Source organism: Rhinolophus hipposideros (assembly GCF_964194185.1).
Source record: "Rhinolophus hipposideros genome assembly, chromosome: 6".
Lineage (NCBI taxonomy): Eukaryota > Metazoa > Chordata > Mammalia > Chiroptera > Rhinolophidae > Rhinolophus > Rhinolophus hipposideros.
In genome coordinates, this window is record NC_138052.1 from 48,796,716 (window position 1) to 49,950,148 (window position 1,153,433).

Consider the following 1,153,433-nt stretch of genomic DNA (forward strand, 5'->3'; position numbering starts at 1 on the left):
CTGGGCTGCACATTTGAATACCTAAAGAACATTTTTTTAAAAATCCCACTGCCCAGACTACATGAATCAGATGGACTCTATCAGAATCTCTGAAGGTGGGACCCAGGCATCAATGCTGTTTAAGGCTCCCCAAGTGACGTAAAGTGCAACCAAGATTGAGAACTGCTTTCGAGGTTGTCGGATGGCCTAAATATTCAAAGGGCTCTGCCCACTGTGTGGGAATGCCCTGCTTCTGCTGGTGGTGGTTCTACTGCAGCAGTAATGAGCTGAGGAGCTAGAGGTGGAGGGAGCTTGAGTCTGACTGCCCGGGTGCGAATTAGCTTTGTCTCTTAGAATATCACCCTCGGTTACATTCTGTGACTGACACATCGTGCCCCAGTTTCTTCATCTGTAAAATAGGATTGACAACAGTACCCATCTCATAGGTCCTTGTAAGGCGTAAATGAGAAGGTCTGGAAGTGCTCATTAAATGTTACCTATTTTTATAATTACACTTATTAATTGTGTAGAATCATAAAACGTTAAAATAGGAAGGAAATATGAAAATCTAGTTCTTCCTCATTTCACAGACGGGGAAACAGTTTATTTTAGTTGTCACTAGAGCCTTTGTCTCCTCTTCAAAGTCTAGCATACCCCATGATTTACTAGCGGGTGATGCAGCTACAATCTGCTAGCCTAAGTATCTAAATTAACTGAAAAATACTGTGAACCTAACTCTTCAGTTTAAACTGCTTATCAACAAATTGTCTCAGCCCTTAATACAAAGAGCATCTGTATGTGTGGGTTGGGATCAGGGCACATAAAGGAAGTCAGTGTGCAGGCATCTTGAGGTTGCTACGTACTGATTCTTGTTGTTTCTTTTTTCTGTTTATGAAATTGAAGAGTGTAAAAAGAGTAGATTCTTTTTAAAAATCTTTTCTCCGTTCTTTACACACTCGATCAATTCTTTGGTTTCCTTCAGTAGGGCGGCAAGCTGCAGTTGTGTGGTTTATCGTCTTTCCTGCTCTGCAGAAGATGAAATGCTTACAGAGCCCATCTCGTGCTTGAGTTACACCGTGTATATTACACCAGAGTCTGTCCCTGGAAGAACATTGCATTGACAGAAAGATCTGTTAAAGGCAAAAACAAAAAAATCATTTTTCCCTAGTAAGACGGAATCTGTTTGATTCTAGGTGTCATCAAATTGCTGATGGAACTGCAGTTCTAGGGTGTTTACCTGAGGGAACTTCCCCTGGTTAGGAAGTCTTAATCAACAGAGTGGTTGAGAGCAGTCCTCCTCACACTTGAACGTGCCTAAGAAGCACTTTGAGATCTTGTCAACATGCAGGTTCTGATTCAGGCAGTCTGGGATAGAGCCTGAGACTGTACATTTCCAACAAGCTCCAGGCACTGCAATGCTGCCGGCCCATGGATTACATGTAGCATAGTAAGGATCTTTGGAGTCAGTCTATCGAAGTCGTCGCTCTGCTACTTTCTACTTATGTGACCTTAGGTAAGTTTACTAACCCGTAATGGTTTAACTTCATCATCTGTAAAATGCTATTAGGGAATAAGTAGGATTCTATCTAGACACCATCCTTTCACCTCTATTCAACTTCCAACCCCCTAACATTCTCAAACCTGTGGATAAAGAGCAATCGGGGATCGTTTTAATCTCTGTTATATCTGAGTATATAGATTTCACTGCCTTGGCAGGATAGATGACATTGATCTTTGGCTACTCTTGTGAGCCAAGCCTTCAAGATACCTTCCCTGCTAGGAACAAACTCCCATTACAGTGACTATGATTACAACTGAATGGGGAACAATATGCCAGTTCTAGTAGCTGACCCCAGAAGCGGCGGATGTGTTGGCCTGGTATAATGACTTCTCTAAATCAATAACAAAACAGAAAAGATTAAAATAAGGTTCAGGCTAACTAAGGGTTACGGGTTAGCAATTGGACATTTCTTTTCTCAAGCATCAATTATTCTTCAGTTTCCCTTTTCCTGTTCCCACAACAAACAACCCAGCTACTTCTGCCAGAAAAACAAAAATAAATAAATAAAACACCTAAGCCATGTGATAAGTAACTATGGATTCGCTGCTCAACCTCTAGTCTACCCTTCTAGTTGGAAAGCTAAAAATACTTTTTCAGACTCTCTTGCAGCTAGGCTTTTGCATGTGAATTAGATTCTATGAAATACCTTCATATGAGATCTGAAAGGTGGACTAACGGTGGGTGTTTCTACAATTAGGTATGGTTGTGGAGGCCTAAAATTCAATGTTGAGTATCTTTTAACAATTTTTTCAATTACAGTTCACATTCAATATTATATTAGGTTCAGGTGTACAGCATAGTGGTTACATATTTATGTAAGTTACAAAGTGATCTGCCCATAAATCTTGCAACCACCTGACACCATATATAGTTATTACAATATTATTGATTATATACCCTAAGTTGTACTTTACATGTCATAATAATTTTGTAACTGCCAATTTGTATTTCTTAATCCCTTCTCCTTATTTACCAAGCCCACCAACTCCCCTCCCAACAAATCTAGTACCCATCTGACACTATACATTCTCAGCTCTCCTTTTGCTTTACTGCTGGAGAATAACAGTATCAAATGCCCCATCATTTTTCAAAGCACTCTTCCCTTGTCTTCTACTATTGCTCATTCCTTAAATATTATTGCAATAGATGCTTGTCTCTGGCTTCACACCTTCCACAGATGATCTCAATTCCAATTACCACTAAGCTGTCTCCCAATGTCCACTTTCTCTTTTTACCACCATAATACAAATGTTAACTGGACAGATGTACTACTCAGAATAAATCCCTCTTTCCGCTTTTGTTGCATTAGGTATGGCCATGTGGCATTAGCTCCATGGAAATGTCTGAATACAGGTAAAGAGAAGTCAGATGTTAAAGGCTGGAATGGTGTGTTTCTTGTTATGCTATGCAGAACATTTAATAATACCACCATCTGTGATACTTTGGAAGGCAGCCTATATCACAGCCAAGAAGAAAAGGTAGCAAAAGATTCAGTATTGACATATCTTGGCTGCTTCTTGCTGCTTTTAGCACAGTCTTATGAAAGTGATGAGTTCAGGCAGGAACTAGACAGTTTGGGAGAAGGATAGAAGGGAATACAGCTCTGAAAATGGGGATGTTTTCTGCTTGCTGCCTAAAATCTTAACGTAGTCAACCTAATGTGGATCTTATAGAGTTAAAAAACCCATGGAGCTTCTATACTCCAGATATAAACAGTTAAGCCAAATTTCATCACATCTAAGATATTTTCAATTGCAAGATGTACCATTTTTATGAACTAGTAAGAAATAAAGGTTGCGTAAGACATGCTTTCTTATTCCTTAGAATTTTGTTCTATTAAGAGCTCATAGGTATATTTAGGCAGATTTTAATCATATTATTCCTTGTGCATATTGTTGGAACCTAGATAGGACCTCCAAATATCCCACAGCGGAATGGCATATTGATTACTTTTGTTAAAGAGAAAACCACAAGCCCAAAATGGCATCACTTGTGCTAAAAGCCCGTGCTACCAAACGTTGATTTACTACCTGACTTAACTGCAGTCTCAACCTTCACCAGAAATGTAATTTTAATGAACCAGTCTGGAATTTTCTGGTCAACCCCAATGAGGTCATCTGTCACGTGGGTCCTCTCCATCCCCCATAGAAAGAAGAGACAATATGCATGATAAAACCCTTGCCATTCCCTTCTCCCCCCAAAGAAGATGTTTGGTCAAAAATATAGTCATGTGCCACTTAACTGAGAAATGTGTCATTAGGTGATTTCATCATTGTACAAACATCACAGAACGTACTTACACAAACCTAGATGGTACAGCCCATCTACCGTCGGCTGTATGGTATAGGTTATTGCTCCTAGGCTACAAATCTGTACAGCATGTTACTGTACAAACAAACATGAGATTAAATCCGTACAAGAGAAAACGATGTAATCAAGAGATGCAGTAAACACGAGAGGGATGAGGCTGCTGCCAGGGTAACATGACATACTGTTTTACAGTAGACTTTCTATAAGTAGAAAGAGTACATTCTAAACTAATGATAAAAAGTGTAGTATAATACTCAAACCAGTAACATCGTCGTTTATTACCATTATCAAGTGTTATGTACTGTCCATAATTATACGTGCCCTCCTTTTATATGATTGTCAGTGCAATAGGTTTGGTTACACCAGCATCACCACAAACATGTGAATGATTTGTTTTTGTTGCTTTATGATGTCACTAGGTGATAGGAGATTTTCAGCTCCATTGTATTCTATGGGACCACCGGTGTGGGTGCTGTCTATTGACTGAACCATGAAACATCGTTATTCAGTGCGTAACTGTAATCCTTTCTCTTCTTTTGCCAACTCCCCTACCATATCCTTCTTCCTATGAAAACCATTTTACACAACGCCGTGGAGCACCCTTCTCGTTGCTAGATGAGAGACGCTGCCTGATTCATGAATCACTTAATATAGCCAAGTAGATCTTCAAACTTGGTTGAATTTTGCTCTTTAACACACTGAATTATGAATGACGGAAGGCCCCCAAGTTCAGGAAATTTTTGCTTTGTTGTTTTCTTGCAGGCGGGAAGGTTATTTTTTTGAGGATCGTGGTGGGAGAGGTCACAGTAACACCTTTCTCTCTGAGGGCCTCTGAAGGTCCTGATCTCTGAGTGGCCTTTGCTACTTCATAGACCTCCTTTATAAAGTAGCTTTCCCACAACACACACACACACCACACAATCTATTGCTCCGTTTTATTATCTTTCGAGCCTTAGCACTCTCTGAGATAATCTGTATATTTGTTATCTGTTTCTTCCCCTTAGAAGTCCCAGGAGAGCAGGGACTTGGATATCTTGTTGACTGCTGTATCCCGGAAACCGAAAATAGGGCCTGTCCAGCACAAAGCATGTTTAAAGAGACACTTATTGAATGAATAAACCCAGAAGTAGGCAGCTGAGAACTTAAGAAGAAATGAAATGGAAGAAATAAAGGGAAATTGGTGGTGAAAGTAGAAATTTACACCTCCCTACCCCAACAGAACTTTAAAAAGAGAACAACTTGAACTCTGCTCAAGTATGCGATATAATTCAGGCATCAGCAGACTTCCTGACTCTCAGAGACCTAGCCTCAAATCGCTAATTCCCAGTTTGTCTAAGTGCAGAGTTCTCCCTGTCCCAGTCTATAAATTCTTAGGGGTTTGCACCCTCAGTCTCTCTCAGCCCTCCCACCTCTCACTCAGGCTCCTCTTGTGTAATTGCTGTCCCCATTGGCTCCAATTCTCGTGCAAAATTCATTCTTTTCACCAACTTGCATAAAAGATACCGTCTTAACAATCTTTTTCTTTTTAGTAAACTTGACTGAAGGTTACCGGGAATGCTCTCATTGTGAAACAGCCTTTGCCGTCTCTTATCACCTCCCCTGCCTCTTTGCTCAGCAAAGTGAATTCCTCCCCTGGCTTCCTGCAGAGCTGTTCTGCGTCCCAGGGGATCACCCTCCCAACTCCAAAAGCATATCAAATACAGTACTTACTCCAGATAAATACGATGTTTTCCCTGAAACAAGTCCTGGTGAATAGGATGGCCCCACATCAGCGTACAAGTAATAAGTCGAATGGCAGTACACCTTAAAAAAGAAGACAAATGTATGCAGGGAAGAAAATCTTGCTTCAGTGGAATACAATGTATTGTTTAGAGCACAACTTTCCAGGGTATGTGATTCTGATTCATTATCTTTGAGCTGTGTATAACTCTGTAAATTGTAGATAGCTGATAATGCAAATAACTCTTGCCTATATCTATGCAAATACTATCAGATGGAGGGTTCCTGATTCCTAAGGGGGAAAAAAGTCAGTTTCATAGCTCTTTGCAGTCATTGCTGTACTCCTATTTTTGACTTCTGCTTTGAAATGGTTGTCATCGGTTCTGGTTCCCTCATTTAATGAACGTGTTAATTAAATTTTTGGCGTGTTCATTTTGTTATATTTTTCAGCTTTACTGAGATAATTGACAAAATTCTAAGATATTTAAAGCATACAACATGGTAATGATGTGTTTATTTTATAGCTGCGTGAGAGTCACGATTTTACCTTTTTTGAAAATTATATTAATATTGCTAATGTCCCAGTCAGAGTTCTGGGACAGGAAATGGTAGCACACTCAAAGGGGAAACTAAAGAGTGTTTGGAAGGGACTATTTAGAGGTATGGGTGGAGGTCTGCAGCTAGGGATGGTGAAGCACCCCAATTTACAACAGAGGGAACCGGGTACCACCTGTAAGGCTCCCTGGGCAGATGTGAGAGGGGCACAAATCATGGCCTGGCAGGCAGGGGGCAGGGGAGTGAACATCGTGACTCTCCCCTCCTTTGTCCTCTGAGCCCCATGAAGCCTGGAGGTAATAGAGACACGTGGCACAGTCTAGCTTGTTTATTGCTTTTTCCACTCTTCAGTCAAATCAGCCCAACATGAATCATAAATTCTCAGTGAATTTAGAGGCTCTGGCCCAAGTACGCTATACAAAAAGATTTTTATTGAGTCTTAGAATATCACTGTGCTTTATATCTACATAGTTAAATACGATAGCCCTTTAGTAAACTTCATATAAAAGATACCACTGTTTGATCACTTTCTTTACATTTCTCATGGTTTTATGTCCATACTGCTCCCTGTAAGATATTTTTACCAAAGCCTTAACAACCACCACGTTAACAGATACCTGAAAAAAAATCCAGCTTCTGGGCTCTCAGCCTTTCACCAAGAAGCAAAAAGTTGGTGCCATTTTATATGTTCTCATATACTCAGTCTCTCTATATTGGGTGGAAGCTTGGTGAGTGTACTTTTGTTTGAAGAAAAGAAAAAAAACACACGTTATAAAACAGTTGGATTGGTTTCTGGGAGAATGAACCTTACTAAAATAAATCTCAAGGTTTCTGCTGGGCCTTGTGATTCCACACAAGTTAATGTTTAGCTGAACACCTCAGCGTGACTAGGTGCAAAGCAGCCAAGTTGCTAACAGAGGTTGAGAGAGCTGAATAATACTGTGTACAATGGTGTGCGATCCAGAGCTCAGGGAGTGGTCTGGAAGGAAGAAGAAAGGAGGATGGCAACGTGAAGGGAGGCCGCAACAGAGTGGTGAAATTGGTTGAGGGACTGATTTAAGGATAGCTACTATTTAATTTCAAATTGTTTTGTCCCAAACCTTTGGTAGAGTTGGCTACAGGCCAAACATATGTGAGTGGTTCTGATAAAATCCTAATAAGGAAATAATAAAAAGAGCAATCATGATATAAAAAAATAGATGCCATTTATTGAGTAGGTCTAGTATGTGCTGGGCATTGTGCTAACACATAGCTATATGATCTATGTCACAGTCACCCAACAAGACATATTACCCTCCCTTTATAGGTGTGGAGACTGAGGCTCAGAGAGGTTATGTAACTCACTCAAGGCCATCGCCAGTACCTGGCAGAGCCAGAATTAGAAACCAGAACTCATGCTCTTTTCATTGCACTACATGACTTCCCCATTACCCTCTCTGCACCATCCTTATAAAGCTAGACTGGAATGGTCATTGACAAGAACCCCTCCTCTCAGGCTGCCCATTTTACAGTCCAATGGCTATCACCATCGAAAGTTTTGCCATGTGTGCGTCAGATCTGTCTCCCTAGTTTCCACCCACTAGCCCCGTCTGCTATCTGGGTCACTAAGAACAAACCAAATCATTCTTTTACAGAGCTCTCTAATATTTGAAGATATGGTATAAAATTCTACCATGTTAGACCCTACAGTATATGCTTTGTAAGAATAGGCATATCTGAAAGGGATCCTATCTGAATTGCATGTGACTTTATTCCCAACCACATAGGCCATTACTTAGTAATTAGTACATTAGTAGGTATTCAACAAATATTCATAGAATGGATGAAGGCCAGTCAGATTGGGAAGGTAGAGAGTGTGGTTGGTGAGGCAGCAAACATAAGAGACACCCTCCTCTGATCCTTTCTCTACATATCATGGTTTTATGTTCATGCTGCTTCCTCTAAGGTATTTTTACCAAAGTCTTAACAACCACTATGTTAACAGATCCCTGAAAAAAATGGTTAGAGGCACCACTTTCAGATAATATGTTAAGTGCTGCTTCCACCCCATTCCTCCAACCACCTACCCTTGTTTCAAGGTGGCAATGTTCTCTTTCAAGCTAAATTTGTGGGACTGATACACCTTAAAAATCAATTCTCATCTCATTTTTTATACATATATTTTTATACAACCCAAGACCTGATCACCATGGAGAAATGAATTATCATTCTATACTAGTAATTGCTGGATATATCTATATCTATATCTATATCTCCATCTCTATATGTCTATATCAGCTATATATCTATCCATCTACCTACCTAGCTACCTGTCTATCTATAGCCATGAGTTGAGCCATTTTAAAATGGAGTCATTCCAGAGGAACTGCATTGTACATCTTACTCCTTGAACCTCTGGAATGTTTGAACTGGGCAAAATAACCTTTAGACTGGGCAGCATTGTTTTCCAAACAATTGTTTGTAAAGCTAACAGGAAAGCTGACTTCCTGACTGTAAGGACTGATAATTAAAGACATTCTTTAGAATTCGTAAAGAGCCATGTACAGCTAAAAAATAGCTTATTAGTACCGATAGAAATTTCTTCCTTCATGTATTTCCCTTCCTTTTCAGAAAAACCCCTTGCCTTCACCCCATAATCAGATCACTATTTGGGTTTCTCCCTGAATCAGTACTTCCCAAATAGCTATTCTTTATGATCTCAAATAAAAGCTTGTTGCCTCTCACTTTGGCTTTTTATTTTCAGGTTGAAAGTATATATATATACACATACACATATATATGTGTGTGTGTATATACATATATATATATGTATATATATATATATAAATTTGATAAACTTCACACACATGGAAAGGTAAATCTATTGCATCTAAGATATACCAAAGCACTGGTGGGGGACGGGGGGTGTATATGGGGAAGCAGCATTGGAGAGAAGGCACAGAAATGATTTTTCACTGTATTTTCACCGTAGACGGTACCCTTTGCAGCTCTGTCTATGCAATTAAACCTATAGTATTAGAAATTGTCTAATCTTACATTCACTATTTAGAAATCTGGAAAGGGTGGACTAGCCAAGCAGTCACCATAAATACAAATGGTGTCCCTCACTAAGATGGCAGTTACAGAGATGGGCTGTCGGAGTGCTGGGACCCTTTAAATACATTGCTCACTGTGCCGGGAATGCCTGCCGATTATCTTCTGGGACTGCTGTCACCGATATTACTTGGGGCCACACTCCTCCGTGTTCACCATTTGTATTTAGGTACCACTGCTTGACAAGGGTCAAGCCCATGAAGCTGTCTGAGTCTCAGCTTCTTCACCTGCGAGTGTGGGGCTTGCATTACAGAGGAGAGTGTCTGGAACGCGCTCGCCGCGGGGCACTGCGGCATTTGGAGGCAGAGCGCAGGCCCGTCCCAGTGTGTGGCGGAGGCTGGGAGGGCAGAAGCAGCAGGAAGGTGGGATCTGTTGCAAAAGAGCGTGGGAAGGGGGAGAGCCACACCGCCAACGCGACTCAGCGGCCCGGAGTGCCGCGGTCCCCGCAGGCTTTCCGGCCGGCGGCTGCGACCGGCCCCGGACGGGGGAGGCGCCCACGCGGTGGCGTGGCCTCCTCGCGCGCCCAGCAGGTTCCTGCCGCCAGAGCAGCGCTCTCTGGGTTCCGCCCCGAGCCGCCGGGACCAAACTTGGGCTCGGAGGCAGCCCCCGCGTGCTGCCCGCCTCCTCCCTCCCTGGATCCCGCCCAGCGGCGCCGGGGGCCGGGCTCCGGCAGGAGGGGCGGCGGCCGCGGCGGTGACAGTCGCTGACAGACTCCCCGCCCCCGCGGCCCGCCACGTCCCTCACGTAGCGCCCGGCCGCCTCGCGGAGCAGTCACCTGGCGCGGGGGCTCCGGCTCCTCCCGCGGGGCTCGGCATGAGGCTGGCGCGGCTGCTGCGCGGAGCCGCCTCGGCCGCCCGCTGCAGCGCCCGCCGCAGCCTCGCCTCGCACTCGGGCTCGGGCCCGGCGCCCGACCGAGGCGTTCCGGGCCAAGTGGACTTCTACGCGCGCTTCTCGCCGTCCCCGCTCTCCATGAAGCAGTTCCTGGACTTCGGTGAGCGCGGCCCGGGGCTCGGGCCTTTGTGCGCGGCCGCTCTCGCCTCTGCGCACCCCTGCTCTTCCACGCGCCCCCTCCTCCCCTCCCCACCCCTCCCCACCCCACCCCGCCTCCTCCTGCCCCTGCGCCTTAGCTGCTTCCTTCTTCCCTCGCCGGCTAATCCCCGTGCTCAGGTGCGGGAGCGGGTGGGTCCTCCCCTCCGGGTCTATCGCTGGCAGCGGGTGCTTTTTTACTGCGTATTGTTGCAAAACAAACCCGGAGGGCCGCGGACCGAAAGCCTGCCCGCCTTGCCGCGCACGTGCAGATCCACTTCCGAACGGCAGCGCTGGTGGGAGCAGTAGTGTGTAGACACCTCCAGCGTCGTGGTGGGATTCTGCAGTTATGATAAATGTCCAGTGTTGTATGACGATTGCATAGAATTGGCATGACGATAGGGGAAGCAGGTTATAACTGGCCCAGGGTTTCATAGAATGTTTTTCTTCTCCCTGGCTGGAGTGTTTCCACCAATAGCACATTCATTTCGTCATCAGCTAAATAAGTCTTGAGCACTTGTAAAGTGCGTGAGTAGGAGATGCTGGGGTTTACCACATTTCACCCCTTAGAAGCGACTGTCCGCTTTTCTCTTTCTCCGATGGGTGCTAACTAGTTTTTTTCTAGAAAGGATACAACAAATGGCAGAGGAATTGCACAGTTAGGCTTTTAACTTTCACTTTTCATATGGGGGCACTGAGGGGAAAAGGGGAAACTCTAATAAAGTCATAACATTTGAGTAGAAAAAGTTATCTTCTACGTGGTGAATGCTGTTAGGTCACTAATGGATCACAAGTGGTCTTGAAAGATACCAGCTTGGTTGGCAATTTTATCTTAAAATGATGGTTTCACAGTGGCAGATTTTTTTGACTCAAAGCCTTGGGTTTTTGTTTTTACTTTAAAATGACTCAAGTGATTAAGGGATGAATTTGGCCTTGTTCACAAGTATGCCATTCAACTTGTGCAAGAAAATATTTTCTTCTAATGAGGTAATTCCTGCTATTCACAATCTAATTTTTGCTAAGGTGGTCTGGTTGCTGAAACAGCAAGATTAAATTAGTGAATTTAAAATGCATTGTTGAAATAATATGACATTTTAGTTTAACTTTAAATGAAACTGCTTTCCAAATTATGTTCTACAGCTGTTCTGGTTAGCACCCTTTTATAGAAGTGGAGGAAGGAGCAGGCTGCTTTCCAGGAATCAGAAAATTAAATAGGACCTCCTGGGGGAGATGCTGGAAGGTGGTTGCTGAATAGACATTGACATTTTTTGCTTTCTGTTGCCTGAAAGCCCTCTATAATTTCCTCTTTGCTTACAGTAATTAGTGTAGTGGTTCCCATGCACATGTCAAAGTTCTGTTCCTTAGACGTTCACTTCTTGCAAACCTAGAGTTAGGAAACATGTTCTAAATGATAATAGCAGCAACAGGTTATATAGGATAGGCTTTGCAGGCCCTACTGTTAATTAGACTGCATCTTGCTCAGACTTGCTCAGGTTGCCTGAGTTCTAAAACAGATCACACTGAGGGTGGAAGTAATGGAGACGGCAAAGTATCGCCATTGCTCTCCAAAGCCATATTGCAATGTTGAATTGGAAGGTCATTCACGATGCCTCACAATCCTAGAGACTGGGTTATCTCATCCCTTGCCTCCTCTTCCTTACTTACCCTTTCATGGTGATGCTACTATCCCTCTGATATTTCTAGCCAAATATTAGGTTGATGCAAAAGGAATTGTGGTTTAAAAGGTTAAAAAAAAAAAAATTGCAAAAACCGCAATTACTTTTGCACCAACCTAATAACTCCCTCTGTGTTTCTCCCTGCCTCTTGGCTTCTGCTGCCTCATGGCTTCCACTTACTGCTTTTCCCACTGTGTTTGGTTTCAGGATCTGTGAATGCTTGTGAAAAAACCTCATTTATGTTTCTGCGGCAAGAATTGCCTGTTAGATTGGCAAACATAATGAAAGAAATAAGTCTTCTTCCAGATAATCTTCTCAGGACACCATCAGTTCAGTTGGTACAAAGCTGGTAAGATTCCTGTCCTGTGTTTCCAATTTCAGTGGAGTTGTGGGTTTTACTGAAGCTTAAAACGAATACTTTTTTACTCTTTAGTAGAATCTTAAGATAGTAGCAACATTCCTCCTTTTTGGGGAGTATGTCTGAGCTTATCCACAACTTGGTTTTGAAAAAATAAAAGAAACAATCAGAACTGCGCAGAAATGCAGACACTGAACTTAAGATTTACGAGTATGTTATTAAATCTGCAGAGATGTTATGTTATAATATAATAATATCTACCATTTGTTGAAGTGAAGGATTTATATTACTTTTAATCCTTTCTACAACTCTGCCCAGTAGGCATTATTATCTCTATTTTACAGATGAGAAAACTGAGGCACCTACAGGCTGTCCTTTGCCTAAGGCACTACCACTTATAGTGGAGCTAAGATTGAAGCCCAGATTTGTTTGTTTCTACGATACCACATGCAGTCAGAATGATGAAATGTATTAAAGGATGTATATTTTTTTATAAACAGAATTTATTTTATTGAAATATATATTTTTATAAGTCACAAAAGTTAAAGTCTTTATCATTTTAAAACAATTAGAAGTTACTGGAATCATGTAGAAACTGATCTCTCTTCCAAAAAATGACAATACAGCATGAAGAGTAGGCACACATACGGGGCCGCCTATCTACAGCCTTTCTTGCTAATGTTATGAATTTAAAAGTATTATTCTCTTAATCACTGTATATTTCAAACAGAAGAGTTTGCCAGAGTTCAGCCTTAGATGGAAAAAATTTATTTAGCTGCAAGAGATTTCCCAATTATGATTCATGGAGTTACTCGCTTTCCTTTTGTAGGCACTATATGTGCGAGAAGCTGATCTCATATCAATTTTAGAAAGTAAGCAAAAGAATTATGACTGCTATATACCATTGACCCTTGAACAAAATGGGTTTGCGCAGGTCCACTTACTTGTGGATTTTTTCAATAAATACAATAAGTGTATTTTTCTTATTCCTTTCTTAATTACAGTGTTCTTTTCTCTGGCTTACTTTATTGTAAGAATATATTGTGTAATTCATATAACATACAAAATATGTGTTAATCAACTGTTTATGTTACCTGTAAGGCTTCCAGTCAATAGTAGGCTATTAGTAGTTAAGTTTTTGGGGAGTCAGAAGTTACACGTGGATTTTTGAATGGGGTGGAAGGGCCAGGAGTCAGCACCCCCAATCCTTGAGTTGTTCCAGGGCCAACTGTGTATGATAATCAGATGCTGTCTAGTCCGAGTGTGGAACATTTAAAATTGTGGTTTTTTAGGAGCTATGATGGAATATAACGGAGAACAGGTAATTTTCTCTGGACGCTTATTCCTAAATATATATTTTTTAATTCTTCATTAAAAATAGCATATGCAGCTCTTTGAAATCTTATCTGTGCCTAACACGTTGGAAGTATTCAAATCTCCTTGAATAAATAGCATAATTTTTCTTGCTAATGAAAAGAAAGTTAAGGGTTAAAGCAAAACAGTAGATATCAGAATCACTTGACTTTGGAATGCAGAGAGCCATATTGCTTGTCAGGAACAGTTTTCCAAACCAGCCTATGGAGTGACAGATTTTTAAAACACTTTCATTGCCCCTGGATGCCTGCTGAGTTAGGGCAGTTCAGCGGACCTTACACTCTTGAAGGTCATTGAATGGTAGCAAGGTGTTTTTAGCTCTGGCCCTGCACTGCCATTGTGCTTGGTGGCATGACCTTGAGAAAGTCATTTGGCTTTCCTCATTTTGCTCCTTCCTTAACAGGTGATTTGCTACCTTGAATTGTTAAACAAATTAAAACCCTTCATTTTCATGACTTTGTTTTTTCATTCAGTTCTGTTTAAAAGAACTACGTGATCGATTGTAGGCTTTCAGCAAATCTTTGTTGATGGGACATAAACATCTAAAATTAAGGTTTTACAGCACAGACATTTAAGTTTGACTATTAGACCAAGGTAGGCTGGGCTCCGCATTTTACCAACACTTAGACAAGTTAAGTCATTTGCCCATGATTACGTAGAATTGGTGCCAGACTCAGTTCTCGCAACAATCAGTATTTATACTGTAATGCACAGTGGCAAATTTAAGAAATGCAAAAACTATTTTATAGTATAGAAGTTTAAAAAAATAAAAGAGGTAGAAAATCTTAAAATTCTTTAGTCAAATTTAACCTATGTTTTTAGGAGAAAATGTACAATTTCTGCTACTTTGTGCCAAGCAATGGGCTCAAATATGCATGGGTATAAAAATCCTACTTCAACCGTCATTGATGACACTATCCTAAATGAAAAATGGAGAAATATTAAAAATACCTTTTGAGCATTTTCACAATATTGAACTTTCAAAATGTAAAAGAACAAATTTACCCTACCCTATTGATTTGCATTTTAGGTATATCCAGAGCCTTGAGGAGCTTCTTGATTTTAAGGACAAAAGTGCTGAAGATGCTAAAACTATTTATGAGTAAGTACAGTGTTTTGACCCTATTCTGAACACAGTTTTTGTATCCTTTATACGTCATAGAAAAATACAAATGCATTGAGCTTAGACCTTATGTTGGTCCACTTTAGGGAAATGGATTAACTTTTGTTTTAGTTTCGCACTACTTTAAAACATATGGTAGTATGTTTGCCTGTAGCCGCCCCTACAGGCAAGGCAAGTAACATAAGCCAGTAAATTGGGCTGGGAATAAGAAACGCTTCATGTTCCTCTGAACTCCAGTGTAAGAAAAGACACAGTTCCAGTGTGATGATCAGTGGAGATCTCCACGTGGGTGAAAGGGGACTGGTGAGTCGGTTACTGTGGAGAGTACATGCACCTGAAGGACCCTCAGGTCCGGCTGATCATTTCTATGCAGAAGTGCTGCCCAGATCATCGGATTTGTGTGTGTGTGTGTTTAAAGAAAAGCCACAAGATTTTTAATGTAAAATCTCCCAATTTGGAATAATTGGCAACTAAGTAAACATTTGTTAAAATACCGAAGGCCTACAAAAACATGTCTATGGGTCTCTAGTTTATGACCTATGGTCTGTAAGATAATGTAAGTAATAGGATCAATTTAATCACCAACATATCAGAACTGATAAACCCAAGTAGTCGCCTCAGGTAGTTAGTTACCTGCTTCTTCCAATGAATGTTGCACAAAAGTTGAAGACCACCTCTTTTGTCACCCTCAGTCTTGTGTATGTTTTTGACTGTTGTTAAAGGTGGTGGTAACAGTTCATTTTTTAAACGTGATTGAGGTCTGAAAATAACACCAGGAATTTACTCTGTGCCTAGATATGGGGCACACTTTACAACTTTACACGAATGATACCATTTAATCTTTAAAACAGCTCTGTTGAGGTAATGCTACCTGTGCACCACACGGATAAGTCATTTAAAGGAACATTAAGATCACGTAGCTAGCAAATGATAGGACCAGGATTCGGACCCAAGCAGTCTATTGAAAAATGAACATTATTCTATAGCACCTTCTGGAAACGGTTAGTAATTTAGAGCCCTCAAGCAGAATAATACTGTTTTGGGTTTTAACAAGAGAGAAAGGTGAAATAAAGGGGTGAATAGAAATGGTGAGTTGTTTTTGAGGAGTTTTGTTTGTATTTTGAGTTAACAGTTTGATTTTGAAGCTAATTGCAAACTAGGAATTCCAAAAATGTTTTGAGCCATAAGAGCATCGGTGGAAGAAGCTAATAGTATTCAAGATAATGACTTTAAATGGGAAAGTCATTCGAGAAAGTGTAAATTCTGAGGGGTATGTTACAAGATGGATTTTGTTACTTCATAATTAAGACTTCTTTTGTCTTTTATTTACTTCTTTAAATTTCTCATACAAGAATATTTTCTGAATGACAGAAATGGGAAGGCTGGATGATTTGAAAATTTTTCTTTTAACAAAACAGTTGACTTTTCCTCTTCCATGTTAAACTTACAGAATGGATGAAATTAGAATTCTTTCCTACTTTTCTATTCTAAGTGATTCTTGCTTTCTTTGAACCCTAGGGAGTAGTTCCAAAAGAGACAGGCTTTATTGGCTCATGCATCTTCATTCCTTACAGAGCATGTATTCCCCAGGAGCATCTGCTCTGTCTTTTATGCTGAATGTCCCTGGCACCATCCTCCCTAGTGAGTGCTCAGGTGATCCTAGTTGATAAAGGTTTAAAAAAACCCGTTGCGTTCTATGTTTTGTTGCAGCCTTACTTTTAAGACTTCCATGAAAATAATTAAATTTCAAAAGTTTTATTTTGGAGGTCCTTGCACCTTCACAGATTTGATGTATTTTATGACCTGAAATATATTTACTAAGTGTAGGAAAACAGGCATTGATGATCCTTTTGCTGAATTGGGGATTTTCTTGCCTAAAATAGTTGGGTAAACTTAGATTTTAGTATTAAATTTACTTGGCAAAATATTTGGCTGTTCTGAGAGACAGATTTGTTTAGCTTTACAGATACTGTGATACGGATCAGGAACCGACATAATGATGTAATTCCCACGATGGCTCAGGGTGTGATTGAATACAAGGAGAACTTCGGGGTGGATCCTGTCACCAGCCAGAATGTTCAGTACTTTTTGGATCGCTTCTTCATGAGTCGCATTTCAATTAGAATGTTACTCAATCAGCACTGTAAGTGTCCGGAAGTCAAGAGAAGAAGCTAAATAAAATGTGTTGGTATACTTTACATTTATTTAGAAAACTTCCCTTTAAGGAGAATGTTCAATTTTACTTTTTCTGCAGATTATGAAAAGTAAATAGATTGCCATATAAAGGAGGTATTTTTATTGAATGTAAAATGCTATGTTTTTGTTTAAGGAAAATAGTTGTTCTACTGTTTGGTACCATTTAGAGAAAGAGTATTCAAATCTGGAAAAGGTCCTTGGATGTTTTAGCTGATTTTGTTTGTATTTTTATATTTTATTTCTTGATAGCTTTATTGTTTGGTGGGAAAGACAAAGGAAGCGCATCTCATCGAAAACACATTGGAAGCATAAACCCAAACTGCAATGTAGTTGACGTTATTCAAGGTGAATACTTGTATTTTTCCTTTCAGAAAGGATGAAGAAATCAAAATGGTTGAGTGTTAGTTATTGCTATTAACGCAACTGTTTATATCATGAGATAAAATGTTAGGAGCAAATGTATGAGTTTGCAAATAACTACGCTGTGCCTTCTGAATAGGATGAATGTGTTGTTGGTACAATGCTTTGTTAGGCAAAATATGGTAACATTATGAAGGTTTCTGTTTTACTTCAAAAAATTCAAGTCCCCCTTTCCTAATTCTCTATGAATATATGAGGAACCATAATTCATAATAGTTTGGTTTGCATCTTTTCACACTTTTTTCTGTTTATACCATACTCATACACATACATGATCATTAGTCTTAACATTGTTTGTTATTTTTGGAAAATGGGGTATTCCATGTATATTTTTCTACAAGTTTATAGACATCATACTATTTTTAGTACCTATGGATATACCCCAGGTTTTTGAATGACTGTATGGATGTATAAAAATATATTAATCCATCTTCCCATTGATGCACAGTTAGGTTGTTTTAATTTTTTTCTATTATTAACAGTACTGCAGTGAGCATCTTTTCATACGTACTGACTTTTGCTAGTATTTTAGAAGGCACTGTTCCTAGAATTAAAAACATTTGATATGCATTTAAAATTTTGATACTGCCAGAAAGGCATCAAACAATAAATGAGAATTTCTGTTTCTTAAACCTTCACCAACTCTAAATGTTTGTCATATGTATTATAAATAGTTTCTTCCTCCTGCTGTTTTTCTTTTTACTTTCTTTATGGTGTCTTTTTTCTATACAGATATTTTAATTTTTTTTGTAATCATATCTGTCATTTTTCCTTTATGGCTATTAGGCTTTGTCATGTCATACTTAAACAGACCTTCTCCAAATTAAGTTTATTAAAGTATATTTTCTTCTGTAGAGTTTTAAAATTTCATTTGTCAATACTATTGCCATCTTAATGCGTGAAACAGAAGTAAATTTAATGCTTTTTTTGTTTTGATTCATACTAGATGGCTATGAAAATGCTAGGCGTCTATGTGATTTGTATTATATTAACTCTCCTGAACTAGAACTTGAAGAACTAAATGGTAAGCCTGATGTTGTTTTTTTTTTAAATGGTAAGCCTGATGTTGTTTTTTCCTCGATGATCAGTGTTATGATTACCTGGGAAGGAATGATAGAATAATTTAGATTTGTTTTAATATAAAAGGACTTTTATCAGAAGTCCTTTTCAAAGTACTTCTTCATGAGATACGAAAGCAGAGGGAGAACAATCATGTTAAAAAAATTGTGTGTGTGTGTGTGTGTGTGTGTGTGTCTATATAATTAATTTAGTTGGATTCTTTCTGAAATACATTTTGGCCTTTTCGCCCCCATTTTCCTTATTTTTTAATTGGTAATGTTGATTCTTTGCTTATCTTTGGTTTCTTGGTTAGTCAGAGAAAAAACAATGATGCCAAGAAAATTATATTTGACTTTTATATGCAGTTCAGTAATGTAAGGTTTATACTTTATGATTTTTAATTCCTGATTTGTAAATCATTTTATTGTTGAGGAATTAAAAAGCCTGGAGGTGTGTAAGAGGGAAAGTGCTCCTTTATTTGAGAATCTGCTTATCTCTAATGGTCTTTTTTTCATCCTGATTTAGTGCCTTTTGGACAAAAAGGTTCAGATGCCTTGAAAGGAGATTGATGAATCTCACTGTTTTTCCTAGAGTTAGGGTAGTTTTGGTAGAGGGAAAAACATTTCCTATGTTAACATGACCCTTTAAAAAGAATAAAATTAAACAGGCTTACATCTAAGTCATATTCTGGACCTAATAGTGGAAAAGCCGTGGAAGAAGTTGCCCCTTGAAAGTGGGATTGCTTGGTGTTTTTCTAATGCTGTATAAACTGTTTTGGTCCATAACGGTACCATTTAGTAAATAATAACCACAATGTACAAGTGATAGCTTGAGAATCTGAACTACTGTGGGCAGTTTCCAATGTCCTATCCATGTTTCCAAGGGACAATTTATTCAGAGGAAGTCCAGTTTATTGGCTGCATTAGAATCCCAGGGTATGGTGAGTCTTACTCCTTTGCTAAGTGCTGAAGACTGTTTTATACACTATCTGCCCCATCCCCCCAGCCTCACCTGGACTCCTATTAAATATTTGAATGTAAAATAAGCATCCCTTGATAAATTGATACTAGCTTAAATTTTTTCCTCAGCTCTATATCTATAGAAATGTCTAAACTAAAACAGAAGACAATCCACATGGGTGAAATATTCGAAAAAATGGCTTAAAAAAAGGCTATGTCAGTCAGACGGTGGAATTTATAGACTGTAACATTTCTTTCTGGAATGTAAAATTGACCTTAAGGTTCGGTGTCCTTTCAAAAGACTGTCATAGAGAAGAAGGGGAAGGTGGGCTGGTTAGATTATTATGCAGGATTGCAAGAATGATACAGGACTCCTGTTGTCTCCGTCAGTTACTAATCTAGGTGAGCATGGGGATCAAATAGTAATACAGTAAGAACTGGTGTAGCAGTTCTCTCCCAGATGATACTCTCCTCCCTAGTAAATGTTTTCTTTTCATCACTACACTGTATATTCTTTAAAATGCTTTAAGCACATCTCTCTGTACTTTAAATTTTTCTCTTCTGCTCTGTAGCAAAATCACCAGGACAGCCAATACAAGTGGTTTATGTACCATCCCATCTCTATCACATGGTGTTTGAACTTTTCAAGGTTTGTAAAAGAGTATTACATAACCTTTATCAGCCCTTTCCTGAGGTTAGGAATCTGCTCTGAAAGTTAAATACTCTCGGGGTTTCCTCGGTTTCATAAAAGATGTCATGTCATGTTGAGTGTCATGTCACATTGCAGGAGAGCAGCCTTTTGTCAGCACTGATGGACACCTCAGATTTGGGAGCGAGAAAGAAAATGTGTGTGACCTTGGGCAAGTCACTCAGCCTTTCAGAGCCTCAGTTTCCTCTTCTGTAAAATGAGGATAATACTATCCAGGTTATGAAGAAGATTGGGAATAATATACTAAATGTCCAGTACAGTGGCAGCACGTTATTGGTGCTCAGTAAAGTTATGTTTATATTTTTACAAAGCAAAATATTTAGAAGAATGATTCTCAACTTTCTACCCTTAAAGGACCAGAGTCCCACTGATGTATGCTTTTTTCTTTTCTTTTCTTCTTTTTTTGAGAAAGTCATTTATATTGACTTATAGGGCTTCTGCTATTATATTTGCTCTTGACAACAAATTTTGAAAATGAAACAAAATTATGCTAGTCATGTTGAGAATACTGTTTTTCCCCCAATAACATATCAATGAACTTGCTGGTAGACAGGAAAGTTGGTGATGAGGAGTGGTACAGGTCCCTGTGGCTGAAAATGTCACCTTAAATCAAACCTGTAGTCTTTCTTACTTTAGTTACCAGGTCTTCAGCCAGCAGAAAACTAGAAGAGAGAAGAGGTTGCTTTCAGGCTGATCACAAAAAAGAAAAATACACTGAAACAGAAAAACTGACTGTCTTAGAACAGCAAGAGTTCAAGAATGCTCTTTTATTCTAAGACAGCAAGAATATATCTAATACCTTCCAAAAATCTTTCTATCAAAGAGGTTAAATAAATAAGCAATTGGCACTTAAATGATTAGAACTGCTTTTCAGTCATGTAAATATCTTGTTTCCCATGATGTTTAATAAAAGAAATACTACCATATTATAAAAGAGGTTTTACATAAGGTTGCTAATAATGACTTCCTTCTGGAACCTGACCTTAAATGGCCTTTGGTAGAGATGATAGAATCTCCTCCTCAGGCATACTCAGTTCTGATTGGTGTGCCAGGGCCACACTTATTTCCAAATTCAGTCCTGTCTTGTGCCTTTTTAACTTTATCTAGTCTTACCAATTTCTACTCCGCTGCTACATTTCATGTTATCATTTAGTGCTTATGATATGTTGGTATTGTATACTCTGTGTCCTTTAGAAACTGATCACAGCAGTTTTACAATGTAAATATCCTTAGTTTCAAACTAGTGGTACATTGGATTTGTTTCTACATCATAATAAGACCATTGCTGTTAATACTATATGAAAAAAATTTTTTTTCTTAAAGCAATTTATGATAAGTAAAATGGTTCTTAAAAATAGAAATGAAACTTTTCAAAAATAAGGTTTGCCTGTTAGCTACTAAATTATAAAAGTACTTGGATAGAATTTTCTGCTCTAGGGTGAACTAATTAAAAATGTTGAGACATCTGGTTTTGCAAAATATGCAGAATTTAGTTTGAATCTTTAAATCAAAATATCTCACAAGTCTTCCAAAATTGACTTAATAATTTTTTCAAAAGTTAATTTTCAAAATATGGTTATAAGAATTATGATGCTTGGGCATATTTCCATCCAATTAAATTTTTAAAAAAATTTCAAGTAGTGCATATATAGTTGAAAATTATAATTAGTTTATCTCTCTTTTTTTTAAGTTGTATTTTTGATGTAACTCTAATGTATTTCAGAATGCAATGAGAGCAACCATGGAATACCATGCTGATAAAGGTGTTTACCCACCGATTCAAGTTCACATCACGTTGGGTAACGAGGATTTGACTGTGAAGGTAAAATGCTTTTTGTTTTTTTTCAGTTGATGTACAGGCATGCACATAATTTCTAAAAGACATAATTTATTCTTAGGAGAAGGAAATCCTATCCCTAATAAGTAATTAAGCACATTGTTTCATTTATCCAGCAGATTATGGAATTATCCCTTGAGTCTGTTTTTATTCTGGTCCCTAATTCAGATGATTCAAATTAAAGTAAATCCTGGAGACAGACAATTTAACGGTGGTCATGAATATCCATTTTGATACCCACTTGGATAAATTAAACCTAAAATATTGGGTATTTGTAGTATTATGTAGATAGTACATAATCTTTTCACTGTTAAACAATGCTTTTCAATCTACTTTTATTTTAATTATTTCATTTGATTCTCATAATAACTATTTAGGAGCACAGGTAAGGAAACTAAGGTAGTGATTAGGTCATGATTATACAGTGAGTAAATGACACAGGGCATAAAATCAGGTCTCTGACCTCAGTGCCAGGCCTTTTCCACTGCATTGTTCACATAGCCCAGTTTCTTGGAGTATAGTGATACCTCTCTCTTTTTAAAACAATCATTTAAATTTTTGTTTTAAAGTAACAAATGCAGAGAATATAAAACTCAAATATGTCCCTGGCCATTTGTGGGTCACTACTCAGAGGTAGTCTTTTAGTTATTTCTTCTGGGATTTATTGCTATATTTTTAAGTAGTATTTTGATACTGCTATTTCTGAAATTTTAAACAGCAAATATTAGCTTTCTGTTATGGTAGCTGAGGAATTATCCTCCCTTCCCCACCCAGTTTCACTTGCCATTTTCTCAATATTTAAGTTCATACAGGGAATTCTAGATAGAAAATAATCATTTTACAGAATTTTGAAGGCATCTACTGTTCCTTTTTATTTTTCTGAAGGGTATAATTCAGTGCGTTTTTTTTAGTTTATTCATAGGGTAGTGTGACCATACCACTGTCTAATTTCACAATAATTTCATCACTCCCAAGAAAAACCCCAATACCCACCAGCAGTCACTCCCCATTTTCCCTTTTCCCAGTCCTTGGTAATCATTAATCTATTTTCTATGTATATATTTCCCTATTCAGCACATTTCATAAAAATGCAGTCATACAATTTGTGGTCCTTTGTGACTGACTTTTCCATTTAGTGTAATATTGTAGCATGTATCCATACTCCATTCCATTTTATGGATGAAAATACTCTATAACACATTTCGTTTATCCTTTCATCAAGTTGATGGACATGTGGGTTGCTGTCATTTTTTGGTTATTATAAATAATGCTGCCATTCATGTAGAAGTCTTTGTGTGAACTTAGGTTTTTAATTCTCTTATTATGTACCTAGGAATTCAATTGCTTATTGCTAACTCTATGTTTAACTTTTGAGAAACAGCCATACTATTTTCCAAAGTGATTGTACCATTTTACATTCCCACCTGCAATGTATGAAAGTTCTAACTTTTCTACATCCTTAACTACACTTGTTATTGTCAGCCTTTTTTTAAAATTTAAAAAATATTATTTATTTATTTATTTTTTTTATTGGGGAATATTGGGGAACAATGTGTTTCTCCAGGGCCCATCAGCTCCAAGTCGTTGTCCTTCAATCTAATTGTGGAGGGCGCAGCTCAGCTCCAAGTCCAGTCGCCGTTTTCAGTCTTTAGTTGCAGGGGGCGCAGCCCACCATCCCGTGAGGGAATTGAACCAGCAACCTTGTTGTTGAGGGCTCACGCTCTAACCAACTGAGCCATCCAGCCGCCCCTCCGGAAGCTCAATGGGAGCTCGTTGTTTTCAGTCTAGTTGTGAAGGGTGCAGCTCACTAGCCCATGTGGGAATCAAACCTGCAACTCTGTTGTTCAGAGCTCGTGCTGTAACCAACTGAGCCATCCAGCTGCCCCAGCCTTTTTGATTATAGCCGTTCTAATGGGTGTGAGTGGTATCTCATTGTGGTTTTAATTTGTATTTCCCAAATGATTGGTGATGTCAGGCATCTTTGTGTGCTAACTGGCCTTTGTATATCTGAAGATGCATCAATTAAGATCCTTTGCTCAGTTTTTAAGTGATTTATTTGTCTTTTTATTGTTGAGTTATAAGAGTTCTCTCTGTATTTCCTATTGTAAATACCAGTCCCTGATAAGCTATAAGCTTTGCAAATGTTCTATTCTGTAGCTTATCTTTTCACTTTCTTGATAGTGCCCTTTGAAACACAAAAGTTTTTAATTTTGAGGAATTACAGTTGTTCTATTTTTTCTTTTTTTTTATTGCTTGTGCTTTTAGTGTCACATCGAAGAAACCGTTGCCTAATCCAAAGTCACAAAAATTTACACCAGTTTTTCCTTCTAAGAGTTTTATTGTTTTAGTTCTTATATTTATGTCTTTGATCCATTTTGAGTTAATATTTATAAATGGTTTGAGGTAGGGATCTAATTTCTTTCTTTTGCATGTAGACCTCCAGTTGTCCCAATACCGTTTGTGAAAAAACTATACTTCATGGAATTTTCTTGTCACCCTTGTCAAAAATCAATGATCATAAATGTATGGGTTTATTTCTGGATTCTCAGTTCTATTCCGTTCATCTATATGTCTCTTCTGCGCCTGTCTTGATTATTATAGCTTTGCTGTAAGCTTTGAAATGTGCAAGTGTTTCAGTCCTCCAACTTTTTTCTTCTACTTAAAGATTGTTTTGGCTAGTGTGGGTTCCATTTTTATAAGAATTTTAGTATCAGTATGTCAGTTTCTGCAAAAAAACAGCAGCTTCAGTTTTGATTGGTATTGTGTTTAATGTAGAGATCAATTAAGTCTTGTAATTCATGAACAGGAGCTCTTTCCACTTATTTAGGTCTTTAATTTCTTTCAACAAGAAATGTGATTTTCAGTGTACATCTTATACTTCTTTTGTTAATTTTTTTCCTAAGTATTTTATTCTTGTGGGGGCTATTATAAATGGAATTTTTTTTAAAAATTTCATTTTTGGATTGTTCATTGCCAGTGTACGGGAATATAACTGATTTTTTTGTATACTGATCTTATATGTAACATGCAATCTTGCTAAACTCCTTTATTAGTTCTAATAATTTTTGTGGATTCTTTAGGATTTTCTATATACAAATCATGTCATCTGCAAATAGAGATAATTTTACTTCTTCCTTTCCAATCTGAGTTTTTTTCCCTTGCTTAATTGGTGTAGCTAGAACCTCCAGTACAATGCTGAATAGAAGTGGTGACAGGAGACACCTTTGTGTTTTTTGATCTTGCGAAAGCTATTAGTCTTAACCATGAAGTATGATGTTAGCTGGTTTTTCTTAGTGTATGTGCTGCTGAAATGAACACATTAGCTGGTGTTTCATAACCATTTATTAGGTTGAGAAAGTTCACTTTTATTCCTAGTTTGCTGAGTGTTTTTATCATGAAAGGATTTGGATTTTGTGAGATGCTTTTTCTGCATAGATAGAGATGATTATGTGATTTTTTATTCTGTCACTTGGTGTATTACATTTATTGATTTTTGTGTGTTGAGTCAACTTTGCATTCCTGAGGTAGGTCTCACTTTTTACTTTCTCTCTCTCTCTCTCTCTCTCTCTCTCTCTCTCTCTCTCTCTCTCTGGTTCATTGAGGATTTTTGCATTTATATTCATAAAGATGTTTATTGGTTTGTAGATATATGATGTCTGGTTTTGGTATCAGGGTAATACTAGCTTCTAGAATGTGTTGGGAAGTGTTCCCCATTTCCTATATTTTAGATGTTTGTGAAGGATTGGTGTATGTTCTTTAAATATTTGCTAGGATCCACCATTGGAAGCCATCTGTGCCTGAGCTTGTCATTGTGAGAAGATTTTTAATTACTAGTTCAATCTGTTCATTTGTTATAAGTCTATTCAGATTTTCTCTTTGTTCCTGAGATAGTTTCTGTAATTTGTGTCTTTCTAAGAATTTATCCATTTTACATAGCTTATTTAATTTGTTGGCATAGAATTGTTCACAGTATTCCCTCAGAATCCATTTTACTTTTGTAAGATTAGTAGTAACGTCTCTAGTTTCATTTCTGCATTTATTCATTTCAGTCTACTCCCTTTTTTCTTGGTCAGTCTAGCTAAAAGTTTGTCAATTTTGATAATCTTTTCAAAAACCCAACTTATTATTTTGATTTTTCTCCATTGCTTTTCTATATTTCATTAATTTCCACTTTAATCTGTATTATTTCCTTCCTTTTGCTTGCTTTGGAATTAGTTTCCTCTTTTTTTAGTTTCTTAGGGTGGAAGTTTAGGTAATTGATTTTAGATATTTTACAGTTATACCTTTCCCTCTAGGCACTGCTTTCTCTGTATCCCATACGTTTTTAATGTTGTGTTTTCATTTTTATTCATCTCAAAGTATTTTCTCATTTCCCTTGTGATTTCTTCTTGGGCCCATTGGTTTTTAGGAGTGTGGTGTTTAATTTGCATGTACTTGTTAATTTTCCACATTTTGTTCTGTTATCGATTTCTAATTTCATTCTACTGTGGCCAGAAATACAGTTTGTATGATTTTAATCCTTTTATGTTTATTGAGACTTGTTTTATGGCCCAACATATGTTCCATGTGTACTTTAGAAAATTGTGTATTCTGCAGTTGCATGGAGTGTTCTATAGATAGCCGTTAGGCCTTCTTGGTTTATAGTGTTGTTGAATTCTCCTGTTTCCTTGTTGTTCTGTTTAGTTGTCATATCCATTAGTGAAAGTGGGGAACTGAAGTCTCCAACTATTATTGTGGAGTTGTCTATTTCTTCCTTCAGTTCTGTCAGTTTTTACTTTGTATATTTTTGAGCTCTGTTGTTAAATGTACATGTTTATAATTTTACATCTTTTTGACGTATTGATGTTTTATCATTGTAAAATGTCTTTCTTTGCCTCTAATAACAATTTTTTTCATTTGAATATTTATTTACAATTACTAATAAAGTACAAACCTTTTTTTAAAAGGGCATCTGACTAACCTCAGCTTGAAAAAAAGTTGATTTCTGTCAGTCACTTTCATTGTTATACCCTTGAATCTCTGGACTTTCCCATTGTGTGTTTTTTGTTTTTGTTTTTGTTTTAGTTTCAGATGTACAAAACAATGTAATAGACATTTACACCCCTCATAAAGGGATATTCCCCCCCACCATCTCTGTCCCTCTGACATCCTATATAGTTGTTACAATTCCATTGACTATATTCCCTCTGCTATACGTCACATCCCATGACTGTATTTGTGTGTACACACACACACACACACACACACACATATATGTTCAATTATAGTTGACGTTCTCTAATAACAATTTTTGTGTTAAAGTATATTTTGTCTGATATTAGTTTAACCATCCCAGCTCTCTTTTGGTTTCTGTTTTCATGGTGTATCTTTTTCCAAGATTTTACTTTCACCCTGTTTGTATCTTTGAATCTAAAGTGTGTCTTTTGTAAATAGCATAAGTTTTTTTAATCCATACTGCCAGTGTCCACCTTTTAATTGGAGTGTTCAAGCCAGTTATGTTTCATGTAATTACTCTTAGTTAATGTAGGATTTATGTTTACCATGTTGTCATTTGTATTCTCTATATCTTAATATCTCTTTTGATTGTTTCTTCATTACCTATGCCTTTTTTGGTTAAAATAATATTTTCTAGTGTACCACTTTAACTTCCTTTTTGTTTCTTTTGTTATATTTTTTTGAGTTATTTTGTTAGTGTTTGTCCTAGGATTACATTTAACATCTTTATGTGTAACAATCTAGTTCAGATTAACACCAACTTGATTTTAATAGTATATACAGACTTTGTTTTATATAGGTCCTTTTCCTTCCCCTCCCCATCTTTTGTACTGTTATTGTCATAAAACATACATACTTATACATTGTATGTCCATCTACACAGATTTGTAATTATTGCTCTGTGCAATTGTCTTTAAGATAGAGAAAAATTGAAAAATACACTTATACTATCTTTTATGTCTACTTATGTAGTTACTTTTCCTGGGGCTCTTTATTTCTTCATGTGGATTCAATATACTGTCTAGTGTTCTTTCATTTCAGGCTGAAGGATCCCCTTTAATATTTCTTAATAGGACAGGTCTACCACTGATGAACTCTTTCAGTTTTTGCTCATTTGAGAATGTTTCAATTTTTCCTTCATTTTTGAAAGATAATTTTGCTGAATATAGAATTGTTGGTTGCTAGTCTTTTTCTTTCAGTACTTTGAATATGTTAACTCTACTTAACTTTTAGATCCTGCTTATACAGAACCTCAAGGTCAGTCAGAGGTAAAACAGAGGTAAAACACACACACACACACACACACACACATATATGTTCAATTATAGTTGACGTTCTCTAATAACAATTTTTGTGTTAAAGTATATTTTGTCTGATATTAGTTTAACCATCCCAGTTCAGGTTTTTCCTAAACATGAGCATAGCCCTAGGCCTGGACATGATCTTCTGGATTCTCAGGGTATCCCTGAGCTTTTCTAAGCCTCTATGCACATCTCATTCCCTAGCTTTTCCTGTTGAGCTTTTTGATTAGCCTGTTGTTTGCCTTAAATGCTGTGTACTGCCGCAGGGGGCCCTCAAATTAATCAGTTACCTTTAGTTATTTTTGATAAATGTTTCTGACGATGGGGAGTGGGTGCAGGCAAGACGTTTTGCATTGGGAGCTCAGAATTGGGACAGAAAAAGACAGCCTCCCCAGTGGCTGCCGGGCTGCTGATTTCACTCCAATTGCATATTATTGATGGGAGAGTGTTGGGAATAAGCCAAGTTAAAACACCACAAATCTCATAGTTGTTTGTCATGTCTATACTCCCGAGATTGCTGCAAGACTTTGGTTAATTTCCAGAGCTGAACAAAGTTGAGTCTGACAATTTTTTGCCTTTTTCTTGGTGCTTTGATGGAGCAGAGACTTTTTGGAACTCCTTTCTCTACTCTTCTTGCTGATGTATTCCTCCTGTTCCTTTTGAGAAGACTTAGGCTTATTCCAATTCCATTCCTTTGTATGTGACCAGTTTTAGTTATGAAGTTTTGTTGTTTTATTTGTTTTAACTGAAGCTTTTAAGATCTTCAGTTCTGTTCTGAAATTTCATAATGACATGACTTTGTCGAGACCTTTACTTATTCACTAAGCTTGGCCCGTTAGAATGTAGAATTTCTACTGTTTCCTTGATACTTTCTTCCATACTGTTTCTCTTTCTGATCGTCATATTTGGAGAATGTTGGGCTTCATGAAATGATACTCTATTTTTTCATATCTTTTTTCTCCTGTTTTATATCTCTAATTTTTTATTCTATTCTATGAGATTTCCTTGACTTTAAATTCCCTTCTATTGAATTTTTAGTTTCACTATGTTATTATAAACTTCCAAGAACTCTTATTTTTTATTATGTTTTTAATAGTATTCTCTTCTAGTTTTATCTTCTTTTTATCATTCTGAAGATATTAATGATAGCTGTTTTTTAAAAAATTAATATGCCTCTTCTGTGTACACTGTTACCTCTGAATTTCTTTTTTCTGTTTATCTTTCTTGGCTATTCATTTAAAAGAGTGAAGCACAAATAAATATATGGCAGTACCATCTGTTTGCTGAAAAAGTAATGTGAATGTGTCACTTTTTTTTTTAAGCCCAGATGCTAATGTGTGTCTATTTTTTTTATTTTTGTTAGTTTCAGGTGCACAAAACAATGCAATAGCCAGACATTTCACCCTCCACAGTGACAACCTCCCCAATCTACTGCCTCCCTGATATAGTACATATCTATTACAATTCCACTAACTCTATTCCCTATGCTGAACTCCATATCCCGTGACTATAAAATTATATAATAGTTGACATACAATATTATTCAACTTCAGCTTCAGGTGTACAGCGCAGTGATCAGACATCTACACCGTCCATGAAGTGGTCTCCCTAATAAGACAGGTGCCCATCTGATACCTTACAAAATCTTTACAACATTATTGATTATGTTCTCCAAACTATCTTTCATATCCCCGTGGCAATGTTGTAGTTACCAGTTTGTGCTTTCTAATCCCCTTCCCTTCTCCCTTATCTCCAGCCCCCTCCCATCTAGCAACCCTCAGTTTTTTCTTTGTATCTCTGAGACTATTTCTGTTTACTTTGCTCATTTATTCAGTTCTTTAGATTACACATATAAGTGAGATCATATGGTATTTGTCTTTCTCTGTCTGACTTATTTTACTTAGCATAGTGTTCTCTAGGTCCGTCCACATCGTCGCAAATGGCAATGTGTGTCTATTTTTTGGTTAGTTATGTGTCAGCTACTTGCCCACTAGGTTTACTTGGTTCAGAACAAGTCCCTTACGTCTTCTTCTTTGGAGCTTCAGTTATGCTATAGCATGATCTTTCTTGTATCTTCTTTCTGCTTCTGGTTCTTATGCTTTAGTATACTGGTCTGCAGATGCTTCTATTACATCCATCACTGCATGGATCCAGGTTCACTGAGCTCCTAGGCACTCACCAGAGACTCATTCTGTGCTTGTGGACACCTTTGCTTAGGGAATGTGATCGTTTGGTGTAAAGAAAGGTTCATAATGACCCAGCATTTCCACTTCTAGGTATGTATATACTCTGAAGGTTTAAAAACAGATTTTCAAGCAAAAACTTACACATGGATGTTCATAGCAGCATTATTCACAATAGTCAAAAACTGGAAACAGCCCAAATGTTCATCAATTGATGAATGGCTTAACAAAATGTGTTATATCCATCCAATGGAATATTATGTGGCCACAAGAAGAATGACGTATTGGTACATGCTAGAACATTGAAAACATTATGCAAAGTGAAAGAAATGAATCACAGAAGACCATATATCATATGATTCTATTTATATGAAATATCCAGACTATGCAACTATAAAGGGGCAAAAAGTAGACTAGTGGTTGTTTAAGAATCAATAAAGACTCCAGGGTTTCTTTTTGAGGTAATGAAAATACTCTAAAATTGACTGTGTTGATGGTTTGCACGTATCTGTGAATATATTTAAAAACATCGAGTTGTGTTCTTTAAATGCGTAAATTGTATAATATATGAATTATATTTCAATAGAGCTGTTTTCTTTTTTTAAAAAAAGGCTCATAAGGATCTTGAACAGACTGTTCTGGAAGCCCCTATAAAAGCCCTACCTGTATATGAGGCTCTGCCTCTACCTTTTACTTTTCCTCCTCACATCCAAGGTCACATGACTACATTTACTCTTGTTCTATCTTTATGTGTTAAATGCTTGCTTTAATTTTTTTCAGGAGAGCTTTCATCCACATCACTTATCTTAGACTTTCAAGGTCAAGGCCTGGGTTTTCCCCCCCCATTCTTTAGTTTGTTCAAATTACTGACATTTTTCATTTTTTATCCCTCTGCTGAAAATCTTGTGAAAGATTTATTATTATTTTTCTGTCTTAGAACTCTAGCTACTCTTTCAGATTTTGTGTTTAGTCTCTACTCAGTAAATCGTGTAAATGGTATACCCACATGCCTTTTAAATTAAAATGTAAATGTCTTGGTTCATTCACTGTTGATGATTTTATAAACTTGACATTGAAAAAGCTGTTGAGTAAGAAATTTCAGGAGCTCTGGGTGAGTTCAGGGTTAGTAAATTTCCTGCCTTCAGAGCTGTCATCAAGTTAGCAGTGGTTCATTTCCCTTGGACCTGGAACTCACATGAACTAGCTGAGGGAGCCCGGTATTACGAGGAACAGGAAGTTAGGAATGGCAACTCTTGGTTAATCGACATTGAGAAGTGGTAATTTCATGCATGGAAGAGAAAACTTTAAAAATAATTGGCAAACTTCTCTTCCTCAGCCTTCCTGTTGACATTACTCCCCACCACCTGGCTCTTTCATAATCTCTTTCCTTTTCCTTGGCACAGGCTTACGAATGTTCCCGTGAGTCAAGATTTGTTTTCTTCAAGTTATGTTAATCAGAGATGTTTTTAAATTTAATTTTTACATCTCTTTCTCAATATATTTGTCATCAAGCGTGCCATTCTTCTTGTCTTAAATATATACAGACCAGCGTCTACCTCTCCCTTTATTCCCTCCCTCCCTTTTCCCAAAGAACTCAGATCCTCTGGTATAATAGCATCTCTTACAACTCTCTTGGAAACTCTTGACCAGCTATAAAAATCTATTGGTCCCAGTTTATTGTGTTTTGCGCTGCAGAGCAAAGGAAGTTACCTTTATCAGTTTTTAACTATTCCTATGGCTTAGCTTACCTAACCCTTCACCTAGAATAAGAAGCCTCTGTCCTTTCTGCTTCACTCTCTGCTTTTCTCGTACTAGCCTATGGCTAGAAACCAACTTCTTGTTTCATACCTAGTGGATGCGATAGTCTTTTTGGCCAGAAGGTTAAGGAAAACCAGGAAATATTTATTGAATTTTACCTTTTTACCTTCATATCTATTCTAATATGCTGTTTATTTAGTTAATATTTATAGAACTTTCACGCTTCCTACTCATGTAACCAGCGATTATGCAGCAAAGCATTAAATTAAGGGATGAATAATTAACAGATTGATGAGTCTCAGAAAATATGCAGAGCTCTTTATTCATCTCACTAAAATAAATCTCTTCATAGGGCTTTGAATTCATGGTTAAGACCAATCTGAAGCATAATGCTACACACAGGTTCTTAATAAAGTCCTTGTATATTTTTATCCTGCAATTATCTAACGAGATAGATCAGAGGCAAGTCTTCAAATAGTATTTCAAAGCAGATTTTTATTTTAAAAATTAAAATAACTAATTTTCATTATGAAAGTAATATACAGCAGGTCCTCGAATAATATCATTTATTCAACATCATTTAGTTATAACTAAATGAGATGCTGTAGGAACTTACCTTTTGTTTATATCAATTAGTCTAATGGTGAAATTGGTTTCCTTATACGTCATTTCACCATAGTTCCAAAAACCTATCGATGACATTGAGGACTTACTGTATATACATACTGTAAAGTTTTTCTGGTGTTTTTTTTAAAAGATTTTTATTGGGGAAGGGGAACAGGACTTTATTGGGGCACAGTGTGTACTTCCAGGCCTTATTTTTTTTTTTCCAAGTCAAGCTTTTGTCCTTTCAATCTTAGTGTGGAGGGTGCCGTTCAGCTTCAATTTGTTGTCCTTTCAGTCTTAGTTGTGGAGGGCGCAGCTCAGCTCCAGGTCCAGTTGCCGTTGCTAGTTGCAGGGGGTGCAGCCCACCATCCCTTGTGGGAGTCGAACCGGCCACCTTGTGGTTGAGAGGACGCGCTCCAACCAACTGAGCCATCCGGGAGCTCAGTGGCAGCTCAGCTCAAGGTGCCATGTTCAATCTTTAGTTGCAGGGGGCGCTGCCCACCATCCCTTGCGGGACTCGAGGAGTTGAACCCGCAACCTTGTGGTTGAGAGCCCACTGGCCCATGTGGGAATCGAACCGGCAGCCTTAGGAGTTAGGAGCACGGAGCTCCAACCACCTGAGCCACCAGGCCGGCCCTACTGCAAAGATTTTTAAAGACTATATAAAAACTCAGCTATAAGCCATCAGGCCTGTTGACTTTTTAATATATAATCGCTCAGTACTATTTTTTATCTCTCTGCGTACCTACATACCTATGTTGAAAGCAGATTTGTGTGTATATGCCAACTCTGTTAATGTTATGCATAGGAGAATCAATTTAGATTTTATGACGAAGGAAAATGGCTGTAGTAGATTAGAGTATAAGGTGTACAATAGCTAGGAAAATAAGTCCATGTTAACTGTGAAAGGAAAAAAATGAAGATAACCTGTAAATAAGTTATTAAATCCAGCCTACCGTATAATTTGAGTTGGAAAATGACAAAAGAATGATACAAAAATCTATGTACCTTATAAACTCACCAGAAAGTTGTCTGGGCGTCTGTGCGGAGAAATGGCTGGTAGATGAGACTAAAACACAGTCAAGTGGTTCTGTTTTTTCTCCTCCCTGAAAATTAAAATTAGACTATTTTTTCCATAATAAAAATAATTTTGAAAAATTTCATCAACTTAAAAACTCAAAAGAAAATCACTCATAATTCTGTACACAATAAAAGTATACATAATTACAGACTTTTTATAATATAATTTTTATAAAATTAGAATATTATAAATGCTTCTTCATAACTTTTTGCTACTTAACAATATTTTGTGAACACCTCTCATGCAAGTACATGTAGTTCTACCTAATATTTAATGGCTAAATAGCATTCTGTTTTAGAATGTCCATTAGTTTACTTAATATTCCCCATTGAGGTTGTAATCCAGTTTTGGCTATTCTCCAAAAGTGCTGTGATAGAAATTCTCACACATTCTTTGCATACTTTTCTGATTACTTTTTTAGGATAAACATTGTTGGGGCAAAGGGTTCATACATTTTTCATCTGGTTGCCTGACTGCCCACCAGAATGGAATAACAAATTTATTCTTACATGTGAGATAGGCTTAGTTTATACTGTATTCTGTCCTCTGCACTGTTAGTGAAACTTCAGTAAAGATACCCAAAGCCGCAGCATTGAATTTGTATTATGATGAAGTTTACTATGTATTAAGATTCTACACATTAGCGGAGTTGTTTAAGTCCAGCAGTGAGAGAAATGTTTATGTTCGCGATTTGGATTGCATGATATTCATTTTGAAAAGCCGTACTCTCCAGCCAGCAGTTAAACTGGGCACTGAGTAAGCATTGGTATTTTGCTGTTTATGGCACTTGGTTTATGGAACATGACCCTTTCTCATCTCAGATGAGTGACCGAGGAGGTGGTGTTCCTTTGAGGAAAATTGACAGACTCTTCAACTACATGTACTCAACTGCACCCCGGCCTCGGGTCGAGACGTCTCGAGCAGTGCCCCTGGTATGTATGTGATCAAGACATAATGAAGTGTATTTTTGTGAAGTGCCAAAAATACATCGGTTACGAAATAAATCAGTTAAGCCATTGTGTAGAATACGCCACAAGGAAGAAGGGAAGCTATTAGAAAAAGACGCTTTCCTCTAAATTTAAACAGCCTTTGGTTAGTTTTCTTTCTTTTGATAGAAGAGCATAAAACAAAGAATATTGTTTTAAAGGTTTTGTTGGCAAGCTTGATGGTGATATGTCAGTAGTTTTCATGTGGTAAACCACATTTTGATACACTATTTCTAATGTGAGGACTAAATTAGCAGTTTTACTGGTATTTGGTCCATACTGATTCAATTGTCAGTGTTGATTTTTTTTCCCCTTAGGTATTTATAATTAGAAATCTTTCATATTCTAGACTCAGCAATAAGACTAGAGTTTTGATCAGTTTAGTCACCAACCTGGAAATGGCTCAAATCATAATTGTTTTGCTGGTATTTTTTGTTGATTTTAATCACTTATTTTCAGGTTTATTAAGATTAGCTTTTGAACTGACTTCATCTTTGTTCTCCAAACTGCAGAAAAGTGCTTTACCAAATCTCTGACCTATAATTCTGGAAGAACTGTTGTTATAGACTGAATCTTCTCTGGCATAGATACTGGAGTTGTGCTGTAAAGGGATGAAACACAGAATAAGATGGATCTGTTTTTGTCTCTTTCTAGGAAGTTACTAAAAGAACTTCATTCTAATAGTTTTACCTGTTACACAGCACAAATCCAGTAGCTACAATTGTAATGTAGTTCCTATCTTACCAAACTTAAAATGCTCCAGCTATATGCTTCTCAAATTGAGATGTGACATCCAGGGTAGGCATCCATGTGCCAAGGGCAGAAAAGGTCAAATAATAAATATCAGCGTCTTCTTAGATTCTGATTGTATCCTAAGAAGTAAGGGGTGAGATGGGATGTACTGCTTTTGTAATAAACAAATATTGTAGAATTTTTGTGGAGGGTGGCATCGCATCCTAATCCAGACTCTGGACCAAACTGTCTGGTTCCATTCCTAACTCCACCACATCCTGGCTGTATAGCCTTGGGAAAACTATGGACCTTTTAATACCACTGTTTCCCCCATTTAAAAAATTGAGTTATTGTGAAGATTAAGTAAGTTAATATACGTAAAAATACTTTCTATAGTGCCTGGCACACAGTCAATACCATTTAAGTGTTTGTTGTTTAGGATGCAAAATGTATGTGAATTGTTAGGAAAACGAGTCTGACATGGCACAGGCTCCCCTAAGATTCTACACGGCCTTGCCGAGGGGAAGACTACTATGGAGCTTTCAGAGCCTCCTTCCCGATGTCATGACCACTTTGTAAGTGAACCCAGGCAGCACGCACTGGGGCAGCTGGAAAAAGGCTGCGTGACAGCCACGGCAGCGGGCACCTTGTCTGCCTGATTCCTGAGAACTTCCTCCGCGTGGATGCCTTCCAGCGGGCAGCTACATAGATGGAATATCTTCACACTGTTAAGTCCATTCAGAGAAGACCATCCACACTTCCCTCTTCCAGACCTCCCCTGGACCTCAGCAGCTATTCAGTGCTGTTCTTTTTAAGTCCTTGACCAGCCAGCAGCCCGTTTGCCACTGCCCATGCCTCCATGTAGCTGGTCCACCTCAAGTGGTGCCCACTGGTAGGGTTTCCTTTCCCTCCTGCCCCTGAGAGAGGCGGCGGGGAAAAAGCAGCCCACTTCTGGCGGGTGCTGGCATGCAGTGTAGGTCCGTCAGTGTGGACCAGGCCCGTGCTGCTTTTCGTCTCTGTGAACTGTTTCTGCGGGAGGCCCCACAAGTGCACAGGTGTGGTTGTGGGAGAAGTGGTGATAAAGCAGATCAGCCACCTGGGGTCCTGAGCCACCTGCTGAGCAGTTTTCTTGGGGCCATTTCTGGAACTAATTAACTTATCAATCAGGGTCCCAACAGAAAAGACCTCACCCAAATTCTGATAATTAAGGAAGGCTTATTTACAAAGAGACAAATTGCAGAGCTGTGAGTAGATAGTACAGGAATCCAGGACTAGCAGGAGTAGAGCTGTCACCACCCAGAATCAAAGAGAAAAGAAGGAGAAATGAGCAGAACCCGGAAGAAGGTAAGGTTGCAGAAGGAGCTGCTTACTATCAAGGGGCCCAGCCTGCCCAAGGGAAGCAACCTCAGCGGGCGGGAAGCAGGGGAGCCGATGCCCAGACTTGACTCCTGCTGAACTCCTACTGGGTTCCCCACTGATGGGACCCCCTGGAAGCAGAGGGCACAGGAATTCGCTGGCGTCATCCATTCAGGTCAGCCTCCCAGGGCAAGGAGAAATGTGGAGAATGGATAGTTGATTTGGAGGGCTGAACAGAAACTCTAAGTCAGAAAAATCAGGTAATAAATGGTGGAGGTCGGTCAGGCTGGAGCCTGGATGTGTTAGTGCTCTGGTTCCTGAATCCACATGCGGTCTTAACTGAAGTGTAATATGGAACGTCATTGAATGTCTGACTTGGTGATAAAAGCCGTTTTTACATTTATCTAAATATTTTGCTTTGTATTAAAGAATTAGTAGGATTTATCCAGGTAAAGAAGGCCATTCTGGATATGGGAACAGGAAGAAGAAAGACTCAGAAGTGAAAAATAGCTTGATGTGTTTGAGGAACTGAAGAGCAGGAGATTTAGTTTAGCTGAACCATAAAGTGGGAGGCAGAGACCTAATCTCATCAGATCTTGAAATCTCCTTTTAGAAGCTTGGATTTTTATCTCAAGGCAATGGGTTGAGGACGGGGGTGGGAGGTCTGTGCTTTGAAGATTTTTAAGCAGGGAAGTGACCTGTTAGTGAGAAGAAAGTAGACCTATTATGGATCTCTTCCAGGTTCAGAACACAGGCTGGAAATTCATGGTATGGAAGTCATGAGATATATCTTTTAGGCTGCAACGAGGCTTTTTCTACTCTTCTGAAAGAGAAGAGAGAACATGTTTTATATGCTATTGCCCAAAGCAGTGTTGGGATACTCTACAGCAGGCCACAGAAGAAAAGCAACATGCTTTTTCGAGACCGCCACAAGTCGTTTATAGAAAAAGAAGAATGAGGACTTCTGAATGACCAGAGGGGGGTCGTCTAAGGTAGTGCTCTGCTGGCTTCCAGCTTGATCAGTAAGAGATCCTTATTAGCAGGTCTCTTAGATGCAGGCTCTGATAGCCTTGGGGTACTCAGTTGCATTTATTTTCATTAAAAAAACATCTCAGTGTGTGGCTTTATAAATAAAATTTCATTTTTCTTATGCAACAGGCTGGTTTTGGTTATGGACTGCCCATCTCGCGTCTTTATGCACAGTACTTCCAAGGAGACCTAAAGCTGTATTCCCTGGAGGGCTACGGGACAGATGCAGTGATCTACATTAAGGTAGTAACTAGTCTTCTTGAGGGAACAAGAATTCATTTAATTCGAAGAAAAGATGCCAATATTTGACTGTATGAAGTTTTCCTCTACCTCATGATATTAAAGTGGAAGTATATGGCTTTTTGCATGGGACCTTACTGTTTTGACAAATGATCTCCTTGACTGTGGGAAAAGAAATGCTCTTATCTGTAATGATCAGGACTATGGTTGTTAATAGAAAAAAAGGGGGTTGGGTTAGAGTGGGGAATCATAAAAACTTTTATATGTTACAAATTTAATTCTAACATAAAACACATGAATGGACGTTGACCCACAAATCTTTGGACGTAGTGCCAAGGTCTTGTCTTTGTATATGGATCTGCAGGTTGAGGTTTCAGTTGTCTTTCTCGTAGAAGCTGTACCTACAGTGCATTTTTTTAGGTGTCTTTAAACAAAGAAACAACCAAGTACACAATCCTTTTTAAATTTTTTTATTAAAATTTTTTTTTATTGGGGAACATTGGGGGGCCAGTGTATTTCTCCAGGGCCCATCAACTCCAAGTCATTGTCCTTCAATCTAGTTGTGGAGGGCGCAGCTCAGCTCCAAGTCCAGTTGCCATTTTCAATCTTTAGTTGCAGGGGGCGCAGCCCACCATCCCATGCGGGAATTGAACCGGCAACCTTGTTGAGAGCTTGTGCTCTAACCAACAGCCATCCGGCCGCCCATCCTTTTTTATTTTTATGCAGTCCTTTACAGATGTCTTCTGACTCTGATGATAGCAATTTTTATGTGACTTTCCTTCTGAGTCTTTCCAACAATATTCGTCTTATTTTTCAAGAACCCTTTCCTTTTATGTTGGTACTTTAAGTAATGCTTGATTAAATTTTGTATTTACAATAATAGATGCAATTGCATAAACAAATATGGGAACAAGCACACCTGACTCTTGGTAAACCTATATAGCTCACCTGGTCGCAGAAGCATTGAACATGCTGGCCTGGGATGATCCCTGTGATTATGCAGAGATCAGTATATTTTACAGGGATGGAGAGCACCGTGCCCCATCTATTCACTAGATTGGTTAAGCCGTGGGCTGTTGGTACCTAATTATTTAGTGATTAGTTTCTTGTTTGGCCACTAGGTGGCACTGAAGACTTTATATTGGAAAACAAATTATCTGAAAAGGTTAAATTCTTTCAAGATAATAGTTCTTTTTCTTTTCTTTTCTTTTTTTTTAACCATCTCTTAAGGAACTTAAAAAGGGCAATATGAGGCAATATTTTTATCACCAATTGTAACATCTTTGATCCAGTCTCTAAATCAAAGGGTGCTGGCAGTTCTGGCAGATTTAAAGAGAATGTATAGATGAAAGGTTTTTAGTTCCATTTGGAAAAAATAGATGGCAGTCTTATAAATCATTAAAATCATCAGTGTCAAAGACCTTCCTTAACATTATCACAATGAAATTTCCAATTCAATATTTTCTACATCTTGGGGAATGCCAGTGTCTTAGGTTGAAATTCTACTGCAGTATCCCAACTTGAAGAAGATGAGGAACATAAAGTTTATCTAGGTTCCAGTGATGTACAGGAAGTTGAAATAGAATAGTGAATTAATTGTAGTGATATACTGAAACATACAATTAAACATGATACAGAAATCACATATACTGTAACTAAGATTGGTGGCTTTAATGGCAGGAGGAAAAGACACAGGATCAAACCCAGGGCCAAGAATGGTTCATGCAAAAGCCAAGATGCCTTAGACATAGTTTTATATTTATTGATAATAATGTGACGTTGAATTTTTAAATGTACAGGGACTATACTGAAAAAAATATTTTTTCTAATAAGTAACTAAAATAGAGTTCATTAAGTGATTGTACCATTATATGTATATTAAAGTGCTTGTGTCAATTTTTATGCTGTTATAGTCACATGGCTTTTTCAGTTAACCAACTTCTGTTCTAGGTTGTGTTTTATAAGTGGCGTTTATTACACCTGTGTAAGATTTCAATGCAGCGGCTTCCAGGCTGGCTGTAGATTTCCTGCAAGCTACAAACTCAAATCAACATGCACGCCAGGCAGTGCCACAGACTTAATAACACATTATAAATATGTGCTCTATTTTACAATGTATGGAGATGGTGTTACGAGGAATAAAATACAAAAGCCAATAGAATGTTGTTTAATTGGTAGTAACCTTATTGCTACTGTATAGTTTCTCAAATAATGGATTCTAAAAACATGCCAGACTTAGGTTCTGCTTTTCTTTCAGGCTCTGTCAACAGAATCAATAGAAAGACTCCCAGTGTATAACAAAGCTGCCTGGAAGCATTACAAAACCAACCATGAGGCTGATGACTGGTGTGTCCCCAGCAGAGAGCCAAAAGACATGACAACGTTCCGCAGTGCCTAGATACACTTGGGACACCTGGGAACTCCAAATGTGGCTTTTGCATTAGGTTTGGAAAGGACGGTGTTCAGAACTACCAAATAACTTCATGTTATTGCCAAATAACTTCATGTATCCTTTTCACAGTTATCTATTTGGGTAGAACAAATGGAAGCTGAATTCCATTTATGCCTGTTAAATCTCCTGAAGGATGAAATTGTAACTGTTTGACACTTATATTTTCACAGTTAACCAAACATATTTTTAAACAAATGTAGTTTCAGTCAACTTTTCTCTTTTCTGGTAGAGTTCAGAAGATTGGAAGTCTTTGGGTTTTTACAGGAAGCTGTGTGATTTTTTAAAATACTTTTCATTAAGTCTGCTGGAAATGTTTTCTTAGTAATACTGATTAGCTAGTTAGCCATCTTTCTGTTATTTGGACGAGTCCTGCCATCCTTTATGTAGTAGTGGCAACGGTAAGATGGTCCTCCTGTTTACCAGTGACTAACTGCAGGTAAAGCAGAAACCATTGTTCTGTGAGTACAGAGCCAGCCACCTTTCAGCATCTTCATGCATTGTCTTAGCTCTGAAGTTAATTTATCATTTTAAAATTTTATTGCAGAAGATTGTAATGACTAGTTCCTTACGGATCTCAACCAAAATCAAGGGCAATCTACTTTGAATGTGCATGTGATAAATGCAAGGGGAAATTTTTAAACTAAAAACCAACTAGCAACTGCTAACATTCTAGAGAAGAAATTGAAGGCAAAGCAGTGAGTCCCCAAAGCTGAACGTTATTGAGATTGCCTAGGGGAGCTTTTGAGGACAGAGCCTTTCCGGGTCCCACTGCAGACATGCTGAATTAGGCTCCACAGCTAGAGCCCAGGAATCTCTCAAAATGCTTCTTGGGTGAGTCTGACGCATCACCTCGTTAGGGAACCATTCTTTTAAATTGAGTAATGATACCACATTTACTAAAATAATACGTATCTTTAGGTTTTGGTTTTCACCTATTGAAAGGTCAGACTACTAGACTCGGATGGCAAACTGAATCTCAAGCCTGGTATAATTAGGAGCGTAATTAGAAGCAGGAGAGAAAATGACTGCTGGAGAACAGTAGCCAGATAACAGAAGGATCAGAACCATAAATGCATAAGTCTTTACAAAGAACATACATTTTATAAGAAATATCTAGGGGCGGCCGGTTAGCTCAGTTGGTTAGAGCGCAAGCACTTAACCACAAGGTTGCCGGTTCGATCCCCACATGGGCCACTGTGAGCTGCTCCCTCCACAACTAGATTGAAACAACTACTTAACTTGGAGCTGATGGGTCCTGGAAAAACACACTTAAATAAATAAAAGTTTAAAATATATATATATATAGACTTGGTTAACAGGAAAAAAGTCAATTTGGGCTTATTGCAACAATCCTTTGCATTTGTGTGATAATTTGTAGCCAACAGATACTTTGGTATGTTACGATATCTCCATTGGGCTTTAAAACAGAGAGCTACAGAGCAGATGGTATCATGCTTGTGTTGGGACTCAGAGTGTGGCCTGAAGTTGCACAGAATTGGAGTCAGGGCCCAAACTGTATATGTTGGTCACTCCATCAGCCTCCAAATCTGGGAGACCATGAAGTGAGGAGACTGTTGTCAGTCAGACCTCATCTTTAAAGTGAAAGGGAAATACACTGACAATAAATTTTAAAGTAAGATTTTAACTGTTTAAAGAACAGCTTTACTACTTAAAGGGGGTAAACTTTATCTATCTGGAAAATACGTTGAGTTGAAACACCGCATTCTAGAACAAAAGGATTACATAAGCTTAACAATTCTATGTAAATTTGTAAATTGGGAGAGATGGTAAGGGAGAGTTAGGTCGGAACCCTGATTTGACAGATCTTGCTGCCGAGACTCAGGGTCTGTGGTTTGCCCTCGGCTTCTTACCTAATCTGGCCAAATGTTGGAAAAAGAGATTTTACCTAATCTGTCGTTCCTTAATTATACATTTTGTGAAAAGCAATAGGATATGCTACTAGATGATTTTTATTAGTTCAATATGTCACAGTTCTTTAGCTTTAAATTACACTTTTCTTGTAATGATAAAATTTTTAGAATCTTTTGAATCAAAGTTACCTACTTTCTTTCCTAAATGAGACATTTGTACAACTGACAAAAACTTGATGTTTTTATTTATGAATCAATACCCCCACCTAAAAAAAAAAAAACTTAAACTTTTTCCTTTTTATTAAGAGCTAAGAAATGATGTTTTCAGAGGAAACGTGAAATCTTTTTTTTTTTTTTTTAGCTTCTTTTTAGGTATAATAACGGCTCTTTACTTTGTTGTGGTAATGGACAGAAAATTACATAGAAAAATTTTCAAGGGATGCTTTTTCCTAGTTGGTTTTAAATCATTGTGCCACCTGGGAAGTTTCTAGAGTTTTTACACTATTTTGTCTACCAGCGTTTAATGTGATGCTATGTCGTTATAAAAACATCCTGAAGGATAAGAATTGATACCAAGTGATTTTTATAACCTGAGCATTTAGTGAATGTGCCAACATTTTATAGAAAGAATCGCAAAAATATTCTGCCCTATACTTAAAATACTGGCTGGCTTTAGCTATCTTCATGCTCAATAGCATTCACTTTCTTGTACTGTGAAGTTTTTACATGAAGATGTTGAGGTGGAAGTCTACCATATTATTTTATAAAATGTTTTGTGAACGGTAATAAACTGAAAACATGGATCAACTCTTACTTTGAAAATTAAATTGGGTCAATTTAGGTTTTGAAAATATTATTTTTTTTAAGTAAAAGTCTTTTATCACCAACAGTCAATATTCTGTAAACATTCAATAGTTTATAGTTAGTTGGCTTGCACTAAATCTCACTATCTTCAGTAGAGGAAGTATTTGGAACTTAGATTTCCGATGTGTGTATTCTAACAGAAAGCCAGAGGGAGAGTCTGTATAGTTTGAGTTATCTTAGATTTTCATTATCCAAACATCCACAGATGACTTATTGCATAAATAAAGATCTGTTGTGTGATTTTTTGAAAGATTATATTTAAGTGCTCTTTGAGTAACTTTTCCCAATATAACTAATTTTAGAAAAGGTCTTAATTGAATCTGCATTACCCCTCTGCTTGTACCAGTTGAAAGTCATACCTAAACAAAGATAGATTCCTATCCTATTCCTGATTGATGGGATGAGACCAAAACCCACCACTGTTAAAGCCAACAAGTTCCATAACAGAATACAGGTCAACAACTGGGGACACAAACTCTTAGTGTTACGTGCAAATGAGTTAGCTCATTTGTACACATGGCTGTTGCCGGAGAAACTTTTCATCATATATGATTAACTTCTATCATATATGATAATTAACTTTCTTACAGTGTAGCCCAATGCACTTGAAAAAATACTATAATAGTGTGAAGGACTTTATGTGTGATAAAAGAAGGCACCACTGGTTTGCTTATTTCCGGCATTTTTAAACTATTTCATCTTTTGTTCTAGTCACATGTTTGGAAAGAATTAGACATCATACTACCCACTTTTTTTTTTTTTACAGTCTTTGCATTTCTTCAGCAATCACTACAACAGGCTTTAACAGAAAAAGACAAGATTGCCTGTGTTTGGTACAAAACTAGTCTTTTTCTCTTGTCTTGAAAAAGCTATTATTTATACCCGGGAATAGTGACAGCTATCTTTTACTTGGTTAAATTCGAGAGTTTTGAGCAAAAATACAAAATTTTCATTCCAATAAGATAAACCAGAGAAACTTCCATTTGAGTGTTGTCTTCATCCAGAAGTTAATTTTCTGGAAGTGTAGATGTGTACTTCCTGTAGTTGTCACATAGAATGTTGTCAGAAATTTTGTAGTTTTTGAGCTGAAATGTTGATATCTGTTTATAATAAAAACGGTGGAAATTTTTTTTAGCAAAAGGTTTATGAGGTCAGGGCATTTTTAACTCATATATAAAAAACCACAGTATTTTTGCCATAGTTCTATACTTGGATGTCTTCTTTTATGGGATTCAAACACTGGGACTAAAAAGACAAAAAAATAAGTACCATACTCAGATGGCTTTTCTAGATCATGGAATTAAATTTCTCTTTTCCTGTATCATTTAAGAGCCACTCAGTTGATTGGATTCCATTTTTAGTTAGACACTTTGGAGGTTCTTAGATAATCGGACATTTTCATAAACCACATTAAATGGTGTCATTTTGAATTGCTATAATGAAAAAACTCCATGTTTAATTTCAGTCCCAAATCATGGAAGGTTATTGTGACTTATAATAATCTGCAAAACTAAAAATTGTCTTGCCTCAAACCTGTGTTTTCTAAAGGGATAAAGTTAATAATGGGTATTTTTGAGCTAGCCCTCTATATGCACTTTTAATTTCCAATCAGCATATCACAGCACTTGATTTCAATTTAAAGAGAAAGTTACAATGGTATTCTGGGTAATGCTATGACCACTACACTCAGAGCTTCCAGAAGATAATTCTTCAGTGAAAACAACACAAATGGAAGATTTCTCTGGTTTTTTTCTTAGAAGAGGGAACATTGTGGTACTTTGATCAAGTACCTTTAATTGAACAAGGGGAAAGACAGCTTTTACTACACTTCAGTGTAAACAACTGTCCTTTTGTTAAGTATCCTATTAAAGACAATCTGAAATTTTATTTACTGTAAAGGAAATAAGACTGTATGTTTTTCTCTAACTATTTTCTCAGAAGCATTCTAAGTGAAATGAATTTGATTTACTGCAACTGGTAGTTTATTGCTGTGGGCATTAAGCTATCTACTATGCTCTATAAAATAAAGACCACACAAAAGAAATTCAAACAACCCAAAGTAAAAGGAAACGTTAGTGGATACTAGGTTTATAAAATGGGTATGTGCATTTTCTCAAATACTCATCATCACTGGAAGGCATAATTGTCCTGCTATTTGTCCTGCAGTATTGTCCCAAGATAATCTAATTACCCATTCCACAAATGTACTAGGCCCTATGCTAAATCCGCAGTTTCCTGATGATGAGTACAAGTTGGCCACGGCATTCACTTTCAATTTGTAACTTTCCAGCTGAATTATCTCTTGTCCATCTCTATCTTTGCTGTGAATTCTGTAATTATTATTTTAGGCTTGTGTCTATTCAACAGTGGCTCTTCTTGTCTTCTCTGAAATGGGTTACTATGTCACTGGTTAGTTGTCCCACTTGTTCTGTAGTTATCACGTGACCAATAGGTGTCCAGTGTGTCAGGTATCACAGCCGCTGCCAGCCCCTGATTCCCCCTCAGAACCCTGCACACCAGCCACACACCTTCTTGGAGATTCAAGCACTTGCCACACGTGCTCCTTGTGACACCTGGGTTTTTGTGACATGTCTTCCCTTTTGTTCTGCAGCCTTGGATGGGACTGAGAAGTTTTTTTCTTGCAATTATCAATCTTTGGGTTGCTTCACAATTGCCTTTTTTGTTTTTTCAGTTTTCTATCATCTGTATAATCAGTTTCCTGCACTAAATCTACTCTATTTGAAATACTTAATTTCTGTCTTCCTTATTATTCTCTGACCAATACAGCTATAAAAATAGCAAACACATATCTAAAGTATTGTTTCAACAAAGAGGAAGGTTTTTCGAAATTCTATGTTTGATGTCAAGTAAAACACTTTTAGGATCTTAGGGTTTTGGTAGCATAAAAGTTGAATCATTTACTTTCAATAATCTGAAAATTGAACCAGTAAAATCAGATTTAGGGTGGAAGAAGGAAAAACCAACCCTTCAACATTGCATTCAGCAATGATTTAGATTCATGATTAACAAGTCCATAGTTAAATCTTGAATATAAAATACTTTATGAACTCCTCAAATTACTGGTAAGATTTTCATATTATATGTGACCCTCTCCTTGAGTGTTTTGCTCTTTCTATTCAAAACATCCAGGAGGAAAACCACAAAATACCAAAACAACCAGAATGAACTAGGTAATCTGCATAGTCCTTTAACCATTAAGGAAGTCTAATTTGTAACTTAAAAGCTTCCAAAAAAGAATCTCTGGGCCCAAATGGTTTCACTAAAAAATTCTACCAAACATTTAAAGAAATTAATGTCAGTTTTACATAATCTCTTCCAGAAAATAGCAGAGGAGGGAACTCTTCCCAGCTCACTTTATAAGGCCAGTATTACTCTGATACCAAAACCAGACAGACAATACAAAAACAAACAAACAAAAAACCCCACAAACTACAGACCAATATCTCTCAAAAATTTAGATGCCACAATCTCAACAAAATACTGCCATATTGAATCCAACAGTGTATATTAGAAGTATATACCATGACCAAGTGGAATTTATTCCATATATGCAGGGCTGGTTTAACATTAAAGTATCAGTGTATTCTATCATATAAATAGGCTAATGAAGAAAAATCACGCGATCGTATCAATTGACACAGGAAAAAGATTTGACAAAATCCAACCCCATTCAAAATAGCCAGGGGTCCGTACTTTGGGATCCGACAGTGTTGACTCCACTCTCAGGCAACTTTTCCCATCCTTGACAAGATACGAATATTGCTTTACATATCTAACTTTGTGAAGGAGTCAGATTTTAAAAGAAATACATGGATGGAAACGGTATTTCAAACACTTACTGTATTATACTTTTCCAAGCTACAATTTACAAGTGATTTTTTTTCACGTAAAGAAACTAGTATTTTTCTAAATAAGTAATGTAGTTGGAAAGTTCATCACTACTCTGGTGATACACCCTCTGTGGGACTAAGCTAATAAGCATCATAACATCTCAGTTTACAGGATCCACAATTATACATTAACATTTGAGTGAATACATTCATTATATAGCTAGGAGAGCAATTTCCAGATCCAGTGCTAATGTACTTCCTGGCTAAAGCTGAAAACTCTTAAGAGCAATTAACTAATTTTGTGAATTAATATCGTTTAGATAGCAGCCTCTAGAACTAAATGGAATAATGTATGTAAAATACTTAGCACATTTCCTGTCATATAGTAAGCACTCAATAAATGATAGCCATTAGTATTATTATTATCAACTAATGATACCATGACGTTTTCTACATTGATTACTGGCACAGGTAAATTTTTTTTATGTAAAGCATTTTCAAGCTATTGATACATTTTTCAAATCCAAGGTTTTATATGATGGAAATGCTTTTATACTCTAAGTTCAGTCACTACTCTATCAAGCCAAGGTTTGATTAAAAGGTAAACCAATAGTTTTTTCCTGTAGAGGACTTGGGCTATCTGCATGCGTGTGTGTGTGTGTGTGTGTGTGTGTGTGTGTGTGTGTGTGTGTGTGTGTGTGTGTGTGTGTGTGTGTGTGTGTTTGCAGGTCAGTAAAAAGAAATGCTGCCACCTAGTGTTTTAAGTAAAGCCTTTGCCACAGAAAAGTGTCAGTTGGGTACTCTGGGAAGCAGATGCTGGGAGAGTTAGGACTGTAGGGCAAAAGGTTTATTGAGGGTTAACGAATGAAATTTAGAGATGAATTGGGGAGGAAGCAGTCAGTATTGGGCAGGGAGGGAGAGCCTCAGACCATGCTGCAGTTCTGACAGTTCTGGCGAACACAATGAAGATCTTGAGCAAAGGTGGTTCCCCAGTTGGGTCAGAAACGGATAGTACACTCACCATTCTCAGTCACTGGCTAGGGCCTGTCATGGAAGAAGAGTACGGCTAGAAAGCTGAAGCAGAGCCTGATGGCACCAACAGATGGAGCTTGTCGGCTAATTGGCTCTTTACAACTAACTGGTCAATTCTTTTCTGAAGGGAGATACGAGCAACACACCTCCATGGCTTCCTCAGAAGAAATGCTGGAAAAGACATAGAAGTAAAATTCCTATTTGAGCTTTTTTGCTGCCAGTGACTTCTTACCCGGACTTCTTTGAGAAAGCTGGTTTTAAAATCATGCTTCTGTGAACACCTATCAGCTAAAACTATATAATAACCTATTTCTAATTCGGAAAGATGTAGAAAATTTTTAAATAAAGCTTAAGATAATGAATAGACAATCTTCTCAATATTAAGCTTCTATTAATTTTTCATAAATTTCGTGCCTCATGATACATCTGTTTCTAGGTATTAGTACACAACTGTGACAGGAATAGCTGTTTATACTTTTTCTTGTATTTAGTTTTGTGGATGTAATTTTATGCTGTTTACTCATAGTAGCCATTTTCTGGTAGAAAAAATACTGCTAATTTGTTAGAATTAGATCCAGTATTTCATGTTTTTCTGAAAAATGCTTAATATTTTGAAAACAGCACTACTGTTTACATTGTTCAGCTACTGGAGCAAAATTCAGAACTCCTATTGCTATTAAAACTAAATAATAGAAGCAGGGTACTTCTTCTCCAAAGATAACTAATATCGTATGCAAAATTATCTGTAAGATAATTATATGAACCCCTTTTTTAAATAAAAAAAAATCAATTATGCAAAAGAATCAGTTATCCAACAGTTGTACTAAACTGGCTACATAATAAAAATTATTGAACTACAATGTAAGGGAAACGGCCTATTATTCCCTGTGGTTAAACATCTTTCTTAACTGGTCTATCTCCTTAGGTCTTATTTTGCTATATGGGAATTCATTCATTTTGGAGTGCCTACAATGTAAGGCGGTGGGTATGCAGCTATGAACAGGTGCTTTACAGAAGAAAAACACATGTGACCAAATTGTATATACGTAAGTGCTCAACTTCCTTAGTAATCAAGAAAATGTAAATGAAGAGCACATTGAGATAATATTTTATATCCCTTAGGTTAAAAATTTAACAAAGCCAAGGATGAGAATGGATCAAGGTGAACGTATATTATAATGCGTGTCTAAATTTATAACTCACTTTCAAAACCAATTTGGCAGTTTCTTGTAAAATCATGCATTGACGTACCCTGTGGTCTAAAATTCCAGTCTTAGATATGTATCCTGGAGAAACTTGTACATGTACTGGTATGCTTACGGTAGTACTTTCTGTAATAACAAACTACTGGAAATATCTCCCAAATCCACTGATAGGAAAGACATAAATTTTGGTATATTCTAGTCAATGAAATATTATACAGCAGTAAAAATCAATGAACTACAGTTCCACACATGGATGAATCTTAGGAACATAATTCTGAGTGAAAAGAAATTCCCAGAAGACTCATACTGTATGATACCATATCTATAAACAAAAACAAAACAATGCGTTGCTTAGGCATATGTCAAAGTTATATTTTTTTAAAGTGAGAGGATGATAAATGCAAAACTGGCCAATGTTTACATGGATGGGAAGAAGAGGCACACGTAGTTTTTTGTTAAGGTGGAAGGTTTTGTACTGAGTAGCGGGTTCATGGAGATTCATTATATTATGATACAAAATTTGTATATATGACACATGAGGTCAGACAGTTAAGTTCGTGAACTTAATTGTCCGACCTCGTATATGTTCTTTTGTAATTTATAAATCTTTTCAGATGATTTGGGTAATTTAAAAAGCAATAAAATAACGCTTTCCTCTTGGATAGTATATTGCTGCATCTAAATTGGTTAATGTCAGAACTGACATTGGAATGCATGTTTTCTGTCTCCCAGGCTAGTGGTCTTAGAAAGTCCACTTTAAAATAAATAGAAAAACAGAACACAACAGTGTACACTATCCCACTAAAGTGTTCTTTCTTTTTAATTTGTAAAAATTATTGGTTATTATAAAAAATTCAAACAATACTTAAGAGCATTAAATAAAAATAAATTCTTCCCCTCTGCACTTCTCAACTCATTTCCTCTGCACCTCATTTCGTTTTTTTTGGTTTTGGTCAGGCAAAGGCCTTGAAATTAGGTACTGTATTTGGACTCCAGCAAATAATTTGACAGTCTCCTGAGATATCACTATGAATAAGATGAAAAAATGGGGGCCAGAAAACAGAAGTGCTGGTCAATTTGCAGTACTATGAGCAACTTTCCCCATTGAGAAAAGGAACATGGCCAAATTCAAGGGGTCAAGTAAGGGGTGGCTATGGAAATTACGACACACGAAGAAACTTGAACAGAACTAAGGACATGAAACCTGAACAAAAGAAGTCCCTGGAAACCTGTGGTAATCTGAAAGTGATAAGTTATATACCTGTCATATTAGGCTAATTCTGTGGGCCTCAAAGGGAAACACACACACACAAATCCTAAGGCGAATTTCTGATAATTAGAATTTGTCTCAAAAGCAAACAAAGACCAACAACAGCAAAAATAAAACAAAACCCTGTATGTTGTGAGGTAACAAGTTTACTAACAGCATGATGTCATGGAGAAGATTCATTCTTTCACTAAATGTACAGATTGCCTACACTCCACTCAGAGGAAGTGAGCAAAGATGACTTCTGAGACCTGCAGTTCTGAGCAGCTGTGATTCTATGCTTATAAAATGTTGAGTGCTAAACCAAAGCCAAGTGAATTGCCACTCTTACAAAAATGTTTCATATGATTTACAGAAAAACCAGTGGTTCAGAGAGTTTTATCAAAGCCCGTGGATATACTCAGTCGAATTTATGGCTCATGACTGACAATATTAATGGAAGCACTAATAAAAGTTATGATATGTAGTAATAAAAGAGCAAAGCATGGACTCATGAATCATTCCAAAAGGCTAAGGCAGGTCGTTTTTCCTCTGTGATTTAATACAGGGTAGATTTTACACTAACCTTAGCTTTCCACAGGAGACCTATAAACCTCAGTATAAGACTGTTAAACTATACTTGTTTCAAAAAAAAAAAAAACTATACTTGTTTCAAAGATAAAATACCAAAGAACCTACACATATGAAAACAGTGTGACATTCTAGACTTACAAAGTGGAAATGATCAATCACCCTGTTTGATAAACAGCATAACAGCACAAGGGGTTGCTCACCGGTACTCTTAAGATTCTCTTGGGTGGCTATTCCCCTAGTGCACAAGCAGTCTCTGGTTTCTGAGGCAATTTCCACTCAACTATTTTAAGGGGGGTTGGCAGATAAGAGAACATGTAATGTGAAATGAATTTGAAGAACACCAGTTTGTGGTTTAGGATCTAGGGTGCAGAAAGAACTAAGAAAGTGAAATAGTTTAGAAATCAAGAGGAATCCAGAGTCAAATGACAAAAGGTTAACAATCTTTTGTTTTTAAAAGGAACAGGTTAGGTGATTATTGTAACTGCGCTGAACTCTTGTAAGGATTATGAGCTGCCGAGAAGAGAAATGGTAGGGGCCCTAAGAGCAAAGGTTCATAAACCAGAACACTACAGGAAAGTGAGTGGGCGCCAGCAGAGAACTCTTTGGGACTTCTAGCGATGGTTTCCCGCCCCGGGTCTCAAGAAGGTGTGATTAGCATTCGCCCGGTCTCCATGGCTTCCCGGCCGAACCCGCGAGGCAGGCAGTGGGGAGGCGCGGCGAGCTCGGGAGCAGCCCGCAAACGGAGCCCCAGCGCGAAGGGGCGGTGTCCGGGCCTCCGACGGGCTTTAGAAGCAGGGACTGCGCTAGGCAGGAGGGGCAGTCAGACCGCGGGGCAGAGCGTCGTTCAACGCCAGCCGGACGTGGGAAAATGTGCGAGCGCGTGGGGGTGGAGCGGACCAGGAGAGCCAGCTTGGCGCGAAGTCACTTGGCTCTAAGCAGTGTCCCAGGGACGGGGGACTCAGGCTGGCTCTGTGCTATCCGCTTCTTTCGGGATCCGCGGAGATGAGAGCCCGCGCCTTCCCTTCTCTCCGTGCTTCTCCTTGGCCCTCTGCCCCCTTGGCGCTCTGACCTTGGGGGCTAGCCTGGAGGGCACAGTGGAAACGGAGGCGGGGGCAGGGCGGGGAGTCAATAAATTGGTTAGAGGAGGTGGAGGGGAGAGAAGGGAGAGGCTAATCTAGAGATTTGGAGACCACTTTCGGGGACTAAGCCGTTGACGCCCCTCTACTTAGGAGTGGTTACAATTTTTCTTCTCCCCCAGCTTCTGTTTTAAAGAGTACTTCCCCTGGAATTGGAGTCTTAACTGCCCCTCCCCAGCCCTATCCGGCGAAGAGCTGAGCGCCGCCTGCCGAGGCGTTCCCGAAATTTAGAGATGAATTGCGCTTTCCCGAAACAGTTTCTCTTGGGGCAGATTTCTGGAAGAGGAAAAGAAGCCAACAGGTTGCCAGCCCGTACGCCACACACAATTCGGGGGAGAGGGAAGCAACCGCCCTGGCGTCCCCTACTGGCGTTGGCCTAGCGCGGAGTGAGGGAGGCGAGGGGAGTAAGGCGCCCTGGCGTGGCCCGACCCGTTGGCGCCGCCCTCGGTGCTGCGGCTGCTCTTGGCGCAGCTGGCAGGCCCGGCGGGGGCCGCCTCCAAGGCGCAGGTGTGCCCGGAAGTCACAGTACCTGTGTGCCGCGGCACCGGCTACAACCTGCCCCACATGCCCAACCAGTTCAACCGCGACCCGGAGGACAAGGCGGGCCTGGAGGTGCGCCAGTTCTGGCCGCGGGTGGAGATCCACTGCTCTCCCGAGCTGCGCTTTTTCCTGTGCTCAATGTACACGCCCATCGGCCAGCCCACTATCACGAGCTCCTGCGGTCCTGCCGCACGCTGGGTGTGCGACGGCGCCAAGACCGCCGGTCCCTGTTGGTGCTCCAGCAGGGCTCCACCTGGTCCAAGCGCATGAGCTGCGACGGCCTCCGGTGCTGGGCCGCGACGCAGAGGTCCTGTGCATGGATTACAGCGGCAGCGAGGACACCACTGCACCCCCTAGGCTCCTGGCAAGCCCCCCCCCCCAACCTGCCAGGTCCTGGGCTGGGGAGCGAGCGCCACCGCCAGGAGCCCATCGGTGTACAAGTGCCCCAAACCTTCGTGCCCATCCTGAAGGAGTCGCCCCTCATCTACAACACGGTGCTGACCAGCCGGGTACCCAACTGCGCGGTTCCCTGCTACCAGTCCTCCTTCAGCCCGGATGAGCGAGCGCATGTTCCCCACCTTCTGGATAGGCCTACTCTCTGTGCTCTGCTTGGTCTCCACCGACAGCCGGGTGGCCGCCTTCCTAATAGACACGGAACACTTCTGCTACACGGAGCGCGCCATCATCTTCCTTTCAGCCTGCTACTTGTGCGTGTCCCTGGGCTTCTTGGTGCGCCTGGTCGTGGGCCATGCCAGAGTCGCCTGCAGCCGCGAGCACAGCCACATTCCCTAGGAGACGACAGGCCCAGCGCTGCGCACTGTTGTCTTCCTGCTGGTCTACTTCGGCATGGCCGGCTCCAGGTGGTGGGTCATCCTGTCGCTCACCTGGTTCTTGGCGGCTGGCATGAAGTAGGGCAAAGAGGCCATCTCGGGCTATGCGCAGTACTTCCACTTGGCCACGTGGCTCATCCGCAGCATCAAGTCCATCACGGCGCCGGCACTGAGCTCCATGGATGAGGCCCCGGTGGCTGGCATCTGCTACGTGGGCAACCAGAACCTGAACTCCGCGCGCGGCTTCGCACTGGGCCCTCTGGTGCTTTCCCTGCTGCCGGGCACGCTCTTCCTCCTGGCGGGCTTCGTGTCGCTCTTGCGCATCGGCAGTGTCATCAAGCAGGGTGGCACCAAGACAGACAAGCTGGAGAAACTCATGATCCGATGGGCAGCTTCATGCTGCTCCTCACCGTGCCCGCCAGCGTCCTGGTGGCCTGCTACCTGTACGAGCAACGCTATCGCGAGAGCTGGGAGGCCGCGCTCACCTGTGTGTGTCCCACGGGACGCCGGCCAATCTCGCACCAAGCCGGAGTACTGACTGGGTGCTCCTGCTCAGGTACTTCATGTGCCTCCTGGTGGGCGTTACGTCGGGCGTCTGGATTTGGTCTGGCAAGACTGTGGAGTCATGGCGGTCCTTCACTAGCCGCTGCTGCTGCCTCCGGCAACCAGGCCACAAGAGCGACCGTGCCAGGGCTGCCGGGACTGTGCTGAGGTGCGTACAGTGCTGATGGCAGGACGGGGCTACCAGGGACGGCTGCAGCTGCCGACCACAAGTGGTGTCCCTGTCACACGCGTAGGGATGGGCCTGGAGCAAGGTATGGAGATGGTTTTGTTTGGTAGTTTTGCCAGAGTCACTTCCATTTACCTTCATGGTGCTGATGCCTCCTCCCCCCGACCCTCAGGGCAACTTGGAGAAAGGGGAAAAGGGGCCTTGCAAGGGAGTAGCTGTTCCAGGACTTCTCAAAGGGGCTCAGCTCACATGTATTCTGTTTTGCATTGCTTACTACCTTCTTTAGGGGAACGCTGTTATTAATTTATATGTATTTTTCTTAATTTTTAACTTTGATGTATGTAGGCAAAAAAATTTACCTTTGCTTTACAACCCTAAGGTTGGCATTATAATGAAGTTCCACTTGGTTTAGGTTCCTTTGAACTGTGTGGTCTGAATTGGAAAAAAATATTTCCTGTACTTGTGTCTTTTAAAAAAAAAAATGTGACCAGTGAAATTTTGGATTGCTATGACTGGGAAGTTGACAGGTGTGCTTTTTCAGCTTGTTTCTCCTTCCACTGATTCAAGCGTCCGAGGTGTTTGTTCCGGCTTATAGTCCTGAGGGGAGACTTGACAAGTCACACCAAGGAGAGGGGAGCAAATAATGTGGTTAGGACCTCCTGAAAGTGACAAGGTTAGGGAGTGTCTAGCGATTTTGTGTATATTCTAGCTTTGTTTAGCGAGCTGTGGTTTTTCTGTAGCACTTCTAATTCCCATTCTTAACAGCACCAGCGTTTTGAATGAGTTAGAGGTAGCATTGTAGCGTCCGGTATAAACATTTGGAGTAGTGAGGACCTAGGAGATGGCAATTGGTTAAGCTTGAATTCTAGATGGATAAGATGGCAGGTCTGTGCCAGAGGAGGAGCCTTGATAGGCTTCAATGATCCCAGTTGTTTTTAAAATGATCCCAGTTTTTTTTACAAAACAATTTGTGTTATAATTTTGGTAAAAGTAAACCCACTCCTTTCTTCTGGAAGGAAGTACTTAGTGATAGTTGCTAAAGGGGGTTGCTTTGTAGATTTAAGGATGAAAATGGATATATCTGCATTAATTAAATTTCCAACATTTACCTGCTCCACCTCCATCCCACCTCCTTTATCATTTGAAACAGTCTTTTCACTTTTGTTATTCCTCTTCTACTGGAGAGCGGTGATTAGAAATCACACCCACTCTTGAATAAGGTGTTGAGCTGGTTGCCTGTGAACAAACATTGGCATTGAGGAGGGATGCCAATTGATTGATCCTGGGAAAGAAGTGCGCCTGAATGGGGGAGGTTGGTTCTGAAAGAAAAAGCTACCAAGACGTTAAAGCAGAGTGAGGGGTAGGCAGGATGTAAGTCACTAAGTAACCGGACTCAGAACTCTCAAAGCTTCTAGCAGCTTGATGACAATTACAGGATTTGTTTCAGCCTGGATGCTGTCTGTGGTACATCATTTTAAGACAATATTAGTTCATGTTGTTACAAACTGTATGTATGTGTTGTGGATGTGTATATACATAATATATATTATAGATATGAGAGATCTAGTGACTTTTGATACGGGTTTGGTGCAGGTGACTCGATTACCGAGACAAATGAGGGAGAGCCCTAAGCGGCAGTGGCAGGTGGACCACACAGGGAAGCTCTGCCTTTGGAAGAGTCATTTCCCACACTGAGGAGCTAAAGGGGCCACCATTTGAGAGATTAAAGGTAAAGGTTAGTAGAATTGAGACAGGTAGATGAAGTCATAGGTGTGTTACAAAAATGCTAGCAGAATCCTTGGAGGTCTTGAAGTAAATACTATTGATATCTTCCTCAGGACCTTAGGTTCTGATACTAATCGCTGAATTTCTTTCTCTAAGCATTCAAATGACTCAGCTCCCTTCCCAGTGGTTACAATAATCACCTAACCTGTTCCTTTTTAAAAACGATTGTTAATCTTTTGTCATTTGATTCTGCGTTTCTCTTAATTTCTCAATTATTTCACTTATTTTTTGAAGATTTTATTGGGGAAGGGGAATAAGACTTTATTGGGGAACAGTGTGTATTTCTGGGACTTTATTGGGGAACAGCATGATTTTTCCAGGACCCATCAGCTCCAAGTCCAGTTGCCATTCGAACCGGCAACCTTGTTGTTAAGAGCACGCACTCTAACCAACTGAGCCATCCAACTGCCCCTATTTCACTTTCTTAGTTCTTTCTGCACCCTAGAGATCCTAAACCACAAATTGGTATTCTTAAAAATTCATCTCACATTACGTATTCTTTTACCTGCCAAACCCATTTGAAACAGTTGAGTGGAAATTGCCTCAGAAACCAGAGACACTGCGCTTATGCATGAGGGGAACAAGCTTTGCTGAAGGGCTTGGACACCGTTGTATTGTTTGCCCGTGCAGCCCAGGACCAGGTCGGGAAGTGGCTAAGACTGTAGGTGATCTAATCCTTAACTTGCTGAGAAATGCTGGTGTAAGCTATAGATTCTGCATCGAAACTAACACTTACCTGGGATGTTTCTCTGGCAGCCATCAAGTGGTTGGGTTGGATGTTTCTCTGGACCCAAGTGTTTGGGTCCACGTCACTCAGTACTCAAGAATGCAGCTTCTGGGTGAGGGAACAGTCTAGTCATTTTAGATGTGCTTAGAGAGAAAGCATGGGTGATGAAAGATTTTAGCGAACCCACATGACATAGCGAAACATTTCCAAAAATACCACATAACCTGAATACAGAGTGAATTCTTTTCTGGTAAATACTGGCTTCGGCATTTTTTAAAATCAAGGAATAGCGTATTTATAGACATAGGGAAACTAAACCGAAAAATGAACCAAAAAATAAGCTGTTATAGAATCAGGATTCAGTGCTGCTGGATTTCAAGAATATGTGGGCATAGGAACCAAATTAAGAGGAAATGTGAAAGAAAGGGTGAGGCGGAATTGGATACAGCATGGAAGAAATTTCTCTTTAAGCAGAAACATTGGGCCCTAGGTTGTCATCTTAGGATGAACCATATGAAATTGCTGATAGGCAACTATTTTTGACATGCAAAAATCATTTCATTTGGCTCAAACATTATTTCAGACCTTTGTCTTTTCCTTGGAATGAAGACTTTTAAAAGTTCAGTTCACAATAGACTAGTTAAAATTTCATGGAGGTATTTCAGCAGCAAAAAACAACAAGAAAAACAAAAACCAAGAATGAAAATAAATTTGAGTCGAGGTTGTCAGATATTCTTTTGTAAGTCTTTTTATATTACACTTATTTTATGTAGTCTTATTACTTTACTTCCAAGGTATAAAGCCCTGAGTCTTATTACCTTTATTCCAAGGTATAAAGCCCTGAGAAAATAACCACTCTACTCGACTAATTTACTACTCTACTAATAACTAGTCCCATAACAGGTCAGAGAGTGTACTTGCTTTCAGTGATGTTTATATTCTTATCCTAAGTTGACTCAATTTACCATTTATCAAAATGGCCATGTTGCCTTTTAGAATTAAAGGCAAAGGGGAAAGACCAACTTTTCATGATTCTACTTATTCTACCAACTTGTTCTTGACACCAAAGTTATGCACAATGTCCTTTCTCCAAACTTTTTTTTCAAAACCTTTGACCACTCATATATGTCAGCATTCTTCTTAGTAACTAGCATATAACAATGGGTGCAAACTATCTTACAGTGATTTGTGATATTATTCTTCTGAACTAAATCAGATCATTTATCCTAATCAACAGTGGATCAAGAACGAGTGATAAGCTTTGACCTTAGGTAGTGAAATAAGGTACATGAAAAGAGCAAAACTATCAGGACTTACTGAGTATAGCTCAAGCAGAGTGGCTAGGATTTTAGTTGTAAAGAAATCTTAGAGAATTTGGTAAATTTCTAACTGAAATGTAAGTCTGACAATAGCATTTCGAAGTCCAATTTTGTGGCTTCTTTAAGCTCAGTTGTAGCAGCCACAGTTGTAGCTTTATAGCAGCCATCTTTATAGCAGCCACAGTTGTAGTTCCTGTTCTTCCATTTTCTGACCCGTTTAGTTGCTTGAAATCCTCAAATAATTCTTTTGTTTTAGATTAAAAGCTTACTATTAATGCATGGGCTGAAACAAAGTAAGTTTAATATGTAAAATTTTTGTTTCCATCAGTGTAAGATGAAAAGCTTAATACTGAAAATTTGCAAAACTAAGTTTAAGAGAAATTCAATTAAATTTTCAAATTATGTTTTGTAACTCTAGCATTTATATTTCTGCAGCAGTGCCCTGGAGAGTTCAAGCACACTATATCAAAGCTTAAAATTGCATTAGGACTTGTGGGACACCTTCTATTTCACTACCTGCTTGTTATTACTGGACTATCACATTGGTTGTACTTACAAAAATATCTTTTGATATATTTATTTAACAAAGGAAAATCATCAGAAAGTGAGCAGCACCATTATAGCTGGTAAGATGCAGCGTGGACCCAATAAAAGTAGATAATCAATGACCGATATACTTCCTCAAATTATCCTAAACATGCTAATAAGTAGTGCTTGCAAAGAATTGGAATGACAGATGTTATTCAGCAGCTTTTTGGTTTAAACTGATTGCCAGTATTGACTAGCAGCTTAGGGATGTGGTAAGGAGGAAGAACCCTTCAGTACCTAACAGTCTGTTCCTAAGTGGCAACGGGAAAATACTACGCTGGTTTCTGAGGAGTAGAGGTGATATTTCTCCAGTCCTTATAGATGAGAGGCTTGTGTTGTTACCGCCTCTCATTTCTCCCTTAAGGGATGATGGCATTAGAGCTCTGAAAAGCAATGATATTCTCAGCGCTGAGAGACCTTCCCATAGCAGCTCTACATGTCTTTGTCTTTGTAATTGTCATTGTCACGCAATCCAGAAATGGCCTAGGAAAGGCAATGAAATAGAACACAGGTACAATAACAAAAAAAAGTTCCAACCTTAAGAAAAAGACCCCATCACTGGTGAGCCACACGCCCACTTGCTTCAGATAGTTCATAGTTCCTGCTATTTGGGGGAGCTGAGGTCTGCACTGTCAGGTCCGGGGATGCTATTTTCTGCTAACTCACTAAGGCAGATCCTTAAGGGGCTATGACTAGATTTCCAGAGCAAAGGGGATCTTAGAATTATTTAAAAATTGGGTTCCCAAAGATGTCAAAGGTATTATGACAGTCTCCTAACAACCATATCATCTGTTACCTCTTTAAATATAATGAACATACACTTGGGCGAAATTGTTTACTGAGCTATTCAAATTCTATCCTCTCTTCATTAGTTACTGTATACTCTAAGCAAATTTGAATGAGGCAGGTGTGTGCTGGACTTTACTGGAAGGAAAGGTCTAATGACTGAAGCACCATAAGGACCTATTTCACTTGCACATTCATTATGGTAGAAAAACGTCTTATTCTAAAAGTACCATGAAGGGACCACAGCAAGTGTTTATGTTAAATGTGTCCATTTCAGTTGTGAATAATTTTGCTGTATATTCACCAAAAGCCATAAGTCATAAATATTACTCTGTCCCGTGTCCATTACCATTTCCATTAAAAACCCGCGTACTCTCTATACCCAGTATTGGAAACACACATTATGCGTTCTCAGTAGAGGTCTCTGAGGTTAGCCACTAATGCTTTTGTCTAATAAGCTCATGGGACTGAACTGTGATATATACAGAAAACAGACATGGATCTGCAAGCTGAGTAAGACAATTAAAAGTGATAAGTAGATTATGTATGTAGGGATGATGAGTGATACAGTTGTAAGAAATTATTCATGTATGGTTATAAGGGAGAGGTTCAAATGGAAAACCATTGAGAACAGATTTTAAATTTGATTTAAAATATTCTGAATTATGGCAACAGATCAGATACCATAAAAGACACTGTAGATAGGATGCAAATGGGTTAATAAGCTCTTTGATCTGGTAATTTACAAAAGCCTTCCATTTTCCGAATCACTACTTAATATGATTGATCCACAGATGTGGGCTTTGGTGATTGACAGGCAACCCCACTTAGTGACTCCAGCCTTACGTCTAGGTTCTGTGCTCTTTGTTTGCTAAGAAAGCAAATTTTAGAAACCACATTGGTCAGGGCCTAAGGAGCGAAGGTCAAAGCAGTAGGTGTCATAAAAGCTGGGTGTAACATCCACATTGCAGTGAAATAGCTTCACAAAATGCCTTTCCATCTCATTCCTGGGGGAGGAGGAAATGAGAAAACCAGTACAGGACAATTTAGTCAACAGGGCTACGCTCAGAAATATTCTGAGCTACTAGATGGCTCTAAATTTTGTTTTGAAACAAATAACAGCTACCCAGCTGGATGAATATACTACTGTTCAAACAAGCTACAGCTGCCTGTGTCCTTTCTGCATCCCAGCATGTTGAGCTTGGGATGAGGGGAAGAGGTCATGGCCTCTGATACACTTGTGCCGACTCAGCAGCTCGTTCTTCGGAGTTCCATTGTCCAGCTGCACAATCCATGCTCCACACTCACTCACAAGGCCCATTAACAGTGATCAGATGAAAGGAATGATGTGTGCTGTTTATTAGCTTGAAGAACTTGCAGACATTTTCACCCAGCAGATAACAGGAAGGGGCTTGAAGTAGAGACACATCAACAAAAGGAGTGGGCACGTCCCCATGGCAACAATGGGATCCATTGTCAGCCACTGCTATTATTTCTGAGGGGGAAAACCTCTTGAGGCAACAAGGATTCTCTCAAATAAATAAATAAGCTACATTGGATAGGAAAGGGAACCCCTCCCCCTACCCCAGTGCTGCGGGCTAATGTCAAAGGACATAATGCAAGTTTCTGGTCACCTTAATCTTAGTGGGGTGACAAATTGTCACCATGACAGGACAGTAGGCAATTTTTTAAAAAAAATTTTTTGGGGTGACAGTTGTTAATGAAATTACATAATTTCGGGTGTACAATTCTGTATTACATCATCTATAAATCCCATTGTGTGTTCACCACCCAGAGTCAGTTCTCCTTCCATCACCATATATTTGATCCCCCTTACCCTCATCTCCCACCCCCCACCCCTTTACCCTCTGGTAACCACTAAATTACTGTCTGTGTCTATGAGTTTTTGTTTCTCATTTGTTTGTCTTGTTCTTTTGTTGTTTTTGGTTTATATACCACATATCAGTGAAATCATAGGGTTCTCTGCTTTTTCTGTCTGACTTATTTCGCTTAGCATTATACTCTCAAGATCCATCCATGTTGTCACAAATGCTCCTATATCATCTTTCCTTTACGCCGAATAGTATTCCATTGTGTATATGTACCACAACTTCTTTATCCATTCATCTATCGAGGGACATTTTGGTTGTTTCCATGTCTTGGCCACCCTAAACAAAGCTGCAATGAACATTGGAGCACACGTGTCTTTATGTATAAATGATTTCAAAAATTTGGGGTAGATACCCAAGAGAGGGATTGCTGGGTCATATGGTAATTCTATTGTAATTTTGTGAGGAACCTCCACACTGCCTTCCATAACGGCTGCACCAGTCTGCATTCCCACCAACAGTGTATGAGGATTCCTTTTTCTCCACAGCCTCTCCAACACTTGTTACTATTTGTCTTGTTGATGATAGCCATTCTGACTGGGGTGAGGTGATATCTCATTGTGGTTTTTATTTACATTTCTCTGATGATTAGTGATGGTGAGCATTTTTTCATGTGTCTATTTGCCATTTGTAAGTCCTCTTTGGAGAAATGTCTCTTCAGGCCCTCTGCCCATTTTTCAATTGGATTGTTTGTTTTTTTGTTGTTGAGTTTCATGAGTTCTTTGTATATTTTGGATATTAGACCTTTATCGGAGGCACTGTTTGCAAAAATCTTCTCCCATTCAGTCGGTTGCCTCTTTATTTTGTCGATGGTTTCTTTTGCTGTGCAGAAGCTTTTAAGTTTCATATAGTCCCATTTGTTTATTTTAGCTTTCACTTCCATTGAGTAGGCACTTTTTAAACTGTGAAAGGCAGAAAGAGTAAAGATAGCTGTCTTGGCTGGACGAAGCCCACTTTGTGACACGACCGCCGAGAGAGAGCACTGGACTCAGTGTCTGTCCTGTGTTGGGAATGAGACCCTGAGATGCTCAGCACCCACTGCCCCTCCCGGGACAGAATGGAGCACACCCACAGGGCCCGGGTTAAGTAAAGTGGGCAAGGAAAATGTGGGAGCAGTCCTTTGCTATCTGACCACACTGCTGCCACATGCAAGTGTTAAGTCAATACTCGTAAGTATAAAATCAGAGTAAATCGTACCATGTGCACAGTAATCCCTTTATAGAGAGTTAATTCTATAAAAATGAGAAAAACCCAAACAAACATCAGAGAGGCTTATTTTTAAAAAATATATTTGATTTCTTTCAAAGTTTTAATATTTTATCCACTGGATAGGTCAGTAAAGGCTTGATATTCTCCTGCATGCAGAATAGTCAGAATATGAGCAGAGATGAAGTTTTCTCATTTGTTGAACTTTAAACCCAATTGAACCTAATTCCAAAATTAATTTCCTGTTCATATGGGCATTAAGTCTATAGAAATGTAAATCAGATGTTTTGATAAGTAGCTAATCAGGACTTAATTTACTACAGAAATAAAATGCACTTCACTGTCCCTTTTATACTTTCTCCACTACTAATACATTTTAATTGTATAGAAATACAGTACTTCATAGGATTAACATGTCTATGAATAGAAGTTTAGTCACTGATGAAAATGCTGCAGAATATGCATCTTCTGGGTTTTGCTTTTTCAGTGGCTGGAGAGCTGAATAGCATACCATTCATTTACAGGCCTAGCAAATTTTCCGAATAGCAGCTGCTCAGTTTAACTTATTCTTTTGAAGGGAAATATATTCTAAAAAGACACATAGATAGACGCTAGAAAGTTTCAAGAAAAAGCTGATCAATACCAATTTTTCAATTTGGACTCAAAGTGTGACCAGTACAAATAGACGTCAACAGCAGGGGGACAGAAAACCAATGTACACTAAACGCTGTTGTAATGTCTTTCAGTTTCCAAAGATCATAAACAAAAGCAGCCTAAACATAGCTCCTGGTATTTCTCTGTTCATACACAGAAAACATCGTTTAGAGCTGGTTTTCCTGTAGCTACATTACTGTAGGCAGAAAGAACAGGGCTGCAGGGAGAGAGTGGGGAGGGAGGGAAGGAGGAGAGTTGTTTATCCTTAGGAAAAGGTGTAGCTACCAGATGGGCCAGAACTGGATTCTGAGGGCCAAGAGCAGATCCAGGACACCATTTTGCCCCTCAGGTGAACTTTAGCTAATTATAATGGAGTATAACATTATTAACATGGCAGCCAAGAAAAATCCCCACCCCCTGTGTCACCATGACAGTTCCAACAAGGGCCAAATAAGGACAAAAATCCCTCCTCCACACAAGGAGTGGTCAGCAGTAACTCGCCCTGGGAACGCCTACACCACCCCTAAATCTTGAGTATTTCGCGCCCTCATTTATAGATGATAAAATCCTATGCTTCTTTGTTCTTCAGGACAGTTGCTCTTCTTCTGGGCCTGCCCACTCTCATGCCATCTTGAGAGTGTACTACATACTATTTCTTTTAATAAGTCCACTGCTTGCTTGGCTCTATTTACATTGCTTATTCGGTACGACCCTGAATTCCTTCCTGTGACATTTACCTAGAACCCTTCTTCCACAGTAACAGCCAGACACCACCACCACTGCTCCTGGAGCTCACATCTATGAAAACACATACATTTCCCTGCAACTAGAACCACAGCACCAGTGAGCTTAGTTGCAGGTTTTGAGACTCTTCCACCTGCCATCATGGCAGGGCTAGTGTTTGTGATTCCAAATTTTCCTTCCTTCAAGGGACCAGTTTGAAGACTGATGACAATGTTGATCAAACTCACTTTAGCTTCTGCAACTTCCAAAAGTACTTTCATTTGTTTCAAATTCATTCTTTGCTGTCACACTGGGTGCTAAGATGGCTACCAGCAATATTACCACGACGACTCAGTTTGCACTATTATCAAAGTGAGCATTTTCACCAAAAGCCACTTTGACAGCAACTAATAACCACCGGTCCCTTCTCTTAGAAGTATACTCACTTCAGTTGTGAATATGCACTTTGGTAATTCTGAATGACAGTCTTACCTAGAATAATGGGCAAAGGTAACAAAAACAGACTCTTGCCACTGTCTGCCATGATCTTCATCTTCCTATGCTGTTCAACATAATCAAGAGGTGTTTTTCCATTTTCCTAAATGCCACCCACAAAGACATTTTCACTGTCAACTGGGCACTTTGAATCTGCTGGAAATACCGCTTTAGCTCACCCTGCCCACTGGCCTCAGGGCCCTTCCCAGCAGCCAGAGTGGCCAGATCGAAAGCCCTCGTCACGTGTGGCATTTCGCTCCCATGTTAGCCTGCTGAGGAGCAGCCCCACAACTCACTGCTGTGGTTACTGAGTGCCCCGGGAAGCTCGAATGATGCCCATCGAACTGCCTGAGAGATAGGAGCTTCCGAACTCCTCAGACTTACTTTTAAACACGTGCAATTCTCTAAAAAGGGGAGGGGAGAACACAGTGATTGGAAACTTTTACATGTGGCTATATTTTTTGTCATGGTTTTTGTAACAACAGAACTTCAGATAAAAAGGACAGAAAGACCAGTAAAAGGAAATATACAATGTGTGCCTTAGGTTTAAACTATAACCAACCCCTCAATAGTCTAGAGACCTGAAGACCTTAACAGTGACCATTTATCGTAAGGCCAGATGTGTGCCCCTTAAAAATGGGCTGCAACTGGTAGAGGGCTTTAAGGAAGCCATGAAGATATGTACCATCCCGTTGTTCCGGTCATGAGCATGTAAAGTGTTTGTCCAAACCACCAGAGAAATACATTTCAAATTATCAAGCAGACGATTACAATAATAACATATCAAGACCTACCAATTAATGGTGAGGAATATTAATTGTTATACCAAAGGTGGAGAGAAAGCAGCATATAATTTTATGCCTATTTCAGTTCTCTGCACAGTGTAACCTTTAAAAATATTTCTTAAAATGTAAACTTTATGGGGGCACTTGAGATATCAGAAAATGGTTAAATAAGTTCACCAAACCCTCACAAATTCACGTCCTCAACTGTCATGTCCTTGAGGATCTGGCAACAGTCCACATTCCATACAGCCTGACTGTCCCAAACCTTGGAGGCAAGAAGAAAGGCTCCAAAACAATTCTTCTCCAGTTAGTGGGACAAATGTCCATCTCGGCATAAATTAAAAGCTGGTCTAAGTAAATCTACAGAAGTAGAGCACTGGTCTTTGATTTTCGTTCAGTTTAAGTACTGTGATAAATAACTGTTGGGAATGACAGATTTCAACTGTTTTTGACATGCCTCTTATTCTTAAGGTTTGCAGATACTCTGTTTGGCCAGCCAAAGCCAGAGGTCAAGTCACAGTTACAAGTCACATGTCTGTTGCCTACTCTGCCCATGCCCAATTTCCAGCCCCACTTTGATCGTAGGAATGAATGGATATCTAGGCAAAGGACATCCCCACTTGGAAATGGCAGCACACACAGGCCCACTGTAGATTGAAGTTGTTCAGTAAATACTGGCATGTCTTCCACATGCAATGTATCATACCTCGTGGTAGTTATAGGGTGGTTTTACATAATACTTGAATATGTAAATCCCTGGTGCTATTGAGCACATTTATATCTTTTCACGGTAACTCGGTCCTTTTGTGGCATGAGCTGAGGATCAAAACTGGTGGTCAAGATAGCTTCCCAGTGGCAGCTGTGCAGCAGGACAGGCCGTACAATCAGTGTACCCGAGGCTGTCCTTTACAACTGTCACGTATTCCTGTACTTCATGCCTTTTTACGGAACACACATGCATATAAAGGATAGTGTTTCTCAAATCCTGGAATTCTCACATCTCCATATCATTTCATGAACTTCATCTCTTGAGTTTCTGTACAATCTGAAACTCAGTCACTTCTGTTAGTTTCAAGGCAGTAACAGAGCTGCCAGTGTCTGTATCCCTGGGACTCCTCCAAACCTGCCAGGTAGCTTGGGAAATTTCATGACTTCCTTTACATGTATTAAATGTCTGTTCTGTAAAGAACTTGGTGACGTTCACAGCCGAGTCAAGATTACAGAGATAATCTGTGATTTGTTGTTCCCCAAAGGATGCTCTCCAGAAGAGTATATATGCCATCTGATAAGAAGACAACAGTCCAATTAGAGTATGTTTACTATCTGAAAGTTACCAGATTGAGAGCTCAGATTTGCCAGTGTTCTCCAAGCTCAACCGTGTTTTCAGAAACAAGTGGTTTTTGAACATTATATGTTCTTAGTGAAATTTTGCTCTAATTTCCCACAATTACGCCCTCTCAGGTATCTTAAAAATGAACCTCCTTACAAGGTTTAACTCTATGGGGATAATTAAAGGCACGTAGATGACTGGCAATCTCTCAACTTTCTGTCCTTTCTACTTGTAAAAGTGGCATGTGCCATTACTCATTCATGTATACCACTGGCCCTCCTGAGTCAGTGGGATTGCGATTTCTCTTACTTCTCACTGAAGCTCAGTCTTCCTTCGGTGAAGCCGATCCCATCCCACCCCTGCGGAATACTGTTCTCAGAATTACCCCTTTTTGAAGAATTTCTCCCTCTCTGCTAGAGTTTTCCCCGATATGAATGTGTTTATGTTTTTCCCATCCTAACCCTTCATAGCCCCTAGAATGCTTCCTCTCATTTTGCTCACAGTAAATGCCCTGATGCTGGCTTCTCATCTCCCATTCTCTCCTTAACCCACTTTAAGCTGCCACCTGCCACTATCACTCCACGGAAAAGAATCTTGCCGAGGTCATGGGTCCTTGTGCACATACAAACTAAAAGCTCTTCATCCCAACTCTCCAGTCCCCAAGCCTTCCCCAGTACCATAAAGGGCACTGCCATTGGCCTATTTGCTGGGGCCAAAACCTTCCATTTGGGTTTTGCCTGCTCCAATCTGTTAGTAATTCTTGTCATCTGTACCTGTCATTGATAATCTGACCACTTGGTATTCTATCGGTCTCTTCTCACTTGTATCACTGGTACTGCCTCCTGTCTTCTCCTCCACTCTGCCTCCCAACAACAGTCTATTCTCCCCTAAGCAGCCAGGATGGCCTCTTTAATTAAGAACATTTCACTCCCCTGCTCAAGACCTGCCAAAGGTTTCCCATCAGACGAATACAAATTTCACTTCTTCCCATGGGCCTGCAAGCTACGAGGCCCTATAATATGGGGCACTGCCCTTCTGTGACCTCATCTCCTGTGTTCTTTTCCTCTTCCTCACTCTCCTCACTCTTCCTCACTGGCCACCCCACTGTTCCCTGAACACACAAAACATGTTCCCGTCTCAGAATCGGCACTTGTCCCTCTGCCTGTATGCCACAGCGCTTTGTGTCTTCCTCATTTCAATCAGGTCAAGGTTCAAATGTTACCCTTTAAAGAAGCTCTTCCTGATTATTCTATCTAAAAGAATAAGCCCCTATAATCACTTTATCACTTTACCTTCTTGGTATTTACAATTACGTGAAATATTCATCTTTTTTAAAGCATTCATTTAAAAAAATACTTAAGTCTTCCTCACTGGACTATAACCTCCATAAAGGTAAGAATTTGACTCAGCGTGTTCTCTTTACTATTCTCAGTGACACTTAGATCTGTAAGGACGATCAGCACTTAAGGGACAGATGGCCAGAGGAATGGCTGGAGTGGTAGGAAAAGCAGGAGAGAATAATCAAAGAGATGCTAAGATAAGAGAGATTCAAGGAGAGTATGGTCAAATGCTAAATGCTGCCAAGAAGTTGTTTACTGTATAAATACCCACTGAATACGGACTTTCGGTCTCTCCTCTATCTTCTATCCACTTTTTATTCTACCCACTGTCTGCATTTGCACAGCCACTCTTAATTCCCTACCTCTAGTTCAGATTCTTGCTCCAATTCCACATATTCAAATGATTACCAGATACGGACACTCTGCAGTCTCGCAGGTACATCAAGTTTACCTTGTCTGCAAAGAGCTCCCCCGCTTCCAACCCAGATGTTTTTCTTCTGCATTACCTAGAGTTCTCCATGTGGAAGTACATGCCTGCCTTTCTCCAGCACGTATTAAGGACTGCAAAGGGCTGGCAGCTCCATGGGAAGGCCTGTGTCTGATCCAGTGCCCGCCTGAGGGGTCTCTATTCAAAAGCACAAGCCATTTCTCCAAAATGTTAACTTTGTAGTAACGGGGAGGCACTGACCTAAGTATCCTTTTCCTCCACACCATGCAGTTGATATAGGTTTGCTGTAGGGAAGAGTAATACAATCCTAACCACTTCTCACTAGAATGAGACTTATTATTCAAAATGATAGAATCTTACCATAGGAATCTTACCATAGGAATTCTGTATGGATGACACAAAGGTCCTCACATGGTAGTAGCTTAGCAGGCAACTAGGAAATCTTTGTCAAGGGGGGCCGGCCTGGTGGCTCAGGTGGTTGGCTCGATTCCCACATGGGTCAGTGAGCTGCACCCTCTACAGCTAAGATTGTGAACAACAGCTCTCCCTGGAGCTGGGCTGCAGTGAGCAGCCAACTCAAGGGGGGCTGAGCACAAGGCTCCTAATACCAGCACGGGCCAGGGAGCTGTGTCCTACACAACCAGACTGAGAAACAACAGCTTGAACTGGAGTGGGGGGAGGGTGTAGGCAGAAGAAGGGGAAAAAAATCTTTTTCAAGGATCATAGGTACCATAATCCTGGGCAGCTTCACAAGAAGGCACAAGAGGACAGCGGGGATGGAATAACCCCCATCATCTAAGGAACAGAGAATTTAGGGCCGTGGTTCTCAATCAGGACACACATCAGAACAGCCTGGGGAATATATCGTGGGATTCAGCTTAGATCTGCACTGAATCAGTCTCTGCCTGAGGATCAGATGGCTTTGTCATTGCCCCCTCCTATCCCACTAGCACACCCTGTACACGTGTGTGCACTGCATGTGCGTGTGTTCTGAGCTGTGGAGGGAGACACCAGATATCTCTCCCGCTGCCTTTAATAACAATTGTTTTGTGATGAGAAAAGCAACAATAACATTTTACATCGGAATGATTATTACGCTCCAATGTATATATTTTACTTCCTTTGATAGGTTTCTCTTCATAAAAGTCCTAATGATTATTTCAGGAACCTACCTTTATTTGAAAAACAGGACCGTACCCTGTGTACAAGAGAGAAAAGATGCTTTATGAAAGGAAAAATAGAGTGTGGCTGGTTAGCTTAGTTGGTTAGAGCGTGGTGCTAATAACACCAAGGTTGCCGGTTTGATCCCGGCATGGGCCACTCTGAACTGTGCTCTAAGAAAGAAAAGGAAAGGGAAGGAAGGAGGTAAGGAAGGAAGAAAGGAAGGAAGGAAAGAAGGAAGGAAAGAAGGAAGAAAGAAATAAAATAAGCACTTGTGACTTAGTTGTGAGCTGAACAAGCCACTTTTTAAATAGAATACCATCTTTATTTGGTAGTACAACTGTCATTCTCTCAAAAATGAACCAAGTGAGCCTGTCACTTCAAGGAAAATAATTTAAATATATTTGCTGGCAATGATCAAATCCAAGCTATCAAGCTAAAAATCAGGATTTGGAAAAAAATTGTACCTTCTTTTGTGAGCTTGACAGCTTTTCAACAATTAAAAATCTTTTCTGATAAGATTGGTGGTAATACTAACAAAAGTGAGTTTTTGACAGCTGTATAAAGAAATGTGAACCAATACTTTCCAAATGACAAATGCATACGAGTATAAAATCACGTACAAGTAAAAGGTCCATTTAGTGTACAAGAGAGATCAATGGGTAGTGACTTTACAGAGTACTTACTACAAGTCCATTGATGTCATTTAACATTCCACTGTCACTCATTTAAGAAACTAGCACTCGTGGACTTTTGGTACGTTAGCAAAGAATATTCATAATTATCTGAAAGCTTTAAAAATAACATCTTTTTCCAGCTATATATCTGCATGAGGCTGGATCTGCTTCATATTGTTTCTTCCAAACAAATGGCTGTAATGACTGAAGTGATTGGAAATGATTGAAGACAGAGTAGACATGAGAATTAGCTGTCTTCTATGAAGCCAGACATTAAAGAGAGTTGCAAAAATGCAAAGAAATGACATACTTTCCACTCAACTTTTTTATTGTGGAAAATAATGATTTTTCTTTTCTTTTTTTTTTTTTTTAATAGGACTTTATTGGGGAACAGTGTGTACTTCCAGGCCTTTTTTCCAAGTTAAGTTGTTGTCCTGTTCAGTCTTAGTTGTAGAGGGTGCTATTCAGCTTCAAGTTGTTGCCCTTTCAATCTTAGTTGTGGAGGGAACAGCTCAGCTCCAGGTCCAGTTGCCGTTGCTAGTTGCAGGAGGCGCAGCCCACCATCCCTTGCGGGAGTCGAACTGGCAACCTTGTGGTTGAGAGGACGCTCCAACCAACTGAGCCATCCATGAGCGCAGTGGCAGCTCAGCTCAAGGTGCCGTGTTCAATCTTAGTTGCAGGGGACACTGCCCACCATCCCTTGCGGGAGTCGAGGAATTGAACCAGCAACCTTGTTGTTGAGAGCCCACTGGCCCATGTGGGAATCGAACCGGCAGCCTTCGCAGTTAGGAGCACGGAGCTCCAACCAGCTGAGCCACCGGGCCGGCCCCGGAAAATAATGATTTTTCATGTAAAGTTATGTTAATACTTTTTCCCAATCTGGGGTGATTTTGTCCCCTAGGGGACATTTGGCCATGGTTGGAGACATTTTTGGTTGTCACAGTATGGAATGGGGAGAAGGGTGCTCCTGGCATCTAGTGAGTAGAGCCCAGGGATGTTGCTCAATATTCTAGAATGCACAGGACAGCCTCCACCACAAGGATCATCTAGCTTAAAATTTCAGTAGTGTTGTAAAAACCCTGTTTTAGCATACGATGGACTTATTTTTCAATTCTCAATTTTAATTTCTAATACAGTAAATATCAATATAACCCACATAAAGAAATACTCTTAGGATCCTCAACAACTTAAGGGTTAAGAGTCCTAAGACAAAAACAAATGATTCACTTCCATAAAAGCACCCTACAGCATACTCAAATGTCTCTAGTTATTAGCTAACACTAAACTTGTTATCTTGTAAGTTTATTAGCTAGAATAACAAGACAGGTTTGAAAACTTACCTGTTCTTTATGTGGTAATATATTGCTAAGGTCACACTGTGGAGGGAAAAAAATGTGACATTTGATTTTAACATGTTAGGTCTGAAGACAATTTTTAAAAGGGGTTTGGGGTAGGGGGAGAGGGAAGATCTTTCCAGCTACCCAGTGGCCTTGAAATCCTTATTTAGAACAGTATTACGTGGGCACTTTCCCCTTGTTTTAATGCTTTGGCTTTTAGCAAAAATAGGAGAACCGAAATGCTAGGTTAGAAGACATGTTTCAGTTGACTATTGTAAGTCGTTAATTATTTCCCCTGTCATTTGCCCTTCCACCCATAGAAACTTTTCATCCTTTACAACTTATATCTACTTGTACACATGCTTAAATTTAAGCCATGCAGTAGTTTTGTGCTTAAAAGAAGTTGTTAGGCCCTGCATTTCTGTTGATTTAGTTCAGAATCCCCCTACCCACCCATTTTCCATGATTTCCCTAAAGGTAAATAAAGAGCTCTATAACAAATAAAATCATTTAAAATAACTTTTACATAATTATTAGAAATTTTAATAGCAAATATAAGTACCCACAAAAATCAAAAGGTCTACCTGTCCTGAAAGAAGCAGTGCTAGCCATCTGGCCTAATACTAGCCAGTGTAATATTAATAAGTTATTTCCAAATTCATTTAAATGAGTATTAATGAACAGAGGTAAGTCCTCAGATACCGTGTAAGTTACTACTTGTATATTCCTAAGTTAGTTACAGATGATGTCACTAGGCAACAAACAGGTTCTCTTGATGACGTTATATGCTTCTCTTTGCCCTCAGTGTCTAAAATGAAGCTCAGAATATGTGATATTGGGGGAAGGCAAATCTGAATTTTATAACTAGGTCTTGTCATACAGCTCTCGTAAAAAGGCCGATAACATGTTAGCAATCAAAGATGGATAAATCTACAGTGCTTCAAACACTGTCATCTTCAAATCGATTTGAAAGTCACAGAATTGGAAGCATATAAGCTGCAAAGGACCACCGAACCTGAGATGACATTTATTTCAACAACTCATTGTGCAAATAAAGGAACCAAAGGCTAAAACTGACTTGCCCAAGCTCCCACCAATAGTGAGAAGCAGTTCTCTTTCTCCTGCTCTCTAACGGGCAGTGGTTCTAAGCGTGGCTGTATATTGGGACCATCTGAGGAGCTGTAACAGCTGCCTGGCTTCCAACTCTAGAAGTTCTGATTTAGCTGGCACTGGGTATGACTTGGGATTGTTTGGAAAGCTCCCCAGATAATTGCAATGTGCCACAATGTTTGGGAACAAACGAGTTAGGGTTAAGATCAGAATCACCCTGGATGCTTTTGTCATCACGCCTCGTATCTTTCCTCGCCTTATCAAAAAGGCTTGTGAGAGTGAGGGAGTGTGTTGGGGCAGAGGGTGGATTGTATGGGTTTAAGAGACATATATTGTGAAGAAAGTTCTGTGATTCTAATAAAGCTCGCCCACCCGTCTGAGAACTGTGCATTACGACCCCATGAGAAACAGTTTTCAAACTCATTTCTAAAAACGAATTTGCTTTATTCATTGTGTCAGCAAACCTTTATTTCACCAATAGTGAGTGTAGTGAATGATCATTTTTAAAACTTAATGAGAGCAAATTAAAACTTAAAAATTAGACCAATTTGGGGGGAAAAGGCAAGGTTACTGAGCAAGGTTAATCTTTCAAACTACTTTTGAATTATATACTGAAATATCAGACTCTTTTGAATTCCAAAGAAGTGGTGGACTGAAGCCAAAGTAGTGTGGTGTTTTTTACCCATGGATTTCATGTCTTGGTTGAATAAAAACATTCAGTGATGGCTCAACAGGTGCCAAAGCTCAGGACTGTAGAGTCATACTGTCCTCAGTTTTTGCTGACACATAGTTTGACCTCAACTATTGTTGTAAGTGACAGAAGGAAGTTACTTTATTATGATTGTGAACTTGCTGTTTTTAATTCAAGTAAAAGTTACTGATAATTTAATTAGGAAAAAAACTGGTATATTAGAAACAAAGTCAAGTTTATAAGCTAATTATGTTTTGAAGACTGAAAAATAAAATTAGGGATGAGGATATTAAGATATTCAAGTAACATTTCCCACACTGTGTTCTGAAAAATCAGCGCTCATATCCCAAGGAGATAGTAACAATATTCCTTGGACAACCCCAATGGGAGTCAGGAATCTCTACATCCTGTTTGGGTTTTTTTTCCCCCTCTTTCAGATAAGCTTAAACATTCATCTTACAGTGTTTGTAAAGTCTATCCCCAGTTGTGGACAATGAGGGGCTAATTTAATTAAGGAATAGTTTTCATCCTCGTGACGCTGTTCATAATGCTTATGTATAAACCTGACTCTGGCTATATTTCCAAAACTTCACCCTTCTCAGTTTTTTCTGCTGTGGTTTTCTTATATATGGATTGACACAATCCATATATAAGTCTTGGAGACATATTTATATAGTTATATATAAAATTAAAGTTAATATATCTGTTAAATTAGAACTTCAACAAATTTTATCCACCAAGAAATTAACTTGAAAAGTTGTTCCTTAAGACTAGTTTGATGCATTCCCCCCACTTTGGGGGACAGAAAGGAGAAATGAATTTTCATACAGAAATAGGGCAGGAAAAAAAATGCACAATGGGGAGAATCTGACAAAATCCAATTAAATTTAAATGCAGGTACACTCTGGTGTCAGTAGGGACAAACTGTTCCTCCTTCGACGATGAGTAGCTTCTAAAGTAGTACGCATTGTTTTAGGCCTATATCTCATAAAGAAATGCTTTTTTTTCTAGAAACATCCAATAAAAAGCACCTCTCCTTTTTATTATGTTCAACAATGTCTTAACAACAGAAATGCATCAAATAAAAATGTGCACTATTTCTGGGATTTCTTATTTGCTAACTGGTTTTCCCTTCTTCCAGCCACTCAAGATTAAAATGGAAATTGAAAATTCATATTTAGGTCCCTTGAATCAATATATAATTGACACCAGTTTATTAACCTGATCACTGCAAAGGACAACGAAATGACTGAAATGACGTACGGCTTGAATGCTTTTAACATAAGGAGACCTGTCACTCAGCCCTTGGCCACCTGGTTGTACTCACCATTTTATTGTGGTTCTAAGATTAGTCTGGCTGATTGTGTTGTCATCTAGAAATATTGTTGAGCATGAGCTATACTTTTTAGTGAGCTGCCTTTGAGTTACCTGAAGGGGCAGGGAAATAGAAGAAAGTGTCACAGTAAGTTAAATCTATAAAAGTGTATTTTTTCCTTGGTTAAAATGTCCAATGATTAAGTTTTAAGATTTTTCTCACACTTCATAAACCGCTTGAGTGTGATACCATGTGCAGCTCTATGGGAAACCCATGAGATACTCTAACTTCCACACACAAGATGTGTGGAATGGGTTATAAAATGCTGCCCTTGATATAGAGTATCTACAATCAAACCTGGCCAACACCTATTATAAATGACCTTTTAATAATGTAAAAAGTTTAGAATAAGATTTCAGTATTTTTTTCTTAAACAATGAAAAGCAGCTGAGATCTCCTATTTCTACTATTAATTTACTACAATAAAACCTAATGGTTTATGTAATATTGAAGCAAGAGCATTTTATTGCAGTAAATGAAAGCCAATTGTCTTACTGAAGGTCAGTAAGAAATATTAGTTCAGGAGACCGTGTGGCAAAACATATGTTTTCGAGTCAGAGGTGTGTGTGCTGGGGCTGCTCTGTCACTGACAAGTTTGGCGGGGGGGCAAAGGTCTCTCTGTGCCTCAGTTTCCTTATCTGGAGGATGAAAGAATCTTGTTTTAAGATTCACATTCGAAAATCAGATAAAATAACTCTGATGACATAACTCTCACTTCATGTTTAAATAAGACTGTTAGTACATGACTCCAGTGAGAACCTCAGGGAATACTTTCCATTCATTTCTAAACTAAATTTTATTAATTCTATTCTCTAAGTTATCTGACACACATCAATATATAATTGCTTTTTATTGCAACAGTTAACATAACAACAATTAACATAGCAACAATTAACATAAGATCTGGTCTTAGATTATATTATATAAGACTGGGTCTTATATTAAAATAAGACCGGGTCTTACTAATTTTTGCTCCAAAAGACACATTAGAGCTGATGGTCTGGCTAGGTCTTATTTTCGGGGAAATACAGTAGGAGGCATTTCAGAGAGGTAAGATCTCGAAAAACTACCCATTTACCCTCTCCCAGGGAAATGTGCTCCAGTGAAACAAGGGAGAATAACAAGATAGAGGGAAACATAGAGTCTAGGACACAGGGGATCCAACACCGGAGAGCAGTTATGTGAGATCCCAGATGACGTCAAAGAGGAATGCCAGGAAGACAGATGCAGAGCAGACCTAGGGAAAACCAGTCTATACTGGATAGGGTTTCCAGGTAGGAATTCCTGCCCGTTCTCAGGAATTGTTTTCGCTTTCCCTTTACCGAATCCCGAGATATAAACTGTTTTTCGTTCTCCACGATGAATCGTTTCCACAAAGTGACGGTCGATACTACCACCCACCTGGCTTCAAGGAGCTGATTTTCCCGATTTCCCAACCAACTTTTCTTGGGATTCGGGAATGGGAATGCGAAAAAAAAACTCCCGAGAACAGGCGGAAATTCCCACCCAGAAACCCTAGTGATAAATAGGAAAAATGTCTAAGAGATACATTGTGAATAGTACATTTATTTCACATTTGGGGTATTACTGAGTTCAAGGAGCCCGCTTTCCCGATTTCCCCACCAACTTTTCTTGGGATTCGGGAATGGGAAAGCGAAAAAAAATCCTGAGAACGGGTGGGAATTCCCTCCTGGAAACCCTAATACTGGAGTAGGATAACAAAAGCCTGGGGAATGTTGTTTCCAAGAAAAAAATGGAACAGATATGTTTAGTAGACAGAATATTTTTGATAGGCATGTGACAAATGTTACAACATTTAGGGGGTAAACTAGCTGTTAGAAGACAGGCAAGTGAAGATAGTCAGGAAATTAATTCCACACACACAAAAATGAAGAATTGCTAGGTATTTGGTTAATGTAGCATAAATGTAGTATTTCTGTCAGATAGTCATCTTTCTCTGTCATTTTACTAGATTGTTAGGTATAAAAAAATTTTTTTTGAAAGGAGGGAGACCAGCCTACTTGCGGTATATGGCTACGTGAGATCCTGGTGGCTAGAAAGAGGGGGGATTGGATTATCCTGGGGAAGAGCAGAAGTGCTCAGATTTCAGTCCTATTTAAGAACAAGAATGAAGGGTGTACACGGAGGAGGCACAGCCAGAGAACAGTGTGGCTCAGCAGTGAAGACTGTTTGCATCGTCATCATAATGCAACCACTGATTTTGATTTAATAAAAACCATGATATTATTCATGTTGAGGGAACAGAGGGAGGGAAGTAAGTCTAGGTGGAGTGAGGGAGCTAAGCTTTCACCTGCTATGACAGGAAGTCAATAGATAGTGCTAAAAATTAGCTTGGCTATTATACTTTTGTTCCTTTTGATGAAAAATAAGATTAAACAATTAAGGCAGATCTTTATACCACAACCACGTTATTGACATCCAACTTCAAGGTCAGAACCCTTACAAAATGGATATTACTAAGCTAAAGATTTTCCTGGATGCATACATTTGGTAATCAGGAAAACTAAAGAGATTCAGAAAAACTACAAAAGAGGTCCATGCTCACAGTCCTGAGTCCATTATACTTTTTAGGAATCATGACAGACATACTTTAAATTCAAACTATTAATTTCTTACTTAACTTTTTAGCTGTTTACTCACAAGTTGCTCTTCCTCTTTTCTCGCTCGAAGGATAAAATAAATTAACTGATCAATTCTGAGACAAATACCATAGAACAATAAAAGTCGTTGCTAATTATCTGACGGATTACCAACGTACAAAATGAGACAACATTCCATGTCACTTTTAAATAATGTCCAACAAAATCTATCATTTAAATCACCTGGCAGGGTGAATCCCATAAAGTAAAATGTAAAAAACTTAGTTTTTGACATAACAAATATTCTATAGTGGGTACACATGAAAGACTCTCCATGTGCAAAAGAAAAGGGCAAAGCAAATTAAGCCAGGCGAGAAACTTAGCTAATACAAAGGTGTACCTGTTGCACATCTGAACCACGGGGCGGTAGTTTCTAACTCTACACTTACACCTGGCTGACGTGGATTACCGGGACCTAATGTTTGACAGCTCTAAAATCCTGACATGCACCAGCAGCCGTGCAAGCATCCTGAACCACTTCTTGGGAATCAACTAAAATACCTTACTGAGAAAATAAATGGGTCTTTACTCAGTTGGAAAGGAACCTATCTTAAATTTAAGTTTTACAACGAGCGTGCTAACCTCACTGAACAAACCTACAAGCACACGAAATCATGTTGCTCTAACAAAGGCCAGCAGAACGACAGCAGCTCCACTTTGTTTCCCACACGGCCTCCTTTGATGGGGGACGAGCATCGCGGGCACACATTGCTTATGACAAAACAGAGGGGCACGAGCTAGCTTTTCTTTTACTGTCTCTCCTCTTTCTACTTGTGTGCAGCCTGTGGCTCTGGGAGAAACTGATATACAGCACTCTTAACCAAAAATGACTGGCTGACAACAGGCACAGTATACACACTATGAACACACAGGTTAGAAACCCCATTTTTTTTAAAGATCTTATTGGGGAAGGGGAACAGGACTTTATTGGGGAGCAGTGTGCACTTCTGGGACTTCCCCAAGTCAAGCTGTTGTCCTTTCAATTCTAGTTGTGGAGGGCGCAGCTCAGCTCCAGGTCCCATTGTTAGTTGCAGGGGGCACAGCCTACCATCCCTTGCGGGAGTTGAGGAGTGGAACTGGTAACCTTGTGGTTGAGAGCCCACGCTCCAACCATCTGAGCCATCTGGCCACCTGGGAGCTGAGCGGCAACTCATTGACTTCATTCTAGTTGTGGAGGGTGCAGCTCGCTGGCCCATGTGGGAATCGAACCAGCAGCTCAGTTGCCCAGAGCTTGCACTCTAACCAACTGAGCCATCCATCCGCCCCAAAACTCCATTTTTTATTGTGCTGTATTACTTCAGTATTATGGAACCCTCACTTCCTCGTATTCCTGTGGTCAGAATCAACTGAAAAACTTGGTCACGCATGGCGTTTTAAGCAAGTAAACTCAATGTCACATAACATTAAGGAAAAAAAGCAGGAAGGCAGGTGTGTTAAAATACTACAGTTCTGATTCTTACCCTAAAACAAGCAGGACACAGGAAATGGACTCTAGTTTCAGATGCTGAAGCTGACTGTCTGGGAAACGCCACAAGCATGTTTGCTCTATGTCCTCTAGCATAGCATTCCATTGGGATGGAGCATAAGTCTGGATGTGAGAGATGTGAGAGAGCATTGTTTGGTTGAGCACTGTGTAAAATGGGGCTAAAATCACACATGAGTTTTTTGTTGTTGTTGTTCAAATGAAAACCTAACTGTGACCTAAATCCTATCATTCATCTTTAAACCATGTGCTCTTTGGAGCAAGGGGAAGAGGACATAGTATGGAGAAACAGACCACATCTAGCTCATGTGGCCAATACTGAGTTGATAAAGAGGTAGCAAGATGTGAACACAGACAGTCTACTAAAGGAAAGTGTGTATCATCACCTATTAAAATAAGACAAGTGGCTACATGAAAAAGTGAAACATGTAAACCAATGTCTGAGTTCTTCTACTTTTTATAATGCACAAAACAAAAACAGTTTTCAATCTTTTTCTCGGAGGAAAAAAATATTTTCTTACCATCCGTTTGAGATTCACTCAGGAAAACTGTGCCTGTCCTTGGATGGTCAGAGGGGATTGATTCCAAAGCTACGTCTGTATAGGAAGGAGAGAAAAAGGTGGGCTAGTCTTCTATTTAGGCAAGAATAGAAAACACACACTTGAATTTTCATAAGACAAAGGTTGCCCCCATATGGAATACTAAAGTTATGGTTACAAAACCCAGCCAAACCCTGTGGTACTCCTTACCAGTGTTCATCTCAATTCCTGTAAGAAAACGGAAGATCCTGATAGAGTAATGGTTAAGGCAATATTTCCCAAAGTACATAATAATGGCTCTATTTTTTAAAAGGGCATTTGGTGGTCAAATCCAAACACACTATAACCCTTGTTTTTAGAGAATCAAAATGCACACTGATATGTTAAAAAAAACTAGTTAATCTGTAGTGAATACTAACTCTCTCAGCATTACACAAACTTACCTATCTAGAATACTTTTTTTTCCTACAAGTAATGTAGTTAGAATCTTGCACAAACATACTTTGGGACTTTTTGACTTTTTAGTTTAACAGGAATCTGAACGATCCATTGTAATGGTACAGCCAATACTAGAAATGTATATAGCTAAACCAACTGCTTTGTTTTTCAAGGGAAATTCCTTCACTGAATTTCAAATTCATTAAACTGCTTTTGGAGAAACTATTCCACTTTTCATGGAAAAAACCCACAAAATTATTTTAAAGATTTTTTTTACTCCTTATTTAAAAAATGAGACAATGTTAGCTATTAAGAAAAATAAATACAGTTGTGCACAGAGTGACAGGTAGACTCTCACAGCTGCCTTGAATCTCAGGCTTTTGAAAGGATTCAAGCCTTCTTCCTACCAAAAAGAAAGCAAATATAATGCATTTGAATCTAAAAAAAATAAGCAGAAATGTCTGCAAAAGTAGCCATAATATGTATCAGTGCCTATGGCATGACAAAGTTTAACAAAAATTTTTCAATGAGAAGTCCAGGAAAAGTTAAGTACTAGAATCAAAGAAGAAGCAGGTTTAAGCGCACACACACACACACACACACACACACACACACAGACACACACACAGACACACACACACACACACACACCCCTGCCCCAAGCCAAGATGTGTTTAGGTTGGTGCAAAACTAATTGTGGATTTTGCAAATTTTTTTTAACCTTTTAAACCGCAATTACTTTTGCACCAACCTAATAAATACAAAAATCAAGAGGGCTGGGATGAAAAGAAATGACAACCTTCAGGACAAAAGCAAAATAGCCCAAGTGACAAGAAAACAGCTGGGACTCCATGTACCCTACCTTCTATGGTGGCCATATGCCCCAGGCCTGGCCAATCACAGCTGCCCTGGGACCTCCCAAGAACCAGAGGAGAAAGGTAGAGCTGTACTCTAGGACCCTCAGACATTCTGGATCTGTGGATCTCCCTTTGCCATCAGGAGACGAAAGCCTTTTCAGGAGAGATCAACAGGAGAGCAGAGAGGAGACAGGTTCTGAGAAGATGCTTTAATTCCTGGATCAAGGAGTACCTTGATTTTTACTCTGTGAACTCTGGTTATACAAGTCAATATTTAAAAAAAGAAAAGAATTTAAGCTATTTTGAGATAGATTTTCTTTAACTTGCAACTGAAAGAGACCTGGTTAATGAGCAGTACTGATGATCACATTAAAGGTGCGAATAGGTAAAAGTCACGTGCTCATTCCTTTAACAAATATGAACTGAAATTTGCAAGAGCCAAAATCATGCTTTGTTTAAAAATTATCCATAAACTCAGCCATTGCTATCATTACTACTAGTTGTTTTTCTTACACTGTTTTTCAAGAAATCTCTAATTAGTGTACACTTTATGTCCTATTATGTTACTGACAAGTGATCTCTACCCTATTGCAGCATATTTACTGTTTCATGGATACATAATAGTCCAAGTGTTATTCCTCTACTTTTACTTAGCCAATTGCCTATTGTAGGAGTTTAGATATTTACAAAGTTCTATTCTATAAGGAAAATATTCACATATATAGTGTTTTTTTTTAAATCAGAGCCTAAAGAGACTGTAAAAAATCATACTACACTATTTTCATTATCACAAAGGTAAGACTGCAAACTATGAAGCAAAGCATTACCACCCCCAAATGTGCACACGTGCATGCATGCATACACCGGGATTTAGAGAGATGTCCAGAAATTACTGTGTGTCTTACATGTGAATCCTTCCAAAAATTATTTCTTTAGAAACCACTAAGAATGTTTTAACTTAGGAGAAATTCTTGAGCTCCTGCTTATAATTAAAATTGCATTTTAAGATCCACCACTTTTGTATTACTAATTTAAATTGCAATTTAATTTGATAGCATGATAGGTTAATGTAGGGAAAGTATGACTTCAAATTAAACTCAGGTCTCAGTATAAATACTCCTCAGAGGAAGAAATCTGTAAAACACCACTGATATTGAATACTGCTTTTCCCTGAATCTAATTCTGTCAGTTCTAAGAAGCATCTCAATTGCACAGATGTTAAAAATGCGAAAATATAGGCAATTTAGAACAAATGAAATGCATTACTAAAGGCTAAAAGTGTTAAAATGATGCAATTGTTAACTGCCAATAAGTGATTTTTCCTTGTCCAACTATGAGTGAGAGCATTGGGACCAAGAAATTATCTGATAGAAGCAGCATATTTCAGAAAGACACTGACTTCAACATATTGATTTCAATATTTTCCAATTCAATAGAAATGTCAGCAGTTTCTGGGCTAACTGCTAGGTACCTGTTTACTTAAGGCTTCTTGCCTTTTACTGAACTGCTCTATCATCCTTTTACTATACATTGTATTAGTTTTATGGCCCATAACAAACATTTAGAATTTAGAGTCTAACAGTTACCATATACACTAATGATTTTTATCTCCGAGTTTGCCATCCCCCACTCCCTCAGGTAATTCCTACCAGATGGCCTTGAGCTGGCCTGCCTCACCTTAGGGCACACAGCACGCTCCTGCGTCCCCCAGTCTCCTGCTGGCTGGAGCCTTGCTTCTGCTTTCCTAGCCTCTGAAAGTTCTAACTCCGGCTTCCAATCCACTTTCGTAGCCGCCACTTACCTCAGCTCTCAGTCTTGCCTTGTTTTCATCCTCAATCTGTGTTTTAGTGACTGTGACTTAGGTGTGACATTTCATAGAGTGAAATACACCTTTCTTTTGTAGATTTCTAAAAAGTACTTTGCTCAGTTTCTTGGATTTTCAAGAACACTTCTGGGTTGCATTTACCTCCATTTTATTTCATATTATGCAGTGTTACTGTTTTACCCTCAAGTTTATTTTAACATACTAAAAATGGGGTGAGAATAAAGTTAGTATCCCCAAACCTGCTATTCACATAATGCATAGTTCTATAAATTCTATTCCTATATAAAACAGATATGTTCCTATGCTACCTAACTAAAAACACTGTGAGGATCAAATGAAATACAAGAGCAGTCTGTATACTACGTATATATAAAGCACAATAAATGACAAAAAAGAAGCTTTAGCATTTCATTGGAAAGTGTATGAAATGTCCACTCATTACCCATACCCAAATATCATCTTAAGCAAACATGTGCTTTGGCAACCCACTACAGGGAAAGGAATAATTGTCTAACAATTAGCAAGAATTTCTCCTGTGGTTTTTTTTTTTTTTAATAAACAAATACATATTTCCCTGGCTCCTGAGATGTAGAATTCTTTATGTCCTTTACTTCCTTTTTTCATGTCCTTTATCCTGGCGTTCACTCCATAACAGTAAGGAGAGATTGTATGTTTATATATACAAAGAAATGCAGGAAGAGTCAACACTAAAATATTAATAAGTTCTGGATATTCTCAGCATAAGTGAATGACTTTTCTGTAGTTTCTAAATATTTTACATCAAATGCTTATTAATATTGTCACCAAAGAAAGGGGGAAAGGGGGCTTAAAATAGCTATGGAAAGAGGAAACATCTGTTTCCTCAGTTTTTCCACATAATGTTGCCAACTCCTTCCCTACTCACTCCTCAGAGGGACGGAAGGAAGGGGTCTCTTGAGGGAGCACCTTTAGCAAGCAAATTAGCAAAGCTCATAAGGTTGGAACATAAAAGGATGTGTGAAAAATTGATGAATAATAATAATATTGGATAATAGGACCTTAGTGTCTTTTTTTGTTACTGATACTACCGTCAGGTATATGAGATATACTGTTAGATAAAGGCAAGGTAGTAGAAATATTCTTTTAAGTCTACCTGAAATCTACACTAGTTTCTTAGGAATATCTCTTTGAAATGACTTGAAGAAATCACGTTCTTCTGTTTCAGGAGAACAAGGCAGAGTATCATTCATGCATGATTTTGTGTCAATAACCAAAATAATTCAATTCTCCATTGTAGAAAAGCCAAAATGGTTTGCATGTAAGCAGGTCTTTCTTAGTTTCAGGGGAACTATTATAACATGAAATTGTTTGACATAAAGACATTAAAAGCAAACTTTCAATGTGCTTGTATTTTATAGTTCTGATTTTGTTTCTATGGAAACAGTAATAGGCAAATGCTGAAATTTTGGTTTCTTGTATCACTTTACTGAATGCCAAAAAAAAATCTAAAGACAAATTGAAATGAAAATTTAACGATCATATTAAACTTAAAAAGGTAAATTCTGTACTCGCGAACTCTATTTTTTTCAACTTTTCTGATTTAACACTCCTCTCATAGTCCTCCTGCTTAATCCCTGTTACCTTACCTGCCCTCTTCCCAGCTTCTCCTGAAGTCCCTGTGTTCAATTCGAAGTCACCAGAACAAACTCTTTAAAATAGATCAACTCATTTACCTAGTAAATGTATACTATTTCGTGACTTCTACATTTACTCTTATCCATCCTAATAAGTTTAAAGACATAGGATGGAAAGGTAAATGTTGCTTCTGAGTTGCGTACAGTAACAGAATGGAAATCATCAAGACTGGAGTAAATTAAGGTAGGCCTGCTTCATGGATAAATGGTAAAATATAAGATGCATTCTAAAGAGCTTTTTTAAGCACCCCAGGAACTGAATGTGGCGTATCTATCATGCCCAGGTCAGCCTCTTCTGTGCAGTAGCCAGCTGCGTTACACAGTCGTTTCGGATCTCTCAGTCTCAGTATCTTCAGTGGCAATATTGGGAGACTATCCAGGGGCCTTATTTGTAGTTAGAAGGGCCAAGTGAGAGATATGGAAAATGTGTCATAAATCTGAACAGAATTATAAAAGGTCCTATTTTGGTCTCTCATCCAACACTATCCATCTACTAACTGGTTTGTAAAATCACTCAGAGGCTCACCTTACACCTTTAAGCAGAGTAGAAGTTTTCACAAATACTTGCTTTGTGTTACAAGGTACAATTACTTTGCATTTAAAGGTACAATTAATAAATTCACATAATCTGTTCATTTTTTTCACAATATTTGAATATTCTGAAAAGGGAGTACATCCCAGTTACAAAGCCGTGGTCATCATCCGGGAGAATCCACAGGCTTAATTACTCTAACTTTTAAAGAAATTAAGAGCTAAACTAAAGTTTAAATAGAATAAGTTATAAGACATTTCATCTATGAGATAATGAAATAAACTCTGGCATTTAAATGAAACAAACGGACCAAAGGGGTCTTACCATCTTTAAGATACCCCTATTCTACTTCCAAGGACACAGTCTTTAATAGTCCTGCTGTTACCTAAAATTATTTTAAATCAAACATTTCCGCTTTTCTCTCACCTCCCACCCCCACCTTTTTGACCTCAACATTCTTAAAATAGAACAGGGTTCTGTTATCAGGAGGGGGAGCCATGGACACAAACATTCTAATGTAGAATGTCCCATAGTAACTCCCAAACTTTAATATCACAAATTATAGTCTAAATGTATGGTTTTTTTTCTATTTTGAAACTTTTGACCAAGTCTCATGAACCACCCCCACCCCGCCTCTCCTATAGAACAGGCAAGTTGTGAAGTCACAGAAGGACTGAAAACATATTTGTGTCAAAGTGGGACTTTTAAGTAATCAGAACTCCGTGGGTTCTCCTTTGGGTAAAAAAGTATCCTCTGCAGCGCTGGCAGTAACATTTCAGGTTGTTCAGCTATTTTGAGATCCCCAGGCTGGGGTGGGAAATGGGAATAGGGGGGAAAGAACTGGGCGCTGGGGTAGTGACAAGGGAAAGAACCTGGTGGGACCCGACGGAGTGGGGTGTGTGTGGGGGGAGAACAAGGGGTGGGGACGCCAGGGAGAGCCAGCTTTGGTCACCAGTACCTAGCCCTGGGAAAGGCAGCTCCTGGCAGGAAGGAGCCCGAGACGCAGCGCCCTCCGGGGGGCTTCCTGGGGCTGGTGGCAGCCAGAGGTCCGCTCCTCACCTTCGCGGTCCCAGGCGTGACTGCACGTGGTTGTCCTCGCCAGCTCCGAAATCCAACCTGACGGGCTCCAGGGCAGCATGCGACGGCGCTACTGCCACGGCGTCCCCGGCCGCCACCTCATAGACCTCGGACTCGGAGTCGGGCTCCGCCGACCCCGCTTGGGGTGGCATTAGGGCAAAAGCAACAGGTCAGCGTGTTCCCCACGGGGCGCTTCCTCTCCTCCTCGCCGCCTTTGCCGCCTTGGCTCGGCCCCGACTCTGCAGTCCTGTCGCCCGCAACAAGGGCGCGGAGGGCACGGGCCGTGCGGGGCTCTCCATGCCCGGGCCACCGGGTCCCCCGGGCCCGGCCACAGTCCCCGCCGCCCAGGAGCTGACCTGTCTGTGAGGGCGGCGGCCAGCCCGGCTCATCTGAACGGGGTGGGGACCCACAGACTCTGAGCTGTGGCCACTGCGGGGACAGAGCGCAGCCGGAGCTGCTCCTCCTTCCGCAGCCGCCTCTGGACTGAAGGCCGTTCTCCTCTCTGGCACCTGCCCGCGCGAACGCGGAACTCGAGGGGCCGGTCACGCCCAGAGTTCCCCCCACATCGTCACGCCCCGCGAGGGGCCGGTCACGCCCAGAGTTCCCCCCACATCGTCACGCCCCGCGAGGGGCCGGTCACGCCCAGAGTTCCCCCCACATCGTCACGCCCCGCGAGGGGCCGGTCACGCCCAGAGTTCCCCCCACATCGTCACGCCCCGCGAGGGGCCGGTCACGCCCAGAGTTCCCCCCACATCGTCACGCCCCGCGAGGGGCCGGTCACGCCCAGAGTTCCCCCCACATCGTCACGCCCCGCGAGGGGCCGGTCACGCCCAGAGTTCCCCCCACATCGTCACGCCCCGCGAGGGGCCGGTCACGCCCAGAGTTCCCCCCACATCGTCACGCCCCGCGAGGGGCCGGTCACGCCCAGAGTTCCCCCCACATCGTCACGCCCCGCGAGGGACCGGTCACGCCCAGAGTTCCCCCCACATTGTCACGCCCCGCGAGGGGCCGGTCACGCCCAGAGTTCCCCCCACATTGTCACGCCCCGCGAGGGGCCGGTCACGCCCAGAGTTCCCCCCACATTGTCACGCCCCGCGAGGGAGCAGTCAAGCCCAGAGGTCCCCCGACATCGTCACGCCCCGCGAGGGACCAGTCAAGCCCAGAGGTCCCCCCACATCGTCACGCCCCGCGAGGGACCAGTCAAGCCCAGAGGTCCCCTCACATCGTCACGCCCCGCGAGGGGCCGGTCACGCCCAGAGTTCCCCCCACATTGTCACGCCCCGCGAGGGAGCAGTCAAGCCCAGAGGTCCCCCGACATCGTCACGCCCCGCGAGGGACCAGTCAAGCCCAGAGGTCCCCCCACATCGTCACGCCCCGCGAGGGAGCAGTCAAGCCCAGAGGTCCCCCGACATCGTCACGCCCCGCGAGGGACCAGTCAAGCCCAGAGGTCCCCCCACATCGTCACGCCCCGCGAGGGACCAGTCAAGCCCAGAGGTCCCCCCACATTGTCACGCCCCTGCCCCGCCCGCCGCGCGGCACCCCTGTCTCTGGTTTCTGTTCAACACGCGCCGCGCTGCCCTGAGCTCTCCGGTCCTAAGGGAAGTACCGCGGGCGTGTGTTAATGCAACCCGTCCTTGGTCCCCGAACTCTACAGAAAGTCCGTCAGTAATGAGCGATTCCTTTGGCAACTCGGTTTCACCGGCTCTGACAGCAGACTCATTTGATGTATTGCCCACTGAACTTAGTTACACCCGAATTGTTGACCGTTTTGTCACCAAATGCTCCCCTCCTGCCTTCCAAAAAGTGCTAGTTTTCGCCTGCAGCTTGACCGTAGCAATCCCCGGAGCCCTGATCCTACTCTTAATAAAGAGCTGTGACTTAATAAAGACCTGTGAGGACAGGTCACCCCTCCACTTCTTCATCCATAAAATAGGGAACAAACGGATCCCTCCCAACTTGGAAACACAGGGATTCACCAATTCGCTTTTCTCACCTGTGTCTCCCTTCCACAGCAGAAGTTTCCAGATTTTATTTTTATCGCCACCTACATGTGGAAAGCACGATTTTCTCATACAACATTGAGAACCACAAAGCAGAGTACCATGATCCTGCTCAGGAATTTTCTCCGCTTTCCCGTTCCCGAATCCCGAGAAAAGTTGGTGGGGAAATCGGGAAAATCGGCTCCTTGAATCCAGGTGGTTGGTAGTATCGACCGTGGCTTTGTGGAAATGACTCATTGTGGAGAACAGAAAACAGTTTATATCTTGGGATTCGGGGATGGGAAAGCGAAAAAATTTCTTAAGCACAGGTGGGAATTCCCACCAGAAAACCCTAATCCTGATTTAATGAAGATGATGATAATGATACTTAACATTTGACAAGCAGTTAACTATGCTCCCACCCGTTCCAAGCGAGGTATTCATTTAACTGTCCAAACAATCCTCAGTTTACAGATTTTACAGAACAAATTGTAAGATCTGTAAACAGAATAAATTGAGACGCAATAGTTAAGTAAGCCCCCAAGGTTGCATGATTGCTCAGGGGTGGGCCCATGATTTGACCCAGACTGTGTGGATCTGTCCCCAGGTACTTATTCATGATTATCAGAAAATAGAGGTGGAAGTAAAACTTGGGTGGTAGTGTCATTGTGTCAGGATTTTTAAATTTTTTTTTTAAGGAAGAACCATTTTTGGATGTGGATTTTAAAATATTTTCCCTTTATCCAACATGGAGTCTCTCCTGTTTGCCAGGCACTGTAAGTGTGAATCTCTTGCCCTCAATGAGTTGAGAAAACAAAGGCTTAGAGAGTCAGGTTGTCTGAGGTCACATTGCTGTAAAGTACTTAAACCTGGGACTCAAACTTAGATCTATCTGACCCCAGAGGAGATGTGGGGGTAAAGTGTGTGGAAACACTTTGGAAACATAAACCAATTGAATGATGTGAGCTGAGGAGTCACAATCAGGTGGTTTGTAGTGAGGTCACTCTGGACAGTAAGGCAGGGGAAGGAAGCCACGAGACCAGGGAAGACACTTTATATTCATCTAGGGGAGAAATGAGAGTTTTGACTGGAATGGAGGGGAAAGAGTTGAGATGATTTGAGAGATAGAGTTACTTGGTGACTAGATATGCAGGGAATATTGAAGAGGGGAGGCAAAAAGGGCTACTAGGCTTCTGGCTTGGGGGACTGGTTAGATAGCAACGACTTTCTCCTAGACAGAAAATGCAGGAAGAGGAGTTGGTTTGCAGAAGAAGGTAAGTTTTGGCTCTGTGAAGTGGACCATTGAAATGGAGCTTTCTTGTTGAAAGGAAAATCAGGATATAAAGTTCTTTTGGCTAAGTCTGTTTTGTGATATCCCAACTTATGTTTTCGAAAATGGCACACACATTAAATCAAACCCAAAAAAATAACTGGGGAAATTCCCTAACGTTGACACGCATCACATTGTTTTGTGATTACTTTCATGGAGCAACTTGGAAGTATGGTTTTGGTAAATGAGGCATCCTATGTAAAATAAAACTTAAATGGAAACATTTAAAATTGTATCGTCACTAGAGTACATAGAAAGTAATTGAAGCCAGGGGTACAGAAGTAATTGTTTTGAAAAGATATGGATAATAAGAAAGGAAATAAAAAAGGGCGGCCGTTTAGCTCAGTTGGTTAGAGCGCAGTGCTCTTAACAACAAGATTGCCAGTTGGATCCCCACATGGGCCACTGTGAGCTGCGCCCTCCACAACTAGATTGAAACAACTACTTGACTTGGAGGATGGGTCCTGGAAAAACACACTAAAAAAAAAGTTTAAGAAAAAATAAATAAAACTTAAAAAATTAAAAAAGAAAATGAAAGTAAAAAAACCCCACAGTATAGTTGAAGAATAGGGAAATTTGAGTGGCTTTTAAATGAAGCCCACCGAGGTGAGCATTGGAAGTCAAGAGACTTGAGCATTATCAGGAATGGCTGATCAGGTGAGCCCCGTGAGGGTTGGGGTCACATCTGCCTTTCACTTCTGTTACCATAGCACCTACTTCAGTGCCTGGCCAGTCGGCACTACGTACATAATTCCCTAAACAGAGTCTAATGTCAGGAGGGCAGGAAAGCTACAAATACCACTGGCTCTGGCAGCTGGGTTATTGGGGATGTGTGCCAGCAGGATGGCAGGCAGAGAGTGAGTAAAGAAGTGAATAGGGCGTGAGAAAGTGAAGACAGGAAGTGAGGATTCTCTGTCCAAAAGTTTGGCTGAGAAGAGAGATGTGGTAGTAGTTAGAGGGAGATACACTGTTAGGATATTTTATTTTAAGGCAGAAAATAATGGGAGTGTATTTACATGTTAAAGGGTGAGAGCCAATGGAGAAAAAAAAAGTATGAAGTTAGAGGAGAAGGGAATAGGAACAGAGCAAGGTCTGTAAGAAGGCAGAAGTGCCTGCACTCCAGAGCAGGTACATGAGCTTCAGGCTGATAGAAGAGCTAGGAGGGAGGACGGACCTGTGTGGCCATAGGTACATTTCTGGTAGAGGAGAGATTTAGGAAGAGCTCATCTGGTGTCCTCTATTTTCCCCTATTTTCATAGGCTTCTATTTGGAAAGCTACCCTGGGAAAAAGAGGATAATATGTAGAAAAGTCCACACTTCAAAACAGCTCAATATACCTAACAAAATCCAAATAATATATTCCCTGAAAGGTGGGTAAATTGAAAAGAAATTTGAGCAAAAACCAATGAACTCTAGCATAAATAGGCACGTTGCAAAAGTAGGAGATGAGGTTAATTATTTCCTCTAATAGTTAAAAGAAATAGCAACAACTTTGGGGGAAGAATAAAGAAAAAAATCATGAAGGAAATGACATGTAATTGCAAAAAGAGTGAACATTTCCAAACTCTTTAATTACATAAGATGCCAAAAAAGGACCAGAGGGAGTGTTCTCTTTTGTTAAAAGGATAGCAGGAGGAAAAGCTCACTCCAAAAATCAGGGAAGAGGGGATGATTAATATTTAATAATTTAAAAGATACAAGTAAGGTCTGGTAACAAATGGGCAATATATTGAAATGTGGGAAACCACAGTGGAACAGGAAAGGATTCAATGAAGTTCAGTTTCAGTAAACAACATCCAATTAAATCTTCAGGACCTAGTAACTGCATTCCATGACAATAATAATATTGTCTGAAGTCTTGGGGATGTCATTAGATACCGTTTTGGATGATTCTTGTAGACTTGAGACAATGTTGAAAATTAAGTTACAAAATAGTGTCTGCATTTAACAACAGACCCACACAAATCAATATGATCTTGGAATATACAGAATTTTAAATTTGCTAAAGCAGAAAATTACTAGGAAGCATTTTTAGGAATCTAGATTGGGGAATATTTTGTTTGAAGAGAACATTGGAGAGCATTAAGGAAAAATCCTACCCTTCTATAACAGTGGCAAGTTTGGGAAAGCAAAGAGAAGCTATAGGAATAATGTCATTTGAATTAAGCAAAAGTTTGATTCTTTGACAGAAACTGAGATGTTGCATTTGCCTACTGATGGCTGAATATTTCCTGGGAGGACTTTATGACCAGTGTTTTGCATGGGCCTGGAGCAAACCCACTCATTCATTCAACCATTTTATTCATTCAATAGCCATTCAGTATCTGAGTCCTTACCACATAACACACACTTTTTAGGTGCTGGTGATGTTGCTCTGACCAAGATAAACAAGGTGCTTGTTCTCATGAAATTTATCTTCTAGTAGAGGGATCAACAGACTGTGTTATCCATCACACCTCAAACTCATGGCCCAGGATGACTATTGACCTCCAGCCATTGGGTCTTTATTCTAGAGAACATGGAGGCGGAGGAAAAGGGAGATTTTTCAGAAGATCCACATAGCACAAGGCTTACCTATTACTTACTGGCTTAAAGCTGTAAGAGAGGCTCAAAAAATATAATCATATGGCTAAGTAACTAACACAGAAGGGAGAATATTGGATGTTAGAAGGTAACTGGCACTCTACGCCACAATCTGTAAAGACAGATTAAGGATGTTTCAACTTCAAGAATAATTATGATAAAATTTCATAGCCCTTTGTAAACATATATGAAAAATGTATACAAACACTTTGGTAATGACCTTTTCTTAAGCTAAGAGGACTTGAAAAGTAGAGAGAGGCTTAAGCTATACAATGAAATTAGGTTAGATGCAAGAAAGATTTTATGGCAATCAAATGATCAGAATTATATATTACATGTATGTTGTGACTAATAGGGCTCCATCTTGACTGTTGTAACTAGTGGTTCTTATAGAGTAGGATTTTGTATGCAAGTAATAGGTACATTTATTTCTAGGCAGAGTCTATCATTATCATATTCTCAAAGGCATATATGAACAAAAAAACTGATTGATGTGGCACAACTTCTCTTGTTCCCAACTTCAGAAAATTGTAATCAGGATTTTTGAGAAAGTGGGGCATTTGACGGTGCTGGTACTCATATTTTAGTAAACTGCCCAGTGGCTGTTCCACCTGTCTCTTCCTGTGCCATCTGAACTATCCTCCCACACCTTCTCTCTTCTCACAGCACAGAGATTTCTTTGTACCAAGAGAGTCAGTGGAAAGTTCCTTTATTTGATATGATGCTGTGTAAAAAATAAAAAGGGTATTAGTTTGCCATAGCATCCGGGCAGTGAATGCTCATGGGACAGGTGAGTTCCGGCCCCAAATGCCCACTGTGATTATAGTTCCAAACTTCAGGGCATTTAGGAAACAGGTTCCAAGAGGGGACTGCAGTTTTGAGACTAGGAGTTTCCTTTTGCCTTCCTGAGCCTTTTCCTCTTCTCTGCCATTTCATGGTTTGTTTGCTTCCAGTTCCATTTGTCTACATGCTATAGGAAATCTAAAATCTTTCTCTGCTCACTGGGTGTACTTCCTTAGGTACCTCCACGTGGGGTGGAAGAGCCTTTCTCTTCTGGAAGTGTCCTCTTCAGAGACTCCCGGATTCCTAAAGCAGATGCCAGCTCTACTCCCAGCTCCAAAGAGTATAACAGCCTATGGTTTGCACTTAACTAGTTGCATAAGAGAACTACCCTCTACACTTGCCCAGGAAATAAACCCACTGCCAAATCCACTGTGGAACAAGGCTGAGTATAATAAACACACAAAACGCTTTTGATAGTCTCCCCACCCATCATGCGCATGCTCCTTTTCTCCCCATCATTTTCATGTTTCACTATTTCCACTTGTGTGATATCTTGGTATTTTTGAGATGTGTCAACTTTGACGCTCTTAAAATGGAATCCTTGGCCAAGCTGCCTTACTGAAGTTAGAATCATTTTTCTTGCAATGATTTAACATGTTTCCCTTAGTTTCTTCTAGAAGCTTTTTTGATAGCAGCCTCTTCAATTCAAGCTGATGTTAGAAATGCTGTATAAGTTTCATTGAACTTGACAGCAGGGAAATGTTCCTTTGAAGAAGTGTTTTTAACCACCTTTGTCCCCTAGAAACAAAGGTTCTGGATTTGAGGACATATCTTTTCCTCATGATGGCTCTATTGCCCTACTGTGGAGACAAATCTGTTTTCATCCTCATGTCATGGCATCCCCCCTCTAGAATGTTTTTATCAGAAGGGAATAGGACAGCAAACTGGATGGATGTAGGGCCAGGAAACGTGTCTTAAAAGTCACATTTGAATAGAAAGCACACTTTTAAAAGCAAATCAACGAATTTGTTCGCGTTGGGAGTATGGGGATGAAATGCCGGGCCTTTCTGCTGAGCAAGCCAGGCTTCTGTCGCTACTTGCTTAAGGAGCCTAGGGTTGCCACACACCCTAGGAGCTGTTTCTTCTCACACAGATAAAGTAGTACTTTATCCACACAGATAAAGTAGAATACTCATCTGAAGAAATACTCTGGTTATGCAATCAATGCTTTGCCCTGGAGAAGCAAAGAAAAACTGAAGTCACAGGTCATCTGAAGCCATAGTCTAAACCCAGTCTTCCCTGTTCTTCGCAGCCATAGGTTTAGCACTGCCCTTCTTTGGCCATTTGATAAACCTCTACTCGTTCTTTGAGGCTTATCTCAAGCAGAGCCTCCTCTGCAGTGCTTCTTTGACTTTTTTTAAGGCTGGGAGATTGTGCACCTTCAGTGCAATCAGTTCCTCCTGCAAACCCTCACTACAGAGCAGCTTTGTATCATATTGTGTGGTAATTGTTTAGTTTGTTTGACCACCCCCGACCCTCCCCCCCACACACATTAAACTAGGCACTCCCTGAAGACAGAGTGGTTTTTGTTTTTGTTTTTGTTTTTTAGTATGCTCAGTACTAAGTATAATGTCTGGCTTGTAGCTGTCTCAATATATTTTCCTTGCATGAATGGATAAATGAATTAAAAAGTTGAATTAAGAGTACCAACAATCACAGTTTGAGAATTGTTTTAACTATTCCTTATTTTTCAGTATTCTCTATTCTTTTTTGTGCCTCTGCTTCTGGTTTCTGTGTCTCTATATATAGCATTTTTAAAAACAGCAGCCATTTTCCAATGCTCCCAGTTCTGTGGGTCAGGATGCAGGCATGGCACAGTGGGGACCACTCATGCCTGCTCCAGGACGACTGGGGCCTCAGGTGGAGCAGATGTAGCCACTGGACATGGCCCAGACGGCTCCCCGGGGGCCATACGTCTGCAGTGTCACTTCTGGCTGTCAGCTGGGTTCCTCAATTCCTCTGCAGGTCATGCCTTCCGAGTCCGTGGAGCTTCCTCACTCACTGGTCAGGTGCCTGGCCTGTGAAGGCTGGAGCAGGTGGGACTAGCTGGAACTCCCTCACAGCATGCTGGTCTCAGAGTCATCAGACTGCTCACTGGACACAGATGTATAACTCCAGTGTGTTTCGCTAATCTGGTAAACACGTGAATCTAAAAACATGGGGGAGGAAAGGGGAAGTGTGATGAGCAACATTTCCTCAATTAAAGAAAAAGAACCCAAAAACCCTTAAAGCCAGTTTCTTCACTGTTATGAAGTTCATGCAAACCATCACCTTACAATGGATTATACTACACTTCCTGTAATCAAATCTAAGTCTTGTGCACTACGTGGCATCCAAATTATCCCTTTATCCCCTTGGTCTCTGAGTTTTTAGTAGCTAGAAAGAACACAGATTTGTACAGGTGCTTTCAAAACAAATTTGCCATAGGTTCAGTTTATTTTGTGACATTCCAACTTATATGTTTGAAAATAACATGCACACTAAATCAAACTGAGAAAAGTAAGAGGGAAAATTTCTTAAACTCTATATGCTAACATCACATTTTTCTAGTGATTAACAGAGCAATTTAGAACCTATGGTTTTAGCAAATGAGGTGTCCCATGCAAAATGAACCCATTGCATGAAAGCAAGGCTTTAAATGTTTTTGTTGCTACTTTGAACTAGAAATTTCCATGTGACTATGCACCATGAAGTGCTTTACAAGCATGCACTAATAGCCACCAAAGTCCCATGATATAGGAATATCAGGGAAGCTCTCCACATGGAACCTGACCGGCCTCATTACAGAAGGATTTTCCCTTCTCCTGGGAAAGAACGCGCTGTTTGCTATTGCCTGTTTTTGAAGCAAGGTATGCCAAAGTCTGTGTGCCCTTCCCCAGATGTACCAAGAGAAGAGCCTGTAACATCTGCAAACTCTGCTTTCGTGTTCTTTTGGGTAGAAATCACGCATTGCTGGCCTTTCACTTTACTATAAAAGAATAGGGAGAAATTGCCCCTCGGCATCCTCAGGGAGGTAAGAAGGCTGTGATTAGGTAGCAACTGTGAGTAGGTGTCTGTAGAGGAGAAAGAACTGCACAAGTCAGAAAAATACACATTCCCTACTGGTACCCTTTTAGGGCCTTGACTGAAGGACAAACAATGCCAGTTCTGAGCCGCAGTATAATTGGGATAATTCTTTATAATTAAGTAGTAATTAAAATGACTTGAATAATCGAAGGTTCCCGACCTTCAGACTGTGGGCTGGAAGTGGTGCCCTGCTGAGCCGTAATGGAGCCCGAGGCATAGGAGAAATCAGAACTACTTCTCCTGTCTTTATTAAAATTATCCATGTTTTTGTTCATGATAGATTTTTACATAATTTTTATTTAAAAAATATTTCATTAAATTTCTTTTTAAGATTTTTTTTTTTATTTGGGAAGGGGAACAGGACTTTATTGGGGAACAGTGTGTACTTCCAGGACTTTTTTCCAAGTCAAGTTGTTGTCCTTTCAATCTTAGTTGTGGAGGGCGCAGCTCAGCTCCAGGTCCAGTTGCCGTTGCTAGTTGCAGGGGGCACAGCCCACCATCCCTTGTGGGAGTCAAACCTTGTGGTTGAGAGGACGCGCTCCAACCAACTGAGCCATCCGGGAGCTCAGCGGCAGCTCAGCTCAAGGTGCCGTGTTCAATCTTAGTTGCAGGGGGTGGAGCCCACCATCCCTTGTGGGAGTCAAGGAATTGAACTGGCAACCTTGTGGCCGAGAGCCCACTGGCCCATGTGGGAATCGAACCGGCAGCCTTCAGAGTTAGGAGTTAGGAGCATGGCGCTCTAACCACCAGAGCCACCGAGCCGGCCCCTCCTTAAGTATTATCAATCTTGATTCCCGAGTCTTTTGGTGTCCCCTTAAATTTGGCCCCTTCATCAGGTGCCTAACTCAGTTCCCCCAAGTCCAGGCCTTGAGCCCAGAAGCAATGTAAGGGGTATCTGGATATTGCTTGGCCTGCCCTTGAAGGGGAAAAAGGGAGAGCAAAACCCTTGGGCTGGTCTCTTGGCCTTGGTGTCCTGAACTTCCTAAATCAGTGAGATGAAAAGAATCAGATTCCAGTCTGTGCTAGAGATCAGAGACAGCTCCAAATCTATGTGTACCATTATCACCCCAATTCTACAGATGAGAAACTGAGACCCGGTACGCATGACAGATGTACCCGAGATGACAGATCTGGAAAGTGGCAAGTAGGGACTTGCACCCAGGCTGGGTGGACTGGACCCTGTAGGTTGTGCTCTCAGCCACGGGGCTCTGAAAAATTGACCACTGGCTGTGTTTCCCACCAATCCCCAATGGAAGAGATAAATCATGTATTTGTTCTCACTTTACAGCCAGTGAAAAGTTATGACAAAATATCTTCTAATAACTTTTAATGCATTTTATTGGCTTTTTACTCTTCTGGAAGTGTCAGTGATTCACTGAAGAGAAATTAGAAAGCACATGAGAGAAATCAAAATAAATAAAAATGTCACCCCAAGAGTCACCCACTATTAGCATTTTGTTGCATAGTTCTCTAAGATTTATTTTAATAAAGATAAATTATATGTATATGATTTTAAAAGGAAACTGTGCTACACATGTAGTGTTTTTTTTTAATGTGCTTTCTTAGCAATGGATATTGAACATCTGTCTCTGTCTTTGCTTTCTTGCAGAGTAATTTGTAATGGCTTTATAATATGTATTCATCTGTTCATGAATATTTATTGAGGGCCTGCTATTCCTGGGCAGTGAGCTAAGCCCTGGAGATACATCAGTTAACAAAACAAAGAATGTGACCCTCTAGTTGACATTTAAATAAAGGGAGACCTTCAAAAATTAAATGAATAAATGTGTGTCAGTTAATAGGGACACTAGTTTGCGTGTGTCAAGGAGTTTTCTCTGATAAGAGGCTGTTATGGGCCAAACTGTACCCTTTTCCAAATTCATATGTTGAAGTCCTAACCCCCAATACCTCCAAATGTGACCGTATTTAGAGGTAGGGTCTTTCCAGTGGTCACAAGCTGAAATGAGAACCTTAGGGTGATCCCTAATCCATTATGACTGGTGTCCCTTTAAGAAGAATTAGACACAGATGAATAGAGGGATGACACGGGGAGAAGATGGCCATCTATAAGCCAAGGAGAGGGACCTGGAACAGATCCTTCCCTCATGGCCCTCAGGAGAAACCAGTCCTGCTGGCACCTTGCTCTTGGATTTCCAGCCTCCAGAGCTGTGAGAAAATTAATTTCTGTTGTTGAAGCCACTGATCCTTTGCTACTCCAGTATGGCAGCCCTTCCCATGAATACTGGGACAGAGAACGAGGTCTGAGGAAGTGAGAGGGTGCAAGGCCTGTAGAATCTGGGAAACAGTGAGTGCCAGGGCCTGAGAGTAGAGTTTGGTTGTTTGCAGTAGAGGAAAGCAAAGGGCCAGATGCCTGGAAGTGTCTGAGAGGAGACTGGAAGGAGGTGAGGTCAGAAGAGGAAGCAGGGTACCACTGGGTCCTAAAGCATCCTGCAGGCATTGCAGAGGATTTCAGATTATATTCTGGGGGAAATAGGAAACCACTGAAGAACCATTAAACCTGACATTTTAACAAAGGTCCTTGGCTCCTGTGTCATGCCCAGACTAGATGCATCAAAATGTTTGTAACCCTTTTATTAAACAATTAAATAATTTAACACTACATCTTAAAAGTTTAGAGTGAGAAACAGGGAGGAGCGTCAGGGACCTTGGTCTTCAAGTCCTAAGCCCTCTTGGTGCCCCTGCCATTCAGCTGGCCATCCTACTGCCCAATCTGACAAACTAGATAAACTTACAATTTTCAGCAAGCCTCTGACATTTCCACGAGTCCTTCTCCACAGGGTCATTCAATGGGACTTCTCTTCCTGATTTGAAGACCAGCTTGTTGATGCCCCTTCCCCTCCCTTATGTCTCTTCCCGCTACCTTTGTTTTACACTCAAATCCCCAATCTTTAGGCTCCCTTCACCCCAACTACAGCCTTCCTGGTTCATTTGGCTCCAACTGCCATCTGCCAAGTTTCCATTTTACTCTCCTTTCTTGCTGTCTTTCCCTCCTCTTTCTCTCCCCCCCCCACCCCAATTTCCTCATCCCTGACTTCCCCTGGTGAATGGAGAAATGGAAGCCTCCTCTGATATCTTCAAATAAAATTTCAGGGAAGTGGACAACCTCCATAAGTCAGGTATAGGAATGCAGTGAATGACTTAACCCCCCAATTGGGAAACCTCATGCCTTCCTATCAAGTTGGAAGTAATGGCGGTCCAGCGTTGAACCAAACTTTGATCAGCATGCTCCTCAAAGGAGGGTTTTGTTAGTTTCCAAACCCCTCTTATGTTACTGAGGGGTCCTCTCTTATGGAAAGAGCGCACATCAGTAACTTCCTTTAAGAATGTATGTATTTATTTTTGCCGTCTACTCAGTTTTTCCATGTCCTCCATTGCCCCCTCCCCAAGGCTTACTGACTCTATCAGCATTTACCTGTCATTCTTCTCTAGGCTGCATTTTGATTATTATTCATTGAAAACACGTGATCAAACTGGTTCTCTTTCTCAAAGAGCAGTGAACTGGTGAAAACCTAATGGATGCCATGAGTAAGCATGCCCGTTCAGCCCAGACTCTTGGGTTGATCCACTCACTGGACCACAGGCGAGAGTTGACATTAAAAAGTCAGGCATTGGTACCTCGGTAAGCTGGGCCTAAGAAGGGGAACACCAGCAGGGCCACTGGCCTGGGTCCTCACTGTCACAAAGGGTGTCAGTGCCACCACGTTATACTTTTAGTTACAGAGAAGCATTGGCAGGTTTGAAGAAAGGCGATAGCACTGTCCAATTTAGCGCATTACTCATTGTCTCATCACTGGGACACATCTGTTGTGAACTATAAACCAATATTTTTAATAAATTCCCTAATAACTCCCTAATCACCTTGGGAATGACGTAATTATATTGAACTGAATGTGTACGTGTGTGTGCATGTGTGGGCTGAATTGTTTACTTCTTAGATATTGACATTTAAATATACCACAGATTTTTCAACGCTCTTTTGGAATTTCTCTTTCGTCTCTCTCACCCTCTTTTTTGGTTAGATGTGGTTTATTATGGAAGCTGTCTGTGCTTCTCTCGACCTCTGCGAGGCCCTCTAAACACCTGACATTGAAGCAAGGTGACAAAGTCTGGTCATTCAGCACTAAGGGCCTCCTCAGGTTACTTCTTTACTTAGAAAAATAGCATGTTGTTGTAGAAGACCCAGAGTCACAAATGTTGTTTCCAGGATCATCAGTTTCTGAATTTAATTTTTAATATTTTTCCGCCATCACGGAATTTTCTACACTGGAAATATTGAGGCAAGAGCAAAAGAAAATCTCGTGTGAATCCATATCTTCCAGGATGAGTGAGAATCAGGTACATCTCTGGGATGAGACTAATGAGAGAACTGATTTTAACATAGTCATCTCCAAATTAGAAAGGTGAGTAAAAAGTTACATGTGGCTTGTTGCATATATTACTAGATTATTATCCCTATGTTCTTGAGCAAAATAGCAAAGTACCTAGGACACTTAGTTAAAAATGTTCGCAAAATTATAGTTTAATCTTTGTAACTGCCATTGCTAACCAGGACACTAACATGCCCATATGTTCAGTATAAAAAAATGAAACTTTTTAGCAACACTTGTACTCCATAATAATATTGTCATATTGAGTTTGAGGAATCATGATACTGTCTGTATGTAGTTTTAAATTCCCCAGTAATGCTAAATATATTTGTGTCAGCAGATGTTCCAAAATACCGGAGTTCGATTTAGCTGAATACCAGGGGACTGACTCAAACTACTTTGAGGGAAGTAAATGTATCTTTTACTAACTCAAATAGCAAAACCTTGAATACTCAGAAAATTTGTATTGCAGAGTTGGAAAGCAGTCAAGTAAGACATTTCAAGAAAGGCTAGCACATTTTGTGTTTTTTTGAATTACATTATTGTAACCCTTTTCAATTCAAATATTTTCTCAGACATACAGGTCTGACAATTAAGTTCACAAACTTCTTGCAACAATGTTGCTAACCTTTTTTTATATCAGAGGGATTATTCATTATGAATTTGTACCAACTGGACAAACAGTTAATCTAGTTTACTATTTGAAAGTGCTGAAAAGGCTGCATGAAAAAGTTAGACGAAAACTGAACCTGAACTTTTCGCCAACAATTCATGGCTCTTGCATCATGACAATGCACCAGCTCCCACAGCACTGTCTGTGAGGGAGTTTTTAGCCAGTAAACAAATAACCGTATTGGAACACACTCCCTACTCACCTGATCTGGCCCCCAGTGACTTCTTTCTTTACCCAAAGATAAAGGAAATATTGAAAGGAAGACCTTTTAATGACATTCAGGACATCAAAGGTAATATGATGATAGCTCTGATGGCCATTCCAGAAAAAGAGTCCCAAAATTGCTTTGAAGGGTGGACTAGGCGCTGGCATCAGTGCATAGCTTCCCAAGGGGAGTACTTCAAAGGTGACCGTAGTGATATTCAGCAATGAGGTGTGTAGCACTTCTTCTAGGATGAGTTCACGAACTTAAGTGTTAGACCTCGTATGTGAAAATACTGTTTTTGCCAATTCACGATAGCATCTAATAAATTACTAATAACACAGCATCGTTGTTAGAAATGTAAAAATCTGTCTTATACAACAGAACTATTTGATATAGTAAAATACCATTAATCATATTTAGAGCTCTGTGCTAGAACAAAGTACTGGAGCTGAGAATTTAATAACAAGAATTTACTGTCCTTTGAGTAACCCATACACACACACACACAGATTTATCTACAACTCTTTACCTTATTTCTAGATTTTCACGTTATGACTTTTAGATTCTTTTCTCTGCTGCTGCAGAACATGGACAGACAAGCAAAACAGTACATCTAAGTATGTGGTAAGACAGGAAATCAGTTGTTGGCCTATGTGAAATAGGTTCAGTTTGATTTAATTTTTTTTAATCTAGGTTTTCTGGGCTGTGGGGTAAATTTCATTCATTTGATTACAGGATTGGTGTTGCTTCTCTTACTGTAGTTGAAATATGTAAGAGCTGAAGTTTGTAAATGTGGCTCTCATAGGTGGGTTTTGCTTGAACAGATATTTTGGTAAGCTAACATAGTTGTCGAATGTAGCTACAAAATTGTCATCAAATCCTAGAATTATAAGAGAAGAAAACATGGGAAGGAGGTAGTTTGATTCGCCTTACTGGTTTACTGCAGAACATATTCTAAAGATCAAATGAAATAAACCACCATTCCATCACTTTTACATCTAACCGGTAAAGTTGTTTGGCAAGTTTTAAAGTGCTCCGCAAATGTTCTTCTAATTGGAGTTTTCTCTTTGGTGGCTTAGATCCTATAAGCTGAACACAGAAGGTAGCTGAATTCCCTCATTTCTACTTCCTCTTTTCTACACACACACATACCAGATTTTCTACAGTGCATATTGTAGTTTTGACAATGAGAGGAATAAAACACACAATAATAAGTTTATAGGGAAAAGTCGCCTGACACATAGTAGATACTCAATAAATTTTGTTGAATTGAAATAAAATACGTTTGAAAGAGGAATTATAAAAGATCAAGGCTTTTCCCTTGATTTTAAAAATCATAGATATAGCCTAAAGACACAATCAACCGCATAAAGAAGATTTATGTACAAATATTTATTGCAGTTTTAACAATGAAAAAATTAAAGGAATCTAAATATGCAATATAAAATAAATGGTATATCCATGAGGAAATATTATGCAACCAATTAAATTTCATTTATAACAAGTCTTAAGGCTAGGGGAAAATGCTTATGACATAATATGAAATTTATAAAATAAAGGGTATATTAAATTTTATTTCAGTATAAGTTCAGTTCCATAAGGATGCATTACACAACAAGAAGAACTGGAAGGGAATATTCTAAAATGTTAATAGTGTTTCTGGATAGTGAGAATATTGATTTTTTTCTGCTTCTTTTCCATATTTCAGAATTTGTCTCAAATAGTAAAGATGTATTGATAATTAGAAAAAAGGTGAAAACTAGAAAAACATTTCTATGGAAAAATTTATTCATATAGCAGCTCAAAAATCAATGCAAATTTTGTGTATTTATGATCTAAATTAAACCCATCAGATGGTTTTAAAGATAATTTTATGAGAGTCACATAGTTCTGTTTCCACAATCCCTGCAGGTAATTTATTCCAAAGTATAGAAATCAAAAAATTTCAAACTTACCTTCAATTGTTTGGTTTCTATTTGAATTCACTATGACTTAGTGACTTTGTAGGCATATGTCCACTTATGTCATGTTCTAACATCTCTTTTACTAAGCAACCTATTCCTTTCATCTTTTCCTCCTTGAGTTTTCTTATTTCATTATCTCTTGGTTGTTTTGTTATTTTCTATCATCTCACATTCTAGGGTGCTAATTCTCCCCAACAGAATGTGTCCTGACTTTCCCTCAAGATGGAACATTTCCTCAGGTAGTCTGTCATTTTTAATTGTGAGCACATCTTTAGCAAGGTGCATTGTTTCTTTACTTGTTTCATGTGCCTTGAATTATGAAATTGTCCTCAAAGAGAGATTTTGTGCTTGCTTCTATCGTGGCTCTTGTTGATTCCATCCCATTTGTGTACTAACATCTAGGCTTGGTCATAAAAAAAAATGCCATATAGACAAAACAAATTCAGATCTTATGCCTTTGCATGGGGTTTTAATTTTTGAAAGGTGACCCATTCTTATGCACAAAGTACCCAAGGCACAAGCTTCCTTTAGGCCACACAGGTGTGGTGTGTCAGAGAGGGGCCAGCCCTCCCAGGATTCTGCACTTAAGCAGAGGTCTAGGTCCCAGCTCCTTACCTGGTATGAGCCCTCAGTCATGATCTTGATCCTTTTATGGACACTAAAACGCCAGTCCATGGCCGTGAGGTCCTATATCTGGATGCAGTGTCCCCAGGACTTCTTTGTTGTCATCTCATACACATATTGTTCTAGTTTGGAATTCTATGGTCTGTTTGGGTGCCTAGGCATTTCCTTTCGAAAGCTATGTATTTTTTTTAAAAGTTGGTGCATTTTATCCAGAAATCCAGTTTTGGGAGTGGGAATAGTTTTGCAGAACTCTTGGAACTTTGGGGTGGGAAGAGTGGCCTCAGCTGGATTGCACATCCTGAAACAGTTTTTTAGAGAAGAGCATCTCAGACTATGTTGATAGCACGCCTGGCGTGTTGCCATCTGTTTTGAGGAGAATCCTAGACGTTAGTCATTAACAACAGTTAGAGTATCTAAGTTTTTCAATTTTTCACCTTTTAAAATAAATGTAAGACTCTTCCTGTTTGAGAACATGATCCTCACGTCCTTAAATTCTTGACTGGTAGCAATGCTCTAAGAATGCTATCTTTCATGTGTGTTGCGGTGGGCAGAAGAGCTAGGAAGTTACTTTGGATTCTATTCACCACCCTCTTAGGTGTCATCTGAAGACACCCTCTTATCAAATTAATTTTTAAAAAGTAAACACCATGCTTCATAACAACAAGCAGAAACCTAGATTGACTTTCTGCATCTTTTCCAAGATTTTTTTTATGATTAATTCTATTATAAAGTGCAATTTCACCCAAATGAAACATAATTTGTGAAGTACATGCTATGGTTGCCTAGTTACCATAAGAGGGAAATGAATTGGACTTCTTCCCCGTGCTGAACCTATGCAAAGAGCCCAAGAAAGAAAAAATGAAACCTACCTTAATAGGGCATACCTCACCTGTGTCTCTTCTCCATGCAGGTGGCCACTCTCGCTCCTGCAATTTCTGGCATTTGCACCCATAATCTCCTTATTGATGGTGAAAAATTTAAGGTGGGGAGGGGCTGGATACAGATAAACACAACCCAGGGGCAATTGATTGGTAGGTTCTGACTTTTATCTACATCGCTAAAATTAGTTTTCCTTAAGTATATGACAACTCAACAGAGAGTAATGATAGGAATTATCTTTTTTTTAAAAAAAGACAAAATTTGTTTTTTGCTGTGAAGGACATCACCAAGATTTTTAGGGGCTCGGCTTTAAGAGAGTCCTCTGAGGAAAGGAGGGGGGAGTTATTAGCCATTTCACAGCAGAAGCTGCCACATGCTAAAGGACCTCAGGTGTCCACTGGGCAAACCTGGGGTGTCCAGGTAGCATTGATCTGAAACCTTCCTTGATTCAAGTTCCCCTTTTCTGGCCATGATCTTGATTCAGCGGTTCTCTCTAAATGTCCCTTCTCTTAGCTCAATAATTGGGTCTAAACCTCTCGTTCCAATTCCTTCCTGTCTCTGCTCTACCACAACTGAGATTCCTTATCCCCATAACTCTTCCCCGTTATTCCTGAAGTGAGTCCACATGGGCTGTCACACGAGCCAACTGCATATTTATCACTTTGGTTTGTATTGACCGTTGGCCACAATCCTCTAAGTTGTAAAAGATGAACCAGTGTGATTCCCGCAGGATTGGTAGGAATGACTGTGACAAATCTTTGGAAAGACAAACATGACTTAGTACCTCACTTGTGATGGAAAAATATTCTGACATATGAAAGGCACCTGCATATATTAGGTTGGCATAGTTATAATGTAACTACTAATGTATGGGGTTTTTCTCACAGTCCAATACAGGTTTATTGCCTATTAGCCTTTGTTTTTTATTGCATCCTTATGACTATAAAAACTGAAAAGAACATGTTATATTTTGGCTGACTTGGATTTGTAGTTTATTTGATCAGAAATGTGCTCTATAACCATGACTCTTCAATGTATGGTCATAGTTGGTTTGACATAATTAGAGAGCACTTAGGAAATCGAGCTGCTTCCCTAAATTAGAGTTTCTAATTTAGTTATTATTTTAGAATTTTTATCAAAATTCTGCTTGATATTTGATTTTTGCTGTGTAACTTTATAAAAGTTATGCAGATAAGTCAAAGGGCTAACTATCGTCAAAAGGCTACATATATATGTATTTAGAAGAATATATATAAAAAGAAATATATATTATATATAATATATATAAAATAAATATGTATATTTAATATATTATATATTTAATATATATTTATATTATATTTATATATATTTAATATATATTATAAATATATATTAAATATATATTTAATGTATAACATATAATATATATATATTTCTTTTTATATATATTCTTTTATTCTTATGTATATATTTCTTTCTATATATATTCTTTTATATATATATGTAGCCTTTTAATGATCTAGTTAGCCCTTTGACATATATATGTTCTGTTTGTCTGGAGAACCCTAATACACGCCAGGACAGTGACTTACCCAGTGAGACCTCCATTTGACCCAATCAGGTCCAGTATCCTTTTTCAGGCATTATTAAGGATGCTAGGAAAAGGCTTAGGGGAAGCTTATCTCCTGAGATCATCCCAAGCACTAGAGATTGTTTGAATCTGGAGATGCTTCGGACCCATTCTGTCATCACAAGGAAAGAACCTACCTGGGAGTAAACTAATACAGTATTCCACCATATAATTGCTCCCCACTATGGCTAAAATTCAAGTAAGGACTAGGGTTAACTACTCTTCCTGCACCGCACTCCAATCAGCTATCTGTGGTTTTACCTTTTATATAAATCCTCTTTCTCTATCCTTATTGCATCCTTATTTTGTTTGTATTCCTGAAGACTTAATTGTTCTCCATGCTCACTCTGCAGGGAGAAGTTTCTGAAATGTTCTGTTGGTAACTTTCTCCATCCATCCTCATTCTGCTAGTCCCTGCCATACCTCCCTGTACCTGGCACACATTTGTCTTGTGCTCTTGTTTCCATAGGACTGAGTCTAGCTCATCTTTCAGGGCTCTGCTTAAACATCCCTTTATTTAGTAAGCCTGACTTGAGTCTAGTCTAATCTACTTAGATAGATGCCTCTGCTATGAGCTCCCACAGGGCTCTTTAATTATCTTAGAAGCACTTATGACATCTTACTTAAATTGCTTAATTGCCTGTTTTCCCTTTCTGGATTATAAGTGTTGTAAGAGCTCATGAGTATTGCATTCCAAGGGCCTAGAGTAATGCCTAGCACATAGTAGGAAATCTATAGATATATGTTATATGTGTGTATGTATATGCAATGGAAGTTCTTAAATTTTTACTCTAAAATGTAAGTTCTTAAGTTTTTTCAATAGCCTAAGTCAGCTACATGCTAAATTTCCAGGGGGTTTTTGGGAGGTAAGGTGATAATTGATAACAATGGGGGTGATGAATGAAAATAAATTTGTTTACCTAGAATTTCTGCTAACATATCATTATTGCCAGTTTTCAAGAGGCATACTTATTTTGCAGAAGAGGAAAGCTTTATAAGGAATGAAATGAAGTGACTGCTCTTCTGGCTGTAATTTGGAAATCCATATAGATATTAATTTCCATTGTTTTAAAGATACAGTTTTGAAATTGAAGTGTCACATGTTGTTTTCAGGGAAGTCATTCATTTATTTAAGAAATCCATTAAAAAATAGAAACCCAAGAAGGTAAACTAATTTACAATGAGATCGTGATAAGTACCTTAGGGAAGATATAATAAAATACAAGTGTCCATTTACTTTCTTTTGCAGCTCTTCACACTTTACAATTTATGAAAGATTTACAATATCAACTTCTACATAAAGAAAAAAAAAGAAACCCCACTAATCCATTCTTTCAAAATTCCAAAAGAATGCAGAAAAGAGAAAGAGGAAGGGAGGGGGAGAAGGAAAGAATATGAAAAAACTTCAAAGTTGCCATAGGAATCAAATTCCAGGCCCAGCCACATGATTATGCAGATCATTCAGTGCAGAGGAGTAAATGATACACTCGGCCGAGAACCTTGTCTGAAAGAGTAGTCTCTAAACCTGCACAGCAGCCACCACGAGCACCTGTGAATTGTCCTGGGCTCTGTTCTTCTTGGCCCTTTCACTCTTCATTTTTCAGTTTCACAAAGCCTTATGTTCTGTAGGGAAATACTGGAGTGGAAAGTAAAATAGTCTGTTGTGCAAAAGCAGTAGTAGCTGGTGTAGTTCTTAGAAGCCAACAGAGCCCAACACAATGAATTATAAGCATGTTTGTGTTTAAAGCAAGCACTGACATAAAAGAGGCAACAGAACACAAAACATGCTTCTATTTAGCTTATAAAAAATGCCCCAGTATCAAGAAACCAGAGATAATGGTGAGAAGATCTAGGAAATTCAGGGACCAGGACAAAGTTTGCACTTCACTCTTTTGAACATTAGGTACAGGGGCATATTGTCGTCACTCTTCTTTGCAGCAGTCCTCTCTCTTTTCCCACCTTCATTCCTGCTCCCCGCTGCCCTTCCACCCTCCCCCTCATAGCTACCAAGAGTAGTACGGTGGGTATTTGTCCTTGGATTAGCATCTTTGAAAAATATACTACTGTTTCTATGTGAGTTGATGTTGAAAACGTACATTAATAGGATTATACTACAATTCTCCGTCTATTTCTTTATTTTTTTAAAAAAAACAGTACCTTTTTTTGGTTGTTGACTGTTTTTTTAAGGACTGCGCAGCTCACAGTAGCTGCGGGGATCAAACCGGCAACCTTGGTGTTATCAGCACCACGCTCTAACCAACTGAGCTAACTGGCCACCCTCAATCTTCCTCCCCCCCTTTTTTTAAACAAACACCAGGTTTTAAGGTCTGCCTTTGTTGCTGTTCTGGTTCATTATTTCTGACTGTAGCATAGTATTCCATAGTATGCCTTCACTGTATTTTAATTCTCCACTTCCACCATGATGAATTTATGTTGTTTTGATGGACATCTTTATGCACGCACCTTCTTGATGACCTGTGTATGAGCAGTTTTAGGGAAAGTGAGGTGTATTGATTGATTATTTGATATACATATACTTAATTTCATCAGATTGTTTTCCAAAATGACTGCACAAATCTACCCTTCAACCCAACCTTCAGCAGTAAATGTGGTGTTACATGACTTTCTAAATTTTAGCAATACCATCTTATGATTTTAATTTGCATTTCTCTAATGACTTGTGATTTTGGATCTTTTCATATAATTGCTCTGTTTAGGCTTCTGTTTTGTCAACCTATTTATGTTATATTTTTATATTGCCCAATCAAACTGTGGCTAATGGGAGCCCCTTTGCTGGGGAGGGAAATCTAGCTGAGATGTGTGGGTTGGGTGGTGGGGGGCGGGGTGGTTCCACGTTTGTGTGTGCAAGGACAGAGCCAGGGGTAGGAAGGAAATGTGAAGCCCTTGAGTTAGGGGCCGATTTTCTGTGCCCCACCACAAGAAACTCAGAGGAGTTCAATAATTCTAAATTAAAACCTGACCTCCTAAGGTGCTATGAAGAAGAGAATATACTTTGTTTAAAAGTTTACTAGCTTGATTTATAATTTTAAATATTTAGACAAATGGAGGAGGTACCCCCAGCTCCTCTGTTCATAGCAAGCTTCTGCCTTAGGTAAGACAAAGGGAGCTAACCATGAATGGGCAGGAGGAGAGACTTGAAAAATGTACCAGAAAAGATCTTCAAGGAATAGAACATAGAGTTGGGCTGCTGGGATATAAAATCAGCCAGCACCTTCGCATGGAGTGTTTTGGGACTAAATAGGATACCATGGTGGTTAAGAGTTCAGGCTCAAAAAACACATGCCTGTGGCTTGAATGTTGGATCTGATGGTTATTATGTGATATTGGGAAAAAATTTTTAACCTCCTCTGTGCCTTAGCTTCCCTGTATATAAAGTGGGACTAATAATAGTGCCAGCCTTGCAGCATGGTTGTGAGGATGGAATGAACTGAAATATGGAAAATGAAGAGTGCCTGGCACATTGTGAGCCTTCAAAAAATGATAGTTACCATTATTATTATTATTAATGTAATTAGTCCTTAGGAATTGCCTGTAGGGATGATAGACAAAGTTTCAAGTGGAAAGCAAACTCTTCAATAAACGGATTCAGCTCTGAGCTAAAGGATAAACACAGCCCGAACCCAAGAAGGAAGAGGCTTAGGTCTCACAGACAATGGAGCAATGGCTTCACTTTCCAGTGTGAAGAAAGTCAAAACCCAGAATGCGTTTGTTCCATTTGGGAAGATTAAAATGGGAATATTCATAACTCCTCATCTTCCCTCCACATTCGTTCATGGAATATAATGTCAGTCAGTTTAATGTAGTACTAGCTTTAGCCTCACAGAGTCCCCTGGTGAACAGCCAAGCTTTACCATTTGGGGCTTGGACCTGAGCAAGTTACTTAACTTCCTCATGCCCTTGGTTTTCTTATCTGTAAAATGGAGGTAATAATAATATAACAACAATTCTAACACTACTACATAGTCTTGCTCTGAAGGTTATGTGCAGTGGTGTACTGGAGTTAGCTCATGCTATCTTGATTGAGTCGATTCTTAAATAACTTTCCAAGATTTTTACCAGCCAGTTGTTAAGCCATTAGGTAGCTTGAAATTAGCCATGGTAGGAGTATTTCTGCCATGAGATCAGCAAATGCTAGAAACCAGCCCTTTTCCCCCTGGAGACGCATTTACCAGCACAGCACTGATTACATTCGATAAACATTTAAAAGGCTCAGCACTGTACGCAGCACAACATAAGAACTAAAATTAAGTTAAATATTTGTAATTGTTTACTGAGCTCTTAATATGTGTCTATGTCTATTTTCAGCACTGTATAATGTACTGCTAGAAGAGGATAAGTTGTGCACATCTGCTAAAAGAGAGAACAACTTAAACTGTATCTAGAGGACAGGGCAAGGAAAGCGTTGTGTATTGCAGGCCTCAAGACCAGAGCAGGGCTCACTGCCGCCATCTCAATTTCTATCAGGCTTTCTTAGTCAGCTTTAGTTCTCCCAGATTTTGCACAATTCCTGGAAGGTTGGATGTTTATTGGCTAAATGATTGAATAAATCAGTTTGATCATGCAGTAATAAAATAATGTATGAATGGTTATATATCACATTAAAAAAGTGAGTTTTTAAAGGATTTGACTGGTTGAATCAGGCTTTTGTGGGTAAACTTGGTCAAATACCCATTATTATCTTTTCCTTTCTCTCTAAGTGTGTATCTTTAACAATGAAGCAAATAACGCCTAATTATAAAATAATAAAATACCATAATTGCACAGCGTGTATTATTTGACTGGATTATTATAATTTACTGCAGGGTTTGCTGTAGATAGATAATAATGTATACAATTGATAAATTAAGATACAACAGGAAAGAAGACTTCTTATGTATGTCTGTCAGAAAGTGATTCTCATTGTACAAAAAGAGTTTAAGTGACAACTTAATTCCCATATATACTAGTTTTTGTGTTTTGGCATTGTTTTTTTCTGTAAGAAGAACACAGCAAATCAAAAGAAAAAGGAAGTGGTGCTCTGTGTTGGAGTATCTGTATCGTTCTTTGCAAACAAGAACCCACATTTTCCCTGTAATTTGACCGCTTTCTAGAGGCACAGAGTCATATATGTTTGGAACAGCTCAGAGGCTACCCAAGAAAAAGACAGTATTGGATTATGGGACTCTCTGGGTAAACATATCCCGGGGGGGGGGGGGAAGGTCAACTTGGTGTAGGTGCAATATAGGTAGGGTTTAGACCAGAGAGTTGAATTGTGTTTGCTTGTGATTTTTACCAACTACAATATAGTATATTTGCAGTGCTTCTCATACTTCAGATGTGCATAAGAATACCCTGAAGATTTTATTAAAATGCTGATGCCTAGGCCCTACCCCCAGAGTATCTGCTTCCATATGCCTGAGAGGGGCCCAAGGACTTGCATTTCTAGCATGCTCACAGGTGATGCCATGCTGCTGCTCTGTGGACCACACTTTGAGTAGCACAGTTAGAAGCCAATCGCTAAAGAAGGTGCCTTTGGTTTTCTTTAGGAGGAACTTCTGGAAGAAAGGAATGCACACCAGTAAGCCTTTAAAACATCTTCCCTGATAATCTGGAGGCTCCATGTGGGTAGGACTGTGTTTATCCCTGCAGCCACAATCCTTGGCTTAGAGCCTAACATGGGTACGTATTCAATGCATATTTGCTGAATATAAGAAGGAAAGAGGAGGGGTTGATATATTAGTTTGCTGGGGCTGCCATAACACAGTAGCACAAACTGGGTGTCTTACACAACAGAAATTTATTTTCTTACAGTTCTAGAGGCTAGAAGTATGAGATGAAGATGTCCCAGGGTTGGTTTCTTCTGATGCTTCTCTCCTTGGCTTGTCAATGGCTGGCCATCTTCTCTGTCTGTCTGTGTGTCCAAATTTCCTCTTCTTAAAAGGATATCAATTGTATTGGAGTAGGGCCCACTCTCATGACCTTATTTTAATATAATTACCTCTTTAAAAGGCCCTATCTCCAAATATAATCACATTCTGAAGTGCTGAATATGCTATATTCAACAAACGATATACAAATTTGGGGAAGAAAAATTCAACACATAATGGTTGGGTTGATTGCCGTGCAGGCTGGTGGTAAGTTAGAGCCAAATGGATGGATGTCTTTGGAGACTAAAGTAATAGATATTTAAAGAAAGATGCTGATAATGGATTGGTGAGAGTGGAAGTTAGTGCAGGAAGAGAACAGTTATACCTTTTTATCTCAGTGGAGATTTAATTCTTTAAGTCACGGTGTAGATTAATTAAAAAGGGGAAAAAAAACAACTCCTACCACTAAAAAGCCTTGGGCTTGTAAGGCCTATGTTTGACCACAGCTCTATTGTTTGTCATGTTTCTAAGCAAGCAAAGTGCTTTACATAAGTCTTCCTCAACTTTAAAATAGAAATGGTAATGCCTGTCCCACCTCCCTCACAGGGTTTCTGGAAATCAAAATGAAATAATTGATGTGAAAGTGTGTTATAAAATGCTGTAAAGCTTCACAATTTTATAGATTTTGATAAATTCTGTGTTTATTTCTAACATGAAACTTTTTCATTTAACAGCAAAAACAAAACAAAAACAACACCCAAGCAATCCACCATTAACACTCAATGCATGTTTTTGTTTGATTTTATATTTATAGAAATAATTCTAATGTCTTTGATCATGCTCGTATACATACTTGAATAGTTTGTGACTGGAGTAGTGTTTTGTAATTTGAGTAATGGGCAAGAAGCCATCTGTATTGAGAAGGTGATAAATCAAGAGTTCTGCTACTATAGTAGTAGCGATTTAAAATAAAAAACACTTTTTTTCTGCTGGAAATGCAAATGACATCAGCTTGAATGGTTGCCAGTCAATGAAATAATCTTCACCAAGGTTGAACCAAGGTTGTTCTGCAGAGAGAACAACCATCCAATGAAGCCATAATTTCCTATGAGGCGAGAGTAAGATGAGAAACTAAAATAAAATTAAGGCAATATTTTAGACACATTAATATATGAGCTTCTCTCTGTAGCTAAGCAAGAGTAGGCCATTCGAGTTCAAAATTAAATCATAAAGGGTGTATATAGTTTATTTAGTTGGGGAAAAATAATTACAGAACTGAATCACAGGGTTTACAAATCACGACACAGTTTTGTTGTTGTTCTTGGAAGTAGAGATATAAGTAGCACATCTGGGAACGAACAGGGGTATGAACTTGACGATTTCTTTGGGTCTCTTAGATGTTTTATTGCTAAAAAGCAGAGACCATCAGCTCAGGGTGTTGGTATTTTCCTAATTGCTCGAGCAGCAACTGGCTTGAAGTAACGCTTAGGAGATGATTTGGGCTTGCCATGAATCATCTCTGGGAAGGAATTCAATCGGACATGTCAAGTACAGAAAGCAGAAGCGGAGAAAACTCTTCCTGGAACTTCACGCAGATTCCCCAGAGTCAGTTCTTTTGAATAGGCTCTTGATTTCTGACCGGAAGTGAGATGATTTTTACCTACAGTTTATTATTTAGCTTCTCTTAAGAGCAGCTGCACAAGCTTTTGCTCTGGTCAAAGCTTTTGGAAAAATTTTTTGCTTATGCATTTCACAGCTCTGCTAAATTATTTGGGGAAAAATAAAGGCACATGAAAAATGAAACACATTTTTAAAATAGGCAGTTATTAACTCCAGAGAACACAAAAAGTTATAGAAGAAAACAACATTACAGTTAAGTACTTGGCTTAGCAGTGAATGATCCTTAGATTGTTAAAATAGGGTAAATATTGATTATGGATTTAACCACCAATTACATAGCTACATTGGGAAGAGGAATGAAAGGGGAAATGGAGGGTGTAAAAAAGCTCATCTACCGTGTAAGTTGGGAAGGAAGTTCATTGATCCTGTGTTTAGGCAGCAGATCATGATTCACTGTAAGTATGGAAGTCAGTAATTTATCACATCGAGACACTTTTGAGAGTAAAGAAGATCACTAGGAATAATTATGTCAGGCCACGGGTGTAGACTGGAACCGATGAGTAAACTGGGTATATGGCCACCCTCAGTATAGGCATATTATTTAAATGTAGAGATAAATGCCAGGTAAGACAGCTGAGCTGAAAGTGGCTGTCTCTAGGGAGTAGGATTGGTGGTGGGGACAGAGTAGGACAGGAGACTGCTGATTTTTAATATGTCTTTTAGTAATATTTGATTTAAAACAATGATTGCCCACTCTATTGATAAACTTAAAAATCCAATTTTAGAACAGACTAGAACCAAAATGTTCCTCACTGCCAACAAGAGGCTATATCTGAGGTCTTCTGTAATACTACCTGTACTATTCATTTGATGCTTTCCCCACCTTTAAGAAAGGTACAATTGGATAGTAAGTACTGGGTTCTACTAATCTCTAAAATAGGGTCTTGGCACAAAGCAGTTGCCTATTAAATATTTGTCAGTAAAAAAAAAAAAGCAAGATTTAGGAATAGTTTTCAAAGGAAGAAGAACCTTCTAAAACCCAGGTCTATCAGATGGTATTTCCAAGTAGAGGTGCCATGGCTCGCCATACTTATCCTGAGTGTCTGGTTCACCAGAAGGGGGATCTTTAGGCAAGTTGGAGGAGCAAGACCTCCTTACAAAATTTAGCTCTAGAGCATAGAATATGAAATTCAGACACTCATTCCAGATATCTTTTTAAGACAATCATACCTAAAATAATAATAATTAAATGTTCAAAAATCCTTACCTGTAAGGTGTGCCTTATGGATGAAGGTTTTTATTTCTTTTTCCTGCCAAATCCATGCCTGTTAGTTTGTAACTTCCCGAAATTATCACAGCCAAAGAGTCTTGTCATTTGAACAAGATGGAATCTTGGAGAAAGGGAGGACTGGAGACCTGATGTACTAGGAGGGTTTGGATGAGTGGCGATGCCAGAGGGGTAACAAGTGGGTCAAAGTATTTTCAGTAGAAATAGGACCAACAGGTCGTGAAATTGCTGCTCATTGTTTCTCAACATATTTGTCTTCTAAAGTGAAATTATTATGGAAAAAAATGGGGAGAGGAAAAAAACAGATGAGAGGCAAAACAGAAACCAGAAAGAAAAGAGGGCAATAAGACAGATGGATCTATTGGAAACCAGGTTGAACTCAGCATACTTAATCTGATCTTATCATTTTTTTTATTGGGGAATATTGGGGAACAGTGTGTTTTTTCAGGACCCATCAGCTCCATGTCAAGTCATTGTTTTCAATCTAGTTGTGGAGAGTGCAGCTCACTGGCCCATCTGGGAATTGAACCAGCAACCTTGTTAAGAGCTCGCGCTCTAACCAGCTGAGCCATCCGGTCGCCCCTATTAATTTTTTTAAAAAGAGAATTCTCTGCCCTAAACAAATACAACAAATACTAAAAACACTCTCCTTAATCTGAAACCATGTGTTCTCAATGCTGAACAAAACATGTATATCAGATCCATTTTACAAGTAGAGTTATTTTGTGAAGCTTTTCTTGACCCCCAACTTCCACACTTAACACACCAAATTCGGGCCAGGGCCTTTGCTCATAGCACCCTCAGTCGTAACCTTTATCACTAATATGTAATTGTTTACTTCTCAGTATCTTTCACTGAATTGTACACTCTGGGAAGGGGCCATTCTATTTTGTTGATCATTGCACTGTACTCAGTGCTTGGCACACAGTGGATGCTCAATCAATATTTGCTGAATAAATGAACAAATGAATTATGCTATTCTTCTTCACTTTGTCTCTACAGGAGCCACTGTCTCTGAAACAATGAGAGCTCACTGAAGACTTGACTCTGACAATAAATTGTGAATTTGGCAACCATCAAAGCTCTCCAACTGGAGAGAACAAGACAGTGAGTATTTACCAGCTTGCAGGCATTTCTCCTGGCTTCGGAGAGTTTAAGGCAGGCCTCAGGAGGAATGGCAGAGGACCAGGGGCCAATTAGACAAAGGAAAAACCTAGGATTAACTTCAGGCATTGACACTTCTCTTTCTTTTCAGTGCCTGTTAGCTCATTGCCTAAGCTGTGAAGCAACTCAGGGGAAATATAAATTATGGCAAGAAACTGCAGTACATCTTTCACCTGGCAACAGGCTTAGTGAGTCTGGCTTATTTCTTAGCTGGCACATGCTGCCTGGATATCATGATCTCTATTGTTTTAGATGTAATAACCCTGAGAGTTTTTCATTCTCTTTGGTAAGAGTTTGGTAGCAATCACTTAGATTAGCCACTGTATTTAATCTAATCAATGCAGGAGAAGAGATGGTGGCCACAGAAGAAAGGAGTCAAAAGAAGGGTTAAATGATGCTCTGAACCGGGGACAGTGTCCTTACTTATTACATACTATGCTCCAATCCCAATGAAGGTGACACTTCTGTTCGCCAGTAGCAGACATGTATATTATTTACTTTTGGTTATTTTTGGTGTTGTAATGGCAAAGGTGCTTATAAAAGTTGTTATAGAACAGTAGTGCATATGTTATTTTCCTCCTGAAAAATTAGCCTTGATTTAAAAGCCACTGAATTTTCAAAGATAAGTCTCTGATTTTTAAGATGAGATCTTAAGATAGATGCTATGTGATTACGAGGTGTGATCAAACAATACAGTGAATGTTTAAATTAAAGAAAATTATTACAGTAAAAGACACATTGCCATTAATCCCCCTCAAAATACTCCCCCTCGCTTCGAACATACATATCCCATAGTTCTTGCCACTTTCTGAAGCAGTTCTGGAAGTCCTCTTTTGTGAGTGTCTTTAGTTGCACTGTCGTGGCTGCCTCGATGTCCAGAATCGATCCAAAACATTGTGTGACATGGAGCGTTGTCATGATAGAGGATGATTTACGGCATACTTTAAAGCATGCTTTCTCTTAACCACAGCTCATATCCGACTGACTGCTCCAAGCAAGTTGAAACTTACCACACACTATTGTTAAGGTTTGACGCGCCTCTTCCTGTATAGGAGATCCCTGCCTTTCCGTTGGATGGCACTGGGTGGTGCATTCACCATACCTTTGATCACAATGGAAAGGTTCCGTGTCACATGTCGCTTCTGGTCTGACAGTTTCTGTCAAATAAAAACATTACTGTGTGTCCTCATCCACCTTATTCACTGGATCTGGCACCATGCGACTTCTGGCTCTTCCCCAAAGGCAAAATGACCATGGAAGGTAAACATTTTGAATCGTTTCAGAACATCAAGGCAGCCATGACAGCGCAACTAAAGACACTCACAAAAGAGGACTTCCAGAATTACTTCAGAAAGTGGCAAGAACGATGGGATAAGTGTGTTCAGAGCAAAGGGGAATATTTTGAGAGGGATTAATAGCAATGTGTCTTTTACTGTAATACATGTTGTTTTTTTAAATTTAAACATTCACTGTATTTTGTGATCACAACTCATATAATGTCTATTTTAGCTGTTTTACACTTGCAATATTATTTGGATCATGCTAGACAGACAGACAGACAAACAAATAGATAAATTTAGATCAAAAGACATGGGTGAAGTTACCCCTTGGTTTATTCTTAGATAGCTAGATTTCTGCCCTGAAAACACACACACACACACACACACACACACACACACACACACACACACACACACTTTGCAACATTTCTACATTGGAGCAGAGAAAGGAGTCCCTGATACTTCATAACTAGCTGATCTATGGTAACCAGTGAAGGCATTTAGAATTATGTGACCTTTGGTGGGGGGGCGGGGTATGTGCCTGGGGATAAGCATACAGGGGCTTCGAGGCACTGTAAACATTCTATTGTCTTAATTTGCATGGAGAGATATGAAAGTTGGTTTTATTCTTTATACCTTATATGTTATATATCTTTCTATTTATGGACAAATACATCATCAAGACAAATTTCGAAAAAGCCTCAACTACAAGGCGCTGGTGGCTCTGGGATCTCATAAGAGCAATCCACAACTTCTTTGTTTGCCACTCACTTTCAAAATTTAGAAATTTTTGCTGTTCATTTGAAGGTTGATCAAAAGACATTTAACCAAGTCTGCAAGACTTACAATGCAATCACTACTTTAGTGTGACAGCCTCACAGTGTCTGCAGAAGCATCCACAGTTGTCACCCTATTCACTGGGTCACCCTTCAGCACCCACTGGGTGGTGTTTGACAGAGCTGTCTGCTGTCCTGGGGATCATAGCCTCAGGTAACCCAGACCTTTCCTTGAGGACCACCTCCCAGCACAGTGAACCTCTTGCCTTCCACCAAGTTCTCCTCTGCCCTCATTCCGCCCCATGTAACATAACGCTGTGCTGGTAGGAAAAATACAATTTACCGTTGAGTCAGAATGTACACCGTGGGAAGTGTTGAAGGCATGCTGGCTGGAAGCCATTGTCTCATAAACTCATGAGTCATTGCAGCAGTGTCTGTGCAGAAAAGGCGGTGGCATTACCTAAGTTTAAACTCTAGCTTTGCCATCTACTGTTTGGGTGGCCTTGGGCAAGATACTTGACTGTGCCTCAGTTTTCTTTTCTGTAAAGTGGAAATAATATTAGTATATCGACCTCATAGGGTTGTTGTGAGAACTGAATGAGTCAATATATGTAAAATACTTAGAAAGTACGTGACGCTTGCTGCTATGTGAGTGTTAGATCTTTCATGTTTCTATAGCATTAGAGCAGCTCCTCCCATGTATGTCTCATATAAGCCCAAAAGGGACAGAGTCAGTGTTAGGGAAGAGTACAGAGCTGTCTTTCCTTTTCTATGCTTTGATGAGGGTGTAATAGAGTCCGACTCCATTTTGATTGCTGACGGCTGTCAAGCTTCATCCTCCCTCTTCCTTTTTTGTCCCATATTTGGGTAAACCGATAAGAAAGCCTACACACTCCCTCTCTTGGTGACTGTAGGAAGTTCAGTCCACACAAACTCCTTTTCACGTAGGAACATTTAGACCAGCCCCACTCCCCAACCCCGACAAAAGCCAAAGTCAGTCTCCCTCTTTGGTCTTTCTCGGGCCATTTTTAGACCTTCTTGGGAGCCTACCTTGATCTTCCCAGAAAGCCTCATCATGTGAGAAATAAGCCTTTTCATTTCCTCTTGATGCATGTGCAGTTATCATCAATCTGGACATCTGAACCAATTTTGGGTGGGCGTCCATCCCACCTCTGCAGGGTGACCACAGCAGAGAGGTATGAGGACAGAGGGATCTAGTTAGCTGCTTTTTCTCCTTCCTTAACTCTCTTTACCCTCAACTGTAGGAAATGAATTCCCCAACCTCCAGATAAAATGTCTTCCTGATACATAGCACTGAGTTAAGAAAATTATGTTCTGTACCACTAACTGAGTATCCTTCACTAACCTAAAGCAATAGTCTCAGAGTAGTAAGACCAAAAGTGACAGCCCCTCCCCCCCAAGAATTTAGCATCATGATCTTGTTTTTTGACAGAAGCCATTAGGATTCAGTTTTTTCAAGGAACTAATTTTTTTTTTTTTTAAAGTACAAATATAGGGGGAAAAAATTCTAGCACTGTGGGGGAAGGGAGGGAAGAGCCCTGTGTTGTATTCATTTAAATGCCACAACAGCCCATGGGCTAGAGCTTATGGACTCCATGGCTTCCTGTTTCACAGATGGGGAAAATGAAATTCAAGCAGGTTAAATAAATTACCTGCGGTGGACAGTTTCTAAGGTGGCTCACCTCCCCCTCGACCATGATCCTGCTTCCTAGTGTTCAAGCTTTTGTGTAATCCCCCATCCTTGAATATGGACAGTGTCTGGGACTTGCTTGTAACCAACAGAATATGGCAAAAGTGACGGATGCCACTGCTGTAATTCTGTTATGTCACGTAAGACTCTGTCTGGTTAGCTGACTTGCTCTGCAGACTGTCTTGCTCTAGAGACTCTCCTCGCTGGCTTGATGAAGTAAGCAGCCATGCTGGGAAAGCTCAGGTGGCAATGAACTGCAGGCAGGCAATGTCCAGGAACTGCAGGTGGCTTGTAGGAACTCTGGGCAGCAGGAAGAAGCTGGGGCCCTCGGTCCTACAGCTCCAAGGACATGCATTTTGCCAATAATTAAGCTTAGAAGAGTATTCTTCCCTAGTTGAATCTCCAGATGAGGGCACAGCTTGGTTGACACTTTGATTGCATGTGCATGAGACCCTCTGCAGAGACTCACATAAACTCTACCTGGATTCCCGACTCAAGAAACTGAGATAATAAATTCTGTTGCTTTAGGTGGCTAATTTTGTTATGCATCATTAGATAACTAATGTATCACCCAACTACCAAATAGATTTTTAGCATCTTCTAGTTTTCATATTTTAATGATGTAGAGTTCCACATAACAACCTGCAAAACGTCGACAAAAGCATTACTATAGAATATCTTTGACTGTGGTCCATTTTGGTTTAGTTTCTCTAACAATGTGCTTGAGAGGTTGATTGTTGATGAAAGCGCACAACGATCATAATATGCGTTAGTGTGATCACATGGCATCATTGACATATTAGAGTTTAATAATACTCTTGTTGATTTATTTTCTTCCCATTCACATACTCTATCTGTAACATTTCTTCAACTTCTATACAAAAGGTAAATTTAATGTTATTGTTTTATTTCTGTGTGTGTGTTAAAATTCTTCCAATCAACATCTTTTATAAGGAGTCCTATGGAGTTTCTCAGTATCTTCCACAAGACTACTTATTCATGATATTTAACTATCCTTGTATGTCTGGAATTATTCTAGAGTATTACACACCTTCAAATATAAATGACATATAAGGCAGAGGAAGAGTTATGACATTATTACCATTCAACCCCAAATTCAAAAGTTATACAATATATTCTAATTTATTCCTAAACCTCGACCCCTCGAAGTTAGTGATTTTTAAGGTTCTTTACAAAAAGCACTTATTTATTAATATAAATCCACATATTCTGTGCTTGTTAAACTGGTAAACTTATTACTGAAGGTGTTTAAGAGCATAGTTTTCAATTTATTCTGGCAACGACATTACCTGAATAGAGAAGGCTTCTTTGTGTTAATGCTACTCATTTTCTGACTTAAGGATATCTAGTTCTCTCATTTGCATATGTCAGCAGGGAAAACCCACTGGGCCAAAATCATTAAACCAACAAATAATTGTGTGTCCTGTTCCCCAAGATCTGTGATTGTCCCTGTCTGTACAGTCCTAGAGAAACACCACAGGATTAAATGCTGCATTTAGTTTTAAATTTGCTGGCAAACTATCCAGGTAGATTCCTGCCATTATTTTCTCCTGCAAACATGCAGCTTTAATGAGCCTCTGTCCTAGCAAGGCTATTTCTTCTGTGGATTTTGACTAGTACAGCACTTACCGTATCAGTCATGACGGATCGTATCACGTGTCCTCCTCCTTTTTAAAATATGATGAGCACTGATGCTCTAGATTGCAAATTCAACTCCAAATGTTTCTGCTAATTAAAACAGTCTTCTGAGATAGTTAGAGATGTTAATTAACCCTGACAATTAAATTAGGCTCTCCCCAAGGTGGGGGATCCACTTAAAAACAAGTAGTGTCACCTTAATCTTCCAATAAATATGTATAATCCCTGTCTTGAGATCAAATGATGAAAGAAACGTCTCCATTTCCAAGGTATGGGCCCACTCAACAGGAGTCACACTGCTTGTATCTCATTCATAGGGCATGTTGTCACAGTCATTATTTTACCAAAACCTGCATGGTGGAACCTCGCCCTGTGCTTCTTGCCAATGAGAAGAATTTAAAATACTGTCCAAAGGGACTTCTGATGGCAATTATGAGAGCACCTCATTGGAAAGCCGGAAACCCTATAAAATGATCAGAATTTCAGCATTTGTTCATTTTGAAGTACAGTCTGGGCATGAGATGAATGACCCCATCTCCGCCTCAAAGGCATCCAGAGTACTGTGAAAAAATGTTGTCAGGGTCTCCGCTAAAGAGCTAGATGAACTACTTCCTAAAACCAGCCAATTTAATTTTGCATTCTGTTTATGTGTAGCTGCATGCAGGTGTGCATGGGTGCTGCCCAATTTGATCTGCCAAACATTTAGAGCTCCTAAGTTTCATGCTCACCAGACTTCTGATCATTTTCTTGCTCCTTCCTTTTCTCTTTCCCCAGAATCTCCCTCACCTCGTGCAAACACACACACAAACACACACAATGTATGTTCAGGCTAGTTTGTTAATGTAACTTACTTCACCAAGGTATGATCAATCCTGGGTAAACTTATTTTTAAAAACCATCTTCATTAGCAAGGCCTGCTTTTACCCCAAACTACCGTGTTTCCCCGAAAGTAAAACCTAGCCAGATAATCAGCTCTAATGTGCCTTTTGGAGCAAAAATTAATATAAGACGGGGTCTTATATAATATAATATAATGCAATGTAATGTAATATAATATAGGATCGTATACTAATTTTTGCTCCAAAAAATGCATTAGAGCTGATTGTCTGGCTAGGTCTTACTCTCGGGGAAACACTGCACTACAAAGATTCATACATACATTCCAGGAAGAGAGCCCAACTGGCTCTGTTTGCTCTTCCTCATTCCTTAACTCTATATTCCTGACAATTCCTGTTCTTATATTCTTTTAAGTCTTAATCGTTCGAACTTTAGTGTGCACTGGAGTCACCTGGAGGGCTTGTACAATGAAGATTCCTAAGCTCTACCCACAGAAATTTGGGGTGGGCCTGAGGATTTGCACTGGTAACAAGTTCCCAGGTGCTGCTGATGCTGCTGGCCCAGGACCACACTTTGAGAACCACTGTTTCAGGCAATGGTTCGCAAGCCTGCCTGCACATTAGAAACACTTGTGGCCATAGTATTACTAACACATGGCCAGGCTCCTCCCATGATCAAGTAAATCTGCCTCTCCTATGAGTGGGTTCCATGTACTGTTGGTCGGTAGAAACTCCCAGGTGATTCTAATGTGCCATGATGAGAACCGAGGCAATCAGAGGAGCTGATGCTAAACAGAGATGCACGTTGAGGTGAGATTTGAAGAGAATACCTTGACTCCACACCTCCTCTAGTGAGTTCGTCTTGTATGTGAGTAATGCATATTTTAATATTTTAGGAAGTTTAAAAATATTTCAAAAACCGTCATGCTTTAGGCTATGTCTCACATCCCCAGAGTTGTTGGTATTTATCTATTGAAAAATTGTAGTAGTTATAGTAACAGAAACATTTCATTTCTGGTTGTGGCAATTGAATGGCTAGACATTTAAATACGTGATTTTTATGGTGAGATGCATGTACCATTTTCTATGAGAGAATAAAAGTTAGGATATGAGCACAGCAAGAACGTAATAAATTGCATGGAAAACTTATTGTCAAGAGTAATTATCAGGAGATTCAGTTGAGTAAAACTAGAGCTTCTCATTGACTCTGTAAAAACTAGAGCTTCTCATTGAGCTGTAAATAAATTTGGGCTTGGAAACACATTCTTCAATTCCTGCAAAGAGTCAACTGAATCATTCATATTTTTTCTAAGACACTTGATTTTGAATGCAGACCTTGTGTAATTTTTTTTTTTTACACTGATTGTAAAAGTTAAAAGCAGTGCAATGGATTCTCATTCTACAAGACCACTCAGATTCTGTAGGACAGATTCAGGTGACTGACCTGTCTGCAGGCAAGACTTCCTTCTCGTCAGATTTGTTTCCCTGGTGCCTAGCATAGCACTTGGCATATAATAAGTGCTCCACAGTTAGCCCATTTAAATAGGGGAATATTGTCCCCCTATTTCAGAGGGAATAAATGTGCATTTTGCTTTTCCTTTTTGGTTTAATTTTTACTTGTAACAAAGTAATAGATGCACATAGTTTAAAAAGTCATGGGTTATACCAAAAACAAAGTCAGCCATTTGTTTCACCCCCCCAGTTTCTGTTCCTCAGTCACAAGCATTCTCTGCTCTGCCAGCCATTTCTTCTGCTATTTCTATCCACATTTGCAGGTATAAGTCCCTACCAAAAAAAACCGTCTTGACAGAGAGCTCACAACCTATCTTGATTTAGAACAAATTAAAAAGCTGACTTTAATAGAAATTTGTCAGTTAAGGTGGCAATTATCCAAATGAATTCAGTCAAATGAGTACTTGAGGTTGTAGAGCAGGTCCTTGAATAACATTGTTTCATTCAATATTGGTTGATTGTTGTTATAATGTTGTTTAAAAAAAAAAAGATCAATTCTCCCCGGGGGCCACTGTGTGGAGTTAACACATTCTCCCCATGTCTGTGTGGTTTTCTCCGGGGACTGCTTTCCTCCCACATGCCAAAGATGTGCACATTAGGTTAACTGGGGTATGACACTATCCCAGTCTGAATGAGCGTGTGTGTGTGTATGTGTGTGTGTGTGCGTGTGCGTGCGTGCGCACGCCCTGAGATGGCAGGGTGTCCTGTCCAAGCTGGGTGCGCCTGCCTTGCACCCTTAGCTGCTGGGATAGGCTCTGGCCACCTGTGACCCTGAGCTGGGATAAGCAGGATGGAAAATAATGATCTTGTTTTTATTCATCTTTTTTAAATGTATGCATAGTTCAGATTTATTTCAATGTTTAATATTAGAAGTGTTTTGGGTCTTTATTTAGAAGTTTGGTAATGTTTTTGTGACCAGAAATATACCGTAGGAACTGAACTCTTGTTTACATCAATTAGCCTGTGGTAGAACTGGTTTTCTTATACGTCAGTTAGCTTCAAGTTGCAGTGTCCAAGAACCTATCGATGACATTGAGGACACACTGTATAAGGTTGTGACCGAGGAGTTAGTCATGGATGGTGTAGGTAGGAGTTTGCAGGTGGAGTCAGGGCAGGGACTGATGGGAATTTGTAACCCCATGAATATCTGGGGGTAATTGCCTTGGTATCTGAGGAGAGGCTGGTTGTTGCAACTGTGTGTGTGGTGTATTCTTCCAGAGCACAAGTCTCAAAGAGCTGCTGTTAAAGGACCTCTTGGAGATACACTAAAATTGCAAAGGATACTTGTTGGAAGCTGATCTAAACTTAGAAATTAGCTGAGGCATAGAAAAACGCTTGTTTCCTATTATAAATTCTACCAACAGAAGAAGACAAGTGCTGTTCGAAGTACTCTTTGATGTTTTTTATCCCACAAAGAAATAGAATACTTTCATTCTCAGTGTTCCTAATGTTTTAAATTACAATGTACTAAATCAATTCAACTTTACTGTTATTTTATTTCCCCCATACATTTCTGACAGTAGAAGAGTTTTAATATTTTGACAAAACATTTTAAAAGTCAGGGAACAATTATAATTTCCCCATCAATTATTAGGATTGTTTCATAGTTTCAGCTTGCGCGGTCATTGTTACACTCCCTCACTACTGTGCAAAGCGAGAACTGACTGTAAATGAAACTGAGAAATGCATGTTTCCTCTCAGTTCCCTATATCTGCCTGCCCTCTGCTGGAGGTGCCAAAGATTAGTAAAATTGTCCAAAGACTGTCACGCTACACATAGGTGGTTCTTAACCTTTTCTTTTGCCCTGCCCTGCTCTTCACTGCCAACTTTGAGGGATGAAAAGTATCGTCATCAGAAACAAAACTGTTCTAATTCTCAGTCGGGTTAGTCGTTATAACCACATTGTGGTAGAGACTCTCATGGCATCAAGCAATTACCATCATGTAACTAAATTCTCTTAATTCTGTGTTTGGAGTGTGACCTTCTGATGCAAGCCTATGTTGGAAGAGATACTGGAAGTTATTTAGTCCAACTGCTGGCTAATATAAGCATGACTAACATTTTTTAAAAATTTATTTATTGGGGTAACAATTGTTAATGAAATTACATAATTTCAGGTGTACAATTCTGTATTACATCATCTATAAATCCCATTGTGTGTTCACCACCCAGAGTCAGTTCTCCTTCTATCACCATATATTTGATCCCCCTTACCCTCATCTCCCTCCCCCCACCCCCCTTACCCTCTGGTAACCACTAAACTATTGCATGACTAAAATTTTTACTTTTACTACATAACTAAAATTTTCCCCTACATTTAAAATGTGAGCTCAGAGAGCATCGTTTTTAAGCCTGGGTTTTTCACTTATGCCGAAATTAACTTGACTTCTCTTTTCTTGTTCAATTTCTGCAATTGTCTTCACTGCCTGGATAATTACTCCAAAAAAATGTTTGGTATTAATAACTACTTAAAAATGTCTTTTGTGACTGATATAAAGAACTATATAGTCTTTCAGTTTCTTTCCAGAACTTCCAGATCTGCTTCCAGACTGTTTAGCTCCAAGACACTGCATTTATCTCATCTCTTAACCCCACCCCTACACGCCACCTCTACAGTTTATATTTCCACGTTAGGCAACACGGCTTTTCTGCCCAATGTTTTAGCCCAGGCCAGGTCCACAGAAAATGCTGAATAATTTTTTTGTTAAATGTGTGACTAAGCGAATATATCTCATTTTCTTAATGAAGAAACCAAAATTAGTGCCCCTAGGTACTAGAATAAGAATTGAGGTTCAGGCATATTATATATCTATAAGTAAACTTATAGAAGGCTGTTAAGAACTCTCCAAAAGAAGGGGCAGAAATTATAGAAGATTTAGGAAAATAAACTTAAAATTCTTCACTGACTATCTTATATTTTGTATTGTTTTTAAACAAATATGTATGTGTTTGTTTATGTAAAATATAGGCAGATTATGACAGTAACAGGAATAGGCTTAAAAGATAAATTTAGAAGCTATTGTCTTAAAGCTCTGAGATTCTGAATTATCTCTTAGAACCCTTGGACAGTGGCTGGTTATTTATTTTCATGTTCCTCTGTAATAAATTCTAACAAATAGAAAAAGAACAAGGTAGGTATATGTTTTTACTTATTAAACCTGTCAGTAGTTTACATGTAACTTAACATATAATGTTGCTTACTTTGACACAGGGTGTTTTAATTGTGGGAATCTTCATTTCATCTTTCTTGAAATCATACAGTGGTTGGATCAAGGCAGCTTCCCTGTAGGCGCTTATACTCAGCGCCAGGCTGCATAGCCGGATTCCAGAGCAGTTTACCTTTGTTTTATGCACGACACTAAAGGTGACTGGGAATGAGAAGTTGGGAAAGAGACCAGGCTCAATGTCTTGATCAAGTACGTGTTCTCAGGCAGACCAGATTTAGACATGAGTAATAGAGAATTTGAAGACCTGGAAATTAATCCCCTTTAAACTATCTGACACATGCAGCTCCCACACCAACCCCAGTTGGAAGACCACCATAGAGACCTCTGAGATCCGCAATGTGTTTTATCTAAACTTTTTAGGAAGCCCAGGCACACAAAGCCTGGCTAGGAAGTTCTCCAGGGTATTGTATGAGAGACCTTCATAGAAACTTGAATCATGCTGTAACAACTGCCTTCCTTAGGGAACTGCAAACCTTCTGACTGGATACTGAACCAGTAGGGTATGACATGAGGTAAACAAACAAAACGGAAGACTGTTAAGTCTTTTGATACTTTTCCATCTTTGAGTGAAAGTTTATTTCCATAAGAAAAGTAAAAAGAAAGTTGTTATCTGTGAACTGGTTGCCCAACAAATAGTATGGACATAATGGGAAAATTCAGACAAGGTCATAATCATCTTAAAATTGTATTTGTTTTAAGATCCATTGAAAGGCTGGACTTCAGTTGTTACATGAACATTCGTTTTAGCGATCTAGAGATGAAATGAATAAAACCATCACGCTGTTTTTCTAAGGTATTTAATGAATGTGTATATTACAATCTAGAGTATCATAATTGTGATTAAATTTTTAAGGCCCTAGAGAACATTTAATTACAATGATGTTTAGCCTCTATTTTAAAATTGCCACAAATCTATGAGGCATTTATACATTTTTTTGAAAAAATTCAGTCAAGTAGCAAAATGAACAAAACTGACAACCTGCCCTTGAAATTTAGGAAATGTAGAAAGATGGAGGTGTAAATGACATACTCAATAAGAAGGTGAAACTATGTTAGACATAGGGCTTTGATTTTTAAAAGTGTTTCTTTGGCATATACATTCACCTTCATTTTTCTCAGTCTACACCATTTCTATATGCTTAGCTAAAATATATACTTATTAAAATGTCTGGTTAGGTTGGCTAATCTGATTTAATAAACAATTTATTTTCATATTGCTAGAATTAACATATATGTGTTCAAAGGGTGTGTTTTTCAGATGTAGTTATTACCTGTGATAATGTAAAATGGGCCTTTATTCACATTCATCAGTTGAATAAATCTAAAATACAGAAGTAAAAATAAACCTTGGATAAACTGTGATTCTGAGTCCAGATAATTAAAATGGTACTTTCACGTTGCTAAGAAACAGTTTCTATTTAGTTGGAACAAAACTTCATCAATGTTTTCTGTTCCTCTCAGTTCCATGAAATAATCCTTTACAATTAAATGAGATTACAATCTGATTATGGGTTAGAATACTTGTATTTATTTGCACATGCAGAGATCTCGGCCTGTGGTAGCCAGCCTTCAATATGGCAGCCAGTAATCTGCAGTAGTATGTAACTTCTAGTTTTTCCTTCTTTTTCTTAGTGTAGTTCACCTGTGATTTATCCAAGTTACCTGGAATATCATTAATTTTTCTTTTACCGTTGAATAGTATTCCACTGTATGGATATACTACACTTTGTTTATTCATTCACCAATAGATACATTGGCAACTAGTTGTTTCTAGCTTCTGGGGATTATGAACCAAGTCACTATAAATATTCCCATACAGGTTTTTGGGTCAACGAAAGTTTTTATTTCTCTTGGGTAAACACGATGGCTAGATCATATTGAAAGTGTATATTTAACTTTATAAAAATTGCCAACTATTCTAAAGTGGCCATATCATTTTGTATTCTCATCAGCAATGTATAAGAGTTCTAGTTGCTCAAAATTCTGGTCAGTGTGTGGTATAGTCAATCTTTTTAAGTTTAGACATTCTGATAGGCAAGTAGTATCTCAGTGGCTTTTAATTTAGTGTTGTAGATAAGGAACCTTTGTTTCTCTCTGTTTCATCTTGATTTATTTTCAGAATTTCCATTACATGTTTTCTTATAGTTTCCATTTCTCCTCTGAAATTTCATATTGGTTCATGCATATTGTCTACCTTTTCCACTAAAGACTTTTGCATATTAATAATAATTATTTTAAATTACCTATCTGATAGTTCCAGAGACATCTCTGGGTCTAGTTTTTTTTTTTTTATTTAAGATTTTATTGGGGAAGGGGAACAAGACTTTATTGGGGAACAGTGTGTACTTCTGGGACTTTTCCAAGTTAAGTTGTTGTCCTTTCAATTTTAGTTGTAGAGGGCACAGCTCAGGTACAGGTCAGTTGCTATTGTTAGCTGTAGGGACAGAGCCCACCATCTCTTGCAGGACCCGCAACCTTGTTTTTGAGAGCCCACGTTCCAACCAACTGAGCCATCTGGCCACCCGGGAGCTGAGCGGCAGCTCATTGACTTCATTCTAGTTGCGGAGGGTGCAGCTCGCAGGCCCATGTGGGAATTGAACTGGCTGCCCCATTGCCCAGAGCTCATTCTCTAACCAACGGAGCTGCCCGTCCACCCCACTGGGTCTAGTTTTGTTGATTATTTTATCTCACAATAGTAGGTTGTTTTTCCTTATTTGTTATTGAACCTCAGGCATTGTGTGTAGGACACTAGGGACTGAAATAAATGGCATTTATGCCAGGAAATGGGCATATCTCTTTTTCTGTTAGACTCTGTGTGTGGGGTTGACTTAATCTAGTTAGCAGTTGAACTGGTTTTGTTGTTGCTCTGGTTAGCTTCAGTAGACTGCTTGCTTCAAAGTCCTGTAGTATTAACTTGTACTTAGGTTAGGGCTTAGGTACCAGAGAATTGTTCTTAATGTTGCGGCTGTACCCTCAGCTTTTAGCCTTTCCTGTATGCTTACACCACAGAAGAGAAGGTGTCTCTTCCTGTCTCTTGCCTGTCCTCAAGGAATTGACTGCTATTGCTTGTTACTCAGGGTTGCTGGGTGTTGTCCTGTCCCAACCGAAGTCTTCTTATATTCCTAAGTGATCCTCAGGGGAAGATTCCTAAGTGATCCTGCCCCTTCTTTCCATGGCAGCAAAACTACTTTATATCTTTGGTGAGCCTTGTCTGGGACTTTCCTGCATCTGCCCAGTGGTAGAAGACTTCTGATGGTATTGGTAGAGGAATGTGAACCCAGGACGGTTGCCCATACCTCCAACAATGATAAGGTTTTGTTCTTTTACCCTTTCCTTAGCTGCAGTGGGTCATCACTTGCCCTGAGGGTACAGAGTTTCTGCCCCTCCCCCAGTGGCTTGAACATTTGTTCCCTAGGGAAGCATATACGTTGGGCTTTGTGACTTTTCCACAGCAACTGTGCTTCTCTCCACAGGCCTACATCACTAAGCCCTTGCCTTGACCCTAATCTTTCTCATGAGAACCCAATGGAGGTCTGTGGAGGAGAGCTGATGAGTATGGGAACTCTCCTTGTAGACATCTGTGCCTCCCAGAGGTCCTATACTGTCACATTAGCTCAAAGTCAGACTTCTGCAATTTGTTAGAAATTTTGGCTGAATTCTTCTTGTATGGCAATCACCATTTCTCCTTTCAGTGCTCCGCCAAATGTGATCCAAGCTCACATCCTCTATTCTTAGGGAGGCCTTGGATTTTAGGCTACCTGGTTGCCCTTTGGCTTCACCTATCTGATGGTTCAGGAAAAGTGATTTTGCATGTTATCTATAGTTTTTCTTATTTATGTGGTAGGAATAATGTTCTTGTTTGCTTTCTACATCCTAGCTACAAGTGGAACACTTACTATATCTTAAAGATCTCCTAGAGAGTAAAATCCCACACATTTTTCAGTAACCATTATAAGGTTAATTTTCACTATCATCAATTTCATCTTCATATTTGGCTGAGTCGTAGACCAGCTGGGAATATTAAAAGGCTCAGACAAATATTATGCCTGGTATACTGCTAGGTGCATTTTAGTGCTGTCACCATTCCCCTGTCCTACAAGAAGCCATGTACTTTAAAGGAAAAGTCCCTCTTCATGGGTAGAGATGGCTGGCTGACAACCAAAAATTTATGCTCCCTTCTATAGTTTAGTGCCATTGGGAAGAGTTTGCCCTGCCATAAGCTACAGTTTGCAGCTCAATTTACAGTTTGGTACAGCCATGTAACTGTATTCCAGTCAATAGAATATTGCAATGTCCTTGTGAGCCACTTTCAGTCTTAACCAATAAAAGCCTGTCACATGGCACTCCTCCATGCTCTTTCTCTTACACCAGCTGGATGCCAATGCCCACAGTGATCTGGTAGGTCAGGTGTTTAAGATGGTAGAGCCTCTATCAGCCTGGATTCTTAATGGCTGCGTAGATCGGAGCTCACCTACTCCCATCCCACCAACCTGGAAACAATTGGATTATTTCATGAGCAAGCAATAAGCATCTACTGTGTTTCAGCTATTATATAGATTGAGGTCAATTTGTCACAACAAGTAGCCAACCCTCACTAACACATTCTCCTTTCCTTCCCTTGTCCAATCACATTTTCAATATTCTCTGATTATGAAATTTTAACCAGGTTTACCAGTTATCTGTAGGTCATTCATAGGAAATACTGTTCAAGGCCCTTGCCATTCAGGTTCAGGTGAAGTTGAGAAGCTGAAAACTAGATGAGATTTAGAAAAATATTCTTTTTTCTAGTAAGTGTTATAAAGATCTCATCTAATGCATTGACTCCAAATTATGGTTCGTGGCTGCCTGCAGTGCTGTGCTGGGAAATTTTCTGAGGCAGAGTCCAGGCTAATAGCAAAGAACACTCTGATTGATTAACGATAATTGCCATGGGCAAGTGAGGTAAGAGTGATGGCGTGATTTCAAAAAACTTTGTCATCCCTGAAGTTAAGCCAATACCCTTGGATATGTCCAGTAGGCTTTTCCTAGAAATATAACCCAGATTTGTAAGTCTCAAGTAAGAGGCAGGTCCCATTCAGGCAACCTCTTTGCCATGGCTCTTATTTATATTAATTGTGATTAATTGGGCCAAGTTGTAAGTGAAATTTAGACTTCCCTCTGTTTATTCAGTTCAGAAATCAGGACTCAAAAGGTCTAGTAAAACAATTTTGAAGGCAGACATTCTGCTGCTACCTGAGCAGTGGCCAAGCAGGTTATTTTATCCTTTAGGATTGTGTCTTGGTATCTTTAAATGTATGACCAACTGACTCCCTGTTTGGCTTACAGACAGACTGGCCTAACAAATAGAAAGAAACAAAGAGTAGGAAACATTCCCTTGCTATAGCTGTAGGTGGTTAAAAAGCAGATAGATTCCTACTTTCTGCCGCGAGGATTAGAATTACAGTGGCTCTTGAGTGGATTTCTTAAACTACATGTTCTTAGTTACTATTTTCTAGGTGACGAAATGATGAAGTGCAGATACACATATCTGAGTCCAGCTAATATTGCACCCAAACAAAATCTCAGATTAATCTTTTAAACAAACAAATGAAATAATTTCTATTTTCACACAGGCCATGGAAAAGAGTAACATCTTTTCAACACAAAATAAGAGTGGTAAATTAACCAAGCAATTCAGGTAATTTATAAGCATGAGGAAACAGACACATCTAAATTGAAGGCTATTTCTGAAAAAATAATTGGTCTACAGTCTTAAAAATATCAACACCATGAAGGAAATAAAAAAGAAAAACACTCTTGAGGGGTTGTTTTAGATCAAAAGAGACTAAAGAGGCATAACAACTAAATGCAACATACAATCTTCAATGAATCTTGGATAAAACCAACCAAACAAAAGACAAAGAAGATGATGTTTTGGTCTATTGGAGAAATGAACTAAACTTTACAGTAGATAATACTGTGTTTCTCTGAAAATAAGACCTAGTCGGACAATCAGCTTTAATGCATCTTTTGGAGCAAAAATTAATATAAGACCTGGTATTATATTTTATATTATATTATATTATATTATGATATAATATCTTGGTCTTATAGTAAAATAAGATTGGGTTTTAATTTTTGCTCCAAAAGATGCATTAGAGCTGATTGTCTGCTAGGTCTTATTTTTGGGGAAACACGGTAGGATTATATCAATGTTAAGTTTTTTGAGTGTGATAATTGTAGGAAAAGGTAGAAGGAAGTTCTTAGAAGATATGTGCTGTAGTATTTAAGACTGTGGTGCCAAAATGTCTGCCATTTAGATGGTTTAGAACAAAATATATCTATGTGTATTATATATAGATAAATAAAACAAATGTGGCAACAGTTGGTGAATCTAGGTGGAAGACATACAGGCATTGTTCTAGTCATACAACTTTCCTGTAGGTTTGAAATGTTTCAAATTAAAAAGTTGAGAAAAATAAATGAATTGAGAAAAAATTAAGATAATTTATATCTAATTTTCATTTTATCAAATTCAGTGTCTGAGGTAGGGATGGCAGTTGGCAATGTTAGGTGTTTTTAATTATAAAATTATACATAAAATTTAGGAAGTCGGGAGAGCACTTACTCTTTACGCTATTTTTTCTAATATAGATATTATACTTTTCTTTTCCTTTCCAATATTTTCCTATGTGCATACATAAATGACACAACATTGTTAATATTTTTCATCTAGTTTTCCACTTAATATTATGTCCTAAGCATTTCCTATAATATTATATCTTAAGCATTCATAATGATCACTTTTAATAATTTCTTGGTATTCTTTTAAAGGATTATGTATTGTCTTTAACAATTTCATAATTTAGCTTTCTAAAAAATAATCTTCAAAGAGCATTTTTGTACGTAGCTTTTTCCATATTTTGGATTCTAATGTTGGTAGAGATTTCCACAGGTGAGGTTGCTGGATCAAATGACCATTTGTGGAGGGGTAGAAACACTCTGCCATGATTTGTTCTTTTAACCTGCTAGTGAAGTAGTGGGAGCTTAATAAAAGTGAGCTATTTCAAACAGGTACATTTCTTTGAGCCTGAATAGTTTTAGATTTCTGACACCCCTGCCCCCCTTCCTTGCCCCCTCTACGGCAACTAGTTGTGGGACCTTGGGTTTCTCTTTGCCACCATTTCTTCCTTTAGATAAGAGTTTTGTTTTTTTTTCAAACTGAGCTCCTGGGCAGCAAGAGGTCAGTGAGAGTGGTAGGGGGTCTTTAATGTTTTCACCAGCCTAACAAAAACTGTACATTTACTCACAATGAAGCCTATGTGAGTGAGCTGAGAAGTGCAGTCTCTGGCCCCTGTAGAGCCTGGCTGTGACTACAACCTGGCCAACAGCTCACCTGCAACCTGAGACCCTAAGCTAAACCCAACTAAGTTGCTCTCAGGTTCTTGACCTTTAGAGATTATGTGAGATAATGAAGTTTTATTATTTTTAGGGGAATTTGTTAGGCAGCAATAGAAAACTAATACTACCTAATGAGACGTGGCCTTAACAAAAACATAAAATGTGGACAAAAGACTTGAGCAAGTACAGTAGTACCTTGGTTTTTGAACGGCTCTGTTGAGGAACATGTTGGTTTATGAACGCCGTAAACCCAGAAGTAAATGCTTCAGTTTTCAAACATGATTCAGAAGTCAAACATGTCACATGGCTTCTGTGGAGTGCAAGATCCTGAGGCCTCGCTGTTGGCTGTTTTCGAACGTTTCAGATCTCGTGGATTACGTTCGAAAACTGAGATACCACTGTACTTCATAAAAGTAGATATTTAAGTGATTAATGAGCATATGAAAAGGAGCTCATTATTAGTCACCTGGAAAATGCCTATTAAAACCACAACGAAATATCACTACACATACACCAGAAAAGCTAAAATGAAAATGATTGACAATTCCAAGTGTTTGTGAGGATGTTGAGTAACTGGCACACTCATACATGGCTGATGGGTATAAAATGGTGCAACCATTTTGAAAAACTAATAAAGTTAACATAAACCTACCCCTTGACCCAGAGAGCACACGACTAGGGTTATACCAAGGGAAATGATTACATGTGTACAAAAAGAGAAGCGCAGACAAATGTTCTTAGTAGCTTTGTTCATTATAGGCCTAAATGACTAATAACCCAAATATTCATCAGTAGGAGAATGGATAAACAAATTGTGGTATATACAGGAAATGGAATACTATGCAGCAATAAAAATACATGAAGTATATATAGACAGCAACTTGGGTGAATCTCAAAAGTGTTACTTCACATAAGCAGTATATAATATATGGGTCCATTTATATGATTTTCAAAAAGAGGTAAAACAAATCTGTGGTGATAAAAGTGAGAGCAGTGGTTACCTCAGGGTTGGTAAATTGTATTGATTGGAAGGTGGGAAGGAATTCTCTGGGGTGATGGAAATGTTCCATCTGTGATCTGGATGGTGGGCTATACATATGTGTCTTAGTCCATTTGGACTCCGTAACAAAATATCAGAGACTGGGTAGCTTATAAAGAAGAGAAATTTATTTTTCGTCGTTTTGGAGGCTGGGCCTCTGAAATCAGGGTACCAGCATGGAGAGGGCCCACTTTTGGATCACAGCCTTCTTGTTGTAGCCTCACATGGCAGAAGGGGGCAGCTCTTTGGGGCCTCTTTTATAATGGCCCACCCTCATGACTAATCATCTCCCCGAAGCCCCACCTCCTAATACCATCACCTTAGGGGTAGAGGTTAGGTTTTAACATGAATTCTGGGGTACACATTCAGACCATAGCAATACTAAAAAAAATTTCATAAAACCATATCCTTAAGAGTTGTTCATTTTGCTACTATATGTAAATTATATCTCAATAATGTATTGTTAGAAAAATCCAAAGTCCTTTATGTGGTCTATAAGGCCCTAGGGATGGTGTCTTTGGCTCCTTCTTTGACTTCACCTCTTGACACTCTTCCCCTTGTTCAAGTTCCCTGGTTTCTGACCTGTTTCTCCAACACATCAATCATGTGCCACCTCAGGCAGGGCCTTTACATTGACTCTTCCCTCTGCCTGTAATCTCTGTCCTCAAAAGCCCCACCTCCTAATACCTCCTTCACTTTATTCAGGTCTGTGGTTGTCACAGTCACTGTTCTCTGGAAAACGGAGCCCCAGGCAAGGACTATTAGTGCTTTCTTTGGGAGGTCAATCCAACACAGCTGGTCACTGAGTGTATTAGTTTCCTAGGGCTGTACTAACAAAGTACCACAAACAGGGTTGTCTAAAACAATAGGAATTTATTGTCTCACAGTTCTGGAGGCTAGAGTTACAAAATCAAGATGTTGGCAGGGCCACGTGCCCTCTGAAATTTGTGGGGGGATCCTTTCTTGCCTCTTCCAGATTCTGGAGTTGGCTGGACGTCCCAGTGTCCCTTGGCTGGTAGATGCACCACTCCAGTCTCTCTCTGTCATCACATGGCCATCTTCTCCTTGTGTGTCTCTGCCTTTTCTTATTTTTATAAGGACACCAGTCATATGGGATTAGTGCCCACCCTCATGACCTCATTTTAACTTGATTACATCGGCAAAGATCCTATTTCCAAATAAGGCCACATTTACAGGTACCAGGATTAAGACTTCAACATATCTTTTTGGGGAACACAATCCAATCCATAACGCTCAGTAAGCACACAGGCTTGGTCACACAGGTCGACTCCACACAAGCTGTATGGAGAAACTGTGTACTGGGACAGTCCATCAGAGGGAAAAAGGGAGAGGAAGTTTATCTGCCCAGTATTCTCCAATCTCCTCCAATGATCAGTCTCCCACTGGTCAAAGTTCATACAGGGGGAATTAAATTCTTTGCATTTCTGAATTGCATCATTCAGCCCACTCGCAGTTGCTCAGGAAACAAGGCCCTGCAGTTTGGCATTTGAGCTGAGTTTGGGGAGAGGAGTGGAGAAAGGAGCCAGGTATCCTAGACCTATGGCAGGAAATTGCAAGGGGCAGCATGGAGCCTGTTAGCAGCTGGGGAGGAACACGAGACTCAGAATGAGACAGGCGGTGTGTAGATGGATCCCATGCTCTGCTCAAATGTCACCTGATCGGGAGGCCTTTTCTCACTACTTCATACCAAATAGAAGCCCCCTCTCTATCTCTGTGTTCCCTTAATTGGCTTAATTGTTCTTCATAGCATTGATCCTCACTGGACATATGATGTATGTATGAGCGTGTTTGCTTACCTTTCATGTTACCCACCACAACAACATTCCATGTGAGTGGGAAATCTGTCTGTTCTCTGCTCCTTCTTCTGTGCATAGTGCCTGGCCCATGGTAGGAGCTCAATAAACATTTATTGAATTGCATGACTAGATGAATTAATATGGGTGTAAGCAATGAAAAAGTCTGAATCTCCACAGTCTGTTGGGGTGGAGGGGCGTAGCTGAGTGGAGGGCAGTGGAGTTACCTTGGGCACAGACCAGCCTAACATAAGCAGGTCAGAGCCCAGGCTCTCCTGAAGGGAAGGCTCCATTTCCAGGGTTTAAATTGTGCAGCAACCAGAGGAGGTGAGAAGCTGCCAGAATCAGGGCCATGAGGCCTCTGGGTCATCAGGCAGAGAGGAAAGAGCTGACAGAATGGAACTCTCACGTGAATGTGGAGGGCTGAGGGGTGTGGTCCCCCTTGAGCTCTTGAATCGTTGCTTAGTGACCTCTTCCTAAACTGCCAGCGTTATTTTCTGCCTCTGGAACCCAACTAGTTCTTTTAATCCAGAAATGCCAGTAAATGTATTTGCTTTAGTAGTGTGGCACCACCATATTTTTTTATGTGAAAATGGGTGCCACCTAAGTAAAAGACCGCAACTCCTTTTTGTTTTATTGCCCAGCCAAGATTTTTATGTCGGTCTCATTTTAAATGACAATTCTGTTTTACTTCCTTCAACTTCTGCATGCTCTTGATTTAATATAACCAATAAGATTTTTAGTCACATTCTCTTTTTTCTGGGCTTATTTTCACTGTGGAATCCACTACATAAAGTAATCTATTTTTGAAATACGTGGGAGACAATATTGGGTTATAGATGAAAAGGACATTGTAACAAATGCTGGGTGACTGTCATTTACTCAAAATTGTGTTTTCTCTATTAATGTGAACATGTGTATAATAATATAGGTAGAGAGTTTGAGTTGAGTAATATACTGTGCTACTCTCACATAGTATTTAAAAAGCAATGGCAGCTGTTATTTCACCAAAATGGATACATTCCAGGAGAAAACAGGCCTAAGACAGTGGTGATCCAGTGACATTTACCTCATCCCAAATTATTTACCCAAGTTCATGACTGTCACTTTATCAACTTGAAGAGGTGGCAGACAGAACACTTTCACATGTGGAGCAGACTTCCTTTGGGTAAGGAAGACTTTGGCAAGGGTGGAGGGTGGAGTGTTGAACCTGGTTCACACCTACTTTGGATCAGAGTGATTTGCATATCAATGATTTTCACCACTCTTGGTTCCCCAGAGGAATTATTCCTTCTGGAAATGTGACCAACCAGGTGAAGCATTTAAGCTCTTTCATAGCCAACTCCCTGCTGAGCCGGAAGTTCATATGTTGCATGAACGAACACAAATAACTACCAGTTTTCTTTATAGAGGTCAGTATGCTTCTCTAGAATACAATTTTATTTCCGGAGCAAAAGATTTTTCTTTTCTTTTAGGACTTGTTTCCATAAGTTAAGTCATAAATTTTAACTCTGAATAATTTTTTGAGGAGGAAGAAGTTTCGTTTTCACTATGTCTCTTGACTGTTTAATTTACTTTTCTGTAAACTATAATTGCAAATAGCCTCTTTACAGGGAGTATAAAAACTGACAACGTAAACTTTTACATTAGTCCTTTGTGAATGTGGAGATTGGAAGGCAGTCATTAGATAACCCCAAACCTATTTCTTTCTTGCCTCATGATGTTTTGTTGTTTGCTTTAGTTCCAGTACCCCCAAATTGAATGTACTGTGTTTCCCCGAAAATAAGACCTAGCCGGACAATCAGCTCTAATGCGTCTTTTGGAGCAAAAATTAATATAAGACTCAATCTTTAAAACATAACATAACGTAACAAACATAACATAATATAATATAACAAACACCGGGTCTTATAGTAAAATAAGACTGGGTATAATATAATATAATGTAATGTAATGTAATATAATATAATACCGAGTCTTATATTACAGTAAAATAAGACCAGGTCTTATATTAATTTTTGCTCCAAAAGATGCGTTAGAGCTGATTATCGGGCGAGGTCTTATTTTCGGGGAAACACGGTAGCTAAAGTATAATTAAAACTACATAGCTAATTCCTCTCTAATTGATTTTTACATGCCATCACGATACAAATATCAAGACAGACAATTCTGCTTCTAAAACTCACAAAGAAATGTAATAATACCTAATTTAGTAATGTAAGTATTAGAGTTTTAAATATGGGTCACTTGTGACTTTGTCTTACTGATAAAATGTTACAAAATTTATGTTACTGTAAACAAAATTTTAGCTGCTTTCCTATCTTCACTTACTGTTGTTTTAAGATTTTAATCTAGATATAGTCTTCCCAAGTCGACACATCTTCAAAGTATTAAATCAAAACCGCAAAGATTTTTTTTTAAATTATAACCCACAAAATGAGCTTCTTCTGATCAGGTTTTTTAATTACGCATTTCTTCCTTAGAAAGCTCAAGGGACCATGTGAGCTCTAGTACTTTCCTAATGATTGTGATAGTATTCCTTACAACTCCCAGGCGAATAGCCCTGTCTGGTACGGCAATTGTCTTGGTTGAATAAAAATTAATGTTGAGGGTATGGAAAAGAAAGTTGACTTGACTCAGTGTTCACCAGCCTGTCACAGAGGCTAAATTGCAAGTTTTATCTGAGGCACCAAAGAAATAGATAAGAAATTCCAAAATGAGGTGCCAAGATGCAGACTTTCAACCAAAATACCAAAGACCAATTTTATGAGTCTATCATTCCTCACCCAACGGAGGAAGTAAAAGTGTCTAGGAATGGACACTGAGGGAGGAATTTGTGAGGAGTATTTTCTTGGTGAGAGCTGTGCTATGATTCCGCCCACCAAAGGTAGGGAAGAGAAGGCTTCAGTTGGCCACTCAGAAGGGTACCTATGGTCGGGGCACAGGGGATTGATTTCTGACTCCAGCTCCAAATCTAAAGATTAGGAGAGAGGGAATGGCGAGCTTCTTTGGCAACGGGAAGAAGTGCTGTTATTAACACTGGTCTGCACTCTCACGTTTATTGGAGCAAAGTGCGCATGAGTGTTTCTATGGACTAGTTGTGGACACATAAGAGAGTATCTTTCTGAAGCCCCTTTAAGTCCTGATGGAGAAGACAGCTGGGTGTGTGGGTAGAGGAAAACCTGGGACTCCTACAGAAAGGCAGTTTGGAGGGGACCTCAGGAAAGTCACATCTGAATGGAAAGCAGGTAGTCGAAAGAGTAGCACTTGCCTATGTTAGAGGGCCAGCAGGGAGGCTGCCCAAGAAAACTTGAAAGCACCCATGAGAGAAACAGCTGATTTGACACCTTTACCAGGCCTGGAAACTTTGATGCCATCTTACAATTGTCCTAGTCAAGAAAGATTTCCCGCCTTCCTTTTCTCTGCCTTCCTTCCTTGCTCCTCTGATCCTTGAAGGATAAAAACCAGCAGGTATTAAGCAGGGGCAGAGATGAGCAAAGAAAAGAGAAGCCGACAACATCCTTCTTTTCTAAAGGCTGGAAACCTGCCTCTGACCAACTCTAGATGGGGGAGGAGGAGAGAATTCTTACCTTTGAATAAAGATTAAAGTTTTTGGTAATATATTGGTTTGGACATTCTAATAAAAAGACTCTCGTGCTTTCTATTACCTATAAGTGACCAAAAAAGCTATATCCAGTGGCAGGGGTAGAATTAACTCCACTGAGCAAGTTTGAAGGAACAGTGAGAGAAAACATTAAAATTGCTTTTATAATTTTACCCCGGAAGTACTACTTCATCAATGAATTGGTTATATCACCAGCGGGAGCGATGGATGTGCTTTCATAACCTGCCTTCCAGTGAGGTACCTAAAACATGGTGGAGAATTCTCCCCCGACGCAGATAGGAGTGAATGCCCAGTCTCTGACAGAATTCCTAGGGATGGAAAAATGTAGGGGCCTATCTGCTTCTGTCACTGTGCTGTTTGTCTAGATATTGTAATAACTACCCAGTAGTGTGTGCTTGTAGCTCTCACATGAAGAATGACAGAGCTAGACATATAGTGAATGGAGAAAAAATTATGAGATCAAGTCTAAAATAGTCCTTGGAAAGCTTTAGTGTTTCTCAGGGAGGCAATCCCATCCCTTGTATCCTACACAGTCAAAATTTTCAATTTACAAATGCCAAGTCCCTGTAGTATAAGTGATCTTGATTGTCACTAGGTCTCTGTGACATGCAAAAGGCAGATACTATTTATCTGCATTGTACAGAGAATAATAATAACAATAGCTAAGAGTTACCATGCACACACTATATATCCGGCACTTACGCTAAATGTCCTACAAACATCATATTCATGTGTAATGCCATTAATTTCTCCACTTGACAGGTGATGAAACAGGGTCTTAGGCTAATTAACTCACTTAAAGTCAAACAGTAGAAGATGAAGCTACAATTTGAACTCGGCTGTCTGTCTCCAAATGCTGAACTTTGAGCCTCTGCTCTGGTGAACACAATGGAACTTGGACATTAAGTAACTCATTCAAGACTCTACAGCCAGTAATAATGGACACTAACAGACCTGGGTCTTGTAACTTCTCATCTTCATCTCATTGGAGATCTTCAGTGGAGATCTTTAGCTCTCTCATAGAACAACAATTCACTAAACTAGAGAAGGGGCTTAAGCAGAAATATTTTTGACAATGAGAAAAATAAGCCTCAAAAGATAGTTTACTATAGTTAATGATACAGTATTGTATATTTGAAAGTCATTAAGAGAGTAGATCTGAAAAGTTCTCATCACAAGAAGAAAAATTTGTAATTATATGTGGTGACATGTTAACTACACTTACTGTGGTGATCATTTCATTATACACACAAATGAATCATTGTGTTGTACACCTCAAATTAATATAATATTATACGTCAATCATTTCTTAATAAGATAGTTTAAGGAAATTTTATCCATACATTATAATATTTTGTAGCCAGTAAAAGTTTTAATGAGGATTTTTAAACATATAAAGCATTATTTCCCTTCCAAGTAGAAAAGTATTAAAATATTAATGTATTCAAGTCTATGAATATAGTAGTCCCCCCTTATCCATGGGGTATAATTCCAAGACCCCCAGTGGATGCTTGAAACCACAACCACAGATAGTGCTGACCCCTCTATATATACTGTTTTTTCCTATACATACATATCTATCATGAAGTTTAATTTATAAATTAGGCACAGTAAAAGATGAACAATAATAACTAATAATAAAATAGAACAATTATAACAATATACTATAATAAAAGTTATGTGAATGTGGTCTCTCCCGCTTTCAATATCTCACTGGGCTGTACTCGTCCTTTTTGTGATGATGTGATATGATAAAATGTCTATGTGATGTGTTTGCAGTTTGAGGTGTGACAGAAAAACTAGCACAAATTTCTTTTTCCTTCTTCGCAATTTCGTGGCTTGAAGATTTGTTCTTACTGTAGATCTTACCAACTTCAGCAGACAATCTTTTTTTTTTTTTTTTTAAGTCAAGAACTTTCACCTTTTCACTTAAAGGAAACACTTTATGGCTTCTCTTCTGCGGATCTGAATTGCCTTCATCTGCACCCCTACTCTTGTACTTTGGAGCCATTTTAAAGTAAAATACAGGTTATTTGAACACAGGCACTGTGCCACCTCAAGCACTCTAGTGCTTTCTATTACCTATAGAAACCAACATGGTTACTAAGAGACTAATGGGTGGCAGCGCGGAGACACTCGGCAAAGGGATCATCTACACCCTGGGCAGCATGAATCTGGACATTTCATCATGCCACTCAGAATGGTGTGCACTTTCAAACTTACAAATTGTTTATTTCTGGAGGTTTTTTTTTTAAGTGTAATTACTCAGCTATGTCTAGATTTTTCAATTTTTTAAATTAGTTTCAGGTGTACAAAACAACATAGTGATTAGACATTTACACACCTCACAAAGTGATAACCTCAACAAGTCTGCTACCCCTCTGACACTGTACATAGCTATTGCAATACTATTGGCTAAATTCCCTATGCTGTACTTTACATCTTGTGACTATATTTTTTTAAATTATAGTTGATATTCAATATTACTTTATATTAGTTTCAGGTGTACAGCATAGTAGTTAGGCATAATCACTTAATTTAATAAGTGATCCACTGGTAAGTCTAGTACCCATCTGATACTGTACATAGTTTTTACAATATTATTGACTGTATTTCCCATCGTGTATTTCACATCCCTGTTACTATTTTGCCACTACCAATTTGTACTTCCTAATCTCTTCACCTTTCTCGTCCATTCCCCCAAACCCCTCCTCCCTTCTAGCAACCATCAGTTCTCTGTAGCTATGAGTCTATTTCTGTTTTGCGTGTTCATATATTGTGTTCTTTAGATTCCAAATATAAGTGAGATCGTATGGTATTTGTCTTTCTCAGTCTGACTTATTTCATCTAGCATAATACTCTATAGGTCCATCTATATTGTTGCTAATGATAAGGTTTCATTCTTTTTTATGGCAGAGTAGTACTCCATTGTATAAATGTACCACAATTTCTTTATTCATTTATTGATGGGCATTTTGGTAGTTTCCATATCTTGGCTATTGTGAATAGCGCCGCAGTAAACATAGGGGTGTATATATCTTTTTGAATTAGTGTTTTGGATTTCTTTGGATTATACCCAGGAGTGGAATTGCTAGGTCGTAAGGTAGTTCTATTTTTAATTTTCTGGTGCACCTCCGTACTGTTTTCCACAGTGGCTGCATCAGTTTGCAATCCCACCAACAACGTACAAGTGTTCCCTTTTCTCCACATCCTTGCCAGCACTTGCTGTTTGTTGATTTATTGATGATGATTTATTGATTCTGACATGTGTGAGGTGATAATCTCACTGTGGTTTTTATTTGCATTTCTCTGATAATTAATGATGTTGAGCATCTTTTCATGTATCTATTGGTCATCTTTATGTCCTTTGCCCATTTTTAAATTGGATTGTTTATTTTTTTGGTGTTGAGTTGTATGAGTTTTTAATTTTGGATATTAACCCCTTATCAGTTGTATCATTAGCAAATATCTTCTCCCATTCATTAGAATGTCTGTTTGTTTTGTTGATGATTTTCTTTGCTGTGAAGAAACATTTTAGTTTGAGGCAGTCCCATTTGTTTATTTTTTCTTTTGTTTCCCTTGCCTGAGGAGATATATCAGTGAAAGTATTACTAAGGGTAATGTCTATTTCTGGAATTTTCTATTTAATATTTTCAGACTGCGGTTGACCCTGGGGAAGAAACTGCAGAGAGAAAAACAGCAGATAAAAGGGGACTATTGTACATGTGTCTATACACATCTATACAGAACTGAATACAAGTAGTTAGTTATATACACGTGTTTATGGGTATATGTCTGATTGTATCTTTTTAAAATAGAAAATTTTGAATGAAACGCACTAATGTATTAGCAGTGATATCTCTAAGTGGTAGAATTATGGGTATTTTTTACTTTTTCTTCTATTTCTCCCTAAATGATCAATACATGTTCTTTGTTTCCCCTATGATAGGTTTATTATTTTTAATTATTATTTACTTTTGACAGTTTTATTGAGATGTGATTTGCACACCACAAAATTCACTCATTTTTAAATATGCCATTTGATGATTGTTGTTAAATTTAGAGTTGTGCACCATCACCACAATCCAATTTTGGCACATTTGTATCGCCCCAAAAATATTTTTTTAGGTTCATTTGCAGTCATTTCTCATTCCCACCCCTCCAGACCTAGCCAATCCCTAATCTACTTTCTGTGTCTATAGACTTGCCTTTTCTGTACATTTTATATAAACAGAATCATTCAATATGTGATCTTTTTAGGTCCAGCTTGATTTATGTTCTTTTAAAGAAAGTGAAAGTATAAATATTCTTTGGTTCTTTGCCGTTCCTTTCAAAACCAAACAAAAGCCCTTATTTTCTTTCTTTTCATCATAAGATAATCATTAACAGCTTCTCCTTTTCTTCTGTATTTCCTGACCAACAATGAAATCCCTTTCAGACCGCAAGCATAATTTGTAGAACAGTGTAGCTATTCCTGACATTTCAAGGATCTCATCTATCCTTATTCCTTTCAAGTTTTCCTATTTTTACATAAAAAAAGTTATAACCGTTTTGTTCTTATCATCTGGGCAGACATTTTTGGCATGGCTTCTACTTTCATTCTATTGATCAAACCAGTGGAGTTGCAAGACTTTGGACTCAGACCCGAATCGGGTTCAATACCCCTCCACCCCTACCCAGCTCTAGTAGCTGGGGTCTTGTGAGCAAGGTGTCAATCTTTCCTGAGGCTTGGTGTCCTGGTGAATATATTGGAGTTACTAGAAGCTACTTCCAGGGCTCGATGGAGACATGTATGGGCTCTGGGTGAGCTAATGATCATTGGTGCTCTTTCAAAAGGATATTCTTTAAATAATTTTTCAACTTCTATTTAGAGGAAAGGCAGGATCACCACACAGCAATACAAAAAAAAAAAAAAAAAAAAAAAAGCCTTGCAGTTCATTAGACCTACGCTTCTTAAAATACACATTGGACAACTTGGGGTCTTGCTCCCACCCCAGTAGCTCATCAGAATCTTCCTTCCAACCCAATCAACACTCCTCTGAATGTAATGATAAACATAATTTTCTCTATTTCATTACATTTTCAGAGATATTTGTCCCTTCTTGGGGAGTAGTGCCCTGGCTATCTACCCTTTTGGCTCTTTTTCATAGACAGTTTTGAAGAGTAAATGAGATAACATATGCAGAGTACTCTGCATAGTGTCTGACACTCAGCTGATGTTCAATAAATGGTGACTATTATTAGCATCATGGCCAAAAAACTATGGGCAACTCGGAGCCTCTGGGAATGACAGGTCATAGGCAGTCCCTTTTTCCTCTAGCTCCTTACCTATAAGCATTCTCTGAGTAAAGGCATTTTGAGAAAGCATTTGGTGACCTTGAAACATTCTCAGAAGCTCTTGGATGTCTTTCTACATTAATTTTAACAAATATATGAGACTCATTTCCTCCTTCATACCTCTATCATAAAAAGCAACAACATAAATGCTTTTGATAATCTTTACATGGTGTAACATTTCAAACATTATTTATCTTAAACTTGATGCAAACGAACTGGATAGAGGTCAACTGGGGGACAAGCACTGAGCAGAGAGGTATTTGTTGCTGAGGGAATGATGGCAGGTCTTAAACCAGATCCTGGCTATGGAGCAGAGGGAAAATAGCAAATTCTTTGGAGGAGTTTTATTAGTGTACAAGCATGCCAGAATGCACATGCTGTTTCTTTCACTCCTTGAACCTCCTGTACACAGGGGAGTGAGAGAAGGGTAGGAGAGGAAAAAAAGAAAGTGAAGAAAGAATGCTATGTCTCTTTCTCTGTTGTGTATCCCCAAATGCACACCATAAATACCAAAACAGTGCTTGGTAGTAGTCCAAACAATTTAACTTGTCCCCAAATTCCCAAACAACCATCAGAGCATAATTTGATTTTTGGAAGAGTATAACGAAACAACTTCTCGGCATAGCATTTGTTGTGCACACCTAGTAGAGGAAGACAGTAGGTAGACCATTCAACACTCAAGTCATGGAAAGAATGGCACGTGGGGCCAAACATCCAATTTAACCCAAGTCCCTTGGGATCCTAAACCTCAGTTTGGTTTGAGGCTCCACTACTCCCCATTCTTTTGTGTTTCTTTTCATCATGCAGGGGATGGAAGCCCAAGCAGGTCCACGACTCAAGGCCTGAGACCAGTGTGTCATCCCCTCACTCACCAGCAGTCAGATTCTGGCCCACTGGCCAACCTTTTCTGTTTCCATCCACGCCTGCGCTGTGGGTCCATTCCATCCCAGCCCTTCCTCACCCTTCAGGAGAAGTCCCCTGGATTCCACATTCAGAGACCACTGTGGGTATTCCCATCCCAAGCCATCATAGCCTTCCTCTCTATCCCCTTTTAAAGGAGAAACAAGAAAGGTGAGCAAGAAACCACCAGCAAGTTTTGACAGCTGCTGAGGAAGACTAATGGATTTCTAAGGAAACAGAGGCAGCAGCCATTTTAGTGGCATTTGCTCTGTGAAAAATATATAGACACATCTCCCCCATCCCCCTCCCACCCTCGGCGTCTTCTCTCCCTTCACACTTCAGAGGCCCGAGGCGAGGGGTGGGGCTCAGGTTTCCCTGCGACGACGCAGCGGCCACCTGTCGCAGGTGGCCAGCCACTCAGTCACCACCTAGCCCCCTCCCCGCGGTGGGCGGGACCGCTGGATTCCCCACCCCCGGGCTCCGCAGTGCAGCGGCAGGAGGCTAGGGCCCTCCCCGTCCCCACGTCCCGCCCCTCTGGTCCCCTCCTTCCACCCAGCTCTGCAGGCCCCGAGCCGGCGGTTGCAGCCGCACGGCTTGCGGGTTGCGAGGCGGGCCGGGAGGAGCGGTCCGCGCGGCGGGCGAGGCAGAGGCAGAGCGAACGCGGGAGGTCGCTGCGGCCAGGGACACGCATACTGCTGCCCAACATGGTCGCTGCGCACGCTGCCCATTCTTCCTCCTCCGCCGAGTGGATCGCCTGCCTGGATAAAAGGTAGCTCGGGGAGAGCCCCCACTGGGCTGGGGCCCTGCGGTGCCACCCCTGCTGGGAGACCGCCGCGGGGACAGTCACCCAGAGCCGGGGACGGTCACCCAGAGCCGCAGCCCCATACCTGGGCGCAGCCTGCCTGGCTGCGGGGAAGAGGGTCCCCGAGGGGGGAGGGGCCTGAGGGGCCTCGTCCGGGATGCACGGGGACTCAGATCCCTCCTTCTCGTGGGGCATCACCTGCACGAAATTTTTACGTGAGGTGGAGAAAATGTAGTGCAGTGCGGGCGTGGTGGGGGGGAGAGCGCCAGCCTCTCCAGCCCCCCGCCCCTCCGTCACCTATTCCTGCCTCCCCCTACCCACCGCCCTGAGACTCCAGGCTCAGCTTTCCGCTGGGGGGTTATTTCTCTTGGGATCAGCGGACAGAAGAATAGATTCATACCTTCGTCGAACTGTTCAGACCACTAGGAGTAAATGAAATTTAAGTTTTAAGGCGGGGTGGGGGGAAAGGCAGGTGCAAAGTAACATTCCTTTTTTGTTCCTGAAAGCCAAGTGTGAGGGACCCAGTGCTGTCAGGTGCCTTCTCAGCCTGTGCCCCCGCAGTCGCTTTTTCAAGGTCTGTGTTAGGAAGGTCACTCTGGAGACTGCTTTCGTCTTATTACTTGCTTCTCAGGAAAAGACCCTTACTCTAAAAGCTCAAAACCATAAAGCATTTTAACTTCCCATGACAGCTCTGTATAAGGAGGTGCTGTGTGTTACAACAGACTGTAAATGTTTCCAGGCTCTGACAGCATAATTTTCTTTTAGTCCAGATTGTGGGTTTAGCGGTAAACATTACATAGTATGTTAGCAATTATAGTTCATTACCCTGATTAGAAGGTGATACATCTGAACTTTTAAGAACTGAGCAAGAAATCATGCACGGTGAACTGCCTCTGCATTTCCACGTTTGATGCAGCAGTCAATGATTCATGTCTTGCAGCTATCTGCATGGTATCTCTATATGCATTTGTGGGGAATATTTTGCACTCTGCCATATTGAGATTTTTACAATCAGCAGATTCGTAGCCAGATCAAACTTGAAAATCTTAAGTATGATGTGCTCGGCATACTTTATTATTATAGGCCTTTGTTGAAAAAAAAAATAATTTGAGAAAAGCTAAATGTGGCTCATTTGAATAACTTTATATATCTGAAAATGATCTTTACTTTCAGTTATCACACAGTAGCAAGATTTTTTGGCAGGCAGTGCCCTATTTATGTCTAAAATGATATGTACTAATATTAAAAGAGTTACGTGCAAGAAATAGTAAGAGAATTGAAGTGATGGGTAAATCATACAGAATTACGTATAAGGGAAGAGCCTGCTAATGTCGTAAGTTATCTAAATTTAATAGTTTAGGAAAGGTGAATCATAAAAGAAGAGAAAATCAAGCCTCTTGTACTTAACCTATAAATAATAGTACTTCCTCATGAGTGAATTTTTAAGATAATAGATTCCATATTTCTATTTCCAGAAGTGCATGGCAGGCCATATTTGGAACAGTCAGTAATTCACTAGAAACCCTTTAGTCAATAAGTACTCATAGCAAAATCATAGAGCAATACTAACACAAGTGGGCATGTTTGACTCCATCTTTTCATAATGTGTATCTGCCCAAATGATTTTGTTCGGAGTGAATTTTTAGAACATAGTGCCACAATCTAATACCACCATTCATAGTGGGGAGAAACTCTACCAGGGGACAAAAAACAACCCTCTAGAAATACTGAGCCTACCATTCATGGAGTGCAGGAGAATGGACAAATCAGTAAGTTAAGGTTTTTAGGCCCAGAGCTGTCACCAACTCTGACATGTTACTTTTATTTCCTGAGTGTCTGAAAAGCAAGATTAGAGCTATCTGTCTTACTAAGGATCAGTGGATCGAATGGGGAAAAAATGATGAAAGTTCTTTGAAACGCGTTAGGTGTCATGTAGGTATTGGTGTTGAGAACCTTGCATTTTCCATAGCATTGAAGCTAGAATTCAGTTTAGGACTGGGAATGTCATTGTAAGAGGGACTTGTTTTGAAGTTGCATTTTCACTTAGATTATCTGTTAATTTTTTCAAGAAGGGTGAAGATTAAGGGTGCTGATGGGCTGGGAAAGCCCCCTGAAGTCCCTCCTTAGAAGGACACTGCCCTTAATATTTCTGAGAAATGCAATCTTGATGCCCTTTTCCAGGCACTGTGTTGGGTTTGGGGATGCAAGAAAAGAAAAAAAAAAGATGAGAGTTGCTTATTGACTTGGGGGGTGAGTGAGGGTGGGTCAGCTACATAAACAACTAACCACAATGCAATAAGTGCTTTAATGGAGATGTATGAAGTGCTTTGGGAATGCAGAGGAGACAGTTGGCAGATCTGCCAGGAATGCTTCCCACAGGTTCCTGCCTGGACCATGGAGTTTGAGGGGAATTTTGTCAGGCGGGGAATTTTATCAGGAAGGGAATTTGGGGAGGTCACACAAGGCAGAGGGAGCACTGTGAACAAAGACACACAGGAGTGGCATATAAATGCGCTAACGTCTTCCCAACCACCAAGTCCTCGTGTGACCAAATCTAGAGTATAGGAAAATGTGCTCTATTTTTCTAAACTTTTAATTATGGACATTTTCAGGCATACACAAAAAAAGAGGGAATGGTACATCGAACCCCTATGTATGACTTGGAGATATGACGCTGGGACCTTTTCTATAGCTGGGAAATGTAGGTTAGATATATGCATCATACAGGTAGCAACTGTTGGAGACAGCTAGAAAAAGAGGGCCCAGAGGTTGGATGTAAGAGGATTTAAGGTAGAACATCTGCAGGAGTATAGAGTAAAGAAACAAACAAAATGAGAAAAATAAAGCCTTAGAAATGTTTGTCAGGCGTGCCAGGAAGGTTATCATAGACAGGACAAATACTATGTAAACTTGCATGTGGGAAAGGGGGTTGAAAAACATGTAGATACCTGGATTAGGGTGAAGAAAGAAAATCCGAAGCTGCTTATGTATCAGGCATCCAAGTTCTTGGACGATGGTGGGGTCGAGGAGACAAGAGTGTACAACTACTAATCTTAGAAAGGCATTGAACAATTGGATGGATAAAAAGATATTGAAAAAAAGTCTCAGCAGACATATTGTTAAAGCAAAACAAACCTACCACTATCTCATAGGTCTTAAAATTCTTCCTGAGCAGGGATGGTAACTAGAAATGTATTACATAGTAGCCACGATTTCGGATTTAAGATATGTAAAATGTCTTTTTTTTTTTTTTTTGGTGTGTTGACCATTGTTTAATTTTTTTTTTTTTTTTGCCCTTACCCGCCCACCTCATGTCTAACCAAGATGGCCAGAAACAGAGAAAAAACATAAACAGGGATGGACACACAGGAAACATATGAAATACCTCCTGAGACTCAAAGGTGTTTTTCAGGATCCCAACCCTATCACCAGAAACTTCTCTCATAGACCTGTATGCTGTCAGTATATTGGCAAGAGCCTTGTACTGCTTGGGTCCAGTCAGGAGACAGAAACCACACAATAACATGCATAGAGAAAGTTTAAGAGAAATTATTAACTCTAACCAGGAATTTGATTAATGAAAGATTGATTAGTGTGTATTAGTCAGTGTTCTCCAGAGAAACAGAATATATAGGATAGAGAGAGGAAGACACTGGAAGATTTATTTTAAAGAATTGGCTCATCAGATTGTGGGGAGTACCATATACAAAATCTGTAGGGCTAGCCCACAGGCTGGAGATTCTGGTAAAGAGTTGACGTTGCAGTTTTGAATCTGAAGACTGACAACTCGGGCAGAATTCCTTCTTCTTTAGGAAAACTGACCATTGTTTAATTTTAGTGAAAATATTTTTACCATAAGATTTTTGCCACCTGTGAATTTAAGAACCATTTATAAGTAATAATTCTTATGGTTGGTAAGGGAGTATTATGAAGGGACCACACTTATTCACATATGAAGTGTGATCAAACAATATGGTGAATGTTTAAGTTAAAATAAATTTTATTATAGTGAAAGACAGATTGCCATTAATCCCCCTCAAAATACTCCTCCTCGCTTTGAACACACTTACCCTATCATTCTTGCCACTTTCTGAAGCAGTTCTGGAAGTCCTCTTTCGTGAGTGTCTTTAGTTGCACTGTCGTGGCTGCCTCAATGTCCTGAATCATTTTGACTTTGGGGAAGAGCCAGAAGTCGCACGGTACCAGATCCAGTGAATAAGGTAGATGAGGACACACCGTAACATTTTTATTTGACAGTAATTGCCATACCAAAAGCTATGTGTGACACGGAGCATTCTCATGATGGAGGGTGACACACTTTAAAACACACCTTCTTTCAACTGTAGCTCACACCTCACTGACTGCATCCAACAAGTTGAAACTTGTCACACACTGTTACTAAGGTTCAGTATGCCACTTCCCATATTGAATATCCCTGCCTTTCTGTTGGATGGCACTTGGCAGCTGCATTCATTGTATTTTATGATCACAACAGGAAAGGCTCCGTGTCACACATCACTTCTGGTATACGGCAATTTCTGTCAAATAAAAACATTATGGTGTGTCCTCATCCACCTTATTCACCAGATCTGGCACCATGCGATTTCTGGCTCTTCCCCAAAGTCAAAATGACCAAAGGTAAACATTTTGAATCAATTTAGGATATCAAGGCAGCCACAACAGTGCAACTAAAGACACTCATGAAAGAGGACTTCCAGAACCTGCTTCAGAAAGTGGCAAGAACAATGGGATAAGTGTGTTCGAAGCAGGGGTGAGGGGGTCTATTGTGAGGGGGATTAATGGCAATGTGCATTTTACTGTAATATATTTTAAAGAAATTTAAAGTCACTGTATTTTTTGATCACACCTTGTATGCATAGTGAATGATCATCAATATTCATGAGTATCAAGCAAGAGATGGCAAATTATAGCCATGGGCCAGATCTGACAGTGTGTCTCCTGAGCTAAGAATGCTTTTTACATTTCTGAATGATTGGACATAAACCTAAAGAAAATGAATATTTCAGGATCCCTGAAATGTTTATGAAATAGAAATTTCAGTGTCTATCAGCAAAGTTTTATTGGAATATAGCTACACTCATTTTGGTTACATATTGTCTACAGCTACTTTCATGCTACTGGCAGGGTGGAGTAGCTGTAACCAGCAGAGACTGAGTGGTGATTACAAAGCGCCACAAGTATTTACTACGTGGATCTTTGAAGAAAAGTTTGCCTTCCCATCTTATAGATGAAACAATTACCTAAGTGACTGACAGAGAAACCACCAGAAATGAAAGAAATTGTCTTCATTTAGGAAGGAGTTCACAGTGTTTGGTTTCTTGTTTTTCCCTAGCTGAGAGGGAGGTCCTCAGTTGATTAGCTCATTTGAGGACCACTTGTGATCACAGGCCAAAGCAGAAAATGAGGTTAACACACTATGGATATGTTAAAAAAAAAAAAAATTGGTTGACGTCTTTCGAAACAGCTGAGGAATTTTAAAAATTATTAATGTTTCATTTTAAAAATGCCCCTAACACAGTATCCTTGCATTTGACTTAATCCCCCAAAAAATGTTGAGTTAGCTATTTTGATGTGATTGGCAGAGAGTGAAAGAAATCAAGGAACAAATTTGTTAAAAACCAAAATGCTTTGTAGCAGATTTGGTGAGAGAGAATGACTAAGACATCAAAGAAGCGTCAGACATGGTCCCACCCCTGAGGAATAGAGAAGATCAAAGAAGCATGCAGAGCAGAAGGTAGGCTGGGGAAGGCTGGCGTGTCCCCAGGCAGGTCCCAAGGGATGACATTACTCTGGTGAGTTCTCAGCATTCAGGTCTGGTCTTGTAATCTCTGAATCCTGATTTGTCAGCACATCAAGAATTGATACATTGTTCAGGGACAGATACAGAGGCACTAAACTCTCAGAGACTGTAAACATCAGAAAGACAGTTCATGAATTTGAAAATAACATCAGAGAAGTGGACACACATACTTTGGCTAATGCATTCTTTCTAGGCAAGCTGTATGGGAAGCCCAATTATTATAAGTCCATATTGTGCATTTACAATGAGAAGCAAAGCTGCCAGGAGATGAGGACACTTACAACTTTTGGCCAGCTCATTCTCTTTCTAGAGCAACAGAGCCCAGGAATTGAATTATAATCAGAAGATAGTTCTGGGAACACTTTCGGACACCTTGGCTGTTGCCTTTTCCAATTAGATGACCACTACATGTACTCCTATAGCACACTTTGCCCAACACCATAACCACACAAGTCAGACTCCATTGCAGTTGCTGATTTACTTTTTATTTTTGCATCACTCTATGTCAGTCCCTGTATTTTATTCGTTCTTTAATCGCCAGCTTCAGTGCAATGCCCTGACATAGAAGGTGCTCATGGAATCAGGGTGAGAGCCAGATACGTCTTCCTCCTCACGGATGGAGTGGCATCTGCAACCTTGTAGGCATGTCCTTTCATTTGTCCCCTTATCTTTGGAAAGTGTGTGAGTGGACACTGTCAACATCTGCCTCTGCTGTTCCTTCTGTGTGAATACTAATTTTTTTTTAAATGACATTGCATGCCTCTATTCTAATCTATCATTTAAAAATACTTTTCTTACGGAAAATTTCAATATGTACAAAAATAAGAGACCAGTATGATAATTCTGTTGTACCTCCCCCTCCGCCCTCCAACAATCACCAACTTGTAGCCAGTCTTGTTTTATTCATACCCCATTCACCTCCCACTACCCCCAGGATTATTTTGATGTAAATCACAGTCATAGTATTATTTCATCTGTAAATATTTCAGTATATATCTCTAAAATGAGACTAAAGGCTTCTTTATAAAGAAAACAGTATTGTTTTCACATATTAAAAATTTGACATTAGTTCCCTAATATAATTAAATAGCCAGTCAGTGTTCAAATTTCTCCATTTATCTCATAACTTTCTTCTTTGTAGTTTGTAGCAGGAACCAAATCATGTCTTTCAGTCTTTAAAAAAATCTCTGTGTTCTCCTTCTAGCTCTCTCTTTTTCTTCCTTATAACAAGTTTGTTGAAGAAACACATATTTTGTTTTTTACAGTGTGAATTTTAATTATACCCCATGGTGTCTTTTAATATGTCCGTTTGTCTTCTTGTAAATTTGTATTTGGATTTAGAGTTTGATCAGATTTAGATATGATTTTTTTGGTAACAATACTTCCCAGAAGTGGTATATACTTTCATCACGAGGCATGTAACATCAAGCGATCTCTTTTTGTGATGTTACCAATATATTTTTTAACAGATTTTATTTTTCAATTAAAATTGACATATAGTTTTATATTAGTTTCAGGTGTACAACACAGTGATTAGACATTTATATAATTTAAGAAGTGATCACCCCAATAAATCCAGTACCCATCTGACACCATACATAGTTATTATAATATTACTGTATTTCCCATGCTACACTGTACATCTTCATGACTACCAATTTGTACCTCTTAATCCCCTTCCCCCTTTCACCCTCCCCCCCAACCCCCCATCTGGCAACCATCAAAATGCTCTTCATATCTATGAGCTTGTTTCTGTTTGTTCATTTATCCTGATCTCTAGATTCCACATATAAGTGAAATCATATGATATTTGTCTTTCTCTGTCTGACTTCACTCTGCACAATACCCTCTAGGTCCATCCATGTTGTTGCAGATGTCAAGTCATTCTTTTTTATGGCTGAGTAATATTCCATTTTATATATATATATATGTACCACCTCTTTATCCATTTATCCGTTGATGGGCACCCAAATTGCCTCCATATCTTGGCTATTGTAAACAATGCTGCAGTGAACATAAGGATGCATGTGTCCCTCCAAAGTAGTGTTCTGGGTTTCCTCAGATAAATACACAGAAGTGGGACTACTGGGTGCTTCTTTGTCTCTTGTTATAGACTTCGTTTTAAAGTCCATTTTGTCTGGTATAAGTATTGCTACTGCAGATTTTTCTTTTTTCTTCCATTTTCATGAAATATCTTTTCCATCCCTTTACTTTCAGTTTGTATGTGTCTTTTGATCTGAAGTGAGTCTCTTGTAGGCAGCATAAGTAAGGGATTTGGTTTCTTATCCATCAGCAAATGCTTTTGTTTGAAGCATTTAATCCATCTATATTGAAAGTAATTGTTGATAGATATGTAGTTATTGCCATTTTATTCATATTTTTTTAATCTTTTTTTTTCTTAAAGAAGTCCCTTGAACTGGTTTGGTAGTCATGAGCTCCTTTAGTTTTTTTCTTGTCTAGAAACCTCTTTATCTCTCCTTCAATTTTAAATGATCGCTTTGCTGGGTAGAGTAATTTTGGTTGTAGGTCCTTGCTTTTCGTCACTTGGAATATTTTGTGCCAATCCCTTCTGGCCTGTAAAGTTTCTGTTGAGAAATCAGCTGACAGTCTTATGGGAGCTCCCTTGTAGATAACTGCTTTTCTCTTGTTCTTTTTAAAATTCTATCTTTGTCTTTAACTTTTGGCGTTTTAATTATGATATGTCTTGGTGTGGGCCTCTTTGGGTTCATCTTGTTTGGGACTCTGCACTTCCTGTGCTTCTATGTCTATTTTCTTTGCCAGGTTAGGGAAGTTTTCGGTCATTATTCCTTCAAACAGGTTTTCAATTTCTTGCTCTCTTCTCCTTCTGGTACCCATGTGTTGGTACATATGATGTTGTCCCAAAGGCCCCTTAAACTATCCTCATTATTTTGCGTTCTTTTTTCTTTTTACTGTTCTGATTGGGTGTTTTCTGCTACCTTATCTTCTCAATTGCTGATTCGATCCTCTGCTTCATCTAATCTACTATTGATTCCCTCTAATGTATTTTTCATTTCCATTATTCTTTATTCCTGACTGGTTCTTTTTAATGATTTTTATCTCCATTTTAATGCTCCCTACCTCTTTGTTGAAGTTCTCACTGAGCTCACTGAGCATCCTTATAACCCATGCTTTGAACTCTGCATCTGGTAGATTGTTTATCTCCATTTTGTTTAGTTCTTTTTCTGGAGCTTTGTTCTTTTCTTTCATTTGGAACATGTTTCTTTGTCTTCCCATTTTAGATGTATCCCTGTGTTTGTTTCTATATATTAGATAGAGCTTCTATATCTCTTGGTCTTGGTAGGGTGGTCTTATGTACCGTGTTTCCCTGAAAATAAGACCTAGCCTGACAATTAGCTCTAATGTGTCTTTTGGATCAAAAATTAATATAAGACCCGGTATTATTTTACTATAATATAATACCGGGTCTTATATTGATTTTTGCTCCAAAAGACACATTAAATCTGATTGTCTGGCTAGGTCTTATTTTCGGGAAACACGGTAGTAGGTGTCTCATGGGACCAGTGGCAGTCTACCTGGTCACCTGAGCTGGGTGCTTTAGGTGTGTTCCTTGTGTGGGTTGTGTGTGCCCTGCTGTTGTAGTTGAGCCTTCGTTGCTATTAACGTGTGAATGGAAGGGACTGACCTTCAGGCTGATTGATTGTGAGGACTGGCCATGACTGCAGTGGAGGAGCTGTTGTTCAGGGGGCTGATCCTATGGAACAGGATCACTTTAGCAGGGCTCTGGTTCCTGCCCAGTGTGTCTTTTTGGTGTGTCATTTGTGGAGGTGATTAGATGGTGTTCTGGTGTGGTCTGAAGCTGGCCACTGGGTGTGTTGGTTCTGGAGCCTCTTAGGAGGGGCTCTGTTTCAGGCCAAGGTTGGCTTCTCCCTGTACCCTGCCTGGGGCTACTTGGTATGAGCTACAAAATGATCTGCAGATGATTGCTACTTGTGCTGTGTGTGCTTAGAGGTTCCTGGGAGAGGCTAAACTGTGAATCGAGGCTAGCTGGCTCTAGTGCCAGACTTGGGACTGCTTAGCAAATGGTATGTGACATGCCAAGGTCAGATACTGCTTGTTTGGGGGTTGTGAACATTTGAGAGATTTTTAGGAAATTAGCAATATTTTTAAAGTTTAATGCTTGGCAACTATCTTATCTGCAATTTCTTGGGGGACATCTTACAATATCCCTGAATACATGGGAGCACATAGCATATATTTGTGGAGCAATTAGAGGACAATATAACCTAATATATAATCAGAGTTAAATTTTGTGGTGCTGATTCTACCTGCCCTAGGATTTTTAGGACAGGCAAGTTTCAGCCAGGCTGGAATCCCTCAGATGGGAGGCACATGGGGTGGGGGTGTACCCATGGAGCAGGAGGCCAGAGAGAAGGGTGACTGGTACACCACACACTTTTCCCTGTAACATGCTCTCCTAAACACAGCCCCGGAACATGAAAGTCTTTAGATGAAAAGTAGTCCTTAGCAAAGGAGATTTTGCCTGCTTGTATTAGTTTGGGTTCCCCTAAATGGACCTCTGGCTCCTCCAATGAGGGTGGACTGGCAGATCCCTTTCAGTTCCAATTTCCTAGGAATTTATAAGATTTCATAGCCCTTCCACAGTAGCTGCTTATTCTCCTGGACCACCTTCCCAGATCCAGGGCAGCTTGGTTTTCTTTAGTCAGATTTAAATCTATCTTCATGCATCTTGGACAGTGGATGTGAAGAATGAGCTTTCCCTCCAGTATCTTCAATTCACAGAGAGATGGGAGACCACGTTGGGAGTACTGAAATACTGAGGAAAGAGAAAGAGGATGGAAATAACTGGGTGGGGAGGATGATGGAGAAAGTCTCAGCCAAACAGATGAAATCACACAAGCTGACTGATTAGAGTGGAGGCACTGGGGTACTGTGTTTACTCAGCTGAATCCATGTGCATCTGCTTGCTTCCCCTGCAGAATAAGAAAAACAAAATGCTGTTACTATCCTCCTTTCTCTTCACATTTGCTCTTTCTTGGAGCACCCATCCATTTACTGTGCTTTAATTAAGCAGATTACTTAAACTCTGTCTCTTTGGTTTATCTTTTAGACCAGATGCATTTTTGTCTCTCTTGGATATTTCCACATCAATGTCCTATTAATATTATGAAGCAGATATTGTTTTCCTTCACCTACCTCTGCTATAGAGGTTGGGAAAAAACTCTTGAGGCTAGGTGTCCATGTAACACAATTCTGACCAATGAGACATAGCAGAAGTCTACTAGAAGCTTCTGGCAAAGTTTTTGCTTTACTAATAAAAGACACATGTATTTGATACCCCCTTCTCTTGTTTCTGCCTGGAAATATTACCCGAAACCTGGGCCTATGGTCACCATATTGTAATATCAGAAGGAAGGGCTGGGAAATACACAGACTCCTGTTCTGACTTTGTTCAGCTGATGAATTTAGATCAATAGATGCCTACCTTCAGATTTTTTGTTTTGTAGAGAAAAAAACACACCCAAAGAAACCACTCTTTGCTAGATTTTCTATCATTTGCTGTCAAAACTATTCGTAATCCAACAAGTCGATGCTCAAGTTGTCAAAAACTGACTTTAACTCTCCTCTCCATTAGTTTCTCCTCTTTATTTTTCTACTTTATTAATGACTCTGCTACTCTCATTCTCAAACCTTTGATATTACCTGTGTCTTCCCTGTCCTGTGTTCCTTTTCATACCTAACCCGTCACCAAGTCTTCCCTTGGCCTTTATATTTTACTGTTTTATTTCAGGGCTTTATTCACCTGGATCTGGATCTTGTTTTCTGCGTCCAATCTGGAATACACGGTGTTTGAAAGATCAGCTTTGTTTTTGGGTCAGCCAGATCTGGATTCAGATTCTGTCACCTCCACCCCTTAGCCATGTGACTTGACAAAGTTAAGTCACCTTAACTTCGAACCTCTCTTTCCAAATCGTCTGATGAGGCTCCAAGGACCTACTGTAATGGCTCTGTTGGTGGGCTAATGCAAGTACAGCTACATCTTCTCAAAGTAGAGAGCCTAGTGTAGGGGTTAAGAGTTTGGGAGCCAGACTGTTCTAGTTTTGATTTTGTTAATGGTGTAACTTTGGGCAAGTTATTCAGTTCTCATAGTTGTTTGGTCGATTCCTCAGGATTTTCTATATAGCAATCTTGTCTGTGAATACTAGAAGTGTTACTTATTCTTTTGGATCTTGATGTCTTTTCTTTTTCTTTTTCTTGCTTTATTGTATTGGCTAGAATTTCCAGAACAACGTTGAACAGAAGGAGTGAGAATAACTTCCTTGAATCAGAAAACGTTTTTTCCCTCTATTTTTTAATTTCCTTTATTTTAAAAAAGCTATGTGATGTTGATGTTATTTAAAAACAAACACTTTTTGTAGATATCATCTGGTCAGGAGTTTTCTTCATGGGAAGTTTTTTGATGACAAATCCAATCTCTTTAGTAAATAGAGGATTCCTCAGATTTTCTATTTCTTGTGTCAGTTTTGATAAGTTGTCTTATGGAGTTTTATCCATTTATCTAAGTTATCAAATTTCTTGGCATAAAGTTGTTCATAGTATTCATTCCCTATTATCCTTTTAATGTCTTTAGGATATGTAGTGATGTTCTCCTTCATACCTCATATTAGTAATTTGTATCTGCTCTGTTTTCTTCATCAGTCTTGTTAGGAGCTTCTCAATTTTGTTAATTTTTGAAAAGAACCAACTTTTAGTTGATTTTCTTTACGGTTTGAGAAATTCATTGATATCTGCTTCCCTCCTCCTGCTCTCCCTTATTCTACTTACTTTGGGTTTAACTTGATCTTCTTTTTCTGGCTTCTTAAAATGGAAATTTAGATAACCAATGTTTTTTTCTCTTTTCTAATATGAGCATTAATGCTATGATTTTTTATGGTCAACACAAAGAAGTAAGTACAGTTATTCAGTATTCAGTGTTTACAAACAAAAACTAATTTTTTTTGCCAGAGAAGAATAATTAATCAAGGTGATACAGGGACCTGTTAGCCTCATGGATAAAATACTGTGCAAGTGACGAACCATATCTCAACAGTGAATTCAGGAATAGGTTTCATAGGACTCTCAATATATCTTAATAGCATAATTATAAAGAGACATTAAAAGAGAATATTTCTCCAAGGGGGCCAACATGATGGACAGTTTTCTGATTTAATCCCAGGATATATTTTAGGGTATTTTAGAATTGGATGGATTACTTTTATTTCAAGAAAACCTCCATAAATATTGTTTTCCACATGTGAGCTATTAATAATTATTAAAATTGGGCAGCAATGACTTTCAAGTAATATTTTCCAATAGATATGTGGAGTGCTGCTATTCTGTGTTGTTGGTTAAATGAAGAGTAATGTGACTTTGGACTCAGCCAAACCGGGGGAAAATTATGTCCTCATTTGATAACCAAAGATGTATGTTTTAATGGTGGTCCAGCCTTTCTCTGTGAGGATATGGGGGCTAGGATTTATTCTGAAGAAGGAATGTTGGTGCCACTCTAACAAATGGTGGTCAAGAGTCCATAGGTTATGTCATAGAGCATGGCTTCTATAATTGTTACCAAGGTAACCAGGAAACGTGTGTCAGTTGTTGCTAAGCAACCTTAAAATGCTTAGCTTTGAGTAATATAATTTTCTGAAAACCCTTTCATGGAATAAAATTGTAAAATGTAAGCTTATCAGGTAGGATGACTTGATCTATAGGATTATTACCTATAAATTGGTCAAAAGTTCAAGAATCTCTCATTTATTTAAATAAATGGGGAAATAATATTTAAAGGCCCTTAGAAAAGACTTAATTTTTAGAGATGTGAAAACAAGTAGAAAAGACCTTTGATGGGAAGCAGACATTACTTGGAACTTAAAAACTTGATTCTTGATTTTGTACATTAAATTTTAATTCTGTTAAAACCCCAAATAAAGGCATAAATATCTTGCCTGGTGTTCAGGCTCTGCAGCCTTATTCTTCTAGTCATTGATTGGTTACTTATCGAGCATGTTGCAGAAAAAGTTGAGTTCTTGAATCTTACATGTTTTCTTTAGCAACTCTTTAAACAAACTTTTGGGATATAAGAAAGTTCTACCTTCAGCGTCCCTTGCCCCTCTCCTTTTCTCACACCACTCTTGTCTCTTTCTCCCTGCCTCATGCTCTTTTTCTCTGTCCTCAGTTTAGACATCTATAGGAAAAGGATCAGATCTTGGTCATCTACTTTCCTTCAGTTTGTTCGTTTGTTCATTCATTCATTCATTTATTCATTCAGATATTTTACTTTGTTTTCTATGTGCCAGACACTTTTGGTCGGGAAGGTTAGTGTGAAGAACTGACCAGGCCCCTAACCTCATGAATTTAAATGCTAGTTGGGAAGACATAAATTATTTCACTCAGTCCTTCAAAAACTACTTATTGAGTAACTACTATTCCACGTGGTAAGGAATACAGCGGGGAACAAAACAGGAAATGTTTGGTGGTAATGCTATGAGGCCAAGAGAAGGAGGATGTGCACTGATGGAGTAGGGGGACAGACAAATCTATACTACAGTGTCAGAGAGTGATAAGACCAACGAAGGAAAACAAAGTGGAGAAAAGGAGAAACTGAGGGGTGGTGTTATTTTAGAAAGCGTGTCCAGGTCTTTCTGCAGAAGTAACATTTGATCAAAGTCCTTAAGTGAACTGAGAGGTATGAATTTAAATCAGTGTTATTCACACTTTACTAAATCGGCAGATGAGATATTTTAGAGAACATGGGGAGGCTGGTGCCTGCTGTGAGGACATGGACTGAATAAATAGGGTGCCACCCTTTTGTTTGTTTAGCCAGTTTAGTGTTTATCGATGATGAATTTGTCGGGCACTACTGTAGGGCAGTGTTCTTTAATACAGCCCTCTCAAACAAATGTGCCAGAGCAAGAAAATGGTCCAGGATACCTAGAAACTCCAACAAGTGCTCACTTTGAGCATTTGTTCATTATCCTTGACAATTTTTTTCTATTATTACTTCACCATCTGCCTTTTGGTAATGTTTTTGTATTGAATTCTTATATTCTCCTCATCAACTCATTAAATGATATGGCAATGTGTTTATACATTTTTTCATGTCAAAAATGGAAGACAATTTGAGGACAGTTAAGTCTCTGTGGTGATGTTACTGTACCATGCGTGCACAGACTCATTGTGAATATTCCCTGGTGGGATTTACAGATCAGACTTGTAGAGCTAGAGCTATTCTAGTCAGTAACCAGGTTTGACATTTTATTTACTGAAAAGAATTTAAATACTTAGACCAGGAGTCCCCGTTTCGTTATCCAGGAAATCAGAGCATAAATAGGGGGGCCCTTTATTGATACAAAAGGATGCAATTACAGAAAATACCAACGGGATCACACAATGAGGCAGCTTCATCTAGAAGGCAGATCTCTGAAGTGTGGCCACACTTGGGTGCCATCTGGTTGACTGGGAATACAATTTTATTGTGCACCTTCATCTCCTTGTGCATTATCAGTCTGTGACTGCACCTTATCTCTACCTTGATTGAATTTTACGTTATCTCTGTTGCTTTGCTTCTTACCTTTTTAGCACTTCATTGGGTATCTACCAGAACACTTTTAGAGGTTCATTTTAGAATTCAACACTCAACAGATTATGGATATTAAAGTAAAAGTCATTAAAAAAAACCGAACCCATTGTGTTTAGATGATTAATTTTTTTGTTTGTTTCTATCATTAGGAGGCCTAATCCTAAATATCCAAATTGCCCAAGTGAGCAAGAAAACTACTCCTCAGAGGAACTTACAGAAATCAAAAGTGAACACTACTTAGGCATGGTATTTGTTGTTTTAAGTTATCTGAAAGAGAATCATAAAGTAGTCAATTGCAAAATTGAAATAATTTAAAAATATGTATATTTTATTTAACACTTTTTAGAGACAGAGTATAGGTACTGGGGAGAACAGAGAGTGGACAGTTATAAAATAAACCATAAGACGGAATGATTTAAAAAGTGCTGGAAAATTATCTGAAAGAGAGCCTCTCTTTTTTCTATTTTAGTTGAGCTAAACTTGATTTTTTTCTTTTATTCATTGATGTTTCTTTTATTTATCGCCTACTATTGATTTTTATCTGCCTGTAAAGAGTTTTGCAGTCCAATACTGCCATGTAAGAATGCCTCTCCACATAGAATAGCACTTGAATCTATTTCTTTTGTGTCTGGGCAAGCAGCACAGGCATAAAATTGATTTTATGTGCGGAAATCTAATTATTTCTCTAATTATATAGCAGGAACTTTATTGATGGGAGTTTTATCTCAGAATTTATTTTGAAGGAATTAAAAACAATTTTTAAAAATAGGTAATAAAGGAAATTATAGGGGAAGAGAAAACCATTTTTAAAAAAGCTCACTGATGTTTGGGTGCTAATACAGTTATCGGAGACAGCAGCACGACTCCTGGAGGTGACACATGACCTAGTAGCTATCACCACGTTCCTTCCTCTTCCTTTGGGTTGTGAGAGCTCTTGCTGGCTTGCAGCTGAGAGCTGACAATGTCACACCCCCTGCTTCCTTCTGAGTGTTACAAGTCAACATGTCTTTCTCGTCCCCAGAAGGAAATGACAGGAGCTTGTGAAGAGTAATGGACTATGATTTAAACTTTATTTTAATTGGGACCAAACCAAAGAATTTCTGGCTTATGCTTGTCGAATTCCTACAAACCCTATCATTGGGAATAAATGGTCATAAAATTATAGTGTGTTTTCCTACAGTATTTTTTCTCCTGTTTGAGTTCATACTTTACGACTTTATGCCTCTTAAAATTAACATTAACACAAGGATAATCATTTTCCTAGGTTATTAAAAGTTATTTGTAAATATAATTCTTTTTTGGCTGAAATCATTTGGCTCCCATGAGTTAAATTTTTCCTTGTTGTTGGACAATTAAGACATTTAAAAATGATTGTTGCTGTTCCTGATACTGCTATAACCTTTTATATTAAGTTTTTCTTGTTTAAGTTTACTTCCTTAGGATAGAGATATCCATAGAACTAAAATTAGTTAATGTGTGTGAAGAGATTTAAGATTTTGGCACACATCTTCAAATAACTTTTCATCAAGACAGTAAGATAGCTGCTGTTATTTATATTTTTCAAATGAGGAAACAATTTTGAAAAAGTTAAATTATTGGTCCAGGGTCACACAGTTGGTAAGTGCAAGGGATCAAAATAGGGTAAACCCCATTCCCTTTTCACTATAACAGTGTTTCAAGTATGTTCCTTGGAATGTTAATACATAGTGTAAGGGAGAAAAAAGGCTCATAAAAAATTGGGGAAATGTCAAGTTAAAATTAAGTGAAATCTTTTACGAAAGTCCTCAGAGCCCTGGATGTCACACCAAAGATGATCTGTGGCTGTAGAACCCAGGAGAACTGTGTGCTCCAGTCCCCCTCCTGCAGCCCTCTGCTGTCTTACTTCCCTCCACCTCTTCTCCCTGCACACTGTTTGGATACTCAAGTGCCCCAGGGTTGCCAGCATGGCGATCTCCTCTGACTCTTACCCTTAACACTGCACTTCCCACTCTGAGTGAGCTTCTTAGGGGCCAATCAAGGGTCAACCCACTTGATTTGGCCAGGTATCCCTATGGTTGTGTCTAGTTTCCCTCTCTGTCCAGTCTCTTTGGGTTGACATTTCTTCCCTGAACACTAACTTGTACTTGTCTCAGAGGTCAGTCTCTTAAAGAGGACAGGTAGGACAGACACGTTGGCTCACACCTCGTAGGGCACTGCCCGATACTTCTCTATCTTACGTCTGTTTCTTCAGAGCCTCATAGTCACAAACTTCCTCATTGATAAAGTATCTTGAGCTAATGTGTTAAAGTGTTCAATGTGCTGTGCCTAGCAGAAATGTTTGTATTTTAATAAAGGATTCCTAGAGGTGTCAAAGCCAAAGGAAAGTAGGATGAAACTAACACAATAAGAATATCTGCCTGGTGGCTCTTTCGAGTCCCGTGGTACAGACGTGTGCCTTCTAACCAAGCCCTAATCCTACCACACCTACCTAGGACATACCACTTCTAAGCATTTTGACCAAGTCAAGAAGTTTTTTGTATATAGTTTCTAAATTATAAGCACATCAAGTTACCTAGAGTGCTGAAAACATGCTGAAATCTTTAATTTGATCAGGCTACTCTTGTTTCAGAATACAAGATTAATTTCTGGATACACAACAGTAAACAAGTGGCTGAAAGTCGAACTGTATAGTTATGTACATGACTCTTTAGTTATCCAACATCATAGAAAAGTTAAATTTATACAAATATATCCCAATTAGTCTTCCAAACTTGATGTAATTTAATAATTCTGGTAGAAATGGTATTTATAAAGCATAGTGAATATCATTTTCCTTTTACTTTGTGATTGAGGCTCAGTATACTGAACATAAAGTAATATCCTGTGTTATAATATGGTAATTTTGAAGTATGTGGATGATCTGTTTCAACACCAAACACCCTCAGTATTGCTTTTTGTTTTTTAAGTTCTGCTTATTTTTGTTTTATTTGCCTGACGCTTCTCTACTGCCCAGAAACAGTCGCTCCTTGCTTGCTGCCCTCTAAATGTCTGTCCTGTCTGTTTCCCTTGCATGAACATAGTATCTGCTTCTAATCCTTTGACTTAGAATCCAGGTTAACCAAGTTTATTGGAGCTGTGTGTATAATATGACTGCATGCATTTGTCCCTGAGGATTGTTCTTCTGAGTAAAGTGTATGAATTTCAGTTTTAGTATATTAAGGCCTTCCTTTTGGTCATACAAAGCCTTGTAAACTTAATTGCTATATTATCTCACTTCTCTGATTTTTTTCTTAATAACTGAGATTTCCAGATAAATACCCTCTGAATAGTTGAGGCATTACTGTAATACGATTAATTCCTTTTTCGAAAAATATTTACCGAGCACTTAGGAAACACTTTCTAATGATTAAATTTCTTCACTGAGCAAAACAGAAAATTCCTGCTCTCCTAGAGCTTACGTTCTAACAGAGGAAATAGGTAAAAGATAATAGACATATAAAGAAATATTACAAGTTATGTTTGAAAGTAGTATGTGTTGTGGTGGGGGGGGGGAAACCCAACCAAAACAAGTAGAGTCCAGTAAAAGATTAGGGGTGCCAGTGGAGGTTGTAAAGACTGTAATATTAAATAAGTCGGTTAGAATATGGTTCCTTGGGAAAGTGTGATTTAAGCAGAGAGGTGAGGGACTTAACCAAGCATATATTTAGGATAGGAATATCCTGGCACAGGAACAGCCAATGCAAAGGCCTTGGAGTTTTTGCATGTATGGATTGCTCAAGGGGCAATATTGTGCCTAGAATGTAGTGACCAATGGAAAGATTAGGAAAGGAAGTCAGACAGAGAATGAGGGCAAACCATATTAGGGACTTGGCGACTGTTATAAAGGCCTTGGCTTTTACTCTGAGTGAAATAGGGAACCACTAAAAGGTTTTAAGCAGAGGAATGGCATCCCCTGACTTATGTTTTTACAAGATCACTATGATAGCAATGTTGAGAAAATGCTGTGGGGAAGGGGTGCATGTGGGAAAGGGAGACCAAGTAGGAAGCTATTGTAAGGTGAAAGACGGTGGTGGCTTGGATCAGAGTGACAGCAGTGGAGATGGTGAGAAGAAGTAGAATACATTTTGAAGGTAGAATCAATAGGACTTACTTGTGAATTGCATGTGGGAATGTGTGAGAAAGAGTAGTCAAGACTAATTCTAAGGGTTTTGGGCCTAGGCAATTGGAAAGATCATGAGGCCATTTGTTATGATTGGGAAGGCTAGAGATAGGACATGTCTGAAGGGAATGAGTTCAATTTTGGACATGTTGAGTTTGAGGTTAGACATTCAATTAGAAATGTTGAATAGAAAATTGGATATGTGACTCTGAAGTTTGGAAGAACAGTCTGAGTTGGAGATATAAGTTTGGGAATTCTTAATACATAGATGATATTTAAAGCCATGAGGTTAGAGAGCATCAAGGAAGTGAGTGTGAAAGAGAACCAAGGATTGAGCTCTGCCATCCTCCAACAGGAGTTCGGGGGAGGAGGTGTAACTAGCAAGAGAAGCTATGTAGGAGTGACCAGTGACATAGGAGGAAAACAAGGGAATGTGGAACATGTCTTGAAAGGCAAGTGAAGATGTTTCCAAATATTCAGATCATATCATGTTGACAAAACTTCAGGAAGAAGACCACAATCTGGGTTTGCATTTGAAGTTTTATATCTTACAGATGACATAGCTAATAGGTTTACTTTTCCATCCCGGTTAGCTGTTAGGTGGGTTGTCGACTCTGTTCCAGGTCTTGGAATGCTATGAGAAAGATGGCAGGACTGAAAACAAAAAGAAAATATTTTACATACAAGGTGCAGGGCAAATGCATAAACTGTGGCTTTAAACCAGAATGAGATCATCCACCTAAAATGTGTGTAAATGGGAAAGTCCAGGTATAGAAAGATGGAAAATCAAGGTATAGAGGTTCAGAGGGCAAGAGGTGGGATCAATGAATACAATTATGGAAACATAGGGTGTTATTTCTCCATAACAGATGGAGAAAAGAACAGGGAGTCAACATCACCGTGATAAATACTGAACAGCAAGGAAGCAAACTATCACAGCTGAAGCATGCGGGCTGCTGTGAAACTCAGAAGTGATATTATCAATAAAGCCAGAGTTGGCAAGTGATTAACAAATAAACAACATATGGCTCATTGGTTGCCATGTCCCTGGAAACATCTCTCAGGAAATAGTGTGCCTCTGTACATGAGTTTCTGGTTGGTGCACATTTGCTTTTGATACATATGGCAGTTGTGAAATTGTAACTACCCAGTGTACCTAAAGAAAAATGCTGCTAAAAAGACAACTATAGACTTCTGGTTCTGGACAAATGGAGTTAATTCTCCCCATTTCTCCTACTAAATACAACTATAAACCCTGGACGTTACATATGAAACAAACAGAAAAAGACTGAAAGGTGGAGAGAAGTAGACAGACTGGCTTGGGATTTCTCTCTGAAGAGTGACATAGCAGTGAGTTTCTTTAGTTTTCTTTTTGCCTTATATATATGCACAGCAACCCAGAAATTGCAATGGGCACAAACAAACAAAATGCCTCAAGAAAAGCCTGCTCTCTTGAGGACAAGCAAAGAGGCAGCCTAGCAAGGTGGAAAACTTTGAGATAATAACTGCTCTATTTTATCCAAACACCACAGAAAACACTGCCAGCTCAATTCTACCTCCATTAGCAAAAGCTGAGTATAGAACCTAAAAATTCCCCCTTGCCTGATTGTAATGAAGCAACCCTTTCCACCTAGATTTTAACTCAGCTATCACAAAATTGCTTCAGTGAGCAATTATGAACATACTTGAAACAAAGGAAAAAAATAGAATACCTAAGCAAAAAATAGAAAGCCTTAGCAAGGAAATACAAGAAATAAACAAGAACCAAAGGGAAATTTTAAAACTGAAAAATAAAATAACTAAAATTAAAATCTCAGTGGATGGCTGAACAACAGAATGAATATGATAGAGGAAAGAATCAGTGAACTTGAAGATAAAACAATAGAAATTACCCAGTTTGAGAAAATAGACTGAAGAAAAGGAACAGATAGACTGAAGAAATAGACTGAAGAAAATAGACTGAAGAAAAGGAACAGAGACATAACAAAAGAGCTAATAATACTCATGTCCATTGGAGTCCTGGAAGGTGACAAGAAAGAGAGTGGTGCAGAAAAAGTACTAGAAGAAATGATGGCTGAAAATTCACCAAATTTGGCAAAAGAAGCCTACAGCCTGCAAGCCCCTGAACCTCAAACAGCTGCTTGGGGTTACATGCTATGATATCCCCAAAGAAATACATGCCATGATAATCAAACTTCTGAAAATTAAAGACAAAGAAAAAAATACTTAAAAGCAGCAAGAGAAAAACGATACCTCACCTATGAGGGAAAAACAATTAGAATGACAGTGGATTTCTTATCAGAAACCATGGTTCCCAGAATGAAGTGGAACAACATTTTTTTCAAGTACTGAAAAAAAAGAACTGTCAACACAGAGTTCTATACCCAGTGAAAACAGCCTTCAGGAATGAAGGGGGAAATTAAGACATTCTGAGATAAAGGAAAACAAAGAGGATTTGTCATTAGCTGATCTAGTCTAAAAGAATGGCTAAAGGAAGCTGAGAAAAGAAGGAATCTTAGACTACCAGGAAGGTAGAAGGAACAATGGAAATAGTAAAAATATGAAGCAGAGGAGAGAAAGGAGATTGAATTAAAAGGCATAGCCTGCAAAACAGAAGTACTCAAGGAGATCAGTGAATATTAGGATTATAACTCTCAAAGCAGTTGCCCTCTTGTTTCCACCATCTTTGCAAAGCACACTGCTTTCTCCTATGGACAAGAACTCCATCTTTTAGACGCCACCTCAAAATGCTCTTGCACTATCCACTTGGGGTACAAGTATGATGTTAAATGATGAGTTTGTATAGCCTTTTCTGTTTTCTGTCTTATATCCAGCAGTTCTCCCTCTTCAGTCATCCAGCCACTCCACACATAAGCTTACCTATTGAGGTGTAGATTGCCCTCACCTGGGCCCCACTGTTTTTTCTGCCAGACTGTGAGGAAGGTCACACCTTCATCACTGTGAACTACATTCTTTATGGAATGCAAAAAGTGGTTAAAAAAATACCTGTGGCCAAGGGACATGCCTTCCATTCAACCCTTTCTCACTCTGCCACTTCAGCTTGTAATTATTAATTATCTGGGATTTTTGGAATCTGAGAGGCTGAATTTGTCTGTATAAAGAGGCCTTCTGTCTGGACTGGGGCTCCACTTAGAGACAGAGGACTGAAGAAGAGGTAGCCAACAATGGACACTCCCAGCTGGTGACAACACCGTCTTCCCCTGGCTTCAGGCTTCCCATATCCCTACCTTGCATTTGGACTCTATCACTGTCTGACACAAGGTCATAGATGGGAATCACATGATGTAAATTGGAGAGTGGATATCTTTGCATGTGCATGGATCCCTGTCTTTGTTGATGTGGAGATAGAGAAGGGAGAAGTGAAGCAGTTACACAACATTAGCTTTAGACCTGGGAACCTCTGCTCTGAATGGGACAGATTATGAGATAACAGTGTACCTGTGGGACCATGGAGGACAGCACACTGTTATGCGAGTTGAATGTTAGAATTGCCTTCTGGTTATTAAAGAAGGAAAAGCTTTGCTGTGTTTATTTGAAGCCAAGACCTCCCACATGAGAGTCTGGTATGACTGTGTGAATGGCAAGGTAAACCTTTTTCTAATTGATCAAGTCAATCAGTTGAAGAGATCCTGGGAGAAAACGAAGGCCTCAAATCCCAGAACCTCACTTTTGCCTTGGACCTTCTTCAGTAACGTACACCCTTTTCTGCACCATCATCTCACCATGCAAACCAGTTTCCATGTCTTCCCTCATGTAGAAATAAGGAAATCATTTGTAAAAGAATCCTTTATAAAACCTTCATGCATGCACATGCGTATTAATCCATTAACCTTACATCAAGCAATGTGCTAAGTGTGACACTGATGCTGGGACTCGTTGCTGAGAGAGCATGCCATTATGGAAGATACCTGGCACACAGACCCTGATCTAATAGTCAGCGGAGTGCTTAATATATTTTCATAGGTGCTCTGAAGGACCAGGTCAGGCTATGAGAACACATGCACAGGGGGTTCTCAGTTTGGGAGATGAGATCAGATTTCCCTATGAAAGAACTAAACAGAAGCAGGAGAAGGGGAGAGAACAGCAGAGGGTCATATGTAGTCAATACATTTGATTATCATCTCATCCAGATGATGAATTCCTTGCTCTTCAGAAGCCCTCATTTATCCAGGAATGCATAAATGGTGAATTGATTATTTTGACTTAGTGGTATATGATTTAGGAAAAAGTGACCCATAAATTTCTATGGCTAGATAATACAAGCAGATCTTTTGTTATAAATAATTTGTTATAAATAATTAATGTTGACTTTTCCACTTTTATGTAAGGAAAATATTATCTAGTTTGTCCTTAAAAAACCTTTGTATGTTGGTATATATTAACAAAGTGTTAACAAAAGTGTTCCATGGGGTTCTATTTTCAGCTTGTTTTTCTGATCAGCTTGTTTTTCTGATTCAGCTTGTTTTTTAATGTGTACACATTCATATTTCCTATTTTAGTAGTTTCTGGTCATGCTAATAAAGAAACTGTACACAAATTAATGGAAATACTACTCAACTTATAAAAAGTAATATATGGTGATGGAAGGAGAACTGACTCTGGGTGGTGAACACACAATGGGATTTATAGATGCTGTAATACAGAATTGTACACCTGAAATTATGTAATTTCATTAACAATTGTCATCCCAATAAATAAATTTTTTTAAAAAAAGTAATACCAACTGCCATTTCAGAGATACTATTCAACAAAGTACAGACAGTGATAGAAAACTCAGAAAAAAATTTACCTGTTCTATTTACCTGAACTATTTTGAAGACCTCTGTTTAATATTCTGCAAATCTAACTTCTGCTTCATTTGCCTCAGGAGAGAGAGAATTGGGATGGTCTTTTTGTCCCCATTACCCTGCTACCTTAGGTACAGAGCATCCAGAGCAACATGGCCCTGAGGACGATGGTGGCTGAGATGAAAATGTTTATGCCAGTGCTGAATATGCGGGGCTGGATGTTCCAGTTCAATGTGTGTGTGAGTCTGGGTCCAGCTACAGCCAATGACTTCCTCATATTTTCTAATGACCCGAGGAGCGTTAGATGTGGGCATGTCTACATAGCAGTGTTGACCAGGGAACCCAGAGATACTCATCTTTACTGCTTGTGGACTGGGTTCCCTTCTCTTTGGTTCTGGCTGCCACTATAGGAGGTGGAAGTGGTAGAGACAGCTGAGTGAGCCGTGGGTGTATGCAGGGAATCTGCATATTGGTCAGGAACTTTCTCTGTATCTTCCGAACGTGGGTTCTGGGTTGAGAGCCTCGTTGTCAGTTCTGAAGCTCGGATGTAGCCAGCCTTGCAGAAGGTGGGGATTTTCCTGGACTGTAACCTGAAAACCATTTTGTTTTTCAGTGCCGTATGTGAATTAGAGTTCTTGTCCTTTCATAGTGGGCTTATCATTTCTAATTAAACAAGATATTTTGTAAATTTGTTATGTCCTATAATATTTTTAGTTCAATTGAGGAACTGAATTTTCATTTTTATTTTATGTTTATCAAAAACAGCTTTATTGAGAACATTCCCATCACCCTTAAATTCTCTAGCTCCCCTTTACGGTCTTAGCCGCTGGCCCATCCACACACCCTCGCACCCCCAAGCAACAACTGATCTGCCTTTGTCACTACAGATTAGTTTGCATTTTCTAGAATTTCACATTAAGTGGAATCATTCAACAGAAAGAAAAGTCTTTTGTGATGGCTCCTTTCACTCAGCATAATTGTTTTGAGATTTACCAATGTTACTGTATGTATCCACAGCTCATATCTTTTCATTTCTGAGTAGTATGTCATTCCATGGATATACAGAATTAGTTTATCCAAGCACTTGTTGATGGACATTTAGATTCTTTCCAGTTTTTGGCTGGAAACTACTAGAACATTCACGTAAAAAGATGTAATAGACAAACTATATCATAGAGATGTGCAAAAATAAAATACGTATATCTAAGAACCTATCCTATTCCACTTTTCCAGAAAAGCTGTTTTGGCAAAGGTTACCTGTGAGCTGGTTATTGTTAAATCCAGGCAACATTTTTAGGTCCTTCTGTTACATGACCTCTGTAGCATTTGACCTGTTGACTCAGCTCTTGCAGACCCATACGCAGCTTCCATCACTTTGTTTCTTCTAACTCTTCTCTGGGCAATACCAATTCATCCCACCTTCATGCTAGTGCCTATATGGTGTACGTTCCCTTTTTAAAATTTTATTTTAATAATTTCCTTCTTTAGTGTTTCAAACTTCTTGTCACTGATTATTGTATTCTCTTTCTCTTTTTCCCAGTTTGTGTTTGAAATTCATTGATAGCTGACTTTGAAATAAAATTTTAGAAATGCTTGCACTTTCCATGTATAGGGACACGTATTTCTAAGGTTGAAAACTGAAAAAAAATGGGAAAGTTGGCAACATGACCACTTGTCTTTGTTTTCTGACAAAGCGAAAAGAAAAAAGTGTTCCATGGGGTTCTATTTTCAGCTTGTTTTTCTGATCAGGCACCTTTCCCTCTCTGAACAATCTCATCTTCCTCATAGACTCATCTGGCGGGTAGGTATCTATTGATGACTCCTGAATCTGAATCTCCAGCCCAGCTCTGCTGGCCTTCATGCTTCCTGATAGTTCTGGTATCTCTTGTTAAGATGTATACTGTTAGAAATTCATAGCCAAGTTTTATTTGTTTATTCATGTATTTGTGTTTAACCCTCAGTCACTGTCCATTTGAATGTGTTTAGTCTATACCATTATAAGTATTTGGGGGAAATCATTTATGTTCCTGATTTTATTCAACTGCTTGATAGAGTCATTTTAACCTCTGTCTTTCAGCCAATTCAGACATGCTTTTTTGAGCACAGTACAATTTGTTGTTTGATGGAATTGTTTGAAAGGAGTATCTTTTCTGCCTGTCTGCCTCTTGTTGGCCAAAGAAAAAAGATTTGGACATAGCTATTGGGCAGTGTTTTTACCACGTTTTCTTCTGAGTTTCACCTTCCATGACAATTCTAAAACCATCTTCCAGGAAAGCTATAAGCGATTTCTGCATTTCCCATCTTAAAAAGAAAAAATTGTCCTGCTTTTGCCAAGTCTGCTGTCTTTAGCTACAAAAAAAATTCTGGCAACTTTACTTCAAAATGTGCATAATTGGCTTTTGGATGTTGCTATAAGAGTCGTAGTTTTGTATAGTTGTAGCTCAGGATTTTCCCATTCAGGATATAAAATGGTTTGGGCTCATTTGTAGCTGCAAATCGATAAAACCTCTATCTGAAATAAACATATAAACACCTTCCTGTGCTTTTTCGATGTTCTTTTTGTGTACCCCCAAATAACTGTCTGTGGTTGGGGTCTGCTGGCATCTTCTCTGTTGAGTTCATTGTGGGAAAATTAAATGGTGCCACCAGGTGCCACAGTCTTTAGTGATTCGTATTTGGATGCATGAGTTTTTTATTAACTGAGACAAAATGTGTGCACTGCCTGTGCACAGACAGGTCCAAATCTCTATCTGGTGAAGTCTTGGGCGCTGTGAAAGTCAGGGAGCTCAGGGTCATTGAAAGAATGAATTCACTAACAGACAATTACCCATACAAGAAATGCATTTCTATTTCAAAATGTAGAGAGGAGAAGTACATCTATCATTTAAAAACTCTTAATTTGGATTGGTGTTATGTTTTAGGGACTTTCCTTAAAACAGAAAATGGAGCCATTGATAGTCTCGTGCTTGTAAACAAAACATATGACGTATCACATTTTTTTTTTTTTTAGCAATGCCAGTATGACGTTGCACTAGTTTGTGGGAGCCAGTAGACTTTTTTTGCAGCTAAAAGGGGAGGGGAGCTTCTATGGATTCATCAAGAAATCACACTTCCTGGCGTGAACACTCGGGCTGGAGAGTGCCAGCTGGCTGCGCTGGTGACGTTAGCACCCCTAGTTCTTGCCAAACATGTTGGCAGTGTCCGGCGCTGCGGTGCTGATGCTGGGAATTCCCACAGAACTCCAGAGAACCAAATGTGAAGTGTTTTCACGCATCTAAAAATACGTATGGCCTCCTGGCTTGTATGAAAAAACTTGACTTGGGCCAAGATGGAAAACCAGAGAGCAACTGCATATCCATGTGATAAATTCTTCTAAAAATTCAAGAATCTTTTAAAAATTTGAATTTTAAAAATTCAAAATATCTTTTATCAGAAATCTTTCTGTAAAATTGGTGCTCTTGCCGGCAGCATCTGGGTCACACCGCAGCTCTCCTTGTCCTCTCACAGTCGTGAATGCCACCGGGGAGCATGCGTGGGCGACCTGACAGGCACACGCGTAGTGGTGAAGGACACGGGCTTTGGCTCACCGTTTCCGTTTCCTGTGTGTAAATATAGAACAAATCTTGGTATTGTGAAGCAGGTAGAACCTGAGCTGTGTTGAAAGGTGACAGTCGTCTTGGGCGCCAATGTATAAGAGGTTCCAAAACATCAACAGAAAGAAGAGATGAAGAAAATTGGCCTCCGCTTGGTTTCTCAGATAAAATACAAGACACACAATGAAACTTGAATTTCAGATAAAGAACAGACCATTTTAAAATATAATTATGTCCTGATGATTGCAATGGGACATGCTTATACTTGGCCCTTTGTTTGGAATTCGAATGTAAGTGGTGTCCTGAATTTGTATTTGCAAAATCTGGCACCTCTAGGCTTACCACACTCTTCATACAACGAATGCTCTTTAGCAATGGGAGGTCTGCTTGAATAAAATGCTCCGAGCGTGGGTTCATAAGGCGCTCATGACTAACCCCACATAGTTGAGGTCCCTTCTCAAGAGGGTGGCACTAATTAAATGCAAGCTTAGTTTTTTTGGCGTTGGTGGTGGGGTGTGCATGCACAGCCACTTTTGTTTGTTGAGCAGGGCCTGCAAATCTGCGCCAGGGCTGAGCTGCTTGACGGAACGGAGGAGTAGCCGAGGGTTGCCACTGGCTGGTCCTCCTCTGCTTTCCCTACTCTGTGCTCAGTCTCTCTGCTAAGTAAACAGTGAACTAGTAGTCAGAGAGCGTTCAGATGGCTCCCAGTTATCAGCCTGCCTGGCGCCTGGGGTACACACAGATCTCTGGCGGCCCTGATTAGAAATATGGTGGGTGAGAGTCTGGTTCTGGGCTACCTCCGCTGACTGTGAGATTGGGGGACTTACTAAAGCTCCTTTTCTCCATCTGGAGGATAATAAAATACCTACCTTACAAGGCTATTTTGAGGAGTAAATGAGTTCATATATGTAAAGCAAGTACATTGATTGTCCCCTAATAAGAACAGAATAAATGCAGCTGCTATTTTTATTACTATAATTCCCCAAAACATAGTGCAGCCAGGTTGTTATGGTTGTTTACCTAAGGGTCTTTCTTGTTTGAACGTACACAATTTGAAGAGAAGGAATACCTCCTGTTCACGTACCTAGAGTGTATGACATGCTGATATTCAGGAGGCACTGAACTGGATGAATAAGTTTACATCTGTTGACATCTGTTGTCCCAGGGATTTAGGAAAATAAATTCCTCTGGTTGGGTCCTGAGCAGTCACACTTACAGAACCAGTTTTCTGGATCAGAACTCCCTAACTGAAGCGCAGCTTCAGAGAGAATGAGTCCCTCAGCCTTTGGGGTGGCCTGAGCTTCAGTGGTAGCTTGGGGACATGTGTCAGTTTAGCCTAGTAATTTTCTACAAGTGTCATGATTTGGAAAAGGGTTGGGAGGCACTGTTGTAGGCGGAAATGTAAAACAGTTCAGTTGTTACAAAATGACACATATAGTTTGGTACCATTTTTGCAAAATAAAATAGGTTTTAGCTAGGTGAAGATTGGTAAAATAAGTGTATATGAGGAGGTTGTGATTGTGGCTGATATTTTTTTTTTTTCCCAAATGTTTTCCCCAAATGCATTCCTTAAGTAAGAGAGGGTAAACCCTCATAAGTGTTATTTAAAAACAAAACAAAACACTTTTAATGTTATTTTTAAAATGTTAATTTATATGCTTCTATAAACTTAACAAAAATGTAAAATAGATATAGTTGTTAGGTTGTGAACAATAAGCGGATTTCTGTGAAGGTTAAATAAAAATCCACATTTAATTCATGAAGAAAAATATCTGTTTCTCAAGAAAAATAAAAAGATATCCATCTAGTAGAAAGTAATAACTATTGAAATTTGGACACTAATACAATTATTATTTTTGAATTCAGAGACTAAAAACAAACATTTAAAATGGAGCAAAAAAGTTATTTTAAAGTTCATTTATGAAATGAATTTAATGAATCAATGATTCATTAAATGCTTGAATTTAATGAATCAATGATTCATTAAATGCTTCACATGTTTGTTGAATGAATATGTGAATAACTAAGCACCTACTAGGTGCCAGGCACTGTGCTAGGCATCCAAAGTGTCAGATATGGTCCCTGAGCTAAAGTTGCCCATGGCCTGGGGGAAGAAGAGTCTAGTTTATTTTCTGATCAAACATTTTGTGTTCTTAATTTTTTTTTTGCTGGTGTGTTACTAATTCACCTTAAGCCCCTGCTTTCTGAATCTGTTCAGCATCCATCCAGGTCTTCCAGGAAAAGTCAGTAACCGCTTTTCGATCTCTTTTCTTGCATTTAAATTCATTAGGTTGACTTTCATCTGAGTGGATGGATTGTTCTCCCTTTCATATAGTAATTTTGGCCCACTCAGAAACGCAGTGCCACTTTTTGTACATTTACATTGGTTTTTAAAGATCATTCCTGTTGGCTTGGCATTTTCTTTCCCACAAATGTTCATAGGTGCCTGAAAAACCCAGATCTTTACTGTATAAGATGATTTGTTGATATTAACAGGAATCAGTAATGTAAACAAGTGGTCATGCCACATGAGTAACAAATGATAATTATTAACATCTATAGAGTGTTTACTATTATAATTAAATAAAGCTATAGTAAAACTGATCTGGCACCTTACATGATTTACATATTTGTTCTTGGACAGCATTATAATTAGGGACAAATGGTTCCCATGATGTTCAAATAAATGACTGTAATTAGTATTGCTGTCATACAGTTCAGCCACATTTTGAGTTTTCTTGCTTCCAGGTACCACTGCATCATTTTCACATACCCACTGGTGCTTGCAGATGAGAAAAGACTAAGGTCCTGGCCCTTGTCCTCCGTCTCTCCCTGCCCTAGTCCTGAGGGTCCCTGTGTCCTCTCCCTGTGTCACCTCTGCTGTCCCAGCCCCTCTCTCCCAAAACCAGCACCTTTTCAGATGGAGCTGCGTCCTGCTATGCCCCACTGCCCTGGAGCTGGGGAAAAAGACACTCTAAAGTCAGAAAAATGGGGATTACCTTGGTGACTTGGAGAGGGAGACAAATTGACTGCATAATCTCCATGTGGCGAGTGAGGGGAAAGGGCTGCAGACTATACAAATTGGCTCTGCATCTGATACCTAGGAGAGCGCCTGCAGAGAGGTGGAAGGAGAAAGGTTATCTAGGTAAGGTACGTGTGTAATTTATCATCCAAAGTAGGAGAACAAATGGCAGCACTGTTAATGTCACTGGGAATGTAGGATAAGCCATGACTCCTGGGAAGAACTGGACTCAGTGTCACACCACTTCTCAGTGGGCATTGGAGAGAGAAGAAGAGAGTTAGTTTTTGTCACACCTGTGGATGAGATTGTGGATGTTTTTGTAAGTGGCATGGAAGTGAAAGCTGCGTAATATTGTGAAAAGTATGACCAATGGAGCCCTAAAGCTCTATCCCAATTAGTCACCTTTTGCCCCTTTCTCCTCTGTTTCATTTCCTGCTAGAAGACTACTTTTCCAAAATGATGGCTCTGATTTTTTTCAGTCTCCTTAAAATTTTTGCTGACCCCCATGATTAGCAGAAGATAGTCTGTCTCCTCACTGGCTCGCATGCCAGCCCTGTCCTCATGGGGTCCCAATCTTATTTCTCAGTTTTCCTCTTTGAGAAACCACCGGAATGGATCTTTGAACCATGGGAACTGCTGGCTCCTCCCTCCACTCCTTTGCTCATGCTTTAGGACCTCGTTGCCTGGGAACCTGCTACCCTCTCTTTGTGCATATACAGTTGCTGCCACCTCTTCATGACCCAGTTCAAATTGCAGCCAAAATGCTGTGTAAAGCTGAGCACTGGAAGAAGAAAGTTCTCTGTGAAACCTCTACTCATTCGCTCCTCCTCTACCTCTGAATCCCCAGGAGTTTCTATTTAGATGTCCCTTGACCTTTATATGGACCCATGTAACTGCTTTCATCCTTGCATTATCATTTAGATAGAAGTCTTAGATCCCCTGATTGATCAAAAGTTGTTTTAGGGCAGAATCAAAGTCCTTTTCATCCTGTGACTCTCAAAGAATGTTTCATTGTACATTGTACTTGGTAGACAAACAACAGATTTGTTGAATGACAGAGGTAGAGACTGAAATTCAGCATTGTGGTGCCCTTTTGTCTCTGTTTGGGTGAAGAAAAGCTGTGGGACGGAAGAGGTATTTCCTGTTTCGCTTCCTGGGAGACTTGGGCCTGATATGTGTGTGAGCATCTGCTTCTTGGCCCCGAGGAGAGGCTTCCTATTCCTCCCAGGAGGACTAAGGGGTGGACTTGCTTCTGGCATTTAGGAAGTCTGTTACAATCTCTGAAGCTAGAGCTGTGTCCTTGACGTGGGTGGAGAGTCACAATATTTATGGACCTCACATGACTGTAGCAAGGCCCCTTTCTGAAACTGGCTTTGGCCAGTCACTGGCCCTTGGGGAACTTTGTCTCTAAGCCTTTTATTGCTTAGGTAGTCAGAGCTGATGGATGTAATAATTCAAACCTTGCCTGACATTATATGCAAGGACAGCATTCTTTTTATTAAATCAGCATTCTATAGACCAGCCTACCTAGCCCGGTGTGTTAATTCTGATCACTTTGCAAACCAAAATGACTAACAGTAAAAGGAAAGACTGTCAAATTGAATCTTCATCCCTAACTAATCATAATCCCTGCCATATGTCCTTGGCACAGATCATGTTGCTGCCTGCGGCGTTTCATTCTCTGCAGTGAGGCGTGCTGGAAATTTGTGTTGGTGAAGACTACTCTTGCCCTTTTACACTCTGAAGGGACACCAGAATGAAATTCTTAGCAGCTGTTTCCCATGGCATTTGTAGTGTTGGAACTATAGAAATGAGGTGTCTTAGTAGGTGGGCATGACAACAGGTTTTAGTGTGACAAAAATTTATCAAAAATCACATTTGATATTTTCTCTACTAGCCAACTCTAGTTTTATTTAACAGTCTACTCACTAGTAAAGCCTGAGCACGGTGAAAGAAACGAGAATTTGACAATATCTTAGAAATGTGTTTTACAGTGCCTCAACTAATCATTCGTTTATCAATAACCTTTAGCTGATAGGACCTTATACTGTGTAATTTTAGTTTATAGGCCATAGTCATTTATACCTTACAGAGAACGTTGTTCCAACCAAATTCCCGAGTGTATTTTCACTTAGCAATATAGATCTGGAAGGTCCTGGCTCATTTCAGTTCAGATAGTCAGGTTTTGAATTGCTAAATAATGATAAGGTAAGACTTTGACATAGCATCCTGATTTATTTTTATTTTTATTCCTTGGCTCAGTGTTTAACTCCTCTTAGAACATAGGCTTTTCTAAAGATGGACAGGATCTCAAAGACAATTTAACCCCACTGCTCCCTTTTGGATCTAAGGAAGCCAATGCCCAAGGCGGATAAGCAGGGCAATACAGCTTGTTAGTAGTAGTGCTAAATGTAAATCACGTAGTATCACGTGACCCACATTCTGTGGGTCACAGGGCTAGCCTAGATTCATGACGAGGGGAAATGAATCTCACTTCTTGATGGAGATAGTGACAAAGCATTTGTGGCCATTTTTAATCCACTATAGTCAAAGCAGAAAATTTTGTTTCATAACATTTTAGACTCTTTGGGGTATTTACTGCCTTTTAGTTAGAAAAATTTTAGCCACTTATTCTTCAAATATTTTTTCTTCCTCATTTTCTTTCTTGTCTCCTTCTGAGACTTCAATTGTATGTAGATTAAACTCTCTCGATATTGTCACTGATTCTCTGTTCATTATTTTATTTAACCTTTCTTCTCTCCATGCTTTAGTTTGGATACTTTTTACTGACTGCCTTTAGGTTCATTGATTTTTTTTTTCTGTACTGCCCCGTCTACTCTTAAGCCCACCCAGTGAATTTTGTTCTTTTCGTATTTTTCAGTTTTCAGTTTTAGAATTCCCGTTTGCTTCCTTTTTTAGTATCTATTTCTCGACTGATACTCCCCATCTGTTCACAGATTATGCTAATCTTTTCTTTTAAAATCTTTAAACATATTTATAATAGCTGTTTTTTTTTTGTTTTTTTTTATAATAGCTGTTTTAAAGTCCCTGTTTTATATTTTTAACATCTATCATGTCTGGGTCTGTTTCTATGTACTTTTTTTCTGGTTATGGACCACATTTTCCTGTTTTTTCGCCTATGTAGTAATTTCTGATTATGTGGTGCTATGATATCGAGACTCTGGATTTTGTTCTTTCTTTAAAGAATGTCAGCTTCTGGTTCATAGGCAGTTCACTTACTGGCTAATCAGATGGTTTGTATTAAGGTTTTTTTTTTTTTTTTTTGAGGCTTAGTTTTAAGCCTTGTTGGGATTGGTCTAGGTCTTGGGCTAGCATGTCCTTTTTGGAGTCTCAGGTGAATGTCCAGGATGATCAGTGAGGTCTGTCTACTCTGGCTGTCAGAGATACTATATACTGTGTGACTTCTAGAATTTCCATTCAGCTTACACTGCCCAGGAACTATTACTTGCCAGGCCTGTTCATGAGTGTTGGCCTGCACATTTGCAGCCAATGACTTAGGAAGGCCCCTACGCTCAATTTGAGGCTCTTTCTATGAACAGTTCCTTCTCTCTGGTTCACTTTGCTGCAAATTCCGACCACTTCAGCATCCCTGAATTCTAATTACTGCCACACCAGCCCCGTGAGGTTGTCATGCTCTGCCTGCGTTCTCCATCCCTACTTGTGTTCCAGAAAGTATCTTCAGGCAAAACATCAAGGCTATTATGTAGATCAACTCTTGTGTTTCCCTTCTTTCTGGGACCCTAGTCCCGTGTTATCCTGTAATCCAATTCTAAAGACATTGCTTCATGTATTTTGTTCAACTGTAAAATTTTATACTGCAGAGGGTTGTTCCGGCTCTAGTTACTCCATCATAGCCAGAAGTGGAATTGCTCCATCTTTTATAATGAAACAATAGATTTTTTGAATAAATACAAATTTCTTATATTTTTAAAAAAACAAATTGCCATTCTACATAGTACTTAAGTGACTGATGTGGAGCATTAAATAGAGACATGATTTTGCTGGTGAACTAAAGTCACCTATCGGGCTCTTTTGACACTTGTCTAATATGCGCTGTTTAATAACAGGTTGTGAGCTGTTGAAATAAATTCTAGTTGAAAGCTCTTGGTTCTCATCCAAATGATGTCTATTTTGACATACCAAGTTCTTTGTTCTGTCCCCTCTTGGGTTCTTTGCTAGAAGCCCTGGAATTCTTTCATTATTGAGTTCTTCTGCCTGATTTCCACTTCCTCATGTGGGCTGAACACTCAGACTTCCATGATCTCATCCCTAACCTGGAGACCTGTCTTCATCCAATGCGTCTACATACCACCATTGCTGTTCCTATCTGTTAGTTATCAACTAAGATAAAATTGAGGCCCATCTCCCTACCCCCATTTAAATATATTTACATTCACTACAAGTAATTTGGGACAGAAGAGATTAGTTACCACAGGAACATCCTAATTATCTCCACACACGAATAATAACCCTCCTTGTAGTTGCTGGTACTATATTATATATTCTAGTTTAGAACCATTTTCAATTTGGGCCTAGTTTAATAGATTTCTTTGAGTGCATCTCTTGGGAAAAAAAATGGTACCTGTCCCTTCCTGTTTCTGGGATATAGTTTTAGAACTGCCTGGTTCCATTTCTCATATGGTTTTAACCTTCAGAAAAGGCTTAATACATAAATAATATGATATCACACATTTTTTAATATTTAGATTTGCTAAATCAGTCATGAAAATTAGCATGGCCTAACAGGCTCATGTGAGGGAAAATATAAATGGATCCTACAAGAAATCTTACTATATAAATAAGCTGTTATAAAAAAAATGATTCATTGTGCGTTTTTTCACTGAGAACATGAGTAGCCTGAGGATTCATTACTACTCTGGTTTTGTAAGAGTGGTAGAAAACAGCAAAAATTTTGCTGTTTCTTAATGAAAACATCAAATTTTCTTTGAAATATTAACTTTTAATGATAATACGTTGTACAAATGCAAAAGGCACAAAGGTATATCTATTCTTTTAACAATATTCATTGGGTACCTACTATATGCCAGATACTGTTCAAGGTACTGGAGATATAGCAGTAATTTGAACAAAACCCCTGGCTTCACGGAGCTTCCATTCTAGTGCAGGCAATCATCATCATAAATCACTTATTATTGTAAATATTATGTGAGGAAGAGTTAAGTGCAATGGAAAAGAAGAATGCTGGGTAAAAGTGGCTTAGGTGCTGCTAGGAGGACTGTGGTTTTAAGTAGGGAAGTCAGGACAGGCGTCCCTGAGAAGAGAATTTGTGCTCAGACTTGCAGTAAGTAAGGGGGTGAGTCTTGCAGCTATCGGGGGAAAGAGCATCACTGGCAGATGGAATAGTGATTGCAAGGGCTCTGAGGTAGGGCAGAGACCTCAAGGTGCAGCAAAGACACCTGTGTGTCTTGACAAGAGGGAGTAAGAGGTAAATAGCAGAAGACGAGATTCTGAAGAAATAGGTGAGTGGAGTGGGACATGGGGTTCAGATTATGTGGGAACTTGGGGTTTACTCTGAGTGCAGTGGGGAGCCACTGGAGACTTTAGAGCAACGACATGGTGTGATCTGACTTCAATCAGAAAATGATCACTCTGGATCCTGTAAGAAGGGACTCTAAGAGGGCAAGGGTGGAAACAGGCACTGCTGCTGAGAGACCATCGCAGTAGTCTGGGATGTGAGGATGGTGGTGTGGCCAGGAAGAGTACAAATAAGTGTCTGGATTCCGGAAATATTTGTGTGTGTGTATTCATTCTAGATAAACAGGAAAAATAAAGTTTCCCTCCCTCTTCTGTACTTCAATCACTTAGTTCATTCCCTGGAGGTAACCACTGACACCAGTTTCCAGTTTTTTGTTCAAACTTCTACGCATTTATAAAAATATATGCATATATTTCTTGAAGCCCTGGAATTCTTCCATTATTGAGTTCTTCTGCCTGATTTCCACTTCCTCATGTGGACTGAACACTCAAACTTCCATGATCTTATCCCTAACCTGGAGACCTGTCTTCATCCAATGCGTCTACATACCACTATTGCTGTTCCTATTCCACTTGTATGTGGAATCTAAAGAATAGAATAAATGAATAAACTCATCAGAAATAGTCTCAGAGATATAGAGAAAAAACTGAGTGTTGCTAGATGGGAGGGGGGGATCAATGAGAAGGGGAGGGGATTAGAAAGCACAAATCAGTAACCACAAGATTGCCATGGGGATACGAAAGACGGTTTGGGGAATAAATCAATAATGTAAATTGTATAGTGTATCTGATGGACACTTGTCTTACTAAGGAGACCACTTCAGGGATGGTGTAGATGCCTGACCTCTGCACTCTACACCTGAAGCTGAAGCTGAACAATAATGAATGTCAGCTGTAAATATATATATGGAGAGAGAGAGAGAAAAAGAGAGAGAGAGAGAGTCACAGGATGTGGAGTACGGCATAGAGAATAGAGTCAGTGGAAATGTAACAGCTATATATGATGTCAGAAGGGTAGTACATTGGGGAAGGGGGTTATCACTTTGTGAGGACTATAAATGTCTAACTATTACGTTGTTTTGTATACCTGAAAATAATAAAAAAATTCTAATTTGTGGTAGGTACTATCAAATTGCCCTCCTTTGGTTTATACCGTGTTTCCTCGAAAATAAGACCGGGTCTTATTTTAATTTTTGCTCCAAAAATGCATTAGGGCTTATGTTCAGGGGATGTCATCCTGAAAAATCATGCTAGGGCTTATTTTCTGGTTAGGTCTTATTTTCGGGGATACACGGTACCAATATTTACTTCTACGTGCTATGTAGTTCTACACTTTAAAAACATGTAACTTCTTTCAATTCATAGCATCTATTGAAATTGACACTATTCATTCACAGGGTGAATTCTTCTAATGACCAAAGACATCTTAGGGAAGAAATGAGACTCTTCACCCAGTTATGTGTTGAAACCCATCAGTGTTTTAGTACTATTTCAGTATTGCATATTGCAACATATTTTTAAAGAGTTTTGCAATCTTCACTTTTTCCAAAAAGCCCATTGAGCAGGTCAGTGTTCTTACAAAAATGCCATTGAATTGGGCCTGGCTCCTTGTAAATGTTTAGTAAATATTTGAGTGAATGAATGAATGAAAACGTGTATTTGCTTCCTAAGGAGGCTTTTACTAGGGACACTTTCTAGATCACACAGCGTCTTAATGTTAGTGACAGGAATCAGTGTCACCATTCCTGACTTCTAATAGGCACTCTTTGTTTAAACTGTAATAAGAATGTCAGCATGAGATCTACCCTCTTGGTACATGTTTAAGTGCCCACTACAGTATTGCTAACTAGAGGCATGAAGTAGTACAGCAGATCTCTAGAATATATTCATCTTGTGGAGCTGAAGCTTTATGTCCATTGAACAGTAACTCCCCATTTCCTCCTCTACCAGCCCCTGGCAACCACTACTCTACTCTGTTTTTATGAGTTTGACCAATCATGTAGTATTTGTCCTCTAGTAACTGGCTTGCTTATTCCACTTAGTATAATGTCCTCCAGGTTCATCCATGTTGTCACATATGGCAGGATTTCCATCTTTTGTAAGACTGAGAAGTATTTCATTGTATGTATATACCACATTTTCTTTACCTGTTGATGGATATTCATGTTGTTTCCACATCTTGGCTATTGTGAATAATCTAACCAGCGCTCCTTTCAATGCTATACTTACATACTACTCTCAAACCAAGCCCCTGACAGCGTGCTTATCCACTTATTCTGTGGTTTCCTCTAGTTGTCCCCAGCGGGGGCTCCAACAGCAGATACTGAGGTAGAGGACAGAGGGGATGAGGGGAGAGGGACAGGGGAAAACCTGGACATGCAGCAAGACGCAAGAGGTCTTCCGAATAGCTGGGTTTAAAATAAACAAGTAAATAAACAAGTGGTTGATGAACCACTTCCTTCTCTCTTTTTAAAACTAGATTTGATTTTTCAGAGCAGTTTTAGGTTCACAGCAAAATTGAGTGGAAAGTCAGGGAATCCCCTTATGTCCCCTGCCCTCACACAGCACAGCCTTCCCCACCAGGGCGGCACCTTTGTCACAACTAGTGAACCGACACCGACTCGTCATCATCACCCTAAGTCCGTCGTTTACATTAAGGCTCACTCTCGGTGTTCTACGTTCCTTGAGTTTGGGCAAATATATAATGACATGTGTCTGCCATTGTAGTGTCATTCTCACTTCTCTTTGAAAGCCAGATATTTTCAACCAGTGGATCCAGAGAAGGGAAGGCGTTTACAAAACTCCCTGCTAAAGTGTATTTGTCTGCTGCTACTCATGGGTGGGTATCCTGTGCCTCAGGTGGGTTGGGATGATTAAAAGACTGAGCATCACTGTTCTAGGTAAGTAATGTCCTCGCCACCTCTCCCATTCATCCTCAGTATTCTTCCTTTTTTCCACTTTCTGTCTCCTTCCAGGGCCTCTTTTTTGTTGCCCAGGAATAGGGAGTGCTAAGAATGAAAATTATCAGAAGACTCTAATTCAAGAGGTTTTGATTCCCTAAGCCTCACAACCTAAAGGCTCTTAGGGGGCTCCAAAAATTTAGCTATAGCAGTGGCAGTTTTTTTTTTAAACAGAGTCATCTCAAATCTGAGTGTAGCCCTAAGAACTGTGGAATGATTTTTGAGAACCTCTGCTTATTATGGTGAAAATTGCATAGAGAAAAAAAACAACACTGATGTTCAAACTAACCTTGAAAGCATTTTAAAGAACCATTAGTTATCTGAGTCATCCCAGAAGCCATTCTAAAATTTCAAGGAGCCAGAAGAAATTATTTTTAACTTAGTGCTGGTAGAACAAGTGCATCACCTAGGGAAAACCATGATAGAGTTCTATTTTATGTGCTCGTTGCGCCCTGCAAGCATCCCAGTTTGGCTGGGGTCTGGGGGAGGGTTGTGGAGAGACTTATGGTCATAAGACGTAACATAACATAAGCCTGATGATCCTGCACTGAATTTAGACACTTGTGATCATTCAGAGAAGATTTTTGAAAATGCTCTGTTAAAATTGGGCAAGGTTGTACTTTGATTTTGTATTTTCATTTTAATTGTACTGAGACAAATGGCAACCCACTGAGCCCGATCAAAAAGGTTTTCCTCTCTCTGTCTCTAGTCACAAACAAATTCCGGGTCAAGCATTATTTAGCTATTAGCGGAGCTCTTCCGGCCCTCTGCCTGAAGGTGGGTGTTTTCAACTGTCCAAATAGCCCTGGTCTTAGAGCTGGTATCTCTGCCATGGGACAAATGACAGAGTGATTGTCTGCAAAAGGGAGGTGGAGGTATTCTGATCCCTTCTGTTGTTCTCTTTAGGGCCAAAATGGAGGTCCACAGTGACCTCCAGTCACGACTCTCTGATCTCATTTGGGACCCTGAGGGGCAGTTTTCTCCTTCACTCTTTTGTAGGGACAACAGCAAGCAGGCATGATTTCTAAATAGGGAGGCATTAGGCCAGGAATTTGCAGACCTCACGGATTCTGCTCCCTGATGGCAGGGGTACAGGCATGTGTGGGAAGGGTCACCGAGGTCTTGGTGTGTCTTGTGACAGTCAGTCTTAGCTGTGAGGATAAAACGCTGCAGTTATGCCGGGGGTCTCAGGATCCAGCAGGGGGATTCTTCTGAATCTCTCTGAACATAAGCAGAATCAAGAACTGAGAGAGAATTTTGGCAGTTGATTGACTGAGTTGCGGGATGTGTCTGTGCGTGTGCATGTGTGTATATGTACGAGTATGTGTGTATGTATCTATGTGTGTGTGTGTGTGTGTATGTGGGTCTGTGTATCTGTGTGTGTGTGTGTGTCTGTGTGTGTCTGTGTGGTGGTGGGGGGTTAGCAGGTAGGAAACTCAGGGAAAAGAGTCAGCAGAACAGGGGCCATAGTGATACACATTTCATTTTTAGGACTAAATGACCAAACAATGGTGTTATTATAGTCATAAAAAGAGAAATAAGAAAGGACTGATTTTAGGGAGAATTAATAATGCCTTTATGAAGTCTTTGTAGAACTTTCATCTGTAAGTGATGTCTGTTCCTCCTCTGAATTCTTACTCCCCTTAATTGTGCTTCTTACCACATTTCAGCTTGATAATTGCTGAATGTGTACAAATATCTTTAATTCAATTTTAACTTCCTGTGTGCTGGAACCATGCTCTTTGTATCACTCAAGGGTTTTATTTTCCTCATGGAGACACTCAGTAAATATTTGCAGATTAAATAAATACATTTTCAACACCTTCTTTCTGAATTTGGTTGACATTATTGAGAAAACTTGTAATTAGTCAAGAGTAAACATTTCAGTATTCTAAGTGGTTAATAATCCTATAATTACAATGGTAACATGATAAGTGGTAAGCATCTTGAGTTACAAAGACTTTTGATAGATCCATGTCATCATTGGCGTTATAAATACACAGGATTTTAGCATACTAATACATAACCTCTGTGTCAAATGTTTTTGCGTGTAAAATGGGGTTCATGAAACCTGCTTCATTTAACAGGGTTGTGATGATCAAAATTTTCAAAGCCCTTTGAAAAGTTAATAGTGTTACAAAAAGGCCAAGACTGTCAAGTATATAGTGTTTGAGATCTTACTGTTGTAATAATAGAGAAAAACATACATGCACACCTATCTATAAAACCTTCAAAAGGCACATGAGAACTCTGTTTTTAAGCACTTTATTTATTGCTTTCATTAGGTACGTCTTTTAAAAGGTCTTTGTGGCTAATGGTGATGATGATGGAGATGGTGGTTCTCTATCCTTTTAATTTCTCTAGCCTTTTATAAACTATAGAGCTCCCATGTATTATTTTGGATCTAACAATTCATGAGGGGAGGGGACTAGCCTTTATAACACTAAGATACGGGTAAAACAAAATGAACAAACTGCAAAGTCATTTTAATGCAGATGTTTTAATTAACATTATACCCAATGTTCTGAAATATATTACTGATCTTCAAAAGACATCTGGAAATTTTAAAAATCACACCTGAAACTATTATATTGTCTGTCAACTATAATTGAAAATAAATTTAAAACAACATAAAACAAGTGAAGGGAACTTCCTCGGTCTCCGGCTCTTACTGCTGTGTTCGCCCGCTTGCTCTCGTCCTGTAAAGCCTAAACCGGCTGCACCTTCCTCCTTCCCTTAGCTTGTAGCTGCGTTGTTGTGACACTGCCACCATGTTGGAGGTGCGCCTGGTCCAGGGTTCCATCATGAATAAGGTGCTGGAGGCACTTAGGGACCTCATCAGCGAGGCCTGCTGGGACATCAGCTCCAGCCGGTGAACTTGCAGAGTATGGACACGTCCCATGTCTCCTTAGTGAAGCTCACCCCGCGCTCCAAGGGCTTCGACACGTGTCGCTTCAACCGCAAACTGACCGTGAGCGTGAGCTTCACTAGCATGTCCCAAATATTCAAGTGTGTGGCATTGAAGACATCATTACACGAAGGGCTGAAGATCATGCAGACAGACACCTTGGCACTAGTGTTTGAAGCTCCAAATCAAATAAGGTTTCAGACTACGAAATGAAGTTCATGGAGTTAGATGTTGAACAACTTGGGATTCCAGAACAAGAGTGTAGTTGTGTAGCAAAGATGCCTTCTGGTGAATTTGCACGTATACGCCGACATCTCAGTCATATTGGAGATGCTGTTGTAATTTCCTGTGCAAAGGACGGAGTGAAATTTTCTGCAAGTGGGGAACTTGGAAATGGAAATATTAAGTTGTCACAAACAAGTAATGTCGATATAGAAGAAGCTGTTACCATAGAGATGGAAGAGCCATTTCAGCTAATTTTGCACTGAGATACCTGAACTTCTTTACAAAAGCCACTCCACTCTCTCCTACAGTAACACTCAGTATGTCTGCAGATGTACCCCTTGTTGTAGAGTATAAAATTGCTGATATGGGACATTTAAAATACTATCTGGCTCCCACTATCGAGGATGAAGAAGGATCTTAGGTGGTCTTAAAATCCAAGAAAATAAAACTGAGCTCTTTGAGAACTGCTTCAGAGATTCCAGCATGTCCTTAAGTCTTCTGTCACCAAATTTGTATCTCTGAGTACATAGGTAGATAATGTTTTCTGTAAATAACCTATTATTTCTTTCTCCATTATTTTTTTAAATAAATTTTATTGGGGAATATTGGGGGACAGTATGTTTCTCCAGGGCCCATCAGCTCCAAGTCTTTGTCCTTCAATCCAGTTGTGCAGGGCGCAGCTCAGCTCCAAGTCCAGTCACCGTTTTCAATCTTTAGTTGTAGGGGGCGCAGCCCACCATCCCATGTGGGAATTGAACCGGCAACCTTGTTGTTGAGAGCTGGTGCTCTAACCAGCTGCCCCTCCGGAAACTCAGTGGCAGCTCATTGTCTTCACTCTAGGTATGGAAGGTGCAGCTCACTGGCCCAGGTGGGAATCGAACTGGCAACCTTGTTGTTCAGAGCTCACGCTCTAACCAACTGAGCCATCTGGCCACCCTGTCCATTCTTTACAGTTTGTTAAAAGGATAAAGTCCTAAATCAAATCTGGTCTTGTTAACCTAGAACTACTTCTGACTTATATAGAAATACTCCTTAGGATTTTCATGTAACAGAGAGTTTTGACTATTAATGCAATTTTAAGAATTGTTTTCAATTTAAATAAAAGTTATTTGAATTTAAAAAAATACAAGTTAAGTAGTTGAGCAAATTAAGCATTACATACATTCCCATGAGAAGACAGTGCCATTAAGTCTGTTGCTGCCCACTTCTTGGCTGACTTTATGGTCATGAAAAGGCAGCTGGGCAGAGAGCAGTCCTGCCTTCCCCTTTCCCTTCCCCTCTTCACCTACTTCCTGCACCCCCACGGCTCTGACTTAGGGTGTTGGAGTCCATTGTCCATGAGGTCCCCCAGAGCTTCTGTAGGAGTTAGCACTAAACAATGACAGAACACAAAATAATAACACATAAGCATTTGTGGGAAAACATACAATAACCATAAAATCAGCAGAAATCTCTCCCCTTAGGTGACCTGTTGTTTGGGTATATGATAATCAATATTTGTATGTGATAATCAAGCCCTTTCCTTGTGGAGAGCCATACCCTCATTAGTCAGCTGAGTGAAATAGCTGAACCATGAAAAGATAACAACTGCTCTTGAATCAAGTCTTATTCTGTGGTTTCCTCAAGTTGTCCCCAGCGGGGGCTCCAACAGCAGATACTGAGGTAGAGGACAGAGGGGATGAGGGGAGAGGGACAGGGGAAAACCTGGACATGCAGCAAGATGCAAGAGGTCTTCCATGAATAGCTGGGTTTTAAATAAACAAGTAAAAGAACCCAAGATTTATAGTCATATAAAGCAGGAAAACATAGTGCTTCAGTGGTTCATAAGAAAATAAGACCCAAATAGTGTATACTGACTGAATGAACAGATGAATGACAGTATCTCCAAGAAGATGAAATTTACATGCATGAAATGTGAAATAATAAAAATAATGAGATTAGATGCAAAACTAAAATGTTACCGATTGGATTTCAGAGAAGAGAGAGAAGGTTGTAAGGAAAAGCTCCATGAGAGAAGTGACGCCTAAGCTGGTCACAAGGAAATGAATTAGTGTGAGAAAATAACTTCATGTCTGTGTTAGTTTTCTAGTGCCTTGTAACAAATTACCCCAAACTCAGTGGCCCAGAACAGCATACCTTCTCTCGCCTTTCCATGGGGCAGGAGCCTGATCATGGCTAATCTGAATTCTCTGCTCAGGGTTTTAAAGGCTGAGATCAAGGTGCTGACTAGGCTGTGTTTCTTTCTGGCGCTTGGGGACCTCCTCCAAGTGCACAAGACTTTTGGTAGAATTCAGTTTCTTGAAGTTGTAGGTCTGAGGTCCCTGTTTTCTTACTAGCTGCCAGCCAGGTGCCTCACATGTTCCTTGCTACATGGCCCTCTTGCAACATGGTAGTTTCCTTCTTCAAGGCCAGCAAAAGAATCTCCCACTTCTTCTACCCTCTTTTAAAGGACTCACTTGATTAGGTTAGGCCCACCTGGAGGGTCTCCCTTTTGATTATCTTAGAGTCAACTGATTAGGCATCTTAGTTACATCTGCAAAATATCTTTACCTTTGCCATGTTCCAACATGATCATGGGAGTGATATCGTTCCACCTTTGCCATGTTCTACTAACTACAAGCAAATTACAGCCCTGGTCCACACTCAGGGGGATTGTTATACAAGGTGTGGGTCACCTTAGACGCCTGCCTACCACCGTGTCTTCTTTTATGAATGATTCTTTTTTGTTGTTGTTTTAAAAGTGAAGTTTTTGAAAAAGTGATTTAAAAACTGGGCACTGGGTGTCAGATGCTTGGCTAGGGAAAATAACTCTGAGTTGGAGCTTTGACTTACTTTAACTTAGGAGACCAGCTATGTGTACTTATTAAGGGAGTGGAAAGGAGTCAGTTAGAATTAGAGAAACCCACCTCATCATTTTGATGAACGGCAACAGCGTCCTAGCCAGCCTCTTGGCAGCTAGTCTTGACTCTCTCCCATCTGCCTCTACTTGCGGTCAAGGTGATCTTTCCAAACTGTGCATTCAATCACGTCACTACCCTGCTTAAAATACTTCTGCTGACTATGAGACAAAGCCCAAGGAAAGGACTGCCATGCTGTTCAGCTTCATGTTTTAACACACCTTCACGTGCCCTCGTTGACAGTCAGCTGAGCCAGTGGCAGTTAAGAGGAGGGGATGGATTTGAGACACACTGAGCAGGTAGAATTACCTGGATGTGATGAGGGAGGACGAGCCTGCTTCCTGCATGGAAAGAGAGAGCACAGGTGCAGGGGCAGATGTGGGAGAGCAGGTGAGTTTAGTTTGAGGTCTACGTAGCACATCACACCCAGGGACTGTGGTGTGCTTGACCCTCTACTGTGTACTGGGGAGTCTAGGAGGGAAGTGCTGGGTATGACCTCTGCATAGATGAGAATCTATGTAGCATGGAAATGATAGATTCATGAGAAGTGGGGCAACAGAGTGATTATTACCAGTAGTAGATTGCAGTGGTGGGATAGTCAAGATGTCAGGTAACAGCTGAATGGAATTTTCCCCACTCAGTGAAGTAACCAATGACAGATAAACTGTTTCATTGTTTCTGTGGCTTAAATATTTAAACAATGGGAGACATTATTAGGATCTAATTTGGGGCGCCCAAGAAAATATCAGGAAGAGGGGTTCCAAATTTGTCCTGGTTATCTCAAATAACTTTGTCTTTCCAAGTATCTTTTGTCACTTGGCCTCATACAGTCTGGTTACGAATCTTGAAGTTCTTTTGTGCTTGTTTCAGACTGTATGGAAGTATGAAAGTTTTTCTGCTACAGCTTTCTGTTTCTCCTGGAATCCAGTTTCTTCTGGAGTATGGTTTCTTCTGGAGAGTGTTGGGCCCCAAATGTTTTTAAGCTGCCCTGGTCTGCCTGCCTAAGATGGGAGAAGCTCTAGGTAGAATAAACAAATGGGATGTTGCTTTCCTTTTTGATGGGAGATAGATTCTAATCTCTCTTCCTATGTAGCTAAATAGTATTCGCCGTATCAATGTCCACTCAATTTCCTGCTCGTGTGGTCCTTGTCATTCCTCCTATGGTCACCTAAATGTTGCCCTTGCTTTGGGTCGGCAGGCTAATGCCAGGGCAGCGACTCACGGAGTTCACGTCGCTGCTTGCTGAGACTGGTGTGATCCCCCGCTGGTGCCAACACTGCTTTCCACAGAGTGTGCCCTGCTGGCTTGGCTTCTCACCGAGAGGCACCTATGCCAGCCTCTGTCACCCTCACTGCCTCTGAAGTGCTTTCCCACCGGGCACACAAAGACTCATTGAAAGTTGTCTACACCCCTTTATTAACTGCTCAAGATCCAGCCCCTTTTTCAAAGCCCCATAACTTCTGGTAGGGAGTTTATAAAGCCCTTCCAAAGGGCCAAAAGGTAGAACGGGCACTGATACTGAGGAGCTGTACCTTCCTCGGTGAAGCCTGCACACCTCTCGGCTCTTTTGGTCGTCTCGTAAACTGGGCACCGATGCAGCAGGATTTCCCTACCCCCTCTCTAGGAAGTAGAGTCCAAGCCCTTTCAGTAGAGATTAGTTGAGAGACTAACCGAGGTCGTGGGCATATTCTCTGAGTCTAGTTTTCTGAAAGTGTGATGGGGGCAGGTGAAGAGCCTGCCACCAAAACTCATGAAAGCATGTGTCTTAGGTTTTCCCCTAAGTGGCAAGTCATCTGTTCGCGTCCTCCAAAAATGTTCATCTCGTGGTGGGACCTGTCTTCCTCTGACAACGTCCCAAGTGCCTTGGAACTATGGCACGTCTGGTCCTGACCTCAGTATTAGTCTAGGTGATGATGTGGTACTTCCTACCCCCAAATCCCAGCACCTTCACACCATGGGGGTTTATTTGTCACTTACACAAAGTCTCCATCTTGTGACTATGGCATCTGAAACACATGCCTGCTGTATTAGTTTCATAGGGTTGCCCAAATAAGATACCAGTAGTTTGAAATACCAGAAATGTATTCTCTCATGGTTCTACAGGCCGGAAGCCTGAAGTCAGCAGGGCCATGTTCTCCTGAAGGCTTGGGGCAAGAGCCTTCTTTACCTCTTTCTAGCTTCCGGTGGTTGCCAGCAATCCTTTGCATTCCTGGGCTTTTAGATGCATCACTCCAATCTCTGCCTCCACCTTCGCACGGTCACCTTCCCAGTGTCTCTGGATCTAAATTTCCCTCTTATAAGGACACACCACTCATTGGATTAATCTCTATGACTTCATCTTAACTTGATCAGCAAAGACTATTTCCACATAAGGGCACACTCACAGGTACCAGGTGTTAATACTTCAATGCATATTTTGGGAAGGACACACTTCAACCCATAACACCCTCCAAAGTTGTGGGGAGGAAGGGAGAGATGGAGGAGACCCAGCCTGGCTCCTAACAGTCTCACCTCAGGAGTGAGACATGCTCGTTTTGTTCACAGACTACTGACCGGAGCATGGCTTCAACATAACTGCAAGGGAGGCTGGGAAATTCAGGGGAGCACAGGGACTCAGTGAGAACTACTTACCTCAGTCACATCTTTGTGCCGCGCATTTCTTCTGACCCCAGAATGCTCTAGAGCACACACGGGGTAGTTTCTATTTAATGTGAAATATCTATCAAGGAACATATGATCCGGCAAAGCACATTGAAAGCATAGACTTCGAAAACTGCTCAAAGAAAGAACAATTTTTCTATTATCTATAAAACTATCCAATTTTTGTTTGATTCTTTGGTTCGTCTTAATCCAGAGAATACGAATGGTGGTTAACAAATTGGATCCAGTCCATAGATATTTTGTGCGGCCCACAGAATGTTTAAGAAACTTGATCTGGATATCTATCTTTCCTTGAACAATGATAAGATCTAATATCTGGGCCCGTTTCCTCAGAAAACCACTAACCGAATAAAGGCTACTTCCCATAGATACTCCCACTTCTGCAGTTGGCTGTGGTTCCCACCATTCCCTATAGTGTTCTCAACACTGAGGCTGAGTAGCAGTTCTCTGTATCTTTGTGCTTTCACCATTGTTTTCTTATAGCAGAGATTCCCCGCCCCCCCTGCCTTATATTTGGTTCTTTTTACTTATATACTTTCCCTGATTGGCCCCTGCAGACATTTGTGTGTGACCTCCATTTTAAGTAAAATCTATGTTTTCTTGTATGTTATCATATCCTGGTGCTTTTAGAAAATTAAACACTACCCAAAAGTATCACTTTGAAGTCCTGGCTCTGAAGTTGATTCTTGCTATAGCGCCTGCAAAGGGAAAACTCACTCCTTATGTGTTTCCTTTACTCTCACACTACTACCATACTCCAGACACGTCTGACAGCAGAGGAGCGACTCTCAGACACCAGCCAAGTGTCCTGCAATTCAACGCAACTCAACTCACTTATGACTCTATCCATCTGAAGATAGCTTCAGGTCGCACAGGTTAAGGGTTTGGTCCCACAAGCATATACCCCCCTTTAGATGCCAATCACAAGTCCAGGTTGTCACCTGTGCTTCTGACCAATGGGCTATAAAATCAGAAAGGTTTCTAGCATTTCCTCCTTAGGTTTGACTAATTTGCTAGAGTGGCTCACAGAACTCAGGAAAACAGTTTACTTAGTAGATTGTCAATTTTTTAATAAAAAGATGTAATTCGGGAAAAGCCAGATGGAAGAGAGGCATAGGGCAAAGTATGGGAAAGGGCACAGAGCTTCCAACCCTCTAATCATTTGATGGTTTCCCTGGCAACCAGCCACCATCCTTAGATTACTAGGGGCTTTCCAAAAAAATCACCTCATTAACATAAACTCAGTTGTAGTTGAAAGGGGCTTGTTAAGAATAATGAGACATTATTTCACCTTCATGGTTCTGAAGCATTTCAGTGACTGAGGACAAAAGACCAAATATAACAAAAGATGTCCTTATGGCTCTTATATAGGAATTTACAAGTTGTAGGAGATATTTGCCAGAAAAAGTAGACAAAGACCAAATACATATTTCTTATTACAAATCACAATATCACACCATCTGTAATAGTCATGATTTAAGGTGACTAGTAGACAAAAGCTTGGAAATTCCTGTGATGGGGATAGGTAGATAAACATTTACAACGAAAACTTGCAATGGGATAGTTGCGCAAACTTGAATATAACTAGAATAATGCATGTTGACTCAAGTAAATCCTTACTGATACAGCTTTTTGTCTCTTTTCTCCCCTTTACAGACCATTGGAACGATCCAGTGAAGATGTGGATATAATCTTCACACGACTGAAAGAAGTTAAAGCTTTTGAGAAATTTCACCCAAATCTCCTTCATCAGATTTGTTTATGTGGTTATTATGAGAATCTGGAAAAAGGAATAACATGTAAGAAATGCAACTCCAGTGGTATATTGCCATGTATGGTTTGTGCTGATTTGTGGTTATCCTGTGGAATAGGTAGCACATGGGGTATTTATGTGCCAAATATTTGAGCTTCAACTGAAGGTATTAGGTTGACATGTCCCTATGCTTTGTTTCTTCAGTTCCATGTAGGCATTTCCTTAACTTCTTTGTTCACAGCACGTAAAATGGTCCCTCCAGGGCAGCCTACATTCCAGGTGAAGCTGGAAGGATGTACTGAACATATATTCAGCTGTATCCTTAGAAATTCAAATAATTATTTTCTCTAACCCAAGAAATATGTTTGCCAGTTAAGACATTAAAAATAAAGTTCTCTTAACTAATACTAATAGTAATGTTTTGAATTAACCTCAGTGGTTAATTCCAGGTAGGAATAAGGGGCAGGGAGAATACAATGAAAGGGTCATAGCTGCATTTAAAACAAGTATTTGCTGATTAAAAAATAATGCTTTTCTACCAGTTGGGATGCTTTGTGCTGAAGTAACAGAAAAATTCCTTCCAACTGACTTGAATAATCAATTATTCATACTAGAGGAAAATCAATTACTCATATACCAGAAGTCTTAAGGTAGGATGGCTTCAGGGTTAGTTAATTAAGTGGTCAGTGACATTATTTAGGTCCCAGGTCCATCTGTCTTTTCTATTTTTCTTTTTCTGGTATGCATTCTCAGGTGTTGGCTTTTTTCCTCAGACTTGTCCCAAACAATTCTTAGGCAGCTATAGCAGTTGGAGACATTACATGCCATTACAAACACATCCTGCCAAGGACTATTTCTTCTTGTGTTTGTTTTTCAGAAGTCCCCCAGCAGACTTCCTATCTTGTTTTATTGGCCAGAATTGTATCACATGTCCATGTGTAAACCAATCACTGGCAAAGAAAATGGGATCCCTGTGATTGAATTAAACCAATCATGATTACGACAGTGATGCCAGGAAAGAAACTCACATGCTCAGAACACTTGGTCCTTGAAGGAGCATGGAAATTTGTATATAATCCTTGCATGTATAATGTTCAGTTAGATAAGAAGGAGGGAGGGCATGATTCTGGATGGGAAACCAACAGGGTCTGTCACACATTATAGAAAATTTAGAAGGCAAACAAAATCAGAATGACCTGCAATCCCCAAACCCAGAGCTTACTATTAACACTGTGTACGTATCCTTCAAGATGTTTTCTGACATGTACACACTCACAGTCCCACGTCTATTTAAAAAATTATCCATACACTACTGTTTTTAAGCTAATACTTTCATTATCGCTATCGCAAACTTCATTCTCTTGGGAATGAGACTCCATTTTCTGTTTCTTAAAGCCATTTTCAGAATGAATCTATCATATGTAATATGAAATTGACTGGCAAATGGTAACAGCTTTCGGGGCCAGAAAGTTTGCAAAAGGCAAAGCTCTGACTCTAACCTAAGTCACTTCCAAAGGCTGGGAACAGCAGTGACTGGAGTGGCCAACTACAAACTCATCAATCCCCCATCCTACGCTTATCATGGCACTTGGCAGGGTGCCATTGTCATTCTTCACTTTTCCACAGCACGTCTTAGTCAGGGAGTTTAGAGCAGCTTGTAGTCATTAATTGTGGCTCCCAGAGGCTTGCTCTGATGCAGTGAGCAGTAGCCTGGCCGGAATTCAGCTGTCCCACTGCGTTGTCATGTAATTTCTCATTGAATCCCTACAACTCCGACTCTAACTGAAAAGAATGTTAAAATGTCAGATCCTTCCATCTAGTTATTTAGCTAGGATATTGAAAAAGATTGTTGGGTTTGCATGAGATTTTTGAACCAGTGTTTCAGAATGGCTTTCCCTAATACTGCTCTTAAAGTGATATGGGAACTGAGGTCTTATCTAACTGTATTTCTCTCTGAGATTACAAAAGTAAAGCAAAATGATGTTCAGAAACTTCTGATGAGAGCCATTTCCAAAGAGCAGTTAACTCCTAAAACCTAAAAGCAGAGAATTTATATACCAAACAAGAAAATGGACATGATAGTACCAGAGTTCAAACTTTTAAAGCAGATTTTGTTTTTCTTAGTCCTTCATTGGTTATTTTAAAAGGAGATGTTCTGTCCTAGAAAACACATTGCTTTTCATGTAGATAGACATAGGAAATTGGGGTAGTGGTCTGGTTTTATTCAGTCAAACCTTGTTAATATGTACCCCATCTAGAGTAATAATATTCCAGGAATCACAACACAATGAAGTGTACGAGTATTTAAGATAAAGTACATAGAACATCACTCAGTTTTTCTCAAATTTAAAGGTTCGTATAGTATTTCGGGTTGTTGTCCTTTATTACTGCTCTGTAAATTTGAAAGAGTTCTGTTTCATAGAGTTCCAGTTTGTACAATGTTGAATAAATAGGATGTAGCTTTGTTGATAGATGAGGAAAAGAAAAATGGTTTTTGTGGGAACAGGTAAAGGCAGAGTGGTAAGCTCAGCTCGGTGCAAGTCATGCTTATAATACCAGTGAGAAACTTATCTGAGCATACGGTAAAACCAGCTTATATTTGGTTTGTTTACATTCCTGTTTCTTTTTCAGTATTTCGTCAAGGTGATATTGGAACAAACTGGTATGCTGTCCTGGCAGGGTCTTTGGATGTTAAAGTATCTGAGACCAGCAGTCACCAGGTATGATACCTTATTCTTTTTTTAAGTAGGATTTATTATTTTCCTTTTTTAAAAGACACCTTATGTCTTTTATGCCATAAAAATTACATTTTTTCAAACCCACTTCCTCTTTCCCATAGTAAGGAGTTCAAGTGTTTGATGAATTCCTTTATGAAGTTACTCAAGCAATACAGGTATTGAATGTTTCCTGTGATTTGAGTATGGTGCCAGCTGTTGGAACATGAAATGCAAGAGCACGTTGCCTGCCTTCCAGGAGCTTGCTATCTATTAGGAAATGCAAATAATTCATTTGCACTGTAATTAATGGCTGTTCATAAGGTGAAACATGAGCAAAGGGGGATGGAGAAGGAAGTCTCCCAAGGTTTCCCCTGAAATGCATCTTCCATCTGGTTTCCTGACTTTTCTGTGTCCTAGAAGTGATCCCCGATAGCCTGAAGAAAAGTCAAAGAAACAGTTGACAAATAACTTACAGCCAAGTACCATGTGTACGACAGTGCTTCTGAGCCTTTTTCATATGTAGCACCCTTCAAATGTGAGAAACGTTCAGGATGTACAAAATTTGAGATTTAAGTTTTATAGGAGATTATGTGAATACTGGAGTTGTGGGCAGTTACTGTCTAAAAACGTAGAAGTGTCCCAAAAGATTGTTGATAAAGTGGACATTTGGAGTTTGGAATATAATTGTGTGTTATACCCATTGTTATAGATGGTTAGAGTCTCGGGCCAGTGAGAAGTCTTACTTAACCCATAGTATGCTTTTTGTATGTATCAACACATCGAAAGTTCCATTAGAAACTTCCTGGAACCTCCTAGCCTTGATGATACTGTCCCTTCTCTCACAGAGCCAGATTTCTCTTGGATTTCAGAGAGGGCCAAGGTGGGTAGTGGGTTTTGATTCTTGTAAGCTGCCTCAGTTTCCCAATGGGACTGAGAACAGCTAAGATTCCTCGAATATCTGTCATGTGCTAGGTAGTGTTCTAAGCACTTAACAGGTGTTTCCTTACTTCTTTCCTCCTCACAACAACCCTATGAGATAGGTCATATTACTGTTTTCATCTTATAGATGAGGAAACGAAGGCTGCAAGTAGTTAAATAATCTGCCACAAATAATGTATCTCAAATTAGGGGAGCTAAGATTAACACCCAAGCAGTGAGGCACCTGATCATATGCTCTTAGCCACTGCTCTGTACTATTTGACTCAAAAGAAACATGATGAAGCATGCAACATCCCTCTCTCTCTGCTGTCTGTCATCCTTTCAGATTACCCCCGTCCCTCATCTCTGCACACCTTCTACCTGTAGACTGCTATCCTGGTGGGTACTCTCGGGGCCCTTTTGCTCAGGGTGCTCCTCTTGCCTTAATTGGGTCTCACCGGCATGGGTGTGCAGAGGGGGCAGGGCCTAGAAGAGAATGATTCTCCTCATTCTCCAGATGGTCCTGAATGAATAATGATGGAGGAAGGGGAGAAGCTGAAAAGAGAAAGACGAGGAAAGACAAGGAGGGAAGGAAGATGAGAATTAAGGAAGAGAAAGGTGAGAAAGAAAGGAAAACACAGGGAAGAGAGCTGAGGAAAGAATAATAATAAAAAAAGGCAGAGCAGATGTACCCAAGGAGTGATAAATCACAGCAGCAGAGATGTGCGGACACGTCAGATGTTTAAAGCTAGTGTGAGATTTGGGGTGGTATTAAAATAGTATTTGACTTTGGGCTCTTGGAATATTGCCCTGGACCAATTATCTCTCCCCATGGGGTCCTAGCACAGAATAGCTGAGTAACACTTTGTTATTAGCCATGGGTTTTTAAAATTTTTAATAAACTTTTAACTGTACATTTTAGCTGTGGTGTTGACCTCAATCCTAACACAGAGAAGTTTCCTAAGCTGGGCTTGATCTTCTCTTAAGTTGTTAGGAATTATTAGCTTTATAGCAAAGATGGCTTCCTGCTTCCTCTGTGTACTTCACCCCGCCATGTGCAACCAGAGCTTTCTGGATTGATGAGTATAGTCACTAGGATATAAGGATGAGAAAGCATATTGTCCTCTATATCCTCCAATGCTTCAGGTAGTAGCCTGAGCTGGACAGAGGGTCCAGCCGTCCAGCGTGCTGTGACGGACAGGCCATGGTTCCAGCCATATGGGACGAAGACAGTGAGTACAACGAGCAAGATGGCTGAGCCGCCTTCCGCGGCCAATTGCTTGAAAGGGAATCAATAGCAAAAAAGCCATATCTACTGCACTGGCTTTCTAATGGGTCTAGGTCTCTGCTCACTAGTGATGTGGGCAAATTGGGGTTAGCCAGTCAGAGTAGTGCCCTACATAAGTCAGGGTTCACCAGAGAAACAGAACCAATAGGAAAAGATAGGTGGATAGATAGAGATTTACTTGAAGGAATTGGTTTATGTGACTGTGGGGGCTGGCAGATTCAAAATTGGTAGGGCAAGCTGGCAGGCAGATGTGAAAGTTGATGCCTCGGTCTTGAGTCCCAAAGCTGGAAAGTCAGGCAGAATTTCTGTGTTGCAATCTGGAAGCAGAATTACTTCTTCTTTGGGAAACCTCCAGGGAAATCTGTTTGTTCTTCAGGCCTTCAACTGATTGGATGAGGCCCACCTACGTTATGCAGAGTTATCTGCATTACGTAAAGCCTACTGATTATAAATGGTCATCACATCCAATAAAATACTTTTATAGCAAAATATAGACTAATGTTTGACTAGGGAACTGGTCACCATAGTCTAGCCAAGTTGACATATAAAATTAACCATCATATACTCCGGTGGGGAGCAAAATGGGGTTGGGTGATGGGCCATGGGAGGAGAAGGAAGGAAACACCTGGAATTCCTACCCCAAGAGACCAGCAACAGCATTGCTAAGTGCCTTCACTGTGTCACACTATGCTAAGGGTTCCATGTACATTAACTAACTTCATTTTTAGGCATTCATGTCCTATTTTACAACTGAGCTTGAAAACAAAGCACAGTGACATTAGGTACAACTTTCCCTAGGGCCACACAAACATACGTGGCAAAACTAACATTTGGATTCAGGTCTGACATACTGCAAAATTCATGTTCTTCCTGCTGCTCACATAGGAAAAACGGTTCGTAGGGGGCAGTAAAAGAAAAAGAAGAAAAGTTAAAAGAGACTAAGAGAGAATTAGGGAAAGAGGAAAGAGGTAACAATACAGACAGAGTTAAATCTTTAAAAGTAGGTAGTGTAGAGTTTCTTGTTAGCCTACCCCTCCTTTTTTGTTCCTCAAGTCTTTCCCTGCCCTGTGTGCCTGTTTTCTCATCCGAGAGTCAGAGGAGATGGTGGTGATAAATTTCCAAACTTACCAGTGGCAGGCCCTCAGTGGAGTGGTAGTGAGCCAGAACGGTGCGATACGTAAGAGCAGAGGTAGCGCCCACTACAGGCAACTAATGTGCAAAGCACTTTACTGACTCATTATTTCACTGGTACTCACTACACTGCCCTCCCCCGTTGCGTGCTGTTAGTAGCCTCATTTTACAGGTGAGATGCCATATAACTTGCCCAAGGTCACACAGCCATTAGGTATCAGAGACAGTTTTTTGTGATCCTACGGCTCAAGCTCTTGACCACTGTGCTTGTACAGTGGCCATCCAGGAGGAATAATGAATACGGGGAGAAGCAGTGTTTCCGTGTAGCTCCTGCAACCACCCTGCTGCATTTCTATTTCCAGCTCAGAGTGCCACACCTCTTCACCTCTAAACTCACCACACAGGTGCTTGCTCCACTTGAGGCATGCAGGTGGGGAAGGCCCGCTTCTCACACGCTACTGGGCTGCCCCTGAAATGTGGGCCCTCTTTCTGCCACCACCCCTTTCGATCTGGAGGTTCACAGTTAAATGAGCATGACCCCATCCTTTCAAAAGGCTTCTCAGTTAGAGCGTGGGCTAGACAAGTGTGGGTGATCAGGGAGGGAGATTGAGGTATAGTATATACAAGGTGGGGGTGAAATAGTTAGACTAGGTGTTGATGGGATGTGTGGGGGGCTGAGAGAAAGGGAGGATTCTGACTTAAAGGAAGAGGTGGGTGGGTGGTGATGCCACTAATTGAAACGCATAATGAAGAAAACCCTTCACAGGTTCTGGTATACTATTTTTATATAAACATTTATTAGGTACTATTGATTTGATGGAATTTTTTTCTGGAAAAAATCACCCCGTTTCTTTTATATGGTGATAGGAAAATATAACTACATATGACTTTCAGGAATACATAGGGCATAGATATTTTATTTGGCGCATAAACTCATATGCCCTTCCTGCCTGTTTCAATACAATGCTACTTTTCCTCCCTTCCCTTCATTCCCTTATAGTTTTTTTTTTTTTTTTTTTTTGGTCAGTAGGCTAAGAAAACACAGCTTCTTGTCCTCTGTATGATTGGGTTGGCTTTTGAATTCTTTGGACTCCAGGTTGAGGGTCATGCTTATTTCTCATTGATGAGATCCTACGATCATAGCAGGAATAACCCTCTCATCCTTTACAAAGCATTTCACTTGGCATTCTTTCATTTGACTCACCCTATTAGGTGGACCTAACTGTGTTGTATCTTGCTCAAGTCACAGGTCAGTGAGTGGTCTGCTCAAGATGGCATAGTGGTGACCCGTAGAGCTAGAAATCACCATGATTTCCTTACCCAATCCAGTGTCCTGCCATTCTTAGCAGTAGCCAGCATATGCAGCCATTTCCCTGAGGTGCCTGTAAGGGGTCGACAAAGGGAGCTCCTGTAAGGGGTCTAGAAAGGGCGATCCTGTAAAGGGTCTACGAAGAGCGCTTGCTCCCAACTGGTGTGTGGACCCTCCTTTGCCCCCTTGGATCACTGATGCTGTTGACTCCACATTTGGGAAAAGTATTAAATATAAACGCTCCGGTGAGTGGTAATATAAACTGCAGGCCCTTTCCTGGGAAGGGAGGATAGAGAAGAAAAGCCATTGGGCTGTGGGGAGCGAGATGGCTCACCTCCAGTTTTGCTTGGGGTCAGCCCACCCGCTCAGTTTAGAAACACAAGTCTGCCAGCTGGGGAGACAAGACCTGGCAGGCTGACTGCCTCACCCTGGGGGTCTGTCTCTGGCTCAGGACACATCAGACAGTTGTACAAAATCCTGCTGAGTGCTATTTAGAACCTGCTTCTCTCCCTTTCATAGGCCAACACTCTGTTCTGCTTCCCTGCCTTCCCTTCGGCCTAGTTCCCCAAATCCCAGGCTTTCAGCGTGGACTAGAGTGGGAAAATCAAAGCCTCTGGATGAGGAGGTGGGTAATGGGCCCTGCCTCTCAGAGAGCCTGCCCAAGAAGCTGGTGCTAGGTTGCTTTCATTTCTTTTGCTACAGCCTTGAACCATGTTTGTGCTAAGAATTCTGGGAAGTTATAAATAGGCTATTCCGTTCCTATGATTTTGATGAAATTTTAGAGACCACTATCCTTACAAATATCTTCCTATAAATTATATTGATTCCACTACTCCATAAAACAAAACCGACTTCAGAAACGTTCTTATCTCATGTCCCTATGTAATTGATTGAGAGATGCACTTCTCCCTGCTTCCCAGACATTTCTCCTGCCTGTTTGTCTTACTCCATGAAACTTAGAAAGCCCAGCAAGTGGACCTGCTCACAGACGGCTTCACCATCGCAGTGTCCCCAGCCTGACTCACATGCTCACGTAGATTGGCACTTGGCAGCACAGATCCTATCCAGGGTTAATCCTTCCAGTTCCCAGTGACGCCGGTCCCCACGCTCAGTCTCCTACCTAAGCCTAACTAGGACACTTACACCTTCCAATGCCCACAGCTGAAGTCTTGTGTTCAAGGACCTGTCTGTGTTGGGTGCCTATTTAACTCAATGGGCTAAAAGTCAGAAATTTTACATTCCCACTAGAATGAATAATACCGTGGGTGTACTCTCTTCTCATTAATATTTGAATGGATTTAGGGTAAGAAGTGAAGCTTGGAACAAATAGTAAACAATAAACTTAAAAAAATAAATAGGCTTATAATTCTCACTACATCAATAATACCCAACTCTGTGTGTATGTGTGTGTGTTTCAGAGAGAAAGAGCGAGAAAGGGTCCTGCTTTTCTCTGCAGATTTTATAGGTGAGGGGCCTTTTTGGCATGGTAAATATTTAAGTCATAGAAATATATAAGATTTTAAATTAATCTTTGCACCAAAAAAATACAGTATTTCTCTAGTCATAGCAAAGGAGAATTTCTGATTGCTGCTTAGTGAATAGAGGTTCATGCTGCAAAATAGAGAATGGGATGGTGTATTAATTCATTAAAACTTCTACCATGGTTCGCCGAAAATAAGACCTAGCTGGACAATTAGCTCTAATGCGTCTCTTGGAGCAAAAATTAATATAAGTCCTGGTATTATATATTATATTATATTATATTATATTATATTATATTATATTATATTATATTATATTATATTATATTAATGTTATAGTAAAATAAGACCTGGTCTTATGTTAATTTTTGCTGCAAGAGACACATTTGAGCTGATTGTCTGGCTAGGTCTTGTTTTTGGGGAAACCACTATCCTTACAAATATCTTCAACAGATGCTTATTAAAGTGTTAGTAAATACCTAATGCAATGCATACTGGTTAAAATCAGACTTCTTTTGAAATCCTCTCTGCCACTTAATTACTGTGAGACATTGGGCAACTTAGGTTACCTATTAGTTGGGGCTAATAATTCCTACCTTAAATGAGTTAACGTATGTAAAGCAATTAGTACAAAGCTTGGCACAGAGCAGGGTTTCTAAAGCTTTTTGCTCACCATTTCCGGAAAGAAAAGTTGGTTGCCTAGAATGGAATGCTGTTGGTAGCAGCGCCAGCAATGCTATCATTTTACCACAAGAGGGCAGTGCTAGCATAGAAAAAGCAGGAAATGTACTTCGTGTTGGAAGTGGCAAGAAGTTTAACAACATTGTTCAGCCATTTCGTGGGATCAAGGAATCCAGGCTGCAGTTGGCCTTGGTCATCATTTTATCCATTCTCTTATCTGTCTCTGTGAAATTCTCTGGTAATTTTTAGCCCAATTTTGGAAAAGGATCTCTTATTGGTACTCCCCCAAAGTAAAATGTGCTTTTATTTACCCTCTCTTTGTCTCTATCTCAAAGATATTTTTAAGCATTAAATGTTATTTATAAAACGTAAAAGATGAGCATGTTTCTCCAGTATGTGGATCTCTCGTTCTCTGTCTTTGGCTGTCTGATTCTTTCATTCACTTTCATTTCACCCCATTATTTTCAGACAGAGAACATCACCATCATCACAACACATTTTCTGAACATGTTAATTGAGCCCACAAAACGTGAAAGGTGCCAAGTCCACAGTGATTATTTGTAATCTCTTAATACTTATCTGTGCTCAGGTCGTGTCGTTTGTTAGGAACTGATCTGGAGTTTATTTAGCATCTCGCATGAGGCATCACATAGTGTATTTGGTTTCGTTGTCATGTAATTCTTTGGGTGGATGGAAGACTGAGCCACAGTGTAGAACAAACTGGCTCTGCCCTGAAATGGGGCTGGCCTCCCAGATTCATTGATCAGAATGCTAATTCTAGCCCATTCTGATGGAACCTGCCTGCAGCCAGCTTGCCTCATCTCCTTAAGCTGCATCTAGCACTCTGATTCCAGAGAAGGGCTCTAAAAGAAAAAAGGCTTGTCTATGTGTTTGCTAGGAAAAAACACATTTGACTTAGAACTATGTTGCTTTTGTGCTTAACAATAAATCCTTTAGACAACACATGCAGCTGAGTGTCTTGACAAATTCAGAGATCAGGTTCCATTAAATTTTTAGGTTTTTTTGGTTTGTTTTTTAATTGGGAAATATTGGGGAACAATGTGTTTCTCCAGAGTCGCTCAGCTCCAAGACCAGTCGCCATTTTCAATCGTAGTTTCAGGGGGCGCAGCCCACCGTCCCATTGAATGCTAGTTCAATGCAGGAATTGAACTAGCAACCCTGTTGTTAAGAGCTCACGCTCTAACCAACTGAGCCATCTGGCCACCTTAAATTTTTAGTTTTTAAAAGGACTGGAGCATTCAATTAATTCCAGTACTAAATTCACGCTCATGGAACAAAGGCACTATCAAACTTAATGGCAAGTATTGCCTACAGTAAATATTTGCTTCATAAGAATTTATGTTTTAGGGTCTATACACTTGAAGGACCAATTTGTTCCTTGATGTTAACCTAACGTGTATCCAAAACCAATAAACATGCCGTGAGACAATTATTCTTGATACATGTATATGCAAGTGAGGTAGGTATTCATAATTGCCTGGCAAAGAAACCATCAACAAAGTGAAAAGACAACCTATGGAATGGGAAAAAAATATTTACAAACTGTATATCTGATAAGGGGTTAATATCCAAAATATAGAAAGAACGCATACAACTCAGTAATAAAAAACACACACAAATAACCCAATTAAAAAATGGGCAAATGACCTGAATAGACATTTCTCCAAAGAAGATATATGAAAGGTCAGAAGGTACATGAAAGATACTCAACATCATTAGTCATTAGGGGAATGCAAATTAAAACCACAATGAAATACCACCTCACACTTGATAGAATGCCCATCATCAAAAAAGATGAGATGACAAATACTGGCATGTATGTGAAGAATAGAGAACCCTCGTGCACTGTTGGTGGGATTGTAAATTGGTGCCACCACTATGGAAAACAGTATGAAGGATCCTCAAAAAACTAAAAATAGAACTGCCATGTGAATTCACTTCTGGGAATATATCCAAAGGCAATGTAAACTAAATCAAAATGATATCTGCACCCCCATGTTCATAGCAGCATTATTTACAATAGTCAAGACATAGAAACAACCTAAGTGTCCATCAATGGATGAATGGATAAAGAAGATGTAATATATATATATATACACACACACACACACACACACCATGGAATACTACTCAGCCGTAACAAACAAGGAGCTCCTACCATTTGGAACAACATGGATGGACATTGAAGGCATTATACTAAGTGAAATGAGTCAGACAGAGAAAGACAAATACTGTGTTTTCACTTATATGTGGAATCTTTAAAAATGCATAATAAAAAGATCTGATACCCCTTGAAGTTACAGGACAGTTTTTTAAAAATCCTGATGCACTTACCAGAGAGAATTCTTATGTCTAATTTATTGAGTATTAATTATTTTAAATTTTATCAGACTATAACTTGTGCAAGTTGGATTTCAGTGGATGCTTATAGACGTTATTTGCAAGGTACGTTTATTATCTTGGGTATCAGTGACACATAACCATTGGCTTTCTTAACACCATTCCCATTTCCGTACTATGGCTATGATTATAATGAAACAAACAAATAAAATGCTCATATGAGAATGCCTACTTTAAGCAAACCCAGTATATCATAATACAAAGCAGGTAAATGAAGGGGTGATTCGTAGCAGAAAGAAAGGATTCTTTGATTTTACAGCAGGATGTTTCAGAAGGGTTCCTTTGAATACAAGCTCCCCCAGAGAGCTGAAGTGTTTTGCAGATCATTCAAACCACTTGACATCCAGACTGGGGGACAGAGAAGCTTGGAATTTGGAGTTGAGAAGCCATCATTAATTGGAGACTAACACAAAATGAATATAGAAATTCTCTGTTATTTAAATAATGAAAAATATAATTTGATTTTTAGAAACAGAGATAACCTATGTATGCAGGTAAACATAACTGAGTCAGAATAATATGTTCCATTATTTATTGAGTACCTACTGTGTGTCAGGAACCATACAGAACTCTGTGTATGTATTATATTATTTATACCAAACCCTGCTAATACTCTTAGAAGAGAGATTGTGACCATTTCACCAATGAGGATACTGAGGTTCCCGAGAGTGTTCTACCCAAAGCCACAGTGTTAGTAATTGGCAGAGAAGGGTTTTGAATCCAGGTCTGAAGGCCTATGTGTCTCACTATGCTGCCTTGGGGGGATTTTGCCCACTAAGCATGAAGTATGCTAACTCTGAGTGCCTGCAGGTATGTGTCCTTTGGCTGATGCTCCCTGCCTTCCATCAGGGCAGCTTTGTTGACATTTTTGTTCACTCATCTAATACTAACTTTTATGAATGGAGATAACCAGACCCTGCCTATCCCACCTAAACACATACGGTGGCAAAATTTGTCCATGACTTCAAGTTGGTGCCTGGCTGGGCAGAGGAGAACCTGGAAAATGGGGGCCGTCCAGAGGCATGTTCAGGCGGTGCTGGGAAGGACATGGAGAGGAGGCTGAATGTTGGAATCACACAGCCCCTGGGTTTGTAGGGCGAAGGGCAGAGGCAGGTCTAGCAAGTGGTAACGTGATGGGGCGTGGCTTAGTAATGGGCAAGGAGTCAGAAAGCAGCCCCAGTGATGGAGTGGGCAGACAGGTGGGCTGACAAAGAGGCCTGGTGACAGCAGGATGCCAGACAGGACCTGGGGCCCAGGGAGGGCTGTCAGAACAAGACCGTTGGCCACATTGAGAAGAACTGGGATACCAGGCAGCTCATCAGAGCAGATACACAGTAAGACAGAAACTTAGTGTCTCCATCTGAGGTAGGAACTCTGTGATTAGAACTGGGGCGCAGGATCAGAGCAAGAAAAGCAGAAATATTGATATGATTCTTAGTGTCTGGCTTATGGTTGCTTAAATTTCTCTGAATGACTGAGAGGATTGGTGTCCCAGCCTTCAATGGATTTGATCTTCTAGGTGACGGTCAAGTGGGCCCCAATATTGCAGTACCAGGTGTTTTATATTTTCTCAGTGATTTGGACTTATTAGGTATTCAGTATATCTATAGATTGGCTGATTGAAAAAAGAACCTGTATAGATTAAATTAATACTTCAATTGATTTTCCTATTGAGCCTTGGCAAGAGGTGCTTAAATTTCATGACAATTTAAGAAGCATATGGGAGGTAATTAGATTGACAAGTTTCTAGTCTCAGCTCTACCACTTGCTGGCCATGCTTTTGGGCAAATTACTGAGTATCTTTGAGCCTCATTTTCCTCAACCTATAAAATAGCGATATATGTATATATATTATATCCAATGTTATTTTAATACTACCATCAATAAGAAGACCCACAATTTATTAAGCCTTTCTTTTGAGTCAGGCACTATGTGAAGCCTTTTAATACATTATATCATTTGACCATTGTGAGGAATAAATGAGCGTCATAGTCAAGACACCTGGCCCAGTGCATGCCACGTAGTATGCCACTCACACGTGTGAAGAGCCGCGTGCACACAGTAGGATGTGTACTATTAAGGGGCAGTGGGGGAATTCAGTGTTTTAGAGCGTGGGAGAAGGAGTGATCAAGGGGACTGAGATGAGAGAGAGCTGGATTAGATCGGAGGAAGAAAAACGTCGTGTCAGTGACGTGCCATAGGTCATTCTTTTCTTGAGAGCCCATCACCCGTAGTTGTGTAGTAGAATTGGCCACAGTGGCCCAATATGCTTTATTAGCACTGTGAAGTCTTTCCATGTGTCACCCAAGGGATATGGCACTTATGCTGTATCTGACGCAAAGCAGGAAGCGACGAGCTGGCCTCTGTGCCTGTTGCAGCAGTCCCTTTGGGAATGCTGGTTTGGCTCAGTACCTCCCAGAGGTCTCAGTGGACATTGAGACTCCCAGCCATGGTTGAGTAACCCCCTCTCTTGTTTCGGATTTTCCCAGAAGCCAGCCTGGAGGTAAGGATTTGGCTGCGAGTGGCTTTTTTGGAGATGACCCCAGGATGTGTTGTAAGGGAGTGGGGAAGTGAGACAAGGAATGAAGGAAAAGCCAATAAAAGTGTGTTGGTAGGAGAATTTCTACTTCCCTGGGCAACTGCGCACACTCCTCCAGGAGAAACTGTGCAGGGTAAGAAAGCCAGGGTACTTCATCCTCCTTCTCTATGGTGGAGGTTATTCCTTACAGGCATTGACTGCCCAACACTCTGCCCTCAGGTGGAGCAGTGAAGAAGCATAGGTGTGCATGGCACAGTTGCTAAATGACTTGGGGAAGGAAAGGGGCTCCTCAGGGGGTAGGGGAAGCTGGCAGGACTCGAGCAGCATCTGCTCGACTCACCTTCCTGTACTGAACACATTCAAGTCGTTAAATCTTCATTTTGTATTTGGAAGTCCTTAAGATAAGTTGCCGTCTTATCCCCAAACAGGGCATTCCTTCACTTAGTTAATCTTTTATATTCTCCGAGTAGGTACTGACTGCTTTCTTCGGTCTCTATGTCACTCTCAATATTTTCTTTCAGGTGGCCTTTCTGAACATTAATCTGCAAATGAGCACAGGATAAAAGACTGAATAGTCTCTATTAAATAAGTATTGAGGCATAAGCAGATCTCTAGAGTGTGTAAGCTTAAAAGAAATAGTAATGTTACACTCAGAAATGGACACTTTTCAGTCATAAGCAAAGGCATGCATTAAGCATATCTACAGAGTTTCAGGCTTTGAATTCTGACCAATAGGGACCTGGTTAGATTTCTGTTACCTTTCAAGGTACATACTGAGCAAAATATATTGGCTCTGATAAATGAAAGAACATTTGCATGTAAATTTCCTTATTTGATAATTATTTTCTAAGCACCTTGCATGGCCCTGTCTGGAATTTAAATGCAAATAAGGCCTAGTACCCATGGGCTATAAAGACAGTGATTAGTGTTTGGACTAAAAATGTTCTTCCTAGGACCTTCTACTTCCCTGGGCCCAGTTATCCCAGTGCCCAATCCATACCTCCAAAATCCATTCAGATTTCTAAGTAAATTTGTCCTAAATATACTGAGTCTGCTGAAATGATGTTTGACCTTGTAAGTAATACTCCTTTCATGTGAGGTTTACAGTCCTAATTTCAAGATCATATCTTGTATTTGTGACTTCCTGTCCTTAAATTTCAGTGCATGAATTACAAAGAAGGAAATCTAGGGAGGACGGACCTACACTCAGTTCTGGTAGGAGAGTGCAGGTTCCTGGAAATGAGCTGGGTGCTTGACCAGGGCCGGGTGCCTCTCCTTACAGAAGTCCTGACACCGGGAGCTACACTGAGCAGTGCCGTTTGCAACACGAGCATGACTACATTTTGTTATATGTGATAAGACATGGGTAACGTGAAACTCTCCAGGGGAAATCCAAGAGTAGTTTTAATATTTTGTCTATGTCATAAGGGCTGTTCACTAACAAGGAGATGGGCTCATGTGACTTTCACAGTCTATGTGTCTCTCTTTGCCTTTTGGTGACAAACTACATATATCAAGGGTAGGAGATGAGAAAGCAGAAGACTGTTCAAGCCGTAAAAATCTACAACTAGCTCAGGAATAACAGCTCTTCATTGTTCTTTTGCATTATATTTTGCATGTATCTTTAGTTATTTAAACTATGTGGATAGTGGCAGAAGTAATATTTATGATCCATCCCTCTCAAATTTTAAAATAAAATTTAACACTGGAAAGTATAAATTAGGCAGAAGGATCCTTCTGAAGGTTTCCAATGACAAAAAATACAAATGAGGTAAGCTCGTGGAATTCTCAAGGGAACCTGATATGCTAGAGCATTTGTGAAAGTCTGTGGTTTATCATAATCCATCTTGTGTTTTTACTAGAATTTGAAAATTATTCAGAGGTACTTGTGTCTGAGTATTGATATTTCAGTTCTTGGAATGTGTTTCTGGCTGAATCTGTTTGCAACTGACTTTCTGGAAAATTTATTATTAATAGCAGACTGTTCTTAAATGCTCCCCTAGTCTTTCATTCTTTTCTGAGATATTATTGATTTTATTTTCGTGAAGGAAATTTTATATGGTAATATCTGTGCAGAAGTAATTTGTTATGGTTCAAGGAACTGGATTCTTATGGGCATTTGCCTTAGTAATGTGATTACAGAGTCACTAACTTGATCTTAATAACATTTGCCTATTATTGTATATTAGATGCATGAAAGGAAAACTGTGCTTTCTAAGTCAGGATTGCCCTTGTGTATCTACTTTAGTTGATAATGCCTTGCAAAATTAATGTCCAGGTGATTTTGAGTGGCTATTTGCATTATTTGAAACTAGTTAGGATTAAATCCAAATATTATCACCAATGTTGCATGCAGAGAGGAAATTACTTTTTTAGTACACCTTAAGAAACTTTTAAATCATTGATTCATGACATTTTATAAACTAGCCATCCTGCACTTCATCAGATGTTGTTTTTACTCTGCTGTGGCTGCAGGAGGCAGCATGGTGCAAAAAGCTCAGACGCTATAGTCAGAGAGCTGTGCTTGGAATCTGACTGCATTACTTATTACCTATGTGAACTAGGGCTGTGTGAATCAACCACTCTGATTTTCAGTTTCCTCATCTCTTCAAGACAGACTGAATTAACAGCATCCCTATTCCAGTTTTCTATTGAAATATTGTAACTGCACCTCCTCAGTAAAAATCTCAGTATGTTTTTTAAAAGATTCCCCCCTTTTTTCTTAAAGCTGATAGCGGTCCTATAAAAAGATGACCCTGTCCACAAAAAGACTTGCATGAGATTATTACTAGTAGCTTTATTCATAATGTCCCCAAACTAGAAACAACCCAAATGTTCAGCAATAGGAGAATGGACAAATTGTGGCATATACACGCAATGGACTATGATCAGTAAAAGGAAAAAAACCCGACTGATCCATGCAACAACTTGGATAAGTCTTATAGACATTATGTAGAGCAAAAGAAGCCAGACACCAAAGAGGGCATATTGTCAGATTCCTTCCACATGAGGTTGTAAAACTGGCAAAACTCCTTTATGGTGATAGAAATAAATTGATTACCTCTGAAAGGAGGGTCTTGATTGGAAAGAGGCAAGAGAGAACTTTCAGGTGTGGTAGAAATGTTCTGTCTTGATTTGGGTAGTGATGACAGGGGTGTATGTGTGTGTCAAAACTTGTCGAACTGTGCAATTAAATTGAGTGTTTTATTGTGTACAAATTATACTTCAATTCAAAGAAAAGACAACTCATTCACCCGTTAACTGCTTAATTTTCTAATGACCGGTTTTTGGGATTCTCAGGATGCAGTGACCATCTGCACTCTGGGAATTGGAACAGCCTTTGGAGAGTCCATTCTGGACAACACACCCCGCCATGCGACCATCGTTACCAGGGAGAGCAGTGAACTGCTTCGCATCGAGCAGAAGGACTTCAAGGCTCTATGGGAGGTGAGCCCCAAGGCTTCTTTGTCAATTAATGTGGTTGCGGAAAAGAAAAGGAGCTGCCACATGGATAATGGCATTACAGTCAGGCCTTAATGTGCTCTGTTCTGAGCCAGTGGATGAAATTTAATTTTTGAAATTTGTTTTTGAAATGAGTGAGTGAAAAAGCCATTTTGACACAAGACATCTTTAAAAAAAAAAAAAATTAGTGCTTGCTCCGTTTTCTGTAGTTTGACATCCCTTATAATTATTTCCTGAATGACCATAGAGTGTTTTTATGTATTTCTTCCCTCCTATTGAACATATGTATTCTTCACCGGGGAACAAAAAACTTTGACATTTTCTTTTGCATTTGAAAAATCATCATTGCCATGTTCCCTGGTAAAGTGGACTAAATGGGGTTAACATTTACTTCATTTAAATGCTTTTAAAAATGATGTGCCCTATAATAAAGTATGGGAAATGAGGGACATAAAGATGCCTGGTTACTTGCCAAGTTCAAAATGCATAGGTGCACAGCAGTGGATGAATGCAACTGGTGCTGGTGGCTTTTGCATTTGCCGCTGCTTACCAGCGCCCCTTAGAGTACTGCGCTCATTTACAAGAAGTACGGCGAATAAATCATCTTACATGCAGTAATGGCAAATGGAGCACTTGGAAAGGCCCAGCTAAGCCTTGCATCTTTCACGTCCATTCCTTTTCAGTTCTTCAAGCTTCTGATTTTAACCTGTGGTTGTTCCTTATCTTTGTCCGTGGCTCAGTATGTCCAAGTGTTAACCCATCGAGCTGGCAGGCTTCGCCACTTGTCCCAGTGTGGCTAAGATTTTAAACTTGATCTAAAAAGAATTTTGTGTAATCAAATCGTTTCCTCCAGAGCCAAACAAATGACAGATGCATTAAGGGAGCAAACCTGCCGGTGAATGAGTGATGCTTTGCCTTAAAAGTCCTTGGAGGGCCCTGGTGGTGAAACCTGTTACTTTTATTCTTGGCAGTAGTGAATAAATTGCGGGGTTACTTGTTTGAAATGTTTCTCTTAGAAAATATTAAAGAGCTCCAACTGCTGTGCAAAGTTCAGAGACAAAAGCTACTTTTAGGAAGGCAAAGCTAAAGTAGGTTTGCATGAGGTGTGTATGGAGAGGTTTCTGTCAATTAAAAGGAACCAAGCTTGAGGCAAATAAGCCATTTTTTGGATCTTTCATTTTAAAAGGTAAATGGAAAAAGTCTTTTCTGAAAAGGAAATTTAGAAATCTAGTTTAAGAACAAAAAAAGATTCCTACCTGCGGTGTGTGTCATTATAACCACTTTTGTCTGTGATAACTGATTCAAGTTGCTGATAGAGGATGATTTGTGGACATATTAAAAACTTATTTTAATTAGATGTTCTCAGTGCTATGAAGGCAGTTCCTGAGAAGTTGCTGTGAATCATTTTAAAAATTATTACAAAAAAATTTCAATCATACCGAAAATCAAAATAATACAATGAATCCCCATACTCCTGTACTTAGTTCAGCAGTTGTTAATATACAGGCATATTTGCTTCGTCTTTGATTTTTGTTTTGTTTTATTTATTTTTATTTTTTGAAACCACTTTAATGTAAGTGACAGACATCATGATATTTCATTCTAAATATTCGATGTATATCTCTGAAAAATTAGACTATTCTGCTATATACCTATAACACCATTATTTCATCTACAAAACTAACGATAATATCCTAATATCATACAATACCCAGTCTATGGTTTAAATTTCCCCAATTCCCTAAATATCTTCTATAGCTGTTTTTTTTGTTGTTGTTTTGTTGTTTCAAATCAGTCTCAAAGAACCATGTATTACATTTGAATGTTACATCTGTCAGTCTCTCTGTCTCTTTCCCTCTTTCCCACCCTCCTTTCCTCCTCTCCCTGCCCTTCTCTTTTTCTCTCCATGGCATTGACTTGTTGAAAAGGCCAGGTCAGTTTCTCCCAAATTCAAGATTTGTCTGGTTGTTTTTCCGGGTATTTCTTATGTACCCCTAGCCCCAGGTTTCTTATAAATGGAAGTTAGGGCTAAAGACTTGATTAAATCAAGCCAAACATTTTTGGCACGAAAACATCAAAGGTGATGCCTAGTACATCAGGAGGCTCGTAATGTCTGGTTGCCTCATTATTAGTGATGCTAAATTTGGTCCCCTGGTCAGATTGTATCTGAGCACATTTTAGGGCTAATTTTCCAAAGGTATTTCCCTTAGAGGAAAATTATCAAATGGGGCTATTGATATTGAGGGTGGTCCTTGGTATCCCAAACCTTGCCACATGATTTTGCAGCTCAGTGGATATAACCCCTCATCTGTAACTTCAGAGCATGATTTCTGATCTCCCCTGCCCGTGACTTAAGTGAGCTGAAAAGGATGGGTAGAGGTTGTAGTCTGACCTCTTCTTTTACTCATGATGGACGGGAGTCTCATCGTGAGTAAGAGATCAGTCAATACTTCATTGTATTTGCCTGTTCATGCAACTAAGTGCAGAGTTCAAATTAGGTGGTCAGTCAATGTTTTAACTGGCTAAAATGAAAATGTAAAGAACTCCATTATCTAGTAATCTAATGGGCACACTTGTGCATTGATAATCCTAAATACATGATAATCCAAAAAATGTAAAATTCTAAAGTACCTTTAGAATAGAAAAGATTGCCAGAGTTCCTGTTCTCAGGGTGGGAGTATCTGTTCTACTTTGAGGAGACAGAAAATCAACTAGCAAGTCAATAACATTATTTCAGAGTACAATATATGATTTTCATTAAATAAATCTTATTTCTCTTCTTTGAATATGGGCGATCCATTGATGGCATGTGTAGTACTAATCTGCTAACAAAATATCTGATAACTAGAGCCACTATAAATTGGTTATGTCAGATAATAGACTTTATAATTCAGCCATTCATTTCACTGGTAAATAATATCTGTTAGTAACATTAAAACCCAAGCTCATACTGTCAGTTGAAATCTAAATTAGATCTGTCAGCCAAATATCGAAAGGGGAAGATTATGAAGGGAGGGATTACATAACTTCAGGATTCAGGTAGAAGCCTCACTGAACCAAGTGATGGCAGAAAGAAGGCAGCAGAAAGGTAAGCCAGCAAGGGAAGGAGAGCTCAGTGTTAGGCCATAGGTTCCGGATAGTGAAAATTAGATAACGTGAGTCATGGGTCTGAATGTGCCTGGGTCTATATTCACCTCATTTGACTATTTCCTTTTCAGGAATGCCATGATGGGTGCACTGTATGGCAAGCACCCTTATATTTGGCTTTGTCTCCTTATCTATGCCCTTGATGTCACTTCAGGGGGCTGAAGGGTAAATATAAGGACCAGGATTCTTCTAACTCTGAAAATGATCAGTAATCACTAACTGGTAGCACAGTCTTAAAATAGCTCTTTAACAGGCTAAGCAAATAGTCTATTTTAAACCTTACACTTGGACTTTAGTGGCGACACAAAACTAGGGAATCCTGCTTCCTTTCCTTGATCTAAGGTAAATTTTCTGGCTCTCTGCAGGTAGATAACACACTCAGAGAATTACATGTGAGATTTTTATTAAAAAAAATTTTGAATTTTTATTGGGGAATATTGGGGAACAGTGTGTTTTTCCAGGACCCATCAGCTCCATGTCAAGTAGGTGTTTTCAGTCTAGTTGTGGGGGGTGCAGCTCACTGGCCCATGTATGACTCCCACCGGCGATGTTGGTGTTATGAGCACCACGCTCTAACCATTGAGCAAACTGGCCGCCCACTGGTGGCTCGGTTCCAAGCTCAAGCTGTTGTTTTCAATCTAGTTGGGAGTGCCCAGCTCACTGGCCCATTTGGGAATGGAACCAGCAACCTTGTTGTTAAGAGCTCGCACTCTAACCAACTGAGCCATCTGGCCACCCAGAGATTTTGAATGCTATTCAGTTTCATCCTAGATACGTCTTGGTTTGTGTTATCTATTTTAATATCTATTATATCTATTATATATATATATATATATATATATATATATATATATATATATTATATCAAATTTGTAGCACCTAGAGTATTAAAAAAATTATTGTCATAAATGTGACCAGAAGAATTATTCAATAGTCTCTAGCAATACATCAAATAAAATAAATACTCCCCAAAATATAACTAAGGTAGCAGGTTAATGCTTTTCTTTGTATCCTATATCTTTCCTAATGAAAACTTCTTTCTTTCCTCCTCCCTTTCCATGTTTCAGTTGCCAATTTACAGTCAGGTTTGAGGGCGCTGGTTTGCTGCTCCCTCTTAAGGTTAGGTCATATTTTCCTAGTTTATGCAAATTACAGTAAATTTACTCAGAATTGATCAATAACACTCCCCTCTTTTCACACTTCTTTGATATTAGCACTTAATAAAATATGTTATTCAGGGTATGAAACATCTCATTTTTCAGTAGCATCGAGAGAGAGAGAGAGAGAGAGAGAGAGATCATTATGTTTCTGGATTTCGTTCAGAAGAAAATTAATTTAAAAGTCCTGGAATACCATTTTTAGTTCTTGAGACAATTATAATTTAAACTCTTTGACACTAGTGGCATTGTACACATTCAGTAAGGAAGTTAAATGGCAAAATAATTAAGTGTAGGCTTGGGAGTTAATATTTGGTCCAAGATTATGGGTATTTATGATTGTTGGTGGCTCTTGGAATAAATAAAGGGCTGATTTACTGTCCAATTCCATGAATTTCTTCTCAGCACATATAATATAAGAAGGTTTCCAGTGGTTGGAGCGATAAACAAGGGTTTTTGGTTTTCTTCCTGACTTTCTATCTAATGTGTGTCTGTATGAAGATGCTTTGACATCTTTATGTAAAATACTCCAAATACACGACATTGAATGAGGAGATGAGTCCAGTGTGTTCAGAGAAGTAGATTACAGAGGCACTCTCAAACAAATCCATAAAAGATGCTACCAAGAGGTCTTTGAACCAGTGGTCTAGCAGCTGCCTACCTGTGTTTCAATTGAACATCATTCCGGACAAAAACTTCCCTTTATCGTGAGTCATGTTAGAGCATGTTGAAAGTAATAATACAAATTTATGAATAAATTGTTTGAAAATTTAAAGATAGCAACAAAGCTGTACTCTTTAAAAATAAAAGCAACATTTTATTTTTTTGAGGTTTGCAGGTTTATTTATTTTTAGCTGCATTTTTAAATTATTGTTACTGTTCAATGATAGTTGATATTCAGTATTATTTTATATTGATTTCAGGCATAGTGATTAGACATTTATACAATTTAAGAAGTGACCCTCCCAATAAGTCTAATACTCACCTGGCACTATACATAGTTATTACAGTATCATTGACTATATTCCCTAGGTTGTACTTTACATCCTCGTGACTATTTGGTAACTAGCAATTTGTACTTCTTAATCCCGTCTCCTTTTTCACCCAGCTCCCAAACCCCTTTCTACCTGGCAACCATCAGTTTATTCTCTGTATCTATGAGTCTGTTTCTGCTTTGTTTGTTTGTTTATTTTGTTTTTCAGTTTCCACATATAAGTGAGATCATATAGTATTTGTCTTTCTCTGTCTGACTTATTCACTTAGCATAATACCCTCTAGGTCCATCCATGTTGTCGCGAACGGTAAAATTTCATTTAAAAGCAATATTTTGAATTTGTAGTTTGACCCATGTTACAATAACAGTGATTTCTTAGCTGTAATTCTTACGAGATACTTCTTGCACACTCTTGTGATTTTATTTTAACCAGTGCACTGTCACAGAGAACCATTGCTCAGATGTAACGATTTTTAATTATTATTATCTGTAAATAATTACATATGACATTATATTAGTTTCAGGCGTACAATATAATGATTTGATATTTGTATATATTGTAAAATGGTCCCCACAATGAGTCCAGTTAACATCCATCACCACAGATTTTTACAAATTATTTTTCTTGTGATGAGTACTTTTAAGATTTACTTTCTTAGCAACTTTCAATATGCAATACAGTGTTAACTGTGATCACCATGCTGTACATTACATCTCAGGACTTATTTATTTTATAATTGGAAGTTTTTTCCTTTGACGCCCTTCACCCATGTTGCCCACCCCCACCCTCCGCCTCTGTCAACCACCAATCTGTTCTCTGTAATGGATTTAATGACTGATAAAGTAAGTTTATTCTCCAAGTGTGTCTGTGGCCTCAGTAAATATTGTCAACTGACTGAACATCTATTTCATGCTTTATGGGATATAAAGCTGAGTGGTAAAAATAAGAAATAAATGCATGTTTCTATCTTAGGAAAAGAAAGCAATTTGTAAGTAGGGATATTTCTAAGATTAATGAATATCCTTGAAAAATATTTTTACATTTATCTCTATTCCTTAAATTTCAGAGTGCTTTATTGTCTCAATTCTGCCAGCTATGCGGGCAGTTGTGGGACTAAAAAGCTTTTTAGTTATTTTTGTTTACTGCCTCTTTTGGACTAGTTAGGGACAAAAAGCCCCTCTCCATTAATAATCTTTCCAGCCACTATAAGACTAGGAATTATTGAAATGACAGCAGCTTAGTGTTTTCTGGTATGCTTTAAAGACCATATTAGAATAATGTACTTTTCAGAGGCATCTGCTCCTGTTTGAATAGACTTGATGTTCCTGTCTGTGCTGAGATGGGCTGTCAGAAAAATTAAAGCCAAATACTTAAAGCATAGTATCTCAGAACATAAAATACTTAGAGGTCCTTTGGGTGGCTTTTATTACTTTATTTGGCATGTAAACAATGTCAGGTTGTTTCACTTTTACATCACTGGTAGGCTTTCAGGGTGTACCGGCACTGCAGGTGCATATTTAGTGGTCCTGGGACCTGTGGTAGGACAGCAGGACCCATCCTCAGACAGGCAAGGCAGTCCCCTTGTCTGCCTGTGAATGCACAGGGAGGCTTTCTGAGAGCCTAAAAGATGAGTGGCCCGCTCTCTCCCAAGTCAGAAGCCTGTGCTTACTTTTGGCTACTTTGGAACTTGTACTGTAGTGTTACTTCCCAGACCAGAAATTTGCATCAAAAGGCTAAGAAAAAATATATCCAAAAATAAACATGAAAGCCAAGACTTCATGCCAGGAACTCCAGCCACACACATCCTGTTGGCTGCTTCTTTTGCCTCTCTCCTCACAGTTCTGATTCTTTTAAACCAAGCGGAAGCCTGCTTCGATGAGTTGGACCTTATGTCTGCGCCAGGTCTTACTCCTCTGTCCTCAAGCTTTTCCGTGGAGTGACAAAGTGATTCAAATCCTGAAAGGAAGGGAGTGAAGTGATTAAGAGAGAACTAAAGTTGAGAAAAAAAAAATATAAACACATATAGGAAGTCTTTTCCTATTGCCTTTGACTGCCTGAGCTTTCCTGGACAACCACCAGCCCAGTTTCCTCTCTGTGGTCTGAGATCCTCTTAATAGATATGTACAGGGAATGATCGGCGATGAAGGTGCGTTTTGCTGTCCAAATAAAGGACAGATATTCACTGGATGTCTGAGAACTCTGAGAGACAGAAAAAGAAGGACGTATGCCCTACAAGGTCAGAACGGATCTTTTTTAATTCTTTAGTGGGAAAATATTATGTTTGCATTTTGATCTGAGGAATTATACTCTAAAGCATCTCTGGCTTTCCTAATTATGTTCTACCAGATCTAAATATGTACCGTGGCACTGACATTATTTGATTTCATCTTTATTTGTGGTGTGTGTGGTGAGGGGGCTGAGTGTCAGCTCATCTTTGTCTGATTGTGGAGGATATGTTTGTTTAGCCTGATGATCTTAAATATGTTTCTAGAAAATAAACAAAGATAGTTGTTCATAACTAGGCAGAGTTACATTCATCACATTAACATTAAATATATGTATCTGGTGACATACTTGAATAGAGTATATTAAAAATGAATTTTGGGCAAGGAAACAGATTGAGAGTGGTGGTATTTCACCCTCTGGGCACCCAGTACTATGTTTCCCCGAAAGTAAGACCTCGCTGGACAATCAGCTCTAATGTGTCTTTTGGAGCAAACATTAATATAAGACCCGGTCTTACTTTGCTATAAGACCAGATATAATATAATATAATATAATATAATATAATATAATATAATATAATATAATATAATATAATATAACATAATATAACATAATATAATATAATATAAATGACTGGGTCTTATATTAATCTTTGCTCCAAAAGATGCATTGAAGTTGATTGTCCAGCTAGGTCTTATTTTCGGAGAAACAGGGTAGGTATCTTGCCTGAAGCTTTCAGATTATATGAAGTCCTTAGTGTTTACGGGAATTCTGTTACATTATTGATAACTTGAAGTCCTACCAGCTCTGCGCGCTATGATCTCACTATTTCTCAGAAGACGATCGGGGGTCTGAACAGATCAAGGCCTGGCTGGCAGGTGCCAGCAATGCCCAGATGCTGACGTTGGCAGGATGCTGTAAGCAGTAGTCATTCGTTCCGCGCTGGTGCCTTTGGCTTTCATTTCAGGACTGTGCAGTGGATACCCAGGTCTGTTAGGAGTCGCTGTTAACAGATTCTGAAATTTCTCCCGTGGCTGTGCATTTGCCAGTAAGCTGTTGACCCCTCACCCCTATCCTCTCCCCTGCTTTTATCTTGACCCTCTTCACTCTCTCAGCTAACCTACTGGGTGGCTTGCTGCTTGGCTCGGTGTTACTAGATGCCACTGTTTAAATTTCATCTCTAAGAAGCTTCTGTCATATTCAACAAATATATACTTGGTTCCTACCAGGTGGAGGTGCAAAATGCACCATGTCTGTCTTTCTGTGTTAAAATCTAGTGTAGAAGACAGACAAGCATAAACACACATCACCCTGATCTACGAGTAAGACAAGCTACAAAGCACTGTAAGAAAGATCAGTGTGCTGAAGGACAGATGGGGGCAAGCAGGGAGATAACCAGGGTGTCATTTCATCCAAAGACAAGGAGATCTGGTTCTCAGTTCTTGTGTGGCTACCAAGGCTGTTTTTCAGCTTCCCTGAAGGTTTGGGGTCAGTTAACCAAATTACAGCGTTTGAGGCAGCCTCATCCCAAGGGAGTAACCACACAGAAGAGGCATGGCTTTCTCACTGCATTCTGCCTTCTCCTCATGGGGGGCCCCTGGTGGGTTCAGTTAGGCGTCCGTCCGCCTGCCCTCTGACGGTGTCATGTGTTTTACTTCCAGATGCCCAGCTTTGTGTTTCGTTTGTTGTTCAGTCATCATCTGGAGAAATCTGCTCTGAGGTTTAATGGTTCCCCAGGCGAAGACAGTTCTAGTTGGGAAAACGTTAAGAACTTGAGACTTTCAGAAGGAACTCGTGGTGTGGACTGGGGATATTGTTAAGCTCTTTATGTGTAGGAAGCTCTGTGGTCATGGGACTTTCCTGCTCTCATTGGGCCAAATTCCACCCCTGCGAGGTCTCCAGGCTGCCATGGAGAGGTTAGGGTACAGCCACTGGGGCAGGGCGTCTGACACTGAGGAAGGGGCAGCAGGAAATCCTGTCACAAAATCGGCAGCTCCACATTTCTGCAGTCTTGCCGGGGTTATCCCACTGACTCCAACGTTTTGTGCTGTCTAGCCCAAACCAATAAATGGGAGGCAAACTTTCTAAAGGCTATTGATGTGGTCAGTGGTCTGGCCTGAAATTCTGATCTATTCCTGGTTTAACCCAACTTTGCTGGATGAGTGTTTGGAAAGCTCTTCAGCTTCCTGGGTCATCTATTAGTAAAATAACGATGCTTTTATTTAAGTCCTGCCTGTTTGACAGCAGTGATCCAAGTTAATGTTGATCAATTACTTAGATGCCTGATAAGTTGAAAAATTCAGTGCCCCGACCCTTGCTTTGCAGATTCAGGAAGGCAGAGCCACAAATTATGTGAACGGAAAGGATAAAGTGTAGGGCAACAGTTCATATTGTATCAAAATATATTATTTGAAAGACCAGAACTTTTGGGTATCTTTCATCATTTATAGTTGTAGTTCTTAAAACTAGTTCCATATTAGAATTACCTGGGGAGCTATTTTTAAAATTCTCATGTGTGGGTCTTCCCCAGACCAATGAAACCAGAATGAGGCCTGGGCATCAGTAGCTGCTGCTTCTTTCCTTTTAAATTTATTTTCCAATTATAGTTGACATGTATTATCAGTTTCAAGTGTACAACATAGTGATTACGCATTTATATACCTTACAAAGTGATCACCCGTAAATTTATATGGTACCACAAAAGACCCTGAATAGCCAAAGCAATACTGAGAAAGAAGAACAAAGTTGGAGGTGCCACACTACCTGATATCAAACTATGCTACAAGGCTATAGTAATCAAAACAGCATGGTACTGGCATAAAACACAGACACACAGATCAGTGGAATAGAATAGAGAGCCCAGAAATAAACCTACATCTATATGGTCAATTAATCTATGACAAAAGAGGCAAGAATATACAATGGGGTAACGACTGTCTCTTCAATAAATGGTGTTGAGAAAACTGGACAGATACATGCAAAACAATGAAACTAGACCACTTTCTTACACCATATGCAAAAATAAACTCAAAATGGATTAGACTTAAATGTAAGCCCTGAAGCCATAAAACTCCTAGAAGAAAAGAAGCAGTGAACTCTTTGACATTGCTCTGAGCAATACTTTTTTTTGGCTATGTCTCATCAGTAGCTTGTTAAAGCATCCCATATGGGTCTACTGGGCAGCCAGGCCTGAGAACCTGTCTTCCAGCAGCAGGCTTTGGTCATCTTCTGTGCCCCTTTGCATTGGCTGCTTCTGCATATACCTAGTCGGCATCTGGTCAAATAATATGTCTATTCCTTACTAGTCTGTATTGAATTTCCCAGTGTGATTTTTCCTTCTCTCATGTAGACATTCTATCCCAAAATTGGGGTCTCTGCCAGATTTAAGTGATAATGGCAATTAGTACTTTAGAGACGGAGTGGGATTTATTTGAAGCTTTGTGTTCAGAGGTTACCTATGTGGTCTCGTTATTGAAAGTGTGAGAATAAGATGCAAAACCACCCCCCAATTCTGCCATCCTACAAGCACACATTTTCTTAGCTGTCAGAGCAACGGTAGCTCCTGGAAAATTCCACTGTACCCTTGTGAGAGAATAAGAGTGAAAATGGAGAGTAATATATGAGTGTTATAGTGAAAAGAGTTTTGAACTCATGGACCCTCTGGGAATGTGGAGAGCCCCCAGCTGCCCCTGTACTATACTTTGAGAATGAGTTCTCTAGGTTAAATTCCCAGTAAAAGAATTACTAGTTTGAAGAGTATAAAAAATTTTATGACTCTTGATAAATATGATCACATTTATATTCAATGGCTTTTATTCAGCCATCAAGAGTATATTAGCGTATATCCAGCCTTGGCCAGCATAATCATTATGTGGTTGTTTTTCATTATAATAGGCACTGTTATTTTTATTGTGTTTTTTTGTCTACTGCTGGGACAGTTGAGATTTTGTTACATATTTCTTTACTGATTATATTTCCTCTTTCAGATTATATTACTCACATACATACATTGGTGTTTATCAATTTGTGTGAATGTTTTATTTGATCAAGACATTAGCCCTTTCTTATAATTTCTGTAAATATTTTTATGTTGGTCTGTTTACTTTCCATTTTTTATGGTATTTAATGTACATAAATTCTAAATGCATTAACTTCACCATAAATCAGGCTATTTTGTGGTTTAAAATTTTTTTAAAGTTTGTTAAGACATTATTTTACTTTCATTCATAATGGAGTCAAAAAATCGCATGATATAAATGATAATGTGCCCTGTAATAATAGAATAACGAAGTAAGTTATTCTTAGTTATGTATATTCTCAGAGCACAGGCTGCAGGTCTGTGTGTAGAGTGCTAGAAAAGAGGAATGGTCCACGACAGGTGCTTCTCATCTGGGTTTCCTGAGCCTGGAGAGTTCATGGATCAGCTACCAAGAAACCCGCAAACCTCTGATGTTTTTATGTGTGTGCATTTTTCTGAAAAGAGGGTCCATAGCTTTCCTCCTCACCTGAAATGAGTCTGTTACCCCTAAAATATTGAGGACCATTTTTTATAGCATCAAAAAGATACAGCCCAGATTCTATAGCCTGTTTCCCCCTTCATGTGGGAGAATACTGAGCATTTACTCTGAGTTTAACACATCTTTACAGAATTTGTGATGGTCAGAGTGGAGACAGAAAAATCACTTGCGTTGTGGCTTTAAGGCTTTTGACGTTAGTATCCAGCACCCTTTTCGTAATAAAAAAGAAAGTATTAGGGAAAATATCCAAGTCCCAGGCTCAAAGCAAATGCTTGGCAGTAAGAGATTCTACCAAAGCTTGTTTTAAAATAGGTACTTCTAATTTATGCATCCATTGGCCCTCTAAATAGGACACATTTTAGTGTTTTGTACCCAGTTCCAAAAATGATTGGATTTTAATAACATGTCTTCATGGGAGTGTGGTTGTTTTGTATTTTCAGTTCCATATCCCACCGAAAGTCCACATCGAATTATGCCCATAAAACTATACCGGACAACTTCAGACAATGTTACTTTTGAAAATTAGCTGTAGAATGGCTGATCATGAGGAGAAAGAATTGTCTTTGTCTTTTACTTTAAAGAAATTTAATTTATTGAGACTAGGTAATGCACGCATTTGGTAAAAAAAAAAATTTTTAAGTGCAACAGGGTGTACATATAATGAAAAGTATGCTTTTTCCCCCACTCCTGCCCCCTAAAACCAGCTCCCCTCAATCCACTGTTATTGGCTTCTTCTGTGGAATATTTTATGCACGTATTCTCTTTGATTGGTTATTCGGCAAGACTTCCAGAACTTGCATTGACTTTTCTTCTCAATCTTTCGAAAAAGAAGAAAATGTTTTAATTTACAAAAGAATCACAATCTTCACACAAATGGACCCCGACAGACCTTTTAGGGTTTCGTTTACTTTCTCCTTTTGCTTTACTGGTTCGTTAAATTCCAGCAACTGGAATCTCCTATTAGCATTATCTGATGTTTTAAATCTGAGAAACATTATTGCAAAATGTGACTGTGGTTCAAATAGGAAATTCTAATTAATTAATATTAATTTTTAGTTATTAAGAACTAATAAGTTTGTTTGAAAATTGAAAATAGTGTGCACAACTAGTAATATTCAAAGTAGAAGAAGTAAATATAAAACCAATACCTCCTTCACTTGGAATAGAGATGTTTGGTCATTGAAGCGATATCATGTTGATACCATGCTAGTTAATAAAACATGGCGGATTCTTTGGGCATTAATTCTCCAGGCAGTTATCCCTGTAAATAACATCTACAATTCTTCCACATTTCCTGAATTGCTGTATCTGTACCCAGTCCAGGCAAACACCCCTTTGTGCTGTAGATGACCTTGCCTCCACGGCCCTTGACAGTATAAATATTTATGTTGACAGTGCAGCTGTCATGAATTGAGTTCATAAAATTGGATTTGGGCTTTTTAATCTGACATATTATTCTTGCTTAATTTCATTGTGCTGACTATGTTTCTAGTGCTATAAATCAGGGAGAATGTTTGCCAACAAAAGAAAAAGAGAGCAGGAATAATAATAATGTGACATATTGCCTTTGTTTAGTGAAAGTGTTTTTTTCATTTGGGTTCCTGTCTTTTTTTAGTTGTTAGTTCCCTGGGCCTTATCATTATTTTTTTCATAAGTTACGCTTTTAGCAGATCTATGATGATTTAAGGTAAGGGATAACATAAAGCTCATAAAACTTAAAGGTGAAATAAAAGAGTGAGGGCGTGGGGTAAGAAGAAACCTATCTTTCTAATACAGAAAAGTAGAAACCTATCTTTCTAATACAGAAAAGTTCAAGTAAAAATTGAAACAGTACAGACAATGCCAACTGCATAATTTGTGGGGCCCAGTGAAAAATAAAAATATGAGGTCCCTTGTTCTCCCCAGAGGAAAAAAAGAGTGTTATTAACAGTACTAAAATGTAAAGCATTTTCCTTTTTTCTGTGTTCTCTCGCTCAACTCATCATTTCTTATTTGATATTTAATATCATTCTAAGTAGGAAAGTACAAAATTAAATTAGCATAAATTTACTGTTTATCTTTCTGTGGTGCAATGTTAGTTTTACATGCAAATAAAAAATTTAACTCATGTAGAATCAATGAAATGACATAATTTGTATTTCCTAGCTTCATACGTGTACATGTATTTCATTCTTAACAGAACAGTAGAAACTGTGCACAGAACTGTCTATATTTCAGTTCTTGATGCACACACTGTCTACCTATACTGTATACCTTTGGTTCACAGCTAAGTAAGGAAAGACTGAAGGGAAAAGGACTATGGGTTGCCCTAGCCTTCTTTTTCCTTTATGTTGTTATTTTCAATGTAAGTTGTGGGCTAATACAGGGAAGTAACATGAATAAGAAAGGATATGATAAAGTTCCTTCATCAATACCGTTGCTTTCTTTCTGTGTTCAGAGTGTTCTGGTTAGAATAGAATATGGGGTCCCTGGGGCTGCCAGCCCTGGATTTTCTCATTGGAAGATGTAGTGTGCTTACCTTGTACTTTGAGTCATGCTGACCTCCCACGCGTCATGAGTCCACCAGAATGCTGTCCTCCTGAGGTGTGAACACCGTATGTAAATGGGGCATCAAGGAAAGGTGGACATGCCTGTTATCCTATCTCCTCTGCTCACACACACTCAATACCCTGTATAGATTTCACTTAGAAAACACAAGTAAAGAAAAAATTAATTGAGAATTTCAAGATGATGACAGCAGAGCATGAAACTGAGTGCATGGGCCTTCCTGCGCGTGGAGCCCTGTGTGACTGCACAGGTCTCGTGCTCACAAAGCCCTGAGTACAGCAGCGCATGTGATGTAGTCCAGTCGTTTCAACCGTATCAGCCGAAGCCCCAGAGAAGGGAGTCCATCTAGCCCCAACCAACCTCCCAGAGGATGTGCAGCTGCCAGGTAAGCCCAGGTGCTACCAACAGAAGAACTGGGCAGGAAACCCACAGAATTGTGAGAAATAATAAATAATCCTTGTTTTAGGCCACTAAGTTCTGGGGTGCTTTATAATGAGCAATAGCTATGTAATCATATCTATGAAAACATTTCATTTATATAATTTCATAATTAAAATTACATTATTCATGTTGTCCGCATCTTGGTTTTTTGTTCTCGTTTAGTGTCTTAGAGAGCCTTCCGTCTCAGTCCATTCAGATTAATTACACAAGGCTGCAGTGTTTTCCATTGGCTGGATTACAGGAATTTGTTTGACCTATTTCCCTATTGACAGACAATTGTTTTTTTGTTCTTATCAAGAGTGCTGCAATGGACATTCTTGTATACATATCTTTTCTTTAATAATTTTTTATTTTTCAATTACAGTTGACATGCAATATATTAGTTTCAGGTGTACAACATAGGGATTAGACATTTATGTAATTTATGAAGTGATCACCCCGATAAATCGAGTATCCATCTGACACCATACATTATTATTGCAGTATTATTGACTATATTCCTTATGCTACACTTTACATCCCTGTGACTATTTTGTAACTACCAATTTGTACGTCTTAGTCCCTTCTCTGTTTTCACCCACTCCTCAACCCCCCTCCCATCTGGCAACCATCAAAATGTTCTCTGTATCGATGCATTTGTTTCTGTTTTGTTTGTTCATTTATTCTGTTTTTCAGATTCCACATATAAGTGAAATCATATGGTATTTGTCTTTCTCTGTCTGACTATTTCACTTAATATAATACCCTCTAGGTCCATCCATGTTGTTACAGATGACAAGATTTCATTCTTTTTTATGCCTGACTAATATTTCATTGTATATATGTACCACTTCTTTATTCATTCATCTATTGATAGACAAATAGGTTGCTTCCATATGTTGGCTATTGTAAATAATGCTGCAATGAACATATGGATTCAAATGTCTTTTCATATTAATGTTTTGGGTTTCTTTGGATAAACATCCAAAAGTGGGATTACTGGGATCATCTGTGTCTCCTAGCCTTTGTTTTAAAGTCTGTTTTGTCTGGTATAAATATTGCTACCCCAGCTTCCCCCGCCCATTTCCATTTTCATTAAATAACTTTTCCCATTCCTTTACTTTAAGTCTGTGTGTCTTTCGATCTGAGGTGAGACTCTTGTAGGCAGCGTAAGGAAGGATCTTGTTTTCTTATCCATTCAGCCACCTTATGTCTTTTGATTGGAGCATTTACCCATTTACATTTAAAATCATTGTTGATAGATATGTAGTTATTGCCATTTTATTTAGTCCATTTAACATTTCTTGTAATACTGGTTTGGTGGTAATGAACTCCTTTAGCTTTTTCTTGTCTGGGAAGCTTTTTATCTCTTCGATTTTAAATGATAGCTTTGCTGGGTAGAGTAATTTTGGTTGTAGGTCCTTTCTTTTCATCATTTTGAATATTTCATGCCAATCCCTTCTGACCTGCAAAGTTTCTGTTGAGAAATCAGCTGACAGTCTCATGGGACCTCCCTTGTAGGTAACTAACTGCTTTTCTCTTGCTGCCTTTAAAATTCTCTTTATCTTTAACATTTGGCATTTTAATTATGATATGTCTTGGTGTGGGCCTCTTTGGGTTCATCTTGTTTGGGACTCTTTACAGTTCCTGGGATAGTATATCTATTTCCTTTGCCAGATTAGGGACGTTTTTATCATTATTTCTTCAGATAGGTTTTCAATTCCTTGCTTTCGCCCTTCTTTTTCTAGTAACCCTATGAAGTGAATGTTGTTACACTTGATGTTGTCCCAGAGGCCCCTTAAACTATTCTCATTTTTTAAAATTCCTTTTGCTGTTCTGATTGGGTGTTTTCTGTTACCTTATCTTCCAAATCACTGATTTGATCCTCTGCTTTGTCTAACCTACTGTGGATTCCCTCTAATGTATTCTTTATTTCAGTTATTGTTTTCATTTCTGACTGGTTAATTGCTGTTTTCTATCTCCATTTTTGTTTCCTATCTCTCTGTTGAAGTTCTCACTGAGACCACTGAGCATCCTTGTAACTCATACAGATATCTTGATATACTTTTTAAAAAATTTTTTATTGGGGAATATTGGGGAACAGTGTGTTTTCCCAGGACCCATCAGCTCCATGTCAAGTCATTGTTTTTAATCTAGTTGTGGGGGGTGCAGCTCAGCTCCAAGTCAAGTCATTTTCTTCAGTCTAGTCGTGGAGGGCGCAGCTCGCTGGCCCATGTGGGAATCGAAGTGGCGACCTTGGTGTTATGAGCACTGTGCTCTAACCAACTGAGCCAACCACCCGCCCTTATTTTGATATACTATTATGGAGTTCTTACCTATGGAATTATATGGACATCATGTGAAATTTAAAATTTGATAAATATTTTCTAATTGCACTCCAGAAAGTCTGTACCTATTTGCATTGCCCCAACAGTGTATGAGTGTACTTGTTTTGGCACTTCTTTAACAGTGGGTAATTTCAAACTTTAAAAATTTTGCCAGGAAGAAAAGCATTTTATTGTTATTTTGTTTCCATAATCATGAGTGAGGTTAAGCATCTTTTAGAATATTTCTAGGCAGCTGTATTTTGTTTTTTATTTTTTGATTTTTTACCTTTAAATGGCTGGTTCATATCCTTTGTTCAGTAGTCTATTAGGTTGATTCTACCATTTATAAAATTTTAAGAGCTTTTTGTAAATTAGAGAAACATTCAAGTTTTGCCATATGTAGTAAAAACATCTTATCCAAGTTTTTTTCTGAGATGTATTTTGTGATCAAGCACTTAAGACTGGAGAAACATATCCTGACTTGCCTTATGGTTTGCTTTTCAAGACATTTTATTCATTAGCTTTTTTTTCTCTAATCTCTTTCCCTTGAACTATGCCCCAGTTAAAAATCCATGAAGACATACGGGTATTACTATAAAGCAAAACTTTTTAAAGACAGTTTGTTGTCTACTATTTCTCCTAGTAATTATTTTAATTTATCCATTTAATGCTGTTTTTATACTTTTGCTACTGGAGAAATGCTACTTCAGGAAGCTAGTCCCAAGTTAGTGAGTTTCTGGATCTATTGGCTAAAAAATACAGTTCCCAGCAATAATTCATCCTTATCTATTTGGGGGAAACTAAAAGGGAGAATGCATTTTAAAATATAGCACATGCTGTTTTTCTTGGCCAGATCAATGGTTACCCATTCAATACTTGGTCCCTTATTCTCTTTAGATACTTTTAGTGAGACTGCCTTGCAGAGTTGAAGCTAAAGAATCCTGGATATAGAGATGCAGTAATTCCACTTTTGTGTCTGGATCTAATCATTTCCAGGTGCTCAATGCATTGCCTTTCAGTGGTTTTGGAAATCAGGATATAACCATGTGTGGAACAAAGCAGAAGCAGCTTCCAAAACTTCAATGGAATGAGATCGAAAGGAATGTCTAAGACTGGGTGTATACCATATTTCCCCGAAAATAAGACCTAACTGGAAAATAAGCCCTAGCATGATTTTTCAGGATGACATCCCCTGAACATAAGCCCTGATGCATCTTTTGGAGCAAAAAATTAATGTAAGACCTGGTCTTATTTTCAGGGAAACACGGTATATGAAGATAGAGGACGAGAACTACTCTTAATTTAAAACAATTTGGAGACTAATGCTAAAATAGTGGTGAAAGGTGCTGGTAAACAGCAAAACAGTTAGTGAGAGCCTCTTCCAGAAAACTCTGGACACTTCTTTAAATATACAACATTCCCCTTCTAAATAGGTGTTTATTTGTAAAAAACAACAACAACAACAACAAAAACACACCAAACAAACAGCTTTTAACCTCTATGAGAGATGAGAAGCTCTTCAAAAGATTTGGTTTTCAATAAAGGGAAATATTTTTCCTTTAAACATTAAAATATTTTTGGAAGAAATTTTTAGAAATTATTTTATGTTCATCTGGGTTTTTTAGGTAAAATATTAAATTTTGTTTTCCTCTAACATAATGACTGTGTATCCTTAAGTGTTTATGATTTTATTCTGTGCTTCAGTTAACTGATGTCCTTGGAGGCTGCAGAGCTGAGTAGTTTTTTGCCCTCACACTAAATGGCACCAATATGTTACAGAATTCTGTAGTTTTTCTGTTTCTCCTCTGGCTCCTAATTGCCAATTCTGACTTTTCACTGAAGTCAATATTCTTTCTCCAGAAACTTTTTTTTTTTTTTTTTGCCTCCCTCTGGTGCTGTTTCTCTGTTAAAGCTTGGGAAACAATATGGATATCATTTTTAGCATGGTGTCCCTGAAGAAGTGAGTTGTGCACTTCTGTAGCAGTGTCATCTACCAGGCGTGGTGTGTGAAATAAATGTCACATTTATAATGATGGCTTAGATGACTTATTTTCAGCTCTTAATTGTGTTCAGATTGATTAGAAGATCTTCACAAGAGACCTCTGGATTAATAGTACATTGCTGAAGGGATTTAAATCTTTATAAAACATTATTTCTAAATTGTTCATCAAGCTGAAAAGATATCCTATAATTTGCAAGTTCATTAATAAATAGAGGGGACAGTTTCTAGAATGGAAAGTATATGGCCTGGGTGACAGACAGGCTTGAGTCAAAATGAGATTTTACTGCTTCCTTGCTGTGTTACATTGGGCCGGAGGTTTGTACCCCACTCTTTTCACCTGTAAAATAAGGTAAACTATAGCTTGGTTGTAGAGTATCCAAATGTCTAGCACATAGGTGAACATAGAGGGAAAGAATTTCATTAAATGATAACAATTTTAGATGGATATATATATATATATATATATATATATATATATATATGTGTATGTATAAAACTTGATATAACATAGTATTATAAATGTAAATCATTAGAATACATTCTCAATATTTATGATAAATTTATCTCTTACCCTTATTGATACATAAATAAATATACAATTATAAATTACTAAGAAAACTTCCACATAATTGTATAATAATAAAATCTCTTCATTACCCACGTCTAATTCAGAAGTCAAATCCTCAGTGGCATTGGAAGATTGGGGTCATGAAAGAGCTAAGGCTACCCAGTTTTCATTCCTATATAATTTTCATTTTCAGATTGGAGTGTGAGTTTAGGGCTGGAGAGGATGAGCGTCACTTTTCCACACTCTCCCTGACCTTGAGTTAGGGTGATATTTCTCCAGACATTCTGAATATAAGTGGGAGGTGAGGTAATTCTTGACCCATTGTAATGGAAATATACCCTCCGTGCAGTAAAAGATGTCACATCTTGGTGTAGACTCAGGCTTATTGTGAAAAAAATGCAGGTTGATAAATAGCAAAGAATCTTGGCAACAAAGATTTTCACGGTCTCATCCCTTGGGTGCCGAAAACTTCGCTTGTGTGGACGTGTATGCGACACAAATGTGTGTGAAACACACCCACTTCTCTCGACCTGCATGTGGTTCTGTGTCAGTGAATATCACTTCAAAGAGAGATGCCAGAATAAACTGAAGGAGGCTTAGGTCTCTGTGCTTTGAGGTTAGAGGTTTGGTCAGTTGGGTACGGAATTGGTGGAACAGGGCTTGGTTTTAGCTTTTTATCCCATGCGGGCTCAGATGTGAAACACCAGTGTCAACTCACAGCCCTGACCTTCCTTTCTGAGGCTGTGATTAAACATACTCTGTTTGGGTGTTGCCAGGTAGATGAGAATAATAACACCGCTTGGGTAAGAACGGTATTGTCCCGAGGTGTGGTGTCCTTTTGACTTCCTCCCCCAAATGGAGCACTTCCTGCTTTCCAGCTGAATGGTGAGTCATGTGAAGAGACTTGAGGATATGACACAGGAGATTAGTCAGGCCATAATTATTTGAATGGCATGGATGACAAATCTGCATTCTGTGCATATCCTATCCAGGTAAAGCCAGGAAATGCGAGAAGGGCTGGAAATAGCTCATGGCTACGCAGTGGCCTCGGGGATGCTCATCCTTGAGTGCTTTCAACATCCAAAAGTGCCACATCACAGTAGTAACGTTTACCAGCTTTCTCATTGCAAATCAGAACATTTGGATGCATATTTCTATTTCTTGTGATTCCTGGAAACTGGGAAGCATTTTTAGAGTTAATTCTGAGTGAGAGATTCAGATATATGCCTGAGATGGGCCTATGTATGGCACATGGAAACATGTGACAGGGAAAACATCCTTCAAGAAATCTCCTTGGGGCATGTAGGGGAGATGGCTCACATTGTGTGTTATATTGTATTCTTATAGAACATGAGCATTATTAGTATTTATTATATATCAAGAGCCATGTTAAGTACGTATTTTTGTTAGTTTGTTACTATGACTCTTTGAGGCAATAATAATAAACATAAAATTAGCTATATGCCTAATGCTTACTGTGGGGCTTGTCATTATGTTAAGTAGGAACTGTATGTACATTGTCTTATTTAATCTTACTAGCAACCCGGACTAATAGGGATTATTATCCCATTTAATAGGTAAGAACACTGAGACTTGGAGAGACTAAGGAACTTGCCCAAGGTTGGATGGCTAGAAAAGTGAAGGAGTTAGGATTGAAATTAGACTTGCCTGACTTCAAACATCATGATTTGTACCATACTATTTCTTTCTCTCTCTCTTTATTTTTTTAAATGAAAATTTATTGGGGATGACAATGGTTTTGTAAAATTACATAGGTGTTAAGTGTACAGTTCTGTAATACATCATCTATATATCACACTGTGTGATCAAGCAATGTCAGCATAAACCAGCCAACCAACCAAATAAACATTGGTTTGATCACACAGTGTGATATATAGACAAATAAACCAACAACAAAAAACCCAGTTTCAGCCTCCCCAATGGAATGTATGTGAGAAAAATTCTTATAGTCTCTTGGAGTGCAATAGCTTCGATATGGAGCAGTGCTCCATTCTCACTAACACTTAAGAAGAAATTGGAATCTATGACACTGAGTTAAATTTAACAGACATGAAGTACCTGCTGCGTTAGTCATGTTTCTTATGACACTCTGAGGTGAAAACCAAGAGATACTTAAGAATGTCCTCTTACATAAGAAAGCTACTGTTCTTATTTTAGTCCCTCATGCTATTACATATAATTTCTTATAAGAAGTGACCTGTTGGAGGGCCTTCCTCTGGTTTCCTGAGAAATGAGATGTATTTAGATCTCTGTATATATGATGAAGTGAAAGAACATCCTAAAAATGTCTTCCCCCAAATTAATCTCAGCATACTTCATAGGGAAATCAAAGTCGTGGTAATGGCCCCTTATACCAAGATGATCAAATAATCCGACATCTAAATGCACTGGAAATCAAGGTGGAAGATAATCTACTATTTCCCACCTTTGTTTTCCCTGCAATTTGTTTTTATTCTAAAGTCAATGACTTAGAAAAAATGAAGTAAGATAATATATGAGTCAGCTCTTGGATATTTGACTTATGACCAATAGGAGAGAAGAATCCAGAGGGAGCTTTATCTAAGGAAATTTCATGCATGGTAGAAAGTGAATATTTTAAAGAAACTAGAGATCTTTCTTAGCATGCTGGTGATGAGTTCCATGTTGAGCTCTTTTACCACCTAGATGTGTTATTTACTGTGGGATCTCTCTTGGACTGGAGGTGATTCTAGAAAACTATATAATTTGAAGATAATTGTGCACCCCAGCACGTCTGCTGCAGTGGGCATTTTGTGTGCACACGTGCACATTTACCTCAAGTCGAGAATGGCATGACACATTCACAGTGTATCAGATATGCAATCAGGGAGAGGTCAGGAGGAAGAATTTCATGAAACGTATTTAGGAGAAAACCAAACCCCATTTACGTGTACTATATGTTGTTCTTTAGTGCACTTATTTTTTCTTAAGAAATACAAATTAATTTAGCCACAATTTCCAAATGTGGGTGATAAATAATTTTGCCTCCTAACCCTTCCCCACTCTCTATATACCAAGGAGAGACCGGACACCTCCTTATATAGGTCTCCAAGCCCCCACACCCAAATTATTAGCAACAAACTGAGGCTCTCCATTTACACTTTTACTTTTTTTTTTCCCCCAGGATCAAATGATGTGGTGAAATATTTTTTTTTTATTAAATTTATTGGGGTTACACTGTGGATGTTAATTATGGTGAATTAGAAGAAATTTTTCAGCTTCCTTATAAAGCCAAGTCATTAGCTTTACCAGGTCATTAGGCTTCAAGGAGAAACTTTGATTTTTCATTCATATAATATTTATTGAATATTTAGTGGGGGTACATCATCATTCAAATGACATCCAAAAAAATATAATATATGGGCCTTGGGCCCAAGGAGGTGACTATCTAATTCAAGAGATAAGTCATATGTGAGATGAGACAATTAAGTTCGCGAACTCATCCTAGAAAAAGTGCTACGTATCGTTGCTAAATATCACTATGGTCACCTTGGAAGTGCTCCCCTTGGGAAGCTATGCACCGACACCAGCACCTAGCCCACCCTTCAAAGCAATTTTGGAACTCTTTTTCTGGAATGGCCATCAGAGCTGTCCTGGTATTACCCTTGATGTCCTGAATGTCATTTAAAATCTCTTCCTTTCAATATTTCCTTTATCTTCAGGTAAAGAGAGAAGTCATTGGGGGCCAGATCAGGTGAGGAGGGAGGGTGTTCCAATACAGTTACTTGTGTACTGGCTAAAAACTCCCTCACAGACAGTGCCTTGTGAGCTGGTGCATTGTCATGATGCAAGAGTCATGAATTGTTGGCAAAAAGTTCAGGTCGTCTAACTTTTCCAAGCAGCCTTTTCAGCACTTCCAAATAGTAAACTTGGTTAGCAGTTTGTCCAGTTGATACAAATTCATAATGAATAATCCCTCTGATATCAAAAACGGTTAGCAACATTGTTGCAGCGAGTTCGCGAACTTAATTGTCAGAACTTGTACACATGAAAGATTGAGGATTAATGTAAAAGTTTAAAAATACTACCATTAATGGGTACATTAGTAGAGCAAGGAATGATGAAATGATCATTGTCATATTTTCTGTCCCCTTAAGTGCTGAAAACCCGTTTTCTCTTTAGTGCTTTGTCTTGTGTTTCTTCTCTAATTCAATGCTTTTGTTGTGTTTCACTTCCTCTATTGAAACCTTTCAGCATGAAGAGAATTAGGGTCAGATTATCCTTGGGTCCAAATCATTCAGTCTGTGTCTTCTTTTCCATTAAGCATCTGTGTTTTCTTTTTGTTTGTTTATGTCTCTGTTCCTATGAGAGCTGGTTCAGAGGTTCTGAGCTACTCACATGTCTTTAAAGAAAGCTTTCCTCTAGGGAGGGAAGCTGTTCTCTTAGCTGAGCATGTCATTCTGGATGACAAAGGAACAGTGGACGCCCACCTAATAGGACAGATCAGCAAATCAACCTGGTTATCAGTGGAGTACCATATTTCTCCTCGATCACCTGCTCAACCCCTATTCCACCCACTTCATGGTGAATCCCTTATTTTTTGGTTCTCTGTGCTGTTCTCTTAGTTTCTGATATTTTTACTGTCCATTTTACCTCCTCGAATTACGTGCAGTTTGGGGCTGCACTACTCAGTAAGAAGCAGGTGTGGAAGGCCTGAGTGGAAAGTTCATGATCAGTGACTGTCACTTTGCAGCCACTCAATATCTATTAAATAAACAATGGTAAACACTTAGATATAGATTTTAACCAAAGTTAATGTTATCATTCTCTTCCAGGAAAGAAAACATTGGAAAAACACCAAGTGAGGTAGCCCTCTCTTTCCTCTTCAGGGCCCTTCTCAGGAAAACTGTCCTGAGATGTCTTGGTAGCTCTGGCGCATCCCTGTTTTTCACAGCTGAGAGGTCCAGAAGCCGATCCAGAGAACTAGGAAGGGTTTCCCCAAGGCTACCATGCAAGGCAGTGCGAGAGGCAGGCCAGCCTCTGTATTTCCCCTTCCTGGCCTGGGACTGCCCCTTTAGCAGAATCTCTCAATGGGATGTAAAAGCAAATGTGATAAGATAAAACCTTGGAGTAACCATTTCCTAAATTATTTTGAGAATCTGATGAAAGTCATAGACCCTCTTCTTAGAAAAATGTACATATACACAAAATTTTGTATATAGTTTTGGGCATGAACTTTATGAAGCTCGTACAATGACAACCATCTAGGGTTCATGATACCTATTTTAAGAAGTCCTGATACAGATGAGATTTGGCAGGAAACATTCTGCCTGTTTCTAAACTCTTTCATATTCTAATTACACTTGAGTAATTACAAGACCATAGAATGGGAATAGTTACAGCTACTTCTCGTGGTGCCCATTTAGAATTTAGTTATTAATGAGGGAGCACTTCCCAAAGCATACATCCAAATCTACATGTTGGCTCAACATACACGCAGACACACACACACACACACACACACACACACACACACTCACACACACAAACAAACCCACTCACACTCCTGAACTTAAGCTGTTAATTAAAAAAGAATCCACTTTACTCAATCCAAAGACAGTCTGAATTTCCTACAAGTACCTAATCCTTCATTAAAAATTTGTTTTATTATCCTCTTTTCCTATCATATTTTCTTTTATATTAAGCACCTGTCATACTGTGTGTCATTTATTTAGTACCTATTGTATGCACTTCACTCTGGAGGCTAGAAAATTAGTTATCTAGCAAGTATATATAGACCATCTGTTGTGTGTAAGATATTCTGAGAGATGGTGGGAAAAGGTTCCCAAGAAGATATAGGCATGGTCTTCTCTCTTGAGTGATATTCAAGCATACAACAAGAGACAGACAGACAGAAATCACTTTTAGTTTAGCTGAACTTCATGAAGGAGGTGAGGTCTATACTGTGCTTTTAAAGGTAGGTCGGATTTGGGAAAGGCCAAAAAGAAGGGGAGAGTATTTTAGTCTATTCTAGTTATCTATTACTACATAACAAACTACCCTAAAATTAGTCACTTAAAACAGCTACCCTCTTTCATTTGGCTCACAAATCAGCCATTTAGATAGAACATGGCAGGGGATGGGGTTGAGGGGTGGTGAGAGACAACACCTTATCTCTGCTGCCCTTGGGGGCGTGTGGGAGCAGCTCAGAAGTTAGCTAAGGGCTGCAGTCACCAGAGGACTCGCTATTAGCCTGCCTGTCAGCTCCTGCTGGATGTCGGTTGGGCTCAGCTGGAGCTAGTGACCGGAACACCTACATATAACCTTTCCAGGGGGCTGCTTGGCTGCCTTCCAGCATAGACGCTAGGTACCAAGAGCCAGTGTCCCAAGAGAACCAGGCAGAAACTCCTTCAGTTGTATGACCTCCCTTGTAAGTCATCCATCGCCTCTTGTAGTCACAAGTACACCCCGATCTAAGAGGAGGGAACATAGACCCAACCTTTAATACATTAAAGTCATCTTGTAAGAAGAGCCTGTGCGATGGGCGATACTGTTGTGGCCAGTTTGAAGAACACATTCTGCCATACAGGCCGTGGAGTTGTTGGACAGAGGTTGCAGAAGTGGTGGAATCCATTTGGTTGGAGCAGATAATTTGGAGCATGGGAGAATGAGTAGGAATCTAAGTGCAGGAATCTGGCTTAGTCCTGGGGACACTGGCGAGTCTTTGGAGTTTTTGTTAAGAATCAGTGATTATTAATGAAAATGATCTGGCTGTAGAGTACAGGATAGTTTGAGGGGGAGATTAGAGGTGGTACATTACCTGGAATGTATTACATTCGTGTAGATATGCTATGATAAGCTTTTGCATGGGTGAATATAGACTGGAAAAAGAAGACAGATTTGAGAGGCATTGCCACAAGGTATAAGATGTCGAAAATAATTGGATCAGAAGAGTAGAGGAAAAAAATATGGCAGGGATAATGTCGCTCTTTTGAGCTAAGTAAAAATATAGACTATTCTTAAGGACATGAGGCTATTTATTGTCTTTATTTATCCCACTTAGTGTGAATATTCATATAATTCATTGCAGGCATTTTATGTGTTTGAGTTTGAGATTGTGGACCTGAATCCCCATTTTATAGATGAGAATACTGGTGCTTAGAAAAGTAAGTAATTTACCCAAGGTTCTATACTAGCATCTCTTACCTGCAAAGGCCAATCTGTGAAGGTCTTCTCTGTGGCACCAAGTCAATCTCACAAGCTATACACATGCAATATTTGCAGAAGTAGGTCTTGCTTCGACATCAGATGGTTGGCCAGCCTGTCTCTGACACATGCTAGTATTTTTGCCACTGAATTGTAAATCCTTTCAAGGCAGGGTGAGTGTAGTATCTGTGTTATTTGCTTTACACATTGAAAAAGCTTAATCTTTGAGCTTCTTTGCATGTAATTGATATGCATACATGTAACATGTAAGGCAAAAACTCTCTTTTGTACATACCCACATTAGGCTGTATTTTATGATTGGTCAGTACACACCGCCAGGTAACGCTGTGTGCTCTGTCTGTGTCCGGTGCCCTGGGAGACTTGGAGTGGGCACAGTCTCCTAAGGGCAGAATGGCTCTGGCCTCACCCTGTCCTCTCTTAGAAACCTCATGTCAACTTCCTAACCTGGGTCTACAAGACCCGGGGCACAGGCCAGCATTAGGTGTCTAATGCCTATTGATGGTTTTCAGGTGCCACATGAGAACATGGCCCTGGAGATCAAGGCACTCAGAAAATAAGGACACACTTTCATCTTGGGCTTTTCTACTGTGAAGGCAGGCTCTGCTTTTCAGGAGAGAAAGTGTCTTCTGGACTTTTTGCCTCCTTCCTCTCCTGCACCCCACAGTGGATTAGCTGTATGCTCTCAAGCATGAGATTCAATTACTTTTATTGTTAGCCGTGGCTATGATTGTCTTTAATAGTCAGAAAATTGTCCGGCATCTGAAAAACACAATTAAAAAATTCAGCCACAGTGTGTCCCTGTGATTTTTGACTGGCAGTAGAGAAGTGTTTTCCTCTGAGGAGTTCTTTTTAGACATTTGGCATTTGGTACTTGCTCTCCAAATTTTAGTTCACAAATGGAAACCTGAGGGTTTTTTTTAGTCTAGTCAATATCAGTCATATTTCAAGCAGTCTCAACATGAAAGTATCAGTTTGATGTCCTCTTTGAAGTAGAAGATATTTTATAGCTGATCATCCTTACTTTCCATGTATTACAGCAATCACATATATAAACACTGAGCATGTTCTGACACAGGTTCTAGCCCTAAATAGATTGGCATTCTTTGGCAACATACTAAATTCTTTAGCAACTTGTCTTCTTTGGGGGAAGAAGGAAAGAATATTTTCACCAATCTTAAAGGTTGTGTGATAGGAATACTGATGCAAATGATGTTGACAAAAACAAGTATTCCAGGAGTCATCACTGATGACAGCAACCTTGGACATTTGCAATAGGGGTCATGTGGAAGTGATTGCAGGCCAGGCTGGAGCTGCTTTGGATTACGTGGAAATAGGGAGTCCCAAAGCTTTGTTGACCTAAAGTATTTCTGACTGAGCAGCAAGTGTTTCATAATGTGCCACGGCTAATACATGACAGGAGAAGTCGCTGCCTCCTACCCTGTCAGGGAGCCGGAAAGCCACAGTAGCAACACTTAATGAGATGGCCTGACAGCTCAGGGAACGTCCCTGCGTGTGTTGTTTTGAAGGATGCCAGCCAGTTTCAAGTGGGCAGGATTAAAATGCAAACCGAGCCCAGATTAAAAAAAGAATTGATATCTAATGTTTGCCAATCAGGGGGAAGGTGGTAGAGTATAGCCCACAGATTGCTTAGAGCTATATTGTTACCTACACCGAGATATCCTGACATGAGATGGCTGGGGACAGCAGGTCGCCTGTAAGTAGACTTAAAAAAATTGTGGTAAAATACACATAACATGAAATATACCATTTAAACCATTTTAAGTGTATAATTCAGTGGCATTAAGTACATTCATAATGTTTTGCCATCATTACCACTATCTAGTTCCGGAACTTTTTCATCACCAGTTAATGAAACCACATACCCATTGAGCAGTCACTTGCATTCCCCCTCAGCCCTGGCAACCAGTAATCTGCTTTCTGTCTACAAGCAGACTTTATGGGAGGGGGAATAGAAGGCGCTGAGGTTGAGAATTAGGAGATGGGGGGGAGGGTGTCTTTTCGAATATGGGCTCCTGCCTTTGTTTTTTCTTACAACATAGCAGCCCTCCTACTAGCAGCATGAAGGCAGACCTGTAACTGTGACTCCTTTTGCAAAACTTTTAAACAACTTTATTGGTGTGTATTTTATGTATTATAAAATTTACCCATTTCAAGTGTGCAACTCAGCGAGTATCTTTATAAGGTGGTGCAACTATTGCCACAGTTCAGTTTGAGAAGTTTCATCCTCCCAGTAAGATCCCTCATGCCTGTGTACAGTTCATCCCGTTCTACCCCCAGACCCAGGCAACCACTGATTTACTTTCTGTCTCTATAAATTTGCCTTTTCTGAACATTATATATCAATGCAATCATATGATATATGGTCCCTGTGTCTAGCTCCTTTCACTGAGCATGTTTTTGAAACTCTTCCACGGTGTAGTATATGTCAGTTGGTATTTGTTTTTATTTTTAATTGCCAAGTAGGACTCCACTGACTGGATATACCACATTTTATCTATGCATTCGCCTGCAAACATTTTGCAGATCCAGCACACTTCCTCTGCGCAACGCTGCTACTCTGTGCAAACATTTTAGAAGTTTCTTTGTAAATTCTAGAGAGTTGGATTGTTAGGTGACTTCTAAGGTCCTCACCCTCTAAGATTCTGCCCAAATAAAGTCTCAGAGGCAGGCCCGAATTCTTAGGTCATTCATTTATTCAGCAAATATTTGTTGAGCCCTCATGGCACACCAAGCTCTGTGCTAGACACAGGGGATATGGTCCAGCCCTCTTGGAATTTCTGAACTTATGCAGGAGAAAACGCTCTTTTCACACCATGCACAGCCCCCCTTCCAGTGGGTCAATAGAGTAGACACATTCTAATGGGACTGATATTCAATCACAGGCAGCTTTCTCTGTTCCCTCCCCCTTCTCACTCCACACATGCTCTATGCTTGTTTCCCACACATTGTTTTTTTGTAATTGCTTGTTTGCACATCTCTCCCGTCTCTGGAATATAAGCAACTTGAGGACAGAATGGTGTCTATTTATATGCCCTGAGTTTAGTATAGGGTGAAGCATGTTGAATGTGCCCCTTGGTCATTTGATGAATGGATGAATGAGTCCCACTCTGGCAGAGGTTAAGAGCAAATGGAAGAATTAGGGACTTCCTGGCCTCTTCCGGTCTCTTGAGTTCTAGACACACTTGTTCTTCTCTCTGTAGTTACAGCCAGCAGTTGCATGGTTGTCTCTCCAGAAGGAAGGCATAAGGACAGATGAAAAAATACAGTCATCTGAAGTTCTCTCTGCTCCTTGGAACACAGGCTTGACACAGACTTCTTACCACTGTCATTAGTATTTGCATTGTATCCCTAAGGTCACTCTGAGGACAAACTATTTAGAGAAACAATATGGAAATGGTCTTGCGTGGCAGGGTGACAGGCCCAAATGCCAGAGGTAGTGACAGAATGGCTTCTCCAGCCTGTCTCTAGGCCCCTCCCTCCTGCATTCTGCCACCACCCGGCTCTGTTCTGAGCTTCCTCCTTGACTCTTGCCCTCGGTCATTCTGCCTGACCAGAAAGCCAGGAGCCGACGGGACAGGACGTATCGTGGGTATTCCTGTGGGACACTGGGCTGAAGGTGGAAGACAGAAGATCCAGGAGGCTAAACCAGGAAAGGTGCTTCATGTGGAGAAGAAAACAGGTGGTTCTGAGGGCTTTACTGCTTTCCACTGCTAGTGGCTGGGGTCTAATCAGAGTCCCATTAAAATGACTGGGACCAAAATTTTAAAAAGGAAGGGACATGGACATGTCCAGACTCAGAGATTACTTGAAACTTTCAAAATAGACTGTTATTTGTTTTTAAGATTATGTTATTCTGTAGGACTAAATACATATTTAGTCCTAAATACACATTAAAATAACCTATTTTAATAAGACCATGTTTTCGTCTTGTCCATCTCAGGACAACTCTGGAGATTTTTCTCCTTCCATGGGCACCTTTATTTTCATGGTCATTGATTGGGGCCCATTGGTTTGATCTATCATACACATGTAGGTCACGGGTAATTGGCAGTCTTCTACTGTGGAGGGTCTACTATGAATCACCATGTCCCCCTCCTATCCCCTGAAGAAGGACTCTTAGTCCCTGGGTGGGCAACAGCTTGCTGGTTTCCATTTCTTTCTTTTGCCCCTTTATTACTTAATGGTAGAGAAAGATTGAGATACTAGTTGAAGAGAAATTATCTTGGGTTTGGGTTGATTCTATGTTTCCTTAGCATCTTTATCATCTAAAATGTGCTCATGCTTGAGGCACCCCAAATACATTCTATCAATTGTAAATTCATACACAGAGGTACTTCTCTGTGAGCCAACATCCAATGAAAGTGCAGTGACTCCCGGTCCTAATCTTGTGAATCAAAAGTCAGAGTGTACATTCTTTTTTCTCCTTCTTGACACTCTGCCTTTTAATTCACGCTGGATCTCCTCTGTTGAATTAGTAGTTTCATTTTTAGTGTAGAAATCAAGTCTAATTAAAGCTTACTTGCTATTTAAAGTAATAATTTGTTTGATTTAGCATTCTTAATTACCTTGAGTAAATTGCCTATAAAGGCTCACCTAATTCATTTGTTTGTTCAAATTATTACTGTCATTTGCATATTTTGAACACCACTTTAATGAAACACTGGGGTGGAGTCAGGGCAGACGATACTTTGTGTGGCAAATGCTAAGGAGATGGTCTCTCCGCCCTAATCTGTTTGTTCAGCTGGAAGCTTTTAATCATCCTACTGAGTTTTCACAAAAGATCAAAGTTTTTAAAAAGCTTCAGTATTGGAAATTCATTAGTAATGAAGTATCTGGGAGGGAGGCATGTAATAAATGTGAGCAGCATTCATGTCCAGCCGGGGCCTGCCACGTCTGTGCCCCCTTTAGCTTCTTATCATGAATGTAGGTACGTCTCTCCTTAACCCCAAGATGTACTCCTCGAGGGTATATGTGACGAGATCACATTTCTAATGTATGTGAGGAACTGAACAATAATTTGTTGGAAGGCTTGTCTGTTATTAGTGGGAAAATGTGATGTTGAATAAAGGCAATGATTTTATTATTCTGAGTGTATTATAATCATTAATTAGTTGTTAATAAATAACCACCTATAGGAGAGTGCTTTAGAGAACTTATATTGATAAAGAGGTAAGAATGACTACTTATTTGTGTGTCAGTCGTCATAGGTTTTACATATGGCTTTGAGCTTACATATGGATTTGAGGAGTGCTATCTTGATTGTCCTTTGGGAGCTTCTCTGTGTTTAGCAGAGAGGAATGAATGATTTCTTTGTGGTTCTGGTCAAGTTTGCAGGACGACTTGATCGAATCAGTGTTGAATTTATTGATTTTAAGTAATTGCAGAGCCTAATCATTGGTTTACCTCTTCAACTTTATAAACGGATTCATATTCTGCCTATAAAAAATAGGATAGAGCATAATAGAGCACACTGCATTAATTTAAATATCTCCAGTTTTACTATAATCAAAATGTGGAAAACATTCTACCAAGAGCCCTTCATTAGTTTTAGTTATATACTAAAAACATCTCTGACTGCTGTGGCCAGAAGGCATATCTCAAATAGGAAACATTCTCTGGTTTGTACTAATGGGTTATTTGTAGAGAAAGTGTATATGCATCTTGTGGAACACACTAGTAATGAAAGCAAATGAACAGCGGAGTCAGTTTTTGATGTTTGCACTCCAATTCGGGGCTCTATGATAAAGGCAGGAAGATTGCTCCCTTCCACGCCTGCTTGAGCCTACATCCTCACGTAATCTCTTTGTTCACGCAGGCACGGCCCTGGTCCAGCATCAAGAATGCATGCCCTTTTAGACTCTTTGTTGTGATGGAAAGGATGCTATTCTGAGATTCAAGAGACTTGCTGTGGTCACTTAATAATCCTGTGACCTTGGGCACGTTACTTCTCCAGACTTCATTTCCTTACCTGGAAATTGTTGGTCTGAATTAGACATTTTCTAAGGTCATTCTAATTAAAATTCTGTGCTTCTAGGGGTAATGAATTGTCTCTGGTTGATATTCCTCGTGGTGGTCTCCATCCATCCAGGAATGGAATTTGGGGAAACCTGGAGTAAAGGTGCAGTCAGAAGGTGTGAATTAGAGAGAAGGTGGGGACATCCAGCCCTCTATCTTGTCAGAGCTCTGGGTTCTAATCAGCCTAAGCCTGATGATAGACTGAACCTTATCTGACTGTGGGTTTTTAATTTTCCCCACTTCCTACTTGGGGTAGGAGGACGTGTGGATGCTGGGAAGGATTTAGAGGCAAAAAATCCAGAACATGCCCTTGATGTCTAAAATAAAACTCTACCTTTGTTTAAAGAACACAAAGGAGGAATTCATTTCATCTCATTTAACTTAGAAAAAGGCTATAAACATTATGATTTTTAAATGCTGGTATAGTTTTTACATTAGTATGGGATTTTCATTTTTCAATTAAAATGTAAAAATGTTAATAAATATTAAAAATTCAAACTATATACAAGAGATATTAACTGAAAAAAAAAGTTCTTTCCGCTGTGACTACCTAGAGCTGTCTGCTATTAACACTTTTATTCATATATTTCCAGAAATTTTCCTATGCACATATCAACTCAATTATTACATATGCATGTTTTTTTTGCCTTAAAAATTGAAATTATACTGTAAATACAATTATGCCAACTGTTGTTTTTTTTTAACATGTCTTTCATGGCTATGCTGCTGTGAGAATATTTATAGCTCACAGCAAGGTATGTGTTCATTAAAAACGACAACTGGATTTGTTTATGTAATTGTATAGACATTTGATCATAATCATATATAAAACATAGCTCTGTAGATAGTGTCACACTGTAACACACTTCATCGTTCTGGTTTAGGAATGTTAGTGAGAACTGGCCATTCTCTAGGCATCTCAGTGTTACTTGCCCTGAACTCTTGCATAATCTGGGCCCCAGAATGAAGATAATTTTATTCTCTAAGGTAGCTCTCTATTAGCTATTCTGACTAATGAACCTATACTCACTGTCAATAAGCTAATCTGTAACCCTTGCAGATTTTATATTTAGATGTATTTTTTAAAATTTTACTTAATACTTATATAATGCTCACAGTATATCAAGCACAGTTTTAAACACATTTCAACTTTAAGCTCATTTGATCCTTGTAACAACTATATGAGGTAGATACTATTATTATCCCATTTAGATTCCTTATGATTTTTCTATAAAAACTATCATGTCACCTGCAAATAATGGGAGTCTTATTTCTTTGTTTCTAATCTTTATGCCTTTTATTTATTTTTCCTGTCTTGTAGAAGTGTTGAGAGTGGACATTCTTTCCTTATTACCGATCTTAGGCGGAAAAGATTCAGTATGTCACCATTAATATGATTTTAACTGCAGACTGAGGAAATCTTCTATTTTTAATTCGCTGAGAGTTTTTTTTATCATGAATTGGTATTGAATGTTGTCAGATGCTTTTTCTCTATGTGTTAAAATTCTACATGGCTTTTCTCTTTTATTCTGGTAATATGGTAAATTATAATGATTGATTTTTAAATGTTGAAGCTGTGTTACATTCCTGAGATAAACTCTACCTGGTCATAATATAAAAAGGATGATTATCTTCTTTATATAAAACTAGACTTTATTGGCTAATATTTGTTAAGGATTTTTGTACCTATATTAGCATTGCTTTTTCCTTAAATAATTGACAGAATTCACAATGAAACCATCTGTTCTGGGGTTTTCTTTATGGGAAGGATTTTGATAATGTATTCAATAACTTTAATAGATATTGAGCTATTAAGATTTTAATTTCATTTTTTGTCTAGTTTGGTAAATTCTATTTTTCAAGAAATTTGTCCATTATAGTTACTTATTACCCTTTCAATGTATTTGGATCTCTAGAGATATCTTCTTTATCATTCCTGATACTAGTAATATGTATTCCCTCTTTCAGATTTTTCTTGATCAGTCTAGCTAAGAATTTATCAATTTTGTTGATTTCAAAGAACCAATCTTTAGTTTTCTTAATTTTCTCTTGTTTTCCTTTTTCACTGATTTTTCCTTTCTTTTTTTTTTTAATTATTAAAACACATAGCTAACATACAACATTTATCAGTTCAGGTGTACACCACAATTCTTCAACATTTATATACTTAAAGAAGTGATCACCATTAAGTCCAATAAACATCTGACACCATACCACACTACCACAATATTATTGACTATATTCCCCATGCTGTACACTACATCCCCATGATTTATTTTTTATACCTGGAAATTTGAACCTATTATTCCCCTTCACCTTCCCCCCACTTTAAAATTTTTCAATTACACTTAACATTCAGTATTATTTTATATAATTTCAAGTGTGCAGCATAGTGGTCAGACACTTGTATAATTTAGGAAGTGATCCCCCTGACTAGTCTAGTACCCACCTGGCACTATGCATAGTTATTACATATTAAGTTATTACCATATTATTGACTATATTCCCTATGCTTTGCTTTACATCCCCATGACTATTTTGTAACTACCAATTGTACTTCTTAATCCCCCTTTTCACCCTGCCCTGCCACCCTCTCCTATCTATTACCCCAACAAATCGAGTACCCATCTGACACCATACATAGTTTTCACAATATTATTGACAGTATTCCTTATGCTACACTCTACATCCCCATAACTACTGTGTAACAACCAATTTGTACTTCTTAATCCCTTCCCATTTTTTACCCACTCCCAACCCTCCTCCCACCTGGCAATCATCAAAATGTTTTCTGCATCTATGAGTTTGTTTCTGTTTTGTTTGTTTGTTGGTTGGTTGGTTGGTTTTGTTCTTTAGATTCTATATACATATGAAATCACATTGCATTTATCTTTCTCTGTCTGACTATCCACACAGCACAATACCTTCCAGGTCCATCCATGTTGCCACAGATGGCAAGAACCCATTCCCTTTCATGGCCGAGCAATATTCCATCGTATATATGTCCCACCTCCTCTTTATCCATTCTTCCATCAACAGACAAACAGCCTGCCTCCACATTTTGGCCATTGTAAACAATGCTGCAATGATATGAATGCACATGTCCCCCTGAAGTAGCATTTTGGGTTTCTTCCCATAAATACCCAGAAGTGGAACTACTGGGTCCTTCTTTGTCTCTTCTTATAGTCTTTGCTTTAAAGTCTGTTTTGTCTGGTACAAGTATTGCTATCCCAGCTTTTTTTCCCCCATTTCCATTTTCATGAAATGACATTCTCCATCCCTTTACTTTCAGTCTGTTTGTGTCTTTCAATCTGAAGTGAGTCTCTTGTAGGCAGCATATGTAAGGGTTTTGTTTTCTTATGCATTTATCCACCCCATGTATTTTGATTGGGGCATTTAATCCATTTACATTGAAAGTAATTGTTGATAGATATGTAGTTATTGCCATTTTATTATTCATAATTTTATCTGTTTTTTTTTCCGTCTTGAAGTCCCTCTTACATTCCTCATAATACTGGTTTGGTGGTGATGAACTCCTTTAGCTTCTTCTTGTCTGGGAAGCTCTTTGTCTGTCTTTCAATTTTAAATGACAGCCTTGCTGGGTAGAGTAGTCTTGGTTGTAGGTCCTAGCTTTTCATCACTTTGAATATTTACTGCCAGTCCCTCTGGCCTGCAAAGTTTCTGTTGAGAAATCAGCTGACAGTTTTATGTAATCTCCCTTTAAAGTTACTAGTTGCCTTTCTCTTGATGTTTTTAGCATTCTCTCTTTTGTCTTTAACCTTTGTCATTTTAATTATGATGTGTCTTGGTGTGGGCCTGTTTTGGTTCATGTTGTTTGGGACTCTCTGCACTTCCTGGGCTTGTATGTCTACAAGTATTTCCTTTGCCAAGTTAGGAAAGTTTTCAGTCATTATTTCTTAAAATAAGTTCTCAATCCTTTGTTTTCTCTTTTCTCCCTCTGGTCCCCTATGATGTGAATGTTCTTACATTTGATGTTGTCCCAGAGGTCTCTTAAACTATCCTAATTTTTTAAAGTTCTTTTTTCCTTTTGCTGTTCTGATTGGGTGTGTTCTGCTACTTTGTCTTCCAAATCACTGATTCAATCCTCTGCTTCATTTAGTGTGCTGGTGATTCTTTCTAGTGCTTTTTCATTTCAGTTATTACATTCTTCACTTCTGTTTTTTTTTTTTTATGGTTTCTATGTCCTTGTTTATGTTTGCTATCTCTTTGTTGAATTCTCACTAAGTTCTTTGAGCATCCTTATAACCAATGTTTTGAACTCTGTCCCTGGTAGGTTGTTTGCCTCCATTTCATTTGGTTCTATTTCTGGAGTTTTCTCCTGTTCTTTCATTTGGGATGTATTTCTTTGTTTCCTCATTTTGACTGCCTCTCTGTGTATTTGGTAGATCTGCTGTGTCTCCCAGTCTTGCCCCGTGGCCTTGTTTAGTAAGCGCCCTGTGGTGCCCAATGGCACAGTCTCCCTGGTCACCTGTGCAGGGTGCTCCAGAAGCATCCCTTGTGTGGGTTGTGTGTGCCCTCCTGTTGTATTTGAGCCTTGGTTGCTGTTGGCATGTCAGTGGGTGAGATTGACCCTAAGGCTGACTGGCTGTGGTGTTTGGCCATGTCCTGCTGTGCGGAGGCTTACCACATGGAGTGGGATTGGCCCCAGCAAGCTCTGGTGCCTGTTGAGACTGTTCTTTGGGTATGCTGCTTTTGGGGCTAATTTGGCGGGTGGTTCTGGGGGCTCTTGGGAGGGGTTCCAGTGCAGGCCCATGGCTGGCCACTGTCTGTGACTATCAGGGACTGTCTGATAGAAGTTACAAAGTGACCCACTGTTGGTTGCTGCCTGTGCTACACCTGGAGGCACGCGCGAGAGGTCATACTGTGAACCAAGGACAGCTGCCACTGGGTCTGGGGTAGCTCTGCAAAAAAGCCAGGACATACCGAGGCCTGCTGCTGGTTGCTGACTCCCGTGAGGTTCCCGGAGGGCTTTAGTGTTGAAATTTTTCAGGACAATGGTGAAAAGTATAAGAAACACTCTGGGACCCAGGGGATCATATGGTGTCAATTCCTTATGTACTGGACCAGTCTTAAGATCTCATTATTCAGTGGATATTTCATACATCTTTGGGTGTTTATGCTATTTTATGTCCAAGTTTATATAAAAGTTTCATTAAAAGATTGTATTGTTCTTGGTTAACTGCAAGGTAGATCTTTTAGTTTTGAAAAAACCCTTATTTTAAGGGTTCTGAAATATTGGGCTCCTTGGGCTATCTTACTTAAAAACTGGTGAAGTTTATCATGTGATTCTTTTAGTGATTAAAATAAAGAGAACTTTTAAAGAAGAGTGATAATACTCTTCTTTAAAAGTTCTCTTTATTCTAATATTAAAATGAATGCATAGGAGTTATTTACTGAAGAAACTCACAGCCATAATTATGAGACAGAGAATTGCCTTTAAGAAATATAAGTCTAGGATTAATTTAGCTGATGTGAATAATAAACCTTGGACGCATAATAATAGGACCAAGCTTCAGCAATACTTGTTTTTAGAGTTTCTGCTCTTTCTTAAATGTTTTCCTTTTTATCCTCTAGCTTAAGTCCGTTTTAGTTAACATTCATCAAATGATTAATTTCATCTCATTCTTCTTACCCTGTGATTTTATCTTCAGTTTGCATTTTCGAGTCTGGCTTGCTTCATATTGATTTTGTCATAGTTCGTAAGCTGACTTGCAAAGTACTGAAATCTCTTCATGTGTGTTACTTTCAAACTAAAAGAAAAGGCCTACATATTTGCTTTTGGAATTTTCTCAGCATACCACACCAGTGCTCAGATACCATACTCGAACTGACTGGCCAGTAAAGAGCAGGGGTTCAATACTTGATTGATTGATAATTATGAATTCCAGCCAGTCATTTCTGGGAAGGTGGGCTTATCTTCCAAGTGAAATAAAACTGAGTCCTTGAAGGCCATCATAAAGATTTTGGCTTTCATCCTAAGAATAATGGGAAGCTATGCAGAGTTTTAACAGCTGAGTGACAAACCCAGATTTACATTTTTCAAATAATTACTCTGGATATTTGTGGAGCAGTTCAGTATAACCAAGTTCTATAGTATAGAAATTAACATTCAAACATTTCAAGTTTAACCCAGGGATACAATCTAGAAGGACTGATACCCTGGATAGTTTTCAAGTAGCCCTTCTGAGTATTATTTGTCCTGATTGCAATTTTGAAAAAAGTTGAGAATCAGAAAGTTTGATATTGATTTTTTGTTGTTCATTTCAAAGGTCTGGAATGTGAGTATTTTGCATTTTTGATAAGAGAAAATTTATTTTTATAGCGAAACCTTGGAACAATATAAATATCAAGGAATTAGAGAATTAAATATTGTAAAGTACTGAAAATGGCAAGTATATATTTTATGCCTGTATGGAAATGGATGTCATCATTTGTTAATTTTCAAAAGCAAAATTAAAAATGCAGTATACATGTTTAAAATTATTAAAACAATCATGTTTTCTCTTAACAAAAATGTATAAAAGTAGAGATGAAACTTGTTATACTTTATTACCCACCAAATTCTGTTGCCTAGCAGCTATGAAAAAGTTTTGTTGCTAAAAGTGAGGAAACAGACCTGATATTATTTCAGTAATCACTGGCAATCTGAGGTAAAAGCATTGAGATACTGCTAAAACAGCAACATTTTCCAGAGATTACAAACTTTCATATGAAAGTACACTGATGTTTCCTTTTCTCAAATATTTGTGGAGATGGAGAAAATTTTAAACGTGTCTTCAAGAAAGGAGTTGACCACTCCTGAATTAAATAAATCCTTTTGCTCTTCCTTCAGCTGCTGTTTGTTGATAGGTTACAACAAGGTTAATAATGATTTGTTTGATTGATTCCCCCCGATTTTTACAGGAATGGCATTTTGGGTTTCTTCTTCGCAACTTGCTAAAGATCATAGCACTCATAGTTCTCATCAAAATAAACATTTAAGCTCACATAGGCAAAATGAACCTGAGTAGACAAAGGAAGAGATTTCTCAGAAAAAAAAAAATGCTACTGAAAGGTACACTGCACCCAGAGCAGTAAGTGGAATATCAAGTTACTCTGTTTTTGTAAATAGTGTCAATTCTGTATTCTGGGCTGCAAAACTGTCAAGTGACAGCTCTCTCTAGTATTTCCTGAGGCCAACTGTACGGTTTTAGAGAATAAATCATAAATAGACCTTTGAACTAAGACAGTCTCGCTGGACCTATCCTTTGGCGACTGACTTCCAGTCTCAATGGGATATTGAAGGGGAGGCTCAATAGAATAAACAGTGGAATCCTTGTCTGGGAATGACTGCCTGGCAATTGTTTCATGGAAAACAGGGAGGGGTGGGGGACAACAACCCTGCTCTGTTCACTGGCTCTTTAATTTAGATTACCAATGATAAAGCCGGAGCTACAGCTAAAGAAAGGTAGGATGCACTCGCAGAAACATTAGTGCTAATATGCTGCAGAAAGACAAGATAAATCAGCCCAGCTCTCATACATCACTGAGGGAGAAGCTGATTGCAACTTGACCATGTGCCTGAGTAGTCCCATCAGTGAGAAGAGCAGAACATGGATTAAAAAGCACTAGAATGTACCTTTAGGGCTACTGCCGTGCTGGACCTGGGAGAAGTGTCTGGTGTAAGTTTCAGCTTATTTTATACACATATTTACCAGTGTGTTCCCACGCTGGGAGCTTGTTTCTCTTTCTGTGTTTTCATGGAAGCTTCAAGTATGTTTATTTACAGTTGTAGACTTCATTTTGTATAAATGTAATATCAACCTAATAAAAGTTCTTAACAGAAGACAGTTTAACTCAGTGTTTATCCAGGAGAGAAATGTGGAAAAGTGATGGTTCTCATTAATGTCTGTAGGACTGGCTGGGGGTGAGTTTTGTTTTTCTGTTTTTTTGTTTTGTGGGGAGGTGAGGGACAGAAGGGTAGATTTTAAACTAAAAACTCCATTTTCTTTTTTTGCCATTCATTTAAAAAAAATGTATTGGTAGCCCAGCATTTCACTCCTCCTGTGGTCTTTTGTTTTGAAACACTGTTTGAATATGTAAGCCAGACTGCTTGAAACACATTATATTTTATGACTGGGATGTTTGTATTGTTTCATATCTGTTATTAGACAAAATAATCATAAAGGATGTTTTCCATGGACCTTTTTATATTCCAAAATTAAGTACAGATGGTAATTCCCAGCAGTTTTAAAATTTTGTCAATTATTTAATTTAGCATCACTTAAGCATCTGCACAGGGAGAAAGCTGAGATGGTACAGAAACTGAATAAGCATTGATTGCTCGTCTGAATTGCATCTTTAAAGTTTTTTGCCTCAAATCTCTGATTTCACAGTTTATTTTTACCAAATTAGATTATCATATTTCATTATCAAGACTGTGAATGGGATGGGTGGAACTCGCTGAAATATCCTATATTTCCAGTTAGAACAGCGCGCAAAGCGCCTGCTGATTGTTACTGTGAGGGAAATTCTCATGCCGGCTCGTGGAGAAGATTGCCTAAATAATGCATGGACAAGAGCGAGGCAAGATGGAATTTATGGCCCAGACACCGAGTTCAGGCTTTTGTTCAGAGGAGAGACTACAGAGCCTGTAACATGCTCCAAGGCTCCAGGGGAAGGGCCGTAACTGAGTGAAATTAGCGGCCACCTGGTGCTGTCTACATGTTATTTCAAAGGAGCCTTAAAACAGTCCAGTGAGCCTATAGGGCGGTGTGAGGGAGGGAAGAAGGGGACACTTGAAGTGTTCACTGCAAATAGAATCCCCCGACTGAAAATTCCAGGGGACAGGCACAGGAAGTGAATGTTTCACAGGGAGCAAGGTGGCCCTAGAGAGAGTGGATGTTTGACTGATGCAAAGAAGCATGGCAGTCTTATTAGGAAAGGCTCAACCTTGACCAAATTGCAGCATTCTATGTACTATGTCTTCCATCTTGTCCTAATTAGAGGACGATATCTGCTGAATCCTAATCTCTCTAATTGTTGATAGAGCAGGCATGCGATCTGCTATAAATACACATGAACATTCATTTCTGAAATAATGGCTGTTGCCAAATATATTAGACCGACAGGAGCGCTGGACTAGGGAAGGCTGTGCTGAATAGTTGAGTTTTGGAGGTAATGGACCAGTTGAAAATCATAGCACAGCTGGGCCAGCAGCTGCACCCAGTGCTCTGTCAAGTTTGGCCTCTAATTTCCTTGAACTTGTCCTTGTGTACCAAAATGATGAACATAGCAAGAACTTGTTTCGAATGAGCCCATTGCAAGCAAAAAAAGGACCCTTTCCAAGGAGGCTTTGTTAAGGTATTTAGTAAACAGAGCAGTGCCAAATGAGGTATTGATTCGTCAATGAGAAGTTCGAATAATCATAAAAATAAAAAACAAAGACAAAGTTGTAGAATGAGGTAAGCTGTCATGAGACCAGAGTACATTAAAAGGCTGCATTGGGTCGTCACTATCCTAACTAAAGGACATATGGAAAAATCCCATAATAATATCTAGCAATAATTATCTGGTAGTTAGGAAAAAATAAATAGGCCTGTGGGTTGGAAGACAGCCCAGTAATCTCAACATCTTTTTTTCCTAACAGTGTATTGTTCTGATAGTCTTTGGGACTGGGTCAGGAGGAAGTGCAAGAGAGAGCATTTTATATTAAGAAGTGTCCTATGACTTAACAATGCAATTTGTGGCAAGCCAAAATGAGAGCGTAGCAAGGACTCTCCTTCCATTCCCTGGTCCTGGCTTGAGCAAGTATTTATTTAGCACATAATCCATAGCCAGCATGTTCTAGATACATACTCTAATCAACTAGATTATGAACTCTTTGAGAGCAGACACTTGGATTCGTACTTCCGCTGTATAAATCCCATGTCTTGAAAATCATTGCCCTAGATATGGTAATAATTGTAAGTCTGTCTAGTTCCTTGATTTTTAAGGAGATTAAATATCGATTCTTTTTTATACAAACGCTTTATTTTCTCTTCTCTTTTCAGATCTGAGGGCCAGTGACTTAAACACTTCCAAGTTAGGGATTTTTGGAAAAACTGCTTAACCTCTGGGAGGGTTAGTTTCCTCATGTATGAAATGAAGAAAAGTAACACTCATCATGTAGGATTGTGAGAATTAAGGGAGACATGCCTACTGCATGGGAGGTGCTTTTCTGCCCACACAGGAGATAAGCAGGATAATTTACTATGGGATTGAGTGTGTGATAAGGCATGGGGGTTGAGAGCGGGGAGAGAATGAGCAGGGGTGGCAGGAAAGCTGACCAGAAGGGGATAACAGAACCGTCAGTGAGAATTTGACGTGAGACAGGCTGGTGCCAGTGGGAACATGGAGAAAAGGATGAATCTGAAATAATGCTTTAAAGGGAAAATTGACAGAATATGGCAACTGATTATATTAAAGTAGGGTGAAGAAGAAGGGAGATTATAAAGAAGAAATAGTCATGGTGCTGAGGGAAAAGATTATGAGTTTATAATAATAGCAAGGTATGATGTGTGTGGATGTGTGTGTGTGTGTGTGGATGTGAGGTGTGTTCTCCAAAACCTAAAAAGTTAAAACAATACAGTCCTTCAGAGACTTATAAACTAAGAAAGCATAAGAGAGAAGAGGAAGTTGGAGTACCTAGTTAACTTATGTAAAGGGAAAAAAAAATCAATCATAAACCAATAATATAAGACTATTGTTGACAATAGAGTGAGAATTCAAAGGAATTGCTTAAAATGGCAAATCTATGTTTGGATTTTTTCCCAGACAAGACCCACAATCATCAAATAATAAGGCTCTTTTGCAATCTTGGAGCTTATTTAAGTTTTCCTGAGTTAAAAAAAAAAAATGCCACTGAAGGGATACAAATAGTGTCAGGGTTGGGAAGATAAAAAGCATGAGGAATAGAAATTCTCAAAATAGCTTGGTTTTAAAGAGGAGATGGGAGCCAAAGATGATTGGTTGACCTTTTAGAACTTAACTATTCATTATGACTTGTCAGAAAGTTTGGCAACTGTTATTCCTTAAAAATCTTATTGGGGTTTTTCAGGAAATTCAAGCAGGAATGAAAACTATATCAAACCCCCAACTGACAAACAGGTTGTGGTTCAGAAGCTCATTTGCATATCCTTTATAGAAACAATGTTGTAAACATCTTTGAGCTACTATTTAAAAGTCTACTCAACTCATCCTATGGCAGAAAGCATGTACATTTGCAATAAAAAATTCATAGCAAAAGGCCTTACTATGTTAATAATTAAAATATAAGCGTTAACCACAAGAATGGAAGATGTTTTGAATGCGAATGCTTGGGGAAATGCAGGTTAATTACAAGATGGTATGGGCTGTGGCTATTTTAAAATTTGTGTCCACTTTCACTGACTTTATGAGACTTTGTGAGTTTTTTTTTAAATTTTGAAATGTATGGATTTCCTTATCCTTATTTCAGGCATATCATAAATTTTACCTTTAATGATATCTGCCATGACCAGGATTGTTTTCACAAATTAAAAAGAAAAGGGAATGACGATGAGAGAAAAGTGTGTGTGTGTGTGTGCGTGTGTGTGTGTGTGTGTGTGTGTGTGTGTGTGAGAGAGAGAGAGAGCGAGAGAGAGAGAGAGAGAGAGAGAGAGAGAGAGAGCGCGCGAGAGAGAGAGACCTATCTGGGGCAAAAGTCAAAAGCACGAAGGGAAAGCGCAGGTTTAAAGAATGAGTGAGAAGGATATTTCATGAAGGAAAATTATAGGAATTCTGAACATTGAACAGAGGAATATATAAGAATGTGCATGCTGCTCTTGAGTAAGAAATAAGATGGAAGGATATGGGCCTAATAGCTTTCTGGATGAGCCCACATCCTTATAAACTAAGAAAGCAGGGGTGCTTAAGACTCAGAGAAATTGACTCTTGAGTAGGTGATGCTGCTCGCGTGACTGGTAGGCCTGGGTAATCTGTTCGCAACCTTTGGTCCCCTTTAGGTTCCCCCAGTAGCCCCCCTCTTATCTTCATTTTCTTCCCTATACAGTTTGGATACCACAGACTATCACTTCAACCACTTTCTCTTCAGTTCTCCCAGTTATCCATTCAATAAAGATTTATTGAGTGATTCTTATTTTCAGGCGTTATTGTTTTGGCTATTTAGAAATGAACAAAGCAGACCTATGCCTGCTCTTGGCACCTACCAAGCCAAATACGAACCCTTAATCAGTCTAATTGTATGCTTTCTCCTGTCTCCAACTAGACTGCTAAGCATGGCTAGAGAAAGTCATTCCACCGTCCAGGTTGATGCTGTGATAGATTTGTGACCTCCAGTCTCAACTGGACTCTCATTATAGCTCAGCAATCCTTATGTTTTCCTAATATACTTCTGCCAGTCTCCCCGAAACCTATATGAAGACTTTCCCACTTTCCTCAAATCTTTGATCAAACCACCTCCCTTCTCACCTTCAGCAGACACCCTTATCTTTTACCATGCAAGATTTCAGCTTCCTGCCACCAAATCTGTTATCCATATAGTTCGAATAAAACCAATTGCCTTGAGGACAGTTCAACATAGTTAAAGTCAAATGTGACTCCAGAAAGCTTTTACTGAAAGTTTCTTGAGGAGTCAACCAAGACCAAGAAGGGAACTAATCTAATAATACAAAGCCAAATTTCCTAAAAGTCGTCTTCCCACACCTTTCTCTCTGAAGTCTGGTTCTTCATGGCAGCTATCAGTTTATTCTCTTTCTCTATCCTCCTCCCCTGCCCTCATACTATTCACTTTTTCTTCTTACCTCTGTCTTCTTTCGCTCCTTCATAGGTAGAACAAAGTAGTCCACCTTGGTGTCTACCTTTTTCTCCTAGCACTTACCTCAGGCAGCATAAGTCAGCAAGCAAATGATCCTTTTTCTGAATAAAAGGAGGAAGGCTTTGCAAATATTGGTGATTTAATATATAATATTCCATCTAAATTAAATAAAATTAAATCTAATTTAAAAGTTAAATACAAATTTTAAATATATGTGTGTGTATATATATGTGTGTGTGTTTATATATATATATATATATTTTTTGTTGTTGTTGTTGTTATTGTTGTTGTGATGGTGGTGGTTAATTGGCCATTTGTGTTCATCCATTCTATCTTTGCTCAGGTTAAAATAAAAGAGGTTTTCCTCTTCTGATTCCTTCAGCTGTGTTCTGCACCCCATTCACTCCCATCTTCTTGGGGTACCTGCTTTATGCACAGTTCCCTCTATTTCCTTTATCTTTCAGCTTTTCATCTCTAGTGGATTTTTCTCATCAGAGAGTAAATGGGCTCTAACCACTCCGAACTTTAAAAAATAGGAAAAACCAAAACCTTCATCTTCCTCACTTTTATCTACTGTTCTAACTTGCTCTCCCCTTTCATAGCCAAACTTCTAAAAGTTTGAATTGCTCTTCTTTCCCAGAAACCCTCCTTCAAACAGTGTCCCTCTCCACTCCCCATTCTGTTGTACTGATCTGTTGGGGGCTGAAACATTAACTCTTAAACCTTCTGCATTCTTCTTTACTCTACTGTTTATAGCATGAACTTCATGGAATTTGCCCTTCTAATGAAACCAAAAATTTGAAACTCAAAAGCCTTTCTGTCCCAAAGCTGGTTATTAGTAAATGGTTTGACTTTCTGTGCTTTGGATTAAAAAATATCTATTAAGACACTCCATTGACTTCTTTGTTTCCTTCAGGTATTTTTGCATCCTTGGGGCAATTGAATGATCCTGAGGTAATGTGGGGGAAGGGGGTGGAGTAAAGGGTCAACAACGTAGTTTTACTTGTGATCCAATGAATCTTCCAAAGAGAAAAGAGTCTTGAACCTAAACAGGAATGTCCACAATAACTTCTTCGCTTATTGAAACATTCTTTATCACCTGAAATATGCCTATATCACTTTAAAACCAGAAATGATTGGAAAATTCTAATTTTTCAGTACTTTGAGTAAAATGGATTTATGAGTGAGGGTATGGCTATTTGTTGGGTCTTTATAATAAATTGTGGTGAGAGAACTAAATCTATTGGCATTGTCCAGTTTCATCCTGATCAAGTAGGCACGAACTAACGTTCCTCCAGGCCAATCTATAAAAGTGAAGGGGGTAGCATTTAAGAAATTGTTTTGAACCTTTGAGCTCCAGTACGTTTTGGAAAGGTTTCATGTGACACGGAAGAAATCTAATGATTTCGGTCAGAAAAATAAATGTTTACATTGCTTACTTTACATCCTTAAAGCCATTTTTTTGTTGGAGAATATGGAGAATATTTGAACTTTCAAGAGAAAAATACAGTTATATGTTTCATATATTCAAATCATGTCATACTTAGGTTAATCCAAATTTTAACTATTAATCAATGACAGAGAAACTAGAGAATGTGTGACATGCTTCAGTTGTTGAGCTCTTATCATCCAGGCATGCAATTACATTTTGAACAGATTGGAATCAAATGAACAGATTATTGGACCACCTAACAAAACAACACCCCAGTAATCAATCTCTGGAATAATAAATGCATGAATTAATTTTTTTTGATCAATATTATTCACACAACTCATATCCTTAATGATAGTGCTTAACTGAACAAAAGGCCTTTGCTTCAAGGTTCATTTGCAATCCACAGAGAACTTGAAATTTGTTTTGACATCCCAGGGCTTCTGGAAAACACAAGTCTTATATTTCATTTTGTGGAATTAGAGTGGACTGCATAATAATATGCTCTTATATTGCACAGACCATCTCTACTTTTTCATTTTAAGTTTTAATAAGAGAAAACATAGGGGTTGGAAAGGAACCTCCGGAATGGGGGAAGAACCTTGTGTATAATTCTCTCTCATTAACTGTGCTCGTGCCTTCTTTGAAAGTGTGCCTCTTGCACAGATATCCAAACAAGGGAGGCAGCTACTTGTCTGAAGCTGACCCTTCCTTGTTAATTCAGAGGACATTGATAGTTCCAGTTTCTTCTTAACTAAATCAGGTTCTGCAGTTTTTCTTCTTCTAGGAGAATGTTGAAAGTGCTTTGAATTCTTAAACAAAACCCGAAATTCTAAAATTCAGTGGTGGAGGAACAATTAGAATTTTCTATTAAGTCATATTTGGAGTACTGTAGAAGGAAAGATCTGTTGACATGGTCTTTCCAAAATACTATGTCAAGGCAAATCCATCAGTAGTCTCAGCTGTCTCTGCAGTGGAGTGACATGTGGAGCTACCAAGATAAGCAACTTGTCTCCACCACTTACTGTTTCCAGCAAAACTTTGCAAGATTGCAAAATGAGTCCTGTGGTATTCAGTCCATTCTAGGCTTCTGGTAAGGATGGCAATTCTTCTGGAGAATTCTTCTGGAGCAATGCTGTAATCATTTACGTATGTCATTTTGCTTTTAGAACTAACTGTGACCTTCCACAGGAGTTTCTGATGTTTGTTCAGAAATTGGAAGGTAGATGGCTGGAGAAACTTGTTGCCAAATCCATACGACAGTTTAGAGCTAGTCCTAAGTTTCAATAAGAGAGGCTCTTCTCCTGCACCTAGTCAATCATATTTCATGGCATAAAACTGAGATCTTTCTTTTGTTTTGTGATTTTTGAGGCATAGCAAACTTAGTGTTCCCGAGCTGATAATATTAGCCAACTAATTTATTTCAGTTGTAAAGAGGGGTTATAGAATCTTTGTTTTTTGAGATGATCCTCAGTCTCGGAGGGTTCGGCTTCAGTTACCCTGTGTACCATTAAGTTTTATTCATTTGCTCGTTTCCATTCATTCATTCATTCATTCATTCACTCCTGCTGTGTGCCGGGCATTATTCTAGGCACAATCTTTAGAGCAGTGAGCAAGACAGATTTTTGATGATATAAAGTGTATACCCAAGAAAGCCTCTTCAAAAGGCACTTTCATTAACACAAGAGCTCAATATTGTCATTTTATATTGTCCATAGCTTTTGTGGGAAAAGTTTTTCTTTGCTTGAGTCGTGTACCATAGAAGGAACAGGAGGTTTTGGATCCTTTGTTTATAAAATCCCCAAAATGCCTTTTCAACGTGAGGCTACGCAGGACATTTAAGTGGCACAACCTAGATTTCATCTGTCATTCCTTTCCAGGAATGACACTTGGAAGAGCTTAAAGTAGAGTGGCCTACATGAAGAGGAACCGTTCTTTAGATAATTTTTTTTTTTTTTACAAGCAGAGGTATCTTCTTTTGACCCAAATGAATATCATGACTCCTAAGTTTTTGCATACTTTAGAAAAGCTTGACTTCCTGATAAGTGTTTGCCAAAAGATGAAAAATAACACAAGGAAAAACACCCAAGCAAGAACCTGGAATCTTGTGGGTGCTTCATACGTGCTGTGGTACAGAATCTGAGGCCAAGCAGAATCTTAATCAGAATCCAAAGTTTAAGTTAAAAAACAAAACTGGCTTTCCTCCCCTTTGAGTGAATCTCTAGAACGTTCACTTCCTTGTCTGTAAAATATGAATACTCATCCTTATCTCATGGGGTTGTTAGGGGGGAAAATCCTTCATAAACAATTAAATTCTATTTGCATAGAAAGTTTATCATGAGGAAAAAAATACCTGAGGCATGATAAATTCTTATGTATAATGTTCTTGCTGAATAGAGACTCATTTTTTAAGGGGAAAAACAAACCTAATGCATACTATTTTGAACTTCTCAAATGAAAATTTTGAAGATCTTTTTGTTAAAAGTTCTTTCCCTGTGAGTAATTTTATACCTGTGTTTTTTGAGGAAAACAGTGGAAAGCAAAGGAAATCCAACATCTTGAATAGGATTAATGCTAGATTTTGTGTATTGCGAATCATAGAAAATTGGTTTCTGATTTTTAGGTATCTTCACTAATGTTGTTCTGTATGGAATACGGGGATAGGAAGTGTATTCAAAACAACTTGACTTGATCTTCAAGTTTTCAGCCTAATCTCTAAGCCATTTAGCCCTTCACAGCATTTTGGTGATTTTTATTAAGTTGAACCATACAAAATTGCTGATCTTTAGCCACTTTTTTTGACCTATAAAAATGGCAGTTTCGTACATTCAGCCTAATATAATTATATTTCTATTACTGAACAGGCATTCACTTGTTCTTCTGCTCAGTCTGATATAGACATCTGGAGGGCAAGCCTTGTATCTGATATCTAAGTTGAAGTCCAGAAGCCTGAGCTCAGACAATGTAGACTGCGAAATGGACGTGTAAAATGTCTTCTCCTGCGAGCCACAGATGCTGTTACTGACACTCTCCATGGAGACAATGTGGTGGAAATCAGAGGTGCCTAATAGTGGGGGATACCCTAAAGGTGAACTCCCCACTCCCAAAGAGTGTTCAACACAAACTGGGAGCAATGCTGGCAACCCTGGCATCCTGGGGGTGCTGCAGCGCTTAAGTTACCTCCTCATTCCTTAATCCCACTTCCCTCTCTCATTGCCCCTCTTCCCTCTGCTATTGGCACCGCTGTGCAGTTACTGCAGCTTTTGCCTGCGGCTCGCCCAGCTGAGGGCTTTAGGAGATTAAGTGCACTGCTTTCCAAGCCTTTTCTATGGTAACGCATAGTAGGAATATATTTCACATCATTACGTTGTACACTATACTGTATTACATATAGATGATGTCTACATATATACATATAAGATATATACATATTCTATACTATACATATAAAATATATACTTATTTTATACAGCTACAAGATATGATATATAGGTATATACCCGTCAGATAATTAAGTTCACAAACTCATCCTAGAAAAAGTGCTACACACCTCATTGCTAAATATCACTATGGTCACCTTCCAAGTCCTCCCCTTGGGAAGCTATGCACCAACGCCAGCGCCTAGTCCACCCTTCAAAGCAATTTTGGAACTCTTTTTCTGGAATGGCCATCAGATCTGTTGTTGTATTACCCTTGATATCCTGAATGTCATCCAAATGTCTTCCTTTCAATATTTCCTTTATCTTTGAGTAAAGAAAGAAGTCACTGGGGGCCAGATCAGGTGAGTAGGGAGGGTGTTCTAATACAGTTATTTGTTTACCAGCTAAAAATTCCCTCACAGACAGTGCTGTGTGAGCTGGCGCATTGTCGTGATGCAAGAGCCATGAATTGTTGGCGAAAAGTTCAGGTCGTCTAACATTTTCACGCAGCCTTTTCAGCACTTCCAGGTAGTAAACTTGGTTAACTGTTTGTCCAGTTGGTACAAATTCATAATGAATAATCCCTCTGATATCAAAAAAAGGTTAGCGACATTGGTACAACAAGTTTGCGAACTTTATTGACAGACCTCGTATGTATGTATGATATATGTTGTATTATACATGATACATATACATATACGATATGTACATATCTTATGCATCTACCTGTATAGTCAAGCCAATTCCCAGTTTTGAGAAGTTGTCCACCACGTCTTTTTCAGGAATGAGGGCCCAATTAAACTTGTGGAGACTTTTATGCTTCATGGGAGAGAGAAATAATGCCAGCTCAACCCTTAAGCCTTTTATCCCTCTTAAGCAGCTGTGGCCTGTATCCTTTTATGTCAGGATTTGTTTTTCTATTCCTGTTTGTGAGAGGCCACAACCTTGCAGACGAGCCCCAAGATGGAGCTATGGCTTCGGTAACAAAGTTCTGAAGCCCATATAATTAATTCTAGGTGGTAATGGCTCGTTTCAGCTGCTATGAACTGTCTTAGAATGATCATGAATATCACCAGCTGCCATAGGCGTGGATGTAGCCGGGTGAGGAGATGTACCTTTATGCCTATTCCTTATTCCTAAAATGCCTTAATGATTTCATTCTATCTGTAAGTTGAGATTTAAGTTTATCAAAAATCCTGTGTAAAGCTATCTAACTGACTGTAGACCAGGAATTATGCTAATGAAATCAGCAGCTTGGGATTATTTAGGTTTTGATCAAAACTTTTGAAATGTTTTGAAAAGAAGTATAATACGCACCTGTTACTCAATTTTAAAATTTGGTATAAAACTTGTATATTCGTTTCTATTAGAATTAAGAAAATTTAACACCACTTCCCTGCTTAAAGATTCAGATAACCTACTTAAGTGTGGCTTTTCTCATAGCCCACTGCTTTTAATTCAGTCACATGTATTTTCTAGCAGGGGAAGAAAGAGACAGTTACTTTTCCTTATAGGGCTTCATCATTATCCAACTAAACTGTATCATATCTGAAACCCTGCTAATCAGGCAGGAATGAGAAGCATGAATATCAAGACTTTCTTATTCAGGTGACTTCAGAATGGGTTCAGAAAGTTGCTCAAAAGGGAAACTTGGGAATTCACTTGCCTTCCATTTTCCCTGATTTTTGAGGTGCAGAGGCTCTCAGCAGAGTGTTTTGATGGCTGTTGGCATGCTGTCTACTGATGAGAGAGCTGACTCAAGTGAAATGTGGCAATCATAGAAAATTTCTTTTCAAGACTCAGAGAAATGCCTCCTAGAGTCCAGGGTGAGGTGGAGGGTAGTGGCGGGCAAGGCACAAGCCTAGATGATTTAGCTCAGCTCCTGACCCATTTTATATCCTTGAATAAATCATTTAACCCCTCCATGCCTGTGCTTTCAGTAAAGTGGAAATAAGGTTCCTGTTTCCTAGACCTCACTGAAAGGGATAGGTATGCGTTTTGACAAAAAGAAGAAACTAGTCGTTTTTGGTCTTGAAGGTAATTGTGAAGGGGAGTTGTGACAGTGTTTTGAGATGACAGCATTATCATAAGCAGATGAACATCAAGGTGAATATATGTTACAAATTAGGTAAGTCCTTCAGGTTAAAAAAAACATTCCTTGAGAAGCTAGTATATTTTAGGCACTTTCCAATTTACTCTTACATTTAAGAGTAAGAGTACGTTAAGCCTATTGAATCTTTCCAATAGTGCTAGGTGGCAGTTGGTTATTGTCTGTTTATGATTTTGTAAATAAAAAAGCCAAGGTTCAGAGCAAAGAACCAACTTGCTTCAAGTCACACAGCAAGGAAGTAGCAGAGCCCAGGTTCAGATCTTCTCATGCTGGGTCCAGCATTCTTCTCAGGGTATGTCACCTGCTTTTGATGTGGTATTAAAGATAAGAGACAACAAGCAAACATAAAAACTCACAGACACAGGCAACAGTTTAGTGGTTATCGGAGGGAAAGGGTGGAAGAGGGGAGGTAGAAAAAGGTAAAGAGGGTCAAATGTATGATGAAGGAAGGTGATTTAACTTTGGGTGGTGAACACACAATGCAATATACTGACAATGTATTATAGAATTGTACACTTGAAACCTATATAAGTGTATTAACCAATGTCATCCCAATAAATTTAATAAAAAATAAAATTAGAAATACAAAATGAAATCAAATACAAGCTGCTACAAAAATAAAGAACCATTTTGGTCTTTAAAAAAAGATAATAGAACTTCTCTATCTAAGAGCCATTTCTGAGAAAACTGGATAATGAGAGTACCTATTATTGTATCTCAGTTTCCAAACTTGCTTCATTCTCTCCGAGTCAGCTCTTTCTCTTTAATGTGTAGAGTATCATATTGTTTCAACCTTATTCTTTCTTTCTTTTTTTTAAATTATTGGGGTGACAATTGTTAGTGAAATTACATAGATTTCAGGTGTACAATTCTGTATTACATCATCTATAAATCCCATGGTGTGTTCACCACCCAGAGTCGGTTCTCCTTCCATCACCATGTATTTGATCCCCCTTACCCTCATCTCCCTCCCCCCACCCTCCTATTCAATGCATTTGTTAATGGTTTTTACTGGTACTTTCAGCACCTGTTAACAAAACTCTCCAGAGGCTTCTATGTGCAATAGTAGTATTCTTTTTTAAAACGTATGACTGACTGACTTCTGGTGAGTAATCTAGCAGCATTGTTATGACTATTTTTATAATTTACAACGTTCAGGATAAGGAATTTTTGAAGCCAACTGGATAGCCTGCCAGTTGCAAAGCTCCGGTTGCTTTTACTATTGAGTACTTATGCTGGGGTTCTGGTGCTGCCATACTGTCATGAACAAACTCATAAAAGCTGGTAATTCACCAAACATGTCCTCCCTCCTCCATGAGTGAGATGCTGTATTTTTGAAATCTTGTCTGAGAGAATGAAAGGCTGATCAAATACTTTTCCCTCCAACTTCACAAGCAGCAGTGGTGTTGCCAACCCCACCTCACTCAGGCTCTCTTTGTCTACGAACAGTTCAGACTGACTGGAACACATTTATCGAATGCCCATTACTAGGGTACATTAGTCAAATGCAATTGATTGCTATAATACACCACTGGCTCAGGCGAGGTAATTGGGCTCTTTAATTGATGATGCTACTTTAAATCACTGAATACCAATTCCAACAATTTCTCACAGTGAATGCAATGTGTCTGTGATTGCATCCTCTACAGCCAGACGAAAGAAAGATGGCTGATATTTAAGAACGGGCATTGGGAAAGTCCTAAGAACCCTTTCCAAGGTTCATCCTATTTTCATCTTGTCTTGAAGTATTCTCATATTTCCCACTGAAACCTTGGTTCAGAGGGATACCACTGTGTATGTGCATACATGTGCCTATAAGATTACAATTAAAATATGTGAGCGTTTATTATAGACTACTTTGGAAGCCAAGACTTCTCCACGGTCATTTATTTGTTACAACCTTGGCATAGCCTTGAGACTATCTTTGTAGAAAATATCAGAACAGCTCCAAGTCTTTCCTCCTTGACCCTTCAGCTGCTACCCTCTCTTTCCTAATCCAACAGTAACACGTCATCATTTAGCACAAACTAAAGATATGTACAAATGCAGTGATTTAGATAAAGATTCTCTTGTTGTTGCCACTGAGTTTTTAAAAAGAGTTTCATATCCAGCCTAAGACCTGCATGATGAGCTGTTCCCTGCTCCGGCCAAGTCTTGTTCTTCCAGGCTTCTTTTCGCACTTTGCTGGGCCATGGCACCAACCAGCCCCAACCCCTTCACACACCTGGGACTGACCTCTCAGATAAAAGAACGTCTCCCTTCTGTCCTCCCTGCCTGCACCCTGGGAAGCACCCAGCCAAGCACTGGTCAGAAACCCTTTCTTCATTACTGCTCTTAAGCCTCTGGAGGGGATTAGATATGAGGGTCCTTCTGCCTTGAGAGAGCAGTATATATAATTACTTGAAAAGATGGTGCTGTGTGATTCCAAACATACTAAGAATCTGCAATATGAGTAGATCCTCGTTAATTTTTGTTCTCTCTAAGATGAGTCCTAAAAATGGAGGCAGATAGACTCTAAGAAACTTTGTCTGTGACCCCTCCGTGACTCAGCCAGCATTACTAATTTGCTGTGGGAGTCGGGCTTTGATTCTGTTAGAACAAATTACTGAAGTTAGTGCTCTTTGCATTAGAATCTGCACTTCAATGAATTAGTTCTACACCCACCTTGTGTTTGGAAAACAAAGCCTAAGGAAAGAGAAGCGGTAACACAAAGCTAGAGATGGGGAAGTGACGGTGGGGCTATTTTTCCTCTGTCCTGTTTGTCTAGGTCCTTCCTGCCCAAACTCCCTATCTATGGACAAGGTTTCCTCCCCCAATCATTTTCTTTTCTCTTTGTTCCACTCACCCACAAAGTATAACGATAATGGTTGTTGATGGACTCATTCACATTTTCACCTTTTCCCTTACCTCCCAAGGTTGTATCCAGAAGAGTTCTGTATGTGCCAACTGCGGGAGACCTATTTCTAGTCTGTTCATTTTTAGGAAGGACTAAAACTGCAGCTGGGGCACGTGGCAACTTTCCAGATCACAGTATGTTTATACCTATGGTTGACATCCAAGTTTTTGTCACCTGGATGAGAAGTCTTACACATTACATTCTCCTCTAAAATAAGGAAATCAAGAATCTTATCAATCCACAAGGAAAGGCCACTAGCTAGAAAAATGGGCAAACTGTGTGTACAGGTAATTGACAAAAGAAGAAGCAATAGAAGGTGAATAAATATGTAAATATCACAGTCAGAAAAACATAAATTGAAACAACCATTAGATAGGCTGTCTTTACCCATCAGATTTCCCCCAAATGGCAATAATTAATCAATATCCAGTGTTGAGGAGGCTGTGGGGAACCAGGTATTCTTATACTCTGTGGGCCGAGGTGCAAATATGAATCGTATTTTACAGCTGACTTGATACTATTTATACAAATTTAAAATACACACACCATCTGGAACAGAGATATCCAGGTCTAAGCAGTTATCCTCCGAAATACTGGCACATGTTCACAAAGACATGTGTGTAAGAGTCTTTCTGTTCAGTGTTGTTTGTAACAGCAAATCATTGGGAAAACCCTAAATGTTCATCAGTAGAGGACTGGTTGAATAAATTATAATTCATCCATAACTCAAAATCTATGGAGCTGTTTCAAAAGCTCAGGGAGATCTGTATGTAGTGATATGGAAAGATCTCTGAGCCACATTAATTCAAAAATAGGGAGCTGCAGGACAATACATATTGATATGATTCCATTTATTTTTAAAAATTAAACTAAAGCTGTGGATTCATATAGATATGTAGATAAGCAAGTAAATGCACAAGGTTCTGGAATTACATATACCAAACTATTAACAGTAGAGAGGGAAGCTAAATTGAAGTGAGGAGGTGAAGTGGAACTATTACTTTTTACTCTGCATACTTATAATCTTTTGACATTTTATAATGAGAATGTATTATTTGTATAATTCATTAGACATATATAAAAATAGGAAAGTTACAGCTAAGCTTTCTGGGAAAAGCACCCTGACTTGCTTCCCAAAGAGACTGTTCAGGAAACCAAAGGTGGATGTAATGGAAGTTTTTCCTTTTTTTAGTTTGGTAGTGGTTGGTCTATTTATATAATGAGGCAGGAGAGAGGTTTTTTTCCATATACTTTTGAGGAAACATACCTGCATAGCCTGCAGATGAGGTGGGAGTTGTACACGACCCGCCATGGCAGCCACTTACCAGCACATTGGAGAGAGCGGAGGACACGCATCCCCACTACTGACTGGAATTGAATTGTCCGTCATTAAAGATGGGTAAACATCAAATGTTACTCAGGTCCTGTTGTCCACATCTCTCCCTGCTGACCCCAGAGCTTTGGTGGACTTAGAGCTCAGGGAAGCTTAGGGAGGCTCAGGGATCAGGGTTTTTAATAGTTTTATTAGAGCTCACACTCTATCAAAGGCACTTCTCTAGGCTTTTAGCCACCAGGCATGGCATCGCATCTCCCTTGACACCAGGGCGACCTTCCATAAGTGCGCACTGTACAGCAGTTAATCGTTGATATGTCAGCCTCCCTTTTTTTTACCCTATTAACTACTTCAGGGCAGGAATTGGCTCTTGTTCATCTCTCTATCCCCAGCACCCAATACAGTGCCTGACACACAGTTGACACTCAAGAAATGACTTTTGCAGGAATGGTGTAAAGTCAAAACTCCAAGCGACTGATTTATAAAGAAACTTGAAAACTGGGGTTTGCCTATGGTGGGATACAAGAGAAAGACTCAGAAGCACAACAGTTAAGAACTGGTACAGTTAAATCTTAGCTATATGGCCGATTGGTCCCGTGTTTTGGCTTTGGAGGGAACAGCTTATGTGAAATCCTGATACCTTCACTTACTAGCTGAGGACTTTGACAAGTTCCTTGACCTCCCTGTGCCTCAATTCCCTCTTCTATAAAATGGAGCTACCCAAATTATCTGCCTGATGTGTGGCTTGTTAGGATACACTGGGATAATTAACACAAAGCTTTCACAGCAGGATCTGGCATATAGGCACGTTCATTCATTGGTTATTATTAGCAATTACTATTATCCAGGACCTTCAAGACATGAGTCAGTCTAGTTGTTCCAGTTTTCTGAATACCCCTTTAGACACCAAAGTATGTCTTACTTAACTAATTTTGAAATATATCCTTTAAAACTGGATTCTATTTCCTGAAACAATGTAATGTGCATTTTAATTTTTAACTCAGGAACATTATCATGAGCAGTCATTATCAGCCTGTGCATAACACAGAAATACTGCCTGAGCTTGTAGACGTGTGTGCAGTTGTCATGCTTGCCAGCTGCTCTGCTCTTTGATGTCATCTATCTGACTTTCCTAAATGATCAACTGTCATCTCTTACTACCCTCAATGGCCTGCTTTTTGTACCTTCACTTTACCTTTATAATTTTCTAGTATGCGGTCCTCTTGGGAATCAGACAACCAAGCAACTTTTAATTGTGGGTAAATAAGAGTGACTTGATGAGGCTCTTAATAGGCTCACTCATGAATAAAGTGTGTGATTTTTTTGCTGTTTCTGTATTGGTTGAATTATCTCCTATTTGACATCAATATTCCATATTTGTAAGACAGATTAATTCTTACTATACACAAGGAAGTTGTATTCTATTTTCTGTTCAACAGTTTTAACTGGAATTCAACAACATCCTGCCCTTGGACTGGCCTGGACCTTCTTAGCACTTCCTCTGAACAGAAGGAGGCAGCCTGTGCTAGTGGGTTCCAGTCCCAGAGTAGCTATTCAGTTTCTTCTTCTCTAACAAGGAAAATAAGACTGGCTCTCCATTGTCAGCAGGGCTTCCATGCAATAGTATATTTTCACATAAGTGGAAGTGCTATGTTATTATAAAGGGCTAAAATTTTACTGTTAGCATTAGTATTACTCCAACACATGTTTGTAGGTTTTTTGGGTTTTTTTATTTATTGTACTTTCTTGAATTTGGACTGAAAGAGAATACTATGCATGCGTTACCGGAGAAATTCATCAGTAGCCTTTAAATGAAGTATATAAAACAGTAATGTTTTATATAAAACATTATATAAAACTGTTGAGAAGTTGCTGTCTGATGAGTAATGGAGAAAGATGAGGGAATGGGTAATAAAAAATACCATTCTTTGGTATCAGTGAGCTAAGACGGGGAGAAATCCCTTTTCCTAACAGATTTTGCCAGTCAGCTCTTTTGTACGTGCAGATGGGAAAGCATTATATGCAAATGTGGTGTGTTCATGGATTTTAATAGGAGCTATTGATAATTAAATAGATCAAGTATTTTTCTTCTAAATTTATATTAAATTCCCAAACATATTAAATTTATTTCTGGATTAACATTCTGTCCTGGTGTGCACAATATGAAATGATAAGAGATTATTTAGCTAATGTTCTTTTTCTCAATTTTGAATTTGTTTTAACTACCACTTATCATCTCCCTCATATTCACTTCCTAATTTCCTTAAACCTCTATGGGTATCCACCTGACATGAATTTCTCTTTGCAGTCCTATGTCCCATGGGGCTAGCTAACATCATGAATTCCTTGAGTATGGATCCCATTTTGCCTTCATTAGGTGAATGGGCCCCACTTATGTCCTGTTTAACTCTGTTGTTTAATGGAGTCCAGGAACTTCAGAGAGATGTGTAGGACTAAAATTCATGTATCTAAAAGAGAAGGAGGATTAGCTTCAGCCAGATTGTTCAAAATTCACTATGAGAAGCAGCCGGAAGAGGAGGAAGGAAGAGGTCATGTGATAGAAGGGAAGCGTATGGAATCTAGAATCTCAAGGTCTGTGTTTATGTCTTGGTCCTGCAATTTACAGCTGTGGGAGTCACTTAGCGCTGTGCAGGTCACCTCATCGCTGAGAAACAGTACTCAGTTTCCTCATCGAGAAAATAAAGATAACAGGGCTATCTGTATTGTACGGCTGAGTAAACTTGAAGATAACATGTGAAATGCTTTACAAATTGTAAGATGCCAGCAAATGTTACCATCATCACCATCATCATCACCATCATCATCACCATCATCATCATCATCATCATTGTAGCTGTTATGAGACATAGTAGAGCCAAGGATTCTGAAGTGCTGGCTACTAGGAGCATCAGGCTGGTTTCCTGCGTTTAGTTGCAATGAGTCAAATTGTTGCTCATGTTATATCATTAAATTTTAAACTCGTTAACATCTGATTATCCACAGATTTGGAAGGATAGAGTGGGGGAAAGATAGCAGATGACCAAACACATGGTGAAACCAGGACTTGGCCAGTTTTAAAGCACTGTGGTTAATATGTCAACAGCATGTTTACCGTGAATAAAAAATGAAGCGAAGCCAAACCTGAGAACATGAAGGATATGCCTGCTCTGCCCAGAGGTCAAAAATGCTCCTGTCAGAAATGGATGAAGACTTTTAAAGGAAAGACCAGCTCATTGGTCACACATCTGACAGAAGAAGGAAAGCAGGGCCTGACATTAAGAAAAAGTCTGCTGGGTATACACCTGGTGAAGTTGACCCAGAAGATGGCTTTACTTTCCTAGGAGATGTTTTCAGAAAAGGTGGGTTTGTTTGGAAACTTACTCCAGTTAGCAGTGTCTGAGTGAGGACTAAAGCCACAGAGTAGCCTCAAGCGTGTTTCCCAGGACCACAGAAAGCCCCACCCAAATGAACTTAAGATAGTGTAAAAATGAGATGCAAAATACAGTGTGGTAGAAGGCCAGAGTATCAAGTTCTTCCTTAACTTATATTTAGGTTAGTGAAAAGAACCAACCATGGATAAGAGTTATTTTTTAGTAGACGAGGGGAATGATATATATGTATAGTCAGTGAAATAATTTGGACTCCTGGAGTTGGGACAGCAGCTGTGGTACCAGACCAATTTTTGTCTGTATCGATTAGACTTCTTCTAGTAACTAAACCGCCACCACAGCAATTTTGTGACAACAGTGACCTGTGATCACAATGTTTAAATTCTACTATACCCATGTAACTCTACCCCATAACCAGGGAGCCAGCAGTGAGCTGTTAAAATGTCTGAAACCATTCCTTGCTGGGAAACCATTCTGACAGCAGTGTCTCCAAGTTGGAAGCCGTGAAAATGATTTCAAATATTTTACCTTCAGATACAAGACCTTAATCTCACGTTGACCTTGGACTGTAATTTGGATAACCAGCACTTTTGTTGCCCATTTGCAGCAGGGAGGTAGATTGGTTAGAAAACCTGTGTTTGCAGTCAGTACATAGTCTCCATGCATTGGAACCTACATACCTGTCCTGGATTAAAGTTTGCAATGTCAGTGCTGAGTTTGCCCAGAAGATACACTCTTCCTTGAAGGAACTCACCTGAGATTGCCTCTGGCTGTCTCATGCCGTGTCAGTCTGTACTTTCTTATTCGTGTTTTGTCTAGCTGTAGATATTGAAATGTTCCTCCTTACGTGAAACTTCTGTGCTTGCATTTAAGCCATGCGTGCTCCCTCGCAGCCATACTCCAAGAGCATGTTTACAAAATCTGGCCAAACTGGTGTTCAGCGGGTCCCACCTGTCTGCCCTGAAAAAGTTCGGAAGATCAGGCTCCATTCTGAATGGTCAGTGTCTTTGCTGTTTCATTTGTTAAATATTTTGAACATGGCATGAGTTTGCCAGGTAAACTATAGATGAAACAGACTTCAGCTTAGCAGTCTTCAATCTTTGATAAAAAGGGAGAAATACAGAAATTTTGACAGAATTTGAAAACAAACCGTTGGTGTTTTTCTTGATTTATCTACTTTCTAATGAAACTGAAAAGTTATTGGTAGCAAACCCTGTTGGTACCCAATTCTGTATACCCTTGGCCCATTTCTGAATTGTTTTGTAGCTGCAATGACCTGTCCCCTGTAGCTGGACATCTTCCCACCTCAAACACCTGTGTCTCTACTTCTGTCTGAGAGTTTTCTTTGGTGCTGAGGGATCTTCACAGCCAACGAGCAAGCTAGCTCAGAAGTGTCAGGGATTCAAAGCTCCCGGGCAACGTTCATCCAATGAGGGGCAAGGTTGGTGGAGAAACATCCCAGCCCTCATCATCCCTCCTAACATGTGGAGGTGCATTCTCCTCACTTTCTCAGTGGATGCCCAGCAGGACAGAGCCTCAGTTGCCCACAGCAGTAATCCATTCATTAATACGCCCATAATTAGCTTTTCTCTCTCTTCCCTGCCTCACTTTCCCCACTTCTTTATACGAGGTGTGATCAAAAGATATGGTGAATGTTTAAATTTAAAAAAAAGTATTACAGTAAAAGACATATTGCCATTAATCCCCCTAAAAATACTCCCCCTCATTTTGAACACACTTATCCCATCATTCTTGCCACTTTCTGAAGCAGTTCTGGAAGTCCTCTTTCGTGAGTGTCTTTACTTCATCCTCCATCATGACAACACTCCATTCACATATCGCTTGTGGTATACGGCAATTTCTGTCAAATAAAAACATTGTAGTGTGTCCTCATCCACCTTATTCACCGGATCTGGTTCGTCCCCAAAGTCAAAAGGACCATGAAAGGAAAACGATTTGAATTGATTCAAGACATTGAGGCCACCATGGCAGCGCAACTAAAGACACTCATAAAAGAGGACTTCCAGAACTGCTTCAGAAAGTGGCAAGAATGTTGGGATAATTGTGTTTGAAGTGTGGGGGAGTATTTTGAGGGGGATTGATGGCAATGTCTTTTACTGTAATGATTTTTTTTATTTAGACATTCACCTATTTTTTTAATCACATTTCTGTATGTGCTTCCTGAGATCACCTCCCAAATATACTCTCTGAACCCAAGACCTTGTCTCAGGGTCTGTTTCCAGTGGAAGCCAAACTAAGGTAGGATTTTCCCCTGACCTGTCAGTTTAGGTTCCCAGCTGCTCTCCCTACATGGCCTCTTGCCACCAACACCTCTAAATCTGTTAGAAATGCAAATCAGCCAAATCCTGCTGAGCTCCAAACCTTAAGTGGTTTCCTCTTACCTTAGAATAGAATCAAAGATCCCTGCATCAGCTTAGTGCCTTCGCCTGTGAGTGGCTGGATGCTTCTGCATTTCAGCTGCATCTGAGATGTACTATGTAAAGTGTTTTCCAGATGTTTCCACTGGGGCTTCTCTTCATTCTCCTTCCATCACCCCCTTGTCTCTGCTTCCCTGAACTGCTGTTCCTCTGTCTGGGTTGTTCTTTCTCATTCTCTTTTTACCCACTCTCATCCTTACCCCCAGCCTCCCAGGAGCCTTCTTGGACCTTTCCAGCTTAGTCCAGTCATTCAAACACGTGGTTCTTAGACTGTACTTTTCCTTCGTAGAACTTTGATTATTTGCAATGATGTAACTTATTTTCAATGATGTACTTAATGTCTCTCTTTCTCTAGACTAGGGATCTGCAAACAATTACAGTTTTATTGGATCATGGCCATTGGTTTATGTATTATCTATGACTGCTCTGCAACCAGAGTTGAGTATTTGCAACAGAGACCATACAGATTGCAAAGTCTCAAATATTTGCTATTAATAAATCTTTACAAAAAAGTTTGCCAACCCTTCCTCTAGACTGTGAACTAACTCTTGGAGAGCAAAATTTCTTGCTTACTCTTGTGACCTGGCATCCAACACAATCCCTGAGAAAAACAGCCATAATATAAAAAATTTTTTTGCTGTCTGACTTGGAACAAAGTTTCTGTAAATGTTGCCCTTTGTCCTTTCTTATTATTTGCTCTTTGCGTTGTGACTTTTGCAGTGTGTGTGTGGCAGTGCTATTCATAGCGAGTAAAACCTTCCGAGACTTGCAGATGAGTATGTACTCCCACCTCCCTATAGCTCTTTATCAGACAGAAGTCACATTCCTACTTCCATTGTAATGTTTCCTAGCTTTTTAGGCAGTGCTTTTACTAAAGATGTAAAGGTTTTACTATATTTTGGCTAGGTGTTTTAGACCAAGCAGGCCATGATGTACTATGTAAAGTATTTTCTAGATGATTAGAAAGGTCCCACTTTTATATTTTCTTGGGAAAGCATGACTTAGCTAGATTTAATTTTAGGGAATCAGAGTATAGTGAAGTAAAGAAAGATAATACCTTTATTTTCATAATACAGGGTGTGAAAATATACATATTCCATGCTGCTATCATTTTAAGTGTACAAACTTTATCATCTGACTCTTTTACTTAAAAAGAAAAAAAACAAACAGTAATAGTTCCCTAAGTATCTCTATAATGCCCTGAGGAACTTCTGTGATATGGTTGCTAATTTGCCCTTATAATCTTATACCCTTATACACATATGTTCTGGGATAGGAACTGTAAAACTACGACCTGTGGACCAAATCCAGACTGCTGCCTACTTTTGTAAATAAAGTTTTATTAGAACAGAGCCACACTCATTTATTTACATATTGTTTATGGCTGCTTTTGTGTTATAATGGCAGAGGTGAGTAGTTGTGATGAGATTGTATAGGCTGCCAGAAAAAAATAAATGCTGGTTCCTGCTCTAGGAAACCCCTTCTATTAACCTTGACCAATCGCTCTCACCATTTCCTTTGCTTGCCAAACTATTCATGCCTCTGAGCTTTTGTATATACTGTTCCCTCTGCCTGGAAAAATCGCTCTCCCCTTGCCTGCTTAGAAAACTCATTCAAGCTATCAAGGCCCTGCTTGGTTTTCATCTCCTTTGTAAAACTTCTGAAATTCCCCCAAATGTATTTTTTTCCTCTCCTGAGCTTCCATGGCACTTTGAACAGATGTGTATTAAAGCACTTATCAATGCTAATTGTATCATAATTCCTGGTTTTATGTTTATCTCCTACCAGAGTATGAGCTGAAGAAGAGGGGGTTCTAGATCTTTATTTAATTTTGTGTCTTCAGTGCATCCCCCCAGGTACCTGCACCAAGGAGATCCCACGAAATGACTGATGAATGTTGGAGTCTTGCGCCTTACTAACCAGTGCACAGGGAAGGTGATTAACCAGAGATACTTGCAGCAGTTGGAGGAATTATAGAATTTTTAACTGTAAAGTATTTGTGGATTATTTTTGTCCTACCTTTTCCCTGTTCTGCCCTTATGGATGGAAAAAAGAAAGGTGGAAACTCTAAAAGGGGACTTGCCCAGGCTGACTGAGCTCCCCCAAATCTCAATCCATTGCTCTTTTTATTTGTGTGGCACCACCTCACAGAAACTCTGGTGGTTTTCACTAGAAATTATATGTTAATCAGAGCGTTTACTCTTAGTGAAATTGTTAAGACTTATTTCCATGGTGAAGGAAGCAGGGTCTTTATTGGTGGACTGACCTCCAGTTATCGGAAGCAGATTTGGAGAATTTTAGTTATTAGTTCTGTCTTTCATTTGCAGACAAATAAGTTGATTTTCAATCTCCCTTAATTTTTTCCTTTTGGAAAATAAGGGTAAGTCTCAGTCCCTGATATTGTCTTGACCTTTTCTGAAAATGTTGATCATTTTTAAAACTGCTTTGAATCCATAATGGCCTTTCCTATAGCAGATATATGACCTGGCTTGTTACGGCCAACTTAATGTTTTTCTCCTTTTCTATGAAAGACCAAACTCCAAATGGAAAGCAGTGTTTTTCAAGAGTTTCCCATATTTATCTGATGGTGATGTCATGTTGCTAGAGCCAGGTAACTGCTAAGTGCTCCATATTCTCCAACTGCTTAATGAGGGGAATTTGATCTGGCAAAGAGCCCAGTTGTCCATCTTCCTGGGCCAGTAACCACTTATGGGGTAATAAGGATGAGTTTTAATCGACTTCCTAGACACCTCTTCACCGAGGGAAAGAGGAGGAGAGGAAAGGAAAGAGTGAGTGCTGACAAGCAATTTCTGAGATTGATCGACAGTTTGGACCTAATTTTAAAAAGCAGCAAATCATATTTGCCATGTCAAAGATCTATTTGAATGAGAACTCACAAACTAGAACCTCTATTTTAATATTTATAAAGTTATGTTTTAAGAGTCGTAGCACTCATTTTTCTTTCCTTACTGCTTAGCTTGAAGAGGTCACATGATACTGTTCACTTTCAAGTTAATGGGCTTTTAACATCTTTTGGGTAATGTTTTATAACAAAAGAAATCCATTTTTGCTGGATTTCCATTGTTCAAGCTTTGGCAATAATACTTATGTATAGCAATAATGTCAGAAAAGAGGTCTTATTTGCTTACAAACAGATTTCAATTGTTGAGAGACCAAATTATGTCATGTTGCTAGAAACATGGGCAGTATTTGGTCTCTGTTCATCGAGCTACTTTGTAATTAGGATCGCATCCAAATAACAAGTGCCTCTTCTCTCATGGAGGTCATTTCAACTTGCAATTTCCACTGACAACAAGGTTTCACAAGAGGACATGTCTATACACAAGGCTGAGCTTTAATCAAATATATATATTTGATACACACACACGTATTTAGGCTAACCAGAGACTCAGTGCATCTCTGATTGTGTCTGGCTTATTGCTTTTTAATGTCAGTCAGCAAGGAAAAATTTTAAAATATGGATAAACATTGTATAAAATGAAGATCAAAGCCAATATTTAAACTTCTAGATAATACATGGATTCTCTTAGCAGATTTTTGCAAAGGAAAATGTACTAAAGCATGTACAGCTCTTTATGTTCGGTCTATATATCTGGGGTGATTGCATTAGGGTTCACCAGTTTTGGGGAATGCCCCATGGTGAATGGGTATTTTTCTGTAGCCCTAGGGAAAAGAAGAAGATATGCCTTAGTATTTTACAGCCGTTAAGCTAAAAAGCCATTAGGGCCAATTTCTGCAGGACTGAAAGCAAGATTTGACCAACCATAATGGTAAACAGTGAACTGAGAACATGTAAGGAAGGAAGGTCCAACACGAACTGAAAGTAACTTAGAGAGTATTTATTTTGGCAGCTGAAGTTCTGACGCCAAATCCCTGATTTTGTCCTAGGAAAGCTGGTGGTGACATTTGGAATGGCTCTATTTAAGGAGAGGAAGTTTGATGACTGATAAGACCCAAGGCACAGAGTCAGAAGTTGAATGAGTGGCGACAGCCATTTCCACAGTTGTCCTTGGGGACCATTGGGAGACCTTTTGTTGCCACTTCTGCCCCTTTTTAGGAAAGTAGATTTCTAATCAGGCTGTATGACTGGACATTCTTGAAGTGTTTTCTTCACAGTGAATTTAGGCTTTCTACAAGTGAATCTTATTTTGAAGAGTGATCACTGGTTATTTTTTGAGGTATTATTTCCCCAATGCTGCAAATAAGGAAACCAGTGATGAGGGTTTAGAATCTCATCCATTTAGAACTTCATCCATAAGACTCCTTGCTCTCAGCACGAATCAACCAGGGTACTGATTCCCTCCTGCATCTCCTCTACCCCCTGTGTCAGTTCACTGGGTGCATGTGACAAGGCACATGGAAGTCTTACATTCCTAGTGTGCTCAAACCCAAAGAGACCACTGAGCATGAGTCTATTAGACGCAGGGACGGAGTGCTTTGAGACTCTCCCTGCGATACTTCCTTGCTATGCTTCAGCCTGCAAAGGAACGCTCTTGTCTCACAGTTCCCATTCTTTTATGCAGGACTGGATACATAAAATGTGGAGATCCAGAACAAAATGAAAACATGGGGCCTTTGTTTAAAAATTGAGAATTTCAATATGGCGACAGCAGAGCATTATACCAAGTGCAGGACACTTCTGAACACGGGGCCTTGTGTGACTGCAGACGGCACACCCATGAAGCCAGCCCTGATTTTGTTTCTTTTTTTTTTTCCTTCCTTAAGATCTTAACGTGAGCTTAACAAATAATGCCCTATGACATCTGACGGATATTAAATTTCAGGCATGTGTCCCAGTGCTTTCTGATTTCTCTCAATCTCTTGATGTATATTTTGTCTCCTTTCCCTCCTTCTCCTTTCCCTCAATATATACATATATATACACACACATATATGTATGTATGTATATATATATTTGTGTGTGTGTATATGTATATATATATATATATATATATACACACACACACATTTCCTTTCTTTTCCTTCCTTAGAGCAGTTTTAGTTGCACAGAAGAATTGAAGGGAAGGTACAGAGATTTCCCATATACCCCCTGTCCCCACATGCACAGACTCCCCCACTGTCACCATCCCCGACCAGAGTGGTACCTTTGTCTCAACTGATGAAACTACACTGACACCTCGTCGTCACCCAGAGTCCGTAGATTACATTAGGGTTCACTCTTGGTGTTGTACAATCCATGACTTTGGACAAATGTGTAATGACCTGTATCCACTATAATGACATGTCTCCACTTTCACTGCCCTGAACATTCTCTGTGCTGCTCCTTCTTAAAAGACATTTTCTTTAGAAACCAGCTTTGATTTTCCTTTTCGTAATCTTTCCTTTTCGTCCCTTTTCATAATCTCACTGCCATTGACATCTGTTTATCTCAAAATTCTGGGCCAGTATTAAGCTAAAAGGCTCATGTTGGCAAAGTGCGACTGATTGCAAGAAACAAAGGGCCAAATTCACTGACAGTTGTTCTGTGTGGTGGGAGCAGAAGCAGATGGGCTGCATCAATGGAGGGAGCTCGTGCATCGAGGAGCGATGGGCCGCGTGCTTGACGTCGTCCTTGCTAAGGAAACTGTGTAATACTGTGCTTCAGGTAAAAGATAACCCAGGCACTGCAGTTGGTTGGTCCTTTTCCCTAAGGGCATAGCAAATTCGGGTGACAATGAATACAAAGAGCTTTATCCAATATACTTGGAGAAAGCTAGTAGTATAAGTTGCTGTTATTTGTAGTAGGTTCCCCTTACATGTAAGGTTGATAGGAATTCTTTCTTATCAGAGCTCAAGACAGGAGAGGGAAAGCTATCTTTAAATGATTGGATTTACTCAAACCAATAAGCCCCTCTTCCTCTCCTCTTTGCTGCTCTCTTCATTCATTTTTATAAAATGACCATCAAGACCAGTTTACTTGGTGAAAAGAACTCACAGTGTGTGCGAAAGGCTGTATGGCAATTCTCGGCCCCTTGTTTGCCCTGTGAATGGCAGGGGATAGAAGGAAAGGTAGAGGATGGGAGTCAGGGCTGGTTGGGGTGGGGGGAGGTGTATACCTCTCGGATATTACTGAGCATCAGCTGGCAAAGTCACCTGTTCTCCCGGGAAGTCTATCCCCCAGGTCCAACTAGGACATACTTCCTTATGGCCCCCAGTAAGCAGTTTCTTTTCATTGATTAATGGATTGTATTTTGGAATCAAGTTTTTCATTTGGCTGTGTCATCCAGGAAGATAGGATACATGACCTGAACTTTTTACTTGTGTGGCCCTTCTTTTAGCAATAATTCAACGTGTGCCGTGGCCGACCTTCCCTTTCAGCTGCAGCTGTGATGGACAGTTCCCCGGCATTTCAGTGCCCCACCTCTACCATTCCCAGCCTCTCAGCTTCTCCGCCTCACAGGACGACGCACAGCCCACACTCAAGACAGTTGGCAAGTTGGGAGGGAGTTCGTGCCCTCAAATAATGGGGGATGGGAGTCTGCAGATCAATGCCCCAGACTCCTATGCTTTGGAGACAGAATTCTGAGATGCATTATACAGGGGTCCCCAGTGGGATAACCAAGTCAGTGACACAGCCTTTATCGTCATTTCCTCTTTCCTTGTCTCAGTTTTCCTGCCCTTCCCTCTTGCTTCCTGAGATCACCTTCCAAATGAGCTGCATTCAAGTACTAGTTTCAAGCTGTGCTTTCAGAAGAATACAAATGAAGAGGTACCCATAAAATGAATAGGATGCAGAGTTGGCCGAGCTGGCATGTATATATGCCAGCCTTCCATATGACTTGGTTCATCTATGGCACTCTTTGCAAGTCTTCAAACTTTCAACGGATAGCTAAAAGAGAAAAATTGGAAAATTAAAATATTCTTATGTTGCAAACGTTCCTGTATATCAATAGCATCTCGTTATATAACATCTATGGAGTCACCTTTTGAGGCCCCACGCTTTGTCAGGCGCCCTGCTACAGGCTGGTGCTAGAAGGAGAAATAAGGCACGGGTCCTGCCAGTGGAGTGTATGGTCTGTCAGAGAGAGACGGTGCTAGCAATCTGCCCAGGGTATAGTGAGGGCACAACAGCAATGGGCAATTGTGCGTCCATGGTTAGGAGTTGTGAAAGTTGAGCAGTGAAAACCAGCGGTACAGACCGAGCAAGAGCAGGGCAAGGCAGCAGGACTCCCGGACAAAGGCACATGCTTGGTCCTGGGGGAGAACTGCGAGCAGCTGGGGCACAGTGTGAGGTTCATTTAGAATCAAGTGGTGAAAGCATCAACCTGAAGTCCAGGGTGAATGACGACGGAAGTCAGGGAGGCGCTAAGGAGTGTTCCTGAAACATCACGATGCAATGGCCCCTGCATTCCGTGTGGCCGTCTGCACTTTGCAGAGTAGCTCCACAGACTGCGACCCCGACACAGAGGCCTTGAGCACGAGGTTTTTCGACTCAGGATTGTAGGCTCTTTTTTTTTTTTCCATGTTATGACAACTTCACTTCTATTTTTTCAAAATGAATTTTTTGATTTAGTTACAGTCTCTGGGGCATAGGGTGTTAGCTACTGTCATATTTAATATGATACATTTGTTCGGGGCAAATCTTAACGTTCTGTGGTTTCTTCAGAAGAAAGGGCTCCAGGAATGCCTAAAAGGCTTGAAGAAATGTGACGCTAAAGCATCTTGACGGAAACTTGATTCCTTTCGGGTGGCATTGCCAGGTTCCCTGCCACCACCAGTATGCTTTTCACTTACAAATGTACCTGCAGTGTTAGCCCCACTCGTTGGTCTATTGATGATTATAGTGCCAAGCCAGTGGAAGACTCTGCCCCAATCTGTGGTAAAAACACTGTTTTACTTCTTTCTGCAAAGACCTCTTCTTTGTTCTTGAATTGAAAGCAAAGAATCAGAGAAAACATTTCTGTGTGTCCAAAAGATGCATGAGGGCAAGACGTCACACTGGTCATTTCCACATAATTTCTGGGGTGGTCCAGCCTTGCCCCCATAAATGCCTATGCCACCTTCTTTCTTCACTTTTCCCAATGTTCCAAGGAGCATGCTCGCTGCTTGTTCTGTGTGGGCTGGCCTGTAGAGAACATTAGAGGCTGAAGGGTTCCTTACACAGATCTGTGCATAGGCCTTTTTAAGTTCATTTGTACCTTTATCATGGATGTTTTTACGGGAAAATTGTTGCCTCCTGGCAATGCACGTCTGCCCAGAGAGTCTAGGCTTTTTGCACTATGCAATATTGCTTTTCTGTAATGACTTCCAAATTTAAAACTTCCTTATACTGCAAGACTTACAGTAGGAAATCAGGGCTAAGCTTAATAAAAGTTCCAATTCTAGTTCTCATACTTTCTTTCTTTTTAATTCCAGGGGAAAGGATTTAGTGGGAGAGAGTGAAAGAGTTATTTTGTAAAATTCAATCAATAAAATGAAGATTTATTTTGGAATTACATATAAGTGACTCTGTCCAGAGCAGGAGGGAAAAAAATGATATCCTTATTTGAATCTGAAGAGGAATAATTTAGTCTGCCATGAGCTTTCAGACTGACTGCAAGAATGAGGATTTAATGAGAAGAGAAAACTCATCTGTGATTTTGTAAGAAGTGGGTGCTGAATCTGTCTTTGCTCTGAGGGGGCATTTCAGAGAAGCCCAAAATAATGGTATTGATGTCTTACCATCTGTTTTCTTATTCCAGTTTGTCCAACCTTTTAAAAGATTCTCATACTTACACAGGCATCTGCACACACTTTTTGGCCTTTGAAGTGGGCGGTGGACATTGCATAATAATTATCGCAAAATTGGACTTGAACTGTCTTGAACTTTCTGCATGTTCATTGGGTGATGGGTGCTTTGTACGTTGAGCATCTTCAAAGAATACCAAACAGAGGAACTGTTTTTTGAATTTTCTTTAGAAGGCTCCCTATAGCTTCTGGTATGTGGGAAAAGGTGGTAGGGAGAGGAGCTATTTGTTGTTACTTTCTGGGTCTGTTTTAAATGCTCCCTTGGCAGCATCCCTTCAACCCTTCGCTTTAATGTTTTCTGCTCTTCTTTGTTTTTAATGTTTTCAAGACAACAGCTGGATTCTTCTTTTAGTACTTACTTCTGTTTCCCGTCCTGTTGTGAGCCATTCTGGTGGGCTTTTTTAAAAAGGCATGTGATCCCTCCCTCTGCCAGCCAGGTGGATACACTGAATCAGTCAGGTTCACATCCAGATGTGAACCTACTTTTCGATAGTATTTAATTAAAAGTTTGGCTTTTTGGAACTTGTCATTGACAACTGCTAGAAAATGGAGCCAGTGTGTATAACCAAGGAGTCTGAGACCCTCTTTTCCCCCTGCAGTCTCCCCATCCAAGGTAGAGTGCTTCCTACCAACTCCCTGCTTTTGGGGAGAGTTCACAGGGTACGCTTTACCCGAGATAAATTACATGTTTTGATTTGTAATTTACATGAACATGCCCCAAAAGACATATTTCCTGAGTTATTGTTCACAGTTTTCTGTGAGCTTATTTGCTATTCAAATGGTTTAATTTTATATACAGCTGATCTACTTCTAACTTGGTTCTCTGAGACTGTCAGTTCTGAATTTTATGCCAACGTAATTTGTCCCCAAAATATATATGCTCAGATCACCAAGGGCATTCAGAGATGAATATCTCATTTTTGTATATGGGAAGGAGGGAGTTGGGGAGGCGAGGGATAAAAATAACATGTTCTCAAAAACAAAACAAAACAAAAACCCAGCAAGTAATTGCCCAAAGCCATTCAGAATAATTGGCTTGTTCAGATTATGAATTTTTGGATGAGCTATACATTTATGACAGTTTAAAAAATTAACCCACTTTTGATCAGATTTCTCACACTTTCCATTGTCCTGGTATTCCTTTTTCACAGTTTTAGTTAGGAAAATTATAGTGAAAATTGATCCTTTTCTGGGAAATAACCCAACAGTGAGAAAGAAATATCATGAAGACATTTTCTTGAAATCAAAGTTTTAAACATTTTTTCAAAATCCAGTTTTTATATCAGATTATATGAACTGCCGAACTTCACAAAGAACTTAAGATGCAATAACAAAACAGAACCTATTGAAGCTTTCACAATTTATTAACCTTCCTTTTGAGGGCTTTGATTTGCAATGTCCTCTTTTGAGATCAGAAAGAATGAAATTAGGCGGCGAATAAAAGCATTTTAGGATTTCTGAGAAAAGTTATCTGAATCAGTTTTTAATTCTTTTTTTTGAGATAACATAATTTTCATGATAAACCATTATAGCACACTGAATTATAATCTCCAAATTAGAATATAATTGTGCAATTTGTGTTTAATTCTCTTGCTCACATTTTATATTAGGCTTATTTCTTTGCAGACTTACAGTATTGTGAGTTTTTCATAAACAGCTATTTAAAGCCATTCATATAATCAAAGTAATATTTGTAGATATTCAGAAAATGATAAATGTTAGGATTGTGGCAAAGCAGAAAACCTTAGTGTGTGGGTTTTTCACCTCCCCCCAACAAAAATTTGAGTTTTGGTTAAGTTCCCTGAATGTGCGTAGTGAAAATTAGTTTCTTTTGGAATGATCATACAATTGAAAGACTAATTTAAATTAGGAGGGCACACTGGGCTTGGCAGAGGGCATTGTGAGAAAGCAAAGCATAATTTTCCTCCAAACAAAGACAAGCTTGTTGGAGAGCATGCTTTATTGCTTGGAAATTCTATATATATGCAAAGTTGCTCATCAGTTCACTCTTGGGTTTTATGTGCTTGGTTTCTCCTTTTGTTTGGAAAAATCAAATGCTGAGAAAAAGGAGGCGTAGCTCTGCATGCTATAGGCACCGAGAGACCTACACATGCCAGTTTTCCTGGTGTGCCGTGCTCTCGTGGAGGGACCTGCCTGCAGGAGGGATGCCCAGACTTGGGCTCCATGCAGGTAAAATCAGGTGTGTGCTTCAGCAGAGTCCACCCAGAATGTCCGGAAAATGCCTTTCCTGCATCTTTTTTTGATCCCTCCCTCTGCCAGCCAGGTGGATACACTGAATCAGTCAGGTTCACATCCAGATGTCCATTCAGTGTTTTCTCTTTTTTGAAGCAGCTTTATTGAGACATACTATGCGTACCATACAATTTGCTCACTTACAATGTAGCACTCAATAGCTTTTAGGATGTTGTACAACTTCACCGTGGTCAGTTTTAGGACATTTTTATTCCTCCAGAAGACAGGCCACATCCCAGTTAGTATTCTCTGGAGACCCAGATTTGGATAAATCAATGAAGGGAAGGGAAGGGAAGAAAGGGAAGGAACGGATCCCAGTGAAGGGAAGGAACATTCTCTAGACTACTTTTATTTAGTTTTTAATTAAATTTGGGGGGGGTAACATTGGTTAGTGACATTATATAAGTTTCAGGCGTACAGTCCTATGGTACCTCATGTGTATATTGCATTGTACGCTCACCACCCAAAGCCTAGTCTCTTTCCGCCACCATGTATTTGGGCCCCTTTACTCTGTTCGTCCTCCCCCCTCCCCCTTCCCCTCTAGTAACCCCCATACTGTTGTCTGTGTCTGAGTTTGTTGGTTTGTTTTATTTGTCCATTTGTTGCTTTCTGTTTTATATCCCACATGTGGCTTTTGTCTTTTTTCTATCTGACTTATTTCACTTAGCGTGATACTCTGAAACTCCATTTGTGTTGTCGCAAACAGCAATATTTCATCATTTTTTAAGTGACTGAGTAATATTCCACTGTGTATATACACCACATCTTCTTTACCTAGTCATCTGTTGAAGGACACCTAGGTTGTTTCCATGTCTTGGCCACCACGAATAATGCTTCAGATAATGCAGAGGTACATATATATTTACAAATAAATGTTTTCAAATTTTGGGTGTAGATATCCAGAAGAGGGATTGCTCTGGAGTTGTATTGGAATTCTATTCTTAATTTTTTGAGGAACCGCCATACTGTTTTCCATAGAGGTTGTACCAATTTACATTCCCACCAGCCGTGTACGAGGGTTCCCTTTTCCCCACATCCTTTCTAACACTTGTTATTTCTTGTCTTCTTGACAATAGTCGTCCTAACTGGTGTGAGGTGGTATCTCTCTGTGCTTTTGATTTGCATTTTCCTAATAGCTAGTAAAGTTGAGCATCTTTGCACGTATCTGTTGGCTGTTTGTATGTCTTCTTGGGAAAAGTGTTCAGGTCTTCGGCCCATTTTTTAATTAGATTAGGGTTTTTTGTTATTGTTGAGTTGTATGAGTTCTTTATATATTTTGGATATTAGCCCCTTCGCAGAGGTACCATTTGCAAATGTCTTCTCCTGTTCAGTTGGTTTCTAGGCTGTCTTTAAATGGGCGTTCTCATCTTTGGAATTGCCTTCTTCACTGTGTCTTTGTTTCATGGCATAGCAGCTACACTCGCTACTCAGAATGGCATGTGTATGGCATTTTACAACGTACAAAGCACTTTCTGTCAAACTGCAGCTAAGAGGCCCGGCTGGCAGCATGACAAGATTGGGGTGAGAGGTTCCCAGGAGACCCGCCTGGAGGAGAGGAACCTGTTATTTGGCAATATCAGAGGGGTGCACCTGCAGGCTGGAACCCAGACATTTGAGTGACTGGCACACAACCGTGTGGGATCTGATCTGCAGCGGGGACAGCAGGCGAGCCCGTGGCCAGAAGGGGATCCAAGATGAGAAGAGGGGTGTGAGTGTCAGGAGGATTTCCCTACAGGAGGCTGTGGGCTTGGGGGTGACATATCACTATGAAAGGTTCTCAAAGCAGGGCACAAAGATCTGAAAGAGAGATAGACATCCAGGTGGGGAAGTGGTCCTCACCAGAGGAGGAGGAGCTGGAGCGGTACAGGAGGGCCCGAAGGAAGTCTGGCGTGGCTGCTGGATGCTGCACCATATGCATGAATCTCACCTGCCCACACTGCGTACCTCCTCAGACTCAGTGCCCAGACCACGTCTTCTTCACTCTATCTGAGTAGCTCTGGTCCTTGCTTTCTTCTCTCCAACTGCTCTTCCCTGCAGCCCGTAACTTTCCCCAGGCCCACCTCCCTCTGTGTGCCCATTTAAACAGCTCTTCCTGTCAGCATTCTCTCTCAGACTCAAATCCCTCTTTGGCCAGTCCCTTACACCCATAGCTGAGGAGAAAAGTACTTGGGCAGGCGTCTCAGCTCCCTGGGATGGAGATGGTTTGGACCAGCCATTTCTACTGAAGGAGAGAGCAGAGAAGGAACCAGAATGTCATCATATAGAGGGGTGGGAGTGGGTTAGGGTGAGTGGAGAAGGTTCAGACAAGATTTCCCCTGGGTCCCGGGGTCTAGATTCAGAGTTCCTCACCTGGCTACCCTCCTCCTGGGCTGTCCCCACATCTGTCCTTGAAGGTATAATTTTCAGCTTGATACTTTCCTGGAAGCAAGGAGAATGCTTTTTGTCCAGATTAGCTGTGTACTGTGTGGGAAAGTAGTTGGCAGTATTTCCTCTCCCAGTGAGGTCTCTATGGAATTTTTAATAAGGCACTCTTCTACCCCCTAATGTTTTCTCCTCCCCAGATTGTTCTAACTCCCTGATGCAAAGTGCTTTAATTTGCCCCCCAAAATTTAAATATACTGCACTGTATTCAATAGATGTTATTTTAAAACTATATATGTAGATATAAAACTTTCACTCTCTCTACATATTATGTGTGTTGAATTGGACAAATATTATTTTGAAAACATCAGGAATTTTATTCAAACTTGCAATAAAATCAAGAATATCTGTATGTTACAAATATTGGAAAACACACATTCATGTTTTATACTTTGCGTTTTCGCAAGCATAGCACTCCTGTATTATGTTGTTTAGATGTTTGTGTTGACCGCTACAAAGGTTGTTTCTCTCTTTCCAGCACTATAGAGATAATTTATAGGAAAGTCCAATGGAGCTATTTTGTGAGCAGGGAATTGACATTTGAAGTTGAGTTTCTAGATTGCCACAGAAATGTGTTTTCGTTTGTGATCAAAGGTTAATCTGTGTGGGACAGTTAGACTCTTCAGCTCTGTTAACATTGGAGATGGGACATCTGCTGTCCTTGGGCCTCAAGGCAATACAGTGTGGAAACTACAAGGAAGCCAGAGTGCACTTCCCAGAAAACCCAGTTAAAAAGCTGTAAGGCTGACCCCCAAGGGCAGTGGCCAACAATCAAAACGACAGTGCTAGCAGAGCCCAGAAAGCTCTGATTTGATCCAGGACGGCACTGAGACCAAGGAGATCCTCTGGTCTGGTTGGGTGGGACCTGGAGGAAAGGTTTGCCACCAGTGACAGAACAGAAAATCGGACCAAGTGATCGCATTGTGCTTTTGGGTCATCTGTAAAGGGTGGGCGGTATTTCAGACTAGAACTAGAAGGAAAAAAGACAAGAATTGCCCTCTAGGGAAGAGGGGCAGGCAAGGGCAAGACAGGCTGTGGAATGTGTTGAAGGCTGGGCCGTACGTAGTTCCAGCAACAAATGGACACGCAGGAGTAAAGGCTAAAGCCCGGATATGGGGGCCGAGTACATGAGGTGGGATTAGGGAAAAGCTCTGGCTTTGTAATCCTTTGCAATCCTGCACCCCTCCTCACATGCCGGATACCTGGACACATGGCACCTGGGGGAAACTTTGGCCTTTCCCTGCTGGTGGGGGCATTACACCCACTCCAATCAGGACTTGCTGGAAAGGCAAAGGCAGCTGGACCTACAAAATGGGGAGAGCTTGTCATTGAGCCAAGTCGGGAAAAGCAGATGTTTACAGAATAAATGAATTGAGAGAAATCATTCAAAGTTTCAACTCTGACTTCTTTGCATTTCTTGGTAACTTTTCATTTTGATACAGTTTTAAATATATTCAGAAAAGTTGCAAGACTAGTATAAATAATTCTCCTAAACTCTTTACTCTGATTCTACCGACTGTTTACATTTTTGCCCCATTTGCTTTTTCCGTCTCCCTTATGTTTTCCTGAATCATTTGTAAGTTGAGATATTGTTCTCCTTTACTGCTAAATATTAAATATTTCAGTGCATATTTCCTTAGAACAAGGACATTTTCTTATATAACCACAAGGCAGTTATCAAAATCAGTAAATCGGCTCCTTTTAACACAATGGTATTCAAATACCATCCATAATGTTTTATAATTTCTGTTCTATTATTTTTGAACTGTCAAACATTGAAATTAAATTTCTTTTTTCTTCTGATAGTATTGGGGGAGAGAGCACACACAATATTTTTTCCTCAAATTTATTACATGAGAAGCCTTTGCCAAGTTTATAGAAATATAGTTGGCAGTCTCTGGAGTTACAACATAAGGACACCAATTAGATAGAGCCATCAAAGAGATCAAAAAACTTTTCTGAGTAATACGCTTGCATATTTGTTTGCCTTGGAATTAAATTTTTACAATGCTATCTCATTTTCAAGAATAACACTGAGATCACCCCTTGATAAAACCCACGTATGTGATCTTTATCTTTTTGCCTTAAACTCAGGGAAGATCTTTTGATGAGTAAATTCAATATATTTTCCAGATTTCTCTCAATTGGGTTAAATGGGAATATATATATATATAAAAAAATGAGGTGTCTAACAAGAAAGCAACAGTGAAATGTGCTCTGATATCCAAAGCTGTCCAAGAAATATTATTAAGGAGAGATTAAAAAAAACAAGAGGATAAAACATTATATACCATACTATCCCATTGGTTTGAAAACCAGTTGAGATTGTCTGTTGGTGTGTGCATAGAAACATTTTGGAAGTTACAGAGAAATGAGTTTTGGCAATGAGACTGGGTAGGTCAGTAGGTGGAGGGTAGTGGGGAGAAACAATATTTTTTTCATTTTATAAACCTTGTAATTTAAATTTGTTATCATGTGTTTATTTTATAGTAATGAAAATTGTTATTTTCATTACTAAAAATTATAATTACTATAATTTTTCATTACTAAAATTGTAAGGAGGGGAAGAGTGGAGGGTGGGAGGGGAAAGGGAAAGGGAGCGAGATGGAGGGAAGGAGTTGGGGGGGAGAGAATAGTATGTAGTTAGAACAAAACCAAAAGGCAGTCATCAAAGATGACGTGGCTGAGAAAGGAACAGCAATAGGCGGAATTATGAAAAAAATAAGCCAGATATGTAAAATGAATCATTTTCTATCTTCAACTATTTATATATGGCTGCCAGTTTTTTCAGCAAAATTCATGTATGGATCTTTTTAAATGAAATTCTCACTAATGAGTGTATTTCGGTGGTAATTCTGGTGGAGTAGATTGGCTGCTCTATTACTCTGTACTTCCTTTTAAATTAGAAAATTGATTAGTATTCAATTTTGTAATTTAAATAGATTTTGATGTGTCAGATTTAGGTTTTGTTTTTATCAGCATCAAGTGATCTTCATGCTTCTTCTGTCCCTTCTCTGAAAGCAAGAGGCTTTTTTATAAAGAGCAAACAAACATCACAGAAATATTTAACCGTGTACATCATATGATTTCAATAGCTTCTTTCATCATATCTGCAAATCATTAGATTAATTTTTGTAGATTTTCATGCATTAGGCTTATTTTTCTTTCAAGCATTAGTTTTTTAAATGGAAATGTGCCATTCGGCAGATTCGGCCTGAGAAGACATGATATAGAGGGAATGGGAACCAATATACATTGCGTGCCAGGGTTGTGAAGATCTGTACGTGGATTATTGCACTCAGTTCTCCCATCAGCCATGATTGGGACATGGTAATATTTCTGGTTTATTATTGAAGAACCCGAACCTCAGAGTGCTTAGAAAATTCTTTCACTTATTCATTCACTCAACAAATAGTCATTGAAATTCTGCTATGGCCCAGCCCTGTGTGAGGTTTTAGGTATGCAGTGGGAGAATGTCCTGTTAGCCTGTAATGGAGCAGAGGAGAAAGGCCTTGAACCAGCACACACTCACATACGGTACATACCCACACGTCGCCTGGGCATGCTGATGGCAAACACTGATGATTCAGGCATGATGCTGAGAGAGAGAATAAAAGAGACTCAGATCAAGTGCGACTCAGGGAAGGCCACTCCGAGGAAATCATGTAGAAGTGCAGAAGTGTGGAAATAAGCAAGGCCAGTGGTGGGAAGTACGTTGCAGGAAGGACTGCAGGGGAAAGCTGAGTGCGCTCAAGGGGGCCAGTGTGGTTGGAGACAAGTGACCCGGGGGCGAGTGTGGGAACTGTAGCTGGGGCAGCAAGAGGAGGGCAGCTCATGGGAAGGCTCGAAAGGCTTGTTAGCACCAGCGGATGTTTGCAGAACTGGATGGAACTCACATTTGCCTGGATCTTAAAGCTTTCTTTCATCCTTGCCCTCTCTCATGCCCCACCCCCTCTGACACATGGCACTGTAAAGTTCTCTTCTACACTTATTTCCCGGATGGCTAATGCACCACTTTCATTATTGACACGTCCTAGCGTTCATGCTGGGAGAAGAGGGGCCCAATCTGTTATTCGATGATATGGAGGGGAGTTAGAAAGTAGGGGGCATGCGTGAGGCCTCTAAGAACACACTATAGGGAAGACACACTACACTTTATGTTGTCTAGAGTAGAGTGATGGTAAAGACCAGGAACCACTCAAAGGATTCGAGGGGTACAGTATCCCACAATAACCAGGAGCTTCCCAAACCACACAGAGCTACTGTACCGTGATTTTCCAGCTGGTATAGATCTTGGAACAGAAATAATAGAAATGATGATAATGAAGGGAGATGAAGAAAGTAGGCACAGACAATGTGTATGGGCAGAAAAGATGCAGGAGTTTAGAATGAATTGAGGTAGAAAGTCTCCATAAGTCGAGAATGGTTGAAGCTAAGAAGTAGCTTACTGCAGGCTGTTGAGTTCCATTGATGTACAAAACAAATAAAAGCCACTGCCCTTGTATAGTTTCCATTCTAGCGTCCAATGTGCATGACTATGGAGAAAACTGGGGTCCTGAATGCCCACTGGGGGTTACAGGGTAGGATTGGAGTTAAGGCAGCAGGACAGGTGAGTTACACATGCATGCTTCTACAGAAACCTGGTCTGAAAATAACCAGAGACATGCATAGTATCTCGAGCCCAGTGGTTTCAGAGTTTGGGGGACAAAGCCAGAAACTAAAGGAATGTCTCTAAAGTGGGAAATTCAGATACCTGTTTGGGCCAGTAAAGTCTTCCTATCCCCCCGTCCTAGTCTGTGTGGGCTACTATAACAGAATCCTACAGACTGGGGGGCTTATCAACAACAGAAATTTACTTCTTACAGTTCTGGGGGCTGGACATCTGAGATCAGGCTGCCACAATGGTCAGGTAAAGGCCCTTTTCCAGATCCCATAGGGCAGAAGGGGCTAGGGAGCTTTGTGGGGTCTCTGCTAAGAGCCCTGATCCCATTCACGGGGGCTCCACCCTCAAGACCCAATCACCTCCCAAAGGCCCCACCTCCTAATTCCATCACCTTGGGGGTGAGGATTTCAACCTATGAGTGGGGGAGGGGACACACTCAGATCACAGCAGCCCCTAAATCACTCCTCTGTCCACCGTCCGTTTTGCCTACTACAGCAGCAAGAAAGCAAAAACAAAATGTTGGTAGATTTGCACTAGTAGGCTATTACTTCCTGTAAAATGATCCTTTATTTTAGCTTTTTAAATGATCCCTGCATCCTAATTCTGTCTTATCAATATTTTAGCACTTTTTTGGAACTTGCATGTTTCCATTATATGCATTACTGACATTCCTATTAGTTTTCCAAGAGCTGCGTTTGAGCATCTTAATGCACAATAACTATACTTAATACCTGTCACCCTTTGAAGACTGATATGGTTAAATTAAATGTCAATCAAGTTTTTTTCTATAAACAAGGAGGCAGTGGCTATTTTTTTCCATCTTCATAGTCACATTTATGTGTTAGATGGACTGTAGTAGGTTCAGGTTTAGCAAAAAGAGAATTATGACGACTTATTATGCAATAACAGCTCCAGAGCAAATTATTTTATGACTCTCAATTACATTGCACTGACCTACTGTGTGTGTGTCTTGCTCTCAATTTGCGTTTCCCTAAGAGGAGCTCATGGCTAATTTAATTAGTCAAGTAGACAGAGTGTGCACTAACTTAAATTATAATCATTTCAGTTAGCTCCTTGAAATCTCCGAACATTTTAGTCCTATTAAAAGTACAGATGTATTGAGTGTGCTTCAACGAGAAATCTGATTCTTTAATATCATTAACTGTAAGTAGTTTAGCCTCTAGCAGTGAAGTGTCTTTACCACCCCCTCTTTCTCTTGCCCAGTTCAGGCTTCTTTGAAGGCCCACATCCAGGCCTGCCCTCGCCTTAAGGGTTTATGCCTTCCTTTTTTCCCCTTCAAAACCATTCTCCGCTCGTCAGCCAGAATGATCCTTTAAAAACATTATCTGTTCTTGTTACTTCTCCCCTTAAACTGCTTCCCGTTGTACTTAGTGTTCAAAATCGTCATCAGGACCTGCGACCTTCAAGGTGTCACCTGTCAGGCCCCTGCACTGCTCGGGCCTCCCCACCTTCTCTCACCCCCTCATCCTGACTCTCTTGCCAGACTGGTTGTGTCTCTTCACACCACATGTGTTCCCTCTCTTTCTGGAAGCCTTGTTCTTCCTTCCTCTGCGCCTCACCCCCAAGCTTCCTCAGCCTCAGATGCTATGCCAGCGCCCTGACTCCCAAATCTGAATTTGCCCCACTTTCTACCACGCAGCCACATTTTCAGTACGCACTGCACTGTTTTCCTTTCAAGCCCCTGGTGCAACTATGCTGAGATGATTGTTTGTACGGTCATATCGGAAGAGCTGTCCCCCTCACTCGATGCAAGGTCTGTGAGGACCCCACAGGGCCACCCTTGTCACCTTGACTAAGCAAATGCATATGTATTCTCCTGTTCCTTCAGGGTTAACCTGGCTAACCTCTATTATAAGTCTGGCTGAATGAGAACTGGCTACACTTTTGCTCCTCACAGTAAGTCTGCTCTCTCTTGAGGGTACGTTAGGAACCCTATATCTTCACAAGCCAGTAGGACAGAGAATTTCAAACAGGTGCCTTTTTCAGAGAGACTTTATTTGCTCATTTTGCAGTGTCATCCCACTCAGGCTTTAGTCTAGGATTCTTGGACAATTGGGGTCTGGAAACTTCCTCCATTAGCTACAGTTGTGACTACCATACTCCAAATTACCGCTCTTGCAGGTTGGGCATGAATTAAAAATGGCCAGGAGTTGGCAAGCAGAATTTTGCCTCCATTTAGAAATATCTGCAATCGAGCCAACGGATGTAATTAAACATCATTGAAGAAGTGTTGATGGAAGTGCTTGGTGCCCCATTATGCCAATGCTATAAAAATCAAGAAACAAAGAAACAGAATACTTGGGCAGAAGGAGTGAACCCGGTCCAGCCAGTGATTTGCTGCGAGGAAAGCAGTACATATGGCTTTAAAGGGTAGACAGAAAAATTCCGCTTGAAGGTTTCCATTTACAACTGCTTTGCTTTCCTCCTCTTTCCTACTCTTCCCATAGTTTAGCATTGTCTAGCTCTCTGAGATTTTAGAGCAATGTGTCATGTCCATTTTCACATCATGCATTATATAGCATACAGAAGTTGGGAAAGAACTCTTGCCAAGAAACAGAAGAAAAAGAACCTAGACTTTATACCCCTATTCTAAGCTGTTCCACCACATAATTATGATGCTTTCAGGGAAAGTGCAGACGAACTGTTTGCCATTACGTTTTATGAACTCAGCTTTAATACTCTGGGAGAACCTAGTAAAGATGCAGTGAATGGTACATTATGAGACGACGTAGCCCCACACCCCTGGAACAGCCCACCCTGGGCTGTGGTTACTGTGTCCCTGGACTGAGCTCATGCCCCTCCCCACAGGTGTTCACACCAGCGCCTCATCTGCGTGGCTTCCTGTTTTTAATGCTTCTCTAGTGCTGATATCCCAGCCTAAGGATACTGTTTATGTTTTCCCTGCAACCTGATCATCTCCTAGGCCCAGGGGACGGAAGGCGGGGGTACAGTTGCTGGGAAGGGGTGTGCCCAAAGCTCCGATTTCCGCCCGGCTGCTGCTGGCTGGGCAGGGATGTGGTCACCGTCATGTGCCACACTGGCCTCTCTCGGGGAGGCTCCTGCTGGTAGCTTGGATGGACCTTGGCAGCAGGCAGCAGCTTGGAGAACATCCAGAAAAGGTTTCACAGTGTGTCAGCAATACGGTGACCTCCCGGGTGAGGAGTCCTGCCCCCTGGGACCCCTTCTTCTCTTATCATAGAGGGTCCAGCTAGGGTTCAAGCTGCCAACTTTCCTTTATTCTCTGCAAGTCCTGCTTTACAAACTGACATTGGCCTTTCAGAGTGTGGCGTGTCTCTACTCTAGTATGTCTCCCCTCCCAGCGGAAACCACCCAAATATTGTATTCCGTCTCCTAGTTCACACAGAGCCTTTGTGCAAATTAGAGAGAGGTACCCCTGCTCTAAGGAGGAGCACCCCCAGGCCAGGGCTTCAGGCTGTGGAGCAGATCTAGGTTTTGCCCCAGCACCCCTTGGCCTAGTACTTGCTCTACCCGCCTTCCTGCCAGCCTTTCTCAGTGGCTTGGTGGGGGCAATGGATTGGATGGGAGATGGGCTAGGTTTTAACCTTTCTGAGACTGTCATCTTTTGTCCCTTCTCATAAATATTAGTGTACCTGGTAGCACATTATCACCTCCGTTTAGGGACCCACATCTAGTCTCCTGAGCCCGAAGACATCTTCCTTCCCCTCTACTCTAACCCCCACCCCCACTCCCCCATCCACCTTCCCTCCTCCCTCTGTTCTGAGACACAGGCACTGACTTTGCTTAACAAACTGGCCAACTGTCATTTACAGATTCATTTGTTTTTAAAGGATCCCGTTAATAAAAACAGTTCTGATGGCTGAAAGGCATTGCTTATTTTTGTTAAATTATTTCTGACCTTGCTCTCTTGTTCTTTTCTCCTTGGACTGTTTTGCCACATGAATATAAAAATAGGCAGTTTATTGTACAACTATTTAAGAAAGTCTGTTATTTAAATTCTCATTTCTCCGCAGCCCCATTTAACAGACAGGCCAGTAGATGTATTGTGAGTGTTTATACTGCGTGTGTGTCCACAGCCTCAGCAACGAAGTTGTCGTGTAGGGAATGTTCTTTCCTAAAACTGCTTGGGAAATATCATCAAATACACTGTGGTAGCTTGATTATCCTTCACTCATTATTTCTATTATTATTATTATTATTATTATTATTATTATTATTATCAGCAACCATTTATTAAGTGCCTGATATGCGCTTGGCACTTTCATAGATTTTATGTCTCATCCTCCCACTGGTCCTGAAAGATGGGTGTCATTCACCCAGGTTCCTTAGCTAGAACACTGAGGTAGGTCACTTACTCAAGTTCACACAAGTAGCATGGGGTGGAATTAGAATTAAGACCCCTTTCTTGGGTGATTGCAATGTCTGCCCCTTTCCATAATATCAGACGTTCTTAGTTTTTTTTCCACTGAAGTTCCCCGAATGCAGACGAAATCAATACATTATGCCCTGGATCTAGACCCTTTGTAGCTAGACATAGCCAGCAGCAAGCTCACAATTTCTTTGAAGTCTCATGCTTTTAATCTTTAAAATGTATGCAAATGTAGCTTTCTACTCCATGTTAAAAAGTATAAAAATAATCCTCTACACTACTTGGCATGGAATAAAATTTAAGCTTCAGGAAGAGCTCCCGTGAACTCCTCTCACATGCCGGCCGGCCCTGCAGGGTACCACACTGGGAATCTGCACTGTTCAGTTGGAGAAGGTCAGCCTGGCACTAGGGTGCATCGCAGATAAATTCTTAGTACCCATTTCTTAAATAAACCTTTCAGGTGAGGAGCCACCTGTCTCTTGGCCAATCCACAACCACAAAGTCTTCCTAACATAGTAGGGTCCCTAATAGTTCCTAGACAAGTCCTAAATTGACCTCTGTTGCTTCTTCATGAATATCTTTGAGTGACCTCTGTCTGGCTGGAAGTTTAGAGATGATTTAATTTGGGGGTTTGTAAACTTTTATTTTTTAGACGCAAATGCCATCTTTCACATGAAATTGCTCTTAGAACTCTAATTTATAAAACAGATAAAAGTGAAGACACTGTAGTTGCCGTAGGGACCGAGGGCTCTGTTTGCACCATGCCCTTGTCCAAGGGAACTCAGGGTTCTGCAGAACAACATATAAGAACCCTGGATCAAATTCAGAGCACCCATTTTACGGATGAAGAGACTGAAGCCAGAGGTCTCGAAGGACGTGTTTGAGGTAACCCAGCTGCTTAGTGACCAAGCCAGGAGTAGATTCTAAGAACAAAGTGTACCAAACTCTTCTAAGACCCCTGAAGGCCCTTGTGGTTTTCTGGTCCTATGAATAACTGATTTCCTAACTGTCCTCATCATTCCTGGAGGACTGGAGGGGGAAGGTTGAGGAGTCCTCCAGCCAGGAGCCGTCCACGGTGTGGGTCACAGTGTGGGGCAGTTAAGGCCATAGCTCTGTCCAGTGCGTGTGGTGATTTAAACATGATTGAGTGAAGCCATTTAAGTTGCTGAGGTATCAGAGTGTGTTGGGATCCCGACAAAGGCTTTGCAGCGGGAGGTCCAGCACGGCTCCCAAGAGGACGTTGTCAAGGGACACAGCCAGGCTGCTGCACAGCCCTGCAGCTGGGGTGTGGGACGCGTGTAAAGGTGACAGTGAGTAACCCCCCTAAAAATGTGCTGGGTCGCCTCTGAAAAACTGCCGACCTTAGGTTTAAGCTGGCCTTTGCTGACTTTTCATGTGGGGGGCTCGTTAACCATGGTCTGGTGAATTGGTTAATTCCCTTTCGTTTTCTGTTTCTCAGAAAGCTGGAAGTGGCCTTTAAGCTTCTATGAAGACATGCACTGTGTCACAATCTATAGTTACTAATACAGTCGTCTCTCGTCTTTCAGGTTGTCCCTTCAGTGCCAATAAGCTCTATTATAAGGTAGCCCCGTCCCTGCCTGCTCTCTCTGTGCCTGTTTAATTCTGAGTCCAGCATAATGTCCTGCCGAGAAATGTGTTTCACCAAGGCTTTCTCGTGAGGAAGAAGAGTAGACGGTGTCATCAGAAAGAAGTGAATCGGAATTGGGAGGTTATCAAAGGAACTGTCAGGAATTCAGGGTGACAGATTGGTCCTGTGGGATGTTTGAGTGATTAGTTCACTCAGAGGCGAGAAAATCATGATTTTTAATGTTTGCATGCAGGTGTTAGTATAGTTGCCTTAGAATGAGAACAAGAAAGGATTAAAAAATAAAAGCTAGTCACATCTTGATTAGAAGAAGGCTCTTTTGAGAAATCGTCAATGTTACATTACAAACACCATTCAAATCTACCAAATGGGCCAGATGGTTGCTCAGATATTACACGTTGCCAGCTGCCCATTGCTACAGATGAAGTCTTTTCTGCTGACGTTTGTGTATCCCACAAGCACATTCCAGAGTGTTGATTCTTTTGATGCTGTTTAATATTTATGTGTCATCATAATTATAAACCATAAATATACATGACACCATGCAATAAATAAAATTTCCCAGCTTTCATTCTGAAAGGGGAGAAGGCTATATTTATTACCTGAGAAGAGAGGATTCTCATATGCATTTTCCATTCTTTGTAAACGCCACTCCTCTCTCGCTGGAGGCTCTAGATTGCTTTATGCTCACCAAGCCTTATCCCTTCAAAACAGCACGGACTCCAGGGGCTAGTGTATATTGCTGAGCCCCAGGTTTTAGAGCATGCCTGGACCAAAAGTCAGGGGGATACTATTCAGGAGAATCCAAATAGTTCTAAAGGAAGCCAAACCGTTCTATTTAACAACATACCTAAAGTTCTTTGCAAGTCACATATGGGCAGGTGTATGATGTCAAAGGGAGTAAGTAAATGGAAGCAAATCAGCTTCTTTCAAAATAGACATTTTCCAGCGATGTATTGCTTTGAAAGAAAGCTGATTCAGTGCCATTCACCTATTTATTTGTATCTGCATCTATAAAAACCAAGTGTCTTTTCCCTCTACAAAAACCTGAGCATTTGTTTGCGGGAGTGAGAAGCTGGGCAAGACGTGGAGGGAGGGTAAAAGCCCACACAATTCGGGTAATCAGTCACAAGTACACAAAGGAACTGGCTGAGATAGAACCCCCTCCCTGGGCCGAGGAAACATTCAGTCTTATTCAGGAAGACCTCTTTAGAGCACAGCATCTTTATTTTAGACCACAGATCCCAGACAGCACGTTTCATGGCTCTATAAATACAAGAGTCAGATGCTTCCTGACACCCAACGTTTCGGCTTTTGAACGTGTAAATAAATGAATGCTCCAAGTGAGTCAATATCTGTGCATTGAGTTTACAATCTTGTCTTTCAGAAATATCGACAGTACATGGCAGGACTTCTGGCTCCTCCTTATGGTGTTATGGAAACGGGAACTAACAATGACAGTAAGTGAAAAATGTGAACATTTTGTATCTAAAAATTTGTCGTGTGGTGTGTGTTTTCATGTGACAAAAAAAATATGTCCTACACCAGCTTGACAGGATAAGTTTCCAGACTCCTTTGTGGATAAACAGACCTGCCAGCCCACATGGGTTATTTTAAAAAAATTGTTAACACACTATTATTTTGTGGTTTTAACTGATGGAGGGAGGTATGCTTTGGTGCCAGCTGGAACTTCAGCATACTTAGGATGCTCTCTGGGAATCTCTTCATGTTATAGTGAAATCCAGTGTTGTTTCTGTGCTCTTTAAAAAAATGGAATTCATGAACTGTGTTTGTCCCAGTCAAGTCGAGACACCTGAGAGCTCCACCTCTTGTTTATTTTGATGTTATTGATCAAAGAGAAAAGCAGCACGTGTCATTATTCTTCTTAAATCACGGCCTCTCCAAACTCCAGGCCTTTTATAAGAGACCAGTCTCCTTCTGATCATAAAAGAAAGGGAGTTTTTCTCTGTGATACTCTTTTCTAGTGAGTGCCCACTAGGCTCAAAGAAATCCTGTGTCCTGAGTCTATCTGTGTGAGTATGTTGGAAGCACCTACTTAGCACTGGTTACTATCCATGGGCGATGCGCGGTGCAAATCTGAAACCCCTTATGGCTCTTGCACATTTATATGTGACAAGGTACCAAGTACTGGGGTTTTTGAAGCGGTAGTACTTCAGCTAGACGCAGTGACGCAGCAGGCAGCACTTTCACTCCAAACATCTTCAGAGCCAGACAGACCCTTCAAATCCTCCTCCTGCCTCCTTTCTAGCTCCTCTTTCTAGCTTCCTATCCACTCTTACTCCCAGACTTGTCACTCTCTGTAGGTGATTGTTTTCCTCACTTGACCACGATCTTTAAATGAGCTTCCTCACTTTCCTTCCCCTCGGGTGCACTATTTCTGTGTAGGCCCTGCCCTCTCTCCCTCTGTTTCTCTTCTGTCCTGAGAAAAGAGGGCAGATATTTCTTTCCTTTCCTTCCTTCCCCTGTTTTTGATTTTCTCTCCTAGCTGACCTAGGGCTCACTGGCTCATGAGAAGTACCTGAGGTGAAATCCCAGCTGTGCTGTCTCCTAGCTGTGTGACCCTAGGCAAGGCACTTAGTCTCTCTGTGCCTTGGTTTCCTCACAGAATTATTGTGAAGATTAAATGAAGCAAAACACGCCAAGTGTTTAGAAGGGTTCCAAGCATATAATGAACACCCAGATGACGTTAGTTATGATTTCCTCTTTAACCCCTCAAAGGCTGGCTTCTGCTCCATACTTCTTGACTGAAACCACCCTGCAGCTTCCAGTGACCAACCAGTAACCAGTCTCAGTTGTTACTGTTTCCCATTCTCTCTGAATTGAATAAGACTATGCATGCCCAGGCTCCATTCTCCCCTGATTCCCGGGCTCCACTGCATTCTCCTTGTTTTCTGGGGTCTCGCTGGCCATCGTCTCTTTCACAGGTACTTCTTCCTCTCATTCAAAAATCTAGGTATTACCCAAACTGCCTTGGCTGTTTTTCTCTATATTTTCCTCTTGACCATTGCATCATATCTTGCTATTAATATAAATACTTCTTGATCCAATACCTCTGATTCCTCCAAAGAGTAGCCTAGCTTTGCAAATGACTGCGGGTTCTCTTTCATTCCGGGTGTCCTGCTGGCTTCTTAAACTCAAAATATCAGTAGCAGGGGTGGCCATTTTGCTCAGTTGGTTAGAGCTTGGTGCTAATAACACCAAGGTTGCAGGTTTGATCCCTGCATGGTCCACTGTGAGCTGCGCCCTCCTTAAAAAAAAAAAAAGAAAGAAAGAAAAAAATCAGTATCAGAATACACCCCAATCCCCACAAAACTGATCCTCTGTCCTGAAAGCTCATTTCCATTCTTAACTCTCATCTGTTCTGCTCCCATCTACCGGGCTCTACCTGACCATTTCGGAGTCATCCTTTCTCTCATCTCTACCCACCGGGGTTAATCACTTGTCCATTCCTTGCTTCTTCCTCGGTCATGGTCTTATTCTTTCATTTCTGTTCCCTCCACAGCCACCTGCCGAGGGCCTTGTCACTCTTGACCTGAGGGCAAAAATGACTCCGCTGGCTCTGAACCTTCAGTGTCTCACCCTTGGTCTACCCTACAGCTAACCTACACGGAACTTTTCTTTTTTAATTAAAGTTTATTGGGGTGACAATTATTAGTAAAGTTACATAGATTTCAGGTGTGCAGTTCTGTATTACAGCATCTATAAATCCCATTGTGAGAACTTTTTTTTTAATTTACTTTTTATTGTGAAAATTTTCGAACATGCAAAATGATACCGTTAACACCCATGTTTTCATCACTTTGATGAAATTAATCTTAATGTCTAAATAGGATTTGTTTATTAACTTAGTGTGTATTGTAAAATTAATAATTGCCATAGTTCTTTCTTTTGATCATATATACATACACTTCCCCCAAAAATACTTCAGCGGGTATTTTTGAAAATAAAATCTTTCCCATGCAAAACCACTGCGTCATTAGCATATCTAGTAACTGGCATGGTTTTCCTTACTAACAGCTCCCACCTCGTTCATATTCCGATTTCCCCTACTGAATATGTTTATAGTTCATTGCTCAAACTGGAATTCAATCCGGGACCATGCCACTGCATCTGGTTTTTATGTCCTAAATGTCTGTTAATTATGAACGGTCTCTTCCCTCCTATTTCCTGATCATATCACTCTGTTACTCAAAACCTTTTAATATTTGTACATGGCCTGCCATGGAAGGCACAATTCCAAGGCTGCTAATGCCTTACCCAACTTTCAAGTTCCTGCCTGGCCCCAAATCACCTTTTCAGTACTGTTTCTCTAGAGAGATCTTCATTTCCAGCCACTGAGTTATGGTGATTGGTGCAACTGTGTATTTATCTTAAACCTAGAAAATAAGCTTTTGTTATGCCCCTGTATCTCCTCATTCAACCAACTCTAGTCCTTTCAAATGGTGGTTGATTGGATGGATGGATAGATGAGTGTAGGGAGGGAGGGAGGGACGGAAGGAGGGAGGGACAGATGGGTGCAAAATGAGTTTCTGCGTGCTAACATTAGGCCACCTTTAGTCTTTCTGACAGATCTGGGAAGTGATGGCAAACATGCCCATTAGTACTCTCTGTTTGAGAGGACAACCCTTCCTATCCCCCTGTTTCTTGCCTGAGATTTTATACCCTGTTGCTGTCTAAGTTTGGAGCCAAAGTTTGATCAGGGAATGTTTCCAAATAGTCTCTTCCATTCTTATCCCTCCCGTGCACTGCACTGCTGCCTATTAGGATGTGCACTCAGTTCTTTTAATGCCAATATTGTGAATCATTGTAGCCCCTTATTAAATGCAGAATGTCCTGTTTACTCAGAATTTGGATATACTATATTTTTACAAACCACCTCACACTGCCTCAGTGGTTCAAAGCTGGGTGCAAGCCACAGATAAAAACCACTCGTGCTTTCACGTCTCCTCAGTATAAGGCTACTTATGCCCACTGCACAGGGAGGAGTAAGCTCTGCTGGGGCTCTGGGGCGTCCTGGATGGCCATCCTTACCCTGTGTGTCAGTCAGAGTAGCAGCCCCAAAGGAAGTGCAAAGGACCAGGACCTGCCCGTAGTAGGTGCTCGTGAAATGTGTAAATGAATGCACAAATGGATGAATGTTTAACTTTTCTGCTGAAAAAAACTAAGACATCCCTGGAAACAGCCACTGCCCTGCGTAGACCTGACTTGAAGGCAGCCAACGAAAGCTGTATTCTAGTGGATTTATGTGCAACGTGCCCCTCGGTTCCAGTCCCTGTAGCAGTATGAGTTGGTTTGAAATGTAAAAATATATTATGTGCAACTTTTGTTGCTGATGTGTCTGTCTCAAATTTTCAGTGCTCTGGTGGCCAACACAGAAGAATTAGCTGCTCACGTGGTATAAATGAAGCAGGGATAGATTTTTATCTCTGGGAAGTTAAAGCATATGGTAGAAAATCTAAGTTGGCATGAAGTGTTGCTGTCTGGCACACAGCCCTGCTCCTGATTCATTGATTTATTTATGCTACGGATTTTGATAGATGCTATTTTTCTCTAGACAGCATTGTGCAGGTTTTCTTTTTTGTTTTGTTTTGTTTTGTTTAAAACACCAAAGTTTTAGTTGGTTTGATTCAGGAAAGGATTTCAGTTCCATTTTACAGGTGGATCTTACAATTCATGGTCTCTCTCTCTCTCCCTCTCTCTCTCTCTCCTTTTCTTCTTCTAGGGATTCCTGACAAGGAAAACGTGAGTAGCTATTCTCTCTGCCTAGCTTCTAAAAACTGTCAAAAGGTAAAAAATAATTATGGTTACCTTGCCAGCAAAGAGAGTTCTTTATCCACACTCAACAGAGCAATAAATATCTTTCTAATCTTATTCTGGCATCTTTGGTGGTTCACTTTGAAACATAAAGGGCAGAAGGCTGATTGCTCTGACACGGTCCTCACATGTCCTTGACATTAAGTAGTCTGAAGAATGGTTATGCTAGGGGGAAGCAGCACAGTTGCTAAGCGTTTTCTTTTTCCCCATGATGTATCCATGGCAGTACAAGAAGCCATTAGTTCAGCAACCTATAGAAAATTTGTGGTTTTTCCTTAGCAGGAATACAAAATACGCAATTCAGGGTCAAATGATGAATTTGTCTAATTGTGTCCCAGTGCATTAAAGTCAATCTTTCTCTTTGGAAGCCAAAAATAATGAATTACTATAGTTGTTTAGGAAAAACAGGTGAGAGAGTGGAAAGTTTAGGGTCAACCTTTCCTAAGAAATAGTATCAAGCATGTATTCTAAGGATGGGAGTGGTTTGTGACATTATCTTTGATGTTATAAACATGATGTAAATAATAATGATACCAGTTATATTAACTGGAATCTAAATTTAGACAACAACATGGAAGGGTTACTGATGGAAGCACATAGTGATGAATCTGAAGCGGTGCTCAGTGGCTCTCAGATGTATCACCTTGCCTTGTGTTCGTTCATTACTGTACCCAAGTGGCAATGTCACAGACTTGTCACCCTTTTCTTTCTCTGCTTTTGGTTCTGTGTCTGTGGACGGAGATATCGTCTTAATTAAATTCAGATTATTTTTCTGTTCCTTCTCAGAGATCTGACTCTAGCTTTCTTTAGGTCTTCCTCGTTTCATAATCTTGGTTTTAAAGGGCTGGTTGGGCATTCGCACCCACTGCTGTACTGCTACAAATTTGGGTCCAAGACAGCAACGTCACTTCAAATGTCACACCCAAATTTTACTTGGCTTGGTTCATCAAAGGATTTTAGTTCCTCCTTGCGGGGCCTTGCGCAAGCTACCTGACTTCTCTAAGCCCCCTTCCCTCATCTTCAAAATATGGCCGCTAGTCCTGACAACCCTAAAAGGCTGTTATGAATATTGAATGAGATAATCTGTGGAAAGCATAGAGAGATACTACCATAGAGCTCAGTAAATGTTAGGACCATTATTGTAATTATTATTTTCTCAAGCCTGTATCATTTTCCAGCTCTCTTTGCTCTGAAAAGTGTTCTACCTTTTAGTAGGTTGGTGCAAAAGAAATTGAGGTTTAAAAGGTTAAAAAAAGAAAGAAAAATTGCAAAAACCGCAATTACTTCTGCACCAACCTAACATACAGTAACTGTTCTTTTGCCTTTGTGATTCTCCTTACAATACCTTTCTTCAGCGAACCTTTCCCTTGGTCTTTTGCTATTAAAAAATATTTTTGTCGTTGAGTAAAGCTCTAGCTAATGAGGTTCATGGAGAGTCTAAAGCCATGGCCTTTAGACTCTGAAGTGAACAAACCGATCCTGCCACCGTTTGGACACGATGTCCCAAAGCACGCGACAACAGAAAATACACAGGTCATTAGCCAAATCAAGAGGATGAAAGAGCTCCTTGTGAAGGGCCTCTCAGTGATGTGGAGAGCGCACACAGAATGGCCCAACCCTGGGGGGTCTAAAATGTTCTAAGCTTCAAAAGGAAGCTCTGACTCTCTGAGGCCCCCAGTGACCTTTAGATTGTACCTCCCTGCCGTGGGACACCAGCCACATCGTTCTAAGCAGAGAGTCTACCAGCTGTCATCATGTAGCTCACTTTGTGCCAAAATAGGAATTGGAAGTTTGCAGAAAGTTGGATACAAGGAAACCTTAACACCACGTGGCCCTGAAGGATTTGGGGGGCTGGCCAGGCTGTCTCCCCAGCATTAGTTGTTGTGTATGCTTATTTGCATTTGTTGGAGCCATTCAATGTCAAATGCTCTAGCAAAGAGAAAAGCACACTTTTTCTCTATCAAGAGATAGAGTGGATGTAATGTCACACTGTGCTATTAGGAACCCTCTCCAGTGCCATCAGTCTGAGGAAAGCAAATGAGATGAAAGACATTCACGAACAGAGTTGAAGCTCCAGAAAGATAAAAAGAAGCCTAAGAGCCTTAAAGTGGTGTTAATTGAAGTTTTTCCTTTATAATAGAACAGTTGCGTTATGGTGATTTCTTTTATTCTTTACCTTCTTTAACTACATGCTGGACGATATTATATTCTCTTTATGTTTCTAAATAGCAATAATATGCCTGTGACTGAAATAAAAGCACTTAGACTATTGTTTCAGTGTCCAAACAGAGTCTTTGTGGAAAGAATATATTCTCCTTTCCAGCTCCTACTCTTGATTTTGTTAATCACCATGTTTAACTTTTAATCAAGTATGCAGCTGTCAGTAAGTGGTGTTTTTATCTGCCTTGCCAGCTACATTTTATTTCCAGACCCAGGCTTACCTTACATAAAACAAACTTTCTTTTCATAAATTGCACTTGTGTAGAAACAAATGGGCTGTCCATTAACTTGCTGGATTATTTTGCCTACTACTTACTGTAACTGGTAGAGACATTGTGTAACGTTAGGTACCACAGGACATTGGAACCTATAAAATAACTGATGAAAATATTAGAAAAATGACCATTTAGCCAATAAAGCAAGTAGACTGTTTTGGTAGGGTTGCAATTGTTTGGGGCTATTGATTTTATGTAGAAGTTCTCCTCTTTGATCTGTGTTAAGTTGTATTTTTTCTGTCTTCTATGTCTGACTGACCATGTTTTTAACATCGAAGCTAAAGATCATAAGTAAAAGAAAGCTTTATAGTTGAACAGTACAGTTGCCATTTGAAAGAATGAGCTTGTCTATAATATTTTTGCTACTTATGTAGATTTTGTTGCTTATTCTGCTCCATCCTTTTGAGAGGCAACTGCTATGGAGTTTTATAGTTTTAGGAGTTTGTACTTTTCTTCCTCAGTGTGGAGGAAGCCAGAAAATAGATTCAAGAAGAAACTACAAAATAATCCCATTGCCTGATTCACAAACACCTTGTTTCCAACAGGATCATTAGAGGTCTTCATTTTTCAGGCCATTGTGATTAGCAAGCTTGATAGTGTGCTTAGCAAGCTTCTTGCTAAATATGAAAGAGTTCTTTCCAGGATAAAACACAATCGACACAGAGGTCAAAGTTTCCCGAGCACTGCAAGAACTGATGCCACCAATTAATACCGTGTTTCCCCGAAAATGAGACCTAGCTGGACCATCAGCTGTAATGCGCCTTTTGGAGCAAAAATTAATATAAGGCCTGGTCTTATTTTACTATAATATAAGACCGGGTCTATAATATAATATAACATAACAAAACATAACATAACATAACATAACATAACATAACATAACATAACATAACATAACATAACATAACATAAGATATAATAATGACTGAGTCTTATATTAATTTTTGCTCCAAAAGACGCCTTAGAGCTGATGGTCCTGCTAGGTCTTATTTTCGGGGAAACACGGTAATGAGCAAGCTTTGGGGTCTTGGAAAACTATTTGATATGTCTCATTTTAAGAAGACGACTTCAATTTTCTCAAACTTTTAAAAATCACAGGTCATTTATATGAAGACTAATTTTCAGAAATTATTATAAAGACAAGATTTTAAATGGCAAATGATAATGAAATAATTTACACAGTTTGTGAAAATTCTCATTAAAAGGAGGGCAATAGAATAATAAAAAGCAAGAAACTATTAGGGTCAAAGGTTAGGAATTATTAGAGACTATAATAACATTTATCTCTATTGTTGCTCTTTTTCAAGGTTAGAGAACACACATTAGAATATTTCCCACCAATTAAATGATGACATCTTATTTTACCATTATAGACTGGCTATTATTCTGGGCCAGGTAAAGAAAAAGGAAATTGTGTATCCTGATACAAACTTAAAATATATTGAAAAAAAAAAAAACCTTAGATAATCCCATTAAACCCTGTAAAACCTTTCAACTCCAGCTTTAGAACACCTACTGAATTCAAACTAACAGTTTTCTTCAGAACACTGAAGAAATCTTAAATCTTGCTTTAAAACATGACCAATGCTCATCCAGAGCTTATCAAGACATCTTGACCAAAGTTCACGGATTGACCTGGCAGCCATTTCCCTCTGTTCCGGGCTGAGAATGGTTTCACCAGTGATGTCACCACCCAGAAACAACATGCATGTGATTGGCTGAAGGTGCAAAGCTCTCCACAGGAGAGCAAACCAATCAAATGCTAAAGACTCAGAAAATACTGAGCCTGCTTGTTTTGATTTTGAAGGACAAATTGCTTATCGTCCAAGAGAAGATTAGATGCAAGCTGTTGCTGGCCCCATTCTGTGCGTTGTGTAGTGTGTAAATACTCATTTCTTTAGCTGGCCTATTGGAACGCGTGGCTCAGTGAGCCAAGACTTACTTTGCCCCACCTCCTGGAGAGCCCCAGTGACTTCATGGTGAAGGTGCCAAGGGCAGCTTCAGCTCTCGGGTCTCTGAAGACATGTTTGTTTTTGTGTTTGTAAGTTATGCACTTTATGGGGCAGAGTGCCCTTGCTGAATTCCTTTCTGCTTTTTATTCCATCTGTTCCTCCAATCGCTTGTAAAAGCTGACTGTACCGTCTTCCTCTCCAGCTTCCAGTTTGGCCTTCCAGTTTTAAGATGATGTGTAGTTGTCCTTCATCTAAATAGTGACTGGTAAATGCAGGTAACACTCTAAAAACCTGGTCTTCTGTTGTCAACTGGGCCACGTGTTTGTTGCCTCTGCATGTTCTCGGTCATGTTCACAGGAACTGCTCGCCGTGAGTTTGCTTGGAGAAAGGGCACATACTGGGGTATATTTGGGTGGTGACTTGTTACTCTATTTTACAGTTATGTTTATAATATTAGGAATTACATTCAGTGATTGTTTTAATGTTCTAATGTTGGTGTCTCTACACTTTAAAAATTTCTTTTATGGAATAGAACTTTCTAATGTTGCTGCCCGGATGATGGTTTTTTTAGGCGTGCCACCGAGTTATGCCATGTAACCCTGCTCTGAATAGGGCTCTGAATAGGTTCTTAATCTTTTCTGTAACTAGAATTTGACTTGGCCACATATCACAGAGAACCTGGGTCGCGTTTAATAGTTAATACTGATAACAGTAGAAGCAATGAGATTCCCCAGGCTCTCTAGCCAACAACGTCTCTCTGCTCTCACTTTAAGAAATAGCACAGGCCTGAGGTGAGGCTGGTCCGTCCGGGCTGTGCTGCTGAGAATCAGTTACACCACCAGCAGGGACAAGGAACATAACGTCGTGTTGATAGTAAGGTACTAACTGCTGAGTCCAAAGTTAGGGGAGAGTGTATTGCTGTCTTCAGAAATATTTCATCCTGTGCTACAGGTATTTATATTCATCACCTGTAACTCTGGGCTGCTAGCATTTTATCTCAACTGAGCGTGAGAATTAAATATGTAGTGTCCTTTATGTATTTGAATTTTTAATCTTCTTGTTTTGAGAAAATGAAACCAAACTGTTTGCAAAATACATCTCATGTTTCAGAGAGACAAGTGTAGCATTCTTAGATAGAATAAATTAATCTGGGGATTACATGTCATTTAAGGTTTGGATTCTTTTCTTATGACAATTCTGTGTCAGACAGGCTCCCTTGAATCTACAGATGTTAAAATATTCTGTAGTCATTTTCCTTACCGATAGGTAAAACTACATTGAAGAGAGAGAGATGATAGATATTATCTATCTCTGATGTACATACACACACACACATCTACATATATAGACACATACATATGTATGTAGGTATAAATATATATTTAGCTATTTGCATTCTTTAAATTTTCCAGAAAAAAATTATAAAATCATTTTTAGTAATTCTGGTATGGTTCAGAATTCATATTGCCAGTTTTAAATTGTTTAAGTTCTCTGCACTTCAACTTTGCTTTATTTTCTATTTTCCTTCAGTCAAAGAATGATTCAGAAATGCCCGTAAAATGTGCCGTCTATTTGCTTGAAAACCGTTCATTTAACACGTGTGTATTGATTAATCTCAAGCCCCATGGGGGACTATGACAATAAATGAAGCAGTTTACCTTCAGGGAGCTGTAATCAGTGGATAGAGGCAGACATGTGAACACATTCGTACAAGGAAGTGTCGTGGACACATGTGGGCAGAAAGCGTGGCATGAGGACATGGCCTAGGAGCTTGTCAGGCTTGAGTTAAAGCCCAGCTCTGCTACTTGCTACCCATGAGAAGGGTGGACAAGTTAGCTCCCCTCCTTAGTCCTCTGTTTCCTCATCTACGGAGCAGGCATAAGAACAGTGTCCTACCCCAGGGTGCTTCCAGGAGGATTAATGAGGTGCTGCATGCCAAGTGCTTAGCCAGTGCTGGCACGCACTCTGTACCAGGACACAGAGGGGCGAGTACACACAAAACACAGGGGGGTGGTGTGCAGTTCTCAGGGAGAAGGGAAGGGGCTCGGAGCAGGCCTCCCGGAGGAGGAAATGCCTGCATGCACTCTTGATGGAAAGTAGACATTACCCAGGTAGAAGAGAAAAGAGGACATTGCAATGAACCAAGGAACAGAGCCCCAGAACTTTATCTCTTGGGGCTAATTTCATCAGATCAAAGATCAAAAACTGTTCATTATTTTGGGCATTCTGCTTTCTAGAAACCTTGTTAAAGTCGTCAAAATCTGGCTTCCCAGCTTCAGGCATTTCCAGGTCCCAGCAAAACATCATGTTTTACCCTTAAGCTTGATCAATTTTGAACGTAGATGAGGAATTAGCTTGAATTTTGCCCTATATCATGCCTCCCCATATCATGCCTCCTTTTTTAAAATGACAGATCTAGAGTGCTGATGTCTCTGAAACCTATTGTTCACTCTGATCCCCAGATCCTTTTCTGCTACATTGCCGACAAGTCAGTGCTCCCTCATTTCTGTTGTTCTTCTTTGCCCCCCCGCCCCATTCTCTAGAATGAATCACTCTGCAAAGCTTTGTACTGAATTTTCCCCTCTTTTTCCTTTTCCATTTGCCAAGGTCATTTTAAATTTCATTCTAGTTCGCCGAGGTGCCAGCCACCCCCTCCCAATTGGGTGTCATTGTCACATTCAATAAGAATGCTTTTGATTCCATATTCAAAGCATTAATCCACATGTTAAATCTAACAGCAGTCCACAGACAAACCTAACCTTGTGGAAATTATTTGTTTGTGCTAATTTATTTGTATACATGGTAAAATTACCCCACCCAGACATGAACAAGCAACTTAAGAAAGCATGCCATGAGAATACTGGGTAAAAAAAGTGCTACATCATTAAATTCACGTCATCACGCTTGTCACTCACTTGTAATTTGGAAGAAAAGGAAGAGGATAATTTTCTATCTCAGAAGACATTAGTATAATGTCTTATAGTTCAATACTCATTCATTGTTATAGTTCAAGTCCCCCCAAAATGCATCAGTTTCTGTCCCTGACACTTAAGAGTCAGGGGCACTGAACAAACAAGTCACAACCTCCAGAAGTTTCAGTTTCCTCATTGATAAGATAGTGATTCCTGAACTACCACAATGAAAGGACTGCTGGGAGATCAAATAAGGTAAAGCTTGGGGAAAATTCTGAAACTTGGCACTGCTCTCAAAAAACATTATATTCCGCTCCGTTCTAAATAGGATCATTCCCTGGTGTGCAGCCTCAGCCCATGGATATGTTTCCAGCCTGAGGGATCACTGAGGTTTGCCGGCGGGGTCGGGTTCACATGGTGATTGGGTCTGGGAAGGTTTATAAAGGTGCTCTTGCAGCCTGTTAGGATTTGGTCCAGTTCTGAATTCTGGGAAGACTTCAGGATGCCAAATGGAAAGTCATTCATCTTAATGTCCATATGACTTGGCTTAGCAAGGAGAATGAAAAATTCCCAAGTCACACCAAGTGCTCACTCAGTGCTGTAATTTGATAACTGCATCCCAAACAAAGTGAGGAAACCACACCCAAAGTTGATTACAAGGATGGACCAGGATAGAGTCAGAGTAGGAACATGAAGATAAGCTGGAGAAGGCGCCTGCTTTGTCTGGGGGCCCCGCAGCAAGTCATGGATGTCACCAGAGCAGTCCACCCTGGACCTCCTAGTTTTAGGGTATGTGAGGTTTTAATATGTTTAACCAATTCTCCTCTTAAGAGTGTCAAAGTATTGCAATGTACAACTGCCTAGTAAATAAATTTGTACCATAAATGCAAAAATGGCTCTGTTGTCCCACAAGCTATTCTTATAAGTGAACGAAACAGTTCATGGTCCCTCCCCCTACCTACCCCTATGCTCCCACTTCCCCAGCGTTATATTTTGTACAGGTTTTCTTTTCCTCGCTGGTGTCTGGTATGTTCAGAAAAACACTTGGGCTCCCTCTGGTGGCTACTCCAGGGTTTCTGCATGTCTAACCTTAAAGCTGAAGTTTTAGTTATATGGCACAAAAATGGATGAAAATGGAAATGTTAATAGTAAATGTTATTTTCTTTTGTAAGATGCCTGGTATTTGGGAACTTCCATGTTAGCCAAAATAGCCAATTCATTCCCTCATTCATTTTCATTACTTCATTCATATGCTTTCGATCTAATATGTTATTGATATTTGGCTTTCCTAAATGAAGGAGTACTTTTAGTCTGCCAGTCCATAGAAAGATATTTAGTTCCAATTCTCTAAGTCAGACAAATTTTCCAAAGAAGTGATTCTATTAATTAGCAAATTTTTATAGAATGCTTACTGTGTATTAGACCAGAGTCAGGCATTATGGGAAACAATTTGTTACTTAAGGTTTTAAAAATATATGAACGTCTCTTCTTTAAGTGTTCTCAATGTTACATTATTTTTTTTCCTTTAAATCATAGTCCCATCCTATTTCCTCCATATAATTTTATTCCTTGCAATGATTTTGTTTCCAGGCCTGATTACTTTTTTAATTGTGTCAAAGTATTAGTATATACAGATTCAGGTACAATAACAAAGACCCAAACATAGCTGTCTCTTAAGTAAAATAGAAGATAATTTTCCTTCATATTACTTGTCCAAATGTGAACTATCCAGGGTTAATATGGCACCTCCAAGTCGTAATGTATTTTTATGATTGAAAGTGTCTTGATCACCCTATTCTTATACTTTCATGTATCAAAAATGAGTATGTAAGTTTAAATCTTAACATTATAAAATTTCTTGTGACCATGGGTCCCTATCAAATATTTTCTTCTGGATTGAATTATGACAGTTAGTAGGAGTGCACAGATGTCAAAACAAAATAAGTATCTTATAGATTTTTCAAAAAATAATTATTAAATATTAAAGCAAATTATCATTAGAAATGCATCACTGAGTGACTTGGGTGCTTTTCAAAAATGAATTTGTTATCTATATGCAACAGGGGTTTAGTATCAATTCTATTCCTCTTCTTGGTTTTTAGATATGTAAGTACTAGGAAAGCTCATTCACATAAATAAGCTCATGAGAATGGAAATAGTTTTAAATAGCACTGTCACTTAATTCCTTGGCTCCTAGGCAGTTAGTGTGGTACCTCATGGAGAGACACAGAAGATAGTGTAGTGGGCAGCGGAGGAAGTGGGAAGTGGTACGTTCTGGGTGGATTTGAAAATGGAGATCATAGGATTTTCTCATGGATGAAATGTGAGGGGAGAGAAAGAAAGGAGTCAGGAGGACTTCAGGATTTGGGGTCTGACCACATGGAAGGGTATAGCTGGTAATAACTAAGAAAGGGAATGCTGAGGATAAAGTGAATTTGGAGACGGAGTTTGAAGGTCATTCTAGGCAATAGCCAGGAATAAGGTATGATGAGACTTTTGTACTGTAACTCCTTGATCCAGTCAATAGTTAATGATAATCAACATTAGAGAGTGCTAATGAGATTGGATGTTGGGTATTTAGACTGAGTAGCATGTGCCTGGGGCATGAATAAAATTAGAAAGTGTCTGAAAGAAATAAAAATAATGAAGCAAAAATCAGGAAGAATTTTATGTTTATCTCCTCTCTCTGTTATATTTTGTAGATTTTAAGAGAATTTATGTTTGTAAGTAAACTGTATGTAAAACTGCAAATGTCACCTTTTGAAATAGTAAAAGGTTGTTTTGTGGGTATTTCAAGTACAAATCGTAAATGAATCAAGTTAACAAAGTGTTGCTTAATAAACATCCTCAGGGACCTGATTTAATGAATAGGTAGAGGGATATTATTTGTAACTTAGCCCACAGATTATTTCTATATGAATCAGTGATTTTAAATAGCGATGGCCTACTTGAAACAATTTATTTTCTTAATTAGTTTAATCATTGTCTTTATGGTTTCTTGTGCTACTAAATAGGATAATAACACCCTTTTTCTTAAATAAATTAATTTTTCTAGCCTAGTCACAAATTTCCAATTAATAAAGTTTGAAGGAGTGAAGTGATTCTGTAATAGGAGGAAAAATGATCGTATTTTACTTAATCCTTTTTAAATCAACTAACATTGAATAAGTGGCCACTACGTGCCATGCAGGCACATACTTTGGCTCTTGAGATACAAAGTCCAGTAAAACTAAGTCTTCAAAGACCAAACAACCTTACACCCTAAATAGTCTAGCAGAGAGATAGATAAATGGATAATTATATCAGAATGTGGTACTGAGAAATGGTGCCGAAATACCTCACACATTGTAAGAGTCACATAACTTGAACCAAAGGATTTCTGAGAAAGGAATGTTTCATTACTCACACATACCCCAACATTCTCCCTCTTCACAAGATTGCAGAGTTACTAAGTTATTGTGTAACTTCGGACTCTACTCTGTAGATACAGATGGCAGAAACTCAGATCAAGCCACCTCAAAAGCAAACAAGAGTGTAAGTTGGGGACTCAGAGCCCAGTCCACAGGAAGAACAGGTGTGGAGTTGGCCTTTAGCTAGTAGAAGGCAAGGGCTCTACTTTCTACTTCCCCCCAAGCCAGCAAACATGGCCACCAAAATGGCAGCTACAGTTAGAAAACCTTGCGGAAGTATACTTTCTGATCTAGTGTGGGTCATGTGGTCCCTGCACCCCAACTCTGAGCCAGTGTGGGCTCAGTTCTGAAGATGAGGAGAAGGTCTATGCCCGGGAAAAGGGGGAACAGGAAATGGTAGATGTTTACTCTTCCTCCCCAGTGAGGCACATTCGGCTGACTGCTAACAAATCAGTCCCTTTCCTGTGGAGTACTCAGATAACATCATAATGCAATCAATAGCTCATTTGGGGTTAGTCTCCATCCCTTGTTTATGAAGCAGTAGCACAGAAGCACTTAGGAGAATTATGTTGACATCACATTTTGCAATAGCTCTGATTGCAATAAGCATTGTGCCTTGGAAATTCCATGCATTCCAATTCAATCAGCATCATAATTTCTTTTTCACTGTCTTAACATGTATGATGTGGAAATTAACAAGATTTGATCTTGTTAAGTCTTTTGAGCTCCTTAGATGTGGGTTCTGAATCAGTAGATGACATAAGCAATCCTATTTGTCCTAGAATACCATAGGAATTTCTTCTTTTTTGTCTATTTGATTTTAAGTCTTTAAAGTCTAAGAGCCAAATTTACATTCAGATGAGTCATTGAAGCTTATATTGTGTGCCTAAGAGGAAATGTTTGTGCCAAGAGTCTAAAATGAAGTCTAGCAAGACAGTGGATTTTTTTAAACAATGGTAATCTTTTCTTCATCATAAATTTAATAGTGCTTGTGTTGAATATTTGGAAACATGAAACTGTTTTAAACATCTCCCAAAATGCCACCACCCAGAGCTCTGTGTGTTTCTATATTTAACATATAGAAACAAATTTAGTTCTCTCTATATATATAGTTTCATAGCCTACTTTTTTCAATTAAGTTTTTAAAGGACTTTTTAAATTATTTAATATTGTTTCAACCATATTGGAGAATGAATTTCTTCTGCAATAGTTTTTTTCAAACAGCAATCTATATATTGTAAAAGTTAGTTTTCACATCACCCCCTTCCCATTTTTAAAATTATTTTCAGTTACACTGCTGTTGTTCTTCCTTTATTTCTGACGTTCTAAGTTTCCCTCTGGTACCATTTCCCTTCTGTCTGAAGAACTTCCTTTAGAAACTCTCATAAAACAGATCTGCTGGCTATGAATTCCCCTAAATTTTCCTTCATTGGGAATGTCTTTACCTTCATTCCTAGAGGGTATTTTCATTGGATAGAGAATTATGGGTTGACAGTTTTTATCTTTCACCATTTTTTATGAACCACTGCTGATATGTTATCATTAACCAGAGTCCATTCTTTATTCAGATTTCCTTTGTTTTTACGTGATGTCCTTTTTCTTTTCCAGCATCCCATCTAGGATATCACTTTACATTTCTTGGTCCTGGCTCCTCAAGCTCTTAGGTTTCTCAAACTTTCCTTGTTGTTGAGGACTGACAGATTTGAGGGATACTAGTCAGGTATTTAGGAAAATGTCCCTCAGTTTTGAGTTGACTGACTTTTTTTTCCCAAGATTAAACTCAGATTATGGGTTTTTGGGGAAAGACCATAGAAATAATGTACCATTTTTATCACATCATACCAAGATACTTACTATCAATATGATTTATCATTGTTGATGTTAACCTTAATCACCTGGGTAAGTAAGGTAGTATTTGCCAACTTTCCCCGTTGTAAATCACTCTCCCTCACCCACTTTTCCCTACTGAATCCGGAAGGAAGTTACTATGCACTGCCCACACTATAGTAGGGAGTTATGCTTCACCTCCTTGATAGTGAACATCTGCATAAATTATTTGGAATTCTTCTTCGTGAAAGATTTGTCTCCTTCTGCCTTATTTATTTATTCATTTTAAAGCATTTGTTTATGTCAGTATGGACTCATGGGTATTTATTTTATACTTTGGGTTATCATCTAATTCTACTATATTTATTTTGTTGCTCAAATTGTTCCAGCTGTGGCCATTGGGAGCTCTTTTATTTCTCTCCTGTGTTTCTTTTTCACACTCCCATCATTGTATTTGGGCACTTCCTTACTTTCTGACATAACCAGATACTTGTACATTCCCTGTTCTTCTCTTAGCAACAGCCATTTTGCCAAGGATCCTTGGTTTCTTTTACTGAAGAATGGTGTGAGAAACCAAGATCCAGGTGGTAGGTGTGCTTGTTTCTACTGGGATGTTGTTGCTTCTAAGCCCTTTCAGCTGAGAGAGCAAGGAAATATACATATAAGCATACTCATTTGAGCATATATACAGATGTAGAAATATTTGTTTATATATACCATCTGTATCTACATTTAGCTAAATATGAGTTCAGACTGATTTTTATAACTCTAATCCACTACCACATGGTTCACTCTAGCCTTTTCTCCATGTTTGTCTGTAACTTCCCACCCCAACAGTGAGAAATTTGACTCATACCATCTGCCATCTATTTACTTGTCTTATTTAGTATATATGTATGGTGGTTTTAGATTTATTACCGGTACCCCCTTGAGAAACAAACTTTATCTACTTGAACAGCATGCTTATGTACAGTGTTTTTTTGCCTTTAGCCTTACAGACTCCATTCATTTCTGAAATTAAGTCGACACCTTTCCCACGTCCCTCACCATACTCCCTTCAGTGAGATCATTTGATACATTTGTAACATAGTCAAATTATCTTGCCACAATCTGCATTCCATCCTGGGATCCCTAACCTCCTAAATGATCTTTTCAATCTGCATGTATTGTTTCACTCCTTGTGCTATACAGTTCTATGGGTTTTGATAAATGCATAGTGTCATGTATCTGCATTTACAGTATCATACAAAATAGTTTTTTACTGCCCTAAAAAGCTTCCTGTGCTTTGCTATCCATTCTTCCTCCATATCAGTAACTCTGGCAATCACTAATTTGTTTGTTCTCTCTATAATTTCATTTTTTTCAGATGTCACAAATGACATGATACCATATGTAGCCTTTTCAGACTGGTTTCTTTCACTTAGCAATATACATTTAAGATGAAATATTTTTGCATGGCTTGGTCATTCTTTTATTGCTGAATAGTATTCCATTGTATAGATGTGCCACAGTTTGTTTATTCATTTTCCTATTTAAGGACATCTTCGTTGCTTCCATTTTGGGGGAATTAAAATAAAACTGTTATAAACATTTGCGGGCATATTTTGTGTGGACTTAAGTTTTCAAATCAGTTGGATAAATACTTAGGGGTATAATTGCAGGACTGTATGATAAGACTCTATTTAGTTTTGTAAGAAACTGCTAAACTGTCTTCCAAAGTAGCCATATCATTTTGCATCCCCACCAACAATGAATGATGGTTACTTTGTTCTGCATCTTCACTAACAATTGGTATTGTCTGTTTTCAGTATTTTTCTGTATTTTAGCCATTCTAATAGGTATGTAGTGGTATCTCATTCTTGTTTTGATTTTTGTTTCCCTACTGACAAATAATGTCAAACATCTTTTCATATCCTATTTGCCACCTGTATATCTTCTTTGTAGAAGTATCCGTGAAGGTCTTTTGCCCATTTTTAAATTGGGTTATTTTTTATTGTGTTAAGATGTCTTTGTCTATTTTGGATATGTCCTTTGTGAGATATGTGTTTTGCAAATATTTTCTCCCAGTCTGTGGCATGTATTTTCATCTTCTTAACAGCATGCACAGAGCAAAAGTTTTTAATTTCAATAAAGTTCAACATCAATATTTTTTTTCGTTGATCATACTTTTGGTATTGTATGTAAGAACCCATCACCAAACTAAAGGTCATTTAGATTTTTTTCTGTTTTCTTCCAAAAGTTTTATAGATTTGCTGCTTATATTTAGGCCTATGATCCGTTTTGAGGGATTTTGTTATTATTTGTTTGTTTGTGAGTGAAGGCTATATGGTCTATGCTTATGTTCATTTTTTTTTTTTTTTTTTTTTTGGCATACAGGCATCTAATTTTTCCAGTTCTGTTTGTTGAAAAGACTGTCTTTGCTCCATTGAATTGCCTTTGCTCCTTTGTAGGTCAGTTGACTCTAGTGTATAGGTCTTCTTATGTATTGTGTTGGTTATTGTAGGTACTTTTTCTTTCCATAAATTATAGAAACAGTTTGTCAGTATTTGCAAAGTTGCTTGCTGGGATTTTGATTGGGATACACCAGATCTACACATCAAGTTGAGAAAAATTGACATCTTAGCAATATTGAGTCTTCCAATCCTTGAACTTGGAATATTTCTCCATTTATTTAGATTTTTTTTTATTTCTTTCACCAGTCTTTTGTAGTTTTCTACATATATATTCTGTACATATTTTGTTATATTTATACCTAAGTATTTCATGTTTTTTCTTGATAGTTTTGCAACAGGTATTGCTTTTTAAATTTCAAAAATCCAGTTGTTCGTTGCTGGTATATAGAAAGGCAACTGGTGTTTTTTGTTGTTGTTTGGTTTTTGTTTTGTTTTGTTTTGGGTTTTTTTTTTTTATGACCTTGCTATACTTGCTTATTGGTTCCAAAAGTTCTTTTGTAGATTCTTTGGGGTTTTCTCCATAGACAATCATGTCATCTGCAAATAAAGACAGTTTTATTTCTTCCTCTCCAATCTGTGTACGTTTTATTTATTTTTCTTGATTCACTAGCTAGGACTTCCAGTATGATGTTGAATAGGAGTGATGAGAAAAGACATTCTTGCTGTTAGGTTTTTAGTGTAATCATTCTTACCATATATTTTAACTCTTCCATGAAACATTATTTGTAATGGTTGCAAAATGTCCTCTAATTTTTAATGGATCATCACTTATTTTTAACCATTTGTATAGTGTTGCATATCTTAGTTGCTCCTAATTTCTCTATTCTTTAGTTTTTTTGTCTTTGCAATAGAGAAGAAAAACATTCACCTCATGAAGTTATAGTGAAAAATAAATAAAATAATCTGTGGAAAGTTCTTATTGAATGTCTGACGGAAAAAGTAAGCACTTGATTAAATGCTTACCTACTTTCTATGACTAAGGCTTGTAAAAACTACATGATTGGGGAATAAGGGTAGAGCCTGTGTTTCTGGGCAGAGCTATCTCTTTGTACAGTAGTCCCCTCACCCACTCATCCACAGTTTCACTTTCTATGGTTTCAGTTACCTGAGGTCACCCACCGTCCAAAAATATTACATGGAAAGTTCTAGAAATAAACAATTCATAAATTTTAAATTGTGCACCATTCCGAGTAACATAATGAAATCTTTCTCCATCCTGCTCTGTTCCTCCTGGGACATGAATCATCCCTGGTCATGGGTATATGTATATAGGAAAAACCTATTACCTAGTATATAGAGAGTTCAGTATTATCCACAGTTTCAGGCATCCACTGGGAGTCTTGGAAAGTATTCCCTGCAGGTAAGGGGGACTATTGTACATCTGTGCAAGCTGTATAACAGCAATATGCCATAGGAGTAATGTAGCTATGCCACAGGAGTAAACCAGCGAGGAGGCTGGGGCCACAATGCTTGAGTTCACATGTTGGCTCTGATACTTCTTAGTTATATGACCTTGAGCAGTTACTTACCATCTCTAAGACTCAAGTTCATCCTCTAAAAATGAGTTGGTAACAATAATATTTACTTCCTGCATTTGTTGTGAGGATTAGATAAGAACATACATATAAAGTTCACATAGTGTGCATACAACAAATACTGTATCGTTTTGATTATAAACAAGTGAAAGTTGATTTGCCTCACTTGTATCTCTAGTAATATATTTTCGAATTCTCTTAGCCCAAACTCATAAGCACCATCTCTTTTCTTTCTTTCTCACATCAAGATTTAAGGACCACATTCACATTTTGTGCTAAAGGAGATAGTATTTTTGCTACTCTTCTTTTTCCAACTGGTCCCCACCTTTTATTAGCTTTCATTATTTCAGCAATTCAATTTAGCCATGCCATGCCAGGCACTGTCCTCAGCACTGGAGCACCAGGGGGGATAAAAGAGACACCACCCTCCCTCTTAGATCTTACAGTCTGGTGAAAAGTCAGATAGTAAACAAGTAACTACAACTGGAATGTGTGTCACCAAAAGGCAGTGCAGGGCTAAAGCAGCACTGTCCAACAGAAATGTAACACGAGGCATATGTGTAATTTAAATTTTTCTAGCAGCCACATTTTAAAAAGTAGAAAGAAAAAGATAAAAATAATTTTCATAACATATTTTATTTAACCCAGTATATCTAAAATATTCCCATTTCAACATGTAACCAATATAAAACATGATCGCCAATATATTTTACTTTATTTTTTCTTGTACTAAGTCTTCCAACGCCACTGTGTATTTCACACTCACGTCTCAGTTGAGACAAGCCACATTTCAAGTGTTCAATGGTCACTTCTAGCTAGTGGCTATGATATCGGACATTGCAGCTCTAGAAGCATATAATACAGGGCCTGGCACGTTTGGCTGACGCTAGAAGGATAAGAAAGTCAGGAAAAGGGAGGGGAATGTATGTTATACTATATGTTATAATGTATCTGTATATAGAGAGAGCAGAGTGGGCAAAACCTCCAAAACAAGAGAGTCTGGCGTATATGAGGGGCTGGAAAAACATTCTGAGCAATTGCACAAGAAGGCAATGGTAGAAAATGAGGCTGGAAAGGTAGGCAGAGGTGAAATTATGAAGAGTGTTTGTTTGTTTGTTTGTTTGTTTGTTTGTTTGTTTGTTTGTTTATTCAACAGATATTTATTGAATACTTATTATGTGTCAGTCACTATGGATGCAGTAGACCTATTACAATGCTGACATAACACAATTACTAAGATAATATCATACTTTTTAAAATGAGTAGTGACAATATTTTGTTCACCCTAAGACATTTTTTCATGACAGAGTATAATTCACATTATTTTAAAAATTAAATTTATTGGGGTAATGTTGGTTAATGCAATTACATAGATTTCAAGTGTACAATTCTGTAATACATCATCTGTATATTACATTGTGAGCTCACCACCCAGAGTCAGTTCTCCTTCCATCACTACATATGTGACCTCCTTTACTTTCTTCTACCTCACCCCCATCCCCCTTACCCTCTGGTAACCACTAAACAATTGTCTGTGATTGTGAGTTTTGGGTTGTTTGCCCTGTTCGTTTATTGCTTTCAGTTGTATACTCCACATATGAGTGAAGTCATATGGTTCTCAACTTTTTCTATCTGACTTATTTCGCTGAGCATGATAATCGCAAGATTCATCCATGTTGTCCCAAATGGCGGTATTTCATCTTTTCTTACGACTGAGTGATATTCCATTGTATATATGTCTTCTTTATGTGCACATCTTCTTTATGTAATCATCTAGTGAAGAGCCTTTTAAATAATGTTCAGAAGTTTGGATTTGTTCCCAGAGGAATGGGGAACCATTAAAGAGTTAAATAGAAAATTAAACAGAATACCATTAAATAGAAAAGTGACGTGATCAAATTGGCTCTTTTAAAAAATCACCCTTCCTTCAGAGGGAAGATGGGCAAGAGCGTTTTCCATAGAAGGCCATGTAGGATAATGGTCATAGTGGTTAATCGGAGGGTTCATGTGCCAGAGCTGCCACCTATATGACCCAGGACAAGGGACTTAACCTCCCTTAGCCTCAGTTTCCTCATCTGTGAAATGGGAATAACAAAACTACCTACATCAAGCGGTTGTTGTAAGTATTAAATAAGATAATTCATGTGAAGAACTTAGCAAAGAGCACTTAATACACATAAACATTTGTTCTTATCCTCTCCAGATCCTGGAATAGTATTTAATAGGATGAATCCACAAACCTTCCTTCCTTCTTCCCCTTCTTTCCTGGACCTGTTGTGAGCACCCTAAACAGATGAGATGAGAAAGAAATGAACAGCTTACCATAACCCCTAACCCAAAATCAGACAAGAAAACCATTTTCACTGCCTTGCCCTTCCCCCCACTTTTTGTTTCCATATGTGTTTGCTTTTCATATCCTGAGAGGTTTTACGTGAACTATATAGTCTCAGAGTTTTCTCTATTCTGTATATTCATAAAGATTCCGACTCGCTCCTTCTTTTAAATGTGGTAAAGTTACTGAGGTTTAAGCTCCTAATGATAATTAGAGAGAAATAGTTCTCAAAATGGCTAGAGTAAAGCAATAGCAGTACCAACTAGTAACTGACCAATTACTTGTGGTGTTTCAGGCATAGTGACTCAACCAGGGCATTTTCTTTGTGAAGTTTTGAAATAAAATAATTTAATACTAAGATTAAATCACATGGAGAGTATTTCCCTCACCGATAGCCCAAATATGTGAACTTCCAAGGCTGTCTCCTTCCTTCCCTCCTGTTCCTGATAATATACCCTTATCTGCATTCTGGAAAAAAACCCATTGTGCAACAGAATGAAACTTTTAGTTCTCAAAATTTATTTTACAATACCATTGACTATCTTTACGTAAAAAAAACAACTCTTTTAGGTTTAAGTGGTAAGACAGTAACATATTAAAAGTTCAGTCTTTATTTAGAAAAGAGGTTTACTTTAAAATGCGGCCTAGCATTTCTTTCATTTTAAGCTGCACAGAGCAGAGGTTTGTAGTGTTTCCAATGCCAGGCAGAGGTGGAGCCAGAAAACAGGAAAGCAGTGGAGTCCCTTCTTCTTAACTCAGGTACTGGGTGCCCAGAGTGAGCCTCTGTCCCCACTACATCGAGTCGTGACTACCTTCCCACAGTTAGGCTATTTCTGTTTCATGGCTGCAAAACCCAATCCTTCCAGAATCTGGAGCCTCCTGGAAAAGCAGATGGGAACAAGATACTTGATGCTTTTTCTGAAAACAGCCAGTTAATCACCAAATCTTATAATGATTAACCCCAGTCTGGCTGAGAGCTTTAGTCAAGGGGCTGTTGCTGCTTTGCTATATGCAGCTGAACATTTCTCCTTTCTCAAAGAGATATTGTGAAAATCTGTCCTTAGGGTGAGCTGTAATCTTCATCTTACTTCCAAAAAACATTATGTCCACAGTTAAAGTTTCTCATCAATAAAAGAACACAGTAACATTTGATTCCTTCTCTTTGTGCTTGCAGACTTTTCAAGTAGTTCTAAAGCCTTTCAAACTACTTTGAATCAAAATAGTGCAAGCCTGAGGTAGAAATGCCATCCATCAGTGGATTATTCCTCCAGTAGTCGAAAGGCTTTAAAACATTGGTGGTTTTTCTTCTTTTGCACACTCTAGAAAATTAGAAAAATACAGAAAGGGGAAGAAAGAAAAATATGAATGCAATCAAAATTTAAAAGTGTAATATATCAGACTACTTACTTCTTTGGCTTTTTAAAACAGTTGGCACATCTAACAGAAACCATCCTCTGCTTTAGTGCAATTTGATGGTAAAAAAAAAAAAAAGAAGAAGAAGATTGTATTTAGGGAACTTGGCTTATGAACCAGATGTGTCTTGTGTAGTATGCTACTTTTCTGCCTTGTTTTCATGTTTTAGATGATATGCCTTTTAGGATTTTCATCATTTTTGTTTTGATGAGCTTTGTTAAGGCTTAAAAGATTTCTTGAAAACATTAATAGGATTTTGCTATTCCTAGTATTTTGAATAACATAGATTAAATATACTACTGCTCTCAGGTTCCTGAGTCCTTAAAAGCTAGCCAAGTCATTTGTTTGAATGGTCTTGTCCTGTATTGGTACTAAAATTGTATTTATTTCAGCTTTCGTGTACCAGGTTGTCTGAGGCGGAAAAAAAAATCTTTTAAGTTTTTCAATCAATACGGACAAATACACCTACATGCAGAAGACTGAACAAAAGTCAATTGAGTGCATGGTTTCCAATTCAAAGTGCAGGACAAAAAATTTTATTTTCATGGTAATTATTTTACCTTTCCCAACTGGGAGTTACTATGCTATTAAAATAATGGCTTAGGGCATTTTGCAAAGCATGCATTTAAAAGCTAGGAAAATGTATTTGTGTTTTTCTGTTGGAAATTTTTGTCTTATGATTAATTTGTTCCACATTAATATTTATTAGTCTTAATATAGAAACCAATGGCTACATTCAAGAGGCCAAAGATAGACCATTTTTCCAAGAATTTATCCAGAAGAAATGTTCTATCCAAATTGCCTTCAATGTAGGCTTCATAATTTGTCAATATGTATCAATAACCTGGACCCATGACCTGGGTATTCTACTTCCAGGAATTGATTCTGAGAAGATAACTCCAAATATGGGTGGGGAGAACTTTTTGCCTAAACTCACAGCATATTTATACTAGTAAATTATTAAAAACAACTTAAAGGTGCAACCACAGAACCATTAAATTATGCTTATCTACATTTAATGGAATTTTTTTTTAAGATTTTATTGGGGAAGGGGCATTTAATGGAATTTTTACATGAGGGTTACAAAGAATTTGTAGTAATATGTGAAATTGTTTATGATTTAGTGTTATGTTAAAAGGGAAGATACAAAATTTTACCTAGAGTATTATCACACTTCTGGTAAAAATAAAATGAAATCCACACTTACACAAAAGGGATTGATATTAATATTCTAAAATAGTAATCATAGTTATCTTTGAGTGGTGGTTTATATGATTAAATATGTTCATACTTTCTAATGAGCATACATTATTTTATCATGAAAAAGAAGATGAAAAGGTAAAAACCAATAACTCAGTATAAGGTTTGACAATTAACTTTGCGAACTTGTTGCACGGATGTGCCTAACCTTTTTTAACATCAGAGGGATTATTCATTATGAATTTGTACCAATTGGACAAACAGTGAATGAAATTTACTATTTGGAAGTGGTGTAAAGGCTGCGTGAAAAAGTTAGACGACCTGAACTTTTTGCCAACAATTCATGGCTCTTGCATCACGACAATGCCCCAGCTCACATGACACTGTCTGAGGGAATTTTTAGCCAATAAACAAATAACTGTATTGGAACACCCTCCCTACTCACCTGATCTGGCCCCCAATGACTTCTTTCTTTACCCAAAGATAAAGGAAATATTGAAAGGAAGACATTTTGATGACATTCAGGACATCAAGGGTAATACAACGACAGCTCTGATGGCCACTTTAGTAAAAGAGTTCCCAAATTGCCTTGAAGGGTGGACTAGGCGCTGGCGTCAGTGCACAGCTTCCCAACGGGAGTACTTCAAAGGTGACCTAGTGATATTCAGCAATGAGGTATGTAGCACTTTTTCTAGGATGAGTTTGCGAACTTAATTGTCAGACCTCATATATGCCTTTACTACAATCTGACTTTCTGATGTCTTCTTAACAAGGCTGAACCTGTAGTATCTTCACAAGTAGCATCTTCCTGCACATTTCCCCACCTTTTCCAACTCCAGCTCTATGCTACAGCCAGACTGGAAGACTCAGAATGCTTTAAATCCCCACCTCTGTGACTTGGGCTCTAGCCTACACTACACTGCAAGCTTTAGGTGGTTCGTCCTGAAGACTCTGGTCAAATGTCATCTCCTCTGGGAAGGCTTCCTTGAGCCAACCTGGACAATTGCTGCTATCCCTTCTCCCCTTCTCCTTGTGCCTCTATAAAATACTTGTGATGTGTATATAGGATTCAGCTAGATGGGACTTGCATTTGTTCCCCACCAAGGACAGCATGGGGCATAACTCTGACCTTGTGAAACCCACCTGCTGATGTATTAGTGTGACACTAACAGGTGACAAATGGGTAAGGATGCCTACGAAAGCATATGTGTTTCCTGATTGTCCGTTACCTTAACTTAACAAAATCAGGTGAAGAACTTCCACAACATATAACATTAAATGTGTCACTACCTTTGAATTTCATACGTTACCTAAAAGTACTTGTGAAACTTTCTGAGACTTTTGACAGATACAACTTATATCTTCAGAAACTTATATTTGGCTATAGATAACTACTTGTCACTTTCTTGAGAGTCAAATCATGGGGCTTCTTAAACATAATATCTGAGGAGAATGTAATCATATTGTATTTACAATGGAATATATGAATAAATAACTTCCATTGATATTTTATTAATACTTACTATGATCTGCTAGAAAAAGGTATCCTTTGCCAAATATAGCTAATATTTAAATCAAATATAGTAGCTATAAAACATTTACTTATACACTGACTTTAATGCTCTTTATATTTTAATTTCTCATGTATTTATATACCTTTGAGAGTGTTATTGGTATAGTAAGCAAGAGATGCATAACATTTGTAATCAATATTCTAAAATTTTTTCAGAATTACTAAATGAATGAAAATGTCTAAAAATGCTAGATGGTCAACTAGACTCACTCTCTTGCCCAGTGTCCTACTCCTGAAGCCCACCCTCTGGGGGGGTTGTTGGTAGTAACATTTTTGCTGGGTGTCTTTCATGCATACAGACATATATGCATGAGTCACCCTTAAAGGACAATTGAAGGGTACAAATTGCCGCCTGTTGGGCCCTATGTCAGGATCACATACGACTAGGTGCCACTCAAATGTTAAGTTTCAAAACCCCAAGGTCTCCTTTACTTTTTTCTATGTATAATGAGGGTTAGTAAATAGCTTCTTAATATTTTTTTGATAAGGAGATTAAGTTAATTTATAAAATAGTTTTTCTTCTTTTAACTTTTTATTAAAGCTTAGCATACACGTTAATTTATAAAATAGTTTTTCTTCTTTTAACTTTTTATTAAAGCTTAGCATACACATGTAAAAAAAAGTACATGTCATTTGTGTCAATTCATTTTCACAAGCACACTCATGTAAACAACACCCAAATCAAGACATAGGACACGACTACCACTCCAGAAGGAAACTCCTTCTAGCTACTACTCCAACTAAAGGTAATCTGTTTTTATACTTTAGATAAATGCAATTGCCTGGTACATACCTTCTGTATATAGCTGCTTTCCTTCAGTGTTGTTTGTGAACTTTATCCACATTGTGCTATGCAGTTATAAATTGTTTCTCTCATTCCATTATGGGAATATACCACAATCTATTGTCCATTCTGTTGGGGGTGGGCTATTGTGAATAGCTGTTCTCTTAGCATTCTAGTATATGTCTTTTGGTGAATGTATGCACATATTTCTGTTGGGCTTTCATCTAGCAGTGGATTTCTGAGGTGCTATGGATATACATGTTTATTTTTAGGACCTGTGTATGGACTTCTGGAAGTCTGTTAATTATAAGCAGAGTTTTTGGATGCATGTATGTATGTGTATTTTTAAGATTCCATCACATGTATGAGAATTCTCACGTATGAATTCACATGTATGAATTCTCAAAAATGTCCAAAAAACATTCAGAGCACCAAAAACAATGAAAACTCAAAACTGATCTTGGTGTCAAAGGAAAAATAAGAGGAAGTCATATGATGAAGAGGGATGATTTCATGTCTCTGGGGCAATCTATTTTTGAGAACTTTCTTGATCTAAAGGAATACAAAGGCGTCAACTTTAATGTTTCTCCCTTGCAACCTCCAAATACTTTATTACAGATGTGAACTGAAGGGAAATGTTATTTCTAGGAAGAGAGAAGTGCAAGTAAAATAATCTACAAATTATTTGCCAACATCCAATAAACTGAGCCTTTCCGTATCTAACCAACAAGAGCAAAACTGGAATTTCAGAAATGAAAAGAGGAAAAATTCTTTCCATTCTTTTTATACCACTGCCAGATAAAAGCTCCTCAGAGATTTCACCACATATTAATCAAATAAATATTTAATGAATAATCTCTATGAGCAAAACACCACAGGGATTCCGAGATAACAAGAACACGGGGTTTTTTTTTGTTTGTTTTTTGTTTTTTAAGGCATTCATCTACTTGAAGAAACAGAAAGGTAAATAGCTATGGCACAAGCAGGGAAATATTTGCAGTAATTGAGATTCAGGAAATGCAGAGGGACCCAAAGGCAACTCAGGACACAACTGACGTCTATTGAGATCTATTCCCTAGATCTCTCAAAAATAAGAAATTCAGGACTATCCTTACCTGATCACCAATCTCCCCAAAAAGTTCTTTGAACTGTTTCATCTAATGCATTGATTATGAATCTTCGAAGCACCAAGGATGAGAAAAATCACCTGCAGTGGGCTTTTTTTTTTTTTTTTTTAAAGCAGTTTCTACAGCTTCTCAGATGGGGCAGAGAGTGTGTTCCTAATTGGGCCAATCTCGTTTTAAACATTTTGTAGTCCAAACCTAGCATCTTAACCCAAATGTAGCATAATTTACCAGTGTAATCCCCTTTGAATTCTAGTGAATCAGCTTTAGCACAGCACAGAAAATATCTATGGAATAAGTTGATATTTACCCGTTTTTATTCAAACTAGAATTATATAACATGATAATTCATTATATTATGTTATTACATGGTATGTTATTATAACATGTTATGTTAGATAATTTTACATTTAGGTGATCCGTTTTGAATTACTATTTGTATATGGTGTAAGGTCCATATCCAGATTCATTTTTTTGCATGTGAATGTCCAGTCGTTCCAGCGCCATTTGTTGAAAAGACTAACTTTACTCCATTGTATTGCCTTTGCTCCTTGGTCAAAGATCAGTTGACTATATTTATGTGGATCTATTTCTGGGCTCTCTATTCTGTTCCATTTCTCTATTTTCTTCCAATACCACACTGTCTTGATTACTGTAGCTTTCTAGTAAGTCTTGAAGTAGAATAGCATCAATCCTCCAACTTCATTCTTCTTCAGTATTGAGTCGGCTCTTCTGGGTCTTTTGCCTCTCTATATAAACTTTAGAATCGATTTGTTAATATCTACAAAATAACTTGTGAAATCCATTTTTTTAAATTTCTAGCTTTCGTTGGAGTGGAATCTCTGAAGAGACTGGGCCACTCGTTCCAGCAGTGGGTAGAGGGTCATGGTCTGCTTTCTTCTACTCCCGCCCAGTTTCTGCCCTTCCTTCTCTGTTGTTGGTCTATGGAGGAAGGAGAGGGAAGGAAGACATTTCTTTCTTAGAGTTTCTCTCTCTCTGCTTACATTGCTCAATATATTCTTGCATATTGTCTACTTTTTTATTAGTATTATTAATGGAATACTATTCCCTAGTTAACATATCAATCATAGGTCATTTAAATTTCCTGTCTGACAATTTCAAAATCTGTGTCATATCTGAGTCTGGCTCTGATGTTTACTTTGTCTCTTCAGACTCTGCTTTTTTCTTGCCTTTAGCGCATCTTGTAACTTTTGGTGGAAAACCAGACATGATGTATTGTGTAAAAGGAACCGAGAGAAATGGGCCTTTCATGTGAGGTTTTATGCTAATCGGGCTAGGAGCTGGGCTGGGCTGTATATGGCTGCTGTAGCTGTAGATGCCAGAGGCTTCAAATTCCTCTGATGTCCTTGTTTTTGTCTCCTTGGTTGTGTTTGGGCTTCCCTAAGAACCCCTCCTTGGAATCTGCGTCTTGCAGCTGTAACCCACTATTTTTACACGGGCATGGTTGGAGGATTGTAGGGGAAGGAAAGTATCCTATAATCTTATGACTAAATCGCTGTCATTTGGTGGGCCTGTGTCCCTGCACTGTGACCCCCCCCCATGACTATTTTTTAGCTTCTTTTTCCTCCCTTAGGTGAGACAGGAAGGCTAGAGGGGACTAGAGTCAGAGAAATGCCCTTACCTTAGATGGGATAATACCTAGTAAAGTCTTTTCCCTGGAGAGTAGGCCTTTGTCACGGAGAATGCTCTGGGTGTATTTCACAATGCTTTCTCTTCCCCTCCCCCTGCCAGAGCCACAAGGAGATCTTTTTTGGCTCTTTATCAAGAGAACCTGGTGGGGTTCCAGGATGCAACGTCCACAAAAGTGTGGGGACCCACCCAAGACTGTCCTCCCACGGGAGTTTACCACTCTCAAGCTACTCCACACTTAGCCACCAGCAATTCGTCAAAATTACTGTTGTTAAAAGATAAACTGAGGCATGTTAAAAATGTTAAGAGCTTATGTGAGCAAAAATTGATTAAAATCTGGCAGCACCTCACTGGAAGTTGTTCAGAGTGAACAGGAGCTCAGGGAGATACTTTTATAGAGAAAAGGTAGGAGCAAAGTGAGGACATCTTTGACTGGCAATAGCTTCCAGCCTAGTTGGCTATTTGTGATTGGTTGTTCTTGGGTTTCAATTTCATAACCTTGGGACATGTACAGGTTAGATTTTGGTTTGCTTACACCAGCCACCATCGCACGAGAGCCTCACCAGTGCAAGAGCCTTCTTGTTTAATTCATTATAGCCATTTGAGTGTTCCTACCAGTTTGTGGCTTCTGCTCGTGGTAGGCTCCAGATCCCTCGTCTCTCCATATTTTGGGGAGGTAGTTTGCTCTGCACCCTCAGTTCTCTGACAGGCCCAAGAGAAGTCCTTGTTTTCACTTTGTTCAGCATTTTCTAGTTGTAAGGACGGGAGTGACAACTTTCAGTCTCCTACACGTAGAAGCTGAAACTGGACCTTTCCAAGCCACGTTTGACTTGGAAAACTTAAAAAAAAAAAAAAAAAAAGCCTGCAGATGGAAGCCAAGAGGTCAATAGATGATTTTTCCATTATTTAATAAATGGAAAACCTTACATAGTTATTTCAGAGTGGTGAAATCTGTCTATGAGTCTGACTCAGTCTTTAATTTCATCCAGTCAACCAGAGTGAAGACATTGACTATAACTTTCACAGGAATGAGGCACACATTTCTAAGACCTTAGTTGTATTATCCCCAAAGGCCAAAATAAGTGAATGTCACTCCTAAGAGTATATCATTTTCACTTAGAAACATTGAATAGTATTCTCCCTACCTCCTAAGGATTTCCTCACCTGAAATGAAAAAGGGGGAGTTCTAAATTCAGAATGTTGTTGCTTTTCTTTGTGGACTCATATTGTCTCACTAATGGTTTAACCCATGGAAGTTTTGCTTTCCCAATACACTCAAGAGTCGTTTAGACCGGGCACTTTATCAGAATGTTCTACTTTTGCCTAACACGTTGCTCTGCACATGATACGCCTTTATTAAATACTTGAATTAAATTGAATGTGGACTTATATGACTTTTTACTGCACTGTGTTGCCAGAGTTCTGTCGTGAGCTTTGTGTCCCAATCCAGCTTGTTATTCTTATCTCTTGGCTTAAAATGTGATGCCTTGCAAAAAGGCTCCTGCGAGCAAATACTTGAGTAAAAAGAATTATCTGCTTTCAAAAGGGCCTAAATATGGCTTTTCATGAAGCCTATTACAGTTCCTTATACCTTAATATAATCTACTGGGGAGTTATTGTGCATCTTGTAATGGAGGATAAATTCATTATTTTTCATCACCTGATTAGTATTTCTGAATTGGCTCTGGTGCCAAAAGGAATATTTCTCCTTACTGTGTCTCCTTTTTAGTAGTAATAGAAACATAATAAAAAGCAGTAGAATGCCTCCTCTCTCCAGAAACAAACAAACAAAAAACCAATTACGGTCAATCCTAAGGGAAGTCTTCAGTGGAGAACGCCAAGAAAAGCATAGAGAAAGCTGAATACCTCTGCCCTTATCTGTTCTCTCTGCCTAGCTTTTTAGGATCATATTTTCCTAGCCCAATTTGGATTCTTTCATGCCCAGGTTGGGAGAAAGAATTTTTATCCTCCACACATGATTGACAAGTGGAAATGTATGAAATTTAATTGGAGAAGAATCCATTCCTTTTAGGGCCCACTTATGATATGTATTTTCTGGCTATAGGTCAAAACATAGGGCCACCCTAGGACACACACCAAAGCCGCATTAATGACATCTCCTCTGCGCTCACCTGCTGTCCTCATTTGTTTTCTGTAGCCCAACGGGGACAGTGCCTTGGGGGGTTATGGAATAGCGAGAGGGTGAGAGGGCTGAGAGGTGGATTCTAGATGCAGCAGCCCTGCCACACTCTGTTGCAGCCACCCTGCTGTGCCGGTCTTGGGCCTGTTTGTCCTCAGAGCAATTCTTTGCAAATTCCTGTGCTCTGCTGTGCCTCACAAGGAGGCTGACTCCGGTCGAGTGTTTCCCAGGCTCATCTGACCTTGGTTTTGCTCTTAAAGCTGGTTTTCGAGCTTTGATCATCTCTCTAATATCACCATGCTACTTCTTTCCCTCTTCTATTCAAACCTAATCATTTATAAAATTAAATTGTTTTCCTTATTTCTCTGGCTTCTGGCTGGAGGGACATTGGATGTGGGAGGGTTTTGCCCCCCTCTCAGCATGGGAGGGCGGGTAGCATCTCCCCCTGGGGCCCAGTCATTAGCACCTGGAGGCTCCCTGAGGTTCCAGCTTCCACCAGGACACCTGGCTCAGGCTCTGGGAATGCCTCCTTTTCCCCTCTCCGTCTACCGAGGCTTCTTACTTTCCTAACGTCTAGGTTACCTCCCAGTCGCCTGCTTGGCTTAGCTCTCCTACCTCCTGCAAAGCAAGTGCCAGCATTAAATTCCCTCTGTGGGAAATTCTGAGTGGTTTCCACTTTCCTGCTCAGACTTTGACTGCTACCCATGTCCCTGGCATATTTGTCTTACCCCTAGGAGGGCAGTTACTCTGTACCAAATGTTTTATTGTCACAAAGTTGCTTTTTAATAAGTTAATTTATCCATTCATCCATTGATGGGTATTTGGGTTGTTTCCATATCCTGACTATTGTGAATAATGCTGAGATAAACATGGGAATAAAAAAAATGTGTATATATTGGAATACTTATTCAGCCATGAGAAAGGAGGATATCCTGCCGTTTGTGACAACATGGATGGACCTTGAGCACATTATGATAAGCGAGATAAAGTCAGATACAGAAAGACGAAAACTGTATGATATCACTTTTATGTGGAATGTGAAAAAGTTAAACCCGTAGGAATCAGAGAGTAAAATGGAGTTTACCAGAAGGTGGTGGGGAGGAAGAAGAGGGAAGGTTTTTAAGGGTACAAACTTTTAATGAGTACGAAATAAATCATAGAGCTCTAATGCACAGTATAACGAATATAGACAATGATACTGTTCTATAATTATACGAGGTGATACATACCCTATATCAGCCATCGTGTAATATATAAATGTATCAAAGTAACAGTGCCGTGCACCTTAAACTTACACAGTGTACATGTCAAATTTACTCAAGTACAAAAATTAGTTAATTCAGACCAAGCAAGACACACGACGCTATCATCTCAGGAGGTCATTGAATTTATTGTTGGAAACTCTTCAGATCAAGTCTGATACCTGATAATCCAGAAGGGCTTAAATGCTTTTTTCTCATTGAACTTGAGCCAAACAGAACACAAACTCTTCCAGAGGGTGAGCAAAGATGCCTGTAAAAGGAAAGAGCACGTGGGATGGGGGTCATTGTTCCTGCAGCTCAGGCACTGGCCTGGATCCAGCTCCCAGCTCTTCCAGGTATTAGCTGGGAGCTCGGTTCTCACCTGTCTCTGGCCTGAGCTTTCTCAATAAAAAATGAAAGTCATACTAAAATAAGGAGATGACACGTAGAAGGGCACATGTGCGGACAACATGTGTAAAGGTTCTGTTACAGGAAATGCTTGGTCCTGCCTTTAGGGCTGCTTTTCTTGTCTTGGTTCTCACTAATATCACCATGCTGCTTCTTTCCCTGTGCTATTGACCTGATCATTTATAAAATGAAATTCTTCTCCTTATTCTGTAAAGCAGAGCTACGGTGGTATTCTCAACTGTACGTGAAAGCCAAGGGAAACCAAAAAGTAAATACAAAGGCAATCAACTCATAAATGGAGGGGTCCCTGAAGAGGCATTAGCCAATGACTGTTTCCCACAACTTATGGCTGCTACACACCAACGTAGCTCTTAGTACGTAGGAGTTTGCCTAACTGAATATAGTGTTCCCTGTAAAGACAGATTTTTACTCCCCCAAAATAAAACTTTCCCTACTTTCACCCTGCATATGTTCCCTGGAGATTTTATTTAAATAAAGGGACTGTCTCTCAAAGCGTCCATTCATTATGTTGTCCTCAAACTACAACCATTGAGCCAGGGAAGGGTCTAAGAATGCTGCCTTTCACAGATTCAACAGCATCCTGGTCCTGGAGCTGGTACTAGGATTATCTAGCTAAACGCCAACCTTGTGTACATTTTGCCCCTTTAGTTGCAAATCAAAGGAACTATTCTGGTTGAAGCCTCATGCTTCCCCTGCTTTTATAATACTTTCTTTTCAGGTTCCAAGGGACCAAAAAAAGGAACTATACAGCAAAATAAACCAACCTCAGGACCACTTGTTAGCATTTTGTTAAAACATTGACATTTCTGTGAAACAAACAAAAAGATGGAATTTTCAAATAACGTTTCTTTGCACCTACCGAAGAATAAAACATTCATCAGTAATCCTCAAGAGTGGGCATCTTCTTGACCTGTGGCTCAGCCAGCCTCTCAAAGACAACTAAAAAGGAAAGCAGCTTTTTAAAATAGGAAATCAAAGATTGTCTCAGAATCCCACATCCATCTACTCTGCACCATTTATACCTGCACCTCTTTCTTCCAAGACAAGAAAAAGAAACGGGTTTCTACTATTATTTTCAAGCGTAACCAGAGGCTTCTAAATTTGGATACATAACCAGGCACCATCCTAGACATACAAACCCACCTGTGGAATATAGAGAGACAGGATGCATGAGTCCTGGGGATTCACATACTCAGAAATAATCAGTGTGTTTTATTTAGCTGCACACATTTCCAGGACCCTGGTGCATGCTGGTCTGGTGCTTTCGAACTTTTTTTTTTTTTTTTTTTTTAGTGGATTTAGCATCACAGAATTCTGTCTTCTTTGAAGAGGTAATACAAGCACTGGGACTCCATGAGCTCATGGTCCTTCTCCCACCGAAAGGTCTAACAGAAGAGAGCACGGGCTATTTCTGGGCAAAGTTGGTCTCTGTTTAAAGCTACTATTGAATTGGACCAGGCTGCAATTCTTTGGTCTATGCTGATTGTAAACAGTGTGCTGCTAAAATACTATAATATTGCTTGACAACTGTGCTCTAGTGATTTCAAGAGGAAATAAAAAAGTCTACTAGATGCCAAAAAGTTGATAAAAATGTTTAAGTAAGTTCAGTGAGATTTCAGTCACGCCGAAATGTCTCATCTATTCTTTTCTTAAAGCTTAGGATTCTTTTCACTTTTTCCTTGATGCTATTATGATATTAAAAGCATCAACCCATCTGAAATTTATCATTGATAAAAAGGAAGGCATATGTTTATACATGTACATTTGTATTTAGGTACATAAAGTATTTTAAATTAATATTGACTTTTATTTTCCCACTGATTATATATGTTTTTAATTAGGACTAGAGGGAAAACCTGCCAATTTATTTTCAATGTAATGGCTTCTATTTGCAAAAAGTAGGGTTTTTAGTATGAAGTATAATAATCTCTGTATTAGTTTTCTGTCACTGCTATGACAAATTGCCACAAGCTTAGTGGCTTAAAACAACAGAAATTAATAACCTTAGAGTGCTGTAGTTTCGAAGTCTAAAATGTGTCTCACTGGGCTAAAATCAAGATGTTGGCAGATCAGTTCCTTCTGGAGACTCTGGGGAAAGCTCATATGTACTTTTGCCTTTCCATCTTCTAGACAATGCCCTCATTCCTTGGCTCTTGGCTTCTTCCATCGTCAAAGCCAGCAAAATCACGCTGAGTTCTATGCTGTCTGCTATTTCCTTGGCTCTAATAACTCTTCGGCCTCTCTCCTCCATCTTTTAAGAACCCATATGATGACATTGGACCCACCTGGAAGCACTAGAAAATCTCCCACTTTGATCCTTATTAATCACATCTACAGAGTCCCTTTCACCACGGAATCTAATATATTCGTAGGCCCTGGGGATAAGGACACGGACATCTTTGGGGGAGCATTATTCTGCCTACTGCAATCTCATAAATACACCTACCATCTTTTCTTACCTTCTGGAAATGATGTAAAGAGTGTAGTCTTGGTGGTTTGACGACCACCTTTGACTGAATCTATCTCCTCTGTTGGAGAATGCCTCTACCAGATGTTTCAGAGAAATAGAAAGGATTTTGGTAGGACTAGGGGACTCTACTGTGTAGCTGTTTAGCAAATCATTTCCCTGGGATTTCACTTCAGCACCTTCATCTGAAGAATATGGATAGTGACAGAAGCTTTATCTAGATCCTAGAGCTGTTCTGACAGTCCCAGAATCCTGAAAACTGTACACCACCTTGCAAATGAAAGAGAAGGTACACCATTGGGTTCTAGGAACTTGAATGCACACAACCACCAAAAAGCATCATGTAAAAATTAAAACTTTCTTTTTAAAATTGCAGAAAAAGAAAAAGAATCTTAACTATGTGAGGGAGGATGAAATTGCTCATTTCCATCCTAAATCATTGCTTTATCCCTATTCCTTGAAATAGGTCATTTTAACCTCTATTCATGTTTATCTTGTTTTGCTTTTTCCTCTGCTCTGATGTTTGTTATGCTTTGAGCAGATATCAATTCTCTTCTCATTAAGCCTACAAACATCTAATCATTCCTATCTTTTATTTTTCATTTTTAGTAATTTATATTTAAATTTTGGCAAATGGAATGGTTTAATTTTGCCCTTTGAATGCCTGCGCATTCAAGTCTATAGGCAGATTTTATGTCTTGTTTTTTAAATTCCATTTTGAGTTTTATAAAAATGGATGTTTTATATTATCCCCCAACCCATAATTTTCTTTAGTGAACTTTTTGTTTAATTTTCTTTTGCTTTAACATTTTATTTTTCAGACACCTCTCATTGAACCTCACGTTCCTCTTCGTGCTGCTAACACCATTACCAAGGTAATGGGATGTAGGTGGGTTGATGATCCATCAGTAACCCCCGGAGGCAGTTCATATGTCAGAGCATCACATCAGGCAACCTCAGATACATTTTCTAGAGATGATAAATATTCAGGGTTACTCAGTTCTCAACCAAAACAGTGACATGTCACACAAGTGAACAATGTAAATGTCTGAGTTGTATTTTTCAAGCCAGAGTCAGATTGGAAAGTGATTTAAGGATTCATCTGGTTTGTTTCCCTTCTATAAACTCTCCTTTCTCTCCCCCTCCGTCCACCTGATTAAAATCCAGGTCCCTTCAGAGAAGATCCTCAGGGCTGGAAAAATTTTACGAAATGCCATTCTCTCTCGGGCACCTCACATGATACGAGATAGAAAATACCACCTGAAGACATACAGGTATGTGCAGTAATTCCAAAGGGTGTGGCCCCCTCAGGTTCAGGTTCAGTGAAATCGGAACAAACTTGCATTTCTCTGTTTTACATCTATGGCCAGCATGTTTTATAACCTTCCAGGTTTTGGAATATCTAAGCTTGTCTTGGATACAGCTTAACTTTAATTATCCTCAATATTCTCAGTAGTGACACCTAAACTAATTTGCTTGGACATTGGTTTAATTGTGATGAACAAAGAAAACTTTTGTATTTCTGTGTGTTTGCTAGTGTTTTTTTAGGAAAACTGTATTTAGATGAGAGTTAACTAACATATGTGGAGTATTTATTTATACTTGAAGCCCTGTACCAGGTCACTTTCCATATGTTATCTCTTTTCATCCTCACCACACCCTGCGAGGTAGGTGTATGACCATTTTTCAGACGATAAAACAGACTCAGGGAGATTAAATAATTTCCCTTGTCCAAGAAAATATATCTAGTGAGTGGCAGAGCAAGGATTTAAACCAAGGTTGGTTAATTTCCAAGTTCAGTTGATCTTTTCATTCATTCTATCATTTATTCACTCCACAAATTTATTAAGCACCTACTGGCCACCAGGTACTATTGTGTTCCGAGCTCTAAGTACAGGAGTGAAAAAAATATACAATGTCCTTTACAGAGTTTACCTTCTAATGTACATTTTATTCTATTATGCGTATGGTAAATATACAGCACCATGTCATACCTATCATCATATAGAATTAAGGATTCATTATAGCTGTTGCTGCAGTTTAAAAAAGTGATTAACTGGAGCTGCACAGTTTAGTTGAAGCTTTTGGGGTGACTGAACCATAGTATTTGAACTAAGAATTCATGTCTGATCTTTAATTTTTGATTTTATCTACTCAATAAAGGTTTAGGAACTAGAATGGCTTGTATATGGCACACCATTCAGGCTCACAGCCCTCTTTCAGCAATCAGCCAGACACCCTTTCCCACTGAGCCTAGACATGACCTCAGAACCCATCAGACTTGGCGTGAGTCAAAGCCCATTTGATTCACATGAACCAAGTTCATAAGACACAGTGAAAAGCTGAAACACACATTTTAAAGTTACCGTGAAGGAGATATATATATATATATATATATATATATATATATATATATATATATATACACACACACATCTCTTTGTAAATTCTTTTTTGTTGTTTATTTGGTTTGTTGTTGTTTTAAAGAATATATATTTTTCTAGTGACTACCAACCTGTAAAATTACACCTTGGCTCACCCTACAGCAAACCTTTGAGTATTTGTGCCTCAAGATCCAGTCTCTTGTCCTAGAACAGAGATGGAAATACAAAGCAAATTCTTCCTCTTGGGATCAGTTTTTCTGCACTCCACGCAAACTAACCCTTTTCTGCTTGCATTTGTCATGAATATGTTTATAAGACCAAAACTGACAGTTTATTTGTTACTTTTCAGTTGGACTCTTCTTGACAGAGTTTTGGAAATGAGGTGGGATTTGAGAAACACGTCACTGTTATCAGGAACACGTTCCTCTTAGTACACAGTCCATCTCTGAAGCTAGATTGTGCATCAAGGCACAATGTTGGTATTTACTAGCCAGCGTTTTGGATGGTTACAGTCCTCTCCTCACACCCTGGAAGCTCGTTCTTTTTGGAGTCCGTAGTCCCTACGCACTGCTATAATTTTAAGGGGAGTAAAGGTTTAAAAAAAATGTGATCACATGTCCCAGAGAGAGTTCAACTTCTTTAACTCATTAAGTGGATTTCAAAATCTCTATGGCTAAAGGACCTTTCTCTTTTTAAAATTTTTATTATTTTTCCCCTTAATTTAAGATGTAATTATGCTTTTCCAAGTGTTCTTACATCAGGGAAATTCCATTAAAATCTGTCATCTTTGGTGACAGATAATGGAAACTAGAAGTGAGAAACCGTAATCTCTTTCTTGCTCCATAGTACTAAGATTCTAAATCCCTGAAATATAGGTGTTATGTCTGTTCCACACCCTATGACACAAATTAATGATCTGTTGGTAATGACCCATGGACTCAACTGGAAGCCAGAGGGCATGATTTCTTTTTTCTGCGGTGCAGTTTGAGTTTCTTCTCCCAGATCTTGTTCCCCATTCCATCCTCATCCTCCCTGCTGCTCCTCACCTCCATTGTACCATTGCTGTAGTACTAGGGCATTCAAGTCTCCCCGTGAAAATATCCTCCCCAGGGATCACTGCACTAGAGATCTGCTGGCAATTGCAAAGTGGCTGAGGATCACTAACAGAGAAGAAACCTAGTGATTCCATCAGCTACAAGTGGGCAGCGGTGTGCTTTGGTTCTGTATTCTGACTGCAGGATCCTTACACCCTGCACCAGGGGATATCTGAGATCATCTCCATTCCATGTGCTCTGTTTAGTAAAGGTAATCATTGAATTAAAAACCACATGGGATTGTTTTGTTTTTTTTGTTTTTTAATACTTGACAAGACCTTCCCCATTAAGAAATTCTCACATTAGGGCGGGGGGTGGGTGATGAGGGTAAAGGGGATCAAATATATGGTGATGGAAGGAGAACTGACTCTAGGTGGTGAACACACAATGGGATTTATAGACGATGTAATACAGAATTGTACACCTGAAATCTATGTAAATTTACTAACAATTGTCACCCCAATAAATTTAATTAAAAAAAAATTCTCACATTAGAAGAGGAATATTTTGACAGGTCATACGTTTGGTTCAGAATGGATAGTACCTAGGTGCCTCTTTGTCCCTTGCAGCTCTCCTGGGTGGGTATAGACTGTAATTAGAGCAGTCCTGAATCAGGGCATCCCAGGAGCGCTGATAGATTTCAGAGTTCCTAGACTGTTAGAACTGGAAATGGCCTTAGCGACCAGCTTTTCCTCCTCCTTTCTTTTACGGATGAGAACACTGAGAAACGGAGAGTTGAAACAGCCTGGCCAAAGTCACCTAGCTAATAGGCTGTGGGCCTGGAGCTGTACCTCATGACTCCCCCCAGGCTAAGCCTCCTCCTAAAGGGCCACAGTACCAGGAATCTCCTCGTTTTACACTAGAGAGGTGCTCCCTGGTCTTGGCGCAGCCTCTGCCCGTGCCCCAGAGCTAGTGGCATCCTTAGCCTGGGAGGGAGCCTGCCAGTGACTCAGAGCCAGCTGTGAGCAGCCCGCTGCTCTGTGACTTCCTGCCTGGCACGTTGTCCCTTGGGATTCATCCCTAGGACTTAAAGTTCCATTTCCTCCCTTGAGCCATCAGGCCATGGACACCTACCCTTCTCTCTCACCCCACTGAAGCTTTTAGTGTTTCCTAATGTATGTGTATAATTACATGTTTCCTAACTAATGCATGTAGTTTGCCCATCCTGAGCAACTTACCACAGAGGGGCATCGCAGGGATGACAGTGTGACTACACAGAAAGCATTTGGAGCTCTGCAGATGACAGCCTCTGTAGAAGTGCTGTTGCTCATTACGTAGACCTTATTTCTAAGAGATTTGCATCGCTAATTGCTTGTTTCTCCCAACACCCCTCCAAGGAACCTCAGTAGTATTACTTGAAAATATAAAGTGCTATATAATTTTGCACTTATACAGCGGCTTTCATGGAGCACCGCCGAGTGACTCACAAACATTAACTCATTCCTCACAAAGCTCAGGTGAAGGAAGTCAGAATTTTGCTTTGCCCTCTTTGTACACCGAGACTTTTCTGGGACAGGCACAAGATGAGAGACTTTCTGGCCCCACGATCTTCAGCTTGCCAGATAATGCTCCCTGTCTAGTGGTCCTTGGGTCTCCCCTGGTGCTGCAACTTGTAATGCTCTTTTGTTGAGTCAGCTTTGCTTAGAAGATTCTCTCCTGAGCGGAGTGGTTTGATTGGTTCGTACAAGAGTTTGAGAACCCGAGGCCATACCATGTGGTGCTTTGTTTGCAGTGAGACTTCTTAGGGTGGAAGAGCGCTAAGCTCTTTCGGAGGATCTCCTCTCAAAAGAGACCTCTTCATTGGCAAGGGGGTGATTTCCCATCCTTTGTGTCCCACCTCCCCTTAGACAATGCTGTGTGGGTACCGAGCTGGTGGACTGGATGCTGCAGCAGACTCCGTGTGTTCACTCCCGGACGCAGGCTGTTGGCATGTGGCAAGTCCTGGTGGAAGACGGTGTTCTCAACCACGGTAAGATGAGCCACAGTCCCCGGAAAACCCTCAAGAAATGTGACCCTGTTTCCCAAAACATAAGGCCTAGCCAGACAATCAGCTCTAATGCGTCTTTGGGAGCAAAAATTAATATAAGACCCAGTGTTATGTTATGTTATGTTATGTTATGTTATGTTATGTTATGTTATGTTATGTTTGTTACGTTATGTTATGTTATGTTATAATACATTATGTTATATTATATACCCGGTCTTATATTATAGTAAAATAAGACCGGGTCTTATGTTAATTTTTGCTTCAAAAGACGCATTAGAGCTGACTGTCTGGCTAGCTCTTATTTTCAGGGAAACACAGTAAGTGCGTTTCCCTTGGTAAGTTGTTGCTGAACTCCCAAAGGGGCAAGAAAGAATTATGCTCCCTTTAGGGACTCCGCACTAGCATCTTCATTTAGCACTGCAGCGAATGGATGCTATCGATTGCTGTGTTCCACCATTGTACCTTCCTAACTTGGGAGACTGTATGAAGGGAAAATGAAATTGCAACCCGAGTGCATCAGTTCCAATTATGTTTATTAGTTTGCATTCACGGTTCATTGATAGTGTGATTATACTCCGAGCACTGCATAGCAACCCTAATGCAGGAGCAAGATGAAGAGCCGTGAGATGGGGGGCTGGGCTGATGACATGAAAGAAAGTAATGAATTCAGAAGCTGCCTTTTAACCATGGCCTTATCTGGGAGAGCCAATTTGTATACCCACAAGAGGACCATATTTAAAATCAGGAATGTGCTGCCGTTGCGGCCTCTGATATTCACAGGGGCTGCACTTGAACAGAGTAGCTATTCAGGACTGGAGTGTCTCTGTGGTCGAACTGCTCACGCCATTTGTGTAAAGACCACTTTTCCAAACTGACAAACCATTAAAATCATTCATTGAATTTACCAACACCTGGGAATCTGTGGATGGTGTTGTCAGTGTTTCTCAGACTTTAATGTGCACAAATCACCTGGGGCTCTTGTTAAAATTCAGATTCTGATTCAGCAGAACGGACCCGGGTCCTCAGGCTCTGCAATTCCAACATACTCCCAGGTACTGCTGTTCTGGGATCACATTTTGAGTAGCAAGGATTTACCACCTCTCTTTATCTTTTGGCAGTGTTGATATTCCAACCTGAAAAGGGGCTTCAAAGCTTTAAGACATATAGCTGAAGGGTTCTGAGCCGAGTTTCCTGACTTTGTCCTTCTGAGATCGAGATCTTTTTGTTTAGAGGGAACAAGAGAGAAAACTTTTCAAAACCAGAACTGGAAGGAAATTACCTGAGACCCTCCTAGGGATCTTATGACCTAGAAGCTTGATCTAGTCAGCTTTGTTCAAACAATTTTATTCTAACTTTTTTGAAGTGCAGACTGGCATGTTTATAACCAGTACATAGAGAAAGAAAAGCATGAGTTCTGATCCTGACAAAGCAGCGTGTGCTTTTTCAAGCCAGTACTTTCAAAAACCATTATACAGCAAGAGCTGGCAGTTGGTTATTTCCCAGTTTGGGACCTATGTTCCACATGCTAGAAAATGTCACCAAAGCAATTTTTGCTGGTCAAAGTGCTCCTGTCAGACAAGTTGGCAGGTTGTCATAAGAGAGTCCTGGGGCGGCCCAGGAGGGGGGCGGGTCAGAGAGAGCTGTGAGGTGTGTGACTGCAGCCGGGACGTCAATGTCTTCCAGCTGCACAGCCCTGGGCGAGGCAGAGTGAGAAGGATGAGGAGTCTCACCACTTCGCTGCCACTTGACTCTCTTGCCCGACACCATCCGTTTGTTTCTGGTAACCGGGCAGGGAGGCAGAGGTGCAACAGCTGACACTTGCCTCCATGTTTCCCATAGTGGACCAGGAGCACCATTTCCAAGACAAATATTTATTTTATCGATTTTTGGACGACGAGCACGAGGATGCCTCACTGCCTACTGAAGAGGAGAAGAAGGAATGTGATGAGGAGCTCCAGGACACCATGCTACTGCTGTCGCAGATGGGCCCTGATGCCCACATGAGGATGATCCTCCGGAAACCGTGAGTAAGGGCGCGCCGCCCCCCTGCGTGGTCGCCGGGCCGTGCGTGTCTGGGCGGGGAGAAGAGAGGCTGGTTTCCAAGGGCCTGGCCTCGCCTGGGGCCAAAGGGGAGACGGAAGGGTGACACAGAAGTGTGTGTCTCTTTTCTATTTTATTTTTGAGCCAGATAACTCCATTTACATTTTGCATGAGTTAAAACAGATTTTTTTTTCGTGGTTGGCTCAGGATGTCAAAACTGAGTTCATATGTGAAATGATCTTTGGTCAATGACAAACAAACTGCTCTGTTTCTATGCCAGATTACCACAGCTCCTTTGGTCCTTATGTAATCAAACAGAGGATGTCAGAACCGTAGACTTATGCCTGTGTGTGTATTCATTCATTCATTCATTCATTCATTCATTCATTCATTCAGTACACCTTTATACCTCATTCTGAACCTTGTGCTCTTTAGATTAAAGACACATACTTAAGACAATACCACTGCTCCGTTAATGCTTCAAGGCCTCCATTCAGCCAGTGAGACACTCTCTCCCTTCCAACTCAGCGGAAACCCACCCTACCTTCAGTAGCAGCATACCAGCTGAAGTTGAGGACTCTGAACTATTTAATCAGATCAATTCAGAAAGAAGGACTTGAGCCCCTCTTTTTTCGGGGAGCTCTACTAACTGTCGTGGACCATACAAAGAAGCGTAGGTCATGGTCCCAATCTCAGGGAAACCTTTTCAATAAGGGATGACTTGGCACTTGGTTATGAAACCACCCCACATGGGCTTATGTTTTTCTGCTGGAAATGAAAGCACCCTCCACCCTACAGCCAGTGCCAGCCAGCTGTAGATGCCAACTCTTGAGTCACTGGCTTGGCTGGCCTCCATTTATTAGTGGGTCTCAACAAGAGTGTTAAATTTTACATGTCTTCTGTGACTACTGGGCACTTTCCGAAAATGAGGTGCCCTCAGACCAGCTACCCCAGTGTCTGCCCCTCACACCAACTCACAAAAGGCTTTCAGGGCACCTTTGTTTCCTTTCTACAGGATTCTTCTCCTTTCACTTACCCTCACTCAGTGCTGCAAAAGGCTTTTCAACATATTTCATTTTCTTTTCACACCAATCCCCTTTGTCAAAACTTTCTCTTGGGTCTTAATGCCCCCCACCATTGGTTTAGAGATCTTCCCCCACCCCAGTTGGCACCATCAACCTTAACTCTAGAACCATGGTTTTCAGCTCCTTTCGCCTCAAACAAAAAATTATTTTTGTTTTCTTGCCTCAAAATTTTGTTTCTTCAAACCAAAATTTTACTAGAAAACCTCAGGTATCAACTGGAAAGCCAGAGCTTTGCTGACCTAATCATGAGTAGCATCCAAGAAATCTTCCCAGGCAATTTATGCTTTATCTGCCCTGAAGGATCATTGGGTGGGTGGCTAAGGGGACACCAGAGAATCCCCCGGGCTTGGGGAGCTCCAATGAACAGCACCATTCTAAGCCAGATGTTATTTCCTGTCAGACTGTTTCCCCTCTCTTTTCCACACCATTTTTTCCCATTGTCCATTGTTTTTACTTCATCATTTCCCGGATCTGTCCCCTTTTTGTTGTCCTTGCTGTTCCTTTCATTCAAGCCAACACTGTGCCATGCTTCTGAATCAGAGGTGGGATAGCCCACCTCTCAGGAGCATTTGGAAATATGGAAGATGTTTTGGCTGTGCCAATGCATGAGGGGACACACTTCTGGCATTCACTGGGCAGTGGCTAGGCCCAAGGGATTATAAACACACCCCAATACTTACAACCCTACAAAATAAGGAGCTGTCCTGGAAACAATGACCTTGTTGAGAAAGCTTGCTGTAAACTGTGAGTTTCTTAAAGGCAAAAATATATTTCATTTTACTTCATTCATTCATGCATTCATTTAGCCAATGTTTATTGAACACTGTTTTGTTCTAGATACTATGTTAGTTGTTAAGACTACAGGATTGCACCTCCTTCATGGAGCTTTCTTCTAGTGCAGGAGACAGACCATAAACAACTGGTTGTGCGAGTGGTCATTTTATCACAGCTGCATTATGTGCTACAAAGGAAAAGGTAGTCTATGTTAATGGAATATAATATGAAGAGGAGACTTTAACCTGGTGCGGAAGTCAGAAAAGACCATATCTCTAGCTCTGTGCCTTACACCAAGTAGACCATGAATAAATCTTTGTTGGGTGAATGAACAGATGAATATATGAGGTGTAATAAAAAAAAATATAGTGAATGTTTAAATTTTTAAAAAATATTACAGTAAAAGACACATTGCCATTGATACCCCTCAAAATACTCCCCCTCATTTCGAACACACTTATCCCATCGTTTTTGCCACTTTGAATTCTGGAAGCCCTCTTTCGTGAGTGTCTTTAGTTGCACTGTCATGGCTGCATTGATGTCCTGAATCAATTCAAACATTTTTCTCTCATGGTCATTTTGACTTTGGGGAAGAGCCAGAAGTCGCACGGTACCAGATCCAGTGAATAAGTAGATGAAGACACACCGTAATGTTTTTATTTGACAGAAATTGCTGTATACCAGATGCGATGTGTGACATGGAGCATTGTTATGATGGAGGATAAGTAAAGACACTCACGAAAGAGGACTTCCAGAACTGCTTCAGAAAGTGGCAAGAATGATGGGAGAAGTGTATTCAAAGTGAGGGGGAATATTGTGAGAGGGATTAATGGTAGTGTGTCTTTTACTGTAATACATTTTTTTAATTTAAACATTCTCTGTGTCTTTTGATCACACCTCGTATAGTCTCTGCTAATGTTCCTTCAGCTTTTAGTTGCTTCAGGGGAGGCAGATGCCATTCTATGCACAAAGATTTTTGAACATGTACCAAAGAGGTTTACAAAAAATAATAAAATGGTTCCTGCCTTTGGGGGAGTTTATAATCCAAAGGGAGAGGCACCCCCAAATTAGAGTCAGATACAACCACCATTTACTAAGTGCCTGCTGTGTGCTAGGCACCATTCTAGGAACATTCGTGCTAATTGTTTCATTCACCCTCACAAAAAAATGCGTGAGACGTGGTTTCCTGAGTCACCCTTAGCAATGGGATTCTGTGCTTGTGCTTTTTTCTCTCCTACCTAGCACTGAACTATAATCCTGGGCATCCAAAGATTCTTCAGAGAAAAGTACTTTCCAAAGATTGGACTTTTCTAGCCTATCACTGGCTGGTAAAGTACAAGTTTCACCAGAATTCCAAGATATATTATTTTGGGTGCCCTTGTGATTTTCCCATCTTTCTAGGTTTTTATGAAACTACAAACGTTGGAACTAGGCTGGTAGTTCCTCTTTTGAGTCTGTACTCTTAGGTTTTCTTTATATTGGAATGAGAGTCCCCAAGTGATGGGAAAGTGGAAAAGAAGGACTCTAATTTTATGAGACAGATTTTCAAATTACACACACACACACACACACACACACACACATGCACACATGGACACGGACATATACACATGCATATGCACCATTGTTTTGATCTGATAATAATTTTTGGAGCTTTTACTTTATTTATATGGAAGGAAAATAAGCTTAGTTAATCAAGAATTGACAGTATCACTGCTGTCCTTGAAGAGACCAGCTGAGCACTTTTCTCCTGGAAACCTGAGGTCATGTTTAAACGTCCAAGAAATTTTGACCTTCAACTGCCAAGTCACTAAGAAATGTGGAGGTATGAGATGCATTGGCTCCATATCAACTAGGGCAGGACACCCCCAGTTTTTTCAACTCAGCACAGCTGCATTTTATAACAGTCACCACTGCCAGAGAGGTTGCAGAACTCTGATAATTACTGGGAAAGAAATAACACAATATTCTTTGATGAGAAGATTACTTTGAGAATTTGATTGTATAATGAAGATGTTGCTTTGAAAGGTACTTCCTATTGTTCTGAATCTGAGACTCGCTAGCAAAAAAAAAAAGTGTCACTTGTTTTGACAGGCTACTTAGAAAAATTCTCTGTTTATTACATTAACGGCAGCATTTTAACTGTCAAACTATGAAAGAATGTTCTGTAGTTTAAAAAACAGAATAGAGCTTCGGGGGAAATTTTTTGGCACACTCTTGTTGCTATTGGTATTGGGGGGAAAAACATACATTCTGAATGTGAAATTAGCCTTTTATGTGGTGGCAGGCAGAGTGACTCACAATGGCCAACCTGGTTTCACAGGTGCAGACCTGGCTGGCATTTGGGGTCAAGTGCTATAGAACAATGACAGTTTGACGCACTGTTGTTGCAGCTAGTAGACGGGGCCATCAAACCTAAAATGAACTCTCAGAGCTTATTGTTTTGATTTTGCTTTGTTTATAAGCCTAAAAACAAGAGGTTTCCCAAAAGTAAAAGGATATAACATCAACCCTTACCACTGGAAATGTCCATTCTGGCTACCTTTGAGCAGATACTTTGGATAGGGGGCCATGGGCAAAAAGATGTGAAATGACCAGGTCAGCAGAATGTTATAAACTTGAGGCCAGCTAGATAAAAACAGGCTCTAGGAGACAAAGAAGGCTCTTGCCATACAGTCCTCCCAATCTCTTTTTCCAAGTAAAGTGAGATATTGATGCTCCACTGTTTAGAATGGTCTATGAGAAACCAGCCTAAAGGTCGGAGGGAAATGAAGTAGATGCCATTTCCCAAATCTGGTTCCGGGAGGTCTGCAATTCTGAAATTCCCTAAAAGCTTAAAAGCTTAAATAGTTGAGAAAGTGATAAGTCAGTTAGGCCTGTGCAGGAGAGAGAGAGAGAGACAGAGAGAGAGAGAGAGAGAGAGAGAAAATTATTGGTAGGTTCTGGAGTCTTTCAAATGGATTGGAAATTCAGAAACTTAAATTCATTTATTTCATGTAATAAATTAATGTTTTCTAACATATGCTATGGTGCATTAGGTTGAAAGAAAACAATTTAAGATGGCCAAGTAACACGAAAAGATATGTGGGGGAAGGGCAGGTGTTTTTTACCAGTCATTTGGCAGTGTTAGGACAGCTGTTTCACACACTTGCTGTAGAGGGCACTTGAGAGGCTGGGGTTTTCTCTTAATTAGCAGAGCCTGTGGTAATACGGTATTTAGTTGTCCAAGCTGTTTTTGAGGGTGTGAAATGTGAAATCCTGATAATTATAGGGAAATTTGCTTCCTCAGTGGAACCCAGGTTAGGAAGCCTAAAATCAGTGGTGGCTAGGCTTTTGATTTTGGTTGGGAAATGTCAAGAGTATGTTCAAAGTATGAAGTCCATTCTCAAATGTAAATCGGAGGAAAAGAGAAGTATGACTGAAAGAGCCTAATCTTTATGAAAGATGAAATTCACTGTGAATTTTCCCCTTCACGGCATGACAAACTTTGCCATTGTTTTTCCTGGAAAGATTGCTGTGCCCTCAGTGAAAGCTTGTAGAAGTTACCCGAAGCAATGATTGAATTAAGCGGGCCATTTCTTGGGGTTGAATTTGCCTCGCCCCTGTAAAAGCAATTTACCACTTATCCTTTGTGGTTACGTGACCAAGAAACCAACCACTGGATTGCTGCCATGTGGATTCAGATTCGGGAGAGGGGAAGATGATGTCACTGCCCATTTACAGCTTCGGGTTTATTATAAGATTCCCTCAAGATTTAATGACTTTATTGTTAAAGTCAATCTGTTCATTGTGGAAGTTTTGGAAACTACTGAAAAGAGCTAAAGAAGGATAAATAACACCTGTACTCCATCTCCCTGAAATAATTATTATTAACATTTTGGTGCCTATTCCTGTGGTTATATTTCCATTCCTAACTTTTTACACTTAATAATATATCATGGCATTCTCCCTTAACCTTAAATAGTCTTTAAGGATGGGGTTTTTAATAGGTACATAGTAGTCTATCCTCTGAATGTTCCTTAATGCAATCAGTTTGTCATTGTTGGATGTTTAGGTTGATTCTCAAGCTCTTTCTTCTTAACAGAAGCAAAAAATAATATTTTAGTGCTCTTCTTCTCAGAACAAAGAAGCAACTCCTAGCCTGGCAGGGGAGCAGGGATGGGGGTGGGCCCAGAAAGATGTCAGGAAAGTTCCAGCAGGGAACAATAGTTGTTTCACACTGAAGGAGCGCCCAGACCGGAAGTGCTAGTAAACTTGGCTGGAGAGTCTGGCTGAGGTCAGGTTGAAGGGCATCTTCTATGCCCTTTATGTACCTTAGATATTTTTTTTGTTACCATTTGGGAAACCATTGAAGAGTTTTAAAGGGAGGTATGGTGTGGTCGGCTTTGTGGTAGGTGTCTCTGCTCCCTGTGGAGAATGGTTGAAGGGACTGAGACTAAAGACAGATGCCAGATATTGAGTTTTATGAGATTAAAATTAATTATATTTTGAGAATTTAATAACAACATTTGAGATACATCCATTCGACCCAAGAGTCTGCTAAATAAAATTGAACGTAATACTCAGCACAACAGCCCTGGATCCTAGTCTTACCAATTTGCCAATAAGTCACCCAGCAATTCCAGATTACAAACCTTTTATGCTATCAAATGAGTTTAATCATGCCTGCTCATGTATGGTCTCCCAGCTTCACAAGGGGATTGTAAAAAACAAATGCAATTATATTTAATCACAGCCAAGATTGATTGAGCACATATGTGCTAGGCACTGTGTTCAACAATAATCTAATTCAGGGTTTTTTTTCAACAGAACTATTAGGTAGTTATTAATAGCATCTCCCATTTTATGGATTGGGAAACGCTTAGGTTAAGTCACTTGCCTGCATTTATCCTGAAAGTGGTGGACTCAGGGTTGGTCCAGGTCTGCCTGACTCTGGCACCTATTTTCTCTACTGTGGACCACCTACTTTGGAATCTACTTTTGGAATCAGCCAAAAAGGATTCCAAATGGCCTCCTGGATTTAGTCTTTGAGCACTGGGAAAGATGTCATGGAACTCTGATTTAAAAATAATTGTTACAGACAAACCTCATCTCGTTTAATTATTGCCACGTAGACCTGAATGGAGTACAAGTGTACCCTCCACTGTAGAAAAACTTCACATTAACCCACTAGCGGGAATTGCAAACAAAACTAACATATGAGTCACACTGTCTAGTTTATATAGTGACCTTCCATTCATCACCTCTTTGAACCTCAAAGTAACTCTGTGAACTGAGTAGGACTTGTGTTGTTATCCACGATTTATAGATGAAGAAATTAAGCCTAGTAGATGTTGCGTGTCTTCCTTACCGTCACACAGTAATATACGTGGCTGAAGGAGGAATGGAGCCTGAGTCTGCTTACTCCAAATCCAATTTCATTTTGTCTTCATGGATAATATTCTTTCCTTCATATTAGGTTGCCTTAACTGTGTCCTTTCTGGTGGATTTACTGGACAAACAATGAGATCCAAAGAAATATGGATAATCCATCTGTCCCTGATTAATTAAGAATTAATTTTTACTGGGAAAAGTCCACATAGCACCTCCTCAAAAAACGTTTGCATTTTCTATCTGACATACATATGCCTCATACACAAAGGCAGGTAGCTATACTGTTAATATCTGTTTCCATCCAAATTTGTAGGTTTTTTTTCAACTTGCTGCTAAGGTGTTTTAAAGGAAAATGTTTGTAGTTGCACCTTTAAAAGGTTTAATGTTTAATGTTAAATGTTTAATGTGTCCTCACAGTAAACACTTTTGCTGGAAGAATGTTGTTTCTAAACATGAAAAACATCAAATCACATTGTCCCCAAAACACTTAGTACTCAGAGGCCCTGAATTATGGAACACTTACCCCATGTCCTAAAGGAGCTGACTTCAATTCTCACAAATATTCATAAAGCATTTGCCGTTTACTGCAGCTGTAAACTATTCGTTTCTAACTTCGCAAAGAAGGAAAGAATTCCCGTGTACACAGAACTACAAAATGCCTAATAGCATCTGATAAACTTAAAATGCCCTTTTCTGGGTGAAAGATAAGGTGAAGGGGTGGTGTAGTGGCAGGGAGGTGAGCAGACATATCTGGGCAGGACACTTTAAATGGACAGTCACCAGGCTCCTGGAATGTTTCTATCACTTAAGGTGCAAGGTCTTAAGAAGCAAGGGTCCTGGAAGATAAAAAAAAGAAACACGTTTTGCTGGTTTGTTAGAGAAGGGTGGGAAACCACAGCAAACTTTCCTATAGGGGAAGTGGAAGAGGTGATACCTTAAAGGTGTTGGAAAATGATCCAAGTTGGAGAAGTGACTTGTCAGCAGGAGAATCAGGTCTACTGAGGTGGAGTGTTTGCAACAAATAGAAAGCATTCTTACCACCACCACCTGCCCCCAGAAAAAATAAAGCCCTTTCCTGATTTTGAAGCTTGACTATGATTTATGGCACTATTTATAGTGTTGACTTTTCTGGGTATTTTCTCCATGCACCACGGAGTAGCTCTACTAGGTGACAGGCCTAGAAGAACTGGGTTATCTCCTTTCTCACCTGCATGTTTTACCACCGGCCATGCCATTGTACTGCTTGGTAGCTGGACAAATCCCTCATTTTAGCCACGTTCCAATAACTGAGGAGCTCCGTCTCTGACCTTGATAAATTCCGTGATAAAACTATATTTACCAGCAGCTCCCAATATCACCCGAGTCCTCCCATCCTTTAATGTATAAACTGCTTCTCCATCCATCCCCATTTATTATCTTGTCTGTAACTAGACATTGCTGCCAGAATGCATCCCCTGCAGAAAGTAGGCCTTTCCACAGCGGGATCCAACAAATCCACATCAATGTGGCACCACACAGATTTGTAAAGAAGCGGGGATGCCTAATATCGCTCCCTGTGTGTGACATCTGGAGAAGGACAAGTAAAGACCAGGTACATTCACCGGCTGCCACTCATAGCAGCCAGAGTCAATTCACTTCCCCAGCCTGTAGGTTACTCTGTGAAGGTGCTCAGGGGACAGTGTTCCCTTGACTCTTGAAAGCCACACTGTCTTCAGTCCTTGGGACTCTTTCATTACTGTTTGAACAGGCTGGGGGCTGATTTGCAGAATCTCTTCTCCACTTTTTCCCTTTCACCCCCGTAAAGACCAAAGCACCAAAGATGCTTAATGCCACTGTTTGCCACGAGAAACCCGCTTTTATAAAGCACCTTTGTTCAGTGAGTGTGATGGGGAAGGCTCAGTTTTAGATGTTATCGGGTGCTCTTTGAAGGGGTGGGGTAGATGAAGAGGACAATCTTTGTCAGATTCAAGAGTAGAGAGGTGAGTCTTCTCTGTGACACTAGATGGCACAGCTGCTCTGAGCTGGTGGCCTCGGAAGAGGCTGGGCTTGTTCTCTGGTCGCTGCTGCCACAGCCGTGAAGACCCACCTGGGGTGGGAGAGGGGCTCACATTTTGATTGATTCTGGTGGGTACAGGTTGCTCCATCTGGCGTCCTCCCTGGGACTTCCCTCAGCTTTCAATCCTAACGACATGTCGAGGCCCCGGGCAACAGTGAGTTTGCTGGTAGCAAACCGCTCAGGAATGCTTTCGTTGTTTTGCTAACTATGAGTATACTCATGTTTTAAAGTAAGTCTCTTCACACCTTGCAGTCCTGACTTCTCTCACCTCATTAAAAACGTGCTGTAAACAGGACCAAAAAGTTCCGGGCTACCTGGGTGGATTGGCAAGTGACAGTGGCCTGCTCTATGATTATTTGACCACTTTAGACCTGACAGTTGGTTCTTTTTCTTTCTTTTTTTTCCCTTTTATTTTGAATGTTATTTAGGACTCAGACTAAACTGTTCTTAGGCTTTGTTCCGTTCTGTTTCAAACGGCTGCCATGAGTTTCTCCACAGGATCCAACGAGTCCCTGTGGAATTCTTTATTTCTCCATCGTGGTTATTGATGCATGGAGCACCAGGGAGTAGAATAAGCTGCCAAAAGGGTCTCTGGACAGGTGTGGTGGTCACACCCCCAACAGAGCCACCCCTGAAGGCAGTGGGGGCCATGTTTCCTTTCAGGCTTTGCTGTATGAGAGGCATGAGGGGGTGCAGGCAGGCTGAAGTCCCGCCACCCCTTCTTCTCACTAGTTGCCAAACTGAGGAGGATTTCCCAGGAATGGAGCCTTTCTGAGTATTTCCCTCCTGGGGGAACTGCCACTCCTTTTCCTCCTTTGGGTCTGGCAGGAGGGCCAAGGCTTTCACATGCTCTGTTCTGCTTCTCTCTCAGGCTCCTCGCTGGGCATTTGTCTTAGACAGCAGGTCTCAAGTTTTAGCCTGGCTGTAAACTCTGCCACTGCCTATTGCTCAGTGTGGAGTGGGGGAGAGGGGGCCCAACTGCCCACTGACCTGAGAGGAACAGTCATGTGACTAACCACTTGGACCCTCTCCTGCCCTTATCTTACCAGCAGTCGACCTCCCCCCATAGTGGTTTCCTTCTGTGAGTGTCAAGCTGTGGCTGCTTCCAGTCATTTCTCAGACATTTTATTCCTATAGGTTTTCTATCATTCAAGAATTCCTAGATCTCTCTGGTCAGCTGATGATACTATTTTGTGGTTTGTGGTGATGGTGGCACTTATTTTTTTTCAGTGCAGTTTTGGATTTTAAAATGTCTTTTCCATCAGATCTTAAGCATGGCAGACAAAAATCCAGCCATAAAAGGGCCCCACCCAACAGTGCTCCTTGGTCTTTGATGGTCATCTCTGTCCAGGCCCTCTCTGATCTTGACTTATTTAGTCTGAGTAACTTCGGCTGGTCTAAGATGGAATTTCTTCCTCACAACTAGATGAATAAATCAATAATACTTCAGAAAATATATCTTTTCCATCATTTTACAGGAGGTGAGGTCCACCATTTTCATCCTATCTCCTCCCTCCATTAATAATTGATTTTTACCATTACACAAATGTATGCTGTATCAAAAGTGAGTAGTGTCATGGGCACCTTGTCTTGCCTGACCTTTAATACCATGTTTCTCTGTCGTGTCCCACGTGATGAGGGTTGTTTGGGACTGGGCGCCCCTTAGCCCCACTTCACTCTATTCACAGCTACTATCTTTTCTTAACCCTGCGCTGCCCCCCTCGCTCCCTACAACCCCCGTCACGTGACATTTTCCCCAAAATAAGACCAAGTCTTATATTAATTTTTGCTCCAAAAGATGCATTAGGGCTTATGTTCAGGGGATGTCATCCTGAAAAATCATGCTAGGGCTTATTTTCCAGTTAGGTCTTCTTTTCAGGAAAACATGGTAGGAAGGATAACAGAGCATAAGCCCCATAGGTCTCAGGCCACCAAATAAGAATTGGTCCGTGGTATTGCTACCATCTCCCTTGGGAAGACCCTGAATTCAGCATTAATTGTGAGGATTCATCTGATGAGCCATATTAAACATCCACCCTGATAGTAATGCCATGCTACATTTTGTGCCATATTTCCGATATTTCAGTGTTCCATGGGTATTAATTCATTTGGTCTTTACAACAGTTCTGCTTATTATCCTCCTTTTATAGATGCAGAAACAAGGCATTAAAGCAACCAGGCTCCTAGGAAGCTCATGATTTAGACCTGATTCTGCCTCTAATCCAGTGCCCTTTGCACTAGCATATGCTGCGTCTCTTGAGAAGAGCAGTCTAGAGTTATGGATATATAAGCAAATAACATTCTTCACAGTATATTGTAATTACCACAGCAGTAGGACCATATGCCATGAAGAATAAAGGTTGGAGAACTAGTATTACCCAAGAGAGATGACATCTGAGCCGGGCGTGAAGCAGAAAAAAAACAATCAAGGCAAAGAGAAGAAGCATGTGAAAAGTCTTGGAGGCATGAAAAAGCCTAGCATGTTTGAGGAATGGAGAGATGTCTGGCATAGCTGGAGAGAGATCAGAGCCATGAAGGAAGGTGTGAAAAGAGGGAAGACAGATGAGTCTGGGAAAGTAAATTAAGATCTGCTTTTGAAGAGCCTTGTGTGATGACGAGGGAATTCTCCTAGACAGATTGAGTTTGTGTACTTATGGGTTGTCTTGGAAGAAATGGCCAGGAAGCTCTTGGAGCTCAGGAAAAGGATCTGTCTGAAGATAAAGATTTAGGTCTCAGCATAATATAAATGAAATTTGGGGATTTTTCCCAGGGAGCGAAGGCAGAACAAAGTGGAAACAGGGAAGGCAGAACCTTGGGGCACAGCACAATTCAGGAGGTGAACAAAAGAACAAGACCAACAGAGACATTGGAACAAATGTTTAGGAAAGCAGGAAGAAAGGCCAGGAGGGCAGCAGGATATGGGGAGAAGAGAGCATCAGGCAGTGCTCAGGGGTGTGGGGCAGTGCTAAGTTGAGTAGGTTTCCAAAACAGCTCGACTATTGCCGTCTTTGCCTCTGTTTCCCACACTTGGGTGCACGTCGTGAGACTGCCTATATTGGCCCAAAGAGCAGCCTTGAACCACTACGTACAATTTTTAATATGCTGCATTGAAGATCTGACTGAGTTCTTTATCATGTGTTAACTCTTGGACAATATATAATCATTTTTTAATATAATGGGATTTGTAGATTCTAAAGGCAGCACTCTTTTTCATCTGTAAGAGTTGATCAGTATGGATTTCATATTGATGTTATGTAAACACTCTCCCTAAACTCATAGAGATCGGCTCCCAGAATTCCAACTTTGAATCTGTTGAGATTTGAGAGCTAAATTCTACCCCTTTCTTTTTTTTCTCCTCCCTCCGTAACAGCCTATCCCATGGAGGTGAGAAGGAGACTTGGCGACTGTTTTCTCTTTAGCCAAGCTTCTATGAGGGTCCATGCTATTCGCAGCTGATGTCAAGTGGCAAGAACAGCAGGGCAGCTCCTTGTGCTAAAGAGCCGTAATCCTATTACGCCTACCTGAGCCTTTCACCTCAGCTGCCTCTATTGTAGTAGATGGACTGAGGTGACTCAATTGACTTTTAAATCCCCAAGGATCCTCCTTCCAAACTCCCCACGTCTAAGTCAAGTAGTAGATTAGGCCCCTTGCTGAGAAAGCCTGGCTCCTTCAGAGCCCTGTGGCCACAGCTTTTGCTTCAGTCTGTGTCTTTTGGGGCCCACACTTTCTAGTTCCACCATTCAGCACTGGATTGACGCACAGTTGTTCCTTCAGTGGTGATCCCTGGCAGGAGGTAACCCTGGTTGGCATCTCCTTGGGTTATGGTCCAAGATTTAGTATCTGTCTTTGTATAGTCAAGACCAGGAAATGTATCCTCCATTAATGCTATAAGAAAACGATAGCTTTTGTTCATATTAAAACTATCCTTGAGAAGGTAATGTGAAGGTGTGCAAAGAGCTTCCTTCCTCCGATTAGCCCCCACTTGATCTGTCATCTCCCCCGTATTATAACATGGTTGCAAAATTATTTAATTACCCATGTTAGAATATTTACAATTCAGTTTTGATTGCTCAGAGTACTTATCTAGTAATTAAGTAAGTTTCAGATGTAATTTGCTGGCCCAGATGTACTTTATTTGTGCAAGGGTTTGAGTTTTGAATATCACTTTGCTGGATTTTTTTTTTTTTTTAACTTACGCGAATAAACATGCAAGGACTTTCACATTTGTTGCTTCCTTTAGCTCTCATGTCTCTGCATGTACTGCCGTATAAGTACCGCGCGCTAACCGATTGCGCCACTGGAGCTCCTCTCATGTCTCTCTCAGGAAGGTACTGTCCTCAGTTTACAGATGAGACTAAGGCTCTGATGTCACACAAGAGGTTTGAAACGAGAACTCTTGGGTATTTAAAAGTTTGTCTTTAAGTTTCAATACGTAATAGTCAGGGTTTCTGATATTGCAAAGAGATACAGAAAAATCTAAATTACTGACCAATCATATCTATTATGACTGATCTATAATTAAAGACTATTGGTGATTACGGAATAATTATAGACATGAAAGATGATTAGGAATCCCCTCTGTCCTCCCATGCTAAAATGTTCATAACACCCCCACGCCCCATCCTTGAGGGCAGATTATTAGATACCAGTTTTATAATAAATTACAGAAAAGAAAACTTAACTAGTACACTGATTTACAGCTCATGGAACAGTAGTCATCCATGGAAGAGAATTTGGAAATATAAGTGTATACCTTCCTTCCTTCCCCTTCTTCCTAATCCCAGACACTGTTATTTGCTTTCTCCTCCTCTCATGCCCTCACCTTGTCGGGAACAGATAAGAAAATGTTGAGTCTGTATACATCCTTTATTTGAGTCCTGTGGTATAAGCGTTTTACATAACCCAAAACATAGTGATAACAGCATTATTATCCTATTAGGCTAAGCTATCACGAAAAATTTCAAGGAATGTGGATCATTCATCCAGTAATGAAACCAATTGTTCCTAGTTGTGTTAAAAGATAAGTTTTGTTGTTATGAAGATGGTAATGGAAAGCAATTTTTTGGAGCAATTGTCTACAGAGTGAGAGATAAATTAGCTAACTACAAAGTGAGTGGAGTTCTTCCCTCTGAGGTTGAAAGGGAAGGGGACTGTGCAAAGTCTTCAATTAAGGAACACATTCATTTCAAAAATTCCTTCAGGGATTATAATGGCATAATCTCCCCCCATCTGCCAATATCTTTTACTAGAGATTTCTCCTAAGAAATCTGTGAACATGTTACTGACCCTTGAATCTCTTTCTATATTGCAAGGTTTAGTGATGAATTTTTTCTCTCATTATTTCTTTGTTACCTTTTTCTTTGTAGACCTGGCCAGAGGACTGTGGACGATCTAGAGATTATCTATGAAGAGCTCCTTCACATTAAAGCCTTATCCCATCTTTCTACCACAGTAAGTGGTCTTTTACTGACCATGGTCAGAGGAACTTTGATTTAAATGTACTGTTGGAACTGGAGGAGTGTATTATGTCATGGGAGAGGGGCAGGAATATCTGAATTCTACCTCATAAATCATCCCTACTCTTTCTCATGAGATGCTAAGGAAGTTATATCTGAGAACAATCACCAAAAAGGAATAAAGTATTGTCATGTTATTAGTAATTGCCCATGAGCAAACCCTTTCTTTCTCCTTTTTTTTGTAGGTGAAACGGGAATTAGCAGGTGTTCTCATTTTTGAGTCTCATGCCAAAGGAGGGACCGTGTGTAAGTGAAAGCTGTCAGAGGACATTTCTCTGATGACACGGGAGCCTGCTGGAAATGCTCCCGTCTCTTAGACCTGGGTCAGACTTCGCAGGACATCCTGTGTCACTTTTGTTTTTTGGGACCTGTGATCACTCCCAGCACGTGTCCGTTATTCTGCAACGTGGTGGTTTTCTGGTACCAACCTGGGAGCAGTTACCAGCCTGAGTCTCCACTGGCTCCTTACCTACAGGCTCAGGCAGTATTTAAAGGGGGCGGGATGAAGTTGCTGCCCTTCGGACAGAATCCCAGGCAGGACCCTTTCACAATGACCTCACTTCAGTTTGTTGCGTTGGTAGAACTAGGCCATCTCTGGAGATTGCTAGTTAGAATGATAAACAATCCTGTTTTCTTTTTCTTCTTTCACTTCCACCATGAGCTCCAAGCCTGAGAGAATTTCTTTGACCCAAATATTTATGAAGTACTAATATATAGGATCTCTCCAGAATCCAGGTTGTAGTTTAGTTCTATGATCATATCTGGAAGGAAGAAACTGAAACCTGATATTAATAAATGTGAACAAAATTATGTAGGCTAGCATTTCCCACTAATCTGCAAAGTCCTTGAAAAGCAGGGTTAATTGTCTACTCAGGTCAGTAAATGCCACCTTCTCTAATCTTCCTTGGAGAACCATGAGATGCATCAGCGTGCTTAGGTTCTCAGTTCTGCAATGAAGACAAATGTTCATTCCATTTCAAGTGACACTTCTAAACCTAGTGAAACTTAGAACACTTCTTTAATGGACACCTGCTAACATTTCAAAAGACATTCACTGGAAAGTCTTGCTCTTTCTTCAACCTGAGTTGTTAGTCAAATACTCAGGGAGCATGAATTGTAAAAGCAAAACCAGTTATAAAAATTATATTTCAAAACATTTTTCAGTCATCAAAAATGGTATTTCTAACATTGATATTTATTTTAGAAAAAATTTTCTTTCTTGAGATTTTATAGGTTCGCTTTATTTTTTTTATGATCACTACTTTTATTCTTTTTATTTAAACTTACTGATTGTTTTCATTTTATTATGAAATATTTAAGTATGTCAAACAAATAATAGAGATTATGACAACACCATTTTCATCTTTATTGAACACTAACATTAGACCACATTTTTCATATTTTCTAAAGAATGAAATTATAGCTACAGTTCAAAACCCCTTGTTCCCTCCTTTATCTTATTCTTCTCTTTCCCTCCCCAAGGTAACTCCTACTCCATATGTAGTGGTTATCATTCCAATCCACTTTTTAAAAAATATGTAGATACGCAATGCATAAACAATATGTAGTGCTGGTTTGCATGTTTTCAAACTTCACATTACTAATTAGATTACTTTAAAAAACTATTTTCTATAGCATGATAAGTTTTTTATGAATTGTTGGGGAAATTGTATTGCTTAATACAATGGATTGCTGGTGAATTGATATCTAGTGAAAATGGATCTTTCCAGGCATAGCAAGTAGAGTAGTGTTTCTGTTCCTTTCATGTTCTATAGAAAAGGAAATAATATTCCACCTGAATAAGTTAGTATTTGCCAGTTATTTCTTTCCCTCTGGAATAAATGCGTAATTCTGGAAACTTAAAAATGATGATTTGATAAGTTGTGATTTATATTGATGTGCTTTTATTCTTGTCATAAGTCTTTTTATCTTTTTGTATCTAGTGTTTAACCAGGGGGAAGAAGGTACCTCCTGGTACATTATTCTAAAAGGATCAGTGAATGTAGTCATTTATGGCAAGGTATATATGTCTTTTTCTTCTTGAAATTTTATTATGCTCCATTTACTAGTGTGGCTCTAAGTATTAACAATGTAGTGCTACAATTAGACTTGCAACAACATTGTTACTCGTTGTAGAAAAGACATTATAGCATCTCTAATCATAAATTATCTAAATTAGCATACTCAGAGTAGTATTGAACTTTCTGGGGTTTATCTCCTTATAGATTATAATGTGTACATTTAAGTTAGGTCATAGCCCCTATTATCTAATGAAAGAAAACCAAAACATTATAATTTTAATTATATAACTCCCGTTAAGCATCCCTGAGTATCGCCCATTTGTCTACACAGTGTTCAGGGGCAAAGGGGTATGAGGAGGATGGGTGTTTGCTCCGTTTCAGCGACCATCTCCATCTGAATGTTCTGCTCTCTCCAGGGTGTGGTCTGTACCCTGCATGAGGGAGATGACTTTGGCAAGTTAGCACTAGTGAATGATGCCCCAAGAGCTGCATCTATCGTCTTGCGAGAAGATAATTGCCATTTCTTAAGAGTAGACAAGGAGGATTTCAACCGGATCCTGAGGGTAAGTCTAAGGCAAAGTATGGCAGTGGGGGGGGGGGGTATCCCGTTTTTGCTTTTGCCAGATAAGCAAAGAGTTGGGTGTCATGGTAATTGAGCAATGCTGTGAATAATGAATGCTCTGGGACTAAAGAGCCTTGGTCACAGACTTAGGATGTTCCAGGTGCTGGAGTGCCTTCTGGGGTCCAGAGGGGGTATTCCAGCAACTGTGACATGCTATGCTGGACCAAACAACTCTGCACATATCTTAGCCGGTCCATGAGAATTAAAGACAAAGAGGAACTGCCTTGGCAAATGTCAAAGTGTGAGATGTTTCTCTTTGCAACCCTAGGCTTCCACTTCTGTGTCGTTTCCCATTCATGTATTTCTCTATCCTAAACCTTCTTAGTCTCTATGTCCGATCTCCTCCCAAATCCAAACCTTTCTCATATCATCACTCTCTTGATTTATTAAGTGATTACATTTTAGTGGGAATTAACATCAATCGTGGTTACTCCAACCAAGCATTTTCATTGCAAGTGCGTTATGTCAAAATTGATTCAGACTCCACAAATTTCAGACTTTGGTAAAGTAGGTAAAGAATAATCGGGGTGGTAGAGGAAGCCATGAAATTGCACTTAAAGTTGGCTCTGCAGATGGGCCTGATCCAAGCTTGTTAAGGTACTTATGAGAGTAGGTGATGGTTAGAAGAGATGGTCCCTGGTCTTTCCCCACCATGTGCTCTGTTGCCTTCCCTGCTGGCTCACAGAGCAGACTCCCTTCTCTGCCTCTCCCAGCCTGACCATCTTTCTCTAGCCTACCTGAAAGTCCTAAATGCAGCGTCTGTGCTTTCAGGTACATTTGACATTATTTAATGTTGATTTACAACAGCCTTCTCCATTCTTCTTGTATGGACACCTATCCCTACACAGCCTTACGTATTTGCCTTCAGCGGCAAAATTTCTGACACCAAAGTTTGTCTGAGGAATGCATTCTCTTAAAGTAAAGAAAGTTAAATTAAAAGCTATACCATTGAATAATACAGAAAAAAATGCCACATGGAATTTAACTTTGTTCTCATCTAATCTCTTTTAAAATGGTGACCAAATGATGAGAAAAGACACATTAAATTTTTAAAATTATTTATTTAAGATGACACTGAAATTTAGAGGGAAACTTTAATCCTCTGAAGTTTACACACATGGAATTTACAGTCAGCCAAAACACAGTCTTTGAAAGAATCACATTAGGTCCATTATCACTGATGTAATTCATAAAATTATTCAAAATAACTGAAAAATGTTTTAATTCATTTCAAACTGATTTTTTAAAATCTAAAGTCTTTTGATTAGAGAGAAAAAGTGCCACTCCTGACAAATTTAAATTCCCTCAGAAGAAAATCAGAATGAAAGTACTTGGCTGACGCTGAGCGCTATTTGCCACATATTTTTATAAAGAACAAATGCATCGCTCCTTTATCTTCCTGCTATACCACCCTCCGCCAAAGGTTTCTCAGAGCACAACCACTCTTCTCCACTCTGCTGATTTCTTTGAATCTGGGGTAAAAATCAGAGCTTTGAAACCGCACGCCTCAAACCTCATCTAGTCCTGTCTTTGGCCGTTCCAGCCCATGACTTTGAAAATGACTTAATTTGTAGACACAACAATTAGCATCACAAGTCCCAAAGGAGTTTCTGAAGCATTTGAAATGTTTTCCATTGTCTGAGAAAGCAGCAGCATCTGTGTGTGGTGTAATTTGTATTTGCAGGATGTGGAGGCGAACACAGTCAGGCTTAAAGAACATGACCAAGATGTCCTGGTGCTGGAGAAGGTCCCAGCTGGGAACAGGGCTCCTAATCAAGGGAACTCACAGCCTCAGCAAAAGTAGGTTTGCATCCAACACTGCAATTGCCAGACTGTGATTAACCTTTTCACGTGGTATCATCGTTTCTACAATAGCATGTTCTCCCTTTTTAGTGGAAGACGGCCATGTGTGTGACTTGTTTCTCTCTATTGACTAATCCCATATTTTGTGGAGTGTAATGTGTCCATTTCTGGCACTGCGTAGAGCTTCGTGCTGCCTAGCGTAATTCAGGGGAGAATGTTCCCCTACTCTAAAAGTGCTCTCTGTGTACAGTGTTCAACTCTAACAGCTTTGGAACAGAAGGCATCGGAGAGAGCAATGGAAGTCGAAATGCCTAGCAGCTCAAAGGACACATTGGCCCCTAGAAGATGAGAACCTTTGGTATTTGAATTTCATATGTAGGATTTCTCAAGAAGTGTTTTCATCTTGGTATCAGAATAAGGATCTTTGACAGAAACCCGGATTTCAAATGTAAGACAGTCTTTTGACTGTAGCCCGGAAGAATCCATTTGGCCTGATCCACACTTATTCCTGCTAATGTCAAAAGGGTACTTGCTTCACATTTCTCAGGTCCCTGTTTAACTTGGGTCTTTACCGTCTCTGTTCAGTTCCACCTTTTGCTGCAGCTTCCGACATGAGACGTTTTCGTCAAATGTACCAACATTTGAACGGTAGGACAGGAGAATTGGGAAGGTAACTCTAAGACATTGCAGAAAGTTACAGCATCTCATTTTTAAAATAAAAATTAATTTTCACTCTTAGAATAATAAAAACACCAATTTTGTAGCTAAAGAAATGTCACCAAATAATATGTTGAAAAAGAATGCATCCTAAGTCATTTTTGTTTGTTCTCCACGTAAATGGGGTATTCCCTCTAATCAGAACACTCACTGTAACTGATGAATTTTTCTTGTTTAGGCTAAAAGCCTGAGGCTCAAACATTTTCGTCTGGATGAATCCACATATTTACAAAGAAGATGGGAAGATATATGATATTATTGACTGGCCATAGTAGATTTTGCATATTTTATGTACTCCTTTATTACACCTCTTTTAACAGATAGAAAAATTTAGATTCAGAGAAGCAAGTTACTTGCCCAAGATTACAAAGCGTGTACTGGTAGAGCTGGGATTCAAGTCCAGCTTGACCAGCTTCAATGCCTTTTCTCCTTTAGCCTCGCAGATTACAATAGCAAAATATGCTAGATAAATACTGTCACCTCAACACTATCTAGTAAGCATTTCAAACCAATGTATTTCAAAAGAAACGACATAAAATGGACTATATAAAAACTATCCTTTTACTTACAAACCGATCAAATGACCACCTAGAATTCTTTATTATTTTCTTATTTTTCACTCCTATCCATTCGTGAAAATGTTCTTGCTCAAATGTTTTTAATAGTCCTTCCAGCCTACAGAGGACAAGAATGAAAACATTTTTATCTGAGGGTTGGGACTATCCCCAGTGATTTTTCTTTAGTGCTTTTAAATGTAAGTAGACCATTTCATAGTGGTAATCTGCATTCTTTAATAATGCCTCAGATGTCTCAGGAAAAATTGGCCTCCTGAAAAATGAAACCTTGAAAATTCTTCTTCACCTTGAAACATTTGACCAAGGTCCCCTGGAGGCCCCTTCCTTCAGCTCTTCATAGCATGGCAGAATGATCAAAAGCATTTGCTTGTTACAACATCTTCCATTCAGAGCACCTTCCAAATATAGATTTTATTTTTTTTTTATGAAATCAAACTAAAGGGAACAGAAAAGGAGAGGCCATGTGTATTAAACTTCTTTTAGGCCTGGATCTGATTTCTGTTATATCTTCTTATTTGTGTCTTTGTAGGCCAATCCAAAGTTCTTATATAATTCAAAAACTTGTGTGTGTTCACAGCACACCATTTAAGAAGTATTGTTGAGTACAAAATAACATATGATGCAAAATCAATTTCCTGAAAAATAAAAACCCTCTCTCTCAAGGGCTATTTTCCATGTTGCGTTTTCCCAAGGCAGACCAGAGTTGAAAAGGGGAGGCCATGTAAGTGAATTTTGGCCTGATATTCTGGATAACTTCGATAAAATGGCAACAATCATGTCTCTGCATGGACTTAAAATTTAGGAACCTTTAGGGCCTCTGTCTCCTCAGAAATTGTCCTATTTGAGCTCAAAGAGGGTCGCTGTTGGCTGATTATAATGTTATTTTTCTAATTCATTTTTCCCCTGAGAAATCCAGAATAGTTTCAAAATTGCCTGATTCCGCCCAAGCCACTCAACTCTGAGGGTGATATTAAAATGTCAACAGCAGGACAATATTTCTCATGATGTGTAAACTATATGGAACCCTCAAAAATTTACCATGTTGGTTATCTTCTGCTTTGTGGTTTTGTGGTTTTAGTAAGACAGAATTTTAAATGACTATTCCTGTTTTTGTTACTGTTTTGCTTTCTCTTTAGACTATCAAACCACCCTATTGTTCAACTCCATCCTGTTTGCAAAAAAAGATAATCTCCTTTCAGGCCTCTCCACCATCACCTCTTTTTTTGTCCTTATTTCCAGACTTGGTGTCAGGAAGAGATTTTCTGTCAGAGGCTTATAACCCCACAGCTTGGCTAATGTAACCAATTGGGGTTCTCTTTAACTTGGACTAGAGTAATTCCTTCATGCAATAAACTGGAAAGAGCCATGCAGTCTGGTCTTCAAGTCCCTCATTTAAACAGAGGTCAAGCAGGAGGTGCCTGGCAGTGTCCAGCCTGAAACAAAGCAATAACGTGATGTTTCAGCCAAACCCAGAGCTGCAAAATCACAGATGGCTATGTCTGGCCAGAGGCTCCCTGGCCTTCCCTCTTAAAGAGTTCCCTGCCCTCAAAGAATGTCAACACCTGAACAGCCTTCTGTGGAGCTTAGCGAGCAGGAGAGGATGGGTAAGGCAGCCACAGCAGCTGTACCAGCAGAGGGAGCCTTTGGTAGAGAAAGAAGGATCCCTGGTGTCTGCAATTGACCAGATGGGCAGAGTTGAGAAGGACCACCTCTCTCTAGTGCCGTGATAGGATACCTGGCTTGCCACCATGGTCTTTATTCTTTTTGGCCAGACATAATAACCTAGCTAAGGGGTGGCCCAACAAAGAACATCAGACTGTGAAGCCAACCTTCTACCAGAATCAAACTTTTGACGAGGGAACAAATTTCAAACTGATGTATCAGTTGCCAATGCCACGGTAAATAACAAGGAACTGCTTTTTTATGTAATATATTTATACTCTCATTTAGCTAAAACTCGTTTTCAGGAATGAGCAAACAAGTTTTCCTCAGAGGGGTTTTTCACTGCACAGCACACTTCCTGTCAGAATGACCTTGGGGGACCTAGATGTGGGCTCCACCAGAGAACCTTTTGCCGGGCAGAGCAGCACCGTGAGGTGTACAGTTGGGCTCCGAAGCCAGACCTGGGCTCACAGCGGAGAGCTTACATTTACCAACTGTGTGACCGGGGGCCTGAAGCCTCCCTTTACAGAGCAGTTTCTCCACCTGCAGAATAAAGATAATATTTAACCAGCAGGAATAAACATGAGGACAGTGTTCAGTGCCCACCTCATTGTCTGGGGCATAGTAAACATTTGGCAGATGCTAAGTGCCCTTTCCAACCCCAGTTCCTTATTATGTGGCCAAAGGCTGCTCCCCTTCCAGCTCATCTAAGCACTATCAAAGAATCATATATTTTAGGAATTACTGAATGAACTCAGCAATTTTTTCCATTTAAGTGTCGTAGGTTATTTATAGATATGCCCTGTCCTTTCCTCAAATAGTCATCGCATACAAAAGGAAAAATCATTGTCTTCTACTTTATTTACTTTGAGAAAGGAGTCCTGCTTTTGAGATTAAACCATATATTTTTTCTATTCTCCCTTTCCTTTTCTAGTTTCCAAGGCCAGGTTTCCTCAGAGATTTAACTCTTCAGCTTCCTTTGGTCCTGTGTGTGCACACACAGAAAGAGGGAGAGAAAGAGAGAGAGAGAGAGAGAGAGAGAGAGAGAGAGAGAGAGAGAGAGAGAGAGAGAGAAGTTTTAGCTAATGGTGGCTTCTAGGTAGACTGCATCTGTTACCTTGTTCATCAGTGAGGTTGTTTCCTTACTCCGTTTTCACATGCACAGGGGCACATGTTGAATTGCCTCGTCTTCACTCCCTCAGGCAGGAGGTTAAGACCCGGGGATTTAACGTGTTAGGGATATTCTTGGGACCTGCACACACTTCCTCCAAGGTCTGAAACAGGCAAGGAAAGGGTGTTGGTGAGGAAGCAGAGAAATCTGGGTTCTCCTGGAGCTGAATTCTACCAGTGCTTTCTGCTCATAAGAGAATTTTCTTTTCATTGTTGGTTTTCTTCCCTATCACTTTGGCTTTATGTGAGATACCAAGTAGAAAGGTAAAGTCTGAGTTTTGAAATAGGAGCCCCAGATCATCTTAATATATTTTGCCTATAATTTTAATAAACTGTCTTTTTGCCATCTTGAATATGACTTTTAAATAACCCACATTCAATCTAAAAAATAAATCCTTCTGTGTTGATTGAAATGCTCCATGGACAGATCTTCTGGAATAAAAACAGCCCCCCTCCTGCCAAATACTTGATATTTGACACTGAAATTAATTATGTGAATTTTTTATTGCTGGTTGATTTGCTATTCAATGCTACTGGGGTTTGCTTGTTTGCTCATTGGTGTTTGGGTTTTGTTTTGTTTTATTTTATTCTTAGCTATATTTCCAAAACACATATCAGTGTACAGTTGGGAAAGACAGAGCATTCCAGAAATAGGCAGGGAAATCCAGTATGGGACTGAAATCTTGCTACAAGTAACCCATATATGGATAATCTAGTTTACAGTCACTTCCCCTTATGCCTTAACCAGCTCCCCTTGCCTGACCTGAACTGCCCTGGGATTCACATGTTCCTTTGCATTCCCCTCGGAACGAGGCTGGAGTTGCTCAGTTCCCAGCCTGCTAGAGCCACTCTCCAAGAAGTTTACTTTAGTTCCATGTAGGGAAAAAAGAGTCACATTTTTAGTAATTACTTCAGTTTGCAGTTTTCCCATCATATTCCTGTGTGACTGTGGCAAGGTACATGGTCTCTCTTACCATAAGGAGAATATGGTCCATAAGTTAAGTCGATATGGTTCCCTGGGATCTCAAAAAATATATATATCTTAGATATATGAAAGGTTATTTATTAATGATTTGACCACTTTTGAAAAGTTAACGATGTTTTATTTCTTATCCAGGTATACTGTGATGTCAGGAACACCTGAAAAAATTTTAGAGCATTTTCTAGAAACAATACGCCTTGAGCCAGCTTTAAATGAAACAACAGGTAAATACCTAGAACAGTTTTGCGTGTCAATTTCAATGCAGAATATTGTAAAAACAAAATTCTGGATTTATTGTCAGTGTGTGTAGCCGAAGCAGTTTTAGATATGTGTATTAACATGAGAAGAGCGTCCCTGTGTGGCCCAAGGGAGTAATCTTTCTGACCGTCCTCTGACTGTCCTCTGACCATCCTCTGCCTGCGCCCGTTCCCGTCCTGGTGATTCTTTGTGAATGGCTCGGTCTCACTCATACATATTAGGATTGCCTTCCATAGGCATATCTTCAGTTATCATTTAAATTCACCTTCCATAGACATCTAGTAGGTTATAATTTAAATTCTACATATTCCTGTAAAGGATTTGTTGCTGCTTACACAAAAGGCACAACCTTACTCCAACTGGGAGTGAAATGGTTCTGTCTACAGTTGTAGATTCTTGGGCTGTCCCAGATGTAACTAAACACAACCGTATTAGTTACCTAGGGCTGCTGTAACAAATTACCACAAACAAGGCTGCTTAAACAACGGAAATGTATTGTCTCACAGTTCTGGAGGCTAGAAGGCTGAGGTCAAGGTGATGGCAGGGTCAGCTTCTTTTGAGGGCTGTGAGGGAGAATATACTCCATGCCTCTCCTGACCTCTTGTGGTTTGCTGGGAATTTGTGGTGTTCCTTGGCTTCACCCTCATCTCTGCATCACCCTGATCTCTGCTTTCACCCTCACATGTTTTTTCTGTGTCTCTTCATATAGTCTTCCTTCTGTGATCTGTCTCCATGCCCAAATATCCCCTTTTTATAAGGACACCAGTCATATCGGATTAGGCCCCACATTCATGACCTTAACTTGACAATACCTGCAAAGACCCTATTTCCAAATAAGGCCACGTTCTGAGGTTCGGGAGGTTAGGACTTAAACATTCTTTTGGAGGAGACAAAATTCAACTTATAATACTGCCTTACAGTGTACCAGTCTTATTAAGTAAGACACAGATACTTGAGGTGAATCTTGCCCGTGAACTAAGTTATGATTTCGTTCTCCCCTTTGGGGGAACCACCTCGTACATGACTTTGGAACAGCTCACATTCAACTTAAAAAAGAAAAAAGTCCTATACTACTGACCTGTCTCTCAGAATAATGGGTTAATATGTTAAGCACTCTGAGCTCCACAGAAGAAGATTTTTCTAAGAGAAGTTCAAAGATATATCTAAAAAACCTAGTGATAGTTCAAAGTCCATTTCCATCATCTTTGCAATATACTCAAGGTAAAGTTATTATTATTATATACCTTCTGAAAGTATTTTAGCACTGATTTACTTATTTTATTTCCTCGTTCTAGTTTCTCATTTTATAAATAGATCATCTGAGATATTTCTTTGTGTGGCAAATTAATTAGGGAGCAGTTGATATAAAAGCCAGGATCTCTGGCTCCAGGGCAATTAATTTTGGTTCCATATTTGCTGAGATCTATCTCGTCAGGCAGGCACTAAGCTGGGTGCTATAGTCTAGGCAGTGTGAACAAGAAAGCACCCTCCTATCCTCAGAATTTTATAACCTACTAGAGGATGTAAAGCAATCTGCAAATAGCTGGAACATAAGGAAGAACATGATTTAGGAGCACTGGCTGAGGACACCAGGCAAAGTTTCAGGGAGAATATAGCCTTTGAAGTGGCCCTGAAGGAAGGCTGGTGTCTAGTCACTAGAGACTGGGGACAAAGCTCTCCCGTTCTGAGGTACAACATTAATAATGACCTAGAAATGGGCAAGGAAGATCAAGCAGTCTGGGTTTGCTGGACTAGCATATACATCAGTTAGTCTAATTTCCTGGATGTTTTACTTCTGTGACCAGCATGAGTCATCAAGGGACTTGGGAAACCATCTTCTAGTAGGAAATGATTTTTTTAAATAATCAGTTCTCACAAATATTTAGGAAGCGTTACTGCATATGAGTAGAGAACAAAAAAGCCATGGTGAAATGTGGGTGCTGGGAAGTTACCATGCTAAGTGACCAGCTCCGCAGAGGGAAGTACCCTCCTGAAATCTCCAGCTTAGCAAAATGTAAAACGTTCTACAGCACAGACCTTCTGGGAGCCTTAGAAGCAAGCATCACCTCCCCTGTCCTCAGAGAATACTTGAAATATATAAAGGTGACCCTGGATGGTAGTAACTCAGACAAGCCAAAGTCCTTTTGTACTTAAGAAAAAAAGTTCCATACGACTTCTGTCTGGTACCTTCTCTGCATTTTCTCAGGTTCAGTGTAATGGTACTGAAACGACTGGGAACACTGAGTGATGACAGTTTTAGATTATATTCATCCCTTATATTTAAATGAGTATAATGGTATTATGTGATATGATACCACAGTGGTAATCATGTTGTAATATATAAATGTATTAAATCAATAAATACATTGTATACCTTAAACTTACATAATGTGATATGTCAGTTATACTCGTATCTCAGGTTTTTTTAAATGAATATAATTTTTCAACCTTTATAAAGTCACTGATTCCAAGATTGCCAATATAATTTAAAACAGACATTAACATTTATCTAATTTATACAGTTAAAATTTTCATATTTCTCACCATTTTCTATTTGAAACATTACATGAGTTTCACAGATCTCAGCCAGTGTAGTTCACTTTTTAATTGAAAATCCCCATAGCATCATGAAGTCCAAGTTTCACGCGGCCCACTCCAAGGCTTTCTGATTTGTCTTCAGTGATTTCCTACTGACGCTGACTGGATAGCGTTGTCCTTGCAATGAAGAACTAGCATGAATTCAAAATGAAGCAAATGAAGCTTATCTTTGGGACTTGCCTTATTTCCCTTGCCATCTCCCTGTGTACCTACCTAAAAAATATCTTCAAATATAGGACGTTCACCATTTTAGTCTACTGAAGAGCTTTGTTTTGCTTCAGCTGCTGCTCACGGCTTTTCTTTTTTTTTTCCTGCTTTTGTTTCCCTCACCAATTCTCTATTCTTATCTCCTTTGAGGGTAAGAATAATTCCATCATCCTCTCATCCTTCATTGCTCCCTCTGGAAATAGGAGATGAAAAGGAGATAAAGGAAAAGCAATATTGACAAAAAAGATATGGTGTAAAGTTGACAAAAAAATGACCACATTTTAATTCTGCACACATGGTACTACCCATTCATTGGTGGCTCTTTAAAAAAAATAAATAAGTATCTATCTATCTATCTATCTAGATATACCGGGGGTGCCAAAAAATGTATACAAGTGGACAGTTTGGTCAGCATTGCTCAAGCAGTAGTTCACCTTAATCGGAAGTGTCTGGACACTGATGGTAACCACTTTGAGCACCTCTTGTAATTGCAGGAGTCAAACGTGACTTGTATTCATCTTTTGTTATCGGTATATATTGAATGTTACATATTTAATAGTTTTCTTCCTTACTTAAAATGTGTGTACATTTTTTTGGCACCCATTGTATGTATATGTATGTATGTATATGTGTGTGTGTATATATATGTATATATATGTGTGTGTATTTATACATATATATAATTTTTTTTATATGCAGTGCTTTTATGTACAGTAAAACCACAATACTGTAAGCCAATGTGTGAGAACCTTTGGTTAAGAACTAATAAATAGATACTCTTGCTTTCCTAAATATTTCTATAAGAACCTAATTTCCTGTTCTGCTTTGCATTTTTTCCCCTTCCAGATTCTGTTTTAAATGACTTTGTTATGATGCACTGTGTTTTTATGCCAAATACCCAGCTTTGCCCAGCCCTGGTCGCCCAATATCCTTTTACAGTGAAGAGTCTCTATTCCCTTTAAGACACTCCACACGTACAAGGCCATTACCTCATCCCGTTCTCTGAAGGTAAGTCATGGCCCAGGCTGAGTTATGTGTCCCAGCATGGTCTACCTCTAAATGTCAGCAGTTTTCCCCAACGTTGACTCCAGCTCTCCCTGGCGTGGTTTTACCGTGCCGTATTTGAGGATTTCTTCCTCATTACCTGTGTAGAGAAATGTGAGCCAAGTTACCTCAGGAAGGTGATACTGGTTAGGAATATACATACGTGGGAGGTAGGCTAGAGAAAGTTATGGAGAAGAATCTGGGAGTATTATTAGGGATAGTTCCCTAACCTGGGAGGCAGACTGTGTACCTCTGTCAAGACGTGGCAGGTGGGTTGTGGACTGCTGTGTTGTTCCTTCAATCTGTGGTATTCATCAGATCACTAACCTGGCGAGATAAAGACAAGTTATCAAGTTATCTATCACTGTAGGTAGCTTTGCTTTTACATTCGTCCTAGTCCATCCTCTCCCCTACGTAGATTCCAAAATTTATTCCTTTGCTACGATTATTATCATCACATTCGTTTAACTAAAAATTACGAAACTAAAAATTCTAATGGCAGTTCTTCTAGGCAGCTTGAAAGCTGAGTTTGTTTTGGGCAGCTTTTCATTACTCTATTGAATTGACCAATGGGTATACAGTGTCTGGCACAGAAGGAACATTCGGAAAATGTAAGTTGAATAAAAGAAGTAAATATTATTGAGTCACACCCTCAAATTTGAGGGGCATGTGAAAGTATATTTTCTCATTCTGCTTTATTTTTAAAGCAACAAAAATTTAGACCCCAAAACACTTTGGCCTTTTGTGAGCAGTTAAATATATTGAAGGAGAATAGCTTTCTTTTTTCTGAGCAATCCAATCAATGTTGGTATGTTTTCCTTTTTCAGAATTATAATTGCCCTACCTTATTCTCATTTTTTTTGTTCACCCATAATTCTCTTTGAAGTCAACAGACTGTGTGAGGATAGGAGATTTGAGTTGAATGTGTTATTCAGAGGGAGCTGCAAGAGTGAGATTTCGGTGTTTATTTGCCTGGGAAATATCTTTCTAAGTAAAGACAGCTTAATGAGACTTACATATATTATATATTCTTTCTGGTTCATATTCAGTCAAGTAAAATTAACACATTCAGGATCTCTGTGTCCTCTTTTAACTCCATATATGGTAATCATTACTAGACCTTTGAGATTTGTTGGAAGGAAAAATAAAAAACACCATTGAGTTTAAGACTTATTTTTTCCACAGCACGTAGATAAGCTTAAGGCAAACAAAACCAAAAGAAGAGAGAGAAAGAGTATAGTGAACCAAGTCATATCATCTTTACCACTCAAACCCCAAATACTAAGCTTCTATTTTTTTGCAAATTCTGATTTCTTCATTTATTACCTTGTTCTCCTTCAGAGATGATTGAGAACATCTGTATCATTGACCTCTGTTCTTAAAATAGAAGCTCCTAGAGCAATGTCCATGCCATCCCAGGAAAGGACGTGTGGCAGTAAAGACATTGGTGGAGAAGACAGGTCTTAGTCTTTTCTCGGGAGATAGAGGGAATCCAGGATGGCTGGGTGTCATCCACACCACCCACTGCCCTCAGACCTTCTTCACTCCTGGCCCTGTAGGAACCTAGATTCTCTCCACTTTTCTATTTGGAATCAATTATCTATGCCTTAGGCACTTACCTTTACAGGAGTCTGTTGGGTTAGTATTAGCTTTGTTTCACTGTTGAGGATTTTGAAGTTCAAAAAAAATGAATTGACACGCCCAAGGCAAGTGACAGAGCCATTACTCATCCAGGTCTCAGGATTCCAAGGTGGGAGTGTGTCAGTTTTCTTCTTTACAACTTATTTCTTTAAAAGGTTATCCTTTAATTACAGTTTAAGAACCTTTCTTGACAATGTATTGCATGATTCAGGTGGCTAAAACCAAAGTAGGCATAGTTTGTTGAAACCAAATAAATGAAGTCTCCAATGGCACATTTTGCAATGATAGAAATATTCTGTATCTGTGTTAGTCCAGTAGCCACTAGCCTTAAAGTTGGCTACTATGACGGAGGAACTGAATTTTTCATTTTATTTCATTTTCATTACCTTAAATAGCCACATGTGGCTAGTGGCCACCATCTTGGACAGCATAAATCTGGTTCTTAGGTACTGGGAATAAGAGCCTCAAACAAGAATTATTGTTCTGTCATGCTTAGGGAGGGTGTGCCAGAGAGGCTGGGAGCTTATCCTGCTGAAGCAAGCAAACGGAAAGGGCTCTGTTCCTGAAGGTCATATGTGTGTAAGTGCTTCTATATTAAGCTAACGACTCAATTATTAGGCCCTTTTCTTCCAGGGAGATGTTATATTGGCTTCTTATATAAGCTGTTTTTTTGATCATAAGTAACATAAAGCAGCTGTGACTGACTTAAGGAATAAAGGAATTTATCAGAAGGATGTGGGGTAACTCAGAATTGACGGAATCCTTGAAGAGCCCAGGCCTTAGAAAGGGAACTTGAGCGGGGGACTGAAGACTCTGCTATTGGGGTAAATCTGCTCCAACCGTCTGGGCCTTCACCTCATTCCCACATCCCCAGGAAGAAGGGTCTAGTTGACCTAGCTTGGGTCACTGCTGACATCTTGGTAAAGGGAAGGCAAAGTACTTTATTTGACAGAGACTTCCTCAAAGGAAAAACAGAGAAAGTGGAGAAATAGATGATGGGCAGGCAAAAACAACAGATACACATAAACTGCATAACATCACATATACAGGCAACAGGGAGATATAATATAAAACTGAACAAGCGTGTTCACCCCCATGCTTTTAACGTGGATGTAGAGATATTAAAATACTTAGCCACGTTCCATTAAAGCACCCACATTGAAGTGAGTTGCTTTGGCTAAGCGTTTTCAAAGTACTTAAATGTGACTTTTCACTGCAGCCATATGAAGAAGTCAGTATTTTCACTGCTTTTTTTCCAACTCAATAAACTAGGATAATGAAAAATTATGATTTGCTCAGAGAAAGATAATTACTAGTACAGAAAAGATTTGAGCCCCAAGCCACTGACACCTATTTCTGTCCTTAATCCACACTGTATGTCTCCTCCAATTTTGCAAGGTGGTAGAACTCTGTTTAACATTAATATTTCAGGCCTTTTATGTGCTAATGAGAGAGTCTCTTTATTCATTAGCTATGCTTGGGACATGATTTGACCTGATGAACACAAATGCTTTATAAAAAGTTTTTCAAATTATATTTGTTCAATTTCTGTGCTCTTCATCTCTGATTTCTTTAGTCTTTTTTAAATCTGAACTTAAAATTCACTTCAATCTCCTATTAGTCTTTAAAAAGAAAATTAAAACCACCTATAACCCTACCAGACATTGCTGGTGTTAACACATTAGTATGTACCCTTCCAGTCTTTTTTCTGTACATATAGATTTATGCTGTTAAATATAATAATGGGATCATAGTATAAAAAATGGTATATGCTTTGTCACTAAACAATATTTTATGAATATTTTCCTCTGCAATTAAATACTTTTCCACACCATTTTTCTAAATGTAGACAGCTTTGTCATCCTTAAAAATAAAATATTCTTCTTGTAAAAGAAATTCAATTTACAGAAAAAGAGAAAAGAGCAAAATTCATCTGGCACTTCACCACAGTTTTATGAAAAACCTTCCAGAAATTTTATATAAATGTTAAATGTGGTCGTGTTATATGTGGTTTTTTTGTAATACATATAATTCTTTTAATAATATGTTGTGGCTGTCTCTTCAAACCAATATGTATAAATAAAACTACATCTTTTTTTTTTCCAGATAATCCCACAAACATTTATTGAACACCTACAATGTGTCATATGGTACTGGGTAACAAGGTGACAAAGACGCATGAGATAAAACACAATTTAGTTGTGATTTTTTTAGCTTTAGGAAGCGTATTAGCTTTTTTTTTCTTTTTAGTTTCAGGTGTTAATGACTCATGGCATATATGTCATAATTTATTTTCTTAGCCTCCTCCTTTTGGATATTTAGATTATGTCCACATTTTTCCCCAGAACAAACACAATAGGATGAATCGACATCCTTCCAGCTAAATCTTTGCCCACGTAGATGATAATTTCCTTATTTTAAATGCCTAAAAGTAGCAAAGAATATGTAATATTTTAATACTTTTGGTATTCATTACCAAATTGCTCTCCTATTGTCTTAATTTTATGATTTATTAAATTCTGCCATGTTTTTGTGTGTATAAATACAGTCAGGCCCTCAATTCAGTAAGTGACCACAACTAAGTTCACATTATTTTGAATTTTCATAACTGCATCCTTGATTCAGAGCATTTTCACACCATTTGCTGTATCATTCCAACACCTAGCCCCTACAGGTGAGGTTAAAAAAGGACTGGTATGATATTTATTTTACTTTATATGTAGGAGAAATTAAGGCACATGGAAGCCAAATAACCACCTAAGATTCCACATTTACTGCCAGATGCTTGAAAAACTCCTGCATAGCACTAATTTGATTCTAGTTGCAGTGGACAATGTCGTTGATTCCCCAGCATCAATGTGGTTTCAGTTGGTCAGTGTTGCTACTTATAGTAATTGGCTTCCCTTGACCATGATTGGTTCTCAAGGCCCAAGATAGACTGGGACAGTGAGATTCAAAGAAAGGCTTCCCGGGGCTTCTGGGTAAAAAACCTATAACCCAATTGCAAGTGACAGCTATTCTGCAGCTGTTAGGGGAATGAGTCCTATGACAAAGCTGAAATAAGGAGAGTGAGGAAAAAAATGGAGTCTATGATGGTATAGTTAGCACTTGAACTAATCCTGAAGCTTACCCTACTAATAAATTCTCTGTATGTCAACAAACGCAGGTCTCTGTTGTTTATGACAGCTGAAAGACTATTCAGTGATATATGGCTCAAATTTAAATTTATAAAAATGTAAATACAGCAATAATTTTGGTCAAATATTTTCTCTTGCTATCCTAATTTCTTTTGACTTAATAGTCAACACAAACTCTATGGTTTTGGCATGGAAAAAATTTTTGTTTAGTTTCTTGAATTAAGAAATAGAATATAGATTTTGCCACTAAGTTTTAGGTAAAATTTCCTTTACATGTATTGTATCCTTTATACAGAAACAAAATAAATACAACATTCCTTACTGAAAAGGTAGGTTCTCCATTGTCTGTTACTCTGTGAAATTGACCTGACCTGGGGATGTTCTCTTTACAAGATGACTTGGGTTCTCTAAAAGGAACATTTTTCAAAGTTTGCCTTTCTTGTTAATGAAACATTTACAAAACAGCAGCAGGTTCTTATTCTCTAGATGAAGCCAGATTTTTAGGAATAGTCTTTAGATTTCTAAAGCAAATTGTCAGCTTAAATTTTGTTGAAGCCCAATTTTACCATTGCAGTCCCCAGTTGGTTCTGAAAATTGTTTGATCTATATGTAACTATAAGAGCAATTTACTTCTATAGCTATGTAATTTGAGAGTTCATTTCCAATAAGGAAGACTTGGTTTGATGATGAGATGAACATGATGTGCTCTTTACACAAAAAAATGACTATATTATCAGATATTCTACAAGTATTTTATGTATATTTTCTCAGCCTCATATCAACACTAGGTAAGAAGTGAGACTGAGCAGCTAAGTAATTTGCCCCAACTTACATAGCCGGTAGGTGTTAGAACAAGATTTGAACTCAGTGGGGGGAAAAAATATCCTGAGCAAGAAAATGGGAGACATCTAATGAAACTGACAGCACAGAAAGCGCTCTGTGAGCTCAAAGTTGATAGGAACCCACAAACACAGGAGCAGCTATGTTGATCGGAATAGCATCACAGCGTTAAACCCGGAAATGCCAGGTCTTATGAAAAATTCCAAAACCGATCATTTAAGATATTTTAAATGATTCCTAGAGGTGGATCTATAATAATGATGATAGCCAACTATTACTGAGCACTTACTATGTCTCAGATACTGTTCCACATGGCTTACCAATATTGTCTCATCCCGTCCTTAACCACAGTCTGATGCAGTTTATAGACGAAGAGACTGAGGCTCTAAATGGTTAAGTAACTGACCAAAGGTCTCACAGTGTATAAGTGGGGAAGCTGGGATACGAAACCAGGTGGTCTCATTCCAAACTTGCCTTCCCAAGGGCATGCTGCATCAAGAAACAGACCTCATGCTTAGGATGTTGGATCTCTCCACCAAGGCAAGCAGGGTCGTGAGGAGGCCCCATAGTATAGTGGGAAAAGCAAGAGCTCTGAAGTCAGAAGACCTGTGTTAAGACCTGCATCTCATAAGCCATATTACTTGGCAATTATCCTTAACCTCTCTGAACCCCATCTATATAACAGGGGTAGTTACACCACCTCACCAGGTTGTTGTAAAGATGAAATGAGGCTATGTGTGTGAAAGTACATTATAAACCTTAAAGCCCCATATAAATATTGCCTCATATAAATTAACATACCATTATGAGAGAAATATGGTGTGATATAAAATACATACAAAAAGCTATGTCTAGTCAGAGGGCAGATGACCCCCAAAGTTTGTTTTCAGCTGCAAGCAGAGATCTTGTATGCAAAGCAGGGCTTTAAAAAACAACAACATTGAAGAGTATCAGTTTGAATGTTGATAAGTGTTTTATAAATAGCTGCATAATTAGCATGTACTTACTGCAAAAAGTATACATAATATTTTATTCCCTGTTGTAGGCTGTAATGAATCTGCTGCCTCTACATCCTAGGAGGTTTTCACTTACTTTCCCCATGATAATTTTAATATGTGGAACCATTATTAGCTGAATTAAGAATAAGTAAATGAGCAGTAAAAAAAAAAAAATACAGAAAAATTACAGGTGCCTGTGGTGAGTAAGATAATAACTAGGTAAAAATATATGAAATAATTACAGTGTTTGAACGGCAGAGCCGGCGTGAGGAAAATGACTCGATGGAATATTAAGCTTGCTGTTGGCGGGGTAGAAAGGCCGTAGCCGGCACTGTAGCCTTTACCTCCTCAGCCTAATACCTCACTGAAAACAGATCCAATCTGTCCTCAGCCACATACATCTACATGATGCTCAAGGACCTGGTCCAATTCAATGAAGACTTAGTCACTCTGAAAGTCTATGGTCCTATAGATTCAATACCCGAAAACTAAATGATTCTGTTTAAAAGATTTACCAGATGTTTTGGTGTTGGTGTAGACTTAGTCAACCTGGGTTCACATATTCACATTGAATATGAACTTATTTAGAATGTATCTACAGTTTGTATTTCACATCTCGACAAGACAGAATTTCAAATAATTTAGATACATGTTTTAAATGTATCTAATGTATCTAAATGTATCTAATGTTACATTAGATACAATGTAAATTAAGGTAAAACCTTTTTGGCAATTAAGGTAAAACCTTTTTTTTTTTTTTTTTAAGAAAATTGCATTATATACGTAGCACTCCAAACACAGTAATTGAATTGTTTAAGGTAACCAGTCAATCAACAAACACTTGCAGCTTTTTATGTTTCCATGTGCCCAGTCCTTAACTAGAAAATGTAGAGATTCACAATGAGTTTAAGACATCATTCTTGCTGTTAAGGATTCTGATTTAATGTTCCCAGATGGTGAGAAATCTTATCACCATAACAAGAGAAACTTCAAGTAAGGAGTCATTTGAATGGTCAGTAAGTTTAAGAATGTTTGGTTAGTAGTGGTGAGCTGCTACTTTCTAAATCAGCAGATACTAGACAAGAGAACAGGTTGAAACTATAGCAGAGAGGATCTGTTTCAAACATTAGAATGTCTGTGTCTCCCTGATGTCACATCAGATTGTCAAAGCTGCAACAATTAAGTATTGATTTCCTTTATGTGCTTTGTGGTCTTTGAGAATTTGAGAGGATCAATGTCTACATTTCAGATTTCTCTGTTATCCAACCTAATTCTGCTGTATAATATGTGTTAGCATAAAAGAATATTAATGTCAGACAAAACACAATGGCATAAACAGGTAAACAGAGTACTGAGGAGGGAGATAAGATAACTGAGTTCTAGTTCCAAGAATTCCGTTGATGAATTTGGGAATATTGTTTCACTTCATTCTACCTCAGCTTCCTTACCTCTGAAATGGTGGAGTTGAAGGAGCTATAACCAAAGGGCTTTTGCAACTTACAGATTCTCTGATTCTGCGAATCATCTGAAATGAACTCAGTGTGTCACTGATAATTTGGCCACTTCAACTATTATGGCATTTTTTAAATTGTTTAAAATAACAATTTAGTGAATAATTATAGAATCTCTTACAGACTTTTAACCAGCAGTTTATGAGATGCCAGAACCATGTTATCTTTCTGTGTCTCCTTTCCCCCAGGAATTCAAGTAGCCATATTATTTCTTAACTGAATTCAACTGTCATGATATCAGGAGTCATGACCTTATTCAATACAAGTATTTCCCGATCATTTGAAAAAAATCATTGAATTATTATATATTTTATTTTCTCTGCTAATCTACTCTTCACATAGACATTATCAAAGTATGTATTTCAGATAGTATTCTTCAGACGTTAAAAATATCTTATGTGTGGTACTCATTGATAATCCTATCTAAATTATTATTCATCCTGGAAGAGTTAGATTTTTATTCACATAAGACATTCTCCATCAAATGGGCAATGCATTATTCCAGGTTTAGCCAGAGAAGCCAATGGTCTCTGCAATCTTCCTGATGTGTTTAAATTTATGAACATGCTACATTTGAAATGTGACTCTTTATAGGGTGCATTTTTGACATCATATTGAGATGAGGGACCTGGTAGAATGTTCTTTATTCTTTGGCTGCTCTCTGAAAGGAATATAGTTTTTCCTCTTTCCCTACCTTTTTCTGTAGAAGTTTAATAAAATCTAAAAAAATCACATAAATCTCCTAAAAACATGAGAAGATTGTTATGGGAATAAATAGAATCCCCAGCACCTCACCTGTAACCATTTCAGGTATAATCAATTACATATATAGTCTTCTTTGTGTCCCTTAAAAATCTGATTCACAGACTGCTCAGGATTGGAATGCTACGTTGCCTAGGAAGGGGCCGAGTCCTTGAGCACATGCCTGGATTCAGCTATGAAAGTGGTATTAACCCCACCTCCATTTTAGTAAATAAACATATATCTGTAAGGGGAAAGACAAGACTTTGTGAAACAAACCAGTGATTCCTTTTGTTTTTCCAGAGGCAAAAATACTTAACTTTCATGAGAAAGGAGAAAGCTTCTTCCCCCAGATTCGGTCCATTCTAGCTCTCAGGAGGCTTCGGAGTTAGTTACTCACAAAGAGCAGCGGGCGCTTGCCCTACCTTGGTTTAAGTACACGACACGCTGAGTCAGCTCCAGGACACTTGAAGCTTCAGCCAAAAAAAAATTTCCGTGAGGATTTTTTGCTTCCCAGCTGCAATTACTCTTAATTTCATGAACCCAAGCATTAATGTCTTGTCATTATAACCACTGTTTGGGGCTGTAGGAGTGGCGATAATGAAAAGAGCCCTGTCTGGATTTGTAAGCCCTACTGTTTGCTTACTAAACAACGCCGGACAGAACTCTTCCCTCTGACCCTCGGTTTCCTCATCTGTAAATGTTTCCCCTTCAGGTGTGTAGAAAGCATTGTATGACCGTGTGAGCACTTGAGCATATTTATCATAAATAAAAACTGTCAAGCTCTACACACACTTGAAGTGTTATCATGCTATCCTTCCAGTCAGGTGTTCTGTCTTTCACTGTCAACGAAAGTCAGATTTCGCCAGCAGGGAAGCGGGTAAGAAAGATCTTCGTCCTGACCTGCAAAGACAGTGCCGATTTAGTTATTCTGTAGGAGGGCCCTAGAGATTAGCCACAGGTGTGCTGCTGATATCTCTGTATCCAACACACAAGCATTGGTATTGCTTCCTGGAGTCCAAGTACAGATAGCTGGACAGTTAGAATTCTAGCCACTTATTATCAACTTGATATGTCAAACCGTTTCAGCCTCATACAAGTAGGAAAGACTCTCTCTCTCACTCACTGACTCTTGGATGAACTAGTACATTTCTTTTTTTAAATCTGTCAGGAATTACTCATTTGGCACCCACCATGTACTGACTATGCTATTTAGGTACCATAAATAATAGTTATAAAATATAGTGCCCAGCATTGCAATTCTTTGGAAAGAAAAACCGAGTTATGTGTACATACAAGCAAGAGACCAAAGGGTTAATCAGAAAAGAAATAATTTTCACATAAAGTGATCTTTCTTCCCCCCCCCCCTTTTTTTTATTGTAAGTTCAGAGAGAATTGTAGCAATACAGGTTGAGCAATTTTCTTTTTTATGAATCCCGTGCTCAATTTATGAAAGCCATTTTGCAACCCATTTACATGCAGTAAACCTTTGCTTTAAGGTTCTGTCATTTACCTTGATCATGATTATTTATAGTCCCTTTAGAAAAGGCCCTTTACTGGTGAAGCTCTCAAGCACAGCCCTGCCACGAGGCAGACTTCTGCAGCGCCTTTTAAGTCATGGTTGAAAGCTAAGGCGCGGCCAGTCTTGTAGACAGCTCTGGGACATGGGAGTGTTGTGTAATGGGGAAGAAAACTGGTTGAAATTCGGAACCTTGGATTCAAAACCAACTCTACATCCTTGCTGTGTAATCCTGACCATTTATGCTCCTTTACTGTCAGTTTGCTCACTTGTAGAAAGGGAACGATACTTTCATCACGAGACTATAAAGTAGAACTTAACTGAGGTACTCTATGTGCAAGTTTCAGTGTCAGTTATAATGGGGAAATTGTTCTGTGAACTAATTGTCTGTAATACGAACTACTACAAATCACTGAAAAAGGAACAGCATGTCTAATCTAAAATCTTTCTTGACCACACACTGTATTTTCCCTACTGTAATCCACATGAAAATGTAAACTGAGAGCCAGGACCTTTACCTGACACACCCAGTAGGGAATCAATTAAGTATTTGTTGTATTGATAAATAAACAAAATATCTAGATAAAAATCACTGTGCTAGGCATACAGAATATGAGACAAATAATCTATCACCCCAAGCCTCAAGGAGCTCAGAGTTTAATTAAGATGGCTAGCCATAAATTCACAAAAAAGCCAGTATGAGTTAAGTTGTGGTTCTAGACAAGAAAAGAAGAAATGGTATAAAAAATATGCCTGAGTCCCTCACAGGACGATCAATACAATAGGAATCTTTCCTCTTCCTAACACTGGGTGAGCTTATCTTCCTCCAGCTCACTTCCCATACCCGCACTCATGCTCTCTGTATCAGTCACAGTTCTGGCATTACTAGATGTCCACTTGCGAGAGTTTGACTAAAATGCATATAATGAAAGGAGTTATAGAGATATGTGCAGAATTATGAGAACCAACAAGAAATGGCAAGACACCCAAAGACAAGCAACAGCAGGAAACATTCCCATCCCTAGAGGTGAAGGGCAAGGCAGAGGACAGGCAGGGAACGTGATGACAGCCTGATGAGAGCTGGAGCTAGGCACAGGCATCCTTGTCAACACAAGTCCTAGTGGAGTCATGCAAGTCTAATTCCTTGGGCAACTATCATGTGAAAGGCAACAGGTGTTACAAAGGTTTCCATGCATTCGGTCCAGAACTTTTATATGGGTGGGGCTTTTCTTGAGGCCCCAAAGGAAGATGTGAATCTGTCCAAAAAACTGGCTGTCTGAATCTGGACTCTCTCACTCTCTACCTTTGCAAGTAACACAGTGAAATGGTTAAATGTCTTCCTTGACTCCTCGGCACTTACCACGCACAGCCTTCACAAGGTACAGAACAGGAGAGAATGGATTATGCCCTCAATAATAAGAGGAGAGTCATCCGCTTGGTTCTACAGTGGGCCGCCATGTACGGAGACGTCCTACAAGAGGATGACGTGGCTGTGGCTTTCCTAGAGGTATGTGAGGTCTCCCTTCCAAGGATACATCTTTGTCCTATAATACAGAGACTACCCATAGCACGGAAGCTTCCCTGGAGAGATTGTAATTGCAAATTCTAGACTTTCTTAACATGTTCATTCCTCAGAAAGGTACTATAAGTAAAGAAAAACATCACCCATTGTCCTGCCACTCTAATTCAATAACTGGTAGCATTTTAATGTGTTTTCATTTGGCCCCTTTTTCTTTGTATGTTTTCCGTAGTTGTAATTACATGGGCTCACCATCCTTCTTTGCAAGGCAAAACACAATGTGGCTTCTATTTCAAACTTTATCAGTCTGTATTTTCAAGAATGAATTATACAAAAGAAACATACTTCTCTCCTTTTTAATCGTATCATCTGTCAGGCAGAGAGAGGTGAGGCTGGGAGGAAAGGTGGACCATGAGAGTCCCTTAAGGCTGTGGAATGACATCTTTTGAAATTGTAAAGAAATAATAGTAGTTTGGGGCCATAACTTGACTCGTGGCCTCTACCTGTGGAGTAAAGGACCATTTCACAGATGAAATGAAGTGGTGGTGAAGCTGGCACTGCCACAGCTCTCATCTTTTGCTGTGGAGGCCACAGCCCTTGAACATAGCAGGGGACTTTGTCCTTGTGTCCCTGCTGCTGCTGCTCTGTGGTCAGCCCAGTTCCCAGAACCTCGGGAGAGAGACCCGAGTTGGTGACACAAACTCAGCATAAATTCAGTACAGTGCCGAAGACCCTGCCTGCATTATTACCACCAACAATTCACTGCAACTAGTGGTAAATGTTCATATACAACAAATATTAAAATGATATCAAAATAAATATTAAAATTCTCCTGAAAAAAACATTGAAGTGAAAAAAAGTACTCTTAAAAGGTAGATTATGGAATTACTCCAAAACACTACATTACCTTGCCTTTCATATAAACATCAGATAAACAATTCATTTGCAATTAAAATTTTTAAAAAAATTTTTTGTCATAAAGTATACCCAACATAAAATTTGCCGTTGTAACCATTTTTCAGTGTACAATTCAGTGGCATGAATCACATGCACGATGTCATGCAGCCATCCCCTCTTACCCATTTATCCAAAATTTGTTCTCACTTGCAGTTTTGAATTTAGGCATATTGTAACATTTTCATTTTGTCTCTAGTCCACGAAACCATGGTCTGGAGATGCTAGCAAAACAGATAACGCAGGGACACAGCTTTATTGCTCTTTACAGAATTGTGTGCCTTTTGTGGTTCTGGTTAAAAGCCTGTGACCTTTGCCAATTACAGGAGTTTTATGTGTCTGTATCAGATGATGCCCGGATGATCGCTGCCCTCAAGGAACAACTGCCCGAGTTGGAGAAGAGTGTCAAGCAAATGTAAGGAAGGGCTTGGCTTTGGGGTGTGCTTCCGTTATGGAGATGCCTGCTCTCTCCAAAAGCATCTTCTACAAAGCCCTTTGCCCCCCAAAAGGTGAAAGCTGGGTTTCCAATAGCTACAAAGTGTTCTGCGTTGAGTAGAGTGGATCTCTGGTGTAGATGGTGCTGTAAGACTGGCGAACAAAAGGACTACAATGTTGCTCGGCCACCTCCTAGGCTGGACGGCGGCCAAAAGAAAGCCTGGAAAGGCAAAATCCTCCTTCGGGGCATCTAATTCAATAAACTTGGGTCCCTGTGGTTCAAAGCAGTGAATCCAGCAATAAAATGGTCAGGGCATTTACAGAAAGTTTGAGGGAGATTGCTCATGTGGAAAATTCACTTTCTGCTGCCAAAGCTGTTGATGGTGAATATTTGTGTCCTCTCAGTGAAAACAGAAGTTTTTCACGTGCTGTCCCTTGAGCCATAGATTAAATACTGGAGAGAACGCATGCCAGTAGATAGACTTTGAAAGCGAGAAACCCTGGCTTTTAACATCAGTTCCGCCAGGGATCTGTCTGTGACAAGAATTAATCTCTTTGGTATGTCCCCCATGCTTTGGTCTCTTAGTATTAAGATGAGGAGGCTCCTACGGGTCCCTGAAGGGTTGCTGTGATTTCATTTTCTAGCATAAGTTTAAAGCTATATACAAATGAAGCAATTTCAAATAAATAGTACCAACGGTATTAAATAGTGTGCTTTCTCTGTTTCTCGTAGTTCAGAAGATGCAAAGAATCCACAAAAGAAGGTAAGTGGTGATGAATTAGGCTTCTCTGATTACCTGTGCCCTGCAGAATGATGGTTCTCCAGAAATATTATATTGCAATATATAAAAGTGATGTTTTTGTCAATACAAAATGTTTCCTTCATTTCTTGACTCCGACTGCTTCTCAGGTATGTTGCCTCTAACTTGCAAAAGTGCATTAGTCATTCTCCCTTTAAGGCTGTGGCTGTTCGTATTTTCACAGCACAAAGTTCTGTTGCAACAGTTCAACACAGGCGATGAGAGAGCCCAGAAGCGCCAGCCTATCCGTGGCTCTGATGAAGGTGAGAATTCTCTTCCAACTTGGGATTGTTTAGATGACTTGAAGTCAGAATAAAATCTTCCCCAGAGAATCATCACCTTGGACCCACAGAATAGCTTTCCTTGGGGTCCCCCTTTGCTCTCCAGATGATGCACTGGGAGGTATCCTTTTGCATTTTGGTTATATTTGTGCCTGAACTCTGTGCCTGGAACTGATGTGCTCACCACACTTCCCTGATTCTGCCTCTCCTGCGTTAATCATCTGTCCTTGAAGGAAAGAAAGGTTATCTCAGGGACCGGTTTTCAAGGTTTTCCGCCCTCTAGGAAGAGCTGGCGGGAAGGTGGCTGGCCCTTTGCAGGTGCCCAGCAGAGGTGGGGTGCCAGGGTCATCTGCAGAGCAGGGCTCCGGCCAGGGAGTGCTCTGACCCTGAGCACAGCCTCGTTAGCAGCCCTCAGGGAGGTACAGATGCTGGCTATTTCTGTTTGCTTGTTTAAGATTGCTCCAAAGACCCCAAACCAAAATTAATAACAATGATAACAACTTTTATTTTAAGCCACAAATGAATCTTGTAATTTAGAAGTGCTTCTAAACCCAAGAATTACAGTAGCTGGAATTGCTTCCAGGTTTTGTGTATTCAGAGGTGAGCCTATGGGCGCCACATACGGGTCTGCTGACCTAAATGCTGCCCAAGCTATGTGGTCAGGCCCTGAAGTACACTAACCAGTAAACAAGAGAGCAGGAATGGCAGCACATATTTGCTGCCCCAGGCAGAAGTACTCGTTTACAGAGCTGCTAATGTTGGTTCCCCACTGCCACTCCAGGCAGCTGTCATCTAATCATCAGCCTACAATACAGCACTCCTGTATCACAGAAAAAGAAAGGCTCGCAAACAAGGGCAGACGCAGAAAATTGACTGAACCATGTTTCTCATTTGTGGGATTTTCACAAATATCTCTTGTTTTTTTTAACTGGGGCTGACAGCCATGTGTGCACCTATTCTTAGATCAGTGCTGAGGTCAGGGGTTTTAGAAGGGCAGGCATTGGCATAGATGAGTGCAAATACATACAATAGTAAGAATGGCAAGATGATGCCAATACTGGAAGATATGCAATCATTTTGCACAGCTTATGCTTTTCTTAAGAACTCACAAGACCAACTGACCACACTGTTGCTGCCTTCCCAATAGTTCTGTTTAAGGTCTATTGTATGGACCACACCTACACAACCATTCGGGTGCCGATGGCCGCCTCGGTAAAGGAAGTCATCAGCGCAGTTGCGGACAAACTGGGCTCTGGGGAAGGCCTAATCATAGTCAAGATGAGTTCCGGAGGAGGTAAGAGCCTTACTTAGTCCTTTGGGCTTCTGCAAACTGGGATATCCCATCCAAAGAGCAGCTCCATCAAGAGTTAGCGTGTCCCTTCCAAGCCGATCCAAATGGACAAATTAGAGCTGTGTATACTCCCAAAAATAACAAATAATATGATTAGAAGTGAGCTGGGTAGGTGTCTGATATCCCCTATCCTGTAGGTACCCACTCTAAAGCAGAAAGAGGTGATCAACCTGAGGCAGCTGAAACTGAGAACTCTGGTGTGGATGTCAGCCTGGAGTTCTTTCCATATAAACCCTTAAACTAAATAAAATAAAATAAAAAGCTTAAGGCTTCGGATCTCTGAGAAACATGGACACTAACAGAGCCTCTAACATGACAAGCCAAAGGCTAAAGTTGGATGTGGTCATAGGCTAGTCCTCTTCAGCCAATGATGGTCCCTGTCCTTAACCAATGGAGAGTGCAGGAACCCAGCTCATTGAGCAAAATGAGGAGTGTTTTCCCCACAGATCACTTGATGACTCTGTGCTTTCCTGAAATGTCATTTATTCATTCATCATATATTTGCTGGCCACTTAGTGTGGCTGTGACCGAAGAGGATAAGTTGGACACAGCCCGTGCCCTCACGTTGCTCCAAGGCATCTTGGTGAGGAGGAAGGCAGTAAATAAACAATTGCAATCCCTGCCAGCAAGAATTTAGAAATCGTCAGCACGTGTGGCAGGGAGAGCCAGGAGGAAGGAGGCAGTAAGGTTAATTTATCCAGTAATGAATTGATAGCTATTTGGGGAATCTCTCAAGATTGGGTGAGCCATTTCTGCCATGTTTGAAGACAAATGATTCCTCTAACATAGGATTTTAAAGTGTGTGTTAGACTCCCAAGACTTCCACTTCTGTCCCTGTCGCACAGAACCCAGGATGTCTGCCCCCACCGATCCCTGGGGCACATTCTTCCCATAGCTATCCCGGGTCCCTCCCTCACTTCCTTCAGGTCTGAACCTAAATGGCAGTGTCTCACTGAGAACCTCCTATCTTTCCTTGATTGCCTTTCTAAAATTGTAACTAGTCCCCCTTAAACAAACTTGCTAGCCTCCTTCCCCACTCTATTTCTTTCTCCTCATCCTTTCTCATTGTCTAATGTATTTATCTTGGTCACTGCAACCCTCTCCATGAGGTAAGCTCTTTTTGGACTGGGACTTATTTTTCTTATCTTTCCCTTTTGTATCCTCATTGCCTAGACTTGCAGGGATGTCTAAACTGCGGCCCATGGGCCAACTGCGGTCCGCAATCCATTAATTGGCCCGCAGCAAATTCCAAAAATATATTTAGTTTACTTAAATAAACTAGGTGAGGCCATACGTACTTCACCTCTAGTGAGTGGCCCGGCTGTTTGCGTATTTTACCGCATATGGCCCTTGGTAAAAAAACGTTGAAAAAAGTTTGGACACCCCTGGCTTAGAGCAATGTCTAGCATGTAGTAAACGCTAAATAAACATATATTAAATGAATTAAGTTTTTAAATAGAGAAGGCTTTATCTAGGTAATATAATTGCCCTCCAAATTAGAGAATAAGTGAAAAAATAATAAATTTTACAACTAAAGTTATATGGGATCTCAGAACCACCCCCCACCCTCTATCCTCCTACCCCCAAGTTTTCTAAAAGTGATCTTTCCATCTTCAAAGTGCTGGGCATGATTACCATCTGGAAAGATAACTTGTTATATAAATAGCAACTATGGTTTTTGTATGTAATTATAGTTGCAGCACAGAACTGGGTGAATCGACCCTCGGGCCTTTTCAGACCTGTTTTGTGGTCATTTCTGATGGCATCCTGAGTGTCCTGTGCCTGTATGAATGCTATGTCTTTTTTTATTCAGTGGGTCCCTTCAGTGCTGTATTTTATGCAGTCGCTCTGCGTGTTCCAGTAATTCGCCAAGCTGGCAATTTGTGGGTGTGATTAGGGCAGTGCAGCAAATCTCAGATGCATTTAATAGGCAATCTCATGCTTTTTATGTTCACAGAAAAGGTGGTGCTCAAACCTAATGATGTTTCAGTATTTACGACGCTTACCATTAATGGACGCCTGTTTGCTTGCCCACGAGAGCAATTCGATTCACTGGTAGGTGTGCGTGGCCTCCTTGGAGCAGTGTCTGCAATCAGAAAAACTTGTCTGGAGCTTAATTTTGCAGTCATGTTAAACCCGGTTGCTAAAAACTCTCGAATGCTACTTGGCTTTTTCCTTTTCTGCGGTCTATTAGGTAAGCCTCAGGTGTTCATTTGAGATGTTCTGAGCTTTAGATTTTCTTTTGTGGAATTAGCCAAGTAGCACCATTACTGGGGCATAATTCAGCTTTCAGAACTCTTTGTTGGAATTCACCTTCTTGAAATGTCCCCAGTTCAAATGTTAACATTAAAAATCTGAAAACTTAGACCAGGATAGGAATCATTTTAGGGCCAGATATTCTCATTTATCATACTCCTTGGGGAGATGTAGAAATGTGCTATGGCAAAGCATCTCTTCAGTCTATGACAAATGCTGTTCCCTGAAAGCATTCTGTCTTGCGTAGGAAATACCAGGAGCCAGCAGTCTTCCCTAAGTCTCCAAAAGGCTTGTTCCCAGCCACACAGAGCTCTCTGTGAAGAAAGGATTAATCAGCCCGTGCTAATGATTGAGTAGCCTACTCTCTTTAATGCAGGTGGTAGGGTTCATTTCTATTTATCCTATAAAAATTAGGCACAGAAGTGAGGAGCTATTAAAGTATCTTAGAAAGCCTGCGGGGCCAGTTCAGAAAGTAGAGAACTTGTTTTTTTCCTCTTTGGACACACAGGGCTTCTTCACTAAGAAAAGTGCAACACGGGGGCTAGAGGTGAACTGCATCTTGTGGGGAGAGTTGAACTGCTTAAATGCTGCATGAGTATATTCAAGTTTTATCAAAGTAGACATGTATGTAAATCAAGATTCCTCTCCTTGGATTTTCAGAGCTTGTTTTAGCATCATCATAATTCTGATTTTCCAGTTTGGGGAGAGCCGTTTTGTGCACTCTAGCACAATGAATTGGATTTTTGCAATATCTTGAATTCACCCGGAGAGGACCTCAGCAAATGCAGGATTAGTTCTCTTACTACTCTCACCCGTCATGGCCTACAAGCACCCCTGCCCTTCCTCAACCATCAGTGCTGTAGGATCTAAGTCTGCTCACTGTACTTTTCATATATTTTTTAGTCATCTACAGTCATTGCTTTCTAAAAAATAACTATTTCCCAGCATTGGGGGTTTAGGGAAAAAATAATGTCATAAATGAGTCTTGCTACTCTCTCGTGGAAATGAAAGCCATCAAAAGCACATTTCGTGCAGCCCGACTGAAGGTGCTGTGTGATGTGTTTGCCACATGGTACTCAGGCTTCTCCTGCCAGCGGGTTTTGGCCACGGTGTACGATACCATGGTGTATAGATGGAGAGTGTGGCTTGTCTCCAGCTCCCGGAGAGGCAGACACTAACTTTCTAAGCCTCTGTTTATTTGCACATCATCTTGCAGCCTTACAAGTTCTTCGTCCTTGCCAGTCTTCCTTTTTAAGGCCTGAGCAAGTGAAAGGAATTTACATGAACTTGTTTACCTTCTTCCCCATCAGTGTTCTGCTCTTCGCCGGGCTGTGAGTTACGTCATCATACTAAGGAGTGGTCGAACCACACCTGCCTCACAAAACTGTGGACATGGAGCTCCTTTTCCAGCTTTCTAAAGATTTCTTTGAGGACAGTCCTTCTAGGAAGAGTCACACACAGGATGACTCTGCAGTAGAGAATGTTGATCCATCGGCACCTACTTATGAAGTGTCTGCTTTGTGCTCAGTGCTATACTAGCTTCTGTGTGACGCGAGACTGGCGTCCCTTACGACAATTACGGTCGCGTTAGGGAAACGAGACTAACACAAACAGCCTGGAACAGAACAAATTGTGGTGCTAAATGGTGTTGTTTAGAATTCGTAGAGTGTCAGCAATTTATCCTCGTTGGTTAAGGGCTTGGATTCTGGAGCTTTAAATGCTCTTGGCATAAATGTTAGTGTAGAGCGAATTTCAACAAAATCCCATTGTACTGTGATTTGGTTCTACTTTTATCCATTCATTGGTTCCTTCAACTTTTATTTGGTGCCTACTACATTATGCCCGGCATTGTGGTTAGTTCCGGCTCTGGGATGGTCTTGCAGATGAATCCACCATGATCTTTGTGCCTTGAGGACTGCAAAGTGTAGTACGGGACACCAGAGTGTAACGAGAATCCAATGTGACAAATGCCCTTGCAGAGCTAGTGTCACACAGAAATTAGCACAGTGTTGTGGGAACACGAGGAAAGAAGGACGCTGGGGCAGCAGCTTACTTTAACCATCTGTTTGTCACTGACATTCAGCACATCTTTTTTATGTCTTAATTTCCTCATCTGGAAAATGAGAGGGTAACAGTGCTTTCCTCCCGATCACCAGCATCCAAGCTTCACAAAGAAATCAGCTCCCCAAAAAGAACAGAAAGTCTATGGGGGTTCTGTGCCTGTATGTAGGCAGTGCAGACTCTATATAAGCTCTGCTGTGCCTCATCTGGAGGAAGTTTTCACAGGGATATCTATGAGAAAATGGCCCAAGGAGATTCCTCTATGGTGCCCGGGGTCAGCATGTATGTTTCCCACGTCAGACGGAGAAGCACCTGTGGCTGCTCAGTTTGCCGCTTCAGAGGTTCCTGGAGGAAATGGGTCAGCCTGCCCTTTGCCAAGGAGGGAAGAGACTTGGTGAGCTCTGCCTACTCAAAAAAGCAGAGGTTCAGGAGGGCTTTCTGTTAGTCTCGTAGAAGGGATGCAGGAATGAGAGACAAGCAACCACAAGTAAAATACTTTTAAGTATTTCTTAATATTAGCATCATTCCTGTAGTTGTTGAGTTAATTTCTCCCCTCTCTGAAAAGCCCTAGAGCCTCAAGGAAAAAAGATAGGCAGCTAGGCATGCTGAGGGGAGAGCAAACCCACAGAATAGAGTGGGAGGGAGGTTCCACAGAAGGGTAGAGGGCTTTGTTCCCAGTAAGCAGCTGCAAGAAGGAAGTGGGAATGTGGAGAGCCAGTCTGAGCCAGAGAGGGCTCCTCAGACGTAACATTTAAAAGCTTTCCCAGCTTTTCTACCTAAGACCTATCCTGCTGGTAACCCTTCTTATTGGCTTCCATAAGCTATCCCGTCAGCTTCAGGTAGGTTCCCTAAGTCTCAAAACTTTGGCATCATTGGTTTTATCCCTACTCCCTGTCCCTGCCTAGAGTGAATCAGAAACAACAGTATTTCGCTCATACACCCAGGTGTTGTACTGATCACATGCCCTGTTCCTTTGCATTGTTAGAAAGGGAACTCATTTAGGGGGAGGAGAGGATAGGGAACTCCTCTGTGCGAGGGCCTGTGCTTATGTGTACACGTAAATTATTAGCGTTCAATCCTCTTAACAAGCCTAGGTACTAGGTACTGTGACCCCATCTTACCAACGCTGGAAACAGACACTCAGGAGAGTAGGGCATTGATCCCAGTCTGTACTTAGAGTGCGGTATAGATTTAGTGCCATTGCTCTGTAAAGTGGGCACTAACCTGGTCTATTACAAAACCCCAATTCCTCACCCAGTACTCAAAGGCTTTCTAAAAGCTGGTCCAGCTGTCCATTTGGTTCCCCTGAGCTCTCTATTCCTGCCAAGCAAGTTGCATGACAGCTTCCCCACTTTCATGCTTCTCTTGCCATCTTTCAACCTACAACGGACTGTCCGGGATGCTCAGGGAAATCCTTGCTGTTCTAACCCACTCAGAGTTTGTCTGCTTCATCTTTTAAAGCCCAGCTTCTTTCTCCGAGGAACTCTTCAGGCCATACATTCATTCCAAATACCCACTGACTCTCCAAAAGCCCATTCATATTCTCACCCCTGTTTATCTGTGTGTCCGGGAGTCAGATATGTGTAGATGCCTCTGTCTGTCCCTTTATACATTCAAACAAATGCTAGCGGCTGACTTCAGCGATGTGCAGTGTGGTACTTGGCGGTCAGGGCTGACTCCTCTCAGACTGCAAACATTCACATACGGGGACCACCTACATTCTGAACGTGTAATTTCTTTAGAATGCAGTGGGCATTTATAGAACATAACAGTTGAGAGTGATGATTGTAATGATGACGATAGAACTTGCACAACATTAGTACTTCCAACCTAAATATTAAATATCCAAATATGATATGCGTGATATTAGGGAAATTCTCATTCAATTCATGTGACTTTCATCACTTTGTACAGATATTGTAGATCAATATGTATTAATATTTTATACATAAGTTTCCAATGTATGCAAATCATCCATCTTACTAAGGAAAGCACTATAAATCATTTCTCATAAATAAAATGAAATAAATAAAATAAGTACATTGGATGGAAAGTTCTGACTGAGGGTCTTCCAGAGAGTAGCAGAGTTTGGTTTTCCAATGCCTGGGCCAAAACACCATGACTTTGTAAATATCATCCTTAGCACGACATCTCCCGGAGAGTGGAAGAACCAGACATCACATGTAATCTCAGTAGACAGAGTCTTCTGTCACCTAGTCATCCCAGGCAATGTGTTATAGGATACCAGCCACTTTACTACCGTCACTAGCCCCTGCAGTAGTAGTAAGTAGTAATTAGCACTGTGACTAAATGTCCCCAACTGCCATGCCGGTACCTGCTTTAGAACCGCTTCACTGGGAAATAAGAGGAAAAACGTCTCCAAGAACTTCTGACATCTTTACCAGGGTAAAGGAATTGGTTCCAGGGAAATTCCAGACCCAAGCAGAAGACAACCTCCACAGGTCACTCTCCTCTGAATCTTATTTGTTCCGGTCGCATTTTTCAGTCAGTGGAATTGATCCTAGTGAGAATGAGGGCTACAAAGATGGCACTGAAGCAAGTGAGCTCATTTAGAGGAAAGGCATCTTTCTCCTCTGGGTAAAATCAAAGTTGCAACATATTCCTGAGCCTTTCCAGAATCCTTTCCCCTCAGCTACTCCTTAAAGCATTCAGCATTAAGTACTTGTCTCTTTTGAGATTCTGATATATTTTTGCATGATTATTCATAGACTCCCTTGCCAGAACAGGAAGGCCCAACTGTTGGAACAGTGGGAACTTTTGAACTGATGAGCTCGAAAGATTTAGCATACCAGATGACAATTTATGATTGGGAACTCTTCAACTGCGTGCATGAGGTAAGCTGCTTGATTGAGAGCATTAGTAGGTACCACAGCAATTCTGGATGGAGCCTGCTTGCGTTGCTCAACTGCAAATGTTAGTACGCGCTGCAATATGGAAGCCACATGATCGTTTTTTAAATACTGAGTTTATTAACAAAGCTTGTCACAGTCTTTGAGTGTTAAAGAAAAATCTCGATGATTTACAGTAAGCTATATCTTCCTGAGCATATTTAGCCAACGGCACCTAGTTTATCGTTATATATTTAACAAGCCTCATTGAAGCCCTTCACCTCTGTAGGGTAAGTCGACTCCTGGTCAGCGATTGCGTTCACATTTGCTGACCCATGTCAATTTGTCGTGACCAAAATAAAGAAGGCTTGCTGGTGTTTTGATTGAAAAACAAAGAAGTGAAATTGTTTTCCTTTTCTTTTCTAGCTGGAGCTAATCTATCACACATTTGGAAGGCATAATTTTAAAAAGACCACAGCAAACTTGGATTTGTTCCTGAGGAGATTTAATGAAATTCAGTTTTGGGTTGTCACTGAGATTTGCCTTTGTTCCCAGCCCAGCAAGCGTGTTCAGCTCTTAAAAAAATTTATTAAGATAGCAGCCCAGTAAGTATCATTAGCTTGGGAAAAGAAAGGGGTTTGAGCTGCATTTTCATTTTGTTCTCAGACAACACCTTACAAAGAAAAGCAAGACAGAATCTTCCTTGTGCCCAAGGACCAACCACAGGGGCTTAAGAATAACCAAACTCTTGGAAAAGTTGAATTATGTCAATTCTACCTCTTGTGATATATGGCATCAGTATATAAATTGCCATCTTACAGCACTGAGCGGAAGTCAAAATCGTGACTTCTTTTTGCTCTGAACTCCTCAGACTTTGTGTCTCCTTCAGCATAAAGGGTCCTTCAGCAAAGTTCTGTTGCAGGAAGTTCTAAGAGGCTCAAGTCGATAGCCAACATGACACGTTCTCGCCGGTAGAGGGCAGTGGGCACATATCCAACTCAGCCAGAATAAAATCAGTAATATGCGTCAAGGCAAGCTAGCCTGGTACATGAAAATCATTTCCATAAACATCAGAAAAAGCAAGCATCTTATACATATTCTGTTTAACAGAACTTCATGGGAAACAATTTATTTACTGCAGGGACCAGTTAGATTTCTCCCTGACATGAATTTAATCTTCTCCTGCTACTTAGATATGCCTGACAACCTCCTGTTTACATCCGTGTTTTTGATATCACTACACTGCTAAAAATAAATGGCTAAATGCGGCCGTGGCTGGGAGACTTCTTTCCTTTCTAAATGCAGGGAGCTCGAGCACGGGAAGACGGGGAACACAAGTGACCTCAACTAGGCAATTTTCTTGAGCCAAATAGTTTAGGTCACATACAGAGTCTGATTTCCAGACCTAAACAAAGAAGTAAATGCTGCTTGACATTTTATACCTATAGGCTTGCCAAATGCTTTGCGTTACTTTGCCAAAAATTTTAGGGTTCCACACGGTATCCACATCCTTTGGATTCAAATGTGGGTATCTCTTCATTTGGAAAAGCTGCCTTTTTGAAGAAAGATTTGGTAAAATGTTGCTTAGGAATTTCTGGTTCTGAGTATAGCCACTTCCCCTAGGAGCCTGAAGAGTCTCGTTGCAAGGAACAAATACCTTCACATATTTAGAAGGCGATGATTATGGAAACTGTGACAATATGTGCTTTCCCATTATAAGGAGCACATTCTCTCTTCACCTCAGCCTGGCAGTGCCAAGTACAACAAGGGGATGAGAGAGGCAGTCTGCCCACAAACATGAGAGATCAGAAAATCTTGTGGGCCTAATCCTGTTATTTACAGAGGCAACAGAGGAGAGGCTTTCAGAAACTGGAATTTAAAAAAATGTTTTTGCCTTTCTTAATCTCTATTCCTTCTGGTTATGTGAATGTGTAGGTGGATTGGGTTTCAGTATTAATTGGTTTATATTATTCAGCCATTATTAAGCCGTGCTGTCCTATAGTGGCGCTGTTTGCACAGCCCAGCTGGAGAAGGTTGTAGACTTTCATGAACCAAGATCTATAAGAATGAGACCTAAACCTAGTGGCAGTAGCATGCTTTGTGTGGTATTTTCAGAGAACTTCAACATATTCTCTTTAAGCTCTTTGACTTGCCCAGAACTTTGTGAAGTTGGAGGTCCAAATGTTATTGTCCCCTTTTACAGATGAAGACACTGAGGCACAGAGAAATGTCGTGACTTACTTAGGGTGATAAAGTTAGCTGGTAACTAGCTGGACCAGAGCAGTGACCACAAAGGCAGGTCTGCAGTTCTGCATGTTTTCTTTTGAGATCACAGAGACAGGACAAAGGCAAACATGGGTAATGATCATACCCCCTGCCTTCAGCCCCCGGGGTGTCTCTGAAATTGCTTTGAGCCCCTGTTCTGAGAGTCACTGTCCTTAAACAGGAGAGGCCTCGCTTACTTTCTCATGGGTGGGATCAGATACACTATAGCTTCTCAGAAATCTGTTTTCCCATTTCCTCATAAACCATTTAAGAATTACTCATTGCTACCTTTGCAAGGAAAACACAGGCAGTAAATGCAATAATTTAATTAGCCTTTTACAAAAATGTTAATCCAAACAGGATTTAATTATGATATAGTCATCTTACATAACCACAGTGATTTGGGGTAAAGGATTTGCGCTTATTGCAAAATGAATTCTTTCCCTTTTCAAGGAACTCGTATGAAGTTGGGTATTCTCTCTCTCTCTCTCTCTCTCTCTCTCTCTCTCTCTCTCTCTCTCTCGTTAACCCAAGTACCTCGGCTAAATATTGCCATTCTAATAAGAATCTTTGGTCTTGTTCCACAATATTATTATTCCCAAATATATATTTATAAAAGCTAATAGTGGCATAAGTACAGATTCAAACTGATCAGCTTCGAAAACATTAGTGAAACACAGAGAAAATAAGGGTTTTGGGTGGGGGGGATTTTTTGATCAGTTGCTTAGATTTTTTTCTCCACTTTAAAACTCCTTGAGCCCAAAGGGATCATGACCTGTCAATTGTTATTTTTCAACAGATTAGAATCATTTGCGTGGCAGGTAGAAGTCATGGTGGCTGCAGCAGTATGATTTCCATACTTCCCTCTCAAGCTGCTAGAGGAGGTACCCAGCACCAGGCTAAAATCTGGACGTCTTCAAGGACATTTTGCTTTCTTTCTTCCCTTCCCGTGAGAGGTTTCCCTCCAGGCCCAATAAGGCTTTTAGCAAGCTTTGGGGGGTCATAATAACAATCCCTGGGGTCGGTATCTTTCAATTCATTCTCAAAACCTGGACTTAGCTGGTCCAAACCATCACCTTTCTCAAATTACAGTGAGAAATCAAACAGCAGAACGTGGTCACCCAAGTGGAACTTACACAGTGCATTAAATCTGTCATTGCCCATTCCTATAAAGGAGTCCTGACGAATATTAATGACTATCAGAAAATAGAACTCTAATGTTTTTTAATCTCACTCAAAAGTGGCATTTTACTCAAACATGTGCCTCTTGTGTTTCAGCTGTAAGGAGTACAAAAATCTGAATTCCTTCTTTGCCATCGTCATGGGACTAAGTAATGTTGCTGTGAGCCGCTTGGCACTAACGTGGGAGGTAAGCTTCGGCTGAGATCCAGCTGTGACTTTTGCCTTAAGAATAAAAACACAGACTCACCAGTGAGCTTTTTGTATAAAAATATCACTCACACAGTGTAACAATGGAAAAGGTGGGACACCTTGAGGGAGGTGACCTGTCTCCTTTTCCTAGTTGCCTCAGAGTGTGAATTTAAAAAAGCATTGTCCTTTTGTTATATGGGGGAAGGAGGGAACCTCAGCTTCTTGTTCTATGCATTGTAAATAATAACAAGTCTAGTTCCTAAGTATACCATGGATCAACAACATTGCTTGGATTGCTTCAAAGATTTTGCTCATTGATTCTATTGTTCTCTGGAATGTCTGCTTATTGCTTTTGCAATGAACTTTATCTATAATTAAGAAAGGATGGAAGATCCATTTTTATCCAAGCAGTCATTTTGCTCCTGGGAGAATAAGCCAGAAGGCCAACTGTTTGGCCCAGCCGAGTACTAAGTATCTCTTAATCTCCTGGCAGACTTCTCTGTGTATGGAGGAATAGCAGTTGGCCAATATTCTGTTTGAGGCAAAAGTTATGCAGGTGTCTTGTGAATTTCTGTAACAAATATGATTAATAGTTTGTTAATAGTCAGTCATTCGTGCTGGAGAACATCTTCATTTTTCATTAGCTAAGTACTAAAAGTGTGCCTAACCCCTTACATGTGGTATATAGTCAAAGAAATACTAACCTCTAATAGAACATACACACCAAAATAGACTCTTACTAAAAATAAAGAAGTATGTGTAAGTGGAACACAAAAAGAGGGCAAGAAGTAGATAACAGAGACTTAATTTGCAATGGCACTCCAAGGCAGCTGTTTGCATCTCTAAGTGTTTTCTGTTTAACGTTTTCTTCCCCCACTTCCCTACTGGAACTGTTTCCTTCAACGGAAACATAGTTTATAGGACAGGTCCTCACAAGTCCTTCTGTCTTGGTTTTTCTCTTAAAATTCTAGGCAGATACAGCACACAGCAGCTCATCCCCTGAATATAGGAATGAGGGAAGTAGTGAGGCCCGTGTGCCCTGCAGCTGTATCGTCTCCCGTCTACTAAAAGGACAGAATTAGTGCTGCCAGTAAATCTGAGCACTGAAGCCATAGTACAGACTCACCTGTCTGGTAGCCCACAGCTCTTGGAATCTCTGGAGACCTAGGGTGTCCTCTCAGATAGTCTGCTTTCTGCAACCTGTTTCCAGCTTCTGATCCGCTCCCCCTTCCCCCTTCCCACCCTGCACCCACACACAGAGTCCAAATGAGTTGGCTGGGACAATCAAAGAAGTATGAAGCTTCATAAGGGTCCAGGAAGGCCCAGTGTAGGTACCACATGACAGCAGCCAACAATTAAGGCTATAGCATGTGGGAAACACTAGTGGAGTCCCCTCTCCTGGTCTAAAGAGAAAAATTGAGACTGCGTGGGGGTAGGGTACAGTCAGCAAAGGGAGAGAGTTAACTGGCCAATCCTTCAGTCTCACGTGGAACAGAAAAGCACCCATCATTCTGTGAGCTTCTGGTGACATCATTGCATGTTGCCGATAAAAGAAGATTAAGCTTTAATCATTCGTAAGCCTTCATTTTTTTTTTCATGGTTTTCCTCATATTTATTTATTTATTTATTTATTTATTTATTTAATTTGTTTATTATTTTTATTTTTTATTTTATTTTATTTTGTTTTGTTTTGTTTTTATTATTTTTTTATTTTTTATTAGTTTCAGGTGTACAAGACAAGGTAATACTTAGACGTTCATCATTTATATCCCTCACACTGTGAACCCCCCTCCCCCCATCCATTATCCCTCTGACCTCACACCGAGCCATCACATTATATATATAAAATTATAGTTGGCATTCATTAATGTTTAGCTTCTGGTGTACAATGCCATGGTCAGGCATCCACATTATCTCTGAGGTGGTCTCCCAAATAGGATGCATGTCCATCGGATACCCAACAAAATCTTTACAACATTATTGAATAAGTTCCCCAAATTAATTTTCAGAAAACCCTGAGGCCATCTTGTGGTTACCAGCTGCTTCCTAATCCCTTCACCTTTCCCCTTATCCTCAACCTACCCCCCCCCCACCCCATCTAACAACTCTCGGTTTTTTCTTTGTGTCCTCAAAACTGTCTCTGATTAGTTCATTCACATATTCTTTTCTTTAGATTCCGCATATAAGTGAGATCATATGGTACTTGTCTTTCTCTTTCTGACTTATTTCACTTAACATAATGTTCTCTAGATCCATCCATGTTGTTGCAAATGATAAGATTTCTTTCTTCTTTATGTAAGCCTTCATTTTTAAAGGTGAAATATAATTATATCATTCGAAGGTATAGCTTTCATTCATAAGATCTTTGATTTGGGTTTATCTACCTGTACTTGCTGAGTACCTCCCAAGGGCTTCGCTTCAACTCCAGTGAGAACCATGATGGCTGCCTGAGTGGTGTGGGCAACAGTGCCTCACCTCCAGGAACTATAGAACCATGTGAAACTGTCCATGAAAATGGATCAAAATAGAAGGGAAAGGCCAATCTGAGATAGAGCAAATGGGAATGATAACCTGGCTCGGGTTCTGAACCCCAGCAGTATTGGCAGTGTTGACATTTTGGACAGGGTAATTCTTTGTGGTGGGGACTGTCCTGTGCATTATGGGTACTTAGAAGCATTCCTGGGCTTTGCCGACCGTGTACCAGAAGCCCCTGTCATCACATCCCACCCCAGTTGTGACAATAAAAAATGTCTGCAGATATTATCAAATGTCCTCGGGGGTGGGAGGGTGCAAATTTGCCCCCATTTGAGAACCAGTGCTCTGGAAGCATGGGGTGTAGATAGATAATAGTATTAGGCCCCACAACATTTTCTTTTTATTACAGTAGGCCCACTTGCTTTTGACCCAAAAGCCAGCTAAGTCAAGAAAGAGACAGATCCAACCAAAACTGTAATTCACTCCTGATTTTCAAAATAGTCTATTTTCATGGAAAGTTACCACCTAACATGGTGACGTGGATACTCCATGTGGGATTAGATCCTTGCCTCTCTTGATGCCCATCCCAGTTTTTACCCCTTTAAACATTCCCTCCAAGCAAGGACAATGGATTTCCCTGAAGCCTAACTTGAAAATAGGTGCTAGGAAAATAAGTTTGGCTTCCTATAAACAAAACATGATATTTTACAGTGTTGACATGGGAATATTTAAAGTGATTCAGATCTAAGGGGCAAAGGGGGGAGGCTTTTCTATGGGTGGCAGAGGCCTGATGGGTGAAGCAGTTGTTGACAGGACTTCACTGTGCGAAGCCGAGCTGAGCGAGGGATCTCGGAGGCCCGGGACTCCGTCAGGATGGGAACCACATCACGCTGCTCTGTCTTGGAGCAGCCCCGTCTGAAGAGAAGTTCAGCGTTACTAAACACTTAGGACCTAAGCAAAGTGAGACCAGTAGATTGAAAGATGTCTATTGGTATAGATACATAGGGCTGTTCAGTGGTGTTGAATCGTGTGCCAAAATATAAACACAAGAAATTACTAAATTGATGGAACTATCAATTTTTTGTTTTATAGCATGGCAGAGAAATCATGTGGGAGAAATGCTTGTGTAGAAAAGCATAGAGCACATAAGGAGAGGCAGTAGGAAAGGAGGCAGGTGATGTGGATGACAGAGACTGTGACCGTCCTCAGCTGTGTGACTCTGGGTGTGTCACTTAAACTGTGAGACTTAATTGTTTCCATCTATAAAACACAAATTGAATCCATTGAACTAAATATGAATTGAGCACCTACTGTATACCTGACACTCTTTTAGGTACTAAGGATAAAGCAATAAACAAAACTGATAAAAATCCCTTTTCTCGTGTAGCTTGCATTGTAAGGGAGCAGAAGGGTTGAAATACAAAATTTCTAAAACTTAATTCTAATATTCTCTGAGCTACATTCCTCCTTGTGGGAATCAGAGAGTTTAAGGTGGTTCCAAAACATTTGTAATCTGGCAGTGTTCTTAGGAATAATCCATTTCAGAACACATTGTAAAAGCGGTAAGACCAAAGAATCCATAGTTACTTTGGGTTCAACTATGTTAAGACTTTTAAAAGGTGAATCCTCTATATTCCAAAGATTGTCCTCAAATGACAAGACAGATTACAGTCTGGCCTGTCCTAGAAATGTTTGAGTAAGAGCCAAAAGAAATACCTTTCCCCTAGAAATGGTCATGCATGATACCTATCTAGATATTGAATCTGACATACGAGTGTGGCATTTTCATTTCATTAACAGAAACTTCCAAGCAAGTTCAAGAAGTTCTATGCGGAGTTTGAAAGTTTAATGGTAAGTGACAGTGGCTCTTTTATTCTGTTCACTGTCTGCATTAATCCAATTTCTGATGAGCTGAATTGAAGTTCTCATTTCAGAAATTTTATCTGTCCTTGTATGACTTTAAGAAGTTTATGATCCCGTTTTAGTGCTGCTAAAACAAGCATGTCTGACTAATGAATGGCACCCTCAGGAACTAACTTAAAGAGGACTTATGTCCCACATAAGGTCAATTTGTGTAACTAAGAAAAGCAGCGTAATAGATTCTTTTCCATCTAGCACGGGTTGGCTATGGATTGGAGGCTGCATTTTTCTTGGCTTGCCAAAATTATTTTTCCGCACTGGCTGGGAGGTGTTCACAGACAGAAAGGAGTGAGTGGGACTTGGCAGGAGCTATGGGATGGTTTCAGGTAGGGCAAGTTGAGACTGGCTGTGCGAGGCAGGAGGAGAGTGATCCGACTCTCGACTCCCATGGGTAGGGCTTTCCTATTTGCCGTCAAAGGAGTCTCACGCCTCCATCCCTATTTGCAAATCTCCCTTTCGAACGAGAAAGGAAACAAAAAGCAAATTGTTTCCATGTCACACATGAAGTTGTTTTAAAACACATATCAACTTGTTTAACTAAGTCCTACCTTTCTTTTGTGGCTTCACAAAAGAATCTGGGGGTGGGATGACAGGGCTGGGTGTGTTAGGGGGTCAAAGGGGTGCTGTATGTGTCGTTAATTGTGAAGCATTCTCTCTGTTTCTCTGAAGGATCCTTCAAGGAACCACAGGGCCTACAGGCTGACAGTAGCTAAGTTGGAGCCTCCTCTCATCCCCTTTATGCCTTTGCTCATTAAAGGTAAATGTAAGGAAATGCGCAGATTGCGCCAGTGATGAGTATGTGTGTGGGGGGGGGGCGGGGCGGGACGAACAAGAGCCTACTCAGATCTGTCTCGTTGGGAAGAATGAACCCATCCTTCCACCTTCTCCATCATCTTCTCTCAGCCCTGACTTCTCAGAGGGTTGGGAAGATTATTGGAAGAGCGGGAATCCATGATTGGGAAGACTTGAAAGTGAAACAGAGGGTTAGTTGGAAAATTGTACTAATCTCAGATAAAGTGCTTTAGAAAGTTAAAGCCCTAACTTAAAAGGAACTATTATCAGCTTTTTTTAACTGCCATGTTATGCAAATCCTCCATCATAATCTAATGGTGCTGTTGTGGTTTCTTAGTATGACATTAGTGATTAGGATGTGACTTTTATTTTTTGCAGATATGACGTTTACTCATGAGGGGAACAAGACTTTCATTGACAATCTAGTAAACTTCGAGAAAATGGTGCGTATAGTATTATAACCTTAATCGTGATGGTTTTATTTTAAATAAAATTTACATTTGTGCTAATAAAGGAAATAATTTCCATATATGCTGCCATGTTAAAAAGGTAGTTCCACATGAAGGAGTTTGGAAATATTTGGTTCAAATTGGCTACCTATTTCAGTCTGTCAGTTCTCTTTTGTGAGGTTGAATAGTATTTGTGCCACAGATCCCAGCAGCAGCTAGCTTTCATACTCTGCGCTTCGTCCCTGGCTGCCTGTTGCTAAAATGCACGAAAGCTCCAGAGCGACATCCATGATGTTGTTTTGTTGTAAGGTTTGTGGGGCTAGACGGCCCCAGGATGCCTTTGAAATGTTTATCTACTGAGCCTGACTTCTGTGCATGTAGGTAAAAAGCAACTCCATAGCTGATCTTTATTATGGTGTATTCATCTAAATATGTATTGTTTATTCCAATAAAGTTCACCCAAGTTCAGAGGGGGAACTTGAAAAAAGATTCTTTTAAATAGCAGATGTGGAACGGGCACATATTCACAATTTTCCAGTGGTTTCCCCCACACCCCCCTCCAAAAAGAGCTGTGTTTATCTGGCATTAGTTTCTTTGCCGTTTATTTTCTTATCTTCTGAGAAGCCATAAAGCAGGTCCTGCCAAAACCTTTCTTTGGCTACATAGTGCATGTTCATGGAATGCTCCATTGTGTTCTAATCATTTGGCTGCCCCGTGGATGAATGGAGTGTCACAGTGTCACCTCTGTGGTGAGCATCTGCCCGGGCTCTGGTTGATGGTGGTGAATGTGGCACTTGCAGGAGAAGCTCCAGACTTGCAGTTCAGTAGACATGAGGTTTAGTTCTCAGCGTCATTACGTTGCAGGTCCCTTAACTTCTCTGCAGGTCAGTTTCCCCAACAAAAAATAGGGATCATGCCTGCTCCATCCATCTCTGGAGATTGTTGGTGGGTCCAGAATATATGAGTATTCCTATAAGCCGTACAGTGCTATAGAAGTCCTATCAGAAAATTGTTCTTCTGTTTGTATCTTGAAATCCAGATAGTACATATGACTGCAGGAGAATTTGAAACATTCTGCAATAATCCTATGAGGCTCACACCATTTAGGTTTGGGAATGAGCTTATTGCAAAGCCCAGCCTGATAAAGACGTACAGCAGTTGTTGGGTGCTAGGTTCCCATGTCTTAAGCTTCTGAAGAAATAGCACATGAGTCCGCACTCCTCAAAAACACTCTCTACTAGAGGGCAAGTATTAGTGGCCCTAAAACCAAGGGTAGTGTAGGAACATCTCTAGTGGCGTATTAGTTTAGTAATTCTTTGATCAAAGTAAAAAAAAAAAACATTCTTTGCTCACTTGTTAGTGTGGAGAATTAAACATATTTCCCTGATTTTTCAAAAGAAAACCTGTTTTCCAGACATGAAAAATTTAGTAAATAGGCGTAGAACCTTCTGGATCACTTATGTAGAAATGCAGACTGAGGGGTGGCTAAGCCAACCATTTGACTATAAAATATACATGTGCACAGACACATCGAAGTCATGTTTTCCTAAGGAGTTGACTGAGCTTTAGAACTTTTGATCATTAACGTTAACTAAACAGAACAAACAGGAACCACAAAAATACCCGTTGAGGAGGATGAAGGTTGTTTCATCTGGGTGTTTAGATCTTCGTGTCACACCCATAACCTGCCAAGGAAAAGTCAAGAGTCAGTGTACAAGATTCAGTATTCAGTGGATGTTAAGAGGGTTCCCGTTCGCCATTTCTGCATTTCATGCCCACAGCAGTGGACTCTTATACGCCTCGCAGGGAGGAGAGAGTCCCTTCACACCCTGCTCTTAAACAGAGTCCACTTTTGCTTAAAAGCTACAGGAACAGCTAAGATAGCAGTTCAGCTGCAATAACGGAAACCCACATTTACGGTGGGTGAAGCAAGATAAATGTATTTCTATCTCACTTAAAGGGCCAAGCGAGTATGGTAGCTCTGCTTCAGGAAGTGATCAAGGTTCCAGGCTTTTCTCTTGCCATTTCACCATCCACATGATCCAACATGGAGAATCACCAAGACCCCATTCCAGCCAGAGGGAAGGGGAAAGGGAAAAGGCGAAGACACGCTTCTTCCCTCTAAGAATATGATCTGAGGTTGCACTTACCACTTGGCTCACGTTTGATTGGTCAGAAATGTAGTCACATGAAACAAGAGTTAGAATATGTAGCCTTTATTTTGGGTATCCATGTGCCCTACTAAAAATTAGGGGGTTCTATTACTATGAAAGAGAAGGGGAGAAAGGATACTGATAAAAATACTGTTCTCTGCTCCAACTACTATACATTTTATTTCATTTGATAAATCAATCATACCATGAGAAAGGTTAATTTTATAATTGCCCTTCCATAAGTTAGAAGTTACTGGAAAATGAAATAGAATTTCAAAACGGTTTGGTTATGTTTTTTAAACCTGGCTTCGACCAACTTGGCACTTATTGTCAACTGTCCAACCCCTTCTCCCCATAAACTAGCCACCCCGTCCCCATAGCACCACCACCACTACCACCTACAACTCCCACTAGTGGCTGCTGTTCTTACTGTGTGTCCTGAGGAAGGATACAGCTCCCTTTTCAGGTTCATGGCCATGCTGCTTCCCAGTCAATCATTGGCAAGGCTCAGGTGATGAGCAGAGCTGGCAACCTTTGTGGGGCTGCTAGACTGTTTCCCCAGAGGGAGCCCTAGCCAGGGGCAAAAGTCACCGGGGTAGCCAGGAACACAGATGCCTTTTCTTGGTTGCAGCATTGCACAGTTACAGCAAACTACCACGCCAACCCTAAGTAGTTTTATTTTGAACCTCTTCACCCTTGAGGTATGAAACAGGGATTAGAGAATTTGTTGCATATTGGTATGGGTTTTCAAGATGTATGAGTATGAACAAAAGAGAATTTACACTCTGATCCTTATGCAAACAAACAAAAAAAAGCAGACATTCTTTCATTGGGGGGGAACATAAAGGAGTATTCAAAAAAATGTTTGAATAAAGCCCTTTGTAGTTTTCTATGGCATACATGAATATTTATAACATTTAGGAGGTAGACTAGCAAAGGATTAGAAGATAATATGCTGGCCGGCTGCCACTACCCCAGGCTGCATAAAGCAGGCTGATAGCCACAGTTGCTACTGTATTAGGAGGCTGGTTCTATTTCAGACATACCCATATTTAGGTGTATTTGTTTATGAATGTTATTTTAAGGTAGTCATTTTATTTGGAATGAGAAGCATGCTGCGAACTTCTGTACTTCTGGAAACATTAACAGAAGCTAATTCATTAAGAAAGAGAAATGTTTTGAATCCTTTTATTTTTATATTGTGGAGGAAGAGAAAATTCCCTTCCCCTCTTGATTCTTATGGGGGGTAGAATAATTAAAATGACAGTCTTAAGAGGAGAAAATCAAATTTAATATGTACATATGGGGAATTCACATAAGCATACCGAATTCCAAAGACAGTAAGGTATAATGAGGTGTACATGTCATTCTGGACTAAGGAGAAGGAGGTAGAGACCTCAAAGGGAAGTAAAGCAATTCACGGGAAGATGAAAAAAGTTCATGTTTAGTAAACAAATGTTTGCTGGGACCTCTAGAGACAGTGAGACACCAAGAGGTCTTCGATCAAATGGGCCTTGCTGGGTTTCTCCCTGTCTATCATACCTATTTCAGATTAAACTGTACAGTTGACCCTTGAACAACACGGATTCGAACTGCATGGGTCCACTTATATGTGGATTTTTTTTTTTTCAATAAACAGTCAACCCTCCGTATCTCTGGATTTCAATCAGTAGATTCAACCAACCACAGTTGAAACAGTAGTTTTGATCTGTGGTTGGGAATCCGTGGCTGCGGAGGGCCAACTGTATGCATTGTTCTATATTATTTTATATAAGGGACTTCAGTGTTCATGGATTTTGGTATCTGGAGGCCGTGGAACCAATCCCCTATTGATACCAAGGGCGAACTGTAGTTAAGTTTTAGGGGGTTCAAAAGTTATACGCAAATATTTAACTGCATGGGAGTCAACTCCTAACTGCCATGTTGTTTAAGGGTCAGCTGTGCTTATCCATGATAAAAGCTCCTTCCTGTAACAGGCTTTCTATCATAAACTCTTTTAGTCAGTTGGAGGGAAAGTCAAAGTTTCTTTCTGAGCCTTCTGGGCCTTAAAAATAACCAGCCTAAAATAATCAATATCCCAAAGAATCATATATTGGGGTTACAAACTCTGTTCCCCTTCAGTATACCTAATATGCCATTGCACAATTAGCAACAATATGTTTTCCGTCACCAATAATACTATTACAAGTTCATAGAGAGAGCATTGGACTTATATCAAGCTATGGAAAAAAGAATCTCCAAATAAAAATCTAAATGTTGAAATCAGCCTAATTCCCAAAACTTTCCAACACAATAGAAATTTACAAGAGGACTTTGAAAGTTTACTTCTTTATATAGAATTCACAGACTGGGCTGAATGAGACTTTTTCAAAGGGTATGTTTCAAAGCAATACAATATGTGTAAAGTGTCCAGGCAAAGAATTTTGCCAGGAAGTATAAAGAAATCCCAAAAGTGATCCTCAGCCTTCAGGAGATTGTATGCAGTTGAGAAGATAAAACATAAAGATGTGAAATACTAAAAATCAACAAAAGATATAAAAATTAGTTCACGGTAATAATAATAAAGATGTCAAAAAGCAAAATGAAAAGAGATAATTTCATACAGAGGAAAATAAAACCATGTTAAATACCACAACATACTATAATCAAATCCAGACCTCTTACCCTGAGCACCTATCCAGCCTCATCACATACTTCATCTTCTCTGTACTCAGTTCAAGTTGACAATAGCAACCTTCTTTCTTTTCCTTCCTGCCTCAGGGCCTTTGCACTAGCCATTACCTTTTCCTGTAACTGTCTTCCCATAGTCTTCACCTGTCTGGCTCCTTCTCATCATTTAGATCTCCACTCGTGTGTCCCCTCCTCCATGTGGGCTTCCCTGACCACCCTTCAGACATTCCTCTACCCTCCACACCCAGCACTCTCAGACAGATAACCTTGCCTTGACAGTTGGTTTCCCAATCTGAGATGATCTTCTTTACTTGCCTCTTAATTGTCTGCCTTCCCCACTAGAATGTAAACACCCTAGACCAGGTACCATGTTTCCCTGAAAATAAGACCTAATCAGAAAATAAGCCCTATCATGATTTTTCAGAATGACATCCCTTGAACATAAGTCCTAATGCGTCTTTTGGAGCAAAAATGAATGTAAGACCTGGTCTTATTTTCGGGGAGACACGATATCTTATCAGTTTTGTTCACTGATATTTCTCCAGCACCCAAAAAATGTGCCTGGCACATCAAAAATATGCAAGAAATATTTGTTGAATAAAAGAATAACCCAATCATATTCTAGTGCCCAACTTAGTGAGATAGGACAGTGCACTAAAATATTTTTGGAGGATTCTATGTAACAAAGATTTAATCCAAAACTATTTTCTATTTTATTAGAAAATTTGATAAGGTTGAATGTCCCAAGAATTTTGCATTACTGATGCTTTATGCAAGATGACCCCTTAGCCATCTGTTCCTAAGCACATTCTGTCTCCCATCCGCCCTGACGTGCTAACAGTGTCCATCCTTCAGCATCCTTCCCTACATGTGGACAGACACAATACTCTTCATGGAACTGCTACGTCCCATGGTCACATATATGATATACCATCATGTGTGTTACACATCTGTATTGGTGTGTCACACAACTCTTGGGTATTAAAGCACCCTGGCCAGGGGACAGGTGAAGGCTGGCTCAGCTCCGGGCCTTGTTATCTTTCATCACTGGTCCTTCCTATGTACTTATTTCTACGTGGTGGCTCTCATGGACACAGTCTTTCTGGTGAGGACTATATATTTCTAGATCTTGTTGTGGAAAAAAACCATGTATATCCCAAGTAGGTGAAGGTCTGAGTGAAATCATCAACTAGTGTAAAGGTGGTTTTGCACCTGCTAGGAATCACTGACTGAAATTGTGCAGTTGATAGGCATACAGACTGGAGGCAGAGTCAAACCAGTAGGCGCAGAAATAAGAAAAGAGGGAATCTGGCCAACATTGAGAACAAGGGTGGTAAAGATCTCAAAGGGCAACAGAAGGAAAGATGAAAACTGTTGAGAGCAGACGTTCAGAAGAGGCTAACGTTGGGAGCAGCTTCCTGAGAGACCCAGCAGAGAGGCGGCACAGCCTAAGAAGAGGGGATTTTCTGGCATCTGCCAGGTCGAGAGAGTTTAACAGTGCAAGGTGGCCATGCCTGGAGGGCCTGCTGGTCTGAACTTGAAAAACTGACAGAAAGGTCTGCTGCTCCACTTCAGTGACGGAATAGCTAAGGCAGAGTTTGGATGGGGGACAAAAGTCAGTACAGAGCTGGCCAGAAAAGCTGGAGATAGCTGTAAAGCCCTGGTAGGTTATCAGCTCATCTGGATCGGAGAGTGAAGGTATAACTTCACCAGACCACTCCTGAAGGGAAGGAGCCACCGGAAGCTAAATGGGGAGGCCCAAGGGCCTGGTCTGAGAAAAGGCCCCTCTGACACCTCATTGGATTTAAGGGGAGTTACTTGCATCAGAGCTGGAGGAATCTTTGTGTTTGGGATGGGAGCCTCGGGTTCTCTTGCCTGTGCCAGGCTGGGGTGCAGACAGTTGGTCAGCCCTTCTTCTGGACAGCATCTTTGTTCCGGTCACTCTGCAACTCAGGCCCCCTGGAGAACGTCAGCTTCTGAAACCCCCCGTTTTCAGCTAGATACAGCACTAAATACATAAGGGTAGTTACAGAGTCTTGCACTTGCTACCTCATTTTTCCTCTCTGAGCTTCCCTCTGTGAGTTCACGTGCTGAGGGAAATTCATCAGCCTTCAGTCCGGCCCATTTCTCAGCTCTGTGGGTGAGAAACTGTATGAACATACTAATTTTTGCAAGTAAGCTTTGAAGACCTATACTTAGAATTAGTCCCGAGAAAAAGTGGTGGCTGTGTGAAATTTGAAATGTGGACCTCCCAAAGGGAGCCCTGGCCTTCTGACTATGGACTATTTTCTTGGTTAGAATCCTTGAGGACAATCTGATGAGCAGCCCCTCAGGTGGTGATTCTCTACAGGGGGTGGGGACATATCTGAATCAATTCCGACGACGTGGAGAGGGGTATCATGCTTTCCGCCTTTATGATTCAGAGCGCCTTCTAAAGCGTGTTCTCCGCACTTTGCCCCTGAATTACAAATCACTGTTTTAATAAGCCCTTTTCTAATGGGAGTGTGTCATAAATTTCAGGTTTGCTTGGGTGGAAAAAAAAAAAAGATGAGAAGTTCTGCTTTGGAGTAATCAGGTATTTTCCCACTGGCATTACAGGCAAGGTGCCTGGCCTGCTCCAGGCAAGCCAACCTGCTCCGACACGACCGTGAGGCCTAGGTTATAATCTTTGGCTTTGTCCCCGTTGTGGCAGTTGGAAAAAATAAAGCCTATGTCTCTTCAACCTTAGTTTCTGCCAACCTTAACTGAGAACACTAATGAATCATGTGGGAGGTATAAGTCTGCGAAAGGATAGAAAGACTCCAACTAGATGGCTTTCAGTGGCGATAAATGCAAAATCATCTGCTTTGGCACAAGAAATTAAACTGATTAAACTACACATCTACAAAGAAGGAAGCTGAGTCCACACAGAAGTAATAGGAGAGGTTGAATTCACTGTTTGTTCAACAGATGTCAGTCATGTGACTTTTTAAAAATTGTGGACTGAGAAGTGTAGCATCGTCTAGATCAGGAAAGAAAACAATATTTCTTCTGCTGTCTGTGATTTGCTTAGTCTGGGACACCACACTAGAGACTGCCCAGAAGAGACCCAAAACTGTCTTATGAAAAATGGTGGGAAAAGATCGGCAATATTTAGGCCGACCAGAAAAGACTCAGAGGTGGAGAGATGTCCATGATTGTTGTCTTCAAGTATTTGAAGAACTGTCTTGTTGAAAAGGAACTAAACATGCCTTGTAGTGGCTCCAGAGCTCAGAACTATAATCATTGGGAAAAAAAGCAACGGGGGAAAGATTTTGACTCAAAATGATAAAGAAATTGCAAAAAAAAAAAGTAAGAACAAAAGCAGCCATCCTTGGAGGTGATGAGTTCCTTCTTGCTGGTTGCATTTAAACACAGACAAGCCTCATGGTTGTAGGCAAGTTATAAAAGGCATTATGTACCCTGGAGATTGTTGGGGACTTCTGAAACCTCTTTCAGTAACTCAGGAAAGTGCCTTGTAGTTGGGTATAATTGTCGGTAGCCTATTAAATACCGCATGTGGCAGTGGGTGCAAAAGAAGGTGGAGTTAATCCTTCTTTGGCCTTGTAAAAACATTCTGTAGCTCTGCATTGACCAGCCATGCTAGTGGGGCAGACACACGGTTTCTGAGGGCTGCCATAGTACAACACATGGTGCCGGCAGACCTCACAAAGAAAATAATGGACCTCGTTGCAAAGCCAGATTTAGATTTCAAAGTTAAACTGAAGTTATCTCTGAGTACAATTAAAAAGGATACGTCAAAATTAAAGCCATTGTTAAAATTAATCAAAGATTTGGAAAGGTAGAATGAACTCCCGAGCTGGAAATTACTGATTTAAACAATTGTTCTCACATTTTAAACTACATAATGAGCTAAAAATTATGAAGCCTCAGAGTGTAGCTGTAAAGAGTAGTCTAAAACCAAAGTCAGAATGAAATGTTTTAGCTTTCAAAACTAAAAAGCAGAACAATTACTCCCTGCAAAATGGTATAGGAAGAGGTTTCTGACCCCTACTAATTGTTTTATTATTCTTCAGAGGGGCATACTGGCAGCATTTCCCAGGGTTTTCAGTAATTACACTCTATTCAATATCTGAAGAATTACAATAATTCTACACGGAATATACTTGTGCCCTTCGGATGCAAAGCCTTTAGAGAAATGAAAAAACAACTTAAAGTAAATTAGCAGGAAAATTATCATAGTAACTGTTTATTTCAGGGCTCCATATATCAGAGGCTAATTATACATTGTATGTCACAGTTTCTTGGAGTTATTTGTAATATATTTTTCATGCTGATCAACAGACGCGATGGTTTTTGGGATCCGTTATGAACGTGAAGTTCGAACGTTTCCAATTGCCTCTTTGTGTATGAGAAATTATCCAATGTAGACACATGTCACTTAATGCTTCCCAGTTCTCAGTGAGTATTCAGTGAGGTATTATGAATGTTCACATACACATATATATATTTCTAAAGCTTTGACTCTTCTAGGATTTTTGTCCTTCCAAATAAGTTGACATTGTTCTAATACTACATAAGCTTTCTCAAAGTCGTTTTCTACCCTTTGGCAAGCCAAAGGTGCATGAGAGAAGAAAGTAGAGACTGGATTTATAGAGCCACTCAGAGATTAGAAAGTCTCTTTTCCAGGATGGAGCTTTAATAATTTTCTACTAGTGTTAGAATTAATGCACCATCTTTGCAGGACCCCCTTTTGAGTCTGAGCAGCAAAGGCGTCCCGAGACAATGCACAGAGACTGGGATCCAGCTACTATTAAAATAGCTTGAGCAAGAAATGGATATCTGGCTAAGAAATGGTGCTGAGATCTCACTGATGTTTTTTCCCTCATGTTTCTGTGCTGCACTTTTTTCTACTCTCTTCTTTTGCTTTTAACTAAGTTGAGTGCCGTACAAAATGTTTCCTAGTAAGTCTTTATGGCAACCAAAATTTTACAAAGAAATTAAGAAGATTACTTAAGGACAAAATTCAAAAGGTCAAATTAATTATGATCCATCAATATGATTGACTACTTACTCTATTTAAAAAATGTTTTAAAGTGCAAATGGAAAGTAGTCACCATGCCATGTGAAAAAATTTCAAATCAAAACAAAAATATATAACTTCAATTTTTGGAAAAATATCCTGTTATATATTTAGTTGTAAAGGTTTAGAAAGAAATGTACCAAAAGATTAGTGAAGTAAAAGAAATTAATGAAGTTACTCTGTTAAGTGATATTCTAAAAATGATTTTTTAAAATTTATTGGGGTGACAATTGTTAGTAAAATTACATAGATTTCAGGTGTACAATTTTGTATTACATTATCTATAAAAAATGATTTTCTTTGCTCTTATCATTTCTGTATTTTCTGATTTTTTTAAAAGTGCGTGTGTCAGTGCTATAATCAGAAAGGAGGGAGGGAATCAAATAATGACGATTAACTTTAAAACACACACTTTCTCTGGACAATTAGAAAGGTCAGTAATACACAGTGTACAGAAACATGTATAGGTAGAACTTTTTGACTGACTATTCTGTCAATAGAATCTAATACCCTATTACTAAGTCCTATTTACTGTGAGGAACTTGACAAACTAACCCTTCTCCAAATCTAGGATAGTTATAAGCTCTCTTACAAAACCACAGTGACCTCCAGAAGGTGAAAGCTAGTCCTGAGGAATAAGGTACAATCTCAGGCACAGCAGACTGCTTTTTAATGTCCTGAGGAACAAGCGAACAATTAGACGACAGTTCCACCCTTCGTCTTCCTCACCTGAGAAACGCCTGTGTGTGTGAGTGTGGGTGCCTCTTTGAAGTAATTCAATAGGTTCTACATCAACCAGTTGCTTGCAGATAGTCAATGCTTCAGAACAGGGTGCCCGGTATTGCTAAAATAAACAATGGTTTGTTTTCCTCTTGGGATATGCTCTAAGCTTACTTGCATTTCAGTCTTTCTCTTTTCTTTATTCTTTTCAGCGTATGATTGCAAACACTGCCAGAACAGTGAGATACTGCAGAAGCCAACCTTTCAGTAAGTTAACTGCCACTGCATGCTGCAATATGGATCTTGGTGATTGAGTCCTTTTTAATGAGGCTACTGAGACATTGTAGAAGTCTGGACAACATTTGCTTGTGTCAAAGACACTTTGTACCATGAAATCCATGGGATAGGGGCCTTAAGTTTAACAACTAGTAAATCCTTAAAGTAACCAACCATAGGAATATTATTTTATGAATGAACTTAAAGAAAATGGATTTGCTCTTTCCAGTGTGGCCGGAGACGACTAAGGCATGAGTGCCAACAAATCCTGCCTCAAACCAACTCTCTTTATGACTCACTGCATGATGTTGAGAAACTCACATCAACTCCCGATGACTCAGTCCTGTCGTTTATAAACTGGGAAAGATAATATTTGTTGGAGTGTTGCAAGAATGCATTAATGTGTGTAGCACATTTGTAAAAGGTCCCATAGCTGGGATTTATGTTATATTTCTAGTACTCCGCGGTAAATTTAAGGTGCTCTTCTTACATTTCAACTTATAGCACAATAACTGGTATATTACCATGCTTTCATATAAAACTATTGTTACAAATAAATAGGAATTTTAAACTGTTGGGAGCTACGTTGCCTCATAGCACCAGATCAGCATGCCAGACCAGTGCTACTGTCTTCTCTGGGCGGGGACTTTGGGCAGAGGTGGGGCTTTGGCTCCCTCAGGCTGGGCTGGGAATGAGAAGGTGGCCCCTGGGAAGTTTGGCTCATTAAGTCAACATGATAATTTGACATAAACTTGACTGTGAGGCTACTAGTACCATCCCTCCAATAAACCTATTGCTAAGAAACTAAAAAGTTCTCGTTTTATTAATCAGGGCTATCTTTGTTGGCCCAAAGCAAGGGTTTGCTAACATGGCATGTCAGAACTGCTAAATGTTCATTTTTTAAAACGAACAATGGAAAAAAATCTTGGAAAAATTTTGGTTTGAGGAACAAGTAGACCTTTAAAAAATTGATTCAGATGATTGTGCCTTCTCGTCCTTCCAAAGTGAGACTAGTCTTGCACATGATCAACCATTCCTGTGTGGATTCTGCCACAATTAAAGTGTCTCATATCTCTTCATAGTAATTTATGATGTATAAAGACATGGTCATTAAGCAGTTACGTAAGTGAATATGAGAATATATAAGTGGTGCTAGTCTCCAATGAGGTTTTATAATCTAAAATCTGTGGCCCTTTGCGGGGGGAGGGTCCAGGAAATTCCTGAAATTAAATGCCAAATTTTGCATGCCTGATAGGGTCCAAAGGTCCAAGAACCATGATAGAATATATTTTGTTCCATAAGCCTCTTTGGAAGTAAATCTACCTTCACCTACATCTTCTCCTAGAACTCTGGGGGGAGGAAATTACATATATATATGTATATATACGTATATATATGTATATGTATATATATACACGTATATGGGTGTGTGTGTGTGTGTGTGTATATATATATATATATACATATATATAAAACTCTCCACTGCATTTGTTGAAGTTATCAGTAACTACTGGTAAACAACAGCTGCTCAGCTCTGAAGTCAACAATCTATAGATAAAGCTATAGGAATAGATTCATAAACGTTGCGGGAATACGTACAATGTAATTACAGTATATTGTATATGTAGAGTACACTGCCAGTGAGAAGCGAGGAAATGAAACACTGTGGTATTATTTATATGTGATAATTATACTGATGAGTTTCTTCTTAGAATGAGTAAAGGCCTTTGTATCTTCTCTCTGCTGTTCTGTGTTCAGATCTGCAACCCTCCCCTTCACCCCTTAGGCAGATGGCATTCTAAGTGTCTTTGGGAGTGGGCTGTGGATCTAAGAAGCACATATGGAATGCAGGCGATGCTTGCTGTGGCAGAAAGGACACTGGTCTGGAGTACAGACTCTGGCCCAGTCACTCCCGTTGTCCCACTAGACAAGAGCCCCACGCTGGTGTTCCACGGGCAGAGGTGGCCCAAGGACAACGACGGAGGTGTTGGGTCTAAGCCAAGCATTTTTTCACCTTTTATTTTAAAATAATGTCACCATTTAAATTCCCAGGGAAGAAATTCAGATTTCTCATCTCTCTAGAGAAACGGGGAGATCTGGCACTGGGGGTGCAGATGTCCACGTGGCAGCACCATGCAGACGAGGAGTGGTCACTTCTGAAGGGACCTGTCTTTCCAGCTCGCCACTGTCAAACTGGCCTTCCTCATTCATGTGTATTCCTTGCATAGGTCTGGGGGCATTTGATTCTTCTTTCAGCTTGGTTTTAGAGAAATAGGTCAATTCGGGTAGCTCCATGGCTCACGTGCTTGGGAGAGTGCATGAGAATAGAATAGTAGCTAGGATTTTAGAACTCGTAGCATCAGAGAATCAAAGGTCTAGCAGAAATCATGACTTCAGCCCACGAGTTGTGTTTTTTGCTAAATATGGACAGTCTCTAAGAACACGCAATCTATGCAGTAATTAATACTGTATATTATAGGCAAGTAACAAGAGGAGTCAGACTTACTAGACTTACTGGCTGGCTTCAGTTCAGCCCAGGTTTTAAGTGCATTTTGTTTGGATCTAAGGACAACTGTCTTTTGCCATTAATCTTCATCTGGGTCAGAGGGGGCAGAAATCAGAGTGTGACATACAGGTGTGATGGTAAGGGGAAACAGTTCTAATGTATAATTAGGGACTATCACATGATGCTTTCACTTTTTTTGGTGCCTTTCTTTCTTTCTTTCTTTCTTTCTTTCTTTCTTTCTTTCTTTCTTTCTTTCTTTCTTTTCTTTCTTTCTTTTTTTTTTTAAGAACATGCAATGCAAAGGAAAATTATCAAAATAGGTGATTCCAAGAAAGAAAAGGGTGGCAGGGAGGAGATGGACCATTCAAGTGGAAACATTTAAATGAATATGGATGTTGATGAAAGGTTTTGATAGAATCCAGGAATCTATGATAAATGTAATAAATAGTGGAGAAAATAAAGCGGTGTCTTACATGCACATATTACGCGGTGCCAATTCTGCTCTTTTCCAACAGATCTTGATGCAGCTCAAGCTAATAAGAACCATCAGGATGTCCGGAGTTATGTACGGCAATTAAATGTGATTGACAACCAGAGAACTTTATCACAGATGTCACACAGATTAGAGCCTCGTCGACCATAGACATTTAAAGTACCCAGAGCAATGGTTTGCCGCCAGTCCGCAGTCTTTCAAAAATGGCATTTATGCTACTACTGACTGTATTATCACTAGAGAATTCTACAAAACAAGCAAAAACACGTCCTGAGATACCTCAGGGCTGCATTCAGCTTACCAGCTTCATGACAAGAGAAGAAATGATTTGATTTGCATAAAGCTTGCACTCTCTAGCTTAGGAATCCCAAGTTTGTAGTCACCCGATTTCATTTCCAATTGTGCCATCTTTGCTGAAACATAAAACAAGACCCACAATGAAGAGTTAGGTAGAAATACCATTGTCAAGAGAAATATCAATCCCCTGACATCTTTTCTAAGAATGTTTACAGGGTGAGCTGTGCAACAAATGGGTTTTATTTGGATACATCGGTGATCATATAGTTTCATAATTTTGTATTCAACATCTTGATTTGGAGCATGGGGTTTGGGGAAGGTATTGAGGAATTCGTGTAAATCCAAACTATAGGTTGTATTCGTCCATCTTCATGGTCTTACCTCTGAAGGAATTGAACCTGACCTTATCACTATAAAACATTATGGCTATTGATGTTATTTAGGGAGGACCAGTATGTGATTTCTGAATGATATATAGAATAATATTTATGTTTACAATGTAACTTTTTTAAACTCACAAATCAGGATTACATACATAAGAATTCCACTAAGAAACTCCAAGGTTCTTAAAATTGCCAGCATTGAGATAAAAAAAATAATAATAATAACATTTCAGAAGAGCACAATATGCACAAAACATTTTTCAGAATTAAAATATTTTCCTGGGCATTAAAAACCTTTACTATTGGCTAATTATTATTACTGATTAAAAAACATATTTTCTGGACTTAAATGTTATTACAAATACCTTAATTTTCAGCAATTGTTTTGCACTTTCAAATAGATTGTAAATAGTTCATTCAATCAATGATATAGTTATTTATTTGCTGCATAATAGATATTGTGCCAAATAATTACTTTTTATTTATTTTATTTAGAATGTAATTTTGGAGTACATTTTTTCCTGTTTTCACAATTAGGCTACATTTAATGTGTAGGAATTGTATGTATGTATATCTTCTGTAAATAACAGCTAGTTATCTTCATTAAATATAATTGTTGACAAGAAATGGTTGTGTTCTCAATTCCAATAATATGGAAGGGATAACCATTTGGTATGGTGGGGTCCTGGATTTTTAAAAATTGAAATAAAATTCATATACTATAAAAGTCACCCTTTTAAAGTGTGTACACTTCAGTGTACACACTCAGTGTAACTAAACCACATTCAGTGGTTTTTAGTGTATCCACAGGTTGTACAATCATCATCACATTCTAATTCCAGAATGTTCTCCTCATCCCTTAAAAAAAACCCTGTACCCATTAGCAGTCTCTTCTTATTCTCCTCTCCTCTCAACCCCTGAAAACTACTAATCTGCTTTCTGTCTCTGGACTTACCTATTTAGGACATTTTGTAAAAATGGAATCATATAATATGTGGTCTTTTGTGTCTGATTTCTTTCAATTAGCATAATGTTTTCAAACTTCATACATGTTGTAGCCTGTATCAGTGCTTCATTACTTTTATGGCTAAATAGTATTCCATTATATGACTATACCATCTGTTGTTTGTCCATTTATCAGTTGATGGATATTTGGCTTGTTTCTACTTTTTGGCTATTAGAAATATTGTTGCTATGAAGGATTTTAGAGCTGCCAGGTATGGGGCGTCATACCATTTCTCAGTGCCTTAAGCATCTCGTAAATATTTGATGAAGATATTTCCAAAATTCTTTAAGTTCCAGACATCTCTATTCCATAATGTATACATTATCCAGAGTATGTTCCAAGCTATACTAGTCTCACAAGTTCACACTCCATTCATCCAAAACCAAACACATACTGCAAAGCAAAAAACATAATCAAGATGGTATCGTCAAATAAATTTGGGAACTACTGCGTAATAACACCCCATTCTTAGAAATGATTCCTAATATTCATTAACATGTTGAGAGGTCCCACTCTAAACCTTTTTAACATCGCACAGTCAAGCCCACTTTGAGAAATGCTAAAGCAGGCAAATGCTTTTTTGTGTCAATTACGTAATAGTTCGAGGTCCTCTGGAGCAAGGATTTTATTTCATACAGTGTTTGCTTCCTACCCGAGTAAAGCACAATGCTTGGAATCTACTAGAGGGAAAAAAAGTCACTGAATAAATTTTCTTGAAGTCATTATTGTTCAGCATTTCCTATCTCATAGACCTCAATACCAGCTGTAAGGTTTCCACTTGTATATTTTCCCTTTTCCAGATCATTTTTTAAAATGACAAATGAAGCTGCAAGCCTATCTCTTGGGCATCCTTGCTCTTGTTTTACTCTACTTCTACCTTACTCAAAAGCTGCTATCCTATGTCTGACAGCTCCTTTCCCCCAATCCCATGGTGACTGACATCTTATGACCTTATTTTAATTTAGTTTCCACATTATTCAAAATTAATACATATTCTCCCATGTATATTCCCCTTGGCCTTCCAAATGAGAATAACTATTGCTGTACTTAATAAAGATAAGAGATTTTTAATTATGTCTGGCTTCTTTGAAAATGCATTACACTCCATTATCCAAGGTAGCGATGGTGAAGTAAAAGAATTCACACTTTAAAAATGGAGAGTAGTAGCCAAGCAACCCTTCCGGAAGCAGGAGCTGCAGTTAATATTTTCAAACTTGCAAACAAGCCAAAAGAAAATGAGATGCCTACAGGGTCACAAGAAGGATAATGAGGTTTGCTGGAAGACGTGAAAAAGAAGAAAGAATGTTTTTACCGAAAGCGCCTGTAGAAAATTATACATTTAAGTGTTTAACTTACCTGCTTAGCAAGGTCCTTGGTACAGAGTACGGGAGCTAAGCTTTTCCAGCAATTTTTGAATACCATGCAGGTTAAATAGATTTCTCCTGAATTCAATGGCATTTCCTGTAAAATATGCATGCAGATCAATGACTACTGGTGTGAAAAAATTAAAAGAAGTGTCATTCTGGTTTCAAATTGTGCTTATAATTATTTAAAAAAAAAACAAAAAAAACTCAGCGTAGAACATGCAGTGCAGTAAAAGGAACCCCAAGCTTGAATAGCTCTTTTTTACTGTCAATCTAAAATGTATTACATCTCTTATTTCAAAATAATCTTACTTTTCTCTATTTGTCTTACATGGAGAAGAGGAGGTGTTAGATGAGCCAGTCACAGCACCTCTGGAGAAGAAACTTTAATTATTGTTTGTTATCTTTCTATCCATTCATTCATTCACTAGTAAATCATGGTTGAGGAGCTTACTGAGTGCCAGGCCCTCTGAGCTCAGGATTCCATGGTGAGAAAACTTGAGGGTCCCTGTTCTCCTGGAGCTTATCACTCAGTGGGAGACACAGAAGATTAATCAAATAATTAAACAAATAAACATAAAAATATTTCTGAGAAATATATGGTGTCGCAAGAACATGTAATAAGAGGATCTAACTTGATCTGCGGTGAGGAAATGTTTCCTGTGGATACAACAGTTGCTCTGAACTCTGCAGGACCAAAATGCTAACTCAGCAGAGAGAGGAGAAGGATATGTTCTAAGCAAGAAATAACCTTGACAGTGTGAAGGATGGAAAGCTCACTGTGACCAAGCAGAGAGAATGGGGTGAGTGTACTCCAAAATGTGCTGGGAACTTAACACTGGCTCAGAGCATGTGAGGCCCACAGGCCTTCTTAAGGACCTTCACCTTTCACCCAAGAGCAGTGGGAAGCCACGGGGGTTGCGTTTCTAATGGTAGCCCTTGGAGACCAAGGTCATTGCTTTATTTTTGTTTGTTGCTTTTTGTTTGTTTGGGGGGAGTGTTTAATGGTGCATTTTTTAAAAATTTATTTTTAATTACAGTTGATGTACAATACTATATTAGTTTTAGGTGTACGATATAGCGATTCAACATTTATATACCTTACAAAGTGATCACCACAGTAAGTCTCGTAACCATCTGTCACTGTACAGTTATTATGATATTCCTGACTCCGTTCCTTATGCTGTGCGTTACATCCCTGCAAAGGCCATTGCTTAGGATACCACACAGCAGATGACAGGTGGTGTCATCCCCAATTCCTTAATTATTTTATTATGCAGGCTTCAAGGACGGGAAAAGAAAACGGTGGATAATGGCAAATATGAAAAAGCATATTAAGTTTAAATATTAAAAGTGGTGGGTCCAGATACTGCTCCTCCAGAGTCAAACACCTTCCTTCTTGGTATGTCAGTGACTTAGTCCACACTGGGCCACTTTTTAATTTTGTGTGGTGGTAAAATATACATAACATAAAACTTACCATTTTAAACCTTTTTGAGCATGGCATGAAGTACATTCATGTGGTTGTACAACTACTATCCATCCCCACAACTGTTGCATCTTCCCAGACTGAAACTAGCCATTGTACAATCACCCCACTTCTCCCTACACCCAGCCCCTGGTAACACAATTCTACCTTCTATAGGTTTAGAGGTTACCTCATGTCAATGGATTCATACAATATTTGACCCGTTGTTTCCCATAGCATAATGTTTTCAAGGTGTATGCATGTTGTAGCATGTATTAGAATTCCCTTTCTGTTTAAGACGGGAAAATATTGCATTTCATGTATACGCCACATTTTGTGTATCTATTTATCCATCATTTGGTGTGTTTCCCCCTTTCAGCATTGTGAATAATGCTGCTATGAACATGGGTGTACAAATACCTGTTTGTGTCCCAGCTTTCAATTCTCTGGATGTGTACCTAGAAGTGGAATTGCTGAATCGTATGGTGATTCTAGGTTTTGGAGGAACTGCCACACTGTCTTCCACAGTTGCCGCTCCATTTTATGGGCGACATTTGACAGGGTCCATGCTTACCTATGTCATCTTCTTGGAGACTGAGGGTGCCTTCTTGGAGGCACCCTTCTTGGATACTGCTGGAAATTGGACGGCTGCTGGAAAAAAGTAGTGGCTAACAGACCCAGGGTGCAGTGTGTAGAGGGAGCACGGAGCAGGAACCGTCCATGTGCCGTCCTTTAAGCCATGACGGCTCATGGGCAGTCACAGCCCCAGAACCGTGGTCTGTCCTTGCTGCTCTGTTGGTTAATGTATCAAACTGCTATTGCCTGTTGCCTGACACTTAAGGCTGGGAGGGCTGGAGGAAATGCCACTAACCCTCAGAGAATAAGGGCGTGGGAATGGAAAAGTGCCTGCCTTGCTTTGACTCCTTTGCCTGTGCTAGTCCGGCAACTAGGGAAGGCCAAGGGTGATGCAACAGGAAGCCAGGATCTTTGTTCTTGGGTAATTTAAATTTGGAAACATCGAGGCCAAAGCCCTGCTATAAAGGGAAGTTAGCACAAGTCATTGTGATCTCGTGGGTGCTGACATGGGAGCACCCCCAGACTTGAGGAAGAGAGAGAGGCTAGGGCCAGGGCATGGTTCAACTGCCCAATTCTGCAATAGTCTCCTCACTCAGCACCTGCAGGCAGGAGGAGGATTCAGACTCTTCCTATCAGGGAGAGTCAAGAAGAGAGGAATTCTACAATAGGAGGACCAACACAAGAGAATAACTGGAGCAAAAGATAGCATAAAATTCTTCAAAACAGGTTTTTGCAGCACCTCAGAATAAAAGTGAATTGGAAGACCCTCACGAGGTCTCCATCCACTTAGCCAGAGACAGGTGGCATGAGTTGTAGCATGTAACAACAAGGGCCAGGCAGGAAAGGAAGAGAACTGGTGGTTTCAGGAGGAGTCCTGCCAGTTTAGGGCAGAGGGATAGACTCTAACGGTTCAGCCTCCCCATTAGGGAGAAGGGCTCAAAGTGAGGAGACATAGCAGCTCTGGGGGCAGTTCTGCACCAACCAAGGTGCAGCAGCTTGAGAAGGATGAAGAAAGAAGTGGTTCTGTGGAAAGATAAACCATATCGGCAAGTATGTCAGTGACTGTGTGTATTAAACAGGCTTCGCCAGAGAAACAGCACTATTAGAATGTGTATAAATACTGAAGGAGATTTATTACGAGGAGTGAGCTCACAGTATGGAGGCTGCAGAGTCGCAAATCTGCAGTGTGGAGTAGCAGGGGGGAGACACGGGAGACCTGATGGTGCAGGTGAAAGCCAAATCAGTCTGCCAGAGAATCTCCTCCTGCTTGAGGTCAGTCTTTTTGTTCTATTTGAGTCTTCACCTGGTGAGATGAGGCCCACCCAATCACGGAAGGCAGTCTGCTACTCAAAGTTCACCAATTTCAATGTGACTCTCATCTAAAGCCACCCTCCAACTTAATACAGAAAAGGAACCATCATGCTGGGTCACAAACCACCCCCCAAATTAGTGCCCTAAAGAACTACAATGAATCTATGGGTCAACTGGGCAGTGAGGCCAATCTGGGCCAGGCTTGGTGGATTGGGGTTGGGCTCAGTCATGCATCTGCAGTCAGTTGGTAAAGGGTGGCCTCCGATGGAATGGTTCATCTCTGTTCCATGTCGTCTCTCATCCTCCTGCAGGCCAGCTTGGGCTTATCTACGCGTGGGTTGAGAAGGGTTCCCAGGCAGCAAGTGGATAAGCAAGAACTCTTGAGGCCCAGGCGTGGAACAGGCGTGTCATCACTTCTGCAGCACTCTGCTGGCCAAAGTGGGTCAAGAGGACAGCCAAGATTCAAAGGGTAGAGAAATAACTCTATGTCGGAGGCGCAGAGCTTCAAAGTCACATGGCCAAGACTGTGGATACAAGGAAAGGAAAATTGCTGTCATTTTTGCAGTCTGCTAGTGACAGTAGCACAAAATGTGAGTGGCAGGAAGGTACACTGCTCTTGTTTGGGGGGCCTGGTGCTGCCAGGTGTTTAGAATGCTTCTCCAGGGTGAATCTAGCAGCTCTTGAGGAAAGAACTTGGAATAGCAGAAAGATAACAGGTTTTAAAATCAGACAGATCTGGGCATGACGCTATCAGAACCACCTTCAGTCTATACAGCTCCTTCATGTGTATTAAAAGAAAAGACAACCCTTCTCTCCAGCTGGCGCTGCCCCACTGGAGAGCTCCCCCACAACCAGGCTTCCTTATGTGTGTACGAGGTAGTACCCAGGCCGCACCACTGTGTGGAGTGGCCCTCAGCTGTGACTGCCCAATGTAGCTCACCACTGAGCTTCCATTTCCACATCTGCTGATGGGAATTACAATACCTCCCTCCCCAAGCTGAGGATTCAATGAGTTAAGGTATATAAAGTGCCTAGCCCACCCAGTGCTTGGCGATCAAGAAATGTTAGTGCCTCTCCGGCCTCACTGCTAGGAGAGGCCACAGGAAAGAGTACTTTAGAGCATTCAGGGATGCCTGAGAGTCTCCAGTCAAACCAGTTATGAAAGGATGGAAACGAAATTCATATGGGGGCTCTGTGGTATTTAAATTGACTTGGGATGGAGGAGCATTGGGACAGTCCTGTCCTTTAGCCTCATCCTTAAGTTTGTACCATAAACTTATACCAATTGTGCAAAGCTTTTGTTGCAATAATTGAAACAGGATGTCATTATCTTATATAGACCCAACTTAAAAGTTAAAAAGTTATTTACAGTGAAATAAGAAAGCATTTCAAATTACTGAATGAAAGAGAGGAGAGGTGAAATAGAACAAAAGATTCATGCTTCTAACCGACAGATAAAATGTTCATATATGAAAGAGTAGATCAGAAATTAAATCAAAGTGTAACAGAAGTCACACAGACATACATAGATGACACTAGAAGTTAGATTTTCACTTAACCTGGGTATTCATTTACATGTTCGGTCCATATAGCCTAGGAACAATTATGCACTGTTAGGAGATTCCTCCTAAGAAAGTAGCTCTTCGTTACTAGTTCTAATCTTCTCTCACCTGATGCTCAGAGCGCATTATAAAATCCATTGATATTGCTGGCTTCAGAAATTAAATTGAAGGTATGAGCCAAAGTGTACATTAAATTATGGATTATTACCTGTGACACTCTATGTGAGCCAGGTGACGCAGGGCCATTTTAATTAAGAATTGTTTTTCAATAACAACACAAGAAAATGAATAACATTAAGTCAACATTGAAACAGTTGCAGGGGGGAGGATTATGGGAATAAGTGAGATATGCAGTTGTATTTTATGTTTAATGTGCAGAGTTCACTTATGCATTAGAAAAAAAAAAGCATCTTTGGAGCAACTGAATAAAGTTGTAACAGAACATGGAAATCTTTTGAGCACCAAGAGAAGATGACTGCTAGGGGTAAAGAGAGGCAATTCTATACTTCTATTTAAAATTAGAAGAAAAGCAAGGACACAAAGGAATACAGAGTTTTAAGTACAAAGTTTTCTGAATGTTGACTTTGGAAGAGAATTTTCTGGTATATACTGGTTCGATCATCAATGCTTTTTGCCTCTCAGTTCACCTACCTACTACGTGCCAGATTCATATATATGGTATTTATTCTAAATACCTAAGAGATGAATAGTCTCACTATTTACTGATGGAGAAACAACGAGAGAAATTGTCTTGCTCAAGGTCCCATGCTTAGATTATGGCAGAGTTGGGGTTCCAAGCCAGGTATTTCTAATTCCAAAGTATATGTTGTTAACTACAAGACTGCACTGTCTGCATCTCATTTTGTCCCCAAGAGCACTGATTATTCAGGCTTTTGATGCCACAAACTAAAAATAACAGAGAAAAAGTTGGGGAACCAAAGCATCAGATTAATTTTGCCAAAATATTGTAAGTAACGTTTAGGCAAGAGATTTGGGGGTATTTTCTCTAAAGTTGTGTCTTTAAAATAGAAATGTATGTGTGTGTGCCCCTTCATAAATGTCCCACATATATGTGGGACAAGATATAACATTTCTCTGCCTTCATCATAAAGAATCCATTTATCTTCAGGAAGGGGTTTCCGTTGTGTATAAGACACTTTATCTCTTAAGCTGAGTGGTTGTTTTCATATTATTCTCCATGCCTTATTTCATTAAAAATTGACTCCGCTAAAATCAAAGCATTATTGAACTATGTAGATTTACTGATTATTTTGTAGGAAAGATGGAGAAGGGGCTTTCATTACAGAACCCCACAGTATTTCTTTTTAAAAAATCCTCATTGGACATATCTTGTGTTCCAAATCTGTCTTCTTTGCTGCCAATCATATGGTCTCCTCTTTGACTCCCAATTCTCCCCACCTCCTCTAGTTTGCAGATCATCCTTGTGGACCCTAAGTCATGTTTTCTTTTTTATGCAAATCAACTTAATTTTCTCATTGCTCTAGCTCCAAACTAGCAAATCTCCCCTCTGTGTGAGAATGAAGATATTGCTTGTCCTGGGCAAACAAAAGACCCTTCTCTTACCAGGGTCATTCTCTTTAGATTGACTATATAAATGACCAAAAAAAAAAAAAGAAAAGAAAAGAAAAGAAAAAAAAGACAAGAAACCCACAGAAATTGTTATGATAGAAAATAGAAAAAATAGTCTTATTTAAAACCAAAACTGGCTACAGCTCCTTCTGTCTCCTAAGGGTGGGGACATAATCCATATTAGGGAATTTAAATGTCTCTCCTCTTTTCATTTCAGTGAGGAAAGAAAGAATGAAAGACAGACATTTTGAAGCCTCCCCTAGTTTTGCTGTTACTTAGCACACTTTCAGGGTGAAGATGCATTCACAGGAATAGGAGACTAACCAAGTCATCACTTTTCCATGTGGAGATAAATTCCCAGAATACACACTGATAATCCCTCTTCCTTTTTCTTAAAATCCCCAAAGACATATTAAGCTTAGAGGGTGGTTTTTTTCCCCTGCTGTTTTTGACAAATCCTGAGAGGCTGCAGTGATATTTTTAATGCCCTTCATAATATCAATGGACTTCTACGAATTCCTAATTTTTTCCTGATCTTTCACCTTCTTGAAAATTGGTCTCTCAAGTTGTAGCAAAGCTTTAACTATCCAGGTGGCTACTCTTCCTGGGTACTTTTTTTTTTTTTTTTTGGTCACCTCCAGCACTGTCTCTCACATTTTTTCATTAGCCATTATGGATTAACTTCCCAAAATGAGAAAGAAAAAGTCCAAGGCATGATAACACTAATTCTGCTGTATTGGCTGAGTCAACCCTGAAAGTATGTATGTAAGCTAAGTGCATCCTACAGCAAGCCTGCTGGTCAGCTTATCTCTCCATGTACTTGAGGTTCCCATTGAGTCTTCCTATTCAGGAAAGTGTCTTATCGGAGAAAAATCTACTTCACAACAGCAGAGAAAAATCTATTCCCGCTGCTTAAAACAGTGAGTATAATGCTTCATTCTTAAATATAAACAATATGATCACCAGAAATGTCTGAGACAACTAGTACTATAAAAGAGAAAAATAAAGGAAAATAAGGAGAAAAACTGACTCCAGAGGAAACAGAAATAATTCAGGTGGCTGAATAATAATTATAATAGCAAATACTTAGCATGAGAAACATGACCAGTAATAACAATAATAATATGTAGCATTACTGAATACTAACTCTGAGCCAGATCCTGTTTTAAATACTGTACATACATTAACTTATTTAGTGCAAACAAAAATTCTATTATGTTACCCATTTTACAGATAAAGAAACTGAGGCTCAGGCTGAGGAAAATACCCAAAGTCACACAGCTCATGACCTCAGTTCAGGTCTATCTAAGTCCAAAGCCCATGTGCTTAGTCCCTATGCCATATTGCACTGAGCCTTCATCTTTTAGTTTTAGACACTTTAAAGTCCTCATTAACATTTATCTCAAGGGATCCATCAAGTTATCAAGTTTTCATGTAATAAGACCATTCAAGTTCTATCCTGACTTGCCTAAGAGTCTGGGAAAGGGTAAAAGCTTGAATCTGGTTGCTATCTACATGCACTTTGGAAGATAAGACTACTAAAATCAGGCCACCCACTTCAAGAATCCCTACGAACTTGATTCTATTATATAACAGGATGTCAACAATAAAACCTGTGGCATCCATATCTTTCATGACCAGAAATAATGTGAAAGACATCTAGAGATACTTCCTCCAGAGGCTGGGGGATGCTGGTCATAGATAGCATGCTGTGTGACCTGAAACACTGAAACTTGTTGGAGAGGTTTATATAATTAATTTGCATGGCAAAATGATCCAGATAAACTGGTTGTCTAGAAAGACCAAGGTTGACTAAGTGAGGCTGGATTTTGATTACTCAGTATTTTGCAAATCTGACTTATAATTATTTTGAAATGTCTACCACAAAAACTTGGTAAGGTTTGGTTTATATTAAAGAAGTGAAACAATAAGACAATTATCCAGTTATTTCAACTCTTTTACTTTTTCCTGATGTCTGGTGGTGAGAAGAATTTTGATAAAGATATTTAAATAATTGAGCAAAATGTGTTTCTATATACGTGTGTGGGGGGGGGGTTCTAGATATGTGAAGATGCCAGATAATTATCTCTGCTCCCTACTTAGATAGCACATCTCTTCCCTTTGAAGTACTTCTATATTAGTCATCTCTGACTGCCATAACGAAATACCACAGACTTGGTGGCTTAAACAGAAACTTATTTTCTCACAGTTCTGAAGTCTGGAAGTCTGAGATCAGGGTGCCAATATGATTGGGTTCTGATGAAGGCTCTCTTCCTGGCTTGCAGACTGCTGCCTTCTTGCTGTACCCTCACATGACTTTTCCTCAGTACACACAAGTGAAGAGAGGGATTTTTCCCCTTCCTCTTCTTATAAAGCCACCAATGCTACAGAAATAGGACCCTACCCTTATGACCTCATTTAATCTTAATTACCCCCTAAAAGCCCTACCTCCAATCCAGTCACACTGGGGGTTACAGAGTCAATGAATTTTAGGGGGATACATCAGTCCACAGCAACCTTCTACCGTGCATATATATATATATATATATATATATATATATATATCACTGTGATACTACTACATTCCTTCCATTGAAATACTTCCTCTCAGGTACCTGTAAGTGTTTGATTTTTCACTCCCCATCAGGGGAAAAAAATTCCATTATATCATTGATGGAGATTCAGACCATTTCTAAAAGAAAAGTTGAAAGTGGGGAGAATGATATTCATTAAACATGATTGTTAATGAAAAGGATGGAATGTGTCAGGAGAATGAATTAGTGGCAGGAGGAACTAGCAAAATGTCCTTCTCAAGAATGAACTCTCATAGAATCGCCAAAAATTTACATCAGACTAATTGCTCAGATGAAAAATTAAATTAATAAATAAAGCAATTAATGTTTTTGGTCAAAGTTCAACTCTGTAAGACTTCAAAAGTAAGAAAAAAGAATAAAAATGAGTTTCCTATAGGAAAACAAATTTTACTTGGCTTTTTTTGGTATCTTGTCTTTTTTAACGCAGAGGTCCACTGTGCAGTTATTTGTGAACCTGTAATATAAATTTGTATGTTGCTTAGTTAAGGAAATTCTAAAGTGCAAATGATATTTTCTCTTCAAATCTTAGATTTAATACTCAATTACAATGAAAGCCAGTTATGAAAGGATAGTATGTCTTTTGCCATGAAAATGGACACTTACTGAAAGTTCAACAAGGAAAATCTTCTGGAAATACAGGTTTTATTTCTCAGTGAAAACAATATCCTGTATTTGCATTTACTATGTTTCAAGAAAAAAATAACTTTTATTTGCTTTTATATCACTTATAAAACACTTTGGCATAAATGATGTCATTTGAACTTGACAATAATCCTCTGAGATGGATAGGTAAGTTATGAGGGGACAATGCACAGATGGGAAAACTGAGATTTAGAGGTTAAATAAATTTCTCAATGTGGAAAAGAAAGTTTACCAAGGGCATATACTCAGTTAACATTATAGGGGGGGAAAGAGATAGAGGTATTGATAATGAGGTAAAAGAAAATACAGTTCCTGGAAATATTATGTAGAAACATGAAGACTAACCTCATGCAAAATGATTTAAAAATGCAATCTATGAACATAAGTACAGAAATAGGTGGCATGGAAGAAGGCTCATCTCACTGAAAATGAAAACTGGCACTGTAGAGGCCTGATAAGTAGGATGATATGTGACATAAAGTAAAGCAATGGCTTAATGAATCTCATTCTCTGTTTTGAAAGTGGCATGTCTAAGTCTAGTATAAAAAAACAAAGTCACCCCAGATTCTCTAGGAGTCAGGGAGTCAGTGAGCAGATTTATTAGAAAACAAAATGCACAATTAAAAAAATATATTTATATAGAATATATAAATGTAATATACATATTACATTTACTTGCTTTAAAAAAGATATGGGGCAGGCCTGATGGCTCAGGTGGTTGGAGCACTGTGCTCCTAACGCTGAGTTCACTGGTTCGATTCCCACATGGGTCAGTGAGCCGCTCCCTCTACAGATTGTGAAAAACGGCTGTCCCTGGAGTTGGGCGGCTGTGGGCCGCTGTGTGCCGCTGTGGGCTACCCTGTGCTGCCGTGAGCTGGCCAGCAGCTTGCATGAGCTGCTGTGAGCAGCCCACCGATTACTGACAACCGACTGCCTGGGGGAGAGGGGGAGTGCAAGGCTCATAACAGCATGGGCCAGGGAACTGTGTCCTACACAACTAGACAGAAACAACGGCTTGGACTGGAGTGGTGGGGGGGAGGTGGAAAAATGGGGGGAAAATCTAAAATCTATTTTTGTTTAGAACATTGAGACTGTGCATAGGCAAATCAAATATCATTATAAAATAATTTTAATGTAAAATATTTCTTATATCAGTGGAAGAATAGCCACTGAGAAAAAAGACTTGATTTCCTTTTTATAAATAACTATGGATTAGAGTACAACAATAGTTCTAACTCTGCTATTGCTATGCATTTAAAGCCAAGATGATGACTGTATTGAAAAAGAGGAAAGAGAAAATCAATAGATTATTGCTTCAATGGAGCTCACAACAGTGCTGATTAGAGAACACAAATGGATTGCATAATAGTAAAATAACTATAAACTGGGTATGGATTTAAGCCTATGTTAAGACCATTCTTAACTGCATTGTATCTTTAGAAAACATGCATTGAAATTACAACAACAAATTAAATCTATTCGACCGCAAAATTTAATACATAAAAAATAGCATTTATTAATGATCTGGAAGAGGGAGTAAATAGCATGTTAATGAAATTTGCAGATGATACTAAATTGGAAGGTGTTACAAACAACAATGCAGACAGCAGCTTAATATAAACGAACCTTAAAAAGTTAGGGAAAAGCCAATGGTAGAAAAATATAAAAAAGCAAATAGAACTTATACAAGTATTCATTGGAAAAATTTCAACTTGAGTAAGAATAATACAAAAGAAGTATGGATAGAAAAGTGACTTTGAAATTTGATCAGGATTTTCTAACTATTATGCACTGGTTAATCCATTCTTGAGAGGGCCTGGGCCAGCTACTGGGAAGTAGTCACTCCTTTACTCCGCTATCCCCTTTCTAGATGGACCAGAAGAACTATATCCCTTAGTTGTAGACATTTTGGAGACAAGCAGAATGAAGAAAACAGAGAGATGAGGCATATCAGTTAACAAAACAAACAAACAAACAACATACTGAAGAGAAAGGAATGACTAATAAAGACATGCGATTATGTATTGGCATAATCTAATGGAGTGTTTATAATGAAGAGGGACAACAAGTGTAAAATTCTTAGCTCAGTGCATGGCACCTGAGCACTCAGTAAACATTAACAATCACTATTAGTAGTAGTAATATTATTATTATTGTTACTGCTGCTGTTACTACCACCCTGAGAATTATTACTCCCTCCTGGCAATGTCTTTACCAGGGATGTTGAATGGATTTATTCCTTGAACCTGTTAAATGTTGAAGGGATTTATTCCTTGAACCTGTTAAATGCTCTTGGGCCTTTGTACTTCTTGTTCTTGCAGCAATACCTTTCCCTCCTGTTTGTCTAGCCAAATTCTCTTCATTCTTCTCCCAGGGACTTGGAAGTTCTTTGTCTTGGAAACCTTCACTGACCTCCCAAAACTTTTAGGTGCCCTGGTGTAAGCCCCCATTTTGCCGCTTTCAGAGTACATTGGAGTATAATTGTATGTTTCTTTTCTGGCTTTCCCATTACACTCTGAAAACTCTGTGACAGTAAGGACCCATCTGGGTCACTGTTACAATCACAAAGCTCAGCACCGTGCCTGCCATTCAGAAAATGCTTGTTGAATAAAGTTTGCAAAAGTCCCCAATTTCTCTTCTTGCCCCACTGCTCCTTTTGTGCCCTACAACACCTAAGCAAATTTGGTACCCAAAATATTGTTGTGAATTCTTCAGTCTTCAAGTTAGATGTGAAAACTAAGCTCAAACAATGGCATGGGCTTCGTTTGTGATTTTAAGGTAATGGCTGCATATCTCAACTGATGTTTGACTGTTGTGCTTTAATTTCCCAGGGATTCAGAGTTGTGCAGGAGGTAAAGCACCAACCTTTGTATAAAAGGTGGTTAATTCTTAGATATGGTCCAGACACAGACTACTCATAATCTAAGATCGAGGAATGAGATGGCTAGAGAAAATGCTCCTGAATACCAGCTCTCACCATAGTTCTTATCACTATAAGGTGGGGGAAGGATACTCAGAATGCTTGCTTCCTTTTAAGTTGCCTTTCCTTCTATCCTTAATAGAATTTATGTCTGCACTTCTCTGATCCACTGATAGCTGGTGGCAGTTCCAGAATTTCTATTTAAGAGGAGCTTAAGGACAACAATCTAATTGAATGGGAGACTAGGAGACTTTTTCTTTAAGTTAAATTTGTACAGAAAATACACTATTTTTACCCTCATTGCATGCTCATTTCGGAGGGTGCTCTTGGATATAAGTGGATGCTAAGGACTGCCCAGCCACCCCGCTCCTGAGAGTGTATCTATCTTTAGTGTAGAGACATTTGAAATAAAGGAATAGGAAGGCTTGATAAGAAAAGTTTGACTAGGTCTCTTTTGCTATTGCTATTTACATTTGTAAACTATACAGGTGAGAATTGATATGCTTTCAAGAAGATTTGAGTTTGAAAAAGCAGGGTCAGCCATGGGAATAAGCACTAGGCTATAGCATTAGGTCTGGGGCCTGGAGATCAGTGTAGTCATAAGGAAACAGGCAGCTTGACCAAGGAAGAGTCATACTTGAGGTAATCAATGTATCACACAATTATTTATTTCAGCTGTGGACAGATACAGTGGAACATAAGATAACCTCAAGGAGCATGCAGCATAATTGGGAAGGCAAGAAAACGCCTACCGGGCTATCATTTAAGCATATTTGTGAGACTCCTCTTTGGTGTTCATTGTTCCTGATAGTTATTCTCTTAGCCTAATTATGAGGGGAAAACAGAATGAAGAAAAAAATGCATGGGAAGGAAGGCATGTGGCTAAAAATATTGACTCTTAAGGGATGTGCTCCAAATTTAAAGCAATACATTCATAGTTTTAAAGCTGGAACTGTAGGTAACGTCTAATTGGGGCCTCTTATTTTGCAGAGGAGAAAACTGAGGCCTGTTTAGCAAAGTACCCAGCTCATGAGCAGCAAGATTAGGGCCACAAGCCAGGTCTTCTGACCACCAGTCTAGTGTGCTTTCTATTACAATGTAGTGTCTTTGAAGGTGAGGTAAAACGACCTGAGTCACCTTATGCCTAGGTCTATGTTAAAGAACCTTAGTTTTCCCTTTAATGTTTAAATGTTTTTTAGAATTATTGGTTACCCACATCAGGAAATTTTTTAGCATGACAGTTTTCATTTATCCTAATTTCTCTGTTACCAAAATGGAATCTATCAATGCTAAAATTTCTAGTCCTTATCAAAGGGAAAATTCAATAATTAATCTGAATAACAAACTAGAAAGCTGGTTGTTTTTTTTTATTACCTGTATTCACCCATCCCTCCACTCTCATATCTTTAACTATGTGAATGATTTACAATTATATTTCCCTCCCGACCTCTTTTCTGAACCTCAGTTTCATATTTCAACTGCTGCATCTCTACCTGTTTTTCTTCCCATGACCTCACCTCAACAGGAAGCCGACTTCCACTCCATATGTCCCTATTTCTGTCAATGACAGCATCGTTCTTTCAGTCATCCCCGTCTGAAATCTTGGCAGCATCCGGGACTCTTTCCTTCTTGTCTTCCACATCTAATAGGTTACCAATTTCTTGGCTTCCTGAAACACGTCTCTCAATTCAATTCCTTCTTTTCTAATTCTACTTTGTACAATCTAATTCCAGGCCTCACAATCTCATTTCTAGGTAGTGGCAATATTTACCACTCGTGCTGCTTCCCAGTTTTGCCCTGGCAACCATCCTACAACCGTGTGGACTGCGCTCTCTCTAAATAACCATTGAAATAAAAACGCAAAGACCTATTCGATCCTTTTGGTTCTAGCTTGCCACGTTTCCCCAGCGTCCATAGATGACAAAATCCACACCCCTGAATAACGTTCGTTACCCATCCCTTTACAACCGCATCTCACTTTTCCTCCACAGAACCATCCCTTCCAATCAACAATTACTTCTCTTCTCAGTACCTAGTTCCACCTTTTGCTCACACGTGGAGTGAATTCTAGTGTCCTCATCTGAACTCAGCTTTGTGAAAAATCACCAACCAGGGCAGCAGACCCTCCTCAAATTCCGTAGGTATCTACTGATGGTTCCCCTGAGGCGGCCTTCAGCCCTGTACCCTCAGAAACATCTTTACAGGTCTGTCCCCTTCCTAACTAGATAATTAAGTCCCGCAAGGCCACAGAGCAGCCTCCTATCCCTTGTGTTCCCAGCGCCTATTTCACAGGAAATGTTTCTTGATAAGGACTGAGTTGACGGGAGAGGTGGTGGTCACTTGTTCAAAAGACGTGAAGGTACAAAGCGTTGCAGAGGCACAGGTCCCCCTCCGCGTGCCCCACACAACAGGGCAGGTGGCCCCCGCGGAGCGACCACCGGCGGCGGCCTGGCGGGCTCCCGGGCGTTGGGACGCACGGTGCCCCTCGGGGTGCAGGCCCGGGAGGCCCAAGCGCCGCCCCACGCCCGGCTCGCCCGCGCGTCTGAGCTGCGGCCGGGCCGCGGGCGGACAGGCAGGCCCGGTCGTTCCGCGCTCGGAGGTAGGTGGTGCTGTTGCCGCGACTGTCTTCCTCATTGGCGCGGGACGGAGAGGCGGAATGTTCAACTCCTGACTGGCGGAAGCGTGGAAGCCGCGCGAGCCGCTGTCCTCGCGACCCCCCGTCGCCGCTCCTGCCCTCGCCGCGCGCGGGGCCTCTGCGCCCCCGGCTGCTTCCCGCGCCCGGCCCGGGAGCCAGGTAAGGGCCGGCGGAGGCGGCGGAGGGAGAGGCTGCGAGGGAGGCCCGCCGCGCCTGCGAGTCGTCCGGGCGTCTCGGGGCCGAGGCCCAGCTGGGGTGGGGGCCCCGGAGCCCCGCCGGCCGTGCGGAGCCGCACGGGGTCCCCTTCCCGAGCCGGGGCCCGCCCGGGGCCAGCGTTCCGGGCGCCCACGGGTTTGGCGCCTGATGTCAGCCGCGGCTCGGCCACGAGCGGCTCGGGAAGTTCGGGCCGGTCCCACGCAGAAGTTGGCACCAGAAAGCGCGGGGCGCAGCCCGGAGCGGCTCCGGCTCTCGCAGCCCCGGGAGCGCGGCGCAGGCTGGGGGCGCCTCCGGGACCGCTGCCCCGGCCGCCGCGGAGCGCCCGCCCCCCGAGCCCACGACCGCAGGAGAGCCGCTCCGCGGCGCCGGCCTGGCCGTGGGTGACCGGGCCACCTCTCGGGAGGCAAACGCGAGTCTCCCAAATCAGGGCAGGGTGCAGGGTACTTCCCAGCAGAGGTCTGTGCATGCGAGGGGAACCGTGAACTTCTGCTTTTCTGCGGGGCCGGGCGCGATGGCTCCCACCCTGCCTTGGTCCTCGGGGAGCTCGCGCCCACCCGCCTCCCCAGCGTCCCCTTTTTCCTGCCACGGGAACCGAGGGTCACCCCTTTGCCGACCCTGTGGCGTCCACGGGCTCGTGGGCTCAGGGACCAGCAACAGGCCCGGAGGGAAATGCCAAGGCCGCCGCCTCGCCTCGCTTGCCCCTGACAGCTTGCAGAAAAACTTTAATGCAAAACTGGCGAGAGGATTTCGAATTGCCAAAAAAGAAAAAAAAAAAAACAGGAGGGGGGCAATCATTGTTAGAGTGCTGAAAATGTATGTTTCTGATGCGGCTGATGCGCCTTGAGACCGTCTTCAAAAGCACTGTTTATGGAGAACTTAATTACTATTTTTGTTAGTTTCTTTAATGAAAGCAACACCATTTAGTGGCTCATTCCAAGTGATACTGCAATAAGCAGCTCTCTCAGCAATAATGTTGTATTAGAATCGACTTACAATTAATTCGAGGATATTTGAGCTAAGATGATTGTTAAAGTATATTCATATTTTAAACCTAAAGCTGTTTTAGGAGAGCCTTCTTGCTTTCCTGAACTCGGTTGAATTGAACAGCCAGGATTCATGGATCCCAATCTACAAACACATTTAAAGACAAAAATAAACAGGTGATTCAAGACAATTAACGTCTTCTTTGTAATAGGCCCATCTCCACAGTGAAATTTCATGGTTTTTGATTTTCAAAAAAATAATGTGATGGCTGCATTTTAATTATGATTTTGGTCATTTGTAGAGCCTTTGTTTTAAATTCCTGCTACAATAGTGAGGGATTTGGGAGATTATAAATGCATATGAATTCAGTTTGTTTGGAAAGAGGGAATTAAGATAAAGAAAAATGGTCTTTTAGAGCAATGCGTACTGTTTATTTTACTCTTAAACAACTTAATTCCTACTATAACTTTTTGGGAGTTTTTTTTAAATTGGAAAATACTGTTTAAATCAAAGTTTTAGTGCTAATAATTCTAGAGTAAATGACCATAAGGTAATTGCAAGGATATTTTTTTTCTTGTCCAGGAAAGCAAATAGGTGGTTGATCTCTTTTTTCTTAATCTTTTAGGGAACACATAAGGAAATATTAAAGAGAGGGAGGTGGAGAGAGAGAGGGGGGGAGGGAACGAGGGAGAGAAGGAGGGAGGGAGGGAGAGAAAGAGAGAGAGAGAGAGAGAGAGAGAGAGAGAGAGAGAGAGAGAGAGAGAGAGAACCAAATATTAAGCACAAGGATTTGGATCTAAAAATGGATGGTTAAAGATCTTGGGAACCAAGGGACCTTCTTGCCAAATAAGGAAACTTGGCAAGCTGCACTGTGTATTTTAAGTTAGCACAAGAGTGAGTGTTATTGGCAATATATTGGCTGAGTGCCTATCTGGAATGAGCAGTGAAACTGACTGATAGGGCTACAAAATTATAAACAGAGTTATGAGGGGCGTGGAGTGAATAACCTAGTCATCAGAGAAAACACTGGAGAAATTACAATGATGTTTCATGAAAAGAGGTCAGATGCAGAATGAAGTTATTAGTGTGGATTGAAAGAGAAAAACGGACAGTTGATTTTTAAAAAATTAATAGATTCTGAGAAAGGAGAGAATCAATGAGTTTTTTAAAAAAAAATAGGAAAAGGTGTTTGTGGCGATATACTACTTCTTGGAATAAGATAGCCTTGTATCTGTATCCAGAGATGTTGGAAATAAAAATCAATTTGGATCATTTGTTTTCCATTTTATTTTACCCAGGACAGATTGATAGGGAGGGTGTCTTTTCTATCTAAATAATAGGAACAGCTTAGGCACTTTTTGGTCTTACTGCAGGGAAGATTTAGTTACTTCTTTTGTGGCTATTAACCTTGGCCCGGTACACACAAATAAGCAGAGTTCCAGCTGTGACCAGAAGTACCTGTGAAGGAAAGAGCTATAAATGCTAGAGTTTAGATTGGTTTGACTGATACATGGGTGCTTTTGTGTCAGACCTTCCTACGGACAGCTGAAGCATCGATAATGCCCTAATAGCAGTTAAATAATCCCAACAAAGTAGAAGATTCTGTGAGAACAAAGCAGCCACACATTTGACACCTTAATCCAGCATCACAATTGCTAATAGGAAATGAAAGCCTCAGATTGAACCTCAGGTGGATGGTAAGGAATCCAGTAATTACTATAATATTAATTAAAAAAAAAGAGTCTGTTTAAAGGGAATAAAAAGCACATTAGAAGGAGGAAGAAGAATAATGATATAGTGGAAAGAATGATATGACTTTGAAGTCAGATCTGAGTTTGAATCCCATTTGTGTCACTTACAACGTAAGTTGGCTTGGGCTACTTTCATGCCCTTTATCCTCAGTTTCCTCACATGTAAATTGGGGATAGTAAAACCTGCTTTATAAGCATGAGACAGCACATGGAAATGCTTGGACCAGTGCCTGAAACTTCAGCTGCCATAACTGAATAATAGAGAAGGGTGTTTTTCCACTTTCTCAAGTTATACACAGAGAAAGCTGCCTGGCTCACCTATACCCAGCTAAGGCTTGCCCTTGGTAGCTTGCCCTCTTCCCAGATCATGCTTCCAGGTGGATGTCGGGCTAGGAGGTTTTCATGGCTACTTACCCTGCTTTGAGTATAAGGATTTCTAAAGCAGCTTCGTGTACCTCGGTGTTTATAGACAGCTTTGTAATGTTTTCAGGGGAGAATCTGAAAATTAATGCATTTAAATATCTATATGACAAATTTGAAGAATTGAGGATTTGCATGAATAGGGGAAGATTATGACCTAGAGACGAAAACCAAAATCATGTTTACAGCTGATTTTGAGCACAGCTTATCTCCAGGGATCAACATCCTTTTTTCTGGACTTCTCTGGATTTCCATATAGGAAAACCAAAGAGAGAAGGCAAGAATTGCTGTCTAAAAGTCATGGAGTAAAACTTTGCTTATTAAACTTTTCTACCAAAGTATGGGACCTGTAAATAGAGCCATAAATACCCCCCATGTAAGAAAGCACTTTCTTTAAAATGCTTTATTGAATCCTGAAAATTCATGTGAATTTTACATTCTCTTCTGTACTGTTTGCCTTTATTGAACAAGCCAATACAAATAGTTACTAAGCATATTTATTCTCCCAGATCTTAAAATCAGTGTTGTAGGACATGTGTTTATTCATACACCTGCACAGTGCAGAAGTGGGTACTCCTATGGGAATACCCACGTTTGAGGAGTGTGGGCCTGCTTCTGATAAATGGTACTGCACCATTAAGCTTCCCAGCCCAGCCCACTGCATGGGGTAATGCAATTCCATTGTGCTGAGACTAGTAAGACAAACTAAAAGAAATGAAAAGAAGAGCTTTCATTTCCTGTGGTTTTCAAGGTGAAAAGACCTCTTTGCCTTGCCTTAGAAGGAGAGGAGAAGGGAGAGGATAGTTGTAGGACAGAAATCTGGGATGTGGCTATCACCTTCCCAGCCAGTTTGGGAGGAGAAATTTGGGAGGATGACCCAGTCATGTCTGATATTTCCATCACTGGTGTTAATCATTGTGCTCTGCTATGAGATCAAGGGGCTCCTCTTAGTGTCAGGTTCATGACTGTACCCCTAAGAAAAGGGAGACTATCCGTACTTTATAGTAGGTTAATTAGTCATAGTTTTCTCAAAAGCTTGGAGTGGATCTTAAAAAAGATTCGTTCTGTTGTCTTAGCTGATCCAGGAGTCTCCTACTGCACATGCCTACTTCCTGTTGAACACCTTTGGTGATAGGGAACTCACTACTAAACAGGGTGGCATATTTTTTTGGCAGGCAACTCGAATGACCAGGAATTCTTTCTGTAGCTTTCGTTCACAGATGGCTTTTCCTCTGGATCAGTGATGCATAATTTACAGTCTTCGTTTGGTCTTCTCTAGTTTTAATATCTCCATTCCCTTCCATCTTACATCAAAGTCACCAGTTTTAACTCTCATATTGACCCTTCTCAGGGAACATTCATTCTAGGTAATTAGTTCAAAATTATACCTGTTTGTTAGCAGCCAGAATGGTCAGATACTTTGTTTGATAGGAAACAGTTCAAGGGTAGAAATAGGAGCTGAGTAGCAGCAAGATCTAGGGATGTGGGGGCCTGCTGACTGAAGTAAGCCTTGTTTACTCATGAGCAACTGCTTTCTCCCCCACCCTCCACCCCCAAACCCCTGTGAATTCCTCTTTTAGCCAATCCATAGAAATATGTCCTATCAGGCTTCTGAATTTATTCAAATGCTGAATTTCTGTACCTCCTGTAAACAGTCAGTGTCATGGATTGTGCCTACTTCTCATTGCCTGGTTGGACTTCAGTTTGCGCAGACATATTTCCACAGTATTTCCGTGGCGTAAGTGTCCCTTCCCACTACGTTCCTGTTCTTCCTATATTTTGCCCCTGGCAAGAAAGTGTGTCATGGAAGTCTATTTTGCATTAATTGAAACATTAAAGTATGACTAAGAAGATTTCATTTAACCAGTTCATTTTTATTTTAACCCTTGCTTTACTAGGGAGTTATGCTACTTGTATGGTAAAGCATAGAGAGAGAAAAGAAACTAGTCATTCTATCGTTTTAGACTTTTAAAGTCGGCTTCTCTCCAGTATCTGTGACCAAAGATCCTATTCACTGAGCCCAACCTATTCTATACAGAATGTGCTAATTTCTCTGGTGGCAGCCTTCGAGGAAGGAAGCTCTATAGTAGGACCCTACAGATATCAGGACCAGTCAGTTCACTTCACAGACCTTGTCTCCTCTAACTATTCGGATAGATCTTCTCTTTTTTAGTGATTTAAAAACAAAAATGTAGTAGAACAACTGTCCTGTTCAGGAATAGAATCTTTGCATCTTTGACGTTGGTATTATGAACACCTAACCAGAGCTTTCCCCATTTTTTTTTTTGAAAATAAGACTTGTAGGAAAAAAATCCTATAGGACCGTAATCCAAGTGGACTTGTTTTAATACACATGATTATAAGTACATTTTTATTCGTTGATTCATTCATCTATGTTAAGGACACTAAAATCATACCAGTATAAATTAAATATTAGGGCAGCAAGCTTGGCAAAAGAATCTGAGGACTGTTTTCTAAAAGCTTTTTTTTTTTGTCATGCTCAGGTCCTGGTAAAATTAGTTTTTCTTTCTATGTTGCATTAAAAATAAATGTGTAACTTAGTTTTGTGAAGAAGGGAAAGGGGAAAGTGTAAATTAGGATTACAAAAATAGGAAGGATCTGAATTTAGAAATAATAGGCTCCTATAAACCTGAAAGAAAAATCCAGAAAAAAATCCCAAAGGCCTATTTTCTAGTAAAGTGAATCCTTTCATAAAGTACTTTTAATTTTTTAAACTTATGATTGCAGTACTTAATGAAGCTGGTTGCAGTTTCCTGAGTCCACTTGCTGTGCAGTAGGTAAGATCTAAAAGATGACAGTGGCCACCACAGGAAGTCGGTATCCTCTGGCAGGAGGTCCCTGCCAAAGTGAGTGCCATCATTGAAGAAATAGGTCCTAGAAACTCTAGTACCTAAAACGTGCAAAAAAAAAAAAAAAGAAAAAAGAAAAGTATTGTCTTTTAATAATTTAAATATTTTCCTTAGGGGAAAAAAATGTTTAAAAGAAAATTATAATTACTAGTAAGATAGATCTGGCAAAAATGGCCAAAACTACCGTTTCCCCGAAAATAAGACCTACCTGGACCATCAGCTCTAATGCGTCTTTGGAGCAAAAATTAATGTAAGACCTGGACTTAATTTACTATAAGACCCGGTCTCATCTAACATAAACCGGGTCTTATATTAATTGTTGCTCCAAAAGATGCATTAGAGCTGATGGTCTGGCTAGGTCTTATGTTCGGGGAAACATGGTAATAGCAGAGGAGTGAGAAAAAATACACAAAGAAACACAGATAAAAAGGATTTAGGAATCAGTAGTACATTTATCTATTAATAAGTGCTCTGCAAAACTAAAGGAGATATAATATAAAGCCGTTCTGAAAACGGGAGAGGAAAACAGTTGAAGAAATCCTACCCGACTACAAAAGCTAAAGAAGTAGATGGCTGCATGTGGTATTAAGATTTATGAAACAGCCCTAATCTCCATTTATGGAGTGTTGTATACTATGTGCTGGGCACTAGGCAAAGTTCTTTCACAGCATCAAGTATGCACAGGGGGTATTATTGCCACTGAGAAAACAGGTCAGAGAAGCACAGTGACTTGTCCGAGATCTAACAGCTGGCAAGTTCAGATTTGCTATTACATCTCTCCACCTGGGGCCTTTCCCCAAGTCCATGCTGCTTCTGTGTTGAAATATCTGTTATTTGGAAGTAAGATTTATCAAAGAAAAAAATAAAATAAAATAAAGATTTCTCAAAGAAGCCAAATAATACTATGCAAACTTGATAACTTTTGGACTATCAATTTTGAGACATTTGACAATAGAAGGGAAAGGATTTATAATTTTTTATTTACTGGTTCTGGAAATGCCATGATCTGAGAAAAAATGAGAGGTTCAAGGTTACTGAGAGGTAGAGGCAGAGTTGAAACTCATGTCTATCTAATTCTAAACCTTGCTTTTTGTTGTTCTTTATGTTTGAACTTTGGCGGGCTGTTTTTTGTTTTATTTTGTTTTTAATTCAGGGCAAAAGTCCAATTTTTTGGACTGGAAACCTATGCTTTCTGCAATTTAGTTAATAGTTAATTTTGTTTTAATTTTAAGAAAATTAAAAACATTTTTTTTCAGTTTGTCTTACTAGTCAAGTACTCAAATGATTAGATCCAACCACCAACTTAGTTATTTTCAACATTTTCAAGTTGTTATACACTATTAGGCTTTCATTTTTGTGATATCCCTGTTCTAACTTACCCTTCAGTGTTGTGTGTTAGATACTTATTAATATTTAAAACAGCTTTGAGAGTGTATAAAACAAAAGTTAGAATACTACAAAATTAGGCCTGGGAATTGTTGCATGGAGAAAAATTGCCTTGTGTAAAAGAAACTATTTTAACATGGTGGTATGAGAACATCATTTGATCAAGGATACTATGTAAATACATTTATATAGATAGCGCTTATTATTAAATTATTCACTGGAAAACATTGAAAAAATAAACATACTTTGATCAGGTAGCAGTCTTCCCCAAGATGCTCTAAGTATGATTAATCAGCAACTCAGATTTTTCATCCTTCTGGTCATAGGTTGATCCTCTTAGAATAACGATTTTAAAGTTAAAGGAGAGAAAACTCAAGGGGAAAAATAAATATATGTGGTCTGACACTCATGCAAATGGCAATGGGAATCTCACTCAGGCTTCATAGCTAAACCCATGATGCTTTGCCCGGCTCACAGGAATTAAAACCTGTACTTTTATACCCAGAATTGTTAGTCTCTTTGGTAATCAGATGGGACTTCATTTTGTATGGTCTCAATAAAACGTTCCCTTAATTACATTAGTAGTTCCATTCATACACGGCCAGGTTCCAAATGGCAGGATGTATCACAAAATGAGTAACAGTGATTCTGGGAAGAACATGACTAGTTGTCTCATCTGAAAGTATGAAGATCCTGTGCTTTCATAGGCCCGCCTTCCTCTGACACCGTAGGCCAGTTTCAAATGTGGCTGATGCTACTACTCATCCATGTTCCCTGGACCTACTCCGCCCCAGAGGGTCTTTTCGATTTATTCATACTGATCTCATCTTGGCTCAGATTTCTTCATTGGTTTTGGAAAGGATTTCCCCACCTCCTCTCCTCTGGACTCCAAGACACCCAATCCTGGTGGTCCGAAACATATTCTTTTCAGTCTTCCAAGAAGCCTCGGCAGCAGTTTCCAAATCAGGGTTTGCTTTACAATTTTCTTGGGGGCACATGTAAAAACTATAGATCTCAGATTTTACTTAATCTGATTGGAGTCTTTCCAACTGCAAAAGGTATAATGGACAAGTAGCCAGAAACTATATATTCATTTATTTGTTTATTCAACAAATATTTTTGAATGGAAAAGTGTGCCTGGCTGTGTCCTAGGTGCTGAAGAACCAGATGAAAATAGAAATGACTTTTGCCTTAGGGCATTTATAGTCTGGTGGGAACTAAGTGGAAAAGATGAATGGATGAAGAAAGGTATTATGGCACAGAAGGAGAATTTAATTCTGCTCATCAGGCTCAAAGGAGCTGGTCCTAGACAGGAGTTTGTTTTAGCAAAGCAGGACTTTTTCTAAGCCTGTGCAAAGCAAAGGTATGGAGATAGGAGAAAACTCAGCATGGACTGGAAACTGCCAGTAGTTCCTCGTGTGTGTATGGGGAATGAGAAGACAAGAAGTAAAAGTGGCTGTAAGTGGTAAAGGGAGAACACAAGAGACTGTCCCAGAATTGAAAGACGTGTGTTAGAGTTCCCTGAGTGCCCTACCGATGACTGAAAAAGACTCACCCCCAAGTAAATGCTTTTAATTTCAAGATTCCAGGAATGAATACAAGATCCTAAAAGCTTTCAGAAAGGAAATGATATGTAAAAAGGATTAGTAAGTAACCAGAGTAGCATCAGACTGCTCTACAGCCACATTAGGAACTAGAAGACTATGAAGTAATACTTTCAAAATTATAAGGAGAATTATTGTCTACCTAGCGTCGCACACCCAGCCAGGCTACCAAGCAAGACGTTTTAAGAGACACAGATTCTCCAAAAAAAAAAAAAAAAAATTATATTCTGGGTACTCTCTTCAGGTACCTAATGGGAGATGTGCACTGTCAACATAAGAAAGAAAACCAAAAGATAGAAGCTGGAAGATCCAAGGACAGGAGTTCTCACAGAGGACCATGTGGAGGGAATTCTTAGGATGATGGGGAAGAGAAGTCCCACTGCAAGGCAGGCCTAGAGAGCAACCCTCCAGCTAGAGAGAATCAAGATGAAGGGTATAGGAGGACAGTCTCCAAGAAAAAAATAGAACCCCTCCCTCCAAAAAATTCCCTGATATTTTGCTTTAGGAAAGTAGTTTTGTGGTTCTTGGGAGAGTTTGGTGAGGTTAATAAGTGTTAGGTGTGTAAAAAGCTAAGCAAACAGCGAAAACTAGAACAGAGTAACTACTGATAACTAGGAGAAACAAAAAGTTATCTAAGAAAGGAAACATCATGGACTCCTATGGAGCACTCCTGTAGATAATATTACTTTGTTAGACTGTAAAGCCTGCATGTTAGCTGTTACAGTATAGTTGGAAGCTGGGGGGATTTGGCAAGTGTGACATTTGTATGCAAGGAGGTAAAGCGTGGTATATGAAAACCAAATCCTTATCTTCTACAGGGAGAAGTTAATAGATAATATCTAAAATGGAACAATCAAGAAATAACAATATAAACACATTTTTTAGAACTATGGAGGTAAATACCAGAAGAAAATGCTAAAGGAGTTGAAATTAGTTCCCTCTAGAGAGAGAATTGAGTAGGGGAGTGGTGGGGCAGGGGAGTTCCAGTTTTTCTTATAAGCCTGTAGTTCTATTTTTTTACATTTTGATAAAAATAATGATTAATAAAAATATACAACTAGTATCTGTAACATGGAGCAAATCTTGCAAGTGGTGTTTTGCATTTTGTTTGACAAACTTTTTAGCTTGCGTACCTACCTTTGACCTTTGGCGCAGTCCTAAATTTTAGCTGCACTTTCTTCTTTTCTATGATTAACTGAATAAGAATTGAAGCAAAAGTTAGTAAGGGAAATTGTTGACTCAAATATGTGTTCGCTCTGTATTTGGATACTATGGCGTTTCCCACCCCACCCCCTGTAGTTTTTGGTAGACTCTAAGCCACCTCACTGTCCTATCTCTTGCCTTCTCCTCAAAGCAGGGCAGAGTTTGGTTTCACCTAAGAAATCTTCAGTGACCTGATGTTTCTAAAATGAGATTGCTCGTCAGCTTCACAGTACGATCTCTCCACTGACTGTTTGCATCACTCAGAAAAGCTTTGAGTTGTTTGTAAAGAAATTTTGTCAATTTACATAGATACAAACCTGTCCCTCAACCTTTTGATTTTGAAAACAATCGAACCCCACAGAAAAGTGAGAAGAGTCGTAAAACGCCCACGTAACTTTCACTGAGATTTGTCAGTTCTTAACATTTTGCAACATTTGCTTTCTCTCTCTACACACACATTTTTTGAGGGTGAGGGGAATTTGAACCATTTTACATTAATTTGCAGATACCATACTTGAATGTGTCTCCCCATATGTCTCTCAAGAACAGGACATCCTCAAAAAAACCAAAATACCATTATTTGCCATGGATAATTTCACGTTAGCTAATATACAGTTAATATTCAGATCTTCCTAAAATTCCAATAATACCTTCTGTAGATTCCTTTTGATGCAGAATCCAGTCAATAACCATGCATTGCATTTAGTCATATTTGTTTAAATCCTCCTCAGACTGGAAGTTTTCCTGCTTTTTAAAAAAATCTTTCATGACATGAACAATTTAAGGAATCTAGGTCAGTTGTTGAACCTAGGTCAGAGAACGTCCTATAGTTAGGAATTTGCCTCTTTGCTCCCTCATTATAAGATTCTGGTTTACAATTTGGGCAAGAATATGTGTATAAACTTTTTTTATCCACCTGCTTTTTTTATGGTGGTTCAAAATTTTAGTCTGTTTTCTTGTTTGTGTGTTTTTGTTGTGTTTTTCCTGCTAATCTGTGGTTTGGCATGGGTTATGAACGATGTCCACTTACCTGGGGAATAGTAAAGCACCTTAGACTGCAGAAAATATCTCTATAATAATCTCTGGAAGGGAAATCTGTTCCTCTGGAAACAAGCATAATATTTTTTAAAAAAATATTCCTGGCAGAGTCCTTTGGATGACTTAACTATTGTAATCAAGGGCAAATTTTCTACTCTTTCATTAAGTTTCTGCTCCAGTATACAGTCCAGGGAGCCACTTCAGAAAACACTTGGCCCGTTTTTCTATCATCCCTAAACTGAACGTTTTTGCCTTTTGGAATCTAAATGCTGAATGTGTGTTTAGTTTGCGGCATTTTGGCTCTCTCGCGCCAAGATGCTCGGTTGCTTAGGTTATGTATATTTTGTGTGAAGTGAGCACAACGTGGGGAGGTGGCGTGCCTCAGATGCCAGAAGAGCTATGCAAGCATGCTGTTGAAAGCATGCTTCCCGTTTGTCAGGGCTTCATGATAGCAGACCTGGTGACACAGTAGCCTTTAGGCAGAGCTCCTCTGGATGTGTGCAGGCAGTGCTGCTACAGGTTTTGTCGCGGGGGAAATCTGAGCCATTTCTCTGTGGACAGCTGTGTTTTAGAGTCTGGGCAAGTTGCTGTTGAATTTTGCACGGGCTGCCAGGGTAAGTGTTTTCATTTTGATTTGTTTATAGTCGTGGTTTTCCTTTCCCTTCGAGGTTCTTTCTGGAAGTTTCACAGGATTCGTTATACGTTGTCTAAAGTGGGATTCAATCTAACATATTTGTAATCCAACTTTTCTTTTTCTCTCTGTCTGCAGATTTTGTGGAAGTATACTACTTTGTCATTATGCAATGTCGTCTCTCGGCACCTCCTTTGTGCAAATTAAATTTGATGACTTGCAGTTTTTTGAAAACTGCGGTGGAGGAAGTTTCGGGAGTGTTTATCGAGCCAAATGGATATCACAGGACAAGGAGGTGGCTGTGAAGAAGCTACTCAAAATAGAGAAAGAGGTAAGGTCTGTCCCCACTCTCAGAAATGGTCACAATAGCACTTACGTAAGCTTTCCAATCCCAAGTCAGAGATCACAGGCTGCCAGGGACCTAGCAGTGCCTTTGGGGCTGATGCACGAGGCCCTTTCCCAATTTCCATGCCAGGAGCCCCATAAATAGAAATTATGGCCATGTGTGCTTTAGAGTTGAAGTCTACTAGGGGTCATCCAAACTGAGAGGATTTCTTTCCATGGCATGAAAGACCGAATGTTCTGTGAGCTCTCCTCTAGGGGTAAGATTTCAGACCTTTTCTTTACGCTAAGTCAGCCAAAAGGGGTCAGCAAAGAGTACTGTGTCAAGTTTTCATCCCCTTTCCATTTTTCTGTCGGTGAATTCATGGTCATTAGGAGTTGTCTTTTAAAAAATAAAAAGCAATTCCTACTGAACTATAAGGAATACCACCTTCTTGGATTTCACTTGCGCTTGAAGCCAAAAATGATGGATTTTGTTTAATAGAGAATGAACAGATGCCAGACTGAGCAGCCCTGCTGGCAAAATCAGAAAAGGGTGTTTGTTAGCTTTCAGTCTGGGATTTATGCTGGTCTTAGTCAAGTGCAAAACTCATAGGCCCTTCCTTTTTCTTTGGAATGTGATACAACATCACCCCCAAGTTCAGTTTGGTACCTGGCAAATAAAGCTAATTGTGGAGCTGACCTGCAGGGGCTCAATGGCATTGATAACTTTTATAGCTCCCCTCTGGAGCTTGTTTTGGTCATTTCTATTTATGTCCTGTTTTGGCTAATTATTGTTCTTTTCAGTATCTTTTTAAAGTGAACTTTTCCATAAATATCTTCTAATTTCTTTGAACGATTTCAGTGTTTTCATTAATTGCTGCCAGTGAACCATAGCAATTGATCAGAGAAGGAAACCCAATGCAGCCCTTCGTGGCATCTCCTGCCAGCAGGCTGTGCAATTGTGTCATCACCAGCTGTGTTTCCAGTTGTTGAAGTCAGGTCAGAGGACTGAGATACCTCTTGGCCTTGGAGTATCTGTAGGTTGTGGAAAGCTTAGGCAGTAATAGCTTTTAAAGCCAATGTGTGCACAAAACAGAAAGGTACTTACTATACAGAGAAAGTTTCCTCCTCGTTTCTTGATCAACACATTTTAATAATAGCCAAATAATAAAACAGTTTCTTACTCTGGACTTAACCTGCTTCTTTTATCTAGCAAACTCTTAAAGCCTTTATAGGTAAGCAATATTATATCCTTTTTACAAAGAGAAATAGAGCTTTGAGAAATTTTTGAGCATGCCCTAGGAGGGGTAAGGGAAATCCAGGAGATCAGACACTCTGTTCTTTTTTTTTTTTTTTTTTAACTCTGAGACCTCTGGTTGACCAAGTAAGAATAGAAAATAAACCAATTCCATCATATTCTAGCTAAAGAAGTATGTGTGCTAGTATTTTTAAATATTAGGTCATTCAACTTCAGTACAATGAACATGTTCTTATATGATTGCTGGAAGTGAGACTATGAAACATGAAACAGATTTTGATGAGAAAACAACAATTGCAACCCATTCATTCTACCCCCACCCACACTTAATACCTTTTTTACCATCTTTGAGAGCCAGGAAAATGACATAGGAAAGCCGAGAGGTGAAAACAGGAGTAGGCATTTAACCTGAGTGGGTATGGTTCAGAAATTGAGTTGATTACAGTAAACTGCAGGCGCATAAGTCATAAATTTGTAAGTAGAGAAAACAGAAACTTCGTTTCTGCTTTAGGGCTTCATTTAGTCAGTGATTGTTAGTGATAGAGACATGGTAAATAACTGCAAAGTAGTATTGCATCCCCGTACTTACTGAAGCAACATGAGTTTAAGATGTAGGCAGTTTTGGCTAGGGGTTGGCAATTATTGGAAAGGAAATAAGCATTTCTTGTATAAATTTCTGTTGTACTTTATGAACTGTGTATTGGCTTGCTGGCTAGGTGTTTTCAAAGTGGTAAGATAAAGGTGATAAGCTCTGGATTCTTTTTTAACTTATAGATTCAATCCTATGTCACTTGGTCATTTTTGCCAATGAGTTTTAGAAACAATGGGGTATTTAATAATATGTTTGTAGATCACTCGTGTAAGTCTTTAAGAATGACCTGGTATCTGATTAAATATATGTTTTATAAGCTTAGTGAAAGATAAAATATATGCCAAACTCTTTAACTTTGCTTATATGAGAGGATAGAGGAAGACTATTTGTTTTCACCTTATTTGTAGCCTCTAATTTAGTTATTATGTGTTACTTCCCTCTGCTTTAGTGAGTGTATATTACTTGTCTAATTTAGAAAAAAATAAAGAAAAATGGCATTTATTTAAAATCTTGATAGTTCTTATAAATTTTATTTTTAAAAAACTTTTACACCTAGGGAAAAACTATAAAAACAGTACCATGAACTCTAGTATATCCTTTCCCTTAAATCACCACTTGTTAACATTTTGCAACATTCGCTTTCTCTCTGTATAGTATGTTTTTGATTTATATGTATTCATATGTATTTTATTATTTTTGCTAAACCATGAGAGTAAATTGCGTGTGCTGTGTATCTTTATTTTTAAATACTTTAGCATCTTCCAAGAATACAATCACAATACAACTATTAAATTCAGAAAATTTAACATTGATCCAGCAAAATTACCTGTTGTACAGTCTATATGCAAATTTTGCTAGTTATTCCAACGATGGCTTTTTATGGCAGTTTTTTCCCAGCCCAGGATCTAATCCAGGATCACGTATCACATTTAGTAGATATATCTGTTTAGTCTGCTTTAATCTGTAACAATTTCTCTGCCTTTCTTTGTCTTTTAAACTTTGACATTTTTAAAGAGTGCAGGAAAGTTTTGTAGAATGCCCCTCATTTGGGGTTCATCTGATTCTCCCTCCTTCTTACCTAGTTTAAGGTTATGTAGTTTTGGTAGGAATTCTGCATAGGTCATGTGTCCTTGGTGTATTTTAATGAGACACCCATGTTGTCAATTTGTCCCATATTTGTGATATTAATTTTCAACACATTAAGGGGGCTCACCCAATTTGTTCACAGTGAAAATCTATTTTCCCGTAGTAATTAATAATTAAGCTGTTGGTAGACTTTGAAACTATGTAAATATCTTCCCTCAACAAATATTACCCAATGTTATTAGCATCCATTGGAGATTCTTGTTCGAATCAAATATTATTATGACAGTTACTGTGTAGAAAGCAAAAACTTCTAGCATAAGTGAGTCTTCCTTTCTTCGTTCCTTCCTTTTCTTGTTTATTCATCCATTTATTCATTTATTTATTATTTCATTGTAGACTAATGGATTCCTTTTCATTCAAAATGTTATGGTCCACTTAATATTTTCCAACTTTTTAATTTTTGACAATCTGGTGAAAATAAATTGTATTTAACCATGGAGGAAAAATGTTATGGTCCAGTATTATTGGTTTTCACTTTCATGCTTAAATTGTCCCCAGTTTAACAAGTAAGAGCACCTTCAAGTTGGCTCCTGTGTCCTTTTGATATGTCTTCATCATTGTTTTTTAGCATTTCCTTTCTGGCACAAAAAGCTCTTTCAGGATCATCTAGTTGCTGCCCCATTCCTGGAGTCAGTCATTTATTTAAGAAGCCCTGATTCAGGGTACATGATTTAGGAATGTGATATTTAGAAACCAAGATTAGGATATGAGGTTTGCTTATTGTGGTCCTAAAAAAAAAAAAAAAAAAGCCTTTGTTCTTTTGAGAGAAAGAATGGGTATGGATAAATTTTATTTATGGACGCATTTAATTTAAAATTTAATATCATACATCTGGTCCTGTTAGGAATGTAAATTGGTAAACGTTTTGGAGAAGAGTTGAACAAAATGTATAAAAAATCTTAAAATATTTACTTCCTTTGAGTCAGAAATTTTACTTCTGGGACTTTATCGTAGGAAGTAGGAAATGATCAGAGATGTGTAGAAAGATGGATAAAAATAGGCTTTTCATCTTAGATGTATAATGGTGAAGAATTAGAAACAACCCAAGTGTGCTACAACAAATTATCTTTTAAATTATGGTACATCTCACACACACACACACACACACACACACACACACACACACAAACACACTCCATATTGGAAGGTGATGGATGTGTTAATTCACTCAATAGTGAGAATCCTTTTGCAACATATACATATTTTAAAATCATCGTGTTGTATACTCTAAATATGTTACAATTTTATTTGTCAATTATACCTCAATAAAGCTGAAAAAGTTATGCTGCATTTCTATAATGGAATTCCATTGCATTTGGAAGAATATTTAAAGAGCTAGAAAAATACTCCCAATATACTCTTAAGTGGTAAAAACAAGTTACAAAACATTTTAATATGATCCTAAGTGTCTGCTTGGTGTCTGCATGGTGTTTTTATTTTTCTTATATTTTCCATATTTTTCAATGATGATCTCATATTTCTTTTCCCCCCAACATTTTATTATGAAAACTTTCAAAAATAAAAAAAAAAGTTGAAAGGATCTTATAGTGAACATCTGTGTATCTACCGCCTAGGGTTTGTCGTTAGCGTAAATACTTGCTTCAGCACATACCTGTCCAGCATGCATCTTCTATCTCCATCAATCCACGTTGATGCATTTCAGACTAAATTACAGGTATCAATACATTTCCCATTAAATCTCCTTAAAGCATGCATATTCTTATCAGAGTTCACTATGTGTTTACACTTCTTTTTCTTTTGCCATACAATGAAATGCACATATCACGAAGTTTTGACAAATGTGAACGCTGTGTGACCTATATATTTACTTACATAATCAGAAAAAAACTCAGTTTAACAAATTACAGCTCCAGTAATCTATGGCACTTTCTAAGGATGTTCAAGTGAGTTGAGTTTTATAAACCTCGTTAGTGTGTCACAAATCACTAATTTTCCAGTCTCACTATGTGCCTCTAAAATGTTCAGTTTTCCATTGCTTTTCCATAGCATAGTGCTATAGAATTTTCAGTGCTATAGAATTTTCAGTGGTAATTTAGCTTGTTTGTGTTAATTGCAGTTACTTACAGTGTACTACTTATTTTTGTTTAAAAACAAGTTTTCAACAGGAAAAAATATATGATCTTAAGGATGTATAGGTAAGAGAAGAAACCATTATGGCATCTTTTTGGTCGAGTCCAGTTGAGCTGAGATCCAACCTAATTGCATAGGCAGAAATTGAAGCCAGGGGTGGGGGGGACAAGCAAGGACCTTGTGGATCAGTATCCTCTTATCCAGTTCCTACGTACTCAGAGAACAGCCCCCACACAACAAGGGGTTCATGAGCTTCACAACGTGGCTTTTGGAAAGGGTTGATCAGAACAGCTGCATTTCACTCTTGCCGTATATTTCATGATGTGTTGAACGAGACATGTCTGTCTGTACGTGGTGTTTTTTTCTGTCTGAGAGATGGAAACCTGGAAGCATTTGTGTTAACATGAGATTTGTTGATATTCAACTGATAGTAGGAAACCAGGTTTAAGTACAAGACATGAAAGAAAGACGATTCCTCTTTATTTCCCTGAAAAGAATGGAAAAGAAGCAGAATCCTCAAGAGGTGAAACGAGACCTTTTCTTCACTTGTCTTGCCTTTGTCAAGGCACCACTCCCTTTATTTCAGAAAAATGTTTTTCCTTCCAAATTTGACTGTTATAGAAATGTTGAAAACCATAGAAATGCAAGTTTCAAAACTGTCTCACATTGTAAATATTTATAGATAAAGAAGAGCAAAAGGTCAAAAATGGTCATAAGAACAGGAGCTATCGAGGAGAAAGCAGTGTACAAGTGAGAGCAAATAAAAATAACTTCTGAGTCCACCTTTACATTTCCTCCTTTACTGATTCTAGAATATTCATTCACAAAATGTTCTTTGAAGAGCCATCTTATATTTTAAATATTGATGTATTTTGACAGCCCTCGGACTTTTAACTTCTCTAAATGATATTTGTATTTGCAAACAGTTGTATGATAATTATATAACCAATCCTATGTTAAATTTATCACTTTAATCTTGCATTTAATCATCTTTCATATTATAAATATAGATTTTTATTTAATGATGTTTCCTTTTTTTAGATCATTCTGTTACTTTTACTCTTTTTTGAAAGAATTATTCTATTTACACTAGTTTGATTAAAAGTGATTTTAAAAGTATGTAATCAGATAACTAAAAAAGAACAGGAGCTATCAATAATTTTTTTTATAAAGGGGGAATATCCATGTGAAATAAAAAATACAGTCTTAATATTAACACAGAACTCAAAGAACTAGAAATAAAAGTTTTTATTATACAGTCTTATCAACATGACAGCATTTAGTGCTTCATAGAAGGCGACGTAGTGTTATCACTTTATTAGTTCATAGGAGACCCCTTTTCCTCTTCTTTGTAGTTCTATAACTGACTTTTTATTAATGAATTATTTGCATTTGCTTTAATTGCAGAAATGCTGTTTTACTATTTCCCCCCTCCCTGAACATAATAAAGATGAATAATACTACATTTACTTTCTTTATAAATCCTCTCAGTATTTAAATACATTGGTGGGACCAGTACAAACAAAAATGAAATATCTTGGATAATTGATAGCTGCCATTGAATTCTGGCATAGTTTCTGTGATAATTTTTCCCAAGTGGTACTCAAGAATGACCCCTTGGTATGTTTAAGCATCAAGAGGGTGGACTTAAGTCTACTACAGCTGACATTTTAAGTGTCCTTTCAAATGTCCATACTATACTCCTATTGCCTAACTAGTTTGTAACAGCATCTCCACATACCTAGTCCCTTCCCCTTTGCTCAGGAGTCCCTTCATGAGTTATGACATGATCTAAGACATGAGTTATGTAGGAGAACCCCATTCAAAATTGTTCTCTCCGCAATCAGAATTTACCCATTCTGGATTCTATTCTCTTAGGTCAGTGGTTCTCCAAGTGCGGGCCCTGGACCAGTAGCCTCAAGCATCACCTGGGAACTTGTTAAGCATGCAGATTGTTGTGCCTCACCCCACACCTTCTGAGTCTGAAACTGGTGTGTGGGGCCTAGCAATCTGTGCTGTGACAAGCTTTCCAGATGTTTCTGATGGCCCCTAGAGTTTGAGGACCACTGCTTTAGGTCATACCTAGCCAATCATATGTCAAATACAGGTGGTCACTATGTTAACTTCAGTTTGGAATTTTAGGTACCTTGTCAAGCTGGTGGTGGCGAGAGTATTGTTAGAGGCTTTGTAGACCCTTAAATTCACCGTATTCAGGTGGCCACTTGTGCATAGCCCTGCCTGCCAGTGTCACTGAGAGTGAAGAACTAAAGGTTGATTTGTGAATGGCAAACATACATGAAGCCTCAGGCAGATGCCTTCCCATCCCAAGCCTTCCTTCCCAACTCTGGTTATTATCTGTCTTCCGTTTTCTGATCCGAATTCCCCACTCCTGTTCAACTGCTCTTCTGCCCTACTTTCCCATTTCTGTAACATCGTTCACATTCTTTCCTTCACCTGTGACAACTTTGTCGTCTCTGCCCAGGCAGATCCCACTCCTTCTTCAGCTTTAACTTCTTCCTTCTCTGTGAAACATTCTCAGTTCCCAGAAGCATAGTGGTTCTCCTTTTCTTTATGAATTTATACCAGTTAGCACCCGTACCACTAATTTGATGGGTGATGAAAACTGCCCCGTGACTCTAGCATCACTGTAAGCTATTGCCACTTAACTTTCCATGGGAATGTGACTTCTCCTCAGAAAAGTGAAGCTCATAACAGTGCCTGCATCATAGGATTGTTGAGGAGATTAAATGAAATAACATGTAAAACGTCTAGAAAAGTGCTTGACACATAGAAAGACTTGGATAATAACCAACTGTCAGTTGTAACTTCACAACCACACTCTAAAGTCAGGGCTTCGTACTGGTGTCATGCTTTGTAAAAACTTCAAATTTGTTGAAGTAAAAACTTCAACATTGAAGTAATTGAAAATTGAAGTAAAAAAACTTCAATTTGTTGGTTTCTAGAACCTTACGTTGAAAAGGGGTCAGAGGCCACATTTACCGTCTAGGAAAGAGGCATGGCAAGGCTCGGCATGAATGTGGAAGGACATGCACGTAGGCGGTGTGTTCAAAGTCGCTGTGAGCTCCCTGCAGGTGAGGACGGCCACGGCTCGTGTGGCTGATGCCGTCACGGCTTGGTCCTCATCACTGTACCAAGTACAACCACCCCTGTGAGCTGATCACTTGGTCAGGGGCTTTCCATTACTGCCGCCTTCATCTGCGTAGTCATGTTACAAGACTAGAATCTCCACTTGACAGATGAGAAGTGAGGCTCAGAGAGGCTAAGCAACCTGGCTAATATAAACAGCACCCTTCCTTGCCTGCACCCAGCACTGTGCCAAGTAAAGTGTTTGTTCCTCGATACATGTGTCGTCATGCCTTCCCTGTCAGCCTCATCTAGGGACTTCAAAGTTACCTGTTTTGAAGTACCTACCTCTTCTTCATTGACTCTCTTGAGCTGTGAAGAGGGTAGAACACATTTGTTCTGCGTGTATCTCTGGTGGTGACTTGCCTTCAGCTACGTAGTAACAGAACTCTTAGTTATTACCTTTGCTTTACCTGATGTTTGGTTTTCATAAGTGCCTTTGCTTTTGTGCCTCTTCGACTGACATGCCATTTCTGCTAAAGGAATTTTAAACAGTTTCCTGTGTCATGCTACATATATAAATCATTGCTTTGAATTAGAAAATAAGTAATTTAAAATAATGAATTATTTTATGCGATGGTTAATGTAGTCGTCATCCAGAAGTCTTTGTTAAACAGCTGTCCATCATACAGCTGTTTTCTACACGATATTTCTATTACTGGGAGCTTACAATCTAAGACACTCCAAAATGAACTACTATAAAGAAATGTAGAAAATTGGACACATCTTGAACAAACACATAAATTAAAGGAGTAAGCATGTATTCCTGATATTTCTGAAGGTAACACAAACCTTATGGGAGAGGTAACCTTACAGTGAGAAAAAGTTATAGGAATTATTCCTCCAAAAAGAGGAATAATTATTCCTCCAAGAGGAGGACCAAGAGGAGTTGAGAAAATTACCTGAATGACAAATAAAGTTCTTGTTTTTTTTCTTTTTATGTTTATTTTATAATTTTATACAATGAGTATTCTTGATTTTTTAAAAATTTATTGGGGTGACAATTGTTAGTGAAATTACATAGGTTTCAGGTGTACAATTCTGTATTACATCATCTATAAATCCCATTGTGTGTTCACGACCCAGAGTCAGTTCTCCTTCCATCACCATATATTTGATCCCTCATACCCTCATCTCCCTCTCCCCACCCCTCTTTCAAATAAAGTTCTTGTCATGTTATGTGAAATGCAGTTACATTAAGACAAACATAACTGTGATATGTTTCAGATCATTGATGCGGTCATAAAAATGTCTTATTTGCAAGAGAAAACCTCAGTCCTTCTTATTTTAGTCATTTAAAAGTTTTAAAATCCTTTCAAAACTTTGTTAGGTTACCTATTTACTTGCATGTGGAGGTTATTTTTTATCTGTCACACGAAGAACTTTATTGCAACTATTATTTCAGCTTTTCATGAAAGTAGTATTGATCTCGATATATTAAGCAATAAATAGTAAATATTTGTTCTCCAGCCACACTCTAAATATTGTTCTGATGTCAAACCAATGAATGTATTCCAAAAAGACACCATCCTGATTGATAGGTGTCATTCAAAGCCAGGCTCTTGCTGCCAGAAGAAAAATAGTCTGAGGCACGAATTCAATTTCTGAGAAACTCAAAGCCTAAGCCTAATATAAAGACAACAATTGAAAAATTGAAGGAAGGAAAGAGCCACCCAAACTTCAGATAGTTTCAAAATAGGCATGACTGGCTCTCAGTCTTCAGAAGAGAATTGTCTCACTTGGTTATTAAAAAGGTGCCTAGAATTTTCTTCTCTGCTTTCTAGTGTTGACGGGAAGGCACTGACATGAAATACCCAAGATAGAGACCATTTTACCAATTTTTCTTCATTTTTCTCATGCTTGATTCCTACCCCTGGTTAAGACATCTAGTTTCTGTTTGAACACAGCCATTGATGCAGGCTGTTCAGTTTTAGAACAGTTTAATTCCTTGAAAGTGCTTCATAATGTAACTTTCAGCCACTGATACTGGTCTCTGTCTCCTGGGCCACACAACAAATCTCACCCTCTTCCGTGTGTCAGCTTGTTGAGCATAGGATCTCTATCTTACTGAACTTTGTAAATATAGTCTGAGCTCTGCGTAGTACCTGGCCCACCATAAGCAATTCATAAATGCATAGGGCATTTAAACAGAATAATAAACATAGTGATCACATCTCAACTTTCTCTTTTTTTGTAAGATTTGCAGACAGGTTTTGTTCTTCCTGAATCTACAGAAAATAGCTTGGCATTCCTAGTCTACTTCAGAGCCTTCTCTTCTCCATGTTTGGCTGACTTTTTGAGTTCTTAATAAATTAGTTTGTCTCTGAATGAAAGGTTCTGTTCCATAGCAGCTGGGAAGGATTTTCCTGGCCATGGTGCTTAATCTGGTTTGTTTTTTAAACGTTGTTTCCAAAAAAGGAATCCAAAATGCTTTTTCGTAGCTCTGTTAATATCAGATGTTCACTGATTCATGACCTGAGAAAAATTAAGGTGTCCCTAAATGAAATGAGACTGCCGGAATTTTAATGACTTGAAAATGTGACTCCTATCCCTGGTACTGTTATTCAGGAAACAGGGCTTCATAAAATTAGCTGCATTAAAGCAGCTGCACTGATAAGGATGAAAATGTCTGGGGAGTGTTTATGCAGGGGGTGTAAAGAAGGAGGGGAATCTATGCCTGCCATGCTTTTGAAGAGAGATTATATTAAGCAATTAATGTACAAAATCAGTTTAACTCACTAACTTTTTAGAACATGCAGAACAATGCTTCCTTTAGTAAAACTGAATTGCTTCTGTTATTGGAACTGTATAGAGTCTACCTTAAGAAATATGTATTCATTTTGATTTCAGTCATTGGATGGGTATGTAAAATATAATACGTAGTTTAGTTAGCATGTAAACTAACTTCTCCAAAACTATGTAGCTGCTGATCAAATCTTTACAGTGGTGAAAGTGGAGAACTTTTTCCCCTTAAATTTTCTTAACCACAAAATAAGGCCCCTAAGTGTAACCTACATTCTTCCTTGGGAAAAACATTATACTCAAAGAAACCTAAAATTGTGGCTAAGGCTAGGGTGCCTCTCTCAGAACATTCAGGGTATGTGGGAAATCCTGATTTTGGGTAGACTTACCAAAAGTGCTGATCAGACCGAGAACAGATTTTAATAAGAGGTCAAAAAATTAATAAACTGGATTTGGGGTATGAAGTGTTAAAATTTTATACTCTTCTGTATTTGAAAATAATTTAAGATTATTAGTAGACTAAGTATATTTTTGAGGTTTCAGGTAAAACCCTCTGTACCCCCAAAATCTCTCTCACCTCAATGTAGGGTAAGGAAATAGAAGAAAATTTAACTTTTTTTTGAGTTCCTGTTATTTATAGCCACTATTCTAAGCAGTTTACATATATTCTCTATTTACTTCTATTGCTAATGCTTCAAATTTTAGCATTGTAATTTCATTCTTTTTAAAAAAAGTTTATTGGGGTTAACAGTGGTTAGTAAAGTTACATTGGTTTCAGGTGTACAATTATGTATTACAAAATTGTAATACATAATATATCACATTGTGTGTTCACAATGTGTGTAATTTCATTCTTTAAGATAGTTTCTTCTAATAAAACTGCTAATACTACTGAGAAAGGTAACTCTACGTGTTAGTAATAGCTACGAGGGAATGACATACGTGACTTTTTTCCTGAGCACATAGTTTTCTAGGTGGGGAGATGCATAATTGTTGCTATAGGAGACGATGACCTGGACAGGTTATAAGGAGACTTCCTTTTCTGTATTGTCATTCAACAAATATTGAGTGTTTATTACATACCAGGCACTATCCTAGATACTGGAGCTACATCCGTAAATAAAACAGACAAAAATCCACATCCTTTTCAAGTTGACCTACAGATGTGGGCAATAAAAAATTTGTTAAATGACATGTTGACACATTATAAAGATTCTTACCCGCCTTAAATGTGCGTTGAACTTAGTGACTCGCTTCTAAAGCTTATAGGTAAGGAAAAATTAGTAACTTCACAGCAGATGAATTTGGCAGACTTGGCCTTGACCAAGGGAGCAGGGTTAATTAACATCGCTAGTGATGAGTCATGTTGACGACCTCTATCCCTAATACGATGTGATCAGAAAAGCAGTTCATCTTTGTGGTCTTCTTCCCCAAACCCATCACCTCAGTCTAGTCATGAGGATAATATCATATAAACCCAAAGTGATGGACATTCTGCAGAATACCTGCCAGCACTCCTCAGAGCTGGCACAGTCTTGAGAAACAAAGAAAAGACTGAGAAACTGTGACAGTCCAGAAGAGATTAAAGAGACATGACGACCAAGCACAATGTGTTCTAGAATCCGGAATTGGATTCTAGAACAGAAAAAAAGGACTGTGGTGGAAAAAAATGGTGAAATCCAAATAAAGTCTGGAGTTTAGTGAATATTCATGTACTGAAGATGGTTTCTTGGTTTTGACAAACCTACCCTGGTGACGCAACATATTAATTAGGGGAAACAGGGTGAGACCAACTATCTGTAAATCTAAAATTACTCCAGAATAAAAAGTTCGCATTTAAAATGTAAGGAAAAACATACAGCAGAGTAAAGGAGATCAGGTGTGCCAGAATGGAGCTCGGATTCCAAGTTTAAATAGGTTTGTCAGTGTAGGCCTCATTGAGAAGGTGACATTTGGGTAAGAACTTGAAAGAAGAGAGGGAGCCATGTGCATATATGGGGGCAAAACATTCCAGGAAGAGGGGACAGGCCATTGCCAGGTGGGAGCATGTCTGGTGTGTTGGAGAAACAGCAGGACGCCACTTTGGCTGGAGTGGAGTGAGTGAGGGGAGGAAGAACAGAAAATGGGTCCAGGGAGGTAATAAGACCAAATGGCATAGGGCTTTGTAGGCAATTGTAAGAGCTTCTCATTTAAATTGGGAGGCAGTGGAGAGCAATCAAATACTTTGAAGTAGATAAGTGAAATTATTTAACTTATGTTTTAATACGACCACTCTGGATACTCTGTTGAGAAAAGACTATATGGGGCAGAGACGGGCAGAAAGACCAGTTAGGAATAGAATCCAGAGATGTTTGTGGATGGGGCTAGGAAGGTTGCAGTGGAGACAGTAAGAAGTGAGTGAATTTGGGGTATATTTTAAAGGTAGAGCTAACAAGATTTGCTCACTGATTGGACATGCTTGGGGAAAGTAAAATCAAGGAAGTCTCAAAAGTTTTGCCCTGGGGAGATGCAATGATGTGTTTGCCATCCTGTGAGATGAGGAAGAGCATGGGTGGGCAGGTGTGTGAGAGCAGATCAAGAGTTCATCTTTGATATAAGCAAGGAACAATTAGAATTAACCATGTAAATAGTTACCATTTACAGTGCAATAAAAATATGAAATAGTTGGAAACAACCCAAATGTCCATCAACAGATGAATGGATAAACAAAATATGGTATATGCTTATAATGGAATAATATTCATTCATTAAAAAGGAATGAAATTCTGATACATGCTGAAACATAAATGAATCTTGAAAACAGTATGCTGAGTGACAGACACCAAACACAAAAGGGCAAATATTGTATGATATTACCTATATGAGGTACCTAGAATAGGCAAGTTCAGATACAGAAAGTAGAGTGGTGGTTGTCAGAACTGGGAAGAGTAGGGAGTGACTGTTTAATAGGTACAGAGTTTCTGTTTGCAATAATGAACAGATTCTGGAAATAGATAGTGGTGATGTTTGCACAACAATGTAAATGTACTTAATGCATTGTACACTTCAAGTGGTTTAAATGGTAAGTTGTTTAATATGTACCACAAGTAAAATATAAATTTTTATTTAAAAAAATTTTAAGGGATAAATTTAACAACTCAACTATATAAGACCTTTACACTGAAAACTACAAAACACTGCTTAGAGAAATTCAAGAAGGCATTAAAGATACACAGAGAGATATACTATGTTCATGGGTCAGAATATATGCTGTTAAGATGTCAGTTCTCCTGAAATTGATTTGTAGATTCACTACAATAACAACTATAACACCAGCCAATTTTTGGTAGAAATTGACAAGCAGTTTGTAAAACAGATATTGAGGTACAAAGGACCTGGAATAGCCAAAATGATTTTGAAAAAGAAGAGCAATATTGGAGGGCTCATACTGCCTTATTTCATTACTGACTGTAAAGCTACAGTTACAAAGACCATGTGGTATTCATGTACACATAGACCTGTGGACCAGAACAGAGTCCAGAAATAGACCTACATATATTTGGTCAATAGATTTCTTTTTTTAAAAAGATTTTATTGGGGAAGGGGAACAGGACTTTCTTGGGGAACAGTGTGTACTTCCAGGACTTTTTCCAAGTGCGGTTGTTGTCCTTTCAGTCTTAGTTGTGGCGGGCACAGCTCAGCTCCAAGTCCAGTTGCCGTTGTTAGTTGCAGGGGGTGCAGCCCACCATCCCTTGCAGGAGTAGAACCAGCAACCTTGTAGTTGAGAGGACGCGCTCCAACCAAGCCATCATCAGGGAGCTCAGCGGCAGCTCAGCTCAAGGTGCCATGTTCAATCTTAGTTGCAGGGGGCACAGCCCACCATCCTTTATGTGAGTCAAAGAATCAAATCGGCAACTTGTGGTAGAGAGCCCACTGGTTCATTTGGGGATGGAACCAGCAGTCTTCAGCGTTAGGAGCACAGAGCTCCAACCACCTAAGCCACCAGGCCTGCCCTGGTCAATAGATCTTTGACAAAAGCACCAAGGCACTTCAGTGAACAAAAGGTAATCTTTGCAACAAATGGTGCTGGAACAAGTAGTCTCTGTGTGAAAAAATGAGGACCAATGGAATAGGGGAATATAGTATGGTAGCTGAGCAGCAATAATGGTGTGTGTTTTCTCCAGCCATATTCAGGTGCAGGAGTGGAGTAGACAGAGAATTGGATTTGTGCAGGGTTATGGTTTTCCAGAGTACAGTGAAGTAAAAGCAAAACAAAGGAGATGAGGATGGAATGATGCAAAGGAAGGGTGCTACGATTTGCCATGGAATTTAAGCTAAGTGAAGAGGACAGGAGAGACATCAGGGAAGGAGGTAGCACTGAAAAGGCATAGGTTTTTATAGGTTGCGGGATTGTTGAAATTCAGGTACTAGACGGAGGGAGCTGGAAATAGAGGAGTTGGTGGTTGGCAAGTGGGATGGATGGATTTGGGATTAAGGAGGGGTGCACTTTATTGGTAATGCAGGGTCTGGGCTGTGTCTAAGGAATGTACGACTGAGGGTGGTGAAGGATTAGATCACCACAGCATCTAAGTCACCGCAGGGACTTCACGGACTTGAGAGGACACGTGTCAGGCTCATTTATGTGCATGCAAACATTCCTGCAAATCAACGGGAATAGTAATTGGAGAAAATGACAGAGCTGGAAGCTAAAATCACCAAGAAATGAAGGGGAGTTATCTGGAACTGGGATACGTTGGCAGCAATGAAGCTTGTTAATGGATGACGCAACCTAATGACATTAAATTCCAGCTTTTAGGCGGAGGGAACACTGTCTAGAAGTGGTAATGAGGAGCAGGAGGACAGCTTGCTCACCTCCAGGCCCAGTGGAGCAAGTGCTAAAAGAGACAACAGACTGGCTGCCCTTGAATGGATTGCAGAGGACAGCTAGTTGCTGTCAGACAAGATGAGAGGAAGTTGAGGGAAGAGGTTCAGGATAGAGGGGGTCTAGCTGATGATGTGAGGACAGAGGGGAAGGGTTTCAGGAGTGGGGGAAAGTGTGAAATAGGGTCTAGCTGGAATATGTGCAGTCACACGGGTTAGCACGTGAGAGATGAGGAGGGCAGCCTGAGGCCTGGGTTGTCGTGTGTTGATGACGTGAACAGGGATAATGGACACAATGAGATTAGTCCTGCAGTTCTCAAGGCAGATTGCCAGGCTGTGGGGGTAGGAATGGGTGGGTGTGAGGGCTCCCCTGGCCTCAGGAGTCGGACATTAAGAGACCTGAGAGGAGCATATTGACTGAAAATCCGTTTAACGACAAAAGAGATTTTCCTTAACTTCAGGTTGTGTGATTTGTGTGACTCTCTGAGCAGATAACTGTCTGAGAACAAGGCCATTGTAGAGAAACTAGGAAACCTAAATCCAGGAAAAACTTCTTGCCAGCATGTCCTTAAAAGGAAATCAATCTACTGGCAAAGATAGCAGTCAAAATATTTATGAACACTATAGGATGAATTTTCATTTGCAGGTTTTAAACAAAGTCTCTGTCTTTTCTTGAAAATGGAGGCATTAATTCCTGGAAGCTGTATAGCCTAGTGTTTAAGAGCCAGCACTTTGGAGTCAGACAGTGTAGATTAAAATGCTGGCTCCACGACTCATTAGCTGTATGGACAAGTTACTTACCCAGGTCTCAGTTTTCTCTCCTATAAATGTAGGTAATAATAGGGCCTGCTTCATGAGGATGTCGTGAGGACCAAATGAGGTAAGCCATGTAAGTGCACTTAGCATACTTCCTGGCACCCAGTCAGCTTTCAATATTTGTGACTGTTGTTATTACTGTTATTTCAGCAACTTGTAATCAGAACATACCCAATATTTATACTCCCTTCTGTGGCTTGTTGACACATATTACAGCATAGCTTTCCTTTTTAAGACCTGTAGATAACTAGCTACTTACGTCATTCTATAGTATAATGTTTCCCAATCTTTTAAGATCTATGTTTTCTCATCCTATTATTTTATCTTCTCACCAGCCAACGATATGTTGTCATTAATTTACTGTATCTTGTGTTATGAATTAGGATATTGTAACCTTTTTTAGCTATACATGTTCCCTCCCCTTTCCGTGTCCTGCTCAAGAATCCCTGTCATAGAGGATCCTGATGGTCATATAATGGAATAATACGGAGATCTTTCCCCACGTATAAGATTGGTGTAGGTGAAAAGCAATGACACAGTTAGTGCTGGTGAGGGTGTGGGATAATGGGCACGCTTACTCTTTCAGTCTGTGGTGGCAACAATGAAGGATAATGAGTACTGCAGTCTAATGACATGAGAGTTCATACTTAGGGAGGAGGGAGGGAGAGCTGTGTGGAAGTGAGAATGAGGAGCAAGGAGGACAGCTTGCTCATCTCCAGGACCAGTGGAGCAAGCAAGTGCTAAAAGAGATGACAGACAGGCTGCCCTTAAGAGGGCTGCAAAGGAGAGCCAGCTTCTGTCAGAGAAGATGAGGGAAAGTTTAGGGAAGTTTAAATATTTGATGGAAGTCTAAAATGGCACAGGCCACTGTTGGTGGGACTGCAGATTAGTGCAGCCACTATGGAAAACAGTATGGAGGTATCTCAGGAATCTGAAGATAGAACTACCCTATGATCCAGTAATTCCACTCCTAGGCATCTACCCGGAGAAATCCAAAACTCCAATTCAAAAATCTGTATGCACTCCTATGTTTATTGCAGCACTTTACACAATAGCCAAGATATGGAAACAACCGAAATGCCCATCGGTAGATGACTGGATTAAGAAGCTGTGGTACATTTATACAATGGAGTATTACGCAGCCATAAAGAAGAAAGAAATCTTATCATTTGCAGCAACATGGATGGATCTAGAGAACATTATGTTAAGTGAAATAAGTCAGAAAGAGAAAGACAAGTACCATATGATCTCACTTATATATGGAATCTAAAGAAAAGACTATGTGAATGAACTAATCAGAGACAGTTTTGGGGACACAGAGAAAAAACAGAGAGTGGTTAGATGGGTGTGTGGGAGGGGGTTGGGGATAAGGGGAAAGGTGAAGGGATTTGGAAGCAGCTGGTAACCACAAGATGGCCTCAGGGTTTTTTTGAAAATTAATTTGGGGAAGGTATTCTATAATGTTGTAAAGATTTTGTTGGGTATCCGATGGACATGCGTCCTATTTGGGAGACCACCTCAGGGATACTGTGGATACCTGATCATGGCATTGTACACCAGAAGCTAAACATTAATGAATGCCAACTATAATTTTATATATATAATGTGATGGTTCAGTGTGAGGTCGGAGGGATAGTGGATGGGGGGAGGGGGGTTCACAGTATGAGGGATATAAATGATGAACGTCTAAGTATTACCTTGTTTTGTACACCTGAAACTAATAAATTAATTAATTAATTAAAAATAAATAAATAAATAAATAAATAAAATGGCACAGGCCTTCTGGGGGACAGTTTAGGAGATTGAGAAAAGTCTTAAAATGGAATGCTACAGTATTTGACCTATCACCCTCACACTTAAGAATTTGTTCTAAGAATTGGGAAAATGCACATATTATGTATTAGGAGTTGTGTGTGGCCGTGAAAAATTGAAAACAGTGAGCATATGTTACCTTTATTATCAGAAAAAACAACAGAGCTAACCAAATGCATGGAATCTTACTTATGGCATGTAAACGGGAAAAACATCTTTATAATTTGTCTATTTTGTATACATAGGCAATTCACCCTCTGTTCGGTTTTGAATCATGCAAAGTACCTTGAAAGTATATTCATATGCTTTTGATATTTTCTGCTTCAACTCTCCTAGGATGTCATTGATGGCCCAGAATTTTAATCTCCTTATTTAATCTCTTTATTCTTTCCCCAGTTTCTTTGCTGTCATGAAGCTCTGCATACATGTGGTATAAAGTAAACATGAATTCTACTTAACAGTTTCTCCAGGTCTCAGTTGATAGCCAAAGAAACAGCGCAGACAATTTAACTTAAATGTAATTTGCATTTATCTGAGCACTGGGCACCTTCTTTTAGTATTCTTTGGGAATACAAAGAGAACGTTTGGTTACCAACCAATAAGGCTTTAGAATTTTGCCTTTGTTTCTAGCTTGCTCCAGATCTGGTCATTGTAAGGGTGAGAAATCTGTATTTGCTCTGTAGGTGCAAACACAAAGAACACATAAGCCAGTACTTGGGTGGTATTTGAAATGTGTCTTTTCCTTTATTTTGTTGTATTATTTTTCCTTTTTATTTTAGCAAATCCGTAGATGTTCTGCAGTGGTTACTCACAGCCATTTGTCAGGATGAGTGAGGAAGAAATTTTCCTTTCTAAGAACTGTATATAAACAGAGTAAAACATTTCACACCTGTTTATCTTAACAGGGCCTGCAGAGAGGGGGTGTAGACTCTCCGTTTAGAGGAGTTTAGAGAAGAGAGGACCTTGTCAGCTTGGGATCAGCGCTTAGAGCCAGAGTGGGGGGGGGGCCAAAATTGTATCTACAAGTAAAACCCTTCCCTATATTTCTCCTTTCTCTTTTTGAGCCCATCTGTAGTTTTCAGCTCACCTCGGTAAACTGTCTATGTTCATAAGATACTTTCATAATACATTTTCAGAAACATACTTTAGGGTTTACAATTTTTTCTTTAATGTAAACTTCTTTCAGTTTTGGGTCCCATTTGATACAGTAAATGTCTCACTCATCCTAGTATATTAGGGAATCTAGTTGAGCGGGGGGGATGTCGTTTATCTGTCTCCTCCAAAGGAATGTTTGATGATCGTCTTCCTCTTAAGATATTAATTCAGTTCAGTAATAAGTAAGATGAGGTAAGTAAAAATGTCTTTTTAACTTTAAAAAGAAATGCAGTTCTTTTTTATACAACTTCTAAATCAAAATAAATGGTGTCCTCTTTGACCGAATCAGTTCATAAGCCATACAGCGAAGTATTTTGTGTGTGCTACCACCCTTATCATGAACTTTCTTTTCACACAGCTACTTAAACCACTGGCTACACCCTCAGTTCTTCATCTTGCAAATATTCCCACCCTCCTTGATTTTAGTACCTGCCTCAGTTGTGGTCTCCATCCTGTCTTTGACCATCATCCTGAGTGAATTTGGTGTCCTTTTAAGGACTTCTGAGTAACTGCAGACTTGTGTCACTACCATTTCTATGACTGTCAGCTCCATTTCCCTTCCGCCTCTTCCGGGTAAAACCTTCAACATCTCATAGCTTACAGAAGCTCTTCCTTCAAAATAGCAAGCCCGAGCGTCACTTCTCCGCAAATCATGTATCTTACCCAGTCTTCCAACAGCTCTGCTTTTCTTCATCCTTATCATGACATCTAGCTTTTATTCTCCAAACCCAGCATTCGCTGTTGGATTTACTTGTGTCCAAGCCTGCAGCGTTCCCACCGCGCACTCATTTTAAATCCTGTCAAATCCCTTTTTGCTTGCCTCCTTCGTCTTCTAGGCCTAGAAAGTGGTTTTGTGCATCTGTGCTCACCTGGCTCAGTGTTCATTGTTTTTCTAACGGGTAAATGAATGTTAACATATCCATGTGTCGGTTTAGTTTTAATAACTTTTGACTGTGTCAGAAATTAAACCTACCATCAGAGGACAGATGTTTACAACACTGAGGAACCCAACGAATGGAATTACGGGGTCTGTGGTTTTAAATCAGGCCTGCAAACTCCGGAGTCTGTATACAGTGATTTAAAAGAGTAAAGCCACGCATCACAAAGTGGGAAGTGGTGAGAGCTGTAGGGAAGTGAAGAGGGCAGCCTCCACTGGATATAGCTGTGTGCTAGTCCTGCAGGATTGTCATTGTTCAATGCAAGTTACAGACTGGTGGCTCGCGGGTGTCTGGCCTGCAGATACGTTCGATTTAGTCCACGCAGTATTTTAATGTTTAAAAAGTTGTCATCATGTAAAACTTAAATGATTTTACATGAAAATTCAGATTTCCAGCTTCCTGCAAAAAGAAGCAAACCGAATCCCTGTTGTTGAGTGGTGACATTGGCGACTTCATTGATGAGAGCAAAGCTCCCTTGGAAGTATCAGTTCTAAGAGATTTAGTCAAGATCGGTACAGTCATTTTATAATTATGTCTCATAATAATACGAATTTTCATTAGTATTTAACAATGCAATTAATAAAACAAAAGAATTGGTCTTTTAAAAATATTGTTTGTGACGTATATTTGAAACATAAGGAATATTATAAGGAATATTATAAGGAATCTCTTAAAAGTGCTAAAAGAGTTCCTTTTATGAAGTAGGGTTATGTTCCTGCAAATTTTTTTTCCACTCAAACGCTAATATGTATTTTTAAATAACCCATTATAAACAAAGTAAATAAACACACTTGGAAAATGGTATCAGTGCATAAGGCAAAGGATAAATTTTCTTGATAACCACAGAGGTCTTTCAGGTCAATAGTAAGAAAATTAACAATTCTACTGAAAACAGGCCAAGGACATGGAAAGTTGCCTTGTAGAGGAAGTCGTACATAGTCGTGAAAGAACTTGCAACCACACAACAGCAAGACAGCGTTTCAACAGTCAAAGTCTTTGGAGGTTCGATGCACCCAATAGGATCAGCCATGAGGAAACAGCTCTCTGGAATCAGGCTGCCTGGAGTCCCAGTCATGGCTCCGCCATGTTTAGCTGTATTCCTGTAACCTTTAAACTTCTTCATTTATTATATATTTTTTAATAGAACGTACTGTAATTCTTGGAATGGACTTTTGGCACAAAAATTAATAAGTAGCAACACAAAAACAAAATGTAAAAAAAACACGAGCTGGAATGTATGTTTAAGCAGGAAGCAGCTTTCCAAACTACAAATATCATGTTCATATTTCCTGAATTATTTCTGATTTGATAGAATATAATTCAGGAAGTTATTCCTTACCTCCATTCATTTTCCCAAACTACAGACATAGATAATTACTTTTATGTGCTAAAGTGTCAGTGCACTGGTTCTTTGCTTTCATTCCTACAGTGACCATAAAAGAATGAGACAAAAACCAAGAATGGTGATAATAAAAAGATCACTTGTCTCTTTTTCGTTTTTTTTTTTCCACATAAAGGTCTCTCTTCTGTCCCCGATTTTCTCTATGAGGAAAGCTACTCTAGAAAAAAATAAAAAAATCTTTCTTTGAAAATTCTGGAATGATCAGGCTGTGCACGTTCCTCTTGTTTTTACCTTATCTGCTTCTGTGATAGTGAAAGGTATAAAATAAATAACATTTAATACGTAGTAGACTATTTTGTTAGCAGACTTTTCCATTCCACTTAAAGGCTTCTCATACCCCCCACCTCTTTTGGAGGTTTTTCCAAAACTACAGAGTGTTAAGTGCATTGGTACATTTAACTTTTTGTTTCATTGAAGAGAGAATTTTTTTTTTAAATGATGAAGTTTGTAACAATAAAAAGATAAAATTTTATGAAAATAATACCAAGGCTCTTAGGTACCTCATCTATTTTAATATTTATTTTCTTAATAATATTTCACTCTTTGGATTGTTACCTAAATATCGTTAATTGCACAAGAATTGGTTAATAATCTCCAAGATGACACAACACAGAATAGAACAAATGTTAGGATACTCTAGAGGAATGCTCATCTAGAAATTGCATCTGAATGAGGCAAACAGACATAAATAATTTTTGGCTACAGAAATTTTTGTTAATCTCTTCTGGCACCTAATACCAGTAGCACTCCTCATTCCTCCCAAGTAGGTAGAAAACGACCTAAGTTATATAAAAGCCTTCTCTGTTCAGTTAGAGGTCTGTACCTGCCATTTGTCAAGGTAGGGAGTGTAGGAAAAGGGTGGAGGATGCTTGAGGGAGTGGTAAATGGAGAGATGTGACAAGAGTACAGTATCTAAATCTCTGGGATGCAGAAGACTTAGCCCAAGGGGTTTTATGTTCTATATACAGTTATAACCAGGAAAATTTGGACCTGAAAGCACTTTATCTGAGGCCAGCTATTTTTGCTCTCATTGTTTTACAAAGGGAGAAATCTAGCCATTTAGAAGACCTGAAGATTAATATGTTTCATCTCTAATTCCATTTTCCGCCCATCAAGTCTGAATATTTCTTAGTTTATTTTACTGTCTACATTTAAGGAGATAAAATAATTCTTTAAATACATGTGCCCGAAAGAGTGAGATCTGAGGTTGGTAACATTAATGAGTCTAGTTGGGGGGGCAGGAGAACTAACCACAGAGTTTTATGGACCTATTAATTTTTTGAAATTATTTCCAAATACTTATCTCTGTGTTATGGGTTTGTGGTAAGGGAGCAATTGAGAAAAGCAGCAGGAAAAAACATAACATATAAATATTTTATGTGTTGGTTACTTGGATTGACTGTGTGTTTAATTTTGGTCCCTTTGGACATGAACACTCAGGAGCCACAAGCAGACACATATGTACACAAACACACCCACACACTTTCCCCTGTAGGTTTTCACAAGACTTTGTTCTGGATTCAGTGATTTTACAGTGGAAAGCTTGGAATGGAGACTGCATTGGACAGAGAGTTACTGGGTTCCGGGGGTGAGGGAGAGCCCTCCACGGCAAGCTTGCCTGACAAGGTGGTGGTGATTATGTCCGTTCACTGCCAGTTGTTGCATCTACACCCTCATGGCATATTGCACTTGACTTCAAACTATCTCCTTTCATTCTAATGACACTTTGTTCTTGTTATTTACTACAGTATTATGAAAATAATGATGTTAGAAGTAGCTGTGATTACGTTTTAAAGTTGTACAGTTTGTACCATTAGAAAATCCTGTTCAGTGGGTAATACCATGATATAGAAGACGCTTCGGTACGAAACAGTAGATTATATCAGTCAGGGTCCATTCAGGAGACAGAAACCACATCAGTAATTTGAACACTGAAAATTCAATATAAAAATTACTAACTAGCAAAAGGTCAACTACCATTAACTAGCAAAAAACCTCTAAAGAATATAGTAATAGCAAGCAGAGGGGGTCAGCTGCCACCTTTAGAGCTTAGGGAGAGTACCAAAGGAAGGAACAGACTTGGGAGAGGGCCCCCAACCCCCAGGCTGAAATTTAGACCTCCCTGGAGACCATGTGGCTGTAGCCTCCTGGATCAGGGGTTTGCTGTGGTGGCACAGACCAGAGCTGGTTACAAGAAGCCATATGCTGGGATTCCAGTGAAGTTCTCAGGGGTGCCATGGCTTGGTGCTGGTATGTAGGAAGCCACCAGCTGGGGTGCTGTCACACTGAAGCTGGTCCAAAAGAACCTCCCCACTGACGTGCCAATAAAAGACTGGGGGTGAGTAACATCAGGTGTCACACATGCTGCTGGCAGCCACAGCCACTGGGGAGAAAATCACACAGGAAACGGAGATGTCTCCTCCTAGGCTATGCCTAACAGTGTCCCTCCAGTGCCCTTTGTTGACACAGCCTAACACGGTGCCAGCTGGCAAAGGAACAATGTTTATAGAGCTTAGCTCCAGTTCACAGGGCAGGGCATAAAACAATAGATATGGTGCTGAGGGGCAACAACTTGTTAACTAGCACAGTTCACCCCTTTGGCTTCTCAGCATCTGTATACACCCTCTACACACATTTTTGAACTTCTACCTATTAACGAAACAACTCTGAGCTTTAACCAATCGAGATCATACAAGTGAAGAAGTTCTCATCCATTCCCCCAATGTCCCAATAATCATTGTATCTATTGCTGGCTTTATTAATTTCTCCTCAAATTCTATCACAGCCCCACTGAATATTCTGTTACGTAAAGACTAAATCATAAAGTTAACCTCTAACGACTTGTATGTAAAATACGGGGAAAATAGACATTTTTCCAAAAGAAGACGTACAAATAGCCAACAGGTATGTGGTGAAAACATGCTCAACACTAATGAGGGAAGTGCAACTCATAAACCACAATTACCTCTCACCTGTTAGGATGTCTATTATCCAAAAGTCACAAGAGAACACGTTTTGGCAAGGATATAGAGACAAGCGAACCCTTTATATACTGTTGTTGGGAATGCGAATTGGTGCAGCCACTATGGAAAACAATATGGGAGTTTCTCAAAAAATTAAAACTAGAACTACCATATGATCCAACAATCCCACTTCTGGCTATATCGCCAAAGGAAATAAAATCACTATCTTGAATAGATACCAGCACTCCCATGTTCATTGCAGCATTATTCACAGTAGCTAAGATGTGGAAACAGCCTACGTGTCCACTAGTGGGTGAATGGATAAAGAAAATGTGTGTAAGGTACAAATTTATAATAAGGTGAAATTTGCTAGCAGAGTAGATCCCAAGTGTTTTCATCGCACACACAAAGAGGGAATTATGTGAGGTGAAAAATATGTTAATTAGCATGATTGTGGTAATCGTTTCATAATGTATACGTATATCAAAATACTATATACACCTTAAATATATACAATTTTTATTTGTTAATTACTCCTCAGTAAAGCTAGAAAAATACTAGCAAGAGGAAGGAAAGAAAAGAAAGAAATAGTTAATGTATACTAATAAATGTTGTGTATACAGACGGTGCCAAAAAATGTATATACATGTGAAGAAAGGAAAACTATATTAAAATTGTAATACTCAATACATACCGATAACAAAAGATGAATTCAAGTCATGCTTGACTTCTGCAATTACAAGAGGTGCTCAAAGTGGTTACCATCAGCATCCAGACACTTCTGATTACAGCAAACTACTGCTTGAGCAACGTTGACCAAAGTGTCCACTTGTATACATTTTATTGGCACCCCCAGTATATATATAATATAGATATAGATATATAGCAATTAAGCAAAGGAAAAAAATACACAGACCCACTACCATCCTCATTTATAGTCCTCATTTTTGTAATTAGTCATGATCCCTGGCTTTCTTCTTCCACTTCTCATTCCATATTTTCTTTTTCCCTCAGCAGAAACCTCAGCTGGTCAGGAGTCTTTACTGGTGGGGTGACCTGAACTTTCAGTCCTGCAGGTTCCAAATCTTTAGTAGCCCTGCCTGTTGTTGGTTGTCGGAGTGTTTCATTAACTTTTATTATTGGGCATAGAAGTACTAGGAGTCAGCCCACAGAATCCTCCGGGTTACAGATGCAGACTTTCTTACCTCCACTGTGTAGCAACAGCCCAGTTTGCCTTTGGTAATTGGGACCCATTGATCCATTCAGCAGAGGAACCTCTTTTTATGCTGGTTCAGTGACATAAAATAGCCAAATGGCAGTCTCATATTCCAGTTCAATGTAATCATTATTGTGCCCCTGGTGGAAAAAATTCCGTCGTTGGGAACTAAGACCTCCAAACCAGCGAAACTCAAAGTTGCTGGGATGGGGAGCAAAAATTCTTGAATGGATTAATAGGAGCCATCCCATTTCTGTCTGCTGATTCCCAGATCCATGTATTCTTTTATAGGGAGAGCGTGGCCTCTGAAGCAAAGCATATACTTCATCCTCTAAGTCAGAGATGCTTTTAGGATGTCTCTCAACTGATGACATAACAGACTTCAGTAAGCCATTCCACCTGTCTGTTAGGAAAGCTGCCTCTTCGGGAAGGGATGGGTGGTGAGACTGGTTAATTCCATCGGTCTGAGCCCATTGCTGCCCTTCCTTTGCTGTGAACTGGTTTCCTTCATCAGAAGCAGTGCCGTGTGGCATCCTGTAAAGGTGAAAAAGGCACGCCATGAGGCAGCTGCTGAAGACGCTGTCAGAAACATTACAGGCTTTACCGCTACTCAGCAGCCGCAGCAGATAGTTCAGCCTTGATAAGGTGAGGCCCGTGTTGCTGAGTCTCCTTCCCGGCCACCCCAGCCACTTTGTTCACGAGCCCCTTGAGCTAGCATTGTGCTTGCTGGAAAAGAGGCTCAATGACATCTACAGAGCGTATAATTTCATTCATCTGATTATTACCATCCACCTCCCTCTGGTGGATACCCTGTGGTCAGCAATCTGGGGGGGACACGGTCTGTGCCCAATCTGAGGTTCATCCACATACCTCGCCACCAAAATCCTTTCTCATCAGTCTTAGCCTGTTGCTTTCTCGTCACTGATCATCCAGCCAAACTGTAAGCAATCACCCATGAATTAGTGTAAATTCATACTTCTGGCCATCTGTCGTTGCAGACAATGTATCACTACGTGTACTGCTGAAGTTCTGCCGCCCGGGAGGGTTTCCCTTGACAGCTCTTCTTTGGGGATCACCCCTGACTGGAGCTGCAGACGTCTACTTTTAGTTTGTACCAACATATCCTACAGAACCACTTATAAATTGAACTTGTGTGTTTTTCTTTCTCAGTTGTAGAGAACTTGGCACTGATTCAGAGCTAGTGTTTAATCATCCCTAAAGTACCGGGTGCTTCCTTTGTCCCAGTTACTGTCCACCTAGTAAATGGCAGCAGTTCTGTCTGGTGAACTCTTGGAGGGGATCAGTAAGGGAGCCTCATAATGACTTTGGGATTTGAAACGATCGGTTTCGTCTTGAATCAAGTCAGACGTAACCCTATCCAGGTTTCTTTTCCAATGAATGCACTTTTCACATGCGATATTTGGTGAGGTTGTGACTTCAACTGATGTTGTCACTCAGCACCATCCACAATCAATTTTGGTTTTGATTGCTGGCAATATTAGCCCAGTGGCGATAGGAAATAAGAGATCCTTTTAGAGCTGCTGTGGAAACTCTCAGGCCCTTAGACTGTGACTTGGGCTGGCGATGAAAAGACCTGAACATGTCATTTTCTTTTGGTACATACCTCACTGCACTCAAGAGTCCACCCCCACCCTGCAATCCTTCTGTTCGTCATTACTGCCATTGTGGTTGAGGACAGACACCATGATGGCTGCTAAGCCTCCTTTCGGTTGGCAGTTAGTCACAGCAGTTAGTTCACAGCAATTAGTCACAGATGATAACGTGATACCACTCTGCGCCGTGGCTTACTAGCATCCCATGTCCCATTGACAGGGAACGTAGCACTGCAGCTCAGTCCAAGCTCATGACCAAAGTAACCCGAACATCCTATTTCTGAGGGTCTGTAATCTGGGAGCATGCCTGGTACCAATTCCGTATCAGTCCGGAAATTTAATATAGAGAATTACTAACTAGTAAAAGACGGTTAACTACTAGTAAGCAGGCTCAAAGAGACTGATGCTAGGAGTAACAAGTAAAGGGAGCAGCTTGTACCCCTGTAGCTGAGGAAGAGGATTCAAAACAGGAACAGACGTGGAAAGGGCCCGGCCCCAGGCGGGGACTGAGACGTGTGGTAGAGGCTCCAGCTCTGGATGGATGGCAGAAGAGTTTGTTGTGGTTCTATAGGCTGGAGCTGGCCCACAAGAAACCACCTGCTGGGATGCTGGTAAAGTTTGACATGGCACCGTAGGTTGGAGTAGTTCTACAAGCAGCCACTGTCTGGGTTACCTGTGGGCCAGAACTGCTGAACGTAAAGCTGGTGAACCATGGGTGCCATTACACAGACCGGAAGCTGGCAGGCAGGAAGCTGTCCAAGCGGCCATGGCATGCCAGAGCTTGTTCACCAGAGCTTGTCCAGCTACTGGGGTGCAGAGCAACTTGCTGAAAGATGAGTCTCACTGGATCTCCTGCACACTGCTGGCAGCCATGTTGTAAAAAGTAGAAAAAGCACCAAGAAACAAAAAAACACTGCCTTGCAGTGACTCTCCAAGGTCACTCACCTAAAATTACACCCACTGACTAAGGAGAAATGTTTACAGGGTCCCGCTCAAGAATCACAGAGGAGGGCAAAGTGGAGGAGCAAAACTGAGAGGCAGTTAATTCATAACTGAACATATTTATAAAGTACTAGATCATTCTAAGAAGTGGATGTACCATTTTTTTCTTCCTGCATTGAAAAGCAACTGCCTCCTCATCAGTTTATATATTTTGTGGTAGATGTGTATGTTCAATTCGCATTAAATATATCCCTTGTAGAATCTCATGTATATTGCCTCCTAAAAGAAAGCACTTTCTCAGTGCAATAAATTCTTGCCTGTGTACTTCAGTCTTCTGATCACTAACATATCCATGCGTCCTGGGACTACAGCTAAAGAACATATATTGTTTCATGGCTTTTTGGTGTAGTGATAGCTCTCCTCACAGCAAAACAAGGATCTCAAATTACCTTTATAGCAACCTCACTTATTTGTGTTTCTCTGCCTACAAGCCTCTACCTCATAGTTTGAAAATAGAAAGTGAAGTTAAATTTCAGATATGTTCTTTGAAAAAAAGAACCTTACATTAGTGTTTGCCTACCACTAAAAATGTCAGCAGACTGGGGCATAGAAGAGAAGATTCATTTCATTCCAGAGAGGAGTTTTCTCAGAAGGCTATCTGTTTTTTATTTCCGTTTAATTTCCTCAGTTGAGGTATGTATATTTTCCAATTCTGTTTTGCAGTAGTCTGTACATTTATAAATGAGCAGAAAATTATACCATTAGAATGATTAAAAACAAATGCTTTGAAGCAATATAAATTTCTTTAATGGAACTTTAACGTTTAATCCAAAGAATGAGACATATTCTCTCTCTCTCTCTCTCTCTCTCTCTCTCAATCTCTCTCCTTCTCCCTCTCTCTCTATATACATCTATATATCTATATCTATACAGATATATAGATTTTTTTTGCCCATGGCAAAAAAATCATGAAGAGCGAGCGATCTATCTATCCATCCATCCATCCATCCATCCATCCATCCATCCATCCATCCATCCATCTATCGCTCTTCGTGATTTTTTTGCCCATGGCACTCACGTATGAATTAAAGTGGGTAAAGAATTTTGGGTTTCCTACTATATAGTTGGGGCAGGGATAAGAATGTCCTGCATAAAGTAAGACAGACAAATGCCATAGTACTGCAGTGGTGGGATGGGGGTGGGGGGTGATGTCTGAAGTAATAAAGCATGCTTCTATACAAAGAGAATATTCGTTTCCTGTTTTTATTGTCAGTCCGGAGGGAAGGGGGTAAGAACTGCTGGAATTGCAGCATGCTCTTACAGACTATTCAGGGCAGTAAGGTTTGCTTAGAAAAGCAGAACCAGCATTCAGCTAGGCTGCATCCACACGTTTAACTCTGATGATGGCCACTGCAACAAGTAAGAGCTTTGTGTTTTCTGGATTTTAGAAAGTGAAATGGAGCTTGCAAGTATTGTTCACTTGTGTGACAGCATGCGGTTTTGGAATGGACATTTATTTTCTCGCCAAACCACAATCCTATCGAGGTTGGTTTTGTGGTTTTCTGCAAACACAAGAGGAAGTACGGACTAGCATTATGGCCAGTCAGTAAACATCAGGATTTTAATCGCAAAATGAATAAAACAGAAATACGAACGCCAATTTCCACCACAGAGGACTGCCCCCTAGTCATTTCCCTCTAATTATCTCAATGAGTTTAAAAAAGAACAGGAAGATGGATGGATGGATGGATGGATAGATGGATGGATGGATGGATATTCACTAACTATAAAATCTCCAGAGGTTAGGTTCCCATTCCCCCATTCTATTTCCTACCTCATTTAAACCTTCTCTTAATATTTAAATAATTTAAATAACCATTTACTACTCTCTCTTATGACTTGTTCTGCTTTCATAATGGAAAGAGATGAAAAATATTAGGCTGGTGCAAAAGTAATTGCGGTTTTTGCAATTTTTTTTTTTTTAACCTTTTAAACCACACTTACTTTTGCACCAACCTAATACTTTTATAGATAATTTGTTTACAAACAGAAATTTGGCTTTTCTGAGGATTCTGTTTAAAAAGGTGACTGCTAGAATTAGCAGCAGCTTTCAAATTTAGCATGTTGACATTCTGGAGCGTTTTTGACAGGGAACAAAGACGATGGAAACTGGTATGAGATAGGAGAAAAAAAACTGAAATGTAAAATTTTAGTAAACAGTGCAGACCTTTCTTTTTAAAAAATTGCCTAATTCCTACATGAGATGGGCATGGGGATGGGGAGGAAGGTGCTCACCCCAGAAATGGATACGTTGGTTTGGAATATCACATTAGTACAATGTAACCTAAATTGTTGTAAAAGAAGTAAGAGATGAAGTCAGAAGCCCCATAATTTATGCATATCAACTAGTAATAATATTTGCAATTCTTTATTGAACTCTTCTGTGTGCCAGTGCTTTGTGTGTATAGGTAACACCCCAATGAGTTAGGTATTTATTGCCAATACACAGTGGAAAACATGGAGAGAAGTTAACTTACCTGCCTAAGGACACATAGTTGGTCAATGTTAGATCCAGAGGTTGAATCCAGGCTCCCAGGAAAACATTCAACTGTACCTCTGCTAACTGAAGTGTACTGACTTGAAGCCTTCGTACTCCTAGTTAAAAATTTCTTTTTGAGTCTAACAAGGAAAATAAAATGAATTCATTTTGAGGCAAAAAAATTGTGAAATGATTAAAATAACAGTAGAAAGAACATTATTATTTCCTCTCAGACTAGGTTTGTCTCACACTTCTTGGTGCCTTCTCCAGTATTTCTCATGGTCTTTTTCTAGTTACAACCCCCAAGAAGCGCGTTGGTTTGGGTTTATGCATCTGCAAAAGACCCTGTGGCAGAGCAGCAGATGGAAGACATTATGGTTTACATGGACTTTAATTAAAAGTTTCCACGCTGTTCTTGGCATTATTTCTCCCACAGCTATATGGAGACTTTGCTAAAGATGATTTTAGGATTTTATTGAGCTGATTCTTTCCTGGAAGTACAAAACACTACATCACTTCTCACTCAAATAGAATTTCCTTTAAATTCCATTAAACAAGAAAGTGGTTTTTTTTGTCCCCATTGTCAAAAAGTATTTTTATTAGTTCCCTTTCTTATAGTTATTGTATCTTTACTTGCCGTGTGTGTGTGTGTGTGTGTGTGTGTGTGTGTGTGTGTATCCAAAATTTATACAAAAAATAAAAGAGCAAGCTCCATTCAATTTTTCAGCAATTCAAAATGTGACACCGTTCTCCTAGAAGTTTCCAGTTTGGGTCTGTGTGGGGTGAGGATGCTCTTTCTTCTTTTCCATACCTCCCTTATTGGTTCTTAGAAAGGTTTCAGAAGACAGGAAAACATTTCCACTGGACACTCGTGCACGGGCTTGCCTGGAGCTTTGCTGGAGAAAGGGTCTTCATCCTTTCTTTATTTCTCCTACCTGTTTTGTATATGAACCTGTGGGTTTTGCGTTTCTGTTCCTGGCAGGCTGTTTAGTAAGTAAAATGAGATTAGCAGTGAGAGACAGAGCGCGAGTCAGCTGATGATTGTTAACTGCTACTGCGGTATCACCTCAGTGTAAAACAAAAACTTGAACTGCACCAGGATTCAGTTTGACGGAATTTTAGAACCTGCCCGATTTCTACTGAAACATGTGGCTATGACTGAAACAAGATGCTTTCAAAAACATATTTTGGCTTATCTATCGGCATCTTGAAAAACTGTGCATTTGATTTTTTAGGGATTAGAATTACTTCACATAGTAGTGGCATTAGTGCAGAGTTTTTGTCTGCCTGGATGAAACCCTTGGCTATCTCTTCTAATTTGGTGAAAATAGCAGAGCCGGCAGCAGCCCAAAGAGCCGAAATCATCCTTGTGCAGACACTCATTTTGTTGCTCTCCTCTGGCTTTTATCCACTGGAGGGTAATGCACTGTCTCCAGGGAATTCAGAGACTATCCCGTGTGCCTACAGAATGGAAAGGTGGTTAAGTAATACACATATAAAGTTACATATATAGTAATTGACATTAGGTGCTCCATTAAACAATGAAGTGTCACAGTGTACCAGTTCTCCTGGACATGTTGCCATGGATACCCAGTGTGATGAAGATGGGGAAAGAGTTGCTTAGGAATTCAATGATTTCATTCTGAGGTGGAGAGAAAAATAAACTGTCCATAGAAAGGAACCATTAAACCAGTCACATATACAGATAGTTGTTTTCAAAATTGTCAGTTAAAAAGAAAACGTATTTCAAAATGAATATCAATTAATGACAGTTATTTCATATTGTCTGTTTTTTTGTAAGCCAAAAGCCTGGGCAGAATTCTTCATTGCAGCTAGACATTTATGTGGCATATAGATAGTGTTCAGAGAAAATTTTTTAATCAAAGATGAATACACGTACAACTGAAAAAATCAAGTGTAAAAATACAGAAGGATAGCAGCAAGTAGGATCGTTGGATAGTTCTCCTAGGATCTGCTCACGTCACTCAATATTGTGAACCGTAAGGTCGTCATTGGATTGATTACAAAGCAAAAATTTGGGAACGGAGCAAGTTTTAAGAACTAATAAGATGTGACAGAAGCAGTAGTAAGGATGACAGCTAACTACTGTGATGTGATTTCATGTCCTCCCCTGTGTCCAGGAGTAGTTTGCAACCAGGACGAATTCTGATTCTTCAATTTCCTGGAGATATCCCTGATCGCACCCCTAACACTCCCCAGTGGAATTCTCATCTCTAATCAAATGGATTCCAAAGCAAGGTCCCTGAAATGAAAGAGTTTCCTAAGGAATTTCCTAAGGAAATGGGTGTTCATCTAGTTAGATTCTCAGCCATATAAATTTGGTTGACAATAGAAAGATGTTTTAGAATTGGTAATTCCTTCTCTCCAGGTCTGTTTCCCTTAAATTCAAGTCATCATTATCTCTCCTTCTACACCTGGCTTTTTTCCCCTTTCTGATCCATCTGTCATCTGAACACCAACTTAAAAAAGAAAAAAAACAAATCAGATCACATATCATTTCTACACCCTAAACGTGTGATGGTTTTCCATTACCTATAGAATAAATTCGAACCTCTAAGGAGGCATTAGACACTTTAAACAAATTTCTCTAAACAAGAGCTTTCAGCCTCTTCTCCTGCTACCTTCCCCTCCTGCAGGCTGTATATCAGCTTCATGAGAGGACTGAACACTCTCCAGATGGGCTGTGCTTTTTTGCCTCCAGCTGAAATGCATTTCTTCAGCCCCAACCGGTCAGAAGACTGCTGTCCTTAAAATATCCCCCCTTAAAAGTTCTTCCGGCACTCTTCCCCTCCCCTCCCACTGCAGTTAAATTTTCCCTCCCTGTTTTCTTCGAACTCTATTTACACTTCTATCAAGCACGTGCCTTAGGCTGCTTTTAAGACTCTTCCCTAGTCATCAGGATGTATACAGTGCAATGGTTAGGAGGAGTACGTGCTCAGCGCAGTGTAGGAAGCATTAAACAGTGCCAAGCGCATGGTAAATGTTAAGCAAATTGTAAAAATATACACTGAGTATATCTTTTTATCTCCTCCACTGCCCAGCTCCCAGTGGTGCTTTACATCTAGTAGATTTTCAAAAATGTTTATTGATTCAAAACTGTGGCTCATTTCTGGAGAGTACTCAGTAAGTGTTTATTAAAGCAGGTGATGGAGATACGTAAAACTTGGGGAGCAATATTTTTAAATGCTTTACCCAAGTTTTCATGCATTTTAAGAGGGGAAGTGTGATGAAGAGTACATATTTTATATGTAAGTACTACATTTTAGAAGACCATATAGTTGCAAAGCAATGTAAACATCTAAGAGCCCTTTACCAGAGAGCAGATGTCATTGTTTTTATCGATGGTAATGAAAGTGGATGTGATCTGAAAACAGATTGGGTAACATGGAGAGAGATGACGCACAATTTGGAAGAGGCTCTCTCACAATAACTAACAGAAAGGACTGAAAGGAGTTTGATAGAGAGAGTGAGTCATTCAGGAACTGCAGCGTCTATAGGACTTGAGTATTTTAAATACGGTCATAAAAATGAGACAGTTGAGAGCACACGGTCATAAAATTGTAGAAACTGAAGGTTGAAAAAGACCTCACAAGTCCAGTGTTCCGAATTTTGGCTGCACATCAGAATGACCTGGTGGGCTTGTTAAAGAGAACTTGGCCCTACTTCCAAAGATTCTGATGTAGCGGTTCCAAAATAGAATGTAGGCACGTGTGTGCACACATGTGTGCATGTATTTAAAAAAACAAAACGTTTATCCTTGACGTAGCAGGTCAGTGCACTGGCATTTAGGAACCACTGATCTACCTAAGCAGAGATTCTCACTATGGCATTCCTCTCTACATTATCTGGTCATCTGAACACTTCTGATACCTCTGATCATAGGAACCTTATATTAAGACACTCTTTCTTTTGCATCGCCCTCTTTTAAAGACCTTAGTTGGTTTTAGTTAGACTTTTCTAACCTTTAACTCCCCTGTTCATTGGTTCCAGTACTACCTGCTGGAGCCACATAAATTGAGTTTGGTACCTCTTCCATCTGGCATCTTTCAGATATTCGGAAATAGCTATGATGCCCTTTTAAACCTTCTTTTATTTAGGCTGTAGAGCCCGCTCCATCCTTATTGTGCTGTGGTTTCAACTTAATTCAGAAGCCATTTATCAAGTACTTCATATATGCCAGAACTGTGCTAAAAGTTGGAGGACCCACAGGGATCTTACAGTTGAACCGGGAGAGACAAACTTGTAAATAGCTTCGGTCCAGAGGCGGTGCTCTACAGGGTGGGTTCTGGACTTCGACCTGTGTTGGGTGCCCTAGCTCAGGTACTTGACCCCTTAGTTTTTAGGCAAGCTCTTTGTGCCCTAATCTCCTCATTTCTAAGGTGAAGATACTAATAGGACTTACCTCAGAGTACCTTTGGGGGAATTAAAGGTTATCAGTACAGTGCTTGATATGTAGTAAATGCTCAATACATTTGGGCTGAAAAATATGCCGAGGGTTATAATAGCGATAGGAACAAAGAGGATGGCTTACTATTTAGAAGGCACAGCTTAGTATTAATATAAAAATACTTAAGTAAAGTTTTCATGTACAAATTAGGAAAATTTGTATGCACTTTTACAAGTACATAAAGAACACAGTCTTTGTGAAATTAAATATTTTTACTCGTGTCCTATTCAACACACATTAATTATTTTAGGTAGCATCTGATTCAGTTAATATGAGAATAGGAAAAGTAGTTGACATGTTTAAAGGCGTAATAAGAACAAGATCCTGAAATGATTTCGACAGATTAGAGCAATGAACCAACAGATGAAAATGGAAAATTTTATACGTAGACTCTGGAAAGCTGAATGTAGGTAAACGATGAGGAAGTCATGGCTTAACAGGAGGACGGTGTGCATTTGGCTTATTCTGAGTGAAAATGTGATATACATATTTGCCAGAAAAGCTAATGCGATTTTCATAGTGTGGTAAGAGAAATTGGGGCTCCTGAATGATGTAGACCTGTTCTTCTCGGTTTGAAGTTCTAGGTCTGCTCCTGCTTTACTCTTATTAACTGGGCTGCTGGGCAAGTCAGCTACCCTCTCTGGGACTCAGTTTCTTCACCTATAAAATGGGGATAGTTTCTGCCTAGTCATATTTCCCTGGAATGGTAAAGATCAAGTATAATGAAGGCAAGTGGCATTATTGTCACTTTGGAGAACTTGGTCATGCTGTATTCATGTGGTTCAAAATCCTTGTTTCTTGATATGACTGACAATATCACCGGTTTTCATTCATCACCCAGAATTTTAATTACTAACTGAAATTGAAGTGAACTAAAATGTTAGAGATTGTAGCATGTACATGATTGTTCGTCTTGCTTTACATTCAGTAGAAATATCGGCATCAATCAGACTGGTTGGTAAATGGTGAATTACTTTAGTTTGTATATTCACTAACCAATCTAATGAGGGACTAAAGTGACCAAGGCATTTTAGAGTAATTCGTACTGAATACCTTCACAGCATCCGTGCTAAGATTAGCTGTAGCAAAAGCAGCACGAACCCCCTCATTGCATAAGCTGGTGTTCCACTTTTAGGGAAAAAGGATACTCCAGGACTACAGGAAAAGAACGGAGTGGTAGTTTCTTTTAAGTTGTTTGCTACTGGTGGCTTGTGCTTTTTGGGGATGGGGAGAAGGAAGGGGGCTCCTTTTTCCAGTCCCCTCTGTCTGTCTTTCTATAATTCAACTATACTAACAACAAAAATGTGTAATGTGGGGATCAAGATCCTTCAGATTACAGTTCTTCCTAAATATGTTTTAAAACCAAACATGAAAATTAGAATCCTTTTACACACAATATAACAGTTTTCCATCATCCTTAAATTGGCATTTTGGAATGTGTCCTCTGTAGCTACTGAAGAGCCTGGATGGAGAAGGAAAGAGACGGAGGGTGAGAAAGAAGGGAAGATTCTAAATGACAGTCTTTTGAATAGTGTAAGTTCAATCCCTAAAACAAAAAGCAAGATCTTTTTTTCCCCTAAATAATGTGCTCTCCAGCTTCACCTCTCATCCTGAGAAACATGAAAGAGAAAGTAAAAGAGGTGACCCAAATCACAGAGTGCCTTTGATAGGAGAAATTCAGCTGTTTTGAACACTTACAATCAAAGGAAGTGGTTTCCCTAATTACATGAACTATGTGAAATCTCTCAGAATAGCTCTTCCACCCCAGGATTCTTTGCACTTTAGAAGTTTGCATAAAAGCTCACAGGGAGAATCAGATGCAAAGTGTTTGATTCAGATTTTATTAGGCAGAAGAGTGCCCACATCCATCCTGCAGTTCGCCAGCTGCTTAGGTGAGGACCACTGTACCTGGTTTTGATGTGGGTGTCTTTCAGACCTGCAATATTAAGATCTTTGTTCTGTCTCATTCTCGCAAGAGGCACCACTGTTCAGGAGCAGTAGCTATGAAAATATTCAGAAGATTGGCCTTCCTGATTTCTCTCTCACCGTAGAAGGGACGCATGGCGGTGTTTGTGGCCTTTGCTTGGGAAAAACACGATTCACTGTGTTTGTTGCAGAGAGTGTTAAAGTGTTGGATTTTTGCTGAGCTCTTCATTATATTTTTTATATTTTAAACATAATAACGATTTACCATAAAATGTATATGCAAAGTTCCCCTTGTACTATCAGAATCTAGATGAGGAATCGGCCAAAACACTTGGCCTAAAGAATAATAGTGATTATGGCTGTGTTAAATCTTTTGTACTTTGCTAGTCACCTTGTTACTGAGGCATCCGGGGAGGTGCAGGTGTGTAAAGAAGAGAATGATAAATATCCTAAGTTCTCTGGGGAGGCAGGCATCAGAGCAAAGGCACAAGAAGATAGACACTTCCATTTTAATTACAATGGCATCTTGCGAAGATTTTTTGGGGGGACGAGTAATTTTACATGTAAGGGAGATTGCCTAGTAATGATATGTAACAGTAAAAAGGTGTGTGTTTTCTTTTGTCTCTTTGCTTTCTTTCAGAGAATAAGTACCTTGTTATTACTGTATTTTATATTCTGTTGGAGATTTGTGGGTCCTAAGAAAGATATAGGAGTCCATGAGCAGAAACAGAAGGAAATTTTATTTGGTCTAGTATTAAAGTACCGACTAAAACTGTAACCTACATAAAATAGTGGGACTGCTGGCTCTTGGGCAGCAAGATACAAGTAAATGAAAATACAAGTGCTCCTCAGGCAGCCAGCCTACAAAGGTCTATCGAAACAATTACCTAGCAATTTTTTTCTACTTTAACAGTCCTCATTTATTCCAGATAAATAGCTTATTTGAAAATACACATAGATTAATAAATACCTACTTATAATTTTAGAGAGAATATTTAAAATCTGAAAGTGTTCGTGACTATGAAGTATGGGAGTTTTCCTTCTTTGTGTGTGTTGTGACCTAATTATGGATGGGTCAAGAGTTGACTTATTTTGTACATAGTCACATCGCTATGATAAGAGGAAGGAGATTTGAAAGACGATGAAGAATTGATACTGTGGTGAGTGACTTGCTTAACAGATAGGTTTGCACAGAATTATAAAAAGGTCTGTTATTTTAGAAATCTCATACAATACTCAAACTGAAACTTTAATCGCTATTTTAGTCCAACAACCCAAAACCCCCATTTTAAACATCAGTAATTTGAAATTCAGAACAGTTCTGTTGGATAGCAGTAAATTCAGTAGTAGGGCCCACATCTTTGGTTTGCCATTTTGGAGCTTTTGTCAGGAGCACACTGTCAAATTCCTACTGTGTCTGTTATTTTTGAAATGACATCCGACTGCCTACCCTATGCTTGTTACAAGAGAGAAGGTTAAATATGCTTGAATGATAGGCATTTCATAACACTTGAACATTAACAGGAAAAGATCATTTTGTTTTTTCTTCTTCACAGTATTTCTCACAACTAGGGATAGATATAGTGCCACATAAATCATAATTCAGCTTCTTGATGTAGATCAAGTTTGCGTCTAAATCATCCCTAGGTACTGAAAATTGTATATATCTCTTGTGAAAATTCCACAGCCTCTCTGGAAAAATGGGTTCCATAATCCTTACTATTCAAAAGTCTGCTTTATAGCTGGCTTAAATAAATTCTGTTAAAGTTTTAACCCAGAATCCCTTGAATTATCCTCAAGTTATAACAAACAATATTATTCAGATAGTGTTTTTTGCCATTTACAAAGCACTGTTACTTACAGTATTTCCTTTACAAATGATGAAACAGGTTCAGTATGATTCTCAAAATTATCCTGGAGAACCAGAACTTAATCTTAGGTTTTCTGGCTGTGGATCCAGTGATTTTCACTCATTGTAGAACCTCAGCTCTGGAAAAGACTTTAATGGACATATTTCTGATGCTGAATCTCCTTAGCAACATTCCTGCCACAAATGGGCAATTAGCTTCTGTTTGGATTCTGATTGCTAATGATGGAATACTCACTAACCTGGGACAATCCATTTCATCTTTGGAAAAGTGATCATAAGAAAGTTCTTCTCTGAGTTATTCTGAGTCTATACCACATGCCAACAGTACATCTTTGGCCAAACATAAAAGGAACAATGTAATACTATAATGTGACGTTAAAAAACAACATTAAAATTATACTCAGAAAACTCTTAGCAAATGTTGTTTGTTAAGTGCCTAATTGTCCACTCTTACCCTATTTATAAGTAATATAACTCCATTTATTGTAGCTTTTTAGTTTTCTGTGAAATTTTAAAAGTTTTTTTTCAGGCTTTTTGGAATCCCTTCTTAGTATTAAAAGTAACCAGTTCTCACTTAAGTAAAGAAACCCAATTTGGATATAGTATACTAATAACAAAAAAGTAGATTCTTAAATTTTATTGTATATACTTAAGTATTATGCTTTTTTAAGTTTCTGCTTTTATGCACTTATTTACTCTGACCCTGCTATACTTAAAATAGGATATTTCCATGTTGTTTTTATTTTTCAGATTTTATTCTTTGTATTAAAAAAGTGATAAACGTGTTCATTGTAAAAAACAAACAGCAGTATATAGAGTAAAAAATTCAAAAATTTTCTCCTTTCTGCAATCCTATGAGTATACTCTAAAACTTACCAATTTGTGCATAACTTTCCACATTGATTTTTCTCTGCATTTATAACTAAACTAATACTTTCCCCCCGTAAAAAAAAATGGATCATATGAAAAGAGTAGCATGATGGAAATTTGTTATAGAACTGTCTTTATCTTGACTATGGTGATGATTTCTTGAATACATATGATAAAATTGTGTTGAACTAAACACACATACACAAGCTCATGTAAAACTGGTGAAATCTGAATAAGGTTTGTGATTGTATCAGTGTCGATTTCCTGGTTATAATATTGTACTGTAGTTATGCATGATGTTACCATTAAGGTAAACTGGGGAAAGAGTATATCGCATCTCTGTATTATTTCTTGTAGCTGCATGTGAGTCCATAAGTACTAAAATTAGAAAGTTAAAAAATTGGACCATGCTATTACATATAATAGCATATTATATATATTATACATACATACAGATATATATATACACACGTAAATACATATATACATACATACTATCTTGCAAGTTAGATTTTTAGCTTAGTATATCGAGGCACCATCTAACTACATATACAGCTACCTCATTCCTTTTAATGACTATTATATGTTGTGTTTAAATAATATTTATTTACACTTATGTTATTACACTAAGTTATAATGTTCGCCAGTGTATGATAAAATAAATACTAGACATGTAAACAAACATGAAAATGTTTCAATGTAAACATTGAGATGCCCCTGATATAATTAGCAAAGACTTTAAAGTCGCTTTTATAAATATGTTCAAGAACTTAAAGGGAAACACGGCTGTAATGAGAAAACAGAAATCAGCAGAGAGATGGAGACTAAAAATTTTAAACCTGCAAAAATACAAACTCAGAAATGTAAATTATTTTAGATAGGGCTTAACAGCAGATTGAAGGAGGGAAAAGGAAGGGTTAGTGTATGTGAAGAAAGATTAATAGAATTTATCAAATCTGAAGAACACAAGGAAAAAAAGGCTGAAAATATTGACCACTATAATATAAAATAATATCAATCTAATACACAATTATATATGTATTAGATTTATGTATAATTGGAGTTCCAGAAGAAAAAGCGAGAGAGGATATGACTATGTACAAAATAACCCCCCCAAAAAATTGAAGACGATGACTTAAAATTCCCCAACTTTGATGAAAAACAGCATACACTTATGGCTCCAAGAAGCTCAGGATAAATTAAAAACAAGAATCAAAAACAAAAACACTACAGCCAGTTGCATCGCAGCTAAATGATATTAAGAAAAATCAAAGGTAAAGAGAAAAATAACAAAAATAGAGAAAAATAACACATTATGTAACACAACAATACAAATTTCTGATAACTTATCAGAAACAATGGATGCCAGAGGCATTTTTTTAACTAAAGTTTATTGGGGTGACAATTGTTACTAAAGTTACATAGATTTCAGGTGTACAATTCTGTATTACATCATCTATAAATCCCATTGTGTGTTTACTACCCAGAGTCAGCTCTCCTTCCATCACCATATATTTGGTCCCCTTTACCCTCATCTACTCCGCCACCCCCCTTACCCTCTTTTAACCACTAAACTATTGTCTATGTCTATGAGTTTTTGTTTTCTTCATTTGTTTGTTCTTTGTTGTTTTCAGTTTTATATACCACATATCAGTGAAATCATACGGTTCTCGACTTTTTCTGTCTGACTTATTTCATTTAGCATTATAATCTCAAGATCCATCCATGTTGTTGCAAATGGTACTATTTCATCTTTTGTTATAGCCAAAAGTAGTATTCCATTGTGTATATATACCACAACTTCTTTATCCATTCATCTATTGAAGGACACTTTGGTTGTTTCCCTTTCTTGGCCACTGTAAATAAAGCTGCAGTGAACATTGGAGCACATATGTCTTTATGGATTAATGTTGGGGTAGATTCCCAGAAGAGGGATTGCTGGGTCATATGGTAATTGTATTCTTAATTTTTTGAGGAACCTTCACACTGCCTTCCATAACGGCTGCACCAGTCTGCATTCCCACCAACAGTGTATGAGCATTCCTTTTTCTCCACAGCCTCTCCAACACTTGTTACTGTTGGTCTTGTTGATAATAGCCATTCTAACTGGGGTGAGGTGATATCTCATTGTGGTTTTTATTTGCATTTCTCTGATGATTAGTGATGTTGAGCATTTTTTCATATATCTATTGGCAATTTGTATGTCCTCTTTGGAGAAATGTCTCTTCAAGTCCTCTGCCCATTTTTTAATTGGATTGTTTGTTTTTTTGTTGTTGAGTTGTATGAATTCCTTGTATATTTCGGGTATTAGCTCCTTATCGGTGGCATTGTTTGCAAAAATCTTCTCCCACTCGTTTGTTTGCCTCTTTATTTTGTCGATAGTTTCCTTTGCTGTGCAGAAGCTTTTTAGTTTGATATAGTCCCATTCATTTATTTTAGCTTTTACTTCCATTGCCTTTGGAGTCAAATTCATAAAATGCTCTTTGAATCCTAGGTCCATAAGTTTAGTAGCTATGTTTTCTTCTATGAAGTTTATTGTTTCAGGTCTTATGTTTAGGTCTTTGATCCATTTTGAATTAATTTTGGTACAGGGTGACAGATAGCAGTACAGTTTCATTCTTTTGCAAGTGGCTTTTCAATTCTCTCAGCACCATTTATTGAAGAGGCTGTCTTTACTCCATTGTATGTTTTTGGCTTCTTTGTCAGAAATTATCTGTCCATATTTATGTGGGTTTATTTCTGGGTTCTCAGTTCTGTTCCATTGGTCTGTGTGTCTGTTTTTCTGCCAATACCATTTCTGCCAATACTGTTTTGATTATTGTTGCCCTGTAGTCCAAGCTAAAGTCAGGGAGTGTGATACCTCCAGCATTGTTCTTTTTTCTTAGGATTGCTTTGGCTATTCAGGGTCTTTTGTGGTTCCATACAAATCTGATCATTTTTGTTCTATTTCTTTAAAAAATGCCATTGGGATTTTGATGGGGATTTCATTAACTCTGTTTATTGCTTTGGGGAATATGGCCATTTTAACTGTGTTGATTCTTCCAATCCATGAACATGGAATGTCTTTCCATTTCTTGTGTCTTCTTCAGTTTCTTTAAAAATGTCTTACAGTTTTCAGTATATAGGTCTTTCACATCCTTGGTTAAGTTTATTCCTAGATATTTTATTATTTTTGTTGCAATTGCAAAAGGAATTGTTTTTTTATTTCTTTTTCTGAGATTTCACTGTTAGTATATAGGAATGCAATGGATTTTTGTATGTTGACATTGTAGCCAGCAACTTGACTGTATTTGTTTATTGTTTCTAATAGCTTTTTGGTACAGTCTTTATGGTTTTCTATATATAGCATCATATCATCTGCAAAGAGTGACGATTTAACTTCTTCCTTCCCTATTTGGATGCCTTTTATTTCTTTCTCTTGCTTGATTGCTCTGGCTAGCACTTCCAATACTATGTTGAAAAGCAGAGGTGATAGGGGACAGCCCTGTCGTGTTTCTGAACGTAGAGCAAAGGGCTTCAGTTTTGCACCATTAATTATGATTGTAGCTGACAGTTTGTCATATATGGACTTTTTTATGTTGAGGTGTTTTCATTCTATACCCATATTATGAAGTGTTTTAATCATAAATGGATGTTGTATCTTGTCAAGTGCTTTTTCTGCATCAATTGATATAATCATATGATTTTTGTCCTTTATTTTGTTTATGTGATGTATCACATTGATATATTTGCATATATTGAACCATCCATGTGCCCCTGGGATTAACCCCACTTGGTTGTGATGAATAATCTTTTTAATGCATTGTTGCATTCGATTTGCTAGAATTTTGTTTAGGATTTTTGCATCTGTATTCATCAGAGATATTGGTCTCTGATATTGGTAATTTTCTTTTTTTGTGTTATCCTTACCAGGTTTTGGTATCAGGGTAATGCTGGCCTCATAAAATGAGTTAGGGAGTATTGTCTCTTCTTCAGTTTTTTGGAAGAGTTTGAGTAGGACAGGTATTAGATCCTCTCTGAATGTTTGGTATAACTCACTAGTAAAGCCATCTGGTCCCGGAGTTTTGCTTTTGGGAAGGTTTCAGATGACTGATTAATTTCCTTACTGGTGATCTGTCTATTTAGATTTTCCAATTCTTCGTGATTCAGCCTAGGAAGGCTATATGTTTCTAAGAACTTGTCCATTTCTCCTAGGTTATTGAATTTGGTGAAATATAGTCCTTCATAGTATTCTTGGACGATCGTTTGTATTTCTGTGACATCTATGATAACTTCCCTTCTTTCATTTCTGATTTTGTTTATTTGTGTCTTTTCTCTTTTTATCTTAGTGTGTTTAGCCAAGGGTTTGTCAATTTTATTAATCTTTTCAAAGAAGCAGCTCTTTGTCACATTAATTTTTTCTATTTTTTTTCTCTATTTCATTTAGTTCTGCTCTGATTTTTATTATTTCCTTCCTTCTGCTGACTTTGGGTTTCATTTGTTCTTCTTTTTGTAGTTCTTTAAGGTGTAATGTGAGGTTGTTTACCTGGGATTTTTCTTGTTTCTTGAGATAGGCCTGTAAGATATAAATTTCCCTCTTAAAACTGCTTTTGCTGCAACCCAAAAATTTTGGTAGGATATATTTTCATTGTCATTTGTTTCTATGTATCTTTTGATCTCTCCTCTTATTTTTTCTTTGACCCAGTCGTTCTTCAAAAGTATGTTGTTTAATCTCCACATATCTGTGGTTTTTCCTGCTTTTTTTTTTTTTGCAGTTGATACCCAATTTCAAAGCCCTGTGATCAGAGAATATGCTTAGTATTATTTCAGTCTTCTTAAATTTGCTGAGGCTAGTTTTATGTCCCAATATATGGTCTATCCTTGAGAGTGTTCCATGTACACTAGAAAAGAATGTGTAGTCTGATGGTCCAGAATGAAGAGCTCTATATAAGTCAATTATATCCATTTCATCTAATGTGTCATTTAGGGCTGATATTTCTTTATTTTCTGTGTGGATGATCTATCCATAGCTGTCAATGATGTATTTAGGTCCCCTACTATAATTGTGTTTTGGTCAATTTCTCCTTTTAGTTCTGTTAGTAGTTGCTTGGTATATTTTGGTGCTCTCTGATTGGGGGCATATGTATTGATGACTGTTATATCTTCTTGTTGTATAGTCCCCTTTATCATTATGAAATGTCCATTTTTGTCTCTTGTTACCTTTTTTATCCTGAAGTGTTTCATATGATATCAGTATGGCTACACCTGATTTTCTGTGGACATCATTTGCTTGCAGTGTCAATTTCTACCCTTTCACTTTGAGTCTATATTTGTCCTTGTAGCTGAGATGTGTCTCTTGGAGGCAACATATGGTTGGGTTTAGTTTTTTGATCCAGTCTATTATTCTGTGCCTTTTTATTGGTGAGTTCAGTCCCAGAGGCATTTTTAAAGTGCTTTAAAACAGAAATTTTGATTTAGAATTCTATATTTAGTTAAAATATTTGTTAAACCTAAGGTGAAATAGAGACATATTTAGATAAATAAAAATTGAGACAATTATTTGCCAGTAGATCTACACTATAAAAAATGATAAAATAATGGTTAATGTGAGGGTAAATATAAAAGACCATCTTTTTATTCTATTAATTTCTTAAAAAGTCAACTATTTAAAGGAAATGTTGTAATGTTATGGATTTTATAATGTATGTACATTAAAATATATAATACAATGTTACAAAGGATGAGGAGCATAAGCAGACTAATTATATTTTATATGTGGCACAAAATTAAACCTAAGTAGATGACGATAAAGGTTCATATTGAATTCCTAGAGTAACACTGGGTGGGGGAGAAGAGATATAGCTAAAAAGCCAATGGAGAAATTTAAATGAAACACTAAAAAATAATATATATATGTATCTCAAAATGAATATATGTATATATGTCTCAAAATAATATATATATATATGTATATATATATATATGTATATATATATATATATATGTATGTATATATATATATATCTCAAAATGAAGACAGGGAAGGAAAAAAAGAGGACCAAAACACATGTGAAACAAATGGAAAAAAATAAGATAGTAAATAAACCCGACAACATACATGGTAAGATTAAGTATGAAAGAATTAAGCACCCAATTAAATGAGGTTGTCAGACTGGATCAAAAAGCAAGAGCCAACTATTTTCTATCTATAAGAGAGATATTTTATTTTATTTTATTAGTTTCAGGTATACAAAACAATGTAATAGTTAGACATTTGTCATTTATATCCCTCACACAGTGATAAGACCCCTCCCCGCATCTACTACCCCTCTGACATTTCATACAGCAAGAGAGGTATTTTAAATATAAGACACCGATCTGTTGAAAATAAAAGAAGGGAAAAGATATCTTATACAACTAGAAGGCATAATAGGTGGTCTGGTTATATTAATATCAGACAAAGTATAAACTTTAAAAACCATCATTATTACCTGAGATAAAGATATTGATTTAATAATGATAAAAAGGTCATTTGCTTAAATGATTTAATAATGATAAAAAGGTCATTTGCTTAAATGATTTAACAGTCATAAATTAGTATGTAACAAATAACCGAGGTTTAGATATGTGAAACATAATCAACAGAACTGAAATGGACAAATACATTATTATATTTATAAATTTTAAACCTCCCCTTTTGAGCAACTGAGAACATTAAAATAACTACAAGATAATACATTCTCTTCAGAAGCACATGGAACATTTTCCAAGATAAACCATATGCTTAGCCATAAAATAAGTTTCAGTAATTTTCAGTCTCATAAAGGACTTCTACCAAGAAACCTACACCTAACATCATAACTCAACAGTGAAATAGTAAATGTTTTTCTCCCTAAGATCAGGAATAAGGCAAGGATGTCTACTTTTACCCTTTCTGTTCAGTTTTGTATTGGAGGGTCTTGTCAGAGCAGTAAGACCAGAAACAAAAGGCATAAAGATTGGAAAGGAAGAAGTAAAACTACCTTTATTTGCAGAGGAAATAGTTATATATATAGAAAGTCTTAAGAAATCTTCAATACAACTACTGGAACTGATAAATTAATTTAGCAAAGTTACAGGAAACAAGCTGATTATACTTCCATATACTACTAGCAAACAATTAAAAAACAGAATTTAGAAAACAATTCTATTTACAATACCATCAATCACACACACCAAAAAAATATCTAGGAATAAATTTAATGAAAGATTTGGAATAAAATCTCTGGCAACTAAAAAACATTGCTGAAAGAAATTGAAGATCTGAATAATGGAGAACTATATTATGTCCATGGATTGTAAGACACACTATTGTTGTGATGTCATTTTCTCTAAAAGATTGATTACTGGAGAAGAACATAGTTGGAGAAGTCACACTACTGGATTTCGAGACTTATTACAAAGGTCCAATAATCTAGATAGTGGGGTATTGGCATAAATACAGAAATATAGATCAGTGCAACAGAGTTTCAGTTTTAGATCCAGACATATTATAGTCAATTGAATTTTAGCAAATGTGCCAATGCAATTAAATGCAGAAAGGGAAATGTTTTTAATAAACAGTCTGGACTCAGCCATTAGAAAAAAAAAAGAAAAAGAAGTCTTACCGTTTGCAACAACATGGATGGACCTAGAGGGTATTATGTTAAGTGAAATAAGTCAGACAGAGAAAAACAAATACCATATGATCTCACTTATATGTGGACTCTAAAGAACCAAATAAACAACAAACAAAATTCAGAAACCGACTGATAAATACAGAGAACAAACCGATGGTTACCAGACGGAAGGCGGGTCGGGGGTGTGGGTGAAAAAGGTGAAGGGATTAAGAAGTACAAATTGGTAGTTACAAAATAGTCACAGGGATGTAAAGTACAGCATGGAGAATATAGTCAGTAACATTGTAATAACTATGAACGGTGCCGGATAAGTACTAGACTTATAGGGGGGATCACTTCATAAATTATATAAATGTCTAGCCACTACTCTGTATACCTGAAACTAATATAAAATAATATTGCATGTCAACTGTAATTGAAAAAAATAGTCTGGAACAGTAGGATATATGTATAAAAAATTTAACCTTGACTTCTACTTTACACCATATACAAAAATTAGTTTAAGATCCATTAAACTTGAATGTAAAAGTTAAAACTATAAAGCTTCTATAAGAAACAAAGGGAATATTCTATAATCTTACAGTAGCCAAATATTTCTCAGAAAGAGTACTAACAATAAAAGTAAAAATTGATAACTGGAGCTTCGCCAAATTTTAAATTTCTACTCATGAAAAGAAATAGTTTAATAAAATAAAGAACCAGGCCACGGACTGGGGAAAAATATTTATAATAGCTGTATCTGTCAAAGGACTTGTATCCAGAATATTTAAAGAACTCTTACAAATTAAAGTGGCAAATAACATTTTTAAAGAAAAGTCATCTCACAAAAGAAGACATATGGGGAAAATCAATAAGCATGGGTGAAAGTGCTCAACTGCATTAGTCGGTAAGGAAATGAAAATTAAAACCACAGTGAGGTCCATTTCACACCCACTAGAATAGCTAAAATTTTTAAATTTTAACAAATGTTGGCGAGAATCTGAATGAGCATATTCTCATAACGTTGTTTAGGGGAGTGTGAAACTGTGCAACCACTTTGGGATGTTTTTTAGCTGTTTCTTCAAAAATCAATAAACATCTACCCTATGATCTAGCAACTCAACTTATAGGCATTTACCCAAGCGGAATGAAAACATATGTTCAAAAAAGGCTGATGTAAGAATATTTATAGCAGCTTTATTCATAACAGCCCAAAATTCAGAACTACCCAGATGTTCATAAAAAGAAAATAGATGCGTACACAAATGGTATTATATTGATAAAATAGAATACTAATTAACAATATAAAGAATGAAGAATTAACTACTGATAAATGCAACAATGTAGATGAATCTCAAAACTATAATCTTGAGTAAAAAATCAGACAGTGTGATTACATCTATGTGAAGTTCAAGAAAAGGCAGAACTAAATCTATCATAATAGGAAGCAGAACAGTGCCTCTGAGGCGTGGTAGTGACAGGAGGACGCATGGAAAGTTGGAAATATTCTACATCTTGATTGGCATGATACACAGATGCATGTATTTATCAAAACTCTTTATATTATTCACTTAAGATGTTTGTTTTATGGCATATAAATTTTACCTCAGTTAGAAAACAAAGTTCAGGTTTTTAAAAAAGGCAAAGGAACAAGCCAGCCAAGTCTGTTTCCTTTTAAAGGTCTTCTTCCGAAGCACCAATCAATAATTTTATATGTACATATGAATATATACGCGTATATTCATATATGTAAAATTGAATGTGAAATCAAATATAATTCACATACCATATAATTCATCCATTTAAAGTGTACAATTAAATGGTTTTTAATACATTCACAGTTACGCAACTGTCACCACAATCACTTCCAGAATATTTTCATCCCTCCAGAAAGAAATCCATATCCATTTGCAATCATTTCTGTTTTCCCACAACTCCCTCCCACCTAGCCTTAAGCAATCCTAATCGACTTTCTTTCTCTGTGGATTTGCCTTTCCTGGACATTTCACATAAATAGAATCATACTATATATGGCCTTTTGTGACTGCTTCTTTCACTTAGTGTATTTTCAGGATTCATCCATGTTATAACATGTATTTACTTAAATGGGTTCCTGGACTCAATTCCAACATGGGGAGGGGGTTTCCCACACGTACAACAAGCAATTCTCAGACACTAACAAGGTGTCCTACAATTCACCTCAATTCTGACACTACCTACCTAGAGATGACATCAGATTCCACAGGTAAAGGGTTCAGTGTACAAGACTGCCCCACCCAGACACTTCAGATGCCAACTGAAAGTCCAGGTGGTTACCTGTACTGACCAGAGGGTTATACGTTGGAGGGTCCTGCCACCCACTCCTTGGGTTTGATTAATTTGTTACAGGGGCTCATAGAACTCAGAGAAATGTTTTTACTTACTAAATCACCAGTTTATTATAAACAATATAACTCAAGAATAGCCAGATGGAAGAGATACATAGGACAGGGTATGTGGGAAGGGGTGCCGAGCTTCTGTGCCCTGTCTGGACGTGCTGCCGCCCCAGCCCCGCCGTGTGTTCGCCATCCCAGAACATGTCCAAGCCCAGCCCCTTTGGGATTTTATGGAGGCTTCATAGCACAGGCACAATTGATGAAATCATTGGCCATTGGCGGTTGAGTCAACTCTCTAGAGGTCAGGGAGATGGGACTGGAAGTTCCAAGCCTCTGATCACAGGGTTGGTTCTCCTGGCAGCCAGCCCCCACCCTTAGGTGCTTTCCCAAAGTCATCTCATTGCCATAACAAAAGACACCATTATTGTTCTCATCACTTAGGAAATTCCAGGGGTTTTAGGAGTCCTGTGACAGAAACAGAGACAAAGACCAAGTATGCATTTCTTAGAAATCACAATATCACACACTTTATTCCTTTTTATTGTCAAATATTCAATTGTATGTATGTACCACTTGTTTTTTATCCATTTATCAGTGGATGGACATTGGAATTGTTTCTAGCTTTGGGCTGTTATGAATAATGCTATTATGAACATTTGTGTACAGACATGTTTTCCTGGGTGTATACCTGGGAGTAGAATTGCTGAACCATGTGGAATTCTATGTTTAATGTTTGAATAACTGCGGACTATTTTCCAAAGTGACTGTACCATTTTACATTCCCACCAAAAGGGTATAAGGCTTCTAATTTCTCCACCTTCTCACCAATACTTGTTATGATTCTGTCTTTTTAGAATCCTATTACAGCCATCTCACGGGGTGTGAAACGGGATTTCATTATGGTTTTGATTTGCATTTTCCTAATGAATAGTGATGCTGAGCATCTTCTCATGTGCTTATTGGCCATTTGTAGATCTTTGGAGAATTGCTATTCAGGTTCTTTGCTTATTTTTAACTGGGTTATTTGTCATTTTATTACTAACTTGTAAGAGTTTTTACGTATGCTAGATACAAGTCCCTTATCAGATATATGATTTAGAAATGTATTCTCCCATTCTGTGAGTTGTCTTTTAATTTTCTTTATGGTGCCTGTTGAAGTACAAACGTTTTTAATTTTGACAAAGTCCAATTCATGTCTTTTTCTTTTGTTACTCGTACTTCTAGTGTCATATCTAAGAAGGCTTTGCCTAACCCCAGATCAATAAGATTTATTCCTATATTTTCTTCTAGTAATAGTTTTATAGTTGAACTCATCATTTATGTCTGTGATCCATTCTGAGTTAATTTTTATATATGTGAAGAAGGGGTCCAACTTAATTTTGTCTTGTATGTGAGTAAATTCTTTCGTTAATAACCAGAATGGTGTCATATGGCCACATTTAGCTACAAGGAGGGGTAGGGGGATGAAAGTTTTGGTTGGGGACATTGCTACCCTAAACAAAATAGAATACAACCAGGAGCAACTGCCACAGCACATACAGTTTTACTTGTGTCTCAAAATAGTGTACCATCAAAGTTTATGAAGAATTATCCTGACCGCTCTACAATATGAGTTTGATCAAGAAGCATTCTATAACTGGCTTCAAAAAAAGTTTTCTAGATTGTGTTAATGTGGTTTTCCTGAAGATAATGCTGAAAGCTGAAAGGGATTGCTATTTATTAAAATTAAAGAATTTATTTCACTCGTTCTTCTGCTTCTACTACGCTATTTACTCTGTCTCTGTCTCTCAAACACACACACACACTGTCGTTTTTATTTGCTAATATGATATTTAATGGGTTAAACAAGCATCTCCTTAAGTGGACATGTTGGCCTCTACTAAAAAAACAACTCTTAGTATTGCCCCTGGCTCTCTTGGGTCATAAGAACTTCTGAACACTTCCTAGTAAAATGTTATGCTATGAGAGACAAGGTGTTTCGTGACTTTCAGTACAGGTTCAGTTCAAGAGTTTTTCCTTCATTTTATTCTTCTAACGCAACTTGGAATATAGTCACTATTTTCTGATCTCATCAGAATGAGTGGACTGGGTATCATGGATTCTGGATGAGCATTCTCCCCTGGCTAAGTTAACAGCTCACTGATCTGAGAGGTAAAGAAACACATCACTTCCCTGCCTCTCTGTCGCTACAGATCATCTTTTCTAACCTCCTAATGGTGCTTGGCGGCCGTATGCAGATCATTTAACAGGAAATGTGTAGGTATTGGTTACTTTGCTGATTTCTATGGAATATTCTGTCTTGAATTTCATGGCTTCTGTGGCTGTGTAGCTTTGTGACACAAGATTGATGCTTGATGATGAAGTGAAACCTGCGTGGCTTCTGTGGTTCCATTAATGCCTCTGCCTAAATTCTGTGTCTTGTCTTTCTTGCTCTCCTAGATTGAGCTTTGACTGACTTAGTTGGTTAGAGCGAAGTGTTTTTGAAGATTTGGTCAAGGGCTAACTCGATAAAGCTGACTTCTTACAGAGAACATAAAATCTATAGTCATAGAGGAATTCTGAATCCCAAGCGACTGTTGAAGACATGTAGACTTGGTCATAATATAGGGCAGCTATAAGTATTTATAATAATAAGGCTCATAACCAATATTTGGAGCTTAATACATTCCAAGTAGTTTTCTTGGGGCTTTATATGCAGGAACTCATTTAATGCAGAACAATAGTAAATTATATTGTAATGTTTCTTTACATTTTATAAAATGTTTTCACATTTGATTCTTATCAAAACAAAAATGTGGTATGAGGCCAGGGAAAACTCAGGAGACATGACCACTAAATGGGATATGGTACCTGGCGTCGACACAAAGAGAACGTCAGTGGAGAAACTGGTGAAATCCAGACAAAGTCTGGAATTTAGCTAATAGTAATGTACTATAGTAATATAAAATGTTAGCTGGGTGAGGGCTATACAGGGGCTCTCCTCTCTTCTCCCTAAATCTAAATGCAGCCTAAAACAGCTTTTCTCTGAATCTAAAAATTATTCCAAAATAAACAGTTTATTTTTTTAAGATTATTTAATACTTCTTATTATCCCACATTCCACTGATTTCTAATGTTTGAAGGCGAAGTAACTTGCCGGGAAGCATGCAGGAGAGTTGGAGAAAAGCCACCACTACAACGGAGCCCTGGCCTCCCTCATTCAGTGTCTGTATTCAGTGCTGCCTCCTAAGAACGCACTGCTTTCCATGCCCTCCTCCCAACAGCCTTTTGAGAGCTGGGAGATAATATTCTCATTTTACAGGTAATATCATGGCAGTCCATGTTCCCTACTGGAAAAATAACTCAAAAATGTTTTCCCATTGACTTCGAGTCAGTAGTTCTTCCGTATTTGAATGGAGAATACAGTACCTATTTGGGGGTTCATTTGATTAAACCAATACAACAGAAACCTCATTATGATGAATGATAGTCAGGGCCAAAGAGAGTTAGTTTCGAAAAAGAATGGTGGTATGGTGTGGTCTTCTGTGACCTCTGACATAGGAATCTGAGAACGGGTAGAAAAGAGAAACACAAGAACTGTCCCATCGAATTCAGATTCCCCATCAAATGCAGTCGTTGTGAAGCTAATGATGGTAAGCCAGATTCTTTACCCTGTAAGTGGAAAAGAGAAGTAATATTCACTTTATTTCATCTTGGCACTTGATTTTAAAAATAGTGGGGCACTTTAAGAGATTTGTTTAGAAGTTTGAAGAACCAGGCTTAACAACTTGCAGTCACCTTGGTATATTTTGGTCTTTGAATTTAGAGATTCTTGCACCAGCCGTGGTCGTTACTACATGAGTATGCAGGACGCCATGTGACACAACTCTTTTCCAATGCTGCATCCACTAGACTCTCTGGTCTATGGTCATGTCCTGGCCTCTTCTCTCCTTTATGAGTTTCACTGTGCTCTTGCTGTCAGTCTTTGGATCTGTTTTCTGGCAATTCATAGTTCTGGTGATGTTCTGTATATCTGAATCCAGTTCCCTGCGTCTTTAAAAGCTTTTTTTCTTTGTTCACTCTAGGTACAATTTCTAGCAGCTACCCTTTATTGAGGAAAACCATGTGCCTAGCACGTACTTTTCATGTAAATTTAGTCCATTACAGCTGTTTTAAGCAGGTGGTTTTTTTTTTATTTTATTTTACAGATGAAGAGCGAGTGAGCTCATTGACGTTGAAACTTGCAAGGCCACACAGCTCATACGTGATAGAGCTGAAATTGAGCTCTATCCACAGCTCTGTCTAGGCTACAATTTAGCTTCCGCAGAACCACGCTAGACCAGTGGGTCTGAATCCGGGCTGCACAGTATGTTCTCCTGGGAAGCTTCTAAGAAGCACCCATTTCTGCGCCACACCCCATACCAATTAAATCAGATTTAGGGCAGAACGTTAGAGTTGAAGAGACTTTAGAAGATCATTCATCCTTCCCTTTTTACCTCCACATTTTGACATTTTATCAGTAGGTAAGCTGGAGCCCCATATCACGCAGCCATTAATTGTCAGAACGGGGACTAGAATGTAGGTCTCTTGATTCTGATTCTAGAATTCTTTCCATACTGAGATCAAATGAATACGTTCGAGTGTATACTGTGTTCAAAGTCCTAGGTATACGTCCAGTCACAGATGAGTTCTTGTACCCAGGTGTAATATATAGAAAAGTATTGTACATCTGTGTACATGTATAGACATAGGTGCCTATGTGGTTTTACAAACTGATGTTCATTTGTGAGAGAGACGTGTTGCGTCATGGTTAAAATCATAGGTTTGAACCAGACTGCCTGGTTTGAATCTTAGCTTCACTGCTTCTTAGCTATCTGATCATGGGCAAATGACTTACCCTCTCTGTTCTTTAGTTTCTTAGAGATAAACTGGGGATAATAATAGTACTTACTTCATGGATTAAATGAGTTAATGTATGTAAAGTGTCGACACAGAGGAAACCCTCTGTAGGTATTAGGTAATGTATGAGTAGGGAGTACTCAGCTCACAACTCCTGAAGCCCAATAGTTATGACATTCGGTGATTGCAAAAGAATGGTAATGATAATATTTATGTGATCCGGTTCATCTGTATCCCTTTCTACCAGCCTTAAAGAAATGTGTATACCTCTCTGTATGCTCTTAACAGGCTCCATACTCTCATACCCACAATCTTTTGTCTGTCTCCTGGAAAACATGCTGATGTTCTCATGTATTTTCTTCTTTATCTCTGGGCTCACTGTTACTACCTCTCAGCTATATTCAGCAATGATTTTTCTGTGTTTTGTTAATAAATGTGTGGGCTGCCGGCAGTGTTGCTCTGATGCAGATTGGCACATGGCATCAGTCGTCTCCAGGTTTATATTTGTTTACATGCAAAATGATTCTTGTCTCTTGAGGGTCATAGGCAGTTGATAAGCAGTATTATACAGAAAATCTTGAATCATTTTCTCTGGGACTTTCAGTGATGGTAATTGTTGCGTGAGAGGAGTTCCACCTACAGAACTCAAAATATAAACTGAGGCCTGTCTCTGATCTCTCCAGCATTCTAAGCATTGTTGTAGGAAATAAAAGGAATCTGTTACATGAACACTAATCCAGTCCACAGGCAGGGAGGAATGGATCCAGTTACAGTGTCATTAAATACCATTTAGCCTGCCTTTAAAGGGGCTTTTTTTCTTTCCTTCTACTCAGCAGCCTTAAAGTGTTAAGTAGAGTCACAGTCAGATTAATGACACCCACCCACTCATTCTCCAAGCAAAGAGAAAACTCGGAATTTGGGGTGAAGCAGTGTTTGGAAATGAGATAAAAATCTGAGCTAAAATGGGTATAGCAAGCAAGATCAAGTCAGGAACACAGGAAGTTACATAGGTCAACTCTAGTAATTTGAGACAATAGAATAGGCTATCTTGAAAAGTAGTTTCCTACTGTAGGAGGTCTACGGCTCCCAATGATACAATGACGGCACCCCCTAGGGGAAGCTCTGGTAGCTGCCCAAGTAGATCCCTAGCAAGGTAGCTTCTGCTTCATGTGTTCAGAAATTTCATCGTTAAGAGTGCAGAGTCGAGTGAACTCAGGATGCTAAATCATACTAAGATATTTGACTTGAGACTGAAGAATAAAATCAATTTGGTAATTTAAAAGTTTTCTATTTGTAGGTGAATTATATGGGAAACAACCTTAAAAAGAGATCGTTTCATGAGTATAGTTTCAGAATAAGAGGAGTTAGTAATGGGATTTGAATATGTTCTGATACTGCATTCTGCTGATAGTTTAGTTAGTCTACTAACTAAACTTCCACAGGGGGACCCACCTAACTGGGGAGGTTATGCCCTGCAACGCCCCGCCCCACCTCTTCTCCCGGCCAGTGCTTATTATCTCTTTACCTTTTGTTCTAGGCCATTATAGCTTACCATCCCTAACTGCCACTAAATACACACATGTGTGCATGTGCAGCGTGTGCACGTGTGTGTACACACACACACAACTTTATTAATGATGTTCATACCTTTGATCAAGTTATCTTCCATCCTCCACATTATTTTTACTACATATTTGTCAAAGTTTGGTGCTTTTTTCCTTAATCAAGAGTCTGGCAGATGTCTCACACACATGCCATTGTCATTAATTATTGTTTGAGTATGCTGACGGAACCCAGAAATAGTAAAATCATTAATTTAGCTGAAGAATCCAGGTATTTAAGATACCGTCTAATTGGCATCTACAAGATGTGAAAGGACTTTTCAGACTATTTTAAAATTAAATTTGCCTGGATTCTTCTAAATCATTTTGCAGATTTCCATAATACATGTGGCAAACATTTCTCTTATGGGATGTAAATAATCAAACTCTGTTGCTCTGTAGAGTAATATTATAAAGCACTTAGCTAATCAGATTGTGAGAGTCGCTCAAAATTCCTAACCATGTAATTTTTGCATAGAGAGAGGGTGCCCCATGCTGTGCAATTAACTGGTTTTATTAGCCATAAATTTGGTTGTTGCTAGCTGGCCTGATAGCTTGTGCCTGTGGAGAAGTACATCTTGGTTCTTGACTTGATCATGTACAGTTGAGTGTTCGGAAGGCACAGAAACCTTGTAGTGGGGGCAGCGGCTGAGGCCTTAAGAGGGAGGTGATGAGTTGTTTCTCACACTTCTATGACGGACTAAAGAGAGCTTTGGAATTTCCTGTCGTAATTTTTGGATGTTCTATCAACTACCATTCCATTCTGTATTCAAATTAGGTTTGTAAAGGAAAGTGGGATGGTTTAATGATTATAAGCAGGGCTTTGACATCAGACTACCTGTATTTAACACTTGGCTTTGCCATGTACTGTGAGTGCCCTTGGGCAAGCTTTTACATTTCTCTGTGCCTAGGTTTCTTCCCCTGTGAAAGGGAGGTAATAGTAGGCCCAAGTCCGCATTTTGCTCTGAGGATTTAAAGGTTTGATCTCCATGAAGTGCTTAGCCTAGCTCATAGTAGGCACCCAATAAATATTAGCTGTTATTATAGAGGAGACTGCAGATTGGAATATCTTTGAGCAAGGGCAGCTTTTAATTTTAAAAAAGTTTAGATAAAAGGACTCATATTTTTCTTGGATTTTTCCTTTAAAGAGAGAGAGAGAATTGGAAAAGAGGCAGAGGTAGGAGATCTAAACTGAAATTTTATTACTGACATTTACTAGGCTCCTGGAAAGTAAGCTTGAACAAGTCAAATCAAAGACCTAGTTTTCTTAACTCTTAAATCCGATAAAACGTCTAACTTTTTTGTGAGAGTCAAAATAAGTGCTTTGGAAATGTTAAAGTGCTACAGTTAGGTAAAAACACAGATAAACATGGAAGGTCAAGTATAATTAATACATAAAGGTCACTAAATCAAGCAAAATATGTAGGAAAATGGAATCCACTCTTGGAAGAGACCTGAATTTGCCCATAAGCTTGATTGGACTCTGAATGATAAACTGATTACAAAGGAAGAGGTGAGCTCTCAGAGAAAGGGCTTAGAATTGGCTGACCACTCGGTATTTGCTGGGCACTGAGGTAGGATTACCATCCCCCTTTTACAAATAAGGACACTGAGGCCCAGAGAAGTTGAATAACTTCCTCAGAGTCACCTGTCTCGTAAGTGGCAGAGCCGAGACTCAGGCATGCTCAATCCTGTTTGACCCGAGGATGTCCTGCTGCACCATGGTTAATTACCGCAGTTCGGCTCATCAAATATTTATTGAGTTCCCACTCTCTGTAAAGTACTCTTACTAATACAGTAATTTTGGTTATTTACAAAAATGGATAGCAATTTAAAGTTTGAAAGAATCTGAAAGAGAATTTTGTCCATCAAGTCATTTTCTAGGAAAACAAGGTCCAGGGTTTAGGGCTGTCCATTTTGGAGCTAGAATTTAAATTTCCACTTAAGTAGTGAAAATTCCAATCATGTGTTTAAGTTGTATTCCTATTCAGTTTTTTTAAAGCATAATTCTCTTTTAGTTCATACTTCAGGGCTAATTTACAGGCTTTCTTCCCCCCCTTTTATTCTGCCTCCTACCCCACCCCCAACTCTGATTCAAGCTGTTGTTTCTCAGTCTCGTTGTGTAGGACACAGCTCCCTGGTATTATGAGCCTTGCACTCCCCCCCACACCCGTTGAGGCAGTCAGTCTCCACTAGTGGGTCGGCCCCTCACAGCAATTCATGGCAGCTCTCACCAGCTGCCGGCCGCTCATGGCTGCACACGATAGCCCGCGGCAGCCCATGGCAGCTCACGCCAACCTCCGGCTGCTCACAGCAGCCCAGCTCCAGGGAGAGCCGTTGTTCACAATCTTAGCTGGATTGGGCGCAGCTCAATGGCCCATGTAGGAATCCAACCGGCGACCTCGGTGTCAGGAGCACGGCGCTTCAATCACCTGAGCCACCTGGCCTTCCCTACTGGCTTTCTTTGGGGAGGTTTCCTGTGTAATTTTAGCACCAAGTTACCTCTTTGACCAAGTTAACGTAAGTTGTCTAGGGAAAGCTGGGTTCTTTTATATTTTGTCACCCAAACTGAATATAAGTTGCTAACAATATATTTTTTTCATGTCATCACAGGGACATTCTGTTGTGAGCCGTAAGAATGTAAAAGCTCTTAGCTTTTTTATGATTTGACAATCTCTCAAATCCCTGTTTTTGAACCTTCACTATTTGTTTCATTCAGTTTGAGCCACCCTTTCATGCTGCCAGCTTAGTCTGCCCTTAGTTGGGTATGTACTTTTCTGGAGAGCAGCCTGATTCCTGGAGGGGAGCCCAGGCTGCTCTCCAAGTGACCGCACGTGGTAGTCTGCTGCAACCCACCAGGAAAACCATTGAGCAATAGAGACTTCCCAGCACTGGGGATGTTTGTAATAAATCTCACGTGGTTCTGTCTCAGTTGTTCATGAAGAATGAGCAGAATGACTGGTTTATTTTTTTCTTCTTAGTTCTTCTAGCCATATTTCTCCCAAAGAAAAGTCTTCATGATATCAGACATCAGTAGGAATATAGGCTGTATTGCATTATGGAACCTGAATTCAGCTCATTTACCCTGCTTTATTTCCCTGAATACCTAACGGGCAGCATTTGAAAGAGCACCTACAGAGCTGTGAGGTTTGCTGCTTGCCATGTGCCTGTGGTATTGAATGGGCCTCAGAGAGCCTAACCTGACTCAGAGAGCATGACCTGTGTATGACACTCTCGTGATTAAATACAGGATTGAAAAATCATGCATGTCTACTTTTTAAGTTGTTGTTGTAGCACTGCATTTTCAGGAGGAGAGGGGCTGGTTTAACATCTTGTCATACATGTAAGAATAAAGTTTTTATCTTAGGAAAATACCCCTAGCCACGATACTTATGAATGCAATGAATTTCTTGTTTTTGACCCTGGTTTTTGTGATCTGCTGCATATAAATCTTTTGATTACTGACATTAAGCATGCTGCCTCAGTTACCTTTATAATCAAAGCGTGAAACAGAAGTGAAGTTCTACCCATGTGTTGCCTGAAAGAACTAGATGTTTTGACCTTAAAGATCTGTTAACACTGTTTTAGTTCTTAAATCAAGCTAAATGCAGTAGTTCTGGGCCCTGTGGTGATAAAGATAAGAGGTATGCTATACTGAGAAGACCAGTGGCATTGTCTTTTCGAGTCTGCCCTGTTCATAAAAGGCCTGGGTCAGTTGCTGTGGACTTGAATGATACTGGCCCCGTCCTTGGAAAAGAACTGCCTTAGTCCATTTGGGCCACTGTAGCAGAATACTGACGATGGGGGTGGAGCGGGGCTGGCTTATAAACAACAGACATTTATTCCCCACAGTACTGGAGGCTGGGAAATCCAAGATCGAGGCATTAGCAGATTCTGTTTCTGGTGAGAACCCCCTTCCAGGTTCATAGATGGCTATCCTCTTGCTATTTTCTCACATGGTGGAAGGGGTAAGAGAGCAATCTGGGGTCTCTTTAGTAAGGGCACTAATCCCATTCGTGAAGGCCCCACCCTCATGACCTGTCTACCTCCAAAAGGCCCCACCTGCAAATCAGTCACAGTGAGGGTTAGATTTCAACATATGAATTTTAGGGGAACACATTCAGTCTATATCAGGGAGCCTGCTTGAAATGTATCTCTGCTACTGAGAATCAGGGCTCCATTTCTCAGTGTGTGGTAGAGGAGTGTCTGCTATAGTGGGTGGGAAAGTGCAGATTTGACAAAAGTCTATCTTACCTGCAGAGGTGATTTTGAAAATATATGGGAAGACATATTGGGTAGAAAATTGGAAATGGAATGTTTAAGGCTAAGCAATCCTCAGCCTTCTGAATCTGAAAAGTACAATGCAGAGGCAAGGGAGAATAGCCAAAGCAGGAAAAGGCTCTCAGGAAATGGTGCTCATTTGATTGCCAGAGCCTGCGAGAGACAAAGTGTAGCTATCCAGTCTTTATTGTGAAAGTTTAAATCAACAATGAGCTGGTGAACACAAATTTCAAATATGTCTTCTACTGTGGTTATATAATTGATTGACTCTCATTCTTAGGAAATAATAGCCTTGGTAACCCTTATGCATGTAAAAGAACAGAACGAATACTGAAGCCATTCCACATCCACTGTCATTTTACTTTTCTCACTGTACTGTTCAGAATAAACATTTGTTAACATGAACTCTCAATAGCAATTATTTAAACACTAAGTCTCATTATCATCAAATGCCATTTGTATGTTCATCCTTCAAATACTATTGAGTGTTTCCTGTACATAAAGCATCTGACCTTTTTCCCTCATGTGGTGTTATCCTAGACATTCTGCAAGATGACCAAAGTAGGAAAGGCTTCCCTAAAGGGCAACAGGGAGGGGGATGTCGTTTAATAAAACACTGAGCCAGACACTGAGTAGGTTGAAATCAATCTAGAGTGCACTCAGTTTCCAGCACCCACATGTTTGGACTTTGTCCCCTGAGAACGTATGGCCTTGTTCAAGAACAGCCCAGTTGAATACTAATCTGTTCCAGAGTCATGTCAGGAGAAATTCCTAGATCAGAGGTTAACTAAACTAGTTTTTATATGCCCAGGGTAGTTATGGGAAGGTAAGGAAAGAGTTTTACTTCTTCCTGATTCAGTACTGGGGAAATCAAAATTTCTATACAAATAAATATTTTTAATTTTATATTTACATGTCCTAGTCATATATATTACATATGACATGCATGTATTACTTTTTCTGACTAAAAATGATGTCGGCTTATTATAAAGATGTCGGTAATATATAAACATTTAAACTCACTTATGATCTTTCTGCCACCTAGAGATAAGCACAATTAATATTTTGTTTTGTTTCTTCCCAGTCTCTCTTCTATATGTGTAATTTTTATTTTTTAAAAAAAATATTATCTTCTCATATCTTCTTGAACTTTGGGGGAATATACTGACCCTGGATCTTGTTGATATTTTAAAGAGCCGTCTTTGGAAAGAGCCTTTGACCTTGAATGCACAGTGCAGTAACGAGACTGCTTCCTCTGAATGATTGGATGAGCCACTTTTCTTTGCTTTACTGTTATATTCTGATGGAATCATAGAATCTTGGAATTGGTGAGGACCTCGGAGATCAGGGTCCATGGAATAGTGTTTTAAATACTGTGCACACCAGGGGGCAAAGAGGAACAGTTCATACTCGTGGGCAGTACAAGTGTACTGTGGGTTTTTAGACCTGCTCTCTTGGTTGTCAGTACCACATTCAGGCAAAAGGATGGACCCTGGGAGACACAATCTGCAATGCAGAGGCTAATAGCTGTTGACAACCAGGAAGAAAAGTCTGTTCCTAATATAAGATATAAATGGAGCCTGCCAGCCTAATGAAATGCGTCTTCATAAACTATTGTTTTCATTCCATAGTGATCAATAGAGTGCTGTCAGTATCTTTATTTCACAAAGGGGAGTGAACCCAATTTTATTTGTAATAAATTTATCACGTAAATAATATAGACTCTCAGTAGAATATTAAAAAATGTAAGACAAGCTTCAAAAACACAGAATCTTCAAGGATTCTATGGCAACTCTCCAACGTTAAAGAAACATACAGATTTGGGATTAGGTTGAAAACAGTTTCGAATTGAGGGAAAGGGATTGCTCTGAGGATGAAGATACTAATTTTTTCTTTCCCATGCGGGGATCGAATCGGCAACCTTGGTGTTATTAGCACCACATGCTAACCAACCGAGCTAACCAGCCACCACCAATACTACTTAATTTTAAATCTTATAAAATTGTTGAAAGTACTTTAAAAAAAAAGGAAATTAAAACTTTTCTTAAACATAAATTTGATTAAATTATGCTATTTAATAAATTTAGTTAAATTTAATTTAGTAAAATTACGATATTTAACTTCTCTTATTCTCTCTGATTGAATCAGCCATTGGAACCTGTGTGTTGGTTGACTTCTGGAAACAGCCAACCAAATTAATGGCTCCTCTCCCCATGTAAATGAATAGAGATGTCAGATAAAATAAAACTTAACAAATACCCACCTCCTTTTCAAACCCTTGTAACTTTTCTAGAAAGAAAGAAGAAAACAGGGAGGAAGAAAGACAGGGAGGGAGGGAGGGAAGGAGGGAGGGAGGAAGGAAGAAAGCAGCCTTGGCTGGAAACAACAGGAGCAGTCACATATTTACTGCAAACACAGTATCTGTGTAGACATTTTTGTGCTCTGATAAGGATATTGCTATTAGACATTTTTATGGGTAGACCTGTGGTTATTCCACTTGGATATCACATTGGGATGCTTTATTTTATGGAAAGTCCTTGAGCCCAAGTGAAAATTATTCTAGTCTGTCCCAGTCTTTCCTTAGATTCTCAAGTCCTAATCTGGAAAACTGCACGCGTGCATACACACACACACACACAATTATTGTTCATTTCTGCAGAAGTCTAGAATAGCATTTTAAAAACTTTGTTGCAACAAAATATATATATATATATATATATATATATATATATATATATACATATATATATATATAAATAAATAAAAATATATAATAAAATTTGCCACTTTAACCATATCTAGATGTACAATTCAGTGGCATTATTTACATTCAGTGTTGTACAACCATCACCACTATCTATTTCCAGAATTTTTCATCACTCCAAACAGAAACTCTACATATTAAGCAATAGCTCCCTATTCCTTCCTCCCCTCGGCTCTGGGTAACCTCTAATGTACTTCCTTTATCTCTGAATTTGCCAATTCAAGGTATACCACGTAAGTGGAATCATACAATATTTGCCTTTTGTGTCTGGCTTATTCACTTGGCATGATGTGTTTAAGGTTCATCTGTGTTGTAGCATGTGCCAGAACTTAATTCTTTTTTATGGCTGAATTTATTCCTTTGTACTTATGTACTACATTGTGTTAGTGTATTTATCAATTGATGAACACTTGGGTTGTTTCCATCCATTGGTTATTGTAAGTAATGCTGCTCTGAATGTTGGCATACAAGTATCTGTTTGAGTCCCTAGAATAGCATTTTGCAAATGAGAAATGTAAGAAAATTAAGTCATCTAGATTTCCAGTATTGACTAAAATTATTTCAGTGTAACATTAGTATATACAAACATAAAACTAAGAATTAACTCTTCATGCTTTTAGCTGTTGTAAAATCAAAACCAATTTTCAATTAAATAAAAATAAAACTATAAAATCAATACAACTAAAACAAACAATTTTTATCAAATAATACTCACTGAAAGTAAATGGTTTTTGTTGATTTTATCAGTGTAAAAAGATATGTTTACTTTTTTGGACACAATGGACCATTATTTTAGTCTTAGTTTTTATTATGTTTCCTTTTTAACAGTGAACTTTTTTAAAGCCACTAAGCTATTATTTTGATGGGCAGCCTATTTTCTAGAGTATCCCAGAATTTGTCGGGAAAACAATAATTTAAGGAAATATTATTTGTTGCATATTTACTACAACAATTTTATTAATGAACATTTGGCAAGCAAGTGCCCGTAAAAGCAAATCTACATAATACATCCATTTGCTATCAGATACTGACTGCTACAGCACAGGTTTTAGAAACTGAGTTAATCCCAGTTATTTCTAGTGGAATTTGTTTGAATTGCTAACTTCATGGCATTACCTTTATTTGCTGCAAATACCACTTATTTATTCATTCTACCTCTGTTTATTATTAGCCCATATCCATGAAACTAGTACAACAGTACTCTAAAGTAGTATGTTGTTTTCATGATGCTAATCAAATTCTTAGTTTATTAAATTAGAATTTAAAGTCTTACTCCATAAAAATGTCTTTTACTTGCAGATCATAACACAAGAGTATAGTTTTTCATAATCGAAAAACTAAAATATGAACATTACAATGAGGCACAAGATAATGGTTATTTTGATGTTAGCAAATTCCAACTCAAGAGCTATTAGACATCCTTACCAGTACTTGAAAAGATAAATTCTGTCTCTAAGGCATCACATGGCAATCTTAAATATAAACATAAAAACTAGCTGGAACACCGAAAATCTTATGTCATGGTAAATCATCATCCAGGATTCAGAATATTCTTATATTTACTCTTTATTGATAAAAACATTTTTAGTGGTCACAGAATTTAGATATACCAAAGCATACCAAAGGATAACACTCCCCTATTTTGACAAATAATGGTCCAAAACACTAATGGTTTACTCACAAAGAGTTGATCTGCCAGCCCTTAGAAATGGGAGGTTAGGATTTCCAAACTTTACGTGAACTCTTTTTACAACAGAGTTCATTTACCATTTCTCAATGAGAAATAGAATCTAGCTTTATATCCTTTACAGTACCTTTTGCATACAGTAGAAGAGAAATAACATTTTTAATGAGGATTTAGTAAATAACATAAATGGGTACTACCTGAATAGATTGCCATACGGAAGAATAATCTATTGCCATATGGAAGAATAATTATATTGCCCAATTAATGCCTGTTTTTCCTACCTGGAAAACTATGAGAAGAACGTTGCCTGATGAACACAGAACCTTTACATATGAGTACACCAGGCACTCAGTGAGTGTTAAAGAATCGTTTTGATAGCATCCTTCAGCATCTATATTACTAAAAGAAAAACATAGTCAAATCAACCTTGATAAATGTCTCATCCAATGATAATTTTCCTTTCTCTCAATTCTATATTGACCCCCACATCAACATTTAAATTTGTTTTCTACCTAGGTATACTGCCTTCAAAACAAGTTGTCCAGTGTTTTTAATAAAATCTCAACTCTTAACCTATGAAAAAAAGTATAACAAATAACACTGATTCAGTGTTCAGATTCTCAAAAGGGAATCCCCTTTCTGACCAAGCCTTCTCCACTTTTGTTAACTCATGACATTCTTCTCAATCCCCTTTCTGGGGTGGGAACTTATAAATCTCCTATTTACTTACTGCCAATAACATGCCTTTCATTTAAACGTGTTAAACATTTTCTATATTTAACTTACATGAATTTGTACTTAGTTGTATTTACAATTCTTGATTAGCCATATTTTTACTCTACAAAAGAAATAAAATTTGAATGACTACATGTGATTTAGTTAATCTAGAGAACATCCTTCTGTAGATGTTAGCAGAAATACACTGTGCTATCTCTGTGTTTTCACTTCAAAAATTAAGTTTAATAAACATAATTTATTTTTTACCATGTCACTCCGCATTATAGTTTTCTGGTAGGTAATAATACATTTCAAAGTGTAAAGTATGGCTTCTCTATCAAGTCACCACTGAAGGTCAAGAATCTAGCTTTGTATCCTTTACAGTACCTTTTGCATACAGTAGAAGAGAAATAACATTTTTAATGAGGATTCGGTAAATAACATAAATGGGTACTACCTGAACCTAGTCCATGAATAGTTAAAACCCCCTACCTTAACTTTACCATGACTACTCACCTAACCGATAGAAGTTCAGTCTCGCCGTACCATCCCGGAAGAGGCATTATGCAGACAAAAACATATTTGACTATCAGGAAGAGGACTTTTACTGTAAATAAGTGTGGTATCTCCCTCTTTGGTCATCCTCCTCCACCATCAACGGAGCAAGCACCTCTTTTGTTGCCACTTCAACCCCATTTCATTTTTAAGTGTTCAGAAAGCTTCAGTAGAAAGTCTTAAACTTTCAAGAACACTGGTAAAGGCAGAGTTTCTGTCAGCATGACATACTCGTTGAGCACATATATATCTCTCTACATGTGTGTAAAAGAAAAATTGGAAGCCTATTTTATTAGACTTTCATAAATGTGAAATTTGATGCCGTTTCGTACTTGATTTCCTCCAGGCAGAAATACTCAGCATTCTCAGTCACAGAAACATCATCCAGTTCTATGGAGTCATTCTTGAACCTCCCAACTATGGCATCGTCACAGGTAGGAACTCATTATTTGACTTCTTTCTTTCGTCAATTACGTAGCTTTAGATTCCTTAATATGCTAGAATGTTTAATATTAGGTTCAGTCATGAATTGTGTGGTACTGTCAGATGTCACTTTTGTTGCTATAAAGCATTAATAAAACTGATTATATCAATATAATTAAGAATGGTGTTTCCACTTCTACCCATGTTTAATTGTGCTAATTATATCTGCGTAAATGCTATTTAAAAGCACTCGCAGCTGCAATACCAATATTTAAAGGTGCCATTTAACTAAAATTTCATTTAATTAGTTGAAATGAGCGATGTTTTTCGTAATTCTGTGACCTTTTACAAATTAAGATTTCTTGAGCTGTTCATGTTGTAATTCTTCGCAAGGCATTTTAATCCCTTTAGAGCATTCTTTCTTCAAGGTCTCTGACATGAGAACAATATTTTTCAGGTTTGGTCATCTGGGTTGGTAATGACCTTGATCTAAATTATCACATAGTTTGGAACAGCAGTTTATAACTGGTAGAAGTATTCTTTCCAAAAAGTAGCACATAGAAAATTTTGCCATATAAAAACACAGAAAGATACATATTTTTAATAATTTATGCTCATATTTATACAATCCAATACTTTATACTCATATTTATACAATACTCATATTTATGCAACTTTTAAGTGTATAATAAGTATAATGTTCAATTTTATAATGATGTATCATGGCAATTCTTTGATTAAAACAAAAGAGACAAGAAAACCTTAAAAGATTAGCCCTGTCTTTTGCTGTAGTGGTTAAGAACTTAGATTATCTTCACAGAAAATAACAAGTAAACACTCTCAATTAAAAGTATTGGATTAGATACTTTCTCATAAATTATTCATCTAATACTTAACAATAACTATGAGATAGGAAAAATAATTTCTATTTTGCAAATAAGAAAATTAAAACTCTAACTTAAGTAACTTTTCTAAGGTCACCCAACTAGTGCTAGAAGCAGAGTGGTAGAAATTTCTCTGATTATGTACAGCAGCTCCTTCTTGCGTGCAAGCTATGAGCACACTGGTTCTTAAGCTCAAAGAGACATGGTTGCTGTTGCTTCCATATTCTGATGGCAGGTATTTTAACATGTTTTTATTCTGATAAATACATTTTTACCAAAGTTCTTCAGTTGAGGGTGTTTTATCCTCACTCAATTATCTTTAGATTTATGCCTAAAATGAGGTATATGGCAGTTTTTATCTTGAACCCATATATTTCCTATTAACTTGAATACCCAAGAATGGGTTATATTGTTAGAGTATAAACCATGCTTAACCTTTAGGTCAGATTTCTGATTTAATTAAAGTTAAGCCCTGTCTTTGAGCCAGTTATCATATTGCTTTTTGTTTCCTAATCCATTATATTTACTTTTTATTGGTTATGTTTACCTTATAAATCCGAATCTAGTTGTCTGATCTTCATTTGTGTCTTAAGTTATTCTTATGTAGCAGATGAAAGTGTGATACTCCAAAGAGATTAAAAACTCTGCTTCTTGTTTTGTATGCTTTATGTTTAATGCTTTTGAGGGGGAAGATTTAGCTTTAACTAACAAAATGGACTGTTCATGAAGTTTTCTAGTTTCTTGAGGAGAGTACAAAGAGTAGAAAAGGGACTTAAGTTATGGTGTGAATGCTTTTTCCATAAGTTTACTCTCCATCCCAAGGAGGATGTGGAACACGTTCTTATTCATATTCAACCTGGGTCTTCTAATCCAAAAGAGAAAGAAAGAATCCAAGTAGTTAGATGAGTAAGTTTGATTTTATTTAGTTTTTTTTTATAGACTAGCCAGTCCTTTATTTCATGCACCCTTTGGCATTCCTAGCTCATACCTATACCTACCCAAAATCTTTGGTTATCATTGATTAGTTGTTTTTAGATTTATATTTATTTCCCTGTAGAACCCGTAAGTAAGCAACTGTTACCATTAAACATTTCTGTGTAACACAAATTTCAGAATTTGAGGTATTAGTAAATTGTGTATTGATAGCTCTTTTATTAACCTATAAGCTTGATTATTCGAGACACCTCTTAGCCGTTTTGATGTTTTAAAATGTATTAATTTTATAAGATTGTCTTTGTTCCTAAAGATGCTAGTATTAATTAAGTGTTTGTTTACAAGTATCTACCAAATAAAGATGTGAACTTTTCAACTAACCTTCTGCAGCATTAATATCATGCCGTGGTCTATCAGCATATATGACAACTGAGCCAAGTTTGGGAGATCAGATGGATTGGAAATGATAGCACATATCTTGCCTCTTCAAATAAACACATTGGATTTAGTATGCAATGATATCAAAACATCAGTATGTTCAGAGAACAAAAAGAAACTGTTTAAAGAATTAAAGGAAAGTATGAAAATAATGAATCAACCAAATGAGAATCTCATCTAATAGATAGAAAAAAAAATTTTTTTAAAAGGACCCATGGAAATTCTGGAGTTGAAAAAGGCAATAATTGGATTAAAAAATTCTCTAGAGTTGATTTGACAGCATATTTGAGATAGCATTTAAAAAATCAGTTAACTTAAAACTAGGTCAATAGAAATTATCCAATCTGAAAAAGAAAAAGTTTGAAGAAAAATTAACAGAACCTCAGAGACCTATGCTTGACAACATCAAGTATACCAACTAATGTATAATCGAAAGGAAAGAAGAGATGTAGAAAGTATAAAAATAGGAAAATATTTGAAGAAATAGTGGCTTTAAAAACTTCCCGAATTTGCCAAAATACATTCATCTACATAGTTGAGAAACTTAATGAATTCCAAGTAGGATAAAGTAAAAAAAATGCACACCTAGACACATCCTAGTCAAATTGTTGCTAAAGACAAAGTGAAAATTCTTGAAAGCAGCAAGAGAAAAACAACTTCTCATATACAAGGCAACAACAATATTATTGATGGCTGGCTTCTCACCTACAATAATAGAGCCCAAAGGAAATAGACATTTAAAGTACTAAAATAAAAAACTGTATCCAGCAAAATTATCTTTCAAAAATGAAAGCAAAGTAAAGACAGTTTTGGGAAAAAGATAAGACAATCTGTTGCTAGCAGTCCTGCCTTACAAGAATACTAAAGGAAGTCCTTCAGCCTGAAGAAAAAAAAAATGACAACAGTAGTAATTCAAATCCATAGGGAGAAACAAAGGGTACTGGAAATAAAAGATATATGGGTTAATATAAAAGACTCCATAAATACATTTATTCTCATTTCTTTTTTTAGTATCTTTAAAAACATAAGACTGTATAAAGCAATAATTATAACACTGTTGACTGTAAAGTATATATACATGTGTATATTACAGTAATAGCATAAGGGATAAAGGAGAGAATGGAGCTAATTTGGAGGAAAGTTTCTATATTTTACTTTAATTAAGAGTATTAACCTGAAGTAGATTGTGCTAAATTAAGATGCATTTTATAATCCATTGAGCCACAACTAAGGAAGTCCACTCAAATATAGTAAAACATTCTCTAAGGAATTAAAATGATAAATTAAAAATACTAACACAAAAGACGGCAATAAAGAAGGAATAGAGGACTGAGGACAGAGGATATGTAGAAAAAAAGATGGCAATGTAAATCCAACCATATCGATAATTACATTAAATCTGAATAGTCTAAGTAACCCGATCAATAGACAGAGATTATCACACTGGATAAAAGAAGGGGGAGAAGGGGGAAAAAAGAAATAAAGATTAGAGTAGAACTCAGTAATAATGGAAAAATAACAGAGTAAATCAGTGAAAGTACAAATTTGGTCTTTGAAAAGATGAACAAAGAAAATAGAGAAAAAATTCAAATTAGCAAAATCAGGAATGAAAGAGAGGACAGCACTATTGTCCCTACAGAAGTTTAAAAGGATTTAAAAGGGGATGTTATGACCAACTTTATGTAACAAACTAGACAATTTAGATGTAATGAATGAATTCCTAAAAAGATACAAATTATCAAACTGATTCAAGAAGAAACAAAATCTGAATAGGCCTATAACCAATAAATTAATTTGAATTAGTAGTTTAAATACTTCCATAATGAAAAGCCCAGACCCAGAAGATTTCACTGGTGAATTCTGTCAAATGTTTATAGACAGTTTCTTAAAAAGTTAAACGTAAATTTACTATATGACCTAGCAAGTTCACTCCTAGGAATGAGAACATTCCTCTCCAAGAGAAATGAAAACATATGTCCACACAAAGGCATGTGTACAAATATTCATAGCAGCATTTTTCATAGTAGCCAAAAACTGGAAACAATTCAAATGTCTATCAACTGGTAATGAGCAAAGCAAATGTGGTAAAGCCATACAGTGGAATATTATTCACTAGGAACGAGGAATGAAATACTAATACCACAATCACTGCCACGATCCAACTTCAGAACCTTTCCACCGTCCCAAACAGTGCCCTGTTATCATTTACAGTCAACCATCACTCTCAACTCTATAAATGTACTAAGAAGCATCAAGCTGTACACTTACAGTGGGTGAATTTTATGGTATGTAATTTATACCTCAAAGCCATTTTTAAAGGAATTTCCTCTCGGCCTTTTTTGTGCTAAATTTTGAGGACTCCTTGAAATTCTGAGGCAACAAGGTAGATGTGTTAACGTTGTCACATAAACTCTCTGACTTGTCTTTATCTCATCTTCTATGTCAAAAGAATAACAATTTTTTAAAGCAATACCTATGTGCATGCCTGCCTTTGTTTCCAATACATCCTTCCAACACATCTTTATGTTTCTCGGTTCATCCAAATGGCTTTTAATTTTACCTTTGGCTGAAGTTTTACTATTTGTTCTCTTAACAGTCTTGTCTTTAATAGATTTCTTTCCAGGATAATATTAACTTTTAGAAACCACAGCATGGAACAATTTTTATATACTTTTGATGTCGTTTGTTAAGTTTTTAAATACATCTTCCCAATGAAAACGTGAAGTTTTACATATGAAATGCACCTTGGTTTTAATTAGATGCTTATCTTTCTGTTAAAACTAGAATATGCTTCTCTGGGATCACTGTATGATTACATTAACAGTAACAGAAGTGAAGAGATGGACATGGATCACATTATGACCTGGGCCACCGATGTAGCCAAAGGTAACAATGCTTCGTGTATTCTTGAAGAATTGGTGGGGAGCATTTTCCCATCCTAACAAGGTGACTTAAGTCAAAAGATTTATTGTTCTGTGTCTTTAGGTCTTCTTTGTCCAGACCAAAGGTAGCAAGAATTCTGCAACTTACTGTACAGATATTTTAGGTCAATACCTTTTCATTCCTGAACTCCATTTCTCTTTCCTTCCTTTACTTTCGTTCCTGAAAACCAAATTCCAACAAAATTAGTGGCTCCTAGGCAGCCATTTTTGCCACATTTCGCGTCACTGTAATTGACCAGTTTGCTTGACACATTAAGTGGAAAGATCATAATTCTGTTGTTGTTCTGCAAGTCTCTACTTAGACTCAGTATCCAAAAAAGTGTGATTTATTGTAGGATTACTTCTACTCATTTTGTATACATAATATGCTAACAATAGTAACCACTTGCAAAAAAAATTTTATTTGTCCTGCTATGTACATGCAGTTCAGATTTTATTTTATATTTAACGTAAACTTGGAAATCAAGTATTTTTAACACAAAAAAAATCCTTAAACAAGTTGCCCAGTTCTTATTCCCTCATAAATCCCTGCATAGACTAATGCTTTCTAGAGCAATTTAAATTCCATTTATTTTTATCTTTTTTTTCCATTTTCCAAAGTGAGCATTTCTGAGTTTTATTTATAACTGTCAAAGTTGCTTTGGAAACAATGTAATCTAAATAATGAACACTGATGGTTACATTTGTATTCTAGCAACCCGTCGTAGAAAGCAAGTGTGTCCACATTTTACTCAGGGCAATTAACTCCTTTGCGTTTTGTTACTCAAGACTCTACAAGCATCTTTAAAAAGCAAATAAAAGGATATTTAACACTCAATAAGGAAGGCATCTCCTACTTTGTTTTCACTGGGAAGTCACACAGTGACTTCCAAAAGTGATAGTCTTTCCTTTGGGGAATTATCTTGTCTATTTTACATTTCATCATCACCTGCCAAATTCTTCAGATAGGGAAAGTGAAAATGCTGCTGTTCAATGATATGTTACCTTATTAGAATAATAAGCTCTGTACTTAGGATGGTGTACTTAAGGCTTGGCTCTGTTAACTAACTTAATTGTGTATTCATTCATCTGGCATCTCAAATCAGCCTTAAAAATTCACATTCTTCAAGACAGTTTCATTTGACATCATAGCCATCTCCCTGCGTGTCAGTAATACACAGGGACCACCTGTTTATAAGCAGGGTGATGTGCTATTATTGGAACTGCCTGAAAAATTGTGGGAATACACTTACATAAATGTAAATACGTGTACGATGAGGTGTGAAAGTTTAAATAAAAAAATTATTACAGTAAAAGACACATTGCCATCAGTTCCCCTCAAAACACTCCCCCTCGCTTCAAACACAGTTATCCCCTCGTTCTTGCCACTTTCTGAAGCAGTTCTGGAAGTCCTCTGTCATGTCTTTACTTCATCCTCTATCATGACAACGCTCCGTGTCACACATCGCTTCTGGTGTATGACAATTTCTATCGAATAACAACATCACGGTGTGTCCTCATTCACCTTATTCACTGGATCTGGCACCATGCGACTTCTGGCTCTTCCTCAAATTCAAAATGACCATGAAAGGGAAACATTTTGAATTGATTCAGGACATGGAGACAGCCACGACAGTGCAACTAAAGACACTCACGAAAGAGGACTTCCAGAACTGCTTCAGAAAGTGGCAAGAACGAAGGGATAAGTGTGTTTGGAGCGAGGGAGAGTATTTTGAGGGGGATTAATGGCAATGTGTCTTTCACTGTAATAAATTTTTTTTAATTTAAGTATTCACCATATTTTTCGATCACACCTCATACAAGCAGTCCTTGACTTAAAGCACATCACCTTACAGAATTTGCATTTAGGGTGCTATGCAGTCACACCTATTTATTACTTAATGGCACGAAGGCTGGTAGATGGCAAACAAATCACCTGACATCAGACATGCAGGTTCTCTACTTAAGCTTCCCCAGCCCCCAGCCTATAAACCTTGTCCCTCCTGGTCCCTTCCCCTGTCTGAGGGGTGAGTCCCTTAGCTCCAAATCAGCTCCGTCGTTCCTAGGGTTTCTCAAGACTGTATCGGGAGGATGAGAAGAAACAGGACTAAGTAGCAACTGGAACCAGAGGTAAAGAATAGGAATGGAGAGAATGGGAGTGAATCATGGGACAGAGTCCAGAACCACAAAGTAATAAGATCACGTGTCTGTGGCTGGTGAATTGATCTGAATGGCAGGTTCTCATGTGTTTGGCCTCAGGTAAACAGAGGGAGACAGAGACTTGTTTGTTTATAGTTACAAGTAATCCTTAATATTTAAAATGGCCCATACAAGGAATAAGAAATCAGTGCTGTCGGAATGACTTCAACCTTCTCTGAAAAAGCCACATGGAGACCCTGGAGATTCAAGAGGAAGGCTTGGTTGTTGTTGATCCCGTTTCAAACTCAGCCATGTACCTCTCCGTGTGACCATGATGGGAGCCACTGTAGTGATAAGATGTTGAGAAATCAAATGAATAGTTCGTTTCAAATAAGAGTTGGTTTGTGCATTTTGAACTAGACACTGTTTACTATCACTGCTGAAAGAATACCTCCTCAAGGCCAGAAAGAGTCTCTTCTCTCTGGGTGGAGAGCGGAGTGGAGGGCCGACCAGCAGGCATAGCGGAAATTGCTGCAAGTCAGTCAACAGTGTGTAAAAGGAACAATTAAAGCAGATACACTTGCCCCCAGCCCCAAAATGGGCGTCCTTCAGGCCAGATCGCTCACAAATGACATCTGTCAAATCTTTTTTTAGGAAACCCTGAATCTTAAAACTGATGAAGGTATTTTTCAGCCTTTTTCATTATTTGCAATAAAAAACAGCAGAATTATAGATGGCTCTATATAAACAAATGAAGTAGAATTTTATATGATTGTGATTACTACTTGGTGTTTATATACACTAAATATTCTATAAAATTGTATCTTATACACAAATAATTTATGGTGCTTCTCATAATTTCTGCCATGAGGAGAAAAATGCTGATATTTAAAGTTCTGTAGCTGAGTGTTGTTTTTCGAAATCCTTACTTATCACAAGTGTGGAAACTATCTAGCTCTACCTAAAATAGTAATTAAACAGATTGTACCTGAAAAATAATTCAGGAATTTGATTCTTAAAGCAAGAGAACGGTAACTATGAAATTCAGTCATGAGAATAATTAAAAGTTGCCTAAGTTGCTATTGAATTTTCACATTTTGTGGTATGCAGAAGCTCATATTCAAAGATTTCCTTATTCCAGTTACGTCTTGTTTAAAATCGTTTTAATTGCTAAGACTTATGTTGACTCTTTTCAGGAATATCTTTATATGGCAGGAGTTTACATTTTTTATTTCCTTTGTTCTTTCATGATTCTTCAATATATAATAATCAGAATAGCAGGAAAATAATAGATTATTTCGAAAACTAACCTTTATAAAATTGAAAATTTCTTTGTACTTAAAAGAAGAACCAAAGCCTAGTTATTAAATTATGTTTAACAGATAATTCATTTAAAACAGAGCCTGTCTGATATTGGGGGCAGGGAGACTATTTCTTCCACTTTTTAGAAAAGACAACTGGATAAAGAGATGGGAAATTTTCAGTAGAAAGTGTTTTTTTCTCTATTCTAAAAGAGTAGACCATATATAAATACCAAAAAAGTCAAACACTGCTAAGGGGGTAACTGAAGTACACATCTTTCAAAGTATATTTTTTTATTCAAAACAATAAAATTCTACTTAGTTTTTATATATCCAATTTACTGAAGTAATTTGATTTACAGTCTACATATGTTGGAGATAATTTTGGTGTGCATTTCCATATAGACGATCGCAAAGATTTGTCCTTGTAAAAAGAATAAAATATTTTGTAACTACTATATATTTTTGTATCTGAGGATCATAAAATCCTTTACAAACTACAACTAATGAGTCCAGCTAGTTCTTCCCACCCCCATCCCACCCCCACTCCCAGGGGCTTATTGGAGTGAGCACTGAGAAAGTAAACCAAGCTGCAGACATCCGAATGAAAACTAAAAACCTTGGTCAGCATTTACTGATTTAGTAGGCAGATGGTAGTGGAATACCTTAATCACTGAAGCCCTCCTTCCTGTTGTAGGTTCCAGATTCCAGAAAATTAAGGTGTTCTTATTGGGTATTGTAAGAAGCTAGCTTTACCCACAATCAAATTCCAACTTCCAAGAGATTAAAGCCTATACTTTCTTTAGCATATAAATCTTCCTAAGGTAGACATATCTTGTTTCTGTTTTACCAATCATGTAAAAACAGAACACATGAATTTAGTTTCTGCTATTGAGTCCTTTGCAAAAGTATGAAAGATAATACTGATGTTTAAAATAGAAAGGTAATACTGATACAGTGTTGAAAAATGATATTAACAGGCCTTTCTTCTTGTATAAAAAGGAATGCATTATTTACACATGGAGGCTCCGGTCAAGGTGATTCACAGAGATCTAAAGTCAAGAAACGGTAAAGTAATCATATATTTTTATTTTACCCATTTTATTACAAAACACATGCACCTGTGTATAGAAATAAGCATCATGTTTTCCACATCTTTTGTAACCTGTTTTGACTCACCACTGATACCATGAAAGTCTTTGCACTGTTAAGAAATACCAAAATTCTCCCTATTATTTCAAGAGGCTGCGTAGTATTCCGCTGTATGAATAGCACAGAGAGTGGACATTGAGTTGTTTACATTTTTTTCCGTGATAAAAAATGTGGAGCTCAATACATCTCAGCAAAGTTTTTCAACACATCTTCAATTATATCTTTAGAATAATTTTCTGAAAGAGGTATTACTGGATCAAAAAGCACATGGTCATGTATTTCTAGTCTCCTATTTTTAGATGGTTCTCTGTACTAAGAGTTTTGAGTTTTGCTCTTGTTACTTCTGAATTATTTGGTGTGAATTTTTTATGTCAGTCCTATTACCTGGAGTAGTGCCTGAAAATGATCAGCACATTTAAGAGTTTGGAAATTAAAGCTTTTTTTTTCTCTTTCCTCTCTTCTGTACTTTCGAACGTTTGTTTATGAGCCTGTATTATTAATTTGGAGAGAGAGCATTTTAAAATGACTTGCAGGATTCCCTTCAAGTAGGAGTGGTAACAGAATACTTCTTCCATGACATCATTCGAAAGTTAACGGAGAAAGGCAGTAGGGTTATTTCAATAGCCAGCACTAGCTGAAGTAAACATCAGAATTTGTTACTTTAAAAATAAAAAATCTGGCTATCAATTCAGTTGCATGCGTTAACTTAATTATTTACATGCTTTCTAATTGATTCTTCTAAGTAAGGAGGAGAACTGTTTATTTTTAGAAAATCTTTAAATCACTGCAGTTAAAATGGTTATATGCTAGGAGCAGGATCTTTAGAACGGGAGTCAGGTAAGTGAAGGAAGAGGAGCAGGGAATTGACCGGCTGCCCTTGCTCATATTCCAAGACTGTGAGGTTTGTTGGGGTTGAAAAAGGAAAGTTGTTGGCAGCTGCCACTCATCAGTAGTCCAGGTTGGAACACCAGCTTGACCTTGCCAGTTGGCTTTGACTGATTGTTCTGTCCTTTTTCTAGGTCATCACTTGTCCACTGGCTCTTCTTAGACATAAGCCTCCTGGAGCTAAATGCTTGATATGATATATAGTTGGCTAACAGGAAATCATTAGAAAATAATCTAGAATCTAGTAGGAAGTTTATCAGAGTTTTATGACTTTGTAAATTTTCAGTTCATGCTCAGAATTTCAATCTAACCAATTTGTTTGACTTCTGTGCTTTTAATCTGCTTTATCAGTATATCCTAAATATTTCTCTATGGGAGAATGATTAAATTACGGGTTTATACATGCTGTCATTATGAAAACTAAATAACAGTGAAGACTGTCCCCATTTTTAAAACTTGTAATTTGTGTAGTTAATTATGGGAGAACACATAGACGTTGAAACACTATAGACCTAAATTTTAGCAGTTTTTGTTTTCTAGGAGAAGGAAAAATAAGACTCTTATTTTCCATGTTATATATTTTTATAATCTTAGATTTTTTTAAATGAGCACTTGTTAATCTTATAAGGAGGAAAAAGTAGTGGAGGTATTTGTAAAATAGCTGAATATAGTATTAACAATATCTATATTTTTATTTGAAAACGTCTATAGCTTATACATAGTATCACGGTTACCCTTAGGTTATTTTAAATGTATATTAGATCATGCAGAGATTATCTTCCCGACTTACTAAAGTCATTAATAAAAAGTACTGATCATCAACCATATTCAAGGCAGTGTGTGACTCACAAAAGAAATGCCAGAAACAGTTCTTTTGGGGCCCTTGTCCTCTCCTCTTAAGCTCTTATGCGCCTTCTCCCATAAAAGCCCCATCTACATTTTAACCCTCCCAAACAGATCTCAACTTCAAAACTATATATCTGTCTGCTTATTGGACATGGCCACATAGTACTGTATGTCTAAATTGATCTTTTCATCTTCTCTTTACCCCCTAAAAAATTATTCCTATATTTTCTTTCTCAAGGAGTGGCAATACCCGTTGCCTACGCCAGAGATTACATAAAAAGAAACCACAGGTTGATTCCAGAGCTCCTGTTCTCACCATGATGCTGCATTGCCTCCTTATTGGATTTCATCCCTGCATCCTCCTTCTCCCCCATATCCAGCTATTCAAGTGCAGTCGATTCTGCCTCCTAAGTGTTTCTTGACTTGGTCCACTGCTCTCCCACCCTTTGCCACTGCCTTACCATAGGCACCTCACCTCCCTTGGACTGCAACAATGGGCTCACATAGTGGTCTCCTTCCTCCAGTTCTGTTCTTCTCTAATAGACTCTCCCCTTGCTCATCTGTCCATGCATTTCTTCTCTAACAGTCTTTCACTGGCATTCCATTTCTCGCAGAGGCTCTTCTGGACCTGGCCCCTGTCTTCCAAAATTGCGTGCCTTTTCCTCTGCTGACCTTTTTGCAAGGCTCTTTCTTCGGCGTAGAAAACTTTTTCTCCCCCAGTTCTCCAGTATCTCGTTCCTCCCAGTTTGTTCTTCAGGTCTTAATCTAAGCTCCATTCCTTCCGAGAAGCTTCCTCTGACCACTTGAGACTTAGATATCCCTGCATTTTAGTTCCATGGCAGTCTCCATGGCTCTCATCATGGAACTTATCCCACTTACTTAGAGATGTGTTTTATTGTCTTGCCCGTTAGACTGTACACTCCATGACGGCAGAAACAACGCCAGTCTTCCCCGTTCTCTTCCAGAACATAGAATGTATGGCACGGCCTCACCCATAGTAGTGCTCAGCAAATATCTGTTAAATAAATGAGTGTGTGAATAAATGAATGAATGAATATTGTCCCTGACTTCAAAAAAATTCCTTTTCAATTGGGAGGGAAAACCGTATATACCATGAAATAATAATGCTAATGACGTCCTCAGTATTGGGTTGGCAGTCTAATGGCAGAACCCAGGTAAAAATTTGGTTCTTCTGACTAGTACTAATTTATGCTTTTTTACTGGATAGTGCTGCATTTGATTTAACCAAATGTCTTGAAAGCCTGTTTTGTTGTTTTTTTTCCATCTTTGGCTATGTGCCACTTTTTTTGTTGTTCTTTTTGTTTTGTTTAGTTTCAGGTGTACAAAGCAATATAATAGTTGGACATTTACACCCCTCACAAAGTGATAACCCACCCATCCCCAAGCTACTACCCCTCTGACATTGTATATAGCAGTTTGAAAGCCTTTTTAATCAGAACCTCATGGAATTAGTTTCTTTTTGTTTTGTTTTAATGTCAGCTCCTTTTTTCAAAATCTTCAATACAGTAACAACTTTGGTTTTACCTTTTATAATGCCATATGAGAGATAGAAATAGAAGTTTATGATTTTTTTCAGTATAACTCAAATTAATGATTGTCATAATTTGTTTTATTTTTTTCTTTTAGTTGTTATAACTATTGATGGCGTATTGAAGGTAGGAATATTTCTTTTCATTTAAAAAAATCTGTTGATTTCAGACGTAAGTTTTTGTGACTGTGTTTTTTATTAGTCAATAAGTAGAAAGTTGATACTTGTTTCTCTTTTTTCAGATCTGCGATTTTGGTGCCTCTCGGTTCCATAACCATACAACACACATGTCCTTGGTTGGAACTTTCCCGTGGATGGCTCCAGAAGTTATCCAAAGTCTCCCTGTGTCTGAAACTTGTGACACATATTCCTATGGTGTGGTGAGTTCATTTCTCATTTTGGGTTGCTAAAGGAAATACAGAAAGCAAGCAACCTGCAGAAGTGGGATGCAGCATTCTGGTAGAATGCCTGGAGCAGTGACAGCAGAGAGAACACTGTGTAATTATTAGACTGCGTACTTGATCACTTTAATGCATCTGAGTTCTTTTGTCCTATGTGAGAAGAAACAAACGCCACTTCTAAGAAGCAAATTAGATGGGACCTAAACTGGTGTTGGGCCTGATGCAGTCCGATGAAGAGTTCTTTCCTGGGAAGACAAACGACTGTAGAATATCTCTGTAAATCAGTAGAAATGTGGATCATTTGGAATAGGACTTCACTGTAATGAGCTTCTCACAAACCACCAATAGATCTGCCAAATGAGTCAGTTAACAGGAAATTTTTGAGTGTCAACTATTAAACTGATTAGTGAGTTTCTGGAAAGTACAGAAGAAAGTATACTTAGCCTTTAGCACATGGTCTGGCCCATGTCTGCTGCAAATCTTATAAAGTGGTAGTGGCTATCTGAAACATGAATCTAAAATATCATATAAGAATAACAACCGAGCAACATAGTTCCAGGAATAGAATAATGGAACTAGTCCTCGAGAACCAGTGCTCCAGGACTAGGAATCAGTGAAGGAGCAAAAACTTCGGGAGTTTTGAGATGGATCATTCTTGAGGAATAAGTTAAATCTGAATTAGCAGAGAGAAAGAAGGGGGAAATAGAAGCAGATGAGGTGCGAGGGGAAGATGGGCAGGGCGATTCTTTGATGGTAGAAGAAATTCATTTGTTGCCCATTTTTGAGGGTAAATTTTTATCTCTAAAAATGCTGTCTATCCTTTAAAAAGACCAAAGTGGTATTTGGAACTCCTGTTTTCACTTCTCATCTCCCAAGTATACTGCCTTCTCAATTTAAATTATTACTTCTTAAAAGGATGTTTTCATAATGAGAAAAGAAGCAGACTAATTTTGGCCCAAATCAACATGCCTCTTCTTCCTGAGCTGTGTTTTCAACTGAGGGTGACATCTGATGATGGCACAAGAGGCAACCGGCATTGTCAAACCCGTTCCTTTTACTTTAGAGTTCATCAGTCTCTAGGTATTTACTGCTGCTTCATTATGTAAGTTTTAGGCTTGTTTCAATTGGCTAGCTTTTTCCAAATCATAATACATGTTATGTATCAAAATTAACTTAATATAATAGAGCTCAGTTTTGTTGGCAATTGGAAAAAATCATTTCATGAATGAAATACATATTTTGAGCAAAGGACTGGAATTTTAAAGATTGGAAGACAACAGTAGCATTAGGCTACCTATCTAATTTCTCTTAATTCTGTGTGTTTCTAAGAATGAAGGCTATAAACTATTATAGACAGTGATCAAATAATTCTCATTGAAAGAAGGGGGCGTGGGACTATAATTCCGTGAAGAGACTAGATCTAAAACTGGTCCACTATGTCAAAAGTTACTACATTCTCATTATGCTAAGTGAAATAAGTCAGTTGGAGAAAGATACCATATGATCTCACTTATGTGTGGAATCTAAAGAACTGAATAAATGAGCAAAGTAAACAGAAATAGTCTCAGAGACATAGAGGGATGGCAAGGGGTGGAGATGAGGGAGAAGGGGAAGGAATTAGAAAACAAATTCGTAACTACAAGATTGCCACGGGATATGAAAGACAGTTTGGGGAATATAATCAATAATGTTGTAAAGATTTTGTAAGGGGCCAGATGGGCACATGTCTTATTAGGGAGACCACTTCATGGACGGTGTAGATGCCTGACCACTACGCTGTACACCTGAAGGTGAAGCTGAACAATAATGAATGTCAACTATAAATTAACATATATGTAGTCACAGGATATGGAGTACAGTATAGTGGAATTATAATAGATATATACGAAGCCAGAGGGGCAATAGATTGGGGAAGGGGAGTTATCACTTTGTGAGGGGTGAAATGTCTATTACATTGTTTTGTACACCTGAAGCTAATAAAAAACAAAAGTTACTATAGTCTGACCATCCTACAAATCATCTGCTTAGGGAGTCTAAACGAGGGAATTTGCAATTTAAGACTTCTTTGATATTATTTCCTCTTATGAAATTATCTTTCTTTATTTGTAAGCAAAAATCTATTTACCGTGTCAGGCACCGTGATAGTCATCAACTTAAGGTAATTTAAATTTGACTTTGCCTGCTCGTTGGGACCAGTGACTCCTTTTATCCCGTGGAACAGGCGCCATCAAACTTTTTCGACCAAGATCCAGAAAGTAAATATTTTCGACTTTGAGGGTCACTTATAGTCTGTGTTGCATTTTTTCCCAACCCTTTAAATATGCTAAAACCACTTCGCATCCTGCAGCAAGCCATGGTTTGCAGACCCCTCTGTGAAACAAGAGGGATTGGAAGATAAGCAGCATGGCTGAAGAATCACAGTAATTCAACAAGAGACCACCATCCTCATTGCTCTCACTTGCATGTGTACATAAATATATGTAAACATATTTAGATGGTTATGTTTTTTAATTATTTTGCACATGTATATGAATTAGAAGACACTTGAGGTTCATTTTAGCACTCTACAAGTTCTTGTACAGTGCTTTTACTTTTAAAATTCTGCCCAAGTCTTAGAATTTCCTGATCTCAGACACGACTATGAATTATGTAGAGAGTGAACTTGTAGTTTCAGTATTATTTCATTGATGAAAACAAACTTCACACTGCTGTCTTCTAAAAGGTTCCAGTTGCCAGGGACTTCAGTGTGAAATGCACCTACCTGCTTTTCCTTAACTGAAGTAGAATCTTAGTTCCAGTAACCAAGAGCAAATTCCTTTTCACATGTCAACCATAAAAGATGTTAAGAGGTGATTTCTATTTGTGGAGCTTAGGATTTTTTTCCTATATCTTTTAAAAATCTCTTTCACTCATTCCACATTGACACCCCCCCCCCATGTTAAACACAGTTTGAATCAACCTGTGGCTTTCTGAGGCTGCAAATGTTCTGTTTATCTTGTTAAAAAGCTTTCCTTCAAATGACTGCACTGCTTTTCAGTAGATGGGCCTAAACATTTTTCTCTGCGAATTAGGTTTTCTAATTGTTTACTGACCCTACCTTTGTTTTGTGCTGAGGGATTTAACAAATGCATAACAGATCATTCTGTCAAGTAATTTAACTTACGCCAGCAAACTTTACAGCCAGTCACACTGAATGTTTCCAGTGTCGCTCTATATTTTCACACCAGACTTTGCTATCCAAAACCTGGTTGTTCCAGTCACGTGCTTTTGAATATCAATTTTACGTTCATGTTAGAGTTTCCTTTTAACTGGTGAAAACAAAAATGCCTTTTCAGTGAATCTGTTTTAAAACAGTTTCTACTACTTATTGCATTATTGAAAAGAGAGGTTTACTTAGAATGCTACTTACCCAGAATGCATAGCTGTATCAGCAGAATTCCATTCAGAAAAGTACACATATGCTAATTTAATTATAACTGAGAATTCAGGATTTATTTCAATTTTGACCCATTCCCATTCTGTTCTAGATAAACACCGTCAGTGAAAGAAAAAGTGAAAATCATACTTTCCAGAGCCTTTTTGTTTAAACAATCACAATTTAAAAAAAAAAAAAATGAAAGTATTGCATGTTCAAAATGGGTATTACTAAAAGAGCAGGAGAGAACAGTTGTTAAGGTAGGGGCCGTGTGAGTATTAGAAGTCAGTAGTCTGTAAACTTTGAAAACGATATCTAGCTAGGAAAGTAGGTGGTTATTGAGAATTTTTGATGTCCTTTCAAAAATAGGTGAGTAGCGAGGATTCATATGTCATTACGAGCATCTCTTCGCACAAATCATCGTATAATTTGTTAAAACTCTATTCTGTGCATCGAGCCCCCACACACGTCGCAGTCACATATAAACGAAGGAGACCATTAAAAAAGTTGTTGTTTTTGGAAACCCATCAAAAACCCAATATATTTTCTCTTTTTTTTCCTTTTTTTCAGATTCGCTGTAAGAATTTACCCCCTAATATTATCAAAGTCCCGAGCCCTCCCCAGCTTGCTAATCCTGTATTGGTTCTTCACACATGGCAAGACTAACCAGCCTTATACAGCCTTAAAATAAATGTGCTGCAAAGAATTGCTTTTTACAATTCTTCCTTCTAAGCTGGTAAACTTTGTTAGGAAGACAATTGTTTTTCTCTGTTTTGTAAGACAAGAGGTTTTTCTTCCCCCTTATGGTGACTTCTCTTGACGAACCAAACCAGGGGTGTTTGGTATGTTACCCACAAAAGAAAAGAAAAAAAGACTTCGAAGCAGAAGTCATTGAAAGAATAAGCCTTCTGAAAACACAAGGCCTAGCCAACTCTTTAAATACAAAGCTATCCTAATGCCAACGCAGGAAGGATTACCTGCTTAGAAGCTTCCCAGCCAAAACCAGGTTTGAAAATAGAGTTGAGAGAGAACATTACTGCCTTACTTGTCTGCAAGCCCTGTTCCAGAACAGGCCCAGCTCAGGTAATGGCTTTCCATTGTTTGTAAAAGAAAAGGCAGGAAAAGTACAGAACCTTGTTCAAGGACATGTCTCTTCTGTAAACTGAAAAGAGAACATGTCCTTGTGAGCAGTTTAAACATAAGGGTGCCTCAATATAAAATGAATTGGAAAATATTTTTAAGGTTGAAAGATCACAATGTTTGACCTGCAGCCCCATAACTTGATATTTTCAGGCATAGTTTAATTTATTTTTAGACCTCCAAATGACTTCCTCAACAAGGTTACTTTTTTGCGCCAAATGTCATTGTGTTTAGAAAAAGCTGTTGTCCCACCTCATGCCATCTACTTTTTGACACATTCCTGAACCTCGTGAATTAATAATAGGAAACCATGAGGTGCGCTGATACTGGAATCAAACTAAAGACCTCATTTGGGCCTCAGAACCTAGCAGCTACTAGTGACGTCATCCACGGCCAAACATTTTACATCCATCAAGTGGCTCCCTCAGCTGTAGTAGCTCTTTAGAGACACAGAAAGGGAGTAAAATGAAACCGTCTGATTTTTCCAGAGTTAGAACTCTTAGAGAAATATAACTAGGACCTTATTCGATTTTGGACATTTTCCAACTGAATATTTTGGAATAAAGAAAGACATAAATCTTTCTCTGGTGTTATTCCCTGAGCTCTTGGTTTTGTATTTCACCTCACAAAAAATCCAGGGGTCAGTCTTAGTGTGTGGGCGTGCGCAATATATTGTGCCTGCGGTCCAAACTCTGAAAGGATGGGGCGCAAAGCTGCTCCTCTGACGGTCTGGGAGTCGGGTGCATTTGATTTATGTGATGCTGATTTGCTATTCCCATTCTCCTTAGGTATGCCAAATCCATTAATTTACTTCTTCTTCATATCCCTCCCCCCCCCAACCCCAACACCAGGGGAGTGGTAATTGCAACAAATTGAGGGACTTCATTTCCTGCTCAGCCCTCTCACTGCCCGCCTCCCCACTTCCCTGTGCAGGCCGTGTGTCAGGTGTGATTGCCTACCTGTTCTCATTCCTCCTTTACTCATGGTGTTCGCTAGAATCGTCCTCTTCGGGGATGCCCTGTACCTTTACCTAATCACTTATGTGACTCAAATAGAATTATTCAGTAGCTCTTGGAAAGAAGTACCTTACATACTTGATTAAAAGCCCAAAGAGGCTTTAGTGGATTTTTTTTCTCCTGCTTGAGCAGCATCTGCCAATTTCCCTGATTTTCCTGCTAGTTATCTTCATATTAACCAGAATTCACTGAACATGTTACGGCTCGAAAAAGACTGAGCACTGACCCAGGAAATAGTGGATAGAAAGTTAAAGGTTTATAGGATTTGCTTGAATAGAGTATATGTCCTCAGTTGGCATTCTTATTTAGAAATAGTTTTTTGTTTTTAGAACAAGAGAACTCTAAATTAAAACTGCTGAATTCATTGCTTCAGCCGTGGCTCCATACCTAAAATGTGGCTTGTCACATTCTCTCTTGTACTTCCAGCTTTTTCTTCTGTAGAGCTACCTGGGGTTAAGAGCTTGACCTTCAGGGGGAGACAGCCAGCTCATATTCTAACTCTGCCACTTGATAACTGAGTGCCTTTGTTTTCCTTAAGCCTTAGTTTCCTCATCAATAAAATAAGGATAATATCTACCCAGTGGGATTGATATTAACCATGATATCATATGCAAAGGCTTTAACAGAGTACCTGGAACATAATCAATAAATGATAGTGGTTGTTATGATTATTGATAAAATCATAATTGTTTTTGCATTTCACCAAGTATTGGTAGACTCAAATTTAGATGCTTATTTGTATAAATGAGAAAGTGAGTATAAGAATCTCCATTATTAAGTATTTAAAGAGAAACCAAAATCATTGGCTGTTTTCAGCCTTCCCAGAATCAGTTTACTTTCTTTGGACACTCAGGTGCAGATTTATTAATCTTACTAACCTCAAGGATTACAGGGAGATGAACTCATGCATAAATTCCTCTCTCTTTCGCTCTCTCTCTCGTTCTCTCTCATTTTCTCTCTCACACATGCACACTCACACACACTCAGCCTTATATATGTACATAAAGTGTTTACTGTATCTTAGAATACAGTATAATAAATTATTTTGTATATAGGTGGATGAAAATGAATCCCTTAGACTGACTCATTTTGAGCGAGTTCTCTAAAACACAAAATCTAAGTGTTATAATTTTGCAAGTACCTACCATATGGGGTAAGTGGTTTAGCCAGTGATTTAGATTTGGTGCTTGATTTTTTTTTTTTTTTATAATGAGACCATTATTAACCCTTTAAAAATATGGTTGAATTCCCTGTTATGAAGAAATTCTATCAGAGATAGAAGGTGGGAAGAGTTTTGACTAATAAAATATAAAATTTAACTTACGGGAATACGTGAGAATTCTAATAACTTACAAGATAAAGTTAAAATCACTTAAGTCCATTGGTTTCTTAAAATTTTCAGTCTGGCTCTAGATGGTCTAATTTCTAAACCAGAATTTTTTATTTAAAAAATTGTATATGATATATGGAAGGAGTCCTATGCATGAATATATACGGTTTGCTCAAGTTTCTACAGATGGGGTTGGTTGTGTCTGGTAATTGGCTACAGTGTAATGTTAGATAAAGTTTCAGTAATATGCCAAAAATATAAAGTACAAGAATAAAAATTCCATTTTCTTTTTGTTCCAGGTTCTCTGGGAGATGCTAACAAGGGAGGTCCCCTTTAAAGGTTTGGAAGGATTACAAGTAGCTTGGCTTGTAGTGGAAAAAAACGAGGTAAGACTACGATTCTCCATTCAGGTACATAGATCAGAAAACAGTATTGGGGTTTTGCAAAAGACTTTTTCATCTTCTTCAAATTGAAAGTAAGTTCACGCTTATGGAAAGATTAGCAGTAGGAGCTAACACAAAGGGTCAAAGTGATGTTATTCCTCATGAATGGACCCTTTACATCTAATTGTTGCAGCTTCACGTCGTGATGCTGTAGATCAAAAATTGTACAAGTACTGTACTAGTTTCTCAGTCTCAATTGTAAAACCTAGGGGTTTGTTCTTAGTGATGAAAGAAGCCATTGCGTCTAAGGTAGGGGAACAGTTTAACTCCATCTCCTGCGTTTAGGACATCTTTTTTACTGGCCGGGAGTTGATATATCTGTAAGAGACCTTCAGCTACTTCAACTTACCTCTCCCAGCAGGAGTCACTATAGTACAAGAAACTGTCGCTTAGATGAGAATTTCAAAAATAAAAGAAGAAAAAATAGTTTCAAAAAAGGGAAAAATTACAGTTTTGCCACCTACGTTGAACACTACATTGAAGATGAGCTCCTCACTGGAATTGGCGAGGCAGTGGCATAACTGTTCGCTTCTTCATGCAGAGCCTTTCCATTTCAAAAGAACTTCAGTGGCGTAAACACCGTTTGTGCTGTGTCCCCAGCTTCGCTTTTCTTCTTCCCACAAATTGAGGCTTTCAGTTAGTTGGACCTATGAGCCTACATCAGAGAACATGGTACATTCATATCAAAGAGAGCAACTACATTTTGAAAGGTTTAAAATTGTGACTGAAACGCACAGTCATGGAAATTTTCAGCATAAGGATGAAGCGTCCAATATCAAGGTATTATGAGAACTTAGATCATGTAATGGAAGCATGCAGTTGTCTTTGCAATGCAAAACAACTTCATTTCATAAAACTTCTTCATTTCCAAACCTTGTCTCTGCCCTCCACAAAGGGTAAGAGTGCAACCTGAGGATAAAATAATTTGCAAAAGGTGAATAGAGAGAGAGAGTTCTTTTTTAATGCTTTAAAAGAATTAGATTGATCTGCTCCCCATGTGAGTGCTGGAACAAACTAAATTTAAATCAAAACGCTGCTATTGGCTAAGAAAAACCAAGTCTCCATATGTTAGATCACAGAATCCAGAATTACCTTATTAATTTGTCCTCCTGAGCCATTGAGAATGGATGACATGTTCATGATAGCCAAACTTAATGGGGGAGAGCTGCCAATTTATGAAAAATGAAAAGGAGTTATATTCAAGAATGTGTCTGCTCATTGTTTCACAGGAGCTGCTCTGTTTTAATTAAATGTAATAGTAATTCCTGGTGTGTTATTAAATCAGACCTCGCACACAGGATAACTGATGTTTTCGTGATATGAGAACCCACTTGTTTCTGTTCTGTTTTTGGGTTGTTGTTTTTCTTTTGCCAGTGAGATGATTAGATATTTGGTTTTGGGTTTATAAACGAGAGTGAAGAAAATTATTGACCTTCTGTTGACTTTGGAGCAGAGCGCTCTACATCGTTTCAAGATAAACTAGAAGAACGCTTTTTTAAAAGCTCACTGGACCCTTCAAATATGTATAAGAGAGAATAATTAATATTTTTAAATAATATTTCATTGAAAGGATGGCAAAATAAGTATGAACCTAAAGCCCTTTCAAAACATTGGCATATCCATCAAGGAATTTTAAAGCTGAAGAAAAAAAGGAATTTAGACGCTGCCTTTGGATAGTTGACTTGCGAGTTGGGAATCATCCATAACTAACCTTCACAACCTCCTCAACAAGTACATGATCTCCCCCTTTCTCCCCAGGGGTCCCCTGAAGTAGAGTGCACTATCTTATCCATGATGTCAGCTGGTAACTAACTGATGGAGACTACTCAAATACCTCCTTTACTGTATTTATTACATATAAGTTGAAAGACACCCATTTGGTGAAATAAGTTTTCTCAACTTCCTAATGAATTTAAGGAAAATTGGGTATTACAAGGATATTTATCTGTCTATTTTCATTCTGCACAATATTTATTTGTCGAAAATAGGGACATTAAGTTTATATGTAGTTTCCATTGTCCTCATTCAAGAAGGTGTCTTAGTTTCACCTCTTAAGTGGAGACACTTATTACAAGAAGAAATTCTGTTGACATAGCATTAAAATAATTCCCAAGGATTTATTTCATTTCATAATAAAATTGAGAATTTGAGTTAAATATAATTTACAAAATCACCGTAACTTTTAATTATTTTATTTATTTTTGCTTTGGAATACTTTGGGTTATTGAATTGAAAAGAGAAAGCTGTATTTTTTTTTTTAACAGGCCTCGTTTAAACAAAGATCGATGTGTTTAAACTTTCAGGGAGACATTTCAAATGTGAACTAGTACCTATAGCCAAATATTAGGGTTACCTTTACTTTTTAGCGTTTTATTCTGAAATAATTAAAAACTCACAACAAGTTGCAAAAATATTACAAAAAATTCTGTGTACCCTTCACTCACCTTCCCCTGCTGGGGACATATAGGTATATAACATCAAAATCTAGAAATTGGCATTGATACATTACTTTCTTTTTAATTAAAAATTTTTTTTTCAATTACAGTTGACATTCAATGTTATATTAGTTGCAGGTGTACAGCATAGTGGTTAGACATTTATTTAACTTAGGAAGTGATTTCTCCCCCCCGTAAGTCTAGTACCCACATGGCAACATGCATAATGATTACAATATTATTGACTATATTCCCTTTGCTGTACTGGTACATTACTCTTAACTAGACTGTAGACCTGACTCAGTTTCACCGTTAAGATTGATTTTTGCATCTATAGGAAGATCAGTATATTCTAAAAATCGTATCTGAAGGTTTCTGCTTCTAAACCCTTAATAATGAAATAAGGTCTTGAAACAATAATTTTTCCTCGTATTAAATCCTATTAAAACTAGGTAGATCCATACAGCACCGTTAAACTTTACAAAGCAAGCAATGAACCCTTAGAGAAGGCATGGAATTTAGAGGGCGTTACTAATAAATTTTAAAAATATAACAGATACGTATATTTGCCTTTGTAATTGCCACAAATCTCAGTTAGTGGTCGTTCAGAATGTTCTGGCAGCATAGTTTTTATGTTTATAAATACTTAGATTCTCTTGTAAAATATGTTTTGTTCTAAGTAGCAAACTATTGATTAACATAGAAATCCTCAAAAAGCTTATTAATTCAAAAAACTTATTAACTTATTAATTGTTTTTGACTGTACTTTAGAAAAAGATAATAAACTTGTCTTAAAAAATAATTTTTGCATCTTACATAGAAAATGGTGCATAAAAGAACATGATCTTAAATGTCATGCCTAATTTCGTAGTTGGGAAATATTTTAATTTTAAATTTGAAACTGTTTTTATTTTTGAATATTTAAGTTTTAAGTAGTATTGCAAACCTGGTGCTAATATCTGATTATTTCAAAATGTGTTAATGCATTCAGAGTACCCACAGTTATCTAATTAGGACTTAAATATTTTGAATTTTATTTTAAAGTACTTTTTAATGTACCAAAATAATCCCTTACATAAAGTGTCTGAGTCTAGATTTAACTGATATTTGACCATGTCAGATAATTTAAAATACTTCTATCTCCTTGTATATAATGTCATAGATCTGATGTCTAAAAAGTTTGTCAGTGAGAAAAGATGATAGAAATGATGAACATCTATATCCATCCAGTTCACATTTTAGTTCTTGGAAAAAATGTTGAGATAAAATTGTGTAGAAAATGTTACCCTTTGTGAAAAATTATTTTTCGTTACACATGGGGTACGTTCAGTTGCATAATTACAATTACTGTCTGTTTTTATTAGTTGCCACTCCCAACCATCTTTTTTTAAAAAAATAAAAAAATATCTGGTTTTCCTTTTGACCTTCATCGAAAGGTTTCCAGTTCACATTACAGTAAAATAATAATACAGTTTATTATTAAAGCATCGTGCTCTATGTTACAAAATCACAAGGCTAGAAGTTAAAAAATGCTTAGCATAGCCTCTAACTTGGAGTGGGTTGTTTGATTTTAATATTAGTTTTTTCACTTTGTTTTATTTTGATTTTGAGGTTATCTGTAATTCCAAATATAGATTATTTTCTTGCCAACGCAACTGTTTTTCTAGTTTTACACATAGCCTCCCCCAAATCCAACTAAGTTCAGTTTTAAGTTTTTTATTTGCAAAACTTCTTTGGCAAACAACACTGCAGAATAAATCTCAGTACTTAGCACGGTAGTTCTCAGCTCTATCAGTAGTGCTCTTTCTATAACTGCTGTGTTAATGCCCCTTCTACTTCCCTGAAATGAAAGTCAGAGGTAATACAACCTACCTACATGTTATCTTTTAGGTCAATATAATGCTCTAACTGTACTATAAAGAGGAAATTAACGAACGGTGGATTGCAATGTGGAGACGCTCAGGCACGAGCACAGTAGATGGAAGAGATCGTGAAGCAGGTTTTGATGCTTAAAGCTATGGAGAAATAGACTTCAGCAGCTGCAAATGCAGAGCAGAGTTGAGTTAGTGACTCCAGTACCATGAACAATGCTGACATTTTCCAAAAAATTTAGGTTAAGTTATGAATACTGCAAAAACCAGTCTGCCCTTCATTTATTTTATTTGGTAGTTGCATTCTTAGAAAGTTCAGTGCATTTAAAAACTGTTCAGAAAATATCTTGCCATTTATTTGTAAGTGAGAGATTCTAGGCTCAGAAACTTGTCAGCCACACTGTTGACTTGTTTTACTTCTGTGAATACACATGGGGCCTTGGAAGACTGATGGAATGCAAGTGTTCTTAACCATGTCGGACTTCACAGCGTATTGAAGGATGGCATCCTTGACCTGCTCCACGTGCAACCCTTCCATCTTTAAAACAAACAACAATGCCTCCGGAGATTTCTAAACAGCCTCTGAGAGGCACTACTCTAGAATATTAGAGTAGGACTGACGTTCACCTCATAATCTTTGTTGTAACAGGTCCTACAGTTTATGGTTTTGACCACACCTAAGCCACAATGAGTCATGCATTCAGAATGTCTTATTTACCAATGGGAAAATGAGTACTTCTTCAAAATTATCTCTGTGACTGTCTGCACTGAAAATGTTTTCACAGTTGTGTATCTACTGCCAAAGCTGAATCGGCGGCGTCTGAGTTGCCCAGCCTGTTTGCATCACTTCACAGTTGCCTATAAAGTACAGTGATAGATTTGTGGTTTTAGATTTAGTGTTTGCGTTCCAACTTGCCCCCCTCCTACTGTCGTTCCTGTTGGACTTTGATTCTGAACTTAAAGCATTTGTTGTGCGGAACCCCATTCTCTATCCACTGTGATTCCTCTGTAGAGGAAAAGTGTAAGTGTCTTCAGTGATTAGGTGATGAATCTAACCATAAACTCTCACCTGTCATCTATTAATCAATGGAAGACGTAAATTTAATGTCTTGTTCATGCTCTTAAATTAACTCCTTTATGACTCTTCAATTAGTATTTACTTTCCTCAATGAGTAAGTCCTTGTGTTTTACTGTCTTTTGTTTTGTTTTGTTTTTACTTTCTCCTTGTAGAGATTAACCATTCCAAGCAGTTGCCCTAGAAGTTTCGCTGAACTGTTACATCAGTGTTGGGAAGCTGATGCCAAGGTATGTATGTGTGTGTGTATATTTTGTTGTTGTTGTTATTGTTCAGAATTCTGAAATTTCCCTTGTTTGTTTGACTTGAGTTTTTAAAACGTGGCACTAAAATCCATTACACAGCAAAGCTAGACTGCAGGTTCTGTTCCCTGTAGTCACCAGTAAGGCTTTTTGTTCACATCCGCTTATCTCTGTCCCTGGAAACTCGGTCTTAGCTCTTTCTTACAGCCCTCGTGCATCCTTGACTCAATAAAGAGAAATTTGTTCCTTTCTTTTTAATCTTTAATAATAACTATTGCACCTTCTTGTTATAAAGATGGCTAGCAGCCAGTGCTCATTCTGTGTCAGGCACTGTTCCAAGTACTTTATGTATGTTAACTCATTTATTCCTCTGTGAAATAGGCCCTGTTGTTGTCTTCATTTTAGAGATGAAGAATCAAGGCACACAGAGGTTAAGTAAGAAGCTCAAGGCCACACAGCTAGTAAGGGGTGGGGCTGGATGCGACCCAAGCAGGCTGACGTGGGTCCCTGCGCATCACCACTGCACTGTATTGCCTTTCGAACCAAAGACCAGGCAAGGTAACACTGTCACAGAATCTTGATACGCACTTCCGGTCCAGTTGCAGGGATGTTTTTTAGGCTATCACAATAGAGTTGGAGAAATTCCAAAGTGAGACTTCCATGTGGTTATCACATTTGAGCATGAATGGCCCATTTCCTTTCCCTGCAAAGATGAGTTTAAAAGACTGTCACATACATAACGGAAATATTTATAGATAAAATAGTAAGCTTATCTTGGATTTGCTTCAAAATAAAGGGAAATGGATGGCAGTATAGATGAAATAAAATTTACCATGGTAATTTTTGAAGCTGAGTGATAAGTATATGGAGATTCATTATATTGTCCTCTCTACTGCTCTGTATGTTTGGAATTTTCCATAATAAAAAGTTAAGAAATTAAAAAAAATAAGATTCTCACAGATTAAACATTACAATGAGAGAGAGAATTATGCTGAAGAAAGGAACAAACATTTTATCGTTCTCATTTGTCCAGTTTTTCACGGAAATAGATATATAACAAACTGAACTTTTAAATAGAGATCTAAAAAGGAAACTTTAAGCATGGAATTTCTTCCTTAAGCTAAATCCAAGTCCAGTCTGACCCTCAGGAGGAATGAGTGATGATGATGACATGTGCAGTGCTTTCCTACATGTTTCTCTAGGGGAATAACTCATACACAGTTGGTGAGTATGGGAACTGGGTTAGCACAGCTCAGTGTTAGCACAGTGAATCCTGTCTAGGTTCCCAGCACATTGCTCCTCACCACGTGAGAACAGCCACACGTCAGGCACCAGGGGGCATGGAGCTGCAAGGCCCTCGCCCCGTGCTCCTGTGGCTGGGCTGGCCAGAGCTGTGTCTTGCAAGGGTTTCAGGCTGGTTCTCTGTAGCCTGGAACATTTTGCCTTTCCCCTCATAACCAGCAGCCTTAATCTTTGCTTTCACGCCTATTCATCAAATGACCTTCACCTTTTCTTAGAGTCCAGTATCAGTACGTTTTTATTAAAGAATTGGATGTATTTGTTTTAACTGTGTTCGTATTTTTATTTAGGAGAGCTGCTGTTTTTATTAGTATGCTATGAGACAGTTGCATAGGTTTTGAATGGTCAGTCCTGCCTCTGTTTAGGTCCTGTCATTTGAGTGTGTGATTTTGCAGACTATGGGGATTTTGAAGCATTAAGAGAGATGCCTAGACTTTGCGACTTTTTCAGTAGAAACTATAAATGGCTATTTGCAAGTTTGCTCTAGAACACATATTTTATACTGTTAAAATGGCATCACCCTTTTCATAGTCTCTCTACCAGTTATTGTCCATTGTGGCACATACGGTAATTTTGTCAGTGTTTTCCTCTCTGACATTTAAATAGAAATTTCACCTGAAATTATTTGCATTGAATTAGATAAGTGCAGCTAAATCTCTATAATTGTAATTATATTTCAGTATGCAAAGCAGGTTTTGAATTTCTTAATCAGGAACTCTGTACCATATTAATTAAAATTCTAAGAATATACATTTAGGGTGCATTAATTAAATGATACTGTAAACACCTCACACAGCATGGACGTTACACCCAGTGGTGAGGCCGTGGAGTTGGCATGCCTTTAACATGTCGTAAGCTGACCCTTCTTTAGGACCAAAGGAATCTCGGGTTCTAGCCATGTGAAGTATAAAAGTTAGATTGATTTTTATTTCCTAAATTCATGACTTTTTATTCTGGTAAGATTAATATGTGGCCACTGTATTGGACGCGGTTATACAGCCAGCAGCAGCCCCAGTTCTCTCTTAGCTGATCCACTCCAGACACCGCCCACATACCTTCATCCCCTGAACATGCTCTCCCTTCTTTTTTTTTCTCCCCTGATTACTTCATCATCAAGCTTCCCTGGTTATTCTGTGGAATGCCAGGCCATCATTAGTATTCCTTTTCCTAAACCACTATTTGGGCTAAGGCCTTACCTTGTACTGTTGGGGGCGGGGGGAGGGGGGGTTGTTGGTTGGTTGGGTTTTTTTACTATCTTTTCTTCCTAAATAGATTGCAGGCTAAGGGAATAGGGTTGGTTTTCTTAATATGTGCTTCCCTATAGCACCTGATATAAATTGAGTAAGTACAAGCCCAATTTGTGGGTGACTGAAGAAGCCAACCAAGGCTTATTTCCTGAGAAGCACATTTTAGTTCTCTGGCTTAGAAGTTGGTGCCAGGCCTGTGCATGTATATAGAGTAATGAATGGTTAAAAATCTTTTTCAGTCCTTAGATGTATTAACACATAGATTAAACTATTCATCTTACCTATAAAAAATACATTCTTTTGCAATGAAGAGGGGGGAAATGTATACAAGAGAAAGTTGATATTAGGTAAATGTCAGGTCATTCCAATGGTTTACCCCAGATGCTCAAAATATTTTATCAAAGAAAAGAAGGAAGTAAAGGGAAGTATTGGTTCAAGTTCTAAAGTGGTATTTCTAAACAAGAAACAAAATGATAAAGTCCTGAGTTTGATAGGAAGTAATATCTTACCGTCAGGTGATAAAACATTTTGAAGGGTTTAAGTGCCTGGTTCCTGGTTCTGTGACTGGCTTCCTGTGTGACACTGGCTGGGTATTTCATACTTTTCTGAGATTGATTTTCCTTATCTATAAAATAAAGATACAATTAAAGCAGTGCTGTATGCAGATGTTCAATAAATGGTCCTAGTTTTGACTTTTAAGTAAACAAAGCCTACATACTACTTAAGAGGAAACTAAGTCCCTTCAGAGGAACTTACATAAGATCCTAGACCAAATGTTGTATTCTGTAAACAGAATACTCATAAAACATTACCACAAAATTCTACATTGTTACTTTTTAAATGATGGCTTTGATAATTTCCATCTGAGAGCATATTCTAATAGTAAAATTACGATTTTTCTAGGGATACTTGTCATCCAATTACCAAAGAATTTCACATTATTTCAAGAATGATTAAATGTATGGGAAAATATTGTCCTTTAAGAATTCATTAGCTCCTCCTGCTGTTTTTTCATACAAAATAAAAATTTGTATTTGTTATATAAGTAGTTCTTGTGCAAATAATTAAGGCATTTTTTTTTTCTTTTGCAACCTGACACGTAGTGGGAGAAATTAAAGTGGAAACAAAGTCAAAAGAAGTCAAACAGAATATTTTTCAAATTTCCTACTTAAAGCATTTTCCTTTTGGCTTATTAGAAGGTTTAACATATATCAGTGACATTTTGCTACTTATACCCTCTTCTTAAAAACAAAAAATACATACAGGTACACACACACACACACACACACACACACACACTCTCTCTCTCTTAAAAGAATATAATAGTGGCAGAACTCAGAATAAATATCTCAGTTTTATATTCCTGAGAAATGGAAAAATTGCCTTTCTAAATGTAAGACATGCTCAAGTCCTGAGAGCAAGCCCCCTCAACATTGTTCCTTCTTGTTTTTGTGCTCCTAAATTAAAATGCATGTTTTAATTGCTGCAACTGTAATTTGTTCAGAAATGGTATAATTATGAGGCGTGATGAAGAGAGAATGTGCATCATCCTTTTATTATCTCTGCATTTTTGTTTTAACCTTTTGTCTCAACCTTGGCTTAGAACCTAAAGAGATATACTAGCGTAGTTCCTGCTAGCTAAAGAAATATACCTAGCCACTGCTTTTTCAATTTCTAGTAAATAATACCTCTGCATTTCCCAGCACCAAAGCTAGATATAACGTGGAATAAACATTGAGTATAGTGAAGTTATGATGGCTTTAAAATTGGAGGATTTTTCTGAGCAACTGGTTCAGGAAATTTTGTTAGTTCTAATAGATTGGTAAGTTGATTTTTCCCCAACATTTTACTGTAAAATTTTCAAACATATGGAAAATCTCTGAGAATTATACAGTGAACACTAGTCTACCTATCTAGACTGAACTTTTCCATGCTTCTTTATCACACAGATAGATTTTTGAAAGACTTAAATGTTGCCTTTTAGGAGCGCTTAATCATACCCAACAGAGAGAATTAGTACTTTCCTTACTTGGAGAAAAACTGTAATTACTCCAGCCTTAGGCCACAAGATAGAAAAATGATATCTGAGTCTGTTATTATGAATAATTGATCGAAAATAAGGAATATAGTTCCTTAAACCTGTCTGGTCTGATGGTTATAAAATAACTAAGTCAAGACATTACATCATATTTTATTTTGTTATGATAAGTTGAGCTTATTACTACTAGTGGATTTTCACTTAAAGATGCACTTTCTTAATTCCCAACAAGTGATTATTTATTTTTTTCTTCTTCAGAAACGGCCATCTTTCAAGCAGATCATTGCAATTCTGGACTCCATGTCAAATGACACTAACCTTCCTGACCAGTGTAACTCATTCCTGCACAACAAGGCCGAGTGGAGGTAGGTAGGGCTGGTTCAGCAGTCACAGCCTCTGGCTGTAAAAGGGCCATGTCTAGCTTCAGTGAAGAAGAGAACCAGAAAACTCGACCACAGTCTGATTTCTAAGTATAGCTTAGACATTTGGGCTTTTTCTTTTGTTTATTGTGTTAAAAATGTTGGAGATCTAATAAGCCCTCCATTTCACATGTAAGCAAAAGAGAGTGTTCCTCTTGTTGCCTTATCATATGTGTGAAGGTTGGAAAGAATATTGAAATCATATCTTCCGAGACAAAAGACAGTCACCAGACATTTCTCTGTGTACACTCTGTTAGGAAGCTTTGGCCTCTGTTCAGTGAGAAATGAAAATACCCTTTGCCTGGAAATTTGCAGAGCACTACATCTGTTGATGGAGGAGGTAGGGAGACTATAAAAACACTTCTAAAAGGAAACTTTTGATGTTATAAATCCTGTTGAATTTTGTAAAGTGTAAAACAAATTTAGTAATGAGAAAATTGTATTGTGTGAGTGGAAGAAGTAAGCCTGGCATGAGCCATTTGAGCCAGGTCACATGATGCATGAATATAAATAGCCTGTTTGGGAGCTGACATTACTCCTCCCTGACTCAGCAGGGATTTAAGTAACTGTGGCTTTGCTCCTGAGACCCAAGGCAGTAATGTGACACCTTACGCCACCTGCTGTTGCCAAATGAATACTGCATGTACTTTGCAAACGATGCAGTTGTTTGCTCCTGTTATTAGACATGTCTTTGGGTCTTCTGTTTAGTTGGTGTTTTCCAATAACCTTATTTATTTTTATTCTTTTAAAATCTCTATCAAAGGCCAGTGAGATAGGTGAATTTTTATTTATGGTGCAAAAGTAAAACTGTTCTAGTCTAGATATGAGGGACTTTGTTCTGGGCTGAAATAACAAAATAAAACATGTAAGGAAGATTTATTTCCTACAGTAAGAGTTCAGTGCAAATCTAATCAGATCTCACCTTTTGTATGGATCTAGAGTTCCCATTACTCAAGTACAGAGGCCAAAATTCTGAACAGGACTCGTGAGACCCTCTGTGCTCTGGCCCCAGCAGCCTCGTCTTAAGAGCCTCATTCTGGCCTCTAGTTCTGGCTTTGAGTCCCTCCACAGATATGTGTCTACCTCATTTAGAGTTCTTGCAAAATATAGTTTCTCCTGTTTGAAACTCTTCCCTGTTGAAAACACCACCCCTGACGCCCACTCCTAACTTGGCTCCTATTCATTATTCCGAGAGCAGCTGAAATAACATGTCTTCCAGAAGTGTTTCCTGGCTCCTGACTAGATGAGATTCCCTCCACTTCATGTGCTCCTAGAGCACCTCCTTCATAGCCCATTACTGCTATTGAAATTACTAAGTAATTCTGCAGTTTGTTTAACGTGTGTCTCACTGGCTAAAAGGTAAGGGAGTCAGGTAATCTCTTCCATTCATCACTGGACCTACAACTTCTAGAACATGCCTTAAACATAGCAGAACATACTTTGCTCAATAAATATTTGAGGAATGGAATACCATGGTCACAATTATATAAAAAGACAATATGGTGTTACACAACAGAATATAAATATGTAAGTTAATTTGTTTGCCAGCCAATGTGTTTTTACATTTGTTCATTCAGTCAGATATTCAGTGAACGTCTGCTGGGACAAGGTGCCCTTCTAAGTGTTGGGGGTTTGGTGATGAGCAGAACAGCCCCAGTGCACATGGAGAGTCCAGTATTAAACTACTAAATATAAATATACAAAGAATTATTTCATTACTATTTTGAGAAGTATTATGTCAGTGAAGTACTGGACATCTGAGAGTGTTTAACCATGAAATCTAATCTAGTCTGAGATTATAATTAAACGATTCCTTGAGGAAATGCTGCTTGATCTGTTAGCCACAGGATTTGTATAATTTTAATACTATTAATACCCTTGAGATAGGGAGTCTTTTAAAGTGTGTCACAAAATCAGAAAAGAGGGAAAGTTGGTAAGTTTTCTATATAAGAATGTAAAACCTCCATATGTCCAAAAGCAATATCCCTCATCAATAAATTTCCAAATCAAATGCCATGCTGTTACAACTTTATTTTTCCTGTGTAACAGATCAGCAGTTCTAAAAGTTTTTGGTCTCAGGACTCCTTAACTTTTGAAAAATTATTGAGGACTCCAAAGAGCTTTTGTTTAAATGAGTTATATGTGTCAGTAGTTATCACATTCACAATTAGAACTGAGAAAAATGTAAACAACGTATTTATTGATTCATTTTTAAAATAATAATAAATCCTGCTTCTGCATCCAGCCTATGGCACTATCACATGTCATGAAGCCTCTGGAAAAGTCTGTACACTTGTGAGAGAATGAGAGTAGGAAAAGGCATCAAGTCTTAATGTTCCTCTGAAAATCAATTTAACCTCTAGAATCCTTTGAAAAGCTCTCATGGGTCCCTAGACCGCACTTTGAAAACCACCATCATAGACAGAGTTATAGTCATTAAATAATAACATTTTAATTAAAATATCATACTAAAGGACATGAAAAGGCATTTCACAAAAGGAGAAACCCAATGACCAAGAAACATATGAAATATAGTCAACCTCACTTAGCAATCAGATAAATATAAGGGAACATAAGTCATTTATCAGATTGGCAAAAATTTATATTATGAAAATATCCAGTGTTATAAACTGTCTCATACATTGCTAGTGGGAACATACTACCTTTTTAAAGAAAGACATTCCTAAAAAAAATAAATGAGAAGATTGTGCAAGAATGTATGGATGCCTATTTATTAGTGTCATTAGAATTGTAAAACTGGGAATGGTATAAAGTAAAATAAAAGATTTATTTTGGGGGGGGATTTTGATGGTTTTTAAAAATTATTGTATCTCTATTCACAGAATAGTAGGGAGCCATTCATGATCATACAGATCTGATAAATTATTTTAAAATAAGGGCTGCAGTCCATTATGTTTAGAATGGCTCCATATTTTTTTTAATAAACATATTTATGGGTATATGTATGTCTACCTAGAGAAAGGTATCAAAAGGTCAGTGTTATCATTGGGTAGTGAGATTATGGAGAAGTGTTTTCTATTTGCATGTCTTTATTTTCTGCAATAAACCTGGATTAGTTGGATAATAAATTTCATTTTTTAAATGTTTCACGATGAAACGATGAGAGGAATAAAATTCGTAATACATTAATGTAGTTTTGTAAAAGGTGACTAGTTGCTTAGGGGGCTGCCTCATTGGCTCTCTTTCCGGAATTGGTCAACCCAGAGAGCTGAGAGAGTACAGATCGGTGCTGGAACCACTGAACCACACTTGACAAGCAGCAGGGCTGCTTCAACTGCACTTGGCTGCTGGTTAAAAACATGGGGAATAATACTGTTCACTAGAATAACAATCATAAACACAGCTGTATTACATTTTTCTCAGGTATTTGTACTTCATTTGGATTATCATTTTTAGTCCACATAGCAACCGTAACACATTACAGAAGACAAAACCAAGACCTGGCCAGGGTGGGTAACCTGCCCAACATTGTGTCATATACACAGAGCCTGGAGTGGAACCCGGGTGGTCTGATCCCACAGCCTAAGTGGCACTCGCGCTGTGCAGTGCTCTTCCTGGACTCGTGGCCGGGGTTATGCCATCCACTCATTAGCATGCAGCATTCACTTGACTAGATCCCCTTGTAGCAAAGAGAAATATTACCAGGCATGGTCAGTTCCAGTTATGATTATGATAAAAACAACTGTCTCATTCAATATACTAAGTGCTGAAAAGAATTAAATATCATCAGATCATCTGGATATTTCAAAAGACAACGCATTCAGACCACTCCTCTCTTTTCCCCATTTGGTCTGGAGTCTGAAACCATGTGACTGTTGTCCAGCATGTGTGTTTTATATTAAAAGTCACAGGGAAGGGGGATTGTAGTTCTGTGCTTGTGTTTTGGCAAATGTTGTTTTCTGGTAGAGCTTCCTCTAAACAAAGACCAGATGGAACGTCTCATTTCAGAAAAGTAAATGATTATTCCGGAAATTGTTTTTAAAACTGGGTTATTAAAAACCACCTAAGCTATGTTCTTTCCTTCAACCTAATAAATGATAGGGAAGAAATCTAGTGTCAGACATTTCCTTCTTCATCACCTCTTCAGTTTGTTTCTCCCCCTATTGATTTGTTAGCAGTTATGGAAATAAGCATTAAGAACAGAAAATCATGTCATCCTGTTTCAGTTTTCATTACCCCATGTGACTGCGATTTGGTTATATTCTTCCTTGGTGATCAAAATATTCTGACTGGGGCACGCCTTCTTAAAAACAAAAAACAGAGATCCAAAAAATTTAATCTTTGCAATTTGGATATTAGCCCAAATCACTTAATACATAATGCTACATTTAATATGCACATTATATATTTATCATATAATATATATTTATAAAATAAAACTTTTTACAAATTGATCTTTTATTTCAAAGTAAGTTTCTGTCTAATAGAAGAAGGTAATTACAGATCATTGCCTGTTTGGGGCATATGGAAAATTGATACTAGTTGAAGTCAACCTTTGTTAGATTTGGTTTAACAGTAAAACCATAATTTTCATCAGTTAGAACACTGCAACTGTATTTTTAGAACAGAATGTTTCTATGAATATCAACAGATGCTTTTGATGTAAAACAATGCATTAAAAAAAAAAAAGGAAGGGCAAGGGGAGCAGCTGTTTACGTTGCCCTGGGGTTTGGGTTAATCTTTATGGCCTGTAACTTGAAGCAGTACTGTCAGGCCCCAGGGCATCTGTGGGAGCAGTGTTGGGAAGCTAGGCCTGAGGAGACAGATTGAAGAAGAGTATTTCCTCAGTCGGTGTCTGTTTTTCTGTGTCACAGCTTTCAGTTTACCTGTTGATCTAGTTTCCAGAAGGGCTCAAAAATCACTGTGGGCTCCCAGGGCTGGAACTTAAGATGAGTCCTTGGTTTAAATTACAAGTGAAATCAAATGTGTTTGGCCATTTTATTTTCCCTGATCAAAAAACATCAGTGAGATCAGTCTCCCTGGCTGGAGAGTCTGGTTTGGCAGAAGCACTGAATAGACAGCAACGCAGGCCACTGCCATCTTCCCATCAAGTGCACCCAGCTCTGCTGCCTCCTTTTGTCACCCTCTTACTGTCTCATTTACTGAAGATGCCTCATTTTTTCTTTTTTTATTACAAATATTTAAGCTTTTCCACATTTTTTTCCTCAGTCCTCTATTTGAAAAATAAAAACAAACTTATTTATGAATGGGTATAATATTTATGTCTGAAATATCAGGAATAAAATTTGGATTTATGATACAGTCATATTTCTGAAAGATTGCTGATTCGGTTTCTTTCTTTAGGGATTATAGTGTGTCTACTATACGTTTTTATAATTTTCAAGGGGCACCAAAAAAAAGGTGCCTCTTGACAGCTGATGCTTTTATACCTACAAGTTACCTCCCTTGCTCTGAGGTACCTTCCAGACAACCAGGGAAGGAAAGTGTCAGGCCCAAATCCAGACCCACCTCAGTAGCTGTTCCTTGAGTTGCGTTTTGCCCATTAACACCCAGAACCTTTTTGTTTTCATTCATTTAGTGCTCATCTACAAGGGCATTGTAATAAGTCGTCCACTTATTCTGATTTTCCCTGGAAATAAAAAGGCATATTTTGGTTGCATATATTCATTAACTTAGATCTGGGGGCTTCTACCTTCCATAGTCAAGGTCTCAGCCAGAATTACACATTCTGTCATGTAGGTTTGTCTTAGTGGCACCTGGAAGCAGCTGTTGACAGCACTCAAGTGTTAATCTCCAACAGTTACCTACTTCCGTCCTCTTCCTTCTTCTGCGTCCTGCTCGTGTGCCTTCTCTATGCCTGCTTCCTGGCATTCTCCCTCACTCTTCTCCCCATTCTTTCCTCCTCTCCCTCTTCTTCCTCCCCCCACCCCTCTCTTTGTCTCATTTTCTCATTACTGTTGCTTTTCTCACAGCATAAATTTAGACTTAAACATTATATGATAGACCTAGAGAAGAAACCAATTTGCACTGAGCCATCTTGCCAGTTTCAATGCCTGTAAAGGACAGGTTTCCATAATTGGACATGATGCTCTGTGGGGTAAGGTTGATCAGCCTATACAGACTAAGGTGGGAACTTACTTTTAAAATTATTAGACTTAAAAAGAACCTTAACGTTCATCTGGCCCAGAATGTCCCACACTTGCCTGATTGTAAAAATTACCTGGATTTTATTAAATAACGGAAATTACTAGGCCCCACTCAGCCCTACTGAATCATGAGCTCTAAGGAAGGGTCCTAGGAATCTGTGTTTTATTGTATGTTTTTCTTTTTAACAAGCTGCCCAAGGTTTTTATTAGGATCAGGCGAATTGGGGGGCCCTGATATAACTGATGAAACTGAGTCAGCTTAATGAGTTGATTGCTTGAGTTACTCGTCCAGTGAATAGGCTAACGCGAATTTACTACTAGTGTGATACTGATCACCTAACTTGAGTGTCACTTGTCCATATCTCTCTACTGTGTTTCCCCAACAATAAGACCTAACCGGACAATAAAGTCCTAGCATGATATTTCAGGAGGACATCCCCTGAACATAAGCCCTCATGCATCTATTGGAGCAAAAATTAATATAAGACCCGGTCTTGTTTTCGGGAAAACATGGTATATGAGATTATCACCTGTTTCTTGGGGCTATTATGAGGATAAGACATAAATTGTAAAGAGTCTTTTACCTTGATTAAGCATTCTGATGGACCCACTAAGCGTTTAATAATACCTCTTGGGCAAAGTGGAGACTTAAACCAGTTATCCCTATACAGGTGTGAAATTGAAGCAACTCTTGAGAGGCTGAAGAAACTAGAACGTGATCTCAGCTTTAAAGAACAGGAGCTCAAAGAACGAGAAAGACGTCTGAAGATGTGGGAGCAAAAGCTGACGGAGCAGTCCAACACCCCGGTGAGTGTTCCCTACAGAGCTAAGCTACCCTCTACTTAGAAGATGTGGCTGAGCATGGCAGCATGGCAGCTCTCCGCCTCCCCTCCCTCTCGCCGTCCCTCACCACCTCCTCACTTCCTGCCTAATGCCTGTATGTTCAAGGGCCCACATTTATACTCAAGTAGCGCTCATGTCTCGTTTCAATGAACAAAATGCCAGAAATTTAGAAGAAAAGCTTATCCTATTTCTGGCTCTTCCCCTAAGAACTGTTATATTGTCAGCGTGTTTGTATATCAGAATTACCAAAAAAATATCCAATGTATTTTCATACCATCTGTTAGATCTCCAGAACACATGCCTTAATGCTGCTTTAACTCTTCAGCGTTCATCAGTAATTAATAAACACAACACCAAGGCAGCACGTTGTCTAAGAAAGTCTTTGATGTGTCAGAACTTAACCAAGTTTTTCTTCTAAAAGAGAGCTCCCTTAATAACATATAAATGATAACTCAATTTAGCATCATGATATGGGCAGTAAAAGATTGGAAAAAGATCTCTTGGGACAAGCTGTCAATATTTACTACACCTAGGAAATATCTTGGTTTTTTTCCCAAGCCTTGTATTTAGAGGAAGATAAAAATTCTTTTTAAGGATTTCACTATTTTTATACACTTACCATGAGCTTATATGTTTACGTGATATATTAAAATTTCAGCATTCTTTCCTATTTTAAATGATTTATTATTTGAGGAATTAAATATAAATTTATCATTGGTTTTTCCAGGGTTTTTAATAGGTCATATTTGTCCACTTTAAAATCACAAGTAATGGTAAGATTAAAAGTACATTTGTTATGTATTTTTAATTTATTTCTGATAGTTGCTATGGCAATTATACCAAAAAAAAATACATAAGTGTCCTTTGCTTTGTGATCTTCAGAAAGCTTTCCTATTTTTAAGTCTTAATCTCCACTAAGCAGCCAATGACAAATGGCAAAGTATTTTCCAGGGTCTAAAGTATAAATAGTTTGCCTCCTTTTCTAATTTATGTGGAGAAGCAACCTGATATCCAAAAAAGGGAAAATACAGTGAAGGTAAATATTTGTTATTAGATTTAACTTTTTCAAAAATGACTGGTTACCCAAAGAATCCCAAAGTAAGAACTGAATTACTATACATAAGACTATCACGCACTTTAAAAAGGTACCACGTTTTATAACATTAGTGAATTTAACTTGGCTCCCAAGAAAGAAGTCAAGGGAAGTGTTCTGTTCTGGTTGAATTGCTACCAACAGGCAGACTCAGAAAGCATTAACCTAAGGATCTGCAAGGAAGCCCTGCTTCTCCCAGAGCTGATGAGAGGCAAAAAGATGGCCATCTTCTTTAGAGTTGTTATTTTTAAGTACATTGAAATCTTAAGCTACAAAGCATTGCATGGCTTATCTGTAAATGTAGCATTGTAAGAAAAACCTTTAAACCACCTATAAGAGTATGCTTTAGAACCTTTTTTTGGTTTATTGGTATTAGTTTTGCTAAGAAATTATGGGCTGCCTTGCACACATTATTGCTATTAGTAACGTAGTTGCGTAATAAGTGATGAAACACTATGAGTGCTCAGTAGGTTGTATGCTGCATTTTCACTCCAGAAAACTTTCTGTAAAGGAACTGTTCTGAGATCTTCCATCTAACAGTGGAAAGCATGAAGCACCACCTCCATGAGATTTTCTTACCTTCTTTTACTTATGAGGGCTAAGTTTTCGTTCTTTGCATACTTGCTTTTAATGTCTCTTCTGCTTAGAGCTGGTATTTCTGAAGGAAAGAAAGTTTGTGCTTAGGTATTTTATAAGTAGGTATTTTCTTTTATCCTCATATTAGTTTTCTAGTTGACTTTAAATGAGGTTTCTGAGAAAAAGATGAAATAAGCCTTAAGGAAAAAGTGGCTGGAGGTTCGGGTTTCCGATAGATAGCCACATCTTAATTATAAAAGTTTAACGTTGACATAACATCATTTAAAATTGTGTTATTGGATTTATTTCAAGAAAGGCACTATGTTTTTTTTTTTCCTGAAATTAAAACATTAAAGATGTTTGGGAATTCTCCATACATAAATATGGACAATGTTTATTTTTAAATTATTTTTGTAGCTTGACGTAAAAAAAATTATTTCTTTTAAGAGTAAAACCTCATTTGAGAGACATTGAGATCTTAAACTGTAAGAAAGGACCCATGAAATAATAAAATAAATAAGCAACAAAGAGTTTCCTGAGAGCATGTAACAATTGAAAACAAATTTGCGAAGCTGGAAAATTTGATTACAAGGAAAATAATATCCTCTTTCCAGTGTTAAAGAATCTAAAGCATTTTTTTCTTCCATATAACTGGTACTTTTAGCTGAATTATATGAAATTCTTGAACTAACCACTTCAGAAATATTTTCCTAATAGAGTAGGATATTTTTAAAAAACAACTTCAACTTCAATTTGTAATTTAGGAAATTGGCCCTAAAAAATACCTCTACATCCAGAATGTAAAGGTCAACCCAGAGTTACATTATTTGTGCATTGTTTGTCATAAATTTACCCATATTTAAACAACACCAAAAATAAAAGCCTTAATTTGCTTATTTCTCAAAAGAAGAGTCAGTGACACTTTTCAGATGCAAGTAGTTTTACCCCTGAAATGAATATGACCAATGTTTATAGGAATAGGTTGGCTGTTCAAAATAATTACATAAAGTAGAAAATAATTGTCTGTATTCACTGTGAGAAGGACAATTCATGGAAAAAAAGTTTTGCTAAAAGAAGGAAACTTATGTAATAGAGAATAGAGAAAAAAGTAACAATCAAAATTAATAGTAATCATCTTTGCTTCCAATTTTCACATGTATTTATGTATAATATTTATAGCATAAATGTTACAGACAGAATCTAGAATTTGTTCACAAGTGAGTTATTTCATAAATTGAATAACTAGTATTATATCTGGCTATAATAATAATAATAAATGGAAACAAGTAAATTCTAGACTCATTTTAAATTCGTAGTTGGATACTGATCTAGCTAAAAGGGTGATTAATGACCCAAGTTTCCCTAAAACTGTATTGACTGCTAAACTGTTTGCATGCTTCCTCTAAGCTTTTCTTCTTTTAATTTTTACTTGATATTTCATCTCTACACAATTTTTTTTTAAATATAATAACTAATGTTTCTGTGTGAAAGTGAAATTGGGAAAAATTAAGAGAAATCCTAAAAACTATTTTGTTTTAATCAAAACGAAGATTTAAAACTTGCAACTTCTTTCCCATTTAAAATTTGGCTTGCGTCAGTGCCTTGCAAACTTTTGGGTGTGATTTATTCTGTCATTTCTAAATAATGGCACATACCCTGGAACCAAACCTGCTGTTAAGTAAATTCTCACATAATTCCCTACATTCACTTACTTCACTAATCACTTACCTTCTGTGCAGTGCCCACTAATTTTGTGGTATCTGTTTCCTTTGTTTAAATTGGTCCTAATTTCTCTTTTTACTTCTGTCCTTTCTTCCCTTGTGATAGCTTCTCTTGCCTCTTGCTGCAAGAATGTCTGAGGAGTCTTACTTTGAATCTAAGACAGAGGAGTCAAACAGTGCAGAGATGTCATGTCAGATCACAGCAACAAGTAACGGGGAGGGCCATGGCATGAACCCGAGTCTGCAGGCCATGATGCTGATGGGCTTTGGGGATATCTTCTCAATGAACAAAGCAGGAGCTGTGCTGCATTCTGGGATGCAGATAAACATGCAAGCCAAGCAGAATTCTTCCAAAACCACATCTAAGAGAAAGGGGAAGAAGGTCAACATGGCCCTGGGGTTCAGTGATTTTGACTTGTCAGAAGGTGAGGATGATGTTGCTGATGATGATGATGACGGTGAGGAGGATAATGACGTGGATAATAATAGTGAATGACAGCAGAAAGCAAAGTGATAAAATTGAAGATGTTCAAAAAAAACAAAAGAAACCTGTTATCTCAGTCTGTACAAAAACCAGTAAGGAGGTAGAAAACCAAATATTGCATTTATAGGCCAATTACATTTATATGACCATCGTTTCTTTATCAATTTTACTTTAGATTTGTTTTTGCTTACAGCAGAATAGGGGGTGGGGAGGAAATTAAGCCAAAAAAGGTGTATTTAATGAAGCAACAAATGTGGTACCTGATTATAGAAATTTATGATTCCATATACAATATAGTGTTTTGTAACTAATGGTATTCTGGCTTTTTTAATGAACACTTTATAGTTTGTATTTGATTTAATTTGATTTCAGTTATTTGGCTGCTAAAAAAATCTTACATTTTGAACAAGCATTCTTAACTCCTAATTCTTCTCTGACACTCGATTTTCTTGTAACATACTACATTTTTTTCTTACAGAAATACACTGTACTTGTCAGAAATAATTGATAGTGACTATAAAATCTAACCATAAAAAAACTGAGATGAAAGAAGGTTATAACAAATACTTCTTCAGAAATACCTAAATGCCGAGAATTTTCAATACTTAATAGCACAACTATTCAAAGTAAGACCTGAGAGATGTTCTCAGTAGTACATTTGAAGGAGAAATACACTGATTTGAAAACAGCAGTCACAGGCTTTTATACTAATACTAGCCCTGGAAACTTCCTAACAACACACTGTCATCTAAGACTTAGCTTATATTTTATACAGAGAGAACGATACAGTGTTAGAGGGATACTTCCAGGAAGAATGAGTGTTGATATAAACCTTATCTGCACTTTCATTAAGGGTTTGTTTTCCAAAGGGGCCTGATTATCCTGGATTTTAAATATATGTATAGATTTTTTTAAAAGAAGAAGCTAAATATTATTAAAAGAACGTCAAAGATAAGTTTTCCTTACTCAGGCAAAAGTACAAGCTGAAGGGTTCTTTTTATATCAAATCTAGCCTTTGTCTAGAGTTATCTTTTTTGAATCTTGATTCAGAGATGCTTGCGTTGAAAAGAAGTCAACGCAGGTCCTGCTCTAAAAACCTGGTTAGCCAGAGAGAGAGTCTCAGAATGTTATCACAGATTTGTTAAAACTTGTTTAAACTATAAAACACTCTTTAAAAAAAAAAAAAACCTACAGAACATTTGTAGTTATATAAAAAGAAAGGCAAAAGAGCGGAGAGATTTTTTCCAGCCTAAATTAGAAAGCAGTACCATCAAATAGTCAAATTAGGCTATTAAACCGGAGTACTTTTGGTGATTCTTTTTTATGGAAGATTTAAGAAAGGATATCATCATAGATATTATCTAATACTATTTCCAAGTATTATTGGATCATAAAAAGCCTTTTGGAATTTGAAGCATGACATGCTTCTAATCCCCATTAAGAGCTGAAAAATTACACAAAATGATTGGTACACTGTGCCAGCTTTATTTGGAGAAAAATAACTAATAAAATGTTCTGGGTGTGATCCGTAGAACAGCCATATAAGTAGAGGTAAAAGGATCTGGAGTCAGATCATGATATAAAACCCTGCGGTCTGCTTGCTGTACAATCTTGGGCAAATGATTTAACCTCTGAGTGTCTGGTTTGCTCATCTTGAGCATAGGAATGATAATAGTACTTGCTTCAAAGGATTGTTGTGAGGATTAAATGAAATAAAACATGTAAAGCACGTCAGTACCAGGCCCATGGTAAATGGTCAGTTAATGTTAGCTTCTGTAATTAGGCCAGTGAACAGACACTGAAAAATAAGTGGTTTCAGTAACCTGGAAAACTGAACTATCAATTTCAAGTGATATTTGCTGAATAGTATGAGAGGAAATTAAAAGTGGATTGCTTTCAGGGAAGATCAAGAGTATATTCATAGAAGTGAGCTACACAGATTTGTTCTGTTGCTCTTTGAAGACTGTGCACTCAGCTACCACCCACAGACTAAGTAAACACAGGAAAAATAGGTAAGCTTTTCACCTAGAAAATGGGTTCCCCACATACCCAATCTGATACAGTTCTTATGTCTATGTGTACATAGATTCTGATACATGCTCACCACAATACAGTGCTGGTGACAAATAGGCACACACACACAAATGAGCACTCCCTGACTCAAGACAAGCCATTCAAGCAGAAAATCTTGGAGTGGAGCAGAGAGACAGTTTTCAATTTTTGACTTCCCAGCATGCCCTGGGGCACGGTGACTTAGTAATCTGAAGGAGAGAGCCAAAGAGGGCAATTTAAAAGCCTCTTGCACATTCTACCAGGCCAAGATAATGTCATTTATTCCACAAATATTCATGGAGTCTCTTCTCTGTGCCAGGTATTATTCTAGGGAACAGCTAGACAAAAATCTTTGCACTTGTGAAGCTTACATGCTAGAGGGTAGAGATCAATCATAAACAACACCAATGTATCGTACAATATATAAACATTTGATAAGTTCATGCTCAAAAATGAAGCCGGGAAGAAGGCTAAGGCACATGGGAAGTTTTGCTGTTTTTAAAGTGGGTCAGGAAAGGCTTCACTGATAAGGAAATCTATGGGCTATTTTGGGGTTCGGTGCACTTTCTATAAGAATGTAAACCTTGCCTGTCATTTAAGAATATCAGCAGTAAATTTAGAATGTATGAACTGAATGAAACTGACATTTTTCTTTACGTATAAATCTATTATGATTATACATAAAGTTTTGCTGCATTAATAAAAATAGCCAAGTAGGGCCAAAAGAGAAAGGTAATAGGACTCTGTACCCAGACCTAGGATTACCATTAATTAGGTAATATTTCTCTAATCTTTCCGTTTTTGCCATTTCCTCACCAATATTCCAGAGATGGTCATAGCTTAGTACTCTACCACCTAGAAACTGCAAGGATTTAAGATACAGAAAATTGATAATCTCAGTGATAAGCTTGAAACTGTTTCCACCTAGAATTAGGCTATAGTTAGTTACCATATGGCACTGGCTAATTCACTTTCTGTTCCAAATCAGTATCTTTCTAGGGTTTTGAACATCTTTGAAATAAGAATCATATAAACGGAATTTTAAAGTGGTCTCATTCTGTGAAGATTAGAAGACTTTAGACTCTATTCGTTTTATTAATTTGAAAAAGGAATGGTTATTAAATACATGCAGAAAATCTAATACTGATGTTACTTGTGTAGCATCTAATTCACTTTTCAGATAAGTTTTTGAAATGGCAAGTTATTGGTACTGAATTTGTTTCCAATTATTTGACTTACAAAAGTGTACATTTACAAAGATAAGAGTTAAAAAAAACACAGAAATTTGAAGATTCAAAATGAGAATTGAAACTGTAAATTGTAGTAATTGTCAGAGCCATGCAGCTGAAAATAGAACTACTCTTTCATCTTTTTCCTTCACTCATAAAGTTGATCATGTACAATTTGATGACACCCTACTATTGCTTCTCAACCCGCGTAGTACTGTTACCTAATGGTGTTTGGGAGAGCTGGGCTGTATTTTGGGTTGTCATGGTGACTGATGGTGTATTTAGCGCCCAATATCCAAAATGGTAACATCCTGCATGCCAGGGACAGTAGCACCCAATAAAGAATTTCATCCAAAATACCCATCATGTCATCCCTTCCTCTATTGAGAAACTTGGTAAACCTGACAGTTTTAGAGTTCCACATCTAATTTTTATTCCCCAAACAAAATTACTCAAGTTAAAAGATAACATTTTCATAATTACAACTACTACACAATCTGAATTTTGTCGTTTTGTGGCATTTATCTTACATCCCCACTTGTGGAAATGGTTTCTTTCCCCATAAGAATGCTGCTGGAAACTTTATGAAGCAGCTAAATGTACTCTCCTGTTATTGTGATGCCACAATAAATAAAAAAGAAAAATAGCGTTCAGTTAGCTACAGTTCTGCAGAGTATCCAGGTTAATTTAAAAGGGCCCTTTTCCTAACAATTTTTTTTTTTTAACAAAATCACAATTTAATATTTTACACAAATAATCAGTGGGAAGAGGTTGGAGGCACATAGCACACTTGTTTTCAATGCTCTGGAACCGGTGAGGGCCGGTTTTCAGCCAATGATTTTTAACATTCAGCAGATTTGTTAGACTTTAACACCAACTGAGGAATTCAAACTTGATCCCCATTAAAATCAAGGAATTGGAGGTGAGGGATGGTTTGGGAGAGAGCCACAATGACTTCTGTAGCACTATGGTGTATATAACTTTATTTTCAGAGTTTTCATTGGAGTGGTAAGAATTTCATGAAAGATCATTTTAAAACTTACTCTGAGTTAAATATTGATACTTGTAAAAAAAAGTTGGATGCACTAGACTTGTTGCAGCCTTTTGAAATCAGCCGTCTCACCACACCACATATATAATAGAGCATACATTTTTCTATAATCAGGTACCTTTTGCTGTTTTTGAGTAAGACTGTTTTCCTGCTTAGATTTTAAGCATTGCCAGAGAGAAGAATCTGTTCTGTTCTTTTGACTGTAGCATAGCCTGACAGCTCTAGATGCAGCATTTTTCTGATGAAAAATTAGTGTCTACCAGGAAATCCGGAGGACTAGCTATGCTTCCTCGGATTCCAACTTAGTTTGCGCTCTGTTTCCTGTGAGGAGCTTTCTGGCATGTGATTATTTACTTCAAACTAGAGTTTCAAGCACCTACATTAATTATTTTATATCGTGTGCAAAATGATATCCTTTAATGTCAGATACAGTACACTGCACATACTGCTTTTGCACTGTTTTAAAATTTTTGTACTAAGTAATAGAAAATATTTTTATTCATGAGTGTGAGCTTTGAGTAGATGGCATTATCACTTCATTGTGTTGTGTGTTTTTTTGACAAAATTTTTTTCTCAATTACCCTATTGCAATGTTATTCTGAGCAAGTCCTATGCCAAAATCTTGTATAATGTTTGTATGGAAGATTAAATTTTACTCCTGTGTGGTGAGACTACTCAGTTATTGCCTTCATAGTTGGAATTTGAAGCACAAAGTCCGTAATGTGTTCAGAAATCTAAGTTGGTGTCATACGTTTCATTTTGATGTGAACTTTTCTTTGCTTTCCTTTGTTTTAAGACTCCATTTTACAATAAACGTTTTGACAGTAAATCCCTTTGTTATGTGTTGCTGTGCGTATCACATCTTTGTTAGAATTGATTCCCAACATCCTTTGAAGGAATCATTGTCACATGCATGCACGTGAGCAGGAGCTTTTCTCTCCTGAAATCTGTCGGAGTGTAAATAATGAATTTGTAAAGTGACGGGGCAGTCACGAGGTGAATTTTTTTTTTTTATCTCTAAAAAGAGACAGAAAGGCTTAGAACTCACCCTACAGCAGATACATTGATATGTTAACAAGTTACGGAAAACATAAAGGAATTGGTAAGCCACTTTGTGGCTGGAGGTCATTAACTCTTATCCCCTGTCCTGCCAAATTCAAACCATCTTGAAGCAGTGCCTTCCTCTCACTGATCTTTGCAAGCATCATGCAAGAATCCCGCTGGCGCAAGTATCACACTCACCCTAGTGCTTTTCCCTCGGCGTCGTCTTGATGAGCCATCCTCAGAGCACGAGCGTTCTCCCTGCCTTTGGGCATTAAGCCCATAGATTTGGGTTTTGACTAGTAGTTTTCATTTACAGCCTTTATTCTATTCAAGAAATACTTACTTATCAGTTTTGTTTTGCACTACATTTGGGAATGGTGTAAGAATCAAAACACATCCCTCTACTCCCTATAAAAGCCAGCCCTAATGCAGGGAAATATTTCTGTAACTTAGTCTGTTGTTTCTTGATCTAATCAAAAAACTGCCTTACTTCACGTCTGTTTCCGTGATGGGAAAAAGGAAATGACATGTTTCTGCAGCTGTGCCCAGCTGCCCTGTGAAGAAGTAAAACCGTGATGTATTTTCTTTGATTGAGTTCAGTTTCAGACCCTAGTCCTCCCATCATTTTCCTTTCTGCATTACTAAGGCAGGTGAGTGCCTGTGACCAGGATTCCTACAAATGTCCGGTATTTCAGAGGAGGGAAGGGGCAGTCCTGAAAAAACTGGAGGACGGGGGGTAACAGAGGACATAGAGAGTAGTAGCCAGTTATGCCCTTGCAACTTACCTGTAATAGTGAAACTCTACAAGTTCATAGTCATCGTAACCAGTGGGTTTTTTACAGAATTCTGCCTGCTCCCCCCCCCAGAGTTGGCCTCATTTCCCCTTTATCCGTGGACACGCACAGGTGCACCTGGTGCTCCAGTAGGCCAAGGAGCATGTCCATCCTGCCTTCTCTCCCCGCGCCCACCACTGCCAGTGTTTTGGCCTTTCTTCTCCTCACCTACAGTCACCACTCTTCTCCTTGCCCTGCAGTGCCCGGCTCAACCCAGTATGCCTTCCTTTTCCCGTCTTAGTCTGTGAACCCCTCCCTTTTCCCGGCTATACCCATAGACTGAACTCTATACCACAGAATTTAACATTCTTAGGAAATGCACCCTTCAATTTTATTCACTCAACAAATTGTTCAACAAAAGTTTACCGGGTATTGTATGCCAGGCACTCTTCTGGGCACCGAGTAAGCCAAGATGAAGGTGGCACTGAACTCCTCCATGTATAATTCACACGTATTTCTCGCCGCATTTAAATTAAAAGCTCCTTGAAGGCAGAGGCATGCTTTTCCTAGCAAGGTGAGTTCAAAATACCTGTAGATTAAAGGGATTAGCTCACCCACCCTCTGATTTTACACTAATAGAAAAGGAGCCAAATTCAGCTTTTTTCCAACTCACCCATAAAAAGATATTATTTGTAACAGAGTGACAAATGACACTTTGCCACATTATCTCATGAGGAATTCAACCACGTTGACAAGTTAATTAAAGCTAATGGCTATCGCAAACTAATTCAAGTCACAGAAGACACAGATTTTTTTCAAAGTAGGTATTTATTATTTAGTCAGTGGCCATGGGGCATACATTGAAGTGAGTAGCCCTTTGGCTCTGAAAATGGTCTCTTGCAAAGTCTCTTGCAAAGTCATACTTCATGTTTGTGCACCTGACAGAGCGGGAGTTTAGTGTCATGTTCATTAGAGCAATTCTGTAACCTGGGTTTCTTAGAACAGTTCCCATTTCACTTGTCTTCCTTCATCCATGGGTCCTAATATTTGTGTTTAAAGATGGAATGCAAGTGAGACATGAGTTAAACACTTGGAAATTCTCTGGTAAGAATAAGCATGAGTCATCTCTTTTCCAAATGGTTGCTTTGGAATTTTCATTAATAATCAGATGATCTTCATGTTGACTGAACATTCCGAGGAAGGCTCTGGTTATTTGACAAATGTCAGAAATGTCTTGCCTGCCAAGTCCTATCGTGGGATGTGAAAGGACTCTTGGTATGCCAAGTACCAAGAGAGGAAAATCTCAAGATATACAGAGTCCAGCTGCAGCGGCTGTTTCTGAAAGGTTGATGCACATGACTGGCTTCCTTGGGCAGCATCCCTGGAGCACTGAGAAATTCCTCGTAAAGCCAGGAAACTTGTTCTCCGTTCAACCTCACCTACAGGAGGAACCAAGCCAGAGCAGCAGCCGAGAGCTAAAATAGCCAAAGAACAGGATAAACCAAAATGACGATGATAAAATTACTTTCTTTTTATTTCATTCGTATTTCCCATGCAGCTGCTGCCTTCCTTTGAGATTGGCTCATGGACCGAAGATGACGTGGTAAGCTGCTTCCACTAATGCCTCTTGTGACCTGGGCAGGTGTTTCATAAATTTGTTAAATCAAGTTAATTTGTTTCATAAAGTTAAAAACGGAGCTAAAGGGGCTTGGGCCTTAGGAAATTCTAACTCAAAGTTGAAAAATTCCATGTTTTGCTTTTTTTAACGCAGTAATGATTAAAATAAGGTCTCAAGACTAAAGCAAGTATCTCTTCAAATCTTACAAGAGGATTCCACCTCCCAATTTGCTCAGAAAGATATTCGATAATACAATATTGAATACCAATGACAAAACTAAAGGGCTGATCCACGATACCAAATATACCTGAAAAAAAGATCTTAAAATTTTCTAAATGCCCGGGATGGACTTGCACCACAGTGGAGAAAGAGCTGGTAAAGGCAGTGCTGGGCTGCGTGTGATTCTGCTGGGTTTCCTGCCCGCTATAGGCCAATTCGAAAGTGATAGGTTCCTATTGCCATCTTTACTCTGACCTTCCCAAGGAAAAACAGACATGAGCTCCAGGACAGTCTCTGCAGATAGAGCCAGAGAAGCCCCATGTCTTTGAGAAGATGTGGACAGACTGTTTGAGTCCAAAGCAAGTCCTCCACCCTACACTGGGGAGAGCTTCTGAGGAACAGTCCCACTTAGCATGTTGCACCTCTGTTTCTGTTTCCTTAGTGAAAAACAGGTCTGAGAATTCTTGATCAAAGACCTCAGGGGCTTATGCATGTCCAGGTCCATTTTATATGCTCAAGGTATCATTAAATGGGGTGGCTGGTTAGCTCAGTAGGTTAGAGCACAGTGATGATAACACCAAGGTTGCCAGTTCGATTCCCACATGGGCCACTGTGAGCTGTGCCCTCCTTAAAAAAAAAAAAAAAAAAAATCATTAAATGAAAAAGAAAAAAAAAAAGCTGTAATGCCAGACTTAGCAGGCCCCGCCCCAGGAAATGGACTATGCACTGCATGGTACAAACTGGAAAGGTCTGTTTACCTAACTCAACCTGGTTTCTGGGCCAAGGCATTTCCCTCCTTTCACCTTCTGGTGAACTAAACCTTTCAACATTAGCTGACCTCTGGCTTCTGTGAGGTAAGGAAACTTGGCACCAGTTGCCTCTACTTCATGCCATTCTCTGAGCGCTGGCGACTCAAAGGTTCTTGCCAGTCCTGCTTAACAGGCAATAAAGACTTAGGATCGATCTCCTTTATTCATAGGCCTGGATATAATCCCTTTACCCCAGCTGCAGAATCGGCCCATCTCATTTGAGAAGAAATTTTTTTAAAGGCACTGATCTCTTAAGAGCTATTTTTAGTCTTTGCTCTGAGGTTGCATGGTTTTCAAACCATTTAAATAAAATTCCAGGGTCAAGGGCTCCCCAGAGAATTGGTAGGACCGGATCTGGCCTCACTTCTATCTCCTTTCACCCGAGTAATGTGAGAAGCTCCCAGTCAACATATGCCGAGTGAAATTCAAGGACTGGGGTCACTGGGTCCAGCCTCATTCTGTATATGAAGCTCCGTGCTGTCACTTGTCTTGGGCCACATAGCTTCTTCATGACCAGGCCTAGACCAGGACTATTTCTCGGCCCACTGCTGTGTGGCCCCTGATACTCATACAATTGCTGGGTAAACCAGTGACCCCTCAACAACCCAGGGACATAAACGGAAAATTATAAGTAAGAACCTTCTTGAAAGGATTTTTAAATATTTCCCAAATAAGGATGAAAACCAATAGTCCCTCAAGTAAGACCCCTCTTTCCCCCGCTCCCCAAAGACAGGGATAGCTTGCATTATAAAGAGAAAAATCTTCTGTGTTTACCTTTGTGGTTGAGCCCAGAATTAAAGCTATTTTAATCTATTGAGAACCATGTGTTTGACTGTTAAGTCTGCCCAGTGACCATGTATGAATCTTCAAAACCATATGTGTCCTCTCTTTCACAGTATTCTTGGGTTCAGCAACTCGTCCGAAAAGGCAAGTGAAGTAATTTACCTTCTTAACTGAGTTTTGCTTTGGACACGTTGCTTTGGCCATGATTTAGTCTCATTTTATTCTGCCTTCTAATCACTTCCTTCAGGTGACTCTTCAGCAGAGATGAGTGTATACGCAACCTTGTTTAAGGAGAACAACATTACAGGAAAACGACTGCTACTTCTTGAGGAAGAGGACTTGAAAGACATGGGCATTGTCTCCAAGGGGCATATCATTCATTTAAAGGTACCTCAGAAAGGGAGAACATTCAGCCAACAAATCTTTATTGAGCTCCTACCATGCAGCAGGTCACGTATTGTGTTAGAGGCTGAGGACAGATACATGGCTGCGCTGGTTGGTTAGTGCTGCGATACTTCCAGTTGATAGGTAGCTGTGGCCCCCAAGGGACCCTTCTTCCCGATAATCCAACAGCAAAAGTGTTAATACCGGCACAGAAGTCCCCTAGGTGATACCTGCATATCACCCCCATGTCCTTAGGAGGTCTCTACTCTAGTGGAGAAGGTAGGTATTGTTCATGCAATAATGGTAAAATGGAAAAATGACAGATGTAAGAAATGCCACAACGGAGAGATGAGTTGGGATGAGGAAAGGCTTCTATGAAAAAGGTATGAAGGAGCTAAGAGCTGAAGGATAAGTAGGTGTTAACCAGGTGAAGGGGAGAGAGGAAGAGGTGCTGGGGAGAGGGGAAGAGGTGTTGGGGGGAGGGCAAAGGGCATGCCTGTGGAAAGGCCCTGGTGGGGGGGAAAGCCTAGTGTGCCAGAGGACCTGGAAATCAGCCAGCGTGATGCCTACAGAACTAGTAGCGCCCCCAGGAATAGCAGGAGGCAACTTTGTTTAAGATCAGAGAGGCTAAATATCCATTAGGAATCCCTAAGGATTTCAGAATGTTTGCTGGAGCTGAGTAAAACTTTAGCCACTGTGATACCAAAACATCGTGGGGATGTGTGTTCAGTTTTCAATCTTCAGAATTTTGACCTGCAGCAAACAGCACGGTGTATGTATTCTAGTCCCTCATTTTCTCAGGAAAGTCTAACATTGCCCCCCAAAACTTCAGTCTTGAACAATTTCGAAGTTAAACCTCTGTTGTTGTTGTTGTTGCTTTTTTTGTAGTTTAGCAACCAGATCTGTCTGTTCATTTTATTTTGTTTTTTAGTCACTCAAACCAGATAAGAATTGCTGGCACTTGTGTGGAATTTTTATTGATCAAAGGTCTGTTTTAAGAGAGATCTTAGGAGAACATAAAATTTGCTCCCAAACCTCCTCATCCCCGGTGTGGGTGGATGGAGGGATAGGCACGGTTAGAAAGAAAAGAAATAGAGGAGGAAATATGGAAAAGCACCTTCCCATCCAAATCCATGTCTTCACAAAGGCGCTGCCAACATGCCCACTACCTCTCTCTTTACCTTATTAGAGCTGCTGACGCTGGTCTTTCTAGGGAAATGCACCCCTACTCCCCGCCTGGGGTCCATAGAGCCTAATCCACTTCCATCACACGGGCCTTGGATCGCTGGAAGGACCATCCTGTCAGCACTCAGCACCCCTTGGATGATGGTTCAGCCTTCACCTCACCATCTTTCCCTTTTCAGAAGATGGACAGGAAACCTCATGCAGAAACATACACCCCAAAGGCTGGCAAATAAATTAATCTCATCCTCTAAGTGTGGTTAAATCCATCCCAAAAAATCTATGCTGGCTTAGGTGGGCTACAGTAGGAAAATTTATTTTCTCTAGTACAGAGAAGTTTCAGAGTTCCGAGAGAGAAATTATGCAAAGCTTGTACTATTTGGCAGCTGCAACCACCTCCCCCCCACCCCCTGCTATCTGAAAAGGGGCTAACATTCCTTAAGGAGCCGTCAGAAGGAAATGGAGTGGCAAGCTATGACACCTCACCGAAAGCCATAGTGATTTAAATGTTCCGAGACTTGGCCTAGGAGAGCCATCGCGTGCCCCTCCATTGCTGGTTGGTATCATTAAGGCAAGCGAGGTCCAGACTTACTGATTATGGTTAAATTCTGTGAGTGCTACTCATTGCAAGACTGGGCCTGAAAAGACACAAAGAAGAATCCTCCCCTTAAGGAACTTATGTCCCAGAGAAGAGCTAAAACATGTACATACAACTTCTCATAATATATGGTCTGAGCAGTTTGGAGAATAGGAGCTGTTTCATTAACTCCGCTTCAGAGGGACAGTGGGGAAGTCAGAAAGGAAAAACTTCCTGGAGTGGGTGGCCCTTAAGATGGATCTGGAAAGGACAGAATTTGGAATGTAAACTGGAGCAGGAAAGGAAAGAACATTAATCTAGAAAATAAGGAGTTCAGAGAGAGAGAAGCCCAGGAGAATGTAAAAGAACAGAAAAACACTGATTGAACAGTGAGTGAGTGTCTCTGTCCGATGGAAGCTTGGTGTGGAGAACTCATGATACGTAAAGCGAAAGGGAGGTGGGGCCAGATCCTGGGCCACTTAAGACTGTAGGCCATGGATCTGGGATTTGACCAGCTCTGGGGAGTATTGGAAGTTTTAAGAATTGACATGTTCAAACCTTTGCTTCTGGAAGTTGTAAAGTGGATTAGAAAGGAGAGGCTGGATTTTGAAAGACCAATTCAGAGGTTATAATATAGAGAAGAAGGCCTCACTAGTGTAGTAAAATGCGATTGGAGGATACCACAGGTTGAAGAGCTATTCTCGGGTAGCAAGTAGGACAGGAAAGGAGAGAATGGGGTCACAAAAGCCGAAGATTGAAAAAGCTTTATAAAAGCGGGCCGGATCCTGCAGAGAAGCCAAGAAGCAAACCCATAGAGAAAATGCCCTCGTTGGAAGATACCAGATAGGGGGGTCAGTGCAATGTCCTCTGCTCCTGACGCAGAGTGCAGGCCTTGTACTCCAAAAGACAGCTGTAGCCAGCATCTCTGGGGGGACTCAATACTCCCCTCAAGCTCCCAGATGAATCTGTATGTGCACATAAAGACAGTTGGTTCAGAAGGGTAGGTCACAATCGTCAGGCATGTGAACCCTCCACCTAACTGCCAGAGGCAGTGGCCACCCAGTGGGGTTTGGCCAACATGTGACACTCCATTAAACTCAGCTGGGTAGTGGGTAATTCTGACAAATAAGCTAATATGCCAGAGAAAGGTTAAGGGAAAAGAGTCATGGAAGGGTGCTGTATACTCTTTTGGGATACTGGGGATAAACAGGGCTTCAAGCTGGTCCTTTTTGGATGGGACATCAGATGAGTATCTCCAGACGAGAGGATCCCTCCTGGTTCCTATCAGAAATTGTTACACACACACACACTCCCTGATGGTGAGAATGGGCCCTCCATTATCTGCTCTTTCACTGAGGCAGACAGAAGCATTATTGTATACCTTCTCAAAGAATCTCTTGGCCTTTAAGCGGTAGGTCATAAAACTAGCCACTTCCGCTACTCGGCTGTCCGTTTCATCCTGTCTTGGCGCCCTTCTCCCCAATGCACAAGGAATAGAGCTGAACAACCAATAAGTGTTCATTACGTTGTCAAGCATCAACAGCTTTCATTGCACTTTATAAAATGCATCTAATTTTTCTCACACTGGTACTTTTTTACTCTCTACGTGATATGCTCAGTTCACAGAAAAGCTGGATTATACCTGATGAGTATAAAAAAGAATCATAATTTAAATTGTCCTCCTTTCCTTTAAGAGTTCTCTGTGCTTCATTGGGGGAGGGAATGTTGGACGTATACCCATGGAAAAGCCCTTCCAATGCAGCAAACCCTTTAGAGAGGTTTCAGCCTTAATGAAAGTCTCTGGTGATACATTCATGTTCTTTGTTGTTTTTCCCCCAGTTACTCAGGGAGACAACTGCATTCCACACACTAGTACACTGACTTGTCACCACTGTACTGGTGTTTGAAGAATGGTTTTATTTATTGTTTAGTATGAGATTTAACATCTTAAATATCTTCCTGTTCCATTAAATAATTATGAACTGCATATAACTTTGAACAATCAGGTTTATTCTCCATAGATGTTGGATATTAACATCCCCGAGATACTTTATGAACTACATAAATAAAGAATGCCTTTGTATGTGCACAATAATTTTAATCCTCTCTGGGCATTATCAGATCGTTAATAAAAGTCATGTGATTTTTTTTTTTACAGTCGGCCATTGAGAAATTAACCCATGATTACCTAAATTTGTTTCACTTCCCACCACTAATTAAGGTAAGTAAGGTTTTTTTTCTTACTGAGAATATACTGCTTTTATTGACATACGCACCTGCCACCTCCACACCTAAATTTGCTAGTGTCGGGAACTGTTGTTTGAAGTGAAATTTAATCATGCCTGTTCAACAAAAGGCCCTTTGAGTGAAGCTTAGGATGTGCCTAAGTTGAACAACCTGGTTCCCTGCAAGTTGTAATATTAACAGTACTTTCCCGATAAGTACCTTAGTGGTGAGGGAATGGAAGTGCTAACACTGTATGTAGGTGAGGGTCGCTGACCTCCCTCCTGGCTCTGGAGACATCTGTTTCACTCTAAGTCACTGAAGGAATTCACACACTGCAGCCCTGGATTTTCACTTGCACTTTGGGGTGGGAGGTTTATTATTTGAACAACATATTAGTATATTTGACATATTATTTTGAATATAGTCTAAAGGTATACAGCACATTTTGTCATAAAATTAGTAGATACTTGCACTTAACACACAGAATTCTTCTCATTCACTAACAATTATGGTTTTCTAGCTCTAAGCCCTAGAAGGTTCATTTGTTCCTCTGCTGGCTCTTCCATCCACATATGCCCTCAGAACTGGGAATAGCTTGTACATCTTTTAAGTGTTGTGAGACTCTCAAGGTAACATCAGTGCATTTCTAGGGTAAAATTGCACAATGCAAGATGCGCTGTGAAAAATGTGCAATGTGGACATTCCATCTGTCATGCGTGAAAGAAATCATTTGGGAAAGTTCTCAAAGATGTAAGATGTCATTTCTCTTGCTTTAAGTGATTGTAATTTGTAGCTTAATCCAAAAATAACTGAAAGTGAAACAGCATACTAGAATGGAAAAACTAGTGCTAAGAAATCATCTCCTTTACATGAGAAGTAAAAGCAAAAGCACTACCTAGAATAAATTGGTGCTTGGTTTTCTGTTTCAGGACTCAGTGGGTGAACCTGAAGAAAATGAGGAAAAAATAGTGAACCTTGAACTTGTTTTTGGTTTTCACTTGAAACCAGGAACTGGCCCACAAGTAAGTCACATTTTAAATCTTTTTGGATAAATTCCAACCTAATGTGCTCTTTTTTCTCTCCTGGGACTCTGTGGTTTTATACATCCCCCTACCAGCTGGTAACTTGACTCTCAGTAAATTTATAGATTTTATAAAATAGAATTTAGTGGAAAGGCTGCCAGCTGCCTCTGTACTCCAGTGTAGGAATCTTACTCTCTCATTCAGCTGAAGAGTCCTATCTGAGGACACCCAAACCCTCCAAGAAACTCACAGCAAAGTGTGAATAGGAAGTAGGGTGGCGAATGCCAGAGTGAGTGTTGATGCCGTTGGCATCACAGCTTCCTGTTTCCTGTTTCTTAAGGGGAATCAGTTTTTCATAGGGAGAGTAAAACAACACCAAGAATGGAACAGTAGGCAATGTGCAAACTCAAATTTTTATCAGCTCTAAATAGGGCAGCAGGACATTTGACCAAGACTCATCCAGGCAGGCTTTCACTTTAGAGTCTTGAAAAACTATATGGCCTAGGTGGCATATGAATTGAAATCAAATAGGATTGTGTTCATTTCGATTACCATAAATAGCTAGTAATAATGATAACTTCTATTCATTGAGCACTTACGGGATTCCAGGCATACAGTGCTGAGGTGTAGGTGCTATTTTCCCCCGTTTACATGTGAGGAAACCGAGGCTCTGAAAGGTTAAATAACTTTCCCAAGGTCTACTGCTAGGGTTTTTGTTCTTGGGAATTTTTTTCGCTTTTCCGTTCCCGAATCCCGAGAAAAGTTGGTTGGGAAATCGGGAAAATCGGCTCCTTGAACCCAGTAATACCCACAGTGGGAAATAAATGTACTACCCACAATGTATCTCTTAGACATTTTTCCTATTTATTGCTATCTACAGTTACATTGTGTTACAATGTTACATGCTACCAGGCATGCGCAGGACACCAGAATCAGGTATCACATGACCAACTAATTTTAGTTCTTTTAAATTGAGCACATTTGATCATGGAGAACAGAAAACAGTTTGTATTTACACAGAGAAATATTTATTTTCACAACCCAGGATTTGACTGCAAAGTCATCTTCAGATGAACTAACTAAGGTAGTTTACCTTAATATGACATTGTAGTCAAATCCGAGTTGTGAAAATAAATATTTCTCTGTGTAAATACCAACTGTTTTCTGTTCTCCACGATGAATCGGTTCCACAAAGTGGCAGCCGATACTACCAACCACATTCGATCAGTTTGTTTGCGGCTGACGATTGTGATGAATGTGCGTGTTCTTGGCTCTCTCAGCTGCTGTGGGTAAGTCAATCTATTTAAAAACAACTTGCACTGCTAATATTTTATTCCAATATTATAATAATTTCCAGTCTCATACCATAATGTTTTGTGGCACTTTTTAGCTATACATATTCACTGCACAATATAGGTCTTTCTTAAGTTTTTCTTAATGCTTTTAAAGGAAATAAAATTTGAATTGATTAAATGTAGAAATAGAGATCTTGTGTCTCTCACAAAGTACTTGAACAACATTAGTTGTCTATGTGAGATGGAAGAGGATGAATTTTTTACCTTGTCAAGTAAGAGTGAAATTGCACGATTGGCGAAGTGATTAATGGAAAGACTTTTTAAAGGAACATTTATAGCAGAAGTTCCAAGAGAAGAAATAAAGGATGTCCTTACACAGAGTTCTGACATTAAATCAGAATCCGATCTGAAGTGCGAATTGACTAAAGCAATATCAATTTCGACATCACAGCCCAGCTCTATGCATGCAGACAAAATATTTGCTTCTCTAAGGAAGGAAATGAGCTTATATGAAGCAACACATTCTCTCACTCCCAACTTGAAGATTCTTTTAGATGCACTCATAACAATTCAACCAACGTCTGCAGAAAATGAAAGAAATTTTTTCACATCAAGTATTGTGTTACAAAGCGAATATAACGATTGTCTGAACGGGCAATTAATGCTCTGTGTTTCTTAAAGTTTCATTTTAAAAATGATAAATAAAAACTGTTTGAAGTATTTTCTAAATTTTCAAACAAATAATATTTGCTTTTGTTTTCTATTAATGTTTAATTTAATAAATAAAATATTTAAATGAGATTGGGAATGTTAATACATTGTGTGATATATGCAAAAACTCACTGAATACTGTAAGGTTTGATTAAATAAAGTTTGTATTAATTACATTGTTTATATTTTGAGAAAACCTGAAATATAACAGAAACCTAGCCAAGATGATACCATAGTGACCCTTGTTTAGCGCTCAGGGCAAGAGATGCACTAGTCGTGAAATTCCGGTCGACCTCCATTTATTTCATTTACTCAAGTTTTGCATCGACCTTGTACATATAAGAGTGTCTCAAAACCTCTGAAAGACTGTGCCCAGGGCCACGAAACCTGGTTGCCCCACCATCTCTGTGGCTTTTCTGTTTATTAACATTTACTGTTACAGCCATTATTACAAATGATCAACGAAAATTAAATAAAAAAGATCATTTCGGAATTCTCGAGAATTCTTGGGAAATACAATTTCCCGTCCTCGATTTCCGAAGATTCCAAAATGTTGGGAATTTGGAAACCCTAGTTACCACAACTTTTGATATTCTGCTGATCCTGGTTGGCCATGCAGAATAATAATTTCATCCATTCATTCAGCACACATTTATTGAGGACCTCCTGTGTGCCTGGCTGTATGCTAAATACTCACAGTTCAAAGTCAAAAGGTACAGTTGCAACTTCCAAGGAACCCCTAGCTTATCAGGAGAAATAGACAAAATCAGTGAATGGTTACAATACAGAATGATACCTTTTTACACCATCATGCACGTCTTACAATGAAAGCACCCTGGTTGAGCACTGAAAGCAGATGCAGAAAGGGATCAGAAGATCTTGAAGTCCCCTTGGTAGAAGTGATTCTTGAACTCAAATTTGAAAACCGTTAGGAATTATTAGGTGGAGAGAAGACCCTGAAGACGAAAGGAACAGCACGTGCACAAGCGCAGAAGCATGAAACCAGGAGGCAAACACAGGGAGCTCTTCTTTGGACTAATTTCTCACACCTCAACTCAAGCATCACTCTCCCTGGGACGACTTCGCATGGAGCAGGTGGAGTAATGTGGTGAGAGTTAAGGCCAGAGAGGTGGCTGGAGACCTGAAAAAGAACGGTCTTATGTGCTAAGCTAAGGAGTGTGAAGAGTTTTAGGAGGGGGTTAGGTAGGATCAGATTTATATTTTTAAAAGCTCTCTCAAAAGCACGGAAGAGGATGAATGGAAAGGGGCCAGTCTAGCGTGAGGAAGACCCGTGAGCAGGAAGTGCAGACACCTGGGAGTAAAGGGATGCGGAGCTGGGCTGTGGCAGTGCCATGGCCGCGCCACGGGTCCAAGGACACTCTGAGAGGGACGTGATCAGACTGTGTCACTCGCTGGAGATGAGTGAGTGAGAGGGAGGAGCCGGGATGGTACCGAGTTTTCTAGTATGGCAGCAGGATAGATGATATTATAATGTACTAGGTCAAAAAAGTGAAATGTATACAATGTGGATGTAATGCCAAAGTGCTAAAAGTATAAAGAAGTGACTAGAATGGGTGAGTTCAACCAGGAAACGCTTTTTTGGAAGGGATGAATTTTGAAACAGGGCTTCAAGGGGTTCATTGTCATTTGCAAATAATTTCCTGAATATAATGTTTAAAGTTTATGCTTAGAGAGTACTTTCTGCAGAGCTCAGGTTATTTCATAAATGTCATCTCATTTATCCCCTTGGCATTTCTGTGAGATGCATAAGGCAGAGTATTGTCATCACTGATTAGAAAACCAGTAGCAAGAGAAAGTGTGTTACCAACCTACACTGAAGGGAGGACAGAGCTGAGACCAGAAATTATATGCTTATTATTGTCTTTGTATTAAACATGCGCTCGCTCTTATACCTGACCCAAGATTGTTGAGTCATCTGTAAACTTTCATAAAATAATCCTAGAATAAATTACTGTCCAGTTCTAAACTACCCAGCTATGCCAGTCTAGACTGGCATATGAAATATGAAATATTTTCTCCTAAATGTGCCTTAAATTGAAATTCCAATTCCCCACATGAAAACCTGGTTACTTTGTCCCTTAAAGGTAGACCCCAAGAACCAAAATACATCCTCAAAATCCCAGTTAACTGAGTTCTCATAGACCCATCTTCATGAAAAAGGTAAAGCCTTTAGCCCTGTCTCCATGACTAGAATAAGTTACAAGAGGACATTGGCACTTTGGAAGTTCTCTCCAAACCTAAGTTTGCATATCAGGGGGATTTGCTTGACCATGTCACCTTTTCTCTTACAAATAAAATGAAAGATGTGTTCTAATGGCAACCATTGGGAATAATGTGTAACAGTGACTCCATCATGAAAATAGTAGCTACCTTTTCCCATTGCATCTGAGAAGGACCACCAGCCAAATACCACTTAAAATTGGTGTGTTGGTTCAGTAACTGACCTACTACTGTGTTTCCCCAAAAATAAGACCTAGCCAGACCATCCGCTCTACTGCGTCTTTTGGAGCAAAAATTAGTATAAGACCTGGTCTTATTATAATACAATATAAGATCCAGTCTTTAATATAATAATATAATATAATATAATATAATATAATATAATATAATATAATATAATATAATATAATATAATACTAAGTCTTATATTAATTTTTGCTCCAAAATACACATTAGAGCTGATGGTCCTGCTAAGTCTTATTTTCGAGGAAACACAGTAAGAGAAAACAATGAAAATATGACCTTAGACACACATATATGTAGAGGGGAAAGGCTTTCATTGTAAGACCTGTCAACATTTTGGTCTAAGAATTCAAATTAAGTTCCTTATTTTAGCCTCACTTTACAACTAAATGTATTATGGCACAAACGTGAGGTTGGTTCACCCAACCGAGCAAAGCCATTTACACCTGAGAGCCTGTGGCTGGTATAGTGGTCAAGAGCCGCTGTGTGACATCCTGCCTGTGATCTGAGTCCTTACTGCCACACCCTTCCAGAGAACCAGGCCCTCACGAGGCCTTACCACCATATACACTTCAAGGATCCTTCCACAAATGAAATGTCCTCCTTCGCTTCCATTTTTGAGACAACTTGGCAGAGAAAATGATTGAGCCAAAGACTTCACTGTCAATTTAAATTAATAAGTGAGAATGAGTTTAACCCATGTACTTGACCTATTTCTAAAGAGTACAATTAATTATTCATTTAAATAGCACTGTTTGTTGAGGCAGCCTTGAAGTTACGACAATGGAGTTGGCAGAAATTGGGTCTTTCTCGGCTCAAGTGTCCTGTGTTGGGGGCTTGAAATGCTTACGATAATTATTATCATTTTATACCTCTTCCAGACACTGGCATAGACTTTGCACACATTTTTCTCATATAATTGTTACAACCCACCATCATAGGGAACATTATCCCTGTATCATCCCTAGAAGGAAACTGAAGAGGGGAGAGGTCAAGTTCTTTACCTAGAATTCCTACCTACTAAGGGACATATCCAGTGCAAGGGCTCAACCATACGGTCATAATACCTCTTTTTGAAAAGTATCACTATCCCCCAAAATAAGTATATTGGTAATAAAAAAAGCAATTTTTTCCATCAATTAATACTAAATTGCCACTATTTTTGTTTTGCATGGGAAGTGCCTTGTGTTTTGTAATCTAAGGCCTTAGACTTGGCACGAAGGACAGGGGTTTCCGGAATCCCATGCAGTTTCAATACACTCCCCGGGGTGGCAACCACTCTTTTTATTGAAATATTCAGCTGTATAGAGTTTATTATTCTATCTAATCAATTCACCAGTCAGGAATACTGATTCTCAAATTGCCGGGGAATAAACTATCAAATCACCCAGCAGTTTTCTTGCTAAGATCTTTTTGAGATTTTTGTGTCATAAAAATTCAAAAGTAGAGTTATGAAGGAACAGTTTGGGTGGCCATCCATTCCTTGTGAATGCTGAACAGTCACATACTTTGTCTTCGCGACCTTATTCCAGTCTCTCCCCAGTCTGGCAAGGAAATCAGACTGAGGCTGGGCTCCTGTGGGTGGTTGATTAGCTGCCATAGAGTAGAGACTGGGGTTAGGGGAAAAGCCTGGAAAACAACACCCTTTCTCTCCCAACACCCAGGCTACAGTGAGCCCTTAAACAGAGATAGGCTTCCTGGCTCCAGTACCTCCCACCAGAAGCAGTCACTTCCGATTTGCTTTTCGGAGGTATTTGAAGGGGCAAGTGAACCAGGAAGACAACCTAAGAGGGACGTTTGGAAGAGGTGAAAGCAGAACTAACTGCCTCCATCAGAGCAGGCTTTTCCCGTCCACTTTTTCCCTTGTCCTCCCCCCACCGGTCATTGTTCTCTTCTGTCACTCTCAACACACAAAAATTCAGTCAATAGTTCTGTTTCTCCCGTTGTTTCATCTATAGGTTAAAAATGCTGCTTTTTACAAATACTTTCCACTTACTATTGTGCTTTTAGGTCTTTATTAGATTGCTTATAAAATGTTGCAGTTAGTAAATTTAATTGAATCTCCAGGCCCTTTTTCAGAGCACTATATATATCAAAAATAAATGGTCAAATAGAGCTTTTTTTCCTATTGTGTAATTTTTATAAATGGATAGATAAACATGAATAAAATAATAGGGGAACAAAGAAAAGGATTTTGTGAGGAAGTAAAAAGCCAACACCTTTTGTAAATTTCAGAACAGCTAAAAGCAGTGCTTTTCTTTACTTTGATATATCTTGCATTTATTAACATTTCAGTGTAGGGAAATTTATTTCCCATAGTGAACTGCTTGGGGGGTGGAATATATGTATAGTACATAAGCTTGCAGTGGTAGGGTTCTATAAGAAATACAAGTTTTCACTGGCAGTGAAGGAGCAAATGCAGTTTAGAACATTACTACATGACTCGCTGCTGATTTCTAATTAAAGCATGGTGATGGATTTCAAACTGGTCAGGCAGCTACCTATAGAACCAGAGCCGAACTGGAAGTGGTAGATACTTGCGGATGATTGGTAGTCATGTGTAGAAATGATGTGGCAGGAAATGTCTAACAACTGGAGAGAACATCCCTGACTAGTAGTATTTTGCAGATTTCCATGGTGTAAATTCTCCCACCGTGGCCAATTTCAAGTCTCCAATCTGACATCACTGAAGTTGGAAAACTATGTGAGCCGTCAGCCCCTGAGAGCTGGCTCCATCCAGCGCACTGCTGGGTCACTCTTAGTTTTCTTCATCAGGATTACGAATTTCTTTTAAAATAGCTAATAGCAAGGAGGTAAACATGGTAAGACCTAGGTCTGAATAAATTACAAACACGTCATTGCTGGTGTCCAGCTATAATAACGTGTAACTCACTCAAAGAGAGCGCTAGTCTCCCAGTGAATCCTTTGTTGGCTTAGGTCTCTTCACATTGCCATTGGCTCATATAGATACATTGATCATATTGTGTGGATCAAAGATTGGCATTGGAGTTTATAAAGAGAAAGAATATACTGTGGAAACAGAGAAACTAAATTTGTGTTGTCTTTTAAAAATGTTGGGACAGTCATACTTGTTGACTTCCTGACAACAGGCACAGTTGATAATAAGAGACGAGACCTCTGTTTGGAGAAGTAGGTTTTCCTAAGCCTCTGGGGATCGCTGTAAGTTCTGCAGAGAGAAGACCTCGGTAACTCACAGTGACTTGTGTTTTCCAAACCAAAAATTAGGTCTTGAGAATAATCAGCTATTGAAGGGGACAGAGGACTTGAAGTGAGATTAAAAGCATGATGCTGGAAAAGCAAAGATGTGTGTGTGTGACAACCATATCCATTAGGGACATTAGGATTTGGGCTGAGAATAGCTCAACTGGTAAATAATGTCTATTAATTAGGCCAGTGCTTTCAAAAATCACATTTGTTGGAGTCACTTCTGGGGTCGTGAGAGGTAGGAGGAGAATTTAGTACATAGAAGAGCTGTTTTTATATTCTGAGAGTCCTGGGTAAAAGTTTATTTACTGCCCATTTCTCAGTATTAAAAAAAAAAAAAAGTAAGCAGTAATTAGGTAAGCCGGACTACCTTCTACATGGATTAAGAAACAGTCTGAGACAGAATAGATGCTTAATTATTCAAAAATCAATAGCAAGACTTACTATTCTTTTTTTCCAAGATGAATACCTACTACCTTTCAATTTCCAATACAGTTTTAAAAAAATAAAAAAAGCTCCTTTCAAAATGTCAACTAACATCTGAACCATTTCACATAGTCAAGTGTGTGATACATCGCATGAAAGTATATCTCACTTGGTTTGTTTCACTTTATTTTAACATCATTCCTAAAGCCCCTTTTTCATACATAACTCAGATAACAACCCCCAAAATGCAATATAACAACCGTATCTCCATTGGTGTCTAGTTGGCACCAATCTGCCCTGACCTTAGACACAAGCCATTGTTAAGGGTATAACGCATTTACATATTTTGCAATAAAACATCAGTTATTTGCATTACTGTGTCAAGTTTTATTTGATTCTTTCACCTAAAAATGACTCATTTTCCTTTCTTGTATTTTAAAAACCAACTACTCTAAGCTTGTTTGAGAATAATCAAAAATTGCCCATTTAGCTAGAAGTCATTTTCTTTTCAAAAGGCAAATGTTATTTAATCTTTCAGCTGTTCATTGTGCCATCATAAATACTTTCTTTTCAGCACAGTTGTGGGGACTGAAATGAGCCCACTAATTGCCTCCCATTTCGACTGACATGTGGTGGTTTAGTGGAAAGAGAACACAGCAGGGAGAAGGAAATAGGAGGCTGAGAAAATGAGAGCTAATTATTTTCACTGCCTCATGTCAGGCTCTGTGTCAGCCTTGTTTTTACAAACTGGAAGGTTTAGCACTAAATAAAACAAACTGGCGTCATGTTTTTATATACTGGCAGTGTCATGGAAGCAGCTGCACATCTCAAAGACAATATAATGCCTGCGTTCGCATGGACACCATCTGACAGACACTGTGAGCCACGGCTAATGAGGACATCACAGTGGTGCCAAGTGAAAGGTGCTGAATTATGTATGATTCTTCATCAGTACAGCAATAGTCCTGTACATCATTATGAGACATTGTTTTGCTGAAGAGATTAAAACATTCTTAGTTCCAGACCCTGCAACCTATACGCGCTGAAAGAGGTTATTAATGGAATTTTTAGGGAGAGTTTCTTGTGGATTTCTTTTTGGTTGAAAAACAAATCTCATGGGACAAAGCCGTGATGGGTCACGGCACTGTATAGATAAAGAAGAGAAGCAAATTAACCATACTTGCATTATCTTCCTTTTAAAGGCAGCATAATAAAATAGAGTGTAGCGGGGTGATACATAATGATAGATAACCCAGGTGCTATTGCGGGATGTTCCATTCTCCTGCCTTTAAAACAGCGGGTTTCAACAGCTGAGCTAGATAATAGCAACGCACGTAAAGACGCCTTCGGAGGCCTAAATCATCAACATCTTACTACTTTTAATACTGGCATGACCAACATTTCTATCGTATTTTTATTTCATCTTGCATTATTTTTTATATTTCGCAACAGTCAGTTGCCTGCTGTAAGACTGTCTCCCTTTTTCCCCCCTCTTGAATCTTAAAAAGTTTATTCTGACCTCTGTGTTGCATATATTTTTAAATGTTTCCTCAGGACAGGCCTTTCTAAAGTGGAGCGGCCTCTTTGCTAGGATCCTGAGGGTTCTCTTGTGGTTTTACTTTTTCTCTGCTCATGGGGGGCGGGTGTGGTGGTGATGGGGATCTCTACCATTGGACTGGGTATGCCCAGACTTAGATTCCAGTCCCAGAGCAGTGAACTTGCTGCCGATCTCTACATTTTCTGAGCCTCAGTCTACTCATTTGTAAAATGGGGAAAATGCTATTTAGAACAGGGTAAGGCTGTGAGGGTTAAATAACATGGCTTCATCTCAAAAACATTATGCCAAGTGAATGAAGCTGGACACACAGTACAGTGCATACTGTAAATTCTAGTCTGTGAAGTTCTGGAGCAGGCAAAATTAACCTATGGTGATAGAAACTGGAGTGGTGCGTGCCTCTCATGCAGGGGGGATCAACTGGGGAAATAACTTGCTTGTTTGAGTCGTTACACTGGTATATACACCTGTTAAAATTCACTAAACTATGCACTTAGAAGTCTGTGCATTTTATTGTATGCAAATTATATCTTAAAAAAGTACATCAACATGTTGGTAACCTTCGGTAGAGGTAATCAGTAGGAGCCTGAAAGCCTAATTTGGGGTCTGTTTCTTTCAGAAATGTCCTGAATAATCTTGGCCCTATGTTTTTTAAGATTTATCTATAGTGTTCATATTTGCAATAAAATTTTGGTAGGAAAAAAATGTAGAGAGAGATTATTGTCTCTGAATTGCCCAGAATTTAAAACAATATTTATAATTTTTGTGCTACCTTCAATCCCTTTTTCTGTTTGGAAAATTTACCTCTGTCTTGATTATTTCTTTTTATTCCCTCCCTCCCTCCCTCCTTACCTTCCTTCCTTCTTTTCTTCTTCTTCTTTTGTGTGTGTGTGTGTGTGTGTGTGTGTGTGTGTGTGTGTGTGTGGTAGGAAGAAGGGATGTATATGTTTGGCATCACTTGTACTAGCTTGGAACTCCAAAGAATTTTAAAACAGCTTGCAAAGAATATAATAGTGATTTCCCAGTAAGAAATACTTAATTCAGCATTAACTGAGTGTTGTTTAGGATTTTATCTTCACAGTGTTAAGAGTTTCTGTTTTACTCGGCCAGTAATCTTAATTCAGAAAAAAATTTAACATAATTGGCAATGGTGAAATAGTTCAAAGGAAATTCTTTCTCATCCTCCATTAACCACGCACTTGCTCCTGAAGTTAACCAGGTATTTCAGCAGCTGCCTAGATAAATGGTACATATCCTAGGCACCCAAGAGAATTGTCATTTTTTCATTAATTTCAAATGCAGAAATTCTCTTCTCCCCAACAAAATTCCATGTTTCTTGTAGATTTTGCACTGAGAGGCAGATTATCTATTAGAAAGGTTTGGATAACTGTTTCTTGCAATTCAAAGTCCTAACAAAGGACTTTCCAGTTCTCAGCTATGCTGCTATCGTCAGTGCCTTTCCCCTATTGATTGGTAGTTAGCACTGCCTAGAAATGTGCATCAAGATAAAAATTTGAACAGTGAGACTGTCCTCTTGAATGGGAATCTAGTTATGATATCAAAAACCCATGGTAGTGAGGATCCGTCCCAGGGTCCACTTGCACAGCTTGACGGGAGTGGTTGTTTCTGGTTTGGAAAGTGGAAGTCATGTCAAGCCCAAAGCCAGGGGCCTGAAGGGCAGTGTTTGTGATTCCACATACTGGCCACATCGATTAAGAAAGGAGGCATACAGACAGTGGCATGGCACCATACGCACTTTTTTTTTTTAACTAGGCAAAGCACTTCAGTAACCTTTGTTTCAAACTTAATTCCCAAGTTTCTTTACCTAATTAGCTGCAAAGAATGATCTGAGTATAAGCGAAAACTGAAAAGAGCTGCAATGTCCAGGGGGCTTGGGTTTAAAAATGATTAGAGATGGAGATTTTTATGAGATCCATGAACAAAATTATAAAAAGCAGTCATAATATAAAATAGCAGCTCCCAGTAACTTCTTCAAGTTTTATCTTCTTTAGAAGTGGACTCAGTTCAGTTGCTTCACTCTTGGAAGCCTCATCAAAATTCTCCACAAGAGCTGAAACTTTCTCAGCATCATCCTCTCCGGTAGCAAAGTGGTGCTTTCCATCCCCAGATGGTTTGGGCAGAGCTTCAGCCAGTCTCCTTAAACTAGTCAGACCGTGTGCACCGAGCTGGTTTAAGATGCCGGGTAGCGTTTCTGTCAGCCGCTTGGCCTCAGCGTGGCCTGTGATGGTGAGAGCATTCGCTGCCAGAGAGCCCTGAACGTCAGGGTTGTTCAAGTGGGTCCCTGTTCCTTGGTTTGTGAACATATCCCCCTCTTCAATACCAGAGATATTATTTACCCCTAACTGCTTTAAGGAGAACTGAAGTTTTTTATCATCTGCTGCAGCTGTTCTGTAAACCACCTTCTTCTTTCTGCGAGCAGTTCCTTTCCAACCAATGCGCACTGGGGCCTGCAGTTTGGTGAGTTCCTCCTGGTTTGTGACAGTTTCTTTCATCTTGTTGGAGAGGAAACAGGGCCACGCGGGGAACCACGTTTGACTCTCAGAGGGTCTTGGCAGATCAGCTGAGAATAAGCACACACACGGGGGCACCATTTTCAACAGTGGAGGTTAAAAATGGCTGTTAGACTTATTCGAGACTCAGTATTTCAGTCTCTGCCATGGAGCCCTATAAAGGAACTCACCAAGATACTCTGGACTGTTTGTTGACTTTAGAAGATGGAATTCCTCTGTACTGTAATTTTTACCATTGTTAAGCCATAACAAGGATAGTTTAGGATTCAGAAAAGACTGAGGGAAAACCTGCTCTCATACCACCGATAGGCTACTTGGATGCAATTCTGAGCTCCTCCACTTGCTCTCTGTAACCTTGGTCACATTACCCCATCTCGCTATGCTTCAGTGTCCACAGCTGAGCTAAGGCTCTCTGGTTGTCGATCACTTTTCATAGCCATTGCACCTCCAGATATTTGGTGTTCCTACTGGTAGGGCTGCATCAGGATCTGTTGACACAGGAAAAGGCAGAATGAGTGTTATATAATCCAACTGTGTAAGAAGATAAAAGTTTCTTCCTTGTATTTATTTCATAAAACCAGTCGTTGTTATGTTGCCACCTGGCTGCACCTCCTGATCATTCAATCTGATCGTTTTCAACCCAGATCATTCCCTGGCACCAGAGGTATTTATTCAGTGCCCTCTGAATCCCCAAACTCCTGCCCAAGGAAGACGCTGTGAGCCAGGCTGCTGCATCTGGCCAGGTCCCTATTCGAGATACTCTTTGTTACCTTCCTGCCTATGAAATCTCACTGACCTTCTGGCCCATTCCCTTAGATCGCTGCTAGGTGACAGGTCAAGCTGGTCCAATAACAAATTGGAGTTTTGTTGGTGACCAATATGGGTAACAATAATAATCACTCCTGTTTAAGCTCCTAATTTGGCTCTGGCACGGTGCTGGGTACTTTGTTTACATTATTTCGTTTAATCCTCATACAACACAAAGACCCACTTGTGAATAAAGAACACTGAGGTTCAGACACGTTACCTAACTTGGCGAAAGTTGGCAGTGCAGGTCCGGAGTGACAAAACAGGGATTCCAGCTCAGGAGGTTGGACTTTAAACTTGCGATCCTTCACCTCCCCAGTTCACCTCCCCACTGGGCTGCTCCCCCCGTTATGGCCTGGTGTATAATCCTTTTCTATATTGTTTCCATTTTAGCAGGAATCCTCAACACTGTAAGCCAAATGAGTGAATAACAGGGCCATTTTGGACCGCCAGAGGTGAAATGGTTTTGGAAAAGGAGTCCCTTGAGGCCCCATGGGCTCTCTCAGAATACAGTTGTTTGCTTTTGATTTCTGCCTGTCAGGATTGAGAGTCACTCGCAGACATCCAAAATGACTCTTGAATGTTTCCGATTCAAAAATCAATACCCACGTTTCTGTCACTCACATCAAGCCAAAATCAATAGTCAGTCCTGGTAAAAAATGGTTTGGAAAATAGAGTCCACGTTCCCATTACCTGGTCCCTACCACCACCAAGAAACTGTAAAGGAGCAATTGAGCGTGTAAAATTCTATATTAGGCTCATAATTGTGTGGAATTGTTACTTTTAGTGATATTACTGTTGATAAAGGTTGCTCATTGACACCTAATGACTCACTGGGTACCAAAAATACCAGGCATACCTTAGCGTAATTTGAAATTGAGCAGAATTTAAAGAATTTCATTAATTTGTGGGTTATTTTTCTTAACTAGATAACAATTTAATCATAGATGCCCTGAAAATATCTAAGAGTTACGGCCGAGTATTGACAGATTAAGTTAATCATTCAGGTGAATGCTGCGTATTCTCTTTGTTTCTCACCCAGCTTTGTAACAAACAGTACCTGCTTTTTTATGAATGGATCATGCCCCCTCCGCCTTGTCTTATAACTTCTTTGATTATAGTTTTATTGCTTCTGTAGCAATCTTCTTTTATGGTTCAGGTAAAAGGCTTTCTTTCAGCTAAGAGAAAAGGAGAATTTAGAAAGTAACCCTAATATGTAGATCTTTGTGTCTCCAAGTTGGACTTTGGGGAACAAAGAATTAGTTGCCACAAGGGGAGACCAGTGACCACTTGCTTTTTTTTTTTTACCACTTGCTTTTTTGATTGTATTAAATAATATTCTCTGGTCCTTCCCCATTGGTATCTCCTCCTACTTTGGAGCCAGGCCACCTTGTGCTCTTAAGATCCCACCTGCACCACTTACTGGCCAGGAAAGCCTGGGAAAATTCTTTAATCTGTCTCTGAGCCCTACTTTTCTCACCCACCTAATGGGAAAAGAAACCTAACTTGCAGGGTTATTATGGATAGCAGATAAAATAGCGCAGTGTAAGTACCCAGCAACACGCCGAGAGCATAGTAAGCCTTCTACAGTTGTGAGTTCCCTCTGGCCAGCCCCTTCTCACCGCAGAGCTCTGAGCGTGTGCGCTTTAGGACCTCAGGTCATGGAAGAGTACTCCGGTGGGAGGTGGGAGAGCGCAGCAGAGAGAATCGGGCATTTGTACACAGCTCCAGGTCTTTTAACAGTGCTTTTGACTAACTTCATTCCAAAACTTGACAGGCAAAAAGAAACAGAACTAAGTAAACTCATCTTTTCTAAGGTTTTTTATTCCAGCCAGTGCCTTGAGGAGGCCCTGGCTATTTCAGGGAAGAGCAATCTTGACTCCAAAGAGTCTTTATCCTGCCCGGTTATCTCTGGGCCCACGTTGCCCTGGTAGCAGTGGTTCCAAAACAAAGAAATACTGAGAGATTTGTCAATTCTGAGTGACTAATTTGACTTATGTTAGCCAAGAGCTAGGTTTTCATGTTATTAAATAGACCTTTTCCTTCACTAATTGGCTCTCCATCTTGTGAGTGTGGCTGGGCAGAGAAGGGCACTTCCCTCAGGCCTGGGCCCTGTTTGGCTCTGCAGTTTGTCTAGAAACTTTCCTAAAACATAAGGCTCCCCAGCTTCCTGTGGAAGCCAACAGTTTTTCAACAGCCTCTTTGTGAAAGCTCTTCCATAATGATGTTGTCTGGACTTGTTCAGGAAACAGTCCAGGTCTATTGCTATGATGGCATTTTCTAGTTGCAGCATGGAAAGTGCTCGGGACATTATTCTTAATCTCTCAGAATCCTTCATTCTTCAAAGAATATAAGAGAGAAGGTGAATTTATGGTCCCGGGGTCAAATCTGATGCAAACACATGAGTTTATTTTTCCTTTTAATTCCATGCATAGTGTTTAATCCCCCAACATCTTCATTATTACATTTTTCATACAGCAAAGTTGAAAAAATGTTACAGTGAGCACTCATATACTCACTTCCACGATTCAGCCATTCGCATTTTACTCTGCTTCCCTTATCACATATCTGTCCATCTAGCTATCCATTTAGCCATCTGTCAATCCTTATTTTTTATGCATTTCAAAGGAACTTACAGAAGTCAGCATACTTCCTCCTAAATATTTCAGTATGCTAGAGTTCAATAAAAAATACGCACATCGTAGGTATATGTTTGCTGAGTTTTGACAAAGGTATACACCTATATAAGCCCCTATCAATAGAGCATTAGCACCCCCAGAAAGTCCCCTCAAGCCCCATCCCAGTCAATCCCCATCTGCAGAAGCAACCACTCTTCTGAATTGTTTCCATCGTAAATTGGTTTTGTCTGTTCTAGAAAGCCATATAAATGGAATTTTTAGTATGTTCTTAGTAAGATTTTCACTCACTATAATGGTTTTGCAATTTATCCATCTTTTTGCATGCATCAGTAATTTGTTCCTTTGTATTGCTGAGTAATATTCCATTCTATGAATATAACATAGCTTATCCCTCTCCTATTGCTAAGCACTGGCCTAGTTCCAGTGTTTTGGGCTACTATGAGAAAGCTGCTCAGAACAATAGCGTACAAGTCTTTTTTCATTTCTCTTGGATAAATACCTAGGAGTAGAATTTCTGGGTCATAGAATTTCTGGGTGCATGTTTAGTTTTACAATAAATCGCCAAACTTTTCCCAAAGTGATTATACAATTTACACTCCCATCAAAAATCTAGTAGCTTGAAATCCTGGCCACCATTGGTTACTATCAGTCTTAGCCATCTGGTGGGTGTATATTGGTATCTCATTGTGGTTTTAATTTATATTCCCCTGGTTACTAACGGTGTAGAAAACGTTTTCATTACATGGTGCTTTTACTGAAAATTTAATTAACATACCATCCATTAAAAAATCAAGAAGTTTCATATAAGAATCCAGATATCCAACTTTTTGTGAAACATTAAACGACCTAGCAAGACTGGGCTCATATTCCCACATGACAATCAACAAATGCTGAATGGTGCCTGTCCCTTTAGAGCAGTTGCCTTTAGTTTCCCAGAGTCCCTTACCCTCCCTATAATTCCTCAGTACGTAGGCCAATTATCAATTGCCATGTATTATCCATTTGCAGTATTGTTTTTCTTCCTGTTAAGAGGAAAGTGAGCTCTTTCTTGGACCCATGTCATTATTAATACTGGAAAAGTGAAAGGTAGATCAAGAAGGCCTTCTATTTCAAAAAAAGTGGGACGATCACATCTCTTTGTGTCAATGAAAAAATATTCCTACAATATTTAATATGTAAATTGAATGGGTGAATTTTGAAAGATTATAATTTAATGCTCTATAATGACACTGCCTGGCTTTACTCATTTTTATTATCTGCCCGGCCCCTTTAGGATTTTGAGTTTGCAACTCCTATAATAGAACACTTAAATTGATAAATTATTTCTGAAGACTGCCCTAAATGGGGATTATTTAGCTATATAAAGATATCTAATTTCATGCCTTTTATTGAAAAGGGGGGAAAAATAAACCTCCAATAATACTTCATTTAGAATACTTCATGTGTTACAAAACATTGAGACTAAAAAAATGTGTTTCACTTTCTCAAATTGTATAATTTTTGCTTTTAATTCCAGGATTGTAAGTGGAAAATGTATATGGAGATGGATGGGGATGAAATTGCAATAACTTACATCAAAGATGTGACATTCAACACTAACCTACCTGATGCAGAGATTTTAAAGATGACAAAGGTAGGGTTCTATTTACGGCTTAAAAGCTTTTTGGAATTCACAGATATCAAACAAAGACATTAAAATACCCCAGCAGTGTGCTTTTGTGCTGTCAATGCTCAATCGCATCAGCTCAGCCTCAAGCTGGCTGTTGAAAGCACATTTTATTTAGCAGATTGAGATCATAATAGTTTTTTGTTAAAATTCCACTTATGCTGTGTGAACTAAAAAGTACTACAGAAAGTGTCATTAATTTTTTTCTACATTTCTTTATGTTTATCCTGTCATTTACTAAAGGAAAGAAAATGCTAAAGGTGAAAATATTTACCTTGAATTTTGAGTCATTCTAAACTTTGAAAAACTTGTAAGGAGGAAGACTTTTTGGGTTGTGTTCAGTTTCTTGAAGCATGGGCGATGAGGGTATGCTTCAGACACGCGTTGAAGTCTTCGTGGCTTCCTGGAATTCACACCTATGAGTTCCTGGAGTGGCCAGAGAGCACATTCCTACTTTGGGGTCAGTGGTAGAAGTAAGCCCATTAAAACACTGAATAAAGACTTAGAGAAATACTTAGCTTCTCCTCAAAAAGGAAAAAAAATCTAGTTTAGTCCCAATCACATGGAAAAAATACATATGAGACTTGAATTGTAAAAAGTCAACCACTTCAGGTAACTAACCATGATATCAATAGAAATCACCCCGAACGTCATGTGAGCTATTACCTCTCCTACACTATTAACCGTGTATTTGGTTTCAGTGAAGAAAACGGGGTTGGTAGCAAAGGAGAACCAGGGTACAAACACAAGCCCAAAGTGAAAAGCGTCTTCAAACCACAGCATTAGACTTGCAAATGTGTTCCCTTCCCAGGCATAAAATGGCTAAACACCCAAGTTCTTTGAATTTACAAGTATGTTCATCAAGTAGATTGATTTGATATTCGTTGTTGGATTTCTCTGAGTAACCGAGTTATTTCAGTGGTGTTATTTATCTGTAAAGGTTATAATCTGGTTTGAATTTTCCCTTAGTCTGTTGGGATGAATTGTTTTGATGTCTTCAAGACTGGACAGGTACGTCTCCTTTCCTCCTACCTGTGCCTTCTCTGGTTGTAGCTGTGATTCATTGCTTCAGTGTCAGTTAGAAGCAAGATCGAAGCCGTTGCCTGCTAATGGAAGGAAGTTGCTTACGGCAGAAATAACAGGGTGCAGCTGGAAGAATGAATACAGGTGTTTCTGCCATAATGCCATACGTGCATTCCTGAGGAAGCACATCTTCTGTAAAATCACACACCAACATGAACAGGCTTATAGGAAAAATTCAGATTGGGGCAGACATTCAAAATATGTAGAACTTTTTAACACCAACAGAAACAATAACAGTCTTAATTTAAACAAACAAACAAAAACAGCCTAGTTACAAAAAGAGTGTCTATTAAAAGACAAGTACTATATGATTCCACTTATATGAGGTGCCTAGAGTAGTTGACCTCATAGAGACAGAAAATAGAATGGTGGTTACGAGGAGCTGGGGGGCGGCATAATGGGTAGTTGTTGTTTAATGGGTACAAAGTTTTACTTTTGCAAGATGGAAAGAGTTCTGGAGATGGATGGTGGTGGTGATGGTTGCACAGTGATATGAATGTGCTTAATTATACAACTGAACTGGACACCTAAGAATGGTTGTGATGGTAAAGTTCATATGTATTTTACCACAGTAAAAAAATTAAGGAAAAAAGTATGTAAAAAAAAACAAACACAAAAACGAAAAACAGCCAGGTTAAATCTCAACCGCATTTGCTGTACCCAGCTCACAACCAGTCGGTCATTGCACCCTTTAACCTGGAATGAGGGAAGGGACGGGTTTGGGGGAGAAGAGTGGAGATTCATTTCTAGTAACGACCACTTTCATCAGAATTAAAATAGGGGGAGGCCGGTTAGCTCAGTTGGTTAGAGCCCAGTGCTCATAACACCAACATCGCCTGTTCGATTCCTACATGGGCCAGTGAGCTGCGCCCTCCACAACTAGATTGAAACAACAAATTGACTTGGAGCTGATGGGGCCTAGAAAAACTGTTCCCCAATATTCCCCAATTAAAAAATTTTAAAAAGACTTAAAATAGGGTCCAGTCATAGGCTTTTTCATTGAGCCTTTGTTTTAATATAGTGGGAAAATGTCTCCAGTACCATTTGCATGCATGGCTTTGCCAGATAGTCCAACATGGTGGAAAGCAGTGTGGTTGTTGAAGCCACTGAACTAGCCAGTGCTTGCACTCAAGGAAGCCACTTTTGGGTCTTCTTATATTGCTAAGGCTTTCTCTTCGGTGTAAGAAAGTTTCTGCTGATGTTTCTAGACATTAACATGAATTAATGACCTAATGATAGGATTGAGTAATACATCAGAAAAGAAAATATTGTGGGAGGTAAAGACTAGCTGTTTACAAACATATGAAAGGATGTCTTATGAAAACCAAAACCCCAAATATTAGCACATTGTGAGTAATTACTTGTGAATTAACATGACTGCCGTGATAATCTGACATTATACCCTATCTGGCAATTGTGTACGGCACAGCTGGCCTCAAAGAAACATGCTGTAAGGGCAGGCTGTATTATTTATGGCGCTACACCATCCTAACTTTTGTTTTTCAGCCCCCATTTGTGATGGAGAAATGGATTGTAGGAATAATAGAAAATCAGACTGTAGAATGTACTGTCACATATGAGGTAAGCTTGGGGCGGGGCGGGGTGGAGGGGCTGGTGGCTTTACCATCAGTTTCTTGATAGGGATTTATTGGCTCCCTCAGAGTGCTTAAAATATATTGGAAGAGAAACTATTTAAACAACATGAATATAAGAAGATCAATGTAATTACTCCAACAAAGCGTTGGGAAGAAAAGAGAACAGGCTACACTTACCTACATAGACACTGAGGTAGTAATGCATTCACTCGTCAGTTAATGATTAAGCACCTTCTGCTTGCCATGTCATTGTTAGATACTGGAAATCCCAAGCAGTGACCAAAACAGAGCTTTGAGTTGGTGCTTAGAGTTTAGGGATGAGGGTGGAACAGTGGTTCTTTACAAGGACAGACACAACTTCTACTACCACCTGGCAGAGGGGTCTATTATCAAAAACAGATTGCATAGATTTTATACACAGATAATTACAAAAATTTACACTTTACAAAAATATGCTACTAAAATTAAAATTCATGCATTTAGCAAGTACCTACTGACAAGTACTTGTAGTTAGGATAGACTAAATCTATACTCCTTGAGGTTTATATTCCAGTGTGGGGCGGGGAGGGGATAGATAATAAAAAGGTAACAAATAATGTCGGAGAGTGGCAAGTGCTAACCAGGAAATAGTAAGACTTAAGCCTGGGATTGTGTGACCAGGGAAGGTCTCTCCTCTGAGGAGAAAGCAGCAAGAAACAGCAGAGCAAAGGAAAGTGCAAGTTCCCGAGGCTCAGAGGACAATGAGAAAGCTAGAGAGGCGGGCAAGGCTGGATCATAGAGCCTCATTGCCCAGGTGAGGAGTTGGGGTTTACTGTAAGCACAGTGGGAGCCAATAGGGTGTTTTAAACAGCCTACTGCTTTAAATAATCTAATTATGTTTTGAAAATGGTGCCCAGTTCTTCATGGCTGGTGAGACATACAAGGTAGAGAAACCCTGTAGGAACAGGGCAGAGGGGAACAGTTACAGCACAGAGTCTTGGCCCACATGGAGATATTAGGATGCATTTACCATCAACAGGACATACATTTCATTCATTCACTCAAGAAGCCTTCAGTAAGGATTTACCATGACCTAGGCGCTGGAAGAGGAGCTTACACCTATTTTTACCTCGTTAACCTTGTGTAAACACTGAAAGATAGGCAACATTATCTTCATTTGGCAGCTGGGGAAATGGGCTCAGAGAGATGAAACAAAGCCCCCGGTTTGGAGTCGTCTGTGACATTTTTGGTGGAGTCCCACCCAGGTCCTCCAACTATAAATATAGTTTCCACTCTTCCTTGGCTGTCCTATCTGTTCCCTTCCTAGCACTGAGATGTAGGAAGTCAGCCTTGGACTTCAGGCACTGCTGCTGTGCGATGGTCTTCTGAGCCACCATGGTTGGGCTTTTCAGCATCAGAATGCAAACCCCGGCCTGTCCGCTTCCCCAGGGTGACACGATGCTGGCCGCCAACAGTGTGACAGCAGTTATTTATCCTCCCCAGCCAGGGTGCACAGCGGGTCCGAGATGAGGCACCGGAGAAACAGCATTAATTGTGAAAGCCTTTCTTGCAGGTCACAAAGCCTAAATCAAACAGGTTGATTGGTCTTGAGAAACTTGGAAGCTGGACTATTTTGGAGCCTGTTGCCCAGTCCCCACTACCCAGGCAAAGCCCTCTTCTTACTAACTGAACAGTGATAACAGCCAGATTTCATCTCTGCCTGCCGTTGTCATTCTGGAGACACACCACACCACATTCTTTTCTTCTTCTCCCTCTCTCCCCTTCCTCTTTCTTCTCCTTCTTCTCAGACTCCATGGTGATATGCCACTGGTGTCTCTGTCACCTCAAGACTTTGAAAATCGTTTCATCACCTATTGAATGCTGAGAGCCTCCTGAAATTGTGACACCTGATGATTAAGGAAGTTTCAGGGGAAGAAAGTGGTGTGTCTTGATCTAGTGTGCTCTTCTTTTTCAAATCCTTACTCTTAACTCTTCATCCTGTCTCACTTTTGCATCTGTTGCTCTGTACCCTCCCTGGGGGATAATTGGTCCCACCCAGCCCCCCACCCTCCCCCTGCTACTCTGAGGAGCAGAGGCACTCTTAGGCAAAATGTGCTCAGATTTGTATTTATTCAACAAAATATGTTTTCAAGTACCATAAACAGAAGAAATTGGTTTTTCATTTTTTAATTATATAAAGAGGTTGAGATTCGCCAAATATAATAAATTCTGGGAGAAGACAAATACATTTTTAATGACTGTAATCCACTAAGGAATAAAGTTCTATAATCTTGAATAAAGTGGTTAAATTTTTCCTTTTAATAAAATTATGATACCCTGTTTCCCCAAAAATAAGACCTAGCCAGACAATCAGCTCTAATGCGTCTTTTGGAGCAAAAATTAACATAAGACCCGGTATTATATTATGTTATGTTATGTTATGTTATATTTATTATAAGACCCGGTCTTATAGTAAAATAAGGTCTTATATTAATTTTTGCTATATTAATTTTTGCTAATTTTGCTATATAAGACCGGGTCTTATATTAATTTTTGCTCCAAAAGACGCATTAGAGTGGATTGTCTGACTAGGTCTTATTTTCAGGGAAACACGGTATTTAGGCAAACTGTACAAATATTTCACCTAATGTATTGTGAGTGTGTTCTAAGGAGTTCAATTGAAGTGATATGAAAATCCAATTTTCTTTCCTTTCTAGTTTATAAACATGTATGTATGGTTGTGGGTTTATCTTTTTTTTTTTTACAGAGCGATGTGAGAGCTCCAAAAAGCACCAAACATGTTCACTCGATTCAGTGGAACAGAACGAAGCCTCAGGATGAAGTGAAAGCCATCCAACTTGCCATTCAGACATTATTCGTCAACTCAGAGGGCAACCCCAGAAGCAGGTCCGACTCAAGTAAGTTAGATGTGTACTCGACTAGAGTCCAAACAGTTAACTTGTCTCATACCAGGGACAAGTGCCAATCTGTGAATAGCTATAGCTTTTGAATATAATGCTTCCTTGTTCTATTTTTGGAATATTGGTTTTGTAAACAGAGTATATGGAAACTAGTATTTATGGACTGAGAAATATGAGAATATTATAATAAATTTCAATATTTGGATAACTATGATAAAAGATGAAAATTAATGATTGTTCTGTTGGTAAGTAAAACTATGTATGTGTTTATACATATATATTTAGTTTCCAAATTTGTAGATAAAGATATTAATCTTCTTCGATTCATATCATGCCTGTGAAGCCACTGCTGTCACTGGGGCAACTTCTTGAGTGCTGCACACCGTGGGTACATCAAAGCACAGGAACAATGGGGAAGGAGGCGGGTGGAAGCATGGGAAAAATAGAGGTAAGGGAGGACAGAGAAAGAGAAAACATAAAATGCGTATGATGGATAGTGGTGATAGTAATTACGGATGATATAAAGAAACAATTGAGAAATAACATGGAGGAAGGTCAGCTGACTTGCTAGTAAATTGGTCATCATTTGGTCGATTCGGGGAAGAGGTTCTGACCTTCACCTTTGTAGGTCCAGAAACTCTAATACAACCCAGAGTTAGGCTCTGTGGGACGGTGACAAGGGAACAGTCACGTGGGAGATGGATGCATAAATCCCCATGCAATTCACTTTTTACCGTGAGAAATATACCTGCCAAACAAACCAGAAATACGTGTTTCCTTATCAGTGCATTGTTTTCCCAATAAGAGTATGTACCTGAGAAGCCATATGGAAAACAAAATACCCCAATGTCTCATGTCACTGAATCATGAGAGCGTAGCTTACATGTCCTCCACTATAAGGACTGGCTTGCCAAGCAGACTAAATATTTTTAAATGTCCCCCAGCCAGAGGGCCCAGAATCCGGGCAGTATTCCAAACTCACCAACAAATTCTCTGACAGCATGCTGGACCTGCCTTCCTCTGTCAACACAGTTGATTTGGGCTCTTTTCTTTCATAATTAATCACAAGAAGATATTCTGACCACCATGGTTGGGCTTGAGTTTTTACCAGGGCTTCGCAGCCACAGACACATTTTCAGACATGTCTTACGGCATGTTGTCTCTACACATGATTAACCCATATGGTGCTAGGTGGTAATCCTCACCAGCTTGTCTCTCAGAAGGCACTCTGTCTCTCAGAAGGCACTCTGTTTCTAGGTTCTTTATTTGCTAATTCAACACCCTTGTGTCGCATGCCTACTCTCATGCCATTAAGGACTTCTTCCTATCATATTTTTCCCCTCCCAAATAATTAATAAGTCACATTTTACTTCTGTAGGGCTTTCATAGCCATGATCCTATTTGATCCGTACGGCACCTTTGATCCGTACAGCAACCCACCCTTGAAATCTGTAGGGGTCTTCTCTTTCCACCTCTGCTATATTTTTCTCTTTTACGTAAAGCTGGTGTTCTATATCCAAATCCACACGACACAAAATAGCTGCCACTGCTTCCAAGTTTTACAGAGTTCAAATCCCACCACTTTGAGATTCACCAAAGAGATACGTTATCAGTCCCAATTCCCTGGAGAAGACTTACAGGTGCAATTTTTTTGAAGCAGTCTCCTCTGGACCAATTAACTGTGTCAACAGTGGGAGGTGGTGGGGGGTATGGTGAGGACATGCTGTTCAAGATACTGTAACCCTGTCGATGGACACAGGATAGAGACAGTCCCAAAAGACGGCAATGGGCAGACATCAAATATGTGTCCCCTGCTTCTTATAAATCTAAATATTTTGGGAGAAAGTAAATTATTTATCTAAGCATGTATACAAGAATAGTCAGTACCCTTCAAACTCCCACTGGAATGGCTTTGGATAAACCTTTTCCTCTAATTATTAACTGCAGAGATGGTAGGGTAAAACAAGGGTTTGACTTACTCCAGTTTTAGCTAATTTGCCTCCCTTCCTTCCTCCTTGTATTTCTTTTTCCCTTTTGATGTGAAAGCTCAGAAGATATCCCCTGAATCAGTTACAATACGTTTTTCAGCTGCAAGTAACAAGAAATCCAACTTCCACTGGCTCCTTCCCAACGGACCAAAGTGTGGTCCCTGGACCAGCAGCCTCAGGATCAATGGGAATTTGTTAGAAATGCAAATTTTCAAGTCCACCCTGACCTGCCAATCAGAAACTAGGGGTAGGGGCCAGCAGTCTGCACTTTCATAAACCCTCCAGGTGATTGAGAGGCAGTCTAAAGTTCTTAAACCCTGGGTTTTCACAATAATAAAATGTATTATCTTCCATTAACAAGAAGTCCAAAGGTAGGCTGGGCTCCAGGAGCAGGAAGGTAAGCTGGCTCAAGCACAGTAAGGACGAGGAACAAACCTTTCCTTCTTTCCCCCCTGTCATCAGAAGACTTCAGCGCTTTCCCTGTTCTCACGGTTAGGAGTGAGAAAGCCTTGCCAAGAAACCCCCAGCAGACCACCCCACAGCTGGCCTTGGCCAGAACTGAGCATTCCTGAACATGACATCGCTTCGTCTGGCTTGGACTAATCAAAGTCTGTCACTAGAGCCAGAATGTGGTCAGCTTCCCCCAGGCTCCATGGAGGGGGCTGGACACCCAACATAGTCAGGGCTGTTAGGAGCTAAACTTCAGAGAAGTCAAGGTGAAGGAAAGGCATTGTGGTTAGACGAAGGCTGTGAAGAGTGTCTGGACACAAAAGGTCACCTGTGTGTGGACAAATCAATTTATTGCAGAGGTATGGGTCACCTGTACAGAGCAGTGAGGGAGGCTACTTGCTGGCAGACAGAAGTGAGCAGGCTCTGATCTCCAGAAGCTCCATCTGACAGGCGCAGCGAGGACCACCAGGGAACTCAAAAATGTGGGTGACATACTTCAGAGCCTGGGGAAGGCAGAAGCGCCTGGGTGTGAGGAACTTGCTCATTCACTGGAATATATTAAGCTTACTAAATGTTTCTTGTCAATTGACCATTTTCTTTTCTTTCTTTCTTTTTTTTAACCTTCTTCCTGCTTGCCATGAAGTTTCTTTCTTTTTTCATAAGAAAAAAAAAATTCTTAATCCTGAACCTCAGGAATCTCGCTCTCCTCTGGAGATCTGAATTTTCTTCCAGGCAATCCCTAGCTGTCTCGGTTGTTGGGACCCAATTTCTTTTTTCTGCATTTGGGGTTCTTGAAGATTTAAAAGTGCTAGCTGGCAAAAAGCCTTTTGTTTACTAAACGTCCCCCTGCCATCCAAACACACTTAAATAGCAATTTCTAGACGTGACAACGCAGCTAGATAAGCAGAAGGTGGGATTTAGATGCAGAAGGACCTAGAAGTATTAGCTGAGTAACCTGGGGCCAATTACTTGACCTCCAAACTTCAGTCTCTTTGTTGATGGAATATGATTATTAGTATTTACCTGTGAAGATTATTGGGAAGATTAAATGAGATAATGTCAAGCATATAGTATATTTCAGTAAGTATAAATGCCCTGACTTTAAAAAAAAAAAGTATTTATAATAATAAAGGAAATGCCCTTATACCTAGCCTAGAATTTCTATGAATGGTAAAGCTTAGAGCATACCAAACAGGCTTGAATTTCCCGGAGTCAGGCTTATGAATTAGGCATGCAGCTTTGCTGAGGCTTAAAAGACGCTCATTTCCATTTCTTCTGCAGGTGCTGAGTGCCAGTGGTTAGACACTCTGAGGATGCGACAGATTGCGTCCAACACTTCTTTACAGCGTTCCCAGAGCAATCCTATTCTGGGGTCACAGTTCTACCCATACTTCAACGACCAGGATTCCTATGCTGCTGCTGTGAGGCGGACGCAGGTGCCCATTAAGTACCAACAGATTACACCTATCAGCCAATCCAGAAGCTCCTCTCCTACCCAGTATGGACTGACCAAAAACTTCTCTTCTCTACATCTCAACTCCAGAGACAGTGGTTTTTCCAGTCTTACTACTGACAACTCGTCGGAGAGCGCTCGATACTCAGGTAGAAGTAGGAACAAGTATAATCGGGGCAGTGTATCCCTCGGTTCTTCTCCTCGAGGAAGGTACAGTGGAAAGAATCAGCATTCCACTCCTTCAAGAGAGAGATATTCTGGAAAATTCTACAGAATTAATCAGTCAGCACTCACGACACATCAGTCACCTGATTTCAAGCGAAGCCCAAATGACCGCCATGAACCCAGGACGATACCAGGGATGCCTTTGCACCCTGAGACTGACTCGGGAGCCAGTGAAGAGGAGAACAAAGTCAGCGAAGGGGGATGGACAAAAGTAAAATACCGGAAGAAGCCCCACAGGCCCTCTCCTGCCAAGACTAACCGAGAACGGGCCAGAGGGAACTACCGTGGAAGGAGAACCTTTTGATGAAGTGAATTAGATGAGTATTCCTAAGCAGTATTTTTTTAAGTAATGTAATGGATTTTAATAATATAATGTCTTCAGACAATTAAGGAAAAGACAACATTTCCATTTTTAGATTTAGGGAATATCCTCTAATTGAGACGACCGCCAGTCCAGGGCTAAAATTGTGGATGTTGGTTGACCAATGATAGTAACTAGACTTAATCATAACTATACATATTTTCCCCCTGATTTAACATTTTTACAGGAGGGGATGTACCATCGTATTACCCTAACCACTGCCAGTCTGCTTAGCAGGGCCTGTACTAGGGGGAAGTTAAGTGGGGCATTCGTCTTGGGTACAGAATTTAAGGGGGTAGCCAGAAGCTCATTAATCAAAATAAATGATACTCTAATGCAATATTTAAAGAAATGAAAATGAATGCAAAAAATAAATAAAAATCCTAGACAAAGACAGGATCAATATTACTGATTTTTCTTTTTGTGTAAAGCTCTGATAGAGCTTAGCAAGGCACTGTTAGCAAGCCTGTTTTGTTTAAAATTCTGATATTTTGTTCACCATGAATTTTTTGCATTCTTTTTTTTTTTTAAAATATTGCATTAAAATATCATGAATTTGGATTCCTGAGGTGTTTTTTTGTTCTGATGTCCCCTTAAATTTTGTGGCCAATGCAAGCACGTCACTAGCCTTACCTTAGTCTCAACACTGTTGGTTAGTATTTATTTTAGTAACACATTTGGGTTTTTATCATGGTCAGAGCTGAACTAATTTTTAGACAATAAAAAACGTTATTGAACTTCATATTGATTATGAGGCATATCTCATTCATTAAGACTTATCAGAAACCAAATTGCCTACAAGGTTTTGGAGACTGCTTTTGAGTATCATTTCGTACATGTTACCAAAGGAGGAGCACAGCAGGGAAAACAACCATCCATAAAGACATCTTGGGATGTCAGAAATCTAAAATCTGTAAAAAAACAGACACAGAGCAGGATAATAATATAATAATGTCACAAGCTAAAAGCCAGACAAATTTAAAATTACCAACATCCTTGTTCCAGCAAGACAGTAAATACTATCCTTGCAGCAAGAAAGCTGTAAGCAGCTGGGGGTAAAGAAGTAAATAGTGCGGGTGGGAGGAAAGTGCCTTCAGTTGAGGAAAGGCATTCTGGGATCCAACCTGTGAAATTCTTCAAGTTTTACAAATCCAAAAGTCGGGTGGCAACAAACATATTATATGTCAAATAAACAAATGTTACTTTCAATATATTCTGAAATTCTGTTCAACATTCAGTCACCCTGAATAGCAAGTGTCTTTTGCCCTGCATAGGATTCTCAGTGCTCCACAGAAATCCAAATGACACTGGTAATTCTGTGGGGTTGAGTCCTCTTTTAATAGAAACCAGTCATCAAGTACATGTGTATATTCCCAGAGTGGCTGCCCTGCTCTAATACAGTGCTTGGGCCTGGTAGGGAAAACTGTATGTTGGTAGCGTTGACTTCAAGGTTATAGGAAATGGCCTTCATTTACAAAGGAAGCTGTGATCTAAACGTTTATTCAACAGCTCAGTTTTGTAAGTCCTATTGTTTTCCATCTGCATTTAGAAGCAAAAGCAATGGGAAATGGTGAAATCAGATAGGGAGATACTCTTTTTCCATCATGGATAACTTCTCCATGATTTTAAGATCCACAGTGATTCTTTCTCACCAAGCTTGTATCAACCACAGTCTGTTTTCAATTATTTTTTTCCTCTTGTCCTTTGTTCGTGTTTAAGTTTTAAAGAAATGTGGACTAATACAAAGTATGCTATCTTACTGGCATGCTGCTTCCAAGTAAGCAACCAAATATTTTCTTTGATTAGAATTTTTGGATAAGTGGCTGAACACAGGGTCTTAACTGAGTCACTCTGAAAGGAACACAAAGTATGGCTTTAATTATTAGCAAAATGTGCATTCTGGAGAATTATTGAAGACTCTGCTTTTAAAAGTGCTATGTAAATAATTGCTTGTTTCATGCTGTTTTTCCCGACTTGCTTTCTTGGTCCATGGGTTAGAGAATCCAAGCTGGTAGTAAGATGACTTAATGGCCTCAACCCTATTTAGTGTAGTAACCAATCACAAAGAGGTTATTCCAACAGTCCACAAAACTGACCAGTTTTTAATGTCTCATGGAAAAATACTTGTTAGCATCAATGCTCCCAGTCAAAACCAAAATAAGATCATCTAGAGTCTGCTTCTTGGTTGTAAAAAAATAATAAGAGTTGGATATTCTTTCTTTTTTTTCCTGATGATTATTCATCAAAAGTTGCTTGCCGGGTTGAAAGGTGAATGTAAATCAAGAACAAAGCAACATTTAAAAAAAAAAAAAAAAAAAAAAGAACAAAGCAACAATTTTTAAAAAAATCAAAGCAACAATTAACTGGATTTCTTTTCCATCAAACGAAATCATTTGCCAGCAAGAGATATCAAACTTGCAGGAGGCTGAGGTTAATTACCCCTCCCCCAAAAAAGGATAGCTTAAGAAAAAAATATAGTAAGAACAAATAAAGAAGTATATCTTGTATTGGGTACCTCTAAATGTGGGGATTTGGTGGTCCCCAAGTATGCGTCTGATCAAGTCTGGAACTGCTGAGTCTATCACTTGCTACCTTAGAGACAGTCATTGTTCCAACATAGCCCAGACAAAGCAGGGTGTTTTGCTCTTTGCACAATGTCACTGGTTAGTTCTATAGAACTAACCTGAATAATCACCTGATCCCATATATGTAAAGGGGCACTGGAGATTATTTATCAAAGGTTACTTTAGAAATAAATATAAACTGGCTATTGTTTCCAACCAATTCATGAATTTAGTTCATAAAAATAATAAAAATTAAACTGCAATGTTTAAAACTATTCACGGTAAAGTTTACAACTGGAAAATCTGACCTGGGAAAATCAGGTTAAGAAACAAATGGCCAAAAAGGAAAACTCACAGTAACACAAAAGATAATTGGTAAAATTTGGTATGAACAGAAGAAAATTTGGATATAAAATCTTCACTGTAAATTTTAAATTAAGAAGAACTAATCTCATGGGAAGAAAATCAATATAATAAAAAAATTTAATGGGAAAATGGGAAACAATGTTATGTTGGGTAGAAAATCAGGAAATTAAATTGACATAATGACATTCACTCTGAAATTTTTTTGACAAAAGCATTTCTCAATAATTACATAATTCTTATCAAAATATTTTCTCCATAGATAAAGAGGGTCAAAACAGCAAGATCAGACTATCCAGTAATTCATGTTGGCCACAGCTCAAGGCATTCTGACTTAACTGCAACTGTTTCAGTTCAGAAGCACCAAATATTTTATAAGCCTTGTAAGTACCGTCTCTATAATTTACCATTTCACCTCAACACATTGGTACAGACAGGGCACGCTTCTGAAACGCTGACTCTCGGCAACTGCTCAGTCACGAGATGCCGTGATGGTGGTTGTGCACATTGTTTAGGGCACAGCATCATCGAAATTTCAAATTATTATTAAATACAGACACTGTATTCAAGAGGCTTATAAAATCTCTTGCCGTCATTGGATCTGAGAAGCGACAGTTAAGTCAGGATGCTTTGGGGAAGCCAGAGCGTGAGACCGGGACCCAGCCCTGTCTGCTATTGCGGGAACTGGGTTTATGAGATTGCGGAGACAGAAAACGTGCCAAATCCACAGTCAAAATTTTGAAGTCTTTCGTGTAGCAGGCACCACTCAATTGCCCTTTCCCTTTGAGTAATCAGCTGGCCAAATAATGCATGACCAATTAAGAGAGTTAAAAAATGAAGATGACTTATAACCTCATATTTCATTCAAAACTAAAATCAAGATGTACTCTCCATAACCAATGTTCCATTTTACTCGACTGTCCCAAAGAATTTCCTTCCCTACCTCCTCGATGAAGGTCCAGCTGACAGCCTTCTTGCATAGTTCCAGCCACTTTTTCCATTCTGTACTCCTCTTGGGGACCTTTTATCACACACACTGTTGCACCATTGCAGTCCCACTCTCCCGAAGGAGCTCTGTGAGAACAATGCAGTGATGCCCACAGAAAGGACAATAAGGGAAATAAGACTAACTCCTGAGTACTAATTGATGGAATGGCCACAACACAATACTTCCAAGTCCTGAAAAATATGTTTGTAAATCAGAAGGGAGGTATGAAGCAATCCAAAGAGAGCATGAGTCTTTCAGAGGCAGTGGGAGGAAGGTTACGGGTGGGCTTGGGGACAGCCAGAAGTGGTCAGCCTTGGAAGCCCAGAATAAAGTGATCCACGAAGGAAAAGTTAAGCTCTACTCTCCAGCCAAGTCTTTATGCAGGACACAGTCTGCCCAATCCACCGTGGAGGCCCGTAAGCAGAGCCCCTCCCAAACTGCCTGGAGAGCCTATCCAGTCGGAGAGACAGAAACCCTTTGTGGAGATGGTCATATGGTCCAGCTCCCGCTTACTTTACATGGCCATTCACCTCCCCACAGCAATCAAACACCACACTCCAGCCACACTGAATTAGCTGCCATGCTCTCTCTGTCTTCAAAACTTTCACTCCCTCCATCTAGCTTCCCCTGCATTGTCCGGCTAAGTCATCCTTCAGCTCTCTATTCAGACATCACTACCTCCAGGAAACTCTCCCTGAGTCCCATGGGACTCAGGCCCTTATGTGTCCACATATTGGCTACTCACTCATATGTATTCCCCCTTGTTATAATTGTCCCAAAATTTGCTCATCTGTATTTCTCACTAGACTATCAACCCTATCAATGCAGGGGCCATGCCTGTCTTGATCACCATTGTAACTCTAACTACATAAATAAATAACTGGTACTCAGTCTATTTGCTGAATGAATGTATTAATTGATTAATTTATTAATCAAGCTAACAAACCATGAAATCATCTAAATTGTTGTTCTAATCCATGCTCATTAAGTGACCTTAATAGGACTCTCTAATCTACTTTAGAGTTATATTTCTAGTGTTAAAATAATTGCCATTCTGATTTTATACATCAGTCTCTTGTGAGTTTTGCCAATGTAAGTTGGCCCATGAACACAACTCTGAGACACAGATTAAGTTTTGGGGCTCATCCCTGAGAGTTGATTGTGGGTATGCCAAGGCCCCCAAGGGAAAGGCCAGCTTGTTTTTCCCAAGAAACAGCCCCTTGCATCATAGGGAATATCTATCTATACCTAGTATAGCACTATAAATGCAGGCTCTCGATAAACATTCATCACAGGAATAAAAAAGAATACAAATACTATGTATATTCAAGAAATTCACACATAGACATTGTGTGAATTTTAGATATAGATATAGAATCTCACTATACATAGCTTTCCTTTCCAGATGCATAAAGTTCTGGTTTTTAATGAATATATTGGGGAGAAAAAGTAATTTACCTCTAATCTACCCGTCTAGGTTTTCAGCGGACACTCCACCCCCATAATAAAACACAGATTAACAGGAGAGGAACAACCAGTAGTTTGATAACATGTGTACCTCCTGAATACAATGGGAAAGAGCCAGGAAGGCTGAGTTTCCCCCAGAATGGCCCAAGCCATCACCTTAAATACCATCTCCAACTAAAGACAAAAGAAGATGATGGTGGGAGGGGGAGCCAATTCTGGGAGGTGCCCAGGGAAAGCACAATAAACAAGGGTAAGGCTGTTGCACAGATTTATAGCACTGCCTTCTCCCTTGATGCGAGTTCCTAGAGATGGGTCATCTGGCTGTTCCTGGTACAGAGAGGGAGACACCTTTACAGAGGGAGCTTTCCTTATAAATGTAAATGTCTCTTACACAAGAGTAACTTCTCACTTTCAGAGCTTCTCTTGGGTCTTCAATTTCTTAAAAGTAATCAGCCTAAAATAATCCTATGCCAAAGAGGCATATTTTGGGGTGGCAAATTCTGCCTCCCTTCACATACCAATTGTTCCTCTTCCTAATGCCCTCTCATCCTGTGTGACTGCTTCCTAAAGTACCTAAAGCTTGACTGCAAGTCGACCTGGCAGTTTTCCCTTCTTGTACCCGGAGCAGCAGGCACACTCCTGATGCCAGATGATGTCTGTCTGGCTGAGACTGGGGAAGACTTAGTGCTGGTGCAGGAACAATTCAAGATTTGTCAGCTGGTTGTGGACGATTATCAAGATGTCCAAACTGGCTCCTTTGCTATGGGTAAGCAATTTAATGTTGTGCCTAATTTTAATCTGCAGTGTACTGTGTGTCTGCATCTGCTGTGTTAAAGCATTCATTAGCATTTAAAGGGGGAGCTGATGGTATTGATCACTCTTATTAAAACCCAAAACAATCATGTGGCATTCTCTTCAACCACTGAAGTCATAGCCAAAGTTTATGTACTCAGAATACCCGCAGAAAGAGAAAATGCGATATTAAAGCAGGGATATCAAAGTGGCATCTGTTACAAGCGTTTATAGTTTGGCACCTCTTACCCTGGCCCCAGCTTCCCAGATTCTGAGCTTCTTGAAGACAGAAAACTTTTTTTTCCCCCTGAATTTCTACTAGGACCTGGCTCAGTGCCTGGCACGAAAACGTTCTCAATAAGTTTTTTGATGAGTGAATAAATAAGGAGTGAAGGTGAAACAACCAGTGCATGTTACACAAACACTGTAAGAACAACTACATTTCTCTCATACACACTGTAAGAGCTATGTATTGCTACTGTGTTTTCCTGAAAATAAGACCTAGCTGGACCATCAGCTCTAATGTGTCTTTTGGAGCAAAAATTAACGTAAGACCTGGTATTATTTCAATATCATATAAGACCGGGTCTATAATATGATATGATATAATATAATATAATATAATATAATATAATATAATATAATATAATATAATATAATATAATATAATATAATATAACAATACCAGGTCTTATATTAATTTTTACTCCAAAAGACACATTAGAGCTGATGGTCCAGCTCGGTTTTATTTCCGGGGAAACACGGTATATAACAAAATTTAGCAGCTTAACATAAGCATAAACATTTGTTAGCTCACACAGTTTCAGTAGTTCAGGAATTCAGGGATGGCTTAGCTGGCTGATCCTGGCTTGGGTTTTTGATGAAGCGCAGTGAGGTGTTCACTGAAGCTCCATTCATTGGAAGCCTTGACTGGCCCGGGAGGGTCTGCTTCCAAGACCGTTCTCTCACATGGTGCTGGTTGTTGGCAAGAGTCCACAGTTCCTCCTCATGCAGATCTTTCCACAGCTTAAGTATCCTCAGGACTTGATGGCTGGATTCCTCCGGAGTGATCCAAGAGGGTAAGGTGAAAGTCACACGTCTTTTAGGACCTCAGTTCAAAAGTCACACTCAGGGGCCGGCCCGGTGGCTCAGGCGGTTAGCGCTCTGTGCTCTTAACTCCGAAGGCTGCTGGGTCGATTCCCACAAGGGCCAGTGGGCTCTCAGCCACAAGGTTGCCAGTTCAATTCCTCAAGTCCCGCAAGGGATGGTGGGCTCCACCCCCAGCAACTAAGATTGAACATGGCACCTTGAGCTGAGCTGCCTCCCAGATGGCTCAGTTGGTTGGAGCTCGTCCTCTCAACCACAAGGTTGCCTGTTCGATTCCTGCAAGGGATGGTGGTCTGCGCCCTCTGCAACTAGTAACAGCAACTGGACCTGGAGCTGAGCTGCACCCTCCACAACTGACTGAAAGGACAACTTGACTTGGAAAAAAGTCCTGGAAGTACACACTGTTCCCCAATAAAGTCCTGTTCCCCTTCCCCAATAAAATCTTTAAAAAAAAAAAGTCACACTTGTTTCTGTAATAGCCTACATTACTGTCTAAACGTGTCAGCCTCTTCAATATGGGAGGGGACTATGCAAGGGTGTGAATACCAGGAGGCAAGAATCACTAAGGTGGGGCGGTCCTCTTGGAGGCTGGCTGCCACAGACACCATTAATATCTCTGTACTCCACAACTGTAATTTGAGGTCTTCCCTGAGCTTTGCATTTTCTGCTTGTTTTACATTTTCCCACCACCTAAATTTTGAACTTGAGCATACTTCCATTGCTTGTTTGAGCCAGAAGGCATCTTAAGACCATCTCCTGAAGTGGTCAGCCACATTGAACAGCCAAAGAAACCAATCTGTAGGGGTGAAATACCTGCCCAGTCACTCAGCCAGTTACTCAGGCAGAGGCAGAGCTCAAGGCCACTCAGGCTGGGCTCTTCCCTACATTGTTCTCATGGAAGCCTATCCTTTGTGAAATGTTTAATCACATGTGCAATCAGTGTTCGTGAGGTCCGGCAGCTGTAAGTTAATACTTATTTTATTTTGGTACAATTGAGCCTTCTTGGATTTCCATGGAGACTGGGAGAGTCTTTGTGGGTTAGTTGGTGTGACAAAATGCTTCTAAAAACATAACATTAGGGCAATAATGTTTCCTGTTTCTTTCATCAGACCTGTGTTGGTTTCTCTGGATTTTGTGGTGCTTTAGAAAGAATATTTTTACAGAACAAGTATTTCTAACAAAGTTGTCTGTAAAGTACATTTTAATGCTCAATTCAGGCAAACATTTGCTGAGCTCCTACCGTGTGTTAGGCACTGGCCCTTCCTTCCCTCTGATTTCCATTGTTAATTCAGAAACAAGTCTCAGAGGGAGAGGGAATTATTTCCCTGAAGACTAAATTAGAAACTTGGAAAGAAAGAAGTGGAAACATAAAATGGAAAAAGAAAAATCATTTATTTTGTGGGACAGAAATAATTCTTCCCGTCTCCTTTGCCAGTTCTTTGGTCCTTCTGCATACCACCCCACTCCCTTCCTTTCCCCTGACTGTATGCATTTCATTCTTGCCTGTGGCTTTGAACTTGAAGTTCTCAGGACTTAGCTTACCCAATTATTCTTTGTCTTTCTCTAAAAAATGTCTAAAAAGCACTAGTTCCTGCATTTAATGTAACACACTCATAACCTTTCCTTAAATTTGAACCATTCTAGCAAATCCCGGTCTTAATGTATCAAAGAATCAAAACGAGTTTACTAAAAATGAGAGACCCAATGCTAGATGGTCAATTTTCAGAAATCCAATACTTCTCATCAACACAGATGAAGTTCCAAGGAGACTCAAAAGGAAAATTATGACGCTTGTTTGATTGAAGCTTCACTGTAAGAAACAGTCCCATGGCAGCTAGTTCAAACACAGTTAAATTTATTGTAATGTAATGTAAACCATATCATGGAAGAAAGAATTACGGTTAGAGTTAGGATTTATTCAGTGATCACTATGTGCCAAGCCCGGTTCTGAACCCTTCCCTCAATCTTCACAATCACCCTTATGAGGTAGGTCCTATTATTATCTCCATTTTACAGTTAAGGAAACGGAGGCATGGACAGCTTGGCTCTTTGCTGAAGGTACTTGGAGAAGTGGCACCAGGGCTGAGTAGACCCTCCGTAGGACTGAAGCAGGAGGGCTGCTCAGACCTCACAGTGGGTCCAGAGGCCTCGCAGGGTCGCTGGATTGCCCTCATGCTCTGCCATTAACGTGACGTAGCCATCTCCACATGGACGCTGCTTTCCATACCATGACGTCTGATGTTTGCTGCTCTCCCATATGTTAACTTCCATCCACAGGGTTTCCCCTGTGGGGAAACTGGTTCTGAGGCTGCCTCATGAACCAGCAGGAGCTCCTACCTTTCACCAGCAAATTCCTTCCATGTTTCTTGTTTCAAAGTCCCAAAAGAGAGAGAATTTGCTTGGCCCAGCTCATTTTTGAGACAAACCAGAGAAGTCACAGGTTGCTCAGCAGACCGTAGGTTGGGTAGGTGCCTTCCCTGGTCCTGTGGCCGATGAAGAGAGAAGTGTGAGGATGGCAGATGTAGAAAGCATGGCCTTCGAGGCTGCACAGGCTTGCAGCTGCAATCCTTTCTCTCACAATAGGGTATAGGCATAATTGTCCAGCACATTTTTATCCTCTAATATCTAATCTACACTATTTGCTAGAAGGGCATAATGGAACAAATTTGATGAATTTAATAAGTATTTTTATGTAGCATTTATAAGAATTGTACCCCAAAAATTATGCAGATAAAAATGTCTGCTTTTTTGAAAAGATTGGATTGTGAGCAGGAAACTTACTCTTCCTGTGTTTCTCCTTTACTATCACACTCATAACAATTCTGACATCAGATGTGTGGGTCTTTTTGTTTCCCCACACCAAGCAATTCTGTGACACCAGTTTGGTGTCCTACAATGTAACTGAATTCTGACACTCTCCACCTGGAAATAGCTCCGTCCCGTAAGACTATTCCCCACCCACCCACCTACACACACACACACACACACACACACACACACACACACACACGCCAATTGCAAGGTCAGGTTGTCCCTGCGCTGACCGATCAGCTATAAATCAGAGGTTACCATGACCCCTCCTCAGGTTCAGTTAATTTGCTAGGGCGGTTCATAGAACTCAGGAAACAGTTTGCTTACTGTTTACCAGTTTGTTATAAAATGATGTGACAAAGAATACAGGTGAACATCCAAATGGAAGAGATGCACAGGGCAAGGTATGTGCAGAGCATCCTCGCCCTCTCCGGGCACAGCACGCTCCCAGCGCCTCCCTGTGTGCTCCAACCCACAACCGCGAACCCCATACTACTGGGGTTTTATGGAGGCTTCATCACATAGACATGATCGATTATTAACCATGATCGATTATTTCCAGCCCCTCTCTCCTCTCTGGAGAACGGGGGTTGAGGCGGAAAATCCCAAGCTTCTAATCATGGCTTGGTCTTTCTTATGACCAGTCCTCATCCAGGACCCCACCAAGAGTCACCTCATTAGAACAAGAGATTCTTATCATCCAGGAAATGCAAAGGGATTTAGGAGCTTGGTCTCAGGAACCAAAAACCAATCAGAACAACAGATTCTTCTAGGTGCTCTTATCACTTAGGAAACTACAAGGGTTTTAGGAGCTCTGCCAGAAACCAGGGCAAAGACCAATCTATGTATTTTCTATTATCTCACAAATTGGATAACTTTATATACCAAACCATAATCAATTTAAACTAATATTTAATTGAGCACCTACTAGGAGTAACATCAAGGGCAAACTTCTTAAGGGTAGAATTAGAGTTTGTAGAATTTGAGAGCTAGGAAGGACTTAGGGATCACTTATTGTTCTGAAGCATTCCTCAAACGGGGGTCAAATGTATACTAAAGGTCACATATTCTTTAAGAAAATGTTTTTTTAAGTTTTGTTCTTGTTTCCAATAATAATCTAAAAAATATTTAAATATATGTATACATACATATTATTTTATTAGTTTCAGATATACAAAGCAACATAATAGTTAGACATTTAAACCCCTCATAAAGTGATAACCCACCCCCCGGGCTACTCCCCTTCTGACATCTTATATAGCTGTTACAATACCATCGACTATCTTCCCTATGTTGTGCTCCACATCCCATGACCATATATACCTATATATTTAGTTATAGTTGACATTCGATATTATTCTACTTCAGCTCTTCAATTGTACAGCGCATTGGTCAGGCCTCCACACAGTCTATGATGTAATCCCCCCAATAAGTCCAGGGCCCATCTGGCACCTTACATGATCTTTACAACATTGTTGATTATATTCCCCATACTATATTAACTACTAATTTGTATTTCTTAATGCCTTCACCTTTTCACCCTGACCCCAACCCCATTCCCATCTATCACCCTGATAGATCTAGTACCCATCTGGCACCATACCTAGTTATTACAATACTACTGACTATGTTCCTTATGCATTCCCCTGACTACTGTATAACAACCAATTTGTACTTTTTAATCCCTTTCCCTTTCACCCATCCTTAACCCCCCTCCTATCTTAAAGAATTTCCTCTAAGATTCCTTGTAAACTGGTTTGGTGGTGATGAACTCCTTCAGCTTTTTCTTGTCTGGGAAGCTCCTTATCTGTCCTTCAATTCTAAATGGGACTTGCTGGGTAGAGCAATCTTGGTTGTATGCCGTTGCTTTTCATCACTTGGAATATTTCCTGCCACTCCCTTCTTGCCTGCAAAGTTTCTGTTGAGAAATCAGCTTTCAGTCATATGGGGGCTCCCTTGTAGTTAATTAACTGCTTTTCTCCTCCTGCTTTTAAGATTTTCTCTTTGTATTTAACCTTTGGCATTTTAACTATGATGTGTTGCGGTGTTTGCCTTTTTGGATTAATCTTGTTTGGGACTCTATGTGCTTCCTGGGCTTGAATGTCTATTTCCTTCACCAGGGTAGGGAAGTTTTCTGTTATTATTTCTTCAAATAGGTTTTCAATTCCTTGCTTTCTCTCTTCTCTTTCTGGTACCCCTATAATGAGAATGTTGGTATGCTTAATATAGTCCCAGAGGCCCCTTAAACTCTCCTCAATTTTTTGGATTCTTTTTTCTTTTTGCTCAGTGTTTTCTACTACCTTTCTTTTTTCTTTTTTATTTGGTGTTTTATTTGGTGTTTTCTACTACCTTATCTTCATTGCGGATTGGATCCTCTGCTTCATCTAATCTACTGTTGATTCCTGTAATTCTTCTTCATTTCCGTTATTGCATCCTTTATTTCTGACTCATTCTTTTTTATGGTTTTCATCTCCATTTTAATGTTTCCTGTCTCTCTGTTGAAGTTCTCCCTGAGATCATTGAGCATTCTTATAACCAGTGTTTGGAATTCTGCATCTGCTAGATTGCTTGTCTCCGTTTTGCTTAATTCTTTTTCTGGAACTTTGTTCTGTTCTTTTATTTAGGACATGTTTCTTTGTCTCCCCATTTTGGCTAACTCCCTGTGTTTGTTTCTATTAGGTAGGGCTGCTATGTCTTCCGGACTTAGTAGAATGGCCTTATGTAGTAGGTGTGCTGTGGGGTTCAGTGACAGTCTTTCTGGTCACCTGAGCCATGCACTCCAGGTGTGTCCCTTTTGTGGGTTGTGTGTGCCCTCCTCTTGTAGTTGCACCTTGGTTGATAATTGCATATCAATGTGAGGGACTGACCCTTGCGCCCACGGGTTGTGAGGACTGGCTGTGACTACAGTGGAGTTGTGGTGCAGGGGCTGACCCTACAGAGCAGGAAGTGCCTCAGCAGGACTCTGGTGCCTGCCCAAACCATCCCTTGGATGTGTCGTACTTAGAGGCAGCTGGATGATGCTCCAGCTCATTTTGATGTTGGCCACTGGGGGCACCAGACACAGGACCACCTTGGAGGATATCCACTGCAGGTCAAGTTCAGCCACAGCCCGTCCCCTCCTCTTTCCCACCCCCTACCCCCCGCCCCAGTGGGAGCCAGAAAGAAATCCACAGATGGCTGCCACCCCTGCTATGCTTGGAAGCACCTTTGAGAGGCCAAGTCAAGAACCAAGGCCAGCTGCTGCTAGTGCCAGCTAGGGCTGCTCAGCCAGAAGCACAGGACACACTCCAGCCAGATGCTGCTTGTCTGGGTTCCACGAACCTTTGAGAGTCTAGGAAAGTCTGCAGCTTGAGCCAAGGCAGGTGATCTGTACATAAAAGCCACTGAAAGCAGCCTGGGTGTGCTCGAAAGTTGGGCGGGGCCAGGTCTCAAATCGCCAGGGTGGGGCAAATGAAAGGTGGAGACTCAGAAATGGCGGCCACCTGTGTTCGCATGCTGGGAAGTGGGTGGGCTCAACAAAGAAACAATGGCCTCCACCAGCTTTCCTATCCAGGAGAAGGCTGCTTCTCCAGCCCCCATCCCAAGCCAGACAACTCAATTCCCCACCATTTGTCCCTGTCGCCTTTCTAGCTGCTGCCCCAGCGCTGGAGCTCAGTGTAAGTGATTCCACTGGTGGGTAAGTCTTCGCGGGGAGCGCCTGTGAGTGCAGCTGCATTCAGTCTCACTCAGTCACAATCTCCACTGGTTTTCACAACCAAAAATTATGGGGACTTCTCTCCTTGGCACTGGAGCCCTGTAGTGGGGCTTGGATCTCCTGTCCTTCTAGGGAATGGGAAGAGACCCCCACAGCCAAACTACCCGTCTCAATCTTTAACGGTCACACGCGGGTGTGGGACCAGCCTGTTCTGCATCTCTGCCCCTCCTACCAGACTGGAGGTGACTTCTTCTGCAAGTCGTTAGTTGAAAGGCTTCAGTTCAGCTTGATTTTAGGCAATTCTCAATAATGGTTGTTTTGTAGATTAGTAATTTTGGTGTGGTTGTAAGAGAAGGTAAACACAGCGTTTACCTACTGTGCCATCTTTATTGTTCTAATTATTAAAGTATATTTTGGATAATCTGTATGGGCACCTCAAATTTACTGCCATGCAACTTCAGTGTGTGAGTCTGTGTTTGGTGATGCTAAATAGCATCAACATGAATTTTGATGGGCTAATAATAAAGGAGGAAAACTTAATGATATTATTGTGGAGGCTCAGAACAAGTGTCCCCAGAATGTGCCACCCCTGGCATGTGGATTATTTTGAACTAAAGACAATTGAGGCCCAAACAGCTCAGGAAGACCTTTTTACCTCCCCCTTAACTACCTAAAAGAATTCAGATAGAGGGGCTCTTCCAGGAAGAAGAGTTATCACCAGAGATAACGACAAAGAATATGGGACAATTGTGGTGGGGGGAACCTGCCAGGGCTTGCAGACCTAAGTCCCCTCTGTGTCCCATTGTCCCTGAGTGGCCCAGCAAACATGTTTACCAAACACATGTTTTTCTGTCTTGAATGTCTTCCTCCCCTTTGAAGTCCCAGACTCCTACCCCCTTTCCTTAGTTCAGAACTGCCTGACTTCCTGTTCTTATAGAGCCTTTCTTTGTCTTTCTGTCTGACTCCCTCACTTAGCATAATGTTCTCAAGTTCCATCCATGTTGCAAATGGCAGGATTGCCTTCTTTCTCATGGCTGAATATTATTCCATTTTATTTTTATATTACATCTTCCTGTCCATTCATCCAGGCACTTAGGCTGTTTCCATATCTTGGCTATTGGGAATAATGCTGTAACAAAGATGGGCATGCATATACTTCTTCAATATCCGGTTTTCATTTCCTCTTGTGATATACCCAGAAGGGGAATTGGTGGATCGTATGGTAGATCTATTTTAATTTTTTGAGGAACCTCATTATTGTTTTCTAAAGTTTTCTGACTTTTCCCACCTTTCTTCTCCCATTGTCAGTTACAATAATTGTAACTACACTTTAGCTGTAGCTTGTTATATGCCCAGTACTTTATAGATATTATCTTGTTTAATAATGTTTAATTTGATTCCTCAAATCATGAATTGTCTTCAGTTTTGTTTTGTTTACCATTTTGTTTCCCACGTCTTTGTCTTGTTGAAGAAGGTTCTTTAGCTAGGCAGCATTTCAAGATGAATGGCTGCTGAGAGTTCCTGAAGGGTTACACTTTCAGCCTGAATCAGGCTATTGTCTATTACTAGAATCATGAATTAATGATACTTGTCCAGTCATTATCTTGAGAGCTTTTTGTTGGCCTTAAAGAGAGATAATTCATTTTGCTTGGGCTATGACTGTGGTGATTTGGTCCTCAACAAAAGACAGTTTACATGCTAGTAGAGACCTTTGTATTTTTGAGTGTTCTGCTGTGAGCTGCTTTCCTTAGCCAAGTTCCCTGAAAGAAAACACCCTTCCTCTTCTCTCAATCCATCATTTTTACATAGACAGGTTTCACAAACACAGACAGGAAAAGTATCAAATGTAACAATGCTCTTCCTTTATGCAGGGCTTAACAGCCAGGCCACAAACGTTGGGCCCCATAGCCTGGTGACACCACTGTGTTGAATACCCTTATCTCTGTTTTACAGAGGTGAAAAAGATTTCCCTGGTGGTATTAGAAAAATCTAGAGGGCTGTCCAAATTGGAATGCAGAAGAACTTAAGTTTAGTCCTTAATTCAGATCATTGTGGCCCCATTCACAATACTGTCATTACAAGACTGATGCTAATCATAGCTACAGAAAAAAAGAATGAACATTGTAGGGAGGAAAACGTTTTCCTGAACCCTGTGAGGGTCTCTGGCTGGGTCTGAAATACGGACACAGACAGATTAACAGGAGAAACGTATGCAATTTATAATAATGTAAAAATTTTCCTCTTTAATTTTATGCATATCTTTAAAAAGAATATCTCAGAAGATAGCTATTCCCCCATTCCCTTTGCCTATCACTCTATTATATGGTATGGGTATATCAAATTTTCTTAACGAGTTATTTACTAAATAAAGTCTAGGCATATCTAAAAGATATATTTGTTCAGCAGCTCCCTAGCATACATGTTATATCAAGATTGAAAAGAGTCACACGGATTCTAGATTAAAAACAAATGATTAAGAACACAAAAACATAAAAATAAAGCAGTGGTTATCAACACACACTCTCTCTTTTTCAAATCTTCATTCCTGAGCTTGCTGATTGCAGCATTTGAAAAGCAAAACATTACCACTAACAAGCAAGGCAAGGAAAACAAATCCCATCACAACAGCCCTTCTAGGGTTCGACCTTTAACATTGGGCAAGTCTGTAAATGTGCCAAAGTCAAGCTCAGTTGAGAGAAAGGAGCAGCCCACTTAGCTCAGCTAGTTGTTGTATCCACCACTGAAAGTAGTGGTTTGTTTACCAAACTAAACAGAACTGAGAAGACTAAAACCAAACAAAAGAAAGGAGTCTGATTTTTTTAAAAAGGTCATTCTGAGGATGTTTATTCTTCTAACTGAAGAGTAACCGAATGTACCACCCCCCAAATATGCATCTTTGGGATAAGGATTATTTTGAACTAATTCTTTTTAAGAAACTGCATACGCAGGAGAAGCTCTGAAAACAGAATAAAAATTATTGTTTGTAAGGGAACTCTACATTTATAAGGAAAACTTGCATAAGAAACGGCCATGTGCCAGGAAGAGAGCTATTCCCAGATGACTTTTTCACCTGAGCAATTTAGCAACCTTTGCTTACCAAACATTCCTCTTCTCACCTCCCCCAGAATTGCTTCCGCCTGTGAAGTCCCCGCTCCTTTCCCTATTCTTAGCTCAGGATGGTATACATATGTCTCAATCTTCTGGCCACCTTTCTGAGTCTCATTTCTTTGTTGGGTACAAGGTAAGTAATTAAAATTGTTTTATTTTTCTCGTTTAATCTGTATTTTATTATGGGGAGGAGCGTCTCAGCTAAGAACTCAGAACGGTAGAGGAAAAATTATTTTTCCTCCCTTACATCATTGTTAAGCAAAATTCTTCTTTCACTAATATTACTACAAAATAAGAGTGAAGTAAGTACCTTTAAAATATAAAAGGTAGAAAAGTACTCCGTTTACACCTGCCTCCTGCCATAGGCTCAATAAGTTATACATTTTCTCATTGTTTTTATTAGTATTTTATTAGATTCTAAAACTCAAATTAATATGGCCAGGCCTGAGGTAGATGGTGTAAAGCTCTACTCTGCTATCATCCAGGTAAGCACTTACACAATTGTTTCTGTCGTTTTTGTTAATCTTTTTTGTTTAAATCATTCTCCCTAGTCCTTTTCTTTTTTGTTTTGTTTTTATGCTGTTTTACAGATACTGTGTTACTAGTGGATCAATTTTTAAATTTCTTAAAATTTTATCAACTAGTCAGCTTCCCCTCCCAAAATAAATACACCTGTTGTCTCCAGGCCCAGGCTATCTTATAGGGGTTTTTGTATATCAGGGATTTGGTTGTATAACTTTGTATTTTCCTAAACGCTAAATACCATGGTGGCATGGTAAATTGGATAAAATTGTGTCAATTTTTAATGGATCCCCAAAATTCCAATCTGATATTACATAAAAAATTCCACTTTAAATAAACAAAACACTAAGAAAGAGAGAGAGAGAGAGAACAGAAGAACAGTCTGGAAAGATACAATAAAATATTAACTTTGTTTATTTCTGGGTGGTGGGATACCAAGTGCTTTGTATTTTTTCCTTGTTTTGCTTATTTGCTTAATACCTCAGAAATGAAGGTGAGTTATTTGTATCTTTTTCAGTTAGTTGAAAATGTACTTACATAAATATTATAATCCAGTAGCTTTAGATAAACTTACTAGAGAGAGCTTTCTATCTCCTCAGCCCCGTGGATCCTTTTCATATCTCACAAGGCTCTGAAGGAATCACACCACTTATCCACGACAGGCCCAGTTTGCTGTCTGCACTCCTAATTCTAGCCAGGCATGTTCAAGGGAGAACCAACAAATCTTAGCACAATTCCATATCACTGCCACTGAAACAGATCTCTGAGCTCTTGTTTTATTAGACGTGAGTGCTGACAGTTTCATCTTTGGGAGTAAGATGAGGCCCTAAACTTTGATCCGTCTCTTAGGAGCTGTATCGTGTTGGATACACTTTCCCCATCTATAAAATGGGTACAAGGGTACTGACTTCACAGGAGAGTGTTGAGTATTAGGGATGAGTGTAAAACTTCAAACAAAGTGCCTGGCAAGAGCCAACATTCAACACGTGGTAGCCGTTCTTATACTTCGTCTCTGTAGGTAAAATGGCCATTTCCACCACCTCCTACCATAAGTATGAACATCTTTGAAAGGCAGGGCCTCCTTCTGCACAGCCTTGTCAGTGAATAGGAACCAGCCTGCACTCCTTTGATGTTGAAATCATGAAGATGCATGTCCCTCTTAAGAGAATACTATACAGAATACTGTTATATATAATCTATACACTTGTATGTCTTACATACAGATACATACTAGATACCTAAAGTATATATTCAGTTCAGCTGCTAATGGTGATTTAGCAGCTGATGAAATGTTCATGTAAATCATGTTACTCCTAATCCCTGAGTAATTCTGCTCTTGTCCTGTTTACCCTTCTAATGTACTAACCACCTATATTCTTAGAGAGATTCTCCCTCTCTAAATAATTAAATTGAGAAAATACTTCTTGAGCAATGTTCATTTTCAGATACTTCAAAACTTCTGAATCTTATTTTTTTTTAAACAATTCCCTTCTAAGTCTGTATTTCTCAAACTCTCAAGGCTAAATAAAGCCAGAGGTCTCTCAAACCAGACTACCTCAGCTAGAATTCCAGTCACCATTTCAAACTGTGTCAGGTACTTAACCCATTGATTCAGTTTCCTCAACGGTATAGTACCTGTCCTGTCTAATAAGGTAAAGTGCACAGAATGGTGAAAGCCCAGCATACAGTAAGTAGCTATCATTATATATGGCCAATATTATAAAAGTGAAATAGACTCCACGAACATTTGCAATTCCGTCAGTCCATCACAATGGCAAACTGCCTACATGTGTGATTGTTTCAAATGACAACCATTGTCAGAAAATCATTAAATGTGCATATAATTGTCAGAGCTAAGAGAACACAAGATACATAGACAGTCTCTAGAGTAATTTCTGCATGACAGATGTTTCTGGAAGTTGAGTGGCAGAACATTATTTCTCTCCCATGGAGAAACTTGGTTTGGGGGTTTCCAATAAACTGCACTATTAACTAGTTGGCTCTGCCACAAGTCAAGTTCAGTCATCTCAGATGTGTTTGAATGCTGAGTCCCTTATTATTTGTTTCATCCCTGGCTTCCTCTCCTTTATTCTGGCATCCCCCAGTAGATGTCCCGATGCATGTGGAAGGACTTGAGGAAGACCAGCAGAAGCATACCCCACAAGGGGACACATCAAAACTCTCCTCTGACCATTAGCTAGAAACTGGCTGAGCTGATTGAAGGGCGCAGTTTCTCAGACATTCTTTGTTCCTCCTGCCCCCGTGTGCGATCACTCAAAACAAGGACGTCTGTGTGCGAGCACCAATGACCATTCTGTTACCAGGTTTAAGCAATACCACTGAGGATCCTTTCCTTTTTAAGCCTATGTTGTCTACAAACCCAACTCCCAAGGATACTGAGGATGTGCTTCAAAGATACTCATTTGAATTTTTACTTCCAGAGTGAAATGCCCCTGACCTAATTACTACTATTACTCTGAGCCAGAAAAGACAGGTTGCTTTATTTGGTGATTGAGAGGAAAAAACCCAAGCCAGAAAGACCTCTTGACTTTTCATATCAACAAATCAGAAGAAAATAACCATACTCCTCTGAAAAAAAAAACATTAGAGATCAGCAGAAATATTTGGTGATGGGCTACATGCAACATGGAAGCATTTTTGTCTAAGTTTAAACTTCCAGAGCTCTGAGAATCACATCGTTGGTTGTGACAGGTTGGAGGTTATAAAGGAGGAGTTTTTGTTTGTTTTTCATTTTTTTTTAAAAAAACATATACTATTGGGTTCATTTAGCCACGATTTTTTTTTAAAGATTTTATTGGGGAAGGGGAACAGGACTTTATTGGGGAACAGTGTGTACTTCCAGGCCTTTTGTCCAAGTCAAGTTGTCCTTTCAATCTTAGTTGTGGAGGGTGCCATTCAGCTTCAAGTTGCTGTCCTTTCAGTCTTAGTTGTGGAGGGCGCAGCTCAGCTCCAGGTCCAGTTGCCATTTTCTAGTTGCAGGGGGCACAGCCCACCATCCCTTGTGGGAGTCAAGGAATCAAACACAACCTTGTGGTTGAGAGCCCACTGGTCCATGTAGGAATCGAACCTGCAGCCTTCGGAGTCAGGAGCACGAAGCTCCACCCACCTGAACCACCGGGCCGGCCCGAGGAGTTTTAATATGTCTAAAGTTAATAACAGTCTGTGGAGATTATATTTAACCATGTGGAAACATCTTGATGTGGAAAAACAGAATAGGCCCAATGTTAGACCCAGCTGGAAAATTCCAGAACAATTTAGCTGAAGACCACAGGGGCAGTCCAATGTCCATTTGCCTCTCTTCTGTAAATTACCAGGGTAGTTGATTTTTCCCAAGTGACTTTATGGCCTTCTCTGAATATCCAGACTCACAAAGAATTTGATTTTCCTTTCTCAAAAGTCCTATAATGCTTATGGTCTTATATATACATTCTAACACTTGATTTTAATACAGACTATGTAATAAAATGTTAAAATAATCTAATTGTTTCTGTAGATTCATCTTTTCTCATTATACAGTAGCCTCATCAGGGTCATTGATAAATCCTTGGAACATCTAGTAACTCCACAAAATTAATAGGCACAGAGCAACTGGCACTATCAGTTTGACTGACAGGACAATGAATTCAGATAACACCAGTGTTCAGATGTCTCACCAGGTCAGCCTACTCTTTCTTACCACATGTCAAAAGGCAAACAAAACGTATGCTTCATAAAACAAAATACACTTAAATATTTAGATATTTATGCATTATTCAGATATGGTAGCCAGGTGACCTGGTTTATAATACCAGCTCTGCAAATTATCTGTGTGATCTTGGGCAAATTACTTCACCTCTCTGTATTATAGTCATTAGTTCAGTGAGTCACTCATTTAACAAGTCTTTCATTATTATTTTCTGTGCAGAATGTGGTGCTAGAAAGGAATACAAAGGTGAATATGGTTTTCTCAAATCTATCTTCCAACACATTATTGAGGTTTTCATTTCTGCAATTTTATTTATTTTGTAAAACTTTTCCTTTTGTTCTTTGAATATTCCTTCTTCATTGCACTCTGTTCTTGTTTAATATCTTCTCATCTCTCTTGGATATTAATGTCATTTTTAAAAAGTGTTTATTTTTCCCTGCAGAGTCTCTTTTTGCCAAGTTGCTTTTTCTCTATTTTTTGTTTGTTTGTTTGTTTTCTGTCTCTGTCTTTCATATTACATGCTTTCTTCAAATGTCATCTTTTACAGTGAGGGAGAAAAGCTAATTGGAAGATCTGAATACATGAATGTAGCTTGTCAACTGTGACCTCACCATAGAGCAGTGGCTTTCAAAATGTTTTGACCGAGTAAACAGTAAGAAATGCACTGTACATAATAACCAAATGTGTGTGTCTTAAAAGTTTCACAATATTGCAGCAATACTTCATTATATGTGATACATTCTCATAGTTCCTGTTTCATGGATACAACCTACTAAATTGATTTCATGGTGCAGTACTGGGTTTTCACCATAGACTGAAAAGCACTGGTAGAGGTGATCTAGTTTTCTTGGGGAATCCTGGGTCAGCCTTCTCTCTTGGAATTACCAAACAAGTACCCAGTAGATACTTGTCCCTTTCCCTGTTTGGAGAGCTCATGTTTGGTGGCCTAACCTCTGGGAGCCAAATAGGGGTACAAGCTGGGGACCTCCTTTGACATGTGAATTGTCATTAATCACCTGTTGTTAGGTGGAGTCCCTCACTTCAGAGGCCCTTTGTATTACCCTCTGCAGATGATAAACCCCCAGTCTCAGGGGACAGCCACTGAGTGGCTGCAGTGGGGGAGGGCCGCAGGGCTCCTGCTCCTTACACTGAATTTCAATCACTCCTCTTTGTAGCTCACCTCTACCCCTGTTCAGAAAGGAATATGATGTTGCCAATTCCTGAGTCTTTTGGAAATTCTGCCCTGTGTAGGGGTTCAGAATGAGTCACCCCAAGATGTGCCTTTGTGGTATGTGGATTATTTTGAGGTAAAGGTAACCAAGACCGTGTGGACTCAAGAGAAACTTCTGCCCACTCACTCCCTTTAACAACCTGGAAGAATTTGAATTAGGGGCCTTGGCCATAATAAAAGATTATCAGAGCTAATCTACCTGTATGGCGGGGCCAACTACTGATTACTGAATATGTGCTCTCCCTGCAATTGCCTTTGAAGCCCCAAGGTGCCTGACTCATCCCTCGTTCAGAATGTCTCATACACCACCTTTTCCCTTTCTGTCTCTGAACCTCTTGTGCATGTGGGCTCTCTGACCCTCTCATGTACGTAGAGTTCCCATACACATCTAATTATATTTGGTCATTTTCCCTTGCCAAGCTGTCTTATATCTATTTGACTGTTAGATCAGCCAGAAGAACCTGGAGGGGAGAGGAAAGTTTCTTCCTCCCCCACAACTGTAAATGGGTCTGTTTCTTTGGGTTACTCACTGTTGGTTAAGGAATCCATTTTCCCCAAATGATTACCACTCCATTCTCTATTTTCCAGCGTCTAAAATGTTCTTGCATTTGTTTCCTCTCTAACTTCTTTGATCTTGTGTTTTTGTTTTAAAAACAAACACAAACATAAAGAAAACCCCTGTTACTGTGAATTTGGTGAGGTTTGGAAAGGGAGCACAGCTAATTGCTGGCATTAAAACCAACATTTTAAACCAGTCTTTATATACAATTTCACATTTCCTTTAACATTTTTTCAATTTAATATTATGACATAATCATTTCCCTGTGTAATTAAAAACTTAATGAACATTTTAATTGCTGCTTATATGGCACTGTCCTTTCTTAATTTATCCCATCATGGACACTGGGCTTGTTTCTAACTTTTATCAGTTATAAATAATACTGTAATGAACAGTAAGTATATGAAACTATGTCCTCATTTCAGATTATTTCTTTAGGATAGATTTCCAGAAGGGGAAATATGTGAAAAAAGGGGGAGGGGGAGAAAGATAGATGAAATAACAAGCAAATCCTCACAAGAGGAGGTCTATGCCAGAGATCCTCAAACTTTAATTGCCTCAGAACAGCCTGGAAAGCTTGTTACAATAGCCTGCAGGGCCCATCTCCAGAGTGAATGACTCATTAGGACTGGGGTGGAGACTGGTGAGAATTTGCATTTTTAATGAATTCCAAGGCCTCAGCTAAAGCTTTGGGTCAGGAAGCACACTTGGAGAACAGTGATCTAAATCGCAGACAGAGAAATAGTCTTGAACAAAAGAAGGAGGGAAGTTAAGAATAGATGAAACTGCAGAGTTGTTTGTTAAGTGGAACCTAGGCGAGAAATTGCATCTTTATTTCCACCTGAAGTAGGAGATGGACTCCTCAGCCGAAACAAGAAGGTAAGAGCAGAGGGAACAGTGTGACGAAAAAGGTGAATGGCTTGGGTAAGCCTCAGTGGGATTTAATGAAGGAACTGACCTGGAACCCTATAAAGTTACTGGCGGTATTGAGAATCTAGCTTAAATTCGACATCATAAATTTAGAATGATACTAGCCTTCATTGTCGTATGACCTTTACAACAGTGCTCAGCTGCCGGGGAAGGCTTAAAGGGTGAATAGGGCAGCACCACAATGGATGAAGGAGCTGAGGTTGGTGGTGAGAGAGTGGTTGAAGCAATGGACCTCCAGGTCTAGGCTAGAGATGGAAGCACCAGAGAACAAGAAAGAGCAGTCAAAAGGACAGCAGGTTTTGATAAAAATAGAAAGCAGGCCTTGTGGAAGAAATGCAAGTGAAAAAGCTGGATATAGAACTGGAAATTGATCTTGAGTCATACTATCACAGTTGACCATTCTGCAAATGGAGGTGTTCTAAGGTGGGAGAAGAATTAGGAGAGCGTTAGAATCAGATTGAGGGAGTCGGAAGGTGAGCGGTTAGATGAGTCATTTGCATGGGCACTAACATTCCTGAGGATTTGTCATTACAAATCTTGGTAAGTGAGAGCAGGGCAAGGGAATGGTGGAATTGAAAGCAGAGGTGGTGGGAGCCTCAAAAGGCTTTTGCATCGAAGTTAAAGTCTAGTGAACTGAAGTCAGCCAAGGAGAGCTAGGAGAATCCATACACCATCTTCTCATTTATAGTAAGTAGGTGCAGTGTGAGAAGCAAATGGGTGTCGTCTGGAGACTCTGGAGTTGGCCAAGTGGTGGTGATGAGGGGGCCAGGCCTGACAGGAGTTGCATGTGCTGAAAGCTGCTTTAACAGTCACTCCAACAGACTGAAGGGTCCCAGGAGTTCTCAGAAAAGCCTGAGCTCTACAGGGTTGCTTTTGGTACACAGGAAACCTAGACATCTCAGCCAGGACGAAGACTCACAGGAGAATGTTGATGTACTGCTGTGACCATTTGTTCACGACTTCGTTCATTCCTAGCAAGCTGGAGTTGGGTGGCTGCCCGTCCTCCTCTGTTTGCCTGGGATCACCAGCGTTCTCAGTGCCCCAGGCAACCACTAACAATTTGTCAGTCTGTACTCAAAAATGGTATTCCCTGCCATCCTGCTAGGCATCAGGAATAACAAGTCCCTGTTCTCAAAGATCTTAATGACTGGGGTGAGGACAGTCTAGGGCAGGGGTGTCCAAACTTTTTTCAACGTTTTTCACCAAGGGCCATATGCGTTAAAATACACAAACAGCCGGGTCACTCACTCGGGTGAAGTACGTATTGCCTCACCTGGTTTATTTAAGTAAACTATATTTTTGGAATTTGCTTTGGGCCAATTAACAATGGATCATGGGCCTCAGTGGGCCCTGCGGGCTGCAGTTTGGTCACCCCTGGTCTAGGGGACCCTCTTCTTGATGGGGGCTTGGAAAAGGAACCCTAAATGTCGCTGTAAGAAATGTCCAAATCTGAAGAGAATTTTTATAAGTTTATTTGAGCCAAACTAATGACATACCCTAGAAAGCAAGATCTCAAAAGCTCTGGGAAATAGCAGTTTTGCAGCTTTTTATGCATTTGAAATAAAGGAGGGAATGTAAGGAATATTCTACATAGGTGGAAGAAAGCAAAGTAGGGATTGGATTACTGCATAGTTAACAAGATTAAGTGCTCGGGTTGAGAGGTTATGGTTTGTTTCAAAGGTGTGTTAACCTTGATGCACAGAAACAATGGGCAGGGCTTGCTTAAGGCAAAGATAAACTTTTTACTGAAATTTATATGCCTGGGGCATGGCTACCCACCATGACCTATTCAGTTAGGAATTTATGATCAGAGGTTACTTTCCATAGAGCTTCTGTTTTCATCCACACTATTAAAGTCTGGAAAGTAAGATAGAAAATGCCCTCTCAGAGGACATTAGTTTGTGAGAAGGCAAAAGATCTTTGAAACAGTTATTTCCCAGCAAGGAAGTCCTCAAAATGCAAATCACTTAAGACAAAGAGTATCTAGTGTTTCTCATTGGCTGCTATTTCTGGCATACTTCCTGAAAAATGGAGTTAGCCTAGGGCTAAGGACAGGTAGCTGAGAGGCAGAGTGACACATTCATTCCTTGCTGGGCTCTAGTCTGTGGGGTTCACTGCAAAGACTGGATGGAGCCTTTGCAGTTAAGTTCTAGGGTGGTCCAGCTTGCAGGGAGAGGATATAAACACAATGAGCTTGGGTGTCATTTACCCTCTCTGCCTCTGGAATTATCAGCCTTTTAAAAAAAATTATTTATTTTCCAATTGCAGTTGACATACAATATTATATTAGTTTCAGGTTTACAACAGAGTGATTAGACATTTATATCCCTTACATAGTGTTCACCCCAGTAAGTCTAGTACTCATCTGATACCATACGTAGTTATTACAATATTATTGACTATATTCCCTATGCTGTACTTTATATTCCCGTGACTGTTTTTATCACAGGCAATTTGTATTTCTTAATCCCTTTTAACTTTTTCAATATAATTTAGGAAGTGGCTGGAGTGTCCAGAGAGCTGATGGTGGTTTAGAATAGATCGATGCAGTGAAGATGGAGAGAAGTGGATGGATGTGTGACATACTTGTGGAAGTAGAATTAGCAGTATTTGATAACAGACTGGATATGAGATGTAAGGGACAGAGGAATCAAGAATAATACTTGGGTTCTTGGCTTGAGAAACTGGGTAAATGATAATGGTATTTACTGAGGTGGAAAGATTGGGAGATGATTCTGAGGAAGGAATCGAGACCCATTATTGATATATTCAAAATGTCATCAAGTAGCTAGCTGCTTTACCGTAGGAGTTAGAAGTTCAGAGGAAACGTCTTGGCTGGAGATAAAATATTGGGTGTAATAGAATGTAATAGAAGCACTGCTCATGGGTTCATATTACCTTTTCCTCAAAACAAGTCTGAAAAAGTCACATCTGTGCTAATTTAAGAACATGTCGTCCCTCATGCCATCTTTCAGTTAATCCCCACATTCCACGGGCAATCAATCACTGTTGTGCTTTCTATTGCCATAGTTTCATTTTGCCTGTTGAAATATTGTACTTTCATCATCATCTAGTTCAAAATATTTTTTTCCATTGTGATTTTTTTTCTTTGACTCATGGATTATTTAGATGTGTGCTGTTTAATTTCCAAATATTTGAGGCTTTTCCAGATACCTTTTTTTGTAATAGTTGAAATGAGTTTATTCATTTAGATGGCTAAGGCTTTAAGGTTTTATTTGTCCTTGATAAACAATTTTTAAGGAGATTGCAGGGGGTGCTACTTGGGTAAAGGAATCTTTTCAGCCACTTGTGTTTTTAAAATGCTTTCTTTCCCAGTTTTTGTTCTTTGGTTTGCTTAGTCTCAGGTAGTTACATTTCTGATTATCTGTTAGGAAGGCCTTAAAGTTGCCGAGGAGGTTTTTTCAAAAACCCTATTAATGTTCTAATTGTGCCAAATTTCTGATCACAGAGTTATTAAGTTCTTTGAAATATTTGTCAGGTTTTAGGCAGGAGAAACAGTAAAGAATTTGAAAGCACCTGCTCAGATGGCCAAAGTTTAGCATTCTTTTAGAGAGAAGCTTCTGCTTATTAATCAAAGAATGCATCTCATTGTCCCAGAGAGGTTTGGAATCCTCTCTTTATGCAATCTTTTTCTTATGACAACATAACTGGCAGAGACAATAAAAGAGCCACTGTAACTAAATAAGTACTCACCAATCAGGGGAACCGCTGTGGAGCAGCTCACCTCTCCCCCACCACCACTTCTTATAAGCATGAGCTAGAAATAGTCTCCCTTTTCCAGATACCTTAATGTTATTGATTTCTAATTTAATTCTCTTGTCATCAGGGAACATACTATGTACAATGGCAATTTCTTTTGAAATTTGAGATTTATTTCATGATCTAGAATAAAGTATCTTGTTGAATGTTCCATTTCTACTTGAAAAGAACGTGTATTCTGCCACTGTACAGTTATTGGATGAAATGTTTAATAAATGTTGATCAATTAGGTAATGTTGTTTGATGGTGTTTTTCAAATTCTTTATGTTTGTGTGTGTGTTTTGTAATTCTATAAATTTTTGAGATGGGGTGTTAAAAATCTTCAACTGTGATTATAAATTTCTCTATTTCTCCCTTTAGTTTTAGCAGATTTTTCTTAATGTTTTTTGAAGTTCTGCCATTAGGTTCATATACATTTAGGATTGATATATAATCCTGGTAAAATAATCCCTTTATCATTATAAAGTATTCCTCTTTATCTCTGGTAATTCACCCAGTTTTGAAGTCTAATTTGTCTCATATTAACATAGCCACTTCTAAAGTGGGTCTCTTTTAGATACTGTATAGTTAGATCTTCCTATTTTTATTCAGCTTGACAATCCCAGCCTTTTAATTGGGGTGTTAGGTTCATTTACATTTGATGTAATTATTGCTATGTTAAATTCAGTTCTACTATTTTATTGTTTGTTTTCTGTCTCAACTGTTCTTTGTCCTCTGTTACTCTTTTCCATCCTTCTGTTTGGTAAATCAAATATTTTTCAGTATTCAATTTTTTTCCTCTGTTCGCTTTTTAACTCTGGCAACTTGAGCCAATAAGACTGCAGATTTCTGCTTGAATTCTAGCTACCCCATGCTGCCCAGACATGGAGACATCTGTATAAATGTGGATCTCTCAGTGTGTACGCTTCCCTTCTTTTAAGGCTTGAAGTTGTCTCCAGTGTCTGTCTGCTTTTGGCCCCTTTCCAGTGTCTTAAGTAGTTGTTTGGTTACATTTTGTCCAGACTTTCTCATTGTCATCTGTGGGAAAGTTATTCTAGTACTCTGCCATTATCCACATCATAACTCGGCTCTCTTTAAATCCTTTAAAAATCTTATATCAAGGAAACAGCCTCAGTCTGACATTAACATTAGACACTTTTTGTTTTATCCAAGAGAGAACAGGTCTCAGACTTTGGAAGACAATAACACCTAATGAGAATTTAATAATCATGTTTTATATATTTTATCCATCTATTATTTTATTGGTGGCTAATTATATTGCTTTTCCCGTAGAGACCATGTAAACATGAAACAATCTTTTCAATGTGAAGAAAACTAATAAGAACCAATAGTTCAAGGGTTATACATACAGTTATGGCAAAACATGAGACAACAGTGCTGGGATGACTGAAGTTAGAGAAATGCTGTTAAGTAACATCCTTTCTCTGACCATCAGGCAGTGGCGAATGGCAGTCTAGAGTTAGGAAGAGAAGTCAAGATAGGAAATAGAGATTAGAGAATTCAAAGGTTTAAGACCTTCTGTCCAGTGCCATTGTTAGAATCGGGTTTTATAACTTTAATGTAAAAGTTGTTGAGAATACAGCCATTCTAAGAAGTTCTATCTTTGGATCCCTGAGATGTTTTTATCCTTATAGGTTGTTAAGTTTTGTAAGAATCAATATAACATGTTCAATTCCATTTCTCAGTTATGTTTTCTATTTGATTTTTGCTTTTATTTCCAACCATTGTGAAGGTAGCTTTAAAATACCTCTGTAAGTTCATTTGTTTGAATGTCTCTGATGAAACTTCAATTTCAGGAATATCTATTGTTACCTTTCTTTTTTCTACATTGATCTCGATCCTGAGGAGAGTTATAAAATTTTCTTTTAAGTCATCTGACTCTAGTCCTGGATCAGGTCAATATCACCTGAAAAGTAACACTTTTGTTATCCAAAGAATATAAAGAAAATAAACCCCCAGGAAGACAGCATTGACTAGAGATTAGAAGAAGGGACTGTCAGGATGATAATCCAATTTAATCAGCTACCCTTTTTCTAAACTCTGCTACTAGTCCTTTCTACCCTAGCTTTTCAAGGGTTGGTATGACAACCCGGTGCAAATACTTATTTATATAATGAAGACACAATTTTATTTTCTTAAGTGACTAGGTTTCAGTCCGTCCACCGGGGAGTAACTGGTACTTTGATCTATTTTAAAGGATGGGACTGAATAAAAACTTCCCGATAATTCAGTTAAGGGCCTGGTATCACAGACATGTGTTCTTCTGTCTTTTTTGGCTGATAGTATGCTGAAACTGAATTACACTAACACAGATTTTGGAATACTTAAATAACATACTTTTGATCAGAAGTCAGTGGTCATTTGTATTATATTCTGTATATAATGTATTTTTTTTATTGTTTTTAAGATTTTTCTCATCTTTGCTTTTACTGAAGACATCACAGATGTGGTTTTCTTTGTATTTATCCTGCTTGGGGTTCACTGAGCTTCTTGAATCTATAAATTTGGGAACTTTTCATCCATTATTCCTTCAAATGTTTTTTTCTGCCACGTTCTCTCCCTGCTTTCCTTCTAGAACTCCCATTACTCATAGGATATAATTTTTCAATTATCCCATAGGTCACTAAGTCCCTGTTCTATTCTTTTTCTTTTTTTCTCCCCAATCTTTTTTCCTCTCTGTTCTTCAGACTGAATAATTTCTAATCATGTATCTTTATGTTTACTTATTCTTACATCATCTCGAATCTGCTGTTAAGCCTATCTATTAGATGTTTTATTTAGCTTATTTTATTTTTCAGCTCTAGAATATATATAATTTTGATTGCTGTCTCTCATTTGTTTTTCAATTACAAGATATTTTCCTTTATGTCCTTGAGCATAATCATAATAGTTGTTTTACAATCTTTGGTAACTTCAACATCTGGGGAATCTTGAGGTCAGTCTGCACTGATTGCCTGTGAGTCATATTTTCCCCCCATGTCTAATGATTTTGGATTTTATTCAAGACATTATAAATAAGCATTGTAGAAATTCTGAATTCTGTTCTGTTCTTCCCAAGAGTCTTGACTGTTTGTTTTAACAGGATGTTAACTAAGCCTGCTTCAAACTCCAAACTCAGACAACCCTGCAGTTGACAGCAGCCAAACTCTCTGCTTAGTTCTTTCAGCCATGGGTGAACTTCTTGGATCTCTCCCTCACATGTATAGTTTAGGAATCAGGCAAAGATTTGGGCAGAATTATGTGAAGAACTTGAGGCTACCCTCGATTGACCCTCTTCCTTCTGAGATTTTCCCTTGGTTTCCAGCTGTTGTGGCCACTTCAGACTCTGGCTCTTCAAACCAGTAAGGCTACAAATTTCTACTGGAGTTTATCCAACTTGTCTGGCACCAACTAAGGACTGCCTTCAGGTGAAAAGTCATAAAAATGAGAAACTCACACAGAATTATTCCCTTCTTTCAACTCTACAGTTACTGCTTGCTTTTGTTCACTCTCTAGTGCCTTCAGGCAACTGACTTTTATATTTTGACCAAGAGCATTGGTCCTGTAGGAGCTTCTACACCATTATTGGAGCAGAACCTCACAAGCGCATTTTTTTTTCTTATGATATTTGATTTGTCTCTGTTTTTGCAAAAAAACTTAATTGGCCTGCTTTAGGGACAGTATCTTTATTTTAAACCTTTACTTTATAGGTAACTTCCATATTTGTATGCTTAACAGCTATATTTGTATTTAAACTTTAGATTTTTAATGTAAATATAGATTCACATGCAGTTGTAAAAAATAATAGAGACCCCATGTACTCTTTACCCAGATTCACCCAATGGAAACTTCTTGCAAAATTATAATACGAGGTGTGATCAAATTATTTTTTAAATAGAAAAAAAATATTACAGTAAAAGACACATTGCCATTATTCCCTCTCAAAATACTCCCCCTCACTTCAAACACACTTATCCCATCATTCTTGCCACTCTCTGAAGCAGTTCTAGAAGTCCTCTTTCGTGAGTGTCTTTAGTTGTGCTGTCGTGGCTGCCTCCGTGTCCTGAATCATTTTGACTTTGGGGAAGAGACAGAAGTCGCACGATACCAGATCCAGTAAATAAGGTGGATGAGGACACACCGTAATGTTTGTATTTGACAGAAATCGCCGTATACCAGAAGTGATGTGTGACATGGAGCCTTGTCATGATGGAGGATGACTTACGGCACACTTTAAAACACACCTTCTCTCAACCGTAGCTCACACCTGACTGATTGCATCTAACAAGTTGAAAGTTGTCACACTCTATTATTAAGGTTCGATGCGCTGCTTCCCTTATTGAAGATCTCTGCCCGCGCCTTTCCACTGGATATTCACTTTATTTTGTGATCACAATGGGAAAGCCTCTGTGTCACACATCGCTTCTGGTACAGCAATTTCTGTCAAATAAAAACATTATGTTGTGTCCTTATCCACCTTATTCACCAGATCTGGCACCATGCGACTGGCTCTTCTCCGAAGTCAAAATGACCATGAACATTTTGAATCAATTCAGGACATCGAGGCAGCCACGACAGCATAATTAAAGACACTCACAAAACAGGACTTCCAGAACTGCTTCAAAAAGCACCAAGAACGATGGGATAAGTGTGTTGAAGTGAGGGGGGAGTATTTTGAGGAGGATTAATGGCAATGTGTCTTTCACTGTAAAAGATTTTTTAATTTAAACATTCACCATATTTTTTATCATATAAAAATTATTATAATATTACAATCAGGATACTGGTATTGATACAGTTAAGATACAGAACATTTCCATCACCACAAAGATTCCTCATATTGCCTTTATATAGCCACACCTACTTCCCTTCTGCTCTCATCCCCTCCTTACCCCTGACCACCATTAATCTGTTCTTTATATTTACAGTTTTGTTACTTCAAAATGTTATATAAATGGAATCATACAGCATGTAACCTTTTGGGATTGGCTTTTTTTCACTCAGCATAATTCTTATAAATTCATCCAGGTTGTATGTATCAGTAGTTTGTTCCTTTTTATTACTGAGTAGTATTCCAAGGTGTGGCTATACCACAGGTTGTTTAACAATTCAGCCATTAAAAGACATCTGATATCAACTATGCTAGGAAGGAAGGGAGGAAGAGAGGAAAGGAAAGAAAGAAGGAAGGACATCTAGATTTTCTCCAGTTTTTCACTATTATGTATAGTTGCTATGAAAATTCATGTACAGGTTTTTGTACGAACAAAAGTCTTCATTTCTCTGGAATACATGCCCAGGAGTACAACTGCTGGGCCATATGGTATCTGTATGTTTTGCTTCTTAGGAGACTGCCAAATCATTTACCAGAATGGCTGTATCATTTTATATTCCCACTAGCAATACATGAGTGACCCAGTTTCTCTCCGTGTTCACCATCATTTTGTCGGACCACTAATTTTTTATTTTAATCATTCTGACAGGTGTATAGTGATAATCTCACTGTGGTTTTAATTTTATTTCCTAATAGCTAATGATATAAAACATCTTTTCATGTGCTTATTTATCATATGTATATCTTTTTCTGTGAAATGTCTCTTCATGTGTTTTGCACATGTTCAGATTAGATTGTTTGCTTTTTTACTGTTGAGTTTTAAGAGTTATTTATATATTTTAGATACCAGTCTTTTCTCAAGTATGCAGTTTATAAATAGTTTCTCCCAAACCGCCTTAATTAATTAAGCTTGTCTTAACTCTTTAAATGTTTGGTAGAATCTCCAAGGAAACCATGTGAGCCTGGATATGTCTTTCATGGGGAGTTTTAAAATTAACGCATTTGAGTTCATTAATAGAGGTGACCAGAGCCTGGGGGTGGGAGGTGGGGGCAAGGGAGAAGGGAATGGGGAATTATTATTTAATGGGTACAGAGTTAGTTTGGGATGGTGAAAAAGTTCTGGAAATGGAGAGTGGTGATAGTTGGCACAACATTTTGAATGTATCTAACAACACTGAATTGTACACTTAAAAATGGTTAAAGTGGTAATTTACGTGTATTTTACCACAATAAAAACAACAACAACAAAAAGCAGCCCACCAGAAATCTTAATTCCAAAAGGACTCATGGGGTCAGGTAAAAGGTGGTGGGGGTGAGAAAAAGTACCACACCCTCACTCCAGCCTCCCCCAGATTTCCAGAGAGGAAAAAAATGACTGTTGGAAATGTGGAATTATTAATAGCCCATCATAACTCACAACTCCTTTTCATTATAACAGTGTTTAATAATTACAACTTCAAAAAAATCTAAATTAAAACATTTTTCACTATCATGGCATATAATCTGTATAGCCACAAACATGTACTCTCACTTCATGGGCTGTCAGAGAGAAATGAGAAGACACCATCCAGAACTGTCCTCTAGCCCAGGGAGACAGAGATCCAGCCTTAGGAGGACTGGCATTGCCATCCGTGGTGAGTGCCACCTAGCGTGAAAGGAAATGACTCTGATAGGAGACTCAGGCTAAATGAAGTATCTCCTGGAACACTTATTTATGGACTTTTGGCCCAAAAGGATGTTTTGGAGTGGGACACAATGATTCCGCTCAAATGGTGTCCAGAGGGGCCTGGTGAAACTTGTCTCTCCTGGGTTGTAAGTCAGAATGGGGCTACTCCCTTTGGATTTAATGAAAGAATTGTAAAAGTGGGAGTCGTGGGGAGGCCTTCCCTGTCTCAGCAAGACCAGCATCTACAGCTACAAGTCTCAGCAAACATCTGCGTTAGTGACTGAGGGGGTGATGCAGTGGTGTAAGTATTCATAGCAAGACACTCTGCTTATGAGGACCACCAAGGCTGGGAGCAGAAAAGAGACACTGGCAGGTGCAACAGGGATGCTTTGATGGTAACAAAGGAGATTACAGGAGGTTCTTGGGCTAGAATTTGAAAAGCCTAAGGAGTTTGGGTTGTATCCTGAAGGCAATAGGGTTTTCAGCAAAGGAACAGTAACATAAAATTTGTATTTTAGAAAAATCACTCTGGCAGCAGAGGAAGAATGTCCAGGAAGTGGGCGAGAAAGCTAGATGCTAGGGAAACAGTTTGGAAGCTATTCCATCTATCTAGACAAGAAATGATGAGGGCCTAAATTAATATTGTTCAGGTGGGATTAGGGGGGTGAGCATAAAACTGGATAAAAGAGATATTTAGGAGGTCAGGGAGAGCAAGAATAACCAGTGGGAGAGGAGTGTAAAATGATAGGATTAAAAAAGATTTAGAGTGCTGTCATCCAAAGGAAGAGAATCTCATTGGAATCCTCAGAAACAAGCCAAAGAACCATTACATTCACAACGTTAACAGAAGTTTGGATACATATGTTTTGGAAACTAAAACCCATGACTCCAATAATCAAAATAAGTTAGAAGTAAAAGTACAACATTGGTCTCCAGTTGAAATTACTAGCGTAATAACAAAGTATAACAAAGACCTCATGTGAGTGTACTTGCTCTGTCTGGAGATATTCACTACGTGCTCACTGCTATACTAACATATATTAACATAAGGCAGGGAAACGGGTTCTGGTTTCCTTCGGGCAAGGTTCATAGTAAGCTGAGCTCATCTTACAATTACTTCAATTCTCAGAAATTTATTTTTTAAATTTCTCATTCATTTAATAGATACATATATACTTAATAATATACTTTAATGCTTTCATATATTTCAATATGTATTTAAGTGGTATAATAAATATTTAATAAATATCTAAGGACTATATCAGCAATGTTGATGGTTGTTAAAGGTACCACGTATTCCGTAGATTGTAGAAAGACAAGAAAGGATTGGAGCAGAACTAGAGATGGGGTAGATAATTGCCAGGAGGTTGTGATCTCTAAGACTGAGAAGCACCTTTAGTATTGGCCGATGGCATCATCTCTAGATCCAGTAGCTAGACAGAATTTTAGGAGCTTTTTTGTTTTATAATTAGGAATAGGAATATGAATATGAGCTTATGATTAGAAAAGTGACATCTGAATCATGTTAGTTTAGGACATCTTTGGAACTGCAGAGTGGGAAAAGTTATGTGCTTATCAGGCTCAGTAATAGTATCTTGAATGTGTGAAAACACCAGCAAATTGTGATAAGTAAAGTATGATAATGCAATACTTAGAACAAACACTAATAAAAATATACAAAGAGATACACTAAAAAATATTATAAATAAATCAAAATGGAATTCAAAAATATATTCAAGTAACCCATAGGAAGGCAGAGAAAATAAAACAAAGAAACAAAAAGCCAAAAGAAAATGAAAATTAAATGGCAGATTCAAGCCCTACTAATAGCCAAAATGTATTGGGCACTTACTATTTGCCAGACATGCACTCATTTAATCCTCACGCCAATCCTATGAGGCAGACTTGGATTATCACCTCCATTATAAATAAGAAAATAAAACTGTGACAGAGATTAACTTGCCCAAGGGCATAAAACATGGTGGCAAAGCTACTATTCCACCTCAGGCGGAGTCCACACTCTTGACCATTATACTGAGCCAGTCAGCATCTGAACACGCTGCCCCAGCTGCTTAAGCGCCACATTTAGTATCACATGACAATGCTCCCCTGCCCCCAGTCACTGATTGAAACCTGACATAGGGTCTGCTGATCCACGATACCTTGGTGGCTCCATATACACAGACACAGGATGAACTGAAGCTAATCGTTTTCTCTCTCGGATTAATCTCTTGTTAACACTAAGAGATAATGCTGGTCCATGCTAAGACTGAAGGCAGAAGGAGTCAATGTGAGTCAATGTTACGGGGAATTTAATGTTATTAGGAAGTTATTAGGACAGTAAAAAGGAGAATTATCCAAAACTTGGAAAAATTAGAAACTAAAAACTGACCGTTTGGGCTGCTATAACAAATATGCCATAGATTGGGTGGCTTAAACATTCATTTCTCACGGTTCTAGAGGCTGGGACGTCCATGATCAAGGTGCCAGGAGATCTGGTGTCTGGTAAGTGCCTGCTTCCTGATTTGCAGATGCCTTTCCTTGTATCGTCACACAGTGGAAAGCAGAGAGGACGTGAGCTCTCCTGTCTCTTACAAGGGCACTAATTCCATTGATGAGGCTCCACCCTCATGACCTAATCACCCTCAAAGCCCCCACCCCCAATACCATCTCGTTGGGGATGTGACATCAATATATGAATTTAGGGGGCACACAAACATTCAGTTCATAGCACTGGCTCCGTCAGTAATGAATACTAGTTGGAAATTGGTAAAGCCCTGTTATTCTAGTTATTGTCTTTCACAGGAAAAGTCTGAAAGATCTAGTCTAGTCTGTCACCAGAGTTGTGATGGCATTCCTATCTCTAGGATCACAGTCTGGTCGCGCTGGTTCTGGTCGAACTCTCCTTTTTCATACTAGAGATTGGAAGCCAATGGGGTATTAGTTTCCTGTGGCTGCCATAAAACATTAAACTTGGTGGCTTCTGAGTAAAACAATAGAAATTTATTCTCACAGTTCTGAGGACCAGAAGTCTGAAATCAAAGTCTTGGCAAGACTGTGCTCTCTCCAGAAGCTCAAGAAGTAATTCTCTTCCTTGCCTCTTCTAAATTCTGGTGGCTGTCTTCATTCCTTGGCTTGTGGCTGCTCACTCCAGTCTCTGCCTCCATCTTCACGTGGCCTTCCCCTCGTCTCTGACTTCTCCTCTTGTGTTTCTTATAAGGACACTTGTCTTTGGGTTTAGCGTCTACTTAAGTAATCCACGATGGTTTCATCTCAAGATCCTTAATTACATCTGCAAAGACCCTTTTTCCAAATAAGGTAACATTTATTTCAAGTTTGGGTATTAGGACAAGGATATGTATTTTGTGGGTGCCATCATTCAACCCACTATAGGTGTCCTGGGTGTGGTATCCCCTGTTTTCCTGAAAGCCTGAGGAAAGGTAAAGTAGAGTAATAAGCTTTCAGGTTTCTGTCAAGGTTTCTTTCGTTTAATGACTTCTGGGATACATGGAATCACAGAGTGAGTGGTAGAGCTGTCTGTATGCTTTATATCTGGAGACTAGGGAAAGCTGCTTTTAAAAACAATTGAGATTAGAATGAGCCATTACTTTTCACAGAGTTACCTTTGGGGATGCCCAGGAAGATAAAATAAAAGAAAAGGCTGAAATTCTGCCTTTTGACCAGTGGAATTGATGGATTACATGGTAATTCTATGTTTAACTTTCTGAGAACTGCTGGTAGATTGGTTTTGAATTCTATAGGTCAATGTGCAGATTAGGCTCTTCCCTGGGGCTCCCTTCGATATCTTGAATTTTGCTCACTCCAGAAATTAACCAATCTACAGACAATCCCTAAGTCTCCTTTTATATAAGTTAAAACTTCCTCTCTCTGCACCAATTCTGTTTCCAAACAGCTGCTTAAAAAGAACAGATCTGAAGAAGAAATCAAAGACCTGGAAACTTCACAACCAGGACAGCTTAGAATAAATTGCTTATGAAAGGAACAGAGATTTTTCACACCTTTCTTTGGTACACCCCACTTGTTTCCAAAGGGGGAGATGATCAAATGAAAAAAACACACCAGAAAGCTCTTGAGTACAAACAAATATCTTGCCATGTGCCTACAAATGGCTGAGCAGAGCCTGCTCAGGGCAGCCCCCAGCATGACTGGGAAATAATTCATAGCTGGCTGCCCCCAACGGCAGGCCCCCACTTTCCCTGACCCCATCTTCTGCTCTTACTCCTTCATCCCCGAATCTTTCATCCTCTCCAGGTCACCCTAACTCACCTCAGCCTCTCTTCCTTTACATTGTTTTTTGTTGTTGTTTTGTTTTTTAGGACAGGGAGCCACTCTTTTGTATTTTCTTCCTGTGGTTCTCAAAATCATTTGTGCTCATTCTAGACACTTTGGAAAGAATAGAAAAATGAAAAGAAACAAAAGAAAAATCACCAATAGCATCCCCGAAAAATTCTCTGTTAACATTTTGCCATGTATCTTTCTGCTCCTTTTTTCCTCTTTGCATTGTATTTTTTAAAGTTATCATTACACGGTTATCATCAAAAAGACAAGAGATAACCAGCGTTGGTGAGATATGGAGGAAAGGGAACAGTTGTGCACTGTTGGAGGGAATATAAATTCGTGCAGCTTCTATGAAAAATATGAAAGTTCCTAAAAAAATTAAAAATAGAACTGCCATATGATGCAGGACTCCTACTTCTGGGTATATATCCAAAGGAAAACAAACTCACTCTCAAAGTGATTTCTGCACTCCTATTTAAAAAAAAAATCTTATCAGGTGCAAGTTTTTAAAAATGTTATGGAAGGAACAATGTTTATCCAGGAAAAATAAAATATTTACTCTTGTTCAAAATGGCCACATTTACATTCATAATTCCATATTCCTTTCTGTAACCAAGTATCAGATGTCAGCAAACTGACCTAAGACACTTAAGACAGCGTTGACATATGGTTGAAAGCAAACATAATAATATAGTATGGAGAGGTTGGACTGCCCTGAACCAGGGTGGTAAGGGGCTGAGCCATCCCACAGCGTGGCTGCAGCAATGGAAGGATGACTTTAGGGTTTTTAGGTTTCTCGCCTGAAAGCGGGCACTGGGGAAGTAAATCTATAATTAGGGGTTATTTAAAAATAGAGATTTGTGACCTGACAGACGGCAATCTGTCTGTATCCGCAAACACAGTGTAAACTTTCCAACCCTTTGTCTCCTGCTGTGTATGGTCTATTGAAGGGTCCCTAGATTACAGAGCTGCTTGGGTTCATGTTACACCGCCTGAGAGGAAGACAGGTGTGTGGGACTTAGAGCAGCACATCTATTGGGATTTGACCTTTCTTTGAAATCACATCTAAAAATAATACATCGTATTATTAGTTGTTGCATTCTTTATTCTAAAACCAATTATCTTGAGTTCAAGTTGTTACACAAGTGCTGAGTATTCAGAACTTCAGGGTCAAGTTTCAAACTTAATAATAGGAAATGGAATTCTTTACGCCAGGTGAATAAAAGCTATGGGACAACACACAGCAATCTGTAAAGTTCTTAATAGCTGAGGAATTCAAAGCTGTTTAACAGAAGACTGGTATTTTAGAATGTTTTGCAGATTTAAAATTTCACCAATCATTTTAGTTGCTAGTATTTACTGAGCACGTTTGTAGTTACAGGCTTCATATCAGATACTGTCTGTATATGTCAGGACTGTGCTTATGAAATGTCATTCCCTATTACTTGTTGCTGTGGCCTGGGCCCCGGTCTTTCTCTACACAGTGCATTTCCATTCATATTCATTTTGTGTCTCATTCAAAACGAATATATGTACCAGCATATGATTAACATAGTGACTTAAAACCATTATGAGGTACCTAAAATTGGAAGATTAATTTGCAGTCCCTATAAAGGGACTGTATATTTAACTACAAATATATATCTTGATTAACAGGACAAATGTTTCAAAATTTTTAAATATTGAAAAAAAACCTTTACTATAAAATGTTTCAGATACAAAAAAAAAACCCACAGGAGAGTAAAAATATAAAAGACACTCATGTGCCCACCACTTACATTTAACTCTTTGCCATATTGCTTCATACCACTTATTATATTTTTAAAGAAAGCATTAACAATAAGAGTCAAAGACCCCCTTCCCCTCTTCCATCTTTCCCTCCTCGGAGGTCACCTCTATCCTATTGTGCTGGTCCATGTTTTTATATTTTCACAACTTATGTATGTTTCGTGTTTTTAAAATTTGCATAGAAACGTTTAAAATTTGCTTTTTCATTCAATATTGTTAAGACTTATCTACACCGATGCAAGTAAGCTATGCCATTCATTTAAACTACTGTTCAAATTCCATGGTATGAATATACCACTGTTCAGGAATGCATTTCCCTGCCGAGGGGCATTTAGGTTGTTTGCAGTATTTTACTGATAACACAGCGCTACTGTGAATGAACCATCCCTCTCTCAGATCTGATTACCTCTACCTTCAAAATAATAAACATCACAAATCTGATCACTTCTTCTTATCCCAGAACTACCCCAGTACAAGCAATCATTTTCTTCTCCAGGGTTTCCTACGTGTTTCTAGCTTTAATTCTTTCTTGCTCCCCTTGAGTTGATAGCCCATGGGTTCAGATTGGGTCTTTCCTTTATCAAAATCCTTCCCATCATACCTGGGATAAAATCTAAAGCTCTTCCCATGACCAGGAAGACCCCACATCATCTGCCCCTTCTTCCTCTCTTTCCCTAGCTCTCTAAAGTCCAGTAGACTGGGCTTCTTCTGGTCACTGCCATTGAGTGCTTTGAGCTGCTTTGAACCAGCTGTTCCCTCTACCCCGAAGCCCGCCATTCTTCATCTTCCTTCCTTTATTTAGGTTACTGACCAGAACACTCTTCAATGAATCTTTTCCTGTTTCTCTTATCTAAATTGGTACCTCTTTTCATTTCCTATCCCCTTATTCTGCTTTTATATTTCTTCTCAGAAGTTATCACTTGAAATTATCTTAATTGTTTACTTCTGCTTCTTCATTAGCATGTATAAATTCTCTGGCCTTTGTGTCCCCAGTACTTAGAACAGTGCCTGGTGCAATCACCAGTCCACAATCCTTGACTGAATGAAGAAATGAGAGAGCACCAGTACAAGACTCATTATGAACATTCTCCAGGACAGTACCTTGAGAACTTTGATGGTGAAGAACAACATGAAATACACATTTTATACAGCGCACACAGAAAAGTGACACAAATGTTTCAGGAAACAATACTCACACTGACTATTATATTGTTATTCTATTTCAAAAAGAAAGAAGAAAATATGCTAGTTGCAACCACCAAATTGATTTCACAATTTGCCAATGGGTTCTAAGCTTCAGTGTGAAAAACTTTGTTATGAGGATATACCTGAAAATGGTTTTGTTTGGGTTTACTAAACATTCACGAATTGCTCTCTGAAGTAAAACCTTTACACTACTAACATTATTGCTGGAATTTCCTCACCTCTTTGGCAACACCTGGTCCTATCAGGCTTTTACATTTTTGTTAGTCTGAAACTGTATATCCTTATTTTAATTTGCATTTGCCTGATTACTAAAAAGACTGATAAACCAGAGATCTGATACTTAAAAAAGTATGTAAACAAAACTATTTCCTAGTGCCCCAGGAAGACTAATAATTTTCCTATCGGAACGTTTCTTGGACAAAGTGACTTAATCTTCCCCTACTTCATGTAATTAACAATTCCAAATTCTCATATATTTAATTTTAGTGGCACAAGGAAAAAAGACTGTGTTCCCAAGAACACAGCACTAGCTACAATTTTAGTTCGTTCACCACTCAGAGTAGTTTATTTGCTCAACAAATATTTATTGAGGGCCCTACTACTGCCAGGAATTTCGCCAGCCAGACCAGCAGCCTCTCCTGGCGCCTACCTTGCAGACCGTGAAGTTCTTTGTCCCTTGCACTGTGTCACTGTGACCATGGGCAGGCGTTTTTAGAAAGGCTGGAAGCCCCCCGACCAAGTCCCTTCCAAGCCTTCCAATCCATTGTTCTCCTGCATTGTTATGTGCTCACAAGTTTTTGTATTCAGTGGTCGGTCCGAAGAGGAACGCAGTATGTTCACGCATGCTCTCTTACTGCAAAGGAATTACTCCAGAGAGAAGAGTTTTGAAGGGGGGAAATGCGAGTGTTTTCATTTCAAGCACTTGTTTCAAATGTAAGATTATAATTAGGGTCTTTTTAAGACAACGCAGTTTATTTTACTTTTTCTTCTAAAAGCCACTCTGTCGTCCTGCTCTTTCCAACAAATTTAAAAAGCCTCCCACTTTATTTCGTTGCAGTGTCAGATTTGAGTGAAAGGGCAATACAAAGCATCTCACATTCATTCTGATTTAGATAATTCTAAATTCGGACGTGAGACAGAATCGCCTTACCACATTAATACTCTTTAAGTTTCTATCCACAACAGTCTAAAGATTTTATTATCCCATAGGTCTTAACAGCAGTGCCTTTTTTTCTCCTTTAAAAACCTCAAGTCTTAGGTCAAACAACTCGGTTTCTGTGCTTTCTAGTAAAAAAAACAAACAAAAAACAAAACAGGATTTAACGCATTTTACTGCGTTAGATAATAGCGTGGCTACCAGATAAGAAGTGTTACACCCCGAGATACCCTGGGACAGTGATTGGGCTAATAAAGGGTGGAGTTCGTGCTGGATTCTTAGATTTTTGTTTTTGATAATGTAAACTGCACGTCGCAGTGAAGGTGCTAAGGGCCAAGACTCGCAGGATTCGCGCTGCTCTCCATTAACTCCCAGCTCTACATTTCTCCTCCCAGCCCCGGAATTCATGCAAATCAGCCTGCTAACCCCGGGGCAATACGAACCACTTTCGCGCCATTCGTTCAGGACCGTGCAGCAACGTAAAGAGAGAAGTCCTGAAGCCCCCAAAGGACCACTTTTCCAAGGCAGATTTTGGGGGACGCCAAGGCTATCGGTTGAGTTCAGAACATTGTGGGAGTCTCTTTTTTATTCCGGGGCTGAACGGGTCTCGGCACGGGAGGACCTTTACCACAGCTTGCAGGACCTCGCCCCACCGCGGGAAAGCCGGCCAAAGCCCCGCCCCTCGGGGCCCCGGTCTGCGCGCTGCGCCCGCCCGCCTCGAGGCCTGGGCTCCGGCTCCTGCTGCTCTGTGCGACTGCGGCGCGCGCGTGGCTGCCCGGCTCCAACCTTTCCAAGCTGGGGCCTCGGCTCCCGCCGTCAGCATGGACGCTCGCCGCGTGCCGGTGAGGGCTGGTTGGGTTAACCTGAGGGATGGGCGCGGTGGGTGATGGGTGCGGGCTGACTCCCCCCAACTCCGCCGAGGGAGTGCTGCTCATCAACTGGTGGCCCTCTAGGGCGGCGCCCGTTTAGGCAAGCCCCAGGTTTGATGCATTTGGGGCGAATCGGGGCCTGGAGCCGTGCCCCCCGGGTGTGTGCACCGACGCGCGGGCGGGTCCGAGATTTGAGCGGTTTGCAGAATGGTTGGCAGCACTGGCTAGTCCAAGGCCACGTGTGCCCGAGGTGCACGTGCACCGGGCGCTGGACAGCGGCCGGGGTTGGCTGGTCTCCCCATTGTGTCCGCAGGCCCCCCACTGTGGCCGCCCTCCCAAGCCCGGTCGCTGGAAGCCAGAGGAGCGCCGCCCTCCCGGCTCGATGAGATTTTGCCCTGCAGCCCCCCAGCCATGTCCTGGGTTTAGTCCCAGGCGGGTGGGCGCCTCCACCCGTGTGCATTGGGGAGGAACTAGGGCGCGCTTTCCTCCTGCTTTTGCCCCACCAATGCTTCTTTAAGGTCGGTGGGTTGAAGTTTAGAGGTCTTGCAAACCGTCTCTGTAGAATTTGGGTTGCACACATGGGCGGAGGTGTCTAGTCTCAGGCGGTGATTAAGTGCAATTGAAAGACTTAGTGGTCCAAAGTGTTCCAGGCCGTTTGCTTCCCCCCCCCACTCCCCACCCTTACTCCTGCTGCAGGACGTTGCCTGACTAGAACGTTACTGTTTTGCTCTAACGGAAACTGGAACATAGGGTCTGCCCCAGGAGTGGTTAGAAGGTGGGGGTTGGGTGAAAAGGAAGAGCTTGACAGGCCTGAAATATCTGGGTTGAGGCACGCCCAGGGGGTGGCCGGAGTTCTGAGGGGGAGGGGGCGCGTTGAGGGCGTGGTTTCAGAGACAAACTAGGCTTTGGCTTTCGGGATGAAAGCCGTGTGTAACTGGGCTTGGAATCTGACATGCCTAGGTTCAAGTTTGGACCATCGAGTGACTTGAGAAATCCATTTCACCTTTCTGAACCTCAGTATCCCCATTAGTTAAGTAGACAAGAAATTAATCATGTGAAGGCATACTTAGTGCCTGGCACAAAAAGCACCTACTAAGTGGTATTAGTTATTGCCTGCCTGCCAAAAAAGTTCATCTCAACCATGACCATTTGCCATGCTTCTTATGTGTCTTTTATTCCAAACATACATTTGTCTGGTAACTTAACTCTTGGAATGTGCTGACTGGTTAAAAGCCCAGCGTAGATTTTCCGGACAGCGTCCAATAAAATGCCACCCTTGAGACCATCTTGGGCCTCTGACTGCTTGCAGACAGATTGGTTAGTAAATGGTGATAATTACTGCGGTAATGCAAGAATACTGCTGTTTTAGGAGATTGCAGACTTGAGTTCTCCTTACAGCCCTATGATTTGGGGCAATCAATTTCACCTCCACTGAGCATTGAATTGCCTCAACTGAAAAAAAGGGTTTCTGATATCTCTTTTAATAGTACCTCTACCTATTATCACATTTTCTTGCCTTTCTAAAAGGACAAAAACTTCCTATGATGACTGAGTGAAGTCTACTTAGGAGTATAGGATGGTTGGGTACTATCATCATGAAAATAATTTTATTTGCAAAAGACTGAAAAGAAATGAATAATTTTAGGTATAGAAGAAAGGTCAAGAATGTTCTGTTCATCAAGACAAACAAATGAGAAAGAAAAACTCATAGACACAGACAATAATTTAGTGGTTACCAGAGGGTAAGGGGGGTGGGGGGTGGGAGATGAGGGTAAGGGGGATCAAATATATGGTGATGGAAGGAGAACTGACTCTGGGTGGTGAACACACAATGGGATTTATAGATGATGTAATACAGAATTGTACACCTGAAATCTATGTAAATTTACTAACAATTGTCACCTCAATAAATTTAATAATAATAATAAAAAGAATGTTCTGTTCACCATAAACCTCACATCTTGATATTTGGTGGAACCCATAGCACAGCTTGCCCTTTCAAAGTTTTTAGTGTAAGGAGTCTTCTTTTTTTTTAAGGGTGTGTTTTTCCAGGACCCATCTCCATGTCAAATAGTCGTTTCAATCTAGTTGTGGTGGGCGCAGCTCACAGTGGCCCATGAGGTGATCGAACCGGCAACCTTGTTAAGAGCACTGCACTCTTAACCAACTGAGGTAACCGGCCACTCCTGTAAGGAGTCATTTTTATTTCATGGCCATATTTAAGAAAAAAAAAGGGACTAATCAAACATTTGAGAAATCTCAGTAAATGTTATATGCCAGAAACTGCTGTCTGTTTTTGCATGAGCTAGATGCCAATTGCATTTTCTGATGAGCAGTGCCAGGTTGTTAAGTGTTTATGAATGAAGTATTTTCGTATCTGCAAGTATTTTGAAAGGACTTCTAAAAACTTAAGATGTGTGTAGCAGGGGTCTGCAGAAAAAGCTGAATGTCAGGCCAGGCTAATAGTGCTGAAGTGGAATCAGGCATTCTACCTGGGTTTAGAGTGCTATTGAACCTTTAACTTGGCTCCTAGTACATTTGTTCACTGGGTTGATATATTTGATTTTTAAGGACTTGTGCTGAAATCACTCTACCCTTCCTGGTTGGAACAAGGCCTGTTTGAAAGCCTGCCATCTTGAAGTAGAGGTGCTGCCCAGTTTTTGTAGTTTGGGAAATTAGCATCACAGTACATAGCCCAAAGCTTAACATAAAAAGATCTCATTAGCTTGATTTTGGCTGAAGGAGAGGAGTCACTCCACCATTTTGTACTTTTGAAATTTCCTTTTGGAAGTATAGTCTAATTTTTTTTAAGGGCAGCTTTTAGTAGTTTGGCATTAAGTTCCTTGGTAGCTCAGTATAATGCTAAGATTGGGGCCATTTCAGGTGGGTTAGAGGGGTAACTCTACAGATGCTTGAATAAATTAATAAATGTCATTGCAATTTTCTTTCCGAGGGATCCCTTTTTAGGATTTTACCTAGTTTTGAAAAATATTTTGTAGCAATTGCAAATCCTCCTTTTTCTGCATAGGGCATAAGAAATGGACATATCTACTCTGTGCTGTTTGAACCTACTAAACTCAAAAATGATGTCTTCAGTTAGAAACTGTAGTGAGCATCCCATTTAATAGGATTGCCATTTCCATTTGCAGCAAAAGGATCGCAGAGTAAAGAAGAACTTTGAGAAATTCAGATATATGAAGTTGATTTCCATGGAAACCTCGTTATCCTCTGATGACAGTTGTGACAGCTTTGCTTCTGATAATTTTGCAAACACGGTAAGTGCTGCCTGAGAATAAACAGCATTGAGTCTGCAGAGCTCAAAATGCCCCAAATGCTTTGTGCATGATTAAAACTGCTTGCTTTTTGCCTACATTTCTATACAGCCGTTAAGAAAATACAGTATGCACTGTAATTTCATTTCACTTTTTGCTGTGGTTCTAGGTAGTAATTGTTAGAGGCAGATTAGCTACTTATTCTATCCTTTGAAATGTCGCCTAACCTAACATGCTTGATGATTTGCCATAACAACTCAGAAATCATTTGTAAACCTCTGAACCATTTTTCTTTGTAACAAAAGCTATTCTCTTGTAGTGCACTTGTAAATGTGATTTGCTCTCTGCACGGTTTATGGAAAATTGGTTCTTGAAAAGGGGGAAAGAAATGCACAACCACATTTATTTATTTATTTTACAGAAACCTAAATTCAGGTCAGATATCAGTGAAGAACTGGCAAATGTTTTTTATGAGGACTCTGATAATGAATCTTTCTGCGGCTTTTCAGAAAGTGAGGTGCAAGATGTGTTAGACCATTGTGGATTTTTACAGAAACCAAGGCCAGATGTCACTAAAGAACTGGCCAGTATTTTTCATGCTGACTCTGACGATGAATCCTTTTGCGGTTTCTCAGAGAGTGAGATACAAGATGGAATGGTGAGTTTGAGAATTTCACCAATATCAAGAAGTAAGGTACATTTCAAGGCATGACATACTTGCTTTGAAAAAGTTTTTTCCCCTGTAATTTTCATTTTAGTCATGCCAGAATTTGTTGATCTTTTTAAAATTTGAGAGTATTTTCTTCGTGTCTTAAAGCAGTTTTTACTAATACAATCTTACTTGTAAAACCTTAACATTTCGTAGGCTCTGAAAATCTTGGAAACTGGTAATATAAAATCGCCCAACCTCCAGATTTCCATTGACACAGAAATCTAGGAAGGACATGTTCCTCCAGATTAGCTATATTCGCATTTAAGTTTAGGTACCCAGCCCAGTGCCTGGTATAGAGCAGGCCTTTGGTAAATGTTGTTCCCATCGTGGATCTGTGCATCTGGAAAACCTGTGATAACTCATGTGCAGGAGCTTGAGTGCAGATAATGACAATTAGGGCCCTTCCTGCTTCCACTTTTGCTCCTTGGTCTGTTTTTCCTGTGCAAACTGCCTTACCTTTTTAACCTCTGTCCTCCTGCTCAGGCCACTGCTGCTGCTGAGGCACCTGGGGTCCACTCTCCCTGAGCATCTTGTTTAGTTCTGCAGACGTTTTCTTGTTAGCAAATGTTCTTGACAAAGGAAGCAGTGTGTTGATTTACAGTCTGGTGCGGGCTCTCCAGCTTATTGTGGTCTGACATGGGTCTACTGCTTGGGCCACACTTCAGTGACACTGACATAAGTGAGAGCGCCTGACTAAGGAGTGTTTTATCACCATCTAACTTCGTGGTAATATACTATTTCCTCTAATAAGTGATGTTTGTTTAAATCAGTGCATATTGGAGCTATTGCAAGGGATGGTCTGCAAATCTGGATATGACCCACACATTGTCTACAGCATGAATCACTTCTGGGCATTTTTTCAGATCTTTGTAGATGCTGATTTTTGCGATTAATAAAATGCCAATCGATTTAAAAGTCTTAAGAACTCATAAAATTTTTTTGTTATTTTATAGTCTCTCAGCCCATGCACATTACAAGTACATGAAGAGTAGCAAAAGCTGTGGGGATTTTAGAAATTCTGCAATTTAGAAAAGGGTCTTCCCTTGCTGGCATTTTATGGGTGATGTTTTTTTCTTGTTTCTGTTTAATTTTTCTCAACCATCACCACAATCAATTTTAGAATATTTCCATCACCCCAAAAAGAAACCTTGTACCCATTAACAGTCACTTTGCATTCTTTCCCAACATCCTCAGTTTCTGGCAACCACCAATCTATTTTCTATTGTTATAGATTTACCTATTCTGGATATTTCTTATAAATGGAACCATACACTATGTGGTCTTTTGTGATTGGCTTCTTTCACTTAACACAATGTTTTCAGGGTTTTCCATGTTATGGCAGGTGCCAGTACTTCATCACTTTCTACTGCTGAGTAATACTCCAGCGTGTGAACATGCCATGCTTAGCTTACCCACTCATCAGAAGATGGGTGTTTGGGTTGCTTGTACCTCCTGGCTGTTAGGAGTAACACTGCTGTGAACATTCATCACAAGTTTTTGTATGGAGGTACACTTTTGAGTATATACCTAGGAGTGGAATTGCTGGGTCAAGTAGTAACGCTTTGTTTATTTAACCTTTTGAGGAACTGTTTTCCAAAGTGGCTGCATCATTTTACATTCCAACCAGCAATGTGTATAGGTTCCAGTTTCTCCACATCTTGGCCATACTTGTTATCGATTTAGCTCTACCAGTGGGTATGAAGTGGTATCTTGTGATTCTGATCTGTGTTTCCCCACTGGCTAATTATAATACATATTTAATCATGGAAACCTATATTACTTTGAAATATGATTTTTTTTAAAAAAATTAGTCTTATAAATACGGAATTAGAGCGATACCTAGAGTAGTCAGATTCATAGAAACAGAAAGTAGAATGGTGGTTGCCAGGGCCCCTGTGGAGAGGGGATGGGGAGTTACTGTTTAATGAGTATAGTTTCAGTTTGAGTAACTGAGTATAGAAGATGAGAACATTCTGGAGATGGATGGTGGTAATAGTTGCACAAAAGTATGAATGTATTTAATGCCAGTGAACTGTACACTTAAAATGATTAAAATGGTAAATTTTATGTATATTTTACCACAATTTTTTAAAAAAGTAAATTAAAGCATGGAGGCATCTTTAGTATATTTTAATATTGCCATAAGCATTGAAACCATGTTCATGAGAGCACACATATTTATTACTGTAGGAATTCTTTTAAAAGAATACATAAAGATCTGTTTTTTTAAAAAAAGGGAGCTGGTATTTTCGCATTTAAAAAGAGGGGTGTCTCAGAACCACTGGCCGTGGGGCTGTGAAGATAGTTTAGAACAGTGTGCCCTACAAGGGCTCCCTGAGTTAAACTGCAGTCAGATTGTTGTATTTATTTGTAATCCCTGAGTTTGTTACCCAGAGCTGTCCATTAAAATTGACAGTTAAAGTGGTCAGTTCAAATTTATTTGATGCAAGTGTCTTTTGTTCAGAAGGGATTTTGTAGTCATACTGGTGCAGCCTGTTTGACAGTCAGCAAGTCATTAATGACTAACTGTTCTGATTAACTAGAGGCTGCAGTCAGACCACGCAGGCTGTAGGACCCGCAGTCAGTGCCGGCGGGCCGGACCTCTCCGGGTGGCCATGAAGTTCCCAACTCGAAATACCAGTGGAGCAGCCAACAAAAGACCAGCACCCTCCAAGCCCTCAGAGAGTTCTGTGAATGATTCCAGTTCTGATTCAGAAGATGAAAATGGCATGAAGTTTCTAGAGAAAAGGGCTTTGAATATAAAGCAAAACAAAGCAATGGTAGGTATCTGACTTTGAACTAGTCAGTTCTAGTATGTCCTAGTTATTCAAAAAACTAACTTAGAACTAACTCTTTCTGACTTTTTCTCTAAGCCACTTGTTGCTTATCTACATCAAGAATTATTTTTAGTGTAGCTGTGAAGTCTTTATAATAAGTGCTTTAAAATGTGTTTCTTTCCCTGAACTAACTTCTTTTTAATCTATTAAAGTCTTGGTAAATGTGTAGGGAAAATCAGAAACTCTCTGAGATGTGCTACAGTAATTTCCAGAAGTTGCTCATTTTCAGCAGTTACTATAAACCAATAATTTCTGTTTAATTTCCGTCCTTTTTAGCTTGCAAAACTAATGTCGGAATTAGAAAGTTTCCCTGGCTCCTTCCCAGGACGGCGTTGCCTTCCAGGCCCCAGTGCAGTGAGTGCCAATCCTTGTTTGTTCAGTAGTATTCGGGGTGTGTCTAAGGTGTTGGGATATTTGAAACTCCAGTTTCTTATTTTGTGTGGTCCTCTGGACCGAGAGGAAACAGAGGAAACCTGCTAGTAGGTCTCTGAGAGTTCTTCCTTGTATCCTGGAGTAGGTGTGGCCTCCCCGTGCCATGAAATCCCTCGTAATTGTTTGTTTCTCTCCTTCCCAACTAGACTAAGCCTCTCAAGGGCAGGGAATAAAGATTGAAATTTCTTTCCTGTATCCCCAGCTTTAGCCCATTCCTCCTGCATGGCAGATGCACAGTATGTAACAGATGTTTTTAAAATCTGAGAAGGAAAAAATGATGAGTCATGGCCTAATATATGTGATTCTATTCTAAGGGGCTAATCTGGTGCAACTCGGGAATCTGGTGTGTCTGCTGTGGTACAAAAAACAAAAGACTTGCTTTTCCCCACCTCTCCCTGAGGAGAAAAGGAAGAAGCAAGCAAGGAGTGGAAGAAGGAAAACCATACATAAACATTCTCCTTTGGTGCTCGCTTCGGCAGCACATATACTAAAAACATTCTCCTTTGTGCAGTGTAGGAACAGTGAATATGTGTCAGGACTTAAGAGATACCATAGTAGAAAAGGTGTTTTTGGAAAAGGAGATTCGTTCTTACATCTTTATTATGTGGGTGAATAAGTAGATCATCTCTCAGTTTGAGAGAAACTGGGCTTGATGTTACACAAGCAAAATTACAATGGGTGTATCGTTTTTTGGGGGCTTATTCTCCGTGCATTATAGAAAGGACAAAGAAAATTAGAAAATGCAGCTCTCTCTTTACTTAAACAAAAGCACATAAAGAGAAGGTGCCACTTCTCTTCATTCTGGAATAAATGGGTTCTGCCATATGTGTTTTGTTTAGCAATCAAAGACACCCCGAAGGCGTACCTTCCCAGGTGTTACTTCTAGGAGAAACCCCGAACGGAGAGCTCGTCCTCTTACAAGGTCAAGGTCCCGGATCCTTGGGTCCCTTACTGCTCTACCCACAGAGGAAGAGGAAGAGGAGGATAAGTACATGTTGGTGAGAAAGAGGAAGGCTGTGGACGGCTACATGAACGTGAGTTCTCACATTTGTGCTTGCTCTTTTGTTCCTCTTCGGTAGGCCTAGTATATACACAGCACAGGTACACACAGCCTCAACACCAAATGATTCATGTTAAACATTCTTCTCTAACCATTCAGGATTGGTAATGCCACACAAACTTATTTGATGATTTTTGTTAGTAAGTGAGAGAGCCAAAATTTTTTTCAGCTTTTCTTAGTTATAGGAATCATTTCAATGATGTCCTGTAATCCTTAGTAAACTTACGACTTTCTTCCTCTCCATAAGCCTTAAGATTTCCAGGCTGAATTCTCTGTGAAGAAATTATAAATCAAGTATTTGAGATTCAGAGCTGGGAGAGCCAGTAAGAACACTGTTCATGCTTGTTATGCAGGAAGATGACACACCCAGAGGTCGTCGCCCGGGATCCATGACCCTTCCGCATGTCATTCGCCCAGTGGAAGAAATTACAGAGGATGAGTTGGAGAACATCTGCTGCAATTCTCGAGAGAAGATATATAGTCGTTCATTGGTAAAAGCCTCCACATTCTGTCTGAAAATGTAAACGTCTGTGAGAGAGGAAGAATAGTTTCTATCCTTAGAGTTCTGCTGATGTTCTAAGGATCTTAGCTTATAAGATGTGTGCCTGTGTTTTTTTCACATAAGAGAATTTTGTAGCATCCTTGGGATTTAGCCCTCTTAAACCTTCAGCAGCATAAAATCTTTTAATTTTTAACTTGATGCATTGAGCATATTTACTGTGTATCTATTATGTGTGTCTACATAGAGAGGTACTGGGGATTTGGTGGTGTGCTCAAGATAAATGGGTTTGGGGCAGGAAAGTTTTTTTGCACGATAAGATCTTTTCTTGAAGAAAAGTAGTTTTGATAATATTAATTATTGAGTCTGCCAGGTGAATGAAATCACCCTGCTTGAGGTACTTTTCATGCCCTGGCATATACATGTGTATGGAGATACAAAATGAGATTCAAAATGTCAGACTACCCAACAGGAAGGACATTTCTTGAAGTAAATGCCATTTTTCTGTACAAAGAGCAGTGTTTTTTTTCCCTTCTTATTACTTGCTTATTATTTGTAGGGATCTACTTGTCATCAGTGCCGCCAGAAAACTATTGATACTAAAACAAACTGCAGAAACCCAGAGTGCTGGGGTGTTCGAGGCCAGTTCTGCGGTCCTTGCCTTCGAAACCGTTACGGCGAAGAGGTCAAGGACGCTCTGCTGGATCCAGTAGGTCCCTTGAAGGGGTGGTGTGCGCTCTCGGAGGTCCGCCACGAGCTGATGGGGCCAGAACGGCATCAGCAGAAGAGCTGACTCCTTAGTGTTGTGGGCATGCGTTTCATGGGAGGCAGATGAGTTCCTGCTGCTGGTGCCAGATTGGTGTGAGCCCCTTCCAGAGTGCTCAGAACCCGCCGATAGGGGGGAGTTGGACTCTCCATTCACCCCTGGTAGTTGCTGTGTGACTTTCTGTGCTCAATTTCCCAAGGGAACCTTAGGCATGACTAATGGATTTTAACTGTTAAGATTTTTTTTTAAATAAAAAAAAAAGATTCAAGTGCAATTAATGATACTTATTTTAGGTTAAGTAGAGTCAACTAGATAACTAAGGGGGAAATAGGTTTGATTTAATTGTGCCTTTTCACAATTCTCCTGCAGAACTGGCATTGTCCACCTTGTCGAAGAATCTGCAATTGTAGCTTCTGTCGGCAGCGCGATGGGCGGTGTGCAACGGGGGTCCTTGTGTACTTGGCCAAATACGAGGGCTTTGGGAATGTTCATGCTTACTTGAAAAGGTAAGGGTTGGTTTTTCTCTCTTCCACACCCAAATCTTACCTTCACTTGTGTGTCTTAATAAAATGAGGAAAGAAGTCAGAGTCGTGGTTATCTCTGGGTCGGGGGGCGCGGGTAGTGTTGGAAAGGAGCACAGTCAGGGTCTCTGGGAAACATTTTACATCTTCATTTGGGTGGTGGTGACCCATGTGTGCGCACCTGTAAAATTCAAGTCGTACACATAAGATGTTATGTTATACATGTACGTTATAACTCAGTAAAAGCATCTTTAAAAGAATGATTAGGCTTTCAAAAGAGAGTTCTTAGTTTGAAAACAATATCCTGACATGTTCCCTTTTTCTCTTTTCAGTCTGAAACAGGAATTTGAAATGCAGGCATAACAGTTAGAAGATCCACTGCCTGCCTTCCACTGCACCAATCTTCCTTGTTAAACTTTCCAATTTTGTCGTGTGGTTGAAACCCGAGTTAAGAATTTTGATGGCCAGTCTATTTCATAGGAAACTCAAATCAAGTTTATCTCATTAAAAAGGTGTTTCCAAGCATCGTAGAGCATATTGCTAACCATGCTTTGCCCTGCTATTTCTCCTTTGCTTTCCTCCAACTCCTCACCCCACCCCTCCCCACCCTTTTTCTTTTAGTTTCTGAATTATTTTTAAATGACGGTTTTATGAAAGCATGTTTGATTTAATTGGTGTTCAGATAGCCTTGGAATCCACCTATAAAACCAAGCACTTAGAAACACAGTAATAGTGATAACTAACACATCTTTTGAATTCTAGAGACCAGCTGTCAAAGTTGTTGACACAAAAACAATGGGTATGATTCAGTGTTTTGTACTAGTTGACATTTTTAACAGAATCAAGGCACAAAGTTCTTAAAACCATGTGGAAAAATGAGGCGATTGTTGGAAAGTGGAATATGTTACTTTGGACGCCTCATGAGAATATTCCGTATTTTGTGCTATGACCCAAGTTGTCAGAGCCGAGCCTTGGTGGCTGCTGTCTCCCACCGTGAGATGGGGTGGTGCCTCAGGCTCTCACAGTCCTGACCCGAAAGTTTGCGGGCAGTGCTAGAAGTCATTGCAGAAAAGACATCTAGGGAATTAGGATGGTGAGGCTGATTTGAATCGATGATATAATAGTAGTTTGCCAAATTTATTTCAGTTCATAAATGTAAGGTATTTCAAATCTTGATTGTTTTTGCATGGAGAATTGATACTAATACTAGTCTACAGTCCTTTGCGGCATTTGCTTTCTTGAAGAACTTAGAAGCTAGCCACAGGGTTCATGTTCAGGTTTTAAGCACTTTTAAAACAAAGAGAAGTGCCTTTTTGGAGATGGGTGACTTTCCAGTTTGTTAACTTGACATCGCTGCCAGTTTAGTTTCTGGGCAGATGGCATGTATCATCCATATCCCTCGCCCCTGCTGTTTGCATTAAATCGTTTGGTAGAGGTGAAATCTTAAGTGTCCATTTTGCTTTGCATATGCAGCCTATTGCTGTGCCCATTCTGATGCATAATTGGACCTTGAATCAATAATTGTATATAGAGCTTTTGTTCTGTAATGCTTTTATACAAAGTTTTTATTTTAATAATAAAACATTTTATTCTAGCTTGTCTGCTCTTCTAAATGTTTAATGCTCAATCTTACTGCACTGAATTCTAATATTTAAACAACAGACCCTTTCTAGACTCCCTTTTGGTTTAAGTTTCTGAAGGTCGAGGGCCAGCTCTTTTGAAGAGGGCCAACCTTCGTCTTGTGACTAATAGCTGTGATCAGAGAATCAACCAAGACGGCTACATGGCCAGATACAAAATAATATGTGCTCATGAAGGTTTACACTGTTGTTTTCCTTTACCATTTCCCAACCCAAGAACTGGGAGCAATTTCACAATACCTGCCTTGCTTTTAGCAACCACTGAAATATTTATTAAAGGCACACTGCTTTGAAGTCTGTTCCAGGACTGAGAACAAAAATACAAAAAAGGCATGGTTTGAAAGCTCCCAATTGTTTAGACCAAGTTAGGAAACTGCAGCCTGTGGCCAGATCCTGCTGCAGCCTGTATTCACATGGCACATGAACTACATACGGTGGTTTTTTTTTACATTTTTAGGGGATAGTAAATGACAGTAGGGCCCACAAAGCCTCAAATACCACAATCTGGTACTTGACACAAAATTTGCTGACTCCTGCTCTATAGACTTGTCTGAGAAACCATGTTTACCACACATAAACCCACCTGGGGAGAAGACCAAGCTAAATGAAGTTTTATAACATACTTTATAGATACGATATAAATGGGTACTGGTTTTTTTTGTGTGTTTTTTCCCCCATAAACTTGGAATTTTAAGATCCCAGATTATAATTCAACACTTTTAGGTATGCAATTGGGAAGCTTAAATTTTTGTAGTTCTTCAAAATTTGTTGTTTGGAACATTGTGGTGTTACCATGTTTTACTATTATGAAGTGGAATTAATAGTGGTTTTCCCTAAAAATTAACTTTTTTTCAAAAACCTGTAATGCTCAATCTGCAGAGGCCATTCAGCCAGCTTGCTCCACACCCAAGATGACCCCTGTTCTCACTGACAGGACCTGAGAAAAAAGGCCCTCCTCTGTTTTTGACTAGTAACAGTTGGTTCCTGAGGCCTTAATCTTAAGGATTTACAATCTAGTGGAGAAACAGACAAAAACCTACAAATAACCTCAGTAGGAATGAAGAGAGGGAAAGTAATTGGCATTTTCTTGTTACCAAGCATTTTATAGCATTGAGGGGCCCATGGATTTTGTAATGACTCCCATCTGACAAGGAAACCTATCTCTTGCTCCGTCCCAGCCTCACCTGCAGGGGCCCCAGGCTTTCTCCCATACACCCCTCTGCAAAGCTCCACACAGCATCCTTAGAGCTGAGAGCACTCGTGTTTTGACAGACACGAAAGCATAACAGCAGTCAAGTTCCAGGAATTGCCTTTGTATCTGTCTCCAACCTGGATTTTAAGATGGATTTTAACGTCCAACCCGACGTTAAGATGGTATCCACCTTTATTTCCACTAGTAAGGGGTTCAGAAATGAAACAAACTATAATGGACTGAGTAGTTTCATACTGAATATGGGTAAAGGTAGTAAAGGGGGCTACAGGAGGAGTTTATTTGTTTCATTTTTTGCCTCAAAAATGTTTTATAACTTTTTAAATATTTTTATTAAAATATAGCTAACATACAATATATCAGTTTTAAATGTACATCACGGTTATTCAACAGTACCCACCTGGCACTGTGACAGTTATTACCACATTGATTATATTCCCTGTGCTTTACTTTTTACATCGCCATGACTTTTATAACTACCAATTTGTATTTAATTCCTTCACCTTTTTCATACTCTCCCTCCTGTCTGCAAACCATCAAAATGTTCTTTGTATGAGTTTGTTTCATTTTTTTTTTAAAGAAGTACCCATTTCTTTTTTTTGCTTTTTATGTTTTATTGGGGAATATTGGGAAACAGTGTGTTTCTCCAGGGCCCATCAGCTCCAAGCCGTTGTCCTTCAATCTAGTTGTGGAGGGCGCAGCTCAGCTCCAAGTCCAGCCGCTGTTTTCAATCTTAGTTGCAGGAGGCACAGCCCACCATCCCATGGGGGAATTGAACCGGAAACCTTGTTGAGAGCTTGTGATCTTAACCAACTGAGCTATCCGACCATCCCTCATTTTTTGTTTATTTTTTTCTTTAGATTCCACTTATAAATGAAATCATGACATTTTTCTTTTTTTTTTTATTAAATTTATTGGGGTGACAATTGTTAGTAAATTTACATAGATTTCAGGTGTACAATTCTGTTATTAAACATTTTTCTTTCCCTGTCTGATTTACTACACTCAGCACAATACCCTCTAGGTCCATTCATGTTGCAGATGGCAAAATTTTGTTTTTATACGGCTGAGTAATATTCCATTGTACATATGTATCACTTTATCCATTCATCCATTCAGGGATACAGGTTGACTTCATATTTTGGCCATTGTAAATAATGCTGCAAGGAACATATGGATGAGCACATCCCCTCGAAGTAGCATTTTAGGTTTCTTCAGATAAATACCCAGAAGTAGGATTACTAGGTCCTTCTTTGTCTCTTGTTATATTTTGTTTTAAAGTCTATTTTGTCTGGTAGAAGTATTGCTACCCCAGCGTTTTGTTTGTTTCTATTTTCATGAAGTATCTTTTCCCATCTCTTTCAGTCTGTGTATGTCTTTTAATCTGAAGTCTCTTGTAGGCAGCGTACGAGTATGTAAGGGTCTTCTTACTCATTCAGCCCTGCTATCTTTTGGTAGGCAGATTTAATTCATTTACATTGAAAGTAATTGTTGATAAGTGTGTGGTTATTTCCATTTTATTTATAGTTTTGATTTTTTTTTTCCATCTTAAATCCCTCTGAGATTCCTTGTAATACTGGTTTGGTGATGACGAACTCCTTTAGCTTTTTTTTTATCTGGGAAACTCTTTATCTGTCCTTTGATTCTAAATGATAGCTTTGCTAGGTAGAGTTATCTTGGTTGTAGGTCCTTACTTTTCATCACTTTGAATATTTTGTGCCAGTCCCTCTGGCCTGCAAAGTTTCTGTTGAGAAATCAGCTGACAGTTTTATAGCTCTCTTGCAGGTAACTAACTGCTTTTCTCTTGTTGCTTTTAAGATTCTCTCTTTGTCTTTAACCTTTGACATTTTAATAATGATGTGTCTTAGTATGGGCCTCTTTGGGTTAGTCTTGTTTGGGACTCTGCACTTCCTGGGCTTATATGTCTATTTCCTTCACCACATTTGGGAAGTTTTCCATCGTTATTTCTTCAAATAAGTTTTCAATTCTTTGCTCTCCTCTCTTTCTGGTACCCTTAGGATGTGAATGTTGGTACGCTTGATGTTGTCCCAGAGGCCCCTTAAACTCTCTTCAATTTTGGGGGTTCATTTTTGCTGTTTTGATTGGATGTTTTCTGCTATCTTATCTTCTAAATTGCTGATTCGATCCTCAGCTTCATTTAATCTACTGTTGATTTCCTGTAATGTATTCTTCATTTCTATTATTGTATTCTTTATTTCTGACTGGTTCTTTTTATGTTTCCTATCTCTTTGTTGAAGTTCTCCCAGAGATCATTGAGCATCCTTAAACACAGTGTTTGGAAATTTGCTTGTCTCCATTTTGTTTAGTTCTTTTTATGGAGCTTTGTTCTGTTCTTCCATTTGGGACATGTTTCTTTGTCTCCCCATTTTGACTGCCTCCCTATGTTTGTTTCTATGTATTAGGTAGGGCTGCTATGTCTCCCGGTCTTAGTAGAGTGGCCTTATTTAGAGGTGTGCTATGGGGCTCAGTGGCACAATCTTCCTGGTCTCCTGAGCTGCAAACTCCGGGTGTGTCCCTTGTGTGGGGTGTGTGTCCCCTCCTTTTGTAGTTGAGCCTTGGTTGCTGTTTGCACATCAGTGGGAGAGACTGACTCTCAGGCTCACTGTGAGGCCTGGCCGTGATTACACTGGAGGAGTTGTGGTGCAGGGGCTGACCTTACAGAGCAGGAACTACCTCAGCAGGGCATGGTGCTTGCCCAATCTGCCTCTTGGTATGTTATCCTTGGAAGTTGATGCTCCACATCTGCTCATTTCGAAGCTGGCTACTGGGTGGGCCTGCCCACGGCCACCTCGGAGGGGACCCGCTGCTGGTCAAGTTCAGTCACAGCCCCTGTCCCACCTGGGGCCTCCTGGCAGGACCCACAAAGCAATCTGCTGATGGCTGCTGCCCACACTGCATGGAGGTGCCTTAAGAGGCCCAGCTGTGAACCAAGGCCAGCTGCTGCTAGTGCCAGAGGTACTAGGGCTACTCAGCCAGAGGTATGGGACATGCTCAAACCAGATGCTGCTTGTTTGGGTTCCATGAACCTTTGGAGACCCTAGGAAAGTCTGCAGCATGAGCCAAGGCAGGTGGTTTGTACAAAAAAAGCCACTGGAATCAGCATGGGTGTGCCCAAAAGTTGGGTGGGGCAGGGTCTCAGAATCACCAGAGCGTGGTGAATGAATGAGGTCAGCTGGGTGGAGACTGAGGTATGGCAATCACCTGTGTCTGCACACTGGGAGGGGGAGGGCTCAACAAAGAAAAAATGGCGTCTGCCATCTCCTCCTTCCAGGAGAAAGTTGTTCCTCCAGCCATCATCCTGAAGCCAGACTACTCTGTTCCCCTTCCATATATCCCTGTCACCTCTCCAGCTGCTTCTATCAGTGAGTAAGATTATGTGCGGTTCCTTTAAGAGAAGCACTTGGGACTCCAGACACCCTCTGTCTCACTCAGCTTCAATCTCCTCTGGTTTTCACAACCAGCATTTATGGAGATTTCTCTCCCAGGCACTGGAACCCTGGACTGGGAGCCTTTGTGATGCTGGGACCCCTTGCTCCTTTGGGTAGTGCGGGCGGGGGTGGGGCTGGAGGGGGCGCTGCAGCCGTGATATCCTATCCGATTTTTAAGGGTCACATGGAGGTGTGCAGCTAGCCCGTTCTGCATCTCTGCCCCTCCTACCAGTGTCTAGGTGGCTGTATTTCAGTTGTTGTAGAGCTTAGTTTCAGCAAGACTTCAGGGGATTCTCAATGATCGTTGTTTATGGTTTAGTTGTAATTGTGATGTGATCATGAGAGAAGGTGAGCACAGTGTTTAAGTACTCTGCCATCTTGACCAGAACTCTTGTATCTTATTTTTAGAAGAAAGAAGTGAGGAGGCTTCTGATGGCTCAGAGTCAGGTAGAAAATTGGTTTATTTGCAGACCAGAGGAATGGAGTAAGAGTTCAGTTCTTCAGAGTGGGGCTGGAGAGTATTAGGTTCTGAAAGGAAGGTGATAGCAAGTCCTGAGGTAATAAAAGGTGAACAAGTTTTATATTAATGTTAACCACACATTTATGGGGTAATATCTCAATGATGAGGAAGTAACTACAGAGAAGTTGAGAAAAATACCCTATGTCACATAGCTAAAGTGGCAGAGCTATACTGGTGTATTCCTGTTTTGTTTTTTAAAATTGATGTTGCCTGCCTTAGGAGTCAGAAAAGTGGAGGAGGGGGTTGTTAACTAAGGTTCTGTCAATGAAAACGAGCATTTTGGGTGTGGAGCAAGATGACTGAATGGCTTCTGAAGAAACCCTGTTGAGCAGGGAGACAAGCAGGGCTGGGAAGACGCTAAGAGCTGTGTGGTCAGGAGGGACTGGGAGTGGATTAGTAGGAAACCAGGGTATTGGATCTATCATCCAGCATAGAAGCTGGAAACGCCTTAGGCTTTTAATTGGAGGGCATTACAGTCCCCTGGGTAGGGGAAGACTCCTTAGATTAACTATTACAAGGTTAGGGAAGGAGAAGCACAAGAGGACGGCAAAGAACTTCAAAGGAGGTGTTGCTATGAGACAAAGGAGGATGGACTAAAGCTTGGAGTGGCAGTAGGGAGCTGCGGATCTTTGCTTGGGAATGTGCAAGGAATGGACTCTTGGTTGCAGAGACATTGGCAAGTTCCAAGTAGAGGCCTTTATCCATGATAATATTCAGGCGATGCAAGACTTGTTTGTAGGAAAGAGCAAAAAACAAAGGAGACACCACTTAAGGCTAAAAGTCACTAACATTTGGGTTTTGTCAATCTCCCTTGCGTTTTGTTTTATATGGTAGCATTTGTATTATATGTGCAACTTCTTTAGCACTAAGAATGTCAAAACATTTTAAATGGCTGTCCAGTGTTTGTTTATATGGATGGTCCACAACTTAATTCCAAATCTTAAAGTATCTGGATTATTAACAATCTTTTGCTATTATAAGTGATGCTATAATTAGTATTGTGCCTAAATCTTGGGTTAAAATAGATTTCTAGAAAGTGAAGTAACACTTAATTACAGGGATGGAGGAAGGTAGGAGACTTGGATTTTGGAGAGTGGTGTTGGTCTATAGACCTAAGCTGCTCAGAATTCTAGGTGACCTCCTTGACTAGTCACCAAAATGGGAGGCATGACTCACTGTAGGTTAACTCAACCCGTAAAATTGCAAATGTGAGTAGCTGGCTACATAAGAAACATTGTTTTATATAATCCTGTGAATTTGCTGGAAGTGTTCATGGTCAGATGAAAGTACCTGCTGATAATACATGATTTCCGTCTCCCCCCCTTTTTTTCACTCTTGCAATTCAGTGGGAATTTAAAAAATCATTTTTCCTGTGGAGTTTCCCATATTTTATGATTTGCAGCCCCATGGTATCATTTAACATGTTCTGCTGGCTTCGTTAGATCTGGAAGCTTAATCTGGTTCATATGCAGCAACAATACTTTATCCATAGTTTTGTGTACTGACATAAAAAGGCTCTTTCTATCCTGTTGTTTCTCTTTTTGTATTGTTAGTGGCCACTGAGGAACATTTCTTGTAAATTCTCTTTCCTTCTTCATTAATCAACTGGAAACTTTCCCTCATCAACTATTTAATTATCTTAGGTAGAGTTTGTACAGAAAGGGTGTATTAAGGATTTGATTTTTTTAAACCAGTTTTCAGAATAAAAAGTCAGCTCTCTAAGCTTTCTAGTATCCTCTAATGGTGCCTGCCAAGGTTTTTGTTTGGTTGGTTAGTTGGTTAGTTGTTTTTTAAGTATTGCATGAATGCTTGGATTTTTCAAATATTTGATGTGTTTCAGTCCGTTGCAGTTATTATTTTTTTTTTTTTTGAGGCCCAGTGAGAGCCTCTTCATGTAGTCTCCTGCATCCTTCTGATATGACCCCAGTGGTCTTTGATAATTTCCTTTGTTTTCTGGTGAGACAAAATATTCCAGGCTCACCTTATACATTTTCTGCCCCAAACCTAGAATCAACCATTTCTCCTAACGGTTTTGTTTTCAAAACATGTTGCTTGCATATCTATCTATTATCTATCTGTATATTATATACATATATACACAACTTATGTAAATGTGCTTATGTATAAGCAACTATATAAATATATTCATAATATTACTATATATACATATATATGGTTTCAGAATAATAATGCTTGTTACTAAAATATTAATGTTATTACTGAAAACAGTTTGTAAGATTTTTTGTTTTGGTCCTTAACATAAGGTAAAAAAATACTGTTGGTAAAAAATACTGTTTTTAAAATCATTTCAAACAGTTCCTGTTTACATAGTTAAGTCACCAACTTGATACATTGTTAGGTTCATTTGTTTTATTTTGCTTTTGGTTTTAAAGATTGCTTTTTTAAAAATTAGGATTTAATTTTTTTTATAATGATGTGAAACAGTTACATATTTTCAACTTCAAGCCCACAAAATAAGATGTTGTTTTTAAAGAAATCTAGATGATATCCCTGTCCTTCCACCCTGACCCTTCTCTTCCTTTACAGGTAAACATTTTTTTAAAAATGTATGACTTATACTTTGATTTTCAAAAATATAAGCAAATATACATATATATAAACAAAAGTGTATATATATATGTGTGTGTATATATATATATATATATATATATATATATATATATATATATATATATATATATACCCTCCTCTTGCTTCTCAAATAAATGGCAGCATTAGTACTGTATTTCCCCGAAAATAAGATCAGGTCTTATATTAATTTTGGCTTCAAAAGACACATTAAGGCGTATTTTTAGGAGATGTCTTATTTTCTCATGTACAACAATCTACGTTTATTCAAATACAGTCATGCCGTCTTTTAGAACATCGTCATAACGTACTAAATGTGTCTGTCTGGCTGATGATCTTAAATGGGGCTTATTTTCGGGGAAACATGGAATGTACTACATACTTCTTCTATCATGCTGTTTTTACTGAACTATACAGTATATGAGAGAGATAAATATAATTAATTTTATTATACAAAGAATATTGCACAAAGAATTATGAAGTATATTCACATATATGAACATGGAACTAAGCTTTGAAGTTTCAGAAAAAGTGATACTGTGAAAAGTGTTTTTCTCTCCTACTCAAACACCCAAGCATACAGAGTGTTCTGTGAGCTTATGCTAAGGTAGTCGAATTCTCTTTTCTTACATGCTTAGTAGGCGAGCCATATCAGCAAGAACGAGTATTTCAGTTTTTTCTTATTTTTATTTGATTACACATTCTTTAATAGACTGATCCTCAAGTTTGTCTTTTAAATTGAATAGCTGTAAATGTTTCTCACTTCTTGGAGACCATCCAGTATTGCTTTTAAAAATGTAATAATCACCACTGGAGCTTGCCTGAATTTCCAAGACATGACCATTTTGAGTATCCTAGTGCTTAAGGAGGAAAAATATGTAAATAAAATTCCTTTATGCAAATGCTTCCTGCAACTCTCATTGCCAGCCAAATTCTTGTAAATCATGATAAACAGATGCTACTGAATAAATGACTAAGTAAAATTATGGAGATAGATTCTATTTATCTTATTTTTCAGTGTTGGGGAGGGAGAAAAGGATATTAACTAAATTTTATCTGTCTGCATGATGATTAGGGCAGACAGCAAGAACTCTATTAATTGATTTCAGCAAGGCCAGATGTGGGACTCTTACCCTCCCTGGTAAAGGAGGGTTTCTATTGCAACTTAGTTTGCATTACGAGAGAACTGGGTTTTGAAAACAATCCAATATCAAGCTTGCTTAGTCTTTGTCTACTGTTTATCTTTTTTTTATACTTTTTTTCTTAATTAAAAAATTGAAGTAAAATTCATATAACATAAAATTTACCATTTTAACTTTTTAAGAAGTACCATTTGGTGGCTTCTAGTACATTCACAAAATTGTGCAACCACTGTTACTATGTAGCTCCAGAACATGTTCATCACCCCCAAAAGAAGCCAGGTACTCATTACATACTCACTCCCGTTCTTCTCTGTCCTACTCATCCCTTGGCAACCCATCTGCTTTCTGTCTCTATGGATTTGCCTATTCTGGACATTTGGGAACATACAATGTGTGGCTTTTTGTGTCTGGTTTCTTTCACTTAACATAATGTTTTCAAGGTTCATCCTTGTAGCATGTATGGCCATATAATATCTTTTTATGGATGTACCACAATTTATCCATTTATCAGTTGATATCCAGATATTTTGGCTGTTTTCGCCTTTGGCTATTGTGAAAAACACTGCTGTGAACATTTGTTTATAAGTTTTTGTTTGAATACTTTATTTCAGTTTTCTTAGGTATACATCTAGGAGTGAAATTGCTAGTCATATAGTGACTATTTTTAATTGTTTGCGTGACTGCCAGACTGTATTTTCACTTGCTTGACTGAGTTCTTTGATGCACAAAAGTTTTTATTTTAATAGAGTCCAAATCATCTATTTTTCCTTTTGTTGCTTGTGTTTTTGGTATTATACCTAAAAAATCCATTGCCAAATCTAACAGGATGAAGATTTATACCTATGTTTTTCTTCTAAGAGTTTTATAGTTTTAGCTGTTACATTCATTTTGAGTTAATTTTTGCATATGGTATGAGGTAAGGGTTCAAATTCATTCTTTTGCATAGGGATATTTAATTGTTCCAGCACCATTTGTTGAAAAAACTCTTTTTTCCCCCATTAAATGATCTTGGCACCTTTATTGAAAGTCAACTAATTATAAAGTATGGATTTATTTCTGGACTCTCAATTCTAGTCCATTGATCTTTATGTCTATCCTTGTGCCAGTACCATACTGTTTTGATTATTATAATTTTGTGGTAAGCTATGAAATTCAGAAGTGTGATCCTTCCACCTTTCTTCTTTTTCAGGTTGTTTGGACTATTTGTGGTCTTTTGTAATTTCATATGAGTTTTAAGATCAGCTTATCAATTTCTGCAAAAAATGGAAGTTGGAATTTTGATAAGGATTGCATTGAATCGGTAGTTCAATTTGGAGAGTATTGCCACATTAATAATATTAAGTCTTCCAATCCATGAACACGGAATGTCTTTCCATTTATTTAGCTCTTCTTTAATTTCTTCCAGCAATGTTTTGTAGTTTCCAGTGTACAAGTCTTACATCTCTCTAAATTTATTTTCAAGTATTTTATTTTAATTGATGCTCTTGTAACTGATATTATTTTCTTAATTTTATTTTCAGATTGTTTATTGCTTGAAGTTACTGTTATTTTTAAGGGAACTGTTTTCTTACATCCTTGAGAACTTTTGCTAATTCTTTGGATTTAACAGTCACTCTCTGACCCTCCATCTTTCCCAAATGCTAAAGGATGTTACAACCCTCCTAACTTTCACTCATCTTGATATGAGCATTTCAATACTTTCTTATTAACAAGAAGTTCCTGCTCTTAAATTAACTATAGATAATGGTTATTTTCATTTGAAAATGCTGACTGAAGTGTTTGGAGGAGAAAAAAAGAGAGGTGGGAAATAAGCTTATATTATATTTTAAAATTTATTCTTTTTTTTTTTTTTTTTTTTTTTTTTCAGAAAAAAATGAAATTGTCATTTATTTTCCAGAGCTAGAGATTCACTTTTTTTTTTTTTTTTTTTTTTGTATTTCTGTATTGTATTTTATTTTTTTTTATTTTTTTTTTTTAATTAATTTATTTATTAGTTTCAGGTGTACAAAACAAGGTAATACTTAGACGTTCATCATTTATATCCCTCATACTGTGAACCCCCCTCCCCCCTTAAAATTTATTCTTATTTTATTTTTTGTTTGATATATTTTGATGGTTTTAAAAATATTTTTTGATTACTCATAGAAAATTGGAATTTCATGATTAAAATCACTCATAATCCTGCCTTTCACAGGTAACCACAGTTAAGAATTGGGTTACTTATGGGTGTTGAATGTAAATATTGTTAACATTATTAAGATCATACCCTCCATATAATTTTTATTCTTTTTTTAACATCTAAATTGTGCCATAATAACTCACTGTTAGAAAAGATCAATTTAATTACTCTATAAAAATAAGAAGTAATAGTAATTCCTTTACATCTATTTGGGACAGCTACCTTTGGCATGTCTTTTTATGGGTCCTTCTTTTTCTGTTTTAAAATTAAAGTAACACATGCGTTTGGTTAAAGCAATCAAATAGTTCTGAAGGATTCATAACGAAATGTAACAGTGCCCTCCCCACTACTCCAGAACCTCAGTCATACTCTGCAGGGGGCAAGCACTTTTATTTTTTTCATTTAAGACAGGGAATACTTTACTCAAACCCATCAGAGAAATGGACAGGTTGGGTTTGTAACAAAGCGCTGTGTTTTAAAGCATAAGCCAGTCGTTGTATATGAAAGTATACACTGCTACATACAAATTAACTGATCAGACCACAGCTTTTCAATGTTTAAAACAGAATAAGATTCCCTGTAGGGATAAGCACATATATATATATATATATATATATATATATATATATATATATATACATTTTTTTTTTTTTTTTGGGAGGGGTGGTGGGGGGTGGTGGGGAAGGGGAACAGGACTTCATCGGGGAACAGGGTGTATTTCCAGGACTTTTTCCAAGTCAAGTTGTTGTCCTTTCAATCTTAGTTGTGGAGGGAGCAGCTCAGCTCCAGGTCCAGTTGCCATTAGTTGTAGGGGTCACAGCCCACCATCCCTGTGGGAGTTGAGGAGTTGAATCGGCAACCTTTAAGTTGAGAGCCCACGCTCCAACCAACTGAGCCATCTGGCCACCCAGGAGCTGAATGGCAGTTCATTGACTTCATTCTAGTTGCGGAGGGCGTGATTCACTGGCCCATGTGGGGATCGAACCCACAGCCCTGTTGCACAGAGCTCGCGCTCTAACCAACTGAACCACCCGTTCGCCCCAGGGAGGTAAGCACTTTTAACTACGTTTTTTATAACTTTCGAGGGATAATCTCCGTGGTCTCGAATAACATTTCTTTCCCGATGTTTCTTATTTATTAATTTTAGACACTATCCATTGATCTCCTGACCTCTTTTTCCCAGTTCCTCACCATCCTTCAAGGCATGGCCAAAGTAAGCACATTGGCCCTAGGTATTAAAAGCAACCACAATTTCCTGAGCACTTACTATGTGCCAGGCACTCTGCTCTAAAGTCACCATTTTAATCCTTACAACAACCAAATGAGTCAGTTTACATTACTTTTGTTTAAGGATAAGGAAACAGAGGTTCAAAGAGGTTAAGAAACTTGTCCAAGTATGGCAGATAGCATTTTCCAAAATATGGCCACAACAATATTGTGATCCCACCTCCCTTTCCAGAACACTGCCATTCCCCCTTGCCTTGGAGTCTATTTTCTTTCACCTTGAACCTGGGACGCCTTTGTGACTGGCTCGATGGATAGAATGCTGTGGAAATTTTGCTGCTGCATGACTTATAAGGCTGGGTTTTAAAAGGTTCTTACTGTCTCTCTCCCTGTGGGTTCTTGCCCTTGGAACACAACCCCATGTTGTAAGGAAGCCCAGGATCCATGAAGAGGCCACGTGTAGGCTTTCTAGCTAAGAGTGCCAACTTAGATCCCATCCAACAGCTAACGTTAGTCACTAGACATGTGTGAAAACAAGCTTTCAGATGATTCTAGACTCTAAGCTGTTGAGTCACTCATTCTTCCAGTCTCCCAGCTGAGGCCCCAGACATTGTAGAACAGAGACAAATTGCCCTCATTCTGCCCTGTCCAAATTTTTGACCCACAGAATCCATGAATGTGACAAAGAGTTATTTTATGCCACTAGATTTTGAGGTAATTTGATACACAGCAATGGATCACCAGAAAATCAAGGCACATGTTAAGTGACAGATCTTGTGTTAGAACCACCGTCACCTTCAGAATCTATGCTTTTAGCCCCTAGGCTCCACAATCTGTGAAGAATACTGTATGAGTTTGCTTTGGCTGCCATAACAAAGTACCACGAACTTGGTAGTTTAAACAACAGAAATGTCTTTTCTTAATTCTGGAGACTAGAAATCTGAGATTGAGGTGTTGGCAGGGTTGATTTCTTCCAAAGCATCTCTCCTTGGCTTGCAGGTGACTGTCTTCTCCCTGTGTCTTCACATGGTCTTCCTTTAGTGCTTGTCTGTGTCCTAATCTCCTCTTCTAATAAGGACACCAGTCACATTGTATTAGAGCGCACTCATATGACCCAGTTTTACCTTAATTATCTCTTGAAAGACCCTATCTCTAAATTCAGCCATATTTTGAGGTTTTGGGGGTTAGGACTTCAATATATGGATTTTGGGAGGACAATCCAGTCCATAGTGACTACCCATAGGGCATTCTGGTTATCTCAGGCCTGCAGCTCTGTTTCCTATCTCACTTACCTACCTCCTGCCTTTATTTACTTACCTTCCAGGGTAGTGGCTTTAGACCCTGGCCGCACATTAGAATCATCTAGTGAGTTCAAAAAAGAATAGTTATAGCTAGGCCCCACCACTTAAATCAGACCAATTAAATCAGAATCTGTGGTGCAGGGCCTAGGCAGTGTGTTTTAAAAGTTCCTCTGTGATTCTAATGTGCAGCCAGGGTTTGAGGATGACCACTCTGGGCTAGAAGAGATAGGTCTGATGAGAGTAGTGAGCCAGAAGAAGTGAGGGTCACCCAGGGCAGCAAATTGCTGCTTTGGTTAGAGGAAGAGAAAGAAAAATCACAAGGAATCCCTTCATGTTTACCAATAGCTTAGATATGAAGAGGATGGAGTATTAGGTAGAATAAAAAGCAGAATATGTAGGGGAATATCCATCCCACTAGTTAAGAGGTGAAATTCCATTATATAACATTAGAAGCAAAAAAAAAAAGAAAAGAAAAGAAAAGAGAAAAAGAAAAATCAGGTATGCACTAGTTGTTTTGTGGAAGTGAAGAAACACAAATGAATAATTCGTGTTTCATGTGACTCTCCTCTATTACAGCCTGGTTTTCACAGTTTTCTTTGGAAATTTGTAGCTGAGTAGAATTTAGCGACTCTATTTTACAAAATGCAAAAATCGATCACCAGCATGATTGTTCATCCTGGGAGCTCACTGCTACCCACATGTCAGGAGTCACAAGTTTGACCTCCGCTCAACGGGAAGCCAGAGCAGCACCAACTCCTTCCAGCCTCGCCTCCCCTTGGCCACAAACCCCAGGAGACCTTTATTCTGGACAGATTTTTCTTTCCTTCTGATTCGCATCCTTTGCCTTGGGCTGATTCTGGAGCTGTATGTTGCTTGCAAATTGACACAGGGGCTATTGCCTATTCCCGAAGTCATTTATATTGGTATTACTACAGTAAATTCTTCGTGAAGTAAAAATCAATAGTCACCGTCATCCTGAGTAGTGAGGAAAATAATTGTTTATGGCACTCAGCTTAAGCTGTTCTGGTAATCACGTTGAAAAATACAATATTTATTCATTAGATCAAATTTAATGAGGCCTCCTGGCAGTAATTATAAAAATTACTGTAGCAGTAAATTACTAATGAGTTGTGATGTGCTTCCTACCTGTGAAGAAGGACTGGGGCTTGAAAAAGCCTGCTACCCCGATGAGGATGTGAGGGAGGGAGCCCCACAGGCTGCGGGCAGCTCTCTCACCCAGGCGGGAAAGGATCAGTGTACCCAGACCACAAAAGCAAACAAGAGAAAAAGACCAAGGACACGCAACCATGGGGGGAGTCTTGCAGCCATCATAACAGGATCAAGATTAGAGCATTCCTTCCCCAAAGGTGAGCATCAGCCCAGCGCCTGGGGGTTGCTGGTGTGCTGGGGTCACAGAGGAGCACTAATCCAATGGCTGGGAAGGACAGAGCTGCTTATTAATGCTGGGAAAGGACTCCAGACACACGCCGCCCTTTAAGTCTGGGGGCTCGACTCTGACCGCGGAGGTGCAGGTTCTGCTCTCGCTTTGAAAACCAGCAGCTGAGCGTGGCGCCTGCTCTAACGCAAGCACAAGATGATGGTTTTTCCAAGCTCCTGGGGATTTCTTCCCCCTCTGAAGGCTCAGAACTGGCTAGATTTTTTGCTCTTCTATTTATAGTGTGGAGCTAAGTTATTTATTTTTTTTAAAGATGCAAGTAATTAATTTTGATTGAGAGCCTATATGTGGAAAAATTCAGAAAATATATTGATCTGAGCTCAGGCACAGCTTTTAAAAAATACATTCATAGAGTAAAATGGGAACATGAAACCTTACAAGATATGATTCGACACAGCTTTGTACTGCAGTTTTCTGGATTAATATAGATGATGGATGTGAGCCTTATGCCATAACAGGGCTACTATGTCAGCTCACAAAGTAGCCTTTGTTCCCCAGACCCAGAATCATGCTCTGCCGATGAGGGGCCAGTCACACCAGGTGAGGCCTCCCACCTACCAGCAGCTGGAATCTGGTCGCCAGCAGAAACGCCCTCTGGAGCCTCAGGATAGCGTCTCCCTCCAAAGCAGTGTGTCTGAATAGCAGGCAGGCTGTCGTCTGAAGTGACAGCTATCTATTCAGGTAGTGGCTGCTATTGTCTTCTCACTTGTAACACCAAGAGGATTTTTGTTTAACTTTAAGAATTCTGACAGCATCTCAGAATGTCATACTCCAAGTGGTTCAACCCCTCCTCTCGTGGGGAGGGCATGATGACATTGGAGTGTACATTTTTTTTCCTTTAAATTGCAGATGCCTTAAAATGAGATTGCCAGGTTTGTTGGCTTGTCAGACTAAAGTATCAAGATTGTCACAGTGTATTATATCACTATAATAGGATCATTGTACACGAAACTAATGAGTAATATTGTACTTAATGGAGGGACTGAGCCACATTAATGTTGAAAATGGTGAGCAGCCTTGCATTTTACCAGGAGAATCTAGGAAAGATGGCTACCCTGTGGGATGTGAGGCTGGAATTTCATCATCCAGGGAAGGTCAAGAAGCCTGGAGAGGGAGGTGTTGTGGTGGCAAACCGAGGGCTCTGCTAGGGCGACCAGAGCAGAAGGGAGGCCAGGCTCCTCAGGGAGGCTGATTAAAGAAGCATCAATACGCGCTCAGAAAATGGTTTTTGAAGGAAGCAGTAAATGACAATTGTGAGTTTTCTTCACAATTAGAATCACATGCGGCTAAACTAGAAGCAATTTGAAGAGGACACAATTAAAGCTGCAGTATTACTTTCAGTATCTGCCTTGCTTATGCCTTCCTTGGCCATTCACTCATTTCTTCATTCCTTCATTCATTCATCAGATGTTAATAAGCCCTACTACGTGCCAGGCACGTGCCAGGCTACAGGCCCCCAATGTGAAGTTCACAGTGCATCAGAGCTGACATTGGACAAATACAAATCCAAGCTAATACCCAGTGTCTGTGTGGCATAAGTGCGGGGGAGGGAGATGCCTAACTTATTTTGAGGAAGTGATATTGAAGTTGAGGATATCAAAGGATGAGGAAGAGTTAGGATGGAAAAGGTGGTGGTGGAGCATTCAAGGCACAAGAAGCAGCATTCCTGGATGGGAGGGTGCTTAGAGCCCATGGAAACTGAAGGAACTTCAGAGGGACTAGAGGGAAGTGGTGGCCCCAAAGTCACCGTATAAAGAATGTGGCCTGTGGGGTCAGACAGACCTGAGTTTGAAGTTGGGCCAGTTGACCTCTCTGAGTTGTAATGGACCAAATACCATTGTCTGTAAAGCCCTCAGCACAGGCCCTGGCACATAGTAGAAATTCAGTGCATGGAGGCAGTCATTATCGTTTTCCTGGGGCAGTTGGTGAGCTTATTGCTATTGGCAGTGCAAAGACACCCAGTACTTGTCCCGTGGTAGATGAACTTTGGGGGCATAGGGTAGACAAAGGCAAAGGCATATGAAGGCATGGCACTGCCATTAATACTTGAGTTAGGATGCAGAAGAGACCAGAAGAGCAGGTACTTACATTGACCGAGGATAACAGTATCCCAAAGTGAACATTCATCTACTTTGTTAGCATCAAGCAGCACTTCCACATACAGTAGGTTAGCTTGCACTTCACCGTTCGTATACAAACTGCACAACTGTACTAAGAAGGCTTGGTTCCCATACACCCTTCTTTGAGTACCAACAAAGTGGTAAATTTGAAGTTTGTATTTTTTCCCAAGGAGACGACTTTTGTACCTACTATTCCAGAAAGTCTGTTTCCTAAAACTGATAGGATTTACAGGGCTTAAGTTTTCTAAAAGATGCATGTACATTCCTCTCACTAATGTGATTGCAAATTGCAGTCATACTTGAAGAAGGAAATGTTCCCATAAGAACTGCAAGAGAAGTTAAAAATGTGTACCCAGGGCCATCCCTGAAGTCAAAGACGTCGATGCTTAGAATATGTAGAGTTGGCTCCTTGCCACCCCTGAACTCCCTTCCCCAACCTTAGGAACAGCCTGATAGGATGAAGTGCTAAAGAGTTTCCTCAGGGCTCCTACCCTAACAGTACATCAAAGGCTGGGTGAGAGTCCTTTTGCGTGGATGGGTTGTGAACACGTTTATAAAGAATTAACCTGGACCTGGTATTCCAGGGAAACGATTTGGTTAAATACATATTTTATTCTACTTGCATTCTCCATTGATAGTTTCCCTAGTTATTATTGATGCTCATCACTGTCATTGAGGGTATCATGTATATCATTAGTGTTCCTGCTTGGTAAGGTAAAGCATTTTGCAATTTGTACCACCAGAAGATGATAAAGCTCTTATTTTCTGAGATATTTTTCTAGAGGAAAAGCATTTTCACTTATGGGTTGACCGGGCTTTGTAACCAAATGGCTGAACAAATGGGATGTGGGAATTCTAACCTGGCGACGCACTTCAAAAATGCATAAACCAGAGAGTTCCGGGAGGGGAGGATGAGGAAGAGGCAGGAGGAGAGCAGAAGCAGGCTGGAGACTCACCAGTCCTGCCAGGTGTGGCTTTGTTTGGCCCGGACTGTCTCTGGTACGCGAGGGCACACGCACATTCTCACGCAGCTCCACTCTCCCTTGCCTGCAAGCCTGCTGCCCCTGAACTCTTTTTAGAGTGCCAGGTCTAAGTGTGGCTTAAAGAGCCATCTGCAGAGCTGCTACATGCACATGGTCAGCTCTTTGTGGAAGCTGCTTACTGGGGGTACGTTAGAACTCAGCCTCTTTGTCCCACAAACAGCACACTTCTATTGGCTTTTCCCCCCTAAATTGAACCACTCCTGTCCCTAATTGTGTCACTCCTGCTGTCACCTCATAGCCATCAGAGCCTGTAGCATGGTTCTGATTGTGTTGCAATGCGTCCTTGAAGCATTCTTTTTGTTGTGTTCAATGGCTCTCCTTCAGCTCACAACACAGTGGTCGCAATGGTTTCCTAGGGTCACCCATTCTCCACTGATGACCAGCCCAGAAAAGCTCAGTCGTAATGAACGGGGCTTCAGACGGTTAGACACATACACGGGTTTGAGAGCCCTCCTGGCTTTGGCCACTCTAACAAGATTTTGTCATTTATGGCTTTTGCACGTTGGAAAAACTTTCATCTCTGAGTTTCTATGGGCTATAAATACTTGGTAGGTTAAAAAGGAATCATTCAGAACATGAAATAAACATAACCTGGCACGTACACAGCAACACACCTCATCGGAGCCCTTCAACTTGTAGGGCAGAGCTGCAGGAAGCTGAGACAGGGTTTCCTTCATCTCCTCTCTCATTCACTTCCCTCCGGGGCTGGACACTGCTCTGCTTTATGACCTCTTTTGTTTGGATATTTTCCTAATGAGGCAGGAGGATTAGGTCTCCATGTTACTTACACCTTTTAACCATGAAGTGAAAACTGTTCATTTAGTGGAAATTGGGGACAATTTGTACAATGTATGGAAAACATGATGTGGGTAATATACTATATTACCACAAATCGAGAAATGCATCTGGCAGAGGAACACTTTATTTTGATTCTGAAAAATTATTACAAAACTGCTCTTTACGGCTTTGTTTTCTAAGTAACCATTTATTTTTTTTTCAGATTATAAAATAAATATGTGGTTATTATAAAAATTTAAGTAATTGAGAAAGATAGACTAAGAAAAATACAAATCAACCATATTTCCCAAAGATATCATTAATACCTTGGTACTAGGTCTTTCTTTCTCTCTCTCTCTCTCTCTCTCTCTCTCTCTCTCTCTCTCTCTTTCTTTCTACATTAAGGTATAAAATATATATAGAATAGTGTGTAAATCACAAGCTCACATTTCAAGATAAAAAAAAATCTTTAAAAATAGTGTACAGTCATGTCACCACCATTTAGGTCAAAACATTTCTTGTACCATAGCAAACTGTGATGTCCCCTCCTAGTCATTACCTTTCCAGAGGTCTCTCCCCCAAGATATATAATATTCATATCACATTTTTATGCTTTGTAGTTTCTATAGTACACCTTTTATACTTTGTTTTATGTATAGCTGCCATTTTTACAAAAATGAATTGAACTTTTCACAGAATATTGCAATCTAATCTCCCTTTATCTGACAATAAAATGTAAATTTTTTATGATGTAATATTTATATGGTAAATATTTATATATCACTTTATATAATATCAATAAAATCTCACATTTATATTACATACAAATATATACTGATATAAGTATCACTTTATATTATCTTTCTATGTCAATAAATATAAAAGTGAATCATTTGTAGTGGCTGCATCCCATACTTTGCATAACATGTAAAAACTACTTTCTACGGATGGATATTTAGCATTGTTTCCTTGAGATTATAGTTAAAAACTGCCATTTAGGCAACATCTATGAGCAAACTTATTCCAAAGGCACTGCAATCCTAACTGTTGATAAGCATGAATATTCTTAAATGCTTCTACATTTTTATCTTGTCTATCTTTTGTTCCACATTTGTTCTTTCTCTAGCATGTGCTCATCTCTCAGCCCCTCAGCTGAAGGAGTGCGTGTGTGCTGTGTTGTGGTTATGGTCAGAGTCCCTATCCAGCCCAGTCTTGGAGCAGGAGACAAAAAGTATGTTTCAGTCTACATACCAGGTCATGAGGCTTTAAAAGTCGTTTTAGAATTCTCATCAGATTTCATTTCATTTCTTCACAGATCATTCTATTGTTTTAATTCAAAGGGGCAAAACAAACAAACAATCCCTCCCCCCTACCTGACTCAATTCCTCTGTAGTAGTCTAGTTGTTGTAATGTCACCTTTCCCACTTGACTGGAAAGCACGTCCTTAAATACGCACACTGAATCTCTGTCCACTCTAATCCTTGAATATCACTGCCCTTGTTTCTCAGCCCCAATCCCAGGCTTTCTGTGTAATACTCTATGCCTTTTATTAGGAGTTAGATTCCCTTGTACAAAACTCACGTGCTGTGGGTTGGCACGTTTGCTGGATTTTCAAATCAGAGGTTCATTTTCCTCGTCAGTTAATTTATTTTTTAAAGACATCTTTTATTTTCAGTTTAAAAGACAAGTAAAAATAATTCTTAGAGACATGTGTTTAAAGTAAAAAAAAGTTTTTATTAGGATGTTTGTTTATGGCTCTACAGATTTCTTTTTAGTCTGGAAGCCACAGGGGTTATTATTTCTTTGTCATGGAATCCCTAGATCTTTGTGGGAGGCCTAGAAGAACCAGTTTCTCTTCCATTTAAACAAATTCAATTCAATTCACTTACATTGGCAGAGCATAGCCTTCTCAGCCAAGGAGAGCAAAATCTGCCTGGGAGTTTTTTAAACATTTTTTTAATCCCATTTTTTTTGCCCAGAAAAAACAAACAAACAAACAGACAAATTCTCTTCTCCAAAACAATGAAGGCAAACGAAGTTTCTTTCCTAAAACACTTCCTGGCAAGGAGATTATGTGTGAGTGAAAAAAAATCTTTCTTATTGGCGTAAAAGACATAGCCAAGCAAATAAGTTATTGTTTTAAAAAATTCAAACAAACATCTGAAAAGTGAAAAAAGGTCTCTCATGGTCTCATTACCTCAGGGTTAATCATTGTTAATAGTTGGTATTTGTATCATGCTTTAAAAATAAAATATGGGATTGAACTATTCATATCATAACACAAAAAGCCACAGAACACAAAGATCTACCTCATCCTTGAATGGCCACAGAAGGTTCCATAGGCTGAATCCCTATAATTCTTTAACCATTTTCTATCAATGGACATCTAGATTTTCCACAGATTTTTTTCTTCTTAAAAGCCTATATATTGAATCTAAATGTCTCACAGTCCAGCTATAATTCTAGCTACAGATCCTAGCCAGGCTGAGGACAGTCACAATTGGTGGGTGGTGGTGGTTTTTACCCATTTCAAATCCCAGAAAAGAAGGAATGGGGTAATCCGCAACCAGTGATTGGCCTGCCTGCCCAGGACACAAATGTATAAACATCTTCCCCTTTTCCATCCCAGTCTCCCCCAACTCCGTCTTCCCACAGGCCTCTGCCCTTCCTCCACCCATCAGATGGGAAACAAAAAGTGCCAAGGGAAAGTGTGGCATTTGAACTAGCCTGATGTGTAGAAACTTATTTGGAGAAATGACTGCATTATATTACTCTGGCTCCATAGTCCTCATTTTCTCCTCTAAGTTCTCTAGATTGTTCTGCATTTGGCAAGTGATGACTGTTGTCCCTGAGAGGGTTTCCAGTGGCTGGAAGCTGACGGCTGGTGATGTAGCTTTGTAGCAATTTCTCACCAAACCCAGCATTCCTAATTCTAAGAAGGTGCTCCCGAGCCAAACGTATGGCATTTTGAGTCTTCAAGCTTGTGCTCCTTCTCCTTCATCATCGAAAATAACAGAGTACATCAATAAACTGCAAACAGCATAGAGGACAGCTTTCAGACTTGCATGGCAAAAGGGCAGAGTTCTGTGTGTTCTGTTTGCACTGTCAGCCCATGAAAAACAGACAAGATTTAGAAAGAAAAAAAGGAGGCTATTTACTAGAACAAAATACACGATAATTCACATTACGTATTTTTTGATGGACACAAAGTGACATCCATACTGATTGACTGTCGGCATGTGCCTCTCCTCTGAGCCAGGCTCTCTGTGATGGATCAGCTGGGGTTCAGGCAAGTGTCAGGAAGATTATCAAAAGAAAGAGCTGTCTATAGTTGTTCCCTTTCTGAAGAGATTGACAACTCACCCTAACAAAAGGAAACATTAGTGTGCTATTTGTGTCTCTCCGAAAAGAAACTGTGATAAGATGATGTGATAAATGGTGGGGATGGGGGTGGGAGGGAGGTTGCCATAAAAACACATAAGGTAGTTAAATTGTGAAGTGCAGAGAAAGCCTTAGCTCCAACAATTGATGAGACTTGTTTATTTTAAGAAGGCGAGCTGGTTGGAACCACAAAAGTGCCTGCAGGTACCTTGGATGACAACGTAAGTTCTCTAACTGGTGTCAACAGCTTCAAGAGAAATCTTAAATATTATGTGCCTGCCCACCGTTTTGTACCTTTTCCCTGGTTGCTTTCCTATGACCATTGATAGTACACAGTGTACCATGGAGCAAAAAGGAATTAGGCAAAATCTACTGCTTCTATGAAATCCAGAATGGGGTCTAGGTCTGGCATAGCTCCAGGAACAGGGGTTTGTATATTGGACTCATTGAGGGCATTTATTATGGTTCTAAAATGAACTGGATGAACTGGAGTGTATCTAAATAAAAAATTGTCCCCTAGAGAGGCTTTATCCACAACTGCAGTCACTATTTTACCTCTCATTAACTGTGGGGATGGCACCAGTTTCAAGTTTTTAGGTCATTGTAGCAAGCTTGCTTCCAGAGCTAATACGCATATGAGAGTCGATATGCAATGAACTTGCATTTGGAAATGAAAATGCTATGATAGATGGCTACCGATCACATGGCACCTGCAGGAAGCAGCTATTTTCTCCTTGCTGACCCTGCATTCTCACAGCATTCCCAGCCCCACAAAGTGCCACTGGAGGGTCTCCTGCCCATGGTAAGTGGGGCAATATCTATAGCAGATGGGAGGGCTCCCTTGGCTTGAGCAGAGGTGGTTCTGGATCTCAAACGCCTGCTGAATTTGCTTAGCCTTTCAGGCTGTCTTCTCTGGGTGTTTTCAGGGCCTGGGCCTGGAGCAGGTCCTCAACAAATGCTCTCTGAACTTAGCCAATCCAGAGGAGATGAGGCTCTGCGGAGTTTTGTTCATCTCAAGAACAGAATTTGGACTTAGCCTAGGTCTCTACTTTCTGCTTCAGTCAAGACTAAGGATCTCTGCCATGGCTTCCCACTCGCACAAAGTACCTTCGGCTTTTGGAGTTCATGATGGAGGCTACTCAGTGAATCAAAACAGGTTCTTGTATATGCAGCTGAAAGGCCAGGTTCTGGCAGGGGTGGCAGAGAAGTGGCCTGAGCTTGAAGCACTGTCAGCCATGGAAGCACTGACTAGGTGGAAATACCATTCTGTTCACAACTTGGTGCTTGTAGAAAACGTAGTTCATCTCAAATACCAGTAACAGTGGGGAAGTCCAATTTCTTAGAAAGTGTTTCTTCCTGCATTGATGACCTACTTCACTATATTTTAAAAATGCCATACTTTCTCCTGAGACTTAGAGCAGTTTGAATCTTGGTGTGATGAACCTTTAATCCCTGTGTGGCTTACATTGCATTTAAAGCTCTTCTGTTAAGAACGACTGGCTGGAGGTTACGGTTACCCTTTCACTCACAGTGATGCGAGGGCTACAATGAACAATAAGAAACGCTCAGTTAGCGTGTCTTTGGTGGTCAGTGGGAGTGACATGATCTGGTGCTAGTCACTGATTGTGGGCCTTCCAAACCTTGGTAAGCCCTGGCCCGCAAAAACCTTGGCCCACAGAGGAGGTCAGATACAGGTGTGGGTCTCTCCACATTTACGTTACCTGTGAGAGAAATGGACTCCTCCCTGGGGCCAATCTTTTGCTTGTGAAGGCTTCTTGGACCTCTCTGAACCCCGAGAGAACCCAATTATAGCTTCATGTCTTCTCTTATCTTCCTCTTCTTTGTGACCAAAGACAGCCATGTTCTTTAAATAAAATTCAGCTCTACCTTCTCCACCCTAGGCAGCCTCCCGAGGCCGTTATTGGTTATGTATGGAACCCTCTAATCTCTGGGAGTAGTGAGGCAAACCAGGACATTTTTAGGAGGTCCTAGATCTAAAGTGATTTAGAACCAGCTAGTTGAGGAAAATGGTGAATAAACAGAAAGTTCAAGAAGGAAACTCTTGCAAGGATGGGGAGAAGGAGGGAGGCGAGCAAGCAACTTACAAAGAGGAATCAGGTACACTGGGAGGAAAAAAGAGAGAGAAATTTTGTTTGTGTTTGTTAGAGAGAGAGAGAGAAACAATAAGAAGGCCAAGGAAAGAAATAAAACTACTTTTGAGAAAAACAAACCAACAAACAAAAACGGTAAAAACCAAAATCAAACAACATCAAAATCCAGATGACAGAGTCCTGCCCCCAATTTTATAAGGTCGGCAACACCCACCAGGTGATCTGACAGTGACACCAGGTGGCCGATGAGACCACAGAGAGGAGTTAGCTTAAATTATTTAATTATTATACCCTGAACAACTTTGTTTTATAAACAAGTCCTTAAACTGAATCAGAATTATAAGAAACCTAAAGATCATGGAAGTCAGCTTCTTCATTTTACAGCTGAGGACTCTGGACTCAAATTTTTAAAACGAACCAAGTAACCGACCAACCAAACAGAAAATGCAATCCAAGAATGGAGACATAACACTTCATTTTAACTAACTCCATGAATTCAGCTTTTGCTTTTATTAATCTTTAAAAAAACAAAATCTACCTTTTGGTCAATAATGGGCAACTAATATAAAAACACTGATTGTGACGATCTGGGCATTACATTTGATCAATTCAGGTGCACACAGGCTCTTACCATATAACATTAATCATGAGGAAAAGTCATCACAAACACAGGCACAATACCTCCTGACTTAATACAGATTATTGAAGAGAAAACAACTTGACTAGCATTGTTTCATATTCTGGAAAGTTACAGAGAGCCATCTGTTATTCTAGGAGTAATAGCAGATATAGACCATGTGCTTTTGGTAGTTTTTAATGAATATTACACAGTAGAATCATTAAATGTAAGAGGAAACAGAAATTCTGAATGTTTTTGGTGTTTTACATAGTAAATTAGAAAGCAGGATCTGTCCTAGTTATGTCTGAATGTGGCTTCATCTAAATTATACACCAAATGAAGCATTTGGATTAAAAAAAAAAAGCCACGTTTAAGGTTACAATGTGAATCAGCAAATATTGGGTGTGTTGTGGAATGTTGCCCTGGATCTTTATAAAGCAATTTGATTCTTGGAAAGAAACAAAAAAATGTATTGTTATAAGAAGGAAAATGAAGAAAGTATTTGAGTATTTGAGGATATTTACAACTGATATGCTTTATTGAGAACTAGTTCTCTACCTTAAACAAAATTTTTTACATGGCTAAGTCATAAATTATTGAAAATAAAGGAAAAGTCTTTCCTTTCAAAGAGTAGTTTATATAGTTTGATTTGTTTTCTTGGCTAGTTTTTAAAGCTGTAAAGCTTTGATCAAATCAAAGGAAAAGAAAAATCAAGCAAGAAAATAGCTATGTTAAGTGAAATCGATGACCATTGTCAATGAACACACAAACTTTGCCACTTTTGTGAACAGTTTTCCATCTCTGAGTGTTTACGATATTTCTCTCTGAGCATCTCTGCGGGTTTAACTGCCGGTGATGTCCCCCCACCAAAAATGGGCACTCAGACTGTAGGAAGGTTACCCAATGTCGCTGTTAGGGAGTCAGTCTCTACCTGAGGGAACAGGACGTGAAGCGTCAGGCCCTTCTGAGGTAAACTTTTCTCCCTGCACCTAGGTCAGCTCTGGAAACCCCAGTGAGAAGCCACAAAACAAGGTGGGGAGGCAAGAACCCATTGCCTGTACAGCTCCCTGAGCAAAACCCTCATCATTGCTCGCAGTAGGTGCCCTGATCAGATGGATAAGCCAGTGATTCTGTTGTAGGAGTCACGGTGATAATGACCCAACATTTAGAATGCATCCGTGCACGCCTAAATGAACCCATATCATTAAAAAAAGTGCACAGAACACAATTATGAATTCTTCATTGACAAGCATTCTAACTGAGATGCTGCTGGTTCTCTGAAACGTCTTTTAGCTGAATTATTATACACAAACATGGCCTTTTTTTTTTTTAAAGGGGATACACATTCCCTCTCTAATTTTTGAAGCACTATCTCATGGCAAAACATTATTATTCCATTTGTCCCAAATCAAACAATTTAATATTTTAGAAAAAATACTTTTCCTTATTTAAGTGAAAACAAGTAACATAGTTTGTAAAGGAAAAGGCAGGGTTTCACGTTTTAGACAAAAAAAAATTTGTTTAAAGAGAGAAAGAAAGGCATGTATTGTCTATTTAGCAATCAAAACACTCCAATAAAATAAAATCGTGGTATCATAATAATGAGTTCTCTTTCAAATGGTTTGCTCTGAACTAAAATTGTGTTCTTTATGTAATAGAATGACAAATGGTTTAATTCGGTATCAAATATTCATGAGCTGCAAATGTGCTGTATTGCTAGAATGGGTGCAAAATCATAAACAAATACTGTAGCAGAGATGGACAAAGATTTAAGCTAATGGAAGCGACGTCTGCATTGGTTTTCACCATTCTTGTGGCTTTGCGTCTATGAGAGAGAGAGAGGGGGAGAGAGAGAGAGAGAGAGAGAGAGAGAGAGAGAGAGAGAGAGAGAGAGAGAAAAGAAAGAGAACACTTCTTTTCATAACCATCCTAAAGTGCTGCCATGGGGAGAATAAAAAGGTGAGAAAGGAACCTGGATATGGATTCTCATAGCTCCTTCTCAGACCAGAAGGCTAAAAGCAGATCAGAGATTAGACCACAGTGTGACAGAAATTCCCAAACGTTTCAAAATGGATCAGGGTAGTATTTATTAGAAAAGACAATATGTGAACAGATTTTTTTTTCCTTTAAGGTTGGAATGGCTAATTGTCCCGAATCTAAATTTAAAAAGGAAGTAGATTCTGACCATTCAGGGAACTAGATGAGAGATCATCCTACATATCATCTACTAGGCCACGTTGTGTTCCCTTAACATGGCAGGACTTCATGAAAACACAGGCCTGTGGAAATAATGGAAATTGCAACTAGAAAATCCAGCTCTGTTCGGAGGCTCTGAGAGTCTTCTTACACCTTCCTGGAACAAATTGATTAATTTAGAATAACCTATTTCTTCTTTTGGTCTCAGGCAAACTCTCTCAGTGCCACACAAGTCTCTCTCCCTGCCCCCCCCCACCCCCAGCACAGTGCTTTGCCTCACACCAACAGATGGACACCAGTTTAGGAGAGGGGAGTATTTCCGTCATCAAGGACAATATACAGATTCCCTTTCCCTCACAGGGGGCCAGGCTCCGTCATTTCCCAGCTGCCACATTCAGACTTTTCTAGAACTCACAAGTTCAGAAAAGGCTGAGCCCCACCCAGTGTGCGAGGCAATCCACTACAGGCGTTCTATGACTGCCATCCCCGTAAGCAGTTATTTGGAGTTGCCCACGAAATCTCTAAGAACTCCACAAAATTGAAATCAACTCTCCCAAATGGCATGAAGAGTTTTCCTAACCATCTCCTGTTAGCTAAGCTCATTTGTTTTCCCTCCCGAGAGAAGAGCTCTTGCATCTAATCACACCTAATCTTTCTGCAAAGATGTTTTCCTAAAAAACCATGTAAATCAAGTTTTTGTAAATCTAATCATATGTTTTATGCATCAGGGGAACTTGGAATGTAAAGGAATCCCATGGTGCAGCCTTCTGTAAAATGAAGATTTGCTCCCTTATTATTCATTTTTGTAAATCTGAATAATTATTCATTGGGTTGAAGGAGGTATGCCTTTATTTAGGTTTTTGCATTTGGTGTCTTTCTATTTCTCGTTTTTAATGAGCCCCCAAATGGGCACACCTTCCACCTTTAGAGGAAAGAAACACAGCAAACGTGCTCTCTGATTCTAAGGTCGGCAAGCCTCCAAATGCTGTGCCAATAACGAGTCATCCTCTGACAGAAAAAAACAGCAGAAAACCTTGCCCCATCCCACACCATAAGGCCAGATATGCATTTCAGACTATCCCTTCTTTCTCTTCATTTTTCCCTTTGGAAAATAGAAAGAGACACAGAGTTCTCAATTTTAAATAGGATGATGTCCATTAAAGCTTTATCTAGCAGGAATTCCCCAAATCGAGGGACATGCAATTACTCAGCCATCAGGGATCCTGAAGAGTCTGATCTCTGAAGATGATGTTAAAAATGAGGGAAGGTTTACTGTTTATTCTTCTACTTGGTAGAAACCACAGGGTCCTGTAGCAAAGAAAGGCTTAGCAATCAGAGCAGAGTGAAATCAGATTCCCAACGTTTGTGCTGTAGACCCCACTCCAAAGGGAAACTTTCTTCAGGTATTTTTCCACCCTGTATCCCCTGGGTCCCAATTAAGGGAAGTGTTTTTTCTTTTTTTTTTTAAAGATTTTATTGGAGAAGGGAAACAGGACTTTATTGGGGAACAGTGTGTTTTTCCCAGGACCCATCAGCTCCAAGTCAAGTTGTTGTCCTTTCAATCTTAGTCGCAGGGGGCACAGCCCACCATCCCTTGTGGGAGTCGAACCAGTTACCTTATTATTGAGAGCACTCGCTCCAACCAACTGAGCCATCCAGCTGCCCAGGAACTCAGTGGCAGCTCCTTGTCTTCATTCTATTTGAGGAGGGCACTCTAGCCCATGTGGGAATTGAACCCGCAGCCCTGTTGCCCAGAGCTCAGGCTCTAACCAACTGAGCCATTTAGCCGCCATAAGGGAAGCATCTTTTTAGACCTGTCTTTTTTCTCATGATAGAAAAGCAGGGACACTTCCTTCCTCCCTCCCTCTCTCCCCTCCTTTCTTCCATCTAGATGGGCAATACAAAGGCAATACCTAATATTCGAGAAATGTAATGTTATTAGTGAGAAACTTGTCCTACAAGGACCTTCGTATTTTAATTTGGGAAATCCCCCCAATCTAAATCCCCAGGCTGGAGGCATCCAATTCGATCTGGGACGGGCACACAGGAGTATCTTTCAGTAAAGGGGAAATAGCCAAGGGGAAGTACGAATACTCCATGGCTGAACTGATGTCGGGCTCAAGTGTTTGGAGAAAGCCACTAGACGTGTGTGACAAATAAAGTGGCTGACTGAAAGCTCACTCGCTCAGAGCCTCACAGGCTCTCGCAGGAATAAAATAATTCCGGCAGGGTTACGAAGTGCCGTGGCTGCCAGCAGGAGGAGCTCTAACTCCGGAAACCGTCAGTGGTCAAGGAAAGCTGTTCCCGGGCTGTGGTCGCAGAGGTCGCTACCAAGACCCACAGGTGATGTCGCTGAACCAGAAACAGGTCCCCCTTGGCACGGCCCCTGGACTAGGGAAGCAGTTAACGCCGTTATTGAAACAGAGGCCTCTGGCAGGATAAAAGAAGCATTTTAGGAGTTGGTGATTAAAGTCTTCGAAAAACGGGGGGGGGGGGGGGAATCTTCCCTTCTTCCTTTTCTGTTCTTTTCCTCTGCCGCTAGGCACAATTTTGTTTCTCTGTGACAGACTACGTTCTGACATGACACTTGGAAGATTCGTTTAGCGGGGGGAGCCAGCCCGGGTTGTACAAGCTGCCTGTGGTTGAGATGAACCAGATATCTTAATGCCATTAGTCAGCCCCACCTCACCGCTGGGTGCCTGCCGCTCTCACTTTTGGGTTCCCAGGAAGGAGAAAGAGAAAATCCTTAAGCTGGAAATAGTATATCAGGGCCAAGAGACTTCGCTTGGCGTGCCTTCTGTGCTTGGTGCAGAAAGCTCTGCCAAGAGAGGGTTGAAGCCCCACAAAGTGCAGACACATACTATAAAAACCTTTTCAGCCGGTGAGGCAGGATGGCTCTGAGCAGCATTTTCCAAACTGTGTTGGATGGAACGTTACTAAGGGGCTCCCAGGTATTTCAGGGGCCGGAAAAGTTCTGCAGTCACATACTCCAAGAGACTGTACATACTATCCATGCATGCCCCTCCTCCCCACCTTCGGGGTCAAGAAAGCTTGTTACAAGTCCTAGGAATTCTACAGTTCAAATGAATAAATGGAAAAAAACCCCATTAGTTTTCTTTTTCTTTTCTCTTTGTTGGGGAACAGTGTGTTTCTCCAGGGCCCATCAGCTCCAAGTCGTTGTCCTTCAATCTAGTTGTGGAGGGCCAGTGAGCTAGGACTCGAACTGGCAACGCTGCTGTCCAGAGCTCTCACTCCAACCAACTGAGCCAGCCGTCTGCCCAATTTTATTTTGCTTAAAAAACGAAAAACAAACAAAAACCCTTAATTTTCTTTAACCTAGCATTTCTACAATGTTTCTGACTATGAAATACTTTTTCCTCTCCAGAGAGTACCTATGCCCCATTGTGTTCTATGAAGCACACTGAGAAATTCTGAGTGTGGATAAAACAGCCAAGTTCTACAGGTGAAGAAACTTGCACATTTCTGCAGATTGGCTTTGAATCTAACTATTGCTATGACTTTTGACCAGTCACCTCGTTTCTTTGGGTCTCAGTTTCGTCGTCTGTAAAGTGACGACTCCTCCAGTTCTACACATCCATGTGGCTCCTGGCAGGAAGGCGTTCGCCAGATGTTCAAATACATTCAGAGTTCCTAAAACTTGTGCTTCTGAAGAGGGAAATTGATCACACATTTATGCTGAAAGTAAGTTGTAGCTTTTGTCTATGAAGAGACGACATGGACAAAATCATACAATAAGTGGAGGCAGTATTCCTTTCTCTTTGTATTTGGTTTATAAGCCACACTAACCCTGTGGCTACTTCTGTGTCTTAATCTTTTCCTTTTGCTTAATCTACGGAGTACCGCAAGCATGGTTTTCTTTGCTGTTCATGTGCAAGATTGCAAGGATTTGTTTTTAATTCATGCAATGAATGAATTTTAATTGTTGAGGACATTTATACAGAATTTTAACAGAGATTTCACAGATTGCAAAGACTTACACATTCCTCTGGCCTGAACCAGAGTGCCTGCCGGTGGTAGTGAGGGACTGACATTATGAAAGGGTGCAAGTTGGAAAGTATACATCTGAAGCTTTATTTCCAAGTAGTTGTAATGGACAGTGGCTGGAGTGATCAGGTTCTCTGTGGTAGAAGGGCCTTTCTGCTCCTTCCCCATGTCCATGCCTCTCCTTCTCCTGGGAGTGGAAATGGTATTACCTTGAATGCCTTTCCTTGGGAATGTCGATAAGGTATATCAAAAGGAAAATAGGGAAATGGGGGAATGGGGTTTTGCACTATGACGTTACTGGATATTCATTTTGCTCATATGCAGCTCCATGTTTTTGTTCGGCAACTTTGACCAAATATAACAGATACTGATAGAGGACCTACTATGTGCCAGGCACTTACTCCCGTCAAGTGGAAAGTCTTCTCTTCCAAGCTCCGGTTCAAGTTCTGGCTCTTCTCTGGAGACTTAATATTTCCAGCCTTCACTGATACCTGCCAAATGCTAAACTGTTGGGGTCACACAATTTAGCACTCATTATATCCTGCCTAGTTGCTGGGGTTCATATGTGTCCCTAACTAGGATGTATGCTTCCTGAGAGCACGGGCTACATCCTAACACTCTTTTCCTTGTCTGTGGTGCCTCTATAAAACCGACTCACCAAATCTCATCAAATCACAACAGATTCCGAGGAATGCTTCAGACAACAGGTCTCTGCACCTTAGAGTTACAGGATGAGTTTTTGTGCCAGTGGTGTATGTTGTGCAGTATGTGCTTATAGCTATGTCTTATTTCTATTCTCTTTGTGTCAGTTGGTTTCTGTTAGTTTCAGAATTAGAGGGTCTGATTTGGGGTTTGCTTCTCACTATTTGTTATTGATAATGTTGCATACTAAGATTTGTTGAACTCCACAGAATTAAGTGCCTTTCTGGGTGGTCTGAATTCATTTCCAAAGGCAACTTCCACTGATGTGGTCTTTTCTCTGGCTTTCTGTTTTACTAGTTTGTGGCTAATTATGAGGGTTTCAGTCAGTTCGATGTAGCCACAGATGGTACCAACACCCCAGGTGGCCCAGAAGAGGGACGTGGGGTCTGGGCTCTGTGAGAGAGACCCGCAGGGAAATGAGCACTGTGGTTGTGGGCGCTCGTCTCTGCCCCTCCCACACCTCTCCTCCTGCTTTCCTCACCCCACCTCTGGAGTCTCTACCTCCACCTGGCCTGGAGTCCACTTACGAGTGCCCTGCTACAAGGTTATTGCCTAAGTAAGGTAGGCGCTGATCAGTGTTACAGTGGGACCCCCCTCCCAAGAGTGTACTTGCATGAAAACCTGATCTCGAATATCCAGAAGTCCTTCACAAAGCCTAACTTGGCTGGTCTGTTCCAGTTCTCTCAAACTGTAACCTACACATTTACATTGTAACAACATTTACAGTTTACGGAATGCTTTCTTGCACGGTGTCATCTGAGCTGTCAAACCACCAGGCGAAGTTGGGGGAGTGGTGGGGAAGCGGGGGGCAGAACACTTGCACATGACTGCTTGCGGAAGCAGTGGCACGGCTGGGACCAGTTCTTCTGACTTCCCCGCCCTGTGTTCTGCCTTGTATTTTGGTTATTGGTGGACATGTCCTTCATCCTCCCAGCCTGTGATATGGTGTAGTGGACGAGTATTCAGTCTGTAAACCTGGGAGTGAAACTAGGTCTGTCCCTCCCAAGCAGTAGTAATACTGAAAATAAGAGCTTCTATGTATTCAGTACTTGCAATGTAGGAGGAAATGCACACGTATTATCTCGGTGTCTTAGTCCATTCAGCCTATAACAGAATCACAGACTGGGCGGCTTATAAACAGCAGAAATTTATCTCTCACAGTTCTGGAGGCTGGGACGTCCAAGATCAAGGCATTAGTGGATTCCATGTCTGGTGACAGCCTGCTTCCTGGTTCATAGCCATCTTCTCAGCTGAGTCCTCAGGTGGCCAGAAGGACAAGGGATCTCTCTGGGGTCTCTTTTATAAGGGCACTATTCCCATTCAGTGAGGGCTCCATCCTAATGACCTAATCACCTCCCAAAGGCCCCACCTCCTAATACCATCACAATGGGGGTTAGGTTTCAACATATGAATTTTGTGGGGACACAGTCCATCAGTCTATAGCACCCATTTAATACTCACGACAACCCCAGAGGCATCTATCATGACTCCATTTTGCAGTGGAGCTTAGAGCAAGGTTTCACAATCACTAATTGATGCAAATTGGGTTGAAAGCCATATATCGTCTGTTTTCAGCCCATGATTATTCAGTTTCTGCATTGAACATTGAGAGATTTAAATGCAGAAACTTACGCAAATATCTAGCATGGTTCCAGACACACATGGTAAGCTGACGATAAATACTAGGTCTTTCTCTTCTTTCCCTTGAATCTAGGGACCTAATATGCCCTTCCCCACAGGTCAATATTCACTATAGCAGAGCACTTTGCATAAGTTGGTCCTCAATAACTGTCCATTGAGTTAAATGGAAAGCAAAGCTGAAAGTGAGGAAATCAGTCTGCTTTGCTAAACAGGTGGAGGACATAAATGAAGACCGAGGCAGACATATCGCAAAGATTGCTGGCATCTAGGTTGGAGCACAGTGAGACCAGAATTGTGGCTTTCGTCCCAACCACTGTCTCCTGGTTCTCCATCCACCTCTTTGACTGCTCCTGCTTATTCTGCTTTGCAGGCTTTTGTATCTCTGTTCACCTTCATGTTCTCGTGTCTAAGCGTCTGTCTATGCTGATAACTGGCAAATCCCGTTCACGGCACTGACTTCCTTCCTGCTGGCCCATTTATATCCCCAACACCAACTCAGCTTGGCGCCCTATTCCTCGTATGTAACACATCCTGTACTGACTTCATTATTCCCTCATCCCTTTTATTATAGCTGCTTTTCGTTTCAAACTCATTTGAAACATTTCAAGTAATGATGATTTTATTGTAAGGATATATATGTGAGAGAACCTGTTAAAGCTGAAAAACAAAAAACAAAAAACAAAAAACAAAACAATGCCAGGCCTCAGGAGAAGAGAAATCATAGTGGTTCAGGAGAAGTGGGACCTCAGAGCAGCTCTGGGAACGTTAACGGCAGGGGATAGTGTGCTTTTAGCTGGGTTGCCATTGCTAACCTTACTCAGCTATCCTCCAGGGTCTGCTCTACTTTATTCTTGCTACTGAGCAGCTGTAGGAGAGGTGAGGACCTGGCAGACACCATATTCTCCTTAATTATCTTAATAAATGCCACCACTTTTTACCTGTTTTGCCAAACCCAAACTCTGGACTTCAACCTGACATCCCCACCTCGTTCAGTTCAGAGTTTACGTCGTTCCTTGATTCCAACTATTAGTGTAGTAGTTGGGCCTCAGTGTGGGTCAGGCACCCCTCTGTGCTCCAAAAGCATCTCAGACATGAGCCAGGCACCACTTATTATTCCATATTATAATTGGTGACCTGCTAGCTAGTCTCTGGGGGCCTTTTACCTCCATTCTTAGCACGCTGCCTGATGCTGTAGGTACCTAAGAAGGTTTCTTGCATGGATTGGATGGAATGAGGGGGTGGATGGAAGGAAAGGTCCCGTTATCGTCTCTCCCCATGCTACTGCCTGCTCTTAGAAATCCTATCAATTACCTGAAATATATGTGCCAACGGGAGAATGAATGAGGAATGGGTGGATTAGTACAGCTCCTCCACTGTCATCCACTGAAGAATTCCAAACGCAAACGATGTTGATGTACTTTAGCCCCTTACTGTCACAGCAGATATCCGGGGTAGCCGCAAACTTCCAGGCAACTCAGTTTGTGGTCACTGCGATTAGAGTTGAGTGTCCGATATCCCTGTGGCATGATATGCTTCTTAGGGTAAGAGCAGACCCCGTTTTTAGCAACACATCTGAGATGTGACGTTTCCAGTCATTTCTGTGCCAAGCCCCTTGGCTGAAAGATTTGGGGCAGGGTGACAAGGCAGGAGGGTGGCAGAAGGAGCAGAAGTGGGGAGAGGAATGGCCTCTCAGAGAACAGTGATTGATTTGAAATATAAAACATCTTATTGATAAAAGCGAAGCCTAGACGGAAGGAAGCAGTTTGATATAGCACACTATTTGACAAAAATCATGTGCATCTGTTTAGCACAATATACGACATAATGACAGCAATCTTCCCTGTTTGTATCTATTCATCTGATTATACAGAGTAACAATTCTTTTAGTTACACATTTATTTACCCAGGGATTTTTTTAATGGATAATAAGTTAGTAAATCAGATAGCATGTGTTCTAGATAATACTTTAGTAAACTGTCTACCACACAAGACAGTTGCAATTCACATTTTATATAATATCCAATATTCCGTTAATACCCATAGCACAATGTGGGGCTATGAGCAGCTCTTCAAGAATGACAAAGCAGATTTTAATGATTATTTAATACTGTTTGATCTAGACATATATTATGTTGAAAAGCTACAGATTTCAGTCCTGCAATGCACCACAGATGTAACGAGAAATGCAGACTTATTTGAAGTAGAATCCAGTGGGCTTTTCTTTTGATGCAGTTACCATGGCTGTTTGTGCTACAGTTTCCTGTCTTTGACCCAAGGATACAGTATGAGCTTTTTCTAACTGGTGAAAATCCAAACTTGAACTCCAAAGTGTATATATCGTTTCAGGGCCAAATAATGAACATTAAAGAAGAGAGGATCGTATTTAACTTAGGCCATTGAAATATGATAAATTTCAAAAATAGAAAGAATTCTCTCCTTCTGAAGTGAACACAGAAGTCAACAGAATTCCTGGCCCTTTCCTGAATGTGGAGTGGGCCAGGAAATCTTACTGTTTAGAACTTGAAGATGGAAAAACAGCACTGCTAAGGCGAAGGGCTCGTCACACCTGCTCCTGTTGCAAGGCGCACAGCATGGAAAGACCACTTTTGACTTACCCAGCGCTGCCCCCCTGCAAACATTCCCTTCCTCTGTGACTCCTCACAAAGCTCACGAGCATCTCCAGATCATTAAGGTGAGATCTGTTGTGGGCTTAAGACCACATTATGTATCTTACTTTACTCCGTGGGTCAGATTCCCATGGCACGCCAGCCACATTTTAGCAAAATCAGATTTGTATCAGAGTATTTTTAAAAAATGAAGATATATAGGAAAGGAACCTTGCATTAATGAGTCCTTCCTATTTATCAAGCATTTTCTTTACTTTTTAAAAAAAATTATTTATTTTTTCAGTTACACTTGACATTTAGTGGTATTTGATAATTAGTTTTGGGTGTACAGAATAGTAGTTAGGCGTTTATATTATACAATTTATGCAGGGATCCCCCGATTAGTCTAGTGCCTACCTGGCACTATGCATAGTTCTTGCAACATTACTGACTATATTGTCTACTCTGTACTTTATATCCCTGTGACTATTTTGTAACTACCAATGTTTACTTCTTAATCCCTTCACCTTTTCCACCCAGTTCCACAAACCCTCTCCTTTATGCATCTGTTTTGTTTGTTCATTTATTTTTGTTTTTTAGGTTCCACATATAAGCGAGTTCAAGCATTTTCTGCATATTTTTTCATCTAATAGTTACAATGGCCTTATGAAGTAGGTACTATTTCCCTTTTCCAGACAAGGAAAAGGGATTTATTTATTTTATTAAAGTATAGTTGACGTACAATATTATATTAGTTTCAGGTGTACAGCATAGTGATTTGATATTTATATTCTTTACAATGTGATCAACACAATAAGTCTGTGACCATCTGTCACCATACAAAGTTATGATAACAATGACTATTTTCCTTATGCTGTACAGTACATCCCTGTGACTTATTTACTTTTCATAACTGGAAGTTTGTACCTCTGAATCCCCTTCACCTTTTTCACCTTCCTCCACAGCCATACAATTTGGTCTCTATTGATGAGTCTGTTTCTGTTTTGTTTTATTTATTTGTTTGTTTTGCTGGGGGTTTTTAATTTAGATTTTATATATAAGTGAACTCATATAGCATTTGTCTTTCTCTGCCTTATTTCACTTAGCACAATACCCTCAAGGTCCATCTATGTTGCAAAGAATAAGATTTCACTCTTTTTTATGGCTGAGTAACATTCCATTGTCTCTGTGTACCACATTTTCTTAATCTATTTGTCTATCGATGGGCACTAAGCTGTCTCCATATCTATTGTGAACAATGCTGCAATAAACATAGGGGTGCATATAGCTTTTCAAATTAGTGTTGTTGTTGTTTCCTATGAATAAATACCCAGAAGTGGAATTGCTGGGTCATAGGGTAGATCTATTTTTAATTTTTTGAGCAACCTCCATACCATTTGCCACAGAGGCTGCACCAATTTACAGTTCCAGCAGTGCATGAGGATCCCTTCTCTCCACATCCTCGCCAACACCTGCTATTTGTTACCTTTTTGATAATAGCCATTCTGACAGGTGTGAGGTGATATCTCATTGTGGCTTTGATTTGCATTTCTCTGATGATTAGTGATGTTGAGCATCTTTTCATATATCTGTTGGCCATCTGTATGTCTTCTTTGGGGAAATAAGATTTAAATTTGCACAATTAATCAGGGGCCAGGCTGGTCTCTGAAACCCAGCAGCAGCTGGCTCCAAAGCCTGTGTAGTTTCTCTGCACTGGTGTGCCTCGGACCTAGCTACACAGTAGTGTGCCCTGGGAGTTAAAAGCACATCACTGACTCTATTTCATACCCAGAGACTCTGAAGAAGTTGGTCTGGGCTGGGACCAGAGAATCAGCATTTTTAAGACACTCACCCAGTGATTCTACCAAGAAGCTAGGATTAAGAACCATTGGATCATACCATACCACCCACAAAGTTACAGTCCCACTATAATTCACATACATTTACCTGAACAAATATGACAAATATGAACAAATGTGACATCTGTACTGGGGGACTTCCTAGAAAAACTGGATGTCCCTGAACACAATTAATTATCAATCCTTTCTATGATCTCCTCATACCTTAGGAATTCCACAGGGAGATTTCAGACTGTACTGGTGTCTTCTCCCCCCCACACCCCCAATTCAACAGGCATCTTAAGGTGTTTTAAATATGTTCATCGAGCTATATTCTGGTAGTGGTTGTATTGTACCAAACCCATTCAAAGAACTCAAGATCGGAAATGATCAAATGAAGTTGAATCTGTGATCACAGTGTCAAAAATTGGGTTAAAGTTTAAAACTTACACATTTCCAATGGTGATTTCTTTTATTCATTTCATTTGTTTCAATAACTAGAATCTAGCTATTTGCTTGGCAAGTTATTCTGGTGCTACAGAGGTCTATTCTCTAGATGAAAAATGGTAAAACCTAAATGATACTAAATGTGGACTTACACTTGAATCAGAACTAACTTCCTTATGAAACTTTTGGTTTATGGTGCTGTGGGTACTTTCTTTTGACACATTAATACCATTACCTTCCCCCTGGCTCTGGGGGTTATTTATAAGGCACAAAAACTTCAACTGCCTCTCTCCAAACCCCCCAAAACAACCCTCTCATATCCTAAGAGTTAAATGATGTAAGCAATATGGTTGTGGTTAAAACTATCAATGCTTACTGGAGGAAACGCTCCAAAATGCTAACAATGGCTATCCCTGCAGATTAGAGGTACGTGTAAAAAATTATCCAAACTAAACTTAAAAATTCTTTTTAGATTTTTCAAACTGTTTATATTTGTGGTCCTATTTATCATTTTCTTTCAAGACAATGGCTCTGGGTCATTTTTAGGAATCTTTTGCTTGCTTGCTTGCTTTTTCTTTTTAAAACATTTGCATCTTAGTTCAATGACTTGCTCTAATAAAAGCCTTTTATTTTAAACATATGGGAGTTGAGATGAAAAACACTAGCATTTTTGCTGAAAATCCTTTAAAATGAACAAATATGCTTCCAGAGCTTTCTCAGACTTGAATTTCTTTGAACTACTCTGTTTCAATATACATATATTTTTTTAAACCTGATTCTGATTCCAGATTTCATTGAAGAAATAAAAGCTGAAGTATTATGTGTGGTTTAACAAGAAAGAAGATAAGCAAAAATAAGGAAGTTTAATTCCAGCAAAAAGCTTTCAACATCAAGCAGTGTCAGGATTATAGACATTGCAGCCAGAATGCCTGTGGTATTCCTGGTCATGTGACATGGACTAGTCACTTCAACTCATTTACCTCAATTTCTTCATCTGCAAAATGGAACTAATATTTGGTAACTTCCTGGTAGAGTTGCTGTGAGGACTAAATAAGATAATATACGTAAAGTAGACTTTGGATACTACCTGACCCATGGGCCATATTTTGAATACTTAATACATGATAGCTGCTATTATTATTATTATTATTATTATTATTATTAATGGAATAATGGCAGAGCTAGTAAAATTGTGCAAAGTCAAAGTGGATAGCCTGTGTTTTAAAAAAATATTTTCTCTTTTTTTTAGTTTTTCTAAGCAAGAAAGGAGCTTATAGGGGGCAGGCAGTGGGGAGTGAAGAGTAGTCTTTTTTCTTGCTTCAATGCCATAGAAAACTCAGTTGTTTTGTTTTTATCTCTGGGTACTGCCCTGGGAACTTCAACAGATAGTAAAGACAGCTTCAGAATTATGTCCTGTTGACCACAGGTTTACTCTCCTGGCCAGGACATAGCCTGGATTTTAGCAAGAAGCCATATTCTGAGGCTGGACTTAGAGAATAAAAAGATTTTCTACATAGGGGAACAGAAGGGTTGCAAACATTATCTTCCCTCTCTTCCTCCCTCACCCTCTATTTCCCCTAATCCCTTCTTTCTTTTCTTTCTCATTCTCTTCTTTTTAAAAAATTATTAATTCTAAAAATTAAAAAAAATCCCTTTATATAAACTTACCTGTTTGCCAACTGATCAATGGAAAGCACTGAATAAGAAGAGAATAAGTTATTCTCTTCTTTAGATACTAAAAAGTATCTAAAAAGTTAATTATGTTGCTAATGTAGCAAATAGCACATACCACTTGCTCAATACTGCTGTTCTGCTGTGGTATACCAGTTTTGTGGGAGCCTCCCTGGGAGATGTACCCCGGAAACGTGCACAAATGCAGAATTTATTTCCCTAGTTTCGTTCTCTCCTAGTCCTCAGGGAGCCCTCATTCAGTGTTTGCCTAGGGTTTCTCCCCTGTCCCAGCCTGCACGTCTCCTCAGATTCCCTGGCCTTTGAAGGAGTACATTTCTTACATCTCTATCAGCTTTTGCGTAACTACTGCATTAGATTACAACACTCTTTCCAGCAAAATGAAATGTTAGAATAAGAATTATTTCCAAAAATATTCCTCTTGTCTTCTCTTATAACTTGGACCACATTTTGAGTGCACACAGTTAACTACAAGGCATTCTTTCTTTGGCTGTAAGTTCGGATGTCTTGTCTTCATTATAGAACAGCCCCATGCAAGCCCCAAATTGCTCATATTTCTCTTTTATGTCTTTCGATTCACTTAGTATATTATTCTTAAATCATTTATTCAAATTCCTAACTAAATTTCCTTTAATTTTTGCCTCTACACCTTGACATCTCCTCTGCTCTAAGGTTAATACTTGTTTTCTTCTTAAAGAAATGCAATAGGCCTAAATGATACTGTTTCTGCTTATATTTCCCGCATTATAGATTGTTCTTTTAATGACTTTCAGTCTTGGGCTTGCCACCTCCCATAGATAGAGAAACTTACGTGTCATGGCCCATGTTTGTATAGAGGACTGGTAAATCTGATTAGTTACAATTAAGTCTTCTCACCAGGAAACAAGAAAAAGAGCTTAAAAATGTTGGGTGAAGCCCTCTATTATTAGAATACAGATTCTTGGGTCTGGATGGATCTCAGAAATAAATTTTTTCTAGATGTTTTTTCGATGAAGAAACCCAAAACCCAGAAGGTTACTTTTCCCCACCAAGTGCCACAAGACTAGTGAGTGGTAAAGTTAGAACTAAAGTCATTCATTCATTTATTCATTCATTCATTCATTCATTCAGCCTCCTTTCCTCCCTCACTCCCATGTATTTACTCATGCATACTTGTTTTGTAATAAACAAGGGACCAATAGTATTTATTTTTGGAATTAAAAACCTGGGCAACATATGGTCTGACAAATAGGAGAGTACTAAATAGACACACAGAAACAGAATGTTTGAAATAGTAACTACCCTGGAAAATCTGATTTGTGTGGTCATTGTCACCAAAGCATAACACTCTCAATGTAAGACATACCACACTACTTTTAGTGTAATACTACAGAATCCTGATCCAAAACAAGGCAAAAAGAGCCAAAGGACAATAAGAAAGTATACATGTACTTTCAAACCCATATACAGAGATGGAGCTGCCTCAGATGTAATTCAGCAGACAAGTACTATACCGACATTTTGGCAAAATTTCCAGGCATTTCCATAAATCCCTTTTAGATTCTTCTTCCTTCAAGCTCAGCAAGATGGTCACATTTTTCTGGGCCTCAGACAAACAATAGCGTGCAAATGATATTTAAGAACAACACTCTGTCCCACCCCCTCACCCCCCCCCCCCCAACGGAGGCTGGAGGCTCCAGCCGGCTGGGAGAAAGGAAGGTCACCCCATGCCCTGGGTATCTTGTGCGCGGCCTCGACGCCATTTTATAGCAGTCTTTGCCTCTTTCTTTTACTTTGAGAGACAAGGGTTTGACTGAAACACACAAAGGAGATTGAGGATTAAGCTTCATCATCTCTCTCTCCAACCTGTAACGTCTTTCATTCGTAACAAAGGTGGGAGGAGCCGAAGAGAAAGATGGGCTAACCCGAGGAGGTCCAGGAGGAAAGCAGGCAGACGATGGGGGGAAGGGGAGAGAGCGATCTTTTTAAAATTTGCTGTCCCTCTCAACCCTCATTTCTTCTTCATCATACAGAAGCACCATCTGTTCACAGACTTGATGCGTTTGCATTTGTTTTCCATTCAGTAACAGCTTATATAAGAAGCAGACTATGGAGTGAGCAAATACACCACCGACTGGATCAGCGACTGTACTTTGTTCGTGCCCCTTCAAACTTTACAGAAGTGAGCTCTGTGTCCTGACCAGTCCCCAGCTCCGCCCGCGTCCTAGATTAGCAGGCACCACGTGACTTTGATCAGCCCCTTTATGCCAAAGCCTCTCAGCATGTATGCCCTTCATTTATCCTGTATTTTAAAGGACCCTCAAATGATGTGTTCAGCCGGTTTTTTTCTAGTGTGCTAGCCTGACAAGTACATAAACAGTTTGAGAACAGGGGATTTACTGTCAATTTCTTGCCATAGTCCCTTTTCTCTGGTTAACCACAGAGTCAATTCTGTGATGCAACATTTTGGCAACATTTCCAGGTACTCTGTTAAACATGGAGACTTATTTGATCATACTTTCAAAATTAGCAAGTAGGAATAAATCGCAGGAGAAATGGTTAGAGACATCAAAATATCATCTTTTACTATCTCAGAAAAAGAAAAGATATACTGTCTTTGACTCTTATTTTCTTCTCCTTGAAGAAATTATCCAGATCCAATGATCGTCACTGGGCCATGGTACGTCCAGTTATGTGACACTGATGGGCAAAAAGGGCCACATATCATTTCATTGAGCTGATATACTCAAGATTACATTTCCAAATATCACTGGACATTTTAGTTATTTAAAAATTTTCAATTATAAATAATGCTGGGTCACCATCTTTGAGCATGAAGCTTTTTCTGTTTTTAGAATTGTTTTCTTAGACTACATTGTAAAAAGTGGAATTACAAAATCAAATTAGTGACATTTTGAATTTAATCTTCAAACCCTAGCACTTAACAAAAGTTTACTGTTTGGAGTAAGGATATGAAAGTCAGGACCACTAAATCAGCATTGTGTTTATCTGTTTTCACCCAAATTTTATTGAATAGGCTTGGTACATCACTTAACTACAGTTTTCATCTGTCAAAATTTAATGTTTCTTTACTGAAAGTACCCTTAAGATCTAGGAATATAAATTGCTATTAAACTTATTCCTTATTTTTCTTAGGAATGAACATTTAAACACTCTGGTAGAGACTGAGTGAGCAGGTTAGATACTTTAACTGATAGCTTAAGAGTACTACTCTGGTATTATAATATACTGGTATATACCATAAATTGCCCAGGCATCAAATTACAAAAATGCAATGAAGAAATGTCAAATTTTAAACTTTTAAATGCCAAAAATTAATAATTATGCACTGATATCTTTAAAGAGCCAAATTTAACTTAATATAACTTTTGATCCCACTTCATACTTTCCTTGGGAATTTTTACTGTGTTTTTAAAATTTAAATTAAATTGGTGGAGCAGGAAACTTCCAAATGTCTATTTTCAGTTGAAATTGTCATGCAGATTTCAAGAGATTACTATAAGTTGAGTTGCTTGCGATACTAAAACTTTTTCTTGGGTTAATGCAACTAATCACCTTGTGTTAATAACATACACTCCTTGGATAATAATTTATCTTTCTCTTAAACTGTAGAGCCTTATTTTTCTTGGGCATAAAGACTGTTTTGTTTGAATGGAGCTTTTATGTTTCACTCAAAATTATCTGCTTGTAAAATATGTGCACAGGACGACTTCAGTGACGTGTCACAGAGGCCAGGCTTAACCTCAGATACGCTGTCAGTTTCTGTGTGCACTGCTGGCACATGTACACACTGACACTCTTGAAAAGCATAGAAATCCTTCTCACAGAATGGCCTTGGCCATTCCAATGTGAAGCTAATATTCATTAATGTAATAGCTTCCAAATATCAGACTGAAGATGGTCCTTGGGAAAGATTTTGAATTTTCATTAAACCTTGTATTTTCCACAACTTTTCTTGGATCTGCTCTAATTTCTTTTGAATTCTGACTGTGTACTAGTGTGCATGACTGAGATAGGGTTACATAGAGCTAGGTGAGTTGGGAAAACAACTTGGAGTATTGTTCATATTGGTTAAGGAAATGTAGACATTTTTCAGCCATTCTTGCCCAGGGGTTACAGCACCTAAACATAGGAGAAGATCGGATGTATCCCTAAATTCTCGCCTATATCAGTTCAGAGTGTAAATGCAGTGACACTGGCAGGCTCAGGGTGTTAACAGGAGCCCAGAATCACCTCTCGGCATCACTCGCACACCCGCAGACTTATTTTCTGAGGTTGGTGCACAAGTAATTGCAGTGTTTGCAATTATTTTTAACCTCTTAAACTGCAATTACTTGTGCACCAACCTAATACTTTTCCAGAAGTCTGGAAAAATAGAAACACTATTCACTACATCCATCCTGGACTAAAGAGCATTGCTGGTGAGAGTGTGAATTCCTGCTGCTTATCTTCATGGGCAACGCATCTCCTCTTCCTTTTGATGATGCCTCAAAGAAGGTATTCCAGACTTTTCTATTCTTAAGACCCCAGTCCCGTAGATCTCAGCAGACTACTTCCCCTCCTCTTTTGCCAATGAAATTGAGGCCAATCAGAAGAAATTCCCACATCTACACTCCCCTTAGGGGTGTTCTTTCCCGCTCATTATCTCTCATTTTTGCTCACAGTCTCAGACAAACAGCTGTCTATTCACCTTGCCAGGGCTAACAAACTTATGCCCTCAGCCTCACTGCCTCCCCCTAAATCTCAGATTCCTTTTTTTCTCAGTTAACTCTTTTTTCCATTTGGCTTTTTCAGTCCTTTCTTCTCTGGCTCCTTCCCCTTACCTCCAAGGACTTATAAGTCACTTCCCTCCTTGCCTTTGCCGCCACGCGCATCATTGTGATTTTCCGCTCAGAGTACTAGAGAGTCCAAACACCTTACTTAACTCACTGAATCTTGGTTTTCTCATCTGTGAAGTGTTGATGCCTCACAGGACTATAGTGAATGAAAGAAATGAAATAATAATTAAATGAGCGAATCAGATAATGCGTTATTTACTGATCCTTTACTCTTGAAGCTCTAGAATGTTCCTGTAGTGACGGAAGGGAAATGGCTCCCTACAAAACTCCTTTCTTGGGGGCAAAGGGAGGGAGGAGGGACTGATAAAAAGGAGGGAACCACAAGTACAAAGCCCCACTCTCTGAATTCCCTCCTCTCCCACATGCCCTTTGTTGTGATAATGTGTGTGAGGTAATGCACGAGAGGGCATTTTGAAAACCTTATGCACTTACAGGGTCTTGTTGGTAATCCTGTTACAGGGGAAAGCCCAGTCTCCTCTGACCTGCATGCAAAGCTGTCCGTGCTTTAACTCTTGTCACCTTAGCTCACGTCCTCCAACCGTTTCTCAGAAATAATTTTTTACTTCAGCCAAGTTAATGCTCTTCTGTGCACCAACAGGCCTTTTCTCCTTCTATTGGAGAATGCCTTTCACTTCCTGCATTGCCTTCCTATTTAGACCCCCACGCATGGATAAAGGTCCAGCTCCAACAGAAAATGCCTCACAATTCCATTAACTCAGTATTGTCGCTCTTGCCCTGGGTGTGGCAAATTAAAGATATGGGTACAAACACACACAAAATGAAAAATATAAACACATAAAGGTTTAAAGGTTTCAGCGAAGAGATTCATAGAGCCACACTTAGGGCAAGAGTGACTAGAGAGCCAACCAAAAGCAGAGTTGATTCCCTCTCATATTCACACCCCATACTCTGATTGAAGCCATAAAGGAGGGTCGTGCTCCAGGCATGCGCCTGCCAGACAGTCTCAGTAATGCCAACACTTAGCAGATTCACCAGGCTTTTTCTTTTTTGTGCCAGAGAATGGTGGGTCCAGCAAGTGTGTGTGTGTGTGTGTGTGTGTGTGTGTGTGTGTGTGTGTGTGTTTGTATAGACAGTAGGACCTCAGTTTTCCAATGTCTCCGTTGACGAACATTTTGGTTTACAAACACCATAAATTTTATGGATCTATGGTATCAGTAGATAGTAAAATTCATGCTAAATTTGCAGTTTTAGGGGTTGATTTTAAAGGTCTGGAACAGATTAATCCATTTTGCATTACTTTCTATGGGGAAACCGCGCCTCAGTTTTCGAACGTTTCAGAACTCGAATGGTCTTCTGGAATGGATTACGTTGGAAAACCAAGGTACCACTATATATATATATATATATATATATATATATATATATATATATATATATATATATATATATATATATATATGTGTGTGTGTGTGTGTGTGTGTGTCTACATCTACATCTACACCTATGTCTATATATATTTGTCTCTAAGTGACCTGCCTACAGGGCCTAATTTCTTTTATCAGTGGCTAATGGTGTGACATTATCGCTTTCTGTTGAAAGCCTGCAAGGAAAACAAAGACATTCCTTCTGGTCAGATGGCGACTGCCAAGTACTCTGTATATTAGAGAGACCCATGCATACTCATCATTTGTGACTATTTGGGGCAGGATACAGCTAATTTATGACTTGAAGAAGTGGTCAATAAACTAGGCTGATCTTGTGCAGCTCCTGCTCCTTAGATCAGTGTGTTAAGCCCATTGGCCAGGTCAGGCAACTGAGGCTACAAAAAACTGAAAGACTTGCTTGAGATATAGAGTCAGTGAGAAGTGCTGGTGAGCCTGTCTTCAATGTGCTCCTCTTTCAAATGTACTCAGACATTCGGGCAGTTTTCTCCCCAAGCCTTCAATTAGGCAGTCTTTGAACACATTAACTCTGGTGTTTATATACAAAAGTAAAGTCTTAAATGGGCATAGGTATTAATTGCTGGAGCTGCCATAACAAAATGCTACAGATTGGGTGGCTTAAACAATAGAAATGTATTTTCTCAGTTCTGGAGGCTGGAAGTCCAAGATGTAGGTGTCAAAGAGTTTGTTTTCTTCTGAAACCTCTCTCCACGGCTTGCAGTTGGCCACATTCTTGCTGTGGCCGTTCCTTATACGTGTACAAGGTCAGACAATTAAGTTCGCAAACTCATGCTAGAAAAAGTGCTACTACATACCTCATGGATGAATATCATTATGGTCACTTTCAAAGTACTCCTCTTGGGAAACTATGCACCAATACCAGCACCTAGTCCACCTAGTCCACCCTTGAAAGCAATTTTGGGAGTCTTTTTCTGGAATGGCCATCAGAGCTGTCGTCATATTACCCTTCATGTCCTGAATGTCATCGAAATGTCTTCCTTTCCATATTTCCTTTATCTTCGGGTAAAGAAAGAAGTCATTGGGGGGCAGATCAGGTGAGTAGGGAGAATATTCCAATACAGTTATTTGTTTACTGGCTAAAACCTCCCTCACAGACAGTGCCGTGTGAGCTGGTGCATTGTCGTGATGCAAGAGCCATGGATTGTTGGCGAAAAGCTCAGTTCGTCTAACTTTTTCACGCAGCCTTTCAGCACTTCAAAATAGTAAACTTGGTTAACTGTTTGTCCAGCTGGTACAAATTCATAATGAATAATCTCTCTGATACAAAAAAAGTTTAGCAACATCATTGGAACAAGTTTGCAAACTTAATTGTCAGACCTCGTACATCTCCAGTGTCTGTTCCTCTTCTTATAAGGACACCACTTATACTGGATGAGGGTCTGCCTCATTGCCTTATTTAAACGAATTACCTCCTTAAGGGTCCTAATTTCCAAATACAGTCACATTCTAAGGTACTGAGGGTTAGAACTTCATCATACGAATTTTAGGATAACTTTCAGTCTAGAGGAGAATCTATCAGGGAGAATCGGAAATTAAAAATAAAATGTACTACCAGAGGGTAAGGGGGGTGGGGGGAGGGAGATGAGGGTAAGGGCAATCAAATATATGGTGATGGAAGGAGAACTGACTCTGGGTGGTGAACACACAATGGGATTTATAGATGATGTAATACAGAATTGTACACCTGAAATCTATGTAATTTTACTAACAATTGTCACCCCAATAAATTAAGAAAAAAGTCAAAAAGAAATAAAATTAAAAAAAGTACTACTCTTACGACATTCACTGGAGAAGCTAAGCAAGAGCAGCGGATGCAATGAATGAAGACAACAGGACAATCTCTGTGGCTAGGAGAATTCTTCAGGTACTTGGGTTAACACATTCCCATTTTCTTCTCAGCTGGGTCAGGTTGGTTCTCAGTCACATGGAATCAACAGAATCATGACTACCATATTGGAAAATCCCAAAGGGTTCAGGTTAACTTCCCTACATCTTCTGCCTAACCATCTTTGGAGGGTTACTTCTTCCCTGAAGCTTTTTCTGACTATCCCAAGCACACAAGTAGAATGAACTCGTCCTCCTTCCTTTCTGCCATGTAGCTCTCCATTTCTTTATTCTCATCTTTTCTTCTCTCATGGTGCTTGTAATCCTTAGTGTACTTGCTGGTTTATACACTTGTCCCCACCTAGAGGGTAGAGATTTGGTCTTTTATTCCTTTGCATTCCCAGAGTTCGCACATGGATACTTAGTATTGCATGTTTGTTGATTGAATGAATGGATGGATAAATAAGACCACTATTTAGTGGGTACCTCCATACGTCAATTTTTAAATCAAGATTTCAAAGTTCAGAGAGTCTGTGGGCACTGCATTAATTATGGGATTTTTGGAGAGGTTTTCAGGAGGTCTGGGGAAATGGGGTTCCCTTGGCATTACTTTGGAGTCACCACAGGGTGACTAGAAGTTGGTTCAAGGCTTCACAGGACACTTGGTGACTATGAACTTCCTTGGTTTGCTCAGGGTATGAAAGGGTAGTGCTTCCTCTGGGGTTTCAGAGATAGTTCAGAGAGTTCCTGCCCCGGTAACATGTGGTCCACAGAGATGCCCAACCTTGCCATGGCAGGTTAGACATAGCAGAGATTTGGCTCTCCCTGACTTGGTGTTGAGTTTTCACTCTCCTTCTCAAATTTCCTGGAAAGGGCTGAGGATTTCATTCCCTGGGGTCATTCATGACCATACTCCCTCTCCTTGAGCGTTTTCTCGCAGCAGAGTTATTCTTACTAATAGAAGTTTGTTTCCCCCAAACTGCTTCCTTAATCTCAATGTTCTCTCTCTCTCTCTCTCTCTCTCTCTCTCTCTCTTCATTTGTGGTATTAACTTCTTTCTGATATTTTTAGTCTTGATTTTTTTTAGTCTTTTGCATAGAGATCACATGCTTTTTAAGAGCAAGGGGCATATTTTATTCATCTTTTTACACCCTATGATCCCCAGTATAGGGCCTGGAAGAAGTGTCGTAAAATACTTTTTTGAATAAACTCTCTGTTCCCACATTTGGGTTTTTCTAGTTTCTTTAATTCAGGTCATTTACACAGGGATTTGTATGGTAAATCATTGATTTTTTTCATTTCTAGATGAATTTTATATGTAATAACATTAATAAAAATTGTGAACAGAAAAGGGATCTATGCAGAATACCATAGTTTTATGTCCAAGGTATGCATTCCCACTCTATGTGGAGAGACACCTAGCAAGAAACATCAGTTGGTTGGACAATTCTTCCTTGTGTGGACTGTCCAGAGTATTCTTCCCAATGACAGCAGATCCCTCAGTATTGTGGCAAATAAAAACCACCAGTATAGTCATGTTTTAAAAATATTAACCACAAGTGAGTCTTCTAGGTTAAAAGAAAAAACTCGCTTCGTGAGGTGCTTATTATTATTTTACAATTAAAAATGTTTGCCCCTCCTTATTGTAAAAGTGATCTATGCTCATTATGAAAAAGCCAGAAAAGACAAAGAGAAATAAAAATATCCATTCTTCCAACCGCCCTCTCCCACGTTAACCACTTTAACACCTTGGTGCATATAATTCCACTTTTCAATCCACATGTGTATAAACAAAAATAGTGTTGCACTATTCTGTTTTGTAACGAGCATTTTCTCTTAAGAATATATTGTGAACGGCTCTCCATTGTCAATACAGACATTTCTCCAACACTATTTTTAATGCCTGGCAGATTATTTTATCATCTGAATGTACTGTAATTTATTTTCTCAATCCCCTATTGCCAGAAGCTTTTTTTGCTTCCAATGTTTATAATTATTAACAGTGCTGCAATGAACCTCCTTATCATATCTTCATAATCCGCCATTGTTTTCTTATGATAAGCTCCTAGAGTAGAAGGTACATTTTAAAATCTTTTGGCACATGCTAACTAATGCCCTTCCCCATAGCCTTCAATTTAGCTTGCTTTTATAGCTTTTCTTATAGCCATTATTCAATTAATAGTTGCTACTGATAGACATAAGTGGATGAAATCGAGTTCTTTACTGTGATTCTTCCTCAGAGTGACCTGTTTTGTCATTTAAGGAGCACCCTGACATAGATGAGGTGCAAAGACACAAAAACGTTTTTTAAAAGTTAGGAAAAGTAGAAAAAGTCACAGGACATCTCACAGACATGCCATAAAGTCAATGTAGTTGATCATTATGTCTATTTAAATGCTACTTTGAAATGCTACCTATTACTATTTAAGAAGTAAATTACTCATCCTGTGTTAAAAACTGTGTGGTTGGTGGGCTTCAAACACAATGCCCTGTGTAAGATTTTGAAATACGGGACACCGTTGCTATTCGTGTAGGTCCCTTGCTGGTAAGCCTGAAATAGTCAATATAATCAGAAACTGGTTGCACGTGTGCCTCCGATGGAAGCTTCCAGAGCACAACTGTGTAAGGCAAGCCTTCGACTCCAAGTCCTTATGCTCAGTTGACTCACAGCCCTACTTATCTCTACGTGAGGTCAAAATACAAATGCCAAAATTTCACTTTCCTTAATTTTCTATTTTTGCTAATTGCATTTACCTTGCTCTTTTCCTCTATATCCTACATACGTTTGACATTTTAAAAAGGTGTTTTAGCCTCTGAATTTAAGCAAATTGGTTCACAGAACTCCCTAGTGGGTAGCGAATTCTGAGTTAATATTCACAGTGTCCTAAATGTTAACACCACCGTGAAAGCAGCTTGGTTTTGCCTTGGCTCCAGCTAATTTTAAATTGTATTTACAGAGTTACTTGCTTTTTTCTTTAATGAGTCAGAATATCCAGTTCAATCTGGTCAGCTATTTCACTACTATTCTTTACATAGGACAGTTAAATTATAACGTTAATTTTAAGAACAGAGAATTCATAATAGGTTTGTTTTAGGACAAGAGAACGATTTCCTGCCGGAAGTGACGATCTTCTGGGTCTTATGTTCTAGAATGCCTTCTTTATTAAAGAAGAGCAAACCCATCTCTGGAAGTATCCGAGAATGTTCTTCATTTTAGTTTTTAAAAAATGCTTGCTTATTTAATACCCTGCTAACGAGATGGCATAGAAGACGGCCAACTGAAATTAAGAGGATTGATCATAAAGTGCATAGCATAATTTTGACTTGAAAGGAATTCTGAAAAACAAGTTCATGATACTTATCAACACCGAAATAACAAAGACAGTTATTGCAAACTGTAAGTAGGGTTAAATGACTGTCTTTTACACATTCATATTTTTCCTTGTCCTTAATCCCTTCTTTGGAATTCCCCCAGCACACTCAGAAATTCCGACTACCATTTATGTTGTCATTCTTGGCCATGAGGGATAATAGTGAACATTTCTACAGGATGGTATTTTAAATAGGACCACTGCTGTGTCCTTATTAGTCAAAAAAATATATGAGCAATGTCCTGTATTGAATGTGTATGCTAAATGTTCCAGATTCATCACTCCGTTGTTCCTCTTACAATCATCCGGGCCCCATTTTTTATTTTATTTATTTTTTTTATTTATTTATTTTTTTTTTTAAAGATTTTATTGGGGAAGGGGAACAGGACTTTATTGGGGAACAGTGTGTATTTCCAGGCCTTTTTTCCAAGTCAAGTTGTTGTCCTTTCAGTCTTAGTTGTGGAGGGGGCAGCTCAGCTCCAGGTCCAGTTGCTGTTGCTAGTTGCAGGGGGCTCAGCCCATCATCCCTTGTGGGAGTCGAACCGGCAACCTTGTGGTTGAGCCATTCGGGAGCTCAGTGGCAGCTCAGCTCAAGGTGCCGTGTTCCATCTTAGTTGCAGGGGGTGGAGCCCACCATCCCTTGCGGGAGTTGAGGAGTTGAACCAACAACCTTGTGGTTGAGAGCCCACTGGCCCATGTGGGAATCGAACCAGCAGCCTTCGGAGTTAGGAGCACGGAGCTCTAACCGCCTGAGCCACCTGGCCGGCCCCGGGGCCCCATTTTTTAAAACCAGTCTTCTACACATCTCTTCAGTTATTTGTTGCCTAATGCAATTGTCTGGCCCTGAACCACTGCTCTGCTCTTCCCCCATGTCATAGCCAATTTCCTGCTCTGTTGTTTTTCTCTGTCTTGCTTCATCCTGAGTGTGGACACAGACCCTTTTTGTAATCCCCCAGTAGAAGTGTAGGCCAGGAAGTAACTTTTGGGGGTTTGGGAGCATAGGAAGGCAATTAAATTACAGAGGCCAGGACTGCAGACAGGCTTCTCTTGACATGTATCACCCCATCTGTCACAGGTATACCCACCTGGGCTCCTTTCTTCTTCAGCTCTGTCAGCAACTATGTTGCAGGACCTAGTTACCTTCCATAGGTGGCAAGCAGTCCCCACTTCCCCCACATAGCATGTTTATGTTTCCCTCTCTGTAGTCCAGACACAACCTCTTACAGATCAAGAAAAAGGTTCTTTCTTTAACTAGATTTACCTTCTCTTACCTTGCATAAGAATTGTTCTCTTTCCAAGGTTATGGTTACTTGAATACTCCCTATATTTCTTTTAGAAGCAGCCCCAACTCTATGACCTGGCCCTTCGACATATAAAAGACTTGAGAATTCAATGTTCTGACATCATATATTTCCCAAAGTTTGGGTCAATGGCTCAGGTTTCGGCCTTTTGCACAGGGGTCAAGGTTGGGCTTTGGCAATTCCAGTGTTTCAGCATCAGTACCCTTCCCATGGCCTATCCGGAGTCTATGTTGCCTAAATCCATATTGAGTAAAGAAACATTTTTCTTAAAGAAAACCTAATCTGCAGAAACATAGGTCCCATTAAAAGCCACATCCAACTGACATTATTGAAAAAGATAAAACTTTCCAGTTAGAATCATGCAGCCTGGTCTTCCCCAAGAACAGCAAGAGTACTTGCCTTACTTAACATTTGCACATCTCTGAGTGGTGGGTCTGGAAATGTGTGAAGGTGGTAGCAGAAAGGAGACCTATTGTCCATCACTTTATTAGCAATGTTTCCCCAAATACAAACCAAAAAATGTTCTGTGAATCAAATAAGTGTGAGAAATAGTGGGAAAAAAAACAAGATTTTTTTTTTCAAATCATGTATGTCTTGGGACTTTGAATTTGTTCTGTTCCTTATGTATCCTCCACAGATGGTATGTTTCTTGAACTTTTTGATCATTACATTTTTTTCCCCACAAAGAGTTATTTTTCTAGAAATCTATTCAAGATTGGATGGACAAAGATGAGACCCTTTGCCTCCCTTGGTTAAGGACACAAAGTTTATGTCCCATTACTAGGATATGCTTAGAATTAAATTTCTAGCCTGCCCCAGGGAATAGAGAGAAATCTCAGAAATCCTATGATCTGGCAGCTTTAATAGTCTGAAACAATCTGTTCCGCTCAGATGGCTTTTGTCCAGTGAAGCCATATGGCATGGCAGACCCAAGCACCAGAATCTCTACCTTGTTCTCTCGTTCTCGCCTTTCTTTCCTCATCCTGAAAAGTTCAGGCACATACATTACTTGAGAAAATTTCCCCCTCCTACCTGTCACTTCAGAACCCCTCTTGATGGTTCACTGCATTAAAAAAAAAGTATATTCCAGAAGGTTTCTGGGGACAGCTCTGTCAGTACTTCTCAGACTTGAGAAGATTTAAATTTTTTGGGGTGAGGCAACAATTGAGTAATGTCTAGTTTCTGGTAACAATCACACACAGTAATTTATTAGTAGCCAATAATTCATTCATACAAAATAAAAAATATAAACAGTGTCATTCTGTAAAAGTTAATACATAATACCTGCTTTAGGATTTCCTCAGCCATCCTTCATCTCTATATGATGAATCTTGCATAGTGACCATAAACTCTTTCTTTCTGGGTGAAGGGTAAACATTTTATCACATAGGTTATTAATTCCATGTCAAGAAGTCCTATGGTACTCAAAGTGCTATTTTTAATCATAGCTGCTTTACTTTAACTTCTTGTAGACCTGTTGAATGACCTACCCTTAAGAAATATGAATGAAGAAGTAATGTGGAAAAACCTATCTATATGCTAATAAAAAGTTGGGATATAGCATCCCGGTTTACTCTAACGAATGTGGTCCCAATATGTAATCACATTCATCACAAGTATTTTATTTAAAGATGTGGGAAAACAAGACACCTACTGAGTAGAATGTATTTGTCTCAGTAGGCCACAATGGACAAAAATGAAAGTCAAATGGATAACTCATCAATCAGGTTACTGATCTTCTCTGTCAGCAATGTTAAAGAGTCCCATCTACAGTGTTGGTTGGGGTGGGATAAGAAGGAAGAGCTGTTGTGGGGAAAAAGAGAGAGAAAATTGTAGGAAAGTCAGTGAATAGATTTTCTTTAGAGTAAATAAACTGTTCACACAAACACTTTGATCTGCTGGTATATAGTTAACTTGAGTAAACAATTTTCTTCTTTTGAATTTATAAAGCTCATCCATGAAGAAATAGAACAATAAAGACTTTATTTTACTTACTTGTCATTTCTCCAATGATATTATTTCTAAAATTTGCCAGGGACAGAGACCAAGTGAGAGCAAGAGTTTAGACTCCACTGTCAGCAGGAAACAGGAAGTGGCAAAAGATTAAGGGGGTGGGGATTTTCCTGTTGCTGAAAATAGAGAATGTAATACATTTAAGATTGTTCAGTATTAGTAGTAGTCATTTTTTGGGGGGCGCAGGGCTCCAAAATACTTTATCAGAACCTCCAAAATAGCAAACAGCACATTGCATTAAAATCTTTTTATTTTCAGGGCTGGCCCAGTGGCTCAGGTGGTTAGAGCTCTGTGCTCCTAACTCCGAAGGCTGCCAGTTCGATTCCCACATGGGCCAGTGGGCTCTCAACCACAAGGTTGCCAGTTCAATTCCTTGAGTCCCTCAAGGGATGGTGGGCTCCACCCCCTGCAACTAAGATTGAACACGGCACCTTGAGCTGAGCTGCCGCTGAGCTCCCGGATGGTTCAGTTGGTTGGAGCGCATCCTCTCAACCACAAGGTTGCCAGTTCAATTCCTCGAGTCCTGCAAGGGATGGTGGGCTGCGCCCCCTGCAACTAGCAACGGCAACTGGACCTGGAGCTAAGCTGCGCCCTCCACAACTAAGACTGAAAGGACAGCAACTTGAAGCTGAACGGCACCCTCCACAAATTAAGATTGAAAGGACAACAACTTGACTTGGAATAAAGTCCTGGAAGTACACTGTTCCCCAATAAAGTTCTGTTCCCCTTCCCCAATAGAATCTTAAAAAAACAAATCTTTTTATTTTCAGTCCTCAGATAGATTTGTGAACAACTACGATACACCAAAAGACTTACTGTAGAAATGTAAAGGCTTGGAAAATCTTAAGTTGTCTCCCACAGGGGACTGTGAAGTCTCTCAGTACTATGGAAATGCACCCACTGGGGAGACATGGCTGAACAAAGTAGGTAGTAAGGAGGCAACAATGAAAAGAACATGATACTTGTATTGGTTAGAATGCTTTTGGTTGTAAGTAACCAAACAGCCTGACTGATGGTGATTTAAATCAATAAGGGTTTGCTTTTCTCACATAGCAAAAAGCCTGCAGATGAACATATATTTGATGTTGGTTCAGCTGCCCAATATTTATCTAGGATGCTCAGCCTTTCCTTCAGGGTGATAAGATGGCTCCTGCAGCACCAGCCACCACAGCCACATTCAAGGTAGTGCCTGAACAAGATAGTGCTTATTGTCCCTAATATTCATTCATTCATTCATTCATTCATTCATTCATTCATTCATTCATTCATTTATTCAATAACTATTTACTGAACACCTGCTGTGTGCTAATAGTAAACTAGGCACTGGGAATAAAAAGATGCTGAAGACAAAGAGTAGAAAGAGAAACACCAGTTTCCATTCTTTTTATCGGGAAAGCAAATACTTTTCTAGAAGCCTTCCATAGGCTTTGCTTGTTTCATGAGCAAGAAATGGACATATGCCCACTCCTAGTTCAATCACTTGTAAAGAGTAGGTGAAAGATTGCAGCCTTACACCAGTCATAATTTATTTTCTGAGGCTAGGTGAATGGCTATTCTTCCTTAAGGACATGTGACAATAATAATTCCTGGATTTTATCTGCAACTGTTACTCCTACTATTGATTGATTGATTGATGATTCATTCATTCATTCATTCATTCATTCATTCATTCAATAAATAAATACTTATTGAGCACCTGCTCTTTACCAGATTCAAGTTAGATACTGGGTATAGAGAGGTACATAGCACAAGGAGTTCCCAATCTTAAAAAATGAAAACAACGCAAACAAATAATTGTAATACAATGTGATAAGATGAATTAAGGTGATATTAGGAGTAGAGAAAAGCCCAGAAGGAGTTATGACTTTTTTAAAAAAAGAGAGGATATAGAGAGGAGGGTTGAAATAAATGAAGACTTCTAGAAGAGGGGTATATAACAGGCCCTTGGGAATAAGTGGGATTCCACAGAGCACAGAAGGTTGGAAGGTAGAAGAGTGGTGGTGCAGGGCACAGAAGGGTTCGAGAAAATTGCAGTAATCATGGAGTGCTCAGAGTCTTTATTTCACCATGGAATTTAGCCTTTTGACCACGTCTACTCATACCACTGTTTCAAGGAGCGTGATGCCCAAGAATGCTGAGTGAAGGGAAAGGCTGATTCACCACTGGAGTGTCCTCTCTGGACAAAAAAGTCTTCTATTAAAGTTGTAATCTCTTTAACCTTTTCCTTGTCCTGCCAAACTAAGACGTGAGAGTTAAAGTTCTCCGTTTGGCACAGAAAGAAAGCTCAAACCTTTAAAAGAATCAGAAGGGAGAGGGCACCATTCCCTCACTGTATCTGATACACTTCTGACTTGTCACCCTCACTTCAATAACTTGATTGGCATGACAAGGCATACAAGAAGCCCAGTCTATTCACACAAATGGCTTTCCAGCTGCAGGCTCCACTGCTCACAAGAAAGGGGAAGGCCTAAGCTTTCCCATTATATGCACAAGGAGGCTTCAGAGTGGGAAGGGGCCCAGTGTCTATCTGCATTTTAGGGAAGTCCAAATAGTGCCAGACAAGGAAGCTTTAGAAGTTCCCCCAGTGGCTAATCCACAAAAGACCTGGTTGGTCCTCTTTATCAGACTAATCCTTCTGTCAATAGTGGTTAGGAGTCTGAGCACACATCACTTCAGAAGCACTGGTTTGTACCCGTCTTTTCTGAATTAGTTGATGAGCAAGTACACAGCAAGCCGTTTAGAAAGCCTGGGGTTATGACATCTGACCTTAGAGAAACCAGGTGACATAATCCAACTCTACACGACTTTATTTTGGGTTTGACTAATGAAAATCCCCTACTGAGGGAGAAGGAAAATCTCTAGTCTTAGGATGTATCTGAAGTCATAGGAAGAGATTAACTCTGACAGTTTTATTTTGACCTAAAGATAGTATAGCTTAAATATATTCGTGATAGCTTTAAAAGGTAAACTTATTGTGGTTTTAGGAGGAGTGTCTTGAATTGGAGTAAATACTGGATGTTATAACCTAGTTGGGTGATGCCAAAGCTCTGACTCCCCACATGGTTTCTTGGGACTAAAAGAAAAGACGCCAAGTTCACCAGTAATGGTCACCAGCGTCAGAGCTTATAGATGCCTGGCAATCTGGTGGGCATTTTCCTTGGAGATCAGAGAATCAACAGGCACCAACTCTTCCTTCCACTGCATATTTGTACAAGGTCATGATCTCTCCCAGTGCACCTCGTCACCATCTTGGAAATTCAGCTGGTAAGTGAGGTGGAAAAGAAGAGTGAGCAAACTGAGATTCTGACAATATTTCTTTCTCAAGAGAGTGAACAATATTTAAAGGGATTTTAAAATTGTAGGATCAGACTAAGCTTTGAAGGGCATAAAGCAAGAAGTTATTTTCCTCACTAACCAGAAAATGAGAGGGCAAAGGGAAGATGAGAAAGAGAAAAGGACAAAACTAAACTCAGCACAACTGAATTATCGCTCGAGTTACATTTACAAACGTGCTACAAAAAAAAAAAAAGAACAAAATCCTGTATAATTCCAAATTCTACAGATCTTTTTTCCAAATTTTAAATAAGGAAACTAAGAATAACAATGAATGACTATTTCTAGAAATCCAGTTTTATAAATCACAGACAATAAAGAACATTCCCTATTAGAAGAGTATTTTTTGTATAACTTAAGCTATTTCATACCCTAAATATTTCTTTCCATTTTGCTGTTTAGTTATACATATTTGGCATAATATGAAGAGTATTTTTTAAATAAATTTCTTATTTTAGAATAGTTTTAGATTAGCAAAATAGTTGCAAAGCTAGCACAGAGATTTCATAATACCCCTCGTCAATTTTCCCTATAACATTTTATGTTAGTATGGTACATCACAACTAATGAACCCGTATAGATATATTATTATTAAAGTCCAGGTTCTCTTTAGATTTCCTTAGGTTTTAAAAAATTATTATTATTTTAAAAAATCTTTTATTTATTTAAGTGTGTTTTTCCAGGACCCATCAGTTCCAAGTAACGTAGTTGTTTCAATCTAGTTGTGGAGGGCACAGCTCACAGTGGCCCATGTGGGGATCGAACCGGCAATCTTGTTGTTAAGAGCACCGCACTCTAACCAACTGAGCTAACTGGCCACCCCCAGATTTCCTTAGTTTTTACTTAATGTCCTTTTTCTTTTCCAGTACCCATCCAGGATAACACATGAGATTTAGTCATCATGTCTTCTTAGGTTCCTCTAGAGTAGGGGTGTCAAAACTGCAGCCACGGGCCTACTGCGGTCCGCAATGCATTGTTAATTGGCCCGCAGCAAATTCCAAAACTATATTTAGTTTACTTAAATAAACCAGGTGAAGCAATACTACTTCACCTCGAGTGAGTAGCCTGGCTGTTTGTGTATTTTACCGCATATGGCCCTTGGTAAAAATCGTTGAAAAAAGTTTGGACACCCTTGCTCTAGACTATGATAGTTTTTCAGACTTTCCTTGTTTTTGATGGCCTTGAATTTTGAGAAGTACTTGTCAGGTATTTTGTAAAATGCCCCTCAATTTTGGTTTGTTTGATGTCTTTCTTATGATTAGACTGGGTGAATGGGTTTTTTTTGGGGGAGGAGGGAAGACAGAGGGGAAAAGTGCCATTCTCATCATAGCAAGGGTACCCGGCTGAGGAAGTGTTTCATAATAATATTACTCTTTCCTCTTCTTTGCATACTGCACTCTTTGGGAAGGAGTGTTCTTTTGATAATCATTCTCCCAGGTTTTGTCTCACTCTTATCATTTTATATCTCCTCTTCCTTCCTCTTAGTAGGAATCTGCAATTCAATGAGAAATAAGAGAAATCTGCCCTCTATGCTCTTCTACTTAGAAGTTATTAAAAAAGTAAAGAAAAACTTTTGTCACTTTCTAGAAGATAATAGAAACAATTAGTTTCTATTAAGAGAAGTTCCTTTTTGGAGAGGTATTCTCTGCCCATGCAACAGGAACCATGGAATTTACTATAAGGCTGGTATTTGATCACAATGAGGGTAACTATTAATGGAAGTGGCAATGGACCAGGTGATGAGGTCATTACATTTCCCAAGAGTGGGGGCCTTGACGACAGTGCTGGTGTGATTTTTTTATTGTGCTTCCCCACTATTTGACCATCTCTAATTAATAATAAACCAATGCTTGGTTCCACTTTTCCAATAACCAGCTGTAAGATCTTGGGTCAGATCATTTTACCTTTTAAATCTGTGGTTCCACATTGTCATACGAGGATGCTATTACCTGTTGACCAACCTTAGTGCATCTTTGACAGATACTTGTGAAACTTGTGTGTGATGCTGCCTTCAAAAGGATAATATAAGTGTATAACAACACCTTAGCCACAATCCTGAAATTTAAAAAATGTTCTAATAACTGGAATTTATTTCATAGCTCTCTTGGCAGCAAAACATGGCATGACCTGATGTGAGGCTGTTGATCATTTTTATTTATCTCGCTTAGTATAAACATTACATATTTAGCTGCATAAATGTGAATACGTTTGATTATGGAGTACTACCCAGACTCCAATGGAAATATTATATAATATTTGACATATGTACTCAATTATAATTCTAAATTCCTGACATTTCTGAATTCTGAAACACATATGGTGCAAAGGGGTTCAAATGAGAGATTGTAAATCTCTATGTCAAGGCATCAGGTTGGTGCAAAAGTAATCATGGTTTTTGTAATTATTTTTAAACTTTTAAACCACAATTACAGGTGATGGCCTGTTAGCTCAGTTGGAAGCACCAAGGTTGCTGGTTCGATTCCCTCATGGGCCACTGTGAGCTGCACCCTCCTATAAAAAAAAAGAAAATAGCCTGCAATTACTTTTGCACCAACCTAATAGCATTTTTATTTCTCTGTCATTAAATAGGACTTCTCTGAAACCTTTCTAAAAACATAGCCACTTGCTTTCTCCTTTTATCTTGTACAGAGTCAAACAAATTCCTTCTTTATGTTTTCACTTATGGTAGTCTCAAAATTCTTCAAAGTTAAGAGGCACATGGAAAACGTTGTTGTTCTAGATCATCAGATGGGTACTTTCCCACTACGTGTGAACTAGGGCCCAAAGCATGGACACAGAAGGTCACCCAGCCATAGGGTGGTGTCCAAATAAGTAAAAAAGTCATCCGACCCCCACCTGCACATTCTACTTCCCAGATTGCACAGCCTTCATTCCTAGTTGATAATCTATGATTAAATCCATTTGACGGTACATTTTAAATCAGCTTTAACTGAACATGCTGTATTTTTAAAATATTACTCTTCTTTATCTATGCATTTTTTCTGTTCACCCTCTCACTTTTTTCCAAGCAGGAGAGAAAGTATGTGTGTGTGTGTGTGTGTGTGTGTGTGTGTGTGTGTGTGTGTGTGTGTGTAAACAGCATGTAAATTTTTGGCTGGTCCATTATTTGGAAGCAAATATTTTCTTCTAGTTATTTGGTTAACTTCACCTGTTGATAGCCTGAGAAGGATTATAAATATTTTTAAACCTTATGTACAACACTAAATTAAGTGCAATGCATCCCTTAGAACTTTAATCAGCAATAAAATCAGCTCTTCACCTTCAAATGCCTAGCTAGTTTCATGTGATATACTAGCAATGGGCAGCCATAAAGTTGAAACCAGAACAGAGTCCTAGAAGCAGATAGAAAAAAGTTTTATGTTGCCTTTCTCTTTTAACTTTTCCGTTTTAACTCTTAATTTTATATGAAAAACTGGGTATGATTTAACCTCTGAATTCATTCCTCATTTTGTATTCTAGGTGGCTGTGGGTACAAATAACAGAAGCATGAAAGAGGCTACTCGATTAATAATTTGTGCTATCTGGTGAACGCACACGTCCAAGTGCGGGTGGAAATTTAAAGGCCACAGTAGACCTATTAGTGCTATGTGTTCACAGGAGGAGGATCGATTGGAACTAACTCTATGAATTATGTGTAGAACATTATCCTTGAGTGGAGTTATATGTGTGTCCTAAATATTATGCTTTGTTACAGTTTGTGAGGCCAGAGTAAATAACTCTTTTTCAGGGGGGCAATAACTGTTTCAATCTGCCCTGATGAATCACAAAGCAGGGAAATACACAGCAGTGTATTTTTCTGGATTTTTACATACACATTGGTACCCACTACCTGAGTCCCAAGGGGCCTATATATATAGTCAGAAATTCCCAAATTACAAGGTGAAATCACACCCTGGTGTGAGTAGCCAATCGGTTCCAGACAATTCCTCAATCAACCACATCCAGCTAGAAACACAACTCCTTCCCAATCAAATATTTCCAGTCAAGGTTTGAGTCAAGGAGAGAACCTTGCGTTCAAACTTGGGTTCCTTGTCCCTCACATTTTGTTTATTCTCATTTTTCACAGATCGATTTTTTTTTTTTGTAAACAAACTCAAGTGTTCGAGCCAGAGATGGTTTGGAAAATGTACTCTGTCATCTAAAAAGATGGTCTGGTGACCCTCTATCAGGGGGGCATGCTCTTTGAGTTGTTTTTGCTGCAGTGGAGAAAGGTGGTTCTCTGACGTGTCTGATATTCTCTTTCCATTGTCCTTGAGCCTGAGGGGGGTCCTAGTGAAGAGTGGTGGACACCAAGTGACACTGTGACTTCTTAGAGAGGTTCCTGGGGTGGAAGCTTGGGTGTCTCTTGAGAAATAATAGAATGTCCAAGAAAGAAAAAATCCAGAAAAACTGAGGTTGGTAAGAAACTGCCAAATCATGTTTAAAATCTTTAACTTCTTTCCTCATCCAAGTATTAAAGATTATCACACGTCATGAACCTACCATCCTCCTTGATTAAATTAGGAGTTTTGTCTTTTGTCACTATGCATTTTGCTAAAGGCATGCTTGTTTATTTATTTTATTTTTTTCTTTCTCACTTACTGTTGACATTCAATATTATGTTATGTTAATTTCAGGTGTACAGCAACGGGGTTAGGCATTTATGTGTTTTACAAAATGATTTCCCTGGCTAGTCTAGTACCCACCTGGCACTATGCATAGCTATTACTACTGTATTATTGATTATATTCCCTATGTTTTACTTTACATCCCCATGACTATTTTGTAATATAAATTCTGTACTTCTTAATCTCTCCTCCTTTTTCAACCTACCTCCAATCCCTTCCCATCTATCATCCCGACAAATCTGGTACCCATCCGTCACCATACATAGTTATTAAAATATTATTGACTATATTCCTAATGCTATACTCTAAATTCTTGTGACTACTTTGTAACAGTTTGTACTTCTTAATCCTTTCCCCCTTATCACTCCCCAACCCTCCTCCTCTCATCTGCCAACCATCAGAATGCTTTCTGTATCTATGAGTTTGTTTCTGTTTTGTTTGTTTGTTTATTTTGTTTTTTAGATTCCACATATAAGTGAAATCACATTTCATTTGTCTTTCTCTGTCTGACACTCCACCCAGCACAACACCCTCCAGGTCCATCCATGCTGCCGCAGATGGCGAGAACCCATTCCCTTCCATGGCTGAGCAATATTCCATTGTATATATGCACCACCTCCTCTTTATCCATTCTTCTGCTGATGGACACCCAGGCTGCTTCCACATCTTTGTCATTGTAAACAATGTTGCAATGAACATAGGGAAGCACATGTCACCTTGAAGTAGTGTTTTGGGTTTCTTTGGATAAATACCCAGAAATGGGATTACTGGGTCCTTCTTTGTCTCTTCTTACATATAAGCCTTTGTTTTAAAGTCTATTTTTTTGTTTGGTGTAAGTATGGCTATTTCAGGGTTTTTGTTTGTTTGTTTGTTTTCCATTTTCATAAACTATCTTTTTTCATCCCTTTACTTTCAGTCTGTGTGTCTTTCAGTCTGAAGTGAGTCTCTTGTAGGCAGCATATGTAAGGGTTTTGTTTTCTTATCCATTCAACCACCCTATGTTTTTGATTGGAGCATTTAATCCATTTACACTGAAAGTAATTATTGATAAATATCTACTTATTGCCATTTTATTATTCATAATTTAGATTTTTTCCCCCCTGTCTTAAAGAAGCATTCCTTCTAGCATTCCTTGTAATACTGGTTTGGTGGTGATGAACTCCTTTAGCTTTTCCTTGTCTGGGAATCTCTTTATCTGTCATTTGATTTTAAATACTAATCTTGCTGTGTAGCATAGTCTTGGTTGTAGGTCCTTGCTTTTCATCACATTGAATATTTCCTGCCAATCCCTCTGGCCTGCAAAGTTTCTGTTGAGGAATCATCTGGTGATCTTATGGGAGCTTCCTTATAAGTTACCAGCTGCTTTTCTCTTGCTGCTTTCAAGATTCTCTGTTTTTAACCTTTGCCATTTTAATTATAATGTGTCTTGGTATGGGCCTCTTTGGATTCATCTTGTTTGGGATTCTTTGCTCTTCCCGTATTTTTAAGTCTATTTGCTTCTCTAGGTTAGGAAACTTTTCAGTCATTATTTCTTCAGCTAGGTTCTCAATTCCTTGCTTTCTCTCTCCTCCCTCTGGTACCCCTATGTTGTGAATGTTGTTATGCTTGATGTTGTTCCAGAAGCCTCTTAAATTATTCTCATTTTTTAAAAATTCTTTTTGCTGTTTCAATTGGGTGTTTTCTGCTACCTTGTCTTCTAAATCATTGATTTGGTTCTCTGCTTCATCTAGTCTGCTGGTGATTCCTTCTAGTGCATTCTTTGTTTCAGTTATTGTATTCTTCACCTCTGACTGGTTCATTTTTATGGTATCTATGTCCTTTTTAATGCTTGTATTCTCTTCATTGACATTCTCACTAAGTTCCTTGAGTATCCTTATAAGCAGTGTTTTGAACAGTGTATCTGGTAGGTTGCTTTCCTCCATTTCATTTATTTCTTTTTCTGGAGTTTTCTCCTGTTCTTTTATTTGGGATGCATTTCTTTGTTTCCCGATTTTGGCTGCCTCCCTGTGTTTGTTTCTATATATAGGTAGATCTTCTATGTCTCCCAGTCTTGACTGGGTGGCCTTATGTAGTAAGTGCCCTGTGGGGCCCTGGCACAGTCTCCCTTGTCACCTGCTTTGGGTGCTCCAGAAATGTCCCTTGTGTGGGTTGTGTGTGTCCTCCAGTTATAATTGAGTCTTGATTGCTATTGGCATGTCCGTCCGTGGATGGGATTGACACTTCGGCTGATTGTGAGATTTGGCCACATCAACAGCTTATGGGTTGATGTGCAGGGGGCTTATCCCACTAAGTGGGATTTGCCCTAGCAGACTCTGGTACCTGTTGAGACTGCCCTTTGGGTGTGCTGCTTGTGGGGCTAATTGGATGGTACTCTGCTGTGGTCTGAAGCCAACTTCTAAGTATGTTGGCTCTGGGGCCTCTTAGGATGGGCTCTGATGCAGGCCCAAGTCATCCACTGCCTGTAAATGGCCAGCGTCTATCTGATAGGAGCTACAAAGCCATCCATGGTTTTTTTGCTGCCTGTGCTAAAGTTGGAGGCATGTAGGAGAGGCCACACTGCAAACTAAATACATCTACCATAAGCACCAGGATCTGCAAAAAACTAGGATACCTGAGACCTGCTGGCTCCCGTGACGTTCACCCACTGATGAAGCCTTGTGCAGTACACGAGTTGGGGAAGGCAAGGTCTCAGGTAGTCACTAGAGTGGGAAGAATTGTGGTCACCAGGTTAATGTAGATTTTGGTTTGGCGCCAGTGCTGAGCCTGGAGATACTTAGCAAAGGTCTAAGAGTACACCGAGGCTAGTTGCTGCCCTTCTGGGGCTCACACACTCCAACAGCTTTCCAAGAAAGAAAGCAATGTGGTGGGACTGGCTACTCACTAAGAAAGTGTGTCCAGCATTGGGGGAGTTGGATAGGGCGGGGTCCCAGTGGAGCTGACCAGGCCAATCAGATTCAGATTTGGCCATGGGTGTGGGGAGAGGGCTCAACACAGGAAAGATGACACCCCTCTGCTGGCTGCACAGGAGCAGAACCCCACACAGGGAAAATGGCAACTGTCCTCCAACCCTCACCACAAAGCCATACACACACCTTAGTCTATTCCCTGTATGCCTCCAATGCTCCCTGAGTCACTGTCCCTCCACCAGAGCCCAGGGTGAGTGCCTGAGCATGAGTGAATCTGTGTAGGCACTTTAAGAGGACATGTGGGATTCCTGCAGCCCTCCGTCTAACCCAAATGGTTGGAATCCCCACTGTCTTTCACAGCCAGATGTTGTGGGGGCTCCTCTTCCCAGCACCAGTACTTGGGTTGGGGAGCCTGGTGTGGGGCTAGGGTCCCTCACTCCTCTGTGGGGAACCTCCACAGCTGAGATATTTCTTCTGATTTTCAACCACCACACAGAGGTTTGGGGCCAGTCTGTTTTGCATCTCTAAACTTCCTACCAGTCTTGACATGGCTTCTTTATATCCTTAGTTATAAAACTTCTATTCAGCTACACTTCAGGTGGCTCTCCAGGTTGATTGTTCAATAATTTAGTTGTAATTTTAATGTGTTCATGGAAGGAAACAGGCACAGTGTTTATATACTCCGTCACCTTGGAGCTCTTTCAAGGCGCCCCTGTTTTACTTCATACATTTGTTACTCTTTTTTACTGGAAATTGAAGGATGAAGCACCATGAATTCAGTCAGGAATTCAAGAAGCCTCTCTGAGCCACTTACTCTCTCATTGCAGATTTGCACTTAGGAGAATGTTAGATGCAAATCTATGGGCTGAAGAATACAAGCTGATTTGTATCCATTTTTAAATCTGGTGTTAAAACCATTCATAAATTTGATGTTAATGATGAAGAAAAAAGTTACACCCTTACCTGTACCTTCTAAAGAACATATTTTCTTGTGAAATACAGAGGCTATGTCATAAAATATAAGGGTGAGATCCCTATGGTTAAAATGGTGTATAACTTGCATACACTTTGTATATATTTGCTTAGACTGAGCACTAGGATTAAGTGGTTTTAACTCCACGTTTATAGAATAAAATTGAATATTAACACTGCAGCCAGCTATGATACCGGCAAGCTTCAATACTTAGGAAAAAAAATTATAAACTACACAGCAGACTTTTTTTTTTTTTTCACTGAAACACAACATGCATTTATTTGTCTACCGGTTTTAAGAGTATTTCAAATTAATTACATTCTATTTAGCTAGACACCAAAGACCCCATGTTTCACTTCTATCCTTGCCTCTCCTTGGCCTTGCTTCTTCCACCAAGGAGTTCAGCACGGCACATGTTCAGCTCGTAGTTATGAAAAACCCATAGCCACACAGTCTCTCTCACGTCCACATCAAGCTCATCTCCCTGAGTAGGTTTGAGTAGTATAACTGATGACACATTTACTCTGTGTTCTTGTAGTTCTCCCCGACATCCCAGAGGAAGATGAACTTCCTGATGATTGCAATGAGGACATCAAACCTATCACGGTAAGCTTGTTTTCCACCCTCTGAGACAGAAATCCTCTTTAATACTCTCAATCAAACTAAGATTGAAAACGTTGGCATGTCCATTCCAAAATAATAAAGACAATCTTCTGGCTGAGGAGAATGTTGAGTGTGAATTTGTTACCAACTGATACTTGTTTTGAATATGCACTCAACGATGGCAGCATTAGTAACAGAATATATGGGAGTGACCTTTTTCCTATGTAGCATTTTTGTTTGTTTGTTTGTTTGCTTTGGAATACAACTGTGTAACTGGCAACACAATATGCCTGTGTGAGATACTTCCTGCAGCAAAAGTTCATGGCTTTTGACATGAGTACTTTTGCTTGATTTCTTGTTTTGAGTTCCCTTGAGCCACCACTGTTCCCATTGGTTTTCTATTGTTATTAAGGAAACCAAAGACCTGTGCAAACACAACCCACATGATCTGATCCTTGTCATATTTTCTATCATTTCAGGACAGTCCAGTGGACACAGTCTGTGGTACGTATTCTACAATTCCTCATTTGGTGACAAAAAGTGGAGAACATGACAAAATAGGGGCTTTCTTGCTGGCTTTAAAATGCTGAGGCACTGTAATGTCAGCTTTTTGGTGGCCATGAGAACTGGGGATACGATGATAGAAACTGGCCTCTAGGTATACACAGCAGACTTTTAAATGAATTAATTTGATTATATCACTACAAAAGACCTTCACATAGAAAGAAAAACAAATCTGGCTAATTTAACAGTAGTGATTTGAAATATTGAATTGCTAAAAATAACACAGATCTCTCCCAAATGAGCAAGTGTTCAAAAGCTATACGCAATTAGGCAACTCTGATCAACATGTAGTTTGAAAAGTAGTGTCAGAGTATTTCCTTTCTTTAATATTTTATACCAAAGAACAAATTTTTGCTGAAAAAATTTGAAATTCTCACTTTCCAGTGAGCATTTTCACTGTTCAAAAAAGGCCTGCTCCGCATGCGCACACGCGCGTGTGTGCATACACACACACACACACACACACACACACACTTGCACAGACTATTTATCTGTTCCAGACACATATTGTTCCCATCGACTTTCAGCAGAAGAGGATGGACATTTCTGGACATTGCAAAGGTTGGTTTGGGCAGCAGCTCCCAGAGATCTCTGATTTACTTTGAGGTCAAAGGCTCCACGTAGCTCCTCCCATTCTTCCTGTTTCAAATCTCGAATAATTTTTACAGTGGGGTTAAGGGCAATGATGATGTACATTTTTGTCAAGGGCACTCAATTAAAAGCCAGGAAGGGAGAATCATTGTCTTAATTGTATTAGTTTTCTAGTACTGTTGTAACAAAGTGTCACAAATTGGGTGGCTTACCACAACAGAAATTTATTGTGTCACAGATCTGGAGGCCAGAAGTCCCAAATCAAGGTGTCAGCAGGGCCAAGCATCATCTGAAGGTGCCTGAAAAGGGTCTGATCTAGGCCTCTCTCTTAGCTTCCGATAGCTTCTTGACTGTGGAACCACAACCTTTGACCTCCACATGGCCTTCTTTTTACGTAAGGATCCTTGTGCCCAACATTTCCCTTTTTGTAAGGACACTGGTTATATTGAATTAGGGGCCCACTCTATTCAAGTCTGAACTCATCTTACTTTATCTGATTAGATCTGCAATAACCCTATTTCCAAATAAGGTCACATTCTGAGGTACTGGGGTTTAGGACATCAGCATATAGATTTTTGAAGGACACAGTTCAACACAGTACTCATCAAGTGGATTCCCTATATGTTTAACCTCCATTCTGTCCCCTGCTGCTCGGTGGAGTCATCTCCAATGAGAAAGCATCCCCAAGGAAATTACCCTGTGCAGAAGGGAGGTAGGAGAGGAACTCATCTGCTGGCTGAATTTCAACTCGAGTTTGAAATCATTTTCCTTCTTAGTGAGTGCAGACTGAAACAGCAATAAAGACTTTTCAAACCTATAACGTCAGTCTTGTCAACAGAGGAAACATGCCTCATTGCTCTTCCAACTTGATCATCTCACGGCTTTCACAGTGATTTCATGGCTTCACTGTAGTTCAATTCCCAGTTGACTATCGAAAGGGAAATAAAAGTGTTATTTTGCCTTCTTGTTGGCATGGCTGTCGCAGATTAGAGAAAGAACCATTTGCAGAAGGAGCACTAGAGTAGTGGCTCAGGATTAATACCTATCAGGAAACTGAGATAAATGCAACTCACTCAGAAGGCAGAGAAAGTCCCATTGGCTGGTGGAGGGTCCGGTGGCAACTTCCATCCAAGTGCCAATTTCTTCACTCTGGTGACATCATCTAAGTTCAAAGTGACACAGACTAATCTCTTCTCTATAGGACTGCCCAAATTCATTGTCTTCTCTTAAGAGTTTAGTTTCTCTTTCTCAGATAACTAGCAGAAATCACTTAAAGGTAACTTAAATCTGAAACCAGGTTTCAAATTTTCATTGAGGATTTGAAAGCTGATAGGCAAAATCGCATAAAGTTTCTGGTAAAATTTATACTTCTTATTTACTACCCTTGTGAAACTGACTAAAACTAAGAAAAAAAGTGGAAAAAATGGCTATGCAGAAAACCAGAAATAAGAGCAAAAAGTAACCAAATTAGAGAGATCATATTAGAAAAATTAGGGCAAAAGGACTATGAGTAAGTGTGTGTGGGGGGTTGTTGACAGTAGCTTGTTACTGAATAAGAGATTATTCAATTTTAAAACTGTAACCCAACTAAAACATAAAAAGTAGCAATCATTTCCCAAGTCTTCGCCCACCATGAAGTCACTCTTTGTAATCAAATTCTCAAGGAATGTGACTAAAGAGGGGTAGGCCTACTACATCCAATAATGGATGCATAGACGCTAATCCAGAACAGGATTCCACTCTCCAGACTTCCTACACGTGTTGGTTGTGTCACACATCCGTGCTGTTTCACAAGGATGACCACAGCCATGCATGAGAGGAAGTCTCAGAAGTCCAAAGAATCTGTCGTCCCTCCAAGAGGTTTTTAATCTGCTTCTTTCAATTCTTAAAAGTAGGGGTGGCCAGTGAGATCTAGTTTATTTGTCTTCTAGTTTTCCTCTTTTCATTTGGAGGCTTTGGGGAAGAACATGCTTTCAGTCTCATTAAGGTCATCAGCAGAATTCAGTTCCTTGGGGCTATAAAACGAGCTCCCTGTTTCCTTCCTGGCTGTCAGGCAGGAGCTGCTCTCAGCTGCAGGAAACTGCCCATATTCCTTGTTACCTGGCCCCCTTCATCTTCAAAGTCAGCAATGGAGAACTTTTTCACGTTGAACCCCCCCAACCTCTTGTGCTTTTAATCTCTGACTTACTCCTTTTCTGCAACTGGCCAGAGAAAACCGTCTACTTTTAAAGGGCTCGTATAATTAGGTCAGGCCCATGGGAGCAATCTCCATATCATAAGGTCAACTGGTTTGGGACTTTTAACTACATCTGCAAAATCCTTTCACTGTAGTGTTTGGCTGAATAAGTGGGGAAGGAGTATGCGCATTGAGGGCTGGGAATCTTGGGGGCCATTTTAGGATTCAGCCTACCATAGCGTTTTTGCATTAGTGGCTCTGAAACGGCAATGAGCCAATTTGCTATGTGTATACGCACATATCTCTAAATAGCAGAAGGCTGCCATAGAATTTCATGACATATTTTTTAAGATTGCTATAGTATTTTTTTTAAAAATCATCTTACTATTTACAAAAAGAGTTAACACCTTTGCATCAACAGTGACTTTAAAACCAGAATTGCAGTGCCTTTAAAGGGTGCCGATGGTGCCCTGTGAGCAGGCCAGTGCTTAGACGCTATTGGAGGACTTTGTGTGGTCCCACTGTCAGGCCAGCTCCATCCAATTTGCTAATTGAATAGGCATCTGATATGATCATTTTGGTTTTGAATCTGAATTTTGTAGCAAGAACATAAACTTGCTAGCATAATAATGAATCTTAGAAACTAAAATAAATAAATAAATAAAAGCTCCTTACACAATATTTTGGAAAATATTGAGAATCACAAGGACCAAAATAAAAAAAGACCTATAATCACACCACCCAGAATCAACCACTGTTAAGTTTTTGGCTATTTGTCTCAGTCTTTTTTTCTCTCTTCCTATACATAAACATATATTAGTCAAGGTCCAATCAGGAGACAGAAACCACACAGTAATTTGAACAGGGAACATTTATTATAAAGAACTATTAACTATAACATAGGCATAATTTGGAAGGTGAAAAGAAAACTCTAGAGGATACCTAAGGGCTGAGAAAGACCATCCAAGGAAGGAACAACTTCAAAGAGGGCCCTGTCCCCAAGACTGACGCAGACCTTGCTGGCCAGGATGCTTCTGCAGCCCCTGGATGTGACGTTCTCTGATTGCCTGAGCAAGAATCGGTCCACAGTTGCTAGGCAAGCAGGGAACATGCTTCTGCAGCCAAGATGCTCAGAAGCAGTCAGGGCACCAAGAATCAGCTCGGTTGCAGGGCAGGTGGAGGCCTGGGGTGATGGTGTCCCTGTTGGGAGGGCTACTTCAAGTGGTCACTAGCCGAGGTGGGGCTGAGTGTTTGCCAAGGGGCCACAGACTCTGGCTGTGTGGCTGGGGCGGAAGCCTCTGGCAGTGGTGTAGGAGCAAAACAAAAAACTAAAGGCCATCCGGGGAGCCAGGAGGGGAAGCTTCTTCCTGCGCCCCCTACTGACAAACCTAACAGTGTTGTCACTGCAGAGGAAAAACGCGTGAAAATTTGTTTTCAGTTACAGTTGACATTTCAATATTATATTAGTTGCAGGTGTACAGCATAGTGGTTAGACATTTATATAACTTATGAAGTGATCCCCTGATACATCTAGCACCCACCTGACACCATACACAGTCATTACAATATTATTGACTATATTCCCTATGCTGTACTTTACATCCCTGTGACAATTTACAGTTCTTAATCCCTTTAGTCTTTCCACCCAGTCCTCCAACTCCCCCTCCCCCCCGACAACCATCAGTTTGTTCTCTGTATCTATGACTTGTTTCTATTTTGTTTTTCGTTTATTTTGATTTTTATATTCCACATATAAGTGAAATCATATGGTATTTGTCTCTCTCTGTCTGACTTATTTCACTTAGCATAATACCCTCTAGGTCCATCCACATTGTCACAAATGGCAACATTTCATTCATTTCTTTTATGGCAGAGTAATATTCCATTGTATGTATGTACATACCACATCTTCTTTATCTAATTACTTATAGATGGACACTTAGGTTGCTTCCACATCTTGGCTATTGTAAATAATTCTGTAATCAATGTAGAAATGCACATATCTTTTCGAATCAGTGTTTTGGATTTCTTTGGATAAACACCCAGAAATGGGATTGCTGGGTCATATGGTAGTTCTATTTTTTAATATTTTGAATCTTAAAAAAAAAAAGTCAAACATAGAAACAGAGAGTAGAAAAGTTTTGCCAGAGTCTTGGGGTGGGGGAAGAGGGAAAGGTTGGTAAAAGCATACAAACTTTTAGCTGTACAATAAGTTAGGTCTAAGGATATAACATGGTGACTATAGTTGATAACACTGTATTGTATAATTGAAATTTGCTAAGACAGTAGAACTTAAATGTTCTTACCAAAAAATATATATATGTATATACATATGTATGTATATACATATATATAAGTATATACATATGTGTGTGTGTGAGGTGATGGATGTGTTAATTAACTTATGGGGGGAATCCTTTCATAATGTACACGTATCAAATCACCTTAAATATCTTACAATTTTATTTGTCAATTATACCTCAATGAAGCTGAAATGAAAAAAGAAGCAGGAAGGAAATGGTGAAGAAAAGGGAAACTTAAAGGAAAGAAAATATAAAAGAGTACAAAAGTAGAATATAGAGAAAAAAGAGAAAAGAAACATTTTTAAGCAAACTCCATCTCTGGGATGGTAATATTTAATGAGATAAATAGCAAAACATTTTTAAGTACTAGGAATACACAGTTTAAGAAAGACATGCTTACAGGAAAGAAGGTTTAATTACCCAATTTGCCAGAGAAGCAGAGGTGGCAGTGTTTTTGTGACACATATGTGGTTAGGCTGTCCTCACGCAACTAAGTACAGGAGTGCGCGCATTTCTGCCCTGTCACACAGTCTCCAGTGCTTTCATTTGCTATAAATGCCTCACAATAAATGGCACAAGTATTTCAACAAAGAAGGTTTGGAATAGACACACTGAGCATTTCCACCAATGTGTGGTAGAATTTTCTTGCTGATGGGTTAGTTGTGGTGACTTAGTTTCTCAACAGGTCAAATGCGAGTCTGGCTTGCAGAAGAGCCAGCATACAAAATCACAACTGCTGAAGGGAGGCAGGTCTTCCCTCAGGTGTCCTATGTTCACAGCCCTGATAGAATGTTCTCTGGAGGCCACAGATTCATTATGTCAGAAAGGGTAGAGCAAAAGACATGGAAAATGTTGGAAGAGATCCAACACTCTCTGAGCTTAGAGTGAGATTATTGCCTTGAGCTTGCTCTCACAGGTATTTTTTTTTTTTTTTTTTTTTTTTTTGCACAAAAAGCTCCATCAAATGGAGTGAAACGAAGTCAGTAAGGCTTAGGCATGGATGTTCTTTTAGAGGATGGAATTCACACTACTCTTTGGAAAAAAAGAAATCCACTGCTACTCCTCTACTATTTCCCCTGATCTATTTGGGAGCTGGCAAATTGATTTGATAAAACAGTGATAGATTTGTCAGATTAAGATAGTAATTTACTTCCATTAATTTGAGAGACATCAGTGTCTCACAGTGAGAAGAAATATGGCCACCCTGGTGGGATACATTTAAATTCATTAGATTTTCTGGCTTTCATCTAAGACGCTGAGACTTTTTCTTCTCAGCCGATAAATCCTTTCAATTCTTACTTCAAATGGTCCTAAATAAGCATTCATCAATTTATGTTTTAAATTCTTCTAACAATATCCAGTTGGATAAATCTGTTTAATTAGCAGTGGGTTGATGCTTTCCTGGCCCACTGCAAGTCCAGTTACCAGAATAAAAGAAAGGCATGGAGAGCCGCTGGTTGGAAAAAACATGCCTCCTACAATGGCAGGGAACAAGAAGAGACAATCTCCCAACAAATGTTAACCTAGGGGAAGAAATTTAAATATATACAAAAGATTAAATTAACAATAGATGAATGGCAAATGAGAAAGCTGCCAGTGACCAGACTTTCTCAGGAGCCAACCTTTAACAATATGGATTATTTCAGATAATTTATGGTTTGCCACTCTTTATTCCTTGTCTCCTCTGTAATATCCAGGACACATCTTAGACAGATAATTAGGACATTATCATATTCCTTAACTAAGTCGGACAAATTGCATCGCGCTTCGTGGTAAACCAACCCAGGGCACTATCATTAGCATTGTCTAATTGTTCCAAATAAAGTCTCTACCTTTTTTATTGCATCAACGTTATTTGTCAATAGGCAAGAAAGAGTGACTGTTCCCTTTCCTGTAGGGCTTCGTGAATATGCTAGTCACTAGGTAATCTTACAGTTAATACAGGCCGCAGCATGGTAAAATGTAAGAAAATGTAAAGGTCAAAAACATGTTTCTATTATGAAAAAAATGAATGATAATGACATAATTTTTTCAGCTCATCAGGCTCTTTGCTAAGTGCTGCTGTTATTGCCAGATCAGTAGTGTATAACAAAGAAGTGCTTTCTGCAGCTTGCTTCATTAGTCTGCCCTGTAGGACCTCACCTCCAGACCTTTCACTAATCTGTTGGCCAGCTCAATAGTCTTGTTAGTTCTATTCACTTCTTCCTGACAGCGGATTTTCTCAGCTGTAGCCCTCACAGAGGCTGTGGTTAAGGCAGCCAGGTTTGTGTCTAGTTCCTTTAAATAAAAACAGTGAGGGACAACTTTGGACATTGTCAGAACAAGTAAAAATATCACCGCTGGCTTATTTTATATTGCAGAAAGTTAAATTATACAGTGTGCCCCAGAAATAAACACAACTGCGTTCAGGAGACTGTGCCAATTCACACAATGAGAAGGTGCAGTAGGGAAAATGGAAGAAAAGGATATTCAGCAGTTTATGTAATTTTTGTTGTTTGTTCAAAATCAGCATCGAGGAAAAAAATGAACATACACACAAATTCAAAATCCTAGGGGGAAATGGAGAATGTCATTTTCCCAGACAAATTACCTGAAGTCGTAAAGATTTAATACAATTGATTTGTGTGTGCCATTAGTGCCAATAACACCCTTAATACAAAGTGTCCCAAAACATTTGCGTTGAGAGCTGACCTCAAGATAAAACCCAGGGGGAAGCTTTTAAGGTGAGATTTGAAGAGTTGTGATGAATCAAGAGCTCAGAGGGAGGGAGCAGGGGCCTGGGAGCTGGGGCAGTGCCAGCCAGAGCAGGACGTCCAGCTGGGGCTGTAATGGAGCAAGGGAGCCAAGGAGATTGGAGGGTCCCATTGAGCTGGCTGCAATGACGGTGGAGCTCACCCAGGGTAAATGGAAACAATGGGTAGGAAAATGAAGGTTGTGAGTATACTTGTGTTCAAGAAACTTGGCTGTTTCTTGGGGAAGGGGCAAGATGAGAAAGGGGAGAACTAAAAAAGAAAAGGCAACTGCTCAAGAAGAATCATTGTTCAAGTAGCAAAAAGAACTATTTGTGTGTGTGTGTGTTTGTTTGTGTGTGTGTTTGTATGTGTGTGTGTTTCTGACTTGCTGTTCTCTCTCAATAAATCATCTGCTCATTTAATGTTTATGAAGAACCTCCAGGAAGACTGGGAAACTGTTTGTGCTCTTGCAATATATTGGGAAAGCATTTGTAAATATGGCATTGTGAAGAATTTTGCTCATGATATTTTCATGAAAAAACATTAACGTTAGAAAAAATTATTAGTAAGAACCAGGAAAACTCTCCTTGGATACCCAACTTATAGGAGAATCTCCAAGTTCCTTCCCCTGTTACCCAGGGGCTGCTGAGTTGTTCTCACTCTGTTTTATACTAGAGGAAATTGAGACCAAGATCCTGACAGGAAATGGGAAAGAATTGTTTATAGAACCTTAGAGAAGAGCCTCGGTCAGTATTTCTTGGGCCTGTCAAATTATTTCTTATACTATTTCGGATGTAGTCACCACTTAAATTTCCTCAAGCCAACTAAGCAACCCCTTTCAAAACTTTGAGTTTTCTATGTCCTTTTCTTCTTTCCAAGCAGCTGGCTAGGCTCATGGTCATGTACTAGCAAAACCAATGTTGACCATTAAACTGAATTAGGAGGAAAGTTTTTCTAATATCTTATGTTATCAACTTGCACTGTTGGTAACAGAGATGGTGAAGTGGGCACTCTTTTATCAAGAACATTATCTCTTACTTTCTAGAGCCCTATGATTAATAATTTCTTTCACAAATGGCTATACGTAAGTTTGCTAGGGCAATTGTAACCAAGTTGCACAAATTGTGTGGCTTAAACAACAGATATTTATTGTCTGTCAGTTCTGGAGGCTAGATGTCCAAGAGCAAGATGATGGCAGGGTTGGTTCCACTTGAGGGCTGTGAGGGAGAATCCGTTCCATGCCTGTCCCCTGGTTTCTGGTGATTTGCTGGTAATCTGTGGTGTTCCTTGGCTTATAGTTGCGTCACGCTGAACTCTGCTTTCTTCCTCACATGGCATTCTCTTGGTGTGAATGTCTTTAGATTTCCCATTATTATAAGGACACCAGCCATTGGATTAGGACCCACACCAATTATCTCATGTTAACTTGATTAGCTCTGTAAAGACCTTATCTCCAAATATAGTCAGGTGCTAGAGGTTAGATCCTCCACTAACAAAACCTCCTTGCTGCTCCTCCTCATCTCTGGAATAAAGTCCAGGCTCCTTGGCACGGTACACAGGAAACTTTGGGCCTGGCTCCTGCTTATCTCGCAAACTTCAGTTGCGCTCTTCCCTACCCCACCTCTACCCTTCTCACAGAATCACTTTCCACTCCTAAAACAAGTTATGCTATTTCACACTCTAGAGCCTTCTAAATGCTGTTTTCTCTGCTGAATTTTCCAGGCTTCCAAACTTGCTCCTCATTAGAACATGTCACCTCCTTTGCTAAGCTTTCTCTGAACCCCAGGCAAAAGTAGTTACACCTGCACCCTTCACTTAGCTTGCACAAGCTTGTTGCTTATCATAGTACAATACAAATGACATAATTACATATCGTGTATCCCCAAAAATAAGACCTACCCGGACCATCAGCTCTAATGTGTCTTTTGAAGCAAAAGTAATGTAAGACCTGGTATTATACTATATTATATTATATTATACCTGGTATTATATTATACTATATTATGTTATATTATATCATAAAGACCTGATATTATATTATATTATATTACCCGGTATTATATTATATTAATTTATATTATATTATATTATATTATATTATATTATATTATATTTATTATACCCGGTCTCATATTAATTTTTGCTTCAAAAGGCACATTGGAGCTGATTGTCTTGCTAGGTCTTATTTTGGGGGAAACACAGTATTTCTCATCCATCCCCGTCATGAGCCTGAGACCGTGAACTACTTCAGGAAAGAAGCTTTGTCTTATTTATCTTGGAGACCCCAGCACCTACCATGTTTTCCTGAAAATAAAACCTAACCAGACAATCAGCTCTAATGCATCTTTTGGAGCAAAAATTAATATAAGACCCGGTATTATATTATATTATACCCAGTCTTATATTATAGTGAAATGAGATCGGGTCTTATAGTAATTTTTGCTCCAAAAGATGCATTAGAGCTGATTGTCCGGCTAGGTCTTACTTTCGGGGAAACACAGTAGCACCTGGCCTAGTATGTAGCTGATACACAGTAAACCTCTGCTAAATGCATACAGATTTGCAAGGCTTAGGAGAAAAGGAGAGGAAGAGGAAAAAGGAGGGAGAGGGAGAGGGAGAGAGAGAGACTGAGTGAGGGGAAGGAGAAGACAAGAGAAGAGAAGCAGAAGCAGCGTGGTTCTCCGCAGCTCTAAGATCCCCACCCCCAGTGGCTCCAGGTCACTCATTTATTGGATAAGTATGGCAGTACAGGGTTAGCCACTAGGCACTATTCCAGGAACTGGGGATATGAAAATGAAGGATATGGTGTCTGTTTCCAAGAAGCCCCCAATTTATGTGGTGTTGGGAGAGGGGTTCTAAAAGGAGAAGGTGACATGTGAAAGGACAACCAATGAACAAAACAATTTAAAAATGAATAAATCACACAGTAACATAGGAGGAGGGGCAGAGGGCACAACTCACCCAGCCTGTGGGAGCGGAGGCATTTTCACAATTGAATAGGTTTGCTGAATAAAGATAGTGAAGGGAAGCAAAGAAACAATAGTAAGAAAACTATTGATGTTTGTTTTGTAAAGGAAAGTCTTTAAAATTTAGTGCTTTTAATTTTTATTTCCATGTTGAAATGAGCAGGACTTGCATAGTGTTTCTTGAGGTGTAGCTCTGGATCTCTCTAGAATGTTACAGAGGTAAGGGAGGTATTTCAGATTAGCCAAGGAATATAGGATTTAGCCACAAGAGCAATTTCCTGGGCTTTGATGTTCATTTTATGAAGAGGAAAGGTTTATAACTTTATTTTGGAACTTTCCTTTTTTTTTTCTGGATTCATTTGGTTTTTTGTTAGTGAAGCAAAGCAAAGAAAAAGGGAACCATTTCAAATCCTATCTTTTCACTTCCCACTCAAACCCCAGTGCACGTTGTACTTGAGAGATGTGGAGGAGGGTCCCCATTTCCCTATGTAGGTGGCAGCACCAAGGGCTCCTATCACACTGCATTTCCTTTAGAAGGACTGGAAGCTTGAAGCTGGCATGGTTTTCTTTTAGATCCTCTTTTCTGAGTCTGTTTTGTGTGACTGTCATCTTTTCTTTTCTGACACTCTGAAAAGAAGGGCTAAACAGATAAAAGATAATGTCATTATTCCCCCATTTTTCCATGTGGCTGATAACAAGACGTACCTTGTCCATCTCTTACAGGATGGATATATCAATGTGATTAATATGAAAAAAAAAGTGCATCCAAACCCCTTTCTTTTCCAGCCTCCCTCTCTTTTTTTCCTTCCCTCTTTCCTTCCTTCCTTCCTTCCTTCCTTCCTTCCTTCCTTCCTTCCTTCCTTCCTTCCTTCCTTCTCTCTCTCTCTCTCTCCCTCTCTCTCTCTCTCTCTCTCCCTCTCTCTCTCTCTCTCCCTCTCTCTCTCTCTCTCTCTCTCTCCCTCTCTCTCTCTCTCTCTCTCTGTCTCTCTCTCTCTCTCTCTCTGTCTCTCTCTCTCTCTCTCTCTCTCTCTCTCTCTCTCTCTCCCCCTCTCTCCCTCTCTCTCTCTCTTTTAGCATTGCCCTTTTCAAAACAAGGGGAGATTCAGCACCGTTCCTGAGCCCCAGTGATCTGGTGGTGTCACATCACTATGGCAATTGCTGCCCAGGGCAGGAATGCAGAGCAGCTGTAATTGTGCAACGCCTTATTGCTGGTGCATGTCAATCAGAACCTATGAATTGAGAAAAATTTGCTCTGTTCATTCTGTTAAATGATGTATCCAATTAAACCTGTTAGAATTCATGATCTTCAGTCAAGGTTAAATGAAAGTAGTTACTCCTGTCAGCTAGGTGATTAAATGCTGCCTACATCAGGCACATTTATGTGCAAAATTAAAATTTTGGTATAAAGCATGAATCTTTATGCATGCCAGTTAATTATCTTGCGGTTCCTCCACTTATTAAATGCCCACTGCATTTCTTCTTAATCATCAGCTTCCTTTCAAAACTTATTTCATACTTCACATTACACCAGATTTCAATGTTTAAATGAAATGCCTTACCAATGAAAACTTCCTCTTTTTGAGGGTTTGGCTCTACTATGCTACTGAAAATAATCATTATTAACATTTTTTCATTATAATGTGCAAGTATTTCTAGGAGCCAGGTTGACTAATGCCAAGGCATTCTGGAAGTGATCCCTGTTCAGGCTCCACTAAGGCTTGGTTCAAACCTGGGGTTCAGCTTCCTGCATGCCCCTTACCCCAATCACTGCAGGCTGCCAGTGTGCAAAGCCTCTTGCTGAGTGTAGGGTACTATTTCTTTTCCCTTTCTGATCTATCTTGAGTAGAAGCAAAATGAGGACAGATGTAATAATGAAACGATCTACTATACATCAAAAATACATTAGAAAGAGCTTGGGGGGGAAGAGGGAAATACTGCTTCTTCCTTTTTAAAAACTAAAACAAAGACCTAACCACCTTAGGTCAAGGCATACACAACTGTTGCCTCTTCTGTTATTTTTTTTTAATTAATTTATTTTATTTTATTCGGGGATATTTGGGAACACTGTATATTCTCCAGGGTCCCTCAGCTCCAAGTCGTTGTCCTTCAGTCTAGTTGTGGAGGGCACAGCTCAGCTCCAAGTCCAGTCACCATTTTCAGTCTTAGTTGTAGGGGGCACAGTCCACCATCCCATGTGGGAATTGAACTGGCAACCTTGTTGTTCAGAGCTCACGCTCTAACCAACTGAGCCATCCAGCTGTCCCTTCTGTTGGGTTTTAAAATGAATGAAAAGTATAAAGTGAAAATGGCCCAATTCCACAGTATCCTTGTTTCCCAAACACAGTGTTATGGAAACAGTAGGATACCACAAAAACACTCCATCAAATACTTCTCTTGGAAGCATTTCACACTATAGAATCTATTTTTTGACCTCTGTTTATTTTTACTAAGAAAAACCCTAGAATAATTGCATAAAATTAAAAATTTTGCAACAAACTTTCCCCTACTGATGCTATTATATCAGACATTTATTTCTATCCTTATGAGGCAGATGATAGATACTCATAAATTTTAAGCTTAAATATAAATTCTTACTATTTATTTACTGACAATAAATAATACTAACAAAGCCAATGTTATTGCAATCAATTTTTATTTTATTTAATTCTCTGTGTCATGTTTCCTAATTTCACAATCTTTTATAACCACAAAATATTCAAGAACCACAAGGCAAATACCTTTAAACATGAAAGGTGTAAATTCTCAATTTAGTTGTTGCAAGTATTTAAATAAAAATACTTCCCATACCAGAAAGTTATGCAATATTCCCCTTAAATAAATTTGAAAGAAACTGATTTCCATGGGAATGAAAATAGATTTATTAACAAATGAAATGGAAGAAGTGTTTTTCACTGAGTAATATTAATGAGCGTCACCAGTGATTGGTGACGCTGAGCAGCTGCCTACGTGGGGATGTGTTAGAAATTCACTTTCACTGCACTTGTGCCCTCAGACAAACCCCATGTCAATATTGATGCCCCGTTATCCTTCCTGGTTTTATAGCTCTTGATAAGACATATCAATATTCAATATCACCTTGTTTTTTAAAATGGAACTCTAGTGCCAGTAGGTTGAATAAATGATGAAGCTTGATCCCAAAGCAAAAACAGGTCCTTTTATTTGTTGCAAAGACCAGACTCATATAGTGATGTGGGTGGATGGGCCCAGATTTCAGGGGTGGAGAGTGGGCTCTCTGTGAGGCAGAGGCGGTTCTTGCACCTTCAGAATGCATCTTAGGACCCTCTAGTGATCACGATGCTGATAACAGCCCTCAGAGAGGGGCCGGTGTAGATGGTGGCTTTCATCTTGTCAATCCCCTTGCTTCAGATCCTACTTCATTGTCTTTACCTGTTCGCTCCTCAATAGCTGCAGCTCAGACCCTTCAGTCCTTCACCATTGAATCTGCCCTTTGGGTCAGATCTCGGCTCTACTCAGAGAGAAGCCTGGATAGAGCAGTAGAGTTGGAGTTAGGCTTGAGCCAGGCAGGGGGAGCTGGAGGCGCTGGCTTATAAGGACTTTTAAAAAATCACGGAAATGTAAGAGGATAGAGAAGATTGCATTTAGAACACATTCCAGGGATGTACATCCCTGGAATACATCACGCACAAATGTAGTTGGAAGGAATCTGTTGCTATATCCTTAGAGTGGGGGAAAGGGTTAAAGAAATCCCAGGTGTAAGGAGCACACTTGAGTAACAATAGGTGGGAACCAAAGTGCCACCTGAGGAGAGAAGAACCAGCTAAATTCGGGGCTTTGGTTTTATTCAGGGGGGCTGTCATTTATGTCCTTTTATGCTCTTCAGCTGTGCAGTGTTCACCTTTTTTTCACTAAATGAATGCTGAAGATTCTTTAAAGGGCACTGACTCAAAGTTGTCCCAAATGATTACCCAGGGCACCTACAAGACTCATTCTGGCCAAGGAGGCCACTGGGTGGGATTCTAGTAAAGAAAGGTGTAAGCTGGAGCTCTCCTGAGTTCTCTCTAGAGGGCTAAGAGGCTGGGGAGAGAATGCATACCACTGTTAGATAAAAACAAAGCGTGAGGATGAAGCCGTCAGCAGGTGAAAAGAGAGGAAGCAAATATCTATTTGAGATAATTCTTACAAACGGGTTCTTTTTGTGTGACCGTATGCGTGTTTTATGGGTTAGATGTCAGAAAAGCAGCATCTTTTCTGGGACCTTTTTCTCTTCTTTTCTTTCCTTTAAAAAAATCATTTAGAAACAGGAACAATTTTCTGTTCAAATGGTCACTGTCCCTAAGTGGCTTAAAAACTCCCAGTGGGAAGGACAACAGCCCACTCAGAGGCAGAGTGGCCTCTGTCTGTGAGAAATATTCACCTACGGGGATGCTTTTCTGGTTTGCTTTATCGCTAGCTTTGCAACTTGGAGATGTAACATAGCTTGAAATCAACCGTGTGTTTAGCCCTGCTTTGTCAGCCCACCTAGCGACAAATTGGGCTGTTTTGTAGCCCTGCTGCTTTCCCAGGTCACACAATACCATGGCAAGTAGAAGGACTGGGTCCGATTTAATCAAAGGCTTTTGATTGTACAAAGCTTAGAGCCTCATTCCGACAGGGAAGCCTCTCCTGGGACAGGGAGAGAAGGGGTTTGGTGTGTAGCAGACACACACTGGTTTGCAGCTCCATGCAGAGAGATTGATTCACCTAAATCTGCCTGGCAGCAGCATGGGCAGACCACAACCACTGCAGAAAGCTCACACTGGGGATGACGGGAAACCAGACGAAGAACCATCGCTTCGTTTCAGGGAACCGCTGTCCAGAGGTTGTGGTCTGCTGCACACAAGGTCTCATGCTGCTGCCATCAGTCTAGTTAACCTCCAGGGGGAGGTGGATTAACAAGAATAGGTGGCATCGTACTCAGGGCTGTTTCGCAGGTTGGCAGAGACGGGCTGGCTCACCACTTTGCAGTGTGTATCAGAAGGGGGACAAATTCAAAGGCATGCTCTGGTAGTAGAGAGATGTATGGTTTTTTTTTTTTTACCATGACAGTCTCCTGACTGAGGCTGGAAAGGTGATTCAACTCACCGGTGCCTCCCCTGCTTAAAATAGACATGAAAATATTTTCTACTTTCCAGTGTCTTGGGTGTAAATAGGATGATATCTTCAAAATAAAAACACTAAAACTCATATTGCCTTTATTGGTTGACTGCAAATAATTTTGCAGTGAGCAAGGAGTTTCCTTTGAACGTAATTGGAGAAGGAAAAGCAAAGTCTACATAAAACAAAGCAGACATTGTAAAACAGACAGCCTGCAACTTTCTGTGGTGGTCTTTGATTGATCTCGTGAGCTCACGGTAACCTGTAATGATAATTATGTGTGGGGTCACGTTGCTTTGTGGGCAGGTAAGACCTGTTTCGTCTTTATTCCTGTGGGAGAGTATTCTTAGTGCTCTCTAGTTTTCCGTATTTGGAGGAACTAGGTGTGTGTAGACATAGAGAACAAGCTCAACGTGAGTTTGATTTGAACTATTTTATATCCTAAATATATTTACTAAAAGATCTCCCTTCATTTAAAATGTTTACAATATGACAGTGGCTACACTTAAATCTATAGTAACACTGAGGAAAAATACAAAAGTTTGCTTACGTTCCTTTTGGTATTTCTTTAAAGGGTTTTCAGCCTGTGTGGCCAGGCATGCCCCAGTGTAAGGGAGAACCAGTGTGTTCAAACAAAATCAGCACTGAAAAACTGTTTGGAAAATAAATTGAGAAAAGAAGAAAAGGTAGAGTGCAGTCTTAAAGAAATGGGAGAACACCAATAATAATAAACACCAGAAAGCACTAAGAAGCAACTTTAGGGCTGTCCATTAGATAGGTGTTTTAAAGAGATAGACGACATATTCAATTAATGACACAGGTATATATTTAATTTTTGTGCAGTACTGTGATAGGGATAACATGAAATAGCATTTTCCCCTTTCTTTGAGGTGGTGGTTGGGGTGGGTCAAAAATCTTAGCCATGAAGATCTAAGCCGTGGACAAGTTATGAAACACGAACTATTTGGAAGAACACACGGTTTAGGGGAAGCAGCCTCTGTCCCCACCTCCATGTCCCCAAAAGAAAGATTGCCTGGTCTGTGGAATATGAGAAAAAGAACAGTTAAAGAGACCAAAATAGTGAGAAGTTAGTGACTGTTCCTCCCAAATGGGTTTTCTCCACTATGCCTTCTGCTGATCGTGTGCGTGCATGTGCGTGCGTATGTGCATGTGTGCGCACACGCATGCATGTGACGGACCCTGAGATGAGTTTGGGATCTGCAGCTTCCTGCTCTCTGGGCCTCAGGGGACAGCACAGCGCTGCCCGTGGAACCGCGGTACACCGTGGTGACACTTGTACTACTGTGGAACACGCACGCAACTGGGCCTGAGGAAGCCTCCCGGAGCATTGTCAGGTCCCGAGAGGACACAGGCGCAGTGAAATGACTTCTTGCAGGTCCCACCACAATGTGGGCAGGATGATAAGAGCTGGCTGACCTGGGGGTGTCCTATGGATGGCATGAAGGGAGGCAGCCACACATAAGGATGGCTGGAGGCCAGGTGGGAATATTGCCAGTATGTAGAGATAAAGATCACTGGAAACCAGGCAGGGTACATATACTTCTGAAGGTGCCAAGGCTGAGGACCAGATGCCTTCCCCAGATGCCATGATGCTATGTACTCTTGGGAACGTAGATAACGTGCCACCCCTGGGGGAAAGGAAGTCCTAAATTGACCAAATTTACCCTGAATCCATTAGGCAAACCTTCATTTCACTATGAATGCCATTAGAGGGCAGGATGAAGGCTTGAATTTCTACTGAGATAGAAACTTAGTTCAGTTACAGAAAAGTAAACAGAGCTACAGTTTTTGAAACCTGAGTTGTAGATTAAGAATATGCCTATTTCATTGCAAATGGTAAGGTTTCATTTTTCTTTATGACCGAGCAATACTCCATTGTATAAATGTACCGTAGTTTCTTAATCCAGTCATCTACCGATGGGCATTTCGGTTGTTTCCATCTCTTGGCTACAGTGAATAGTGCTGCAATAAACATAGGGGTGCGTGCATTTTTTTGAATTAGTGTTTGGATTTTGCAGGGAATGGGGTCAATGGAACTGTGGTGACTATGCACGATGTCAGAGGGGTGGTAGATTGGGGGACGGGGGTTGTCACTTTATGAGGGGTGTTAAAGTCTAACTATTACATTGTTTTGTACACCTGAAACTAATAATAACAATAATAATAACAATGATAAAAAAGAATATACCTTTTTCAATACCAAGTAACTGTATTCTGATACATACAAATGGTTGATTGAATTTTAAATTTCAGTATTTGTAGTGGAGGAGACACAGCTATACGCTTGAATCTCATCAGAGAAACTTTGAGATACCTGATTAGCATAGTCTTAAAACTGTAACCTGTGTCATGCTTGAATTGATCTTTCATTGTTCTTTGAATCCTAAATGTAAAAAATTCGCTTATAAAATGCCTTTCCTGGTCTCAAAGAGCTTAAGGTCTATTCTTTTACAAATAGTATATAGATATTTTGCTCAAGATATTTATGTCATTAGAATACTATTAAAACAAAATAATGGAAAAATAATCGTTAACTACAACAAAATCCAGAACCTTTGTTTAGACTTCATACTTATTTAATGTATCATCATTAACTGGTGAAGTTCATTAGGGATCATGAAGATGAGAGGCAGCATAGCAAAATCAAGGGCACAAGCTCTGGAGTCGGGCAGTCTGGACTTGAATCCCTTTGCCATCACTCATTAGCTGTGTGGTTTGGAGCAAGTTACTTAACCTCTCTGTCTTTCCATTTCTTCAGCTATAACATAGGAATAACAGTATCTACCTCAATAACATGTCAATGGAGATTGTTATGAGAATTAAATGAGTTATCATGTATACAGCACATTTTGTAGGGTCTAGTAGAAGCAATACTTGTATATATGTGTATTTATGCATTTGTGTGATACAAAACAATGCATGTATTTTTTAAATGCTCTGGTGTTTTCTTTTTCCTGAAATCTAACAAACAATTCTATTCAGTTGATTCTGAGTACAGAATAGACTATCTCTTTATAAGTTTTAAAATTTAATTTAATAAATGAATTACATTAGTCTTACACATTAAAAAAATAAGATGGACCAAATAATCCCCTTACTATTGTTTTGCCCTTGCTATGTCCAAGATGAAGTCTCACAGAATGGGAACTGCCACAAACATTAAGAAACATACATGTATAAAATACTTGAAAAATGAAGCACTAAAGTTGGTTAAATATATGTCTTTTTGAATTGACTGTGTGATAAGAGGGAGCCAGTTGATAAAGGACAAGAGAAATGCTAAATATGCATCATGACAAACAGTGAAAAATTAAGGATTGTAACTAACATTAATTACATTCTGGTAAGATGAATAGGCCGCTCATCATTAATGAGAACATACACCTTTGTCTAAGTTTCACATCCACCTGTGATGAATGTGCTAATGGGGATAAAATACATCATAGTAACATTTGAATTAACAGCACACTAATAGATTGACATATGAGTATGAATAAAGCATTTAATCATATAAACTATACCACACCCAAGAGCAAAATTTTCTATATTGCCTACATCACATCCAAGCGAGTGTAGAAAATAGTAAAGTCTTATTTTAAATCCTATATTTAGGATACTGTTCATATTGCATAATGTTCTAGAAAAAAAGTTGATTTATTACATTCCAGTGAATGTAACTAAGGCAAATAAAAAGATTCTTTAATCTAACTCTGATGAGATAAAGGGAATTCAAAGACCGTATGTATTTCTCAAGCTATAGTGTTATGCCTAATCTTTTAGCTTTAATTCCTGATGCACCTGCTGCTGATGGAATGTTATCACTTTAACACCAACTATAATATACACTGAGGTAAGGTCAGCTTCTGTCTGGGGGAGACTTCTACAAAAAGAGTCAAATAGATTCTTTTTGTTGATACCTGATATCATTTGTATAGCTGTAGAATAGGACCTCATAAATAAGGCAGTGCCACATTATTTTGATGGATGTTGGATCTCTAAGATATTAAGTAATATTATTTAAAGCCTCACCCACTGTGATTAAATATTCTTGGAGGACAGCAATTATGCATCTATCACAACAATGGGGGTAACAAGCATATATTTATAATCTAAATCCATTCCTATTAGAGAAAATATATATGCTGTACAATATTTTCAAGCAACCCCAAGATCAGGTACAAACCACTCTAGTCCTTAAGCTTACTTAAAAGTTGATAGTTAAAAACACGTTGATTGTATAATAAGAAGCCTTTTGAAAGATATTGTAAACCATCAATTGTTTACTCAATCACTGAGCTCCTACTAGGTGCCACGTGCCATGGCAATGCTCAGACGGACCTGTGGACACCAAAGACAAGGTTCTGGTCCTCAGGGACTAGTTGTGGGGACACAGAAGCACCCGCAAGCACGCTGAAGTGCTCAGTTACTGGCCTAAGCTATGTAGAGCCTAGCATTGGGGAACCACTAGGGGGCTGGTGGGTGGGAATTGCTCAGGGTGTAATCACTAATGAGCGGCTAGAAGACTCTCCTGACAAAAAGGTCCAGTAAAAAAAGAACTAAGTCATAGAAATGTAATGGACAGCATAGGGAATGAATATAGTCAATAATAGTATAATAACTTTGTATGGTGACAGATAGTAACTAGACGTATCATAGGGATCATTTCATAATGTATATGAATATTGAATCGCTATGATGCACACCTGAAACTAAGTCTCATGGAGAAAAGTATCACAATCAAAGAGAATGTATGAAATGCTGTATCCGTTGGTGACTGTATCAGTTATCTATTGCTGTGTAATAATGTTCATGGCTCAAAGCCACGACCATTTCACGGCTCATGCTTCTGTGTGTCGGCAAATTGGGCAGGGCTCAGCAGGGACGGTTCATCTCTGCTCCATTTGCTGCCGTCGATGGGGGCTGGGACCCCCGATGGCCTTCCACTCATGTTTCTTCCATTTGTATTTTAGTTTGTCTAATCTTTTTTTTCTCAGAGTTCCTTTACGGCCAGCCTTATTTGAAATCAGTACTCCAATGACTATAACAATGGCATTTTTTCAAATCTTGCTTCAGAAGATTGAAGCATTTGTCAGAGCACCAGGGGCAACAAATCACTAATGCCAGAGTGGGCTGTGTAATGCCAATCAAAGCGGAAATAGCTGTCCCCATTCTAGTCGGAGCTGAGATCTGCCTGGACTGTGTACAGAGCACTCTGTGGAGTGTGTGTGTGCTGCGTATACACTTGCACATGTGTGTGCATGCGTGCGTGCCCCAGTGCTCATGAAGCTTCGTGAGCATGCTTTCCCCCATCCCTGATGTTTTCTTCCTGTGAAGGGAACTTGGATGAAATACCTGGTATTTCTGTGACCCTTTATCTATTCTGCCGTGGAGAGGTGGGGTGATTTATTTGATACGTAATTTTGGAAAAATAAATGGGCCCAATTGGCTTGTCAACCCCTTCTTATTTTGGGAGCTATCTTGTCCTCTGAGAACATGAGTTCTGCGTCCTGTAAGTCCATGTGGGCAGAACCCCTCCACAGTGCTGCCTGGAGCTAGGAGTGCAGGACTGCCAAATACAGGGTTCAATTTTAACAAATCTATTTTCCTGAAAGACCTGATGTCATGTCCTCCAGTAGGTCTCCACTGGCCTCTATCAAGTAATTGAAGATAATATTTTGATCTCCATTTTTGTTCTTTTTGTTTTATTTCTTAAATTTTTCAGATTTAGGCTGGAAAGAGGGTTAATATTCATTGAGGGGACCACCTTAGATTGAGTATAGTGCCTAGGTTTAAACTCTATGATTTGGGGCAAGTTACCTAACTTCTCTGGGGCTCAGTTTCCTCATCCGTAAAATTGGAATAATGATAGTACTGACTTGTTAGGTTGTTTTGAGGATTAAATGAAAAGTATTTATAATAATGCAAAGCAGTTGATAAATTTAGCTATTAGGTATTCATTTCTTCATCTACTCATCAAATTATAGTGTGTATGGATTTTTCTGGGTGCTGTGGATAAGAAGACAGCGAAGGTGAATGTTTTTGTGTCACTTAGAGTTTGGTAGAGGAGACAGGCAATGACCACATAAATGAATACATACAAGATAATTTAGAGAGTGATAGATGTTAGGAAGTAAATAAATCAGAGGATGGGGATGGGTGTGGAGAAGGGAAGCTTTAGCTGGGTTATCAGGAGAGGTCTCTCTACACTTTGCATGGCAAGAAGCTGTGTAGCAGGCTGGATATGAGCAGAGGATACTGGCAGAGTTTGCCTCGAGTGCAAAGTCCCTGAAATAAGACTGGTCTGTCAGTAGCGAAAAGCACAATTGTACCAGCAAAGGCAATTTGCAAAGCTCATATTCACAAATAGACCTTCTTTTGCCTTCCTCATGGAATTAAATGCTGTTACTGATCTCAAAACAACCATGGGTGGTTTTATACACAAAAATTCTGGGTTAATCTCTGGATTTCTCAGATGGTTTTCTTTGCCAGGCCTAAGAATGATTTTAGGGGTGTGGGGGATAATTCTTTATCAAGATGAACAGGGTATTGGGGTTCATTCATTTAGGAAAAGAAGGGGGGAGGGCTTAATGAAACGTTCAGAGCTCTTGGAAAGGCCATGAATAGTAACCTAGTACCATGGGCATCTATCTTGAGAGCATGGCCTCATATTCACTCAGGTCAGCACTCAAGTTAACAAAGAGTTAAAGCTCAGTCTCCTCAAGGAGTTGGGGCTGGGTCCCCCTCCGCCAACATAGCAGAGGAGGATAACTGATATCTTACTGAGGTTTGGTCTGTCCTGCTGGGTGTTCACAGCAAAGACTTGTTGCTAATGGGTCTGTTGCTTCTTTAACTCTGGCTAGTGGTTTGTTGGGTCCACATACAAGTTCCTTTATAAGGTAACATCCTCCACTCTTCCTAGTATAAGCAAGAACATTCGCTTATTTATCAATCACACTGGCAACTACATCTTTAAAGAACATATTAAGAGCATACGAAGAAATGAAAATCTACCAACTGAACAACGCCAGTCCTTTAACAACAGGTCTGATGAAAAGTGTCTGCCCCCAAACTATCCAAATAAGAAAAATGACAAGTGGCTTCCACCGGTGAGGAGTCGCTTCAAGTTCATGAATATTGGTATCAACTTGACATATCCTATGTTCAGAGGAATTTATAGGGGAGTTCAAAAGCGTCAAGATGATTTACAGGATGTCCAGATTGGTGTTAAAAGTTTATGATTACAGGAGAAAATATACAAAACAGTAAAGATGCACTGCATTTGGCACAAACAAATGATGTTTTCAAGTGCCATTGGATGTCATCCTACAAGATGTGATGAATTTGAAAAATATAATTCTGATCTTTACTGAATGGAGTTGCTAAATCTTGCTGAAAACAACAAAGGGAAAGTTGTAGCAATAGGGGAATGTGGACTCGATTTTGACCAACTACAGTTTTGTCCCAGAGATACTCAGCTCAAATATTTTGAAAAACAGTTTGAACTGTCAGAACAAACAAAATTACTCATGTTTCTTCACTGTTGAAACTCACATGCTGAATTTGTAGTCATAATGAAAAGAAATAGTGATCAGTGTGTAGGAGTAGTGCATTCATTTAATGGCACCAAGGAAGCCGCAGCTGCTTTGATTGACTTGGATCTTTATATAGGATTTAATGGTTGCTCACTGAAAACAGGCTAATTTGGAAGTTTTGAAATCAATACCTAGTAAAAATTAATGATTGAGACTGATGCACCTTTATGTGGAGTCAAAAGGACACATGCTGGTTCAAAATTCATAAAAACTTCATTTCTTACCCAAAAGAAGTGGGAAAATGGGCACTGTTTGAAAGACAGAAATGAACCCTGCTGCATAATTCAAATTCTGGAGATAATATCAGCAGTAGGAGATGAGGATCCGCTGGAATTAGCCAATACTCTATCTAACAACACCATTAAAATATTTTTTCCTGGCATGTAATTGGTCTATCTTCCATGTTCCATCACGTATGTAACATTTCATGGTAAAACTTACTGAAAGTTTCAATAAAGGAATTCTCTGGGGAAAAGAAGAAAGGAAAAATGACAAGTAACTTGAGGGTGTGTGCTGGAAAGGCCACAGATCTGGGTCTTAGCACCTTGGTTCTATCTCTACCACCTGTTAGCTGAACACGGGAAAAAACTAACTTTTGTTGAACCTCTACTATTTGGCAGATTTTGTGGCAGTCACTTTATGTAAACCATTGCATTTAATCTTTACAACACCTTATAAAGTAAAGATTCATCCCCCCACTTTTACAGCAGAGAAAACTGAGGCTCAGTGATATTACATCTTCTCTTGGTTAGTAATGGGAGCCCTGAGTGAAGCGAAGGCTGCCCGGCATCTACGATTAGGCTTTCCTAGGATACTATGAGCTATGTGGATATACAGATTTTGAAATTCAAGCACGTTTCACTACATCCTACCCCAATCCTGGTCAAAGCCATATCGTGTTTCACCTGGATTACTGTAAAATAGATTACAATAATACTGTAATTACTGGATTACTTACTTCCAACTGGTATTCCTGCTTGCATCTTTGCTATCTGAAATCTAGTCTCAGCACCACAACAGTATGATCCAGTTAAATCTAAGTTAGGTCCTGTCGCTCTTCTGTTTAGAACTCTTCAGTGACTCCCCATCTCATTCAAAGTGAAAACCAAAGCCCTCACTATCACCCACAAGGACCTGCATGATTCAGCCACTGGGCCACCCCCTGGCCACACCCCTTCAACCACTCTGACTTTATCTCCTCCCTCTCTCATGCTTTAACTCTGCTCCAACCACTCTTATTTCCTTGTTGTTCCTTGAATGCCTCAGGCACTCTCTTATTTCAAGGCCTGAGACCTTCCATGGCTACCCTACCTAGAATTTCAGCCGCCTCAATTCAACACTTTGTATCCCATGTCCTTGATTTATTTTTTCTCCTTGTCTCTTATCATTATGAAGCATGATATATATTTCACATATTTGTCTTGTTTGTTGCTCTATAGTGCATGATGGCTTAGACCACGGTGGGAGCCATGGAGATGGTGAGAAATGGCTATATTCGAGATAAATTTTGGAAGTCATGCTTATAGGACTTGCTGTGGAGATGAATGTAGGATTGAGAGACGGAGAAATCCAAGATGTGCCTTGGGTTTTGACCTGAGCAACTGGGTGGATGGTGGTGCTTTTTGTGGAATATAAACTTTTATTAGGAATGACGTTTTTTAATAGGGGAAATCAACAGTTCGTTTTTAGCTTTATTAGTTTAGGAGGCACATTAAATATCCAAACAGAGCTATAGTTGTATATATACACATGAGTCTAATCCTCAAGGAAGAGGTCTGGACTGGAAAAATAAATTTGGACATCAACGTATGGATGATATTTGAAGACATGGAACATCATGAAGTCGTTAAGAGAGAAAGTGTAGCCAGAAAAGAGATTTACAAAAGATTTCTAGAGCAATCAGTGTTTAGAGATTTAGTTTAGACATCTATTTAGGAATAGATGAAGCAGAAAAGAGGAAATTCTTTTAGGAACTAAGTCCAAGAGAAGGAGAGCAAGGTGGGATCCAGCGCCCAGGTTGACAGGGCATGTGACTACAGATATAGATAAGCTTGTGAGATGAAAGGTGGCAAGTTGAAATGGTTTTCATCTGATTACATCTATATTTCTCTATGAAATTAATGACAAAGTCTTTAGCTGAGAGTTGGGTGGGAGGAGATTTTGGAGATTTGAGGGTTGAGGAGGAAATGCATAATAGTCATCTTGGGAGTAGGTTAATGAATTTACTAGGGAAGTTTAGTTGTCAGATAGTGTTGAGTGCTCACTGAAGAATTTTGGCCATAAATTTGAAATGGATCCTGACATCATGGTTGTGTGATTTTCTCCAGCAACTTTCAGCTGCTTGGGTACAAGGATATAGTAAGCTGTTAGTTGAGTTTAAGAAGACTTCAGGTTTCACCAGGGAAGTACAATGCATGGAGATGAAGGTAATTTAAAATGTTTTAGTTAAAGGTAGTTTAGTTTAGTTTAGGGCAATCAAAATGGGAAGGATCATGGAATCTAGGGTGGGTAGTGAGAGCAGTGAGGATTTGAGGAAGTGGAGGACCGTGAACACGTGGTTGGGTCAAGGATTGGCAGAATCAAAGAGGTGTGCAGGAAGGGCAGGAGATGATGATCAGGGAGGACTTTGTTTGAGATTGAGTTTCCAGAGTGTTTATATCCTAGTACACGTCAGGCACTGTTCTGGACACAGGGGATGTCACAGTGAATGGACAGATACCCATGACACTTACAGTCTATTGCAGAAAACTGATAAGAAGCAAATAGACAAACTATATAATTTGTTAGACAGTGATAAATGCTATGGAGAAAAATGAAGCAGGGAAGGAGAATAGGGAATCTTGAAGGGGTCATTCCCACGTAAAATAGGTTGGTTGTGGAAGGCTTCATTATGAAGGAGATATTTGAGCAAAGGATGGAAGGAAGGGAAGGAACTGACATACAGATATCTCAGGGAAGTGCAGTCCAGGCAGAATGATAACTGATGCAAGGATTCTGAAGTGAGAACATGCTTAGTGATTAAAAGGAGCAGCAAGGGGGTCAGTGGCTAGGGTGAAGTTGTCAAGGGGAGGGTTGTAGGAGGGGAGGTCAAAGAGATAATGCTGGTGAAGGAGGTGAGGGTCAGACTACATGTAGGAGCTTTGTGCCAGACTGTGGAGGGCCTTGTAGGCCATTGCAAAGATTTGCTTTTATCTTGAGTAAGATTGGAAGCCATTAGAGGGTTTGGAGCAGAAACGAGACTAACCCTTAAAAGGATCACCATGCCTCTGTGTTGAAAGGAGACAGAAAGGAGATGGGGCAAAGGGAGGGGGACAAAGGAAGAAGGAAGAACAGCTGGAAAGCTACTGCAATAATGCAGTTGAAAGATGATAGTGGCTTGGAACTGGGTGGTAGCGATGCAGATGGTGAAGCATGGTCAAAATCTGGATACGTTGTTAAAGTAGAACAGAAAGGCTTTGCCAATGGGCTGGATATGGGATAGAGAGAGGAGTCAAGGAAGATTCTAAGTATTTTGGTCTAAGCAACTGGAAGGTTGGAATGGATATCTACTTCAGTGGAGAAAACTAAGGGAGAATTAGATTTGGTTGAAGATCAGATTTTGGTGTTGACCATGTCAGGGTTGAGACTCCTCTTAGACTTATGAGCAGAAATATGGAATAAGCAATTGAGTATACAGGACTAGAATCTGCAACTCCAGTTCTATTTTATCCTAAAGATAAAAATTTAGACGTCATCCCAAGACATGAGACAGTATGAAATCTCTAAGGAAATGTGCGTGGAAGAAGAGAGACAAGAGTGAAAATCCAAGGGGCGTTCCAACGTTTAGAGGTCAGGGAAATAAGAAAGAACCAGCACAGTTTACTGAGAAGTAGCCAGCAATGTAGGAAGGAACTAAGAAGAATGAGGTACCTGGGAGCCAAGGGTGGTAATTATTGCCCATGAGAAGGTCTAGGGAATGGTGATGTGAGTAGATGACTAAGCAGAGTCAACAGGAAAAGATCACTGGAGCTAAGAAGGGTGAGGAACCTCTGAGCATTAAGATGTTGGATGACTCAAAGGTTCATGATAGGAATTATGGTGGAGACGGAGGCAGTGACCCACATGTTGACATCACCTGTGACTCCACTGACCAGGAAGCAGGGAGATGACTTGAGAGGGTTAAGAGGCAGTAAAAGTTGATGCTTTGCTTCAAAAAAGCTGGGATTTTTGAATGAGAAAGAACAGACGAGAAGTTGAGTGGAGAAGTTGAGAAGGAGGGACAGGTGAACACTTACCTCTCCCCTGGATTTGAGGTGTTTGGGGAACAGGAAAGACACAGCCTTCAGTTGAGAGGGCTGATGGAAGTAGTGTTCTGAGGGGACAGCTGGGCTGCTCTTAGGAAGATGCATTTAGAAGCAGGCAAGTTTGCTGATGACAGTGGGATCCAAGGGACAATGGAAAGGTTTGGAAGAGAAGAGGTTTGAGGTGGTGTTAGTTAGGGAATACCTGTACGGTGAGGAAAGATCTGGTGGTTAATAAGGTTAAGGTGCATATGGCATGGGAGAGTGATGGCAGGGGGGCAGGCATGGTGGCTGTGAGGCATGTGGGATTGGGGAAGAGCAGTACAGGGCAAGATCTCTAGCCTGAGGATGGAAATGGTATGGCAGCCCGAAAGACAAGATGATTGAAGACCAGCCTGAAGCAGGTCACAGCTGATGGGTAAGGTGGTGGAGAGTAGAGGAAATCTCTCTGTAATAGCTAATGATAGTAATGCTATAGTCATACAGTTGGGGTGAATTTATCAGCAACTAGGACAAAGGCTGAGGGAAGTTTACCTGCAACTAAGCCAAAGAATGATGAATTACTTTTCACCCCTACCCACTGACTATCCATAAGTGTTGACAAACAGACACAAAACTTTTGCTGATAAAAAGAAGACATGTTGAGGGAATCTGGAAAAGAAAGAAGTGAGCCTTCTATGAACTTCAGAAAATGGCCAAATCATTCTTATGTTTGGAAATGTGGAAGTTAGAGGAGAGTGGAGTCAAACAGTCAGGGCACAGGAAATCATTACCATAAACCCAGCTTAGGAAAGTCTTGTCTGTTCAAAATCTACCCTTTTATGGAATGTGTGGCTCTAAAGGTTACAAATGATTTTCCTGTGTCATGCATTTATTATTATTTTTTAAGAGAATGAAAATCACTGTGATTTATATTGAAATAGGTACACATGTATCCACATACAAACCCCCACACACCACAATCTAGCCAAATAACCAACTGTACAGCCCTCGTTTGATAGGTGTAGAAAAAGAAACCCAAAGACTGCCTTATAGAAAGCCCCAAACAGAAAGCGTCAATTGAATAAAAGGTCAAGGAGTAAATATGGCATTTATGACCTCAAATTCATGAGGTTAATTTCATGCAGAACTACCTCTTTTGCATCATGTGAGAATGTAGTGTGTAGGGGTTTCGATTGTGGGCTCTGAGGTTTCTATGTGGACTTGAATGCTAACAGGTGATCTTGGGCCAATTATCTAATCTTTGTAACTAGTGTATCTAACCTGGTGTTAGTAACTACGTAAGAGAGTTGTTTTGAGAATGGGATGAGATAATGCATTATCTCAAGGGCAGCCACTAAGATTGTTATGAGCATTTTCCACGTTACCTTCTTATATCTTCGAATAGAACAAATGACTTGACTTGGAGTCAGTTAATTTAAGAAATTAGTGTCTTTCCCTATGGATTTCTCAACAAGTGTTCATCTTTGCATCTTCAGTGACTAGGATAGTGCCTGGCACACAGCAGGCATTTTATGAATATTTCTTGGAATGAAGTGGAGTTCTTCTCCCTGAGCATAACTGTTTCCCATGTTTACTTTCCAGGTAAATTCCCAAACAAGTTGTGGAGGGATCCTGTGGCAAGTGAAACATACATTTCATTAATTCTGTTCATAAAAGGAAATAATCTTGGACACATGTCTTCAATGAACTAGTATTTAATTATCCAACATCTGAGCCAAAATGCAAGCAACAGCTCCAGTCTACACATAGTGATCTGAATTCAATATAACAATATTTTGTTGTGCTGACATCTGTGTGGTTAAGAGCATAAATACGTATGATATGGCTCACATGACATAGGGAGAGCAATGGTTAAATGGTAAGGTTCCCGGCAGTCCTAATGAGATGGGGGATAGGGAGTTCACATGGGGAAGTGCTCATTATATGAAAGGTAATAACATTTCTATTCAGTATCACAGGGCTTCCATTTCAGCTCAGATCTCACTCTGCAAGTTCTTCCAGACAAAATGTGTAACACACCCATTCAGAGAGAATGCTTAGAGAGAGGAAAGCTCCAAGCCCCAGCAATGGGAAAAGAAGTTTTTACTAGGGCAGTAACTGGCAGCAATATCTGGCCGCGACCATACTACACACTGAATGCTCTTGTCTCCCCAAAATGCATATGTTGAAACCTAATCCTCAATGGGATTGTTTTTGGAGGTGGGGCCTTTGGGACGTGGTTAGGTCATGAGGGTGGAGCCCTCAGGAATGAGATTAGTGCCCTTATAGAAGAAGCCTCAGAGAGCTCCCTTGCCCCTTCTGCCATATGAGGACACAGTAAAAAGACAGCCGTCTATGAACTAGGATGCAGGCCCTTAATATGCGTCGAATCTGCTGGTGCCTTGGTCTTGGGCTTCCCAACATCTAGAACTGTGAGTGCCGCCCAGTCTATGGTATTCTGTTATAGCAGCCTAAATGGATTAAGACAGAGCATTAGAGCAAATCTTATGCTTTAAGGACAATTGGTAGACTCTCCTTTATCTGAACCTGAAGCTCTTGTAGTCAGAGACTGAGAATTTCCTTCACTTCCTAATAAGGGCTGTAAAGTACAGGAAACCGCAGGGGCTGAGAGCAGCACAGGACACATAAGAGCACTTCAAGGGAGGCTGATTCAGTAGAGGACTCAGGACAGGACCAGACAAGTCTTGCACAGATGCTAAGGGATTCCTGTCATCCTGGGTGATAAGGAACTGGGAACAATGATCAGAATCCCAGTACTGAAACTTGCTGGACACACTTGAACTCAAAAGTTAACTGTTTATAGTTTTAATTCAAATACTGTATCAGTGACTCTCCAACCGTCCTATTTTATCTTTTCCTTAACATTTTCTGTTAAAGAACTCTGTCACATCACATAGGAGAACATTTTTATCCTTAGGAGATGGATACTGAACTATTTAAAGGTGAAATGTCAGGATGTTTGCAGGTCACTTTCAAATTATACACACACAGAGAAAAAGCAAATATGATCACCATCTTTTGAACAATAACTCTCCTCTTTAAAATTTTTTATAGGTTTAAAAATCTCATATTAAAGAGTTGGGGCATAAAACTGCACTTGATATTGGTACAGACAGATATCTGGGCTAAGTGTTCCTCACTTGTCAATTTTCATCAAGATTTGACTGTCCATAGTGATGAAGCCAAATTGGCAGCAACTCTTAGAGAACATTACCCTACAAAGGCTAATTTCTGTTGATTCTATTTACTTCTTCATTCACTCACTCACTCTTTCAACAAGTATTTGTTGAGTGCCTACTATAGTGGGGCACAATTCTAGGCCCTGGCTAGATAGCAGTGGGGAAAAAATATGGTTCTCGTCTCCTCTACACATATGTTAACTACTATTTAACAAAAATACCGTCTAGAGAAAACAAATCTTCTGGAATGTATCAATTTTTTAAAAGAATGTCTGCCTTAAAAAACAACAACAAAAATAGTTTCTTTAAATGTGCTTACTAAATCTACGTATTACAAGAAAAATGACGAGTTTCTCTGGAAGAGCATTTGTAAAATATACTTTATTTCTCTCTTTATAGTTTTCTGACTCTTATAATTTAGGATTTTGCCCTTAGGGAGACAGAAAGGCCAAACATTCCAGTCCCGTAGGAATCCGAGGCAGGAAAATAAGAAAAGTCTTCAGTTTAGTCTAGTTGAAATGGGAAGGTGCGCAGAGGTTAGGCTTGGGAATTACATTAACCAGAGCAATGGGACGACCCAGGAGGAAGAAAGAACCTGTTCACACTGCCTATGAAACTTGTCAAACAACCCTTGCACTCTGTGCCGGAGGTTGTTTATCGCCACACTTTTCCTGGCACATTTGTGGCGTCCTGAGCTAGGTCACCTTCAGACACTTGGGCTGTTTTGTCATTTACTCCCGAAGAGCTGCCACCCAGAAAGCTTTACCCCTGCCTATTTTTAGCCTGCTGAAATATCACCCAACAATGCCCAGCCAAGTGACATCTTTAATTTACCAGATTTCATATCCCGGAGAAGCTTCTAAAGGTTCATCCCACCCTCCACACTGCCATTTATACACTATTCTTGTAGCAGGCCAGAAGCAGGTCTAACCCCTACCACGAACTGGGGGGTGATTGATAGAAGCATACAGGCAACAATGATTGGTATGTTGGGTTTATATATTTTTTTGCAAAATAATGGGTTTTAGGTTCAATTGAAGCATGTGTGCAAATGTTCTGGTGAAGTCCCTGCCACCCCCCTCCCGAACAGCAGACCATAAAGAATCTAATGATAGCTGTCACTAGCATCAATAATTGTAACAAGGGCCTGGAATATCAATCAAAGGGAAGACAAGCATTTTGATAGCATTAATCAGAGCTGGCTTCCTCCTGCAAATCACGCCAGTGCTGCTGGATGGCTGCCTGGTCCCATTGTTTTCTGCCTGGTGTTTTGGATGCAGATTCTCGTCCCCTTCCCCAGTGTGGCCGTAATGAAATTGGGGAATTAACTCAAAACAGAGTTGTTCTGGTTTGGATGTGAAGGTAAACACAAATGCAGAAAGTTCAAATTATTAAGAGGAACAAAGAGCCCTTGTTACTAAACATTAGCTGGCAAATGCAATACCATGTACAACGGGCAGCGATCAGGGAGGTACGATTTCCCTTGCAGGCCAGAAGGCAAGAGGGCCACAGGCTACAAGGCCGGCACAAAATATCTCCAGAAAGAGATGTAGGTTTTTCCATTTCACCAGACAAGCCAACATATCTAGTCACAAAATGTTGAATACTATTCTGTCATCACTAATAAAGAGATTAGGGGTAACTTATGTGCTTGGATTTCTCTAATTATTATCCTAAACTGACCAGATCTATGCAACGTTTTTAGAGATGCTGTGGGGACTGATCTAATCCTTTTGCTTCACTTTATCACTGGATAGGTCTTCTTTTAGGTATGTAATCCTTACAGGTCTCTTTATTTGTTTTAGGTCCCACTTGGATCTAAGAGCATGGCTAGGAAATTTAAACACTTTAAGACTGGAATTTCCCCAAATAATAAATTGCTTTAAATATGACTTGAATTCAGGTAAAGACATAATTTTATGTTAAAAGGAGGAATGGAACAATGGGAATAACTTTTCAAAGGATCACAAGTCCATGAAAGAAGGGGTGTTAGAATAGAAAAATTTGCCCATTCAGTTGGAACGTTCACCCCAACTCCTTCTGTTCAAGTGCCATTTCCCCTGGATCTTTCTGAAGGGGGTGGTAAAAAGAGTACATGAACCCGAGAAGCAAGAGCAAAGTGTTTACCCCATCCTACCCCTTCCAATCGCACTCCACCCTATCAAGTATACTATATATAAAAATTTCTAACCATGGGATTGAAGCCACTGACACAGAAAAAAATCCACACACCATAAACATATGTATGCACATTTATACACCTACACAAAAGCAAAGTAAATGGTTGAAAAATGAGATATTCAACCAACTGGCTGATTTGTCTAAATGCTGTCAAACAATCATTTTGATTAATATTTTTTTCACTGAATTGATTGATATTTTGTGACTAGAATGAATTGTGACATGGTGGAGACATCTCATATATGGAATTGCTACAGCTCCTTGGAAAATTAATTGGTCAACTTCTGCCATAATGGATAACAACCTATGTTAGAGATATCTCACATAAACAAATTATTATACTTTATAGCATAAGCCAACTAATTAATTTCCAGGGAACTCTAAGTGCTAGAAACTATTGTTAACTAGTGGTAAATGAAAATGTGTTTGAATTTCAACTGAACTTCTTATGCTTTTTATTTCATAATAAGGGGCCCATTTTCTCTGAGGGCTAATAAATAATTGCCTTTAAGACAGAGTATAATTTGGACAACTTCCTCATGACTTTGCTGGTTGTTCTTTTCTGTACTTACATAAGCCAGTCTTTAGATAAAACTAACTCTCTCTCTCTTTCTCTCTCTCTCTCATGTTCTGGTAGACTTTGGAAAGAATAATTAAGTCATTATGAAAAAAAAATGCTGCCCCCAAATTATATTTACCGTAATTTGAAAAAGACAAGTAAAGTATAGAGGAAAACTAAAGACGAGGTAGAGATGGTTAATTGCGTTTATAATCCATAATGATCATAACATGTAATCTTGTCTTTCCATGAATTGTAGGTTAAAACATTAACTTGGTTATGTATTAATATTCATGTTTTCTCTTAGTGGGCCTCGTCATCTCAGGGCCCACATGGCTCCATCCTGACAGAGTTTCTTCTATTGTCCTATTTGGGCAATCAGTGCCTCAATGTCTTTGTTTCTCTGATGAGGTTCTGTTTTCTGAATGGCAAGTTTAGACTTTAAATCTTCCACCTGAATTATTACAAGAGAGATTTGGTAATTAAGTTCTAACAGGATTTAAATGATATTAAAAACAGTCAGTTAAAAGGAAACACAGCCTTGGGCTTTGTTGTAAATTTGTATAATTATTTTTAGTCCTCTAGAGGATGCATAATTATGTTTCTGTATTTATAAAAATACTGCCTCTGAGGCACCAAAATGAATTTTACAGTATGCTGATTTGCATATTAATGTTACTCTTTGTATGTCAAAATTTCTTCGGCTTAAAAGAAAAGATTTTCTAGGAAATATTCAAAGTAACCACAAAGAGTACAAAGTCTTTTGATCTGTAAATCTGGCAAAATCACTGTTCAGAGAGAAAGTTTGATAGTCCACGAAAAGAAAAGATAACTTAAGACAGCAGACATATAACACTAACTTCAAATTTAATTTGACCTTCACTTGGAAAAGGGTAGAGAGGCATAGTCAGGAATAATACCCCATAACATTTGTTGAATGCTTATTATTTGCTAAGTGAGATCTAGTCACTTCACAGCTACATGCAATGATCATATGAGTAGATATTTTAAATTTTATTTCCCCATTTCAAAAATGGGAAAACTGAGGTACAGAGAGCTTAAGTTGATGGCTCAAAGGCACACAACTGGCATTTTAACCTAGGCTGTTTGATGCTAGGGCTTTACCGATTACACTGTATTGCCTTCTGGACAGAAACATAAGGAAGCATTCAGGTCCTCTTCATGTTCTGATGGAGAAACTATTTTCCTGTGAAATACACACAAGACTGTCTTTGCCTCCTTCTTGCTGGGTCAACATGCAGTGTTGGAAACACCACATGATTTGAGTATTTGTGCCCACTTTTCCCTGCATGCATTTTTCTTTCCTGTTTCACAAGCAAGTACTCTCTCTGTACAGATTTTAAGCTCCTCCAGAGCAGGAACTATGTTCATTGTTTCATTCTCTGGTTTGTTCATGCACGTAAGATTCAGAGTTAAAAGTGACTGCTCATTAAAATGAAATCAGGGAGTGAGTCTGTCTTAGTCCATTTGGGCTGCTAGAATAAAAATACCATTGACTGGGTGGCTTAAACAACATTTATCTCTCACAATTCTGGAGGCTTGGAAGTCCAAGACCAAGGCACCAGCAGGTTTTGTATCTGGTGACAGCCATCTTCCTGGTTCATAGAGGGCCATCTTCTCACTCTGTCCTCACAAGAGGGAAGAGGTGAGGGAGTTCTCTAGGGTCTCTTTTATATGGGTGCTAACTCCATTCATGAGGGCTCCCTCCTCATGACCTAATCAACTCCCAAAAGCCCCCACATCCTGATACCATCACCTGGGGATTAGATTTCAACATGATTTTTAGGAGGACAAAAGTATTTAGTCTATGGAAAGTCTCGGGAAACATTTGAGGTCTTCCTTTGATAATAGGTTAGTGGTTTGTGTTTCATTTTATTGTGGTAAAATATACACAGCAATTTATCATGTGAACCATATTCAAATGTACTAGTCAGTGTCATTAAGTACATTCACATTGTTGTGCAACCATCAACAACAACCAGCTCCATAACTTTTCATGTTCCTAAACTAAAATTCCATATCCATTAAACAACAATTCCCCATTCCCCCCACCCCCGGTCCCTAGCAATCATTATTCTACTTTCTGTGATTACTCCAGATACCTCATGATGAGAAAAGAGTTAACAGGAGTGGGCTTGTGAGCTGGCAGGATGGGACAGGCAAAGACTTAACAGGAGTGAGCTTGTGGGCTAACAGGGGTGAGCTAAACATTAACTCCTTGGCTCTGACTCCCCTGGCTAGTACTACATCTGCAAGCACCTTACATCCATCACAGGTAGGAATAGAACAGTTCCCAGTCACAACAGCAACCCCCTGCAAGCTGGCATCCATCATAGATGGGAACAAGACAGTTCCTAGGAGAAGAAAATTGTAACGGCAGCCCCCTTTCAGCAAGCTGAAAAGCACCCTACATCATACATGGAAAAATATAAAACACCAGCACTCCTTCTCATCAGCACAACTGTCTCCATCAGGTTCTACCCTGGCAAAACTCCATTTGCCAGTATCTCTCTCTTACCTCTCTGTCTCGGCAGCTCTCTCTCAGAATCCCTGGCAAAACTTCTGCCAGTTCCAAACAGAACTCTCTCTCTCTTTTTGACTTCCAACAAATCTTTTCTTACTCTTGTAGAGTCTCATAAATCTTTTATATTCTGCGAACAACCAGGGGTTACTTCTATGCCAATACACCTCACATAAATGAATGGTTAATTTTAAATCAAAGGCAATTTTTACTTGAGATCACATCTGCAGAATACTAATGCAGGAGACATATGCTACTCTTCTCTTAAGTTGTGCTCAGACCATGAACAGGAAGTGGTTGTAGCTAGGAAAGGTCAGAAGGATTGGAGAGGTGAGAGTGGGATGAGGCCTAGTTTGTAGATGAGAACACCACCGGTAGGCCAGGTGTTCTGAAGGGCAACCCACATAACATGGGGGAGCAGTAGGTGAGCTCTGTGTCTTTTCTGAAGGATTCTTTGTGGGAATGATAATCAGGGGTTCAAGGCTCCATGATTGCAGTCTTCTCTAGAATTGACATGCTTAGAGAGAGCTATGTTTTAGCAATGGGTAAAGGGAAGGGACATGTTCACCTAACATGAAACTTGGGCCATGGTTTATATGGGGGATAAGGTGACTCTGGGTGAAATTTTACCAATTTAAAACATTATTTGAAAAAAGAAAATACAGAAAGGAACTGGGATAAACATGGTGTTGCCCCATAAGCACTAGCCTGTAGAGTGTTTTCTAGAGCCCATTAAGCTAGATTTGGGGAAAGATATCAAAGATGGGTAAAGCCAATAAGAAAAATGTTAGCTTATAAAACTTTCTACCTCTTTATAGGAACATTTGTCTTTTAATTGGAGGCTATTAAAATTTTCTGGATGCAAGAAAATATATTTTATAATGAGAGAATTACAAGCAGTAGAGCAGTCTATTTTGGGGCAGGGGTTCCTCCTATAATTGTACTCATCTATCTACTTCTAAGGTTGTCTTAGGAAGTAGGAAGGCTTTTGCTCAAAGCCCAAATTCACCACTTGCTCATTATCTGTATGACTTTAGGAAAGTTACTCAATCTCTCTGAGTCTCAGTAATGTGCTCTGTAAAAAATGGTACTAATAACATTTACTGCAGGGAAGTGAGAATAATATGAGTGTGTTAGGTAAAGTGCCTAAAATAGTTGCTTAATAAATATTGCATCCTTTTCTCTCCTAGAGCCCACGTGAAGGTTCTTTGTAAAGAGCTGTGCCTATTGCAAACCCCTTTCTTAACCTAGTTCCAATTGTATTTTTCATCACACAGCATTTTATTTTTTTTTTGCACTGAAGAAAATAGAAGTCTAAGGTTATACAGAAGGGTGTGGTTTTGGTTTAATTATATGGCTCCCAAGTGTGAATTCCTGAGGACCTACTGCTAGGGTCACCAACCATCCCAGTTTGCCCAGCATTGAGAGGTTTTCCAGGACAAGAGTGCTAAACCTGGGAAAAGTCTCAGGCAAACTGGGATGAATTGGTCACCCCACCTACTATATTTATATAAAAGACATAGCCTTTATTGCTTTTCTAAAGATAAATATCCCTGTACTTCGTGCTTTTTTTTTTGGATAGGGAGGTAAAAATGATTATTCTGTGCATGTATAAACAAGGGAGACCTTATTCCAACTGGCAGGGACAGGGAGAATGAACCTCAAACAAAATTGCTGAATGGACATTTTAACTCCATTGAGGTGCCTGAAATTTAATCGTAGGGTGGTTTACTTATAGAAATTATCATCACCATTATTTTTTGGCCACAGAGAGAGTAGCAAAGAATGAAGGATTTCTGAATTGAATTTTTCTGTACTATTTGGCTAACTTTCCTCTTTATGTAAAATTAACATTTTGCTGTTAAATGATAAGATTCTAATCATTAGGGAAATGCCAATCAAAACTACAATGAGATACCACCTCACACCCATTACAATAGCTACTATCAAACAAACAAACGAAAGAGAAAATAACAAGTGTTGGTGAGGATGTGAAGAAATTGAAACCTTTGTGCCCTGTTGGTAAATGTAAAATGGTATGCCATTATGGAAAACAGGAAGGTGGTTCCTCAAAAAATTAAAAGTAGTATTACCATATGACCTAGCAATTTCACCTCTGAGTATATACTGAAAAGCACTGAAGGCAGGGTCTCGAAGAGATATTTGCAAACCTATATTTATAGCAGCATTATACATTAAAATACATTAGTTAAAATGTGGAAGCAACCCAAGTGTCCATCGACTGAAGAATGAGTAGATAAGCAAAATGTGGTGTGTGTATATATATATATATATATATATATATATATATATATATATATAAAATGCAATGGAACGTTATTCAGCCTTAGAAAGGAAGGACACTCTGATATATGCCATAGCATGGATGAACCTTGAGGACATTATGCTAAGTGAAATAAGTCAGTCACAAAAAAGACAAATCTTGTATGATTCCACTTATATGAGTTATGTAGTCAGATTCATAGAGACAGAAAGTAGAATGGTGGTTGCCAGAGGCTGGGGAAGGAGGGAATAGGAATAGGAATAGGAAGGATGGGGAATTCTTTTTTTTTTTTTTTTTTTTTTAAAGACTTCACTGAGGAAAGAGAACAGGACTCCACTGGGGAACAGTGTGTACCCCCAGGCCTCTTCTCCAAGTCAAGTCGTTGTCCCCTCAATCTTAGCTGTGGAGGGTGCCATTCAGCTTCAAGTTGTTGTCAAGTTTTTCAGTCTTAGTTGTGGAGGGCACAGCCCAGCTCCAGGTCCAGCTGCCGTTTTCTAGCTGCAGGGGGCACAGCCCACCATCCCTCCAGGGAGTCGAACCGGCAACCTTGTGGTTGAGAGGACGCATTCCAACCAACTGAGCCATCTGAGAACTCAGCGGCAGCTCAGCTCAAGGTGTCATGTTCAATCTTAGTTGCAGGGGGCGCTGCCCACCATCCCTTATCCCTTGCGGGACTCAAGGAATTGAACTGGCAACCTTGTGGTTGAGAGCCCACTGACCCATGTGGGAATCGAACCGGCAGCCTTCAGAGCCAGGAGCACGGAGCTCCAACCGCCCGAGCCACCGGGCCGGCCCCAAGGATGGGGAATTCTATACCCATCTTAATGAGTATAGAATTTCAGTTGCATAAAATGAAAAGAATTATGGAGATGGATGGTGGTGATGGTTGCACAATATTATGAATGTACTTAATATCACTGAATTGTATACTTAAAAATGATTAAGACGGTAAATTTTATGTTATGTGTATTTTGCCATGATAAAAAAGAAAAAAAAAGATAGGATTGTTATGTTACCAAAAAGATTATATTACTTGTGCTGCCTCCTTCATTTGTAGGCAGGCACCTCTTTTTATTCACTACAGTTTTTCATATTGCAGATGGGGAAATTTAGGTACAAAAGCATCCATTTTGTGCCACTGGAGTCATGCCAAGAAAACAGTTTCACTAGACTGGTGGCTTCTTAAAGATGCTGGAGGAACTGAGGAATTGCTTATAAACACTTGGACTCTTTATAAATGAGATAGAAAATTGAGTCAACAGTTTAGAGATTTTATAACTCATTTTAAAATCTTTCCACTTTCTGGGTTAATTTCCTCTTCAGACAGGCCAGTACTGGTAAGGCTGGAAAATGTGGATGAGGGGTAGCTATACTTCCCTGAATATTTCATGTCAGTGATTCAGGTAATGTCGTTTGTGCTCTTGTGCACCAAGGTAATGCAGATACTAATACTGCAAGTGTTTGCTTGATGAACAAAAAGCAAACTGCAAATAGATGTTCTCAGTAATTTTCAGCAGTCAATATTTAAACAGTTATTTACACATACCCAACTGGGGGCCCCAATGTTGGACTAGCAGCCTATATCATTTGCTGACTTGAAAGATTTGTGTAAAAACAATTCAGATCATCAACAATACAGATTAAGATACATAAAATACTGCCAGGGATGGCTTTGATTTTTCAGAAATATGTTACTAAGAAATTGATGTCTTGAGTTTGATCAATAACAGCAATACATGTGAAGGCTGCTGCACCCCATTATTAAAACCACTGAACTGGCTCTGGGAAACCAATCTATTTCAAACCACTCAGTGTTAGAAAAGTCTTTCCCAGCCCCGAGTAGGTCTCTGTCGAGCCGGCATGATGCTGCACGTGCCCCAGGACTATCTCTATCCGGACAGTGCCATCTTGGAGTAATAGATCATCGGTGACCTAGGCGTGGGTGATGCATTGCTCTGATGTGTCAGAACAACAGCTGGCTCAGTTTCTCTGTGCTGGGAGCCCAGCAACAGCTGACTGCTATGATGGATTACATGCGTGGTGCAACCTATCGCTGTAATACATCAAGACACAGCACAGATTTGAAGGTGAATTAGTCAAAAGATGGAGTTCCTGCAAGCTCCAAACCCAAGAAAAGGAATCCTGTTTAATTACAGAATGAAAGACAAAGTAGCTGGCATGAGGCTTAGTGACTGTCAAGTGCAGGGCTATTTCTAAGATATAATTCAGTGAAGTGTGTGGCATTACTAGAGGAGTTGGATCGCTGCTCTGCCTGCTCGGGGTGAGAGTCACACCCTCCATTGGCACACCACCCCCACCAGCAGCTGGATCGCAGTTGGGACAAACTTTTTCCATGTGCCTTTGAAGAGACTTTCCAAATCCAGCCCTGCTATAAACAACCAGATTCTCTCTGTCCTAAGTTCAAGTACTTTTTCCGTCTCTTTTTCTTCCCTTGCACCCTTTTGCTCCAAATCCATGCAGAACAGAATGAAACCATACAATGATGACATCTATGCCACTCTGCCCCACGTGAGGTGGTTGAGCCCTTTGACATTCATTCACTCATTCATTTCAGTGAGTATTGATTGAGCATTGAAACTTATTAAGATGTTTCAATTACACATAATTAAAAAAAAAACTTCAGGGATCAAAAGATAAGGATATTTATTAGCTCACACGGGATGTCCAGAAGAGGCCGTTCTAGGGTTGAATAATGCAGTGGGTCAGTGAGACCATCAAAGATCCAGGTTCTTTCTATATTTAGGTCTGCCTTCTGGATTTTTGTCTTTAGGTCAAAACCTTCATGGTTGCAAGACGGCTGATGCAGTTCCAGCCAACACATGTAGACATAACATTGACCTGAGAAAGAGAGAGAAGGGACTGTCTCTCACATTCTTAAGTGTGAGGAGAGATTCATCAGAAGCCCACATCAGATTTCCCTCATATCTCACTGCCCAGAATGGTGTCCATGTACCAAGCAATTACCATGTACCAAGCAAGTAAGGAGAAGGAGACCACCATGAAAGGAAGACTAGAGCCTGTTCCCAGTAAAGGACATGGCTGCTTGGTGGAGGGTAAATAAAATTGAGGTTTTGGAAAAAAAAAAAAAAAAGAGGAGTGGTCATTTGCTGTTCAGAGGGCAATTTATAGTATCAGCTACAGGCTTCCAGCTCTGAAGACAAGGTGAAGCCTTTCTTAGGAGCTTCCCAGAGGGCAGCTTGTGGGCAACAGAGTGATGGACCACCCATATCCCCCTTCAGGAATAAAATCCTTATTCCACCAGCTTCTGGAAAGCTTCAACTATCAACTCTCTGCAGAAGAAAACTGCCTTGCTCAAGGTTATGCTTTCTCCAAGGTCAGCCTGCATCCAATGACTGATTGACACAAGTGTAGAAAGGCCTGGCTCCCTGGTTCCACTTGGGACAACCCTGAAGCACCATCTTAGCTTCAGGGCGCCTCGTGACTAAGGACTTCTTTCTGCCAGCATCACAACTCAGCATCTGCTGCCCACTTCCGCTTCCTCCCATCCGTAGGTGTGGATGCCAGGCACATCCTGCTTGCATCTCAGAGTGCTTTCTGGGCATCTGCAACACAGGGTTTCTAATCTTCACAGTCACCTCGACTCTGTAACACAGAACTACCCGGAGAGGAGGCCATTTCTTCCATGCCAGACACTCAGTAATTTGCAGCATCTCAAATAGGTAGTTGAGTCTTAGACCCACTGGAGATTCGAATCTACTAAGAAGACTTCCTCTAACCCCCAAAATAATTTTTTTTTTTCAGTTTACTTTAGCTTCCTGAAACGGTATAAAATGTGACAATGTATCTGAGATTAATTTAATTTGGAGATTAGTCAGATTAATAGCTGTGTTTCTGCTGTTGTCACGAGTAGAAGTGGATCCACAAACAGGTTATTGCCAGTGTGGTAGGTCAGGAAAGTGCTCTGGTCCGTGCTGCTGAAAGCAGGATCCACAGACAGGCACACAGCTGCGGCATCGCTGGGAAGTCTGTCAGGACCCCGCCAGGCCACCCAGGGGTGCACTGAGTCACAATCTGCCTTTGAACAGCTAACTCACACGTACTGCTTTCCTGTCTTCCTTCTGCAGCTAAGCCAACATGCTTCCCCCGTTTAGTTACCACATGCCCCAGATTTTTGTTATGGTTATGACTCTTGAGTTTCAATACTTTAAAAATGCTCTCGGGGGCTAACATCCACTTACTAATACTGTCATCAGAATTAGCTTGTGCTGTTACAAGTAGCATTAGCTTCTTGTGCACCAACTCTGTGCAAAGTCCTATGTTTTGTCAGAGTTTTCTGCACCTCAGGAGTATCAAAAGCCAGTTGACCACAGGATGGAGAAGGAAAGGATTAGACAAGAGGCCAGAGAGCAGAAAAGTGATGTGGGAGGTTCCAAAGTCAAACAACAAAATTTCCCTCAAGGACAGAAAAGCTTCAGTCCTTTGATATTTCTCATTGTTTAACTCTGCAGATGTACTAAGCACTAGCACCTCTCGGCCCATGAGGGTATTCAGCTTTCTGCTTGTGTGACTATCAGGTTGTTGAAGGAAGTAGATCTTGGGCCAAGTACTCACTGACACCTTGTTCAGGGCATGCATCCAAGGGTATCTGGCATGGGAAACAGGCAGAGTGATTGCAGTTAAGCTCTGCAAGGGATAGGAAACTTTCTACACAGCAACAGAGCAATTCTAGTGCTGCCAGCTGCTTATCAGGATGACAATGGTGGCCTCTGGAAGGAAGCCAGCTCCCTGCCCCACAGGGATGATGCAGAGCAGTGCTAATGCAGGAAGGCCAGAGTAATGGCATTGAATACTTGCCACATTCAAGTGCTGAAGGTCTCTGTGGACAATCTCTAGGAAGCTCAGCAGTGGTCCGTGAAGCAGCAGCCAGTCACAGCTACCAGAAATATCCTGCCGACTGAACGCCCAGTAGGACACATGCCACTGTGGAGAGCCATTTCTGCAGCCCCTCACCTTCGGGGATCTTTGAATTTGGAGAATCTTTATTCTTGGATCCTTTTTGTACCTTCCAATGAATAGTAATTCCCAACGCTGAGAATAAGTCACTTTGTCTTAGTGTCCTCATCTGTAAAAGGGGGATAATAACTTTCATCCTCCTGTAAGGTTCTCAAGAGGTAAAATATTAGGAAGGAACTGAAAAATTATGATGTAACATCTTATTTTCCATTACTAGTAAGGAAGTTAGCAGATGGGGCTGCGAGGAAAGAGGGTTATTGTTGCTAAGCTGGGAAGTAGTAACTTGGATTTTTAATGAGGGATACCAAGCATTGTGGGATCTGAAGAATATAAGAAATAACTCAGGAGCCAGGCGCTTTCTATCTTACTTTCATAGTGTATTGCCTTCACCAGCATGCCCACGATGGCCTACTTCCACATCTCACCAATGGGAAGAGAGAGGGAAGGACATGCTCCTTCTTTTTAAGGGCATAGTCTATAAATTGCATTCACCAATTCCACTTATTGGCCAGAACTTACTCACGTGACCATCTATACCTGCAAGAGAGGATGATAAATGTAATCTTTTTTCTCTAGGTGGCCACAAGCCCATCAAAAATGAGAGGTTCTATTATGTTGAGAGAGAAGAGGAAGAGTGATATTGGGGGACAGAGGGCAGCTGCTGCCACACCCAGTACACTTCAAAATAATGAGACCATATGAGAAGCAACCAGAGAGAGAAGAAAAGCACATCCTCCTCCACATTCCTATCTTTCAATAGCTTCTAACTAGGAGCTATTGTCACCAAATCTGGGTGACAGGCCTTTCTTTCATTTTGAGTCCAAATAAATTCCTTGGCAGGATTCATTCCTTTCTATATTTAGAATGATGGAAAAACCCTGCTCTTCTAGCACAATGTTAACATAAAAGTATTATTTCTAAATGCTAAGAGTGAAAAATTCCCAGGGGACAGGACAAGATGCTCTTAGAAATGGACAGGTAGTCAATGAGGTTGGTTGAGAACTGTAAGGCAACTGCTACCCCTTCTTCTTTGAATTGCTCTCAGGAGGGAAAAATGGAAATGAGTGTTCCTCCAAGATCATACTTAAGCAACAAGCATGTTGCAAGACCAATAGACATCATTCTTGAATTATAAGACTCTCAAGTTTGAGTATGGTTTGTGGGACATACAAAAGCTAAGTCCTTGTAAGAGACTTTCTAGGGAGTGGCAATTTGGGGAGTCTGGCACTTGCTCACAAGCAAGTGAAGGTGGTAAGATTAACACAGAGGTTCTAAAGAACATATTGACAGCTTTGAGACAGATGTCACTTACAGTGAGTGCTGTGCACAGCAGGAAGAATGCTACAAAACAACGTGATTAAAAACCAGTGGGGTCTGAATCACGAGGGGCCCTTACACACACTTCGTAAAGACGAACAAAAGCTTTCCCTATAAATAATGCAGATTTAGCTCTGAAAGTTACTAGCTATGTCCTTAGCTGCAGCAACACTTTGTTTTTGTGTTTGGAGTATTTGCAGGGGAGAAGAAGAGGGGTATGTGTGTGTGAGAAAACATAGATACAGAATGAGGCAAGTGACGAGAGTTTTTATATTTTGCTCATAAAAACAGCACATATAGGTCAAGCATGGAAGTATGTAAAGTGAGGATAAAGATGCTGGGTTATTGGCAGGGAGGGAGAGAAGATGGCAATTATGGAAGCTATTTCATTCTCTCTGGCTATCTTTTGGGCTACCGTTATGAATACTAAGTGAAATTCCAATTCTCATATTTTTTCCCCTCTTTTCATCAGCTTATATTTTATAAGTCTGGAGACTCAAGGAAAATAAATACTACACTAAGATAAAAACAGAAAACAAAAAACAGCACAATTATTGTGGAAACAACAAAAAAACCATAGGTCATCTGATGAATTTGCAGGGAATGGTATAAATGGGTCATGTCTGCGTATTTAATCATACCTCATGTTGTATCTCTCATCACTGACCCGCATCTTGCTCTAAGAGTCAGTCCTGCTTAGATGACTATTTGGGGATTTAGTCTCCGCCCTTCATATCTTTTCAAGGCCCAAGGCACATACAAAATTTAACATAAAGACTCTTGGAAGATGAAAGTGGGCTCTGCTACTCTTGTATCCATAGGAGAAGATAGACTGAGAAAACAGATGTAAATCCCCCCAAGCGTTCTCCATGTCATCTTACTCCTTTCCATCCTCCCATATGTAAAAGGGCACTGATATGTGTTAGATACTTGGAAGGTGGAGCTGAATAAGCTGTCATTTGTGTCCTCGGTGTGCTCAGTGAAATGGAACAGACAGACCCATAAACAAATTACAGTATCCTGGGTGACGGGCAGAAGGAAGCATGTACAGAATGTTCTGAAAACACAGAGGATGGATAGAATGACTGAACTAACCTTCCCTGGGAGTAACATTTGGCAGAATTTAGAGTACAAGTAGGAATTTTCTGGGTAACTAAAGAGTGAGAGTTCCCTTCTGGGAAGAAGGCACATCAAGTGGAAAGGTTTAGAGGCTTAAATAGCAAGAAGCATTTAGGGAGCATCAGATGGGTCAGCGTGAATCCAGGCAGAAGACGAATGGGAGAGAAGTTAAATGGAACTTGATTCTCTGCTAAGGAGTCTGTTTTTCGTTTCTTCTTTTAGTCTTTTAGGTGATAGGCTTGTTGTAGAGGGAGAAAGTAGAACTCGCAGAGTCCTAAGTGGTGGCAGGAGGGCACTGCTGCTCAGTTCCCACCTCATCCCCCTGGGGATCCCAGCAAACCGGGGAAGGCGGGCGTTGAGAACAGAGAAATGTGATAGTGGCAAACATTTCGGGGTTCTAGTAGGTGGCCACTGGCCCAGTAACCCAGAGGGTACTTTCTGTGTACATCATTCAGGGTCCATCTCTGGAATCCATCCCAGGAGGTTCAGGTGAAGAGACTTATATGAAGAGACTAGCTCAGAGGTATGAGTAGGCAAGAGGTATTAAGGCACTCAGAGACTAACCACAGTGGGAGCTAAAACCTTGAGTTGAAAAGGCAAGAGAAGAATGCCAGAGCCCAGTGAAGGCAGAGTCTGTAGTTGTAGAGAGACACAGTTACTGCCAGAGACACGACCCAGAGATATGAGTCCCAGGATGGGAGTGGGAGAAGAAAACTCCACCTCTGTCTTCTTCAGGCCTTTGATCCCCGCTGGTGCCTGCAGTGGCCAAACCCAACCAAAGCTAGCTGATGAGACAGTCCAGGTGATGGCATTCATAGGGTACTCCTCCCGGAGCCCAGAGAAGGGCAAAGAAGGGTGAGGAATGGGACTGGATAGGGACTGAAGGCAAATAGAGAATAGCCAGTTCATTATTTACATGTTCTTTTCTCCAAAGACCCTTGTAGATGGGGAATTGGCTGCAATGGTCATCTTGGCCTCTTGTTGTCTGTTAATCTCATACAATATCTGTTTTAAATACTTTTGTTTGACAGACCCCTTTGAGAATCTGATGAAAACAATTTAAAAATCACATGTGGATGAGATTTGCCTTCAATTTTTATGTCTTCTAGATCATTACTCCTTAAAGGGTGATGCACAAACCAGCAGAATCAGCCTCACTTTGGAGCTTAGAAATGCAGGCTCTTAAGCCCCATCCCAAAGCTTCTGAAGCCTTACAATCAGAATCTGCATTTTAACCACATTCCCTGGTGATTTACATGCACATTCAAGTTTGAGAAGCCCTGCTCTGGAAGTCAATGGAAGCCAGCTTCACTGTAAATTGTTGAGTGGGTGTGGGTCCATCACTTAGGATGTAGGTTCAGCTGCGAATAAAAGAAAGCCTTACCACAGAGCAGCTTAAACAAAAGAGGGCTTTTATTTTTCTCATATCTAACATCGAATCTAGAGATAAGTCAGTTCAGGGCTAATGTCATGATTGCCTCTCTCTCCACCTGTGTTTCCACTCAGCCATCTTTTGTGTGTGTGGCTGGTGTCCCTGTGGCTGTCAGATGGGTCCTAGACCTCCAGTCATTGTCTTTCCATTCTAGGCAAAGGGCAAAAGAGTGGTCTCATAATAGGCGGCATGCACCAACTTCTAAGATTTTGCAGATCTGTAAAGTGTTTCCATGTGTTTAGTGCTGTTGAGTCAGCTCTGGCTCCTGGCAACCCTGTGAAGAGTGACGTCCACAATGTGCAGTCCTCCCCAGCCCTGCTCAGCTCCTCTAGACATGCCTGTGGCTTCCTTTATGGAGCCAATCCATCTCACGTTTGGTGTTCCTCTTGTCCTGCTGCCTTCTATCTTTCCCAGTATTATCTTTTCCAAACAACCCTGCCTTCTCACGATGTGCCCCAAATAGGACAGCTTCAGTTTTGTCACGTTGGCCTCCAGTGGTGTTTCAGGCTTAATTTCCTCTAGGGCTCACCTGTTCATTTTTCTGGTGGCCCAGGGTATACATAGGGCTCTCTCCTCCAACACTGTATTTCCAATGAAACTATTTTTTTCCTATAAGCCTTCGTCACTGTCCAACTTCCCCACCCATACATTGTAACTGGGAATATAAGGGCTTTTCCATACTGCCCTGTAAAACTGATCTGACGCTGAATACATAAAACACAAAGCTATGAGGTTTTGATGTAGCTTTTAGATATGTTTTGGCTTTTAGGTAATTTATAGATATGTTGGAAAGAAAGAGAGGGTCAATATTTAATCCCCATTAATAACAGATTTAAAGAACCTGTACCAAATAGTTACCAAGGTATCTTTTCAAATTTAAGTTGTCAATACCAAGTTTGTGCAGCCCATGTAAGCCCACAGTATCACGGCTTATTTCAACTGTGTTTGGACAGCTGGATTACAATTTTCGAGAACTATATTATTTTGCTTTTATAAAAGCCACTTCTTACATTGACTAAACGTGGTCATCTCCGCAAGTCAGTATATGTTCATCAGAATTATGAATACTCACATAACGTTATATTTCTCCCTACAATTTGGGGAAGCAGCCCCTTCGACAAGGGCTGCCATGTTATCAGCTGTTCAGACTTTCGGGCTTGATCCTTCCTGTTTCAAAGGCATCTGTGGTGTTATTGGCATGTTCATTATTACAGCAAATGATAAAATGTGCAAAATGGTACCCCCCTTCTTAATGACATAAATAAATGAAGCAATTAATTTTATACAATAAAAACAAGCAATACAATAAGTTACAAATTTGGAGTTTCTTCATTATTACATCAAATTACAAAATGGAAACATATAATTTCAAAAGGCTCATAAGTAAAAATGGAAACACAGCTGATGCCGCGTCAGCTTGTGGGCTGCAAAATAATGTGGGGTTTGCAGTGTGGAACACTCAACATCTTTTAGATATATCAGGCCACATATGATTCAGAAACTGTGAATCTTCTTAGAACTGAACCATTCCAATGATCCAAGCCATTTGTGCACCATAATAAAAAACAAAGCAACACTTTACCCCCGCCCTCCTTAATTTCCCTCATGTATTAGTTTGGAATTCTAGCAGCTACTTTTTTTAGGACCCTCATCTCCATTTATCTGCACTTGCAGAAGCTGGAAGCCTATGATTGATCTTGTAACTTCAATATCTACAGAGAGATAAGTAGGGAAGCAAATTTCCCAGGAGAGCTGACAACAGTTTTTAAAATGAAATGTGTACACACCAAGCATGACATCCTATATTGCCCACCATCTTTGAAACCATCAGTTTCAGGGCTGACATTTGGTTCTGTGTGTTTGTTTTGGTGAGTGAGAAAGTAACACATATTTTCTTTGACATCTTGTGCAATTTTACAAGTATTCAGGGCACACTCCCTACTTTGCATGGAGAATGTATTTGCACAGTTGTCAGAATGACGGACAGTGGAGCGAATGACAGCATGGAGTACTGATCTTTGCTTGTTATTACATACAATAGCCTGGTAGGAATCGTGATGTGTTGGTGAGACAAACTGTGTCCCATTCTGGAACATATTAAGTTTGTCTCCAGTACACACATGACTTCGCTAGGGTGTCGAACCTCATTCATAATAGATGCTAATCTTTTCAGGGCTGACTGATGACAGCACTTCCTGCCCTTCACGGAATTAGAGCTGGGTTTTATCAAAGGACTCAAACTGCCTGCTAATTAGACTAATTCTCTTCATCATGAATTATTTATTTCCATTGGTAACCGATCACTGTGACATTAATGGGTTCTGCTCAACTTGGTTTCATACTAATACACACTAGGAGTTAAATGTTTAAAAATTCCTGATACTTCACCCTAGGTCAAGTGTATCTTTGGCTAATATTTGACAAATTTGATGAAGCTTCAGTGGTTATGTTTTAGCTATAAATAAAATGGGACACAGTTCCAGATTTGGTTTAGATAGGAAAACAAATCCATTTCTTTCTCTGCTCAGGTGTCTCCTGACTTAGCTAGAACAGGTCATCTTATTCTAGGGTACGCTATCTGTGCTGTGTAGTATTTTGTCAAGGTCAAATCATCATGTAAAAGTGCTGGTGATCCTCTTTAGGACAACAGTATTTTGAAGTCGGGCGAGACAGAATGTCAGCGAGTAAAGTTGAAGCGATGCTTAATTCAATTATTGATATCTGTTGATAAAAATCAGAGTGCAATACCTTGTTTGCCTATTTGTAAAACGCAGACTTCACTTTGAAAAATAAAATGTACAGGGCTAGCTCAATGGTGCACTGACGTATCAACGTCTGAGGTTGTATAAATCAGTTGTGTCTCAAAGCGCAATCCGGGCACCATCCGTATCCTGGAAGTGTTTGGTAAAATGCAGGTTCCTGGGCCACATACAAGGCCTGTTAGAGTCTCTAAGAATGGGATCCCAGAATTTGTATGACTAACAAGCATCCCATATAATTCTTAAGCAGTGTGAGGATCGCTGACATCAATTATCCTGAAAAACCCTATACACAGTCAATATTTTCTCAAAAACACTGAATCAGCTCATCAAAAGAGAGAGAGCACTGGGTTAGAACACTTTGACTTATAAGATTTGTCCTGATTTCTGGAACTGGCTTCTGCTGCAGCTTCGTCACCACACATACAACGCACATGATTGCTGCTGACAGAGAAGGCAGGTCGTCAGGTAGGTCTGTGAATGATAGAAGGAAATGCCGGGGCATCACCTCTTTGCTTGAGGACACAAGCGAAGAAGGTGTGAAAGCAGAGGCATAAATGGTCACCATCCGGCTGGGCAGTGGGTACCAGGTGGGCAGGCTTGCTGTACCCACCTACTGAGGCACATATTCATGCTAAGTAGTTTAGCTATTAAATACTGAATTTTGGAAAGTGGTAAAAGAAAAAGTAAAAAGAAGGCAGTATAATGAGTAGTAACTAGAAATGAGATGATAAACATGGAACAAAGGCAGGATAGTCCCCAATGCAGGGAGGCAAAACCACAAATAACAGGTTCTGTTCAAAGCAGCCACAGTTCCAAACCAAAGGATGGTTTTCACATGAGTCCCACATGTCAGATATGTGGTGTCAAATCACATGTAACTGTGTGAGCAGAAAACGGCGTTGGACAGAGGCAGCTCAGGGCTGTGATTTCTGAAAGATGAGAATCAAACATGATGAGCCCACTATCACTCTGGTTTCCACTTGGAGGCAATTTCCAGACTACAGTGCAGGAAAAGAGAACCCCCTGCAGAGCACATGGGCTTGTTGAATTGAGGAAAAGGAGATCAGGGAGGCTGAGGAGCTTGGATGTCGCAGGTCATCATTCTGAAGAAAAGGGCATTATCCAGAAACAGAGCTACATAAATCTTCATGGAGGAGCCCTTGGATCTTTGCTGCTTATTAGGTTATGCATGCATGAAGTAAAAATTCCATGAAGCAGGGGAAAAATACAAGCAGGGAGTATTTACAGTATTGTAGTGAATTTACAACAACCTTGTAAATTCACAAGGGCAGGGAGATGTTTAAACTCCAAGCAGCCAGAGTAGAGAGCTCTCATTTGTCCCCCAGGGCATTTAGTGGAGACCACAAGTTGTCACGCCTTAATAGTAAGACCGAACACCGCCTGGGAGAAAACTACCCAAGATGTGTGATAGAAAAACTAAGAAACCAGGCTAGAAAGGTTCAAGCTGAAAAGCAAGAAATTGCTTGCCAAAAAAACCCCACAAAACAACAACAACAAAAAAGCCTGACGCTCTTTAAAGGAAAACAAATGAAAATCCAGACATCAACTACATAAAGTTCGCAATGTCCATAACCCAATTTTAAAAATCATCAGACATGCCACAAAGCAGGAAATGTAACTCATAACCAGGAGAAAAATCAGTCAATAGATTCTAGTTTTATTATAGATAGAATTAGCAGGAAAAAATGTTAAAACAGCTATTATATATATGTTCAAGTAATTAAAGCATGAACACAATGAGGAGAAAAAGAAAAGATAAAAAGAACTAAATGAAACTTCTGGAGATTAAAAGATTAAAAGAACAATACCTGAAAAGAAAAATTTAGTGTATAGAATTAACAGATTAGGCTGTAAAGTAAAAATGATCAGTGAACTTGAGGACATACGAATAGAATCTATACAAAATGAAATATATAGAGAGAAACCACTGAAAAACAAACAAAGCAGCAGTGACTTGTGAGATAATATTAAGTAGTTAGAGTCCCAGAAGAAGAGGAGAGAAAGGGGACAATAATTTATTTGAATAAAAAAAATGCAAAATTTGATTAAAATTATGAACTCAGGTAAAAAAACTCAATGAACTCCAAGCAGGAGAAACTCTCTCTCCCCCTAGATCTCAGGCAGAAAAGAAAGCCTGAAAGTTTGATGGGTCAACTTGATGTGCGGTGATGTTCAGCCCTACCCCTGGCTGCCTAACACTCCCTGTACTTCTTCCTTCAAGGAGTTCTTATAAATACCAAGGTCCTGTGATTTTTTTTCTCCAACAGCAGTGGGCTAGAGCACAGGCATGAAATAAATGCATCTTCAGGAGCATCAGGGCTCAGCAAATCAGGGCCGGTCCCACTGGAAGTCAGGCCATGGGTATACTAGAGATCTCATGTCATCTGCCATTTTTCTTGTAATTTTCACGGAATTCTATTTTTTTGTTTTGTTTTATTTTCAGAGAACTCAGGACATCGCCTGAAAGCAGTATTTCATCTCATTTCCATGGGTAGGAATAGAAGAAAGGTGAGAGGAGTTTGGAGATCCAGGGGGTGGAGGACATGCATTAATGTAGTAGTGCAAATACAATAGAAGGTTAAGTAATTTCATAGGCAGCCATAGTGCGGTACGGTAGTAAGAGAGGCCTCAGCAATAGCCAGCCCCAGCCATGTCTCTTACTTTGTGAGATATTTGGCAAATTTCTAATGTCTCTGAGCATTGATTTCCTTATTTATAAACCAGGGATAAAAATATATACCTTGTAAGCATATCCTACACACAATAGGCACTGCACACACGCACACATACACATTTATCTATATAACTTCATTTCTTTCATTTCTTTACTTCATGGAATTATACATGTACAGCGTCTATTATTCCTAGGACATACAATCCACGGGGGCTGTCATTGTTTCCAAAGTCACCATAACGGTTTAAAATGACGGATCCCTAATCTGTGGGCATAGAGTGCCTTCTGAAGAAGGAGGGATTCTGAAGCCATCTGAGTGGGGTTCTTTACAAACTTTAGCTTAGGGCAGAGGTAGGGAGGAGAAAAAAATCGAAAACTACAGAATTCTCTTTAAGAAAACCTGCCAGGTATTCTTCCTTGTTTTCACAGGCAACCTGATCAGACCTGGATCTTCTGGGTGGCGTAAGTGACTTCTTCATAGTGTTCTTTTTGTTCTGTGATTCTACTAGAAAGCCCATTTTCTCTTAAAAGCAGATTCTCCTCTGCTCCTATGTAATGGTGTCCCCTGAAGATAAACACACCATTTAGAGCTCTATATACATTCTGTCTCCTGCACACGCTTTCTAAATATAGTAGCCAGATGATTACTTAATTTAGCTAGGAATGGCAGATTATTGACAAAGAATCCCTGCTGAGTTCCAATGCCTTGAAATGCAGCTTTTGTAAAGCAAATGGTATCTGAAGAAATGACTACTAACAATGCCATTTGCTTCATATAGTGACATAATATTTAGATCTGTCACTGGAGTATAATTGCCTTATTTTTACAATGTTAGTCCTCTATTGATAAATATAGATTACCTGGGATAAGTCAGGCCTGCTGCAGGGGGCAAAGCAGCTGCAAAAGTGGAGCTTTTAGACAAGGAAACTACCTCATACTCGTCTGAGATCATTTCCCAACACTTGGTTACTCAAGTGATGTATAGTCAGTTCATATATAGGATCAATTCATATAGCACCATTTCACTGACTCCCAATTTAATATTAGATAAACAGAAGCAACTGGTTTCATAAAACAGCAAGATGTGAAGGAACCTGTAAATACAAATCTTGTTGCCCTTCTGCTACTTGTATAGTACGTGGGAGGAGTGGTAGGTATTAGAATTCACATGCCCCTACTTTCTCTTACCTCTCGGAAGAGTATGGGCTACCCTATATCACCTTCGTCCTGAATTTAGCCATCATTTTTGATGAGAAAGTACATCATCCCTCAGGAGTATGGGAATATAGTGGAATGGAGAAATCCCAACTCCAACTGTTTAGCATAAAGGGAATTTATTGGCTGATAAAACTGAATAGTCCAGGTATTCAGACAATCAAATCCATCCGTGTTTTTTCTCCATCTCTCAGGTCTGCTTTCCTCATAGGTGGGTCCTCCACATGGATACAAGATGCCCATGGGTAGCATCCTGACAACTTGAGGTCTCGACATTTAGACATTTTAAATTGCCTGATTGGACCAAGGCAGATAATTAAAGAGCTATGTGCCCCAACTAGTTTGTCCTCTAGATCTGCATTTGCTGAACAGTACTAGGAAGTTACACCATTAGCTATGCTGAAGTGCTTTCCAAAAATTGTTCCTAGAGGCTCTCTGTAGCACAGTGTCCCTTCCATAAATTACTGCAGGGGAAAGTTTTCTCAGGAAATCTATTCTTTCTTATGCAACTATTTTTGCTTGTTTCCTGTTTTACTTTTTTTTTCTTTTTTAAGATTTTTATTAAAATATAACTAACATAAAATATTGTATTAGTTTCAGCTGCACGCCATAGTTATTCAACACTTACATACCTAAAGAAGTGATCACCATGGTAAATCTAGACACCATCTAACACTGTTCCACGCTATCACAACGTTATTGACTATATTCCCTAGGTTGTACATTACATCCCCATGACTTATTTGTTTTATACCTGGAGCTTTGAATCCTTTTTTTTTTCTTTTTTAAAGATTCTGTTGGACTTTGTGAATCTATCAGAGGTATATTTCCTTCTTTGTTTCGGCTAATTTGAGGGGTCAAACACAAATTTGTTGTCCACCTATAGCAACTGCATAGGATATTACAAAACCATTTTACATACTAACCTTACCATAACATTTTATTTTTCCTATGTTTACTTGTATATTGTTTGATGTCATCTATTTACTTAATCCTATTTATCCTCCTTGTATGGATTTTTAAAGCCACCTCAAATCGTTTTTGGAGGTAAGGTATAAATAAATAAATTATTAAAGCCATATCCATATTATTAAAGTCAAACATCCATTTAAAAGATTTAAAAATATCTTGAGTTCATAGATTGACCCTTTAAGAATGTTTTCTTGGGTCTCTCTGTGGTTCTTCTTCTCACAGAAGCCTTCATGGTAAAACTAAGGAACTCTGTATCATGAATTATTTTATCCAGCTGATTTGTAAATGCTCACTCAATGTCTCTGGGAAGCAGAAGGGAAAATGCAAGCAGATGAGTGGTGGTATAGGAAGTTGTCCTAATTCTGGCCAAACCCTGGTGTGATGAAGGGTTTGGCCAGAATCCTGGTTTTCTTTAGCAGGGGCCAGATTTCATCCTTAGGCCCAATGATCTTAGAGAAGCTAGGGTATTCCTGGGGTTACTCCTTCCCTCCAGATGGTTGGGGCGCTATTCAGTAAATATCAAGGAATCTTAGATATTGCAGATTCATCTAAAACTCAAATCCCAACCTAAAATTCTATGCATACATTCCTGGAAGTGTTTTAAGTTTTAAGGTTTCTAGTAATAGGGCCATTTAAGGGTGATCCCAATATTTTAGTCTTACTATTAGTAATGAATCCAGGAATTTGCATGGAAAGTAGCTAGACATCTACAGGATGAAACTGACTTTTGTGTTGGTCACTCTATCAGTTGGCTTGAAGTTGTATATAAGAGAAACCTAACTCAAATTGGCTTAAACACTTAAAAGGAATCTATTGGCAGAAAAATCCAGAGGTAGGGAGCTTTATGTGAGAATTAATCCAGATTAACTAACTCAACATGTCACCAGCGTCATCTACCCTGTTTTCTTCTCTTTGCTTTACCTGTCACTGTGTCAGCTTCTTTTAAGGCTGGTAACTTCTCTTTGATGCAGAATGATGGCAGCAACAATTGGAGTTAGATGGGTCTTAATTCTCATCTACCAGGAGAAAGCATTAGTTTCCTCTCCCATATCAGAGCTTTCTTCAGCTTAGATCAATTTGTGTCATATGCTCACCTCTGAACCAATCAAAAGAGTACAGGTGATTAAGGCCAATCAGTCCCAGTTGGGGAGGGGTCAGGGATACCTGATACTACATGCTATAAATTTGGGGTTCCTACTAGGAGGAAGCGAAGAAAGAGAGAATAGAGGGAAAACAGAGGGTGGTGGGGGAAAACAACAAACCCATTATCATTTGAGTCTTAGGGAAGCACTTTAGTTTATGGATCCATGACAAGCTTTTTAATAACGGCCTATAGAATGTTGCAATGGCTCCTACTGGAAGAATTAACTGTATCATTACTATTTTTGATTTTCCTGCATGACATTATGTGAGAACCTATAGTTAGAATCTGTATTTTAGGAGAGTTCTAAGCAGATTATATTAAGGGAGAAGGAAAACAGATCTGTCTCACTCATACTAGGTACATTCAGCTTTTCTGTGAATAGCCACAGTTAGAGATATGTTGGTAACCAGGTAGAAACCAGGCTAACACTGAGAAGTGGAGGAGAACTGTAGCCCTTGTATTGTGTGCAGACCAGTAGAGGAGATGCATAAAAGACTGAAAAACAGCAACGGACATGCTGCCTGGCAGGAGATACTGACCAGCTTCAGTTCAGGCAACAGAATTCAAGGACCCTCCAGCAGCGTACGATTCAGTAGGTCGGGTCATCTTGTTAGATGTGGGTTTAAGCTGCAGGTATCCCACAGCCTGGAAGTTTCTGTTGATGCAAACGATACAGCCAACTGTAAAAGATCTCTTAAAACAAACACTGCTCCCTCTAATTCTGCCGGATCACAACGTTCCTGACAGCTTTATCACCTTTGCTCCAGCTCTGGAGCCTGGTTTTTCAATCTAAGGATTAAGAAATCCTGAGATTTTGCAAAATTTTTTCTACTCAATTTCTCTCCTTGGAGTCTTTCTGGCTCATACAAGGCTTTGCAGCTTACATCACAGCCTCTGTCTTTGACTAATAGTTTGCATGAATAAAATCTTCCAGGAGTAAACAAGCTCATATTTTTCCATTTGTGAACTTTATTGTTCTAAAATCAATGTTTTGCAACCAAAACTCTTGGCAGACTTTACTGATGGTAGTGGTGGCTGTCAGTAAGGCGTCATGGAGTCAGAGTCTCCTTTTTGGTGTGACTTTCTTTTCCTATAAAATATTAGTGTGATTTTAGATATGTGATAATCATTCCTCATCACATCTCAGGAGTTGAGCACGATGATATGCAAAGCAGTGTCTCTATTCATGAATGTTCCTCCCACCAGACCACAGATCCAGCTGAATGAAATATGGTCATCTCAGGAGTGAAAAAGCCATCAAATGAGATGACATGTACAAACACGTAACCACTGGTTCCTCAGATACTTGGTTTTTCTTCCTTGACCCTCAGAATCGTCTAGATTGGAAACTCCCAGAACTACCTTTCCTAACTTTGCCTTGGGCTGACTCTCTTGTGAAATCTTCTATCTGTTCTTAGTGTAGGCATTCTCAAAAGTATCTATTAGAATTACCTGGTGTTTTCTTTATTATTAGGGATTTGAAAAATAATTTATGCACATGGAAAACAACATTTCAAATAGTACAGAGCAAGATGAAAAGATAGGTTCCCTTTCTGTTTGGCCTTGTCTCCTAATTACTTTTTAAACCATCTCTGTTTTATATTGTTCTTCTGGTGTTTATCTTCAGAAGTAGCATGAAGGTACACTGCACAGATGCAGTGTAGGACCTGCCTCAACATACTGTGGGGAGAGAAAGGGGAAAGGGGAAGGGGTTGTGACTCCTAACGCCAACGGTCCATAAAGCCGCTGCTCCTGTAAGACTCAGGGAGCCGCATCCATTCTCTTTCGGAGTGTGCTCTCTTGGTGCATCAAGTTTTCGCTTTAATAAAACTTTCCCTCTACAAAACTGTTTCACCCACTCTCTTGATGTCTGTCCTGAAAGGGGCAAGGATCCCTGCGCTGGTAACACAAGTACCCCTTTCCCCAATAAGGTCATAGGTCCTGGGGCTCAGCATATCTTTTGGAGGAGGCACCATTCAATCCATTATAAGGGGGAAGAGAAGGCTGTGGATGTGGCTCTTTAACAACTAGCACTGAAGCTGTGGGGACAGAGCCAGGAGTGCAGTTTCCAGACTTTCGCCCTCAGGTGGAAAGGTGCTCCCCCCGGGTAGTAAATGGCCACCAACTGTGATTGGATGGCCATCAGCCGTGGCTACTTGGCCGTCAGCTGTAACCAGTGAGCCATTGGCCACTAATATAACTGCTGTGGCTACGCTAGCAGAAAATGGGGGCTAGCAAGAAGATGGTGGCTGAGCTAGCAAGAGCGGATTGCAGAGAGGCGGATGCCGCCAGAGAGAATATAGTGGTATGACTCCCCTACCTATGGCTCCGTGGGTGTTCCTTTTTGGCCTCACCATGTCCTGCGTCCTTATGTGGGGAGCGGGAGCTGACACCCCGCATGACACCCCGCACGACAGAAGCATTTCAGTATTTCAACATATTTGTCTATGTTGTCTAAGTACTTGCCTTTCTCTCTCTTTTTTTTTTACACTTTAATATGTGAAGTTTATTGTATGTCAATTTTGTCTCAATAAACTTCTGTCTGGGTTCTGTGCTTGGACTCCAAAATGTGCTGGCAGTGCCCTGACCTCCCTTGCCAACTGGACTCTGGGAGAAAACCATGCTCTGACCACTGCCATTACAGTGTTGCTTCAACATGTATTGCCACAGTTGTTGGAATTACACGTGCCAGGTTACAGTTAACACTGGATGGTAGTGACAACAGAAATGATTTTAGGAGGCTTGCAGATTCCTCGGCCACACAGCCGGGATCAGAAGAGAGCCCCACAGCTGCCCACACTTGCTGGCCGGACCCCAGAGGTTGAGTGCACGGGGAGCCACACGCACCCATGTGGATTGTGCCCTCCAAGCTGGACTGTTCATGGATTCTTCCCCAGAGGAGACGTGGCTTCCCCAGAGGATACGTATCTGGTGGAGGGAAAAGACTCTGTTCACCTTCCTTCCTTCCTTTATGACAGGAATTCTTTTCAGCCTCTGTTCACTGCATCAAGCTCATCGCCAGTTCTGAATAAGCTGTCATGATGTCTACTAAGGACAATTTTTTGACTTCAGTGAAATCCACACAAAGAGGAGAATCAAAACCTCAGGTAAACAGTTGGACCAACCTCAGTGTACTAAAACAAGGCTCCATCAGGACCTTCACACTGGTCTGTGGATGGAGTCATACAGTTTATGAAAGAGGCAGCTTCTCAGACTTCGGCGCTACTTGTAAAGCTCTTCGGTAGACCTGAAATTAATGAAGAGTCAGGGGTCCATAGGATGATGAAATATATGAGACTTAAGCTAAGGCCAGTGCTAAAGGTAGATCAAAAGACTTAACAGTCAATAAGAACACGGTGTCCTTTCAGACTGTATGTACTTCTCAGGTGTATGCCTTCTTAAATGAAAAGTGTGTTTCCCTGAGCAGTCTTCTTTAAGCAGAAAGTTCACCTTCAAGCAAGTCTAAATTGGCCTCCCTGTATCTTCCATCTGTTGGATCCTGCCACACCCTTTCTCTTGCCTGTGATCAAGCCCCTTTCTCTCTAAGGGATGACCAGATCGGAACAGACTCTCTTTTCAGCCTGGAGTGGCCCCAGGTTTCTTCTGTCTGTAGAGCTGGACACAGCCTTCATATGAATGACTCAGCCCCCCCGGGTCCAAGACCACACCACCCAGCCCTTCCCAACTGCCGCACCAACGGCCACCAACGGCTCTACTTAAAGCCACAGCTGGCCACGCCCCCCTGGGAATCTTTCCACTGCTCCCTGACCCCGCCCCTTGGCTGCAGGTAGACCCCGCCTACTCCACCCCACCTTGCCTTTTTTTCTTGATTTATCCATTTTAAATAGTATCTATTGATCTTTGGCACATTTTCAGACCCATCCAGAACTACTGAATCACCTGTATGTTAAAAACCTTACTAGGTAATTCAGATGAGGCTCTCTTACCACTGCTTTGGAAACTATTGCTTTAGAGCTGTAATTCTCAAATCTGGGGAAGATGGGCTACAATATCCAAAACCCCTCCTTCAGCGTCCAGGAGACTCCTGGGCAGGTGCCTGGTGGTTCCCGGTGACTCAAGCCAGTTCTCTGCGGGCCACCCCATTGTCGGAGTTGGAGGCTTGAAGGCGTGGAGAGACTGAAGCGGTTCTAGCGGGAAGCAGATGCTGGTCCCAGTTCCTCCTCCACTTGACGCCCATTGTCCCGTTCTGATTGCTGACCTTACTGAGTTCACGTCCATCATCAGACACTGGAACCGCAGACTTAGGTAACTGCTTAACAGGCTCTAATGAGGGCAAGGTCTAATTCTTAAGATAACCCCTTCTACTCCTCAATAGTGGTTCCACTTCTCTGATCAACCCTATTAATGCTGAATTTGGATGCTACTTTATTATTCTGTTTTTGTTCCTTTGGAGGGAATTTATTTTGAGGACTTAACTTCCCTACTACTTTTTCAACTAAAACCAGAGGCATGTGGGGGTCAAATAGGGATTATTATCTTGTCTTGAAATAGTGGCTTGTCCCACACCATGAGCACCTTGGTGTCATAACGACTTCTCCAGTCCTGCCTCTCTTGGCTCTTCCTATCCATTTAGAACCTTAACTCCTTTTCACTCTGGGTCCATTGTAGGCTTTGCTCGTCTCCCCATTCAGGCCAGTCCCCAGCTCTTGGCATGGCTGGCTGTCAGCTACCTCTGCTCCCACTTTCTTTACAGCCAAACAAGAAGACAGTGCAGCTAGCACTGGCTATCTGAATTTTCTCTTTCCTGACATCTTTTTGGCCCATAATCATCTATCTTGCATCCTGGAAGGTCATGAAGATTTCCTAAGCCTAAAACCCAATAGGTCTTTGCTTCAGAGCTTATCTTCCATGACCTATTCCCAGAATGTACCATGGTTGCCTTACCTCTACTCAAAAAGCTTGTTTTCTTTCTCTTCCTGGGGCTCTGTTACTACCTCCCATGTCTCTAACTGTTCCTGCCCCGAATCATTCACAAACTTTTCTTGTCACTTCAGGATCTCAGTGCAGCCATCCCAAGGGAAGGAGCCTTGAACTGTAGTTATTTGTGGACTCCCATGTTAGTTTGCATACATCTTAAAACAGAGTTTAGCCTTACTTTACTTTGAAGTTTCTTATAGTTCTTGAGTAACATTTTATTGAATTTTTAAAATCTTTAAAAATTTTTATTAGATTATCAATTTTGACCCTCCCACCTTTCCCATTTCCCTGACCTCCAAAATGCACTTCTGGTTTGAATATGTAAAACCATTGTGGGAAAAACAGCAGAAATTTGCTTTATAGTTAGATTTTCAGGAACATGTCTATTCTTTTATAGCAGTACTAAAGGAAAATTTAATATAATCCTTTAAAACTGATATTAATGCCTAGTTCTTCTGAGTGAGACTGCTATTTTTTATTTTCCAAACCGACAAACTGTCCTGTCAACTCTGTATCTATGCTTGAAATCTTACTCATTCTTCCAGGTTTACCTCAAATGAAGTCCCACTATATCGTGGATTCTTTTCTAAATGGACCTTAGTTGAAAACTCTCTCTTGTCTATTTCAAAATTCATGCAAGTATTCATTCTTTTCTCTCTGATAACACTATCACATTACAATTATTTTCATACTTATCTTCTATCTTTAGAAGTTCTTTGAGGTCTAAAGTTTATTACCACCACCACCACCCTTTTTTAGATCCCCTAGCTTCCTCTAGCTAGCTCTATAATTTGTATATCTTAGGTCTCTGATAGTGTTTTAAAATTTAAATCGAATGGGCAGATTTTGAAAGACAGGCTTGAGAGTGAACCATAATATGAGATGAGGGGGCAATTAACTCTAAACACAATCTCAAAGCTACCTGCAGAAGATGGGGTGGAAAAGATTATTTTGGGGTGGACTCTATGGCATCTCTTCTCCCCCTTGAGGCTGAAAGCTCAAGCACAAAGCTCATGAGGATCTATAAGAATAAGCAACTAGGAAGAAAGCTTTAAAAATTTCAGTATGTGGTCTAATTTGAGTGTCTAGATGAAATTTTAGCTATTTCTTGATATCTCAGTGTTTCTGGAGCCTAGAAAAAGAAGCAGAAAACAATCTGGTGGGAAATTTTCAAAAAGACAGTAAGTTCTGTTTAAAAGCCCTAGTTTAAGACCTAAGATGCTATTACTCACCACCTCTCCCCTAGTCAAAACCTTACCGAGTTTGGGGCATAAACATAATTAAAAGAAAGACTCTCTATTAACAGCTCTTCAAGGACTTCTTGAAACTAAACAGAACCAAATTCCCTCTTTGCTCCAATTCTGATGAAAAGACTTTCCTTCTTATTTGAAACAGAGAGGATCATCCATCTTTCCTTAAAATATGGACATTTTTTAAGACTCTTAGGCAGAGATCAGTTTGGAGTATCAGTTGGAGACAGCAAGGCAGCCCGGATAAGAGTTTCCAAAGCTATCTATCACTTGAATAAAAGCTCAGCATCAGGTATTGATCCCAATCCCGAAGACAGGTTGAAAGGAGGAGGTAAGGTCACAGCATTGCGGTTACTTAGGAACATGAAAGAGGTGAGAGTGTGATGAAGTGGCAGATATACTGACAACAGCAACCAGCATGGACCAGGTGGAAAAGGTGCTTATGAAACAAGTCAAGTACAACTTGAAAAGCCCTGTGGGTCCCTTTATGTCATCCAAATTGGGGAATTCAAAATGGAAACCAGTAGGCTTGGATTTCCAGACAGAGAAGACAACACTGATCTTTAACCGGGGTGAGTCAAGGAAGAGAATTACATTCTAAGGCCATGAATGTGGCAGCACCTTGCTGACTTTGGCACAACCAGGTTGCAGGCCTCCTGCTAATATTGCAGGTTCTTATTCTCCAGGCCAGTATCCCCTCCTGCCTGCCCTTCCCACCCTTTTTGGGTCTATCTCTCCTTTGTAGATGTTTCTACTTCTTGCTCACCAAACTGTGTACTAACTGCAAATTTCAGTACATAAACGCACATATGGGAAAAAATGTGGGTTTCTTGATTTTTCTACAACTTAATTTCTCCTTTGCACCACCATTCTACAGAACTGACAGAAATGTCATCTCAGATATTTATTCTCAGTCTAGGATTTCTACCCAGGCAAAAAAATCTCTGCAAAACATTTTAAGAGCCTAAACAGCACCTGAACCCTCATGGCAGCTGCAGAACTCCCTTCTCTAGGACCAACCAACACCTATATTCCCAATGCTTCCCTTCCCTTCACCTTGGTTACCTCAGCATAGCCAAAGTAAATCATTTCTGGCTTGCATGTTGTTTGGGGTAGGAGGTGGGAGAGAGTGACCACTCTCTTTAAACTCTTAAATGCTGTGACTAAAACCTTGATCATCTACGGTCCCTTCAGTATATAGGTTATAGAAATACAAAAACCAAGAAGAATCTCACAGAATGTCTTTCTCTGTCCTGTCAGAGGCAATAAGCCCAGGGCAAGGCTCAAGTGAAGGGAAGTGCCAAAGGCAAAAAGACATGGACGGGAGGTACAGAGCGGGCTATGGAAGAACGCATTGGTTAATAGTTCCAAAATGGTACCCTATAGCGACGACTGCAAAAGCCAATAGTATTTGAAGCCACCCATGGGTCTTTTTTGTCTCCTGTCATATTGTAGTTCACATCTTTTGTTATTGTCAGGGACAACTTGCCTTTTTTTATCTTCTCTTTTTTACCTTCCCTGAGAAAAGCCACCCCACTGTTCACCCCTTTAGTCCAATTCTGCTCTTCCTCTCTCTCTGTCCACGAACACTTCAATAACTGTATTAATCTTTATAGTGACCATATGTTTAAATTATAGCAATAAAGGATGTCATTGTTGATATCTACAGACATATTTATAACAAATAAATCTCATGTATAATTCCTACCAGAGACTGAAATGTTTTGTATAAAGTATTATTCTGGAGACCTGTAGAGTGCCCATTTAAAGTTGTACATTTTTAATGATGTTAACCATATTTAGATGTTTTATACTTATAAAACATTTTTGTTGTGGCAAAACATTTATTATATTTACCATTTTATTAACCAATTTTAAGTGTTCAGTTCAGTTGCATTAATTACACTCACATTTTTGAGCAATTGTCATCACTTTTCATGTCCAGAACCTTTTAATCATTCTGAAGTGAAACTCTGTGCCTAGTTATTGTTTAATGATTCCCCGTTTTCCCCTCTCCCCTGCCCTTAACAACTACTATTCTTTCTGTTTTTAGAATTTAACTATTCTACGTACCTTTTATAAGTCAAATCAAACAATGTTTGTCCTTTAGTTCCACTTAGCATGTTTTCAAGTTTCATCCATGTTATAGCATGTATCAGAATGTTATTCCTCATTAAGGCTGAATAATATTCCGTTATACATATATCCCACATTTTTTGCTTATCCATTCATCTATCTATGGACATTTGGGTTGTTTCTACCTTTTGTCTATTGTGAATAATACTGCTATGAACATGGGTGTATAAATATCTGAGTCTCTGCTTTCAATTTTTTGATATATACCTAGAAGTAGAGTTGGTGAACAATATGATAATTCTATGTTTAATTTTTGGAGAAACTGCCACACTGTTTTTGATAGTGGATGTACCATTGAGCAGTCTCACCAGTAATGCACAAGGGTTCCAATTTCTTCACATCCTTGCCACCACTTGTTTTTTCCTTTCTTTTATTATAGCCATTCTTATGGGTATGAAATGGCATCTCGTTGTGGTTTTGACTTGCATTTCTCTAATGATTAGTAATGTTGAGCATCTTTTCATTTGCTTATTGGCCATTTATATGTCTTCTTTGGAGAAATGCCTATCCAAGCCCTCTACCCACTTATGAGTTGGATTTTTATTTTTGTTGTTGCGTGCTAAGAGTTTATTGTATATCCTGGATATTAATCTTTCATCAGATCTATGATTTGAAAATATTGTCTCCCATTTCATAGGTTGCCTTTTCACTTTCTTAGTAGTCTCCTTTGATGCAAAATTTTTAAAATTTTGATGAAGACCAATTTATCTATTTTTTTCTGTTGTGGTTGCCTGTGATTTTGGTGTCATGGCCAAGAAATCGTTGCCAAATCCAATGTCATGAAGCTTTTTGCCTGTTTCCTTCTGAGAGTTTTATAAACTTAGCTCTTATGTTTAGGTCTTTAATCCATTTTGAGTTAATTTTTCTATGTTTTCTATATGTTAATTTTTCTATATGTCTATATGTAAAATAAGGGTCCACGTTCACTCTTTTGCATGTGGATATCCAGTTTTCCCAGCTCTATTTGTTGAAATGCATTTTTATTTTTTATTTCATTTATTTTTAAAAAAATGTTTTAAGGAGGGCACCGCTCACAGTGGCCCATGTGGGGATCGAACCCACAACCTTGGTGCTATTAGCACCACACTCCAACCAATCAAGCTAACCGCAAGCCCCTGAAATGCATTTTTAGATATTAATATGCATATTACATACTATTCTCCTTTCTTAAACAGTAGATGGAAGGCAGCAAATCTTTTCTTAAGGGTTCTTTGTCACCTCCAAGATCATTAACTCTTGTTCTATGCTGTATTACAGTGATTCTTTCAGTGGCTCTTCTATACTAGTGACCTCCTACTGCTGGGCTTTATTTGTTTCCCTCTAGGTTTTTATGGCCTTTATTTGTCCTCCTTTGTCAAGATCTTAGCTGTCATGTTTCCCTCATAGCAATGTGCCTTCCTCATTTGTTTCTATAGACTGACAAACTTGACAGCCAAATTTAACAAGAATTGTATATAAACTTAGTCAGTATTCTCTGAGGAAGGATCTAATGGATTCGTGAATAACGTAATGGAAATCACTACTTTAGTTAAAAGATTTTATGAGAGCTATTGATTTTGCTAAGAGATCACGGTCATTCATGTTGAGATCTACATCTGTGTCTGACGTCTACCCTGTTTTCCCGCAAATAAGACCTAGCCTGACAATCAGCTCTAATGCATCTTTTGGAGCAAAAATTAACATAAGACCCAGTCTTATATTATGTTAGATAAGACCCAGTCTTATATTATAGTAAAATAAGACCAGGACTTATATTAATTTTTGCTCCAAAAGATGCATTAGAGCTGATTGTCCGGCTAGGTCTTATTCTCTGGGAAACACGGTACATAATTGAGCATTACACACTGATGGGCTAGTAAATGTTTAAAAACCAGCTTTTGGGGGCAGGGAAGAGCTTTTTTTTATAAAGATTTTATTGGGGAAGGGAAACAGGACTTTTTTGTATTGGGGAACTGTTTATTTCCAGAACTTTTTTAAATTGGGGAACAACAGTAGTGTGTTTTTCTCAGTACTCTTCAGCTCCATCCAAGTCAAATTGTTGTCCTTTCAATCTTAGTTGTGGAGGGCTCAGCTCAGCTCCAGGTCCAGTAGCCATCATTAGTTGCAGGTGGCGCAGCCCACCATCCCTTGGATGGTGGAGTTGAACCGGCAAACTTGTGGTTGAGAGGATGCGCTCCAACCAACTGAGCCATCCGAGAGCTCAGCGGCAGCTCAGCTCAAGGTGCCGTGTTCAATCTTTAGTTGCAGGGGGTGCAGCAACTAAGGAGGAGTCGAACCAGCAACCTTGTGGTCGAGAGCCCATGCTCCAACCAACTGAACCATCTGGCCACCCGGGAGCTCAGCGGCAGCTCATTGACTTTATTGTAGTTGAGGAGGGCACAGCTCACTGGCCCATGTGGGAATCGAACCGGCAGCCCTGTTGCCCAGAGCTTGTGCTCTAACCAACTGAGCCACCGGTCCACCCCAAGAGCTTTCTTTTCTAGTGGTTGCTGATTTCCATGGTGTAAATACTCCCAGAGTAGCCAATTTCATGCTACCAACGTGATGTGACTGAATGTAGAGTTGAAAAGAGATATGCAGTAGTACAAAGTTATATAGTATTTTTACTATATTGTTACAACAGTCACAACTTCAAAAGCACAGATAAAAGTAAAATGTAACAAAATAATTAAGAAATGATGCATTTTGAATATTTATTACCTTAATTACCATTGTTTTTAACATAATTCTTTCAATTGTAAGTTATACAGTCTAACGTTTAATAAAAGCCATGCTTAACAATTGGTCACAAAATTCCTGAAAATTTAACAATAGATTTCTGTGAGCTAGGACAAGCCAGCTCCAGCTCACCTTTGGCATTACTTGACTACTTTGCGCTGAGGGTAATAAAGTCATAAAATTAATTATCCTCAAGAATTTGCATAGACTGAAAATGTTAATGGAGTTTTGAAGGTTCAGATTAATTAATAAATGACTTGTACACCCAGTTACAAATGGAAACAGGAATATTTGGATGGTATTCTACAGAATATGAGATAGCTAAAATTTTCAGAGTTCTTATTTTGTGCCAGGCAATATGATAAGTTCTTTATTGTGATGATCTTGTTGAATTCTGATAAGAACCCATGGGTAGGTGCCATTATTATCTCCATTCTATAGATGAGGAAATTGAAGTTTAGGGAGGTTGATGTGTTTAAAGATATACCAGATTTGAGCCCACATCTGTGGGATATCATGCATTCAAGAATTATTTGTTGAAAACCACTAAACCTAGAGTTTAGTACTAGACGATGAGCACAAAGGGGACTGAGAGGAGAATAATGTGGCTGGGTAGAGACTGAAGGGGGACCATGGTACAAGACAGAGTTAGAGATACCTGAATGGCTACACCATGCAAAACCTTCTAAACCATGTTAGAGTTTGGTCTTTATTCAGGAGCATTGAAAGCCACTGAAAGATATTAATTGTGGGATGTGGGATGTGTTCAACTCTGCCTTTTGAAGGAACTTTCTGTGTGCAGTGTGGCTCACTGTACACAGGAGACCAATTAAAATGTCACTGCAGTGATTCTGGCATGAAATGACGAGAGCTTGGTCTACAGTGGTGCTGGTGTCTTTTTTCTGCATCTGGATGCATGGTGGTGCCATTCGCTGAGACAGGAAGCAGTGCAAGGGAAGCAGCTTGGTGGGGAAATCAGAAGTTGAATTTTGGACATGTTGATTTGTGGTTTCTGTAAGAGTTTGAAGAAGAGAAGTGTAAGTGAAAAGTTGGACACCTATGTTGGTGTCCACCAACAAGCCTGCCCTTAGTCTCTGTGTTGCTCTAAGTATGCCATGAGTTAGATAAATTCTGAAATTTTTGGAACCTTGGCATTTCATGATATTATGTTCTCTAGACATGAAAGAGCCCCTACATCTTTCCACTTGTGTCTCTTTGTGCTACAAATGAAAATAGAATATCTCTTGTAGCATTGTTCAGTTTTTATGATGGCCATTAGAGAATGAAGTCAGATGAATTGGCAAAAGGAAATCTTGACTAGCTCTCCAGCCTGATGCAGCTTCTTGAGAAACTGGCCTGGGCTGCAAAATATGAGGACATCCTAGATTCTATTTAGAGGAAGGAAAAAATACAAAACAAATGTTTATTGAAGACCTGCTAAGAGTCTGACACTGTGCTAGGATTCAGGGCACAATGATAAATGAAGCAGTCCTGACCGTAAGAGCCTCACAGTACTTGGGGCTTCATTGTAATGAGGGTCCAAGGAGGAGAGGAAACTAGTGTAAATGGCCAACCTTGCAGGCCAGAAGGACCCCCTGGGCCACCGGTGTTATTTATCAAAGAATTTCAGTTCAAGAGAAATGCAACAGATGAGACATAGAGGCCGGCCCACAACTATAAGGATTTGGTCATAATTACAGTATCACACTGGGCAAGACAAGGCTGGAGAAGAAGGAAGGGTCATTAGAGCTAAGTATATATGTCATATATAAATATATATGACAAGGAGCTCAGACTTGACTTTATAGGCCAGTCAGTAATGCCAAACATACAGTAGGATCCAGAACCACTTAATATGGTTGTGACAAGAAGGGAATGGAGAAGGACAAGTGATGGTGAAAAAAGCTGCTATTTTTCTTTTGTTTCTATTTTTTTTTTATAAATTAACTTTAATTTTTTTCTTTAAAAACTACACGCTAATAGATTTTAAATATCGAATAGTTTTTTTTTTAATCTTATAATAAAAACTCTGATCCCTGACCCAACCTGTCCCCACCTTCAGTCTTATTTCCCAGAGACAAATATGCTCAACTCTTTTAACTATTTCTCTGGAATTCACCTCCATATTTCTAAATAATATGCTTATACTGCTATACCTTCATTTATCTATTTTAATGATAAGAGTGCAGCACTCTTAAGCCAGGCTGCCTGTTTTAGATTCCTGACTCTGAACAAACTCTCTGTGTGATCTTGGGCCAACCACTTAACATCTTTGTCTCAGTTTTCCATTCTATAAAACAAGGATAACAAAAATCTCAATCTTCTATCAGTTAATCTTTAGAAAAGAGCTTGACACTGGCACATGAATGTTTGTAAAATAAATTAATAATAGAAGAGACATTATTTTCGACTTCCAGTGATGGTGATTGAGGACCTAGCTCTAATACACCACTTCAGCCATCCACACACAACGCCCCTCCCACCCATTACTGCCAATAACATATGGCTGTATCACAATTTTTGGTTAATTGGAGGGTCAGCATTTTTATTATTATGACTACACACAGATTATCACTGCTAAATAATATATTACATTTACATTTCCTTTTATTTAATTTTTCTGTGTGTAATAGAATTAATAGTTCCCTAATTTCTCTACAATTCTAATTCCTCCTCCAAGATGGACTGGTGTCCCTTAACTTGGTGAACACCTGTTGTCCTGGAATGTCTCCACACCAGGCACCAGTTTTCTGGATCCTAAGTTTCTTTCTGGGCCTCTCATTTTGCACATCCTTCAGAAGCTTCCTAAGGTAGGCTGAGTCATAGATTAATCATTTGATTCTGCACATTTAAAAATGATCTCTATGCTATCTTTTATGAACTGAATGTGCCCCCCGACCAAGTGTATATATTGAAGCCCCAACTCCTAGTGTAGCTATATTCGGAGTAAAGAGTAATTAAGGTTAATGAGGTCATAAGGTAGAGCCCCGATCTCCTAGTATTACTGTCCTTATAAGAAGAGACACCAGACAGCTCATTTCCCTTCCTCTGTGCATACATAAAGAAGAGATCACGTGAGCCCACAGTGAGAGATGGTGGTGTCTGCCACCCAAGGGGAGAGCTGTCACCAGACACCAATCCTGCTGACTCCTTGATGTTGGACTTCCAGTCTCTTGAACTGTGAGAAAATACACTTCTGCTGTTTAAGCCACCCAGTGTGTGGCAGTTTGTCATGGCGGCCCAAGCAGAATAATGCGCTATCCTGTCTTGCTTGATTGATATTTTGGCAAATATAAAATTCTAGTTTGCACATCATTGTCCCTTAGAATTTAGAAGATGGTGGCATTTGATTCCCATGTCTGTGTATATGACTGTTTTTTTCTTTTAGGAAGCTTTTAGGGACATCTTTGAATCACTGGTGTTCTGACAGTTTAGAACGATAGTGGCTTCAATGGCACTTGTGCTGTTTATTCATTCATCGTGCTGAGCACGTGGTGGTTCCTTTTGATGTGGAGACTCATGACTAAGTTCTGGAAATTTGTCATGTATCATTTCTCTGATAATTTTATTGTCTCCGTTTTCTTTGTTCTCTGTTTCTGGGAGTTTTATTAATCACATGTAGCAGCATAGAGATTGATTCTCTAATTTTATTTTTAAAAATCATGCAAGTTTCTAGAAGATGTTAATTTTACAGAACAAACCATCTACTAAATTTTTAAATTCCAGGTACTGTAGTTTTAATTCCCAAAAGGTCTTTCTTGTCCTCTATTTTTTTTTTCTGATAGTGTCTTGGATTTTTGTATGAATGCATTATCTTGATTAGAGGTTGATTTTTCTTCCTTTGCTTCAGGTTTCTACTGCTCGTCTGTTCCCTGTATTGTCTCTGCTTTCTTTTACTATTTGCTCATTTTGGGCTCTATCCTGCATGCTGAAGATTTTCCTCAAGTGTCTGCTGATCTTTTATTTATATTAAAGACTGAGCCACTGAACAACAGTTTGGAAAATCTGTGTATGGGGGATGAAGAGGTGCGCCGCAGGTGGGTATCACCATGTGGTGGTTGAGCTCTATGCCAGCCTTTCTGTTGGCAGATGCCTAAATGTGAGATTCTGAAGTCTTTTCTCTGAGGCTGTTCAGTTTTGTAAAGAGAGGCGTCCGCCAGTCTCCTAGTCTAGAGACGTGGCTGCTGTCATTTCAGGAGTAAGATAAGATGAACAAGCTGTGTCCCATAATTCTGTACACAGATTTTCACTTCATCCCTCTGTTTGAGCTTAAGCCTCATTCCCGTCTGCCACTGACCCCAGGGACCTGAGTTGAAGCCTATTTTATTTACTTTCTCCAAGATGAACCTCGACTCTCCCATAAGGTTGGGGGGAGAGGTATATCCACTGCTTCTAGATATCTCTCCGTAGCTGCTTATCTGTTACCTCCTCAACTCTAAGTTGATTATAGTTCTCCAATTCACTTTTCACCTTCAAATATCTTGTTGAATCTCTCTTTTGTTTTGGTCTCCTCTTTTGTTCTCTTTGTCCTCATATGTTAATACTTTTATTATTTCTTTATTGCCGTTTTAGAAAAGTTTGGGGAGGAAGAGGAGAAAAATGCATGTTATAATTCTGTCATATTTATCTTGAAACCTCTCTTTTTTTCTGTTTTAAGATTTGGGATCTATGTAAATAAATAAAAAGATTATATCCTATTTAATAATTTTTAATTATCAAAATAAGATAACTTCATATTCATATGAATCAGAGTTACTGAAAATAAACCAAAGGGAGGAAAAATAAATTTAGGATATTTTCCTACCAATCCTCCAATTATACCACTATAAAAGATGTTCTAGTTAATCAGACACTTATCACAATATATTTGTAGATAGTGTCAACAGGGATTAGATTCTAAGAAGTAAATCCACCTTTAAAAATTGCTTTAAATTCTCCAAAAATGAGCTTTTAAGTATCTAATGTGGCAAATTCCCATGATCACTTCAGGCTATTGGGAGTTTATCTGAGACAAGTAAAGTCATTTTGATCAATGTGGTAGATCCTAATCATATACATTTCCTTTGATTGATACATGGTGGTGTGCTTTCCATCGAGTTAGGAGGCTGAGCAGCATTTTGGTTGGCATTTGAAGTGAGATGCTCATCTGGGGACCCCTGAAAGTAGTAAAAGAGCTGTGGTTGCTGTGAAAAGCACTAGGTTTCTGTGGTGCGGTTCTGGATAAAAGCAAGGAATTAGCCATCACCCACGCCAAAGGAGCCAAGTAACTCCGAGTAAGCACGGCCATCGTTCTGATTGAAGTGGAAGAGAAGAAGGTAAAAGAGCTTCTACGTGTATCTGAGTACCAGGGAATAAAATAGAAAGGAAAAAGCTTTCAGCGCCTCAAGAGCAGTTAATAAACCCTGAAAGGGAAGGAGAAGTGGGCAAAACTGCACTGCCTGAAAGTTTTACTGAGAGAAAAGAGCAAAGAGCTTTATACACAGGGTGAGGAAATGACACTCTTGGTTTTCAGAAAAGATAAAAATGTGAGTAATGATAATAATGTAAAAGATAATAAGGTAAGGAAATAGTATTTAAAATTCACACATTTTATAGGAAGCTGCACACAGCATTCAGTACCTTCATCAAATACACTGGATATTAAAAAGAAGCAGTAGTTTTAAAATATAGCCAATACAGGGAAGAAAGTCCATTGTAACATTCATAAGAAAATGTTCCGATCTTGAGGAGAAATACTAGGTGTTTTTAGTGATGACAAAGCGGAAGCTAATACTGTCTAACAGAGACTTGGGCAAGCCAATTCCAGAAAGAACTGCAGATAGGTTTTTATTGACAAAATTTGCCAGGAGCCAAATTGAGGAAAAAGACATGAAGAAGAAAAACCTTTTTTTTCCTTCAATCAACAAATAAATCCTTCAGGAATGAATCCTCATAATAACAGTGCTTTTGGCAAATTATTTTCATTAGTAAGGGGAAAAATCATCTATTAATTTTTTTTTAAATGGGCAATACCTAGTTATCAGAGGCCTCAAAAACTCATCTGTTTAATACAGAGATACTGTGATAAGAAGAGTAAATCAAAGAATGAGGAAATTCTACCAGACCAAGTGGTTTAATGATATTTTTATCATATAGTTGGTATGAGAAAAATATCATTATAAAGAATTTTAAGGACTACAGTACAAGCCATTTATTTCCCATTCTAACACCCCTCCCCAAATCCTCAATTAATTAATACTTCTCTATGTCTGGAGAGCAATGCTAATTGGAATTTGTAAAAGACCTTGAGGTACAGCGAGCTCCCAGAGCAGTCCCAAGAGGGCGAAGCTGGATTCTGTACAGGCTCAGCATTAGCAATATTTTATGGTTGAGAGTCTTTGCATTCCTGTTTCTGGGAAAAGGTGCTGTTAGTTGAAACAATGTAAATCACCTCTGACTTGACTTACAAACCATGGCGTAACACTCGCATGCAAAGACCCTATACCCAGGCTTTCCAGAAATGACTTCAAACGCCATATTTAGTGAACTATAAATGATATGCTTAGCCATGAGGAAGCTTTCTAAAATACATTCAGTGGTCTGATGAACAAGATCACAATTACCTGATAAAATCACAGAGCATGGAACATGTTACTAAATGTCTACCTTCATAATTCCTGCTTATTTTTCAGGTTAGCAAAGCAGAAGAAGAAGAGCTCCTTCAGGGCAATTGATAGGGAAGGGCTTTTTAGGGGGAAATTCTTAGTTTTCTTTAAAGGGGTTTGGTGGGAGGTAGGGGGACCTTTTGGGGTCCTTTTTGTAAGACAGATATAGATGTTTATTACACTATCATCTTTCATTCTCTCTCTCTGTCTCCCTCTCTCTCTCTCTCATTTTATTTTTTTAAGAATTGCCCTCAATCAGTGTTTCCAGTTATCTAATGTGGAATAACATATCCCCTATAACTTAGTGACTTAAAATAACAACAGAAAGGCAGCTGAAGTGAGTTAGGTAAAGCACTGGACAGGAAGCCTGAGGTCTAGGGTTCAGATGCTGGTCATGATGGCTCATAATAGATTCATTCCTGTGAGCAAGTCTATTCAGCTCTCTGAGGATTCGCTTCTCCAAATCAGGGTCCTCTGAGGCTTTCTCCAGCTCTAAAATGGTTTTATTCCATAGCTATCTCCCACCACCCAAGCCTCTTGGTGAACAAGTTGTTGAGTACACTGATTTTTCAAACCAGAAAGTCTTCCTCCACCTTGAGTGCCATCCTATCAGGCAATGCGAGACATACTTCACTTTACATGACGCAATCCTAATGCTCACTGGATATTTTATCCTTTGATCTACTACCACATTATTACAAAGGCAAAATGGCTTGAACAATGGCCACTTACAGAACTGTAGAACCATCGTACAGCTGGTAGGGAATATAAAGACCCATAAATCCATAGAGTTAAAAGCCTAAGTTCTATATCTTAAGATCAAAGATTCCAACCATCCCTTGAGCACTGTTTTTTACCCTTTATCCGCTTAATTCAAAGATTGAATAAAATGTAAGGGTATAAAATTTTAAACAAATCTTATTTCCCTTCTAATGAAAGTGACCCCCCAAAAGAATCTTATTTGGATGCTAAACACTTATTCAAAAGATATTTCACTTACTCAAAATGTTTGTAAGCCTTTACCTTTTGAATTGCTTTCAGAACTCTTTACCAAATTAGCTCTTTGAATTTGATTGTTCATTTGGTGTTTCCTCTCTCTCTCTTTGGGCATCAACCAATTAGTCCTCTTGTCCCCTCCTTACCACTTTGGTTCTGCCACTTAAGCCTACAGCTTTGTGGTAGTAGCAAAGATAGGAGAGACTCAGGAACAGACTCAGGGGACCTTGGAGGAGGCAGGGCTTTGACTAAGAATGAAGTCAAGAGGAGAGTTTCATTAGCAAATAAAATACACAGTTTGGAAAAAGTTGATTTCAAAATGTTGATTTCTACTTTAAGTATTATAAAGACTGGCACAACTGACTTTTAGAAATGGGAAACATTTAATAAATAAAGTATTAGTTCAGCACACTTCTAGGTGTTGGGTATACATTAGTGAATAAGACAGAGGGGAATCTCTGCTCTTATTGAGGGAAGAAAAAAATAAAAAGAAAATATTAAATGGAGTTAAATGGTAAAGTCAGAGTTAAAAATGAGATGTCCTGTTGGGGCACCTGAGTGGTAACTTTGGATTGGGGCCAGGGAAAGCCTTACTGAGGATAGGGAATGACAGCTGAGATCTGAATAAATGGCCCGTGTAATGAGAGAGAACTGACAAGGGCAGGCAGGGTCGAATCAGTAGGGCATGGACAGTTACAATGAGGAGTGGGTGCGATGATAGAGTGACACGTTCTGGCTTCTATGTTAAAAAATCACTGCAAATTGAAAACAACAAAGATGTCCTTCAATAGATAAATGGATAAACAAACTGTGGTACATCCATACTATGGAATATTATCCAGGAATAAAAAGGAATGTGCTATCAAGTGATGACGAAAACACATGGAGGAATCTTAGATACATATTGCCAAGTGAAAAAAGCCAATCTGGAAAGTCTGCATACTATTTAATTCCAACGATATGGCATTCTGGAAAAGGTAAAACTATGGAAACAGTAAAAAGATCAGTAGTTGCCAGAGGTTTGGGGAGCAAGGGATGAATAAGGTGGAGCACAGGGATTTTCACGGTAGTAAAATTATTCTCTATGATACCGTAATGGTGGATACATGTCATTATACATTTACCAAAACCCACAGACTATACAAGTGAACCTTAATGTAAACGATGGAATTTAGTTAATAATGTATCACTATTGGTTCATCAATTGTAACATACTAATACAAGATATTAATAATAGGGGAAGGAGAGGAATGACGAGGTGAATGCTTCCTCTGGGGATTCTCTGTACTTTCCCCTCAATTTTTTTCTACAAACCTAAAACTCAAGAAAACAAAGTTTATTAATGAAAAAATTTTAAGTCACTGGAGCTGATATTTAAAGACCAGGTTGCAGAGGGAAGAGAGGCTGCGGAAAGATCTCTTTGGAGACTGTTGCAATATGTGTGGGCTGGTCTTCGGGGTGAAGAGGGAGGAAGGAGGAGATGGGGTAAACTGGCAGGTCTAGAGCATGTTTTGAAAATTAGTTAAACAAGGACCTACTGATAGCCAGGATATGAGAGTGAAGGAAAGCCAGGGCTTGCAGTTTAGGCAAGTGGGGGAATGGTCCTGCAATTTACTGAGATGGGGAAAGGTGAGAAAGGATTACTAGACATGCCCATGCCGATGTTGGGTGAGTGGGTGGGTGTATAGGTATTTGGAATACCCACAAATCTGGAATTCTGGGGTGAGGCCGAGACTGCAGATAGAGCCATTAGAATCTGGAAGATGCGTAACCTCACAAAACCGGGTAAAATCAACTAGGAAGTGAGTGTAGATGAAGTGGATCAAGCACCAACTACTGAGCAGTTCAACATCAGAAGGGACAGCAGACAGGAATCGATGAGCAAAGGAAGCCAAGAGGGAGCAGCAGGAGGAAGGAGAGATGCAGGAGAGTGTGGTGGCAAGAAGCAAGTGAAGAATTGTTCATGCGTGGAAGAATTTTATATGGAATCATTCACGCACGGAAGAATTCCATCTAGGTTCAAATCTGAGAGGCGCAAACACCAGTTCAGATGAAACACGCCTTCAAATAGCAGACTCCACCTTTTCCCAGGTCAGTTGTGATTCACCAACCAAGGGACTAAAATGCACCTCCGTTGTGAACAAAGGCCTCGCTCGCCCTTAGGTGCCCACATTCAGTCTTCCTCTTCAGGGAGTCACACAAGCCTATCAGTGTAGAGCAGGGGTTGACACAGTATAGCCCGTGGACCAAAATGGCCCACTGTCTGTTTTCATACAGCCCACAAGCTAAGAATGGTTTTTCCATTTTCTAATGGTTGAAAAAAAATCAGAGAAAGAATATTTTGTGACGTGAAAATTATAAGAAATTAGAATTTCAATGTCTATAAATAAAGTTTTATTGTAACATAGCCATGCTCATTTGATTGCTGATTTTCCATGGCTGTGTTAACAATGGTAGAGCTGAGTAGTTGTGGCAGAGACTGCGAAGCCTAAGATCTTTAATACCTGGCCCTTCACAGAATAACTTTTCTGACCACTTGATTAGAACACAAAATCTACATTACCACGTGCAAGGAATGGCAGGACACAAGTGCATCTATCCTCACCATGGATTCTGTTGTACACAGTTTAACTTGAACTCTTTTTTTTCTTCACCATATTACATGTACCCTTGGACTACTCACAGGACCATTTCATTCAAAAATGAATTTCTGCCTCCAGTTGTGAGTTTCTCCTTGCACATCCTCTGTCCTGAATTTCTCCTTGCACATCCAACTGCCTGCTGGATGTATCACTTGAGCAATCCTTAAGCTCACCATGATCATAATGGAACTAGCTACCTTCCTCTGAACATTTATTTCACTTTATTATTTGTTAGGTAATTAAATAAATAAATATATGTGTGTGTGCGCACACACACACACACATATACACACACACAAATACACACACACACACATATATGGTCTTTGCTCCCTTCCTGGCCCAGAGTTGTAAAAACTTGTTATTTCCTGAGTGGTAGAAGCATCTTTCATTACTCATAATGAGCCCCTGTCAACCATTCCAAGCTTGTGTTAACAAGGTGAGTCCTCGTGGACCATTGGATAGTTTCAAGAGATGGGCTGGCCATGTTAGCCCAAAGAACAAGCATGTTATTAGAGGGCTGGAACTTTGAGCACCACCCTGCCCCCACCTCCAGGGAAAGGAAAGGGTGGAGATTAAGTGGCCAATCATTAAACCGATCATGTCCACATAATGAAACCCAGAAAAACTCTGAAATGAGGAGGTTGGGGGGAGCTTTCTGGTTGGTGAACATATTGGTGTACCAGGAGAGTGGTATACCCCAACTCGATGGGGGTAGAGGCTCCTATGCTCGGGATGCTTTCAGACATACCCTATGCACCTCTTCATCTAGCTGTTCATTTATAGTTCTTATGATAAAGCCATCACTGAGTAGTTCACTTTCAGTGAGTTCTGTGAGCTGTAGTAAATTATTAAACATGAAAAGGGGTTGTGGGAAATCCTGAATTTGGAGCCAAGTTGGACAGAAGTGCAGGTCTCCTGCCGCATTGATTCTGAGATGTAGCTAGATTCTACGTGAGGGACAACAGGATAGCTTTTGTCCTGTAGTTTTTAGATCAGACACTTTTTGTTGTTGTTGTTCTTAAATATTTGGAATTCATACTAATGAAAAATTAAATCATGGAATTTTTAAAGTTATTTCCAACGAGATAAAGAGTAAAATCTTTCATTTCCTACTTAAATAACACTATGGAATTTCATCATTCAGAAACATTCAAACTACAGGTATTTTGCAAATCCTCTACATCCAATCTTTAAAAATAAATCAGGCTGCAGTTTAATGACTGATTAAAGCTTGCAAAATTTGAGTTCAAGTTTCCTCATCTGACTGCATTTTACCTGAGGTAAATCCTATAACAAGGCTACTGCTTTAAACTGCCAGAAGAGTGCATGTCTTAAGTAAGGGGAGGGGTAATCTTTGACCAAAGAGGGCACTCCGGCAGGGGAATGTGTTCCCAGGATTCTATGTTAGAATAATGCAGATGTGGTGGGATTCCATGCCATTCTTTAATAGAGATGTTGCTCTACAAGATGGGGACGATTCCGTAATACCTCACCCACGTGGATTATCTATTCCTTTAAGACCCTAGGTAATTTAAGCACTACTTCTACTAGTTTAAAAGAAATCATTTTATCAGCAACACACAGGTGATTTGACCTTAAACTTGGGTAATTGTAATAATTAAAGAGCTGATACCACATTCACAAGCATATACAGAGCCTCTCTCATTGCCTATTATCTAGAAACCGTTATTCTGTGTGTAGCTCTCTTTCTGTTCCCTGTTTCTTTGGAGTGCTTCCAAGATCCAGTCTGTTATTATTTAAACTCTCTCTAAATGTTGGTATGTTGGTATTTTTGTGCTCTGCCTTGTATAGCTTATAGATTTTTTTTTCCCCGTCTTGGTGAGATGTTTTCCACATCCATTCACAACCATTATTCATTCCACATGTTGCAAATATAATGCCCACCTAATCAATCACCACTTCTGCATTTGAAAATAAAACCATCCTTTCTTTATTATATTAGGCAAATTAGTCAAATGAATGTTTTCTGAAACTTGCTGCCTTTTTAGGGCCCTTGGCTCTCCGCCTGCCTTTTTCTACTGCCGCCCCCTCCCTTTCTCATCCTCCTGTTTGCCAACAGTGTCTGTTTCCTTCGCTGGTGTTTGGGGTAGTTTCTGATCCTCCCAACTTTGTTGACTGCTTTGATGATCATACACCTTCCTTGGAAGCACTGCCTTTCCTATAAGGCCTCGTGGGCGGTGCAGATGGCTTCACCTCCCTCTCCCCTTGCAACTGAGCAGAGGAAACTCTCCTCTCTGGCAAGTATTCCTTTTAGAAGGCACAGCAACCATACAATCAGGATCAATCACTGAAAATTACAAAATGCCATTGTTGACTGTTTGCTTGAGACAAGGTAGTAAAAAAGAAAAGAAAAAAAGAATGGAGCAGCTTACATACTTAATTCTTTCCCTTACCAGTTCTTCCCCAGGCCACATTTTTCTTAATTTCTCCACTTTTGTTTAATTTTAAGAAGGATTCTTTTGTTTAAAAAAACCAGGGCTCTTTTGTGTCACTCCCAACATTTTTGTCAGTTAAGCCTCTTTAAGAGAGAGCACAGTGAAGCATCTGCTGCCACAAGAAATGTTGCAGCCAAAGCCTGTTGTAGCGAACTCTGTCTAACTATTGTCCTGGAAAAGCGAATGGCTCTGAGAATCACGATTCTTTCTAATGTATGTGTTGATAAGCAATTAAATTCCAGTTTTAGGGAAGACTCACTAACAGCATACATTATTTTAATAGACATACAGTACTACTTTAAACCGTCTTCGCCATCTGCTCATCATGATTATAAATGCAAAAAGAACATATTTTACATTAGCATCAGAAACTAGTGTGATATTAGGGATTGAAATGCCCATATATGCTCTTTGTACAATACCAAATGCATCTGTGCTATTTTCCTTTTCTTTCCACAATGAAAATCAGAGAAAGAAGATGCTTGTTCCTTGTGGACTCTTTTCTGACATGGAAGATAATTTTCGGGATAGAAATTCATTAGGAGGGGATTTTGACTTACTATTCAGCCAAATATGCTTTTAAAACCATATGAGCTGATGTGAGTGGCTCTTTCTGGCCCTATTTGGCTATCTTAGCTCCTAACCAGGGAGGGAGGAAAACACAATACACCAAGGGCAGTAAATCTACGTAATCTTCTTTAATGTCCATCAGAGATACAATGCATAATGTATAATGGGGTGTTTCTTCTCTAGAAATAAAATTTTATAAAAGCATGGGATGCACGTGCTTTTTGTATTGGGGGGACACTGAATATAGAGTGAAGAAAGCATCTGAGTGGGCATACGCTCTGTTTTTCATCTGCATCTTTATGGCTCATGATCTTTGTAGACAGATAATAATACCAGCATAATGGTAGAGGGAGCAGGGATGAAACAGTTCTATTTTCTCAGTTGGGCTAGTCAAAGCCACCAGATAAACATATTCATGTCATAAGAAATGGTGGAGCTGGGTACATTAGGCTCTCTACTAAGTAGGATGTTTTTAGCTAGAGCCTAGAAATGTAGGTTAAAGGAAAGGATACTGAGGATGAGTTAAAAGAAGTGCAACAGTGGGGTCTACTTGAAAGAATTTGTTCCTCCTCAGCAGCAAACTTGACTTATCATTGACTTGAAGAACTCAGTGCACATAGCATTTCCAGTTCAACAAATTTAAGAACAAAGGGCAATAACCCTTTCCCCTGGGCTTATTAACAGTGTTTCTGATTTTCATTTTGCATTCTGGCCATATTGGACAGTATTGAAGGATAAAATTACGCGTCCTAGGATGAGAAATGTTACGTACAAGTGGAAATGAAGATGTACGTGCTCATTAGTAATGAGTGACTGTAGGCTCTGATCAACTAGGGTTACTAGGGAACCAAGTAAACACCACCAGGGGTGATGCCCTCAGGCCAGCAGGACCAAGACCTGTGCTGGCCATAGAACAGAGCTGTTGGAGATGGGGAGCAATCTCTGTTCTCTTTCCCCAACTCTAGATTTAAAATAACAACTCTTAAAATACAGTACCCCACAAGAAAACTTCTGATTTCCCTTGGAGTAGCCCCACCTTGTAATCCTCTTAAAGACTAGCTCCTGGCTGTGGCTGCTGTCGTTTTGTGTCAGGGCTGAAGCTTTTGAATCCCTACCTCGTAAATGTGTACAATGAGCCAACCCAACTACAAGACCAATGTCCCTAACGTTCCACATTCATCGTGTCACGCCCTGCTCAGAAATATTCAGCGGCATCCACGGCTGTTATTTGAGGTCACTGCTAAAGCCTCTGTTCGCAAGATCTTTCAGCTTTTCTTTGTATCTCCAGGACTTCTCTGGTCCATCCAATTTCTCAGGCTTCCCATGCTCCCCACGGGCTCATGAGGGGACTTCTGGATTTCCTCACACAGCCTGTGGGAATCCGGGGACTTCACCTCAGACCCTCTCTGGCTAAACACACTGTATCACCATATTCTCCTACAGCAATGCTTGTTGGTGTGGGGACCCATGGGATGGTCTCTTCCCTAAATTTCAGCAGAAAACAAGATCCATGCCCCTTTTAGTATATCTTGGGCTTTTCATCTCTGAAGCCCAGGGACAAGACTGAGACATACTAGATCCTTTCTCACAGGTCTAATTAGTGCTTTAATCCTAGGCCTGTGTCTTCCAAATGTCTCTGCCCTCTCCACAGCCTTTCCTTTTCTGTCATTCTTGGAAGGGCTTTTCCCCTTCCAGGGTTTTAAGAAACTTTCTCCTCTCCTGCTATGGCTAATTGTAAAAACTCTACTCCTAACTTTAAGTCCTTGAAATCCACCAATTCTTTCTTCCTTTAATAAAGGTTGGGTCTCACAAACGAAAGCCTAGGTTTTCACAACTTTGAGAACTGAAACAGCAAGGAAGAAATATTGTCCTTCCTTCAAGGCTGGGTTCTGCCCTCTGCTAAAGAAAGATTAGTTCATTTCCAATGGATGGAGGATTGCAAAGCAGCAAGAATTTGGGGGAATAAAAATTACCTGGGACAACACTTTAAAATAATATTTACTTCATATACATTAAGATCCAGTTCAAATTTCATCTTTGCTAACTACACAGAGTACAAGTGATTTCTACCACTTCTAAATTCCTATGTTATGCAGCCCTCATACAGGGCCTACAGAGTCTTGCCTGCAGCCGTTTCTCTCCCTATTTCTCCAAAGAAGGCTATAATCTTATTTTCCTCCATCCTGCCTTCTGCAGTACCTCTTCACATCTGTTTAAAAGTTACAGAGCAATAAGCGTTGCCTTCTTCCTGATAGAAAGCCTCCTGGCACCTCCCTGGGGGTAATCCTGTGTGTCACCTGGTGGTAAGAATGCTTACAGGGGATGCTGATAAAGCAACCGGAAACCCTAGAGGTGAGACTGACAGGTCCAATCTTGCCTTTCATACTTGCCCTGCTTTTTGGTCTTTTAGATGACCCGAAGTTCAGAGCCACCGCAATGCTTCACTGTTGGCCAGCCTATGAACTTGATTTCTTGAATTACTAAAAGGAAAAGATGTCAGACTGAGGAAAATGGACCCCCTAATCAATGTAGTCTTCCAATGCCCCCAAGTTTGACATTTGGAAAAGTGACTGAATGAATGCAACGCACTGGTCACAAATCCTTTCTCCAGGAGACTTTTATTGTGCTTAATATAAACATTATAAGTAAAATATTGCTTGAAACATTTTAAACTGTTATTTTAATTTTTAAAAAATAGTAATTCCTGTACCTGGCCAAGGAATTTGAGCAATACTAAATATTATATGCAAAAGGCAAATGCCCCTCTCATTCCTTTCTAGTTCCTCCTCTAGAGGCAATTACCGTTAACAGCTTCTTTTTTTATCCTTCAAGAAAGTTCCTGTGCATATACAAGGTGGACTTATGTAGGTGTATATGTACGTAACCTCCTTTTTTCCCACAAAAGTGAGTATTCTTTATACAGTGTTATGAACCTTGCTTTATTCAGTTAAAAATGAATCTTGCATGTGTTTATATGTTAATAGGTACTGAATGTTTGACCAATTCTCTATTGAAGAACATTTAGGTCAATTATATTAGCAAGAATTTCTGTAATAAAATTTCCTAAGCAAGACTGATGCTGAGAAATTAAGGCCTTAGGTTATCCTAAGTTTCCATTGGCTCAAACCACCACACACCTAACTCCACAGGACCCTTGGGAGCAGGGGGCGTCACTGGCCCTTCTCTGTGCAGACAGGAAACACGGTGGAGGGGTAGCTTTTCCCAGGCTTATGAGGGACATAGAAGCACTCAAGGCTGATGGATAGCCTTGTTTTATCTGTTTTCCAGGGCTTGCTTCATTAGGGTTTAACTCCAGTTCTCTGACCCAGACATTGCACTTGTCCAAGCATGCTGGCTCAATGTGACCTGCCACCCTGTCCTCAGACTAACCTGATTCTGTTCTGCTCACTGCCTGAGGTGGTCTTCTCAATTGTCTTCGTGAGTCTCACATTGTTTCGCATCCACAAGGCTTACTTGACCTTAGGAGCTGGCCACTCCTGCCCTATAGAGACAGTTTCTTCTCTAGGCTTCTGAGACTCTAGCTCCTCCCCTTGTCCTTCTTGTTGGCTCCCTCTACTCTCCCCAGCCTGCAGTGTTGGAATGCCTCAAGGCTCTGGAATTAGCCATACCTGCTTCTCTATTCACACTCTCTCCCTAGGTGATTGTGCCAATCCCACCACCCAAAGACGCTGAGCAAGGAAAACGCTCAAGGATCAACCTTGACTGCTCTCTTTTTCCCACATCCAGGGCCAATAAGTCCCATCTCTCCTGCCACCGTGTTTCCCCGAAATAAAACCTAGCCGGACCATCAGCTCTAATGCGTCTTTTGGTCTTATGTTATATTTTATATTATGTTATATTATATGATTTGTATAAGACCGGGTCTTATATGAATTTTTGCTTCAAAAGACGCATTAGAGCTGATGATCCGGGTAGGTCTTATTTTCGGGGAAACACGGTACTATTCTAGTTGAAACCACATTTATCTTCCTGAGCTGGGTTGGGCTAAAAATAAGGAAAAGCAGCAAGGGAACAAGCAGCTTAACGAATAAGAATGTGGTTAGTATGGGTAACATGAAAGCTGGTGTGTTTCATGAGCTTTTGAAGTTCTAAACAAACCCCACTGCTAGTTTTTGCTTCCACTAAGGAGACAGGGCAAGGACTAAAGTGACCACTCGTGGCACTGCCAGTCATTGCCTGTTGCTGCCCTCTGCAGTCCACCTGAAAAGGTACCGTCCCCAAAAGGCACAGGTTCAAAGGACTACGAGGCAGGTCTAAACCTATACTGTCTAATGTGGTAGCTACTATCACTTGTGGCTGTTGAGCGCTTGCAATGTGGCTCGTGCCAGTGAAGATGTGCTGTAAGCGTACAACACACCAAATTGTATGGCTTTACAAGCCTTTCTTCTTGTAAAGGCTTAGCATAACAAAAAAAAAAAAAGAATGTGAAACATCCCATTACTAATTTTAAATTGATTATATGTTAAAATAATAAAATTTCAGATACAGAGGGTCAAATAAAATAACTCATCAATATTAATTTCACCTGTTTCATCTTTTTTAATGTGGCTACTAGAAAATTTCAATGGCATAAGTGGCTTGTATGATATTTCCTTTGGATAGCACTGGTCTAGAAAGTCTGATGACTGGAATTTTAAGAATCCTCATCGAGTTGTTGTTTTTTTTTTTTTCTTTTAAGGATATATTGATTCCATCAACAGTAATTCCTGAGAAGCTTCCATTCTTCAAGAAGTGTTCAAGGAATGAAAACTCATGTATTAGAAGAGCCTTCAGAATCCAGAGCCCTCATGGAGGTATATCTTTGTCTCTAAGAATGAATTTAAATTCTAAAACACAATTCCCTCGTTTACTCAGCAAGCATCCATTGAGCGCTTACTATCTACCTGACACAGCCAGACAGGGATGTCCGTAGGTGGAAATGAAAATTTCCCAACCTCAAAGAATTTATTACACTAGAGAAATTGATCCATAAATAAACATCCCAAAGAATTATTTATATAGAAGGATGTACACAGTGTGAGGAGTGTCCATTTATTTGGAGTCATGCCTGATGAATAAAATTGATGTTTTAAGCTGGGGTTCTAAAGAAGATGTGAGTATAAAGTAATAGAACTGATTACTTTGTGTAGCTGATAAACAAGATAGACCAAAAAAATGTGAGAAGTAGCATCGATAAGTATTATCATTTAACCTGCTAAAGTGACCATTTTGAAAGGAACAATATTTACTTTATCTTGTATGTATTAACATGTTTGTAAAAATAAAATCCTTTGTGTCTTGCTCCCCATGCTTTCTCTTGGTCCAGCATTTTCCTGAACAGCGAGGCTGGTTTCGGGTGGGTGGGAAGCAGGACCAGCTTGAGGACAGAGGCCTTCTAAGGACCAGGGGCATCTTGTATGAGACCCTTAGTGAGCTGGAAAGGCAACCAGGAATGACTGTGTCTGTATCTCATTCTCCTGAGACTAGTGTGGGGATAACTTCCAAGTGTCCTCTAATCCAGGTCACTGAACACTGTAGGACAGTTAGGACACTTCTCTTATCCCACTATCCAGTGTGTGAAACTTAAGGGAATTCTACATGGACTGCTGTTGTGCACCTCATGATCAGTTTGATTTAAATGAAAGTATTGTAAAAAAGGAATTACTTTGGTGATTAAGACAACACTAAGAAGTAAGTATGAGACGCACCTATAATGGAAGGCTCTGACCAAATGGGGAAGAGTGAACAGAACCAAGCTTCAGGGTCCTGAATTACAGACCTGTCTGATGGATGTATGGTCACACAAACATTTTCTTATGCCGGTGAACAGGGACAGCATCGAACAGAGAGTAGCTGGTCAACTCCAGTGCAAACCATTAACCACATTAGAGAAAATAGCTCTGGAGAGGTATCGTTCAACGGTTTTTAACCATCAAAAGATGTCACAAGAAGAGCCACAAATTATTATTGCTGACAATTTGTCCCTGGTAAAATGTGTGTGTCCCTACACTGCACCATTTTACATAACAATATGAAATATTAAAAGAGAAAAACGTTTTGTAATAAACAGCAGTTTTGCTGATTGCAGCTGATTATGTTAAGCAGCTTGTACTGTGGGTGTCAGAGGAGACTTAATAGCTCCTATAACTAATCTCCACAGCTGACCTCTCCCCTCTGCTGATGAAGCCTATTCAAAAACCCGCTGCCCTTTCTCATTTTCAGATCTTATATTTCTGAACTGTTTTGATCATGCATATATTTGCTAAAGTTGTTGTGTACAGGATTTGTGTGTGTGTGTGTGAGTGTATTAAAAAATATATAATGCCTGAAGAAAGATTCCTGCTGGGGCTGTCTTCTGCATTATTAAAAATGAAACAAAACTATACAAACATGTTTTTAAACATGCATGTTTACAACATTCTTATCAGATATCAAAATGCCAGTAATTATCACCGAAGACCGTTCCCCTGTATGAGAGAAAACTATGAGAAGGGCTGTGGTGCCGAAATTTTTTACTCCAACTTTAAAGGGCGAGGATGTCTTTCAGGGGAAGACTATCATCTCGGTCATTTCATCAGCCTCGATGGCTGGTACTTAGAAGCAAAGTGCTATTCAATCATAAAGCAATTTCATTTTTCCGATAAAAGTTTGTGATTTAAATGGAATTTTATAGAGAACATTTCAGAGTGTGGAGAACTCCTCCATCGGTAAGTACAGATAAATATGTAAGTGCATATATGTGTAAGTGTCCCTAATTCACAGTTTGCTCTTTCTTTTCTCCCCCAAATGCAGAGATGTTTACAAAACCGCAGGGGAAATGTGGTGGGGGGATGAGGGAAGCAAAGCTTTGAAAGAGCTGAAGGTTGGGTCTACCCCAGATTATGCAAACGTAGCCATCCTGGGGAAATAAAGACAAAAGAGGGAAGGGGGAAAAGCAACAGTGCGAAAAGTAAAGTGTTTGAATGCGACTTGCTAGGGAAAGGGGTGGACTCAGTACAAGAAGGTCACAAAAAAAGTGCAGTTTTCTATGAGACAAATACTGGCTGAAGCCGGCTGATAAATATTTCCTATAGGATTTGAAGCAGGTTGCCACCAGCAAAACAAAAATCCCTAGGGGGCAGTACATAATTAACAATTTGAAGATGTGGCCGTGTGTCATTGTCTCAAAGGGAGTCAGGGAAGCCTACCCCAAAAGCATAAAACCCGAGTTCTCATATTAATCTCACAATTCCCATATAGACGAACTGTCAGTGTCTCCCTAAAGGCTGGAAAGGCTCCTTTACTCTTAGCTGGCAAACGGTTCCTGGCTAATGGTGTCATTTGCCTGTGATTTTTCTATCAGCACCACCAAACCTGTTCCTCTCGTCTGAGGGAAAGCAGAGTATTTAGGAAGGCAAACACCTCTTTTTTCTATAAACAAAGAAACAAATAAAATTAGGAATGAAAGAAGAAAGCCGTTTAGACGGGGTGCCTGTCTGAATGTTTAAAGACTTTCAAACGACGACTTTTGCTTAAAACAGTCAACCTTCAACTAAATTGGACCCACAAATGTAAAACAAAAGCTCAGGAGACGTTAACAGCACCAGAAAAGTCATAAAGAGGTTTGGCATGATTTTAAATTTTCTTTGTTTTTTTCAAGACGAGTCAGGTTTTGGAGGGAGGAAGAGGTTAATTGCCAGAGCTAAAGGAAAGCTAAAGAAACATTAAAGTTATTTTAAGGTGGCACTGGCATTCAATCAAGAGAAGTCAGCAGTGTTTTCCAAGAGGTTACATCCAGAACACTGCCGATTTTGTGTTTGTTCTGCTGCTGAAACTTAGAAGCAGTGTGGACTACTGCTCAGAGCCCGGATTTAGGGAGAGGAAGCCTGGGCTACAGTCCCAACTCTGACACGGAAACCATGTGCTCTCTGGGAAGTTTCAGAGCCTCTCTGTGTCTGGGTTCCTTCAGTTGCACACTGAGTTCAGATCACTTGCCACCTGCCTACCTAATCAGAATATTGTGAGGGTTAATGAGATTGCGCTTGCAAAGTGATTGCCTCATCATATAACTCCAAAGTATTATCATTCATCATAAAGACACAGCTGCAATATTGTATATTGTTACATACCAGACGCCATGCTTCTATTTTTAGCAACTTTGAATTGAGGGTGTCTTAGAATTATACAGTGGAAGAGACCTTGCCGCATTACCTGCTCCGGGCTCTGTTCTGAGCCAGGTGAATGACTAACCACCCAAGACTTCTGGTTGTTTAGTCTCATCCTTACATTCAAGGAGGAAACTTCAGTTCTTCCTGCAGAGGAAATTCCAATGTTATCGTCCCAATGGTTAAGACTCATTGCTTAAATCTCAATTCTCCTTCCTGTTTTAACGACATTCAAGTTTTTCTTTTATTAATATGTTTGTGGTTCTCCCTCATTTAGCGACTTAGGCGGGCAGAAGCCATGTCCTATGCATTCTGGTATTCTTCAAATCACCTCCTGGTAGGGGCAGCACATAGTAAACACTCAAGAAATTTGAATTGGATCAAATTCAATTGTTGGGTAGAAAGCACAGTACTCATAGCATATTTTATACCAAGAGCATGGGACCTGCAGTCCCAGGCCCCTGGGGGCTCCGCCCGGAGGATGGTGACATAATTCCAGGGGTTCTGGGCTAAGGAGAGGTGTGACTATGGTATGTATGTGTGCCCAAATTTTTGAAGAAAGTTACAGTTGAACCTTCTTTTCCCCAGGCACTTCAAAAAGCCCTATTGGTTGCTTCCTAGTGTTTTATTCTCTATGATGCAGAGATGAATAAATGATTCAAATTTTCCCAGTTTCAGTGCTATCTCGTTTATAATTACTATATTAATTCATCTCCACCTCCCAGCCCCATTTTTTTAAAGATGAGTAGAACATTTACTCACATTTCTACACAGGAAGAGCTCTGTCCTCCATAGTCTAAAACATATAAATATATTCTAGGAGCTCAAACGCTCTATGGGCATGTCCTTAGAGCTGGGTCACTTGCACACACCAGTTTCACAGGTCCTCAGTAAATCTTTTTGGCCCGAGTCTTGTCCAGTTTCAAGTTTTCAATACAACTGAACCTTGATTGGTTTATAGTTCACACCTGTTATTTTTAAAGAGTGAGACCCAAGAGACAAAGCACCACCTCTGCTTCTTATTGTCTTCCTAAGCATTCCTCCCTGTAGTGGAGGCTGACTTAGGCCTCCCCCTTTGGTCCTGGCCTTGGTATACTGCTGCCAAAGCAGCTTCTGTAATACTTGGATCCCAAGAAGGAAGAGGCCCAGGGAGCTGGGCAAAGGCATTTGGGCTCAGAATATTGTGGCCCAGGTTCAAATAATTGTTTTTTTGTAACTTCTGCATTCCTTGTCAGTTTTCAGCTATAGTATTCCTCATTTCTGTTCTGACACACTTGTGCTCTTTCTTTATACATATCTTGACAGACCCGGCCTAATTTCTTCTTCTTTTTTTTTTTTTTTGAAAGGCTTTTCCATTTGCTTTTCAGCTCTCAATAAAGTTCTGAGGTTACTCAATTTGTTTCCTGGTTATTTATCCAACTTTCTTTCAAAATTTGGGCACACACATGATTGTTTCCTGGTTATTTATCCACACTGCTATTTTTTAGAACCTGCAAAACTACCCTTCTGAATGGTAGTGCTGGATTACTTGGTGTGATGAGTAATTTTATGTGTCAACTTGGCTAGGCCATGGTAGCCAGATATTTGGTCAAATACTAGAGTTCAGATGTTGTGAAGGTATTTCTTAGACGTGAATAACACTTAAATCAGTAGACCTGGAGTAAAGCAGATTATCTTCCATAATGTGGGTGGGCCTCATCCAATCAGTTGAAGGCCTTAAAAGATAAGACTGAGGTTTCTCCAAGAAAAGGGAATTCCGCTTCCAGACGGCCTTTGAACTTGAATTGCAACATCAGCTTTTCCCTCGGTATCCAGCCTGCCAGCCTGCCCTGCAGATTTCAGACTTGCCAGCCCACCATCATGTGATCCAATGCCTTAAAATCATTCCATCTCTGTGTGTATCTCACCTCTCTCTACGGCTAGGATAGGTTCTGTTTCTCTGGAAAACCCTGATTAATACACTTAGTCTCTGAAACTCCCACTTCAATGAACCCTAGCCTAAGCATGCTAATTTTTAAGATATTATCAAGTTCACCTGTTTTTTTAAAGCGATTTTTCATTTTTCCTTCTTTTTCAAGGACCCTGACAATAATCAATCACCTCGTCATTGCCTCTTCCAAGGATCCAGAATTATGAGGACAATAACCTGTTATGGTGTAGTGCTTTACATTTACAAAATGCATTTAATCTCACAAAAACATGAGGTAGGGAAGGTAGGTATTATTACAGCTAAAGAAAATGGGGTTTGGGCATCGTAAGGATGTCACCCAAGTTCACACTCATAGTAAGTAGTAGAATTCAAAAGAAAACTCAGGAACTGGCTCTCTTTCAATAAGATTTAAACTCTTCATTAGTATTTCCCGAGTTGTAAGGTTCTAACTCTACCATGGGCCTCATTGTGAATCAGCCTGCAGTTTCTACAAGTTGAGCCACAAGTCGGGCCTCAGCCTCCACAGCACCCATCCCTTCCCTTGGCCCAAAGCTTCTCCATGCCTGACTTTTGCTTGGAGACTGGAGTCTGAGGAAGACTGCCAGGTTTCCCATCCCTGACATTCTTAGTCATTATCCAATCTCCGTCTCAGGCTGGGGAGGAGGGAGGCGGCCCTGGACAGAGCAGTCTGTGCATATCATGCTAAGGAGCTAGAACTCTTAATGTAGGAGCTGTCTGGTGTCACTGAGGGGGGTGGGGGGAGTGCGTAGCAGGCTCATCATCTCAGTTCTATAACTACTGTGTTCCCAAGGGAAGTTCTACAACTACCTTTTCTTTGTTTACACATTCCTCACACATTTTCCTTTCAATATTGCAGTGTGGAATAGGGTTGTTAGTTCTTTCCCTTCTTTACAATCTTTACAAACGTTGGAAGAATTTAACTTGGAATGGCCAAATCTAAGTCAGTGACTGGTTTGAGTTATTGCCTGATTTCTTGGAGCTGAGTCCTGAGGATGAGTCCTTGGCCTGCCAGCAGAGGCCTAGCGAAGGTGGTGGCAGTATGTGCAGGGACATCTGAGTCCCTGGGCGCTGGTCTATGGGGGCTCAGAAAAGCTTGTCTTTGCAATTCTACGGCTACATGTGGGTGGGAAGGAAGGGAGCAAACTGGTAATATCACTGCCTTCATTTCTCATCCTCCATTCTTGGAAAACCCACCAGAGTTCTGAAAATAACCTCGTCCTGGTACATACAGTAAACCTCATTTGCTCTACAGCCAAGAAAAGGTAAACAAATCTGTTCTTCACCTCTCCCTTCTTTTCCCTTCACGATTAGCCTGGAGAGGAAACCTTTTCTTCTACGGCCAGGAGATTCTGATGTCACAGCACTAGACGAGCCAAAGTTCTAAGTTCAGGTTCCATTGCCAAAACTTCTCTCCATCCACCTCTGGCATCAGTGCAAAGAGGCATGGGGACAAGTGGGGATGGTTCTAAAATCACTGGCATTAATATTGTGTAATATGAATAACAACAACAAGAAAAATCGTAATCACTCCTAGTAACCACTAATTGAGTGTTTACTCAGAACTAGGCCCAGCACTAAACCTTCAACATGCATTACTTCATCAAGGAGATATTATTTTTTGCCACGTTCCAGATGAAGAAACTGGAGTTCAGGAAAGTTAAATAACTGCCCAAGGACCCACAGCTAGTACATGATTGGAGAGATGGTTTTCAATGTATTTAAAGGTCTGTGGCTTCCAGCTGGAGCTGCAGCTGCCAAAGACTGAAAGTCACTAGGGGAGAGCCCAGGAAATGAAGCCATTGTGCCTACAGATGGGGTCTAGTTAGGTCTCTTCCAGAACAGCAGCTGTGCTGGGTCTATGGTTCTAGACACTCAGTATCTCAAGGTCACCTCAGAGAAGGCCAACATTTTCTGAGCCTTGAGGTATCCTTGTCCTAATCTTGGGACACTCCAGGCCATAGAATGTCTCTGAAACTCGTGACTGCAACTCCTGTCCCACATTCACTTCAGCCATGCTCATGACAACACAGCACTTCCACCCCAGCCTCGTTACTGTAAATCTAGGGCTGGTTAGAGGTGTGAGTTTGGGAGGGATAAGGGGAGAAATAGCCAGGCCAGAAGAGGAATTGCTTCACAACAGCCTTTCCTTCCCTTCTTTCCTATCGACCTCTCTATTACCCTTAACACTGATCCAACAAGATGGCTAGGGAGCCGGGAGTCCACCACCTAGACCTCATGGGGAGACCGGTCGGCTAAGACAAAAGCCATTAGAGATTGCACCTGCAAAAGCCATTAGACATCGCCCATGCATGGGTGCAAGGCCAGCAAGTCCCCACTCCTTGGGCACATTCACATGCCATCTATATTCTTGGGACAACAGCTAGGAAGACCTACATTAGGTCAGGTCTGCTCCCACATCCTGAGTGCTGCTGCTTCAGTGACACTTGTGGGGGGTGGGAGGGATGCAGCTCCAATTAATTCTGAAACAGAAGAAAACGGTGCCAGCCCTGAACCTGATTCATCCTCATGAGCACTCAGTCCAAAGCGCTGTCTTGCCCAGGCTTTACCTGGAGGTACTGGTGAAAAATGACAGAGGAAGTGAGACCTACAGTTGTGAGGATCCAAGAAAAATCAGAGGTTTACTCAGGAACCAGATGAGCAAATGGAGAATTGCTAGGCCTCTCGTCTATGTCAAGCGGTTGCCTGCTGAACACACGTTTTATCTCCTTCTGCAGGTATGACTGCAGCAAGAAGGAACCTCTTTGTCTGTCATTGTTAGGTTTATAATCCAAGTGAATCATAATATTTATTAGACTTTTGGATTATGTTGGCTTGGGGAAAGTCTCATTTTTATTTTGAAATGGGTATTTGAGTGGTTTCTGGTAGAATTATCCTTTTTGTCTACCCGCATATGTTCAGAATTACTTTCAGAACCCATATTCAGAACCTCTGATCAGAATTCAGTGTGAAAAACCAGCCAATACAAACGAGACACACACAACCCTCAGTGAGTTTTCCTATGGAGTAATAAATTACCTGAAGATAAGCTGGAAGCAGGGAATCACCACTGTCATGCAGGATGTCATGCGGGGTCTCAGCTCCTGCTCCCCACATAAGAACGCAGGACATGGTGAGGCCAAAAAGGAACACCCATGGAGCCATAGATAGGGGAGTCACACCACTACAGTCTCACTGGCAGCTGGGTTGGAGACACAGGAAGCAGGAGCTACACGATCCGCAATCCATCGTCCACTTCTTCCCCGCCAACCAACCAACCAACCATCCACGGCAGCCACATCAGTGGCCAATTGGCCAACCAGTTACAGCTGATGGCCAACCAGTGACAGTCGATGGCCATCTACTACCTGAGCCAGCACCTTTCCATGTGAGGCCGAGAGCCTGTAAATTGCTCTCTGGGACTCTGTCCCCACAGAGTCACTCATCTTAGTTAATTCAATTCATCAAGAATTTAGTAAGCAACATGGATATGTTATTTGGGACACAGGATGAGCAGGGCCAGGTTCCTGTCCTCACTACTCATAACTGAGTAAGAAGGATCAGACAAATGCACAAATAAATACAATGCAAGGCAGAAAATGGTGAGATCTTCCCAAGAGAGAGCTCTACCAAGTACCAGAAGTGCAGAGAGAGAGTGGTCACGTATGGCGGGGAGGACTAGGAAAGCCATGGTTTCTGAGATGGGTCTTGAATGACGGGTAGAATGTCAAATGTGGAGATGTGGGGTGTATTGGGACTCTGGGAAGAAGGAACAATGTCAGAAAAGGTGTGCATGCAAGATGTTTGGGGACCAGAAATGAGTGTGTTTATGGTAGAAAGTTAGCTTAGAACCATCTCATGACTCTCTGGAATGCTGGGTCGATTATTTTTTTTTAAGTTGAGATACAATTCTCATGTCAAAGAATTCATCCTCTGAAAGTGTGCAGTTCAATGGTTTTTAGTCTAGTCACAGAGTTGTGCAACCATCAACATTATCTAATTTCAGAACACTTTTGTCACCCCAAAAAGAAACCCCACACCTATTAAGTAGCCACTCCCCATTTTCTCCTTCACCAGCCGCTGGCAACCACCAATCTACTTTCTATCTGCATGGGTTGGGCAGATGAATTTGTATATAATTAAATAGAGTATAGGGAGCTACTATTTATTTTAATTGAGGTAAAATTTGAATCTAGTGAAATGCACAGATCTTAAATTAATGAGTTTTGACAAATGCATACACTTACCTTACTAATTTCCCCAAATACAGAACGTTTTCATCCCCCTAGAAAGTTCTCTTATGACCCCTTTTAGTGAATCCCTGCCCAACAAGCAACCATTGCGCAGATTTCTATCACCATAAGTCAGTTTTGTTTTTTCTTAAACTCCATGTAAATGAAAGCACATCACATGTGCTCTTTGTGTCTGGTTTCTCTTGCTCCAAATAATATTTTGAGATTCATTCCTGTTGTTGTATGTTTGGTGGTTTTTTTTTTCTTTTTTTTTTTTTTTTTGCTAAATAGTAGGAAGGTATCACATTTTGTTTTTCCAGCTTCTGTTGATCGACATTTGAGTTGTTTCCAGTTTATATACGATTATGAGCAAAGCAGCTGTAAACTTCCTCTTTTGGGGATATACACTTTCATTTGGGGGAGGAGGGTAAGTACCTAAAGGTGGGATAGCTGGTCAGGCAGCTAGTATTTTTTAACAGCAAGAATGTATTCCCACCAGGACTGAATTTTAAGAAAACGAATGCAATGCAGCAGCTTATGCAGGGAGGCTCAGGCACGGAGGTTAGGACAGTCAGAAGAGATGATGCCCTTTGTGACCAGGAATCAGAATACACAGAACTGGGAAAATGAGTGTAGGTGGGTGGACAGTGGAAGCAGAAGTTTTAACAATTTATTGGGTATTTACCCTCTAAGGCATTCTTGGGTCCCAGGCAGCCTGGTTAGTAGAATGATAGATTCATTCTTTCTTGTGGGAAAGATAAAGGTTTTGGTTTTGGACAACAAAATGGACCACTGTCCCCCAAAGGCACCTCCTAGAGCACCTGGCTCAGAGTGTCAGCGGAATGAATGAGCTCCTAACAGTCATTTGATACTTGGGAAGAAGGAAAGGGCATCGGGGAGAGTGGGTGGGCTGAGGCAAAAGCTCACACATCAGAAATTAGCCCACTTGCTGGACTGGTTGATTAGATTAGTTACTTGTGTAATGAGGTGGAGAATTTTATTCATCAGAAATTCTCCTCCAGAATTGCTCCCAAGAAAATCAGTCAGAGCATGCCCTGTGATTCTCCCGCCCTTTCTCCCACTCCCCAGCGAGATCCGTGGAGCTCTCGGACATGTTTATTCAAAGAGGATATTTATGGGCATCGGAAAACACAAGGAGGTCATTGGATTAGAATTTAGGAAATGTGGGGTGGGTGTTTTTTGTTGTTTTTTTTCAGTTACTATGCTGGCTGTGAACAACTCGAATTATCTATTTCTTAGTTTCCTTATCTGTAAAACAGGAATAGTAATATCTGTTTCACTTCCCTTTTAAATAAGTAGATTATAAAACTCAAAAGAAATCATGAACCCCAAAATACTCTGAAAAAGATAGGCTCCCCAATGCCTACCACATAGCAAAACAACCTATAAAGTTCTCAGCTTGTCTTTCAAGGTTTTCAATGCCCCAATGATCCAAACTGCCTTCTAGTTTATTCTCTCAATAATTGTCCACCGACACCCCAGCTGTGGCCAACACATTCCTCTACTCACCCCACAGTCATGTTCAGCCTTTACCTCTGTCTGGGTTGTCCTTTTACCCACCCTGGTCCCATGAAATCCTTCCCAAGGTCTGTCAGTCACACTGACTCCTTCTTAGAGTCTTTTCTTATGATACACTCCTCTTCTGCTCCTAATCTGGTCCCCAGATTATAGCAGAAGTCACCTGCCCTTGAGATGTCAATAAAATTGACTCGAGTCAATCCCAGGGGGAGTGCAATGTCCTCCCCTCCATCTACAAGTTTCTGGGGAATTACAAACTCATGGGCATGCCTGCCTCCAAGCTCCTGCTCTCCTGGAACTTTTAAACTCTCTGTGCCTCACCTTCTGTGGCCCTTTTTTCTTAGCAAATATGGGACCCACTCTACCATCCTTTATATATATGTGTATATGTGTATATATAAATATAGTTTCCACTATACAAACCACTCAGAGGAACAAGCATTTGTGTGTCAAGTTTTACTAAAAAGTTGAGGCAATGGAAGGAGGTTTATACCCTCTTTCTTCCCCCTTCTTTCTTTTTTACTCTTCTTTTCTCACTCCCAAATTCCATTAGCCAATTCTTTGACTCCTTTTAAACTCCAGGTTTAGGGCCTCACCTTCACCCCCGGAATAGCTTATTGGATTATTTTTCTGAAGATACTTTCCTCTTTTTTTGCCACCTTTAAAAATATTTTTTTCTCCCTGTTACACTGACGAAAGTTATTTATAATTATATCTTACAGTCCCTTCTGAGTTATATGTTCTTTCATGCAGTGTTTCTTGCTGATTTACAAGTTTAAAAATTTCCCCAGAATTTAAACCCAATATCTTGCATGTAGTAGACCCTCAGTGTTGAATGAAAGAGTGAAAGAATAAAAGCAGAGTGGCAGGACTAGAAGCACCAGGTTTCCAGGTGACAGAGTGTTACTATGTTTCAATCACCCCCAGAAGAGATCACTATGTGCCCTCCGAGCTCATCCTGACCCTAACGAGCAGTGAACACTGGTGTCATCCATGCAGGCTTTGTGCTGTGCCTGGTCCCTGGGAAATGAATGTGTAGCATCGATTCTTTACAGCGAGGCTGCTGACCTCCAGTAGAACGGTAACAATTTATCACCATTACCATTGAGAACTAGAGCCACTCCTGTGACCCAAGGGATTTGTCCTCTCCATCCCATTTACAACCCTTCAGATCACATTTCCTTCAGTGAAATCAGAGTTGTCACAAAGAGTACAAATTCAGGACAGAATCACAAAAACCCTTATACTTACTGGTTGGAAACATGAAGCATGTATTTTATTATAAAGACTCTGCCATTAACCTTATAAAAAAAACAGAGAAAGTAGACTATGGCTTGAGCATCATGAAAGAAACTGCACAACAAAGAACGTGCTCTTGAAAATGTCATTAAATACTGCTGTGCTTTAGACCCTGAACGTGAAAATGCTAATGTTCAGTAGAGCTCTATAGTTCTCTAGTGAGTTCATTCAAGAGGGGCATGATCTTACTAAATCTTCACAATACACCTATAAAGGAAGAATCCTCACTATTCCCATTCAACAGGTGAGGGGACTGAGTCCCACAGAGGCCAATTTTCCTAAAGTTACCTAGGAAGTGGCAGAGCTGAAACCAGAAGCCCGTGTTCCTGATCCAAATGTGATTTGCTTTCCATCACACCATGCGGCCTTGCCTGTAAGTTATTGTCAAGCGCTGCCCATACACGGCACATCAGAGTTCTGGGGCCTAAACATCTAAAAGGAGCATATATAATACCATTGGCTTACTGAGTGATGCAATGGCTTAGTTACTGATAATAAAGTTATGTTCTTAAGAGCAATTGATTAACTCAGTAAATCATTTACTTTGTATCTCAGTTTTGACCCTTACTCGGGGTGTGTAGCACCTGATCCAAGAGAACCACACGGGGTTTCAGAAAGGATCACCTTGCTGTAAAGCTCAGCAGAGAATAATAACAATTATACTCGGACATGGTTAACATCCTGTGTCTTGGAGTCTGGCTGGTGTGGGCATGTATCATAGCTCTACCATCGACTTTGGATGAGTTACTTAGCCTCTCTAAGCTTTCGTTTCCTTTTCCTTATCTGCAAAATGGGAAAAGGTCAGATAGGATTCTTTGGTTGCGAGAAATGGACTCACTTATACCAAGAAGGGTAATTTATTGAAATGATCTTAGTTTTCTCTAAGAATGAAAGGGAAAGTTGAATGATCAGGCCTTGCAAAGAATAGAAAGAAACCCGGCAATTCCATGGATCTGAATGGCAAAAGTTCTAGTCAGCGCTATGACATCAGAATGTTTCCCATTCTGGTGTCATGCAGGGCAAGCCTGTTTGGCCTAACTTAAGACATATGGCCACACCTACCAGGGAGAAGGGGTAGGGAACCCTGATTGACAGTCCCTCCAGAACTATAAGGAATGGGAACTGGAAGTTACTCGAAGAAAAACTGGAGTGCTTTTTTGAAAAAAAAGGAGAAGGGAAAAACAGAGATTTACTACAGGAATAAAAACAGTACTTCATTGGGCTGTTTTAGGATTAAAAGATATAATAAATTTAAAGTATTTGGCATGATGCTCGACACATAGTAGGTGCTTGATAAATATTTGTTTTTGTTAGACTGGAACAGAAGTGGAATTGAGAAGGAATATGAATAACTAAAGAGAAAAATAAATCAAAAGAGAAAAGAATTCAACAGGTGGCTTGGCTGGGAAAAGTAGAGACCGCCTTCTCCCTGATACCATGACCATCTCTAAAATACCATGAAATCTGTAATGAATGCCTTTAATTATTTGAACATTCTATTTTGTATAAAGAATGCGAAGTGCAGAGGCACCAGTAAATTGACACAACCAGAGGCTATTTCACTGACTAAAATGAATAACAGATATACAGATAAATCTATATAGAAAGCAAATGACAATAAAGGTGTAGTATAAATGATTCCTTTTCAGAAAATTCAGTTTTAACAATCTAAGGAATGGAATGAATATTTTATAATTATTATGATGGAATCATTTTAAAATTACAGTAAAATGGTTTTCACTTATTCCTCTGTAACATGGATGAAATGTATTGGCAATTAACAATTATACTCTGATATTTCTGCATACCACACTAACTGCAATGAACATTAATATTTATGTGTTACCTGCACTGTTACTGACTGGGCCAGATTTGGTCCCCAGGTCCTCATTTCTCTATTCCTCCAGACATAAATGGGAGTTGCAAGTGAGTATCTGAAGGCACATTTTCAACTGCTGTAGTTTATCATTCTTAGAGTTTATATCCTGAAAGCTTCATAACCATGGCAAATCAGCCCTCACTCTGGGAATGGTCTTAAACAAGTTGAAAGCCATAAACCTATGGATAGTGCCAAGTGTATCTGAATAATCACTCACCTTAATGGTGAAAACGTGGCTCTATTATTGCTAAAGTCATGAAGTATTTAAATTATAATTTTGAACAAAATAATGATATATATCTATCCATCCATCTATCCATCCATCCATCCATCCTATCATTTACCTATCTATCTAATCAAACGGACACAGCTTCAGAAATTTACACATCTTTGTGTGATACTGGAGAATGCAGATCTCTTGGTTTTCAAATCTTCCTCTACACCTGGCCATTTCTCTAGAATCTTTATGCAAAAGAGACCTAATGCATCCATGTTATGGACTTTCTCCTTCAAAGTTCCACAGCCTACTACTATCAGAATTTGCTTTTTGGGGATTGTAATGCCTACAATATTTAAAACAATCCCAAACTTCAGAAGTATATTTTGCATCTTTCTTCCCTCATTTATAAGGAAAATGAAGTAGAAAAGTTTTCAAATCTCTACATTAAAAAAAAATAATAATTCTTGAATTCTCACAATGGGTGAAGAACCTCTTTATTTTCTTTTAAGACAAATATTGTTAACTTGAAACGCTTTTCATAAGTGATATCCTGTGATATCCCTCTATATTAGTAAATTGTGTCATTATATTTGGGGGGAGGCAGGACCCAAACATGTAGGTTTAAGAGAAACAAAAACAGAAGAAAAATATGGTTGTTATTTAAGTTGGAATGTATATTCTTGGTACTTACATTTCTCTAAAGTGGTGAGGATTTTAAAAAACTCATTCTTCTTAGTTGCTTTTTAATGAATTTGTACTTGAATATGTATCTTTGTTGAGGTCCAAACATACTTGCTGTATGGGACACTTATATGTGCATGGCACCCTTAGAGAGAATAAGTTTCCCACAGCTTCAGGCCCATTGCACCACTCCAATGCATCTTTTAAAATTCTGGTCAGCTTCTCCCAGTAAGATACCAAAAAGTAATTGAGACATCATGGGCAAAGTGTTAGCAAATTAGTGGTTTATAGATAAATACACGCTCATCATTACCCGAAGGTAGTATTCTATGCAGTAAACAGTAAATCAAACTCTTTAACCCTTGAACGACTGAAGATTTTACATCATAGTTAATCTTTTCTTTTGACCATTTTTTTTTTCTCTTATCTATGGAGCATAAACACATAAAATGCTTCAAAATAAATAAATATATAAAATTTCCTCTGTCATTTTTTTAAACAAAGTATCTAAGGGGCTAAAATACCCCCTCTGTAGAATCACTTTTTTTTTTTTTTTTTTTAATGGGACCTGCCTCCTGACATTTTCAATGATAACGCCAGAGTATCATGTGGGCCAATTCATAGGAAGTAAATATGTTCCCTTTCTTTTCTGCAGTTTTAACATCTGATTACATCTTTAGCAAAAGGTAGCTCTCAACACATAATCTATTGTTCGACTGTTATGTGGTGATCGGTTATTCTAAAAAAAAAGTTTATGTTAGAACAATATACAATAGAAGTAGGGAGAGAGGGAAGAATTTAGGAATCCCAACCATTGTTTCCCAAACTTGAGTCATGTTCAAACTGGCACAAAATAATTTTAGATGATCGTCATCAAAATGAAAACAAAATTTAAAAGTTCTATAATTTCTAGATCCTATAGATTTCAGTCTGGTAAGTACTGATTTAAGCTATTCCAAGTGGATAAGTTGATTCCTAACCATTATCCTTATTTTTCTCCCTGGAAACGTCACAAGAATATTTAGGTAACTAAGACCAAGTTAAAGCATTCTTATTGTCAGAAAACTGTTTCTGAATTCCCATATTGGAAATTCTGTCCTTTTCATATGTAGTTTTCATCCTCTAGTTAGCAAACTATTTATATATTCTAAGATAATAATTAGGTTTCCTCAGGCTTGCCAGGTAATATATACCATGTCCCATAATCTTACTTAGAGTGCTATTCTTTTTTTAAAAAGACCATCTCTACCTGTTTTATTGAAACTGTCCCTCTAGTTTTCACTTCTCACCTTCCAGATTGAAGAGCGCTAAACTAGAAATAAGTCTGACCTGAGCAAGCAATGCTCCAGCCTACTGTAATGCAAGTCATGTGCAGTCTTACAGGGTTCTGTATTGCTATTCTTTTAATGGGAGAAAAGTGATCTCCCAGAATATTTTTGTGAAGAATCAATAAATGCTACATCAAAGGGATCACATTGCTCTTATCTGTAAGATTGTCTAAATAGTTGTGGGGTGGTTCCCAGAGCCATGGATAAACCCAGTTACCAGGGCACTGTGGACAGGGCACCCCAGAACCCTGCAGCCTGCATTCTCCATCATCCCATTTTCACTTTTCATTTGTGTAATTAGCCTTTACTAAACAGCTTTCTCCCATAGTCTGGTTATGAAAAGATTCCCCATAAGAGCTAATGATTGCTTGATTCATAAAAACTTGTATGTTTTGCCTTCTTCACTTATATATTTAATGACTGACAGAGCAGAAAACTTTATATAATGAGGCAGTCCTACTACCTCAGAAGAAACACGAGTCTTCCTTCCCCAACTCGTTATGTAACTCTTTCCTGTTGGTTGGAAATGTCATTTCCTGTGTCTTTTCTGTGATATTCTCCCCTCTTCTCTTCAGCTGACTGTCTTCATTGTACTTGCTAATGGGTCCATGTACCTCTGTTCAACGAGCTACATTTTTGCCTGTGTCCAGTCTGCACTTTTACGTGCAGTGAGGCCCTTCCACTAACGCTTTCTGCCTCTCAGAGACTGGCCTCTCTGCAGTCCCTCCAGAGCCAGGGAGCAGCCTGGCTTTTACTCTCCTGCAGTAAGGAGCCTTTGAGAGGAGCACTCCAGACAGAGGATATGCTCCCAGCTAAGCCACTTAGGAAACTTTTCTAATCCTTCCAACCAATATGACTGCAACTTTGTCACACTCTGCACTTTTAACCCTGGTTTAAGATTCCTGCCAGTGTCCCCAACAGCCAAAATAAGCATTTCTGATGTTCCTGTGTTATTCTCTTACCGTACATAGTCGTTAATATTGCTTGGTTATACGCAATGTTCAAAGCACCGTGTGTGTGTGTGTGTGTGTGTGTGTGTGTGTGTGTGTGTGTGTGTGTGAGAGAGAGAGAGAGAGAGAGAGAGATTAAAATAAGTTTCAATATATATATAACATAGTATCATCTCTGTATTTAAGTGCTAATACAAGGTTTCCTTTGAAAAATACCCTCACTTTGAAAGATCTGACTTAAATAATTGACTTCACAGTCAGAGTATCTGGGTTAGAACTGAGGCTCCCCCACTTACTAGCTAGCTCTGTGGTCTTGGTCAGGTTCCTCAGGTGCCTTCTCTGTTAGCTGAGTAGATGACACCTACCCCACGGGGCAACGGAAGGATTAAGTGAGATTATAATGAGGCTCTGACAGTATTCGTCAGAGAGTAAGCACTCGGTGATGTGGATTATTACAGTTATGATTTTTCTGTCTTCTTAGGAAATCCTGAGTTCTGTATCACATGAGTGACTACACAGGCTTACACAGAAAAAAAAAAAACAAAACTTTTTTTCCATCAGGAAAAAAGACTTGGAAAATGCTCATCACCTAGAAGTTTCTTGTGGCAATCCTGTTGCATGCTGGGAGCTGCTCTGTATTCCCAACCCTGAATACTGACTTCCAGCTCACCCTGCATCTAATCAGGGCAGAACGAACAGGACAGCTGTCCAAAGGTGAAATCTATGCCAGATTCCTTTGCAAATATAGTTTTTCAAAAAAAAAAAACACCAAAAAACAAGTACAGCAGTGGTTTTTTGAAATATGTGGCAAGTCTTGCTTCTCACTCTGGGTAGGGTTTCCACTTAACTTAAACTGAAATTTTCTCTATCAATAGCACGCTTTGCAGCTGCCATTTTCTGGCTCCCTGTGGGTCCACATCCCATCCAGACATAAAACCACTGGGCCAATTTCTGGCCTGGGAGGGCTGTTTCAGTGTATGAGGGTACTGTTCTTTTAAGGGCCGCTGCCACTTGAGTGCAAGTTCATTGTTCAAAACCCCAGCTGCACTTCATTAGGGTAATGACTGCAGACCAAGAGGAAGGCTGGCTGCCAAAGGTGACTCAGTGGAGAGCGAGAGGCTGCTCCAGGAGAATGCAGCTTCACAAAGGGCTGCTTAACCTGGACCCTGGCTTTCATAGGCCCAGGAGGAGAATTTTAGTTTCAAGTGCTGTGGTTGTTTTAACTGGCCCATAAAGAGGATCTTTGTCAGAGCCTAATCGTTATCATAACATTTGGGTGGCTATGTAACTCCATTCAGTTCTACAGATAACCAATGGTGACAGTTATGCTCAAGACACAGAGCTAGGTCTTGAGGGAATTCAGAGAAACAAGACATTGTTCAAGCCCTCTAGTAGCTTACAATTTAGTAAGAAGATAAGACAAGTAAAATCACCAATTATTCAAACAAATATTCATCGGTTTTCTATTATGTGCCTGGAAATGGGCCAGACTAGGGAAAGTAAGTACATAAAGCCGTCTCTACCCTCAAAAATGAAAGTAAAATATGAGCCACAGTGATTTCTTTTGCCATTTTAAACTTTTTAGATTGAAATAATTTTAAATTTCTCCTCCTCCTCCTCCTTCTTTCCCAACTGAATTAATCTAGAGTAAGTTCAAAACTCCTAAATATTTCTCTATGTAGTTCCTAAAAGATGAAAACACTCTCTTACCTAATCACAAACCAACCATCAAAATCAGGAAATTTATATTGATGTAATATTACTACCATATACTAGGAACTCATTTAAATTTCACCAATTGTCCCCATAATGCTCTTTATAGCAGAAAAAAATTCCTTTGTGGTCAGTCCATTATCCAATCCAGGACAGCAGTTTGCATTTAATTGTCACATCTTTGTATTTCTTTGGTCATATAATTCTGCAACATTTCCTCAGTATTGTTTTTTTGTTTTTTGCCTTTTGTGACATTTTTGAAGTGTACTAGATGGTTCTTTTGTACCATTGTCCCTCAATTTGAGTTTATCTGATGCTTCTTCATGATTGGATTCAGGTTATACCCTTTTGGCAGGAATATCACCAAAGTGACATTGCGTTCTTAGTATATCACGGTAGGATGGGCGTGATATCACTGGGCATGTTAACACTGATCATGTGGTTAAGGTGATATTTACCAGACTTCTCCACTGTAAAGTCATTTTTTCCCCCTTTGTAATTAATAAGTGTCTAGTGGGATGCTACCTTAAAATCACGTTAACACCCTATTCCTCAAAAAGTGTCAAATTATTTTATCATCCTTGGATGATTCTTGCCTAAATAAAACATTACAGTTGCTGCCAATTTTTTTTTTTCTAATTTCATCATTGCTTCTACATTTATTGCTTGGCTTTCTATTGAAAGGAAGTGCTTTCCCATTTTCTCATTTACGTATTTATTCTTATCAACAAGATCCATGGATTTCCAATTCACTCAGTGGCTCACAATCCATTACAATGATATTTATTTTGATGTTCAAACTGTCCCATATTTGGCCAGTGGGAGCAACTTCAAACTGATTCCTGTGTGATTTTGACAGATCCCCTTAACTTTCTGAGACTTCCTTACTTTGTGGAACAAAGAAATATTCCAGGCTTATCCTGTACTCTGCCTGCGTCAGTCATTTCTCCAAAGAGCCCTGATTTCTGTGTGTGGAGAATGGGATTTAGAAACCAAGACCTGGGCACTAGGGATACTCATTGCCTCTAAGCCCTCTCCATGGACAGAACTAAGAACTGTATGTATGTTTATGTGTGTATATATATATATATATATATATACACACATATCTGTATCTATTTCCATCTATGTAAGGATAGTAAAAGTCATGAGTTCACATCAATAATTTCCAGTCCAATCCAACACCACAGGGCCCTTTGGAGTAAAGAGTTTTTTTCTTTCCATATTTATAACCCCTTTCTTCAACTGTAAAAAGCCTGATCCCATTATCTGTTCATATATTTATGGGCTTATTTTCCTTTTATAACAGCAATCTCCCGACGCTACTTCCTCTGCTCTGGCCCTGCAGACCCCAGAAACCTCACCAGCCTTGTAGGTCCTGATGGCTCCCTTGGCTCCAACCCCACTGGCCCTGCCACCCCACGTTAAGGGAAGGAAACTAGTAAATAATTTTTAAAGAAAATTTTAAAAAGGGAAAGGAGGAGGAAAAGGAACCAGAATTCCTATGGTCTGAATGTTTGTGTCCCCCCAATTTAATGTGTTGAAATTCTAATGCCCAGTGTGGTATCAAGAGATGAGACCTTTGGGAGGCGATTAGGTTACGAGGGCAAGGAGGTGTACACATCAGAGAAATGCATCTCAAGACTCCGAGCTCAGAGTCAGCTGGTAGATGCAGCTAAATATGGCAAGGGAATGCTCAGGCTAGTTAGCAGCATGAGAATGAGTCCCTTGCCAGAGGGCCACATAGAAACCACACCTGTCCCTCCTAAACCCAGGACAATGGGTGGGAACAGCAGCCAACCAAGTAGAAGACTGGAGGCCGACCAGTTAAAGAAGGCGACATCTCTCCCTTTCCCTCTCTCCTCTTCCCCCACAAGCACACTTGAGGAACTAGCATCCTAAAGAAGGAGGAGGGAGAGAAGGTTGAGAGTCAAGCACTCCCCGCACCCCATCCAATTCAACCTGTGTTTAGGAATAGGAAGGAGATGATTGTAAACCAAATTTGAGTTTGAAGTTTTATAAGAACAGGACTGGAAGAAGATTGTTTTAATAACCAAAAGTGGCTAAAAATGGATGCAATCCAGCCAAGTAGTCATGAAGAAAACTACGACGCAACAGTAGAAGGGAATGGTTACCGTGGTATATAGGTGGTGTCCATTTCTTATGAAATAAAAATTTTTAGTGTTCATGTGGCAAAGAATTGAGATGTCTCAATAGACTGTTTCCCCAGACATCTTTTTAAAATGATATTTCAGAATGCTTCTCTGGCTTGCACAATTCTGCAAAAGAGTTTCCAGAATGCATCGAATACCGATATCTGCTATTAGATGCAAACACATGTTACTAACCAAGTGCCACGGAAATGGTGAGCAGCAAGAGATGACTTCCACATGAGACTCTCCCAGGCTCTGCTGACAATAAGGAAGTTGCCAGATTGCGCCCAGATGAACTGACAACTTCCTCTTACTTTGATCCTTGTAGAAGGGAAATTCCTCAGCATCCTCCCCAAGTTCAACACAGTTCTGTCCTTCTCCTTTCCCCTACCCCTAAAATATACTTCCTGCATTGAAGACTAAGACCTTACATTTTTTTGCTAGTTATTGGCCTTAGTTTGCTAGTTTGCATGGAAGACGGCAGAGGCTGGCTCTTTTTGGCGGCATTGTTGTAATGCTGCTCACTGCAGTCATGATGCATTTTGCATAATATAAAGAATTAGAGCAACAGCATACATATTTTCACGTGCATACCTTGAACACACTTAAAACTTTTTGGTAGGAGCTAGGGACTTAGAATTAGATAGATTTGAAATGAAATTCTAACTCTGCCATTCTCTGGGAAAAGCAGTTACTTTCTTCGAGCCTCAGCGTCTTTACTCTCAAACGTGGGATAATAAGATTGATGTAATACGATTGCTGGGAAGCTTCAGTGAGATGACATCGAAAGGCCTAGCACAGCCTGCCACCTTGAGGACCTCAATAAATGACGTTCTTTCTAGTCCTCCTTATAGTCCAGCATCTGGCCCAATGGTAGGCACAACAGAAGGTGCGCAATAATTATTTTCCAGCATGAGTTCTAGCACTGTCTCAGGGCTACCAGATGCAATAACCCATTCTAACTAGCTTGAGTGAAAAGGGGATTTATTGTAAGGACATGGGGTATTCTCAAGGACTGACTCCCCCATAACCAATGCTGATATGTGACTTTGTCTTAGGACAATGCTCACTCCTGCTCGGATTGCACATGACCTTGCCCTTCAGCTCCTGGAAGTCAGCACAGCCAATGTTTCAGTTCTCCCATTCCAGTTTTCTTAGAGAGAGACTTTTTATTCAGATATAGTCAGGAGTTTATCCCTCCTGCCTCAGTTGCCTTGGGCGGGCCCATTATCTCCTGGCCCAACCAGGTGTAATCCCAGCTATAAACATGTCACCTGGGCCCACCTCCTCAACTGTGCTGTGGGTGAGAGAAAACTGCCTTAGCCAGGACTGTGGTGCACCAGGATAGAACTCTCTTCTCCACTGTGATCACTGTGATGGAATGAGATTCATTCTTTGCTCTGTAACTCAGGATCTATCTCAGAGGAAGAGTCTCCAGAGCTTATTATTGACTATAAAAAACACCATGTACAAAAAAAAACCCCACCATGTACACATTTTAGAATCAACTTAAAAAATTTACTTAAAAACATATTATTTACTATGTACCAGGTACTGTCTCAAGAGTTCTATAAATATTAACTCGTTTAATCTTATAACTGGATGAAGAAAGGTACAATGCATGACTCTGGCATTTTACAAATTTTACTAGAGGCAGAGAGAGGCCTAGTGATTTGTCCAAGGACAAACAGCTAAGATTTGAACTCATGCAGTTTGGTGGGCAGAGTCCACACACCAGAACACCATCTGATGCCGCAGCTCTTTCCAGGACAGCCAATCGCTGCTGTGCAAGGCTGCCTCTGCGACCAGGGATGCCAGCATATTCACTTATGACCTAACGATGTGAGAGTATTACAACGTGTGACCATCCTCTTCAGTGCTTTCCGAGGTAACCCACCAGAGGCTGACGCTCACCCTCTTGTCTGGGTCAACGAGTGTTTGTGGGAGCTCTGCTGCGTACTTCATATCACCTCGAAAGGGTTACATGTGCTAATGGTTCGGTTTTACATTCACGTTTTTAAATCCTTTTCACCTCAGTAACACTTTCCATTTTCTAACAACACTTTAAATTCCATTTCTATTACTTGAACATCAGGCACAATTATGCCATTTTGAGTTTCTTCTTTGCAATTAATGCAATCATATGACACATCACTAATGCCAACCAGGAGTCTTATCACAAAATAGTATAAATTATCATATTTTTATATACATTTGCAAATGTCTTATCAACATTCCAATTCTGTATACATTTTTATTAAAAAACACTCTCTGTGTTGGATTTCTGGAACTGTAACTCTCAGCCACACTAGAGCAGTTTACATGACTGCCTGTCTCACAAAGGGAAACTCTGATTGAAATCGGCAACTTAAATCAGGTTACATGAGATTTCTTATCCAATCAAAGAAGCTCTTTGAGCTGCCAAAATTGTTCATAAGACTGTAAGATCATTTTCATATATATATATATATATATATACACATATATATATATACATATATATACACACATATATATATACATATATCATGTACATACATATATCATCTACATACATAGATATATAGGTGTATAATATCTATAAGGCCATTTTCTTATAATGTTATGTACAATCAATAAATAATTTATATATATAAATTCTGGTACTTAGTAATGAGAATATTGAGTAACTTCTTCAGAAAATGATCTGGAAAAGGGTTTGGTCAAGCATTGCCCAACTACTAAAGAACACTGGCTGTGCTTTTGGTTTGATTTATATAAAAATATATATAATCATAAAATTTATTCCAGAGAATCAGTGTAATTTTAACTTCGGTAAGTCACAATTCCTGTACTTCAAATCTTCTGTCTGCTAAATAAGGATAGGAATACCTCCCTATATACAAAGTGACTGAGAAAGTGACAAAAGTATAGGCTCTCTCTTTCATCCCTCTCTTGATTTTGATGCCCCTCTTTCCTCTGATGAAGATACCCCTTCCTTAACTCTGATCCTATATGTAGCCAGGTGATCCAGCAAACACTTAATGGATGGGCTAACCTGCTGAAAACTTTGTGATTTATTATTTGCCATTTTGCAAAAGGACACCAGGAAGTACCTTCCGCTCAACCTTTGAAGTATAAACTCATGGGAGGAACAGAAGGATTTCCCACTGTGTGGCCCTCCCCCAACTAAAAAAGGTAAACAGGACTTTCTGTTTCTAAGCCTTTCTGTAAGCCATTGAGCTCTATTCTATCATTGTAGAAAGGAATAGCAGAACATGGATTTAGTTCAGAAAATAAAAAAGAAGAAAAAAGGAGGTGGAAAGTAAAAGAGGGGGGCTCTGGGACCACTGGCTGTCTAAGGCATATTGGAATCATTTCTAGGGTTGTTACATGGTCTAGGATATGCTGCGGCTTGTGGACCAGGAAAGGATTTCTGAGAGGGCATCGAGCAAGTGTCCTGGAACACCGGTCAGACAAGTGACCCAGCCCAGCACTGAAGCCCAGGAGTACTCTCCAGGAATTCTGTCCTATGGTGTGTGTAGGATTCTTACTGTCCCTATACTACAGGGTCTTTGTCCATTATCCTTCCAGCCACAGTAGTAAAGGTCTCTACCTTTCAGGATACCACCAGATAATTTCCTGGTTGCAAAGTAGCATGTACCCCAGGCAGGGCCAGCTTCAGGAATGTGTCATCTGTGCATTTGTGCAAGATCCCCAACTAATGCTCTGCTGCTCTCATACTGAAATGCCTAAACGTAGTATTTTTGAATGTGTGTTTTATACGTGAAGTCCAATGGGACAATGGATCGTGTGTGTGAGCAGAGAAGATACCACACAGAGCATTCACATAGAGCATTCACAAAGTTTCATGAGCACAGAATTCCCGTGGACCCATCGACGATGCTTAGAAGTTCCGCAAGACTCAAAGGAGAGCAAAAGGTAAGAGCATTATTACATTATGGCTGAGTAAATGGGGTACTGACATCCCCAAGAGGCCACAGTTTCTATGTGAACCAGAACTTGCTTCCAACACAGAGAGAAGGAAATGGTGTTCTAAGAAACAGAAAGGAACACTATCATATTCTTTCTTACTCGTGTTACTTTCCTGTGTTAGCCAACCACTTATGCTGACACTGATGACATCAGAGGAAAAAGAAAGAGGGCAACTCAAAGTTCTTTTCCTTGTACTCCTTCCTTACTCATCAGTAAGAAAGTGTTGATAGAACGGGTGTGTATCAAGCAGGAATCAAAATAAAAAGAGCTGAGTTAGTTTTGTGCAGCATTTCCATTGTTCTAGTAAGAACAAAATACATATACATGTATGAACTAGGAAATAGAAATGGTATTATTTCATCGATTCCACATACAACCTAACTGTTCTTATATTTGCATTGAAAAGTGGAGTTGTACCATATAAAGATGTACAGTAAAATTCATGCCAATAATTTGATATTTAAAATTTTCTTTCCTTAGAATGACATTACATAATAAATAAAAGATCACCATAACAAGGTGAGAAAAAGAGACCATAAAGAAATGAAAAAAACTTTATATTTTAGCATCTTTAACTGCATTTACATCTTGAACTGGATCCCACAAATTAGGAACAAGAAGCCCTGCACTGTCATTTTGCACTGAGACCTAAAAATTATGTAGCCGTCCTGACGCCAGGGTCCCTCCAAGGCACCCATGGGTTGGGAGACACTGGTATCTGGGGTTCAGGCTGGCACGCCATGGCATTCTGAGATGGGGACAGAAGGAAGTAGACATAGACCCTGATCAAAAGGCCAAGCTTTTCCGATCAAGAGAAAGAATTTGAACAAGAGGGAGAACTTGATAAAATGAATGGGGTAGAGACTCAAAGATCTTTGTCCAATGTCAAAAATGACCAGGATGAGGGATTTGAAGACTTGTGAATGACCTGCCTAGGCTGCAAGATTAAGGCTCTGAGGATGAAGCTGCCATGATTTCCCAAGTCAGAGCTGAATGGACGCTTAAGCAGTATCTGATGCTGGCGTGGAAGTTTGTTCAGGTCTAGAGAAATCAACACGTTTGAGAGCTGGCGGGTATCTCCCTGCGATTACCTAACTCAGCTCTTTTATTTTATACATATGGAAACAAAGTCTCTGAGTTTAATGTGAGAGGAAATTTGAGCTCTACCTGGTCCTAGCTTTCTCCCTAAGTAGTTGTGCAACCTTGGGCAAGTCACCTACGCCTTTTAAGCCTCTGTGTTCTTAACTTTAAATTAAGGGTGTTAAATTACAAGTCCTCTAAGGAAACTGGACCATTTCTAAGAGCCTCCTATTTAAATGTCACACTGACCCCAGGTATTGTTATTCATTGAAGTCTTAGTCTAAATGGCATTTTATGCCATTGAACATCTATGCTGCTGCTTCTTTAAAGATAAAAGGCATAATGGGTAGGATTATGTGCTGAAAGTTCTGAAACTTTGTCCTTTTATTTCAGGGAAAATCCAGCCATAACCCAATTTCAGATGGTGGCATTTTGTCTATAATTTGTGTAGTTCTCTAGGACCAAATTAAGAGAAACCATGAACCTGGTTTGTTAACTTCAGCAATATTTTATGCAATGGTATTTATATTTATTATGATGCTTTCTTACCTCTCAGGAGAATAGAGACTATTAACTCTAATTTCCACAGGAAGTGAGACAATTGTAGTGATTTTGGTATTAGGGGTACCGTTGGTTTCCATGGGAAACCAAATAATGAATTTTACAGACTATTCATCTGATGTGCAACGGTGAGGATAAAAAAAGCAGGCCCAGAATTCAAGGATAATTTGCGCAATTGGTCAATTAATAATTATCACTTTTATGGTCAAAACAAGAAGGAAATAGGCTGGAGGTATGAAGGAGCTTTGTCAGAGGTTAAATTGGTACCTCTAAGGCACTCACTCAGCTTTGTTCCAGGAAGACGAAAAAAGCTTCAGGCAGTATGACCTGCCACCAAACCTCACGTCTGAGTCCTCACTATTTGTCTGTTCTTGGAGTTGGCTTTGTTTGCCCTTAGGTCATGGCTTCCTGAATGGGAAGTCTTCTCATTTATTTGGAAGCCACAGCTCTGCTTCTTTGTTGCTTATGCTGAGTATGCCTTGTTCCAGCTGTGGTTCCCGTTACCACTGAGCTGATGTCACCCAGAGCTGACAGAATGACCATCTTCAGAGTCCTTGCAAACCCCAGACAAAGAAATTTATAAATATGAAGCCTCCACTTTTATTGTTCTTCTCTAACAGCTCTTTTCATGGAAATAATAAATTGGCCAAAGTTCAATGTGTTCTATTTAAGTTTTTTAACATTCCCAAACATTTCTTTCTTTGTGTTTTAAAAATAGGATCTGGACCATCCACCAAGATTAGCAGATTGAGCTTCATGATTAGAAGGGGACAACAGAATGAGACCACGGTGCCTCCAGAAGAGGCCCAGTCGTCAGTATGGGTTGGTGGAGAGTCACAGTTTCCTCACGTTCATTTCCTGACCTAGACTCACTGTCTACCCCCTGCAGCTTTTATTCTTGGACTTGTCCACAAACTCTCTTTCTTTCATTAACCCATTTCCTATTGACTTCTTGTCCTGCTGCTGACCTTACCTGACAGGTCCTAACTCCACTTTTCGCTTTTCAGACTAAGTTTTAGCATCCAGCCCTCTTCTCCACCAGCCTCCAAGACTGGCCTGTTACTAATTTGGGTTTCATTTACTTCCTGCCTGTTCTATGATATTCTAGTTGCCAGAACTGGAGAGAATCTCTGTGTTTCTCTCTATTGATAACCTTTTATTCTCAAATCATGGGCGATGGTGGTAGTGGTAGTAGGGAATATTTAAGGAAAAACACTGTTTTGGTTTCCTGGACTCATTTTCCCTGGAACAAACTCCTTAGATGAGCTACAGTTACTGGAAGAATTGCCTTTTTTCACCCCATGAAGCTCTCCTAAATCTGCTATGCTTAGGTTTTATTTACCAAAGAATAGCAATTTCTACTGTGAAGTGAGTGAAGGATTAGAGGCAAGTCAAGTCAAGGAATTCTAAAGAATTAAATAAATAAACCAATGAAAAACACTGTATACCAAGCACTGAAATGTTATGCTATTAAGGCTACAGTAAAGTTAAATATGTGAATGGTATTGTGTCTATTGTATCTTATCTTCTAAATCAAAAACATAATTGAATCTAATGCGTATTGGCAGGAAATTCTCCTTTTTGTTTTCATGCTGCAGATGAATTGCTATTTGTGTAGGGATGAAAATGGACCAGTATCTTCCAGGGTGGAGAATATATATTTATGATCCATTATAATAGTTAAGAGCATGGTGTCAGGACGTGACACCTTGGGTCCTGAACCTGGTTTTGCTACTTATTAGCCATGAACATTGGGCAAATGTCCTCATCTGGAAAATGGAAATAATAGCAGCAATGACCTCACAGGGCTACTGTGAGCTTTAAATGAATTAATATGTACAGAGTGCTTAGTTCCATGTCCCGCATATAGTAATTACTTAATGAATATCAACTATCACCATCATTATTCTTACACACAGGATGAACCAAAAAATAGAGCAGAGACTGAAAAGGATTGTTTAAAGTAATGAGAAGGCTTTGGGAGATTAGGAAGAGGAAAACGACAAAGTAAAATGGAATAAATAGATGTATTTCTATTTCCTTTTGGAAATGCACAAATAATTTCAAAGATACAAATTATTTAAAGTAGTTTTCCTTCTTGGCCAAGCATAGAGTGCTGTCACATTCACTGAGCATCTTGTTCTATGGAGACTATAATTACTATCAAGTTGCTATTAAATAACCAAAAGAGCCTGACCCAGCAGCCATACATTGCTTTTCAATGTCCTCATGTTCTAAAAAGTAAAAGCCCCCTAATTTATGGTAGTCTCATATGTACTTAGTGCTTCCAATGATATTCTATGAAACAAGTGCAGTCAGAACCCTAACATTTCAAGCACTCTCAGACACAAGTTGCATTAGCCAGCCTAGGGCAGTGGCTGAAAGGTGGAGGTGGGAGGGCAAGAAAAAGAAGAAAATGTTTTATAATAGGGCTATTATTTCCTTTGTCATATTTTCGTTTCTTTAAAATTGTTCTGTTGCATTTAAGTCCCTAAGAGCCGCAAAAATTATGCGAACAATGGCAGGGATTTGTGAAAAGATTCCTTAGATAACATTTGAAAAACACAAGCAGTCCTTGAACCTTTTTGCATCCAGTACATCTGACAGGCTTTGGGAGCTGCAGCCACCTGCAAGAGTTCTAAAATAGATGCTTTCATACACAGAAATGTCTCAGAATTGATGTGCTAATATCAATCTCTTAATTACTTGACATTTGACCTAAGTAGCCATAACGAGATGATTTTGGCCAAAGGGAAAGGGAGAGTAGGGGCCATCGTTCATATATTTTTGGTCACAAAAAATTTTTTTAAAAAGGACAGCTATTGAGAAAAAAAAATGGTATCAATTAGGCAGATTGTCTGCCCAGCTGAAGTAATGACTTAATCCACCACTTTTCCTGTGTATTATAAGCTTAGATTTTAAAAAATGCAAAGAGTTTACTTCGTTTGGGGGTGGTGAGAAGAGCATGGTTTGGGTAGGAGGTGTGGAATCTTCAAAGGAAAATGTATATTACAGTGATTTTTGTTTATGGAGATTTTTCAAAGCATAAAACAAAACATATAGAAATAAATACTGGTTTAAAAAACCCTTAGAAGGCCCATGGGGAAGAAAATAACGGAAACTTCATTAAAAGATAGAAATTATAGGTCTGAAATTCAAGTTAGATCCGTAACTTCTACTAGCCAAACAAGGCTCCTTGTGTGGGTCACATCCCATCTGCTTGTTTCCCAGCCCATGACAAGATTTTATGTCCTATTTGCCTTTCTCTTTTTTCAAACTGTCAACACTGCAAAGCCATACAGCTGTGGGTAAAGCAGCTGTGTGATACTCTGCCTCTCACATTGTCAAATTGTCTGCTCAGTTTTTCTTTATTACTGGTGCTTGTAGGATAGAATGCCAAGGGTTGAGGGCTGATTTATGTCAATGACTATGTTTCTCAGGTGACTCTCTCTTTAGGACTTCTCTTTTTTTTCTAGACTTTCCCTCCCCCTATATTCTTTTAGCCTATTTCTCTGTTTTGTTTGTTTTGTTTTTTTAGTTATAGAAAGGTCATGTTCATGATACAGTTTTGACTCCTGATTATTTCCTTGATATATATACATGAGCACTAACCATGCACTTAAAAATTCCCCTTCTGTTTTTGGATGACTATATGGTAGCACTAGAAGGAAGAATTACACTTCATTTATCTATTTGCATACTTAGCCATAAACAACTGGGTTTACACATAAATAAATCTTAATCTTCATTTCTGATTCCTTTCATGAGGTTGTCTAGAAATGGCATCGCTGTGTAAAAGGCTATGGGCTTTTAAAGGTTTTTGATGCATACTGCCAAATCGCTTTCCTTTCTGGGTCTATATGAGTAGGAAAGTCTAAGTCATTTTTAGTTCATCCCACATGAGAGAGAAATGTATTTTCTTCCTCTCCTCAGTGTAATGCAGGGGCCATGCCAGACCTCAGAGCAGAGTTTGCAGACACTACCTGGCATAAGTGCCCCCCCTAGAGTGTCGGTTGCCAGTACGGATGTCTGGTGCCTTCGCCTAGAGATTCTGAGGCAGTAGCTGTGGGCAGGTCTCTGGATTCCGTGGCAGCACGTTAGCAGGCTCCCGGGCATGCTATGGCAGACAAGGGGGAGAGGGGCTCCTTGAGAGCGCTGGTGAGTGGAGTGATGAGAGGAAGAGTAAATAGGGCAAGTCCCTCAGGCTTGTGCCTCTGAGGTAGAAACTTGAAATGAAATGTTGGGATAGTGCCTATTGCAGGGATCTATAAGGTTGGACCACGAGAGACACTGAGAGGGAGAAGAAGATGGTGAGGAGAGGAGATATTGAAAGGTAGGAGTTCAAAAAGGACAAGGTCAATGTGAGAGTAATAATTAGGGAAGTCTTCCTGGAGGAGGTAAGCTGAGCTTGCTAGTAGCTTGTACACACGCGTGTACACACACAGACTCTTTGCCCTAAAATCTCAAATGTATCAATTGTATGATTCCATCAGATAAGAAATAAATGAATACATTCCTCCTATAAAAACTTCAAGCATTGCAGATAAATCTAAAATGAACTTGAACCATCATTGCCCAATGCACAACTCCCACCCCCTGAAGTTAAGCATTGTTATCATCTTGGTATATATACTTTTATACCTTTTTCTATACACTTATATTCATATATTTGCCTGTATGAAATATATAGAATAGTTGTAAGTGTGAACATATTTTATATAAATAATACCATGCTGTATGCATTGTTTTGTAACTTGCTGGGCAGGGAAAGGAAATAGCATTTTGGTGCATTCTAAGAAACTTAACTTACTTTGGAGATTTCTAGATTTCATATGAATTTTTAAGTGCACAATTAATATGAGAGTTTCGTCTCCTTGAGAATAAAGAAGGAAATTATAGATAAAGCTAAAATCTCATTTGTCACCTCAATCCTACTTTTCTCTTCTCCTTTCCAGAAGTACATATATTGGGGGGGGGGGTTTCTTTTTATTAGTTTCAGGTGTACAAAACAACATAATGATTAGACATTTACCCACCTCACAAAGTGATAACCCTAACAAGTCTACTACTACCCATCTGACATTGTACATAGCTATTACAATACTATTGACTACATCACATGAATATATATATACATATATATATACATAATAGTTGACATTCCATATTATTTCATATTAGTTTCAGGTATAGCACAATGGTTAGGCATTTATATAATTTATGAAGTGATCTCCCTGATAAGTCTAATACCCATCTGACACCACACATAGTTTTTACAACATCATTAACTGTATTCCCCATGCTGTATTTTACATCCCCATGACTGTTTTGTGACTACTAATTTGTACTTGCTAATCCCTTCACTTTTCTCATCCATCCCCCGAATGCCTCTCTCATCTAGCAACCGTCAGTTTGTTCTCTGCATCTATGAGTCTATCTCTGTTTTGTTTGCTCATTTATTCTCTTCTTTAGATTCTACATATAAATGAGACAATATGGCATTCGTCTTTCTCAGTCTGACCTATTTCACTTAGCATAATATCCTCTAGGTCCATCCATGTTGTTGCCAATGGTATGATTTCATTCTTTTTTCATGGCAGAGTAATACTCCATTGTATAAATGTAGCACAATTTCTTTATCCAACCATCAATTGATGGGCATTTAGATTGTTTCCATATCTTGGCTATGATGAATAGTGCTACAGTGAACATACTGTATATGTTTATGTATAGGAGTCCATACATTTTTTTCAAATTAGTGTTTTGGATTTCTTTGGATAAATACCCAGGAGTAGAACTGCTGGGTCATAAGGTAGTTCTATTTTAAATTTTTTGAGGTACCTCCATACTGTTTTCCATATTGGCTGAACCAATCTGCAATTCCACCAAAAGTGCACGAGGATTCCCTTTTCTCCACATCTTTGTCAGCACTTGTTGTTTGTTGATTTGTTGATGAAAGCCATTCTGACAGGAGTGAGGTGCTATCTCATTGTGGTTTTTATTTACATTTCTCTGATGATTAGTGATGTTGAACATCTTTTCATATGTCTATTGACCATCTGTATGTCCTGTATGGAGAAATGTCTGTTCAGGTCCTCTGCCCATTTTTTAATTGGATTGTTTGTTTTTTTGGCATTAAGTTGTATGAGTTTTTTGGGGAGGAAAGAATATATCACTGGCATATATCTTCTCCCATTCAGTAGGATGTCTTTTTGTTTTGTTGATAGTTTCCTTTGCTGTGAAAAAACTTTTTAGTTTGATGTAGCCCCATTTGTTTATTTTTTTCTTTTATTTCCCTTACCTGAGGAGCTATATCAGTAAAAATATTACTAACGATGATGTCTGAGAGTTTACTTCCTACATTTTCTTCTAGGAGTTTTATGGTTTCAGGTTTTACATTTAAATCTTTAATCCATTTTGAATTTATTCTTGTACATGGTGTAAGAAATTGATCCATTTCTTTGCATGTATCTGTCCAGTTTTCCCAGCACCATTTATTAAATAGACTATCTTTACCCCAATGTAAATTCTTGCTTCCTTTGTCATAGAATAATTGACCATATAGGCATGGATTTATTTCTGGGTTATCTATTGTGGCCCATTGATTTATGTATCTATTTTTATGCCAATATCATGCTGTTTTGATTACTATTGCTTTGCAGTATAATTTGATATCCGGTAGCGTGATACCTCCAGCTGTGTTCTTCTTTCTCAGGATTCCCGTGGCTATTTGGGGTCTTTTATGGTTCCATATAAATTTTAGGATTAATTCTAGTTCTGTGAAAAATGCCATTGGTATTTTGATAGAGATTGCATTGAATCTACATATTGCTTTGGGTAGTATGGACATTTTATCCTATCCATGAGCATGGTATATGTTTCCATATTTTTGTATCTTCTTTAATTTCTCTCCACAGGTATATTCTGTCATTGTTTTGAATGGCATTCTTGTCAATGGCTATATTTTATAGTTTCTCTGTATCTCTATTAATTGCTCAACATCTCACTATAGTTGCTGCAGTTATAGAAACTTAGAACCAAAAAGATATTTTATAGATTATCTAGTCCAGCCCTTACGGTGTAGATGTAGAAATAGATCAAATGCCTGTTCTCAGGTGACACTAATTACCTTGGCTGTGGTTTTTGTTACCCTTACCTAGTGCGCTTTACCAATCTGTGTTACTTTATATAACACTTTATGTAAATATATAAATAACACTTTACCAATCTGTGTTACTTCTAGCAACTTCCGCTTAAATGGTTTATATTGAAAGCATCCTTAGTAGCAACTCCATTCACAAAGAATCTGTGAAATTCTCTCTTTTACTAAGATGTAGGCTTTGGGGAGGAAAGAATTAGACAACTAATGTCAAGCCTGAACTATGTAAAGGAGCCACACTTCCTGTTACTTTTAGCAACTGAGAGCACCAGGAAGAGTACGGCCTTTTGGTTTGACTCCTGATACTGTGGGTGAGGGGAGGCCTTGGCCTCAACTCTGAATCCCTCAGTTGGGCAAGATTTTCATTTTGAGTCCAAATGTTTGAAGAGGCAGAAAGAGCACAGCTGGACTCTTGAATTTCAGGTTTAGTTCATTTCAGGGGTAAGCAGAAAGAAAAAGAAAAAAAGAAAAGAAAAGAAAAGAAAAAGCCGTTTGGCTCACAGAGTAAGAATCTTTGAAATGAAAGTTGTGCACAGTAAATATGGAGCCCCCCAATGCCACCTCCAAGCTGCATTTCAGAACAGACGCGCCCTTCCACTGTCTGACAGAAAGTTAAGAGATTTCAAGTTCCTTAATTAAAACATATCTCAAGAGTCAGTGGGAGGCACCTGTGCAGCCCCTACCTGAAGATGCTGATTTACAGAATAACTTCCAACCGTGGGATTCATACAAGGGACACGCTGGCAATTGTGAGTTTCCTTTCAAATCGGCTTCTGTCTGTCATACCTATGTAGTTACAAAATCAAAAGAGATAATAAAGTTCAATTGTATATTCACAGTTTGATATTTCTATTGACAGGTCTCACACAAAAAACACCATTTCAGGAAACTCTGATTCTGTCTCCCACTATGAAAGGCTCTGAAATGCTCTCCTGGGTTGCAAATCCTCACCCAACAATCCCTCTAAATCTGAATCTATAAAGTGGCCCCATCAAGGTTCAAAGGTGTCAAATTGGGCCTCCTCTCCCCAGGTTCTGTTTGTGATTTTAAAATATCCTTCTGATGGTGAGAGAAAAAGGAAACTACCCAGACCAAACCAGACTGAGTTAAAATCCCAGCTCCTCTGTAGAGAAGAGCAGTTAACCCAAGCGTCACCACACCCAAAGCTGGTACCACACCAAGGCCTTGGGTACACCAGGAACAAGCCTCAGAGCTGCCCTATTGCCCTCTCTTCACCCCGAGAGTCCTTATCAACACTGACTAGTTCTCATGTTTTAAAAATGTCAATATATTTCACTCCTATGGAAACATTCTTCAGGCCCACTAGAAATGAACGTGCAGGTGCCTCTCTAATTTTTAGAGAAGATTTTTCTTGGAAAATAGGAGTGTGTGTTTGGCTGGATTCAAAACCAGCAGCCTTGTAATAGTGTATGGGACTAGACTTACGCAAAAGCAGAGCACATCTGAATGCAAAAATTAAATGGAGGAATGGGAGGGGGGAACAGGTGCTCTTTTATAAAGCCTAAATTCCATATTTACCAAACTGATTTGCATGAGGCATATTTTCGATGAAAATATTGCTACTCATTTTGCTGCATTTGTGCAACAGAAACATAAGGATGGAGCAGAAGAGGAGTGTGGCTCTCAAGCTGTCTTCTTGTACCTACCCTTTAGCCAACAGCGGCACATTTGCGAGATTAACTCTCAGAACTTCTGGCTTCCAACTGCCAAGACAGCAGGGGTTGGGGGCTTTTCTAACCCCACAATCCAGCCTCTGAATCAGCAGTTAGATGGGAATCTAGAAGGGGTGGTGAGAGTCATTCAATCCATTGACTATCACCAAGTGAGAACACTTAAATTATCTCAAGAGGAGAATTCTACTCTGTTTTAATTCCACGCTTTCTTTTAGTAATCCAAGCCAGCATTAATTCTTACTACCAAGAATATTTTCCTCCCACTTTAAACATTTTATTTCTGTTTTACTTCCTGTCCATGTAACCCTAAAATGAAAAAGTGCTGTCAGCTACATACATTATCTCATTTACATCCTTAAATCAACCCTAGAATATAGGTATTATCACATCCCATTTTACAGAGAAAGAAACTCAAGCAGAGAGAGGTGAAGAAACTGACCTTAGGTCACCCAGCTGATATGTGATAGATCCAAGATTTAAATTCAGACATCGGAGTCTGTATTCACCTGACCACCACAAGATGCTACCTGGCATTCTCAGATATGGTCAGTTGCAAATGGAGTTACTAACAATGTAGTAAGGAAAGCCATGCCCAGAAATAAGAGGTAGAAATTGGAGTCAGGTTAGGTGAGCACTTGGTTCATGGAAGGTGCTAGAGCAATGGCTGGCAGATCACCCATGTAAATATACAGAGATTCACTTACAGGTGGGCAGGTGGTGAGCAGTTTCCAATAAGCAAGGCCAGTCTCTTAGGTATTTATGGCCAGTGTCCTCCCAGACTACTCTAGATTGGGTTCCAACAGGGAAAATCAGTGGACCTCTGTCTTTAGGGGACTCCCCAAGAGATTACAGAGTACCAGAGTCATCATGAAGTTTCTATTTATCTTTGAGAGTTTACTCTTCAAAGGTCTCGAAGAGCATATTATAAAGAAGTGAAGCTCCCAGAATGCTTCACTCTTTCTTTGTTGAAATCAGACAAACTTCAGAACCAGTCCAGGCCTCCTGTAGGTTTTTTGGGTTTTCTTCTCCTTAGGGAACTAGAGGCTCCAGACAGAGCCTTGAGTTTAAGGTAGCAATTTAAGAGGTGAAAAATGGTCTCTTGGAGTTTGCGTTCTTTCATCATGAGTGAAACTGAGCACTTTTTCAAGTGCTACGCCCATTTTTCTATTGGGTTGTTGGTCTTTTTCTTATTGAGCAGTCTGTTTTTTTAAAGCAGAAAGCCCTTACGTGAGTGATTGGATCTGCTTCCTGCTTGATCTCACTTCAAGTCTCGTTAGCCTGTGCAAAAAGGTTTTCACTATGGTAATTTTATTCAAAATTTTGAACAGTACAAATTTGATCACTGCAAGGATCCTTTAGCACTCATGCAACCTTATCTGCCATGCTGGGAAATGAGAGTTTATTGCATCATAAAAATGTTGCCCTCCACTTGCATGAGGCAAGTACTGAAATTTTTATGAGCTCTTCTTAACCCAATTTATAAATAAATAAAGCACGATTCTTGACTGGGCTAATCAAAGATTGATGCGACTTATTTGATAAATCAACACCATAAAGAAACTCTTGACTCGGTGGCCTGAGTGTTCAAGGAGAGACGGAGGATTTCAACACTGAGTTATCAAATTTGACTCCAACAGTGAAAAATAGACAGTTGTGTTAGCCCTCTGAGAGCGGATCCCCACTGGTCAAAGGCATGGGTGAATAGCTACAATCAGGTCCCCTCTGCACCTGAGTTGTTACAACACAATGACTCCCTCATAACCTCATTGTCTATTTGATCTGCCCCAGAAGAGGCCAAGTTTCCAAAGGTCTTTTCTGGTGGTTCTCACACTTCAATGTTTATCAGGATCATCCAGGAAGCTACAATTGTAAATAAATCCACCAGTGATTCCTTAGCAGGTGGTCAGAAGGCACACTGGGAAACTCAGCTTGCAAAATCCATGCTGGGTTACTAAATCAAAATTTCAAGGGACATGGGCCAGGAATCTGTAGTTTTACATACATGCCTGCTCATTCTCATGCACCCTGAAGAGAAGAACCCCAGTGATAAGGGGGCATGCCATAAAGAGGCTGATGAAGTAGGAGAGATTTTTTGTTTTGAATGTTCCCTCCAATGCATTTAGAATTGTTGGTTGTGATTCAAAGAGACTTTAAAGTTTTCCTCTTCCCCACAGCTACTCTTTGGGGGCTCAGCATCTGTTTTACCTCCCTTCTCTCCTTCCCCCCAGCCTACAAAATCATAAAGTGACTGAGTGACAAGAAACCTGTCCTCAAAGGGAACTGGCCACAATGGGAGAAGGAGGGCAGTGAGGGACTTCTCCCTGAAATGTCCCTCTTTGAAGTCTTGTCCTTAATTGGGAACACAGCTTGAAATCGCATCTGAGCAGGTATTCCCTGACACTCTCCATTTCCACATGCAGAGTTCCTGTTTTTGTCCAAGCTCCTCTTTCCCTGAAAAGCAGACTCTCTTTTGAGAATCATCCAGTAAGAAAAATAACAGCTAACACTGAATTATGCCAGACACCATGATAAGTGCTTTTACACATATTATTACAATAATCCTAAGAGGTGGTACTGTTATTGTTCTCATTACATAGGTGAGAAAACAGACTCAGGGAGACTGAGCAACTTGGTACAAGTCACATAGCAGGTATGTGGAAAAAGGATTCAAACCTGGTAGTCTGACTCCAGAGTCCCTATTCTTTATTACTCAGGATGTGTTCCCACTAGGAGTTTTTAATCCTCACTGGGTACATTTTCGAACTACTACTCATGCTGATCAGGTAGTATGATCTAGTAGAACAAGACGCTTTCAAAAATCAAAAGCTCTGGAATTCCTCTGACACTGAAATCCTGTGTAAATCAATTTCTTTTACTACCTTCTTATAACCATGTGTAAGAAGTGCTGATGATATTGTTAGGATATTTGTAAAACTGTTTGGCTTATATAACTGTGTGTACATATGCAAACATTCTACGACTTAGTTTAAAATGTGCCCGGCAGAGGGATCATCCCGAAGGGTCGTAGAAGTGTCTTTAACCAGCTCAGATTGACACCAGGGCACTGGAAGGAGCGTGAGAGTGGAAAGCAGGGGACTTGCTCTGGTCTCACCTCTGCAAATATGTGTGAGTTGGACAATGGTGCCACATCTCCGGAACTCATTTTCTCAACTGTAAAATGAGAAGAATCAATTAAGTCAGTAGTTTAAAATTTTTAACATAATAAATAATGCCTAATATATTCCCATTATTGAAAAAATCCAAACAATCTGGATAAAGTAAAAGCCTTTATTGACAACCACCCAATCCCACCGATCGCTTGAGTAATTACTGTACGCAATACGGTGCAGTGTATCATTCCATTCACTTTTACCAAACATGTACATTCCTTTACAAATATATAGATTGTTTTGTTGTTATTCTACATAAATGATATCATATCAGTATCTTAATTCTTTTTCCCCCCGATTTTCAGAACATATGTAAGTTAAGTATCTCTTCCCTCCTGGAAAAAGTACATGTTCACAACATTTTGAATATAAAATCTTCAAGGATATTTATGGAGCCCCTTGAACCTCACACAGTGGGTCCCTCCATGCCTTCCAGATTCAGAAGCCTGGATTAGAAGTTTCTACAAGCACTACCTCGTTCAAAAATTATATCCTATCATTGTAAGTACAGGGCCATTCTGAGTTTCTAAGCTCTCCATGTCAACCTTTCTCCCCTCTACTCCTTTCCACAGAAGAACGTCTGCTTTATTTAAACAAAATTTTATTTTTATCAAACTCTCCTATGCATACAGTTTTTCAAATCATATACATAAAACTCATAATGGAAAATAATTTTCTCCAACTCCAAATCATGCTATCTTTTAGATTTTAATTGTAATGTAGACAGAATAATTTTCAAATAAGTTAGTCTAGATCTACTTGTATTCCTCAATCAAATCTAGTTTAGTTTCTCCCTCCACTCAGCTCAGGTCTGGCCTGTGGCTGAGGATGAGCAGGGATAGAGACGACACTGATCTATTGGTCAGGGTTGAACACCCTCCCATACAGTAGTTCCTTTCCTTGCCTGTTGCTTTCCTGGCCTGAGGAGTCCCAAGTAACTCAGGGGTAGTCCCAACTCCAAGTTCCCTAGGACCATTACTGAGCTCCGCGTGTTGAGAACAACCTGGTTGATGTCTGGTTTACCTGGTTGTTAAGACCTCCTGTGTGATGGGTGCTTTTTGGTGAACACAAACATCCCATAGATATACCCACATGCCCCTTCCCCAGCACTCCCTGTCTCTGATATTAGTCTTCTTCATTGCAAGACCCTGACCACGCAGCTCAGTCATTTGCCTCTGACCAGGAGTCACTTTACAACTTTCCAGTGTAAGAAGTGAACAGCCGTGTGTATGCTCGGAGCTGTGTATGCTGGGAAACTATCCCTTGCTCTCCATCCTCCAGAGCCATCTCTGAGTGAGGCCGCAATGCCACAGAAGTCCACTCTCAGCCAGCAGAGATGTATAATGTCAGCTCGTCGGCAAATCTGCCCTAACTTCTTTCCTCTTCCTTCATTTGGCCAAAGTGGGTTGCCAAGAGCCCATGGGTATGAGCTGAAGGTACAACAAGGTATGTGATATGGGAGTCTAGGCCCCCATCCATGTAATTTACTTGTGTTTTCCACACCTGTCCAGGCTAGATCCTGAGAGTAGTGTTTCTGTTTTAGAATGGATGCCTGCCGTGCTCCATCTTCCATGCCATCTTTCGTGAATTCCCTCAATTATCGGTTTTATTAAATACCATAACATGGAACAAATACTTTTGCAGAAAACTTATGAAAGACAAAATACCCAGACTAAACACACCATATGAGAATTGTGATACAGGATCTGGGCAATTGTGATACAAATTCTGGGCAATTCCAGCCTGAAAAATGTATTCACTTCTCCCTCAAACACAAATGCTTTTCCTCTTTTCCTAAATGAATGTGGAATCTCGTAGTGCACACATTCCTGTTTCTTCCTCAGCATTGCCTGGACCTTCAAATCATACAGTAGAACATGGAATCAGTCAAGAATTCGCTCTCCGGTTATGTCAAACTATGATCTCTTATTCTGCTATCCCTGTGAAAGCCACTAGACTGGTCACAGCTTTTGCTGTTTTATCCATTCTCCCCCAAAGGCAGGAGGAACATAATATGAGTGATAGTCCCAGACCATCTCCCCAGTGTTGCCCAAGAAAGGAAGACCCAAACTTTTAATGGATACCCCAGGCTTGTTTTTCTGTCCTATCCTATTGTTAATTCTCTTGCCCGGAGAGACACTTTTCCTTCTGCAAATGGCTCTGCCACTAAGCTCTTTGCTCTTCAGCCTGGCATCACTTCTCTACAGCATACCTTTCTAGTGCAATCAGATCACAAGTATTTTAGGCATTTGCCCCAGTAATCACAATACAAAGAGCTGTGGCTTTCTAGTTTTTAAAAAGCAGAGAGCCAGCATGTAAGATGTTTCTGATACTTCTTCCTCTTAATACTTCTTTTCTCCCGCTCTGACTTGGGACACTGAGTGGTGATTATAATTACTTTATAACAACGGAATGGATTATTATAGCAATAGAAAACGTTTCAAAGGAGTACTTAAATCCATCAAAGCATCCCTTATCCAAGTTTGCTAACTTAAATGAAGAATTGTTAACAACGTATTCTTGCTCGTTTGTCAAATGTTCTTCCTGACCTTTTCTTGTTTCACATTTTGAAAGGAAATTATGGTAAACTTGTCTGACCTACCCTTGTCTGGATTGAGAGTCTACTTAGTTCTGTATCTGGGGCTTTTCCACAGGAGTCTCCCAGAGCACTTCCAGGGGCCGCAGGTGAGTTTAAGCCCCTCCCCTCCCAGCAAACCCATTCCTGTTCTTGCTGAATCCAGGATGGACTCTGACGGGAGCTTGCTCTGTTCAGAGTCCATAGAAGCCACAGGACCTTGTTCTGTGTGCATTTCCTGCCACATTTGTGGACGCTCTGCTAGACTTTTAACAATTAAACAGTAATAAAACTAATACGAATAAGAAAAGAGCAAACTAGAGAGGCAGAAATGAGTCCTATGAGAAAGTATCTATGGAATTATAGGATTTATCCTTGAGAAAGTGTAAAAATCTGAATGGCTGTGCTATTCTAAAATCACCCTTTTTCTGTGGCATGAGATGGTCAGAGAGGCTTCCTGAAGAAGCAGGGCTTGGGAGGGCCTGTAAATGATGGGTAGGAATTGGAAATTCAGGCAAACTGGGCCTCCTATGTAAGGCAAACAGTGGGAGCAAGTGCACAGAGGGCTGGCATGTTGTAGTTTTGCCGGGAGAGAGTAGACCCATGACGCTAGGTTAGAGAGTTTGTGAAGGAAGAAGTGGAAGAGGAGGCACGGCAGGTGGACAGATTTGGGCAGTGTGTGCAGGTCCTAGAATGCCATTCTAGGTGGGTGGGATTGTATTCTGGAGAGTGGGGATTCTTGGAAGGTTTTGATAAGGGGAGTGGCATGATAAAGGGAAGTTTTGAGAATATGAATCAGCTGGTGGGGTATAGCATACTAGAGTTAATGGAGACTAGAGGCAGAAGGAGTAGCTAAGTACCAAGGCCATAGTAACTGGACTAGAGAGGAGGAGGTGACCTGAGAGTCACTGTGGTGGGCAGGTTACAGTTCTCTATGCAGTACCCATACTTCCTCACTTTACAGGTTGTTCCAGCCCCATTCCAAAGGCCACAGGGATCAACTTGGAAGTGATGGACATAGGACACAAGCAGAGCCAACTGAAATTTTAGTTTGGAATGGGAGGAATGGAGGCCACAGAGCTGGAAGTTACTGGCTGCCATCTTCAGTGCCTGGGAACTCTATCTGTGGTAGGTGTGAATGAGGCCAACCCATATCAGAGGCAGAATCAAGAGATGAGGGAGTGGGGACAGAACTGACAATCTACAACTTTATGTGTTTTCTAGATCCAGTTGTGGCACTCTAGTTTTCCAAGTTATGTAAATCAAGAAATTTTGACCCTTATAGTTAAAAGAGTCCAAATAAATACAGATAACATTTTTTAAAGTCTCAGTAGGATTTGTGGAGTTTGGAGAAACTCAGGAATAAACAACTCCAACATTTTTATCCTGGGCAGCCATGTGTATCAAGCATAGTGGCTACTATGCAGATGCACTCACAGTTTTAATGAATGAATGAATGAATGAATTATCAAGACTGAGGTAAATTGTCAACATACTGATATAAATTGTTTTCAAATATAGCATGCTTAATTTTTTTTAAATGCATATTTTACAAGTAAATTTGTGCCTAATTGATACCATAAAGTGACATTTATGAAACTGGTATCAATATTCATAGAAGAGAAAGCAACTTCTAACAGTAAAGGAAAGCAGGGAGGGAGAGGAGGAGGGGTATGTGAAAGGTCTATGGCAAAAACACAACTTCTTTTTATTTACAGCCCTCGAAAATAACTGAAAATATATTTCAGCTCATTCAAAGATGGTGGGGCTTCGTATAATTTGTGATTGCATACATTAGCCCAGGGTTCTAGTCTTTTGCCAAAGATAGTAAACTGCCTGAGGGCCTCTTTTTCAGAAGTTTGCTTTCATTTTGGGATGTGTTCAGCACTTAAGTTGGACTGGAATGGCAGAACCAAAAAGGATGGTGCTCAGTGAGGAGACAGCTGCCAGAAGGCTTCCCAGGCCCAGCAGGATTGTTGTCATGGTGCCAAACACACATCCCACAATCTCCTCTTACGGTGTGTCATTGACACGCTTCCCAGAAGGACGGTTTATATCCCCTCTCCTTGAACTTCCGCACACTTTTGATTTGGTTATAACCAAGAGAATGAGGCAGATGCATCTCTGCATGATTCCTGAGGCGAGGTGGGAAAAGGCAGGCAGTTCTGCCTCATTCCTGGAATATTGGAGCCCTGAGCTGCCATGGACACAGCCTAACTGTCCCAAGACCACCATGCTGTGAGGAAGCACAACTAGTCCACAGGGAGAGAGCACATGAAGAAACCTAAGAACGCAAGAATAGAAAGAGAAAATGTCTGGCCGGCCCATCTCTGCTCCAGACACCGCACTGGAAGCAGGTGACTCCAGCTCCTGTCTGACTGACTGCAGGAGGAAACCGCCTTCCTGACTCAACCCTTCCTGAATTCCTGATGCACAGAAACCATGGGGTAATTTGTTGCTCAGCAATAATAACCAGAACAGTCATGTAGTCATTGGAAGGGGTTTTTCGCTATTACTGGATCTTCTGAGATCCTAGAAAACGTGTCAGACTCCAGATCTATTTTGTCAACTCCAAAATGGACCCTCCCTAAGCGTACTTGACATCATACTTGCTCCGGAACGCAGATGCTTAGAATATCTCACATAGACAGTTTGAGCTACCTATACTATGGTACTTTATCTGTGAAAAGAGCTATAAAAACACAGGTTAAATCTCTATTAAAAGATACATGTCGATGCAATTAGCCCAACTCAAATACTAATGTAAATTGCTAAGATTTGTTTTTAATCATTCCTCTAACAAAGACAGAAAAATTGACTTATTTATTATGTTAACTTTAACTACTGGAAATGTAAGGCTGTTACATATATACCAATGTGAGGCTTTTTATAGTCTTAATTTTCCAATAACAATGAAAAATTTTTGACAATGCACAGATTAGGCACTGAATAAATGTTCCAGTAAGATTACATTATGTAGCTTTTGTAACTCAATGTGGTGGAATATTGCATTTTCCTGCCACTGAAAATAGAATGAAATGCAGTTATTAGAATTATTGCAATATCTATATGCACGTTTTCAAATATAAATGGCACACTATAAACATAAATCATCCAACTATGGTGTGATTATGTTGAAATAATACAACATTGGACATAAATGAAGAGAAATGATGTTGAACTGCCTTTCCAGCTACAAGATTTAAAATTCTACCATGAAGATCAGAATTATAATTGAAAAACTGGGTAAATACTGTAGCAATAGCACCAATTTCTTTGAAACTGAAACTATAGATATACATTCCTATTTATATTGCCACTGCACAAAATAGTTATATGACTAGCAGAAATGAGATAGGATGTTAAGCGTAAATTGGAGATAAAATTTAAACAACGCGAGGTGGTTAAAACTAAAATGAAGCACGGTTTTGTTTCAAAGTCTCCGAATAAAAGGATACGGGTTAAATAAAAAATGTAGGGGTTCTATAGTGTACCATTAGCTATAGTAGCCCACAGGAAACCAGGGGCCACTGGTAGCTTACAGGTCAAATATATAGATTTTCTACATTTTTCAAAATGAGTAAACTTTGTACTCTCAGCTTCACTCCAGCTGTCTGACCTCACACTAGTACCCCAGCACAAGTAGGTGAAATAGAGAGAAGGAAAGCGTGCAAATCACTTCTTGTTGTGAAGGGGCTGAGGCAGAAAACTAGTAGGACGTGTCCATTGATTCCAACGAGACCATTTAAAGTCTCGCAGTCTCCAAAGCTGTTGTTACAGTTTACAACTGTGGGTGGGCAGCGATGAAAATTCAGGATGGGGGAGAGAAGGGGAAAAGAGAGACAGGAAAAGGAGGTAAAGGCAGTTCTGTAACCCTCTTGTCTTGCTGATAAAACAAATCATTTATAGCCATCAAGGACCCTGATGAGCTTTCTAGAAGTTCTGGACTAGTCAATTTCTACACTATCAAACCAATGCCAATGGCTCTTCTTGTGATGAATCTCTTGTAATGCCCCCTTTACTTTCCTGAAATGAAATTCAACCTACCTGGACACAGAATATTTTTAAACCCCATAAAATGGCTTAAGTAAAATAAATGACATAAGGCAAAATAAAAGGCAAGTGTTATCTAATAACATAAGAGGTATTTAAATATAAAGATGCTCAGATCCGAATACTGCCATCATGTATAAGTAGAATCACTGAGAATGTGAGAGCTGCAAACACAGACTTTAGAGTGGCGACTATTGTATTGGCACATTCAACACCACGAGTTGCAACTGGTGTTGTGATTTTCCAAAATTGGGAGTAACTTTTGGTCAAGTTCAAAATGAAACACAGCACAGCCCTTGATTTACACAAGATTCCAGAAAAATAGAGCATCATTAAAATTATGCAAAATACTTCAGGTTTACACATAAAAGGGTATATGTTTTGCTTTGGTTTACATTCTAGTCTCAAGTGTACATTCTAGTCTCAAGTGATCATAAAAACATTCTTCACTGTGTGACTGCCCAGTGGGAGATATTTGAGAGTCGAGCAGAAGGTGTGGCAAATTTTCTTTGTACAGGGCCAAATATCCTGCCACCTAAATATCAGTTGTGCCCCCCACCCATCCTCTCCATCATTTTGACAATTCATTTGTCCCCATGAATTTCCAAAACGCCACTGATTTAGATGAATCAAAGCTTTGGCTTTTATTTAGATGGTATCACACTCTCCCAACCAATGAGAGTCTATCTTTTCCTGGTTTTGTAGAAAGGAGAACTGGAATTTAAGAGGAGGGATAGAAACTAAGTCAGAACAGGAGCCCAAATACCAAAGACTTTGAAGCTGGGATAGGAGAGGGGCTGTGAGACCCAGTGGAGTGTCCTGCTGGAATTTGCTGGGCTTGGGAGGGAATTCCCATTGCCATCAAGCTGTGAGCTGGGAAGGCACAATGGAGAAGTCTCAGGCATGCCTGAGTTTGTCTCCATAGATTAATATAGTTAAGAATATTCATAAAAAGCTACCCAAGATTGTTCTTCTGGAACGATCCAGGTCACCTTGGGACAGGGTGACAAAGCCCAGGCGAGGGGATACATAATACTATTTACAAGAATCCGATACCCTTTTTGTCTCCCAATTGCAGCCTATCCTCTGTCTCTGACTCTATCATGGTTGGGGTGTAGTGAGGAAGAAACTAAGATACCATGCCCTGCGCAGTCTTACCCTCAGAGTACTCTGCTCTGGCAAAGAGAGAGCAAGGTTCCTGGTGAGGCCTACTTTACCAGGGAGTCAGGATGGTTCCCCTCTGGCACTGCTCTCATTTCTTCATCCTGTCAGGGAAATCTTTACTTTTGCATGAACAGTATTAGATTCTCAGCATGGGTGCAGTCTGCAACAACAACAAAATCTCTTTTGCACACGCAGAGAACATAAGGATGGAGTTCCCGTGTCACAGCATCCAAAGGTGTCCCACAGGAGTTCCCCATGATCACTTCTGATAATCATTCCCTCCCAAAGCTAGGCAGGACCCTGTCCAGAGCGGCAGGCACACCTCGCCATCTCAGGAGCAAGCTCAGTCTTTTGGCCTCTACCAGGCACTCCAATGCGTGGCTGATGGTTAAGAATAAACTTAACATTTAGGAGATTCTGTCAGAGCCGATGGAAGAGAGACGTGGGTCTTTGATTAGATGGAGCATATCTGCCAACATCCTGTGTTGCCCTTCTGGAAAAACTTCCAATATTTCAATAAATTGTCTGTCTATGGATGCTGTTTGCCCACCAACATTTTTGCCTCATTTTCTGTCTGGATTTCGATCTGAAATCTTCAGTCTCAAACATTCTGCTGCCCACAATCACAGTGAAGCTTATTTCAAAGAGGTTTCCACAACTTCCTTGTCACTTTGGATGGTTTGGCAAGGTTTCCCTGTGTTGGTTCTGTTTGTGGTCCCCTTGTATGATGTACCTACAGATGAGCACTCACTAGAAGCACGTACCTCCTGGCTCAGTTCCAAGGTAAGTAATCTACACTGAGATGCACTGTGTACTGCCCGAGTCTGGACTCCCCTGGATAGACACCAGGCATAATCTCAGTGTCCACTGAAGTCACCCTGTCCCTTTACAATATAAGGCATAGTACAAAGCCCATGCAGAAAATCCAAGGACTTGGTGAAATTTCTGAAAATCCTAGAGGTCCTTAAATTCCCATACTCAGTTCTATCTGCGAGCACAGGCTACCACTAATTAATTCAATTTACGGCTTGCTTTCCTTGACACACACATGTTTACATGTTCATTTGTTGATCTGTTCATTTATAAAATGTGCATCCTCACATAAAGCCCCTTTGTAAAGGAGCTCACATCTTAGTGAAGGAAGGTATGCAATCACACAATAAACAAGTAAATGCACAGTCTGTCAGAGAGTGTGAGTGCTACAGAGACTGATGGAGCATTGCAAGCAAATGTCAGCTCCATAAGGGTAGGGAATTTTGTTTGCTTTGTTGTTTAGTTCACTGACCTATTTCCAATAGAATAGGGCCTGGCACATGGTGTTGAATATTTATTGGATGAATGAACGAGTAAAGGGAATAAGGTACTGGTGTATTGGTAAATGTTTAACTGCCTCTCTGGGTAAAAATGTATGCATATATGTGTGTACATTATACGTTGCACATTTTTTAAAAATGTGTATTATGTATGATGATTATATAACATATATTTTATATTTATTATAAATGTTACAAGTGAAGGATTTGTAGGATACAATTTACAAATCATAAACTAGATACTGCTCTCCATTATAAATTTCATATAACTTACCGATTTTCTGATTTTTTTTAAACTCTTATTTCCATGGCTACCTTCTTGTTATAATGGATAAATGAAAGTAGTTCCATTATGAATGTTGACCGACAATTTTGTTCACATTAGGAGAAAGACAAAAGTGAAATAAAGATGTGCATTAAAACTTCACTCCTTCATCAGTGATGTGAGTGATTTCTTGACTGAATTGGAAAATAGTTTTTGAATATTGGAAGAATATTTTCCCAATGTTTTTGGTGCTTCCCATAACGCAATAGCTCCAGACATGAACATGACAAACTTTTAAGTTTAAATAATGTTATTAACATTAAATCTACACAATAAACAAGACTACAAATTAAACTCTACTTTGCATTTGCAGATTTCTATGACGGAAATATTCCCACCATGGTGCGTTTCAAGCCACCAACACGATGCTTACGAACCACAGAGTTGGAAAGAGACACAGCAGCATACCATTATATAGTGTTTCCACCGTATGGATTAGTGGGGCTCAGCCGGAGACAGTTTTTCCCCCCCAGGGGCTATCAGGCAATATCTGGAGACCTTTCCAGTTGTCACAACTCAGGGCAGGGGGTGCTACTGGCATCTAGAGGGTGGAGGCCAGTGATGCTATTAAACATCCTACAAGAAAGTCAAATAATGCCTACCCAAAATGTCAATAATGCCAAGCATATCAAGAGCATAGATAGTAGTAAAATATAACAAAATAATTTGGAAGTGATGCTCTTTGACTATTTACTACCTTTGCTTTAGTATAATTTATTTAACTTATTGATTAGTATCATTTAGAACAATTAATGAATTAATGATATATTTCAATTTTTAATAATGTTGTGTTTAACAACCAGCTTGCAAAATTTCTGAAATTTTAGCAATCAGCGCTTACAGAATTATATGAACCAGCTCCAAGGCACCACTAGGATAAGGTGTAGTGGGGAGGTAGTTACTATTTTGCATAGAGTGGTCTTAGAAAGTGGCTTTTGAACTCAGACCTGAAGCAAGTGAGGGGTGAGCTCTGTGGGAATGCAGGCAGGGGGCACAGCATCAGCAAAGGCTGCTCTCAGGGAGCTTGCTTGACATGTCCCAAGAACAGACGGGGGCCAGTGTGGCTGGATTTGAGTGGGAGGGGAGAGAGTGGAAGAGATGGGTTCAGATGGAAGTTCATGGAAGCGTTTGAGCAGGGAAGCATCACAGACCAGTGCGTAGGACAGAATCTCCTGAAAGGTACTGGGTGATGGAGCAGCCATACAACAACTTGATGGGAAACATCATACTCTGTTCTTGAAAGAGTAACTGGATGGACCACAGGCAACCCCACTACACAGAGGGCACCTTGTGCTGATTCCTTCTTCCCTGTCTCCTCCCACCTCTTCTTCTCACCACTTCCTCCCTCGCAAGCATTCTTCTCCCTTTATCATCCAGAGGATTTCAGCTCTTTGTAGTCCTGCCTTCAAACTCAAATCTAGACCCATCATAAGGCTCAGTTAAACAAAAGGGCCTTCTTCTCCATCAATAGCCTGGGCCGTGATGAGCCCCCTCTTACAGTAACATACAAATTCCTTACCAGTAATCATGTTGGAAGTCCCTCCAAAGTAAATTATATTCCCATTACTAAAAAGAGGCATAAATCCAATGCATCATTTTGCCACCTGACTTATAATAGGTAGCATTGTATCGAGGGCTTACTCTGCACCCACTGGTAAGTGCTCACATATACAGGATGTCCATAATCCTGGACAAATGATGCCACCAGGGCATCTTCAGTCAGCAGAAAATATCATCATCTGTTTCTGGCCTTTGTAGATATCCTGCATTAGCTCTCTTCCCCCTCACAACTACTTCCGGTAGGAATATTATCCATGTGTTACAGATAATGGAACTGAGGTTTAAACAAGTTAAGTGATTTGTACCAGGTTTTATAGCTGGGATTCAGAACCACATCTGTCTGACTCCAAAGGGAGCTCTTACCTGCCCTCCTCAAGTCCCACCCAACCCCATGCTACAGCCCCACTGCATTCTGTACTGAGTGTTCCAGAACCCTGCTCCCTCAAAAGACACACGTGCCTTGCAATTAAGAATAAGGTTGGGGAACTTATTCAATAGTGTTTGGGGATTTTGTTGGGTGTCCGATGGACATGTGTCCTGTTTGGGAGACCACCTCAGGGATGCTGTGGATGCCTGGTCATGGCATTGTACACCAGAGGCTGGACATTAATGAATGCCAACTATAATTTTATGTGCATAATGTGATGGCTCGGTGTGAGGTCGAGGTGATGGTGGATGGGGGGAGGGGGGTTCACGATGTGAGGGATGTAAAAATAAAATAAAATAAAACTAAAAAAAAATAAAAATAATAAAAATTAAAAAAATAAAGTAATTGTTGATAAAAAAAAGAATAAGGAAAATACATTGGATATTTTCCATTGATTGTTATACTCGTATAAGTAAATAAGAACGCACCTTCTTGTAATTATAATCACCAAAGCAGTTCTAAAATCTTACAAAGTATCACCCATAAGTATAGAATTTTTTTGTAATTTTAAAAGAACACAATTAGCCTTATGTTGCCACATTATTGTTTGCTTGCAGACTTCAAAATTCAGTTTCAGTCAGAGTTGCCTGTGAGAGAAACACCATCATCAGTGCTTCATTCAAGGTCCACATATTTCTTCCTTGGTTTCTTGATCTCTGTAACAACTGCCAAGAATTCAGTCTTTTCCATAGCTGGGTGGCACAAGCCTCTTGTGGGTTTCTGTCTCACTCAGAGAGTTACAATATGCAGTTTAGCCATAGTATACTTTGGAGACAGGAAAAAGCCATAGAAAAAAATATTACTCCAAGCCAGTCTGTTTCTGATGCACCAAACAGCCTCTGTCATGCTCCAGTGTCTTGCTCACTCTAGAAATATCAGTCACTCTGCTGTTTTCCCAGCGTGGTAACATTTTTCTTTTGCTGAGCCATAAAGCTTGAACTTGGAAAGGAGAAATATGGGAGAGTAAACACCAGTGAGCAAACACCAGCTGGAGACAGCAGGATCTTGAAACAAGTCTGCTACAGTTCTGATGGTCAAGAAGGAAGGGTGAATAAAGTCATATTTTCAATCTACCTGGCTTTTCCCTCCTTTTCTGAGAAAACATAAATTGAAGGATTTTGTAAGAAAATGCTGTGGACAATGAAAAATTAAGGAAAAGACTAAACCAAATAAAACAGGAAATAGTAGATATATTAACAAATGAGTAAAACAACTACAAAAAAAGCTTTCTAAAGAGCAATTTGACAAAATATACAAAATTCATCAAAGATATGTATAATTTTGATGCAGGGTATCCACTTTTAGGAATTTCTCTTAAGGAAGTAATTAGGGATGTCTATAAATATTTAGCCTCAGAAATGTTTATCCTAATATTGTTTGTATTGACCAAAAGATTGGGAAAAATATAAATATTCAACAATAGAAGATAGTTTAGAAATCACTGCTCTGTCCAAATGGTGGAATACTATGCAGCCATTTAAAATAATACTGTGAAACTTATTTATTGATGTCAAAATAAATTATTTAAGTATTTTAGAGTGAAAAAATTAATATTAAAAAATAATATGAGGAAACAACCAAAGTGTCTTTCAATCGATGATTAAATAAAGAAGTTGTGGTATATATACACAATGGAATACTATTCTGCCATAAGAAAAGATGAAATAGAGCCATTTATGACAATGTGGATGGATCTCGAGATTATAATGCTAAGTGAAATAAGTCAGACAGAAAAAGTAGAGAATCATACGATTTCACTGATACGTGGTATATAAAACTGAAAACAACAAAAGGAGAAAAACAAATGAAGAAAGAAAACTCATAGACACAAACAATAGTTTAGTGGTTACCAGTGGGTAAGGGGGGACAAGGGCAGTAGATGAGGGTAAATGGGATCTGGTGAGGGTAAATGGGATATGGTGATAGAAAAAGAACTGACTCTGGGCGGTGAACACACAATGTGATATATGGATGATGTAATACAGAATTGTACACCTGAAATCTATGTAACTTTGCTAAAAATTGTCACCCCAATAAACTTTAATTGAAAAATAAATAAATAGGGCTGGCCTGGTGGCTCAGGAGGTTGGAGCTCCATGCTCCTAACTCCAAAGGCTGCCGGTTCGATTCCCACATGGGCCAGCGGGCTCTCATCCACAAGGTTGCGGGTTCAACTCCTCGAGTCCCGCGGGGGATGGTGGGCTGCACCCCCTGCAACTGAGATTGAACACGGCACCTTGAGCTGAGCTGCCGCTGAGCTCCCAGATGGCTCAGTTGGTTGGAGCGTGTCCTCTCGACCACAAGGCTGCCGGTTCGACTCCTACAACGGCAATTGGACCTGGAGCTGGGCTGCGCCCTCCACAACTAAGACTGAAAGGACAACAAAGTGAAGTTGAACAGCACCCTCCGAAACTAAGATTGAAAGGTCAACAACTTGACTTGGAAAAAAGTTCTTGAAGTACACACTGTTTCCCAATAAAGTCCTGTTTCCCTTCCCCCTTTATTTTCCCTTTATTTTCTTTAAAAAAAAAAATAAATAAAAATAAATAAATAAATAAATAATATCAGGGAAATTCTGCTTCTGGCCAAGAAGGACTAACAGGAACCAGATTTACCCTCCTGCCAGAAACAACCAAAAAATGGACAAACTATATGAACAATGGTTTTTGAGATACTGTACATTAGTCAACCAAGGACAGTGATATCCCATAAATGGAAAATAAATGAGGAGCCCTACTACCACCTTAGCTGACTACCTTGAGAGTGTTTCCATACCACAGTATTAGGAGGAAAAATCAGGCAGAGACCAATGGATTCCCTGAGTTACAGAGAAGGAAGAGAGAGTACAAAGACACTAATGGACAGGAAAGAGAGACTGAAAGGAGAGAGCTTCACAAAGAGAAAACTCTGGAAATACACAGAAAGTCAGTCTCAAGTATTGAGCTTAGTAGTGACCAGTGTATGCATGTGAGGAAAGTACTTGAGGCCAGGGAAGGAATCACTCAAAGGATTAGAGAGAACAGTGCCTAACACACCAACAGGGGCGGGAGAAGTGCCTGTTCCCATTAGTCAGATCAGAAAACCTCATAATTCATAGGGTCTTGGGTAGAGTATACAAAATGGCTTTGCTTCAGCAATGGAGAATAATACCTTTAGACAGAGCCTTACCCCAATCCTGCCTGATGACCCTTAAAAACAGGACTGCAAAGGATCAAACTGTTCCAAGTAAGTTAACTATGTCACAAAGTTCAATAACATTAACAGGAATACAAAAGCATCCAGTACACAGCAGGTAAAATTTACAATGTGTGGCATCCAGACATTGTAAGGAAAAATAAAAGAAGAAAAATAAAATTGAGGAGAAAAATCAATCAAAACTGACCCAGATCTGGCATAGATGTTAGAGCTTGTAGACAAGGACACTGAAAGAGTTGTTACGATGGTGCTCCATGTGTTTAAAAACTTAAATAGATACATGGAAGATATAAAAAGATACCAATTAAGCTTTTGGAGATTGAATATACAATTTCTAAGATGTTTTAAAAATTCATTGGATGGGATTAATGGGAGATTATACATTGCAGAAAAGAGGAATAGTGAATTTGAAGACACAGCAACAGAAACTATCAAATATAAAACACAGAGCAAAGTGGAATTTTAAAAATATGAATTGGTGAGCAGTGTACCAATTTCAAGCAGACTAATATACGTGTAAGTAAAAGCCCTAAAGGAGAGAAGAGGCAGATGGACGTCAAAAAAATATTTGAGGAAATAATGGCCAAAGATGTTTCAGTTTTGATGAAAGCTATACACACAGGGATGCAAGAAATTCAACAAACCCAAGCACTCAAAGAAACAGGAAGAAAACTACATCAAGGCACATCATAATCAAATTGTTCAAAATCAGGGATATAAAGAAAATCTTAAAGGAAGTCAGACGAAAAGACATGTTACATACAGATGAACAAACATGGGAATGACAGAAGACTTCCTGTAGAAGCAATGCAAACAAGAAGACGGTGGAGCAGGATCTTTGAAGTATTGAAAGAAAAAACTGTGTGTATCCTATATGTAGTGATAATATCTTTTGAAAATGAAACAAAATAAAGACATTTTCAGACATACAAAAGCTGAAAGAATTCATTACTGGTAGACTGCATATAAGAAATGTTTAAAAAAAATAGTCCTTCAGGAAAAGAAAAGATTCAAGATGGAAATATGGATCTACACAAAGCAATGAAGAGCACTAGATGTGGTAACTGGAATAAGTAAGGTATTTTTATTAATATTTAAAACTTTTAAAAAGAAATTTAAAAGATAATTGACTTTTTAAAGAAAACAATAACAACGTAGAGAGGGGATATAACACATGTTACAGTAAAATGTATACCAACAATGGTACAAAGGTCAGGAGGGGACAAACAGAAGTACATGATTGTACGTGAAATAATTTAATATCACTTAAAGGTAGACTGTGATAAGTTACAGATGTATACTATAAAACACTAAGGCAAACACTAAAATTTAAAAAAGTTATAGCTAATAAGCCAATAAAGTTGATAAAATACAATCATAAAAAATCAATTAATCAACAAGAAGTCTGAAAGGAAGAAAGGGGGGAACAAAGAACACATGGGTTAAATAAAAGTGAAATAGGGGCATCCCAGTTTGGGGTACTCCCTCTTGTAAGAGCTTTACTTTCACTTTAATAAAATCTTTGCTCCTCTAAAAAAATAAAAAATAAAAGAGAAATAGAAAGATGATAGATTTAAACCTAATCTTATCAATAATCACATTAAATGAAAATGGTCTCAACTTCCCAATTAAAAGGCAGAGATTGTCAGAATGTATTTAAAAAGCAAGGCTCAACAATATGCTGCCCCACAGGAAATACATTTTAAATATAAAAAATACAAATGGGTTAAAAGTTAAAGGATGGAAAAGATATACTATGCTGCCACCATTCATATGAAAGCTGAAATGGCTGTATATAATATCAAACAGTATAGATTTCAGAGCAAAGAATATTACCAGGTATAAAAGGGGCATTTCATAGCAATAAAGGATTCATTAAAAAGATATAATTCTAAATGTTTATGCCCTGAAAATATTTATGCCCTTAATAATTGCAGATATGCCTCACATATCTGCAAAATATATGAACCAAAAACTAAAAGAACTTCAAGGACAAATAGACAAATCTACAATTGTAGTAGCAGATTTCAACTGCCTTCTCTCAACAATTGATAAACAAGTAAACAGAAAATAAGTACGGATATATGACATTTGAACATTATCAACCAACTTGACCTAATTGATATTCAGAGAACTTTCCACCCAACAGTAGCAAAACACACAGTATTTTCAAGTATATATACAAAATACTTACAAAGTTAGACAATATTCTGGGCTATAAAATAAATCTTACTTTATAAATTTAAAGGGATATAAGTCATACAATTTTGTTCTCTGACTACAATGAAATTAAATTAGAAATCAATAATGAAAAGATTTCTGAAAAAACTCTCCAAATATTTCCCAATTTATGACATACTTCTTAATAATCCATGGGATAAAGAAGCAATCAAAGGGAAATGATAAAATATTTTGGGTAAATGAAAATGAAAACACAACATATCAGAATTTGTAGCATGCTGCAAAAGTAGTACTTTTGGAGAAAATTATAGAATTAAATGCCTATGTTAGAAAAGAAACAAGGTCTCAAATCAATGGCTTTGGCTTTTACCTTAAGAAATTATAAAAAGAAGAGCAAATTATACCCAAAGTAAGAAGAAGACAAGAAATAATAAAGATCAAAGCAGAGAAAACAGAAAAACAATAGGAAAAAACAATGAAACCAAAAGCTGATTCTTTGGGAATATCAACAAAATTAGTAGCCTCTACTCAGAATGATCAGGGGAGAAAAAAAAAATAAAGACACAAATCACCAAAATCAGAAATGAGAATGGTGACTTCACTCTCATTTAGGATAATAAGAGAATTATAAGAGAATATTATCAATAACTTCATTCCAATAAATTTAACACTCTAGAAGAAATGGATGAATTCCTTGGAAGACACACACAAAAAAAACAAAGTTAATTCAAGAAGAAATGCATAACCTGAATAGTCCTGTATCTATTAAACACATTGAATTTGTACTTTAAAATCTTCCAACAGAGAAAACTCTAGGCCCAGATTGTATTACTGGTTAATTCTAGTCAATACTTATAAAAGAAATAATACCAATTCTACACATACTTCCAGATAACTGACAAGAAGGTATAACTTCCAAACACATCATATGAGACCAGCATTACTCTGATCTCAAAATCAGATAAAAATATTACAAGAAAATTACAAATAGCCGTAATTGATATAAATACAAAAATTCTACATAAAATTTTAGCATGTCAAATTTGACAATCAATGAAATCAATCAATGAAAATCAATGTAATTCACAATATAAACAAACTATGGAAGAAAAACCATGAGATCATCTCAATAACACAGACAAAGCATTCGACAAAATCTAACATCCTATTCCTGATAAAAACTCTCAGCAAACTAGGAATAAAAGTGAACTTCCTCAACCTGAGGGCATCTGTGAAGAACCTACAACTCACATTATATTTGACGGCAGAAGACTGAAAACTTTTAGATCAGGAACAAGACAAGGATATCTACTCTCACTACTTCTGTTCAATGGTGTACTGGAGAGGCTAGCCAGTGCAGTGTGGTAAGAAAGAAAAGAAAAAAGCCATGTAGATTAGAAAGATAGAAGTAAAGATATTTTTGTTTGCAGACGACATGATTATCTATATAGACTATAAATCTACAAGAACTAATAAGTAAGTTTAGCATGGTTGCAAGATACAAAATCAACATGTAAAAAAATCAGTACTTCTATATACTAACAAAGAGCAATTAGAAATTAAGATTTTTTTTCAAAACACACCATTTATAATAGCCTAAAAGGAAATCGGACAAGAAATATGAAAGACCTGTGCACTAAAATCTATAAAACACTGCTGAGAAATATTTTAAAATATCTAAATAAATTGAGTCAAATATCATGTTTATAGGTTAGGAGACTCAATATTATTAAGATGTTAATTCTCCTCAAATTCATCTAAAGATTCAAAGCAATCCCAGTCAAAAATCCCAACAGGCTTTTCAACAGAATTTGACAAGTTAATTATAAAGTTCATATGGAATGAAACGCAAAGGACCTAGAATACTCAAAACACCGTGAAAAAGAAGAATAAAGTTGGAGGACTAACATCTGATTTCAAAATTTATTATAAAGATATAGTAATAAAGACAGTGTGGGTACAAAAGATAGACAAATACAGCAGAATAGAGATTTCAGTAATAGACTCACACAAATATGGACAACGAACTTTTTACAAAGATGTGAAGCAGAGAAAGGATAGCATTTTTAACAAATAATGCTGGAACAATTGAATATCCAAGAGAGGGAAAGAGAGAGAGAGAGGGAGGGAGGGAAGGAAGGAGGAAAGGAGGGAGGAAGGGAGGAAGGGAGAAGAAGAAGGAGGAAGAGAAGGAAGAGGAGGAGGGGAAGGAGGAGGAAGAAGAACTTTGATGCAGATCCTGCACCACATAAAAGAATTAACTCTAAGTATTGCTTTGTCTTGTGCACCTGAAACTAATAAAAAAAAATTTTTAAAGTTAACTTAAACTGGATCATAGACCTCAAGATAAAATTTTAAACTATAAAATTTCTAGAAAAAAACACAGGAGAAACACTTATGGCTTTGAGTTAGGCAAAGGTTTTTCTTATATACAACACCCAAAGCTTAACATTTTTATAAATTGACTTCATCAAAATGATGGACTTCTGTTCTACAAAAGACACTGTAAAGATATTCCGTAGGCTTGGAGAAAATATTTACAAGTCACATATCTGATAAAGGATTTACATGCAGAATATAATATGAACACTTAAAACTCAATAAGAAAATAACCCAACTTTTAAAAGTGAGCAAAGAGGATATATGATGGCAAATAAGCACACAATAAGTGCTCAACACCATTAGTCATTAGGAAATACAAATTAAAAGTACAGTGGAATTCCATACAAATCTATTAGAATAGTAAAGTTTTAAAACTGACCGCACCAAGTGGTGGCAAAGATACGGAGGAGCCAAACTTCACATGCTGCTGTTGGGAATGAAAAGTGGCATAACCACCTGGAAACAATTTGGCAGTTTCTTAAAAAGGTAAACAAACAGCTGCCATATGATTGAGTCATTCCACTCCTAGGTATTTACTCAAGAGAAATAAAACATGTTCATACAAAGACTTGTGCACAAATTTCATGGAAATGTTCTATTATAAATGTTTATTTATAATAGCCAAAAGAGGAGACACACCAAATGTCCTCAACAAGTGAAAGGACAAACAAACTGTAGCATATCCATCCAATAGAATTCTATTCAACAATGAAAAGAAATAAACTATTGATCATGCTGTAGGGACAATCTCAAGATAATCATGCTGAGTGAAAGAAGCCAGATAAGAAAGAGTACATAATGTATGACACCATTTATATAAAATTCTAGGAATTTTAACTAACCCATAGTGATAGAAAGCACACCTGTAGTTGCCAGAAAATAGAATGGTGGGAGAGGCAGAATGGAGGGGTTACAACTGAGCATGAGGAAACTTTGGGGGTGATGGATATAGTCACTGTTTTAATTGTGGTTTCACAGGTGTACACAATGTCAATATGTTAAATTGTACACTTTTAAAATGTGCAATTTATTATGTCAATTATTCATCAATAAAGTTGTCAAAAATAATATAGCTTTATTTTGTAAAATAAGTGAAAATATCTAGGCATATTCATACGGTTGGGAGAGGGCATGTACACTAAGAAATTGAAACAAGGCTTATTTCTCTTTTCTTTCCTTTTTACCATCTTTTTCTTCATTTTCCTCTTCTGCTGCTGCATATTTACAATGTCTGATTTTCCAAATATGACATGTATTATGTACGTAACAAAGTAAAAAAGGAGAGCAATGTGGAGCAAAAGAACCAGAGAAATGAAGAGGGGAAACTGGAACAACTGAATATCCAAGAGAGGGAAAGAGAGAGAGAGAGGGAGGGAGGGAGAGAGGGAGGGAGGGAGATCTAGTGATTTTGTTAACAAAATCAGAAGAAAGAACTGGAGACACAGTTTGGAGCAATTAATAAAGAACATCTCTTGTTTTAGAGCAAAGATTTTTTACAAAAGTTTATCAAGAACAAAAAAATTGAGGATCAAATTGATGACTTTTATGCAAACAAACTTGTCAGAAATTTCCAAAGTAGTGTGACTAGATTATTACAGCTAAAGAAAGATGTTCATAAATAAATAATTATGGTTGATTATTGTCCAAGCAGCAACTTCAATGCAACGTGCAGAAGTAAGAAACAAGCCCAACTGGTAGCTGAAGGTTTGAGAGAAAAAAATCATTTTCTACGTAGTGATGAATTGCCAGCTAAGAGAAGATGGATGGTCTAGGTCAGATTAATTGCCAGTGGCAATTCTGAAAAAACAGTTTTCTGTTTTGGGAAGAATCAGTTGCTGTATTATTACAGCTGACATACTTAGTAACCTAGATAATTTTTTGGAATCAAAAGTATTATGCAAGTGACATTTTTGTGTTAGAGCTGATGGCTGGGGAAACTGTGACAAGGAGGTACTAGAAGATCAAATGTTTTATTAAGTCCCAAAGCCCTGAGATAGAGCAACATTCACAGGCAGGAGACTCCAACTGACTGCTGTTTTGTAAAACATACAATAGATAACACTGTCGATTGGTTGGGGAAAGAAGGGACAGTATAGCTCAGTGGTCATGTCCACAGTCTTGGGAGACAGATGACTCAATTTGAGATCCCAACTCCACCACTTTCTATGGGGAATGGGCACTTTATGTGCTTCTCATCAGCCCAATAAAAAGGAACTCTCATACACTGTTGGTGGGAATGCATTGGTGCAGCCACTATGGAAGGCAGTGTGGAGGTTCCTCAAAAAATTATGAACAGAATTACCATATGACCCAGCAATCGCTCTCCTGGGTATCTCCCCAAAAAATCTGAAAACGTTTATCCATTAGTGTGCTCCACGTGTGCTCCAATGTTCATTGCAGCTTTGTTTACGGTGGCCAAGACATGGAAACAACCAAAATGTCCTTCGATAGATGAATGGATAAAGAAGTTGTGGTATATACACACAATGGAATACTATTCGGTAGTAAGAAAAGATGAAATAGGACCATTTTTGACAACATGGATGGATCTTGAGATTATAATGGTAAGCGAAATAAGTCAAACAGGAAAAGCAGAGAACCCTATGATTTCACTGATATGTGGTATATAAACCAAAAGCAACAAAAGAACAAGACAAACAAATGAGAAAGAAAAACTCATAGACACAGACAATAGTTTAGTGGTTACCAGAGGGTAAGGGGGAGAGGGGTGGTAGATGAGGGTAAGGGGGATCAAATACATGGTGATGGAAGGAGAACTGACTCTGGGTGGTAAACACACAATGGGATTTATAGATGATGTAATACAGAATTGTACACCTGAAATCTATGTAACTTTACTGACAATTGTCACCCCAATAAACTTTAATTAAAAAAAAAAAGAATTCCAACAGTTACTTTTAGGTTGTTATGAGGATGAAACGAGATAATACATGAAAGGTACTTGTATTTAAAGTGTCATATACTTACAATAATACCCTTGATAAATTTTAGAATTTTTTTGGTTCATTCCTAAATGAAAACTAAAATAATAAATTAGAATAATAGAACATTAGCATTAAAGGAGACTTAGAAATTGTGGCCCAATTCCCCAAATTGAGGCCTGGAGAATTTAAACTGAGACAGAGCCTGAGAGCTCTCCCTGTTTAAAGTGTGTCCCATTACACACCACAGTTGCTTGACATTGCTCATCTGGATTCACTGTAAGTTCTTCATCAGCTCATAAGCTTCTACTGAACAATGATTAGGATGTTTTAAGTAAGTACAAAACGGTCAGCAGAGCGAGCTCACCAGGGTGCTCCACAAGTGTTACCTGGTGATGGCAATTACATGACAATGCAGAGACAAGGCAAGAGACCAGTTGCTGAAGCTCCCTAGTGTGAAAATGACCCCATTCTCCTTCGCTCTTCTCTCTCTCTCTCTCTCTCTCTCTCTCTCTCTCTCTCTCTCTCTCTCTCACACACACACACACACACACACACACACACACACAGTCTATTCCTCTTGTCTTCTTTGTGTGGACCAGTAAGCATTTATACAGCAAAATCAACTCGTTCTCAATCCAGAATGACCAGGAATAAAATTTACCCTTAAAATAAACTTCCATGTAAGGTTACATAATATCAGATTTACTGTCTCTACTTATTCTAAAATACTTGCTCAGCACATTGTTTATAAAACAAGAAGGGAAATCAAGTCCTTAACCACTCCTCCCCTCTTTCATGGCAGCTTAGTTCAAATTCCTATTCGGCTTGGATCTGAGAGTCAACAGATTCAATCCCAGCTTGCAGTGGAATATAGGGAAGAGTGGAGCCAAATGGTGGAAGTAGACACTCTTCCAGCTTCTCCTGAGTGCTGTCTTTACAGTGTGGTTTCATTCATTATTGTTTCTAAAGCAAATTCTGTTCAATTTAAAACCATGCATAGAAATGTGTTCCAAATATAAATATACATTATTTTCCGACTCTCAACAATTTGAGGCCATCCACACTTCTCTCTCCACTACTTAGCAATTATCAAAACTTGACTCTTTGTCTTTCTACAAAACTCTCTTTTGCTTATTTCAAATTCTGCCTCGTCCTGCTGTGTATTCACAGATAACAGAAAACAAAGTGACAGTGAAGTGAGGAGGAGCTGGCTGGATGTGTAAAGCTAATCTAATCTTCCCAAGATGGTTGCTGACAGCATCCCGACCCTTGCTGGGATTCTTCAATATTGCAATGAAAAGAGCAAATTGTAGCTCAAATATGTCTTCACTATAAGTGCATTGGGTCATTTACCTTAACAATGCTCACGTGCTCTCATTATCATGTTCAACTTGATTAGTGTATGGTCTAACATTTAAAAGTGCACTTCAGATAAAAGGATGTATAAATGCATGATTGGTTCCTAATAAATTGAGCAACCCCTTAATGAAATGTGAACTATCTAGAGAGGAACTATTACATACCAGTCACAGAAATGGCAAACCAGACAAAAATAGATTGTGTGTGTGTGTGTGTGTGTGTGCGTGTGTGTGTGGAGAGAAGATCTTTCTCCACCTTCCATAATACATTGGTGGCTAACTTTGTTGGAAAAACAACTAAGAGAATTCAAGGCAACCGGAGAAATTAGTTCGTTTAGGATCTAAGCGTACACCATGTTTTGGCAGTGTCCAGTGTGGCTGACCTAGCGTGCCTAAGTGGGAAAGCTCAGAGGGGCGCGTAGAGACTGCCCACTGTGTTCTTCAAGGTAAGGTAGAGCAGCCGACTTAGGATGTAAGATTTTCTCAGTCATTTAAGACAAATGCTGTCCCACCTCTCTCTATTCCCATTTCTGCCCCCACCCCCATCTTTTTTTCCTTTGACCTTTACTTGCTAAATATATATTTTACAGCGTTAGAATAGGCAGAAGCACTGGCCAAGCAGTTTAGAACTAGAAGTTTGGCATCTTATTTATGAACTATTTCTTACATTGACATCTGATTGGAAACTAAACAGTTTCAGATGAATGAGGCAACGTGTCTCTATATTTCTTACTCATAGATCGGATAAAACCAGGTGAAATTTAAATGTGAGCATGAAGAGTTTACATATTTACTTGGCAACATGCTCATCCATGAGAAATTTAAGAGCTATGCAGATCAGCACCAACAAATGTTTCCTTGGTGTCGAATCAGCACAAGAGGAATACAAATTGAGTCAGGGTTCCTTGTCATGAAGGAAGCAGCACTTTCCAAATGCCACATGCATGCTGTAGGCAATACACACAAGGAAGGAAAGTTCATGAGAGACAGGATGGTGGAGGAAAGGCTCAGAGGAGATGAAACTTGAGCTTGGCCATAAAAGACGTGACTGGGCAATGGACATTGGGGCTGGAGGCCCCGAATGAGAAAGAACAGCATGTGTCTGCGGTCTCTGGAGGAGCCCAGTAAAGATTACAGGGACTCTCCATGGAGGCGACGTGGTGACAGGAGAGGCTGAGGACCACGAAACTGGCTAAGAATGGGAACGTATCAAAGGTTTCAGTGGCTCCTGCAGAGACAGATGGATCTGGACTGGTATGTAGGCTAGGTTGTCCGGGGAGAGTGCCTACAAGCAGAGTGTCCAGGGGGAGGACGTGCCGAATAGGGCAGCAATGTATGGGTGACAAGAAAAAGACAGTGATGAGGACGAGTCGTCTGAAAGCAGGGGTTCTCTGAGTAAGGGTCCTACCCCATGAGGCAGATTTTACAAAGACGGAGATATACACGTGTATGTAACTCTCATGTTCTCTTCTTAAAACAAGACATTGACACTCCTGCATCGAGAAGTGGGGTCCATGTTGTCTCCCCTTGACCCTGGGCAGGACTTTGTAACAGCTACAGCTGATAGAGTGTGGTAGAAGTGACACTGCATGACTTATGCAGCTGAGGGTGAGTCATAAAAAGTAATGAGGCTTCACACCTTTCTCTTTCTCTCCCTCTAAACACACTCACAGACACACACAGACACACACACACACACACACACACACACGCACGCATCTTGGAAGCCCTAGGCAAACAGGTAAGGATGCTGGAGAGATCACGGGGAGAGCACAGCAAGTGATGCCTGAGGAACTCCAGCCTTTCAATCCTACAGTCTTTGACTCTACTAGCTGAGACCCCACCGATCATGAATCAGAGACAAGGTATCTCCTCTACGCCCTGTCCTGATCTATAGAATCCATGAGCACGAGAAATGGTCATTTTATGCCCCTCACTAAATTTGGGGGTCATTTGTACCAAAACCAGAGAACTTGCAAGACCCCGTCTCTTCATTATAAATCCACTAAGCACACCTTGTCCTTCTACATGCCCCATTCCAGCAGTCGGCAGATTTTTTTCTATAAAGAACCAGAAAGTAAACAGTTTAGGCTTTGCACCTACTCTGCCCTTGTTGTGTGAAAGTAGACTTAATATCAAAATGAACCTGGCTGTATTCCAGTAAAACTTAATCTACAAAAACAGGCATCAGGTTGAATTTGGTCTGGGGGCTAGTTCGATGACCACCCTCGATCCTATCCGTAGGGATCATCATCACCGTAGTCCAAGGATGGTCCTTCAGACTACACCAGGAAGACAGGGATGGTACACAGAGCCCATGTCCAAGACCAGGTCACAGGAACCAGAGTGAACAGAGGGATGACATATGTTCCCACCCTCCACCCCCACCCACTGTACAACGCCAGCCATTTGCACCATCACGGCACTTAGGTCCTGAGCCAGAATCCTTCCTCCTCCTGCCTCCTGGTTTATTTCATTCTTAATTGCCCCATGTTAACTGTGTTCAACACCATAATCCCAAGGGTTTTCCTACTGGCTCAAAGCAAAACTGATTTGTGCAACTCAGTTCCTTGTTACTAAGTGCTCAGAATTCATTTTAGAAACCAAACGGGTGCTCTTCACCCATGGTACATGGAGCTCGAGGATGGGTAAGAATGCATCCCATAGTCCAATTCCTATTCCTTGAAATGCCGTCAGCTATGAGGAGCAAAAAGTGACAAGTAGACAGGAGCGTACAATGGGGCTATGCTTTTTTGTTCCTGCCCCCTGAGAGCCGAGTTGCTGTTGGGTCCTTGATATCTTTAAGTGGTGATGTCGCAATGACGGTAAAGTAAGCAGTACTGAGTTCACAAGTTCACATCACAGAATATACCGAGATGGAGGCCTTAATGAGAGACAGAAGGACTATAAGCTAGCCAGAAAATTCGCCTCTCCTTCCTCCTGGTTTTACTGGATTCTCTAATAAAGGGATAACTTGGAGAAAAAGGAAAGAAACTCAACTAAGTGTAACAGCAGGAGTCCCTCCAGCAATCTTCTAAGCAACTTCCTGAGAAGGCCTCCAGCCATTCAGCAGAGCCTGGGAAGGCTTAATGAGAGCAGCTCCACGTGCATGACCTGTATATAGCCGCTGGGATGCTGGTTTCCCTGGGGCCCTCGCCTGCCCAACATCAGCGGGCCAATCAGAAAAAACACAGGACAGGAGGAACTCTCAATGACTGTTCTCAGCCCTGATCCAGCCATTATTTTATTTCACACATATAGTGCATGTGTATGTATTTGTGTGTGTGTGTGTGTGTATATATATATATATATATATATACTGGAGGTGCCAAAAAAATGTATACACATGATTTCTATTCATCTTTTGTTATCAGTATATATCGAGTATTGCAATTTTAATACAGTTTGCTTCCTTTCTTAAAATGTGAATACATTTTTTGGTACCCTCTGCATATATATATGTGTGTGTATATATATAATATATATACATATATATCGTTTGCCTTATGTAATGGGGTCACTGAAATGTAGGTTATAAAGGGAGTGCTAAGAAAATGAATTTGCAATTTCGTTTCTAAGATAAATGGAGAGTGAGAACAGAATTATAAAGAAAGCTTCTATTTCATCAGTCCCAAAACCCATGGCAATCACAAGCACAGATGCGTTAAAGGGAAGGTATGTCCGTCTTAGAAGGTAGACAGAGAGCTATCAGACTGACGTAGTGGCTCCTGGGCGTTGCTGTAAGTTAGAAACTTGACAAGCTCAAACAACCAAAGGAAGGATGGTTTGGGAGTCTTTGACTGCAGAAGATCCTTTCTTCCCACACCTGTGCCCTAAAACATGACAACGTTTTACGGGAGCAGGGCAATAATCACAATGAACTGTCCCCTTAGACCTCAGAGGAACTGACGTATTCTTTCAGAAAGCACTTGAGAAAACAGTTGTTTGTGTGACAGCTAGTTCAAACCTTCTGGGAAGACGTGTTTAAAAGAATCACTCTGATTTATAAAAGGTAGCAGAGTAAATTTCTGTTCCCAAATACCACACAAAGGCTTTCCACAGAATCAGACTGTATTTTCCAATGCAGAATGCTGTATTTATGCCAGGTGGTGAACAAGAATGGTTGGTCTGGAGAGCCTCGCCAGGGCCAAGTCACTGCCTGTCTCTCAGTCTTCTCATCTGCAAAATGGATCTAATAAAGCAATGTAACACATTCAGCTGTTATAAATAAGGTCCAAATGAGACCCCTAAGGGAAAGTACTCTAAAAACTCTGAAGTGTTTTGCAACGTTATTGTTTTCGTGACATTTGGTACAACTATAAGCAAAATTCAACAGGGAGAGACAGGGAAAATGGAGATGATCTGGTGACTAAGTTGTTTTTATTATTCAGCATTGGTAGAGCACTTTATATTTTCGGAGAGCATAAAAAGCTTTTTCCCTGAGTTACTTTGACAGGTTAACATTTCTCTTACTGACCTTGGTTCAATTACCAGATTCAAAACATGGCCAAAAGGGTAAAAGTTCAGAAAAGCAGTAGTGCAGCCATTTCCCTTCTGGGTACATGACGCCATAGAGAAATTGGTCCCTTCACCACTCCCACCCTTTGCCACACATATCTACAGTAAGGGCAACATAAAATACAGCCAAGAACAAATTTTAGCCACAAACTGTATATATATATTTATATATTTTTAAATCGCACAACCAGTTTAGGAGTTTAACTCAAGGCTTTCTCTGAAAGCGACCTGTAGAAGTCCTGCTTTTCCTAAGCAGCACGGGGAAGGCCAGGTCCTTGGACTTGGCTCTGAAAAGCGCAACAGGCCTTCTGAAGCACCATTGTTGCCCTAATTCGAGCTACACGCTTGAGGCTAGCTTGTCCCAGGGCTGCAGATCACATACTGATTCTGTAATCTCTGATCCCTTAAAACAAACTCATCCTGCAACCACCGATATCTTAAAAACTCACAAAGCTTTAATGTTTCTTTCTATTGTTGGAGATGCAGGCCTAAGCTCAGGGCCAGGGAGCGCTTATTTTCAGGGAGTAAAACCCAGTCAAAAGGAACCATTTCAATGGACTAGGCAAATGTCAAGCCAAACTTCCGAAATGGAGACACTTGGGGGCCTGTGTTGAAAGTTTGGCTTTGGCTTGGGCTGCATTGCAGCAAGACGGGTTTGGGTTTGCCTTTTTGCCCTGCCCTTGGCTGGGTCCTGAGTGTAAAGCAGGGGTGTGGTGGTAGGGAGGACATAGACAAAGGCCCTCACAATGGTGGCAGGCCATAGTTCGGGGAGGAAGGATGGATAAATGCTAAGAAGCAAGAGCAGCAGTGGGGCCTCTTCGTGGAGGGTGGTGACTGGTATACTCTGGGAAGGAGTTCTGGGTAACACTGAATTTTGTTTCTCTTTTCTCATTCTAAATCTCATTTATAAACTCCAGTCAATTTTATCATGGATTAGGTATCACAGCAAGTGAGGGAATGGTCAAGTGTCTCTGGTGCTTTGGGAAGTGAAGGAAAAGCATTAGAATAACCATGTATCTTTGTGCAGCAGGTCAGGGCTTAGGAGCCAAAAGGGGTAGGAAACATAAGAAGCACAGAGCTCAGGATGCCAAGTTGAGAGAGACTCCAGGGAACATCTGAGCCCTCCCCCAAATACCACAGACAAGAAAACAGGCCCAGAGAGGTTTATTTACTTCCCAAAGTTTGATGAAAAAGTTCTCATCTGTTGTTTATATATTTGGGCTGGAATTTCCCTGCCAAACCCCACTGCTCCTTTCTCCACAAAAAAAGGTTGGGATTTCTCATGCTGTTTCCCCCTTAAACTACAATATATTGACTGGAAGCCAGATCAAAGCCATAAACATCGAAACAAGTACAATGACTCACTAAAACTAGGTAGACTCTTATCTGATAGTGTGCTGGGGGTTTTTTCATCCTATTTTCCTCAGATTTTCTCTATCCTAACATGCTCTTTCACTTTTACAGCTCCCGGTGATGGCCCTAGACATTTTCTTAGTCACTCAGTCTGCCTAGAGTCTTTAGGAAAATGTAGTCATTGCCTCACCCCATTCAGCAAACATTTATCGAGCGCTTGCTGTAGGTGCCAGACATTGTCCTCAACACTGGCTGTGTGGTGATGGACATGTCAGGGAAGAGCCTACCCTCCTGGGGGTACACTAGAGTTTTGCTGCATCTCCCACCTTCAGGAACAGTCCTCAAAGGAACAGCACAGTATTTGTCTACTAAACCCTTAATGCCTCTTAGCAGCCAGAAATCTAGCCACCCACAGAGGTAAACAATTCTATTTCATTGAAGCTCTGTTGCTTCTTCATACGCTCTCCTTTATTTTGTCATTTTTAATCAGTACATTCCATGACTGCATCCTCCAGCTCCGACACCCTCAAGTAACTCAGGAAATACCCTTAAAATGCACACGATAGTGTAAACCTTTGAGAAATTTGAGTGCAACTCTTTCCTGTTTAGTATCCAGAAGTCAACTCCAAAGGAAATTCACTCAACTGAAGAATGCCAAGTGCACATAACTTGGAAGTGTTTTTGGAAGTTAGGTCTCTATGACCCCAAAATCCTTCATCATTTTGAAAATACAAGGTAAATTAGGGATCTAGTATGGGAAAAAAGGAAAATCTGGGAAGCCAGCTGAACTGATACCTAAAAGTTGGGAAGTACCACACCTGGGCCCCATCCTCACCCTCCTGCAGAACCTCAGGGTGACAGGAAGGCACATCAGTGTGATGCAAAGGCAAAAACCAAGGAGGGGTAGGCCTTCTTTTTCCTTTGTAGGCCTTACCACGAAGAGAAAACAAAAACTGCCACCGCATCAAGGCTTTCCAGAGTCACTCTACTGGAATCTGCTTGAGTCTCATAAACATATTATAAAGGCTTGCCAGCTCCGGGGTCTGGTGTAAATCTACAATTGCACGTAGTATTGGGATGGGAGCGCCCAGGAGTCAGTTATAGCTAAGTCCAATAGATTAACCACGTCACTTGCTTGTGACTTTAGGCATTCAAAAATAGACGAGATGAACACATGAAATGAACAAAGCAAAGACATCTTCTGGAGACACAAACCTTACTTCGAGACAGGCCAAAAGTTTTCCTTAACAGGCAGTGATAAATATTAGGGAGTGATACTGAAACAAAGGCTGCTGGTTTACAATGGTGACAAATAAGTTCCCAAATTGGCAAGAACTTCTATGCACGTGCCAAGGCACCTTTCCCCAGTCGAAGGAGCCTGGCAGGCATTACTAGACCCGCTTCAGTCTTTCCAATCACAGTGAGACTGCCATTCCCCTCTGCTTCCTCACTTGTTTGAATCATAGCATGAACTGACAATAGAAACACGTGAAACAGAATCCCAACATTAAAACAAAGTTGTCTAAGGAGCGTGCCTGTGCCCACTCAGCCTCTCACAATGGAGGTGCATGCACAGCCACACCGCTTTAAAACAGGAAATTATCCACTTGTATTGTGTTTTATCGAATCTGTGAGTAGAAGGCTCATTTTCTGCCTTGATTTCTTTAAACTTCATGTGTTTAAGGATAAAATGCACATTAGGAGAACGGCAAAGCAAGCCACCACCATATCTTAGCTCTGCCAGTCCTATTCAACTCTTTTTTTCTGCCCCCCCCCCACCGCCTTCAGTGAGCTTTGCACAAAGCTTACCCAAACCCACATGGATTTCTACAATATCCAAAAAGAATGACAATGAGTGATGTGATGTAGGTGGAAACTGCCTGAAGAAACCTAAATTGTAACAGGAAAAAAAATTGACATTTTAGATTTTAAATGTTACACAGTTTTTATAAAGCTTCAGTCAATTTATTTTATTTATTCTAATGGAGAGCATTACAACTGCTTTACTGCACTGAAGCAAGCATCGATCACATCATTAATCACACCTTGTGAATAGCCACAAATCAAGCTCTAACCGCAAGCACTGAATCAGAAGCAATGAAGCATAAACTCCTTCACAATTTATGATCTCTCCAATTGCATCTTTTCAACCATTAAATTGCAAGATACCATAAATTTTTATCTTCTTCACTTCAGTCACATTATTGATTCTGCCGTGTGAAATATAGAAGCGCCGTAAATCTCAGCGATTGAATTAAATTTAAAGTCCCGACTTCAGAAAAGAAACCCAACACACTGCCATGGCTGTTAATTTGCACTGAGGAACAAATGATAGAAACATTAAAATTTAAATGGACAACAGGGATTTCTAAAAGCCATCGTCCTGTCAATCCTAGTCCTTGTCAACCTTGAGGGCTTTTAAAAAAATTATTAATTCAAATTTTAAAATGTAAAAAAAAAAAAAGAATTACATCATTTTAAAGTAGAAGGTAGGTAGATTATTCACAAGAACAGATGACAGAATGGTTCCTCAGTGGGAATGGCTGACAAAACTAGATACTGTAAAAGGCAGGACTACGGTGGCATTTCCCTCCTTGCTGTGGGAGAGGTCCAAATGAACCCATGTGACCCACGTCCCACTCAGGACACCTCTGACTACAGTGATGCTCTCATGGGAGGTACTGACAGTCCCTAGGCAGGTGTGCTCCACCCACTTGCCATCCTGACTCCTGATGCCTTTGCTGCCCTGCTGGACCTCCCTGTGCACCAGGACGCTGCCCTTGCAGGCTGCCTTACAAGGCCCCCTTGCTGTCTGGTTTCTGGTTGGGTTTGACCAATGGGACGCACCAGCAGAAAAGCAAAGGGCAGGGTGAGAGATTGGTTGGAGTATTAGTTCCCCACTCCCTCCTTGCTTTGAGGCCAGGGTTTGGCATGGCTCTGACTTTAGCTTCTCTCTCTCTCTCTCTCTCTCTCTCTCTCTCTCTCTCTCTCTCTCTCTCTCTCTCTCTCGGGAGGGGATACTCGTCCATGGCTCAAATTCTCACAGAGCTCCATGAACACTCCTCCCTTTCTTTGCCCCTTCAAGCCCGGGTTTAGAAAGGCTTCTCTCAGTCACATCTCTCCAGGTGTCTCAGCATCTCTTCACGGCACCCTTAACTCTGCCCACAACCCTGTAAATAGCCCCTTCATTAATGTCTCTCTTCAGTTGACCGTCTGAATGGGATTCTACTTCCACTGGAACCTTGAGTGATAGAGGCAAAGCACAGGGAAGATCTTAAAAGTTTCAGAGAAAAAACTGACTGCAGTCCAACCATACAGTAAAAGCCAGAGCTATTACACCACCAAAATGGTAAAACTCCTAAAGTAAACCCAGAGCACATACAGCTCAAGGAATTCCAATTATGTTTTGAAAGTTAGCTGACCCTAACTGTTATGAAGGGTATGCATTGCACCCAGAAGTGAGATAAATGGGACCCAACAAACTACCCCCGCCCCAAATGACCAAGTATGTCTGGAATTGAATACATTAGTTTCTCCAACTTAACAGTCTCATAAGAGAAACAGGTTGAGTGTTATTTCCCAGCCAGTGACTGTGCCAGAGGTCAGGACACCCCTAAAAGCCAGCAAAGCTATTCTGGGACCAACTGGGGGTTCATCCTATTCCCCCAGAGTCTGGGCAGGTCCAGGCTGAACAAGATTTCTGGGATTATTCTCAATTTGATCACAATCCACACAAGAGGTGGAAGAGCAGAGATTTACACCTGCATCATCTGTCGTATGTGTGTTCTGGACTTGGAGGTTCCTGCTCCAAAGTGACTGAACACCGGTCAGCCTGTCACAGCAATGCTACAAACCCACTGGGTCATTTCTGATGCTCAAAAGAATTAGCTAAGGCTCTAGAGGAGGTGGCAAACTGATGATTCTCAGGCTTCACAAAGCTTCTGTTTGGTAAAATCATAATACATTCTCATGACTCAAAATTCAAAAGATGCAAAAAGAGGATAAGGTAGAATTTCCCTCCCACCCCATCCCTCCGCCATTCAGTTTTGTCTCCCAGAGCAAACCAATGCTACTAGCTTATCTACCTGTCATCTGTCTGTCTGTCTATCTATCTATCTATCTATCTATCTATCTATCTATCTACCTATCTATCTATAAATATATGTATTTATGTATACATACATGCTTTCAGAAACATTCTTTTTCATATACAAATGAATGCATACATATGAATGTTGTTCTTCCCTGATTTACACAAATGGTAGGATATCATACACACTGAAGTGCCCCAAGTTTTTTTCACTTAACAAGGTATCATGAAATACATAAGGAGCCTCCTTACTCCTCTTTAAGGCTATGGATTAGTTATATAAGATGGGCCATAATTTACTGAATCAGTCCAGTATTGATGGACATTTAGATTGTTTCCAATCTCTTGCTATTACAGTAATGATCTTATGCATGTCATTTCATAAATGCTGCATAATAATTTTTTAAAAATTGATCCATTGGGCCGGCCCGGTGGCTCAGGCGGTTAGAGCTCCATGCTTCTAACTCCAAAGGCTGCCGGTTCGATTCCCACATGGGCCAGTGGGCTCTCAACCACAAGGTTGCTGGTTCAACTCCTCAAGTCCTGCAACGGATGTTGGGTTCTGCCCCCTGCAACTAAGATTGAACACGGCACCTTGAGCTGAGCTGCTGCTGAGCTCCCAGATGGCTCAGTTGGTTGGAGCACATCCTCTCAACCACAAGGTTGCCAGTTCGATTCTTCGACTCCCACAAGGGATGGTGGGCTCCACCCCCTGCAACTAGAAAACGGCAACTGGACCTCGAGGTGAGCTGCGCCCTCCACAACTAAGACTGAAAGGACAACTTGAAGCTGAACGGCACCCTCCACAACTAAGATTGAAAGGACAACAACTTGACTTGGAAAAAAGGCCTGGAAGTACACACTGTTCCCCAATAAAGCCCTGTTCCTCTTCCCCAATAAAATCTTTAAAAAAAATTGATCCATCACTTAAAAATAATCAGATTTTACATAAAAATGGTTTCAGGCTTCTCTTGAAAAATGAAGGCTCTGGCAGTAGTGGACCCACACTCCCACATGCCAACAGCCAGCTAGAGTCAGGCAGCTAGAACTAGAGCTGGTGCTCTCTGTGCTTTCCAGTTTGCCGTCTCCTCCATGCAATGTTAAATGTCCTGCCCGGTCCCTGTGGGCTTTTGAAATCCTATCTACCACAGAGTACGGTCAAGATTAAATGAGCTAATGAAAATAAAGCACCCAACATGGTACTTGTCACCCTGTGAATGGTGGAGATCTCTCAGGGAAATGAGGTGCTTGTTAAAGGACTATTCCCTTCCATTCTCCTTCCCTTCCCTTGGGTCTATGAATCCCTCGTTCTTCAGCCTCTCTCTAATCTCACTAGAGAGTAAACTCCATGAAGACATAGATTTTATTTTGTTTACCACCACAACCTGAGCACCTCAAAGAGTATAGGACATATAAAATGAGTGAGTGGGTGAATGGATAAACAATAGCAAAAAAGCATCAAGAAATAAACTGTACTAGGATGTGTATACCTCAACTGTATTTATACCTGCTTCTTGATGTTTTCTTGCTTCCATTCATTTCCTGTACTTTTCCATTTACTTCCCCAATTCAAGCTTTCCCATTTGTCAGTTACATAAACATTTTCCCAAGTTCTTTAGCATTTACCTTTATTCCTTATGTTTAGAATTACCTTTTCTATTTTGTCCACTAATTCTTTCGATTGCTTTCAGTTGTTTCAACCTCATGGTTTCAAACCACAAGAAATCAGATTAATTTTTTATGTGTTCCCCAAAGCCATAAATCTAATTTTAAATTCCAAAACAGCCCTAACATCTTTGAAATGTTAATAACCCTATAAAAATATTCGCATTAGTCCAAATTATATGATTAATGTGGCATCTTCCCCATGAACATTTAAACGACTTTACACATGACTTTGTGACATTTCTTTTGTGACACAAGGTCCATCTTAGAAAATTTAGAAGATGAAGAATATTACCTGATAAATGCAATTTTGAAATAAACATTAAAGAGCTTACCAGTCCTGAATTATTTTCCAGCTTGGTCTTCATGTAACTAATGGAATGCCATGGTTGTAGGGAGCTTTAAAGTTTACAAAGTGCTCACCTCCTGTCACACTGGCTCGTTTGCCCATGAGGGAGTGGGGTCCATATGTTGGAGATGGTTTGATTGAGTTACGGAAACTCATCCAAACTCTCTTAAACAAAAAGGGGCAGTTGTTCGAAGAAAAACATAGGTGTCTCATAACATGAAGACAGGAAGTGTGGCTCCATTCCAACAGGAACAAGAAGTGAAACTGCAAAGTCATCAGGAACCAAGACATCTGCCCCAGGGGCCCTTCAGTGAGACCACAGTCTCTCATCTCAGCTTCTCTCTGTGCATATGTTCCCCACTTCTGCTGTACCTGCAGTCTGGCTTTCTTTGCTTTTCCCTATACACGGAAGGTGGCTGCCCTACAGCTTTTGAGTTTCCTCACCTTCCATCTTCAGATAGTTACAAAGATTAACCAGGGTGTCTCTCCCAGCGTTTGTGAGAGACATTCTGATTGGTCCATTTTGGGCCAGATGTCCATCTCAATTCACCATGAGATAGGAGAATAATACTACTAACCATATTTTATTCTTTGGCAGTCCTATTTCATTATCTAAGGTTTGATTGTGAGTTCCAGAAACCATTCAGACAACCTTAAGCAAAAAAGGGGGAATTGCAAGGGAGAGGTGTGGGTATCTCTTGGACCAAGGAAAGGAAGTGCAGCCACTCTAGATTTGTTCTGAGTGATTCATCCACACTCGGGGCACTCCTGTGCATGGAGAAGAGCCAGTCACATCATGTGTGGGGCCCAGTGCTAAATGAAAATGCAGGGCCCCTTGTTTAACAATTATTAAGCAGCTTAATCTGGTGAAAGCAGAACTGTTCAAGAGTAGGACCCTTTTAAGCACAAGGTCATGTGGGACCAAAGAGACTGCATGTCCATGAAGCCAGTCTTGCATGCACTGTGGATCTTTGAGAAGTGAGGACATAAGTAGGCAAGCACTCCCAAAGGTCTCCATTATAAGCTTATACACAAGTGTTATTGCTTTACCTTTTTTATAGGTTTATTGTGACTAGGCAACTTGCCCAGGGCTATACAGGTAGCAAGTAGACTTCTAACCTAGATCTGCCATACCCTAAAATACATTCCTTTAATTCTATCACACCCTTTTCCACAGCTTGGCACATAATAGGTACACAGGACACAGAAATTCCCAGAGCAAAAAATAAAAATAAAACATTTATGGATAGGCTGCTAAATTCTACATTCTCTGATATATTCTTCATCTATTTAGAGAGCACTAAATTTCAGTAGTAATATAATTACAAGGCATTTAGATCCTTCCAAATAAAAGCATATCCTCACTATCACTATAATTTTTACATAATTATCCTATAATTCCTGGAAATCTTTCTGAACTCCAGAATGCCAAATTGACACTTTCCACAAATCATCAGATTTTTAGGCATTCAATATTATTCTTAGTCCCTCTCCCATAAGCCATGTAATAATTCTCCAAAAAATGTGCTCCCCCTACCTTTTTACTTTTAATAAATGTAATTGAATCAGTCCTGGGCAGGAACATCTGGCCTTGGGTTGCCATGTGGAGTTTTTTTGGTCCTGAGGGCACGTTTCTTGTTCTAGGGTCAATGGAATAATCAAAACCTAGTCCCTGGGGAGGAAATTTTATGGTTCTCATTTATTTGATCCACAATCTACTAAACTCCATGCCACAGTCAATCAGCTGCAAAATAAAGGAGAGCACAGCTAGTTTGCTCTAGAAAAGGTAAAATCCATTGGATGCTGGGCTGGTTAAGTTAGAAATAGATTGATTAAACCTAAGTTGGGGGCCCACAGGGTTTCAATGAAAACGCCCAGTAGTTGGGAGCTCACTCATTTATTTTGCTCACAAACAGAAACTGCCTTTTGAAATGATGAGATGAATTCTAATTAAGTGGATTTCCAACCCAGGCAATGGTCGAGATTGACAGGCTCAGATTGTCAGAAAAGAACAGCAGGAAGGTAATGAAGGGACAGCACTTTCGAAGCACCAGGTCGAGGTTCACAGAGAGACAGTGTCTGTTCAGAGGCACCCACCACTGCCCGGTGGCCACCCAGGGCTATCTCCTCGGTGACCCACCCCTCTCAGTCCCCACATCACTGGGCTGGTCTAGCCATTGATCTCTAATGTCTGCCTTAGTTAACGTAATTGGAATGTCAAAGAATAAAATGTGGTTAGTTACGCGTTATTCTCTTTTTCATAAAACTCACCCTTGGACAGAGGGAACCAGCCTTTGACGAGGACTGTCACTCGGCTCCCAGAGAGCACTTATTTCTATGTGTTCTCTAGGATACATCTGAAGCATCAGAGCTCTACGTTGAGCATGGATTTAAATGAGTGATACTAAGGTCAGCAGGCTCTTAGACAATTGCGTGACCAGGAGCTCTAAGAATTTTTTCAGTCCACGAAAATAGTCACCACCTAAGGATCTCTATGCCCTTGCTCTGCCACATGAAGATGGCAGTGGGGAAGGAGGGGCTTCCTTTCTATGGTTTGCCTGCGGACACAGCACTCCTTACCCCAGCGCTGCTGTGATTCAAAGCCGTAAGGCATGCTCTTATCAGCACTTCGACTGATCTGTAGCTTGCAGGAGGGCAGGGACTACATCCATTTACTTACTGCTCGGCCAGGGCCCAACTCAATTCCTGGGACACAGTAGGAGCGAAGAAATGTCTGTTGAGTCATTAAATGAATCTATCAATTTAAGAGCAAACATATCTAAGCTAGCATGACAGGTGTGGAATGGGTATCACAGATACTACTGCTGAGGTGGGGAGGTAGGAAAAAGGCACGTCAATTTTGCAGGTTATTTTTCTTTTTTTAATTTATGATCATAGAGTCACTATGTTGGGCAGTGAGATGGAGCAGAAGCTGAAGCAGGGCAAACTGGGGATGCACCTGAGATAGAGTGTGAAAATGAAAAGGCATGAAAGAAAGTTTTGAAATGGCCCAAATACGGGCCCAGCAGCCATGATTCTCCCTTAGCGATGTGACCATCCCCCTGGCAAGTGCCTTCAGGACAGGCCACATCTGAACACACACCAGAGATGAGAGCTATTGTTTGAAAGAGAGCCAGAGAGGAGCCTCCAGAAGTCACCACGCCCCTGGTAAGTCCTGACCACCAGCACACACGGTAATGGGCCTTTAGGTCCGTGCAATGAGGCACAAAAAGAGAAGGTGTAGGAGCCCCTCCTCTGCCACTGAGAGCCACGGAATCCAAAGTGCCCTGACCCATTTCAACTCTACTATAGATTTCTTTTGTGTGTATATTTAGAGCTATTTACTACTAGAAAACCCATAGAGTTTCTCTAAATTCATCTTTGTTCAAAAGTAGATGTATCGTCTTGCTAAGAATAATTTGAGCAGGAAAGGGTTTTTCTGTCTAGTTTAAGCTGCTTCTGTGAATCACCAAAGTTGGAGTGGGTTGCAAGCATGTCGAAATGAATCCTCCCACCCATGCTGAATGGGCCTAGAAAGGTGCCCTGAGAGACAGCAACCGCCTATTAAAACATGATAGAGAAATGCTTTGTCCAGTGGAAAATGGACAGGATGAGAGGAATCAGAACTCCCGTCAACCAACAATGAGTGTTTTTGCAGAATGAAAGCTGCCCTCAGTATATAGTGAAGCAGGCACACCGGCTCAGGGAACACCTTCTAAAGTAAGTGATAAATATCTCAAAGTCACATCATGGGTTGTATTTTTAAGATGAATACGTAAGTACCACTGATGCATGCTAAGTATAATTGTTTTTAACACTTTTTTTTAAACCCCGGAATGAAGCCAATTCTGTCCCTAGAAAGCTTTTGATGCCAAAAAAATGAAGTATGTGGGAAATTTGAAGACCAAGTAGAAAGAGTCTCATGTTAAGAGACTGTACCCCCCAATTTTTAATTATCTTTGAATGCAGTCATTTACCTGATCCTGGAAGGCCCAGACACTTGCAAATGCAAAACAGATCTCACCCAGTTCAGGAGGAGAGTCTGGGGGAGTATTCTGGGCTGTCAGGAGACAATCCAGTAATGGGAACAAAGTCTTCAATAAAGACAAACAGAATAAAAGGGCTGTGTTAAAATTGCTGCAGCCTTGCATAATAGCTGAGCTGCAAAGATACTGTAGAAATGGTAATGAGTACAATAATGCTCTGAACTTGGAGTGTTTTTATTTAAAAGATTTTAATTAACCAGAAAATGAGCATTAATCCCAGCAACTTGGAAAATAACAACATGCCATCTTATTGCTACAAGCAAAAAGGTAAGAAAAAGAACAATTAAATGTTATCTGGGGAAATAGGCCCTTTGAAAAATTAACAATTCAGAGCACTAGCTAGAATAGCTAATACGTCCACTTCTAAATGGTCAACTTACAATGGCTTGTTATATTCTGAAAATTCTACCTTTATATTCCCAAGAATATTCAATGCTCTGGTTTCACAAGTTGAATACATTGAATAACATTTTCAGTCACCTAGAATTTATATTCTGAAAATATTATTCCTTGTTCCAATTATCCTCAACACTTAGGAAATCCAATGAGCCACCAATCTCAGCTGCCTGCCACCTCTCCTAAAATATCAAAACAGTGGACACACACAAAGACAATGCCACTGGGGACGGGTTCACCTATAAAGGAAACGCTGCCACACCACGTTCCATACTGCTGATCAAAAGAAATAGTTATTTTTATCTACTACATGAGCTATTTTTTTCCCCAGGGAAGAGGGCCTGAGTTTATTATATGAAGAACAGAAGCAGTCCTCAAAATATGAAATGGATTGTCCTAAAGTTTCCTGTTAGCCATCAAGCACCTACAAAATGCAGGCATTGGACAGGCGAACTTCTTTTATAAGAAATTCTCCAAAATGCGCTCACACCGTTTTCCCAGGATATACACATAGAAGGCAGATTCCAAAGCTCCATGGCTATCACTTCTATTATCTTTAACAATCATACGCTGCTAGAGTTCCAATCATAGAGCCTCAAACTGAACACGTCCAACACTTGACTTGACAACCTGCATGTTGCCCTAACCTCCTTCCGTTGGACAATGCACTAGGATTCCCCGTGGACTTTCAAGCAAGAAATCCCAAAGTTATCTTAGACTCTCTCTCTCATACAACCTTGTCAATTCTACCCCAGAAATGTATCCTGAATCTGGTCTTTCCCTTCTATCTCTCAGTTCAGGCATCCAGCTCTTCTTTCACTTGCAAAAATTCCAATAATCTAAGCACTTCTTCCCATTGCCCTGATTCCATTTGTCTCCAGTCATTTCCTCCTAGGAAATAATTAACAAAATTCTCATGCTTAAAATTTTCCATTGCCCACCAAACAAAATCCATACTACTCACTATGCCCTTTACAACCTTGCCCTATTTTTATCTCCTGTCCCTTATTTTAAATAGTCCACGTTTTGGGACACATTGAATTTCTTAAAATTTTTCATATCCACCTGTTCTTTCCTAACTTCAATTGTCATGCAAGCTTTTTGGCAAAATCATCCTTTGGCTATGCAAGAGGGACCTATGCCCAGGTCCCGATGCTTTAGGGGACTCCTGCTGTGACCCTCCTCTACCACCCTTCTCCACCAGGCAGTCAGTCTGTGGGACCAAGCTTCCCAGACTACCCAGAGTGCATATCCCCATCTAAACCACACCCCCAGTGCCCCGGGCTCCAGAGACCCCTGTCCAAAGAACCCAAGGCAGCTTCTAGGGCCTGCGTGGGCCTCTGCCACGTGCAGCCTCCAGAGGGCAGTCCCCATCACCAGCCGGATCACGCTTAGGCCTTGAGGGTAGCCACGTAGCAGCTGCTTGTTAGAGGGGCTGAGGTAAAACGAGAATGTCCACATGAAGCACATGAGGCCCCTCATAATATAAGATGGAGCTCAGGGGTGGGAAAAGAAGGAAAGAAGTGTCCAGGAAGGAACACCAGGGGACAGGGACAGGTTTATTCCCTGCCATTACATTCCAACATGGAATTCCTAAGAATGGCAGAATCCAATATTTGAATTTGATCTTCCAGGCCATTGTAAAAAAGTAAATTTAGCAAGGCAATGGAGATTATATTTTATTTAATAGTTTATCTTCATTTGTAACTTTTAAGTGTTTAGGTATAAGACATTTGGGCCTCTTTTTGTACTGTTCTGAGCCCTACAGTACACATTACGGGCAGGCCTGCGTTCTTGCCCTGCTGTTATATCCTTCCTCCCTTGTCTACCTGGTGAACTCTTATTCAACCTTCAAAACCCATTGCAAATATCACCTCTTCAAGGAAACCTTTTCATCTCTTTCTAAGGTAGAGTTAATCACTCTGATTTAATTGGGATTTTTGATTGCAAATAGCAAGTAACATTATTTAGAGTTACATACGCAAAAAGTCGATGACCTTCTTCCCTTTTCCTCCTCCCCCTTCAATAAAGCTAGGGAATTGGAATTCAGCTGGACTTAGGCCTGGAACTAGGAGGTGGAGTGCAGTCGCGTCCCCAGAGGGTGTGTTCCGCCATCATCTGCCAGCTCTACCTGCCACTCATCCACATGGTGGAATCCCTCCAGGGGGATTTCAGTATAATGAGGAGCAACCTTTTCCCAAAGAAGTTAAACCTTCAAGCTCCCTAAGTAGCACATTGCTAGTAATGAGAGCTTAGCAGGCACCTGGTGGGGAGGCCTCTGAGCTCCTCCAGGAAGTCAAGGTGGCAAGAAGGAGCCGGACAGCACATCCAGGATGGTCCGTGGAATTGACACCTGTCCTTTTGCATCAAGTCTCAAACAGAGTCAGCTAAACATATCTCAGGGCCATGGCACAGGCTTGCAAAACACCCCAAATTATGAAAAGCACTGTTACCGATGACCTGTTTCTGTTTTTCAAAATTACATTGAAATAAGACATCTGAGGGTTTCCCCTTTCTGGCTATTTTTTCATTTGCAGCAAGTACTATATTTGAATCAATGCTTTAAAAAAAAAATAATTAGGTAGGTCACTGGCTATGAAAATTTCTCTGCTCATAAACTGTCATTGCCATACTTTCCTAAAAGAACATCTGAAGTCACTATTTCATCAAATGAATTATATTATCAGATTAATTATCTAAGTTGCAGATGACTTCCACCGTAATTCCTATTGTCTGGGGATTGGACCGGAAGGGGCAAATCGTGCCACCTCTGCTCTGAGCATCACCAGCTAGGGGCTTCCAGCTCCAGCAGATTGCAGTTCTGTTTTATTTTTTTTTTAGGTCAATGAGAACTTAATAATCTATTTTTAGACTTCAGCAAAGAAAGGGTCATTGCTCAACATGAGGGACAAATTGGAACTGTCATAAGAGAGGGCAGGATACGAATTGTGCTGTTCTGGAGTGATCTGACAGATTGAGAGTGAGTGCAAAAGCACACTCGCCTCTTCCGTGTACCTCTCTCTCTCTCCAGGCTTCCTGGAAGGGCAGTCTGCTGTCAGTTAACACAACAGCAGTAAGCATCGGCAGAACAATAGCTTTTGATTAGAAAAACACTAATGCCATAGGTATTTGTTAATTGTACACTCTTAACAATTTCTGTCAAATGTGGGATACTTTTTTTAAATTTCAGAGAAGTAATCACAGCCTCCTGAAATTCTGTGCAAGCCCTAACTGTCCAAGCTTTTATTTGCATAACGTGTAGAGGGTTGGGGAGGGGTCCATGAGAGGATGTAATAAAGTAGTTCTCTTTCCAAGGGCACTTGAGAAAGCAAGTGTTGAGCTTCCAGTTTTAATCATGAAGGACTAAAGATAACCAACTGAAAAGTTTTCGAGCAAGATGTTTACAGTTTCACTGTGTAAGCACTGAAATTGAAAGACCGAATCACAAAACACTGGCAGAAGCCATGATTTGTATTCTTTCTCATTGAGTCTGAATGTTTAGTGTCTCAGAATTTTCACACATTTACTGCCTACGGTTGAAGAAAGGATAAGAAAACTATCCAAATAAAGAGAAAATAAAGAAAATAAAAACCATGAGAGGAAAGAATTATTTGGGGAGGGGTAGGTTGTTTGGGGTAGTCTGCTCTGAGAAAACAAGAGAATTAAACTAAAAATTAATTTTAAAAATCTAAAAACAAGAACATTTGACAGCCACTGTGCAATAGAGTGTTGAAGAATAATTTTGATTTATCACCATTTGGGAGTGGGGGTATCTCAGCTTATGTGGTTAAGAACCTGCTGAGAGTAAAACATGTCTGGACATATCTGACCAATAATTAGGGCAGGCCTGCCTGAAATCTCTTTGCCTAAGAAGTGGAAGGGGTCGTGTCTGGGGGTAACACCTTATCCTTAGGAAAAAAGGATGCAGACTCATTGAGCCTGACCCAGTGACAAAGATAGAGGGGACGAACAAATGAACACCCCTATGTCTGTTAGTTGGATTTTTCTCCTACTCTAGCCCCAAATTTGACTCCTGGCTGGGTGCTAATAGGGCACTGGGCTGAAGGGACTGTGAGTTGCTTTCAAAGAACCTCTTTGGAAAATTTATGTAAGCACATGTGACACCTGCAACTCTGCTTGGGGAACGTTCCAACAACAAATACAAGAGGAGAGATGTCATCTTTCCAAATTGCCACCTGAATACCAAGCACCTTTGGTACTCCAGGGCCACCTACTGCTTCCATTGTGGTAGAGACTATTGCCTGGAGGCACCCATCATCTGCTTCAGAGCACTTGTAAAGACACCCCCAAGGGACTCTCAAAAATACCTAGTGGGAAAGGGGATCAAAAGCCAATGAAACATTCATGACATACTCCAGGCTCCCTTGTTGTTGACTATCATGTTTAGGTAAGTTAATTTTGTCGTCATTCCAACATCTTGCTAAATCTCAAAGCTCTCAATGACTCATTCATTGCTGGTTAAGTTTTATACGAATATGCATGTAAATTTGAACTGTAAGCACAGTTTAATAGCATTATGCACTTTTAAAATTGGGGGCACAGAGCTTTCTTCAGCTACTATGTATTCTGCTGTTTCTAACTATGAAAGGACCTCAACAAGTTCAACTCCTAATGAACTTAAAAATGGTTTATGTTTATATTCAATGTGGGGTGGGGGGTATTTTTTCATCTCATGCCAATTATCTATTGTTGTAAAACAAATCACTCCAAAACTTAGTGGCTTAGACTACTTAAATATTGAAATGTCTAAAGTTAGAAAGACAGACTATACCAAGTGTTGGTGAGGAATTGGAGCAATTGGAACTCTCATACACTGCTAGTGGGAATGTAAAGTGGTGCAACCACTTTGAAAAGCAGTGGAAAATACTTGGCAGTTTCTTAAAATATTACGCATACGATGTGATCCAGCCATTCTACTCCTACATGTTTACTCAAGAGACATGAAAGCATACAGCGAAACAACGAACAATGAATATCTATAGCAGCTTTATTTTTTTATCAGCAAAAACTGGAAACAATGGAAATGTCCAACCATGGGTGAATGACTTGTACATCACAAAATAGATTAGTACTCAAGTAATGTACTCAAGTAACTCAATTCACAAAATAGATTAGCACTCAAGTAATAAAACAAATACATGAACTACTAATACACCCAATAACATGAATGAGTATTAAAATAATTATGCTGAGTGAAAGAAGCCAGACAAAAAACAATACATACTGTATGAGTCTATTTGTAAAATTCTAGAAAATGTAAACTAGCCTACAGTGGTTGCAGATCAGTGGTGGCATGGTTGGAAGGGGAGGGCAGAGGGAAAGATTACAAAGGGGTACAAGGAAACTTTTAGGGATAATAGATTGTTCATTACCTTGATTGTAGTGATGGTTTTACAGGTATACATTATGTCAAAACTCATCAAATTGGACACTTTAAATATATTATATATCAATTTTGCTTCACTTAAAAATTTTAAGTAAAAAATCTAAACAGTAATGCCAGAAGAAAATTAGCGGCTTAAAACAAACCAAGCTAAATAAAATCACTTAATTTGCTCACAGGTGTGTAGGGCTCGATGGGGAAGACTCCCCTCTGCTCCTTGTGGCACCAGCTACGCCAAGTCCATTGAAGGCTGGAGGATAAGCCCCAAGATGGCTCACTCACATGGTGACAAGTGGGTACTGCCTGGAAGCGGGGAGCTCAGTCTGAGGTGAGCACTAGAGGCCTCTCTTCCTCTTCACCGGAACCATTATAAGTGACCTGAGCTTCCTGCCTAGTAACTAGATTCAAAAGGCAAGTGTATTGAGAAAAAGCCAGTCCGAAGCTCTATCACCTATTTTACAGCTTGGATTTGAAAATCACACATATCACTTCCACCAAACCCTAGTAATTGAGGCTGTCACAGAGACACACCCAGGTTCAAGGAAAGGGGAAATAGACTACCTCTGAATGAGAAGCAGAAAGTTCTAGAAGAGCATGTGCAATGGGAATTATTGTTGAAGCTAATTTTTTTTTTTTTTTCGGAAAATATCTACCACAGTGCACACTCTGGCTCAATAATTCACATTCCTCCCACATACAAATTATACCCCCTCCTTTTCTGAGACCTCTCAAAGTCTTATTCTGTGCCGATCTTGGGCTCAGACTTGAGATCCCGGATATCTTCAACTAAAGTAAATCTAGTGGAAAATAGTTTCTTAAGAAGTTAAGTTTCTTTGAAAGTTAAACATGCACCTACTCTATGATCCAGCCATTCAACTCCTAGATATTTGCCTAAGAGAAATGAAAGCACATGCCATACAAAAAGATAAAGTTCCTTGGATGAAGTTCCTCAAATACAGATCCCCAAGTGAAGTTCCTATGATCTTAAAACCCGTGAATTACAGAAAAAGTCATTTACTTCATACACACCCAATGTATATGGCAACTTCTATAAACACTCTTATACAACAAGAGCAGGAAATATGGAGGCACACAGAAGTCATGCTCCATAGCAGTTCTGAAATTCAGCAGGGAACATTTTGCCAGTCCCTTGATCAGGGTTCATTTCTACTGATCGTGTATTATAAAATTTACTCTAGCTCTTAACTCTACCCTTGGAGTGGGTGTGCTAAGGTACTGGGAGAGCACATGAAATGCAAAATAGTGTGTGGCCACTGTTTTTGGAAAATACAATCTGCCATGCATTCTTTTTTATTTAGTTATATTTTTTAATATTTAAAATGTTTATATGGTTCAGATCTCTACACCATATAAAAAAGTGTACTCAGAGAGGTTTCATTCCCATTTCTATCCCTACAGGTAATGTTTTCACTAGTTTTTGGTTTATCCTTCCCATTTCTGTTTTAAATTACACACACACACACACACACACACACACACACTCCTATTGCCAATTCTTTCTTACACAAAAGAGATACTATATATATTGTATAAAGATTCTATATCCTGGTACTTACCACATAATCCTTCATCAAAGTCTTCCTCTTTCTCCATTTACCGTTGTGTAGTGCTCCACTGTGTGCATATACTAGAGTTGACTCAATCGGTCTTTTATGAATGGTCAGTTGCTGTCAAGCTTTTGGATTTTTGCCAATCTGATAGGTAAGAAATAGTATCTCAGTATACTGCTAATTTTAATACCTTTGTGTAGGTTTAAGGACATTTTATTTTGGGTCTGTCATGTGTTTTGCCCATTTTTCTATTGGATTCGCTAAATTTTCATAATTTCTTTTAATTTTAAAAGAATTGTTATGTACTACTAGAGAAACTCATCCTTTATCAATGGTATTTGTTGAAATTGTCTGTTTTTCTTTTGTCTTTTGACTTTATTATATTTTCTGCCTGGCAAAATTGTTCTTTTTTCTTCAGCAATGTTGTCAATTTTATCTATGTTGTCTTTTGATTACAAAGAAAAACAAATGATGTTAATGGTAAATAAATTGGAAAACATGACTACGTAAAAAAAAAATAATTGAAGTACTTTGTGAACCCAGTACTTGGGCTATACATCTTAATTCGGATATATTCTTATCAGTGATGTTGGTGTGTTAATCCTGAGATGATTTCATATCTATCCTAGGCTAGAGCAAATGAATTACTATATTTAAGTGATTGGGACAAGGCACATACACATTCTCTGTCTCATGGATGATCCCTGCACAGCTGTGTGATGTTTGCAGGCAGCCCTCAAACCAGTTCAAACTGACAATATCTCATCTCAAGCATGTACCACCTATCTCTCACTTCCTGCCTCAGGACTTCTGTTTTGCTGTGACGTTGGATGCCTGTGGAAGCCCACATGATACCCACACATTGTAATTCAAGGCAGCAAGTGACTTACACACCATAAGTAATTCTCAACCAGTTGGGGCAGGAGCCGATAGATAAATGCTTCTCTCTTTTGTCCACTGGACAAATAACTCTAAGGAATACTTCATATATCACTCAGAAGATCTTGTGAAATCAAGCACTAGTCACCTGTAGAGGTGACAAACTCAATAACGTATTTTTGGAGGGTTGACCCTCCTTCCTTGTTTTACTCTCCCTGAGACCATTTAATCCCTGAGATCATTTCCCAAACAAATCACTGGCACCCCAGTCCTTATTTCAGGCTATGCTTTTGAGAGGACCCCAGGATAGGACAATGCTCATGGAATAGCTGAGCCATTGAACTTATGCTGGGATTCACTGGACTCCTTTTTTCTTATCACATGAGAAAAATAAACCTTAATTTTTTTGCTGTTACTTACAGCAAAAAGCATGCCTCACTAATACAGACAGGTACACTAAGGGGAATAGCAGAAGCTGAAGCCCATGTATGGAAGGGAAAGGGCTCCATATGGCAGACTGAAATGTTTGTATCTTATTCTCTGGAATGAATCCAACATTTCTTGCCTAGATGACTGGTTGGATGGTGCGAGCATCCACTAGTTTAGAGGAAGGTACAGATGGTGAGACGGGAAAGGCGTAGACTGGGACATGTTAAATTTGCAATGCCTCTCACAACAGCAGAGCTAAGCCTAGTGGGGCTCAAGGCAAAGCTATGAAAGAAGCAAGTTTAGTTTTTCTGAAGTTACTCACTTTTGTTTGTTTGTTTTTTTACCAAGTCTACTTCCAATTTTTTGTTCCTGTCGTGTTAAATCTTGCCTAGATTCTTTTATTTTTTTAATGATGCAACACTACTTTTATTATTAGTTGCTACCTGTGAGAATCTACTTCTACAATTACTTTATTTTGTTTACCAAAATCCATAGGAATTACCACTACAGTTTAGTTTCCAAGTTCAGAGAGATATAATCAAGTTTTAAAAATTAGATTATTGCTGCATTCTCATTGGCTGAGAATTCATATATGGTCCAAGGCAAAAACATTCAGGTACTTGGGGTCTTTTATTTCCAAAACCAATTGAACTCACTGTTTTTATATATTTCACCTAGAGCAGATTAAAATATTGTGCGATTAAAGTGTGATGATTTACGCCAGCTACTCTTATAGGACTGCAGTGAGGGTGTATTACAGCCCTGCCTTGGCCTCTTGAACATTCTCTCTGTGGATGGTCCCTCTTGGAATCCAGCTGCCATGCTGTGAGAAGCCCATAGCACACAGAGAGACCACATGCAGACACTCTGGGTAACAGCCTGGCTGAACCCCCAGCAAATCCAACATGAGCTGCCACTGCACGAGTGACCTCCCTGGACATTTTTCCCAGTTGTGCCTTTAGATGATTATGGCTGTAGACAACATCTGACTGCAACCGACCAAGAGCCTCCAAAAGGGAACTGCCCAGATGAGCCCTTTGGGAATGTTTGATCTATAAAATTATGAACATAATAAAGTGGTTGTCCTAAGGCGCTAAATTCTGAGGTAATTTATTACACAGCAATAGGTAACAGGAACACTAACTTAACATACTCAGGAAAGTCAAACTTCTCAGGCCTAAGAAAACTTCTCTGCTATTAACACTATTTCCACTTAATGTTCTTTCTTATTGACACTGTTATGAAGGTTTATGAATTAATTTTTAAAGAATAAAATGTCTGAAACTTTGGACATTTTGTTTCTAATGCTAATAAAAATTTTTTTTGCCCTGATTTCCTGCTGCAAGAGTGAAAACATGACCAATAGCTATAAGAAATCAGCAAAAAACAAATTGCCAAAAGAGTTAAGTTCTCTTGTTTCTTTGTGGCAAAGAAATAAGAGATTTCTGAACAACATATTTGATGAAAGGTAAGCATACTTACAAGATGAAAAAGGATACATAAAGCTCTTCAAGAAGAATTTAGAGACTGTAATCAAATGTACTCAAAATAATAGGATGGCTAATTATCTCATTAGTAAAATTATGAACCAAAGATACAATTTAAAAATAAAATAAATAAATGTTCCCAGTTAGGCATCACACACGTAGGTTGAAGAAGTTTCATGTTTGCCTGGAGGGTAACATAAAGGAACCCAAGTTTTCCCATATGGTGCCCAGAGGTGGTAAGTTTGATAGTATATGTTTTTAGAATAATCTATATCCGTTTGCTATTTTGCAATGCCCTATACCTAGCTAACCGGTTCAAGTAATATAGGTAGAGGAATGAATCATCTAAGGAAGAGAAAAATAAATACTTACAAATGATACTGACCCCTCCTTCACTTCCATTTTTAAAGGAACAAAGAAATGAGAGACTATTTATTGTATTGAGGGATAAGATTCCAGAAATTAAAGTGTCAACTAGAAAGCTCAGATTGTTCTGAAAAGTCCTTATAACCAATAAGCAAAAATTCTTCTTTCCAGCTGGGTTCACATTATCCATTCTGAGTAAAAATGCCCAGTTACTGCATTCCCTTAACAAGGGCCACCTGACTGAGTCAAAATAATTCTTGTGATAGCAGGACCAAATTTTCTTTTAAAGAATAACTCTCCAAAAATGGGAGGATTTATTATCTTCCTTAGAAGTATGAGAGATTGATCATAATGAAGGAAAGGTGAGGCTTTGGTGCTTTTTGAACTTAACTCTGCTGAGAAACCCAACCTAAAGAAGATCTGGAGCTGAGTGGGAAAGTCAGCCACTTCCAGCTCGTAGCAATGGGGACTTGTTGCTGGAAAACCAGTCTTGGCCACATCAGTAACCTCAGATTCCTGCTTTGCAGAAGTAATGCTTGTCTTCTGCAAGCACTCATCTTGTACTAAATACATTGGCCATTTTCACATCTTGTAGGCTTGTCGAGGTCACTGCAAAGCTAACAGGCTGACCAAGAGCAGGCAGAGACTGGGTCCCTGTCAGTCACAGGAAATGGAGAAAGGACGAACAGGCACAGATTCAAACTAAACTGACTACCCTTGGTCTCAGTGGCTCACTTTCAGCTTCCTGACTGGTTTGGCTCTGGGGAAAAAAAAAAAAAAAAAAACTGTTTTGAATCTCCTATTATGAGTGAGAGCACATAGAAATTTTGTTGGGGAGGAAGAGGTCACACTTGATACAATGCCCTATACCAGCGGCCATGGAAAGACTGGGAAAATCTTTCACTTGCTGTGTAGGTAGACAGTGAGCCAAGGTGACTGGCTGGGAAATTCTATTCCTCTATCAAAGGGAGAGCTTCGGTGTTCATCATTTATGTTAATCTGAGACTGAGAACGCCAGTCTTACAGGGAGCTTACAGGGAGAACCACCTGGCGCCACACTACTCCTTAAGTAATCCTGTTGTTGAAAACCTCAGCAGGAGGCGCTGGATGAGCCCTGCTCAGAAGCATCCAATAATCACATCTAGCTGACAAATGGAAAGAGAGCAGACAGAGAATTAGCAAGAGTTCCTTGTAGGGTGCAAATAAAACCAGAGAGTGTAGCTGGTGACAGAACACACCACCTCCCTGGCAGGGTATCCAGACTTGACTGCATCAACCCCGTTACTGTGGGGGCTTCAGGGCTGCCAATCCACACGGCCAACACTGGCCTCATACGGGGTTTCGTGTCCTTGTTCTGTGCTCTGCAGCGTCTTCCCAGCTCACCATCTCATGGACCTTCATTGAGCATATAGGATCTAGTGCAATGGTTCTCAAGGATTAGGAACTGTCCCACCGGGGATGTTTTAAAAATCTGTGAAGGTGCTTTCGATTGTCAGAATAATCATAGGATGTAATTATAAAATAAAAATTATAAATAATAATTACATACATTTAGTGGTCAGGGTCAAGGCTTTTGGGTGACCTGAAATGCACAGGCATTCCCAAACAACAAAGAATCATCTTCCATCCATGTCCCTCATGACGTTCAGATGATTTACTGCACATTCATATACATGAACATCATCTTATTTTTCTAGCCTAGAACCTTCTTCCATTTTACATATAAAGACAGGCGATTCTTTTGCATTTTGCACAATTTTATTATGCTCTGAATTTTCCAGTTGATTGAGGAAAGATTATTCCTTGCTTTGTTTGAGACTTTACCAAGAGTTGTCATTGTTTCAGAATGTCAGTTTGTGACAGTAATGCTGCTCTAGGCATTTGAAACTCTGACACCGCACCCCTGTGTCAGCCTGGAGCTGTCACAGGCATGTGACGACGTCTGGATTCTTACGCAGTTGCACACAAGCATTTATATATTAAAATAAAGAATATTTTATTTTAAATGACTTTTACTTTTATGTTATACCTGGGCAGCACACATTTTGTGTGTAAGAATTTTACCTATGAATGTCATTTCTGGACAGTAAAGAGTGTTAACAAAATGTTTTGGATTGGGGAACACGAGGTCTGTCAGGGTTCAGAATCTGCTTGTAATGAGCTGGAGCGTTGAGAAGTTAGTAATTTTTCACTTACTGACCAAAGCATTCTCCTCCTCTTACCTAGTCTCAATAAAATGCTGAAGAAGGGAGGGAGGGTGGGCTAAAAGATTATCATCAACAGAGAAAAGGCCCACAGAGAAGCTTCTCTAGTCCCAGGATACCCTGCAGTAGCCTTGCTTGGTTTGTAACATCCTTTTGTCTGGGGCCCAATTTGGCTACTATCTGCTATCTTATCTACGAGAATTTTCCCCACCCATCCCTGTCCACTTGTGATCATTTCTTATCCCTGTCTCTCTTTTTTTAATTATGTAATTTTGTGTTCATTTAAAGGCCTCAACCCAGTACCCAAATTCTTTGGGGAAAAAAAGATGCCATGTGAATGTCCATCCATAGCAAATGTATAGTCAATCCAAGAACAAAATGTTTACAAAATCTAGCTGTCCCTATTTGGAAAAGAAACTTGCAGATTATTACTTTATATATATAACGTTATATATATATATGTATATATATAACGTTATATATATATAACGTTATATATATATAACGTTATATATATATAACGTTATATATAACATTATATATATATATATAAAACATTAAGGGCCCAATTTTCTTTTAGCTGATTAAGTGTTTTCTTAAGGTCTCAGTTTAATTTATTGTAGACCTACAATATAGATATGCCCTCTCTAAGATCCTCTTTAGAGTGTCTCAAACTTTCTAACTTAAAACTAGTAGACCATTTCCCAGGGATATCCAGAAACTGACCAATTCTAAATCAAGAACATTTCCAAAATCAAAGTATTGCCAAAATTTAAAAAGCTTACATCTGAAACAGCATAATCAGAAAAGATTCAATTCAAACCCAAGAAGTATTATGTATATAACATATATATGTATTATATAAAAATAGGTTATATAGTGTATACTTGCACAGTGCTACAGAATAGCTGTTTCCCACCAGAACATAAACCATATCGGTCATGCATCAAGAGCAATGAAACAGCCAAGATGTCCCTGACACATACCTGCATGCTATGGCTTGGACCCCTAACGTCACCAACCAGTTTTCAGAAGCCCAGCAGCTCACCTGTCAGCAAATACAGTACAGCATATAGACTCAGTCTTACGTATTGCAGTGACATAATCTTAAAACAAGTGACTATGAAAAATGTCCTTTGAATGTATCATGGGGTTTAGACTCTGAGATAACAATCTTCTACCATAACTACATTTCAAAACACAAAACATAAAACACTGAGGAAGAGCCAAGCCGAGGTTAGGAGGGCAGTTGACCTTCTGAAATCAAGCTCACGTTAGGCGAGAAACACTAAGGCCAACATTACATTTTATGTGCATACAAATGGAAGTGGGTCTCAGGCCTATTAATAGTTAAATTAGAGATAGTTTTGTTTTTGTTTTTGTTTTTAAAGAAATAATTAGGTACTTGTCTTCAACACGTACTCTCACACATACAATCAAAAGCATTAGTACAGAGCAATGGAATGTGCACATGCTTTAGAAAGAACTCTAAAGTAAAACACACTCATCCTTACCCCTACAGGCACAGGCAAGTTTTCTGGAGACCGGATCGGATACAGGCAAGTAGTAGAGTCTAGTGGCGGGAAAGAGGTGGGGGCTGCAGGAGACTGGACCAGGAAGCCCTCTCCAGTGTGCTGGCTCCAGCGCCTGAGGGTCCCTCTAGGACTGTCTAAGCAGCCCAAGGAACCGGGCCTGCTGTGGGTCCTCTGCAGTCCCACACTGCTGTTGCGGGAATGAGCAGCATTATTTAAGATTCACGGTAAGTTGATAATTGGGGATGGGAGAATGGATTGAAGAGATGGAACAGAAACAAAAAAAAAGACTTATCCCTTCTCATTCTCCTTGAAACATCAACTATGGTTTTCAATGTTAAGTATCCTAACTGAGTGGAGGCAGTGTGGAGAGGACGAACGAGAGCTCGCCTAGTTCACATTTGTCAAGCACTGATTCCATGCCCTGTGTGTAGTCTTTTGCATATTCAAGGTCTGACAGTTACGTTTGAGAACTTGTTGCAACGATGTTGCTAACCTGTTTTTGATATCAGAGGATTATTCATTATGAATTTGTACCAACTGGACAAACAGTTAACCAAGTTTACTATTTGGAAGTGCTGAAAAGGCTGCGTGAAAAAGTTAGACGACCTGAACTTTTCGCCAACAATTCATGGCTCTTGCAACACAACAATGCACCAGCTCACACGGCACTGCCTGTGAGGGAATTTATAGCCAGTAAACAAATAACTGTGTTGGAACACCCTCCCTACTCACCTGATCTGGCCCCCAGTGACTTCTTTCTTTACACAAAGATAAAGGAAATATTGAAAGAAAGACATTTTGATGACATTCAGGACATCAAAAGTAATACCACAGTTCTGATAGCCATTCCAGAAAAAGAGTTCAAAATTGCTTTGAAGGGTGGACTAGGTGCTGGCGTCGGTGCATAGCTTCCCAAGGGGAGTACTTGGAAGGTGACCATAGTGATATTCAGCAATGAGGTGTGTAGCACTTTTTCTAGGGTGAGTTCTCCAACTTAATTGTCCCACCTCCTATGATCTCCGTACTTCTCCGTAACTACAGATAGTCAGTACTATTATCAGAACCACATTCTACAGAGGACACTAAGACTCAGAGTGGTTAAGTGACTTGCCCAAGTCACACAGTAAGTACAGACAGTCTGTGTAGGAGTCCAAACTCATAACTACTAAGCTTTTTTTGCCTCCAAGTTACATCCTTAGATCCCTGACTTTACATAAAATAATATTTATGTTATGGTGTAGATCTTTGATCTACAGTGCTTTAAACATCTCACATTTCTATTCTTTGTCAATCCAACAAATTCCCAGTGAATTCGAGGAGTCCAAAAAGTTTTATTTTTGGTTAAAGATTGAAAAATCACAAAAATCTTAGAGTTCCCTCTGATCTCAGCACTTCTCTACTTAATAAGTATTGCTAACGTCTCCTGACTTGAGTCACTGCCCTTTCCCCTGTGACTTTCTGCCTAGGCCAACAGGCCACAGCAGCAGGCCAAATATGGATGAAAAGCAGTTACGTATTATAATTTTAAGGGACAAAAATAAAACCAACAGAATCCTCCATCAAACTAATAACAATTCTGGAAGGGGCACAGCCCTGCCATCTAAATGTGCTATCCTAACACGTGCCAGTCACTCTTACTCATCTAAGGAGTGCAATATATATTTTTTTGTAATTCTGGTTTTTATCACACTCACATTACCGCACCCCATTATTCACATACATATCAACTCTGCACACCATCACAGTTGCTTTTGGGCAGGAGATAATTTGAAATATTAACATGCTAGAGGAGTTTCTAAAATGTGCCTTAGAACCTATAAAGCACTAAAATACTAGACTGTTTAAAAGCAATTCTCTTACCAGTTCTAAATTTTTTATTGACATCACAAAATATCTCTGTGATTGGACAGTACAATAGCTATAAAAGCATAATTCTATTTGTAAGTATAATATATATTATATAATATTTTAAGTGTATACATTATAATTGCATATTATAAATGTGTAATATTGTTAAGCATAATAGATAAGTGTTAACTATATATTTGTATACATATGTACATTCTACTTATAATTAAGTTATCTTGTTATTTAATTATATCCCCATGCAAAGGAACACCAGCATTTCCCCAGTGTAATTTTCATGTATATTTCCTTGCTCTCTCTAAGGAAAGTAGCTGGCCAATAGGAAATAGACCCTATGCTTTTCAAGTACCAGGAAAAGCTATTAATCATAAAGGATTTCATCCTATAATGAAATTATAGAATTTCATAATATAAAGGATTTCCTGTCATGGAGTTTAGTTATAGAAGTAGTAGTAGCAGCAGTAGCATTTTAGATTGAGGCATCTGCTTCAAATTATTATAAACTCTATGGTTTATTTGCCTTTCAAAACTCAGGTATATGATCGCAAAGCCTAAAGTAGGTAATATTGTTAAGGATGTATTATCATTAATTTTGAGCAGATCCTGAAAGTCATTTTCATCAAGCTGTACCAAGAATGCAAAATGAGCGGCCGTGTTCAAAGCCAGTCAGGAATGTAAGCATACTCCCAGAAAATAAAATTTAAACCTCTCCAAGGATAAAAACTAAGCTAACATTGAATTATGCAATTTGCTGTTAGGAAACAGTTATCAATATGGCTTGGATATTTATAGGCAGCAGCACAAATCATATGTTGAGAAAGTGGTAACAAAAGTTAAGAGGAACACAAGAGGAAGTTTAGAGGCTGTGAACCCAGACACTTGCAGGAGGCAGGCAGGTAATGGCAATGGGAAGGGTAGGTCCTATGACAACAAGAGGGAATGTGCCCTGTCTAATGACATTCTACAGCATAAAAACAAACATTGTGAGTACTAACATATCTGCAGATGAAAAACACGTCTGAGATTTGCCTCAAAGTACTCCAGGACAAAAAATAGGAAGGGGTAAAAGGGAGGGAAAATTGTAGATGACAGAAGATTAGCTTTAAGATAGTTCTTGAGGTTGGTGATGGGTACATAGATTTCATTTTACTGTTCTCTTTATTCTTGCATAAATTTGAATTTTTCCATAAATCAAAAGTGAAAACCATCTTTTCAATGCTCAAAAAACAGGTTCTTAAACCTGCCAATTTTTATTCTTAGTTGTAATTGGAAAAAAACAAAATATAAAAATTGCCTCACTATCTCATACCTGACCACGGTAGTATCTAGAATGAAGACAAATAGTAAATTCCCCACTGCCAGTAGTAAGAATGTCCCAAAGCCAATAGGATCACACGAAGTATGCGTGGCCAATGTATTTATGTCTTCAGTATTTATTCATAATTACATATCAAATTCAAAGTATGGGAGAACTGAGCCCAAAAATTTAATATTTAGATACTTCCAGACACACACACACACACACACACACAGACACGCACACACACCCCTCATTTATTCAACAGCATTAAGCAGATGCTGAGATGCTCTGGACAGTGAATTACTCCTTAGCAGCCAAACATCTTTTTCACTGTCCTCTTGGATGACAGTTTAATGACCAGAAGTCAAGATCAGGCCTTATTCACCTCCAGACTCCTGGAACATAGTAGGTGCTTAATAAATATTTGCTGAATGAATTAACAAAACAGCTTTTGTGCACTGGGAACTTCACCCTTGACAAATCATAGAAAGTCTATGTGTAGAAAATGAGTAAAATGAACTTATTAGGATAATTCAGAAAAATTTTAGGGAAATGTGATGAACAATGGAAAAATAACTATGGTTCCCCAGTTTTTAAAAATGTGATTTGAAATATATTTAGTAAAATGCTTTTTCTACAATTGACTTCAAAAGGCCCTAATGCATTCTATTCCTGCACTCTCTGGGATTGGAATCGCAATGGACAATTTTCTAGACAAGTACCAGAGACTTACATAACAAGGAAGTCTGATGCCAGAGGTACAACTATGAGAGCTCCTCACTTCAGAAAGTTACGTGAGCTCATGAGAGTCCTGGAGTCCTGGGGGGCTGTCTCCAAGAATGAAACCATAATGTGGGATGGACACATCTGAGCACGGGCAGGATATTGCCCTGCTTGTGGAGCTAGGTGAGTTAGGTGTGTTAGGAGACAGGCGAGTTTCCTAGGTATAGGTAGAAGGAAGTGCCCTCATCATGAAAACAGCATGGCTGGCTGGTGAGGCCTGTGGTCCAGCACAACTCCAGAGCTCCTAAAGTGGGCTCCTTAAAATTAGGTGGGCTGATGCAGGAAAGAGATATCAGTTAAACAAATCGGAGGTAATTCAAAATACTGTCACTATCACAAGCAGGTCACTTATTCATATCCTGCTACACCATGCCCCCTCTCTCCACTTCTACAAAATAATAAAGTTAGTCCTTTCACAGAAAGCTCACATGTCACAGAGCCATTTCCCTCTGTGATTAAAAGTCACAAGAAATGCTCTTCTTTCTGCTTCTTGGATCAGCCTGATCCGGTGACAGCACAAATGACAGAATAATTCAGTTGTGACAGGAGTACTACAAGGGGACATACTTGTCAATGGGCCCATCTGCCTGCTGTCATTCTCCATCCCCTCAAATGCTTAAGAGATTACCCTGCTACTGAAAGTATTACAAGGAGTTACACTCACTCATCCCTATGGGGTGAAGGAAGGTCCTGAATATTAGATGGTGCATTCATAGAAAAAAACAGTCACCAGAAGAGTAAGTGATGAATCTAGAACTTTCAACTCTGGGTAATTTCAGCCTCTTATCTTTCTTATGCTCTACAATTACAGGAAAACAACAAAATATCATATGTCCTGCGTTTATTTCACAAATGTTTAGTGAGTAGGTACTGTATAGATAGCAATGGGCTAGATATTACAGGGAACACAAAACAGTAAAATTCATGATTTATGCTTTCACTAAGCTTAAGAGCTAATTAAGAAAACTACACATCTATAAAAAATTAAGTTATAAAATGACGCAAGTCTTAACTAATCACATAGTCCCACAAGTTCTATTTAATAAGTTAGAATCAAATGAGCACAAATCCTAGATTTTGGGAGTTGACTACGTTTGACACTCCAGATACCACGTCTCTAAAACCCGACACTAAGGTGGCACCTCCCTCTTTGGCCCTCCCTGGTTTGGTTTCTCGTGTGTTAATGTGTTCATCTGGTCTTCTCAGCCAGACCCCGCCAGATTCTGCAGATGTCTCAACACCTAGCCCACTACTGAATTGCCAGTAGTCCCCACTCTCACTCGGTAAAACTCTCATTTAATTCCCGGTGTCCCTTCCCACAGAGCTTAACACACTTCACTCTGGTTATTTAGTGTTATCTCTTTTAAAATGTAAGTTATATGAGGTCAGGAGTTGGGTCTTTCTTTCTTATCACTGTCTTCCCAGCAACCAGCTGAGAATACTGATTGAAAGAATGAAGGGCTATTACAACTTGGCTCAAACCACCACCAAAGTAATGAGAAAATCTGAGAGCTTGTAAGATGCAGAGTTATAATTAAAAAATTAAAGGGGAAAAACGGAAAATGACAAGAAGATAGGAAAAAGCCCTCAACCACCTCACAATGGTAAAGGTAATGTTATTCTCCGAGTGTGTTTTCTCCTGACCCCAAGGCTGTCTGTGCTGTAACTGCCATCTGAAAAGCCGTGGACCAAAGGGGCGTCTTCAGTGTTACTGACCAACCTGCAGCAGCAGCACCCGGACCTGTGAAGGGATACAGCTTCTCCCCACATCCTCCGAGATGGCCCTGTGTCTGGGCTCTGCCCAAATACACAGAAGCAACCCGCCAGAAACACTCACATGCTTCCCAACCTGAGAAGGAGCCGCAGGCATGCTGGTAAAACCATGAATGTCTCAATCCCTGCGGTTCACCCAGGAGACAAAATAGGAAAAGGCACAAGGCATGAGATGTCCATATAGTTCTATGGATATGCGGAGATTCATACTATTCCATGTGCTGGGCCACCAGCTGGGGCAGACCACTGAACAGCCTACACTCTCTTTGCTTTGTTATCACTGGCTCCTTTGCTGGCTCAGGATAGCCATAGGTGTTCAGAAGGGACTCAGACAGATCTGGGTCACATGAGAAGTACATTTGGAATTTTGCTCTGCATTGTGCCAGCAAAGAAGATAAAAGTGCAAATATGACCACTGTCACACTAAGTCTACACACACACACAGACACACACACATACTCACAGACACACAGACACACACACACACAAAGAAAGGCAGACCTCAGAGTGCCAGGTCTGGATTCCAAACAGCTGGAGCAGAAAGCAGCAGTTGGCAGGAGACACAGTATTGGGTCCAGACTGACACACAAAGTTCTTGGCATTCCCACATTGCAACCCTTTTTCAGAAGAACTGGCAAACTTCCAGGCCTCTCCAGCCCTTCCCCAAATGGCAAATCCTAGACCTTCTCTGGAAAAGCAAACCTTAATGGGTAAAGCCATTTGCGTCTGTTTTCAAGCTATACCAAATTACACTTGTTAGGCTACGTCCGGAAATGAAATGTGTTTCTACCCTAATAAGAACAATGGCATGAAAGTAATAAGGCCCCTTTTCTCCTGTGCTAAAACTTGAAGAGACCTTGGCCGTAATTACTCTAACACTATCATGTTATAGTTGAGGAAAATGGGTCTTGGAGAAGTTACAGGACTTGACAAGGTCACACTGACAGTGGCAGAGTTCTTGCCCTGACTTTCAGATAGAATTCTTTATTCTCTGCCATGCTGCCCTTGTGATTCATTTCACATCTGTCATTAGCTCCCTGAAAGATCATAATATCCAGATTATGATTTTTCAATGTTGTATTGATAGCTAAAGCAACATGCTATGATCCCATATATACAGTGGTATGTTCTGCCCCAGCGGCACGACACACAAAATTGGCCTGGGGTGGGGAGGGGGGGGAGGGGGGATGGGGGGGCAGGGCGGGGTATGTGGAGGGTGTTGGGGGTTGGGGGGGACCTAGTAATGAGTGATCGGGAGACAAGAGAGCAATGACTTCCTTAAAGATTTCATTTTGCTGAAAATCAACCAACCAATAAATCTCTACTGATAGTTGTTAAGAGCTGATGAATTTGTAGTTTGGAAGACAGGGTTTAAATCCTGGGTCCTCCACTCAACAGTGGAGTGACCTTAGGCAGGTTCCTTAATCTTTCCACACACCAGCTTCCATATCTGTAAAACAGGGGTAAAGATAACCCCCCCCACACACACACACACACTGAGGTCTTATAAGGATTAAGTGAGATGAAGTACTAAAGATGTTTAGCATATGCCAATTGTTCTTATTTACCTAACGAGTTTAATCCTCCTTTGATTCTGCCTTTTAACACAGTCATATAACTAGACCCATCATTCACGCAGATGTCAATGCTGGATTGCTTTCTTGAGGTGGTTGATTTGAAATATCAATCTTATTGGTGGAGTTGATAAAATGTGTATTAATACTTATAAGGACATCTAAAATACTGGGCTCTTTAAAGGTAGTTCTCTCACTATTTCAACTGAGGTCAGTTAGTTATTCTTCTCAGTATCATCATCGTCTTCCGGGTGCCCAGCAATCATCTGGAGGAAATCTCCCTTGAAGATGAGGTTTGGCATTTTCACAGAGGAGAAAGACATGAAGCTATACAGTTTCTGGAAGCAGACATGGCAGGTATCCTGAAGGTCAGAGGAGTGAGCATCCAGTCTTCTGAGTTAGCAAAGGGGAAGCACTTCCGGATACTAGAATTGTCTCTACTTCTACTCCCAGGAGGTTCTACTTGTTGCCTCTAAAAAGTGAGCCTTCTTTCTCTGAAGTTCCCTGAGATGACATTACCATCTCATTTTCCTTCACCTCAAAACTTCTGACTTGTATTTTCATATGGAAAGTATACAATTATAGGCTGGATCATTTCAGACTGTCTCTCTCTCTCTCTCTATCTATCTATCTCTATCTCTATCTCTCTCATTAGCATCAAAATAGCTTTTGCTTCTACAAAAACAAAAAATTCCATCGCCCTTAAATCCAGTAACAATGTTTTTAAAATGTGAAAGAAAATAAAACTGGGTAAAGCAATTAAAAATTACTTTTTAATTACTGAAAAAGTAGTAAGAGAAAGAATACTATTCTAAAATTTAGAAACCCTCAAATGATAATTTTGTTTTCAAATGTGACTTTTATTCTTATTTAAACTGTATTAGGCATCCAAAATCTAGATTTAAAGTATCTTAGCATAATCTTAGTGATAGAAATAGCTACTCCAAACATCTTGCCTATACTATTATTTGTCAAATTCTATACTTTGAAATATAGACAAACTGCTTATTCCAGTGCAAAGCACCATACTTTTCAATGTTACCTTCAATCTGTTACCTCCAGAAAGCAAGCTGTTCCCTTTTTTATTGTAATAGTTTTACTGATCCAGTTCGAACCTGATCTCAGGACATAAGCCAATTTTCCTAAGTTTATCTTGTGTTTGTTAGCTATTTGGATTTCTCTCTGACAGAAGCTAAACAGGGTTTAGAATATTAATTGAAATTCTTGTGCTAAAAATATCATAAAAATCTTGAGTTTTGAACACACAAGTAGGCAACATTTCCATAACAATATGTAAAAGGTTCCGTTTTTACTAAATGTACCATGGTGAAGTTAATCCTGAAAATAAAGGTGTTTTTTTTTTGGGGGGGGGCGGTGTTGTCTTGATAACATGAATTGGTGATACTTGCTTCCAGCATAATCTCCAGTCTACTTGAAACAAAAGCTCTGGGCAGCACACGCCCATACCAAGGCTAACAGCTGTCAGCTAGTATAGGCATTTGCCAGATGTTGAAGCCCAAAGGCATTCAACAACAGTGATCATTACAGCCTTCAATCACCCATTTAGAATTTACAACAAACTGAGCAGAAAGCCATTATGTCCACCTTCTGTATAAAGTTTTCCTCAGGCTGCAAGTGGATTTCTGCAACGGACGGATACACCATCTGCTCCAAGTTCACTTTGCTCTTTTGCAGAACTTTCGCCAATAGAAACCAGTCCCAGATAAAGTCTGGAAATATTGGGATCTTATTTGTTACTATTTGAAGGATATCAAAATCCATAAGCATTCTTGACCACGCCTAAAAAAAGGACTTACACTGTAATTAAATAAAATAATAACAAACCATAATATAAAACATAAAATGAACAAACATTATGAATTAATCATACTTAGACCATTACAACCCATATGGTTTGTTAAACTCAATCTGCTACCTGGAGTGACATCCACTGCATACTGTATATTCAATGGTGCGGCTTTTTCTCCCCTGGGAAGTAATTACTTCCTTTTGTGAATGAGAAAATGAGATGTAAAAGGCAATGCGTTCACTACTTGGTGTCCTCTCAAGTCTCCCTTATTGGGTCGAAGGCCTGCCCGCCATTCACAGCTCAGAAGACTGCTGAATCCCTTTCCTTACAGACCCTGGTTCCTTTAGAAGCAAATGTCCTTCCTTCTCCTTCCACTCCATTCTGTCCTTTCCCTCTTCTCTACTTCAGGGTGTCTACAGCAAAAAGTTAGGAGAGTGGACTTTCAGTGCCTGTTAACCACTAGGGAAGAAAGCATTTCTCCTGTGTAATTCGACACCACAGTTCAATGACACCAGGTCATTGCTTTTTCAGTAATAAAATCAGTGGTGTGACTTAGAAGACTGACACTTTTCCCGCCAACCGAGGTCACTGCTGATCTTGAGCAAATGACATAATTTACCTGAACGTCAGTTCCAGCATCCTTACAATGGGAACAGCAGTTATAGCTACCTATGCCAGAACTGTTATGAGAATTAAATAAAACCTGCTCTGAGAAGGGTCTATCCCAGTGCTAGTTAGTGTTCACTACAGGTGCAGTGAAAAAAGTGAACTTCCATTCGGGAAATACCACTGGGAGTTTGACTGTTTAAAAGACATTTTTAGAAACAAAAACAACTAAGGAATTGCTGAGAATGCTCTTACTCTGGAAGCAGTCCGGTTATCTACCCCCTGCTGTGAAAATGACACTAGAAAAATTAGGGACTGAACAAGGCTCACGCCTGAACTAGACGTTTGGTGGATTGCAAAATCACCATGTTATCCACCAATGGGTAAAGCCTAGAGTATTCTCCAAAGTGCCAACAGGTCTCACTGGCATGTGGGCTCGGAAACTAGAGGCAAAGGCCCATCCAGCTGAACCTTCCCAAGCAATCTTTCAGACTAGCTGCAGGGACAACAAAGGTGTGAGGGCAACTGCAGCTGACTATGGGCAGGAAGGGTCCACACATGCTCTCTACCTCAGAGCCGCACTTGCCCACACATCACCGCTTGCCCTGAGCTGAGCAGCCAGTTCTAACATCTGTGCACACCTACAGATCTCCTGCTGGATGGAAGGAAAATGAATGAACCACGGACCACTGTGACTCCAAAGGGGCCCTCAGAATCAGTCTCTATGAATAGACTTAATTAAGCAATTTTCACACCATCACAGAAAAGTAGAGGGACAAAGCCTGTCTCACTATTTACCCTCTCATAATCAGGTACTTCAAGTAGTCCTATAACATCTCTGACAGAAAAAAATTCCTGGGTTAGCTCTTCGCACTAGCTTCAATTACAGCAACTGTCGTCTTGTATTCTAACTAGTAGTTTATACCTGTCAGGGAACCCAGAGGCTTCCTTAGTTCAATCAAGCCCAGACTCTGTGAGGATGACGATGGAGGGAGGATCCTCAGAGTCCATAGTCCTAATTCTTATGTGCTAAGGACTGCCTGCCTCTAGAACAGCTCTTGAAATTCTTACTTTACCTCCAGCCCACCTTTTCAGGAAGGCTCCAAGGCAGAGCTGAGACCACCTAAATAAGAACATTCAAACATAATTTAGTTAAGGACTTGGGAAGAACAAAAAGGAAAGCAAGAGAGAGTTGGCATCTTAAAGCCTGGGTTTGAATCTCGGCTGCCCCTTTGTGTACTTGAGGAGGTGACTCAACCTCACCTATCTTCATGTATGACATATAGACAGTAATATACCTACCTCATGGGATTATTGTGAGGATTAAATGAAAAAAACAAAACAAAACAAGTCAAATGCTGAACATACAGCCTGCCACATAGTAGGGGCTTTAAAAAGTTTTATTTTTATAGCTTTATTTGTTTGTTTCCTGCCTTATCAGGTATATCTTTTAACTGTATTCATCCTGATCCAAGCAGCCATCTCCTCTTGCCTGAATTATCACTATGGCTCTTAATTGTTCTCTTTCCTCTTTCTTTGCCCACCAGCTGGAGTCTATGCTCAGCACAGCAGCCATAATGATTATATTAGTTTCTTATAGCTGCTGTAACAAATTACCACAAGCTTATAGACTTAAAATAACACAAATTTATTATCCTATAGTTCTGCAGTTCGTATACCAAAATGGATCTCCTTGGTCTAAAGTCAAGGTGTCAGCAGGGCTGTGCTCCTTCTGAAGGTTCTAAGGAAGAACCCATTGCATTGCCTATTCTCCCCTGCATTCTTTGGCTCATAGCTGCCTCCTTCATCTTAAAAGCCAACAATATTGAGCTAGGTCCTTCTCACACTGCCGCTCTCTTATTCTCCCTCACCTGTCTCCTTCTGTCACCTGTAAGGACCCTTGTGATTACATTGTGCTCATCCAGATAATCCAGGATAATCTTCCCATTCAAGGTCACTTGATTACCAACCTTAACTCCATCTGCAAACTTAATTCCCCTTTGCCATGTAATATAACACAGTCACAGGTTCTGCAGACTAGGTCACTGGACATCTTTGAGGGCCATTATTCCACTTCACAGCGATCCTGTTAAAAGATACTTGGTGACAATTAAGTTCGCAAACTTGCCACCGTGTGCTCATATTGGCAGCCCTGTACAAACAGCTCAGTAAGGTTTCATAACCTTGGTATGTCAGTGTCTCACAGCTGTGTTCATGTTGATATGTGGTGGTGTCCTGCTGAATGGTGTTCATTGTGTTTTTGTGTGCCATCACAAGAATGTCTGAGCTTAAATTAGAACAACGAACAAACCTTAAATTTCTTGTTAAACTTGGCAACAGTGAAAGTGAAATCAGGGACATGTTAGTCCAAGTTAATGAGGATAATGTCATGAAAAAAACAGCAGTGTACAAATGGAGTAAACGTTTTTCTGAAGGGAGAGAATGTGTCACTTAATAAAAGAAGTCAGGGTGGCCTATAACGAGCAGAACTGACACTGACGTAAACATTGCAAAAATTTGTCAAATTGTGCGTCAAAATCATTGGCTGACTTTGAGAAGCATAGCAGACCAAGTAAACATCAATAGACAAACAGTTAGGAAATCTTAACTGAAAATCTTGACAAGAAAAAGGTGGTACAAAAACGGTCCCAGGGGTGGCTGGATGGCTCCATTGGTTAGAGTACGAACTCTGAACAACAGGATTACCGGTTTGATTGCCACATGAGCCAGTGAGCTGCGCCCTCTACAACCAGATTGAAGACAACGAGCTGCCGCTAAGCTTCTGGAGGGGCAGCCGGTCTGTTCAGTTGGTTAGAGCACAAGCTCTCAACAACACGCGGTTCGATTCCCGCATGGGATGGCGGTCTGCATCCCCTGCAACTAAAGATTGAAAATGGCGACTGGACTTGGAGCTGAGCTGCGCCCTCCACAACTAGATTGAAAGACAAGGACTTGGAGTTGATGGGTCCTGGAGAAATACACTGTTCCCTGACATTCCCCAACAAAAAATTTAAAACAAGAAAGAAAGAAGGAAGGAAGGAAGGAAGGAAGGAAGGAAGGAAGGAAGGAAGGAAGGAAGGAAGGAAGGAAGGAAGGAAGGAAGGAAGGGAAAGGAAGGAAGGAAGGAAGGAAGGAAGGAAGGAAGGAAGGAAGGAAGGAAGGAAGGAAGGAAGGAAGGAAAGAAAGAAGGAAAGAAGGAAAGAAGGAAAGAAGGAAAGAAAGAAAGAAGGAAAGAAGGAAAGAAGGAAAGAAGGAAAGAAGGAAAGAAGGAAAGAAGGAAAGAAGCAAAGAAACAAAGAAACAAAGAAAATGGTCCTAAAGGAGCTCACCGATGAAAAAAAGCAAAGGAGAGTCGAAGTTTGCCAAGAACTTTCGGAGAGGCAAGATGATGTTTTGGGCCGTGTTATCACTGGTGATGAAACATGGGTGTACCAATACAACCCTGAAACAAAAGTGTCAAAGTGCTTTGTTTGGAAGTCAGCCAATTCTCCACAACCAAAAAAGTTCTGTCAGTCCAAATCAAGAGTCAAAATGATGTTGCTAACCATTTTTGATATCAGAGGTATTATTAATTACAAATTTGTACCAACTGGACAGTTAACCAAGTTTACTATTTGAAAGTACTGAAAAGGTGGTATGAAAAAGTTAGATAACCTGAACTGTTCGCCAACAATTCATGGCTCTTGCATCACGACAATGCACGAGCTTACACGGCACCGTCTATGAGGAAGATTTTAGCCAGTAAATAAATTACTGTATTGGAACACCTCCCTACTCACCTGATCTGGCCCCCAATGACTTCTTTCTTTACCCGAAGATAAAGAAAATATTGAAAGGAAGACATTTTGATGACATTCAGGACATCAAGGGTAATATGACAACAGCTCTGATGGCCATTCCAGAAAAAAAGTTCCAAAATTGCTTTGAAGGGTGGACTAGGCACTGGTGTCAGGGCATAGCTTCCCAAGGGGAGTACTTCAAATGTGACTGTAGTGATATTCAGCCATGAAATATGTAGTACTTTTTCTAGGGTGAGTTCACGAACGTAATTGGCAGACCTCATAAGTCAGATCACCCCACCCTCTGACCAAAGGTCTCCACCTAGAGTATAAGCCACAGTCACACATGGCTAACTAGACCACGTGATCCTCCCATTTCTTCTCTGGCCTACTCTCCTGCTGCGCTCTCTATTCCTCACTCTGCTGTAACCTTACTGGCTTCTTTTCTTCACTAATTAACTCAATATTCCAAGCCAGCAACAACTTCAGGGTTTTTCTACTGGAAAATGCACATCATTTAAAAAAAACACATCTCTGATACCAAAACTGGTAAGGATAACACACAAAAAAAGAAAATTATAGACCATTATCTCTGATGAATACAGATGCAAAAATCCTAAACAAAATATTAAAACATAATATTGGAAGTCCTAGCCAGAACAATCAGGCAAGAGAAAGAAATAAAAGGCATCCAAATTGGGAATGAATAAGGTAAATTGTCACTTTTTGCAGATGACATGATGCTATATATAGAAAACCCTAAAGACTTCACCAAAAAGCTATTAGAAACAATAAACTAATACAATAAACTAATACAATAAAATTGCTGGCTGAAAAACCAATGTACAAAAGTCCATTACATTCCTATGTACTAACAATGAAATCTCAGAAAAAGAAATTAAAAGAAATTTCTTTTATAATTGCAACAAAAAGAATAAATACCTAGGAATAAACTTAGCCAAGGATGTGAAAGATTTATATGATGAAAACTATAAGATATTTTTAGAAGAAATTGAAGAAGACACAAAGAAGTGGAAAGACATTCTATGTTCATGGATTGGAAGAATCAGCATAGATAAAATGGCCATATTACCCAAAGCAATATACAGATTTAATGCAATCCCCATCAAAATCCCAATGGCATTTTTTTAGAAAAATAGAACAAAAAAATTATCAGATTTGTATGGAGCCACAAAAGGCCCCGAATAGCCAAAGCAATCCTAAGAAAAATGAACAATGCTGGAGGTATCACACTCCCTGACTTCAGTTTGTGCTATACGGCAACAATAATCAAAACAGCATGGTATTGGCAGGAAAACAGACACACAGACCAATGGAATAGAATTGAGAACCCAGAAATAAACCCACATAAATATGAACAGATAATTTTCGACAAGGAAGCCAAAAACATACAACGGAGAAAAGGCAGCCTCCTCAATAAATGGTGCTGGGAGAATTGGAAAGCCACAAGCAAAAGAATGAAACTGGACTGTTATCTGTCACCATGTACCAAAATTAACTCAAAGTGGATCAAAGACTTAAGCATAAGACCTGACACAATAAACTGCATAGAAGAAAACATAGGTACTCAATTTATGGACCTTGGGTTCAAAGAGCATTTTATTAATTTGACCTCAAAGACAAGTGAAGTAAAAGCTAAAATAAATCAATGGGACTTTAGCAAACTAAAAACCTTCTGCACAGCAAAAGAAACCATCAACAAAATAAAGAGGCAACCAACCGAATGGGAGACAATTTTTGCAAACAATGCCTCTGATAAGGGACTAATATCCAAAACATATAAGGAATTCATACAACTCAACAACAACAAAGAAACAAACAATCCAATTTAAAAATGGGGAGAGGACCTGAATAGACATTTCTCCAAAGAGGACATACAAATGGCCAATAGACATATGAAAAAATTTTCAACATCACTAATCATCAGAAAAATGTAAATAAAAACCACAATAAGATATCACCTCACCCCAGTCAGAATGGCTATCATCAACAAGACAAATAGTAACAAGTGTTGGAGAGGCTGTGGAGAAAAAGGAACCCTCATACACTGTTGGTGGGAATGCAGACTGGTGCAGCCGCTATGGAAGGCAGTGTGGAGGTTCCTCAAAAAATTACGAACAGAATTACCATGTGATCCAACAATCCCTCTTCTGGGTATCTACCCCAAAAATCTGAAAACATTTATCCATAAAGATATATGTGCTCCAATGTTCTTTGCAGCCTTATTTATGGTGGCCAAGACATGGAAACAACCAAAGCATCCTTCGATAGATGATTGCATAAAGAAGTTGTAGTATATGAACAGAATGGAATACTATTCTGCCATAAGAAAAGATGAAATAGGACCATTTGCAACAACATGGATGGATCTTGAGATTATTAGGCTAAGTGAAATAAGTCAGACAAAAAAAGTTGAGAATCATATTATTTCACTTATTTGTGGTAATAAAACTGAGAACAACAAAAGAACAAGACAAACAAATGAAGAAACAGAAACTCATAGACACAGACAATAGTTTAGTGGTTACCAGAGGGTAAGGAGGGAGGGGGGTGGTAGATGAGGGTAAGGGGGATCAAATATATGGTGATGGAAAAAGAACTGACTCTGGGTGGTGAATATACAACATGATAGATAGATGATGTAATACAGAATTGTACCTTTCCGTAACTTTACTAATAATTGTCACCCCAATAAACTTTAATTTAAAAAAAAATCCAAGATACAAACGAGCATATGAAAATATGCTCAATTTCATTGTCATTAGAGAAATATGAATTAAAACCATAATACCATACCACTACACACACCCCAGAGTGGGAAAAATGAAAAAGAAAATATTAAGTGTAGTCAAGGACGTGGAGCAATGGGAAAACTTATGCACAGCTGGTGACAGTATAACTTTGTACAACTACTTTGGAAAAACTGTTTAGTAGCTTCTCTTAATGCTGAACATAGGCATATCCTATGACCCAAGACTATCATCCTTTATTTTAATTGTTTATTAATCTTATTTCCTATAGACCACGAGGGCCTGAAAGGCAAGTATTATATCTGAAATACAATTGACTCCGAAGTGTGTGGCACACAACAGGCATTCAGTGACTATTTGCTAAATGAGTGAGTAAAGGCATGCATTTCAGAACATCCTTCATGAAACATGACTAGACCTTCTGAAGTTCATCCACGCACCCCATGTGGTTATATTACTCCTATTACCAAGCTTTGAGGTTCTGGGTTTGATGGTTTTAAATAATTGATCAGGTTTCCCTACAACATGTCTTCCTCCCCTGCTAAAGCCAGCAAACCCCAGTTACTCTTCTGAGTTTGCCCAGCACCTTGTGTGGCTCCTATATATAGACCAGGCCTTATTAAAGAGGTGAGTTGGTGAGTGGGTGAGTGGGTGAGTGAGTGAGTGAGAGAGTGAGTGAAGTTCACAAGTGAAAAACCACAGTGGAGCGGTGCTTCTGCTTCACAGGCTCTGGCCCTTTCCTTAGACATCTGAACCTCCCCTGCCCCAGATACTTCTGGAAGTCTCCAGATGGTGTCTCTTTAGTGCTCAGGAACATGTGCTCGCTGTCACACATGGTCACCACTATTTTCTTTGCCCATGCTCTGTTCAGCAGTTAGTGTCAGGCTGTGCTATTTGCAAAGCTGCACATTGGCACCTGAGTCACCCTGTCCCAAACCCCATCCGTGAGCCCCTTCTTGCCAGGTGCCACCCCTGTCCCCCAGAAGTACCACTGTTGTCAGCAATGCCCTACAGGTTCCCAGACACCCACCAGCACCACCATGTTCTCTGCAGTTTTCAAGGCACTAAAGCCCCTCCTTGATCCTGTAATATTAGGGGATTGCCCCTCCCCTTTGTGCTATACTTTGTCATCTGGCCCCCAGAAGAAAATTACTCCTGTGACATCTGCCTGTGGCATCCACCTTCTTAAGGGTCAGGCATAAGTTAATCTGGGTGCCAATTTCCCGATCTCCTCCCCTCTGGCCCCACTTCTTCACACAACCACTGAGAAAAACCTGGTCATATCAGTTAATATGTATTGTGTGTGAAATATTGCCAGAACTCTTCTAAGTGTGTTACATATTGTTAATCAGTTAATCATCAGCACAACCCTATACGTGAAATACTATTATTATCTCTATTTCACAGAAGAGGTAACGGAGGCATGGAAAGACTACAAAACTTACTTGAAGCCATGCAGCCAGGAAATACCAGAGCCAGAATTCAAGCCCAAGCAAATCTTGTGCCTATCAACTCTTGGCCAGCCCACCCCACCAGTCAATAATAATAATGGAAAAAGGAGAAAAGCCAACATTGATTTCGTATGTACAACATGCTCCAGGAATGCCTGGACGTTTCCAATTCCATTCCTGGGTATGGCTTAGGCTCATACTGGGAGCCACGCTACACCAGGACACCAGGATATATACTATATTAATACAACAAAATACTATTTTTCTTCATGTTGCCATGAAGATTACAATACTTAGTGCTCTTAAAAATCTATAAGATCACCAAGATGTCTTTTTTCTGCCTTAAAAAAAAGAATATTACCATACTTTACTGTGTATAATTTGCTCCCATGTATAATGCGCTCCCACGTTTTTGGCCCAAACTTTCAAGGAAAAAAATCTTTCGTTTTAATCTTTTCATTCAAATTTTTATTTGTTTACATTCAGGTACTTGTTTTTTTATATTATAAAGGAATTTTAGCTTTTATTTTTTAACATATTATGGTACAAGAAATTTTATGTAACAAATAATTACAAAACACAAGAACTGATACAAGGAGAAGAAATTTTATGTACCGGTAACAAATTTATGATATTTACACATCATAGAAGGTCAAGAACTCTTCATCATTGCAAGTTCGTTGTAAGTTCAACAAAATCAATTATTATATTTGAGGGTATTGTTTTGCAGATGGGTACCATTATTGATTTCTAGAGTTACACTTTTAACTCATAAGCATAAATACAAAAATTAAAAACATTTATGTAGACACGGAATTAGTACTATCCATGTATAATGCACATCCTTATTTTTCCCTCACAAATTTGGGCAAAAAGTGCTCATTACACATGGCAAAATACAGTAATACCATAGCTGAGAGTGTAATGTGACTATCAAATTTGCAAAAAGTGAAAAAGAGAAGGATGCCCTTTACCTCCCTGTCGGTATTCTGCCCTGATTCCACAGAATATAACTTCTGCCATGACTGCTCAAGGGAAAAGGGATACCTTTCCAGACTGAACACATATAGCTTATTTACAATTCCCAAGGAAGAGAGAGGTTTACTGTTTGCTTGTATCCCTACACTCGGGAAGAGGCCACCACATACTTTCCTACCAAGGTTCTTAGAGCATGATATGGAGGGCAGGGGTTACATGGTCATGCAACAAGTTGAGCCATTGTGTCGGATGCAAATAATACTCCTTGCCACTAGACATGTTTGAAGTTTGCTACAATCCTACTGATAAGATACTCATGGAGTTCTTTAATAAATTTGATAAATGGCAGGGTTTCATGAGAGGTCACACCTGTCACCTGCTAAGAAAGCAATTGCAACAAAATGTGTGGAGACAGATAAACTTCCTGGCAAACATCTTGGAACACAAAAAGCCCTTTGCCTCAGGAAGATTCGTTATGAAATCTCAACTCTTAGAATCACAGAAACTGTCCAATCCCTACTATATAGTAAAAAAGAACGTCTATGAGAGGAAATGCCAAGCTCAAAGCTCTGAGATGCCAACAGAAGTGTAAATAACTAGGGAAGACTATTTGGTTATCTAACATTGCTATTACACTTAATGACTGAAAAAAATGTTCTAATTTATACTCTCTTTCAGAATAAAATATTTGAAATAATGGAATGCCACATGACAGCTTAAAGAACACCCTTTAAACTGAACCATTCGAGACCCAGAAAATGTCTAAGGATCTTCATTCCACACCCCCACTACTCCACCTTAGCTATGTCTCTCCTTTTTATAAAGGTATGTATACACTATGAATGGCATTAATTGATTTTTTTTTAAGTTTTGTGAGTGAAAGTGACGAGGAAAAACTCTGTGGCATAAAGGTAAAAGAATAGAATTTTACCTTCAAAACTTTTCAGAATGAACAGTCCATTCTCTACAGGTACCTAAAAATGGCTCTCTTATCTATTAGTACATAGAGACATAGTCTTCATAAGAAGTTCATTCTTGACAGATAGCATTCTAGCTTAGGGATTAAGGATTTTGCCATTCTCTTAATGATACCACTTCTACAACTGTTTAAGCAATTTCAGTGGCCAATACTTAAAAATAATGGACTATTACTGAAAATTCACAATTAAAGGAAAGACTTAAGCCTCTATTTTGTCTTTATTATATGAAATATATTTCAGAGTAACCAACTAGTGCGAGTTAATAAAGTTTTCTCTCTTTTTTTGGAAGAATTCCAGTTAACACATAATAAAGGAAAGATAGAACTATAAAATCATCATTTTGTAACACTTAATGTAATAATTGATTCAGGCAACAGACATCAATGGATGCTAAGAGTGAAGGACAGATGAAGAACTAAATTTTGGGGAGAAATTACTCTAGTTATAAGAGGAAAACTACAACGTTATAATAGGAAGTGCTGACTGTCACCAGCTGAACTTGTTGGTCAATCTTAGCATCACTAATGTGAAATACACAGGTTTTTTTGTTTGTTTGTTTTTGTTTTTTGTTTTTCTGGCTCTTGATGTAATGCAGTATGAAGCAAAACCCAAAATATTTTACGCAAACATATTAAAGCTTTTAGAATTAAAAGAAATATAAGAGACAAAGGAACAAACCCAAAGACATAAAAAGGAAGACATCAGACATATTCAGAAAGTGGACCATTCTACAGGGTAACCAGGCTCTTTAAGTCAGTGGTATGAATGAAAAAGGTGGGAGAATTGCTCTCAGTTTAAAGATTTAAAAGCCATATAAGCAAACACAACATGTGGACACTTTTGGAATCCATATTTGAACAAAACAACTAAAAAATTGAGAGGACAATTGGGGAGACTTGAACATGGACAGCATATTATTAAATGATATGAAGTAATTATTTTGAGTGTCATAAAAGCATAGTGATCATTTTTAAAAACTGCCTTACAAATTGTACACCTGAAATTATGTAATTTCATTAACAATTGTCACCCCAATAAATAAAAAAATAAATTTAAAAAAAGGGAAAAAAAGGGTTTTAAATAAAATTCCTACATATTAACATTAAAAAATAACTGCCTTACACATATAAAGATGCATATTGAAGTATCTAAGGGTGAAGTCACAATGTTTGAAATTTACTTTAGAATATTTCATCAGAAAAGAAGACTGGTAAATCAAATATGGCAAAATATAAACAACTGTTAGTAGGTGATGGATCTGTAAGGATTCATTACTAGTCATCCTCCTTTTATGTATGTTTGTACTTTTTTATAATACCAAGCATTTTAAATTAGACTAAATTCCACTTTCATTTCTTAAGGTTGAAGGAATAAATAATACTGGAATAAAACCTTGACATAAAAGGGGAAAGTTAATTCTTAGACCCAGCTTTACCACTGACCCTAAAATTCCACTTGCAAAGAATCTTTTCTGTCTTTGAAATTTGTTAATAATATGAATACTGCCAAAATGGAGTTATAAAATTTATAGATATTCCTGAAATATGTATGATTTTTTTGACTCAGAGTTTTTAAAAAGAATAATTGTTCTCTCTAGTTGACCAGCTGATCATCAGTAAAATGAAAAATGCACTCTTAATGGGCCATTAGAAAAATCTAAAATTATATTCAATTTTTCCCAAAAAAAAAAAAAAGAGCTGTAAGATTCTCTGAAAGTTTAATGCTTCCCACATATCAGGGACTAACAGTTATAAATATGCTCACTGTCGCTTTCAATACTACAGTTTCTCCCAAAAAATTTAAACTGCAAACAAGACATCTGAAACTATAAAATAAATTAAAATTAAAAATAAACTGCAAACAATAATGATTTATTAGCTAGTTGATCAGTTGATTTTTTTCTGTTTTTGAAAAGATGGAGGAAGTTGTAAAAACTTTATTCTACAAAATATGTGTTTATAATTAAATTTATGAAAATGATAATGGATTTCATCACATGCTCAAGTTTTAATTACATATTTCAAGCTAACCCTAATTGGGATCATCCTTTACAGACTTCCTGTAACCTAGACAATGTTGAGCTAAACACCAGAACTACACCCCTTTAATGCACAAACAATGTGTTTGACAATTACCTTCCATTGCGTTAGCTTGCTCTGAAATACTAGTAAAAATGTCCAGCTGGATATACAGTCCAGAGATACAGTCTAAAACTTCCACACGGAACAGCTTTAAAAATCCAAATATATCCTCTTCCTCTTCCTCTCCTTCTCTTTTTCCCTCTCCCTGTCTAGATGGCCTTTCATCTATCTCTCTCTGCACTCCTGTCATAATTATTTGTTTTTCTAGATTGCTTTTCAATGATACTCCTCTACACACAGAGCCAAGCATGGCCACACTCACAGTTCCTCAATTTATATATCTTTAATTAAAGCAATTTCAGAAACAGAGTAGCTCTCTCAGGAACAATTCCAAATTCACAGGGGGAAAAAAAAAACTGAGTGATTCAGCATCAGCCAGGTGTCCATTCCTGTTTGAATTGACTATGCCAGGGGAATGGTCAAGGTCGGCATAATACAAATATGTCTTCGTGTGGGTGAGGGCAGTCATTAGAAAGAGAGGTCATGACCTGGACAAGCATCCCAAATGGTATCCACTAGAATCACTCCTGTCCAAATGATCAAGGGTAAAATATTCCCAGTTGGATCTCACATCACATTAGTGTATACTGGAGAACACGAGCTGCCAAGTCTTGTCAAGCCAGTGCTACTACCTCATCAATGAGGGTGCTACAGCCCTTACTGGGTCCTCTATTTCCACACTACACACTTCAGATGATTTGTTTATTGCTTCTCCCCTGCGCCTAGAACCGTGCTCGTTAAATCGTAGGCACCTGATAGGCATTTGTTGCAGCAATGTTGTATAGTGTCTTCGTTAGTTAGTGCGGCTATAACAACTTACCATAGGATGAGTGAGTGGCTTAAGCAACAGACACGTATTTCTCGCAGTTCTGGAGGCTAGAATGTCCAAGATCAAGGTACCAGCAGATCCACTATCTGGTGAGAGCCCACTTCCTGGTTTGCAGGGGGACATTTTCTCCTTGTAGCCTCACATGGAGGTGAGCAGAGACACAGAAGCAAGCTCTCTCTTGTCTCTTCTTAGAAGGGCATTAATCCATTCATGAGGGCTCTACCCTCGTGACCTAATCACCTCCTGAAGGCCCCACCTCCTGATACATCACGCGGGGATTAGGATTTCAACATGAGTTTGGGAGGACACAAACATTCAGTCTATAACAGACAGTATGATAATCAGAAGTAACTTATGTTAATTTGCTACCCCGTGTATGCTCATACACACACACACACACACACACACACACACACACACACACACACACAATTCATTGACAGCCACAGTCACCCTTCCCTCCAGCCTCAGAGCGATTGATCCTGCAGAGTTGATCCTGCACTTACTCAAGGCCAACCTATCACCTGTCCTCCTAACCCCAGCCCCCTGCTCTCCTAGACCTTGACCCGTGATTTATTCCCTCTCCAATATCTTCTCTCCCTCTCCCTTTTTTTCTCCCTCTCCCTCTCCCTCTCCATCTCCTTCTCCTTCTCCACCTCCCTCTCTCTTCTCTCCCCTGACTTCTTCCCCTCAGCCTATAAACACATTCAGATCTCTCCCACCCCAAATCCACCCTAGATTGGGAGGACTCCCACAGCCACATACTCTCTAAGACTTACCTCATTTCACTTTTTCTTTACACATTTCTACACTGTTCAATTGGACATTGATTATTTTTGCGATTCACAAAAGCTTTCCCCAAAAAATGAACAGACAAAAATATTTACCACGTGGGTCCTGAAGTCTTGCCTGACTCATGCTGGCCAGCTACGAGTCCCGCAGGCTGTGGTGTACATCAAGAGCTGCATTTACCACATGACTAAAAATCATCTGCATGCATGTGCCTCCAAACTGTTAGCTTTTAGTGGACAAGGACCATGACTTTTTACATCTTTGATTCTTTAGGTCCTAGCACAGTGTTTCATGCTAGTAGAATTCCAATAAGAGTTTATTGAATCAATCTCAATAATTGCTGTCAAGGGAAGGAGAAGTACCTTCTATTATTGGTCAGTCTTGGCACTACATTGCATAACAAAATGGAAACAGCACAAATAAGTAAGTAACTTACAGTAAATAAATTGCACGAATATCTCCATACATGAGCTTTGTAATTTATAAAATAATTGATAAGTCACTTCCCGGCAAGAAATTTGCTGATATTTATTGTAGTCACAATTTTTAAGGCACTCATGCAAGCAAAATAATCATCAAGGACTTTTCTCATGGGCATTCATTGTAAGGCCTTTACATGGAATATGGGATGAAGAATTCTGAAATTCTAAACTTCTACAGGACAGAGTTTGACCACAGGGCCACTCTCCTTTCTAAAAAGATTGTATTTTGAAGATACTTTTCTGACATGAATCACTTTTCTTTTATCCCTTTTATTTCTCCAACTTGTTTTGTAGAGGACCCTGAATGATGGTGTTAACTGCCCTTCATAGAAAACACCTCCACAGAAAAGCAGTGGAATTGATTGCACAACACCGTGGTCTGTGTAAAAGTTCCTCGTTCATGGATGTGGGATGAAGGAGAGAGACAATAAGAGGGAACACCTGCTGATACCCAGGATTCATAATAGTGAAATAGAATTCTCCTGCCAAACAAAAACACCACAGAATTGTGATGATTTTTTTACATCAAATCTACCCAATCAATGACTTAAAAGAATATCAAAGCATTTCTTGGAAGGCGTCTTTAAGTTTAATCCTGGAGTTCGGGTAGAGCAGATCCTACTGCATGTACTTAAACGTTTTAGCAGAAGAATTAAAGAAGAGTAGGCATGTATGGAACTGTCCTGCACGTATGTTTAGGGATGGGATGAAACAGAATTTTACATTCACCTGGGAATCTGAGACTATCTGCTCCAGGTGGGTGCTTGTATTCTGTGAGTTTAGGAGTTAAAGAGAGAAAGAATAAAATGCTATTGTTTCGGGTAGGTTCGAGCCAATGAAATACTTGCAGATGTCATGATTCTTGACTACAGAGCTACTGTTCTTACAGTAACTCCGTACAATTGGAATCATTTTTCCTCGTCTAATCAGTAGTTGGCCCCTCAGCTTCCTTACTTCATGGAAGTTGCAGCCTTGGGCTTCAGAGAGGAGCCTGCAGAATTGGCAAGGGCCCATCCTTCCACAACTCAAATGTACCACAGCCATTTGCATTTTTCTAATTTTGGATTCCTGCTTCAATAGGCATATAGGACATTCTCGAGGGTATCTTGGCAACCCACCCCCATATTCATGCATGAAGGTGCCTAGTCCCAGGTTGACTAATCCACTCATCTAAATTACACATGTCGGGTGACCACGAGATTTGCTGACTGTATTCACTTCGGTGCAGTGATCAGAATTTTTTCAAGTTACATCAAGTTACATCTCAAGTTACATGAATCACATGTTAGAATAAATCGACTGCCTGCTGCTGCTAGGTTTTGGCTCTGTTTCTGAGTGGGAAAAATGGAATATGCACTCAGTATGCAAGATCCTTTTCTCTCAGCTGGACTTGAGGCAGAGAAAACAAGGAACTTGAACCTGGCCACGGCCCTCTGTGGTCTGGCAAGCCAGAATCTGAAAGGGAAAGGAAGCCAAGAGAAAAGAGTTGCACTAATAGAAAAATTCTCCAAGGGACTGGGACATGATTTCTAGTGCTTCTACCCAAAAACGTAATCTCCAGTGTGTTTTTTATTCCTCTACTAAGGAGCGAAGCAGGCCATTACAACAGAAACTCAAACTAAAAATGCAAATATCTACATAATAGGGTGAGTCTAAGTTGCTTCTTCTAATAAGGGTTAGTCAGGTGGCGTCCTGGGCTGCTTCTACCACATACGGTGCACCTACTCATTCACACATGCTCTGAGGGGCTGGGGAGTTCAGGCAAACACAGTGCACAGGCATCCGATGTCCTGCTGTGCTGGACACCTGGCCCAAGGGTGGAGGGTGGAGCAGCCACAAGACCAGGAGAACAACAGTGCCCTTGGAAAGTAATTCAGCATAAGCAAAGAAGGTGTCTGCAAGGTAAGTAAGACTCAGCCAGTAGCCTGACGCTAGTCTGAGACGTCCGTGTGTCCTGAACTTTAGATACAGGCTCTCCATGGCCTCAGGTTCTTACTCAGGCACTGGGTGGCTTGTATTTGTCCTGGAGAGAAAGTGGTTGTAAGTCAATTGCTTTTTCAGTTCTAGGCTCTGCAGAAGCTTGGCCTCTGGGGTTGTAACGTGGGGTTCAGTCAACCTATATTGGAACTTCCAATAAGGGGCAATCCCTGAATCCAGCTGGACAGGCTACGTCAATGGGACTGAACTGAGTTGTCCTCACCAGCTGGGGAAAATCAAAACATTTGGATTATATGTGGAAGAAATCATCAAGTACTCTCATTACTCATTAAGTACTCTAAGCGCTATTAAGTACTCATTAAACACTCTCAGTGCTATGGGAGACCTGTATGCTTTCCTATCTGAGACTGGGAGGTAACCCGAGGAGGTTAGATAAGAGGAAAGAGGAAGATAAAGAGAGAAGAGGTTAGAAAGAGGAAGGCTAAGACTTTTTTAAAGAACTCACTCATAGATGAAAAAAATTAAAGCTGCTTTTAACTCACAGTAAAGTTCAGAAAGCTCAGTCCACCAACGGGAAGAATCCAGAAGGATCCAAAGTCCATCTGCCAGCACAAACATTTCTTCACAGCTTCTTTGTCTTTCAGTCTGACACCACGTCCTCTGCCAGGAGTTCCTCTCCCTCAGTCTCCCTTCCTGATCCTTTCCTGCTTCTCTTGCCTCTGGATCCCATTGTGGCAAAGGAATGTCTTGTATAAACAGAAAAGAGAGAATAACCTGCTTTGTGGTTAAGGAGCAAGTGTCTTTTGTCCTGGAATCTCAAACTCTCCCGAATGGGACACCTACAGAACAAACTACTCTCTTGTTAACACTAGCCAGTTTGTGTGGCATAATTTGATAGGCTATTTTGCTAAAAACAAACAAAACACAAAAAACTCACTTCCCATGTAGGGGAGGGTGAGGAGGGATAAAGCAGTATGGGACAGTATTGCCCATCCTTACCCTGGCAAGGGCAGGCGAATGAAGAGGGGGACAGGGGACCCCACTGTACCTAAAGCAAATGGAATAATATTTGTGAGCCACTGCTTTTCCCCTGCTTTTTCAACGATAGGCTTTGCAGATGCCTGACCCACAGGTTTAGCCATGTCTGGTCTCTAAACTAACCCTGGTCAAAAAGGAAGCCATTTACCAAAATTCACAGAGTTGCCTTGTCTCTGACCCTGATACCTAATTGGATCCCTGGCTTCCAGCCATGGCTCTCTCTTTAGGCTGTGCCTTTGGCATCCTTGCCTCTTAAAGGATCTTAGCCTCTCACTGAGAATTCCTGTGAGGAGCCTAATTACCCATCCTGACCATTGCTTCCTAGTACTCTATCTTCTCTTTATGGATAGTGGGGAGCAGGGGCAGCTGGGGCAGGGTTCTTGGCCTTCCCCACCTGGGAGAGGAATTTATCAGAGAGGAACAGAAGCAATGTGGCCAGGTGACTGTCAAGGATCTCAAGAAAGAGGAGCCAAGAACATTCCTGAGACTATCAAGTGAAGCATTGAATCCAAAGGACAAAGGGTATCAAGAAGCAAAGTAGGAGTTGGGAGGCTCAAGGCTGGATGGAATCATGTTTGAAGGACCAGGAAGGGAAGAAGTGTTGGGACACTTCAGTGTGACAGGGAGCCAATGGGTAAGGTTGCTGCCCACAGTCAGAAACCCCCATGTCCTCCAGGCTTACCAAACAACATGCTCTCCCCTCTGTTTTGAATGCTTTCTCCTACTTGTCCATCCGAGGGCTCACATAAAACACTGCCTAACTCTGTGGGTTAATCCCATACTACCACTGAACCTGACGCAGACCTCTGACGTGCTAGTATCACTGTGCATTTTAAATATTTATTAACCTGGTTGGTCCTCTCCTCTGTCTATAAAACGGTGAACTGCTTGGTGTCCAAGGCTTTGTCTTCCCATTTTTTAAAGCCTAGTTCTCAATCATGCCCTGGCAAATGAAGAGTCTCAAGAATGAATGAAATGAATGGAAATGTGACAAGTGGCACAAGCATATATAATTTAACTCTCCCCCTAAATCGCACTAAAACTACAGCAACAAGATTTAAAACAAACAAACAGATAAATCTATAAGAATGGGGAAAATAAAAGGGATACAACAAAAACAAAATGTGGGAAACTAGAAAACAGATGGACAAGTGGCATCTGATTTAGCAGATCTGGAAAGCTGACTCGTAAGTCAGCAGCGATGAAAGTCAAGAACCCATCTGATCCACACAGTAGAGTACTCAAAAGGCTCATAGATCTATGGCATCAGATACTCTTGGCAGTGGAGTGAAGGAGCAGATTAGTGAGGAACTGTTTGAGGGGCACTTAGATCCCAATATCCCTTCTTTTCTGTAGGCTTCTGTGCAACCATGTCTCCCATCCCCAGCAGATGCCTGGAGGGTTAGTCTTTTGAGAGAGTAAAATAAAGGGTCTCAGACTTGGAGACCCCAGGCACAGTGGACGTGTGTGTATCAAACAGAAACATGAATGAAGTTATCCTGCATGCAGAGATCTCAGCCTGCTTCCCCCACTCAATTTCCAAACTGCTGGGAGCCAGGAATATACTCTGTGGGAGAAGACAGAAGAATCTTCTTGGGGAACCTGGTAAACCAAGATAAAGTCTCAGTCCCAATTCTGGCCACAGCACTTCATGTCTGTTCATAAGAGCTGCTGTGTCCAATGAAGGTTCCACTTCTTCTAAAAAATATGTTAGTTTTGCCTGATTTTCATGTATGTTAAACCTATAATCAGAGGTATAGCAGTAGCAGAGAGCCATCTGGTCTAGGACCAACATGTTAGGGTTCATTCTGTATAAACCCCTGAGCTTTTTCAAAGCTCAGAGATGCTTATTCCCAGTGCACCCGTGCACCCTATCCCTCTACTCTCCTAACCCTGAAAGGCTGAAACTCTGGCCAAAAGCTCTGGAGTCATTTCCATGAGATCCTTCATACCACACCCTGGCCACAGTGACAGCTTAGGTTGCTGCTGAGGAAAGAGAATCCACACTTACAAAGTGACTAATGAGCCATTGCAGAGAGCACCAAGAAAGTAAGTACTGTGGCAGTCTTCCCCAACCTCAAAGAAATGTGTGTGTGGTATTGTCATGTACTAATAAAGGAGGTCTAGTTTAGATACATTAAATAATTCCATACAGAATAGTCTTTTTGAAAGGCTATCTCTGATTGATTTCTACATTAATACATAAAGCCAATGGAGTGAGTAAATGCCTTAGACCGCCATCAATCAGACAAAACCCAGCCAAAGGACTTGGCATGGGACTTCTGCATTGACAAGCCCTCCCAACCAAGTCACCTATAGCTGCACTAAGGCACCCTGGGATAGCACAGTGAACTCACAAGAGTATTGTGGGACATTTTGAACTTTCAGGGGAAACAGTAATTTCTATTGTTCACCTTGCAAACTAATATTAAGTTCGTTGGGCCTAAGGGCCTAACAAGCAAAACTATCAGGCATTTCTTTGGGCCTAGGGGTGCTATGAATAAATGACTGAGACTCTAGGGGAGCCATAATAACTTCCCAGTTGTCATGTCCATCCCACCGTTCAGAGTGTCCAGTAAGATTTTTTCTTTTATTCTTAAATATGAGCAAATAACTGAGCAGATCAGACATCTGAGGAAACCTCCTAACAAGAAATACAGAGATAAGAAAACAGACACACACACACACAAGCAACTTAAGAAAAACAAAAACTACATGAGAAAAAACTTCAGGGAAGAAAGAAAGGACGGAGGGAGGGAGGGAAGAAGGAGGAGAGAAAAACAAATCAAGAGGTTTCTAAGGATTACAAAAGGGTATTCTTTCCCTTCTCTATTTATACAAGGAAGTCCTTTGCCAATATTGCATACGAATTCTGACAATTAAGTTCGCGAACACATCCTAGAAAAAAATGCTACATACCTCATGGCTAAATATCACTAAGGTCACCTTCGAAGTACTCCCCTTGGGAAGCTATGCACAGACTCCAGCACTTAGTCCACCCTTCAAAGCAATTTTAAAACTCTTTTTCTGGAATGGTCATCGGAGCTGTTGTCATATTACCCTTGATGTCCTGAACGTCATCAAAATGTCTTCCTTTCAATATTTCCTTTATCTTCGGGTAAAGAAAGGGGTCACTGGGGCCAGATCAGGTGAGTAGGGCGGGTGTTCCAATACAGTTACTTGTTTACTGGCTAAAACCTCCCTCACAGACAGTGCCGTGTGAGCTGGTGCATTGTCGTGATGCAAGAGCTCCTTCGGGACCATTTTTGCACTCACCTTTCTCATGCCAAGATTTTCCTAATTGCTTCTCTATCAATGTTTACTTAGTCTGCTATGCTTCTCGCAGTCAGCCAACAATTTTGATCCACAATTCGACAAATTTTTGCAATGTTTTTGTCAGTTCTGCTCATTACTGGTCTCCCTGACCTCTCTTCATCAGTCACACATTCTCTCCCCTTAGAAAAATGTTTACTCCATTTGTACACTGCCATTTTCTTTATAGACTAACATGCCCCTGATTTCACTTCCACTCTTGCCAAGTTTAACAAGAAATTTGTTGTTTGTTCGTTGCTCTACTTCAAGCTCAGACATTCTCGCCACAGCACCCAAAACACACAACAACAAACGCCACTCAGCAAGATACCGCCACACGTCGACACGAGCACGGCTGTGACACACTGATATACCAAGGTCATGAAACCTTACGGAGTTGTTTGTACAGTCCTGCCAATGTAAGTGCATGGTGGCAAGTTCATGAATTTAATTGTCAGACCTCGTACACACCTCCAATCACATTTGCCTCCCTGATAAAGCTACGCCTCTAATTATCCTTAAAGTATAGATAATCTCTGATGGTTACAAAATCATAACCATGATCAACACATCTCTCAATATTTCAATCCCTCACACCCCAGCTCACCTTACCAGGCTTAATAGATAATTAACTAAGACATATTCTATCAATTTCTGGGGTTCTTCCAAAGGCATCGGAAGTGAACTTCTTATATTCTCTGATGGGCTCCTTCCTGTATATTCATGAAAAAGGTTCAAATTATTTCGGGAGAAATTCCTGCAATATATGTGCACTTTCCAATACAAATCTTGGTCTTTGGATTTTACTTAAACATTCAACATAGTTCCATTAGTTAAAGAGCAACAACTACAAACAATAACTGTAATTCATGACTGTAGGAATATAAATAACAGTCTTAAAATCAAATATGCTTTCTTCATGTCATACTACTGCCATCATTTTATTTTAAAATTCCATTTTTGTAGATTAAATACTGTGTCTACCAGGCAATTATGGGTATATTTTTGTATTCTAAGAAAAACAACAACAAAAAGAATGTCTAAAAGGGGGTCATTTTGCTCTTTAGTTTTTTCATAGAATTGGACTAAATCACGGCAATTAGTGTAACGGAAATGTTTATAGCAATCTCTGATGGCAGTTCCACTAATGTAATGATTTAGCTCAAGCCCAATAAAACATGAACATGTATCATTAGGATGAATCGGAATCAAAAGCAAAGCAACTTTTTGCTTACAGTAATTCAACATACATCATCTCATCAGCAATGCCAACTATAAAATTAAGGATATACAATTAGTCAATCAGACAGTTCCTGAATTAATTAATTAAGCAAAGAAAATCAGCAAGCAAGGACAGGACTACATCCAACAACATACTTCCCCTCTTAGAGCAATCCTTTTCATTAATTTTGATCTAGTTTCCCAATAAATCATAGGATTAAATCTTTCCCATATGATATTAGTGATCAGGACACCTCTCGGATCAGCCTTGGCAAAATTCTTACATTAGTACCACCACTTTGCTATCTCATAAACTTATCTTCCAAGAGGTCAGTTGGCTTTGTTTCTACAAATGATAAATATTTGTTTTGTTGTCTGCCTGGGAAAGTACATCTCTAATAATCCTCAAGGGTTCATTCAACAGCTACCAATGGAACTACGCTAAGAAACAGGGTTAAGTGTATTCCTCTATTAGGAGGCATAAGAAGAAATTCAGTTACCTTGAGGTTTAGATTTCAAGACAAGGAGTAGTACTAACAATAGAGAAAAACATTTTATGATGATAAAAGAAAAATTGTAAAATGTCAGTGATGAGTATATGAGTATTCACTGTAAAATTCTTTCGACTTTTCTATATTTTCAAAAATTTTCAAAATATAATGCTAGAAAATATGTGGAATTAAAACGTATGAAAACAATAGCACAAGACAGAAGGAGGTAAATGAAGTTAAAGAGTTCTCAGGTCTTTGCACAGACAAGGAATTGGTAAGAGTAAAATTCACAGTAGAATCAAATAAGTCAGAAATTCATATTGTAATTTCTAGGGTAAGCACTAACAAAGTGATGGAAGATACATAACAAACTATTTGGGTGGCGGTGGAGGGAGTACAGGCTGAATAATAAAAACTTCTCAATTAATCTCAATGAAAGTAAGAAAGGACAGAGAAAGAATCTAAAACAACAGAGTTAAATAGAAAATAAATAGCAAAATGGTAGATAGAGCCTAAATATATCAATATTGATTTTAAAAATAACTAATACTCTAAAGAAAGAACAAAGTTGGTCAGCCTCAGTGTTCGAAAATCCTTATGCTGCTTATAAAATATATACCTTAAAAATAAGGACATACAATGGCTATAAGAAAAAAATGGGAAAAGGTATACTAAACAAACAATAATCAAAAGAAATTGGTGTAGCTATACGAATACCAAAGTAAATGTAAATGCAATAAGTATTAATAGCAATAAAAAGGGTCATTTAATAATTATAAAATGGTTAATTCACCACAAAGATACAAAAATTTAAATTTTTATGCATTTACTATTATAGCCTCAAAATACATAAAGCAAGAATTGGCAATACTAAAGATAAATAGACAAATTCACAATTATAGTGAGAGATTTTAGCAATCTTCTCTCAAGAGCTAACAGAAGAAACAGACAAATAAACAAACAGAGATATAGAAAATTAAAACAATATGATTAAATAATTTGACTTAATACACAGAGAACAGTGCAGACAACAACAGAATTCGTATACTTTTCAAGTGCACATGTACCATTATTCACTAAAATTTAAATTTGCCTGGCTATAAGCATATCAAAATAATTTTGAGAAGACTGAAATCATATATACCATGTTCTCTAACCATATGGAATTAATCTAGAAATCAATCACAAAAAGATAAATATCAATGAAAGAACAAGACAAACAAATGAGAAACAAAACTCCTAGACACAGACAATAATTTAGTGGTTATCAGAGGGTAAGGGGGGTGGGGGGAGGGAGATGAGGGTAAGGGGGATCAAATATACGGTGATGGAAGGAGAACTGACTCTGGGTGGTGAACACACAATGGGATTTATAGATGATGTAATACAGAATTGTACACCTGAAATCTATGTAATTTTACTAACAATTATCACCCCAATAAATTAAAAAAAGAACCGAATTATACACTTGAAAGCTATGTAAATTTACTAACAATTATCACCCCCAATAAACTTTAATTTTAAAAAAACGAAAAAAAAGATAAATATAAAAATCCAAAAATGTTTAGAACTTAAGCAATACATTTCTAAAAATGTGTGACAAAGAAGAAATCACAATGGAATTAGAAAATATTTTGAATTGAATGATAGCAAAAATATGACATAGCAAAATTTGTGAAATGCAGTTAAAGTATACTTCCAGAAAGAATTATCTTGTAACTTATTATAATGCAACAATTATTAAGACAAAGTGAGTTTTGTGCAAAGGTCAACAAATAAACCAATGAACATAATTGAATCCAGAAACAGGTCTACACACAATCAATCTCTTGATTTGTGACAAAGGTGCCCCAGTGCAGTGGGTGGAAAGGACAGTCTTTTCAATGGTCAATTGGAAATCCATATAAAAAAAATTTAATATCGACTCCTACCTCACATTCACAAAAGTAAACTTCAGTTGGATTGTAGAGCTAAATATAAAAATTAAATAATAAAGTTTAATCTAGGAGACAACATAGTAGAACATATTGATGATCGTGGCGTAGATACCATGCCATGGTAGACATAAACAAAAAACAAAAATTAAAGGAAATAGACTGACAAATTATACTATAAAAGATTTATTAGTGACAAAAGAAATGTTGACGCTATAATGGGAAAAACTAGTTATAAAAGTATAACCTCATTATAATCCAATTTAAAAAACATATTTTTATTATGCTGTATATGTGCAAATAAAAAAGGATAGTCACCAAATATTAATAGCAGTTACCGCTGCATGACAGGTGCGGGTAATTTTTATTTTCTTCGTTATGTTTTCCGGTATTTCCAATTTTCCTTATATTGACATGTTATTTTCATATTTGCTCAAAATGGTATTTAATTCCTGCTTTGATCTGAATGCTTGTGTCCTTTCCCCCTCCCCAAAGCTCAAACCCTAACACCCAAGTGATGGTACTAGGAGGTGGAGCATTTAGGAGGTGCTTAAGTCATGAGGGTGGAGACCCGGTGAATGGAATTAGTGCCTCGTAAAAGAGGCTCGGGGAGCTCCCTTGCCTCTCCCACCATGTGAGACCACAGGGAAAAAGGCACTAGCTATGAACCAAGAGGGGCGCCTTCACCAGAAGGTAATCATGCTTCTGCCTTGATCTTGGACTTCCCAGCCTCCAGAACTGTGAAAAATGAATTTCTGTTGCTACAAGCTACCCAGCCACAACAGACCAAGACAATCCTCCCGCCCCCCTTTTTTTAAGTAAAAATTTTTAAATTGTTCTAAAAGTGTGTGGTATTAATTAACCTGATTTTTAAAATTGGACACAAGGACTTACTGGTGAATGAACACATGACCAAGTCACAACAATCACCCCCATATTTAGGTTAGGAAATCAATCCATATTAAATTAAGTGCTTTAATCAGCAAGAATCATTCTTTAATTAGCATCTTTTCCAAAGGAAATCTATATTTCATCATAAAGACAAAACAACATATCCATGTTTTCATCATCCAGGAGAAAGTGATGTGGATAGCATCAGAATCTGGCAAATTTATACAGAGCAATCACATTCTATAGCAAAGAAGTGTCCATGAAAAATGGGGAGATCTGGTTTCATTCCAGGTTCTGACCCCATGGCAAGACACTTAGCTTCAGACCACAGTTACAGCCCGTTCTGCCAGGACCATGGTACCAGAACTGCCGACAAAGGGAGGAGCAGAGTTCAAGGATTGGGTGAACAGAAGTGTCACTGGGAATGACCTGGGGAAAGAGGTGTAAAGGAAATGCTCTCTGGCCAGAACCAGAAATGACACAGGAGAGCAAAGAAAAAGGGGAATACCAGGAAATAAATTGAATGCTCATTCCTCACTAGGGAATATATGGGGTTGCTTTGTTTTGTTTTGTTTTGTTTTGTTTTGTTTTGTTTTGTTTTGTTTTGTTTTGTTTTGTTTTGTTTTGTTTTGTTTTGTTTTAAATGCAGAGCCACAAACTGCTAAAAGTCAATTTAGAGAAGTTATGAAATTTGCCCAAGGTCCACAGTTGTTAAGTAATTCAGCTGAGATCTGAACAAAACCTGTGTCCCCCCTCATGGCCCAAACACCTCCCAGTAAAGAGAGAGGGTGAGCCAGATGTCCCTTGTTCTTCTAGCTCTATACTGCCGGGACACCAAACAGAATCTTGAAGGCTACAGGTGTCTCTAGCATTCTTCTTCCAGCATCCTGAATGCCAAAATCCCGGAAGAAAACATGGCTGAACAATTTCCCAACCAGGTGTTTATAAAAGGAGGAGGGAAAAAAAGAAGGAGAACCAAGGCAGTGTTAGGAGGTAATCAGAGCCATGATTTAAGACTCTGTGATCAAGGAACAGAGGAGCCTACTTTTTTACAACATGGGAGAGGGAGCAACATTCATTGTCTGTTTATGTCCTCTGAAGTTGTGCAACACACAGCCTTACAAATGGGTAAACAAGTTGAAATAATGCCAGAGTATATCATGGAATATTTCTCAAAGATGGGCTTATTCTAAAAACATGCAACATGCAGGTAAGGAAAATAGAAAAGAAAGAAGGGATGACATAACATCTTGTCAGGGTACCTACTGGATACAGGTACTCTGTGAGTTTGCTGCCAAAGTAGGGAAGCGACTGTGTCCAAATTCCTTACAGACTACTTTCCCAGAGGCATTATAGAAAGTGCAGAGCTGACAAGAGCTGTCTGCATTGAGGACAAGTGGCCAGGGTGTCTATTCTCAGACCCCTGCAAGGATTCTCGTCACTTGAGGACCATGGTATGGGATGACTATGGGACATCTATGTCTCAGTCCAAAATCACCACCACCTCCACATGGCAATTCGTTCCTGGACCTTGTGTCACTATCTGGCTTTTAACACTTTTTTTCCACCTATGTTTATTTTTATTTCTCAATCTTGTATCTTCCTGAATTAATCAAGTGATAATTATATTATCTTTTTAGTTGAATTTTCCTTGTTTTTTCAAATAAATTTTATTTAACAAAATGAAATTTACTTGATAAGAAATACGTATTTTATACATAATAATGCCATATATACAATGTCCTCCTTGACTACCAGCCCCATCCATCACCACCATCACCACTTTCATTCCCCTCTTACAAGGTAAAATGCTATAGTCAATCTGGCGTATACCCTTCCAGAGCTTTTCATATATAAACATGTATGTACCCATAAATATACAATTATATAGTGATGCCTTTTACACAAATGGTGTCATGCCATGCAAGCGGTTCTTCAACTTGCTTTATTCACTTAAAAATCTGTTTTGGAAGTGTTTCACTGTCACCTATTTGACAGTTAAGTGTGAACTTAATTGTCCGACCTCATATTCAGATCTACTTCATTCCTGTTGACTGCTGTATACTTAAAGCTGCTGCGTAGCTTGCGGTATCATAGTTTGTTTAACCATTCCCCAACTGCTTCTAACTTTTCACTATCACAAACAATGCAGTAATGAACATTCTTTGATATAAAACTTTGGGCGCACATTGAAGTCTTTCTTTGGGAGAAACGTCTTTAAGTGGAACTGATGTAAATTATAACAAAATTATCATTCCCCCAAGGCCACACCAATTCACACCCTCACCAATTGTAAATGAGAGTGTGTGTTTTCTCCAATCTTCACCACCATTGGACGTTATTGGTTTTCCAGTGAACCCACTGTTTTAGTTTTCATTTCCCTGAGTACTGGTGAGGGTGAGCAGTAGTTTTTAAAGTCTGTGTTTTTTCAGTCTCCTATATTTTATTGTATTACTTCGATGGCTGTGTTTTTTCCAATTAAATCCATAGTCCATCTGCAGTTTATTTTAACTTCATATTTTGCTATGAAGAAAAACCCTCATTTTATTTATTTTTTTTCTAAATGGCAAGTTAATAATCTACCCAGCATTTAGTGAAGATTCCTTTTTTCTTACAGTGATTTAAACTTTCATCTAAACTTTATATAAATCCTCATTTATCATGGGTCTGCTTCAGAACTCCCAATTCGCTTCCACTAAACTATTACTTTGGTAGGAATTGTTTTAATTACTAAAGCTTAATTTCATGTTTAATGTCTAATAGGGTGACATTAATATTTTGTACACTTTCTTTTCCAGATTAATTTCAAAATCAGTTTGCAAGTTTCTCAAGAAAACTCCATTAGTATTTATTTAGGTTTCCTTTTCTGTCATTTAGTAAATATTTATAGTTTACTTATAAATCTATATAAGAACTATATAAATCTTACATAGTTCTTGTTGGATTTCTTTGTAAATTTGTGTTTTTACTTTTTGGCTGAGCATATACATTCAAATTTACATCTGATGTGACTTTACTTCATTGCCACTTAACTACTACCCTAACCACAATAAAAATAAAATTGTTACTTTGCTAGATAGTCTCCAAAATTCATTCAATCACCATCCAATTTTTGTAGGTCACGCGTTCAGTTTCCTGGATCTACATTTGGCAATTGATTTGGCCTGTAAACATATAATGGAATAATCCATGAGAACATTACTGAGGTTTCTTGACTGTGGCGAGTGACCAACAGACCTGCTTCAAGAAATTTTCTGTCCCAAACCTCTTCTGTACTGGGCCCTCCACCTTGTTTTAACAAAGGCAGTAATGTTTTTTATGCTATTTCATACACAAGGGTTCTATATACAATTTCATTTGAAAGCAAACTCCCCTGGAGGAAAAAAAAAAAAAAAGAAAAAAACTTTGCTTTGAAAAATCATTGTGTTATGGTAGGAAACTCCAGAAACAATGAGCCGTTTGTTCGAGGTTGGAACAAACTCAAGGTTTCTTACTAAAGACACTGCTGGCTGGGCTGCAGAAACCCCTGAGACCCATTTCCTTGGAGAGGTCCATGGTCTACAACCTACGTGTCTTCTCAGCCTGCTAAACTGGGCTACACCTACCACTACCTGTTGCCCAAATCTCAAAACCTGCCTTCGTTCAGCAATATAGAGCTTTGGCATTCTGAGTCTTCATCAGAGGCTAGTGTTTTCTCCAGTGCCTTCCAAGGCTGTCTGTCTAAGGACTGTGTAATTCACATACTCATCAAGAACTCCCAAGTTCTATTCTTAGTTGGGATTGGACAGTCGGAAGAATAACTATCTCATCTTGAGAATTCAGCTCTGACAAAAATCACTTTTGCTCAAAAAATACTGTGTTCTGGTTTTGATTGTATGGTCATTCCAAGAGTCATGAGTGAATGAATCAATGAGTGAATGAAGGAACAATCAAATTTTAAAAGATTCAATGTGCAAACCAAGAAACTACAATTTTGCAACTATAGGCAGCTTTATTTAAAAGTCTATTACAAAAGGAACTAATGAACTTAGCTTCTTCTCCATTAAGTTAAATTCTGCACAGTCAAAATAAAGTATGATTACCAGAAATACCTCAGTATTAGTTGGAAAGTTTAAGTCAAGTACTACAAAATATGTATTTAACATAGAAGTTGTTCTCAAATTAAGCACTGTTTCCATCTTTAACAATCCAAGATGCTAAAACTTCAAAATGAGTGTTCGCTACAAAGGGCTTGCTTTATACTTAATAAAAGTGATTTAGCCAATTCCATGGGTTATTTAAAATTCTAGATTTTGTAACAAAGATGTTAATGAAAATTTCAGGATAGATTTATTTTACAACTTAGACCTTCACAATGAACAACTGCACTTTTGACTAAGTCATAAAATAACAGGTAATGTGATAATGACAACTACAGTAGTTGTCCACTTTTCTCACCATCGAAATAAGCCAGAATAGAAGATTTTACTAATGATTAACTATGTTTTTTGAAAAATGTACTCCATGGTACTCCTTACTCAACTCTGATTTAAAAAGTTATTTCCCAAAAACAAAAGAACAAGACAAATGAAGACACAAAAACACATAGACATAGACAAAAGTTTAGTGGTTACCAGAGGATAAGGAACGCGGGTTGGGAGGGTGATTCTAGAAGAGGGTAAACGTGGTCAAATATATGGTGATGGAAAGAGAACTGTCTGGGTGGTGAACACATAATGCGATATATAGATGATATAATACAGAATTGTACACCTGAAATCTATGTAACTTTACTAACAATTGTCACCCCAATAAACTTTAATAAAATATAAAACAGAAGAAAAGAAAAAGTTATTTCCCTCCATACACAAAAGGGAAAGAAAGAAGGTGGAAGAGGCAGAGAGAGTAAAGCAAGCCAGTCTCTTCAACCAAATAAAAGATTATCTCAGGGTGCTGGTTAGCTCAGTTGGTTAGAGTGCAGTGCTCTTAACAACAAGGTTGTCGGTTCATCCCCACATGGACCACTATGAGCTGGGCCCTCCACAACTAGACTGAAACAACTACTTGACTCGGAACTGATGGATCCTGCAAAAACACACTTAAAATAAATAAAAGTTTAAATATATATATATATATATATATATATATATATATATATATATATATATATTCTCCAGGGATACCCTACAAACCTTGTGTTTAAATATAGTTCTATATAATTATTATAAACATGGTATAAACATACTCTAAACATGGTAAAACCATTGGCTAGAAGGTTTATTTCCCAGAACTTTCTGTGGGTGAAAGAGGCTCTGCTCTCCATGTCACTTCCGGTATCCAGCACCATATAAAGATGTTTCTATACTTTCTCACAACAGCACTGTTCTAGCCCACTTGTGGGGAGAGTCGTGGTGAGTGGGGGGCCAGCATTGTGTTTGTGCAGCTGTCTGAGTACTAGACCAAGACTGATTGAATTGTTTGGTTTGTTATTATGCATAGTCCACCAAATTATTTTCTAAAGGTGAATGAAGTATAAGGTTTTAATACTGCATTATTTTAGCATTAAATACTTTTATCAGGCTATAAAGAAGGAATTTTTCTCTATAGAGCAATACAAAAGTTTTGTAAAGACCATTTTTGTATTTTCCATTTCTCTTTGAAGAACTAATACCTAACCATTTCTGATATAAGTTTGGTCTTGACATCTTTAGGCCAACACGTAACCCATCAGAGGAAGCCCAAAGTTCTTTTGTCCGGTCTTTCCTGTCTCCGAAGTGCCCTTAAGCAAACTTGTGTTTGGATGAAAGCCCTGCACGAGGGACACATAAATCCACAGGCATGGGGGGTTTTAAGACATTTGGCGTGGAAAATAGATTAGTAACTCTGTTTCATTGTAACTTTTGCTTCAGTATCTGCCAGGGGGTTTCTGGAACATGCTGAAAACAAAACTCTTCCTAGCATGTGGCTGAGGGAATAAACATTTATCCAGCCATTAGCATTCCCTGGCTCTGAGGGATGACAGAAACACACTCAATTCATCATCCTGCCTGGTTCCCTAATATTTTTAGATTTAAAAAAATGGCTGAGAAGTTTCCCACGAAAGAAACTGAAGATATTAATGAGAGCCCTTTGAGAAGCTTTGCTCTACCTTCTCTATGGCCAAATACCATTGAGCAAGACCTAGCAGGTGGGCAAGGGACCCTGTAAGACTAATTTGCTCACACGTGGCATAAAGCATTTTGTTTTCAAAGTTCATTAAAACTGGAAATTAGCTAACTAGGAGGCTTTGAGGAAGTGAAGTCAAGCATGGTAGCATAGTGTTTTCAAGGAATAATGAATGAGCAACAAACTCAGAATCTTGACATATGTCATGGAAAGCACCTGAGCCCACTTCAGTTCTAGAACTTTGTCAGCTCAGCACATTTTTGAGATGCCTCCGTCTGTCCCTTCTTTGTGTAGATAAGGCACTGAGACTCAGAGTACCCCAAAAAATATGCCCCAAGTCTCCCAGCTAATTAGGGGTTGGGAGAGACAAGAACCTGGCATTTCCCTGACATCTATGAGCCTCTCCACACCCAAGGCAGTGTTGAACACTGTCTTTTTGTGTGGTCCCTGCTCTTCACACAAATGCAGTTACAGTTCCTATTATGCTGAATTTACAATTGTTGCCCTGTCTCCCTACACCAAAAGCCTGTGGAAGACAGGGACAAGTTTTATCTACCTTTTGATCTCTGTTCCTAGCATAACACCTAACACATGCTGACATATAAAGTACTGCTACCACGTTTCCCCAAAAATAAGACCTAGCTGGACAATCAGCTCTAATGCATCTTTTGAAGCAAAAATTAATATAAGACCTGGTCTTATTTTACTATAATAGAAGACTGGGTATAATATAATATAATATAACATAACATAAAGTAACATAATATAATATAATACCAGATCTTATATTAATTTTTGCTCCAAAAGATGCATTAGAGCTGATTGTCCAGGTAGGTCTTATTTTCAAGGAAACACAGTACTAATTCTAGCAGCTAACTTCTACTGAGCTCCTAGTTCATATCAGGCCTGTGCTGCCTCAATGCATTATCTCCTTTGGTCCCCACAATATCCTAGGAGGCAAGGACTATTGCTGGTCCCACTTAACAAATTCAGAAGTTGAGGCTCAGCGGGGCAGCATGCCAGGGGACTGGCAGAGCCCCGACTCCTCAGATCTGTCTGACTTCTCAGGTGGTCTTAGTTCAGTGAATGAATGAGTGAATGAACCTGGTGTCGAGCCCCCCATTTAGCCCATGTTAGCTTTGCCATTTCACAAGTGTCTAGATTAGAAAAACAAAGCCAATGACTCCTTTCATTCCTCCAGCATACCGTGGAAGGTTATGCATGAGGAAAGAGTAAGACTGGGGAAGCTTTTCAGGGCCTCCCTGTGACTGAGACCCCTGGACCACTTCCATTCTGGTTCTCAATATATTCAAACACAAACAAATGCCAAAAGAGTGTTACAAAAATAACGGCATATTTTAAACATTTTGTCTTGGCGGTATAGCCCTGTGACTACATGTAGCCTCATTTGAGGATAATTTCTAAATGTAAATTTCCAGACCCTTCATAAATGTGAGCCCAGGACCAAAAGGTCTTCTGACGCTACCCTGTGATAAGCCCCTACTAATCCTAAATCCACTCACCCTGATCCTTCCGTGGAGTTGTGTTGAAACTGTTTGCTTTTGTTCCAGTAAAGCATTCACTAGGCAAAGTACCTTACAGTCACTAATTATATTGAATTGTTACTTCTGCCACTGAATGTCATTGAGGCAACAAAAGAAAATACCTCTCTACCACACAAAGTTAGCCTCTACCCCACGCCCATGTGACAAACTAGACACAGAGGTGGTTGTCTCAGCAGAAGCAAGAAAGGCATAATGAATATGCTCAGTTCCATCTCACCAACACAGATGGCACAGCCGGTCCCCTGGGAAGGATTCAATACAGCAACAATACACCATCCTGAGCAGCCAGAGAGGTGGGATTGAAGTCAGTATGCGCAGAATGCACATACTTTCTACTCTGTGAAGAAAAGTCTTTGAGAGGTGATTGTTAATATTGACACCTACTTGATCTTAGAATTATTCAGAAATGCCAGGACTTTCTCTGTAGGTCAGTAAACAGTGTTTGAATTATCTTTTCATAAATTGTTATTTGAAAAAGTTATTTGTTGTCCACATTGTCACTTTAGGTATAAACAAGTTGGTGTTCAAACTAGTATCAGAAATTCTAAGTCTCTTCTTAAATGTAATTAAATTGAATGAATTTGTATAAGTCATTTACTTCTCCAAAAACTGCCATATTTTCCATCTATAGTTCTTCAGAAGTATAACAATAAAGACAATTCATGATTTGTCACCCTTTTATCCATGTCTACCAAAGAGCTGAAAGATGCCATCCAGGTCTGATATTCCCAATTCTAACCCACTTATTATGATTAATTTTCACTTTCTAAAGCAGAACAACTGAGCAGTGACCTACCCACAGAGGTGCTTTTTTACATGTAAACTTGAGCAACAGTTGGTGTTCAACCTACCCTTTTTACAAAGAAGAACCCCCTCCTCAAACCATCTGTTTTTATTCAGTAAATATCATGAGCACCTACCACGTGCCAGGCATATCAGAAATGTGTCCTTTGTGCTCTGAATTGAAACTGATAATGTACTTTCCATAGAAATACTGTCACTGACATCATTACTCTTAGACACAGGCAGGCAGGGGGTCCTGCCCAGAACCCAGGGCTCAGGGCTTCCTGTGCTTTAGAGTCCCTTCGGGTGCCTGAGACAGGCCGAAGCTGTCAGTACCAACTGAGCCTGGACCAGGACCTGTACGGGCCTACATCCCCATTTCTCTCCTTCTGGGGGTTCTCCAAACTTCTAGTGCTTCCCACATTGTGGTGTTCACCAGATGCCCCAATGACCTCCAGAACTCACACCTACGGGGTCATCCCAGTGTCATAGTTAGGCCCTGGTTCTCAGAGGGCAGCCTGGTAAATGCATAGTTTCTGCTGACCAATGTGGCTTTTTTTTCCCCTGTGATCAGATGAGACTGGGCATCAGAATGGTGTTGACACTCTGGTTTGTATAACTCAAATTGTATAACACCTCTCCTTGGGGTTTTCTGCAGTGTTTTCACAGTTCAGCTGAGAAAACACCTGTGAGCTCCTCCTCTCTGTGCCAGCAAATGATCGGGCTGTAGTCACTGTCTGGTGTCCACACACAGAATCTGGATGTTCACAGAGATGTGACCTAAAAGGCTGTGTGCTAACTTAATCTTTGTTGAGTAAATTATTAGGCTGGTGCAAAAGTAATTGCGGTTTAAAAGGTTAAAAATAATTGCAAAAACCGCAACTACTTTTGCACCAACCTAATATATTTAAGCACACCAAGAGAACTTGATACTGTATTGAAACATATCCTCTGCTGAATAATCATTGCTTGCTTAATATATCTTTCTATATAAATATAGAACTATAGTATTGAATTATCCTAAGGTGAAAAAAATGAATTTAAATCCTGAAGCATGTAATCTGAGAAAGCTCTCACTGTAAATCTTGGCAATATTCAATTTGCAAATGAAAGGGTAAACTGTGGGTCAAATGTCCCCGTTTGCTGACTTTCACAATTATCAAGGTTGGGCTTATGTCTTACCCCCATTGGTATAAGCCTTTACAAGCAGAGTCTTCTTATCATAGACAAAAGGCATTGAGAGAACGCCATTGAGTGTCACGCTAAGTCAGAAACAACTTCCAAATACAGTAACCCCCCTGATCCTCAGGGGGTACATTCCAAAACCCTCAATGGATGCCTGAAACTATGAATAGTGCCGGACCCCTTACACACTATGTTTTTCCCTATGCGTACATGCCTGTGATAAAGTTTAATTTATAAATTAGGCCCAGGAAGAGATTAACAGCAATAATTAATAATAAAATAGAGAACAATTATAACAATATACTGCAATAAGTCACGTGAATGTGGTGTTTCTCAAAATATCTTATTATATTGTACTCACCCTTCCTGTGATATAAGATGATAAAACACCTGCTTGATGAGATGAAGTGAGGTGAATGAGACGTTGTTAAGTAAAATAAGGGTTACTTAAACACAAGCACTATGACACAGCAACACTGGGTCTGATAACCCAGATGGCTACTAAGCTACTAAAGGGCAGGGGAGGGAGCATATCCTGCGTAAATGCTGATTTTCATCTGTGGGTGGGAAGGAGATGCAGCAGGTATCGCGAGATTTTTATCACGGTACTCAGAACAGCACGAAATTTAAAACTTGTTTATTAATGAAATTTCCCACTTAGTATTTTTGCACCGTGGTTGACCTGGGTAACTGAAACTGCAGAAAGTGAAACCACGGATAAGGGGGTGACTACTGTAATAGTTGGTAGAGAACACCCACTCTGAGTGTCACCACCTTTCACCTGTGGTGCAAAAGGAACCCAGCTGAGAGAGAACAAGGAGGCTCATGCCCAGCTGTTCACTCTCACTGAAAGATGGGCCTTCTGAAGGCAGTCACGCTCTTGGGCAGTTCCACTTACAGGTTCCTCCTCGCTACTGTCAGGTTATTTCCATCTGAAATCTTACTCTATCATTTCACCCACTCCCTCAGGAAGGTAATAATCCCTTCAGGTTGTCCATCTTCTCCATTCTGTCTGTGCCATAGCTTTAAGACCCCCCACCTCCACCTGTAAGACTTGCACTGTATCTGCATGTTTTATGTCTGCTCTGGCATGATTTTTAAGAACCTCCCTCCAGGTCCGTAGTTCTAAGTAACCATGAACCTTCAAGAACTGACAAGGCTCCAAAGCAGAGAGCTGCAGACGTATTTTTCATATCCATCAGTTCTAGAACAAACTCCAGTGGAAACACATACTTTTATTTCATGTTATCATGAAGAAAAAAAACTTAGTGGTGCTATGGACTGAATGTACAAACACTGCCCCACCCCCACCCCCCCAGTGTGATGGGATTTGGAGATGGAGTCTTCCGGTGATAATTAGGTTTAGATGAGGTCATGAGGATGGGACCCTCATGGTGGGTTAAATACCTTTAGAAGAAGAGACACCAGCTCTCTCTCTCTCTCTCTCTCTCTCTCTCTCTCTCTCTCTCTCCCCCCCTTTCCTCTCTCTTCTCCTCTTCCCCCTACCCTTTCTCCCCACCACCCTATGAGGACACAATAAGAAGGTGACCATCTGCAAGCCAGGAAGAGAGCTCTCACCAGAACTTGACCATCCTGGCACCCTGATCTCAGAATTCCAGCCTCCAAAAATGTGAGAAAATAAATTTCTGTTATTTAAGCCACCCAGTCTATAGTATATTTTGTTATGGCAGCCCAAGATGGTTAAATACAAGTGGCTTTGATTAATTGTCTCTAAAATTCTTTCTAGCTCCAAACTCTTTGAAGAGTCTATATGTCATTTATAAACTCTATATGTCATTTATAAAAATATATTTACATTAGTATGGGTAGTTGATAGGTGAGAAGTGCTAAGGATGGGGAATGGAATTGTTAGGGTCAGAGATTCCAAAAATAATGAAGTAAATGATAAACTATCAAACCTCTCAAAAGGTAGTAAAGGCCTGTCCTGAGACTTATCAAATACAAGTTCTATCTTGATCTCCTCAAATATGAGTTACCATTCTTTGAACAACTTTGATGCTTCAGTTCTGGAACATGAGCGGTACCTTACTAAATATACAACATCGATAAACCAAACAAAATGGTGGAAACTGCTTCAGGGTATGGTATAAAACTAACTTTTCTCAAACATGTGTAAGTTACAGTGCTAATTAGGTAAACTATTAAGATTGACAAAGAGTTGGTGATGGGTCAACAAGGTACTGTATCAGCTTAGGATGATGAGTAGAAGTGGAATGTTTTGATTTCAAGAGATGCCATGTGAACTTACTGTCTTTACATGCTAGGTCTAGTTTCTCGTCTGTTTGGAAGTTTCCCTGTCCTCTCCTCTCGGCCTCAGCCTATGTACAGACCCACACACATACACCCTCCATCACACCCCAAACAATTCACACATAAAAATATCTGGGTCCATAGAGACAAAGTATATATTGATTGCTTAGAGTGGTGTGGGGTGGGGGTGTAATGAAGAGAACAGGGGATAATAGGTAAAGGGTAGAGGGTTTTTTTTTGAGGTGATGGACTGTTCTAAAATTGACTCTGGTAATCGTTGCACATATCTGTGAATATACTAAAAACCACCAAACTGCGTATATTAAATGGGTAAAATGTATGTTATTAAATTCATTTGTAATTGAATTAAACTCAATAAAACTGTTTTTGAAATATATATCTGAATTAAACCTCAATGTCCACTTTTGAGGACAGTGGACAGAACAGAAGTGAGGGTATAACAGAAATAATGAGCTGAAGTCATGCCTTGTGGCCTAGACTTGATAACCAGGAAACACAAAACCATGACGAGGGTCCAGAGATTGATATCTGCAGTGAACCACTCTCTTCGGAGGGCCTGATCACAGCATCAGGACCAGAGAAGGGTCTTCCACCTTATGCAGAGTAAAAGGGGATTCCTTCCCCACCTCCACCCTCAACCCCCACCCCAGACAGCTCAGTGCTTTGTCAAAACCTCACTTAGGGAGGATTTGATTAGCATAAAGGACCATAAGGTGGAAGAAGAGGAGTGAATCATGTCTGAGAAACCTGGTGCATTAAGCAGGCTACAGGGCTCTGGCTAGCCTCTCCAGCAGGAACACATTGAAATGCAGATCTGGCATGACCGTTTCCCCTTGTCCTTGCAGCACGCCTACTGCCTGATTCCTATCCAAAATTCTAACTAATAGGAATCCATATTTTCACACAGCCCTGGCAGTTTGAATATGCAAGTGCCTATTCAATGCTCCAAAGACCCCAAGCACCCTGTCAGAGCACATGGCTCTATACAAGGGCTCCTGAAATGTAGACGCTGCCTCGCTGTCACCATCCTAGGAGCGTGGCAGCTGTGCTCCCCAAAGCCAGCAAAGTGAGTCCTGGGCACAGAGGACATGCCTCAGCTCCCATCCACCATCTGGCTGGTTGGTGGGTACACAGCCTCAGCACAGACAGACAGCTGCCCCTGACAATGGGGAAAACAGCAGTACTTCCTCAGTGCCTTTGGCAACAAGAAAAAAAATGTCTGCAGAAAGAATATGCAAAATTGCTGCAAATTTTGGATGCAACTGCTATTATGTCTCCTCACAGCTAAATGATCACACTCAGTAGGATGGGTTCTGTTTAGCAACTGTAACAATTACACACATTTATACAGAATAAGACACTAACAAGGCTAAAAGACTATTGCCCTGGACAAAGAGTTCCTCTCATATGCTCTACTGTAATAAATGACACCTTAAAAAAAAACAACCACCCTTCTCTTAAGTAAAATGACTGTCACTAATTACTTTGTTGTGAGCACAAATAAAAATTACTTTCTTCAAAAATTCTATCTCTAAATAAATTACTCTAGTCAAAAAGATGTACTCAATTAATTCTTTATTAAGAGTGTTGTAAAATCTAAGTGATTGTTCTCGGATGCTGCATAATAAAGTTAGGCAGTGCCAGGAAAACATTTATCACTTAGCTAAGTAGAGTATTTACTTAGAAAAAGTCCTAAAAGATAAAAAAAAAAAACACACACACACACAAAAAACCTTACGGATTATTTATACAAGTCAAGTCTCTGAAGAAAAGGAAAATACACACAAAGATAACAATGAAGAACATTTTTCTAAGGAAAAAACACCCAGATTTTCAAATGTGACTTATTGGGGTCTCTGCACAGTTCTCGCTCAGCTGCCAAAGCTTGTGTGTGCCCTTCCCGAGTACCTCACGATTTCATCAGTACTCAGCTGCTTCTGAAATATTCACACAGTTGTACACTGTAATTCTATAGTGAACATAATTCATAATTTGAGGGCAAAGCACTTTCTGGAAGATATGGCACATAATTCAAAATTGGAAAGTTTTGGGGAGATTTCTCTATTACAAACCTACCTGTATCCATTAGAATTATGTTCAACTGTGAGTCAGAAGAAGCCCTTTAGGATTCACATGGAACAATGGCTTAAACAAGAAAGAAGCTTATGTCTCTCGCATGTAAACGAATATGGAAATGGAAATCCAGAACCAGTTTGGTGTCTTCATGTCATTGGCTGGGAGCCAGCCTTCTCTGTTAGGCTGCTGCTGCAACAGGCTTCACTTCACAGTGCAAGATAGCTGCTCAAAGTCCAGCCATCTCATCCACATTCCAGCCAGCCAAAGGAGGAACAGAAGAAGCACATGACCACATCCTTTAAGGACATCTCCTGGAAACTGTATACAAAAGTCCACTACATCCCAATGGCCGAACTCACGACCCTAGTAACTGTAAGAGGGGCTGGAAAATGCCATCTCTGTTCTAGGAATCCACGTGCCTTGCTATTGCTAAGGAAGAAGGGGAGAATGGACATTGAGAAACTAATGGTTGCCCCTCTCACAGCATCTGAGAAGCAAATGGCTACTAGCGGTGGGGTCCAGCCCTGCAGTAACTTTGGGTTTCATTATTATTGCTGGACATGTGATTCAGCAGAACCTGAAGGGTAAAGGCCACCTGCAGTTAACATGCTACCTGCTGCACCTGCCAGACCATAGAGCAGCAAATGGTCTGTGCAGGACTGGGGTATCTTAGGCTCTACAGGCGGTACAATCTCTGCTTCAACTATTCAACTCTGCTCTTGCAGGACAAAGATAGCCATAGACCGTGAGTAAACAAATGCGTGCTGCTATGTTCCGATCAAACTTTACCCCAAAAATGCCAGCAACAGCTCCAGACCACTGGTTTCCTTGTGGTTATTGACCATGTACCACTCTCAAAAAACATGTCAGCATACTCCCCATTTGTTCATGTTTATATATACAACATATATATAATAGTGTACTAACATATTATGTACAGAGCTGAAGTCATACACAAAATAGAAATTAAAAGAGGATGTTTAAAATACATACGTAGAACTCATCTTTTCTTCTCTTGCCCCAAATGACTGTCTTGTACACAGCACGTAAGGACAACTGCACCGGTCACTGGTTGTCCAGTGTGAATGCTGTTAATTGGCACCACAGTGTGCCAACACTCTCCCTGGCCCTCAGGATGTGATGACGGACCACAGCCCTGCCCTCAGGGAGCTGGGGAGAGATGTTTTGATGGACACTGTCCAGGTTCTCCTTCCATGAAGGACTATGGCCCAAATGTTAGGAGCGTCGTGGGCAGGGAGCTGTCAGCTGACTGGGGAGTGTGCTCAGCTGTAGAGGGCTCCCCTGACCCCTGCCAAGATCACACGTTTGCCCAATGACTGATGGCTGTGGGGGGGTTAAAGGCCATCTCTCCCCAACTTTGGAGAACTCTGAAGGGCTATTCCAGCTCCAGAGCTCCCAGTGGGGTCAGCCAGGGTTTCACTGGCCTGCCTCATACTTCTGCTTCCTTTTCCTTTCCTTTCACGGGCATTGATTCCAGACATTTCACAGTGCGCAGAAGTGTTTCTTCCAAGCGCATTCTGTTAGAATTGAGGGATGCACAGAGAAAGGGGTGCTTTTGTTGGTCTGGGGCCTTTCAGTCTATTTGTATTGGGGGACGGGCGGGTGAAGAGGAGGGGAGGCAAGAAGAATGGTCACAGCAGAAGAAAGGTCATTTTTGAAAACTTCTTAGGGGAGGTTTAACCTCAAATAGCGTCTTAAAATTCCTGGGTGAAAGTTTGCCACGATGGGAAGAGAAAGAGAAGAGCATCCCAGGCAAAGGAAGAAGTGTGAACAAGTGACAAAGCTGAATGGCACGTTTTGAGAACTTGCACATTTATAATACGTCTCGATCTCAAATAGCTAAAGAATTCCTAGGGTCCAGCTGATGGAGTTTCTAATGACATCCTAATGAGTTTGGACTGCACACTTGCTTGCTACTAGTAATAACAGTAACTGCTCCCTGGACCAGTAACTACAGCATCTCCTGAGAGCTCGTTAGAACCGCAGAAGCTCAAGCCCCACCCCAGACCTACTGAATCAGAATCTGCATTTCAGCAAGCTGCCCAGGTGATTCATGGGCATGTCATATGATTTGAGGAGCACAGTTCCAAGCCACTGGCACCAAGTGGTGTGCACAAAACAGTCTGCGAGGGATGTGGGAAGAAAATTGTAAAATATCTGTTATTATGACTCTTATCTCATCCTTTTTGAAGTCTATTTTTGCATATTTGTATCCTATGTAATATATCAGTACCCTACCTGTATATAATTTAAATAAATACATACATAAATTGGGGGTGCATGCTCAGAAATGACTGTGAGCAATAGGAAGATGCTTTTAGGCTGGGAGGGTTGTGATCAGATTTACAGTTCAACAAATGATCCTGGCAGTGGTGTGGCAAGTTGCTTGGAGAAGGGCAAAACAGGAGGTGGGGAGATCTGTATTGTTTTGGGGTTTTTTAATTAGCATATTGTATTTGGCCAGGAACTTTATTTTTTTTGGAGGGTGCCAAAACCTTTGGCAATTTTTTTTTGTTTTATTTTAATTTATTAGTTTCAGGTATACAAGAGAAGGTAATACTTAGACGTTCATCATTTATATCCCTCACACTGTGAACCCCCTTCCCCCCATCCACTATCCCTCTGACCTCGCACCGAACCATCACATTATATATATAAAATTATAGTTGGCATTCATTAATGTTTAGCTTCTGGTGTACAATGCCATGATCAGGCATCCACAGTATCTCTGAGGTGGTCTCCCAAATAGGACGCATGTCCATCGGATACCCAACAAAATCTTTACAACATTATTGAATACGTTCCCCAAATTAATTTTCAAAAAACCCTGAGGCCATCTTGTGGTTACCAGCTGCTTCCTAATCCCTTCACCTTTCCCCTTATCCCCCCACCCGCCCATCTAACAACTCTCGGTTTTTTCCTTTTTGTCCCCAAAACTGTTTCTGATTAGTTCATTCACTTATTCTTTTCTTTAGATTCCGCATATAAGTGAGATCATATGGTACTTGTCTTTCTCTGTCTGACTTATTTCACTTAACATAATGTTCTCTAGATCCATTCATGTTGTTGCAAATGATAAGATTTCTTTCTTCTTTATGGCTGCGTAATACTCCATTGTATAAATGTACCACAGCTTCTTAATCCAGTCATCGGTTGTTTCCATATCTTGGCTATTGTGTAAAGTGCTGCAATAAACATAGGAGTGCATACAGATTTTTGAATTGGAGTTTTGGATTTCTCCGGGTAGATGCCTAGGAGTGGAATTACTAGATCATAGAATAGTTCCATTTTCAGATTCCTGAGTTACCGCCATAAGGAAGTTTTTTTTAAGACTACTTTTTTAGACCAGGTTTTAGATTCACAGCAAAACTGTGAGGAAGGTACAGAGATTTCCCATATACCCCCTGCTCCCACATGCACAGACCATCACCATCCCCCACCACAGTGGCACCTTTGTCACAACTGAGGAACCTACACTGACACGTCATCATCACCCAGAGTCCATAGATTACGTTAGGGCTCACTCTTGGTGTTGTACATTCTATGTGTTTGGACAAATGTATAGTGACATGTGTCTACCATTATAGTATCATACAGAGTATTTTCACTGCCCTAAAAATGCTCTGTACTCTGCCTATTCATCCCTCACCTCACCCCCACACTCTGACAACCACTATTCTTTTTACCATCTTCATAATTTTGCCTTTTCTAGAATGTCATATAGTAGGAATCTTATAGTACATAGCCTTTTCAGATGGGCTTCTTTCACTTAGTAATATGCATTTAAGTTTCTTCCATGTCTTGTCATGGCTTGATAGCTCATTTCTTTTCAGTGCAGATCAATATTCCATTGTCTGGATGTACCACAGTTTATCAATCCATTCACCTACTGAAGGGCATCTTGGTTGCTTCCAAGTTTGGAAAATTATGAATAAAGCTGCTGTAAACATTCGTGTGTGAGTTTTTGTACAGGCATAAATTTTCAACTCAGAGTAAATACCAAGGAGTGCGATTGCTGGATCATATAATAAGACATATTTAGTTTTGTAAGAAACCACCAAACTGTCTTCCAAAGAGGCTGTACCATTTTGTGTTCCCACCAGCAATGTGTGAATCCTGTTGGTCCACATCTTTGTCAGTATTTCGTGTTGTCAATATTCCAGATTTTGGCCATTCAAATAGGTGTGAAATGATATTTCATTGTTGTTTTCATTTGCATTTCCCTGATAACATGATATGTAGGATCTTTTCATGTGCTTATTTGCCATCTGTATATCTTCTTTGGTGAGGTGTCAAAGTCTTTGGCCCACTTTTTAATTAGGTTAGTTTTCTTATTGTCAACTTCTAAGAGTTCTTTGCATATTTTGAGTAATAGTCCTTTTATCAGATGTGTTTTATACAAATATTTTCTCCCAGTCTATGGCTTGTCTTCTCATTCTTTTAATATTGTCTTTCACAGAGAAGTTTTTAATTTTAATGAAATCAGCTTACCAACTTTTTCTTTCGTAGATCATGCCTTTGGTGTTGTATCTAAAAAGTCATCACCATACCCAAAGCCTTTTGGTTTTCTCTTATGTTATTTTCTTTGTGTTTTATAATTTTGTATTTTACATTTAGATCTATGATCGATTTTGTGTTAATTTTTGTGAAAGGTATAAAGTAAGGTCTGTGTCCTGATTCAGTTTTTTGCATATGGATGTCCAGTTGTTAAAGAACCATTTGTTGAAGAGATTGTCTTTCCTTCATTGCCTTTGCTCCTGTATTAATAGGGGTCTATTTCTGGGCTTTCAGTTATGTTCCATTGATCTATTTGTCTATTCTTTCACCAATATCACATTTCTTGATCATTATAGCCTTAGAGTAAGTCTTGAAGTCCAACTATGTTCTTCTTCAATATTGTGCTGGCTATTCTGGGTCCTTTGTCTCTCCACATAAACTTTAGAATCAGTTTACTGACAGCTATAAGATAACTTGCTGGTACCAATATTTAACTGGGATTGATTAAATCTATGGGTCAAGTTGGGAAGAATTAACTAACATCTGGACAATATTGAGTCTTCCTTTCCATGAATATGAAACATCTCTTCATTTATTTAGTTCTTTTTTGATTTTGTCATCAGGGTTTTGTAGTTTTCCTCGTATAGGTCTTGTACATATTTTGTTAGATTTATATCTAAGTATTTCATTTTTAGGGGTGCTAATGGAAATGGTATTGTGTTTTTATGTCTTTATTTCAAATTCCATTGTTCATTGCTAGTATATAGGAAAGTGATTGACTTTTGTATATTACCTTGTACCTGCAATCTTGCTATAATCACTTACTGGTTTTGGAGATTTTTTTTCAGTCAATTATTTAGACATAACAATCTACATAGATGATCAAGTCATCCATGAACAAAGACTATTTAATTTCTTCCTTCCCAAATGTATACCTCTTGTTTCTTTTTCTCACCTTATTACATTATTCCAGTACAATATTGAAAAGTTGTTGAAAGAGGGGACATGCTTGTCTTGTACGTAATTTTAGTGGGATAACTTCAAGTTTCTCACCATTAAGTATGATGTTAGCTGTAGAATTTTTTGTAGGTCGTCTTTTTATCAAGTTGAAAAGTTTTCCCTCTATTCCTAATTTACTAAGATTATTAGGTTCTTACATACAACGACTAGATTTGAAATCAAGGGAAAGGAAGCTTCCAACTCTCAATGTTGTTTAAAAAGAGAAGTCTCCCTCAGCAGAGCCTTGATGCCCTTTAATCAAAAGCCAGCCTCCCATGGGAGCTATGGGACCTCTTTCAAGTGTGCTGGTTCCAGGATATCCTTGGAAATCTGCTGCAAAACTTCAATTTGGCTGTTGAAGAGTCAAGGAAGAAGTGCTGACCTAATGGCTTCATCCCATCATTGCTGTGTGTTTTTGTGCCATAACCTCACCTTCTTCCTTCCCTCTCTTCCCGTCTCCCTTCTCCCATCTCCCAGAAGCTATTTCTGACTGAGAGAGCTCTTTGACCTTCTTTTGACATAGTTTGACAACTACCATGGGCAGCCAGAACCTCCTCATGGAGCAGTCTAGAACACAAATCTCTACCCCTAGTTAGTACTTCTTGGTGGGAGCTTAGACATGTTCAAGAATGAATGCCCTCTCATCACTTAGGTTAAGGGGACCGGGAACTGTGTTTCTCATCGGGTTCCTGTTTCATCCCACACACCAGCTTCCATACACTGCTTTTGAATATTCTAAACAATCCTAAGCTAAAAGTCAAAGATTACTCTAAACAGGAGTGATAAGCAGTATGGTCTAGACACCCACCAATGGAATGGATGCCAGCCTGGCTGAGACAGGACCTGGCATCCCTGATGAGGTGGGCATTAGTCCTTTGGCTGCTGGCTAGTGAGGCTGTGTGGCGAGTGTCAGGGAGGAACCTGAGGCTGCACAGGGGGCTCAGGGGAAAACGTTTTATCAGCAGGTGAGCAAGTATTTCAATGTTACAGCAACCAGCACAGCCACTCTGGTGTATACCAGTTAAAGGAATGTTACCTATTCATTACCTGAATGAATTCATTCATTACCTGAATGAATAGGTAACATTTAGCTGTTTCTTTAAAGTTTCTCCCCATTTTCTCCCTATTTTTATGCATGAGACAGGGGGTGGCCCAGACCACAGCCCAGTGGGGGTTTTACCCCCTGGAGAGATTACTAAAGAAACTAAAAACACACATAGCTGCAGAACCTTTCTTAGAAGTATTATCTGAGGAAAAATAGAACTATCTTAAAACTTATAAGGGAACGCTAATCATTCTCTACAGATCTTGACTATGCAGCTAGCACTGAATAAATGTACATTTTTTTTCATCCTAATTGTTTTCAGACCACTGACTAGAATTACAGCATGAAAAGGCCGCTGTCACGTTCAGTATACATTTTTAATAGACATCTTTAAACATTTAGACAAAATATTATTTTTAAGTGGCAATTTTTAAACTGGTAAATGTAATTACCTAACTTTAAAGAAAAAAATAATAAAACACTGACAATCAAAATATTCTGTCACTGCTTTACTGACGCACCTAAAATATCTTTTAGGCAAATGAAATTATTCTCTATTTTATGCTTTTAAAAATGCATTAGGGTAATTGCTCTGCAACAAATCACCTTATCTGCTCCGAGCCTGGCTGCCACGTCCCTCACATGTCCATCAATTGTGCACACTGTCATGATCTCTTGATGATCACCCAGGGTGAGCCCCCAACAGCATGTTTATAAGAGTATTCAGTTGAGCCATCTGCTATATTTCAATGGAGATATTATGCTGTGAAAAAAAATCTATTATGTGTCAAGTGTTAAATGAAGCAGCTATGGAACCAGGACACATTTATTGGTGCTTTTAATCAAAGCAAATAACTTTTGGAAGCTGATCATTTCACTGTTTTCTGGCGATTTTAATTTGCTTGTTCAATAACAAAAATATACTTTTCAACCAGTAGTCGTCACTTTACTTCTGAATGAACAAAAATCACCCAATTTTTCTTTTAACATTCTTGGTTTGCCATCTCCACATGGTTGGAATCAGTTTTCCCAAAATCCTACAGCAAAAATTGTACAGGAGCTTACAAAGTCGTAAGCTTTTTACAAAGGTGTACAGGACACCTTACAAAGGTGTCCAGGAGTCCACCTTTTCCTCACTTCCAAAGAGAGACTAAGGAACATTTAACCTTATCTGTTGGTGGCAGAAGAGCGGAAGAACTTTTGCTCTAATGAATTTTATTTGTTCATTTATAAATTTGAAAGTCCAAAGCAGAAGAGACTCTTCCCAGGCTTCAAGTTGAAGCTTTATTTCAACATGCCAGTCATGACCACAACAGCGAGAGCCCCAAGCTTACCTCTCAGCACTAAATTTTAAACCATACACCTGTATTTCCAGAAAATTTTGAATATAGAAGGAAATCACTTTTTTAAACCTCAAAATGTAATATAAAGCCATAGACTTTCACCATATCTTTGCAAGCCAGACCACAACCACAAACACGTTGACCTAGAGGACTGGTGAATTTCTCATGAGAATAATAGCCCACATTTTCTGAAGGCTCATTATGTGCCAGGTCCTATTTTAAGTCCTCTATAAGCATCCTCCCCCATAATACAACAATCCTAGGTAATAAAGCCTATGATTAGCCCAATTTACAGATGAGGAAACTAAGGCTAGGGAGATCAAGTAACTTACCCAGTGACCTAGACAATTTCCCTAGTTGTCCACTGCCGATGCTCAACAGAAGTTGACCGACAGCACAAAACCTGCTTAAGAAAGCCTTCTTCTGTGTAAAACCATTTCCGGTCGTCACCCATGTCTCAACGGCCCACCACATCTGAATGCTGGTTAAACTCACTTGACAGCAAACTCTGACACATAATGAAGACATAGGGAACCAGAGGTCCAGGGTCTCCACGCCCCCTCTGGCTCTACAAGCCCCAGCCCCAGGGAAAATTTGGGATTGCTTTCCTTCCTCCTTCTCCATCCTTCAATCTTATTTGCAGAAAAGACCCCTTTGCAATACCATCCAAATCCGTCTTCATATCTGCCTGTTTTCCAAGCAGGAAGTGTGACTAATCACAACATTGTGATTGGAGGAGCCCCTAACGGGCTCTCGGCCTGGATCTGATTACACTGTGAGCTCTGTCAGCACCAGCGACAGCAGGATGCTGTCTCCACTTCACCCAAACCTGGCACCCCAGTTTCTCTGGCCATCCCACGATAAAACCGCTGACTCTGCTGCTTGCTCCAGCCGTCCTGCTCTGCCCACTTGTTATCATTAAGCCTGGACCATCTAAATTAAGGGACTAATTATTACAGCCGACATGCCACTGTTCAGCACAGACACTAGGAAGGAGAGTGCTGACAAGAAGCTTTTCCAGAACAAAGAAAGTCAAACAGATGCCAGGCCCTGAAGGAGAAAGTAGTCCTAGGAATTGCAGAGAGGTGTATGTGAGAGTTATGTGTGTGAGAGAGCATGTGTGCATGTGTGCGTGGGAGAGAGTGTGATGTGTGTGTGCATGTGTGTGGTTTGTGTGTGAGAGATTGTATGTCTGCATCCAGGCCCAGAATGGTATATGAGCATGTACATGTATGCAGTATGGGAGAAACAGATTCAGAGACTGTAACCAGTAATCTGGCCTCACCATTACAAGGAAAAATGGAAGGGGGGGAGGGCGAATCATACTGTTTGAAACTGAAGACACCATCTTTTGCTGGAGAAATCGATAAACTTTAGATGAAGAAATTTCTTCTTAGGATCACAAGAGCTGTGGCTCTTTATAATTGTCATGTTGAGCACTGACAATGTGCCAGATTCTGTGCCAAGCATTTCACATGGATCCCAACAATCGTCAGACCCCAAATACTTGTATATACTATTATCTCCATTTTACAGATAAAGAAACTGGGATTCAGAGAGGGTAGGTCATTTCCTCAATATCACACAGCTAATGAATGGTGAACTGGGCGTCAAATTGGGCAGTATAAAGACAGAGCTGGTGCTCTAAACTTGACGATCATAGTTCATCTTATTCCTAAAATTAAAGACACTCTTGTGCACTAATTACCCCATTTTCAGGCCATTTTCACAACAGCATGGAGTTTCGGCCAGATGTTCTCACGTGTCAGTGAGGAAAACAAAGTCACTTGGGGAGCTTGTTACGATGCTGACTCTTGGCTACACCCTCGTGCTTCTGATCGTCTTGCTGCAGCAGGTCCTAGGAAGGTGCATTTCCAAGCAGCATTCCAGCCGACTCTGCTGCAAGGGGACCAAAGACACTGCTCGTATCTAAGGCCCAGAATGGCTGTGGTGGTAACAGAGATGTTTCTCTCTTATTAGACAGCATTTCCAGAACATTCTCACTGCCGTTCCCATGCCTTTCCTCTCCTACCTCACCGTATTTCTTCCACCTGCAAGTCTCCATCTCTCAGGAAGAAACCTACTTTGAGCTTCTTCAGTTGATAGGTTTCTGCACGTATTTTGCATAGTCAAATAACTTTTCAGACCCTGGACATTAGTTTTCCGAGAACACAGGACAAGGACAGCTACTAGAGTGACACAGTAAAGAACACAGATGCGCTGGGCACAGAGAAAGCCCCAGGCAGTTACACTGTTGTCTGTCTCATTTATCCTAGTGGGATTTGAATCTATGGAACTAACTGCGTGGCCACACAGAAAGGCCAACACCATTGAAAGACTTTTACTACTTAAACTTTCTGAGACAAGGGGAAACACCATGTCACACAGGGCCACATATGTGAAGCGCCATAGTCTGGTCAGGAAGCAGAAGGAGGAGTGAGGGGAAAGACCAGCCAGAGTCTTTATTGGGTTTTCCACAGGAAAGGCAAAGCAGGGGAAAGGATTTAGGGGACTGGCTAGTGTGAATAATGTCCGTGGGCTCTAGGCTACAGGGGAGGTCTCTAGTTGTCTGGTACCTGGCCCAGGTGATCTAGGGGAGGGAAAATATCGGCTTGGTGTGTGAGAGTTAGATAAGGAGGTGGTTCCAAGCAGGGGCTCTGGATCACAGGAGAGCTAAATAACGTTGGCTGTTAGTTGGATGCCACATAGGCAAACAGAGAATCGAAGAAAACACACAACATCATCATCTATATTATTAACAGGCTTTTCCTTTACTTAGCCAAAGCTAGGTACTGGAAGCTAAGGAGAGTGAGTCACTAACGGATTCTAACAGATTATCCACCCATCTCCTGCAGGGGTCTGTAAAAATGTGCTCTGCTAGCACCAAAGATCGTCTTTAAAAAATACTCAGTGTCACTAACAAATCAAAATCTTTAGTAATTCATATTTCTAAAATTCCTTTAATGAAAATAAATGTACTATTATAACTCTTAAGACTCAGAAAATATTTTATAGACAGCAAGGGGATGTAAAAATTCCAAAAGAAGATGTTCTTTAGACATTGGTAGAATTTATATTACCAACAACTTTACAAACATTCATTTTAGAATCAGAATAAATACTTTTCTCAAATGAATAACAATTAATAACCACAAATTATAAATAGATGATTGGGCCTTGATCTAATTGACACAGGTCACACAATATGGATTATGTCATAGACCAAAAAGAAGTTGACTTCACATCATTTGGTTTGTTTTAAAGATATGTGTGAATCCCATACCCCCTGAAGATGTTAAAATGTTGTTGGGATAGCTTAATATCTTCAAGATTTAGTATCTCTGTTCTTGGTGGTATGGGCAATGCTCAGAGACTTCCACTGAGTCTTATCTCTATCCCAATGTAACTTCCCATTTCTGCAAAGTGATGCCAAAGAAACCAGCAAGCATTTATTGGGCTGCACTGTGAGTGTCTTAGAGGTTATTCATCTTTTGGTCCCTAGGACCCCAGGGGACACAACAAAGCCATAAAATCATAAGATTTGGACCAAGTAACATGTGTGTGAGGTACGTGCTATTTGCAGAGGAGGCTCTTAGAAGAATCCAGGCCTTAAGCAGGTGGCCACTGGAAAAAGGACAACCCCTGGAGACATTTTAAAGAGAGAAATAGCCCAGTATTCTAAGTGAAGGGGGCAGTACCATGTAGTGGTAGTAGCATGGGTCATGGATTTCAGGAGACCCACCACTTACAACTGAATGACCTTTGGTATGCTGATTAGTTCTTTCACGTGGAACAATGATACCTGCCTTCCAGGGAGTGTTGTGAGGATTAAAAGCACTTTGTCTGGGGCATAGTAAGTGTTCAATGAATGGATAATGACATTTTTGATTATTTAAATTTTAAAAATTATTATTAAGACAGAAGACTCACTGCTGATTTCCACATTTGTAGCCACGAAACTGGGCTACTACAGACACAGCTGAGAGAGAAAGGCTCCTAGAAAAGGTGAGCGATGAGCCCCAATGACCTGAGACGTACAGAGGTAAGTTTAGGTGCACAGTGAGTATCCAGGTGGCGGTCCCTACACAATGAAAACACCACAGTTCAGATCTAAGCACACAGACGGAAGTCAGAAATGAAATTTAGTGTTCAGGAAAGAAAATATTAGGGAAAATTGCTAAACTTTCCTTCCAAAGCCTGTTTCTTGGAAGACACTGCTAAAAAGAAAATAACGATTTTATGGAAAGCACATGATTTGTTCAGTGATTATTAAGAAGAAAGGCAGGCAGGCAGGCAGGCAGGCAGGCAGGCAGGCAGGCAGGCAGGCAGGCAGGAAGGAAGGAAGGAAGGAAGGAAGGAAGGAAGGAAAGAAAGAAAGAAAGAAAGAAAGAAAGAAAGAAAGAAAGAAAGAAAGAAAGAAAGAAAGAAAGAAAGAAAGAAAGAAAGAAAGAACAAAGAAACAAAGAGAGAAACAAAGAAAGAAAGAAACTTAACGGGCTCTCTAGTTAAGAAAATAGAGGAAACAATAGCTTCTGAAATTTGATAATTCAACCCTAGTTAATCAGTTAAAATAGAAAAAAATTTCCATTTTTTTCTACACGTGTTTTTCCATCTCTGGCATTCTATAATAAAATTTTACAATAGTCAATTCTCAATTAGCTTTTTTAATGGAGAGGAGCAGTGACATAGATAAAAAACAAACTACAGATAACACAAAAATGATTTACTGCCACTCACAGGTTCCCTTCAACCCCCAGCCTCTCACCTTTTCAAAGCCCTCCAACTACCGCCTGCAGACCCCCAACATGCGGTGTCAGAAGGAGACGGTGGGTCACATAGATAATCCACTCAAGGGTAATGGATTTGACCACAATTTAGCGTTGATTAATTATAGTGTCCAATTTTAATTCAGTGCTATTCACTAACTAATTAGATAAGGTTTTTCTGGGTTCTATTTTTGGCACAGAAAATTCTAAGCATAGGTACTTTAAAATTAGCAGCGATGTTAAAATTTACTAATTATTTATCCCCAACGTCCCAATGAGATCTGCACGAGGGTCAGAAGACCAAGATTCTTCCCAGTCCTGCCTGTGACAGGGACTCTGTGACACCAGGCAATCAACTTCACTTCTCTGAGCTGTGTTCTTATTTACACGTGGGGGTCAGACGAGGTGACGTCTGAGGTTGCTTCCAGGACAACCATTCTAGTCTAGGTCATATGTATGATGCACACCTTGTTTTTTAACATGTTTGCCCTTAGACCTCTATTTATTAATCGACGGCAGTGGTCCCCAGCTAGAGGCAATTTTGCCCGCCAAAAGATATTCGGCAATGTCTGGAGATATTTTTATTGTCAGGACTCGGGGGACAGGGAATGATACTGGCATCTAGTGGGTAAGAAGGCGGAATGCCACTAAACACTCTACAGTGCCCAGGAAAGTCCTCAGCAACAAAGAATTATCTGTTCAAAAATGTTAATAGTGCTGACTGAGGTTGAAAAACCCTAATGCCTAGGAAGGAGGTATTTTGACATAGGTTAGCTGTCTAGAAATTGCTCTATTTTGGAAAAGGAACAGATGTTTAAATTATAGGATAATAGAATATTAAATTCAAACTTACTACCAAGGCACCAAAGAGTCCATAAATATGAAATTCCAAAGTGAGGTAGCACCTCACCACGTGGAAATTTCAAAGAGTGTTATTAAAAACTGGGTAGACAGGCCTAAACCCTGCAAGGAAGCTACAAAAGGGTTGCAAGTGTGGATATTGCCGGGAAATTTATGAAAGCAACTCTTTCTCTGATAGCTGTGTGACTCCTAATCCCATCCCACAGGAAAAGAGCTGGATGGAACCATTTGAATTCTGCCCCCAGGGAACTTCCTGGGAGCAATAGGCTCCAAAGTCTCTGTGGAGTGGAAACTCCAAAAAACAAGGGATGAGAAGTGAGCTCAGCGAGAAGGATAATATGCATGGCCCACCTTCCAGGACTGTCAGCAGAGGGACCCTGCAGGGGAAGCTCTAAAGAGCCCATGAACACTCTTATGAGAAAAAGATTCATATTTAAGCATCTGCCAAACCCAGACAGTGCAAAGCTATCTCACAACCATACTACTCAAGTAAGAACTCGCCAGTACTTTTTTCTTCCAGCCTCCCTATGCTCTGACTCCAGAGAAGCCTGAAAGTTAGAAAATGGAAAAAGAGGGGAAAAAGCATTCCATGCTTCCTTCCTCAAAGGCAGGTGGCTGAGATAAGAGAAGTCTTACTTTTAACTGTAAGAGTATATTGAAACATTAGACTGGGATTCTATTTCTAATTCAAGACAGAGTCTTTTGGCTTAGGTTGATGGTAGGGCTTTCTACTCCTCGAGTGACTAGAACATTCCTGGAGGATGTCAGAGCTTTCATCCAATAAAAAGCTCCTCCATTAAATAAATTTTAAAGATCAGTGGGAGTCAAAAATACATTTCATTTCAATTACATCTCACTGGTCACACTTGTTCAATATACTAGTTATAAACACAAACTTACATTTTCATTCTTCTAGAAACTAACATAATCAAGCTTCCTTATGAACTCTTTGCTCCTTGCCTACAGGGAAGACAAAATTCTGTTTAAATGAGATATTAGAAATATCAAACTTTCTAAGTTCAAAAAATGTACTTTTTGGTTCCTATGAATTTTGAATTAACTTTGTTGAACTTTGTATTCTGAAGTGGAGGGGGGCGGGAAATCTCACCTCTGTCATTAGACACAAAGCCCTCCAAAGATTATAAACTCATCCGCGAGTTCTTCCAGTGCCTGCAGGCTTGCCTTTGATGATCTCAAATTCTGAAAATTTGAGTTTAATAGCATTGTCTAGTATTTTGAGAAGATAACTTTTCGGCTATTGATATGCATTAAACATTTCAATTATTTTGTTACCTGTAGACTCCTATTCCACTTGAAAACAATAGAATCCAGAATCTCATCTTGTACTTCCCTGAGCCTGAAGTAATTTCTCTGTTATACCCAAAGGCACAATGGAGAGGTTTGAAATTGTTAGAAATATCATGCACAGATGAAAAAACAATTTTGTATTTATTTCATCAAATCCTCAAGTAAGTCTTCACCTAGAGATATTTTCAAATTAAATGTGTTTATTGTTTTTTCTCTTTATATTACCCCTTTTATGAATATAAATAAAGAGAAAGGAAAATAATCAGTGACTTTAGAATATTTCCTGGGGTCCCAAGATCCTCTGTTAAAATGCGATCCATGGATCTGCAGCTTCAGCTGGCCCTGGGAGCTCGTTAGAAATGCTGAATCTCAGGCTGTGTCCTGGACCTGATGAATCTGAACCTGCATTTGGACAATACCCTTAGGTGATATTCAAAGGCATTAAAATTTGAGAAGCACTGATCTCGGCCACTACTGAAGCAGCCTGCCTGCAAATGATAGCAACTCCACCCAAGACAATTAAATGGAAATAACCTAGTTAGGATGAATTTATCTAGATTCAAAAAATAAGTAAATAAACCCATAGTAGGAACAAAGTAAATCCTTGGCAATGAAAATCAGCTTTAATCCAAAGAGAGGGCCAAAGACTTTTCTCAGAGTGCCATCTGTAACCAAAAGCAATTGATTCCTTAAAAATACATCTGGGACTTAGCACATAACTCTCAAAATTCTGCTGGCCTGTTGTATAGGACCGACAATTTTTCTAATGATCCCAACTGACTAATAATTGTGAACACTTTCTGTATCTTTTTGTTTTTTGTTTTTTTGCCTTGGCTATGAGCTCCTAAACCCATGTACAAGATCAGGAAGATAGGAAGGAATATATTGTCCCGTGTATATTTTTATTTTTATGCTGTTTGGGTGACAACTGCATCAGTAGTTCTCTCTTTGCTCTACATTTTACAATCACCTGGAGAACTTTCAAACATCACCATGCCCAGGCTCCACCCCATACCAATTAAGTCAGAATCTGTAGGTTGGGATCCAGGCACCAGTAGTTTTTAAGTCTCTAGGTGACAACAATGGGCAGCCACATTTGGGAACCAAAGACCAATACAAGTCGAACTGAAGGAGTTTTGGGACAACTTTTGGATTCATCAAAATCAATACCCAGTGTTCCTCATTTACACCCCCAGCTAGCTTTGGTGGGCACGGGTAGGAGTAGTCACCCAGACTGACCTATCCACTATCCACCGCCCTCGTTCCTATCCACTATCCTCACTCAGACTCTCATCGTCTCTAATCTACACTATGACAGCCACCTACTCACTGGTTTCCTGCTTTTAGTCTCGTCCACTCATAGTCTATTAGGATGGTGCAAAAGTGATTGCAGTTTAACGGTTAAAAATAATTGCAAAAACCACAATTACTGTTGCACCAACCTAATACATTCCCATCTTCTCTATCTACACTATTCCCTCAACCCAGCGATTTACCTAGAAAAAAATATCAGATTATATTCCCTCTCCCACTTAAAACCCATCAAAGTCTCACCATCACCTACCTAATAAGTTCCAAGCCCCTTAACCTGGCAACCAAGGGCTTCCACAATTTATCTCAGGCCAATACCTCCAGCTTCACCTCCTGCTCTCCCTATCTCTGGGCTCCAGCAACTCTGAGCCAGTAACAAGTTTCCATGTTCCCTAAGCCACTCCACACCCCTGGACCTTCCGCCATGCCTTCTCCTCTTTTCTTGGAGTGGCCAACTCATGCTCACTTCACAAGACCCCAGCTTAAATGTCACTCCTCCAGGAAACCTTCATTTCCCCCTATCCAGCTGTCTCATAGCAGGCTGCTTTCAACAGGGCTCCTTTGTGCTCTAAAGTGAAGAGGATACCGTGTGAACAAGCACGAAGATGAGACAGTATGTGTGTTCTGAAAAAGCAAATAAGCCATTATTACCGATGCCGGTGAGAGCTGTGATGCAACAAGGATCAGAGTCCCAAATAATCAATAGCCCTGTTTCTATTACAATGCAGATGCTCACAACCGGGGTGACGACAGGCTCTCTAAACCATGAGAGCTTGGCTAAAAAATGGACCCAACCAGTTAAGGGAAGGATTTTCTCTTTTAAAACAACAAAAACTACATTCATTACAAAATTTTTGAAAAACTTACCAAAGAAAGGTGCATTCCTAAAATTTAAATTATAAATAGACTCTATGTGAATCTTTCTGTGACTACTATCTAATCATTTTCACAACCCTCAGACTTTGATGAAGTTTCAGAGCTGTTTTGGGATGCTTTTCATTCAAATCTCTTGGTCTGTGTTATTCTCATCATAACCTATGAAATAAGAGAGTTATCATAACCATCTGCCCCCTAAAATTATAACAATGAAACCACCCAGCTAGATTAAAAATGGTACCAGGGCCACATGGACTGTTGTTTTCAGTGCTCTTTTGCCTTATTAATCACAATATTTTTTAATCCCTCTTCCAGTTGGTTCAGTTGAAGGAAAGAAAATCAACATTTATTCTACATATATTTATATGCCAAGCACTATGTTCAGAGTATTTCTGTATATATGTTCTTAACGTAATATTTACAACAACCATGTGAAATCAGCATTATCTATCTCTTGCAAATGAAGACTCTGAAACTCAAGAAGCTTAAGTAAGCTGTCCAAGATCACACAGTTAGTAATATACTAATAAATTCCATAAAACTGCATCTTTATTCACAAAATAATGATGACCAATAATACAATAAAAGAAAAAACACAGGACCCAGTTAAACTCTTTCAAAGCTTATGCCAAGTTCAAAGCAAACATGGCAGAGTGAATACAAGTAGCTAACAGTGGCAACTTCTCTCTTCAGAGCGTGGAGTTCAACAAAAAGCTCTTAACGATACCAGCGAATCTTTGAATGCCGCTACTAAACTAACAGAAGGTTCTCATGGAAGGGTACCTTATCAAGGAATGTAATTTCCAATTTAGAGCAGAGCCTAGAAGAAATAAAATACAAAGCCAAGCATAGGCTAGGAAAATGTTAAAATGACTGTTTTTAAATGTCGCATGCATCCATGAGTGTGTGTGTGTGTAAAATCATCAGAGATTAGATTTTTTTCTCTTCATCTAAAATCATGTTATTATCAGACTGCTTCTTTCCTCGAAATCACCTTTTGCTAAGAAAATGTGAACTTACGAATCAGGTTCACAAGAATGTGCTAAGGGTTTAGGCCACAGTATTCCAGTAAAATCTCTCCTGCATGTCCTAATCACAGGTTCCAACATATGGGTATTTCAAAAGCAGATGTCTCTTACCTCTTAACTACACATTGAGAAATGGAGGGAAACCTCATTCGGATCCAGTTTTAGAAGAAGGAATCACCTGAAAAAAAATAAATGTATATTTCAACTTGTAGTTTCAATGCAGGTTGACATTTCAATGCTGATGTGGCCTATTTGTGGTGATGACTCTTTATTATGTGCATGAATCCATTAATGTCTTCTGGTTATGGTTTTATGCCCCATTCATCACATTAAGAGTTTAATAGCTGAAAATTCCAGATACACTGAGGCTGTCTCGCTAAAGAACACTGATCTCACTGGATTAAAAGGAAAATCACATTCCAGAGCCAACCAACAATAAACTCATGTGAAAAATAATAGTCTCACAGCAATAGAAATCATACCTTGTGTTTAAGCAAAGATCGATTAAGGATCCACTAGCCACTAATCTAAGCCCCATATTTGTTCATCAAGGGTCACACTTCTTTGTTTCTATCCTGGCTTTAAGAAAAATAAACTCATATAAAATAAAGTAAAATAAAATGTTCCTGAATATCTTAAAATATCCAAGGAGACAACAACACTTCCATGTCACATTAAAGAGGCTTTTTCCAAGGTCAATGTGAGCTTTACTATATAGATTGTTTATATATACAATATAAGCACTTTTTAAACTGTCTGAAAATACTGGTAATCTGAAAACTATGACTTGCTTAAAATCATACACTCTGTGATGTCTTTTCAATAGTCCCTGTGATCTTCTAATATGGGGAAGTGGTTTTTACCAAGCTAACCACCAGCCTTGAAATACCTAATGATGCCCTGAGACTAGAGGGAATCATTCCAAATTGCTCTAAATTGAACTTCCCATGGTAAGAACAAAGGGTGACACTTAACTCAAGGCCAACAGCCATGGACCTTGGGGGGTCCAATTTTCCACTCAGGATTCCAGTCTTGGGAACTTCAGGATTTTGAAATACAGTATCTCAATCTGGCATGCAGAATGAACTTGCTTGTTTACCCAGAGAAAGAGACTGTGTGGTGGTTTTGTGATTTTTCCTGAGATTCAATTTTTTGCTAAGAGCTGGAAACCTCTAGGCTAGAGATAAAGCTAACTGGGAAAATGGCCAAGCCGCTGCCCCCTATGTCATCATTTACCCAGACTCACCCTAAATTTCTAAATGTTCTCCTTAAAGAGAAGCAACCTCGTTCTCAAAATGCATGTCAGCACTCTATGTTAGACCTATTACAGCAAATCATGCATGATAGAGCAGATCAATTCCCCTCTGGGAAGAATCACACTTTATTAGGATATTTTTTGAATGTAAGAAATAGAAATCCATTTGAGCTCGCTTAAGCAAAGGAAATATGTGTTATAAGAATTCTGGGGTATCTGAAGGAATACAAGAGTTTGTGAAACAGCCAAGCTTCAGAAAGGGCAAGAAGCAGGAATTAGCTTCTTGTAAAGAACCTTGAAAGTCTTCTTTCCATCTCTCAGTATAGCTTCATTCTTCTCTGTTTCCCAGTCTTTATGTTGGAATGTGACCGTCACCAGCACTTCCCTCATCGGTGTGCTCTTCTTTCAGGACAGCGCCCTGACCGACCTGTGCTCTTGCCCCTAATTCCATTTTTCCAAGAAAGGTATGTGATTGACTTAGCTTACATGAGGTGCCCACCACTCAGCCAGTCCCTTGCAGTGAAGAGGAGGGGTCGTTTGTTCAAACATGGCTAACCCCACTGAAACAATGGGATAGAGGGACATGAAGAAGGAATAGAGCTGGCAGCTTTAAAAAATAATAATATAGGATAGCCAGTTAAATTTGAATTCACATAAATAATAAATAATTTTTAGTATACGTATGCCCTATGCAGGACAATAGTGTGCCATGAGGTATTAATACATATTCCATAGAAAAAGGTTTCCATAATTAAAAAGGTTTGGAAAAAACTGGGTAACATCTATCCATTCATTGAATATTAAAATTAGTGCCCGCTGAAGCCAGAGACAAAATTCAACAGAGGATTTCCTATAATTTTTAATACACCAATGAGCACTGTGACACTCCAAGAAGGGAAATGGAATGGACAGTGTTCCCCAAACTTATCTGACCTCAGAAAAATCACCAAATACCTAGTACTGCTCAGGATTCAGTCTGATAAATGTTGACTTAAGGCAGATAAATCAAGAAAGATGAATTATCCCAATTAGCAACTACCTGCAGACGACTGGATATTAAGTCACATAAGAGCTCCCAACAATTCTGGAGGTGGCCCATTGAAAATGTGCATTATTGATAAAATATAGACTAAGGCCTTGAGCCTGCCTTCCTGTGTCCCAATCCTGATCATTTCTCCTTTGTATACCCATTATTATCACAACAGACTTGAACTTACCCCAAATTTTATAGAAGTTGTTTGATTATTTTATTGAGGCCATTTCAGCCCACTTTTCATCAAGATTCTTAACCATTTCTGGTACGTGCATCTCCTATCAAAATCACTATTTTCATATTACATTATGATCCAGAAAGTTCTGACTGTGGCCAATAGTGCTGTGAATAAGAAATAACAAAACTTGTACCAGCAGCAGTTTAGTAGCCAAAGGCTAAGTTTTTCTCAACTGTATAACTCCCATTCTTGAAGCTGCCATAGCTTTTTAGTACCCTTTGACCTTTCCCCTGAAACACCTGCCCTATTTTCTCGTCTTGACTTTCTCGGCTGCCCCCTCTCACTCAGAATTTTTGTCTGCCCCTTTAATTCGCTAACTTACCCTTCCATGACAGCTCCTTCTGAGGGTTCTGAAATGCCTCCAAAGACAGAAAATTACAAATCTTATCCAGTTTGAAACACCTCTTGAACTTAAACGTACCAGTTTTCAAAATGTACTTGTGTCGCGAGACAAGTATAAAGAAAAATCAAAGCTTGGAATTTACTCCAGGTTATAAGATCAACAGGGACTTAATCTTAGAGATTTAAATGGCGTTAATTAGAAATGTGAACACTGACTGGATATTTGATGACATTCAAGCTTTTTGATTTTGAGGACATTAAAAATTAATGTGTTTAAGCATGTTAATGGTTTTGTGGTTATGTTAAAAATAAAAAGGGGAAAGAAAGAAGAGGGAGAAAAGTGACCTAACTGTTATGAAAAGGTACATTGTCCTGAATTTGCTTCAAAACGATAAAGGTGAGAAGGAGTGGATGAGAATGTAGATAGGGCCGGATTGGCTAGGGGTTAATGATTATTCGAGTTAGGTGATGGGTACATGGGGGCTGGGGGTTGTTCGTTATATTATTCTGTTTATTTTTGTGTGTGTTAAAATAAATAAATGAATGGGGTTAGTTGACCAGGACAACTTGAGGGAGAGAGTGGAAGTTATGGGATAAGTCCTGCCACAGGTCCTAGAATGGAATCTGAGCTATAAAGTTGAATGAAAGCTTGAGAGGTTATCTTGTTCATCATTCCAGGCTTCATCCTGTAGAGCATGCACAGTGCTAAGGAACTGGTGGCAACCCTCAACCCAAACTAAGAAGGTATTTCTGTTCTAATGAGATCCTCTTCGCTCTGACTCCAAAACAACTGGTCACAGATGTCTGCTCCTTGTGTTAGGGAATTCGCACCAGGTCTTGGGTTTTGCCCATGTAGTAACTCAAGCAAAACACTGGGTCTCCTTCATCTGCTGTCTGTGGAAATCTTGGTTTCCCTCCACTGGGCTTGGCAAGACTCTTGCTCTGAGGCTGAGCTTCCTGTCGTTCTCACATGTGCCCTCTAGGTTGCTGTTCTCTTCGCTGATCTTCGTTCTCTCCTGTCCAGGCGACAAGAGGTGCTCTTAGACCCTCCTGTGAAGAGTGCCTTTCTGAGAAGAGCGTAACCCTGAAGCAGACCATCCCTCAGAAACAAAAGATACATGACAGCTCCCGGGGGAGAGGTTTAAATACCCCACTGCAGCAGCAATCAGCAGAGCCAAGGCCGACATCAGGGGCTTGACAAAAACACAAGCTTTGAGGGTAATTCTGGTTCATGATCAGGTCTGATTTGTGATCTGTTTATAGGGTAGATGTTTGGAAAGAAATTATTTCCAGGATCAGTCCAGGTTCTTGGTTTCAAAACACAGCAACAAATTCTGGCAGATTTAAGCAAGGTAAGAGTTTACTGAAAAGATGTCTTGGTACCTCAGATTCTCCAGGAAAGCTACAGAACTACGCTGGCAGAACAGGCAGGAACAAGGGAAATGAAGTTGCCAGGGTCATGGCTAAAACCCACTGCCCCTGTCCCTAAACACCAAGACACCACCAATGTCATAGAGTTGGCCCTCGATGCTGCCATTGTCCCCACTTTTTCACATCACTAACTCCGGATCTAAGTCCAAGCCAGGGGCATCTGATTGATTGGGCCTAGGATCTGCCCACACCCTGCCCCGAAGGAAGGGTAGGAAGGGTAGGAAAAAGCTCCAGGCTTTTTCTATCTCCCCGTTGGCTTACACAGAGGGTGTCATCACAGTGAAGTGTCTGTTTCACTTGTACCTCTATGATCCTGAATGGCTGAATGCATATGTCCTTCAGAGGTGAACAACTTGAACCACAGACTAATGCTGAAGAAGCCATCCTGGGATCTCTGTCAAAGAATAGCTGCTGAATGGGGGAAAGGCCTCCTTGTTAGGAAGAAATGAAGGATAGAGAATAAGGAGGCTGCTAAATTAATTTGCTTTGGAGATTCAAAGGGGTTGCCCGTCTACAGCTATGCCCTGTCTCCACCCCACCTATGAACTTCTAACATTTGTACTCATTGGTTATTTCACACTCATTTTAAATTTTAAAAGGCTAATTTAAAAGAAAGTGATGACTAAAAAGAGCAAAGGAACTATGAAGGCAAAAGAAGGAATAAAAAGTATCTGCTGACCCTGAAAAACAGCCAAGAGCCTAGATCGCCTGGAACTTGCCTTCCAGATTTGGGGAGGAGGGCCCCTGCCACTCCCCAACCTGGCCACAGAGCACAGTGGCAGCACAGGCTCTGGACAGAACACGTTTGCATTCTCAGGCATCCTTGCTGCCAGACCAGCAAACACCACTCTGCCCACAGCCTGAACATGGTTATTATGATGTAATGAGTCTGTGCTTCCTTTGCAAGGTTGTCAAGAGCTCAATCAAGTCCGAACTCTTCATTTGCAATGTCAAAGTTCTGTAATATCTATAGTTCACAGATGGAATCATCCATGATTATGCCTTGGACTACTTCAGAATTAAACTTATAGGTTTAGGATTATGAAGCAAACCTGAACTGCCTGCTTCATTCCTATCGGTGATCGATGGCTTCTGTGTCTGCATCTGTAATTCTACTTGACCCCTGCCCGACCTGTGTAATTTGCCATGCCGTATATTGCCTTAGTGCTGCTCCAAGCTATGATGGGTAATCTCACTTCCCTTAATTGAGGGCACTTGTTTTCCCTTTGCCAGTGAGGAGAGCAATTGGATATCCCACAGTTCCTCCTAGAGCCTGAGATAGAAGTTAGAGTCATTGGCTTTTTCAAACTTGCCTTTCCAGGGATAAGCCAAGTGCCTAATAATATAAAACACCATCCAAATGGGCCCAGGCCTGCACTAATGATAAACAAAACATCTGCCCATATCTGAAAACCAGGAAACTGTCAAAGATTACTAGGGTCATGTCAAAAGGACTCAACTGCTAACTTGAATAGGCTCCCACTGATCAAAGTTGACACATTTTGAGTTTAAAAGAGAGTAATAACAGCAACAGATTGAAATTATTTAAATCTGTAAGTGATAATGATAGTGAAAAAAAAAATAACATCATAGCTTATCAGTCACATTTGAAGGATGCTAGGAAACCAACTCATTAATTTGAAAACTGATAAGGGGAAAGAACTAAGCATTTATGCCACTTTTCCTGTATAAACAATAATCAAACAGTAGGTAAAGGAAATTTTCTCTTTATAGAAATAGTCGAGCTAAAAACTAAAGGATAACAAGTAAAATAAGAAAATTATCTTTTTGCAACTTCTAATTGATACATGAAATGAGGCAATAATCATCAGTGGACACTCATATCACAGGAAGGCATACAGTCATACATCACGTGCCTCCTGTTAGAAGAACCCACCACTATCAACAAAGTAGTCTTGCCAAAAAAAAGTCAAGTTTGCGCCAATTGCTAATTCACAAGCCAGAGAAACATGTTAAATGACACCTTAAAAATCCAATCAGTAAAATCCAAATCACAAAACTATGCAAAACCAGCAAACTTTGTTTCCTCAGCAATAAAAAAATTTAAGAAAAAAAGAAAGGGAGGAGACCTACAAATCATGAGACCTGAGAGACTATAAGTCAATTGCAATATGTGGAATTTGTTTGGATCCTAAGCCAGAAAGCACCATAACAAATTTTTTTTTAAGATTCTTCAGACAATCAGAAAATTTGAACTCTGGATATTTGATAATAGTAATCAATTATTAGATGTAATAATGTGATTATGGTTTCATTTTTGTTTTTATTTCTAATACCTAATGCTATAGAGATAATACCTTATGCTGAACTATTTACCAATGAAATGATATTAAGCCCAAGGTTTGCTTTAGTGTAATCTATGCGGAAACAGAGGGAGAGTAAATAAGATTGACCAAATTTTGGTAATTGTTAAAGCTGGGTGCTTGCTGTACAGTAAATCAAGTTGGTTGAACTATTCTTTCTACTTTTATATATTTTTAAATTCCCATGACAGAAAAATATTTTAAATAACTGCAATTGATCAAAACAATTAAATATGTAAAAAAGTGTTATTAATTAACAATAAATAAACTCACAAACACACAAAGGGAAAGCCAAAAACATAACAAAATTAAAATGGAATCTCCATAATTACACACACATGAAAAAATTTTGTATCCCCATTGGAGGAGCCTGTCCTGCATGAACTCTTCAAAGGGCCATAGTTAATGAAGGAAATTTTTTAAGAATTCTAGCCAATCAGTGTAAATAAAATAATAGAATACTTCGCAGCCCCTAAAGAAGTTCAAGCAAAGATCACCACTGGGTGCTGCCATCATTAGAAGAGAGGTTTGTGGGTAACTTGACCACAGCACTGCTGCACAGATGACCTGGTGGTCATGAGCAGAGTAATTCAGTGTTACAGTCAAGGGTCAGACTGATCCATCTTGGCAGCATCAAAGTGGGACGAGCAGTCATTATGCACCTCCTGGTGTGTTGCAATGGGAAGTACACAGTCCTTTCCAAATGTGTGCTTGCCCAGAATGTTGAACTTCAACCCAATCGAGCCTTTAGATCTAATACCCAGTTTACAGGAAATACAGGGGCTATAGATATGAGTTAAATGATACCATAAGGAAACAAATAGCCAAATCCAGATTTCTACAGCAGAAGTCAAAGGCATGAAAAGGGTTGGGGGTGGAGAGGTAGGAGGAGGTGACTGTTCTTTATTAAAATAAATATGAGGCGTAATAATCAAAACATACAATAAAATAAAACCTCGCTGTTGCATGCGGGGTTTGTGCCCACATTGTAATTCCTTCACTGGGAGGGGACCTGCACAGCACATTTCTATGTCCATCTCAGCCACCCCTCGCACTGCTGGCATCCACAGTTTCCTGTATTAGGAAAGAAGCTCCTCCGGGATTCCGATGAACCACCCTTCCTGCAGGAAACTACAGCCCCCACTGCTGTAGCTGGCCTCAGGACCACAACTGATACTCATCTTTACTCCCCTCTACCATCCATTTTAGATTCCGCTCACCCTCAGCTCAAATCTCCACTGATCTCGGTGACGTAGCTGAGTGATGGGTGGTGTGACCAGGACCCTCACCTCTGATAGGCCTGAATTGCCGCTCTGGCCCATTCACCATCAAAATTAGGAAAGGAGTACCAAGAGCCACCCTAGTGGGCCACCCGGGTGCCAGACACATCCATCACATTCTATGAACCATAGCATCATCCCCTGCCTGTCAGGATCCCCTAGCCATTGGGGATCCTTTGCGCTTTGCCCTTGACATTGATTGCAGTTATCTTAATTGCATCCACAAAAATTGAAGATTTTGGAAGTCAGCAAGCCAGATGTCTTCATCCTGATAGTCAGGGTTCCTTTCCTTCCCGACTGAGACCCTGACCTTGACATAGCAGTCCTGTCTTGGTCTGGAGATTTCGTCTTTGGAGCTCAGTTACTCTGATGCTTATATCTTAGGCCTGGTCCACAGTCCCCTCTGCCCTCCAGCTCTAGGAGCTGAGAGTTCAACCGGTGCTGGTGCAAGATAGCCTTTAGACTCCTGCAACCTTCAGCCAGTGGATGTGGGCACAAGCCTGGCAAGGTGGCTGTCTACACTTGAGGCAATTCTAAGGGGCTGACAGCTAAGACTACCCACCCGCAGCATCCCAGCAGCTGGGGTAACTGTCCACTGAAAGAGGATCTCGGGGGTGCATTGCACCGTCCTCCACACCCCTCTTTCCTTAACCCTGTTGACTTTGCCCCCAGCTGTAAGTATGCAGTAAAGAAATATATCTGGGCTTTATGGTTTATATTTTAAATATTTGTTCCTCAGACACATAAACTCATTTTATAAATATGCCCAAGAAGTCTCATCATGAAAATGTCACTTTTTTCAACAACTTATATTTCATCACTATTTGAAAATAAAAGACATTTTAAAGGGAATTGGATGTAATATAATAGATAATATCAATAATAATACAATATAAACTATGATATAATATATGTAATATAATATATATCATATAAAATAAAATGAATGCACATAGATGTCGATTATAATTGCCATAATGCTGGGCACACTGAGTGCTCAGCTCATTTGTGAGGGCAGATTTATTAATTGGTTGTTTTTATTAGCTCTTCTGGACTCTCTTCTCATTTCAAAACCCCAACACTCTACCATTTAAAAATCATTCAGAAAGGGCTGCTTCAGAGGACATGGCAACGTTACCCTAACTTGACAGCTTCAGAGAGCTAACATTGTGTTTTTAACAAAGCCATCACCGAGTTCAACAGATGTGCAAAGCTTGCTGTCTGGCAGACTTGTAAGATACTTGCAGTGAATGACAAATCAGCCACACAATCTGTCCCAAGCCTGACCCCATGAGCTGATGGCAAGCTTTTGATTCAATCATCCTTTGGCCCTGGAGCACCCATACACTCTGTGGGGCATTAACATGGCTGAATTAGATCCTGGTGGGGTTCTAGGCAAGCACTGTTGTTTTCAGAGAACATGAGGGTCTCCCGACTTCAGATAGTTATTTCTTATGAGAAGCTGGTTAAGTATAAGGCACTGTCTTGATGCTTCTTGGCCTCAGGACCCTCTTCTTTCCCCAAACCTTTGTCTGCTTTAGTAACTATCTCATGCGATCACATTATTTGTCTGTGTAATTCCTCACACCTCTCACGGACACAGCTAAGGATGCCAAACAGCTGGTATTCAGACTTCTTTCTCACAAAATTCTAAACTCATCTTCCCGAACACTTGATTCCTTCTTGCTACTTCTTACATCAGGGAAAATGCTGTCCTCAGTGTCCCCCTATCTTTTCTACACTTCGCCACCTGTTCTTTTCCTTGAGGACCTCATAACTGATTGTTAATTTCCTTTTATCGAAAATAAGCCGGTTGGAGTTCCCGGCTTCTCTGCCAGAGCCTTTCTTCTTGAATAAACATTCTAACTTCTAAAAAAAACTTTTTAAAAATAAAATAAAATAAGAGGATTGGGTTAATTTTATCCTAAGGTTCTTTTTATCTCTAAAGTTTTGTGATGCTATAATTTTTAATAATTCTTTTACCCGAATACTCTCAATGCCTGAAGCTGTTACTTATTTATTTCATGGAATCTTTTGTAGTTAGGGTTATAGCATATTTCTATAATTCAAGCATAATATTTACAACAGGAGTCATTTTGAACATACAATATAAAATGTATAAATATGTGATTAGAAGATAATAGGGTAATGGGGTATAATCTTATGATTTTAGTGTATCATACAGCATTTTACAATATTGCTACACAATATAATGTATATTTTATGAGTTCTTGACAGCATTTTAAAAATCTTCTGACACTGCTTTTCAGATTGTTTATTAACTCTCTACTACTTCAGAATAATCTTTACTCAGTGAAACATTGGCCCTCAAATCAAATTTTTTTATCCAAATAATATGTTTCTGCAGCATTTTAATAGGTGCTTCATGAAATAATTAAAAGGATTTTATAATCAAATAAATGTTGGGAAAGACTGGGTTAAATGATTAGTTAAACAGGTTTTTACTGCAGGACTTTTCAGAGCCTTTTATGTACTTGGAAAGGAACACCTTTACAAATTATTTTTACTCATACATCTATTTAACATCTTGTGAAGTAGTATTCAATGAAATATAGTTTGGGAAAGGCTCTTCTGTACTTACTTGATACACACGTTGTGTTCAAATCTAGAACTGTATTAAAACTAAGAAAGGTAAAGAAAAGACATCTTTTGAGATTTTTCTGTTCACCTTTCTTTGCCTAATCTGAATTGGTTAGATTCTCATCCTGACGACGCCTCTGGATGCTTCTTCTAAGTGTTGCTGTTTTCTTAGATCTATTGGAACTAAATCTATGGAGAGAGGTAAGGATGTGGGGAATTAAAAAAGGAGGAAATAAATATGAGAAAATGCTTCAGCAAAAAAATCCTTTGATGTTAAAAATGATGTTGAAAACTAGGCTAGTATCATGAGTAATACTTTTTATTTAAGAAAGCATTTATGAGTCATTTTCCCCTTTTAGGGCTTAGCTTATCAGCAAAAATGATTATAAAATGATTTTAAAGACTACTAAGTGGATTTTGAACAATTGATGAACATTCTTTTAAAAAAAACTGGATGTCTATTAGTTTTTACAAGACATAATTCAATTAAGCTTTCCTTTCATGTACTACTCCTTTCAGCATTTACACATTGCACTCCTATAGTCTTATCGCTGGAGAAGAGCTAACACTCAGCTCTTCTCACCCCACACCTCTTCTGAAATTCCAGAGGCAGCTTAACCTACTTTGAAGAGAGGTAGGATAGTTCTTAAGATCCTAACATCCAACTGGCTCTGAAACTAGATTTTCCTTCATAACTGGTACTATTTTTTTCATTCATCCAACAAATGAGATAGATGATTTGGAAACCGTCCTGGACCTCAATGAGCTTAGAGTCTAGCAAGATGAGCCAAACTAGGGATGAGAAAGTGCATAAAGGAGCATGGTCAGTTTTACTCGGTGGGTGTGTCAAAGAGGACTTCTTGGGAGAGATGAAATATGGGCTGAATTTTGCAGTGTTTGGTTGGTAGATAAAGTAAGCCAAATGCATTCCTGAGAGAGGGCACAGTCAGACATTTCCAGAAACATATAGCAGCCTGGCATTATTTGGGAACAGCATGTTGTTCTCGTGGCTGGGGCACAGAGCAGGACGGGGCTGGTGAGAGAGGCGGGTGGGGCCACATCATGCAGAGATTCAACTTTATCCTACAAATGAGTGGTAGTCATCCAAGAGTGAAAAGCTGAGGGAGACAAAATAAGTTTTGCATGCAGAACAATGAATGCACTGCCGTGTGGAGAACAGATTTGAGGGCACTATAGAGACAGGGAGAACAAAGGGAGGGTGCGAGGCTCCAGGAGAGGGATGGCGAGGGCCTGAATCATGGCGGCAGGAATGGGGCTGGAGAGGGGAGAGAAACAAGAAATATCAAGGAGGTAAGTTGATGGGCCCCTTTGTTGGTTTTGATGCGCATGTGGGGGAAGGTCTGAGGTGTCCAGATTAGCTGACTGGGAGAGAAGACAGTGGTAACTGGCACCAAAGACAAGGAACCAAACAGTCAGTGTGGCAAGGGAAGAAAGGAGGGAAAGGAACTAAGAAACGTATTTCTGTATTTCTGAGTTTCTGTATTTCTGCAAGGGCAGAAAGGAGGGAAAGGAACTAAGAAATGTATTTCTGTATTTCTGTTTCTGAGTGGGAGGGGCTTGGGAGACATCCAGGTCGAAGGGACAAGGGAAGAACTGAATATATAGAACTGAAGCATGAGAGAGGTCTGGGCTGGAAATAGTGATTCCAGAACGTTGTTGTGTAGTTAGTAGGTGACCAGGTGTGGTACCGTGAGACAGTGGTGTACTCCTAAGCCATTCTGCTACCACCTGCATGATTTTCTTTCTTAGTCACTACTGACACCATTATATACTCAAGACCTTTCTTTACATCATCTTAATTAAATTCATTTTGCCAGGAAACTTCATATCATTACTAAAAATTTTTAAATCTCATTTGCTATATATAGAAAGTAAATATAAAAATAAATGACTATATAGTAATACAACTTCCCTTAGACAGAGAACAATATTTGACCAAATTAGAAGAAATTAGCAAATCCACAATCATAGTATGAGATCATGGCATATTTCCCTCAGTAACTGACAAATCAAACAAATTTGAAAACAATTAAGATATGAAAGATTTGAACAACACTCAATGTTTTCAAGCAAACAGATCATTTTTTTAAAAATTGTCACATACTAAGCCACAAAGTCTCAACACATATCTAAGAACTTCCATCCTACTGATAGTATATTCTGACTGTAATGCTGTAAAGTTAGAGATAAATAACAAAAAAATCCTCCAAATATTTTGACATTTTTAAAATTTCAAAACAACTCATGGGTCAAAGATGATATCATAAAGGAAATTAGAAAATAGAACTGAAAAATAATATGTCAAACTAAGGTATAATGTTAAAGCAATATATGAAGAGAAATATATAGTTAAATGAATATATTAGAAAAGAAGGAAGATTAAAAGTTACTGAGCTCAGAATCCAAATCAAGAAGTTAGGAGAAGATAAATCAATTAATCAATCAATCAATCAATCAATAAAACAAAACAGAAGCATCAACTCAGAAAAAGTAGAAGAAATTTTTTTAAAAGAGCAAAAATTAATGAAGTGTAAAACAAAGAAATAACAAAAGTAATCAAAGAAATAAAAAGCTGAATCATTCAAAAGACTAACAAAATAGACAAATTTCTTGTAACATGGCACTGATAAAGATATTATCAATGTATACAAAAAGTATAACTGTATACAGTGAGTTGAGAATCAGGATTTTACATCAGCAATACTAAAAAATTAGAAAAAATGGATAAATTCCAAGAAAAAAATACAACTTATGAAATGGACCAAAAAAGAAAAGAAAAATATAAACAGACCTAGAACAATTACATACACAAATATCATTCCTATACATTGCCACCAATTAGACAGAGTAGTTTTAAAGGTATATTACAATAGCAACAAAGCTTTTAAGATATCTATGAATAAGTCTAATAAAGGGTATACCGAGGGACTTATAAAACTTTAATAAACGATATAAAGACAAGCTATACAACATATACTCAGTTCACAAAAAAGAAGACTCAATTCATAAAGATGATGATTCCTCCCAAATTATTCTATAAATTCAATGTACTTCCAATCAAAATCCTAAAAGAGTGTTTCACATAAGTTTGTGATCTTGAAATTTCAATAGAAGAGTGAAGAACAATAGTCTCAAAAACCCTTGGATATAAACTCAGACATCTAAGGAGTGTCTGACATGTGGCACAGAGCCTGGAAGATGTGGGGTAACCACCCTGAGGGTCAGCAGTGGGGGTCACACCGAGTAAAAGATGCCTGCCATCACCTTCAGGTGTCACAGGCCACAGGTCACACCATGGTTGGAGCAACACACACAGGTCAAGTCTAGGGGTTTAGCAGTGGACCACCAGTGACCCAGCACCCAAAATTCATCCTCACTCAATGCAAGTGAAAGTCACCCCAAATCAGCATGTCAGTACCACTGCGGCAGTTAAATCTCACACATTCCAACGAAATAAATGCTGCACTCAGCAGGAGCAACCTGCTTGCCAGGACACCTTCCTGGAAACAGAGCCCAGCCACAGGACCCAGGGCACGAGGCCTGGACTCCAGCGGTCAACCCCACAGAATGAGGAGAATCAGAGAGAAACTGTAGCTCATGCAAATCCTAGTCCTGGCTCGCGGCAGCCCTGCCTGGACAGCACTGCTGGCTGACTGGCACCAGGAAGGGCGCACTTTGAAATTTTGGGGAACGGCACCCAAAACACAAGACCCCCTAAGTGTGGGGCGTAGGGCAGGGGACTACTCATTCCTATCTAAAGGTAGAATAGTTATCTCACCTCTCAGATCTGTATTTGTTTCTTATGTATCCATTTGCTATTAAAACTTGGTTGAGAATTCTTTAAAGAGAAGGATTACATCACAAAGTTTTTCTGTGTTGATCACAGACCCCAGCACCACACTAGATTCATACCTGATGCTTAGTGGGTAACTGCAGGTGCAGGGACTGGCTGAATTCTTTCCCTGGAAGCAGAGTCAGAAATGCTGGCCTAGGGGTGACACTTGTGGAAAGAAACTGATGTTGAATCATTAAAATTTCCCCTTTGCATGAACTCTCTAGTCCAAGTGTGCAATCATCAAAGAGCCTCTTCTGTAACAACCAGGACTCCTGCTCTTCCATCCATATGCTTCCACACTAACATTCTGAAATATCTTTTTAGTGACACCAAAGAATATGGATGTTATCTTATAGTCTAGGACCTTTTCAATATTCTGAAAAATCTCTTTCTGTATCTCTATACAAATAATATACCTTCATCATTCTATTGTAATGTAGGTTTTTGTGTGTGCATACGTGTGTGTTTATGTGTATGTATATGTGTGTATGTGTGTTTGTGTGCATGTATGTATATGTGTGTTTGTATATGTTGTGTTTGTATGTGTATATGCGTGTGTGGTTATGTGTGTATGTGTATGTGTGTATTTCTTCTACTAGCCTTACTGGGAAAACATTGCAACAATTAATTCTTCTACCTGAGATTCTAATTCTTTTTCTCTCTCCTACTCTCAATCTTCTGGCCAATTTAGACTTCCCTCCCATGTGGCCTTTTCTCAGTAAAACTGCCATGTTTCCACTTCTGAGTGTCATTTCATTACACTTCTAAAGCAGCCATCCTGCATCCCCAAATTAACTCCTGCCTGGCTGGAAGTGTAAAGGGCTTATCAGTGCATAATGCACTTCATCAGAAAAAAAAAGTCCTCACTATAATGTATATTTCCTTCTTATGCTTGGGGGTACCAATTAATGTCAGAAGCCTGCCAATCCACTGAACACATCCTTTTGACTACAGATGTTGGTGTGACATTTCCTGACATCTGGGCAATGTTTTCTGTGTGAGGCTCACTCTTCTTGCCCTTGATCTCCATGACATTCTTATACTTGTTTCCTCATTCAATCTCCTTCTAGGGACAGAGGGTAACAGTAGTGGGTTCTCAGCAAACTATAAACCCGGTAGTATGTCTTTTTCCTTTTCTTCCTCTTTCTTTCTTTCTTTCATCCTTCCTCTCTCTCTCTCTCTCTCTCTCTCTCTCTCTCTCTCTCTCTCTCTCCCTCCCTCCCTCCCTCCCTTCCTCCTTTCTTTCTTTCTCTTTTTCTTTCTTTCTTTCTCTCTCCCTTTCCTATAAGAAACTCACTCAAACTTAAAAAATAGTAAAAAATATTATTTAACCCTTTCTCTTACATTTGTATTTATACAATGGTTAGATTTTAAAGAAAGCCTTCAACCACCAAGCTTCCAAGAATGACAACTCCCAAATTAGAGACCAAGATATTGATTCATTGGTGCTTTTGTTAAATAAATAGATAAATAAATAAATAAATAAATACTATATGGAAAAGGACTTCCATTTTCAAAGGAAATATATAGGATACTCTTCAAGAATGAAAACTGAAATTAGGCTGACCCCTTCTGAGTCAGTTGGATGGGGGAGGGTTGACCCACTGGGAAATAAACTTACTTTCTTGTGTTACTTAGATAGAAATTGTGCTGGAGCAAATGCTGAGAAAGAAATTCACAGATGTGTTATAAAGAAATTGTATAAGTGATGCTCATACAGGACCACAGGCAATATTTCCTGTTCTAAAGGCCCTACGGACCCCAGGGATTCTGAAACAAACCCCTTGGAGAGATTCTCCTGCACGCATGTGCACAGGTACTCTGCCCTTATGCCTGTGTCCTCTCCTTTTCTTTCTGTTTGGAATGTCAGTGGTAACTTTAGTTACAAAGCTGTAACTGATGCCCAGTGGGAAAATTTAACACATCCTTCCAGAAAACAGAATTGTTTCCTTACAGTGCAGCACTACACATCTTGAAACGGACAAAAAACACAAACCAGTCAGAAAGGAGCCAAAAGGAAATTCCACTACAAATACATGGAGAGATTTTTCTTGCAACCCTACAGAGTGTGTGTGAGAAAAAAATATTGCTTGTTTACAGGAATTTGACCTTGAGACTTCAAAGAAAAGAAAGATGCAATGGGGGTCATCCATGAAGAAAATGCCTTTTTCTTAGAGTTTTTAATATCAGTTTTGTAAATGGGTCAAGCCAAAGTGAGCTAAGAGATCAGCAAATTGATTTTTTTTTTCCTCCTAGGAATCAGCTTAGTCCCACTATTCATTATCATGCTAGGGTCTTACCCTAGATGAAAATGTTTCTTTTGCACTTAAGATAAACTTGGGGGAGAGAGAGGATGGGGACCTAGAAGGATTATGGTGTTAAAAGTTCAAAGCCTTTGCTTTTAAGCACAAATTCTAATTAACATTTAAAGAATACTCGAAACAACCCTTCCAAAACCAAACCAGGAGAGATATCTAATGCAGCAGAAGATATACCCGTTGGCAGCCCAAAAGAGATTAGATGCAAACCTAAGAAACATCTATGTGGTGACAAATTGCTCCAATGTCTTCACCTTTAAGCCCCAGCTAAATACTCCTGACTATAAAAGGGCAATTTCGTAAGGTAGAAACATGGTCTGAGCTCTAATAAAACACTTCTTCCCTGCTTTCCTTAAATTAAGAAGAGATTTCAGAAGTTTTATCAGGGTAGTATTTCTACAAGTAGAACCCTGGCACTGGCCCCTCAGGCCCCAGGTCTAACGATGCCCAATATTATATTCAAACATGTTTCCACTCAGATGCCTGGAGCACATCTAAATCATGGGGGCGGGGGGGGGGGGGTGGAATGTAGTACCAGTAACAACTGCATCCTATTCAGTGATTGAAAACTGCAACTATGTTTTCCAATCTGCTTGCAATGATGGAGTGTCATCATGTGGAATGAAAAATCATGGATTACCAGTCCTCGTGCCCATATGCTTATGAGGCCCTGTTGCCATCAGGCCCAAAGATGACATGATTTTTAAATTGGTTTCTGAACTCCCGCTTTGTAAGCTGAAAGACACAATGTATTTATTCAAGGAGAGCTCTGTAGAGGTGAAGCAGGTGTTCCATGGAGATTCTACCATAACTTTCCCCCAACAGCCATTCATTAAACATGTTCCATCTCATGAACCATGAATCATTTCATTTTTAAGTACTCTTTTATTTCCTTTAAATTTATCTAAAACTTTATTAGATTCAACTGGCACCGTCCTGACAGACAGCGCACATACATTTTAAACCTTCCCAGTGGAGAAGCATAAAACATTTAAAATCTATATTTGATCTGACAACATCAGCACAGTGTTTGAATTAGGAACAGATTAGACATAATTGAAGATAAAGAGGACGCAAGCACCACTCCCATTTTGGTGAAGTGGGCCTTAAATTATCAGATTCATCCAGAATACATTACTGAGAAACATTGAATTGTTATCTTTAGACAGCCTTTTCTAAGAGTTTACAATTTCTCAGTTCAGTGAAGCTTACCACCAGCTTGTTATCAGAACAAAAAACGAAAAATCATTCGGTTCAGAGCACAGAACTGATCTCACCTCAAAAAGTACACATTTCCTTCTGATAACAGACACTTCAGTGCACAGCCAAGGGGCTGCTTCATGCACAACCTTTTAAAGTCCTTCCATTTCCCAGGTAATTCCTGAGTCGGCTACAAACTAGCATTGTTTACCAATAGATCCCTGCCCAGCCCCACTTCCATCTTTAATTAAACATTCCATAGTCACACACACACACACACACACACACACACACACACACACACACCCTTTGGCTTTGCCAGAGTCCTTCCACCATTTTCATTAGTAATGGAGCTGAACTCATTACAAGCAAATTTACTAAATTTATTTCATGAAAGTTAAATAAATTAAGTGTAGGTACAATAGCATGCTATGTTTGCAGAGGGTGGGGAGAAGGGGGAGTTGTTTGTTTTACAATCAAAATCAACCTTTGGAACAAAATCAGACTTTAACAAGACCAGAAACATAATTCCATTAGGAAGTGAACAACAGAGCATGAACCTGTCTAGGTTACGTTCTTATTAAATACATTTTTACTCATTTTCCATGTAAAACATATAACTACTTTTATAAAGCATCAAATCTTATGTTTTCTGAAGACAAAAATAAGAAAAGGGGAAAGGAGAGCCGACACCGAATTATTTTCGGAATAATTTCAGGTCCAACCAGGTGATGGAAAGCTCAGAACCCTTTTGTTTAAGCCAAATCTTGAACTTTAGTTTTCAATCCAAAAGTTTTCAGTGTAGGAAAGCAATAATTTTTATAAACAACTAGAAATTCTCTCTCTCTCTCTCTCTCTCTCTCTCTCTCTCTGTCTCGCTGTCTCTCTCTCTCTCTCTCTCTCTCTCTCTCTCTCTCTCTCTCTCTCTCTCTTTCTCTCTCTCTGAGACAGCAAGGTTTTAAAGAGGAGCTAAGGATATGAGGAAATCTGCCTTGAGACAAGCATTAGACCTGGCGCACAGCAGATATTTAACAAGTATTGGTGGAATTAAATGACTAATGTAGTGATGATCTGACTTTGATTTTGCCATCTCCTGTCTGTGCTTTAATGTACCTCAGTTCTTTGTCCAAAGCACAGTCTTTTGTTTTCTGTGTTACTTTGTTCATTGGGAGCATTTTTTCATTGAAATAACCTTGAAGTGCTTTGTAATTTCCAAAAACTGTAAATTAGATAACTGAGGTTTAAATCAGGGAGTGTCACCAAGACATAAGGGTTAGACTGTGTGTGTGCAGGAGGTAGGGGTGTGTGTGTGTGTGTGTGTGTGTGTGTGTGTGTGTGTGTTTGTGTGTGTGTGTGTGTGTGTTATTAGGACTGTCACGCTGAAAGTCAGAAAGCACTTTTTAACAATGTAATTGCTAGAAGGCAGCTTTCTAAGATAGGAAAGAGCACAGGTTTGGGAGTGAGACGACCTGTATTTAAATACTATAGCAACTGGGACCAACCATAGCAACTGGGATTGGTTTCATCCTCATTTAAGGAAAATACCCCTTCCAGGACTATTCTGAGGTTGAAGTGAGGTCCTAGCTGTTTAAAAGCTTCATACTGTGCAATCTCTAATTTAGGACCTAAAACTTTATGTCCTGCACACATAATGTAAAAAACTGGAACTGTGTTCCACAAATGCACTTTAAATAATAAAAATAGCAAAGTAAAAATTAAACAAAAATAAAACACAAACATTTTACAATAAACGTTTACATAACACAGATGATTTTATAAACATGTGTTTTAAATGTAATAAACAAACTCAGATATAAAATGTCTATCATGGCTCCTCCTTTTCCCAGAGTTTTCCAGAGGAGCTGAACCAGGGGGTACTTTCTACAATACAGTGAGCTTGTAGACACCTTCCTCCCTTCCTAGTAAATCTTGTGGCTGTTACAGTATTCTTGATGGCTCTGACGACTTTGGGATTGCATTTAAATTAGGGTCATTTGTCTGAAATTTTTTCTTAACCTATCCTATATGCATGACTGATTATAAAAGTCTTTGGTAAATGGTGGTATAAGCTGGGAGAACAGTGTCCTTGGCAAATTCATATTCTTCAAGGATCTCTCCTTCTCCTATTTCAGTAGTTCACATTGCTACCCCACTGATTCTAACCATTTCCCTTCTCCAGAATGCTGAAGTTATACAAAGTTCTCTTCCGGAAGTAACCAAAATATCCTTTGTTCTCCCTGACAACAGATCCCTTTGATGTCTCTGAGAGTCTGTTCTTCAAGCATAGAAAAAACAATAATAATGTTTTTGCCAAATGTGGTCCTTAGTTCTTCAGACATACAAATTTGTTGCAGCCAGTCATGTATCCAGTCCATGTAACCAAAAGTTTTTCTACCTCGCAAGCCATCCCACCAGGCTTTCTTATCACTGCTGATTGCATCCACCTAAGCACTCTTCACTTCCTTCAAACATTTTCCCTGCCCTTTGAAATTGCACTCCCAGGTAAATGCAACAATTTGAAATTGCAGGCTAGCCCATCCGCTTTCATACCCAACTCATGTTGACTGAAATGTCATGAGTTATTTCTCTAAGAATGGGTTTTCTTTTAATGATGTTATTATTTTATATATATTTTTTTGAATCATATTTCCTCTTTTTAAATCTATCAAGGAGAAGAAATAATTTCAAAATTTGAAGCAACTTTACAAAAGAGAGATCTCCTGTGATACAGATTCATTCTGAGGGCAGTGAGCGGATCACTTTTCTTCAAATTTTTATGAGTCAAAGTAGCCCTGATTATGATGTGAGAATGGGTCACAGTCACTAATCAAGTGGCCATAATCTGAGCTCATCTGGGTGCCTTATTCCTTTTAAAGTAGTAATTTGCTTTTTTTGTGGGTGGCAAGCAGTTTTTGCATTCAAGAGAAGCCAATGGAATTTGTTTTTAGGGAAGACCCTCCATTTAGTGGAGGGGGGCCATTTTAATGAGCTCTTTAATTTATGTAAATATAATGTGAAAACATACATTGTTCTCAGGAAAACCCTGAGGTGAAAAAGACCCCAACACCAAGGCTTCAGGCTGAGAGACCGAGTGTCCTATTTATCATGTCAACCGGGCTTCTTAGCAGCACCATTCTCTAAGGAGTCTCACGGGGTTAAACCCCAGCCTCAGACTTGGACCACCTGAAGCCTGGGAGATGCTGGTGTCTTTGGGGAAAGCTGGGAGCAGAGGCGGAACTCTTAGGAATTTGCAGATCAAATCCCCTCTTCTCTTAACTCTGGGGACACAGCGAAGACCCTGGGTTAGAGCCTTGGTACCCGCCCAACTTGGATGGCCTGTGTCCCCAATGGGGTGTTACTTAGAGCTGAGCAAGTTGGATATAGGGACTCGCCTGGTGAACTTTTATCTGGGCCTTGGGAGATTCCCCCTGAAGGAAATGTAACTGGCTCCCACTGTTAGTCACCCAGAAGCAGGAAATGAGTGAGCCTGTACTCAGGAGAGCAGTACAGGTGTCCTCAGAAACTGGGAGATGACTGGACCCTAGTTCTGAATTCCTGGGAATTCCCATTCGTAGGGGATGAGCTGCCCCCACCATTGGAAAGCCAGTGGGGATTAGGAAGATTTGGGGCTGTGGCCCCCTTCTGATTGCAGTTTTGAACCACTCAGTGTTACTACCTGCTGTTTATTAGCCTGGCCTGGGTTACTCAGAGGAGAAGTAGGGAGGACAGTGGTCCCTTCCCAAGACTGCAGTAGGCACATGCTAGTGGTACGCTGGAAAAGGGTGGTGGGCCTATGGCTGAGACATCATTAGAAGAGCCTGACTTCAAAACAAGAAGGCTGAGCAGAAAAGAACTAGAGGCACTTGTTCTTAGGTTATCAAGAGTCCTGTATCCTGGGCAATTCACAGTGTTAAATGGGAAGGTACTTCACTTCTGGAAAGAAGGCCAATGAGAGCTCCTGTTGTACTAATGATACAGGATAGCTAGCATGTTGTTAGGTACACAGGGAAGTCCCTGGTAGAATAAACAAAGGCAGCCATATCTTGGAAGTTCAGGTTCTGAAATGACTCATTCGCTCCAGGGCAACAATGTAATTGTGTTTTGGGGATAAATGGGTTATTTATCCCCATTTTTATCCACGTTTTTTTCTTTAGGTACATGAGATTATACATGAGGTATAATCTCCGGGCACAAGAGACCAGAATCCTATATCAATAATCTAGGTATAAAAAGGATGGTGGTTTCATTTTGTCACAAAATCATTAAGAAGTAGGCATATGCTTTGAGTTCTGATGATTACTATGGGGTCTTACTAAAATCAGGAGATCACCTATAAAAGTCAAAGAAGAAATATTTATTCCTTTTTCTTTTTCTCCAAATTCAGATACATCTCCCTTTTTCAGATTTAAGAGTAGAACCAAAGGTCTCTACCCAAAGGAATATAAACAGCTATATAGCAAAATGAAGAATTAATAATAGCCTAGTGCATGTATTAGAAAATGTATGACTTGTAGTTCATTGGCACTTCTAATTCCTGAAAACAAAGCGTTTTTGCCTTGAGTGTAGCCACACACAAATGAAGGTATATTCATGGGTTGCAGAACATTGTCCATTCACAGATCTTGCTATTCACATAGAAAGCCAGTTTCACCAAATATTTTTTTGTACCAACACCTTTCATCGATATAGAAGAGCTAAGTGTAATGTTTAGCTTTGAGAATAGAAATATAAACAGAATGTTCAGCTCCAGAAGATACACACCTTCCGAACGACAGGGACATGTGGGAGATGACCTTCTAGTATGCCTCCCTTTTCCATTACTCAGTCTATTTTACAGCATCTCTGCTTAATTCTGATTTTACACAGCGAGTACAAGGTCAGGTGTGACGCAATAGCAGCCAGAAACAGACTTTACTTGAAATTAAGCCTGGGATCTAGAAGCACAAATCTATCTAACTCTCCTTATATTTTCTCAGTTTCAACAAAATTTTGTGTGATTCTCAAGTTAGGGAGTATTTACCCCTACAAAATAGTAAGGTTCATTTAAAGTGAGTTATGGTTTTCAAATAAATTCATCTTTGGCCCAATTTTGGATGAGCTTTGTGTTATTCAGGGGGAAAAAAATGTCAAGTTACTTATTAAGTTTGATAAATGGACACATAGCTTGATTTAATTTTTTCTTTATTGGTTTTACAGCTGTATTGAGGTATAATTGACATACAATAAATTGCACCTATTTGAAATGTACAATTTAACAAATTTTAAGTTATGTATATACTCATGAAACCATCACCACAATCATGATGATGAACATGTCCCTTACTTCCCAAAATATCCCCATGCTCTTTTGTTTGACTCACTTTTTAATTAAGGACAATATATCCACAAGCTCTTCACTATACTCCCTGCCTCAGAAAGTCAAATTCCCAAGAAATCTATTTCTGAGCTTTATCTGGCTTTTATTTGGACAAGTTGAATAAACACATGTAATTTGTTGACAGTGCATTCATAAATAAAGGTACAAGAAATCTGCCTTTAAATTGCATCCTACAAGACGATATTTCCATAATAAACTCTATTTGTCCCAGGAAGTAGTAGACTACTTGAAAGACAGAAATTGAAAAGTAAGTCATCAAACTTTGAAAGGACACTGGTTTTCATATCTTATAGATCTGCAAATTTCTCAGAAGCTAAACTTGAGAAAAAACAAGTGATTCCTGACATAAGTATCATCACTCCCACCCTGCCTCAGACTTGGTGATGGAGGTGAAACCCCAGTTTTGAGTTTTATTTTGGGGAACCACATTTTATAACTGGTCTCTAATGAAATATTGTTTAAGAATTGATTGATAAAAATCTTAATGTTCCAGATAAGACAATATTTATAGCACTATTAAAACTGGTACAATGATTTTCCTTTCTATGGTTCTGCCTCGACTGGAGTCCTCAATTTCTAGTTCTGTTGCTTACCAGCTGTGATTGTTTCTAGGTAAGACATTTAAAATCGCCAAGACTCAGCTACCCCATCTATAAAATGGGATGCATGATCATTACAGAGTTTCCATGAGGATGAGATAATATAATAAGCTCTCTGTTAATGTTAACTTCTATTATTGTACATATATGGCCTTTTCTAATTGTGCTATAAGCTAGAAGTGAGAGGTAAAACCTCACATTCCAATGCTGCTGACATTCTGGAGGAAGTATTTATTATACATCAATCTTTAGTGGAGCCAGCCATTTGCCAGCAGTACCTGGACACCTGCCCATGTCCAAGAGGTAGACTGCTCTCCTGGCCCATTTTGGTTTAGAAAATAAAGAAAGTGATCCTCATCTGCCAGAGGGAAATTCCTACAAAAACTCAGATTTCTGAGGATGGCAGTAGCCCCACGCTCCCCTGGAAATCTTTAGCATTCCAGGCACTCAGGTTTTCTTCCAACTCAGGGAAATAGTTCTCTAAGTTTGAAGTGGTTCCATGGGGGTCCAGTGTGTCCTCTGTAGTCTGCCCTAAAGAAATAGAAAAGACTCCCAGTTGGAAATCTCTCCTGAAATGCCTTTTCACATGGTATATTATAATCATTAAAAAGTGTCCAACTTAGTTCTGGGAGCTTGTCCTAAGGAAATTATCCAAAAAGAAAAACAATTTTAAAAAATAAATAAAAAGGTATAACCAACATTAATCGTAACAGTGAGAAATTCTCAACAACCTAATACAATAGCTAAATATTGGCACATCTGTGGGTAAGGATATAAAGCAGGGATTTAAAATTATAAATATAAAGACCATGTAGAAACAGAAAATGTTTTTGCTGCAATATTAAGTAAAAAATATACTTTGATTATTACACGTGCAATCTAACTTCATAAAATAAATAAGAGCAAAGACACAAAGAAATATGCAAAATGAAACTATTTTGATATGAATAGATTAGGTGATATTTTTTTCTTATTTACCAGATTTTCAATGTTTTCCTATTGTATTTTTGTAAGTGCAAAAAAGGGCTTCCTAGATAGCTTTAAAAGAAATTATGAAGTCCAGAATCTTTTCTATAGGAAAAAAAGTCATGTGTGTACATTTACATAACCTGTGTGTTTGTGTATGTGTGTGTGTGTGTGTGTGTGTGTGTGTTATTTTTTACTTCACCATTTAGCCAGGGTGTGTGGGGTGGGGAGGTGGATGGCCATGCTAGAGTTTGCCTGTTAATCAAAAAGAATCCCTTACCCAAAGAACTTCAGTAGTAAGAGATTTAAGTGTAGATGTGGCAGTTAAGTGGTAGCCATCTTGGCCCCTGGAAAAAGGGGAGCCTGACAGATCTGACTCTAGGCAAAAACGGAGGTAGTTTTCATGGTATAGGAAAAACAAAACGGCTTGGGGTCTTACAGATCCGTGTTCAACTTTGTGACCTTGGAATAGTCAGTTTAGATTCAGTTCAAGTTTCTTAACTTTTCTGAACCTTTTTTTCTTCTGTGACATAGAGGTAATCATGGTTACCCTCCCACAGAAAACTTTAGTGGGAATTTTCTTTCAGTTCACTGTACTAGTTGTTGGGGATAAAATGATGAATAAGACACCAGGCTTGCTCTCAAGGACTAGGCAAGGGAAGAGCACTCCAAGCAGAGGGTGCAGCATAAGCAAAGGGGGATCAGAGTGACATCCCCATGCTGTGGGCAATTACTAGCATATCAGTATCATGGCAGAGCTGGAAAACGAGAGGCAGGCAGGAGAAAGACCCATTTATCTTATTCCGTTAAACATCACCCTGCATATAACAGAGAGCCACTGAAGGATTCTATGCAGGGGAGCAGAAACTTTTTTTTGTTTTGCATTTTATTTTATTTTATTTTTTTTAATTAATTTATTTATTTATTAGTTTCAGGTGTACAAAACAAGGTAATACTTAGACGTTCATCATTTATATCCCTCATACTGTGAACCCCCCTCCCCCCCATCCACTATCCCTCCGACCTCACACTGAACCATCACATTATATATATAAAATTATAGTTGGCATTCATTAATGTTTAGCTTCTGGTGTACAATGCCATGATCAGGTATCCACAGTATCCCTGAGGTGGTCTCCCAAATAGGACGCATGTCCATCGGATACCCAACAAAATCTTTACAACATTATAGAATACCTTCCCCAAATTAATTTTCAAAAAAACCCTGAGGCCATCTTGTGGTTACCAGCTGCTTCCAAATCCCTTCACCTTTCCCCTTATCCCCAACCCCCTCCCACACACCCATCTAACCACTCTCGGTTTTTTCTCTGCGTCCCCAAAACTGTCTCTGATTAGTTCATTCACATAGTCTTTTCTTTAGATTCCATATATAAGTGAGATCATATGGTACTTGTCTTTCTCTTTCTGACTTATTTCACTTAACATAATGTTCTCTAGATCCATCCATGTTGCTGCAAATGATAAGATTTCTTTCTTCTTTATGGCTGCGTAATACTCCATTGTATAAATGTACCACAGCTTCTTAATCCAGTCATCTACTGATGGGCATTTTGGTTGTTTCCATATCTTGGCTATTGTGTAAAGTGCTGCAATAAACATAGGAGTGCATACAGATTTTTGAATTGGAGTTTTGGATTTCTCCAGGTAGATGCCTAGGAGTGGAATTACTGGATCATAGGGTAGTTCCATTTTCAGATTCCTGAGATACCTCCATACTGTTTTCCATAGTGGCTGCACTAATCTGCAGTCCCACCAACAGTGCACTAGCGTTCCCTTTTCTCCACATCCGCGCCAGCATTTGTTGTTTGTTGATTTATTGATAATAGCCATTTTGACTGGAGTGAGGTGGTATCTCATTGTGGTTTTTATTTGCATTTCTCTGATGGTTAGTGAGGTTGAGCATTTCTTCATATGTCTTCTTGCCTTCTGTATGTCCTTTTTAGAGAAATGTCTCCCCAAGTCCTCTGCCCATTTTTTAATTGGGTTGTTTGTTTTTTTGGAGTTGAGTTGAGTAGGTTTTTTATAGATTTGTGATATTAATCCCTTATCAGATATATCATTGGCAAATACCTTTTCCCATACAGTAGGATCCCTTTTTGTTTTATTGATGGTTTCCTTTGCTGTGAAAAAACTTTTTAGTTTGATGTAATCCCACATGTTTATTTTTTCTCTTACTTCGCTCACGCGAGGGGATATATCAGTGAAAATCTTACTCCGGGTAATGTCCATGAAGTTTCTTCCTATATTTTCTTCTAGATATTTTATGGTTTCAGATCTTACATTTAAGTCTTTAAGCCATTTTGAATTTGTTTTTGTATATGGTGTAAGGAGGTGGTCCAGCTTCATTTTCTTGCATGTGTCTGTCCAGGTTTCCCAACACCACTTATTGAACAGACTGTCTTTACCCCATCGTACATTCTTGCTTCCATTGTCGTAGATTAGATGGGCATATAGGCATGGATTTACGTCTGGACTCTCTATTCTGTTCCATTGATCTATGTATCTATTTTTATGCCAGTACCATGTTGTTTTGATTACTGTAGCCTTGTAGTATAGTTTGAAATCAGGTATCGTTATACCTCCCACTTTGTTCTTATTTCTCAAGATTGCTGAGGCTATCCGGGGTCTTTTATGGTCCCATATAAATTTTAGGATTATATGTTCTATTTCTGTGAAAAACGTCGTTGGTAGTTTGATAGGAATTGCGTTGAATATGTATATTGCCTTAGGCAGTATGGACATTTTAACTATATTAATTCTTCCTATCCATGAACATGGAATGTGTTTCCATCTATTTATGTCTTCTTTCATTTCTTTCTTCAGTGTTGTATAATTTTCTGAGTACAGATCCTTTACATCTTTGGTTAGATTTATTCCCAGATATTTTATAGTCTTTGGAGCAATTGTAAATGGAATTGTTTTTTTAATTTCTCCTTCTGCTATTTTATCATTGGTATATACAAATGCAACTGATTTCCGAATATTAATTTTATATCCTGCTACTTTACTAAATTCATCTATCAGTTCTAATAGTTTCTTGGTGGAGTCTTTAGGGTTCTCTATATATAGTATCATATCATCTGCATATAATGATAATTTTACTTCCTCCTTACCAATTTGGATGCCTTTTATTTCTTTTTCTTGTCTGATTGCTGTGGCTAGAACTTCTAGAACTATGTTGAATAGAAGTGGAGAAAGTGGGCAACCTTGTCTTGTTCCTGATCTTAGGGGGAATGGTTTTAGCTTTTCCCCATTGAGTATGATGTTAGCTGTGGGTTTGTCATATATGGCCTTTATTATGTTAAGATATGATCCCTCTATTCCCACTTTCTTAAGGGTTTTTATCATAAAAGGTTGCTGTATTTTATCAAATGCTTTTTCTGCATCTATTGATATGATCATGTGATTTTTATTTTTCATTTTGTTAATGTGGTGTATCACATTAATTGATTTGCGGATGTTGAACCACCCCTGCATACCAGGGATGAATCCCACTTGATCATGGTGTATGATCTTTTTAATGTATTGCTGAATTCTGTTTGCTAATAATTTGTTGAGAATTTTTGCATCTATGTTCATTAGAGATATCGGCCTGTAGTTTTCTTTCTTTGTGGTGTCTTTGTCTGCTTTTGGGATCAGGGTGATAGTGGCTTCGTAAAAAGTGTTTGGGAGTCTTCCTTCCTTCTGGATTTTTTGGAAGAGCTTGAGGAGAATAGGTGATAATTCTTTTTTGAACGTTTTGAAAAATTCACCTGTAAAGCCATCTGGTCCAGGGCTTTTGTTTGTTGGGAGATTATTGATTACTGATTCAATTTCCCTGGTGGTAATCAGACTGTTCAGGCTTTCTGTTTCTTCTTGAGTTAGCCTTGGAAGGTTGTGCGCCTCTAGAAAATTGTCCATTTCTTCAAGGTTGTCAAATTTGTTGGCATATAGTTGCTCATAGTAATTTCTTAAAATTTTTTGTATTTCTGTGGTGTCTGTTGTCACTTCTCCTCTTTCATTTCTGATTTTATTAATTTGGGTCCTCTCTCTCCTTTTTTTAATGAGTCTGGCTAAAGGTTTGTCAATTTTGTTTATCTTCTCTAAGAACCAACTCTTGGATTCATTGATCTTTTGTATTGTTTTTCTGGTTTCTATTTCATTTATTTCTGCTCTGATCCTTATTATCTCCTTCCTTGTGCTCCCTTTGGATTTATTTTGCTGTTCTTTTTCCAGATCCCTTAAGTGTGAAGATAAACTGTCAATTAGTGATGTTTCTTGTTTCTTTAGGTAGGCCTGCAGTGCTATGAACTTCCCTCTTAGGACTGCTTTCGCAGCATCCCATAGATTTTGGGTCGTCGTGTTCTCATTCTCATTTGTCTCGAGATATCTTTTGATTTCTTCTTTGATCTGCTGCTTGACCCATTCATTATTTAGCAACATGTTATTCAGCCTCCATGAATTGGTGTATCTTCCTGGTTTTTTTCCCCTGTAGTTCATTTCTAATTTCATAACACCGTGGTCAGAGAAGACAATTGGTATGATTTCAATTTTCTTAAATTTATCAAGGCTTGTCTTGTGTCCTAACATATGATCTATCTTAGAAAATGTTCCATGTGCACTTGAGAAGAACGTGTATTCTGCAGCATTGGGGTGAAATGCTCTGAAAATATCAATTAAATCCATGTGAGCTATCTATCCACCGTTTATTTTTTATTAAGACATGGCCAGTCCAAAAGGAATGATGTGGTTGTGTTCAAACCAGGTTGCTTCTACTTCTTCATTGTAGTTAATCTTTCCATCATCCTCTTATTCTTCTTAACACAATCAGGGCATAACATATTATCTTCTAGGTCTGGGTATGGGAAAGTGCAGGCCGGTAATAGGAAGAGAGAGATCATCTTCTTAGGAGGGTCAGGCACCCACGCCTGACCTGCATAGAACTGCAGGCGAACCCAACCCTCTCTGTCTGCCAAGAGAGGTCTGCCATGGACCACACACCACCTGACACCAGAGGTTTGCAGCAGAAAGTTCTCAGCAGAAGTAGGAATGGGACATGAATTCATAGCCTTAGGTTGAACGGCTCTTGCAGCAAGTCTTGCCCATGCTGCCAACATGGCTTCCTGAGCTGAAGTTATCACTTCAACGCTATTGGTCATTTGCTCTCTCTCACTCATCTTACAACTTTTCTTACTCCTTGCTTTCTTGGTCACCATCTTGCATTTCTTTGAACTTGACTCCTGTAGTATTTCAGGAATGTTTTGTTTTTCTTCAGAGTACGCATGTTCCTTGAGCCTCAGATAAACGTCTATTTTCTTGCCATCAGTACTCAAATTAAATTGTTGGCACCAGTTCCGCAAAGTGTCCCAACGCACTTTATTAATTGAAGGCAAAATGGTCGGCAAGGGGAGCATTGGTTTTGGACAAGCTTTGAACTGTTCACTCGTTTGAGGAAGATAAACTTTTCACTGCTATCAAAATTTGAATTTGCCATTCCCAGGAACACTCAGAGAACAGCAAAGCCAGCACAGTTCTGTTTTGCATTTTATATAGAACACTCTTGTAGCCCCATTAAGGGAGGATAAGACTCAAGGCACGGAAATCGAGTAAGAGGCCACTAACTGGTCCAGTGAGAGATGATAGACCAAACAGGTCCAAAACTGAGTTCCTAATCTCCTCCACACCGTAAACCCATTTCCCTCACAGCTTCTCCACCTTGGTTAGTAGTTAGGGCCAATGAGCCTTCCCGTCACCCCTTGAATGCTCACTCTCTCTCACATCCTTATCCCTTCCGTCAGCCAATGCTCTTGTTGGTTCCACCTCCAGGCTACAGTCAGAGTCCAATGACTTCTCACTACTATTACCACTCTGGTAGAAGCCAGTATCATCTTTTGCCTGGAATATTGCAATAGCATGCTAACCATTCACTCTGCTTCTGCCTCTCCTTTCTTCAGTCTACCTTAAATTCAGCGGCCAAGGGGATCTTTTAAAACCTGGAAGTCATGTCACTCCTCCACACTACCCAAAACTCCCCAATACTTCCTTCACCTCTTTCTTGCTTCTTTTTCTCCTAAGAACTTATTACCTTATAACAACACAGTAAGTGCTTGGTAGATAAACATTTGTTAAATGAATGATTAAATAATGAATGTCATAATCTAAGGTGGTAGAAGGTGGAAACAGTGGGGAGCAGATATTTTCCAGAATGACTTTGGAGGTGAAATTGACCCAATTCAGTAACTGATGAAATGCTTACAATGAGGAGTCAGAACAATGCCCAGGTCTCTCATCTGAGCACCTGGATGGGTCGCTGGTGCCATAACATGAGCGAGGGAGAGAGGTGGTGGAGCAGGTATGAAGTATAACGCATCTTGAGTGAGAATACCGCAGAGGGCGTACAAATGCAGGCATCAGGTGGACAGCTGGGTATAGACGTCACAAGGGTCCCCTCCCCCACAAGACCTACCCTTACATGATGTCCAGATGATGTCTCGTGAGGGGCAAGATCCAGATCAGAAAGCGTCAAAGTTTAGGGTACATAAGAATGCCCCAAAGATGGTTAATAAAAGTCCAGATTTCCTGCCCTGTTGATTCTGATTCAAGAAGAGCTCCATGGAGTCCAGGAACCTGTATTTTAACAAGTGCCCAGAGGATTCTGATAGAGGTGATGCACAGGCCTCACTTTAAGAAACAATGACCTTGACCTCTCTCACTTTCCATCCATTACCCCCAGCTGTCTGAAAAAATGTATTTATATTCCTATTAGTTTTAAAAATCTGGATGTTGTCAGATGCAAATACTGACACCCATGTAACACATAAACTGTATTACTTGTGTGCATTTGATAAGTAATTTTATGATAACATTACATGTCGTAATTATAGAATGCAATAATGTGTTCCAACAAGTTACACATAACTATATTAAAAGCAGTATTTAGGGCAATTATATCATTTGCTGAATTGTTATAATTTTATTAAGTATAGGAATCTGTAATGGGTTAATTTCAGAAACAGTGAAGTTTTACGTTGGCTCCCCTTGAAAAGTATTAAAGAAAATGGAGTTTGTATTGTTTTGCCGAGTCCCAATTAAGAACTAAACACAATAGGGAATTGGATGCAATTTGCCTTGCATAATAAGCCCCTTTGCTTTTGTTACAACCCCACTCCCAGCTCCATTCCTCTCACCTTCCCTTCTGATAGGAGTCAGTCACTTACTCCAGTCTCCCTGGGCCTGATCCACCACCTCTCAGACACCCTCAACTTCTCCCTGCCATCCTTGCCATTCATTAAAACAATTCACTATCTCATTTTCTCAGAGCCTTAAGAGTCTATCTAACTTAGGTTTGATGTTTTATAGACTCATAGCAAGCTCAACACTACAGATGACCCTGGCTAGGGAAAGTGAGGCTCGTGCACCAGCAGCCCCTGGGAATTCTTTGGAACTGCAGACTCTCCAGCCCCACCAGAGACCTACTGAATCAGGATCTGCCTTGAAACAAGATCCTTGGGTGATTCCTCTGCACCTGCAAGGTTGAGACTCCCCACTCACCAACCTGGTCAACTTTCCCGATGAACCAACCAAGACCCAAAGACCTGAGCTCACTGGCTTGAGGCCCCACCGCTGGTGGTTAGCAGAGTCATGCTAGAATCAAGAATAAAGCTTTTACTCTTTTACTAACAGTGACAATTAAGCACCAACTATATGCTTTACATACATTTTGTCTTTTACGCCGGTCAACAAGTTATTAGTGCTCGCACTTTCCAAAGCAGAAACCAAAACTCACAGATGGAAACTTACTCAAAGTCAGTTAACCAAGTTTCAATACCAGACCGCTTCAACTCCAACATCTATGCTCCCAAGACAGTGCTTTTTATTTCTAACACTTCAAAACCAGATGGTTGGAATACCAGGCTGTCAGGCTCGTGCAAAAATTATTTCTCTGCATTTGGAGTGTGTCCTTGGTCCTCCCAGCCCAGGACCAAAGTGCTCACATGCTCTTTCTCCTGAAGGAGACTTCTTACCTCTTCTTTTCTTTTTTATTAAATCTGGAACTTATTCTTTTTTAAATAAAAAAAAATAAATTGCATTGGGGAATACTGGGGAACAGTGTGTTTTTCCAGGGCCCATCAGCTCCAAGTCATCATCTTCAATCCAGTTACGGAGGGCGCAGCTCAGCTCCAAGTCCAGTTGCCATTTTCAATCTTTAGTTGCCGGAGGCACAGCCCACCAACCCATGCACTAACTGAACCAGCAACCTTGTTGTTGAGAGCTCACACTCTAACCATCTGAGCCATCCAGCCATCCCTCTGGGGGCTCAGCGGCAACTTATTGTCTTCAATCTAGTTGTAGAGGGTGCAACTTACTTGTCTATATGAGAATTGAACACACAACCCTGTTGTTCAAACCTCATGCTCTAACCAACTGAGCCATCGGGCTGCCCTCTTACCTATTCTTATATCCACCAGCTCTGTTACTTTTCAAAGCATTTTACATTATTTCCTCAAACTTCTAAGCCTTCACTGGTATGGTTAATTTTATGTGTCAATTTGATTGGGATAAGGGATGCCCAGATGGCCAATAAAACATTATTTCTGGGTGTGTCTGTGAGGGTGTTTCTGGAAGAAATTGGCATTTGAATCAGTGGACTAAGGAAGATCCACCCTTACCAGCCTGATTGGCGCCACCCAATAGTTGAGGGCCCAAACAGAACAAAAAGGTGAAGGAAGAGCGAATTTCTTCTCTTTTCTTGAGCTGCGATATTCATCTTCTGCCTCAGACATCAAAGGTCCTTGTTCTCAGGCCTTCAGACTCCAGGACTTACACAAGTGGTCCTTCTTGTTCTCCAGCTTGCAGACAGCAGCCTATGGGTCTTCTCGGCCTCCATAACCGTGTGAGGAAATTCCTATCATAAGTCTCTTCTTATATGTATCTCCATATATATGTTATTGGTTCTGTTTCTCTGGAGAACGCTGACTAAAACATCTGGGCTGAGATATAGATGTTCCCATTATCTCCAAACTAACTCCCTCGCAGCTCCCATTTGAATGCAGAGTTCTATCTTTGAACCAAGGGGATCCCCACATACCCACAGGAGGCAGGGGACCCTACAGAGATACCGAGATCTGCAGTTGAAGATAATTGCACTCCATTTACCTGTTGCTCTGACGATGTCTTCTCCCATTCATGTTTCCACCTTGGAATTCCTTGAAACAATCAGCACAGCTTCTTCCTGAATAGGCAGTCTTATTTTTTTTCATTTTTATACTGGCCTTTTAAATCCCTTTTTTTTCCATGCTTCCTTCAGTGTTCCACATTAGCTTTGTTTAAATTCCTGATACTGAAGAGCTCATGGTTTTCAACTTCTCCTTTTCTTCCCGCCCTGTCTTCCTTAGAATCCCATTTCTTAGTGATCCAAACTCATTCATATTACTCATCTTGTGTGACACAATAATTGAGAATACCAACTTTAGGGTTCTATAATTCCACAGCTACTGCTTCTGTGAATCTGAGGCAAACTTAGCAAATAAAATGAAAAACAGAAAGAAGAAAAAAAACAGCTCCTACAATTTCCAAGTTCAAAAACAGAGGTTTTGAATTCCTGAATAATCCATGATAATCTTGCCACTTCGCCTATCATTTTTTTTGTCTACTATTAACCTCGACCTTCCTCTGGGCATTTTTCTCCAGGATAAGTATTCAATTCATGTAATATACATGAAACAGTTATTTGAGAAAATTGAGGTGAGAAAAATGTGGTGGTAGTTAGAGGGCCAACAATGTGAAGTGAATGTTTTCAATAATTAATAATTATATTAATTATTCATTAATTATATTTAGAATTATTTTAGAAGGTATTTGTGTAAATACCAAATTTCCCCCATAACTCTTAGCAAGCCTCCTTCTCGACCCCCCTTCGAATGCTCTATGCCACAGTTCAGATGCAGATCTCAAAAATACATTTTAAATTACATATACTAATTGATCTTAAGCATAAGGAGAAATTTCCTTGTTGTTTGTAATATACTAACACATATAATGAGGAATTACCTAATTCATACCAAGTCTGCAAGATACCAAAACAGGTAAAATAGGAAATAAACAGATTGTTTAGTATCGTATAGAACCAAAACAGCTGAATTCAGCACTTCTTGTTTTACCCATAACTTATATGTGTGGAGGAGATAATCGTCTAGTGAAGCGTTCCAGGGTAGGAGTGAAACCACCCGACAGAAAGCTCAGCTTTTTAGACTTGACATTTCACAAGTAGCGGTAATCCCTCCTTGGTGAGCACAGCTTCTCCAAAGCTAACTGCTGATTCCAATAACGATTTTCAACAACTTCACATATACATAAGGATGTGGTTACTTACTGTTCAGGAGAAACCAGTGTTCACAGAGTAAAGTGTCTTTGTGATGCTGAGGTTTTTCTGGAACAGGCCCAGTTCTGACATGTGGTATCATTTCCTCCCTGACCTGAGAATCCCTGTGACCTATCACTCCTCTGATCGCACTTGCTTTCACAGCTGCCCGGATAGATCTGTTCTTCTGTAGGAATGAACACTGAGAGGACTTTGGTCTTATTGTTTAAGTTGACCCCTTTCAAAAGACTATAAGCGTATGATGGGACAACATTATAAGATAAAAAGGAATACAGCTATAATCAGAAATGGGTACCTACATAATTTGTCAGCCAAATTCACTTCATTTATTGTCATTAGAATAAAAAGTGGCATTTTTAAAATGAAAATTTCCCTGACGGTTATGAATTTATCTCATTGGTTTGTTACTATAACCAATCCAATTTTATCATATGGAAAAACAAATAAATAATGCAAGAAGCAAAAATAAGAGTAGGGGTTCTTTAATTCTTTTTAGTCGGCTATCCTAACATTAATATGTAAAGGACAAAAAATAAAATTTGAAACATTTTATTTGATTCAAAAAGTTATCTCTATTTAAATCTCCTTTGTCTGTTTTATTGACCACTGCCTTCACCCATTTTATTTCCTACCTTTGATATGCCCCCCCAAAAAAGCCATGCATTTCAACAAACATATACTTATGACTAGGTAATTATTGTGTTTAAACCTCAGTCCTGTGACAAATACACTCAGATCAACTCACTCACGTAAGATCACACAGCACTCAAAAGTGGTCACATAAGATTTAGAACCTCTGTTTTCTCCTTCCAAGTTTATAGATCTGTCTACTATGAATACATCATGACTACTAGTCTATAGACCCTGGAAACACACAGAACATACTTAAGAAACCAAAGTCTCCTTTGATTTGCAGTTTTGGGTCCAGTTGAAGAGTGGTATCTACTATGTCTTAGAGGTAACCCCTCTTTCCTGATTCCATGTCACTTCACTTGAGTCTATACAAATTTCTTCAGAAGCTTGAATTCATCAAATAAAATAATAGTCATTTCAAGGGCTGTTGCCTGGCCCCAGCCAGCTGCCCATAGAACCCGAGTCAGTACTGAATGGGCTGAACCTTCCCTTCCTTTCCCTTTCTCTGCTCAACTTTTTCCTATTTCATGAGTAAATTGGCCTAACTCAGTTACACTAACACGTAGTGTGAGAAAATGCCAACAGTTAATTAGGGATGAGCCAGTGAAAACTTGGGGGAAGCTACATGTTTTAATTATATTAATGAACACGCAAATGCAATCAAATCAAATGGATAAGCATTGTGTCAAGTTTTTACAAGAAGAGAATTACATTTCACATGCATGAAAACAACGCTCTTGTAACTCAGAATAAGAGACTAAAAATAAGAACACAGGCGTACCACTAAAATACTTATTATTTCAGTTAAATTAGAATTCTATGAGAATGGCTTCATCAAATAATTTGTGGCATTTTAATTTCTTTCATAATCAACCAGATTCAAATTATTCTACCTGCAAGTTACATGGTGAAGCAGATGCTCCCTAAACTTCAAATCCCATTTTTTAAAAACACTCATCATTGGTTTTTTTCCTTTTCAATCGAAGTTCATTGGGGTGACAATTGTTAGTAAAATTACATAGATTTCAGGTGTACAATTCTGTATTACATCATCTATAAATCCCATTGTGTGTTCAGTACCCAGAGTCAGTTCTCCTTCCATCACCATATATTTGATCCCCCTTACCCTCATCTCCCACACCCACCTTTCCTTACCCTCTGATAACCACTAAACTATTGTCTGTGTCTATGAGTTTTTGTTTCTTCATTTGTTTGTCTTGTTCCTTTGTTGTTTTCAGTTTTATATACCACATATCAATGAAATCATATAGTTGTTGACTTTTTCAGTCTAAAACAACCAAAGAATCCTTCAACAGACGGTTGGATAAAGAATTTGTAGTACATATACACAATGGAATACTATTCTGCCACAAGAAAAGATGAAATAGTGCCATTTGCAACAACATGAATAGATCTTGACATTATAATGCTAAGCAAAATAAGTCAGACATCACTGATTTTTAAAAGATTTAATATCAACTTGAAGCTAGCCACTAAATATTCTCTGATTTTTAAAGTTGTCAACTCCTTTACATAATATTTCATAGATGTTGATCTTTGAGAAAAAAACACAAGATCTCTCAGAGACAAGAGCTTTATATCTCATAATATTTTAGGATTTAACAGCTGTCCTCGGAATTGAAAAAGATGATGTTAGATTCAGCTAAAATTCAATACCTCTTCTTTAAAGTGTGGAGTGTCTAACTGCAGTGTGGAGTTCTGACACTCATGGTCTGCATGCAATTCTAGTCCTTCAGCACCAAGAAATTACCCATGGAGAAGGAACTGCTTCGTGAATTCAGTTTTATCATCCATTTATAAGTAGCTGTATTTCTTCAAGCAGCTTTGATACTTGTGAGCATTAATAGTGACTGATTACACCCTGCTCTGGATTTCCTGGTGCATTTCCTCTAACCAATCCATCTGAGCCATGTTCTTTTCTAATGGGAAAATAACATTGAAAAGAGTATGTGGGGCCAATGATTTCATTTAAAACCAGGAAGAATTAAAGGTGGACTAGAAGCCAGACTTGCTATTATACCTCCCAAAGCCCCACCAGTACCCACTTCAAGTAAATGTGTTTATGTGATAAAAGAGTTCTCAAAAGGCTGTATTATGAACTGAACATTTGTAAAGAGATTCATGCAATAGATGATCTTGTTATTTAAAGAACTATATTATAAATCATTTGGTAAAGCAGAGAATTTTTTTGGAAAGGAAAAAATTATCCACTTAATTTATCTTTCATAGAATAATCTGAGGACACCAGAAATAGAATGGAAATAGAACAATATGAATACAACAGAAACTATTGTTTCCAACACGTTGGAACCGTGTTATTCTGCCTGATCAATGGGGTATAGACAGAAGTGAAGGATGATCATCAAATGCCATGTAATCCTCCACACTTACTCATCACTTATCACTTATGCAAGGAATCCAGCAAGAACTCCAAGGAGGCCTCAGAATATTGTGGCATCAAAAATGAAATATACTCAAGGAAACCTGAGTCACTGCTTATACTAAATCCCCCTCCTATGACAAACACACACATATCCTTGCTCCCCTAATGACTGGTTTAGGTTTTGCAAGAGCAAGAAATAAACTTTTATTGTGTTAAACAATCAGGATTTGGAGCGTTGTAGCAGCTAGCTTTAAATATTCTGATTGATACAGAGAGTTACTACGATCTTCACTTTATATGGGAGAAAAAAACGAGGCTTACATCAAAGCATGCACAAGAATACAAGAAAGTAGGAAGGCATGGTACAAAAGCAAAGAAAGTTTAAGTTCAGAGCATTTCATCATCAGATCCTGCCCAGGTTTCTGGCAGCCCCGTAGGACTTGCCATGTTTCCAACATGTCATGTCTGGCTGTAACACTTTGGCTTATGCTGTCCTTTCCTTCTGGAATTCCCTTTTCCCTCTGTGTTTTTCAAATATCTACTCATTTTTCAAAGTCTAGTGTGAAAGTAACCTCACTGGTTGAACCTCAGTAACACCCTCCTTCCTGCAAGGTGGTATAGCCGAAATAGTGAAGGACTGGAGCCAGAAGACAGGGGTGTAGATTTGGGGTTTACCTCTTTCTAGCATGACCCTAAGAAAAAGACCCAAACTTTCTGAGTCTTCTTCCTCTTCTCTAAAATGGATTATCAATCATTATTTTACAGGACCATTGTAAAGACAAGGTGAGACAATAAATGAAAAGGAGTCTCTGGTACACAGAAAATATGAAATATTATTTTTTCATCTCTTCTATTATTCTTTCATTCTTTATTATTCTATTCATTCACACCTTCTCCCCAAGACTGAACTCCCAAAGAACAGAAGCTTCATTCTATTCATATTCATAGTTTGCACCTAATCTGTAGTAGGTGTTTTAGTTAAAATTAAGTAGAGCTACATTTGACAAAAATTTAAAAAGGAGGAGCTTAAATATACAAGGTTTTTTTCTCTCCAGGCTGAGAATCCAGGCTGCTAAGGCATTCACAGATGAGTCAGGATCCCACACTCTTTCCAGCTTTATTCATTCCATTATACAGTCGTGACCCTTACTAGCTGGTCTAAGATGGTGGATGGGCTCCAGCCAATATATTTATACTCCAGGCAGCACAAAGAATAAGGGCATGGCTCTCCCTTGACAGGCAGTTCCTGGAAGTCACATACCACGTCTGTTTACCTATCATTGCCCCAAATTTAGTTATGTGGCCTCAGCCAGTTGCATGGGAGGCTGAGATATGTAGTCTTTAGTCTATGCCTCCATATGCCCAAGTAATATTCAGAGGTTCTGTTACTGAGGAAGAAGATAGGATTTGTTATTGGAGGAACAACTAGCAGTGTCTGCCATGTTAAATATATGACTGTGCTCTGGGAAGTTGATTATGGCAGTGATGTGGAACATGGGACCAAGGGGCAAAAGCAAAGGACAAGAAGAAAAGTTGGGATATAACAGTAATACTTACAAACCTCCCTCTTGCTGAGTGTTTACTATGTGTCAGCACTTTACCACATGAGCTCATTTGCCACTTCAGCTTTTCAAAGCAGCATTAGAGTTCAGATTTTAGCAAAACATGTATTCTAACATTGGGTTGTTACATGGCTTAAAACAATAATCATTATATCTCATGAATTTGTGGATTGGAAATTTGGGCCAAGCTCAGTGAGGTGAGCCTTTGTCCACATACTGATATACTCAGCTGTCAGGTGGGCTTACCTGGAGTGTTCCAAACAGCTTCACTCACATATCTGGAACCTGGGCTCAGCTAGGACTGTGGGCCAGCGTGCCTACTTGTGGTCTCTCCCGAATGGCAGTCTCAGAGCAGTAAGACTTCTTTCATGGCAGCTCAGAGTTCCCAGAAAGGGGTCTCCAAGAGACAGGAAGTGGAAGTTTCTGCTTTCTTGAAGCCTGGGACCGGAAACTGGCATGGCAACACTTCTGCCATATTCTATTTTCAAAGTAGTCCCAAAGCCTGCCTAGATTTAAGGGGGGGTGAGAGGAGGCAAAGAACCCACTTCTCAATGGAAGATATTTAAAATACTTGCAGTCATCTTTAACCTTCCACAGTGCCTTGCACTTAATCAGTATCCAATAAATATTTATGGAATTGTTCACAGATTTGGTTCATTTCTAGACCCTGAAAAATAACCTAATGGGAAGAGATAATGAGTGAAGGAGAAGGAGTTCAAAAACGAATACACAGATTTAGGGCACAGCATTTGGTTTTACATCAGACAAATAAAAGTGGAGTTTATTCCAAAACATGAGGGAAGAAAGTTAACCACCATTCTTCCCCATTTCCTATACTTTACCAATAGTTTGAATTAGTTGATTGCTTTTTAGTATTGACTGGGAATTTTTCCAAGATTCATGCTGATTAATCCCTTCAGTCCCAGAGACAAGAAAACAATGCCAGACAAGAGTGAGTTATTGCCTACATATAAGATTCCTTGGCAAGTTTTGGATGAAGGAGGTAAAAGGCAGTTGGTGGAAAATGCCCCAGGGAGAACTCTCATTTGTTGTAAGAAAAGCTGTAACTGACAGGTATCTTTTCCAAAGTGTTTAACAACTTCCTTCAAACATGAGGCAACACTGAAGTCTTCAGGAGACATTCTTTCCTGTTAGTGACATTTTTATTGACAGCATGGTTCCAACAATTTTGGAAAGTCATCTTATTGTCATTCAGGACAAGAGGGGCCCCAAATAAAGGAATGGATTTAGAGTTAGTCTTGAAATGTTCCATCAGATGCTGGTTCTAACTGATACTGATACAAACCCTCAAGCATCCTAGGCAACCCACATAAAACCAAGTAATTACAATGACGACTCCCATTCATCAAAATCAGACTGGAGTAAGTTCTGCTTGTCGTGATAATGACTTGAAAATGATAAGCTAGTGAAATAAGCACTTAGACTTTTCCTTTTCACCCCAGCTAATTGGCCACTTCATTTGTAAGGGAGCTCAGACTTTCCTTTTAACTAGTTTTTCACTTCAGCTATTACAAGACTGCCTAGACCATAAATCTTTCTAGAGTGTGTAGGTCACACCAGTGTTAAGGCGAGTTCTTTAGAAATAAGTATCACATCCATTCTTGCCATACCAAGCAAGTCCTTTAAGTCATGAAAGTAAACACTTAACATATCCAATCTTGTAAGAAGAATAAAAATGGGCTTAAAGGAATTCTACCTATGCATCTAATAAAAATCAGTAGTAACCTGTGCAGAAATATACATTGAATCATATTTCTACTGTTTTTACTTGAATCCTTACGGAAAATCTCTGGGATACATTCACTAAAGGAAAATCAATACTTAATGGTTTTTGCTTAACAAGTATGCAAGTTGCTGCAGATGTTTACAGGGAAGATGAGGTGTTACAGGCGTATGTGGGAAGTCTAATGCAAATTTAGCAGTCAGATAGTTGGGCAAATCTGACTTTTTCCATAATGGTGTTGTTCAAGCATGTGGTGGGCCTTGATTGGCTGACCTGTGAATAACCTTCCTTGACTGTATACGGTATCAAACAAGTGACTTCACTGGCCCCAATAAGTGATTAGAAGTACTTATCCAGCCCACACTTATATTTAATCAACTCCTTTGGAAAAATCTCCAACTTTGTCTTTTCTCACTCAGGGAGAGGTTCCTTGACCCAAGTTCTGTTCTATGGTAAGTGCAAAACTTTAGGGGACGGATCCCTCAGTGAGCTATAAGCTGCTCAAATTCTTGGGGAATGGAGAACTTAGACCATGCATTCTTCACTATCAAGGCAAGCAGATCACCTAAGACATTCACCTCCAGAAAAAGAGGATCTTGCTCCACCAACATCTCTCTCACGGAAGTGGCTCCCCTTGACCTTGGATTTCTGGGCCTGGTTGTTCATGCTCTCAACTATATTCAGGTTTACACGAGATTTGTCTACAGCGCATCAAAACCTGCCAAACCAGACCATGCTATGCAATAGCACAATGGTTAAGTGCATGGATTTGGCTTTAAAGTGCACAGGATGGAGCCCAATATCCTCTATCTACCGTAACTTGGGGCAAGTTACTACCTTTTATGTCTTGTTTCTGCACCTGTAAAATGAGAAGCATAATGGTTGTGATGATTACAAGAAACCATGGTATCTGCACAGGGTAAGGGCTCAAGAAGTGTTAAGTGTCATTATAATTTCCAGTTGCCCGCTAATCTTCTTCTTGCCCCAAAAGGGGTGGGGCAAGGAAGTCCTGATTACAAGATGCTATTTCACAGCCTCATTCCACTCAGTGACTAATTGCAGGTCCTGATATAAAAACAGAAAACATTTTTTGAACAGTAAATGCGAAATATTCTTTTCTTGATCACATTTTTTTTACCCACTGAGGTAGAAAAGAATTTTTTTTTAAGAACATTAAAATTTGGTCCCAGTAATGTCTGCTGGGCATCCGTGTGCTCGCTCCTGTTTCCACACTTAGGGAAGAAAAGAACAAAACCAAAGCAAAGCAAGGTGGGGTGGGAGCTCTTGTGAGGTCATGCCCATGATAAACCATGTTCAGCCAAAATGGTGTCTGTGACAAGCAATGAGGAAAAATTTAATAGTCCAGACAGGCTATACAGGTCTTAACTCATCCTTCTTTCATTGGAACTGGAATTGAATATAGATTCAAACTGATTGCTCAGGCTGGTTCAACTCTCCTGCAGCCTTTTGTCCTCACCTCCATCTGTCAGAGAAAATGGTCCATATTTACCTGGCGGAGAATTTCTTTTAGGATGTAAGTGTGTCCAAACTTCGGCTACGTCAGGATGTTTGAAAATCTCTAGGTATTGCACTTCCTGGGGAATAGCTGCAAGCTACAAACATTCGCAGCTTGACTGATTTTAACCCTTCACGCAGAGAAGGTGCTATCTTGTTATAAATCAGCAGAGATTTCCACCCACCATCTCACACTTTTAGGAGAAATATTTACCATCCCCATCAGCTGCGGCTAGCCTTTGAGCTGCTCTGTGAAAAGTGCGAAGGGGGGGGACAAGGGGAACCGAAATTCAGCTGCCAACCTCTGTAGCAGAAAAGATTTATCCCTTGAAAAATGTAGGCTATCACTGTAGAGATCCACCCCTTAATGGCTTTCAACTCTGCAGAAATTGTTGTCAGGGAGACTGAAGCCGGTGCTTGTCATGCAGAGACCGTCTTGGCAGCAAGCTCGCCTGGACAGGAGGACTCATTCTAAGTTATTGGTTTCCACATCCCATTTGTCCAGGCTCCATCATAACCAATACTCAATCGAACATACAAAAGACCCGATCTTGCCCATTAATGATAGACTCACAAAGTGGGCCAGACAAGCCTCACAATCAACTCTCAAAGAAAATGCAGACATCTCTCCTTGGCAATGGGAATGTCAGCGCAAAACTGCTGTGAATTGTTCCGTAGTCTTGTGCTCCCTTTCTCTGAATCCCTATAGCACTCATTATCTGTACCACACAATTTAGCGCTTGATTATATACTGCCTCGTATTGTTCTCTAATTGTTTCTCCACCCAGATAGGAGGTGGAGTCTCTTGAAGACGTAATTTTTTTCCTAACATGATTTCTGTAATTGTCTGTAGCTGCTTCCCTTCAACCTCTGTCTAGTAATTTTTCTCCCATTATGGTATGTGCTTCAAATCTACTTAGATGAGGGGAAACAAAATATTAAGCTCTCCCCCCACCAAAGAATAATAATAATAATAATGATAATAACCAATGGAAAACTAAGAAGTACCTGCACACCAAACAATGTGATAGGTAGAATAAAATATAGCTAAAGGTAAGAAATTTAGTCAAAACTCGTTTCATTGGCTACTAAAACACCTAGCTTAGTATGAGCTCACACTTATAAGTCTCTTTACTGTACTGTGTCCTCCTATCCTTCTCAACAGGAGGAAAGTTTCTAAAACAATAATAATGGCAATATACTGAAACACTTCCAACCCACCTCTGGATTAAAGTTAGCATCATATAACCCACCCATTACTCCTGGAATTTGTTCCTTGAAATGCAATCTACAGAAGAAATGAGGACTTCTGTTTCTAGAAGGAATATATTATATCTCCCTTCATCATGGCGAACAAATGACCACTTCAGTATTTTTGGAAAACCAGATGGTTTCTTTTTACCCAGGCACTTCTTGAAGGGCAGAATCGACCTCATTGTGAATTCTTTTTTAACTATGCAGTGTGAGCCTGCATTCAGAAATGCTGTCAGCCTTTTCCCACAACAGTTTGCAGCAGCCCTGGCAAGCAAGCGCAAGCCCTGAATGGAACAGGCAAAGTGCAGGGAGACTCCCTTACGGCTCCTGAGATCATTTCACACTCTCGCTGACAAGTTTTTGTGAGGTTCAGGGTAGGCTGTAAAACAGGGGGAAATGATTTCTTCATAAAACTTTTATGTAATAACTTAGAAAAGAAACCATCCAAAGCCATGTGGATTCCATGACCTACCTTGAAGTTCTCTGTACTTGGAAAGGATTTGTATGTAGATAGGCAGGCAGGTCCCTCAAGAACAATGCCCATGAACCTGTCATCAGGCACAACCAGAAGAGCAAGGTTTATGCCATTTTGAAAACTCCTCAAAGAAAGGGAAATCTGTAACCTCTTCTAGCTCATCGTTTATCAACCACCACATTAGAAAATGGTTCTGCGTAATGGATGATTTGTGCTTCAACAAGAAGTGCCCAGGCGGTTCTGCCCCATCATCCCCTTCCCCCTTAGGTGGGGCCAGTGCAAAATGAAAACGCAAGGCCCCTAGTTAAAAACACGATTTAAGAATTTCAAGATGGTGGCAGCAGAGTGTTAAACCAAGAGCGATGCCCCGTGTGAGTGACCTCCAGGAAGACTATGGGTAAGGGGGGCACTTGCAAGCCCATTTCAGCCCATCTCTGTCACATCCTCTGCTTTAATTTTGTCATGCTATTTCTTTGTGTGCTTGTTTACCATCTGTCTTCCCCATTTGAATGTGAGGCCCATAGATCTTGTTTATCTTACACTGGCTCTCCAGCACCAATGTTGGGCACATAGTAGATATTTAATTCACAGGATATTTAATTTACAGAGAGAAGAAGAGAGTGAGGGATGGGGGAGGAGGAAAGGAAAGAGGAGGGAGGAAAGGAAGTGGGGAGGGTGGGAGGGACCACCTATCAAAGTTCATCCTCAGCCCTCCAGGCACCTCATCTATTTTTAATTGCCTCATTTCCCCCTGTACTTTTTGGTCCCCCAGCTCTATCCTGACAGGTAGAGATCAAAGAAAAACCTGGAAGGAGATAAGAGAATATAATTAACATTACAGAGCACTTGCTACAAGACCCTCATCTGTACCTGTCCTCTAATATATAGAATTTCCCTTGTTTCTGCTATAATCTTCTGGCTGAGAGATGCAGATATTCCCTACATCTACGATGTGACCTGGGCTGGACCCAGAAGCACCTGAAGCAGCAGTGCTTGCTCTCTTGCTCTCTCTCACTCTCCCTCTCCCCATCTCTCTTTCAGCACTTCTGTTTTGGCAGAAGCTTTGTTCTGTTAACACCCAGCCTCTCATATTACCCACAATTGCTTTCCCCTTCTACCTTCAGCTTTCACATGTCCTCTTGGGCCCTGACTCCACCTCGTGACTTTTCAGCTGATGATCCAACCTGTATAGCTTCTCATCTCAGTATTTGCTAGTCCCAATTCCCAAGAGAGGAATCTGAGTGGCCCAGCTGTCTTCACCGCAGGTCACAGTTAGCTGATCAGGACTGGATTGGCTGCCCTTGGATCAGGTGTCACTCTTGCTCCAGGCAATTTACAGGGAGTACAGAGGGGAGAACAGGGGGTCACATCATGTAATGCATAACTCAGTTGCCCAGGGCATGTGAGCAGAGTAACTCCCATTAAATGAGTTTGTGAGTAGGAAGGTACGTTACATGGTCATTTCACAACACGAAATCTTTGCAATAACCCAGATGGGTAGGCACGATTAACCCCATTACGTAGGTACGGAGCATGAGGACCAGAGATGTTAAGCAGTTTGATGTTAACCACAGATAGTCAGCATAGGTCAGAAGTCAGGCTTAGCTGGACTACAAAAGCCCTACTATGAAACTGCTTCCATACCAAGAGGAACAAAGCAGAGAGTGGCCCAGAATGCTTTTCAACTACCCTAAAAATCAGAACTGTTCCTTCATACACAAATCCCCAAAAGTTGATTCATCAATGAGTATATTAGTCTGCTAGAGTCTCCGTAACAAAAAACCACAGTCTGAGTGGCTTAAACAATAGAAATGCATGGTGTCACAGTTCTGGAGGCTGGAAGTCCAAAATCAAGGTATCAGTAGGGTTGGTTCCTTCTGAGGGCTGAGGGAAGAATCTGTTCCCAGCCTCCCTCCTTGACTTATAGTTGGCTGGAGATATGTTCCCATGATGTTCTCCCTACATAAGCATCTGTGTCCAAATGTCCAGTCATATTGGATCAGAGCCCACCCTAACAACCTCATTTTAACCTCTGCAGAGGACCGCTCTCCAAATAAGGTCACATTCTAGGGACAGGGAGTTAGGGCTTCCACATATGACTTTTGATGGAACCCAATTCAGCCCATAGCAGTGAGTGAGTTGGAACACTCTCACCGAGTTCCTGCTTGTTACACTGCTCCCCATGTTCTCAGAACCATGGCCAGAGAGAGCCAGAGAAATAAGTCACGTGCACACAGTCTCGCTCCACTGCTGCCGGTCAGGACTGGCTGGAGGCCCTACGGACTGGACTGCCTTCTGTGATGCCGTGGAGGGAAGACACTTGTTCCTGCCTTCCCTCCGAGACCCTCCTGCCAGCCTAATTTTCCAGCAGTCTCTACGTTCACCTTATTTCAGTGAGGCCTCCTTCACATCTCACCACCCGTCTCCTCCTCAGCCCTCACAGAAGGGCATGATGGGAGCCAAAATTCAGTCCAGCTTTTTGACACAGAAGAGGAAGCTCTCACAAGCTTCACTGCAACATGGGCCAGGCAGGACCCTACCTCTTAACAAATACCATCTACCCTGTTGAATAGGACAAGTAGGCTTAAAGTTAAACATAGGTTCAGGGCAGCCACCCACACAGTATGAATTGAGAGTGCAGCAATGAGAAGCTAAAACGTATGAGTCAGGGCAGGGACTCATCCCCCAAAATCAATGGTACGGGGGATGCCTATAGGGAGCCTGAGAGAGGACAAGAGGCTTTAACTCTTTCACATAGGTTGGCTAGAGTCACTCTAAATGGTTGATACAGGCTTTTAGACCTAAGCTTTGGTCCAAATTAGAGTTCTGCCATACTGATTGTATGGCATTGGGCAAAGTTTTTAACTTCTGTGAACTTCAGTTTCTTACCTACAAAATGGGCATAATTACACCTACTGTGATGAATTATGGTAAGGATTAAATGAGGTGATATACATAAAATATCACCAGAGTACTGGGCAGTTAGTAAACATTCAAAAAGTGGTAGTTGCTATTGTTATTATCACCACAAATTTTTGCTTAGAACCCATCTTAACAACAAGGTTATTTCCTACCACTTCCTAATTTAACTTGCCCAGTTGTGTAGAGAATATCATTTGAATTTGAACAAGAAGTCTAATGAATGGATTTGTAAGTCAATAGCCACTTGTCAAACAATCTATTAAGCAAAGATGATAATTCAGATTCAGCAAACAACTACTGAGCATCTGCCAACTACCAGGCATATATTAAGATATTGGTTATTGGTAAAATCCTTTTCTTTTTTACGACTGAATCATATTCCATTATGTGTATATACCATACTTTCTTTTTTTTCTTTCTTTCTTATATTTTCTTTATCCATTCACCTATTGATGGACATTTGGGTTGTTTTCACAAACACTTTGGAGTATACAAAATGCTGTCACATATATTACCACATTTGATCCTCACTAATGCTAGCATTGTCTCCATTTTCATTTTACAAATGAGAATATAGAGTCAGAAAGGTTAAGGTCTTGTCTAAAGCTAAAGTCAAGATTTTTTGTGTATATATATATATGTATATATATATATACATATATATACATATACATATATATGTGTGTGTATATATATATATATATATATTTATATATTATATAAAATGTAAAATCCCAATGCTGGCACCACATTTTCTCTTCAAGAAGTAAGGAGAAAAATAGTCTTGGGAAGCCTGCTGGGTGAGGGCCACTTGGAAAAAGTAAGCAAAAAGAGAGAAAATAAAACTATCTGCATGAAAAACACATAGGAGTTTCAGGAAGAGGGAAGAGAAAAGAGTGTACAGCTGAATAATAAGAGCAAGTAGATACAAGATTTTTTAGAAATGGGAAACTCTGGAATTAAAATTTTTTTAACATTTTTGCATTTCTTTGATGTAAACCTCCAAATTCTTAAATCTTTAGAAACGTGTGCTATATACTCAAAAACTTTTATTGGAGTAAGTTTTAGTGGAAATCAAAGTAAACGGGCTGAAACGGCACTTCAGGGTTGATGTAGGAACTCTCCCAAAAAAATACATAGGAGAACAAGGTGACCCAAACACTGCAAATGTAGGCGCTCAGGCCAGAAGCGATAAGGAAAAGAAACCTCCTTCCAGGATGCCCACAGAGGTTGTCAGGGGCAGAGATAACTCCTGCACTTGAGACAGCATTCAATCTAATCAATCTAATTTCATTTGAATTTCAGGGACAAGAAATGGCCACTGACGTCTAGATTACAGAGTAATTTGGGATTTTGAGGAAAGATAGGGTCTCAAACCCCTTTTTGATTATTATTTGAAGGAGGTTTTCAGTTTGGAGTTTCAGCTGGAGATGGGGATAAGAAGATAATTGAACAGAATACCCTCTGGCTACACTTCCAAAGAAGCTTGAAAGCTCTGGGATTTCTTTGCAAAGGAAAAAGATTAGGCAGATGGCTCTCATGACCAAGCTAATTCTGGGCACTACTAATTGGACAACTGCCCAGGAAACCCTGTGGCCAAATATGTTTGCAAATGCCCATAAACTTGGAGCTGAAAAGACAAGAGCACTAGTTTTCAAACTTCCTTTTAGCAATAGATCCCTTTGCTCAAACAAAATCTTAAACCAACCACAACGTGGAATGGGACTGCAAATATGAAGCCTCCTCCTCAAATAGGGGAAGCACTCCTTAAAACTCAAAACATTTAAGGGTAATAAGTTAATCTTTCCTAAGAAAGTGTATATTATGCTAAGTTTCTGTTACAACAGACAAGATAAATACTCAAAACTACTGTTTTGACTAATCTACGGTGTAAAAACATGAAATGGGGAAAATGTTGGCGAAGATTTTCTGTATCTATATCCATAGCCTTGATTCTTATTTTCTTGATTGTTATATAATAGTTTTGTATATCTTGATGGGGGTTGGGTTACATTTGTCAAATGCAGTGAATGTGTACTTCAGATTTGTATATTTCATTGATATTAATGTTATATCCTGGGTAAAAAACCTATAAACAATATTGAACTCTAGCTAATGATATATATGTTGAAGTATTTAAAGGGAAGTGTACAAATGTCTGTAAGTTACTTTGAAATGAATCAAAAACAAAACAAGAAATCTTGATGGATGGATAGAGGTGTAAGGAGATGGATAGATATTGACAAAGCAAAGATAATAAAATGTTAACAGTAGAATCTAGGCAGTTGAGCAAAAGGTTTCAATTTTGCTGTATGCTTGAAATTTTTCCTAACAGAACGTTGGAGAAAAACAGTCCTTATCTTTTAGAGACATGTATTGAAAAACTTTTGGTAATTTAGTGGTTACCAGAGGGTAAGGGGGTGGCGGGTGGGTGATGAGGGTAAGGGGGATCAGATATATGGTGATGGAAGGAGAACTGACTCTAGGTGGTGAACACACAATGGGATTTATAGATGATGTAATACAGAATTGTACACCTGAAATCTATGTAAATTTACTAACAATTGTTACCCCAATAAATTTAATAAAAAAAATAAAAATAAAAAAAAGAAATATCAAAAAAAAAAAGAAAAATTTTTGGATAAAATTATGCAATGTCTGATTTGCCTCAAAGTCATATGGAAGAACAAGAATGAGAGTGATTAGAAGAAATAAGATTGACCAAGAGATCTTAATTGTTGTAACTGGTAATGGGTACATGGGGTTTTCTTAGTTCAAACTGCTTTAACAAAATACCATAGGTTATGCGGCTTAAACAACAAACCTTTATTGCTCACAATTCTGAAGGCTGGAGTCCAAGATGAAGGTGCTGGCAGATTGGATGTTTAGGGAGAGCCCTCTTCCTGGTTTGCATACACCATCTCCTCATTGTGTCCTCACATGGTAGAGAGAGTGAGGAAGCAAGCTCTCCCCTGTCTTTTCTTATAAGGATGCTAATCCCATCATGACCTAATCATCTCCCAAAGACCCCATTTCCTAATATCATCACATTGGGGGGTAGAGTTTCAATATATGTACTGGAGGGGAGGACATACTCAGTCCATAGCAGGAGTTCATTTTACTATTCCCTCTACTTTTCTGTGTATGTTTGAAATACCCATAATAAAAATTTTTAGATATAAAAAAATAATACTGTACTACATATGCTTTTTTTAAAACTTGTAAATATGATAAAATATTTTGTTAAAAAGCTTTTTAAGAAACAACAAATAATACCTTTTACCCCTTATGTCCACTATAGTAACAGGTCCCCATGGAAAAGATTGAAGAAGCAGTTGCACTGTCTCCTCAAATTCATTCAACTCAAGTTGGGCCAGAAATGGACCAGGCCCCATTCCTGTTCTGAAAGAGTTTCTTATTATGAAGCATCAACAAGAAATTCCAAATTATTTCGTTGTACCTTACTCTGGTTCCTGACATAGGTGTCCCGGAAACGACATAGTAAGAAGGCGACTGCATTGGATTTGTCTACAATACCCATTTATGGGACACATGCCCCAGCAACTCCGCCTCTGGGCCTGAGGCATTCAGGGACTTGCCTGCACAAGAACCCAGCTTTCCTAGAGTCATTGTTCCTACTTGTTTCTATGCTGTCTTTCTAACAAAATGCTAGAACTCTAAAAAAAATAATAATAATAATAAAAATACACTTTTGAAATTCACCAAACTGAAATTTCTCCTATATGTTCCCTATGCAATAAAGCTGGATTCAGAGAAACACCCCCATATTCTGATGTTTAGCCAAACCACCTTGGGCTTCACAATAGGGCCAGAAATATGACGAGGTCGGGTAGGTTCCAAGGTCTCCCATCCTTCCTGCTCGTCAGTCATCAAAAAGAAAAAATCCCTCTCCCCCACGCCTTCCTCTCAGCACTTTCTTCCCCAACTTGGACTTTCTTGTGGTCTTTCAAAAACATTTCCTTATGAACCTGGATAAAACCCGAATAATCAAGGCAAGGGAAACTGGAACATTGTTTCCTGAACAATTTGAAACCTAAAAATAAATTAATGCTTGTGTGTTCTGTTTGAGTTTTGGATGAAAGCCCAAATGACTTTCTCTTGCAGCTGAAGTGGTTTGCCCATACCTGTGCAGAGAAACCCAGCCTTCCGTCAGTGGAAATAGTATCAGTTATTGTTCTGTGTGTTTGAAGCTTTTTGTATTACTAAAGAGCATTACCCTGAGGGCAAGAGATGTACCAGAGTGATGGATCCCAGAGAACAAAGGAAGTGTGTGGACAGAGTATTCGGCCAGAAGGACACTGGATGGCCAGTGGACTCTGCCATTCAGAGGAGCTGGACACAAGTCACCCTAAAACCTGATCAGCATGGTGGTAAGAGAGCCAAAGGACATGCAAAAGAGCCAGAAGGCCGTGTGGGAGCTATGACAGGGGGCGCCTGGAGGTCACGCCTGAGAGATGATGGCATTCATCGTCAGTTGGTACTGCACAGGGGCTGAGTGAGGGCTCCAGAGCCGGCCCTCCGTGGGTTTGGAACTCGGCTCCTCCACTTCCCAGCTGGGTGACCGTGAGTAAGCAACCTTACTTCTGAAGGTCTCAGATTCCCCATCTCTAAAGTGGGGGTAATCACAACCAACGTTGATCAAGCACCTTCCACAAACAGGGTCCTATTATGAGAACTTGATGTTTGCTCTTCCTTATAACCATGTATGTCAATGTTACTTTCCCTACTTTAAAGAGAGAAGTAAAGTTCTAAATGTCACATCGCTGCTAAGTGGTAGAGCCGGGCCACAAGCCAGACAATTGAACTCCAGAGCCCACTTATTTAACCATTAGCCTCCCTTACCTCCGTTCTGGGGTCATTTTGCAACAGCAATTATTCATAAACCCCTCTGGGCTCCTCAAAATGTTACAAAACAAATAGCTGAAGGAGCAGGCCTTATTCACCTAAGACTGGAACAAGCATGAACAACTTGCCCATGGCTAAGTTAGACACAAACCAAACTGGGAAGAGAGAAGAAGGCGGGGGCCCAGGGAGGACGTCCAGAATCTGATGCCACAGGGACCACCAAAAGATACCAATGGGGGCTTCCAGGCCCAGGAAAGATGGCCTGAAAGGAGTCAACAGGAAGAGCCTTCCACAGTGAGCCCTGTTACTGTCAGGAAATGGGACTGGCAATCCCACAAGTGACACAAACTTAAAAGTATCTAAAAATCTAAGAAGTTGGTTTAGCACCCAACCTTCAGAAGCTGGACTGAACAACCACCACATGTAAAAAACAAAACAAAACCAGGGAACTATCACAACACCACCTAGCGAAAGGGTTTAGAGAAGAGAGGATCAGACCAAGCCCAGGCCATTTGTATCTTGAGGTAAAACGCTGAACTAGTTTCAACTGCTATTTCTTACATCTGTGTACCTATCCAAATATGTGTTATTTGTGTCATCTACCTGGAGAGACTAACAGTAACAAGCCCTTAACAATGAAAACTGTTGTGCACATATTTCAGAGAGAGCAAGGTAATAGGGCTGATGACACAAGAAGTGCTAGACTGCCGTAAAACGGGTGCCAATAACATAGTCAGAAAGACTGGGATTAGCTGTGTCCTCCACACCACCAGCTGCGTTACCTTAGAGCATGTTACTCCACATCTCTGAGACCCGATTTCCTTATACATTCCTTGCAGAGCATTGTGAAGATGAAAGGTAATGCACGTGAACACCTAGCACAGTGCCAGGCCCAAAATTGTTGCTTAAAAAATTAGGCTTGTAGAAGAAAGAATGAGAGAGTGGGTCCATTCTGCAGGGATCAGGGTGGGCAGGGAGAACAATTGGCTCCAGCCTCCAAACAGCCAGGCTCCGTCAGTTCAAAACCAAACACATGACTCACATTCAATGGAATTCTAATCCATTCTTCTAGTCTCAGCTTCCCTCTTTCATGCTGTGAGGACAAATTACAGTATTTTATTATTTTGCCTCTTTACTGTGTATTTTATTTATCTCTGTTGTGCTACCTAGTTTGGGGCATTTTTTTCAAAAGCCCGACTCATTCCTCCTTGCTATTTGTATTCTTGGTAAAACCCCCAATCGCTATAATGTACTTCTCCCAACTTTTGAGAAGATTTCTCCGTTATATTCTTGCCATGCTGCTAGCTTCATTAACCTGGAACGGAATGCTGAAACTCCACTAACTGTTTTGATTTTTTTTGTTCTCTCAGTATATTTGCCATTTTCCAGAATCAGAGATTCTGCTCCTGGACAACTGACTGCTTATGGTGGCCCCCACCAACCAACCACCAACTGAATAACAGATCTTGATAGAATGAAGGTGAGTCGTATCAGACTTTTAAATCGACCTGAAACCAAAAAGGGCAACTCTAGTCAGTTGCCCTCTGAGCATGAAGCCACCAGCCTGCAGTGTAAGTTGATGTCTGGCTTGCGTTCACTAAGCTCCAAAAGGTCAGGGCCACCCAGGTCTTGTTGACCGCTGTATCCACATTGTAGCACGATGTCTGGCACATAGTAGGTGCTCAATAAGTGTTTATTGAATAAATGAATGAATGGGTTTTCACAAAAAAATAGGCACTCCAACTTTTCTTTCATTTCTGGTAAATGCAGAAGGGGTGGTTTTTGTTTATTGTTTTTTTTTTCCTTAGTCCAAATACTGGCTCCATTTTATGTGGCCCCACCATATTGATTATCTTCTAAAAGGTAATTTGAGTTATAGATAGGGAGGCAGTGCTTCCACTTGGGGCCCTGGAAGAGGAAAAAGGGAAGATGAATTTGGATAAGAATGTTGCTATAGACTATATATGCTTGTGTCCCCTCAAAATTCTTAAGTTGAAACCTAACCCCTAATGTGATATTTGGACTTGGGGCCTTTGGGAGGTGATTAGGTCATGAGGGTGCAGCCCTCATGAATGGGAATAATGCCCTTTTTAAAAAAAAGCCTCCGGAGAGCTCCTTTGCCCCTTCCACCATATGAGGACACAGTGAGAAGACAGTGTCTGTGAACCAGGAAGCCAGTTCTCACTAGACACTGAATCTGCCAGCTCCTTGATCTTGGACTTCCCAGCCTCCAGAACTGTGAGAAATAAGTTTCTTTTGTTTATAAGCCTTCCAGTCTGTGGTATTCTGTTATAGCAGCCCAAAATGACTACAACAAATGTCCTCTCACATCCTTCTCCATTGAAACTTTCCAACCATTCAAACCATATATATCCCTCCAGACCTGGCCCTTGCCCAACACCAAGATGTATGTCTTCCAAGAAGCCTCCCCAGGCCCACTGATTTCATCTTCCTTTAAACCTATAGTATTAATGACCCATGAGACTCACCCACATGACAGACATATTCTTTGAGGACACTTATTGTGCTGTAATCTTCTGTCTTGTAATCTAATCCTTTATGATTATTTCACTTTTCATGCGTTCATATCTTTTCTTGCCAACTACATTATAAAATCCTCAAGCAGGGATTGTGTCTCATATTTCTTATAGTTCTCTCTGTCTTGGCACTACCTCTGGAGCATGAAAAGTTCTTTCTAAAGTCATCTACCTTCAAAGCATTAGCCTTAATCACTTCATCACTTCATTAAAAAAATGTCAGATAAATGAGGATGAGGTGTGAGGGTCAGAGAAAAGAAAGAGAGAAGATGGGGCAAGTCAAAGAACAAGAGATAATCAAAATAAAAAGAATTAAGCCCAAACAAGCCATGATAATACGTTAGGTTAAATTTCACTGCCTTGCTGAGTGGATAAAATAACCCAGCACAGCTAAATGAGAAAGGGTGAAGTGTTGTAAACCAGCTTAGCAATCCCCCTCACTGCTTTTCTCATCTACATTTCACTACCAAATGGTAAACCCCCTTTACACAAGCTCCAACAACACACCTCGTACTGGAGTTATGTTGAATTAAATATTGTTTGAACTAAGTAGACATGTAAACACCTGGAAATCATAGAACCATAGGTTTTCCAAGCTGGAAGTGATATATGAAACCAGGTCAGGTGACAATTCTAAACCTAAAGTCCAATGTCTCCTTTCAAAGTATATTTGACTCTCTGGAAATGGTATGAAAAATCTAGTATTAGCCCAGGTAAACTTTTCTGGAAAGAAGATTTATAGATTTCATCAGCTTTTCAACAGGGGCCACGATGCCAAAAAGTTATAGATCACTACTCTGAACTAAGTCCTTGATGTTACAGACCAGAAAGCTCTGACCCAGAAAGGTTAGCAAGTGTACCCAAGAAAATAGAGCCAGGTGGTAAAAGAACCAGAATTATGACCCAGTTCTCCTGACTTCTGGCTGCCACTTTTCCTCCTGTACTTACACTCCTCCCTTTTTTGTTATAAAGAGATTTTCTTTGTGACACTATTTGCTCTAGCAGGATTTGACCTGGGGTGCTCTGGATGCTTTGCTGTGTTACATTTTAAGAGTCTTCCATTTGCCTGCTTTCCTTCACCCTAATGATGCCCACAGGGATGTAATTTTCTCACTTCTCTTTTTCTATTATCACCTTATTTGGCCTTTGCCCACTCTCTTTTCTGCTACACATGGCTTGTCTCTGGGTGCCCTTTTGTCCTCCCATCCTGATTTTATGAGAAGTATTTATTGCCATGTTTTCTGTATTTGCCTGGATGTATTCTAACGGAGCTGATGGTAAAACTCTTCTGTCTCAGCAGGAAACAATTGCTCACGGCAATTACGCCCGCTGTCTTCCTTTTCATTTTCCTTCAGCTCTTGATGAAATTGTGTTTCCAGAAACCCTATGAATTCTTTCTCAGACTCTTACATAACTCAGTGTATTCAGCCATTTCTTTTCCATCCATGTTTTTGTTTGTTTGGTTGGTTGGGCATTTGGCTCATTTTCTCTCCAAATAATTTGGTGGCTATTTTATCCTCAGTTTCTCTTACACTGTAGATGATCTCCTGTATCCAAATGGATGTCTCGATTCAGTCAGATTTGGTTGATATTTCTGTCATTAGCTGCAGAATGAGTCTGTGAACCTGGTAATTGTTGTGTTGTTTGTGAGTTTGTTTTGTTGATTTGTTGTTTTGGGGGGACTTTTTGTTTGTTTGTTTACCCTTTTTTGGGGGAAAGAATATTAATTTTGGGTCTAGTCTTAGGGCTAAAGTTTAGAATGTGTTCTCTTGCTCCAAGTTATATTCTTTATACCATTAAAGAAAGAGCTTACCCCTTAGGCAAAACTCAAGGTGTGTGTGTATGTGGGTGTGAGTGTGTGTGTGGGGTAGGGGGGTTCTGGGAATGATTCTAGAGAATATTTCACTGGGGCTAAAATATGGGTTTCGCCATCTTCTCTATAAGTAAATCAACATCTGAGGATAAATTCCCAATGACATACCCCTTACCCCACCGAACCCTATCCCCTTCTCCTAACCTATTCTCCAGGTTAAGATTCTAGCCTAGACAGTAGCACCAGCAAAATTAAGGCAGAAATCAGTCGCTTACATATTACACTGGGGTCCAGAGGAGGCCAACAGAGTTGAGTAAAGGGAATGAAGCGGGGGAGGCGTGCAGGAGAAGATAGTCCAACAGCAACTCAGATACCTGGGGGTCCTTTTGGGGGCCATAGGGCTGACTGATAGCGAATGTGCCTTAATAACAAATCAGAGACTGATAGATTGCATCTGAGCCACTGGATCTTGGTACAGAGAAGAAACAAATTGATTTTAAGTTACAATGAATAGGCCAGGGAGTGGAGGAGGGGTAATACTGAACCCTGGCTGTATATCCTGCTTGGTTCAGGAGACAGGGCAGGACAGTTTCTACAAGTTCATGATGATTCCTCAGAAAGGAGTTGATCCCTCAGAGGCAGAGGCAGGAGGTGGGGCTTCACACCTGTACGGCTCTCACGATGGCAACCACTTGCTTGCATTTTACTCGGTCTCCTCTGTGAGAGGAACCCTGGTGAACCCTGCCAAGGGTACCATGAAAGTCCGATCAATGTGTAAACTGTATTTCTGCTGTAATTGAGAACACACACTGGCAATGTCTGCCAGATAAAATATTGAGCCGAATGGGTCCTAGTATGCAGCCTGGGGTCTGGTACAAGTTCCTGCCAGTAGAAGGAAACAGGTATAGTGCAATGTCAATCCAGCTTGGAAGAGAGAGCCCATGTTCAAGGCAACTCACTAGACCTTTGTCCTTACGAATTTACAAGCTAGTGCAACCCTGCCAGTTAACACCTCTATGCGAATAGCATTTGATGCTGAAAGAGTCAGCAAATGTGATGACTGTCAAAAACTTTTCAAAATTTCTCAGTTTTTCTCCCTTTGAAGAAGTATTGACCTGAAGGTGTGTTGCCAAATTCAAAAACAGGTTGCCAAGAAAGAATCAGTAAAACAGATGACAATGATTTCAGAAACTTAGAAGTTAAAAAATCAAAATAATACATAGACATTCTCTTCTTCCCTTTGAAAATACTCAAAATGTCACCAATGGAACTTTGAGAGACAATATAATGAAGCAAACATCGGCTTCAGAAAGTGAATGCTTTAACCCAATTCTGCCTTTCACACAATATATGTCCTTGGGCAAGTCACAGAACTTCTCTGGTTCTCAGCTACTTATCCATACAATGAACAAAGTAGATCAATGGGTTTTAATGTAAGAGAATACGAAAATTTCACTCATCTCTTTTCAGATTTCATATTATCACTAACCTTTAAGGAAACACCACTTGTTGAATTTTAGAGTAGTCCCTAAGATGAAGCTCCATGATCGTCTGAAAAGGCTGTTGCAATGCTGCTTCCTTTCCAACTACATATCTATGTGAAACTAGATTATTTTATATAATTTAACCTCAGCCAAACAACATATCTCAGTAGATCAGACGCAGAAACAGATATGAGAATCTAGCTGTCGTCTTATAAACCAGACATGAAAGAGATTAACAAAAATGTAAAGCAATGACACTCTTCTCGCTATTTTTTTGTTTCAGAAAATAGAACTTTTATAATTTTTAAAATGTTACTTATTTAACACGTAATGAGTTTATTACTATTATCTTTTAATGAATTAATATGTAAATATTTAAATCTTTTCTCAGTTTTAATTTCTAATGTGGTAAATATGGATAGATACAATCCATATGAACAAAATCTCTCTGGGGTTCTTGATAATTTTTAAGAATATAAAGAGATCCTCAGACCAAATATATAGAGTAGGCCACTATATAATGATAGAAGATTCACTTCACCAGGAAGATACAACAATTCACCAGGAAGATACAACAATTCTAAACTTGTACGCACTTAAAAAAAAATAGCCTCAAAAATACATAAAGCATATCCAATGGCAAATCCACTATCATAATGGAAGATCTCATGCATCTCTCTCAATTATTGTTACGTCAAGCAGGCGAAAATGAGTCCAGAGATTTTATCACTGGGGTTCTGGCAGAAAAGTGATGCCACACTCAGATGTGGTGAAGAGAGAAGGTTTAATCAAACATTCACACGGTATAGGTAAAGTTAAGGGACCCCTCCCAAGGATGGATGGAGAAGCATACCCAGGGTGGCAACAGGAGCAGGTTACCACCCGTAGGCCTAAAAGGCCCAGGAGAGGGCTTGGTCACCAACACCAGTGAGAGCTGTAGCTAAAGGACAAGCTGTGGCCTTTGACAGAGGATTGCAGTCTTTGCCAAACTGGCTCGGCAGGAGGGAGCTGGATGAGTATTAATATTCTGACCTTTCTCTCTACCTCCTTCCATCCTCTACCCATACCTCCCATTGGCTGAGCCCAAGGAAGCCAGGGGTAGAGACCCCTTGATACAGTTCATACAGGTCAGCCTCTTGAATCACAAAGCAGGGTGAAGAAACTTAGGATGTGAATCTGGAGGGGCAAAGGGAGAAGACCTAGCACAGAGATGGCTCATTTGACAACATTATTTACAGGTTTAGTTTGCTGGGTGAACATAGAAGCCTGGCTGCAACAATTAAAGAATACAGATTCTTTCTAAACACACAAGGAACATTTACAAAAATTGACTACAATTCTAGGCCAACAAAGAAAGTCTCAACAAATTTCAAAAAAAATCCATGTCAACTAGAACCTGTCCTCTGACCACAAAACAATTCAATTGTGAGGGATTAAAAGTCAATCACAAAAAGGTGTGGCTGGAGGGGAAAGCCCACATAACGGAAAAATTTTAAGAACAACCTTCTAATAACTCAAAGAAAAAATCATGGTAATTTAGTTATATTCAGAAATTAATGATAATAAAAATACTATATAGTAAATCTTGTGGATGTAGTAAAAATAGTCCATAGAGAGAAATGTATACCCTTAAGTGCTTATGGTAGCTAATCAAAGAAACCTAAAAATGAAAGAGCTAAGAATCCAATTTAGGACATTAGACAAAAACAAAGAGGATGATAAAAACATAAATGCAGAAATTAATGAAATAGAAAACAAAAATAAAATAGAGACGATCAACAAAGACAAATGCTGGTTCTATGATGAGATTGAAATGAACAAACTCTTTGTAAAAACAATTTTTAAAAAGATGAGCAAGCAAGAATACACAAACAAAAGTTTCATCTCTGCTTCCTTCTTCATGGTCTCAGGCCCCACATCTCCAACTTTCAGTCATCAGTTGTTTTGCTTGATGTGAGTGAAAGGGTGTGTTCGAAATTATAGCCGAGATGAGCAAAGTATACAACAGATGAGGTGAAATTCCACAGACTCGACTGCATCTCCCGGCTAAGCAATAATGGCTCTGGATTCTGTTCTCCTGGGTGTGTGTGAGGGGATCAGGCCGTTGGAAGAACAGACTTTGCTGTCTAAATGAGAATAAAAAGAACACAAGGGAAGCTGAGCACCCGAAGTAGAAGAAGCGTGGAAGTGAAGCTCCTGAAAGAAAAATGGTGCCAACCCGGGGGGCTGAACAAGCAAAAGACAAATCAGAGACCAGCGCCATTATTTTATCCAGAGCCAGCTCTGCAGCCCCTATTCATGAGGTGTGCGAACACCATCACTCCCGTGGGATTCGAGGTACGGAAGGGCTCTCCAAGGCTACAGAAAACCTTTATGTTGTGCTACTTGAGGAATTTTCTTTTGGTTTTTGTATTTTCCATTTTTCTTCTGTTGCTTTACAAAACCTTTCCTACAGGGACTGCACATCCCCTCACGGTCTTCAGTCGTCTTTGTAAAATAGAGACCCGTTTACAAGTGCTGTCTCAAGATGTGTAGACCAGAAATAAAACAGTCGCCCAAATCATCCAAACCCCAGGGTTTTATATCCCTGGAAGACTGTGAAAGGTACAAAGAACTGAACCAGGTGCAAAGAGTCATTTTCAGCTTCCTAATTACAGAGGGGAAACAGCATTTCAAACATAGGTGTGGAACTGAGGTTGGCAGAGGACAGAGATACTACTTATACAGGCTAAATAATTGCCAACCACACCATCCATTATAAATTGGTGATATCAACCCTCTAACTTTGAAATCTATTTGTCTTTAATGTATCTCAAACCACAGCTGAATAAACGCTTAAAATGGAAACACAATAGCTCATTTTCTCACATCAAAAGCTGCTCCAAGTCCTTTTGACTCTTGATCAGTCATTAATCTGCTAAAATAATTCCTGCATTTCAATTTATTGGCAATTCAATTCAGAATTCAATTAAAAATATCAATATTCTTTTTTCAGAGCAACATCCCCCAAATAACGCTTTCATTTCCAATTTTAATTAAAAGAACTGTCTAAGAATTACATGTCCTTTGCTTTCCATACCCATTAAAAAATAGTAATGGATTAAAAGTGATGAATATTATCCTTGTGGTAATGACTTTAAAATTCTCACCCTGGTCATTTATAATCACCATAAATAAGTGAAATACATGTCTCTATTTATTTAACTTCTAAGGAAAGAGACCTCATGTGTTCCCCAGTCATTTCTTCAAACATAATAGAACCCTGACTTGAAAAAGAATTTTCTTCTGTTTCCATGTCTGGGTATGATAAGATCTCCATGGACCATTACAGTCTTCTTTTTTTTTTTAACTTAAATTTAAATTATTCCCGTATATACAAAAAGCCACCTTTTATGCTATTTTATGGCACAGAAATCAAAAACAATATTTATAAACAATCTCTGAAACTCTCCAATTCCTACAGTACATAATGATTTGACTAACTGTTCCAAGGTCTGTATTACATTGGCATTTGTATTCCTACTATCTCTAAACTTAAGACATATGAGGTGTGATAAAAAATTACGTGAATGTTTAAATAAAAAACTTATTACAATACAAGACACATTGCTCTTAATCCCCCACAAAACACTCCCCCGTGCTTTAAACACAATTATCCCGTCATTTTTGCCACTATGTGAAGCAGTTCTGGAAGTCCTCTTTCGTGTCTTTAGTTACACTGTCATAGCTGCCTCGACGTCCTGAATCAATTCAGAATGTTTATCTTTCATGGTCATTTTGGTTTGGGGGAAGAGCCAGAAGTCACACAGTGCCTGATCTGGTGAATAAGGTGGAGGAGGACACACTATAAAGTTTTTATTTGACAGAAATTGCCGTACCCAAAACGATGTGTGACATGGAGCATTGTCATGATGGAGAATGAAGTAAAGACAGACACTCACGAAAGAGGACTCCCAGAATCGCTTAAGAAAGTGGCAAGAATGATAGGATAAGTGTGTTTGAAGTGAGGGAGAGTATTTTGAGGGGGATTAATGGCAATGTGTCTTTTACCATAATAAATTTTTTTAATTTAAATATTAACTGTATTTTTTATCACACCTCATAGATAAGGTAATAAACCTCTAGGCTAAAGCTTATTACATAAGACTATAATTCTTATGAATTCTTAACAATTACCATCAGCAAAATATGAATAGTTTCTTATTTCAAAATAGTTCTCCTTTGAAATCTGAGCATTATTTTGGTTAAAAATTGTGATGTAATTCCATGATAAGTCTTACTACAAATAGTTTACAAATACATGTGTAGACCTCCACTTAGGGTGAAAGGAGCTCCTTATTTAAATAAATCTTGGTTCCCATGCAAGAGCAATACTGAATTTTCACCCCAAATTGCATTGTCTAGCATGTAAATGATATGTAAATGAAGTGCTCCCTGAATAGGCATTAAATGAGCATTAAGAGGGAAGACCATAACAGTCCATCATTTCAATGGTTCCAGCCCAAAGGTGCTGGATTCGCTTTGACACAACAGAGTGTGACAGCTTCATAGGCATTGTCTCAGGCAGCTGAGTCCAAACTCAGTAGAAAAGAGGGAATGAAAATAGGCCCAAGGGTCACTGATGGCTGTAGCCTGGGCCTTTTGCCCCAGCAGGTAGAGTTGATCACTTTTCCAGATTGGACTTGCCACCTTGGTCCACAAGAGGGAGGATTGTATGTGGTTTTGCTTTAACTAAATGATGAGCAACTGATATGGAAATAAGCCAATCAGTTAAGTTTTTGTTTGAATCTAAATCCTGGGCGATGTTCTTGAGATGCTCCCCCAAATTATAGGAAGTGGTCCCTAGAACAGCACGGAGAAGGCAGCCTCTGAGGAGTTGCAGCTCCCAGGTTTGCCTCATGGGCTGAAGGTGTCCATGGTGAGTGCCTAATGACCATCTTTCGCTATGGAGGTTCAGAATAAAAACGATCTGTCTTTTGCCAACCAAGGACTAACATTTGCACATCTTTTCCCTTAAAATGAGTCCCCATACAATAGTCCAACTTCAGTAACGATGCATGCATTCATATAGGAAAATAGATCCAAGGCTATTATGGGATTCCCACATATCCCAGTACCAACTGCTAAACCTTGAATGTGGTAGGTACTCAAAATTATGTTATGTAAGTCAACATTGGATTATTTATTAATTATTGAGGATGGATTTATACCATCCATTCATCTACTTTTACCCAATCCCTTAGGCCTCCATTTGCACCATGTCCAGATGGAGGTGGGAATGAAATCTGTACATCACAGAACGCAATATCCTCGCTCAGTTTATGAGAAAGTTATCCATAATTTGGCCTCAGTAATATCATCTGTATTAGTATCATCAACCCACTGAGTAGTCTACTTCTCACTAATATTATAGAAAGAATATATTTTACATCTAATAAGGAAATTAAATATCTAAATATGATCATCAAAGAATATATTTCCAGGAAATAAATATATATGTGTGTGTACATGCATGCACACATATATATATTACACAGAGAGACACACACTGTATCATCATTTGATCTCATATATTAATTTTTCAATGACCTTTTCTTTTCAAGAGCAAATCTGGATTTTCATCATTTTTATGACATTTCTTTTTTAATATATGAATACAATAACCTCCTCTTAATATTTAGATAGGGTTGACTTTAGAAACACATGTGAATGTTCTCTCCTGAAACACTGTGGTGCTCTCATGGCCTAGTAATGTACACAGAACTTCCTTGTTTTAGTTATACTAAAAGGCTTCAACAGGGGCGTACTCCTTTGCTTTTTGAGGATTTCTGTCTCCTCCAAGGAGAGAATGAAAGAGTATCACTTCTCCCTTCTGTCATGTGTCTGCCTCTCACACTCTTCTTTCTTCCTCGCCCCAACCCCCACCACGTCACTACGTTTCTGCTTCTGAAATGCTTGTTGGAACTGTTCAGTCACTCATTTCTTCATTCTACAAGTATTTAATGAGCTTCTACAATGTGCCAGTGACTGTCCTGGGAATCACATAAACCAGTTCTCATGGAACCCACAGCTGGTGGGTGCAGATAGACATCAGTCAAAGAATCGCACAAATAAATGCAACATCACCTCTGAAGTACAAGGGGGCATTGGTGCAATAGAGAATCCAGAACTGGTCAGGGAGCCAGCGTAGGCTTCCCTGAGCAAGTGATGTTTGGGTTGATTTCCTGAAGGGTTAACTTGGTGCACAAGGCAAGGAGAGCATTCCCAGCAGAGGAAAACACATGTGCAAATGCCCTGTGGTGGAAGAAAACAAAGAGAATCCATGACACTGGACCTCTGTGGGTGAGACCCAGGACTTTTGGTCACTATTCTAGCATCAATGGAAGGCGGATGGAATATAAGTGGGTAGGCGACAGGTGTTAACACCTTGGCTGCAGAGTGGAGGACAGTTTGGACATGGGCAACCGTATACAACCAATAGGACAGTGGCACTAAATCTACTGAGAAATGATGGCGGCTTAGGCAAAGGCAGGAGTTCTCGGTCTGGGCTCCACAGAAATCTGTGAACTTGGGTGGGAAAACAAGCACATCTTTACTCTTACCAACTTCTGAGTGAAATTTAGTATTTTCTTCCATGATGAATGAAGACAACAAACTACAGTAATATCAGCAGCACCTGTGAGTTTGCAGCCAAGAGGGACCACAGGTGTTTTCAGATCACATTGCAGTTGCTGCAGATGTATCAATATGTCATTTACCCTCATTGTTACTTGAAAATTACTATAGTTGTTAGGCCTGTCACTATATGATATTACACAATGCATTAGTAAAGAAGCACATATTATTATAATTCAATTTTTTGAAAATTGAAATTCAAATTGAAATTCATTTTTGAATTTTGAAATTCAATTTACTTGAAAATTACTATAGTTGTTAGGCCTGTCACTATATGATATTACACAATGCATTAGTAATGAAGCACATATTATTATAATTCAATTTTTTAAATATTTTGATAACTGTATTTTAACATAATTGGTTTCCTTTGTAATACTATGTATTTTATTTAATGAATTTAAGTCTTATTCCAAAAACGGGCCCATGGGTTCCACAAGTTAAGACCTCCCTGTGGGTGAAGGGGAGAGGGAAAGTTGAGAGCTATTTAGAAGGTGAATGTTTCATGACCTGGATGGGTGTGCTAGGGTGAAGGAGAGAATGGTGTCTGAGATAGTTCCCGGGGGTATAGTTTACACAAGTGGATGGATGGTGGAGCTCTACTGTTTTACTCAAGACAGAAAACACTAGAAGAAGATCACTAGAAAATCCATGAATAAAGTACAAAGTTAATAAAATTGGGAGCAGTTTGGCAATTTTTTTTCTCACTTTTTGGGTCTCAGCTAAGTTGCAGATAATTGAGAAAGATTGGTAAGTTAGGTGTAACTATACATAGATCAATAGAACAGAAAAGAGAGTCCAGAAATAAATCCATGCCTATATGCCCATCTAATCTACGACAATGGAAGCAAGAATGTACGATGGGGTAAAGACAGTCTGTTCAATAAGTGCTGTTGGGAAACCTGGACAGACACATGCAAGAAAATGAAGCTGGACCACCTCCTTACATCATATATAAAAATAAATTCAAAATGGCTTAAAGACTTAAATGTAAGATCTGAAACCATAAAATACCTAGAAGAAAATATAGGAAGAAACTTCATAGACATTACCCGGAGTAAGATTTTTACTGATATATCCCCTTGAGCGAGGGAAGTAAGAGAAAAAATAAACACGTGGGATTACATCAAACTAAAAAGTTTTTTCACAGCAAAGGAAACCATCAATAAAACAAAAAGGGATCCTACTGAATGGGAAAGGATATTTGCCAATGATATATCTGATAAGGGATTAATATCACAAATCTATACAAAACTCACTCAACTCAACTCCAAAAAAACAAACCCGATTAAAAAATGGGCAGAGGACTTGGGGAGACATTTCTCTAAAAAGGACATACAGAAGGCAAGAAGACATATGAAGAAATGCTCAACCTCACTAACCATCAGAGAAATGCAAATAAAAACCACAATGAGATTCCACCTCACCTCAGACAAAATGGCTATCCTCAATAAATCAACAAACAACAAATGCTGGCGCGGATGTGGAGAAAAGGGAACACTAGTGCACTGTTGGTGGGATTGCAGATTAGTGCAGCCACTATGGAAAACAGTTTGGAGGTATCTCAGAAATCTGAAAATGGAACTACCCTATGATCCAGTAATTCCACTCCTAGGCATCTATCCGGAGAAATCCAAAACTCCAATTCAAAAATCTGTATGCACTCCTATGTTTATTGCAGCACTATACACAATAGCCAAGACATGGAAACAACTGAAATGCCCATCAGTTGATGACTGGATTAAGAAACTGTAGTACATTTATACAATGGAGTATTACGCAGCCATAAAGAAGAAAGAAATCTTACCATTTGCAACAACATGGATGGGTCTAGAGAACATTATGTTAAGTGAAATAAGTCAGAAAGAGAAAGACAAGTACCATATGATCTCACTTATATGCGGAATCTAAAGAAAAGAATAAGTGAATGAACTAATCAGAAACAGTTTTGGGGACAAAGAGGAAAAACTGAGAGTTGTTAGATGGGCGGGGGGATGGGGATAAGGGGGAAGGTGAAACAGTCGGTAACCACAAGATGGCCTCAGGGTTTTTGAAAATTAATTTGGGTAACGTAATCAATAATGTTGTAAAGATTTTGTAGCGTATCCGATGGACACATGTCCCATTTGGGAGACCACTTCAGGGATACTGTAGATGCCTGATCATGGCATTGTACACCAGAAGCTAAACAATAATGAATGCCAACTATAATTTTATATATATAATGTGATGGCTCGGTGTGAGGTCGGAAAGATAGTGGATGGGGGGAGGGAAGTCCACAGTGTAAGGGATATAAATGATGAACGTCTAAGTATTACCTTGTCCTGTACACCTGAAACTAAAAAAAAAAAAACAAAAAACAATTATTAGGTGTAACTATAAACAGCTACATACACACATAAATAGGGATCATTATCAAGAAAATTGCAAGTTTTTATTTACAAAACAATTTTCAGTTACAATATATTTTTAATATTCACAAATGAAACAGTTATCAAAAAGTCTGCTGTTTCTTCATGACATTGTTTTTAGGGGACTGAATTTCTTTTCCAGAAAGACTTCAATTTTCATTAAAACTTTAGTTAAGCAATGGATGTCATCACCCAATGTCTTCCCCGGGTCTCAATCTCCATTCTGTTTATTTAAGACCAAAATATCTACTACAGCTCCTTTAAAAAATCAGAAATGGCATCAATCCAAATATTCTCATTATTTCTATTTCTACACATGAGCAACATATTGGCTTTGCCAAAACAATTACATAAACTTAAATCATGAGTCACTAGTCAGAGTTTCTTTGGTGACTTCATCCAAACCTCCTGCCAGCTATCCATCAGGGGAGTTTAAATTCAGTTGTATGTCTCCAGTTCTGTTTACCTTCAAAATCATATCAACCTCCTTAACACTAGTACATTTGAAATAAAGTTTTAAATATGAAAGTATTATGCTAAGTGAAATAAGTCAGACAGAAAGACAAATACCTTATAATTTCATTATATGTGGACTCTAAAAATACAAAACAAATGAATAAACAAAATGAAACAAAAACAGATCCATAGGTACGGAGAACAAGATGATATTTGCCCACGTGGGGGCAGAGAGGAACGAGACTGAAAAATTTGAAAATAAATCTGAGAGTCAATGGATCTAAGTACTGGTTTGCCCTTGGCTCTACATAACTTGATAGAAATTTTCTCATTTTCCGCTGTTTTTCCTTTTGCCGATGGAAGAAACGCTTCAGGCAAGAATAAATTCAAAAGCTGATAGACAGTATTTGAGAAAAAATAGTTTTCCTTGCCCCTATCTTTCTCAAGTGTTCATGCACACTGTGCCAGCATTATGACTCTTGCAATGACTTTATTCTTTTCATTTTCTTTTACCTACTCACCAGACCCCAACTCTTCCTGCATAAAAAATCCCAAAGAAGCCACAGCCATGGAGATTTTATTTTTAAGTTCCTCCACATCAAGAACTCTGTGATTTACGCCATACTCCTTGAAATCCATTTCAGTTGTCCCGCCTTCAAATTGCCAAAATTTAACACAAAATGTAGATATTTTATTTAATTAATATATCTATTCAGTGCTCTATTATTACTTTTGATCATGTGCTCAACACAAAAAAATTTTTTTCAAAGGCATTAACTGCTATAAATAGGCTGCTTCTTGAAAGAGCCAGTGCTCCAGAATATAAAGCACGTGAACAAAAACTTATGCATCAAACGCATCAGTATTTTCATTTGTTTGTTTTAATTTTCCAGATTAAAGTCTGTCTGGCCAACTGGACTGCCTGGCAGTAGGAAGAGCTTAGCCAGGTGGCAAGACACATTTCTCAAACTTTATTTTTCTAATTACCTATTACATAAATGATATAGAGTAAATGTTGAAGTAAGAGAGAACTTAGAAAAAAATAATAGAACATGCTTGTAAATATCTGCTTCACACAGACAATGTGATCTACATTCTAGGGCAGAGAAGGCTTATTTGCTTAACTTGTTTATGTAACAATGCATAACAAAATCTGCATGCGGCTGAATATTTTCAGTGGTCACTTGCAAAGCTTCAAAACACAAACCAGCAAAAAAGAAAAATATAGACATATCATGGACTAACGCCAGACCACAGGAAGAGGAGCGCCTCATGAACAACTGAACCAGGCTCTCTAACACTGTCAGAGATTTTGTCCTGCTCCCTCTTTTCTCCCTTCTCTCTGCTTCTCTCTGCTGGCCAGCTTCATTCTCACACATCACCTTTACCTACCCTGCTAGACCCAGAGCCATTTGCAGTTCATCTATTTGCATCTATATAACATCAAGGCAAGAAAGTAAAGAACCTCTTCTTTCTTTCTTTCTACTAGTTTCAGGTTTTAAAAGTGACAAGGAAAGACTTTGATTGGCCTAGTTTCAGACACATGCCCATTCTCAGACCAATCATTGTTGCCAAGGGAATATGGTGTTATGATTGGCCCAGCTGGTGCCAACTTCCTTCCCGGCGACAAGCACAATGCCAAGGAGCTGAGGTCAAATTTAAAAAGTGCAACTGCAGAGAGAACCAAGATGGCGGAGTAGATAAACACTGTGCCTGCATCCTTCCATAAACACATTAAAATTACAACTAAATTATTAAACAACCAACCTGGAGAACCATCTGAAGTCCAGCTGAACAGAAGTCCTATGACTGAAAATATAAGAAGAAGCCATGTCAAGACTGGTAGGAGGGCAGAGCCCCAAACCTCCATGTGGTGATTGAGAATCAGGAAGGATATCTCAGCCACAGAGGTTCCCCCTAGAGGAGCGAGGTTCCCCAGGCCCCCACATCAGCCTGGATACTGGTGAAGAGGAGTTCACACAACATCTGGCTGTAAAAACCAGGGGGGATTCCGACCATCAGGGTGGGATGGAAGGCTGCAGGAAACACACACATCCTGTTAAATGGCCCATGCACAGACTCACTTGCTCACAGTGGAGGGATGGTGACTCGGGAGGCCCCGGAGACATACAGGGGCAAGGGTGCACAGACTGAGCTTCATGGCTTTCAGAGAAGGACTGGAGGACAGTTGGCATTTTCCCTGTGTGAGGTCCTTCTCATTTGCAGCTGGCAGACAGGCACCATCTTTCCTGTGTTGAGCCCACCCCCACACAGCCAAATCTGAATCTCATTGGCCTGGTGACCTCCACTGCTCCACATTGCTGACTCACTAGGACTCCACCCCATTCAACTCCTCCAACACTGGAGGCATTTTCTCCATGAGCAGCCAGCACCCTCACTCCCACCCCCACCCAGCATTGCACACTTTCTTGGAAAACTATCAGAGTCAGGAAGGCCCCTGGTGAGTGGCAACTGGCCTTGGTGTGCTCTGAGACTTTTGCTGAGTAGCTCCAGCTCAGCACTGGCACCAAATCAGAATTAATATTAACCTGGTGACCATAACTCTTCCCACTCTAGTGACTCCCTGAGACTCTGCCTCACCCAACTTGCATACCACACAAGGCTTTATCAGTGGCTGAACCTTAAGGGAGCTAGCAGGTGGCAGCAAACCTTGGGGTGTCATGGCTTTTTTTGGAGCTACCCCAGGCCCAGTAGTAGTGACAGATGTCCTCAATTCATAGTGTGGCCTCTCCCATGTGCCTCCAAGTTTAGCAAAGGCAGCGAACAACTGAAGATCACTTTGTAGCTCCTACCAGATAGTCCCCATACAGTCACAGGCAGTGGGGACCTCGGCCTGCACTGGAGCCCCTCCCAAGAGGCCCAGAACCAACCTACTTGGAGATTCTACAAGACCACAGAACACTACCCAATTAGCCCCACAAGCAGCACATACAAAAAGTGGTCTCAACAGGCACCAGAGCCCATTGGGACAAATCCCACTCAGTGGGGCAAGCCTCCCACACACTAGTCCATAAACTGTGGACATGGCCAAACCCCATAGTCAGTCAGCCTAAGGGTCAATCTCACTCAATGATGTGCCTATAGCAATCAAGGCTCCACATAACAGGAGGGCACACACAACCCACACAAGGGACACTCCTGAAGCACTGGGAGCAGGTGACCAGGGAGACTGTGCCACTGGACCCCACAGGGCACCCACTACATACGGCCACCCAGCTAAGACTGGGAGACATAGCAGATCTACCTTATGCATAGAAATAAACACAGAGAGGAAGTCCAAGTGAGGAAACAGAGAAATATGTCCCAAATGAAAGAACAGGAGAAAAATCCAGTAAAACAACTAAACAGAATGGAGGTAAGCAACCTACCAGAGAGAGTTCAAAAAAATGGTTATAAGGATGCTCAAGGAACCTAGTGAGAAGTTCAACAAAAAGGCAGAAAGCATAAAAAAAAAAAAAAAGACATAGAAACCGTAAAAAAGAAACAGTCAGAAGTGAAGAACACAATAACTGAAATGAAGAATGCATTAGAAGGAAAAGCTTTAAGGCATTTTCCAGTTCCAAAATGATATAATTCTAGCAGAAAATTGTTAGAGCCATTGTTTTGTCACTTAGGGTAAAGCCAGTTGTCAGTCTCTCATTTATTAGACGTTCACATGGCCCCTTCCCACCCTCTGAGCCAGCCGTCAGGGGCACAGGATGATACATTGCAGTCCTCATACTCAAGGAGCAAACAGGCTGGGGGCGCAGAGGGGAGACCGGTATGTGAGCAGATCATTAAAATGCAATGTCACCAGTGCTCCGGGAGGGTAGCAGACAAGGAGCACAGGGGAGGAAGTGACTAACTCATCGTGGGAGATGCTTAGCAGAGGAAGTGCTATTCGAGACAAACCTGGGAAGGTGAGTTCAATAGATCATCTGTGCAGATGGCCAAGTTTGAGGAAAGAAAATCTGAGCATATGCCAAAGGAGTCGAGGGTATTCTGAGAAAGGAAGTCTGGTGAGAGTGAGAAAGGTGTCAGGGCTTTCTCCTGTTGATGGGACGAGCCTCTGAAAGGCTTCACATAGGAGGCAGGCATGCTCAGACCTGCCTTATAGAAGCTCCCTGGTGGAGACTGGATCAGGGAAAAGGGCCTGAGGGCAGGGACACGGAGCCATTGGTAAACTTCTGCATTAAAAGTAGAATAAGCTGATGAGGATGTGGGTCGAGGCAGTGGCAGGGGCAAGGGAGAGAGAGGACAGGTGCTACTGAAGGAGGAAAGGTTTTCCCAGGGCCCAAGAACTGAATGACATTTACCATGCTGGGGAGGAAAAACTTTTCTTACACCCTCTTAGGTTCAATGCCTAGGGGTATGTTAATTAAACTAACAAAAGACAGATTAAACAGGAGAAAAGGCTAGCGAGTTTTGTTAATATTTACATGCACAGGAGTTCACAGAAAAAGAGTGAAACTCAAAAAAAAAGCAGTCAGACTCAGAGTCTTATATACCATTTTAACAAAGGAAAACAAGATTGGGTTCCAAGGGAGGATAAATCATAGGGAAGTGACTAGGAAATACATAGGGGAACTAAAGGAAGAGAAGTTATTTTAGTAAATTCTGTTTATGCAAGCTTATCTTGATGTCAGCTCCCCATCTTGCTCTTCCCTTTCTGGTGGTGGGGTCAGGAACCTTCACAAAGAGAAATAGATGTCCTCGTTTTAGGCAGATAAAGGAGGGCAGAGAACTCTTTCTGCATCTGTTGATTCTTGATTGTCTTCAACTCAAAATAATCCTTGTGCTAAATTGGCATATTTTGGGGTGGTATATTCTAATCCCTTTCAACCACATGAGGGGTTTTGATTTTTAACCTCAATGAGCCTCAATTTTCTTACCTCCAATACGAGAATAAAACTTGGCAGGTTTACAGTTAAAATAAAATGCCACAACCAATTTAAACTATCCAAGACAATAATAAGTGTTCAACAAATATAAATCATCACGATTTTTGTTATTATGCACCATTATCCAGTCCTCTCTGGGGGAACAGACTGAGTGAGCTGGCCAGGCCACCCGATATAGCATGAGGTTAGTACAGGCTGGAGCTCAATTGGCAAGTAATCCCCGCGTCACCAGGAGTAGAAAGAGCCCCAAAATGAGGAAATAAGTATCATTTGGGGGTCAAAGGTCAGAGGTAGAAAAGTCAAAATCTGTCATCGAGGTTAAAGAACTAGCACAGAGGCTGAAATAGGAAACAAAAATAAGAAGGCCATGAAGAATCAGGGACTAAGTGGAAAGTCAAGAGCAAGGTTTTGGAAGTGGAAAGAAGGTCCCAGAACAATTGCTGCTGTGGATAGCGCTAAAGAGCCCAGGGTGTGGTGACCCCAATGGTAGCCCCAATGGTCAACTTGGTTTAAAAAACAGGATGGACTAGAGCAGACTCCATTCACCATCACCCACTATTGACCTTGAGGACACCTCCCAACAAAAGACTGAAGAAACTTGTGAAGAATCTCTTCAGTTTCAAGAATAAGAGAACATTAAGCTCTCTCCGAACTCTCAAGGTAATAGCAACAACATTCAATTCTTTTTATTGTTCTTCCCACCCAAGACTGAAGATAAAAGGGAAGAGATCATTGAACAAAATAAGAACTTTTAACTGACTTGCCAAGACTATTCTAAACAGTTTTCCGATATTAACCATTGCATTCTCACAACCCCATGAAGTAGACACTGTCATCATTCCCATTCTAGAGATGAGTAAGGTGAGGCTTAGAGACGGGCAAGGTCATCCAGCCCATAAGATTCTGGCTATCTGCTGTCAGAGATCCCCTAAATGGCTCTAATCCACTGCCTCTTGCTGGGGCGAGATGCTGGGGAAGCCAGAAGAGAGGAGATGAAAGTCTAGACCTCTTCCTCTGAGACCAGAGGGAACATGGAGAAGGTAAAATAATTCAGAGTCTAAATAAATAAATAAATAAATAAATAATTTAGAGTTGCTGGGGGAGGAAGGAAGTTAAGGTTGTTGAGACTTTACAGCCTATATTTTCTCTGAAAAGCCAAGCTTGGTTTATGTGAAAGAGTTGGAAGAGGGTGATGGTAGGGAAGCGAGAGGCTAAGGATTCCCTAGAAGGGGCCCAGGACCCCAAAAGGCTAGAAAAGGGCTAGTGATGGGTGCTGCCCTAATCCAGATGGGCACTTCCCAGGACAGGTGCTGCTAATACTCAGGTAGCCCCACGGGCCTTTAAAAACACGCAGCCCCAGAGCTGTGGTCTTTTTAAATGGCGATTCTGGGAGTCCCATATGGGAGGCGGGGGGATTCTAAAGCCTGCCTGGAGAGAGAGTGTGCCCTAGAACGCTAGAACCTTACCATTTATGAGGTGACCCCGATTCAGCAGCAGCGGCCTCATGCAGGAGCTTGTTAGGAAGACTCTGGTCCCCACTCAGATTTACTGAGTCAGAATCTACACTTTAACAAAACCCCAGATGATTCATGTGCACATCAGAAGGTGAGAAGCATTGCTCTAGAAGGCAAAATACCCAACCCCAAAGCAGCTGTTCCAGCCTCAAAGTCACTTAGGGTCTACAGTCTCATTACTCGTGATTCTCATCAAGGCATCCACCTCTGGAGAACAAGAAGTGTTCAAGTCTGAGTCACCAATTCCAACATAGTCTAAGTGTCAAAGCGCGGAGGAGAGATGGCCTGGGACATTCCGTGATGCTCTCTGACAGGAGCAGGAGGCCAAGCTGAGTGTGTAGCCTTGTGTAGCAGGGCATTCCTGTCGGGTATCCTTCAGCCTCGGAGCAGTGTTCACCTCCCATCCCGTCACTGCTGAGCACCTACTATGTGTCAGGCACTCTCTTACCTACTGGGAAAACCACAGTAAACCAAAAAAGCAAAAGTTCCTGCCTCCAAGAAGCTTATGATCTAATGGGGAAAGAAAATAAGTCAAATAAGTAAAAACATACAGTTTACTAGATGGTCTAAGTACTATGGGGAAATATAAAGCAGGAAGGGATGTTAACAATATCAGTGGTAGCTTACACTTTTAGATAGTGAAGCCCAGTAGGCCTTCCTGAGAAGGTGACATTAAGTCAAGACCCAAAGGAGCTAGACTGTTCTCTGGGAGAACACACAATAAACAGCCAGGACAAGGGCCCTAGGGCAGGTCTGTGCCTGGCTTGCTCGAGGAACAAGGAGCTCTGCATGACTGGAGAGGAATGAACAAATGTGGGAGAGATGGCCAGAGTCAGCACAGGGCCAGGTCCTGTTGGGCCTTACAGAACACAATTGGAATTTTTGCTTTTCCCATGAGTGAGTTGGCAAAGCAAAGAGGGTTTCTAGCAGAGGCATGATGTGGTCTGACTTATGTTGTAACAGATCACTCTGGCTGCTTTGTTAACAATAGGCAGAAGCAGGGAAAGCCATTTGAAGGCTGCTGAGAGAGTCCGGCCAAGAGATGATCGGGAGACGGAGCTGGCGGTAGCAGTGGCCGGGGTAAGGAGAGGCTGGATTCTGGATAGTGAGTAAACATAGAGCCAAGAGGATTTCCCGGCCTGTTGAACATGGAATGACTCCAGGGTTTTTGGCCTGAGCAACTGGAAAGATAGAGTTGCCGTCATCTGAAATGGGGAAGACCGCAGGCGAAACAGGCCAAACGAAAGAATCTGGTGCAACAGAGCATGGTGCAAAGCGCTCAAGGAAAAACATGTGTCGTGTTTTCATTTCACATGTCCTGGGAGCAAGTGGGTTTTAGTTTTAGTTGGAAAAGCTAAGTTAGGTGTTTCCTCCTCCCCTACTTAAAAGGATAAACGAGAACATTGGATTACCATGTCCTTGCCAAATGTCAACAGTGAGCTGGCACCAAATGCCTGTGGGTTAGTACATCACCCTGGGCACCAACAGTGAGGGTCCATCTCCCTGTGATGGAAACGGTGGGCTGGATCTACCCAGGAATCCGGGTGAGCACTGTCGGTCGCGCCGCCTAGCACTCTCAGGCAATGTCTTGACTCTCAGAACAAACCTTTAGTTAATGCCATTTGGTGCTCGGCTTCTTCAGTCACAATTGAGAAAAGCCTTTCCTGCTAACAGAGTCCTCAGTAGGGCCAGAAGACCTATCCAGGGCACAACGTGGCCAGGCTTGATTGGAAGTTGGAGACCTTTTCTTTTTTCCAGCTTTACTGAGATATAATTGACACACAACATTGTGTAATTTAAGGTGTACGATGTGATGATTTAACACACATGTATATTCTGAAGTGTTCACCGCAGTAAGGTTAGTGAACACATCCTGTACCTCACAGAATTACCCTTTTATTGTTGTTGCTGTTGCTGTTATGGTGAGAACATTCAAGTTCTACTCATAGCAACTTTCAAATGTACAATGTAGTATTGTTAATTTTGTCACCATATGGTCCATTTCATCCCTGAAACTTACTCACTTTACAACTGAAAGATTGCACCGTTTGACTAACATCTCCACATTTCCCTCAGCCCCTGGCAACCACCATTCTACCTTCTTGTTTCTAAGAGTTCGATGCTTTTAGATTCCACATATAGGTGAGATCATAGGATATTTGTCTTTCTCTGTCTGACTTATTTCCCTTAGCATGATGCCCTCTAGGTCCATCCATGTTATTGCAAATGGTAAGATTTTCTTCTTTTCTATAGCTTATCCATTCATCTCTTGAGGAACACTTACATTATTTCCATGTCTTGGCTATTGTGAATATTGCTGCAATGAACATGGGAGTACAGATATCTCCTCAAAATAGTGATTTCATCTCTTTTGGATAAATGCACAGGAGTGGAATTGCTAGGTCATAACATAGTTCTATTTTTAATTTTTTTTCAGGAAACTCCATACTGTTTGCCATAGTGGCTGCACCAATTTACCTTCCCACCAACGGTGCACAAAGTTTCCCTTTCCTCCGTATCCTTGCCAGCATTTGTAATCTCATCTTTCTGATAATAGCCATTCTAACAGGTATAAACTGAACTCTTACAGTGGTTTTGATTTGTATTTCCCAATGATTAGTAATGTTGAGTACATTTTCATGTACTTAATAGCTATTTGTATATCTTCTTTGGAGAAATGTCTGTTCAAGTCCTCTGCCCATTTTCTAATTGGATTGTTTGTGTTTTTGCTATTGAGTTTTATGAGCTCCTTATATATTTTGGATATCAGCCCATTATCATATATATGGTTTGTAAGTATTTTTTCTCATTCTGTAGGTTCACTTTTCATCTTTTTGATTATTTCTTTTGCTGTGTGGAAACTTTTTAGCTTGATGTAGTCCACTTGTTGATTTTTGCTTTTGTTTCTTGTGCTTTTAGTTTGTGTCATATCCAAAAAAAAAATCATTGCTAATCATTGATGTCAAAATCTTTTTCCTTATGTTTTCTTCTAGCTTTACAGTTTCAGTTCTTTTGTTTAAATCTTTATTCTGTTTTGAGTTAATTTTAGTGAGTAGGGGTCCAATTTCATTCTTTTTCATGTGGATATCCAGTTTTCCCAACACCACTGGGAAAATTAAAGAAACTATCCCCTCCCCTTTGAGCATTCTTGGCAGTTGGAGACCTCTTCATGAAAATCAACAAGGAACATGCCAAGACCACCTGACAGTCAAATCTGACTGTCCTCTTTAAAAAAAAAAAAAATCGCTGAATTAATGCATAGCTTTCTGAAGATCAATGGGCTTATGTCACACAGTTTCAGCACTTGAGATCCTTAAAAAGTCATCAATTAAATGTTTTTTACAGACAGTGAAAAAAAGTCTATAGATTAGCCACTTACACAGCTAGTTAGGACAGAACTGAAACAAAGATCCCCACCCTCCTGACCCCCATCACAGCAGAGCTTCTGGGACCATGCCGTGCAGATCACTGAGGGCCACAAGTGGCTACAGGCAGGCCGAGAAATCGAGGCAGTCCACTAGTTCTTGTAGAGAGAAAACCTTGAAACTGTTTCTTATATATCTAGTTAAAATTAAGTTTGAACAGGATTTGTATAGCTCTTTCTGGAAATATCCTAAATTCCTAGTGACTGTTTTGACCTGTAAGACTTTAGTGCCTCCAGAGCATAACCTACAGTCACATGCACAGCACCTTCCCTAGTTGTGCTGCTCGAATATTGTGGGTTTAGTTGGTGCCGTGACGTGAGAAGGGTTATATTTTATTTTCAGTTAATAACCTTAATATAGATCAATGTTAGTGACCTCTGCTTTCCAGCCCATCAACTCCTTGACAATCTTTCATGCTTCTTAAAATGCATGGCTGAGAGTCATCTCAGCCCCAGCCTCCACTCCAACGCCAAAGGAAATATGCTCAGGGTGTCACGCTGTGAGAAGAAAGCGAACGCCCCTTCACAGGCATGAGCCTCACAGTGACATGACCCTGTCGGATATATATTCAGATTCCATAAGGAAGGCGGCAACCTAACACCCTTTAGACTGATTGATTTCCTCGTGGTAAATGTTTCAAGTTGCTCTGAAGCTCTGAAATAATTGTATTGTTTCTTGAAGTCTTTCTTTCCTCACTCTGGGACCACTTTTTTAAGTCTCCTAGATTTTTTTTTTTTTTTTTTTTGGTCTTAGAAATGATGGATCTGTAGGACTGGCATGAAGGATGTGTTCAATAAATGTGTGTTGAAAGAATTCTTGTAGTTAAAGTTTATAAAGTTATAAGACACAATAGGAAGTGATCATTCTCATTATCAGCTTTAACTGAATGGTACAGAAGAGTTTTCTAAGTCATTAGAAAAATATTAAATGGGTTCAATCAGCAAAATAGAACAACAAATATCTTCTAAGTGGTTATGGTTAATTTAAAAAAAAATAGATTCACTGAGACTAAATTCACCAGGTACCATCAATGCATTAACATCAGAATGGTATGACGTGATATGTAGAATATCTGCTTAATAATCCACAAAGCAACCCAAAACCACCAAATGGTAGAATGTCTCAATCACTGCTTTATTATTGTATGCTGAAATTACTGTAACATTTGAACATTGGCGAAGGCTTCTAGCTAGAAATGTGCAACTGTAAACAGATGAGCTTACACACTTTGTACCACTATGCATTCTCAGGGGATTTCGATTGTACACAAAGTATTTGATCTCTTTGAAGAATTATTTAGTTGAAAGTTTCATCTCTGCTCATCTCTCTCTTCTACCATGAAGAAACACCACCTTCTTCTGGCCCTCCTCACACACCTCTCCTGTGATTCCCAAACACACTCATGGGCATACTGGGAAGACAATTGCTGGCAATCCCTGAGCAAGCAGGACACACCTCCAGGACTCTCCTCCCAGGAAGGTAATGCCCAGACACCAGCTCCCTCAGGAAATTACTCTGTCCTTAGGGGGCGTCCTGGCTTCTCTCCAATCCACAGACTGAATTCAATTTACAGCCAGTTTTTCTCAAAAGCAGACTGAGACTCACCTCTGTACCTATTGGAGGCGCTATTTTCTCCCTCTGTTTATAATTAAACACTCATATTTCTTCCTTTCTCTCTCTTCTACCATGAAGAAATCAGCCAACATCTCAAATGCAGTCTTGAGGTCACCAGGATGATCTCTTATATTGTGCCATCCATTCCGGTGCAGGCAATTCCTGTGCAGATGCTTCCAGCTCAAACTCTTCTAGACTCCACTTCAGATTTTCCAGGGTTTCCTTGTCTGTCGATTTAAGCCCGCCCCCTCCTGTTATTTTTAGATTTGATTTTACCTCTTATAAAGGGCCAGGGGTGGGGATGGGGAGATTGTTTTTCTTTTTAATTAAAAGCAGATGACAAAGACAACTCAGTCATGGAAAATAATAGGAGTCACAATGTCTCCCTGGCTCCCATCGTGTATTTCCTCCATCAGCTGCAACTGAGCAGAGAAGCAACAATACGAATTGAGCCTCCTCTGCCTTTTCTAGAAGATCCACATTGTCTCGGCAGATGTCTACCGGGATTCCATTAGAAAACTGCGTATGCTATGCTTCCTTTCCAGGCCTGCCACAGAGTAATCGTATGTTAGAGCTGGAAGGAAGCTTCTATGACTGTATGTTCTATGACTACAGAGAAGAGCCCAGAGCTAACGGAGTTGTCAAGGGAGGTGAGAAGGTCCAGCCTTTTGAGGTCTCTCCTTCTCACCTTCCCAGCACTGAGCCTGTCTGTTGAATCTATGTTTCTCAACTGCCCTACTAATCAAAATACACTGAGAACTCCTTCCTGTGAGGCCTCTGCCTTGTATGTTCTATTCCTCCAGTTCTCAGGAACTTGCAAGGCAGATGAATGCTCACGGCCCAGCCCTGGGCTTTCAGTCATTCTTCCATACACTCTTGTTATTGTTCACCTCCTTTCCAATGACTGTTTCTCCTCACTCAACCATATTGAGCTTTGTTTTCACTCTGTGAGCTTGGACATTTGTGTGCTTCCTGTTTGTTAGCTCAAAGACCGTTTTATTCCAGACTCTTTTCCGAGACTTCATTTAGATTCAGTCTTCAAAGTTACATCAGTCAGTGTGTTTACAATGAAGATGCTCTATTATCCTGTGTAATAATTCAAAAGTCTTGGTCTCAGTGGTCACGTACTCACGCGGGACAGAACACAGCACTCACTGTGGCCATAGCACGCAATGGGGGTTTGTATTGTCACACTTTTGCCCTGCCTTGTTTCCCCAAATGTAAGAACGCCGCAGGGAAGGAGTGACAAGAGGAAATCACTTACAGGGTATCTACGAGATGAAGACAGCCGCATTCATGTCATATGGCAGACAGAAAAACCATATGTTCTAGAGTCTCTGCCCTGCTCCCTAGGAAAATGAAGACTCTCAATTATAAACGACAGAAATCCCAGGTAGCTTGAGCAAAAAGGGAGGTATTATTAGAGGCTTACATCCCCGTCTAGGAAGAGCAGATAGGCCACTGGCCATCAGAGACGCTCCTCGCATGCTTTCTTTTCTCCTCACCTCTCTCTGGGTCAGCATTATTTCTCTCAGGCTGGCTTTGTCCACACAGTGAAACCATGAGCTCTTCCTTATCCCCAGCTTAACCACCAAGGAGAGATTAGCTGCCTCTCCCCAATTCCAGTTGCAAAACCCCCAAGGAATTACTTGGTTGCTCTGACAAGGTCAGGTGCCTTCTCCTACCTCTGGGTAGTAGAGATTTTTCTCAGAAGAGGAGAAATCATTGAGGCCTCCAGTCACCCTGCTTCACATCTACCCCTGTGTGTGGCAATGGGCAGGTTCCTTAACTTTTCTGAGCCTTGTAATATGAAAAAATTAGGAGGGGTCAAAAATAATACCTTCTTCAAAGAGCTGTTGATCATTTTATACAAATAACCAACATCAAAAGGCTGGTATAATGTCTGGTATATATGAAGCATCAATAAGTGTTCATTTTTCTTTCAAGGTGAGTCTCAAAGTCAAGAAAGAAGTCAGCATGTTAAAATAGAGAGGAAAATTATTTGGAGCACAGGGAACTGAGTGGGAAATGCGATACAATTCTGAGAGTAAGAGGCACTACAGGAGTTGTTAAAAGGAGGATAACTGAACCTTAACACATTCCCATCCATAAGTCACCCACAAGATCCATATTCTAGAAAAGAAGCCGGGAAGGTAGGGGCGTGAGGGGGCACAGAATTAGCTATTAAGAGCCTGGAATGTCAAACTGACCAATTAATCTGTAACTTGTGAGACATTCTTTGCTATTTGAGGAGAAGATTGTTTCAGTCAAGTAACATTTGAGGGCCCACATAAAAAGAATGGTAAATGATTTGGATACTGATGAACTCTGAGGAGCAAAAACTGCCTTTGCTCATATTCCTGTTATAAGTTTTTGGAGTCAGGCCAGTGAACATACCCAGCTGTGCAACAATACCTTGAATTGACTACAAGTCCTACAAAAATATTCCTTATGTTGTATTCCTTCATACGTTTCATCCTGAAGTTTTATGAAAGGAAAAATAAACTTCGTATTGTACATTTCTTAGGTAAGTTCACTACACCAATGGAGCACTGAAATTAAGAGATCGTTAAATTTCCAGTTTTCCTAAAGCTGAAAGAGTTTTGTGCATCTAAGATTTGGCATTTTTTGCATTTGAATCAATTTGACTCACACCAACATCTGTTTTTGATAAAATAATATGAAACATAGTCTTCACGGTGGCACAGAATCAAACTCCACCCCCCTCCTTGCTCCTCATCCCTTTTTTCTATAGTCCCCATGTCCTCTGCACCCCCCTGCACCCCACTCCAGTTTGTAAATGACCATCATATCTGACAACTCACTAGAACTCACCTACCCTAGGTCCCCATTTCCCTAGTCACATGTGGGCTATTAAGAACAGTGACCACACTCCACATTATCTGAAGTTTGTGGCATCTTGTACAGTTGAACCTTAATACCTGCCAGGTTCCTCCCCGCCCCTTGAGCTTTGACTCAGCCGAGATCCTGGCTCCAGGACCCACCCCTCAATGAAGGCTTCTTTTACTATTCCTGCACACAAGCGTGTTCTCCCCTAAGCTCTTCCTTATAGCATCAATACTTTGGTTTTAATCAAAGGGCTGCCTGGTATTGTATTTAATTTTTACATGCCTATGTCTGGGGCTTTGCTGTGTATTTGTCCCCTGGCACCCAGAACAATGCCCATACATAGTAGAGTTTCCATAAATACATGCATGAATGAATGAATTTATGAATGGATTAGTGAATAGAATGCTTTTCAATATAGCTTGCCACTTTTAGTCTTTGGGAATTGAAGTCTATGTCAGACTTAAGTCTAAAGACAGCAGATTTTGGCTCAACGCTGTCAGTTATTCTTATAACAAATTGTCTCATGAATCTGGGAGAAGCTAAGATCAGCATATGGAAATAGAATAAAACAAGATGTCATTAGGGATGGCATGAAGCTGTGGCCAGGCACAGAGGTAGAGATGGGGACAGGAGATGGACAAGCATCCCACATCCTGGCCCAGGAACTGCATGACCTGTGTTCTGGTCAATCACAAAACACAAGTTCTGTGATCCAGGGCAAGTCATTGAATCGTCCTGAGCCCAAGAAAATTCATACTGTGTTTCCCCAAAAATGAGACCTACCTGAACAATCAGCTCTAATGCATCTTTTAGAGCAAAAATTAACATAAGACCTGGTCTTATTTTAATATAAGACCGGGATATAATATAATATAATATAATATAATATAATATAATATAATATAATATAATGTAATATAATCATATCATATCTTATCATATCTTATCATATCATATCATATCATATCATATCATATCACAACATAACATAAGACCGGGTATTACATTAATTTTTGCTCCAAAAGACACATTAGAGCTGATTGTCTGGCTAGATCTTATTTTCGGGGAAACACGATAGACATCCACCAATGTATATACAGATTCCCTCTCTTCATCAGCAGAACAAATTCCTACAGGGCTCATGAAGTATCCATTTGCAATGTCTAAGTCATGGGCCCATTGTCAATCTAACATGAGACTTGCTACCCCAGGAGAAAACCACCTGCAGGCTTGAGGGCTGTTGAGATAATCATGACAATGTGGGCCGGCCATCGAGACCACTGACAGGTGACCCTCAGAGTTGGAGACAGGTGTATTCCCTTCTCCCTTGATACACTGAACACACAAACATCCCCCCATACCAGAAACCAGATTGTTCAGAGGAAGGAGACAGGGGAGAAACTTCCAAAGATTGAGCATTTACCAGAAAGAGCTACATTTACTGTTTTAACCAGAACATAGAGGCAACTGTCTTCAGTTTTGAAATTTAAATTCTTCCCTAGTCCTCAAATTATCTGCTGAATGGAGTTCAAAAATAAGTTCAGATCACCTATATTCTATAAAATAAGGCACTACAATGCTCACCAATGTTTGGCAAGAGAACCACTGCCTAAACAAAGCCATTCCATCCATTAGAAGATCCAGTACTAATATGTAAGGTTGAGTGTGGGATAGAAAGAGGGGAAAGTCCTACAACATGAAAAAGAAAGGCTTTCAGAATCTCTCTACAAATATATCAACTTCAGCCTTTTTTGTTTGCTTGGTTTTAATTACCAGCAAAACCACTAGCAACTATAAAACTTCAAACTCAAATATTTGTTATTCTAATTTATAGACTTGTGAGTCTGATTGTCACTTGGTGTTGTTTTAAGGCCCCATTTCCAAACATTCCAGGTAAGAATCACTAGGTGCCTGTTAACAACATTAAAACCAGGCTCCTCCCCTGGGGTGTCAGGTTCAACAGGTTGGGGTGGGGACCCAGGAGTCACTGACCCAGGCACTTTAACAAGTGCCCTGGACAAGGAAGGGAAACACTGCTTTAAGGCAGCGGTTCTCAAATTGTGGTTGCTGTACCAGCAACAATCAATGTCACCTGGGAACTTGTTACAAATGCAAATTCTTGGGCCCATGCTACACTTACTGAGTCAGAAACTGTGGGAGTGGGGCCCAGTAATCTGGGTTTTACCAAACCTTCCAGATAATTCTGACGCCCACTAAAGGTTGAGAACCACTGCCATTAGGAAATGATAAACAAAGTGACAAAAGTTTCTTATTACAACTAAATACCACTCACTGACCCATACCTCACCCACACTCAAAAACTCAGCAAGCATTTATCTAGTATCCCTGTGTCTGACACGGTGTTAGGTTGCTGTGACAATCATTCCCAGACTTTGCTGTACATTAGAATCAATTAGACTCAGGGAGATTTTAAAGCCAACTTAGTGCCCCGTACAGATCAAATCAGAATGTCCAGGAGTGGGAGCCAGGCATCAGTATTGGTTGAATGTACTCAGGGGATTCCAGTGTGTAGAAAAGTTTAGGAACCACTGACAAACCATCCAACAAAACCCCTGAGACCAGATTTGCCAAAAAAGATATGAACTACAAAATGCAAACAAGAGACTGGGATGGCATAGGGCAGTCCCAGCAGGGTGACTGTCCTTTCTGGAGTAAATGACTGAAAGCTGCATCCCAAAAGTCATGGGAGGGGCGGCTGGATGGCTTAGTTGGTTAGAGCGTGAGGTCTGAACAACAGGGTTGCCAGTTTGATTCCCACATAGGGCAGTGAGCTGTGCCCTCTACAACTAGATTGAAGACAAAGAGCTGCCACTGAGCCTCTGGAGGGGCAGCTGGATAGGTCAGTTGGTTAGAGCACGAGCTCTCAACAACAAGGTTGCCAGTTCCATTTCCCCCATGGGATGGTGGGTTTTGCCCCCTGCAACTAAAAATTGAAAACAGCAACTGGACTTGGAGCTGAGCTGCGCCCTCCACAACTAGATTGAAGACAACAACTTGGAGTCGATGGGCCCTGGAGAAACACACTGTTCCCTTATATTCCCCAATAAAACTAAATTTTAAAAAAGTCACTGGAAAATTGGGAACACAGTCATCCTCTTGAATATTCTTCAAGAGTCAGCAAGAAGTGGATAGAGAAAGAGATCCAAGATGGTAGAGTAAATAAACACTGTGCCTGCTTCCTTCCATGAACACATTGAAATTGCAACTAAATTATAAAACAATCAGCCTGGAGAACCATCTGAAAACTAGCTGAACAGAAGTTTTACAATTAAGACTACAAAGAAGCCACGTCGAGACTGGTAGGAGGGGTAGAGACACGAAATGGGCTGACCCCAAACCTCTGTGTGGCAGGTGAGAATCAGAAGGAATATCTCAGCCAGGAGGAGCGAGGGACCTCAGCCACAAACCAGTCTCCCCAGCCTGGAGTACTAGTGCTGGGAAGAGGAGCTCCCACAACATGTGTCTGTGAAAAACAGTGGGGATTCTGACCATCCGGGTGGGATGGAAGGCTGCAGGAAACCCAGATGTCCTCTTACAGGGTCCACGCCCAGACTCACTAACTCGCAGGCACTTACCTTGAGCTCCGGCAGAGGGACGGTGACTCGGGGGTGTCAGCAGTATACCGGACGACAGACTGAGGTGTGTGGTCTCAGAGCTAGGGCTGGAGGACAGTCACCATTTTCCCTGTGTGAGGCTCTTCTCCCATGTAGCCAGCAGGTGAGCACCATCTTTCCTGTGTTGAGCCCGCCCCCAACAGGCCAAATCTGAATCTGATTGGCCTGGTGAGCTCTGCTGAGACCCTGCCTCATCCCACTGCCTCAGCATTGGAGGCACTTTCTCAGCGAGCAGCCAGCCCCACCTGTTCTCTTTCTTGGAAAACTATCAGTGTCTGCAGGCCCCAGGTGGGCGGCAACTGGCCTCAGTGTGCTCTGAGACTTTTGCTAAGTAGCTCCAGGCTCAGCACTGGCACCAAACCAGAATTTTACATTAACCTGGTGACCACAACTCTTCCCACTCTAGTGACTCCCTGAGACGCTGCCTCACCCAACTTGCATACCACACAAGGCTTTATCACTGACTGAACCTTCAAGGATCCAGGAGGTGGCAGCAGGACTCGGGTTGTCCTGGCTTTTTGCGGAGCTACCCCAGACCTGGTACTGGTGACCGATGTCCTCAGTGCACAGCATGGCCTCTCCCATGCATCTCCAACTTTAGCACAGGCAGCAAACAAGCACAGATTGCTTTCTAGCTCCTACCAGGTAGTCCTCAGCCTGTCACAGGCAGTGGTTAATCTGGGCCTGCACCAGAGCCCCTCCCAAGAGTCCCCAGAACCAGCTGTGAGTGGCAGAAGCACTCACCAGTCCAGATGTGAAGGCTACCAAGGGATCAAGGATGCTAGGGGACATGAAAGAGACTCTAAGAGGGCAGATGGAGGCCTCTAGAGGCTTGCTGGGGCCAGATCTGTAGCATGGTGAGGCACTTCAAAAATCCACCTCACCATCTGATTTAATCCAGGTGTGATATTTTGGATCATGGAGACATGATGAGGGGGTTCCTGTGGGATCCAGAGCATCCAAGGTGGGTGAGGAAGAGAGCATGGCACAGAGGCTTGGGCCAGGGACAATCTACCAATGGGTACAGACAGATTTCCGTGTTCAAACAACCAGTATGTACATCAGTGTGACAGCAAAACATGAGTTCTGGTTTAACAGAGCACAGATACAGTACAGATACAGAACATAAGGTTTTACGTGGTTTAGGAGATTTAAATTTTTAAAAAGCCCTTTGCCATCCTCCTTAGCCCATCTTTAATGAGGTCCCAGATGTCTCAACTTGGCCAGCATGAGTGCTCTAACTGCATCACGGCTCTCCCTCTCTCCACCAGAAGGCCATCCTAGGGCTCTGTTTGGAAGCTGAGACCAATAATTGTTGCCTATGAAGAACTTGGCAGGTAGAAGGGTAGGGAGAAAGGAGAAGCGATTCCTAAAATATTACCAAAATTTATCTCAAACTTAACATTTGAGCTGGGAAAAACACACCCAACATATAACCAACTGGAGCAGCTCATTGCTTCAGTGTTGCAAGTTTTCAGCCTGCTAAGCAAGAGTATCATGGTTTTGGCAACTTCTGAGAAACAGGTCATCCAGCAGGAAGAGGGAGGGAGGGAGGGAGGGAGAGAAGAGGCAGGAGGGAGAGGGGGAAGAGGGAGGAGAGAAAAGGGGAAGGGAAGAGGGGGAGCGAAGAGGGGGAAAGAAGAGGAGGGAGGGACGAGGGAGGGGGTAGGAGGCCCACAGGAAAGTCAGAAGATTGCAACAGAGTTGTGAGTCTCAGGAGAATACAGTGAACACAAATCACGAGTTTGCTGCTTCAGAGATGTTAACCAAATTAAGGAATAAAAAATTTGTAAAGAAAAATATGGGCTGATATATCTTGTTTAGGCAATGCCCTGGCAATCACTTTGCACGGATTGAAAGGACTCAGAACATACAGAAAGGGGGTATCCCATGTTAAACAAATGGGTGAGGGGCCCTGGTTTGAATTTAAGCCAAACGTCAAACCACCGGTCAATAGTTATAGGGTAACAGTGAAAACTGAGCTCTTTGGATGTAAAATTCAGCTGAAAGCTGAAGGTTAGCACTGCAAAGGTCCCATTATTAGCACAGCATTTACAGTAGTGACAGCCAGCACTTGCGGAGTGCTCAGTATGTGCAGCACCTGTCTTGACCGTATTCCAGATGCCACCTCATATAATCCGTACAGCAACCCACAAGCAAAGTGCCAAACCCAGTCCCGTGTAACAAAGGACAAACTAAGGAGGCCACACAGTGGTACATGGCAGAGTCAAGCTTCGAGACCAGGCAGCCTGATTCCAGAGCCCATCATTTCTGTGTATGTATGTGCCCTTTTGCTTACAATGTTAATCACTAACATTTACTGGGCACTTACTATGTTCCAGACACTTTGTCTTAAGTGGTTTACAGGTATTATCTCATTTTACTCTCATTGTTATGATATACTATTTATGTATGTATGTATGTATGTATGTATGTATGTATTTATTTATATGTGACAAGTGGGAAAACTAAGGCACAGAGAAGAGAGGTAAATTTCCCCAGATCTCACATTTAATACGAGGTGTAGCCAGGGTTGAAAACTCAGTAGTCTTGTTCTGGGATTCATGCTCCTAACTAGCCAGTAACTGCCTAAGAAACACACACATCGGCGTTGAGAGAAAGCAGTCACTGAGATTTGACAGCATTAAAGAATTTCACTGCCTGAAATCTGATCCAAGTCATGAACGGGGAAAATGCCCATCTGGCTGTCCACATTAGGGACACAGAAATCACAGAAACAGATGAGCACACCCTTTGGTATCATTGCTGTGTAAGCTGGGGCCCCAATGTATCATGTGTGGCTTTGCCCTGGGAATCACCCTCTTGGCACAAGTGGAAGGGTTCTCCACCCAGGTCAGGACATCCCCTTTGTTGTTGCAAAAAGATAGCCTCTGTGGTTAGTTTTCCCAGCATGTGGATCTGCCCCCAACAGGCACTCTAGCCCTCATCAGAGAACCTAAGCTCAGGCTGATTGCCAGCCACTCCAACCCAAACCCCTGCTGGAGGAAGTGACCATTACAGAAAGATATATTCACTCTACATCCCATCCTTGCATTTACATGGACCCCCGGAAAGCAAAATACCTGGGTTGTGTTGTGCTGGTCCCTGGCAGAATTTCTTCCCTTGAGTTTCATTTGGATATTTTGCTGTTGACATTTATCAAATTTCCTTTGCGAAGCACTCTTATAGAATCTGCCATTGGAAAAATTGGGGGAATATTGTCCACTGTATCATTCAGTCCCCACAGGAAACTCCTCCCAAAAAAACCTTTTTGTTTTTGTAAGCTGAGAAAAGTTTTACTTACCTTGAGGAAATAGTATGTTTTGTCATTTCAAAGATAAGAATTGTATTCTAACAGTCCCTCTTTCTTTCTTTCTGTCTCCCTCCATTTTTTTTTTTTTTAAAGCTTCTAGAAGCTCAGAGTCAAACTTGAAATTCAAATACAGTATGGGCCTTTATAGCCTATACCAGGGGCCTCAAAACTTTTTCTTAAATCTCATCATCTTCATAGGGAAAACTTTAAGGACAGGCCCCTAATAAATGTTTGTTTGTTTGTTTATAAATTGTCTCTGTGTGCTTGTTTTCTACTATTACCTGATATTTTAAAGCATAATGTATCAGAAGACAAAGTTCATTGCTAATGACTGAGGATATAAATTCATATTTCAAAGGCTCTTCTAATAATTTCAAAATTGTTTTAGCTTCTTCTCTCAGTCCTGACTAGATTGGACTGTCATTGTATCTACTTTTAATGAAGCTGACAAGGAGCTCGTCCAAGGAGCATGAGAAGTACCAGCTTGGCCATTTTCTTCTTCAGTTGAAGGTAAGACAAGAATGACAAGCAAAATAAGAAGTTTGTTTGGAAGAATATTCTTAAGCTACTATCTTCCTTTTGTAATATGCTTAAATATGGATGCCATAAGCAGAAACCCACATAACGGGGCACATGCGTGAAGCAAGATGTCACAGCCTGCCGGAAGCAACCTAGCAAGTGAAGAGGCTCTGCGGCCTGTCTGGGTGTGGACATCTGCCCAGAGTTCCTCAGGATGCCTTCTGGAAGTGTCATGGGCTGGCCAAGGGAAGCAGTGACAAGTGCATGGTAGTACTAAATCTTAACGCTCCTCATTTTAGGATGGAAAAAATGTCTCTAACGTTCTAATATATTTTCTTCCCATTCTTCAGTTAGCCTCATGTACACACATCCCTTTGGAACCAACCCATCTTTCTGTACCTCTGTCCATTTTTACCTTTTCCTGGCCCTGACCTCCTATTCATGTTTTTTCTTTGCCCTCACTCTATTTTTATTTGTACTAACCATTGTTTTTGGCCTGGGTTCTCATTAAATACTTTATGGAATGAGAGTGTACAGAATGGATACAAAAAATTGAACAAGAACTCTTTTCCTCAACCTCCATATTGTTATTTTAGCTAATTGTGCGTTTGGGAAACTGTAGGTTTTGGGTTATTCCATGCAGCTATCTCTCCAAACATTTCAAGGTCATGTTCGGAGGACTAAATAGGAGCTGGCATCGCTTATTGCCTGAACCTCAAATATATAGACTTTAAGAAGATGTGAAGTATCTACCCAATCAGGATAGGTTTGGTGATAGCTTTGGTGAGAGGAAAAGAGTGACTTTAACACGTTAGATTTTATTCTTTCATTTCAAAAGAAGTCCAGAGGAAGATCCTGTAGGGTTCGTCTTGGCAGCTGCATGAAGTCATTGGGGACACAGCCAGCTCCAGTCACTTCTAGGATGTGCTCTTCATCCCTGGGACCTAAGCTGGAGCGCCAACCCCCATGTCTGTTTCTTAGGTTGGCAGTAAGAGGAAGGGGGGGAAGGGTGATGCCATGAGCACACACGGTGGGAGGGCTCCACACCACTTCTCTCACGTCACCTTGGCTGGAACACAGTGAAGGCCATACAGGGAGGTGAGACACACAGGCACTAAAAATCAGGGAGAGTGGCTATTGGGATAACAACAAGCAGTCTCTGACATATCTGCTTTAAAACTGGAGATTTCCATTTGCAAAGTACAGGTCCCAGTGTTAGAACTGCTTTCAGCAGAATTCTAATTCTAGACCATCAACATATAACTGATTCTAATCTTATTTTTCCATCCAAAGACCCATTATCTATTACCACCCAGAGGTATTTAAAGTAAGAATCATCCCAGGAATACATTGTACATTAAAAAGCCCTGAAAATGTCTCTGTGAATACAAAGTTAATATGGAGAGTCCCAAAGACTTTTCCTGTTTAATAGAAACCATACTAGGTAGCTCCCTAAGATGTTACTGTACGTCAGGTTTTGCAAACCTGACCCTCCTGAAAATGCTTTAGGAAAGTTAGCTATTTTTTTTTCATTTTTCTTGAAGATAGTTTAATATTAGACTTATTACAATAACATTGTCTTTCATGCCTTAAATTGTACCATTTTTCTGTTTTTTGTTTGTTTGTCATCAAACATTCTATTTTTTTTTAATTTATTTATTGGGGTGACAATTGTTGATGAAATTACATAATTTCAGGTGTACAATTCTGTATTACATCATCTATAAATCCCATTGTGTGTTCACCACCCAGAGTCAGTTCTCCTTCCATGAAACTTAAAAGTTTCTGCACAGCAAAAGAAACCATCGACAAAATAAAGAGGCAACCAACTGAATGGGAGAAGATTTTTGCAAACAGTTCCTCCGATAAGGGTCTAATATCCAAAATATACAAGGAACTCATGAAACTCAGCAACAAAAAAACAAACAACCCAATTGAAAAATGGACAGAGGACCTGAAGAGACATTTCTCCAAAGAGGATATACAAATGGCAAATAGACATATGAAAAAATGCTCAACATCGCTAATCATCAGAGAAATGCAAATGAAAACCACAATGAGATATCACCTCACCCCAGTCAGAATGGCTTTCATCAACAAAACAAATAGTAACAAGTGTTGGAGAGGCTGTGGAGAAAAAGGAACTCTCATACACTGTTGGTGGGAATGCAGACTGGTGCAGCCGCTATGGAAGGCAGTGTGGAGGTTCCTCAAGAAATTACGAATAGAATTACCATATGACCCAGCAATCCCTCTCCTGGGTATCTACCCCAAAAATATAAAAGCATTTCTCTATAGAGACACGTGTACGCCAATGTTCATTGCAGCTTTGTTTACAGTGGCCAAGACATGGAAACAACCAAAATGTCCTTCGATAGATGAATGGATAAAGAAGTTGTGGTACATATACACAATGGAATACTATTCGGCGTTAAGGAAAGATGATATAGGAGCATTTGTGACAACATGGATGGATCTCGAGAGAATAATGCTAAGTGAAATAAGTCAGACAGAAAAAGCAGAGAGCCCTATGATTTCACTGATATGTGGTATATAAACCAAAAAGAACAAGACAAACAAATGAGAAACAAGAACTCATAGACACAGACAATAGTGTAGTGGTTACCAGAGGGTAAGGGGCTGGGGGTGGGAGATGAGGGTAAGGGGATCAGACACATGGAGAAAGTTAGCTATTTAATGACCCTGCACTGAATTTGGGGGAGGGGACAGACTCCCATCTTACAACGTGAATAACCACACTCCAACACACCTGTATCAGAATTTGAAATGTTCACTTATCAGATTTTCCTAAATTAGTGAAATCTCACCAGTGATTGCATCAGACTAAAAGAAAGTCTCTGAAACAAACCCCAAATGCAAATCTCATAACGGGTCATCATTTCCCTTTTGAAGTTCCATCTCAGCCGCTGCCGTGTGTCTTGTAGCAACCCCCCTGGGGAGATGGTCATGAGACATTTGCAACGTTCCCATCAACTGACTTCAACAGCAGGAGATATGGGCAGATGCTGAGTGACAGTCTTTTGCTGCTGAACAAGAGTGAGGCAGAGAATTCATTGTGCAACAACATCCATTTCTCATCTTTCAGATGCCAAATGTTTAAAGTGACCTCAGCTGGTCACTCACCAGAATAATACTGGCAGTATTCCACTCATGAGCTCATAGCACAGGAGTGACATCACACTCTAAGCAGGAGGGCGGGTGCATTTTATAACCAATCAAGCAGGGAGTCTCTGAGAGGCAGCTTCTCCTTTGTTGGGCCTCACCAAACCTGGAGTACTTGCTCTCCTGAGTTTACAGGATTAATCCTATAATTAAATTCCTGTAGGAATCTGGAGAGTTCCATTGAGCCGAAGAGTAAAACATGCTGGGGACAGGGGTTGAATTTAAGTGTGTACCTTATGAGTAATGAAACTGCCATAGCAATGGGTGTGGTTTCCAGAAAGCTGACACCCTATGAACATATTCACCGACCCACTGACATTACCTCCAACCCATCAGGAGCAGAGGAAATCTCTTCCTGTTTTCTTTTTTGGTTTTTTTTTTCCCTCCCTGAATTTTCAGGGAAAGAGGAAAATTATAAAACCAGGAGTCTATGTATCCCCTGAGACATTTAAATTTAAGCTGGACCAAGCACTACCCATGTATCATAGACAATAATTTCACCCTGGCAGGGAAGTGGACTAAGCGACTTAATGGGTATTTTCCATCTCTAATTTCCATGATTAAAAGAAAGAGGTTGAGAGGGGTACATGTGGAGCCTATTGTGAGTTTGCCAATGAATCCTAATTTAGATCAAAGAGAGTCCATGTGACACTGAACCATAAACACCCTCGTGTGCGTTACTTCAAGGAAGTTGTTAGTGTGTCCCCGGTGGCTATTATGTGATATAGTTGCGCTCTCGAGCCTGCATCCTTTAATTACTAATATAGAAGAAAATCCCATACAAGAAGGAGGAATGTAAATGAGACCTCTGCTCTTTTGAACATTTTATGCATTTGCCAAATTAAAATTTGCTATGGACTTTGGTTTTTCCTGATCGCTGTTGGTAGTGATCATTTGGCTCATGGGATTAAATCCGACTTTCCAAAAACCAGTTCTGATCAGCATGCGGATTTCAGATTTTTATGTATGCTTAGCACTGAGACATGGATCATCAGAACCAGACTGGGGAAGATTTCTTTGAAGTTTTCAAAGGTAGGGAAGAAATCCTCTTTCATTCTCATCTTTCCTCATGCTGGGCGTTGTTCAGCACAAGTTGAAGGGGCTGCAACTGAGAGAGGGGCCCGTGGAGGCCAGAGGCTCAGCATCACGCCACACGTGTGTCCTGCCCCCAATGTGTGCATGTAGCTTCTGTGTGGAGAGGCCTGGGCTCTGGGGACACCGTCTGGATCAGTAAGCACGACAACACTCACCAACGTGAAGTTGGCTCATTCTGAATTTTAAAGCACAATTTCAAGATGAGAACAGTCACAAACACCAACTTGAACAGCATGACTTTAACGGTACTTCCTTCTCCGGGATTCTTCTGCCCTCAGCCTATGTATAGAAAAAGAGAATTGATAACAACTTCGTACTTAAACTAAGAGCTGAGTGTAGGACCAGGCCCTGTACAAAACTAAAGATACTTATTAGACAGAGTGACTATTAAAGATATTAACCATTCAGGGAGACCTGCTCTGCCCGACACTGCATCTTGTTCAACACAGCAAACTCCTTCTTAGCCATCTGTCTCCTACTACAAAGAGATAATAATAATAAAATCATTGCTTAATGAGTAAACTAAGTAGAGGATAATTCCCTGGTAGATCATATTGATGTTCTTCTCCAAAGGATGCCATATTCTCAATGAGGCAGAGAACACAGGGGAGAGTGCGTGAGCGTGCACAAATGCAAATGCCTAAAATCAAATCCAACGCAGCATATGTCAGTATTTAAAGCCCCATCAAAGAAACATCCAACTTCTCAGCTGTAACCCAAATATAAATTTTCCTTACCCTGTCAATTAGTAGATTACAAAACTTCTGTAGCAGGAAGACCATTCTGCCAGCAAAGCCGTAGTGTTTGGAGTGGGTCCAGGTCAGACAGATGGTGTGGAAAAGGGGTACACTGAGACATTCCCTATCATCAGAGTCAAGTGTTCTTCCATGAAGCAAATGTAACTTTGAAGGGCGGAGCCACGAGGTGAAGTGGGTCTCCCACACAGCAGGAGAAGCAGACACACTTCTAGAATCACGGGAGCAGTCAGTGACAGCGCAGCAATGGCTGGCGTGAGGGAGGCATTTAGAGAAGGAAAATACGCAAAACATTGAATAAATGGAAACCTTGTTCTTTAGCACCTAAAAGGTGTCCCCCACAATCCTAAGTCGATGGACATAAAAAGCAGAGTCCTAGCTTCTCCGGTTAAGACATTGTTAAATGAGAATAGCAGAGGGCCCTTGCGCCTTTGGAATGCTGACTATACTATAAACAGTCACAGGATGACAAGGGGAAGACAAAGGAGATTTGCTATACTATTATTAAACGCCACCTGTACATGTCACAGCCTCTTTGCAAAACTGGCTCATTTATAAACAGCACCCACTGAACTGCACAGAAAAACTTCATTCAGAAGTTAATGATTAATGAAGTTATGCATAGTAATAATTATAGTCCATTGAATTTTAAAAGTGAGTTTTAAAATGTAAACATTAATTGATGACTTTAAAATTCTTTTTAAGAATTTAAATTCCCTTTCATTAAGATCAAAGAAGCAAAGCTACTTCATTAACTTAAATATTTTTAGGTCAGTAATAGTCTTTGTTGCTGTCTCTTTAAATTAATAGTGACCAACCACCTGGAAGCACTAACAAGGCACCTTACACTTTACGTGCCACAATTTACTTAATCCCCTAAACAACCCTGCAAAATGGGTTGTTTACCTCATCATTTTAGAGGTAAAAATTTAAAGATCCAAGAAAAGAGCCTGGCCACACGAGGCAATTACTCAAACACTGCTGTTCCAATTCCCGGAGATTGGCTGGAAAGCCTGTTTTCTCTCCATCCTAGTGCAGTGCTCCCCAAGGAGACAGTGGCTCCTGGCAAGTTCCAAGTCAAACTTTTGTCTTCCAATGGAGAAGTACCACCTGAACAAGTGCAGGTGAATTGGCCCAAAGCAAAAGAGCCAACGGAGTGATGTCCTATTTCCTATTTTAGCTAGTTCCAGGAAGTGAGCTGTGCCCAAGCACAGGTTGGTCTTAGCTGTAGCCATTCTTCCTGAAGGTATTCCTGCACAACCAGGAAAGGGTTTCACCCTGTCCTCTGCCCAGTGAGAGATCCAACACATAGGTGGTCGCGGCACTTCTGATCCTCACGGTCCCCTTCCTCCACCGAATCTGATTCTTTTCCTTCTGCTCTTTTTGCTCTCACAGAGGCTGGGAGTTGCTCTGTGTTGAAATAGCGTAGAGAGGAAGACACTGAGGCCATTATCCTAATAGTGCTGAGCTAAATATTTTCAGCTGCTTTAGCAAAAGTGGACTTCGCCTTCATACAGAAGCTGGGGTTTTGGGGGGGGGGGGTTTGACATGATCATGATGGAACAAAATAGGAGAGAATCACATGTCACGCTCTGTCTACAATAGCCCCCTATTAAAGAGAACGTAGACCTGGCAACACATTTGATGCCGTAGACAGTTCAGTTCCAAAGCAGGGTTGAGCCAGAAAGCCTGCAGTGAAATTTTATAACTAGCACCACTGTTTTCACTTTGGAATGACCTATAAGAAAGATGATCTAATGATTAAAACAACAATGAACTTGGTCATCAGTTTAAACTTTGCAATCCAGGCTCCTGCCCTAAATCCACACCCTGTGAGAGAAGAAAAAAAAAATGCACAAAGCCTCATAGAAGTAACAATTGCCTATTTTAATGTTGGCAACGTATAAGTGACAATTATGTTGTTAATTGATAGTTATTTCAATGAGTTGTCATCCATGTAGATTGGTCAGATTAGCAATGTTGTTTCTGGATGGTGATTAAACCACTGAGTAGCTGCATAAAAACTATTGTTCTATGGTGGATACATTCTAACTACTCAGAAGAGAAAAAGGGACAAGCCCCTTAAAAGATACAAATGCTTTTAAAAGAGGCTGGGAGATATAGTGTTGTTAAAATGTGGTTTTTTAGAAGAATCCTAGATTAATGAAATACAATGTTTAATTAGTTTCCTTTTATGTAAATAATGTATTAATTAGACAGAAGGCAGTAAAGAGGGAGGGAAAGTTAGCAGCATGGTTACTGAGCAAACAAGGAAAATATTAGTTCTGCCTAGAATGAGGCTAACAGAGCCCCATGTTGATCCCTGGAACTCTCTCTTTCAAACTCAGAACTGGTTTCTTTTTGGGGCTGGAGATCAGAGCAAGCAAAATCCCAAAGAAGTCTCTCCTGAAGGAAAGATTTAGAGTAAATTCACAGCCCAAAACTACAAAGCAACTGTTAACTCTACATCTCAAAAACAAACAAAACAAAACAAAACAAAAACAAACAGAAAAACAAGCAACACCCTCTACATCTTACTTAAGTTTTCTGTGGCTTTCCAATCCTGCAAAAACAGATTGAATTTTGAAAGTTTTCTACTATAGAGAAGCTTTAAGCTATAGTCATTTGATTAGTAACATAAAAAAGTGATCTCAATATCTGCAGACAGCAACTCAGGAAGGCTCACCTGGCCCCTCCAATCTCATGGGGCAGTCCTGACCACAAGGTGGAGCTGCCCAAATCTTGGGCTGAGTCACCTGTTGGAACCAAACAGAGTTTAGAAGCCATAGCATCGAGTTTCTGCATGAATTTGGACAAAAAGCCTTCAAGTCATCAAGCTTCTCTTTATTTCTTCTTAACTTAGGTCAAGCTAACACGCCTGGCGATAACTCTTGTTAAATTGGAAAAATATTCCTTTTCCTACCAATTATACATACATTTTTAAAAATTCACCTTTAAAAAAAAAAAAATTCACCTTTTTTTGTGGTCATTTGCAGTGTACCTATACATCTCCCCTCCATCCCAATGCCTCTCAATACGGGTACTGTCCCATTTGATGGTGCAGCAAAGATGAATGTGTTTAACACACCCAGAATTATTTCTCTTTCTTCTGATAATTGGACTTTAATTTTCCTTTGGAGAACCACACCTTTTATATACTATTCCCCACGGTTTGGGTGGGACAGTCACCCCCTCCCAGGCTCGGAGGTGGGCACGTATCTCAGGCCTGACCAGTCAAGTTGTTCCATTCCTCTGACCACAGTAAATGGATCAAGGATGACCATAGAACCCAGTCAGTCCAGAAAGAACCCGTCTTGGAGCTTTTTCTCAAACTCCTAGGAAAGAAAAAGAATCTTTCTTCAAGGGTTATTAGGAGAGAATGTAAGCTCAAAGATGCTGGGAGCCTCCATATGGAGAGAGCCTGCCTGAGAGAGAGGCTTATACAGAACAAAGTAGTCAACAGAGAGGGGAGTTGCCTACAGGCATATAGGTTAGCGATTTGGTGACTATATGTTTTTCCTAGGGGTGAAGCAAATAGGGAAACACATTGGAGAGAGAGAGAGCCAGGTTACTCACTGTCAGAGAAAGAAGTTAAAAATAAGGAAAGCGGGGAGGCTAATTGAACGATCCTGAGATTTTGGTTTGGAATTGGAGGTACTATTATGAATTCATGTTTTGGGTTTTTTTTGCTATATGCCCAGATAGATAGACACAGAAATAAATATAGATGTGTGTGTGCATGGGTTAGTATATTTCCTGGCCTCATCTTCTGAGAAGACCTAGCTGCAACAGCACCCCAGTAGTGACAAGCACGCCTAGCTCCCAGATCTTGGGTTTTAGATATAATTCTCTAGTAAAAGGAACCAAGGCTCCTTGCAGAAGTGATTGATTCCAAGTCTGAAGTAGACAAATATGAGTCTGAAGTATCTCTTAGTATTAGCTAGTAGGGGAGGGCTCAAAAAAAAGGGAGAGGCATATCAAAGGGAATGAAAGAACTCCCACTAGCTAAAGCTGGAACAATTTGAGCAACAAAATAAATAATGAGAGTATTGGATTATAATCTTAGAATAAAATAAAGGACCATGAGTCCATAATGATATAAATAAATAATTGAATAAATGAATGGAGAAGAGACAGCTCTTCTTTACAGAAAAATTCCAACCAATAATGTAGGTGAAATGAGGGAAACAGAAAATTACTATTAGAATAACACAGTAATAATTGTGGCAGGCAATTTCACCAATGGTTTCTAAAATTAGTGGGCAAAAGTTCGAGGAGAAACGAGATATTTGTGTAGTTTCAAAGTATCTCCCCCAAGATATTTATTAATTACAAAGGGAGATAGAATAACTTTTCATTGGAGAAAGTCAGTAGACACCACTTTAAATCAACATTCCCAGAATATGACATCCTGGCATCACAGCTATAAATATTCATCCAGGTTCTATCTGGAAGTGTAATATATTATCCATCATTAGCAACTTTGCACCAATTTGTTAACCACATTGATTTCTGCCCCCTACGAGGGTTTTGGAGGAATGGGACAGAGGGTAAGTAATTTTTAATGGAAGACTAGGAGGGAGGGAGGATTTGAAGTCGGAGATACCTGGTTAGTGTGCTGATGTGTGGGGTCCAGCTCAGAGGGACCAGGTGGAGAGGCGAGAGGAGCAGGGAGAAAAGGAACAGGGAAAGAAGAATGCCACCGTGCCAAGCACAGACCTCCCAACTATTCCTATTGGCAGCCGCCATTTGCAGTAATAATATAGGCACCGTTTAAGGAGCACATCAGATCAGGGCTACCGCACACAGTCATGCATGTTCTTGCACAAGGACTGAAATCCAGCCCAAGCTCCCCTTGCCGCGCCCTGCTTCCTGGAGAGGGCTGCAACTGCCCAGTGAGATGCCTTTCTCTAAATGGTGCAAATATTTTGCAGTGGCAGGCCTGCATCAAAATCTTCGTCCACTTTGGGGAATGTGACAAGGGACCTGGTTGCCTTCCACCTCAACTGTGCACCCAGGCCACTGCCACCCCAGTCACCCTCCTGACACTCAGGCTGGTTTGGGAGGTGGCAGAAAGCAGAGGACAGGAGGCTGCTGCTCAGGAAGGAACTTCACAGCAGTTATCAAATTATTTCCAACGACAGGGCTACAGGAGCAAAGTCTTTACTAGAAACCATGTATGTAGGTTATCTATTGTTTGGGGTGGTTAGAGGAGAAGGGCAACTGAGGAAGCTTCCATGCCACCAGAATCCTATTCAACAAAAATATAAAATGTAACATCTTTACCCTATTTTCTGCTACATTATTTACTGCCAAAAAAAAAAAAAGAGTCAAAGTTAGGGAAATCACTGAATCACTGTGCTTTGTAAGTTATTTTGCCCTACTGCTTTCAGCACAGTGTCAATTTGCAGGATGGCTTCTAACATATGTGACAAGGAGAAAGGGACAAATGAGCACATCTCTCTTTAGAGCAGTAGAGAGAGGTTCGCAGAAAATCCCGTCTGGCCTTAGAGTATCTTACCTGAGGAAGATAATGAGCAAATGCTCGTTTTGGTTTTGCCCAAACTCTTTTCTGCAGTTTCTTCTCTGCCATTGATGGAAGCTGAGGCTCACATGGACCAGTTGTCATCCGGTGTTTCCCCAGAACCGCTGCCACTGCTGTAGAGCATCGCACACGCTTAGTGAGCCCAGATGAGAGCCGGAATTCCACTCGTAAAGGAGCTTAGGAGATTGTCATTAGCCTTTATTTCCTTATTGCTGTTTTTTCTCTCAGTATTTCCAATCAATGACATAATGCAGGTGCTAAAAGTAGAGGAAGCAGCCACCTAGGAGCTTTTCATTTGCGACATCATCTGTCCTTAAGCTTTTCCTCCCAATAGTCTGCTCCTGCCGAAAATATTTGCATAAGGATGAGGTATCATGTTTCCAAATGACCCTGCTAAATGCAAGCACAATACTTAGACAGGATAGCACATGAGTAGCCCTTTCCTCACTTGTGCAACAAATATTTAGTAACTGCCTACTATACTTAACCAGGGCTCTGCTGGGCCCAGAGGAAAGCATGGTGCAGTCTCCTGTCTCGCTTGCCTTTCTTATCTGTCTAATTTTTTTTATCTTCAGTTTTTGTCACTCCTCCAGGAAGCCTTCCGTGAGCCCCAACTCTGGTTGAAATGACCCTCTTCTGTTCCCCCACAACGTTCTGTGAACCCCCTGAAGGCACAGAGCACAAACACTCCCCGTTCCCAGATTTCAAATAGGGGCAAAGGTTAGTTTACATCTCAAAATCTCCTTTCATTTTCATTTCAGTTGTAAAGAACCACATAAAATAACTCTTAAAACATCATTCTAAATGCTACTCAGAGGAGGGGAAAATTGATATTCATTGCACAAAATCTGGAAAAAATGAAGTCTATATTGCTCAGAATGGCAAATGTGGTTGTGGGTCATGAATCCGGTCTAAATCACTAAAATCCATAAAAACAGTTACAACTTGTTCATAAAATAGCTCTTGCGAGGCTTTCCAGAAGAAACTTTAGAAGGTAATGAAACATCAGGTAATGGGAAGAACTAATTAACTCTTGCAAAGCCCTGATAGGCTCTGCTTTATTATCTTAATTAGGTATGTCACAGACATTACACCCATAGACTCCTGCTGTCCTCACCCAAGTGTCCAGTATTGATGAGCAAAAGAACCAGACTCCCTGCCACCAGACTTACCTAGCCCAGATTTTAGTTTTGAGATTCACAGTGTGTCTTCTTATGTCTTTCTGCACATTCCTCAGGTTACCAAATAGAATTATTTCGATAAATAGAGCTTATAATTGAGAATTAAGATAATTCAGGGGCCCATGTTCAAAATTTGAAATTAAAATCAGACCTGTATATCATAGTGAAAGATGTAAAATGAAAGTGAAATTAGAGGGCAGAAAATTTAACAAATAGGCTAAGAAATCCCCCCCCCCCTTTTTTTTTTAAGAAAACCCTTTTATGTCTAGTTTATCTCATAAAATATGGAGTCTTGGAGAAAGTCACAGTATCTAGGATTCAGAAAGCCCTTTTTACTCTTTCTCCTTCTTGCATTTTACCTTAATCCATGATGACCTTGGCCTCTGTTCTCGGGTTTCCCAGACCCACTGCCATTCTGTTACGATGGCTGTTAGCATCATCTTGAGCTCTGGACAACTGTAGAGGCAATTTTCCAGCACAGAAAACCATGCGCTAAGTACTGACAAATACCATTTGCACATCTCCAAATGGAGTTCATTTTGACATGAGAAAATAAGATTACTGAATATGTAGGCTTCATAATGACTCATAAGATTTCACAAAATAATCAAAGGAAGGTAGGGAAATCTACCAACTACTGTCAAAAGCATACTAAAAGGCATCATGGCAAGTATGAAGTTATTAGGTTAATTTATGGAAACTTTGCTTTCTTGGATTTTCCCCCAATCTTCTGTTCAATATTTACTCTGTTGACAGTGCCCTGTAATGCTTTAGCAATCTTTAAATAGGAAAAAATAATCAGCATATATTTGTAAAAAAGGTGTCTAGACACTGATGCTGTGATTATATACCACGGTGAAGGCTGTAACTCAATGTCCTAAAGCAGCTTCTGAAAACACGTAGGAGATGATTTGGGGATGTGTTCAGGGACAGAGCAATTTGGTAGTTGGAAAATAATTTAGGCAGCGGGCAATGTGGTCTGCTTACCCCAAACCACAGAGCAAATGTAATTAAAAAGGGGAATGGAAAATATTGTGGGTTTGACTGAAAAAAAAATTGGGTAGGGACTTTTCCTGACTGACTATACTCTTCTCTCGTTACAAATGTCAGCATAAGGAAGTAAAAGAACAGGAAACGATGGCAGACCTGTCCGGGCTCTCCCTCTTAACCACCTGGTATGCAGACGAGTAGCGAGAAAGACAGATGGTAAGGCTAGTCAATTTAGATACTTCATTCCCTTTGATAAAAGTCCGATAATTGTCCTGTTAGTCTTGTAGCTGAATTAACATGTAAGAAAAAAGAAGGAAGAAAGAAAATAAAGAAACCTGAGGTTAACATAAAAAGAAAGAGACGTGTTCAAATAAAACATGGTTCTTCTCTCCGTCTTCTGCTCCTGGCAGGTTGCTGCACAAGGACCAGAGGAGACCGTGACAGAGTGCTAGGGAAAGTACCCACCTCTGTTATCCTTTATCCTACCTGCAATTTCTTTCTTCATAAAGTTCAAATTTTACTCAAGACTTTCCAGTTAACGCAAGAATATAATCCCCAGGTCTTGAAAAAATAAGGTCAGCATAACTAGATCATATTTTACTATCTAATACCATCACTGCTGTACTCAGGACTAGAGGGATTGGTTATTTCTCTTTTGTTAAGGTCAGATTCCCCAACGGGAGGTAGCTGAGGTGGGTGAAAATATGAGAAAGAACCAAGAGGACCCTGCCGCCAGGGGTGGGGACAAAGGATGACTCGTAGCGAGGGGCCAGGAGAGCTGACTCTGCACATGCACAGGGCACTTCTCCGCTTTGAGCTCAGACTGACTATTGCCATCAAGTCATATTTCTCTCTGGGATGGGAAGTGAGAATAGATCCACTCTCTGTCCTACTCAGTGGACCCCATCTGCTGTCCGGCGCACATGCACAGTAGGTCTTCCCAATGGACCGTTTGCTAGCTGGGGCTGCCCCTCCCCCCGTGCAGTGAAAATGAAACAGAAGCATCTCAGACAGAAGGACTAGTGTGCAGGGTCCACTTAGTCATCAGGCACTGTCGGCACGGTGCCTCGGCTCACAATACGGTTAAGGGCCCATGAAAACATTTTGCATTTCTTTTAGAATCAGGAGAATATTAATCTGGTGATTCCACTCCTAGGTATGTATCCAAAATAACTGAAACAAGCATTCAAACATTCATCTCAGCACTACTGACAACACCAAAAATGTGAAACTCAAATGCCCATCAGTGAATGAACGTATAAACAAATGTGGTATATCCATATAATGGAATATTATTCAGCCACAAAAAAGTCAGGAAGTACTGATACATGCTCCAATGTGGATGAACCTCTGAGACATTATGCAAGTGAAAGGAACCAGACATAAAAGGTCATACAATGTATGATTCCACTTACTCATATGTGAAATATCCCAAAGAAGTAAATTTAGAGAGACAGATTGCAGATTAGTGGTTCTCAGGGGCTGGGAGGATGGTGTAATGAAGAGCAACTGCTTAACTGTGTACAGGGTTTACTTTTGGGTAGTTTTGTAACTAGATAGAGGTTAGGTGGTGGTTGCATGACATGGTGACTGTATTAAATGTCACTGAACTGTACATTTTTAAATGGTCAATTTTATGTTATGTAGAAAAAGGAAAAAATGAACCCATCCAACCTGGATTACATGAATCTTTGTACCAATGCAGTCATACATTTTTTAAAAAATGTTCCGAAAAAGCCCACAAGGCAGAAGTGCCTAGGGCCCACGGAAGTCATGCTGCAGCCCTGACAGAATACACAAAGCCCAGACGCAAACCCGAAGGAATGTGAGCTATGTGAGGAGCGAGAGGAGGTGGTGGGACCGGAGCACAGCAAGTGAGGGGCAGACTCATCTGAGGCCGCGGATGAAGTCAGCCCAGGACCAGCCAGGCCACGGCAAACAGGAAGCTCCTGGAAGTGCCAGTAGAGTTTTAAGAGGCAAATGTGAGGATTGCTGTTTTTAAAAGATAGCTGTGGGCTGCTATGTGGAGAGTGGACCAGTGGGGAGGGGATCAAGACGTCGTTATCGGCAATCCCAATTAGAGAACATTGCCATAATTCAGACAAAAAACGATGGTTGCTGGAAGAGATGTGGAGAGATTCATGGCCTCAGAGACACTTGGACTATAAGAAGGACCAACATGGGGGATGAGAGGAGAGGGCTGGCAAGCTTAAATCGCACATTTCTGCCATGAGCATCTACATACGTATGATGATGCTATTCATTAAGATAAATACCGGTTTAGGGGCAGACACTCAGAAATTGAACTTTGAACACAAAGTTTGAGGCACCTGTGAAACATCCAAGAGAGGGGCCAAATAGGTAGTTCAATATCTTGGCTACAACTCAACTGAGGAGTGGAGTAGAGATAGAAAACATGAGTGTTGTCCATATCTGGAGTAAAAGGAAAGCCTCTGAATTAATGAGATCATCCAGTAAAAAAAAAGTGTAAAGTGAGAAGAAACATCAGCTCAGGATCATGCCTTGAGAAAAAGAAGAAGAGCTGGCAAAGGAAAGAGAAGTGAAGAAGTCAGCATCACGGACATCACAGAAAGAGACTGTTTCAAGAAGGGGACAACAGCCAGCTGACCCGAACGTTCTTGAGATCAAGCAGGATGTGAATGTTTAAATGTTCTATGGTTTAGTGACGTGGAGGTTATCACTGACCTTTTCAAGAGCATTGTCAGTGGAGCGATGGGGCAGAAACGAGAATATATTGAGAAGTAGAAGAGGAATTGGAAAGAGTGTGGACAACTCTTTCAATAAGCTGATTGTAAAGGTCAGGAGTAGGTGACAGTGAAAAAAGCCACACCCTGACTCCACTCACCCTCCAGCCCACCCATGGCAAGAGGGAAATTAGGCAGAAGAAACTTTGCCCCAAACAAAGGAATTAGCAACCTGATGCTGCTTATTCTTCGAGATCAGTGATAAGCATGACCTAGGCCTGACTGTCCAGCAAACTGATAGAAGCCAGGCCGTGATCCTGTTCACTTTATGACTGTTTGCAAAGGACACAGTTTTCTCTGAGCTTGCAGAGCAAAACCAAAGAGGAATTTAAGTGTGCCACTTGTCAAGATGTGGGGCGAAGCCTCAAGAACAGAGAAGGTATGATCCCACCAGGTCATAGTCCAAAAGGCCCGGTTCAAACACTGTCAGGACTCTGTACCAGCAGCACGCAGTTGCCTCCCGGGAACGCCAGCACTTCCTCACGTACAGATTAAGACGCCCAGCACCCGAAGCTAAAGGCTGAGCCCGCCTGATTTTTCTGCACATTCCCCCACTCCAGCCGCTCTTAACTGCTTCCTTCCTTCCTGCAAGCCTCTCTTCCCCGTGCCCTAAGTTTAAATTCTGGGACAAAAGAGTATCCCCAAAACCGTCCCTTTAGCCTCTGCCAATTGAAAAAGGAACCAGCCCAGCAGGGAGGAGCCCCGAAAACACAAGGGCCCTGGCTGGGGGTGGTGTTTACACCTACTGCTTCTTCCCTGTGTGTCATCAAATAATGAATGATCTTACAGGGCAGAACAGTGCTTTTTCCTTCTTCACCAACTGCGATTAGAAAGTTGGTTGTAGTCTCTAATTTCCATTTCAGGGTTGACTCACTCATTGTCTCCAGTATTAGAGTGGATTTGAGACTTGGTCAGAAAGACAGACCCCCATAAGCAACTTCTCATACTTTGTTCTTTCCTACCCTGAATTTGGCCTATCAAGTAAGGAACCCTTGAGCTGAACACTGGAGCCTGAGCTATGTTCTTTCTTTGAATATCATAAAAGGTTTATTAGGTGCCCTCATGCATATAATCCTGTGCCAAGCAGACAGAGAGCCTTCACTCAGGCTCTTGCATGCTTGGAGTACGGCGTTCCAGATGTCACATCTGTGGGCACTTAGCAGGGTTGTGCTGTAGCTCTCAGAGGATCGTGTTTAAGGGGGAGAGAGAAAAAAAAAAAAAAAACTACTCTTCTCCAAACTTTGAAATAAAGGGGAATATGCTGTCTAATGGAAAGAGTACAGGAAACTAGAGAAACCAGATAAGTTTTTTTTTATTTTTAAGTCAGAAAGGTAATTGTAGTGAGGAAATCATCAGCCTCAGATTGTATCCTTCAGGACAGAAACTGTGTATTCATCATTTTATCCCAAGGACCTCGCGTATAGCACACACCCAATGTTTGTTGAAGGAAGGAAAACACTGCCATCAATTCTATAAATTCTATGAAGATAGCTGTGGTACTTGGGATCATCACACGGGACCTGAAGTCAGAAAATCTGGATTTGAGTCCACATTCTCTGGCACGTGCTATGACTGCGTGATACTTTCCCTGCGTCTGAACTATAAATGGAGACAACACTTATTCTGCCTATCTCATAATGGCATAAGGATCAAATAAGGTAATATGTGGGAAAGAGAAGTAAATGGTAGTCAGAAAGACGACAGAGATATCTGTTACCACCACATCTATTTAACATCAAGCTGACAATGCAATCTTTTTAAAAAGAGGTATCAGAATTGGAAATGAAGAGACAAACCTTTTCTTATTTGAGGACAGACAATATGACTGTCTCCATAGAAAGCTTTATATTAATAGAATCTATAGGCAAACTATTAGAACTAGCAAGAGAAGTATGCAGGCTTGTTACACAAATCAATTTATAAAAACCAAAAGCATTCATATAGACCAGCATTGATCAACGTACACATTCAATTTAAAAAGCCTATATTACCCATAGCAACAACTAAAAAAAAGTTACACAGGAATAAATGTATGAAAAGACATGTAAGACCTTTCAAGCAGAAAATAATACTTTATAAAAAACATTAGACTTGAATAAATGGAGATACAGAATGTCCATGGGTAGGAAGATAACCTACTTTCTCCAATTTAATCTATAAACTCAATGTAATTTGAGTAAAAACCAGAACATGATTTTTTCAGTGGTACTTGACAATTTAATCCTAAAACTTATAGAAAGACCCAGGGCTCAAGAAGTCAAAACTTGAAGGACAGGTAAGGGGTGGGCAGAGGAAACTTGCCTAACTAGATGTCAAAACGTGAAAGCCATGTATTGATTGTATGGTCTCAGCACAGGGAAGACAGAAAGGAATCCAGGAATGGACCCACACACAAATGGAAACTTGGTAACTGACAAAGAGCATTATTACAACCAGTTGGGGAAAGCTGGGCCATTGAACAAATGGTGGTAAGACAACTGGTTATCCATATGGAAAATACAGACTTAAGACCATAAGCAAAAATTATTTCAATGTAAATAAACTAAATTAAAAGGCAAAATCATAAAATTTTTTGAGAAAAATATTTTTGTGACACCAGAGAATGTCTCCAAAAAGACAGATTTCCAAACTCACACTCAGAAACTCATACTCCAAACCCATACTACATTCCAAACTCATACTCCAGAACTCATACTCAAAAAAACTTCTGTAAAACAACACACACAAAAAAAACAAAACACCATAAAACCAACACACACACAAAACACTATAAACAAAGTTAAAGGACAAGCCCCAGCCTGCATAAGGTATAATCAGCCCATATGTCTCTAAAATAATATGTACCTGGAATTTATTAAGAACATTTAAAAAATCAATAAAAATTGCAAATAAAAAAAGCAAGTGGGCAAAGAATTCAAATAGGCAATTACCTTCAGAGGAAACATAGATTATAAACTTAATGAAGATATGCTCCACCTCACCAGCATATAGGGAAATGAGAAATCAAAATCATGAGTTATCATTTCACAACCATCATGTATGTACCATGTTTCCCCGAAAATAAGACCGAGTCTTATATTAATTTTTGCTCCAAAAGATGCATTAGGGCTTATGTTCAGGGGATGTCATCCTGAAAAATCATGCTAGGGCTTGTTTTCCAGTTAGGACTTATTTTCGGGGAAACATGGCATGTATGTATGTATACACACATAAACATACGTAAGAGGCAATACTGGCGGTCTCTGCAAGAAACTATTTTCCCCAGTTTGAAGTCGGCTTATTCAGCTGCCTGGCTGATCAACGATTACTTGAGTTGGAGTGAGGGTGGGATGGAGGAAGAACTGGAGAGAACAGGGCAGAGACAAGAGGCCGCAGTGAAGTAGCTTACGAGATTTCCAACCCCTGAAGTAAACACCACGGAAGAGAGCTAGCTGGCTGAAGCCTTCTTTACACTTGACCCAAGAGGCTGTCTACTGTGTGAAGAGACTCCTGCAGCGAGAGATGCGGGGAGCTCCATACCATGGCAGGGTTTGAATGAGAGTTAAAAATGTGGAACCAGTAAGAAAAACACGTGTTATTTTTGCTATAGTTAACGAATGTTTGGTTATGCCTACTGGTACCAATTTCTTTATGTACACACATGGCTTCTGGTTTATTTTTCCCCCAATGAATTTTAAATCATTTTGTCAAACTCCAAAATAAAATTGTTTTTTTTTTATTGGGCAAAAATATCTGCCAAGGCCAAGGATTGGGAGGATGTGGGAAAATGTGAACTATACATTGCTGGTAGGAGTGCAATTTGGTATGCACACTGTCGAGAGCATTTGGCAGTATCTGGTAAATCTGAAGACAAGAATATCCCACAGGCCAGTGACGGTGAAGTTCTAGGTACATATCTTAGAGAAACACACATATTCACAAGGAAACATATCATGTATTTCACTGCAGCACTGTTTATAATAACCAAAAATTCAAAATAACTGAAATGTGCATCAAGAAAATCAATTGTCAGTCAATGAGCTAGTGTTTTAAATGAGTAATTTAGAAAAACGTGTTAACATGGACACACACGTCTTTAAAATGTGAGTGAAAAAAACAAGTCCGAAAAGGTTACATACACTATGATACCATTTATATAAAAGTTTCAGAAACATGAAAACAATCCTATATATGTACATATAATAAGCATTTAAAACCATTCATGGCATCATTCTGAGAAACATCACATTCAGAGCAACAGTAAACCACTGTGGGTGAAGGGAAAATGGAATGAGACAGGACTGTACAGATTTCAACTACTGCTATAATCTTTTCTTTTTCTAAAGAAAACAAGCAAATACTATAAAATTATGACTGCAAAAGGTGGATAGTGGACAGGGATTTGTTATACTGTCTATGCATTTTTCTGTATGTGTGAAATGCTTCATAATAAAAAGGCACAAAACGAATGCTAGCAATTTTGTTAGTAACTGTTTGCTGATAAACAGGTGGATCAAAGTGAATAAACACATTAATACAGAATGGGGTAATGATTTCTAAGTGTAGGAGGCTTATTTACTAATACTTAACTGCATGCCAGGCATTGTGGCTTACAAGCATTAACGTATTTAGTCTTCTCTATCACCCTATGAAAATGATGCTATTGTCCCCATTTTACAGATCAGAAAACAGGCTCAAATGGAAAGGTAGAGTCCAGAAGCACATAGCTAGTAAGCAGCAGCCAGGACATCAACCCAGGTGTACCGAAGTCCAAAACCTATGCACTACACTATACTGTGAAAGGGCTACTAAATGATTCAAGATGAAAAAGCCAGAGTAAAAATGAGACAGATCCAATTAACTAAGAATTTTTAAAAGATCAGGATGTGAGGAAGACTGAGTAATTAGGTTTACAGTTAAAAGTGAGGCCCTAAACCAAACCTGAGTCCAAATACCTAATGAAAATATAAAGAGAAGACAGTGTGGTGAGATATTAACTATAAAGCTAATGTTGGCAGAAAGTATTCCTTAAGACCAAGCAGACACAGAGACAGCACCTTGATAAGAGTGCTCAGACTGTAGACGGACTTCTAAGCCTTTTCATCAGTTCTCATGGGCACATTTCACCGGCCCTTCAAGGTCCAGCCTGACTCACTCAGACTCTAAATTCTCCCTCACCTACAGCTGACTCATCTGGCACTATGACTCTTTGTTGTGATTTTCTACAGGACCAAGTCATTAACTATTTCAAACCACTGTATTTTATGGGAGAAGGAATTGTATGTATCTCAGCTGCTTTAGCTGGCATTATTTGGTAGCAAGTAACAGCCTCTCGAACTTAAGGAAAAAACTAGCAGCGGAAGTGGAGCAGTCTCTTTGTAAGGTTTTAAGGGTACCTTAGGGAACCCAGGAGCAGGAAGTGCAGACAGGCACAAAACACTACAACAAAAACTGCAGTCATCAGGAATTAAGGCAGCCAATTTCTTCATCTTTTTTCTTCTGAGGTTGTATGTCTCTCATCTTTGCTTTATTCTCTTTCTGCTTCACATGCATGTTCCAAATGCAACTGATTCCAAAGAATCAGTTTTCTGATTCCAAATTCTTAGGAGAAATCATCTAATTGGCTCAAACTTGACCAGATATGTATTCTGTCCAATCATATTAAACAGCTCATCCTTGAGGAATATTCCAAAAAACGGGACATAAATTTGGCAGATACCATTCAAGTTATCTAACCTAACACTTCCTGTATTTCCATTGTCTATTAATTGGAGGCTTAGACATTTTTTGGAGAAATAAGCTGCACTTATTTGATGGTCTTTTCCAACGTTAAGCTTGGTTGGAACCACTAAATGCTCAATTTTATCTTTCAATCGAAATGAACCTAAAGGTTCTTTGGCTGGCTCCTAGAAATGATAAAATAGAATCCTACATCAGGATGTAATTTGTTCAAGAAAAGACACTTTTCTGTGCTTCATTCTTTTCTTCTTATTCCATCCTTTCTAAGGGGGTGGTCACTTCAGACACACTGTCCACTATCAAGTTAGATTCTGTAGTCGCTTTCCACAATTTGGCATTTAAAACAAAACTCTCCCTCATTCTGAAAAAGCAAACCAATGCATGAACCAAACAATGTAAACTCCAGAATACTGGTCCCTTCACTACAGAAAAATGAAATCCCCAGAATTAATAAACAGATGTGAGAAAAAAAAACATACCATTTGAGTACCTACTATAAGCCAGGCACTATGCTAAACGCTTACATTTTAATCCTCACGACCATCCTATGATGGGTACTATTACCCCTTTTTTGATGATGAAAACGTTTTAAGGTAAGAAACCTACACAGTATCACACATCTAGTATGCAGGTTAGTATGGATGGAGAAGAGAACCAAGGGAGCTAAAAGCTGGGAGGTGGGTAGGAGAGAAAGGCTAAAGGAAAGAGACCCCCTTTTCAGCACATCATTTGTAACACCAAAGAAATTGTATCTTAAACATGTAATGTCCAAAGGCAAGGGAAGTAAAAGCTAAAATAATGAATGGGACTATATCAAACTTAAAAGCTTCTGCACAGCAAAAGAAACCGTCGACAAAATAAAGAGGCAACCAGCTGAGTGGGAGATCTTTGCAAACAGAGCCTCCAATAAAGGGCTAATATCCAAAATATACAAGGAACTCATAAAACTCAACAACAAAAAAACAGCCCAATTGAAAAATGGGCAGAGGACCTGAAGAGACATTTCTCCAGAGTACATACAAATGGCCAACAGACATGAAAAAATGCTCAATCACTAATGTTCAGTCACTAATCATCAGAGAAATGCAAGTGAAAACCACAATGAGATACCACCTCACCCCAGTCAGAATGGCTATCATCAACAAGACAAATAGTAACAAGTGTTGGAGAGGCTGTGGAGAAAAAGGAACTCTCATACACTGTTGATGGGAATGCAGACTGGTGCAGCCGTTATGGAAGGCAGTGTGGAGGTTCCTCAAAAAATTACCAATAGAATTACCATATGACCCAATAATCCCTCTCCTGGGTATCTACCCAAATAATCTGAAAACATTTATACATAAAGACACGTGTGCTCCAATGTTCATTGCAGCTTTGTTTATGGTGGCCAAAACATGGAAACCAAAATGTCCTTCGATAGATGAATGGATAAAGAAGTTGTGGTATATATACACAATGGAAATACTATTCGGCAGTAAGAAAAGATGAAATAGTAACATTTGTGACAACATGGATGGGTCTTGAGAGTATAATGAATGCTAAGCGAAATAAGTCAGACAGAAAAAGCAGAGAACCATGATTTCACTGACTTGTGGTATATAAAACTGAAAACAGAAGGTCAAGACAAACAAATGAAGGAACAAAAACTCATAGACACAGACAATAGTTTAGTGGTTACTAGAGGGTAAAGGAGGAGGGGGGCTCTAGAAGAGGGTAAACAGGATGTAATATATGATGATGGGAAGAGAAATGACTCGGTGGTGCACACACAATGTGAGATATGTATTACAGAATTGTACACCTGAAATCTATGTAACTTTAATAACAAGTCACCCCAATGAACTTTAATTACTATATATGTATATGTGTGTGTGTATATATATATATATATAAAATGAAATGATATGAATAGTATTACATGACAGCATATCATGCATTTTTTTAAACTTCACTCCAATTTTGCTATGCATTTTAAAAAGGAACAATGTTATCTCTGGGTAGCTCAGAATTTAAATTCTTCTATACTCTTGATTTTCATCAATTTGTGTCACCTTTATAATCAGAAACATTTCTCGGTCCTGACTCAGCCACGCATCTGCCCATCTTTCTTTTCACCACCACCAACTTAATATTCTACACTTGCTGTCTCCCTAGACTGTTCTCCTGTACCCTCGACCAGGCCCTTACCAAAATATTCTCAACTGCAAAGATCAGTAGGCATCTCCTTATTCCCAAAATCAACAGCCATTTTTCATCCAACTTACGGTCTCTACTGCTGCATTTGGTGTTCATTACCATCTTGAAGCTTCTATAGTTTCTGTATGAATCTCCTTAATGACTCCTTCCTCCAACAGTTCCTTATGTGTGGCTGTTTCTAAGGCTCAAACCTAAGCTCAGAGCAACAGGGAGTTTGAACACCCTGAACTTAAATGAATTTAAGGTGCATTTTTCTAAGATCTATGATCCTCCCCAAAAGATTAGGAGGCACTGGTAAAGATTAAAATCTTTACTGCTTCACAAATGACAGCCCCTCCTCCAAAACTGCCACTCCATCTCACAAATTCCCCTCAACCACAACAAAACACAGTACCTTTGTTAATGCTGTTTCCTGTTTCCAAAACTTCTCCATGAAAAATTCTCCCTAAGTTCGCAGAGCACTTTGTATCTCCACTGGCATAAATTTACCACAACACATTTGATTATGTGTGAATCTATCTGAACCAGGGAAGGGGCCAAATCAATGTATCTTTATGTCTCCAACACTAAATAAAGGAGGTGATCTAAAATATCAAATCTTGTTCCCATGATATCAAGCAGTTTGTTTTGTGCTCATTCTCAAACAAAAGACTTACTACTCATTCATGGCAAAAAGTTTTAAACATACTATTTAGTGAAACAAATAGTTCTTTTACATTGAGAACAATTCTTACCAACTTAAAACTGAAAATCAAATTGTCTAATAGGCTGCATGACCAACATGTCAACTTACACATTTTAACCCCAAATTTCAAACAATATTGAGTACAATAAAAATTTTAATAAAACAACAAACTTTGGGATCATGAGTACTCATTATTAAGATCTGAACTACAATTAAGATGCTAAGGGAATGCCTGCTCTATTTAAATGATTTTTCTATTCCAGGAGTGTTTATCAGTCATTTGAGAAGCTGTTACACAATGCAGAGTCATATAGTCTCCATGCTCAGAGATGTAGGTTTAGTAGGTCAAGGATTAAGCTAGACTTGTGAACATTTTAAAATGCTCCCAGCACTGTCTGATAAATACTGGGTAAGAACTATTTTCCATGAAATATGTTTCACATGCCTTTAGCTTATACTCATATGTATGTTTACTATTTAATCATTTTCACTATTTTAAGTATCTTAAGCATTTTCACTATTTTGTCAAAAGATACTTTCAGGGCACCAGACTTTTTGCAATAGGTGTACTCCTTTAAAGCTTTATGTGCTTTTTGGTTAACAGTTACTTTTCAAAGTTATTAACAGAAAATGAAATTTTTTCTTAAGTAGTATTTTCTTTAAATTAGACTCCTACTCCACTAGATGAGTATGTTCTGATAAACAGGAATTATCTTTATGTAAGTATACTGACTATACATGAACTTTTACAAAAACAAAGCAATTGATGAAAACAACTATTAAAGAGCATACTTACAATGAGAAATACTATGCTCACATACAATACTAATAGATTTTATAACTAGAAAAAAATGTCAGGGTAATTCTTTAAATATTGTTTCCAGAGTATATTCAACATTTTTAAATACAAAAATAGAAATATTTAAAAACCACTTAGACTGACGTTGAATACTTTGATTTCTTCGTTAGGTCAAGATCCAAAGTTCACTGGTATATTTCTAGTAGGCACTCAAAAGAACAAAAAACAAAAAATAAAAATTAAAAAAAACTTATTTAAATAATTTTCAAGACTACTTACTTTCTTCATTTCATTCATGCTCTAAGAACTGATAAAATATGCTTGGAAACTCATGGATCAAAAACGCCTTATAGGGGCCGGCCCCGTGGCTCAGGCGGTTAGAGCTCCATGCTCCTAACTCTGAAGGCTGCTGGTTTGATTCCCACATGGGCCAGTGGGCTCTCAACCACAAGGTTACTGGTTCAACTCCCACAAGGGATGCTGGGCTGTGCCCCCTGCAACTAGAACACGGCAACTAAACCTGGAGCTGAGCTGTGCCCTCCACAACTAAGACTGAAAGGACAACAACTTGACTTGGAAAAAAGGCCTGGAAGTACACACTGTACCCCAGTAAAGTCCTGTTAACCTTCCCCAATAAAATCTTTAAAAAAAAAAAAAAAAGCTTTATAAACTTACTGTAAAATTTCTGTATTATTTAAAAACATCTCTACTATCACTGTAAAAAAGTTTTTTAATCTCCTGATTAAATGGTATTTTGCTCAAGTGAGCAACTTCCTAACATATTCCTCTTCATATATCCTAAGGAAGTTTTTAAATTATCTAGAGGGATTTGAAGATTCAAATCCTAATCCTTATAACTTCAAAATAATTGTACATTCCATTAATTTCTACAATTCCAAGTCCTATTTCACATCACAAGCTTAAATCTCATATTTAGGAAAACTTTGTGTGTGTATGTGTAACTAGAGTTGTCCTATGCATTCAAAGATATTATTGACAAGTGTCAGACTGAGCCTGGGAAAAGACTATGGAAATATTTACCCCCCACTGTATTACATGTGCAGAAATATTGGATTTTTAATTTAAAACCATCTAAAATATAGTCATGTTAATATTGTTAATTTTTCCTTGCCTCCTACCCTGACTTTATCATTAAACTTACACAAGTTCAAAACATGACCTTTTTCAAATAACTCTTGCTATTGTTACCAAAGCTTGTCTTATATTATCAGTTTCAAGAATCTTCATGAAAATTCAAGGTTTTGATAAATCAAAATATTCTGCATTGCTTTAACTGTGGGAACAAACAAAAAACGTTTGCAAAATGGCACTGATAAAACTGATATGACCCAATGTGGGCTAAAAGTTAAGATTTTTTTCAAAAGCTTTATTTAATAAGCTTATTCTTGGTGAAAAAGTAGTAATCTGCTGGTTCCTCTATTCTTCCCTTTCTAAGTAAATATGCCTGTTTAAGATAATTTCGATGCTTGAAATCAACAATCTGCAAATAAAAGGTGTTTAAGTTTAAGGAAAATAAACCATACAGATTTTCTTACCCCATACCACTGCATTTTAAATGCATAGGAATACAACAAACTCAAAAGGAAAAAAAATAGTGTTTTATTAACTACCACACTGTTATAATACACTTTAAACGTACAATAAGGTAGCCTTTAAATTTGAGGTGGTCTTAAGAGTAACAAATGAACAGAATTCCAAATTTTTGAAATAGGTGAACTGCTGCAGTTATAGGTATACATTTAAGAAAATCGTAGAGCTCTTATAAGACCAGCAATGAAACTTTTATTTTGTACATTTTTAATAATTGAAAATATAAACAATAATTAAAAATAAAAAGAAAATACAGCGTAATAAAAAACATACGTTTCTCAATTAAATGTACTGAATACATATAAATTTTAAGGGAAGAAGCAAAAAAGGAAAATGGTTGATATTTAAGTGCAGACTGACTACCTAGACAAAAAAAAAAAGTTAAAAAAATATCATAAAACCGCTAGTTTTCTATGACTAATATCCATATGGTTGGAGTATTGTCACTATGGAAGTGATTTTATTAGGTTTGCATATGTTTGTTATACTTTACTGGTAACTTACATGATGGCTTTTAAGGCCCTGGCAGACATGGTTTTTGGAAACAAGATTGGATAAAAAAATCACTGCTAAGACGCAATACACCTTATTTTTTTGGTCCACCAATATGCAAGAAAGGGGGTATTCCACTATAACATTTTCTTACCACCCAAATGCCTCAACCTATACATTTTAAACTTTTTAAACATTGGTTATATTGCCCAACTTCGTTATTGAAAGAATATTAACAAGACATTATTTTGGCAAATTAAATCTTAAACATGGCTTTTCAACAGGATTTAAAAGGTGACTATCCCTAGAGTTCCATGTTAAAATGTAGTTTTCAAAATCTTACAAGAGTAATGCTTAAAATATTGTACATAGTTAACCTAATTAAAATAATTAGCTTCAAAATGACAAATTGATAAGCTAAGTAAAGCCTACACTATGTAACATTTGCTTGGAAACTTGATTTGTCAGTTATGCATAATAAAAATTCCAGTCATCAAGAAAATTACAAAAAATTTTTATCATAACATGATTTCTTTCACCCACCAACTTTTTTATCTTACAATAGATAAATACCAACATGTTCTCATTTTTACACTAAACCACACAGGATTGATGCATTTGGTTAGACTACCATTCGCATTGTTAAATTCAATTTTCTCTTTATATAACTTGGTAAAATTTCATTTCTTCTAGATTCCAAAAGTACCTACAAAACCCATGCAATTTTACCATTTTTAATATACTATGGAATATCATACAAAGTAAGGCATTTCAGTGTCATGTATAACCAAGTTACTGTCAATCCAAAAATTTTTGCACATCAATAAAAAGATATCTAAGAACTTAGGAACAATATTCTTCTCACTACTGTATAAAAATAACCACAATGAATAGTATTTGTGTAATATTTACTCCATTGTCTCATTTCCAGAAACTGTCACAAGCTGTAAAGGTATTTCAGTGTTGGTAAGGATATCTTGATTGCTGGTGGTGGAAGTATTAACAGTTCCTATCCCTGAAACAGAACCTTGTTGAATATTTGCAAGGATAAGTGTTGTTCCTCCTGCAGTAATCAAAGTATCATCTCGTGCAGCTTCCACAGATGCCAGCACTGTACTGCTAGAATGAATACCTTTTTTATTCTGGTGTGTTTTAATATGTTTGGCAAGGTGGTCACTTCTCATAAAGCGTTTTGAACATTCTGGACAAACAAATTTCTTCTCACCTGTTAGGAAGAAAATTAAGTTACTTAGCTTTTAAAATTCAACATTAATAGACTGAACATTCCCTGAGAAAGAAAATAATCCAACATTGACAGTGAAGGACAGAGAACCGAGTTCAATTAAAATTGTATTAGTTTCATGAGCTGCCTCTGAAAATTCCTCAGAGTATTTCTCAAAATGAATGTCATCTTTACTTTTTGATGAAAAGCAACCTTCAAACTTATTCTAGACTGATATTAAGTAAGATTTTAATACCTCAACTAGGCTAATAGTTTGTTTTGAAACATGTTATAAAATGTCAGCTAAAAAATGATCATCTGTAACACAGCAGGTCCTCGAATAAAAGCATTTCATTCAATGTCATTTTGTTATGACAATGAGGAAAAAACTGATTGCCAGCAGGGCCACTGTGTGGAGGTCGCATGTTCTCCCCATGTCTGCATGGGTTTTCTCCAAATACTCTGCTTTCTTCCAATATCCAAAAATGTGCACGGGGGGTGAACTGGTGTGTCTACATAGTCCAGTCTGAGTGGGGGTATGTGAGTGCAAACTGTGATAGGAGGGCCTCGTTCAGGGTTGGTTCCTGCCTTACGCCCTGGGAGAGGCTCTGGCCCCCGCCAACTCTGTACTGGGACAAGCGGGTTGGAAAACAATTCTCTTACTTGTTTTACTCATCTTTCTTTATATATATATTTATATATGTACATCACATGTATTTCGATGTTTAATATTAAGAGTGTCTTGGGTCTTTAGAAGTTTTGGGTCTTTAGTAGATGTCTTTTGTGACCAGAAATATGCCATAGGAACTTAACTTTTGTTTATATTAATTAGCCTATTGTAAAATTGGTTTCGTTATACGTTATTTTGCTTAAAATCTGTTTCCAAGAACCTATCAATGAGGTTCTTGTTAAGTGAGGACTCACTGTACTTCTGTAAAGAAAAGTATACTGTCTTAAGCTATATTTAAGGTATTATTAACATGTCATACCCATGATACTAAACCTTCAACTCAAATTTAAATTCAAGTAACTACACTTCTAGATTAAAGCAAAGATGCAAGCTTGAGGTCCAATAAGATTGATTAATCCTAAGAATGATGGAGATGGCTAGCTAACTTATTTCAGCTAATCAAGAGCAAGCCTAATATATCATAGTATTAAAGTTAGTAAGACCCTGATGCCTACATTCATTTCCCAACATAAATAAAATATTTTTAATACACAAGACAAACTGAATTCTATTATGTTGAAGGCCTACTGTGTAAGAGGAATACTAGAAGGCAAAAGGCCAGCCTAAAAGGAATTCAGTGAAGTCAATCTACAAACAAATCTAACGTTTTCTTACTTTGCTTTCTTCCAAATGTCTTACATAGCTCCTGTTCCAGCACCTCTACCCTAGGCAGCTCCTCACCTAACCTCATGCCTGAACTATAAGGCAATGACACCCTAGTCTTTCCCTCTCCAATCCAACAAAGCAATGCTGGACAAATCTTCCTTAAATACCAAATTTTATTACAGCATAAAACTTCACCATTGTAATAAGTGGTATGGGAGTGCAAGACTAACTTGCAGACAACTAGGATTATGACTCAATCCTATTTAACAGAAATGTGTTATTTGTAAAACCCCATCTGCACTCATGTCAAATGGTCTCACCTCTTTTAATCACATAGTACTATATTCTTCTGGAAGATATTTCCCAAAGTTTCTCTTGGAAAATTAATCCTGAGAGATGTTCCATAGCAAATGGCAAAATGAGCAAATAGCTGGGAAATGCTCCACACACTACATGCCCCCTACTTAGAGATGTGTGGTGCTCATTAACATTCAACTGAATATCCTAAGAGTTGGTGCCTTAAAGGCACAGGTAGTAAACCTCTTTAACCAGTATTTTCCACACTTATTTGATCACAGACCTCTTTTCTTTCCCCTTTTATGTTGCTTTTTATATCTTGCTATTCAAATTCCACTGATGAAAAGTCTGTTATAGGACCATTTTAAGGTCTACTATAGCAGCCCATTGGCCAACAATGCCTCACTATTCCAAGCAATAGCGATCTCTGCCCCGGAGCACACTTGATCTACTTTCTTATCTTGCTTGTTGCAGTTAGAAACAGCTCATCTGTCTACCCACCTGATGAGTGAGACAGAAACAAAAACAAGTAGAGCATCTAATACTTATACGACTAAATACTTCACGTTACTTTATGTAATATTTAAAGTAATGTAGGAGGTGTGAAACCAGAGTCAGAGACAGCATATTTGCTTAATCTAACATTTTAATTCAGATCTAGGAGACTTCAAAATCCATAATGTCCTTCATTTCACCATGCTTCTTCCTTCTAAGCTCTCTAGGGACTATAAACACATTATATCTAAGTTACAGGATTCAGTCTTGGTTATTATATCTAGGTCCATTTCTTATAACAACCACACAAAACAATCACATGAAAGAATCTTGACATCCACAATGCCTTGAATATTCCTCAATGAAATGTCTTTTGCTTACCTCACAAATATTAAAACAAGAAAAGGTGAAATGCCTAAATTCATCAGAGGAAAAGGAATTATTCTTTATTAAAATGTTACATAAGAGGGAAAAATAGTAAGATCAAAGAGTAAAAGCAGGCAACTAATTTAAAATGTAAACATAATAAACAGTAACAGTATAAGTGTGGCTTAAAACATTCAATGTCAAAATAACAAAAAAGCTAACTGAAAAAAAATGCTAACCAAAGTCTGCATAAAATAAAAGGTTATTTTACAAAATAAGTTATACGTGCTTGTTTGGAATTAGTGTTTTTAAATTGGTGTTACTAAAGATAAAAATTTGATGTGCTCAGTCATATTTTTAAAATTCAGTTCAGTAAGGTATGCTAAAAGAAAACAAAAACTTTCAAGGTAGTAGGTAGCCCTGTAACTCATTTTTGTCTGTTAAAAGTAAATATTAGTAACCTGTATGTGTTCTTCTGTGCCTCTGTAATTCATCACTTCGAGTAAATCTTTTACCACAGAACATCCAGTTACAAACAAAAGGGCGTTCCCCAGAATGCCAACGCAGATGCGCTCTCAGATGTGAGGTCTTCCCATAGACTTTACCACATCCTGGTATATGACAAATGTGTTGCTTCTTTTTCCCAAGATTGGTACCTCTAAAAAACACACACAGAATAATATACACTTACATGAAAATATTCAAATGGACATTACCACTTATATATCCCCACGTTGAATTTCAAATAGAAGACATTATCACCATGAGGTCAGAAACCAAGATCATTTAAAATCAATTTAAGTAAAAATTTGTATATCTCAAACATAGAAGTTTTACGTAATTTTACTCCAGAATTAATGCAATTGCTGTCCAAATGTAAATATGCTCAAGTATTATATAATTTAAAAGGACATGTCATATGTAATGTATAATAAATCTGTTTATTATTCTGTCAGAACCATTCACAAATTCTATGCATAGGTCCAATCCAATTTAGTGATAAGGGAAACTACATGCTCTACTCCAAATCATGATGCCAGCTAATTTAAAAAGTAAATAAACCAAGCATGAAGGCATAATTAATCACAGGTACAATTAAAAGGCAGATAGGCACCTTAAGCAGACTTTAATTAACATGATTTAAGCATGTTTATTCATGTATTTGTATGGCCACATCCTGAATATACACTGGAGTCAAAGAAAAAAATCTGGACAAAGTTATTATCTTAGCTCCCTTAGCCTATATGAAATACATACAAATCAAAATTATCTTGCCAGTTAAAATTCTCTTCATATTAACCATGCAAAGATACCCCCAAATTATACATCAGAAACATAATAAAATACAGGTTCTCCACATCGCAAAATTGGACACTTGTTACATTTCAGTATTTGACACCACGAACAGGGTTTGGGAAGTATGTGCTTAGATGGGTCAAAGAGGTATCTTAGCCTAAGCAAGAAGAACATTTTTTTGATTCCAGAACTGATATTCAAATAGTATTAAACACTTCTGAAAATGTTAATACTCAAGCTTAAAAAAAATAGGCTAGTTACTGAATAAAAGAGAGTTTAAAAAAAGACATTTTAGACTCAACAATTGTCAAAATCATATTATATAAATTTTGCAATGTTTCTCTGAGATTAGAAAAGGTACATTTAAGACCCCCTCCAACTTCCCCTCCTCCCCCAATCTCAGTCTAGTTATAGCCTATAGACCTTCCATAAGCCTGAAAATCCTCTTGTATATAATACACCTATTGTTTTTCAAATTTTACTGGAAAAATGCATATTTCCCCACATTTATATTTTAATGTACTCACACTCAGTAGCATGTGAAATTGCCATAGGACAAACAGTGCTAAACGGTGCAGTGCTGGCTGTTAGATGCCATAGGTGTTCTGAACAGGGAGACATCAATGTGGGCTCCAGTAGTTAGAGAAGGCTTCGTGGAGGAGGTGGGTAGGATTTAGATAGAAAGGAGGGAAGGCATTCCAGGCAGAGGAATAGCATAAGCAAAGACAAGGAGGAGTCATGCTGTTGTCTCAAGGGCAAGGATGTCATAATCTAACACAATTCTAGTTTCTGCTCCAGTCCACCCCCAATTTCTACAACTCTCTTCAAAGAGCTGAGTTGAGTGAAACAGGATTTTCTGGCTCACCTGCAATGCCAAAGTCTTAACCAAAGCCAATATCATTTCCATTTAATTTAGCTTTTTAAATTTATTTCATTCTTAAATAGTCCTAATAAAAAGAGAAATGTTTATTGGCCACTCGTGTACAATCCAATTTTACATATTGTGTTCACCATAGCAATTTCACAAAGAACCCAATTCAGTGCACTGTTGTACTCTGACTTCTTGCTTCTCTTCTAAGCCTACCACTCAGGTGAATCAATGTGCTTTTATAAAGTCAGAAGTGCTATTTTACTAACTTAGAACATTTAGCTTGAGAACACTAACAAAGGGTAAGAATGTAACATACTACAGCAACAAATCTGGGTTCTCAAAGAACCAAGAAGCCAGGGAAAGTTAAAGATATTCCACATTATTAAAGATATTCCTTATTATAAGGAAATGAGAACTGATCGTTGTTTGGAAATACGAAAGGCATCTAAGAAAGGAAAAAATGGAGACAGGGGGGCACACATACATATAATTTAAGGGAAAAGCTCAATACTCAGATCCAAGTTTCCATTTAAAAGGGAAATTTTATTCTAGATAAGATCTAGACATGCTAGATGCAAATTTACGACGTGATATAAAAAAAGGAAAAGAACTGAAGTAAATTTCTCAAAAAATTTCAGGTAATAAAAGATTTAGCTATAAGTAGTCTTCTTGATTTTCATAATCATTCCACTAATACTTATTATATATCCTGCAAAAACTAACAATTTTCCGTTTCTGCTATTCTTGAGTGCCTAAACATGTTGCAAATAATTTTAAAATGGCAAGACACAAAGTAAATTAAAAAGGTAGAGGAATTAAGAAGTTAAATAAATCAAGTCTTTCTTTTACTTGGGATGGGAGAAACGGGACACAAACTGAAATACTGACAAAGAAAACAAACAGATTTGGCAAAATAATTTAATTTTTAAAATATGGATTGATGTATAATCCACACAAAACCTACAATAATGCCTTTAGAATTTCACTTCATTAAAGTTATTTGTCTCTTCCCACTAGAGTAAAAAGTTTCTGCAGGCTAGTTCTGTTTAATATTGGCTAAAAGCCCAAATGAATATTATTTTTTACATTAATTATATCTTATAATGTGCTCAAAAGGGTAAAAAAATGAAATTTAGATGCCACCTTATACATACATTTTTTTAAGACTATGGCTGAGAAAAAAAGGCCAATATTCTAATATTTTTAAAGTACCACCTATCTCACCTTTGCAAAATACTTTGGAATATCTTGGATTTACTATATGTGTTATACTTTTATTAATTAGATGCAGCCATTTTCAATGATACAATTGTGTCTACTATATATATACTAGCTGAATTCTGTTCAAATGAGAGCTAAGAAATAATACGTTTTATTCTAAAGAACTTCAATTTTGGTTGCTTAGAATAAGTTATTTTAAAATTCTCATGAAACTTCTAGAAATAAATGTAGGTATTTTTATAATCCTCAGGATAGGGAAGATTTTTAATAGCATAACAAGGCATTTTATAAAGACTGACCAACTAAAAAATTCTGTGCTTATAAAAGGCTGCAAACTTTAAGTGATGAAACTCATTCTTTACTTGTGTAACAATGCATTTTGCTGACAGAAAAGTTGAAAGGCAATGTAAAATCAGAAAAAACATCTGCATATACGACAGTTAAACACACAAATTAACGGATCAAAAAGACAAACAATTCACAAAAGAATTTTAAAATGGTAAAAAAAAATACCAAAAAGTCTTCAATCTTGCAAAGTGATAAAAAAAATACGAAATAAAACAATACTGAGGTATTATGTTTCATATGTCAGACTTAAAAAGGTTTGAAAAAATGATAAAAACCATTACTGGCAAAGGTGTGGGAAAGCAGATAGTCTCATACACCAATGATGGAAGTAAAAACTGGTGCAGCCTTTCTAGCAGACAATTCCCTTTGATCTAAGAATCCCACTCTACCAACTTACACTGATGAATAATCAGACAAATGTGCAAAAAATGTATGTATAAGGATTACAATGACAACAATAAACTCCAAAAAAAAAAAAAAGATGTTAAATTCTGATGCATCCATACAACCATTTAAAAAAAATGATGCAGACTTTACACAGACCTGGAAACATGGTCACAAAAATTTTCAAAGAGCAGGCATGTAAAACAGTGAGAATAAGATGATTGTACTTTAACATACATGTAAAGTGTCACAACGGTTATCCTGAAGTGGGGTAGGATTTTGGTATTCTATAATACTCTTCTATATTTCTGAATTTTTATGAGCATGCATTAGTTTAATAAATATGTATTTTTAAGATTTTGATTTTAAAGAGTAAGTAAAACAGGCCAGACCTTGATCCTAAATTAGATCTGACTTTCATAAACAATTATCTTCAAAGTTCCTCTAAAAATCAGAGTAAATTTCATAAGTTATTGCCTAACTAGAATTCCACTTACTTACATAAATTGACCAAAACATTTCAAATAATAGAATTTCAAACAACTGAATAATTACCAGTAAATACAAGTACCTAAGTTATCAGATGCAGGAGTAAATCCAGTTGGGACGCAGTACAGTATAGTGGTAAAGCTCTGGAGTAAGAAACTGGGTCCAAATCCATTGTGTCTATGAGCCACTCACCTCTCTACGCTTCACCTATAAGACTGTCTAGAGCTCTCAATGCTGGCAGTTATTATTCATTGCTGTTATTACGAACAGGCTGACCAATATGCAAATTAACTAATAAGACCAACTCAAAGGCAGATAGAAGGTCTCTATTAGATCAAGCTCATTAACCATCTTCATAGTATTTTTTGTCTATTTAAATAGTGCATTTCTGAGAGAGGTACATTAAGGCCTTTCACTATGACTGGGGATTTAGTTAGTATGTCTTTAGAATTCTATAATTTCAAAGTGTGGGAAAAGGTACGACGACTATTAAATCTTGGTGAAAAATTCGTATTACTAAGAAATATGTATCTACCCATTTGATGATTTTTACTTTAATTCTACCTTGCCTGATAGTAACACTGCTATCCAAGTTTTCTTCTTGCTAACATCTGTCTAATAAATTTTTTTCTATGCTTTTATCTTGAACATTCCTGTACCAATTTATTTGAGGTGTTCCTTATAATCAATATAAGGATGGATTTTAAGTTTTTGAAATACAATCTGAGTCTCAGTCCCTTAATTATTAAGCTTAATCCAACCCCATTTAATTACTCATCTGTTTTGAGTTTATTCCTATCATGTTAATGTCTTAATGTTTGTTTTTAAAAACACTGAATTTAAATATTACAGTTCTATTTTTTTTTAATTCCGCCATTAAGGCTTATTATTCATTTCTGTTAAAAATGGAAATGCTTATGCTTATCAACTATTTCTTAACTTCTTATCTTTGCACAACTGTTATTCTCAAGCTAAGAATCAACTTTTTATTTGTATTTAGGCAAATCCCATGTCTAGTTTGCAAATAGGCTAATTTCTGATGTGGGCCTGTTAAATGGCACCTGTTATACTGTTGTTGTTGTTGTTTTTTAAAGCAAACTAAATAATTTTAGTTTTAAAAAGGGTGTTTAGACCTGAAAGTTTTGTTTTCATATATTTTGTTCTCTTAACTTTTTCTGCCACACTCATACAGGCATACACACAAAATGATCATGTAATGAATAATATTCCATTAAGTGACATGGCATGCAGTCTTTCAAAAATTAGAGTGATGATATTAGCAGTCTTAAAAAAATAAGAATGTTTCATGTGTGCATACCTCCCACCACCTTCTTTACAGTTGGGACAGGTACAAGCTACCCTCCGAAGTCTTTTTCCTTCTTGATGTTGTTGGTCCCCTTCTTCATCTACCACCTGTACTCTTAAGTGTGTTAGATCATTGGTATTCAAAGTAGAATCACCACTGAGCTGCCACTCTTCAGGATCAGGTTCTTCTTCCTTGATCCTAATATCTAAAGAAAAAAAAAAAAAAAAACAAATACAGATGAGAAGCAGCCCATTGGCCCAAAAAAGCAGCAGGAGAGGTGAGCCTCACTAAAGGGAATACTGTGTAAAAGTCAAAAATTATCTGTTTGTGAAGCATAATCACTGCTCCTTATTGTGGCTATTCTTTCAAAACAATTCTATTTTATTGTAAATATCAGAGATTAAGCCAAAAAGGGAATAAAGCCAGCATGAGAGCTTGCTTTTTAAAAAATTTAAAGAAAAACAAGTAATTTCTTTTGAGCAAGTTGAGTCATAAACAACTTGAAACTTCAATTACAATTGTTCGATTAATCAATAAGTCCAATAGTCAATTCAGACTGGAACAAATACTAATACCTTAAACCTCTCTTTCACAACCTGTATCAATTATGCCTGTCTACAGGTACTATGTGAACGCAAAAATAAAGCTGCCATTCACTTAAAACTGTCACAAACTTAAGCTTTAAAGTCAATCATTACAAAAATATCTAGACTGGTCACATCACTGTACGAGGTGTAGAAGTATGAGAGACAGTTTCTTTTTTCAAGGAGTTACATTATTAACCAGGCTGAGAAACAAAATGAACAATGGTGAGGAAGAGTGAATATGGCAGAAAGTTATGTCATTATCTCAGCAGAGCTAAACTTCTTTACATGAGTAATGATACAACATTTTCTACTAGAAACTAAGAGGGTTTTTTTTTAAATCTCAGAAACTGATTCTTTTTAAAAGTAACAATACATGATTTACAACAAACAATGAATATAAGAAAATCTTTGCAGTAAAAAAAATTGCCACAAATTTTTATTCTGATTTATGTAAACTAAAAGTCTTAATGAAAATGTATTATTTTAGATCTATATCAGTCACTAATAATTGGGACACAAATAGCCTAAAAATATCAGATGTACCTAATAACTCCTGAATGTTGGTCAAACTAGACTGTATAACCAACAATCGAGAAAAATGGCTCAAACAGTTTAAAACTAGTTTATCAGAATAATCAACCAAGAATCAGGGGGAAAAGGGGGGGGAAGTGGACTCTGGCCTGGGAAACAGGGTAAATTGGTGGTACTGAATGACATAGGAATAATAGAGGAGGTCCAGGTGGAGGTGAACAAGGACAGTTAATGAGTTCAAGGTTGAAGGTCATGGAGTCTAAACTCTTTGTGAGACACACAAGAAAAACGAGCTAGACCTACAGGTCTGGAGCTCAGAAAGAGGCATGTGCTAGAGATACAGACGTTACCAGTACATACACAAGTGATAAGAGTCCATCCAAGGAACGAGGTTAAATCACTCAAGGATTATGAGTAGCATGAGAAGAGAAAGCGGCCAACGAGTAGCCCAATATTTAAGGAACAGGCAGAGAAGGAGGACCCTGCAAAGGATTGATGCAGCCAGGAAAATGTGCTAAATTAAAAAAAGGAATGAACGTGTTTCAAGAAAAAGTGGTCAACATCAAATACTGCAGACAAATCAAGAAAGAAAATGACTGGCGCGGCCGGATGGCTCAGTTGGTTCGAGTGTGAGCTCTACACAAGGTTGCTGGTTCAATTCCCGCATGGGATGGTGGGCTGCACCCCCTGCAATTAAGATTGAAAATGGCGACTGGACTTGGAGCTGAGCTGCGCCCTCCACAACTAGATTGAAGGACAACTACTTGGAGCTGATGGGCCCTGGAGAAACACACTGTTCCCCAATATTCACCAATTTAAAAAAAAAGGCATCTAAGTCAGGAATGTTTAAAAAAAGAAAGAAAATGACTTAAGAAAGTAGACAAGAAAGTATTTAACAAGTATCATAGTTTTCCAAGAAATCTGGCTTGAGAAAAGAGACAGAAACTTGGCAGCAGCTAACATGGCAGAGGCTAAAGGGGACCAAGGAAGCGAGTTAGAGGGAAGGAGTGTTTTATTTTGAAAGATAGAAAAGACTTGGCACGTATTTAAATACTTATGAGAAAGATCGATTACAGAGGAAGAAAGTGAAAACACTGGTGTGAAGGCCTAAGAAGTCAGGGCAAGAAGATGACCCAAAGCACTTACAGGTTTAGCTGAGGGAGCACAGCCACCTACCCCTTCCTCTGTTACACAAGGAAGAGCTACTGTGTGCTACGCACTTTGCTCAACCCCAAATGCAGAGGGACTGTGATGGTTGCTAATTAAGGGGAAACTGGTTTCTATTTTCGCAGTGAAATAATGACGTAAGAATCAGATATATGAAAAACTCCTTCAGATAGACAACATAAATGAGTGCTGATCTCTGTTTATAATCATTATCACAAAACATTTACATACTTGCACAAATATTAACAGTATTAGCTTTTACAATCTAAACACAAGACACAGCATATGGATATCACATATCCAGAGTTGGCTGATTTTAAATCCATAAAATGAGGAATTTTATCAAATGTTTTTAAAACTGCTCACCTTACATTATTTGTAACAAGGTAGCAGGTAAAAAAAAGGACACAATACTAATATCAAGAATGGAGAAAGTTATATAGAAAAAGAGAAGATTTAAAAACAACAAAAAAAGCAATTGATGAGAGAAGGCAACCTTACTCAGGGGATGAAGATACTACAGGACATTCCTGCTCCTATTGCTAATTCTCTAACTGGAACCTACAAAATATGTTTAAAGAATGTGTCATGGATATGGATACTTACAAATTAGTTTTCTTTCTTATTGAATACAAATACAACATAGGCTCATAGAATATGTCTAAATTGAACACATCTTCTCCACCTGTCAAAACTTCTTGTATCACCCTCAGTTAATAGCATTACAAGCCACCTAATTGCTCAAAAGCTAGCTACTTCAGGTGAGTCCTGTCAGTCCATTCCCAGTCTCTAATCTCTCTTCTGCCAATCTGTCTTCTACACAGTTTCCAGAATTTTCTTCGCAAGTGAAAATTCAATGGCATCACTTTCCTGATTTAATACTTGCACTAATTCCCTATTTTCTATAATATAAGTCCAAACTCACTGACTTGGTATTCAAGAACATTCTCAAACCTGGCCCCAAACTGCTCTTCCAACTTGTGTATTAATACACTCACATTCTCATAATTTTCAGAACACACGTCTTTTCTTCTTTCTTTTTTAACTTTTATTTATTTAAGTGTGTTTTTCCAGGTCCCATCAGCTCCAAGTGAAGTAGTTGTTTCAGTCTAGTTGTGGAGGGCGCAGCTCACAGTGGCCCATGTGGGGATCGAACTCACAACCTTGTTGTTACGAGCACCTATATGGCTGCCCCCACAGGTTCTTTCCTGTATGTGCCTTTTTCCTAGACTGTTTCCTAACTTTCCTTTTTCATCTAACTAACCTCTATTTATCCTTTAAGACTAGTTCAAACGTCACCTCCTTCATACATGCCTATGAAAGAATTAACTATATTTACTGTTACTGGCCCATACGTCCCTTTAGATAATAAAAGGTTCCACTCAAAAGTGCTCAGAAAATACAACCTATCTAAATGAACAGACCTTTCCTAAGGAAGAGCTTCCAATATAGGTAATAATCTACATGAAAAGACTTTGCCCTCTATTTTTCTACGCTCCTTCTATTTGCAAATAATACATAAAGAGAAGATTTTTATGAGATTAAGTTAGTTCATATGCATAGGACTACAAAGTTGCTCACTCAAGACAATAAATTAATTGCCCAGCAAGTGTTATACCCAATTTTCAATCATTTCACTTGTTCATACACATCTGGGATATTTTACAATCTTAATCATAAAATCCATTAATCTCATAAATTCTAAATAATTTCCCTTTGTCAACTGCATACCAATTTATTACAAACACCTTAAAAGGTGTTTCAGTATTCAAACACCTTAAAAGATGTTTCAGATGTCTTCAGTATTAGACAGTCAGGCTTACATCTTCCTCAACATCTCAGCACAGATGATAAGAAAATACTTTTTACTCTGCTGTATTAGTATCCAATGTGGTCCCTAGTTATTCTTAGAAATTTACTAAGGCTCAGCAGAAAGGGAAGCAATAATCCATGAAAACCTCATAAAAGTATTAAATGGTACTCAATATTATTAGATATTAGGGGGGAAAATTAAAATCACAATGAGATATCCCCCACACCCACCAAAATGGCTAAAATTTTAAAAACAAACCAGGCCAATTGTTGGCAAAGCGTTGAAAACTCTCCCACACTGCAGGTGGGTGTGTTAATTGGTATAACAACTTTGGAAAATCTTTTGACTGCATCTTCTAAAGCTGAACCCATGTATACCCTATAACCGAACAATTTTACTCTAAGAGAAATGCGTACACGACACCAAACGTACAAAATTTCACCCTAAACAGGAAACAACTCGTATATCCACTAGTATTGAAATGGAAAACAAATCGTGATATATTCATTTGTACAATGGAATATGCTAAAACAATGAAAATTAACAACTTATAGGCAACAGGAATGAATGTCACAAATGTAATTTTAAACAAAAGAAGCCACATACACACCATATATAGATACAGAGATACAAATTCCATTTATATAAAGCTCAAAATGGGCAAAACTACTCTATGGTGACTGCCTACCTTTAAGAAGGTAATTGACTGGGTTACTGGTAAATATACCCTTTCTTGATCTGGGTGTTAATTTTTCCTTTGTGCTCATTTCGTAAAAATTCATCAAGTTATACACATATGATTGGTACATTTTTCTGAATGTATATATACATTATACATATTACACATTAATATAAAGATTATTCTAATGAAGAAAAGTTTAAGTAATCTATAAGCAATTACTTAGGAATTCTGCTAAAGACCATCATCTTCTTTTGCTGTGGTTTCATCTCTAGTTCCTATATAATCAACTAGCACCTTCCCCCCACCATAGGAATTTTAAAAGAAAAAATAACAAGATGAGTGTGCTCCAAAAATTATGTCCATAATTTGAAGTTCAAAATATACTATTATTCACTCAGAAAATATGTGAATGATTACGATGTGTGGGTCTCTGTTCTAGGTTCTAAGGATAAAACAGTTAAGAATTAAGTTCATGCCTTATTAAGTTTACTTTTTAGTTGGGAAAAGATAAACAAGTAAATACAGTTTTTTATGCGGTGATTAAGTGTTAAGGGGAAAAAGCAAGATAAGGAGGGACAAGAAGTCAAAGCAGGGAAGTACTTGCTATTTTAAATAGAGCAGTCAGAGAAAACTTTGGCAATATGGTGACACTTGACTCCTAAGGAGGTAAAGGAGCAACAAGGTGGGGGAAAGGATTCCAGGCAAAAGGAAAAGCTAGTCTGATGTACGCTTGGTGGGTTAAGGGAAAAAGCAAAAAGGCCTGTGTGGCTAGAAAGGAATGAATCTGGAGGAAGAACAGTAGTAAGATCGCGGGGGGGGGGGTGCTCATAAGCCAGTATAAGGGTTTTACATTTTATTCAGAGTGAGGGAAGCCACTGAAGGATTAAGAGTAAAGGGGTGATATAATTTATATTATATAATATTTTTATATATTATATTTATATATTATATATTATATTACATAATATTTTATTAAAATAAATCCAAGATCTCTCTGGTTGCTGTATTAAAGAGACTGTGGAGAGGCAAGGGCAGAGGTAGGGCTACTAATTAAATTAGGAGGCTACTATAATTACCAAAACAAAGAAGACAGTGGCCTAAAACTAGGGTGTTGATGAGGAAGTGATAAGGGATAGTCAGAGTCAGGAAATATTTTGTAGGAAGAGTCAGATATTTGATAACAGACAATTCCAAGGTTTTTGTCTGAGCAACAACTACAAAGATGAAGTTGCCATGAACCAGGGACAGGATAGGCTGCAGATTGAAAAAGATTATGGGAGGAAGGTGCCAATCAGGGGCGCATTTGGGGATGTGAACTATTGAAGTGCCTATGAAATACCCACATGATGGTGCGGTTTAGGCAGTGTGATGGATCTGGAGTTCACGCAGAAGTATGGGCTGCAAATATAAATCTGGGCATCGTCGGCATGTATACGAGTAATTGGTACTGAGAGTCAACTGGAATGGGGGGTATGGGAAGAAACACTGGGGCACCTCAAATTAACAAGCAGAGAATATTTAAAAGAACCAGCCAGTGAGATAGGAGAAAACTGGTGTCAAGAAGCCAAGAGAAGAAGTTACTTCAAGAACATAATCATAGGTATCAAAGGCTTGATTAAGTCAAGTAAAGTGAGGACTGAGAAGTGACTTTTGGACGTAACAATGTGGTAATCACTGGTGATCTTGACAAGAGCTGTTTCAGTAGAGAAATGAGGACACAACCCTGCCTAGAGTAGATTCAAAAAAACGGAAGGAGATGAAATGGAAACAAGTATATACAACTCTTCCCAAGAGTTTTGCTGGGAAAGCAACTATTATAAATATGGCACTAAAGTTCCTAAGCTAGACCACAAAGGTAGATTTAACACAAGACAGTACCTGAAATAGTGTAAACTAACCTTTACATTCAGTAGCAATACCAGAATAATATACACTAGTAATATGAAAAATGAACATCCTTATTTGACTTAAGGAAAAAATGAGTTTAAATGCAAAAAAAGTAAGCAATGGAAATACAAATCCTCAAGGAGATTTGTGTACACATTTAAGAACTTTATAAACTAACAGCACTTGTTTTTTTATGTCAACTCTCTATGTCAAAATGTTTAAATTTCCTATTCATCTGCCCTGGTATATAATGACAGTATCTTTGTCCCATGATTATGGTTGTTTTCAAGGCCTACCCCCAATAAAACAAGTTTGGGAAGATATATAAAAATTTAAAAAATTTCCTGCATGCCTGGGCAAGAGTTAACGAAAAGAGAGGGAAACAAAGTTTAAACAATGAGAATACACACACACACAATATGGTTAACAAGACTGATTTTTTTATATAGCCAATGGACAAACACAAAATTGTAAAAAGATATATAGCTTAACATATTCTAGAACACTTTAAGGAGAGAAATACCAAAAAAAGGAGGCTGTGATAGAAGCACCATCTCCTGGGGTATAAGTGTGGTGGTGAGGGTTCCGATGGAACCAACTTCCCAGAGCCACCACTAAACAGTCACGGCGTTTGGCTGCTTCTGTGGACTAGGAAGAGGATGAAGGTACTGAGCTCCAAATCTTCCTGACTGCTCAATACCAGTAATCAACTTTTAAACATAGACCCCATAAATGTGTTTATTAATTAAACACGTATGTAATGTTATTCTAATTGATTATGAAATATTGTAAAACACAAATAAATATATAAGAGAAACAATGTTAACTATTATTAATTGCAATTAATATTAGATAACACATCACAACAAAATATTTAGGCGGAGTTTAGATATTATCAACAGATGAAAAGTGTCTACTATTTTCTTATTGTTTCAGTGGTACCTGCATTTTTTTTTCCATTCAATCCATGGTTTCTTGACGTGAATATTAAAGCTGTGTACTCTGAGTTATTCAGTTAAAATCAGAAAATGTAATCCATTTAATACAAGAATATATAAACAGCAATTGGTAGCAACATGCTAAAAGCGTACAAAAAGTGAGGGAGCAGATGGTCATATCATGTAATACAAACACAGCTAACATGGAATTAGTGATGGCATCAATGGCAATCGGTATAATCAATATTAGCTACTCACTAATAATTCACAGCATGTGTTAATTTCTAAATAACTTCATAAGTTATAGAAATATCTAATCACTGTGTTATACACCTGAAATATACTATTGTAAAGCAACTGTAATTGAAAAACAATTTAATTAAAAAGGTTAAAAAAATGTTACAAGAAAATGCTATATGCTTCCTCCTAAAACAAATTTTTAATTATTTTTCAATAAAATTAATAGACTAAGATAAATTTGTAACTGGTTTATTAAGTCTGGAACATACATATTTAAACAACACTAGATCAACGAGTTACAGTACTGTTGATAAGATGAGATTTGTCCTTTATCAATAGCTTATCATTAGGATTTTGTTGTTCTTATCAAAGGCTTTCAGTCTCTTCAATTTTTTAAGAATTAATGAAATTAATTCATTTGATTCTAAAGTTGATTTTATTTACCTGTTTCTTTTAATGTTTTACCTGTCATACAAATCACCTAAACAGAATTAACAGGATAATCCTACAAGATATCATATATTATTTTAATTAGATTTTGCATTCATAACTATTCAGATTTCTATGGACATTTCAGAGCTCCCGAAGGGGATAGTTCTAAAGTTATAGACATGGATTCCTAAAAATATAACTTTACCACTCTAATCAAAAGACGTTAACACTTTAGGGAAAAATTTTCAAAACCAAATTTTATTCCTTCATCAAATATAATCTATCTATCTATCTAGTAAGGTGATGCAAAAGTAATTGTGGTTTTTGCAATTATTTTTAACCTTTTAAACCGCAATTACTTTTGCACCAACCTAATATCTATCCTCTCTGTTAACATTAAGCAATCTCTTTCCTATAAACCTTATCTCCTTAGATTGGATCATTACTCATCTATGACTGCTCTCCTCTCCCCATTTAAAATTAATCTTTAATTTCATCTCTACTAATCTTTTTCAAATCCCCCCTCTTAATAGCAGTTTTCTAAATTATCTTCAAAGCTTTTCTACAATTGGAGATTGTGTACATTAATAGGACTATTCTTCCTATTAAATCTAGATAATGCAAACTTTTATAGAATACTCACACAGATACAAATGTAACTGGAAATAACTAATTTTCTAATATGGCTTATATAAAAGATCTTATAGTCACAGCACAAATACGTGAGAAAGTCTATGTGACTTACAATAATACCCTGTAAGTAGTGAAATATTAACTTCACTTTATTTAGTATGAAATACTACGTACGTCCCTGTTAAGGGAACAGTGTTCTACTCTATCAGATGATTGTGATGATAATTTACACATAAGATTTACCACTTGTCAGACACTATTATAAGCACTTAACATATATTAACTTACTTCATGCTCCCAACTATCCTAAGGTTGGTATTTTTTCCCTACTTTCTAGATGAGAACACAAAGCCGTTAAATACTTTGCCTGAAGTCACACAACTGAAAATGGACAGAGCCAGGACATAAGACAAAGAATTACACATAACCGTATTCCAAGTATTACTATAGATCCGTCCCCGACCAGGACTAGTCCCCAGGAATAGCAGCTGTAAATTAGCCGCCCTATATAAGAACATGTGATTTTAACTGTAGTTTGAGCAAATCAAAATAATGTAACTTTAAAAATCTGGGGAGGATAAAGAAAATGCTGGTATGGGATGGAATGGAATATCGTGCAGCCTTTAAAAAGGAAATCCTGTCATGTGCTACAACATGGATGAACCTTTGAGAACACTATGCTAGGTGAAATAAGCCATTCACAAAAGGGCAAAAGCTGTCTACCAATATGAAGTATCTAAAACAGTCAAAATCATAGAAACAAAAAGTAGAAAGGTCATTGCTAAAGGCTAAGGAGAGGGAAAAGGGGACAATGGGCACGGAGTTTCAGTTTTGCAAGATGAAAAGTCCCAGAGATCTGTTGCACAACAGTGTGAATAGACTTAACGGCACTGAACTATACACTTAAAACGGTTAACATGGTAAATTTAATGTTAGGTTTTTCACCGTAATTTTTTTTTTTAAATCTGAGAAAAATCTCTCTTGTTGCTTCCCATTCCCATAGAGGACTTATTTTAGGAACCTCACATATAAAATCTTCAATGTCACAGGTAAGAAGTTCAGAATAACTACGAAGACTGCACAGCAAGATAAAAAATTATTGCAGACATTACTGTTTCCTAAGGCTCCCACCTTCCTCCATAAGCTAGTTTTCCCCTCTTTCAGATTAAAAAGACTACTTTAAAGCTACTATAAAGTTTAAAAAAAAATAAAATATTGTTTTCCTCCACCACTTCCCCAGTTCCCATTACTCCCTGACTGCTAGCTAAGGAACAGCAAGAAATCGATTTCTTACCAGCAGCTATCACAACTCTTACTTTTCAAATCCTAACAGTACCATTCATCCTAAGAGTAGATTCAATTTTTAGAGACAACTAAAGTCGATCTGAAGTCATATGTATTTAACCCAGGAGACAGAATATTGCTGGATTCAAAACAAACCATGAACATAATATGAACTGCATCCTACAGTAGTTTACCCCCCCACCACCCAATATTCTAAATATTGTATCGCTGGAATAAGCAAACACCCTAATTTAAGCACCTGAGGACAAAATGTACTGTTGGGGTTTTTTGTTTTTCATTTTTCACGAAAAACCAAGGAGGAGAAACATACAAAAACAGCAATAACTTATACATGATTTTTTAACCTCACCTCTCACAAGCCTATTCTCAGTTCTCATACCATATACCCTGTAAACCTGTCTTCTTCCAGGTTCATATACCAGGGGTGACAAAAAATGTATACACATGACTTGTATTCATCTTTTGTTATCGGTATATATTGATTGTTACAATCTTAATATAGCTTTTTCCTTTCTTAAAATGTGTATACAGTGATACCTCGGGTTTTCGAACGTAATCCGTTCTGGAAGACCGTTCAAGCTCTGAAACGTTCGAAAAGAGCCCACAGCCAGGCCTCAGGATCTTGCACTCAGCGGAAGCCATGTGACACGTTCAACTTCTGAGGCGTGTTCGAAAACCAAAGAGTTTACTTCCAGGTTTACAGCGTTCGTAAACCGAAATGTTCATCAACAGAGACATTCAAAAACCGAGGTACTACTGTACAGTTTTTTGGCACCGTCTGTATACAAGGTACGATCAAACAAAACAGTGAATGTTTAAATTAAAAAACTTTTGATTACAGTAAAAGATACATGGCCATTAATCCCCCTCAAAATATTCCCCCTCGCTTCAAACACAGTTATCCCACTGTCCTTGCCACTTTCTGAAGCAGTTTTGGAAGTTCTCTTTCGTGTTTTTAGCTGTGCTGTTGCAGCTGCCTCGATGTCCCAAATTGATTCAAAATGTTTACCTTTCATGGTCATTTTGACTTTGGGGAAGAACCAGAAGTCGCACAGTGCGAGATCCAGTGGATGAGGACACTCCGTAATGTTTTTATTTGACAGAAATTGCCGTATACCAGAAGTGATGTGTGACACGGAGCCTTTCCTGTCCTGATCACAAAATACAGCCGTACCTTGGTTTTCGAACGTCTCCGCTGATAAAAATTTCAGTTTACGAACGCTGTAAACCTGGAAGTAAATGCTTCGGTTTTCAAACACACCTCAGAAGTCAAACATGTCACATGGTTTCCGCTGAGTGCAAGATCCTGAAGCCTAGCTGTCGGCTGTTTTCGAACGTTTCAGAACTCGAACAGTCTTCCGGAACAGATTACATTCAAATACTGAGGTACCACTGTACAGTGAATGCTGCTGCCGAGTGCCATCCAATGGAAAGGCAGGGATCTTCAACATAGGAAGCAGTGAAGCGGCATGTCGATCCTGAGTAACAGTGAATGACAAGTTTCCACTTGTTCGGTGTAGTCGGGTGTGAGCTGTGATTGGGAGAAGCTGTTTTAAAGGGTGCCATAAATCATCCTCCATCATGACAAGGCTCTGTGTCACACATTGCTTCTGGTAAGGCGATTTCTGTCAAATAAAAACATTACGGTGTGTCCTCATCCATCTTATTCACTGGCTCTGGCACCCTGCGACTTCTGGCTCTTCCCCAAAGTCAAAATGATTCAGGACATCGAAGCAGACATGACAGTGCAACTACAGACACTCACGAAAGAGGGCTTCCAGAACTGCTTCAGAAAGTGGCAAGAATGATGGGATAAGTGTGTTCAAAGCGAGGGGGAGTATTTTGAAGAGGATTAATGGCAATGTGTCTTTTACTATAACACATTTTAAATATTCACTGTATTGTTTGATCATACCTCGTACGTACATACGTACATGCATATATACACACATACGTTTATGTTACCATAAATGCAAAAAATAGCTCTACATTAATTGTATCACTAATCCATTCATATTTCACATTACAAGAAAACTTTCTTCAAAACTGGATGGTGTTCATGCCTTTAAACACTCTTTAAAATAATTTATTGAAATACAATGACAGAAAACTCCCCTAACCTGGTGAAGGAAATAAACATACAAGTCCAGGAAATGCAGCGAGTCCCAAACAAGATGAATCCCAAGAGGCTCACACTAAGACACATCATAGTTAAAATGTCAAAGGTTAAAAACAAAGAGAATGTTAAAAACAGCAAGAGAAAAGCAGTTAGTTACATACATGGGAGCTCCCGTAAGACTGTCAGCTGATTTCTCAACAGAAACTCTGCAGGCCAGAAGGCACTGGCACGAAATATTCAATGTGATGAAAAGTAATGACCTACAACTAAGATTACTCTACTCAGCAAGGCTGTCATTTAGAATCGAAGGAGACATAAAGAGCTTCCCAGGCAAGACAAGCTAAAGGAGTTCATCACAATGGCAGGCCAGCCCAGTGGCTCAGGTGGTTGGAGCACCATGCGCCTAACACCGTGGTTGCTGGTTCGATTCCTACATGGGCCAGTGAGCTGCGCCCTCTCCAGCTAAGATTGTGAACAACGGCTGTCCCTGGAGCTGGGTTGCCATGGGCAGCGGAGGTTGGCGTGAGCTGCTGTGTGCTGCCGTGGGCTACCATGAGCAGCCGGTGGCCAGTGTGAGTGGCTGGCAATCACATGAGCTGCTGTGAGTGGCCGACCAACGACCGGTGACCGACGGCCTCAGCCGGGGGCAGTGCAAGACTCATAATACCAGCATGGGCCAGGGAGCTGTGTCCTACACAACTAGACTGAGAAACAACGGCTTGAACCAGAGTGGGCGTGGGGATGGGCGGGGGGGAGGGGCGAGAGTGAGGAGGGGCATGGAAGAAGAGGAAAAAATACAATAGCAATGGCATAATAGCATAACATAAACTTATTCTGTCAAATTTAAACAACCTGGGGTTCTTTTAAGTTTTAATTATAAAAACTTTTTGAAACTACACATTGGAAAATAATGGTATCTATTATTTCAATGTTCTTTGTATATCACTTTAAAAATACATCAGAAAATTCAAAATCTTCAGGGCATGAGTTGTTTCTAGAATGGTTAACTGCAGGTTACTATATTTTGAATGGAAATCTCTCCAGAATTAATTACGTTTTTACCTACCGGAAGCTCAGAATATTATTTAATCTTTGTCTAATGACTCCAATGCATTATTAAAAATATTTTATGGTATTAAGACAAGGCCTAAAACACTGCACTAAAAACATCCAGAATTCTAGTTTATCTACTTGTTTTTCCGCCTTCTTCCCAACTCTGGTGATACCAACTCTCTCCATCTCCCATCTCTTAGGCCACCGCACCTATCGTGCATCTTCCAACTTCCAGTTTAAAGCTGGAAATCAGCCACGATTGTCAAAACTGTATATAAATAGTAGATAAATTAGGCCTAAAAAAAGAACCTGAGACTTCTCCTAAGAAACCCAAACACCAAAAAATGAAGATGGCCACAAGAGGCTGTACTTGCTTCCAGCGTAGAGACTTTCAAACTATTTCCTTAAAGGACACTGTGTCAGCAGAGATGATGACTAACTAACTACATGGGGTCCCAGGTCCTCAGGTAAATCACAACAGCCTCATAAGATCAGTTTTATACACTGGGGTTCTACCTGAGACTTCATTTGAGGCAGGGTTCTACTCTAGCACTAGACTGAAACTGATGTCGCTGCCACTGTGCTATGGCTAGAAAAAGTAATGGTTTGGAGTTTTATTTCCCCACCCCCTCATTTTAAAAAATACTCCCTTAACACAAGATTCCCTTTCCTCAATACTGTATTAGAAATGCATATTATTTTTTCTAAGGATTATTCACAACACTTTCTGTGGATTCTCAACAATCTTAGAGTTGCTATCACCAGAAATAGGAAATAGTGCTTTAAATGATCCAGTAAAACACATCTATGTATAGCTTTGAACAGTTATTTCTAATTATATTACAAGTTTCGTTGTGTTCTAATTTCTTCTGTGCCTTCTACCTACATAATCTCTTTGCCATGTTACCTACATAAAAGGGACTTAGACATTGTGTGGGCTAGCTATTACATTAAGGAGTGCAAGCTAAAAAGTTGTATCTTGGCTGTTTCAGAATTTGTCCATTTTCCTTTGCCCTCAAATTTCAATGTATTCAATTCGAACATTTATTGAGCACCTACTGTGACTAAAATTATAACTTATGAAAACATCAGTCAGGACTAGTGAGGTTGTGATACAATAACAAACAATCCCAAAATCTCAATGGCTTGACACACAGTTTATTTCTCACTAATTTTACATGTCCAATTTGGACCGACTGGGGAGAGCTGCTCATCACAGTCCCTCAGGACCCTAGGCTACGCTTGACGAATGCTTCCAAGATTGCCTTGCCAAGGAAGATAAAAGGAAATGTGGTAAATCATATCCTGCTCTTAAACTTCCATTCACTTTCTGTTGGCCACCGTAAGTCACTTGGCCATGCCTGACTTCAAAAATGACAGGAATGGGCAATCCTATCATATGCTTGGAAGAAGAGAAATAGACTATTTATCAAAACTCATGACTCCCAAATCTCCTTGCTGGTGAAATGCTCAATTTACTCTTCTTCCCACAAGCGAAATACACCTGTCTCCTTCCTGCAGAAGATAACCTGAAAATCCCATCTAGTTACATCCTTAAGCTCAAAGGCAAGGATCTGTGGATGATGTGGAAATTACCTATCAGGTCCAGATGTGGCCTCTAAAACAAGTTATCTATCTCCCTTCACAACACAACCCACCATGACAAAACAAGGTAGGTATAAACATAAAAAAAACACTCTCTTTCAAAAGAGGAAGAACAGGAGACACGACAGTTTGGCTGGCGTAACAGTCAGTGGTTCACAGTAATTGAACCATTGAACATACAGCCAGCTGACCACAGTGCGAGGGGTCTGCTCTGGGGCGAGGGGATGCTCTGACTGATCGCTGAAAGGAGTTTCTCAGTCCGGTGTTCTCTGTGCCTCCTGGCTCTATCCTCCAGACGGTTTCCTCAGCTGTTAGTTACCATCTAGCACAAGTGAAGTGAACAGTGTGTGCTCCTTTTGGCTAAGCAGAATTCTCAGCCTGCTGGTAGAAAGTTAGGAGGCATGGACCGAGAACATTAACTCTCAAGCAGTTACACTTTTTCCACCATTTGTGGTTTCTTTAGTTACAACAACTCCCTAAAAAACGTAGAAGGCTTCTTATCTGTTTGATTCTAACCAGTTCCAAGTAACATATCTAGAACCACAGTTTTTTTCTGGATATGTCTCTTAGAGTTACTACATTTCTTTGCTTTCGTGCCCCATGAGAACTGTGTGTCTATTTCTCTCTACTAAATTGTGAGTACCTCTTGGGCTTACCTGGCTTTCGTAAGGAATCCATAGCTTTAGTCGCTTTTTCCTAACCTAATTGAAAGGCACCACTCCCTTAGTAGACCCTTACTCTGAGTCACCTTAATCCATTCAGATATTTTAACAATGAGTGATCGTTATAATCTTGGCTGGATTCTTGCCATGAGACTGAGTTTAATTATCTACTCAAAGGCTTCTCGGTTTCATTTCTTACTGACCAAAGGTGAGAAGAAGTTGCTTCTTCCAATCCTAGAAATCGCAAATTTCTTGACTCTATTGCTTCTCATTCCTACTTGCAAACCAGTCAATTATTTTCTAGCTCATCTCTTTCTTACTGGTATATCTTGTCAAATGGAGTCATTATCAGCTAAAATACAATGTTTTCAAACCTCATCCTCTAAAGTTACAAATGTATTGGCAAATGCTTCCCTGCATTGCATCTTCCCAGCCTCTAACATCAGCTTCCTTGCTGCCTGATCCCCCAGCCAGTCACATGTAAGGCTTTTTGTTAGAGCACCCTACTTGTATCCATCTTGATTTTAGTCCAGATAGGCTACATAGGTACTGCTCAAGAGAAATACAATGCGACTCACAGGAGTAATTTTATATTTTCTAGCAGTCACATTAAAAAGAAACTGTGAAATTAATTTTAGTGATATATTTCATTTAACCTAATAACCCCAAAATAATTAATTTCAACCTGCAATTAATATAGAAATTATTGAGATATTTTACATTCTTTTTTTTCATACTAAATCTTAAAAATCCACTTTGTATTTTACACATAATCACATCTTAATTCAGCCTAGCCACATTTCAAATGCTTAAGAACATCATGGAGTTAGTGGCTACCATAATGGACCATACAGGCAGGGTAAAATTAATCTGCAGTAGCAAGCAATCTCTGAAATCTCAGTGGCTTAAAACAAAGGTTTATTTTTTTATTCATGCCCATCATAGGTTAGCAGAGGTGTACTGCACGCTTTCCTCACTTAGGGAATCAAGGCGGTAGAGTAGTCACTATGCATAGTTTATTGGCCAAAGCAAGCTACTACTACATAGGCAAACCTGGGTTTGCCCAAAAAAGAAAACCAGAAACATTAGGTAGATGGCACTCATGACTACCATACCATTTTAAAATCACAATTTAAAACTTTCAAATTATGTCTTCAAGATGGTGTATCTTTTAAATTTTCCTTTTTTCCCCAATATACACCTACTTCAAAAGCAAACAAAATGATAAAATGGTAAACTACATTTGACCCTTGAACAACACGGGTTTGAACTACATGGGTCCACTTATGTGCAGGTGTTGTTGTTTTTTTCCAACAAATAGTGTAATGTATTTTCTTTATGAATTTCTTTTCTCTAGCTTATTTTATTGTAAAAATACAAGTATATAACACACATAACATAAAATATGTGTTAATTGACTATGTTATTGGTAAGGCTTCTGGTCAACAGTAGGCTATTAGTAGTTAAATTTTGGGGGAGTCAGAAATTATACATGAATTTCAACTGCAGGAGGGGGTGTTGGGGGGTGTCTCTATCCCCTATATTGCTCAAGGTTCAGTTGTATTTCTATTACTCACCAGTTGAAATAGGAACTCTAAGACAAGTGTAGTTTCTTTACTACAGAACATAATTTTTTTCTTCAACAAAGTTTCCGAAGATTTATTTGGTAAGAGCAATTGAAAAGATGTGAACAGAGTTCAAACACCATTACTTTTACTTCGTTTTAGCAAACAAGTACTTCAAATCCTCTTTAATTTCTCTTACCAAGTCTTTCCAAGGATTACTGCTGCTGAAACAAGTACAGGCTTAAGGAAAATCAAATAGAAGGGGGGAAGAGCAAATTTATTCCTCAAAAGGGGTAAAATAGAGGAAAATGAAGAGGGAAATAATGATGTAAAGATATTGGGGCGGATGGGTGGCTCACTTGGTTAGAGCGTGAGCTCTGGACAACAGGGCAGCTAGTTCAATTCCCACATGGGCCTGCAAGCTATGCCCTCCGCAACTAGAATAAAGCAATGAGCTGCCGCTCAGCTCCCAGGTGGCTCAGTTGGTTGGAGCGTGGGCTCTCAACCACAAAGTTGCCGGTTCGACTCCCTCAAGGGATGGTGGGCTGCACCCCCTGCAACTAACAAAGGTAACTGGATCTGGAGCTGAGGTGCGCCCTCCACAACTAAGACAGAAAGAACTGAAAGGACAACTTGACTTGGAAAAGTCTTAGAAGTACACACTGTTCCCCAATAAAGTCCTGTTCCTCTTTCCCAATAAAATCTTTGGGGGGAAAAAAACCTAGATATTTTTCCCATCTTTCACAAAGATTTCCTTACCGCCTTTATAAATTAACTTTCTGCCATTTAATACTGTAAAATTAAAATCAATGGCCCGTTTTTTTATCCAAAATATAAGGTATTACTTCAAAGCATAAAGCTTTATTTTCATAAGTCTAAGGCTGAAACCCCTTTCTTCTAAAAATAAATGCTTAAATTCTATCGTACCTTCACTTAAGCATTCAAAGAATTTTAGCATATTAGATTACCCAAAATAATGGCTGGATTACATGAAGTATTGGGAATTAAGGAGTATCCCAGTTAGATATAAGTGGTAGGCAATAAAAAAAGTTTCACAAGGGGCTTATGTAAATAAAACAGCAAAGTTTGCTTAGGGAATAAATGTACTGGTTGGTATATGTGTGGGCTGGATTCATACACCAGTTAATTCCTCTCTACAAAATCTTTGTTTTGAAGTTGGGTGTTCTAACTTATTATGAATCCAGGATAAAATAAGCTCTTTTAAATAAAGCAAAAATGATAATATCTCAAACTGATAAGCGATCCATTTGGATGCTTTTCTGAGAGAAAAATAAAGACAAAACTAAATCCCAACCAATAAAACAAACAAAACCAAAACTAATGAGTGCAAACTTAACCTTCCCTGCCTGATGTCAGAAGACAAAAAAAAATACCTGTTTTCCTGCTACCCAGAGAAATATATTACCCACTAAAACTTTACAATCCTAAAAGAATATATCTTAAAAAGGGTAAAAAAAATTTTTTTCTGCATGTTTTATTGATGCTAACAGGATAGCTAATTTATAGTCCCCATCCCCCCAAATCTTCTACAATATCTTTTTTATAAAAAATTATAATTCTCTTGTTCTGTTTACCTACTCTCATGACTTCAATTATATCTATCACCTCTATTCTACAGAATTTCAGTCCTTTGTCCTGAGCTCAGTCCTCTATCTCTACTACCAACCGTCATTTCAACCTAGCTCCACAAATTCAATGCACTAAAACTGGTATCCCTTTGCCTCCTCCTGATCAATTTCCCTTCCCAACTCAGCCAATGGCATGACCTTTTATAAAACAAAGGACTCATCTTTTATTCCCATAGCTAATCACCGAATCTTGTAGATTCATCTTGTGACATGTATAGCATTCCTACTTCCTTTATCCCTGTTTAAGTGAAGCAGCCTACCTTCTTTAGTGCTATTTCGTCCCATTTCAATCTATTCCTAATATACATCTTCCAAACACTGATTTATTCATGTTATTCATCTGTTCAAAAAACTTAAGGACTCCTTAAGTTAAAAATATTAAAATCCTCACCAGTAGTATTCAGTGCTTTCCACTCTCACCTAAATGTGTCCTATCAATCACCAATCCTAGTCCCCAACCAGCATCCCAGCCCTCTCTACTCATAGTATTACAGCATCTCCCAAAGGGTTTCTTACAATTAACCCAATGAAATACTAATCTCTAGAGATGCACAATATAAAAAGAAAAAGGATGCGGTTTCCTTCCCTTAAAAAGTCAGAGGTTTCTCAGATACTTTAATACAATGAGAATTTTCGTAACATAATTAATAATACCTATTAATATCTTGAAAACCGTTTTTGGAGGAATACGCTGCCTCTATTCTCAATTATATTGCTCTTTGCCTTGTTAGTAAACATCTCTCCATCTATACAAATCTAAATTCCTTCACGAAAGTTCTCCCTTCTCTATAGTCTTATCTGACAACTGGAGCCCTCTTTGATTTTCCACTCCTCTGAACTTCTACACAATTATATGTGTACCACGCAATTAGTAACATTATGATTACGTATACTGTCAATTACACATTGGTTTATATTGTTGATTACTGCTCCATGTGTCTGCTTTAAATACACCCAACAAATCTGTAAGCTTCTCAGGAATATGAACATATACATGCTGCTTCTCTTACAGACCACAAAATATCAAAAAAAAAGTGCTAATTCTTTTATTTATTTGACTAAATATAGTTCCACTCTAAGAAACTTGTTCAACTTCTCTCCTCTCTTGAATTCTTGAGCTTTTATCATTCCTCTACCCAAACAAAGCTGCCAAAATTTAAGCACCAAGGGCATTTATAAAAAATCTAGGTCAGAGACAGAGGCGTCAGCTCCATGAGAAAATTAATGCAAAACTTCATGATGGAGTATGTCAGCGCTGTAAAGAAGTTCTTGGATGGCATGTAAAGTACAGCAAGTACAAACCATTATCAAAGCCTAAAAAATGAGTTAAATGTTTACAAAAGACAGTGAAGGATTCTTATCACATAATGTGTAGGCCATGTGCCTGTGAACTTGAAATCTGTGCAAAGTGTGGAAAGAAAGAAGACATTGTTACCCTGTTTAATAAAGAACCAGAAAAGACAGAAAATACTGAAAATAATGTACGTTCCAAGTATAGAAGAAGCTGCAGCAAAATGAAGAAAAAAGTGATGAAGATTTAGATTTTGATATTGATTTAGATGACTCAGAAGAAGATGACAATCAAACAGGTGAACATAACTGAATCAGAGTTTGAAAATATGAAATTCTAAACAACTTTTGACTGTTACAGTCATACTTTCACAAAAAAAATACTATGAAATCCTAGTGAGGAAATCGGAAAAACCTATAAAAAATGGCAACATTTATATATGGACAATACAAATTGTGTATATTTGAATAATTATAAAACTTTCATCTAGAGTTTTCTTATAATAATTTCTTAAGTAGCATATGCTAACATACCTGCCCAAATGAGCATTGAGTTATATTGCTGTTCATGGGAATTATTTAGAAAAATATACAAAGTAAACAAGATTCAGTTTGATGGTTGTGTAAGAACTATCTCATGGAAAAATCAGACAACATTATTATATTAGTAGCCTCAAAAGTTGGTACTCATTATGTACCTTTTGATAAATTGATCTCAAGTAAATGGCCTACGTAATAAGAGCTCCTTTCTTTTGTTTGGTTGTTATAAAGCAAAAAGTTTATTTCTAAAATAATAATGTTTAACAAATATATAGCAATTTTTCTTTGAAAGTATTTTTATATACCTCATATTTTTACCATTTTTTTGTGAAATATACATATGGAAAAATGCATAAAATATGTATGTATAGTTTAATAAATAATTATAAAGATAAGTCATACATATCTATCACCCAGATGAAGAAACTGAAACTACTCCTAAACAGTATAAATTAGCTTTGATTTTTTTCTTCTATTTTGAAAAATCTCAAACATGAAGAAAAATAGCAAAATAGTGCAATGAACTTTTGTACTCCTCACCTAGATTCATATTTAACATTTTGCCATGTTTTCTTTGTATCTGAATAGATGGACATGGATGTATATTTTATTTGCTGAACCATTTGAAATAAGTGGCAGGCACTGATTTTAAACTTTTTATGAACAAATTTATACTATCCATGTTAATTTGTATCTCTATTTCATTATTATGAAATTTGTGAAATCGATCCGTGTTGTTGCAAGAGCTCTGATTTGTCCATTTTACATGTGTTTTAATCCATTGTATATGCATACCTAATTTATTTATACTCTCTAATATTGAGGAACATTTGAATTATCTTAATTTTTTTTCTATTAAAAACAATACTTCCGTGAAAAAAAAAACCTAGGGGCGCCAGATGGCTCAACTGGTTGGAGGGCAAGCTCTGAGCGACAGGGTTTTGCAGGTTTGATTCCCACGTGGGCCAGGGAGCTGCACCCTCCACAACTAGATTGAAGACAGCGAGCTGCAGTTGAGCTTCCAGAGGGGCGGCCGGATGGCTCAGGTGGTTAGAGCACAAGCTCTCAACAACAAGGTTGCTGGTTCAATTCCCACATGGGACGGTGGGCTGTGCCCCCTCCAACTAAAGACTGAAAATGGCGACTGGACTTGGAGCTGAGCTGTGCCCTCCACAACTAGATTGAAGGACAATGACTTGGAGCTGATGGGCCCTGGAGAAACACACTGTTCCCCAACAAAATTTAAAATACACACACACACACACATATATGTATGTATATGTGTGTGTGTGTGTGTGTGTGTGTGTGTGTGTGTATAGCTTTCCCCTTCAAGAAAAACCAAGAATTTGAGTACATCACTGCAGTTTAATGTGACTGCCTATTTTCTGATCTGAGATTTATCAACTACCTTCTTCATATTATAGGTGATAAAGCAGGGAAATACATAATCTAAACAGTCAAAATCCATCTTCAAGGTTTTCATACAACCATAAAATCCTCTTGACACTTGTAAAACAACCAAGTATTCACACCCTGTTTAACCTGTTAACTATGAGCAAGGCTCACTAACCCAAATATTACAGAGGATTTTGACACCAAAATTAAAGTTCAATCTTACTTGTATATTAAAAATTTTTTAAAGAATTAACAATCCGAAATGCCCATAATCAAAACCAGGAGAGGAAAAAAAACCTACATTTTCAAAAGCTTTTCATTATAGAAAAACCTCAAATACATACAAAACTAGAACAATATAACAAATCCCAATGTACCTGTCACCCAGCTTTAACAATCAACACTGGGAGAATTCTTTTTCAGCTTTATCCCACACTGATTCTATATTATTTTGAAACAAATCCCACACATAACATTTCATCCACAAATATTTCAGTATGTACTGGGCTTACATTTTAAAAATCTGTCATCATGATATTCTTAGAATAAATACACGAAACCGATGGTGCTAAAAAAGACTCTGGGGGAAGTCATTTAATTCTAAATTCCCTCATATGCAGGCAAGACTAAATCTAAAATTTCTTTTCGCTTCTCTTGCCTTTTTACCCACACAGGTTTATACATTGGTTTCTGAATCATAATTCTAAATGTCAGGAGTTTTTAAAAAGCTACAAATTTAATACAATTACACCACTGGTAGTGGCATGAAATAAACGGGTACCATGCATCTCAGACATCTGAACAAAGTTAACAGTTTCAGAAATCAACAGGCAAAATTTACATTATATGGTTACCACACAAATCTGTTTATTTTTTACGCATTACTGGTATTTCTTCATTCATTCTCCAAAAAAAGCAGATAGAAAGATGAATAAGAAATGATTGCTGAATTCTAAAAGGAGACAAACATGTTAACTAAAACACAAAACAAAGGAAGCAGGTGCTATTGAACAAACAGTAATTTAAATCAGGCAGGAGTCAGGAGAGGCTACAGCAAGAGACATACAATATCTGAGCTAAGCCTTGAAAGATGTCAAAGTTAATCCTCTACTCTTCTTTGTTCCTGAAGTACTACGGGGTTCAATGTTAGCGTACCATTTACCACATTATATCAGAATATCCTACATGTCTATCTAACCCAATGGTTCTCAAAGGGAAGAGGGGGGATTTTGCCATCCACGGGGTACTTGACAATGTCTAAAGCTATTTTTAATTGTCCAAATGGAGGGTAGGGGGTGCTACTGGCATCTAGTGGGTAAAAGTGAGAGATGCCACTCAATGTCTCATGTTAGATTATGAACAACTTCAGCCTACGTTCCATATTTATCTTTGTATCCCCAGCATCTACCAGCAGAAATTCTATACAAATTTGTAGACTCAATTGACCATAAGTTAAAGACAATGGAATACAATTTTATATTTCAATTAAACCTCAATAAAGCTGAAATGAAAAAATAAAGGCTGAAATTTTTTAAAAATGTAAGAAAAATGTAGTGAAAAATGTAGTGAAAAATTTAAAGGCAACAATGTGTTTAGGGAAGATAACTGATGTAAAGGATATATAGTAACAATTTCCAGTATATTCCAAAATTAAAATCTCTAACCCAGGAACTTTGCTTCTAGATATACACCCTTCAGATACACATACTTTCTCTAATGGGGAAAAATATAGGTGTAAAAGGATATTCACTGTAATATCATTTGATATAAAATTGAAAATACCCATCAATAAGGATCTTACTAAATAAATGGCAAAATATTTGTTCAAGAATATTGTTATTGCCGTTGCTAAGAATGAGATAGCACTATACCAACAAAAAAATTTAATGCAGAAGAATGGGTATAGTATCATACAATTTCAGGGAATGGCAGAGTATAGGTACGGTAATGTTAGTAAATGTATCCTTCCAGCAGATATTCCATACATTAAAAAAACAAAAGAAACCCGGTAACAACAACTAACTCTAGGGAGGGGAACTGAGGGATTAAGATAAGGAAGGAAAGAGACTAACTTTTCAATGACTATCCTTTAGAATTTGTGGCATGTGCAGGTATTCAAGAAATACAGTATTCAAGAAATACAGTAGCCCCTCCCCATCCAGTTTCGCTTTCCTGCGTTTCAGTTACCTTGAGGTCAACTGCAGTCTGAAAATATTAAATTTCCCCAACCATCAACATCATCATCGTCCGATGGTCTAGGATCACGCAAAGCAGATGCTCTTCCTTCTGACACATCCTGAGGTCAACAGCAGCTTAACGCTGTGTTCCAGTGCCCATGTCCTTCGTCTCACTTCATCTCCTTACATAGGCATTTTATCATCTCACATCGTAAGGTGAGTACGGTACAATAAGATATTTTGAGAGACCACATTCACATAACTTTCATCACAATATAATGTTATAAATTGTTCTATTTTATTGTTATTGTTAATCTCTTACTGTGCCTAATTTATAAATTAAACTTTATCATAGGTAGGTATGTATAGGAAAAAACATAGTATATATAGGGGTTTTGGTATTATCCATGGTTTCAGGTATCCACTGGGAGTCTTGAAACATATCCCCTTCGGATAAGGGGACACTACTATAAATTTTTTTAAAAGAATTTTAAATGCACCAGAAAAAGGAAAGAGAGGCGTGAAAAACAGATTAAATGTTAATCCAATAGCCTAGGAGAACAGTAAAAACCAGACTAACAAAATGAGAACGAAGAGGAAGAAAGATCACAAAAATATAGCCGAAATAAAACCAAACCAAAGGGACTTGGAACTTGCTACCGGGAAACAGAAAAGAGTTAACCCCACACCTGCATCCAAGCAGCTAGCTAAAAGTAACCAGAGACAAAAACACAATTGTGCTAATTACTCCAGTGGGCACCCAACCCTGCAATCCTACATCTCAATAGTAATTTCACTTTCCAGTTCTCTCAGATGACCATTTCATACCTTCTCCCTTCTTAAATTTCTAACACCTGCCCTCCTCACTTATCTCGGCTTGCTTATTACAAAAGGAAATTAGAAGCAATCTGACAAGAACTACTTTATCTTCTTACCAACGTATCTGCATCTGCTCTATCCTATGCCCTTCCCATTAAAAACATGATCCCCAATCTTATCTGTGGCCAATCCCTATACCAGTGTCCTGTTATTTCATCTTGCTTGCTTTCTTAAAAACTCCTCTAGTATACCTTCCTCCTGGATCACCAATTTCTCCCTTTATGGAGACATTCCCAGAAAATCCCTGCCGCAACCTCAAGTACACCTCCAGCTACCATCATCTTCTATTTAATGTTCCTTCGCTTAACAGGAAAAAAAACAAAAAAACAAACTTTTAAACTATTTTAATTACTGTTACTACTTCTTCCCTTAGTCTCCTTTTCTACTCAGGCTTTCCTCCCTGGTACTCCACTGAAACCACTTTTCACCAACAACCAGAATCCCATTCTCTATCATCTTATATACCCTCCCCAATACCTGAAAAGTTAAGAACTCTATCCTGCTTTCTTAAGTAGTTTATTCCTTTGGCTTCCAGGATTATCATTCTCTCCTGGGAGCTCTTCCTATTTACGTAATTTTTGTTATAGTCTCCAATTCTATTAAAAAATTTTTCATGGTTGGCTTTTATCTTTAGACCACAGTCAACAGTTATTTTACTCCAGGAATTTAGAGTTACAGTTAAGTCTTGTTTCTGTTCTCTGTTGTTTCTGCTGGCTCTCACTCACGGTGTCTCATCTCCTCATATGCCCGATTACCTTTGATTCTGTGCTGGACATAGCATTTTAAAAACCTAGAAAAATAATTTGAGGCTCAAAATGCTACTAATTTTCTAATCTCTTATCTATATTCTTTCCCTACTACAAAATCACTTGGGGACTTTTAAAATATCTTAATTAGGCCTCATGCAAAGCCATAAAATTAGAACTGGGGGGAGGGTGAAAACAAGTTCTTGGCATTTTTTAAAAGTTCCCTGTGAAGGGGCGGCCAGATGGCTCAGTTGGTTAGAGAACGAGTTCTGAACAACAGGATTACCAGTCTGATTCCTGCATAGGATGGTGGGCTGCACCCCCTGTAACTAAAGATTGAAAACGGCGACTGGACTTGGAGCTGAGCTGCGCCCTCCACAACTGGATTGAAGGACAATGACTTGGAGCTGGTGGACCCTGGAGAAACACACTGTTCCCCATAATAAAATATAACATAACATAATATAATATAATATAATATAAATGAATGAATAAATAAATGGTTTCCTGTGAGATTCTACAATGCAGCCAAATGTTGAAAAGCTATGACCCAAATAGTTTTATCTGGTCACATCTATCTATATTAATGACTCCAATGTTTTATTAGAAACATTTCCAATGTTTTATTAGAAAATAAAATTCAAATTCCCTACCAGGGCCCCTGCCTACTTCCAGTCTCTTCTAACACCCCTCTTTCACTAAGCTCCAGCCACCTTGGCTCATTTTCTCTTCCTGGAATACTCTTTCCTCCAGAATTCAATATGACAGGCTCCTTTCTCAACGTTCAGATCTGGACTTCAATTTCACCTCCTTATGAGGAGGCATTTCCTAACCATCCTACCTAAAATAACTACCATCCTCCATGGTTTTTCCATATTCCTTACTACTCCAAAATTCTACTTTATTTTCTTCATTAACACTCTAAAATGGCTGTTTGCTTATTTTTCTTCATCCACTAAGACACAAAATTCAAGAGATTGGGAACTTTGTCTCTCCACTGTTGCAAAGATCATAAAAAACATTTCCTGGAATACTGTAGTATACCCTCAAACATTTGTTGGCTGAATAAATTACTAAATTCTCTAATCCAGGTTGCTGGAAGGGTAATGGCAGTATTCATCTGAAGAAAACTTAATGAGACATATGAAAAGTGTCATATATCAAGTACCCTCATAAAATAAAGTTGGATGCAAAAAATGTCCCCACGAACCACTAAAATGACCAAGTAGTTTAGAGACCAGCTTAATAATAGTTATTCTTTTAGATTATACATAATATGGCACTATAGAACAATGTATCAAAGAAGGTATTCTAATGAAAATCATACATTAGGTAATTTCCATTTTGTTGTTTCCATCTAGAATTCTAATTTGCATTATTACTCACTACCCTGTTTCCCTGAAAATAAGACCTAGCCGAACAATCCGCTCTAATGCATCTTTTGGAGCAAAAATTAATAGAAGACCCAGTCTTATTTTACTATAATATTAATTTTTGCTCCAAAAGACGCATTAGAGTTGACTGTCCGGCTAGGTCTTATTTTTGGGGAAACACGGTACATTATATAGAGTAAATCTGTTTAACCACAAACTGAATATACTAATTCAGAAAACAAATTCACAAAAAAGTGAGGGGGAATAAAAGAACAAATCAAAAAGAAGTTATTTAAAAACAGTGAGCAGTCATTTGTTGAAGATGCACCTAACGAGTTTAATTAGTTGACCCTCTCCAAGGTTCCATGGTTGAAATCATATTGCTAGTCAGAGTAACAGTTATTATTTCTACCAATGTTAAATTAGGTATTTAAGACTGTTGTAAGTATTATTCTCAAAGAATTACTCAGGGATATGTGAGCACTATTTTTCCAGAGAATACTAATAACAAGAGTAACCAAAAACATACCGTTAAAATTTTATTTTAGAAAGTACATAATGTATTCTAGGTATTTTTCTAGTCATAAGGATAACTTAAAATTTCCAATTTCTTCCACAAACTGTTAAGCTGCATCAGATGGCTTGTATATCAATACAAACTAAACTCAAAAACTATGTTTCCAAGTTTCTAAATTCAGTTTTGCTCCAAAAACAGTCTAGTAAGAACTTCATGTACTAAAACTCACCATGACAAAACTTAAAGACAAACAAATGAAGAATATATTTATGGTGTGTGACAAAACATGAATTAATGCCCTTAACATATGAAGTTGTTTCTCCTTTTTTAATGTCTTACAAATTAGTAGTGGGGGCCGGGGGGAACAAGAAAAAACATGAAAGGCAACGACCAAAGAAACACAAACAGCCAATAAACATGCAAAAATGTTCAAGTTCTTTAATAATAAATGAATGAATTATATTCTCTTTATAACCCCCAAAACTTTGTCCATTTGATACCCTATACTCTCATACAATGCTGGTTAAGGAGCATTTTGCAATATATAATAAAAGCCTTAAAAAGTAACATTCTTTACTCAACAATTCCCTTTTAGTACTTTTGCCTAATGAAATAATTAGAAATGTGAGCAAAGATTTCTATGTAACAAGAAAAAATGAGAAATAACCTAAACACATAGTAGTAGAGGATTAAACCATGGAACACCCATACAAAAATACCTAGAAATGAAACGAAACAGTCATAAAACTACTGATGTGGGAAAACGCACTAGATACATTGTTTAAAAACAAATGTATATTGTAAACAAATGTACTAATTGTTTAAAAAAACAAAAGTTACTGTGCTTATGTTTTTAAAAATCCCTTATTCATTAGAGTAGCATTTCTCAAACTTTTTGATATCAGGATCACTCTAACCCTTAAAAATTACTGAGGACTTAAAGGAATTTTTGTTTAGGTGAGTTATATCTATTTGCCAGAGAACCAGCATGAGGGTGAATGGTTGAAGTGGTGCATGGGAATGGGTAGAGGTGATGAAATAATATTCTATCTTGACTGTGGTGGTGATAACTGTGCCAAAATTTTGTTTTTCAAAAATTTGAGGACCTCAAAGGGCCTTTGTGCATATAAGTACATATACCTATCAACATTTATAATATTAGAAATCAAAACTGAGAAAAATTTTAAAGTGCATTAATTTTGAAATAAACTTATTAAATGTTATCAGTAACATTTTTTTATGAAAAATATATTTTTTAAAAAGTTAGTGAGAATAGTTTGACATTTCTGCAAATCTCTAATATCTGGCTTGTCTGTGTTCAATCTGTTGTGTTATCACACATGTTGCCTCTGGAAAGCTCCACTGTACATTACCTGTACATTTGCTGAGAATGGAACAGGCAAATAACATCTTAGTATTATTATGAAAATATCTTTGACCTTACAGACCCATGAAAGAGTCTCAGGGACTCCCAGACCACACATTAAAAAACCACTTCATTAGAATTTTGGGTAAAATTATACAATGTCTGGGATCTGCTTTAAAATACTCCTGCAATAATAAAAATTTAAATGGTAGAAATAAAGGAAACAAGAATGGCAGAACGTTGGCGACTACTGAAGCTAGGAGGTGGTTACATTCAGTTCAGTATACATTTCTCTGCTTTTGAGTAATTTTGAAATTTTCTATTAACGTTGAAAGTTACTAGTATTTTACAGTCCATTAAATCATTAATTTTTTATCCATTTCTGTGATGACTATTATTTCTTCATTGGATCCATTTTTCTACTTAATCCTTTAGTAGTTCGTTTAGCAAGGGTCTTGGAATAGTCCTTGAGTATTTTTAATGTTTTCATTATTTCCTAATTCTTGACTAGGGGTTTAACTGCATATAGAATTTTCAACTGCTGGTTACTTTCTCTTAGTACCATGAAGATACTCCTACGCAATCTTCTGGCATCTGTGTGTCTGATAGAAGTTTGTAGGTATATAATTTCTTTTTTTAGTAATCTGTCCTTTCTTTATGTCAAAATTTAAGATTCTTGCTTTCTCTGTAATTTTAGTATAAGTCGGGGTGGGCTTATTTTTATTTACGTTACTTAATACTTGAAGTAAAGTTTTCATCTGTAGACTATTATTTCTTCAACACATGAAAATTGCCAGCGATTATCTCATCAAATATTGCTCTTTTTTTAGTCCTTCATTCACCTTACTATTCCTTCTTTCTGAAATTCTTATGTTGGTGGCATGCATATACGAGGGTGCCAAAAAATGCATACGTGTTTTTTGGAAAGGAAAGGAAAGGAAAAAACTGTATTAAAATTGTAATACTCAATATATGTCAATAAAAAAGATGGATACAAGTCTTGTGTATACATTTTTTTGGCACCCCCATTATAGGGATTACCGAATGAAGAGTTCAGAATTAGAAACAAAGCTCCGTACACTGTACCATACCTAACGGAAATGTCCTCAGGTTATGGTTAACAATAAAACTTTAAGTCTACATAAAACAATAGCTCCATTGGTCCTCCATTTGTGTAAAACAGCTAAAAGATCTACCAGTTACTTTAAATCAGTATAGATTACCGTGTTTCTCCGAAAATAAGACCGGGTCTTATCTTAATTTTTGCTCCAAAAGACCTATTAGGGCTCATGTTCAAGGGATGTCACCCTGAAAAATCATGCTAGGGCTTATTTTCCGGTTAGGTCTTATTTTCAGGGAAACACGGTATATTCACATTTACCCCCACTTTTTTTTTTAAAGGAGGACACAGCTCACAGTGGCCCATGAGGGGATCGAACCGGCAACCTTGGCACTGCCAGCACCATGATCTAACCAACTGAGCTAACCAGTCACCCCTACCTCCACTTTTTTAGCTGTAAAAAGCGGGGACCTGAACAGACACTTCTCCCAAGAAGACATACTAACAACCAACAGATGTGAAAAGATGCTCAACTTTACCAGCTAGCTATTAGGGAAATGCAAATCAAAACCACAATGAGATATCAACTCACACTTACTTATTAGAATGGCTGTATCAACAAAATAAGAATAACAAGTGTCAGAGAGGTTGTGGGGAAAAAGGAACCCTCATACACTACTGGTGGGAATGTAAATTGGTACAACCACTATGGAAAACAGTACACAGGTTCCTCAAAAAACTTAAGAATAGAATTACCATATGACCCCTCTTCTGGGTATCTACCCCCAAAAAATCTGAAAACACTTATGAGTAAAGAGGTATGTACCCCTGTGTTCAATAAAGCATTATTCACAGTGACTGAGACATGGAAACAACCAAAATGTCCTTCAACAGATGATTGGATAAAGAAGTTGTAACATATATACAATGAAATATTATTCAGCCAAAAGAAAAGATGAACTACTGCCATTTGCGACAACATGGATGGATCCTGAAAATATCATGCTAAGAGAAATAAGTCAGGACAGAAAAAGTCGAGAACTGTATTTCACTCTTACGTGGGATATAAAACTTGAAAGCAACAAATGAACAAGACAAACAAAAACTCATACACAGGCAATTTTGTGGTTACCAGAGGGGAAGGAGGTGAGGAGTAGAACAGGTAAGGGGGGTCAAATATATGGTGACAGAAGATTTGACTTTGGGTGGTGAACACAATGCTATATACAGATGATGTATTATAGAATTGCACACTTGAAACCTAATTTTATTAACCAATGTAATCCCAATAAATTTAATTAAAATAAGGAATAACAAAAACTCAAAGACACAGACAATAGTTTAGTGGTGCGGGGAAGGGGCGTTGGAGGGGTGGTAGATGAGGATAAAAGGGATCATGGTGATGGAAGGAGAATTGACTCTGGGTGGTGAACACACAATGTGATATATAGATGATGTATTACAGAATTGTACACTTGAAACCAATGTAACTTTACTAACAACTGTCACCCCAATAAACTTTAAGTAAAAAAAAAATAAAAATAAAGACTATTTCCACCATACACTCTGGTTTTCATGCAGTAGGTTTTGCATGTTAGTAGTGGTTGTACATTCCAACAATCAGCCAGTTCTGGCATCTGATTCCTTAGGTAAAACTAAGAAAGATTATTACTTTTATTTCATTAGAATCACCAATCAATATGTTTCAGAAGACATCTCCTTCAGTTACCATGAACAAAATACATAAGGCTAGTATCCTTCCTCCCAAAATGCAAAATACTGAAGCAAAACAAAACAAAATAAAACAAAAAAGGAAGAAAAACACACTATTGATGTAAATTAAACAGAACGCCAAGTCGGTGTAGTATACTGAAAAAACAAAAAAACTAAGACTAGTTGTGAAGCCTTGGGACAGTTTCCTTCCCTACCCAAATGTCAGAATAGTAATAGGATTATTGCAAGAAATTGCAAGAAATTATGTAAGGTGATATTTCTAAAAACTAAATAGGATCTGACACAGTAGTACATTAAGAGATCTCTCCCTTTTGTCCTTCAATATTTAAATAGAATTTTTAAAATACAATTTTTTGTAGTGCTTCTATTCTCTCACTAATTTTAAAAAGCACAGCTACCAATTAGTCCACAACTAAGCAGTTTTTCATGGATAATGGGAATTCTAAACATTAGGTTTTTGTTTTAAATAAGTAATGACTTCTGTAAATCTTTCTTCCTACCTCAAATACCTGACTGCATTTAAAATCTTGCCAGTCTTGAAGGGTAACTCTGTATTTAGATCAAATTCTGGTAGAAGACTAAAATTCGAGAGAGTAAGTCTTGGCTTGAATTGGGGGAAAATTTTCTAACTAGAAAAGACATTGGAAAGATATGTAAATTCATATTGCCTCCTCCCACCCAGCGTCAAATACACAGCAATGACAAAAGTAAAAATAAAACTTCAAAAAAAAAAAGTTCTCTAAAACAGCATGCATTTCTCAGGGGGCAAGAAACAAAGAGAAATAAATGCAGTGAGCAGGGCTGCAGTTTGGGGCCTGATGAGCTCTATGTTTCAAGGAAGATGGGGGTTGAATTTCTAAGGATAAGAGGCACTTAACATACCCTTCGTTAGGAGGGGCTCAGAGTCAGCTTCACTGTTTAAAACAGGCGAAGTAGAAGTCATTTTTATTAAAGGGGAGCTTAGAAGTCAAAGAAATTCCAGAGTCCAGGTTAAAAACAAAAGTGTTCCTCTGTATCTTGGAAAATTGTTACATTAATTCCATATTTACCAAAAAAAAAAAAAAAAAAAAAGAGGTCAAAGTTTTAAAAAGCATTTCATCTGGGTACACTAATGCCCTAATAGAGTTTTGAATTTTTTTTTTTTTACTCTGATACACCCTAAGATAATTTATGTTTCTTCTTGCCAATTAAAGACAGTGCACCAAGGGATAGTTTTCCTATTACCAAATATCCCCCAAATTAAAATTTCTTGGTTTTTATTGCTAAATGTTGCTGCTGTGTACACTGCAGCATTTTTATTCTATTTACTTTAACTTTCATTTTCTCAAATTCTTTCCCAATTCCTTAAAATTAGGACAAAATTCAAAAATAATGGCTTTCTTGAGTGCTTCTTTATTTTACCCTTCTTTGCCATATTCAGTAATTTAAATTACCACTTTTTAAATTCCCTTTTGTATTTAATTCATACAGTATTGCTATACTGATAGTATTTTAGAAATTACTGTACTGAAATACTTGGTGCTTTATACCACTCTAATTTCATGACCAACATAAATCCACCAAATCACAAATTCTCTAGAAATGCTTTTCTAACATATATAGAATGCCATAACCTTAACTTTGTACAAGCTTTAAAAAGTGGTTTCTAAAAACTATCTGCTATGTCTTCAGAAGTCTGTCAATGTACCAGCAGTTCTCAAACTTTTTGGTCTCGGACACCTTCTAAACTCTTAAAATACGAGTATTACTGAGATTCCCAAAAAGCTTTTGTTCATATAGGGCATAGATTTTGATATTTACTGTATTACAAATTATAAGGGAAATTTAAATTTTAATTCATTTAAAAATAGTAAATTATGTTAACACAAATTAGCATTTGATAAAAAACAACTATCTTCCAAAAATATAAATAAAATTTTAATAAGAAGCCATGTTTTTTTACATTTCTGCAAATCTCTTTTAATGTCTAGGTTAAAAACAGCTGGCGTCTAACACTGCTTCTACATTCAATCTGTTGCAATATGTGATTTGTGTCAAAGCATATGAAATAGGGTGGCCGGATGGCTCAGCTTGCTGAACAAGGTTGCCGGTTCAATTCCCACATGGGATAGTGGGCGGCGCCATCTGCAACTAAAGACTGAAAAGGGCAACTGGACTTGGAGCTCAGCTGCGCCCTCCACAACTAGATTGAAGGCCAACAACTTGGAGCTAATGGGCCCTGGAAAAACACACTGTTCCCTAATATTCCCCAATAAAATTTTAAAAAAAGATAAATATGTAAAAGATCAATTTTTTTTAATAAAAAAAAAAGCATATTAAGTATATCTAGTCCCACAAAGATAATGTGGCTGGAAAAGGAAGGAGTAATATGATGGCCTTTCAGCCAACTGCGGGTATTTTTTTGATACTACACCAAACTTGACAAGGAGCAGTTTCTTAAAAGTCTGTTACAGCGTAGAACCTGAAACCGTATTGGTAAATGTTCCATACGTTTGTTACTGGTCTACCTTTAACTCTGAATGCATGATTTTGTAACATGAGTTGGTCATTTGAAAACTACTGGTTCACTGAGCAATCATACCAATCTTCCAATCAGACCAATCTCAAATGTTGGCACATTTTATTATAACAGTATCCAAAAAAAATCCTATTTATTAATATCACTACCCATCTCATCAGAAACGTACTTAATTATTAATAAGCTGTCAAGTTCACAGTAGTAGATTTGAGCTTTCCAAAACTCTAATTTTCACTGGAAAGCCCAAATTTTATCATTGATAGCCAATAACACGTTTTTTTCCTTTAAGTAATGCTCAATTCATTTTTTTTTTTTTTAGAAAATATCTGTCACTTAAATACATGAATCTCTCAATAACCATAGTCTGTCAGTCATTCCTTCAAGTAAACCGTGTTTCATTAAAATAGCATCTAGTTCAGCTTACAGCTCACACAACTACAAAATTGGGGAGGGGGGGAAGCATTTTTTCAAATGTAATCATCTAAAGTGCTTTATTAAAGCATACTTTTTGTCACACACACAAAAAAATATTTAAAAACATGCAGCAAGAACTGCAAATCAAAAACACCACTTTGTACCAGTTAGGATGGCTATAATCAAAAAGGACAATGGTTAAGTGTTGGTAGGGATGTAGAGAAATTGGAACCCTCATACATTGTTGTTGAGAATGTAAAAGGTGCAGTCACTTCAGAAAAACAATTTGGCAGTTCCCCAAATGTTAAACAGAGTTACCATACAATGCAGCAATTCCACTCCTAAATATATATCCAAAATAAATGAAAACACGTCCACACAAAAAAAAAACTGTACACAGAATGTTCACAACAGCACTATGTATAATAGCCAAAAAGTAGAAACTTTGCCCATCAACAAATGATTGAATAAAATGTGGTATATCCATACAATGGAATATTATTCAACCACAAATAGAAATGAAACACACATACAGGCTACAATAAGATCTTGAAAATATTATGCTAAATAAAAGTCAGATGAAAAAAAGCCATTAATTATGTAATTCCATTGATATGACACAAAATTCCAGTGATATGAAAGGCAAATCCAGAGAGATAAAAAATAGATTAGTGGTGACCAGGGGCTAAGGTGGGCGAGGATATGAGGAGTGACTGCTAAAGGTATGGGTTTCGTAGAGAAGGTTGATGAAAAAAAATTACCTAAAATTAGATCATGGTGATGGTTGCATAAGTCTGTGACTTTATTTTAAAAATCAGTCATATACTTTAAAGAGTGAAATTTATGGTATGTAAACTATGTTTCAATAAACCTGTTGTGTATTTTTTAAAACATGCAGCAATCAAGAGTCAAGATTGAGTTGGCGGGCTCGGTGGCTCAGGCGGTTAGAGCTCCGTGCTCCTACTCCGAAGGCTGCCGGTTCGATTCCCACATGGGCCTGTGGGCTCTCAACCACAAGGTTGCTGGTTCAGTTGCTGGTTCAATTCCTGGAATCCTGCAAGGGATGGTGGGCTCCACCCCCTGAAACTAAGATTGAACACGGCACCTTAAGCTGAGCTGCCGCTGAGCTCCCAGATGGCTCAGTTGGTTGGAGTGCATCCTCTCAACCACAAGGTTGCCCTTTGACTCCCACAAGGGATGATGGGCTGCGCCCCCTGCAACTAGCAACGGCAACTGGACCTAGAGCTGAGCTGCGCCCTCCACAAGTAAGACTGAAAGGACAAGTTGAAGCTGAACTAAGATTGAAAGGACAACTTGACTTGGGGGGAAAAAAAAAAGTCCTAGAAGTACACACTGTTCCCCAATAAAGTCCTGTTCTCCTTCCCCAATAAAATCTTAAAAAAAAAAAAAAGTCAAGATTGTATAAAAACTATTTTTGACTGGTTTATCAAGATCACTCTTCAGTGAAATGCTTTTTTCTTTAATTTCAAGTGCAATGTCATGAAGAATACAACTACTAGTAGTTTTGTGCAACTGCTTTGATTCGTGCTAAGACTGAAGCAGTTTTAGCCATCTTCAGTGAAAATGTCAACATAATGATAAAGGCAGATAACTTCAGCATTATTATGAAAAGTAGTTTGACATCAAGGACCTCTGAGAGTCTCAGAGATACCCCAGGGATCCACAGACCACACTTTTTGAGAACTGCTGTTCTAAACCATAGCTTTAGAAGATTCAAATGCAATTAAAGCCTTTCCAAGGACAGACCTGAGGCTTCAAGACAATTTCAATTTTCTTAGCATACGAGGTGTGACCAAAAATACGGTGAATGTTTAAATTAAGAAATTTATTACAGTAAGAGATACATTGCCATTAATCCCCCTCAAAATACTCCCACTCGCTTCAAACACAGTTATCCCGTTGTCCTTGCCACTTTCTGAAGCAGTTCTGGAAGTCCTCTTTTGTGTCTTTAGCTGTGCTGTTGCAGCTGCCTTGATGTCCTGAATTGATACAAACATTTACCTTTCATGGTCATTTTGACTTTGGGGAAGAGCCAGAAGTTGCATGGTGCCAGATCTGGTAAATAAGGTGGATGAGGACACTCCGTAATGTTTTTATTTGACAGAAATTGCCATACCAGAAGTGATGTGTGACACGGAGCCTTTCCTATTGTGATCACAAAATACAATGAATGCAGCTGTCAAGTGCCATCCAACGGGAAGGCGGGGATCTTCAAAATGGGAAGCCGTGTGTGGAACCTTACTTAGTAACAGTATGTGACAAGTTTCAACTTGTTCAGTGCAGGCAGTAGGGTGTGAGCTGTGGTTGAGAGAAGGTGTGTTTTTAAAGTGCACCGTAAATTGTCCTCCATCACGACAAGGCTCCGTGTCACACATCACTTCTGGTACACAGCAATTTTTGTCAAATAAAAACATTACAGTGTGTCCTCGTCCACCTTACTCACTGGATCTAGCACCCTGCGACTCTGGGCTCTTTGCCCAAGTCGAAATGATTCAGGCCATGGAGGCAGCCACAACAGCGCAACTAGACACTCATGAAAGAGGACTTCCAGGACTGCTTCAGAAAGCGGCAAGGACAGTGGGATAAGTGTGTTCAAAGCGAGGGGCAGTATTTTGAGGGGGTTAATGGCAATGAGTCTTTTACTGTAGTAATTTTTTTAAATTTAAACATTCACTGTATTGTTTGATCACACCTTGAATATCACAAATTTCTCGAGAAAACAGGTCGTCTCTACTGTGATAGAAATTATTTCAACAAATTCAAGTGTCCCAATTTAAGAGTTTAGAATCACTGGCTTACTGGAATGTTAAAATAGTACAATCTCCACAAAAATCCAAATAAAAGGAGAAAAGGATTTAATACACAACAAAACATTCAATAAAATGTTATCTAAATAAATAACATTAATACATCTAGCACAGCTAAGTTCAATGCCCACTACACACTTATAAGAATAAATTATCCTGACCTTTTCTGTCTGACTTAGAACCATATAATTTCACTCATACGTAGAATATAAAACTGAAAGCAACAAAGAACCAGACAAACAAATAAAGAAACAAAAACTCAGACACAGACAACAATTTCGTGGTTACCAGAGGGTAAGGGGGGATGGGGAGGGTAGAAGCGGGGAAAAGAGGATCAAATATAAGGCAACAGAAGGAAAACTGAGTCTGGGTGGTGAACACACAATGCCAAACATAGATGATGTGTTATAGAAATGTACACTTGAAACCTATATAATTCTAACCAATGTCACCGCAGTAAATTTAAAAAAAAAACAACAACTCACAGAATCAAAGAATTTTAGGTCTGGAAGTTACTGTAGATATAATTACCTACTCCAACAAACCCCATGTTACATGATGAGGAAACTGAGTTTGTGAGGAAAAAAAGTAACTTGGCCAAAATCACACAGCTAGGTACTACTGGCTGAGACAGTATAAATAAATAGTCTTTACTCCCAGTACCATGTTTTCACTATGCCAACCAGATTCCCCAACCAAATTCAATGCATAAAACATTTAATGGGATGGTGAACACACAATGGGATTTACAGATGATGTAATATAGAATTGTATACCTGAAATCTATGTAATTTTACTAACAAATGTCACCCCAATAAATAAATTAATAAATAAATAACATTTAATGTACATCACACCAAAGATGACTAAGATCCTTACCTGCCAAATAAAAATTCTGTAACACTTGACAATACCAATCAGATGTGAAAACAAATATGTAATTGAGTAAGGAAAAACTACAAATGTAACTGGCATAATGGAGAAATGAATCCTTGACTTCAAAAACTATTTTCAATGAAGAACAATTTAGAAGACACTTTGATGTCTACTTTTCATATAAACAAGGCTTTCAAGATAGCTAGATACTGATAAACACCTAACACAAACACATTTCCTTATGTATTAACAAATCCCTGAACTTATCTATCTATGGTATGACAGGACTTAAAACTCACCTGCAGGACTGTCAGCATTCTCTCCTGGATGTAGCTGTATACCAGTAGAATCTATAGAGTTGACTGTAACTGTCTGTAGATTTGGCAACTGACCAGTGCTTAGACTAACTGGAGTTGAAGTCAAGGCTCCACCTGCTGCTGCAACTTGACCAAGCGTGAGTGTCTGAACAGGCGTCAAAGTTATTTGTTGGGCAGCAGTATTCTGTATTTGCAAATTCTGCAAGTTCTGGACCCCCTGTACTTGAAATGTTTGCCAAGTTATCTGTCCAGAAGGGGTCACTGTCTGTGCCTGAATTAAAAAGGTTCCAGGATTCAGCTGCAACTGAAGATTCTGCAAAGCCTGTTGTGATATATTTTGACCACTGGTTTGCACACCATGGATTGTCTGTGGTGTAATACCTTGCACAATTTGGGCTTGACTGGTTGGCTGCTGAGACTCTTGAAGTTGTAGATGTTGTACAACAGGCTGTGCTGTAGAAACCTGAATATTCTGAGCCTGTGTCTCTTCAGAAACAGGCGACTGGATATAATTTCCCTGAAGATCTGAAGAATGGACTTGCCCACTAGAAGTAGTCAAGTTATTTGTGTTTTGTTGCAATATACCTGTACTATCTATAGTAACAGGCAACTGTGATGAAGAGGATGTTGGCACAAATAAATCTGTATCAGTATTAGTTTCATTAATATCAGGAGAAACCCGCTCACCAGTCCTTTCTGAATTGTCTGAACTATCCATAGCTTGTCCTGTGTTTATCAAATGTCCATCGGCATTAATGCCTGCAGTCATTGTCTGAGAACTGCCCGAGAGTCCCAAAGAATCTAGATCAACACTATTGATTGGTACAAAGGTAATGTTTCCTGGCAGACCAAGAGGCACATTAGCAACTACTTGGGTTTGGCCAGGAAAAGATGAACCACCAATTGCAACTCCCTGAACCTGGACTTGACCAGTTTGTGGTATGAGATTCTGGATATTAGCAGGAGGTGTTCCAGAGGCAAGCAAGGTTTGATTAGAGCCAGGAATGATCTGAATTTGACCACTTTCTTGATTTATAGCTCCATTATCTGAAGAGCCTGTGAAACCAATCTGAACCTGCTGACCATCTGGTGCCTGAATCTGTGGTATTACTTGATATTGAACACTGGAAACTGTACCATTTGATGAATCTGATCCTGGTGCAACTGAAAATATTTGTTGGTTTTGCAGATTCTGCAGGGGAAGAACATACTGCCCGCTCGAAGCAGCAGCACTTGGAATCTGTACTAGATTACCAGCTTCATCTTTTATCGTTGTAGGTGTGGCTGACAAAACTTCCCATCGGTTTGGTGCTCCTCCTAACTGTGCAGAAGCCAAATCACCTGTCTGAATGAAGAAAACAAAAAATACTATGTGATATGTATTTGTGCTATATTTAAATCAATCCTCAAAAAACTCTGAAAACTGATACAAATCCTACTACCTGAAATAAACATTCTCTTAATAACACAATAGAGTTCAAATACAGAAGCAGTACTATACAAACTACAATAATTATCGTTTCCCATTTTGTTATTGCAATGATAACCCATGCTATTTGAGAAGGGAAAAAAAACTTCAATCACTATAGTCTGTTTTATGGCCACAAATTGATCTCCTAATCCCTCATCTGTGATCTCTAATGCTATACAATTAAAAATAAAGTAGAAGTGGCTAGAAAAGATTATGGATAGCTCAAACCAAACATACTTCAAACACTGAAGAGACTTCAGAAAGTATCCAACTCACTAAAAATGTATCACTAAACCATTATATTATGTTTATGGTGCATTATATTTGAGGGGAAAAAACCATTAGTGTAGTGTTATCAAGTCATCTGAATTAGAAAAGCTGAGATTTGTGTATTATTGGGATAAACCTTAAATCAAACAATTAAAAGCTATTCTTCTGTGGCATGTATTAATGCACTCCAGACCAAAGTCATGATTAGGGCTATTCCATTAGCAATTCTTTACTTTTCCCATGAACTAACCTAAAAAATATCAGACCTCTAAAAATTTAATGACAAAATGTTATGCCCTGTGACCACACGGCAAAGTCTGAAAAGTTTTTCTAGAATCTAAAAGCTAGAGGATACAGACTGTGGCTTTACCTACTATTCTGCTTAAGTCTGTGGTTGAGTGCCAGGCATATACATTTTGCATTCTGTGACCTGCTAGAATCTCCGGTATCCCCGTATTTTATAGATTAAGCAAGACTGGAAAAATACCAATGTAGGAAAGCAGACACCAATAAAACCCTGTATGTCAATGTCAAAGACTTTTTTTTTTAAGGAAATAAGAACAGTAAGGTCTAACATTTGAGCTGTTCTTTTATATGTCAAGTACGATGATAGCAGTTTATAAGATTTTATCATCTATTCCTTACAACAATCCTAGGAGGTAGGTATTGCTATTATCCCCATTTCACAGATGAGAAAATTGAGAGACAAAAATCACAGATATCCAATGTCAAGATTTAAAACTAGGCCAAGTCTAACTCTAGAACCCAGGCCCTTAAATACTATACCATACTTGTTTCCTACTAAGACCAAAGGTAAAGACACGGGAAATGAGACCCTACCTTAATTACACACCATTAAAATAAAAACATTCCTATTCCACTTCCTTCTTGATCTGTACGTGATTTCCTGTAACTCCACATATCCTTAGATAATGAGAGTATATGTATATCTAGCCCAGCATTCTCAACCTAGGACCCACGCCTGGGCTTCAAAGGATCTTTGAATCCTCTAAAACCAGTGTTTCAACTTTTTGAGAAAGTGCAATTGGGGGGGTAAGGAGGGGTTCATCATATTCTCAAAGGGGGTTCGTTACCACAGAAAAAGGTTAAGACAAATACTGTTATCTCAACGTAAACCATTCCACATTTTTAATATAAATACTGTGGAATCAAAAGATCTTAAAAGTTTCTTAAAAAAACTCGTTACCTAATTTTCATGTAGATGCAGTTTAAAAGTATATATTTCAATGGATAAACCACAGTATTAATGACTCAAAAGATATTTACACATATCTGCCAAGATGAAATAAGCATATGAGTAAGCCCGTAAGATACACAATCTTTCTCCACAAATGGTTCACAATCTATCCCAGCAGACAGACACATACATGCTATTACTGTGTGAATAGCGATATACACTAGCCCTATGATCAAAACCCTATTTGGGAACATAGAAGACTGAAAAAAAATGATTTCACATAGGCGATATTTAAAATATCTTATAATAAAATTTAAGATTTCACTGTGGGCAATTAGGAAATAGAGACAGAGGCATTAATAAAGATACAGAACCAATAAAGTAACAGACAAAAAGAAACTCTTAAAATTAGTATGTAGTTGGCATTTAAGAGGGGATCCAGAAAAAGTTCACATTCATAAAGTAATGGCGAACAAGACTAGATATTTTTATCAGGGCATGTAGTAAATGGCTTTGTAGATCCTTCTAAGGAGTTTGGACTTTATCCTGCAGATAGTGAATGAAGCTATAAAAGCTTTTTAAGCAAGTGAGTGGTGCAATCAGATCTGTGTTTTATAAAGATAAACTAAGGCCCAGTTAAGGAGACTGAAAGAAAGGCGGAAGAGACTTATGGCAGATCAACTATGGGACCCAGTAAAAAAATCTAAGTCTGAACCAAAATAATAACACTTTAAATACAATCTTTTAAATTTATCAAACTTAAATTATTAAAATGAAGCACTGGACATTGAAGTCACATACCACTCTTCAACTTCTAGCTGGTATGGAAGTTACAAGCTTAAATCATCTTTCCCAATATTAGAGTAACAATTCATGCTTCATTTCAGTCTCCGGGCATTTTAAATAAACTAAAGACATTTAAATCTATACTTCATACTGAAATCTACAGTAAACTGTAATGTCTAAAATCTACTCCTTATCTTCTTAAGGTTACTGATCACCTTTAAAGAATCAACTGTTGAAATTTTTTCTGACCAGCATTAAATTTACAATTATTCCACTCATATCAACGAATAGTGTCTCAGATACAAATTAGTTTTACAATACTAGCATTTTGTCCCATTTTTATCTTTAAAAAAGGTTAATTTATGGCATCTAAAGTATTTTTTTTACAAAATAGTAATAAAGACAGATATTCAACCATTGGTGAACAGTTTTCGAATCAAGAAATTCCTTGAAAATCAATACTACTCAAATAACAAGTCTGAGTAAATACCACCCAAGCATGCCCCTCCCTCTCCAGAAACTAAATAAAAATAAACTGTAGCATCACTTTTTCCAACAATGCAAGTCATTAATTGAAAGGAAATCCTAGGACAAAATGATGTGTTTGAACTTTTTTGAATAAACCTAAGGTGAAAAGCAGATACAAAAAATATTTATGAAGCATAAGCCTGGGGGCGGGGGAGACTGGGAACAGCAAGAGATAACTTAAGGGGGAAAAAACAAACCAGGCAACAAAAAAAGATTTTTCTTTAACGAAATAAATTTACAGTTTTAAAAGATTTACTAAGTGTTAATTTTTTTTAAATAAAAGGGGAAAAAACACAATCAGAAAACTACTAAGACTTTCATGATTTAAGCTAAGACTTTCCTTGGGGAAAGCACACATATTACACCAGAAAGGAAAGAACTCTCAGAACTGAGTTTTGATCCTAGGTAGAATTGTAGAATTGTGTGTGATTTAGAGCAGGATTCAATTTCCTTATGTTGTAATGGGAAAAATATTGCCTTGCAGGGTTATAAAAACCAAGTGTTAAGTTTTGTAAACTATAAAGCACTGTACAATCCTAAGATACCATTATTACTAAGATTATAAGGACAGATTTGAAAGAAACCATTAGATGCCTGACACAGAGATCAGTAAATACTGTGTTTCCCCAAAAATAAGACCTAGCTGGACAATCAGCTCTAATGCGTCTGTTGGAGCAAAAATTAATATAAGACCCAGCCTAATATTATGTTATATAAGACCAGTCTTATATTATATTACATTATATAAGACCCGGTCCTATACTATACTAAAATAAGACCGGGTCTTATGTTAATTTTTGCTCCAAAAGACGCATTAGAGCTCATTGTCCAGGTAGGCCTTATTTTTGAGGAAACACAGTACTCAACTGAATGAATAGTTACAGGTGTTATACTTTAAAATCATTGCAAAGAAAATGATAGAATGTATCAATAAAACTAACCCTGAGATATGAGTCTTCTATGAAAAACTCTACACCAATTTTAAACCTATTTATTTCCATAATTCCACAATGAATAAGCCCCAAATATTTCAACAAAGCCTACTGAGCCCATTCATTTGTAAGAGAAATTTCACCAGCAGCATGCCACTAAAAGAGATAAAGTACACTAAATACAAAATGGGAAAAGGATAAATGAGTAAATCATCTGAGACCAAAAATAGTTGTAAAAAAGTTTGCTGTTAGGCTATCTGGAAACACTATACAAGCAAAAATAAAAGACATAAAAACACGTAACCCAGGCAAGAACTAGTATTTGGTATAGGTTTCACACTAAAAGAAAATCCATCACCTAACCACCTAACAGGTTGGTTAGGTTGATGGAGAGACTAGATTTAACTAGTTTCTCCTAGTAACTAACATTCTCATTGAACAACTAACAAGCAAAATACCATTTAACATGGAAATTGGCGTTACTGTAAAAAGTTGTAACTGAAGCTACTCTAAGTCTCCTTCTGCATATAAACACAATCACACAGTGAAAAGGACCACTACCAACAGTAGCCCTAGGATGTTGCTACAGCAATTCATTACAAGGGAATTCACTACAACCAGGCATAAAAATGGGGGGAGGGGTGCGAGGAAAGGAAAAAAGAGGTTGTCTTCTCAGATAATACCTGGGAATGGGGGTGGGAGAAGTTCATACCACTTATTGCATAGCATTTTAAAAGGATAGTAATTTCTCAGTTCCCACAAATGACTTTATGAAAGCCAAAACCAGGCAAGGAAGGAGTATAACTGGAAACAAGAACAAGTGTGAAGCTAGGTAGAAATAAACTAAAAACCATTCTTAGGCAAGTATGTACTCAAATTTCTTAAAATCGTCAAGGAACACTAAAGAACTCAAACAGACTTCAAATAAAAACAATTACCCAATGAATTCATTACAATGACAATGTTGGTCTTATTTTAAGTAAGGGTAAAAATAACCTTATTTTTTTTAAATAAGCTGTTATTCCTTACTCATTTTTTAGCTCACCAACATTTATATACTAAGTTAAGGAACACTAAATTTACAACTTAAACTGAGGACCAGGCAATGACTTTCATATTTACTTCTGCAGTTTATTACACTACAGTACAAATGAAATAGGTTCATAATCCACAACTTCACACAAAGGCAAAACGGACAAGTTAATACCGCATATAGGTCTACTTTATTCCATTTCCTGATTTATTACAAAATATAACTATGCAACTTTTAATAATAAAGTACAAAAAAGCCTTGCCATCAAATCAACCTTGGAAATCCATGTAACAAGGCAATAGAAGTGAGGATGCCGTATGATTAGGACTATTCAGTGCTGTGCTGAGGGAACCAAAGATTCTTGGCCAGGATCCAGGATGAACCCATATCATATTATAACAAATTCTAAACTCAAAATATTTAAAGCAAATTGGCTTTTCAATGACCTTTTACCTTAAAAGTACCAAACTAAGCTGGCATAAAGTTGAACTGTGTGTATTTCACTTGATTTTAAATACAACAGTATTATATGCAATGTGGTAGCCTGGATTGGATCCTGGAACAGAAAATGAGCATTAGTGAAAAAACTGGTGAAATCAGAATAAAATCTGTAGTTAATAACACTGTATCATTGGTTAATTTCCCAGTTTTGAAAAACATACCATGGTTATATTAACATTAGGGGAAGCTGGGTGAAGGGCATAAGGTAATTCAGTTCTAGCTCTGCAACTTTTCTGTAAATATAAAATACTTCCAAGATAAAATTTTTAAAAAAACACAGCTACAAAAAAAACTCACTACAGACTTCTCATGATGTCCAGTAATTTGAATAACTAAGATTATCTAAGCACATTTTTAAGTGGAAAAAAATGCCCATAAAATCACTTAAATTCTCTCATTTTTTGAGATATACATGTCTGAAATTCATTTAAACTGGAAATAATTTTCCCATTTGCTAAGGCAAACATTCAAGCTAGTCTTACCAATTTTACTCAGTGAAAAGTTTTATGCACAGGTATCAAACATACAAAGGAAATAAATGCTCCAACTGATTCTAGTTCAAATTTATCTGGAGAAAAAGGTGATGTCAGTAGAGATCTGGTAGTTCAGAGGAGGAGGGGAAAAGGCATGGAAATAACTTTCCTACAAATGATGTACAGCCACAGCAGGCTAAAGTTGGAGGTAATACTCCATTCCTGGGGCTGAGATTCACATATACATGTATAACACATTTTTCACCCGTAACTTCCTCTTTCATTTCTCCCCTCCCCCATCAGTGAGCTGATACCTAAACTTGGTAAGTTGCAGTTACAAGAAGTTTTTGTTCCAGTTGAAAAATATTAAAAAGGTAAGTGGAAACAATCTGCTTTGCAATTTTACTTATGCAGTGGTTTCAATTTGTTTTGGCATTGTGAGATGAGGGATATATATAGTTCATAAAAAAGGCTTACCAATCTGTAAGTTGTTTAAAAGTACCAATGCCTCACACAAACATAATTTTATACTTTTACATTTTAATCTGCTTACGAAACCTGAAATCATACTTTTAAGACACTAAAATCATTCACATCCCTCTAGTATAATTCGAAGCACTAAAAATTAAAATACAACATTTCACAACATAACTTTAGCTTCGAAGCACTAAAATTAAAATACATTTAACAATATAACTTAACTTTAGCTTCGCTTTTAAAGTCTAGATATACTAACAATTTCCTGCATCCTATATCAAGTCAAATACCAAACTTTGTCTATAGTGACTATTCAAAAATCACTACACAAATCAATTCCTACAATCCACCTCAAAAAACGGAATGGGGAAAAGTTTCGATTATTTTAATAAGTAAACACATCTACATGTTAAACTCATGCAACATCGATGATTCAAACAAACATGAAATTCACAACAGTCCTAAAAACTGTCCCTAGATCATTTGTAGTTAAGCCCTCACATAACACAAGCCAGCTCCTCCCCCTGCCCTAGGCACACTAAAAACACTACAAAAAGAATCCCACCCACCCTATCAAACTAGCAATCATAATAAAATGAAAATACAGCTCTGCCAATTCCTTACATGTACTTTACTTCTAACACTGGTATTCATACTCGATTTCAAAAGCCAAAGTATTATCTAAGTAACTTCACCGATTTCAACGGTCGCCAATTAAACGTTGCACTTATCCTGCTTATGAAAAATGACTGCAAAATTAAGGAGTCTGCAAGAACTAAAATTCAACTATTTAGAATGGCCACTGAAAAAGCATTACAAAAGTGCCTACTCGTGCATACAAAAGGATAATTCGAAGAGTAAACCGTTCCTTTTCACGATTTACGGTGTAAATCAATAAGATCTAGTAACTTCCAGCAAAAAAAGCTCCAGGTTCAAAAACACTAAAACTCAAGTCACTGCCTCTGTGGTTGATACTATCTATGGCCGATAGGCTGTGCTTGAAAATGTTGTGGTGTTCAGCGAAGGAGTTTTCAACAGTGATATGAATTGCTCAAACATCCATTTTGGAGTCCTCTACCCCCCACCCTCTCAGACTTCATTTTGTAGTGAATCTGGATCGAGGTTCCGCAGTGACAATTTAGAGACAGCCTGGGCTGGCCCCTGACCTAAACAGGCGTGCGAATGAGCAGGCAAGGGCGCCCCGGCCGCGCGACCCGTCCGAACGCGGGCCGGCGCGAGCGCCCGGGAGGCCCGCGGGGCCGGCGCGCTGCAGGCCCGGGATGGCGGGCGCCGGGCCTCGGCGGGGGCGGGCCGCGCGCGCGAGACTTACCGCTCCGGCGGCGGGGGCCCCGGCTGCGGCGGCCGCCTCCTCCTCGTCGTCGCCCGGCGATGGCGGCCCTATCTTGCTGCAGGTAGCGGCCAGCAGAGCGAGCGGTGACGGCTGAGTGTCCTACCCCCGAGGGGCGGGTTCAGAGAGGGAGACAGGGGGAGGGGTGGCGGTTAGGGCCGGGCCGCCGCTCGCACAGGAAGTGCGACTCGCTCCGCGCAGGCTGCGCCCCGCCAGCGCCAGTCCGCGCTGCCCTCCTCCTCCTCCTCCTCTTCCTCCGGGAGTCCGGCTCGCGTCCTCCCGCTAGCGCGCACACCGGCTCCGCCGTCCCGGGAAAGCGGCGGCGGGCTGCGCGCCCGGCCTCCACTTTCCGCCCGGAACCCACCCCCGGGAGGGCGCGCGCGCTCGTGCGCGGACACACACACACACACTCACACACACACACACACACACACACTCACACACACAAAAGCGGCGGGAGGGGGAGCGCGGGCGGGGTCGGAGCGTTGGCGCCTCGGGCGGGCAGCTCCCCGGGCGGGGGGAGGGGAGGAGAGAGGCGCGGAGGGAGGGGAGAGGCGAGGGGAGGAGAAAGCGGCGCGAGGGGGGAGCCGGGCCGGGGCTCAGCCGCGCCTCACCTGGGCCGCCGCCGCCGCCACCGCGCCGTTTCCGTGCTGCTGCTGCTGCTGCTGCTGCTGCTGTTGCTGCAGATACTCGCCGTGGCCGCCGCCGCTGTCCACGTCCAAGGCAGCCATTTCCTCTTGTTTCACAGGCTTTTCGGGAGCTGCAGGCACAGCGCGGGGGGGTGGGGGTGGGGAGGAAGGCGGGTGGAGGAGAGGGAGGGGGCCCGCGGGCCGCGGCGAAATTATTCCGAAAGCCCGGGCCGAGTCCCCTTCCCCTCCCCCACCCGCCCCCCGGCGGCGGCGGCGGCGGCGGCTCCCTCCTCCCCTCCTGCTGCTGCCCCCGCCCGCCACTGCCTGTAACCCTCCTCCTCCTCCTCTTTCCCTCCTCCTCCTCCTCCCCGCGCTGCCCCTGCCCCCTCTCCTCTCCTCCCCTTTCCCTTCGCGCCGCTCGCTCTCACTCGCGCTTGCTCCTCTCGCACCGTCAGTCACTCACACGCCCGCCGCCCGCGCCCGCACACAGGGGGATGCGCTCCCGGCGGACCGGGCCGCCCGCCCCAGGGCCCGGCGGGGACACGGCGTTGCTGGGGCTTGAGGGGTGGACGGTAGCTGGCGGGGAGGGGAAGGAGGCGCAGGGGAGTGCGGCTTTCTGCCTCTCACAGACACTCGGTCGCACACACGGGGCCGGGAGCCGCCAGCGGCGGCCCGGGGCTGGCTGTGGTCGGCGGCGGCGGCGGCGGCAGCAGCAGCAAGGGTTGCTCTCTCTCGGCTTTACGTACCGGTCATAGTGTGTTTAGGGCACCTCAGGCGGGGCTCCCCGCCGCCTTACACATGGTGAGGAGCGAAGGCGGCGGCGGCGGGAGAGGATGCGGGAAGCGGCGGCGGACACGGCCGGAGCGGTCCGGGGATTTTTTTTTCCTATTTTGATTGACTGTGCGGGAAACACAAAAGGTGGAGCCTCCAGCCCAAAAGGGGGGAAGAGGGTGACAGCCCGCCCGGAAATCCCGCCCCTCTTCTCCACGCTCATTCGCCACCACGCTCTACGTTGGCAGTGCTCATTGGCCAGGACGCCCGTCCGTCGCTCGGCCTGGCGGCGCGCTTCCTGTTTGCCCCGGGTGGAAGGGGAGAGACAATGAGCGGCAGTGGCGGCGTAGGTTCCCGAAAGCGGCTACGGCTCGCCAGTTACCCCGCTGTGCCCGGTTCGCTCGCCGGCTGCCGCCGCCAGATCCGAGGCGCAGGCCTCTTCCACCTCGCAGGCGCTCGGAACAGGCCCCGTCAAGCTGCAGGGGAGATGAGCTGGGGAGGAAATCCGTCCCCGGTGGCTCGGCTCCACTCGACGCTTCCTCCATCCCGGCGGCACCCTCAGCCGGATCTCCCCAGGGCCTGGCGCTCTCTGAGCCGCCGCTTTCCTGCAGTGCCTGGAGGCCGCCGCCGCTCAGCCCCAGGGCTGCTGCTGCGGCCGCCGCTGCTACGGAGCAAAGCAGACCCGCCCCGCGAGCCCGGAGGGAGGGAGCTGGTATTGGGGGAGACACCCCCTCCGAAGCTGGAGGAGGATTTTCTCCCATTCAGCTCGTAGATTCACTCTGTCTGAGCCATGGGTCCCATCCCCCTTAGCCCCCGGTTTCCAATCCGTCTCCCGCTTTTACGTGCTCCGGAGGCAGGCGTTTAACACACACACAGTCTCAGTTCACCTCACATCTGGGAGGAGAGCCTTCCTTCTGGCCAGTGGCACCAGAACAGGCACTTAAAGCACGTTTCATTTAATACGTGGCGTGTATACACTAGATTCAAAAGTGCAGGATCCTTTTTATAAAAACGTCCAGTCACATCAGCATTTTGCTGCACAAACCTTACCTTATTCCCTGCTTCTGGATCGTCTTGGTAACAAGTAAAACATCTGCAAAAGCCCATCAACGTTTGCCAACATTCTTAAAATAGTGCATCTCAGCGAGTGTGTTTTTTCTTGGAACACTTTAGTTATACCTTACTTTAAAATCTTTCACTCTTTGGATCAGGTTAACACCCCTTGGCTCCTTGGCATCCTTGATACCCTGCTGTCATCCCGGGGAGGAAAATGTTCGTGTTTTATGCGTGTGTTTTGCCCGCCGAGAGACATCTCTGCCTGTTACCTTTAGATCTAATTGCCAAGACAAACGTTAAATCAAGAGATGGCAACCCTGTCCGCGGTCCACTTTTTTCAGAAATTGGACTCAAGAATCTGTTCCACTTACTGTGATGATGACATCTTGTGGGATAAAGGCGTGGGGGGCGACGGGGTTGTAACGTTCACGCCCTTGAACTAGACTTTGTGTGCTCCCAACTAAAAAGGATTCCTAATCCATTTGTGAAAGACTGAGTTTTCCTCCCTACTAACCAAAGCACTTATAACTTGCGACCTATTCTCACAGAATCAGAAACGTTGTACGGTTAATTGGCACTTAATTGTACAACAGATACAACTTCCAGGAAAGTGACCTAAAAACCATAAACGGGGGGGAGAAACTAGACTTGAAATTCTGAATCCAAGAACGGGGTTGATCTCTTCTGAAAGGAAGAACTTTAAGTCTCATTTAAGTAGAAGAATCACTTGAAAAGGTAAATAATATACACGCTGTAGTATTGTATACTTACATTTTAAAGAAAAATTAAAGTAAAATAAACGTGGGGGGTGGCGGGGATAGAAAAAGGGATGGGAGGCTGAAGAGAACAAGTGAAAACAGAGGGAGGAAAGTCACAGTACTGTCACTCTTCGTACACAGATATGTTGGATAGAGGATAGCTCTCCCCAGAAGAGATATTTGGGGTGTTTTTTCCAGGAATGGGGATGTGTTTTATGGGTCTAAGAATATTACCTCATGCCTCTTTTACAGTCTCAGTCCTGTCACCCATGGAGAGCAAAGTACTTGGCCACAGGAATTCAATTCATTGCCTCATACGTACCAATTGATAAATGGAATGAAGAAATCATTTTCAAATGTTTTGGTCTATAGATCATCCTCATAAAATGAGAAAATACTTCATCTAGTCTTTCTGAAAAGAGAAAATGACCTACCAGAGTTAACAATTCTGCTTTTAATGCAATGCTTTTAAGTGATACGTATACCAAAAACATCACTACTACACAATCAGATTCAGAGGACCCTCTCAGATCACACTTAAAAGAGTGGTCATGGAATATTAAGAAGGCTGGAAATAGTCTCTGGAAAAAAACACCTTTTCATAGCTATTCCAGTACTTTAGTCAAATTTTGAAATACAGTTGATGTTAATTAAAAGATAATCTGTTTTCTCAGTAGAAGATAGGCTCTCAATGGTACCTACTGCTACATTACTTGGGAATCGAGAATTGCAGTTGCTTATCAAGAACGGAACTGTGATGGATATTATTTATACTTTCTCCTTTCCAAAGATGATTTGAGGAAGCTCTGCGCTGGCCACTGTTTACATCACAGTAGGAGATCTGAGTGTCACTTTATTTTCCCTTATCCTCAATTCCTCATTTATTTTTTAAATCTTGTATGTGTTTTTATAAATTTTCTTAAATCCTTTGGAAATTGATGCATGTCGAAAGGCCTTAAAGACGGCTATAGAACTGCATGAACTCTTTCACCCATCTTCAACACCGCCCCCCCCTCATTTTCTCTACAAAGAGAAGGGGGCACTAAATAATGCTTGATTCACATCTGCAAGAGCCAGCCACAGCTTTGGTTAACTGCACCACACCTGAAGAACTCTGCCTTCCCTTCGTAGTCTCTACTGCTTTTCTCCCCTCCTTAGCATCTATTAAGTGGACCACATGAAATTGCCAATATTCAACCATTTTTTATCTAAAAAGGTGGAAGTTTTGTGCAGTTTCACCTAAATCGATGTCTCTTTAAGATAACTTTTGTTGCTATGATTTTGACCCTCTTTTGACCTGCCCCTGGGTCTCTTTCTAACCTGTGCATGCTGGATTTCAGGAATCTTCAAGTTTGTTCTACTTACATAATCACTATCATATTTCAAAAGTATTTTGGTTAACATTGACTAAGTATATTTAACCACCTTCAAATTTCATATCTTCCCTACTTT

At 39.5% G+C, this 1,153,433-nt stretch overlaps 7 protein-coding genes and 3 pseudogenes across 21 annotated transcripts; 7 read left to right on the forward strand and 3 right to left on the reverse strand.

Annotated features, from left to right (window-relative positions):
- The first annotated feature begins 9,878 nt into the window (after positions 1 to 9,878).
- PDK1 (pyruvate dehydrogenase kinase 1) lies at positions 9,879 to 44,655 on the forward strand. The gene is made up of 11 exons (XM_081051623.1): positions 9,879 to 10,208; positions 12,127 to 12,268; positions 14,682 to 14,753; positions 16,733 to 16,917; positions 17,220 to 17,315; positions 18,337 to 18,414; positions 19,981 to 20,057; positions 21,841 to 21,939; positions 34,700 to 34,810; positions 38,111 to 38,224; positions 40,479 to 44,655. The coding sequence occupies exons 1-11, from the start codon at positions 10,031 to 10,033 to the stop codon at positions 40,617 to 40,619; spliced, it is 1,293 nt and encodes a 430-aa protein (XP_080907749.1). The 5' UTR covers positions 9,879 to 10,030; the 3' UTR covers positions 40,620 to 44,655.
- Positions 44,656 to 51,953: 7,298 nt separating this feature from the next.
- On the forward strand, positions 51,954 to 54,639 carry LOC308498541 (frizzled-5-like; annotated as a pseudogene). The gene is made up of 2 exons: positions 51,954 to 52,206; positions 52,882 to 54,639. The product of its transcript is annotated as a frizzled-5-like (transcript).
- A 93,179-nt stretch (positions 54,640 to 147,818) lies between these two features.
- RAPGEF4 (Rap guanine nucleotide exchange factor 4) lies at positions 147,819 to 426,538 on the forward strand. 6 transcript variants are annotated; one of them, XM_081051093.1, is made up of 31 exons: positions 147,819 to 148,032; positions 197,891 to 198,033; positions 200,619 to 200,707; positions 215,773 to 215,919; positions 304,382 to 304,454; positions 308,738 to 308,757; positions 342,588 to 342,641; positions 342,934 to 343,040; positions 347,092 to 347,213; positions 349,071 to 349,254; positions 363,926 to 364,010; positions 364,261 to 364,321; positions 366,019 to 366,095; positions 366,513 to 366,659; positions 368,403 to 368,518; positions 373,763 to 373,851; positions 377,537 to 377,615; positions 389,478 to 389,628; positions 390,921 to 391,009; positions 391,763 to 391,793; positions 392,014 to 392,092; positions 393,258 to 393,404; positions 395,419 to 395,516; positions 400,508 to 400,633; positions 401,054 to 401,232; positions 404,171 to 404,261; positions 408,539 to 408,589; positions 409,328 to 409,415; positions 409,829 to 409,893; positions 420,717 to 420,771; positions 423,802 to 426,538. In XM_081051093.1, exons 1-31 carry the CDS (start codon positions 147,968 to 147,970, stop codon positions 423,927 to 423,929), a joined length of 3,036 nt encoding a protein of 1,011 aa, XP_080907219.1. In that variant the 5' UTR covers positions 147,819 to 147,967; the 3' UTR covers positions 423,930 to 426,538. The 6 variants fall into 6 exon arrangements, with proteins under 6 accessions (XP_080907219.1, XP_080907220.1, XP_080907221.1 ...); XM_081051094.1 differs by lacking the exon at positions 342,588 to 342,641; XM_081051095.1 differs by lacking the exons at positions 147,819 to 148,032; positions 197,891 to 198,033; positions 200,619 to 200,707; ... (1 more) ...; positions 304,382 to 304,454; positions 308,738 to 308,757 and adding an exon at positions 313,298 to 313,365.
- Positions 190,315 to 191,097, forward strand: LOC308498776 (proliferating cell nuclear antigen-like; annotated as a pseudogene). The gene has a single exon. The product of its transcript is annotated as a proliferating cell nuclear antigen-like (transcript).
- A 15,242-nt stretch (positions 426,539 to 441,780) lies between the features above and the next one.
- On the forward strand, positions 441,781 to 608,904 carry MAP3K20 (mitogen-activated protein kinase kinase kinase 20). Of its 4 annotated transcripts, none has more exons than XM_081051492.1 (20): positions 442,033 to 442,286; positions 454,369 to 454,561; positions 521,738 to 521,825; positions 526,854 to 526,955; positions 531,433 to 531,498; positions 534,961 to 534,989; positions 535,105 to 535,242; positions 542,464 to 542,550; positions 548,144 to 548,218; positions 553,073 to 553,179; positions 560,033 to 560,168; positions 571,786 to 571,830; positions 573,770 to 573,800; positions 573,904 to 574,043; positions 577,958 to 578,020; positions 578,955 to 579,047; positions 596,237 to 596,353; positions 598,976 to 599,050; positions 601,811 to 601,961; positions 605,684 to 608,904. In XM_081051492.1, the coding sequence occupies exons 2-20, from the start codon at positions 454,403 to 454,405 to the stop codon at positions 606,382 to 606,384; spliced, it is 2,403 nt and encodes an 800-aa protein (XP_080907618.1). In that variant the 5' UTR covers positions 442,033 to 442,286; positions 454,369 to 454,402; the 3' UTR covers positions 606,385 to 608,904. The 4 variants fall into 4 exon arrangements, with proteins under 4 accessions (XP_080907620.1, XP_080907618.1, XP_080907621.1 ...); XM_081051493.1 differs by lacking the exon at positions 442,033 to 442,286 and adding an exon at positions 454,030 to 454,213 and having other exon boundaries at positions 605,684 to 608,898; XM_081051494.1 differs by lacking the exons at positions 571,786 to 571,830; positions 573,770 to 573,800; positions 573,904 to 574,043; ... (4 more) ...; positions 601,811 to 601,961; positions 605,684 to 608,904 and adding an exon at positions 563,701 to 569,236 and having other exon boundaries at positions 441,781 to 442,286.
- Positions 590,702 to 591,256, reverse strand: LOC308498983 (transcription factor BTF3-like; the record flags this gene model as incomplete). Its single annotated transcript, XM_081051766.1, has 1 exon — positions 590,702 to 591,256. One exon carries the CDS (start codon positions 591,254 to 591,256, stop codon positions 590,702 to 590,704), a length of 555 nt encoding a protein of 184 aa, XP_080907892.1.
- A 21,196-nt stretch (positions 608,905 to 630,100) lies between the features above and the next one.
- On the forward strand, positions 630,101 to 661,549 carry CDCA7 (cell division cycle associated 7). 3 transcript variants are annotated; one of them, XM_081051497.1, is made up of 10 exons: positions 630,101 to 630,232; positions 653,007 to 653,132; positions 653,551 to 653,787; positions 656,385 to 656,621; positions 656,955 to 657,032; positions 657,950 to 658,144; positions 658,524 to 658,661; positions 659,229 to 659,378; positions 659,805 to 659,941; positions 660,289 to 661,549. In XM_081051497.1, the coding sequence occupies exons 2-10, from the start codon at positions 653,052 to 653,054 to the stop codon at positions 660,317 to 660,319; spliced, it is 1,284 nt and encodes a 427-aa protein (XP_080907623.1). In that variant the 5' UTR covers positions 630,101 to 630,232; positions 653,007 to 653,051; the 3' UTR covers positions 660,320 to 661,549. The 3 variants fall into 3 exon arrangements, with proteins under 3 accessions (XP_080907623.1, XP_080907624.1, XP_080907622.1); XM_081051496.1 differs by lacking the exon at positions 630,101 to 630,232 and adding an exon at positions 649,705 to 649,830; XM_081051498.1 differs by lacking the exons at positions 630,101 to 630,232; positions 653,551 to 653,787 and adding an exon at positions 649,303 to 649,830.
- Positions 661,550 to 752,641: 91,092 nt separating this feature from the next.
- LOC308499029 (deoxyribonuclease TATDN1-like) lies at positions 752,642 to 753,502 on the forward strand (annotated as a pseudogene). The gene has a single exon. The product of its transcript is annotated as a deoxyribonuclease TATDN1-like (transcript).
- Positions 753,503 to 1,004,075: 250,573 nt separating this feature from the next.
- On the reverse strand, positions 1,004,076 to 1,016,693 carry LOC308498542 (developmental pluripotency-associated protein 2-like; the record flags this gene model as incomplete). Its single annotated transcript, XM_081050773.1, has 2 exons — positions 1,004,076 to 1,004,764; positions 1,016,606 to 1,016,693. The coding sequence occupies 2 exons, from the start codon at positions 1,016,691 to 1,016,693 to the stop codon at positions 1,004,076 to 1,004,078; spliced, it is 777 nt and encodes a 258-aa protein (XP_080906899.1).
- A 74,029-nt stretch (positions 1,016,694 to 1,090,722) lies between these two features.
- On the reverse strand, positions 1,090,723 to 1,150,856 carry SP3 (Sp3 transcription factor). 2 transcript variants are annotated; one of them, XM_081052348.1, is made up of 7 exons: positions 1,150,143 to 1,150,856; positions 1,149,382 to 1,149,527; positions 1,148,750 to 1,148,869; positions 1,139,733 to 1,141,095; positions 1,100,865 to 1,101,057; positions 1,095,399 to 1,095,595; positions 1,090,723 to 1,092,446 (listed from the first exon to the last, which is right to left on the reverse strand). In XM_081052348.1, the coding sequence occupies exons 1-7, from the start codon at positions 1,150,147 to 1,150,149 to the stop codon at positions 1,092,130 to 1,092,132; spliced, it is 2,343 nt and encodes a 780-aa protein (XP_080908474.1). In that variant the 5' UTR covers positions 1,150,150 to 1,150,856; the 3' UTR covers positions 1,090,723 to 1,092,129. The 2 variants fall into 2 exon arrangements, with proteins under 2 accessions (XP_080908474.1, XP_080908475.1); XM_081052349.1 differs by lacking the exon at positions 1,150,143 to 1,150,856 and adding an exon at positions 1,149,825 to 1,149,986.
- Between the last annotated feature and the right edge of the window lie 2,577 nt (positions 1,150,857 to 1,153,433).

Coding starts and splice junctions, on each gene's coding strand:
- SP3 (XM_081052348.1), bottom strand. Junction 1,148,870..1,149,381: donor TGGCGGCGGCGGCGGCCCAG/GTGAGGCGCGGC, acceptor CCTCGGGGGTAG/GACACTCAGCCGTCACCGCT. Junction 1,101,058..1,139,732: donor GAATGCTGACAGTCCTGCAG/GTGAGTTTTAAG, acceptor TTTTTTCTTTAG/ATATTAGGATCAAGGAAGAA.
- RAPGEF4 (XM_081051093.1), top strand. CDS start 147,968: ATGGTCGCTGCGCACGCTGCCCATTCTTCCTCCTCCGCCGAGTGGATC. Junction 304,455..308,737: donor AACGGGAACTAACAATGACA/GTAAGTGAAAAA, acceptor TTCTTCTTCTAG/GGATTCCTGACAAGGAAAAC. Junction 364,011..364,260: donor TATCCCATCTTTCTACCACA/GTAAGTGGTCTT, acceptor TTTTTTTTGTAG/GTGAAACGGGAATTAGCAGG.
- CDCA7 (XM_081051496.1), top strand. CDS start 649,810: ATGGACGCTCGCCGCGTGCCG. Junction 657,033..657,949: donor GCCTTCCAGGCCCCAGTGCA/GTGAGTGCCAAT, acceptor TGTTTTGTTTAG/CAATCAAAGACACCCCGAAG. Junction 658,662..659,228: donor AGATATATAGTCGTTCATTG/GTAAAAGCCTCC, acceptor TATTATTTGTAG/GGATCTACTTGTCATCAGTG.
- MAP3K20 (XM_081051492.1), top strand. CDS start 454,403: ATGTCGTCTCTCGGCACCTCCTTTGTGCAAATTAAATTTGATGACTTG. Junction 535,243..542,463: donor ACACATATTCCTATGGTGTG/GTGAGTTCATTT, acceptor TTTTTGTTCCAG/GTTCTCTGGGAGATGCTAAC. Junction 560,169..571,785: donor CGGAGCAGTCCAACACCCCG/GTGAGTGTTCCC, acceptor TTTCCCATGCAG/CTGCTGCCTTCCTTTGAGAT.
- PDK1 (XM_081051623.1), top strand. CDS start 10,031: ATGAGGCTGGCGCGGCTGCTGCGCGGAGCCGCCTCGGCCGCCCGCTGC. Junction 18,415..19,980: donor AGAACTTGAAGAACTAAATG/GTAAGCCTGATG, acceptor TCTGCTCTGTAG/CAAAATCACCAGGACAGCCA. Junction 38,225..40,478: donor ATGCAGTGATCTACATTAAG/GTAGTAACTAGT, acceptor CTTTTCTTTCAG/GCTCTGTCAACAGAATCAAT.